Source organism: Alternaria hordeiaustralica (assembly GCF_023758085.1).
Source record: "Alternaria hordeiaustralica strain BMP 2776 chromosome Unknown scaffold_2, whole genome shotgun sequence".
Taxonomy (NCBI): Eukaryota; Fungi; Ascomycota; class Dothideomycetes; order Pleosporales; family Pleosporaceae; genus Alternaria; species Alternaria hordeiaustralica.
The window spans coordinates 163050-1052463 of NW_026056774.1; the positions used below are offsets into that span (position 1 = coordinate 163050).

Sequence of the window (889414 nt, forward strand, 5' to 3'; positions counted from 1 at the left end):
TCGGTAGTTCTACATGGCAAAATACAATCTAAGATACACACTGTGGTCTGCATGTCGAGTGTGCTAGAATAGGAAAGGCCTTTTACTTTTGGGTAAGCTGTTATAATCTGCATTCCCAGACAGTTCTCAAGACGATGTATACCTAGGTACTTCTGCCAAGATGCCTAGCAACGTCAAGAAGGTTCAAATGACAGGCCTCTGTAGTAGGCCTAGCCTGTTTCGTAGAGGGCCCAAAGGTATATACTATTACTTTCTCGAAATTGATCCAACCTAGATTACTATGTATGTATAGGAGACAATCCGACTTGCGATCAACCACTGGCAAGAACCAGCTCAGGAAGATCGTTCCGACACCAAATACCTTTCGGCCTGACACGGCACACATCCCTAAGATGAACCAAGAACTCCTCTCTAGTAAAGACTTCTCGCCTTATCGCCGTGCCTAAGCAACACAAGCAGTAGAACTCCTTCTCCGCTGCTAATGGCACTGGGTCAATCGCCGGAGCCCAGACAGAGCACATACCCATAACTGTCATCTTCGGTACGACATCCACATCTGTAAGATGACCTAGGTAGCTAAACCGTTGCTGTGCCTTCATTTCGCCAAGGAAGATGCGACGATTGATCCAATATGTGTCGTATCGATCACCGCGAAGTTCTGGCTGATGGGGACACACCTCATCGACGTATTCCCAATCGTACATTTTCTCCTCTGCCTTGATCCAGAATCTGTTTACCCCATTCGTCAACGTAACAGGTAAAACCCGGAAATGGGGCACCGCGTTCAGATTCTCATGCCCTACGTCGCCAACGTAGCGGACTACCGACTCTTTACTTGCGGGCCGCCTGTGGCCTATCTCTAGACAGGAAAGGCAGAGGCGCGTGCATGTAGGTAGGTAGATTGTTTCTGCTGACCTTCCACAACACTTCTTCCCACTCCTTTTGAACGAGCAGCGTCGATGTCGGAGCGTGCGAAACAACATCCTCGGTGTGATGTGCGCTGTATTTCGTATCGCTATCATTCCCTTCACGGTATTTGGCGCCCACTTCAACGCGTACCGTAGCGGCGATTCGGTGTCGACGAGGTGCATGGCGAAGCGGCAGCAGCGTCGGAAACGCATCGTGTCTCTGATGGTAAGATCTTCGATGATTTGGAGGAGGATTTCTGTGGGGAAAGTTCCAAGAGACCCGCAGACACGGTTTTTGGGTAATGGGTCTGTGAGAGCGCAGATTGGTGACATGCGGTCTATGAGGCCGTCGAGGATGAGGCGTGGCGCCTTGTGCTCAAGAGTGAGGGTTTCGATGGGTATGTCTTGGAGAGATGACATCGTGACTGCTGGCACTGCGCAGGCGCTAGTATGATGGGCCGTAATTTTCTTGGAAGAGGCTAAGAGGTTTGTGAAAAGAGCTTACGGCTCAGGTTGCTTGTATGTGTTTTCGTGTGCGACTGGGGTGAAGTGTACAGTGTGTGGGATGGTCGAAGATAATTTAATCGGTTCTAGAACCAACAGAATATATATTCGGCTCTGAATCACACTGTCACCGGGTGGTTGTGATGACAAAACTGTACCATGGTTACCATCCACTTCATTCCATGATGCGGCCATGACACCTTAACAACGAGTCACACATACCTCCTGCAACCAACATCATACGTAACCCGAGGTACTTGTTAACTATATAAGCCGTATGTATAGACAAGGAGGAATGGCTATATTTCGCATGCTCGTTTTTAGTGGTACTGAGCTCCACTGGCTGGCGACAAATCCAAGGCATGATGTGTGTAACAAACTGCGGCGCAGATCCTAGCTACCCCTTAGGTGAAGATGGTCTTAGAAACGGGTGAACTATCGATATTTGACAGTATGTGTGTGCGCAACAAAATGTGAGTGATAATCGTCGACTTTAGTTCGTGAAACTCCATTATGCGTTCCTCGCTGTGAACAACAACGGAAAGGACAAGCTTTACAAGAAACTACAGAAGTGGAAGCTCGTGGGGCGCTTTTTCATGGAAGGTGCGCTTATCGTTTGACAACCTGGCATTTGAGCCATATGCTTGAATCCTATCGTTTGCCGGCAGTTTGGACTGATTCATGACTGAGAAAAGCTAGAGTAACCATGAAGTTCAACACTGAGCAGTATCAGTAGTATCCTTAATCATCCATCTTCCACCGTCAAAACCCCAAGATGTCTTCAACCTGTAGTCTTCTTCAATCATTCTGAGCCAGTACTTGATGTCATCACCATCTTCATACTTGAGGGTAACCTCGTCACAACCATCGTCTTCCCAATCAACATATGCCCACCCGTCATCATGCAGTTCTGGATGATAGCGATAGTACTTTTCCACGATACTCGGACGAAGTTGGTGGAACCTGCTGAGGTGGAGGCCTAAATAGCCGATATCGAGTTGTCGTGTGGTGACCTCTTCCAGATTTAATTCTTTCCTAATAAAACGTACGATTCCGACAGGCCAGGTGGCCTTACGGGTCCATACCTCCTCCAAGCACAGAATCCTCAAAGTATCTTTGATGGAGCGTAAACAGTCTTCGAGCTGAGTCTGTGTCGTTTTCAAATTGGACAAGGATAGCCGACGCAGCGCGGGCAGATTCAAGGACTGATTGATGGATTCGAAGACTTTGTCGCAGTGACTTGTACCTCCAAATCCGATGTGTAGGTCATCCAATCTTGCGGCGGCTCGGATCAGGCTGCAAAGATTGCGAATATCTTCAGCATCATTATCTGTGACCAATCAGTGTTGAGCGGCTATATGAGCTCCAATCTTGGACATACCTTTGCCATTGCCGAGTACCATGTCTATTTGAAGCATTCGAAGCTTTCCAAGTTGATCCGTGAATGTGATGATGTCTCCCAGGTGAGAGGGATCAGCTGCCATGATAGTGCTGTTGGCGCATATGGATAACTCCTCGAGAGACCGGATAGTAGGAATTGCTGTTACCAGCAGCATTCTCAATGTTTTAGCCCAGTAAGTCCACAATAGCTCGAGTTGCTTCCGTTCACGGACCCTGAAATTGTAGCCAGTCTCCCTGATGTGAAACCCACTAAGATTTGGTAGATTGGACAAAGCAGACCTGAGAATATCTGCACAATCGCCATGCTTTAGCCAGTTGCTGATGTTCTCGTCCAATAGTGAATTTGGGTCCTTCTGTATGCATACGTCCCGGAATGGATGGACGGTACCACATTGGATAGTCAAAGACTCGACATGGTGAGCTAGTGGTCCCCTCGACATGCGCAGCAACCGGTTGAGTCCTGTCTCGCTGAACGATAGTTTGATTCGCTTGTAGTGGGTGTTACCAAAATACCGCACGATCTTGCGATCGAGCTCCTTGCATGTAAGACGAAGCGCTTCGCATAGCTTGCGACTGCTGGAGCGAGTCTCCGCATAGCATACGATATTGAGAAGGAGCTCTATCGGTAGGCTGGGAAGCTTGGCCGCCATGACTGCTGCTACCATTCAGTTAGTACGAGAAGTAGAGGAAGGTGCGACACCTACATGAGCTCAGAACTGTACGTACCAGCAAGAGAGGTCAGAGGTAGTGTAGCCTCAAAAGGTATCGAGCGTATGATGATGATGGCGAGTAGGCGTGGTCGTATTGGGGTTATCAAGCAGGATCTATGAGCGATGGGTTAGGTAGGCAAGTGTGGGCGCGGGTAGATAGTCCTGGGGAGTTGCCTCGTTACTAGCGCGGTGCAAGTGAGGAAGGAGCGTTTGGTGACCACAAGATTTCTCGCAACACGGCGCACTAGTGTCAAAAGAATAGGCTCCAGTCTTCTGTACTTGTGAAATGCAAATATGCCGTACAAAATTCTGTTTAGGTGGGACTTAGAATGTCTCCTCTTGGTCCTCTTAAAGTGTGTGTATACCATTGTCGTCAGTGAAGAACCTTTGACAACCGCAAAGCGTTGCCTAGAGCCCAGCCGCTGCACAACCCTTTACCCTCTCTTCTCCTTCCTGAACCGACTCAACTTCATCCTTACAGCCCTACTCTCCGAGTTGCACCACCAGCAGCGCGGCGTATATGAGGAAGGGGCGACCGAGGAGCACACCAGACAGCCTGGCACTGGCATTGACATCTAGGTAACCACATCTCAATAACGTTGCCCCCACCGATAAATCCAAACAGCAGGAGATGGTCTGGTTGTTTTGCGATGGCTTGGTTCGGTGGTGCATATAGAGTCACTCTAACATTAGGTTGACATGAATGGTATGATCACCTAGTTCTACAAATGTACGAGGATGCAGAACAAAAAGTAATCAAGGCCATGTTGGAATGCATCGAGAGATGACAGTGCTGCTCCGTTCCTTTGGATGGTCTTGCGGTATCGTAACAAAGTGATCCGTTTCTCACGCTTTTCGTGAAAAGTCTCTGTTATCAAGCTAGTGCTTTCAGACACCATCGTGAAAGATTGATGTAAACGCGCTGATGACGATCGAACCCCTTAGATCGCGATATATTCAGGCCATCAGTGGACCGTGTGTTTCAGTGGATCTTTGCACAAATGACGATTGTGCAGATACATTATGCATACGTAGGTAGCATGCCGTCCAGTCACGGGCGTGGTCGAGCCTCATCATTGCGATGGCGCGTTGAAGAGCGGAAAATGTAGCGATAGCCTCCTTGATGAGACCAGACGAATGCAATTGTGCTCGCGATGGGATTGTAGAATGCGAAAGATGGGATCTGGCATGAGATCGGGCGGGTTCGCTAATCGTAGCCGATCGGGTCTGAGCCGATCTCAGACAACACCAGCGTCATACTATCAAACCTCAATGTAATGACGTAGTCGCGAGCTCGACGCGTTAGCCACCCAACATGGCAATAGAAGCACGGTTCGCGAGTTTCAGCCTCCTTTCAATAAACTTGCTGTTCCTTTGCAGCGGCATCACCTGAGTCCGGACACATGCTACGTTCCCTTCACAGCATCTGCTCTCGTGTCGCATTCCATCCACCACTCCGAGCGACGGCAACTTTTCAGAGATCGCGCGTGATCTCCTATCTTCCAACCATGCCCCCTAAGCGGAAGAGATCTGCTGTAGCAGCTGCGGTGCCTACGACCGAAGAGGCGCCCCCAATGGACCGATCACAGATGCGCCGAACAGACGTGCCTTTGCCATCAAACGTCGCGAAGCCTCCTCGTCGCCAAACGACGCGTGGGGGAAAGGCTGAAAAGACCGACCCTAATCTCAACCCTGACATCCTCGATGGAGTCACTGCATTACGCGCATCGCCTGACGGACACGAAAGCGCCGCGCATGATGCTGTACTGGAATCTGCCGTCAGCAACGGTACTGCGAATGAGGCGAATACTGCATCAGGTGCGCCTGCGAAGAAGAAGGCGCCCTCAGCACCTGCCACAAACGGCGATGCGCCCGTAGCGAATGGCGCCGCCCCTGCAGCGAATGCTGCAAAGAACAAGCGAAAGAAGGCCGGCGCCCAGCAAATCAAAGTGGAAGAGGAAGACACCAACAACGGCGCCGTGAATGGTGTAGCTGGGAATGTCACTGCACCTGCAGCCAGCACTGGGGTAGCGGCAGATCCCGACGATGTCGATAACCTCGAGGCTGAGGACGAGGACGAGGCAGAGGTCCAGGAAGCCCTGTCGAGACCCCCACCGGTCAATTCTGAATACCTTCCTCTTCCGTGGAAAGGACGACTTGGCTATGTATGTGTCCTGCAGGTACCTTTTAATCTAAACTAACGAATGTGCATACAGGCCTGTCTCAATACGTACCTCCGCAGTGCTACCCCTCCCGTCTTCAGCTCCAGAACCTGCCGCATCGCGAGCATCATCGAACATCGCCATCCCCTGAAAGACCCCTCCCAGCCCGAACATGCCACTAAGAATCGCCCCGATAAGGAACAACCAGCGGATGTCGCGCGGGGCATGAAATACGTTGAAGAGATTGGTCTCGCTAATGCGCGGGATATCATCAAGATGGTGCGCTGGAACGACAGGTACGGCATCAAGTTCATGCGCTTGAGTAGCGAGATATTCCCGTTTGCAAGCCATGACGAGTATGGCTACAAGCTTGAGCCTTTCGCTGCCGAGACGTTGCGTGAAGCAGGCAAAGTGATCGGTGAGCTGGGTCATCGAGTGACTACTCATCCGGGCCAGTTCACACAATTGGGCTCCCCGCGAAAGCAGGTCATCGACAACGCTATGCGTGATCTGGAGTATCATGCTGAGATGCTTTCTCTTCTGAAGCTTCCAGAGCAGCAAGATCGGGATGCTGTCATGATCCTACATCTCGGTGGAGCATATGGCGACAAGCCAGCGGCTATTGAGAGGTTCAAGGAGAACTATGCAAGGCTTCCTCAAGGCGTCAAGAACCGTTTGGTGCTTGAGAACGACGACGTTGTATGGAACATGCATGAGTTGTTGCCTCTATGTGAAGAGCTTAACATCCCATTCGTGCTTGACTATCACCATCACAACATTCTCTTCGACGATACTCAGATCCGTGAAGGTACCAAGGATGTCATGGATTACTATCCCCGTATTCTTGCAACATGGGAGAAGAAAGGGATCACGCCCAAGATGCATTACTCTGAGCAAACACCTCCTGCGATTACTCGCACGAAGCGGAGAAAGCATTCACCCCGCGTCATGACATTCCCTCCCTGTCCTGACACTATGGACTTGATGATCGAGGCAAAGGACAAGGAGCAGGCTGTATTTGAGCTCATGCGAACTTTCAAGCTCCCAGGCTTCGAAACCTTCAACGACATTCTACCACATACGCGCCAGGATGAGAACAAGCCCTGGAAGCCCAAGCCCAAGAAGGCTGTCAAGAAGAGCAAGAAGAAGAAGGCCGACGAGCTTGATGAGCTGGATGCGAAGATTGAAGAGGAAGAGCCAGAGGACGTACCCCCACCCATTGTACCTGACGAGGAAGTAGGCATGGGAGGACCAGAGGGAAGAGTGTACTGGCCACCAGGAATGGAGGACTGGCTCAGACCCCCAAAACGGATCATCAAGAAGAAAGAAGACGGCGCCGCTACGCCAGCGAAGAAGAAGCGCAAGACCGCCGCTGACGCGGCCTCCATAGCAAGTGAAGCCGCTCCACTCGAGGATGTCAAGACGCCCATCAAGACACCAGCCAAGAAGGCCGCACCAGCTAAGCGAGCAGCAGCTTCATCGACTAAGAAGAAGGCAGCAGCAAAGTCCGTGCCAACACCTTCGGCGTCAGACGAAGAGGATGATCAACTTAGCTCACCCCCGCTTAGCGAAGGGACCGAGGACGAGGCTCCTGCTGTGCAGAAGCGAAATGCACGACCTGCCGCAACACGGAAGAAGTCTGGCAGGGCCACGGCCCAAGTAAGCTACAAGGAAGAAGCGGATGAAATGAGCATGTAGACAAGTGTACAACCAATCTCATCGGTAGCCCCAAGGCAGCTAGTAATGTCAATCCAATGTATGAATACGCGAAACTCGGTCCTTCAAACACGAAATAGCGACATCCAAAGCATAATTCACATCATCTCGGTTGTACGAGGTGTGTCAAATGTGCTTGTGCTAGAGGAAACAAACCTCCGAAGCCTGCTAGATCCTTCCCTTCCCGCTTCAGGCCGTTGTCCCGCGCCCCTTCCTTCCCGGCCTTGTCCCCCTCTTTCGTTCTCCGAAACCACTTGTCGTTGCTCTGTGCCTACTTTGCTCTAATTCAGTCTTCAATGCGGCCTTCCCCACATTATTGACGTAGGAGCCAATGGTACATGTCGTGTTTCTCGCGCTTACCTATCTATTCACCTTCCCAACCTAGCTGGAGTGGCCGGAACGCATGCACATACGAACATGCGTTCGTTGGGGGGAGACACGAACGCATAAACGTGCACTATGTGGACCTTGACATTCGCTAGAGGGGAAAAAGGAAAGAGAAGCAGATAGGTGCACAGCCCAGCCAGCCACCTCCACGTCGTGATACCCCTCTCACCACACCACACATACCCCAATCCAATGGGCAAGATAGTAAACATGTTGTGTAGCAGCGGCTCAAAAGTTCTCGAAGCGGCTATCGAAGCACGGCCCGTTGCTGTGCCGCACCAACCGACGGTTGCCGAGGCATTCCGCATATCTTCTTAGCACCTTCCATTGCATATCCCACGGCCGGATGGGGGTTAAACGACGCATCCGAAGCGAGCAAACATGTCAGCACTTGTTGTTTTGCGGGAGAGAGACAGACCAGGCAGAGAGAGAGAGGGTGTGGTAGGGGAAGCAGGCACAATCACAGCACAGTGCATGAGATGCGTCGATAGCTTAATCGATAGCTTCACATGCATGGTGTCATGCATGGATGTGTTGTGAAGAGGTGATCTCTGGTTCTAGGCTAGCTGTTGCTGCTGGCGTGGAGAGGGGAGCTGCAGATTGATGCAGGACCGCGTCGGAGGACATGGACTAGAAAAGGGTAGGAGTGAAAGCTGTTAGTGCGAACTCTAGGGGATAGTCTGGATAGTTACTTTGAGGGGTATGGTGGTGGGGGGGTTGATCGTGGTGTGTCTTGGTTTCAGGTACGAGTCGCGTATTGGAAACCTTGGAAGTGTGGGACGGGGACATTCATGCGTTGTAGTTGAGAGAAAGAAAGGGTCTATCAAGACCGTTATCTGTGGATATTTCGAGAAGCCGTTGAGATGTATGGGTTCTTTGATCCGACGAGTATCCATTTCCCTCCTTCGCTCCACTACGATAAAGTTCCAACGTACGATCTCTGGTCTGTTGAAATCCCACCAATGGTACTTCGCAACTGGGTCGGTCAATTTACAAACTGATTTCCCCTACTAGAGCGTCGCTTGGTTTGTCAACACCAGATGCACCTGGGATCTAGAAGACCCCCCCTTCTAGTGTCCGTCGATCAACGATGAACAGCCATGACTCGAATCTAGGCCGTGTCTATTGTCTCTCTCTTGCCCTGCTGCCAATCAACCCCCAGTCACCTGGTTGCTATCCGCAATCGGTTAACTTCCCGCGGCTACATATCTGCAGGTCTATCTGCACAGCCTTGCACAGATTGAGGTCCATGCCCGTACCATGTCCATGGACTCTTGAATCGAACATTCGGTGCGCTAGTGGTTTTATTTTTGCATTGACGATGTGATATATCATGGGTCGAGTGATAGTTACGAGGGGCCGGTAGCCTATCCCAAGTCGTGGCTGAGCGTGGGCAGGGGAGTTGGATATTTTGCTCGGCTGCCGTGCGGAATAGCATTGCGCCGGTGGCCCGTCTTGAGGCCGTACCGCCGTGGCTGGAATTTGGAGGACCATGTGGAGAATCTGTTTCTGGATGTTTGGTCAGCAGCAGGCGGTGTGGCGTGCTTGTTTGTTGAATTGCAGTGAGCGAATGAGGTTTTTGGCGGTTAAGGCGCCGCAAGCAAAGACGATTGTTTCCCGAGGAAGAACGTCTGAACGGTTCGTGTCAGTAGATCATAGCCGTTGTAGAATAACCGAGCCGTCTGAGCAAACTCGCGTCGAGACATGATCTTCGGCACTACACACTGTGTATCCGCGGCTTCTAAATTCGCATTGCCATCTTCAACTTATTGCCTTATCACCAACGAACTTGAAAACATGTCGTATATGACGCGGTGTCGTTGCGCTCAGACCTACAGGATCCACATGCGATAAGAACACGAAGACTGTGCTGTGCTGGACATGGAGAAAATGGAGAAAGGCCGAGCTTGTGAATATCTACGCGAGCGGCCTGAGCTCAAAGAGAAAAAATCATCAAGCGCCTCGGTGTCCGTGCAAGATACGCACAGAGGAGTTCAGAGGATCCTTTCGGCATCCTGATGCACGGTTGCAGTGGAGAGTGCATAGGCTATGCGGTCCGGCAGTCTTGAATCTCGATGACAGGTGCTATGATGTAGGAGGCTGACAGAATGTGGTTGTACAGGACGATGGTGAAGAATACCAAGACGATCATCATAAGAAATTCGAAGACAATTAAGAGCAGGAATCGTTGCGATGTACTGACAATCGAGGTTTTCGTGCTCTGGAAAAACGGCATTACACCTTGAGACAGGTCTGTGCTCGTTGGCGTATCTACCTAGGTACCATGACGTTATGGCCGTTGGACGACGGTAGAGGTTCATGATGGTCATTTTGCCCAGGAGCCGGTACGCAGCTATCGCCGTTAGGGTCTGTGAGGCTTCATTCTCCGAGTGACGTGCGTGTTCGTGGGGTTGAGCGGGCGTCAGACCCGATGAGCAATCATGGTGAAGGCGAGATGGGCGTGACAGTCGGAAGCTCCGGCTTTCACGACGCGCAACAGCACATATTTTGTTCTTGTAGCTTTTGGGACTCTTCTTTACACATGTGTTTCAAGATGAACATTATTACCAAGAAACTACTGTAGCACCGATGTAACCAGAATACAGAACGCGTACGTGTTGCTCAAGCCGGCAGCGAAACGGAAGTCGCGGCTTAAGGAACCACGTTAAGAGCCTCTATCGCGCCTTCACGATATCTGCTTTTTCCCTCAGCCACAACGTCACCATTCCAAACATCTCAGACCAATCACTCTCGTCCGGCTCTCCATGGCTACACTCAGCAATCGCACGCGACGCACACACATCCACTACACATCTCACCAGCCGTTTCGGCCCTTTGGTGATCGAGTGCAGTGGCCCGCCCCGCGATCACCACCATCGTGCGCCTCACGCCCGCTACCCTTTCGCACACAGCCCAACGCAAGGCCATCCGCACCCCATCACGGAGCCTCCAGCACCGTATCCAGTAGAGACAAGCAGCAGATAAAGCGCATTCTCTCCACAAACTACCGGCTATGCTACTCCGCAAAAACTAGTTGTGGTTGTTACGTACAAAGATTGTTTCCCCAGATTATCACATGCAAGACATAACCGTCGAGCGTCTGTCAGACAAACTCAAGCTCTAAGCCGCGCGCCCAGCGCAACCGTCTTTGTAGATAATAGCCGATGGCCGCATTAGGCATTACGCCCGGCTTGAGTAAGGGGGGGAACTTGCAATCTGTAGTGCAAGTGCAAGCGCCCGAGAGGCGTTCTTTTCGTGGAGGTGTGACGAGACGAGCGGTTCCTGCGTATCCGACATAGTCACCACACCAAACCAACGCAACGCGTCTGGCGTCGTGCTTGCGCGTCATCTCGTCTTGGTACTTTCTTAAACCCGTGCGCTGGTTGCTGCGATACTTGGGTGCTAACAATAGGCATGGCCTTTGCGACAATAGCGACAGGCTGTCGGTAATTCCGAACGAGATTTGTTAAGGTTACCTATATCCCAGGGAAGGGAACTGATAAACCACGTTAATAGAGACGGACTATCCCCGAAATGCGTCGGCGGAGTGAAGATCTCGAGTCACGTTCTGCTGCGCAATTGGGTCCCATAGCGTCGGGAAACTTGTTACTTCGAAATCCGCGAGTAGTTCCTAGCGCTGCTGATGATGGGGCTGGCTTTCATGCTACAGTGCCCTTTTCTTCGTCTTGGCTTGTTCGGCTCAGCTTACTTGCTGCCTCTTCAACATCGCACTATAATAGTCAAGTACCTGTCCGAGGAGCGAAAGATGGAGATGCACGCACGGAGATTGGAGGGGGTAGCGCAGGTAATGCGACACCAAAGAGTCGCTGGGGAATATCGAGGGGTAACGTTAGTACGGAGAGAGGGGCAGTTAGTGAGAAGCGTGGGGTAATGGGAAAGCGGTTGAATGCGTAGTATCGAAATGCCCCGTTACGGGCTGCGCATGAATTACATGTCCGAAAGTATACAGTTTCGAGGCGTCCAACAACGGCCTTCTCTCCGCCTTCGTGTCGTTGTACTTCCCCTTCTCGGATAGCAACTGCGGCTTTCTGAAATTGGACTATACTCTGGTCCCCGCAATGAGAGAAGCAATGCGCCGACGTCGTTTCTGTGTTGCGATGCACGGGGATGACGTGTGTGACTTGAAGGCGCATGGATAGACGTGTTTGCTGGTATGATGTGGTCTGAACAAAGGAAATAATATGGTGTATGTACGTACATGAGCTGAGCCATAATCCCACGCTGTACCTGGCAGAAAATCACTGCAGATCGCCGTTCGGGTGTCCAGCGCAGCACAGTAGACAGGGCAAGCTGAGCCGGAGCGAGCGAGCCTACCATCCACACGCGGGTACGTACCATCACCAACTCGCGCACCGGCATCGCCATTGCTACATGTCATTCCGCCTCTCTAAAAGCCATGATTCTTTCTTCTCCCATCCAAGAGGCCAGTCGTAATGTTTGCGTTGCCGTCAACCCGGCATCTCCGAAACCTCGATTCCTTTTGCCCCGTGCCGCCGCACTGCCACTGCTGCCAACGCTGTCTGCCGTTCCGGTTCGTCAGCACTCTAATCCGCCATAACCGCCTCTTGCGCGCCACGGCCGTTCGCCATCGCCGTGAAACCTTGAACCCGACTGTGAACCCTGACCCTGCGCAAATGTCCTGTTGCGCAAGGTAGCGCTGTCTTGTAATTATGGTGTCAGTGTGTCAGTTGTTACCACCGTTACAGCTTGCGGGTCAAGGCATCAGCTGGTGCAGGCATGTGAGCAGCACATATCCTTTTGAGTAATCATGTTATTGTTGTTGTTTGACTGGTCGGCGTAGTACACCCTACCAAACTTTCTGCAATGACGATGTTGATCGTTTTTTGGAGGGGGGTGACATGTGGTTTGATTTTGCTTTCCGTCGCCCGTCTCCTGTCAGATGCTTGTTGTGCATGTGGACGGCGCCCGGCAATCTACGCAGGGTTGAAAGGACCGACATGTCCAAAGTCAGCAAGTTGTACGATTTGCTGACCGGCGCCGAACCGGTGAGCCTCGTCCGAATGATGGCCTGAGGACATCAATTTTCCTTCGTTTTTTCTTCGTGCAACCGCACTTGTATTCCGTTGTAGTGGTAGAACTCCGGCTCGTGCAGCCTTGCATGGTATAAGCGTTGGGATGCATGTGCGAGACCGAGAGTACGATGTCTGTGCAGAGCCCGATCTGGCTGAGGTTGCGCAATCTTGTAAAGATAGGAAAATCGGATGAAAGCCTTGGGAAGGAGAATCATGTGCCTATTGTTAGCCATCACGTGTCGAAGTTAGCCATGGAGGCAGACGTGGGGGTTGAGCAGAAGAACGCTTTTCATTTCATTTACTGCGTGCTGTTGTTCACAAAACTTCATATCGTTGCAGGGTATGCCGCATAAACTGTCGCTACAAAAAATATACACAAAATGATGCCGCGACCGAAACCTTGTTTCCCAGGGTCGCTTTTCCCAACCGACCCAATCATGCCAGAATCCCATGAAATGTCGTAAAACCTGTTCATGCACGTTTTTCCTCGTTGGTATGAGCTCCGTATGTGTATATGTGGCTCAACCTCGTATGTATGTGTGTGTTTGTGTGTAGCTTGTGTCCAGCAAAAGCGTCGTAATCAAAGCACAATGTACTCCCCGTCCACGCGATCCATGGCTCTCCTCCATCGGAACGGATGCTGCATGTTGCTGAAAGGTCCGTTCTGCCTCGGTACATGCACATCGCCGTCTGACCATTCGTCATCTTCGCGCCAGACGCGTTCAAGCACTTCTAGACCGCTCAGGTTGTTGAAGAAACCGCTCTCGCGTTGGATCTCTACACACCGTTGTCGTACCACAGCGCGGTGTTCCGGATCAACGCACTCAGTGCCGATAATGAACAATGGCCAGAGTAAGAATTTGTTGACACAGCTGGTGATGCCGATCTGGGATATGTGGTAAAGACCCTGTGATACAAGGTTCTGGAAATTCAGAGTCGAGGCGGGGAGAGTCGGTTGTGCTAGGCGTTCGGTGTAGAGAAGCGCTGCATAGCGGAAACTCTCGCTGATGTGGAGAAGCGCAGCTTGTTCTGGCGACATGGCAAGCATGGAAGACGTTGCCTCACAAGATGTGGAGTGCATGTCGCCAGGTGACGGGAACTCCCATTCTTGGAGCCGAATGCGCAGATCGTTCCACTCGCTCCAGAACTCAGAGCGGGGATCATCGCGTGCAGATGTGAAGGGGTCGACGTGCTCGGCAATTGGCGTTCCCCAGCCATTGCCATCCATATTATCGAAGCTGAAAGAATAGAAGTCTTTGACTTTCTTGGGTCGGGGAGAGGATGTAGGCGTGTCATCGTTGTCGCGTACCGGTCGGTTCTGACTAAGCAGGTTCAGTCGTCCAAGTCGTGCAATGAGTTTAAACAGCCTGCCTTCGCAGCCAGAGTGGTGTTCCATTGCACCCAAATTGGCACTCAGGTTCATCATGTCGAGCGAATCGCCGCGCACTTCGATTTCTCGGTCATTGACTGCAGCAGTCATAACGTCGAACCAAGTGAAGAAAGTCTCGATCCACCCAACAAACTCGGACCGAATTGTCCTGTCGCGAAGACTAAGCAGTTTCTGCACGCCAGCAAGCTGGGTCTTGAACTTCGTAAACCCGGAATCGCAGACATGGAAGAGACAAAGAATCAGAAGTGTAGCGAGTACGGAGTCGTCCTGCGACCCATCGTAGTCGACAAGCTTCTTGTTGAGGAGGGCAATAGAGTTGGCCTTGTAGTGCTTCTCTTCGTCGGTTGCCTCGCCATGCATCTCGCGCAGCTCTCGTGTCGTCATTTGCGAGTAGGCATGATCTGGTATGAGGCGTGTGTCATGTAGTACACTCAACCGCCGTCCCTCAATACCTCCGCGCATGCGCATGTTGTTGGTAGCGAGAGCACCGATGGCGTTCTGTAACTCCTCGTTGCGCATGGCCAGATGTATGATGTGCATCCGGTAAGGGTTTGTATGGCTATCAAAAGCCACCAGCACCGGGCATATAAATTTGTCGTAGTAGTCCAGAAGGGATAGCATCCGCGGGGAAAGGGGCGAAGCGATGGTAAGGCTCTGAGGAATAGAAGTGGTGAGCGACAGTACGTCTTGAGACAGGGGGCCAGAGCCATAGGAAGACATACCCTCCGACGGGAGAAAGGAGAAACCGGGCTGGAATCCGTTGAAACTCGAGCTCATCTCCCCCTCAACAAAAACATCCTGAAACACAACAGGGCCCATAGGTTGCGAGGCTGCGCTCACTTCGGGATAGTCGTGTATACTCTGATCTGAGCTAACGCTGGAGCTCATGTCGTCACCAGTAGGTAATGAGCGAGGCGCCTCATGGATGAAGTAGTGGTCCAAAGAGCCCATTGGCGCCTGGTCAAATGGCTGATAGCGTGGTATCGACGGGTCTGCAAACGGAAACTCATCGACGGGTGTGTTTGGGAACTCGCTCGGTGAAGGGAAGTCGCTGTCGCTGTATGTGCCCAGAGATGCCGAAGATGCCGACATGCCGTTATCCTCGAAAGGCACATGGAGAGTGGTTTGCAGTCTTTGGAGAGGACCCCGGTGAGGCTGGTGATGTCTGAACTTGGTGGCTTGGGGGTGTAGGAATTCGAAGTGCTCCCCATGATGTTGCATGGGATAGCCCATAGGAGTAGACGGAGTGGGTATGGGTATTGGGCTGGTCGGACTGAAGTACTGGTATTCCTGGGGTGCAGAGAACATGGGACTTGTAGGACTCCTTGGTGAATGTGCACCAAAGTCGATGCTGGCACGGTTGTTGAAGTTGTGCTGATGTTGGTGGTCACTGGTGGTGGAGGTGGTGCTGGTGGAAGCTATCGAGTTCATCCGTTGGGCTTTTGGCTCCTGTGTGGCAGTTGAAGGAGGCGACTTTGCAATAGGCAAAGACATGCCTCGAAGCTTTCCACGGCTGGCTACTCCCACGCCCCAAGTTAGAGTGGTACGGTATCCGGAGCATTCTTTCCCAATGTCGACGCACGGCCCACAGTATGGGCGGCGTCGATCACACTTGACTTGACGTTTCTTGCAAGCAAAGCAGTCGTCCGTAGCTCCAGTGGCAGGAGCTCTTCTTCTTCGTTTCCTGGGGGCAGCAGCGGCGGTGTTGGTGTTGGTGGCGGTGTTGTCGGGTTTCTGGACCTCAGCAGGCTGAGTGGTGTTGGGAGAGACGGCCATGATGGGTGTAATAAAAGAGTTCGTGCTATTGCAGTACTCTACAACGTTGCATCTGCAGGATGTGGATCGTGTATAGTAGGTGTATGAACAGAATAGACAAGAAGACGAGGGGTAATACTCAATGGAGCATAGAAGGTCGGCGTCACGGTGGGTAAGTATTATTTTGGCTCGACGGGTCTGGGTAAAGGAAGCTTGGTCCCCGTCAGATAAGGTCAGGGCCCTAGCTTGCAGGGCTCTGGTTCTGCCAAGATGAAGGATGCAAAATGCCGCGGCATACTCGACGCTAGGATATTAAGAGAAGAGGTGGTCATCTTGAGAGATGTGCATGAAGGATGTGGCCCGCAGCGAGTAGGCCAGGTGCCCGCATGTTCTCGCAGCGGCAGCGAGGCTTTGGCTGTGGCAACCCCTACCACACCCCACACGGTGACGGCGAATTGCAGGGCAGGGCGAGGTAGCGTCGGGTTACATCGTGGAAAAATGGTGGCACCCCGGCAGCAGAGCAGGGTGGATGGCGACAGAGGCCTGCTGCAGGACGGAGAGGGCTGGACGCCACCAGAACTCCACGAATGAGAGGCTGCAGCGCACACGATCTGCTACCGGCCGCTAAGTTCGGAGCAGCTACGAGGCCACAGCCACTGAGAGAGCTTGTGTCGAGGGCTCCGGGGTGAAGGCGTCCAGGGCGTCTTCGGCTCGCGAGGTGCTGCACAGCTGCAGGCGGCCAGCGCTGGCTGCTGCTGATAGCGTCAGGGCCAGCATGGGCAACGTGAGCGCCCGGGCGAATGACCGCACGCAAATGGTCACGGAGCCGACCGAGGCGATCAAGGTGCCGTCGCGAAGACGCATCGAAGCTGTGTAGAAGGGCGCCAGGACAGCCTGGCATGGCCGCGCTGAGGTTTGCCAGTGGGAGCAGGCAGCGACAAGCCGCCCGCTGTGAAGCCTCTGCCAAGGCCAGCCCTGGACGAGTACGTAAGGTTAAAGAAACGGTCGCTCATTGACAGGACGACGACGACAGGCCAACCCCGCAGCCGACACTGATCTGCCGCAAGGCATAATACAGTAAGGATTGGGAGGGCGTGATGCAATTTGCGCACCTCTGCACGCGAAGGGCACGTCTGACGGCGCGGATATTGCGATGACATCGAGGACTGAGGACACGGCGGGCCCAGGCGTGGATGATGCAGAGCTGCACGCAATGGCCGGGGTGCCTGGCAGTACCGGACGACTGCCAGCAGCCAGCACTGCGCAGCTGTCGTTGCTGCTGTCGCCTGCTCCGCATGCCTCTTGGCAGAACCGTTCTTGTGGGACCCGCTGTGATAACAGCCATGCGGGCCTGATGAGCGCGCGATATGACCATGGCCATCCGACTGCCACCCCCACGGCGACTGCGACTGCACCCAGTCCGTCGCACTCCCCAAACACCTCATGAGCTCATGAGGTCGCCCTCCGCCCTCCGCCCTCCCTCATCGCATCTCCCAACAGCCTCACCCGTCCGGACTAGGCAGTCCATGATGCCGTGGCTGCGGCCGCCGCACAGGTGCCGAACTCCAGCTAGTCCAGCCGTCACCCACCTTATTCGTGTGCGTGCCATCCGTCGTCGAATGGCGTCTTCACCGATTCACACACGCTAGCCTCATCATACCACTGTGCACGTGAGCGCCAAGTCAGACATGCATCGGAGACATGCGCTACTTTGGTATGCTGGCTGCGCTCCACCACTCAACGATTTGTCTCAGGTAACAAGCAGCTTCAACCTCCCGTCAGCAGATGGCTTTTGTGTTGCTAGACAAGGTTTCATTCTCAGACAGGTCGCTAGCCGTCCGTACCTGGGGAAGCAGTTCACCGTCCATGCGCCTGCGCAAATGTGCACACGCGGGGTAGTATGGGGATACGAGCCAGACCTCGTTTGCCCACTTGGTACGTCTCTCACGAATTCGTCGTGTCAGTCTGCCCTCCTTTGTCCGCAGAAGACCCGCGTATGGTCTCCTGATTCCAGGCCTTGCTATCGCACCGAACAGGACGGAGAGCCTCACGGATGCCGGCAAGAGGCTTAGCTTCTGCCAGGCTAGACAAAATGATAGGACAGTTGCGGCTTCTCACATTCACTCTCAAGCTCCGGGCAATGTCCGACAATCATCCCACTATGATGCATCAAACGTTCAATGCCTGAGGGTCGGAGTTTGTCCGACACGTACGAGTAGAGCAGCTACGCCATGCTGTGGGACATGTCTCGAAGCGAGCGGGCCATGGCTACTCTTTAAAATCCTCATCTCCGCCCTAGCCAATTCTTCCGGCGCCAGGTAGAGTTGTACAAGATCTCCAGGGCTCGCTTCCGGGACCCTCAAATCTACGATGCCCGGCCCGACAGCAGACGTTTCAAAGACTCTGGCCAGGCCGAGGCAGTCTGTATGGAGAAATGCTTCCGTGTTTACATCTTGAAGATCGTCATTTCGCCGGCACTTGGTAGGGAACGACAGGAACGAAGGCGCCCGCAAGCGCTGGATCTTGAACAACCGGCGGCTGCGGTTGGAACAGCGACTAGGGCTCCTCGGACCTCTATTTATGGTCTCCACTTGGACCCTGCGCTAGCAACCAGCACCGTCGATAGGACCCGCTGGGTCTTGGGTATTAGCGTCGATATCGTCTGAACGCATCCGGCTCTTGCACACGCGGACACTGCGCTTTGAAGCGACGCAGAAGAGCGGTCTGGTGGTTGCGGTTCGACACAATACTGCGTGCAGATCCGCTAGATACATGTCTAGCACGTGAATTGACTATTGGCTGTGGTGGAGAGCGCTTGACAGAGTTTCGGCCCACTAGCTGGAAGCGCCTTAGCTTGCACAGGTAATTTCGACTTCCTACGACGCCATGGAGCTCTCGTGGAGACGAACCTGTGGCCGTCGATGGCGCAATTCAAGTGCACAATCGGAAGTGGGGAGCGAAGGGAGAACTTCCCGAGTATCCCGCCTGCTCGAGAGTCGCGGTCTTTGAGAAATGTAGCCCAGGTGATGTCAGAGACCGATATCTGGAAGCTTCGTGATGCAGCGGATGCAGTTAGGGCGCGCCAAGATTTCAGTGAAAGCAGATGTCGTACAGTAACTCCATGTTGCTAGAAGTTGGATGCAGTCTGAGATGCCAAGTACTACAACTCGCTTCACGATGCATGAGATGCACTGCTCCACGTTCACGATGCTCGCTTGGTGAATTGTCGAAGCTTCCAGCTGGGCAAGGCTGGAGCTCCAAGCTCGGCTCTGGTCCATGCATAACCTGATCCCCGCAAACATCAACCCCACAAACCGTCTGACAGCTATGCACGTCATGTCCTACCTCTGAAAGCAACGCCGAGTCGCCTACTACATCCAAGCAGACTATCACCATGACGTCCAAGTTCTTATGCCTCCGTTCAGCGCGTCTCGCTGCGCGTTACCCGTGCCCGCGACGAACATTTGCTTCAGCCGCCTCTAGCCGCGCAGACCACGTTCGCATTGTGGAAGTTGGGCCGCGCGATGGGCTGCAGAATGAGAAGCAGACGATACCGCTGGCGACCAAGATAGAGCTGATTGAGAGGCTGGCCAAGACTGGTCTGACCACCATTGAGGCAGGCTCCTTCGTCTCGCCCAAATGGGTACCACAGGTGAGCCACGGCTGTTGAAGCTGAGGACATGCGCTGACCACCAAGACAGATGGCCAATTCGGCTGAGATCCTCGAACACGTCCTCTCTCGAACGCCCCAATCTCCGCATCCGATCACGTACCAATGGCTCCTCCCGAACGTCAAGGGCTTCGACAACTTCCTCTCTATGTGGCAGTCCAAGTCGCAGCCAGGCCAGGACGCATACCCAACACCTCCACCATCTCCAGGCACGGACAACGGACCAGCTCTAAACACCTCTTCCTTAGACCCCAACGCCATGCCCTCCGCCTCCTCCGGCGCTGAAGCCATGAACGCGAGCCGCGACGCCCAAGCCCCCATCCACGAACTCTCCATCTTCACCGCCGCGACCGAATCCTTCACCCAGAAGAACACAAACTGCTCCATTGCCGAGTCGCTACAACGCTTCGAGCCCATCATGTCAAAAGCAAAGGAAATGGACCTCAAAGTGCGGGCCTACATTTCCGTCGCCCTCGGCTGTCCTTATGAAGGCCCGGATGTCGACCCACACAAGGTCGCAGAGCTAGCAGTGAGCTTACTGGAGATGGGCGCGGACGAGATATCAGTCGCAGACACCACGGGCATGGGCACCGCACCGAAGACCCTCGAGCTACTCAAGACGTTGAACGCCGCTGGTGTGAACAAGGACGACCTAGCACTCCACTTCCACGACACATATGGTCAGGCGCTCGTCAACTCCGTCGTTGCTCTCGAACACGGTATTCGTACGTTTGACGCGGCGGTGGGTGGGCTGGGTGGTTGTCCATTCAGTCCTGGTGCCACGGGGAATGTTGCGACGGAGGACTTGGTGCATTGCTTCCACAGTTTGGGTGCGAAGACTGGAGTTGATCTCGAGGGGCTGGCAGAGGTGGGCGAGTGGATATCGAAGGAGTTGGGCAGGGGCAATGATAGTAGGGCGGGCAAGGCGACGTTATCGAGGCTGAGAAAGGCGAGGGCATGAAGGGGTTGGAATGAGAGTTTTTTGTTCAAGTCGGACTCCTGATTGAGGATGCTTGATCATCTTGATGCAGATTCACGATAGTGGGCCTGCACAGTCATTACGAGGAGGCTTGTCTGAAGTCTCTGGCGCTTCGGGGAAGCCCCCTCGCAATGACTGTGTAGGCTCACTATCACGAGTCTGCATCTGCTTTCTGATTTCCGTTCGAAGCGGAGAAGACTCTTAAAGTGTCAAGATTAGGTTAATGAATCAACGCTTCACATTGATCGCCTGCATATTCAAGTACCGAGTGCAAATCGTGCTGGATTAGATTTAGTAGAAGTTATTATTGTCTTGACATGTCCGTGATAGCCACTTTATCGAGAAGTGATGACCCAGAATTCCAATGTCAATGCTAAACCGTCTGAAGTGTTCCTAAGACGCTCCTTCTCTACATACGCCGCGCTACTAATAGCCACCAGACGTTAAAGTCGAACTCTTCAGCCCATACGAAAAGCTTTGCATCCCAAGCAAGTACCAGGCAATCGAACTGTCACCGAGAGCCTTGTCCCTCTCTCCCCTCCATGATACAGAACTCACGCCTTTATTACATTAATATTCACACCTTTCTCGGTAGATCTCTTCAGCCTTCTGATTCTATACCACAAACCAAGACACTGCAACACCCAAAGTATCAGAGCATCCTTCGCATCAACATAACCATCACCTCCCTCTGCATGCTCACTACTACAGCCTCTCCTACTGTCTACGTACTGATACAGTCCTCTACATTGCAGCATCTCCACCCTCACCCCCTACCACTTCACCACAGCCCCTCATACCCTCTTCCACACCTTCCTCTTCCACTCCCTCCCCTTCCACTCCCTCCCCTTTATCCCTTTACCCCCTCAACCACCCCGGCATTCCCTTTCCATTAATCCACATCAGCAACACCATGTGCAGGAAGAACAGGACGCATACTGCTATCCACAGCCAGATGAAGTTTTTAAAAACCATGATCGTCTTCGCAGGCGTTGTAGATAGGGTACGATATATATATATATGTAGATATGTCGTTCGACTGCGGAGAAGGAAGGTAATGTAGGTTTTTGTGTCGGGACGCACTTCCAAGGTTTTCTTGTGCGGTGGTGTGGTGTTGATGTGGTGCTGATGTGGTTTACGGTGTGCCTTGGTTAGAGGTTGATGGCGTTCAGACTTGTAGGTGATTGTTTGTGCAGTTGCTGTTGAGAGACGTAGGTGGGTTGAAGCACAAGAGTGTTGCAGCACGGGGATTACAATCTTGTCGGGTTTCTAAAGAACGAATTCACATACTTTGGTTCAAAGTTTGGCATATTTTCACTCTGTACCAAGCGTTACAATTGACATATGATTGGGCCGTATGGCCTTGTTCACTCCGGCACGTAATTTGAAATTGATAGCGTATCCGACTTTGGTGGTGTTGTCTTTGTGCAAACTTTGGAACGGAGCAGCTACATGAGACGTACTTTACAGGAAAACATATATCGCGTAAGCAAAGAAAGCATATCCATTATGCATCTACACCCAACACGCATCACTCATCCACAAACTACGCCTCATCACCATGACCATAACCATCACGCGCCCACACACACAAATCATGCAGCTATCTTCATTCTCTAAGCAATGCATAGCGCTAAAGACATTCCTTCGAAACTATCTCTATTCCAACTAATCTCCATCTAACCCCCTTCCAACCCTTTACTTATACACCTTGTACACGTAGACCTTGTCCACGTAGACATACCCTTCATCAGCAACATCGACCGGCGCGGAAGAAGCCGTAGCCTTAACAGCAGAAGCATCAGCCCCCTAAGCAGTCGACTTGCTAAACTGAATCAACCGCTTAACACCAACCTAGTCACACACACAAATTAGCACAATCCCCATATCACAAAACTTCTCACTCCACTTACCATCCAATTACTCCCCTCATCCGTCTTATTCGTCATGAGATCCGAGAAAATCGCAACCGCAGCATCATACTGCTTAGCCTGAATCTGCTGCGCCAATTCATTCATCTGCTGGATAGTGTCAGGCTTGAGCAGGTCCTCGTTGTTGAGATGGTCAAATAGGATATTGAGGCGCTTCTCCGTGTCGGCAACGTGCTGTTTGTATTGAGCTGGTGCCTTGGCTTTCACGCGTTGGAGGTCTGCGTCGAGGATCTCGTAGATGGGGCGGGAGGCATCGGGGATGTGGGATCGGTCGCCGGGAGCTAGTCGCAGGGGTTAGATTGAGATGATTCTGTGTGTGGTTTGGGGAGTACTTACGATACTTGGGCGCTGCTTGCGCTGCCGCTTGCGATTGTCCGGTGCCAGGTCGGGAATCGGGCCTTGGTGGTCCGCCCTGAGGACCGCCTGGAGGACCGCCTGGAGGACCGCCTGGAGGAGGTCCAGCACGCGGAGGTCCTTGGGGTGGGCCCCTTGGTGGCGGCGCTGCGGCTGCGGGTTGCATCTGCTGCACAGGCGACGGTGCGTATGCTGATCCTACGGGTGTGAACTGGCCAGGAGGAGGCGCAATGTTCCGTGGCGGTGGCATTCCGCCCATTGGTCCAGGGGGAGCCGATGGTTGTGAACCTGGAGCAGGAGCATAGCGGTTCGATGGCGGAGCGGCAGCAGTTGGTGGTTGGTATGGCGATGCTCCACGCTGTACCGGTGCCTGCTGTGGAGGTGCGAAGCCAGCAGGCGGAGCAGCATAGTTGTTTGAAGCTGGCGCTGGTGCGTATGGGTTCGGAGCACCAGTTGGGGGTCCAGACGGAGGAGAAGTCATCCGGGGAGGGCCTTGAGGAGGACCCTTTGGAGGAGGTGGAGGTGTCGACCTTGCTCCTGGCGAGAATGGACCTTGAGGTGGGCCTGCGAGGGGCTGCTGCTGGTTCGGGAACGGAGAAGCTACAGTGTTCATAGGAGTGCCACGACGCGAAGCTGGCTTGGGTGGACCAAAGTCTGGTGTGTCGTTCCAGGCAGGAATACTGCCTCTGTTGGCTGCTGGCACGATTGATGGCGAGTTTGAGAAGTTGCGTGGCGGAGGTGCGATTCCTTGTTGGGGCGCTGCGTTGTAACCATAACCCTGAGGCTGAGATGGCTGGTAGCCAACCGGTGTGTACGAGTTGCCGGGTGCTGCTGCCGGTGTGAACGTTGATGGTCCAGTGGGCTGGGCTTGCGAGGATAGGGGGTTGACTGGAGCATAAGGTGACGCTCTTGGTTGCGTTTGCATAGGGTTGACCGGAGCGTAGGGCGTCTGCTGAGGCGGTGCCGGTGTTGCTTGTGCAGGCTGTCCGTAGGACGGGACCACAACTTGACGACGACCAGCAGTGGTTGACTGGGCCTGTTTTTGTGCCGCCGCTGGCTGAGCGGCAACCTTCCTGGTGGCTTGCTTGACCCGGTTCCTGGCAACATCTGCAGCTGGGTACTTTTGAGGCAGGAGATCCAGATACTTCTCCGCAATTGCAAGCTGACCGTGGGCAGATGCGATGTCAGCGTATTCAACGTACTTTGCGTACAAGGGCTCGAGTTTCCAGTCGTCCTCCTTCTGCTGTTCGGCATCCTTGAAGTTGGTAACTTTTCGGAATACCGTGACCTTCTCGATGAACTCCTGTAGCGACCGTGCGTGGATAGAGAAACTGTTGTCGCCGTCGGTCTGCTCAATACCCGCCTTCTCACTCTCCTGAAGCTCCTGTGCCCAGTTGACAACGACCTTCTCAAGCTTGGAACCAGCCAAGTAACAGAAAGACGCATCTTTTCGGTACGTTCCTTCCTCTTCAGATATGGCTTCTTCGAGACGGTCTCCAAGAGCCTCGCAAAGGTCGGGGAAGTCGGCCTGGTCGGCGAATGTACAGATGGTGGCCATGACTTCTTTCCAGTCCTTGAGGTCAGCGTTGTATACGAAGTCCCATAGATTCTTTCCGACCACTGACGCAAGCAAGCGCAGGTAGTTGGGTGCGTCAGACTGTCTCTTGAAGTATGCAGCCTGTGCCTTGGCGATGCACTTCTCCCCGCCGCAAATGGCAATCATGAAAGCATCTGACAGTCGGTTCTCCTTTAGGCACACGTCCAACGCCGCGTTGAAGTCACCAAGCATGAGGTTGCGAGTGATCTTGGTATCGGCTTCCGACTCGGAACCAGTGTAGATCTGGAAGGGGTTGTTGGTCTTCGCGCCCTTGGAAGCCGCGAGATCGGACAAGAAGTTGCCCTCGTCTGTCGCATTGTCGAAGAACGAGGACCCCTCGTCCGCATCGCCATTTGTCTTCTCCTCCTTCTTCTCTTCTTCTGGCTCTTCATCCTTGTCGGAGAAGCCCAGGTACTCGACAAGCTTGCTTCGCGGGTTCTCTGACGTGAGAGTCTCAATGACGGTCCAGTCGGCCTTCTCTTCCTCGTTGGCTGCCTTTGAAATCTTCGACTCGCAGATTGCCGTAATGTCGCCCTTGTCTAGAGCCTTGTCGAACTCCTCGCTCGCGGCGCTGACGTCCGAGTCTACAGCAAATGTGGAGATGGAAATCTTGGACTTGTTATCGACGATGCCGAATCGCACCAGCTTTCCACCAAAGCCAAAAGCCACACCTGCTCTCCTCTTCAGCCACTTCGGGGGTGTCTTCAGTGAGAAAGATGCGCCCTGGGGTTCTGCGTGGGTCTGAGCGAAGAAGTCCTCGCCTGCAGGCGCTTCCGTCGCAGCCTTGTTCTGGTCCGCGCCAGCCCCAGTGTTTTGTAGTGTTTGAACTGCGATCTTGCCGTCGAAGGATGCGGTCGCGAGGAGGTTCGGGTTCGAAGGGTTGAATCTGGTCTGGAAGGTCCAGTTTGTCACGACTGGGAACTCGCCCAGTTGCTCGCCGGTGTGCGGGTTCCAGGCAATCGTCCTGTTGTCCTTGCCGCAAGACAACAAAAGGTCGCTGTCTTGCACACACCACGAAAGCGACAGCACGCCCTGGTCGTGTGCTTGAAGTGTCTTCTCGGGCGCATTGGTGTTGCGGAGGTCCCATACCAGCACGAGCGGGTTCTGGTCGGTCGGGATAGCGGTAACGAGTCTCGTGGGCACATTGGGGTCCCAGGAAACCGCGCTGACTGTTTTCCGTCCATAGTGGTTTAATGTGAGGTTCTCCTTCTTGAGCTTGACGTCCCAGACGGTGACAAAGCCGCCGCTGCTGCCGGTTGCCAGGATATGCGCAACCTTCTTGTTCCAGTCCAGTGTAGTGTATTCGTCGGGGTTCGCTCCAGCCTTGCCGAGGCGGAAGGACTTGGAGTCGTCGGCGAGGTCGTGGACGTAGAGTTCGCCCTTGGCACCGGCCGAGGCGAGGATGTTGGATCGGAAGGGGTTGAACTGTATCGCCTGGATGGGGCCGGTGTGCTTGTCGATCTGGTCAATTTCCGCATCGTCGCTGCATAACGTCAGCACTCTGTGGTTGCATGCAACTGTCCATGCGCTCTGACCCTTCGCCTGCCTGCAGCTTCTCTGCGTCCCATAGCACGAGTGCCCCGCTGTCGAGTGCGCCCGCTATTATGCCCCGCGGGTACTGTTCGCTGGGTTGACTCCACGCAATGTCGTTGAACCTGGCATGCCGTTTAGTTCTCTGATCCCAATGGCTTAGAAATATCCTCTAGTACCTCGACTCTACGCTCACAGTAGCAACGGGCTTGAGTTCGACGCCCTGCTCGCTGTCGTCCAACTTGAGCTCCCAGAGCTCTAATTGTGTTTCATTTGAAAAGTCGGCATCCACAGCCCCAGCCTTGGTTCCAGTAGCAATCAGGGGCTGCGTCGGGCCTGGCGACCAGGCGAAACAGGCGGTCCGGGGGATTTCTCGTAGGCGGACCATGACGGTGTTGGGCGATGATGGCGCCGCGGTGTCAGATTAGCGAATTGGGGAATACGGCACGAACAAAATGATGGACAAGGGAGCGGGTTTTGTAGAGGGCGACGGGAGGGTTATGTGGTGTTAAAGAGAGTCCGCAATGTGTCTTGAGCGCGGACTGGAAGTTGAGGCAACGACGTGCTTCACCAGGACCATCCACCTGTCCTTCCCTGGTCCATGGCGGGCGCGCCAGCCAAGGTGGGTCCCGCTAACCACGTGATATCGAATTTCAGCGCGCAATCAAGAGAACACGACCATCCTACCACCCAAGTCGCAAATCGCAATCCACAGGCAACCATGTCGAATTTATCAGACACGTCACGACTAAAGGCCACCGTGTTCGTCGGCGGCCTCGACCAGGCAGTCACCCAGCAGACGCTTTTCCACGCCTTCCTGCCTTTTGGCGACATTGTCGAAGTCAACTTGCCCAAACCGGAGAACCAGAGCCAGGGCGATCAACATCGGGGGTTCGGCTATGTTGAGTTTGAGACTGCAACCGACGCGACCGACGCCATCGACAACATGGACCGGAGCGAGCTGTACGGTTCCGTCATCAAGGTAGCAGCAGCCAAGCCACAGAAAGACGCGAATGAAGGGTTAGGCAGCAAGACCGCCATCTGGGAGCAGGTACGTGTCTTATAATCTGAAAAACTACACGTCTGGTATGCTAACAAAATGCAGGAGGGCTGGTTGGCCAAGCATGCCGTGAGTGAGGAGGATCGCAAAGCAAGTGAGCAGATTCAAGAGGAGGCGAACGGGCCCATGGACCCTATGCAGGGCCTGGAGGGTCTTGACGAGGCTGGACCGAAGCCAGTGTAATCTCTTTGGTTCTTTGGTCTCATAGCATGGCGTTTGCAGGCGTTTGGGAAACATTTGATACCAAGTGCTGTCTCGTGCATATCATATCAACTACACAACACAAAGGGATCTCATGCTTGATTATCGAACGTGACTCGGACTCTATCCCGTATGCTGTACCTATACACAATGGCTGCTGGAGCCCTTCCAAGCCCGCCGATTCCATCTCTCCTGTATCCTATTCCTCACCAACTGGACATCTAGTCCTGCTTGCCCTGTCGCTTGAGACGGAGCGTCTTGTCGACCCAGAGTTTCCGGGTGATGGAGAAGAAAGCCATGCCGACGGCGATGCTGTAGATGTATTAGACTACGTGTTATGAGGGTGTATGTGAGGGTATATGCGGGCGCAATGGAGGGGCTTACGCGAGGACGACGACTAGAGATTGGGTTAGCAAGAGCCAGAGATGGGGATGAGGGAAAGGGAGGGCTAGACGTACTCAGAGGCCAGATCTCAGTGGGGATGTTCTTGAGCTGGCGGATGCGCTGGGATACGGTGTGGGCTACATGGTCAATCGTTAATTCATGTTCGATGGCATAAAGTGGATGCTGTGATTGGCTTACCGCCGTGCTCCTCCTTCTGCAGTATAGTCAGCATCAAGTTCCCAGAAGATGGAAGGCGGCGAGGCATACGGGGACGGGGTTGCGCAGGCCCATTGTCTGCCTCATCATGAGCTGGGGGCTCTGGCGCATGGCCATCATGCGCGTAGGTTGCATGGCTGCCATGCGTGTCGGCTGCATGGCCAACATACGAGTTGGCTGCATGGAGAGGGCGCGGGTGGCTTTGAACATGGTGGCGGTATTGCTGACTTCGCAATTGGGGTGGGGAGAAGTTCGTAGACGTTGTCGTGGGGGATCGAAGGACGTCTTCCGGGGCTTTCGTCACAGTGAGGCACGCAGATGCTGAGAGAGCTCGCGGGCCCTGTCGCCCGGAAAACGCCGAGCGAATTGTGTGTGGACAATGCGTTTCGGGTCGAACCATCGCAACCTCACAACTTCACTTCCGTCACCACTTCGACTGCACACGCCCGCCTGCCATTGCCGCCACGCCCACGCCCGAACCACGCCCAATCCCCCATCGCAATCATGTCTGACAACGAGAACGGCGAGAACGGCGACGAGCTCGTAACCAAGCCCTTCAAGTTTGTCACTGGTGAGCTTTTCCCGCACCTCCGCATGTCGAGCTTCAATCGCTAATCTGCCGCCGCACAGCTGGTACGCCTTCCCCGGACTTGCTCTGCGCCCTGCACCGCCTGCCAAAATGACGCCTGGAGCTTGAGATGGGCCGTATTGGGTGCTAACATGCTTCGGCGCATATAGGCTTCGATGCCCGCTTCCCCAACCAGAACCAGACCAAGCACTGCTGGCAAAACTACGTCGACTACCACAAGTGCATCATCGCCAAGGGCGAGGACTTTGCTCCCTGCCGCCAGGTGCGCATCCCGGAAACGTCGCATTGAAGATGGGCATGTATACTGATGGATATAGTTCATGTTGGCCTACAAGTCCCTGTGCCCCAGCGGCTGGACATCGCGATGGGACGACCAGCGTGGTGAGTAACCCACTTTGGACGCATTGCTCGAATGCGCAACGGACTTTGAAGATTCATAGCTAACACCTGGAATAGAGGCTGGCAACTTCCCCGTAAAGCTCGACCAGTAGAAAGCTCGCGACAACACCCAGCATGCGACAGTTTCTTAGAGCAGGACAGGATCGGATCAGAGTGGCATTTGCAACTTAGAGCCCTGTATCATAGCGATCGATATCAGCAATGCGACTCTGGTCTATCTACTTTGCCACCCCACTGCACCGCTACCTCGTGATGTCATGACCCCCTTCGCGTGACACCATTAGTCTTCCAGTCGTTTGCCTAATCCTGCATATCTCCTGCACACCGTAGACACCGTCGTACGACGTATGCGGACCTGATGTTTCAGACTCGCCATATAAACCTCATCACATGCATATGCACGCCGATCGAACCAAGTCTCCTAGTGTCATACATTATCATTCAAAGTGTGTGCTCGATATACGAGATATGTAGTGAGTGTAGCCAATTTGCAGTAAAGTTGGGACTTTCTATCCTGTACAGATAAAGGGGATGATGGTGAATCGCCGCTTGTGTGCAAAAAACAACGCTAAGGTGACAAAGGGACCAAAGGGACCAAGAAGGAACAAAGTGACCGCCCAGTTGCGCCCGCAAGGCCAGACCGCTAAATGCATGCAAGACCTGCTCTGCTATAAACAATCGTGAAGAACTCAGGCGTTATCGAGCCGAGTAGGTAAGGCTGTGTGGTTAGATTTGGGGTATCGAACGAGGAGAAAGAGGCTAGTTCGCGGACGGATATGCGTTCACTGCGAAATTGCCGAGATACTTCGGTCGTCCACATGCCCGCAGTGAGCATGTGGGCAGAGGGATCCAGGACTGATACGGCTCAGTGCCCAGCATAATCTCATGACCCTCACATTGAAACCGCTTGAGAGCCCAATTCGGGTCGTCAGTCCGTAGGTCTTGCTCCTCCTCCTCTTCCTCCTCGGCGATAGCGTCGTCGCCATGAGCACTATCCTTGCGCCAGTGCTTTCCCTGGTCCAAGACCTCACCGATACTAGATAGCGAATCCGGCGCTGCCGCAGCTGGCTGGTAGGAAGCGTCGTAAACTTGGCGAGTATTTGGGTCCATCAGGCAATCGAAGCCAGTCTGTAGCGCACGGTACTTCTTCGCGTCGTTGGCAAAGTACACACCTCGCAGACGGCGATACGCAGCTCTAATCTCGTCGGTGGTGGCCTTGGGAGTGAGTTCGAGGATAGCGTAGTGATCGACAACGTCGGAGGGGTCGTTCGTCGGCGAGGCCATGGATGGGTTCTTGAGAGTATAGCATCCCTCTGACACGTATATCGAGGACCTTTTCGTGTGCTGCACCATTGGAGAGTTGTCTGCTACACTAATGGGCCGGGGGCGTTGGATAGCTTCGGACTGGTTGCGCCCGTGGTTGTTGAAACGTTTGCGCGGAGAGGGCGATCGCAGTGGACTGAAATTTATCTTGCACATTTGCTCGGAAGGAGGTTGAAAGCTGGGAGTCGGAGACATTGTGGTGTATGTGTGGGTGGTCATTATGTACTAGCAATAGCTGGTGATAGTAATAGAGGATGCTATGTGTTGTGGTGGCGCTGTTCAAAGTAGAGATGCTGTGAGATGCTGTTGTTGTGTGAAGACGCAGTGTGGGAAAACATTGAATGATCAGGACATGTCCTAGACCACAAGGACAGGGCAGCATGGTGGCTGCGCACAATGCAGGGGATAGGTGCAATCACAGGGGGGCACAGCAAGTGGAGCTCTAGGCCGAATCGCGAAATGAAGATGTTGTGAATGGAGTAATTAATCAAACAACGGGCTAGGGGGGGTCGGCGCGATGAAACAGAATGCAGCAGACCAATGCCAAAGGGTCCAGCGCGGCACTGGTAGGCTGTCAGTGCTTCGGCGTAACACGTGCGGACGTGACGAATGACTCCGCGCTAGTAGGCCCGTTGGTGTGGAGATCTCGCTAAGATTTCAGTCGCCGCGACCGTTGGCCCAGTGAGCTTGAGATAGCATAGCATAAGCTGATAGACGTCCCACCATGGCCGATAGCTCGAGGAAGAGAAAGCAGCCTGCCAACACGGGCCCCGGTAATCCTGTTAAACGCACCAGATTCCAGCAACGACCCCAGTACGTCATCCCCGCCGTTTCGACTAGCAACGCGTACCCCAATGGCGAGATCAACGTCAAGAACTTTCTCAAGTCGCACGAGAATGAGATCAGGTCGCTCGAGGGCGCCATGAAGGCGGCCAAGAAAGGGCTCTCGCGACGGGCTTTTCAAGATGTGCCACGGGAGTTGAGGAGGAGGACCGCAAGTCACAATCCGCAGCGCGTGCCAAAGAGATTGCGGGTCAGGGCGCGACAGGAAGCTAAAGAAGACAACACGCCCATTGCCAGAGGTACCAGTGGAAGTGGTATTGGGAAGGGCAAGAAGAAGTTCCTGAGGAAGGAGGGGAGGGAGCAGAGTAGGCAGAAGGCGAAGAAGAGGAAGGATGGCAGTGGGAAAGACGACGACGGAGACGCGAAGATGGAGGATGCGCCGAAGCAAGTCACGAAGCCCTCACCACCGAAGCTGAAGCGCAAGTTCCCACCCCTGGCCACGCCCGCTACCCCTCCATCGCGATTCCGCAGACGCCAGCGAGACAAGACCTGGCTTCCTACGCACCTGTGGCATACGAAGCGCGCAAAGATGACGGATCCGAAAGAGCCGCTCTGGCGGTTTGCGATACCGTTGCAGCCAGCGGTCAAGGCATACCGTCTCACACACAGAGCTGCAACCCAGCGGGGAGCTGTCGCGTGGGATATGAGCTACATGTCAACCCTCAGCCTGGAGGGTCCTGAAGCCAGTATAGCGGGGCTACTCAAGGGTCTGCACTTCTCTGCAGAGGACGCAGAGGATCCTTGGCAGAACAGAGGCAGAGCTAAGAAGTGGCGGAACGGCACTAGGACCTGGGAAGGCTGGATATACGAAAGAGAAGCGAAGCCGTTGGTGAAGATCGCTCGGGTGACTGTCATCTGGTGTGCACCGCATGCGGACGGCAAAAAGACGAAAGCCTTCATTCGGGTGCATCCGGGCGCTTTCTTGCAGCTCTGGGAGGAAGTTGTTCGGACTGCTAAAGTACAGAAGCCAGCTGTTACCGTGCGAGATCTCCGCTTCGAAATTGGGTCTATCGAGATTGTAGGCCCGGCTGCTGCGGAGGCTCTCTGCTCTGTTCTTACCCCGGTGCCTTCTACTGAGGCTGGCTCTGATACTCCACAGTCTCTCTGGCCGGCTTTGGCCTCTGTGACGGACGCTGCATCGTTACCAGCCGGTGCGCTGTTGTCGTTTGATATTTCAGATCCTCGGCTTCGCGATCCTCCTCGCACTTCGCCGATAGCACACGATCAGCAGTCGCTGACCGCCTTGACTCAAACTCTCGCAACTTGGCCGCTGGACAATACCCCGACTCCAGCCTCGATCTTCGACACCAACACCCGACTAGCCGCACAGCGAACCATGCCCTCTCAAAAGTCAATCAATCGCCGGAAGAGCGCATGCACATTAGGCGAAGACCCTGAGGCCCGATCCACCGACCCACGTATTCCGACACTTGTATTCGTGTCACGAGAAAGCAAGTCCTGGACCATTCTCCTTCCCTGGAAATGCGTCATGCCTGTATGGCGACAGATAATGCGCTACCCGGTTTCCACAGGCGGCAACCCCAGATTCGGCGGCTTGAAAGAGAGACGTCAGGTTGACTTTGAGCGCTCGAAGCCGCACTTCCCGTACGACCATCCTGGCACAGAGGCTGGTTGGGTCTGGGAAGAGCGTGAGCGTGAAGTGAGGAAGCACGAGTGGACTAAGCGTCCGAAGGGGAAGAGGATTGAATGGTCGACTATTGATCTTGGTAAGGGTAGGAAGGGCGAGGTTGGAGATCCGTGGTCTTGCGACTGGAAGAGGTTGATTACAGATGTGTCTTCACGTCAAGAATCTCGAACTCCTGTCAGACAGCTCTCGTTCAGACAAGCAGCTGGTATGGTTGACGGCACGGCTTCGTCGAGCGGCTCGTTGTTGCCATCAGATGTATTCACTGTCAAGATCACAATGGTCCAACGAGGCACTCCTACAGACTGCGCTCGCATCTACCGACTGCCTAGCGACCCACAACTCCGTGGGCAATGGCTAGCCCAGATGCCACAACCCGGCACGAAGCGTACGTCGACGAAGCAACAGAGTCGAGGTGTCGTTAAGCAGCCAGACCATATCCAGCGCAGGGATCTTGCAAGGAGTCTCCTAGACAACGGCCCACCGAGCGCTGGCGAGGAGAATTACCCTCTAGTGCCTGACGAAGTGGATCTCATCGGCTTCGTCACAACGGGCAACTACAACCTCGCAGAAGGCATGCCGACAGCGGTTGCCAATCTGGTAATGCACAAGGTGGTCGCCCCTGGGTCTGACTCGGGCGTGCCAAAATCGGATCGCGTGTGCATTGTGCGACAGGCGGGAAGTACCATCGGCAGGCTGGCGAGGTGGGAGGTAGTCTAGGTAGCCAAGATAGCCGTGGATAGATGCTCTGAATGATACCCATTGCTTGCAGTCACACTTATGCATCAGTGGAGACGCGCAGCTCCACCGCAGATTCTTGGGCGAACACGCAGTTCTCGGTGTGTGGGTGGGTGTGTGGGGTAGGCCAACTCTGGCTGCATGCGCTAAATCGGAGCCGGAGCAGGGATGCGCGATATCTCCCGTCGTGGCCGCTAACGTCTCAGCAACCATTTCTCCACGCCCTGAACACCATAGTCCACCACGCCCAGCTGCGTCATGTCTGAGGACCGCCCGGCAGACGACCAGGCCGAGGGCGTCGACGCTGCCGTCGGCCTGCCCTCGGACGCGCTGGCAGAATTGGTACGCCTGTCCGCCGCAAACCGCCTCCTCGGCTACTAATAATCGTGTCGCAGACTACCAACATCCTCGACGACTTGCTGAGCAACATCGTCTTCACCACGGCCCTGTCGTGCCACCGCTCCGAGAAGCTGCTCCGCATGCAGTCGGCGGCTACCCAGGCCGAATCCATCGCCCTCGCCAACCTCGAGCCCCAGTCGCAGAAGCAAAACACGACGGGCGCCACGTCGATACCCATCGCTGAGACATCCGCCGCCAAGTACGAGAACGGACGCGTCTTCCTCAAGGGCAACCCGCTCAAGACGACGCCCGAGATCATATGTCCGCACTGCAAGCTGCCCCGGCTGATGCACCCCATCATGGGCAAGGGCATGCAGAACCCAGACCTGACCAAGGAGTACTGCATGCTGTATCCGTGGGTCCAGCGATCCGGCCACGACGTCTACGGCAACCCGTTCCCCACCGACATGGCTAAGAGCAAGAAGGAACGCGAGCTCATCAAGCAGCAGCAGAAGAACGCCGAAAAGGAGAGCGTGGGCACCCCCGGCTCCCAAGACACCGACATGGCCGGCGGCGACACCAAGGAAATCAAACTCAACACCGGCGGCAAACCAGCCTCGTACATCCCCTGGCACACCTGCCCCAACTGCAAGCGCAGCTTACTCATAACGCGATTCGCCCAACACCTCGAAAAGTGCCTCGGCATCAGCGGCCGCCAGTCCTCGCGCAACGCCATGGCTAAACTCACCGGTCAAAACGGCACAGGCTCAGGCGTCGGCAACACGCCGCTCGGAAGCCGCATGGGCACCCCCGCCCCTGGCTCCCAAGACCCCTCCGAGAAGACCAAAACAAGCAGTAAATCAAAGGGCATTTCCCCCGTCAAACGCCTCGCCGCCACCGACGACGCAGACGACTTCGACGCCGACGATACCCCCGAGCGCCGCAAGATGAAGAAGAAGAGCTCGTACATTAAGAAAGCGGACCGCGATAAACCGTCTAATGGAAGTGGTGGCAGCAACGGCACACTGAAAGTCAAGTTAAAAACAGGAAGACCGGATATAGGTGATCGGAAACATAGTGAGAGTAGTGAGAGGGGCGAGGGGAAAAGAGATAGGGATGTCGATGATGTCGGCGGCGACTCACCCAAAAAGAAGAAGATCAAGCTCAGTCTGGGTGGCGGTGCGAAGGAGAGGAGTAGGGCGAGTGCGAGTGTGGAGCCGGGGGGTAGTGTGGCGAGTCCTGGGGAGTAGTGTTCCGAGAGAGAGGAGGAGAAGGAAGAGCAGCGTGTGGCTAGTCCACCACGAGAGTAGAATTCCTCTAAAGACGCCGAGGGGGATACGGATGGAGATGTGGATGTGGATGCGGGGACGGATAGAGATGCAGACGGAGATACAGATGAAGATTTGGACGCGGAGTGGTCGCCGGAATGAGGTTGTAAAGAACGGCGTGTAACATGTACTTCGACCAACGTAGCATGGGGAACAGGCGTTTTGGGGGCATTTTTTAAGTTTTCATGGGATTCCGAATGGGAAAGGAAGGGATTTGGGTGTTTGGGCTTTCTTTCGTTATACCATGGCATAGGAACTGGGGGGTGTCGAGGTAATGTTTCTCGACCCAGTGGCGTTTCTGCATTTTGTTGTTTTGGTTTTCGGATTGTATGATTATTCATCTGAGAGAGAGGATGTGCAGGTGGTATGGAGAGAAGACTGCTTAGGCGGCATTTTGCTGTTACTACAAGATTTTGTTTACCGAACTTGTGATATCGTTTGTCTAACAATTCTTGCGCACTCCCTTCTATCTTGTCTACGACTTAGACCCCTTGAACGATCCCGAAAAGCACCAGATCTCACTAGAATTTCTGAACAACCACTATAGAAGAATCTTTTATAACATTTCCATGAGCAGTTCATCAATACGGCGAACATATTCATAATCTCCGATCATTGTGTATCCCGAAACAGCTATGCTCTCTAGTGCTGTCTGGTACTAGTCCTAGAAGCTAGTGTCGCGTATGTGAATACCGGAACTAGCTTTCCCGACAAACAGGCGTGAGCGATGTGCTAAGCTATACTTTGCGAGTAAAAGAGAACTTTGAAGATGAACCTGTTTTGGTCAAGTATGAAAAATGAGCTTAGTCGTTTTTGCAGATCTGTGCACGGCTTTTCGCGGAGCAATGTCAAGATAGTAGCTAGTATCTCGAAAGATAGGGATAGGCGATGAAAGTTAGATAGAGGAGATGTAGTTATTGATCTGCAGAGAGCTTCTTTCCGTAGGCGAAGCATTCTAGTAACGGAGGAGAGTGGCATGTGCAGGCATTGTATGACCGTGTAGGTACTTCCTATATTACTCCGGAGGCAGATGTCACTTGAGTTGTCTTATAGAGTGTCTTAATGAATACTTTAGAACTTTGTGCTGTCTCAGGGCAGAGAGGATGGAATAGCTCGGTGGAAATGCTCTAGCTTTGTAGACTTCCGGGGAAGGGCTTGGCATACGCCCTGCTACTTATACTTAGGCAGTGATACGACCAATGATATGATGAACATGCCATAATAGGAGCAAAGGCTGAGATACGAGTGAAAAGGCGTTGAAAAAGCTCTTGTATTACTAAGAGACCGGTTCAGAAGGGCGTGTTATCTATGTATGCTCGTGGCTGGAGAGAGACAGCCAGCGACGACAAGGTGCACATGCAGGCACTGCCAAAACCCGATGCATCGAACGAATACCATCTCTCCATTGGTCCATTTTTCTTGCATGCCTCTCTCGTCGTACATTAGCTGCTCATACTGACTCTACCTGCAAACATTCCTCCACCCCAATCCGGAAGTGTGCAAAAGTGCACTAGAGCTATACAAGTCTCGCAAACCCCTGTCTCTTCGAACTTATCCAGTCCCTCCAAGCTCATCTCGAGCATGGTAGTCGATTGCTACAGAAGAGCAAGCAAGCGAGGGGGGCGTGGTGGTGGAAGCCAGAGCCCCGGGGGTGTCAGGCGGGCTCAGGCTTGGCGCACAGATCCCGCACTGTATATACTCGCACCGCCCACCACGCACCTCCGCACCCCTTCGTCGCTCTTCCTTTCCACTACCCCTCTTCACATAACCATCCCACAACATCTCTTCTTGGCCTTGGACCCAATTTGGAGGACTTGAGAAGGCTTTCGAGATCGCTTCGAACTCGATTCTCGCTTTTCCCGTACACTGGCTGCATCGATGCCGTCGTCGTCGCCGCCAGCACAACAGTCCGCTCGCCAGGCACCAGACATGCCAGACCAAAAGCAAGAAGAGGACGAGTACCGTCAGACGACATACCACAATGGACGCAGTATCCAGATCGAGGAATCTCGTCGTCGCTCCTGGGCGGTCCGCAAGGCCGACTCTCCAGTCCAGACATATGCCGACTTCGTCTTGTATCCCATGGAGAACGAGCATACAAGCCAACGAGGCAGACTTCAGCAGGTCGAGCAATCTCACCCCGCATCGAGAGGGTTGGCCGCAGAACCCGGTGAGAGACACGTGACACACGTGACTTCTGCCAAGCACGTGTTGAAAGGAAGGGAGAAGCCAGTGGTCCTTCATGGCGAGGCAAAGTCGAGCCAGAAATTGCCGTTGGAGTCGAAAGGGGCTTTACACTCCTCTGCGGGACCTACGCCTCCTCCTACGCCTAGGCTAGGTCGATTGCCGACGCCTGATCTGGATGAAATGGACGAGGAGGCGCCTTTTTGCGATTGTGATAGAGATTCGCATGTTGCTAAGCGTTGTACGGAATGTGGCTTGGAGGTCGATCCCTGGTGGGCGTGATCTCCTACTTGACGAGGTTTTTCGGTGTCTCCTTTTCGTGAAAGTTGCCTTAGGCCTGGTATTGTGGTTCTTTGCTTTAACCTTTTCTCTCATCTCTGAAGTTAATTTGTGTGTGCCGATGAAGGCCCACATGCCGCAAGCGAGCACTGCGACTTCTTCATGCTCACGAAGCCGTCGTTACTTTCTTGACGTTCTTTCTTACGACTGCGGGTGGCGTATGGCGTTTGGTTACCTTTGGCAAGAAATAAAGTCTTGATTCGACTGTTAGCGTATCCTTTCCGTAGCTGGGACAATGCTATCCCAAACTGATTGCACCTGACCTACACGTCTGAAGTGGCCTGGGACGGAAAGGTCATTCCTGTGGTCGTTCGCTCTCTACCACAAAGTATCTGCCAGATTTTCGTTCTGCCGAGCCCAGAACATCCCAGTCCTCAACATCCTTCGCATCCACAGGCGTAGTATCCCGTTGTAGCCGCTGGTGATACTGTCCTATAACCTTCTCTTTATCCAAAGCATCCCTGAGCGTCTCCAACGTGATTGTCTGCTCTTCTTCTGCAGCCATCGTCTCATCCCGTATAGCCCGTAACGGCTTCACACCCGTTGTATCCACTTCCTGTATCTTGCCCACAAAGTGTAATTGCGCTGCTAGTGTGTCTAGCATCTTCTGTTCTTGTTCGGCCGTTTCGGGTGGCGGGAGGGCTGATAGGCGGAGGAAATGGTGTAGTTGCTGGGAGGTAATTTGGGGAGCGTCGGGAGCGCGCGTCTTCGGTGGTAGCAGGGACTCGACGGACCAGGTGGGCTTTGCTAGAAGCTCTTCGAGTTCGTCGGGATGGATGCCTCTCTTCTTCTGTGCCGGCTTTTCCTCAGTCCACGGATCCTCGTATTTCCGTACATGTGAGGGCGTGTATGAGCGTATTTGCAGGTACTGTGAAGGCTTGCAAAACTTCGTGAACGCAAACGCGCGACGTGCCGCCATGATGAATGTGATGCGCGAGGCGGGGTAGGACGTTTGTTGGGACGGAACGAGATTTTCGTTGTAGACCGTGTGGTACTTCAGCGCATCGATATAACGGCGATCTTCCTCTTCTATCGCGAGACCCGAGTGACGCTGCTGTGAATGTAAAGCCGTGAAGCTCGAGGCTGGCGGTTGCAAACACTAGTGCGGATACGGTAACGCCGCCGCCGAGGTCACAGCCCTCGCATGGACCAACGTGGGTCGTCATCGCATTGAGACAGCAAGTGCAGCCACCTGTCTCGACCAAAGTTTCAACATAACGTCTGCCTGCACAGTCACATACTCTATTCATTCCATTCCCTCCTCATCTACCACCAACTCTAGAAGATACAGCGAATATGGCCGGCGATCCACGAGCGCTGCTGCGACAGGTGGGGCCTACACTCACGACTCAGCCACACAGCAGATAACTGATATCGAGGTGGACAGGCAGAAACTTCATTGCAGAAGGCAGGCGGTGGCTTCAGTTTCTTCAGTAATAAGGCAGACAAGTGTACGATACAGACCGCGGCATATGTGCTCTTTTTGGCTGACGCACGTGATAGATGAGGCAGCCGCAGAGCAGTTCATCGCTGCAGCAAATGCGTTCCGCATGCAAAAGATGGGTACGGGCAGATGCATTCTGCAACACAACGCGATCTTCGAGGTTAACGAACTTTAGGCAAGGAGGCAGGCGAGGCTTTCGAAAAGGCAGCATCAGTACAACGTCAGCACCTAAACGAGCCTGATGACGAAGCAAACACGCTCACAGACGCCTTCAGTATGCTTCTACTTTCACGTTGGACTCAGTTTCAACTAACACGACTTCAGAGGCCTACCGCAAAGATGACCCAGAAGCCGCAGCGAGGTGTTTAGACAAAGCCATTGCGCATTACTGCGCCAAAGGCAACTTCCGCCGTGCAGCCACTCACAAGCAGAACCTTGCCGAGCTCTACGAAGTCGAGCTTGGTGACAACGCCCGAGCCGGAGCCGCCTACGAGGAAGCGGCCGGTTGGTACGAGAGCGTAAGTACTGCATCATAATATACCCTGGGCCACATGCTAACTTCTCTCTAGGACAACGCTGAAGTATTTCACCCAACACCCAACTTTTTGGCAAAAACTAACCAACCCCCACAGGCACTCGCCAACAAGCTTTGGCTCAAGACTGCTGATCTTGTCGCCCTAGAAGGCAAGGACTACTACAAAGCCATCGAGCTTTACGAGAAGGTCGCCAAGACCTCGATCTCCAACAACCTCATGCGCTGGTCCGTCAAGGAGTACCTTCTCAAAGCTGGTATCTGCCAGCTATGCACAGGCGACCAGGTCGGCGTCAACACTGCGCTTGACAGGTACAGAGAGCTAGATCCAAGCTTCCAGCAGCAGAGGGAGCACGCGCTGCTCGTTGACTTGGCAGGTGCGGTGCAGGAAGGTGACCAGGAGATGTTTGCCGATAAGGTATGTTTTCCCAGGATTTACGCCTTCCGAGAATGGGTTATATTGACGCGTGATAGTTGTTCCAATTCGACCAGCTGAGCAAGCTCGACAAGTGGAAGACCACACTTCTGTTGCGGGTCAAGAACACGATTGAAGAGGGTGGCGAGGATTTCTCGTAGGAGCCGATTATTGGGAAGGGTTCCTGCTCTGTACGGCACTCTAATTTGCTTTTGTACTTGGTATAGACACTGCGTCTTTGGGTCACACGATAGAATGAGATTCCACAACATCACCGTATGCAGCAGGTAATGATCGCGATGTCTGTATCAATTCGTTCATTTGCTATCCAAATCATACACGTGCTAGTGTGAAGTACCTGCTCCGCTGGAAGACAAGGCTATTATACAAGGAATATGTCGTAAAGATCGTCGCGCTGCAAGAACATACAAATTCAATGCTCATACAAGCCATTGCTTACAACTCCATGTTCTCAACAAGAGGCTGAAGGCGCTCCTTGAGGTCCTCGACGTCGAGCTCCTCACCCTTCCAGAAGACTTGCTCGCCACCAGCGGTCTTGGGTGGGATCAAGACATTAGAGACGACCTGGATGACACCATCGCTAGCAACACCGTCATGGACAGTGACGCGCGAGAAGCCATTGATCCTAATCTCAACAAAAGGTCCATAGCGGCCGACATCAACAGCAAGGTTCTTGCCGCAAAGCGCAGTAGGCATATCGTAGTGGTAGCCTCCCGGACGCTCCTGCACAGAGTCCTTGTCATCCTTCTTCCGCCCATCGTAGAACGCATCCGAGTAAAGCGTCTCATCAACAACGATGTGGTACTTGAGCAGCGCCTTGAGATACTTCTCGCCGTACTTTGAGAACAAGAAAGCATTGGCGCGCGCACCAAGTTTCTGGAACGCAAAGTTGTTGGGGGCGAAGAAAGTTCCGCCGTTATGCTCGTACTCCGTGCTGTTCATCTTGTCGAATAGACCCGTCTTTCCTAGACCCAGCTCGAGCGTGCTGAACTCGCCGGGGAGCAGGTCGATGATGGAGGCGACGTTGGGGGGAGGCACGAGAATGGAGTCGACGCCGTGGACGACGCCGTTGGTGCCGAAGATGTTGACGGCTACGAGGCGGCTGTAGAAGTTGATTGCGGGGCCCTTGAGTGTGACGCGGACGGTTAGGCGCTGGGAGTGGCCAAGAAGCTTCGAGGGCTGGTAGAGCGTTGGGATGGTGTAGGTCTTGAGTACGCGGCCAGCAGGGTACAAGTCGTCGGTGACATGGTACAGGAGGATGTCCTTCAGAACCTCCTTGGAAGGCTTGTGGTGGTGCTCGGGGATCTTCTCAAAGGCCTCGTCTGTGGGGGCGAAAACGGTGTAGTTTGCCTTGGTGCTGTTGAGCGCCTCGACGATGTCGTCGAACTCATTGATCCACTTTGCGAGCTTTGTAGTATATTTGCTCTCGTTGATGAGCTCGTAGACTGTGCGGTTCGGCTTCTGGTCGTGCGGAGGGTGGTGAGGTTTGCCGTGGTGTGGCGGTCCGTCATGACCGTGATGAGGGTCCTCAAAGTCAACGACACTGTCGTCGAATTGGTTTCCCTCTAACCACGACTCAACGTCGGCGCCAGCATGATGGATCTTGCTGTAAACATCCTTGGCACCGTCCTTGACCTTGCTGAACGCATCGTCAAGCACGCTCTGGGCGTTGTCAAGAACATTGTGAGCGCCATCGACGAGCTGCTTTCCAGACTTCTCAATGTTGATGTTGGAGAAGACTTCCGGTTCGGTAATGACAAATGCAGTCGCCAGAGGCAAGACTGGTACAACGCGTGAGAACCGCATGGTGACCTAGTGGTTGATGGGATTGGGGGATGGGGAAAAGTTGGTAGAGAAACACAGGTAAGATGTAGCTAGGCAGCGAAGCTAAAGAGTAAGCCGAGTCGATTACAACACCACTGCGTGGCGACGTTATTGGGGGGCGGAGCGTCGGTAGGTGACCCGCTTGTTTGGGTATCGGACTACAAGGCGGACGAATCCAACGAACCAGAATTGTGCCGGTTGGGATAGAGGAAGGTGCTGCAGCGATGGTTGGACAGTTTCGCTTTCGTATTCACTCGTATACCTAGGTACAAACACCCGGCTTCGAGGTATGCTTCCAGCACACCGTCGAGGCCTCGCGGCCGCGTGCTGTACGTACCAGGCTGTCAAGGACGCGTCAGTCGATCTTCCCCGCGTTTCCACGGCGGAGGCGGATGTGCTGGATGGCGACGACGTGACTACGTCATGATCACCGATCCATCTCACCACCCGAAACTTTGAGTGTTTCGTAGCCTTCAACCGGGTAAGTCTGCGATCTGAGATCTGATCTTTGGGATGCTCTAGCGGATGTGTATGCACTTCCGCTGGGAATCTCCAACATCCAATACGCATGGTGTCGCAACAGGTGTTCGAGCACCTGTTAGGTTAATTACGTACTTTCTCTCTTTTGTACTAGTGTTTTACGCGCTTGCCTGTATATATTACGTAGCTCTTATCTAATCTTATAAGAGTAGTAATTATAATCTTAATTACCTAAATCTATTATTTCTAGCTTAATTTTCTCTATAGTTATAAGCCTAGCGCTTTAAAGTATAAGTATTACTCTCTCTACGCAATAATAACGCTGCAAATAATATATTTAGACACTTCTTTAATCTTTATTTAACTCTTTACTTTATAATAAGTAAGGTAACTAGCTTTTTATAGCTCTTTCTATATTAACTACCTACGCTTATAGTAGCGCTTCTCTCTAATATCTCTAAGTATATTAGCAATACGCGCGCTACTTACTACCTTCTCTATAAGTAGCTATAAGTAACTATAGCTTTTTAGTAAGCTTAACACTTATTTTAATAAGTAGCGTAATTCTTAAGAAACGCTCTACTTAGCCTAAGTAGTTTACGTAGCTTAAATTTAACGCGCGCTCTCTAGAAGTATAGAAGAAGATTAACTTAGTAATACTCTTCTTTAGAAACAGCCTTTTTAAAGCTTCTAATTATTCTATCTATCTAGAGAGAGAAACTAGTAAGCGTAATAAGAAGGCGCTCTAAAATAAGAAACTAGCAGTATAAAAGCTTAAATCTACCTTTCTAGTAAGTACCTAAAGTAAGCTTAGAAAGCTTAAAAGGTAGGTTAACGCAACTATAGATCTGCTTCTACTACTTCTAGTATAGATTAAGCTAGCTAAGAGCTAAGACTAGTCTCTTTACGTAATTATAAAGTTTTTTAAAATATAACTACAGCCTTATAATAATATAACTAAGAAGTAGATTAGAAAGAACTACTATACTTACTTAGGTAAAACTAAGCTAGTAAAAACTAATCTAAAGTAGTAGTACTATAAGTAGAACGCGCTTTATATACGCGTAAAGGCGTATAAGCTTTTTAAAGTAGATAGTATACTTACTACTTATAACTTTCTTAACGCGCTAATACTTAGAATAGTAATAGACTAGGTAATTTAGATAAAGTATAATATAATTACTACTTAGGCGCTTAGTATAAAGATCTTTACACTTCTATAGCTTAGAATCTTCTTTTTAGCGCTTATATAGTATTAGGTAGCCTACTCTAAGTTATATAGAATCTTTACCTTTATTAAAGAAGCTCTATCTACTAATAAGGCTAGCTCTAAGTCTAAGTCGCTAAACTAGACTAAGCCTACTACCTACTCTTACGCTACTCTAGAGTCTTAGACCTACTACTAGCCTATTAAAAAGTACTATAATATACTTACTACTATTAGAGCTAAGTAGAAGCGCCTCTAATAGCTCTTATAAAAAAATAAAAATATAGTTATTAAACACTTAGGTATAAAGCACTTTAAGAAGGCGCGTATAAAGCTTATTAGTAAGAGATACTCTATTCTAAGCTCTTTAGAAAGCTTATATAATAATAACTAGTACTTTAGAAGCGTAGTTACTACGCTTCTTAACCTAGATATACTTTAGCTAACGCTAGGTATCTACTCTATTATAAACTACAACGCTTACTCTCTCTTAGCTAGCACTATTCTTAATAATAGAGTAGCTATCTACTTAGTTAACTACTTCTCTTTATTATTAGACTTTAAACTAGCTAGAACTTTTAAAATAGTTAAGGCAGGTATATAGGCTTTTTCTATTCTTAGTTATAGTACGCGCGTTCTAAAGAGCTTTATTAAGCTTATAAGTAGTAAACGCGTTAATCTTATACTTACTAGTGTTGTAGTTATAGAGCGCTTCTATATTAATATAGTTTTAGAAGCTTACCTTAACTAATCTAAGATCTAGTACCTAAGTCTTAATAATACTCTTTATACTAGGTTACTAGTAAGAAGTACTATAGTAGCTACTTTATAGCGTAGGCTAAACCTTACGTTTATAGAATATAAGCTAATTACTATTTATAACGCTTTTATTATAAATATAATATCTAGAATAAAACTTAGCTTTACTTCTTAGCTACGTAGTAATTTAGAAGACCTTTAGTATACTTACGCTAGTTACTTAGGCTCTAAGACGCTTAAGGTACTTATATATAACGCTTAGAGAGTAAGAATTAAAGAGTCTATATATATATAGTGTAAGTTCTGCGCTCTATCTTATATAAAGTAAGTTATCTTTTATTAGCTAAAGAAGTAAGCTCTCTAACTCTTTTAGAGAATTGCGTAGAACCTTTTTAATATACCTAAAGAGCACTTAAAAGAGAAGTAGATTTTACTTATTAAGAATAAGTATAGTAGTAAAGTCTATCTTTATCTACTTTTCTCTAAGAAGATAGAAAAGATAATAAAAGCTCTTAAGAAGTTTTAAGCGCTTATCTAGACTTATTATTATCTACTTATTATAAAGATTAGCTCTAATAATAACTCTTTAACTAATTTATAGCGTAGTAACTTACGCTATAAAGTATAGGTAAGAAAGCATAGTATTACGCTAGAGCCTACTTCTTCTTATATCTATAAGCCTAATAAAGTAGCTAAAAGAGCTAGATAAGAGATTATTACTAAATAGATTAAGATAAGAAAGAAGGCTAATCTACCTAAGCACCTCTAGATAGAGGTAGCGCTTACTGCTACTTAGCTCTATAATATAAGCTTCTTATATATCTATACTCTACGCTCTTCTAATAAGAAGTTAGAGTAGTAGTTTATAGAATACTTTAGATAGTATTAGCCTAAGCTTATAAAAAGAGCTTCTACTAATTTATAATCTAATTAGAGTAGCGTATACGCCTATAGATATTACGCCTATTTCTTAAATAAGAATAGAATAGCTAGGCGTAAGCTAAAGAGCTTTAAAACACTACCTAGAGAATATATTAGTTATTTAGTAGGCTATTAAGCTTCTAATATATACTATATATAGGTTCTATTACTAAGAGAAGTGTTTACTACGCGCAACATAACGTTTAATAAGTAGCTCTTCTATAGTAGTAGAAAGTAGAAGCCTTCTAAGAAGAACGCTTATATTATAGTTAATATTCTCTATAAAAATAAGTAGAAGAATATAGTAGAGGCTTATAATAAGCTTTTATTACTCTTTTAGTAAGGTAATATAAATAATAGTAAGCTACTACCTAACTAAATAGATAAGCTGCTTAACAGCCTATTAGAAGCTTATCTAGAAGAGTTAAGTCTTATATAAGTAGATTTCTAGGCTAGAGAGATATAGAGAGTATATATAAGGCTTACTAAACGCGCTATAGAACTACTATTACTAGAAGCTACACTAGAGCCTTCTAATATAATAAGTATTACTAAGTAGCTTAGTAATAGACGCGTTAATTCTAGTAAGTACTAGTCTATAGTAACTAGATTAGCAAGCTTATTAGGTGCGTAAGAAGATAACTTCTAAGGTAATAGACTTCTATTACCTATAGTAATAAATATCTTATAGAATAAAGAAGTATCTAATAGCTCTCTACCTAATCTATAAAATCTACCTACTAAGTATAAGTACGTAAAAAAGGTCTATAGACCTTCTACACGTAGAAGTAAGCGTTACCTAGGTAGTTATAATAATTATAATAATCTTAGAGATGTAAGCGTCTATACCTTACTATTTAACTCTAAGTAGCTTAATAACTTAGAGACCTACTATAGCGCTTCTAATTAGTTGTTAGGCTATATATACGTAATACTATATTATATTATTACTACTATAATTATAGATAAGTCTAATAAAGGCTAAGTCTATTAAAATAACTTTCTAGCGCTTCTAACGCTTTAGAAGTACCTCTATAACTATCTCTATAGAGATAAGTTTAAGATAGTAGCACGTTAGAAGATTAATACGCTACTTATAGCTAATATCTAGAAGAAAGTAGAGTATATAAGTAGTAAAGAACGCTCTCTACTACTTAAGTAGGTCTTTATATACAAAGTAAATAAGAATAGCTATCTTATAAAGTATAAGGTACGCCTTATAGTACGTAGAGACATATAGGCTAAGAATATACTCTACTTAATCTATACTACTACGCTTACTACGTAATTTTTCTACTTAGTAATAGCTATTACTACTAAATTTAATATAGAGATATAGTAGCTTAACGTTATAGTAGCCTTTTTAAACGCTAAGGTTAGTAGTAATAGACTAGTATACTATAAGCTTCTAGACAGCTTTTAGAGAAAAGGCTACTACGCTAAGCTTAAGAAAGCTCTTTATAGTATACGTAAGAGCTTTCTTCTCTAGTATAATAACTTCTTAAACACTCTTTTAAAGCTTAGCCTATAAGCTAGTAAGAAGAAGCTCTATTTATACTATAACGCTACTTAATACGTTTTTGTACTCTTTTACGTAGATAATATTCTACTTATATTTACTAAGTTATACTACCTAGAGGTAACTAAGCTACTTAGTAGAATTAAGAAGACTTATAAGATTAATAATAAAAAAGTAGTAAACTAGTTCTTAGAGGTGCGCATTATGCGCAATTACTTTATAAGCACTATTTTACTACTCTATAATACTTACCTTAATAAGGTTATAAAGAAATTTAGTTTTAAAGATAGTAGCTACTTTCTAGAGACACTTCTACTAGCTAGTAAGCTTTTAAAGTACTAAGAGAACGCTTTAAAGTAGAAGATTAAGGCCTATTAAAAGCGTATTAGCTTAGTATTATACTTTACTATTATAATACGCTCTAACGTTGCGTATATAGTTTTTTAGCTCTCTTAGTTTCTAACTAATTCTTCTTTAGCTTATCTTAAGGTAGTAAAGCATTTTATTATATACCTATACTACTTATAATATAAAGGTATTACGTATAGTAGAGAGGTAAAGTTAGGCAAGAAGCTCTAGATTTATAGAGATGTAAGCTTTGTAGATAATACTAAGACGTGCTACTTCTTTTATAGATTTATTATAACGCTATTTAGAGGCCTAATTATATAGTAGGCTACTTACTAGTTAATAGTTATAACCTTAACTACTAAAGCAAAGCTTCTTGCTCTTAAGGCTATTACTAAAGAGACTATAGCCTTAAAGCGCTTATTTACTAAGCTTTAGCTACTTATTACTAGCGCCTAGTAGATTTTCTATAATAATTAATAGACTATTAGGCTTATAGTAGAGAGTAATAAAAGAATCTCTACTAAGCTCTGCTATATTAATATCTAGAACATATAGCTTTGCTAGAAGTATAGTAAGAGCTCTTTTAAAGTACTTTATAAGCCTACTATTAATATATTAGTAGATAGACTTACTAAATACTTACTTAAGCAAAAGTTTAAGGCCTTTAAGAAGTAGCTAAATCTAAGATAAGTAGCTTATAAGAATACTAATTAAGGCTTATAGGCAAGTAATAAGTATAAGAAAAATTAGTAAGTCTAATTATATATTTATAGAGTAGTACTAGACTTTACTCTAGGCGCTCTATAACTAGACAAAGAGATCTTATCTTCTTTCTAGACGCTTACTACCTCTCTATATAGCTAGTGTAAAAAAGCTTCTATTAAGCTACTATATACTTTAACTACTTAGTTTTACTAGTTAAAACTAGAGGTATAGATAAAGAAAATGCTTACTTAGAGCTTTTAACTTTACTAGAGGCTATTAAAGCTATATTATCTACTTTAGCTTTAGCCTCTATATAACTATAAGCTACCTTACGCTACTTAGTCTACGTTAGTAGAGCGCTAATTCTATAAACCCTCTTTTTATTTAGAAGAAACTTAATAGCTACGTATAGCTTATTCTATTTCTACTTACTTCTAAACTAGAGAGAGTAGATAAACTTAAGAGCTATTAGCTTTATAATCTTAGATCTATAAATAGTTAGTATAAGTAAATAGTAGTTTAGAAGCTTAAAAACTTATATAGAGTTATATAAGTACTTATAACTACACTACTTATACTAGACATTCTTCTTACTTACTTAGTTAAAGTAAAGTTCTTTGCTATAACTAGCAAGCGCGCTTTAGATATACCTAACGTAGAGTATTACTCTTAGTAAACGTAATAAAGAGAGAGCACTAATAGAGAGCTTAGGCTACTTCTTCTCTTTCTTTTATTCTTTACGTACTACTACGCCTAAGGCTTACTTCTTCTTATTTTAAGAAGTAGAGGCCTCTCTAGTAGTAGTAGCAGTAGTAGTATTATAGTAGGCGTAAGTAGCTTAGCTAGCAGCTATAGCTACTAGACGCTATTAAACTTATTTTTACTACTTATTAGCTAAAGAATCTATATAAATAGCTATAGTAAGCGTCTACTAATAGGTTAGGTAGCTTATAAACTAATAAGCTATTAGCTTATAGTTAAACTACTTACTAGAAGTAGTAACTAGCACTATAAGTATCTAGAGTACTTTAGAGATAATCTTATAAGCTACTAAAGCTTTATATAGTAACTAGTAGGCGCTTTAAAGTAAGATAGAAGCTTCTAGAGAGTACTTATAGTTAGTATTTTAGTAATTATTAAAGCTAAAAATATTAGTAGGCGCTAGCTTTATTATTATTATACGCGTTTAGGCACGCATAGCTTTACTTAATTACGTAACACTTACGTAAGTAGCGCGTAGCTAAAAATAGATAACCTATATATAACGTAGCTTACTTAAAGAGTATATTATAATAGATATTTAAGTACCTGTTAGGTTAATTACGTACTTTCTCTCTTTTATACTAGTATTTTACGCGCTTACCTATATATATTATATAGCTCTTATCTAATCTTATAAGAGTAGTAATTATAATCTTAATTACTTAAATCTATTATTTCTAGCTTAATTTCCTCTATACATAGAATACTTAGAGGTGTCTAGCTTATTACGTAATAACGCGCTATTAGCAAAATAAAATACTAAAGAGGTTTTATTATTAACCTATTAATAGCACAAATACACTAGAGCTACTTGCTTTTAGCTAATACTACAACGCTAGTTTATTACTATACGTTATTTTTGTACTACGCTTTCTCTGCAAGGTATAAGGCTAGAGCCTCTAGTATCTAGTATTACGCTGTAGAGGTGTTAGGCATTAGAATTATACTAATTATTTATCTAGTTTTAGAGTATCTCTACTACTATTATAAACTAATTATTCTTTATTATAAAAAAGTATTCTTTACCTTTATAGCTTTAGTTATAATTTTAGTAAAATCTTTTTTATAATATTATTATACTTTTTTTAGCTAAAGTTACTTAGTATTTTTAGTTAAAAGTAAATTAAAAGAATTATTATACTAGTATTAAAAGTACTAATTATAAAGTTATAAAAGTAAGTAAAAGCTTTATATTTTTACTTTATAAAAATATAAACTTTTACTAGTATAGTTACTATAAAATATATAAAAAAAAACTTAGCTTTAGCTTACTTATAAATTAGAGCTTTTATTTTATATTAGTATTTTTTTTAGTTAGACTTACTAGTATTATAATAAGTAGTAATATATTTAAGTATTTTATTTTACTACTAAACTAAGTTCTAGAATAAAGTAGCTAATTTATATTTTTTATATATAAAGTTACTAGTGTTAGTAAGTATATAAATTAGCTATATATTTTTTATAATAAAAATAATATTTAGAGTATTATAAAGAAATTTAAGTACTACTTACGTAAAATTTTATACTTTAGAAATAGGTAACTATAGTATTATAAAATTTATACTTATAGTATAGCTGCCTTTGCTACTATACTAAAAATACTTATTAAATTATAAGTTAAATAACCTAAATTAGACACCTAGTACGAGGCTAGATTAGCTAGTACTAGAAGCCGACGCGTATGCTGTTACTTTGTTTGCCGGTTCTCCGGTTGAGCACATAGCCAACGCCCGCAGTGGGCCGCGGAAATGCATCCTTCATTGGCTACCATGCCTTCAACGGGGCCTTTTCACTGCCAGAAACAAGCTTTTTACCAAGCAAATGTCAAGCTTTTCAGACTGGGTTCTGCCTGGGCTGCATGTTCGAGTTTTTGCTGCAGTGCCGGTGTGTCTGCGAGCGACAACGGACGTAATGTGTCGTCATGCGCATGTACGCTGTCTACGTGTACCAGCAAACACTCGTATAAGACTGGAATTCTCTGCCTGATACATGCAAAACTTGCACCAATTCCAATCTGTACTAACATAATCACCTTCTTCGAACATTCATCACCATGGCCGGACTCGCTAGACACGTTGACACCGATGAGCTCCTCGAGACTCTGAAGGACCACCCCATGCACAAGGCTGGAGGCCACAAAGCTTCGAGTCGGGCGACATCGCACATCACACCATATTCGAGTCGCTATGCCGCTGGTACAGAGCTGTCGAAATTCAAGATTCCCCACGATGGTGCTCCAGCGGATGTTGTTCACCAGTTGCTCAAGGATGAGCTCGATCTGGATGGACGCCCAAGTTTGAACTTGGCGTCTTTCGTCGGAACCTACATGGAGAAGGAAGCCGAGCAGCTCATGATCGAAAACTTGTCGAAGAACATGTCAGACGCTGACGAGTACCCCGCAATGATGGATATGCACGCACGGTGTGTTTCCATCATTGCTAACATGTGGGGAGCACAGAAGGGCGAGAAGGCCATCGGATCAGCGACTACTGGTTCGAGTGAGGCTATTCATCTAGGTGGACTCGCAATGAAGCGTCGCTGGCAAGAGAAGAGAAGGGCAGAGGGCAAGGATACCTCGAACCCCAACATCATCATGGGCGCAAACGCACAAGTCGCGCTAGAGAAGTTTGCAAGGTACTTCGAGGTTGAGTCACGGATCCTGCCCGTAAGCGAGGAATCGTCTTACCGTTTGGATCCAAAGCTGGTGAAAGAGAACATTGACGAGAACACTATCGGTGTGTTCGTCATTCTTGGTTCCACATATACCGGACATTACGAGCCTGTCGAAGAGATCTCCGATATCCTGGACGCTTTCGAGAAGGAGACTGGTAACGACATTCCCATCCATGTGGATGCAGCATCTGGTGGCTTTATTGCCCCCTTCACCCACGCAAAGGCTGGCAAGAAGTGGAATTTCGAGCTGCCGCGAGTCAAATCCATCAACACCAGTGGACACAAGTTCGGTCTCGTCTATGCTGGCGTCGGCTGGATTATCTGGCGAGACGAGAGTTACCTTCCCAAGCACCTGATCTTTGAGCTCCACTACTTGGGCGGAACGGAAGAGTCATACACTCTGAACTTCTCCCGTCCAGGAGCCCAGATCATCGCGCAGTACTACAACTTGATCCATCTGGGATTCTCTGGCTACCGCGCCATTATGGAAAACATGTTGGCCAACGCACGGCTGCTGAGCCGGGCGCTCGAGCACACGGGCTGGTACCGTTGCGTCAGCGACATCCACCGCAAGAAGGGCGACTTCAAGTACGAGGCGGGCAAGAAGCAATTCGACGAAGGCGACACAAGTGCAGACTACAACGCCGGTCTCCCCGTCGTAGCCTTCACGCTCACCGACGAGTTCCACAAAGACTTCCCCCACGTAAAGCAGGAAGCAGTCAGCAACTTGCTCCGCGCCAAGCAATACATCATCCCCAACTACCCGCTCCCGCCCAGCGAAGACAAGACCGAGATCCTGCGAGTAGTCGTCAGAGAGAGTCTGTCACTTGACATGATCGACAGACTCGTTACGGATATCTGTGGCGTTACCGAGATGCTGATGAAGACGGATGCGGTCGATCTTGCAGCATTCCAGCCTGGCGCCAGCCCGAGTATCGAGAAGACGCATGCTAATAAGGGATTGAGGAAGGAGCATAAGCACAAGGCGCAGAGGCCGAGCTCGGACGGCGTGTATCGGACTGTTTGTTAGTTGGATCTCGCGATCGGAGATGTGGCGGACGCGGGCTGGGCGGGTGGCGTGGGGGAGAGATGGGGCGATGATCAGGCCATGGTGGGAGGGAGGCTTGTGAGGCGTTTGTGGCTGTTGGAGGGGATCAGTCGAGTGTGTGGTGGAGTAATGAATATGTATTGATGAGACTGTCAGACATAATTAGCCATATTTGATGTAATGAGCATTTTCTCGTCACTCTGATGTCGTTTGCTGGAATATTGTCTTCTCTAACTAGATCAACCGGAAACATGCTGTTGGTTTGAACGTTCTGCCTCTCAACAGCGTTGACGTAGGCTTATAGCCATATGCCGTAAACAGAGATATCTTGTTTGAACATATTTTACTGAACATTGTTTGCAAGATAGACTGTGGCTGACCCAAGTGATCAGCCTCTTCCTCAAGTTATTGAACAAGTGCTATCTGCGCATGTTCTGTGTAAGTCTATCGCTACTGCGAGTCATACGAGCAGTGTTTGTGTTGGTTCAACTTGGACTTGAACTTTCTGATGCCTATTGTTCCCGCAGTGGCGCAGTTCCTCTTGCGTACGTGGGGGAACGATGCTTCCCCGTCGTCAATCACTATGTGGCACTGCTACGGCTGTCGCAACTATTGGTGCCCGCAATGATGAACGCTTCACCTTGTGCCTTGTGTGAGGCATTTTTACTAGGCATGCGTCGATTGCCTTGGTGTAGGTTTGAATTCCAGTGTGGTGTAAGACCTTGTTTAGATTAATAGGCAGGATGGTGGAGATACAGCATGTGCGGGGCCCGGTTGCCTGCAGTTTACAGTTCTAGGATACGGTAAAGAAGGAGTGGGTCGCAGTCGCGCTAGGCCTAATCTGGAGCCATGGGGTGAAGGAGTGAAGTTGTGAACCGTTGAACTCTCCGTTCTCGTAGCTTTAACCATGTATCTTCATTAAGATGGTTTACCTGGGCGTTTCATGGCAAATCATGTTGGCTTTGGAAGACTGGTTCTCTAGAGACTTGGCGCGCTTGTGCATTCCAAGGTTCCTACGGCTCACCCAGCTATCGCCGTTCTCCTACGAGATGGCGCGGCCCATGCCCAACACATGGCTCAACCACGATCACCAGCAAGACTGTCCCTTTCCATCGACGCACACGTCTGTGATACCCTGCGCAGTCGACCACTCTATCCGAAACTCGCAGCTATTGGACCACGAATGCAACGGCGGCATACACATGCTGCAGGCTCATCACTACCAGCACTTGGTGACGGGGTGCATAATACAGTGTAGAGGGCAAGCGAGGTGGCACTGCATTAAACAGTCTTTGGCCATGGTCTGCGAGTCGGCGAGACATCGGACAGGCTGGGAGCGGAGCATGCCAGGTGTCATGTCATACCTCGAGCCGGGTCGCAGCCACGTGCCCCTTGCGGTACCTGGCACACGATTTCCGCTCCGAATCGACGAATATCGAGATCAAGCTGCACGATCAACGCTGCTAAGATGAACGATTAGCGGTCCCTGCGCGGCTGCTTTGGGCGCCGAACCGTCTAGAACTCAGGTGGTCGCTAGCCAGTCGCGGCATGGCGCATGCAATGCACGTCTCGCGATCGCTCCGTACTTCCATGACAGCACGACCATCGCCAGCTTTACGCTCCCTACGAACGCTCGGCCCGTCCCCAAGTCGCTCGTTTTGCGTCCCTGCAGCGGCCATAGCGAATTGTGGCGGCGCGCTAGGCCGTCCCTCACGTCATAATCCTGGTTGGCGATGCTGCAGCAAGCATCACCAATCTTGAACCGGATCTCCTCAGTTTCGACCATCTGTACCCCTTCCGGTGGAGAATACCTGATATGGCTGACAGATGACATTTAGGGCACCTTTTAGTGTCCAGCGGCCTCGTGCCCTAGAAATTTCGGTGAGAGCCCCATTGTCGCCTTCATAGGGTCATGACGTCCCACAGGCCCTGAAGCTTCTCTTTCGCCTGCGGCACCGCAATGCTCCCGACTCTCCACTACCAGGTCTTCTATGAATCGTGACCTTGATGTTACGACGTAGTTGCTCCTGGCCGCCGTGCAACACCTGCGATTTATTTGTTTGTTCCGATTGTTGCACTCGCAATTTTAGTGCTGCCGACGACGAGCCTCCGATTATGTCCAGCCGCATTCCTCGCATCTTGCTCTATGTACTCAGTCGCGACGTCCGCCTTTCAGACAATCCTGCCTTCCATGCCGCCTCCCTCCACGCCGCGCGCCCAACTTCCGCGAGAAACTCTCCAAATGGTGACAGACGGCACCGCGATGACTCGTTGACCTCGGAACACGGCGGCGCAAACTTTACGCACCTCTTACCCGTATACGTTTTTCCCGCCAACCAAATCGAAGTGTCCGGCTTCCTCTCCTCCCCAACCGACAAAAGCCCGTATCCTGAGGCGCGCAGTGAGGTGGCCAAAGTATGGCGGACAGGACCCCATCGCGTGCAATTCATAGCGGATGGCGTGTGGGATCTCAAGGAAAAGATCGCGGGGCTAAACTGCGGCTCTGGATTGGAGATGCGCGTGGGCAGAACGCCTGAGGTGGTTTCCGATATACTCGACTGGTATGCCAAAGGCGAGCACGAGGGCAAGATCAGTGGCATCTGGATGACCGCCGACGACAACACAGAAGAGAAGAAGGAGGTGGACAGCGTAAAGAAACTCGCAGAAGAGCATGGAGTAGATTTCAAGGCCTGGGCCGACGAGAAGTACTACATCGACGAGTAAGTTTTGCCTCAAACGTTTGCCTCTGCGTCTGGGAGAGGATGCTAACGCGCAACAGTCGCGATTTACCCTACGACAAGATCTCCGACCTACCAAATGTATATACCTCATTCCGGAAAGGACTCGAACCACTGCGCGACCGACCTCGCCAAACTCTACCCACGCCCTCTCAACTTCCACCGCTACCGCCGAGCATACCACCCCAAAAACAACCATTTACCATACCTTCGTCTTTGGAAAAGCTGAAGAGAGTGTTGATGTCTCCACTTGAGCACGACAAAACATATACCCTGACCTGGCCACCACAGTGGCCCACCGATGCTCAGTCAGCGCATCCTTTCTCGGGGGGAGAAACTGCTGGTCTGAATCGCATAAACCATCTCATCAGCTCTGGGGCTATGAGCTCGTACAAGGAGACAAGAAACGGCATGCTTGGTCTCGATTTCAGCACGAAGCTTTCAGCCTACCTTGCTCAAGGTCACATCACCGCCAGGCAGGTCCATTGGGCGATGCTAGATTTTGAGGAAGGGCGAGGCCCTGGCGAAAAGATAGCTGGCTACGGAAAGGGTGAGAATGCCGGAACAGCAGCTGTACGTTTCGAGCTGTTATGGAGAGACTACATGCGACTTTGCATGAGAAAGTTTGGATATAAGATGTTCAGTCTATACGGCATTCAAGATCGCGGTACCAAAGGCAACAAGGGAGAGTCGCAAACAAAGAAGTGGAAACGACTAGACAAGTCTGGTGGTGCTGGGGACGATCCAGCCAAGACGCTTGAATCTTTCCAACGGTTCCGTTCTGGACGCACTGGAGTCGGTCTCATCGACGCGTCAAACCGCGAACTCTTCGTCACCGGGTACACGTCGAACCGCGCGCGGCAAAACGTCGCCTCTTTCCTGTCGTCACACCTGAACATAGATTGGAGAGTCGGAGCCGAGTGGTACGAATGCTTCCTGGTCGACTACGACCCCGCTAGTAACTGGGGCAATTGGCAATACGTCGCCGGTGTCGGCAACGACCCACGGCAAGGCCGCGTCTTCAACCCCGTCAAACAAGCACTCGACTACGACAAGCACGGCGAATACATCAAAGCATGGGTACCGGAACTACGAGGTATCAAGTTGACTCGAACGGTCGGTCCCGGAAAGGAAGAAATAGACCAACAACGATTGATGGGTCTCTACCAAGCCTGGAAGCTCAGTGATTGGGAGAAGCAGAACTTGGGTCTGAAGGGCGTTGACTGGGTCGAACAGCCGCTCACTAGGATACAATTCCAGGTTGGCCGCGGACGTGGTGGCGGTGGACAAGACGGGAGGTCGAAACGAGGTGGTGGAGGCGGAGGCGGAGGCATGCCTTGGCGGGGGAGAGGAGGAGGCGGTCGTGGCCAGGGTCCTGATCGCAACTCTCGACGTAGAGACGATGATGGTCCTACCATTGTGAGCAGTGAGCGAGCTTGAGTGTATCGCGCTTTTGCTCAGGCCTGTGTCGATTCCCCCCGTTTCTGTATGATACTTCGCGTGTGCTTCTTGCTTAAAGCCTCGCGTGATTTCAAATGCATTTTCAGTACTTCTTCGCTTATCGTGCCGTTTGCTTGTGAAGCATCCATCTGTTTCAACTTCGTCACGGGACAGTGATGCGTCATCATTCGTTCTTACAGACATCATGTCCCGCAATATAGCTCGTGAGACTCTTGTCGTCACCGGAGTAATGGTAGGTCACTAAAAACGAATGTTCTAAGCAATCTCGCAAATTACATAGGTATTGCGACATTTTGTGTGTTAGTCTACTCTGTAAGGGCGAAACCATCATCTTTCCTTCACCATTCCGTCTTCCCAGACAAGACGCACTTTCTCGGTGTCAACGAAGTTACTAGCGAGGTAACTAACGACCGTTGTTGTGCCAATGAACCCAACGCCACGATAATCACAAACAGACTCCAGATCCACGCGAACCCGCCTCCCTTCACTGGCCGCCCAAAACGTTGTGCCCCTGTTTTACTTGAGGTTCCTGTTCACATCCCCCAACTCACCCATTCACCCAGCATGCAACGATAACTTCCCCAGACCCCCTAGACGCGACGGTGAGGCCCAACCCCACTCGAGCAATCACACTACCCGGACGGGAAGATGATGACGCGCATCGTGCCCAACGCCACAGCAGATCAATGAAAGCAGCAAATTCCGCTTAGTAGCGCCAATCCCGAGGGGCACTCATGCTTTGGCGTTGGCTTCAAACTCTGGTTAAAAGGGCCTCAAATGCATGGTTTGTGACTGGTTGGATGTGCAATGTGAATGTGAGTCTACGAGTAGTCGGATGTGTGAGTGGCTGGGAAATTAACTCATGCGTTAGACGACGGGGCGGTTCATAGAATAGGCTCGCGGGGTTTTGCCTCGATGACTGTTGGCTAAGGTTGCGATACTCGCCCGTAGTCCACCGTGTGCCGTCTATCTAGGAGATGGTGTGGTGGTAGGCAGTTCGCCGACTTGCCCAGGTGGGATATCTAAGTGCCTAGATGACGTGTGAAAAGAGGATTGGGTTATAGCGGTTGCTTACGCACGGCTCTAAGATTCAGACATCGTTTTGCTGATTTACTGTTTCTAGTCGTCTGGTAGGTTATGGTGTGTGATGGTCTGTAGATTGAGTTGCCGTGAAGACACTTTTTTAAAGGCTGCTCGTTTCCTGTTGCAGCTTTTGCACGGAAGGGCAACTTGGTTTCCGGGTTATGCCAAGTAGCCTGCTTACTGGAAATTATCCTGCTACTTACAAAAGTCGCGCGTACGCGATTTTCGATGGCTCACTCAAGTCCTTAGCTTGACATGCAAATTTTGGGTCGAAAATCGACTGTCGTAAGCAGCGAATGAGCTGTGTAGGGTCAGCGTTACGCCCGGAAAGCCGTGTCTTGTGAATATTCAACTCCGTTGCTAGTCGTGTTCGGTCATGTTCACTGTAGCCGCGTCTTTGCGAAGAGTCATGGTGAACAATATCCAATGACGACACTCCATGCTCGGATCGTGTGCCGTTGCATCGCCACATCATCAGTTCGTCACTGTTCAGGTCAGAAGCGCTCACGCGGTTTGCGGTCCAGCTAGCAGCCCAGCCTCGTCATGCTTTCAGCTCTTCTACCTGCCTTTTCAGCGTCCACCCACATCCATTACGCGCCTGACTGCACTGCACCGGTGTAAGTCTCACTCATGCACAACATCCAAAGTATCACGGGCGCCAGGAACATATGTGACGGAATTAATTTTGAGATTGAGCCACAGCATCTAAAAGCCATGATCCGAAATAAACTACTATACAAACGATGATCTCAAAGTGCAACGTTCATTAACGCGACTATTAAAACCCAAACTTCAGTTGCCAACCAAGGCAGGTGGAGGTCCAGATTTGTATGTGCGCGAAAATATATGCATGAAGAACAAAGTGACGCTTTTTTGGTGGTATTGAGTCCTCGCAGACAATGTCGATCGATGACAAGGTCTATGCCGATTGTAAGACCATGATAGACATGCAGACAAAGACGGGGCAAATCTGGCCTGATAGCTCGAACAGACCGAATTATGGCTTATCGATCAAGAGATAGCAAGCGTAAAGTGAACAATCATTTGTCGACTTTGTTGCGCGGACGTGAGGGGTTTGCAGGAAGATCATCCTTGAAAAGAGCATAGTCGAAGCGAGGATCAGCTCACACAATGCAGGCGAACAGCGATGACAAGAGTGAGTCGTGGCCATTGTCGTTGAACAGCCCAAGCTCCAGAAGCTTTCTCGACGGACGAGCACTCAGCGCATAGTAATGCAAGCAACAAGGCGAGGCCGGCTACGCGCAAGTCAAGAAGAAGATTTCGAAGATAGTCCAGGGTCATCGGGTGGATATCATGCCAGGCGCAGCAGCAAAGTTCCAAGCATTCGGGGTCATGCAAACAGGGCAGCATTCGGCGAAGGTTCAGCAAAATGTGCATCGGTCACGGCAACTAAGCGACGCTTATGCGCCGGGAGGGCCTTGGGCTCCTTGACCGCCCTGTTGTTGCTGGGCGATGGACGCATACCACATTGCAAGGTAGTTTTGGTAGCCGCCGTAGACAGCGTATGGGTCAGCAGAAGCAGCACCACCTGCATCGGGTGCAGCTGTTTGAGGAGGTTGCGCGGCCGCGGCGGGCTGTCCATATGAAGGTGTCTGCTGGTGTGAGTATCCATTGTCGTTGTTTCCGTTGTCACGTCGTCGTGAGTTGTTCTTCTCTCGCTACATGATATTAGCATCCGTGTGGTACGTCATACAGCAAACAAACTTACCACTTGGTCGACCTTTTCCCAGATAGCTCGCTTAGCATCGTCAATGGCTTGACGGGTTCCGACAAGACCAATCTCGCGCTCAATGTCTGCGCCAGAAGCTTGCGATACGTTGATCTTGCAACCAGTCTCTGATTGCATGGACTTGATAGTTTCACCACCTATAAATCGTTAATAAGACAACCACAACATGTGCAAAGCGATGTTACCTTTGCCAATAATCATGCCAACAGCATCAGAGGGAACATGAATGCTATCATTGATCTTGCCAGCTCCAGCGCCTCCAGCAGCAGCTCCACCGTAGGGATCAAAGTTATCACGCCTGGTGAATGCTTGCTGCGGCGGCGCGGCGGCACCGCCACCTTCCATTTGCTTAGTGTCACTGTCGACAATCTCCATGATGAGCTCCTTGGCATGTGCGGCAGCAGTGGGACTTCCGATGAGGTTCACAGGTCGCAGACCATTCACGCTCTTGTTTTCACCGACAATGTTGACGTGGCAGCCACTGCGCTCTTGCAGATCACGGATAGTCTCACCGCCACGGCCGATGATGAGACCAACAGTACGATCAGGCACCATAATTTGCGACGACTGTTCACCCTCACGAAGAGCGGGCTGTTGCTGGCCAACCATTTTAGCGGCGGGTCGGGCATTGCGGCCAGTCTCACGAGCAGGATTGCCGCCATTTTCTTCGATGATGCGGTTGATCTCGCGCTTAGCACTGATACGAGCACCCGGGCTACCGGTTATACGACACTCGCGCTGAGGTCCAGCCTCGGGGCCGTTGATGAATTGAATGCGGGTTTGAGATTCTTGTTCAATGCGGCGGAGACTCTCACCTTGACGTCCAATGACAAGGCCAACCAACGAAGAGTCAATGAGAATCACCTCAGAGTTGTCATTAGCAGGGGGCGAACGTGCCTGCCCGTACTGCTGCGAAGGAGAGAAGGTGTCACGCCTAGGAGGAGAGCGATCACGTTCACGTCCATAGCCACCTCGGCGCTCATCACGACGCTCATCGCGGTATGGGTTGTAGCTTTCACGCACGGGTTCTCGGCGCGCTGGGGACCGCGAGCGCGACCGAGAACGTCGGTAGGGCTGGCGTCCGCTTAGTCGCGGGTCTTCTTGATAAGCTGGAGCTGTGTAAGTTTGCGCTGGGACACCATAACCAGACCAAGACTCAGGTATACCTGGACGCGCTTCGTGTGCAAGGCCCTTCTGAGCCGCAAAGCCGCGCGCCTTAGCCAGCGCATCCTGGATGCTGACTGAGCCGGAGCTTACGGGCTTGATAGCGCTGAGATCAAGACTGCCAGAGTGTGTGGGAGGAGGGAAGTTGTATCCGGGCATGGCGGGCGGGGTGGCAGTGGGCATTGCGCCTGGGAAGCCTGGGGGAAGGCCTTGGGGAGGGGGATGTTGCGCCTGGGGAGGCTGCTGGGGCGTCTGCGATGGGGTCGTCGAGGGACGTCCAGCAGCTGCAAGATTAGTCAGTACAGGCGTCGCGAGCGTGGTGAGAATGTGAGCGACATACCGAGCGCCGCCAGGATGGCGTTGAGATCGGGGGGAGCGGCCATCGGAAATGCGCGCGACCAGGTGGTTAGTTTCAAGGATGAATTGGGACAGCAAGGTTGATGAGCGACAAGAAAGCGAGTAGGGCGCCGTTGAGTCGAGTGCGCGGGTGGTGTGTGTCGTGTGCAGAGATCTTTGTCGCGGCGAAGAAGGAAAGAGGAGTCGGGCGCAGCTTTCGTACGCACGGGCCACTAGCGTGGTATTAGCCGAGCCGTGGCTGGTTCCAAGGTTCTCTCACCAAGAAGAACGTGAAAGAAGAGCGTGAACCTTGGATTGCCTAAGGAAGTACAGACTATCAGAATGCTATTCGGGTTCAAGGGTCAAAGTACACGTGCTTTTCAGTTTTGATGTAAATTACGTCAATATTGGCTATAGTACGACACGCGCCCGCAACCTGATCGCGCCCAAAGGAAAATGACGATGAAGAACAACAGAAAGATCTAGTATAGTGCCAAGTGCGCTCTGATATACAAAATGAAGACGGGTATAACATCTATGACACCATCCACCAGGCGCCGACGACAATGGAAACCAACACGAGGATGGTCAGGATGCTAGCACCGGCCTTGTCGCCAGTGGTCACGACATCAAACTTGATAGGATCGTCACTCTTATCGTCGTTGCCAGCGTCGGGGTTGCTCTTGGAGATACCGCCCTTCTCAGCAGTCGCAGGACCGCTGGTAGACGGGTAGAGCAGTGCCTGTACGACTTCCATGGCTGCCATCTGCTCACCGACACCGAAGCTGCCGTCGTTGACTCCGTTTGTAGTCCACTTGAGTCCACAGGAAGTCTGTTGATCACCTCCGTTGCACTGTTTCGCCGCGGCCTGAGCGGATGCCTGGAGGTAAGGGTCAATCTGTTCGCGGGACCAGGGTGCGACACTGGCTGTGTATGCCATGGAACGTGCAAGATAGGCCTTGAAGGAACGCTGATCTACGTCACACTTGCCGTTGTTCTCGCAGGCGACTTCAGACATGACCTTGTCCTTGAAGAAAACGTCAATTCCGTCAATGACACCCTGGACACGCGTCTTCCACTTTTCGTCCTGTGACACGTTCCACATGGCAGCAGCACCGGCCATGTGAATGCCAGCATTGTACGTCCATTGAATATGGTTGATGGTTGAGCAGTTCTGCGTGTCGTCGGTTCCGTCGTAGTAGTGGTAGTCCGGGCTCATGAGTCCTACCGAAAGTTCCCACTCCCAAGCCTTCTCAGCCCAGTCAGCGTAGGTCTGGTTACCGAGGTATTTGTAAAGCCGCGAGGCGATGTTGAAGAAACAACCGTTCGAAATGGTATTCTTGTAGTTGTAACCTTGGTTGAAGCTGAAGATCTGCCACCTCAAACCACCACCGCAAGTCGACATGTCCCAGCGCTTGTATTGGGTGTTGAAGACGGCCTGTGCAAGAGACAGCCAGGAAGGCTTGCCATCGGGAAGATCAGGGAACTTGTTCTCTGCAGCCGTCATGGCGGCCATGCCCCAGAAAGCTTGGTCATCGTTTCCGAGTGTCTTGGTCTGGTTATCAGGCATGTAGTTGGCGTTCACTCCGATCTGGGCTTCTAGAGCCTGGGTGGTGATTTTGTTGTACTGATCATCACCCGTGTAGTACCAGTAGTCAACGAAGGCATTGAACATGGCACCACATTCCCACCAGTAGTATGGATCTGGGAGATTGCCTGGGGTGTCGCCTGGGTTGTCACCGGTGTAGTACTTGCGCAAGTTCGCGGAGAGTGACTTGGCGGTCTGCTTGATGGAGTCTGTACATGTCAATACGTGTGCTTGCTGGCGTCGGGCTTGAGGAAATCGCACCTGGGGAGCTAATATCTAGGTCGACCGCGCCCACACTTGCGAACAACAGGTTCGAGGCGCCAAGGGCGCCGAGGGCAGAGGTGAGCTTCATGTTGGGTCGGGTCTAGTCGGCAGTTGCAGCCAGGGTCCAGCGCCAGGCTTGGAGACACACTGCGCAGTGTCGCGAAGGGAGTAGTGTTGAAATGATCAAGCTTTCAGGCCAGCAGGCGGCTTGGCTCTGACGTGGGGTATCGTAGAGAGTGTCGGGTTGATTGACGGGTGGTATGAAAGGAGCGACGGGGATCAGGGGCGCGTACGGCACGGCGGTCGACACGGGATTAGAGGTGTCTATCGATTAGGAAGCGGTGCAGCGAGTGTGTTCGAAGAGAAGGGAACGGGAAACAGGAAGCTGGCGGTGGAGCAAGCGTTGCGCGAACTCCTGAGCGGCGAATGGGTAGCAGACACCGAGACTCAAGACATTGGACACGCGTCTTGGCGGCGATCAGACCCACTTGCCAGGTACAAACGGCGCCTGGCCTGCGTGAGGCCTGGGGATGCCTCTCGCCCTGATAGGCTAGCGACGCAGGCACACTCTATTGACGACAATGCACGATGCTTCTGCTGCATAATGTGTCTCGTTGACGAAGACGCCTGTCGCTTCTGTTTGCTGCGCAGAGACGCGGCGGTGCGGGCGTCTGGCTGGGCGGCGACGACAGTGATGACGAAGCGCCAACTACACACTACGTTTAGTGTAATTGTCTTGTCAAAATCCGGTCCGTCTTTGTTCTCGTCGCAGGTCGTATTGCCGTGTTGCCACGCCGCAGCTGCGGACGGAAGTCTGGCAAGCAGTAAGATTGGCCTCGTAACAGCGAGGCTGAGACGACGGACCCGTCTTTACTTCCAGAGGCCATGGACCACAGGTTGAGGACAGGCAGAATTGTCTGTGAAGTTTTCGAGCGTGTAGACGGACCGATGGCGGATCGTGCAGCACCTGTTGCCTCATAGCCAGAGTGTCGTAATGGCGAGGCTGGTGTTCATCACGTGCAGTGGCGCAGGCTGGGCAGCCCAGATCCAGATGGGGGCCGGAAGCAGGCACGGCAGCGATCGCATCAACTTGAATAGAATACCGTCATAACCGTTGGAACATCAAATTCGCTGTTGACTCGACTGTGCACACTGCGCAGACATATTGGCATTCACAGATTAAAATTCCGTGTTGTTGCGCCAGGTTTCACGCAAACATCAGCCTCACTGCTCAAACGGAGCTGACACATTGCGCTCGTTCGCCATCCGGGCTGAGCGGACTCTTGGTCTTCCTCTGGGCAACCACACCACCATCTCCATCCTCCAGACACCACCTCACCACCCACACCTATCCATCACCACCACCTCTTGAAGCCTACGCAAGTCGCACGCTACCCGGAATCTCCAGCACACTCCATCTCCAACCATGTCGAGCCGCGAAGAGCCCCCGTACGATCCCTACATCCCCAGCGGCGGCGCCGGTGGCCAGCAGGGCGGCCAGGGCCAGAATGGCAACCACCGCACAGCTGCGCTCCAAGCGGTATGTTGTTACTTTTCTTCTGCGTGCGGGTCGAGCGCTGCGTCATTTGTCGCATCTTCGCAAGGCAGCTATGGTCGAGCCGCAGTGGCCGGCAGAGAGCTTGCATCAGCGATGCGATAGTGACTAAACTACCTCGCACCCTCGCTGCACCCTCACACTGGCTTTGCGCGTACATGCGAACGAGTATGCATGCGCAAAGAGCGGCTCAAAGAAGCTTAAAACATGTGTGACCTCGTGCTGACTCGTATCCCAGGAAATCGACAGCACCGTTGGCATCATGCGGGACAACATCAACAAGGTCTCAGAGCGAGGAGCCCGTCTAGACTCGCTACAGGACAAGACCGATAACCTCGCCGTGTCCGCCCAGGGCTTCCGAAGGGGCGCCAACCGTGTGCGCAAGCAGATGTGGTGGAAGGACATGAAGATGCGCATGTGCCTCATTGTGGGCATCATCATCCTGCTCATCGTCATTATCGTTCCTTCTGGTAAGCCGTCCCTCGTAGATAACTACAAGCTTCCCATGGCTAACCCACACAGTCGTTGCCACGCAAAAGAACTAAACCACACCCACGAGATACCACGAACCAGTACATTAATAATAGCGCGGACGGGGGAGGTTGCACAGCCATTGGGTGACGGAGGAGAATGGCTACGAGTTGCACTACGATCAACGACAGCGGTCTCACTGTAGGATGTGTGTCACGGCGAACACGGAGCGATGGATCAGATCTGTTTCTTGTCTTTCTTTGCATTCAGACGGTCGTGCTGTGCTGCACTCACGGATAAGCTCCTTTGCATGGAACGAACTCCGCCAACCGCTACGAATATCCAACGAGAGCCCAGTTCCCCCAGCATGGTCGTCAGACGAGCAAATGGAGTTTTATGCATTGTGAGTTGCTGTCTTGCATGTCTATAGTCAATTTACATCTTATGCCTTGATTGTGTACTGCTGCGTGAAAGAATGTAGGAGTGAATAGGGAGGTGGATCGTGATTTGAGAACAATCTGAAAGAGCTGCCACTTAGGCACCGTCCTTTTGACAATGGGTACAAACAGAGACTAGACTGATCACGCAGTATACTCGGTAAAGAGCGTTCCAACAACACTGTACAACGAACACCGTCATCATATCCCATTCTCGAGCGGGGTGACTACGGCAACCGCCGTACCACCCGACTAGATACGCCATTAGCTCATGGGGGCTGAGGACGTTCTCGATGAACTCCAGCAATATATCCCAAATACATCAGATTTTTCCAGGGATGGTCGGATAGATTAAGGTCTGTGGCACTGGCCTGCTGACATTTAAAGTCGGCCTTCAGTAAACTATTAACAATTGTATCAGGCCAACCACACACACACGGCTATGTCTGTAGGCGATCCCCTTGCTATAGGCCGACTGAGCTCCGATCCGGCATTTCCATGCCGAGTTCACCGTCACGCTGCTCTGCGACGTCCTTGTTTCAGAGCAATATGCGTAAGGCGCTCTACACTATAATTCTCAAGGTTGAACTCATGTACGCCACTATGCGCCGCGTGAAAACAAACGCAGTCTCTTGGAACAATATTTAAAGCCTGTCAGATGGTATTCGAGCTGTTCACTCTCACATCCCTCTATCATCTCCCTATACCTTTGGCTACTCTTCCAACTCCTCGCCTCCCCACACGTAAAGCACATCTCCGTCCTTCTGCTTTGGAAGTAAGACTTCTTAGGACCAACCAGTCTCGTGCAAACAACAACAAGGTAACAGCAACCCGACTTACCTCCAATGGCGAACTGCCCAAGCAATCTCAGCCTCGCACAAGAAGGCCAATCGAATTGCGATAACGTCCAAGGAACCTGTGCATACGCTCTCTGCTCCGATCCCTTTAACTCGGCACAATGTTACGGTCTAGACGCTCGTCTCGGTCTGCAAACCAATTACCCGTCTTACTCCTACAACTGCTACACCAATTGTCCTTTGGCGTGGGATCCTGAGTATCCTCTTGCGCAGGGGAATACTGCTTTGTAAGCTCTGTTTTTCAAATTCATACCCGGGTCAGATCAAAAGACACCTGAGCAGCATCTATTCGCAGCATGCATTCGCAGCCTCCCTAGTTCGAAATCGCATTAACACGACGAACAGTTGTTGCGACGACCCTGGAATGGTGGTCGTGTGTCGACCCAACTGTACCTGCACTGCTGTCGACGTCGCCCCGTCATCGCCACCGCTTTCGTCACTAGCGCCTTCTACGTCACCAGCGAGCTCCGAGGTGGCCGACTCGACCACGATGCCTACAACTGATGTCCCGACGAGTGGAACAGACACGGCCTTGCCTTCTAGTACTGGGCCGTCTGCGGGCTCCAAGGCAGGCGTAGGTGTAGGTGTGGTTCTGGGAGTTGCGGCGCTTTTGGGGTTGGGTCTTGCGTAGAGGATGTAGATGCACTGTCGACATGTCCCAGGGTTTGCCGACAGGAGAAGTCAACAATATATCACCAATGGATACATTGAAAATCTCAGCGGATGGTTGGATAGATCAAAGTCTGTGGCGTTCGCATGCTGACACATAGCCTCAGCCTTGGGCAGTCTTTTCATGTCAGCACAAGGCTGCGTCGATATGCATTCCTATTGCCATAGGCTGGATAAGCTCTGAATCGGCAGTTCTGTGTTGGTTTCATTGCCGCTTTGCTTATGACCTTATTTGAGAGCGATATGCATGGGGCGGTTTACTCGATACTGCTCAAGGCTGATCTCATGTAAGCCTGAACCTGGCAGATAGGTTTCGCGCAGTACACTCCCACTTCCTTCTGTCCATCTTCCTGTAACCTTGGACACGACCAAACGTTTACTCTTCTAACCTGAGCCTTCCCACTCGCGAGTCACATTCACGTCTTTTTGAATTGGATACAGAAATCTTAGGAACGATCAGCCTGCGTACAAAGGATCTCGCGTATCAACTTGCTGCGATGGCAGATTGTATAACCGGCCTTAGGTTCATAGCAGAAGGCAAGGCAAACTGCGCGAACGTCAAAGAGCTGTGTGCATACGCTGGCTGCTCCGCTCCAAGCGGCGATCAATGTTATGGTATAGACGGTAGTCTCGGTGTAAGTGTTGGCACCCAGCCATTTGGGTGGGATTGCGACAACCATTGTCCTTTGGCGTTCGATAATTGGTATCCTTACGATCATGGAAATACGCCGATGTAAGCTCTACCATTCATTTACATGGCCTGGCCTAAAGGAATTAGGCAGTGTGTGATCGCATGCGTCTGAGCCGACGTCTTACTAAAAGGACAAACAGGTGTTGCGATGAGCCTGAAAAGATAGCAGCGTGTAGTCCCGAAGGCTGCGGCTGTCACGATCTAGAGGAATTTCGCCTTTCATTGTCAATTCCGTCGTCAGCGCCTACTACATCGACTACCCCATCAACTTCATCCCCTTCACCAACAAACTCATCAGTGACCGACACGATCACGACCACGACCCCCAAGACAAGAACTCCAGCAGCAGCAGCAACAAACACAGCCGGACCTTCTTCTGGTGGCCTATCTACAGGCGCCAAAGCAGGCATAGGCGTGGGTGCAGTCCTAGGAGCCGCAGCACTGTTTGGGCTCGCCTTATGGCTTGGGTGGATCTTGCGCAAGCGACGCAAGAGCGCAGTAGACCTGCCCACAGAAGAGACCAAGGCGAAGAATAATACCCATAACACCTTGGGGTCTAATCGAGGAGCATATGAAGGTCCAGGAGAGCATCCTGGGACGACGAGTAACTATGAGCTGGACGGTAGGCAGATACCTGTGGAGGCTAGTGACTGAAGTGGATGTGATTTAGTGATGTATCTGGATGCCATGTTTTGGTCACTGTTCCGGTAGTGTTCGCGAATTCTGAATCTTGAGTGAGCAGTGCATGCACTGATTGGAGTGCACGAGCTTGATTGGAGGTTGGGAATAGAGATACCTGAGCAGGCTTGCTGTATTTCGGGACCATAAAGTAACTTCGCGTGGTTGACAGCTGAGCACAATGCGACCTTACCCGTTTAGGACTAGGCATCTGGCTGTCCAGTGTCACTACCACAATCTGTGGTATTTCGCATGATACAATAGATTCAAGTAAGGGAACAATGCATCTAGTGGACCTTAGCCTAATCCTTCTCGTGAACCTAGTGCTAGGTCCTCACATGCTGCTAGTGTCCACAGTGCTGTGGGTTGGGCGGCGCAGGATGGGCAAGCTGGGAAAGGGCCTTTTGTCTTGTCGAGAAAATTTGCCTCAACAGCAGCTCGAAGCGCGCAGGCATGCAGGAATGATGCCTGAAAAGTCTGATCTGCGGCTGCCGTTCTCCATGCGTGCAAACTTAGGTAGCCATCTCCGGCGGCGCTAGGAAAGTTCCCTGCGGTCTGGGGAAGCAGCGATAACGGCGCAGCGAAATTTGTTGCTTCCGCGTCATATCTCAGGACCCATTTGGTCCCTCACGGCTCCACAGTCTAGTCACCGCAGCAATTCGCGTTGGATTAAGTCGCCCAGGGCCCGAGCAGCGACTGCGACTGCTTCTGCTTCTTGGGAGCGACACTCACCATGCAGAGCTTTGTACGAGCCGGCCGTGTGGCTGCCCGATCCTCCTCCCGCGTCCTCGCCCGTCAGACGCCGCGAGCCCTCCCGCGAGCCCTCGTCGCTAGCAGCACCCCGAGCCGCCTGTACACGACGTCCAAGGATGGCCGCAACTCGTCCATCTACGCCGCCTTCCTCAACCTGCTGGCCAGCTCCAGCTCCCGCCGCGAAGTCGACCAGTACCTCGGCCAGTTCCGCTCCGTCTCGCCGCACCAGTTCGCTGTCGTCAAGGTCGGAGGCGCCATTCTGACCGACCACCTCGAGGAGCTATGCTTTGCCCTCCAGCAGCTGCACGCCATCGGCCTGTACCCCATCATCGTCCATGGCGCCGGCCCGCAGATGAACCAGCTGCTGCTCGACTCGGGTGTCGAGCCCGACTTCATTGACGGCATACGCGTAACCGACAAGAAGACGCTGGGCATTGCGCGCAAGCTGTTCCTCGAGGCAAACATGGATCTGGTCATGACGCTGAAGAGGGACTGGGGCGTGCCCGCGCGGCCCATCACCGCGGGTGCCCTGCAAGCCGACTACCTGGACAAGGAGAAGTGGAAGTACGTCGGAAACATCACCACCGTCAACAAGAGGCAGATCATGGATGCCCTGGAGAACAAGGAGCTGCCCATCCTGTGCTCCATGGGCGAGACGCTCGACGGCCAGATTCTCAATATCAACGCCGACGTAGCTGCCGCCGCTCTGGCGCGCGAGTTCCAGCCCCTCAAGGTCATCTACCTCTCTGAGAAGGGAGGACTGTTCAACGCTGAGTCCAAGCTCATCCCCCACATCAACCTGGAGGGCGAGTACGACACCTACATGAAGCAATCATGGGTTAGATACGGCACGAAGCTTAAGATAGTGGAGGCCAAGAAGCTCCTGGACGGTCTCCCGCGCACGTCGAGTGTAGCCATCACCCACCCCTCGAACCTCGGAAAGGAGCTGTTCACCCACACCGGAAGCGGCACACTTATCCGCAACGGCGGCAGTGTGAAGGAGACCAGCAAGTTCGAGGATTTGGACGTCCCTGCTCTGCAAGAGGCTATCACCAAGAGCAAAGCCGCCGACGCTGCCGATGCGGTCAACAGATATATCCAGAACCTCAAGACGCGACCATTTGAGGTCTTCCATGATGATTCCATGGGCGTCGTTGCCGTCGTTTACCCACCGACTGCCGACGGTGAGTTCGCGCAGCTTTCGCACTTCAGCATGACCAAGGATGCCTTCCTGAACAACCTGAACGACTTGGTCTTCCAGCGCATGAAGCAAAAGTACCCCAAGATGTACTGGATTGTAGATGACCAATCGCAAAACTACGTCAAATGGCACTTGGAGAAGACGGATGGCTTCCTCCGCCGCGAGAAGGAAGTCTTCTGCTGGTGGGGCGCGGCTGAGTCTTCTGAGATCTTCTCGCTCCTCGAGAACTACCAGAAGCAGGGTCGCAGCATGCTCAAGGACAGCTTAGATGCTCAGTTCCGACGGGCGGCCGACTTTGTTGCCAGTTTGAAGCAGGGCCAGCAGACGCGTGGCTACGCGACCATTGCTGGCCAATCTGCAAGGCCTCAACTTAGACAAAACAGGACCCTTCCTGCGTTGTCCCGAGGCTTCGCTACCACTGCATCGCGCTCAATGGATACCACTAACCCTAACCCACCATACGGTATCAAGCACAAGCACAGGGACTACCCTGCCAAGGTTGCACTGATTGGTGCGCGAGGCTACACAGGGCAAGCTCTTATCGAGCTGCTTAACAAGCACCCCAACATGGACCTGCGTCATGTATCATCACGTGAACTCAACGGCAAGAAGCTTGAAGGTTACACCAAGCGACAGATCACCTACGAGAACCTGTCACCCGAAGATGTGAAGAAGATGGCCGAGAACGGTGAGGTCGACTGCTGGGTCATGGCCCTCCCCAACGGCGTGTGCAAGCCCTTCGTCGATGCCATCAACGAGAGCGGCAAGGAGACTCTCATTGTCGATCTGAGTGCCGACTACCGTTTCGACGAGAGCTGGACATACGGCCTACCAGAGACCGTTGACCGCGCCAAGATCTCCGACGCTACACGCATCGCCAACCCTGGATGCTACGCCACAGCTGCTCAACTCGGCATTGCGCCTCTGCTTGAGTTCATCGGCGGTCAGCCAACCGTCTTCGGTGTCTCAGGCTACTCCGGAGCCGGCACCAAGCCCAGCCCCAAGAACGATGTCAAGAACCTCGAAAACAACCTCATTCCCTACAGCTTGACAGACCACATCCACGAGAAGGAAATCTCACGGCAGCTAGGCACTGAGGTTGCCTTCATCCCCCACGTCGCAGTCTGGTTTCAGGGTATTCATGTAAGTTTCCTATTCCCTCGCACCTAACCTCCTCGCCATCGCGTTACTAACATCCAATTCCAGCACACCATCTCCATCCCCCTCAACCGCACAATGACATCCCGCGACATCCGCAACCTCTACCAGGACCGCTACGCCGGCGAGAAGCTCGTCAAGATTGTCGGCGAGTCCCCGCTCGTCAAGAACATCTCTGGCAAGCACGGCGTCGAAATCGGTGGTTTTGCCGTCCACAGCTCGGGCAAGCGCGTCGTCGTCAATGCTACGATTGACAACCTGCTCAAGGGCGCTGCGACGCAGTGCTTGCAAAACATGAATTTGGCGTTGGGCTACGGTGAGTATGATGGTATTCCGTACTAGGCGTATGGACGTCTTGAGGAATTGGAGTGGGCGGATGGGTGTTGGTGGGTTGGATTGGAGGATTGACGGATTGGTGGATTTGGGGCATTGGTAGGAAAGAGGAACAAGCATCATGGTTTCTTAACATGGAAAATAAGGAACTATCGGCGCATTTCGTACGTTTGTGTGTATACGCTAGACAGGAACTTCTTTTTAAGAGAGTTGAGAAGTTGTAGATATATCCAATTGCAAAGCGTGTGTTCAAAATTTGGCCCTCTTGCACATTGTCTGTTGACGACGACTCAACGCAGCCCAGGTATTACCGCGATAGAAAATGAACATCCCATATTCATCGGCACCCGCCTTCTTTTCTCACAACGGCGGACCTCGCCATGCTAGGCGACAAGCGACCTGACAGCTCACGTGCGTATAGCAGGTCGCCGCCCAGGCGTGGGGTGGGGCAATGGAGGGGCAAGAACGCGAACTACGGCCATCGGCGAGCTCCTGCACGCGGAGCCTCCACTGCCTATGCAACCTAGACCGCGTACGAAGATAAGGGACAAACACGTTGATGCTGATTCGCCAAAGCCACTTTGTCCACCAACTAGAGTACTTAACTAACTCATGTAATACACGCTCCCGATGCTCCACGCCGCTGCAATCCCTCATGCCGCCGCGCTTGCCATAACTAGTTTGCTTATTCCCCACAAGCGACGGACAGGACCCTGAACAGCTAGAGGGTCAAGCGTGTGATACCTACTGTGACATCTTGCCTTTTCTCTCTTTCCTCCAACCTTCTAGCTTTTGTTTGTCTTTTTGGTCTCTCTTTTCTTCCATCGTTGACAGCACCGCGGGTGGCAAACATGGCGCCTGGTCTCATATCCCCACAACCAGCCGTGTCGAGCGATGCGACCAAGTCGCTGAACGAAGTCACGGCCGATTACGATGATACACTCCGGTTTTATCTGAATGGCACAAAGGTCGTGTTGGATAGTGCGGATCCTGAAGTTACGCTGCTGGAGTACTTGAGGGGGATTGGGTTGACGGGGACGAAGTTGGGGTGTGCGGAGGGTGGGTGTGGTGCTTGTACTGTGGTATGTTTGCTACTTTGTTTTGACTCGTGGTTGTGGTGGAGGACTCTGGGTTCAAAATTAAACGACAGTGAATCTTGGTTCTGGGACTATCGGAGAGATTGGTTAAGATATCAAGGGCGAGAACTGACAACTTGCAGGTTGTATCGCAATTCAATCCCACAACGAACAAGATCTACCACGCCTCCGTAAACGCATGCCTCGCACCTCTCGTCAGCGTAGATGGCAAACACGTCATAACAGTGGAAGGGATTGGCAACGTGAAGCGGCCACATCCTGCACAGGAGAGGATAGCGAAGGGCAATGGCAGTCAATGCGGTTTCTGCACACCAGGCATCGTAATGTCATTATATGCTCTCCTCCGCAACAACGTTGGACCGAGCGAGCTCGAGGTTGAGGAAGCCTTCGATGGTAACCTCTGTCGGTGTACTGGATACAGGCCGATATTAGATGCGGCGCAGAGCTTCAGCGTAAAGTCAGGCTGCGCAAAAGCAAAGGCGAATGGTGGTGGAGGATGCTGTATGGACAAGGACGGTGCGAATGGCGGAGGTTGCGGCAAGAACATTGATGACGGCCAACCGATCAAGCGATTCACACCACCTGGGTTCATCGAGTACAAGCCAGACACAGAGTTGATCTTTCCCCCACAGCTACGGAAACACGAGTTTAAGCCGTTGGCATTCGGTAACAAGAAGAAGAGGTGGTTCAGGCCAACGACCTTGCAACAACTACTGGAGATTAAGGACGTTTATCCCTCCGCAAAGCTTATCGGTGGCTCGACTGAAACACAAATCGAGATCAAATTCAAGGGCATGAACTACAATGCTTCAGTCTTTGTCGGCGACATTGCGGAACTACGGCAGTTCAAACTCCACGACGACCATCTCGAAATTGGTGGAAACGTTGTGCTCACAGATTTGGAAGAGATCTGCAAAGACGCTCTCGAGCATTACGGGCCAGTACGGGGCCAGCCATTTGCTACCATTCTGAAGCAAATACGGTATTTCGCTGGACGACAAATTAGGAATGTGGGTACACCCGCTGGTAACCTGGCAACAGCGAGTCCTATTTCCGATTTGAATCCGGTGTTTGTTGCGACGAACGCGACTCTCATAGCAAAGAGCCTCAAGGAGACGACGGAGATTCCCATGTCCACTTTCTTCAAGGGATATAGGCAGACTGCACTACCTCCGGATGCCATCATTGCGGGGTTGAAGATCCCGGTTGCGAAAGAGAAGGGTGAGTACATCCGCGCGTACAAGCAGGCAAAGAGGAAAGATGACGACATTGCTATTGTGAATGCCGCTTTGAGGATATCACTGGACGATCAGCACACAGTCGAGAGCGTGGATTTTGTGTACGGTGGCATGGCACCTACGACGATCCACGCGCGCAAAGCAATGGACTTCCTCCAAGGGAAGAAGTTCTCTGATCTCCCAACACTGGAGGGCGTCATGGATAAGCTTGAAGAAGACTTCGATTTGCGCTTCGGTGTTCCGGGTGGTATGGCGACATACAGAAAGTCTCTCGCGCTCGGCTTCTTCTACAAGTTCTACCATGAGATCCTGGCTGAGCTGCACGCTGAGGAAGTTGAAGTTGATACACATGCAATCGGCGAGATTGAAAGAGATATCAGCTCGGGCAAGAAGGACGACAAGGCGGCTGAGGCCTACATCCAGAATGAAGTTGGGCAGTCGAAGAACCATGTCGCGGCTATGAAGCAGTGCACTGGAGAGGCACAGTACACGGATGACATTCCCCTGCAAAGAAACGAGTTGTATGGCTGCTTGGTACTTTCAACAAAGGCACACGCCAAGCTACTCTCCGTCGATGCCGAACCCGCACTAGAACTTCCCGGTGTTGTCACGTACGTCGACCACAAGGATCTTGCATCTCCAGAAGCCAACTGGTGGGGTGCGCCGTCCTGCGATGAGACATTCTTCGCTCTCGACGAAGTCTTCACTGCTGGTCAGCCAATTGGTATGATCTTGGCTGACACAGCGAAACATGCAGAGCAGGCCGCACGTGCTGTCAAGATCGAGTATGAAGAGCTTCCAGCTATCTTCACAATTGAAGAGGCTATTGAGAAGGATAGCTACTTCAACCACTTCCGTCACATCCAGAAGGGAGATACCGAGAAAGCGTTTGCCGAGGCTGATCACGTCTTTACCGGTGTAGCGCGCATGGGTGGTCAAGAGCACTTCTACCTTGAGACCCAAGCATGTGTCGCCGTCCCCAAGCCTGAGGATGGCGAGATGGAGATCTTCAGCAGTACGCAAAACCCAGCCGAGACACAAGCATATGTGTCCAAGGTCGTCGGTGTCGCCGCCAACAAGATTGTCACCCGTGTCAAGCGCATGGGTGGTGGTTTCGGTGGTAAAGAGACTCGTTCAGTCCAACTCGCTGGTATCGTGGCCTGCGCAGCGAACAAGGTTCGTCGACCTGTACGCTGCATGTTGAACCGGGACGAAGATATCATGACTTCTGGACAACGGCATCCCTTCCTCGCTCGCTGGAAGGTTGCCGTCAACAAGGACGGTAAGCTGCAAGCCCTTGATGCAGACGTCTTCTGCAATGGTGGCTGGAGTCAGGATCTCTCTGGTGCAGTCGTCGAGCGATCTCTCTCACACATCGACAACTGCTACTCGATACCCAACATCCATGTCCGCGGACGTGTCGCGAAAACAAACACCGTCTCCAACACCGCATTCCGAGGCTTCGGCGGGCCACAGGGCATGTTCATCGCAGAGACCTACATGGAAGAAGTCGCCGACCACCTCAACATCCCCGTGGAGAAGCTACGAGAAATCAACTTTTACTCGCCCTCCACAAACATGGTCACGCACTTCAACCAAGAGATCAAAGACTGGTACGTCCCACTCATGTACAAGCAAGTCCAAGAAGAATCCGCCTACGCCCAACGCCGCGCCGAAATCGAAGAGTTCAACAAAACCCACAAGTGGAACAAACGCGGTCTCTCCATCATCCCCACCAAATTCGGCATCTCCTTCACCGCCCTCTTCCTCAACCAAGCCGGCGCCCTCGTCCACATCTACCACGACGGCAGCATCCTCGTCGCGCACGGCGGCACAGAAATGGGCCAGGGCCTACACACCAAGATGACGCAAATCGCGGCGGAAACCCTCGGCGTCCCCCTCGACTCCGTCTTCATCAGCGAAACCGCCACAAACACCGTCGCAAACAGTTCCTCGACCGCCGCCTCCGCCTCCTCGGACCTAAACGGCTACGCCATCCACAACGCATGTGTGGAACTAAACGCCCGCCTCGCCCCCTTCCGCGAAAAACTAGGCAAAGACGCCTCCATGAAAGACCTCGCCCACGCCGCCTACTTCTCCCGCGTCAACCTCTCCGCTCAGGGCTTCTACAAAACCCCTGATATAGGCTACGTCTGGGGCGCAAACACGGGCCAGATGTTCTTCTACTTCACCCAGGGCGTTGCCGCCGCTGAAGTTGAAATCGACACCCTCACTGGTGACTGGACGACTCGTCGCGCTGATATCAAAATGGATGTTGGAAGGAGTATTAATCCGGCGATTGACTATGGCCAGATTGAAGGCGCGTTTGTGCAGGGTCAGGGGCTTTTTACGACGGAGGAGTCACTGTGGTTGAGGGGTACGGGTGGGGTCGCGACGAAGGGGCCCGGGAATTATAAGATTCCTGGGTTTAGGGATGTGCCTCAAGTTATGAACGTCACTTTGCTTAAGGATGTTAACTGGGAGAATCTGAGGACTATTCAGAGGAGTAGGGGTGTTGGTAAGTCTTTTCCCGGTTTTTTTTTCCTGTTTCTTTCCTTACCCACCCGTCTTCCTTTATACCGTCACTGTTTACTGACTTGATACCACCAGGCGAACCCCCCCTCTTCATGGGCAGCGCTGTCTTCTTCGCTATTCGCGACGCGTTGAAAGCTGCGCGCACACAATTTGGCGAAACATCGCTTTTGTCGCTTACGTCACCTGCGACGGTTGAGCGGATAAGGATTAGTTGTGCGGATCCGATTTTGAAGCGTGCGTGGGTTGAGCCGAGGGAGGGGGAGAAGAGTTTCTTTATTAGTATTTAGGTATACCGGTGTGTTTGGGTGGGATGCTTGGGTGAAAGGTAGGCGTTGTGAGAAAGGATCAATGGGATTTCGATCTTGACATGTTGTTAATGCTGGCTATGTTGTGACGTGTGAGGACTAGACTGCGTGACATCGATTCTTGATGAGGATACATTGGAAGAACTTGCAGAACTGCACTCCTACGTCTCAAGCCAGACACCCGTGTATCCCTTATTCAACAGCATTATCATGTCGTACCACACACGTCCACAAGCTTCACAGATGCAAGAGAAGAAGTGTTGTTTGTTGAACTTGATTGAATAAACTCTCAGTATACACATCAGGGGGTATGTTATCTCCTGTCTACTCTTCCTCCTCTCCCATCTCCCATACCATTCATATGCCACCCTTCTACCGACAACAGCAGCGGCTTCTTCCACCACCGCCACCTCAACCCCTTCTCCCACATCTATGTCCTCTCCCATCTGCTAAACATTAAAAACGCCCGGATATATCAATATAAAAAGACAAGATTTCCTCATTCATCATTCCATCCCCAGTAGTCCCTTTGCCATATTTGCTCCCAAAAATATCCAACAATATCGAAAAAAAAAGATGAAAGCAGCAGAAATAGAAGCCAAGCGATGCATTACAAGAAAACAATTCAGATGATCGAAAGAAGAAAGGAAGAAGAAGTTGGGGTGATTGGAAGCTGTAAGGCGCCGCCCAGCAACTCCACCTCTGCACCAAAGACCCTGGAAAGAAGATGAGGGAAGAAAACGGGAAACAGAAAGGCGGTCTTGAGAAGTCTTGATGTTGCAAGTATGCTTTGTACAGGCGATGCATGGAAGAACAGATGCCGTGATATACAGAGTTGCGCGCGCCGTTTATATGTGAGAAGGTTGGAAAAGATTCTTTGCCGACGAAGCCGCTGCTGAAAGGGGATCGTTCAATGGACAACTGGACGGGCGCAGTCGAAGCGAGCGACGGGCGGCTTGTCTATCGGCGCGACGGCGGTGCGTTGAAGTAGTGGCCCCTAGTTCCAGGAAACCGGACAGTCGCACGCAGGCCAGATAACATCTTGGGTCCCCGAGTAAGGCGAAGGCGAAGGCATGTGAGATTCGAAATGTCGTAAACGCCCCCGGCTCCATGCAAATGCTAATGTGGCCTTCGAAAAGGTCGAAAAGAGGAAACGATGATCTATAATTAACGTGCTTTTTTGCGAGGGAACTCCAATCTTGAGGGGTATTCGTCGTACTGCCATGGCCACGTAAGGTAGTCGACACAAGGGAAGTGATGACAACAGAGACCGAAAGCCAGCAGTCTCTGGGAAGTTGCAGGTCACTAAGTCTCTACTTCTGCCTTGCAACCATCCATGAAGGAGTTCTTGGGCCAGTCGTACTTGCTGGATTTCCTGGTTCATGTTAGTACTATCATAACAGATGTGATGTATGGACTTACCAGTCAGTGATGTTAGGGTTCGCATAAGGCTCAGGGTGGTTCCTGATGTAGTCGGTAGTAGGGTAGCCCTCGGGATCGCAAGTCATGATCTGGTTGTCCTTTGGCTGGTAGATGCGAATGTAGTCTATCCGCATCTTGGCCGGGAGGTCATGCGCCTCGATGTCCTCAATGTTGATGGCTGCGAAACTGTTCGACATTCCGAAGTTGGCAATGATGGACATTGGCTCTTCCGGGATGACTCGCGTTCCAATGTTACCGTTGGCACGCGTCGCTGGTGCGGACATGGTCCAGGTCTTGTCCTCTCCGACATACCAGGTGATGAAACCTTCGTCGCCGGTCTTGTACTCGAATGAGTATGTCTGATACTGCTTGCCGTTGTACCAGTCGTTGTTCAAGTTGGTCAACCCAGAGATAGCTTGCTGGAAGGGACCACCCTTGTAAGCGTTCATCGTGGTAATCGAGGTATCATAGAGTTCCATGTATTCTGCCAAACATTAGTTGAATCCGATCAAACGGAAGTGAGAGAATTTACCGTAGTCAGGCATGTACCATGTGTCGAACGGTGCTGCTTGGAAGGACTGAGACACGACACCAATGGCGTTGGACTCTCCAGGACCGAGGAAATGAACTGAACCTTCCAAAGCATCGATTTCCGGAGCACTGCGGGATTTGCCGGGACTGGGATGGTCTTGGCCATCGCAGGTGCAAGCGGGAAGCTTCATACCAGGCAAGTAGCTGAGACCGTCGTATGAACTCTGGTTCGGTGTGATACCAATGTCGCACTTGTCGTGGTAACTGTATGGCCAAAGACCCTCAGTCGAGGCGAGGTAACCGGGGCGAGCCAAGTTGCCCATAGTCCAGAAACCGGGCCAGAAACCACTCGTGTTACCACGACCAGGTAGCGAAATGCTGGCCTCCAAATGTCCACCCTTGTAGCAGAGCTTGTTCCACGACTGGATCATACCAGAGCGGTAATCGAGGCCGTGGCTCTTCTCTTTGGTGAATTTCAGGACAAGAACGCCGTCTTCGGTGTAGGCTTGATCTGGGTCGTACCACTGGAACATATCAGCGCTGCAATTTGAAGATGGCTATTTCGAAACTTACCTCCAAATCCATAGTAGCACCGTACCAAATGTCAACAGCTTGGAAGAATGGGTCATCTCCGTCGTAGAAGGTGCGACCGGGAGTGTTGAACTCGTCTGAGAAGACCAAGACCTGCTCCTCGCCGTTGTACGATGTTCGCGTCATGGCCTCCTTGGGCGTATCGGGGTCGATGAGGCCCTTTCGTAGGTTGTTCAGTAGCGGCTCGTTTTGCTTGCCTTCTATGCACAGGGGATTGTCTGTGCATGGACCTCGTTCTGGTGCCGTGAGATCCTCGACGAAGGTGCTGCGATGCGTTAGTAAAGTCGAATGTCGTCGGAATCGCATATACGTACAGAACGGGATAACCGATGAAAAGCATGAGAAGACCGAGCGCGAGAATAGCCAAACCACCCAAATTGACTATACCTCTCCGGGTGAAGACATCGCAGTCTCTCTTATCCTTCTCGTTCGGGTCGGGATTGTGCAGGTAGTCGTCCTTCTCCACGTCTTCTGGGAAGAGCAACAGTCCAGCCGATGGGTGGATGTTGAACTTCTCAGAGACAGTCTGGGTGTTGAGATCTTCTTCGCTGCCAGCCCGCGACGGCGCTCTCGAGTCGTCGAAAGGCGAAGCAAAAGGCCCTCCCGTCATGTCTGAGCTCCAACTTGTCCGCCGCGAGGAAAAGCCAGAGGGCGATTGCATGGGCGATTCGTCTCGGTAGGAGCGCTGCGTCCGGATCTTCTGCGGCGGGAGCAACATCTCGGCGGACTCTGCGATGGACGCATTGCTGTATACATCGGGCGCGCCGGGCGATCGGATGCCTTGACTTGGGGCGGTGCCAGGGCGGATTGGCTGGGTTAACGAGCGCGCCGAGTTGGTTCGTGCCGTGTTGGGGCGCACAGCAGGCATCGAGTTGTCGTCGGTCCTGGGCTCGTGGGAGCCCGAGTTGAGGCGGAGATGGGGCGGCCCGTCTCCCCTCGGCGATTGCGGCATCATGGTGCGAGGGAGCGTATGCGGTGAGGGTTGGCGATAATTCCTGGCTAGCTGCTATTCGGATAGCAGAGCGAAGTGAAGGTGATGAATCGGCGTAGGCGGTATGCAGGTGGAAAACGAGTGTTGCGGTAACCTATGGCACGCGGGTGGGCAAATTCCTAACAGGGGCTATGCTGCAGCTAGTGGTGTCAGGTAAAGCACGCGGGAAGCCGAATATCCTCCACTCGTGATGCGATGCTGCTCGGTATCGCTGCTGGGCGTCGAGGAGCAGGAAGGAGGGCGGCGTGAGGGAAATGGGGGAGGTCGAGGTTCAAGGGGAGGTGAATCGATGGCTCCTGGCCCAAACGGGGGCGCCCAGGATAAGGGACTTGGCAGGGCAGGCGCTGGTCAACGGCAGCAGGCGCGAATGACGGATGACGCAGGACGCACTGGGCTGGAAGGTGCAGATTAGAATGGCGATGGTAATGATGCGGGAAATAATGCAACAAAGAGAGGCACTGATATGTTGTGGGATAGTGACAGGAACACAACAAGCGACGGCGCCGTGGTCAGAGAGTGGCAAGCAGCGGTGGGTGGTGGGAGAGGTTAGGGCTTTGTTCCTGAGTCGGGCCCACACGGACTCCAGGGAGGGCGAAGATCTCGAAGCTCGACTAAGGAGCGGCCAATCGTCGCTGCCACGGCGCTTGCATGCGGCGAAGATTCAAAGGCCCGCTTACGCACACCAGCGGGAGAGCCTTGCTAAATTTACCAAGCCCGTTTCAACACTTTTCCACTGCCTCTCCTATGGTGGAGCCTGTCAAAAAGTACCCAAATTGCCATGTCATGCGTGAAGCCCGTCGTGCTGCTGTCTGTCTGTCTGCCTGTCACCCAAACTTTGACGCCTTCAACCAAGCCGTCATTCCCCTCAACACCCCTCACATGCAGCCTCTCCACGGTACACACGATTGTCTCTATAGAAACCGCCTGCATGCTGCATCGCAACCGCTAGCTCTGCATATCCCGCGCCTCAACACGGTATTCCAAGAATCCAAACGCGCATCCGCGTCTTTGCACGCGCAATCGATAGCCTAAGATCATCGTCTCTACCATTACGCGTCGGCCCATATATTATAACCGCAATCCCCCATCCTCGCAAGCGGCTTTTGCTACCGCACTTGTACCAAGGTACCATTTACAAGAACGTGCCTCGTGCTCACGACCGTTGAGAAACGTACATGTAACTTCACGATCTTATCTCGTGTTGACCAGGTCGCCCACCGTATCGCTGCCGAAGATAGCGTGGCGATCTGACACCATCCTTTTTGATCCTTCCCACGTCCCTCACCTTCTTTTCGGATCCCCGAGACATGCAATGGCCAATGCTCTGACCCATCCGTTTCGTCTCTACCGTTCCCTATCGTCGTCTGCATCTTAATCAACCCACTCCACGCCGGTCTGTCCAGCTTGCCGTCGTCCTAGGCTTCCCGACACGTATCGGTCGGCTTCCAATCTGGTTGAGACTGCTGGATCCCATTGCCCGGGGCCAAGCGCTCCCTAGGGTACACCCGAAATGAAGCTCGGAGGCGCAGCTGACCGCCCGGTTCTGGAACTTTGCAACGTCCGGCCGAGGCATAGCCGGATTAGGCGAACTAGTGTGTTTGAACAGCCAATCAAACTATATATCGATACCGTATTGCAAGGCTGCGGTCTTGACGTACACGAGGCTGAACTATCTATATGTCGTGCAAGCTGAAGTCGAGCAACGAGCCTGCTGGACGTCTCTTGCCATACTGGCGGTTCGAAGCCCGCCGCGCGACTCATGCGTGTCGTCTGGGCTTCACCATTGCCGCGTGCATACACGCACAGGCATCATGCGACCATGCATACATGTTTTCTTATCCAAACATGTACGATAATTGAAGGGGAGGTTGGAGAAAACAAGTCCACACTGAAGCCCAAAGCTATGACAACCGTACAGTATGTAGAGATGCACGTAGCGCAGATCTACCAGCAGATTACATCTACTAATCGAATTTCTGACGTCGCATCAGTAACCTGCACGCTCCACCATCTTGTCAGTGAGACCCGTTGACTGTCAACCATAACCCAGCGAGCGCGACGTGTTTCAAACGGCGTTATTCGCGCCATGGGCACCCGAGCCCCATCATCGCAGGATGGAACGTGTTCGATGTAGATCGGCATGTGTATAATCCGGCGCAGCGCATCGTGATCATGTTCATGTCTTCATTTCCCGGTGCATTGCTGCTTACGACTCTACGGCAAGAGCCTTGAGACCCACGATCCTGCCTTCCGCCTTGTCCACGCCTACCACGTAGTACTCTGCCCTGGTGCCCGACAGCTCCACCCGGTATACGTTGACGGTCCCGTTACCGGCTGCCTTCACCGCGTCGATGATCTTTTTGTATTGGCTCTCGAAGCCGGTGCCTTTGACCTCTTCTACCGAGTCGCTTCCGATGAGCTTCTTCAGGTCGTCTGTGTGTATGTTAGCGCATGTTATACTTCGTGAGGCTTGTCGTCGCTGTGCGCGTAAATGAGGGGAATCCCACCAGCAGACACGCTGTCGCCATCAAACTCTAACGCAACCGGTTCAAACGGCTCATCTGAGTCGCTGACATAGTACTCTTCCACTTGTTCCAGCGCTTTGGGTACGGCCGTGTTCACGCTCTTGGTGCCATAGCTCTTCTTCTGCGACGCGTCCTTGGTCTCCGCAGAGCCAGTGTCCTGATTTGCTTTGTCGAGAAAAGCGGCGTAGTCGGCGTCGGAAGACATGTTACGAAGGGCGGTCAGGCGAACGGTTTTGACGCAACAAGCACGTATGGGTAGGAAAGGACGTGAGACGGAGACGATGGAGTGGAAGGTGCGACGTGTGGGTTGGTGATTTTGGACAGCGACACAGGAGGATGGGTGGTCGTTATGGCGCGTCAGTCGTTTGGGGATGTATGAGATAGACGAGAGCTTCGCGTAGTTAGGATGTACAGTATAGCGAGGAAGATGTTGGAGAAGCCTTTCCATGATTTCGCGAAGCAGCGCGCTGCGATGACGCAACGGCAGCTAACTGCGGGCGTTTCCACGAGCAGGTGAGCAACCCCACCATTTGCGCCGACCTTGATCACTGCGAGTAATGGCACCACCTGCGCTGCGGATGAACAGTAGTCACTTAAATGATACGATCAAGTCGAAGTGCACACCAAGGAAACAGGGTATATAGTGATAATCGCATTTTCATTTTCGTGGGTGATTAGGAAATACATACAACACTCGAAAAGCGCGGGGACTATGTAAGGCGCGCAGGGTATCATCGCCATGCGGAAGTACGTTACCACGTCTCTTCCATGTTTTGCCCTCCAACTAGACATCCCCAACTCCCCAATTCTCATGTAACTAATTGCAAAAACAAGAAAGTAAAGCCCTGTCAGAAGTCTAGTGCTGCCCAAAGAGTTCCTCGAAATCATCATCCTAAGACTTTTGCTCAGCTGGCGTGGGAGCATGAGAAGGAACGCCGTTGGTGGGCGCGTTGCGAGGGCTGCTGCGCTCAGACTTGGGTGCGGTAGGTTTCGCATCATCGCCCTCGTCGTCGTAGTTCTCATCCACGTCCATCTGGCGCGCAGCCGGCTCGTGGTGCTCAGGTCGCTCGATACGCTCCTGCTTTGGTGTCTCCGACATGCGAGACAGTGGTCGCGCAGCTGCCATGGGTGGGAGCGACGGCGGGTGGTGAGCAGCCTCGGACGGGTGGTAGCCATCGTTGAAGCGCCGGGGATCGGGACCTTCCTGAGGGCTCTGGCGCGGCACCTGAGGAGACGACATGCGGTGTGGGGGAGTTGGACGACGGCTGTGAGGCTCTTCCATCTTCTGACGCTTCTCGTCGTTCATGGGAGGCTTTGCGTTCGCGTGGTCATTCTCCTCCCACTCGCGGTGTCGCTTCGGTGGAGCAGTCGGCGGTCGGTCGTCGCGCTCGCGAGCTGCTTGCTCAGCAGCCGTCTGGGCAGAAGCTGGCGGAGGAGCTCCGCTAGCAATGCCACCGGTAGCAGAAGGATCAGCATGGTGCTGGTACGGTCCCTGGTATCCGTTGCGCGGAGATCCCGCTCGGTTTTCAACGATCGGGCGCACTTCCGGAGGTGGGCTGGCAGGGCGAACACCATATGGGGGTACGCCACTCTGGCTAGAGGCCTGAGATGGTGGGCCACCGAGACCTGTAGGTGGGGGCGGGGGTGGAGGAGGAACACTACCAGCGTGAGGACCGTAGTTCGGGTTGGAGATACGGTTAGGCTGAGGTGGCTGCTGTTGCTGATGTAGGGGCAGAGGTGGTTGTGGCTGCGCATGAGCCGCCTGCGGTGTCAGCTGCGGTGGCTGAGGGTGGTAGGGGCTGGGAGCAGCATGGTGTGTCTTCGGCGATGGAGACATGCCACGGCGCATTGGCCCGGGTGGTCCGGGAGGTGGGGGACCAGCTGGCCCTTGAGGACCCGGTCCGTTTGTGGGAGGACGAGGGGGCTCTGCGTATGACCTGGGAGCTTCCTGTCGGGGGCTTACGGGCCTCTGGGGCGCATGCTGTGTAGGCGGTCGGATGCCCTCGCGCTGCTCATATGGGTTCAGCTGCTGTGGTGGAAGGCCAGGGTCGCGGATCTGTGCCAGAGGGCGATCCCATCCGGGCGCTAGGGCTGGAGGAGCAGGACCTTGCGGAGGCTGCTGAGGCTGAGGTGCGCCCCATTGCGGAGCGGTAGGTCCATGTACAGAGGCAGGCTGATAGGCTTGAGGGTGGACGTCTTGAGGTATAGGAGCATTGCCCTGGTTCGGGGCGCCGGCAGACGTCTGTCCATTCTGCAGAAGCTGCAGGCGAGCCTTGATGTGTACGTTGGACGGGTCGAGGTCGGCCGCGCGCTGGTATGCGTCTAGTGCATCCGCTGTCTGGTTGTTGCAGGACTCATACTGTGCCATTGTTAGTGAAGAGCTTCCAGTGCAGGGACGATCAACTACTTACCAGTGTGCCGAGGTCGTACCAGACTTCTGAGATGTTGGGGTTGAGGCGGATGGCACGGGAGTATGCATCTAGCGCGTCGCGGTACTGGTTGATCTGGTAGTACAGTACACCAATGCTGCACCAGAAGGTCGGGTTCCTGCCGTCACGGTACACAGCTTGCTGATAAGCCTCGTACGCCTTGGGGTACTTCTGCTGTGACATGTAGCAGCGTCCCAGCAGGTACCAACTCTGCGCGTCCGTTTGATCTAGAGCAATGGATTAGATACACGCGCATAATCACACGGGGATACAATGCTTACCGGAAGCAACAGACTTCTCCAGGTACTCAATGGCCTGCTCCTGGCTAGCGTAGTTGGTGCTCTGCTGGTGGTGTAGCCAGCCCAGCTGCTGTAGGACCTTGGCATGGTTGGCATCACGCTCGAGAACCCGGCGATAGGCGCCCTTGGCTGCTTCGAACTAATCGTCATGTCAGCGGTGAAAGCTTACGAAGCTTGGTGAGACAAACCTCTTTCTGCTGTTCATACACATGTCCAATCTGGAACCAGATATCCTCCTCGGTAAGTGGGCGAGGAGGATTGGTGACGATGTATTTGAAGCACTGTCAACTGTTAGAAGCTTTCGTGGGTTGAGATTGAAGTATGCTTACGTCTAAACTCTGGTTGAACTTCTGCTGCTGCTTGTAGATTATGCCAAGGCGGAAGTAGATCTCGTTTGCCTTTTCGAACGTAGGCTCCATGCGCATTACCTGCGAGAAGGCCTCTTCGGCGTGCTCAAGCGATCCGTAGCGGTCATATAGTATTCCGATGCCATACCAGAGCTTGGGCTCCTTTGGGTCAGACAGATGGTACAGTGCCTGCTGGTAGGCAGAGTACGCCTGCTGCAAGTCATCCATCATCAAGTAGCAGTGACCTGGTTTTGTTAGTGAGATGGTCGCGATTGATGCGCGCAGAATTCTTACCGAGGCTGCCCCAAACGTCGCCATTGGCTTGGTCGACTTTGAGAATCGTGCGCAAGTATTCGACAGCTGCTGGAAAGGCATCTTTGGTGCGCAGAATGCACGCGATACCTTGCATAGCTGGCACAGACCACTGGTTGAACTTCAGGGCCTGTTCGTAGCATTGCATGGCGCCTTCTAGGTCTTGCATTTGCTCAGAGAGGGAGCCTGTTGGGTGTTAGTCTGTGTCGGTCCTGCACACACTGGATACTGGCTTACCCATCTGAGTCCATACAGCCTCGGTCAATTGCCCCAAGTACTGCGACGGTGTCTTGGGCTGGGTCGCGTGCGGCGGGTGTCCATTCACCTGCGCGTGCGCGGGATGATGCTGCCCTACATGATGCGGAGGCATGCCCGTAGTGGGCGAGGGTTGCTGGTGTTGTGCCATGAAGGCTGCTTGCGACCGATCTGGCTACAATGCGACGTCTGCGCTACTGAAGCTGCGACAGTGACGGAATAGTCCGATGGAGGGGAAGACCAGACTGGAGCAACTGAAGGGTCGCCGGGCTGTCGATCTGGATGAGTCAGGAGATGCTGCGTGATGGTGGTGATGGAGGATGGCTACGTACAGGCGGGCGTGGGAGCGCGTCTCGCAAGCGTACTGACGGGTGCGAGTCGAGGCGTGTAGGTTGGCGCGGAGAACGACAGCAGCGCGCAGAGGAACACGGACGGTGTGGACCCCGACTTGGAGGGCAGAGCTGTCAGAGAGCAACAATCAATGTGGTGGTCTTCGCCACGACGTGTGTTGAGAAGGAAGGACTGGTGTAGGATGCAGCCTCGCGGAAGAGAAAACAGATGAGGAAGCCGCAGACCAACAGATGGAAGGGGCGCTCCAACGTCCCTTCCATCAGACGTGGGTAAGGGGACCAGATGTTGCAGGGATGCATGGTTTAGCGTGCACGGCTAGCCCAAGACCCACTTTGTGCCAGCCAGTGGGCCGTAAATTACGTGCCTAGCATCGACGCGCTGACTATCCGCCGCGACCCATGCAACCACCGCCGGCGCCTTACTGTACTACTACATCACATTGGTGCCAGGTGACAGACGAGCCAGACTGCTTAATCACGCTGAGCCAGGCGATTTAATTCTGGCAGATCGAATGGTTTGTTTCAGATCGTTCCGTCGGATCTGGTACGGTTCGTCCCAGGTTCACCCAACAGCGGAGCCGATGGATTGACACGCTACCGCCATTACGCTATATGCGCCGCATCTAGAGGACACATCAATCTGGGTTCGCCGATTTTCTACTGCCATGATGATACACTGCCAGCGCAGAACGCCACACCCTCTGCCAGAACGAGTTAATGAGACATGGTCGCAGGGGCCGTTGGACGTTGCGAACACATGTGGATCGTGGTTCGAGCATGTTCCAGCCTCAACTTTCTCCCTGCAAAATAAACTCTCATCAAGGCACCCAACACAGCGCGACACCCACGCTGATGGATGGTGCATTTCTTTTCCCGAGACTGCCTGTTCGCGCAGCGGGGCTTTGTGGGAGGCGTCGCCAGATTACCATGCCAGCCACCCAGACCCCCATCGTCGCCCTACGGCGTCTTCAGCTCGCGCGCCCACTAGGTAAAACGGCATGGTTGTCATTTCGGAACCGCCAGGAATGGGCTGATATAGGGCCTGCAAAAGGGGCACCAAGGCCTACGACGGTGCTGACACAGGTGGTGCGCACCCACACGCAGTACCGTCCAAAGGCCGGGGGCGGGCGATCAGCCAGCCTCCACATGAGAACAGAGAAGCCTCCGTCGTCTGCTTAGCGGCTCTCGGCATGCATCGCAATGTGACGCAGTTGTCCTCCGCTCCCGCGTCCTCGGCAAAAAGGCTCGTGTCACCCAATCCACCCCCTGCCGCAGCCTGAATCTGACAAGAGTCGATCACTTGTTGGCGCATGAGCATGCAACCGGGATTGCGTCGCCTCGGTGCAGGACCAAGCCGCTGGCATCTGCCGCCCTTCACTCGAGCCATGATTGCGTCCAACTTTCTTGGCGTGCTGCAGCCCACCGCACCCGTAGCACATCTGTCGATACCGTTTCCGTCGCTGGTGTCCACGGAGCAGCGTGACCGAGAAAAGGACATCGGGCCGCCGCTAGCAAAAGCCCCTCTCTTAGCATCTGGGCTCAAGAACCGCACCCACGTGAAACTCCAGCTTGTGGATCCAGGGCTGGCCTGCGCGCGTCATCAAAGCCGTGCCGGTAAGCGAGGCTGTTTTTAAAGGGACTGCGGTCTTACCAATGCGGAAGGTCCATCTAGCTCCCTCACCAAACAATTAACATTTCGCTGCCACTTTAAGCTACTGTCAGTTCTCGATTTTCCAAATCTTGTCTGCAGTACATTCTGTCTGAACGCGGCAGACTTGTGCGGTAACGGCGAGGCGCATGCGAAACGCACCAGCAAAACGTTCTTCGCGTCCGTGTCTGTCATGGCGAGGCTCAGATCTGCATCGTGCCCGTCCGCTCACATCGTGACCCGAGAAGCCGAGAGTTTGTCGATCTCTGATAGATACATATGTGCTCCCCATCCTGTCAACAGCGGCACGACCTGTAGAGAGTGCGATTGTCTTCTTGAAACGTTTCGTGGGACGGCGAAGGATTGAGCCTCGTCTTGGCACTCCAGCTGGCGGCTGCGGCCCGGGGATTTTGCTTCGTTCATCATCTAACTGCCTGACGAGCGGCACCCGGTATTTGTTTCTGTCGACTCCACCCCAGTCAAGGGAAAACCGGACGCCTCCAACTGCAGCAGGAGGCAAAAGAACACTGCTTGCTTTATCAGACAACCTGCACGCCTACATTGATTTTGGACTTTTAACCTGCGAACTTGTAGTTGTGCAAGCTCAGAAGGACCTGTTCGGTTTCGTCTTTGCCTGAGGAAACTCTATTATCCTACGTCGCTAGCCCCTGCTGAACTGCGTCGCAAGCAAACATGTCCTGCCATAAGCCGCCAACACGAGGACCATGACCATCTATCAATAAACCGCCTCCCCGCATTGGCGAGCAAGGCAGGCCATGTATTTAGCCAATACACCTCGTCCATACCAGTGGTAATCCACGCCCACCCCTACCTACTACTATCGCGCATCCGAACGTTTCACGGCGCCTTGATGCTTCCACCCACCTGCATGCTGCGCGCCGTTCAGCGCTGTGACATGACTGGCAAACCGTTCCTCGCTGGAGAGTACAACATCTGGAACATGGCTCTATCCGTGAAATGCTGCGATCTTCATCCCTACACTGCTTTCCGGGTGAGCCTGCATATAGCTAATGCAGGCGATCGGCGACACAGATGAGTGGTTGGTGAGAGCCGTTAGCTGACAGGTTGTGCAACCTCGCTGTTCTGTCCGACAACACCCTTAGTCGCCTGGCTAGCGGAGGGAAGGTCAAGCATTTTCCGATACCCACTTTATCCCCCCACTTGATCCCTCGATTGTCGAAGCAACAGGAAGCTGCACGCCGAGAGAAGGGCTCAAAGAAAACGGGAAAGCGCATGATGCGTTGTGTTACCTCTGCATCCCCTCAGGCCCGCAATATTCCCCGCTCGCATTCATGGGAAGCTCCACCACCGAAAGTTGCCACGCTTTACAACCCGTAGCTCGAATGTTTGGTTGCGAAAAAACTTTGGTTCGTGTACGCCATGAGCTTGTCATGTTCCATGAAGATGTTCGCCTCAGGGTTGTGTGGGACCGGGCGGCCTCTCGGTGCAACCCTGAAAGGTGGGACCACATCCATTCTCCTTCCGGGATGACATTCCCGAGGTCGAAACGGGCTGCATGAGCAATCATGCGGGCTGCAGGCCGTCTTTATCAAGAAAAGCAAAAACGCACGCAAGGGTATGGTGGCTGATGCGGCGCTGTTCGCTACGGCTATCGTCACTTTGGTGCCGAACCAATCCCGCAGGCAGAGTAGGTATAGACTGTCTGGATGCGAAGCTCCACGCCTCGCGTTACTCTCACTCTGCATTGTATCTTGCTATCACATGGATATGTCGCACGATTTACCGGATGAGACTCCGAACTTCAACAGTGCATCGGCATGACTGTCCATGGTTCCGTTCGTATTCTGACGAGTCAAGCTTCATGGGTGCCTCCTTGTCGGATCAGATTTCCTTTTCCCTTCCAATCTGATAGACTCAACTCCGCAACCACTAGCCAGGAACACACATTGTGTCGCATGGTAAGTTCATGGACATATCTCCGAGATGCTAAGCCACGTGGTAAATTGTGCGCGATCATGCTTCTGTCGCGCGTCTTCAACAAGTCGCAACATCATCGAGCGTAATACGCACGAAGAGGCGACTCTAGCTCTCCCCTATATCGAGCAGTATCTTCTCCTTCTACAAGCTGGGTAACCGAATACAGACGCCTTCCGTCTTTTGCCTGTATGGTTGGGCTGAAAGCCCGATATGTCACCGTGGCACAGATTACGCGTCCTGGCCTTCTTTACTTACACTCAACGCCATCATCACAACGGATTACTAGAACCTCGTCACTTGTAGCCTGTAAATCTTCCTTATTCAGAAAGTCTCGCTAAAGCCTATGGTATAAGTTTACATCATCTCATATGTGACTTGCCAGAATATCCTGCCGCATATGTAGCAACGCAACCGGAATCATGACATAATTTGGTGTCTCATGCTTTCTCATCTCATCAAGCGTTAGGGCGTGAGGATCACTACACACGTTCGGGACCGGCAATGACTTGGCACAGAACTGTCTCGCCCGTTTTTGATCTGTTCGCAGCTTTGGTCTGCCTCGCTGCCATTATGCTTGTTCTGCAACCACATCGGTCTTAGAGATATCGACAACGTCGCTTAGTCCAGTGCCCCACGATGAGCAGGTGTTGTGAGCGCCTGGGTAAAAGAAACTGATGGCAGAGGCCACAGGATAGTTCAACCGTTACACTATGTATTGAAGTTTCACATATATAATGCTATGATATTTTTTATGATCGGTTGGTCGATATCGCGCGTCTGGTACGGTTTCATCAGGACTATCTCAACAATGAGTGCGAGATCATGTGCTCGGCGGGAACGCTGCTGCCTTGGGGAAGGTTGAAAGTATTAACCGTAGCGTTCGGGGATACCGACGATTCCACGTCTCCGGTTGTCTACGATGGTTTCAAGTCACTATTTTGGTATGATGAGAAGACCCCGTTATCTGGATGAACGTTACCACTTCCAACACGGACGGTTTCTCTCCGAGCCATAAACGGAAAGATCCTGGGCGATCAGGAACCATATGCAATGGTATCAGACGGTAGGTAATGCGAGCGTAGAGAATATGATGCATGGCCTTCGATTCATACATGCAAGTGCAACAACCTCCCCGTTCCAAGCCCCTCGCAGCTTTGCAGCATAGACACCAGGTCGCATATCGCGGGTACCTACCATACCACAAGAAAACCGATCAGATCCCCATATCATGCTGGAGAAATTGTGCCGAACCGCAAGAAGCCGCCGGTTACTTCCGCATGCTTCCCGTTGTCTGACATGACCAGCCTTAGCGAACAGCCCCGATAACACGCGGCGACTCCAACGACGCCAAAGTCAATTGGAGTAGACTCCAATTTTAGCAACAAGAACGGCCAATGCTTGAAAGACTTTGCCTCGCTTGGCTGCCTTGGAAAGCACATGGCTATGACGGCAGGAGTTGACCCGTTACCCAAGGCTAAACTGAGTAGCATGCATGGATACGTACTTCAAGCATTGATTTGCGCGTAAGGCGGATTTGGAGATGGAGACACTGAACTCTTGCTATCGCAATGGTCTATCATATCATGGACTAGGAATACGTTACTATCGATAGTTACACCCTTCTACCCCAAACACCGACGTAAAAGACAAAGGACCTCCCGGGTATATTTGTATTCCGTCAACTCCGCAGCGCCTCAAGAACCCTCAAGCTCACCCAGCGAATCCCCCAGACAAACGGCAAATCTGACACCTTGGTCGGACCGAGACCCGGGCCGTATCGTGCATGCACCGCCAGAGCTAAGCCGCACGTGTCGCTGCTCTCTCAGCCTCGCAATGGCAGTTCCGGTTGGGAAGGTGGGCGTTCACACGCGGCCTTATTTTCGGCATGTGCCTGTCATCATGACCGCCCACGCCGACCCGCGACACAGAACCTTGGAAAGCCAGAGTGAAGCGGTCGACGGACGGTTGACGGTCGTCTCCGCCTATGAAGGGCTAAACGAGCAAAGAAGAGGCAGATTATCGGCCCTTCTCCACCCCGTAATCCTGTTCTTTTCCCTTTTCCTTTTCCCTTATCCCATCTCCACATTCCTGCTATTTGATTCTGCCGCGGCTCTTTCGTCAAAGAACCCCCACATATTGTCCCCGCTTTTTCTTTCCTTGACCACGTTGAGCGATCTGGAGGATGGCTTACTTGCTGACTTTCTTCCACATGCAGCCTGTACACATGCCTTGACTTCGGTTCATGACTTTGTGCTCTCGTTGTGTTTCTGGGCAGGGGTGGCCGAGGCGTAGCTTCTCGGCTTCTTCGCATATGCGTAGTATGGGGCCGTTGTTGGGTTGGGGTTGGGGTATCCAGTGGTTGCACACGTGTATGGTGTAGACGATGTAGCACATGGTCGGGAGGCGTTGGATGGGGTCGTATCGAGCGTAGACGAGTCGTGGAATGGGCGTATTGGAAACCGGAACGGGACGAGTCGATGTGATATATTCGTTTCTGAGGTTGATCGCGCTAGGGCTCTAGGCTGGGTGGATGCGAAGCTCGGGGTTTTATTGTGATACGCTTTGGATCTGCGATGAGCTCTTCTTGTATACTCTTCTGCTCTAATCGTGAACAATCTCGACACCACCTCTTAACAATCTTGTCGCAACATCCCAACTGACGGGGTTCAGTCGGATCCAGTATTGCCAGTTGCCTCCACCTACGGCCTTTGTAGCCTCAACAAGAGCAACTCTGAGCCTGGATAATGCTACCCGATTTCGATGATGCAATCCTCAAGGCTGAACTAGCGTAACGGCTTCGACGAAGGCACTTGGCAAGGAAGAGGAAGAAGAAGAAAATGCGCGGGTGGTAGGAGAGATGCAGCACTCGGGGACAAGTGCGGCGACGAGAAGGGAGGAGAGGAGAGAAGAAAAAGAAGAGCAGGAACAAGTGGCTAAAGCCACCCCTTGACTTGAATCCGACGTGGACACCATCTTTTTGACATGCCGTTTGAATCGAGACGAGGAAAAAAGCAAAGGCGCTGGAACGCAGCTCGACGTTGCACAGGCCGCTCCCTAACCCCCATCTTGCATTTCCCACCCTTACCGCGCGGCGTTACATATCCCTTCTCTTACACAGCGGTTTTACGAGAAAGGCTTTGCTTCGATGACGGCATACGTCGAAGAAGGGAGGGCCACAGTGCATGTCCGTGCGGCTGAAGGACGCGGACGTGACCGATGTCCCGGTGTACTGGTTCGCGCGTGTTTGTGGATGCCTAAAACTACACCAACTATGCGGTTCACTGTTGCTTTTTCTTGTTCACCATTACCGATATGCCATCTTCTGAATGCTATGTTGCTTGCTGGACTGGTGTGCGATGGGTAATTGCGAGTGGGATGGTGCGTGGGAGATAACGAGGCGACCGACGGGCTGTCACGATGTGGTTCGCGCTAGCCGCTTGAAGCGAAGACGGCAAATCAACATAGCTGTTGGTACTACCTTCCTTCCTCTCTTTTGCCGTCCCCACGAGTCGATGCTGCTCTCTTTACGCCCACAACGCTGGATTGCGGCCCGTAACGCACTACAGTTTGGCGCCTGTTGTGATGATCCAATGTCCAAACCGTGTTGCGGATTCAAGGAGCGCCCCATCACACGGCTGAACCCAGATGGCGGGTCGCAGATGCGCCTTCGAGAAGGTGCGGCACGGAGAAGGATGGTCGAAAGTTTGATTGAGCAGATTGTATTACTCCACCTGGACGCCTCAACCTTTACAAACTCGTTGTAGAGCTATACTGATGCTACGTTATAGCTGTCGTGCACAATGTGGCTTGAGGTGAGGTGAGGTGTCAGACCTGACCACGCTCACATCCCTTGGACAATGCGCATCCTTACCGGTACTCAAACTTCCTCGGTGACCGCCCCCCTCCGCGATTACCGCGATAGCAGTGCGGCGTAACCAAGGTCACTCTGTCCACGTGTGAAGAGAAGACTTGTTGACAGCTACTCACACCAGAGTGGCTCGCGTCTGAATGCCGGTGTGTCTGAAATTGACTGCATCGAACGATCCTAATCAGTGACGAGTCAGCGAATACACCGACGTTGGACCTAAATTTCGGGCGCGAAGGACCTACAAGCTCACACCCAATGCATGCCTTCCTCTTTCGCTCTCTTGTACGTCTATCACACCGTTATGTGCTACCACGTCCCCGGAAAACGAGCAATATGTTTTACCCTAAACTCTATCAGCGATACCAAAACACACGTTCAAATGGCCAAGGCGACCAATTCGTTTCCTAAGGAAAAAAGCGATGTCTGCACCGGGAATTGCTCTCCCCCAACGGCATCTCCCACAAAACCCACAGCCCTCCATTGGCTCGCTCAAAGCCGACTGGTAGTGCATGATACGCCCAAACGCATCATCACACGTTTCTCATCGGTAAGGAGACGAAAGCACGTCGCCAATCGAGGTGACGCGCCCGATACTGTACGCATGCTATCGTGCATATGGTGGGGTTGTCCTTGAAAAGGTGGACCCGACAGTCTGGGTGCGTTGCAAGCAAGGGCTCCTCGAAAAGGGCAATGCTTCCTGCGATAGACGCATAGCTCCGGTCATCCGAGGAGAGGAAAATGTAGGTCTATATGTAACGCGATGATCATGCGATGCTGCTAAATGATCCGTTGTCTGCTAAGAGCTTACTCGCAAAGCACCCATGTTTGCTTCATGAGAGATTTCAACTGCATCAGTGCCATATAGAGCAGACTGCGGTTAGTTTGAAGGACCGTAAGTACTAGAGAGGCAGATGCGAGTGCTACTTGGCTCTGCTTCTCTACGTATTGCTAACACATGTGATATCTACACGATTACCAATGTCCTTTTCTCATACTACCACTAGCAGTATGTTGGTGAGCTCATTACCGCCTCCACAACCCCAATAACTCGACTCAAAGCAGGGGCTGTTGGATGACTAGTTTTCCAAACCCTCTTCCAAATCCACCGACTTTGACAACCTGCTGCAACGCGTCCTCGGCAGTGCCTTGGAAAACTTCTACATTCGGGAGCTCGAAGCGGTCGCCGTAGTTCTCCACGGCCCATTGCAATGCCTTCCAGGCATTCCAATGGTCTTCCGGCCTGGCAGGAGTCTCGATTATATGCGGAACCCCAGGTGGCTGGATGCGCCAGCTGTCTTTTGTGTACGCGACTGGCATGCGGAACCCGCCATCGAATTTGGTCACAGAAACCAAAGTAGCTGAAGGATTGTTCACGCTTCGCACGACCAGATCTGCTGAAGACGATGTACCGACTGCGTCCAGGGCATGAGAGATCGGGCCCTCACCAAGAGCCTTCACCGCAGCGGCAATATCAGACACAACCGTCGACGAAGCGTAATCGAAAACAAGCGTTGCTCCAATCTTCTTCAGTAGCTCATGCCGGGCTGGCGAAGCAGTCACCAAGATATTCTTGCACCCACTGGCACGCAGGAACTGGACGGCGCTGAAGCCGACGCTAGAAGAAGCACCCCAAACCAGAACAGGCTGCGTATATGCCGCCGGAGCGCTGGGCAAAGGGAATCGGAAAAGATTGAATACCGCGTCTGCAGCCGTCATCGCCACTACAGTCAGCGCTGCGGCGTGGCTCTCCGGAAGATTGGACGGCACTTCGAATACCATGTCTTCTGGGCACACAATACGGCGTTGGTGCACGCCGTACTTCAGAGGTCGGCCAATGCCCGAGGGTGTATAGCCAGCCACGGTGGTTCCCTTCTTGAAGCGCGACCCGGTAGGTGTCGATACAACAGTGCCGCAAAAGTCGTAGCCACTGACTGTCGAACGAATGCCAAGCTGTGAGTGTTTGGCGTCCGCCGGGTTGACGCCTGAGTATTTCACTTCCACCACTATCTCGTTGGCCGCAGTTTCTTCGTGTTTGATGTCGTTTCGAATCTGGATTTGCCCATCCTCGTCGACGTACAGCGCCTTGTTGGATTTTGTAGTCATGGCTTGTGTTGGTGGATTGGTGAATTATATTTCGCGGGTCGTAGCAGCGAGGGTAAGGTTGGGATTGAGATGAACGGACTAATACAGTGAAGTAAACGTGGAAAGTTCCCGTCTTGTACTCACGGTTCTGGTCACCGCAGTCGGTACCCGCGCATGCCGCGCATCACTGCGCGCCACAGCACGTACGTAGGCAATGCAGGTACTAACCCAGGAGGTTGCCGGGAGCTAGCAATTGTATCTCTCCGACCCTGTTAGTGTCGACGCGTTGAACATCAAACATGGTTGGGGAGTATGTGCCAAGTCTTTCGGCCGAGCATGCCCAGTGGTGTTGTACGATCATCGAACAACGGAACCGGACAAACATGCATGCCGATAATACATAATCATCCTCCTCTTAGTCCTCCACCATCTATGTCCCTAAACTCAAGCCTACCACACCTTAACGTCGGGTGTTCCCAACGGTAGATGCGGTAATGCAAACCGGAATGTGGAGTTGATAACCATGCTTCGAAAAGCGGGCATAAATAGTGCCGTTGCGCATGATGTTCCACTGTTGGTATACGATCAAATCAATTCCTTCTCAAAAACTTCTATCACCTCTTAATCCCTTGACATCGTCTCTTCGCTACTATGACTTCAATCAAAATCGGCTCAGTCGACGTCAAATTTCTCGACGCTGGCAAGCAGAACATCCCTCCACTGAACCAAAGGACGACCGAACTTCCCCCGGGTCACAGAAAGCAACCAACATACCGGCCGTTTACAACAACGACTATCTTCGACCAAGACCAAGCCCTTACGCTTAGAGATGGAACGGTGATCTATGCCGACGTATTCCGTCCCAAAACCGACGAGAAGGTACCTGCAATCGTCATGTGGGGCCCATATGGCAAGACTGGAACGGGAATGCTGAACATTCATGGCATGCCACTCCGAGCCGGTATACCAGAGACCCAACTATCAGGCTACGAAGGCTTCGAAGGGTAAGCCTAGAATAAAGACAGCATGAAAGCAGAAGGCGAATCCCTCACTAACCACAACCCCAGTCTCGATCCTGCAGAATGGGTACCGCGTGGCTACGCCATTGTCATGGTAGACCCAAGAGGCGTGAACAACTCCGGGGGCAACATCCACTTCTGGGGCAGCACCGAAGGACGCGATGGCCACGACGCCATCGAAGAGCTCGCCAAGATCCCCTGGTGCTCTGGCAGATTAGCCCTATCAGGCAACTCCTGGCTCGCAATATCCCAGTGGTTTATCGCGGCTGAGCAGCCACCACATTTGACGTGCATTGCGCCTTTGGAGGGCTTATCGGATCCTCTGCGCGAGCAGTCGCTACGTGGAGGAATTCCAAATACGGGGTTCAATGAATGGGTTGCCACTATGTTGGCAGGGAAGAACATGGTGGAGGATTATGCTGCAATGGCCCATATGAATCCTGTGCCGAAGGGATATCTCGAGGATAAGCGTGTGGATATGGCGAGGATCAAGGTGCCTGCTTATATCGGGGCCAGCTATTCATCGACTCTCCATACCATTGGCGCCCTACGAGCTTTCGAGGAGATGCAGCATCCAGATAAATGGTGCGTATACCTCCATCTTGCTCTCGTCCACACGTTTTGCAGTTACTGACAACTCCGCATCTAGGCTCGTACTCCACGCAACTCAGGAATGGTACGACCTCTACAGTCCAAGCCGCACCGCAGACCTCGCTCGATTCTTCGACTTCCACCTCAAAGGCCTTTCCAACAACTGGCCGCAGACAGCACCCGTCCGCATGGCCTTTTTGAACTTCACCAAACCAGCCTTACTAGACCAAGAATACCCAGACCTACCATGGCACCTCCCCACCACCACAGTCCAGAAACTGCATCTCCATCCCACCGGCACCCTCACCCCAACCGCGCCCCTCTCAAAAACCACAATCGAGTATCAAGCCGACTCCTCCTCCGAACTAACCTTCACATACACCTTCCCGAGCAAAACCATCCTCACCGGCCCTTCCACCATCGTCCTCTCCATCGCAGCCCAGGACCACAACGACCTAGACATCCACGCCCACATCTTCAAAGCCTCCGCAACAGGAACCATGCTTTCTCACCTAAACATTCCCATTCCGGCCCACACACCCTCTGAAGTCGCGGAAAAAATGACGCAAAATAGGGTCTGGCGGTACCTCGGTCCCAGCGGCATGTTGCGCGCGTCTAAACGCCATGTGTCAGACGCGCTGCGGGGCAAGACGTGGGAAACGCTGTCGATGGAGCGCGAGGACAAGGTTGCGCCGGGGGAGGTGGTTAGGTTGCGTGTCCAGCTTTGGCCGACGGGTATGGTGTTTGAGGCTGGGGAGACGCTTGTGCTGAAGGTTAGTGGGAGGGAAATGGGGTTGAGGGATCTTCCTGGGGCGGCGGAGATGGCGAATGAGAATATAGGGAAGCATGTGATACATGTTGGTGGAGAGATGGAGGGGTATCTTGAGTTCTTCACGCTTTGATGGGAGGATGCTGTTGAATACGGAATGGAGGCCATGAAGAGGGTCGTCTATAGGGGTGACAGGCACCAGAAGAGTACACACAGTTAACAGGTATTGAAATCGAAGAAGCGTTATTGATCGTTGTTGATCGAAGAAGCACATATGACTGGCTGATGAAAGAAAGAATCAACGTGGTCGAGCGGATGGCCGATTCTTGTGGTAAGAAACTGCGTATGCTCGAGCGCCGAATTATGACACTTTGTGTCTTTGGAAGGAAGTTGCTGCCGCAGACAATTGAGGAGGCATGATTGCGCATAGAGGGAATAGAGAAGCAATGATCTTGAACAGCAGGAGTGGCATGTGAGAAGTACAGAAACAACAGTAACGTACGCAGGCAACAGTACCTTTCTTTTACAGGTGGATTACAAGGGATCTGCTAGATACCAAAGGATCTAATAAATTTTGATAATACACGAATTGTCTAGCTCGTGTATTTCTAAAATTTATTAGATCTTTTGGTATCTAGTAGATCTCTTGTAGTCCACCTGTAAAAGGGAAGTGTACCTTCCCCACACTCTCAAAATCCGCTTAGAACAGCCACTTCTCGCCCATCCTTCGCAAGACCAAGTAACGAGATTCCATCGCACAGCTCCACAAGATGCTTAACCTCCGATCCAATCCAAGTCATCTCCAAAACCAAAACCTGCCAGTAGAACCCCGCCAAGTCACCGTATGATGTTTGGGATTGTACAATACTTGAAGGTTTGTATGGTCCAATCCCAAATATCATACAGTGGATTGGCGGGTTAACTTCATCCCAGTGGGAAGGAGGCTTTGTACAAGCCAAACATCGTATCCTTCGGTAAATCGACATGAAAGCTTGTAGAGGAGCGCGACACATCAAGGGCATCGGGTGATAGGTTATTACGGGCGGAGGAGGACGCTATTGTCATGTTGAATTCGATTGTGGACAGATGTCCGTCAGCACAGACATCTGTCCACAATCGAATTCAACATGACAATAGCGTCCTCCTCCGCCCGTAGTAGCCCATCTCCGCAGAACATAACCCATGTCGTCGCCATACAGCTCACCTGCAAGGCCGTGTAAAGATCAACGCCGTGCCGTTGATGTTGCAAACCCTCTCCAATCTCGATGACAGACGATCCACTCAGCCTCACGCGACCACTCACTGGACCCTCAGCAATATATTCTAGCGGATACAAAATCTGCAGGGTCGTTCGAATCGAGAGCGGTGGGCAGGGCGAACCGAGGCGAGACGGGAACTCCTAACGCGACGGCAGAGGGTATGGTAGGATCGACAAAGATCGACGTGGCGATGTGGTCCGCGGAGGGGATGATGACAAAGCGTGTGGGTAATAGCTGACATGGATTGTAACTCATGTTCGCTGTTTGGTGGGAATTCTGAAGCTGCTGGTGCTTGTATGTGGGGTTGGCGAAGTGATCGAGATGGGTGTCGAGTGTGTCGGCTCTTCGTTTCGAGGATGTGTGAACGTTTGGATCGGCGTTGCGTGAGACGGTGGACCGAGGGAGTGGCATAGTTTTTCGAAGGACATATGCCAGCATCAGGTGGGGTGATGTCGGCCGCGTATCTCCCAATTCGCCAGTCGTGCGTTATTGCGACCGGAGAGCCGATACCCTCATCAGCGCACCTTCATACTCCCGTCTCTTCATCTCCCAGCCCTCGCCTCTCGTGTATGCCAGCTGAACCACTCTTTCTGCCGTATTGAATTACCCCATCCCGCCATCATAGTTGTTCGACCCCAGCTTTTCCAGCTCTCATTTCCCATTCTCCCGCGCCTCTTTCTCCCTCCTACGCTCAGCAAATCCCGCCATCTTCCTCTCCATCTCGTTCTTCTTGAGCATTAACTCGGCGCGCGTAGTTTCGAGCTGTGCGATGCGTTCTTCGGGGGTGGCTTCGATCATGTATCGTGTTTTCTATGAGGAGTGGGGTTAGTGGGTGATGACAGGTGGAGGGTTGAAGCGAAGGAATGCTCAGCGTGCGCATTAAGGGGAATGACTGTCGGGAGGAGAGCTGCAACATGTGAAGGATGATGGAACATACCTGTTTAACTTCCTGCTGCCCCTTCAATCCGGCACCGTAGATAGTACCCGTAATCGTAATCGAAGCGACGGCAGCAGTCATAATCCACCGACGAACCGTCTGAAGGGTGGCCATGTTTCCTGTAATACCAGAAATGGAGTAATTCGGTAGGACGACGTGTCAATGGCGGTACACAGTCATGTTGCGATGAACAAAAAAGGCTGCTCCTGGAGGGAAAAAGTGCGACGACCTTCGGTGGATAATCAATCAGCCGCCAAGGCCTTTTCGCCGCGGGAGTCCCACCAACAAAGCCGATGCCGTGCGACGCGCCTTCCCCCACACACAGTCCAAGACAACACAAACAAACACACTCCTTCTAAGCCTCTCGACCCTACCTAATCTCGAACCGCCGCTCTCGTAAAGGAAAACGATTCGACAATCGCAATGTCAAACGTCCCCCGCTCCCACACCCCCGCCGGCGGTTCACGCCTCAGCACCGTCCCCTCGCAGAAGCCGCGCCAACTCTCGCACCTACAAGCGCAACTCGCGCAGTTGACGGCGAATATGTCGGATCTGGAAAGTCTGATGCGTATGACAGCCGGTCAGGCGCAGGACATGCGTGGTCTGGGTGGGTACGCTGGCGCTATGTGAGTAGTCCCGCGGAACAGCAGGGTGGCTGGAAGGTGTTGGGCTGGGCTGGAATACTGCAACACTGGAACTGGATGGCGTACTAATGGAACATTCGTAGGTTTATGGCTGCGAGTAAAGTTCTGGGTGAAGAGACGGTCAAGGGGGGAGGGGGTGATAAGGAGGGCAAGGAGGGCGATAAGTGAGGCGGAGGGCTGAGAGGAGAGAGATTATGCAACATCCCACCAGGAGTACCACGATACGCATCGACGATAACGCGCCGCGGAGTTGTATCTACAACGATAGACGAGACGGATATTGTGAAGGAGATAGGGAAGCCAGGTACCCCCATCTCTCCTTTGGAGACACGCAGTATTCTTGCCAGCCAACAAGAGATGGACTGGGTCAGATCACAGCAGCGTGTCACAGCTGAAGTACCTATACTCGCTGGAAGATAGGGTTCACTGCAAGAGAAACGAATGTTGCTCATGTCCACGCGACGCGTCGTGTCATGATGCACGGTTGTGCACCCGTTGTAGATATCCAGCAATGTACTCAGTTACGCGCTCTGTCGATATCCATACCCACACCCGTCTCATCCTACCCTCTACATTCGTCATTGCAACATGTTATGCCCATCCGTCGTTCCAATCACTTTGCAGAATGGAACAAGACATTCGCCGACGGCGAGCCAGCCCCCTAGTCATTGTCCTACTATCAAAACCGCGCACAGATGTCTCACTCCCCCAGTTCCCCAACATCTTCAGATGATAACCTCCAAGCTACCGAACTTCCAGCCACGCAGCACCACATCTCCCGTTCGCCGCGTTCCGTTCCCAGTTCATCCAATGATACTAACGCTCGACCGCATACCCGCAACAGACATACATGCACGTCCGCGTACCTTGCATCAGATAAGGGTCCTTACCGAGAGATAGGTACTATCACTATCTCTACTATCTCCTCGCTGCGCCTTCAAACGGCAACCCACAAGCCAATGAAGTCCGGGGAACTGTGGCTGGCCTTCCTATCGTGGACATGGTTTCAGAGTTTGTGAGGCTCAATGGCCCCTGTGAGCCTCGGAGGGGGGGTTGGCAGGTCAATCATGGACCACTAAGCGTGGCGTTATCAATCGCGCAATGATAACGAGCGATGGTCTCACCGGCCTATCTATGCGTGCGTAAGGTTTTTCGCTGGGTCTGAGCGTGCGTGTGCGAGGGTTATAAGTACACGGGTGTCGTCTTTGTGTGTTGGATTCGATGGTGCTTACTCTTGCTGCTGGACTCGATTCCGCTCCGCCGTTCGACTGCCTCTTCCGGAATGCCAAGACAAGATACTTTGGATTGATGCGACTTTACCTACCTGGGACGGATAGATGATGGACGACAGTGGATGACGATGGAGATGGAAAGACGGTGAGGAGGACCATGGTAGTCCCCGGGGTATCACGATCGGTTCGACCTCGTTGCGAGACAGCCTCACGATTTCACCACAGCATGAAGCTATTCGCACATTTCACGCCGCCCGCCGAGCCACGCAACGCAATACCCCCGCTACCCATGCCCGCCGAGCAGCGCCCAAGACGGCGAGTAGCGCCGTCAGACGTCATTGTATTTTCGCAACATCGGCAAAGCGTTGATCGCTACAATACGCTCGAGTGACATCGAGTCGCAGCGCCCGACCAAGGCTGGTCTGGCCTGATCAACCGGAACAAGGACTAGAAACGGAACAAGAGCACGCGAGCCTCCACGTCAGCGCCCCGGCAGCAAGCACACGAGCAGGACCCTTTCCCGTCCGCCCTCGTCTTAACCCACGATCGGCCCCCAGTACGATGGCCAACCGTTGCGAGCCCAACTGTGGAGATCGCCCGTCCGTCCAAGCGACCGACCAACGTGTGGTCGATGAGGAGAAGACGGACAGGCGAGGGGGGCCCATCGTCATCGTCCAGAGGGAAATTTCCCCCGAATCATTTTGCCAATATACAACGTCTAAATGAATCACGTACACGGACCCCCACGGGCATCCCGCGTTTTCGTATCAGGAGCGCATGCGACCTTGCCCACTCAGCAGACAGCCAATGTTTCAACTCGACCAACAAAGACGTGCATCCGTCTTGTTAAGACGAGGGGGGGCTGTGTAATACCATTTCTTCATCGGGTCGGGCGGTTGGGTAGTTCCGCGTCAGTTGTGGATTTTGGTATACAACTTGCCAGCACGCCATACAGCCGTCCGGACATTGCGTGCTCGCAACGGATATTTCCGCGGTAGCCCTGGAGAAGCACAAAGGAAATGAAATAGAGCGGGATCGGATGGTCGCTTCGCTTGGTCGGGCCAGAAGAAAAATCAGGATTACAGCCAGTGCAAGACCGCAGAAAGCAGAATAGCATGGTAAAATTGCAAGTGTGTTGAACGACATCTGCGTCTGTAGCGTGCCCAAGTCGGCAATGCGGCGACAAGCGAGGTTAGAGCGGTATCTGTCGGGTTTAGCAAAGCGTCTGGGCTCCACATCCTGGCTGATTGCATGCATGCAAGTCAGATGCAAGTGGATTGGGAGGCTTGCATGAGACAGGGGATACAGCAGCGAGGCCGCTTACTCTCTGGGGCAATGAGCGTGGGGTCGCTGCGTGCGATCAATATCTGGCCTACCCTGTCTATGCATGGTTTTGTCATTGATGAGTAACTGCTAGCGGGCGGGTTGTTCCTGTAGGATTCGTGTAGGAGTGAGATGCAGGATTAGTTGTTTACGCTGTTGCGCGTCGCATGTGTATTCGTACCTTTTTGTGTTTCCGACCCTTTGACATGTGAAACTCCACTACGGCGGTCGGACAACAGGGGTCCGGCGATTGTATCCAGGTTAGCGGACGCGCAACATCAAACATTGGGTGTTCGCGGCTGGTGCTAGATGAAATCGACGGCCGAAGTAATGCCACTGCAGATGTCGGAGGGAGTCGAGTGGAAAGATCAACATCGCCCTGGACCCTTTACTTTGGTGGGTAACCCGGTGGGTACGCAGTTCGACCTGGAAAAGCAATATGCTGCATGAAACGAGTCCACCAATAGCCAGCTCCCTGTAAGCTGATATTAGGGACAGCTCGCGGCTAAAATTGTCGTCCGGTTGGGAAAGGAGGGGACCGAGTGCGAGAGAGCGACAGCAACGGCGTCCGATCCACAGGTACCGCTCAGCGTGCCTCGAGATCGTTGGGAATGTAACGTGGTCCGTTGTCAGTCGGATAGTGTATTGAAGGAGCCGTCGAGTCTTCCCTGCCCGATGCGGCCCTAACATAAAGTCGAGATCTTGAACTGCAGTAGGTGCATAGTTCTAGAAGGAGAGGTACGTCCGCCACTGCGACAGCGACTACAGGACAAGCTGCATGTTCTCGACTTTACAGTTCAGTTGTCTCCACCGACCGCGTCACCGTTGGATCTTGCATTGTCCTGGTAATGTATCTCCCACCCGTCCGGATCTTGACTGCGGAACCGCAGGTCAGTCAGGCCCCCCCAGGCAAGAGATTGAAAGTATATAGTTGTGAAGAAGCAGAGTTTGGTTGTGCCAATGCCCTGTGAGGGAGCAGCAGCCGCGGCCCAATGGCGTCAGCTGCAGTGTTACGGTTGTTGAGTGCGCCACAAACCTGCAATGGCGTGTGTGTTTTGGTACCGGCAGGCGTTGTCGGATGAGCGACTGAAAGCGCAGTTCACTTGCAACCACGTGCTCCGCGCTATGTGCGGTGGATCGTTGTGTGGGCCTGGTAAACAAAGACCCTGAGATTTGTGAGGCTATCGGGAAATCTAGGAAAGGAAGTGCCGAGATGCAGTCGCGTTCGGCACCATTCGGATGACATGCTCCACCGTCGGGTAAACGATGGGAGTGCTATGGATCTATACACGCGGTGAAAGCCCTCTTGTTTCGGCGCTGGTCACAAGACATAATACTGCTATTGTATGCAGTCGGCTGACAAGCTCGCCGTGACGGTGAGGCAGGCGCGAGGCAAGGCATACTTGCCCTGGGTCGAACAGTGCAGCCTCCATCGAGACTACAGCGTAGCGCAGCGTAGACGTCGACAGGAGCGGGTAGGCAATGCGCAGGAGCCAATCGAGGCGGGCTGCAGATGTCTCTTCGCGTAAGCTTTTGCCGACTGGTGTTGGTGGGCCGTAGTCGTGCAGTAGAACATGTCAAGAGGGAACATTGGCGAGGCCTGAAGGAAGTGACGTCCCGGGATCAGCGCAGTGCAGATGGCATCGTGAATCGTGGTTTCTCTAATTGTTCTCGAAACGAGACACCGAGGGCCTAGGGTTCTTCTGGTAGGGCTCTGGTGTTGACTGGCGTCGCTGGTCTGCACGACAGCACAGCACGCCGACAAATTGGCCGCTCGTAATTCTGAGCTCCGAGACTCTGTCCGGGGTTCCCAAGAATCCTCGCAGCACGGTTCAGGCGGTCTCGATAGGAGCAAGGGCGTGCATGCTAAGCGGCAGGCAAGCATTCTCCCGTTCAGCCCACACACACCTCGCGGGCCATGAGCTCAACCGCCGTGGGTCATCGCACATCTGAGGTTGCAGTGGCTGCGGGCCCGGAGGCTTCACGCCGCAAACGCGTCAGGTCTGGGTGTCGTGTGCGCGCAGCATTGCTTTTCTGAGTCGCGCACTTGACGACAGTGTGGAGAGGGCGTGCCGCGCTGCGAGGGTAGGGAACGCCCCAAACAGGACCCTAGCAGCTAGGGTGCAGGCTGCACGTGTGATTGGCGTCCGAGAGTGAAGAGAGTGAATGGTGGGGGCAGCGTAGTCTGAGCGTGGGTGCCGAACGCTCCACACAGGCATCTCATTCTGCTCACCAAGGCCCAGCGTCACGACTCACGACCCACCCAGTGCCACCGGCTGCCCGTCGCACGCTGGAGCCCGCATCGCTGCAATTCAATTATTGCGCCGCTCACTGGTCCCGGGAGCGCGAACATTTCGAGCCTTGTTCCCCGTGGAGGACAGCAGCCACAGTCCAATATCTACTCGTGACAGGCCGTTGTCGCTGTGCGAGGCCAGCACTCAGCACGCATCAAGCAACTGACAATCCCGCTCTTACGCTGGGCCTCTCGAACCTAGTATTATTTCTCGCTGCCTACCTTCCAGTGCCAGTGCAGGGCCTACTTCGGCTTGGTTGCAGCTGAGGTCCGCAGCTAACGTGGGGTGCGCCCATCCGATTCAGAGCACGCGCCGACGCAGCTACATCATCGCTTTCCCGTGAGAGGCACACTCGCAATATCCGCCGCCCACCAAAGAGGGCACCACCCCGTCTGAAAACCCATGGACTTTGCCAGACCAGAGGGCCAAATGGAGGTACAGTCGGCCCATGACACGAGCTCCAAGAGGGGCATGCTCCAGGATGCCATCTTCCCAGCTTTCGGCAACGATGCGGGCGCCCCCAGCGTGGAATCGCCAGAGCAACTGCAGAAGAACGATCCGCTGGGCACGCAAATCTGGAAGCTCTACTCGCGGGCAAAGACGCAGCTTCCCAATGCTGAGCGCATGGAGAACCTGACCTGGCGGATGATGGCCATGAACATGCGCCGCGCCGAGATGGATCGCAATAAAGGGTACGCATATGCCGCACTTGCTTTTGCGTCGCTACCACTTGACCACCCTCGTCCAGCTGGCTAACTGTGATTCCTCGCGCGCAGGCCCGCTCCCGATGCGCATCCCTCTGAAATGATGCCGCCGCCGCCCTCAACAGCAGGCGCAAGACCGCCGCCAAGATCCGCTCCCAGCGGCATCGCCCAGCAGCTGCGCAAGTCGCAGGACCAGCAAGCGCAGGTACAGCAGAACTCGCCCCACGACGCCATGAACCTGGACGATTTTATATTTCCGTCGTCCGTCGGCAGTCCTGCAGGCCTGTCGCCCGAATTGTCGAATGAGGATGCGGCTCCATTTAATGCAACAGCCCCAGCGATACCGATAAGAAAGCCGCATCTAGCCAACGACCACAACCTCTCCCTCGCCCGCGCCTCCGCGCCCTCGGTGCCTCCTACTATCCACAGAGAGGATGAATTTGGCTACGTTCCGCGACACGTCCGCAAGACCAGCATCGACGAGCGACGAGTGAGTTCCTTATCTCTCGCCCTGCCATTTCCTCACTAACCTCTTATCAGCCTCCCAAGCGGCGCGCTGAAGCCTCTCCTCTGGTCCCTCCCGTCAACAGTATCATGATACCCACCGACGCCCAGGCCGAGCACGACCTGCACCAGTACTCGCTCGACCACTCCATGCAGCCCCCCACCTTCCCAGCCTCACAGGCCCAGGCCCCCTTCAGCATCGACACCTTCTCCATGCACGACGACCCCGTCATACACTCCGCCGGCCCTTACCAGCAGAACTTCTCGGGCTTCTCCCCTGTCGGCTCGCCCCTCATGAGCCACAACGCCTTCAACTCCAACATGTTCAACCAGCAGTCCATGGCCTCCTCCCTCAACTCCACCGACTACTACTCCCCACCCAGCTCCGCCTTCCCCTCCACCGTCTCCACCCCACAGCCCATACCCGAGGACAACCAGATGTACTTTGACCGGAGTGGCATGGACATCCGCAACTCGCACGGCGGCGCCTCGTATGGACCCCACCGCCCCTCCAACCTGTCGACCTCCATGCAGCCGCAGTTCATCTTCAATCCTGGAGCTGGCGGTCCCGACTCTGTCTTCAGTCCAGTCACGAGTACTAGCGGCTCGCTACCATTCTCCTCAGCGTCGTCGTTTGGCCAGTCGAGTCACGTAGATCCGTCTCAAGTACTCCACAACCATCTGCCGCTACGACAGCAGCACGAGATGCAGATGGGACGCCAGGAGAACATGTTCACCTTTGGCGCGGATTCTGACGCCGAGGACGACGAGGGAAGCGCGTTTGCAGACCGTACTATGCCACAGGACTACTCGCAGATGGAGGACGGGTCACTTGACTTCAATGCTGGCTACCAGTGGGAGACAAATCTCTCGAATCAGTTCAACCCGATGCAAGCGCGGTACCCGGCAGGACCCCCACGCAAGACGGTCACAATTGGCGGCACCGAAATGGTGCACTCACCGCAAGATCACTGGAGTCCTGGGGGCAGTCTTGGGCGGACGCATGGCTCGGCTGCCTCTGTAAGCGACATACGCAATCGAGGGAGCGATCCACGACGCCAGAAAATACCCCGCACTAGCTCAACACCTAACGCTGCTGGAATGCTGCACCAGGGCATGCATGGTCTAGTCTCGTCACCCAATTCACCGCCAGAGTCTGGCTTTAATTCTGCAGCCCCGTCACGGCCTCAGAGTCCTGGTGGATCGAAGCAGGGTGACGGCGGTGCCCCCACAACCTGCACCAACTGCTTTACCCAGACGACGCCTTTGTGGAGACGCAACCCGGAGGGACATCCACTTTGCAATGCATGTGGCTTGTTCTTAAAGCTGCACGGAGTTGTTCGGCCCTTGTCGCTCAAGACCGATGTAATCAAGAAGCGCAACCGCGGGAGCGGCAACGCACCTGTAGGCACGACATCTACGCGATCGTCAAAGAAGTCGTCGCGAAAGAACTCAATCGCGCACACCCCGGTGACGACTCCAACGTCCCACAAGGCGGCCGAGTCTGAGTCTCCAAAATCTACTGGCTCGGGTGGAGGCGCCTCCGGTACCATGTCCTCATCTACCACACCGACATCCTCAAAACCGAGCGGTGTGGTTCCAATCGCGCCTGGTCCGCCTAAGTCCAACAGCTCCGTAAACTTGGCACAGACTCGCACTGTCGCTCCTGCGCCGAAGCGTGTTCGCGGCTCGAGCAAAGCGGAATCACAGGAGCTCGAAATGGGCGATGCGGACGATACGAGTGGTAGAGCGCCATTGCGCAGAAAAGACACTGCCATCGCTAGTCCCAGTCCTTTCCCAGGCCAGAATCTGGGCGCACTTCCGATGGGTGCTATGGGCCAAGGCTTGCAATCATCTGGTCCTGCTGAATGGGTAGGTAACATTTGCTCAAAGATCAAACGAAAAATACTAACGAATGAACTACAGGAATGGTTGACTATGAGCTTGTGATCTCCGCAAATTCTCGCGCATTCCACATTATCCACTACCAGTTCCAAACACCGATCTGGAGGAGCCCTTTGGGGCATATTACGAACCTATGTCTGCGTTTGCTTTCACACGATGTACCCGGTGTTTCGGAGTTCCGCGAGCATGGTCATGCTAGGGGCCTATTTGCTTGTTCACCCACACGTCTTTACCTCGCCTTTGATACCTCCAAACTTTCCGCGATGCGATTTACACCCTTGCAACGATAGACGCGGTCTGGCTGCTTTTTCTTCCCGGTTTTTTGTGACATACCCTGTTTGCTTTTGTTTTCCCAACTGGCTAGCCAGCAAGATGGAGGAGGCAGGCGCTCCATCAAGTTGCAACAACCGCTCTAATACCTTGACGAAGACGGAGGACCGCTCATGTCTTATAAGACGTCCTGTCTTATAGGAAGGAGGTGGTTCGTGTCACATTGCATGAGCTTATGAGAGAAAGAGAGAGAAGAGAGAGATATCCCGGGGGTTCCACGCGAATGCATAGAAGAAGGGTGGTGAAATGTACGCATCTTCTGCACATTTTGGTGTCTTCGAAGATGCTGCTGAGTTCGACTCGAGCCTTTGTTCTAGCTTTTCCATTATACACGGATGGAATGGGAATCTAGGTGGTGGACCCCTACTACGAGTTTTTCCATATACGAGCAAAGCACACAAGACGAGAGACGAAAGGTGTGTATATAGGAGACGGGGAGACTTACACGGTGTCCTCTATTTTTGTGATATCCTTGACGACCGATTGCTTTGGGCGTAACGTACCGTGGAGGAGAGGCAGCGAATGCTATATCTTTAACGATCTTTCGAACTTTTCATGGGGGTTGGCTGTGATGCCCAGGTCTGTAAGACGCACTAATCGACTTGCCGCCCATGTGTTGCCTGCCCTGACTTACTTTTCTTCTCATACGATTGCAAGATATGATTGTAGGAAACGTTCGGAACGTGTTTCCGAGCCCCTCCCTGCACCGCATACGTCACACTTGGCTTAGGTAAAGTGCGGAGCATATCCAACATTGTGCCTTTACCAACAATCATCTCTCGACGCGTATCTTGGGTACCACCACTACTTGCATGAGAACAGTGTAGATACGCTAATACCTTCGATTACAATCCACAATGCCGAAAGCCCTCATTTTGGTCGCCGATGGATCAGAGGAGATTGAATTCGTAACGCCCTACGACGGTATGTCTTGCAACATCCATCTCTCCTTTGAACACACGCTACCCCCGGCCACAAACAACATCAAAAGTGCAGTTGAGGCAAGCACTAACAACAAAATCCCTAGTTCTAACCCGCGCGGGCTTCGAGGTGGAATCTGTTGGTGTACAACTTAAGAACAAAACATACGCACAGTAAGAAGTCCCTCATCTATATCCATTTCCAACCAAGTTCCCCCAGAACAAAGCCAAAAGTGACTAACACCATTTGCCTTGTGAAAGTATGTCCCGTAACATACGCATTGTCCCGGACTACCACGATATAGGCTCCCCATGGACCGTATTATCGTATGAAGACTACGACGTTCTAATCCTCCCCGGCGGCGCACCAGGCGCAAAGACGTTTTGTTCTGACCCCTTCGTCCTCGCGTGCATCAATGACTTCTGTCACAAGAAGCGATGGGTAGCGGCTATCTGCGCGGCGACGACGGCGCTCGTTGCTGCGGAGAAGACTAAGGTAATGCCGTTTGAGGATTACGATAAGAGCGTGGTTACGAGTCATCCCAGTGTGAGAGAGGAGGTTGAGAAGGCGGGGTGGGAGTATAGCGAGGAGAGGGTCGTGGTTAATGGGAAGTTTATTACCAGTCGCGGGCCGGGGACTGCGATGCTTTTTGCGCTTACGATCGTGGAGGAGATATGTGGGAAATATAAGAGGGCGGAGGTGCAGGGGCCGATGGTTTGTGCTGAGACTCTGTAAGGAGCGTAGGGGCTAAGATGGGGATGATGTGGAATGACTTGAACTAGAATCGGGAAAAGGGAAGGGAAGGGGGCAACTCTAGTGGCTGCCGAGTATGGTATTGAGCCGCGAGACGATAGAATATAGTTGATTTGTACAAAGCGAGGATTGGTGACGCCTTATGCTGTAGCTATTGCTATACATGCCTTTACTCACTCATACTACGAGCCTCGAAGTACCATAATTACTCCCGAAAGTATACTTCGCACCGTAATATGCATTGAATCTGTGCACCCGATCATCTCTTCTCACACATACAAATAGAAGTCTGAACACCGCATAGGCTAAGAGAGGTCTGTAGTGCGCATCTCGCGAGGAATGCGCCGAACTGCAGCTATCTTTTCTTCGGATTGATGAAGCGTGTCCAACTGCGGCTTTAACCACGGTCCGCTTGCCAGGATCTGTTCACTTCTCGGATGCATATCTTTTGTATCGGCTACTCGGTTTGTTATCTTTACCTCTGCTTGGAAGCTTCCTTCTATTCTCTGCTCGCTGACTTCGGTCGTAGGGGGAGGAGGACCAGGGCTACCAACTCCACTGTCATAATATGATCATTTTGAACCTGCAAGGTACGGAAAATCCACAGCTTCATACGCCGTCTTACCATTAAGTGCAGTGAGATGAAGTGAGACTCTTGGCACGTGAACTTTGGTGCTGCGCAAGTGATTTGGGGGATACCAAGTCAACATCAAAGCCATCGCAAACATACCGTATACCAAAGTGCAATCTCAATAACCAGCCCGAGCCAAGACCAGGCCCTAGTTTGAGGTTAAGGCGCACTCTATCGTTGATGATGCCAAGAGCGCCACGAATTATTACTGCACCTGATGGTACGCCTATGAAGATGCTTGCTGTACGAGCAATTAATAGAAAGCTTACCAAGAGCGGTTTATTTTTGCGCAGATGTGAAGATCACGTGAGCACACCGGTGTGTTAGCACCGGGCGATCTACATCCCGAATTGATGACGGCGAAGAGGCGGGGAAATCGGTCCGCCTAGGGCAACGGCCAACCTCAGCAACGAGGGCGAACGCGAAAGCGAAAGTTTGGATACACATTTGCATGGGAGGGTGGTAGAGCTCTTCTACGCTCTGATTGGACACCGGAATACGCGCGATACGATGGGCTAAAGTTTGTCGAGACGAGAACTGTCCTACAATCGCCAAGTGCCACAATGCTGTTCAAGATATGCCAGTGGGCATTTCCTTGTGGTATGTACTACGTGGTAAGTGTGGCTGGCCATGTGCTTGGGCTTGCTGCGCGACATATCGGTCTGTTTTAACGGCGCTTACTTCTTCGTTGCCTGGTTGGACGCGTGGACATGTCCATGTACTAGGGTAAGCGATGAGGCGTCTTTCGCATCGGTTATGTGGTTTGTCCATGGGTCCTCCATGATAAAGTGCTTACGATGCGTTTGTTGGAGGACCAAGAGCGAGGAAGGTGGTGCAGCGACATGTCGGAACATCATGATCCGGTGTGGGCAGCCATCTCTCCTTGCTTGTGGAGTCCTTGCTGCAGGTTCTGACTATCGCAAAGTTGGGTAAGCTGCATAGGCAGTCGTATGTCGTATCCATCGACTTCATATTGGATGAATCAGCAAGGATCATAATGATGGAGAATGGCCAGCGAAGGATTCAAATTCGGGTACATTCCCGTGCTGGTGCAGCAGCCTCGCGTAGAGATCTGGCTCGGTTAGATGAACGGAAGACGGAAGAGGCGTCAGCCGCAGCAAGGGTCCAGCAGCTCTTTCTTGCACCTGCCTCTCTTTAACGACCTGGTTACACAAACATATCCATCGTGCACTGCGTGCACCGACACGAAGGACGATTGCTCTTAATCGTCGGAATGGCGCGTGCGGTCCGTTGCCAGGGTTCTGCTGATGCCCCTCACCGACCGTGCTCACCAACGCCCGCGCAGGGTAATGATCCTTCCGAGCCGCACATACGCGTCAGTCTAGGCTGCTTGGTGAAGCACTTCGGGCGTACTCCCCGTACTGTAAGGCCATCGATTGGATCGTCTCTCACCGTCAAAGATAAAGATCGATGGCGCTGAGGCATATTCGACAACCTCCACGAAGAACATATGAGGTACTCGCCAAGAATGTCCGATTTGTTCCTTTGGCCCAGTGGTCTGACGTCGAGTACGAATGGAGTGCTGAGGGCTGAACTCAATGTGTGACCCCGAGACACAAACGGTCAGGCTTGGCCTGGGGATCGTCGAGCGCTTTGCCCGTCAGACCCTAGCGGTCAGTAGACGGCTCCATCGCTAACAGCGCGACCGCCGGAACCAAGGATCCGCTCTGTGTATACACCGTATCAACCGTATAGAGCGAAGCGCACCAATGATCCTGGCTTTTCTAGACCAGGGGAAACATTCTCGGTATATGTAGAAGGACGACCACGTCGCGACTCCACCCGCCACTCACCGTCCACCTTTCCGACACCAACACGCAGCACCCGCAGGTGATATATCGAACCTAAGGGCAACCCTACTGCTTACCTCGAAGATGGCCGCCAAATTCGAAAACATCAACACCTCCGCGGTGCCTCCTACACAGGAATCTACGATGATGGACAGCCAGACTATGGCGCAGTTGACGCACACGCTGCAGACTGTGGCTATCGCAACCCTCTTCTTCGCAGTCTGCGCCTACGTTCCGAAACTTAAACGAAAGGCCCAGCTGGGAAGCCTGCCGGTTCTCGGCGGAGAGACCGGAGAGAAACACCGACAGGCATACCTCACTTCTGCTAAGAAGATGTATGAAGATGGTTACGCTAAAGTAAGCTAATCGTGGGTCTTTTGAAATGCTTTTACTCACAGTGCTACTAGTTCAAAGACTCTGTGTACAGAATTGTAGGAGAGCAGGGTATGTTTGCGTATTCCAAGAAAAAAGAAAATGCATCGCTCATACCTCTTTAGGCGAAGACAATATCGTCATACCCTCAAGTCTGCTCCCAGAGCTGCGAAAACTCCCGGATGATGTTCTCAGCTTCCCTGCCGCCGTCAAGCAGGTATGTAGACGTGAGCAATTAATTTCGAAACTAAGCTAACCGCCTTTAGCTCATGGAAGTCAAATACACCAAACTGCAGGTTGAGGGAGCGACCGGTCTTCATTCGGTCAAGCATGACCTCACACCAGCACTCCGTAGGTCGAAACGAACAACGCTCCTCACGAGCTGGTGAAGCTGATATAATGGCAGCTCGATTAAATCCAACAATCGCTACGGAAGTCGACATCGCTCTACGAGAGTCTATGCCCCCATGCGAAGAATGGACTGACGTTTACATCTTCAAAGAGCTCGTCGATGTCATTGCAAAAGTCTCCGGTCGCATATTCGTCGGACCAGAGCTATGTCGCAACCCAGAATACATCAAGCTTGGAACGAACTACACAATGGATCTCGTTGCAGGAGTCACAGCTTGCAAGAAGGTCCGCCCATGGCTGAAGCCGTTCCTGTGTCCCCGCCTCCCAGAGATCGTCAAGCTTCGCAAGATCGAGCAACAACTGAGCGACTTTCTGCACCCGATCGTAGAGGAGAGGATGACCGCCAAGGCGAAAGATCCGAATTGGCAAGAGCCAGACGACATGCTGCAGTGGATGATCACGAGGGGTAAAGGTAAAGACACGATCGACGAAATTACCAGGTTCCAACTCGGTCTCATCTTCGCCGCCATCCACACCACAAGCATGACCGTCACCAGCATTATGCACACACTCGCCGTCACGCCAGAGTACATCGATCCTCTCCGTGAGGAGATCCGCAATGTCATGTCCAACAACGATGGAGTCATTACTTCCCGCGCTCTGCAACAGATGGAGAAAGTTGATAGCTACATGAAGGAAGTCATCCGCTTCTACCCAACAGGCTACAGTAAGTTAAATCCTCTCGATATGGATCACTCTTGGAGAACATCACAACTAACCCTACCCCCTCCAGCGGCCTTCAACCGCCGCGTCCTCAAAGGCATCACCCTCAGCAACGGCCAATACATCCCACCCGGTGTCACCATCGAAGTCCCCTCGGCAGCCGTCTACCTCGACGAAAAGAACTACCCCTCCGCCGACGAATTCGACGGTTTCCGCGCCTACAAGGCACGCCAGAGCGGCAAGGCAGCGGACATTGCACGCAACCAGTTCGTCACCACCAACGAGACCAACCTCAACTTCGGCTACGGAGCCCACGCTTGCCCGGGCCGCTTCTTCGCTGCCAATGAGATCAAGATGATTTTGGTTAGGCTGATCCTCGAGTATGATGTTAAGATGCCGAACGATGAGACCGTCAGGTATCCGATGGTTGATGTGAGCACGCAGAGTATGCCTGATCCGACGAAGGCGTTGAAGTTTAGGAAGGTGCAGATTTGAGTGCGTGGGATGGTGTTGGTTTGGATCATATGCACATGACAGGGAAGAGCATGGAAGCAGGTCTAGAGACGGTTTTTCTACTCGACTTGTGTATCGACTGTTGCGACGGGTCGTTGTTTCTGCTGCATACCTTTCTCTCTTTTGCGACTTCCTCTTTTCTGATAGCTCGATATCATTCCTCTGGCCAAGAAGCGCCATGCTTTCGTTCCGCAACATGTGTGTCCGCTCCCTCACATCCACCCAATTACGCAGTATCTCCACGTACTTTGATGTCACCCGAAGCTACCACATCACGCCTTCCGTCCCCGATACAGTCATCGATGGCATTCTGAACCTCCCGGGTGACCTGGCCTAGGACAAATGATACATGTCAGCGTCTTCAATTCCAGATACCCAAACAATACCCAGACTAGTTTTTGGAAACAAGAAGAAATAAGAACATACCATCCCCACTGTTATCCTCACTCACGGTACCCCAGCCCATACATCCAATCACCCCGATGATAAGTCCGATGACATTTATCCCAACGACCGCTAGACTGGTGACGAGGATGAGTAGAAGCATGCCGGGGATGTTGGTAGTAGAAGAAGCGTTTTCGTTGACGTTGGTTGGGATGTCAACAGGTATTAGCGTGGTGGAGAGGTGGTCTGATGGCATGATCGGCCGTTTGGTAGATTAGTGGATGATGATGGCGATGGATTCGTAGGTCGGTAGGATTGCTCGACTTGTAGGTCGAGAAACGAAAGAGCGGAGAATTGCGATAAATGAAGTAAGATAATAGCGATGTAAATGATCGATCTTCTTTCGTTACCCTCAGTACGAGTGTGATAAGTGGAGTGCCGATTTGCTGATATCTTTGGCAAACGAGCGTAATCTCACAAGAGCGACGAATACCGCGTTTCGCACACGCGAAGAGATGTGTTTTGTAGAACAGGCTGGTCATCGGTGTAGAGTGAGCGTGTCTGGGTTTCGTCTCAAGCTATGATGGAGGCGCTGGGACTGTCTTAGTCTTTGTCTGAGTTAGGATGCAACTTCAACGCCCTGGATTGGTTTGATGGAGATGATAGAAGAGGTATTATGTGTTGGTCTTCAGGGCTATCTTACGCTGGGTATGGAATATAACAGCTGATGACATCCCAGTGCACTGCGGATGGGATTAGAATTTCACGAGGCCTAGCTTTCTGAGATTCTCTGCTAGAGACAGAGGCCGTGCGTAGAACAGTACGCGTAGTTCTTGCTAATGGGATATGGGCAACGCGTCTACCAAGACAAGACAACAAAAGATCTCAAGTCACGAAGCCATGCAAATGGGAAAAGGATGTCTGAATCAAAATGTACATTGTGGGTATATTGTAATTATCATATCTTCCGACCAAATATTCCGGCGTTCATCGTACGCTCATAAGACGAGCATTCACCGTAATGAAACTCTACAGTTTCAGATGCACGTGGCAACCTGAGACCCTCCTATCGAGACCTTTCATCTCCTACTCCTCGCGTCCGCGCCTCCTGTTGTTATCAATGAAGACCTTTTTGAACCTAAAGTGGCACAAGTCCTTAGTAACCTGCCACGAGCTCTTCGCATTCTCAGCAACAAGCTGACGTGTAGGCTTTTGGAACAACTGGTCAATCTCCTCAAGCGTCAGATCCTTGGTCTCAGGCATGAAGAAGATCTGGTAGAACCAGCCGAGCACGGCGATACCGCCGTAGAAACCAAGCGCAAGACCAGTCTTGGTGAAGGTGTTTTGCATGCCGGTGAAGTTGTAGGTGACGATGAAGGAGGAGAGGAAGAGCCATCCGGTGGAGGTGGTCATACCGTAGGAACGGAGGTAGGTGGGGTAGACCTCGGAGGGAATGACCCAGGTCAATGCGGCGTAGGAACCGAAGAACAGCTCGTAGAGAATGAGACCGGTGAAGTAGGTGCCGAGAGTGGCGCTCAGAGAATCCATGTGGTATGAGATACCGACAAGGACGAGACCGACCAGGAAGCCAGGCAACATGGCAATGGCCCAGAAGCGACGACCGCAGGTCTCCATGAGGAAAATGGCGGGGATGGTACCGAGGAGGAGGGAACCACCTCCGACAAGAGACATGTAGTTGGCGGTTACGGTGTCGAAGCCGACTTGGTGCATCAGGACGGACATGTAGTACATGATGGCGTTGATACCTGTGAATTGGCCGAGGAAGATCATGATGTTGGCGTAGATGATGGCGCGGCGAGCACGCGGCTTGGTGAAGAAGTCCATCCATGGGAAGCGGTTGGTGCGTCCAGCAGCGACCTCGGCTTCTTCCATTTCAGTGCTAACCTTCATGACGAAGAACTCCTCGCGAGCCTCATGGGTAGCAGTGCCGCGAATGCGCTTCCAGACCTTGAAGGCCTCCAGAGGCTTGCCCTTGTGCATAAGGTATCGAGGGGATTCGGGCATGAAGAGGATACCGACACCCATGATGGTGGAGAAGACGAGGGAGCTTCCGAGGATGTAACGCCAATTACCAGGCACAGTGATGAACATAGCGGCGACAGCATAACCAAGGACTTCTCCGAGGGCGATGTTGAACTGGTAGAGGGAGACGAGGTTACCACGGAGTCTGCTCTCGACAGTCTCAGCGACGTAGACGGGTACGGTACCACCTTCGAGACCGACACCAGCACCGAGGATGACACGGGCAGCGACGATCATGCCGTAGTTCATGGATCCGGCTTCGAGCGCACCACCGATTGTGTAGAGGATACACGAGATGATGATAGCCCAGCGGCGACCAAAGTATTCGTTGCAGGGCGAGATGAGGAAGGCACCAGCGACAGCTCCGAGCGGCATACCAGAGTTGACGAGCGAGTTTTGCTGGGCAGTAAGGTGGAGGTCGTCGGGAAGTGTGAGGTTAGCACCAGAGATGAGCGACTGATCCAGGCCAGATAGCAGACCACCCATGGATGCGAACGCGACAATCATCCATGTGAAATGCTTGGGGTTCTTGAACTCGATGTCGAAGAAACCCTTCTTGTAGTTGGCCTGCTCCAACTCCTTCTCAAGATCCTGGATCAGGTTCTCGGATTCCCATCCTCTCGCATCCTCGAGTTGTTCTGTCTTTGCCTTGGGGGCGGAGTAGTCCGGTGTAGGTGCGACCTGGATGTGGTCGGCTTTTTCAGTCTGCAGAGTGTGCTGCGGCGACGAGGTCTCCTCAACCATCTTGGTGTCCTTCTCGTCCATGATGGGAAGTGATCAACAAGAGATCAACAGTGAGGAAGGGAGGAAGAAAAAGGGAGAAAAGCTGCAGCAAAAGGCTGGTATCTCACAACCACCCCTCAAACGGACGCATCTCCGCCCTTTATAAACCCCAGTGGAGACGACCCATGCCCATGGAGAAGCCTCCCCATGGCGCTCTCCATCCCACCACCAACGTGACGTGACGTACGCGTGGAGTCTCCATGGCACGAACGCGGCAAAAAATTTGCCTTGCGCGGATCGCAATGCCGGGGTAGTAAGCACCAGCGCAAAGCCGGTTGTTGCAGACTTATCATGGGCTGCCCAGGAAGAGTATAGACGGGTGGAGATAAACAAGCAAAGGACCGACCGCCTTGGTGGAGCTTGGCTGCAAAGAAGCTTCTAGCGCCCCACATGCGGCTCTGCGGTTGGATCCAATATTCCTGCCGAGATACTCTCCGGACAGGTGTGGAAGGTCGCGCGTGTAGTCGTCTCGAGGAACTTTGGCATACCACAGCAAGACGTCTTTATTGCTGGTATTGAGGGCGCCAAGTTTGACATGAAGATAAGCATCGCGGAACATGCGGCAGTGGCGCCTGGCGTAACGTTCGCGACCAGTTCTCGCTGTTCCCAAACTACCTAGGTACCAGGCATCTCGAACGGCCCAACCAATACCAAACTCTGCGCGCTACGCCAACAAACAACGCGCGCAATGACGTCGAACGCCCTCGTGATGTGTCAGGAAACGGCGCGAATAGCCAATTCCCCCAAGATCAGAAAGTCCATGCGTGCATCGGAATCGGAGCATGGGGAGGGGGGCGGGTTGGTGTGAAGGCCATGCATATCCCCTCACCATCGGAGAAAACGCTTTACTTCGGCGCCCATGCCTGTTTGGGACGAGCCGGGAGGGCAGCGCAGAGGGCGCATACCTTACTAAAGTACGCCGTCCGACTTGTTCCGCTCCAGCCTCGTCTTCCCCCGGTTCTCCAGCCCGTGTTGTTGGGTAGGTGGGTGGAACCCGGGGTCCTCGCATGGCCTCGCATGGCTCTCGCATGGCGGGTTGGGGGCGCTTCGGGCAGAACCGGCGGCGCAGACATCACTGTTCAAGCATCCGGGAGAGAAGATGCTTCGCAGTTCTTATCGCTCCGACTGTCTTGTCGCTGATGTCGCATCTTGAGCGTTACTGTTGTCCCTCAGGTTTAGCACTGGAGGCGATATCAATAGCTGCGACAAGGCATCAAACCAGCACTGCGTTGATCTGAAAGTCGGAGGTGGACCACATCGCTAAATCCACCACCAAAGCGCCAATATCGGACCATTCGACTCCCTCCGAGATTCTAGAGCCCCGATCCAATACGCTACCACAAGAACCAATTGAAGCCATTAGCTAAACCAGTCTCCATCCGACGAATCCATATCAAGCATCGTGAACTGCATGTGCAGGCGGTGTACCTGGTCGAGAAGCTTCAGTGGAGTGTGCCTTGACTCGAGCTACCTGGAAATCCCATACCATGGCCTTGGCTACCTAAAACAGAGCTTGCATAATACAATACTCGTGGTGTACATAGATCCACTCTGGGCTGGATCCCAAGAGTGATGTTCTGCTTTGCTCTCTTCCTGTTCATGGTAATCTTGGTGGTTACAACTCAACCCATCACCACTATCGCGGGCTTTGACCTGGAACGCGATGGTTTCATTTGTGTCTTGCGGCGCAATTACGCTGAATTCTAGAGGGTATGGCTTTCTAACGTTACGACGCTGCGTATCGCAGCATGGGTACGCGGCTGTACCTGGGTATCGTCACACAAAGAAAGACTTCACCGCGCAGACATCGACTATCGCGCAACATCCAGAGGTTTGTTATTGACGTAGCATCATTCATCAAGTCTTCTTGTTGCATTAAGTAGATTTCGAACCCGTAAAAGTCGCTGAAGAAGCGTCTCTGTTGCAGCGACTTTGTGTCGCAACGCTCATTCGCCGCGTCATTGCACACCAACCAACCCCTTCCTCTTCCTTTCATAACACCACAGTTTGGCACCTTTCTCCCCTCCCTTTTGCTTCCCCCCCCCTCAAACCCACAATCCCATCTCCATCCTCCCCCTACAACTTCGACGTCTTCTCCTCCCTGCCCACCAACCCCGGATGCGCCACCCTAACCGGCCTTGTAACAGCATAAAACGCCATCCCGCTCGACTTGGTAGAAAATTGCACCTTACTCCCCACATGAAAAAACGCAAAATCGCCCGCAACAAGATGATGCGTGATGCCCGTTGCCTCATCCAGCACATCAATCTGACCACTCAGAACATACTTCGTCTCCTCAAAGTCATAAGAAGCCGGTTTCGAAGGCCCGGCTTCGATCTTGTAGAAGCCGGATGTTAGGTGTGCGGGTGAAGCGGGGGTTTGAGTACGAATGCTGGCATGAATTAGAATAGAGTTTAGATGATGGAGCGTGGCCTTGGAGGAAGTGAGAAGATGCAGAGTGACGAGACACTCTCGATTCCCGCGATACATGATTGTTCTATACGCAAAGATACTCCTTGAACGAGATAGATCGCAATCGTTACAGACTGGCTTGGATTGCTGGGGAGAGAGGGAAAAGGTGATGATGGGACAAGAGGGGGTAGCTTACGTGTGGAAATCGGCGACAGTCGCGTTGTCGCCTTTTGGCAAGGGGATAAATTCATGGCCTGCGCCTTTGATGACGGTGAGGGGGACGAGGGTTCCAGACACTGTTTGCACGGTGCGCGTTAGTGATGTTGTGAGACCGCCGTCTTGCTTCCATCGCATGAAATCTGAGCTTACTGTTTGATGTACTGTTAACAATTTCGAGTAGTAGTAATGGCAAGATGGTATTTGATGTGAGAATAGAACAGAAAGCACATTATAAAGAACCAAGGTGATGTTGTTCGGTGCCTCTTCCCCCACAATGTTGTGGGATGCGATAGTTGCCCTAATCGGGTAAGCCGTGCCTGACTGCCCAGGTCAGGTAAGCCCCCTCCATTGCACTTTCGACATGGTACGTAATGAGCGCAACACTTGAACTGAAAGGAACATGCGTGGAAAGTGCGTACACTAGCTAGCGATGCGCTTCAGTATACCAGGCGAATATGACGACACCATCACTGCAACTCTCACGCGAAAAAGCCATGGAACTTCACGCCGTCCACAGACTCAAGAACAAGCATATCGAGTAAAGAAACTCATAACCTCTATCTAACACCTCACTAATCCTCTCACCCAGTCCACCCAACCAGTCTCCCATCAAGGTCTAGAGAGACAACCCGGGCCTGCACTCCCAGATCATCCTCTTTCCCATCCGTTCGACCTAGCTAGCTAACCGGGCTTCCTGCATGATCCTCATCTCATAACCTCGTGAAAAAAACTCCCTCCACTCCAATTTTGAACTAATACTCTTACACAGAGAGAAAACTGAAAAAAAAAAAAAGATCGAGCATGATCATCAATCACTACGGACTCTTCCTCTCTTCTACCAAATGCTCATTTCGAGTCCTTCGCGCCCTAGCCTCATCTGAAAGGGTATAGTTCATATCCCGGTACACACATACACGCCCCTTCCTGCGCCTGCAATGCAAAGAAGATCGTAATATGTAATCATCGAAAGTGCGATAATCGTGAGGTAAAGAGGCCGTTCGTTCGTCGTTTGTGAATGATTGAAGGACTTGTTTGTGACAGCGAGCGGGGTGGGTTTAGGCGAAGCCAAAGTACTCGCCACCAGCTGTCATGGCGGTGTAAAGGGCCTTGCGAAGATCTTCGTACGTTTCGTACTCAGGGAGGTCGAGTTCTGTCAGATTTGTTAGCATTGGGTTGAGACAAAGGGTAGGGGGGGATAGCTTACGGTTGAAGCAAGTATGGCTAGATGGCAGACGATCCTTACTGCCGTAATCGCGGTGGATGTTGAACTTGGAGAAGCCGTTCATACCCTCGAGCTCCTTGAAACCATTGAGCGGCACCTTACTTGTACCAGTGACGAATTGAAGCAGCTTGGCTTGCTCTTCCTTCTCGAACGTTCGGACAGCGCGCCAGAACCACTGGATCTGTGGCGAGGCAGCCGTATAATTGTGGTACTCAGTGTTGTTCTTCCAGTCATCCACATTGATGTCAGGCAGACCAGAAATAAGAAGTTCGAGCTCCTGTTCGCTAAAGATGGAGACGAGCTCCGCCGGAACGATATCGTGGAAGCCCTTGAGGAAGTTCTCGAGCTGCTCTTGGACGGCGCCTACAAGACGGTGCTCAGTGATGAGGCGGACGTACTCGTGCTTGTTATCTTCGGTGACGGGAATGTTACGACCGTTTTCGATGAGGTCGACGGTTTGCATCTCTCCAAAGGCTTCGACTTCAACCGAGAAGGTTTCCGTTATAATATCCGTAATCTCGTTGTGAATCATCCATTCCAAGGACTTATAGTACTCAAGGTCAAGCGTCTCCATATCCTTGAGACTGACCTGCTTGCCCATGATCTGCTTGTAGACCGCTCGGCTGAAATGGCAGTCGAGGACGCGGCCTTCGTAAAGTGCTTTGCCGATGATGCGACCAATGAATTTGAAGAACATCAGATGCTCAGGGTTGATCGAACTAAGGCGATTGGGGTGGAATGTCGTGCGATCGGAAGCGACAGGTACAAAGAGAGCGTAGTCGGCGTTGAACATCTGTCGTGAGATTGACTGGAACCACTCGCGGGTGACACCACCAGCGTCAACACCTTCCTCACCGTGGAAGCGGATGCTGAGCTTGCCGAACTTCATCTCATCGGCCGACTTGAAGTACAGCGACTTGAAAGAGTCTAGGAAGACTTGGTCTCGACGAACAGAGAGCTGGAGCGGCTGGTGTTGTTGTCGGTCGCCACCTCGCGAATGGAGCTTTCGGTTGAAGTAGTTGCGCTTGTTGTCGAACTCCAGCACCTTGGAATTCTTCACCAAGAGAGAGAAAGTTCCGCTCATCAACTTGGGGTTTTGGCGGACAAGATCGTTGAGAATCTTACGGTGCTCTTCAGTGAAGTTGAAGAATAAGTTCTCCATCCTGCTCTCAGGTGGTGGGCTAGACAAAGCGAACTCTTTGGGAAGCATCTTGGACAAAGGCATGTCCTTGAGTGTGGTGTTCTTGCAAACGACCATCAGACTCTCAATAAGCGGAAGCAGCGTAGTAGCGATGTTGAGCATGTTGCCGCGCTGGCGGATGACAGTGAGACATTCGCTAAGCTTTTCCCAGAGGGGCGCAAAAGCAGAGTCCTCGTATAGGGTCAAGAGGATGTCTTCCTTCTGAGCGGGCTCAAGTGCCTCTGCAGCGGCCTCAGGCTTGTCCTTGCTATCGCGCGACGGGTCGAAGAGGTAGTCGAGCGCCGTCAAGGCCCTCAGCAGCTTGGTTTGGTCGGAGCTTGCTGGGGAGAACTTGGCAAGAGCGATGCCTTGGACGTCAGTAGGCGAACTTGCCTTTGAAACTTGAACCGTCAAGCTTGCAAGATCCTGAAGTGTTGAGCTAGCAAGATCCTTGGCAATACCAAGCAATTCTTGACCGAAGATCTCTTTGGCACCTGGGATGGGCGAGAGGTTGCTGATGACCGACAAAGTCTCCTGGAAGACCTTGCTGTTGCACTCCCGAGCAGCCAAAATCTTAGCGACGAGTCGAAGGTTGGCTTCAGGTACATCGGGTGGTGTGAGTGTACGGTGCTTCTTCTTGTCCTCTTCGGCCTTTGACTCGTCAGGCTTGGAGGTACTGCCCTCGCCCTCAGTAGCGGTATCTGGCTGAGCAGCGTTCTCGGGAGCAGTTGTCATCTCCGTATCTTGACCTTCTGGGCGAGTCTCCGTGGTTGTGGTATCAGCAGGCTCATTGTCAGTAGTCTGACCCTCCGCAGAGGCCTCTGCCTCCTTCTTTGCGTCTTCAGCAGCCTTCTCCTTCTCCTTCTTGAGGACTTGAAGTGGTGCCGTGATGACCTTGAGCAGTGATGTTAATTGCTCCATGATGGTAGAGCTCTCAACGATAAGCTTACGGTCCAGCAAGGTAAGGAGCGCATTGACTGGGTACTTGTTCGCCTTGCTTTCCTTGGCTTTGCCCTTGCGATTGGCACGATTCTTGAAACCGACGCCAGTCTCGTGCTCGGTCAGGAAGAACTGCCATACGGCAGGGTTTTTCTCAGTCAGCTGGGTAAGTGTGTTGAGACATTGCTGAACGACCATGAGTGGAGAGACATCGGCGTTGATCGATAGGGCGCCATTCTTGCGTGAGATCTTCGGAGTCTTGTCGGCTGGCTGCTGAGGCTGCTTTGCTCGGATAGACAACTGAGCAAAGCTCTTCTCAACTGCGTTCACATCGGCGCTACCGTCTTGAAGAATGGAGAGCAGGATGCTAATGACCTCGGCACGGTTCTGACGGTTCTCACAGACATAGCGGAGGATGGAGCTCAGGCTACCCTTGGCGCTGCCCTGTTGTGGGATGAACATGAGCCTGAGGAGCGTGGCAACGCCTGCCTTGTCAAGCATTTGAACGCAAGGACGCGTCTTCTTCTTCTGTGAAGGGTCGTCTGGCTGCGCGCGGCGATCACGTCTATAGCCGAAGTCGTTGAACTGGTGTAACCGGCGATCACCTCCCATTGCTCGAGCTTCCGCAGACATGTCAGGTGGAAGTTGGCGCAGAATGCTCTCATCGGTGTCCATAAGCACAGCCGCTCGCAGATTGGGGTCCAGCGACGCGAAGAAGCTTGCAGGATCCATGTCTTCTGCCTGTGGAGGGGCAGCGCCAGCACTACTTTGGTCTCGACGGCGGCGCTCTTCCCGCTCTCGGCGTCGACGCTCTTGCGCCTCCTGTGCAAGCAACTCATCTCGGATCTCTGGGGGTAGAGCAGCCAAGAAGTCTGGGTTGATGTCTGTAGGTGCTTCACCTGCTGGACCTGCCTCCTCGGGCGCGACCGGGGCTTGTGCTTGTGTCGGGGCTTGCGACTGCTGCTGCTCTTGTCGTCGCGCTTGAGCCCGTTGTTCGGCTCTACGTTCAGCTACCTGCTGCATCAAGACTTCTTCGCGCAGATCCTCGGGGAGAGCGTCTAGATACTCGGTGTCGATGCCCAAGTCCGTAATGTCATACTCATGACCTCTAATCGTTGTTGTGACTCGCGGTGCTGGAGGCGCAGCAGGTTCTGCAGGCGCGGGCTCAGCCGCAGCGGAGGCGTCGGCGGGCACTGACGAGGACTCTCCGACCTCAACGCCCTCCATGGCTTGCGCTTCAGGTGCAGTTTCGGCTTCAGTCTTTGGCTCGCTTTCTGCGGGTTCCTCTTGAGCTCGGCTCGCAGCCTCAGCAGCTTCACGTTGCTGTCGCTCACGATCCTCCTTCTCTTGCGCCTCACGCTTCTCGCGCTCTTCACGTTCCTTCTGCTCTTTCTGTTCCGCCTCTTCCTTGAGTTTGCGTGCGACCTCAGCCTGGCGTTCTTCTAGACGCTTCTTCGCCGCTTCCATAGCAGGAGGAACCATGACCTTCAGAATGGAGTTGACCACTCGCTGGCTCTTCTCTATCGCACCAGGACCGAACAGGATCCGGGCTTCTTCCTGCCAGCGCTGGCTGGTGTACGCCTTGACGAATGATACCGCAGAATGTGGGTCTTCGCGAGCAGTGCGTGATGTGTACGACTCTCGCATGCGAGCAATATCGCGTCGCATCCCGCTATCGAAGGGTGGCATACCCATGGGATTGGCGAAAGAAAGGTGCAATGCGCCTCCGTGCTGGTGTATTGTCGGGCCAGTAGTAGAGCTCATAGCGTTCAAAAGATTGCTGATGAACGAGACTGGGCTGTCGGATTGGCTGAAGACGCGGGGACCGCGACCTTCAATGGCATGAACCCAGTCGCTTTGACCTTCGTTCCGCGGTAGACCATCTCGTCCAGCAGAGCGACCGCCTCGCTGAAGCAAGGGGTTGATGCCGTCGTCAGTAACACGAGGACCAGCACCTGGGCGATGCGAACGGTAAGCTGGTACAAGAATGCGATCACCCGGCCCTGCGGGAAACATCCATGGGCTGAGGCGGTGGGTGTGTCGAACGGCAGGGGCTTGAGCGTCTTCCCAGCTACCTCCCCACCCCATCTCGGGCATAGCATCGTCTTCATCCTCCATTCCAGGATCGTAGTGAATTTCTTCATCGTACTCCTCTTCTTCCTCGTCCATATCTAGTTGGGTTAGCGACCGTGATAAGCGTTCTATCCTATGAAGCAACGGACCTTCTTCCGCCATCTCGTCATCTAAGAAGTCTTCGAGATCTCCACCTTGTTGACGCATTTGTTCAAGAAGCTGAGGAGGATCAAGAACAAAGCCGAGCGCGCCAGGGCCCATGTTGCCCTCGCCGTTGGGACCACCTGGGAAGTCGTCCTGGTCGTCGCTCCAGTCATCTTCTTGATCTTCAGCGAGACTGGCGTTCTCGTCATCACCAGTGACTTCCTCCATCGCATCCATGGCCTCATCCATGTCGTCCATATCGTCATCACCTCCATCGTCCATGTCATCCATGTCATCTTCGTCGTCATCCTCATCGTCTTCTGAATCGTCATCAGAGTTTTCATCAGAATCAGAGCCCATTCCCATTTGGTTGCCATCGTCGTCAACCTCGATCTCGACATCGATGTCGCCGGGGAGACCTTCGATAGGACCCATACCGTCAATGTCCATACCCATCTCCCCAAGGATCTCCTCATCGTCATCGGAAACAACATCGTCGTCACCGATATCAGCCTCGTCGTACTCCATATCATCCGCATAAGGATCGTCGTACATCATTTCCTCGCCCTCGTCGTCTTCAGAGTCTTCGTCCGATTCCGAGTCACCAGTTTCGAACATGCCGAGCGTCGAGTTGCGGAACAGATCAGGCGTCTCTTCGCGTGTGTTATCAACGAGATCGTCGTCGGATGCTGTGGAGATCTCGTACTCGTCGGCAGAGTCTGGGGCTGAACCAGTATCATAGTGCATGCTCAGATCCATGGCTACGTAGCAAAGCCACTTCAAAGGCTTGAGAATGTACTTAACCACTCGCTTAGCATTTGGGAAGTTGAGATCAATGTCCGAAATCGCTGTTGTCAGGATGGTGACAAAGTTCTTCTCGTACATGATCTTGGCCATCTGCTTCAGGTTGGGTGTCAGATCGGCGTTCTGAGTAAGCATCTCTCCATTGGGACGCTGCGACACCATCCTACTAAAGATGTCGGCGATGCTCAACAGACGAGAGTACTTCATGTCGAGTGGTTCATCCGAAGCGTTTGCATCCTTGAACGCCTTCAGAGCATGCTCAAGGACGAACTTGCGTACGAAAAGCAGGTCTGGCTCAGTTTCTGTGTATGGCGACACTGGTACGTCGGTTTTCGGTAGAACGAACTCTCCCGTTTTATTGCACAGTGAAACGATGACGTCGATGGCGCAGTTCGATGTCGCCAGCTTCTTCTTGAACGCGAGGTCGCCTTCATGGCTCAAGCTACCAATGGGCACCACGTTGTTGAGAAGGTAGTTCAGGACACCAGAGCGAGGCTTTGATGGTGTCACGGTGTAAGGGTCTGCCTTTCTGGAGAAGTTGATGAACTCAATCTTCGTGCGGTTATAGCTCTGCAGAAGCTCAGCGAGACACTTCAAGATGAAGCAGCGGTAGATGTAGATTGGGTGTGCTTCAGCCTTGAACACAGGCTTCTCGGGCTTAGCAGACTCTGTAGGTGCGGTAGCCGGGGTCGTGGTGGCGGCGTCCGAGCTCGACTCTTTGCTTGCCTCTCCTTCAGTTGCACCCTCTGCGGGCTTCTCTGCAGGCTTTTCCGTAGGCTTAGCAGGCTCAGGCTTATCTTCAGCCTCCTTGTAGGCTAGCAACTCGCAGAGAAGGTAATGGATAACACCATCGGGGTTCTCAACTACAGGCACCTTGAGATCTGAAGTCTTTGTTCGCTCAAGGAACGGCTGCTTAGGCGCTTCGCTAGACTCCTTGGGTTTATCGGCCTCAGCAGTAACCTCTGAAGACTCAACAACACTTGTTGGCTCGATTGGATCAGTCGCAGGTGGGTCGGTCTTCTTAAGAATAAGAGTTTGCGGTCGCTGATTAGGATCGAACCCCTTAAGTTGAAGCTTCTCGTTGGTGACTTCCACGAAGATCTCGGGCGCACGGATGGCTAGCGCGTACATCTGGCGAGTGTAGCCAGTAGTGTCTGTCTGCCTTCGGTCGCGCGACTCAAACATCTGCTGGATCTCGGTACGCATGATTTGTCGAATCATCTCGTCGTCTTCAATCATATGACGAAGCACAATCATGAAAGCGCTACGCAGGCCTTCATTGGTGATACCAGCGAGCTGCTTTACCATGAGGAACAGACGTTGAATGTTGCGCTTCTCCGCAAGACGCGTGGCAATCTTACGCGTACGAGTAAGCATGGCTAGCACTCGTGTCACAGACAGAGCCAGCGACTCATCTTTGCCGATGCGAGGCAACATCTCGATGATTGCGTTGAAAAGCAGATCCTTCTCCTCGATACTGACGATAGGTTGGGGTAAATCGTCGACTGTGGTCTCTTCCTGGGACTCTTCTGTCGGCGGAGTCCATTGGACTTGATGCGGAAGTTGATCCTCAGCCAGTAGTCGTTCGACGATAAGCAAGACCTGACCAATCCAAGGTGATGAATCCTCCGGAGACTGATCTGGGAAGATTTTGATGAAGCCCAACAAGGTAGTGAAGTGTTCCTTCAACTGTTCAACAATAACGTCATAAAAATCCTTTTCTTGAAGCACCAACGCTAGGAGATGGGCCGAGGCTGCTATCTTCTTGCTCTGGGTTCGGAAGTCGTCTTCACTCTGCAGCGACATGAGAGACTGTACAAGCATCATACCGATCTCGGCACGCATTTCGGGTGGGTCGGGCGCTTTCGAAACGGCGGCAATAATGAGATCTGCCAGTTCAAAGGTGACATCGTCGTGCGAGTTGAGCATGTCGAGACATCGATCAACGAGGTTCTGGCGGAGCTTGGCTCGCTGCTCATCCAGCTGGTCTGTGGCAACAAGCTGGGTCGAATTACCGTTAGCCATCCGCTTCTGATAAGCAAGAGCGTCCTGGGGCGCAGCGGGTGCTTGGCTTGACTGATCACCGGGTACGGGTGTAGTAGACGTAGGCGCCTCCGACTCTGCAGTCGAAGCGTCGGCGTCTTCCATGTGGACGGACTGTGTCTCCGGGTGCTCAGAACCATCTTCATCCCGCGTTACTTCGCTCCCTGTCATGCTAGCGTCGTCTGGGTGCTCGGGAACCACCACTTCAGCTCGACTCGGTGAAGCGGATGGCGGGCCTCGCGCTTGGATCTCATACTGCGGTATAGGATTTCTCGAGGCACTTGGACGGATTTGGTTCTTGCAATACTCCTCCGCCATGTTGAAGTTGTCGCAGCATCGATACAAGGCTTCTTCAGCAAGACTCTCCTCGTATCCCTTGTCTTTCAAGCGTGGTAAATGGTCTCCGTTTCGGGCAGTCCAAGGCTTGATTATGGGCTTGCTACGTTTTGGAATCTTGTCGATGCTCTTGTAAGCTCCATGCTCACCTTCGCACTCGAGAACAGATTTCAGTATGTTGACAGACGTCTTCACCAACGACGTAGTAGCCTTATCCATGAGGTCAGAATTCCAGATCTTTTCCACAGGCACGATAACGGCATAGCGTATCTCAACGAGGAACTGAGCAGTCAAGAAGTGATCAGCCCGCTCCCGATCACGATCCGGCCGGGTTTGCATCGATGACGTCTGTGGCGACTCTGAGATGACTTTGAAGTTGATGATCTGGGAGAAGAAGGCCAGAATGATCTTGATGCCTCCGAGAGAGAGGTTGAGCACTCGCTTTGACTCCTCACTAGTATCATCTGCCTGCTTCTGGGTGATCTCAAGCGCCGATTCGTAGAACTGGTTGAGGATGTTCGCCAGAACATCGAATCCACCGAGGTTGCGGAAGGACACAAGCAACAGCGTCAACGCTTGCGATCGATCGAGATTTACCTCCACGATAAGCTGTGACAGCGAAGTAAGAATGATGATCCAGTACGCATAGCGGTCCTCAATGATCTCTGACTCCTTGGGACCTTCGTACTCGAGCTGGTCAATGACTGCCTGGGCAAGCTGGTCTGACACGACCGTTGCACATTGCCTCTGGTAAGCCTCAAGGCTGCGGCGGAACAAGAGTAGTTTGCCAAGCGACTGAAAGAACGGTGCGACTTCCATGGGTATCCTACTAAGCAGATTGCGGAGAGTTTGCGTGTTCTTGAACTGTGCACTGTTCTGGCTTGGAGCCGTAGTCTCAGAAGCTGATCCAGAGGCAGCAGCGTCTCCGTTGGCAGGTGGTTCGGTCGCACTGTTTCCAAGGCGGAACACGTTGTCGGCTTCGTCATTGCCGAAACCAGAACTGGTGATCCGCGTCTCCTTCTCCCATTCTGTGGGCATGTTGCGCTGGAGTAAAAGCTCTTCCCAAACACAGCTTCGATGCAGCTTTCCGAGACTGTCCACAAGACGTGCGTACATGTCCGCAAGATTGACTTGACTAGAAACGTTGTGAGAGGAACGGGTGGTGTACATCTGGCTCTGGAAGGTCAAGGTCATGGCTCCGACGAGGGTATGGGCCGACACTAGTGCTTTGACGTATTGTGTACCTTGCTGCATGTGCTCTGGACTCTGGGAAGTACCAGTGCTTGTGAAAGGTGCGAAGAAGGCTTGCTTGCCGGTGTGATTGAGGAGTGGTTGCAGGCGCTCCAAGGCCACTTGTGTCCGCTTGATCAGAGAAGGCACCGCAATATGGGGCTTCTGCTCAACGAGTACCTGGACGACATGGCCAAATTGCTCGCACATGCTGCGATACTCGCTTGCTTTTGGGTCTAAGCAAGGGAGACTGGAAATGTCAAGGATAGAGTCTACACCATCAAGCTCGACGTATGCAGCGCACATGGCGTGGTTTGAGAAGAACCCAGAGAGAAAACGGCAGAGTACGCGGATGTACTGACCGGTGGTAGGGCCCTTGGTGCTGTCCTCAGTCTCGGTGATATGACTGTAATCGACTGGTTCATTAGCAGTCTCATCAGCATCTTTCATCTCCACATCAGTGCTTGTGGTCCCTGATGCTTGAGCTGTACTTTGCTGCGAGCCTGATGCAGAAAGCGCTTGGCGGCCGCCTGCCACGGTGAGCTTTCCAGCAGCATCCTCAGTCCAAAGCTTGGCTCCTACACCTTCCTTCTCGGCCTTGTCGGCGCAAAGTTGGACCACACGCGCGATCAGCTCGCTTAGACAGGCAAGAACGCGTGCCTTGAGAGGCGGGTGATGGCGCACTAGCTCATCGAAAGAGTTTCCGATCAGGGTAGGCATCTCCGTATCAGCGTCAAGAGCTTTGATGTGAGCAGGGCTCTCGAAGATCTCGAAGAATCGCTGGAGGGCGGTCGATGACTGGAACAGCTTCATACCAGCTTCAGCCAAGCAGATACCGTCGAAAGCCGGGGGCAGGGTCGAGATGGCTTCAGCTACAGGCAAGATACCCTCGGCAAGTGGCTTTCCGCCCTCCCTAGGAGCGTATGTCGTTGGTGTTGAAGCACTGGGGTCATTGTTGGCTGCAGCCGTCGATTCTGAAGCAGGCTCTCCCGCGACTGTCTCCAAGAACGCATCGCTCAGACCTGCCTCGGCGATGACTTGGTAGCTAGTGGGTTCATTGTTGATGAAGCTGGTAAGGATCGTGACAGCCATGCTCCAAACAGTTGAGCCGAACGTCTTGGCGTTTGATAGCACAGTGCGCAAGCTGCTGAGCAGCTGTTGTGAGTCAAGCAAGTTTCGCATCAAACGATCGAAGTTTCCGCCTGTATGCGACATCATGTGGTTGAGGAACTTGAAAAGCCAGCGTAGACTCTGCTGGTGATAGAACGGAATTTGATAATCAGTAAGCTGAGTCTTGTACTCCTTGGGCATGCCCTTGTCCTCCTCTGCGAGCTTCTTGGAGGTGTCGACCTCGTATTGCATCAGATCAGCAATGATTTCGAGCCCCTTCGCGGCCACGAGGGCTGAGAAGGCGTCTCGCAGGTTGTACACAAAGGTATCAAGGAAGTTGAGAATCTTGGGGTGGTTGCGCTCTGCCTTTGCTGTACGCAGCTTGAGGACATCGACAAGAATTTCCAGGAGCCCCGCAGCCACCATCTGCTCACCAGTGCGTGTTTGAGACGTCGGCAGAGTGTTCAGCAGAGAGAACAAAGCGTCGCGCCACTCGTCCTCCTCGATATCATCCGGGTTACCAGTTTCCTCGCCAAGGCCAGCGACCAGCTTGCGCACAACGTAGAACAACACACCGTGGTTGACGTTGACACTAAGAGCGGTGCAAACATCAGCCGCTTTAGACTTGTGCTTTGCAAGGGCCTCGAGCGCGCTCATGGTATATGTCTGCAGCTCCATCGAAATGCCAGTCTCGCCGTTTCCAGGCGGATGGACGAGCTCAGAAAGTTGGTAGGCAAGTTGCAACCGGCGTGGTTCGTCTGCATCTTGCTGACCCAGCTTGGCCATAAACTCCTTCTCGACGTGTACGTAACCGATGTTCGCAATGGACAGTAGGCGGATGGCAACTGCACTGTCGCGCCCTGTGCGTCCCTCGTTGAACATCTTTGCGATGCGGAGCTTGTGGAGGAATTCGTAATGCACCGTCTCCGGTAGACTTGCGAGTCCTTCCTTTATGAGGTCGTGTATGTCGGTCTTGTGTACCTTGTCCGCTGACAGCTGGAAAGTCTTGGGCCCGTTCGTTGTATTACTGGGTTGTCCGGGAGTGAAGGCAGGTGTACTCGGCGAATCGGTAGCGGGTGCAGGCTGGGGCTGTCTCGGTGTTCGGTTGGGTCCCATGCTGGACGTCCTCCGTACGGGAGTCGGCGTGGTGGGCGCGGGTGCCTCTGTAGATGCCTGCTTGCCGCTCTCTGCTTCGGACGAGGGGGTGGGCTCATAGTACGAGATGAGGACGCCTCCGAACTCCTGCTTCATCGATGACTCGGACAGAGAGTACAGAGCGACTAGGTCGGACGGACTGACCTTATCAGTGCTGCCAGCGCGGTCCTTGCCCTTACCTGCTGGAGTGCCAAAGACAGGGACGGCTGTCGCGGGGCCCTTCGCGAATGGGCTAGCCAGCTTCTGGACCTTGTCGAGGTTGATGTTGTAGTGGCTGGAGAGAAGCGACGGGTGCAGGGTGGCCGGGGCCAAGCGCATGCGTGCAGCAGCATAGCGCTGAGCGAGGCGATGGCCTAGACGAAGCGTGGCCTTGAGGAGGGATGTGGAGGTCGTGTTTAGCAGCTTGTCCAGGCGCTCACTGCTGGAATACAGACTACGGTTCCCGCAGTTCTCCAAGAGCATCCGCGTGAAGTTGAGGATCTGCTCGACCAGCTCGCGATCGCCATCCCGGGATACGTGCAGGGTATCCAGGACGGCATCGGTCGTGGTTTGCTCGGAGCTGGTGCTTCCTTCCTCGGCATCGCCCTTGAGCAGCAGCCGGCGCTGGAAGGCCTGTGTCTGGGGACCGTCTACCAGGCCATATTCCTTGTTGAAGAGCTCGAGGATGTGGTCGAAGCGGTTCAGGGCGGGGATCCAGTGATATGCGTCACCGCGGGGAAAGGGCCAGTGCCTGGGGAACGAGGCGAGATGTGCGGGCAGCTGGAACAGCGGTATTGACTCGGTCGCCTTCACAAAGTCTGCTATCATCGGCGACTACGCGCTGTGTTAGCAGTGGCGAGGGCGGGGAGCGCGGGGAGCTGCAGCTTACCAGAGTCGACTCATGTCGCGATGTAGCCTGTTTCTTGATCTTCATGTTTGCGCCGGGCGCTCGGAAGACGAAGCTTGCTCACATGCAAGCTCTATGAAGCCGGTGTCGAGCGAGCAGTGGTTGCGTGTAGGCGGTCGGATAGCACGGCGCCGTGTCCGTGGCGTGAGAGGATGTCTAGAGGCAGGCTGCGATTGCCTTTACCGGAAGCGCAGAAAGCCAAAGTGGCTGCGGCTTTAGTGGAGCGAAAAGCGGGGTCGTGATGATGTATGTCGTCGGTGGGTCTGCACACAAAGGCGGTCGCCGCGAAATGTTGCGATGGCTACAAGCGGGCGGGTTGGCGGCGGAGAGGCGTGGGTGGTGGGTTGCTGGTAGATTCCACGGTGCAGGCGTGGATCTTGGGCAGCTAGTTGGGAGATTTGTGGCAGGGTGCAGGTGCCAACCGTGAAATAGCGGGAGCCTCTGTGTCGGCAGGCGGGTGGTGGGTGAGGTGAAGGTGTTGTTGGAGCTCCAGCTACGAGCACCGCAAGTAGCAGTTTCCGCAATCATGGAGACGTGGTCCGTGCCCGATGATCCAAGCTTAGAGCGTCACGAAAGCGACGCGCTGTCGTCACTCTCTCTGCAGACGGTGACGAGACGGTATCACGATTGCGGTTGCTGGGCCTGTTAGAACGCTCGTACATTAATTCATGGGTCCATTACACTGACATCCGTCGTCCCATATAATTTCCGATAGCAGACATGTCACTATCTCACCACCGCAAGGCAGTATGCAATCCGGAGACGTGATAACAATGTTATATATTACTCAACACCGCTTCATCAATCACAACACGACCGTCGCCACAAGTTCCATACCATGTCTTGGTATCATCTACCAACCCCCCGTCCCACTCGCCGACTCCTCCCTCTCCCTCCCCTTCCCATCCACCAACCTAACCGTCTCCTCCAACACCAGCAAATCCCTCTCAATCATCTCCGCCCAGTTCTGAATATCCCCCACCTCATTCAACTTCTTCGTGCCGCCCTGAAGCAGTTTATCCCACTCGGCAGTCTGTTTCGCCAGCGCCGCCGTCTGCTTCGCTAGCTCCTTTTCCTGCTTTGCGATTGCCGCAGAGTTGGCGTGCAGGTCGGCGGTGCGCGTGCGCATCTCGTTGTCGACGGACGCGCCGACGCTGGCGAGGGATGCCGTGACGGCTGCGCGCGCTTCGGTTTGGCGGCGCTGGGCTTCTTCGGGCGTGGGTGGTGGGGAGGGCATGTTGGGTGTGTGGTGTTTGGTATTGTCTGAGAGACGGTGTTTAAAAGATCTCGCGCTGGTAAGTAGTGTAGTAGTTCGTCTTGATGTGATAGAGGTAGGAGAGTGTATGTGCTCAAATGGTCCTCGCAGCTACTCTCCCAGCGAATGATCGTCCGCGAGCTACTGCGTAACTCCACCATGGTGGCAGACTACCTAGTCTCGCTTCGGCTCCTCTTGGTATGCTGCGTAACATGGTGATTGGCGATTTGCTTCTTCTGCCGGCGCCGTTGGAGGCCGCTTCTGGCTCACTGCGTGATGGTGTAACGGGGCTTGATGTGAATGGCCAGAGGATATGCTCAATCTATGGTTACGACTAGCATCAGGGCACTCTCTAATCCCGTACCTTTGTCTGCATCTTGTACACGTGTACAAGGCTAGTATGCATGTCGTACGGCGTGACCATGGAATTCTACGACTGGGCGGCGGGGCGTCAGCTGTCGACAGCGATTTGGTTTGATAGCACACTGAACGTTGCCTTAACCCAGATAGTCTCTCTTCTTTGTGATGAAAGGGTTGGATATCCTTGTTCGTGCGCCTTTAGGCTCGTAGTATGATATGCGCTTGGGATTGATGTCATCCAGGTACCTTCAGCTTCTCATGCTGCAAGTTTGACGAACACATGTTTAAGAGAATTCTGAACAGAAAGAGGGCGCAATGAAACTTCCACGCATCGAAGTTGTCGCTTGTGTTGCCTTCTCACAAAAGTGGTGGCTGAAGCCTGAGTCGTTGCGGCGATTTATCCAAAGCGGGGCAGTCAGCGGGGAGCATTCGGGGCAGTCGGGGCAAGCGACGGTGCCATAATCAACACCTTATCGTAACTTGCCTATCTGGGCAGCGTAGTCATCATCATCAAGTATCATAAACGAACAGACATTAACATAAACATCAGAAAGGCAGAATTGATCTGGGCCCAATTCAATCAAATTCGTAAGAGAACACTACAATCCAAGAAGAAAAGATAAAAGAAAGTAAAGAAGGTCATAAAAATCCCCCAAGTGATCCAGCCACACATGTATCCACCCCCAAATCCCATCAAGCCAGTCCCCAGATTGACCCTTAAGCCTCAATCTCCTGAGCAGCCTGCTTAATCGCCTCCTGCATCTCAGCGTCCATCTTTGCAGCCTGCGCCTGCAACTCAGCGTCTCCAGCCATCTGCTCCGCCTCCCTCTTCGCATTCCTCGCCTTGATCTTCGCCTGCACACCCTTAATCTGCTGCACAAGGAAAGCCACGCCCTCATCCGCGCGGACACCATATGTCAAGTGCGCAGGCAGCACGCTCAGCGTACCGAGGCAAACAGCATCGCCAGGCTGGCAAATGATCTTGACCTTCTCCTTGGGGAAGTTGGGGATCTGGTCCCTGTCCTGCAGCTTCTGGGTGTCGCCGTACGTGACGACACCGGCGATTTGCTGCATGACGGCGGGGTCGAGGCCTTCGATGGCGCGGTGGCAGACGGCTGCGCCTTGGGAGTAGCCTGAAGCGACGATGACGGAGTCTGGGCATTTCTGCGCCATGCTGTTGAGGGTGTCGGCCATCATGTTCTTGGAGCGTGTGTCGGTGCCGCCGGGGAGGACGTTGGTGCCGATGGAGGCGGCGTAGGGGATTCCCTCGGTCGCGACGGCGTCGGCTCCGAATTCTTTCTTGAGGCCGTTCGAGGTGGGCGGTCCGACGACGGTTCCCATGTTGCCGATCTCGGTGGAGCCACGGGCGAAAGCGAAGAGGACGTCTTTGCAGCCGCCGCGGCTGAACTCGCTCGAGCTGGATCCTGTGCCGCCGATTCCACCACCAAAGAGCTGGCGGCTCTCGACTTCGATGGGGCTGGCGGAAGCGAAGCCGGCAAGGGCGGCGATGAGGACGGATTTGGCGTACATGGTGTTGACTGGTGGATGGATAGGGGGAAGTGGGATGAAAGTTGAATCTGCTATTGACAAGAAGATAGAGAAGAAGCGAAAAAGGTAGGAGCGAATGTAAGCACCGGGCCTGTGAACTGTAGTGTTGATGACAGTGTTGACTGATGATGATCTCCAACTGAAGCCGGCGTCCTACCTTCTTATAATCCTAAGATGTTCGGCCAGGCATATGGCCAAGCTCAATCTACCCATGACGACGATCAAGTCGAGAAGACAGGGCATAGTGCCAGGCACCGCCAAGGTATCAGTGGGCTCATCGATGAAGTGGAAACAACCGGTAACTAAGATCGCAGCCGAGGAAGGTGTTCGTCGACTCGACACTGGATTGGCCAACTCTGCATCGGTGTATTGCAAGGACAACAAGCCCCAGTCATGCGACTGCTACCAAGTACTGCCAAGTAGGTTGAGTTCTCATGAGAGTCATGGTGGAGATGGGGTACGGAGGAATACCAGTCCCACTTCGAGCCGACTCGACTCGAACAACCTGTACGGTCAACCACTCAGGACCTTCAGGTGATCCGACTACCGAAAAAGCACTATCATCATTCATGCGCTTGGACTTTACTTTTTAGTCACCCCGGCTGATCTTGCTACAGGGCAGTGCCCCACGCGAGGATGTTCCTAGTGCGTCCGCAACGTGCCTGCCGTGCCTCGGTACGCTGTGAACTCTGCTGTGAATCATTGGCCATAGTGACGTCCGTCTCCGAGCTGTCAGTGTAGGAGGTTGAGCTGACAAGAAAACGGCTGTCTCGAAAAGGCGGAATGACTTCATCGCAAGCAATGCGAGGAAAACTCTCGACATAGGATGCGATTGGGCAGTCTGCGGATGGAGGTATTTCTGCATGATACTGCGGTTTTGCATATAGCGACGTTCCTGTTCGTTGTCAAGAACGCTTCCAAACGCAAATAAGCTTTCGCATATTTGCTGCCGTTGCTGGTATAGGGCTGATCGACGTCACGGGAGCGTCCCGTTATGGACCGTGTGCTATTTTAAATTCGCCTGACGCTCTTAGCTGTTTCAACACCCAACGTGATACAAAAAGCAAGCGCACCAAAGATGGCCAAACGCTGGCAACGCCAGCATCGCAACTTGACCGTTGTGAACGGAATGCGCCGCACATGGAAGCCATGCCTTCTTGCCTTTGACTGCGACGTCTGGTGACGTTGAAAATCTTTTCACAAAGGTACTCCAATAGATGGATGTGTTTAGTGTGTGCGATAATGGCAGACTGGGCATGTAAGACGAGCTTCGCCTCCACCCACGACAATCTGCTGTCAGGATGCTGCAGGCGATGTTGATGCAATCTGTCCAAAGGGTGCTAGCCATCGCAACACCCTTGGTGCACGACTCTATACCCTGCTTCATCCTGCGGACGCCAAAAACGAACAGTTCTTGGGAGCAAAAGAAGCAGGTACAGCATCAGCCATGGCAGGGTGTTGCCGTTGTTGATGATCTTGGATCTTGCGATCGATGCTTCCATGATCTTTCTGCAACCCCATTCATCCGCATCACCTGCCCGCGCTGGATGACTCGCAAGGAAGGCGCGATCGTTTTAACCTTACGCCTGGTATTAACCGTTGAGTCGCTGAGTCGCTCCAATCCTGAAGTTCTGGCAATATGACTCGGAGCGAAAACGGCATTGATTGTGATGAACATGTCGATGCTCGCGTTCGCTTTTCCAGACTGTTCATCTCGCTAAGTGCGGCGCGCCGTTGTTCACTCTGGGCCTGGAGCCGGGTCGGGTCGACATTGACATTGCACAATCTTCGTTGTCAGGTCTATTGCGGTCAGTGCCGGGGGTTGGAGTCATTCGAGAGTCGTTGTAAGAAAGTTGTTGGGGGAAAACGACGGTGCCACGTGGGTGCCAGAGGCGGAAAGTTAGAATAACGACATCAACCGGCGCGCGGTGGTCAAAGCGCGCCGTCGGGCAAACCTTATGAGATGCGCGTTATGAACGAGGAACATACACCTCTACGACTCGTACGTGTAACCGTTGGAAAGAAAGACGCGCCATAGACTTCGGAATGATCGATACGAAGCAACCAACCTTGCGGAACAGGGATGGTTTCCGTCGGAAAGCATCCCACTCCCAAGCCTCGCGATAACGATAGCGTATGATTGGGCGGAACGCACCAACAACCAAGAAAGATACCTCTACGCAGCAAAACACTTATACAACTTTCAATCAAAACTTAAAAAGAAGAAGAGAACAATTCCGACCTCCAAAATGCACGACCCCGTCGCCTCAGCAAAAGCCCAAGAAGCAACCCACCAATACACCTTCCGCCCCGCAACCCCCGCCGACATACCCTCCCTGCAATCCATGATCGCATCCTCACTCCGCAGCCTGGGAAAAGGGTACTACACAGACGCCGAACTCGACGGCTCGATAGGCTATCTCTTCGGTCCAGATTCCGTTCTCATCAAAGACCAGTACGTATAATTCCAATCATAATCAATGGATGAGAATAAGGCGTCCGTCATCAACTATCATGTCATCAAGCATTATCCATTTGCGGAAGAGAGGGGAGGGGGATATGTACCCCTCTTCTCCACATTGCCGACGACCAGATCCGGAAAACTTGGTAGTTGGTAGTGGAAGGGGAAGAATGTAAGAGTAGTAAAGTTGATGATCTCGCAAACAGAACATACTACATCCTCCACCCCCTCAACCGCCCCCTCACAATCTGCGCCTGCGGCGGCTGGTCCTTCCGCAAAACACTGTACGGCGGAGACTCCGCGCCCTCTCCGCTGCGCATGCCAGAAAAACGCGATCCAGCCGTTGACCGCGCGAGCATACGAGCAATCTTCACGAGTCCGCAGTATGCGCGGAAAGGCCTGGGCACGATGATGATGCGGTATTGTGAGGCGAGGGCACGGGAAGGGAAGGCCGGTGAGACGGACGGGTTTAAGAGACTGGAAATGGGGGCGACGCTTAGTGGAGTGCAGTTGTATGAGAGGTGTGGGTATGTGAGGAGTGGGAGGGTGGATGTGGTAACGTGTCCGAATGGGGAGGGGATTCGGATTTTGCATATGACTAAGGATTTGGATGAGGAAGAGAAGATAGATGGGGTCTGAGGCAGGGCTGGGAAGGGGAGGGGGGAGTTGGTAAAGTGTAGACCTAGAGATACATTCTGCGAACCGACACCCCTGCCATGATTATGGTGCTACGTATTCGCCGTTAGCTGTGAACGAGATCTAAGCGAAGACGTGGTACAGTACACGGCGCAATAATGACCCGTGATAACGTCTTTCATGCACGCTGGTGAGATGCGGTGATGTGTTGTCAAGGAAGCGTGAACCCTGCCGCTTCGCGTTAGCGGATGATGGGGGCCTCGCATTAAGGCACCCGATCGGGCGTATCTACTGCTTGTGGCGCTATGGTGCGGTCTTGATTGGGGTATCACAGGGTAGAGCAGGAAAGGGAACATGAACAAGGCGTCTGGTGATATGTATATGAAGTAGGCGAGATCATCAGGCTGTTCGAGTATACGATCTTTGGTTCCTTCTGCGTGAACTACGCGCGACTCTGCGTCATTGCTACACCGACGAAATCTGGAAGAAGAGTTGTACCCCACGAACGATATCACACACCGCCAGCATGTCCGATCCCAAAGCCGCCGCGTTGTCCACGGCCGTTGTCATCATCACGGTACCATCGGGCACGTAGTCCCGCCGTCGACGTCCATTCGACAAAGCCAATACACGTGGCTCATAGCGACAGTGCCTGTTAATCAAACTTGCTCATTGTCGACGAGAACAGTCCTCCCGAGATCGCAAGTACGCGGGTGTCCGGGGAGTTTGAGTCTTCTCCGGTCAGGCGGTGACATGTGAAGTCCCTAAATCTGCCACGAGAACGCGAAGGCCAATAAGAAGAGAGGCAATTATCATCACCGGACCAACAAGATACCTACCGCTTCGATCCACGCGGTCTGCCAACGGTACGGACAGCGAGCGGGGCGAAGAGCATTTGGACTGAAGAAGAGGTCTAGATGGAAGCGCTGGCAGGATTGGGTAGCGGCAATAAGAGCCATTGCGGCAATAATTGACGACGCCGAAGTTGGGTGCGAGTATGTCAGTCACGGCTTCACTTGAAGCGGCAGGAAGCAGAAGTGTAAAGCACTTTTTTTTGGAGGAGAGTAACTAGGATATGTTATCGCAAGAACGCACCAACGCAATGAAACCGAACGCATCCGGCTCCGATGCCAATACCAATTCCGCCGCATCCTCCCAATGACTCTCCATTTTGTCGTAATTTGATGAGAAAAAGATTCAACGCAAGCAGTGCACATGAGTCCATGACGCGTGTTCCAGAGTTGCCTTCCAGTTAGACTAGAAGCCAACAACGCAAGTCATGACAGCCAGGGTATCGAAGAGTGAAGTGGGGGCTTTGTGCTGTGTCGTCATAATCATCGGCTGTGTGCATGAGTCGATTCGGATCGATTCGTCTATGTGTCGTAACTCCAAATCCCAAGGACGCGAATAACTCCAAAGGAAGCCAAGGCCCAGAACATAAAGGTAACAGCCGGTATCTCACCGGGAAGGAGATCGACTTGGCCACATATAGCTCGGTGACAGTTGTAGTAGCTAATAGTCACATTGGTTGGAAGCTGGACGTGCGCCAAATCGATGCGAAACCGGAAGTACTCCAAAGATGAAAGCTGACCTGCAGACCGTGATGAAGCGTGAGTGTCATAGCGGAAGGCTTTGTGCGTGGAAGGAGGTTGTTACGACTCCAGGAAGTCATCCATCTCCTTCTCCAGGCCCTTGTTCCAGAGGTACTCGTGGTCTGGCTCGATATGGTAGTCGACGGGGAGGTAGACGTCTTCCATAGTGGGGATCTTGCAGACTTGGTCCATGGGGTACTGCTCGATGGCGGGGAGCTGGTTCCACATGAGACCCGGAGGACCCTCCTCGCGGGGAAGGGGAAGGAAGCGACCAACACCTGTCTTGGCTCGGTCATCGCCTTCCCACTTCATCTCAGCCATTGAAGGCCACGGAGCGATCTCGTCCTTGCCGTTCTCCCAGTCGTTGCACCAGATGGTTTGCTCACCTAGAGCGCGGCCGTAGTTTCCGATCTCTTCGAAGTTGCCTTCTAGACCGCACCTAGTGAGTGTCTTCTGGACGTCAGAGGAGATGGGGGAGGATACGAAACGGGCGTCTTCCTTGCTCTTGACCTGGTTTGCGAGCTTGTTCGCCTGCGATGCTAGCATGGCCTCTTTGTGAGCAACATAGTCGCTCAACTTCCACTTTGAGACGTCAGAGTTCTTGAAGAGTCGGCGCATTGCATTACGGATCATGAGGAACTCTTGCTGGACCTGTGCGTCGGGGGACATCCATGTACGCGAGTTGCGATAAGTACCCGCACCACCACCTCCTCGACCGTTGTAGCCAGCTCCAAATCGATTGTTGCCACCGAACCCACGACCAGGAGGACCATAGACACTCGGCTCGTTGTGTTGCTTCTGTCCGCGCTGATAAGGGTTAGTGTAGCGATCTACGGTGTCCCTGCGGAGATCAACACCACCGCCGCTGATGGCCAAACCGTTGAAGTTGAGGTTCTCTGGGCTGATAGGGCTATTAGGAGTCTCAAGACCATCACCGCTGGAGCGGACGTCAGAGCTCTCGTCATGAAGGGTATCACCGCTAGAGTCGGATGTCGGAGATGTGACTTTGGTATCCTGGAGTTCTGGTGCAAAGGCCTTATTGGGTGTCGCGACTGAGTCCCCAGTTACGACTTTGATAGGATCGACCATAGAAGGTGACATTGAACGATGCCTGATGGGGTGGTGTGGGAAGAAAGATAGGCGCTGAGGCTGTGCAACGTTTCAAGCCCTAGAGGTAAAGGCCGACGGTATTCAACTTTGCGTGAGGCTGTAGCGTGTAGGTGGTGTGTGGATGCGGTAGAGAGCAGCGATGTGATGAGACTGTAATTTGTAGGTCTGATAGAGCCAAGAGTGGTTATGGTATGAGCCCAAGCGGGTACGAGAGACTAGATCAATCTAGGTACTCCGACTATACACGAAGTTCAATTAGCAAAGATTCACTACACGTGCGCTGGTTCGGGTCAAGAGACAGCGTCACCGCCTTCGCGATGGTGGTCGATACAAGTTTGCTGCCCGAACACTTGGTTCGCGGGATGAGATAGATAGCGCAGAATCTTCGGTCATCTGCGGGAGACCAGTAGACGAGGTTTGAGTCGACACCGCCCCGAAGTTTCGGAGAACGCGGCATCGATATGCAATGTGTTTGTCACGTACCTGAGAGTCTGGGCCTTGCAAGTGCGGGGTTTACAAGATACCTAGAGAGATAGTGAGGCGCCAAGTTGTTGAACCCGAGCGCTTGTTCTGAACCTCAAAGTGAGCGAATGAGGCAGACCTGATTGCTCACATGAACAAGCTTACGATGAGTGTAGTTGGTAAGTTGAGTTGGTTATTTGGTGAGTTCTTGGGTAGAAGAGGTTTGCCGACAGAAATGTGTGTTGTTGTAGCGCTGAAAGTTGCCTAATATATGTCTTAGCTGCCATAGGTCCAGCCTAGCGATGATAGAAGGTGAGAATGAGAGCGTACGTTCTGCGTGATCGAAGTTATTGTACTCTCAGTGGTAGCCTGCGATATCGGTCACCGGGCTCAGGTACGTGTTCACCTGCTCGACCAGCGGTGTATTGAGCGGAGCGGGGACTGGGATGCGGTACGCTGTCGCGAGAGCGGTAATATTGGAAAACGATTGCGGTCTCTTCAGCTGTGCGCTCTCCAAACTGATAACAAAGTAGAGGACGGGAGGGACGATTCGGGCGAGTAGTAACAAGTGCGGTCGGTTCGAAAGCGGGGGAATCTGATATGTACTGCGAGTGGTTAATAAAGTTACGTCACGTCGGGCAATGCAAAGTGCAAGCAATTGAGAGGTTCCGGAACGAGTATGGCGCGAGTGCAGTGAACGAGTGGGCAAAGCGGAGTGGGTAAACAAGTGGTAATTTGCGGTTGGTGGGGTAAGGTGAGGTCTCTCGTCACTGAGCACGTTCTGCACGGCCTGCACGGTCGAGTTGCAAAAACGACGCCCGGGCTCATCATGGACGCGGAACGTGCTGGAAGCTCGCGTTCACCTCACCACTCTCCGGACCCGACACAGGCAGTTCAAGAACAGAAAACGAGTGACAGGTAGCGGCCAGCGCTATCGAGAAGAGGCAAGCGGACGATAATCATAGACGGTGACGGTGAACAATAGACGAAAGGGGTTCGGACGAAGAGATGGTGATTTGGAGAGCAGTCGAAGGCTCAGAGATGAGTTGCTGTTATATGTCTTGGTCAGCAGGAGATATGGGGAAAGCGTGCTCGGAATACGACAAGTGCGTCCAACATGAGGAAGCGACTGCCCATGAGGGTTGTTGACGACGACGACCCTTGCAAAACTCATGCATCCTCGTCGCATCCAGAGGCGTGTTGCACTTCGGAGCAGTGACTTCGCACCATATGAATATGAAGAGAGACAGACATCAGCGGTTCAACAGTGAATAGACAGACATCCACCAAGGGAATGCATCTCGTGGAGCAAGTTCCAGTAGACATTGAGAAACTCAGTTATGTCACTCAATCTGATACGTCAGCAACGTGCCACGGAACGAGACAAATGACGGAGGATACGGCATTATGGAAAAACGGTTGGCTACATCGACGTTGTGTAAGCTCTATGGTGGTGGCGGTATGAAGTTCTAAAGACGAGCGATGCGGAAGGCAAATCCGGAAGCGAGAGGGCTCGTATCGATATGTACAGCATGGCCATGCAGAAAGATCTTGGACGTGAGCAGTCGCCGTTGGCGTTGATGCAGTACGGAAGATTGTTTGAAAACGGGTTCGAGGAGATGAAGTTGGGACGACAGGGCCGTGTTTGAGCCTTCTTAGCGAATGTGGCTTGATTGGACAGAGGCAATCGGGCAGGCGCGACCGGCGCCTGGCTCCACACCAGCGCTACGCCGCAGCCACGCATGCAACTTGGCGTATTGATCAGATTTCTGGCTACGGCATCTTCACGGTCAAGCATGACGGCGCGTGACTTGGACACTCGTTCTATTTTGCAACTCACGGAATGCGCAACATCTGGCGGCGCTGTTGATGGAATTTCTCGGTGTGAAGTTGGCTCTTGACAGCTGCAGGAGACCAGACTGGGTATGACGTCTTCGCTAGCTGCAGAAACGCGAAATCAAGGCATGACGGCGCCACAGGCCTTCGGACAGCCGTGCGGCGACGTGTTGCTACATAACGGCGGCGTCGCGCATCTCTCCGCGCCTTGAGCACCTCCTCTGCCAGCGACCGACGTTCAGAGGTCGTGTTCCCTTGCGCTCGACAACCCCATCCTGCGACGACCCCAGATGTCACGAGGTCGTGCACCTGCCTTCCTCCACCGTCTGCGGGAATATCGCATGCCAACGAGCGCAAGCCGTGGAACAAAGGACACCCGGCTCGACTTGCGACAACCACTCGAGGACAAACTGGCCCAAAATAACAGACGCTGGCAGTTCGATCTGTTCTAGCGTGTTGTTTTGAGCCCTCTCCCAAAAATCGGCCTGACTGGTCGGGAGTGGCTTGCTCCACTTCTGCGGGCGCGTATTCGGGCCACCACCTTTCCTAAATTTGCCTGTTCTAACTTGAGCCTCACGATTGTGTATGCCCTGCTGAAACTCTCTGGTCGTGCAGGCCTCTTCTCGAGGTATCATTGGTACCTGGTGGGGAGGCCTGCTACTGGTCCTCGCTCTCTCGCGGTACGTCGATTCCAGTCATTTTACCCTAGTCGCTGTGAAGTAGATATTCACAGCGGTCTTCCCCACTCCAGGCTCCTTCACCTGGCTGCTTCACTACCACCTTTTCCTATTGCATTGTACGGAGCGTTGGGTTTTCCTATTGTTGTCTATTGTCTTCACATTGCAATACTTCGCCTAATACTTTTTCCTACGTCGCTACCTTGTCTCTGGAAGACATTCATGACCTAGCTGGCCTACTCCCACGACCGCACTTGTTTACTGCTTATCATCGATCCTGAACCTCAGAGTCTAATACGGCAACCAGACCACGTTTCACAGCCATACATCTTCGCCATGGCTTCCTCCGCGAACCAACAGCAACTCTTTCCACCTGTGCCTCCATCTATGTCCGCTGGCGATAGTCATGAGATGCGAGACTACTACCCATCGCAAGATGCACCACGACCTACAATAAACCAGACACCAAACTTCAAACCATACCTTGGCCTTCGAGCTAGGCTCTCACAGATATGGATCAATCGCTGGACGATCCTACTGCTCCTAGTCCTTGTGCGACTACTCATCGCCATCGCAAGCACTGACGCAAGCCTCGTTTCCGCCCGCCGGGAAGCCCTCAGTGCTTGCACCCAAGTCGAGAACATCGGTAGCTCCATGGCCTCCATGCCCCACTACATGGCCAAGGGCGTCAACGAAATGACGGCTTCGGGGGTTGAGAAGGCAATCAGTGGCCTCATGCAAATGCTCGAAATGAGTGTCACTGGTGTCGAAGAGATCATCCTCTTTGTCATTCACATGATGACAAGTACCTACCTCTGCCTTATCACCCTCGCTGTCAGCGGCAGCCTTCACGCCGCTGTGGAAATCGGCGAAGCTATTAACAAACAGCTCGACGAAACCATCGAGTCTGTCACCGAAGACATGGGCGACGCCGTCAAGTCCGTTTCCGACGGCATCAACTCCATCATGGACAAGATCAACTTCAACCTCCCGGGATTTAACAAGCCAGAGATCAACCTGGACGACCAGATCAAGAAGCTCAAATCACTGGAGATGCCTCCTGATATGGCAGAGGGTCTCCAGAAGCTTAACAACTCCATCCCGAACTTCGAACAGGTGCAAAACTTTACGGATGGTATCATTCGCCTGCCTTTCGAAGAGGTCAAGAAGTTGATCCGCGGCATGGACACTTTCGAGTTCGACCGCACAGTTCTTCCCGTGCCACAGAAGGAAGCACTAAGCTTCTGCTCCGACGGCAACTCGATCAACGAGTTCTTCGATGATCTGATTGAGCTGGCCTACAACGCACGGAAGATCGCGCTCGGTGTGCTCATCGTCGCCGCCATCCTTGTTTGCGTCCCGATGGCGTGGATGGAGATGCGCCGCTACCGGAAGATGCAAGAACGTGCTGCTCTCTTCGCCGAGGGCCACGATGGTATGGACGTCGTCTATCTCGCGTCCCGGCCAACATCTTCTGGCATCGGCCTGTGGTTCGGCAGGCGCTTCGGCTCAGCTCGTCGACAAGCTGTCATGCGCTGGGCCTGGGCCTACGCCACCTCCATTCCCATGATGTTCCTGATCTCTCTGGGCCTCGCTGGTCTTTTTGCCTGCTTTTGCCAATACCTCTTGCTCAAGGCCATCGAAGACAAGACCCCAGAGCTCACGGATCAAGTCGCTGACTTTGCCGGAAAAGTAGTTGAATCGATGAACAACGCGTCCATGGCATGGTCTAACGGCGTCAACGGCGCCGTCGCTGATTTGGACAACACGATCAACGACGACATTTTCGGCTGGGTAAACACCAGTACGACGGCAGTCAATGACACCCTCAACTCGTTTGTGGATCAAATGAGCACCACGCTCAACGACACGTTCGGTGGCACTGTACTTTACGACCCGATCAAGGAAGTTCTCAACTGCCTGATCGGCCTGAAGATCGCCAGCTTCCAAAGTGGCCTCACATGGGTCCAAGAGCACGCCCACGTCAACTTCCCTGGCGTTGCAAACGACACACTATCTATTGGAGCCCTTGCTGAGCAAAGTGACTCAGACTCTGCCAACCAACTGCTCGCTGACCCCAACGGCAAAGCAAAGGACGAGATCACCGAAGCCGTCGAACGCGTTATTAACAAGCTGATGAGCGGCATTCAAACCGAAGCGCTCATCTCCACCGCCCTGATCCTCATTTGGCTCTTCATTGCCCTCGGCGGCCTTGTCTACGCTTCGACCCATCTCTTCCGCCGTGATGATCCAGAACTCGGACGTAATCCCTATGTCGTCGATCCCGCTTTCGACCGCGAGCCCAAGCCCAGCGCCGATTACCCTGCCACCGCGCCGCCGCAATACGTACCCAACGACTACAACGTGAACAAAGCAGCGCCATACACGCTCGCACCCCGGCCTTTCTCTACATTCGAATCTGGCGACAACATCGAGCCAGCAACAGAGAAGGTCGGCCGAGTTGGGTTACGCGCGGTGACCGACTCCGCACGCCCAGGGCATCTACGCACCAGCAGCCATGGTCAGCTCGCTGATCCCTCACCTGCCGACGACCGCTCCGGTCCGTTCTCCGACCCACATCAATACACTCAGTCGCCCTATCCGCAGGAAAAACAGCAGCAGAACCCGTTCATCTAAGATCCGTATTTTGTCGAAAACATCTGTAAGCCAGTCGCCAACCACCTGACCTTTCGGCTTGCCTTCTGCGTCAACCGGGCAACGACTGGTCTTACTACTAGACAATCCTACGAACCTGACCGACCTGCGATGAGCCGTAATTGCTCAGACCGAACCTTGCGTTTGAAGTTTTCTTTTCCCCTTCCTTTCACGATGATGCGATAACACGCTCTCTGGGGAAGGGGTTCGGGCACATGCATACCGCGTTGATGAAGCTTGCTTCTCCGCAGTGCATGTGCCGGTGTTTTGAATCTTACATTTTGGCCTTTTTCTCAATATACCCCAAACCACGATGTAATTCTCTTTGTGTTTATTTGTCTTGTGTTACTGCTCTCTCTTGCGAGTGCGTGTTGGATTGATATCCCCTCATCGCCAAAAGTTTGACAGCGAAGCTCTGCAGACAAACTACCTTTGTAACTTTCCATTACTCTCCTTGCTACCCGAGATGTTTTGTGTGTTTGTCCGCAGATGTCTTTCCATCAAATGATGAGGTTTTGTGTATATCTCCTTGAGTATGTCTGTTCCCGAGGTCCCTTACGCCCGATCCTCTGTCCAGCCCTCCTACATCCCCGTTTCCCTTGCCCTTCATTCCCACACCTCGACGCTGCATCGCCGCCGCACCCCGCCTCGCCGTGGCTTGCCCGCTTGGCGCGCTGCACAGGCGACCTCTTGGTGTGCATGATGATTGTGGTTCGAGGCTGCAACGGGGGTAGTGCTGTGTTTGCTGGACACGAACCGGCAATATGTGGATATGACTCGCTCATTCGCCACGCCCCTCCGACTCCTGTTTTGGCTCACCAGCCCACTTCTGGCTTTGTATGCTTTGCACCCGTTGCTTGTGGCTGCGTGTTTGGGGGTCAAATGGAGGGGTTGATGTGCTGATTGGTAACAAGCGTTGTGCTTTCCTCCTGTTTTCCTTTCTTCCAGTGCTTTCTGAGAGGGCCGCGTTGGGAGAGATGAGGAAGACATGTTGACGTTGAAAGCCGACATTTTTGTGTTTGTTTGTACGGGTGGAAGCATCCTCGTCCCTCTGGATGAAGGGTTGGTTTCTGCTGTGTTCTTTCTTTTAGAACCGCCGCTTGAGTTGATCCTGGAGGCGCTTGCGCCCGGGACCTGTTATTGCAGGCGTTTTTTCTGGGATGTTGGTGGTGGTTGCTGGATAGCCCGAAAGAACCCCACTCGAGTGGTGTGTCTGTGGGTGTGAAAAATGAGGGAGAGATGGTCCCGCCGCATGACGGGCCAACGGTAGAAATTTCAAATATCCTCCCTTATCCTGTTACTGCACAGTCATGTTTGAAGTTGTTTTCCCACTCGCTCAACCAGCAACACCCACTCTCATTCTGTTTCTCGCTCAAATGCCTATTAACCGGGCGAGCATCTTAGGTAGATTAGATAGATTATCAATGCAAAGCATCTGATCTCGACATTGGTCTTCGAAAAGTGATTGCTTGTATCTGTTGGTTGAGCAGTCATGTGTCCGAGAGTGATGTGGCTGCACGTGGCTGGCTGGACCCTGGCCAAAGCTCCGCGGCAATGACGATGACCGCCGAGCTCCAGGCGCATCCCAGGCACCCATGGAGCTTGCAGCAACCGTCGCATAGCGGCATAACCATGGCCAAATGAAGTCGCAGTCGATACAATAGCCACAATGCTCTCTGCATTCACCGCCCGACCCATCGTCGAGCTCAAGCAGCGCGACAAGTCGAAGATCGAGTCCATCCTCGCATATGGTACAGCGCCCGCCTGCAGCATGCCCCCAGCTTACTAACACAACCAGGCGACCGCGTGCTCGTAGGCTTGAACACGGGTGCTCTGCGCATCTACCGTGTCAACGACCAGATTGAGGATGTAGACGCCGACCGCAAGCAGAACGGCGACCCCAACGGCGAAAGCGAAGCACCTGCCACGCCGAAAGCCAGACCCGCCGACCTCCTACGCGAAGAGGAGAAGTTCTCGCGACGCCCGATACAACAGCTAGCGATTATCAAGGAAGCGAATATACTGGTCTCGCTATCGGACAACTATGTCTCGATCCACGACATTCAGACGTACCAGTTGCAGGAGAAGCTTGAGAAGACTCGGGGTGCGACTACCTTCGCTGCGGCAAGCAACATCGTCAAGGACCCCTCGACTGGCATTCCGTCTATCGTGAGCCACCTGGCTGTCGCCGTGAAGCGGAAGATCATACTGTGGACATGGCAGGACATGGAGCTGACGGGCGACGCGGTGGAGATCTCGCTCATTGCGTCCGTCAAGAGCCTGACATGGGCGACAGGCACCAAGATAGTCGCTGGCATGGACCCCGGCTTCGTGATGGTCAACATCGAGACGCAGGAGGTGCAGGACATCATCAAGCCAGGCGCGTTGGCTGAGAACGGGAGTCAGGGCGGAGCACGCTTCGGCGCTGTTTCGTCGTCCGGCATGGGTTACATGGGCATGGGTAGTTGGGTGCCGAAGCCGCTCGCGACGCGACTTGGAGAGGGCGAGATGCTGTTGGCGAAAGACGTCAACAGTCTGTTCATCGATACAGACGGGAATGCCCTCGAGAAGCGACAAGTACCCTGGCACTCCGCCCCTGAGACTATTGCGTATTCGTACCCATATATGCTCACGCTACTACCGCCTTCGAAGGGCAGTCTGGAAGTCAGGAATCCGGATACCCTGAGCCTGCTACAGACAATCGCACTACCCAACGTCAGCTTCCTCCACGTACCGCAGCCGAACATCAGCTTAGCCCACGCCGGAAAAGGCTTCCTAGTCGCGAGCGATCGATCGATATGGCGCATGGGAGCACAGAGCTACGAGACACAGATTGATGAGCTGGTCGCTCATGGGCGTTACGACGAGTCGCTCAGTCTCCTCAACATGCTGGAAGATACTCTGCTTCTTGACAAGGAGGAGAGGGTGCGCGAGATACAGATACTGAAGGCGCAGGCCTTGTTCGACCAGCGGAAGTATCGCGAGGCGATGGAGTTGTTTGTCGATGCAAAGGCCCCGCCTGAGCGCGTCATCGCAATGTACCCCAGGTCTATCGCTGGTAACTTGGCACCAGAAGAGAGCGTCAAGGGGGATGGAAGTGTAGCGGATGAGGAAGAGGCGAATGGAGAGAAACCAACGAAAGAACAAGAGGAAAGCACACCCGCTCCTGTAGCTACGATCGGACGATCGATGATGGGCCGGTTTGGAGTCGGAGGACATAAGAAGGTCGATTCAGACGCTGCATCTATCCGCACCAACTCTGCCAAAGACGATACCTTGGAACCAGCGAGCGTAAAGAAGAGGCCAACCGACCCCTCCCAGCCCGACAAAGTGGCCGCAGAGAAAGAGTTCAAAGACTCTGTTCGTGCTCTGCAGTCTTTCCTCACGCAATGTCGCGTCCAGATAAAACGCTACATCGATACCGACGGCAACCTAAAAGAACCCCTCCCCACACCAAGCGGCAGCCAACTCGAAGCCGAAAAGCCACCCTTCCACATCTTCATCGAAGAGTCCTCCCTCCAATCTCCCGTCGATTGGAAAGCAAAACTACTCGAAGTCGCTCAACTCGTCGACACAACCCTCTTCCGCGCGTACATGATCGCCAACCCCAGCGTAGCCGGCTCCCTCTTCCGGCTCCCCAACTTCTGCGAACCAGACGTCGTGCAAGAGAAGCTCTACGAAACAGGTCGCTACGCCGATCTAATCGACTTCCTCCACGGCAAGAAACTGCATCGTCAGGCACTGGAGCTGCTGGAAAAGTTTGGCAAGAACGAAGCCGACGAAGAAGTCTCACCTGCACTGCAAGGACCGCAAAGGACGGTGGGGTATTTACAGGCTTTACCTCCCGAACTCATCGACCTCATCCTCGAATACGCAGAATGGCCCCTCCGCACCGACCCCAACCTCGGCATGGAAATCTTCCTCGCCGACACCGAAAACGCCGAAACCCTGCCTCGCGACCGCGTGCTCGAGTTTCTGCAAAACATTGATTTGAAACTGGCGGTTCGGTATCTCGAACACATTATCGAGGAGCTGAATGACCTGAATGTGGATTTCCACCAGAGGCTTGTGGATTTGCTGTTGGAGAGGTTGAAAAAAGGAGAGAAGGGGGAAGAAGGGGAGGGGCAGGGCAAGTTTGAGAGTGAGGAGGAGAAGAGGGATTGGAAGGAGAGGTTGGAGGTGTTTTTGAAAAAGGGGAATGCGCAGTATAATCGGTATAGGGTGTTTCAGCAGCTTCCTGCGAATGGTATGTTTGATCTTGAGATGAGGGGGAGGGGGATTGAGGATGTTTTGCTAACGAAAAGTATAGATCCGGATTACTACGAAGCAAGAGCTATTGTGCTGAGTAAAATGGGGAGTCACAAGCAGGCATTAGCGATTTACGTGTTTCAGTTGAAGGATTATCAGAAAGCTGAGGAGTACGTCCTTCCTTCCTTCCAACCCACTCCACTACTATCCAGCAACATCAACATCCCACTAACACACCTACCACAGATACTGCAACCAAGTCTACACCGCACCCCCCACCTCATCCCCTTCTTCGCGCCCCCACTCCCCGGAAAAAATCCGCGGCACAATCGAAGACACCGACCTCTCAATCTACCACGTCCTCCTCTCCCTCTACCTCCAACCCCCACCCCCGCACCCCCCAAACTGGCCCCCGGCCCTATCCCTCCTCTCAAAACACGGCGCCCGCCTCCCCGCCGCCACGACCCTCGATCTCATCCCCCCTACCTTACCCGTCCGCGATCTAGAATCTTATTTCTTCGGCAGAATCCGGAATGCGAATTCCTTGCTCAATGAAGAGAGGATCGTGGCGCGGTTGAGGGGCGTAGAGAAAGTGAGTGTGGAGAAGGCGGTGTTGTTGGGCGGCGAGGAGAAGAGGGATGCGTATGGCAGGTTGGTGCCGGGCGGGTTGAACAGGAGGGTTGTGATTGATGAGGAGAGGCATTGTAGTGTTTGTCATAAGAGGTTTGGGGGAAGTGCGATTAGGGTGTTTCCGGATAATGGGGTTGTGCATAGTGGGTGTGCTAGGGGGGGTGTTGGTACGGGTATAGGTGGTGGTGGTGGGTTTGGAGGGAGTGCGGGGAGGAGGACGGGGGGTGCGGGGTGGCGGTAGATGGATTTGTCGTGTGGTATAGTATAGCCCAGAAGAGGTTGTCGTTAAAATGTATATCCGTCAAGAATGCGCCTTCTTCATGCAAGAGACTCTCAGTCTTCATCAACGACTTCCTCGCCGTATGTCTCCTCGTCTTTTGCGTCGTCGGCGGCTTTGTCGTCGGCCATTTTTTGCGTTAGGAAGGCGTTTACGTCTGCCTGGAGGGTCTTGAGGGACGAGGAGAGGGCATCGAGATATGCGACGCGATCGGTGGTTGTGGGTGGTGAGGCGAGTGCGGGGAGTTCGGAGGTGAAGGTTTGGGGGTCCGAGGTTGGGGATGTGTAGGTCGCTGTTAGAGAGGGCATGTTGGTGGTGTGGTTGTTGGGCGCGTGTGATGGCGATTTGGCTTTGTAGCTGGTATATGGGAGTGTTGGAGTGGAGGAGTTAGTTAATTGAAGATAGGCGGGGTCAAGCGGCTCGGGGTGGAGACAGCACGGCCACGCGACGTCGATCCATTAACGGTGCATGTAACAGTGGCAGTAACACCTCCACCTGAGCTTGGATAACGCTGTATCTGCTACTCTCTCCATGCAGGCCATGCGGGAATACGACTAGACACGAATTTCTCATTCCCTCCTCCCCACATTCACTTTCCATCCGTCCCGTGTGTTTGGCCAGGCCTACAGCCACCGCCTCTACACCCTGTCCCTGCAAACAGCCACACTGTCGCAAAAGCAACCCACGCGGTAATACGAGAGGGCCTGCAGTGCGACGGCCCACGATGGCGCCCTCTTCACCCCCTCCCCAGACGCCATCCATCCACACGCCCTCGATTCACCGCCCCTCGCTCGACGACTCCGACTCGGACGGCTCCCACGCCACGCTGCAGCAGCAACAACAACAACAGCAGCGCCGCTCTCCCCTGCCCGCCTCGATACTCTCGCCCTCGTCCGCAAAGTCGCCGACGTCAGCAGACTCGCGCGGCGCCCCAGCGCAAAACTACTCGCGTCCCGGCATTGTGCGCGATGCAACACAGAGCCAGAGTCACATTGGCGCGCATCTAGGACACCGCCCCCGCCAGCGCTCCCAGGGCTACTTCGAGCCCAGTCTGAGTTCCATGAAGGAGGGCTCTATACGGGACCGCGACAATACCATGGCCTCGCAGACCCATCTTACCGCCTCGCAGATCGCCGCCCAGGCCGCATATGCCTCGAACCCCCAGCACAATCGCAAGCGCTCCACCACGATACCCGCTCCGAACGAAGCTGCGCCTGCAGGACGGGGCCAGCCGATGAGTCCGCCGCCTGTGCCGGCGCAGGTCACGTTTAGGACGAATGGCATTACGTATTCGAATGGGGTCGGGGGAGGCAGGATGGCCGCCACGAGCGCTGCGAACGCGGCGTTTCCACGGAGTCCGCTCAACTCGCCTGGCATTGAAGGGACACAACAACCACACGCGTCGCCTAAGTTGGTGTCGACGCCCGAGCCACCGCAGCTGCAGAAGCCAAAGGAGGGGAAGAGCAGGATAGGCGGGAAGCTGTTCTCGTCCAAGCCGAAGAACATCAAGGTGGATAATAGGTTGGATGGCAAACACCAGGCTCTGCCGTCGCCGGGCAAGATTGGCATTGGCATTCACAGCTCGCAGGCGCTGAATCGCATGATGATGGCGGGGTCGACGACGAGCTTGGTTGATTCGGCGACGAATAGCAGTAATGCTTCCTTGTACTCTTCTGCCAACGCGTCGACATCCACGCTAGTGCCTCCACGGAATGATTCTCTACCCGAGAGGAAAGAGGAGAAGCATAAACACCACTTCTTGTCACGACAGAAGAACAAGTTGAAAGACCAGGATGGCTTCGCACTGCCATTGTCGTCTGCGAGCAGTAATTCCAAGCCTACAAACCCTAGCGCACCAGAGCCGCTGTATTCCTTCGCCGCGCCTTCATCGCCAGGGCATTCAAGTAGTTTTGCAAATTCAGTAACCGGTCTGGATCTCCGGCATGGAGGACGCCATCTCCGACGAGCGAAGAAGGAAGAGAAGGCCGCCGCATTTCTAGACGCGCAACTCGAACCCCCATATCGAGAGCGGAACCAGTCGTTTAGCACCGAGCGATCAGAATGGCCGTCTCTAGCCAGCAGCATAACCACAACCCCCAACATGAGCACGCCCAGCCAAACTATCTCTCACACAACAGAGATGCTTCACCTGGGCAGCTCCTTCGGCATCAACGGCCTCTCGCCCGACGACGCCTGGCCACTCTTAAAAGCACGAGTACTTTTAATATTCGAAGGAGAAGACCCGCGACCCCCCGTCGAAGATTTCAACGCCCTAGTAACCGTGCACATAAAACGATGCATCCACAAACGGTCCCCCATAATCCTCATCGAAGACCTAAACGAACTCCTCCAAACCGGCTTCGGCTCTCTCGACCAAACCCTCCGCCACGTCCCCGACGACCGCCTCATTCCACACCTGGTAGAAATGTGGCTCGTAGTCTTCACCACCATCCTCCCCTTCCTGCAAGCCGTCTTCCTCCCCCTCGACCTCGAGTTCAGAGGCAGCGGCATCATGACGAGTGCCCAGGCGGGAGAGTTCTGGGGCGTCATGTTGCCTGACGAGATGAATACCAAGAGTCCGGAACATAGGAATATACCTATCTTGGGCGAACTGGAGGTTAGGCGGATTACGCTGCTTATGTTTAGGGATATTGTTATTCTACCGCGGTATGAGGCGCTCATGGCGATTTTCTCGCGGCTTAGTCTGGAGAATCTTAATGCGGGACTGGAGAGTCCGAGTCCGATTCCGGATCATAGGCCGGGGACGGCGGGGAGTGGGTTTGGGGGCGCGGGGGAGAGACAGAGTGGAGGGGGGGAGATGGGGAGTCTGAATTCGACGAGTACGTCGAGTGCGGGCTATCTGGAGAGTACGACGAGTATGACGAGTTCGACATTCGCAAACAGCACACGCTCACGCGCAACATCGAATACTTCCGCTGGCTCCTTCTCCTCAAACCCATCCTCCCACCCGCCTCCCCACTACCACCCCCAATCACTCAACCACCCTACCTCCTCCCATCCCCAAACCAACGCCCTCCACCCAACGATATCCCACCTCCATCCACCCCCAACATCCCACAGCAACTTCGCTTCAAACTCCAACGCCCCCTCCTCCCTCCGCCAAACCCCCATGGACAGCACCAAAGTCACCGAAACAGTCGGCCGCATGCTGCAATGCGTGTCCGTACTCGTGTCTTTACAGTCTAGCGATGATGCGCAGGAGAAAATCGGGCGCCTGAATAAGGAGTTGAAGTATAATTGGTTGGGGAGGGGGAGGACGGGGAGGCAGAGACAGGGGTTTGTGGGGCCGAGGGGGGGCACGAGGACGGGGTTGGGGATGGGTGTTGGGATGGGGAGTGTGGGCGGAGGGGGTGTGAGTGTGGCTGGGGTGGGTGCGTAGGGGGAAAGATGGGGGAGGATGGAAAAGGTTGGATAGGCGGTGTTGTATGTGTACGTTTTGTGTCTTGCTTCTTTCTTGTGTTTGGGGGATACGTCTGGGGGTTGCGTGTGTAGACCGACGGTGGCGTTTATGCCTTTTCTTGTTGTTCCATTTTTCCGGATTGTACGATTGCGAGATGTATACGACATCACATGTTCGACGAAACCCAATGGATATGCAAACAAGCAAACCCACAACCCTTACTTCCCACACCAACCCCTATTACCAAGGCAACTCCTCTGGGTGGGTGGGGGAGGCGGAGGGGTGGAGGAGGGGTGGAGGTGGAAGTCATCAGCAGTAAACTCTGGAAGAAGTAGCTTCTTTGGCCAGCCTCAACAACAGCGATCCAAAAAAAGACGAAAAAAAAAGACCTAGCGATGATTAAATGTCCCCCCAAACCCCTCTTACCAAGGCAGCTCCTCCCCCGTCCTATGGAAAAACTTCCCCGTACACTCCATCCCCTTCTCCCTCAACACATCCCACAGCCCCCTCGCCGCCTCTTCCGGTTCCACCGCCCCCGGCACATCTACTCCCTCTTTATGCCTCGGATCCAGATCCATCTTCACAATCCCCGGATGCAGCACCAACACCACCACACCATCCTCTCTCAAATCCACACTCAAACTCTTAAACAAACTATTCACCCCCGCTTTACTCGCGCGATACGCGTACTGGCCTCCCGACGTGTTATCCGCCATGCTACCCACACGACTCGACACCACTGCGATCTTCGGGGAAGAGGATTTGAGTATATTGGGCAAGAGCGCTTGCGTTAACAAAAGCGGGCCAAAAGCATTCACCGCAAACGTCTTCTGCAGATTATCCAAATCAACCGTGCGGAGCGCATCGTCCTCAGGTCTTTCCATGACACCAGCGACATGGAGGAGGAGGTCAATCGGTGTGTCTGCGCCGATGCACTGGGCGAAAGACTGGATCGATAAAAGGGAGGAGACGTCGAGCTGGTGGGTTTCGCAGGGAAGCGAGGTTAGGGCGGGACCGAGGGTTTGGTCTGTTGCTAGTACGGTGTAGCCCTGGATGAGGTTTGTTAGGCTGTTGAAGGGAGAGGGGGAATGGAGATGGGGGTTTTGCTGACTTCGTTGATGAGGATTTTGGCGAGGGCGTGGCCGATGCCGGAGTTTGCGCCTGTTATTAGGGCTGTTGGCATGGTGGTTGTGATGGCAATTTTGGTGTTAGTCTGGTTGAAACTCTAGTTTAGGGAGGATGGAAGGATCTAGTGAAATCGGATATTGTTCGCTATCTAGATTTCTACGTCGAGATGATGGACGTTGTTATACATGTAGAATATGGCCTATGACGTTGATGACGTCTATCTTACAACGCAGCGATCTTGTCGTTACTCCTGTATCTAGTGACCATGAGATGAGTGTGCTAGGTGCTTCATCCGTGACATGCAAGACCACAATACTTTCAAGACCAAGGAAAGTCGACGGATCTGTATTAAGTGGCTCGTGGTAGTCTCTATGGCAGCGCGATACCGAATCTAGCTAGTCCACACGTCGATATCAAGCTGCGGGGATCTTGCAATCTACCCAACAGCACACCGCAAAGAAACCACAACTCAATGCGCAAACCGAAAGTCCAACCGCCTATTCCCCTCATCCTCCGTAGTCTCCAAATACATCTCCTTCTCCTCCCTCGTCATACCCTCCCAAATCCTATCCCTCTTCCTATTAACCTTAACATAATACACCTTCGCCCCAACAAACAGCACAAAATTATACGCACAAACCGCAAGTAGAACCTTATTCCCCCTCCGATAAAGCGGCTTATCGTCGTCTCGATATATGTTCTGACTGATGATACTACTCGCCTGGACACACATATTGTACAGCGCACTCGCCACCGTGCGCGTGCGCACTGCGCCAGCGTTGCGCGATGTTATGGCGACGAGGATCGCGTGGATATACGGGTGTCCGACGAGGAGGGTTGAGAGGACCCATCGGGACCAGGGCGACGCGGTTGCAGGCAGGAGTTCCAGCGCGATGAGTAGGGGTAGGGCCCAGATTTGCGATATCAGGCCGACGAGGAAGCGTTGGTTGAAGCGCTCGGATATGTAGGTCCAGAAGAGGAGTTGTAGGATGAAGAGGACGTATGCGGGGATCTGGGGGGTGTTATGTTAGTCGTAGTAGGGAGATGGGAAGGGGGGTGCTTACGGTGAGGAGATTGGTTTCGAAGGTGCCGAAGCCGAGGGAGCGGAGTTGGAGCGTGAGATATGCTGTTGAGGGTGTGGTTGGTATTGTCCATGATAAACCGAGTAGGTAGATTGGCCACATGTGATAGTCCCTGAGACAGTCCCACAGCATGCGGAAGCTTAGACCTTGTCTGTTGTGCATGTCGCCTTTGCTAGGGTCATCCCTCAGTATGCGGTTAACCATAATCTTCTCTTCCCTCTCATTGAACCATCCGTCTTTTCCACGGAACGGATTCCACGCCTTACTCGCAGTCTGCGTCGGACTGGGTGGCAAGTAAAACCAAGATGCAATACCGATGCAGCCTGTCAACATGCCCTCGAGAGCGAACAACCAGCGCCACCCTTCCATACCGTTGTGTCCGCGCAGACGCAAGATGCCAAAGGCGAAGAAGGCAGAGACAATCTGAGTAGACTGGTAGCTCACCCAGAACCAACTCAACCGCCCCGGTAACTCCCACCCCGTGTAGAAGTAACTGAGGTAAAGAATATTATCCGGAATGAACCCACCCTCAATCAACCCCAACAGAGCGCGGCAAGCGAAAAACGAACTCCGGCCGCTTAGGAAAGCTTGAAAACTAGCCACAAGACTCCAGCTGACCATCTGAACAGGAATCCAATTGTCGGGACCGAGCTTCTTGCTGATGAGTTGCGAGGGTAGTTCAGCGCATAGGAAGCAGAGGTAGAAAATGGTCTGCCCGTAGTTGTAGTCGTTGGTGTTCATGCCGAGGTCGTCGAGCATGTTGTCGCTCAGGGCTTGCGATATGTTGCCTCGGTCGAGTTGGAGGGCGAAGAACATTAGGCAGGCCCAGGTGCAGATTCGCTTGTCGATCTGGGGTAGGTCAGCGTGGGCTTCGTTGATCCTTGAAGCATGATATTGCTTACCTTGCGCACGAGACGCTTTTCTTCTGGCTTGTCCCAGACAAAGTCCGGATCGTATCGATGGATGCCTTCGTAGGAATCGACGGGCCTGTTTCGGTCTTTTCCGATGTCTGACGAGATGAAGGTCGTGCCATATCTTGTTTTGGTACCGGATGTGTTGGCTGCCGTGTCGCTGTCGTTGTCGCTTTCCGCAGTGTCGAGTACCACTTTGCTATCGACGGGGTAGTCGTCAGCAGTATCATTGGCGACCATCTTGAAACTCGAGCTGCTCGTTGAGGTCAAGGAAGTACTCTCATATTGAGAATGCTACGAGGATGCACTCTCATTATATCTGTGGGCGCTCTCTCGCTCGTTGACCCACGCCATAACCATCCCATGCGCAGAGCTTCCGGACTTGCATCGTTCAGAGAAACAGTTTCGCAATTTTGCTAGCGTTGTAACGCACAATGACCGTTTATCCACCGACTGTCAATGCATCTTCGCCATCTTTGCGCCTCTCGGTTACACTTGGATTCTGATACTGGCCGCGGAACTGACAGCGGCAATCGTGCCGCCAAATCTAACGAGCACGCAAACAGTGGATGTGATTTCGCAGCGGGGTCGAGCGGTTCTGTGCAGCATATCTGGAGTTAATTCGTCGTTGTCTCTTTCGATGATGGATTGCGTGATTGGCTGGGGTGTTGGCGACATAGATATGGAACACCATATCCGCCACTACTGCAACGGTGCGTTCGGATATAAAACTGACGCCAGAGTCTTGGTATATTCGACATCGCGTGGGATGGTTCGGTTGCATGAAGCCTTGCACAACTCGTTGGTCTTTGCTGCTCGCGGTTAGTCTGGTGTAGGAAGAAAGTATGAAGCAATACAGTGCATGCTTGATGCAATATGATCGCAAGCTGATTGATCAGGGCATATCGCGGCAGTCAACCTCGCTGGATCGCCAAGTTAGGTTACATGAATGCGACATCCGATGATTGTGGCAACTTGGCGTTGAGTTCGTAAGAGCGGGGTTGCGCGTAGCCAATGTCGAGTCGCAATGAAGCATTGCTACTCACAATCATGATTCGATTCGTACATATAAGGCCGCTTCATATGTGATGTGATAGACTTCCAAATTGACGCTCCTCACCATCACCCCAAGCGATATCGTTGGATAGCAACATGGCTCCCGCACTCATCGAAGAGGTCACCGAACAGACTACTGTCGGCTACAAGTCTGGAGTTGGTCAGTACAAAGAAGCTGCCTTTGGTGGCCCGAAGGTCTTCCAGAAGGAAGTCGAGCTGCGTGGGACTGAGAAGCATGCACCTGCCAAGTATCCGCACTACCTCCCGACTTGGGACAATGAGAAGGGCAGAAAGTGAGTATCTCCATACCGTCAATGGTGCCGAAGACTAATCAGCGGCTCAGATACCCACCATGGGAGCCATTCGAGCACACTGAACACGGAAAAGATGCCGACCCTTCGTTCCCTAACCTCTTGGCGAACGCGACTGTCGCCGACATCACAGCAAACATTGGCGCCGAAGTCCATGGTGTCCAGCTAAGCAAGCTGACTGATGCCGGAAAAGACGAACTCGCACTGTTCGTCGCCCAGAAAAAGGTCGTAGCGTTCCGCGATCAGGACTTCGCAGACATCCCAATCAAAGACGCACTCGCTTTCGGTGGATACTTCGGTCGACACCATATCCATCCTACATCAGGTGCTCCTGAGGGCTATCCTGAGGTTCATCTCGTCCATCGAGGTACTGACGACACCACGGCGCGAGACTTCTTTGAAGAGCGGACGAACTCGATTACCTGGCATTCAGATGTGACATATGAAAAGCAGCCACCTGGTACTACATTCCTGTATGTCCTTGATGGGCCAGCCGCGGGGGGTGATACTTTGTTCGCGAACCAAGCGGTAGCGTATAACAGACTCTCGCCAGAGTTCAGGAAGCGACTGCACGGCTTGAAAGTCGTTCACTCAGGTAAGCCTCGACGCCACACGACGCGCCGCGAAAGATACTAACACCAACTCAGCCGTCGAGCAAGCCGACAACAGCAAGAACCGCGGCGGCATCGTGCGTCGCGACCCAGTAACCTCAATCCACCCGCTCGTGCGGACACATCCTGCGACAGGCGAGAAAGCGCTCTTCGTGAACCCGCAATTTAGCCGACGCATCGTGGGCTTCAAGAAAGAGGAGTCGGATTTCTTACTCAACTTCCTGTACGATCATATCGCGAAAGGACAGGACTTCCAGGCACGCGTCAAGTGGGCGCCGGGTACGGTTGTGGTTTGGGATAATCGCGTTACGGCACACAGTGCGCTGCTTGACTGGGATGATGGCGCGCGCAGGCATTTGGCGAGGATTACGCCGCAGGCTGAGGCTCCGTTTGAGACGGATGTTGAGGAGAGGAAGGCGGCTGGCTTTGAGTATTAGTAGTGTTAGTATGCGATGATATATGAAATTGTTATTGCCCTCGAGAGTTGACATGTTGACAAAGGGCGAGGTTGGGAAAGGAAGGAGACACGCCAGATCGCGTACGTCATAGCTGGCGCGGAGGAAAGCCCGCGAACATGTACTTGCCCAGAACACCCCTATCAACGGAAACCCTCGACCCGTACCTCTACAGAGTACAACCAAAATTAACTTATGAAGCCTACATCATCTTTGTTTGTCATCAAGATATATTTGGAAACTAATGTAGGCTGCATTGCACATTGGAATAGATAATGAGATCGTGTAACAAAGCCATAAATGAGAAAGATGCTGGCTCCGCATGACGCCGAAGCTTTCGCGCATCCACAGCGCCGGTACGCCTTTTCCGATATCCACACACCAAAACCAGTACCCCAAATCAAAGTTCTGACTCTTCCGCTTCACGTCCCAGGCTTCTCATGAGTAAACCTTCCTGGCATAGGAAACCAACGTCTGCCCTAACCACCATGCTGTTCTCAGGATCCATGTCTTCATCCGCGCTAGCCTTCGGCTCAAGATCCAGTGTCTCGGCCATCAGGCTACTGTCGTTGTCGAACTTTTGTGTGAGCCTGACTTGGCAGCCGATACAGAGCTTCAATCCGCATCCCTCGATCTCTTGGTCGAATAGTGATGTCTGGTGTGTGCAGCAGGTAAATGTGGCAGGGGTGAAGCACATCGAACACCAGCGCTGGAGCTGTTGCTGACAGCCTGCTGGTGTCTCAGCAGACTCTAGGAGATCGGCGGCTGTCTGGTCGAAATCTGGGGTCATGCCGTTGGGGAAAATGTGCTGAATTTCGTGTCCTTCGCAAGCCACAATCTGCACTCTGCCTGGTGGAGCTGTTAGTGGGAAATTGATCGTGAAGTACAAAACACTTTTGGAGTGATCAAAAGATGCAGCTTACCCATCGTGCAGTCTTGGCACATAGTCGTACCGCCGCTGCTGTTCTCCGCATGTCCTCCACCAACCTCGGTGTATCCCATCCCGTTATGCCATTCGATGACATGGACTTCTTTCTCGAACAGCCCAGTGAACCCAAAGTTGGGTATGTCGCAGAAATTGCAGTCACTAGTATTTTTCTGCCCACCGAACTGAATGGGGTGCGCGAAGCAGGTGTTGATCTTCGTCAGCTTACCCTTGTGGCCAGCCTCGTCTTCCATCTCGAGCTCGGGGGTTGGAGAGCATGAGAACATCGGTACGTCCTCTCCGTACAAATCCTCAAGATCCTCCTTCGTAAAATAGTCGTGGTCAGGTACAGCGACTTCAGGTGCGTCTCCCTCAGTCGGTCCCAACACCCTTTTCTTCTTCTCTTTGACGACTTTCGGGATGTCTTGGAAGGTGCAGCCGATATGGTTCTTCTTGCAGCGTTTGCATGGGGGCTTATCGGTCTTCTTCTTCAGGCTGCAGCGCTTCTTCTCCAGGCGGCAATGCGTGCATTGTATGTGAGGCCGATTTGGGGTATAGATAATTTCATCGATGCGGATCCGCTCAGCACGGTACTCCACCGGCGGAAGCGCTTCGCATATGTACTCGTTATCGGCGCAATGGTCGCAGATAGCTTGGCGGGGCTCGTCTTCAAAAGAACAGCGCTCGTTGCGGTCCTCGACACATTGCTTGCAGCGGCCTTTCTCGGTAGGTGAGATGATTGGTTCACACTCCTGTGCCAAATTGAAGCATTGATCGCAAGGGTATGTACCGCCTGCTACTAAAGAGCAATACGTCTCGTTGTTGCGACAAGATGTGCAGCCTCGCGCTACTGGATGGCCTGTCAGGTCATCGACCTCGGCGCGGGGATCTTCGATCGGATGCTGTATGGTACGATCGGGAGTCTTTCTGCGGAAGAAGTCTCGATACTCTTGCAGTTCCCGCTCAGCTTCAGAATCAACGTCGGACCATTCAGCCGGCCAGTTGTCCTCCTCGTTGGTGACGTTCCTTACGTTGCCAAAGTTTTCGAAGCGCAGTCTGACAATGCACTTCATGACATTCTCCTGAGGTGCGCGCTGCTTCCCCTTCTTGAAACGATGGGCGGCTTTGGCGGCTTTGGCAGCCTTCGCCTGCTTCAGTTTCAGTGCCTTGTTCTGTGTCTCTTGCGCGGGATCAAAGTTGCCCGAAGCATCCTGATCGACATAAGTGTAGGTCTTCTTTCGGTCGATGCCTTGTCGCAATCCATAGGCCGGCTGGTAAAGTAAGTACTTGACTGTGACAGTGGTTATAGAATGAACAGTCTCACCTGTGTATCTGGGGGAATGACGATCTCGCCGTCAGATGGCGCTGGAGATCCTCTTGAAGACATGCCTTCTCTGACGGAGTCTCCGGGTTGCTCAAAGCCAAGGTTGAATTGTTGATCGATCGGACTGACTTCTCTCTCTTGTTGGTCGAGATTGAGACTAGACATGCGGTTGCCGATGCTTTGTCTGGGCATCTCCGTCTCGGGTAAGTCTAGTTCCTCATCTAGGAGGGGATCGTCAGGCTGTTCTTCGAAAAGATCGTCGAAATGGTCTTCTTCGACCTCCTCCGCCAAGCCCCCGAAAAGTGACTGGCGCGGTTTCTTGCTCCTAGGACTGGGTTCATCGTCGCCATCGTCGGTTCTCGGCGATTTCTTACTTTTGGGCGAAGATCTCCGAGCTTGATGAGCAGTCCACGAGCGGTCGAATGCTTTGGGAGCATCCTCGTCGTCGGAAAACCCCTCCTCGAGGGTATTGTAGTTCATGTCGTGTTGGGCTGAATTCTGGCCATGCCTTGCGTCTTTGCTGTGAAAATCGCCGCTATCTTCGTCATGTATATCAACATCAGGATCTTGCGGCATCCCATCATCTGCGTGGTGGTCGTTGATGCTCTGGTCATCACCCTTCGCGTTCTCTTCGACGTCCATTCCATGGGGAAGATTGAAATCAAACTCGACGTCAGGCTTGGGAGGCAGGTTGCCGTCTTTGGTAGTGCTCATGGCTGCGACTGAGTAGGTCGGCGGGTAATGCTCATCTGGTGTTGCTAATGGAAGATGTCATTGAAGAAGAGTAGCTCGCAAAAGGTTGAGAGATGATGTCCTGGTGAGTGGCTCCAAGTGCCGGCTTAGCGTTGCTTGATGCCGACGTGGCGGGTCCGAGAGCCCCAGGTGAGAGTAAGCCCTGAGCGCCACTCTCTCGCAACTGAGAAATTGTCAACGTTCAAGGCTCAGAACAGTATGCAAATAGCAATCGTTATTTCCAGAGGCAGTAAGTTGAGCGGCCGAGAAGCTGCAATTGTGCAAGATTAGAGGCCGAAGTAACTGAGAATCGCTATGCTTTGAAGATCAGTGGGAATGAGAGGCAGGAATCAGACAAAGGAAAGGGCCTAAGAGATTCCTGCGAAATGAGAAGCGCTACTGATAAGGTGTCCGTCGATCCTTTGGAGGTCGAGCAAGTCCAATTGATCAAAGGGAACGGCGCAGAGTAAGATTTACTATGATTTATGATACACAACGAACCGATATATGCATATGGCGCGAAGAAAGTGATGAATGCACATGCGAAAGGATGGCGGATGGGTTTTGGTAATCCATCGGCAGGCGATTCCGCTGTAATGCAAACGGGAAAGCAGGCGGTGTCGGGTCGAGTCGAAAAGATCGGTTCTGAAGAGACCCCCAGAGCTAAACCGATGCGATAAAAGATGACTGCTGACATTCGTGTCGTGGCAGACAAATCGTTCTGGGTGTCTAGACCAGTCGGAATCATGGAAGCCTAGAGCGCATCTCTGTTAATACTAAGATTCTGATCTTGGTTCTATGCCGCGTCGGCACCGACAGCTTTTATCAGGTATTGGTCTAATACATGAATCTGCATTTTACGTCCCGACACTGAACTGATCTTGCGGGTGGCCGAGGGATGCTGTTGCTAAGGATCGTTTGTACACGACGTGAGTAACGTCACGATGCTTGGTGCGTCGGAACAAAACACGGGTCGAAATCAGCAACACTCCGAGAGAGTAAGAAAGCGGTGTAGTCTCCGGGGTATGGAGTGTTTGACAATGAGAAGACACTTGGGGACTCAGGGACGGTTAGTCATCATAACGCTAACACGGACCATCCCTTCCAAAATGACGCGCGCAATTTCTTAGAGCTCTGCCATTCTCTACCCGCCTCACCCATCCATGAAGCTCGACGGCGCTTCATACCGCCCTATGTGGGCACCATGGCGCGATCGATGAGGCTGTTTCTGATCCGGCATGGGGAAACGGTCGACAATGTCGCCCAGCTCTAGTAAGCTTTCCATATGTCGTCATCGGCGTTCATTGCTAATCATTACAGTGCCGGTAGCAGAGATTCCGCGCTCACCAACCACGGCTACCAACAGGCCACCCGCCTTGGTCAGCACTTCAAGTCCCAGGGGTTGACGTTCACCCATCTATTCTCGTCGCACCTCCAGCGGGCTGTGAAAACAGCTGGCAAGATCCGAGAGGCTCAATTGACGCCCGCAAGCGACGACAACACTGTGAAAGTGGTTCCGGATGTCGTGCAGCTACGGGCGTTGATGGAGCAGGACTTCGGATCGAAGGAAGGAAAGAAGTTCCACGATCGACTTGACAACAAGGATACACCAGGCTTTGTGGAAGTGGAGTCGAAAGAGATCATGGCGCACAGAGCGGACTCATTCCTCGATGAGCATCTCTTGCCGCTCCTCGGCGAAGCGTCGAAAGACGCTGACACTGTGGTTGCGATAGTCTCGCATGGCATTTTCCTCTCCACTCTTTGGAAGCGACTGCTTTTGCGCCTTCCGCACAAGAGTGTTGCGCTCTCTCCAGAGCTCCAAGCAACGGCGCGACCGTCGCTCGAGCATCTTGGTGGCTGGTCTAACACTGGCTACCTCGAGCTGTGTATGACGAAGACAGACCCTGATGACAACGGCACCTCTGCCGGTGTGCATGTGGTGCCTACTCCAGAACCTTCTTCGTCACCCGCTGAGATGCCGGCCACGGATCAAGGTCTGGGCGAGGTCAAAGTACCACAAGCGGCGACTGAACATAGCCCTGCATGCCAGCAGGAGTCAGAAGCACCCACCCGGGTACCTGGTCACTCCTCACCGGCTATCGCACCGCGACTCGCTGAAGGGTGGTGCGCAACCATCCTTGCGATCAACGGCAAGGACCACCTCCGCAGCCTCAAGCGCACCGGAGGTGGTGTCGGAAGCTCTCGTCACGATGCATCGCAGAAAAGTATCGAGACTTTCTTCAAGCGTCGCAAAGTTGAATGATGTTGTCAATGGTAAGTTTACACTTTTTCTTCTCTCTCATGCAATGATGAAAAAACCTTTTAATCACAGACCTGATCGGAATTTAATGTCGACCAAAAATTGTACCAACTGCTGTCTGATTTGCATCGAACACTCCCATTCTCGAACCGCCTTTTCTTGAGAGCTCCGCTAACGAGAGAGGCTACAGATCTTACGTGGTGTGCATCCCAGCATTTGCGCGCTGCATACTAGACTTGAATCAATAAACATCATTCCACTGCACATGTTCCTTCGTTTGTGACTCTATTCCGCAACATCGTCGACGTCACACTTCATTTCACGTCCAAGGTCTCGCTGAACTTGAAGTTTAGGCAGGGCTGTCAACGATTTGTCGCTTTCCGCCCTTTGCGCTGGCGGTGAGATTGCGATAACCTGTGTTGTCGCGTAGTGGTCAGTGCCACGGCGATTTGCAGCTTCTGCTGTCAGTAGCCAGCGCGACAAGCCATCGTGACACCAAAGTAGCGCGTTGTACCAAGTTTTTGACGTGGTGAAGGTCCGTGCGTGACGCGCCTTCCTTGCCAACTCTCACTGTCGCCTCATTCACCGCAACATCGCATCATCTCGACTGCCATGGCATGCATCTAAATCGACAAGCCGGAAAGTTTCAGATAGCTGCCGCTGGCACGGTGCATAGGTTGTGCATGCGCTGCGCTACACCGAACGTTGGTGTGCGACAAACATGCTTCTTCGTAGGATCGCCCGGTGGCTGGCATGACCGGCCACCCTGGTTTTTGGCAACGGTCAATATCAGCCCCCCAATATTAATACATATGATCAGAGGGCTGGTTCTTCGGAGTAGTTCTTTCAACGCTCTGTGTCTCTGTCAATCCGCACTCTTTTTATCCCTTTCGTCGGATCTTCTTGAGATCTGTGTCTGGCCAATAGCAGCACGTCGTTCCTTGCGCAATCACAGTCCCACATTCGTTCATCATGGGAATAATTTCAACAGTAATGGTGCTGAGTGCGCTTTCGGTGGGTGTAATTGGTGATGTAGTGTCAAAGCCCTACGAGATGAATAGTAGTAAGTACAGGGAGCGGTTGTTCGGGTGTTTGCGATTTACTAACCTTGATAGCTACCACCGTTGGAGCACTACGACCGCACGTACATGCCACTGGACTACCAGTACCGCCATACAGTTTGTCAACATTAATACCAGAGCCCAGCTCAGTCGTCGTCGTCTCATACCCGATTCCATCACCATCAAATACAACCCTTGCCGCCGCTCCTCCCTCGTTATCAACTACGTACGCGGTGTCCAGTCCCTCATCAGAAGCAACACAAGTGGCACTCCCAATATCAAGTTCGTTCAATGTCACTACTCAGAACTCAACATACATATACACATCGTTATCGGGCTCAGCAACCGTCGTCTCCCCGGCTTCGGTTCCTACTCCAGGCTATGTGCCTATAGTAGTTGAAGTTGTCTGTGAGACAGTATACTACTCAGCATCGCCAAGCTCTTCAGTTGCTTCGACTGTGGTAACCCCCAGCGCTACTCCCGCGTCAGGTTTTGCCAGCATCCATCCTGGTCTGGCAATAGCTGTAGTTGGTCAAGCTGATGAGCCGGCTGCTTCTGCTTCCATCAACCTCCCGCTCTTGTCGTCGATCTTAATACCCGATGTCAACCACCAAACTATCTTCACTACGACTACCACCACGACTACCACCGTCATTCTGACACTACCCACTCCGCTACTTCCGACCTCTTCAAACGCCGAACCTACTGCGTCGGCGATAACGACAACGACTGTGGTTACACTCACGTCTGCTTCCGCATCGGCATCAGCAGATCTGCCCATTTCGACATCAACAAGCGACTCGGAAGAAACATCATCGCCAACCGACTCCGCATCGACCATCCTCTCCACCGTCACCGTCACATCCTCAACACCATCACTACCCTCCAACACCAACACCGCCTTCCCCACCGCCCCACCCTTCTCCTACAACCCCTCCGCCTCCCGTGGCTCCGCCTCCCCCATCTCGCGACCCACCCCCGAACCTTCCAGCGCCCTCGTCGCCGGCTCGACGCTCAGCACCGCGACCACGCCTAGCTCAACCTCAACACGCATCTCGCAATACACCGGTGAACCACCTGCACCCCCGGCTGCCACCGGAGGTGCGAGTGGTATGCTGAATGACAGGAGTAAGGAAAGGGTTTGGTGGGTGGCTTTCTTTGTGCCTTTGTTGCTTTTGGCGTAAAGTGTGACGAATGTGAGAGAAGTGTAAGGAAGAGAGGACGGTTACGATTCTTATGTGTTTATTATGATGAAATTATTTAATGTTTGTATGAGTAATTAAGGGAGATCTGAGATGGGATGGCATTGGAAAGAGGAGGATATACCAGGTTTTGTGGCGCATCTATGGCGTTTATACTAGAGTCAGGGTCTTGGGTTTGATGTCAGACGGGCAATTGTCTATGGGGTATGCTACAATGAGTTCTGATGGGCTTTAGATGTTGAAAGAGTATTATATAATGTCAAATGAAGATTTCATTCAAGCAAACTTGCCATGGAACGCGTTCAAGACCAGCGACGTCATCGAATTTACAATTAGCTGCAACAGCGCTGCAAAGCCTACGGATCTAGTCCCTAGTTTCCGGAGGAACAAGATCACTACATCAAACTATGTCCAAAAAGTTCAACGACTGAGATGATCCGGGGTTGAAGTGCGGAGAGCGTTGTTCGTTGGAGATCAGAGCGGGGGGGGAAGCGCCTTGGCTAGCGCAAGCTACCATTTCTTCCGTCAATCAAACCTCATGTCCGACACACTCGACATAGCTTTCTGCGCTTCGCTTCCACGCGTCAAGTCGAACATGCACGCGTCTATAACAAGAATGCGATTCTAGCAAGCCTTTTGATCTGCACCGAATGTGCGCTCGAAGAATTAGCACGCGTCGCATGCAGCCCAACAACCGGCGGCATCATTTCGGTTGGGAAGTATGACATAGATCGTCACCCATCGAGCCGGTACCTCAATATACAATGAGCGTCTCGGGTGGAGATTGTCCGCAGTACCTCCAGAAGTCTGCATGCACCCCATCCAACGGTCCGTAGACCCTAGAGAGCATCTATAAGACTTGCGGTACATTGTCTAGAACCCAGTATCCGGGCGAGACTACACTCACACGGTGTACACTCCATTCCAACATGCGGCAATTCTTCTCCGGCTCAGCCTCCCTGCTTGCTGTGTGTGCTCTGCTCCTTCCTAGCAGCGCGTACGACTTGGTTCGCAGACAGCAAGCAGCGAATGCGACCTATAAGGATGCTTCCGCACCGGTCGAGGCCAGAGTGGCGGATCTTCTCTCCCGGATGACTATCGAGGAAAAGACAGCTCAGCTCATCCAGGGAGATATCTCGAATTGGATCAACACCACCACCAATGCTGTCAACGAGACAGGTCTCGAATGGAATTTCCGCGTCCGCGCGGGTCAGTTTTACGTCGGCTATCCGATACCTGCGGAATGGATCAGCACTGGCGTCAAGATTGGCCAGGACTATCTTCTGCACAACACGACATTGGGCATTCCAGCAATGGTTCAGACGGAAGCTATACATGGCTTGCTCGTCGGTAATGCGACCATCTACAACAGCCCAATCGGGCAAGCATGCTCGTGGGATCCGCAGCTGATACACGACATGGCTGTGGCGATTGCAAAGGAATCGGCTCCTCTCGGTATCAATCAACTGTTCGCTCCGCTCGCGGATCTGGCGCGTGAGCTGCGTTTTGGAAGAGTAGAGGAGACATACGGCGAAGATGGTTTCCTGGCCGGCGAAATGGCATACGAATACGTCAAGGGAGTGCAAAGTCTTAATGTTAGCGCCACAGTCAAACACTTTGCAGGATTCAGTAATCCAGAGCAAGGTCTCAATACCGGGCCAGTTCATGGAGGCGAACGAGAGCTGCGAACCACCTGGCTGCCACCTTTCCATCGTGCCATCATGGACGCTGGTGCCTGGAACATCATGGGTGCTTATCATTCTTACGACGGAATACCTTCAATCGCCGATGGGCATATGCAAGAGACAATTCTCCGCGAGGAATGGGGTTACAAGTACTGGCTCACTTCGGATGCGGGCGCTACAGACAGGCTGTGCTGCAACTTCAAGCTGTGCCAATGCAAAACAGAAGGCACGCCAATCGATAGCGAAGCGGTAACACTCATGGCTCTACCAAACGGCAACGACGTGGAGATGGGTGGAGGCTCATACAACTACGCAAACATCCCGCGCCTGGTCGAAGAAGGCAAGCTAGACATCGAGATTGTCGACCGAGCCGTGAGCCGCCAGCTCCGAGCGAAGTTCGAAATGGGTCTCTTCGAGAACCCATACAAAGGCCTCTCCACGAACGCGACTGAGTCCATCATCCACCCCGAAGAGCATGTGCAGCTTGCAAGGACACTTGAGGCTGACTCCATCGTCTTGCTCGAGAACAAGAACAGCACCTTGCCTCTCTCCAAGTCTGCGAACATTGCTGTCATTGGCCCCATGGCAAACATTACTAACCTTGGTGACTACGTGGTCTACCGCTCTCAGTACAACCCCACCAACGTTACTCCGTTGCAAGGTATTCAGAGTGCATCCAGCGGTACTATTACGTACGCTCAGGGCTGCGAGCGCTGGTCAAACGATCAGTCCGGCTTCCCAGATGCCGTCGCTGCGGCCGAGGCTGCAGATGTCGCAGTAGTCGTCGTCGGTACATGGTCACGCGATCAGCAAGAGCTCTGGCAAGGACTGAATGCTACCACCGGTGAACACGTAGACGTCGCATCACTCAACCTCGTCGGCGCCATGGGCGAGCTCGTCCAAGCCATCATCGAGACCGGCAAACCCACCATTGTCGTATACTCCTCCGGCAAGCCCGTCACCGAACCCTGGATCTCCGACAACGCAGCCGCGCTCCTCCAACAATTCTACCCCGGTGAGCAAGGCGGCAACGGACTAGCCGACGTCCTCTTCGGCGACGTCACGCCCTCCGGAAAACTCTCGGTCTCCTTCCCTTACGACGTCGGTACCCTGCCAATCTACTACGACTACCTCAACTCCGGTCGCGCCACCGACGCCGGAGCCATCCTTCCAAACGGCACCCTCCAATTCGGCCACCAATACGTCCTCAACAGCCCCCAGGCACTATACGAATTCGGCTACGGCCTCTCCTACGCAAACTTCACTTACTCCAACGTCACACTCTCAAAGACCGAAGTAAGCCCAAGCGACACCATCACCGCGACCGTAACCGTGACGAACGAATCAGAGGTGGATGGCAAGGAAGTAGTGCAGGTCTATGTTCAAGATGTCTTTGCTAGTGTCGTAGTGCCCAACAAGGAGCTCAAGGGCTTCAAGAAGGTTATGGTCAAGGCGGGTGAGACGGTGGATGTCAGTATTGAGCTGGACGTGGCTAAGTGGGGGCTGTGGGATAGGAAGATGCAGTATGTGGTTGAGAAGGGGGATTTTGTTGTGCATGTTGGGGCTAGTTCGATGGATTTGAGGGGGAATGCGACGGTTACTGTTGTTTGAGATTGCATAAGTCATCATCTGTTTGGTCTTGCATCAGAAATAGTAGATGAATCGGCTGATACGAAGACGATTGATGGTGATGCTGTGGTGGTTCGGGTCGAGAAACGGCAGCTTGATTTGGTTGTATCATCACGTGACACCGCGTCACGCGCTAACCTTGGAAGGCACGATGAAGCCACGCTAAGCGTGGTCCGTGCTTTAGCAAACACACGCTTACTCCAGCTCTCCCCTCGTCTCACTCTCGCTCGCTAACATTGCTAGTTGGAGGCCTACATCCTCTACTTTTGTTGTGTTTCTTGGATGGTGGATCGTTCTTTGCATCCCGCGCCACGTTTCAATACCTTTACGCCGCCATAACACTTCTAAGCTTGCGTACGCACAGCTGCGGGTCTTCGTTCTAAGTCATGGTGTTATTCGGCTCCGATGACTTCAACTTTGATGCCAACCCAATCCCGGGTCCCGGTCCATCACGAAAGCAATTGGAACGGAATGAAAACACCAGCGACTTCGACGAGTCCTCTGATGGCGACAATAATCAACTCGATTTGAACACTGATCTCATTGGCGTTAATCGCACGACGAAGGATCTCAATATCGTGAATACTTACAGGCCACGTTGGACATGTAAAGAAGCCTTCCGTGAGTCTTACCAAAACTGGTGAGTGTATTTGCTGGTGATCTATAGCAGAAACGTCTGACTAGCTGTAGGAGAGACGGCATCCTGAAATCCTTCAACCTGAAGCTATCCCAACTTCGCCCTACGTATACCGAGAACAAGACAAAACGACTCATACTCATCGAGGCGCATCACCCAGAAACCAAAGAGCTTCTTGGTTTTATACAGTTTAAACACGATAAGGACGGATACTGCGTTGGAGGCCTTAGGATCGTCAACTTCAAAGCCACTCTCAAGTACCGCAATCTGGGTACTGGTGCGACGACTAAGGCCTATGATGATGGACAAACGGGACAGCATGGAGACGGCATGAAGATCTCCGCTCTTGTTTATCGGCGCAACAACTACAACGTCCGTTATGAGAGCAGTAGTTTCAAGTGGAGATTTCTCTATAAGAAGGGGAGCTTAGCCTGTTCGCTCACCCGCATTAACGAGACGATCTTGAAGCAGATGATGAAGAAGGCGCGGGGTCAGCCGAGGACTCATAACTCGCATCCGTGGGAAGATGTTTGTTTGATAGTTGGCGCTCCAGGACCTACGCGGGATATCTATGGACGTAGGAAACCAGGTGAACGACTCGCGATTACCGATTTCAAGAGGTGGATTACCGTCACGCTCGACATCGACCCACCCCAGAACATCATCCACACCAGTCATGGCGATCTCATCCGCGACCCCAAATATCGAGGACACATGTACCTGCGTGGTCTTCTCTTACCGCGCGGGGGTACTAGGGGGAACAACTACAAATACGGCTATAACTTCGTTGAAGGAAGTACTAGCTCTGACCGCGATGCGCTCACGGGCGGAGGAGAAGAGAGTGAAGGAATATCTGCCATCTGGACAGCTGCGATACGAACAGACCAGTCGACTGACTCAGAACTCGTATCAGACTACACCGAACTGCTTCTGAGTTCCATCAATAAGATGGGCGATGTAATGCTGCATATCGACGATGGAGAGGATGAGCTCATGCCAGGCGATATTGCCAGGCAGGTCTGGGCGAAGATGAAGACGCTCAATACGGATGGGGAAGGTCGGGCAGCCTTCTACTATTCGGCTGCTGAGGGGAAAGACGTGAGTTGAAGATATGTACTGGAATGCTCTCGACTAATTCTTGCATCTTAGCAGGTTCATATCATTGAAAAGAGTTTGCGCCAAAATCCCGTACCGATCGACCCTGAGTTATGGAGGATCTTGCGCAAGTATTTCCTTTGCAGAACGCCGAAAGATGAGCTGCTACACCGATTCAAGTCCGCAGAACTTGTTAAATATTCTAGATGGACCCACAATCACTTCGCGTTACACATGCGGCACATGTTGGAATGTCTGCTGCGGTCTTGTCCAGCAACGCAGGCTATGAATCTCAGCTTCGTGAAAGGCGAGCACTTGAATATCGATGCCGGATTCTTTGCGGGTACGTGGAAGGTTCACAACAAGTGGCTTACTTGGGAGGGAGCACATGATCAAGCCTTCTGCGAAGAAGACCAAAGTTCAGGCGGGGAGCTATTTTCATGCGACCATGCAGTCCTACAACTATGGGATATCATGATCTCTCAGCTCATGGCGAATGGGGAACATCCACAAGTCATTGCTGATGAGCGCTGGCTAAAGAGCATGGCCAGAAGCCGCTTATTGCAGATGCCTCGATCGGTTGAATGTGCCCCCACGGAGAAGAAAGGCGAACTCGTTGTCACGTGGGAATCTATAGACTCACATAGGCACAAGTACAACACGATCAGAGTTGTCTTGCATCGGATTGAACGCGCGCCTGGCCGTATACCGAGGACAGCCGGCGCCTTAATATACCATAGCGGCAAGTATCCTAAGGACAAAGGCTGCCATTGCCAAGCTAACCGCAAACAGATCGGCTTTGCTCGTGTCCCGACATTTCATCGCAAGCTGTTAGCGACGGAGTCACATTTACAGGCCTCAATCCCAGCTTTAGATACGTTCCTTCCGTGTCAAGAGACATTGAGGGGGCCTTCATTGCTCCACTACCGAGACCTGCAAAGCCTCTTGAGAAAGACAATGTTGCTGTACAGATTCTTGGAGCAGATGCTAACAATGTATTACGTAAGTCATTCGGTTCCATCTCCACGATATTCAGAGAGAGTTTAGCTAACACATTCAGCTTCGGTTGAGACTAGTTTAGGCTCTAATGCTGCAGAGCCAGTGCGACCGCAAAGCAACTATCAACCTCCCCATGTCAGCGATGACGACGAAATGGGAGATAACGGCTCTCTCTATCAACCACCAAGTATAAGCTCGCCTCTATCGGTTCCAATGGCTCCGCCATCTCCGCCGGCGCCCCCGAGCCCAAAGCCACCACCGATGCGCAGACAGCCAATACGAGTGGATTTGGTGAAGAAGCCCAGGGAAGATTCGTACGGTCAGTATATTCTGTCTCTGAGGTATTCCGTGTTGCGAACTGACATTCGCAAGTTCTTGGTACGAGAATTGAGCATAAATCGCTTGATTGGGGCGGAAGCTTTCCTGGAAGTCATGACTTCTACCGGACTCGCGATAAACCAGACCAGGAGATATATATTCTGAAGCCGAAGGTCAACACAATAAGACCGCGTCACAAAAGGATGCAGTCTGGACCTAAAGAGCGCGGTAGTGCGAAGAAATCGAGAACCGGCACTGTGACAGAACGAGCGGCCCCATCTGCATACATCGTCCTTTCGAGCCCAGAGCCAGAAGACAATATCGACACGCCCGCTCCCCGCGAAAGCCTTGCTGTGCGCAGTGGGCCAGCGGATATAACCCCACTACCAGAGAGAGGCATAGTGTATCGGTACTGAGCGGGCGATACGATGGCAGCAGCTGAACATTTAGCAAGACCGCTGCCAAACGACCGTACGAGACCTCTTATTGGGCACTCAATCAGCGGCTCTTGCACTAGATCGGCCAATGTACCGTGTCCACGCGAAGCAGACTGGCGACGCCATCCTGCAGGGCCATTGGGCTCCGCTGTCAACCCTAGTCTACCCGTTCTGCATCGACCTTGCATTCGCGTATGAGCTTAGAGTACTCAAAAGCTCCTATTGGACGTTCTGGTCGATGTATTGGTCGTCTCGAGCCTGGTTGTGGTTGACTTGTTCGCCCATGATGCGCTGGCGCCGCTTGTCACTGGCCAGGATGCCCACAGTTTTCTTCAGCTTTCTTAGCCTTGCATGCATGATACGAATCTCATGTAACATGGATGAATATGTACCTTTCAGGAATTTGAGATGTCGTGTAGTTCGCATGGAAGCGATAGGTTCAATGGTGCCGCTCTACAGTGACGCGTGATGCTAGCACATGACGACCCAAGCGCCTCATATTCATGAAACATGCAAAGCTCTACCTCAAGGAATTTACGAATAGTATGACTATAGTGATGGTGTTCCGAGATAGCACAAGCTCGCGGTGGCTGCCAAGCTTGATACAGCTCCACGTGGCGAGTACACGTACATCCTGAATTGACCAGAACATGGTAAATCAGGTATCTATCATCTTGTTTTTCTTCTAACATTACCAGATTGCAACAGCTCAACGTGGTGTCAGTCTGCACTCCAGATTCACTCATCGCGCCGCATAGCTGAATCGGGTTAGCACTTTACGGCCGCCATCTCGCTTAGATGCGGCGACCTTTCCAACGGCCACGATAATCGGAACCGTCGGTGACGACTGCGCAACGCTTCAGACGTCGATATCAGCAGATAGGCAGACGATTAATCACGAGCCATATCCAATTGGAGCCATGGCAGCCGGCGTAGAGGGCATCGGGAAAAGCGACGGAGCTTGCCCGTCGCAAAATCTTGCTCGATGAGGAAACAACCTCCACGAATGCCCCGCGCCTAGTCTACAGCGACCACAACGACATGGCCGCTTTCGGCCCACTTTACTCACTAGCCGCTTGCGATGCGAGTGATAGTAGTAGTGCGTGATGATATAAATACGCAATGCGATGGTCTTGGATGGTCATCGCTGCATCAAACCTCTCCCACTTCTATGCTCTGCGACGATAAACCGTGGTTACTGAACAACATGTCGTCGAGCAAGCCCTCATACCTCGTCGTTGGCGCCGGTGTTTTCGGCATTTCGACTGCTTACCACCTGATCAAGAAGTACCCAGACCGACAAGTTACTGTTGTCGACCAGGATGCTTGGGACGCCGATAACCGCGTAGCAGCTTCGTGGGACTGGAACAAGGTCGTGCGCGCCGACTACGACGATGTCATCTACTGCAGACTCGCGCTTGAGGCTCAGGACGTTTTCAAGGAAGATCCATTATGGCAGCCGTACTTCCACGAGACTGGCATCTTCTGGGTTTGCCGTTCAGATTACGCACAAGAAGTCATCGACAACTACAAGAAGCTTGGACGCGAAGCAGACCTGCAGTCAGTCACTATTGAGGAGGCGAAGAAGTTGTTCGGCGGACTTTTTGAGGATGCGAACTACGACGGCGCAAAGAGTGTACTCGTCAACAAGACGAGTGGATGGGCACAGGCTGGCGACGCGCTAAGAGCAGTCACGAAGTGGTCGATCGCGAAGGGTGTCAAGTACATCACCGAGAAGGTCAAAGACCTAGACTTCGACAACGCCGGCCGCTGCACGGGCGTCAACACCGAGCAAGGCAGCACCATCAAAGCCACCCACACCATCCTCTCAACCGGCGCCTACACCGCCAAGCTCCTCGAGCAAGCCGCCCAAAAAAGCGGCAACCCCAATCTCCGTTCTGGCTCAAGAATTGTCGCTGGTGGTATCACAACCGGCATGACGACTCTAGACGAGAAGTCGTACGAGAAGTTCAAGGACATGCCCGTTGGTGTCCAGGGCTACACCGCCGCATACGGACCCTTCATCGGCAGCTTACCGCCTACCAAGGACCGCGAGCTCAAGTGGTGGGGCGAGAAGATCTTCAAGCATACACATGAAGTACTACCCGGTCGCTTCGTTTCCGCGCCGCCGTCTGGCAAGGATTACAACCAGTGGGATGTGCCTGGCCCGTTGAAGCTGGATATCGATCACGCGAATGATGTGTTTTATGGCAAGAAGGGCGCGAACTGGAAGATGGAGAAGCATCGCATTTGCTGGTAAGTTCTACATTCACTTATCTCCTGCTCGATCAATACTAACATCACCCAGGGACGCATTCACAACATCATCCGACTTCATCATCTCGCCGCACGCCGGCGCCAAGGGTCTCTACGTCGCTACCTGCGGCTCCTTCCACGGCTACAAGTTCTTCCCCGTTCTCGGCAAATACGTCGTGCAGATGCTGGAAGACGAGCTGGAACCAGCACTCAAGGAGAAGTGGGCATGGGATCGTGAGAGGCCGGCGCCTAGCCTCAACCCCGATTGGCCTAGATTCGAGATGACGGATCTGATGGACCAGTGGCCAAAGGCCAAGTTGTAAGATGTATCAAGAGGGTTTTGATGAAGTTAATGAGTGGATGTTGCATACTTGCATGGCGCCTGGGCTGGCGTTTACATTTCTTTTACATAGCGGATGTTGTCAATAACAGTCCTACTTTTCCACCTTACAATCCCATCGCCGTATGCCAGCCTTCTCCTCAAGTTCCACCTCGATCTCATCGACCCACTCATTCATTTCTTCCAGATATGCCGTGATCTTGCTCATACAGCGTTTGAAGTGTCGCTTTTGGTCCTCGTCGAGCGTTCTGAACTTATCTTTACCCCACGTACCCAAGTAAACATACTTCATATCTTTTAGCGGGCTCATCACGTTTTCGGTAAGACAGTCCATTCTTTCGGCTTCGGTGGTAAGGGCAAAGAACGGATCGATGAAGCAGCCATGAAAGTAGAGCTTTTCCAGAGGACCGGGGCCGCACATCTTGGGTGTTTAGAGGAGATTGCGGTGAGGGAATGATGTCTGAGTTGGGGGAAGACAAAAGGGCGCGGATTGGTTTTAACTTGAACAAACACTCGTGCAGCCACCGTATGGCGCTTTCTCGCATTGTTAAAGCGCAAACATTCGGTCATGCAAGGGTACATGAGTTTGGGTATTAGAAGATGCGAGCAAGCACACGCCGTATATACCGCGAGCGAACGTACTAAATTTACCCATCACTGCCTACTTCACAATGTCGTCTTGCATAGGTGGAAATGACCCCAAAACTTTCACAGATAACTTCGCAATCGAGGAGCTATACAAAGCAGTCCTTAGGTTCCAGCGCGTATGCCTCGGTAGAGATGTTAATGGCAGCATGATCGAGACATCCGAACGAGAGAAACAGCCCATTTTAAGCGCGGGCAATAAGACACTTTTCCGAATGACTGCGGCGCATATGCAAAATGTCTTGAATTGGAGTAGAGAGATCGGTTTGGACATGAATATTGAAGAGGCTGGTGATATTGGGAAACAAGGACTACCTGATCTGCCCGGTTGGGTCTTGGGAGAAGAAATTAAGAAAAGCAAGCACGATGACGATTGGTTGCAGTGGAGTAAGTAGTTCCTCATCGTGTAGCATATACATGTTGATTTGATTCATATTTACATCGAAGTGTTGCACCTACAGTAGGTGCCGGCCAATTTTCCTTCCCTCCTCTTCGCGTCCAAGACACTTCTAAGCAGTGAGCTTGCTCTTGATGAAGGTAAGGGCCTGGTTTCCGTAGATGCTGACGTACTGCTGGTGGTGGTTGGCGTCGTTTCCGTTGCAGCAGTACGGGTCCTGGGAGTCGCAGTAGCTCTGGATGATGCTGGTGCTGGCGGGCGAGCAGGAGAATCCTGAAGGGCGTGCGGCGAACTGAGGTAGATGTTAGTAAGAGTAACTGTGGATGAGAGAAGGGTAGACTTACGCCTTGGGCCTTGCAGGTACCGACGTTGTAGGGAAGACCGTTGCGGTTGTGGGGGTCGCCCATGAAGATTGCGGCCTTGACGGCTGCCAGGGCGGTGCCGGTCAATGTGGAACCCGCGCCGCCGCAGACGGCATTGTCCATTATCTGACCTCCCTGTGGGCCGTTAGTACTTGGCTTTCTTGGATTTCATGGCATCATTCGTACCTGAGAGTATCCGATAAGAACGATCTGAGTGTCAGGGCACTTTTGGTTGTAGGCAGTAACAGCCTTGACAACAGCTGCAGTTCCCTGGGAAGCAGAGTTGTCGTAGGAGATGCCTCCGCAGGCAGATCCTCCACCGCATGCTGGGTATACGATGGCTTCAGATCCTGCACCGGGGTAGGCGCTCTTGACGGAGTTTACGAGCCCAGCGGCAGTACCGTAGCCATTGCTTTGAGGCAGTGTGGTCTCACGAGCTCCGAAGATGTAGACCTTAGGGCAACTCTGGCGCTCGACAAGCTCAACGGGGCCGGCGGCGGCGAGACCAGCAAAGAGAGCTGTTGCTGCGGCGAACTTCATGTTGACGTTTGAATGAGTGGGTACTTTGCTTCGGATGGAGATGAAATGTCAAGGAATCGTGATGATCAAGTCTGGGCAACGGGAGAAGTGTTTATAAAGACCAGTTTCACCTGGCCATAGTAGCATTCCTTTAGGCAGAATCAGTCTGCCTCGACTATACACCATGGCGTATCGGTGGGGTACAGAATACTGGTTCGCGTTCTCCTGGTGCACAGATGGTCCTTTCATCCGTCCTCGCAATTTATCTGAGCAAGTCACGCCGTCCTGTGACGAAGATCCGACAGGGATTATTGCCGTAGCTCCACGTCCATTTCATGCAGAACCAAGCCGAGCTCGTCTGGGGTACATATGAATCCCAGTGTCTTTCGGGGGAAAAGCGAGCAAGCGAGCGAGTAGAGAGCTGCGACGTATAGCATCTTCGGCACATCGCGCGGTGGATAGATGGATGGCGTTACGGCCGCGTGGTCAGATGGTGTACCGGCGTGGAGCCGAACCGTTCTGGCTAAAAGGCAGCTTGAGGAAAAGCTTGGGTTGGCACCTTAGGAATCCGGGGTAAAATGCTTGTTTCTCGGAGCCTCAGCGCTAATATGGCGTACCTGAGGTTGGAAGAAGCATAGCCTCCGGATGTGCGTAAAGAGTGCCAATGTTGTGTATAGGGTCAAGAACGTCGATAGTAGCGAGGTGGCACTCACCGCCCCTCCCCAATTCTGCCGGTGCTCTAAGATTACTGAACAGTATTGGGGCCAGACGATACCGTTCTAGTGTGACATGATGGCGAGTTCAATAGCGGTCTGGTTGGACGTAGCGACTCGTGGCTCTCCTTATCATGAAACAAATATAGAGCGGGTCTGTCCGACTGCCGCGTTTGCGTCACTGGCAGACCTATCACTAATCAGTGCACGTGTAGCTCGAAGAGACTCACTTTGCATGCGCATAAACTACTTGTGGAGGACGAGAACGTATGATATGGCTGCACATGAATTTGCGTGAAGATGAAGGTATGTGAGAGACCTCCAGGGCTACCTAGGTAGGTACAATCGTGTCTGCCCAGGTGTGACGTCATCACGACATCCTCACGATTTAGCTCCGTCATCACGCTACGCTAGATACGTCGTAAATCGTTGCGCCCCTGTGCTCAACTACCAACAACGACTCTAAGGTTATGTCCAATGTTCCGGCAACACAATACCGAATGTGCGCTGGTTTCTCTCGTGGCTCAGCGCACGAAAACGCGTTGTTGCTTCAAAAGAACGCACAGTGCTGCAACAGAACCTTGGAGCGCATGATCTACCAACCTCTGCAAGCGAAGAAAGCATATTCAGAAATCGTAACGACGTTCATAAAGTTTCGACGAATTTTTCATCCCTGTCTTCTTTTGGCAGGCCTGTGAGTTGTGTGCAATGGGAGGTTTTAGGAAGAGTGCGGGGCATGTATTCGTGCGGCGCAGTCAAAGTGCAAGGCCTGACCTCACGTTTGCAGCGCATATCATCTCTCGTCCACTTTGAGTCCGTACAGTCGGATAACACGACTTTCAACATGTCATCACAAGACGGCACTATCGAGGACGTCCCGGAACCGACTTACGAAAGCGATGACGCTATTGCTACTGCGTATAGTCCAGCCTGGGCCGACCTGTTCGAGCATTCGAGTGAGGACAACGATCAGAGGAAGTTTGCTGTCGACGCAGAGGCGCGACTTGATATCATGAAGAGCTGGATCAAAGCCTGCAACAAGCTGCACTGCGACCCTCCTTGCGTTCCATCCAAAGCAGACGCAACTACATGGCCTACGTGGCTGATCGATGTTGTGGATGCATGTATAGTTGAGGGCAGCATTGCCGACCGGTATCTTACACTGAGCTACGTATGGGGTGGAGTACAAACACTACAGCTTTCTACGGGCACCATCGAGCAGTTGGGACAGTATGGAAGCCTCAGTAAGCATGAAGCTGGCTTACCAAAGACAATACGTCAAGCTTTGGAAGTTACGCAGCTGCTCGATGAACGATATATATTCATTGATCAGCTTTGTATTATCCAGGATGACCAGCAACACAAGAACACCGAGATCGAGCATATGGCGGAGATATATGCAAATTCGTTTCTGACTCTTGTTGCTCGGGCCGGCGAGACGGCGGACTCTGGGCTGGCTGACGATCTCGATCAGTTGATGCGCAGCAATCCCAATGACCATCCACCTACATATAGAAGCGGTCGAACCACATGGGAGCGTCGAGGATGGTAAGTAAATTACAACACGGCTCATGGTCAAACGGTTCGTACTGATCATTTGCGTGTCTTGACTTAGGACCTTCCAAGAACAAATCTTTGCGGCACGCGTAGTTTATTTCTACAAATCTGTGAGAGAACACGGAGACTTTGCAGAAGAATTTCACGTTTCCTGGAATTGTCACCGAGCTTTTTGGCCAGACACAGATGGTTCACAAACAGGGAAATCTGAAGATGTCAAGGCGCGTAGGCAGAAAGAGTTGTCCACTTTGACTTGGCCAGACTTCAGGCGATACACGGCGCACGTCGGGAGTTATGCTCCACGAGAATTCACCTATGACTCCGATGTAGTTCCAGCATTTTCTGGTATTGTATCAATGTGGACAAAGGTTTTCCCCGGAGGGTTTTTATATGGTCTCCCCGTTTTATATTTTGACGTAGCTCTTCTGTGGACACGTCATGGTTATTCGAAACGGAAGATCAATGAGACGTCTCATGAGAGCATCCGGCCCCCGAGCTGGTCTTGGATGCACTGGCGTGGCGGAAATGGGTACTGCCAACATCCTTTTTGGAATGCTTTTCCCTCAACAGGGTTCAGTGATGATACGGCTTACCACGGAGTGGTTGTAGATCCGCTGGTCCGATGGTTCTATACAGGCGCAGGAGGAGCTCATATCCCTATTGAGAGCAATTATCACAAGTACCGGAATTTCGCTGAAGACAGTGAGAGTACGCCCCCTCCGGGATGGAGTCGGATTTCTCGCAGGTCTAGCGAGCGGACGATAATCAAGTACGTCACGCCATATGCCCCAAGGGAGTGGTTCTATTTCCCGATTCCACTGGTCGACACATCACTTGCGGTTACAATACCAATGCCGGTCTCGAGTAAAATCACCTGCCAGACTGAACACGCCTTTTTCCACCTAGTCAGGCTGGAATCTGATAGAGATTGCGATCTGACGCGTATCCATGATGCGGATGGGTTGAGCTCAGGTGTACTGATGGAAAGAGGAGACGTACCTGAACCAACCGGGAATAACAGGAGGGTTGAAGTGATTGCAATATCTACTAGTCGCGTAGGAGGTAGTGTTAGGGACGGTGAGATATCCTACTTACGGAAGTATTTCCCGCGACATTCAGACTTCTACAACGTTCTTTGGATCGAATGGATAGATGGTGTCGCTTACAGGAAAAATCTTGGTCACATCACCAAACCGGCATGGGAAGCTGCGGACAGGGAGCTCATCGATATTGTGCTTGGATGAAGAGGAACTCGGTTACGAACCCAGTAAAGGCAACACTCCACTGCATTTGTTTCTTGCATCGCTGAGTTTCGGTGTAAGCTCTCAATAGACCCTATTGTAGCGCTCCATTCACACCAGAGCACACCCTCGCTTTCAACAAGACATTACTCATCTCAGCATGCTCTCCCCACTCATCACCCCACTTGACCAGACCCGGGAATGCGCAGAACAGAAATCTCCGATCGACATCCATATCAGCGCCATCTTCCACAGCAGGATCAACGTCATTAACAGCTTCCATCGTGCGGTCATCAAACTGCATACTCGCATCTTGGCAGCGGAGGAAGAGCAATTGATAGCGTGCCTTTTGCAGTGCCAGTGTACGTTGCAGGCTGACGGCGTCTTTCAATATCCCGGTGAGCGTTGAATGAGCGGACGGTGGAAGGCTCACAGATGTCAGCGTGAAGAGTATGTGGCTGATCTCGCCGGTGAGCCGGTGTAATGAGGCTTCTTTTTCGATTTCCATGTCGCTGTTTGCCTTGCTACGCTCGAGTATTTGCACGGTAGCGCGCACCCATTCCCGATATGTGGTACCAAGATGCCGTGTGTACTCTGCGAGTGGTCGCAACGTAGCGAAAGGCCCTGTACTAGGTAGCCCAAACACAACAGGAGCATCGAAGATCTGCATGAGCGAATTCGACACGATAGCCTGATACAGCGCGAGCTTATCCGTGCTCCGAATATCAACACTATACAGCGGATTCAACGCACTGAGAACTTCGTCCGTCTCTTTCGGGAGGCTGTCGAGGTTCAACTTCGATCGCCGGAAGTTCGACACAGTCCATTCGCGCACGCGATTCGCAAGTTGTGAGAACGATTCTGCCAGCTCGCTATCCGTTATCTGCGCATCGATACGCGTGAGCGAAGATATGCTTGACTTCAGTGCTAGAAGCTGATGAAGTCTCTCTTGTGATTCCTTCTCGGTGGCGTGAAGGCGTAGGCGTAAGTCGTCTGCTTCGCCGTTCGACTGTGGTCGCTCAAGGCGGGCTTGATGTGTTTTGTCGTGCGACGCGAGCCGTTCTTCGAGCTGTGCCAGTGGGACTGTATCCGCATTCGAAGCCGACTGAGCGAGTTGCGCCCTCAGCTCCTCAATCGCGTCTTGATCTGCTTCCCTGTATTGTCTCAATCTTGACAGCTCCTCCCTAGCCAAGTCCTGTTCCTCCTTCGCAATCGCGAGAGCTCTCTCCAGATCCGCGATTCTGTGTGCCATGCGCGCGTCTACCGCATCATCGCCCGATGACGCCATTTCCGACTTGCTGTAAAGCTCATTGCTAGGCCCTGAAGGTGCAGTGTCTCTCTCGAGATCTACCGCACCTTCGCTTTTGCGCTTCAGCATATCATTGAAGGGGTATCGGCGTCGATGTACTTCGTCTTTCCTCGCATTGGGAGCGGCTACGGCAGCTTTCGGTGGAGTGACGACGTTGTTCGTGGAGGTCTTTGTTGATCTCGAGATGAGTCGGGTACCACGCTTCACGCTGAGGCGGTGGGTAGATTCTGAGGATATTAATACATGTTAAGACCGGGGGTCGGAGTGCTGAGGCTTGCCAGAACTCTTTCGTTCGGTCATAGCTGGGACCGGGCGCGTTCCGACCTAAGGGCGCATCGGAACCAACTTCAAAGCGGGCGTCAAAGACCCGAACCTCCACACCCCTCTCGAAGAATTTCACCATCGGATGGCTTCACGTGGGACGACACAAGTGTGCCTGGGCGAGCTGAATCCTGCAGCCTTGCGTGAGCTGACGATCACCAACCAGGGCCCGCAGCTGGGCGACTCCTACAGCAGTGGGTAGCGCGCGCCGTTCCTAGGCTTCGACATCACACCGCGCAAGGTTTCCGCCGGTGCCTGAATCATTCCATGTCCTTCAGGCAGACACACTCATGACCTCGACGTCTTCCCCGTATCCACGTCCACGCCCATGATACTCTTGTGCTTTTCGTAGGATTCAGCCCCGCGGTCCGACCCACGCGACAGCCACGCGATCTGCCGAAGCCGGCATTGTAAACAACAAAGATCAACACACCGAAGAATGGCCATGAACCACACGTTTCCCAATCGAGGAAGTAGCATTCCGTATACTTTCAATCCGGGGAGCAATGCGACAATCGACATAGGCAGCGTACCTGAAGTGGGTAGTACCACGAAGGATAGGTTGGTCGTCGGTGTCGACTTTGGAACCACCTACAGCGGTTTGTAGCAACTATTCCGTGATATGCGACCGATACGATTGGACGCTGAAGCTCGATAGGTGTGGCTGCCGTCTATAGTGCGACCCCTGACGACATTGACATCATCAAGACGTGGCCTGGCGGGAACGGTATGTTGTACTTGGGTTGACCAAATGCGCATCCATGAACTGACATGTACCCGCAGGTATCACGTCCGACAAAGTCCCCACCGAAATCGGTTACAGCGAACCACCCACTCGTAACGGCTCGGTATCGTCGCTCGATGCGCCTGCGAAACCTGCGCAGAACATAAAATGGGGGTTCCAATTCAAGCCAGAGGAGACGCGTCTCCGTTGTATAAAGCTGTTCCTCGACAGAAACCAGAAGCTGCCGCATTTCGTATCGCCGCTCGAAACCGCCGCGCAATTGCGCAAGTTCGAGAAGACGGTCATGGAGGCGGTCTCGGACTATCTGTCGCAGATATACAAACATACAATGGAGACTTTGACAAAGAGATACGGAGAGACGTTCATCAGCTTGACCAAGGTTGAGTTTGTCTTGACAGTACCTGCTGTGTGGTCAGACTCGGCGAAGGATGCGACGTTGAAGGCTGCGGAGAAAGCTGGCATGGGCAACAGACATGAGCTGAAGCTTATATCAGAACCGGAGGCGGCGGCGGTATATACTCTAAAGGCGATACAACCGAATCATCTGAAGATCGGCGACAACTTCGTCGTTTGCGATGCTGGTGGTGGCACCGTCGACTTGATAGCCTACAAGATCACCCAATTGCACCCTCTCCGTGTTGAGGAGTCAGCAGTTGGGACTGGCGGTCTCTGTGGTTCGACGTTTATCAACTATCGCTTCGAGGAACATGTGAAGCAGCGCATTGGTGCAGAACGCTATAACTGGATGCGCGAGAAGAAGATGAAGACTTGGAATATGGGGTTGAAGTACTTTGAGGAGTTCGTCAAGCGCAACTTCAATGAGGAGGAACACAATGAGGTCAACATACCCTTCCCGGGATTACCGGACGACGAGGAAGCGGGGCTTGACTCTGGGTTCCTTGTCATGAGTGCGGAGCAAGTCAAGGAACTATTCGATCCGGTAGTCCAAGAAGTTATAGATCTGGTGGAAGGCCAAGTCCACAGCATAAGAGCAAAGGGAGGTCTTGTATGCGGGATCGTCCTGGTGGGAGGCTTCGGGCAGAGCAATTACCTCTACGGTCGGATGAAGTCCCACTTCAATAGCGCACCTCCACCTCCCTATACCGAAAGACCAACGCACGCGGTCGCATTGAATGCCTCACAGGCAGTCGAGATATACCACCCCATACATGCATGGACAGCAGTGGTGCGTGGCGCAGTACTGCGCGGGCTAGAAGGCAACATGGTCATTAGCAGACGAAGTCGCTGGCACTATGGCACGAGCTATGCGACAGTCTTCGACGAGGCGAAGCATCCCATATCCGACCGATATTGGAGTCCGCTCTGGGAACGATGGATGGTGTCCGACCGGATGCAATGGCACATCGCAAAGGTACATACCCCCATCACCTTCTCTATGATATAACACAACATGCTAACCTCTCACACAGGGCGCACAGGTCTCCGAAAACAGACCTATATCATTCCACTACACGCGCAACTTCCGGCCGGGCCAATCCCTCATTGTAGAAGACGATCTCATAGCCTGCGACGCGGACACAGCGCCCGACTCCTTTAAGAAGGGTCTTATCAATGTTTGCACACTTACCACGGACTTGAACACGGTGCCGAAGAGCTTGTTTACGCGATTGACGACGACGAAGGGGGTGGAGTTTGATAATCTGGATTTTACGCTGGATATGCGGTGTGAGAGTGCGGGGTTGGTGTTCGAGCTGAAGGTTGATGGGGTGAGGTATGGGGGTGTTAGTGCGAAGTTTCATTGAAGAAGGAAGGCAGGCAGGGACGTTGATGGTGGGATGAGATCAAGAATGTGGTCCGGGAAGATTCGTGAAGGATCTAAACAGTCAAGAATATTAATCTCAGTCGAAAATTGGTTGACGAAGATTCTGTGGATGTGGTGCGCGTCAAGGTGTTTTTCGAGTGAGTGTCGATGTGTGACAGACGGTCGAGACGAATGTTATGCCAGGGCAGCCGACAGCGGACCATACACTTGATATCTACTGCCGATTTGCCGCATGCGGCACCACCTGTATCGGCTGCGGCGTTACTGCCCTGGCAAGATCGAAGGATGAAAGGATCGCATCCTGAGGTAAAGCGATAGGAGCGGTCGAAATCGCCGTGAATCTTGATCAGATCGCAAATCGCAACTGGGGGAAGAATCCTTCAACGGAGATATGGGTGCGAAGGAGTACACTGGAGAGCCCCATCGATGACCACTGCATTATTCGCACAGTTCTCGTCGGCAGTGCTTTGGGCTGCGCATGCCCAAAGATTAAAGGTTTCTCACGGATCACCATTAGGTTTTCGTGAGCACTCTATCTGAGAACGATAGCGACCCCGAGTAATGTCGAAAGTGTATATATCACCTAGGTTCCCAGCGTTTGGTAAACGGACATAGTACCCGTTGTAGACAACAGAACCGATGCTATTTTCTGAGAATAAGATGATTCAGCAAGGGCAGGGTGTCGAGCGTAGTTTGTGCTGCGGATTTTCGGATGCTGAACTATCCATGTGGTGCTCGTGGGGCAAGCGTGGATGGGATGATCCAGGGGGTGGGGAAGCCGGAAAACCTAGTTTTGCACTGTAATATTGTAGTCGTAAGAGATGGTTTGGTTTGTAGATTCCTAATCTACAAGTCATGGTCACATACCCCGGTTGTAAGACGCGTAGACGAGTTTAGGTTGTGATGGCTAACCCACGCGTAGACTATCGTGGCTGCATCATGTTTCCTTTTTCATACCAGCGCGATCCCGGGTATAGAGCCTCCCGGCAACGTGTACACTTGGCAGCAAGGCGAGCAGAGATCCTGATGCGGAACTAAAGTCCCGACGATTTGAGGTTTTGGTGATCCGACCTAGTTGTTCAAGGGGGTGCGCTGACTAGTGGAACCCCGCATTTGGGTTCCATGCGTGAAGATCGTTAGCAGCGATTTCACACCCTCGATCGCTCGGGGGACGTCCCGCCTGTAAGATCTCAACCTGTGGTGCGTGGAGATTGCCGTGGGCAGTGAGTGAGATTGGTGGCGTGATAGTCGATGCAGGTATTACCAGGTTTTGCATCGCATTTAGAAACCAGGACAAAGACATGCCCACGCGATGGATGTGGTCACTTGTGGGGCCTGTCGAGCGCAGCACACATCGATGGATTTCGCGACTAGATCTGTACGATACTGAATGCGGTAATTTGGGCGAATCATGGCTCTCGGATGCGAGTCCGATGAGAACTGCCGCGTATCGGATCGGAATCTCTACCGGTGGCACGGGCAAATCTCCCGAACAAAGCCGATGGGTGAATGGTTCTGGTGATACCCTCAGCATCCTTGATCAATATCGTCACTGCTCAGCATTTGGTCGCCGGAGTAAGACGATGTTCGAAGAAACAGACGACCAGCGATTCAGGGTCCATGAGGATACCTGCCGAGTCGTGCATGGTGCGTGGTTAGCGAACGGGACTTGCCATTTCACGCTTCTAGTACTACTGCACTCTAGTTAAGTAGAATTGTGAAACCAGCGCAACATGACGAAGGACCGATATCTCAAATCGGCTTTTCGATTCGAGATGCGTCCGTTGTACGAAGTGAACCATACTATCTCCAACCTTGATAGCATAGTATGGTTCAGGCGACGGGGCGGAATTTTATTCTCCCAAGGTGTCGCGGATAACTCCGTCGCAGCTGCGGTCGGGGACATATGACGTAGAAATCGAATGATTAGTTGGAGAAGAACCGTATTCCTAGGGTTCGAAGGCCCTGTCAGCAAGTGAGGCTGCGTGCCCGCTAGAATAAAGACTTTAGTATACCGGCTTTCTATATAAAATAGGAAAGGTGTCCCCGAGGCAATCGAACTTTAACCATAAGGCGAGCAATTCGACGGAGGCTCGGCCAAGACGTGATCGACCATGACAGCTGAGCGGAGATGACTCCGTAGCATTTTGGTCGATCATAATGCAGAGCTTTAGAGTCCGGCTGTTGATAGCGGACGCTGAGGAACTGTGCCAACGTCGAAGCGCGTCTAGAAGTATGTGGCCGGCGTTATTTTCGTGAATTATAGGCGAGGTGTTGCGCGGCTGTCAACGTGTCGCGTTCGCTCTCCTGAAGATCACCCACTGAGTTTACCAAAGCGGACACTAGCCAACGTGATGCTGATCTCCAGAGGTTCGGTATGGGGCTCCGCCATGTCGGGCAGACAGCGTGGCGACAAGACTGGACGTTCGAGATGCGCTAGGAAACGTGGTGACTGCCAAGCTAACATGGGCTTGGTGTTGAAGAGTGGTGTGAGGGCCTCAGCAAACTCAAAGTAGGGGAAAACGTTCATCTCAACGATGTGCTGGTGTGAATTCAAAGTGATGCGATTGGTCGTTGGAGCTCGAGCGCAACCACACCCAGGCTTCGGGCGGCGACGGTCAGTATCATGAACTTCCTAACCTCCAGTGGCCTACTCAAGGTTTGACCAAGGCGCCCTTACTCTTGGAGATGCTTTTCCCTCTAGACGATGAGCAGTCTCAGGTGTGGTTGTACGACTAGCTTATATCCGAGTATCTGCCCGTAGCTAGCTCTTGAGAAAGCGAGTGCGGAGACCACATAGCCGGGAACGGTCTCGCGTACGCTTTCAAAGCAATTCGCCGGTATACGGAGTACGGTGCGTTGTCGTTGCATAAGAACGAAGTTGTTGCATATGCGCAAGGATGAATGACCGTATCATGCGAAAGAACTGCCGTGGTGTCGATAGTTGCTCATATGGCTAAGGCGCAGGACGTGATAGTCGCTAGCGTCGAATCGAGCATTGAACGAAGAACCCACATAGAAGGTGGGAATGTATTCTGCGATGTGACATGTCCAGTCTGGCGGGCCTGGCGTATCGTTTGAGCTGGCGAAGGATCTGCTATACGCCCGGCATCTGTGTCTTTGTTACCTCGGTGAAGCCTGACCAGATGGAGGTTGCACCACTGTGTCGCCGTGGCGCAGACTGCAGGGCTGTGATGCAGCCATAGTCGTACACCCTTCTCCAAGAGTCCCGGAGATGCCGCAGTACAATGATTGTCGATGTAGTGAGACAAGTGGGGTTGCAATGCTGACATTCATGGCCCAACCCCAACGTGGGGGCACTGTGTAGTCGCTACTATAGGCAGGAAGTACCAGAGCTGCGCAACATTGATACGGCCCTGCGATATTGGTACTCGTGCTTTGATAACGAGGTGGTAATGTCGGTCATGTCCGCTGCTACCTACTATGAGAGGCTAGCAGTAGTGTCGAGGAGTGCTGGCCTGTATCGTGAGGACGGTGGAAGAGACGATGAGGTGGTGGAGCTTGATATCGCGCCGCCGGCGCATGTCACCAGGGCCAATCAGGGCGCGGTGGTGGTCGAGGTGAAGGACGCGCGGGGTTTTGGAGGTCTTGCTATCTGTGCGCAGCATGGCACTGCACTTGGCAGGTGCGCACTGCAAAGTCCCAGGGTGGAAGTTGCGATTAAGCGAGCCAAGACTAGCGAGGGGGAAGGCACGATGCAAGCCTCGCACGAGCGTTCACGAACGGATGAAGCGCCGTTCGCCTGTGCAGCGGCGCAAACACCAACTACTGATCACCATGTTATCCCCGACTTCTTGATAGCCGGCCCTCCGCCAAATCGATCGGTTGATGTCCGGTACGTTTCAGATACACTACACTACCACGTACAATTTAGCCAGAATACATGACTGAACTCTGCGCACGACCAAGGCGACTCGCATCCTCAGGCCTAAAGGCTGGAGAATCGGAGGGCATTATTACCGACGACCTGGTCTAAAAGCGTCAAATCGATATTACCCTCCAATGACGTGCAAAGCTAACACAGGCTGTCGGCACCGGCAGGATGCAGTGCTGACCGCGCGAACACGATGAGTAGCGGACACATGGAAGACAAGAAAAATGGAGAACGTGGGATAGCTTTCCCTGCTTCTTGGGCGGCGTTGGCGCACTGGGAAAAAGAAATATCCTACGCCTCACCATAGACGCGCCACTACGGACCGGTGGGGGGAGACGCTGTGCAGGTGCCGTCGGGAAATAGCAAGCCTGCTGGAAACCGTCTGACCACCGAAAATTCGAGACGAATTAATAGGCCCGAAGTGCTTTTGTATCAGATCGGTCTTCCACGTGCAATCGCCTGTCTTGGGCAACGCCCGTACTATTGGTGTGCAAGTCATGCAGCGACCGTAGCCAGAGCGCTGGGTCAGGCCTCATGCGCATTAACCGACGACCGGCGGCCATCACGTACTGCAATCCAGCTTGGCCAGTGACATGCTCGCTTGACCACGCTTGTGCAACGCAACTGTGGAATCGCTGATTATCCTCAATCGCGATGACGCGAGTGGAGATTAGTCGAGCCTTTGCCAGGGCCTTGCTAGCGAGATGAACACTGTGGAGAAGGACGCGCCTTCGCAGCCAATTTGTCGCAGGATAGCATACCATGACAGCGCCAGCAGTTCACGTCGGCGTCATCCCTGCACCACCCTTCGAGACCTCTCCAACGACCGCGAGCATCGGGGGATCATCGCAGCGGGCTTTCGCTACTGGGCGGTCACGTCACGACGTCTGCGTATTGGGCCCTCATCTGCGCAAACCAAACCCTACCAGTCTCCAGTCTGCGTCAGCTCTCTCGCTCAGGCACTTCGGCCCTGTCTCCATTGAGGCCTTTATCGCCGTCCTCATCATCTTAGATCCGGACACTGTTGAATCTCACCCTGGCTCAACCACGCTTCCCCGGCGACGTTCGTACGCACAGAGCCATGCTAAATTAACCTCACAGCTTGCATACTCCTTAGCATACTGCCTTGTATAGGCCCCTTACATACGTACCAGAAATCGGGGTCAGGCAAGACATTACATTCGTCTCTTCACCAATCCAAGGCCATCCACATGGTGGCTTGACTAGACTTTCACACAAGACGATGCAAGTGGATCGCGCCGCCGCTGACGCTAGGCGGCTACCGCTGGCTGTCATCGCATCCCACCGTCGAGACGTGACAGGCAAAGCATCCCAAACAGCGACTGTGCGAAGGGTCCGAGCCATCAAAGTCATGACGCTCGGACTTTGCTGGCCTGCACACCCATCCATCCCGCACATCACTTGGTCCAAGCGGGCCCACCAACAGCAACCTGGTCGCTTGGCCTCTAGAAGATGATCTTGTGCTTGTGAGGAAGGAGGATTGATGAACCCTGTGAAATCCTCTGGTGCGAAGAGGCGCTCCAACGCAGCAGTCCGGTTGCGTAGTAGCGTGGATATACTTCGCCACTTTTAATCATCCACTTGTTCAACCAAACAGCGTCGTCTAAATTTCTATATTCGGTCCCTACTTCTTTTCGTATGTATGCAGGCTTTTGCTTTTGGCGCCTGTTGTCCTGAAGATTGCAATGCGCCCCCGCTAACGAACGGCCGTGGTAACGACTAGCTGCCTTGAGCTGTCACTGTCGGTGCGCAACTGCTTCACCATCGCTTCTGCTACTTGGTTATTTACCTGGTTCTTGACTATTACTACCTCTTGGCCCCTGCTGTCAGTGCGCCTCCGAAGCATTGATTAGATCGAGAATCCCATGGCACGGTAGATCAGCAAGTGTCCCGTCGACCGCTCCGCAAGCAAGATCTTGTAGTGCCGGCTCCAGCGTTTGAGAAGTCGCCTCGTTTGACATCCCAGGTATGTACACTGTTTAGCTTCCTGTCCATCATGGATCTTTGTGGGGCCTTGTTGAACTTTAAACATTAAATGCTTATACCCTCAGGTCCTTCAATGCACTACGTATTGCCGCGTCTTGATATTCGGGTCTTGCGACAAGAGTGCGCCTCACATGGCTGTGGGTACAGAACGCCGCGCGAAGAAGACGGCAGCTAGATTAGAGCACTCGTTGCTTTTACAGCCCCTTCAGGACGCCATGTCATTCAACCCCCCGAACCATAACACTGGGTTTGGTCGTTCCCATGCCGCCGACACTGCTTCTACACCAAGCCCCACAGATCGACTCGAGTCCGCCCATGATTCTGCGACCGGTCAGGAACCCGCTACCCAACCTCACCAACATTCGAATAAGAAGAGACGCTCCTCAAAGAGCAAAGTACCGGGAGAGCTCCGCAAGTCCTCATCAACTCCACACATGCGCCACTTAGCTCTTGGAAACCCTGGTGACCTGTCGCCGACAAGTAACAAGCCGAGGAACAAGCTAGGATACCATAGAACCTCAGTTGCTTGTGGTAAGTGAACAAACAGCGCATTCTGGTGTCGTGCTCGATCACTGACTGTTGGGAACAGGGCATTGCAGGCGCAGAAAGATACGATGTCTTTTAGCTCCCGACGATCCCGCAGGCCGTTGCTCCAACTGCATTCGGCTGAAAAAGGAATGCAACTTCTACCCAGTTGAGCATAACCCTGATATGCCGCAGCCCCAATCTATCTCGTCGAAGTCGGGTAGTGCAGTTCAACCAGCTACACCTGTCTCTACTTCACCTCGGCACCCTTTGTCCTCCTCAGGCGATGCCATGGAGTTCCGTACACCATTCTCTGGACCTGCGTCGAACGGGCAACCTCCAAACTTCGGATATCATGGCGACCACGACAGTGATCCTCACCATGCATCTGTCACCAGTGGCCGTAGGTTTAATGCTGCCTCAGGCCCGCATTCGCTGACGAACAAAGTCCCAGTACAGCACCCTCCTTACCCTTATCCTCCTCCAATAGAAACCCAATGGCCACCAACGAACAGTTTCCTACCTTCATCCACCGTAGGCGAAAGCCCCACGTGGCGCAATTCACCTTCAACCGCAAACTCAGCGTACGGGAGCGAATCAAACGTTTCAGGTGGTCATACACCAGCCGCAATGAGTACGAGCTCGACCATGTCATACGGTCACCAGGACGGCCACTGGAGCCAGCAACCATCGTTTCAACCACCATCACGCTCGATGTCGTACGGAAACATTGAAGGACTCCCGCAACAATATTCAGGCCAAGGTCTCGGTATCCAACACGAAAACTACCGGAGAACTTCTCCGTATCCATATCCGACCTCGATAGACACAAATCCTTCCACAATCCACGCGACCACGATAGGCGCATCCACAGCGGCGCCATTATCTGCACCCGTTGTTCCGAACCACTCGTATTATCCAGCTCCCTGGTCATCATACGACGCCATGCCCAACCATGGACCACCAATGCCTACAGCTGGGCGTTCTATGAGTGCGCAGTGGTATGGGGAGCCAGGACATCTCGACCGGGTACAAGAGGAGGTGACCCCACCAATGGCATACCATCACCAAGGGCTACCACAATTCTACTCCGGAGCATAGTTAACTACCAAGCGCATAGCGGTTACAACAGTACAACTTTCGCGCGGTTCCACAACCTGCAAATTCCGATCTTACCCTCTGTATGGTGGCCAATGGCATGGGTCAGGGAACACTTTGGCGACAGCTCTGATGTGAGCGGTCTTATCAAAATCATCATTTCCGGAGTTAGAGGCGCGACACGACTGGAATTACGATACATGGTTCGGAGATCATGCTTTTCCAATGGGCCAATAAGTGATCTTGGGCGTTACTAGCATTGCAAGTTTTTGGTTTTCAGCTTCACAAGGACTCCATAACGGGGCGTCATTCTTCCAGGTTCATTCAGGTTTTGCTTGGGCAGCCTTCATGTCCCAATTTCGGCGGTTTCGTTTCACACTTCCAATCAGCATCTCACAGCCACTATCACATGTACAAACAACGCCGATTGGAGGATCATTTAGAGAGATGCTACCTGTAGCTTTCCGAATACTTCGAAAGCATATGCGCCGAATTCGATACCCAGATAGTAACATATCGCTACTTCACTACCTGAGCACCTCGGCACGTTTGTGACACCTGTTTTCTGTCGTTCACGGTATGGCGTCCCCGCAACTACAGCAAGCATACGTTACCCACATGGTTTCACGGGGACCGTGGGGTCACCAATGCGAAACCGACTTGTCAAATACCACCGGGTACTTTGCAAGTCATAATTATGTTCAGAACATGGTACTTCCTGGTACCAATGAAAGTATTGTTCTGGAAGGTGGCATGGCTGTCTTGGCTTTGGCCTGAGGCACACACGCAATGCTCGGCGAAGGCAAGGCGCTCCGAAGTAAAACTACGGTTGAACGGAATATTCCCAAACACCTATACTTACATCATGCTTACGAAACTCCCATGATCAGTAATCTTTAGACAACCCCATTTTATATACCTTCTCTACGCCAATACCAGCAATGCAATGGGTACAACTATCTGTGTGTCAATCAGACAATGCATGAAGGTCACGGACCGGCTGTTAGCAAATGGCATCGCACTGAAGCCTCATTACACGCGCGAAGATGAAGCCACGCAACTAGCCGTACTTTAGCATCTTCGTACCTGCGTCTACGAGGTACGATCTATAAAACCGGTTCTATGACTTCGGTCGTTCAACCTTGAATGAAAAGAGCCTTGGATAAAGTCAAAAGTCATCCGTCGTCAGCAAACCCTAATGACGTTTGACCTTTGTGCAAGCGAAGCATGTATCCCAGGACCCGGAATAAATTCGCTTCCCAGCCCAAACCTGCGGACATTGCGCAGACGCCCAGGCCTCCTGTCCAGACTTCTTGAGACTGTCGTATGCAACTTGGAATACGTACCCGAACCTCGGTCATTCAAAGGTGGCAGACGATCCACTTTTTCTCGTCGCTTCTCTACGGTACTGGGTAAAGCTCGGACCGTGATTAATCCTCCTTCAATTCCGGACCATGAGACAATGGCTGCGGAGGGAACGGAAATTGCTTTTGCCTTTGGCTCCCAGTTTTGCTGGACCAGGACTCGACTTTTTCCCCGCTACCACACAGCCGGGTAGGAGGCCCGTCGACGTTTGCTCCGGAATGACCCTTGATCTTTTCCGACCATGTTCTTGCTGATCCCACTTGGCTGAATCATGGGCCAAAGCCTCGGTTGTTAATCCTCTCGGCGCTCTTACCACAAATGTGGAGGTGTGCCTGTACGGACTAAATCGAACAAAGAGAATGTGGGTTCAGCGCGTGGACACGATGTGAAGAGGTGCGTTTTTCTGCTTATTCCCAGCAGCGGCTACTGCATGGGCTCAAGGGTCTCTGTGGAGAGGCGTGCGTAAAAATCGCTAGTTCGCAACGACCACGTTAGTCGAATTCAGCGTAGTTACGTACACGAGCTGGTGGTCACCACGTTTACAAGTTTCAGCGACACTCTCGAACCACTCGGCAGCCGCAAACTTCATGCGCGCAGACATTCAAAGTTACACACATGTACGCGCAAGCCACTGCAGCCCTATGCGCAAACGACATACTGGCAGCACGATGTTACATCATTTGGTGACACAAGTTCAGGGTTTCTCGAAGGATTCAGAGGCGTGTCTAGGCATCCAATCGCGCATTTCTCCCATGCAGGATACTGGGGCACAAGAGGTTTGTCCTGTCACAGTTAGGCGTGCTGGCGGGATGTCTTCCGGCAGTAGTACTGTATCCACACAGATCCTCAGCATCATCATCATCGGTCTGCACACCAGCTTGTTTTCATCACAGTCCACCACGATTACCAGCTTCCTAGCGTCGCAAAAGCCGGCCGTTGCCGTATGACAGTTATCGGCATCTAACCCCTGCAACGGAAGGTTGCAACGAGTGTCGCAATCGCGTTCGTGCGCGTCTGCAGGGCAAAGCTGAAGGAACATGCACGCAAGGTTGGGAACGCTACCTTCCCCATCGCTCGACTGACGCATACCCAACCGCAAGAGTCACTGGCCTGTTACTCATGGAAAATTCACGCGTGTAAAGCCGCGGAACTGAACCCTGTCAGATCCGCCTATCCGTGCTTCCTGTCAGTCATTGAGCGCGCACCGTACCTCCCGTTCCGCTGGGTTTTGACGCGGTTTCGACGATCCAGGCCTCCTTTGCGAACATCAAGCATAAACGCCTGCAACCACCCTGGCGGCCATGTACGCCTAACGGATTTTCGAGACATCCAACGAGTCGGAAAGCATGCAGCCACTACATTTTCACACACCACCCAATAGCCTTTCCCTCGCGTCTCTGACCCAACCACCACGACTGTCAAACAATCTAAACTGCATACCAACAAAGCAGCGTGACTTGCACGCAATGCGCTCATGCTGCACCGCGCCGCGAGGCCACAGCTGCAGCATTAGCCGTCCATCTTTTAAAGTCCACTTTAACATCCTTCCATCCGATCCGGGCAGGATTTCCGAGCTACGCCCCAATCGAACGTATAGATGAACAGCACACACGTCCGGCATTAGGCAAGCAACTCAAAGACTCTGTTCGCTGGGTCCGCTGCAAACGCAACATGCGCGGTCGGACCTCTCTCACGTTTTTGCTGCTCGTGTGTCATCACATATAGGCAGCGCGTGCTGCACTCCAGACTCTTGGCTTCACGCATGGCGCGATTGCGCAAACTTACATCCGCGCGCTATGGCATCGACGCTTTGGTTGCATGTGCGGACAGGCGGTTTGTGGAGTACCTGCATGTCTGTTCACATAGCTATAGGCGGGCAGGGCTATGTTGTGCATGCGCCTTCCCATTATAACATGGCTGAACCATAGAGTAGGTAAGATGGACAGTATGCGAGTCATTTCGGCGGATAGAGGCCTTCCCGGTGTCAGTGGATGCTGTGGGTCGGTCGAGATATGTACTCATGAAGAGTGAAGCTGTGTCTTGCATCGCATCGCATCATGCAAGACTACTACGAGATAGGAAGACCACGATGACCTTCCTCTAGCTTATCCCTCAAGACGGATATCCGCGCAACTTCCCCGTAGCCCCCTAACCACCTACGTGTCTCTCTACTCCGGAGTAACCAACCCCGATAAAGACCTTCCCTTACGCCTACAATTCCAAAAAGACTCCAGCAAAAGACGGTCCGAATAGCAAGCGGAACTAGTACATGTCAAATAGTGCTTGATGTGGGTTGCAGACTAGATGCTCTTCCACCGGCTGCTTTACTACAGTAACCGGTGCGGCGTGCCCTAGGTTTGAGCTAACTGCTGGCTGCCTACTGTACGCCTGCTGATCACTACAGATGCGTAAAGGCTTGTTTGGATGTTGAAACAGAGTCTGGGGCTAGGAGAATGCCGGTAGCTTACATGCGTGGTCGCTAAGGTGTCTTCGTGTGATTGAGAGTATTCATGCGCTTGAGCAGATGTGCCCTATCAAGACGATGAGGATGGTCACCGATGATGGTGCGAGGGATTGTAGGCGTAGTGTCTCGCATAGATTTGGAGAGGCTTGAAGTAAAGATACGTAGGTACTATGCTGAAGTGAGACTTTGAGGTGATTAGACCTTGGTGCACGAGCATGGCTAGTGTAGTCAAAAGTCGATCAGGCGCGAGAAGACATTGTGAGTTGGAGACCTACATTGACGTGGAGGGCTTACCGAGAAGCGTACATTGCGTATTGTATACCTCGGTCATATCTCATGGCTCAAAGGCAGTTGCAAGTCCGTATTCATTGCAGCGCACTGTTCCTACAAGACCCGCGCGTTAGATTATCTTCATGTGTAAAATGACAAGAATGACGTGTAAAAGGGATGCACTGAAGCCATGTTCTGTCCATCTAGAGACTGAGATATAGATTATGCCTTTGCTCACCCGCGGCTATCTCAACTATCAATGCACGTTACTGCCTTTGCGGCATCTGTCTTCTATCGCAACGAGCCGGAAGGATGTGTTCCTCATGTCTTCTCCCATGGCTACTGATACCAGCAGCTTCCCATCTTGTTGGCGCGAGGATGCTGCTCCGACACTATCCCATCAGAAGTTACAGCGCACGAACATGAAGTATCAGCAGTCGAAAACGGTTGCAAGCTTCAAGAAGTCTTTCTTTTATGCATGTAGACGCTACGAGCATACCAGGAAAGAGGTGCATCTATTGAAGTGAACATAAGCTCTTACCAAATTAGTACAAGATGAAAAAAAGAACTCCCTGTACAAAAGCAAATCAACACAAAGACTACATATAGCGACCATAGCGACCATAGCGCTGCATGTATTCGACGTGCTACTACAACTATCCCTGTGCCATCGTCGTTGTTGTTATCATCGCCGATATTCCAAAGAGTAAAAAAACATGCCTCACCACCACCACATCATCCCCTCCCTCCCAGGACATGTACCACACGTCAACAAAAAGGATAGCCCGACGTGGGGGTCGAACCCACAACCTTGAGATAACCAATCGAGTCTTTAGGACGTGAAAGCTAAGAGTCTCACGCTCTACCGATTGAGCTAGCCGGGCGATTTGATGAAATCTGGTGATATGATGGAGATTTGGAAAATTTCAACATTTGTGTAGACATGTCTCAACCATAAAGGCACGATGAACGTATCAAAAAGATGTTGATTTGGTTTTGATGTGTCGGTGGTACATCTTGGGCTGCGAAGTGGGGTAGGAGAAAAAAAACTGCAGTGGGCCGAACCACGCCGCATCGAAGCAAGGGAATGCATTGCAACACCGAACCAGCACCAACGATGCTACCCGAACGCACTCTTGGGATTACATACACGTTTTATGTTTGGACTCTAAGAAAGGAGAAATTGGGGTATACTCAGCTTTTGGCGTGTATGTATGCTGTTAGGTTTCCGCCTTGCAACGACCCAATAAGTGCTTTATGACAATATTAGAGGAAAGTATCTACATTGCATACTGCCGAGGTATCCAAACTCGGGAAGTTAACTATATTGGCTAATGTTATGGATATCTCTATCTATATTGTGTCTCACAGAATATATTGCTGATATACACCATAAGTTCTGTCGTCCTGCAGTAAACGAAACCCAGGACCATCGTTACGGTAGTTATGTATCACTCGATTCTTGCATCTCGCGAAACTGAGAGGATCAGTATTAAATCGGGCCACTCAAAGTGACAATCGTCCTCAACGCGACATGGAAGACATGAAGCTCTGTTCCATTTTGCCGTGGTAAATGCACACTTGTCATACAGGCTTAGTGCATGTATTGCTGCTAGGCTATCCATTATTACATTATTACTCGAGAGCTAAACGTTTATCAAGCTATCTTTCGCTAACACAACACCGTCATAACCAGAGTGGCTGAATCCCATCGTAATGTACAATCTATACGAACGATTAACATCGAAGGCCATACTTGCGAGAGTGCAGTCCCTGCGGTCATGCGATAGATCCAAACGCCCTCTCTAAAACTCCTCTCTTGCGCCGCCGCATTCCGTGACCTTTTCGAAAGGCCTGAATCCACCAGCGGATACCCGTGAAGAAAGTTCACAAGTTCATTCCATCCCAATCCCCCTGCGTCGGCCCTCCGAACCGCTCCCGCCGTAGCCTATCATTCTCCTCAATCAACGCATCCCTCTCCTTCTCAATACTCTGAATATACTCAATCGCGCTCGCCAAGATCATCGCTTTACTCGGCTTCGGCTGCCCAACGACTCCAGCCTCCTCGCTCTGCCTCAATATCGGCACCGACTGTCTCAGCCTCTCCAGTTCAGAATTGAGCCCCTCTCGATACTTGCGCTCAACCTGATTATGCGGTAACCGTTTCGAGCGCTGATACTTTAGAGTCGGAGAAGGCAGTTCTTGGCTGTCGGTGGTATTGCGGTCCATCTTCGGGCGACCCCGCTTCCTCGTGGGGCGTTTGGGGGTGGATGATTCGGAGGCAGAGGTTGGCGACGATGGGGATTCGTGCTTTAGCATGTGTGGGGAGAGAGATGGCGATATGAGCGGTTGCGGCGCGTCTCCACCGTGCGACGAGGGTTGCGACGTTGTGCTTATGGGGGAGATGCAGTCTGGTTCGTTCGGTTGTGGTGGCCTTGTGTTTGTGGTGAAGTCGAACGGGTATGGCTCAAATGGACTGGGGTGTATGGTGTTGAATGTTTGCGTCATAGTCTGGTTGTTGTTCCTGGTCGATATGCTGGCCCTGAAAAACGTCGCATTGCAATCTTCTTCTGTCTTCGACGTCGTGCCGGATACACTCTGAACGGATGTGAGATTTTGATCGAAGAATGTATCAGAGTCAAAAAAGGTGTTCAGCGAGTCGTCTGGGCCTGGCCCGCCAAGGTAAGGATTGTCGAAGTAGTTGGTGTACGGCATGGTGTTCTGTGGTGGAGAATGTTCGGTACGTTCGGTCTTGGTTCCATGCGCATTACTCGGGAAGTTCATTCAGACTGTGTCGAGTCGTGTATCGGTAGACGTGTTCGTTGCTGTTTGGCGGTCGATGTATCGGAGTCGCTGGGAATGACGAAAGGCCTGGTATTATAAGAATACGAGGACCTAATTGTATCGACGATTCGAGAACTGCACACCCAACAGAGTAGGTAATAGGTCCTCGTGACCTGCTGGGAATCCACCACTAAGGTTGATCAGGTTCCGGTGTAGTGGCTCAGTACAGTCAAGATGCTTCCAGTAGCTGTACGGTAAACCCAAAATCGCAAGTTAGTTGTGGATCCGTCCTACCCTCAACCATTATTGGCACGGCTAAGTAACCCTTCCGCTTCCGCGAGTTTCACTGCAACGTCTGCTACTCATTCAAAGGGTCGAGTTTTTACAATGACTGTGAACGTCGAACGATAAGCACCTCATCGGCACTGTCCGGTAGGAGCAGCATCTCGTGTAGTCCCGGGACGAGCTCCACTACGCCGAAAGTCGGTTTCCGCACATGCTCCGATCCCGAGTTTCCGATATGACTCTGAAGCCGCACTGCAAACACTGCGATGTTCGTTTACGTGCGTGTAACCTAATTTACCCTGTTGATCCTGGTAAGGCCGCGAATTGCGGTCTCAGAATGTACTCAACAAAGCCATGATGCAGGATCTGATTTGCTTTCGCTTGTACGCGGCTAACTCGGGACGGATCGTATAAACTATCTGCGATGCCGGATGGCTTCCTGACGGTATGATTACTGGATTGCTTTATTAGTAGATGTTTTGCGGTACCCCGATCGCAAGGTAAATGACAGTAAAAGATCCCTAAAGCCTCATTCTTGCCGACGGTAGATTCCCGGATGCATGCGGATGGAACGCGTTGCATCTAGATACAACAAGTGAGTTCGCTTACTCCTTGGTATCGCATCCTTCCAAGGTTGTGCTGCCCGATGATGGTAGAGGTTTTCTCCGAGCACCTGTCATGGTACCACATCTAGGCATCGGCGTGCGCCAACAGGCATCTCCGTTGTTGTAGTAATCGAGGGAAATAGCCCGGGCTTAACGAGAGAGGCTGAAAAAGTCGAGAAGTCTTTGCGGCGCATGTGGCTATGTTGAGGTTGGTGCAAGGCAGCTCGTGAGAGTGGCGTGATACTTGTCGGCAAGGCCCGAAGTAGTAAGTCTAGCCGGCACGGATATCCACAACTCGTGGCCATCGCGTTTTTCTGTGACCTTGGCGAGTGCAGCGTAAAGAATAGTAATCCTGCACGAGGCTCCTCCATAGAAGCCAAAGACATGTACAGACTGACGAGCAGCAACATTATCTCGCAGCCGAAGTTGTAGCTACCATGGCAACGAAGAGTATGGTAGCAGTGCTTTGGATATCACGTCCAATAATAGACATGGAAGATAGTGGATGTTTCTTCCATTCATGAAGGTAATGTTGCTGCCTACAAACATGGTACGTTTGTTGAATGTAGACACTCGCGATTTATTGAGGTCAGCGTTCCTCAACCCCGCTACCCCTCAACGCGCGAACTGAAGCTTGAAGCTCCCTGCCTCCGCCATGACAACACCAACATCGACAACGCCTGATCGCGTCAAGACACGCTTCCTCATCATCTCAGATACCCATACCAGAACTCCTTCCGATAATATTGCAGAAGATGAGGCTGCCTTCCGCCCGCCACTGCCCAAGGCAGACGTGCTTCTTCACTGCGGCGACCTGACCATGATCGGTCATCTGGACGAATATGAGAAGACTCTGGACATGCTGGAAAGTATCGACGCGGGATTGAAGCTCGTGATAGCTGGAAACCACGACATCACTCTGGATGAAGAGTATTACGCCAGGAAAGGCGAATACATGCACAGAGGAGACAGATACGACAAAGACCTACCTGCCAAAGCTCGAGAGATGTGGACTGGCGAGCGAGCTAAGAAAGCTGGCGTAACGTATCTGGAAGAAGGAACGCATACATTCCAGCTCCAAAACGGAGCCAATCTAAGGGTATGCGCAACATTAAACAGCCAACACCTCCATCCGAAGCTAACAACCCCAGGTCTACGCGTCCCCCTACCAACCAGAATTCTGCGACTACGCCTTCCCCTACTTCCGCAACGAAGATCGCTACAACCCTCCCCACCAATGTACGCCGAACGCCAAACCCATCGCCGAGAACCCCGTCCCGGACTACCCCAACATCGACATCATGATGACCCACGGACCGCCCATGGGCGTCATGGACGCGACAACATCAGGACAGCACGTCGGCTGCGACCACCTACTGCGCGCTGCTCGACGCTGCAAACCCAGATTGCATTGCTTTGGGCACATACATGAGGGCTGGGGCGCGCAGAAAGTGCGGTGGAATAACAAGGGGGAGCTGGATGTCAGGATTGAAGAGCATATCGAAGATGTGGAGAGTGTGGATGTTGATCAGGATGCGGCTAGGGAGAGGAGGGCGGCTACTGTTGATATCGGCGAGGGTAGCGATACGGCGGTTGAGTTTGGGCGGGAGACTTTGATGGTTAATGCGAGTATCATGAGCGTGACGTATAAGCCGTGGAATGCGCCTTGGCTTGTGGATCTGGACCTCGAAATGGCCAGTTGATCCAGCATGGCTGTACGGAGTAGACAGGAAAAAGATTCAGAAGTATGCATACATCACGAAGAATGAGTAGGCATCAATGGGACGAACCAACTACTGCCATGCGCGATACCGCCATGATGGTTCCCAGACAGCGATTGATGTATAGCAGCCAGCTGAAACGTCGTACTGCGATGACCTCTTCGCGTTCCCTCTAAACTTCGTCACTATATCTCACAAGTCTCACACAGGCCGAGAAGTCTTGAGTCGCGGCTAGCGAAGCCATATGCATGCATTTCTTATGCAGCATCGACATATCAACTATCGTACATCGTAAAGCTCATCTTCGAGCAAGGTAGAAGTATCGTGAAAAGAACAAGGTAACAAAAGAAGCGCGCTTAGTTACCGACCTGAATCGCGTAACCACCATCGACAGTGACAGTCTGACCATTGAGGTACTGACAGCCAACAGCAAACAAAATCGCCGCAGCCATGTCCTGATCCTTACCCGGTCTCTGCGCAGGAAGACCCTCCTTATGCTCCTTCGGCATCTCACTCTTCTGGTTATCATCCCTGCTCTCCTGGGTGGTCATCTCCGAAGGGAACACACCGGGTGCGATGGAGTTAACCCTAACCTTGATCCCGTTCTTCGCAATCTCAGACGCGAGCAACTTGTTGAGGTGTATCGCAGCGCCTTTGCTGGAGTTGTATGCAAAGTGGCCTTGCGAAATCTTGATGTGACCGGAGATGGAGGAGATGTTGATGATGGTACCGGAGTAGCCGGGGTGTGTCTCGGTGGACTTTTGGAGCAGAGGCAGGAAGGCTGTGGACATGAGGAAGGGGCCGACGACGTTGGTTTGGTAGACGTCTAGCCATTCTTGCTCGGTTGTGCCGTCGAAGAGCTTGGAGACGAGGTCTTCGGCGGAGCCTTTTACTTCGGTCTTACCGGGGGCGATGCCGGCGTTGTTGACTGGGGGTGTTAGTTGGCGTTGCACAAGATAGTAATGGGTGGTGGAGAGCTTACCGAGGACGCAGAGGCACTTCTCTTTTGACTCAATCTCCTTCTTGATCTTGCTGTGAGGTGATTAGTACTCCGTTCTCCATCAAACATCGTTGGCAACGTACGATACACCGTCCTTGGTGCTGCAGTCTCCGACGATGGGGATGATCTAGCGACTGTTAGATTATATCCCTCATAAATTCACCGTGTCGAAGACTTACTTGTCCTGCAATGTTCTGGCCATGCACCTCAACAACCTTCTCGAGCTTCTCCTCCGTCCGTCCAACAATGTAAACCTTAGCACCATTGACAGCAAGCGTCTGTGTGATCATGAGACCAATTCCAGAGCCACCACCGGTGACTAGAACGACCTTGTCCTTGACATCAAAGACTTGGCCCATCTGGAGTTCGGCGTTGTTGGTGGGAGCCATGTTTGCGTAATTGCGCTGTTGATTCTGCGGTTGGATTTGATTCGTAATTTGATTCGTGCGTACAATTGATTGCATGCGATTTGAAAATGCAGAGAATGAAGAGGGGAAATCTCGCGTCGCAGAAGTCGTGATATAGCGGGTAAACGGTCTGACGTCACGGTATGAGCACCGCGTTGCAAAGCGCGTCAATGTGACGTGTGGGATTTTGAGCGACATGGCGAAAACGAAATTTCAGAATTAAAAGATCAGAAATTAAGTGGAACGAATAAAAGGAGAATCAGAGTTCGGACTGAGGGGTACGCACGCAGAATCGCGATTCAAACGCGTTGAAGAGGGTTGAGAATGATGCCGGTCATGATTGCATCACTGTGGTGCGGGAGATCGACCCGCACGCGGTGTCACGTTTTTCCCTATCCTCTTGACATAGTGGGAGTCTCCATCGACACATCATGTTTAGAGGGCGTGATTCTATGAGTTATACAGCATCGAAAAACGATCGCGGGGTAATCTATCAATCTCAAGTCAATTTCATTCTGCAATACCACTGAAGATACTGGTACTTAGTAATCGTACACATTCTACATGAGCAACATAGCTCCCAGCATGCCCCCAAACTGCTCAGGAAATGAGGCACTATACCAGGAGAGTATGCAAGCTGGAATACTGAAAGGTTTTGGTAAGAAGGTTTGATGTTGAGGTGTCAATCGTCAAGAAGTCTTGGGATGGGCTAACAGTCGATTCTTTTTGCATGCATACTATACTTCCCATCTAGCATTCCACGTCTCAATCCAAGCGTCCTCCATACCCCATATTTACTCGGTTGCGGGTGCCTTAAGTACCTCATCAAGCCTAACAACCGTCGCCGAAAACGGCGTATGCAACCCCTCCGCCCTACCATCATACGTCTCGCCCCCATAAACCAACAGATGATTCGGCCTCTTCGCAAAAATCTGGATAGCGCGCGAATACACCGCACCAGCAGGCGTCAAGTGTTCCTCCCACTTGTCTAGCGCGCCGCCCGCGGAATTCGTGTATACTTGGCGTCTATCCGCATCACTCACTATAATCGTGCCGTTGGGGCCGCCGAGCGGAGACCAGACGACGTAGGGGGAGGCGTTCGGCACTGTGCTGTTGTTCACGACGATGGGTCTACCGACTGAATTGCGGAAGTTTGTGGGCTCATCGGCCATGACGTAGTAGACGGGGTAGTTTTGGCCGTAGGAAGAGGAGTTTCCGACGGGGAGTTCGTGCACCAGGATCCATTGGTCGAGCGGTGGGATGTAGGCTACGACTGTCATGCCAGGGCGCGCGAGGTATTCGTCGTAGACGACGTCGTTTACGACGGGTCCCCAGGTGCGGAGGTCGGTGCTGGTTTGGTGGGCGAGCTTTTGGCCGTGGAGGGGGTCACGTTGGTCCGAGTAGTAGGCTACTAGTTCGCCTTTGTATTGGCTGCGTGGAATGTTAGTATTGGTGCTCGTCTAGGGATGGGAAGATTTGCGGCGACTCACAGAAAGTAAGGCTCCCAAATAGGGTCTGCACCATTCGTAGTGTTCGGACGTCCGCCCTCAGCGACATGGCTTACGAACTCCCAAGTCCGCGCTCCATCCGTGCTGGCGTAGAGGTCGATGCGAGTTCCGTTGTTGCTCCAGCTGTTTCCTCCACCCAGAATCGTTCCAGCTTCGTAGCCACCCATTGGCTCTGTCAATTCGGTCAACGCGGGCTGGGCGCTGAAACCCCATCCATTGACCGTGTCGTGTAGGTCCGAGATATGTTCCCAAGACGCGCCGCCATCTTTCGACTCGAAGATAGGGAAGTAGTTTGGGTTGTGGCCGGAGAGGGAGGCGGTGGCTATGATGGTTCCATCTTGGAGTTCGGTGTAGCGGGGGTAGGTGATTGATTCATTGCCGGTGGTTTGGTAGATGGTGTTGTTCGTGAAGAAGCCCCAGGGTTGCGGGGCGGAGCTGTTGCAGGATGGTTGGTATGGGTGGGCTATAGCTGTGCTTGTTAGGGCCGCTGTGGCCGCTAGGATCTTGAACAACATCTTGAAACACCTTCCAATTGCGGTACCAGGAGAAAGACGTTTGATTGATGCTGGGGTTTAATCGATCGATCGTACCTTCAGCTTAAGTATCTACACTTCATCGTTGACGCCACAGGCTCATCTCTTCCTTCGGCTACAGATGCGCGTCATCACCTTCGACAAAGCTTACCCTCAAGAAGCTATGCGTAGTTCAACGTTGGTACGAGCAGTGGGGATATACCCGGCGGGCCGTCGATCATCTTGTCGGTTCCCCATGGGGCCTTTTTTGCCGGTGGATGAAGGTCGTACGTCCTCACCTTGCTCGCCAGCTGCTGCTCTGCATGAGTTTTTTTTCGTGGGGGGTATACAGTGTTTGTCAAGATTTGGCTGTGTCTCGACGGGTAAGTCGGGTGTGGAGTTGCTGTACATACTCCGGCTATGTTCATCGGTTGATGAGCGTGCCTAAACTTGTGAAGCGAGCTCAACAACAGTGTTCATAGCTGTCAGAGGGTTTGGGAGTTTTCAGTTGTCGTGGGTGACTGAAACATCATGGAAGCTTCTGTGGAGTTGCAATCAGTATAGCTGTGATCTCTGCTTCGGATGTTACAGCCACCAATCGGACAAAACTGAGTATGTGATGGCCTCGCCTAGGTTTCCTGACACGGCGTACTATACTCAAGGGGGAGGTTGTATCGAGCTCTGGGGCTAAAGTGAAAGTTTGGGTGCTGCAAGTGCAAACAGCCGCGGCTCTTAAGTCTTTCTTCCACGAACCTCATGAAGGATCGGAAAGTGGAGATATTGCTGCATGAATAGCAACACATGTGAGAGCCCGAATGCGGCAGCGATCTTCCTAAGTAGTCCAACAGTCGGTTAGCATGATCCGAGCGACATGATGGCGTAAGTCGGCGCTCTGCAGCGTCTTAGGTAAGTATGTACCCCATGGGGTCTGCTCGTCACCTTGCATGATGCAGCACTGCTCCACAAAAGGATGTCACCTGTTAAGTTTCCGAACAAGTGCCGTGAAGTCCTCGTCCTTGGCGAGTTTCTTCTTCTTGGCATCATTTACTTGAAGTGCCAGGAGACGGTGAAAATGCGACTTGGACTGTATCGATTGGGCGTAGAATCAGAAGCAAGGGGAATGACTCTCTCGAGGTTGTATAGAAGTCTTGGTGTTCTCGTACGGCAGTTGGAATGGGTAATAGCACCGTGATATACCAAGAGATCGACTGATGAAGTCGCAAGTATGGGACTTATGGTGAGGTTGAAGGCGAAATGCGAAAACGTACTTAAACGTCCGCTGCGAGACCGAAGGAAGGCCATCGCAGCCTTCAAGCCTAGGGATCCATGACAATGTTCCGTCCAACCTCTTTCTTCGCGCTTGGCGCTCTATTGTTCCTCGTACTCCTCGATCAGGCTACCGCTGTCACAGCGGGCTGTGGCAAGGCGCCAAGGCTGACCAACGGCGTCCAAAGGGTCACGGTGAACGGTAAGCAACGTCAGTGGACGCTGCGAATCCCGAACAACTATGACAACTCCCACCCATACAAGTTCATCTTCGGTCTCCATTGGCTCAATGGCGACATGACATCCGTTTCGGGCGGTAACGCGCCATACTACGGCCTTGCGGCTCTGGCAAACGAGACTGCCATCTTCGTCGCACCCGATGGTATCAACAAGGGGTGGGGAAACACGAACGGCGAAGACATCACCTTCCTCGACACGGTCCGAAAGGCAGTTGAGGATGAACTATGCGTGGACGAGACGCAACGTTTCTCTCTCGGTTTCTCCTACGGTGGCGCTATGAGCTTCAGTCTGGCCTGCAGTCGTGCAAACGAGTACCGCGCCATCGCCGTCCTTTCTGGTGCAACTCTTTCAGGCTGCAATGGCGGAAACACGCCCATTGCGTACTACGGCCAGCACGGTGTCAAGGACAGCGTCCTACCCATCGCTATGGGCAGAGAGATCAGGGACCGCTTCGTGAGGCTGAACGGATGCCAACAGAAGAATGCACCAGAGCCCGCCAAGAACAGCAGACAGCGCATTAAGACGGTGTACGATGGGTGCAAGTACCCGACGCAGTACACTGCTTTCGATGGTGACCATGTTGCGCTTCCTGGAGATGCGGGTAACGATGTTGGACCACAGAGCTTCACGCCCAAGGAGGTTTGGAGCTTCTTCTCTCAATTCTGAGTGGTGTGAGTCGTTGTAGTGGGTCGATGGTGCGTGCCTTGGGGGATCTGATGGTGATGGCCAGCGGATGTGGCCGACAGGGGAAATATAAACCAGTATAGCGACATTTGTACATATCTTAGTGTCAGTCTGAGAGGGATGCAATGAAATAAGATGTTGGCGATTCGGATGTGCAAATAGCAGCAGCTGTGACATTGAGACAGACTTCTGACTGGTCTGCACGCTATAATCTTACGTCCGAGATGTTAGGCCGAGAGTGTATCGTCGAAGACTTGGCAGGCGGTTGAGTTGACGGCGGAGTGATGAGGGAACCTTGGAAGTGTGAGGGGCCAAACGGACCGCACGTGAAGAGGCGCCGCGCTAACCGGCTCCTTCCCCACCAACGCGAATGTCAACACTAACCAGTCGCGTCCCATCTCCACCACAACGTCATGGTAAGCATCAACAATCCGCTGTTATACGCGCATACTAATCGTGTTCAGGCGCCTGCGCGCTCTAAGGATGCGAGAGCAACGAAAAAACGTGGCCGGCCTCCGGGCAGTCGCAATTCTGGCGCCGTCGTGAAGGCCAAGTCCAAGCCCGCGCCAAAGCCGGCAGCAGCAAAGAAGGGCAGACCGAAGAAGAGACCAGCCCAGGAAGAAGTCGAAGATGAGCTCTCAATCACTGAACCCGCGCCAACCCAGCCCTCGAGACCCCGCAAGCGCAAGTCGGACGAAGTCGCTGAACCTGAAGCCAAGTCGCGCAAACAGTACGCGCAGCTAGAGAACAAGAAGAAGAGAATACCGCAGGAGCAAATGGACACATGGCCACAAGTGCCGCCTCAGGTCTTGGAGCAGATCACGACGGTGATACGCAATGCGAAGAAGGACATCGCCGAGACGCAGCGAGACGAGCGCAGGATCATGGCCGCGCACAACACACTCAACCCTCTGGTACGCAAGCTAGCGCGCCAACTGGCAGAGTCGCGGATACCCCCACAGGCCAAAGACATCCATTTCAACATCGACAAACTCACAGAGCGCAATGCCCAAGTGTCGCGAGAGGTCACGACAGCCCGGCATTCCAAGCAGCTGCTCAGCGAGCAGGTCAAGATTGCCCAGCACCTGCTGAAGAAGGACGAAGATAACCTGGACGACCTGAAGAAGAACGTCAAGAATTGGAGAGCCGAGTGGAAACACCAGAAGAAGCTTGGACGGGTGCGTGCCGTCTATTCTAGTCGAGCTGAACGTGTTGCTAACCTGCTGTAGATCCACCCCTTACTCAAAGACGAAGGCAATGCGAGGGCCCACAGCGACGGCCCTGACGATATCCGTCTGAAGCGATCAGAACCAGTAGCTTCCTCCTTTCTCGATGCGCCCGATGACGACCTTGCGCCAGTGCTTGCCCAATTGCGACGCAGCCTGGAGAGCATGCAGGGCAACTATACACAGGTCGAGGGTCTCGATATGACAGTCAACGATGCGCAAGCAGTACTAGACGACGTCTTGTTCAGGCACGCTGGCGCAGCGCAGTATGCTGCCATACAAAATATCGATATGCAGGTCCCATGATGACTTTTGTTCTTTCTATAGCCACGCATGGCTCGGCGCATGGATCGGGCTCTGGGTAGGTGTGGTGAATACGGTACTGGGTTCGATATCAAGGCAGGTGTATGGCGTTGGAGGGCATCGGCGTAATTTCAATACTCTAAAGGAAGCTTTGTGCGAGGCATGGGCTAGGTTAGCAAGGCCCGTACCAGGCTGTCCAGCGTGGCGGCTGGCTGGAGTGGGCAGCGAGACCATTCAAGTCTATCAAAATACTCCCAGTTTTAGAACTGCGTTCCGACGGTATGGTCTTCGGAATGCGCGCGTTCGCGGCCGTCTCCATCATGTAGTGTAGCAATGCAAGGGCGTGATTGGCTCCACCAGGGCTTCGGCAGAGCGGAGCCACTTCTGCAGCTGCAGCCCTTCTATGCGAAACTTGTGCAAACTACAACATGTCAAGCGCCGCTATCTGAATGCCCCGTCGAGATCACCCGCATTGCAGCGGGAAGCTGTCAAAATCTCCACTAGGAGGGTGGGCGGTGCACTTCTCCGCGATTGGGCCTGCGTTTCTCCGGGTTCTTCCTTCCAAGGTTCGGTTCGGCAAAGCACGCGACCGCGAACATTCACCTGTCCCTTCGTGCTTCTGAAACCACCTCTCCGCCACTCGTCTGCCGCGACTACGGTCCCTGCTGTGCCACCAAAGAACGTGTTCCTGGCGCATCTCGACCTTCTGCGCGCTTTTCGATGCTCGAGTGCGTGACGAGACCCCTGTCGTAACACACATGAACCTGCGCGTCTCCAAGAAAAGCACCCGGCTCTGACACCGACCCACTACCCACACTTGATGTCGGAAGCTGCACGACGATCAAATGGAGCTTCGCCAGTCAAAATGACGGAACCACTAGAAGCCGACAAGGACAAAGTCTCCCCAGAAAACACTGCGCCCAAGACCCATTCACCCTCCAAGAGCAAGCCCGATGCGACCAATTCCGAGGCGTCCGCAAAACCGCCAAAAAAGCGTAGAAAAGTAAATCATGGTAAGCCATCGATGCTGTGTACCCACAAATGCATCCGCAACCCTGCTAACCTATATGCCTTCCTTCAGCATGCATCTACTGCAGACGTTCGGTGAGCCACAGCCAATTCCCCAACATTCGATACATGCAATGTATTTCCATGTAAGACAATTGTTACTGCTTGCTGACAGACTCCAATCAGCACATGACCTGTGACCTCGTAAGTGCACTGAGTACGGCCTCGTCTGTTCGCAAGCTGATTGAGCCCGCCCAATGTAGGAGCGACCATGCACACGCTGTGTCAAGCGCAATATTGGACACCTATGTCACGATGAGCCGCGTGAGGGTGTTAAAAAGTCCAAGTCCGAGCCAGAGAATGGCGATGGACAGAGTCAGCCCACCCAGGTCGAATCAACTCCCTCCGATGCCGCATCGACGGCCGCTCCTCCAGTTCCGGATCCAGCGCTAAACCTGGCGCCTCACCCAGTACCTCCTAATAGGGATGCCAGCACTACGTCAGGTACCCAGCCCGACCCCGTATCCGCGCCACAATTACCTGCCCTGACAGCTGGTAGTCAGCCTTGTAAGTTACACTTCTTCTCAGCTCCCAGTCGTAGTCGTCACTGACGCGCCGGAAGTCTTGGGCTACGATGGTTTGCTGTCCTCGTCTCAGAACAACCTTCAGGACATGCAGTTCCATCCCTCATATATGTTCAATACCTCCGAAGTCAGTAACGAGTATAACCTCCTCAACGACTTCCTCAACAACAGCCTCATGGACGACGGTGCATTTTACGGAGGCAATGACTTCCACAGCCTCTTTTCCGATGCCTCACTCATGAATCAGATGGGCTCTCTGAACAGCAACTCTGCCTTTACCTCGAACGCGTCAAGACCGTCGCAATTACTTCCACCTCCCGCGCAAAGTGTCGGTGGTCATGCTGCATCACGGCAAACAGGCGGCGTCCCTACGGACAAGGCAAGAGAGAGATACCTTGTCACAGCCGCCGACCCTGCTGGATCAGACAGTCCTGAAGAGCGCATGAACAAGCTGCTCAAGGCCAAGGTCGACGCAGGGCTGCTGAAGCCCTTCAACTATGTCAAGGGCTATGCAAGACTAAACCAGTACATGGAGCAGAACCTGCAACAGGCATCTCGCATCCGAGTACTGCGCCAACTGGATCGCTTCCGACCCAAGTTCCGAGAGCGCATGCAAAGTCTGACCGATGTGGATCTAGTGCGCATCGAAATGTGGTTTGACAAGAGCTTGATGGAGTACGACCGCGTCTTCGCAAGCATGGCTATACCTGCATGTTGCTGGAGAAGGACAGGCGAGATATATCGTGGCAACAAAGAGATGGCGCGACTCATCCACGTACCGATGTCGAAGTTGCGAGACGTAAGCGCCAGACCACGATCACTTGGAATATGAGTCTAGCTAACAGGATGTAGGGTAATATCGCTCTGCACGAGATCATCGCTGAGCCGTCACTGGTTTCCTACTGGGAGAAATTCGGCGCCATCGCATTCGACCATACTCAAAAAGCCATCTTGACGAGCTGCTCCTTGAAGAACCCCGACCCGCACTCTAAGGATCCTGAGATACGTTGCTGCTTTTCTTTTACCGTCAAGCGCGATGCTTGGAATATGTAAGTGGAGGTGGATATTGCCTCCGAGCTTAGACTGACTGTTGTAGACCGGCGTTGATCGTGGGCAACTTCCTTCCCATCACCGAGGCCACATCGGGGTCGCTACCGGCGTCTTGAGACCGTCAAAGCTGCACCACAAATCAAAACAACGACTTCATCAAGCTTCTACAAGTTCAAGAATTCAAGGGAAAGCGAGCGCATTATCTTCAACGGCACCGATTTGAGCGTTTTCGAGCTCAAAGAATAGATGCTCTTGCGGAGCTTTCGCTTGGAACGAGTGTTTCTGTAAAACTTTGCTGTACAATGGGTTGGGAACAGGGTAATGTCTGGCTTGGGTGTCTCAAAACATTGGTCAGAAAGAGTGCGCACATCTCTTGGGAGGGTAATTGCAAGTGCGGCGATATCCACAGGTTTACTTCAACATGTACATCCTTTTGCCTGCCTTCATATCTTCATTCATTCGTTCCTCCGTCTTGCATCCAGGTTTCCTCGCGTCCACGTGTATGCTCCTTCCTGATCTCATGCACGTGCGTGTGGAGCCACCTTCCAGGGTGGCGGTCGCAATCCGACATCTCACACCTCCAAGCTGCACATCAACCAACGTCGTTCGCATTGCCATCTGACAAGCATCATGCCGCCCGCGCAGTCAGCAGCCAAACTGGAGCGGGAGAAGAAGCTGAAGGCAGTCCTCAGTGAGTGCACTACCTCGCGCCTGCCCTACGCGTGACACTCACCTTCCCACCAGCATTCGCCTCGACGCTCAGCAAGCGCATAGAAGCCGGCAACCATGCGACGATCAATGGTGAGCTTCAGGCCCAGATTCTTGGGCTACCACTCAAAACCTCATCTACCGTCACCGCGAGGCAGGAAGAACTCGACAGGCTGGGAACAGAGCTTTGGAATGAAGCTACGCGCTTGCGACGCGACACTTCCGTGGTCAATAATCAGCCGAAGGATTTAGCAGCAGACAAGACCAACGTGGTACCTTGCCTCCGTGCGTACGCATTCCTACTCCTCGACTCAGCTGGCGGTCGCGGACCAAATAACGTACGCCAGCGCAAGAGCTGCATCCGTCTCATGAAGGTTGCAATGAAAGCTGCAAGAGTGTGCATCGAGGCGAATGAGTTGATCATCGCGACAGACCTACTCAAGCTCGCTGCTGAGTACGAAGACGTTCTGAGCAAGGGACCCGACGACAAGCCTGAGAAGGACACCGAGCTCGCAGATGGCCTACGTGCGCAGTACTTCGCTGTGCGGATGACTTTGTCGTGGCGTCAAGATCAGATGGGCATGGCAGAGCATATGTTCGAGAAGTGCAGGCAAGTCAGGAAAAGCTTTACCTCTACCATCACTGAGCAGCTTGCCGATCTGCTGTACGAGATCGGGAAGGCTATGTTGGCGAAGCGCGATTGTGAAGTTGCTACGAGATGGCTAGAGCGCGCATTCGATGTTCTTGGGGAGCAGGACCTGGACATGCTCAGTCCAGAAATTGGTGAGCTGAGGCTCAGTATCATGCAAAGTCTTGGTATGCACGTTCCCTTAACATGGCGATCAAGCTCTGGCTAATGAGGTCGTCAGTCAAGGCGTATATGAAGACTAAGACGCCTATTGCCCAAGAGAAGGCATGGCAGATGGTGAAGTTGATGGAGACTGTGCGTCTCGTGAACAGTCTGGCTCATATTTGTTTTTGACTAACGCTCTTCAGGACTTCGGGGATAAGATGATTGTCTCATTGCTGAAGATCGAACTGCTGTCCGAAGCCGAAACCATGGACACGTCCGAGTTCTATAATGGCAAGCTCCTTGAATCTGTTCGCCATCACGCGCTAACTCCCTTAGTCCTTCTGCGCATGATCCGTACCATCGTGCTGAACGATACAAACTTCAAAACGTAAGCACCTCACCCGTTAGCCTTTCTAATTCAGTCTGACTAACACATTCTAGCATCATGCACTATATTCATAAGCTCAAAGAACACAGGTACACATAATCATAAACGCCTACAGCGTCTCGCTGACCACTTCTAGCAACGCGACCGCCTGTAAGGTACTGGACGACCTGATCGATATCCGGCTCTTTCGAGAGGAAAACCAGTCTTGGATCGAGAAGGCAGTCATCACGCGTATCTGGATTGGGATCAACAACAGTCTTTCTGAAAATTCGCTCGAGCAACTCAATGATCTTTTCGATACCGTGGCGCAGAACTCCAAAGTTTCGCTCTCTGCGCCTGCCACACATGCTGCGCAAACCCTCTTGTGGAAGAAGGTGGAGGCCGCGTCCAGCCAGGAACAACATAACATCGCTGAGGCTTGGTGTCGAGCATGCCTTCATGACATCTTCGAGAAGGCCGGCGTTCAGAACAAAACCAAGGTTGCGAGGAAGATCATACAGTGCGCCTTGTCACGTCAAGATTTCGATGCTGCTCGAGAAGTGCACGCCAAGATGCCTGAGAGTGGTAAAGACGACCCAGTAACTCGCTACCTCATGTACAAGGCAGGTCTGCGAGGCGGCGACGAGATCTTCGCCGCTGAATGTCTCGACTGTGTCTGTCGGAGTTCCGCGAAAGACGCTACCCTACTTTACGCTTGCGTCATGGAGGCTCAGAGTGCGGGGAGCAAAAGACAGGCTATCAATGCTCTCGAGAAGGTTCTGGAGAAGTACGAGCATAGTGCGCCGGCAGGGATACATCTCCCTGCGCTCTTACGGTACGTCGCTCACCCGAAGTGTTACGCGCCTCTAATATGTGACCAGGTCTACCGCACGTATGTTGGAATCCGAGCTTACTAAAGATGGCAACATTGATACCGGTATCTTGGAACAGATCTGCAATGTCTTTGAGGGAGGTACGTCGTTATGCACTTCCGGAAGAGGCGCTTTTACTGATTGTCAAAGCATGCGTTCAAGCCAAGGCATCTCGTATCAGGCCGAGCACGCCGGCTAAGGAACTATTCACAGCCGTGGAGTTTGAATGGTTTTCTAAGAACGCTTACAACATGTCGCTGAAGTACTGCGCGGAGATGCCACCAGGACTTCTGGTCAGGTTGCTCGGATGCTGCACTGAGGTGAGCTGAACGCCAAAGACGGAAGCAATACCGCTGACCTTTGCAGTTCATCAAGCTTCTCAAGGAGAAGGTCCAACCAAATCCAGACGGTGATCTTTGCCTCCGGCTGGTGTTCTGCGAGTTCCTCGCTGCTTGTACCTACACCACCCTGGCCCGCGCAGAGGATAACACCAAGCAAAGTGTGAGTCGCGCATCTCACCAGAACGACCCGTGTCTGACTATTACAGATTGGTTACTACCTCGAAGCCCATAGGCATAGCCAGGAGTTCCGACGCACCGCAGCAGAGAGCATAAGCAAACTTTGTGGAACCTCTCAAGACGACATCATGTCAAAATACTTCCAGATTGTCAAACTGGAGCTCGAGGCTGTCCTAAAGCTTGAGAGATGGGATGAGCTTGACGATCTATTCGACCAGTGCTGGAAGTACAAGAACCCGGATCATTACGAGACTCTGGCAGATCTCGTTCTAGTCGTGCATGGCTGCATCGTGAAAGCAGGACTAGAAAACAAATATCAGAAGAGTAAGATCATCGAACTACTCGCTGGATAAAGACTGACGAAGTTGACAGAAGTATTATCTGTTCTTCAGAAAATCATCAACCTGACTTGCCGCCAACCAGCAGGCCGCGACATCACGAAACTGGCACGCTGGCTTAGATGCATGTTCAGCCTTTCACTCGAGTACGACGAGGATGTCAGCATCAAATGCATCCAGCAAGTAACGCATCTCGCTGCGAAGCAGAAAAACGTAAGTTCCCGCACCCTAGCAATCCCGATATATTCCTAAGCCCAGTCAGACCATCCATCCCACCATCACGACAGCCGGACTGGATACACCGCCGCCATCTTCTGATTTCGCCACAAACGACGACACTGCAGACCTGGCTGACGAGTACATCAAGGAGATCGACTGCTACCCCAAAACCGAGCTCGAATGGCTCGCAAGCACCGCTTTCAATCGCGCCGTGGACTTTTACCTGTCAGAAGACGATGTTAAGACGAGGAAATGGGCAGAGCAGGCGTTCATCGTCGCACAGTGGATCGACGATAAAGGTGCGATGCGAGATTTTCTGATGGACAGGTTCGCGAACCTGAAGTTTGGCGATGGCGAGGAGTCGGCGGCGGTGCAGCGAGCGGGCTGACAAGCGGTTGGCATCTTCCGAACCCGATCGTGTCCAACGGGCGGCAGGATAAGCACTTAACGCGCTAGAGGCATAGCGCGTCTGCTGCATTTGTGGCTTCGTGGCTTTCACAACCTGGGCATTCGCATCCTCCTCCACTGATAATCGTTAGCTAAAATTATATACGTAAGTCCTGAACTCTGCTCCGCAAGATTACGCCACGAGAAGTGGGGCGAGATGCCGAGCGGCCGTAGGTTCCGCGCGGTCAGAACCTCAACTTTTCGCACGACGGCGCTGTGTAATGTCGGCGTCGTCGGTGTTGCGGCGGTCGTGCAAAAAGAAAAGGAGGGAGCCTGGCCAGGGGAACTCTGACTGTGGAAAGTGAGTCGATTGCATGTGAGTCGATGAAGAGTCAGGCCAATCATGGGATTCTGAGTTTGGCATGCGACGCGCACGCGACATGTATCCACATTTGGACGTTTCTGACCCATGTATTCCCGGGGATGCAATCACAGCGAGGCTCGCACTGCACAGGCGTCGTCATGTTCCTTAACGCTTGTCAAGGATGACGCTGGCTACGGGGTGGGTGGGGGCGGTGGAGGGGAGGCGGAGGGGAGGCGGAGGGGCGGTGGTGGATGTTATCTTCCTTTTGCTAATTCTTAGTTGCAGGAAGAATGTTCTCCCTATTGTAGGCAGGGTACCTGATGTTGAGATAGGCACCTGGGCATGTTGGGAGTGTGTTCAGAAGATGCTGGCCTGACTGCCTAGGTACGACGCGCACGCGACATGTATCCGCTTTTGACGGATAGTTTGCCGGGATTGTGATGCACAACAAGGCTCGCACTCGCACAGGCGTCAACTGCGTCGTCAGATTCCTTGACGCGCAAGGATGACGCTTCCTACTCCCGCGGTTAACGACCTATACCCTCACAGGTCCACCCACTTTTTGCTTCCATTTGCTGGGTCGCATCGCTTTGCTACCACTACACCCTCACACCTGTCGCCTGTCACCTGTCACGCAGCGTAGCCTACCACACGATGCGGTTCTTCTCGCGGCTGCACTTATGTGCTGCCCTTGCCATTCTCATGATCTTGTACTTTACCTGGGTACATTCCGCCAATTTCGAAGACACCGTCAACACCGTATGGCGCGGTAACGCGCACCGCATAGTAGTCTTCGGCAACGATTGGTCCGACACAGGAAGCTACCGCGTCTCTTCACCCGTGCTATCTGCAGTCGTAGCCCGCGACGCAGATCGAGGCGACCTATGGGTGGAAACGCTTTGCAAAGAGGTTCGTCAGAGTCATGCCCTCATGCAAATACACAGTTTAACACACTCCAGCTCGCATGTGACACGATTGACAACTTCGCCCACTCCAAGCCAGCCGCGGCTGCACACATCGGATCGCTAGTCGACGCAAACGTCCACACGGAAACGAAAGGCGCGGGAAGCAACGAGACAACCGTCACGTCGTTTGACTTCAAGACACAAATGGAACAGTACGTCGCCTACGACAAGGGGCGACGAGTCATCCCCGAACGCCTGCGGAAAGGAGACGAATGGACTTTCTTCACGGTCTTCTTCGGCTTGTGGGATCTGCTCGAATACTCTACGTTGGAGAAGCCTGTGGCCATGTCCGCGGTGGACAAGAGCATCGAGTCGCTCTTCCACAGTCTCGACATCCTGGCCGAACACGCAGCCCACCCGCCCAACGTCGTCATACCCAAAATGATCGACGCGTCTTTCCTCCCGCAATTCCAAGTACAAAAGAAAGCCATGCGGGAAGCCGATTTCGCGGTGACTCAGCACCGAATGGTGTTTCTATGGTCATACTGGAACACAGTCTTAGTTCGGAAAGCTGCAGAATGGAAAAACGGCGCCATCTACATGCCTGAGCCGAATGCTATCATCATGAACGAAGTCCGTGCCAAACAACTGCACTCGCGACAGATCTCCGATGCGACCGGTGTTGGGGCTCAGGCACCGCTTTTCGAACACGTTGATACGCCCTGCTTGGATGCTGTAAGGGGGAGTGGGTTGGTTAAATGCTCGGCCCCGACTGAGCACTTGTTTTGGTAAGTCATGAGTCCGGCCCTCGATCATTTGATACATCCACTGCTTTCACGCTCCTTTCAAGCCACAAATCATAGGCACAACACAAACGCTTTGTCTCTGTTTCAAGCTAACGAGTTGATGTGATAGGGATAATATTCAGCTCAGTGGGCCGGCTCATGAACTCATTGGCAAACATGCCGCGAACTTGGTACGCGGGAATCGGAGCATTAATGCTGTGCGTGAAAAGAGTGAGGAAGAGAAGAAGCAGGAAGATGAGCGAGTGCAGTTTAAGCTCAAGTTTCCTCCAGGGTATTAGCACAAGACAATGTCTGGAACTCGGCCGAGGCTGAACGGAGCTTCCTGCTTCCCCGCGACACGGACACGGACGTAGGAAAGAGATACAGATCGGAGAAGCAGGAAGGAGCGAGCTTTGACCTCAAGTTTCTTCCGGGATACTATCACAGGTCATTAAGAAAGTGTCTGAGACCTCGCCAACAGAACGAAGTTTCCCTCGGGTTGTCAGCACAAGTTGTCAAAGACACTGTTTGGAACTTGGCCATGGCTGAGAAGAGCTTCGTGGAACTACATGGTCACCCGCGACACGGGGTAAAATGCGCCTCGCTACAACCAGGACGGCATATGGTGGCAAGGCGCAGTATGACTGCATCTTTTTCAAGAGTGAGCCACAGTCATTGTCATGAAAGAGAATGTTGTATTGTTGGCGAGGACTGGGGAAGTGGGGAGGGTGGAGGGGAGGCGGAAATCTCTGAGGTCTATTGCCTCCCTGGCTCGCGCCCGTCTTTCGATGCTTTGACTGCATACACCATCAGTCGTAATAGGGGAGACTATCGTCTACAGCTTCGCTTCTGAGCTGAGCCACAGCCGTTGCGATGCGGCACTGCAATGCGGGAAGGTGTTGCATTGTTGGCGCCCCTTGCATAAGCCGCGCATCAAAGTACCACTCCAATGACGAACGCGAGACAAGACCAGGCCCTGGTCTGAGACAAAGCCCCGGCTCTTATTTGCATAGCTGACGCAGGAATGTACATGTCTCGCGGTTGGTGGAAGCTCGTCTTGGCACGCTCCCGAAGTAGTAGAACAAAGAAACCGCCAGCGCAGATCGGCTGCATATGACTGGAACAATCATTTTACTGGATCACGGCTGCTACCATCGTCAAAGCGTCAAAGATCCAACTCTAGCTACCGGATAATGCATTCAAAGATACGGACATGTTGTTAATGGTTCGTTACCAACGCGGCTGTTCCCTCCCTTCGTGTCCGACCGAGGACAATGAACCGTGCCTTCTTCCATCGGAGTCATTAGGTCAGCTCCCGCGTCTCTAGAAATCGAAAATGCTAGCCAGTCGAGTGTTGCCACCGATTGTTTGGACTTTGACTCCTTCTTCTCCCCATTCTCCGCCTGTCGCTAGCTTCTTTCACGTGCCGAGGCGGTACGTCAAGACAAACATGCAGAATGGTGATGCCTCCCCAGTGTCTCCGATGGACGATTCGAAGCCTTCGAGAAACTTGCGCAAGAGCAGTCGGATCAACGAGACGCGTCCAGCTTCCACTTCTAGTCCTACTGCTGAGCGTACTAAGAGGGACGAGCCGCCAGCCTCTCCTGCTTTGTCGTCTCCGAGGACTACAAGGAAAAGACCTTCGCCGCTGATTGAGATTGACGGGGCCGACGACTTGATCAGTCCCTCTGACGATAAACCTCCCCCGAGTGCTTCATCCGCTACAGCTGGCGGCGAGCCAGACTTCTCAGGGCATGTTTGCTTGTGTCAGCCAGAGCCGAAAATACCGCGTCCGCGAAATGGTAAGTCGATATTATCTTCCTTGGTCTTGGATGTACGTCACTTTCCTAATCGGAGCATTTGACTCGGATTTGACTCAGAACAAAGACACCCATCATTGTTTGCGGTCATTCTTGCGCAGCCTGCTGACTATTGCCCTGTAGCTTTTATTCTTTATCGACAGCACCACCAGCAGGCCATTACCGCTCGTAATCCGGGTCTAAACAATCCTGACATCTCAAAGATTATCGGTGAACAGTGGAAGGCTGAGGGTGAAGAGCAGAAGAAGGTTTGGCAAGACCTTGCGCAGGTTAGTGGCCCTTGGCACCTTACCCTCCATTGTCTTTGTTAATGTGAAGTCAGGAAGAGAAGGCTAGGCACCAGGAACAATACCCCGACTATCGCTACCAACCGCGTCGTCTTGGCAAACCTGGGTCGTCACCGTTGAACCCTACTGGCCAGCATACGACAGTTGACAAGTACCGTTGTCACAAGTGTGGTGGCCGCAGTCTGAGAACACCTACCAGTCCTTTCCTCGACGCCTCTGGCACCCCAACTCTGCCGCCTCCTAACATCTCGGAAGGCCTCACGCCAACAACTCGTTACCTACCCGTGATGAGTAACCTTAGCCTTGAGTCGCCCGGTCATCGCCGAGGCCCCATTCCACCAAGCCTCAGTAACATTCAGCTCAATCCGACCATGCGTGGAGACACGATGATGTATAGCCCTTTGACGCCGAACAAGAAGCGCCGCTTCGACCAAGGGCCTCCGCCAACGAGTAACGGTCGTAGACCAGACGGATCGCACAACGGCCCGATCCAGCAATACGCTGTCTATCGACGCGAGTCTTTGCCGCCCATCCATGTGACGCCACACAGTGCGACGATGCCTCCTCCGAGAACCCCTCGCGAGATGCGCCATCAGTCAATGGTTGAGCTAGGATCTCTACAGTCCGATGGCAGTCCCAAGAGCGTAGAAGAAGTTCTCAGTGCTTTCCCATACCCCAATAAGATCAAACTCCTCGGACGTATAACGCCTCCCTATCAGTACAAAGAGCCTGGTTCCGCCAGCCCATCCTACCGCGCCAATCGCGGTGCCATCATTGCGATCGAAGGCGACGACCCAGCTGCCGTCAAAGAACTCACAGAATGGCTCAACGAATACCTCATCAAGCAAAAAGAATACAGTCCCCAAATCGCCGAGCCACCGCAAGCCCCCACCAACAACGCCGACAAAGAAGTTACCTTCGAAAACTACCTCGACCTAATCAAAGAATGGCACGCCAAGAGCAAAGAAATGATCAAATACATCACCACCACACCCACTTCCCCCACAGACACCCCGTCACCCAACAACAGCGACACAATCATCGTCTCCACAAAAGACACCCGCAAAGACTCCGCCACACCCCCCGACTCCCCCTCCCACTCCCTTTCTTCCACCTCCCCCACCATCAAACCCGTAATCCTGCTCCCAACCTTCCAACTCGCCGCCTCCATCGCCTACGCCTCCCGCATCCCCATCCAAGATGCCTACAGCCCAACCGACCACTGGCAGTGGATGGCGACGCTGTGGCGCGGCACCGTAGGACCCGATTTGACGTTGTATGTGAAGAGCTTTGATCCGAAGGAGGGGCAGGTGGGGCTGAAACCGGAGATGGACGAAGGGGTTAGGTGTTTGAGTGTTTGGAAGGCGTGTGGACCTGGTGGCAGGTTTGCGGATGCGGATTTGAGGAGGGTGGGGTTTGAGGTGGGTGAGTGGGTTAAGGGTTAGTGTGGTGTGGGAGAGTGGTAGGACTGGGTGTTTTCTATTTCTCTGGGGTTCTTCTTTATTTCTTAGTCTTCTATCTTTCGGAGGAGAGGCGTATTTGGTGTGACGGTCATGTGTTTGGTGTAGTTTGATGTGGTTTGGTGCTGGTACGGTCCTTACACAAAGTAGATCACGATGATAGAATCTTCAACTTATAGATAAAGAAATGATATATAACTTGATACACGAGGAGGACTGTTAGGATCAAACCAAACATCCCTCTCATCCTTCCATCAAGCCTTTGATAAACAGCGGGGCGACCCCAAGTCATTATATCTGATCCCTCGCGTGGAAAACGGCTCGACCGAAGCTTGCTTGGACAAGATTCTGTATATTCACTTCACTTCATCAGTACCTAAGTATCATATTACCTTGCCCATTTCGAGCAGCCATTTCCCAGCGAGAGGTGCGAAACTTGAATGTAGTCTAATCTATCAACAGTCAAACTCCCTCCCCCGGACTATCGGCGGCACCCATTCGCTCCACTCTTTACAATGGATGACATGGCTTTTCTTCTCGCTCAGGACAACTCCAGCTCTCCTCCCCTATCTTTACCATCAACACCAGCACCATCAAGCAAAACAACACTCCTGATAGAACAGAAGAGAGGACGTCCACCACGACCCACCCGTGACGGTGCTATGGGGGTGTAAATGGAAGTTGCTCTGTGCTTGCGTTGAGCGTGTCAAGAGGGTTGGTGAAGTACTTCTTCCGCGCCTAGCATGGCGTTGAGTGAGGATCCGCTCGTGGAAAGATGGCAATGCAATATCTACGCGTGTGCAAGTAAAGTGTAATTCTCATGTCTTTTCATTGTCCCAGGGACTCTTGTACTCGTTACTCTATTCTACCCCCAACCTCTCTACTCCAACCCATGTTGACATCCAACATCTTAGTTGCACCTTCCCCACTTGCTCTGGCACCAGTTGGCCTTTCCGCAGAAGTCCTCACCAGAGCCACAGAAGTTGGAACCAGAGCAGCAGAGGTTGTTACCACACTTCTTGTTAACAATAGGACCGCACGTCTCGCCCTCACCCGAAGTGCCCTTGGGCGCAGTAGGCTCAGCAGGCGCCTTCTGGTTGTCGCACTTTCCGAAGCCGGCCTGGCAGCCGTCGCCGCAGTACAGGTTCTGGTCCTGAATATCGTTCTTGGGGCCGCAGTGGCCGGCGGATGAGCAGCAGCGGTAGAAGAAGCCGTTGGCTCCGGCGCCGGGGCAGGTGACGCCGCCTTGGGCGTGGCCGCAGACGTCGATCTCGGGGACGGCGGTGGGGAAGGTGGTTGCGGGTGAGGTGGCTTGCTTGGTCGCCGAGGTCTTCATCGTGGTTGGGGTGGGCTTGCAGGATGAGGAGGCGCCGGAGAAGGGGTGCATGCAGTTCTTTGCGTCGCAGTGGGCGGGGGTGGTTCCGCACCAGCCGTACTGGGAGCCTGTGATGCATTGTGAGCAAGAATTCGAAGATAGGAGGGTGTTGTAGACTTACAGCACTCGTTGGCAGCGCACTTGGCGTTTCCATTCTGGGGTCCGCAGTTACCAGCAAAGGCAACCGAGACCAGCGAGAGGAGGGCGAAAGCTGAGAAGCGCATCTTGATTATGATTATTCTATGTCGAAATAATTGACGTGTAGAAAGCGAGTGGACTGTCGAAACGATAAAGAGTCGACGAAAAGATGCGTGAATTAGACAGACGACCTTGACGATAGATAGTGAAGAAACGAAACCCACAGATAGCAGCGAGCTCAGCTCTTTAACAACAGCCCCTCTCGTATTGACCCATGGCCCACGCACCCAATAAACACCGTCCGCCCTACCGCGCTCGTACATCTCCACATGGACTGACGCTGTCCGCAAGCCCTAGGCCCGCGCTACGAGACCGCCAGCGCTGAGGCGCATGTCAAATACGGCCGCTCGTGCCTGAACGCACGGATGCGACGTCTCCCCAAAGCGTGCAGGTTCGGAAATTTACCAATGGCAAGTTTCGGCCAGACTGATCGGGAAGGCCGGCATCCTTCACACGAGGTTTAAGGTGCTGATTACATCGTGATTGCGGGTTCGCTTGTTGATCGTTATGTCGCGGAAGATCTACTGGATCGTCGCCGAACGACAGCGTCATGGAAACCCAATTCTCGTTAACCGTTGAACGCGAAAAAGAGTTACTTTCCATGCTAACCAGACGGCGGGTTTGGAAGATTTGCGACGAGTGGGAACAGTCGAGGGGATCAGCCCTAAGGAATCAAGCATCTCGCTAAATGCTGACTAGCTGGGCCGGACTCGACGCAACCCCTGACTCTCTCTCCTATGCCGTGGTACAAAGCTTTGAGGCGTGAGCTTAGCAGGCAGGCGAGTCCCAGCTGGAATGTTGGATAGTCCGTACGAATAGCCCAGCCCGTGCAACCCGTTGGCATTTTGTGACGTTGTTGGACGCCTGAATGGGACGTTGGCCGAGTGTAGCTGGTAGCGAGCTCCAAATATAGCTATCGATAGGAGGCCGCATCGAGATGGGGTTGCAGAGAGCTCGGCATCAAGAAAAAGCAGAGTTGCTGGGCTCAGGTGAGCAATGCGATGCTTGGTAGTCTCCTAAGATGCATTGGAGAGTGCGCGCGTCATTGAATACGCGCGGTAGGAGCGCACATGATGCAGTGTCACGACAAAAGTGGGATGATGGATTGAAGTCGCGGTACTGTAATATTGTGGTAGGGGCATCGTAGCCGAGGCCCAGAGCCGCGTCTCTTAGATGCGGTAAGCACCACATCACGGATGTATACAAGCAGAGGTCTGCAAGTCTCTCCAGCAATAAAACCTACTTGCACACCGCGTTTGTGATACCATATTCTTCTGCTCAGTGCAATCCAAAACAAAATGAATCTCGTTCTCTTACACGCGGCCTTATGCTTTTAAAGTTCTTGAACAGCGGTACATTCCAGCGCACATGCCCATCCAAAAACTCAACCCAGCATCTCCATCTTGGCCCCTCATGCCATGCCTCAACACCCCCTCTTTCCTTACCCAAAAACCAGCAAAAAAGAATGTATTTTCCGACACCGGGAATCTGATTAATCGTTAGAACCATGCTTCGAAGTCATGTTGCTGCGATGCGAACTTACCGAACCCGGGCCTTGCCGGCACTGTACAGTGAACTGACTCTGCGAGATGAGAGCGGCAAATCCTAGCCACTAGACCATATCGGAAATTGATGGAAGGATGTGAAGTTAGAACAGATAGATTGTTAGTGGTTGGGGTTGTGGTGGTGAAGTTTGTAAAATTTGTTCGTCGCCCCACCCATCACCAACGAACATGAGGTTAGCGGGACAAACCAAGAGTATGACTGGTTTGAAAAGATGGAGGCGGGGTAAATGTATTTAGTATCTGGTTTATAATATGGGGTTACGTGGAGGTCATAACGAACTGGCAGATCCGAGTATACGGCTATGGCTGGGCCTATCAAGCAGTCTGAACAACGCGACTACAAAGCTAGAGCATAAAAAAATGCTGCAGTTCATATATACGTTATGCCAAGTCATTCTACGATATGTCTGCCATCATTGTATCAACCTAATAATCTCCATGCCACTCCGTCTCGTCATGCGGTTTGAGTACCGTATCGCGCTTGTACCACGCAAACCAAGCAATGGCCAGTGTGATTATGAGTACCAGGGCCGTCGTCGCTTCGGTCGACATGAGCGGGGTCGATTGAGAAAGTCAGAGCTCGGACTTGTCGCCGAGGGCAGGTATTTGCTGGTTGAGGTAGGACTCGAGGTGATCGATCTCATCTGGGTCGGCGGAGTGCACGAGGTTCCTGCGCCTTGTCAGTACTCTCCCTATCACCCTACGCGCCTAACGTACTTGTAAGTCCTAAAGTCGACCTTGAACCCGTGCTTCTCGAGCTCCTCTGCGCTCAGCTTGCCCCACTTGTGCGCAACCACTTGGTCAGCATCGCCGTGGCCCATGAAGATGGGCGTCTTCTGATTGGGGTTCTCGGTCGGCATCATGTCCTTGATCTTCTTCTGAAGAAGGAGATAGCAGCTAAGGCCGAAGATGCCTCCGAGTTGCTCCTTGTATGTCACACCGGACAGCAGTGACATGGCGCCTCCTTGCGAGAAGCCTCCAACGACTACGCGGTTGGCGGGTATGCCCTTTGCGACTTCTTGGTCGATAAGGGAGTGGAAGTATTTCTGGGACTCGATGATGCCCTTTTCGTCTTCGTCGCGGTCGTCGAGCGTGCTGAGCGACTTGATGTCGTACCATCCTGGCATGCTCATGCCCATGTTCTGTGTCGCGTATCAGCGATGTGCCGTGTGTTTGCGTCGGACTTGGTCAACGAACCAGAGTGATCGGGATGTTTGGCGCATTGGGGAAGATGAAGGAGACTTCCTCGAACTTGCTACGTCTGCGCCAGTTCTCCGCGAGGAATATCCTACGCTGGTCAGATATACACATGCATAACGTCGAGTCTCCTTACCAGCCAGCCCCGCTGTCACCCAGTCCATGCGCCACGATGACAGTGGCCGTGTGTCGCTTGAGCGCAGGAACAACCAGCGGCGCCTTGTGAGCCATGATGAGCTTAGTCTGAAGGCGTTCAAGAGGTATCGATAGTGTCGATAGACGTGGGGTAGCTCTGATCAGAGGTGACGGACTCCCGACAAAGTGGACCTCGGCGCGTCCTCGTCATGCGCGCTAAGGCAGGGACAAGGGCCAAAGCTCCAATCATCGTCATCGACGTCATGATACCTGCCTTCACCATTCACGCGTAGTTTCCCCTTTCCGGCCACTCACCCTTCACTTTTCGAGGTTTGCAGCTCACGAGATACCTCAAGTGATCCCGTTCTATCACCCGTCTTCAATTCGTTTGCTCAGCACATCTCCTCACCATTGCATTCAAACTTCCTTACAAGCAACTCCTGGCATTGCGCCCAAGCCCATTGACGATCTCATCGAATCGACTTGCCATCTCCACTATACCAAGCATGGCACGAGCAACCAGGAGCTCCGCCAGGGCCGATGCCGTGCAAGCGCCAGCCATTGGCCAAGAACCAGTACAACTCTCGAGTCCACCGACTACCCCAGAGGCGCGCAATGGACGAAAGAGGAAAGCAGTCAAGGTTGAAGAATCGCCAGACGCGACCTCCAAGAAAGCACCCATCACACCAAAGAGCAACAAGCGTGCAAAGAAGGCGGCCGTGAAGCAGGAGGACATCAACGAACTCCCGCACAACCTTGGTGCTATTCCTTCCCTCCCAGTCAAGAGTGAGGAGGAACAGAGCAAGCCCTCGGCCAAGAAGCCTAGGAAGTCTGCAAAGACAGCCAAGCCGAAGAAAGAGGAAGTCGATGACCTCGTTGCCAAAGCGACTGCCACCACCGACGCGTCGCCGAAGAAGAAGAGCAAGGCCAAGACAGGTGGCTATGGCCTTACTCCAGGCCAGACACCATACCCGAACTACCCTCATCCTACAGCCGAAGAATGCGAAGAGGTCACACGTCTCCTTTCGAAAGTTCACGGCAAGGTCGAAGCACCCAAGACAATCCCCGCGCCTTCTCTTGAAGTCTCCGGTTGTGGAGAAGTACCATCCGTCCTCGATGCCCTCATTCGAACGCGTCTTTCGGCAGCGACGTCCGGCACCAACTCATCTCGCGCATTCGCTGGTCTCGTCGCCAAGTTTGGCATTCTCCAAGAAGGCGTTGGCAAAGGCAGTGTAGACTGGAACAAAGTGCGACAAGCAGACCAGAAGGAGATCTTCGAGGCCATCAAGAGCGGCGGACTCGCAGACGTGAAGAGCAAAGACATCAAGAAGATCCTGCAAATGGTCTGGGAAGAGAACCAGGCGCGGCGCGACGAGCTGTTGTCTTCATCAGACAAAGCCCCTGGCTCCGCGAACGAGGCCGAAGGCGAGAAACACGCAGAGGTCGAGAAGGCAGATCAGAACATCGTCTCACTCGACCACCTGCACCTCCTCTCCAACGACGACGCCTTCAACGCACTAACAAAGTACCCCGGCATCGGCCCCAAAACCGCATCCTGCGTCCTCCTCTTCTGCCTCCAACGCCCCTCCTTCGCCGTCGACACCCACGTCTTTCGCCTGTGTAAATGGCTAGGCTGGGTGCCTCCCCCAGGCGACCCCGCAGGCCTCGCACCCGGCGCAAAAGGCACCTTCGCAGGCGCAAACCGCAACTCAACGTACGCGCACTGCGAAGTCAGAGTTCCGGACCACCTCAAGTACCCGCTTCACCAACTGCTTATCAAACATGGAAAGAGCTGTCCGAGGTGTCGCGCGATAACAGGTGAAAGCAGTGAGGGGTGGGATGAGGGCTGTCCAATTGATCATCTTGTTCAGAGGACTGGTGGAAGGAAGGAGGGTGGCGGTAGTCCTGTTAAGGAAGCTGGGGGTAGTGCGAAGAAGAGCAAGAGCAAGAAGAAGGTTGTGGAGGAGTATGAGAGTGATGCGGTGAGTAGTGGGTTGAGCGACGCGGAGAGCGATGTGTTGAGCGATGTGGTCAGTGATGCGGAGGTGGAGGAGTCAGAAGAGGAGGTTGAAGCGTCTGAGTGAAGGGGACGAGTCTATTTTGCGTCATATTAGGGCATTTATCTCGGTACCTAACGGTTAGGCCAGGGGCCGCCAGTCATTTCCTTCATATGTATACTATCTCCTCATATATTTACAAATCTAGCATACATACATTATATCCTAATCTTTCTCTCAGTGCCTCGATATTCGGAATTCTGGAGGAGACAGAGAAGGATAGGGATAGAGCTTGGTGGAATGTTAAGAGTGGTATTTGGTTTAATTCTTAAGGTGTATTTCCTGCGATTTGAGATTTGTGTCAGCGTCTAGACATGACTAATGAGATACGATGACATCAATGCGTTTACAATTTCTCATGAGAGATAAGAGGTAATCTGCAGACTTCGAGAGTAAGATTAGTGAAGCAGACGCGAAAGTAGCGGATATAGTAGTATCTTTTGCACTACTTCATTTGCCCAGCAAGCACATCAAGTACTCAGCACACCAAGTACTCGACACCAACATCATTTTATAGCACATGGCATCGTCGCAAGCAATCATGTGAAATTCTTACCGAGAGAATCTAGGAACGTGACAAGGCGGTAACGTTGGCGGTTGAACTGCGGCTGAGGCGGATGACGTTAGCGCGGTTAGGCTCCTCGGGGCGAGCATGCAACAAAGCCGAGAACGGGTCATAGCGCGGCTTTCACATGATGGCAGCGCACGCACGCTTCCTCCACAAACCTGTCACATGCTCGACGCTCACCCAACCACACAGCCTCAAACCAGCTAATGCGCCGCCGCTTGTCGACGGGCTGAACGGCTATTCCTGTAGTCATGGACAAACCACGCAGGACGGCTGACTTGGCCTTCCCCCATTTCCACGCCTTTCCCCGTTACCCCAGACGGATCCACACCGGGTTTGACATTGCGACGTGACATTCACATGCTTACGAATTACAACACACGCATTACCGACATCGTAAGCCCTGCGACACCACGTGGAGACCCGACTTGACGCCTTTCATGACGCACAGGAGACCTGCGACTGTATTCACTGGGTTCGATATAGCTGTTTGTGCTGGGAGAGAGGTACAGTCATGATAGACCATGTATTGGGACGGCCGTCGGTGCAGTTCAGAAAGATACAGGTACTGGCTGTAGTGTCCTTTTGGTCGTTCTATCTCTACAGGTAAGCAAACATCAACTCTCACAACCGCATCATACTAACACACACACAGAGGCGATCGCCATGGCCCACCAATCCTTCGCCGCGTATCCGCCCTCCTCTCCAAGAAACTCACCGTCTGGCAATCCGTCCTCATAACACTGCTCTACCTCTACGTCGCGCGCAACTTCGGCAAGCTCGTTGGCCTTGAGTGTCCCGAGCCACTCGCAAGCCTGTACTCGCGTTCATACTTCCGTGCGACATGGGTTACGACTGCGCTGGACGCAGGCTTCTGGTCTGCTATGCGAATAAAACGAAAAGGTGTAAGGGATCTGCTGTCGATTGTGTTCAGCATATACTACATGATATGTGCTGAGCAGGCAGATGAGAAAGTCAGGAAGATCAGAGCGACGCTCACAGTAGACCATCTGCGCGTGGCGTGGAATAAAGGGACGACACCGTATCTGGGCGCGCTGACGAGCATGATGCGACCAAGGCTGATGGTGTATCCGCCGCGCCAGATTCGCATACCACGACCAAGGGCTAGTTCGTACAAAGAGCCAGTAACAGGTTGGCTGTACTTCAATGGGCCACGGAGCGCACTGAAGAAGCAGGACAAGGTTGTCTTGGATATCCCCGGGGGTGGTTTTGTTGCTATGAACCCAAGGAATCACGATGATAAGCTCATGGGCTGGGCTGGCAAGACGGGACTGCCTGTCCTCAGTCTAGACTACAAGAAGGCGCCTGAACACCCATATCCATACGCGCTTAACGAGTGCTACGACGTCTATCACATGATCATCGCGTCGAGAGGAACTTGCATGGGCCTGTCAGGAGAAGCAGAGCCCAAGGTCGTCGTCTCAGGCGATTCAGCTGGTGGGAACTTGGCTGTGGCCATGATACTCATGATACTTCAGAGTGGTTCCACCGAGACACGAAGATGGCAGGGCGAATCCCCTATACCACCTCCCATTGGCGTGGTGTTGATCTATCCCGCGCTCGACATGAACATTGGGAATTGGATGACGGATGAGCAAATGGCACTCATCCGCGACCGGCGCGTGAGAAAGACGAACCGACCTATCCTACGGCACAAGAGCGACGACTACCGACAGCTTGCACCGAACACACCGTATGGGTCTGATGACTCGGATAGTGAGGACGAGCGCACCAAAATGAGCATGGCCAATGGATCTGTGCCCAAAGCCAACGGCGGCGACATTACGTCTCCCCAGACCATGATCAAACTCTCCGCCGCACACACAGGTCAGGATAGCAGTACCGCCACTCTCCAGCAACCTCCCAGCCAGAAATCAAGTCTCCCACCAACACCTCTCGCAACCCAACCTCCCACTCCTGGTGCCGCTGCCCTTCCCGCACCACCCGCCACAGCCATCAAAACCCGCCTCGCAATGTCCAGCATGATATCCTACTTCAACGACCGCATCCTCACCCCCGAAATGATGCGTGCCATGATCATCCTCTACATCGGACCCCACCACCGCCCCGATTTCAGCACAGACTACCTCCTCTCCCCACTTCTTGCCCCTGAGTCCCTCTTAGCCAAGTTCCCTCGAACGTGGATGTTGACAGGAGAGCGCGATCCCCTGGTCGACGATACTGTCATCTTCGCAGGCAGATTACGTCAGGCTAAACGCGCAGAATGGGTCGCAGCGAAGGAGTTGGGACTAGACTGGGCACGAGGCAGTTTCAACGAGGAGGACAGCGTCGTAGTCGATCTCGTCCCCGGTATAAGCCACGGTTTCCTCCAATTCGTCGGCGTGTTCCCCGAAGGTTGGAAGTATATTTTCAAATGCGGAAAATGGATTACCGAAGCCTTTGAAGAGACAGACTCAAGAAGATATGGATACGATGCCGAGACACCGGGGTACACGCCTGCCGCGGGCACAACTACAAGGAGAAGAGAAGGAGGCGATTACTTCGGTACAATAGGCCTCGCAGATGCGATTGATGGTCTTACGAGTCCGAAGTTTAGTCGCAGGAGACATCATCGTAGGAGTGGGACGGCGAGTTCGGCGGATGAGGATAGACCATTGGAGATGACGGTGTTGGGCAAGGGGAGGAGGAGTCCGCAGAAAGATGGGGGTGAAGGTGTGGCTGGTGGGAGAGGGGTTGGGAGGGAGAGGGGTAGGATGAAGAGTGATAGGGGGAGGAGGAAGAGTTTGGTTAGTTTGGCGAGTGAGGATGATTTGTTGGGGAGGAGGATGAAGAGTTTGACGGGAGCGCTGGGGGGTGATGGGGTGATTTGATGGTGTTTTTGGCTCCGCAAGCACATATATCGTTTGTTTTAGTGCGTATATATTCTGAATAGAAGATGATTTTATGAGGGTTGGGTATTGTGGATCTCGTCGTGTGCTAACTCATGGCAAGGGCATCGGAATATCATCGATATGGTGGGACGAGACTCAACATCAAAGATATGCGATATGCTGTTTACAGACAGCTACCCGATCATCCTGGAACGACATCCTGCGCTGAGCCAGATACCAGTCCGCCATGCGCAGTCTTGCTGTGCCGCAATCACGACATCACCGTTGATTCGTCAACAAGTCACACAAGCGCTATGAAAGGACCGATCCTTGCTCCATCACGCGCATGTCGCTGCGGGCTCATGTCTCTCTGGCCTATTGTAAGGCTAGAAAGTTTCACAGAGATACTTCAAGGTTTTCTACCCTGCTTGTGTTCGTTCGGAGTGGCTTGGCATACTGGGAGGGAAAGCCGCACTTGTTTCACTAAGGAGCCCGCCCCGACTCTTCTGGCCTGGTTATTGCAATACCAAGCCTGATTTTCTTTCATCTCTTTACCAGAAAGTGTAGAGCCTGTCTCTTCTGCTGAACTCGCCATAACCACTTATCGTCCATATCCTAGCTCGTGAGAGCGGGTCCGGATCGAAATGAGGGGAGCATACATTGATAGGCGCCAGGGCTCGGTCTTCCCAGAGATCACATCTGACACCGCGTCGATCCAATCTTCCACTCTCCAGCAAATTACATCAGCGATTGGGACTGCTCTCTATCCTTCTTCGACCGGTTTCGACACACCTCGCAGCTCAACCATAAACTCGCTGGTCTCGAGCACGGAAAGCAGCGACGGTACAACATCAACTCCGCAGCCATCGGATGGCAATGTGCCGACAGCGGCGCCACAGGACAATGGCAGTGGTAGTTCAGGGCTGGGAGGTGGCGCAATCGCTGGCATAGCAATTGCAGCAGTCCTCGTTTTCGCGCTCATCGGTGGATGGTTCTTCTGGCGGCGAAGAAAACGCATGAGAGGGAAGCCCACCAGTACCGAGATTAGTGCCCATATCGCAGGAGACGGGGGCGGAGATGGAGGCATACCAGAGCTCGATACAAAGGAGCGGCCACAAGAAATGCCAGGAAGTCGTCAGGTGGAAACGCAAGAGCTGCATCCTACACAGTACACCAAATACGCTATGAACGGATCTCATGAGCTGAAAACCGAGTCTGAGCCGGCTGAGCTGTTGAGTGGCCCTGATGAGTACACTGCGCCAGCCCCTTATCACGCTCCGCAACGGCCCGCTGCTGAGATGACGGAGATGACGGATACGACTGAGGCGACAAACAATTCACTCTCATCTAATGTCGAAGCGCAACGGCGGAGAGAGATGGAATGGCTAGAGATGGAGGAGGAAAGGATGCGGAAGCGGCGAGAATTGCTTGCGGCGCAAGGCGGTGCGAAGAATTGATAGTACAGGCAAAGCAAATTCCACACTTTCCCGATTTCGAAAGAAACTCAAACATAAAGTAAAAGCGTCCATATGTCTCTCTATGCCGCAAGGCTGGAGAACCTCAAATCTACTGTCTGCCGAAGCATCGCACCGAGGGCAAAAGCTCCCAACACATACCTGCGACCGAAACTGCGACCTCTAAATCCATCACTACAGCATGCATTGATATGACGACAAAGGTCTGATCATTCCGGTACATAGGATAGCCTCGTCGAATGAGAAGTTCGTCCACCATGCACAGCCTTGCTCGCTTGACTGTGCCGCAAACACAGTCCCGATGTTTGATTCGATACTGCGTCACACGACCTGTAGGAAAGGCCCGATGCATCACTTTCGACGTGTAGATAAGTGGGTACCTTTGTCTCTTTGACCTATTGGCCTATCGCGAGAAGGAAGGGATTGCTTAGGATTGGGGGCGATGGATTGAGGTACCCCGCCCGCTGTTGAGAAGTACTTGCGGTGATGTATGAATGCCAGGGAACTCTTTAGAGTCACATGGCCTGTTGTCTGATCTCATTATACGTGATATTTCGCGCATTAACTCCCGACAATTCGAAGGGTCTTCGATTTCCATCCGCCCAATTCCTCGGTCCCACGCACCCCATCCACAATGACATCCACATCCACAAAGACAGACACATCCATAGTGATAGTCACATCCTGGAAGACAGACGCATCTACGACGACAGAGGCATCCACAACCACAGACGCGCCCGCAATAACCGGCCCACCAAAAAATACATACGGCTGGTTCAGCGTCGAGGGCTGGGATTCCGCCGACACAACTATAACAACAAGGTTGTTCTTTACAGAGCCACCAGAACTAGGGCCCATATACATGACGCTGGTCATGTTTCCCCATCAATATGGTATCAGCCTTCCGCCTGATCTTCAGACCATGACGAAGGCAGACAAAACCTATCGCGTATCCGGATGTGAAATCTCTTTAGCGACAGATCGGAACGTGATAGCCTTCCGTCGTGACCCTTTTGGACAAGGTGTTTATGAGACGAGTACTGTTGAGACAACGACGCAATCAACGCCGGTGGAGATCTCAGCACCAAGTTCCACAAATGTTGGAGAGAGTCAAACAACTTCAGCAGCTGATGCGACAACGGACTCGGAAGCTTCGGGTTCTGAAGGCAGCGCGAGTGCGATACAATCCGACAGTGGGACTCAATATACAACAGCCGCAGCGGATACCAACACCAAAAGTCCGGGACTAAGTGGCGGCGCAATCGCCGGCATAGCTATAGGCGGAATTGTTATCCTCGCCCTTGTCATAGGTGGCTGGTACTTCTGGCGCCGAAGAAGACGCATACAGTCTACGACAAGCAAAAACACACATGAAGCCGACGAACGAGCAGAACAAGATGATGAGAAGAGTCTTCCTGATCCGCAGTACGACGCATCCACATTCGGCGCTCGTCAAGAGATGTCTGGCGATAGTCGCGCGCAGGAACTGTCCCGCTCGCAGTCGCACAGATATATAGCGCATGAGATCGGGTCTGATGATATACCGGGGGAATTACCACTTCCTGGAGTGACTGAGGCGACAGATGAAGGGGAAGTGGAGATACCAGTTCCGGCAAACGATAATACTGCTTCACATACCTCGCCACATATAGAAGCGCAGAGAAGGAGAGAACTAGAATGGCTAAAGATGGAAGAGGAAAGAATACGGAAGAGACAGGAGACGCTTCTAATGCAAGGGGGTGGGAAGGTTGATGGGAGCAGAGAGGCTGAATGAATGTTCTTGCGACGCCAGCGAAGGAGACGAACGATACGGAAGCAAATGGGGAGAGTTCCCAAGGTTCGACAGAACGATTATGAAATCGGGCGCGGAACAGTGGTTTGGTGTGGAGATGTGTGAACGTCGTGAGGCTTGGTGCCCAGGTGGCGGAGATCGTTGCGCGCAGTTGCTGAGCTGTAAAAGGAGAAGTAGCCTTGGAAGGCGATGTGGCTGACTTGGTCGGTGCCAGAAACATCGAGTGGATTGACCGATGTCCATGTAAGCTGCATGTTCGCCCTGCACGGCACAGCCCGTGACGGTCTCAACATGTCGAATCAACGGTTGCTGGGATAGATAGGGTTGGGGCGGAAAGGCCATCTAGCGAATAGACGGCATGCGCAGGCAGAACCACATTTAGCCAGCTCTCAGAAGGGTAGCCGCTAAACTACATACGGTACGCAATTTATGAATTTATAATTCCAACCGTTGTGCGACGGCAGCCCCAACCCTGCGCAGGTGGACCGTTGTATAGGATAATAAAGGAGATGATTCTAAGGTCCCCCTTGCTATCTGCTCTAGCTTTCTTTCCTCATCCTATCTACACTCGCATGTCTTTGGATGTATCTCATTCTGCTATAAAAGCAGCGACCACTTACAACAGTCCCAACCATGACAGATCAAGCCTCTAAAACAGCATGGAAAACTGTAACACTGATCAAGGTGTGGAATTCAGTGCTCGAAACAGAAGTCTATCAGTCAACTCTGTTCTGGAACGATGCACCGCTCACGATCCTTACGATAGAAGAGTCACCGACGCTTGCAGTTGAAATAACCTCCACTGGTAACCCTAAAACGCACGTTACGATACGCAATGGAGATCCAATTGAAACAGTACACAGCCTCATTCTGTCTCTTCAATCAAATGTACTCCTTTTCACTGTCAATTCGGGACTTGCAGTAACACCCCCGTCACTAAGTTCGGCATCCTCAACAACAGTTCGACCCACCACCACAACCAAGCCACCTCGTACTACCCGGACATCACGCCCCAATCCTACCCGCAACGGCAAGTCCAAACATGGCGTAGGGGGTGGTGCAATAGCCGGAATAGCGATAGCAGGCATCGTCATCCTCGCCCTCATCATAGGCGGCTGGTACTTCTGGCGACGCAAGAAGCGGAGGACACAGGCACCCACGACTACGCTCACCGACGACGAATTAGCGAGGCGAGAAGGCGACGGCGATAAGATGGTCCTCGATACGGATCACAACGCGACCAGAACGGGAGCGGACCAGACCGAATACCAAGAGATGTCGGGCAATGGCCTCACTCAGGAATTGGATCGGTCGCACTCGTACAAATATGCGGTGGGGGGAGCGCAGGAGCTCAGAGCTGAGGATCAGCCGGGAGAGTTGCCGTACAATGGGATGGAAGAACATGGGAGAGCGAATGAGACTGGGGTCGTCGGAATGGACGATGGAGGTGATGGCAGGAATGCGGTGACGATACCAATACCGGGGGCGAACAATCCAACGTCACAAGTCTCGCCACATGTGGAAGCGCAGCGAAAGAGAGAAGTGGAGTGGTTAGAGATGGAAGAGACAAGAATGAGACAGCGGCGAGAAGCACTTTTACAACAGGGTGGTGGTCAACACACGTAATACATTAGAAAGAGTTTGGAGCCAATTATGATGCAAAAGTGCATACTACCAACCTAAACCACGTCCTATCAAGCCCATCATCGCATCCAGTAACCCACATGAAATTACCCCCATGAAGTACCATCTTCCAACCCCGCCAAACCCTCCATCACACCCTACTCAACCACCTCAACCTTAACCTTCCCCCCCTTAACCATATCCGCCAACTTCGTCTTCATAACCTCCAACTCCCTCTTCGCATCCCTATTCTCCTTCCCCCTCGCTCTCTCATCCGCAAGCTCCTTCTCGAGCCCCAACACCTTAGCAGTCAACAAAGCGTTCTGCTGTCTCACCTCGATAACCCGCTTCTCCATATCCTGGTCCACAACACCCTTCTTCGCCTTCTCAGCCGCAAGTTCCCGCTTCAGTATCTTAATGTCGTTTTGCAGTTTGCCCTGCAACAGGACTTTGTCGTCGATTCGAGCTTTGGAGGTCCTATGCAAAGTGTTCAGGTTTTTGAAACTCTGCTGAAGGGTCGCGATCTTAGCGTCCTTGGTCTCGAGAGCGCTGCGGTGCTGGGTCTCGAGCTCGGACATGGAGTGGCGGATTGCGCATAGGGCGCTGATGGCTTCGTTGATGCGGTGGTGGGGGTTGAACATCTGGTTGTTGTTAGTGAACTGAGACGCCTACGGCTGCATCAAGGGATAGTAGACGCACGGGGCCGGAGTTGTGCGGCGGACGACGGGCTTCTTGGACGCCGTGGCGCGCTGAGGGTGGGAGATATGTGCCGAACATGGACGCGTCTCTGGGTGGGGGATTCGGTGGAGCCATGTTGTTGGAGAATTTGGGGGTTGTAATTGTTGATGGAAGGCGAGTGGATGGGCGGTGATCCTCGTGCGGAGAGGAATGTCGCGGGAAGTGGTAGCAATCTCGCGGTAAGGTGGTAAAGAAGAGAGAGAGTTTAATAGTGCAAGAGGTGTCGGAAAATTCGGTAATGAAGTAAAAGAGCGTATCGAATGGGGTAAGAGAGGGGGTTATGGAAGTAGCGACCGTGGCGTGACCGACATCTCGAAGTCAAGGTAAGTGGTCGACGAATCAGGACTGCTTGGAGCGTTTGCACCGCGATGCGCTGCTGTGTGGGTAACGTCGGTACATGTTCAAATCAGCTATCAATTGCGGGGTATACACTGCTCAAGATGTCTCGTTGGTTCTTCGGGATCGACTTGAACGAGTAGGACGAGCAATCGCCCGTCATCGAGCATGAGTAAAAGCACACATTTGATTTGGATCAAGACTGCGGAAAAGAATGGGACTGATACAATGCGAGATGAGACTTCAGATCGAGTTGAAACCGACTACGACTAAACTAAGGTAATAGTACGCGGCGGAACATGATCTGAGGCAGTCAATGAAAGCCTGATCTCAAAGTATCCGACTCGAATATACGTGTTTGCCGTTCCTTTGACTTTTACGATACAAATCCCTAGGTCTGGTGTAATCATCAACGCATTGCAGGACTTGTACCAGACGAAGTCAAGTTTGACCCAAGCCGTAACTCGTCCACCGTTGCCGAGCAAAATCCCACAGGCACGACCGAATTCGGACTCCTCTCCAGAAATATGTCTAATGGATGTGACCGCTCCTGTGATACGGGCAAAACCGGCCTTGAGTGCGCCAAACGGATCCAGACCGCTAGGAAAGGTGACACATTCTTCAAGACGGGCACAAAAATGCCCAGAGATCTGCCATGCATACGAGTAGTCTATGTTTCCTACTACAGATGCCCAAGACCAAGATGGGGCGATCCAACCTTTCCGTTTCCGCTCTGAACGAGAATCTGATCCTTGTGCTTTGCGTGAAATTAAACTTCCCGGCAAGTACCATAGAAGGCCTTCAAGGAAGTGACGCTTCCAAAGTCCCGCATAGTATGCGTCTCCAGTAATCTTTTGGATTCTTTGAACAATACCAGATATTGCCGGAAAGGTATCTGTCTCGTAGGTCAATTCTTGTGCGCTATACAATCGTGTGAAGTTTGCCCAGCCACTCGAATGAAACTCGTGAGACAAAGGCTGTCTTAGGCCCTGCAACATCTCTTGAAAGTCCGTCCGGGGTCGAAGGGTTAATGCCGGTCTATAAAATGATTCAGTCTCATCAATATGAGCGCATCTCCAGGTCATCTGGTCATTGTCAAAACTCAGAACACGGTGAGAGAGTAGGTTTTCCTGGGTAGCCCACCCACGATATTCCAGTGCTTGGAGTTGCTAGGCATGGTCAACTTTTGACTGAACTCATGTTTTCGAGTTCAACTTACCTCCACAGACCTTTCTATCTGCTTACAGAAGTATAGCTCGAAAGAGCCATCCTCATCTTCAATGCACGCCCGGAGCGAGGGATCGATGTTGCGAGTGCCGAGGAACCCCTCTCCGCAATTCTTTGCCCGTGAAGCAGCTAGAGTCAGGTACGCATTGGAGTATATATCTGCCATACGTGCCGCTTCGCGTTCCCAGTCTGCCTTTGAGTCCTGCAGAATGCACAAGCAATCGATCCAGACATATCTAATACCCAGGTATCGTACCACCATAACAGCGTCCTGCAAGGTTTGAGGTAGCTTTTCGAAGCCGATAGCAGACTCATGTGCTTGCAGGTTTGTTGTAGTCGTTTCTAAGGGTAAACTATCACCCCAACAGTAGCTTAGGGCAGCATAGCGTCCTCGCTGACCTCTGGAAGTCTGGAGAAGGTTAAGACTCTCTGCCTGAAACAGGTCTCGCCAATTGTCATGCTGTCCAAGCATCTGTTCGGGTCCAGGAAGCATGCCTATGTCCAAGATTCGCGTTGGTAGCGGGGCGACTCGCAGTGACAGATGGGAGCACTTGTAGTGGCTAGTTTTACAGCTTTCCATCCAAGACAGCATCCGGCCAAGTGTGTGAGGGTGAAGTGTCTCTTGTAACACGGCATAAGGGAGTTGACGCGTCAATGGGCTATCTGTATCGCCCAATTAGTTTCTGTCTCCTCATGTTGCGGCGCATTGCGAGATTACCGAGAGGTTTCCGAAGAGCAACGTGCAGCCAATCGGTTTTCACATGAGTGGAGGTGCCTAGTTTGATACTGAGGTACGGAAATTTATAGCTATTCTCGCATATTAACATCCAGATGGTAAGATGTCGCGGAATAAGAGTCTCGATCTCTTTCCATCCGACGCCCTGCACACAGCTATTCGGAGTCCATGTGTGGTTCTCGATCGTTGTCAAGATGAAGGCGCAAATCGAGCATGTTCTTGCAAGAAGCCTGATATTTGCAACAGGGCATCGTCGTTCGTTCCAAGAAAGGTCGTCCGGGAAGAATGAGGGTATTCGTCCAGCCTCGTTGAACCTGAAAGAATCGTTCCTAAGAGCATCTGCTCCACTATTGATAAGTTTGCGGAATGGTATTGATCTGCAAGCTTCGCATAGAGACATGTTCGATGATGTGATATGATGGGTGTGACGTGTCTAGGTGTGGTACCTCCAGGGCTCCCTCAGCGCAGCTCCCAATATCTCTAAACGCTGCTGCCTAAGCCTCCCTGCACTAGCGCGATTCCTACGCTAGCCTCATTCAGCGCCTAAACTTGGCTAATGAGAGCAGGTGTCTGGAGATGTATTTACTGATATAGGAGCAGATGAGAGAACCTGTCTCTGGCTCAAAATGGGACCTAGTCTTGGTTCGCGCTGGTTGTTGAGGCTGCACGATCGTAACGGAGAGGTCGAAGTTCTACAATATGAAAACACTTGCAATTGCAATTGACCAGAGAGACAGCAATCGGGAGGCTAGAACGACACCGAAGTCTTTATGTATACGGGTTCCTTAGAGTGCGTATAGTGTTCAACGTTGTGCAAGTCCAATGGCTCATGGTAGATGTAACCGGACAGCAGTCTTGATAAAAGCGTACTCTCTCTCTCTCTCTCTCCTTATGTCTCTCAGGTGGTTGTCGAGCTGAGTGTGGAAGAAACTCAGATGTGTCAGACGGATTCTGTGATGTCTTGTAAAAGATGACGCCGCTCATTACGCTCGAAGTCGCGGCGGACAGATACCAGTAGACCTTAGGATGCTGGCAACTACAGGTAACACGCAAGTATTGTCTATACTGATAGACAATCCAGACACCTACGACAGTGCTGGGTGTTACTGATTTGCTTACTTTCTTGTAATGTAGGCTGCAGAAGGCACCCATTTAGTACCTTAATCCATTGGCGATGGGAACCGAGACATTCACGTTCATGCTGGATCGCGTTAATCTACTTACTGTATCGTAGTGCAGGCTGCAGGAGAGGCCCGCTAACGCGTTTCCTGCCTGAGGTGAGCACATGTCTTCGATGCGCTGCATCGTCCATGAGCCATCTCGCAGCGGCGTTGCCGAAGTGGGCAGGGGGCTCGGTCGTTAATATCGCGTATCGCCTATCTCTGGCGTGTGAAGAGATCAACGGCTCGTTCGGTCCTATTGAAGCAAACTCTGTAAGAACAAAGAAGGTTCATCATCGGCTCATGTGAGGAAGACAGGCATGTGTGCGTCTGATGCACACACTGACGATACCACCTCTCCATCGACGGGACGGCAGTGCAAACAGTTCAATGGCGCATACCAACTAGTCGGCGGTTTGATTAGAAGACAACCTCTGCGATTGCATCATCCCTCTGGAAAGGCCGTGAATCGCAGCGCACCTAGCCCAAGCGCGTAAGAACGATTGCGCACACCCCGCGGAAAAGACTGGTGTGAACGTGTGGCGGTGCAACAAAAAACGCAGGGTCTGGCCGCTGCGCCACGTGTACCCGCATGTGTAAACAGGGGCAGCGAGCTGAAAAGACGAAAACTCAAATTCTGTCCAGTCGATATTGCGCGTCACCTGGTGTTGGTGGAGATGACAGTCAGGGCCAGAGGATTGGCTGCAGCCGCAGATGAGATCGTAGACGTGGTGAGACGGGATGTGGCTTCAATCTAGATCGTCGGTTCCCACAGGGGGTGTGGAGTTGTCAATCCTTCCCGCTGTGTGCGAGGAGCGGCTGCGCGTGTCAATCAGTTGTGACTATCACTGCGGGATCAAGATGCGGTGGGGAGAATAGGCTTTCTGTGTCTGTGTCGTGTCTGTGTGCAGTGCAGGGTGATAGGATGCGCACAGAGTACGGTGAGATGGCATCGTCATAGTTTCGGCTGCTTAACCGCAACAACGCATAGTCGGTTCTGTGCCGTGTTTGTTCGCTGTATCACTGTATCGTCGGTCGCTTTCAACCAAGGTGGCTTCCTGACACCTGACAGGGAGAAGGGGTAGCCCGGCAGCGGACAAGGCTCGATTGACGTAATTGTCGTACCGCATCCAGGACGATCGCTAGCGAGGCTGGGAGCTTGGCAATGTTCTCTCAACTGGATTTGCGCCGCATGTCGCGAATCACAAGGTTGCTTTTCCGCCAGCTCGGTAATTTCCTTGGGCCCTTGTCGCGCATCCTTCACATGAAAGACGCGTCTCGAGCCGGACATGGGTGGGTGAAAAGTCTCACCTCACTTCACGGCCACGCCGAGCTGCATCACCGCCACGCAGTGAAAAGCCTTCCGCAATTGAGGCTGGTGATGCAGCCCGCAGTGAAGTGTCAGGGTCCAGAAGCTGGATGCGCGCAGCTAAGCTGAAGGGGTTAGCGGGCTGGCTCGAGTCGCGCGATAGGACCGATTTGTGGAGTGTGCTTGGACCACGACGTCACACTAGAGGCTGTGGACTCCTTGTATAGCGCCCGCAGTCCTGTTTATTTGTATGCAGTCCTAGAGCCTCCTCATTTCCTAAGAAGCATCTTCCCTTCGCGACTCCTTCACTCCCACCCCACGGGCACGCGACTGCCTAGTTGCCCAGCATGTCGTCCACCGTGAGTCCCTCCGCTATCGCGACAGCACCAGCTTGAACGTGCGCTAACCATAACAAAGGGTGGTGAAGTTGGCAAAGCCCAGAAAGAATCCTCCAACTCCCTGTCCAGTTTGGTCTCCACCCTAGTGCCGACTGCCATTCTTGCGCTCGCCTTCGTCGTCGCTTTCCTTATCGCGCGCAAATACTTCCGCCGAGTCTATGCGCCGAGAACCTATCTCAACCACCTGGGGCAGCAGCGACAGACGCCTGCACCGAGCGGAGGCTTCTTAGGATGGATAAAAGATTTCAAGAACCTCAAGGACGAGTACATTCTCGACCACCAGTCCATTGACGGCTACCTGTTCGTGCGCTTCTTCAAGGTCCTCATCGTCACCTGCTTCCTCGGATGTCTTGTCACATGGCCTGTTCTCTTCCCCGTCAATGCGACTGGAGGGGCAGGCCAGGAGCAGCTCGATCTTCTCTCCATGAGTAACGTCAACCCCGAAGGCAAGAATGTCAACCGCTACTATGCCCATGCCGGAATCTCCTTCATCTTCCTCAGCATGGTCATGTGCATCATTGCCCGCGAGTCCTTCTACGTCGTCAACCTCCGCCAAGCGTACCGTCGTTCGCCATGGGGCGCCAGCCGCTTGTCTTCGCGTACCATTCTGTTCACCAACGTCCCAACGACCATGTCGCAGTCTGCCCTCTTCGAGATGTTTCCCGGCGTCAAGCATGCCTGGGTCGCCTCAAACACAAAGGAGTTGGACGACTTGGTTGAGGACCGTGACAAGACTGCCATGAAGTTGGAGGATGGCGAGAACCAGCTCCTACGTGAAGCCAACATGAACCGCATCAAGGCAGAGAAGGGCAAGAAGCACTTCGTCGCAAGCGACGTATCTGACGGCACCAAGTGGATCGACCCCAAGAAGCGCCCGACACACAAGCTCAAGTTCCTGATCGGCAAGAAGGTTGACACTATCGAGTACGGACGATCGCACCTTGCTGAGCTCATGCCCAAGATCACCCAAGAGCAGGACAAGCACTGGAACGGCCAGGGTGAATTGGTCGGAGCCGTCTTCCTCGAGTTCGACACCCAGAGGCATGCACAGGACGCCTGGCAGATGATGCAAAGCAGCAAGACCCGGCCTGACAAGAAGCTCAAGGCACGCCAACTTGGTATCGTGCCTCAGGAGGTCGTTTGGGGTAATCTGAAGATCAAGCCCATGGAGCACCTTGCCCGCTGGGCCGTCGCTACCGCCTTCATCACTGTTATGATCATCTTCTTCGCAATTCCCGGTAAGAACCATCATCCGCATTTACAGAATTCCGCTGACGTACACAGTTGCCTTTGTCGGTCTCATCTCCAACATCAACTACCTGGCTGACCGTTTCTCCTGGCTCGAGTGGATTCTGGACATCCCTCAGGTTATCCTGGGTGTTGTTACAGGTCTTCTACCAGCTGTCATGCTTGCCGTGCTCATGGCCCTGGTGCCGATCGTCTGTCGCTTGATGGCCAAGTTGGCTGGCTACGTTACATGGAGTCAGATTGAGCTCAAGACCCAGAACTGGTACTTTGCTTTCCAGGTCGTCCAGGTATTCCTTGTGGCAACCCTGTCCAGTGCCATCACATCCGCCATCAATCAGATTATCGACAACCCCGGCAGCGTGCTCACTCTGCTCTCTACAAGCCTGCCCAAAGCCTCTAACTTCTACATCAGCTACTTCATCCTGTTGGGTCTCTCATCGGCTGCCGGAACTCTGCTCAACATCGGAGGCTTCGTAGTTGTCGTGCTCCTGGGCCGCATTCTGCCTGGCAAGACACCTCGCAAGATCTTCGACAAGCTTACTAAGCTCTCGGCTCCATCGTGGGGATCTGAGTACCCCAAGTGGGTCAACCTGGCTGTCATTGGTATCACCTACTCTGGCATTGCACCTCTTATCCTCGGTTTCGCTACGATTGGCTTTTCCCTCATCTACGTTGCCTTCAGGTACAACTTCCTTTACGTGTACGAGACCAACCTGGACACCAAAGGCGAAGCCTACCAGAAGGCTCTTCGCCAGCTCATGACCGGTATCTACCTGTCTGAGATCTGCCTGATCGGTCTCTTTGCTATTGCCACGGCCAAAAACATTCAGGCCGTCGGTCCCTTGGCCATCATGTGCCTGCTCCTCTTCCTCACTCTCGTCTTCCAGTTCACTCTGAAATTCGCCCTGAAGCACGAGGAAGCTCGCCTCGCCTACACCGACCCATCCCCTGCCCACGGCAGCGTCACCAACGGCCACCACGAGGACGGCATGCACACACAGAACGGCGAGAAGGTCCACACCACCGACGCTACCCCCAGCTACGCCCCCAAGGCCACTCGCATGCCCGGCTTCCTGGCCAAGATGTTCAACCCCGAGAAGAACTCGATCCACAACCTCTCCGCATCCCTCGACCAGTTCTACCACCACCCGCAAGAGCCGCTGCCAATGGAGATCCAGAAGCGCGCCTTCTTCAACCCCTCCGTCACCAGCCCCACCCCCGTCATCTGGATCGTAAAGGACGACATGGGCATCAGCACGCGCGAGATCAGGGACACACAGAAGACCGTCCCTGGACTCGTCATCACGGATGAGCAGGCTACCTTCAACGAGAAGGGCAAGGTGTACTGGAAGGGTGTTGAGGACGGTCACTCGCGCGAGGCACCCGTCTTTGACGAACGTATTGTTTACTAGTGGATGGTCTTTCATTTCCAAGGTTCAGCTAATGACGATGGAGTTCGATACCCAAAAAGGGATGAAACGGTTTTCCTTGACTTGTTTTTGCGGATGAGCAGAGCAGCGATGGCGAATGAGGCGTGTGTTCTTTCAATTCTATAAACGAGTACCCCTGCTACTTTAGCTATATAGTTCCTAGTAATGATCACTGAATTGCGTATTCATCTGAAGATGTGCCTATGCGCCTTGTATGATGATGCTGCTCAGTGGCTCTGCGTAATGGTGTGTATTGGGTATCATGCAACTACCTAGCTATCCTCTTCACTCGATGGTGATGAAATTTTCAAACCGCGCCTGCCCTCCTCTTCTCCAGAATCTGCAGCTTCAACCCTTCAGCCGCGACTTCGGTCTCCAGCACTCTTCCCACACCCTTCTTCCACGTCTCCTCGAGCGTCTTGAGCTCAGCACCCGCGCTATCTTGCTGCGACCTCCTCGCCATCTCCACCTCTTCCTGCTGCTTGCCCAAACCCGCCAGCTCAGCCTCGACGCCCTTGAGTATATCCTCCAGCTGCGAGTTACCCACCAACCACGCATTCTTCCCGAATTTCTCCAACAGCCCCAACTGCGTCAGCCTGCCCTGCACATACTCCGAGCTCGTATACGCCTGCTTGAGCGCTTTATTCCACCGCTCCAGCAACTCCGGCCTCTCTTCGTCGCTAGTCGGCGTCGTGCTCTCCGGCGCATCAAGATCCTCATAGCGCTTCAAATCGACGCCGGATAGCTTCGACGTAGGATGGTCGTCGAGGCGCGCATGCTCGCGCGTGATGAAGTCGGAAAAGGTGGGTGTGTATTTCGTGGCTGCTGGTATAAGCGCTGGATGCATGTCTGTTGTGTCTACGCCCGCGGCTCTGATATCGGCGTTGATGGCATGTCTGGTTGCGACCAGGCTCGCAGCTGAGAGCTCCGTATCGACGTCTACAAGTGGTTAGCGAGGCAATACGGGGGTTATCAGTCCAGATGTCGCGCGTGACTGGGCGCATCGGACATGGTTGCTGTGTTGGGGCAGTGTGTAAATTGGACGTACAAGGGAGATGGTCGTAGGATTCCTGGATGAGGGGCATGGCGGGCAAGTGACGTGCAGCGGGCCGGGATAAGGGCGAGGTGGATGGCAGATGGTGTATTGGATGCGCAGGTGAGGTGGAAGGGTGTCGCGAAACTAGACGTGCTAGAGAAGCAGGCCTGCACGGGTAGATTTAGGCACTGATCGCGTCCGGGCTCCCCGCCAACCAGACGGCGAGGAACCCCGCAACGTCATGCAATGCAGGTGCCAGGCGCGACTGTCAAGCTTCGCGCTGCTGTGTGGCCAGCGGCGATACTTTGTCTCCCTGCCAATCTATCTTCCTTGCTAATCGACTGTACGCCCATGTGCAACCCTCTACACGTCTGGCACGCGTAGCTTCCGGTGCCAGCAGTAGCGTACAAGAACCTCGCCGCGCCCCGTCCAACGGCTTCCAACTTCTTTCCGCACACTTCCGCCCAGACATCTCCTCGCGTCCATGGCGCGCTCACACATCGCAGTCGCACTGGGTGCGGCCCTTGTTGCCTCGTTGATCATCGCCCAGCTCGTCATCAATCTCGGATTTCCCGTCGTCGACTTCTGGCATGCGCGCCTCGATCAGACGTACACTGGAGCCCAGCAGGATGTCTTCAACAGCGAGAAGCAGGATGGAGGCCAGGCGGGCGATGCGTCTTCGTACCTTGTCGGCGTTGGCAAGGCGGATATCACTGGGTGGGTGGCGAGAATATCACTATGCGACTGTATTAATGTTGCCACAGTCCCGTCGTCGAGCTCAACATGATGGGCTACGCCAACTCGTCGCAAATCGGATCTGGACTCCGCCAACGCCTCTACTCCCGCGCCTTCATCGTCGGCAACCCGGACGAAGCCAGCGAACGCTTCGTGTACCTCGTTCTCGACACCCAGTCCGGAGACACTGCCATCCGAAATGGCATCTTGGAAGGGCTTCAGGCCATGGGCTCCGAATACGCTGTATACGGGAAGAACAATGTCGCCGTGACTGGCACCCACAGTCATGCCGGACCAGGAGCCTGGTTGAACTACCTCCTTCCGCAGATCACGAGTCAGGGTTTCGACAAGCAGAGCTATCGCGCGATTGTGGACGGAACGCTTCTGTCTATCAAGAGGGCGCATGAAGGACTTACCCTGGGAACTGTCAACGCTGGCAGTGCGAAGATTGCTGATGCGAACATCAACCGCAGTCTGTTCGCCTACCTCGCCAACCCACAAGCGGAACGCGATCGCTACACGGACAATGTGGACAAGACCATGACACTTCTGAAGTTTACGAGAGCTAGTGATGGAAAGAGCATCGGCATTCTGAACTGGTTCCCTGTCCATGGCACCAGTATGCTTGGAAACCAGACGCTCATTGCTGGAGACAACAAGGGCGTGGCGGCGTACTTGCTGGAAAAGGATATGGAGGCCAATGCGGCCGACTCAAATGCTGCCGAGGGCTTTGTGGCAGGCTTTTCACAAGCCAACGTCGGTGACACGACCCCGAACGTACTCGGCGCCTATTGCGAAGACGGGTCAGGCCAGCAGTGCCGACTCAACGACAGCACCTGCGGAGGAAAGAGCCAGGACTGCCACGGTCGTGGACCATTCTTCGGTCTGGACGACGGAGGCCACAAGTCCTGCTACGAGATCGGTAGGCGTCAGGCCGAGGGTGCCAGGAGCATCTACGACTTCAATGCCTTCACGCCCATCTCCGGCAAAGTCCGCTCGTTCCACACCTACGTCGACTTCTCCAACTTCACCTTCACCCTCAGCAATGGATCCGTCGTCCACACATGTCCCGCAGCCATGGGCAACTCCTTCGCAGCCGGCACATCTGACGGCCCTGGCGCGTTCGACTTTGTCCAGAACGACCCCGGTGCGCCCTCGAATCCCTTCTGGAACCTCGTCGGCAGCGCCATCGCACCACCAAGCAAAGAGCAAAAGGAGTGCCAGTACCCCAAGCCCGTCTTACTTAACGTCGGACAAGCCAACGTACCATACCCCTGGTCCCCAAACATCGTCGACATCCAAGTCCTCCGTGTCGGCCAACTCGTCATCATCGTGTCCCCCGGCGAAGCAACAACCATGTCCGGCCGCCGCTGGCGCGAAGCCGTCCACAACGCCGTCGTCTCCTCTGCCATCGCCACCTCACCCATCGTCGTACTAGGCGGCCCAGCAAACAGCTACACGCACTACATCGCCACGGAAGAAGAATACAGCATCCAGCGCTACGAAGGCGCTTCCACCCTCTACGGCCCCCACACCCTAAACGCCTACATCAACTCTACTTTAACATACCTCCCCTACCTATCCGACTCCTCCCTCCAACCCCCTCCGCCCGGCCCCTCGCCCCCGGACAACCGCGACAAATCCATCTCCCTCATCACCGGCGTCGTCTACGACGGCCCCGGCTTCGGCCGCTCCTTCGGCCAAGTCACAAAAGACGTCCTACCCACTTACGCCCGCGGCGCCACCGTCTCCGCGACGTTCGTCGGCGCGAATCCGCGTAACAACCTCCGTCTTGAAGGCACGTTTGCGGCTATAGAGAAACAGAGCAGTGATGGTGATGGTAGTGGGGTGTGGACGCAGGTTAAGAACGACGAGGATTGGGAGGTCGTGTATCAGTGGAAACGCGTGAATGGGCTTACGGGCACGAGTGATGTGACGATTAGTTGGGATACGGGGATTATGGGGGTGGAGAAGGGGAGGTACAGGATTAGGTATTATGGGGATGCGAAGAAAGTTGGGGGAGCTATTGAGGAGTTTGAGGGGGTTAGTGGGGTTTTTGAGGTTCAGTGATGGGGGTTGGTGGGTTGGGATGATGGTATGAATGTTATGTGATATGTGGGGATGGGGAAGGATGGTGTAGTTTATACCCGGTGTTGGTCAGAGAATGAATGATTCACATGCTGCTTCTCAACTTTGGACGTGTGACAGTATGTGTCAGAGAGGAATGGGGTAACGTGACATACGATGTTCGGTCAGATGTGCCGTGATTATCATAATGCTACATCATCGCAATTGCTCGTGCTTCTGCTTACGATGGCTATTATTCACTCCTATATGCGCTTTGACTGTCCTCTCTCGCAACATCTCGCGCTATATATCTCATTCAGAGTCCATATCTTCATCCTCAACCTTGATGTGCTGTTCAGTCTGCCCACCACAATATTCCAGCAAGCCCTTCATGCCCACGTTCTTCTCATCGAAACTGCGGGAGCCACTTTGCTCGTCGTTGTCCTCATTGTGCTCACTTTTTAGAGCTTTCTGCAGCTTACCAACCAGGGCTCTGTTCTTGGCCCTCTCCACTGCAAGTTGTTTCTCCAGAGCTTCGGCGTCGACGTTGTTCTTTTTGAATGCACGAGCATCGCGTTTAGCGTTCTCGCCCTCCACGAGTGCTTCCTTCAGTCGTCTCTCCAGCTCGGATATCTCGAGTCGCAGAGCTCTTGTAGTACTCACTCCTTTGGTAAAGACGACTGATTCGGGTTCTTGGTGGGGAGGCGAGAGTTGCTCCTTCTGAGCAATAGCTTGCAAGCTTGCTCGAGTGTCCGCGATCGTCTTGTGAGCGTCGACGAGCTCTTGGCGGAGTCGAGAGTTTTGTATCTCAATGTTGCTTATGCTTTCGGTCGAGAGCCTTGCGTGTTGTTGCGAAAGCATTTCTGCTCGCTGTATGACGGCCTTGTCGCGCTCTTGGCGGAGTCGTTGGTTCCGGTCATTCAGTGTGTTCATCCGTGAGCGTTTATTCTCGTTAGACTTCGACAATAGGGCATTCGCAGCGAGAGCCTCATCAAGTTTGTGACGAGGAACAACATCGTTCTTCTCGAACTTCTCGGCTTGTAAGTTCTGGTCTGCTCCTTCATTCTTCGTGTAAATATGGGGCATCTCCCCTGATTTTCGCAATTTCTCTGCGTCGCGCACTCTCTTCGGCGGCTTCTTGGATCTTGAACCACGTTTGCGTTTGCCAGTAGAAGGCGGAAACTCTCGAGCCTTATTATGCGCGATTTCTGGTCGGTCGAAGGTAGCGACGGTCTGACAGCACTGCGATTAGCGTATGCATTCAGAGACAGCAGTGCTTTATTGTATGAGATAGTCCAAAGACGAGGTGCACTCACCTCGCCGGATGGCTCGACTTTGGCTACAACGGCAGGAACGCGCTCTGCAACTTCGTGTTCTTGCTTGGTTGGCACCCAGTGTTCGAGCTCAACATCTTCTGACTTGACTCGCGTTCCGTACTGCTGATGGTGATCCATAGTGACTGGGTGATCGTTGCGGGTTCGGATCGAAATTTCGTGTAGAAGTCCAGGCCGCAGAGGCGAGGTGTTGTGAGGTCGGCAAGTGCGCACGTGGTTAGCTTTGTTGATGTGGAAGGAGCAAGGTGCCCAGGTGGTCGTGAACCTGTTGCCAAGGGGACGCGATGACGATTGGATACATCGGAGGCAGGCGCAAACGGAAGTGACAAGACCCCGTAGTTTGCAAATGTCTACGATTAGGAGAGCATAGTTTAATGTAAAGTTCAAGCCATAATAGCTTCTGTATAAGAGTTCCGCGTCACTGTGCAGCTTTTCACATACGTCTTGTATTGCCCACTACCACTCACTCTCCATCAAATCTTCATCTTTGATAACATCTTCTTCCATAGACTCTTCTTCGTTAAGCAACTCTTCAGTCACCTCAGCCCCATCTCCCTCGAGACCCGTGAGGCGTGCCAGGCGCGCCTCAGCCAAACGCCAGCGATCCTCCACTCTCTTTCTGGCCTTGTGCTCTGATTTCAGTTTCCTCTTTAGATTACGGACTGCCAGATCGCTTTGGGCTTTTGCCTGCGCAAGTTTGTGGCCTCGTCCTTTGAGCACAACCTTTTCCTCTCTATCCTCAATGCTGTTGTTGTGAGCTCGAACGTCTCGCTCTGCGTTCTTGACCTCTCGCTGCAAGTTCTCGACCTTCTTCTGTAGTTGCAGATTTTCTAGCTTGAGATCTTTGATGATACTGGCTTTGTTCGATCCAATGGCTTCTTGCAGCAAGAGGACTTGACTCTCGAGGTCTTTCATCAGCTGCACTGTTGTTCCGTCGCGGGCCTCTCTGAGATCTTTGCGGAGTTGGGAATTCAGCGTCTCGAGACGTTGGACATGTCGTTCTCTCTTTGTCAGAGGTTCGGTTCGTTTGATTTTCTTGGCTTTCTTGGCTTTCTTTGGTTTGTTGTGGGTAGTGGTAGTCTGAGACTGCTTGTATCAGCATGCGGTAGTAAATGTAATAGCTTACGAGTTAATAAGCTTGTCATAGATAAACTTACTTGATCGGTCGGCTCGACTTTAAGGACAGCAGCGGACACGCCCTCGGCAGGTTCTGGTTCTTCATTCACCGGCACCCAGATGCCAAGCTCATCGTATTCTTCTTTGACTTGCGCGATGTACTGCTGCTGCGGATCCATCGTTGTAGTGGTGCTGCTGTGGCTTGGAATTGCTGTGTGGAGAAGTAAAGGTCGTAGTGGCGGCTGTTTGTTGGGTTGGATGTGGCACGGTGTTTTGATGAGGAAGGAGCGAAGCGAAGGTGAGCGCGTTGCCGAGGAGGCAGGACGCATTCGGACACCTCAGACGCGTGAGCCAATGAAGATGAAGGTGAAGAAACTCTAAAGTCTGCCCATGTACACATTTGGAAGAGCATAGTCCAATGTAACGCTCATGTCATGAGCGATGAATTCTTTCAAGTGCAAGGTAGACCGGTCCCCCAACCCACGCCATTGCGCCAACCCAAAAGAAACTCGTGATATCATCCCACTACCTCCCCATCATGACCACTAATCCACAGTCCCCCACTGCGGCGGCCCACCCTCAATCTGCCTAACCTCCTTCTGCCTCTTAACATTCCTCTCATAATGCTCCTCCTTCTCCTTCAACATCCGCCTCTCCACCCCAGCCCTATGCTCCAACTCCTGTTTCCGCTGCTCAATCATCTTGCTCTCAGCCGCCATGGCCTCTCTCAGTTTCCTCTCCTCTGCACTCGCCCGTGCAGCAGCGGCATCGCGCTCTTGCTCTTGGACCAAGTTATGCCACGCTACTCGTTCCGAGCGCTTCATGCGTTCCGCCTCCCTTACGCGGTGGACTTCGAAGTCGTGTTTTTGCTGCTCCAGGGCGGTGTAGTGTTGTGTTGCTTTGGTTTGCAGTTCCAGTTCGACGGTTTGGCTCTCGCGCTTTCTTCGTAGTATGTCTTTGTGGCTTGTTTCTTCGATCGTGCGAGTGTGCTCGAACTTCTCCTTCTCGTGGCAGATTGAGAGCTCGTGTTCCTTTTGCTTGTCTACGAGTTTGGCGATCGCGGGTGGGATGCCTGTTGCTCCGACGGGTTGGAGTGCCGACGAGGAATAGTAGACTGGGAGACAGGCTTTGTCGCGAAGGAGATCGAGTAGGGCCTTTTTTACGGGAGCGCGGGCGGGCGTAGCGGTCAGCTCGACGTAGGAGTAGGGTGAGTAATGGAGGCCTGAGGCTCCATCGCAGTAGATGTGTGCTTCATCGTTGAGGTCTTGCCATATCTCTGTCTCTAGCAGAGCCTCTGTGATGGGAAGGGCGCTGTAGGCATTGTCGAGCGCGAGGATGACACTAGACTTCTCGTTGCGAGCGCGGAATTTGGGGTTTACGCGTTTGGATAGGAGAAGACGCAGTAGCTGGCGAAGCTTCGATCGATGCGCGGATGTGGAGACTCTTGCGTTCAGACATATCTCCCCAAGGACATTTCTACCGCCATGGAGACGGGATGGGTAGTTTGGATCATGAGCATGCTCCAACAAGGCCTTCGTGACCTCGACGTTGAGTTCTCTAGCTGACTCATGCAAGCTGCCGTCATTCGCTAGCGAGCATGGCGCTAGTAACTTCACTGTGGCTTCCCCAGACACACTGCTGCTAGCGTAGAAGAGTGCGGATTTGTTCCAGACATCCCGAAGATCCGCATCCGAACCCCGCACGACTAGTGCATTCACTATCTCATGACGCCCCTCACGAGCGGCCAGCATAAGTGCCGTAGTCTCCGAAGCGGCAGAAAGTCGGTCAATGGATGCTCCAGCTTCCAAAAGGGCGGAGATAACGGCGTCCGAAATGCGCTTTTGTGGTTGAGCTAATGCCCAAAGCAGTGCGGGCACAGTTTCGGGTCCGCAGGACGAATGGAGGACCGTGGGGATGGTTGTTTCCGGATTCAAGCCGTGCTTCAAGAGTAACGTAATGAGCGCGCTATTGCGTGGGTACACAGTCATGGTGGTGATGAGTATCGGTGGCTTATTATAGCCGACACCGAGCTGTTCAAGTATGCAACCGTGATCGAGGCATGACTGTATTGCGGCAACGACTACTTCGTCTTGGAGCTTGGAACTCAATAACGCTGGAACGACGACGTTGAACTTGGGGTTGTGACGCATGAGCTTCTCAAAGATGGTGTGACTGTGCTTTTGTGCTGCGAAGACGAAGCATGCCCCATCCGCCGTGTTGACATCCGCGTGATATTGAAGCAACAGATCAATCCAGGGCTCCGTATACTTACTATGCTCGTTGCTGAGGACTAGTCGCAGAGCTGCGTCGATGGCAGATTGTTCTACTCCGCGTGCCAGTAGCTCTTGTGCCATTTCACCAATGCTCTCTTTCTTCCCTTCCAACATCAACTTCTCATCGGTGAACAATGTACGGAACGATCTCGTGACGTTAGATCGTGATGGTTGGTGACGTCCACTGAGTATTAATGCCATTAGCGAGCTGTTTCCTGAAGCTACCGCAACACTCAACGCTTCGCCATCGTTGTGACTCACAGATGCTCCTTGTCCCAACAGCAACCTGGTACTGGTTGTGTCATTTGTGGCAACGGCCTGTCGTGTCTCCGTGGCAAGGGCTTGATCCAGAGCGTCCTGTGGTACTCCCAGTCTCAGTAAAGCATCGAGTATTGGTGCCTTCTTGTGGGGATCTTCAATCGCTGTCGTGTACTTGAAGGCGGTGCTTAGCAGTCTAGGGCTGGCAGTGAGGAGCCGCTCGATGATATCAATGTTGTCGGGGCCGCCATTGATGGCAATCTGTAACGTCTGACTAGCTGGCTCTTCTTCAATTCCATGATTGAGAAGCAAGTCAATGATCTCGAGTGTTTTTGAATGTCTGCCAGCTCGTGAATCAAAGGCGAGAGGTAGGGCTGCCGATGTCGCCGAGGAGTTGGGTCTAGTGTTGCAGAGCAGACGCAAAAGAGATATGTCGACTTGTGACACTGCCAGCGACAAGGCTCTTTCGTCAACGTTTGCACCTTTTCGAACAAGGTCTGTTATCAGAGCCCCATCTCGCCCAGCCGACGTGTCTGCGATTGCGTTGACTAGTGCTTGATCAACACCTGGACCACCTGCGCCGTACTCTAGTAGTAGCCGTGCGATTTCGCGTCGCTCCGATACGGAGATTCCATCAGTACGGAAGATGAGCGGAAATACGTTCGCCAGTGTCTCTGGCGGGGGACGAGCGTTGAGAATAGACTTGAGTGTTCGGATGTCTCGATTGACCACAGCAAAATGAAGTGCGCCGTTGTCGCCTGAGTCGACAGGTGCCCCTGCACTAAGAAGGAGGTCGATCAACTGAGTGTCCTTTTCCTTGGTGGCTTGCGTGAGCAATCGACCAAGAGGCGGACCTGATGCGCCTTTCTTTAGCAAGGCATCAACTATGCGAAGTCTATCAGGCTGTGGGGTGTTGGTTGGCAAAACAGCAAGCGCTGCTGTCGCATGCTGAGGGGCGATGAACGTCTGAAGAATGACATCCACTAAGCTCCAGTTTGAGTTTTCGATGGCCTCTCTCAGACACTCTGCATCATCAGCCGTGGTCGGTACTCCATAGCTGACCATCATCTTCGCGCCAGCAGTGTCGTTGCTTCTTGCCAGACAGATGAGGAAGTCCGGTAAACCACGACTATCGGGAGGTAGCCCGCAGCAAAACAAAAGCTGTAGGAACTGCAACGTTGCTTGTCGCGTTGGTAGCCTCATGGTAGTGTCGAGCGCATGTTGCAGGTTCGGTTCATTGAGACGGATCGGGCCAGCGACCAAAGCGATGGCCAGCTTGTAGGCCTGTCTTCCAATCGCCATGTTGAGAGCGCTTGCGGAGTCGAAGTTCGGGTCAGCGCCGTATGCTATCAGCAGAGATATGACAGCATCCGAGCCTTGCTGAACCGCTGCAGGTAAGCAAGAATTGATGATTTGAGCACGCAGTGGCTTTGGTGCTCGCAACAAGAGCTTGACAAAGTTCAGGTCATTCGACCGGACCGCATTGGCCAAAGCATTGGGAAAGTTGTTCAGGTCCGCCCCATGTCGCAATAAGAGGCCTATACTTTCTTGATCGCCGGCAGCCAGAGCAGCTTTCAGACCTTCGTCCAAGGTCTGTTGGTCCGCACCAGAGGCGGCGAGGATGTTGACACCATCAGCTTTCCTCAGGCTTGCGGCCTGCTGCAAGACCGTGCTACGGCGGCGCAATGCTGTGTTGGCCTGATTACTCGATCTTCGCTTCTTGTCGATTGTCTCGATGATATTCACTTTCGCGCCCAGAGTGAGGAAGGCTTGGATTAGGCCAGGTCCAGTCGTGGGACTGCGGATGACAGCGGACAAGGCTTGGTCGAGCTCCTCCTGCGAGAATTGCGCCCCATCCTGTCCCTTGTCCTTCTCTTTCGAGCTTTTGAAGATGCTCTTCAACACATTCTTGCTTTCGGGATTTTTGGCTCTCCGTTCAAGCAGGATGTTTCGTGCTTGCGAGATGTCCTCGTCGCTGACTGAGATGGCCGGCTGTGTTGGGGCCGGGAGGACTGCTTGGCGCTGTTCGACGGGGATGACGCCGGCATTATGAATGAGGTCTTTGAGGCTCACTCTTCGTTCCATGGTGTATCGTGGGATGATTACTATCGCATACCCAAAGAACCGAGGCAGCGTATTTCTAAAGAGGTTCTACATGAGGGCGTTGCGTAGTGCACACACGTGTAGGCTGAGGCGGAGCTGCGGAAAGAGCAACGACGCTAGCTCGATCCGATTCGACGAACTCAGGGCCGACGATATGGCCGTCTCACTCGGATCATCACGACGCGAGTGTCCGAATCTCCATCAGCGCCGATGATCTTAGGTACAGCACTGTCGCCGGGGCGATGCTCTCGGTCCTCTACATCGACCGTATTCAACACGGACGAACACGCTTCCTGCCTACTCGCGTTTTGCCACAAGTGCTCACCTCGAAAACCTAGGGCAAGCCACCGCACGGTCTCGAACCTGGAGGTGCAGGCTGGCCTTCTGCTGGCCTTGCACTAATGCGGACCGACTCCTCACTTCTACGCTGGTAAGGTTTCTGTTACGTTCGACGTCTGGGGAAACGGGTGATGACATCCTGCCTGCAGGCGGCGAGCGGCCCACGTGAAGACCAACACGCGGCAAAAGCATCGCGAGACATCTCAACGACTGCGGCGCAGTCGGGTAGCGGTCGCGGTTGTTTCAGTGTGATAGCGGACGAACTGCACTCGGTATGTTTCCTGCCCCATTTCGGGCCGTCAGCTCATCCCCCACGTTTCAGGTTCTGTGGCAGGTTCTGCAGGTACCCAGGTACCAGTTTCAGCAACACTGTCTGCTAGTCACATGGAACTTCTGTCCTTGATCAGATTTCCCTGTAGCTACGCCGCAGACAGGGTGAGATTGCGGCTCTTCTCGAGTGGCTTCCTTCCTAAGAAAGCTAGGGCTCCTGTCGCCTTAGGTTCGACGACGGCGCATCGTGGCGCGCACGACGAATCTTACAACACAGACTTCGCAGCGCGCCATTGAACTTTGCAGGTTATATTGACGACCTGTTATGATCTTCGAAATCTCTTAGCAGCTTGGCCAGCATCGAAGGACCCACGGGTTGTTTGTCTTTGCAAACGTCGTCAACGCTCTTCTACCGCAAGGCTGGGAAGCCTCGTTTCAGAAGACCGTTGGCCACACTGACTCGCGACAGATTCTCCTACGCGAAACCGCGCTCTCGCCCGACACCACGGCACTTCAACCGTTAATCCATGTACCAACGTATCTTGATCCTGTCGAAACACCAACATCGACCTAAGGATCATGTCAAACGTTTTGACATGTTATCACCCGCATTTGCAATCTAAATCCATGTAGAAGCTACCTGAGAAGGTCCGACGAAGGGATGACAGAACTTTATATAAGTCGTCTGACGTCTTCATCTAGGTTGGACCAGAGCAAGCGCAATTATCCAGCTTTCAGCCTTTCAGCCTCCTTATCTCATTCTTCATTCGTTTCTTCGGGCTCTGGTAGCTCTACATTGGTTCGCATACTCGTTAATTCCAACAACACCTTCTTTCCTATCCATAAGTTCAGGATACACAAAAGCAATCTTTACCAACAATCTTCAACATGCACGCCTCACTCTTTCTCACGGCCTTTGCGCTCATTCCAATGGCCATGACCGCGCCTTCACGCCTCCCACAAATCCATCCTCGTCAGGATTGCGACGACACCGCCAACACTACCGCGCCCGCAGAGCCAGCGCAACCTGGAGCACCATCTTGCGACCTCAGCGGCATCCAGCAGCCCGCCTCTGCGCTCCCACCACCAACAGCCGACATGTCCCTCGTCCTTGTCGCGCTCGGCATGGGCACACAAAACTACACATGCAGCAACGCGACAGCCACACCAGCCGCAATCGGCGCTCTAGCCCAACTCTTCAACGCCTCCTGCGAGATCTCATCCAACCCTACCGCTGGCACTGCATCTCTAGGCCGCGTCCAAGAATCCGCATCTATCGGCACGCACTTCTTCCTCGACACCACTACTCCCGACTTTGACATCCTGGGTCTTGGCAACACGGTGGCTAAGAAAGTCGACGATACGCCTGCGCCCGATGCGACTAAGGATGTAAAGTGGCTCAGGCTTGAAGCGCAAACGGCCTCGACTAGTGGTGTCAAGATGGTGTACCGGCTCAACACTGTGGGTGGAATGGCACCGGCGACTTGCGATGGTATGACACCTGGTCAGGTGGTTACTGTGGATTATGAGGCGCAGTACTGGGTGGGTTTATGCTTAGAGACGGACGTCTTTGTCATGGTGCAATCTCAGAGCTGGTCTCGTCTGATCTTTTATGAGTGGTCGAATACGACTGCAAGACGTCATGTTTCTTTCTTCAACAGTTTGAGAGTGGGAGGGCTGTCTGTTTTCTTGTAAAATTTCTTTCTTGTTATTTCCTTTGATACACACTATTTTGGGGAGGCGGATTTGCTTTATGGGTATGTAGGATACGAGAACAGCTCAATGTAACAATATGGACATCGCGAGTGCAGTTCACATGTGCTTGCAGTCAGCATCTACCCGCTTCCTAAAGCAAACTACTCATGCTCACTCAGGCATTTAACTTTTCAGTTGTTGTTGATCGAAATTAATTGTAGGGGCATGAGACATTCCATTGATCCAACTAAAGGCCACGTACATCAAACATTCTTAAGCGCTCGAGTAGATGAATCCCAACTGGTCAACCTCGTCGCCCGAACGACCAAGGAAGCCAACAATACCACGACCAGTCCCCGCAGTCCTCGTAACACAGTCATCCGTCTTGACACCAGTAGAAACCGTCTTCCCAGCACTGGTCGTAAACAGCGCATAGAAGATCCTCGTCTTACCGTTCTTCTGACCCTGACACAGCTGCGCAGAAGTCAGCGTCTCATCCGCAGCCAAAGTCAACCTAGTCGCCTCGCCACCAGTCCCACCATGCGAAAGCGTCTGTCCAGAAGCCAAGCTAACGGAAACAGCATCAACGCGCTCCTTGCCACGGAGCATGATGGAAGACACCTTCGGGCTGGCGAGACTGGAGATGGCGCTCAGGTCATTGTACCACGTACCTTCTTCACCGCCAAACACATCAGACACGCTTCGGCGGGCATTCAGGCTCCAGGAAAAGTCTACGAGCACACCGTTGTGGTCGCTCAACAAGTCGCCGTTCTCCTGGAGGAACATGTGGCCTGCGTAATCGAATTTGGTGGCCTTGAGCGTCACAGCGTCAGAGCCGCGGTACCAGGTCTTGTCGACGATCTCGCACTCGTTGGTTGTGGACGGGTTCGAGCAGAGAAGCGCGTCGGCGCCCTTGGCAGGTGGGACACCGTTCTTGACGAGCTCGAGCCAGACATCTGTCATGCCGTTTTCGGTCTTGAACACGTCGGGGATGTCGTCGGTGCGTGTGTAACGCGAGTTTGAGTCGCCGAAGACGACGACGGCGTTGCCGACGGAGTTGGCCTTGATGTAGTCGGAGACTTGGCGCAGGTTGGCTGCGCGGGCCTTGTTGTCGGCGGCTGTGGTACTATGGAGGGTTAGTGAGTTGTCATAGGGTTGGAGGAAGTAGGGTGACTTACCCGGCATCGGCGTGTAGGTTGTACATGTCGACTACTGCGCCTTCGGCAATCTTGACACGCATGAAAGTGAAGCCCTTGGGTGTGAGGCAGTCCGCACTACTGTTGACAGAGTGTTATGTCAGTGCCGTACTATGCAATGTGTTTGTGTTATCGTTTGAGCTTGACTTACTCAAAAGTACTGCACGTGTTCCACTTGACTCGCTGAAATCCAGTGTAAGGATAGTTGCTCAAAGTGTTCAAGCCGCTGCCAAATGGCACTCCTCCACTGGTAGGTGTCCTATAGGGGTGATCGTCGTTGGCATATAGTGTGGCATGGTAGTTGAAGTCCTCTTGGACGTTGATGACACCGATATCGTATTGAGAGAACAACTTTCCAATACGGGCAGTGTTTGTTGTCTTATCACCGGGAACATCGTTACCGTTCAGGGCAGCAGGAAGACCAGCGACATTGAAAGTGAGGGTGTTGAACGTGCCGGAGGTTTGGGCAATGGCGAGGGGAAGCAGGGAAGAAAGAGCGTAGACGGAAGCCAGAATGGAATGCATCTTGAACTGTGTTGAGGACTTGACAACTTGATCGTGCAGTCTGATCAAATTTCTACCAATGTAGGCTTGCTCTTAAGTATACAACGACCTTGATGTTGACTCGCAGGTGTGGTGCGGGATAGGTTAGGCTACCCTAGATGTCATAACGAATGGTAGGCCAAAGGGATGGCATGTGTGTTTACATGCTGCGCAGTGCACATATTGTTGCAGGCATTGATTTCGGAGGTTTACCGTTGCAGGAAGGACCAATAGCTCACAGGTCTCGGGTAGGTTAGCGTGCCCGAGATCAATGCGAGATCATCCGGGATCCCTGCGCACGTGCGATGGAGATAGACGTTGGGTGGCAGGTTACTCGAGCCTGCGATAGGAAATATAGAGTGAGACGGAGAACTGAGAAGCGTGTGCGATTGTCGTGGTTTGCTTCGCACACTGGCGGTGGTTGTGGTCATAGTTTTGCAGCACCGCGAATCTTGATCCACAGCCCCTCGACTGTAAGTAGCGGCTTGCCCTGTCGATCCCTCATCGTGGCTTTCATCCGCATTTTGTTCCCTGTGTCCCCAAGTACAATCGTTTCAATGCCGACAACACCAGGGCATAACACCGGCGCCAGAAGCTTCACGTCCATGGTGGCTGTGGCTAATCGGCCCTTAAGCACCTCTTGTGCCGACTTTCCATCATGAAGCTGGAGTCTCCAATAGTTTTCCCCTACTTTCATAAAGCCAAGGCCATGTTCAAGCACAGTATTGGCAACCAGGATATGCAGCATGGCTTCGTCCATGAGCGTCAATAATGCGCCACCGTGGCAGATGCCGGGAAAGCCGTTCAAGCCGGTTCCATACTTGATCAGAGATATCGACTTGGTGACTTTGGCGCCCGGCGCCGGCTTCTCGTACAGCTCGAGCCAGTTTCTCACGCCGTTGTTCGCGCGCATAGTGTCGCGACAAAATCGGTCCGTATCTTCACCCGGTTCGGTGCCTCGCTGGCGGTCACATGCAATCCAGCTGGGAGATGTCAGGTACGGTGTAGCCCATGTCAAAGGTGCGAAAGCTTCGAGATGTTCGGATGTTGCCGTCATGGTAGAAAGCGGAGAAGTGGTGTACTGTGTCCAAATCGCGACCAGCGCATCAGAGTCTTCCTCTTTATCCTCATTTTCACACTATTCTCGTCAATCTATGTGGTTAGTAATGAGTCAAGCGCTGATGGGCGTCCTTCTCTGAAAGGTAGGTTGCTGATGGTATCTTTCCTATAACAGTTGCTCGTAACACTGTGGCGCAAGGCTTTGGTGTGCTGCGCAGAAGAACCACCGGATCAGAAGCAGGCGGCATCAGCCGAGGTAGAAATATCAGTCATGCGGCTGATTTTGGCTCATGCGCGACGTCATGAAGCCAACATGCTATGATTTGAAAGATGCAGCATCGGCAGTACTGTACTGGTGATGCAGGTGGTCGAGTGTGCAGGAGCAAGCTGCTAGGTGGAGGCGCGCAATCTTAGCGCGTGTCACGAAGAGTGCTGCAGCTACCACTTGGCCTCTTCACCTCCCACAACCGCCAACGCGTGTTCGCATCAGATGTCTTGTCTCCCTCTAGTTGGCGACTACGCTTACTCATACTGAACCGGCATGCATATGCAGTTTCTGACATTTTGAAGGCCTACAGATGGCGATTGCGCCACAACAATGCGACATCCCACTGGGCTATCTCGTTTCGATAACGGCACACACCACATCGCCTCAACCGGCATCAGACTGAGTAACTTAAGAGATCGTTGCAGCGAAGACTCAGTGGCTTACCCATCCTAACGATTACTATACGCTGGCAAATGCAACCGCCGAACTGCGAATTTTATGATGCCGCAGATGCCTCTCACCGTCACGTGCTGCTTATTAACTTCATGTAATCGCTCTACAGAACCTATCATCGCGCAGAGAGCGTGCCGAAACATGCCGGTAACTCATTGAACATCATTACCATGCGGCAGCCGATGCATCAGATGCCTTCGCGGCACTCAAAGTATCGCCAGTTGCGCAGGTCGATTATAGAGCATGGCACCATGGACGGTTTAGTATAAGAGAAGGCGCTCGTTGATGAGCAGCGCATCATCACTTCGGCAGCCAAACTCCATCTCATTCAGTACGAGAAACAAGTCGCGACGAAAGGTGTCATAATGTCCAGCCCCATCAAGAACGTCATCATCCTAGGAGCATCCGGTTCTGTTGGTACACCCATACTTGACGCGCTCCTCGCGGAACCCTCCTTCAACGTAACCATTGTCAGCCGCGCATCCTCATCAGCTTCGTTTCCATCTCACATCCCCATCATCAAAATCTCGGACGCCTTCACGACAGAAGAGCTCACAGAAGCCTTCAAGGGTCAAGATGCAGTCGTAGTCGCGTTATCCACCAGCCCAGTCACCGCTGGCGGAAGAGATGGTCTAGCATTCCGCCTCATCGACGCTGCACTTGCAGCAGGCGTAAAACGCTTCATTCCCAGCGAATTCGGCGCCAACAATCTCGATCCCCGGGCTCGCGCCCTCGTACCGACATACGACCTCAAGGGAGAAATGCTGGAGTACCTCATCAAGACTTGCGACGAAAGTCACGGCAAGATGACGTGGAGCAGCATTTGTTGCGGTAGTTGGCTGGACTGGGCACTCGATCCATCAAAGTCTGGTAACTTCCTCGGCATTGATGTGAAGGGGAGGCAGGCGACGGTATACGATTCTGGAAATAGGCGCTTCGCCGTTACGAGTAGCAAGAACACCGGCCTTGCAGTTGCGCGTGTCTTGGTCTATCCTGAGTTGACCGCAAATAAGCAGATCTTCTTATGTGACTTCACGGTCAGCACCAGGCAGATTGTCGAAGCACTGGAAGTGGAGACTAAGGCCAATTTTCACGTTGAGGAGAAGGAGAGCGGCCCGGAGATCAAGCAGTTTCGAGAGAAATTCCAAGCAGGGGATTTGCACGCAACGTTTCGGTTGTTGGCAATCAGTTTCGGGGCTGATGTGGATGTCGGGTACGACTTCGAAGCTGAAGAAAAGGTCTGGAACAGTAAGCTGGGGCTGCCAAAGGTGACACTCGAAGAGGTGGTTCGCGAGGCTGTGCAGTTGGCAGCACTATCTTAGAGGCAGTGGAGGTCCATGTGGGCTTGGAATGACACATGAAGGTTAACGTTTTCTAGCATATGCTTCCTTTCTCTACATTCCTATCGCTACCTGGACTAAAATGAAAGCACGCTGCGCAAATGGGAACTGGCTTTACATCAATATAGCACGACCATACTGCACATCTCTTCCCTCTTCCCTCCCATCCCTCTTGTTCAGCACCCTAGATCGTCTTCACTGGCCCACCCGGCGGCGTATACCCCCTCTGCCCCGCCTGCACCTGCCAAAGCTGCACAAGCACCCCCTCCTTATCATCCGGATCATACGCCCCCGGCAGTCCCACACCGCCCGGCAACCCCTTCTCCCCATTCCCACCCACGCTAATCTGCACACACGCCGGATAAAACTGCGCCCCCATCCTCGTCCCCGCAACATGCAGCCCCAGTATCTCGTGCCTGAGCAGATACTCACCGGGCTTCAGGCCAGCGGGTATGGTGACGGTCCAGCTGGCGCCTTGCTTGGCGAGGTAGTCGGAGCCCCAGGGAGGGGATTTGCTGGTGTCGTAGCCCATTTGGTCGAATTTGACCCAGGGGGTTCCGGTGTCACCTTTGAAAGTGCTGCAGTTTGTGCCGCAGGAGGCGAGGTAGTTCATTACGGGGCCCGAGTGAGAGGAACCCCATTGGTCCCATTGGAGTTTGCTGGGTGGATGTCAGCGTGAGTGTCGAAGTCGGAGATGGTGTGTTGATGCTGTTCATCCAGCAGAATACCAGGGAGGAGAGCAAGAGAAAGAAAGAACATACACCTTATCCCCCGGCATAACCGGTATAACACCTTTTGCTGGCAGATTGCCTCCCACATTGCACGTAATGTCTTTGGATGTGAAGTCAGGAACCGGTCCGTTGTCTTTGATGCGACGGGCGTAGCGGACGGGTTCGGGAGTCAGGTAGTCGTCTTGGCCGACTTGCCAGGCTAGGTAGTTGGCTCCGCCATTGACCGAGATGGACTTCAGGTAGCCGTGAGCGGATGCGGAGGTGATGAAACCGAGGAGGGAAATGGCAGAGATGAACATGATGATGGTATTGGTCGAGCTGTAGTGGATAGCAGCTGGGTGTGTTTGATCTTGTTGACCCTGTTTTTGTCGTTGAATGTTGTGGTTTATATACTGGAATGGTCAAGTCCTTTCTCAGTACCATATGCATACAGTCCTACAGTGTAACGATATTCGACCCGGAATCCGTAGATTAGTCCAATGCTTGTTTAGCGATCGCCTGCCGCTTTTTGGTGGATTATTCCATGTTGATTCTAGAAGGCGTGGACGTGACCCGATTTAGATTGGGCGTATATTACTACATGGCGGAGTGGATCCTCCGTGTCCAAATTGGGCGGCGAGGCGGAACGTCGGACGTCGTTTCAGTCTTCGTAACACATCGGAACAGGGTATGGCAAGAAGGTATGCCAATGACTGGAGCTATCGAAAGAAGTATCATGGATTCTTTCTATATTACTCATGAGCTCGTCCAGATACCAACGTAAAGATCACGTGCAGAGAAAGTACTTGTCTGCAGATAGATCAATCCATCGCCCCGGACACCACACATACCCACCATCAGTACCTCTTGTATCTTCCCCGACGATGCCTAGCACTCGAAGTAGCAGGTCGACAGCCTGTCCCAATAGTCCCGGTCCTGGTTGACCCACTCAGTGCGGTTGCACGAAGCATCCTTCCAGCCCTTGAAACTATCATCGAAGTCGATAGTACCGACCATACCGCCAGTGTACTGGAACTTGAACCACTCCCAGTGGGCACCCGGAGTCATGTTGATCCACCTGAGGCTGAAGGTGTCGGTGGGCTTGAAGAGACCGTGGATCTTGAGTGCTTGGCCCGGTGGCTTGCCGTCGATCGACTTTCCGTTGAGCATGCCTTTGAGAGGCTCACCGTCGTCCCAGCTACGCGATGTTAGTGTATGTTCTGCTGTCATGGCTAGCTAGCCGGTCATGGCGAGAGTAGTCTACGTACGTCATGCCTTCGATCGTCTTGTTCTGGCCGTCAGACAGGGCGACCCAGACGGTGGTGTCGATATCTTGCGGATTCTGGGGCTTCTTCTCGACGATGTTCAGGTAGAGGTAGCACATGCCGTGAGAAGGTGGATCTTGTCTCGCGACGGCGTCGGAGGTCAACATGGCGACATCGGAGGATACAGTGGGCACCGCAGCAGCGTTGGCGACGTTGCAGATGCTCAGAGCAAGTAGCAGAGCGGCGTTGAGGAACTTCATCGTGAAGGAGGTGATGTGCTTTTGGTAATGGTGTAGGTTCTGTAGGATGAAGTGGGCGGATTGGTTGTGGTTGCGTCAAGGGAAATTTGCAGAGGTGCAGAGACTTTTGGACGGCAAGAGATTGCAAGAGCAGTAAGCGGTGAAAACGCGGATTCGATGTGAAGCCGGCTAGAATATTGAGAGCCGACTGCGGAAGGCACGACTAGCGGTGACGTCGCGTAAACACAAACAATCAGCGCACCAAAATGCACCAGACGCGCTGCCCATACTTTTCGTAAAAGATACACAAACACTCCGAAATAGAAAGCTGATTCGCTGTCATCAAGAACCCACTTCCATATCATACAATCTTCGCTCCAAACGCCAATGTAATGCAAATCACAAACGGCTGGCCCAGACGGAGCTTTCCAGCACCGTAAGAGAGGGAGTCATTAAGCGACGATATCCACCAGGATGATTAAGTATTAAGCAAAGGTCGTGTCACGTTTCGTGCTTCCTCGTCAATCTCCTCTTGCGTTGGGGGTGTCAAACGAACACTTCGGAGCCAGCCGTACCACCGTCAAACTTGCTTGTAGATAACCGGGCTCTTCGGTGGGGTGTCCACATTGATCGAGTCTACTCTCTTTCTGGGTGTGCCGCTGGGTGAGCCCGAGCCCACGTTGTCGTACTCATACCAAACGCCTTTGACCCGCCTGTTTAGCTTCCGAGGAGGTGGGCTGATGCGGGTTGCGAGAGCGTTGAACGAGCTAGTGGATAGTGACTGGTTGCTTGCGGTATCAGAAATGACATTGGAAGTGAACTGTGTGACCGAGTCGCCAAGGTTCTCGATAGTACGCATCATACCCTGGCAGGTCTGTGACAGCTCGATCTGGTTCTTGGATAGAGTCTGGAGTTGAGCAACAGTCGTCTTGAGTATATCCTTGGTCTGCTCCTGAGACTTGCGCGTTTGCTCTTGAGATTTCCGTGTCTGCTCTTGTGACAACCTGCTCTGCTCGTGCGATTGAAAGGACGTGTTGGACAGGGCTATGTAGTGCGACGCGTTCTGGTCGACAAGTGCTTGTAGCTTGATTTGGGATTCGGAAATGGCCTTGATCTGGATACTGTTCGACTCGTTGATCTCTTGCATCGCTTGTAGGCCTGTCGATTGCGCGACCGAGAGCGCATGGACTTGCTCAGCATTGCTCTCGACTATGCTTGCTAGCTGGGTAAGACTCGCCGCCAGGCTGTCGATAGCCGATGTGCTCGCCTTCTCTTCGCATTGATGTGGAGGCGCGACGGCGGGAACACCGTTTGCGTGTTGCAGCGGAAGGACAATCGGCGGGCATGTTGGGCTATCCTGGCACGTGTAGAACCACTTGTTCTGAATATCGGAGAACCTGGGGTCTTCCATTATGAGCTCCATGTCTTCGCTCCTGACCACGAAATACTGCGGGCTCGGCCGCGACGACGACGTATATTCCTGCTGGACCAGATTCCACCATTGCGTGCAAATGGCGGCCGAGGCGAAGGTGAGGATGTAAGGAGGAGATGCAGGATAGTCGCTCTATAGCACAAGTCAGTACGCCGTTGTTGGCCGGTCGATGGCACACTCACCCTCTGCGCATAGGCATAGAACAGATTCCCACCCTCTTCCATCTCAACCCTCTTCTCCTGGGCTGGTCGGCTCTGGCTTCGTTTGCGCGGCGATAGTGATCCGGTCGCTGGTGGGGTGTCGGTGTTCATCATCAGTCCAGCAGCGAGCGAGATGCTCGGCTTCTTCCTCATATTCTGAGGCTTTCGCTCTGGTGATGTCTGTCGTCGACTATGACTGTGGATGCGCTTCTCGAAGTTGGAACTGGAAGACTCAAAGACAGCCTGCGACATGGAAGATTCCATGAGCGCGGCGAAATCAGGCATGCTCTGTGGACGCGACATGTCTGGATGGGACGGCGATTCAGGTTCGGAGGCACAGTGGCAGCAGAAAGTATCGTCAAAGTTGTTGGCCAAGTGACACCTAAACGACATAAAGAGACATATGGACGACACAATCTCTTGAAAGCCCAAGAACAAATAAAACACCAAGTGACCGGGGAGGGGCTGGTGAGCTATGGTAGTGTATGAGGTTGCGGCTGGCCGTCATCCCTGTCGATGACCTCACAGTACCACGGCTTTACTGGGATGCGCGTGCGCTTGGGGGTTCTGTACCAGCGGAAGACGGGAAGTCTAGATGTCAATGGATGTCAATTGTCTCATCGCATGCTAGCTCCCTGGCTCGCGGGAAAAGCATCGCAGCGAACGAGGGGCTCCAGCCTGCTCGACACGAGAGGACGCGCATGTTGTTGCCACCCATCAAACGGTACCTGTCTCATTAGCGAATGCAGGGGGCTGCGCATCAGGATCGCGACTTCAGGGGGGAAGAAGGAACGTCCTCCGCCTGGAAATAGGTGGATTTTAGGCCGCGGCTCGTTGAACAAGATAGCCGGTGCAATACAGTTGGTTCGCGATGCACTGGGGCGGAGCCGCGAGCGGAGTTTGGCGCGGCAGCTGGCAGTGGGGCATGACGTCGCGCACGTGCGGGCGCAGGCGCAGAGCTTCCAGCGTCCTTGGAAAAGACGTTATGCGCACGATTATAGACATGCTTCGGCGATAATTGTGTTTCTTGCAGTCCCATCGTGGTGTGGGCACTCGGAAAAACGCGTGTATCTCTGTGGAGAACATGTCGATCTGATTGGCCGAGGTAAGCAAATGGGCGTGGTTTTTCTTTTCTTAGAAACAAACTACATCAGCCTCTTCATTTTGACATCCTGTTTGAGCATGTGGTCCGGTATCAGTTGTCACAACAATGCAGAAGGGAACCAGGGTGTCCTGAATCGAACTATTGATTCCTGCTAGATAGATGATATCCAAGGTGCGACGTGCAAGCTGCGTTGCCAACGTGTCCTTTCGATCATCAAGTTGATATACCTTCATATGTAAAACCTCGTAAATGTTACCAATCTTGAGCATGTCAACGAACACCCCGGTAGAGATATCTGTCCAACGCCCAAGAAATATTCGCATGCGCTGCTGTCCATTCAAGATGGCAACTTTTGGGAACGTTAACGTCGCACCAGCGATGACAGCTCTGAACGGGCAGCTAGTTGGAGTCGTCTTGGTCAACACCGACCTTGACTTCGAAGTGCTCCATGCCGCCAAAGCCGTGCTTGGACAACCAACCAGTAGGAACGACCGACTCAAACTGGGTCATCCAAGGCTCACCAGACTCCTTCTTGAAGATGATGTGCAGGTAGGGCTTGGTGACGGCAGGGGTAGCCGGGATTACTACCCCAAGAGTTGCTGCTAGAGCTACCATAGCAGGAGCTGCAGGAATTGGAGCAGTGTCACGATGGGCGGGCTTGCGATGAATACGAACCGACGCCAGTGAACGGCTACGAAGGATAGAGCGCCACTTTCCGTTCATGCTAGAGCATTGACGGTTTTGAAGGACGCGACGGCCGAACAGGCGGTAGCTGTAAGATGGTCAGTGAATAGATCATTTGATGAAAGAGGCAGGGAAACTCACAGGTCCTTGGCTTCGCCGTCAGTCTCGGCAACGTAGTTGGCCTTGAGGTAGCGACCGAACCCAGCTTCAATCTTGAGGCTGTTGGCCCAGATATCAAGAAGAGTAAAGACCTCGATGCCATCACCAGCACGCTCCAGCTCGTTGGGCTTGTCTCCAACCGCGATGGTCAGGTTGCCTACAAAAGGCGCGTCCTCGCTGCGCTCTCCTGGAGGACCGAGGTTGGAGACGACATCCGTGGCGGTGGGATAGAAAGTCTTGAGGTAGTCCACGATCTCGGTGAGGTCCATACCAATCTCCTGCTTGGCCATGTAGATGGGACGGTACTCAGCCCTGAGTTGACGGCATACCTGGGTAAGGCCCCAGAAAGGGCGGTTAGTCTCTCGAGGTTCTGTCTTGGGCTTGGGCTTGGTTGAAAGACGAGACTTGTTGTTGCCGCCCGAGATCTTCTTTTCTTGGTCTTGGTCGACGATGTCAGACGCCAAAGTACGGCCGCGATCGAGACGAGTGCGGGGACGCAGAGAGGCGAGACGCGGGCGGTAAACGAGGAGAGCCTGCTTGGGACGTCCATGGGTGTGCATGTAGATCTGGTTCCTGAGTTCTATTAACAGTCAGCTTGTGTCAAATCGGGTCCGAAACGGGTGACTTACCTCCGGGGAGGTCCATGAAGCGGAACGGCTTCTGCAGAGCGGGGTCGCTGGTTCCGGTCCTCTCTTTGAGAGCAACATCGACCAACTTAGCCATGGTGCCATCTGGCTTTTTCTTGGTCTTCTTCTTGACCCCGGCATCAGTGCGCGCGTAACCTCCACGCTTGCGCTTGCTCTGGCGGATGGGCAGGGCTTGGGCAGGAACAGGACTCATGGTGAGTGCCGCGAAGCCAGGTACAGGCAGTCCAGGGGAGGGCGGCACAGTCGCATGCTCCGAGCCCATGATGACGTTAGAACCGCCAATGAAGCCATTTCGGCGTGAAGTTGGTGTAGAAGGGGCAGGAACGACTGGCGGATGACCAAACTTCCTGGGAGAAGAACGGGAAGGAGGTGGGGTGCTCGGGCGAGTAGGGCTGTCTGAGTTAGCAGAGTCCATGAAACCAATACTGAGAGCTTCGTGGGGAAATCATGAGCTCTACGTGTGAAGAAGAGAGACTTACGCCATGAGGTCTTGTACTTCCGCCTTGTTGCTGGGTTTGAGGGAGGCTGCTGATAGCGTGGGAAATAGTGATAATCAGATATTCAAGATAATTGCGGGATGTAGGAGTAATGGAGCGTAGATCATGGAGATTCTTTTATCTCTTGCAAAGTAAAGGTGAGCGGGGAAATGCCAACGATAATCGCCACCAGCGTCTCTGATGGTGACTGAGGAAATTGCCTGAATCGGAAGTCACCTCGAGACCAGGCCTCAGGTAAGAGAGCGGGGATGCTTGGCAGTTCATTTTCATAACCGTTTTTGATGTTGGTATGATGGAGTTTGGAAGCAGGGAATGTTGGATAGGATGTCATAGTACCAATAATCCAAGAACGTGGAAGGGGCGCGTGATTCAACCGCGTGGTTGTGGGTAGGTCTTTCCTATTGTACCTACGAGGGAAGGTAGCATTGCAGTGCCAGTTGCAGTCACGACGACAGGTCATCGATCGAGGGCACCCAGGTGTAGACCCTGAATATGAAGGTGAGGTGCCATTGTAGGTGGTAGCAATTGTGCAGAAAGCCATTCCCTCCAATTTCTACCTCCGGTATCGGGCTCGTGACCAAGAACAAGAACATGCCATTGTACGGTATTCAAAAGTGCTATTGTGTTGAAATAGGTCGTGACTTTGCTTCAGCGTGATCGCTTTTCCTTATCGTAGTGGTGGTATGATAGAGGCAGGTGAGGTGGGAGCCTGAAGTAGATAGAAAGTCCCCTCTGCAAACAAGTGGCTGCTGATATAGTTGCGATACAAGACACGGGGACAACGCAATAAGTGGTAATAGATAAGGGTACTGAGTACCGAACGACGCTGTGGTGGCTGTGGTGGGAGCAAACTCGAGTACAGGCAAGCGCCCTCTTATATGCAAGACGGTAGCGGGAGCGGTAGATCCTGGCAGAAATCGAAACTGCAGCCTGATCTATCTGAAGGGAGGTCAGATTTCACATCAGGAGACGCATTCAACGAGGAAAGACCCGAAGGTCGTGGTAGAAGGAGCAGACCCTGCAGAGAGCTGCCTGGACCATGACGTCATCATCCTCGCGAATGTAATCGCGGCATCCAGAATACCTAATCAACGAGTAAACTTCGTTCAAATTGTTGTGGACTTTTAACACAGCCATACCCTAACTCCCAAAGACATCAATGTACAGTACGACATGAATTCTGCCCCCCCATGATGTAATTTTCGATCATGATTACATTGCTTAAATTCGCTCCCCCCTCCGTCCGCTGTCAAACCGCGCTCATTGACAGTAGCCTCTTTACGGCATGCCTATCGAAGAGTCCCACCCTATAACTCGCATGCCGCAATTGGCCCTCAAGGCTCGTTCAATACTGTCCTCAATTTCCTGCATGGAGTAGTGTCGCGAATATATTCCGTGTCGTCCAACCTCTAGATATACAGCTGGGGGCGCATGCCGAGAATTATAATCGATGATAATGCTGTCAAATACGTTTTTCCGTAAAGCGTTGAGCCAGGTGGGATTGTCATAATGGAGAAGAAGACACAGTTTGTGGCAATCTCTCTCTGCCAGGCCGCTAAGGTTGGGATCGGACTCATCGGGTGTACGGTATGAGTCTTCCAGAGCAACTTCGAAGCGAACCGATGTCCAATGCGCGCGGATTCTTAGTAGTTCCTCCATATCGTCAATCATAGCCAAGCCTGTAGCGGGATCATGTCTTGAAACATTCTGTGAAGTATCCTGTGGCTTGCCCCATAAAAGCCGCACGACGCGAGGACCGCCGCTCGAATCAGGCCCGGCTGGGTAGAATTCATCGAACCATTCTTGCATGTATTCGATGTTGTCCCAATGGAACGCGACTACCGCTTCACGACGCTGAATGGGCAAGTATTCAGCTCTAATCTGCCGGCAAACTTTCGTGAGCCCGGCACCGATGCCCGAGAGAGAGGGGTCAGGCTGGTATCTCATGCTTGAGATGGTTTGTTCTTCAGACAAGGAAGCGAAATGGTACACCCGATTGCGCAGTTCTGTCTATCGTCAGTTTTGCGCCTTCCAAAGGAGGCGGAGAGCACCTTTTACCTGGTATAAGATCGAGGAAGCGGAAAGCCATCGTGAATGTGCGGTAGGTTGAGAAGCAGATTGCAAGTCTCTTTGATGGTAGCTGTGAAGTGATCGTGTTCGCGGATCGAGATCGGTATGCAGGGGTATCGCCATGTAGGCGGTGCGAATATGTAATATAGCTTTGCTCCTGACTCACATCTAAGTGCGATGCGAAATCTTGGTTCATCCACTTCGTCCTATGGTACTGCGTTGCGGAGCAGACTAGCGAATCACAACTTCCGAAATCTACATTACACCCATTCAATTCGGTTTTCTCGACCCAAGTATGTCGTTAGCACAAGAGCTTGCGCACCGCAATGTGGAATGTGAGCGGGGAGGAGCGCTCACGAAAGATGATTGACTACGCGAGCTCTACCAGGCTCCGAGCCGGCGTACAGTGAGCGCCGACCTGCTCATAGCCTCTGAGAGATGAAAGAAATCTTTTGGAGCATGAAATGGCCAGGCAACTAGGTGATTGGATCGACTTTTCATTCAATTCTTCTCACACTACATACTCGGTGACGCATGCTCATCAGGCGATACACTTGACAACTTGATTCGATAGATTCCTCAACCTCGCTCAAGTGAACATGGGAGAGAAGTACAGCGCAACATGATGACCGTGTGATAGCGCAACGTCAAGACCGCGAGCGCTACTCCACGCATCAGGCGCGCTGATCGCTCTATCGTAGTTCTTGGGGGCGTGGGCACCCGTGAAGTTGATACAAAGACATGTAGTCTCAACGAATGATGCGCTTGATCTGATCCGGACATCTCCAATAGTCCCGTTGCTAATATCCTCACGCCACTTCTCGTTCGCATGGCAAGCAAGTGCGTTGAGACCACGAATTTCGTTCAAAGTCCGGAGGCACATGCCGTGCTTTGCAGTATCATAGCCCCAGCCAGTGGTGGCGGGAACTATCTCGCAGTCCAGGCCAGGGTGGGTAGCCTTGAGCTTGAGGACCGAGAAGATGCTGAAGTGAGAGCCGAAAGCTGAGAAATTCGCGAATCTTCCTTCGACGCGTATTTTGTGGGGGAGGGACACGGAGTCTTCGGCTGTCGTCATGAATGCCTGAGCATAATAGCCAACATTTGCAAGGTTCAACCAAATCTCGGCCTTGCGACGTTGGATCGGGCGGTACTCTTGGCGGATCTGGACACAGACTCTGGTGAGACCCGCGTAGGTGCCAGACTGAAGAGAGGAATCGTGTCGGATTGGAACGTGTGCGTCGTTGATTGATGCGAAGTGATACACCATATTGCGCAACTCTAAACAATGTTAGTAGCTCCTCTCGCGCGATCCAGGATGAGGGAAGTAGCATACCCGAGCTGAGGTCGAGGAAGCGAAAGGCCATGGTGACTTTGGTACTTTTGAAGCAAATGGGTAACTTGGACGACGGTAGTATTTGACGGAGACTCAGATGTAAACGTGGTGGCTTAGCGAGAGTTTGATAGCGAAGGTAGTGACTCGTTGTAAGCGACCTCGGGAGGGCAGGAATTAGTTTAGCCGCACGTGAGCCCAGGCAGTAGCGCTATGACCTACAAAGAGCGGTGAGTCACTGACAGCTTACTCGTTGCGTAGTGAATGATAGATGATTGCATTCTGTATACCTCTGTGTACCATTTACGTGTGGGAAGTAACCTTGAATGGAAGCTCCAGTACTATTCTTCGTCGTGAGAAAACGTGAAGTCGATTTGATGACTCCACGATGCCGGAGCCTGCAGACCGTGAGAGGTACGCCACTCATCTTCGCTCTGTGCTTTTGGCCAGCTCCTGTAACCAAGCCTACCCGTGAAGACGATCTCAACCCATGTAAACCCGATTTGCATCTCTATGTAGACTTCTCCAATAGAACCGTTGCTGATGCAAGCACGCCAGTCCTTGTTTGAGTGAAGGAGCAACGAGTTCAGACCCCGTGCTTGCGTCGATGCCATATCCGCTCCAATAACTGCGTCACCACTATCCACGGATCTCCACCCGCTTGGGATAGTGACGGGCACCATCCTGATATCCAAGCGGGGGTTTTGGACTTTGACTTTGATAATTGGAAGTGAGTCGAAACTAAAAGTCCATCCTTGCTTGGTGAGAGATACCCGGACGTGAACCTCAAGAGGGAGGACCGTCATATCCGCGGCTGAAGTGAGAAAGGTTCCAGTAAACACATCAAGGTCTGGAAAGCTCAGGGAAAGTTTGGCCTTGCGACGCTGAATGGGTCGATATTCGGCTCGGATTTGAACACAAGCTCTCGTAAGGCCCGCAAAGTTGCCGTCTTCTCCAAGAGGCAGCCGGGATATAGATAGCGGCTCGTCACCGGATGTCGCGGCGATCTCGTAGATACGATTGCGCAGCTCTGCATGATGTCAGCGCTGTCTGATGTGCAAGTCAAGTGAATAGAGTGAAAGACTGGGATTGCGTACCTGATGGGAGATCTAGGAACCTGAAGACCATTTTTGCGAACCCTTGCGTTGACGGGTGTTGTTGGTGTTCAAGTCCGACGTAGAGTTGTTGTGAGGGTGCCTGCCCAGCACCTGGGCAGATGGGACCCATCTAGCGGCAGACCGTGCACGCTAAGCCCAGAGGGCTCATTGTGCTTCTAGAGAGTGAAGGAAAGGACCACTGAGCACGGTGTCCGGGATATCACGCAAAACGGTACAGGCTGTTTCAAACGTGCGGCCTGCGTCGACTACTTGAGTGGACCATAGTAAGCGGCCGAGGGGTTCGACATACGCGAGTGCCTTGACGACAGCTCCCTCTTCCGCTTCCTCTGTCGCCTTATACTGGAAACAGTTTGGCTGAAGAGAGTTACCAAATACTCTCTTCAGGTGCCGAGTGGAACAGACTGCTACCTCATCGTCGTGTGCGAGGCTACGTGAATATTGTTACCATGCTTACACTCCAAACGACCGTGTCTAGCACGATACCCAGAATTGACAGTTCACGCCGTAAAGGAGCAGACTACCGCCCGGGTGTGCGAAACATGGAATAAGGACGCGCCATGACTGCCGCGTGGAAACGCCAGCGAAAAGAGTTGGCGACAGTCGATGGCATCGTGTTGGCCTGATGGACATTTTGCACCTAAAGACACCTCCGAGATTCCAACCGAGCCAGAGCGCACTCAACACCCAGCAAAGTATCGTGAAAGCAAGTCACAAAAGAACAACGCAGTCGGTAGAAGACACGGTACGAGCCGCTTGCTCAGAAGGAAGGTAAGCCGAGCGCAACGGGCACCATCCCATTTCAGGAACCATCCCGCCCCATCCGGACGACAGTCCTCCAGATTTGCCCCGCAACACCACCCCGTGACGCAATGCCATCCCATGTTTTGCTCGGCGGGGTAAAAGCTGCACCGTCAGAGTCGCGGCCTTTGAGCCTCACTCGGCAGACCTTCCTCCGCCCAATCTCACGCGTCTAGATACATAAGTGTCGACCTCCGACTCCGACTTCTTACTATACAGACAGCAAGTAACTCGTCTTTTGCGTAATTCACAACTCTTTTCCAAGCTTCTACAGCATATCTTTCCCCCCAAGAAACCGCCAAAATGTCCATGTCCGTCGAAGAATGCCAGGCGCCGCGCGCCGGCTTCCCCAAACCCGTCCCGGACACACCCACAAACGTCATGCAACAATTCAGCATGAAAGGCAAAGTCATCGTCGTCAACGGCGCCGCCGAAGGAATCGGTGGAGCCGTAGCCGACGCCATGGCCGAAGCAGGCGGCAACGTAGCCCTGTGGTACAACTCCAACAGCGCGGCCATAACCCGCGCAGAGAACCTCGCAAAGACACACAACGTAAAGACAAAAGCCTACAGCGTGAACCAGATCAACGCGGAAGCAGTCCAAAAAGCCGTGCAACAAGTGGTCGAGGACTTCGGCCGCATCGACGTCTTCGTCGCAAACGCCGGCACAGGAGACAGCAAGCCGCTCCTCGACCAAACCCTCGATAGCTACCACAACCTCATGAAAGTCAACGTCGACGGCCCCGTTTTCTGCGCCAAGTACGCCGGCGAGGTATTCAAGAAACAAGGATTTGGCAACTTGATCCTCACCAGCTCCATCTCCGCGCACATTGTCAATGTACCCATTGACCAACCCATCTACAACGGTACCAAGGCGTTTATCTCGCATTTGGGCAAGTCGCTGGCGAGGGAGTGGAGGGAGTTTGCGAGGGTCAACATCGTTAGCCCTGGTTTCTTTGATACCAAGATGGGGGCTGGGCCGCAGGTCATTAATGAGGGGTTGAGGATGATTCCGCTGGGGAGACAGGGTAATGTCAAGGAGATTAAGGGGTTGTTTTTGTACTTGGGTAGTGATGCGTCGAGTTATATGACAGGAAGCGATTGTATTATTGACGGTGGGTATGTACTGCCATAGATGTGTAGTGGATAGAGGAAAGGAATTGATACCATGTCTGTTATTCATTGAATGCAGGAAAGCTATACCCGTTGCCTGCGTCGTGTATTCCTAATCATGTACATTGTTCTAGCTCTTCAAACATTTGATTAGGGTGAAAGGTTGAAATTAAAAGGTATATGTGCTCGCTAAGCCCAGATGAAAAGAAAATGGAAACACGATGAGAACTCTACTCATCTTTACTCCTCGCCCTGTCCAGGCTCTCCCGCTCGGTCGTCTCACCACTTCCCGCTTCAACACCTTCGCTTCCCTTGCTCTCTTCATCTCTCCTCTTGTCTTGAGCGATATCTGGCGCAGGTGCAAAGTTACTCTTGCCTCGGATTCTCTTACCAAATACATAGAAGACCACTGGCATCGGTACAAGTACGAGCGCCACGCAGCCAAGCAGTGTACTGGCCCATTGGATTCCCATACCATTGAACATGAAGGTTGCGAATAGTGGGAAGACTCCACCAAACATGGACCGCATAAAGGTGTTTGCTGCAATAGCGGAAGCAGCAAACATAAGGTACGCGTCGACAATGTAGTTGAGAAGCGAGAGGAAGATGGAAAAGATTCCGAAGCCGGTGAAGAGACCGCTCAGGACAGGGACGATCCAGTGAACATTGCCGGTGTAGCCTGTCCATCCGAACCAGAAGAGACCGGCTGCGAAGAGCACACCACCGACCATGCTGATGGGTAGGCGCCATTCTGGGACGGGAATGTTGTTGTTGGCTTCCAGCTTTTTGATGTATCGTGGGTTGTCGACGACAATGATGATGAAAGCGATCACTTCACCAGCGACCATGCCGAAGTAGGCAAGTCCGCCGATGCCGGGACTCCAGCCGTAGACGCCTTGGAAGACGAGGGCGTATGCGGTAAGGAAGAGGTAGAGTAAACCATCTAGAATTGTTAGCTCAGTTCTTGTAACAAGACGGGGTGATCCAACTTACATATAAAGCTCATGTAGATGGTGATGAGCAGTACAATAGGCTCGGTGAAGAGAATGCGCATCGGTCGGCTGACGTTCTTAACGATCAGCTCCTTGAAGTCGACTTCAATTTCCTCCTGCTTGGCGTGGATACCCCAGTTCTTGGTTCGTCTCCTCAGCTCGCTCGCCTTGTTGATCAGCACGACAGGCGGGTATGTCTCTTCCATGAAGAAGAAGAGCAGAGCGAATGACAAAAAGCCCATAAAACTGCTGATGTATTCGGTCCACCGCCATCCAAGATCGCTCTGGGTGATGAATCCTCCGATGAAGGGTGCGAGTAGAGGGCCCATGAAGACGGTTGCGGAGAAGACTGCGACGGCGAGACCGCGGAGTTTGTTGTCGAACATATCAGCGAAGACGGCGGCGACGATAGCGAGAGGAGAGGAGCCGAAGAGACCGGCGAAGAATCGACATATCATGATCGTCTGGATATCTTTGGCTGCGGCGACGGCGATGCTGAAGATGGCAAAACCAAAGGCGGCGATGATGAGGGGAGGTTTTCGGCCATACAGCTCCGAGAAAGGTGCCCACATCTAGAAGTTGTTAGCATATCTGACCGCAGTCTATGGTCAGCGTTCACTTACCAAAGGTCCAAAGGCATATCCAAAAACGAACAAACTCGTTCCTAGAGTGCCCACAACATTGGCAACACCGTATTGTTGCGATACTGCTCCTGTAGCGGCCGAGAAGATACTGCTACCCATGGTGGCTGTGAGGGCGTCGAATGCTAGGATAGCACCAATGCCAATCTTCTTCTTCATCGGCCAGTTCTGCGCATGCAGCGGATCGTCGACGCCGTCGAACTCGACTACATATTCTTCCCTGTCCGGTAGCAGCGGGGGGAAAGGCTTGCCAGCTCCTAGGTTCGGCAATGGCTTCTCTGTACGACGGCGTGTGAGGGTCCTCGATAACCGCGAATCGACGCGCGATGCACCGACTGTGCCTGCATGCTGACTTCTGTGTGTCTCGATTCGGCGGATAGCTTCGGGGTTGCGTTCAGTGGGATGTAGTGTCAGGTAGTTGCCGCTCGAGGCCTGCGAATTGACGGTCGGTCGGCGGTCGCGTGCGGGGGTTGAGCGGGCGGTGCGTATTTCTTCGAGACGTGCGCTATGTGTGGATGCAGAGCTTGCAGAGCTAACAGTCGAAGCCGAAGATGTGCTGTGCCGTGAGAGAGGCGAGGCAACCTCCTCTTCCTTTTCTCTGATGGGTGATGCTACTGCTTCTGTTGGGAAGGATATCTCGCTCTGGGTGCGCTCTCCTCGTTCGTGTGCTTCGATGTTGCGCAGGCGCTCATCAGGTGTCTGGTCATGCAAGTGCCGTCTGTGGTACTCTTCGCGAAACTGGCGGTGCGGGTCCCAATTTGCGAAGCGCTCAGGGCTTGCGTTCGCCTCATTGCGCAGGATATCCAGGTCTTCGTTCTGCATCTTGATCGCAATCTCCTCTTTCCTCGACCAAGGTTGTGAGAGTGGCTGTCGCGCTGGAAAGCGATAGAAATTGCCAGCGCTCGGCTGTCGGAACAATAATAGTAAATGTTCAGCCCGACGACGAGGCCGTTGTGGATCGTGTGGATCTAACGCGCGACGGTACGACTAGTCGTGACCGTGTTTTCGGGAGATGGACGCGGGTGCTGTCAATGGCGATGAACAAGCTTCAATCGTTCAATCGCTTGACAGCAGCCCGTCGCCCTAAGTATCTGGCGCGCGTGGCCGTCATGAGCGAAAGATTTGCTCACCTGCACATCTCCCGCATCTGTTCCATGCGACATGGCGAGAATATTGCCGACACCAGCGTCCGTATCCGGCGGACAGAAGGTGAGTAAGCCACCGCTAGCCGATTGTGCGAAGGCGGTCAGAGCTGTCCTTCATCGTGATTGGGCAGGTCAGTTGAGCGCAGAGAAGAGGTTTGCCGGCGGAAATAGAAGTTCGCCTACGTCATGGGCAGAATCTGCTGGGTAATCAGCGGCGCAGGCCATTTTCATCACCGTGCATACGTAGCGCCTCATGCAAGTGGGGCACCTCGTGGTCCTCAATAGAGAAATCGTCGCAATAGGGGAAGATGCCATTGCCATTGATGCCCATTCATATGCCTGACCCGTAGTAGCACTCATAGCAAATCTGCCATCTACATCGCAGCTACCGCTCTCTCAAACATCTTGCCCAGGTACGCGTGTCGGGTTTCGCCAGCGGGCAAAAGCTGCGTTGCGAAGATGCCGCAAGTACCGCCCTTGCGATCGATCCACCACTTCAGATTCGGTGCACCTCCCCATCGCAAGGTGCCAGCCTTCAAGCCTCCTTCGGCATCATCTTCGAGTGCTACTAGACCGCCCAAAGCATGAGACCATTTCCGCGCACCAGGAGTGCCAACCGGAGCATCGCCTGGAATCATGATGGCAGCGTAGGCTGGGACGGACAGCGTCTGATCGAGCGACTCCTGCGCCGCGGGTGGTATACATGGAGCAAACAAGAGCTCGATACTTTCCGACTTGAGAAGCTTGCCATCGTTCCGGAGAAGCGACTTTAGAAGTGCGAGGTAGTCTTCGGTATTGCCGAACAAACCTCCGCCACCGAACTCATCTTGAGGATCCAGCGGCTGTGCCAGTGGCATATCTGGTGGGTTGCCAGGTATGAGAGCTGCATCAGGTGCAAGACGGGTGGTCATCGGCATCAACTCCTGCTCGATATTGTTGTGCTTGACGTAGAAGGAAGTCTTATCCATCCCCAACACATCAAAGATGTATTGGCGCATGTATGCTTCCAGCGTGCAGTTGTTGGCCCTCGCGATCATCAAGCCCACAAGCTCCAGCCCGCCACCATATGCGAAGCCGGAGCCGGGCTCAAAGATGAGAGGTGTCGCAAAGCACTGCGTGATAGGCGTGCGCATGAAGAGACTTTCTTCGCTGCGATGCTGCCTCCACTTCACGAGGTCAGCCGCGAGAAAGTCGTAGCCGACTCCGCTCGTATGCGTCAGCAATCTTCGCAATGTCAACCTTTCTTTTGCAGGTTGTAAGATAGGTTCATCAGCGTTCCAGCCAGTCAGGACAACAGAATTCTTCCATTCAGGCAGTAAACGATCGGTGTCAGTGGGTTCGTCGAGCGAAAACAGCCCACGCTCGACGCACTGCAAGGCTGCGATAGCCGTCGCTAGCTTCGTGCAAGATGCCAGCCATACAGTCGTCTTCGTCGATACTGGTGGCGACGTGGAGTCGAGCTGCAGTGTACCAAATGCAGCAAGAAAGTCATCTGGTTCCGAAGCATCAGCTGTGAATCAAGTTAGCCGCGAACTGTAGGCCATGTAACAGAAACACAAATGACAAGCGAGGTCGCCGACCGTGCGAACGGCTGCGAGCATCCGACGGCTCCGTCGCATATTCCGAGTCCCATCTCAACGTGCCGCTCTCAAACGCACGCTAAACTCAACGGCCCTGGCAAGTGTTTTGGCAAAAGAAAACATGCAAAACCAGACCATACCCTTTCGAAGTGCTCTTGCAGCACCGAGAGCCACACCGGGCAGCAGGCGCTCAGGGCCGGATGCAACTGCCGACTGAAAAGCGTCATTGAACGAGGCAGAGGTTGTCATCTTGTAAACTTGGAAGGTACGCAGTGCTTTGGGTGTTTACCTACATCATCCTCGATACCAGACCTTTATATCTTGATGAAGCCAAACTATGCTTATCATGCATCCTTCTGGGTGACTCACAATTGCATCGCAAGTGCCCGCGGAGACAACAAAAGGGCGCTGTAGGATTTAGGACGATGCAACAACTATCGTGAAGCTTCAGTCGCTTAGATGCTCACAGAGCGCGTTGCTGTTTGGGTACTAGGGCGAGGCTGCCATCCTGATTCCGCGACTATTTTTGCGTCCTACGGGCGTAACCCCTCTCTTCAACGCCCTTCGGGCTGAACGCCTACGCTGTAGCCGCGGAAACAGGTATCTCTCGACTATCACTGCGACTTCATCGCAGCGCTCTATCCTACATAGGTAGGCATGCCGCTGTTGCGTTTCTCGCGTCCGCTTTCGCTCCAGAATCCACCCGCCCCCACCTTCCGGTCCCGCACCCCACCACACCACGCCAAGGTTTGATGCACACAAGCCGGGGGTACGAACGCACACTCTGACCGGTACCTGACAGCTCCAGACCTATGCGTCTTTACTTTTTTGCTTCAAATTCTCTTACCTTACCTTCAATCTTAGAACACACCATGCATGCATTGTGGACGTGGGCGAATCATCGCGCATGGGGGATGACGGCATACTGCGTCTCCTGTCATCTCCGCGACTAATTCTCGGACCTTTCCATTTCACATCGTTACAGATGCTGCGAAGCCGCTGATCCTTCTAGTGTTCCCAATTCGGAGGTGACTGCATACACTTGCCACCGTATGCAAACTTGTCACAAACGGGTCCTCGACACCACTTCATCGTACACCGGTCACGGCTGCGGGAGAATTGAGCTCGATAGCCGACACGATCACGTACGATGCAGATGGTATCGATCGAAAAGGCGCCACTCCGGACAGATTCTTGACAGGGACCACCGTGGCGGGAGCGCCCGACCGCTGCAGATTGGCTCGAGCCCTGTCGGTTACGCATGTTTGACAACCCGTACGCGAGGAAACTCAAGGTCGGACTCGCGTTTCGTCAAACTCCAATACGTTGTCGTGGTCAAGCAGGGTAGAATTCTCGGGTCCACTACCGGCCACTAGAATTCTGTCAACGTCCCTTGATCATTCCAGGATCATGAGTATACGCGCATGCAACGTAATTCGACGTAAAAGGCCATTCCAGGTTTCAAAACAGGAGTGTGGCAAAGCGTGAACAGCAACTGCTACTCACTGCAGCAAGTCCGCTCTATACTCCCAATTGAGATCACTGACGCATAATGGGCACATTAATGCCGGGACTCGAAGTCGTGTTGAACAGTACCACAAGAGGTATCATTATTTCTCACCGATCAGTATCCTAGACTAACAACGACCACGCGGTTCATCGTCTACGGAGTATATCCCATCTCCGCGTCGATGCTCGTATATGCGGGTGGGTACATAGCCGGGCAAGCTCTCGACTGCCGTTATGCGCACCTTAACGGTCATCGTTCCCAAACGCTGTATTGGTCGACCATTGGAATTGTTTTTTGTGGTCGGCCCACTTTTGTCAAGCCCTGGCGGATGTCTTACGCCCCCATGCTCCTCTCCCATTTAACAGGTTTGGTACTTCAAAAGCCACCATGCACAAATGGTAGGCATCCCTTCACTCGAAAAGCCGTTGTTCAACTGTCTCGAACTTTGACAACGATCCACGCACCACACAACCTAACGAATCATCTTCATCATGCCTGGTGGCATAAACCCCCCCATCGAGGTCAAACTGAGTTGGCCAACACCAAACTATGTCAACCCTACACTTCGACCAAACGCCGTCCTGTGGATTGCGTGTGTACTTGGACCTATTACCGTCGTTATGACTCTTGTACGGTTATGGGTCAGAATCTTTCATCAACGATGTCCCGGCTGGGACGACTGGTTGATGTTAGCTGCCCTTGTGAGTTATCAGTGATCACTCATCATGGCTACGCTAACAATCCTAGCCTCCAGTTATCGCCTTGACAGTCATATATCCCCTAGGTAGGATCTCAAACCGGTCCATTGCTATCTAGCTAATGCTTCTCAGCAACCAACCAAGCATTCGACCGACATATTTGGGACCTAAACTACCTCTTCGAACCGGAAATCATCGTTAACGCACGGAAATACGTACTCGCAACCGAATGTGTCTTCTGTGTTGCAACTGGCCTCGTCAAAGTCTCCATTCTTCTCTTCTACCGACGCCTCTCGGCCCGCGCCGTGTCGAAGACATTCGTATGGGTGACTTGGGCCACTATCGGCTTCATCATCGCCTACACCATTGCCTTGACCTTGGCACCTATCTTGGGCTGCCAACCCATCTCAGCATTCTGGGATCAAGTAAATATCATCAAAAAGTTACAAGGTTACGAGTTCCACTGCTTCGACGAAGGTGCCGACGTCTTCGCTGCCAGCATCATATCCTGCGCCCAAGACGCCCTGACTGCCGTTCTTCCTACGTTCCTTTACTGGAATCTTCAGATACCGATCCGACAAAAGCTGGCGTTGTTCGGTATCTTTGCCATGGGTTACGGTGTCGTCGCACTGGGAGCTGTGCGAGCCTACTACAGCTGGTACACCTTCTATGGCACTTACGACGTGACATGGCACACATGGAATCTGTTTCTTACTTGCATGCTCGAGCTGTACATCGGATGCTTATGCGCCAATGCGCCCGCCATGAAGGTCTTCTTCAAACATTTCTTCCAGGAAAAGCTCAGTCAGCGATCCAAGACAAGAACACCAGCTGGTACCGATGATCGCCAGGATAGTGCGCACACCAAGTCGAAGAACTCGTGGAGGAAGTTCGGTGCGAGCATTACAGGCGGAAGCTGGGCCAACAGCACCAAGGGATATTACGATTCTCACCTTGGTACCACTGTCGACCCGCATGGAGGTGTGCATGTGCACAAAGAGGTGCAAGTGACCATGTCGCCAACCAGCTCGGCGATGCCGACACCCACTGGCATTGACCGCCCTGTGTCAACTATGACAGCCGACATGATCTGCGACCGCGATTACGAGGACATCGAGCTTGGTCGTTACACCACAGGCCACAACTCGCGAGCATCCAGCATGCGATCGACTCATCTCTTCGAAGGGCACGACTTGGAGGCACTCCCTCCACTACCCATGTCACCTGCATCGCCAACGTCGCCAGCAAGCGTTGCTCCTCTGGCATCGCACCCTCTCTCGCCCACAGAGAAGAGGCTACCCATAACTCCCCTGCCCGGTACGGCGATAAGCCAAGAATCCAGGAGGGAAAGAAGTCCCACTCCCATGCCACCACCGCCAACCGCGCGGGAGTCGCCATACCCCCCACGCGGTTCAAGTCAGAAAAAGCCAAGTTGGCAGTCGTGGTCTTGAAGCGTGCCGCGCATGCTAATGCTCAGACCGTTATGTCGACCTATACCCACGCACGATATGAAGCATCGCGTAGATCGCGCAAAAATTTCCTCGTCTTTCCTTGTACTTGCAGCGTCGCTGTAATGTCGCTTTATGATACCATTTCCGCCCTCTGGCGCTACTATAGAAGCATTTTTCAAATGCATCAATATATTCATATCTTAAAAAAGCTTCGTGTACACTCCTGTCATCATTCTCGACTAACAATTAAGGTGTTGTGACGCTCGCTTCTACCCATGTTGGTGACCTTGCGGATGCGGCTTCGATCATGACGACTTACATCAGCGTGCTGCAACCTCGGCATGCGGCCGAATCATGCCATTCACATCGAATTTCATCGAACGTCAGAAAAACGAAGACGTCAAATGATGTACACCTCGAGACGAAATTGTCAAGTAGGTTCTAGACCCATCACATATTAGCCGAAAGAAGAAGGTGCATCCTCGCTACTTTTTGTTCGGAATTAATGACCCAGCCATTCCGATTCCGATGAGGCGGGCACCTGGAATTTCGCACACGGCCTGGGGAGCACTTTCAACCTCCAAGCCCTGTCGCACGTAATGACTCAATGGTGTTCTCCAAAATGAAAAAGATTTCTGAGCCAAAGCTCGAATCTCTAAACCGGTCAAAAGTAATCAAAAGGTTCATTCCACCCGCATGATGACGACAAAACTTTCCCCACCAACGCTTTTCACGCCATCGGAACTGAGATCCAATCCAAGCTTATCGAAGTCCATCACGCAACTCGTTAACGTCGCGTTCTATCGTTCGTATGAACGAGATACGGCGAAATGGGATAATTCGGAATCGCGCTTCAGCGATGAAGAGGGGCTTCATACGCTGCTGAGTGGGGCGGGCAGCGTTATCGCATTGATCTTCGATGACGCGGCGAGCGCGAACGAGAACGGTAGCATCAAAGAGGAAGAGAGTAGAAAGGTCGTCGCATGCGCCTCTCTCGTACCCTGGAAAGGCGGCTGGGAAAAAGAAGGCTCCGACACGGAAACAGGCTGGGAAATCAAGATCGTGTGTGTCGATGGAGATCCGAAGTACCACCACCGCGGTCTTGCTATCCAGTTGCTCGACTTCTTACAGCAATATCTCATCGTCAGAGAAACCATCCAGCTCGAACAAAAGGGACTGCAGGGCCAACGCGTGTTGAGCCTTTGGATTCTGGCCGCGGAGTGTCTCAACGGCGCGTATTGGCGTAAGAGAGGGTATGAGGTGGTAAGGAAGAAGACGTGGGGACCGGGTACTTGGAGCTGCAAGACGAGTTTTGAGATGGTGGTTTTGAGGAGGGATGTTACGTTTGGGTTTGGTGGTGGATCGGCGGTGGGGAAATGAGGGAACAGAATGGAGTGGGGTATAGCGGCATAATGGCTTCTATCGCTCCTAGCGTAATCGAGGACTCTCTTCCCAGTCTGGCTTTGGAGACGAAGACGCCATGCTCATGTTGAATGTCAGGCCGGTTGTCGCGTAGAACTCTCGCAGTCCCGCCCCACGCAGATCAGGCAAATAACAGCGTCGTGTCTTGCTGCTCAGGGTCTTGAAATCGTTTGGTTGCTCCTTGAACACGAGCTCAATCTGTAGATCTGTCCAGTCTGACCATGGGTGAAGTAGAACCTCATCGAGCTTCCTCTCCATGCACTGCGTCCAAGGCTCATTACCGAAGATCATCAACTGCGCGAGGTCCTGGACGGCTGTAGCGACGCGCTCGTCAGTCAGTGTGTCCTCGCTGTTATACTTCTCTTTCACAGCATTCCAGTCGACCTTCGGATCTAGTGCGAACAGACAGACAAAGTCTCTACGCAGGAGTCGCGTTTGCAGTAGCGGAAGGAGGTTGAGCGACGGATGTAGCACTCGGCGCGGTCGGCGCACCTGGACAATGCCTTGCCATACGGCCTCCATTTCAGCAGCAATCTCATCGGCGGTCGAGGACCCACATCCAAATTTCGGCTTTTGAATGGGAGGCTCAGTGGAAATGTGTTCGTCAATGTATACGGTGATCGACTTCGGCGGGCGGGTGGACAGCCACGTGTGACAGAAGTACTCAACATCCAACCAGTCTAGACCGACTTCCAACGTGGCAAAGAGGTGCGAGAGGAACTCTTTACGCACCTTTTGACACACGTGTGCGAGTGAAAATATTGAAGCGGGAGTAGAGCTAGCACCGAGCGAAGGTGATTTCGTTTTTAGAGCGAATCGCCCGACGCAGCCTTCGGATTCGGCAGTCAAGAACTCATAGACGGCGTTACGAAGTTCTGCGAAGACGTCAGTGTTGTTTCGACACGCTTTGCGATCTAATGGACTCACCTGCAGGCAGGTCGAGGAAGCGGAAGGGCTCGGGGGGTGAGCGTCGCGTTCTCATGTTGATTAGCGACAACGTTGTAGGAGTTGAAATGAGTTTTTCCACACGTCATAAGTAGTTATCTGTGAAACGGGATTGTAAGATTAGAGAGGAGGAGAAAGAGAGAGTCAGCAAGTTACAGACAGTCATCAGCGTGGTGGTCCGTGGTGTGAGTACCCACGCCAGGTAAACGACACCGCGGTCCGCGTGACGCGTGTATCTGGCGAAAGTAAAGACTTGAACAGCAACCAAAGAGAGGAATAAACCCGAATGATTCAAAGGAATGCGTAGCCTTAAGGTTCTACTAGATCTAATTGTTACATCAACGGAGGCTGTAGCTCACTTGTCATCTTGTTCAGTTCCCTCATCCTCTCAATTATGTGCGTGGTTTGACTCGACGAATATGATCGGTAAACCAATGCTGATACACCTTGAAAAAGTGTTTCAAGCCTCAAATTCCAGTGTAGGAAAAGCTGAGAAAACGCTCCATGTCCAAGCCTCGAGAAGTCCAACGCTCTTAAAGTATAGCTCTGTGCTTGAGTATTCCCCGCCCTCGTCCGACTCAGGGCCAGATAGCGAGTATTTCATGTAGAATTCAGCCTGAGGGGGGCCGTAGACGCCGATGTTGGAAACGATAATTCTCTTGATAACACCAGTCGCGATTTCGAGCAGCCACCTTTCGTTCCGATTGCGTACTACCTCCTCTAGGGAACCAGAGTCTTCACTGATGAATTCTGCGAACGCATCCGGATCGTATTGTCCGTCTTCAATAACATGGTTCATGCTAGTCTTGTCATGGACGAAGCGACAGGTGAAATCCTGTCGGCAGAGTCCAACCTTGATGATTGGTAGCAGGTCAAGTTCAGATCCGTCCCCTTCCTCTTCCCCGCGCCACGGAGTCACAACTGTCATGCCTTTCGGTACAAACTCAGCATTCTCGATCTTGCCGTCAACGTTCGGAAAGAAAGTGTGCAGATAGCCGGTGACCTCTCCCCAAAGTAGGATGATCTCTCGCTTCATACAGATAGGGCGAAACTCGGTTCGCAGCTGTTGACAAGTCTGCGCGAGCCCAAGCCAAAGCAGTACGCCGCGAGGTAGGTCCGCTTCAGTATCGGCCGTGAAGTCATAGATACGGTTGCGCAACTCTAATACACATATTAGTCATGGTCTTGACTTCAACCAGCTTACACTTACCTGCTGGCAAGTCCAAAAAGCGGAAATGGTCTTTGCAGTCGCTCCTGCTAATAGTGGTGTGGGCCATCGTTGAGATGAAGTCGGAGCTGCGTCGGGGGTGTATGTTGTGAGACTGTAGTGGAAAGATGACGCAGTGGGTTAAAGGTGAAGTTACAACGGTAGAGTGGCCCTTGTTAGTGTTGCGCTACCTGGGTAGTCGCCTAATGCGATCCACATTCACGTGTCTCCACGTGACTAAGAGTAGATTGCGTCCAAACATATAATCTGTGAAGCATGCCGCAAGTTACGTGATTTGAATGCTTGGGGTATTATCTATACAAGTACCTACAATCTGTAGAGGTCTTTGACGATGATGCTACAATGTGTGACCGCAAGCTAGCGCGGGATATCAACGCCCGATCTGATCACTCTCTGACTATACTTTCTCTCCATCTTCCGCCCGGCTCGAATTGTTGGAATTACGCACATCAATGCCTTCAAATGCAACGCCATGATAAACCCCAAACAAATCTGCAAAACTTGTCATGTTGTAGAGCCGTCTCATCTGATCCGTGAAAGCTTGCCCTTCCCGGTCAAATGTCATGTCCACACCATGGGGTACATGCCCCGGCTTGTACCACAAGTAGAATCTACTATTGTGATGACAGCAGAACTCAGAGATTATGGATGCTTGGACGTCGTGTCTCAATGCAGGCGACGTATTTTCCAGGATGTGCGTTATGAGCTCACAGTTAAACTGGGAGTAGGGTTGCTCTTCGATATCTGCAGGACCGGGGATGACGGTGACCTCGGTTTGCGGGTATGCCATCTTGAGTTCCACGAGAGGCAGTATATCCACATTCATGGAAGGCGGATAGAGATAAATGACGCGTGAGGGGCGTTGCCCGTCGAGTACCCGCTGGTTCGTATGGCCCGACGCAAAGAACGCGTTCGTGAACCTCTTGATGTCTTTGTCTCTGACTGTGAAGGAAACGTTTTGCATGTAGATCTTCCTGAACTCATCTCGAATTTGTCGGCAGACCTGTGTGAGACTGATGGTGGGTGGGTTGCCAGGCTTGAGCATGATGATGCGCGGCGGTGCCTCGGCAGCGTATTCATAGATGTGGTTCCGAAGTTCTGAGGTGTGAAGTTAGTGAGTCTAGCTCATTATATGAAGAAGAGCTCATAATATACCTGCAGCGAGGTCTAAGAAGCGGAAGTGGTGTCCATTGGTCGACCCGGAGGTGATGGAAGCATCGTGGAGTTGCATGGCTGCAAGCGCGTCGCCAACAGCGCTGGTATAGGACGCGATAACCTGATCTATGAATTGCGCAAGGTGACTCTATGAAGTGTTCGCGACATCCATCAACGTGGAGCGTGTAGGAGTCGGCGTGCGTACTGGCGTACCTAAAGCTTTCATGTTCAATCAGGCAACCAATCCCGCGCTAACCCAAAACGTCCATTGCCCGCGGCCCCACCTGCCACGCGTGCACCTCAGACGAGACCTTGGAAAGTAGAGTCGAACATGTGCACCGTAGGCTACATTAATCTACAGATCAGAATCAACAAAGTCGAAGCAATGTCGACTTCCTGGCTACGTTCTACTTCTTTCTTTCCGTGCAGAGAGGCCTCATTTCTCACCTCCACCTCATATAAGAAAAAGTCTGAACAGGTCTGCAGACTACATCAAACCAAAACCCTGCAAAGTAGGTGATCTAAAGTCAATGTAGACTCCAGGGCGTTCAGTTTATCCCTAGATTGGCGTGCCTCCATCACATTGGTGGAGGGCCTATCATACCATTATCTCGTCCCATAGGCCGTCAACACCGGTGGTACCCGTCGTTGAGGCGAACTGCTCGCTGAACTTAACATGAACATCCACGGCTTCTTCCGGAGATTGCATAGTGATGGCTACACTCTTCACCTCGTACTCCTGTACAGCAACGCGCCACTTCCGCTTCGCTTCCTTGACTAGCGCAGTGTCTTCAGTTCCGAGACGTGTACAACCACCATACTGTACCAGCTTGGTGATGGAGACTCCGGCGGGAGTACAATCCTCGAAATGGATGATGCGTACTTCCAGTCCCTTGAAAGCCAAGCCCAGTCGCACTAGATGGATGATCTCTGTTGGTCGATCGAGCGTGCAGTCGAAAGCCGTTTCGTACTGAATGATGAGCTTTTTGGGACCGCTTCCATACTCTTCTTCGTTCGGGTAGAAGCTCTCGAGGAATGCGTGGACAGAGTGCCAATCAATGACGAACTCGGCGCCTTCTAGCCACATTGGTCGGTACTCGGAACGTACCTAACACGTGGATATGCTAGATCAGTACATGTCTCGTATCCATATCACATAATAAGTTACTTGGCGGGAGACTTGTGTCAACGCGATGCCTGCGGCGCCGTGATCACGAGGTCCATGGACTGGTGTGAGTAGCTGAGAGGGTACTTCTGCGACAGCGTACTCATAGATTTGATTGCGGAGCTCTGGATGGAGGTCAGTCTTCCGCTTTGCGATATTTCGCTATATGTAGGTACTAACCTGCTGAGAGACGCATAAAGTCGAAAATACCTGTTGGAGTATACGCGACCTTCTTCGCTCGCGGAAGGCGACTGCTGGACAGGACGTCGTCGTCTCGGCGTCGCTTCAGGCGAAGCATCGAGAGCTCGGGCGTGTAGCGATCCATAGTGACGTTGTGGACGCTGCACGTGTGGTGTTGTTGTTGTTTTTGTACGGATGCGAAATACGTGCCGTAAACATACCTAGGGTCTCGCGTTTGCGGTGACGTCATCTACCTTGGTAGCCTACAAACGCGTTTGCATTCACCGTTTGCATTCACTTGAGATAGAAATAACTAAATGACCTCAACGCCGTGTATGAGAGGCCGGATCTTCGCTTAACCATGCACCTGCATCTTCTCGATTGGGGCCAGCGCTTACTTTGGCCCCACAACTGCCCAGGTGCGCCTCGTGCCGGTGTGACACCCATCATGGATACGAACTACGAAGAGTCACAGTCCTGCCTCAGCGCGCTGTGTAGAATTTGGTGTCTACACTGATGAAATATGACTTCAAAAGATAACTCCACGAATTCCTCGATGCCAGATACCGTCGACTCTCATCATCCGTCGCCAAGAAGTGCTCACGATCAACTATTACACATGTTCAGGAATATGAAGAAGCGCCGCAATGTGACCAAAATCATTCCGTCAGCAAGAGACCCAGAACCTACTACCTCACCACTTCTACTGCTACCCGCTGGTATGTCCCCCCAACAACACACACGTCCCCCACCTAACACACCCCAGAACTCCGCAACCAAATCTACAAATACGTCTTACTATCCCAACACCACCCCACCGAACTCTTCAAATCACCCGTCCTCTACAGCTCCTGGAGCCACAGCACATCCGCCTGGTTCCGCATGATAAAGCCCAGCCAAGTATGCCAGCAAATGCGCAAAGAATACCGGCCCTTAGCCCTCCGCCAACAAGAGCTCACTATTAGCATAAAACCCTGGCTCCGCTACGTCGACTTCGTATACGGTTCTTCTCGGCCTGTAGAACACGTGCCTACACGTGTTGATCTGGTTATCGAAGATCCGTTGGTAGAGCGACTTAGACTGGATGTACTGCCTTTGCTGCGGATTCGGCATTGTAGTCACCCCGCTGGAAAAGCGTCGATATCGTTCAGGCCGTGTCATAGCTATTTGAAGCAGCCGACGATGATGAAAATGCAGCTGGATTCTATACTGGGCTTTGACGATGCACGTTGGGTGACTTGCATTGGAAGTGGAGATGTTGCGGAAGTCGTGATTCATGCTGGAAGAGGAGGTCTTGACTATGGCGTTTCCATAGTGAGGGTTGTGGTCGTGTTTAAGAGTGGGAAGGCACCTGGGAGGCTTACGAGCGAGGTTATTGTTCCCGAGGTGATGGTTCGCGACGAGGGATTTGTTGATAAGTTTGCGGAAAGTATGGGTTGGACGAAGAGGAAAGGACTAGATGTTCATGCTTCGATAGAGGGGCATTGTAAAAATGTTTGGCCACTCCGGCCAACGAAGTATTTGTCGAGATGGACATGAGATCGGGAGGGTAGATGTACATTGTAAAGCGCTACCTATTTTGCAAGGTCGTGGCATCGAGTGCGTCTACTTCCGTGTTGACGCACCCAACCTGATGACCACCCGGGACGACATGAAATAGCCGTTTTCATAATGAAAGATGAACTATTGATTGATAATCCAGAGCACCTTGCCATAGATTCCAAAGACGTCACCAGGCTGCCTCGGCGCATGTCTCAGCCATCAGCCAAAGCGAGCGTGTGAGTATTATCCATCCCCTTTCCTCTCGGCATACTACTCACCAACCCCAGACACAACTTTTAGTCTTATCTTCATCGTCGCTGAACCAGAACTTGTGTCGATACCCATATGAGCGCTCCTGTGGGCTCGGGTCAGGCCATGCGAGCCTAAATTCGCGTATGCTCTGTATGGGCCGAGCTGCTTTATGCCACATCTCATGAACCGCAGTCTTCCACTTTTTAGCCATGTCTTGCTCCATGGTGATTCGGAGTGCAGAGTCGGAAAATTGAACCCTCAGTCTGATCTCTTTGATCGACTTGCCCATGTCGCGCCACTTTGAGTTTGACAAATCAGCGAATAACGAGAGCATACTGTTGACCTGTTTGATGCTTTTTGCCGCCGATGAATATCTTTTCAGATCCTTCTGAAGTTCGAAGGTAAAGCGAACTTTCGGTGAGCGCGCGACAAGCGAGACGACGCGGGCGATGTCTGCATCGTAGAACTCGTCCACACCCATGTCCTCATCGCGGCTATGCCCAACTACACTGATGATGTGTCCGCGGTAGCGCAGCATTGTGGCTTCGTCTGTAGGTGGATAGAAATCGCGGATGTAGCGGGCGTAGTGGTAAGTGGATTCTAGGCGAAACGCAGTTTCAGTCATGTATATGATATGGAACTCTTTTCGGATTTGCCGGCACGTCTGTGTAAAGCAGCGCCATCCTCCTACCGGTTTGATCGGATCATCGTGACGGAGACGTAGTGGGACGGGGTCTGTATCGATGCAGAAGCTGTATATCTTATTGCGTAGTTCTGTATGTACTGAATTAGCCAGGTTCTGTGCAGTTGGAAGGACGTACGCACCACCTGGAAGATTCAAGAAGCGACTGTTTGATGCGCTCATGGTAACACCCCGCATCTGCGCTTCTACGGAGGCCATAAGCGGATACTCCTCGTCGATTTCTGAGTTACTGCTGTCAAAGTCAGTCCCGGATGGCTGAGTGTGAGGGTAACGTACAGGTGTAGGTGATCCATCTACAAGCTTGTGTTGTCTGTGAGAAGAGTCTGTGGTGAAGTGAGAATAGAGGGAAGCGCCTGACCAGGTGAACCATGGTACGGCTGCCAAGCAATGATGTAGCGCGCGTTATCGGGTACCTGCATGTACTGTGGGGTCCACGGGTGCGGGGCTTCACCTTCACGTGAGATACGTAATCAACGAGCAAACGCGCTTGACTGTTTGGGAACTGGTACGTTCTTCTACGAAATTGGTTCCTTCGGAATCATGGAACCTCACAGAAAACACAACCCAGGATATCAACCTATTTGCGACCCAAACATCGTTGGATGTCAACACGAAAGGGCTCGTCGCAAGATAAGGTCTCACTCAAGCCTGAGGTTCTGAGCGCTCGTACAGCCTACCAGTGCCATCCCTGAAAACGACAGCAAACGCGTCCATAGGCGGTGCACCCATCTCATTCAATGCCCGCCGTGGGTCACCAAAATGTGCCATAAGATCATCTGCTACCGAGCATGGGAGAAAGAGGGTGATTTCAGGCCGAGTGCTGCACGTGATCGCAATCCTTTGGATACGCTTCATGTGCGGACGAAAAGCGCCGGACGAGATAGTAGCGAAGAAATCGTTGACGAAGCAGCCGAGACGGAGGCACGCGCTGGCGTCTGCGAAGCTGACTTTGAAAGCGGGATTCTTTGCGCAAAGATGTATGAGTGGTGTCGCGTCGTATTCGAGGCCGAAGTACGTGATGATTTGAATGTTGCCTTGCAGGCCAGAGACGCTAGTCGACGCATGATGCTTGTCAGTCCGGCAGCCTGACTGGAGTTGCTCGCTCGCAAGTTCATTTTGTTGCCTCAATTCGGGATATAACGAGTAGAGAAATGTATTCGCCGTGACTTGATGGACAGCATGGACAGTTTCGGCCATGTACATTGGTCCGAATTCTGCACGTGTTTGCTTGCACACGTTGCGAAGGCTGCCGTACAGTCCGTAGCGAGTATTTCTGTAATGCTTCCTTGGACGCTTAGGCATGCGAAGAAGTTGCCGAGGTTTTGGTTCGGCGCAGTATTCGTAGATGCGGTTGCGAATCTCGCCAGGCAGAGATAGAAACGTTAACGTGGACATTGTGATGACGTTCAAATGAGGGAACAAATTTGGTCTCGATGGCAAATACGAAAGACGATTACTGCGTTTATTTCACAGTTCATCTGGGTAGGAGGTGAGGTTGCAGAGAGATAAAGGAAACACAAATAGTCAACAAGAAGGAGTAAAAAGACGCTAGTGTCCATTCGGCTAGCACGGATCTAGCGCTGGATGCCTCATCTGGGCGCTCCAGGATGCAGCCATTTATACCAATCCTCCGGCTTGCAGCAATTCGTCCGGACGTCCAGTATACGGACATCGGCCAAGCCAGCATTCCTGAGGAAATCCATCGTTTCGAGGCCCGCCAAGTGAATGATAGGCTCGCGCTTGGAGCCCCACGGAGGATCTGTCGTAAGCCAGAGGTCGAGAAATGGCGTTGAGACTACTGGATAAGGGCCCCCATTGAATCTGGGGTGTCGCACACCCAGAGTTTTGAGATAAAGGATTGCGGCATCCACATCATTGTTTCCCGGTCGGACCGTTGCTAATGTCTTTGGACCAGCGAGAATCTTGTTCAGATCTTGTACAAGCAACTCACCGTATGCTTCCGATACAAGCTGGCTGCAGGGTTGACTAGGGTCGGTTGGAACGTGAGTGGTGTCAACCTCTGTGGAGAAATCGAACTCGCATATGAAGGATGGTTTCTTGGAGCGTATCTGCAGCAGTGGGAGGATATCCAGATAGTGTTCGTTTCGATCATTGACTCCGGGGCCAAGATCAAGAATGACATTGGCAAAGATCGGGCATACAGAGGTCTCGACGCCCCCCTCCACTAGACTGTATGTCTGGATGACCATTGCGAGGTATTCGTAGATGTGTCGTGCGTCCACCCGGAGTTGAAGTTGTTCGCGATACAAAGCTCCAAACTCGCTTCGAAGCGTCCTCGAGACCTGAGTAAGGCCTAAGAATTGATGACGGGTGCGATCGATCCGTAGGCTGGGGTGGCTGTCTTGGGGACGTTTCATGTTCACGATGCCTTCGTTCTTGCAGAACAAGTAGACATTGTTCCGTAGCTCTTGAGTCAAATTAGCGCGAATTGTTAGAGCAATCAGGTAAATGTTGCTCACCGCCAGGCAGGCTCTTGAAGCTGGTCCTTGGGCAAGAAGTAGCCATTGAAGCCATGTCCTTGTCAGTCGTCATGCTGGATGAACTCTGTAGTAGAGCTGCTTCGTGGTGTGGCTATCGAGTTGACAATCAGGTGGTAGGGCCGCTGGTCACTGTTCTGAACCCGGCCTGCAGTTATACTCGTGGAAGGAGTAGTTTGTTAATGCTTTGCAAATTGCCAGAGCGCTTCCTTCCCTCTGTAAAACACTTGTTAGGCTCGCCTAGGCCTTTTCTCAGCGACCTTATCCATGCTTGTGACTTGTGCACAAGCAGATAATTTCGAAAAGGTGAAAGAATGGAAAGGTCACAGGGAACGGAGTGATATCGGAAAGAGACCCAATTGTGGTATACTAGGTAGCTGCTACCAAGCCTCGCTACATCGCCTTACCTTCAGGCGTGCTGTTCCAAGCATGTTCGAATTGTTGCCATCCGCCATGGGGTTCCTCGCACATCTTGAGATCGCTAATGACGAAGTCGTAATACCCTTCAGCAGGCAGCTTTCCCTGGTTTACGGTCCCGCCCATGGCGATGTTGATGAGAATCCTGAAGTCTTCCATGCGGCGTGTGCCCTCTGGAATACAACCCTTCATAACTGGGTAGTTGTCGATGTACCAGATCATGCGCCCTCTCCATCCGGGTATGCCCTCTTCTTCGATCCAAGCGAAGCCGTAGGTGTGTGGTTGGCGTGCCAGGTCTGGAAGGGAGGTCTTAACGACGCGATGCTTCTGTGCATCCTCGCCGGTGTAGGAGCCCCAATGTAGGCACGAGTGGTTCTCTGTCTCGCCGTTCCAGCTCTCGGCAAGGTCGACCTCGCCGTCAGTCGGCCATTTGAAGGGGTCTGCGGGCAGCATCCAGTATGCAGGCCATATGCCTGGTGCAGACGGAGGCAGACAGGTCGCTGTCAAGTATCCGCGCGGTCGCGATAGCGTCTGGTGTGAGGTCAAACGCGCAGAGGTATAGCTGCCGTTCTGTACGAGCGCGCGCACGATCAGGCGGTTGTCGTGATGGAACGAGTTCTCGGGTTTATCCGTGTACATCTGCTTCTCGTTGTTGCCCCAGCCATGGTCGCCGATCTCGTGCCGGAAGTTCTGCGACACGGGAGTCTTGATGTCGAAGGACGGCTTCCAGTACACGCTCTGGCCCTGTGGTGGAGGGAGGTTCTGGGGCGGCGGAGGCTGCGCAGAGTTCGGTCGGTTCTGAGGAATAGGCGGGGGGCCGCCAGGCGCTGGAGATTGGGGCTTGCTACCCTGGGGTACGGGCGGTGCGAGGGCCTGCTGTTGCGGCGGCGGCGGGCCCCATTGCTGCTGAGGGGGTGCGCCCCATTGATTCTGCTGTAGATTCTGCTGCCCCCATTGCTGGTTTTGGGGTGGGAATTGCGGAGGATACTGGCTGCCAGAGTATTGCCCTGAATTTGGCGCGGGATAGCCTTGAGGTGGCTGCTGGTAGCCCTGAGGCGGCTGCTGATAGCCTGGAGCGGGTTGTTGGTAGCCCGGGGGAGGCTGCTGGCCAGGATAGCCCTGGTTCGGGTGGCCTTGCTGGTGATGGCCCCCGGACGGCTGCCCAGTGAACTCTGAGAGCTTCGCCTTGCCTTTTGCTAGCAGCTTGTCGAGTGTGCCTGACATTGTGTCGCGATGCCGTGATACGAAGGAAGTCACGGTGGGACGAAGGTTCCGCTTTGAGCCGAGCCGCCATGACGCAAGCAGGGCTGCACCTCCCCAAAAGCGCCGACGAACTCTCCAACAACAACACGGTTCCCAAATATAAACAGCCTTGTTGCAACAACTTTCTTCTGCAAGGCCAGGTAGCCTTACCTCGAGAGATTACCAGGCACGTGTTCAAGACCATCGCGACTAGCCAAGTCATGGATGTTCCTCGCAACGTGCCAACCTCTCCAAGCTGAACCGAGCCTTCATCATTTCTTCGATTCGTTGTTTCTCTCCTTCCTCCAATCAGCATCGCTCCTTCTCTGTCATTTTCTGATTCGTCATGCTTCCCTGTCGTCGCCTACAAACAGGCGTTCACCCACGTTACACCCGTGACGTCACATCTCACCACAACAACGGCTATTCACCCGAATAGCCAACCAGGCTGCCCATGGAAAGCGGGCAGGATGCAGGCCTACACATCCACGGCAGCAGCTATGTGAAACAGGAAGTGCTGCCTGTGTTAACGTAGGCCCCGCGTCATCCCCGTGTTTTGGCAGCAAGCAAACTGTCTTAACGGAAGTCGCGCCTTGTCGCATTGTCGCACAGGACCAAACACTGCATATCTGGCAGATACAGCCTTCTCTCTTACACTCCACCACCCCACTATTCCCATCAACTACTCCACCTCAGACCTGTAATACCACACCACTCGCCCGCCATTACTCACAAGCCCAACCGAACCAACATGTCTTCCATCGTCAACGCCCTCAGCGATCTCGTCTCGTCCATGGTCGAGCTCGTCTGGTCCTTCATCACCACTGCCGGCGCGCTAGTCCAGAAGACGGTCCAGTTCGCTCTCAACTTCGTGTTGGAGATGATCGACCTCGTGGTTAACTTCTTCCGTGGTCTCGTGGACCTTGCTGGCGGTATCGTTAGCTTCGTACTCGGTGAGTTGGCTGACGACATTTGACTCGCGCACTCGATCGATTCAGGAGCTAACAACACTATAGGCAACGTCCTTATGCTGGGCGTCGTCGCCGCCGCAGTCTTCGGCTTCCTCAAATACCAGCGCAGCCAGGGCAAACAAGTCACCGTCGGCAACAAGAAGCTGAATTAGCCTCTCTTCCGCGGATCTGATGTCTACAACCTACGACGATCCAACTGTTGGTGGTCTAGGCCTTGGACATGGCTGGTACGGTGGCGTTGAGTTTCAGACGTCCCTACGAATGGCGAGAAATTGTATGATACCCCTTGGTGACGGCAGCGTCATGGCGCCCAGCGCGGAGAATTAATGGTCTAGCGCTTAATCGTGTACCAAATCAAGTTGTCTTTACTGCTTTCTCCACCGGTCGCCCAATCTACGCTGATCCTTCCCATGTCCCAGGGCTTACCCGTTTAGGCTCTGAATACATTCCCCAACATCACGAATAGAATTAATCTATTCGTCTGATATGTAAATATCGCATCAATTCTCCGAAGTATTCGACTCTGCTCCACTCTGCATGTCAAGAGTATTGGCAAGTTGCCGTAATGCCGAACCTCAATCCCTTTACAAAGAAGATTTCGTCGTACCAACGTCTGTCGCATGGCGCCACCGATGGCGAAAGCGACGCATGCATCTCTCCAAGCTCTACACTTCGAGAGGAATGCGATGACGACAAAGGGCTCTTGCTCAGCAGAGGACCTCGTCGGTCGCTTCGTTCCTGTCTCATGCACGTATGTGGGTACATCTTTGTCGCATTTCTCGGCCTTTCGATCGGTCTCGGCTTCAGCAGACTGCTCAGTATGGAACGCGATATCGATGGATACCTTAGTAAGCTTCCCCCAGTTTCCTATCGATTCCTTGTCCGCCAGACCGGTCTGTTGGCTCGGAATGTGTCGCAATACTGACCAGTCACCAGCGCCGTATGGCAGTCCACACCGCAGGATCGAAAAGGTCGTCTGGTCACTCAATGAGAGTTTCGCCGGTGAACCGAGCGCTGAGACGGAGAAGATGTGGAAAAGCCTGATACCAAAAGGACGAGCGTTCGTCCAACATCCCAAGCTAGCGAAAGAGATCAAATCCATGTCCGTCTTCCATGAGCTGCATTGTCTAGTAAGCCCCCCTCTCTACCACCGCGGCAAAACACCTCACTAACCCCGTCCAGCACGGTCTCCGACAAATGTACTACAAAAAATCCTACCTCCTCTCCAAACACCAACACCACGAATCCCAACGCTCACCACTAAGCCCGCCTCACATAAAAATCGAAACCACATCCAGCAGCCACGAGCACCACTCCGCCCCCACATTCACACCAAACCCTTTCATAGAAGCCCTTCTCAGCTCCGGCGAAGAGCACGACGATCCCGATCATATCCAGCACTGTTTCGAGTACCTGCGCCAGGCTCTTATTTGCGCTGCAGATACCAATCTGGAAGACACAAAGGAAGAGGTTGATGAAGATGGACTGTTGGGCGTTGCGACGAAGGGGTGGGGGTCCGAGAGGGTTTGTAGGGATTTTGAGGCGGTCAAGGAGTGGGCGGTTAGGTGGAGGGTGGGGGATTATTGGGGGATTACTTGAGCTACTGAGTGCTGTTGTTCTCATGATTGAGATGCCATGTCTCCTTGTCGGTTTTCGGGCGTGTGGTGCGGCGGGTTTGTGTTATTGTAATGGGTGTACGTAAGATACATGGTATATGGCGAACATAGCTGCGCTAAAATTGTATCTACTGTTACTGGTTAGTGCTTTGTTTGTGTTTCATCGTCAGACATCTCATCGTAGAATTGATGTGTCTACGCTGGGACATCCTGTTATGCTTACATCGGTACAGATACTCTCAGACGTGCTCGACCTAACCGAGTAGAAATGTTTGCATCATTGGCTTATTGAAAACCCTTGCAAGCTCTTCATCACCATAGTCATGGCCAGAACTCTGTCTGCTCCTCATTTCAAGGCCCCCTGACTTGTTCCTGGAGAGAATTCCGTTGTCTCGAAACATGGATGGATATTTGAATGAACCAATCCGTTCGTAATGAGTTCCGTGACTTTGGAGTATAATCACAATCATCGTTCGTGCTTCGTCGAAGGTACGGCCCTTGAGATGACCTTGCGGAATTATTGCGCATGAAAATCGAATCAACCCAGAGGAACGATCTGGCTCCAAATCCCAGCGTGGTGGTTCCGTCGCGTACATCTCTACAGTATCACCATCATCACCATCATCATCCGGAAGTCTCACATAGAATCCTGAAGGCGTATAGACCTTTTGAGGTCTTTTTTTGCCTATGGGTGTCGACCAACTAATCGACAATAGTTCTCTTGTCGAGAAATAGCGGACTTCGATCCAACCGAGCTTTGCCGTGATCCCAAGATAGCGCGACTTATCCAAACTTTCGGCGCCGCTTTTCTGGAATAGATTTTGGTTCACTTTAGATAGTTGAATGAACTCATTGCTGTCCCATACGATGACTTGGAAATTCGGCGAGATCACGGGCGCCGAGTTGTAGTAGTAATTGGTGACTTGTTCCCACCCCAAAGGGGACCAGCTTGGAATAGCTTTTCGCCGACGACATGGATTGTAGTGAAACCAAGCTAACGCGATAACCAATGGTGGTCCGCCAAAGGTGACCCCCCACGTATGGAAAATAGGACTTTCAGCAGTGCTAAGCGTGTTCAAGACGCCCACTATGCCGTTTAGTGCGTCCGAGTCGAAGGTCAACTTGCGGCGCGTATACTCTTTGAGAAGGTTTTCGGCATGACTCAAGCCCAAGCTTTCGAAGGGAAGGGGATCTGAAAGGTGTCCCAGACTGTCGAGCCGTCTGTCTTTGAAACCTATCTCGGCGTCGCAGTACACCTCACGGTTATTATCACATATGTAAATGAGCCGGGCCTCCATGAAGAATAGCCTGCGTCTTGACATGTAGCCTTCCTGGAACGTCCAAGCTCGTGAGGACCAGACTGAATGATATATCTCATCCATGTCCCATGCGTATGTGGTGACGAATCGCAGACGCCCGACCCTGACATCGTGTCCAAGGTGCTTGCGGTCGCGGCCAACACCAGGGAGGCCATATGACGAGTTTGTGCCGGCTGCCGCGATGAGCGTAAGTTCCGCCGAAGAGTATATATCACCCATTTGGTTTATCTGATCATGTTTGTCTGCAGCGCTCGTTTGATCGATGCACTAGGTACCACGTCAGCCGCAGTCAGCCTATATCAGCACGTATTTAACTTACGTATCTGTCGACCCACAGATATCGATACCTCAGCATGAGAGTGGCATCGATACTGTTGTCAACAGTAAGTGGTAACTGATCTAGCAGCGCAGAAGAGCTTGGAGCGTCGCAGGTTTCTGACATGCCCCAGACGTATGAGAGAGCAACGTAGACGCAATTTTCCGGGGCAGAGATTACGCTCCTTGTAACACAATCGATCACACGAAGGCTCTTAAGTACTTTTGAAGAGCGGGCAGTGCAACCGGAATGCGACTCTTTGCACGCATTGATCCATGTTCTGGCCCGTTCAAAATCGACACGTTTGGGTGGGTGGATTATTGGGTTCCGTGGCATACCCTCACCATGATATATTCTCAAACCAGGCTTCAAAGACTTGTAGGTATCCCCGTTTGAGTATGTGAACTCGAGTGTTCCAAGGTGGGTATCATTCTGTAGCCCGCGTTTCCAACCCACCTGAGCGGATGCGTACTTTGAGCGGTGCATGTCTGTCGCCGTCTCTAATATCTGACAAATACGGCAGTGCCGGTCTTTCAAGGGTTGCGACAGATCATGAATGGTGAATAAAGTCTTCGAACGACCTTGTTTCGTCTTCCTGAGATTGCGAAAATTGATAGGCGAACAGCGCGCACACGTGGGAGTCTCATCGTCGATCGACAGGTTTGTAGTCTCGCTGCTCATGATGAGTATGTTACTGAAGTCGAGGTGGGAGTGTGGGGTTCGGCGTCGCGAAACGCAAAAACAACAAGTCGCTTAGAACGATGAAGGGCAGTGCATCAGCGGAAGATTGAAACTACATGCAGCGAAAAAAAAGTCATTATGGATAGCGAAGTTGAAATACAGCGTGAATTGTAGGGAGCGTGGGTTATATCGAGAGAAAAGTTAGTGGGGAAGGCTGGCAGGCAGCAGCTGCTCGAGCCGGGAAATGACGCCCCAGGCCATTTGCCGCTTTACCCAATGCGGACGAGGCTGAGCAACATTGATGATGCTGCATAGCCACCACGGTCACAAGCGCGTTAATGACCAAAGAAGCATCAAGTTCGCGAGAAGATTATATTACGGGAAGAAGTATATTCTGAAGCGCAAAACTGTGTGCGAAGCTGTCTAGCCAAGAAGAAAGGTACGTCTCTCTGCGACTTGATCCCAGGCACCTGGCTCGCCATGTGGGACAAATTCCCAGAGGTCAGGGTTAGGGTCGAATGTATACTCTCCTTCCCTGTTGATAGTATACACGAGAGGGTGGCAGGCACCAATTCGCTCGTAAGACTTTGCTTTCTGCTGGAAAACGAGCAACAGAGGATGTTTGTCCAGAAAAGACCTCCAAGAACCAGAGTCGATCTCAGGAGGCGTCATCGTAGCGCACACAACGGGTAACGCGAAATCGAAAGTTGTCTCATCGTCCAGATTCAGCCAAAAGAATGGACTTTGCACTTCTGTGTTTGGGCAGACCTCCTTCTGATCCCTGACTTCCTTTGGTCTAATGAATGTAGGTTGGAGGAAGTAACTAATTATGTCGTCGCGCCTCCCACTGCAGAGCTCGATTTGTACGACATCCGTCGTGATCTCTAGATATTGAGATCGATGGGTAACATCTCGGTAGTATTTATAGTCTAGGTCGCAGGTACCGTTGTCGAGTTCCTGATATATTTCGCCAGACCAATACTTGATCATGAAGTGGGGTGTGACTTCTGATTCACCCCAATCGTAGACTTGTCCTATCCATCCTAGGGTTGACCAGCTCGGGAACTCAGGAAGACGACGGGCGCTCCGGGGATGGTACCAATTCAGAGAAATGGACGCGATGCTATCGATGGTGTGAGCATCGTTCAATCTTTGGGTAATAGTAAAAGGAACTCCCCAGATGTGATAGACCGGTGAACTACCATTCTTCAAAACGTTCAAAACACCGACAATAGCGTTTAGCATGTCGGATTCGTGCCCTCGCGCCCGTCTCGAGTATGCTTTCATTATGCTATTTGCATCTAAGAGAGTTTCGCACTGGATGCTCAATGCAGTCCTGGTATTTTCCATGTTGGCGTGGGAGTCAGTAGTGAATCTGTGGGGGTATGTTACGGATTCCGTTATCATTTTACTCGACTTGCAAGCAAAAACTGCGTCACGCTCTGTAAAACACAGAATCCTTTTCGAGAGATACCCTTCTTGCAAGGTCCAAGCCCTCGAGAACCAAGGGGAGTGTGCGATGTAATCGTGGATAGGTCGGGGAAATAGACATAGAAGGCGGGAGCTTCCAACTGGCTCTTGAGCTGACAATGTCTTGCGATCTCTACTGATGCCCATAAGGCCATGGGAGGGGTCCGCGCCCGCTGCAGCAACAATGGTCACCTGCGCACTGGCATAAATGTGTCCCATCTGACCGATTTGTTCCTCTTTATCGCAAGGATTCTCTTGATCGATACACTGATCCGTCAGCTCAGTTTGGTTGAGTATTCGTGTGGTCTTACGTATCTGTCAACCCAGAGATACCGGTGGCCTAGTTCCTGAGTGGACTTCACTGCATCTTCTATCGTCCGCGGGAACGCGATTCGTGACCCTAGGACGTAGCTATCCGCAGAAAGCTCACCCCACACGTACGAAAGTGCGACAAATAAGCAGCCTCTCGGCGCCACCACGACAGACTTTTCCATGCAATCTATGACCCTTAGGTTGTGAAGCTGCGGCGATGTCTTAGGTTCGCATGATTTGTGTGAAGCTCTACAAACCTCGAGATTTTGTCTGGTCTTCGCAAAATCGAAGCGCCTTGAAGCTACTGTAGACCAGGCCTTAGCGTTTTCTCCGATAAACTTGGTAGTGAGAATCAGCTCTCCAGCAAAGCCTTCTTGACCTAACCCCAGGCCTAATGATCCCAGGCAGTCGTCGCCATGATCAGTCGTTGATCGCCAAAATATATTCACGGCGGATTCCAGGTGAGCGTCTCGTGCGGGGTTTCGCGTGATGGCAGTGGTGATGAGACGACATAGCCGGCAGGACGAGGCCTGAAGATCTCCTAAGGTTGGCTTCTCATCTATCCAGAACGATTCCGTGTCCATGTATTCCAAATCATCCCACGGAATGCTGGCACAGCGGGAGCACATATCTGCCGTTGAGCTATCCATCTCGCCTCAGGAAAGCCCCTCAAAATCTGCAGTGTGTCAATCTTTTGAGCTGACGAAGCGGTTCCTTCGGTCATCAAGTACAAGTCGAGCGTCGGTGGCAGTTGATTAGGCTAGCGGTTGATGTTGTAGTGAGGAGTGAGGAGAGAGAAGGCTGAAGGCTGAAGACCGAAGGCGATGTCTGACCACCTGCGGCTAGCCGAAACCATTCGAGGCGAAGTCCATCCAATCAGCAGTCGCACCAACACCACGAAGCGGGGTGTTTCTGTGATCGGTATGCCCAGTGGCGCTGCTTTGCACGTTAGGCCCCGTTCGTTGGCACCAGACAGAAACTTGGGAAGTTGGGAGCAGTTCAAGCCACGCAAGCTCTATATAGCAAACAAGTTCCTTTTTACCATGAATTACTTGTATTCGATGAGTCATTAAAGTATACCATAACCAAGAGCTCCCTAAAAGTAGAAAAGAAGAGAAATTGGGCTTAAAGTGTATCGCGCATGCATCAAGGCATATAAGGCGGTGGCGGATCGCGTTCGCCGAGCTCAGTAGACACAGTCGGCGCGTAGTGCGGCGCTGCAGCATGTGCATGGCCGCCGTACGTCTCCCAGTTATCGTCCACAGTCTGACCAACACCACCCTCGCGTCCCGTAGCCATCTCGTAAACCAAGCCTGGTGATGTAGGCGTAGCTCCAAATGCTGGTGTGGACACCGAGAACCCCGCGTTCCCATAGACGCCATGTTGTGGTATAGGTGAAAGACCAGTCGCAGGGCTAGCCTGCTCCTGTACGTCGTGTGGCCGCGAGCCGTTCGCAATAGGCATGCGCGATATCGTCGCGAAGGAGTCGGTGCGTTGGAGGGAGGGCTCGATAATGATTTGAGGTTTTCGCTGCGGTACAGGCCGCCGTGGGATGTTGAAGCTTTGTGTGTGAGGAGGCGCGTGCGGTCGCGATTGGGGTTGGGCTTGGTACTGAACTTGAGCCTGGGGCTGGAATTGAGGCTGGTAAATCTGCGGTCGGGGCTGTGCCGCTACTGGAGCATAGCACGCGTAATTTTGCTGTGGTATCGCGGATTGCTGCTGTTGCGAGGGTGGATGGTGTTGCGGGCGGTGGTGGGCCTGAGTGTTCCAGCCATTCTGCTTTGCAGGATTGGCACCAGGAAACGTGTGATGGCGTCGCTGTTGAGCCTCTTCCTCAAGCTGCTCCTTCCCGTTCTTCTTTCGGTAATGCCGGTGAATGAGGTATCCGCCTGCGACAATCTCAAGGCCGCCGAAGATCATGATGTTGTTTAGCTTGCCGTAGCGACAAAAAGTAGCAGGTCAGGGAGGGAAAAGCCTAAGGTTCAAATCGGGCCTTGTCAAGCAAGTGAGGGAGGAGGAGACGGCTGAGGCCATGATATTATCGGAATTGTGCTCAGCCTCTATTGTCAGACTGAAGGAAGGAGCTATTGGTGCCGTATCCTCCGACGTGGTGGCTGAGTCGAGAGATGCAGCACCCGCAGCTGCCAATGATAATGCCTCGCTTACTCATTCCACTTCGGCTGCTTGCACCCCTGTCATCAAGTAGGAACGCTTGAGAAAGTCGAGCTGGGTCTGAAAGGCAACAGCCAGAGTTGCGACGAATGTTACGGGAGAAATGAGATGTTCCGGTTGGAGACCTGTCGTCAATAAAGAGACCTGACCAAGGCAAAGGTGCCAACTCGGAGCTATCGCAGCGAGCATATGCTTAGCATTGAGAGCTAGATGGCCTGCTATCGCGAGCCTCACGGTCGCAAGGTATTTCGTGTGAGTTTGGAAGCCAGAGTCGCAGAGAGAGCTCAGCGAAGGCCGACCTGGGCCATGCGATTGACGTTTCGAGAAGAAGTGAGGTCCGGTAGAGGCGAAGAGCCTCTTGGATCCCAAATACGAGGATGATTACTTCACCCCAGGGCCTTCGGCATGGTCGAAAAACGCGTCGGGAACAACAAGACGCGTGAAGTTGGTATATGTCCTGGACTTATTCCCGATGGCTTTCGGTGAAGATGGCCCGAGCGGCACCTCCGCAAACTAGAGGAATCATGATGCAATTGCTGAATCAGCGCACGACTTCTAACTCCGCACACGGCACGCGCGGACGGTAGACGTCACGTCCGCATGCCCTTATGCACAGCGAATGCGTTCGAAGCTAACAAAAGCAACGATACGATGCCGATACGATCGACCAGACAAGCATCATACCCCGGATCTTCCGGATCGATGAATGCGCGAAATCGCTGCAAGGGGAACAGCGAGAGCGACACCGAGCGCATCGCATCTGACTTTCTAATTCAACGTACACTTTCGAATTGTTGACGCTCGTCGTCGACACTATCTTCACCACGCATAACGATCTAGGTACCAGACGCTAGAGGGCAACGGCCTTTGCATCCTAGTCTTCGGCACATTGGTTCAGCCGTTATGTGACAATTAGCTAGTGATCGTCCTTCACGGATGAACTAGAAAGACTAGTCGTCTTTTCGCACCCTAGTGTCTAGCATCACGCTGTAGAGGTGTTAGGCATTAGAATTGCACTAATTATTTATTTAGTTCTAGAGTATCTCTACTACTATTATAAACTAATTATCTTTTATTATAAAAAAGTATCTTTTACTTTTATAGCTTTAGTTATAATTCTAGTAAGATTTTCTTTATAGTATTATTATACTTCTTTTAGCTAGAGTTACTTAGTACTTTTAGTTAGAAGTAGATTAAGAGAATTATTATACTAGTATTAAAAGCGCTAATTATAAAGTATTATAAAATGTATTTTTATATACTTTTTAAGAGTATAGTATATAATTATACTAGTATAAATTAAGATAAGCTTTTAAAAGCTTTACTACTTAAAAAAGCTTTTTAAGTAAGCTTATAATATAATAATTTATCTTTTATTTATTTTTATACTCTTAGATATAATAGTTATAAGCTTAGTACTTTAAAAAAATAATATAGTTTTATATTTATATACTTAAGATATAAAGTATTTAATAAAGTATAGTAATACTAATTTTATTACTAATTTTTATACTTTTATAAAAGTACTTTTTTATTACTTATAATAAGTAACTTTATAATAATTTTTATAAAAGCTTTTATACTTATAAACTTAGTATATTAGCTTAAGTAGTTTACTTAGTTTAAATTCTATACTTTAAGTAAAGAGATTTAAGCTAATATTAACTTTAATATAGAAATAGCTACTTTTATTTAAATAAGTATTTTAATAGCTCTAGAGCTAGTAGCGCTTATATAAAATACTTTAGTTAATAAGCTTTATACTAATAAGTATAATTTATTTATTATAAAGTATAAAGTATAAGTAATAGAATACTAGTTAAAAAGTACTTATATTAGATATATTTAAAACTAAATTAATTAAACTATTAGTTTAAAGCTTTTAGCTTTTACTATACTTTTTATTTTTATAAAGAAAAAAGCTATATTATAAGTACTTATTAAATATCTTAAGTTTATACTTTCTTTAGAGAAAAACTATACTAAGAATTTTATATACTTATAGTATAAAGTATACTTCTAAAAAGTATAATAAGAATATATTAATACTAAGTACTAGTAATAAAAATACTTTTATATTTTAGCTTAAGCTAAAGTATATAAACTTACTAAAGTTAATAATATACTTACTATTTAAAACTATTTAGAAGTAATTAGCGTTAGACTTACTTTAAAATAAAGGCGCTTTATATAGTAAAACTTTATTAAAGCTTTTACTATTAGTAAAACTTAAGTTACTTTTAAATAAGTATTAAAGATTTTTACTATACTAATTTAAAAGTATACTACTTACTCTACTAGTAAAAGTAGTATATTTACTATTATAAAAGTACTATAATAAGCTTTTAATAATAATAACTTATTTTAGAAGTTTAAAAAAAATTATTTATATAAATAGTACTATAAGTAGTCTACTACTATAATAGTCTTAAGCTTTACCTAAGCCTAGGCTAAAATAGAGAAAGTATAGATAAAGTCTAGACTTACTATATAAACCTCTAGATTCTATATATAGCCTTTTAAGTTCTAAGCCTTATAATATTCTATTAATACTTAGTATATTCTAACTCTAAGGCTAGTTTATAATATTTATAAAGTTTCTTTTTTACGTACTATATATAAGTTTAAAGATAGACTAGCTAAGCTTAAGAAATAAAAATAGCTAAAAACGCAACTCTATAAGTAATTCTAAACTAACTATAATAACTAACTTAAGACTACGTAGAAGACTATATCTTATTCTAGATACTTTAGATCTAGAATAAATACTTTACTTAATACCTTAAGGCCTTAAGTATATAGTTTAATACTATACCTTTTTCTAGTAATACTTTATAAAAGAGAAACGCTACTTTTACTATAAAGGTGCTTATTAGTAGTTTTAGCGCTAGTATAGACTTTTTATTTTTTTTTTTTTTTTTATCTATATATGTAGATAAGCGTAGGCTTTTTTAGATAAAAAAGCGCTTTAGAAGTAATAAAGTGTACTTCTAAGCTTAGAAGATAATAATTAAGTATAAGCTAGTAATAGACTAAGAGTTTCTAAAGAATAGAAAGTTATAGTTTATATTTATTAACGCTAAACTATTACTTATAGTTTAGTAGTAGGTTACTCTATACTTTAAAATAAGTAAGTATAGTACTTAAAATTTACTAGAGTTTCTTAACTACTTATTATTCTACTATAGTAATATCTATAGTAAGAAGTAGGCTCTAGTACGTCTAGACTACTTATGCTAAAGAAAGCATTAGTTCTTTATAGAATTCTTTATTACTTTTAGCTAGACTCTAGTGTAAGTAGATAGACTTTACTAAACTAATAAGTATAAGCTAGACTAGCTTTATAATATCTTAAATAATTATATAAAAGAAGTTTTTATAAACTAAAGCGTATTATATACTAACTATAATACTATAGTTCTTATATATAAAGCTATTATAGTTAACCTTAAGATAGTAAAAATAAAGTTTATCTAAAAGTCTTAGCTCTATTATTTTATACTTATAGCGCCTTAAAGGTAGAACTATAATAGTAATATTTATATAGTAAATATAGAAGTAGTAAGTACTATATCTAGAGGCTCTTATAAAGGTCTAGCTTCTAACTAGAAAAACTAGATTTCTATAAATATATTTAGTAAGTATAAGATAGTAGATATTTATATATAGTGTAAGCGTATAGGCTACTATATAAGAGTATACCTAAACGTAGCTATAATACGCTCTATTATAATATAATTAGTTAGTTTAAATAAAGAAAAAGTATATTTAGAAAACTAACTACCTCTAGAGAGAGTCTAGCTTAGAGGTAGACTATAGTTATATTAGTAGAGAAGTTACTAACACGTAGCCTTAATACTTACTTAGTTAATATTAGCTAGTCTATAAATAAAAGCCTATTTTTAGTATTTTTATTTCTAGAGAGTACTAAGTAGATATAAATATTAGTTAACTTAAAGTATAAATATTTTTACGTAATTAATAAGGTAGTTACTAGAAGAGTAAGTACCTAATTTCTTAAATTAACTCTATAGTTACTATACTAAGTAGTAGATCTTTTATAGAACTCTATTATTTTATAGTTAGCTATAGTAGAGTATAATATTAATAGTTAGCTAACTTACTTTATTATCTATATAGTTTTAAACTTATATTATAATATTATTTTAGGTAAGCTATAAATACGCTAGAAGAGTATTATTTTTAATATTCTATAGAGCTTTCTTACTATAGATTACGCTAGAGAGATAGTATTATATAAGTATAATTAAGCTCTAGAGTAGCTAGAGATTATAATAATTAGTATTAAGAAAGTAGCTAAGGTAGTAGGTTATAAAGCGCGTATTTCTAAGTATAAAGGTGTAGTTCTTATTATAAGTATCTATATCTTTATCTATACTTTATATTAGTTCTACTTCTTATTAGAAGGTATTTAACTCTTTATAAAGTCTAAGCTAAGTAAATTACTACCTAAGTTAGCTATATTTTATAACTTCTTTAATAAGAATAAGACTAGTAAGCTACTCTTTTACTAGAGCTACTTTAATTATTATATTAACTTATTTATAAATATATATAGCTATAAGTAGAACACGCTATAAAGCTTTTTATATCTAATATTATATAATTAGCTACTAGAGCTATACGCGTAGCTTATAGACCTACTTAATAAGAAGTAGATCTAAGCTAGCTTCTTCTCTACTAGGTTACTAGTTCTTCTAGTAAAGAAGGCCTCTAGAGATTAGCGCTTCTATATTAACTACTATAGCCTTAATAAAATTATAGTTATAGATTACTATCTACTACTTTTAATTAAGAAGACGCTATATATACTTTTAAGAGCTTATTAGTTTACTAAGGTTAATATTTATACTATATTTTATAAGCTATATATAGCTAATAGTAATAAGGTAAAAATAGCGTTTTATACCTAATTTAGATTATTTAAGTAGCTTATTTATCTTTTTAGCCTAACTAGTATACTTATATTCTTTTAGTAGTATATTAATAGTGCGCTAAAGAAAGTACTAAGTAATTTTATAATAGCGTACCTTAATAATATCTTAATCTACTCTAGAGAAAGTAGAGCTAACTACTTTACTAAGATAAAATAGGTTTTAACTCTACTATGTAATACCTAACTTAATCTAGACTTTAAGAAAAGTATATTTATAGTAAAGAAAGTCTACTACCTTAGTTATATTATTAAGGTAGAGTGCGCTATATATCTAGACCTAGATAAGCTCTAGATAGTCTAGAACTAGTAAGCGCCTATAATAGTAATAGGTATATATAGTTTTCTTAAGTTTATAAACTTTTATTATAACTTTATCTCTAACTTCTCTAAAGTAGCTACTTTTCTCTACTAACTTATAGAAAAGGCTACTTAGTTTAAATAGAGACTAAAAAAGAATTAGGCTTTCTAAATATTAAAATCTATATTTATTATAGGCTTTATTTTTTATTAGTAGAACCTCTTTTACTAAATAATTATTAAGATAAACTACTTAAGTGTTACTCTAGAGAGATATCTTTTATAGTATATTAGAGGTATTCTATACCTAGTTACTTACTATTTAGTAGCTCTTATAAGTAAAAAGCGTAACTATACTATTTATAATAAGAAGTTACTTACTATAGTATACTACCTTAAAATATAGGTAGCTAAGCTTACTAGCGTATATAAGCCTTTTAAAGTTCTTACTAACTATAAGAACTTAGAGTACTTTACTAGTATATAAAACCTTAGTAAGTAATAGTATTACTAGGTAAAGCACTTCTCTAAATTCTAGTATATATTATATTATTAGCCTAAACGTCTTATAGCGCGCTCTAATATATTAAGCTACTATAAGTAAAACTATATAAAGAATTTCTGCTAGTTAATACGCGTTATAATACCTATCTAGATCTTAGTAAGTATAGTCTAGGTCTAGGTAGAAAATATATCTCTACTAGGCTTTTTAGTATTTCTTAACTTCTATATATAGAGTCTATAGAATACTATACTAGTAAAGAATTTTAGCTACGTTAAGAAGTAGAAAGTAGTTTATCTAGGTGTAAGAGCTTTTCTGCCTAAAACTAATATAACTTAGTAAATTAGAGACTACGCTATTAGTATATATAGTATACTACTTTAGAAAGGTATTTTATAGCTACTAAATTAGAAGCTACTTACTATAATAGTAATCTAAAGAGCCTATAAGTTAAGCCTAGTAAAGTATTTAGAAAAGAATGTTACTTTTTACTATATATACTAAAACTATTACTAGAATAGTATATTAAGTAACGTTGCGTGTTATATTAGAAATTACTACTACTATACTACTTACTTCTCTTAGAAGAAGCGCTAAAAGCTATTATAGTCTATTCTAGTAGTAGATAGGTACTAGTAGTAGATCTTAATAGACTTTATAATAGAACTACTAGCCTATAATAAGATCTTACTATAGTATCTTTTAGTTATTATAGATTACTTATTAAAATTTATCTAGTTAGAAGTAGTTTCTTCTATAGCCTTAAACTATATTACGTAGATATTCTATAACTACTAGTAGTATTTTTATAAATTTCTCTTAGCTTTTATTATAGACTATAGCTCTAACTAGTTAAAGGCTTTCTAGACTACTTTATATAAGCTTATAAAGGTAGACTAGCTACTTTTAATATTATACTACTTTTAGACTAATAAAGGTATAGAGCGTATAAGCTAGAAAATATAAGTAGTACTATATATAATAGTAAACTTTAAATAAACTAACTAGCCTAATTACCTTCTAGCGTATTAACTTATCTTAAATAACTATAACTTAAGCGTTATAGAAGTTAGTCTAAACCTACTACTTAATAGATATATAGTAGAAACACTATAGTAGATTCTACTTTAGAAGAAGTCTACGTATACCTTTAAGAGCTACGCTATCTAGTTTATAAAGTACTTAAAGTCTAGACTTAATTTAGCCTAAGCTATAATTATTTTTACTTAGTAGTAGTAATAGAAGGCTATAAACTAGTTACACTACTTTATAAAGTAATTCTAGGTTAGTAATAAAGTATAGTTCTCTATGCGTAATATTAAGACAAACTAGCTTAGTAAGAAATTAGACTAGCTCTAAGTAAAGTATACTATAATAGTAGTGCTATCTCTATTTATAGTTATCTTAGACCTACCTAGAAATCTATATAAGACTATCTATATAGATTTAGTAGAGTAGGTAGTAGTAGATTCTCTACTAAGCTAGCTACTAATAGATATATAACTAGAGCCTATAGTAGACTTATATAAGAATAATAAGAATTTATATAAATAAATAGTAGAGAAAGTTTTATAAGTAAAAAACGCTTCTAGTTAAAGCTAGTAAAAGGCTTTAGTAAAGTAGGCTAGCTACGTTACGCTAATATAGATTAATCTACTTAAACTCTTTAAGACTAAGGCGCTAGATTATTTTAAAGCTAAATATAAAAATATATATTTTTATAATAGACTAGTGTATTATAATAAGAAAAGAAAAGATATATAATAAATTTAGCCTTAGGTCTATAATAAAGAAGTTAATTTAATAGCCTTTAGTCTATACTATCTAGTATACACTATAAATCTTAAGAATAGTAACTTTATAAATACTATATAGATCTAGACTAGAAGTATATAAAGTCTACTTAGTTATTCTTTATCTTATAATAAATCTACTTATTAGAAAGACTACTACTTATATTAAACTACTTATTAGGCTTTAGAATCTTCTTTTTAATTTTAGAAAATTTCTACTCTAGCTACTATTATAGATTCTTCTTAAGTAGAATTAGATTTTTCTTAAGTAGAAAAGGCTTCTTTTTAAATAAAAGTAGCTTCTAAATATAGCTAAAGCTTTAAAGAAGTAGCTCTAGAATAAGTTAGCTTTTAATATAGTAGTGTATAAAATAGTTATTATATAGTAGTAGAGAGGTCTTTTACTTAATAAAGCCTTAGCGTAAAGTGTTACTACTAGAAGTTAATAATAGTAAAATCTAGAAAAGGTAAGCCTCTAATTTAGCCTTAGACTTAGAGTTAAATATAGGCTAGCTAGATAATATTAAAATATAGCGCTAAAGTTAGTTAGAAGTAAAAAAGTTAGTAGATAAAGTAGAGTCTAGAGCTAGTCTAGAGTTACTAGGCTACTTAGCAAAATTCTCTATTAGCTTATTCTAGTTTTACTTAACGTTTTTATAGACTTTAGTACTATAGTAAACTATATTTATATAAGACGCTAGAGAATTCTACGTAAAAATAAGTACTAGAGTACTATATCTAGAAGTGCTGCGCTACTTATATATAGTAGAGAGAGCTTATATACTTAAGTTTAGAAAAGAAATAGTGCTAGGCTAGATATTAATATAATAGTAACTATAGTAAGTAGTATCTTTAGTAGTTTAAAAGTAGTTATAAAAGAGATTAGTATAGTAGTTAGCGTAGCGCGTAAAGACTCTATACTTTTTATTATCTAAGTTATATTTATTCTTAAGCTAGTTATTAATCTAGTAGGCTTAGTAGTAGAAACTAAAGCTACTTAGAGGTAGATAGTCTACTTAGTAGTAGTGCTTTAAGAGCGTACTAAGTAGAAGTTAGTTTTAATAAAAGTTAATATATAAACAGTATAGAGAAAGTTAGAGTTTATACTATAATCTTACTAAATATATTCTTTTACTACTAAAACTAACTACTAATAATATTTAGAGCGCTACTAACAAAATATATAAGATTATTTAAATTATTTAAGCTATAACTAGATACTATAAAAATAACTATATTCTCTTAAGAAAGATTAAATAAAGATATCTAGTTATTAGATAGACGCAAAGTCTTATACTAGTATTAAGTAGAGAGTTTATAAAAGGTAGCTAAACTAAAGCTTTACTTAGCTATAGTAAGAGTTAATTTAAAGTAGTAGTAGAGAACGTAAAAGCGTAGCGTAAACTTTAGTATAGTTTTAGTTATAGGCTATATAGTACTATATATTTCTAGATCTATAATATAAGTATTCTTACGCTTAGTACTTTACTTAATATAGTAGTCTTAATTATAGAATACGCAGCGTAGCTTAGAGTTAATAGAGAACTTAAGTATATATAAAGTATACTTTACCTTATAATAGCTATAGAAAGAATATAAAAAGTCTAGAAGAAGTTAACTTATAGTCTAGACTCTTAAGAGAACCTAAATAGAATAAACTAGTACTAGACTTATACTTATACTTTCTAAACTAGAAGAGTAGTATAATATATAAAATATATAAGTAATTCTTAAAGTTAGTTTTAGCAAAGTTAGAGTTATTAGAGTTACTCTTAACTTTATACTAGTCTATATAGCGCTGCTTACTCTATTATATATTAGTTAAAGTATAGTCTAGACTTAATTAGAGCTCTTACTTTAGAGTTATAGAAGAAGCTATATCTAAAAAAACTAGTTAGCTTTCTTAGATCTTAGCTACTAAAGGCACTAGTAGTAGTAATACTAGTGCTACTATTTTACGCGTTAAGAGAACTAGCTAAAGTAAATAGTACTAGAGCTATAAGCTAAGTAAGAATAATATAGAACTTTATAATAAAAGGTATAGATATAGTCTAGAACTAATAAGTTTTTAAAAGAGGTAAGTGTAAAAGTTATAAAGTAAAAGATTTAAAGTAAGTTAAAATAAAAGTAAGTTACGTTAAAGTATAAGTAAAGCCTTAGATAAAAGCTATATTATAATTATAAAAAATTATAATATAACTCTAGTCTAGATATAGTTTAAAGTTATTATAACTTTATACGTAGGTATAGTAAAGGCTATATAAGTAAAATTTTTATATAGTTTAAAAACTCTATATATATAGACCTACCTCTACGCGTTACTTATTAGGTTTATAACTTTAGTATAAGAGCATTCTTTATAATACTACACTACTTTTCTAACTAATATAATAGAGGTAAGTTTAGAGGTATATAATAGTCTTAGGCTTTATCTAAGTCTAAGCTAGAATAAAGAAAGTATAAGTAAAGTCTAGACTTGCTACATAAACCTCTAGATTCTATATATAGCCTCTTAAGTTCTAAGCCTTATAATATTCTATTAACACTTAGTATATTCTAACTTTAAGGCTAGTCTATAATAACTACTATATATAAGTATTTAAAAATAGCGCTTATAAATAAACTTTTAAAGCTTTTTAATAAAGCTAAAGCTAAAATTACTACTAAGCTTAAAAACTTAAAGTATAATAGCTTATAGAAAGCTTTTAATAAGAAAAGATAAACTACTTTATAGTAAGTATAGATTAAAAGCCTAAGCTTTATCTATCTAGAGTTAATTTAAATAATACTTATTAACTCTACTTTTATTATAAGTTAGCTAAGTATTAGTAGTATATACTTTACTATAAACTTTAATATCTATTTACTCTTTATAAGTACTATCTTAAATAATAAAGTAGTAGTATATTTTATTAATAATATATTTCTACTTAAGCTAAAGACTTTTATAAAAGTATATAAATTCTATACTATAAAAGTAAAAAGCTTTTTCTTCTAGATACTTAGATATAGTATATAAAGAATTAGAAATACTTTAACTAGAAAAAGAGAACTATATATAAAGAAGCTTTAGTATATAAAAGTAGACTATCTAGGTTAAGAAGCACTCTAAGCTCTTATTAAAAATACGCGTAATATATATATTAAAAGAATAAGCTAAAGTAAGTCTAAGTATTACGCTATTACTTATATAAAGTAGTATATCTTTAGATAACTATAAGAGAAAGCTCTAAGACTTTATTAGAGAATCTTATAAAATTTTTTTAACTTTTCTATTAGTTATAATAGAAAGCTCTAAATTATACTACTTAAAGATAATTATAGTAGAAAGATTTATTAATATACTTTTTAAGCTAAAGTACTTATTAAGATTATAAAAGTCTTTTATAACTTTATAAGCTTTTTTATAACTTAGTATAAGCTTAATATTTATATTATTATTTAAAATAATAATATTATAATACTACTTTAGAGAGATAAGTTATACTTTAAGATATAAGCTAAAGAGTAAAGTATTATTATAGAGTATACTTTTATCTATACTTATAAGCTAAATAAAGAAGTAAAAAGAGTAAGTTAAAAGATAATTACTAAGTTTATTAAGATAAGAGTTAGTATAAATTTTTCTAAAAAGCTCTAGCTAGATATTATAGAAGTAGTAATCTAGCTATATAATATAAGCCTATTATATACTTATAATTTCTTAGTACTTAATACTATACTTAATATATAGTATATAAAGTATAGTAAGAAGATCTATACTATTATAGCTAACTTTTACTTAAATTAAAGTACTATTTATATTTATAGCTATAGAGCTTATCTACTTAATAAAGTGTAAGTAGCTAGATAAAATAAGTATAACTTTAAAGTTATACTAAGAGACTATATTAGATACTTAGTAAGATATAAAGTATTTAATATTTATAGAATATAGGTTCTAAAGCTTAATTAAATAATTATAATAAAGAATATAAGCTTTAATAAGAAGCTTTTCTATAAGAGTAGTACTAAAGGTAGCTAAAAGTACTTAGTAAAAAAGCTTATTGTTGCGTCTAGAAGCATAGAAATAAATAGAAGATAAATTATTATATTATAAGCTTACTTAGAAAGCTCTCTTAAGTAGCAAAGCTTCTAAGAGCTTATCTTAATCTATACTAGTATAATTATGTACTGTACTCTTAAGAAGCATCTAAAGGTGCGTTCTGTAATACACTCTCTAAGCAGCCTATAAGAGTAGGCTACGTAGTTATAATAAGCTCTCTTATTATAGCTAAGAACACTAATTACGTGCTTATTAGAGCGTGCGCAGCGCTAAGAGCTTGCTTAGCGTACATGCGCTAATTATAATATTACTAAAAATTATTTAATTAGCTAAACGCTTTCTACCTCTTATCTAAAACAAAAGTAAGTATCTCTAATTTTTATTAGTACGCTTACTAACTTTAGCAGTATACTCTATTATACTAATTAAACTAAGTATACCTCTCTATATCTATCTCTAAGCTCTATAGTATTATATTAAATAAGAATAAGTATAAGTATAAGAACAGCTACTCTTCTAAGAATAAGTAGTCTAGTTCTAGCTCTATAAGCGCTTCTAAGGTAACTTCTTTAAGCTCTAGTTATATAAGCGTGTTAAAGGCTAAGCTATTAAGCTCTAACACCTCTAACTTCTCTAAGTACCTAGCTACTCTCTCTAAGATAGAGAATCGCAAGCGCTTAAATAAGCTCTATAGTATTTTTAGAAGCTCTTCTAAGCGTAGTTCTTCTAGTAAGAAGTAGAGCTCTAGTTCTATAAGTACTTCTACTTCTACCTACAATCTATTTGCTACTCTAACTTGCGCTTCTAAGAAATCTAATTTATTTACTAAGTATAGTAATATAGTTACTTAAGAGTAGGCTAATAATATTTTACGTTATAATAAGCGCGCTGCCTAGAAGTACGCTAATAAGTAGTACGCTTACAACCTTAAAGCTAAGAATAAAGTAGAGTAAGAGTATTATAACTAGATTACTTATAAGCGTTATATTACTAGTTAAGCTATAGAAAATAAGCAGCGTCTGCGTTGTAAGTATAATAAGTAGATTAAGCGCAACTTAGAGCGTAGCGACAAGAATTCTAAAGCTAAAGTAATTACTAAAACTAAGCGCCTTAAGTTTAAGAATAAGCGCTTTATTAACAAGTAGTATGCTAAGTAAGAACGCTTTAAGATTCTACTTCTAAGAGCTATTAAGCTCTATTAAAAGATAGTTTTAGAGAAAGTAATCTACTAAGCGTAGTAGTCTACTAATTCTATTAGCGCAATAGAAAAGTATAATAATAAGTAGGCTAGTAAGACTACCTAGAAAGAGTATACTAACTACAATTCTAACGTTGCTACGCTCTCTTAGAAGCTTTCTAGTAATTTCTACAAGTAGCCTTCTAAGATTACTATTATAGTTTCTAGTTCTTTAGCTACTAGTAATACTTATTCTAATATTCTATTCTTAGGTTCTTTAGGTTCTAAGAGCTCTACTTCTAAGAATTCTACTACTATCTCTTCTAACGCTTCTAAGCTTTCTACTAAAGCCTTAGGTAAGCTCTCTATTTCTTAAGAGAGTAGCACTATTTATAACGCTTTACCTTTCTCTAGCTCTACTCTTAAGAAGAAGTAGTATTCTTTTATTATTATAAGTAGTATAAAGAGCTCTCTTTTTAATCTAGAGCTCTCTATCTAGTCTAATAGTTTAGATATTACTAATTCTTCTAACAAGTATAATAATAAAAAGTATAATAGTAAGAAGTATACGCTTAATAAAGATTCTAACAATAAGAATAATAGAGCTTTAGTAACTAAGTCTATACGCAAGCGTAGCTCTAAGAAGCCTATTTTTATTACTACTAGTAAGCTCTATAAGATAGTATACCTCTAATACTTCTAGTCTATAAGTACTAGAAAGGCTACTAACTCTTTCTATAAAAACTACGTAAGTATTAATAAGAGTAAGAAGTCTAAGCGCTGCCTTACTAGTGCTATTAGTAATTATAGATGTAATAATATATACGTATACTCTTTTTTAAGCTTAAGAAGCTTTACTAACTTTTTTTTAGACCTAAGTATATAGAGAAAGTTACTAAGCGTATAGTTAATTAGTTTTACACTACAAAGCAGAACCTAAAGACTAGTTATCTACTTAATATTAAGAACTCTTACTTTTATAAGCTTATCTATAACTATAACACTGCTTTTAAGTAGTACCTTAAGCACAGCTACATAATCTAAAGGCGTAGTAAAAAGTAGAGCTTTAATACCTTAAAGGTAGAGTATAATACTAATAAGTCTAAGAATACTTCTAGTATTAAGCAGTCTTAATCTAACTTTAATAATAAGACTAACAACGCTTCTACTTCTAAGCAGCGCTCTTCTAGTAAGTTTTATTCTAGTGCTCTAACTTTTTAGTGCTAATAAGCTTTATAGAACTTTATCTAGTAGTTAAGTAGGTTAACTATAATAAGACTGTAGATAATAGTGTAGTACTCTCTAATAATAATAATAGAAGAGCGTCTTCTAAGACTATTACTAATAATACTATTATAGTTACCTATAAGAGTATTACTACTAAGCTTAGTTACGTATTTACGTCTGTAGAGAAAGTTATACTCTCTTAGTTCTTTGCCTTAGAGTTTAAGTATCTCTAAGCTTATAAAAATACTACTAATAACTAGTAGTGCTTTTCTAACTTTACGCTTAGATAACTAAAGAAGTGTTACTTTAATTATAGTTCTAAGTATGCGCTTTCTTATCTTACTACGCTCTTTAGAGCGTATACTTTAATAAAAGCCTTTTCTAATAAGTAGTTTTCTATAAGCTTATAAGAGAGGCTACGCTTAAAATATACTTTCTACTACTCTCTAAGAAGAGTAGCTAAAAACTCTTTTGTGCTTTATAAGCTTTGTAATACTACTAATAATTTAATATTCTTTATATTTAACTACTTCTTAAAGCAGGTAAATTACTAAACTAATAGATTTTTAGTAAGCCTATTAGCTAGTATACTCTTAGTTTCTAGGTACTTAACTCTAAAAGACTCTTTAGCATGCTCTTGCCTTAGCTACATATTTTAGATATTAATATGTCTAAGGCGTATTATTATACGCTTATTAGCGCTAACTACTAAGCATATAGTCTACTAGTTATTATAGAAAATTATCTACGCTGCTTCTAAAGTAAGCGTAAGCTTCTAAAACAGCCTCTTAAGAGCTATTACTTCTTTACTAATATACTTAAGAGTAAAAAGCTCTACTTCTATAGTTAAAGTTATTATAGTTACCTATTATACTACTTTCTAAATAATAGTATCTCTAAAGAGTATAATAAGGTAGCTCTATAAAGAGCGCCTAGTCTCTAGGTTATCTATAAAAGAAGTATTACTGCAAATTATAAGCTCTGCTCTAGAGTGCGCTCTATAGTAGATAGCCTAATAGTAAGTCTTATATAAGTACATAATTACTTAGTTAACTACTTTAATATGCTTTTTACTTAGATTTATAAAGAAGTGTAAAAGCTTTAAGGCAGCGTATGCTATATTAGGCTGTAGTATAATAGCTGTGTAGAGTAGTAATCTAATACGCTCTTAGTAGTCTTTAACTACCTTCTTATCTACTTTACCTATTAACTTTACAAGCTCTTAGCTTAGAAGTAGTATAGTAGAGCTTAAAAAAGTGCTTTCTAAGTTAAACTTCTTAGTAAGCTTATCTAAATACTTATTATATATAAGCGTTATAGTACAAGCAGCGTAATTACGTAATACTCTTACTTCTAGAAACTATTTAACTAGACCTTTTTCTTTTAGGTTATATACTACTTTTATTATATTAGTAACTTGTAAAGCTTCTTAATAAGTAGTATAGTAATATATAAGTAGTATATTATTAACGTAGAAGAGTAGAAGAATATTTCTTTATTTATTAAAGAAGAGATAAGGCTCTTCTTTAGAAGTAATAAGACCTACTTTCTTTACTATGCGTAAGAGCTCTTTGTACTAGAGTAGTAGAGAGTTTTTTAGTCTATAGAGAGCACGCTTAAGCTTTATACACTTACTAGGCTTCTTAAAGCTATCTAGTATATTATATACTATAACTAGCTAGTGCTCTTAGTGCGTATAAAGAAATACTTCTATAACGTTAAACTAGAGAATCTCTAGATTAAACTTAGCTACTATTACTATTACTATTTTAAAAGAGTGCAAGATAAGCGTTACTATATACGTAGAGTATATAGAATTAATTACTTATAGATCTTCTCTTACTACTACGTAAGCTTTATACTTAATAAAGTAGCTGTTCTAATTAACTTTATATATAAATACCTACTTTAGTAGAAGTAGGCGCTCTTATACTAAGAAGCGCTTAATCTTCTTCTAGGTACCTACTCTATAAAGTGTGTTAATCTCTTTCTTATAGACTTTGTAGAAGAGCTTACTATATAGATAATTACTAAGATTCTTATACTTTTTTAGAAGCTATAGTAGTTAATTATAGTATATGTATTTAGATAGCTTATACTTCTATAAGAGTATATTACCTAAGATTATAGCTACTATAATTAAGTAAACTATTATAAGCTCTTTCTAGTTTTCTTCTACTCTATACAAGTATTAGAGAAGACTGTTTAGAAGGTTATTATCTTATATACTATTCTATAGATTATATAGCGCATAAACTTCTAGTTCTTCTACTTCTAGGCTTTTACGTTGCTCTCTAATTCTAGAGCTTAATTACGTTAGTCTCTTATAATTACGCTTCTAGCGTGTTAGTCTAGAAGTAGGTAGTAGTTCTATTTTACCTTATTCTAGAGAAGTTCTAAACGTAGAGCGTGCGTAGAAATATAGTGTACTTAGAGGTACTCTATTCTAATAAGCACTATATACCTTATTCTAATAAAAGCTCTCTATATTAGAAAGCTATTTATTACTTAGTACTAGTAGACGCTCTTCTCTAGTTTAGTACACTTTCTAGGCGCTGCTATTATACTTCTAACTAGACCTTACAGTCTAGTACGCTCTAGGCTCTAGTATTTATTCTAGAGTAAATAGGCCTATATACTCTTAAGAGTTTGTATAGATTCTTAGTAGTTAGCTAGCTAAGCTTTCTACTTATGTAGAAGATATATTATATACTACTTATTAATTAGGCTAGCTAGCCTATTTAATAGTAAGCTATAATATACTACTCTCTAGCTTCTAGATAAGGTCTTTAGAAGTATACTAGTCTTACGCTTTACTTACTATAGCGTAGAGTTAGTTAAAGATATCTTTATACGCTTCTTCTACGTTATATAGCTTATTCTTATATAGAAGATTAATAATATATATAAGCTCTTCTACTAAGTACTTCTAGCTGCCTTTAGCGCTACTCTTATAGAAAAGCTCCTTATTAAAGCTTACGTTTCTTATTATAATTATTTAATTAAGCTTTAGAATCTATATTCTATAAATATTAGACACTCTATATTCTACTAGGTATCTAATATAGCCTCTTAGTATAACTTTAAAGTTACGCTTATTTTATCTAGCTACTTACTCTCTATTAAGTAGGTAAGCTCTATAGCTATAGGCGTAGATAGTACTCTAATCTAGGTAAAGGTTAGCTGTAATAGTATAGACCTTCTTACTATGCTCTATATACTATGCGTTAAGTATAGTATTAGGTGCTAAGAAATTATAAGTATGTAATAGGCTTATATTGTATAGCTAGGTTACTACTTCTATAATATCTAGCTAGAGCTTTTTAGAAAGATTTGCACTAACTCTTATCTTAATAGACTTAGTAATTATCTTCTAACCTACTCTCTCTACTCTTCTATTTAGTTTATAAGTGTAGATAGAGGTACGCTCTATAATAATACTCTACTCTTTAGCCTATATCTTAAAGTGTAACTTACCTCTCTAAGGTAGCATTATAATATTATTATCTTAAATAATAATATAGATATTAAGCTTATACTAAGCTATAAGAAAGCTTATAAAGTTATAAAAGACTCTTATAATCTCTATAAGCGTTTTAGCTTAGAGAGTATATTAATAGATCTTACTACTATAATTATCTTTAAGTACTATAATCTAGAGCTCTCTATTATAACTAGTAGAAAAGTTAAAAAGATTCTACAAGATTCTCTAATAAGGTCTTAGAGCTTTCTTACGTAGTTATCTAGAGATACGCTACCTTACATAAGTAATAGCGCAATACTTACACTTACTTTAGCTTATTCTCTTAATATATATATTACGCGCATTCTTAATAAGAGCTTAGAGCGCTTCTAGACCTAGGTAGCCTGCTCTTACGTGCTAAAGCTCCTCTATATTAGACTAAGAAAGACTTCTCTAGAATTATTATAAGCGCTAGTTATTAGTTACGCTTATTATAGTTAGGTAAAACTTTAAAGAATTATATTTAATAAATATAAGCTTATGCTCTCTCTTAAGCTTTACTAGTATAAAGTTATTAGTAAGCGTTCTTATACAAAGCGTTAAGTCTAACTCTAGGTACTATAGTCTAGCTTTATTAAGAGCTACTTCTAAGATAATATTAATATAGAAACTCTTTATAAGCGCTACGCTTATTAGAATAAAGTTCTCTATATATAGTCCTCTTTTTCTAGTTAAAGTGTTTCTAATTCTTTGTATGCTATATCTAAGCACCTAGAAGAAGAAGCTTTCTACTTTTATAGTATAGAATTTGTATACTCTTATAAAGGTCTTTAGCTTAAGTAGAGATATATTATTAATAAGATATACTACTACTCTATTATCTAAGATAGTGCTTATAGAGAGCAGGTAGACGTTAAAATCTATAGTAGAGTATATACTACTAATACTTAGCTAACTTATAATAAGAGTAGAGTTAATAAGTATTACCTAAATTAACTCTAAGTAGATAGAGTTTAGGCTCTTAATCTATGCTTACTATAGAGTAGTTTATCTCTTCTTATTAAAAGCTCTCTACAGGCTGTTATACTTTAAGTTTCTAAGCTTAGTAGTAATCTTAGCCTTAGCTTTATTAGAAAGCTTTAGAGATTTACCTATAAGCGCTGTTTCTAAACGCTTATATATAGTAGTAGACTACTTGTAGTGCTATCTATATAGGTAATTCTTCTTAGACTTCTAGAATAAGTTATTGTTGTTAAGAGCTTATTATAGTACTTCTATAATAGTAAATATACTACCTCTACTATTAGAGTAAGTAGTATACTCTTAGATTAGCACAGTAAAAATCTTTAATACTTATTTAAGAGTAACCTAAGTTCTACTAATAGTAAGAGCTTTAATAAGGTTCTACTGTATAGAGCGCCTCTATTCTAGAGTAAGTCTAATACTAATTACTTCTAAATAGTTCTAGATAGTAAGTATATTATTAACTTTAGTAAGTTTGTACGCTTTAGCTTAGGCTAGAATATAAAGGTATTTCTATTGCTAGCGCTTAGCGTTAATATATTCTTATTACGCTTTCTAGAGGTGTGCTCTATACTATAAGCGTATAAGATTCTTAGTATAGTTCTTCTCTAGAGAAAGCGTAGACTTAAGGTATTTAATAAGTACTTATAACGTAGCCTCTTTCTCTATAGAGATAGAAAGTATAGTAGAAGCTAGAAGCTTTAGACTAATAGTCTAATTAATCTAGTTCTAAAGATACCTAATATAAGTGCTCTTTAACTACTATTCTATTACTTATACCTTATACTTTGTAATAGATAGGTTATACTTGTTAGCGTAGAGCTTATTAACTAAAGCGTTCTATATAATTACTACTAGCTCTAGAGTAGTTAGAACGCTTATCTAGATAGAAGTAGCTGTTTTAGCGTTAAGGTTAACATTAGCCTAAATTTCTCTGCTTAGAGCATAGAATTTAAACTAAGTAAACTACTTAGGCTAATGCGCTAAGTTAGTAAGCGTAAAAGCTTCTATAGAGATTGTTATAGAGTTGCTTATTATAAGTAATAGAGTAGTGCTTTTATAGAAGCGCAAAGATTAGTAATAGAATTAGTATTACTATGCTCTATTAAACGCCTTGCGTCTTAAGTATATAAATACAGAACTATATTATCTTCTTAAAGCGCTAGGCTTATAACTATTACGTCTAGAAGTATAGAAATAAATAGAAGATAAATTATTATATTATAAGCTTACTTAGAAAGCTCTCTTAAGTAGTAAAGCTTCTAAGAGCTTATCTTAATCTATACTAGTATAATTACGTGCTGTACTCTTAAAGAGTATCTAGAGGTGCGTTCTGCGACACTTATATATATTATTAATCTTTTATATAAAAATAAGCTATATAATATAGAAAAAGCGTATAAAGATATTTTTAACTAACTTTACACTATAGTAGATAAAATATAAAACTAGTATACTTTTAAAAACTTTATCTAGAAGCTAGAAAGTAGTATATTATAGCTTACTATTAAATAGGCTAGCTAGCTTAATTAATAAGTAGTATATAATATATCTTCTATATAAGTAGAAAGCTTAGCTAGCTAACTACTAAAAATTTATATAAACTTTTAAGAGTATATAAACTTATTTACTCTAAAGTAAATACTAAAGCTTAAAGTATACTAAATAGTAAGGTTTAGTTAAAAGTATAATAGTAGTATTTAGAAAGTATACTAAACTAGAGAAAAGTATCTACTAGTACTAAGTAATAAATAGCTTTCTAATATAAAAAGCTTTTATTAAAATAAAATATATAGTACTTATTAGAATAAAGTATCTCTAAGTATACTATATTTCTATATACGCTTTATATTTAGAACTTTTCTAAAAAGAAATAAAATAAAACTACTATCTACTTCTAGACTAATACGCTAGAAACGTAATTATAAAAAACTAATATAATTAAGTACTAAAATTAAAGAGTAATATAAAGGCCTAGAAGTAGAAGAACTAAAAGTTTATATATTATATAATTTATAAAATAGTATATAAGATAATAATCTTCTAAATAGTCTTCTCTAATACTTATATAAAGTAAAAAAAGACTAGAAAAAGCTTATAACTATATACTTAATTATAGTAGCTATAATCTTAAGTAATATACTTTTATAGAAGTATAAGCTATCTAAATATATATACTATAATTAACTACTACTACTTCTAAAGAAGTATAAAGATCTTAGTAATTATTTATATAAAAAGCTTTTTTATAAACCTTATAATAAAGAAATTAATATACTTTATTAAGTAGATATTTAGAAGAAAATTAAGCGCTTTTTAGTATAAGAGCGTTTACTTCTACTAAAGTAGGTATTTATATATAAAGTTAATTAGAATAGCTACTTTATTAAGTATAAAGCTTTATTCTTAATAAAGTTACGTTCTTCTACTATTAGAGCTACTAGTAGTACTCTAAATAGCTTACTCTCTACTTACTAGAGCTATATATACTATATATCTATATATCTCTATTTAGCGCGTAAGAGGTCTAGCCTTTACTTTATAAATAGTCTACCTAGTATAAAAAGAATAACTAATATATTAGAGCTACTATTAAGTATTTTTAGTATTACCTTTACTTCTAGGTTAAATCTAGTACCTAGATTCTCTTATATATTTTAAATAGTAAGCGTTATTATATTCTTAATAAAGAGAATAGTCTTACCTAGAATAGTACTTAAACTATTCTTATAGTTACTTACTACTATAATTAGTATAGTAAAAGCTATTATATACTTAATAATAAGACGCTTTTTAGAGAGATTATTAGAAGTACTAGTTATAATATTATTTATTATAAAGATAGATATCTTTAAGGTAATATTAGTACTAGTATTAGATTTAGTTAAAGTAGTATTTTATTATATAGAGTTCTTAGAGTTATAAGAAGTTATTTAAGATAGATAGAGAAAAAAAGAAGAAAAAGAGAAGTATTCTTTATATATAAAGTTTTTTATAATCTTCTTTAGACTACTATTCTCTATACTATAGTTTATCTACGTAAATATTTTTTTATATTTTATAGTAGTATAGTACTATAATTTAATATTATTCTAGATCTAAAGTTTACTTATACTATCTAAACTTCTACTTTTCTACTTCTATAGCTAAGAGAAAGGCGCTATACTCTAACTTCTACTTTCTCTACTAAAAGCTTTCTCTTAGAAAGCTTCTATATTAACTTTTAAGTATATTTTAACTTTTCTTTAGCTCTATAGCTTATAGCTTACTTATTACTACTTCTAAGTCTACTTTTAAGTCTACTAGAAACGCCTTTATTACTATTACTTTTTATAAGTATATTATTACTATCTATATCTATAGTAAATATTAAAAAGAGTTTTATTAATACTTATAGCTATATATAGTAAGTATAAAGTATTTAGAAAATATATCTATATTAAGATTACTATATAGAGTTACTAAATACGTTTTATTACTCTACTCTATATTAATACTCTACCTTAATTAAGTATAAAGCTTATATAGTAGTAAGACTAAATTTATAAGTAATTAACTTTATATACTTTATATATATAGTAATACTTACTTTATACTCTTTTAGAATAGTAATAGTAATAGTAATAGTAGCTAAGTTTAACTTAAAGATTCTTTAGTTTAATATAGTAGAAGTATTTCTTTATACGTACTATAAGTATTAGCTAGTTATAGTATATAATATACTAGATAGTTTTAAAAAGCTTAGTAAGTATATAAAGCTTAAGTATACTCTTTATAAACTAAAAAACTTTCTACTACTTTAGTATAAAGACCTTTTATATATAGTAAAGAAAGTAAATCTTATTACTTCTAAAAAAGAGCTTTATCTCTTTTTTAATAAATAAAGAAAAATTTTTCTACTTTTTTATATTAATAATATACTACTTATATATTACTATACTACTTATTAAAAAGCTTTATAAGTTACTAATATAATAAAAGTAGTATATAATCTAAAAAAGAAAGGCCTAGTTAAATAGTTTCTAGAAGTAAGAGTATTATATAATTATACTACTTATACTATAATACTTATATATAATAAGTATTTAGATAAGCTTACTAAGAAGTTTAACTTAGAAAGTACTTTTTTAAGCTTTACTATACTACTTCTAAGCTAAAAGCTTATAAAGTTAGTAGATAAAGTAGATAAGAAAATAGTTAAAAACTACTAAGAGTATATTAGATTACTACTCTATATAGCTATTATACTATAGTTTAATATAGTATATACTATCTTAAAGCTTTTATACCTTTTTATAAATTTAAGTAAAGAGTATATTAAAGTAGTTAACTAAGTAATTATATACTTATATAAAACTTACTATTAAACTATCTACTATAAAGTATACTTTAGAGTAGAGCTTATAATTTATAGTAATACTTCTTTTATAAATAATCTAAAGACTAAGTACTTTTTATAAAGCTACTTTATTATACTTTTTAAAAGTACTATTATTTAAAAAGTAGTATAATAAGTAACTATAATAACTTTAACTATAAAAGTAAAGCTTTTTACTTTTAAGTATATTAGTAAAGAAGTAATATGCTAGTGCATAAAGTATTCTTAGATAAATTAGATCTTTAATAACCTAAGAATTACCTAGAGAGAGAATGTCTTTTAATAAGAGCTCTTTAGAATTATCTTATTATCTACTATATTATCTTTTACTTATGCTTTTTAGTATTAGACTCTTATATAGTACTTTAGATAATAGAATCTTTCTATAATAGAACTCTTTTCTACTAAAACTATTATCTATATACTTTTTTACCTATGCTAATTACCTTATATTCTTATAGTAATATATCTTTATACTCTCTAATACTTATATAAATAGTAAAGCCTATAGAGATATATTCTACTATATAGTATAAGAAGTAGTTAGTATACGTTAATATAACGCATATAGTAATAATAACTATAATAGATATAATAAGTATAGACTTAGCTCTTTTTTTTAGGTTAGCTAGAACTATAATAGTAGTTGTGTTTAGGCTAACTACGTTCTTACTACTAAGTAATATTAGATAAGATAATTGCGTAGATAAGGCAACTACTTAGAAATACTAGAAAATATTAATTTAACTAATACCTAGAATAGTAATATTAGAAGTAGAATAAAATACTAAGCTAGCTAGGTTAATATAATACTATAATAGTATATTTAGAACGTATACTAGTATAGAACTATAGTTTAATAGAACTAATAACTTAATAGAGTATTATAGTAAGTAAAACGCTAAGCTATGCTAACTATAAAGGTATTTAGAAAGTATCTTCTGCTATTAGATAGAGAGTATTAAACACTATTAAGTATTTAGAACTTATCTTTTAATTATATAATCTCTATAGTATAATATCTATTTAGTATTTAATCTATTAAGTAAAGAAGTATTAGCTTCTTTATAAGTTATTTAGAACTATAATAGCTACTAAAAAAATAAAAGAAGCGTAAGATATTAAGAGATCTAGTAATTCTCTCTTCTAAGTATTTATCTACTACTTCTTTAACTACTTTAATACTAAAGATACTAACTTCTAGAACTATCTCTAAAGTAGAGAGTATATTATTATTTATAATAGTAACTAATAGTATAGTCTCTATAGTTTACTCTAGATACGCTACTTTAGTCTTTACTAGTAATAATATTACTAAGTTTCTTAAAGACTATAACTAATAAGCTAATAATAGAGGCCTTTCTAATAAGATAAGAGTCTTTATTCTTCTAAATTATATTAGTAATAAGAATTACTCTATTACTTATATTATTAAGCTCTTTACTAGTTATAAGAAGAAGAACTAAGCTAAACTTAAAGTAAATATAAAGAAATACTAGATAGATAAGAACACTACTATTAAGATAAGTAAGCGCTTATATTTATAAGCTTTTATCTATAAGTATATAAATAATCTACCTAGTCTTACTAAGTATTATACTTACTTTTACGTAATAGTAGAAGCCTACGTTACTAATAAGTAAGTTCTATAGAAAGAACTTAGCTTTCTCTTCTACTATAAACTTCTAAAGTATAATAAGTAAATAGTTACTTTTATAATACTTAACACTTTTAAAGGTAATAATTAGGCTAAGTACTATATAGATAAGATCTATACCTTTTTTAAGAAATACTATAGAAAAAATAATACTATTAATAATATATATACCTAGAAACGCAGTAGTATAGATACTAAGATAAGATATATTATACTTACTAATAAGTATACTACTTTTAACCTAGAGAAGGTAAAGAGCGTTATTACTAATCTTAAGAAGTAGTAGAAGAAGTAAGAATCTTTACTTTCTTCTAATATAGATTCTAAGATAGAATAACTTATAACTTTACTAAATAGACTAAGGCTTAATATAGATATAGTTTATTCTTTTATAGCTTACTTATTAGTTACTCTAATCTTTAAAAACCTTTATAATACTCTATACTTTATAGACTATATAACTAAGAAAAAGCTCTCTATTAAAAGAAATAATAGTTCTTTTATTACTAAAGTATCTAGAAACACTACTTCTAAAAGAGAAACTATTTAGTATAGAAAGACTAAGTATACTAACACTTACTATATATATAATAAGAAAGATTATAAAATTACTAATTATAAACTCTATAATAATCTCTATAACTTAGGTTAGATTAGTTACTATTAGAATAGTAAGTGTAAGTAAGAAACGTACTATTTTAGCCTACTCTATAATTACTTTAACTAAATCTCTAGTACTTCTCTATTAACTTATAAGCTTAAATAGCTTAAGTTTAAGATTAAGAAGTATTTTAATATTACTAATAATATAATAGAATAGCCTGCGTCTAGTATTCTTTCTAAGAAGTTTAAGAAAAACTCTTACTCTAAGTATATTCTTAAGTAATTAAACTTAGCTAATATAATTACTTACTTAGACTATTACGTTAGTTATAAAGATACTTAATAGTAGTTTATCTAGTTTTAGAAAGGTGTTAAGTACTCTAAGAAGGTCTAGCTACTTAATAATATTAATTCTAATAGTATTATTATTAGTAGTAAGAATACTACGTTTCTCTATAGCGCTAAAGGTAATACTATTAAGCGCCTAAATAAAAGTATTCTTAGTAACTCTAATTAAGTTTATAATAGCTATATTAAGAAGAAAGGTAGACTTTCTAAGTAATTATAGAGCTCTTAGCTATTACCTAAGAATAATATAATTAGATAAGTTTCTAACTTATAAGTATTAGATACTACTATAATACTAGAGAATAGTTAGTTAGAATAGCTATTTCTTCTATAAGCTTCTAACACACTATTTGTAGTTATACGTCTACTTACTAATATTTATATTAATAATAGTATATTAGCTAATTCTAGGTATTTATTATAAGGCTGTAAAAAGAAGATAGTTAAGTTCTTAGACACTTTTTCTAATCTAGAACTTAAGAAGCTTATTAAAGAATAGTTTAATTATATTATAATAGCGCTTCTAAGTTAGAAAGTATAAAGAGTAATAGTTTTTAATTTAATTAGTTAGAATAATATTACTAATTAATTATGTAATCTTCTAAAGAAAAATAGTATTAGTATAGATAGTGTTAGAATAGTAAATAGCTTTAAGGCTAGCTGCGCTATAGATTTTAGGTAGGCTTTATTTTTACTTAAAATCTATATACTCTCTTACGTGTTTATACTCTACTATTATACTTTCTATAAATACTTATTATAATCTCTACTAACTATATAGTTATATTAATACAATACTAATACCTCTTATAATACTATTAATATATACTACTTAAATACGTAAACTTAATATAAAGTTACTAGTTATAGTAACTTATAGAGTAATACTTTTAACTATATACTTACTAAAGTAGTATATAGAGTATAAAGACGCGCTAAACGCGCGTTTGTCTAGATAAACCTACTAGAGGCCTAAGTTTATATTTATAGTAATTCTATTAAATACTTTATTAATATAGGCGTGTAGATAAATATTCTTTACTTTAGTATAGCGCGCGCGCTAAAGATACTATATAAGCACTAGATATAGAAGCTTAGTAACTTACTATAAAGTATTACTTCTACTAATAGTAGCTATAAACTATTTATTAGTACTATATTTAACGTCTCTATACGTATTAGCACTATAGTTATTTATACTACTTTTTATATTATTATAAACCTTATATACTTAGCTATACTTAGAGAACTATAGTATATAGCGTTATATATTAGAATATAATATAATATATTTAGTAGAGTATAATATTATATTTAGTCTAAAGATAAAACTAAGTTAGTTTTCTTTATTATCTTAGATTCTAAGTCTATATACCTATTCTCTACTATAGATTATAAGTAAGGTAATAAGAATAATAATACTATAGAATATATATAAGTTAGTACTATAACTAACTCTATATTAAGGCTACCTTAAGATTCTTCTATAGTTTAGTATCTATACTAAAGAGCGTAGTGCAATCTAACGTATAGTTTTAGATAATATAATATACTATTTCTAGTAAGTATCTAATAAATATAAAGAAGATAGATATACTCTCTCTTTAATAATAGCGTAGAGGCACTTTAGGTTAATAAGAACACTAAGCTAATTATTTAGTATAAATAGAAGCTTACTAAGTATACTATTATATATAAGATTAACTATAAGAAAATACTTAATTACGTATATAGAACTTATTAGTAACTAGAGGTTACTATCTTATATAAGACTATAGATAAGAAGATTTAACTTATTAACGTTTCTTAAGTAGATAAGCTAATAGAGTTTAGATAGAAAGACTAGAAGAAATAAGCTATTTAGTGTTAATAACTTTATCTATCTATTTATAAACTAGACCTAGAACTATATAATAATATATTTAAACTATAATACGCTATATTTCTATAAGAAACTTACCTTATACCTAAGAGACTAGCTAACCTTTATATTAGATTATAAGTTACGTAAGAAAAGAAAGATTTCTTTATCTAGATACTTTATAATAGAGAAGTAGCTTTATTATAGAAATTTACTAAATCTAGTAGAATATACTCTAACGTATACCTACTATATAAGATCTATATAGTTAAATATAAAGCTTAGTAAGTATAAGACTTTACTATTTCTAAGAAGCTTAAGTAGATTATAGTTAATATAGCTAATACTTACCTTAATAGAGGTACTTAAAAACGCTATAATAGTTAGTATTATAATCTATAGTACTTAGTTTCTAAAAAGAATAAAAAAGCTTAATAGATCTCTAATATATAAAAGATTAATACTATTAGTATATATAATATAAACCTACTACTAATAGTAGATAAGTTCTCTAAACGCTTTACTAGATATTTTATTAACTCTTTTATAGATCTCTATTCTAGTTATAATTAGATTACTCTTTATACTATAAGCTAGAATATAATAGCTTTTTAAATACTAGTTAGTCTTCTTTATTTATATACTATAGTTATAGAGGTAACTAACTTAGTTACTATATTCTAGCGCGTTATAATAAAGATTCTTAAGAACTATTAGCTAAACACTATAGTATTTATTAATAATATTACTTATAGAGGTTTTAAGATAGACTATAGTAGTAAAATAGCTATACTTAGTATTTATTACTACGTTTATAAATATATTCTCTAACTTAACTATATTCTTATAGACGTTAAGCGCGTAGAAGAAATAGTCTCTAGTAAAAAGTACTACTTTTTTATAAAGCGCCTAAAGGTTATTAGCTATAAAATTAGCTCTAAAAAACGCTACTCTAATAGTAAGAAGGTTTAGAAGCTTTTAGATTAGCTACTTTACTATAATATACGTAATATTTACTTATTTCTTAGACTATATATCTACTACTATATCTAGATAAAAGAATTTACTACTATTACTAAGCCTCTCTTCTATTTTCTTTATAGAGATATAAAGTATAAGTAGAGTCTAGATTAGAATTAAGTAATATATACACTTAAATATACTATATACTTAGCACTAGCGCTAGTAAGCCTTAACTACTCTAATATATTAAAGTATAAAGTCTTTCTTATAACTAACGCTAGTTAGAATAGAAAAGAAGCTTATCTTAAATAGCTATAGGCTAATAGTAGACGCTATTTTATTTAATTTAAAAGTACACTCTAGTTAGTAAAAGAACGTTTTTAGTATTCTACTAAGTTAGAATATAAAGTAGTGCTATAGGCTTTAAAGAAGTTTTGTATATACTTATATAATATATATTTTACTATTAAAACTAATATAGTAATACTTATTACTTAGCTTAATTACTCTTTTATAAATAACCTAGAATTAGTTATAAATTAGTAGATCTCTACTATTCTTCTTTAGAACTTTAATATTATCTATGTTTCTAGAAAGAAGAACGTTGTTATAGACGCTCTCTCTTACTACTCTAAACCTAATAATTAGATTCTACTAGAAGAATTTAAAAATAATCTTAAGAAGTTTATTAACTATATAATTAGAAGTATAGAAGAAGAGCTACTTTCTATTAGAGCGTTCTATATACTTAAGTATAAGTATACTAAATAATCTAAACAAATTATCTAGTTTCTTATTAACTTTAAGGTTTCTAAAAGTATAACACTAAAAGAGCTTTACGTATAGAAGAAGAGAGCTTTAAACTTTTTTATATATAATTACGTGCTCTTTTATAAAACCTTAAGAAACGTAGCTATATACTATATTATTAATAATACTAATATCTACTTATAAACTATATAGTTAATATATAAAACTATTAGCTATTATAGAACTAATATAGTATACTTTATACTTTTCTAGCGCTACTAGTAGCCTAATATATATAAAAACATTTAAGAAAGAATTTAGCGTTATTCTAAATACTAGCTTTACTTCTTAAAAAGAAGAGTTAATATATTAACTAATACGTATAGCTTTATAATCTAGAAGTTAGTTATAATTAATATAGTTTACATGCTTTATTACTAAGGTAAGAAGTATCTTATTATTACTAAAGAATATTTAAGTAGATAGCTAGAGGCTAGAGTGCTTTCTAATAATAAGTCTAGCACTATTACTAAGTTTATTTATAAGAATATTATCTATTAATAGAGTATAACGCGTAAGCTCTTAGTTAATAGTAAACTAGACTTTACTAAGATAGTAAAGTATCTTATAGCTAACTATAAGATTAAACGTATTTAGTTATTTTTATATAACTTATAGGCTATAGGTAAGATTAAAGGTAGATATAAGCTAATTATTAATATACTTACTAAGCTATTAAGCCTATAGATAAATAACTTATCTACTATTTTTCTTACTAACTATATTTCTACTTAGTTTTAGATAGGCTATTTACTATACTAGTTAATTACTAGTTAAAACCTAGTTCTTCTATTAGAATTAGAGCTTCTAATATAGCAAACTCTTCTATTCTAGAAAGTAAAGAATTATATATAACTTCTAGTAATACACGTAATATAGCTAGACCTCTAGAACTAGTTTACTAAAAATACTATTACTTATACTAATTAACTATATTAAGCTAAGAAGAATTATTAGAATAATACTAAGAAGATATACTATAAGAAGCTTTAACTTAGTAACTTAGTTCTCTTATAAAACTCTATATAGAAGATTAATATATCTAGAGATAAGAAGCTTAATACTAAGTAGATAGGTTTCTATTATATTTAACGTCTATAGCTAGAGTAAGACACCTACTAGATTAAGAATCTTAATAGAACTTTACTTCTATATACTATTTCTAGTAAGAAGCTAAAACTCTTTTACTAATAAATACTAGAAGATATTACTAAGTAATATTATAGCTAGATAAAGCTCTATAACCTAGATAACTAAAAGAATACTAACGTCTCTATTAACGTACTAGCTAGCTCTATTAATAATAATAAGAAAGATAGCTAGAATACCTCTTTCTAACTATAACTTAAGAAAGAAAAAGTAAGTAATACTCTAAGACTTATTAGCTAGCTAAGTGTTCTTTTAAAACTTATTAGTTAGCTAAGTATAGTTATTACTAAGCGCCTTATAAAAGAAGAATAGAGAGTATTTAGACTAGACTTTATTTCTTTCTTTAATTCTAATATATTCTTAGCGTTAGATAGAGAAAGAGCTTAGGCTATAGAATAGCCTTTACTTAAGAAAGAGAAGAGAAAGTCTACTATAGGCTTTTTTATCTAAAAGCCTCTTTAATAATATATAGTCTACTATTACTAAGTATTTAAAGTATACTTCTTTAGTCTCTTTTTATTTCTTTCTCTTCTATTACGTTAACTATACTATAAAGAATCTTAATATTATAAATATATATAAACTATATTAGTCTTATAGAGAAGTATTTTATAAGTTCTACTAAAACTAGAAAGATAGCGCTTTTCTTACTTTTAACCTTAATTTATTCTAGCTTCTTTTCTACTACACTTATACCTTAATAGTAATAATAAGTCTCTACTTATTATACTCTCTTTCTAGCTTCTATTAACTTTTACTACTACTAGTAAGAGAAGTCTCTAACTTTTCTACTATAATATTAATACTAGATAATATAGATAAAGAGTTTACTATATATAGTAATACCTTTTCTTATAAGCGCTAGGTAGTATATATTTAAATACTCTTAGTAGAGTATAAGTACTATAAATCTTAAGATAAAGTAGAGAAAACAGCTACTACTATTCTTACTATCTTACTATATCTTATCTTATATTAGATTCTCTACTACTAGTCTACTAGACTATAGAGTTATATAACTACTAAGATGTTGCCTCTACCTAGTAATAACTACCTAGACTTAGTTAATTTACTATTTTAAGCTTTTTAAGCTACTTAAATTAGAGCTTAGAATAGTAATTTCTAGTTATATTAGTCTACCTATAGTTAGATCTCTAGAAAGTAACTACTACTAAGTAGATAAGAACATATCTATTCTACTACTATCTTAATACACTTAAAACGCCTAGAGAATATAGTAGCTATAATTCTATATATAATAACTAGCTACAACTCTACGCGTAACTACTTAGAAACTACTATAATAACTATAACTACCTTATCTTTAGTAACCTATTCTCTATTACCTCTATACGCTCTTAGAGGTAATAAAAAAGAAAGCTATAAGTATTATAGCTCTCTTATAACTTTAATATTAGAAATACTAGTACTAATTATAATAAGTATTACTCTTTTAACTATTCTATCTAGCTTTAAACTTTCTTTAAACTATATTTATATAGCTATTATAGTCTTTTAGCTATAATTCTAATAATTATAGACTATAATAGTTCTAATATATAGATTTTAGGTAGGTTAGAATTTTACCTAAAATCTAGTTATTACTACTATAATAACACTACGCTATCTATTTACTAATACTATTATACGCGTAAGAATACTACTAAGTATAATAGCTAATTACGTAATTAATTACCTTATCTTTACTATAATTTTACCTTCTAACTTTACTTATTAATATTATAATATTATAATACTATAATAGATAGAGGTCTCTTATTTATATATATATATATACCTCTCTTTAGCTATTACTTCTTTCTTTCTTCTCTAACTTTCTTAATTTTTTTTTCTTACCTCTATATACTATAGTTGCCTTTTAGAAGTAGGCTATATTCTCTTTCTCTTTTTATTAACTTAACTTTTCTTATTTTCTACTTTAGTAACTATAACTATAACTATAACTACTATACCTAGCGTAAAGAAGTATAATAAGCTTATAGGCTACCTAAACCTTCTCTATAACTTCTAGTTACTATTAACTTTATATATAAGAGCGCGCGCTTAGTCTACTATACCTATAACTAATTCTATAAATAAGCGTATAAGCGCAACTATATATATATATATATAAGCTTAGTACTATTAGTTCTATACTATAAGCTAGTTTAGTAAAAGTTTCTTTATAAAAGCTAGTCTTAGATTACTAAAGAAAGACACTTACGCTGCTAGAGGCTTAGTAGAAAATAGCTAGTAATAAGAATAAGAGTAAGAGTAAAGCTATAGATACTAGAAAGTTAACTTTTTTTTATAGCTAAGGCTTTTTTTTATAAAAGACTTCTTCTTAAGAAAGTTTACTTTTTAAACTCTATATACCTAGTCTAACTAAGAATTTTACTATTCTAGGTATTTATAGTTAAGCTTCTAGAAGTAACACTAGCTTATTTTCTACTACTTCTTCTAGTTTATAACTAAAGAAAGATACTCTTATAATTATCTAGACTCTATATACTAAAGCTAAAACCTAAGTTCTTACTTTAGCCTAGAACTAGAATTTCTAGAATCTAAATATTAATAGTAAAGTAATAGAGTTTATTACTAGTCTTAAATAGTAGTTTTCTAAGTAATAGAAGGTTATTCTTAACACTTTTATAACTAATATAATCTTTTTATTTAACTAGATTACTAACTTTATTCTTAAAGTATCTAATATAGTTAAGGCGCTGCTAGAGCTTATAGATAAGTATAGTAGTGTTAAAGTATTTAATAGCTAGTATTAAGTCTTAAGCTAAGCTAAGAATACTAAAGATAAGCGTATTATAAAGCTAACTACTACTACTAAGAGTATTAATGTATTAGAGCCTAGTCTTATAAGCTATATCTCTTGCTTTTTAAGTAAGGTTTTATATAACTACTAGGCTATATCTAATATATAGTTCTACTTTAGGCGTCTAGATATTAGTAACGTAGCTCTTTTCTTAGTCTAAGTAGTAGCTATTTATATTTACACTCTACGTAAAAGTACTAAAACTAATATTATTATATAAGACTAGGCTATCTTAAGAGATTCTATTAAGATAACTATTTAGTTTACTAAGAAGAACTTACTTTCTAAGACACTATCTCTTTTAAAGCATTTTATTAAAGTATTAAAAAAGAACTATAAGAAGTATAGTATAACGCTAAGTATACTTAGTCTTACTACTAGAAATATTATAGTTCTTTTTACTTATAAGTATAAGAAAGACAGCACTTATAATAGTTAATATAAGTTTTAGTAATATATCTTTCTATATATAGCTAATAAGTATTCTAATAAGAACTACTAGATTACGTATACTTTTTATAGTAGTAATAATATAATAATTACTAACACTATAGCTAGATACTAGATAAAGCTTTACTCTACCTATTAATTAGCTATCTCTATTATAATAGAACTTAGATTATTCTTATATAAGTTAAGAGTAATTAATAAAAGTAGTAATTATATTAAAGTAAAGCTAAAGAAGATTAGAGTAAAGTAACTTAGTAGAGCTAGATTAGCTACTTTTTTAGTAAACCTAGAGAAGTAGGTACACTAAGAGCGCTAGGCTAGTCTTAAGGTAGTTAAGAAGAGAGTAGTAGTAGCTAAGTTATAAAAATTAAGGCTTTATAGTATATAAACTAGCCTTCTACTACTACTACTACTACCTAGCGCTAGCGCTCTAAAATCTACTTTAGCTTACTAATCTTTATCTAAGAAGATAGATACTATACTTAATAAAGATAATTTAGAAGATAAAGACTAGAATTCTAATAAGCTTAAGGCTTTAACTATAGCTAAGAACTATAAATATCTAGATAGAACTTCTAATTTTCTTTAACTAATTCTTAATAGCTACTCTAAGTATACTAAACTTAATAACTATAAATATATTAAAGTTATCTAAGTGTAGTATTAAGAAGTCTATATTAGTTACTACTCTAATAGCTTATTAATTAATAGTACTTATATCTATTAGACTTATATATAAGTAATAGCTACTTATATAAGTTTTTTTAAGTAAGCTATAAATATAAAAGCTATAAATAATATTTTTTTTCTTTTGTATCTTTTCTAAGATAAGTAGTATAAACTCTAAATCTACTTAGTTATATCTATTCTTTTTATTAAGCAATATAAGCTTAGTAAATAAGACTCTAACCTTCTTAGCTATTACTTTTATTCTTAGATAGCCTATAATCTATACTTAATTTCTTTATAGAAAGTAGTTAGTAAAAAGATAAGTTAGAGTAAACTAGTAGAAGACTTTAAGTAAAAGAGTAATATTACTATAGAGAACTTTAAGTAGCTATTCTTTAATAATAAAGAACTTAAGAAGATTATTAAAGAATTCTTTAAGATATATTATTACTATCTCTAATATATTAATAGTAATAAGAACTTTAGCTAGCTTTATATTATATACTATTCTTTTATTTAATAAGCTATCTATACTAACCTTTATTACTAGATACTCTACTTAGTACTTTATAAAGAATATACTATAGTTTTCTACTCTTACTACGCTAAGTACACTATACTAGGTAATAAGACATTCTTCTACTATATTAATCTTAATCTATTATTTACTTACGCTTAAGATTAAGATATAGATATAATCTAAGAATTAGTTTTAATTAATAATAAGAACTCTTAGAACTATATAGAGGTTTTAGAGGGCTTTTATTAATATATAAAGCTATACTTATAATAGCGCAAGACTACTAAGAAAAATTCTACTAGCTTTATTAAAGAATAGTATAATAATATTAATTAGACGTAAGAAGTATAAGTAATAGCGCTAGGCGTAAAGTAGAAGAAGTCTATTTATAGAGAAGAAAACATTTATATTATTTATCTTATAACGCTCTATAGCTCTATAGAACTAGTAACTAAGATCTATTAAATAATTCTCTTATAGTATATTATAGTATACTAGAGTATTATAAAGATTCTAGCTATAGAAATATATAATAAGATCTTAAAGGCCTATTATAATCTTATAGTACTTTCTGCAACACTATCTAGATATTATAATAAGTATAGTAGTATTAAGTAAGTATTTCTAGTAGATATATATATTAACTTTTTCTTTTAAATCTAGAAAGCTATTCTTGCGTAAGTCTTCTAGAATAACTCTCTTATATATAAAAAGATCTATAAACTTCTTAGTAAGAATAAGAATAGTATTTTAAAGTATATCTAGAAAGAGCGTAAGTACGTTATTAAAGAGATTAAAATACTATAGCTAGTAGTTAAGAAGCTTAAGAAAGCTACTTTTACTAAGAGCGCTAATAGTAAATATCTAAACGTTTTCTTCTTTACTAATAAGAGTATACCTCTTTCTTATAAAAGATAGTAGTATATTTAGAATTATAATTATAGTATAAAAGATACTATTAAATATCTTATTAATAAAATTAATATAGAACTAGATATTTATTACTACTTCTATAACACTACTAACCTTAATACTATATCTACTTCTTTCTCTCTATTTAAGACTTCTTAGACTTATACTAGTAGTCTAGCGTCTAGTCTATTATTACTTTCTAGCTTCTTACACTCTCTAATAATATTACTACTACTAGTTCTACTACTTTCTTCTTAGTTTAAGATACTAACACTAGCTCTATTAGCTTCTTCTACTAGCTTATTTAAGCTATATTATAGTAAATAAAATATAAAGTAAACTAGACGTACTAGTAATATTACTAGTACTTAGATTTTAGGTAAGCTTCTTATTTTACCTAAAATTTAACTACTACTTACACTATAGTAGTGTATTACTAATATCTTTACTTAATTATTTATTTTGCTTTTTACTTTCTTTTCTATATTTTTTCTTTATCTTTCTTTTATACTATAAGTAAGTAACCTATTTTAGATAGTATAATAAGACTATACTACTAGAAAAAGAAAGTTTATACTAGTGTATAAGGTGTTCTTAAATAAATTAGATTTTTAATAACCTAAGAATTACTTAGAAAAAGAACATCTTTTAATAAAAGCTTTTTAGAATTATCTTATTATCTATAATATTATCTTTTACTTATACTTTTTAGTATTAGACTCTTATATAGTACTTTAGATAATAGAATCTCTCTATAATAGAACTCTTTTCTACTAAAACTATTATCTATATACTTTCTTATCTATACTAATTACTTTATATTCTTATAGTAATATATCTTTATACTTTTTAATACCTATATAGTACTAATAGAGCTATTAAACTTCTTAGGTTTAGGCTACTTAGAGTAATAAGTATTATAAATAGGCGCTAGTAATAGTAATTAAGTTAGTAAGCTAGAGTAGCTAGTAGTAGAGGCGTAATAATCTAGTTATAAAGTACTTATAGAACTATTAGAGTTATCTAAGTTAGAGCTATTAGAATTATCTATAGAGGTAGTAGAAGCGTTTTAGATAAAAGCTTTAAGATAGGTAATCTCTATATACGCCTTAATATAAGTAGTATATTCTACTTTATAAGCTTACTTATAGGTATTCTTATACTTATATACTTAAGTAGCCTAGCGTTTAGTAGTAATATAATAATCTTTAAGCTTTACTATTAAGACGTAGGTATTACTCTTTATATTATGCAACTATTTTTATAAACTTATAACCTTTCTATTAGAGTTAGTAAGATATTACTAAGTAATACTAAAAAACTTCTAGTTCTTATTATCTTAAAAATAGAGGTAGTAGGTAAGATTACGCTTATTAGTAAGTTTTTCTTATACTTTTATAAGTTAACTCTAGTATATAGCTATATTATTATTAAGGTAAAAGATAGTATTAAAGAGAAGCTTATAAAGTTTAACGCTATTCTAGAATATAAAAACTAAGCTACTCTTAAAGAAAGTCTTATCTAGTTTACTAATATATTTAGCTTATTCTTAGATATTAACTTTATAAGCTACTAAAATAAGCTAGCTATCTTCTAAAAGATTAGGCTTAGAGATAATATAGCTAGTAATATTATAATTATATAGAACGTATAATAACACTTTATAGTAAAAGGTTTCTACTTCTAGTAATAGTAGAGGTAACTTAATATTCTACTTAACTCTAGACTAAGCTAACTAATTAGCTTTAGAGTTAAAATTAGCGTTAAGATTAGTATTATAATTAGCGTTACGCTAAGCGTTATAATAGATATTAGTCTTAATAATATAAGCTAACTTAGACTACTTATTAGAGTGTAGAGAATTTAGGTAGTAGGCGCTACTATAGGTAATATAACTAAGTAGATTAGTAAGAAACGCGTAACGTAGCTACTTCTTACTACTATCTTAAGTCTTAGTAATATTAAGTAAGCTATTAGAGAAAGAAATACGCTTATTATCTATAAGCAGCTTAATAGAGTTATTATAATTACTAGTATTAACGTTATAGTAGATCTAAGTAAAATTAACATTATTCTTACCTTTAGAGTTAGTAAGGTAACTACTACTTATATTATTAATGTACTAGAAGCTATCTTTAAAAGCGCCTAAAAAGAAAAGAAAGCTATTCTTTTATAAGTTAGAGAATCTATAGAAGTAGAGTAGATTCTAATAAAAGTTTTATAAACTAAAGGTAGTAGTTATAAGAGAGTTCTAGGTAACTATAGTAGGCGTAGTATAGTATAAGAACGTAGACTACTATAGCTAGCTACTACACTAACTATAAGTAGTAGAGGCTATAGTAGACTTAGTAAATAAGAGAATGCTACTACTAAAGGTAGTTACTACTAGGTTAGTTATAGCGCTTATAGCAGAACTAGAACTAGTAGCGTAGAAGAGAATATAGAAGATATCTCTAATTAGAAAGTTACTAACTAGAAACTAGAGAATTAATAATATAGTTATCTATATAGATCTTATAAAAGTAACTAGCCGCGTTACTAGGTTACTATTAGAGAATTAGAGACTATAATAACGTATAAGAGTTATATAGAGATTAGATAATAATATTATATTAAATTATAATATTATTATAGTAAGGCTTAGAAGAAGTACTTAGAAGTAGAATATATATATGTAGGCTATTAGCCTAAGGTAGGCCTAATACCTAAGAAACTAAACTATTATATATAGTATATAATTATACTAGTATAGATTAAGATAAGCTTTTAAAAGCTTTACTACTTAAGAAAGCTTTCTAAGTAAGCTTATAATATAATAATTTATTTTTTATTTATTTCTATACTTTTAGATATAATATAAAGTTATAAAAGTAAGTAAAAGCTTTATATTTCTACTTTATAAAGATATAAACTTTTACTAGTATAGTTACTATAAGATATATAAAGAAAAACTTAGCTTTAGCTTACTTAAAAATTAAAGCTTTTATCTTATATTAGTATTCTTTTTAGTTAGACTTACTAGTATTATAATAAGTAGTAATATACTTAAGTATTTTATTTTACTACTAAACTAAGTCTTAAAATAAAATAGCTAATTTATATCTTTTATATATAAAGTTACTAGTATTAGTAAGTATATAAATTAGCTATATATTTTTTATAATAAAGATAATATTTAGAGTATTATAAAAAAATTTAAGTACTACTTACGTAGAATTTTATACTTTAGAAATAAGTAACTATAGTATTATAAGATTTATACTTATAGTATAGCTACCTTTACTACTATACTAAAAACACCTATTAAATTACAAGTTAAATAACCTAAATTAGACACCTAGTCGTCTTTTCGCAGTAATGCTTAGCCGTTTAGTGCCATCGATCGACGGACGGCTTCATCACCAACCTCTAGTCCACTACGGCACGGTGCACGGTTTAATGCCCGAGGATAAATGGCTTGGTCGAAGGGAGTGCGGGCAATCAGGGCTACACATCCGGGCTCCGCATTACGGAATGAGCCTGTGATATAAAGGCTATTCGTGCGCCGCGATTGACCACATACTCAACCGAGCAGCTTCCCCTCTGAACCAGCGTCATGTTACTACCGACTCTCGTCGCAAGTGCTCTTACACTTTCGGGCACGGTTGCGGCGCTGCCTCAATCTCAGCCGTTTCGAGAAGTCTTGCGAAGCAGACAGAGTACCACGAGTAATGCTTTAGAGGTGGACCTGGGCTACAAGATTTACCAGGGTTCCAGTAATGCAAGCACAGGTATCAATAGTTGGAGAGGGTATGGCTTTTCCGCGATCTTGAATGGCTACAGCTAACATATGACTTCAAGCATTCGCTTCGCTGCATCCCCAACAGGTAGTTTACGCTGGCAACGACCTCAAGCACCAGCCGTAAACCGAACTTCGCCCATAGGCGCGGACAACTACGGATCGCAATGTCCACAGATCGGCCAAAGCAATGGAATGCCGAGTGCGCCTCCGGGCCCAGACTCACCCCCACTCTCAGAAGACTGTCTCTTCCTCAATGTCCAGAGCCCGGCAAACGCGACGAACCTTCCTGTGCTCGTGTGGATTCATGGCGGCGGCTATGGGGCTGGTAACGGACGACAAGACTTTACCGATCTTCTCACAACAACTGGCAACAAATTCGTTGTCGTATCAATCCAGTACCGACTGGGGCCCTTTGGATTCCTCGCCTCGGACGAAGTGTACCGAAAGGGCGTCGTGAATGCAGGACTGTTGGACCAATTCTTCGCTCTCCAATGGGTCCAGACGTATGTCAGTCAGTTCGGAGGCGACCCATCAGCTGTCACTATATCTGGCGAGAGTGCTGGTGGTGGTTCGGTCATGCTACACGACATGGCCTACGGTGGCTCTCTAGGCGACTCGATGTTCCGCAGTACTATTGCGGCATCACCATACTTGCCCAAGCAGTACGGCTACAAAGACTGGATTCCGACACAGAACTACTATGCGTTCGCCGACCGAGCCGGCTGCATGATCGACGCATATGGTAATGCGACTTCCACCATCTTCGACTGTTTGCTATCGCAAGACACGGAGACGTTGCAGAACGCTTCCAGCGAAGTGGAAAGCACTGCAACATTCGGCACCTGGGCTTTCCTGCCGGTTACAGACGGAGTGTACGTTCAAGATGAGCCAAGCAGCCAGCTTCTCGAGAAGCGTGTGAACGGACGGAATGCTCTGATCGGAAATAATGCGAACGAGGGCCCTTCGTTCGTACCACAAACAATAACCTCTGAAGACGACTTCACGGCGTGGCTCCGCAACAACCTGCCCGAATTCACCGACTCCGACATCGCAAAGGTTCTTCGCTACTACCCCATCAGCGACGCCGCGACCACTTCCAACGCAGATAAGTTCGCGACGAACGGCGTGACCGGACCCAGCGCGCTCGACCAAAGCTCAATAGCAACCGGACAGCAACAGCGTGCCAACAACCTCTACGCCGAACTGACTTTCGTATGCCCGTCATACTGGATGGCGGAAGCGTACACCGATGGTGATCGCACATCATACAAGTACCAGTTCAGTGCCCTCCCAGCCACCCACGGCGCTGATGTGGGCGTATACTTCGGACCATTAGGCGGCAGGCCAGACGTAAGCACCGACCTCCAACGCGCCTTCATGAACATCTGGGGCAACTTCATCACTGAGGGCACCCCGTCGATTTCTGCTTCCGTTGCAGCTGGCTCTTCTGGCTCGTCAAACGGATCGGTAGCCACCAACGATGCTACTCAATGGCCAGCTTTCACGATCGCTGAACCATATCAACTTGATCTTAACCAGACGGGTGGTGAGTTAGCTTTGATGGTTAGCTCACCGGTCAACCTGACTTATCTGACTGAACCGGGGCTGATGAATAGCTTTACGCTGGTGAATGCGTATACATGGGAGGCTGGGCGTGGTATGAGGTGTGATTTCTGGAGGAGTGTTGCTGATATTATTCCTGCATAATGTTGTCAGACTAAGTACGCAGACAACTCTTGTGTAAAATGTATGAAGGTACAAGTGAAATCCATAATCATCTTCGATTTCTCCTTCCGTTCTCTACACATCCCCTCGATCTCTGATCATCAACTTGTCAACACATCTCCATATACGCCCTAATCCTTCTCCGCTCAACCACTTGGCGCTTCCGTAACGGTTACAACTACATTACGCCAATTCATTCCCGGAAAACCGACGAGATTAGCCCAATGCTGTCCCGAAATCTCTGTCTCGCCTTTCGACGCAATGGCTGTAAAGGCTTCGTGTGTCAGATAGACGTGGAAATGATGGTTTGCATGATCGGGTGCGACAACGTAGCGTATGTACGTCAATCGAGACACAAACTTGATCGCATAGCCGAGCCAGGCGCTGTTTCGATCTTCGGGTATGACTCGGCGAGGTGGACATGGGAAGGGCGTATGGAGAAAAACCCGTAGTAAAGGAGACCTCGCATAGAGCCGAAGCAATCCAGCTAGTTCAAGCGACACACCGTATTGTCGGGCCATGATGCGCAAATTGCCGCGCGCCTCAGTAACACCCGGGAAGAAGTCTGCGATGTACGGATCTACCAGATGCATTCCGATTACTACCGTCGACTGTTGCTCGAGTAGTGGTAGGAATTCGCGCCGGAGCTTCCGACATGTTTGGGAAAGGCCGAGTGTGTTGCGTCCGCTTGAGGTCCAGCAGAGCGGTGATCCAGGTAGACAGTGCTGCATATGTGGATTGAGGCTGAGTGTGCCAAAGTCAATGCTGCGGGGCTGTGCGAGGTGCTGGTAGATTTCGTTGCGCACTTCTGGATCAAAGAATTAGTGTGCGCGACGCACTAGGGGAGGAGGGGAGACATACCGCCAGGCAGTTGTAGGAGTCGGCATGTCGCTATGGGGATGACTGAAGTGCCCTCCATCGTTCAGCGGATTAGCAGTCCCGGAGTTGATATCGCTTAAGGGGCGGGGAAGTGACAACCGAAGCCAAAACGGGGCGAGATTGTGAACTGGAGCAAGAGAAGGTACAGTGGGGGTCATCCACTACCTGCCTAGGTACCTAGGTAGGCATCAACACATCACGTGCAATGAATCCAGCCCGAGTGCAGACCACTTCCTGTAGGGGTCACTGGTGTCTTTCCAACGTCTCTACGCCAGAGGATAGTCAATGTCTCAATCTTGCCTGTCGACTTTCTGAACACATCACCTTGAGACGCTTTACATATCAACTCTTTTAGGCTTTGTTCACATGGGAATGACTGGAACTTCTAGCCTAACTAATGTGATAGGTCAGGCTATGGGACCGGTCGACAGTTGCATGAATGTACGTTAGTCCAAGTTAAGAAATGCTTTCAATGCTACTTATACCCCATTATCTTGGGTCTCATCCCATTGATATCAACCCTCATCTCAAGTTCCAAGCATGCATCTCCGCCCTGCAAAGCCGTCCGATGAACCAGCCATCGTCGACATCTGTGCCCGCGCCTTCATGGAAGAAGACCTCTTCGGCCGAGTAATCCACCCCCACCGAGCCCAGTATCCCAACGACGTAAAGATGTTCTGGCACGAATGGGTACGCAACGACTGGTCTAACCCACGAAACAAAGTCATCGTCGCCGTCTCAACGGCAGATCATCAGCAAGAGAGTGTCATCGGCGCAGCAATCTGGCAACGCCAAGGCGACGACGCAGGCGCGCAAAGAATCATCGCAGGATGGACTGATCCTGGTACATTTCCCGTCCTGCCTTCAACGCACAACCGTGCCGCAGACTCCTCAAAGAAGGAGATTCTAGTCCACGCCGCGCCATTTACTAAGCACTACTGGTCTGGGCCGTGTGCGACCAATTGGTACCTGTCGCTCTGCTGCGTGGATCCTGATGTTAAGGGCCGTGGGGCCGGACGGCTGCTAGTGCGGTGGGGGCTGGACCGTGCCGAGGAAGAGGGTATCAGGGCAAGCGTGATGGCTAGTGAGGGCTCGGATGGGTTTTATTTGAAATGTGGGTTTGATGAGGTCGTTGGGAATGCAAGCGAAGGAGAGGGTAATCCATTGCGGAAGGAGGGTGTGAAGGGTGGTAAGATATTGTTCATGTGGGTCAAGAATGGTAAGGCTATCGAGGGGGCAGCTGTGTAGTCGTATTCTCACAAAAACGCGGACATTTTCTTTACGTTTTCGGGTGGTGAGTGCAACCTTCAGAAACAGCTACTTAGGCAAGCGAAGTAGCCCAGGCCGATGTGTATCAAGCCCCTTCTTGACAGGTTCATGCTTCACTTCAAACTGTACATCCTTCCGAATGAAAAGCTCTTGGGTACTGTGCTGACTCTTCCGGTCGGACTCTTGTGTACTCCTGCGGTCCAGCTCCTCAATACCATCATCTGCGCCAAGACTGCTTTCCACAATATATGGTTTCCTGTTGACTCTAACCGCGCCTTCGTTGACTCCTCCTCGCAGTCGTGATGGAACACCTTCACCACGGTCAAACCGAGACAATTGGATGCTTTCGTCATGATCGAAGCGCACAGTACTGTGATGCACACTCGAAACGTGTCCATAACCGCTGGAATGGGTCGAGTATCCGACACCCGCTTTCTGACCGCTGCCGGTATCGAAGCTTTGGATGAACGACTTCAGACACGGTATGGTTGCCGCTATCAGCGAGAAGCAAAGCTGCGATTGCTGATAGATCAATGCTGTCGTTCGCTCGACACCGGGGTTTTCACCGTGTAACGAGCTACTCCAGGTCTTGTAGAACAATCCGGCAAGAACGATAAGTGGTAAACGTAGCGCGAAGACTCCCAATATCTGCAGCTTGAACACGATGTTCATTTGAAGTCGCCGACACAAGTATGTCGGGATGAAGGCCAGCATGAAGTCGGTTATTCCGTCACTGATTACGACAACCATGTAGCGGATTTCGAGACTATGGCAGATATCGGATGATTCCCTTGGTAACAGGCTCTCACTTGCACAGCCAGCTGAGACTAGCACGGTAGATACAAGTGTCCACGTTATGATGACCGCGGTGGCCACGTTGCACACTGCCCAAGCGTGCTTCATGTCGCGCATGAAGAATCGTCGTACCAGTAGTATGAGAGCCGTCTTTGAGAAGCCGAGAGATATGTAGATGAACACTTGACCACGCGAGTAGGTCTGTCAACGCGTTAGAAACAGTTGCCGCGCTGGGTGGGGTCGTATTACAGAGGCCATCCATGAGTACTGGTCTTTGGTAAGGGATGCAGATGATCGTGCCATCCCAGTTGATAGGGATGCAAGAAGTAGTGAGAACTGAACAACGCTGGCAACCTGTTATTGTCAACTCATTACATTAGACAGTCTCATGCCAGTGGCATTCATACCTGCGCAATCAACATCGCTGCATCGTCCAGCCCAAGCATACGCCATCTGATGAACAGTCGCGTGAGAAATGTAAGGCTCGTATAAGTGAAGGCGAGGAATGTCACAATGTACAGGATCCCACTGCGATCATCAGGCGTGATGCGCGCCCAGCGATAACCATCTCCCAACGTCGCGGACATTCTAGAGTTGCAAGATGCGTGGGTCGGTAAGCCTTGACTGACATACCATGGCGGCTATGACCCTGAAGTTGAGTGCTGCAGCCAGGCCGTCATTTTACTGGAATCCCGTCTGTGCCCCCACGCCCAGGTGGTCAGTAAACTGCGCGTCTCGCATCTGGCCATCTTCATCAGCCCGAGTATTGGACGAAATCATTTAGCCAAAGCCTGTGCTGCAAGCGAGCCGTCTTGACAAGGCGTCGAGCCGTGGTGGTACGTTGCAGAGGATGCGAAGGAGTTGAGTTGCATTGCGAAGGAATGGAGCCGCATCGGCTGGGAGGCCGCTTCCCCCGCGGGGCGGCGCGCTAGCCTCCCCTGGGCTATGGCCGGCCCGTCCCCTGCACGATCAACGTGCATCCAGCCATCACACCACCTGAGTGGTCTCATCTTGCAGCTGGCCTTCGGCTTAAGCCGCTGGATTATCAGAATTCTCCCGTGCCATTGAGCAAGATGCATTTGCGCTATCCCTCAGAGTTCTTACCTAGGTAGTGTCACCGGAGCAATCTCCGGGTCTTCTCGGTTGTCTTGTTGCTTGCATTTCAACACTCGCACTCATTCTTTCCAGTGTTCACTTTGTGTATTCGTTTTCCTATCATGTCAGTCCTAAAGAGTGAGGCTGCTGTGGTGGCCCAGCCTTTCGACGGCGAGTCTCAGCAGGATGTCGTTGTTTCAGAGAAGAAAGGAACCGCTGGCGACCAAAAGGACATGTATCGTATGGGAAAGCAACAGGAGCTGCGACGAAACTTCCGTTTTGTGTCAATATTCGGATACAGTATGGTGTTGATGGCGACATGGGAGACCATCCTGACGTGGGTATGCATGAACATTTGATCTGCACTTTCTGACACCCAACAGAACTCTCATCATCCCATTGACCAATGGCGGCACCGGTGGCGCCATCGTCATGTTCCTCGTCACAGCGGTGGGCATGGGCTTTGTCATTGTCTCAATGGCTGAGATGGCTTCAATGTGCGTAGCAACCCGTTGCTGAGATCCCTTCGACGTGACCAATCGCTGACGAAAATGAAGGGCTCCTACTTCCGGTGGGCAGTATCACTGGGTGTCTGAGTTTGCGCCAAAGAAACACCAGAAGTTCTTGAGTTACCTCGTGTAAGCTTCCCTGAGTATGTCCACAACACTTATGACTAACCGGGTACCAGTGGCTGGCTTTGCGTGCTGGGTTGGCAGACCGGAATCGCGTCCATCGCCTTCCTTGCTGGTGGTCAGGTCCAAGGACTCATCATCCTCAACAACCCCAACTACGTCCCCGAACGATGGCACGGCACCCTCTTGGTCATCGCGGTAGCAACCTTCTCGATCCTGTTCAACACACTCCTAGCTCGTAAGCTACCTCTAGTCGAAGGCATCGTCCTGGTCCTACACATCTTTGGGTTCTTCGCTATCTTCATCACCATGTGGGTGCTTGGGCCGCGCAGCCCATCCAGAGAAGTTTTCGGTGGATTCCAAGACAACGCTGGATGGGGTAGTGTGGGCCTGTCTGTGTTGGTGGGGCAGCTCTCCCCAATCTTCTCTCTCTTGGGTGCAGATGCTGCTACTCATATGTCGGAAGAATTGAAGGACGCATCGCACACACTTCCCCGCGCCATGATCTGGACAGCAGTCGTCAATAGCAGTTTGGGTTTCCTCATGCTAGTAACCTTCTGCTTCTGCCTCGGCGACGTCGAAAGCGCCATCATGTCGCCGACCGGGCAGCCCCACATCCAGATCATGTACAACGCTACACAGTCCATTCCAGGGGCTACAGCTCTGGCATCAATCACGACTATTATGGCCGTGTTTGGATGCGTCAACAATGTGGCAACATGCTCGCGCCAGCTCTTCGCTTTTGCTCGCGACCACGGCGTTCCCTTCAGTGCCTTCCTATCCCGAGTCCGACCAGGCTGGGATATCCCTCTCAACAGCGTTCTTGTGTCTTTCGGGATTGCCATTGGTCTCTCTCTCATCAACATCGGCAGCACCGTGGCATTCAACTCCGTCGCGTCGCTGGGCACGTGTGCTCTCCTCTCGTCCTACATCGTCAGTATCTCATGCATGTTCATCAAGAGATGGAACAGAGAGTCCCTCCTCCCCTGCAAGTTCTCGCTCGGTCGCGCCGGTATCTGGGTCAATGGCGTGTCCGTTGTGTATCTGTGTGTAGTATTGGTGTTCGCCTTCTTCCCCACATTCCCGCACCCAACACCTGATCTGATGAACTGGAATATCCTCATCTACGGCGTTGTCGTGGTATTTTCTCTTGCTTACTTCTTTCTCAAGGGGCGCAAGGTGTATGTTGGGCCTGTCGAGTATCTCAACAAAGATCTTTGAGTGGTAGCCTCATCCTGGGAGAGTATGGACGAAACGGACTAGATGACATGGGGGTATAAAACCGTTATTACTGTTTGTCGTTGTACAATAAAGAACCGTAAATTGCTCGTATACCAACCTTCCCAAGACCAATCACCCATCTTCGCCCAGGCTGTTCGGCTCGCTAGGGGAGATCGCGGGTTGCACCAGCGTCTTGTAGATGTATGTGCCCAACACTGATACTGATTCGGTATGTTCGTACAGCAATATCCCCAAGGCCGATTCTCTGCACCCAGTCCTCAACATAGCTGTTGACTGCAGAACTTTGGCCTCGAATCGGAGCGTCGACATTTTCGTTTGGCTTCCAAGCCATCCACGGTTCTACCGCTGAACGTGTGATCTCTAAACGCAATTGAGGATTGCTGAAAGTCCGAGGAACAACATAGACAACAGATGTGACAGCTCGCTCGAAGAAAGTCCTCCAAGTGTCATTGGATCGTACGTCAATGAGGCTTCTGAGACAGACGATGTCCTTCTCAAAGAACTTCTCAAGTTTGATCGTCAGCTCGGGCGCAGTCAACAACAGTCGGATTAAAGGAGCGAGGTTGGTATGGACGGGTCTTTTCTTCGGTGGACTCAATATCACTGTGCCATGTGCTTTCTCAAGTATGGGGAAAGATACGGCCACAAATTTTGCCAAGGTGGCGACGTCAGGAACATATGCGGGAATGCATTGGTGGTGCATGGGAAGGAACTCGTTCCGGAGCAGGCGACAAACTTGAGTAAGACCGAGAGCTTGCCGTCGAAGTCGTGACCAGCCTAAAATCCGATTTGGCGTCCTGCTGAACATGCACAACGGGTAAGGCGGAGGTATCAGTCGGACCTCTTTTGGGCTTCCATCGATAACGTGGGTGTAGATGTGGTTGCGGAGTTCTTCGATTGTCCAAAATGTTAGCATGTTTTTCGATCAAGACTTGCAGTGGATGATACATACCTCCGGGCAGCTCCAAGAGGTAGCACCGCATCTCGCCCAGCGTGCTTGACTGGGGCGGTATGTTCTTCTACTCCCTGTGGGGTCGGCTGGTACAAGGGAGGAACTCTGCTCGTTTGTGAGCCTGAAGATGTGGAAAATTGGTAACAATTATATCCGCGGAGAAGGCTAGCACGGACAGCGTGTCATCCGTTGCGCCCGACTCACGGTCACTGCCTAAATGCGATTGTGAATGGGCTCACAGACAATATGTAGAAGTACCCAACGAAGTTTCACTGTTAGCTCCGAAGATCGGGTATCTTTTGCCATATACGAGGAGTGAAATAGAAACGAAGGCGTCTGCGCAGATGAGCGATGGTTTGCGCTATTTGCTGACTTATCATCCGACTCTCCGCCGTTGCCTAATCGGGATAGCGCGCTCGCCTTTACCGCGCGTTACATCCGCCTCGTATTTCCACTCGGGGATACGCAACTCCTCTCCTTACGATCGCGGACGGAGGATACTGCGACTGTCGCGAAAATGGTAGACTCAGCACCCGAAAGTAACGGCGCGACATCTGCGCCGAGAAGCCGCCTTCTTGAGCTACCTGGAGGTAAACACTGTCTTCTAGGGTGGGAGATGTATCGCTAACGATAGCAAAAGAGTTGCGGAACCGGATTTATGGCTATCTCATTGATGTCTCGAGAGAGAAACTGGTACGTGGCGCATCCCGGGTTCAAGGCTCCTTCCAATGCGTACTAACGAGCTTTGCAGTTGACAGTACAGGTGGCTCGTTTCTCAAATCCGTCTAGTTTCGCACCAATTGCAGATATACGTTATGACCCATATCGGCCGGTAAATTCATGGAAGCCTGGAGCCAATAAGGAGTCTCGCAAAGTCTACTGGCAAAGCTCTCGATCCCTTGCGCTCGGCTTTACGCAGACGTGTCAGCTTCTCCGCCGCGAGTTTCTCCCGATGTATCGGAGGACTATGCCTCTCTGCGCCAGTATCAGAGCTATAGACTTCATTGATTGCATCCGTGGTCTTAACACTGCACTCTACGGCTACGGTCACAGAGTTATATCACAGATCAATTGCGGATCCCGCGATTACCTTGGGGCCCTCAACCCGCTTGATTTTGTTCGCAAGTTCCCCGGCCGACTATTAGACTTCCGCATTGAGGCTCAAGCTATGAAAGGACTCAACCGATTGGCAAAAGAGCGACCGCAATGGATCTGGGAGTACTCCGTAATTTCGTCAGCCACCCGACTTGTCTTCCGTATGGAGCTCCCTGACAGCAACATCATACTTGATTTCAAGGTTACGGCCTTCGAATCTACGCTAGACCCTGACATTACTGGTTCCATTGCCAGGAGCGATGCGCTGTTGAAGTGGACGAAGGGGGTGACCCTTTTCGGCGGTGATGGTCATCCCTACTACGTGAACGGTCAGACTGACGTGTCTGCTTAGCCGAAGCATGGGAAGTCTTGGATGGATGTTGAAGTGCTCAAAGTCAAAGAGGATAGCCTTGGAAGGGAAAGTATTGAAAAGCTTGGCGGTGAAGGAGACGACGTCCGATGTGTACAGTCAACCATGACACTGCGATGACGCAGAGCGAAACGACCCACTCACGACTTCCACCTCATCGAAGACCTAGGTACCCTCACAAATGAGAGAAGTCGCAAGTATGATATACTGGATGTAGTCAATATCCTGCACCTGAACTTGAATTCAGGGACATATAAAAGATGCCTAGAGTCTACTTTCACGTTAATTCACCTACGGTTTACGTTTTCATCTTGGTATAGGTTCCAGACGCCTTCACGGTCCCTACTATCAGACACTCGCGGACCCGGGCTGCGGGTATTCCAAGACCCAAATGGAAGTATGAGAAAGGTACTGTGAAAGTAAAAAGCTACATTCACCACCTGCATCGTAAATTAGCCGCCATTCAACGATGTTTCTATAATCAATCTCCAGGTATTTAAGGCTTGACTCCTCTTCCTTGTCGCTCAACCTCATACGAACCACGCCAATCCTCAACCAGAAGCCAAAGTTACAAGATGACTTCACACATTCCGCAACCTCAGTCACGCCTACTCCAGCTTCCCGGAGGTAATTAGCCTCCAGCAGAACCAGTTTCAGAATCGCTAATGACATTCTTCACAGAAATCCGTAATGAGATCTACGACTACCTAGTCGTCCGACAGCGATACATACACTTCAAACGACCTACAGCAGATGCAAATACTGTGACGCTCCATGCGTCGAATGACAAAAACACCCTCAGGATGGCTTTGGGTCTAGTCCACACCTGCCGGCAGCTCCGCAAAGAATTCCAACCCCTTCACCTAAAAGACGTCCATGCAACGGTCAACATCCCCGATATCAACGAATTCATTGCAGACTTCATACCGATACCAGCGACCTGCACGAACACGCTGTATATAAGAATACCACGGTCCTACTACACGGTTAACCTCATGCCACTTCTCCGCTTCCAAAACGCAGCTCCATCTGTAAAGATTAACCTTCTGGACCCTTATCGGGCCCCTGCTGTTTTCGACATTATGCACAATGACCGCGACGTAGACCCACACCATAGCTTCTTTTGCTTTCTCACAGCCGTTCTTATTGCCCTTGAGAGGACGGCGGCTTGGCGCACGTACTTTCGAGACGCGATTGTTGACATGACGGTGGATCATGCCGAGCATTTCTCTTGGACCATCAAGGTCAAGAAGGAGGCAAAAGAAGACTGGATGCCTTGGAACGCGGCAACTTCACGAGAGGGCTCGTCCAGGCAACACCTGGCTGCTGCTTCGATGTGGAAGATGAGGATTGGAATGGGCCATATAATCATGCCAAACGTTGTCGTAGCCTCGGATTAGGTCGGGCGCGGGTTCACAAAGCAATCTGTAGTGGGCTGAGGATGGGAGAGGTTCCTGGGCCAAAGGCAAGGAAGTTCGAGATGCAGGCGGTTTGTTGAGGCTTGTAGTAGCTACAAGACGAACGTCATACCCACGATGAATTGAGTGCCAATAACCTTCCACGCTTTCATACTCCGTGATGTCAAGATTGAACCACGCCTATGCAAGCTTTTTATAAGCCTATCGCCAGGCGACAGCTTCGCTTACGAGACCTCCCCTATCTAGAGTACTATAGTATACACTATGCTACCTATAGAATAGCGACTATGTTAAGCCTATAACCTTTTTTAAAAACCTTAAAAACCCTTTTAAAGACTTCTTTCTAACTAATTTATAAGTCTTTCGTTTATACGGAAACATATGAATAATTAAATGATTATTTTTGAACCACGCTCCACCCCAACCCCCCTACATCGCCCCATGAATAATCGCACTTATCGCACTATAATCAGTCCCGTACCCATCATCTTCATCATCGATATCAAACCCCCTATTCCCTTTCACCGCCCACATCACTTCCTCAAGCATCTCCTGTTCCTTCATCGCTTGGGTAATTCTCGGCTGCTTCACCGTGCCATTCTTGTACACCTTCTCCCAATGCACAGTCGGATGCTGAAACTGCACTTCCAGCTTATTCTTGCGACCTGGCGGCCTAGTGATCGCTCTTAGCACATCGGAGAAGTTCTCTAGTGCAGCGTTGATCGCGCGGCGCAGATCCAGGTTTTTGAGCTTGGGCGCGCTGACGGAGATGACGGGGTCGTCGGCCATGGGCTTGAGATTGTCTAGGTTTAAGTTTCCTGTACGGCCGTTGTGGCCGGTAATGCAGAGCGAAGTGATCTTTGGGCATGCCGTGAGAATGGGCGGGATGCACGTGCCTGTGATGAGGAGAGCGGAGTCCAGTCGGAGGTTTTTCAGGTTTGGGCAGGCGCGTGCCAGACGAATCACTGCATCGTCGCTGATGGGCATGTTCGTTTTACCAAGACGCGCACCCAAACCTATTTTCTCCAATTTCGTACGAAAAGCCTCGTCGGCTGTAGCGATCGCGTCAAGATGCGCGCTGTCACGTGAGTTAGCCCCACCCGCAAGGTCCAGGAACGCCTCCACCTACTCCTGCACCACAAAGTCTGGTCCAAACTCGATCTCTTTAATGCCAGCTGTGAATCCCAGCTCCTCTGGTTTCCATTCGTCAAGTTTGTTGAACACGCGTTGTACTTTCGTTGGCTTCTTGCCAGTTGATGTACGTGATCCTCGCGCGTTGAGCCCGGACTTTTGTTGCTGGCGCTTTCGGGCTCGCTCGGCTTTCTGCTCGTCGGTGCGGCCCTTCCATTGTCGCTTTGCTGGCGCTGCAGATTCCATGGCGATTTTCAATAATTCGAAGGGTATATGAAGCCCACTATTGAACTATCGTCTAGGTAGGAGAAAGGCGTTGGCGCTCAGATTGGGCACCGAGGGACGCTACCTTATGTGAGACGGAAGCTCAGGCCATCGCACTGCGCAATCGAATGAGCAAGGGGTCTACACCCTTGAACGCTGATCGACACCCATGACAACGTCTTTGTATGGAACAAAATCCCCTCATCTTCGGTTCCGGGCTCTCCGATCGAGATGATGAGGGGAACCATTGCGACTGCCGAAACAGGTTCCAGGCGATAAGCGTCAACTAGACACGCGCTTTCCTACCTAGCTTTACCAAAAACCACTCCCCAATAACACGACGTAGCCCACGCATCAGCATCGCAAGTTCTCATCTCGTACAAAATGAATCATCATTCGTATCGTGTCACCGCCGAAGCAGCTGCTATATGCTACCTGACTCTCGCGAGCCCTCATCACCAATCTAAAGAAACAAAAACATAGAGCCATACAATTACAGATGCCCACCCATCCATCTTATGCTGAAACCAAACGCCAAACACCTCAGTGATTCAAATGTAGTAGGAGATCCGTCAGTGGTATAGAACAATTCGACCCAAGCCAAAACGCCAGTGTTGTCCGTGTGAACCCCCTTCCAAATGTAAATGTGTGTTTCTGTTATACTCCAAACTCAAGTAATTCTCCTCTTGAGTCCTCCAAATAGTCCCTTCAGACCACTGGACTCTTCCTTCTTCTTCCTCCTGTCGCGTCGGTCGGTCTCGCCGCGCCTTGGCCTGGGACGGTCTTCACCATGGTCTCGTGCGCGGGGCCGATCCGACTGCACTCGACGATCAGACGGCCTCTCTTTCTCGACAACAGAGATGCGGCGTGTCTTGGGGCGTTCTTCTGGTTTGGACATACGCCTGCTTCGGCGACGCTCGCGTCTTTCCTCGTCTGAGATGGAGATCTCACCAACAACCGCGGCGGCGTCCTCAATCACTGGCGATTCAATAGTCTCGATCGGTTCTGGCTCTGGCTCGTACTCGAAGGGCTCTGGTGGTGGCGGAGGTAGATCCTCAGGTGGTGGAGGCGGTGGTGGAAGAGAAACTCCTCCGTCCCGTCCACCAGACATCTCGTGTTCAGGGCGACGCATAAAGCGTCGCTCCTCTTTCCACCTGTAGTAATCGGCCTCCTCCTCGGCAGAGGCAAAGCGGCGTTGGCTGTGTGAAAGACGACGACTACGGTGCATACGTTCTGGACGCTCTCGGCTCTGGTCCGATGACATATCTCGGCTCGAAGGTCGTTCCATCTCTGGTTCTCTTCGGGATGACTTGACAGGTGTAGCCTCTAGCGTGTTGGCGCGGGCACGAGACGATCGAGACGGTTTCGCAGCCGGTGGCGTCGCTTCGGGCTTTGAGCGGCCAAAGATACCACCAAAGAGACTACCACGCTTCACGTTCGGCGGAGTCTCTCGGGTACTCAAACGCCTGCGCGGCGCACTACGAGGAGGGGTGTCGTCGACTACTGGTGGGAGCGGGGGTGGAGGTGAGGCGCCATCTTCGTCTTCCTCTGCTGCTCGCCGAGCAGCATCGCGAGAAACATCAATAAGCTCTTCCTTTGGTTTCAGCAAGCCAGCTGCTTTGGCTGCTTCACGCTCCGCCCTCCTCTGACGTCGTAATTTCCGGGCCTCTTCTTCTTCGCGCGCCGCCTGCTCAATCTTCTCCTGTTCCAGGCGCTTCGCCTCCTTTTCAGCCTCATGTCGTTGTCTCCTCTTCTCATGTCGAATACGTCGGTCCTCTTCTTCCTGGGCGAGCTTTTGCTCTTCTTTGAGCTTCTTGCGTTCCTCCATGGCCCTCATGAGCTCTTCTTCGGCACGCCTGACTGCTCGGCGTCGTTCCCGATGCTCCAGCTTTCTCGCCTCCTCTTCTGCCTTCAGGCGGGCAGCGTCTGCGGCGGCAAGTCGCTCCTTCTCAGCTCTCTCGGCCCGCCGGGCTTCGCGCCGCTTCTGTTTGTCGGCTTCTTCGTCAACGTCCTCGGCGGGGCGACGCTTGCTGTATCTCTCCTCACCCCTGGGTTCTCGGTAGTGCGAGCGGTACGGGTCCGGGTACGCCTTCTGTATGTCGCTACCACTACTGGCTATCTCAACCTCGCGCAATTTGGCCCTTCTGCGCTCGGCCGCTTCGCGCTCTGTCAAGCTGTCGCGACGCCTTGTTCTTGGCGCATCAGGAACGGCAGAGGCTGGCATTATTGGTCGCTCCATAATACTAGCGCCACTTTCGCGTCTGCGGCTTGGCCGGTGCTGGCTTTCACGACGGGTGTGCGAATGTCGGCGACGGGTCTTCTCACGACTGGGTGTATCGGCAGACGGTTCGTCCTCAATTGCAAAGTCGCGCTCCCTGTCGGCACGGTCATCAACGGTATGACCGACTAATGCAGCAGCGGCGGCACCAGTAATCCCAGCAGCAGCAACAGCAGCTACAGAGGGTAGAGGTGAAGGTGCGCTTGGGACTTCCTCAACGTCGAGGGACCGGTCTGCCGGTGCATCGTCATCGGCCAGCTCGGGTTCGGGACTCTCTTCATTGGCCACCTCGGCTACGACCTCTTCTACCTCCAATTCGGGGGCTGGTGCCAACTCCTCCACATCCTGGTCTTCCGGGATTTCATCAGCGGGTGCATCCGCCGCTACTGGAGCGGGTTCTTCGGGTTCCTGCGTTGGTTCTGGGGCAACCTCAGCTGGTACTTCCGGTTCCTCAGGAACGGGTTCAGTCGGCGGCTCGGGCTCTTCAGCATCAGCTGGTGATTCGGGTTCTGGCTGTTCTTCTTCGGGAACTTCGGTTGGTGCCTCTACATGTTCTTCCTCAGGCTCGACATCAGGTGATGACGCCGGCTCTTCTTCGTTCGTTGCTTCCTCCGGGGCTTCGTCTACCGCAGGTTCCTCGACATCATCGCCCTCTACCACTGGCTCAGCGGCTTCAGCGGCTTCTGCTGGAGCTTCTTCAACCTCAGCAGCAGCCTCTTCAGGCGGTGCGTCCTCTTCGGGGGCTGGCTCTGACGCAGGTGGAGCATCTTCGGCACCGTCGTCGTTCGCTTCGCTGGCTTCAACCACTGACGGCTCCTCTGCCTCCCCTGTAGCTCCAGACCCATCGTTTGATTGACCATCCTCACTAGGTGGCTCTGGTGACTCTTCAGCAGGTGGTGCTGGCTCCGCCTCTTCCACCTCTTCAACGAGTGAAGGGTCGGCATCAGCTGCAGCAGATCCATCTTCCTGAGCCGCATCGAGACCCTCATCGGCGGCTTCATCTGGCGTCGCCACCGGTTCTTCTGGGTCCGCAACTCCTTCTGCCGGCGGCTCCTCTGGTTCATCCGCAGCTGCATCCGCATCTTGCTCAACAGCTTCCGCTTCTGCTTCCGGCTCCGGTTCCGCTGCGACTGACTCAGGCGTCTCTGGTTCAGCAGGCTCTTCCGCCTCTTGCTCAGCCGTAGATGCATCTCCCACTTCAGATGCCGGGTTCTCGACCCCGTCGGTTGATGGGTCTTCGGTAGGCGGTGCGGCGGTATCTAGGTCCTCCCCATCCACTGTGGTCGGCGCAGCGTCGTCATCGGCCTCAGCAGGGTCCTCCGGCGGTGCAACGGACTCTCCAGCCTCACTCTCGCTGCCAGATTCGCTGACCTGAGAAGCATCGTCACCCTCGTCTTCCTGGGGGACTTCCTCTTCTGGTTGGGGTGCATCCGCCGGCTCAGACACCTCGGTAGCTGCCGTGGGCTCCTCTTCAGGCTCAGCGGAATCTTGTGACGAAACCAGTGAATCGTCGTTCGCAGAATCTTCTTGAGTGATAGCACTGACATCGTTCTCGTCATCTCCTTGCTCCTCCTCGACTGCTTCGAGCGCAGGATCAGACGGATCTTCGACCTCTGATGCTGGAGACTCTGCAGCTGGGACGATCTCAGAGGTTGCGACATTGACTTCAAGTGATAGACCTGGATGCGGCTCTGTGACCGCGGCCGATTCGGCAGGCGACTCCGGACTCTCGGAAGCTTCTGGATCGTCGGGCTCGGCAGCATCGTCCACTGCCATGGAGCTCTCTGGCTCTTCTTGAGAATTCGAGGAGAGCCCGGAAGCGGCATCGTCATCTGAAGCGGCATCGTCGTCAAGGATTGACTGATCGTCCTCCGGCTCTTCAGGCTCAGCAGCAGTGACATCAGCGACATCACTCGGCGGTGCCTCTTCGGCATTCGTTGTTTCATCTTCAGCGGTTGCTGAGTCAGGCGCGTCGTCGGCCTGGGGAACTTCAGAGGCAGCAGGTGCGGCAGACACCTCAGATCCAGACCAGTCATCGTCCTCGGACTCCGACCCAGATTCGCTCCCCGCATCGGATCCCTGCTCTTCTACTGGTCCATCATCTGGCTCCGGTCCTGTGTTGGCTCCGCTGGAAACCTCCGAATGCTGTGGCTCCTCATCGGGCCCAACGTCCTCATGGACCTGCAATAGATCAGTATACTTTTCTGAATGGCCAACGGCATGAGGCAGATGTCGGTTCGGAGTCGATCACAGCTTATACATACCACTTGCGGCACCTTTTTGGCCGGCATGTCTGGTGCAGAGTCGGGCTCGGCTTCAGCTGGCGCAACGTTGGCAGCTACAACATCATGGTCGGTTTTTTCGGAAATATCTTGAAGAACAACTGGATCGCCCGCGGCGTGTTCGGTCTGCTTTTCTTCGGCCGTGGGGTTTTCAATTGGCGTCTCAACGTCAGCCTCTCTCGAGACAGGGTCTGGGCTGACTTCGCTTGTCGCGTCAGCTGGGATGCTTGCGCATGTTTCGTCGGTATTGTCGTCGAGTTTGGGTAAAGGTGCTTCAGTCTCAGCTGCACTGGTCAGCGGGTGCGGTGCATGGCCCCTTTTGGGTGGAGGAAATTATCGCTGCTGTACAAGTAGAAGTGCAATCACGAAAAAAAAGAAGGTGAGATTCAGAGGTGACGGGGATGTCGGGAGCCAAAAGACAAGCGGCAGAGCTAGCGCGGAGCAAAACCACGCATCTTGGAACGTCGACAAATTGCGATGCATCTATCGCAGCCCGAGACTCATGGCGACACACATGCTTCCACGTGACGATAAGCTAGTCACAGCGGTGGCAGAATGTCCGCAGAATGTGCTGGCAGGTGGGCCAAAGGAAAATATGGGGCGTCCAATGGGGCAAGCCAACCGCTGCTCGCTAGCCCGATTCGCCGCTGGCATGGCGCGCTACCATCGAATCGTGCGTAATTGAGCCAGCGAAAAGAAGTGCAGACGGACATAAAGATGTGAAACACAAAAAACATAGGAGATACGTACCTGTGCATGAATCTGGATTCTCCACGTCATCGGGTGTAGCCGAGACTATGGCTTGCTCGCTGTCCTTGGCAGCCTCGCTACTCACCGCTGGCTCCGACTCGTCGACTGGCGATTCGTGTGCACTCGCATCGTCTTGTGCGTCTGTGCTCGCATCGGTGATGGCATTCTCCTCTAGAGCTGCTGGCTGGCTCACCTCCGGGGCGGGTTCTTGAGCTGCAGGTGCATCGCCAGCTGCAAGCTGTGCCTCTTCAGTGCTTTCATCAATACGTGTCTCAGGCGTCTGATCCTCCGCGGAAGCATCAGCTGAGTCGCCAGTCTCTTGTGGCTCGGATGGTTCTGGCGATGTTTCAGAGGTAGAGGCTTCGTTCTGTTCGACGACCTCTGGTACGGCCGCGGACGTATCGTCCGTGGTAGGCGCATCCTCGTTGACATCGACGACGGCAACTTCATCGACGTCATCGGCAACCGGAGCAGAGGTTGCAGTGTCAGACGGCTGAACGATCTGTTCAGTCTCGGGCTTGTCCTGGTCTGGTGACTTCTCATCCTCATGCACAGGCTCCGATGAGTCGTGTGCGACGCTCTCTTGATCAAAGTCTTGATGCTCGGAAGGATTGGTCTCGCTCTCACCGGGTTGTGATGAGGCATCGTCGTCCTTCTCCCAGTCCGAGATGCCCATGTCGGAAACATCATCGTCGTCTTGCTCCCAATCGGAGATATCCTGCATGGTGTCGGCAGTTGGCAGTTCTTCATCGCTCGCCTCAGCCTCCATTGTAGCAACTTCTATGGGTGCCATATCAGCAGTGTCTTGTGCCGATGTAGTAGGCTCCTCTGGTGTTACATCAGGCGTGGCTTCCGTCGGTTGGGTGTCTGTCTCTTCGGGTGTTGACGCAGCTTCTGGCTCCTCGGTGGAGGGACTGATCTCGTCTTGTGCAGCTGTCGGCTCACTGTCGCCTTCGCCGGAGGCTGGTTCGATAGCTTCGTCTGCGGGAGCAGGTTCGGGTGCGTCCGTTGCTTCTGAGGCTTCCACTGTAGAGTCAGGTTGGGGCTTACCTGTGATCTTGTCAGCATTGATTACAAATAAATTTGCTTGAACGCGGCTCGCTGTGCGACAGTAAGACATGTGTGAACTTACCGGTGGTATCAACGCTAGCCTCGTTTGGCTCAGCTACATCCATAACCGGCTCAGTACTTGCAGGCGCTTCGGCATCTGCAACTTCAGGCTTGTCTTCGCTCTCAGTTGACGGTGAGTCGCTAGATGGGACTGGCGCAGGCTCTGGAACTTCTGCAGCATCAGAAGGTTCCGGAGCAGAATCTTGAACAGGTGAGGACTCAGGTGCATCAGCCTCTTCTGCAGCTGCGTCAGCCTCTTCTGCAGCTGCGTCAGCCTCTTCTGCAGCTGCATTGGCCTTTGCTTCAGCTGCAAGTATTGAAGCCACAACAGCGACGTCTGCCGGTGCTGCTAAAGTCCACGCTCGAGCTTCCTCGACTTCGGGACTGCACGTTTCGATGTCTTGCTCCTCATCCAGTGATGGCTCTTCTTGAGCAACGCTTGCTTCTGACTCTGGTTCAGCGGCATCCTCAGCAACTTCAGTAGGGACAGGCTCGACAGCTGGGGCTTCTTCGACAGCGGGTGTTTGTTCATCAGCTGGCGGTTCCACCGGCGGAGCTGACTCCTCGGCAGTGGAGATGTCTTCGACGATAGGCGGTTCCTCGGTAGAGGGCGTTTCGTCAACAACGGGTGCAGCCTCAACCTGGGCGGGCTCCTCGGTAACAGGTGTATCCTCTGTCTCTGGTGCTTCTTCGACAGGAGAAGAGTCTTCGACAGCCGATGTATCTTCACCAACAGGCATATCTTCGGCGGCTGGGACGTCTTCAGATGGCGCTGTCTCCTCGGTGGCGGGTGCCTCGGGCGTGGCGTCAACTTCGGGAGCTTCTTGGGTGGCGCTAGCTGTCTCTTCGGTGGAAGGTGCTTCCTCGGGCGCAGCTGTCTCTTCAGCAGGGGCTGCGGGCTCGGCATCAACTGCGTCTTTCACGGCTGGAGCATCATCAGTAGCGGGTGTCTCTTCAGCAGCGGGTGTCTCCTCGGCAGCGGGTGTCTCCTCGGCAGCAGGGGTTTCTTCAGCAGCGGGTGTCTCCGCATCCACAGCGGCCGGTTGTTCCTCAACAGGAGATGCCTCTTCGACAGCAGGCGCTTCTTCGACAGCAGGCGTTTCTTCGACAGGAGGCGCTTCTTCAACAGCACTTGCCTCTTCAGCAGGAGCTGCCTCTTCAGCAGGAGCTGTCTCTTCGGCCGGAGTCTCTTCGACGGCAGGTGTCTCTTCGACGGCAGGTGCCTCTTCGACGGCAGGTGCCTCTTCGACGATCGGTGCCTCTTCGACAACAGGTGCCTCCTCGACGACAGGTGCTCCTTCGACAGCAGGTGTCTCTTCAACAGCGGGAACTGGCTCTTCAACAGCAGGAGAGTCCTCCACAGCTGCCGGCGGCTCTTCTGAGCTACCAGTTTCCTCAACTGCGGGTTCCTCTTCAGCTGCTGGCGGGGTTGCTTCCTCTTCCGCAGCAGCAGGCTCTTCAACGGGAGCTGCCGTTTCCTCGACGGAGGCGTCTGCCTCACCTGGCTTTGTCTCCTCTGAAGGTGCTACGTCGGGCTCAACCGCATCCGCACTCTCTGTCGTAGCTTGTTCCTGCTCTGGTGCCGCTTCGTTGGATGGCTGTGGTTCTTCGGCTGGAGCTTCCGCAGGCGGTTCTGGCGCAGGCTCTTCTGAAGCTGTTTCGGCGGTCGGCTCGACTGGAGGGGGAGGAGTGTCTTCGGAGACTGGATCGGCTGGGGCAGTCTCCTCTGCTGTGGCATCAGTAGCTGGAGCTTCTTCGACAGGAGCAGGAGTATCGGGCTGTGGTGGCTCGGCAGATTCCGCAGACGCATCTGCCGGTGACGGCTCAGCCTCAGCTGCTGGCTCGGGAGCGGCAGCTGCTGGTTCCTCAGTCGGAGGAATATCTGCAACTGCCTCGTCTTGTCCCTCCACTACGTCCTCGCTGACAGCGGCCTCATTTACCGCAGGTGGATTATCGGTCGGTGGTGGTGGAGGCGGTACTGTCTCGCTTACGATCGACCCCGAAGCGTCTTCGGTAGGTTCCTCGATGATGACGCTTTCAGAGATGACCGAAGAGGAAGCATCTCCATCGGTGATTACCGTGGACCTGTCGTCACCTGGTGGAGGGCTGCCATCGTTGCTAGATTTCTTCCCTCTTGACTTGCTGGTCATTACCTTCTCACTGGCCAATGCCGAGAGCAATGAACCCCTTCGCTCCTTCTTGATAATGCCGATCGGAACAAAAACCTTCTTCTTCTCCTCTTTCGGTGGCGAAGGAGGCGGAACGGATGTCGATGGCTTTCTGGGGCGGATGAACGCGGTGGGCTTGCCTTTACCATACCCCAGCTGTTTCTTCTTTTTGCCTATGCTTCCGGCGTCTGGGTCTTTGGTGTCAGAGGCAAAATGAACAAACTTCTCGGTTGGGGATTTCGGAGGCTCTTGAGCGGCCTGCTCGGACTCACCACTTTTCTCACTATCCACGACTACTGGCTCCGGTGTTGCATCCGCCGGTGGTGCTGGTGGGGCAGGGGGTGTAGGGGGCGCAGGCTCACTGGGAGGTGCTGGCAGAACTTCTGGTGCTGGCGGTGCTGGAGGTGCTGCTGCTTCGGGTTCGGCGGGTGGTGCATCTACCGGTGCTGGGGGTGGTGGTGGAGGCGGCAGTGCCTCAACATTCGCGGCATCGCTTGATCCTGGAGGCTCGTCTTTGACATCTTCCGTTACAGCCTCAGCCGCTACGACGTCGTCCCCGCTACTTGATGGTGCCTCTGCTGGTTGTGTTGATGGATCTTCTGGTGTCGGTTCTGCTGGGGTGGTTGCCGCAGGTGCTTCTACTTCTGCTGATGGCTCTTCGGCTGGAGGTGCTTCTGATGCAGCCGGCGGTGCGGCCTCTTCAGGTGTGACCTCTGCTGCTGACGTTTCCTCCGGAGCAGCTGAAGCAGCCGGAACATTCTCTGGATCTACAATGGTCAATTGGACATGTCACGCATGATACATTCCAAGCATACCTGCTTGTTCGGCGTTGCTGCTCTTCTCATCAACTACTTGCGTATATGAGAATACTGGAGTAGGTGGGACTACTCGACGATAGACGGGTTGTTGGGGCTTCGGTGTAGTCGCCGTAGCATAGAAGTTCTTCCCGGTGTTGGTGCCGCCGCTCGCATACGGGTTCGCCCATTGCGATATCGAAACATTCTCGAATTGGCGCATCGTGTATCAAACAAAGTCAGGCGCGGTGATTCGAGATCCAGAAATTCGATAAGTTGTGCTACGTGCTATAGATGTTTTCTTTGTTCCATTGCTGGTGATAACAAACGGTAGGTATGCAGAGGCGACATTAGACGTGGGGTGCGAGCATTGATTGCGGAGAGACGAATGAGAAACGGGTCAGTCTAGACGCAAAGCACAGAGGGTGGAGGTGTGCAACGTGCGTGGCTTCAATCGGCCAAAGCTGGGACGAGCGCTCAGATCAGACGAAAGAGAGGTGCAGGACAACTGTCACAAGACATGATGCGCGAAATCGTATGGAGATGCCTCGCATTGTGGGCGCAATGGTTCGGTAAGCCTCAGACTGGCATACCCGCATGCTGCCGCAGGCTCACGCTGCGAAGACGATTCTCGGCTGTAAGCATCATTGGTCCACGTAGGGAAACCCAGTTCGCTCAGGTTGATAGAGTTGGGAGCCCAGAAGGTGGGGTTTTCCACTGCGAGGGCTTTTCGATTATTGGTCCGATGATGACTTAGCTTGCAGTTGTGTCGCCAGCGCGGATCGTGGTGCAGCGTTGGTCAACGGCGAAATTTTGCGGCACCGGAAGGCTTGAGAGCGTATAGTGCGGCAAAGCGTCAATTAGCAAGGAGGGCCCTTCTCGCAACCCTCTCGATACCCAAAGAGGGCCGCGATGCAGGGGCACGCATAGGGTCGTCATGGCTAAGAGGAAAAAGTGAGGTGTTGATGGGTTGAGTGACGTGGCGTGGCACCGCGGGTCCGGAAAGCAGCCACTAAGCGACTGATTCATGAGGGCCGACCCGGGTTTGGTCGTACCTGCCACTACCTGCGGCGACGTGGGACATTCACAAAGAAGCATCCTGCTGACCCCACCACCAAAACCCTTGGTACAACGAAGCCGTCGCATAGCGGTATGGAGGGGCCTCCGGTGTCATCGACTTTAGTCGCAGCTCCAGATCGCGATGCTGCGACTAACCTTCCTCGTTGTCCAATCTACGACGGAGGCCATTGGTGACGTGCATCCAGTCGACGATAGGTGGAATTGATTATGCAGCGGTTATCGAGGCTTTCTGAAAAGATGAGAGGCGATGGAAGGGTAAGGAAGATTACCCAGAATGGCGGGCGAATCTATTGTCAGTACGTGTTCGCAGCTCAATGCTCAATGCCCCAATCAACGTAGATGAGTTGATTACCGCGCTGCAAGCGAGCATGTCGTCAGATGCGCTCATGTAAGCAGCTCTGGATCCATCTAGCCTGAGGATGAGTCTGGTCACGTGAGTAGGATCATCTATGAATGGACGAATCTGAAGCTCTCTCTCGGATTTACTTGGCAGGCAGTCTCATTCGACGGATGCTCGAAGCGTCCTATCAACTCATCTAAGTAAAGCGCTGAACAGGTCTAAAGACTACTTTGTACACTGGGATAGAAGAACGAGATCAGAGGACTTGGAGCCGATGTAGGGTTTTCATTTCACTTGATTGAGCTGTTACCAACAAGTCGCCTATGATGAATTCTATAATATTATTTCGAGGCCGAAATAAGTCTAGCTGCGAGCGCTATGTTCTCTGATCTACTACACTTATCATGTGCCCACCTCAATTGAGCACAGCTACCGCACCACTATACCCCCCCTAAACGATCAAGAAATCTCTCACCATTTTCCCAATCGACATACACCCACCGCGCCCACGTACCCCCTCCTCATCTATCCCCATAGCCGCCATCCATTCCCGATTCACCTCTTGATCCCTCTTGCATTTTTCGCACTCACGCCTCTTCCCCTTGTGCTTCTTATGAGATTTATGCGCTATCGTCGTAACATGCACATACGTCTTCGACCAAACCCTCTGCTCCAGCGTGTGCCAAGTAGTAAGATTCATTGTGGGCGGCGAAGTGGGTGATGCGGATGTGAGGGTGATGGTAGGTGTACTTTCGAAATAGTCGCTGTTGCTCAGCACTATCGTGGGAGGGTTTTCCCTTTCATTTTCACAAGACGGCTTTGCTTCCTCTAGTGGTGTGTAGAGTCTCTTTGGGTTGAGCACGGTCATCCAGTCGAGGGTTTCGCGCCATTCTTGTGTGAGTTCGGAGCCGCAGCTCTTCCATGTCCTTTTTAGGGTTGAGGCGCTGATGGTGGGCATGGACCATCGTTGTTTTGCCGTGATTGGGCTGGGCAAGTGGGTTGTAGTCGGCGATGGTGAAGACGATGGACTGCAGACAAGACAGTCGGCTTGGTCTTGCGCATCGGCATAGCCGCAGGCCCAACATTGGGTACTGTTGGCAGACATGGCTTTGGCTTTGATGCAGTGTCTTTCGAAAGGGGGATTTTTTGAAGGAGGACTGATGGATATTGTCGATTGCAGGCGAGTGAAATATGACTAGAAAGACTGAATATCCAAGAAAAAGTGAGAAAGACTACCATGACTGAAATGTTCTATTCTGTAAAAGAAATGGCTTTCCAGGTGTTGTGAGTCGCTGAAGTTGGTTAGCAAACCATGGTTCTGACACGATGTGTGACCAAGCACAACGTGGGCTCAAGGCAACCATTTGGCCGCAGCTAGCAAACTACGTCTAAGTCTTTAAACACGGAGAACATTCACCCAACAGTGTTTTGAGAGAAAAAGACGCGTGAAATCATGACGTTCCTTCCCTCACTGCCTTGGCTCTTTCCTCATCGCGCTCAAGGCGCGCTTTCAGGACTCACGCTACTCGAGATGGGAAGGCGCACCACTGGCCAGCCTAGGAAGTAGTACTATCAGTGTTCTTTTGACAGTGTAAGAGATATTAGATTTACTTATATATGGACCTTGAATCCACTATGTCGCCGCGGAAGTGGGTATCGTTCATCAATCATAATCGTAAAAGAAGCATGCGTCCTGGGTTCAAAGTAGCACCCAGTCCACAGCCACAGTCCACTTCTCCCCGCCAACGTCCACGTCCCACATAGGTGCGCGAATACCAATCACACCCCCAGTCTTCACCAGCACACCTCCCGAGCTTCTAGCACCACCTTGGCCGGCTAGCAAGACTCTCATGGGGGTATGCCCTCCACCCACACTTTCCGTTCTCGAAGCGTTATACATGCCAGGCTCAGTATCGCCGCATGCAAAGACGACGCCACCTGCATAGCACTCTACTTCTTCTGCGCTACGGCTTCGACCCCCGCCTCTCGAGAGACTCGAGACCCGTATCCGCAGCTTCACGCCGTCTTCCCTGTCACGACCAGTGGCTGCACCACTCCTATCCTGTGCCGCGAACCCTGTATTTGCCGTCTCGATCATCCAGGTTGTGACGGTCGAGGCAAGGCCGTTGGGTATGTATTTGCCGTTCTTTCGCGAAGGAGAGAAGATCTCAGGCAGCGGTCGAGAAGGCTTCGGGGGCGAGGTCGGGAGCGCGGGGAGTATGAAATGGGGACGTTGCGGTGCACTCGCTGGCGTGGAAGTCACCGCTGCGATGCTGGGGAATGGCGCAGGCGTCCGTGGCGGCGGGACTCTGAAGCGGTGCGTAGTCGCATTGGATACAGGGGCTGGTGTGGAGGGCTCAGATGGTAGTTGGAGCGATGGGGAGCTTGCAGGGGACATGCGACGACGCTTGTTCGTTTGAATCGACTCGAAGAGCATCTCGTCTTCTTGGTCTTCTCCTTGTCTGTCCCAGCGGCCAAGCTGCGTGTCCCCGCCTTCGATGGATTGCATAACATGTTCGCCATGTAGTTCATCCTGCGCCTCTGACTGGCTTGATTGCGATGGTTCCTCTATGCTTTCTACTCTCTCAAATTTCCTCCGTAGCTTCGGGAGTGGTGTAGCATGCGCGAATGCATCTTCTTGCGGCTCATCGCGCCTCTCCTTGGCGACCTCTTGCGTCTGCCGAGGCGGCGCAAAGACAAAACGCTTCGCAGGCGTCAATTTCTTGAACTGCAGCTCAGGTTTTGAGTGTGCGCTCTTCGTGGAAGCCGGCGTCTGTGTAGCGAGGGCATTGCGCAGGCCAGATTGGGGTTTCTTGGTCTTCTGTGTGGAAGGCGGATTTGGCGCTAGGAAGCGGTGCGGGGAGGGCGTATGGGTCGGCATCGTATGAGCAACATCGGCGCGTGCGGTGTGTTCGATATGGCGGGTAGATGATGTTCGGCGGTATTCGTTGTGGGTGGAGGCATGGTCATGGTGGCGTCGTAGAGGCCATTGCAAGCGCGATGCAGTCGCGAAAACGCGGGGGCGCGTGGTCAGCAGGCTGCGCGTTTGGCAGGCGCGTCACGTGTCTACAACTTCACCTTTCCCATTACAGTAGACTCCTTCCTCGTAGCAAGCCCCTATCTTTGTTTGACGGGCGGTTTATCGTGGCTCCCAGAAGTTAGACGCATTCGGTCCAGCTACCGAAACCAACACTATTCTCCCGAGGTCTCAACATCCACTCTAGAGTGGTTCCCTAAGCTAGACTAGCATAGACATATCTCTTACAAAACCTTGGAACTCATCAAGCATTCATCACTTTACTAGCTACTCGAAATGTTTTACAGGGTACATCGTCTGAAAGCTGGATTTTACAACAACTCAACAGGTCCGCACCGGCTCACATGTCATGATCTCAACGACGTGATAGATCCAGCCTCGGGAATCTCTAGATAAGCTTTACCGAGCTTGGATGCCTTCCGCATGTCATTCTTGCGCGAAGGATCTGTTACAACCAAGCTCTATGTATATCATCCCACGCGTAATCTCCACAATAGTGACAACTGCCGCATGTTTCCTGATACCGGACGAATCGGGGTGCTGACATTGGGCGTCAATTGGATTCGGCGATACCAGCCATCTTTCGCAGACCTGCGCTGGGTCTGTGGGATCGCAATGGGGTGATCTCGCGATTGGCGCCGGCCCGGGGGTGATCAACGGTATCCCAGCTTACCCTCGTCTCCATAGGAACATCCGCCAAACTCAACGCAGATGTATCGAATGGAAGCATGGACTGCGCGTAGCACAATGGCAGCGCATGGAACAACCACGTCCAGAGATGAGCGACATACCAGCAGACGTGCATTGTCTGGAGATGCATGGTTGAGCGTGGAGAGCATCTGGTCTGACAGGTCGGATCGCGACAGGCCGACGCAGGGTAGGGTGATAACAACCGGACGAAATGCAATAGAATGGCTGCAATACGAGGGTATACGCATCACAGATCCGTCCTACGCGTGTCTGTATGCAGGAGGGCCCGTCACAGCCGAGACGCGTCGTGGTTAGTGAGGCGAAGAGGAGCACTCGGCGACCCAGCCACAGGATATGACATAGGCCCAAAGGAGCGCAAACAATAGCGCGACAGGCGTTCGCATCAGGATGGAGCTAAACAGGAAACTTGAGACTTCGGGTCTGCAAGGGACGACCCTCTCAGCCTTAATGATCTGACCGGGGAAAGGCGTGGTAGGTCCACATGGTGGCTCAGGGCATGTGATTGGTGCTTGCGGGGGCCAGAGAGGCTGGAACCAGCCACATGAGGATGCGTAACATAGGAATAGAACAACACCCGCGAACCCGATCCACCCAAACACGCTTGCTAGCACGCCAAACCTCTCCTTCTGCACCGTCGCTCTTTTGTTTTGGCTTCTCTCATTCTTTCGCTGTGACTCCACCCACTCTGTCCTGCAATTGCAGCGAATGCGCCTTATCTCCGCCAACGACGCTGCACTCGCGGCCACCCACCACCGCACACTCTCGCCCGACGCGCCTGCCCTCCACGAGTCCCGCACCCGGGCGACTCCCTCAGCATGGCGACCAAGGCCATGAACGTCCCCAGCTTCGGCGGCGCTCACGCTGCGGGCATTTTCTCCGACATGACGGTCGACGGGCCGGTAATAGGCACCCTGGTTGTCATCATGGACCGCGCCCGCAACCTGCCTAACAAGAGGACCATGGGCAAGCAGGACCCGTACTGCGCTGCCCGGTTAGGCAAGGAAGCAAAAAAGACAAAGACCGACAAACGCGGCGGCCAGACACCGCGATGGTATGTATGCCTTCGACGAGTTTCGAACACCCACGACTGACATATGCAGGGACCAGGAATTGCGCTTCACCGTCCACGACTCGCCCGACTACAACCGCCTCAAGGTCTCCGTCTTCAATGATGACAAGAAGACGGAGCTGATTGGCGAGGCCTTTGCGAACCTCAACTCCGTCATCACCCCCGGTGGAGGCCAGAGCGACGAGTGGCTGGGCCTCAATTGCAAAGGCAAGTACGCCGGCGAGATCCGCATGGAGATCACGTACTACGACACCCGCGAGAAGAGCGAGAAGCCGGTTCTGCAGAAGAGGAGGGAGTCTACCAAGCCCGAAGGACAGGCTGCTGTGGGTGGAGCACGAGAGATGGCACCCGTCAAGCGGCGCCCGCTGCCCAGCGACCCCACAGGCACGACGCCATCACCAGTACACACACCAGAGCACCGAGGACTGCGGGGCGTTAGGGCTGGCCCGCGAGAACTGGGCTCCCCGCGACACCAAAGAACAGCAACCGAGCCGTCACCAACGCAGCGCAGCCCGGCCGATACGCCCTCCCGCCGGCCTATACCAGACGCGTCCCCCCTGAACCCCGCATCGTCATCGAGCCAGAACACTCCCCAGCGCCCTGTACCGCAGACCTCCTACAGCACGCCGCCGAACCCGCGCTCATCAGCCCAGAGGATGCCCCTACCAAGGGAAGAGAGCTTCGACATGTCCTACGCCGCGCCCAAGCCATACGAAGTGAAGCCGATTGATCCGCTGCCACAGCATGTCCGGCACTCAGACCAGAGGAGAATGTCGCAGGAAGACGGTCGATCTCCTAGGAGCCAGGCACTGCAGCACCCCGAGCCAGTACATTCTCACTCAGCACCAATTGTGCCAACGCAGCACGCGTATGAGTCTCCGGCGCAATCGCAAAAACTGCAGGAGCAGCAGAAGCAGATCGAGTACCTGCAGCAACAGCTACTCCAGCATCAGCAGTTTGAGCCTCAACGCATCGAACCGGCCCCGCAGCCATCTCAACCATACGCGCAAGAACAGTACCAGGATCCAACTTATCAAGTTGCACCCTTGCGTAGCAGCCGTAGCCGCGAGCAGGCCCAGGAGCAGGCCCCTCCACTCGACCAATACTACGGCCAACGGTTCATCGAGGCCCCTCCTCTACACGACGAGAGCCCCACGCATCGGAGACGCAGCGCTATGCAGCCCATGGTCGAAGATGAGGACGACATGCCCCCACCACCACCAATGCATAAGCGCAATGCCAGCACATTACCTCACCCGAACCAAGAGATCCCTGAGCGCGAGCGCTACCGCGATGAAGCCCCCGCGCCCCTCAGCTTCTCGGCAAGATCTCGTGAGGAGCCCCGTCAGTTCAGCTACGATATGCCGCCCCAGCAACATGAGCCCGATAACTACGCGCCTCGACAACCTGCAGAGCGACGCTACACTCATCCTCGCATGCCAGCGCAGCCATCAAGTCGTCCAGTTTCTCGCGACAATATGGTGCCATCCCCACTACGACAGGAACCCCTGCGACAGGAAGCACCAGCATTACCGAGTGCACTCATCGCTGGACTGAACCCACAAAGACAGGAGATTGAAGCGCCACCTTACGAAGCGCCCCCATCGTATGAGACACCACCGAGACTGCGCCACTACTCTGAGCCTGCAGAGTATCGGGCCATCACTCAGTACGAAGACCCTGTTCAGTCGCAGGAACTAGTTCATCATTCTGCGTACCAAACGAACGACTATTATCCTCATGACCCGCCTGAGCAGCCTCGACAGATGTCTCCCCCAGTTTACGATGCCGGCCCTATCATCAAGCCGCGTGCTACGAGTCCTAACGTGAGCTCACGCTACTCTCCCAACCCAGCAATGGACCGCTACTCACCCAATCCGATCATGGATCGTTACTCTCCCAACCCTGAGATGGAACGTCACTCTCCTAACCCAGCTACCGATCGCTCGTCTAGGTTGCCTGCGAGGAGTATGCCGACGCGTAAATCAGTCTCACCTCGCCCACCGCCTTCCAGAGAAGACATGGGTGAGCGACGACTGTCTGGAGTAGCCTTCAACCCCGACAGTTTCGATGTCTACAACCCTCGGATCAGCAAGTCTCCCATACCTTCGGACGACGAACTCGAGCGACCAGGAAGCCGAATGGAGTACAACGACAAGGGCCAGATTGTCACATTCAGTGGACGGGTTGTCGATGCGTCCGACCATTTACCCGTCGACAACTGGGCGCCTGAGCCAGTACCAAAGGGCACCGTGAAGGAGAAGGCTCCTCGAACAAGGGCTCAGCTCAACGGCAGCAGAGATCTCGAGGCCGCGATGCAACGCGAGGAACGATACCAACGAGAGCGTGCTGACAGAGAGCGCATTCGCCATGCAGCTAGCATGAACTTCGACAACAGCAACGCCCTAGTCACGACGAGACATGACTTCAATAACGACTACAACCAGCCTGTAAATGCGGGTGCGCTGGTACTCGCAAGCCAGAGCCAGTACAACGCACCTCCCAATCCAACAGCACGCAGCAGGCCCACAAGGCGAGACCAACGCCCCGTCTCCGCCTATGACACACCACCGCAGTACCAACTCCCAGACCGACAGGTCCTCCGCGAACGCGACACCCCCAACAGCTACGGCAGCAGCCCCAGCTACGACCGACGTGGTACCCAAAGGCATAGTGTTGCGGCACCGCCTATCCCTGCCAAGGTGCCCATGGACATGAACGGCGGCGGCTACGGCACACAGAATGAGGACATGGCACTCAGCTTGGAGCTGCAGAGCATTGACATCGGTCCCGGTTCTGGTGGACGTAGGCCACGCGCCGCTACGGCTAGACGACAGTACGGATACTAATGGCACAATACGGAAACGCTATACACACCATACCCTTCTTCACGCTTCTTGATGGCGCTTGTACGATAATGTTTTTTTGATTGTGGTGGAAGCAGAGTTTTGAGTTTTCCTTTTCTCTTTCCCACACACTTCTTAGCTCGATGTCTGGACGCTGGAGCCTGGCATGTCGGAGTACTTTTTCTTTCTTCTTCTCTCTTCTCTCTTCTCTCTTCTTTGATCGATGCCTTGGGTTATCTATCATGCATAGCATTTGGCTTGCGTAGATTGTGGTTTCTTCGTACGCCCTCGTGCGTCCTCTTTTGCACTTTTTGTAGTGTTCTGCTCTGCTGGCTTGATATTGAGCGCGAAGATAGATACCAATACCTGAATATGTCTATTTCACCCAATCTCTCCTATCGAAATGGTACTGCGATGACGCAGAGCGAGACGAGCCACTTATGACTCCCCAAATACATAACCACCACATACGCAAAAGGTACTCCTCATCAAACGAGAGAGATCGCAATCCTCAGACTCTCTTATCGAACGTAACCCACTTCACAGCTCCAGTGTCAGTGACTGAAACTCGAAGTAAGAGCACACCTACAGCTGCATACAATGATCGCAAGGTGTGTCGAAGATACCATACATTACGATTACATACCGTTTCACTCGACTGTTTGCGCATCGGCATGTTCGACAAAAAAATCCCATCACTCTTGAGTTCTCCGTCGCCAAATGATCACACTACCGGTCCTCTTCTTTGTCTCCGTCATAGCCAACAGTTGGTTCCGCTGTGGATCTTGCCAACACGAATGTGCGCGTCATCGAGTCTTTGTTCGCCGTGCCGTGACTACGGAATTGACTTACGCTAGAGCCTTCTGCTGCCTCTATCGTAGCGATGTAGCCACACGATCTTCGAGCATGGTGTTACAAACAGCATTTGTCACCGTTCCACGAGTGTATATACGCCGTAGTCTGCCCTAAGTTGCAGTGTGACGATGGGGACACTCGGGCAGACCCTACTTCTATGGCCACATACTGCGACCTGCAAGATCGAAGACTCCTTATATATGGACCTCCTCCACTCTTTGATGACTGCGGCAGCTGGATTCTACTCGATTATCCTATCATACACGCTCTGGCCGCTACCGATCTCCCCTCCCTCACCCGCTATGTGAACACGATGGCCCTAAACACCTACACCTTGATACCCTGAGCAACCTGATCACAGTCATTTTTGTTCAGCTAGACGCAGAGAAGTCATTCAGATATGACTTGAATTCACGGTCGGGTACCTCCAATAGGAGTCATCAGCAGTATAAAGCTCTCGGTTTCTCGTAGGCAAGTGGTAGACCAGAATCATACTCACTTCCTCATTGAACATACTGAACATATTCAACACCTCAAACTACCATCTATCACCTCCAGTCCAAAACCATGTCTAACAGCGCGGGAGCCAACGGCGTCCAAACGAACGGTGTCAATGGCACGCACACGAATGGCGTGCAGACCAACGGCACATCTACCGATCCCCCGATGAGCGCTATAAATAAGATTGGAAGACGTACTCTCGATCGTCCCTGCCGACAAGTCGTTTACCAAATCGAAAGTAGGTTGTCAAACAACGACTGCAAGAAGTGTCCATCTGACCATGATGCAGGCGTAGCGGCTGTGATCGATCCAACCTATCAACGCGTCCTCGGATCTGGTTCCTCTGGTCCCTTTACAATCGAGAGCCCTTCCGCCCGTGGCGGAGGAACTCGGCATGTTATTACGTGTACTCTGCCCAATGGATACTCGGACAATGGTTGGGCGGACAACGATGTCTTCAAGGCTTTGGAAATGCTTCGGGATAGTTTGAATGACGCGGATCGCGTGGACCAAAGGCGCGCGCGCGCTTAAGGGATGTTGTATCAGGGGTGTTGGGTCAGGGATTTTGTAAATCTGGGTAACGTGCGGTTGGCGGAGACGGACCAATGATCATACTGTCATTTCAGGAATGATTTCATTTGTTAGATACAGAATGGGTGCTAAATAAATCGATCAAGTCCTAAGCGATTGAGAGAACGAAAGAACAAGGTGTGATTATCTTGATGCTATCAGAGTTCTACATCGCTCAGTCACGCCATCATCTCGCAAAGTGATGGGCTCTTCTAGGGCCTAAGAATATGCCTTTCCTCCCATTAGTCACTAAGTCTAGCTGTTTGAAGAGTCTTACCCCTTTCGTAGTATCGTTCACAACCTTACTTTCTATCTCGCTCCGCGGATCACCAATGCGAGCACAGCTTACATCTCATGTCAAGTGCCCAAAACACGTTCGAGTTTGACGAATCAGTACAAAATATTTCTCAACACAGTAGAGTACACTTCCATTTAGTCCTTCTAAGATGGTTCGAAGGCCAACGCTAGTCAATTGAACAGAAGGTAGTAGTTGTAACCGTGTGAGTGTTTGCAAGTAGTACTTCCAACTCCTTGTCCTGTATATCTGAACTAGCTATCCAAGTCGCATAGGTGCCCATGTACCCAGACCTAATCGGCAAGGCAGTCACCTCGTCCTCCGCCTGGCGGGCTTGTTTCGCGGGTACTCCTCCACAGCTTGCAGCATTTCTGCCACTGCTTTTCTCAGCAGCGTCCTTTCCGTTATGAGCGAGCGAAACTTTCCGTCCGACTTCATTTCCACCTTAGCTTCAATCTCATACTTCGTTCCTCCTGCCTTGATCTCCTCGCCAGTGTCGGGGTACTCTATGCAAGTGATCTTGATTCTTTCATCAATTTTTTGCGTGTCGTCGTACTCGGGATCAATCTTCTTCATTGATTCTGTACCATATGTATACGTTAGCGTTGCCACCTTGGTATGCACTTTCGAGTTTGAGTGAAAATAGACTTGACATACCGTTCATGCGGATAAGTTTTTTTCCAACATGTTTGTAATCAGACAGATTGGGGTCCATGAGTTCTTGGAGGTTTACTGGGAATTTGTTGAGTCCCTTGCAAGACTTCTGATCGTTGGAGAGAGGTATGCCACCGTCGCTGTCGTTGTCGTTGTCGTTGCCACTCATACTTGTCACTAGAGTGATGAATTTATGAAATTATGGCCTTGATGTTTGAATGAAGAGTATTCCAGTTTTGTGTAAGAGATTGTGATGAACCGCAACTTTGGTGCTACGATGGGTAACTGTTCCTTTATACAGTACAAGAGTCACTGTCTAGGACAGTCTGGTCATCACTCTGACGCCGGGACGTAGATGAGTAACTTTCGATGATAACATTTCTGCAGAGTCATCTACATTCATTGCTCATGCGCTATCTAAGACACTGCTTTATGTGTCACTTTCTTTTCCTTGTACAGTCTTTGCGTCCGTCAATACGTTAAAAGATGTACCTGTTGGCCTTAGGCATGATTTTGCACTTCAATCTCGTTAATTCAGGCTGGCGCAATGGTTGAAAAACAGTCACCAGGAAGATACATCTCGTGATCGAGAAGGAAGTTTTGGTATAGTTCTATAATCTCACTTCTTACTTTATGTGCTCTCGAGATGACACCTTGTTCTCAGTTTACTCTCGGCGCCGCTCTCGATTACAGCTCATTATCAAATTACAGTCAATGACGGTGAAGACGAGAAACCATATGTACGCAGGTATTTTACACAACCAGTCTGTCCCATCATTTGCACAGACACAGTGCCCTCCGCCAGAACCCTAGTTCCTTCTTTCTTCCCGTGCTATACTCGACTCCTAGCTGGTCGGCAAGATTTTTCAATGCCTCCCCTGCGGTCTTTGCAGGTGCACTCCTCACAGTTGTTGGATTGCTCTCAACCGTGACAACTGCTTCGGCTTTCATATCGTTCGGCGCAGTCCATTTGATCTCGACTTTCTCCACGGAGTCGACCCGCGGATGCGAGAGCACGTATGCCTCTACCCAATGTTAGATTCTGAGCGTTTGGGGTAGAAAAGCTGACGTACTTTTAATACGTTCAATGAGATCCATATCTTCTCCCGACAAGTTGCCCAAAGGACACCGGCTTTGCAAAATCTCGCGATTGTTATATTGCACGGTCGTCATTGTGGCCGGGGTAAATCTTGTGGCTACCTCGGCCGCATGAGGATCAAGGTAAGGTGACACATCGGAAACATGCGATGCTGTATATTCGACAATCGGCGATGCGGGCTTCGGGCGTGCGGCTCCCTCTATCTCGAAGGGATCAAGATAAGCTAGATCATCGTCGACATTCTGTACTGGATATCCAGTGGCTCTCATATCAGGTCGTGATGGTAGCGGAGGTTGCTGCGCCTGCTGCGAACGAAAAGGTTTCAGTCTGTCGCGTCTTGGCTCTACATCTGGCTTGCAGTGTATGTCATTCTGTGAGTGACGCTGTGTCGTCGTGCTCTTGGCCCGGAGTGCCGGCCGACGTTGGTAAGGCGAGAGAAATGCCCCATGGTTGTCGGCAGGCTGTTTGTCCTCGAACTCTTCAGTGAATTTACTCGTGTTGGCTGAACTTTGTACGCGTGTGTGTTCGACACCTGGCCGCTTTATTTGCAGCGAAGGTGGTATGTTGGAATTCCCCGTCCGGCTTGTTGGTATCTCTGCAACCATAGTGTGTGTAATACCCTCGTCCGTCTTCTGCATACGGAGCTCACTTTGGGAGGGATGTGAGTATCCACCACTGGTACGTGTTTGATCCGAAGGGTAAAATTGGTGTTTAACGCTGGTTCCATTGTGTTTGGAGACTAACTCTGCCTCGGGAGCGTCGGAAACTCTCGATACATCACTATGTGACCTGTGGACGTCAATCTGCGAATCCACAGGGCTGACATTGTAACGATCGACGGTGTTTTGCGCAGGCTGTGTGCGAATCCAGGGCGCCATGGTAGAAATTCAGGGAGGATAGTTCTATGCCTAGAGTGTGTAACGAACTTATACACGCGATGTATCATGCTTCTAGTTGACTGTGCATGACCAAGCTCGATATAGTGACTACGACCCACTCACCGTTACTGAGAAGAGCACATGACGAGAAGTAGAAAGATGAGGTGATGATGATCATACTGCAGCGTATATTATCGTCATTTTGTGACTGACTAAAGGAAGAAACTCCGAGCTGGGGTATCTGTACGCGAAACGCTCAAGGAGAACTATGCTAAACTGCGACTACTTTTCTTCCATGACCGATGTGGTCTACTGTCTTGAGTCATCAATGTTTATTACATCGAGTTGACTAATAAGCCTACTCATACAAGCTCCGGTCGTTGGGGTCGTTTTTCGGCGGGGGAGGAGCAGTAGCCGGTGCGGCGGGCTCTTGTTTTGCTGCATCGTCTGTCGTTGTTGCATCGCCAACATTCACAGGTGGTATCTGCGGAGCTCCCTCAGGCACAGGACGTGGTGGAAGTGGGGGTGACGGGCCCTCGGGTGAGGGGCTTCGAGGCGGTGCTTGTTCTGGCATCGTACCGACGTTCGGCGGGGCGCCATACGGCGTAGGCATATGGGAGCCGTTCTGAGGAGCAGTATGCGCGGCCTGAGGGGCCTGAGGTGCCATAGGAGAGACATTGCCCATCTGCTGCTGCGGTTGTGGGTAGCCCACTGCCGAAACAGGAGATTGAGACACGATGGGTCCAGCCTTGGCTGCATCGCCGTAGTAGCCAGCTTGCTGAGGAGGTGGGTACGTGTAGCCTTGAGGTGGGACGAAGCCTCCATTCTGTGACATGACCCAGCCCGGAGGCGGAGGGCCGTAGTAGTAAACTTGACCAGGAACCATGGGCTGGGAAGCACCGGGTGTTTGAGCCATAGCCGGGTACAGTGGCTGACCCGGCGGTACGAAGCCGACGGTAGTCTTGCTGAACTGACCCAACAGCTCTTCGGGGTATCGATGACGGAATCCCCACTTCCACCAAGCCTTGAAAGCCGCTCCACTACCCATGTTCTTCCACCTCTCAGCCAACATCTTCTGGTCTTCAGCACTTCGGCGATCTTGCATGCGAGTAAAGCAGAGTACCCAGAGCGACATGAGAATCCAGCAGACGGTACCAAAACGCATGGCACTCTTACCGAGCATGAGGCGACGGAACCAGAACCAAGACTCGAGGAATCCAAGTAGGAAGAGCCCGGGGATTATGCATGCAATAATGATGATCCATGTAATCACACGAGATCTACAATAATAGTAGTAGCAACTGTCGTATGAGCTGTCGCTGTCACTGTCGTCATTGTCTGAGCTGCCTCGATTTGAGCCGCCAGACGACGAGCTGTGAGTGTTGTACGATCCCGGAGGTGTACTACACTCCGCCATATAGACAGAGTAGTAGTAGTCCGACGTTGACGTGAAAGGCGCCGCGCTCTCGGAAAGGTACCATGTCTCCCAAAGGTAAAGGGTGCCGGAGTAGGCAGTGGCAGAGGATGTTTCAATCGAAGCTGGTGAGAGTTGCGCAGTAACCTGAGTTGGGACGTATACAGAGGCGGATGTTGTTATGGTAACTACAGGCAGTCAAAGTCAGTGTCGAAGAAATTCGAAGAGAGAACGTAGTACTTACATGGTGTGGGGCATGAGGCAGGTGCCGTCATCGTTACTGGCATGCTGAATTCGATATCCCTGACTGTCTCGGTGGTCGTCGCCGTCGCCGAAGGGGAAGTCGCGTAGTAATCATACTCAGGCACAAGATCAGATTCGGCCACCGCACTAGTTGTGTAATACGCGTATACGACCTCAAGATCGTCGTAGTAGCCGAGGGCTGTGGACGTCGAGTACGGTGCGATCGTAGGAGTGACTCCATCCTTGATAGTGCGGTATTCAGTGTAAGTCTCGGTAGCGACGGTGTCGTCATAATATGTGTACAGGCTTTGTGTGGCAACCTCCGCTTGAGCGTAGGTGTAGGTCCAGTATGCTGAAGTATAACGAGTGGTAGTGTAGTCATCATCCAAGAACTGCGCGCTCGCAATGGCGGCATTAGCGATCGCTACGAGGGCGAATCGGGCAGCCATATTGCTATCCGCTGAGAAAGTAACGATCGTGGGTCGCGAAACGCGAAAATTAGATATTAGTAAAGTTGTAGGGCTGTCTCCAGCCGTCAGGGCCACGCCCTCATCTTAAGCACCATCAAGCACCGCGCCGCCGACCCAGACAACTACATGGCTAGCTCACCGGTCGTGCAAAGCATGCAGGCACATCTCGTTTCCCCTTAAGCGATTGATGCAGCCTTGCGCCTCTTCCAAGCTCTGTCTCTTTCAACCAATCATGCTGTTCTTGCCAAGCGAGTCAGCCAATCCCGCGGAAGATCTAGACGTTTAGCGACATTGAGCCGTCTATCTTTGGGTCCATGCGGCTCGTTGCAGACTCATTTTCTGCAGGGGTAAACAGGGCGCCTGAAGGATTAAAGACCTTGCACTGCCCTTGCCTTTATTGAAAAGGTGACTCCGACTCTTACTGAGCATGATGAAGCGCCAAACACGAACGATTTTGCTGTATAAACGCTGTAGCGGTTCTGAACGGGAATCAGGTCGAGAAAGCCAGCAATACGGCTCGTTGGTGATGGTTGCGCGATGCAGAGGGGTGGTTGCACAAGTCAGAATTCGTTTTGGTGGCGTTCTCGTACGACAAGTGCGACGTCTTGGCGACACCTGAACAGTCATCCTCGGCAATTTCTCGTTGGGAGTCCGTTCCTATCACGTTCTTCTCAAAACCAGACGTCCTAAAAGTGTACGCTGCTTACGGTATCAACATTGAATAAAACTGCCGCGACAGCCTCCAGGAGTATGAAGAATGTCACCTTTATGCTCACAGATCTTCATGCCTCGATGCCCAGTCTCTCTTATTGCCATCTCGAAAGTAACTCTGCTTTCACTAACGAGTTGTCCAAGTTACAACGCATATCTAGTGTGTTTCCGCCTTCTACAGCTACTCTGCCGCTATAAGTCTCGCAACATCCATTCCCCAGAGTACACCTTCGGTGCTGGGCCGTGTTTGCATGCACGGCGCAACTTCCGCTTCGTCGAGGTGCACGTAACGATCGTTCCCCAGACTTTGGCCATGCCCGTTGGTGTAACAAGTGCCATAGCTGTGTGAGGTCGCCGGGGATGTAGAGACCACCTAATCACTAGTAACTCCGTGACCAGTTTCTTGACTGTGCTTTTGCGACTGTTCATGAAAGCATCGGAATGACCCTGGTGATGGCATACTTCGTCTTCGACTGTGACTCACACTGGGTATAAAGTGTATGGCTGCGAATATACCTATCTCCGCTCGTTCTTTAGAAGGCCTTGCTGGGAATTTGCATCTCTTACCACTTACACCAACTCGTACTGTTTTCCAATGTGGCAGTGCATCTGCACTATCTTTGCTGGGAGTGGAAGAACCGAGACAAGTTTCCACAAATGGAAATCCATCGATGCTTTGGGTCCTGAGCATGAGCGCACGAAGCAAGACATCATCGGTAATTACGCCCGTTACTGCCGTTACCTGAACTCTACCGACTAAAGCCTGTGTCGCAACGTAGATGCCTGGGACCCAAATTCGCCGGGGAACTCCCTCAATGCCTTCAAGGTGCTCGTCGAACGGGAATACGTGCACCGCCTTAGAGGAACCCAGAGATATCAAGCGCGTCTTGTATCTTCAGCTGGTGGGCAGCCGCTTAGTGAAGCAGCAGTAGGCGATACAATCCCAGAAGCATTAAACAAGCTGTTGTTGGAGGTTCGGCAACTTCGAGGTCCACCACCGGGGTATCATTGCCCAGGTGATCTTCAAGTAGGATCGGGTATTCAGTCTTGAAAGTCTGTACCACCAGAAGGGATGATCGAGTGGGGCTACTGCGTATCTAGCGAGGTTTGAAGACGGCATCAGATGGCACTGCAGTGCCAGTTGGCGGTGTTCTCCAGGTCATATAGGATACGCGGATGGTCTCCAACCGTTCATCGCGTTTGCGAAGCATTTGACATGTCTAGATCAACGATGACAACGGTAATCGCCTCATACTCTTGCGTGATTGTCGTGCTTTTTACGGAAGTTGTACTCTGCTGGTGTGCGAAGTACCACTGCACGACGAGAGGGGCCTGTCCGGGTTCGATGCGCCTCTTACAGTGTCTAATTCTGGAATGAACAATTTTGGCAGTCCGAGGCTGAGCTCCGGTCTCGCTCGTAGTTCTGATTGAGGCGAGGAGTTGATGTTGGCCTTGTGCGACGTCGTGTTGGTGGCAGGACGGGATAGTGCAAAAGGCACACCGTTGTTGCGCGCCCCGCCCAGGCCCCGCCGCGTCACTCAGGTAGCTCCGCGCCGCTTCATTGACCACCAACTCCAACACCAACAGTAGCTCGGAAGCTCGATGACAATCGCTTCGAAGCAGTCATGGGGTCAAAGTCTCCAGAAGATCATCGCCAAGGCCCAGACGGTGAGCGCCATCGAAGCGATTCCGAGAAAACATTTGCTGACAGCTGACAGGGTCGTCGGCGGACGCTGCAATCGCTATCATCAACCCTCCCAAGCCAGCAGCCGCTAGCGGGCTGCTTCCAGGCGTACTCGAAGGGCAGGATGAAGACGGAGACGACGACGATGACATCGCGAAGCTTGGAGCTGACTTGAAGAACAACGATGGTGAGCTGGGATCACGTGACTTCGATCTGGAGCTGACAATGGGAAGGCGCGAAGAAGAAAAGAAAGCGCAACAAGAAGAAGAGCAAGAAAGTGTCACCGACACAGCAGACAGCGCCTCCAAGGGTGCCGGTAGCGGATCTGTACCAGAGCCGAAAATACCCGCAAGGTCAGACTGTGGAGTATGCCATCAAGGATGAGAACCTTCAGCGTACCACGGCTGGAGAGCTTCGTCATCTGGCGGCTGTGGATAACATGGATGAAGACTTCCTGGAGGACTATCGCAAGGCTGCTGAAGTCCATCGTCAAGTGCGCCAGTACATACAGACTATCGCGAAGCCCGGCGCGTCTCTCACCCGCATCGCCGAAGAAATTGACGACAGTGTTCGTACGCTCGTGGGCCACCAGGGTCTTGAGACTGGAGATGGTCTCAAGGCTGGCCTCGCCTTTCCAACAGGCTTATGCTTGAACAACATCGGCGCACATTGGACTCCTAATGCGGGAGCGAAGGAAGTCTTCCTTCAAAACGACGACGTCCTCAAGGTCGATTTCGGCGTGCATGTCAACGGCAGGATCGTGGATAGCGCTTTCACTGTGGCTGCCAATCCGATCTATGACAACCTACTGGCTTCTGTCAAGGCGGCTACCAACACAGGCTTGAAAGAAGCAGGTATTGACGCAAGGATTGATCACATCAGCGAGATGATCCAAGAGGTGATGGAAAGTTACGAAGTGGAACTCAAAGGGAAGACAATCCCCGTGAAGGCGGTGCGCAACATCACCGGCCACAACATCTTACGTTACCGTATCCATGGCGACAAGCAAGTTCCCTTTGTCAAGACCAAGACTTCTCAACGCATGGAAGAAGGCGACATCTTCGCGATCGAAACCTTCGGTAGCACCGGCAAAGCATATCTTCATGACGACGTTGGCGTCTACGGCTATGGGCGCAATGAAGGCGTCAGCGCCGCCGGCCTGCATCATTCATCTGCGAGATCGCTCTTGAAGACCATCGATGAGAACTTCGGCACGCTGGTCTTTGCCCGCCGTCAGCTTGAACGCTTGCCGGGTGTGGAGAAATACCACCTCGGTATGCGCACGCTGGTAAATAATGGAATCGTCCAGGCATATGCGCCGCTGGTGGATGTGCCCGGTTCGTTCATCGCGCAGTTCGAGCATGTAAGTAAGACGTTGTTGGGCATGTGGGCTATGGCTGACTCTTTACTTTGCAGACAGTATTGCTCAGGCCCAACCGCAAAGAGGTCGTCTCTCGGGGTGACGACTATTGAAGAATGACGCTTCATTGAGGTATACGCGATTTCAACAGTCGGTATAAGAACACCTAGCGAAGGTGCTTCAACACACCTTGGTTCCAATTTTTCCTATTCGCAAGTTGTATGTACCACGCTCGTTGACACCACTTGTTTACTGAAATTGTACTCGCGCGTACGATGTCTACTTCAGTGCAATATGAATAACAACATTTCATCACTGCAGCTCATCCGGAAGTAATTACAATGTCAATACATATAGATATCGACCCTTCCATAGGTTTCTCGTCCGACGTATCTTAATGGAAATACCCCGTTCGCTAATTGACATCGTAAAGTAGTGAGCAGGGATGAATCGGCATGAAGCAGGGCTGATGACGCCTGGAGCTGCACTATGGCAGAATATCGATGACTGATGCGCGGCACGGACTCAGATTGAAGAGCAGTAACAGTATGACTAGAAGACGGGTTGCGATAATCGTTAAATATATGTACTCATTAGCCTGTGCGTATATGAGTCGAACAAAGGTTACAGTTGGAGTCACTCCTCATATAAATTGACAGCTTTGCTAACATGTACACACTTCACATCAATCCTCAAGTTCAAACGCAGAATCCACACCGCAAGATGACTTCCATATGGCCAACTGTCGTCCTCCAAGAAATAGAGAAGAAGCGAGAATCAAGAACGGCAACGTCCGCGGCTTCTCAGGCCGATGAGAGATTATCTGGTTCGGCAAGCGTCTCACAACAGCACTCAAGCACATCGCCTTTCAATCACCATACCGCCGCTCGAACTTCGACGCAAACTCTGGCTGTGGGGAAACACGGCAGTCTCGCATCGAACCACGGATTGCTCTTCTCGAAGATTGCATTCCCTGATCTCGCTGAGCTAGGCTTACTCAGGGCTTACTGGCCACCGATGAGTATGAGACAACTTCTAAGTTTGATAGCAGGCGGCATCACTGACATAAACTCCAGCCCACCGCGCTCGAGTGGAAAACTTGGCTGAGAAGAACATGTCCATAGAACTCATCGAAGAGGTTCAAAACGGTGAGGACTCGTTCAAGGTTGTTGTCAAATACACCGAAACAGGCAAGAATGATAGAATCGTAATAGAAGGGCCATCTTGTTCTGATCCATTGGAAGCGCTCAAAAAGGGTGGCGAGAAAGCAGGGGCTGAAATGGACGTAGAAATGCGGAACTACTTAGACAATATGGATATGAGCGGGTGGGATTAAAGACTGCTGTCATCGAGCCGGGAAACAGATTGTACGCAATATTGGTAGCCTCCCAAGCACCCATTCGGAAGGAAAATATCTGCTCAATGGGCTGATCAGTGGATAGCAGGGAGGATGAAAGACGTCTTGCTTTCTATTATGGGGGATGGGGGACTGGCAAACGTTTTCCATATGTATCAAACTGAAATTGCTTTGGTGGTGAGCACACCACGCAGCTTGTACAAATCTAAGCGTCTTTTACGATCAGTACTCGATTGTTCCTGGCGGTGGTAATGAGTGGTAGCTGGAGACGAACAGAAAGACACTCAGATAAAGACCGTGGCCCTGAACGCGATACTGCCTCCACCTACCGTGCAGTCAAACTCGAAATGTTCGCTGGGTTCAGGGATGTGTAATACCGTATTTCAGGTGTGGCTTGACTCCCCAAGCCAGTGACTAGCATCTAAAACTCACAGATGAATGTCTAGCGCGGTAACTAGCTCAAAAAAACAGTCTGATTAAGTATCCCTTCTCGGGCGAACCTTACATGGGCTTGCATATCTCCTCAATTCGCGAAGGCTGATGCCCGCTCATCAATATAAACGGCCTTAGCCATAAGAGACAAGCGTAGATACCGAAGCCGCCAGCTATTGATGCGTATGAGCCCGACCGCAGGTGACAATGACTCAAGTCAGACTCATCGCCCGTTCAAAACTCCTTTTGATTTGGAGGAGATCTTCTTACTCTCCACCTCACAAGCCATACTTCACAAGCTACCTTCGAACGAAGCACCATGAACACTAAGTTTTTACTCTCAATCATACGCTTCTGGAAGAAACGCAAGTCTTCCGTCCAAGTAAATGACGTTCGATTCGAGTTTACTCTCTTGGATCTCCGCGGTTTCGTAGACTTGGAGGACGCCAAAGTGAACAACCCGAGCAAGAGTCTGGAGGATATGAAGAAATTAAACAATAACATGGATGAACTAAGAAAGAACGTGGAGATTGGTAGGCACCCAAGCCCCAGCACAGACTTCAGGACCACAAATACTGACGCGAGCGTACTAGCGGAGGAAAGGTGCACCAAAAAGGAACGTGCCGGCAAGAAGAAAGTCCACGTATGGTTCCGGGTGTGGTACGACAAGAAAGAAGACCGCAAGAAGACTGCAGTCGGTATACGCCGGTGGAGTGTTTGGCGGAGAAGGATGTGTCCGCAGGAAGGATCCTGGGCTTGCAAGTTGGGCGAGGGGTTTCTCAAACAGATCCCGGGAGAGCTTACAAAAACAGAGAAAGCCAGTGGTTCAAAGTTGTAAGCATGCAGCGCCTGAGTAGCATGTGCGGCAAGTGGAATGCAAGGCGACATGGGGTATTTCCTTTGTACGGATACAGGCCGGGGTTGCGGTGTCTTGAAGGTGTATGGATATTAATTATTGACTAGAAACACTCGGCCAACTATGAGTGCATATAGAAGCGATAGCAGGATCAAGAACTACTAATGGTGATTGTTTAACCAAAAACCAGCGCCCTGACCTCAATACTCTCCCTACCAACCGCGCCCTCTGGTGTCCTCGGATCCACGAAAGCCGTGTGGGGTACTCGTCCCCACTGACCCACATTCTCATCGCTATCGAAGCACTTCAACAGCAAACGATCCTCATTTGTCATACCAGACCAATAGTACCACTTCTGCCCCGGGTTATACGCCACAGCCGCAGTCTGTCCGTTCCGATCGGGGTAGCGATGCTCGATAGGTATCAAGTCGCCGTCGCGCACTGTTTGGCTGTCCGCTACCGCAAGCGGACTACCCATCACAGGCCCATTGAGCGGCCGCCAGACATTTATGATGCGGTACCGCCCTTGCAGCAATTGTTCGGCTTCGTCGGGCAGGTGGAACTTGACCCGTTCGGCGGCCGAGAATGGTGTCTGATCGATGTGTACGCGTTGAACGGGGTTGCGGTTGCCGGTCGGTCGGCGGATCGTGTGGTCGAAGAGGAGGACTCTTCGCGCGCCTTGTACGTTCTTCATGAGCAGTTGCTCGACTTCTGGGTAGTATACGCGTTTTACCGCGTCATCGTCGGAGAAACCATCTCTATCCAGCCCACTCTTGATGTTCTGGTATGTATCGAAGGCGTTGTTGTCAAGTGTGAATCTTTGCTCCTGACCTCGTAGGTCGTTGAGTTCTACTTTGGTCCAGTCGTCGCCCCAATTCCGTTGTGGCACGCCTGGGAGCGGCTCGACGTAGTTGTGTGGTGGTGAACCGTCCTCAGGGGCTTTGTAGAAGGACAGCGATGCTGTGACGGGGCCGCGAGGGATGGGTAGGCCTTGGTAGTTGACGTCGGAAGAGGTTTTATCGCTGGTGGTGGGCGTAGGGTTGGAGAGTTGGTGTGCGGGTGTCGGAAGAGAGGCGGTGGTCGTCATTTTGGTGACTGGTATGCTAGATTTGTTCGCAATCGAAATGGGAATTGTGTGATCGAAGGTTTGCGAAGACTAGATCGAGGGCTGTGATGGTAGTTGCTGGATCAGTGGCTGTATGATAAGTTGTTTGAATATGGGATATGATCAAGGACAGCTTCGATGCTGTTATATACGTCTACGCGATTAGAAATGCTCCCTACCATTGCGACGTCAAGTCGCCCTTCATCCGCCGGGGCTTCCCCTCATTCGGCATCTCTGTGGCGATGATGCCATAGCTCTATTCCCGAGGCCAAGCTGTGTTACTAATGTTCAGCATCCGATGATCGCACACGTGCTGACAAAGTGTGCGGATTACGTGCTAGGCGTAGCTGTTCGACAATGCGCGCTCGCTATGCCAGTCGTTGGCGTGGTGGTTTGTAACAAATGCGCGGTTTCTAAGCCAGCGTTCATTAAGGGATGAGCAACTGCCCGGAGATGGTTCGGAGATACTTCGGAGAGTCGATTGCGTCATACCTTGTGCCTACCTGTAGCGGAACGCAGCTCAACACCACCACCTTTCGCGACTTCAGCTCTTCATGGTACTCACAATGCCAATATCGCCTTACCGTATGTCTCTCACTCGCTATTCAAACATGGTCAGATGCAAAGAACTCTCATGACTGCGTCCGCGGACCCATCACAAGCAACGAATCAAAACGTTCGTGACCACTGGCGATGCGACTGGGACAGCTTCGAAGCACTGTGGTTATGTAGACAGGACGACACTACAATAGAGGCATCTACGATACATCTTTGCGCATCCAGGCCCGTGTCTAACTGTTGCATGTCTAGCGGCATCGGTCTTCAACTCGCTTCTAGCCGTGATTGCCGTCTTCACCAGCATAAACCGATGCTAAAGCATGCTACTTGTTGGTGGCGTGCGCTTCTACTATGGGGAATCCAGAATTCGATGATTGCATGCGCTCATCGCACGCATCGACGCGTCGCGCCAGTGCCTAATGCATTGGACCCCCTCTACAAGCACTCATGCGTCGTCTCAACGTCATCATGTTCGCATTCGACTGTGACATCGTTCCTCCACCTTTAAACCACATAAAGGTCGCAACCACTACCAGCATACCCCAACATGCTTCGACTTTTCTCAAGAAACCTTCCCACAGCTACCAAATCTATCACGTCAACGTTACGAACAAACCAATTTCTCCCAAGAACTACATACCAGATCGTCAGAAACATGAGTGGCGGCAAGGCTAGCACTGATGAGCTCAAGGGCTCGAAGCTCTTTGATGTTTCTCATGTCACCGCTCTCGTTACTGGTGGAGGAACTGGTATCGGTTTGATGATTACACAAGCACTAGTCGCAAACGGCGCGAAAGTATACATCACATCAAGACGTGATGAAGTATTGAAGAAGACGGAGGAGCTGTACAGCGGCGGTGGTCCAGGCCAAATCATCCCCATCCAGGCAGATGTCAGGTAAGCAACTAGTCTCAAAGTACTCACACAGCTTGGGACTAACACCACCCAGCGAGAAGGACGACGTAAAGCGCCTCTACGAGGAGATGTGCCAAAAAGAGCCAAAGGGAATCCAAATCCTCGTCAACAACGCCGGTATCGCTCGTGACGACAACACCAAGTTCTCCGCAAACGGTCAGCCAAACATGGAAGACGCACAAGCCATCTCCGACCATTTCCTCAAGTCGCAGCCCCAGAACTGGGCCGACACTATGAAGACCAACGTCGGAAGCATCTTTTGGATGTCAATGTACTTCCTGCCCCTTTTGGCTAAGGGCGGCAAGGTCACTCCCGGATACAGCTCGCAAGTCATCAATGTTAGCAGTATCTCCGGATACATGAAGGGAAGCAGCAGTGGCCAGTTCTCTTACGCGTCGAGCAAGGCGGCTGCTACACATCTGAGCCGTATGTTGGCTACAACTTTCGCAGGAACCAAGGTCCGCGTCAACACCATTGCGCCTGGTGTATTCCCAAGTGAGGTATGTAACTCTGATATCCGAGAAGCACATTGGTAAAGGTCGAGCTAACACAATGTAGATGACTACTGGCACTTCCGACGAGGACAACAAGAGCCGTATCGAGTCCGGCATGAGCAACCCCGCTGGTCGTCCTGGTGCTGACACTGATATGGCTGCGACTGTACTCCTACTGGCTGGTCCAGGTGGCGTCTTCTTCAACGAGCAGGTCTTGTACCCTGACGGCGGAAGCACACTCACGCAGCCCGCAGCGAGGGCTTAGACGTTAATCTGTGAGCAGCCTCATGGGTAAAAATCCATATACTAGATGCGATATATCGAATGTAAATACAACGATCATGCATATCCTTGTTCTGTGTCGCGTCACCTTCGTGTTCCTGTTCAAACTGAACGCGTCTTTTCGCGAGTTGGGAAGTTTGCCGTGCCCCACCCCGCCGAAGCCTTCCGAAACCCCACCACAAGCGCAAACTCTTTCACGCTACACTGCGACCACCCACCCCAGCAAGCAGATGAATTGCTGCAATTATTGACCGACAGCTATATGGTCGCAGCCAACTACTAGTACAATACATTTTCTCCAACCTCCATCAATCAGTTCAACTGGCCTAATGGCCCAATGGCAAGGCGCTTGACTACGATTCAGTTCGATATCAAGAGATTCCAGGTTGTAAGTATTCACTCCATCCGACTCGCAAGAGTCATACGTTCGAAATAGCACCGCTGACGCCCAAAAAAGCGACCCCTGGTTAGGTCACAACACATGTTTTTTGCTCTTTTTTTGGTCGTTGTTGCGGCAGAAATTGAGGTTTGAGCATTTGGGGGGGTTTTGAGTTTTTTTTTTTTGGCTTTTGCTGTTGACGACGAACTTGACTTTGCGATGTGTGGTAAGAGACGATTAGTTAGATGAAAGGTAGGTAGAGTAGGTTATACTTGTGCAATTAGACTAATCTCTTCCCTTTGGTGAAGTGGCTGATGTTGCGCGAACCACCCGTTCTACTCATCCCACTAACAGACATACGACACAAACCACCTTTACTTCTTTGTTCCAACACGAACGTTTTGATCGTTATTCTCATCTACTGCGGCATCAGTTAAAGTCATATTCTTCTGGTGGGGATCTAACCTATGCCATCACGGCAAGCAAAATGATGCAGTGGGATAGTTATATGACTAGCGGTTAGCTCGACTTCTGACATCGTTCATATCCAGTGATACTGGGGTTGCGAGAAGGCGTGCGAGAAGTCTGGTAGTGCGATTGAGAGTAAATTGAGTGAATTACTTGTTACGTAGCAATGGTTGCAACGATTTTAATGCATCTTGCCAATTCATTCTTGCTCACCAACGAAAGGTGCAGTTCCCCTACTGAAAGCTGAAATGACCGTCTGTTCACTACACAACCATTGAAGGCTCATGTCGTACTTCACACAGTGCTCTTGCTTAACTGTACCACTACATTCCATTTCTCCCAGAGGCCTTGGTACTAAACTCACTCTTACCACACACTCTACCCGAATTCCACTGAATCATCACTCGACGGTCCCACGATCGATAATGACGACATATGCTCCACCCCCAATTACACGCGACGGCATGCATCCCGCCCCTCTACCCTGGCTGACAGCCCTGCTCAGACCGCGTGTCAAAGACTTCGCAGGTGTCTATAAGCACATCCTGCAGCCTATGGGTATGGCCGCACATAGCGCCTCGTATACTCGACTCACCGACACCGGCGAATTCTACCTTCAAGCCCGCGCCGACACAAAACAAAGCTTTGTCAACAATGTGTACTACAGCACTGCTTCTACCGAAACCAAGCGCCAGCTACTTGAGATACCGTTTGAAGAATTCTTCGATCTGTGCGTACGTGAATTGCCCAATGCGGGAGACGATCGTGAGGATAAAAGTAACGACGCGAGCGCCCGCCTCTGGTTTCTTTTGAGCTGCGCGACGCATTCCGAAGCCGATGTTGATGGTTCACTAGGCCCAGAGCTGTGGAAGTACTACGAATGGACAACTTGGTGGCCCAACGAATTATCACCAACCTGGTATAGCACCGCGTTCGAAGAGCAGTCCCAGGCATTCCAAGGAAGACACTCCAAGATGTGGCCCGGTCTAACGCGGTTTCTCGAGGACGGTATACATATCCAGGATGGGTACGCAGCGGAAGATATCGAGCACATCATCAAGCACTTCCTCTGGCTCTTACTGAACACCATCGACGTTCACCACTTCGATGATCGACACAGCCTTCGTGCTCGATATCCCCCCCAAGCGGTCGGGAGGGTGATACATGAAGGCTATGAGGTGCTATTTCTGTCCTCGAAGATGGCACTGCAGAATCCCTTCTCAGACATTCCCAAGCCTGTGCGTGAGGCCCTGGCGACCGTCAATACCAGGGGTAACATCGAGTTCCTTGCGCAATGCCCTCTGCGTGAACTCTACGATATTGTCGCACCGGAGCTCTTCCACGCAACCGTGTACATCAACTTCCTCTATTATGCCTTGGCCGAGGTCGATCGATTGAAAGCAGATCCGAACGGCACCATACGTGCAAACCTGCTGAAGCTGCACATGGTGGGGGCACCGAAGGGGATGCGACCCGATCATACACGTTCTTGGACACGCCCTGCAGGTATGGGCGACGTGGTTACCGTAGAGCTCGAAGCCTACATCCTTCGCCATCTCGACAATGGCCCTGCCGTGGACGTTCCATTAGAGCCGACCGGACCGCGCATTGATCCCGACGGGCTGTGTGATGTGGTGAGCACGCCAGAAGCAACCGAGCGCTGCCCAATATGCCTTGAAGATTACGCGGACGTTGACAACGTGTGCGTGCAGCTAAAGGCTTGTGCGCATCTACTACATCGTGGATGCTTGGATGAATTGGTGAACGGGGTGTATCCCGGAGTTCCTGAGATCAGATGTCCGGCATGTCGGAGAGGTATATGTAAGGCCCGCGACTATACCGCAGTGCTGGACAACGAGGTTCGAGATGCAGCTTCATAGCCAACAGAGGGAGGAGATTGTGAAATCGCTTGAGTGGGACGTCGGGATGTAGACGCTGGTGTTGACAAGTATTTTGTGCATCATATGCTATCGCAGCTAGAGTATCAATGTAAGAATGATGAGGCGACTCCGTCAAGTGAAGGTCCATGCAGGCGAAGTGTTGAGTAAACGGATGGCACGGCGGGGTCGGCTTGGCGTCATGTGACTGAGTGCAATAGTATTTTTGCGGGTTAGCGCAATGACACGGCAGCAAGGGCATGATCGCCGCAGGGCAGCAACGCCGAAATCTGGAGCGAGGTGAACTGATAGTAACACGACCGTCAAACTCTCGGCGAGCACACACCCAACGAGTGCTCAAGATGAAGAAGCTCGTCAACAACTCTAAATCACAATGACGCCATGTTGAAGATCTCGGCGAGGGCGTGCAGCCGCCAGCTAGCGGACCGAGACGCTTCAGTCATCATACCTAGGTAGCTAGAGACGCAGCGGCCAGACCAATAGCTGCACTAGCTCACCAGATAGCAACGGAAGGCAAAAGTAATCACCTTTTGCGCAAAGCACTGCTCCAGCGTCTGTTCAATGCGGCGGTCGTGTGTTTTGTCGACTTCCGCTACTCGTCTTTGCGCCGGATGAAATGGCCTCGAACGGGCAACTACTCGCGCATCGCAACTACTACGGGACGACCGGCTATGGCTCACCACCGCCATTCGATACATCACGGCCCAAGCTGAAGCCAGCAGAGCGAGAGCTGGCAGACTTCACGCTTCTCGAAGCCCTCGACCGCGACGACCGCCCTACCTTCGCCGTCGAAACACGCTCGTCCCTAGGCCACGATGAAGCCCACACCATAGAACTCGTGTATGCGAACACGGCGCTTCACACCGTTGGCGGGCTTATGACCAAGATCACAGGCGACGAGTCGACTAGCTTGTTCGCGCAGAGCTCGGGACCACAACTTGCCTTCCGGAATTGGATTCGTGGGCAAGGGATTGAGGAGGACCTGCAACAACACGGCAATACATACACATTCGAAGGGCACGTGTGGAATGCGACAAGTGTGGGGCGCTACAAGATTGTCAGCGGCGTGCCGACGCGACTGCTGTGGGTCGACGCCGCCCCAGGAGGAAAGAGCCACCGCACCCTCCGACGCGAGCGGAAAACACCTTGGCCTGGGAGCAAGCATCGCGCGGATGCACTACCCATCAAGCCCCAGCTGTCGCTTGCCCAGATACCACAGACGCCCGATGCCGACACCAGCTCTTCTGGAAATCGAGGCGCAGTACCGCACACGTCCTTCGATTGTACATCTGATGTACTCACTTCCACGAGCCCACATATCGAGTACTTCCGCAGTGTAGATTGGGCAAATACACCCCTGGGTCCAATGAGTTCATGGCCTAGTGATCTGCGTTGCGTAGCGAACACAGTACTCAGTAACAACGTGCCAGCCGTCATGTTCTGGGGCGACGATGTCATCATGTTGTACAACGAGCCCTATGTCCAACTCCTTGGCAGCCTCCATCCCTGCATGGGCGAAAGTGTCCGCGTCAAGGCGCCTGATCACTGGGTCTCGTTTCAACCTCTGGTAGACTACATCAAATCAACAGGGGAATCGATAGCCGAACCTGACATGCTCCTCTTCATTGAGAGAGACAAGATCCTTGAAGAGACACACTGGTCTTTCCAATTCGTCCCGATACTGAACACCGACGGCCAAGTGGCAGCCTACTACCAGTTCTTCTACGAAGTTTCCAACCACCGCATCCTCGAGCGCCGCGTCTCTAGTCTGGTCGCAATGGGAACCCAGAGCGCGAATGCCAGAGATTTCCCGTCATTTTGGGAGACGACACTGCGCTCATTGAGCTTGAACGATAAAGATGTGCCATTTGCTTTGTTATATGCTGCCGAGCGGCATGTTAGCGCTCAAATACCTTCAGTATCATCACCCGGTAGCATTCCTCCGTTAGAAGGCTGCGTTCTCAAGGGTACAATTGGCGTTTCAGCTGACCATTCGATCGCCCCCGCGACTATCAATATCAACGAAGACTCTTATATCCTCCAGCCGTTCCTAAGTCGTGCCGCCAAGTCCGGGAAAGCGACCGTTGTTCACGTCGAGGACCTTCCCGATCCAACAAGGGCCTTGCAAGGCATCGAATGGAAAGGATATGGTGACCCTTGTCGCACCCTAGTCATCTGTCCAATAATACCCACCACTGGAAACCAGGTAGAAGGTTTCCTCATAATCGGCATAAATCCGCGGCGCCCCTTCGACGAAGAGTACCAGCAATACCTGCATGTCATGGTGCGGTTATTGGCTACGTCTCTTGCTTCCATCGTTCTTTTCGAAGACGAAGTCCAACAAAGAGAAAACGCCATCATCCAGGCTGCTCAGATCCAAGAACATCTGATGGCTGAAATACAACTCAAGGAAAGCAAGTTTCAGCGCTTCGCGGAACGATCCGACGTAGGCATCTTTATCATTGATCCGGCAGGAACTTACACTTACCGTAATCAACGATGGCATGATATATTTGAGATCGCATCCTCTGATGACAACGCCACTGTGGCGTGGCATAAAATCGCGTTCGAAGAGGACATCTCTTACTGCCAATCCATGTTCGCAAAACTAATCATGAATCACGAATCTGTTATCTTTGAGCTGCGTACACGGATGCCCTGGACGCCGCCGTCACAGTCAGATGAGCCGCAGACCGAGGATACCCAGCACTACAAGTGGATTTTGTGTTCAGCCTTCCCCGAGTTGGGTCCGAACGGCGATCTTGTTGAGGTCGTCGGGAATGTTACGGATATATCCAGTAAGCAACCTTAAGTACGATGACCTATGATACATGCACTGACCTCGCGCGCCCATTCCAGAGCAAAAGTGGGCTGAAGGTATTCAAAAGATACGCATGGACAGCGCACTGCAAGGCAAGCAACACCTAGAACACTTTCTGGACACGACGAGTCATGAGATGCGAAACCCCCTCAGCGCCATCATGCAATGCGCAGATTCTATCACGTCTTCCTATCCCCAAGAAGATTACCAAGAGCGCCAAAACACCACACCGAACGAGTGGACGGCTTTCATCGAGTCTACCCTTGACGCTGCCCAAACGATAGGAGTTTGCGCATCGCACATGAAGCACATAGTCGACGATATTCTCACCATCTCTAAACTCGATTCGGGTCTCTTGGACATGACACCGGTCATTGCGCAACCCGAGAGTGTAAGACCTCTAATCTGATGACACGTATGTTACACAGACTAACTTCATAACCTAATAGGTGGTTATGCATGCAGTGAAGATGTTCGACGCAGAAGCAAGAGCAGCGGGAATCAACCTCGTGTTGAACGTGGATCAGTCCTATCGCAACATGGAGATCGACTGGGCATCTCTGGATCCAACAAGGGTGTTGCAGATTCTCATCAACCTTCTCACCAATGCCATCAAGTTCACCCGCTTGGAATCCACCAAGCGTGTAACAGTGACTCTGGCCGCCAGTAGCGCTGAACCCGTCTCAACGCTACATGGAATACAGTATAACGAGGAGAGGCTTGTAGGACAAGACCCCCACTTGGAAGAGGATTGGAAGAAAGCTCAAGAGTTATTCTACATCCAATTTGCCGTCACTGATACGGGCCGTGGACTTTCCGACGAAGAAAAATGTAATCTCTTCACCCGCTTTTCACAAGCCTCACCTCGGACGCACATACACTACGGTGGCTCTGGCCTTGGGTTATTCATATCAAGACGTCTCACCGAGTTACAAGGCGGATCAATCGGCGTCGCAAGTGAGTCTGGAAGAGGCAGCACATTTGCCTTCTACATCAAATCACGGCGGGCGAGACCTATTGTAGCCCGGAAAGGCAGTCTTCCGCATGTTTTCCCAGAAGAGATCAAGCACAGACGCCCGATACCGCTCGTGAGCTTAACGCGTCCGTCTCCTCCCGTGCGTATATCCACAGGCGAGCAAGGTCAAAGATCAGACTCTGCCAGTCCAAAAGCACGCCGTCCGTCAGTGCAATCAAAATCTTCGCAGACCGAACACTCTCACGTCCGGCCGGAAGCGCTAGGACTACCAGAGGGCCCAGACCTGCAAGAATTGAAGCGCACAAAAAGTATACCAGATACGCTCCATGTTCTCGTGGTGGAAGACAATCTCATCAACCAGCGCGTTCTCGCCAAACAACTGCGCAATCTAGGATGTGTCGTGAGCGTCGCCAATCACGGCCAAGAAGCCCTTGACTTCCTACCAAAGACCAGTCTGTGGAAACACGATCAAGCTACTGGCGACGCGATCGCGCGAGAGGCCCTCCATAATGGCGAACTGCCCATCGAACTCAGCCTCATCCTCATGGACTGGGAGATGCCCATCATGAACGGACTCACAGCCGTTGCCGAAATACGCAAGCTTGAGCAACAAGGCTTGTTGAAGGAGCGAGTGCCAATTATCGGGGTCACAGCCAATGTGCGTCAACAGCAGATCGAACAAGCTATGGCTGCAGGAATGGATGATGTTGTTGGCAAGCCTTTCAGGGTTGCGGAGTTGCTCGTACGGATGAGGGGCATAGTCGCTGGTATGGATCCGGAGGGACCGAATAGTGCAACCTTGACTGAGGGGTATGCGAGCTTTGGATGATAGAAAAGTCATTGGATCACGATTTACAAGAATTAATACGATTGCACGAGTGCAAACTCGGCATATGACCAACTGAGAGACCTCGCAACATCTTGCCTTGTTCAGTGTCGATCGCTGGCCAAGCGTTTGAGGCTAATCTGAGCAACATCTCCAAAGCTCTGACCACTTGTTCTTCATCGACCCTACACGTTCAAGGTTGACTGCATTAGCGCACTGGTCGCTTATCACAGGTTGCACATCAACTTGCAGGCCTGAGAACGATTACGCGAACGGCCAGCCGTGTAACTACCCCTCATGATGCTGACATTAAACCCACGAGTTTTTGAGCTGATTGCATTCTGCATTCTTCCCACCAAGACCATCGTGCTCAACCATGGCGCTGTTTCAGAATCTTGACCTTTGGAACTCCCTCGTCGTCGTCTTCGTTTATATCCCTATCTTTTACTGCATAGGTTGGCTCACATATGCGCGAACCCTTCACCCGCTTGCGAAAGTACCAGGTCCTATCTGGCCTGCGATATCGCGCACATGGCTTATGTATCGCATGTATCAGGGGGATTTGGAGATGCATATGCACGCAATGCATAAAAGGTTCGAATTTCATGTTCTCGGTCGATGGGTAAGAGCTGACATGTTCCAGTCAGTGTTCCCATCGTTACGAGTTAAAGGTTGTCTTGCAAAAAGATACCTGCATCGGAACATCATCGAATTCTGGGCACTTGAGAAACCATGCTAATACCGTCTGACATGCTAGAATACGGCCCAATCGTGCGCACAGCACCGGACGAAGTGGCCGTCAGCGATCCAAGTGCTATTCCTACCATATATCCTACGCGACAGCCACTTGAAAAGACCGATTGGTACCTCACATACAGAGCGGTGAACCTAGGGCCCAGCCCCGACTTATTCACAGATGACAATGAGAAGCATCATGCAGCTCACCGACGGACCGTCGGCTCTGTGTACACACTAAGCAGCATATTGAAGAACGAGCGGGCCTTGGACGGCTTGATAACATTGTTCGGGAAAAGGCTCGATGGATTCGCAGACCGTGGGGAAGATGTTGATTTTGGGTTATGGCTGGAGATGTGAGTGCGCCAGGTCACACATCCTCCTCCTCGCAACGACATACTGTACTGACCTAGACGTCCAGGTTCTCCTTCGACAGTGTAGGTGCCCTGTTCTTCGGCCAGCCCTTCGGCTTCCTAGAAACGAGTTCAGACTATGGGAACTACATCGACGCCGTACATACCGCCATGCCGATGAGCTCCGTCATCGCGATGGCGCCTCTGTGGTGCCGCGGGTACCTCCTCCAGATGGGCGTCATGATCCCCAAAGTCTTCAAAGCCATCATGGCTGTGGATGGGATCGGGCAGACTGCTGTTCACGAAACGGGTGTTGCACAGCAGAAAAGTGCGGAAGCGGATACGCATCGCACGGATGTTCTGTCGCAGTTATTAGGGATTATGAGGGAGAAGGCAGACAGTCTGTCAATCGAAAAGATTCATGTCGAGATGTGGGCGGCTGTGTAAGCAACAGCTGTGTCTGCCAAGAACCCTTTTTTGCTAATATATTATAATAGTATCGCCGGCTCAGACAGCACCTCCGGTGCTCTCCGCGCAATCTTCTACTTCCTCATGAAACATCCCTCAAAGATGGAACGACTAACCCAGGAGATCGATGATGCCTTTCAGAACAGCACGCTCACCAGTCCCGTACAGTATAACCAAGCCACCAAGCTACCCTACCTCATGGCCGTCATCCAAGAGTCGCTAAGACTTTTCCCGCCGTTTGGCGTGCCTATGCCGCGGTACGTGCCGAACGGTGGTTTGCAGCTCTTGGGTCATCACATCCCTGCTGGCTTCAAGATCGGTATGAATGCCATGGTTACGCAGTTCGACAAATCGGTCTTTGGCGAAGACGCGCGCGAGTTCCGGCCTGAGCGATGGCTCGTCGACGACGGGCAGTACAGAGCCATGCAGAAAGCTATGCTGGTGTTTGGCGCGGGTACTAGAACTTGCATTGGGAAACATGTAAGTGTCCGACAATTGGGGTTTGATTTGTTGTAGCGTTTTACTGATGATGGTGATGTACTTAGCTTTCGAATGCGGAGATGTATAAGGTGGTGCCGGAGATACTGAGGAGGTTCACGGTGGATATGGCAAATGATGCGCCTTGGAAGACGCATAATGCGACGTTTGTGCTTCAGAGTGATGTGATTTGTAGGATTACGCGTAGGCCGTTTTGAAGAGCTGACACGTCACTCCGGGCGGCGAGTGTAGATAGATGGAAGGTTTCCACAACGCGTCACGCGTGCGCACGTGCGCAGTCTTGAGACTAGTCTTGATTCGGCGATGCCGCGTCTACCCGGGGAATCACTTATCCAGCGTTCAGCTATCTACAATTTCATTGCCTTCCATATGAACTGATGTTGATCTAGATCTGCACTCTACGCGTCCTCAATAGAGAATTGCACCCTGTAATGCATGCTGCTGATGACTTTGTAGAACAACGCGCGACCGCTGTGTAATGAAGTCTGGGGCGGGGCTAGCGCTATCGCATGGGTTCCTGCCACCCATTCTAACCAGCTTCTCCTTCGCCCACCTCATGTTTTCATATTGATGTAAGCTTTATGCCCTACTCAATCCGACGCCGCTCTCTCGCATCACAGATCTCCGCTCGACACAGCGGACAGCGATTGCTGTTGTTCTCGATACCGTTGACCAGATCTTCTAGGCACTGCGCATGGAACGCATGGCCGCATCCGACCTTCCAAGCCACCGTATCTGCGTTGCGCACGTCAAAGGGCTCCAAATCGACTGGACAGATGGCTTCAGGACCAAGCTGGACAGGACTAGCCACGCTGCTGGCTAAAATACGAGGACCGGTCGCTTCCCACTTTACGTCTTCAAACTCAGCAGGCGCGAATTCAGCAGTCTCCTCCTCTTGCCATGCCTGTATAATGCGATCAGGAACACGTAAATTTGCGGTCTGAAACGGGATGTAGTTTCTCTGTTCGACGCTTCCCACGCCAAGACTGAGGTCATCGAAAAGGATTGTGGTTCGAGGCACATCCTTGAAGACGCTTTCCACACATTGCACAAGCCACTTGTAGATGTGCCAGTTGAGAAGCTCTTTCTCTGTACTTTGGAGGATTTCCTTCGCCCGCAAAACAACAAAGTCGTGGATAGTACGATGATTTATATTAGCGCAGTGGATGCGCGCATCCAACGGCATGTAATTCCCTGGATCGCCAAACATACGCGACAGCTGATCGACGCGATACTCTGCAAAAGCCTCCACCAACGCTGGACTGGGTGCGTAATCTGTTTTCTGGAAAAGGTCGCAAATGTATGCGATGTGGTGGACTAGGAGATTGAGGACAGACTCTGCCGTCTTGTTGTGTCCAGTGGCCGGTGCAGGGACCAACAGTAAGTCGCCCAAATATGGAAAGTCCTCTGGATGCGATCGCTGTTGCACAAAGTTGTCAATATCGCTCGGCCGGTCGAAATAACGGGGTTGTTCCTCTATCAACTGGGTCAGGAAAGCAGCGTATTGCCCGTCGTAGCCTAATTGCAGCATCCTCAACCACAGCTGAGTGTAGTCATCGACGCGTACATCCATAAACACTGCGTTTTGCTCTCTGCCCATCTGCTCTCTGTCCATGTAGTCGATCAGCTCCTCACGCCGCTCCATTAGCTCCTGCCACGCTAGTCCGAAATCTCCAGAGGGCGTGGAAGCGAGCGCCCCTAGGTTCGCCGTCCATAGGTTCAGAGCCAGGGCCCGTTTCCTTGGGTAAGCGAGTGCGTATAATAACATGGTGTCGTATGCGGCGACGACTTTACTGCGAGCTTCATGTGTGTCCTCCGCTGCAGTGAGGAGAGTGTGAAGGTAGGTTAAGGGGGTGGGTAGCTCTGCTTCTCGTTCTGAATGGTTTTCCATGATGACAGTAGAGTGAGTTGAAGACACGTGTATTTGTAGACCGGTGCTGCAACTTCCTGTATGTCTAGTGGTGGTGGAAAGATCGGCCAGCCCACAGCGCCTTTATTAAAACTTACGATTTCACAGACCCGAAATCCAGCGATGAATGGAATGTACAAAGCGTTGACAATAGTCGCGATCTGAAGTAACGAGAATCATCGCACCACTTCACTGAAGTGCTTTGCGGTGAAGAGCCCAGGTGCTAATTGCTAGAAAGAAAGTGACATGTTTGACGAATTGCTACGGTTATGGTATAGTCGAATTGAAGGCCATTCACAGGCAACGGGTCAACAATGAATTGTATGAAGATCGTTTTATTAGTGTCTAGGTTACACTGTGAGAAACAGGCGTGAAAAGAAACATATCGCTAAGTATTACAAGATTTTCTGATTCCAACCAACATCTATCTAGCTAGAGTGGCTGCAAGTAGGGTTGGTGGGAGCATTCTTTCCACCAAAGTACACCTTGTTGTAGACGTTATCGCCAGTCCAAGCATCGGACGGGACCTTCGGGGGGTTGACAGGGCCACCTTCCTGCTGAGAGTGGGGGAAGAGGAAGTTGGGCGAGATGACGTTGTCGGGGCATCCGAGCGCGGTCTTGCTGAGAATGGGGTCGAGGACGGAAAGAGCCCACGAGACGCCCTTGGCGACGTTCTCCTCGGTACCGCCGAGCGCAAGCGGAGTGATGGAGTTAAGGCCCTGGTAGACGTCGCAGAGCACGGTCTGGACTGTCAACTTGCCAGTACCGACCTGAGCGACGCCAGGGACGATGATGTTGCGGGGGTAGATCTGGAGGAAGCCGTCGGAGAGTGCCTGCACCGCACCGTACTGGGTGTCACGGCGGTACCAGTTCTCGGGCCAGCGCTCGGGAACGTACTTGAACTCCTGGGTTTTCTCATCATACTCGGCTCCGATGATGCTCATGATGCTCTTGTAGTTGGGCACACCACCTGCACCGTAGGTACCGTTGGAGAAGAACTGGGGGTAGAAGGAGAAGGCGGCGACTGAGACGATCTGAGGGAAGGGGAAGTAGTAGAGGAAGGGGTTGTTGTCCTTGGAGAAGCCGGCAGATTTTGCGTAGTGTTTGGCCATGACGTCCATGGAGAACTCCTTCTTGGGGTCTTGGGCAGCATACCCGACCATCTGCTTCACCAGACGAGAAGAGAGATGGTGGTTGTCACCGCATCCCATGTAGTAATCTGTCTCAATGTTAGTGTTCAGGTTCTACTTTGGAGTGTGAGAGGACATACCTTCGCGGTTGGGTGAAACATCAGCTTCGACAACAGAGTGTCTGTTGAGGCCACCGATTCCGTTCTTTCCCGAGCCGAGATAGAAGGACAAGCCATCCAAATCTCCACTGCCCAAGACAGCGAACGTGGCTAGAACTGTGGCAAGTTCTACACCCATGTTGAATCCACGCCCAGTGGCCTCCAAAACCTGTCCGTAGGTGACGTAGCCGTCGCGGGGGAGATAACCATGATTGGCGAGCAAGTTCAGACCTGGGCAGGGGCCACGAGAGTCGTTGGGACCAGGCGCCTTGAACTCGTAGCCAGGCTCAGGACGCAGGTTGCTCTTCTTGACGATGGCCTGTCCGACTGAGGACAGGAGGCCATCAACAACGCCGCCAAGCGAGCCCAACAGGTTTCCGACTGGGTTGAGCAGCTGGGGTTCAGCGGCGCGGTTCGCGAGTTGTTCACGCTTGATCTCCCCACGGAGGAACTCCTCCATCTCTGGGCGGGAGTTCGCGCCCATCATGCCGGGGTAGGCGGCAGCGAGGGCTGGCAACGCCAGAGTGACTGATTGAGTGAACCTCATGATGTTGGTAACACAAGATTGTCGGTATGAGGAGCGAAGGAGCGAAGGAGCAAGTGATGGCTCTGGCTGAAGAACGATACGGACCACGCGGTGAAGAGGATTTATACACTTCTACTCCGCGCAACTCCTTCTAAGCCTCTCCGCCGCTCCGGTAAAGCTTGCATGGATGATGTCTGTTGGCACCGTCCACGTTGAGTATGATCTTCATCAACAGTCGCCGAAGAAGTGTGTCGCGCTTCCATTTTCGTACGGTTGTCATCATGATCGCCAGCTAGAACTGGGGGAGACTTAGTCAAAACGCCATGCCGCTACAGATCCACACATGGATAAGGCAGAGCGCAGCAACCCAATCAGATGTTTCCAGATTACCGATTACTTACCTGAGTCGTGGTGCTCCGCGGCCAAGCGCTTGAAAGCGAGTCAAAATCATGGGGTTTTGGTATTCAGCACAACTCGAGTGACCCACTTGTATCCACACAGTGCGCCAGTCATTCACTTGGATCGAAGGTCGATTCCCCAGATTCAAGGTAGTGATCGCGATGATAAAGGAGGCGTTATCATTTGCTCTCAGCAGCTAGCATTCACTCGGTTCGACCAAGCCACAATAGTGGGCGCGGTCTCCTGTCATCGAAGAAGTGTAGATGGGTGGAGCTGTCGACACATGTCAGTCGCAATTTCTGAACCATTGCAATGAATCTGAGAACGAATGTGATTGAGTTCTCGAAGCAGACTCCTGTGGCCTACACATCTCCCGTACATGGAGCAGGGGTTAGGTGACGGTAATAGATACATCATATCTTGGTGCACTATGCAGTAGCTTGCAGAATCGGCAGGTAGGATAGCGCCGGCTCTCTAATTCGACGGAGAATTTATACTCACCCTCGCCGAACGCTGATAGTGCACAGGGGCTCCTGGGATGCCTATGCGGCCCCATCGGGACCAGAACAGGCTGCCAATTAGCCTAATGCTATCTGTACAGGGCGTTCGCTGTGAACTTGCAGAGTCCACAGTGTGCTGGCGATATGACCGACGTCAGGATGCTGCAGCAATTATTGGCACACTCGCCAATGTGCCATGATGTGCCGTGATGGCAACCAGGATCGGATCGGAAATCCGCAGTTTGCTAGTGCTCGATGCATGGAGATACGGTTCGGTTAGATTCACAGCGTCGATCCGGCTGATTGAGATCGGCGGCTCTGCGTTTCGCATTGCGATCGAATTTTGGGCAGGAAATGATGCGAAAGTTGAACTCTCGCGTTCTCACTCGATGGCGTTAGGTGGTCTGCCGCTTCGCTTGCCTGGTTGCGAAACGGGAAAGGTCTTCACCCGCGACGTCACTGCGCTATCGCGGAGCCCCGTACCGACGACGATCATCGACGCTAGCGCCAACCTTAACCCCAAAACGCGACAACGTGGCGCTTTCGCTCGTGATGGCGCAGTGATGTGGGACGAAGCCACCGCGCAAAAGAAATGTTGAGCGCGATACATGCCTGCCAGCACCAATCGCAATCTTTTTACCTCCCGGGGTACCAATCACAACACTGATGTTGGTCATGACAAGGACAAGAGCCTACCTAGGTAGGCGGCAGCTTGAGCTAAGGGAGCTGACTCTGATGCACGCATTACAGACCGCTTGCGCAAAGACATTTTGGCAATCATTGAGCGCGTCACGTTTTCGCACTGTACACCTAGGGATCTACCGAGCTTACGTGCCCCTGGCAATCTAACAACAAGAGCTTTTTACGGGGAGTTTCAGAGTCCCTTGAACTCCCCAAGTTCAGCGACGGCCGCAGCTTGCGGAAGTTTTTGCTTTTTGACGGGAGCCGGCACAAAATACTTCCACTGTTCCGTTCGAAATGGACCTGTGCTTTCGTCTGTCGCTGTGTGGGCGATGTTACCTATGTTCCCGACCTCGCAAACCCTTCGGATTTCAACACCTTCAAACATCACCGTCGATGAGTTCGGGCAAAAGTACAGTACCAACGCAGAGGGCTTGGAAAGGTAATGAAGACAACATACTAGTCTCAAGGTCACCAAGAGTTGTCCGGTTCATAGTGGTACCCCCTCAGTCCAGGCGCGGTTGTCGGTTTGGACTCGATTCTGGGATTTGCGATCCTTATCATCTCACACAGCCTGCTGGTCTCCACAAGGTAAAATTGTTGACAAAGTTGTGAGCGGCTTTCGTCAATAGCTTGTCAAGTAACAATAGATGCAGTGGACGACTAACCCAAGCATGACTTGCGGCGACATTACGCAAAACACCAGAAGCTGGGCCAAGTCAGGTCTGGGTCATTGATTTCTCACCTGTTTATTCTCTTCTAGCATCCTTCAAGGCGTCGACGTCCACTCAACTATCCTTGCGATTCTATCTCTTGGTTGCCATCCACTTCATCTTATAGTACTGCGATAACGCAAAGCAAAACAAGCTACTTACAACTTCTACGACATTAACTAACTAGATAAAAAGATGCTCTTACAAATAAGAGAAATTGCAAGTACAATATACTGTTGCGCCGCCGGTTCATAACGCGCGGTTCTGTAGACAGTCAGCAGTCCTCGAGGAACCTACGCTCATTCGTTAAAGCATCAAGCTATCCAGGTCATTGGGGTTGCAGAAGACATGAAAGGCTCCTTGTGCTATGCGACAACCGCTGCGCCAATGTTGGCTGCGAAGCAGATTAGTTTTTTGTCGATTCAGATGTACTTGATCTCATCAACTTCGTGGCTCAGTACAACAAACACAACAACGGTAGTTGGAAAACCATAGCATTGTGAGCGTATCTACCTCTGAGACAATGTGCTTGACAATTCGATCCACAATGTCATCTCAATGACTACATATGCTCCATACCTCATGAGACCATGTCATTCACTCCGACGCAAGCGACACCATCAGACAAATCCACGACCATGGCGACGAGCACGCCTCAATCCCCTTTACCTATCCTCGTCAACATCCTACAATCTCACACAAGGACCTCAGAGGAAGGTTACAGAGTCCTACAGGCCTACCAAATATTCGTTGACTACGCCTTACAATGCCGCACTGACGATGCCTTTGTAGCTCTCCTCGACGCCACTATCATACCTGAAGAATGGCACGACCTCCGTAGCTGGCTCCATACGCAGCACCCAGACACCAACACCCTTGAAGCATTCCCCTCCCACCACGACGTCGCTACCGAACTCATCCGCAACCTACCGGAACTTGACCGTCTAACGCTAGTGACAACCTCTAAGAGCTATTGTTATCACGTTGGCGAGCAGACAGGTTTCACGCTGAGAACTCTCATTCGACACGGAGGCTTCAAAGAGCTATTGAAATACATCATAAAACTGCAGCCACGATGTGCAGTGCAGACCAAGGAAAAAGAAAAAGAAATAGAGATAGCCATACAACGAGATGGGGAGACACATTTCATCGAAGCTATACGCAAACAGATTGATACTGTAAACCCGGACAAGATTAAGAATACGCTAGCTGCGCTCTCGGAAATCGCAGTGCGTGCCGCTGCTTTCCTCCAAAAGTGTGACTTCACGGTTACGCAGGAAACTGCCCACGAATTTTCCATGGATGCAATCATGTACACCCGTTCCATTGTATCAGAACCTTTCAGCATGGTTCCACTGGCTGAGAGGCGCGATTTGGCGCGCCTTGATGTAATGGTGTTGGCACGCGCACTGTTGCACCAAGCATTTGCCATTGCGAAGACAACTCCTGTACGACAGGAATTAGCCTGGCGTCTCCATCACTGGATGGCGCATCGCGTGAGAGATGCTTTCAGGCTTGAAGTTCATGGCCACTTCCGCTACTTCGAGATTGGAAATGCAGTGACCGAAGTGATGCGCAGTCCGTTCCGATGGCAAGGTTTCTTCGCTGATAATCCGACGCCGCTTGCTAATTTCCTTCCTCACGGTTGGGAAGACCAGGATGGGGACCGTTTCTCCTATGGCGAACTGACTATCCCGCCACTCGAGGAGGAGGAGTATGCGTCTTGGTTCATGGAGGACGTGGACAGGGAGCCGGATAGTCCGCGACGAAGTGCGCGTATCTGCTCTTCACCAGTACGCACAGCAGATGAGATTGGGCCAGACGCTACTTGCACGATATGTGGCGACGCGCTTGCTGTAGTCGAAGGGCTGTGTCTGCAAATGCCTATGCGTGCGCATTGCAGCGGGGGACACATTTATCACTATGAATGCTTGACGATGTTGATCAACGGCATTGATGCGTACGCAAATAAGTGCCCTGTTTGCCGTCAAGAGATTTGTTCATTGCGACGCAGCAAGCCTATCATTGACGACGACGAGGAGATGGACGAAGAGTTGGACGAGGAGATGAATGAGGAGGTAGACGAAGAGGTGGACGAAGAGGTGTACGAGGTGGACGAAGAAGTGAACGAATGGGTGAACGAACGGGTGAACCAGTGGGTGAACGAGCGGGTGGACGAGGAAATGAACGAGGAGGTGGATGAGCAGGTGAACCAGGAGATGGACTAGTCGTAGGAATAAAAGTACAAGCCCACTTGTCGCTATGTAACAACACATGCAATCCTATCCCTCGCCATCTCACTAAGCAGCAACACCTTCGCAAAACATCCTCAAATATCATCTGGATCCTTCGTACAAAATAACCCATCCTTGAAGTTTGCCCAAAACGTCCTGTCGTTCGTTCTCCGCAAGACCGCAACCGTGGTGCCCACGAGTAACCACAGACACAGTATCGTCATGCTGAGAAAGATGACCGTATACAAGCCCGACTTTTCTGAGCCCGTGAAATCGTTGTCATCCTTGTCGTTACCGCGCGGGAGAAGGACCGAGAATGGGGATTTGTATCGCGTGGAAGGCGGAGAGGGTACGGGACTGGCCTGTATCGCGAGACATAACGTGAAGAAGAGCTAAAGGCTATTAGCAGGTGTGATTTTACTAAGGATTTCTCTGGCTACTTACCATAGCGAAGAGTGAGTTCGTAAAAGTCATCATTTTTGCCAACAATACGATGCGGGGTGTTCAGTTCAGTAAGATTGAGTAATGCCAATCCTCAGTAAAGTAGAACAAGAGTTTTTTATGATGCAAAAGATATGCTATGCGAGGTTGCAAAAACGAACCCATCGAACCGACTTTATGTAGCGCAACACTGTTTGTGTGTGAAGGTTCAACACCACGACAGATGCCAGCGTTACTTTACCTAGAGATGTGAATGGGTTCAATCAACAAAGTGATTCGAAAACCTACCGTGAAGCCTTCTTATGATAAACATGTGATAGAGTAAACATGAGCTGCGACACTTACTCCAAGAGCGAGGATTCCAGGTATCCAGCTTCAACACTGGATGCTCCGGGTCGAGCCCATTTCCGAGAGCCGGCAGGACAGTCGCACACACCTGGATCCTCTCAATGAGATCGCCCTGATTCCAAGAATTGGTTATGCATCCACTACGTCAGTTTTGTCGATCCGTGGAAAATAAGAGTTGAGCGCGTGAAGCAAAGAATCTTCCAACTCGCCTACCACACTCCAACAGCCCACAACTCTTACGTCAAGTCCAAAGCAACGTGGCAAGAAGAAAAACTCATCTACTCGATACCGGAGTAGGGCCGTCCGTTCTCACTTCGCCCGGTGAAATGTGTCATGAAAGAGGACGCTGATGAGTCCGGGTGACCGCGATCGATGTCTTCCAGTCACGCATCTCTGCGGCCTTGCGGCACAGTAGAGCTCGCCCTCCCGCCCAGCGTTGTGTGGAAGGAACCGTCGGTCCCACTGCGGCACACACTCAATGAGACACACAGAGCGGCAGCGGCGGCCAGTTCGCATGAGGCACGGCGTGAGAAGGTTCGGAACGCAGCGTCTGACTGTCGCGGACGTTCCCGTAGAGGCACAGTTACGCCCGTGTGCCTGTGCCTGACACGCGATGACGGGATGGGACCTGAGGGCTGAGGCCAGATAGCTACGCCGCAGCTACAATCTGTCAGATCAGAAGTCTTGACGCACTTTGCCGCACCTATCTGACTGCGCCGCAGAGTCTTGAGCCGTAGTATGCGCGGGGTCGGTGACGGGTCTCGCAGGTCTTCTTCTAACCGACGGTCATACTAGATGGTAGTACGGTGTTGGTTCTGAAACGTCTTTGCATCGCCTCGCTGCTGCATAAGTGTATTGCTTGCGATGCATTAGCGGGCTTGTCGTTCAATACTCACACCATGTGATGGCCGTTACTGCGACCTTTGATAGCAATTACGCAGTGAGGTATGTTGTCTCACTCTGTAACACGGGTTCGCAACGCCTTCCAGAGACATAAGCGACTTCATTTCGGGGGATGTAATGTCTGGAAGGCCTGGTTCTCTGTATAGCCGTATATGCAGCCGATGAGCCGAATGATCAGTCTGAACTATCATGTTTTGCCCCGCGATATCCGCTCTTACAAGGTCGTATTGGGATTACGTTGACCTGCGCATTTCAACGACCACATCTGCGACCGCTGTTAGTGCATTTGAGAGTTTCAGTATGTCTTGTTGGCCGGCAGTTCGGCCGGAGGTACTTCTAAGCGCCGGTTCCCAACCATGGGATTGGTTATCGAGGATGTAGTCGTGTTGGTTCCAGTACTAACAAGTAGCCAGAGTGGCTGTCACAGCAGGCGATTTATCGAAAGTCGCTTGCAAGTAGCTGTTCATTTATCGACAAAAGGTAAGCTGCAGTAGTAAGGCGGCAATGTAGCAAGTGACAGCAGTAGAGAGTGCTTCGAGTAGCTCGCAATCCAAGAAGGGTTAGTGAGCTGAGGCTGCGAGGAACGAAATGTGTAAATTGACAGGCACACAAAGCATCGCCTCAGCCAATCCTTCTGTTTCGAACCTTCTCATAGGGCTGAGTCATGTGGTTTGCCTAAGGCTCTTTCTCCCGGGCAAGAAACACGATGGGAAGATGGGAGACAGTGGTTGAGTGGTGGCTTGCTGGGCGGCGCTTACAGGTTGGGTGGGGGTGGGGGACTTGCTGAAGGCTTATTCATTCATCCAATAGGGAGAACGTGAGGATGTGCGATGTACAATCCCGTAGGTGCCGGTGTCGCAACATGAGAGGCACGTCGAAGAGAAGGCAGCAAACTCGGAGGGCATGTGGATGCTCAGTATTCTGGGCATGGCGGAGCCAGGCACGTGTGGGAGCAGACCAGGCTGCGATGGCACACGGCTGCCTGCAAACCTTCTTCCGGCCGATGCATAACGCGATCGGGATTCAAAAGTTGATTGCTAGCGAAGACGATGCCGTCATTGCGACGAATGATGAAGAAGTCGCGATGATGTGCTGCTGGTGATGACAGTTTTGGCGAGGCAGACTTTGTCGGTTCAGCCTCATGGAGGATTAGCCGGGAGGCAGACATGTGGGTGGAGCTACTTTTAGGCACGGGAGGCAGCGACGCTAGTCTCGTTTGGGCCTGCATCTGGTCGCAACTGCCCCGCGCAAGATGGAAGATAGAGGTACAGCCCTGCCACGGCGGTGAGGCTGTGATGGTTTGGCGCACGATGAGGTAGTGAAGGTAGAGGTGAAAGAGGTAGAGGATGCTGCCCAGATGCGTCTGTTGCATATCGCAATATTGACCGATGCATGCCATGTAAGCGACAGAGGGTGGGTGTAGTCGACGAAGGATCAGCTCCCCAACCGAATCAGATAGCTTTCGCGACAGGAGTGGGTCCCGCACGTGCCTGACTGTGATTGCATCCTTCGATCAAGCCATGCCCGTTGTGACGGACATAATCTGCAGCGTGAGGTGATCCTACTCGAATTATCCTGCCGTGTGATTCCTGCCTCTTCCTCCCGGCGACCTGTTTGCGGGGACGCCGACAGTCGAGTCTCCCTAAAGAGGCTGTTGTCTCGGTACGTCATTTCGGCGAGCGCGACACCAGCACCACCTCTATCATGCCGATGATCTTGATCTGAGTGTGGCATCTCCATGTGTTCCGAAAGGGTAATCCATTCGCCGTAGATCTATCCAGATGGTAAGTACCGGCGGGCTGACTTCGGTGTTTCCACAACCTCAGGAAGGGGAGAACCAGTCCAGCCCGAGCAATCGCCTGAATCGCGCCATCAGCGGGTCGCGGCAAAGTGCTCTCGACCTCCATCCATGAATGTCTCATTGTGACCCACCCGCGATGCTCCACGCGATGCAGCCTCCCTGGACCTTGCTGCTTGGACAACAAACGCATGGTTGCGTCGAAGCTAAGTCGGCTGGCCAGCACGTGCCTCTCATTTCTCAACATCCCGCACTAATCCCATCGCGCTTTGAACCTTTCCGGGCGGGCCAACGGTGATCACTGGCGCGCTCGTACGTTACAGAGCGCTGGATTGGTCATGTCTCAACGCACAGGTCTTTGTCGGACGAAATCGAGTGTCTAGCCCTACGACTATTGAACTATCAAGCTTGTAGGCCGTCGTCGCCTGTCAACAAACACCAGCGCCGCGGAGAGGGGCCACATCTGCAAGCTGCAAGTCAAGTCAAGTCATCTCGCTTGATCTTCTCTACACCCTAGACGCGCTCATCAGCCGACGCGACCCAAGCTGCAAGAGCTCGACGGCATCCAACCCAGACACGTGCCGAAGCGAGCAACGGCCCTGGAGGCCGCTGGATTGAGCTCCCTATTCATCAAGATTACCGGCTATACTGCGTCTTACGCCCCCATTGAGCAAATAATGTCATTGTCCTCACACATTCGGCAAAGCTCTCACCGCTTGAGTTTCACATCGCTCTACATGCTCAAGGGACGAAGGTATAGCATGCGGGACGTTGCGGTTCATTTCCCACCATGCTAAGCTGAAGTGGTGCTATTAGGCGATCTCTGCCGGCTGGCAGCCTCGCAAAAAGATCGTGGTGCCAGACCCGACCCGCGCACCCAACGCTTGAACCAAAACAGCAAATGCCATGGGCCAGCTCTAACTAACGGACAAGGTTGTAGTTCATGGAGTCGCGAGAGCCGCCGATGGAGCATTGCATAGTCTATGGGCCGCGAGAGCACGTCGATTGCACCTGAAATACGCGCCGGCTACGAACTAACAGCTCTGGTCACCTCACCCTACTCCACGGGTCACGATTCGTCTGCCCTGGTCCAGCTTACTAGGATCCCTGCCTCTAACCATCGTCTCGGTTGCGGAGGAGCTGAGTCCTCATGAAACAGACAGCGGTCCTGGCCCGACAATCAGGCTCGCCAGCGCCCAAACGCGCAAGAAGCTGCTTGTCCCATGTGCAAGGCGACCGCCATCGTCAATCTGAAGGCGGCTCCGCCGGCTGGGGCTGTCTGCATGGGGTTCTACGCTGCAATCCTCAGATGTGCAAATGCAGGAGCTTGAGCCCTGAAAACCGGTGAAGGCTGTGACGTGCGTGATGCAGTCGTCCTGTGTGCCGAGCAAAGCGCGTCGATGCTCATCAAATCCCCAGCGGTCCCCATGCCTGTGCGAGCCAGTGCAAATCAATGCAAAAGTGGATGCCGTCGTCCGGCGCCTTTTCATTTGCCTTGTGCCTTGAAGGCTGAGGAAGCTTGGTCGACGTGTTCCCAAGCTTTGCGCGAGCGGACGCACTAAACCATCAGGCCCCCCGCCTCACGAGTAGCCCTACGCCCATAGCGGGCTGCCGTGTGGAGATTGGGTGAGGGTCAGGGACTGCGGGACCATCTGAAGCCGCTTCATGTCCTCGCGGAGGGACTGCTTACCGTGCTTACGCCTTGGACATTTGCACCTGGACGAATGAACACAGCAAGCCGGTGGGTGCGAGGCGGTCGGCCACGAAGAGTGTGTTACAGCTCTCGCCGTCTTCGCCATCGCCGACTTGTTATTCGGCGACGAGATACATTGCAGTTGTCCTGCGTGCTGTAAGGTGTCTGGCGCATGGATCCCTGGTAGGGCTGGTGGGCTTTGACAGGCGAGACTACACATCTGCCGCTCAGTGCACCTAACAATGCCATGTCCACCAATGAGGGCGCAGGGCACCGCGAAACTGTCGGACATATCTTGCTCTGCAGGGGCGAGCATCGCAAACCCGACGCCTGTAACGCCGCGATTGTTCAGCATCCTTCGACAAGCTTCTCTGCAAGGCACATCGTATGTCGTTGTGATGACAGCATGGTGCGGTGCTGCACCGTGGTGTAAGCAGCAGCATGGGCGCCGTTGCAGGAGGGCTGAGCACGGTCATGCTCCACGCGAGTCTCTATTTCGGGTCCCTCATGGCTCTCCCAAGCCACGCTCCTCTTAGCAGCCAGCGTGAAGTTTGAGGCGGGAACGGTCCGCAGCCTGGCCTAGCGGTGCCCTCTGGCTGTCCACTCGCATCCCGGCCATGTCCCAATTTTGGTGCGCGGACGCCTTGTTGCTCAGTGTGACTGACGGAACCGTTCGCCTGCACGCCCGCAGCCATGCCCGTGGGCTCAAGCCATCGACTTGCTGTAAGATCGGCCAATGCACTGCCTATGGTGGACACCCTGGAAAGCTCCATGTCTACACCCTGGACATGTCGGCTTGCAGCGTCTACGACCCTCGTCATTTTCCAACCCCCATACTCGAGTACCCTCCTCGTTCGGGGTTGGCTCAGGCACAGCCCACAGATATTTACAGTCTCTCCATCCACAAACCTATCCGGGCGCAGCAAATTCACTCTACAATCATCGCAAATGCCTTGTTTTGGTCCGGCTTTCTTTCCCAATTAGGTCTACTACACACCACGTTAACTCTTCTCCCCTGGCGGCTGTTCCTTAATTCAAACTTCCGTCCCCCGGCTGCCTATCATCATCCCGTGGGAAAGCACCGACTCGTCCAAGACATGACCACTAGCTCATAGCCGTCTATCGTACCACCAAATCTGGAACGTTTAGCACACATTATCCACATTCCCACTTGAGCCTCTGATCCCCGTTGTTCTCCAACCTAGATATATACCATCCATCGCCTCGTCCCTCAGTCATGTCCGAACCAAGTGAGACCGGAGGCCTCCCATTGGACTTGAACACACACCAGCAACAGCAACCTACAGGCAGCACCATTCATCAACCATCACCACCTCGTGTCGACTACCGCAAGACATCACAGTCATCTAACGATCTACCCAAAGCATCCAAGGCTGCCAGCCCTCGCCGTCGTCCTGGAACTACCAAACAAGCGCCGTCCGGCCCCCACACCGGATCCTCCCGCTCTGAAAAACAGCCAGGCTTGAGCCCTACCAACATGTCATCTCACAACAACATCCACTACACCCGGACTGGGCGTATCAGCAAAGCAAAGAAGGGACTTAAAGTTCATAACTGCGAGAACTGTGGAAGAGTAAGTCGTTTCGATTCTATACCTCTTTCAGCCCTACGATGTATGGGGCTAGCTGTGCATGGTCCGCCATTGTGTTATTGCGTCTCATCACACGTAGACTCATCTACGCAACGCTATGCATCTCAATCACTTCTGCAGGAAACCTTGCTGACGTGCCATCAGTCTTACACCCGCGCGGAGCATCTAAGGTCAGACGGCTTCCACGAAAAGCGGGAATACCACTAACAGTATACAGGCGACACCAGAAAAACCACGCCCAGGAAGATGCGCTTATCTGCCAAGTCCCTGGATGCGGCAAGACCTTCGTCCGTGTTGATCTTCTCCAAAGACATCAGGAGCGACAGTACGCGGAACCTAGAGTGATCTCAACAGCCGTACTGACTTCCAACAGCAACGAGCCTACGAGAGACTCTCCCGAGCAAAGTCCAGAAGGCTCACCAGAGCCCACATCCATGTCTCTGCCCGCTCTCGAGCAGCCTATGATGGAAATGACAACCAACTCCGCAAGCACATCCTACTACGAGACCGTATCTCCCGTGCAGGAGACGGCGCCATTTACAAGGTACAATCACGCCTCGTTTCGTACTCCCAGAACGCCTCAGCGTCTTTCTCTAAATCCCAGTCTCATTCCTCGTTCTTCTCCTCAAATCACCTCCAGCCCCAAGTGAGTTTCATTATACATCATCGAGCACTTATTTCGTTCTCTCATTTCGTCTCTTATCTTCTTATCGGATGGCTGCTAATATTTCTTCAGCCAACCAAAACATCATCGCTCGCACATCAACCGCCAGTCTGGATCGATGTCGGTAGCAATGGAAGCTATGACACCGGGTCTATGGCACGAGCCATACAGTCCCACCCCAGGGTACTCCTCTTCTAGTGGGTACGCATCGCCGATCGCATCGACCGACTTCTCCGTGTTTGGCAACCCGTCTTATCGAGCGCGCACGCCATCGAACGCATCTATGATGGACCCATCCTGGGGATACCCATCACGATCGCCGGCCTCGACCACCTCAACGATGGCATACCCATGGGGTTCGAGCGACAAGGGATCAACAGCTCCTAACCTCGCCTACATGAACGCATGCTCCTTCCCCATGACGAACATGTCGATACCGACAAGCATGGATGCGATGACTGGGTACGGACACTTCGGTCCTAGAACACTGGTCCAGAGGGACGAAGAAGAGGGGGTGATGCTCTTTGGAGAAGAACAATATGGTATGGCTTCGATCGCACACACCCAACCGTTTGAGCAATATCTTGACTATTTCTGGAGGCTCTTTCATCCCACTTTCCCCATTGTCCATCGACCTACCTCTCTGAACCCGTCACCGATGCTGCGCGCGGCCATGATCGCTATCGGCAGCCAGTACTCGGCCGATTCGACCGACAAGAAGAAGGGCCGAGACCTCCACGACCGATGCTTGAAATTGCTTGAATGGGTAGGTTAGATGCTTGGGCTTACGATCATCAACTGACTTGTAGCAGAGGGATCTCAAGGGTTCGACGGAACCGGACCGGCTATGCGATTTCCAGGCGATGTTTCTCATTGAGGTGCTGTCTCAGTACCGCGCTCGTCGGGCAGCCAAGGTCTTGTCGTCACGCTTCGACAAGGTATACCATAAGGTAGGTCGAGCGTCATTGCAGGCAGTTGCGGTCGGCTAACAACACCAGGCGGTTGAAGATTGCAGGAGCACGACTTCGAAAGCCGCAGAGCTATTAGCAAGCCTTGATCAACTCGAGCAGGTCACGCCGGAGCACTGGACCAGCTGGGTCGAGCTGGCTACCTGGCAACACTTGTTCTTGTCTTGTTACATCCTTGAGTCGCAGCAGCCTGTTCTACTCGCCCGCGAAGCTCTGACTTCTCTCATCCACGACAGCCGCTTCGACATTCCCTTCCCAGCGCATGGTTCTCTCTGGGATGCGACCAGTCCCATCGAATGGGCTGCAGCTGCTCAGCAGTACCCTTACACGCCATCATACGTCGATGAGGTTACTTCCACGTCCCTACCAAGGCCTCTCGATACATTCCAGTCATCTGTCATCCTCGCCGTGCACTACAGTCGCCACAAGATCTCAACACAATACATGTCCTCATCGACGACCTCAAGCCTTGAACATCTGCTTGACGACGCACCTGCCACTAAGCGCATGCTATCCGTAGCAAAGCTAGTACAAGTAACGCCTATCCGCGCCTTGCTGGCTGTCGCATGCGAGTCATGGATCTTCTCCGAGAAAGTCGCTACCGCCCAAGGTTTCGCAGCGTTAAAGACCACGCTCCGTACATGGATCGCACAGCTATGGTGCACGTCCTCGACGGAAGGCGCGCCCGTCAAAGAAGCACTCAAACTCTCCATCGACATCCTCCAACAAGCCGTCTCGGAACAAAGAGATCGCATCCCTCTCGAAATGGGAACAGACATGTCCGTCTTCTTCGCCGCCCTCGTGCTTTGGGCCATCACCGTCGCGGCTACCACCCGCACGAAAACCGCCCATCAAAAGGCCGGACAGCAAAACCGGCGCCCAAGCAACTCCGAGTCTCCACCCATATTCTCCCCTACGACATGGGCCTCAGCACCACCAACTTCCTCTTCCACATCCACCTCAACCAGCCAACCCCACTCCCCCATCATCTCCGCCACACCCGAAAACCCACTCCTCTCCCATGCGCAAATCATAATCAACACGATTTCTTTCCTCACAGACACTCTCGCCATGTCCGATACCACGGCTTCCTCACATCAACATCTTGCCGACCATGCGCGCCGCCAGACAGGTTGTATCAGCCTGCTACTGTGGGTTAAGCTCCGTCTGCGTGGTGTTTCGCTTGAAGACCAGAGCGGTGCTGCGGCTGATGCGTCGGGCGAGGGGCTGGGTGAGCTGTTGGAGGGGGTTGTGGGGTCTATTGAGACGATTTTGAAGAAGGGGTGGGGGGACTGGGGATTTTGAAGCAAGAGCTCTTATTCTTCCCCTTTTTTCTATTTTTCTTGGGCTTGCACCTTTGCATCTTGGTGTTTTCTTGCCTTTGCATACGCTTCCGTTACGATGTTCTCCTTTTCTTACTTCTCTTCCTTCACTTTCCTCTTAGCGCGGCATTTCGGCTTGTATGGGCAAGAAGGATAGGATTTGATCTTTTGTTTACGGCGGATACCCCTGTTTACCTAGTTCTTCTCACGCGTTTACGCTGCATGGCTTGCTTTCTGCGGTATAGACTACATCGTACGCGATGTATCTTCTATGATTACACTTATGTCTCGGTTGTCATGTCTTGTCATTTACGCTTCATGTACGAATACTCCTGCAATTGCATTGTTGTGCCTTATACTATACCCTCTTCTTTTACTACTACTACTACTACACAATTCTTCCTCTACTACTACACAACTCAGCGCCTATAAAACACATGTACAGTACATCATCACCACAATAGAGTCTTGCATACCTACATGAATTCATCCACGCAAGTCAAGATAAGATCAGCCTTACCCAGCCTACTCACCCCCTGCGCCCTTTATCCGTGAAAGATCATCGCAGGAAGCGCAGGGCGATATCCTTTCCTCCATTTACGCCACCTCGGCGGTATATTGTGTGCTGAATCCTGCAGGAATGCATGAGCTTACGTGCATTCATTGAGGCAACCAACCTCTACCACCAACACGCATTCCACGTGAAAAAGATCCTTAAAGACATCTTAATGCGGAATACTAATGAGGCAAATATACTCTGATAAACCCTCAGATCATTTACTTAGCACGCATATCAGATACACAAGGGACTACAACCACTCCTTCAATCTCAAGCCCACCGCCCCCTAACCCACTCAACCTCCCTCTCCGTCCTCCTCCACCCCCCACTCTCGCCCACCCTCCCTTTATCTCGGACATATAGTAATTCATCTCCTCTACGTTGGACACGCACCTTCTCTTCCCTCTCCTTCTCCTTCTCCCTCCTCTTCTCCCTCACTAAAGCCGCATACTCCGCCTCCCCCATCCTAACCCCCCGGACATACATCTCCTCGTACGAAGCCGGCTGATACCCACTATACCCATACCCATACGTCTTCGTACGCTCAATTTCATAAGCAAGACTTCTATGCGCTACTTCTGCGGCGTGACTGGATGTGTATGCATGGCGCGTGGGACGGGCTGTGAACCAAGGAGGGAGGCGTTCGCGGTGGCTTTCAGACTTGTAGGACGTGTAACGTGAGGGTTCGGTGAGGCGCGTGAGATATGGTTTTGTTGCGTAGGAAGAAGTGGTGGTGGAGATGTTTTCGTGGGTGGAGAGGGAGTGGCGCGTGGAGTGGGCGGATTTGCTGGTGAGGAAGAAGGGTGTCATAGTGAGGGTCGCGCGTTGCGTGTGTGGAGGATCTGGTGTCAGTGTTGTTCTGGCTGTTCTGAATAGTAATGTGTGTAGATCTGCGTGATATATGATGTACGGCTTGATAAGTTTGTTGGTGGATGTGAGACTCATGGTTTGCTGGTTGGACTGGTGGTGTCTGGTGATTTGGAGACAATGGGGGAGGGATGTCTTAGATGGTGTTTAGTGGTTTCTAGACATTCAGAGACGGTTCTGGTAATGACGCAGCATCTTGTTGGTTTGACGAGATCGCGGAAACAGTTTAGCATGTAGATGGTTGCATGTGTCGAAATGTAATGTCTTCCAAAGGTGATGAAGAATGCATGGATATCGCAAAGGTATACTGCTCGACGTCACACACCAACTTCCATCCTCCTGCCATTACTCATCGTCTACAACTTCGACCTCCGCTGCAGATACAGCTTGATAGCAACCGCCGCTGTACTTGTTAGCTTGACGAACACGCTTGCCACCACACTCATAGATCACTTACCAACAATAGCCGCCAAACTCTTGACGCCCAGCAATCCCATGAACCACGAACCCCATCCAAAAGCCCTGCCCTCGCGGTCGAAGTTGGGCTTGATGTCATTCATGCCGATGAACTTCTTCTGCTTGGCAGCTGTGTATGGTGGGTATCTGACGTCCATGAGACCCTCAATCCACGCTGGTGTTGTGGTAACACTTCTGCGGTGTGTGAAAGTGTCGAAACTAGCTTTGCCTCTGTATGCGCCCTGGCCGCTTGTTCCGACGCCACCGAAGGGCATGGTGGGAATGGAGCCGTGAAAGAAGCCGTCGTTGAGGGAGGCACCACCACTGCGTGTTTGCTTCATGATCTGTTCGAGCTCGGCCTTGTTGCCAAAGGCGTAGGTGCCGAGTGGTGTGTCGTGTAGCTCGTTTGCGATCTTGATGGCTTCGTCGAGGTTGGCGACAGGGAGGATGGGGAGGAGGGGGCCGAAGGATTCGCTGGTGACCATGCTGTCGTTCATGTCGCTGATTTGGACGACGGTGGGTTCGATGAAGAGGTCGGATTCGTCCATTGTGCCACCGAGGACAATCTTGCCGTTGCTGTCGTCAATCATCTTCTTCATGCGCTGGAACTGGCGCTCGTTGACTATGCGACCGTAGTCGGGTGACTTTTGGGCACCCTCTGGGTAGAACTCCTTGAGCTGCTTCTTCATCTCCTCGATGAATGCAGGTACCATCTCACGATCGATGAAAGTGCAGTTGTGGCTGAGACAGACCTGACCGGCGTTGAGTGTCTTTGCCCATAATAGTCTCCTTGCAGCAAGCTTCATGTCTGCATGCTTTGTGACAATAGCAGGGTTCCTGCCTCCCAGCTCCAGTGTCAAGGGTGTGAGGGTCTCGGCTGCCTTCTTTGCGATGATCTTGGCGACCATCTCTCCGCCAGTGTAGAAGATTTTGTCCCACTTCTGGTCAAGTAGGGCAGTTGTCTCGGGGATGGCACCCTGGATGCACGTGTAGCATTCGGGGTCGAGGGAGTCACGCATGATCTTCTCGATGGCGACGGCGGCATTGGGGGCGGATTCGGAGGGCTTGACGACGGCAGTGCATCCTGCGGCGATGGCACCGATGAGGGGACCGAGGGTGAGTTGGATGGGGAAGTTGTAGGCGCTGGTCTCGTCAGCTAGTATCTCTCAACATGCACACGCGACATACCCAATGATCAGCGCAGTGCCCAATGGGTCCTTCTTGATGCGCGGGCGAAGCGGCATGTTGGTCCAGGGAATATCCGTCGCCTTCTCATCCTTTGCAAAGCGCGGGACGTTGTTGGCCATCCAGATGCAGTCGTTCATGCACCACGAGATCTCCGTCAGGTATGTCTCGAACGACGGCTTGCCCAGGTCGCGCTTGCACGCCTCCTTGATGAGCTCCTCATTGTCCTTGAAGCCCCAGTAGAGCTTGCGTAGCTGCTGGATGCGGTACTCGAGCGGCTTGGTCTTGTGCGAGAGGAAGCTGGCGCGGACTTTGGCGCATGTCGGCGCGATGTCGTCCATGGGCGTGTGCTCGAAAGGTGCTATTTCCGCCATTTTGAGCTGCGATGGGCGTCCTGGAGGTTCAATGGAGAAAGTCTTGGATAGGCCTGGGGTGTCGAGGTCGGTTCAAGAGCTAGGGAGACGCCAATGGCGGGCTATAAGGTCCAGGGCTGAGGAGGGCGTCTTGACGGCGTGGTTTCACAGGCGCGCAACTGTGCCTCGGTCCCATGCGGTTGGTTCAGGAGCGGGGCTTGCTCTAGTACAGATTAGTACTAGCGCAGACCTCCCGCGGCTCCATATTCATGTGTTCGTCCGTCGGCCCTTGTACCTCGCCGTGCATCATCCCAAGGTCGACCAAATCAACTTTCTTGACAAGCTACTCTCGGATCGGAATCCTTGGCAATCATTACGCATCACTATGCATCCAGACTAATATTAGAATGCCTTGACAAGAACACGCACTGGTATCTAACACTGTGTTTTTTCGAAGTCTGCTGAACTATCCATACCTAGATACTTGGTACACAGATAACATACGCCACTGCTGCTTGATGTCCAGCTCATGTCTCCTCAGCAGACTATGCATACCCCCCGGGTTTGCTTCGATGCGGAGAGCTTCACAAGAAGAACTTTCGCTTTACGACGGCTCCTCCATGCAACACGCAGTATTCCCTGTCACCCAGTCCTCGACCCATCCTCAGACTAGGAGCTAATGGAGCAACTGAGAAGACGCCCTTGATTGCAATGATGCAAGGGCGGTGACGTCTCATACAGTAGTCGCACGCGTACTGTCCCGCTTCGCCTTCAGGTGGCCACTTGCACATCTCGTTCAGTGCTTTCTTGAACAAGCACGTCCATCTGCCTTTTATACCATTTGCCTTGCTGTGTTCCACCTTGTCCATGTCACGATCAAGCAAATCCAAGACACTGAGGGCCTTGAAGATGGTCATATAGGCGTCGGCACGCACAGATGCGTGGATGGTGGTGTCGCCGTTATCCGTCTGGACCTTGATCGAGAAATTGTTCGGCACCTTCTCGTCAGTCATGGTACCGTTCCTGATGCCCATCAGGAATCCTTCGATACGAAAGTTCAAGGGAGACGAAGATGAGGTGCTGTGCTTTGCGAGTGTCTGAGCAACGACGGCTGGTTGGGACTGCAGTAGTCGGTAATCCGCACTCGTACCATTTCCAGCCGCAAGAGTGCCCAATTTGCGCCGCTTGACGATATCCAAATATTCGACGACCGTTGGAACGATGATCTGAGTCTTGATGTCCTGCATAGCATCTTTCTGGGGGTCAGGTATAGCCTGCCACATGGCCACAAGGGACGGATCTGCATCTTCAGCAACAACATCGTCAAGCTCAGGTCGTACAAAAGATGGTAACCCTCCGGCATAGCTTGGATCGTTTGGTTGTAAAGGCGATGATGCCGAGCGTTTACCGAGAACAACGCCACGCGGAGCAGATCCCAGAGCGTCGTGAGCAGGCTCGCTCTCCAGTGTGTCTTCTGCGTCGGACTGATGTGCTTGAGTATGCATCACACTAACATCCTCCTGCACCCCGCCTTCGAGCCAGTCATCCAAATGTGAAGCTGCTTGTCGCCTCTCCCTAGCTCGCAGAATCTTCGAGACCTTCTTCTGCGCCTTGTTGGTTTGCTTGATCTCTTGACCCAACGCTTGCACACTCGCCATCGTTATGAGATCTGGGCGAAGGAGCATCGAGCGAGCATGCTCTGAGGGAGTCGCCGTGGCCACTAGTCCCTCATTCTGCAGTCCTTGAGCTACTACATCTTCCAGGAGAAACAGGCCAAGTCGCTTTTTATGACGGAAGTCCCTTGCCCACTTCTTCGACAAGCCGGTCGGCTCGTTGATGCGGTACAAGGCTGTGATGATCATTCGAATGTCCTCAACCTTCGGAAGGTCTCCGAAAACATACCAGTTTTCGATGAAAGTAGAGCGTTGGAAATCCTCTAGATCATTTGTGGCCTTGATGTTGTCTTCGTCTTGCTTTTCGGTCAGGCGTCCTTTAAGCACGTTATGCGTATATTCGTATGGGTTTGCGGGCTCAACATCTTCTTGCTTAATGACTGCGTCCGTTGCCAGTTTATGACGGGTGTATTTGGAGGGACCTGAGGTTTCTTCAATCGCTTCCCTTATCGGTGGTTGGGCGTCACGAAGTCGATGTGTAAGCTCGAAAGGACTCGGAGGTGGCTGAGCCACCAGCTGTCGCTTCTTTTCTCGGATTGCGCGCAGTGATGCAACAGTAATCGGTGGTGAGGTGTTTCGTTCCGCCATCCTGCGTGGGTAATCACCGAGGGTGGTTTTGAGGCGGTGGTATGCCTGTATGGTTGTGTGTGTGGGAGTTGGGCGAGGTGGTGAAGCTCATTTGTTTGCCAAGACAACGTGGGATAGCAGCGGTGGAAAGAGCACCCGTGGGCAAATGGGCGGTCCTGCACCTCACGAAAGAGATGCAGTTGCTACAGCAAGGATTTTCATTGGGGTACAGGCAACCACACCTCGTCTGGAAGACTGCCTGCCACTGGTTCTCTGTATACGCCAAATAAAGCATCATGCTGCTGCGTGTGAAGGAATCTGGGTATGGGCTCTAGCTTCCGAGATCAACTCACTCACAACATCACTCGTACTATGAAATAGCAGGCCGGCAGGATCTGTTCGCTGCTAATCGGATTCCGTCTCTCGATAGTGACATGCGTACGCCTGGCTCCTTGCCACGACCCCAGTGTGGCACATTAGACCCCGCCAAAGCGATGACGTCCAGGCAAGGACGAGCTACACCGTTACCGGATGGATCTCAAATGAATCTTTGTCATACCGAGTGCTGGGTAGATTACAGACATGAGCATATACTTGGGGCAGGATGGGTTGTTGCCCAGGTGCTGACGCTCGGCGCCTCAACGGGAAAGCTCGACGCTAGCTTGCAGACTAGTCCTCCCGAGGTCTTTAAGCGATAGCCCCCTTTCGAAGACGCGTCCGGTCCTAGAACGCGTCTAGCTATGAGTTCATCGCGTTCGATTCTCTCCTGCCATCTCCTTCACACGTCGCGTTTGCTTGCGAACCATTTCGTCTACAATCACCGTCTTCGTCCCAAGTCTGTAACGATGCGCGTCCGATGACGGATAACCAGAGATGCGACATTGGAGGCTTCATACAGGTGCAGTGTCTGCGTCTGCTTGCTAAACGAAAGTTATGCATGTCAACAAAAGCTTCCAAGCCAGGAGCCTACATTTACTAAACGGTTTGCTAATTTGTTTCTTAAGATTAATGTAGACTGCAGAGTGTCTATTCTTCGCTTCTATATCGTGCTATGAGCCTCCACTCACATCGTTGACGTGATTGCTTCCTTGTATCAGTCTCGCTCCTGACGCCACCCCAGTCGTAGTGTCAGATGCCTTCATCTTCTCCGATCCACATTCACATCCTAACCAGGTGCCCCGGCCTACTGTCCAAATGACCCCATTACCCATTCATTATCGTATGTTTCTCCATAAACCCCATCTTTGTCCTCGTCGTTTGATCCGTTGGCGATCACGCGTTCATCGAGAGTCAAACTGTAATCGATGCTGGTGATACTGTTCCGCCGGCTAGTATCCGCGAGAACTGATTCATTTTCTGGTGAATCAGCGGGCCCTGCATCTAAAGATGAGGAAGAGGAGGTGATGGTGTCATCGTCGTCGTCGTCGTCTTCCGTATCCAAGGGGCCCCATTCCAGGCTACCTTCGTGCACGCTCAGGGCATCGCCATCAGCTCGATGCTGCTGAAATTCCGGCTCAAGGTTTTGCTCTTCTTCATCTTCGAACTCAATAAGAGGCTCGTCTTCATCGTCGAACTCAATAAGAGGCTCGTCTTCATCTTCGAATTCAATAAGAGGCCGGGTGAGCCCAATCCATGTACGACTGGCTAGTGCTGATCCTGGAACCGGTCGTACTGGTCTACGCTACTCGCTGAATTGGACACGGCATTCAGGGCAAAGGTTGCTATTAGAGGATGTGCCGTTGAGCCATTCGAAGATGCACTTGTAGTGGAACAAATGTCCGCACGAATTGAGCTTCATGGTTCCCGCGTGACTGTCACTACTACTATGGGAGTGATCTTCCATGCAGATTGTACAGCATTGGTCCTCGGGAACTGTTGTTGTGGCAGCCGCAAGATCAGTGAGATCGAGAAGAGGGCCGTAAGGTTCAACGTCGGCGGTATCTGCGATGGTGAGATCCGGAATTTCGCGTTCTTCATTGTCTGCATCGGTTATTTCGGGATTGTCGTCCTCATCATAGAAGCGTTGACCCCGTCCTGTGGACGAAAATCGCGGTCCTCGGCTGCGCAGTATAACTTCCACGTTTACCCGGCATTTGAAGATATTTGATACGTCAAAGTCTTCTGGAGGTATGCAGAAGTCGCTTGGCGCGCTGTTCAGAGCGCCTTCTGTGTTCATCTCATACTCCTTACACCGCATTTCAGTGATAAGAGCCACGTTGGCAAGCGGTATCCAGGGTCTGGGATCGGAGGAGGGAAGCTTCATTTGTTGCACAGCCCAAATAAAGAGGTTGCACTCCAGGTATTGTGGTTCAAAGCCGAAAGTACGGCTCAGAAGGTTTGCCTTGTTCCATATAGCGTCCCAAAGCCCAATGAGGTCGATGTCCTTTAGGACATCTCGAATATGATATGGAAGTAATGCTTGGGGATCCTGGCATTGGACGTCGGTCCTAAATCTGGACCGGGCTTCCTCTAGGCCCATCGCATACCACTTGTATGCAGGTTGCTGGTCGCACATACGAGCATGGTGTTCCCAGGAGTATTTGAAGATAAGGGCAATGTTCAAAGCCAGCGCGATAACCAAGTCCAGTATACATGCGATACCACGTTTGGCACCCGGCTCGCGGGTGAAGACCTCCATTACCGACCACAGTACGCCTCCAGGGCCGAAGAGTTCTTGAGAATGAGCGGGAGCAGGATTCAACTCCCCTGAACCATAAATCGGCCCGCAGGTTGCGACAGCTGTCAAATTTGCTATCGCAGTATCGTCCTCCTTCGAACGCTCTTCGGACAAGCTGAGAGTGGCGCACTCTACCAGCCACTTCACTCCCCTTTGAACTTTGGTGTACCATTGCCCGATATCCATCACAGATTCGATGGGATCGCCATTTAAAATATCTTGTCGAACATGCGAGTAGAGCTCGAACCAGATGCGGACTGGGTCTTGCTTGGCCATCAGCTGCGCCACTTGCAGTGATTCCGGGTCGGCATACCAGGACGAATGAGGATATCGAAGAGTCCGTGACAGACGAGACCATAGTTCATGGATGTGCTCCTGTTCGCCTGTTGGTGGCAGCTCATCCGGAAACTCCTTGTGACACTCATAAACGTCTTGGAGAACTACGTCAAAGACCGCAAGATTTAGAACCGTGTGGGGATACGAATGGCGAAATGGCTGAAGCGCTTGGTCGAGCGAGGTCAACTTGACTGGCAGGTCTTTGGCTTTCGTTTGCGCATTCGAAGGCATCATTCCTGGATCTTGGGGTGGTTGAATCTCGGTGTAGTCCATCGCGCGTGTGGGATAAAAAGGCAAGAGTGGCCGGGTTATGAGATTGTTGTGCGACTACCTGATGAGCTCGGATCCACTAGGCGCGCTCACGACCCATGGAAGTGAAAAGCCGGACACCTTCTTCCACCTGTGTACCCAGTGAAACCTTTAGAGAAAAAAGGCTATTGAGGCGAAATTACCTTTTCAGTGACACAACAACGTGTTGGGAAACTAATGTAGGCTGCAGGTACTTAGCTATGTCTTGCCTTGGGCAAGGCATTCACTTCATATCGCCTCTTCGGACTGACCTGCGAGCAGCGAAAACGCCAGAGCAGCTATACGTCAGCTTGACATTGCTAACCGCGTTTTTGTGTGAACCGAAAGCGGAGGCTTCCGATAAATCCAAATTGAGGAAGCTACCTATTAAACGTCGGCTGAAGAAACGAGTGGCTGCCATTTCGGGCAGTCCTGAGTGTCGCATTTACTCATGATTCTTCAGTCGTAAGATGCATTTAATGGTTCGATAGCATGCATTCTACCACGTCTACACGCCTACTTGATAACTAATGGCTTAGCACCAACTTTCTCCGCCTCCGCGTTCAGCGCATCAACCTCCGCTTGCACCAACGGAATACCCGTCTTCTCTCTTTCCTGTTGTTGCAATTGCTCAAGTTCGCCCGGAAAGTAGATCCTCTCCACACCCGCTGCCTTCTCAGCACCCGTGACCCTGTCATACAGAATTTGCATCCTCTCCCTGAAGTCGTCCAAGCTCATGAAAAGATCAGGTTTCACTGCGACAAGGAAGTGGCCAACGTCTGAGGGTCTGGAAGGGTCGTAGGGATTCGTAACGTCGCCTGCGAATGCGGAACCGGAGAGTACGCCGGAGAAAACATCCATCATGACAGCTAGACCTGAACCTTTAGGCCCACCCATAGGTAACATGACACCGCCGTCGAGTGCCGCTTCTGGGTCGTCCGTTGGCTTTCCATCTTTGTCCAGCGCCCAGTCCAGAGGTATCTTCTCGCCCCTCCTCTTCGCTTTGTAGATCTTTCCTCTTGCTGCAATTGACGGCGCCATGTCAAGTACGAAAGGTTGGTCTTTCCCCGGCGCACCACATGCTATCGGCGACACACCTAGCAGCTTACTCTTCCCTCCCCAGGCCGGTAGCGCAGGACTCGAATTGGTAAACACCAGACTCATCATATCGGCATCCAGCGCCTTCTGTACGACCCAAGCACTCATACCGAAATGATTCGAATGCTTGATGCTCGCCATCCCGATACCATACGTCTTTGCGGATTCGATGCAAGCAGCCATGCCGGCGTCTGCGGCAAGAAAGCCGAAGCCATTGTTGGCGTCGACTTGGGTGACGACTGGCGTTATTTGGGTGAGAGTAGGTGTTGCTGCACTGTTCAAGACGCCTTGACGGACGCGCTCCATGTATGACGGGATTCTGTTCATGCCGTGGGTGTCGACACCGCGGAGGTCGGCTGCTATGAGGCATTTGGCAATGATGTTGGCGTTCTCGGGCGCGACGCCATTACCGACTAGGACTGAGGTTACGAAAGATTGTGCATCTTCGGCGTTGACGTAAAGTTTCTTGTCTGATGATGGTTCTGTCATGTTCGTATTGGATGTTGAAGGTTGAGCTGCCAAGGTGGGGAAGGAACGAAGAACTGCTTGGTATGCTTATCCCGTATCTTATATGATTCTACAACCGGAATAGTGAGTCACATTTCTCGGAAAAGCATCTAATCGCTGATGCGTTCTGTTGGGATGTGGAGATAGCTAGGGGGTGTGTCTGAGTCAGCGGAGGTGGACTAGTGAAGACGGACTTCCCCGCTGTTCCCCGCAATCGTCAATCGAACTTCATAAACCTCAGGATGGAAGACATCAAGCTTGAAACAAGTTCAGACTCCTGCGCGTACGAACCTAATGTGCCGAGAGCTATCTCCAAAGCATTGAGAAAAAGTCGCGACTGACTTCCTGCTGACCGCTGATTGGACGCAGGGGAGCGCAATGGTCAAAATTGGACCATGATGGCCGCACCCAGTGAGCGATACTCCGAGCAGATTGTGGTGTCTTCCAAGGTTAGCTGTCGACGATGACTGAGTGGTAAGTTCCGCAGTGACGTCGTTCTTTCCTGTTTCGTCTCCTGGGTAGTCTCGGCCTCAAACAAGACCACAACTGTTTCGGCGCCACTCCTCGCTCATCAGTCCTTCTATAGCTTTCCTCTATATCCAAAACGAGATGAGGAGAACAGATATCTACCGGTTGAGAACGAGGTCGTCGAAATCACTGGACGCAGCCACTGCGACTTCCTCTTTCTCCGCCAAGACGCACGTGCTTGCTCACAACCTTGGAAGCGCGGGTAGCTGCACTCACATCTCACCTCTTGTCGCCTCAATTCACTGAAACCCCTGTCGAAATCCCACAGAACTCTCGAAATTCGCAAACATGGACGACGAAGGCCCTAAATGGCGTCTTGGTATGTTCTGCCGCATCCCTTTCTCAGTTTCTTAGCTAACAACTTCAAGAACAGGCAAGTACTGGCCGCGCAACCTGTAGTCAGGCCGCCTGCAAGCGCAGCCAGATCAAGATCGCGAAAGGAGAGCTGCGTATCGGTACTCACACGCTATTTGAGCCAGAGGCTAGATGGTACATGGCCTGGCGTCACTGGTAAGTCTACCTTCTTCTGGAGCCTCCTGCGCCTACTATGTATGTACTGACATAAGAAGGGGCTGTGCGACCAAGCATCAGATCGCGGGCTTGAAGGAGACCACCGGCAACGATCCGACAAAGGCACCCGGCTACGAGCGACTCAGCCCTGAGAGCCAAGAGCAAGTACGCCTAGCCTTCGAGGGTCAGCCAGTCGACAAGAACTTCAAAGGCATCCGAGAAGACCTGGCCAAAGACGCTCAGCGATACGCCAAAGAGTACACTGATGTCAGCTTCTACAAGGTCGACGTTGCCGGTCGTGCATGCGCTTGCCGTGGCAGCGACTGCCTGTCTAAGAACGTGAAGATCACCAAAGGTGAGCTGAGGCTTGGTCTGTCCGTCCCGTTCGATGGCGAGCACGAGAGCATGGTCTACAAGCACTGGCAGTGCATGTCAGCGTTCGACTTAGAAGAAGTTGTTCGCCGAGCCAATGAAGACATGTTCGATGGCCTTGAGTCCCTTTCCACGGAGTTTGAGGAAGTCGTGACCGAGACACTCGAGACAGGCAAGATCGTTAAGCCACCAGCGCCCAAGATCGAGTCGCGTGCGAAATCAAAGAAGACCCAGGCCCAGAAGAAGAAGGCCAAAGATGAGGCAGAAGAAGACCCCGCAGATGCCGTAGAGACCAAAGTCAAGGCAGAGGATCCGGAACACGAGGTGGAACCACAGCCGAACGTCGCCTATCCGCCCTCGCCCCCGCTCGATATGGAGAAAGCACCAAGCACAAGCAAGGTCGGAGGAGCAGTCGATGCCCAGCCGACTGAGAATGGACCGACCGTCGGTGTCAAGTTGGAAGAAGCAGGAGTAGATGACGCGGCCAAAGCTACAGATGCAGCAGCAGTTCCCAAGCCCAAAGCCAAGAAAACGCGAGCGAAGAAGCGTCCTATCCGAGAGGTGGATGGAAGCGAGGATGAGCCCGAATACATCCCCAAGAAATCGAGAAGCCGATCCACTCCGTTCGCCGGTACTGCTGGTCTTACATAGCGCGATGGCATTCCGAGGGAACCCACGATCAAGTAGGAGAGCGTGTTGAGGACTGAGAAGGTGAAGGAGATGACAGCGAGGTGGCAGCTGACTGAACATGTACAAAGAGCACATACATAGCTAAAGGAATCCATAGCAAGCTTCTTCTGAATCAAAATACCCGCGCGATTAATCTTGACCAAATCGTCGACACTGTCGTAGGTCGCGTTAACTACGCGTCACAGCTAGTTCCCTGACGCACGACCCACCTGAGCTCGAGGTGGCGCATCCTTGCCGCAAGCTGTCCTCCCCGCAACACACCCACTACCAACGCAACTCCACTTCACGAACCGCCTTATCTATTCTCCTTCGCCAATCACCCAGGAACTACCTCATTTCAAGAGCCTATTCACTCTAAAATAGTCACGATGCCCGGCAAAATCATACCCGTAACCTCCGCTTCGCACTTCTCCCAACTTCTGTCGCAATCCAAATACACTATCGTCGACTTCTACGCGGACTGGTGCGGGCCATGCAAGGCAATCGCGCCAGTCTTCCAGGGCTTGGCAGAGAAAGAGACCAAGCCAGGCAAGATGCAATTCGTGAAGGTGGACGTGGATAGCCAGCAGGAAGTTGCAAAGAAGTATGGCGTCAGCGCGTACGTACACCCCGAGAGACACACCTGCATGCTGGGATGGAGGAAACTGTAGATTCATGAGCTGACATAAACACTGTCCAGTATGCCGACCTTCCTTGTCATCAAATCCACCTCCGTCGTCGAAACCATTCGCGGCGCCAACCCCGCAGCCCTCACAGCCGCCGTCCGTAAAGCCGCAAACGATACTTCCGGCCCTGGTGCTGCCTCCGCTGTCTTCTCGACCAAAGGCCGCACACTTGGCTCCGCTTCAGAACCCAGTCGGCCTGTAGGCGAAAGCCCATTTGCCGGCCTACAAAGGATGCTGACTGGCAATGGTGGACTGAGCGATACGCTGGTCAGGTTTGCAGCGCTGTACTTTGTCAGCCTGTTCGCGTTTGACTCTTTCAAGGCCGCGGAGGAGAGTCCGTTCAATGTTCGCGCGAGACGGTAGAAGAGGGCGGAGAACACGGAGTGATAGCACGTATGCGGAGGTTCGGCGTTTAGGATAAGAGCGTGGCGTTTTTGGTATACCATTCTGAGGCTTAGTGTTTTCACAATATTGACGTTATCGGCAGCACCAGTATCGAAAAGCTCGTTCGAGTTTCTAGATGCCGCTGACTGCGATATTTTATTCACATCTCGATCTTGAATCCACTCTGGTTCTAGTAAGATCGCTCGTGACGCATTTGTCTTTCACATTCTCCTCTGACTCTCAGCTTGACTTGGAATCGCCAGGGAAAGTCCACGTGTGACCAGCCTTGACTATGTTGTCAAAGCAAGCTTTGCGCAAACAACCACTATATACTCGCCTTATATATTCACCTCTACGATACTCTCACTACACCAAACCCGAAGTCTACAAATGATGGACCCTTCTTCCGGCTTCACGCCCAAGACAGCTAGTGCTAGCTGGACGCACGCCGAACTTCTACAGAACTACCGCGAGCTCCACGCAGAGTACGACAAGTACGCGACGCTCGCCGCGCAGTTCGACGGGACCAGATTACCCTTTGGACGAGAGCGCGGGCTTCACAACCTAGTCAATGCACGAGCGAAGGTGGAGCATGATATCAAGAGACTTAAGAAGACGTACCAAGAAGAGTGGATGAAACTAGCGTCTCAGAATCTCGATGCGAAGCTCCGTGAGGCGCTCGAACAAAGTCGAGACACGCTGGCAGCTGTCTTGGACGAAGATCGCCGCCCTCCGCCTGACAAACTGATGAAGGAGAAGGCAGAATTGCAGAACGAGAAGAGTAATCTGTTGTTGCAGTTGCGAGAGTTGTTGTACAGATATAAAGAGCTGCTGGAGAAGCAGAAGAAAGGGGAGAATGATTGCAATGTCAGCAATGTGCAAGAGGTGGAAGGCGAGAGAGACCTGCTGCGAGAAGACCTCGATATTGCACGGGTGGAGTGTGAGAAGTTGAGACAGGAAGTAAAATACCTTCAGGAGGTATTCGGGGTAAAGGATTAGTATCGATATTGCAATTGTAATTGCAAAGAACGTGTTTAATGAGCGCATGCATCAATGATCGCTGAGTAGAACTACTTAACTATGTAACAGTCCAAATCAGTATCTATACGTAAATACGGGTTTACTGGAGGATGAGCTCGAGCCACTCGATGAGGGTCTTTCCCCATTGATCTCAGCCTTATCCTTCTTACCCAAAACGACCCTTTCGCACCAAGAGCACCAGCTCCTCAGCTCGCCCTTGACCTCTCGCTCCAGATACTGAATCGACTTCTTCTTCTCGTCCTCAAACAGCTTGACGCATTCGCCGACGCGCACCTGCTTCTTGTGTTTGACCTTGAGCACACCGCCGATGCCTTCGATCTCCTGGGTGAGATAGGAAGAGCCCCTCCAGCGTTCGGGTGACTCCGGGGTTTGCGATCTCTCTTTCTCGATGGTGTCGAGGAGGTTTTGCTCGCATGTCTCGTGCTCGACGATGTGTGCGCCTAGGCATGCGGAGCCTCGTCCGCATTCTACGCCCTCGTTGCCTTCGCCGAGACCGATGCCTACGCCGCCGTGCATGTGGCTGTACATGGTGCGCCAGCTCCAACCGCGGACGTAGGTGGTGTCGGCGTTTCGCAGGTCTTTGCCACATGGCGCGCAGAGCCAAACTACGTTGTCGCAGTTGCAGGGTGTACGCTCGAAAGCTGGCGCGGTAAAGGCTCGCGGGTTGTCGCCATCGAAGAGCACTGGATGTGTCTCCGGTGACCCGGGTGGCGAAGGGGACATCGATGAGGCGCGCTGCTTCTGCACAGCCATGAGCAGTACGAGAGGCGCTTTGGTGCACGTTCGGCATAGCCGGCGATGGCGGGCTCTGAGCGTGGGCGTTGGTGGTGGCTTCATGGTACAATTCTGCGAGACCCATTAGCCCTCAATTCATCCTCTCACATTTGGGCGGCATACCCGGCATACGACTGTCCCACACCGCTGGCAGTCGCCCACCATATCGCGGGCGCATTTGCCGACGCGACCAGTCGTCAGGCGGCTCTCCAAGACATGTCGCCCCTCGTGCAGTCGCGAACCAAGCGTCTCACTGAGGTCATCGTCTTCATTCTCGCAATGAAGCGTATGTCTGACGAGCTGGCTGCGATATTCGAGCAGATTCGCGCGAAACTGCCTGCAAGTACGTGAGAGATCGTGGAGCGTGTTGAGGTCGAGTTGAGCAGCGAGCTGACTGACTATCCTGCATAGTTAATGTGATTAGCATACATCAAAGCGCGGAATCAAGTCCATGCTATGGCTGGAGCGTACGGATAACAGCTAAGTGCCGCGCTGAATCCATTGATATTCGGGTTCGGCCGCTCGGCTGCTGTCGTCACGTCGTCTGCATCAAGGGAGCGACGCGGCGGCAAGACGTTGAACCGGCCGGAAGATGGATGGGGCGTCTCTAAATTGGGCAGTTCATCGTCTCCCAGATCAACTAGGACCACCATGGTTGGTAGCTACAAAACGAGTGTGCAGCATCGAAGCCAGACAGGGCTTGAACGGAGAGAAATGAGAGTCGTAATGGAGACTGCGATGCCGGAGTCATGACGAACTGGAGACACGCTCCGTCGCGTTGGTGGGGGGCTTGGCGGACAGCGGCTTTGCTTCCGTTCGTTACGCGTCGCAGTCGTTCGCTCTTCACTCGGCCCGTGACGTGGGTCCATCATCGTGACGCGAGCTGCCATGGTTCTGGCGACCAACGAATACATCATCAATCACACTGCGTTCTCGGGTTATCGGCACGCAACGAAGGAATACAGTACCAGTTTGATCCGAATGCACGCCTTCCCCAGGGATCCAGACCGACATGACAGGTATTCTCAGAGCCTCCTTGGAAGCCGATCGCAACATTGGCTGCGGTTTCCCCTGGAGGAGCCGATCGTTATACGGAACCACTTACTGATCCAGGCACAACTAGTCATTCTGAACATGCTGACGATACGTTACAGATTCAATTTCCAGCTAACTTTATAGCCAACCACTTCAACGATATCCACGTCGACCAAAACCCTGACGACCGTACCCACGCTGCCCCCAATCTGCCTCACGCTCGGTCATTGTTAGTCCGTTCACCGCGCGCCCAGTTACCGGATTCCAACTTCCAGTTGCCCCGATGAAATTTTCTTCGCATTGCTCAGGTGGCGGGTGAATATGGCATCCTTTGGGGTTCACCGGCCCGTACCAAACGACATCGTGCGGTACCCCTTTCCTGAGAACTCCAATCTCTGCTGCTCGTCTCGCAGTCTCCCTCTGGCCATCCTGCACTCGCATACTTTCAGGGTGCAGGACCTGCGCACGCACAGTTCTTAGTTCGTGGTTCGAGTTGACGAAGTCTTTGCCTAAGATATCCATGCATCGCTGGATATACTCTTCTCTCTGTATCTCCTGGCCCTGAAGATCTAGGATGTGTACACCGTCGTATTGTGCGTGGTTGTTAACTTCAGGATGTGAGTACGCATCGCCGTGGGTTTCTGGTTGTGCGCAACGACAGAATTGGGAGTCAGTGAGATTTCTATCGTAGCCGGTGTAGTGGACCCGTGTCTGTCGTCGGTTGACTACTTGTTGTTGTGGAACAACTGCCAATTGTGGAACGAGGGCCAGCTGCGGGTTCTCGGCCTGTACAATATAAGGCCCTGAGAAAGGTACTTGTTGTGAGAACGTAATATTATAGGTATACCCCGACTGCCTATAGGGAAACATGGCTTTAGTTTCTTTAGAGTAGCAGGCGGTCGTAATGTTGTTATGTGGTGAGAGTGTGAGGATTCTGAATTGAGCAGCCTAGGATATGCTTTTATACCTTGAATATGTCACTCGCAATGGCCACGTCGTCTCCTCGAGATCGTGTTGTACTTATGTTCACATCTCCAGCTACTGTGACATCTACATTTCAAGAAGAAGTTGAAGACCTTGTAGTCCATTCTTCATGCACTTTGTACCATCACCCGTGGTGGCGGAGGTGACAATGACTAACAGCTAACTGATTAGATGTGCCAAACCGTTGGATGTTTGACATTATGTGAATAAGGATCTTTGTTTATAAAGGCCGAACTGTCGTGAAGTTCACAAAGTCTTGATACGAAGACGGAGAGTCGAATGGTGGAAGCGAAGATGAGGATGAACGCGACTGGTCACTAGCGTCGTGGCATTTGTGGATCGATCTGAAGGAGCGATGCGGGTTCTCATGCATGTCACAATCGCTGAATGAGGGGCATTACTGCATCAACACTACGTCCATAGAAGACCCTGCCGAACTTCACACTTGTCCCTGTTACCTTCCATCCACCATGGCGCATGGTACGGGAGCGGTGAACCGGCTTCGGCTCTCCACGACGCTGACCGAATCGGGAGACCGCGATACTTACTAATGACGACAAAGCCATCACATCCGTCCAGTGCCAGACATGCGGGTAGAGATTCACTCCTGCGACACGGCATACTCGCAATACGATACTGGCCTCACGGGCTTGACGCCCTTTCCATCCGTAGTTTGCGGGTCGTAGCCGGACGCTAATGCAACGAGCCCGTACCGCTGGCCCCCCATCTGCAGCAAAGTGAGCTAGATGTAATCTTCTACAAAAGCAATGTGTGTGATTTTAAGGAACACGTAGTCTAGTCTCTGCATTCTCTGTCGATATAACAATTGCACAAAGCAACTGTGGTCTACAACGCCTACGAGAACCAGCTAGCAGCAAAGCATTGCGACAAGATACAGTCCAACCATCGAAGCATACAGCACCATGACGACTTTCCTTCTTCGTGACATTCGAATTTTCACTGGCGAAGAGACAATCGACGAAGGATATGTTCACGTACATGATGGCAAGATTAAGAGCGTCGGACCCATCAGCGATGCGCCGCTCGAACCAGTAAAGACATATTCGAAACCTGGCCACACGCTCCTCCCAGGCTTCATCGACTGCCACATCCACGCAGACCGAGCCGATCCCGAAGCCCTACCTCAAGCGTTGCGCTTCGGCGTGACTACCGTTTGCGAAATGCACAACGAGCTTGAGAACGTGCAGAAGCTGAAGAAGCAGACTTTGGAGCCAGATACTGCTTCGTACAAGACAGCAGGCCAGGCTGCCACCATTGAGAACGGATGGCCGATACCCGTAATCACGGCTCACGACAAGAGTCCGGAAACAGCGGCGGCAATTGCAAAATGGCCCAAGTTGACGGATCAAAGCAGCGTGGTGGAATACTTGGAGTGGACGAAGAAAGAGATGCAACCAGACTACGTCAAACTCATGCACGAGAGCGGGACCAGCATGGGTCGCGAGTTCACATACCCTTCAGTCGAACTACAAAAAACGATCATCGCGGAAGCCAAGAAGCGAGGTTACCTGACCGTTGCACACGCTCTCTCCTTGCGCGATACTCTCGATGTCCTGAACGCGGGTGTTGATGGCCTCACACATACGTTTTGCGACCAGCCACCGACCCAGGAGCTGATAGATGCGTATAAGAAGAACAATGCCTGGGTCAATCCTACACTTGCTGCAATCGGCAGTCTGACAACTGAGGGGAAAGAGCTGCAGCATCAGTTTGCACATGACCCCCGAATTAGAGGGCTGATCAATGATGACCGTGTGGGCAACATGTGTAAGTGCATGGGGTTTTGTGCTGAGAACGGTAAAGCGGAATACGCATACGAGGGCGTGAAGAAGTTGAGAGAAGCGGGTATCGATATTCTCTGGTAAGTGAAATGTGTATATCCTATTGACCAAATGACTAACGAACTGTAGCGGCAGTGACTCAGCAGGTCCAGCAGTGGGAACAGCGTTTGGGCTATCGATGCACCAAGAATTGAATGTCTTCGTGCACAAGATCGGCATGTCACCTGCGGAGGCTTTGCGCTCGGCCACCAGCCTGGTCGCCAAACGTTTTCAATTCACTGATCGCGGTCGTCTGGCGGAGGGACTCAACGCTGATTTGCTCCTGGTTGAAGGAAATCCGCTTGAAGACATTGATACGACATTGAACATCCGCGGTGTTTGGCGAGATGGCAATCTCTGTAGTACGTATCTGGAGAAGTTGGAAGCCGGTGTGAAGCCCTTGCTGGGCTGATTACGCATCCCAACAATAATGGTTGGGAAATTCGAGGTTGAATCTGAACGCTCTTTACGCAAACTATCATCAGCGCGGTAGCTACAGTATATTTGGCGCCCAGAGAAATCCTCCCAACATCATCATGTAGTACTCTGGGTGTCTGCTCAATACAGAGAGCCTATCCTGACCTGTGTATGTCGTCGATAGCAATCCATCATCCGAACTCCACCAACGGTACAGGTCCATATGAAGCCCTATATCCACGGAGTCCAATCATACGTCTTGAACCAGGTGGCAAACGTCGTTCCCAAGGTGTCCGCAACTCGGTTCCAATCCGCTATAGTAAAACATGTCTGAGCTGACCCTGCCGCCTGTTTCTCGCTCACTAACCTTTGTAACTCAGCACTAACGTCTTGGTCTAGCGCGGAGCTCAACGCGGCCATTAATGCAGCCTCTTGGTTGCAGTCGAGAAGCCTTATATGTGCCCTCGCCCTCATGCTGACATGCGGTGCGCTTTCCAACAGCTGAATGTCGATATAAGCAGAGAAAACGCCCATTTCGCCTATTTTGAAGAATGGCTCTGTCCGGGGCACCTCCTGGGACGGTAACCAGTGCCTAAGTCGCAGGCTAACGTGACGGATGTTGCCATCAAGATGAGGATCGGTCCCCTCCAGCCATGATCGATTATTCGCAATATACCAGTCCCCGTTGTCGATATCGTTGAATAACAAGTCGGCTACCCATGTGTATTGTCGCATGACGAGTGGTATCAATTCGTCTCGAACCCGCCTAGAAGCATCCGCAAAGTCTTTGAGCCAGCTGGGGAACTTCACGAAGATAGCACTCATGCGCGAAGCGACGGGCCTGATGTCGTCTTTGGGGTAGGCTTTTGTGATTAGGATGTCGTAAATGATGTTCCGGACCTCTCCTGGTAAGGCGAAAAAGGTCCACGCCGGGGTGTTCACGTTAGCAGACGCTTGGGCGGTAGTGTGATTCGACATGCTTTCTCTCAGATGGGTGGGGTTATAATCATGGAAAGCCTCGTCTCTCTTCGCAGATTATATATTGCTATCGTGAGCATTGTGATTGCGCAACCCAAACATCACGTCGCATGGATGTAGCACATGAGCTTATTGAGATCGTATGGTCCAGTTCTCTTCGTTGGTATCAAGCGCCCACAAGCGAGTGTGAGGAGGTAGCTGGACGGTTAATTATCATCTATGTCTCTGAATCAGCTTTGCATGGGTGATGTTCCATGGATACATGCGATCGACTATGGCGTCTTATCAGAGGTATAAGATTGGCCAGAATGATACTTCAACAGACTACATAGAATGAGATTTGTCTGAGGTCCACTGTGTCCATTAGTGTTGATCAAAGATATTCACATTTGGCTACGGAGAACTGAACAGATCTACCAGGCATACCTGCTTTCACACTAGAGTTTCTCCACCCTTGCCACGACCGCCACCATCCCCAGCGCGGGATATGTGACAACGGCCATTGGTGGCTGTGGGCAGTCGCTCAGTACTGATTTAGCGCTACCGTATGTCACTTCCCCGGCGTGATTGTATCAATGATTCAATCCTCAACAATCATTCAATTGCGCGAACGACCGCTATCCGGGTATATAAAGACGCTGCGAAAGGTCTTGTCGAACTCCAACACTCGCAGCAACTTTTCTCCGCCTCTACCTCATTTCTCTCATCACAATGGCTGAGACATCAGAATCCAAGCTACTCCAAGGCTATGTCAAAGGCTACCCCAAGCTCGCCCGGTCAATGGGCATACGACCCGAGAGCGCCATCTTCCGTAGCTTTGGTGCACTGAACGCGAAGAACTTGCTATACATGCAGGCAGAACTAACATACCTGGAAGAAGCTTTACGAGAAATGGAAGTCGCAGACCACGACAGCGATGAAGGGGAGAAAGCCCGGTATGCTCACGACTGGTTCTTCCTTGAAGTTTCAGCAGAGGAAAGGGATGGTGTCGACGCATCGCAACTGAGTCTCATCCTCAAGATTCGAGAGAAGCTTAGGGAGTACAGTGAGTACTAATGACCATAAAGACACCAAGATAGGTTGATACTCATCAGGATAGACGAGGCATTGTACTACCAGACAGCCATCTGCCAGTTCGAGCCTCCAGACTACTTCGACCTCAAGGACGTCCAAGGCTTCATGGCCAGCTCAGAGATGAAGTTACCCTTGTACGGTCCAGACAGAAACGTCTGGGGCATATACGATGATCCCACCGCTCACGCAGACGATGGCCTGGTCGCGCTACGTCCACGAGTGCGCACCGACACGTTCACGACCATGCTATCCGATCGACTGGTACACGTCTTCATATTCTTGAAGAAGCTATACCCGGGAAAAGAAAGTGAAAACCCCATGTGTTTCTATCGTGACGACACGATCTCAACAATCACGTTCTGGTTGACCTGCTTCATCGCTTCCACCCTCCCGGTCATAGCAATCATCGCGCTGGTCAACATATCCTCGCTGGTACATCGTCTCGCCGCCATGGCTGTCTTCAACGGCATTGTGTCGCTCTGTCTGGGATGGTTCACGGAGGCGAGAAGGACTGACGTCTTCGCGATAATAGCAGTGTAAGTTCCAGTAGCTGTTCAATGTGTATGTGATCTGACTCTGGGCATAGATTCGCGGCTATACAGGTCATTTTCGTAGGCCAAACACTCGTTCATGGGTCGTAGGAAGTTGTATTCGCACCCAACAGTATATTATCGGAAGTTGCTTGCGCAAAGATGATGGGCTCACCGGGTTTCCTGACTTAGACACTATACTTTTGCTTGTTTTGTTCCTTGTTAAAGTAAAGCTTGGAGGTAGACAATAGGTTTTCGAAGATTCTCCATTCTCAGATAGTGAAGCCTAAAGTTAGGCAATAGATCAGCCGCTTTCCGGAAGCTTATCCATTATTATGCTTGAATGTGACAAGACCTTCCTCTGTGCTTATGCTACAGCAAAATGAATCTTGTAGTCTCCAACTTTCTTGTATGGCAACACCCTCGCCAAACTTCATTCCGATGTCTGCTCCTCCGCAATCCACACCATGTACGCATCTTTAAGCCGCAATACAAGCCCCTGCCATTCCTCAACAGTGAAGCAACTGCTACTTTGTCTCGATTCCAGTTTCGTCTTGACCACCTCCTGAAGTGCGCTATTCATGCTCTGCTCCAGTACCTGCTGCAGAGCTTTACCCTTGTCTGCTTTAAAATTATAACGATTTTCTCCACCTACGCCCGTTACGAACCCCGAGACCCGGGTCGTGAAAGCTTCAGCACTGGTGCGCTCGCTCAGACGTATTTCGACCGTGTATTGTAAAAGGAGCTTCGGTGAAGAACCTGGATGTGGAATGGTGTCTTTGATTCGGAAATTAACGCGGCGGATGTTGTTCGATGTAGGATGAAAGAGTGTGCTCGGCTCTCGGAGCCAACTCCCATTCGAACGTGTGAGAATCTTCCCAGGTGGAGAGGTTCGTAATAGGAGATCAGCAGTCCAAGTATATGATCCGAATAGTAGCGAGAGAAGCTCTAGCCATATCGTTTTGCAGGTATTGAGGAGACCACGAATCGTTTTCGGTAGCTGGGCAAAAACGCCTTTGACGGTTGTCACGCATCGTTCTTTCCCGCAATGATCTATTATTCTTCGCTCGAATTTACCGACGATGTAGCCGTAGATGTGGTTTCGAATTTCTGCCGGGAGGTCGAGGAATGTGCACCGTTCTAGATTTTCATCATGTCCGCTTGGGGTGCTTTTTATTGAGATCTGGTAGTTGTCTGGCTGAGAACTGGATCGGGAGTCGGACGCCGGAGCGGCTTCTGGTACGGCGGAATCCTGCGGTGAGCCCATCTTGCGATGATTTGACAACAGCCAAGCGTTGTCGATGCAAGAACTCCTGAATATAGACAAAGGGTGTCAAAATGTTTGCAGACCTACGGTATTTATTCTAGAGCGCGCTGCACGACACTCGGACTGGCTTGCAAGTAGTGGCGACGCTACCAAGGTAAGTAGCCTGCTGCCTAGTGACCCCTTACCATTCTAGCGACTGCGCGTGTCAGGGGTAGATGCAGAGAGCTGCTGCGGCTACAATAGGCATCGCACTTAGGAATGTTGTCACTCAAGACTATGCGACGTGTGTGTTGTGTGGGAATGATGACTAGGGAGCAAGGTAAAAGGATGTGAAGAAGTCGCGGACCATCCGCCAGGCTAAAGTCCGCCTGTCATTCCCGTGCCGTCAGCTCACGTCATCGTTGATGGCAACCATGTGTCTTCTATAACCAAACCGTAAGACGCCTCAAGCATTTCTACAGTCAAACTACAAAAAATGTCAGAATCGGTAAGCTGGAATGCCTATCCAAATGCGATGTCATCAGCATGGCAATGCCGATGCTTGCACTACCCGGGTTAGCCACATTTGCTAACATCTCCAAGAACGCCACCGACGGCTTCGCTGAGAAAGACGGTCAATTCCGTCGCAAACCCTCGGCATTCCGCAATTTCATCTCGTCTGATCCTAATTCAGAGTTCCCAGCGGAAAAGTATCGATATGCGCTTTACATTCACATGGGCTGCCCTTGGGCACATCGTACGAACCTAGTGCGTAGCTTGAAAGGGCTGGAGGATATCATCCAATTGATTGTATGGGATCTGTCGCTCGTTCACGATAAGAAAGGGTGGGGCATGTCTGGGAAGCCTGGATTCGAGAAAGAACCGTTGTATGGCTATACGAACTTGAGGCAGCTGTACGAAAGGGCGAACCCGGAATACGAAGGGCGCTACCTCGTTCCGACGCTCTGGGACAAGAAGAAAGGTGGTTCTTTGGACGGCAGTTACGAGAAGAGCATGCGCTGACTTGCTCACAGAGACAATCGTGAATAACGAGTCCAGCGAAATCATACGCATGTTCTATACCGAGTTTGATGCGTTCATCCCCGAGCAGCTCCGCGAGTCCAGCAAAGGCGCCAAAGCCATCCTGCCAGAGCATTTGCGTAAGGACATTGATGTCATGAACGAGTGGGTCTACGATACCATTAACAACGGCGTATACAAGACTGGGTTTGCTCAGTCCCAGGAGGCATACGAAGAGCACGTATACCCCTTGTTCCAATCTCTCGATCGCTTGGAAGAACATCTTGGCCAGCCAGGCCATGGTCCATACTTGTTCGGCGACCACATCACTGAAGCAGATATCCGGCTGTATACTACCATCATCAGATTCGACGTTGCGTACTTCACAATCTTCAAATGCAACCTCAAGATGATTCGCTATGAGTACCCGCGGCTGCACAACTGGGTACGCAGGCTGTACTGGGATGAGAGCGAAACGACTAATTTCGGTGCGTTCAAGAAGACGGTGGACTTCCAGGCAGTAAGTATAAGGCTGTGCGAAAAGACGAGGTATTCAATGGCTAATGCACTCCAAGTACAAGGATGGCTACTCGAACGCTACGAAGGCGAAGATTGTGCCTGTGGGACCGAAGCCAGATATCATGCCCTTGTAGATCGTTTACTGCAATGGAAAGTCTTTTGATTTTTTTAGATTTCCAAGGTGTTTGTGTAGTCAAAATGTTGTTCCAAAATAGTAAATAAGCAGCCGCCCTCTACTTATTGGTCGCAAAAGTCGAAAAAAGAGAAGTTGTCAACGATGCAAAGTCTTTTACTTAGTCTGTAAACGTTGAACAGAACTCCCATATCATCTAAATCTTGTCTTCCAACCCTAACCTCTCCTCCTCGTACTTGGCCGACCCTGCATCATCGGTATCTCTGAGATCACCTGCGCCATCAGTAGTTCCCAATCACGATACCCCAGAGGTACAAGCGACCCTTCTGCCCAGTACTTGCACTTCTCGTCCTCAGACATGGAGGCCAAGACAGAGACGCTCTTCTCTTCAGTCGAGAGAATGGTATCGTCTTGTTCCAGTTCCGGCTCGACTGGTCCGGGTGTATCCGCCATGTCGAGGTGCGATACAGTAGAGTAACAGGATACCATGTGCCGTACGCCAATAGCACAGTGTTGAAGAACGCCACCGGTAGCGCAGACCGTCATGAGGCAGATACCTAGGGCGCGCCATCTCGGGCCCTGTGTATTGATGTAGCCACACACACCGAGGTACATCGTCAATATAGTAGCCATGACAAGGGGCAGGTTCAGGATTGGTGATGATCTCAAAGGCTTCTGGCGTGCTTCTCGGACACGAATCTATATTATCATTAGATATCGACAGTATGGATGGGAAGGAAGTTATCTTACATAATGTTCTGTGCAAGGTAAGATATACTGCAGCGCATCCCAAGAGAAGATATACGACATGGCTAATCGCATCCATGGACCGGCAAAGTAATATTCGGCAACATAGCTCGCTACGAATGTTCCGTACACCGCTATCATGGCGCATTTAGAGAGGTAAAAGTCGATAGCGAAGCGCGTTTGATACGCCAATATCGTGAGCAGAGCCGTCAGGAGAAAGACTGCCCACACTTCATCCTGGGTCGTCGAACGAGCCCAGAGGGGCAGGAGAAGCGCAAGTGCCAGGCGTAAGGGTAGTTTAGTAGTCGAGAGCGTCATGTCTTTGTGAAGTTGGTGATGGGAGGGTCGGGAGAAGTCCATGTGGTTTCATTAGTTACAGGTTGTGTGATGCAATCACGCGCTGATTGCCTTTCGCTTCCCGTCATCACTATTCCCCTCTGTTCGACCACATGGTCGTGACATACTTTCACTCTTGGTGGAGTGGTCTACGGTTTCTACGTGCGTTCATTGCTACTCCAAGTTCTGTAGCCTGCGCGCAAAAGTTATCCGTAGATAACCTTCTCCGGTAGCGGCCCGGCGGGCAGGTGCGGCCGCTCCTCCTCCATCGCATCCGCGTCTGCGTATCGTGGTACATCTTGATGTGTCTGCCCAAATATTACGGGTTGTGGCTTCGCATAGTGTTCCCTCGTTTCCTGCGCAAACCCTGTGTTCACATCATCCATACCCTCTATCCTGCTGTCATGCCGGCTCGCGACCCCATGTAGACCAAATGGCACAGGATCGTGGCCCTCCCACCCCTCGCTCATCATCTTCTCTACCTTTTCGATAACCATCCTACAGAGGTTTCGATGTCCTTCTTCCATCTTGCCCTTTACGAACGGCATAAGCCACCATGCGCAGCTGACTTCCACATCTTCTACTAGCACGAACTGCGCATCTCCGACGCCCATGCCCTCGCCCTCAACCTCGCTGCCCAGTTCGCCGTTCGCAACGACCCTGTATTCAGCCCTGAGTATCACGCCCGCCGCAGCATCAGCGCGTGTCTTTATGCCCTGCCTCGTGTTCTGGTAACAGACTGGGAAGGTTATGTATTTCTTCCCGTACTGCCCGATGCCCGGGAACCAGGTTATGCACTCGCTGACGTGGTATGTTGCGACGGGGTACTGGTCGGGCGGATACCAGTATGTGTCTTTGAGGGTCGCTTCGGCGGTGCTGGGGGCTGTCTCGTAGCCACAGCTAAGGGCTTGGAGTGTGAGGGTCGTGTCGTGGTCATGCAGCGCGGCTACAACTGAGGCGGGGGAGATGTGGCTTGGGAGATGATGCGCGACGTGGAGGTTGTGTTTTGCGCTCATTGTGAAAGCGCGATATCGTGGACGCGTATTATGTCAGGCTGCTGGTGATAGGATGCTCGATTATCCGTCTGGTAGGGCTAATGATAGGAAATTCGTGGTGTTTTCGAGACCGGCTGCGAAGAATGGTGAACGTAACGATTAGCGACTACAATTACTAGGAGCTATACACAGTTGGGTATCGAAGTCTTGGAAGTCAAAAAAGTAAAGAGAAACTGTGCGAATGACGAGGCTGCAGGGCGGCTAGTAGTAGCTGATGCATGTTGCGTCGCTGACTGAGGCGTTGCTATCTTGGTCTGAAACAGATGAATGGGCATCACCTGCGACGCGAAAGGGTCCGGCGGTAAACGTCATCACCGTGTCGCGCTATTCCCCATACGGCAAGGATCTATTTCGATCCCACCGTCTTTTCAAGGTTGTAACGCTTGCTCGCAAGGACAGGGACTTGAATGTTGCATCCTCATGAAGGCTTCATCAAAGCTATGATTGCGTTGGCATCACTTGGACGAACCGTAGAAGACTTCGACTATAAGACGTGATGTGCAAAGAACATTCCTCCACACCTCCATCCTCCCTGCTGCTTATATGGTATACCTGAACCCAGCTTGGCCTTCATTCTCGTCCATCGGCTCGCCATTAGCCCTCTGCTTATCTACCACTTTATTCTTCTTCAAGAAGTACGTAGTAGTGCAGCACAGCACTAGTAGGATGTAGATCTGAAGACCAGCCGTGACCCAGAGACCCGTAATGTATGTTGGAGCTTCTTCCTGGACGAAAGTCGTTGATGCAAGAATACCACCGATCGCACCGAAGCCGATCTGGAGAGCGCTTCCGACGGACCGCTTACTTTGGCCACGGATGTTGTTGCTTTGGTACGCGAGTATGGCCGGGACGTTGCCCTGGCAGCCACATACTCCGAGGAATGAGCCAAAGTACCTTGCTCCGTTGTTCTTAGCATATGCTACGATCATGAGACCAATGATGGCAAGAATCGATTGCGCAGCAATCACGGGAGCGCGAAGGCGGTATTTGTCTCCTAGCCATGCGAACCCAAAGGCTGTGAACATCGCAAACAGGCTGGGAGGTGCGGATAGGGCGTTAGCCTGACCAGGCGAATATCCCATGCCGAGAAGAATCACCGGGAGGAAATAACTGAAGGCGTAGGCTGGCATAGTTGTCGACATGAATAACGTGGCGTAGGCCCACAATTTGAGGTCTTTCAAGTGGTAAACGAATTTGGCCCAGGTCAATGGATCCGCTACCGAGTCTCCTCGATCGTCTTCGATACGCTGCATGATGACAGCGGCCTCAGCGGAAGTGAGAAACCCTTTCTTTTCGGCTTTATCGGGAAAGTCTAGGATGATGAACCATGCTGCGATCGCAACAATGCAGGTCAAGATGCCCTCTACACTGAGTGTCAGTATTGCTTGGGTAGAACCAACAAAGCTTGAGAAGCCTCAGATCGATGCGAAGTGCAATGTGAAGAGAAAACCTAGATGAGAATTGGTGGTGGTTTCTGCTTACCTATGATGAAGATCCATCTCCAGCCTCGGAGACCACCGACACCTTCCATTTGCATGAGACCATACGCAAGGATGTTCGCGAGACCACCGATACCGACAGAGAAGAGATAGAAGCCACCCAGTCTGCATTCTTGGTAAGCTATTGCTACCATGCATTTGGTTTGATAAAGGTCGCATACCTTTTTTGTGTCTCATAGCGGCGATACCAACAAGTGATGAGATATACACATCCAGGGAAGAACCCAGCCTCGAAAGCTCCGAGTAATACACGGCATATGGCAAGTGAAATCCAGCTTTCGACGAAGCCCTGTCCGATCATGACAGCACCCCATGATACGGCGATGAAAGCTAGCCAGTTCGCGCTGCCCACCTTACGAAGCACGATATTAGATGGAAGCTCAAGCAGGAAGTATGTCGGAAAGAAGAGAACCAGGACGATGGTGTAGCGATCTCCGATTTGGAGGTTGAGGTCCGGTCCCATTCCAGCAACTCGGGCGTTAGAAATCTGTCGCTGGTAAGCGTTCCGTCTAGATGCGGACAGAAGGTGTCTGAACTGACGTTTGTGCGGTCTATGAGCGCGATGGAGTACAGGGCACCCAATATAGGTAGCAGCCTCCAGTCGACCCTACGCACCAACCTCTTCTCTTCGATCTGATCATAAGCATACTCCGAGACGTTGTTGTCCGTCGCCGTCGGACTGACTGCTTCCTTGTGAGTAGTGTCTTGCTTGTAATCGTCGTCGCTGTTCATGATGGGCGGAATATCCGGAGTTCTCTGCACCGTGGAAAAGGCTCAAGAATACAGGGGAGGATCGTCGCAGGGACAAGAGCAGCTGCGGATCATTTCTCTTATCACGCATCCACTTATACTGGAGCGATGACGATGGAGACCGAGGCAAATTCCGGATTACAGCCAGGGCGAAGCTTCCCAAGAGCTCGGGGTGTCGTGGCTGGGCATGCCGTGCGTTCCATCTCCATCACAAACCCGGCAGACAGAAAGCCTATTGATCTTTTGGCGCCTCGCATATTGATCCAAATGGAGCAAGTGGACAAGGAACAGGGTCTAATGAGATCCAACCAAGTCATCAGAAGACCCGAGCACGAAGTGAAGAAGCCTTGAACAAGGAGAAACCTCCACGACGGGATACTGCTCCTGACGCCATATTACCACCGAAGTGCCAACGTCGCCAGCTTTGCGACACCGCTGTCATGCCGAGAAGTCAAACGTGGGATTGTCCAATGATGCTCGTGGTCGAAGCATGAGCGCAGATCTGTCATCCAGTAATGACACCGAGAACGTCAGTGCTCAGCTTGTCTGGGCGTGCAACGGCGGGGTGGCCAGATTGCGGGGTTGGTCTTGGGTCAGTCTTGAGGCTCTTAGCATGTGGATGGGTTGCGAAACGCTCATCCGGGGGTGCATGTCATCGGCGCGACTATAAAATGAGCTCTAGTGCTTCGCGTCGCGTTGAGTATGTCATGTAGGCGAGATTGTTAGCATTGAGTCAAAAGCGTATGAGGTGTGACAGGTTCTCGCTTCGGACTTGTGTAACAACATTCGGTTTTGTTTCAGCTATAAGATGCTTGCGTATGTGCCGTGCAACGATCCTAGATGGAGGGCAAGGGCGCGGTTGGTGTTCGCGCGAGATGAGATGGAAGACGCGGGGGCTTAGCGTCACTGGCGCCTTGGCGTGGAAGGCTCGGATGCGGAGTTGTTCTTACCCGCAATTGACTGCAGTACTTTCCATCAGCCGTTACCTCACTGCCTGCATACACGGGGACTACACATTAGCGCACGTTGATATGTCTAGACACGATCGTGATGTATTCTACTTGTTAGCCACCATGAGTTTCCCAGCAGGCTTCCACTATGTCCGTCCAAGGGCAGCTTTCGCATCAACATCACCGGTGGTTCATCGTGTACACCAAAATCAAGTTGGAGCTGGCGCGTACGTCGAGATAACAAGCAACGCGAATCATGTTGTATTAAGATCTGGAGCCTACAAGCTACTAACTGTAGGTTTGCTATTGAGCAATTTGCCCATGTAGTAGTATATGAGCCTTTATAGCGATTTTCCTTTTCGGTCCACGGGCATTGTCTCCAGCTGTCTACCTGCTCCTGAAACCCCAGATCGATGTTGACACCATGTTTGCCTCAACCACGACTAGCTGGCAGATGTGTTGCGATCGGTTCCGACAAAAACAACTTGTACAGCAGCGAACCTGAGTCAGTCAGCGCGTGTCATCGATGAGAGCTCATTGCTTACGCGGCAGTCACAGCGAACAATTCAGCGCGTTTGGCTTCAGTCAACGTTCTCAAGCAGACACTCAGCAGTACGTTGAATACGCCGATCACCCAAAGCTTCATCTTCAACGAATCCAGATGTAGGAGTATCAGGATTGACGCAATCGGTAGCAGCGATGCTAGTATGGATGTTATCCACGACGTAACTCTCAAAACTGTGGTGTCGTAGTAAACCCGGCGGCCGTGATGCTTGTCGGGCTTCTTCAGACGCCCGAGACCGCATCTGAAGAGATATATGGCATTTTCTGAGACCCAGCGAGAGAATGGGTCTGCTGGCTCGCGTGGGCAGACACCAATTAGATCGGGGGCGTACATCTCCGAATCATCAGGCAAGCCCCAGATTTCCCGGTCATCGCCTCCCAGTCCTCCGCCATCCATGGCGTCGCTGTGTATTAGACAGTAGACGTCGTTGAGATCGAAGCGATCAGGCTCGGGTATTTGGTGTAGCTTGTGCTGCTGTATTAGCGCCGCATCTTCTCTTCTTGTTAGTCAAACATCATACATAACAGTCGTCATCACGAAATCGTTGACGTACTGTAGCTTTTGAGTCTTGATGATATTTTCTCGACCAGTTCGAGCTGATAAGTGTCCCCATCTCGGTCGCTTTGTGATAGTTTAGTATAGTTCGACGCGTACTCACGTCTGTTCGCTTCTTCCTTGTCTTCGCGGTCGCTTCTTTCCACCTGTTGTAGCGTTTTCTCGAGGCTGGCAAGCTCCGCTTGCATGTACAGCAAGATGCGCGCGTTGAGTGCAACAAACTTCCGGAAAATGAGGATTTCAGGCTTTAGTCCCATGCGTTCTGACAAGCGCGGATAGCCCACGGGGTGGTTTCGCCATGACTCTGAGTTTAAAGATCGCTTCTTCCTTGATTTCCCCAGCTTTTCGCTTGTCATCGTGGCAGTTCTAAGCAAGTAGAAAGTATTTCTGATTGAGACAGAATCAGATACAAAATGGGCAGATCAAACTCAATAAATAGGCAATGAGTGCGACTACTCAGCCCTTACCCGCTGTACTTCGAGGCTATGTGCTCGCGCAACGTTCCACGACTGCTATCAGGCTAGCGGATCACTGGCTACGCTCGTGTTGCCCATCGCACGACTTGTATCATCTGCCACAATATGCTGTTTACGGAAATATCAGCTGATAAGAAGCGCTAAACCATGTGGAAGATGTGTAGGTATAGTTAAAAGGTTTTTTCGGATTGTTCAGACTTCAATGCAACCGAGCAATTGAGATCTGGACGGTATCGCGGTAGAGCTCGCTAAAATTCTTGGATCTTCTAGGGGACATACTAGCCGTACTTGGTCCAAGGAGATATCGGATCACGAAGTGCCTGCACACATCGTGTTGATATCAGATGACTAAACAGTATACCAGACTTTGCCGCAGAACCAAAGGGATGTGTTTCATTTCATTTTTTACACACTCATCGAACATCTTAGCATGTGTTTTCATCGACCGTCATAGCTAACTTACACATGAATCATGGAATCCGAGTTACAAGATGCACGATACGTCGTGAGAATGCCGGATTCGTTTGATTCAGCGATGACAGTCGTTTGAAGAATGCCCACTGTCTATGCGATTACGCGAGAAGAAGATGATGGTAGACAGCACGTGAACACGTCGAGCAATCGTGGTTACCATATCAGCATTTCCAGCGCATGACAGGAGAACCGATCAGTGACTTGTTGTAGCAAGCGATGATGCTTTAGTTGTATATATCCCATTGATGGGGCTGTGAATTTGGGTGGAGCATCGGACAGCAACAGGATGGCCCTCAAAGATAAGTTCAAATCGCTCATCGGGATGAGTCCTGATTCCAAAACCGGTTCAAAGTCCTCACGCGACGTGCCACAACCCCTGAGTCTGGCCTCCATTCTACTTACACTAGCTAACTGGATACTGACTATTTTGACAGACCCCAATCTCGTTCTAGCGAAAACCCGTGCTGAGATAGATGAACTAAAGCGGATGACGGACTCTTGGCGAAAAGGTTGGGTATGTCAAGGTATCAACAAAGCTGTTGGTCATTGTCATCGCTTTAATCCGCGTCGAAGATCCCGATTGGTCTCCAAGGAGTGTAGCTCGCCTGGGTGCAGTCATCGGGCGGTACAATTTGCCCCTAACGACCCTCACTTCGAGCGTTCTATCCTCTGCCAAGACTGTACGGACGTTGTACTTGTTCCTCCCGCGAAGAAAGACTTAACCAAGTACGTTGTAGAACCCAGCTTTGGATTCATGGGCTGGTACTGCCTGTCCTGCGACCACGTCAATATGGATGACAGGTGCGATAAAACACCTTGGCCTAAATACTGTTCGACCTGCAGGCAGGTACCGGTAAATTATCGAATGAAGAAGGGGGAGAAGCTTCCATGGAGTAGGGAGGAGAACGAGATCCGATACGTCTTATGGGTGGCTCGGCCATCCGTCTCATGATCTCAAAAGGAAGGCAGAGTGTAGTGCAAAGGAACAGAATGCGTCTATCAGCCCATGGCGAGGGGGTTTCCTCGCAGCGTAGAGTACTACGGTTCGGAAACTGTTCTTTTTACAGCGTGTGCTTTTCCTAATAAACTATTGCCTGTTGTGCGTAGCAGAAACATCATGCGTAATCCTTTTTGTAGTCGACAACTTCTTTTGGATATCTCATGTAGTCATTGAAACATTCATCTTGCGCAAATACATGTCAGTAATGCGCCCCAGGCGCGAATGTCACTTCTCAATGCACATCTCCAAGTGCTTGACGCAACCTATTGCCTACCTAGGTACCTCCATGCTTAACTACTTAAGAATCTAAAAGCGAGAAAAGCTTATCACCTACCTTGAAGCTCTACTTTAGCAAGATAGAAGAGAAGCAAAAGCATAGGTTCGACCTCCTAGCAGCATTGTCGCGGAGCCCGAAAAAGCATAAGTACTGGCCCTTTCTACTACTTCGCGCCAATGGCCAAGACCTGAACCGCCGCGAACCTACACCATTATTAGTCAACCGTTTCCGTAGCTATGCGACGATAAAGCTACTCACGCAGCAGTAATAGCGAAAACATCAATCCTCCGCGCCCGAGTGAAGTACCCCAAGCAAACCACAGTGAGCACGTTAGAAGCCACAATGACCACCAACTGTTCGTTGAGAGACTCCTTGCCCACAATCATGATGATGGGAATGACCAGCAAAGCCGAAGCAACAAGACAAGTGACCCCAAAGGTGAACAAGAGGATAGTCTCGTCATGAATGGCGATAGTTCCCCATCTCGCGTCGACTTTCTTCCAGCGCTTACCACCAAGCCCCACAATCCAATCAATAGCTCTTGCGCCCATGTTTCGCGAGAAGGGATCCGTGTCCTTTCGACCCCGGAGGACGACAAGCTCTCTGCTGTAGCTGTTTGGCTGTTCAAAAGAACCCCAGATAGTCCCGTCTAGACCTGCGAGTACTTTCATGTGGTCACTTGCTAAGAAGTGCTGGATATCGTCGAGATCGAATGCACTGGGCTCTTTCATGCGCTGGAGTATAGTGGACTGTTGGATGAGTGCGTCGTCTGCGATGAATGATCAGACTGCTTCTTTTTTGCTTTGTTTTGAACGTACTATATTCCTTTAGAAGACATCTGATACGCATCATGAGGTCTCTTTGCCTCATGTCGCCGTCTCGGAGCTCGTCGTCTGTCGTGCGATTTGCGGTGTTGAGCCAATAAGCATCATGGCTGTACATCGCTTTCTTACCCTCCGGACTCTTTGCGTCTTCAGCCTCTTCCTCCTTCAGCTCATCCTCTAGGTACACCAGTTCGTTTTGGTAGTAGAGTAGGTTGCGCGCATTGAGTGCGCCGAATCTTCTGAACATCCCTATCTCGGGCATGATACCCATCCTTCCAGCGAGCTTTGGGTAGCCGGGGATCAGGTCGTGGAACGGATCATGTGAGACATCTTCCGCTGCAGGAGTTGTAGATTGTGGAAGATCTGGTGTCTCTTTCTGGTCTGTCGTCTCAGCCGTGCGGGCTTGTGGGGAAACAGTCTGAGTAAAAGGCTTCATCGTAGTCGAGTGGCACGTAATAGATTCCAGTGGAGCTGTATCGGAAACTGACAATGAGTGCTTTAAGAATGTCTTTATCGTTCGTTTCGTTCTGTGAAGTCGACATGACTGTTTGTGTCGCAACCAGGTGAGCAAGCGCGAGGAATTCACGACGCGGACTGGCGAATGTTCACTGTTCACACCTGCGCTGCCTTGCGCGTACGTGCGCGCATCATTGCTTCTGCATACAGCAGCGCAGCGACTCTCGGGTTGCCAAAGACATAGCTTCATCAACCTCTAATGCCAGACAGATAGGACAGTCCAGGCATCTACAACACCCCTCTAGCTAACAGCCCATCTACCTAGATCGAAATGACTACCTCCAGGCCTACGGATGTCATGCCGGCTCACTATTTCTCCACCCAGGTTGGTGAATACAGTCAGCCTGATGGATGTCTTATCACGCTGACGCATACAGCCTACTGGTATGAGTCAATGCATAGCAATTGGCCTAATGGCTCGGTTCAGAGTCTATCAACTGAAGCAGATTCCGTATTTGGATCAATGAAGATGTGACTGATCCTGCCTGTGTTGAGGAATACATCGGTGGAGCCTATATTAAAGTGGTCGAGTATATGTAAGCGTGATGTACCCTAGTGGCTGGTGGGAATTTATGGGAGTTTGTGGGAAACAGTAAGGACCTCCAGGGTAAGCTGTGATACATTGCCTGGAGGCTGAAAATGTCGCAGGTACCTCCCGGAAGATCGGCAAATCCACTACTTTCGCGTTCTCATGTGGGATATATCGTCTCTTCCACTTCCTGCCCTGCGTGGGTCGGACGTGTTTAGGGACCAGTCGCGTGATCCAATGGGTTCATGGTCAGGCTTTCGAGATGTTGGTGGTTGTCACAGCGATATTCGGATACCGGTGGCTTGTACGAGAAAGTGTATATTATATATGAAGTTATAGCGACCACATCTAGTGGTGGACTAAGGTGATTCGGCATATGCTGGCGTAGGGCCCGTTCAAAAGATCTCTTGGTCGTCATACGCCCTCACACTCTCCAACCGTTCCCTAACCATATTGGGATCTTTGCACACGTGCTTGCTATCCCAGCCATCACTGCCACCGTTGTGATCAGGGAACGTCGTCTCCAGCCCTTCAAGAGCCATATCTGCGCTACACATGATGGCTTGGCGCATGTAGTCGAAGCAATGGATCATGTGCCAGTGGTGGTCTTCCTCAAGCTCGTGGCCGGATGTCATGCCGGAGTAGACGGCAACGACGGCGTAGAGGCAGTGAAGTTGGTGGGTCATTGATGTCGTGAAGACGGTGGCGTTGGGCCAGACGATGGGGGTGGGAAGGTCGTGGTAGTTCTCTGGATCGGGTATGCTCTGGAAGCCCATGCCGACTGTGATGGTTGTTAGTGAGGTGTTCACGATAGAGTGAAGCGTGAGAAAGTCATACCAGGCAACAGCTCGTTCCATGCTCTAAGTACTTCTGGTTTGAAGAACTCTGATGTGTTGTATGGCGCGAATGTCTGGTTAATCTCGAACTTGGTGATCTGCGTAGGAACTGCAATTCGGTTAACAGATGTACCGGCCTGGACTGCAAGGCAAGTCTTACTATGTGGTGACCACCCGGTGATGTCGCCGCCAACATCGTTTGCGCTTGTTGATCGAGCCTTCCATCTTGTCGAGTCGAGCATGCCTTGGTCTCTAGCCAAGAGCCCAATGATTACGAGTTGTAGTCCTATCACCAGCACCCATCGCATCGCCGCCACTAGCGGTGGGCATAATATATTCCTTCGTGATGATGGTGCTCTTCTGTGATAGTCGCCAGCTGCCCATTGCTTCTCTCCTCCAACTAAGGATTCGACCTCTGTCGATGAGTCGTCATCATGGTGATGATCCTGTGAGTGTACATCTGCGTAATGGTGTTGTGGCTCCATCATGTCGATCGAATAGAATAAGTGACACCAGGTCAGTCGTGGAATTTGATATTAGAAACGGAAGTGAGCGCAGTTGAAGAGCCAAAGGCAGCAGCGGCCTCCGTACAGATGTACTCGCATGTCAAACGTGCCGGCCCACACCGAAACGTCGAGGCTGTCGTTCCTGGCGGCGCCTACCCTCCCCACTCATTGTAGACGCCGGCGATAGCTCAATTGGAAGTCTTAGGCGTGAGTCGAGGGCGATGAAACGGGATGTTGGAAGGGCGTATCCGTAAGCTAATCCCTGTTGCGTTAAAGCGCCGAGATGAAACCGACGATGAATCGCCAAGAGTATGAGGCCATCTCGTCTTCCGCCTCAAGCGAGGATAGGCTGAAACCCAATCCAAACATCGAGCATGAACATTCGTATTTTGTTAACTGCAGCCGACGTTGGCTTTCGTGCTTTAGAACGCGCCGTCGCCACACTGTTCTCTCTGAGCCCCAGTGGAAGCTTGCTGAGCGCATCAGTAGCGATAGAGATGTCACTTTGGATTGGAAGGAGCCGGCTCGTTCTTTTGTGTCGAATTACACAAATAGAGGATGTATAGGCGTTGCTAAGGGACCGTCTTATGAGCAGCGAAAGCTTGAAGAGCCAGGAAACAAAAGAGATTGTATCGAGGAGGTTGGTGAAGCGTCTGAAGACAAAAAAGGGGTGTTCTGCAATATTGGAATGTGCGGTAGGCTACTGTGGGGGTGTGAAATATGCCAGGTTGCGAATACCACACATGGAAAGCGAACCAGACGATAACTGGAACCACGGTTGTACTTCGTTCAAACTCCTGCCGCATGGTGTGACAGCTGTAGCCATGTCATGTCTTGTACGACTTCACGGTAAGTATTTACCACCGCTTTCGTCGACTGCACGGCGCTGGTGTACGACAGGATTACGGATAGCGATACCATTCACGCTGTGCTACACCTACGTGCGTGCACCCGTCGTGCTCTCTAAGAGACATTTTAACCTGATATTCCGATCTCTTACGTTTTAGAGATATGGAATGCAGGACTGCAGCGTAGTCTGTAAAAGAAGGATACTCTTATCGCATCTGCAAGTGAGTACGCAAGATACACAGCCACACGCTGCAGCAGGACACGACGCGACAGACTTCGGCAGAATATACGCAGCCTCGTAAGTATGGCTTATTCACGCATAGGTGGTCGTCGATTTCCAAAAGTGAATGTTGGTGTTCACAAATGGAGAAAGAAGAAGCGACCACGAATCGTGGTACCGGAGAGCCATGTGGACTCAACGCTTGACACATAGATCGCTTCTGATGACCCATTTCTCTCCGTTCGTTACCTCGCGGCCTTCGTGCAGCATGCAGTCGGGGCCGTGTCGATGCAGCAGCGCGAGGCCGACTTCAAGGTCGACAACGAAAGGCTCAGGTGGAGGGTCTCGGCTCTTCTTCTTAGGCGGGTCCGGGTAGAAGACAGTCTCTCCACCGATGCATCCCGTGGCCGGCGAGGTGAGGTAAATCAACAAGGTCCAGGTAGTGCGCGTCGACACAGGCGGTGATCCAGGAGTTTGAATGGTCACATTGTTGGAATCGTCATCTGGCTCCATTAGCATGGGTTTCGTCACGACCGTCCGATGACTTGGGCAGAGTGACCAAGTAGTCATGACGTACAGTGCTGGTCGAAAAATTGGCCTTTGGAGTACCGATAGACACGGATGTTGGGATTGAGGCCCACCACCTCGCCGCCCCACAGCTCTTTCCGCTGCGCTTCAGTGAGGCCGAGCGCCCCTTCCTCCGCATCGGCGGTGACTAGCGTCCTTAGTCCTGTGTCGTTCCATAGTCGCTCAGCGAACGCAGGGTCATCTATTTGATAGCGGTCGTTGACTCTCACCGCGTCGCCTTTCTTCGGTTTCCCGGGTGTTGTCGTCAATGGCAACGAGGAGAGGAAGGACACGTAGGTCTTGCATAGCGAAGCCGTGAAGAAGTTGGGGATGGTTACAATCTGTTTTGGAAGCACCTCGTGCAGGGCAAGGTCCTCTTCTGGTACGAGAGGAGCGAGAGCAGGCCAGTTCGGGGGTTGTCTCGCTGGTTCAGATGACGCCGCCGGCCTGGCAGGCGCGCCTTGTTGGGCTTTCTTCTTGGGGGGCATATTACTGTCAAGTCCTCCAGGGCTCCAGGGGTGGGACTGGCAGGTAATTCACACGTATGGGTTACTTTAATGGTCCTGCGATTGGCCTGGGTCGCGGTTCTGGGTGGAAACTTTCAGTGCTTGGCTCTTTCCCTACCAAAAAGTGACGGCCAAATGTGCCGGAACGGGCTCACCTTTGATGACCTGATCTGAGACTCCCGTCGTTCTTGTAGAGGTGCCCTCGCCCTTCTTGTGCACTCTATCCTCGCCTTGCTACTGCCTGCACCGCTACCGCTACCGCCCGCTCTTGCTGTACCCAGAGCAAATGTACTGACAATGGATTCACCAGGTGAGACAGCAGACGATCTGCCGATATCGCGACACTCGTCTTTCAGTTTTGAAGAATATTTCGAGGAGCTATCAATGGAACGCGCTCGAGAGTTGAGTTCATCTTTCATATCGGCGCCGTCGGACCTTGATGCGGAGATGGGCGGCCAAGACCCACGTGCAGCAGGATTAGGCCCGGCGCAAGCCTCTCATGGGCAGCCTCGACCGACATCCTCCGAAGACACCAACCCGCTGCGACAGCACGACGCAGACCCTTTCCTATCGGCAGACGCATTCAGCTACAGCTTTGTCGCGCCCTCCAACGATTGCTTCCCTCGTATGTATTGCGCGACACCGCGACGCGGTTTGCTGGGCGAAAAAGAAGCGCGCCGCTAACCATGTGCAGAGGACGGCATCTTTGACCTCCATTCCGTGAACTTCTTCCAGTACCCTTCCACCTACAACTACGCATTTCCCAACGAAGATGGCGGCGGCAGTATGGCCGTAGCCCCTTCCAACGAGCTTCTACACCATGTCAGCCCCCAATATGACACCCCCGACGCCCTTGCCTCGCCTGCTCCCGACAAGCGCATTCCCGACATGGCAGCCGCGACCAGCGATGCGTCGGCCATGCCTGCCCTCGGCGGCGAGATTCCACCGGCCAACCACGACCTGATGGACAACTCCCTCACCAACGGACTGCGCCTTCTCGACACCCCCATCGACTTCGCGCAGTCCAACAACCTAAATGGCGCCGACATGAGCGGCATGCCCATGGACATGAATTCCGCCTTCCCACCCATGAATCCCTTCATGCCGCCCACCACCAATGAGCGCCTTACAGCCTTTGCGCGTCTGCGCTTCGATGACGGCTCCTACTACATGCACACCTACCAGATCACTCTGGGCCGCAACCTCGATCTCGCGCATAGAGACATGAAGCGCCTCATCAAGGCCGAGGCACTACACAAGAAGGGTCACGTCAAGGCCGCCAACGAACACCTGCATGGCTTGGATGAGGTCAACGGGAAGAAGGACAAAAAGAAGAAGAGGAAAGGCGATCGGCGTGGTGCCCGCAGTGTCATCTCCGAGAAGGGTGGCATTCTCAGCGCACCCATCGAGTCGATGCCCATGGAATACCAGCAGCGTCGCCAGAGCAATGCATCGCACTCTCTCAGCTCAAATTCACACCCCACGGGCGAGTCAGGCGAGGAGAAACCTGCCGAACGCGCGCCGCAGGACATGATCATGCAAGCCTTCCCCGAAGTGCCTGCCCAGTTCGATGGCCATGTCCCCGAAGACCCGAACGACTGTCCGTTCGTACCTATACATCCACAGCAGATCATGGCCAAGACAGGCTCCCTGGGGCCCAAGGGCATATCACGAGAGCATGCCAAGATCTTCTTTGACTTCGACGCAGGCCATTTCTGCATCAAAGTGCTAGGCAACAACGGCCTGCACCACGAAGGCGAGTTCTATCCTCGGGGAGAGACTATACCTTTGGACCATGGCGATCATCTGCAGCTCGGCGCTGTGAACATACACTTTTTCCTCCCCGACGTTGCCCTCACGGAGCAGCAACGCCACCGCCAGGAGTCGGGCTCACGTCCCATGAGTTTCTCTTTTGAGAATGGAAACGGTCAACTGGAAAGCGATGAGCACATCAGCTCCGAGAGCGAAGACCAGCAGAGCGTCAACCCACGACATGTCTACTACCACCATCCTGTCAGTGACAGCGACGACGACGATGGCCTCGCTGACGAGGAAATGGACGACTACGAGGAGCCCGCTCCGAAACCGCGCCAGAAGACAAGTCTCAAGCTTAAGATCAAGAACTTGCCTCCCGCTCCTTCGAAGGAGAGCAAAAAGGCGCACAAGAGGAAGCATCAGCACCGCGAACTCACGCCTGAAGAGCCGCCAACAAAGAAAGTCAAGCTCAAAGTCAAGGACACAGCGAAGCTCAAAGAGGCGATTCGGGAGTCCGCGAAGGAGCCCAAGGTCCAGAAAGAGCGCAGAGAACCGAAGGAACCGAAGGAACCCAAAGAGAAGGAAGTGGCTGTACCTGAGGAGCCCAAGAAGCCTAAGGAACCTAAGGAGCCTAAAGAAAAAGGCAAAGCTCCAGCCAAGACCCCCGCGAAGGCACCTGTCAAATCTGAGACGCCAGTCGAGGAGCCCGTCAAGGACATTCCCGCGGCTCCAAAGCCCGAACAACCAAGCAAGCCTCCGCCGAACGATACTGCACCGGTACTACGCAAGCCACACGAAGGCGAACTTGAAGCCGGAGGAGATATAGATGGCCTTATTACAGAAGAGATGGCCATCCAGCACAACTTGCCACGAAACCTGATTGGACATGTTGTCGAGAAGCGCAAAGGACCTGGCAGACCACCCAAGGACGGCATCATGTCCAAGCGCCAGCGCTCGCAACTTATCAAACAAGCAAAGGATATTGAGAGGGCCAGAGCCGCTGGCATTGACCCTGCTGATATCCCAATACCGATCAGCAAGCCAAAGGCACCCAAGCGCAAGGAGTCGAACGCTGGCGATGGCGAGGACGACGCCGTTATCGAGACGACAGAACAGGGCGATGGTGGCTTGTCCGGCCTTCACAAGCAGACGAAACCAATCAGACCACCTCGAACTCCTTCGCCTGAAATGCGCATCGAAGACTACTCCGAAGAACAGCTTCAGCGCCCCACAGCCAACTATGTCGTCTTGATTCATGAGGCAATCTCGTCGTCCCCGACGGGCCAGATGAACCTTCAATCCATCTATACTTATATAGAGCGCAAGTATCCCTGGTACAAGTTCAAGACTACGACAAGCGGCTGGCAATCGAGTGTACGTCACAACCTCGGTCAGCATGATGCGTTCATGAAAGGCGACAAAGAGGGCAAGGGCTACCTCTGGAGAATCAACCCGGAAGTTTCGATCGAAAAGGAGCGCAGAAAGAGGCAGGCCAGTCCTCCGCTCAACCATGCACCGCGACCACCCTACTACCAGCCACCCAACGGTTACCAGCCGTACCCTCAGCCTGGGTACGGATACCATCCGGGCATGCCTCATGCGATGCCACAGCCGCCTCCCAGACTGCCGCCTAGCCTTTCGCAGCCTCGCTTACCACCCAGCATGACTCGCAACGAAGGTAACTCAGCTGCATCGGCCACGCCCCAGAACGCGCCCCATCCCTCGCCTTATGCGTCTCCGTGGGGCGGCGGTGGTAATACAGCTGGAAGTCCACCCGCCCCGAACCCTCCACGACCGTATCCGCAGCCTAACCCGCAGGCTCCACCAGCATCTTCAGCAGCTGGTTCAAGTGGTCAATATGGCGTCCTTTATCCCACGGCCGCCCCACAACAGTCGCCGTACAGCGGACCCTCGGCACCGAGCCCTTACGGTGGGCCATATGCCAATGCCGGCGCCAGCCCGTATGGTCCTGCACCGCCTCGTCCCTACGCAGCATATCCCCCACAGGGCCAGCAGTCGAATGCTCCTTCTGCGTCGCAGCCGCAGTCTTCAGCATCACCTTACGGCCCGCCCCCGCCCCAGGCACCCTCGCGTCAAGGTTCGACAAATGATACTGCGGCGCCTCATCCGTCTGGACGTTACCCAATCGGAGTTCATCCGGAACTCATTCGTCAGCTCGAAGCCTATAGGAAGACTTATCTTGAGCAGTGCCTAGGCCCCGAGGAGCAAAAGAAGGTGGACAACGCGATTAGAGCTTGCGTAGACAGGACTGTACCTGAATCGACCCTGACGGAACCGGAGCGCAAGTTGCTCATATCCATTTGCGGAGTCGAGAGCATCAACAAGTACGTCAAAAGGGCACCTGATGTCAAGGATGAAGACGAAGCAAGTACTGCGGCGGCCTTTGCTGCTGCGGGTGCTGCCGCGAACACCGTGTCTCAGCAATACCATCCTCCGCCCCAAGCTGCACATCCGACAGGCAGTGCGTCTCCAGCTCCGCCACGCGAGAATAGCGAACCGCACAAGTTTACGCCAAACATGACCGGTGCATCACCATCTACGCCTACGGCCGCTACGCCATCAACTGCGGCACCAGCGCCTCCAGTAGCCGCTATGCCTTCGCATCGCCCGAGCGTCGAGCCGATCACACCAGTTCCCGGGTCGCCAGCAGTTCAAACGGGCACCCCGATGCGGCGCCCAATGACCGAGTTGACTGCAGACAGCACACCAGACGCGGACGAAGCGAAGAAGCCAGAGGAGAACCAAGGCGCACCCAAGAAGACTGATTAGTGTTCCATATTCTGGCCCTTTGCTCTTTGACAAACATTCCGTCCACTATTACTGCGTTCGTCGCATGACCTTAGCATTTGACATTCGGCGTTTCTAAGCGGCAAGCATTTTGGCTTGCCCCTCCCAACTCATTGATTATGATACCCTTGAACAGCGTAGCTTGGTTGGGGGTTCATGGTTTTATCAAAAGTGTTTTTTCGTCGCGTAAGTCATTTATTACGTCGATATGGGATATATGCGTTATGGTATACATGACTGTTTCGAGTAGATAGATGATAGTGTAGTAACGACGACGGTATCGGGTCGTCTCAAAAAATGAAATATGTATATACGCGTACATGTGTTTCCTGTTCTGATTGTACGGCATGTGGAGTCCTGATTTTGGATGGCCTGACTTGAGTTAGTCTTTAGTGTTTCGACTGTAGCCTGAAGATGCCCCATCTCGACTTTGACGCGCGTTCAGGAGTCCATTCTGTCTACATGTGTCGATGCCTGATTTGGAATGAGTAGCTGCCTGATGATATTCTTCCAGCGGCCGCGGCATGCCAAGAACTCAGACGGATAGCCTCCAGAAAACACAGCAAGTTTGCAAGTCAGAATTTCCAAATGTAGAGTATGATATTGCAAGGTATATCCCGCCTTATCCCATACGTAGAACAAGTGCCTCTTCACAAAATCCAAAGCCCAAATGCTGCGATTATATATAGGAAAGAAGAAGCTAAAGCCCAAGATGCCGCTTCTGCTGATATCGCCGTACGCCTTGAAAACCTTCCCAGCTACGCGCAGTCGCTATGCTCGCACGCTAGCGATAGTGTGAGCCATCGCCGCGCGCGCTTACATAGCCATCTCGGCTTGCAGCTTCCGCAGCTCCTCCTCTTCGTCGTCCTCCTCGACCCGCTGCGGTGCCTTGATGTTGGTATTCGGCGCTTGCGGTAGCTTCTGTGACGAGGGGGCGTCGTGGATGGGCACGTTGCCTGTGTTGAGCATTTGCTCGTCGAGCTTCTCTTGTTGCAGCTCGGCGAGCTCTTCGTCCAGCTCGTCTTCGTCGATGCCGTTTGCGCCGACGCCTGAGGTGATGGCTTCGCTGATTTCTTCGCCGATTGCGTGTTGTTCGCGGAGGTCCTCCCTGCGCATGTTGTTAGCAAGTTACTCGTTGGGTATCTAATTATGGAGGAGACGTACATGACGTTGTCGACTTTGTCGATGGTCAGGCCGGCGTGTATCTCCTTCATGGCCTTTCCTGCGCTCTTCATAGCTTCCATCGTCTCCTTGTTGATGTTGGCCGTCTCGATGGAGTAGATTTCTTTTTCTAGGGTCATAATCTGTGCGCTCGTCTGCTCGAGTGAGTGCTCGAACTGCTTCTTTCGCCGTAACGCTGATTTCGCGGCTGCAAGAGGCGTTAGCGACTGTGCCAGGAAGCCTTATCCAGATGGATATACCTTGCTTGTTGGAAGAAACGAATTTCCGTGCGAGCGCATCTTGCTCATCCATCTGGTTTTGCAGGTGCTTCTCTCTCTTGTTCAGCATCTCAAGTTGGCCTCGAAGCTGGAGGATGGCCTTCTTGGGCGCCTCCTTCTTCGCCTGGCCACCGCCAAACCAGCCCAGGCCCCAGCCGCTCATATTGAAGTTGTCTTGAAGGTTTTAGTTAGCAGCTGTTGTTCGTATGGTCCTATCGGGCGCTCATGCAGGAGACTCGGAGCCTATCAGAGAGTGGGATGGCGGGGCTGCGGGGATGGTGGGTGGCTCGAACGTACTTTGTGGGAATGCGAGATATCTCAGAGGTACGGTAGGTGCGGGCGTTGCGCAGAGGGTTGAGTTGTTGCAGCGGCGGCGTGGTGGTGATTGAAGGGTGCCTGGCTGGTCATGAATCGGGCCTGGATGCACGAGGGTATGATGTCGTCTGCGCTAACCATGGCACGTGCATCCGTGCACTTCGGCCGCGGCTCTAGTTTCCACCGCATTCTGCGCGCGCTCCTCGACGCACAATGTCTGGTCCCGTTGCTTCGAACCTGGTGCTGCTGAGTGACTTGCCCGCATGTTCGCAGGGCACCAAAGTCCGCTTTCTGGGCTGGTACATGGAGTGAAAGCCATAGCTGCCACAGAGACTGACTGCGCCGCAGCATCGATGAGTACGTCACCAAGACCGCGACACTGCGGCTCAAGCACAACTATCCGATATCTGATCCGCCCGTTATCGCGAATCTCGATATCGAACATGTGCTCGAGCGGATCAAGGAACTCAACGTAGACGTGGGAACATGGCTGAATGTTATCGGCTATGTCGAGCGCAGGAAGGAGAAGGGCGTCTTCGTACAAGCAGTCACCGTCTGGAACGCTGGCAACGTCGACCTCAAGGCATATGAGAAGGCAGTCGAGGCGCGAAAAGCTGCTGTTTGAAGAACAGTCCTGCTGCAAATGCGTCTGCAGTGCCATTACAAGGACATCGTCCCCTGATCGGAAGCATTACAAGCCTCCAGGGAGATAGCCGTCCCACAGTGCTTACCGTTAGCTAGTGAAAGAACGCGAATCTCACCAAGACACGCCACAATCAACAGTCTACCTACTGGGATTCAAATCGAATGTTTTCAAGGACTACCGCCAATGATATTGCTGTATAGAGGGTTGCATTATTGCGAGAGTGCCACCCGGGCGCCTACACCTACGACGAAATCGTCAATAGCGCGAAAGAAAGCTTCCCTGACGTCTACAACGCGCTCCTCGATGTCGACGACATGCCCTAGGAGCGACCTGGCCACGACCGGGTTGGGTTCTCCTTGCACTCCCTCTTCCTCGGTCACATTGTGGTCGACGGCCAGCGGATTCTTAGTATCCAACTGCACAGAACCAACACCAAACTCCATCTTCATCTCGTACCAAGGTCGCAACAACACAATGAACATACCACTCATACCTCCAACTTCTCCATCTCCAAACCTTCGCCCTACACATTTCCCTCCCGATCTACCACAACCCACCCAAGACCCCCACCGCCACCCCACCAACAAGCAAAACACTCGCCATACCCAAGTCCAGATCTACCCTTCCAGCAGCCGAGGTGTGGTAGTGGTACATCGATGCATAAGAAGCAAGGGCTCCGGCCGCCCCAGATGAGAAGAATCTGGGCTCAAGCGCGGGGTGGGGTACTGGAAGAGCGTGTACCATTGATACCAAGAAGGAGCAAAGTAGCCCGATGAGCATGAGGATTGTGAGTTTTGTGGTGGTGAACATCGTGGTGGTATGAGAGTTGGTAGCGTTGGTTTAGGGCTCTTTTCTGGTTCGTGGAGGGAGGTTGAGGTCTTTTGGTGAAGACGCGAGGTCTTTTTAGATCGTCTGACAAGGTATTTGATGGTTTTGTAGTAGTGTTGCGATGGATTTAGGCTCGTTCGATGTTTGTAGATTGCTGGTGATGAAGTTGGTTGGAGAAGGATACAAGAAAGTGCTGTAGCGTCTCGACTTTATACTGCTGCGATGATAACACTTTGTAGAACACTTTGTATGATTTAATCACAGGGGTCAGAGCAGATTATGGATATCTAATGTTTCGTTCCATGGTAAGGAGGCAATACTGGGTAGCTACCACCTACGTAATGTGGTAGCGAGCGTGTAATGGGAGCAAACCCGCACAAAACCGGTCACGCACAGCACCAGTCTTATAAGTAGCACTGATGAGTTGATTAGAGCGCAATGAGGTCTGGCGACATGATGAGAGCAGAGCAAGAGCAATGAACTGGATACTTGAAGATGTGTCCACCAAAGCCATTTTCAAAGTACTCTGCCATTCTACCTTACAAATTCGGCTACCGTGAGTAAGATCCATTGCCTACTTATTGACATGGTCCAGAATGACCTCTAAGGGCCTCTTATCCTGAATGACCGTTAGCACTAAATCCACTCATGCCCTTCCCAATAGACGACTTACCCAAAGGATATAAGTACACTGCTCCCCCCAATCCCACCTATCACGCTCATCCCTAAGCTTGATATCAAAGCTCCACACTAGCCTCGCAAGTATAAGACGCATCTCCGACCAAGCAAAGCTGACGCCCACGCACTTGTGTCTGCCCACCAGGAAAGGGTGAAAGACGTCCATGTCATCTTCGCGATACGACTTTGGGTCCAGAAACCTTTCTGGCATGAAGGAGTTTGGGTTGCGGAAGTTGTAGGATTGGCGGTAGGCGGAGAATTGGTTGAAGGCTACGTAGGTCTGTCAAGGGGATGTTAGTCAAGAAAGCAGTAGTTGGAGAGTGTGTGAGGAGCTTACTCCTTCAGGAACCCATTTGTCGCACACCATGTCGCCGCCTGCAGGTGCGATGCGTGGGACTCCGATGACGACGGGAGGGTTGAGGCGCATGCCTTCTGAAATGACTGCGTTGAGGTATGTCAGATTGCCTGTTGTTGCCACTGTGATATCGCTCTCTTTCTGGAACGTCTCCCTGATCTCCGCGGTGAGTCGATGAAGTACACCCTTGTGCTGTACCAAGGATCTGATGATAGCAGTCAGGGCACTAGCTGAAGTCTCACTCCCGGCGAAAGCGAGTACGAGCAGGTTTATGCCCCACTCGGGGCCTGTAAATGGGTCTTTGAGGTCGCTGTACTTCTTGGTCGGCGTTACCCAATCCGGACGCTCCGTATCCATCGCTATCCTCTTGCGAGCCTGTTCAAAGCTCATCTTCCGATGCTCCATGCTCCTTTGTAAAATGCGCTTGGGGATAATGTAACGGAGCAGCTTGTCGATCGGAGGATACATATTGGTCGATTGGATCAACGCAAGCCCTTTGCCGAAGTCCTGGGAAATGTCGACCCAGGCATGCGCTTTGCCATTGGCAACACAGTTCCAGGACTCGCCGTATGTAAAGTCGCCGGATATATCAAAGGTCAGATAGTTCAGCCACTTTTCTAGATCGATCGTCTTTCTTTTCTTGAGCTGTGTCATGAAGAGGTCGACGTAGCTCTCAATGATTGGTGCCTGTTCCTTCAGGATCTTCTCTGAGAAACCATTCGCGAAGGCCCGTTTGTATCTTGCGTGGTCGCCTTCATGCCAGTTCACGATGGAGTTTGGATCCGTTGGGGCCTGCTTCTTAAAAGAAGTGCGGTTACGCTGGAATGGTAGATGGCCAGGCCGGGTGACGTAGATTTCTTTCAACGCACGGCTGCTGGCATACGAGAGCTCGTTGGGAGCGACACGCACGACAGATCCATATTTGGTGTGGAATTCAGTGAGTCGTTTGTGGATCTCGCCGCGGTGTGTTGAGACGACATGCGGGATGCGGAAGGCTCGCCAGAGTAGTGGACCGGGGTAGTGGCGCAGCGGATGGAGGAACGCGTTGTAGAAGCCATACACAAACGCGGACTTTGTATGGTCAGTGCTGGAAAGGAACAACCCTGAAGCTGGGGGACTCACAATCAAGACAAGCAATACGCTTGCTACTATCGGATGCGCCCCGCTCGGCAACAACGACGACAACGGGAAGCCAAGCGTGGCGCGATCGCTTGTGTCTGGCATCGCAAGGTCTGCACAAAGCCGGACAGCTTAAGTTTAGTCTTGGATTGAAGTCTGCTCGGCGCTTTCATTGCGACAGAGAGTATCGCAGTTGGTGATGGTATATACTACTCGTGGTCATGGGGAACGCGTAGTGCCCGTCTTAGTTCCCGGCTTACCACCTCGGAGCCCCGATTTGACCTTCCCTCTTTCGAACATTAACTTTCGTGATGAACGATACGCACTCGGGTGATAGATCTAATCACCCGCGTGACTACCTTGATAAGTTGGAGATCGATCGATCATGGATAAGAGATCTTGCATTGTGTGTACAACTGAGGTGTTCATCAAGAGTCCTAGAAAGATCTAATCGTAGAACAGATAACTATCTACGATTCTACCCTTTTGAACTTCGGATGTATTGCGACATGGCTGCAAAGGACGTGTGCGAGATGAGTGTTCAACTTATCCGGGTGATACAACGTCACCCTGTCCAAGGAAAACAATCAAATGTGTACCTGCAAGCGAAAATGCGTATAAGAAAGCGAATAGCCCTGAGGCCTACAATGCCATCGCATCTATCCAGAATTTAAAAGCCTATTATTGAAGGCTACGAGATGGAATTAAGCTTCTCAGCCCCATTCGACTCCTTCTTGCATGTGGTGTTCTGCTTTCCCTAGCCCAGAGTTTCGATGTACTTCAAGTCTTGCGATACGGCCGCAAGCAAGCCTTCACTTCAAGTACTTCGACAAGGACAAGAAATACCTCAGGCGGGGAAGATAAGGATGTACGAATGAACGGCTGAGAGGTGGCATGCTCTACGCTGATCCAGCACGAGAACGGTGCAGGTTTGGCGATGCCGAATTACTGCCTATACCACCGGCAAAACAGTGTTTATCATTGTCACCATCAGCATTGTACGAAGTACGAAATACGAAAGATGAGTAATTGGTATTTGATGCTAGTCGAAAGTCAACAACAACAAGCCTTCAAGGCGAAAACCTCCGACGTTACATTTGATGAAGATGGTCCCGACATCCAGCAGGGACCTTACAGAATCCCCCATAACCTCTATATACTTGCCTAGATCCGCCATCTAATAGAAAACGCGTCTTGTCCCACTATTGTACTTCGCTGTTCCACCTCCTCGGCTGAGGTGGTAAGCCGTTGGCTGATGGACCCCGACTACCCGGTCTGCTACCCGGACCGTCTACAGATGGCGCTGGTCGCATAGGTAGGTTCATGACATTGGAACTGCTCGATGTCCGTGTAGGGTATGAAGGTCGTCGTGGTGCTGGTTCGGGGTCACCGTTGGCTACTCTTTGCCTGGGGTCGCTGGATTCACGCTTGTGGGGAGGAGATCGCTCGCGGAGCTTCTCTTTGATGTCCGCTGCAGGGGCGGTGGGGGCGAGATGGGATTTGCGCTTGTTGTGCTCGATCATGGATATGGCCCATGCTTCAAGGTTGACAGGAGTGCGCTTGGCGGCTTGAAGGAAGGCATCGTGGTCCTGCTATGGTTAGCACGCTTAGACATCGCTTCCAGCTGGGACAACTTACGTATAGCTCCTTGGGAGTTGGTCGCTCTGCTGGATCCTTCATCAAACACTTTGCAATCATGTCCTCCAGAATGGAAGGGAAGGCATCGCTCTTTGGTAGCTTTGGTGAAGGCTCCAACACGATTTGCTGCAAAAGATCCAGAATACCTTGAGGGCCTCCGGCTTCGTCATCATCAGCGCTTCCAGAGAATGGAAACTTGCCAATGGCCAACTCCATAAGTGTCAAGCCAACACTCCATACATCCGACTTGACGGTGTATGGAGAACCTTGTATCCGCTCCGGGGCCATGTATGTGCCTGTTCCTACGAAAGTCTCGGCAATAGACCCCTCGAGTTCACTTGAGACACCAAAGTCACACAGCTTGATGTTTCCTTTTGAGTTGACGAGGATGTTTGAGGGTTTGAGGTCGCGATGCATGATACGGTGGGCGCTGTAAAGGTAGGCGAGGCCGCCGAGCACGGCTTCTGATATCTTTCCGAGAACGTCGACGCGGACGGGTCCGAATGATCGTGAGACCCAGTCAAGCGACCTGGCATGCAAGTTAGCAACTCACATCGTGCAGCATGAAGCAGCTTGCACCTACCCCACGTCCATGTACTCCATGCACATGATGACATCGCCGGAAGGATTTTGGAATGCACCATAGAAGTCGACAATGTAGGGTGAGTTGCAGTCGTGCATGATTCGGAGTTCTCGCACGATTCGTTTCCGGACTTCGTTCTTGGCCTCGACGTGGATAACCTGCCCTTGTCAGTCTCGTCGTGCCGTACACCTCCTGGTCTGCCACTCACCTTCCGCGCCATGATGACCTTGGTAGCAGCATGCTGCACCTTGCTGACTGTTCCTCCATTTCCGTGACCCAATTCGCGCAGCACTATCAGGTCCTCGGCCTTTAGGTCCAGCTGGAACTCAACACCAATTTCCAGGGTATCCTGCTTCTCGTCGTTGGCTCGGGCGCCGGGTATTTGGGCGTCCCCGGCGGAAGGAGCGGGTTTGGGGGCAGGAGCGCTGAGGGCGAGACCCTTAACGTTCTTCCTCTTCATCGTCTTCTGCTTGAAGGACGACTCGGCCATCTTGAAGGTTTGCGCCGGGCGCTGCTGTCGTGTGGGTGAGGGTGGACGGGTGCAGCAACTGCGAGGCAATGGCTACTCTGCGAAGAATACAGAGCCCAAGTGTGTAGGAGGCCAGGTGCTGGCTGTGGTTTCGAGTTTGCCGCCCGACGCTGGGTCGACGATGGTACGCCAATGACGGAAATAGCCCAAAGGAGGACAGCGTCTATTGGTTTGTCCGTTTCCGGGCGCCTGACTTTAGAATGTGCAGGTGGGCGAATGCAGGGACCGATTGGAATGGCGATGGGAGTGAATGGAGGGCAGTGTCTCGGGCGTTGTTGACAGCAAACCGGCTCAGGAGAGGTCGTGGTCGTGTCAGTATCCAGCGCGAGTGGGGCGCGCTGGTGGGGTTGCGGTAGCGTCCAACGTCTGTAACTGAGTCTGCGAGGCTGCAGAGGATGCAAATGAGCAGCAAGGTAGCGCTGTCTTCGAGAGAAAGAGAGCTGTCAAATACTCACGCTCTTCAAGGGATGAGTCTTTGATAAGTCTGTATACACTATACGATGCCTTGTTCAGGAGGTTTCAGAGTCGCATGGTTCCTCGTCGCCATGCTTCACCTGCTTCTAGCGCAGAACTTCAAAGCGCGTATCTCGAATGCGGCCATGTGCCTGGCGTACAGACCAATCCAACGTCGACCGTTTTGCATGCCAATCACTTCCACGAAATACATTTCAAAGAACCGCATGGCGTGACCGTTGCCTGGGAGAGGTTTTCTTGCAAGTCTGGTGGTGATGATTAATCTGTGCATTGGAGCTTGAGTCGTCGCTGCATCCTTAGTAAATCTAAGCTCACATCCTCCTCAAACACGTCCTCAGTACATGACTAGATATATGTAGAGAACGAGGCTAGGGCAGCCCACGTGTTTGATGCCCGTAGCTGTAGCATACTGTTCCGAGTCGGGTATGGTCACATTTTGTTGATGGTATCCGCCTAGCGCGTATCAGGCTGTCACGTGACGAGCGTCAGTGCGGCCGAAAGTTAACGCGGCCGATGGGTGCGCGAACCTTTGAGAGAGGCTACTTCTGCCCTCCTTCTCTCCTTTACCTCCATTGCGCCCGAATCTCCTTCCCGCTGAATCGCCGCAGTACGATAATCTCTCTGCCGCAAAGAGCTCGCCGAAATCGCTCATTGCGCTCCTTCGCCAGAACCATCAGTCCACGCGTTGTCCTTGTTTGAAACACCATGGCGGAGTTCTTCGACACAATCGCCGACGTGGGCAGCGACGAGGAGGAGGACGAGGACTTTGATGGCGAGGCTGGCGACGCCGTTGAACCCAGGCCGAAGAAGACAAATGGCACAAATGGCATCGACGATTCGAGCGAGGAGGAAGACGACGACGACGAAGATAGGCTGCGACAGGTAAGTTTGGCCGTACTGGCTGGAGCATCTGCAGAAGCTAATGGACATATAGGAAGGTGAAGGCTTCATCGCAGACGAGGACGAAGAAGACGAGATCGCGGAGCGCAAACGCCGGCGCAGGAAGAGGAAGAAGGACCGTCACGAGGAAGAGGCCCTAGATGACGAGGATCTGGACCTGATCGGTGTCGAGGTTGAGCGCCCGGCAGAAGAACAGGTAAGGCATAACTTGCTGAAGCGTGGACACCGCTAACATAGGGGAAGTCGAGGTTCAAGCGCCTGAAGCGTGGCCACAAGGAGCGCGTCAAGTCCCGCGGCGTGGACGACATCTTCTCCGACGACGAAGTAAACGAAGACTACGACGAGCCGCGCGGGCGCCTTGGCGACGAATTCGACGACTTTATTGAGGACGACAAGTTCGAAGACGAGATCGAAGACGACCGCGACGTCACACAACCAGGCATAAACCTGATCACAAAGGGACTGCAAGCTGCAGGTCTGGACGAGGGAGCAGAAGAAGACTACAGGGCTGCCTTTGGTGATGGCACAGATTACGACTGGGCGCTGGAGATGCAAGAGGCGGAAGAGGACGAGCAAGCCGGTGAAGGCCGTGAGCTTCAGCTCAAGGACGTCTTCGAGCCATCGCAACTACAGGAGCGCATGCTTACGGATGAGGACAATGTCATCCGCGAGACCGACATTCCCGAGCGACTGCAGCTAGCCCGGAGGTCTTTCAAGGAGATCGAGCTCACACCAGAAGACATGCAGGCACGCTTGACAGAAGAAGCCACCTGGATCAGCAATATGCTGTGGCCGAAGAAGGGTCTCCCCCGCTACTTCCTGCAACCTTTCGAGAAGGCTGTGCGCAAGGTCCTGGAGTTTATCAATCTCGAGGACTATGAAGTGCCCTTCATCTTCAACCACCGCAAAGACTACCTTATCCACGCCCCAAGCGATAACGACGATTACGACGACATCGACAACCCGCCGCCCATGGATGCACGACCAGAGCGCTTGCTGAACCAGGCCGATCTGTGGGAAGTATTCGAATTCGACCTCAAGTTTAGGGCTTTTGCAGAGAAGCGCGACGCCCTCAAGCAAAACTACGAGAACCTGAAGAGTGTATACTCTGACATCACTGATTCCGAAATTGAGGACTTGGCAGCCAAGGCCATTACTATTGAAGAAATCCAGGAACTTCAAGATTACTTACACTACAAGTATTCGCAAGAGATTAACGAGGTCCGACAAGAAGTGAACGGAACACAGAAGCGTGCCAACAACGCGCGCAGCTTCTTCGATAAGTTGAGGGGCGGTAAAGCCAATCAACTCGTCAAAGCGATCGGCATCACACCTGAGGACTTTGCAAAGAAGATTGACGGGTCAAACCGAGGCGCGCATACAATTGAGGACCCGCCATACAAGGTTGAAGAGCTTGCCGACCAGATGGCTGAAGCTCCAGAGACTGGCGCCACTCTTCTTAGGTCTACAAAGCTCTTGTTCGTTCAAGACTTGCAGATGTGCTCGCGGCTCCGTCGATACTTGCGTGGTAGCTTCTACCAGAACGCCCAGATCGACTGCATTCGCACTGACAAGGGCATGCGAAAGATTACAGAGGACCACCCCTACTACGAATTCAAGTACCTACGTGGGGTTACATTTTCAGATCTTCAAGGTCGGCCGGATCTCTTTTTGAAGATGTTGAAGGCCGAGGCGGAAGGTCTTGTACAGGTCCGAATCTCCATGGGCAACTACAGGAACTTCAAGGCAAAGCTTGAAGAAAAGATCATCTCCGAAGGTGTCAGTGAAGTCTCTGACACTTGGAACGCCCTCCGTAAGGAACTGCTCGGCGCGGCGCTAGACAAGCTACAGGTTGTCATCGCCAACGGTGTCAAAGAAACTCTGCGTGCTCGATGTGAGGATGAACTCGCCGCATCGGCAAGAGAGAACTACTACAACAAGCTTGATCAAGCGCCCTATAAGCTGAAGAGTGCACCTCTCGGATCTGTACCCAACGTTCTCTGCCTGACCAACGGTAAAGGTCAACGTGGAGACGCGATCATGTGGGCTTACGTCGAGAACGATGGGCGGGTACTTGAGCACGGCCGTTTGGTGGAGATGCGCCTTGGAAATGCGGAGCGCGGTATTCCTGAAGGCCAGGACATCGACAAGTTTGTCGACGTGATTCAGCGCCGCCGACCAGACGTGATTGGTGTTTCTGGCTTCTCGGTCGAGACACGCAAACTGTACAAGGACCTTCAGGAAATCATCGGCCAGCGAGGCCTGACCGGCCCAGCCTACGAGGACGAGGACACCGGTGAAGAGAGGAATGAGCCACTGGAGGTGATCTTGGTCAACGATGAGGTCGCTCGTCTCTATCATACGAGTGGTCGGGCTATCGCCGAGTTCCCCAAGTATCCCGCGCTAACGAGGTACTGTGTTGCTCTCGGACGGTACCTGCAAAATCCATTGGCGGAATACGCATCACTCGGCAAAGATATCGTTTCGATACCCTTCATCCCCAACCAAACCTTGATACCACAAGAGAAGCTCCTGGACCGCCTAGAGACCGCGATGGTGGATATGGTCAATCTCGTGGGTATCGACCTACCGGAGACCTACGACGACAAGTACCTCTCAAAGTTGATTCCTTACGTGTGTGGTCTGGGTCCTCGTAAGGCCGATCGCTTGATCAAGGCCATTCAGGCCAACAGCGATGAGATTCTGTCACGGTTCGATCTCCTTGGTGTGTCTGAGTCTAGGGACCTCAAGGCAGCCATGGGTCCCAAAGTCTTCCAGAATTGCGCCAGTTTCCTTTACATCCCCTACGATTCAACAGAAGAGTCCTCCGACTACTTGGACTACACCCGTGTACATCCAGAAGACTACGATCTTGCCAGGAAGATGGTCGCTGACGCCCTTAACATGGACGAAGAGGATGTCAAGGCCGAGACTGACGAAGGTGGACCCAGTGCCGTTGTTAGGAAGATGGTGCGGGAAGAGACCACCGATCTGGTCAACGACCTAGCTCTGGAAGACTACGCGGCGGAGATTGAACGCAACTTTGGACAGCGCAAGCGTGCAACACTCGAGACTATTCGCGCTGAGCTCGACAACCCTTACGAGGAGATCCGACAGATCTTTGCGCTGCTATCTGGTGCTGAGCTGTTCACAATGTTGACTGGTGAGACGGAGGAGACACTCTATGAGGGTATGGTCGTACCCGTTACCATCAGGCGAACATTCCCGGATCACATCGAAGTCAAGTTGGAATGCGGCATCGAAGGTGGTGTGTCGGAATCAGAGTTCCCAGAGGGTGTTGGCAGTGGCGGTCAAGAACCTCGCCACGTCTACCAGAGCCATCAGATCGTGCGCGCACGTATCGTCTACCTCAACCGCAAGGCTCTCACCGCACAACTGTCGCTCCGAGACGATCTCATTCGAGCTCCAGAGAAGAAGCCCTACAATCGCGCAGCTGGTGAGTGGGACGACGCACAAGAAGCCCAGGACAAGAAGGCTGCCGAGAAGGAGAAGGAAGTTGCCTCTGGTCGGCCCAACCGTGTCGTCAACCACCCTCTCTTCTTCGCCTTCAACACCATGCAAGCCGAAGAGTACCTTGGTGGTAAGGAGACCGGCGACTTAGTCATTCGTCCATCCTCCAAGGGTTTCGACCATCTAGTCGTCACATGGAAAGTATCCAACAACGCCTACCAACATCTCGACGTTCTCGAGATGAACAAGGCAAACCAATTTTCGCTCGGAAAGCAGCTCAAGATTGGAAAGCACACATACTCTGATCTCGACGAGTTGATCGTCAACCACGTCGAGGCAATGGCACGCAAGGTCACAGAGATTACACGAGACGAGCGATTCCAACCCGGCACACGAGAAGATACTGGTAAGTTTATCGCATCACCCACCTCTCAATCTTGAAACACAAACTAACCCTCTCACAGAGAAATGGCTAGAGAACTACTGCGAAGCCAACCCTTCACGTTCCATGTACGCCTTCTGCAGCATGCCCAAGTACCCCGGCCACTTCTGGATCTGCTTCCAGATGAGCGCCCGCGGACCCAAGGGAGCCTGGGGCATCAAGGTCGTTCCCAATGCCTTCGAACTCCACAAGAACGTCTATCCCGATATGCTGGCGCTCAAGAACGGCTTCAAGCTGTTGATCAGCACGGCTAGCAAAGCGCAGCCCAGGCGCTGAAGGAACAAAAGGATTCGTTGGCAGTTCATCCCAGGTTCGCGTTGGAACTCGGGGTCTTGGAGGCGCTTCGAGAACGTGTATTGGTAGTTTTTGGCTCGCGGCTCTCTTTTTTTTCCTGGTATTCGTTCTCTTCACATCAGTCATCTTGGGATCATTGCATAGCCTTATCTTGAAAAGGGCCAACTAAAAGAATTACCACTCATAATACGGCGCTCTTTGGGAGGTTTCCCAGTGTATAGAGATATCATAAATTGGCATTTTGTTCTTCCTGATGTCCGTGCAAGACATGTGAATGTACGCGTGTCGTATATCGTAGGATCGGTCGTTCGATGATATCAATATTTTGACACTGTTTACACACAATTTCTTCATCTACGCAAAGGCAGGATGATAACCCCCGAATGTGTTCTTACCACCTAACGAGCCTACGCAGCTTGGTCAAGAGTGAGAATTAAAACACTCTAGAGCCTACCTTGCTCTCAGGTCTCTTAATTCGCGACCTTTTTGATACTAGTAAAGGGCTACACCGGACTTGGAGACCATTTCGATGATACTGGCTGATCTACATATTCATCTTAACGCTCTCATATTACCTACTCTGCATATTTCCATCTCACTGTAGGCTGCAGACCCGTCTATTCCATTCTTGTTGTCTGAGGCACACGCAGAAATCCCACTCAACGTCAACACTCCCGCCCACCCACAAAACCACCACCACCACCAAGGATACCTACTCCTACTAGATCGCCCCTCTAACCGGTGACACTCCACTCCACTACACTACACTACACTACACCATCCCGCCCATCCCGCCTAACCTCACGATCTCCACATGCCCCAAATGCTCCACCCCGTCTTTCTCAAAAGGTTCCGGTGAACAAGACCCATGCGTCTACTCGCAGACTCTGATCTACGCTCGCGTATGCACGTACGCATGCAAGCTAGCTCTGCTGGTCCGCGCCGATCTAGATCTACACGCCACAAAAAGGAAACTTGGCGGAGTTGACTCCGCGAAACGAGTTATATTTCGTGTGGGTGGCTTGGCGCGTTTACGATGGGCGGTGGTGCTGGTGCTGGTGGCTGGGCTGGGTTAAGTCGAGACGCGGCGGTGCTGTGCTGAGTCGTGGGTTGCAGGGCGGGAAGGCTGGAAATTTTACTGTGAGGTGATGGGGAGCTTGTTTGGTAAAAAAAATCTTTGCAGTTGGGAAGTACGTGCTAAGGAAGTTAGGGATCGAGTACGTTGCCGGGTACACGTTGTCAGCCATCTCACAGCATGGCGTCACTTCAAAGTATACGACAACATTTGCGTCCTGAACTTTATGTAGACTGGTAACATGCAAGAATCACAGAGTGGCAAGCTGGCACAAAAGTATGAAGATGGAGATCATTCAATTAAAACTATTTCACAGAGGCAAAGACGAACCCGTCCTTGTCCTCACCAGCTTCTCACTGGCCTGGGGGTATAAATTTCCTCCTCCCCTTTCCGCAAATGATGCCAAAAAAATGTTCAGAGAATAGTGGGCCCTCTCTCGTAAGAGCAGGACGTAGTTTCCGGGTATCAAGATGTTACTTTTATGTGTGTTGATGACCGGAGGTAGGCGCCTGGCTCCTCGATGGTTGTGTGGATATGTCGTTATGAAGGGAGAAAACTGATGTCGTAAAAAAAAGGGACTTTTGTTGTTGGTGATTGTACAATGGGAGATGGTAGACCTCCGTGGAAACGCCGTGCTGATGGAAATGCTGAGATGATGAGAGATTCAGAACCAGCTCTCATGTTGAAGATGGGGTATGCAAGAAGTGAAGGTTGGGCGCAAGAAGAGGCGGCGGTTACTCTCTTATTGGTGAGAGAATTGCCTGCTCAGGCGCTGCCATGCGGACTCCATGCTGCGGCGGACGCCGTCCTTCTCGCTCTCTACGCTCGAGGAGCTGGAAGTGGAGGAGGCGGAGTTCTGGCGTTGGGATCGGGGCTTCATCTCGTCGACGAGGTTGCCGGCACCGCCGCGACCGATGTGGTAGACGGGTGCTTGTTGAGTGCGGAGGCGTTCTTGCTGTTGGAGTTCCTCGTCGAAGCTGAAGATGGCGCGCTCAGACTTCTTCATGTTGCCAGCACCGCCACGGCCGGTGGCGTAGAAGGCGTTGCTGGGTGGGGGAGGCAGCTTGGTGCGCGAAGCTGGACCTGAGGCTGTGGGGCCGGGGGTGACCTCAGTGGGCTTGATGCGCATGGCATTGCCGGCGCCGCCGCGGCCAGAGTACATGTAGGCACCGGCGGATGGGTGAGGCTCGTTGATGTGGAAGCTGACCATTTTGATTGTTGGTAGTGAGGTTGGTTGATTGTTTGGTTGTTGGGAGCAAGTCAAGTGGCGACTGTCGTCGATATAAATCTGGGGTAGCGTTGATAGTATGAGGTAGTTCCGGGAAGATCTGTAGTGGTTGATGATCGTTGGTACTCAAGAAGACCTACTGGGGTAGAGGGTTTATATAACAAACAGCGTCGCACTGATCACGATCCCCTCTTACTACTGGAATGCAAGGCAAGAAAACCTCTCACGCGCAAGCTTTTTTTCGGCGCCACGAAACGAACCAGACGCGCACGAGGCCAGCTCAGAAGCCTTGGAAGTCTGAGCGACACTTTGCAGTTAACGGCAGTCAATGGATCATGCGTCCCCTAACAAGGCCAGTGTAGGAAATTTCTCAGCACCATGAATAGTTTACCATTACCCCCTCAAAACGCGGTGATTGGCTGAAGCGAGTTTCTCGGGGGTAAGAGATTGCCAGGGGAAATGGTCAGGTGCAGCGGAGAACAAGGAGCGAAGCGATCGAGCCCATGACGCTATCGAAAGCCCGGAGCTTGGCTCCGCAGCAACCGCAGCGCACATGGCCGAAGCGCCGCCTGTGAGGTGTCTGACTGAAAATTTGACGCAGAAGACGCCATGCGCAAACTGGGGCCTTGTGCCAGCTTCCGCGACGGCCAGCGCACGCTTCCCGCCGGAGAGTGTGGAGGCGGGAAGAGATTTTTTTGCGGTGCTGCGTCTCATGTCTGGCTCGCGTCATGCATACGCCGCATACGCTCTGCGCTTGTCATCGGGTGCCTGGATCAGAGGAGAACCGAGATGGAGACGCTGCAGATTCTGACGCTGCCTATTTGATGCTGGTGTTGCTGTTTTGATACCCATTGCATGCATCGGCATTCATCCTTCTGCAAGGCACAGTGAGCTTCGTCGTTGGTGGCGTCTTCTAAAAAAGCAATTACACCTTCGGCTGCTCAGTTTTTCGCTCTGCCAGCTGACCGCGCACGTTCCGGTGGCCGTCCGAGCCTCCGGACGCACCGTCGTGCATGACGTCGAACATCGTGAAGTCTAGGCGTGGGCGGCTCTGTGCTTGCGGTCTGCGGTGACAAACAGGGTACGTGGCCCCTTGTTGTGGCTGGCCCTGTGATCAGGTACCTGCAGTGCTCGCGATCGCTGCAGCTGGGGTGATGCTATTTGCGCATGTCATGTCGCCATTGTGTGTAATATGCGTTGCACATTACGTGGAGTGAAGCATCGGTGATTTGACCGCAGTCACACCATAGCTGACGCGACTAGAGAAGACCTCACGATGCTTGGCACACCCATTCGCCCAAACCCTCTGACTGTAACTTTCCGTTTCGCCCTCCGTGTGCACATTCGCGGGTGGATTAATTGTGGTATTCTGTACGCTTCATAATCATAGGGGTATTCCAAAGCGCTCACAAACGCCTGCCATGCACGGGCTCTCCCCTCGTACACCTTACCTAACCGACACTCTCGAACCATGCTCGCGCTTAAGTAACAGAAACGCACTCGAATGCGGGGAAAGCAGCATGCTACAGTAGCTCTCCCGTCTAGAAGCTACGGCTACCGGCTGACACGTAGATCTGCCATCACCCAACCAAGCGCGCAGCCCCCAGCTTTCTTCCTCGGTGGTTGGCGCGACCCCAGGTCTTGGGACCTCATTCCATGACTAACTGCAACTGCGCTACCCATGCAAGCACGCAGCTCCTTCTCGAAAGATGATGCGGAGGCGGGAGAAACGGGTGCGGAGTAAGTGCTGCTGCCAAAGACGACGTGTCGGTGCTTAGGCGAATTTGGTGTGGATGATGTCTGGGTTTTCCTGCCATTCGTCTTTCTCTACCCACATCTGCACGCACGTGTCAGTTCACCGGCTACAGCCTCGTTGGGAATAAGAAACTTACCTTCTTGAAGGTGCTGAGGCCCGCAAGAATGCTCCCACCGGTCCACGTGGTGTAGATGCGCTCTGGTGGTGCTAAGATCTTGATCCTCATGTCCTTCACCGCCAGTCTTTGCACCTCATGAAGCAGCCTGTTTCCGAATCCCTTTGTCAATGTGGAACCTCCAGAGAGTACAATGTTGCCATAAAGCGCCTTCCGGAGGTCCATGTCGGTTCTGTGTATCGCCTCGACGACAATCTGGTGCACGCCAGGGTACTCCAGACCAATGATCTCAGGGTTGAAGAGTATCTCTGGTGCTCGGAAGCGTTCCGCTCCGATCTAGACTGTCAGCTCGTGTACGATGCGTTTCGTCATTTGTACTCACCTTGATCTTCTGGCCGTCAGGTAATGCGTAGTCGACGCTCTTGCCCTCTGATCTGGACGAGCCTGACCAGTCCTTCTCCTCTTTGGCCGGGTCGAGTGCCACGTATCCTGTTGCCTCTTTGATGTTCTTGACCGTCTCCTTCTCAGCGCTGGTGTGGAAGACGCGGCCGCTTTTCCTCAGTAGCTGCTGGAAGTGCTCTGTAACGTCTCGGCCTGCCACGTCTATCCTCCTGATGCTGTTGGGAATCGCAAAACCCTGGAAGACTGGCACTGCATGCGAAACACCGTCTCCCGAATCTAGAACTAGACCAGTCGTCTTGCCGGATGCGTATAACGAAAGGACGGCTTGGACCGATGTGTATAAGGCGGGCACATTAAACGTCTCGAATAGAATCTGGGCAGCCGTATCGCGGTTTTCTCGGGGGTTTAGCGGAGGTTCTGTGAGGAGAACGGGATGCTACAGAGACAGATAGTCAGCTTGATGCCCCTCAATCGCTCAAATGGCAGTCTGCCATGGCTCAACTCACATCTTCGCTGACGGTCCTCAGGCCCTCTGTATAGACATACTGCCATATCCGCTCCATATCATCCCAGTCTGTGACAATGCCGTGCTCCAATGGGTAGTTGATCTTGAAGAGCCCCCTATATTGTTGTGCTTGTGGTCCTATGAATACGTCGCCCTCCAATGCGCCTGCCATTGTCCGCACATGCTTCGGCCGTCCTACGTATGACGGGAAGAAGCATTTTGGTACATCCTCGCCTGCGAATCCAGCTCTGATAGTTCCACTGCCGTTGTCTATCACGATCGGAGCATTGTGTAGCCGGGAGCCCATGGCGGGGTTGGGGGATAACGATGGATTCGGACGTTGGTAATCTAGGAGAGCGGTCGGCGGCGATGACGGTAGAGAGACGGTTTTTCTGGCGAGGCGAAGAGCTGGTGTCGTGGCAGCTTCTCCAGGTTGGAGCTCCTTCTGAATCGCGAAAGTTCACGACGCGCTTCGGCATTGACGACAGGGGTACCCTCACCGCATCACGTGCCGGCGCTCGCACCTCCAAGAATACGCATCTGCTCCTGCGCGTCATCTACATCGACCACATTTACCATTGGTGCTTCGTCTTTGTTCCATTGTACTATTGTATATAGTTAAGCGATACAATCACAGCATCCAGCATTGTTTCGCCCTCAGCGGCGCGCTTCACTCACCCCGCATCAGCACTATCTAGGCAGCCACCCGTGGACAACTACAATGAACATCATGCTCCGCAATGTACTGTCTGCTGTGTCCACATGTCCACGGCCTACACTCTCCAAACTTTCTGCAGCTCGGCATACATTTTGACTACCTACTAGACCTCCCAGAAGCATGTCCTCAGTAAAGCCTAACCCTGCCATGCAGGCTGCCGCGGCCAGTTTCTCCTCTGCCATACAGAAACGCGAAGATGCCTTTTACGAGCCAAGAAACCAGACCTATTATCGCGTCTCACCTGACGGCAGTTGGACACCAGCAACATCCGATCAAGCGCTCCCAAAAGACGAATCAGAGACACTTCTGCATCCCACGAAGCTTCGTTTGATCTCCTGGAATATCGATGTCCTCGTTCCATTCGCAGAAGAGCGGATGAGCGCTGCACTAGATCATTTGCACGACTTAGTCTCATCGACCCCACCAGACATCGCAATCGTCATATTCTTGCAAGAGATGGGAGTATCGGACATGGAGCAGATTCGAGACTCGGCCTGGGTCAAGCAACGCTTCAACCTCACAGACATCAACTCGCAAAATTGGCTGAGCTCTCACTATGGTACGACCACACTCGTCGATCGGCGAGTGCACATAGACTCTGTATTCCGCGTTCCGTGGTACAGCAAGTTCGGACGAGACGGCCTCTTTGTGGACATCAAGCTCTACAACTGCATTCGTCCAGATCTTCCTGTGAAACTACTACGGCTATGTAACACACATCTGGAGTCTCTGGTCGCCGATCCGCCTGTCCGCCCCATCCAGATGGCAGCCGCAAAGCAGTATCTCAGCCACCCGGATGTCGAAAGCGCAATACTAGCTGGCGACCTCAATGCTATCGAGCCCTTTGATCGCTCTCTGCACACAGACAATGAGCTCGAGGATATGTATCTCTCTATCGGCGGTCACGCCAATGCACCAAGTGACGCTACCGTCTTCGGCAACTTCAATAACAATGTACCCACCAATCGCAATGGTCCCGGAGAAGAAGACAGCGACGCTGGGTACACCTGGGGTTACCAGTCTCCACAAGCCATGAGAGATAGGTTTGGCTGTAGCAGGATGGACAAGATTTTGTTCCGGGGATGGCTGGGTCCTTGCAAGTTCCAGAGGATTGGTCTGGGCGTCAAGGTAGCAGAGGAACATAGACAGATCATGAAGGAGGCGGGAGAGTTAGATTGGGTCTCGGATCATTATGGCGTCATGGGCGATTTTCTGCTCACTTATCGTGGACAGTTGAGGAAGTATGAACTATGACAGCAAGTGTAATGTTGGCGATGTCGCGGACGCTCCTTATCAACACCTTCTCGATTTGACCAAATGCTCATCCATCTCGAGTGGCACTTTCCAGGTTCATCAAGTTCAAGCCTAGGCCTACTACATTGACGCTTCTGGGTATTCCTTGTTCTACTCTTCTGGTTTACAATGGCTCAGAGGAGTACCGGGTGGTGCACCCATAGCTTCTGTAATCTCATACATACGTTCAATGCCTACAAGCATCTTTCAGATGACGCAAAGAAACAACACTGAAGCGATGGCACCTTCAGTTATCATTGGTATGCTAAGTAACATGAGGTACATTTCGACTAGGCAACTACATGTACGGATCTAGTCCAACCGAGTAACTCTCGAATTCGTCTTCCTCTTCAAATCGTACTGTCACGGCCAATATGGATCGCTCAAAAAGGCCTTGTAAACAGCAGCAGTCTCTCACCCATCCGACAAGCAATCTTTCCACTCCTCATCGACGTTGAATACTACATGGACGTAATCATTCAAGTGATAATTCAAATCATCGAGCCGCATCTCTATCCAACACTCTACATGCTCGACGGAGTGTTGGATGAAATCGTGCAGCTCAGGCGTAGCTTCCGGCTGTTCGAGGTCGCGCAGAATATCCTGCATACGGCGGCTTGCAAAACGGCTCTGCGATAGCGGGACATCGCGTAGCGCGAAGGCTATGTTAACCTGTGGAGCGCTTCTGCAGAGATTTATGGCATGTATGATGTCCCTTTGAGGGGGTGATGCGCCCCGAGATTCATACCATTGGTCTGGCAATTGGACGATGACGTTTCCGCGAGCTTGCTTGGGGTCTGCACCGGTAGGAAGAATGAAGGTCTTGATATAAGAAACCGAGTCCTGACACTGGATGTAAGCCTTGGTCTGCGCCCTGTGAATAGGCATGTACTCTGCTCGGAGCTGGCGGCAGGCTTGTGTGAGACCGAAAAACTGTCGTTCAGTCGTATTTGTCTGCTCGTGTTGCTGGGCGGGCTTGTGGATCAGACGAACATCGCGTGGGTCTTGCGCATAGTTGTAGATACAATTGCGGAGCTCTGTTAACATACGTTAGCTCATTATCGTACGGCTATCTTTACTCCTCGAGTGCTAGCTCTTACTCACCTCCGGGGAGCTTTAGAAGGGGGCTCGTAGGTACGCTGTTGACAGACATGTCTGTTGGCTGCACGTTTATGACTTTAGTGTTGACAGAATGTCAGGACGTGGTTCTGTTGAATCAGGTAGTAGAGATTCGAGAAAGAAATAAGGATTGGGCTTGTGATACTCATGTGGCGCTAAGAAGCGCTTTTGATGGGAAAGTTGCTTTTTGTCCTGGTGGCAAGGCTGCCTAGATGTACCTCGCATGTGTTTCGATGTGAATATATCGACTACCATAATGTAACGAGACAGATGTAGCGGCCTCGAAATACCTCAATGAATACATCGGGTAGAGTGAAACAATGTAGTCAAATAATAGGAAGTCAAAAGGTACACAAGGCGTGCCTGGTTCTCCATTATCGAGGTAAATTGCAACTGGAGAAGCTACATGAGCCCCAATAGTTCTCATTCATTAGACAGACAACTTCTGAATACATACAAGCTTCGACAATCGCTATGCTATGTCAGTTTCCTGACTTCATTCAGGCTTCTCGTAGTGATCATGAGAGAAACTGCAACGGCCTTGGATTGCCCCAGTGATCGCTTGGATTGAACCTCCAAGCACCCTTATGCTTTCGCGTAAACCAATATGCGTTCAGGTACGGGATGAAGAAAGGTACAGGTGGGAAGTTTCCACTTCCAGGATAGCTTCTGTCGACACAGCCAAGTACCAACGGGATTACGAGATTCTGAAGAAGCAGCTTGTCAGTGTTTTACTTGATGGTAAGCGGCTAGTGAAAATATTGGAATACGTACCGGATCAGCAGTCTTTGCTCCTTCGTCGGCTACTTCTTTCATCGCCTGCTTGATCTTTTCTCCATCACACTTTTCGAGTCGTATCAAGGTATCGATCTCGTCATGTAGATGCTGAGTGAGGATGGGTGCGAATTCATCGATCAGGCTCTTCAGTTCCGCCGCGTCATACGTTCTCTGTCCAGCCCCAACTTCACCGGCCCACTTCACCAGCCCTGCAATTTTCGGCTCAAACTCATGATGCTGGTCCACGTTTCCTCCCATCATGCCTTCCCAGCCATCTATTCCTGACTCCCTTGCGATCTGCTCTATCTTTGGAAAGAACATAGCCTCTTCAAGGGAGTGATGGTGGTGCACGGTATCCGCCCATGCGGTGACGTACAACATAAGATCCGCAACATCGCCAGGGAGTTGAATGAAGGGCGCTTGGTGATATATGGAATTCAGAGCGCGGAGCAAGACGTTGTGAACATTGGCCATTTCTATGGCGACACTGAGAACACCGGCATTCGTGCATACTGGTGCGTTTGGTTGACCGGGAATGTTGAGGAGGGCGAATGGTGTATCCGCCCATGTGTTTGCTTCTGCCTTGGTGTTCATGCTGAAAGTTGATGGCAAACAAACAAAGGGTCATGAGGGTGAACGTCGAAGAAAGCTACGGATGAATGGCACATCGCTGAAGCCTAGCTATAGCCTGGCCTTCGAGGCTGATGTGCGATAGGCGCTGCTTACTGCGCATACGCGAATCTGTAGGGCTGAACGGTGTACGCTTGAGGTTTTCTTATTCCGGTTAGCAGGCAATCCTCTTGCCAGCTGGCGTAAGCAGTACGCTCCTTACGGACAATGCGCGAAAGGGCATCGGAATCTTACACCCCTAATGCTAATGTCTGCGCATTCATGTTCTCAACGCCTTCGGGGATTAAAAGGGATTGCGCTCGGTGGGACCAAGTGATTGTTAGTCAGGACTCTGCGCAGACATTTGCTGATGCCGTGATGCTCTGCCATGCTGTTATTGCTACTGCGCAGGCACATCGCGACTGCTGGACACTTCCAAGGTTGGTGCAGGTGCTGTTTGTTGAGTGTCTAGGTATTCGTAACCGTACACCTCTGGCAGATGTCGAGCGCACATCTCTGGTCTGAGACTGCGCAACTTCTGAGAGGCTTTGAGAAGATTCGGCTTCGACTGCGCTGGATGCTTTGGTGTTGGGAAGCCCTGGCATTCGCGCAACAGGGAAATGAAGGGCGAACTAGAGCCTTGGCAGATGACATAGCTTCTCGGTCCCTATGTTGAGCAACTTCACGGCGGCGTGGCACCTCGTTGTTTCATCAATACCACCGAACAAGCATCCTCCCGACTGCTCGCCGTAATCCGCGCATAATGACGTTGTGAGAACAGCGCCCCTAGGAGTCACCATGCGTAAAGACAGAGAGAGCGGAAGCGCAATCGCGGGAGCACGCGTAGGACGTTTGCAAACCAACGAACAATTGCGCAGCGAGCTCATAAGAACGATGTGTTCTTTGGAGAAGGTTCCACGCGCCTCATGGCACGGACGGTAGATCTGCCGATCGTTTGATCGAGAGAGATGACCCCACGCGTACGCCATTTCAACTCACCAGCTTCACCAAAACTGATGAGAAGGGACCACAGCCATGCAGACGACCCTGTTTTGTTTCAATAAAGTCTAGACCTGTTTTTGTAACCTTGTTTCTTGTCCACAGGCAGACATCATGCAGGGCCAATCCCCTGTACCGCTCGCAAAAGAAGGAAACAAAGAGATGTCTGTAACGGTCCGTCACCCACAGGGGGTCCCTCATTTCCTAACTCCACACCTTGCATCACCGTGCTCCCGACCCCACGGTGATCACTTACAACTCTAATGCTTAGCGTATGACATAGAGAGAGGTAATATAGAAGATGGGCCGCTCGCTCATATTCTTCCCTCGATAACCGACCATTCACAACCCCAAAGAACTCACTGCTTTGGCGCATTGACTTGTAAAGACTCCCCTTCACCTGTCTTCCCCTCGAGTACCGACAAGCACCAAGTTCTCCCATTACCGACACTCAACCTGCTGTACCACATCTTCTCGACATCCCTGGCTTCGAAGTCGGATCTATCAGCCAGAATGTACACCCAAATGCTCTTCAGCGCGTTTCTAGCGACGGCGCTCGCGGCACCGCTCGTTCAACGGCAGTCACCGAAGACGGGAGCCAGTGACAGTTGGCAACCCGCATCCGACACAATAACGACATGCGACCCCGCCTCCGACTCCGATAAATTACTCAGCTTCACAGCTGATCCCAAACTCGAGACTATCCTTAACAACGCCTGCGCCGCCATGATGCCCGGTTGCGCCTATCCAGACCGCATCCCCACCGGTACGCTGTGTACCGCGACTGTTGACTACCCACTCAACGGCGACAAGAACAGCACACAGGATGCCAATGTAGTGGGTAGCGATGGTAACAGAATTACCGACATGGCTGTCAGATGTAAGAAACTCTTATCCAATTCGCAGCATCCACATGTACTAACGAAGGTCATAGTCGATGTCACACCAGCTTCCCAACCCGAGGACTCTGCTGGTGTCTTCTGGAAGGTCGAGGATTGCTATGGCTACTTTGCTCGCATGCTTCAGAAGGAGGGAAAAGAGGGATGTCACAACAGCGTCGGATCGGGTTCCGGTAATGTGACGGTCGGCGGTGATTCATCACTGGCTGGTACCATCTTCAAGGTCTCCATTGTTCCTACGGAGAGCTTGCAATAGCTGTCCATATTTACTTTCTTGTTCATTTTTAGGGTATTGCTGAGCTTTGGCGTCACGATAGGCGCGTACGGACCATGGATCAAGCGCTGTGCGCATTGGCGTTCTATTGTAGCAGTCCCGTTGCTATTCATTTTATGATTGTCACGCTTCACGTCAGAAATCGGTGAGGTGTGAATCTTCTACATTGTTCCTGCCACACCAGTGTGAAAATGTAGCAGCCGCATTCACTATAAGTTTCGGCAAGTTCGACTGCTTTGGACGTGCCGGTACGCCGTCCTTTCCACCCAACGCCTCCAGATCACTCTCACTTGATCAGCAGCTTGTCTCGTTAGCTTACTCAGGATTCATACACAGTATCGCCTTAGTTACAAAACGCAAATCCTCTCAGCACAATGGCGCACGATTACCGCTCACCACTCGACAACGCGGACGAAGAGCTGGTAAAGTACAAGAACCCGTACCTCAAAGGCATGGGAGATCAGAGCATATGTACCATCTGGCCGACCGATGCACCTACAGACTACATAAGCAGCGCCACCGTCTTCCTCGAAGCCGAATACGCAAATCCCGATTCGCCAATCCACCAAGACCCTCCGCTACCCATCCCACCAGATCCCGACGACAACTCACTCAGACCCCTCAAAACCGACGACGATGTCTTCGACGCTGCTCGTATATGGCTCAAATGTCCTCTCGATCACGCCATCGTGATGAAATATCCTACTCAACTCGTGCAACTCAATGGGTGGGTGGGCTACAGTCGGGTAACACTCTATTATGAGAAGTTCATGGGGACACACCAACCGAGATTGCTCATGACTATCAAGTGGCTATGTCCGAACACACTGGATGGCATAGCTGAAGGTGACACGATCGATCGGCAGTGGGTGGACGAGCCAAAGGCCTACAAATGCTCATACGTTGCTCTTTGCGATTACGACAACCTCGTTCTTTTAAGGTTCGGAAACGTCTTGGGGATTGAAGGAATTCGGGTCACCGCCGTTCCAAGAGATAGTATGCGTCTGGCGTTCTTGGGATTCCTACTTGAAGCGTGCGATGCGGTATTAGGTGAGCCAGGTAGTGGCCTGTCTTGATTCAATTCTCTTGTCGTAACCTCACACTCTACTAAAGGACTCCAGTAATGGATAGATGACTAAGCAGATCAATGGTAGCTGTTTGGAGGTCAATAACAAACTTTTTCTGTACAAGCTCTGGGTCTGTCACGAAGCTCGCAACGCGTATGCATAATCTGATGACAGAACCTAGCTTCGGAGGCTTCCATAGCATCCTCCATAGGCGAAACCAAGCAAACATGGTAGTGTAGAGGCCACGCGACGAAGGCGGTGATGCGGCTCCATGCCAAGTCGGCGCATACGTCATCACCAGCTCACGGTCGCTCACCCCTGTTCTCAAAACACCAACCTCGTTACTAAACAACAGCTGCGGTTGCCGACAGCCGCAACATCTCGTAATGAGAAGAAGAGCCGGGCACCTCCGCTACCACATTTCGACCGAGGAAAAGAGTCCGCATGCTTGGCAACACGTGCATACCGATGCGCGTTCACGATGGTTCCTGTCGGTCCGGGAAAGGTACCGGCGACATGCACATGTATCCGAGTCTGGACTGTTTATGAAAACGTGGTACTGTGTAGTGGCTTGGGAGTGACGTGCCACCAGCCACAGTTTTTTTATGTCAAGTAGAGCAGGCACGTCCTCATTGCAAAATTATTACCATCCCTGCCTTGTCTACACCATACACCATAATCTCTAATTCAGACACAAGGTGCAAGCTTCATCGAAATGCGCGTCGCCAGTACCGTCCTCGCACTCTCCTCCGCCGCCTCAGGCTTCATCCACCCTCGTCAAGCCTCCTACAATGAGACGAGCTCTACACCCAATGTCGCGGCCGCACAATATGACGGAACCTGTTTTTACCCAGTCCCTGATTCCAAGTTCAACCTGAACGCGTATCTCGGTACCTGGTATCAGGTAGCTGGTACGCCATTCGGTCCTACAGCCGGCGCGCGTTGCGTGAGCGCAAATTACGAACTCAACGTACGTTTTTTCGTGTATGCGAATCTTTAGACGGTGATTGACAGCTGATGCAGGACAATGGTACGGTGCGCGTCACAAACACCGCTACTGTCGGCCCACGAACTGTCGACATTGTCGGCACAGCTACGCCCGTAGACTCTGCCTATGGCGCCGGCGGTGCTTTCGTTGTCAGCTTCCCTGGCACGCCATCAACGGCAGAATGCCCAGGACCCAACTACATTGTGCAAGGTGAGTCGTGTTATGAGCATTAATCGAACTGCACGATCACTAACGTTGATGCGCAGATTACGCCGTCGATTGGGCGATTGTGCAGACGCAGAAGTGGAACACGCTGTACATCTTGAGCAGGGTGCGACAACCAGCCGCTGAAAGCATCGATGCATGGATTGATCGCGCTGTGGCTTTTGGATCGAACGCATCCTCGATTATGAAGTTCAACCAGACGGGTTGCGAATAGGCGTAAGTCGGCAGTGAGGAGCTGAGGATTTCAATGCGGCGACGTTGATGTGAGCCATCGGTTTATGCAGAGCCGCGAAAACTTCATCACATAACCATCCAAGAGAAGGGCACATCGACCATCTGAGCACTCAATACTCCAGAGATACATGTACAATAGAGAGAGTATACATTTTTCAGGCCTGATGCCGATCAATGGGTATCCAATGACTTCCAAAAGGAACAACAACTCCGGTTACGCGTTGTAAAGCTTATGACGACTGTGCAGCAGACGCACTCTGCTCATCAACCTCAACGACGCTCTTCCCGTCGTCTTCCTCGCCTTTCTCAATTGCCATGACCAAACCCAGACCTGGATCCACGCTCGTCTCAGAACCGTTCTCAAGCTCAACGTGCTTTGCTGGAGCATAAGGATTGAGCGGATCCCAAACGGCGGGAATATAACGCTCATCGTCGTGGTACTGGTCTGACAACCACTGTTCCGGGGGGGAAGCAGGACACCAGCCCGGCCCAGACAGACCGATCATTAGACCATCCCAACGCACCATTGGATTCAGAGGTTTGCGATACTGTTTCGTAAGACGCTCGTGGGTTTGACGCATGCGGCACTGATCTTCACAAAGAGGATGGGTGCGGACAGCAGAACAGTTGAAGTCGAACACTTTGACCGTCGGACAACTCGCCTCATCTGCTTCGTGGAGACCATTGATCATGATGTTTCGCGGGTAAAAGTCGCAGTGAACCACGCCCGTGTGATATATCACAGACTCAGCGTCTAGAACCTTCTTGAGCACCTCGGAACGCTTGTCTTGCGGCAAAGATTCGGCGTTGATTTGACACATCGACCGCCCTGGTAAATGTTGCATTAGAATGAGTGGAACATGACGCGTGTGCTTCTGGACCTTTCCTCCTTGACGGACAACCACGTTGATATCTATGGTCCAGGTTCCGTAGAATGCGGGTGTTACGTTGCGAGCCGCTGCCGACTTTTGCAGCTCGACATATGCGTGGGCCTCGCGACTGTAATCGCCATACGCTTCATACTTGACATGTTGTTTGCGGCCGAAATCGTTGATATACTCGTAGTACAGCGGATCGTAGATCTTAGCAACCATGTCTCCGTTGATCACTACTAGCTGCGCGCCTTGATCGTTGCTGGTTCGGATAATGGAAGTGATGGCGAGTGATTTTGTTTCGTGACCGATGGTTTTGCCGCCCAAATCTGGTCTTGACAAGCAAAACTCCAGTAGGGGTATGGACATCCAATCTTCCCGCTCATTCTGGCATTCAGTGTCGTAAAAGTCATAGCCAAAAGGCTCTGGAGGCTCGTGTTTTGTTGCGATAGCTGAGAAGCCCACGACGTATGGCAGCCTCGGTCGTTCCGTGAGGTCGGTGTCACTATCGTCAGCGTCGCTCGCTCGCTGTTGCGCGCCATGCTTGGATGGTCGCACGGAATTATCTGAAGTGACTGACGAGCTCGGGGAGCCACTATTGGTGCAAGGGAGGTCAGAGCCATCGGGAGCTGCGTGCGGTGAATGCGGAATCTCCATCCTGATATGTGTGCTGGAGTTGGGAATTTTCATGTAGTGGGATGGATGCAGAGGCGGGGTACAGTAGGGAGATGGTCCCAGGCAACCATGGAACGGTCCAACGCCAGCCGCTTAGCGTCAGCGCGCAATCACGTGATTTGCATTCACTCTCTCGACCTTTGTGGTCTTAGCTCTATTGCTGCGTATCTCTAAGTGAGAGTCTACCCAACGGCGCAGTTGCTTATATAGAGAATGTCCGACTCCTCGCACTTGCCAACCCCTGACATACCATTATTACGCAGCTCAGTTCGTGGAGCCAACTTTATCAGCGACTTGTACGCCCAATTGTAAGCCGTCCAAGTAACATGAGGTCCAGTAGTCAATCCTCGGACTATTCTTCTCCAGCGCCATCAGTCATCGGTTCTTTCAACAAACCCCTTCCTCAATTGGACACTTCTTCTCAAGCCTCATACATAGGGGTCTCATCTTCGATCTGGTACAATCACCAACACCACAGAACCACCGCGGACATTGTATTATGTACCGATAAGTCGTTTGGAAAGAACTGCAGAAAGCTTCTTGTCTAAAGAGCGTCTCATAAGAAAGGGGCTTGAAAAGAAGCACATCCTCTCTACGTACTTGTCCGCGGTTCGTCTAATACACTGAGGCTGATATAGTCGGTTCTTATTAGGCATACAATATCCAGTCTATCATAGGAGTCTTCAACGTTATGTTTGGCGGTAACTTCCTCTTTCTGCCAAGAGCCTTCGCAGCAAACGGAAGTAGTTCACAGAAAAGACGGCGCGAAAACGAGCGTGCGATTCGATTTCCTCTTCAGGAAGCGTTCAAAGAGCAGCCCGAACGGTCAAGGAGAAGTCATCGCTGTTATCAAATACAAGCGACGCCGGTTAATTTGATACAACGACTTCCAGCCTGCACTCGTGGCAGAGGGCGCTCCGCCGGAGAAAAAGGATATTCTTGAAGGAAATGCGGGTCCATTCTGCAAGCAGGTTAGTGTCTATGCTACTCGCACTGGATGCGGACATGTTGCGTTGCTTGATTGCGATAATCTGACCCTTTTCGAGTTCCATCGGCTGGGCAGGGGAAGGGGTGGAGATGAAGCGAAGGTGTCATGGGTACATGAGAGTGATGAAGGACTTGGCTTCATAAAGGAGAGCTACATCCGCAAGGTCCTCTTAGGCTGGCTCGTCAAAGCATTCGAAGATGCGGGGATGGAAGTCAAGAGCTAAGCGGTCTAGATGTGTTGCACTTATTATGCGCATTCAAACTGCTAAGTTTGGTGCACGAAATGTCATCTAGAGGACGCGAGAGACGTCGGGAGAACTTGTCCGGTTAGCGATTTGGAAGCGAAGAGACCCAAAATACACATACGTTTGCAGTTACACATGTTGCCATACTAGGTGTATACGTGACTAGGTTCGCGCTCTGCCTACAAGTACCCCATGCAATGTATACACCAGCCTGCGATTCGCAACTTCGTATATTTCGAGGTGTCTGCGCACACTTTCAGACTATTCAGACTGCACAGCTTCATCCTGGAATGTCTTCTTCGTCATCAAACCGCGCCATGTGCAGCATCGGAACCGTACCCTTGACAGCTCCAATCACGGCCTCATGGCTCCACTTCTTCAAACCTCTAGACCAATCAATCCTAGGACAAGCGTTCCTATCCAACGCATCCCTAACAAGAGGCACATACTCCTCCCTCTCCCCAAAACACTCCCACAGCCACTCATTCGTCGTCTCCGCCTTACTACTAACCCAGCCCTTAAACGCAAAATCGCCCATCGCATTCCAAAACCTCGTTACTGGCCCCATTATCCTGCCCGGCCATTGCTGTTGTATGTATGCGGAGTCGGAGTCGCCAGGACGGGGTTCGCTGAGCCGAATAACGTTGGAGACGTTGAAGTCGATGATGACGATGCGGAGATCTGGGTCGTCGAGGGAAGAGGTTGGTGATGGGGAAACGAGCATGACGTTGCGAGGCGCGATGTCGCGGTGCAGGACACCGGCGGCGAAAATGAGGGATTCGGCTTCTAGGACTTTCTTCATAATTGCCGAGCGGGTTTCTGCAGAGAGCAGTAGAGGCTTTATGGCGGTCATAACAGTACCGGGTATATATTCCATGAGTATGAGCCGAACGTGTCGTGTGTACATCTGGCCGTCCACCAACGTGTCTACGTCAATAGTCCAGCTACCATAGTACTCCGGGACGACGCGCTGCGCCTTAGGATCTCGTCTTAACTCATCGTACGCGGCGGCTTCGCGAGAGTAATCTCCGTCAGATAGTACGACAACATCGCGCTTGTCGTCGAAGATGTCGAATTCGTCATCGTAAAGCGGGTCGTATATCTTTGCTACTACATCTCCGTTGACCAAGACGACTTGTGCACCGTATATAGAGCCGGTACGTATTGTGTCGGTGACGGTAAGCGTGTAGGACTCTTCGAGCGTACACCCTTCAATTGGCGGTCGGATAAGACAGTAGTTGAGCTGCGGTAGTCTGAAGTGGCCTGTTTTGAAAGGCGGCCATGGAGTGTTGTAACCGTTACCGAAAGGCGCAGGTGGGACGTGACGGTGGGCAGTGAACGTGGCGCCTACCGTGTAGGGCATAGCAGGTCTACTGTCGGTCTTGTTGTACGGGTAGTTCAAATTTTCGAGATCGTTGCTCTTCTGGCTCCCCACACGACGTTCTGATTTATCAGGAGCGGTGTCAAGCGACCTAGAACTGCGCGCTGAGGGCGTCATACGGCGGGAAGAGCTCGTCGTCATGGCGGCTGGCGACTGGTATCTGGGGCGTTTGACCTGAGAGTGTAAAAGTGTCCGTAAACCAGACTAGAGCAATCGCCCATACGCCATTTTCGCAAACGGGGGTGAGCGGTGAAAGCGTTTTTCGTGGTCCCTGGTGAAAGTGAATCGACTCTAAATCCATAGGTGAAGCCATGTTTGGCGAACGAAACCCTCATCTGATCTTGATCCCGAGATACCAAGCACAGTATCTCCCTGGATAAATAGTACCAAGTGTTCGGGGAAACGAGAACGAAGAGAAAGTCATTCCAGAATACTGCAGGTTTGGAAATGGCGCGTTGTAGATTCATCGTGACCTCATCCAAAAACCGGACGTTGCCCAACAGGAGTATCTGACTTAGGTTCCTGAGAGACAGGCTGTTGAGGAATAAGCTGAGAACCCCATTGCTGAACCGGCTGCGAACCCCACTGTTGGTGAGGATGCGGCGCCCATTGTTGTTGCGGAGGCTGACCCACCCACTGCTGTCCTGGTTGACCCATCCATTGCTGTCCCGGCTGCTGAACCCACTGCTGTCCCTGCGGTCCAGTATAAGGCGACGGCGGACCAGGTGGCTGCATCTCATACACACTCGCAAACGCCGCATATCTCCCTTTACCGCCAAACGCCCACTTAACCCCTCCTCTCGCCCGTACAAGAATCCACAAGCTGACAAAGACTGATAAAGCAGCGACAGCCATGGCTATGACCATAAACCTCATTGCCTTCGCAGTGCCACATGCTGTTCTTGCCCAATCTTCCTCAGGGAAGAATTTGTCGATCTGACATGCCCACGTCTCTCTCGTGTGCTCCTGATCGTCCTGGCCAACGTCTTCGTAACTCTGCCAGCTACTATCGCTACTCTGAACAGACGTGACATAGCCAAAGACACCCAGACTCGCACCAACCATCACGACATTACTAACGAAGATGATCCACGTCCACATCCTCTCATGTCCCGCTGTGCCCTCTGTTCTTCTCAATTGCCATATCCCCGCTGCGCTGAGCAGACTGACTAGATATCCTAGCAGACATAACGCGAGTATGGTGATTGTGGGCGCGTTGTTGACATCGATCGTCACGGTGGTATCGTTCGAGCCGGGGCGGGACAACGTTATCTGGGAAGCGCCGCTGCGTATGTCGCGACCGAGACCGTCGTTGAAGTAGTTTTTGGATATGCGCTCGAGGATGTTGGTCAAGGCGGCGAGGCCGAAGAGGAAGAGAAGGGGTGGTAGGAGGAGGAGTAGGACACGGATGCCGTTGGGGTTGCGCATTCTCGTAGCTCGGCGGTGGATGGCGGCGTCTAGGGAGTCGCGATGAGCTGATACGGGTTATACTTGGGCGCAAGATGTCCCTTTCTCCCAGCTAAAGGTGCGCAAGGCGACAGTCGAGCCATCGTGACTCGCTGGTGGCGGTCTGGGTCGAGGCGTGGACGCCTGAAAGCAGCGTTGGGGGCCAGCCTTGCTTGGCAAACCTACACGTCTGAGAATAGCCTTGCATGCTGTATTTAGCGAAGTGACGCTGGATCAAATCGAGTCGCAAAGACTATGACACTATGTCGCCAGAAGTCGCGTGCTGCACCGTGGCATCGCGACACGCGTTCACGTGGTTGTGGGGCATCATCCTGTCGGGCCGTCCACCGGGTGATTCAACAAAACCATGTACAAAAGCCATAACAGAGAGATATTATCTATTGAATCTACTCCGCCCAAGGCAGAGAAACAGGCATTCTATATGCCAAAGATCTACACAAGTACCAGCCTAACGATCTAAGAAAAAATTACAAGTATATGTTCTAGCGTCCCATGAATTCCAAACGCCGTGTATGCAAAATAGCTCCCGCTCATTGGAACTATTGCGGTGCGCCGATAGCCTGCAGCTTCGCCAGCTCAAAGTAAACGCCCTTCTTGGCCACCAAGTCCTCGTGTCTACCCTTTTCTACGATCTTGCCTTGGTCAAAGACATAGATCACGTCGGCGTGTTGGATTGTGCTTAAGCGATGCGCGATAGCGATTGTAGTGCGGCCTTGTGCGGCGGAGTCGAGGGCGGCTTGTACAACGCGTTCGGATGTGGAGTCGAGGGCGGATGTGGCTTCGTCGAGAAGGAGGACTTTGGGGTCGCGGAGGAGGGCGCGGGCGATGGCTATGCGTTGGCGCTGGAAGACATGTTAGTGGGTTGAGAGACATGGATGAGTAGGAGAACATACCTGACCACCAGACAGTAGGGCACCCTTTGCGCCGACCAGCGTGTTGAAGCCGTCAGGTAACGATGTGATGAAGTCGTAGATGTTGGCGTCTTTACACGCTTGTATCACCGCGTCATCGCCCAGTTCCTCCTTGTCGGCAAGGATGTTTTCTCGGATTGTGCCAGTGTAAAGCGTTGTTTCTTGACTGACAATGGCTAGTTGCGATCGGTAGTCTTGAAGGTTGTAATCCTTGACCTCCACGTCATCGACGAGCACGGCACCGCTTGTCGGGTCGTAAAACCTCTCGAGCAGCTGCATCACCGTCGACTTGCCAGAACCGGATGCGCCGACAAGGGCGATGAATTGACCAGGTTCAGCAGAAAGACTGATGCCGCGCAGAACACGGTGGTCCGGTCTTCCAGGGTAGGTGAAACGTATATCCTGCAGCTCGATCTTGCCGCTCAGCCTGTCAATCTTCTTGCCTTCAGTCGACCAATTGTCAATCTTAGGAACGCGGTTTAGGAATGACTTGAGAAGCTTCGCTGCATCCCTAGCCTCGCCCATATCGGGAGCGAAGGAGAAGATGGCACCGGCCGACTGAGCACCGTTGATGATGGAGGAGTAGACGACGAAGAACTGCAAAACAGTGTACTCCTGGTTGAACAACAGACGTCCTCCGTACCAGAACACAAGGGCGAAGATGAACATGCTAAGACCTTGGGATGTCGCAAAGAGCACTGCGGACACGTTCGTGAACTTGAAGTAACCCTTGCCCTGGTCTGCAAGCTTTGTGTGGTAGGTGGACAAGAGATGCTTCTCCAGCGAGAGAGAGGCCACGGTACGAATAGAAGAGGCGGCCTCACAAGCGAAGCTAGCGGCATCGGATGTCTCCTTGGTTCGTTTCTCCATGCGAGTGAGAGCATAGAATCTGAAGTAACCACAAGCGATGACAAGGGGAATGGTTGCAGAGCACACGAGTGCCAGCTTCCATCCGAAAGAGCAACCCACGATGAAGGCGACAAGGATGGAAGCGGCGGCGCTGACAATCGTTCCGAGAGTAGAGCCACTGAGACCGGCGAGACGATTCGCCTCTGAAGAAAGGAAGTTGCTCAGCGCACCGGAAGTGACCGTGTCACCATCGAAGAACTCCATATCTTGACGAAGCATGGCGCCGAAAGCGCGCGTTCGCACGCTGCCAACAAGCCTGGCAGATCCTTTCGACAGTGTCATACCCTGAACGTAGTAGAAGAAGCCGATGACGATTCCGAGCATGAGGAACATGCCACACCAGAAGTTGACGTTGAGTCCACCGAGAGATGTTCCGGGAGATAGAAGCGAGTTGATGGAGTTACCCAGGAAGATGGCTTGGATGGCTGGGTTGCAGCCAGCAAGGAAACTGAATACTAATCCAATGGTCATGGTAGAGTGCTCGCCCTTGTTCATCTCCCAAGCGAACTTGACCAACTCCCAGGTGCCGTATTCCTTGTCTTTATCATCCTTCTTGGCATGGAATTCTGAAGGAGCGGATGTAACAGTGCGCATCAAAGCAAGCTTCTCTTCATCGACAACACCTTCCGTTTTACTCTCAGGGTCGTCGAGAAGCGTCATCCTGTTGGCGGGGCTGATCTTTGCGGTAAGCTCCTGAGCCTGTACTAGACTTGCGTACACAGCTCCGCGGTTGATGAGCTCTTGATGAGTGCCTTGCTCGACGATTCTGCCCAAAGCCATGACCACAATGTTATCGGCCTTCTTGATCGTGGAGAGTCGGTGGGCGATCACGATGGTCGTACGTCCTTGCGACGCGCGGTCGAGAGCTTCCTGGACTGCGCTCTCGGAGCGGGTATCGAGGGCTGCGGTAGCTTCATCTAGGAGGAGGATCTTCGGGTCTGACACAATAGCACGAGCAATCGCGACACGTTGCTTCTGGCCACCAGACAACAAGCCACCTCGCTCTCCAACCTTGGTTTGGTATTTCTCTGGGAGATCCATAATGAAGTCGTGAGCGTTGGCAATCTTGGCGGCCTTCTCGATAAGCTCCATCTTCTTCTCGTCCGATACGTCTGCGTATTCCGTGTTGACCAAGCCGTGGAGAATGCTCTCGTAGATGGTTGTGCTGAACAGAACGGGTTCTTGACTCACGATAGCCATGTGTTGCCTCAACCAGCGTAGATTGAGTGTAGTGATGTCTCTCCCGTCCAAGAATATTTGGCCCTCCATTGGAAGGTAGAAGCGTTCCAGTAGTCCAACAATGGTGGATTTTCCAGATCCAGATGCACCAACGAGCGCAATCATCTTGCCTGATGGTACGTCCAGGTTGAAGTCCGATAACACGACAGTGTCCGGTCGGGATGGGTATACGTGCTTGAGGTTCCTGAACTCGAGGTTGCCAACAAAGTCATCGGGTACAATGCCTGCATCCGTTTCCGGGTCGATGGGGGAGTTTCGTTCGATCGTGTTGAAAACCTTCGTAGCTGCCGCAGTAGCTCCACCGAAAGCCTGAATATGCGGCAAGTTCTGTCCAATGGAAAAGCCAGCAATCATGAGTGCCATGACTACAGTCAGAATGTTGGAAACGCCAAGGTCCCCATCATCGAGGAATCGTTTACCTTGCCAGAATGCAAGGCCGTACTGGAGGTTCAGCACACCCATCATGCCAGCAATCATCATAGAAAGCCAGAACTTGGCCTTGAAGTCCAACTTCGTAGCGCGGTCTACGAAAGCCTTGTACTTCTCCTCGAGTCGCTTCTGGGTGCCGTATGCAGCGACGTTGCGAGCTGAAGACAGCACTTCCTCGGCCAGGGAAGCAGCAGTGGCGTATTCGTCGATGGAGAGTGTCTGAGCTTTCTTCATCATGGTACCGTTGACACCCATCATCATGATAAGGGCTAATGTTGCGGCCAGCATGATCAGAGAGAGCTTCCAGGATCGTATAAAACCGATGATGATGGCAGAAACAAACATGGATACTCCGGTAACGAAGAGACCGATTTTCTGGCCTATGCCATCTTGCACCAAGTTCATATCGGAGCTGATGCGAGTGGTGATCTCACCAGATCCGAGGAAATCGAAGAAGGCGATGTTCTGTCTGAAGATGGCACGTAGGTAAAGTTCCCGAATGGTTCGTGTGATGCGCTCTCCGGTGTACGAGAATCCAATGATGCTGATGTAAGAAGTGACGAAAGATCCAATTCCAAGGTAAACGAAGTAGAGGGTAAACTGGTTGATCTGGTCCTGGAACTTGGCAGCAGCGACTGCATCAACTGAGAAGCTGGTAAAACTTCCAGCGAAGTTACCGTAAACGAGCTGAATAAAGTTAGCTCGAAGTTCCCACAACTCGGATGAACATGTGTTTCCTTTTGGTGATCAAACTCAAAATCCACATGACCAAATCGTCCATGTTCGAGTGGTGCAAAAAAAGTACGAAATGCTACTTACCGTCATGAGTGGCATGACAGCACCAGCTGCGATACTGGCGATTAACGCAATGACCATGACGACTTTGTCCTTTCCGTTGGCATAGCGAAATAGCGAGAAGTAACCGACTGTGAGGTTCGGCGCAGTCAATTGCCTGTCGATGATATCCTTCTCTTGATCACTGAGGCCAGCTGTGGGAGGCTTGGCCTCCTTTTCCTTATGCATCTCATGTTTCTCGTCGATGGCCGCGGAGATGGCCGTCCCCGTCGACGTTGCTGAGTCCTCGTTGTCCATGCTCAGGCGATGAGCGTGTCTTGTCGTGTCGTTGCTGATACTTGGCGTGCAGCAGTCGAAATACCTCTAAGAAGTCTTAAGGGGATGTCGCGAGGAGAGGAACAATAACTTCTCCTGCAATTCCTTTGAGATCCTTCAGCGCGCCACCCACGGGCCTAGAAGATTAGAGATCCTTGTAGAGCAAGGGCGAGCCGTTGTCCGAGCCGGACGGCACTAGGCTTGATAGGGCAAAACACACGATCTAAGCTTCTCGGTTGGGTGGCGATGGACCCGAATGTGGATGACGCAAAAGCGCGGACTCGTTTCGTCCGGGGGGCTGGAATACGGCCGATACGATGGATGGATTGCGCAACACCAAGGCGCGAGTGCGAGTGCGAAGGCAACTACAGATGACACGGCGCTGACAAGACCAATAACGCATGCGCCAAACGATGGCAGAACCCGACAAAACCAGAATCGATGGAAAGTCGATAGTCGTGCTTGCTTCTGTTTGTATTGAAAATTTCAAGGAGAGCGAGATGCAGAGGCCCCCATATAAGAGATGTTGCAAACATGTCTGCCTGAAGTTGATGACAGTCATCGTCGGATTTGGCGCATAACTTTCCACTCCGGTGTGCTGGATACGCACAATGCTGTACTCACCGATACGAGTAGCCCGCAAAAGGTTGGTGGAAGCGAGCGTCTCGGGTCCGGCTAAAGGCCGGTCGTCGGGAGACATGAGCCGCCGATGGCAGAGTCCTGGCTCCTGGGCTGCCTGTGCCCCCGCGCACTGTTATAAAAGAGCGAGGTGCTCGGATTTCGTTCACGTCGGACAGAACAACCTCCGATAAGAGGCCTCTTTATCCAATCATAAAAGCGCAATCACGTATCGCATCCGGAATCACAACACCCGTGCCATGTTCACGTTATCGACAGCTTCTCTACACTGTACCCAGATAGTGCCAAGGCATATGCCATCGAAGACGCGTCAACGCTTAACGTCACTGTAAGTCATGTGTGCGGAAGACGTGGTGGCAGAGCGAAGCGGGAATAGTGCGATACTTACCTAGGTACCTAGGTATACGGGATACGAGATCAAACCGCCCGAGGCATGCACTACGACTAGGTTCACACTGAATGGCATACGAAAAACGCGATACTCACACCTAGGTACCACCTCGCACAACAGAACACTAAAGAGACCTGCGGCCTACATCAAGGTAAAAATATGCAAAGTAGGCAACCTAACGTCAACGTAGGCTCCAGGGTGTTCAGTTTCTCATGAATGCTTCGATTGCTTTTCAAGTTACCCAACCATTTGCTCGTCTCACTGTTCTTCAACTATGTCCATTCGTCTTCACCCCGTCCACCCCCCTCCACGACTGAGCATGTCCCGCCAAACTCCTCCTCACAAAGACAACCTCCTTCTCCTTGACGTCACCACACGCCGCACATACCAGACGCGCAGCGCCGCAGTCGCCAAGGGCACCCCATGCAGTATACACCTTGCAGTAGAAACACACCCAACCATAATGTCTCGCATCTTCCCTCGTTGTGACCTGAACCTCGAAACAAACGGTTGGTATATTATCTGTATTGGAATTAGGTTTGACCACGTAGTGCCCATTGGAGAGGGAGGTAGTAGTTACCCAGGCTCATTGAACCAAGCTGCAGATGGAGTGGCACAGGCCGGCAGGCTACATGGCCGCACCGGCGTAGAGAACCTAAGACATGGCAAGACCCAGGCGTGTTGTAGTGTGAGCTGCGATGACAGATCCATCCGCGTTGTGCTGGGCTCTCTGCGCGAGCATCTCGGACCGCAAGTTGCACGAGCGCTAGGTGGGCGGCTTTAGTGAGATCGCAAGGGATGTTGAGGATTTCGCGCTCTGGGTAGGGGTCAGCAACTTCTGTGGTGAGGGCGAAAAGAAGGGGAAAGGGACTTACTAGTGGGTGTCGTCATATTGCTGTTGCTCAATTAAGCGGGTGGTTAAGTTGTAGCGATGGTCTATTGGGAATAGTGTTGGATGTATACGTGCATCGTGCAGCAGAAGCCGGAGACTTCGTTGAAAGTGAGAGCAAACGCAGTTGCGATTCTATCCTAGCGTGATCTGGACCTCTCCACGTGCTGGTAGCCACTTCACAGCAGGAACAATCTCGTTGCACCTGACGTATACAAGCACATCGTCCTTTCGCTTCCGACATCAAATTGATCTCGTACCTGCATACACAAAGCGCTCAGTCGACATCATGGACGTCGTCAGCAGTATGTATACCTCAACTGTACCAACTACTCTCGTGCTAACCATACGCAAGAGAAAGATATACTAGAGCAGGAAAGCTTCACAGCGCAAAGAATTATGCTATTCGCATGCAAACAGTCTGCGGAGATGGCCCGAAACGTAAGAGCCTCTCTCTTCCTTCACACATTCCTTTACTCCCCTCACCAGATTAAGACGTTGATACTACGCAGTCAAACCCCCCTCTCCGCGGATGGGTCTGTCACGACTGCTCGCACTTCAACGTACCGGGCACCATAGCTTCACCCGGTGGCCCATGTCAAACATGTGAATTGCCGGTCTGCGAGGCCGAGTGCGCCGATGCAACTGTTACAACGCGCGACGACCGCCGCTGTTCGGGATACGCTTGCTGGTACTGCAAGTACTTCTATACGTGGCCCAAGGACAAAGATGGGAACCATATGCCAGGTAGCGCACTTTCTTGTGGTATTTGTGGGGACTTGGAAGAGGAGGAAGTGGTGTTTATCAAGAGTTGGATTGAAGAATTAGACGCAACCAAGGAAGAGAAGACTGAGCAACAAGAACAGAAGAACAAGAACTTCAAGGGTGAGAGAGAAGACAAAGAGGCTAAGTTGGGGGATTTCGATGATGGTCAAGGTGACTTCGTTGTAGTTAATAGGCATAGGGCCAGATCAACTCGAGGGACTGGAGGCGGAGGTGCTGCGCGATAGATCGCTCATTCCAGGCAATACGAAACTTGCAGTTCAAGTTTGAAGTATCTCGGACTGTGGTTTGGTGTAGTTGGACAATCCTCACATTGATGTTCAAGCGGCTGCCCAGGTGGTGACGTCAGTCCGCTGGCTCATAATCGACACGTGACTGCTCATTACGGTACTCTCGACCATGGGTGCAATAGCCTAACAAGAGCTTGGAAATACAAAGGCCATAAGTGTGACTACGAACAACATAATATTCGAAACTTTGCATAGCTTTCAGGCGAACAACATTTACGCAATTCGCCGGCCCTTGCCCACCTGCGGTCACAAGCAGCTAATTCGTTGATCTCGGGCTTGGTGGTGGGCAATGAGTGTGCGGAAGTATCTTACTACTCGATCTACGCTTCAATCGCCATGTCAACCACCAGCTTCCCACCCCGGCCCTTGTGGTATTCGTCTACAAGCTCGTTTAACTTCGTCAAAGGAAACGAAGTCGACAAAGCGCGAATACCATGTTCGGCGGAAAACTCGAGCATTTCACGAAGCACTTTGTTACTTCCTACCAGGCTTCCGATGATTCTTATATCTCGAAACACGACGTCGCGCGAGTTGATGTGGAAGCCATTCTCCGGGAACGACACGACAACGCACGTGCCGTGTGACTTGAGCAGTGTCATGCCGTAGTCAAAAGCATTTTGGCTTTCCGGCAGGACGATCACTGCATCCAGTCCCATCTCGCCAACATCTTTCTTGTTGTCTTGTCTACCGATCTCCTGAACGACATCCGCTGCTTCCTTCTTCCGGGCGTCTACGATATAAGGCTGGGGCTCCAATCTCAAGGCGACATCTTGCGAAAGCTTGAGAGGCTCATCTGCTGCCTCAATACCCAGGACCTTGTACCCCATCTTGACGCCGTATTGTAAGCCCAGATGGCCAAGACCACCACCTGCTCCTAGTATGCCGACTCGGTCGCCTTGCTTCAGTCTGCATCTTTTGAGGGCTCCGTATATGGTCACGCCGGCGCACATCAGAGGGGCAGTCTCTACTGCGGTCAGACCGTCTGGTATTGGTGATAGCTGTCTCGCATCCACAACGGCATACTGCGCAAACCCTCCATCTTTGCTCAGCCCTTTGTTCTCAGCATTGATACAGTTCACCGAGTAGCCTCCTTCATCCATGGCGACCGGATCGTCCACGCGCTCGTTCTTGCACTCGAAACATGAGCCACAAGCATGGAAAGAACGTCCCGGTACACCGACCCTCACGCCAATCTCGAACGCGCTAGCTTCTTTGCTGGGCGTCTGGAAAAGAGCGACCACCGTCCCTGCGAACTCGTGGCACCCGATGTGAGGGAAAGATTTCGGCAATCCTGGCATCTGTCCTTCCGCTAGGACATAGTCGGTATGGCAATACGAAGCAGCATCTACCCTGATGAGGATGTCATGCGGCTCCTCCAGCTTCGGAATTGGAACTGATCGTAGCCTGTATGGTTCCTTGTAAGCCTCCAGGTACTGCGCTTGCATCGATTCGGGCACAGTAAACGACATTGTGTTTTGAGAACTTCTCGAATTGATAAGGAGCGGGGAGTTGCCCTTCGACTACATCTGGGAACAATCTCAATCTATATACCTTCTATTACCACTGATGGATTCAGATCTCGATATCTCAAAGGGATTGACCCCGCGTGCGGGGTAGTCGACAAGGTGGGGCCGCAGGACGGAATACATGCCAGCGACTTCCCCAACCACGCTTTCTCCAACAACGATGTCATATTTGGCGTCAAACATGGCTCCTTCGAGAACGCTTCAGCTACCAGCTCTTGCCTCCTGCCATTCGCCATGGCTTCAAGCAACGATACCGTTGTTCTTCCAGCACCAGCCCAGGATCAAACATACGTTACCATCTCAGCCCTCGAAGCCGGTCAACTTACCCTTCCCGAGAGACTCTTCGTTACAGATGCCGATCCAGAAAGACGTGCGACAGTCCCATCTCTCTCTTTCTTGATTCGACACGGTTCATCAAATCTCGTCTTCGATCTCGGTCTCAAACGCGACTTCTCTGGCTACCGGGAAGCACAACAGCATCATATAGCGCAACGCCAGCCTACCAGTGTCAGTCCGGATGCAGCTGAGAGCCTGCGAAAAGGTGGAATTGACCCAAAAGACGTGGACGTGGTGATGCTGAGTCATGTTCACTGGGACCATGTGGGTACACCGAGCGATTTCACAAAAGCGCGATTTGTGGTCGGAAGTGGAACTATGCATCTTCTTGCGAACGGCGGTGGACCACTTTATCCGTCCGAGATATTCAACCCTGATGAATTGCCTGCCGACCGAACGAGCGAGCTACCACCTGTTCGCAAGGCAGAAGCTCTACGCGCATTCAAAAACCAGACAAAAGAACTTGCGTGGAAGCCGCTGGCGGGGTTTCCCGCCTCCATAGACTTCTATGGAGATGGATCGTTATTCATCATCGATGCGCCAGGGCACTTGTTCGGACATATCAACCTTCTCGCCCGAACAGGGCCAAAGAAATGGGTATACCTTGGTGGCGATTGTTGTCATGACCCACGCATCTTGAGAGGCGAGAAGGGTATCGCGCTCTACGACGATGGGAAAGGCGGTTTGAGAAGTGTGCATGCTGACACTGATGCTGCAGCGGCTACCGTAGAGACAATAGCGAGGCTCTTGAAGCAAGGGACTGTTCGTGAAGAATGTGGAAGCCCTGTAGAAGTAGAGGTGATTGTAGCGCACGATGGAAGTTGGGCGCGGGCGAATAGGGCGGCGTTCTTGCCTGGGCATCTTTGAACCGTGGCTGCGCAAATGACATCTCGCGCATATAGTGCACCTCAGCCCGGCTCTGTTCATAAAGAAGTTTTGCCGATCAAACATCGGTAGTCGCAATATTTGCGCTCTATTTGACCTATTGTATTAGTAATTTGCATAATTTGTAAGTTATGATTGGTTTGTGGGTGTGCTGTACCTACCTAGGTAGGTCGACGCGCTGTGTCACGTGATTACCTCACGGGTACATAGGCTCTCCTTCCTTAGTAGTTAGCACCTTAGCTCTTACAATAACAACTCAATACACCGTATACTTCGCACGCTGACTCGGGTGATCACATCAACCATCGTTCAAAGAAGAAGAAAACCAGCGCTACACGTCCTCCTCGTTCTGATTCCACGACATTCCCACGATACACCAACATTATTCTTATCGTGCACAACGACCCAACACATAACAAAACTCGAAAAACATTCACAAAACTCCGGCAAGACATCTCCGTGCATCATGTGCAGGACTCCATCCAATCCGTCATGGATGTACGATGGGTCGGCAGACAACACTACAGGTACGGAGCCTACACCAATGAGAAATCGAAACAAGACCAACACTAAAATTACGTGCAGGGGAAGGCTTTTAGATGCAACGGCATCATACCGAGGCGATGGAAGGCGTCACAAGGACTTGTGCGACCATAGTCGAGGAACGCAGGGCCGAACTCGAACGGCGAGAAAACAAAATCAAGGAGCGCCAAGTTGAGCTCCAGAAATGCAGGGCGCGACTCCAGGAAGCCGAGACTCAGGTGGATGTTGCTCGAAGCTGTCTTGCCACTATGGGGCAGAACAACTACGTAACACATCAGTACACCGCGGAGACGAACGACGTCTATGCAGACACGGATCATGATAGACTCTCGAGTCACCCGGCGCCCCCTCCTTATTCGCCTCCCAACGATCTCGATCACGAAAGGATACCAGCAGCAAGTGACGCGCCGATAGACGGAGACACAGATCAACTACACCAGAGAGAGCGCGATCATGGAAGCAGCGACTCTGATAACAGCAGCGATGAACGCGACTACCATGAGCGGAGGAGAAAACTCATCGCAGAACTTCTCCCTCTTTACAGGGAGATTGGCAAGTCAAAGAGTGAGCTGACGAAACGCAAAAGAGAAGCACGGGCGCCCCAGGAGATGATCGGACTGCTTCGAAGACACATCAGCCTCATGGAACAAGCGATGGGTCCGCTGAAGCAGTTGGCGTTCGATGTTGGGGAGTTCGATCCTCTAGTTGATACCGCGATAGAGGCCGTTACTGGAGGACCGATGTCCCTAGGATGGTGATCGTCGCGAGATGGGCAGAGGGTGTGAGGATCGAGATGGTCAAGATGAAGTGAGCATGGGGGACGCTATTCTTTTGTTGTTTGTGAGCACAGTTCAGTACGGGAAAGGCTGTTAGTCCCAGGTCTTCTAGCAAAGAGCACGAGGACAGTCATCTATCATGCAATGGAACAGCCTTGACCACAAAATTTCTAGGGAGCAAGCTCTCTCTACAGCTAAACAGTTGTGTTAGGCATGCTAGGGATTAAAAAAAAAGGTAAAAAGATGTAGATCTAAGACAAGACATCGTGAGGCCTAAGAGTGGGAACGTAACACCAGGTTCGGCCCCATACTGTTTTTATCAACATTCAAAAATCATACTAGGTACGCTCGGCTGGTTCGGCGCACTAATCGAGTTCATCAAAGCAAAATGAGAAGTGGAAGAGAGAGCGCAAACATGACCTATTTGGAATAGTCTGTAAAACGGAGATCGCTAGCAAACGGACAACGTCTTTTGGGTAACACGGTGTGACCACCGACAATCGCGCCGTCACCCTATATCCGTCTTCTCCCCCAATCTGGATACCGAGCTTGGCCCCAAATCTCGACGACGATCGCATCCGTTTGTCTGCCATTTTTCCGTCAGGGCTGATTCTAACGCCTTCGTATATACCGCCCCAATCTTGAACTTTGGATATGCGCTCATTCGCTTCGACTGCACATCGGCGTCCCTCCAAGTAACACTGCGCTTCCCCGAGCCTCAGAAAGTGTTCCGAATTCGAAATCGCGACCATCGATCATTGACCGCGACTCCTCCACCACAATGCTAGGCCTCAGTTACTACCACGGTCAAATAGCCGTCGCACACTTCATCTGCTGCCTCATCGCCGGCCTCACAGTCTGCACACGCATCTACGCCAAAAAATCGACCAAGCAAGGTCTTAGAAGAGACGACTATCTCATCATATGGACCCTGATCGTCTACTGGGCCGCCATCATCGTCGCGCTACACGGTAGAACATGACCACTACAGTAGCTCTAACCATGCACTGACTCTTTCACGACAGAGAGCTTCACAAACTTTGGACCCTATACCAAGACCGAAGTTCTAGACATGCACTTGACCGCTGCCTCCCCGCAGCTGATCCAATACCGTAAGGCCATGCTCACCGCCTTCCTCCTGGGCATATGGTCTCAATTCACCTGCAAACTCTCCATCCTCCTCTTCTACCGGCGCATCTTCCGCACCTGCACCTTCCACCAGCGCGCCTCACTCTACCTAATAATCTTCACCTCGCTCTGGTGGGCCACCGCCGTCGCCGCCATGATATTCGTCTGCCGGTCCTTCGTCGTCAGCTCCCATAGTCCAACTGAAGCTATCAAAGTGGCTGCTGAGCAGGGGAAATGGAAGGGAAAATGGCCGCAAGTATTCCAGGCTTTTCTCGCGCTCGACGCGGCTAACGATTTGGCTATCTTGCTTGTGCCGATAAGAACGGCGTTTACGCTGCAGATGGCAAGGAGGGCGAAGGCGCAGCTTGTGGGTGTTTTTGTGTTGGGTGGGTTCGTTGTTGTTACGAATGTGGTAAGGATTGTTGAGTTTTATACGAGGCGGAAAGAGGATCCGAATGAGAGTAGGTTTTCTATTGCTTTGATACTGAGAGTCGTTTATGCTGACGTTGATCAGTTTTCTATCATGCCACCGAGCTTTGGACTAGCATTCATGTTTGTACTGCGGTCTTGTGTGCTTGTTTGCCCATATTGAAGCCGCTTTGGACGTCGGTCTCGACGAAGGTTAGGACGAGGGTCACAGGGATGAGGTCGGGTGAAGACCGGGGTAGTACCCAGGGGAGCGAGGCGGCTGTTTTGGATAGGGAGACGCAGGATTGGAATGCTATCAAGAAGACAGTGACAGTCCACCAGACGTCTTCAGAAGCGTGAGGATCCAGCGGAGCGTCGCGGTTGGTAGCTAGGAAAGAGGTTTTGCGAAAGACGTTGTTTACACCAAATACACAACAACAAGAACAATAACATGAGATCTGGTACACGTACCCGTACTCTACCATGAAACGGTCTGACAGAAATGAAGACGTGACGTCTGGGTCCTCCACGTGGGTGTGGAGCTCCCGAGGTCCTCGACACGAGTCGCTTGAGGTTTAGCGTCCCGAAGAATTTCAAGCTTCGCGTAAACCCAATCTTTCATTCCGCATCACTTAGACAACACACGCAGTAGCATCTAATAGGGAGATTCTTGCACATAACTCGTTATCAAACCAAAGGTAATATGGTCATGCACCATGGCGTGACATGAGGAAAAAAACACACAACGCCAGTGGATCCCGAAGCACACACCACCCATAATCCAGGACCCGACTCTTCTGACGTCTCTCGAAACGCCGTTAGCACTAATTGCCGTTATCCGTAGATGCTCCCACCGATATCATGATCCCGAATCGCCCCGCCATGTACACCTTGCCTTACCCTGAACACCGGAAAAGAAGAATGATGGACTGCTGCCATCAGGTCCATCATAGCCTACACAAAGAAGGCATCCGGGAGGGTGGAAAGAAGAGCAAATGAGACTACAGCACCGGTAGCACCAAGCAAGGGATACGCAGCCTTGTTGAGAACCTTGCTGAGGACTGAGCGGGGAGTCTTCTTGGGACGCTGGGCAATAATGGCAGCCGTCTGGATTGCAGCAGCATCATCCACTGAAACAGCAGCTACTGAGTTTGAGGTTGCATGCTCATCGCCAATGGCGGCCTTCAATACTTCGTCAAGAACGGCTTCTGGCTCGTCTGCCTCAAGTACATCTGCCTTGCGCTTCAAATCCTTTACAGATTCTGGCGTAGGCGGCTGCTCCTCAACGATCTCCTCGATGGATACCTTGGTACGGCGACCTGGCTGCACCGGCGGGGAGGTCTCGAAGTCGGGTACGAAATATGGTGGAGGTGTCTGCAGACGACTCGCTTGCATGGGTTGGCTAGGATAAGGAGTGAATTGGGGCATGGGAGCACGAGCCTCATTCGCCTCTGCCATCGGGGCAAGAGGAGCCGGACTGAACAGGGACGGTCGGTCGCCAAAGTTGGTGCCCAAGTAGTTTGGCGGAACGCCCTCGGAGTACCATTCCTGAAGATCGGCCACTTCCCTGAAGGAGCGATAGTTTGAATCGCACCATGGTGCTGCCCTAGACGCCGAGGGACGTGGCGGCAGAGGTGGAGGCGCGTTATCTCCGTAGACGTTACTGTTCGACATGGAGTTGCCGTCAGAGCCCTGCATGCCGAACATGTACAAGCGTGGTAGTGACGGCTGTGTGTTGGCTACGTCTTGCGGCATGTATACGTCCGAGAGCGAAAGCGTCGTTGTATCGCGCGGGAAGGAGTGAACAGTTTGGGGTACTTGGCTGTGGATTGACGCCTCGTTCTCTTTGTTGGATGAGGATGTGGTGGGCTTCTTGTGTTCAACCTCTTCCATTTCCTCGTCCTCTGAATCCTGAATCTCGGGCTCGGAGTCAGACAGCATCTCGGAACTATCGATGCTGCCAGCCTCGCTGTCCGAATCAGAACCAAGGGCGGCCACGTCTTCTCCATCGCTAGAAGGGTTTGGACTGGCAGGCTCGAGGGAGTCGTCACGGCGGGACGCAAAGCTCTCTGGGTTGTAGTCCTCGTTGGGAAGAGTGGTGCGCATTGCGGACGTTGGGTAGTCGTCCTGACTAACACTGAGAGTGTGGCCATGCTCGTTCGGGTGCAGGACCTGATCCATGATCATGGTAACCTCTTCTTGGTCGTCGGCCTCCGATTGGTCATCAGCTGCGTCGGAGTCGTCGTCGATGACGAAAGGATCGATCTGGCTGCCTCGGCGCTCTGCAACTTCCTCTTCGTCACTTTCGGCATCAGGGACGGTGAAGCCGAGAGAGAAGGGGCGTGATAGCTGCGACTCGAAAGTGTAGGTGCGGGCTACGAAGAACTCTGTGTGGGTTGGTGTCAGCTCAGAAGGTAGGGTAAGAGGAGGTTTGGAGGGCCTACGCGAGGACGTACCCTCATTACGGTTAACGTCAGTGCCGAATTGCAGGACATCGCCATCGTTCAGCTTGGTGGGTGTGTTGGCAGAGAGCCTCTGACCGTTCAGCATGGTGCCGTGCATGGAGCCTTTGTCGGTAATGTAGACTTCCGGAACGCCGCTGTTTGCGTTGGCCGAGAGAACGGCGTGCTGGCGGGATATGACGGGGCTGTCGATGAAGGCGTTATGAGGTGCGGCCATGAGCTCTCGCTTGGCTGCGTTGCTGGACGCTCGACCGATAGGGAACTCGCTGTTGAGCGGCAGGTCGAACTCACGGGTCTCGTACGTGTCGTACCGCTTTGCGTCCCGGAGGACGATACGGAAGACTGGGGTGTCAGTGAGACGGGGAAAGAACATGGAAGATGGTGCGATGAGAAGCCTACTTGAACTCATGAGGAGAGAGAAGTGCGTCTCGCCAGACAGTGACGCGAATACAGCCTTGGTTGGGAGGCGGAGCAGTTGAGCGGGGTGAGGTTGAGCGGGGACGCTGTGTAGGTAGTACCGTGGGCCAGGAGGCAGGAGCAACCAGTAACGTGTAGATAAAGGTGCTGCTCGAGTATAAGGAGTGGGAAGAAGGGTAAAGCGAGTAATTCACGCGAAGTTATTGCAAACCTCGCCGTCACTATGGGCGGGGCAGAGAGACGGTCAATGGTGAGGCAGCCACCAGGCGGTGATGCTCCTGGTCACGACTGCCTTCCGGGGTACTATCAGCTTATCAGCCCGCAGTAGGGCGCATTAGTGGGTTTAGCGCAACGGGAAGGTTCCCCACCCTGAAATCTGCAGCGGCGCGACGAGAAAGTTGCTGCTGCGCTCTATTGTAACCCAGATTATGACTCACGACGCGACGACTATGCGAGACGACGACCACTGCGACGACTCCCGGTAGCATCAACTCACCTCAGCGACCCCGCATAACCACCCCCCGCCACCATGGAGGCGCCGCGCAGCTCGGCCAAGCAGCAGGTCGTGGACCGCATCCCCGCGCGCATCAAGCACATCCAGTTCGGCATATACTCCAACCAGGACATCGTGAACCAGGCCGTCCTCGAAGTCTCGGACCGCAATGTCTACGACCTCCAGCCCGCCGCCGATGGCACGCGCTCGCTCACGGCCAACGGGCCCATGGACACGCACATGGGTATCTCGAGCAAGCAGGGAAAGTGCGGAACGTGTGGCGAAGGCCTCGACAGGTGCAACGGCCACTTCGGTCACATCAAGCTTGCGCTGCCGGCATTCCACGTGGGCTACCTGAAGCACATCATCGAGGTGCTCAACTGCATCTGCAAAGACTGTTCGCGCGTGCTGCTGGATGAGGTGGAGCGACGGAGATACTTGCGCAGTATGCGCCGGCCCGACATGGACACTTTGCGCAAGGGCGCAGTCACCAAGAAGATTCTCGACGACTGCAGGAAGAAGAAGACGTGCCCATACTGCAACGCCCTGCAGGGCACCGTCCGCAAGGTCCCCGGCCACCCGCTCAAGATCATCCACAACCGATACGATGCCTTCAACCGATCCACCGCGAAGACGAAGAAGCCACCCGCCGGCAAAGTCGAGTTCGATCAGTCCTTCGATACCGCCAAATCCGCGAACCCCGATCTGGACAAGCACCTGAAGAAGGCTGTGGACGACATGCATCCGCTGAGGGCGCTCAACCTGTTCAAGAAGATATCACCGGAGGACTGCGAGCTGCTGGCTATGATACCCGAGGATGCGCGACCAGAGATGTTGATCTGGGAGTACATGCCTGTACCACCAGTCGCGCTCCGCCCGTCCGTGATGCAGGAAGGCGGCGCGACCGAGGACGATGTGACCAACAAGATCGGAGACATATGCCAGATCAGCAGCATAATACGCGCTGGGCTGGCGCGAGGCTTTCCTCTCCAAATTTTGATGGAGCAGTGGGATTTCCTGCAGCTGCAGATCGCCATGTACATCAACAGCGACGCGCCTGGTCTGAAACAACAGGGTCTTCAGAAGACCATGCGCGGTTTCTCCCAGCGCTTGAAGGGAAAGGGTGGCCGATTCCGTCAGAACCTTTCTGGAAAGCGTGTCGACTTCTCTGGTCGTACTGTCATTGGTCCCGACCCGAATCTGAGCATCGACGAAGTCGCTGTCCCGCAGCGCATCGCGAAGAACCTCACATACCCCGAAAAGGCCACACGATACAACATTGACAAGCTGAGGAGATTGGTGAAGAATGGATCGAACAAGTATCCCGGCGCCAACTACATCATCAGCGATCAGGGACCAAACAAGGAGCCTAACAAGACGTCACTTATCGGTCTTTCACGATTCGATACCACAGGCGAGAAACTAGAGGCCACTTCGAAGCGACTCAGAATTGGCGACATCGTTGAGCGACACATTGAAGACGGTGACATTGTTCTCTTCAATCGGCAGCCCTCCCTACACAAGCTCAGTATCTTGAGTCATCGTGCGAAAATCCGCCCCTGGAGAACCTTCCGCCTGAACGAGTGTGTCTGCAATCCTTACAACGCCGACTTCGACGGTGACGAGATGAACTTGCACGTTCCACAAACCGAAGAAGCGCGAACCGAGGCTACCGAGCTCATGGGTGTCAAATACAACCTTGCGACCCCCAAGAACGGAACACCCATCATTGCGGCCATTCAGGACTTCATTACTGCAGCGTATCTCCTCAGCAACAAGAACAACTTTTACGATCGACGGACGTTCTGTCAGATTGTGAACTACATGTTTAACGGAGAAGGAGCCTTCGACCCTGATACAGGAAAGAAGCACCCTATCGACATCCCACCACCTGTTGTATGGAAGCCACAGGCACTCTGGACTGGAAAGCAGGTCTTCAACCTGCTGATGAAGCCATACAAGGGGTGCAGGGTGTTGATCAACCTCGAAGCCGCATGCAAGCAGTTCAAGAATACCCCCGACCAAGCTCCCGATCTGAATGAGAACGATGCTTATCTTGTCATTCGCAACTCTGAGGTCATGTGCGGTGTGATGGACAAGGCGACAGTTGGTGACGGTAAGAAAGACTCGGTGTTCTACGTCATGATGCGAGATTTCGGCCCCGATCACGCCGTGCAGGGCATGAACAGATTATCCAAGCTGTCTGCACGTTGGCTCTCCAACAACGGCTTCTCTCTCGGCATCAGCGACGTTACCCCCGGAGAGAAGTTGAACAAGAAGAAGCAGGATCTCGTCGAAGAGGCTTACGCCAAGTGCGACAAGTTGATCAAGGACTTCAAGGAGGGTAAGCTGCAGCGCGATCCCGGTTGCGACGAAGAGCAGACGATGGAGAACAGGATTGGTGGTATCTTGTCCGGTGTACGTCAAGCGGCTGGTGACATCTGTTTCGAAGAGCTCAGCAGATGGAACTCACCCTTGCTCATGGCCAAGTGCGGTTCCAAGGGTTCCAACATTAACGTCTCTCAAATGGTTGCTTCCGTCGGACAACAAATGATTGGTGGTGCTCGTGTCGCAGATGGATTCCACCACCGAACACTACCTCACTTCCCCAAAGCCGCTCGTCAGCCCGCATCGAAAGGTTTCGTCAGTAACAGTTTCTTCTCGGGTTTGACACCTTCCGAGTTCATCTTCCACGCTATGAGTGGTCGTGAAGGTCTGGTCGACACAGCTGTCAAGACCGCCGAGACTGGTTACATGAGTAGACGACTGATGAAATCACTCGAAGATCTCTCTGCACAATACGACGATACTGTTCGGAACTCTTCTGGAACCGTAGTCCAATTCCAGTACGGAGACGACAACCTCGATCCTGTAGACATGGAGGGCAAGGCAAAACCTGTGCACTTCAACAGGACATTCTCTCACGCCGTAACGTCGACGTGGGACAACTCCGAGTCGGGCCTGACGCCACAGGAGGTCAAGGAGTACACAGAAGCAAAGCTGAATACCGAACGAAACAAATATCCTAGGTTCAAGCTCGACGGCGTAACGCCGCTGGAGTATCGCGACAGGACTGATGGTGGCATCGACCAAAAAGAGTCTTTGCGTGACTTCCTCGACACCGTGCAAGACTACATCTTCAAGAAAGCACAGAAGCTCGAAACAACTCTTGCCTACCTGGGAGTGGTGCAACCCGATCGCAGGAAGGACAGGAAGCAGTCCGCAGCCGATGCTGAAAAGTACGGTCTCGCTGATGGAATTGCGAAGATTTCACACAGCGCGCTCGAGGCCTTCATAACGCTTTGCCTAACCAAGTATCATCGATCACGAGTACAGCCCGGTCACGCCGTTGGAGCTATTGGTGCTCAGTCTATTGGTGAGCCCGGAACGCAAATGACACTGAAGACTTTCCATTTTGCTGGTGTCGCTGGTATGTCCATCACCCAGGGTGTACCCCGTATCAAGGAAATCATCAACGCCTCGTCCGCCATCTCCACCCCCGTCATCGCTTGCGAGCTGTCCAACAAGGTCTCCGAATCCGCTGCGCGAATCGTCAAGGCGCGTGTGGAAAAGACGTACCTGCGCGACGTCATCTCCTACGTCGAAGATGTGTGGCACCCCAACGGCGCGTACATCGCCATGCGCATCGACTGGGACACCATCAACCAACTCTTCGTGGACGTCTCACCTCAAGAAATCGCCGCAGCAATCAACGCCCACAAGCCGCTCAAATGGGGCAAAGCCGGCGCCAACGTCCGCATCTCCTCCTCCATAATCCGCGTCGAAGTCCCCGACCCTTACGCCGCGAAAAAGCGCCCCACAAAAACCTCGCGCAACCACAAAGAATTCTTCGAGCGCGTCCAACAAGTCAAAGCCCTCATCCCCGACGTCGTCATCAAAGGCTACCCCGACTGCACACGCGCCATCATCAAGAAAGAAAGCAGCCCCAACGCCCAAGGCCAGTACGAATGCCAACTCCTCGTCGAAGGCTACGGCCTCCGCGACTGCATGACAACCCCTGGAATAGAACCCTACAACACAAAGTCCAACCACGTCATGGAAGTCAAAACCGTCCTCGGCATCGAAGCCGCCCGCGCAACCATCGTCCGCGAAATCGGAGATGTCATGGGTAACATGGACATTGATCCGCGTCACATGCAGCTGCTCGCTGATGTCATGACGTTCAAGGGCGAGGTCTTTGGTATCACGCGTTTTGGACTGCAAAAGACAAGGGATAGTGTGTTGCAGCTTGCGTCGTTTGAGAAGACGCCGGATCATTTGTTTGAGGCGGCGGCGCGGGGCAAGACGGATACGATTGATGGTGTTAGTGAGTGTATTATCATGGGGCAGAGCGTTAAGCTGGGGACGGGTAGTATGCAGGTTGTTAGGCCGCTGTATCTTGGTGCGGAGGAACTCAAGGTTAAGAAGACGCTGTTTGAGGAGGGGTGGGATGCGCTGTGAGAGGGCGGATAGGGGAAAGGAAGTCAATGGCGCAGGTGTATATATGCATGGGATGGGCGTACACGGGGCGCGGTTTCTGGGCGAAAGTAAGGTTATATGCATAGCGAGCAGGTGCAATTCACAAATCCATTTACAAGTACATCTAAACAAGTGGCGCAGAGATCACTAATCCAAGACATGCCCAGGCGATAACACACACAACTCTACCGTCCATATTCTCGCATACAACTTCCAATCGTACGTACCCTGTATGCAGCCCTCCACGGCACTCAAAACTAGTCCCGACACCCTCTAAGCCCACCTAAGAAAATGAATAGAGAACCTCGGTCCACACACTGTCCTACACCGTCGGCGCCGTCCGACACAAAACGCGTCCCCTCTCCATCCACCGTTATCTCCATCGTAACAGTAAGCACGCACCCCAACAAAACGCAGCCACGCACCATACACGCAACGTGTGGCCAGCATACTGAGCGGCGTAAACCCCCGCCACAACCCCTCACACCTACCCTGCGCGCAGCCCTGCCCCACAAGGCTGCATATCTTCACCCGCAGCCCGCAGGACGCAGCAAGCGCAGGTCGCCACAAAGTTCCAAACTTTGGTTCGCTAGGCAGAAGGATCGGGTTCCCTGCTCAGCCCTATATTGCATGGCAGGAGGGAGCGTGGCAAGGATGGTAATCATCGGTATCCCCATGGCGTATTTTTTTTGCGCGAGCTTTTGGTCCGTTGGCCCAACATACGGTGTAAGATGGGAGGTGGGGTGAGACCGTGCCGCGCGTTACTGCATTCGCGATTACTTGTGGCTGTGGTGTGGCTAGTGACCAGTTCACTCGGTCGGTCGGCCGTTGTGGAGATGTTCGCTGCGGTGTAGCACTTGCTGACGGTGGGGGTGCGGAAGGCTGCGTGACTGGTTCATGGGACGGAGGAAGGATTGTTTAAGGTGTCCAGGGCCTAGAATCTGACCGTAAGTGGACTGTGCTGTGGCCTTGGTCGTCACGAGTTGCCTCATACATTCGTCCCTTTGCCGCGCTGCTCCTCGGTTGGTTCCTTCGGATATAATGTACGAACGGTGAGATACTGGCGATTCAGCCTTATGGGCTGCAGGGCGCTGCTCGGCTGTTGCCCGGCCGTTCCAACTTGCTTCGGCCGGGGAGAGACTTGCGCGTATCCCGATTAGTTCCCAATGGTATTGGAATGAATTGCATGGGGACAGATGACAGTAGCCAAAGGGTGAATGTTCTTGCATGACCAGCATGAAATTTGATTAGAGCATCGTGCTCTGCAGACAGACTAACATGAAACCGCTAATACAGAACCGAAAAGTTGACAACGAAAATTGCATGTATGACCCTAGTCGTACGTACCGGCGTAGGCGTAGAGATGACAAAAGATGAAACTGACTGCAAAGTCCTTCCGTAGCTGTAGCAGCCATCCGACTTTGACCAATGAAATAAGTGACGTGAATGGAACGACTGTTATACAGATGACGAGAAATAGGAAAGTGAGAATACAAGCAGCCACAACAAGTATGGACATGCGCGATGACCTCATTGAGGGAGGGTTGGGCCCATCTTGACAGTTATAAACCGCCGGACCTGCAGCATTGTGCGCAAGGCTTGTATCGTGGCGTCAGCACAGTCAAAAGGAACCGAGACTGCCGCTCTGACTGCATATAGCGCAAAGCACTTCCTCATCCAAGCTGAAGCCTGCAATGCCTCATCTGAAGAGGAGTGCGGTGCGGACCATGACGCCGCTGCGCCTACGAGAGCTACCCAGAGGAAAGCGCCAGATAGGTCGAACCCCCAGCAAGCTTGGACTTCTGATTTGGCGAGAGCAGAATGCAGGGCTGCAAGGAGAGTAACGCTCTCGGAGCTAGAGCCAGATATGCTTGCGTGCATGATATTCGCCGAATCCGCAAGTGTTGCACCATGAACTACCGATCTACAGTAGATCAAAGCAGCAATACGACAGCTCTCGTAGATCCAGTCAGGCTGTGTGTCGTATTCCGCAGAGGGCAGCAGAAGCAGATCGGAATATATGTCTTGTAGTTCTGCGTCGCATGTCGCTATCTGGCCGCTTGAGATCATATGAGGGTCACCTTTGTGCGTCCATCTTGCCAGGAAGATGTAGGTACACCTCTGCATCTTTCGAATGATGTCGTTGGTAGTTGTTGAGCCGTTGCGGTATAGAGGGGGTATGTGCTCCTGGGAAGCTAACAGCGGCGAGATCGGACTGTTGTGACCGACCCAGGCTTCAGAAGACAATCGTGGTGTGAGCTCTACCGACTCGTTCTGCCCGCGACAGATGGCACAAGTGAGCATGACCCTTAGCCAAATTAGTGGATAGCAAAGACTGAGCAAGTACAACTTACAAGGTCATGAACGTCGCAATGTTTGGGCCTAGCCCGTCGCGTCGACTCCTTACACAGGTCACCAAGCCATCCTGATGTACTCCAAATGCATCCTTTTCAGGGCTACCGATCTCGCTGATAAGCATATGGAGTATGCTGAGGATGGTGGTATCATCAGTGTCCAGTCGGCCATGAAACAGCCCCAGCATTCTGGTCCTCGCATATACAGTAAGATCACTGTCGTATAGTAGGCCGTCGTCGAGATCTTGATAGACCAGTGTCGCGTGTACGTGGCTAAGGAACGAAAGATGATTGCCGCAAACGTATTGCATCCACGCTTGATCTGCTGCCATCAGTGAGTGTTTGATGTAGAGAAAGAAAGAGACAAACCGTAACAGTAGAAAGTGGTAGTGCTAATCCATTCACGCTTCAAATCTTCCAACAGCTCATGCCGCGGAGCGTTACCCCCGGGGAAAGGGTACCCAGGAGCCTCATCGAAGGCTCGGGTCTGGCCATGAGGGGATGCTTCGGTGATTGCGGAATGTATCCGAGCGGCAAGCACTCGCACGGGGTGGGTAGATGGTGATGGTATTTGAATGCCATGCGCATCTTGTTCCCACCCACTGCCATGATGTCTTGAGGAAGTGGCTGCCTGTAAAGCACTTGTTTGTGATATGCTGCTCGTACTGGCTGTCGCTGGGCTAGGTGTGCGTGTCGTGACATTTGGTGTGCTACTGCCTTCTCGACTGCCAGCTGTGTCCGTAGGTGACAAGGTTTCGCGGTGTGTGTACATGACGTGCGACCGCACTTTTCTCATGATCTCCACCTCCTTGAAATCATCCGGGTGGCTGGCGACGACAAACTGGAATGGAGGTCCAGGTGCAAGGGGTGGTTGGCGTTGGCGTCCGACGCGTCTCTTGGATGCCTTTTGATCGCTGGATGAGGCCATGTCGAAAGTGCGATGCGAAGTTGTAGGCGGTTCGAGAGCTGTGGAAAGAATCGAGTTGATGCTGCTTGAGACATTATGTATCGCGAACGATCTTAGGTCATAAGTAGAGGGATGTGTACGCAGTCGACAGATAACGTAAGATCCAGGTACCGTATGCGATGCTTCAGATCAGTGCTAACCTACCTTGAAGCCACATGCCATAGCCACACTGGGACACACCAAAGGGACTCCAGTGCCGAACTGATCTCGGCTGTTCCCATACAACTGTGGATGGAGGTCCATGTTTCATGAACCATACCCAACCCAAAATAGGCCAGTATCGAGGATCAAAAGTGGATCTCGCAGCGTACAACGTGGACATTCTCTTTGCAGTGTGATCTTGATCAACTGTACGTCGCGCACGCCGGTATGACTACCCTGCCACAGTACATACCGAATCGATGTCAGGCAGTGGAGCATAGTCGCTTTTCCTAGCGAATGCGGTCACCGCCCATCGTCCCGTACGAAAGCCGATGTGCGCCACAAGCTCCCTGGCCCGCAGAACGTTGCGGGAGGGAAGGAGTAGCCTCAACGTAGTGTGTGGCTGATGCGTGCAGCACCATCATCAACGACCGAGCGCCGGGAACGTGGACATGCCTGCTACGGCATACAGACCGCTACAACATCTCTTGATGATGCCAAGAGTTTCTACCGAGGCGTACTGCAACGAAGTGAGACCCGCGAGGGAGAGTTAGATAGGTCTCCAGATACTCACATGGGTATTTCATGCTAGTTTGGAGCAGCCAGACCCATTTCCTTACGCCCGCACACTCCGACACGCGCGATTTGAACCACGAAGATACGGCCAAGTTGTGCGTGAACGGCGTTGGCATGCTTGTAGATAATAAACCCATTTTCCCAGTTTAGTCTTAGTGTCCATCCACCCCGGTCGCTGCATATAAGCTGCAGGTGCACGCGATGAGAAATGCACAGCTTCCGGTCATTGGATCGCTTTGAGATTTTGAGACCGCCTGTCCAGTTGCATCAGCCCGTTGTAATTGTAAGCTCAGACTGAGATTCGCAGAGACATTGGTCCGTCGAATGCGTCATAGTGTATGCAGGGGTAGGTATCCGCTGCTACACTATCAACTAGGCGCGTCTGCCGTGCCCGTATCGTTCAAAAGCAACGCTCTGAACATTGCGATCTTGCATGCAAGATGCTGCATGCTGCACACTGCATCGGAAATCGCGAAGTCTTGAGGAACGGGGCTGTGAGGCAGCGCACATGACGATTTGCTGCCCAGAAAAGTAGATATAGTCGATCACTTCTTCTTCAGTTGATGTGAAGCGCGAGTTCCCATTCACGAGAATTGCATTCGCCCGCATTTACTCGGGGTTGCCGTCGCTCTTTTGCTTTGTTGATACATGAGAGCTGTAAGCAGCGATGCCTCGGTAGGTAGTTAGGGCGAGTCGTTAACGGCACGAAGCGTCTTGTGGAGATGTGCTACGTTCTTGCTAGTATTACCAACGGCGTAGTAATCGCGATGAAGTATATGGAGAGCCGAATGACGCTTCGTTAGTGTTCATTGCGTGCACAGCTGCAAGCCATGAGTAGCCCGCCCTCGATGGCCTGAAGCTCCGTTAGGAATCGTGAGCAGCAGTTCGACAGTTTTTCTCAGGTACCATCATGAACGTACCTGTGAGTCTTCATCCACATACGCTATCACGCATTGAACACCCATGTCTCCAGAGGCGAACGCCACGATGACTGCATGACGATCACCAGGCGGTGTGGAGCAGAAGCACTTGGCAGAGGAAAATGGCTATTCTTGCTGAATAGGATTTTCGTGTGGTTTCGATCAGAGCTCGTGTTGCTGTGATGTTAGAGTTGTGAGGGCGCTCTCAGACCATTGGGTGTGGTGTTGGAGGGGAAGAGCGCACCTGCATCCCGGACTGCATGGTAGCGCCGTTGGCAACGCACGGGTCACCTTGATTATGTCATATCATCAGAGCGAGCGAGGGCAGGAGCACACGAGGGCATTTACGCAGCGCAGACTTGGAGGGCTGCGGAAACCATCGTGGACATTTCCCGGCAACTTATATACTACGTCACATGTTGATTGTCGCCCAAGGGAAGCATGAAGGTGTAAGTCTGAAGCATGAGTATCGTACGCAGTGGAGTATAGGTAACAGAGCAGCTCATACCAGAGCTCGTTCCTGATCTGAGGGGAAGGTGTATCATCTTCCATGGCATTAAGCGAAGTTTAGTGACAGTAGGAAGTGTAGGAATACATGCGAGAACGCCGAAGAGTGACAGGACCACACCCGGCCGCAATTGTCCACGCCCTGGTCTTCCGTCTGTGTATAACAGTGCCGCTCACCTCCCGTGTGAGTGGAGCATTCTGTATTTCTAATCCTGCAAGAACACGCTTATGAAGTCTTGGACAGCGGATCCACATGATCGCCTTCGAAAGCAGCCTTGCTGGGATCGTTCCGTCTCATGATACCCTCAACGGGCCCAAGTAGTCGCTGGAAGCCGTTCTTTCCGAGTGTTGCGACCTTGACCTCGGTCTTGCTGACGACTGAGGCAGCGCGAGGAGCATCGTTGAGCAAGGCTAGCTCACCGAAGTAGTCGCCCTTCTGATATTGGTTGACGGCGCTGTCTACGCCGCGCTTGAAGACCTGGGCCTCGCCAGACTCAAGCAGGAAGAAGGATTCGCCCACATCGCCTTCCTGGATGATGGTTGTGCCAGGGGGGTATTTCTTGGTTTCGAGAGCGTCGGCGATCTTGGAGCGCTCGTAGGGAGTCAGGGTAGACAGCAGAGGAACCTCTTCCAGGAATCCTTCGTACATGCGGCGACGCTGGAAAGCACTGTCCATGAGGATACGGCGGAAGGTGATGCGGTCCAGTGCCCAGAGTGTAGATGACTCCGTCGAGGTGACTGTTGCAGCACGCGGAGCGTTGTACATGAGAGCTAGCTCACCAAATGAACCACCTGGTCCGACGGAGCCTACCTTGTCGCCAACGCCATCCATGCCAGCCTCGACCTTGCCTGACTTGTTGACGTAGATATCGAAGGCGCCCTTCTCGACGACGTAGAAGTAGTCTCCGACGTCGCCTTGTGAGATGACCTTTATGCCTTTTGTGGGTATCGGCTTCTCGTGCAGCGCGCCGAGGACCATTGCCGACTGGTCGTCGTCGAGATGTGAAAAGAGGAAGTTGCCGGAGACGGCCGACTTGAGGCGCGATAGCTGGTCCTGCGTCTTCTGGTGGAAGGGCGGGGTGAAGTTGTCGGCGGCGCTGGAGGCGGGGTTGAGCGACTCGGCGGAGACGGAGGTGCGCCTGTTGGTGTTGTAGTTGCTGGGGAAGTTCTGGCCCTCGCCCGACAGAGGCGGCATCTGGGTGATGTTGTTCTTGGAGGAGCCGCCAAAGCCGCCAAAGTCGCCGAATGCGCTCGCACCCGCGTCGTTGTTGTTGGTGGAGCGGGACCGGTTGAAGTCGATAGCTCCAAAGGTCGAGGCCGTGGGCGACGTCATGGTGTCGTTCTCCTCCTCCTCTTCGAGACGCTGCATGGTGGATTTGGTGAAGCCGCTGCCGGCGCTGGGCGAGGTGCTGAAGGGGTTGTTGCCGGGGAACGAGTTCTCGGCACGGCCCTGGGGACTGGAGTGCTGTTGCGACAGCAGGTATTCGGTGCGCTGCGACTCGAGGCGGCGGTTAAAGAAGTTGGCGCAGAACTGGAGGATGTCGTGGGGCTTGTGCGAGAGGATTTCGCGGTCGAGCGTGGCGATCTCGTTGGAGTAGTCGGGAGGGAGGGACATGAGGGCGGTGGTGGTGAGGGGTCAAGCGCAGCTCTTTGACGTCGGTCGCGAGACGTGCAGGGATGGAGGCAGTTGTGCTGCGAGGGCCCGCGAGAACGTAGCGGCAGCGCGAGAGACGACGAGAGGGATGCGTGAATGGGGGACGCAATGGCAGGCTGCACCGTAGGAGACTGGCAGCAGCAGGAGCGCGGTGAGGATGCGCAGGAGAGGGGGCGTGTGCGGGAGGAGCGATCACGGGTGTGGGATGGCGGGCAGGGCAGTCACTGGTAAGGATCGAGGCAAGCTTTCCTGGGGCTTATTATCTTCCAGAAGGCCTCTAGAATCCCTCGCACGCTGTAGGCTCCCAGCTCCCACGGTGACATTTACGCGACGGCTGCCCGCTCTCGCCGCCGCAATTGGTGTGACTCCCACACCCATAGAGCTCCTGTAGCACCTGGGCAAGACAGCTGCGATAGCTGTCATAGCTGCTCAAGCCGTGCTTTAGCTCCCGCTGCCTGGCCTGCGCAGACTGGAGCTTGCACTAACATATCCCACACTTGAGTCGTGAACTATCAAGCTGAGACATTGTGTCGACAGGTGCGGCTCCGAGCTTTGATTGTCTTAAAATCACATCCTCGAGTTCTTGTCGCCTAGCGAGATTCAGGATGGTGTTGTGGTGTCGCATTGACTCTCACGTCATCAAGTCGCGCATCCATGGTGCCCATCAGACACCGCACTACAAACTGCAAGACCGCGTGAGTAGACAGCATCGGACAGGTCTCTTGCAACAGCAACTCCGTATCAAACGCCGTCTACTTCACAGCTTGTGCAATAGGATTCAGTCGCTCAGACGAGCACGGTATGGGAGGCGCAACCTTGCAATTGGCGGTGAGCCACACATTCAACATGGGCACCGATGCGGTGAATCCATGAACATGTTGAGACGCGGTGCAGGAAAGACACGAAAACTCTGATCAAGAGGCGTTCCAGACGGTATTTGAGATAAGGCGACGACAAAACCATCGAGTGGTACCCAGCATAGGTTACTGTAGGTAGGTAGCAGCTCACGTGCGACCCCGGAATCCGCCCAGATATCCCGACAGGTCCAGGACATGGCGATGACGCACAAAGCCGGCCATGGGAGGCGCACAGGCACGCGGCGCAAAACTGGAGGGGCCGTCGTGTCGCTCGGCCTGCGAGATGAAGCGGCTGGATACGAATTGCATGCGCAGCACAATTTGACTGTGCACGGCGGCCTGAGAATTGTGAAGAGTCGCAGCAATTGAGCACGACGCCATGGAGGTTTCGTCATTGCACATGCTCGCCGTCGGTCCCGCGTGTTCCAGGGCTCGCGCGATGAACGGCATCCCGCCAAGCTTTCCTGCAGCTGGCGGCGCCGTCTCTAATCTTGCAGACTCAGCGCCTTGTCGCGACCAGACCGCCAGCCTCGCCAATTCCGCATCTACAAGGCATATCTGTCGCGCTCCTGACTCTGTGTTTGTGTCTGCATTGAAATCGCTGCTGTTTGTCGCGCGAAAACAGTCGCAAGCTCCATCTTCCCCAAACCGTCCGAGCGCGCACTCAAGCCGCAAACTAGCTCGCTCCACCCGACGCAGCTCCTGATCCTGACTTACCAACCACCTCCACACCTCTCCTCCCTGCGCCCAAGACAGGTCTTACTCCCTCTCCCCAACTCTGCAATCCCTGATCCACGTCCATCGCTGCGCTGATATGGGCAAATATACTTTCACCTGGTACGTTCGCGCCTGCCTCACGCCCGCCTAGGCACCTTCCGTGCCCAACTGCTTACACGCGCACAGGGAACACTCGGCCAATGAGGTCTACGTGACTGGCACCTTCGATGACTGGAGGAAGACGGTCAAGCTCGAGAACGAGGATGGCATCTTCAAGAAGACGGTCGAGCTGCCCAAAACCCACACCCAGTACAAGGTGCGCACCTCTCCCGTCGCATACCGTCGGCTTCCCCGTTTGCGCAGACTCTGCTAACACTCTACCACAGTTCGTCGTAAACGGCAACTGGTGTACCAACGACAGCGCGCGCAAGGAAGACGACGGCCACGGCATCATCAACAACGTTCTCCTGCCCGAAGACATCGTCGACGAGGAGCCCGTCAACACCATGTCCTCTGCCGCGCCCGAGTCCACAACCGCTGCGCTAGCCGGCGCTGTGCCCAAAGAGAGTGAGAAGGACGCCAAGTCCAACTCTCCTGTGCCTGGCGCCTTCCCCGAGACACCGTACGCAGAGACACCTGGCAGCGAACCGCAGACCTTCAACGTCGCGCCCATTCCCGCTACCTCTGGCCTCGGCAACCCCATCAAGCTTGCGCCTGGCGAGCCCGTTCCCGAAGCGAGCACTCTCACAGACAACACCGTAGACTCGACTGTCAAGCATGACAAGGAACCCGAGCAAGAGGCTTCTGCATTCGGTATTGCGCCCATCCCCGCTACTGCTGGTGCTGGCAACCCCATCCACCTTGCGCCTGGCGAGAAGGTGCCCGATGCCAGTACCTTGACCTCCAACACCGTCGACAGCACAGTCAAGACAGACCCCTCTTCCTACGAGAAGTCCGACGCTCTCCCTCCCCTCGCCTTCACTCCCCAGGCTGAGCGCGATGCCAAGGGTGGCATGTTCGGTATCCCTCCTGTCATGGGCAACATGATCCCAGAATCGAGCCTCCCCATGGGCGCTGATGCCAAGGTCGAGGAGGACACCGGCGTCACGATCCAATCCTCTGCTCCTCACAGCACAACCGCCGATCTCGCCGCCCAAGTTCCCCTAGAGCCTCGCGGTGTCCCCGAGACTGTCACCGAAAGCCAACAAGAGGCTCACGTCGACCCCGAGGCGTCTGCCAACCCAGAGGCTGTCCAGGACAAGAAGGAGATGGAGCAAGAGCTGAAGGAGACCGTCTCTGAGGCGCCCGCAGCTAGCGGAGACGCTGGTTTGAGCGACACAGCTAAAGCTGCCGCCGCCACTGCTGCCGCTGGCGCGACTGCTGGTGCGGGTCTCTTCACTGCGGCTGTCTACTCTGCCAAGGAGAAGGCTGCTGAGGCTACTGGCATGAATGAGCCCAGCACTTCCACTGCTGACGAGGTTCCGTCTATCGTTGCCGAGAGCCAGAACACAGCACATGCGGAGCCCGAGGCCGCAGCCAGCCCTGAGGCTGTTGCTGAGAAGTCCGCCATGGAGCAAGAACTTCTTAGCGAGGTACCCAAGACCAACGAGACTGGTCTCCCGGCTCCCGCCATTGCCATTCCCGCCGTCGTCTCTGAGAGCCAAAAGGAGGCACACGCAAGCCCTGAAGCAGCATCCAGCCCCGAGGTCGTCGCAGAGAAGACTGCCATGGAGTCTGAGCTGTTGCGCGAGGTCCCCAAGACCAACGAGGCCGGCGAGCCAGCCCCCGCCGTTTCCGCTGCCACAGCCACTACTGCTCCTGCTGCTACTTCTGAGACCGTCTCCAGCGACGTACCCGAGGTTGTCGCTGACAGCCAACATGAGGCACACGTTAGCCCCGAAGCCGCTGCCAACAGTGAGGCCGTAGCAGAGAAGTCGGCTGTCGAGTCTGAGCTACTCGACAAGCTCCCAAGATCTGAGGAATCTGGTGAGCCTGCTCCTGTACTGACTGCGGCAACCACCGAGACCGCACCTGCTGAGACCACATCTGCTGCTGCGACTGCTGCAGGAGCTGCGGTTGCTGCGACCGCTGTTGCCGGTGCAACTGCTGCTGTCGTAGCCGGCACTACCAGGGAATCAGTCAACGAGTCCGTTGCTCGTGATGTTCCGGATGTCGTCGCCGAGAGCCAGAAGGAGGCACACGTCAGTCCCGAGGCCGCTACCAATGCTGAGGCTGTCAGCGAGAAGCGGGCTATGGAGACTGAACTTCTTCAAGAAGTGAAGTCAACTGAGGCTACCGGCGAGCCAGCTCCCAGTGCTGCTGTTGTAGGAAGCCAAAATGCTGCTGGTCTCTCCGATGAGGCCCTCGTCGATACTAAGCCACTCAAGTCCTCCAGCGAGCCCAACGCACTCAACGCGCCCGCATCGGAGCCCGCTCAACCGCCAACCTCCAAGCCCATCGACTCTACTACCGAAGTCGCATTCAACAAGCAGGAGCCAACTACCACCGAGCAGACCCAGCCGACTGTCACCACCGGCGTAGAGACAACCAAGACCGAGGCCACCAGCTCTGCCCCAGCCGCACAGCTGGCCCCAGAGAGCCCCGCCAAGAACCTCAGGAAAGACTCGGACGTCTCTCCCAAGGGCACTCCAGGCAGCCAGAGCATCGCTTCTGGTGCTGACGATAAGAAGAAGAAGCGCCGCTCTTTCTTCGGCAAGATCAAGGACAAGCTATCCAGCAAGGACAAGAACTAGATGTTTCATCTGTCTTTTCTCGGTACTCTGAGGCCATCTTCATCCATCACGAGGGTCTTTGGAGCTTGGTAATACCCGGGGTTCATGCGCTGTGCTTTCTCACTCTTCCTCTTCATCGTTCGCCACGGAGTTTGTGCTTTTGGTCTATACCATTTTCCTTCCTGTGTCTGACATGTTCCATAGCAATCTGTTGCGTCGTTTCTGTTCATATGCATCTCGAGACGTAAGAGAACGTGGGTAGACGGAAGAGATTGCACTCATAGTATACCTGGGTTGCTCGAAATAAGTTGGCCACCGATGTCGAAACGTGGGGTATTGGCATGCCAGCGGGATTGTATTTAATTTGCTAATGACGATGCGTTAGATTCGCTTCACACTAATCTCATCTCAAAATCTCTACCGCCTGCCACATTCATCATCAACTATTGACTTTCACAACGCACGAACGATCATCGATGTCGTAGCATCACTCGTCCACAGCCCGTCACTATCGAGCACCTGAATTCACTATACGCGATGTTCGTATCGCACTGTGCACATACCATGGCGCCTCCCTCCGTCTATACAACTTGCCTCCCATAAACATCCATACGATTCTAACGTACCACACACAGGAACAACAACCCACAGTAACTACACTGCTCTACTACTCCAACAACGTCAAAGACTCAGTTTCGAACACATCGAAACAAAGACTAAAGTAGACACCTTCCACCAACCCAACCCAACAATCACGGCCGCTCAACGCTATGTCGTTCTACGGTTTTGCTCATGGCGCCGACCGCCATGACACAGGCTGCACTCTTCAGCAGTCACCTCAACCACGCAACATCTCCCGTCACATTCGCAATCACAGCGAAGGCTCCCAATACCGACCCACGCACCATGCCAGAGTTCGCTCTCGTTATGGAGCTGCAACGGAATTAACGCAAATGATCGATGACCATGCGGCAACATGGCAATCCCTTATCGCACCTGCTCAGGACAATCGGCCAGCTAGTCAGGGCACTATGATCGTCGATTGGGATGGTAATATGAAACCGATCGTTCACTACCGAAGGAAGTCACAGGAGGAGCAGGACCTTGCGGCACTGAATAGGTCATCAGCACAGCCTCTGCCTTTGTCAATCCGACGCGGTGTCCAGAACATGGATCCAATCATGATGGCGCACGAGCAGAAGCCACTGCCATCGCTACCCACCGAGAGACAAACACGTCTTCACTCTCACATTCGGACATCCGAGGAAAGTGATCGCACGTCGTCGGAATCACTGTCTTCTCATAATTCTTCGCGCCACGACTCTGTCATTTCCGATGACCAGCCTTCACCCCGCCGCCGCCTCGACCTGCATGTCCGGACATCTCAGAAAGTCCCTACGACCCCAGCCCCCTCATCGTCAAAAACACCCATCTACGAACAACACAAGTGTATCAATATGGTAAATGGGATACTAACCTACTATCCCTCTCGCGTCTCACAAATCAGCGGTGTGCCTCGCCCGGGCTACGTCAAAGGCTATGACAATGACACCAAGATCCGATACGAGACCGATGGCCAGTCATTCTACGCGCACCGCAGTGCTGAACAATTATTCTCACCCATATCCGACCACTTTGACATTAATGAGGATCAGTGTAGTCAAGAAGGCGAGCCGCACGTTGAAGATCAAGGAATCACTGCTCTACCGGCTAAACAAGTAAAGAGGAGGAGTAGTGTTACTAAGCTGGTGGAGAAGGTACTCTCCAAACTTGACGGGCTGGGCCTGACGAAGAAGCTCAAGGATGAACGGAAGAGTAATAAGAAGAAGCAAAGTTGGCGGGAGCATGGATATCATGATTGACAATTAAAAAATGGATTTGAAAACGTACTTTTAGGATCTACTCTGCTCAAAGTGATGTTTGATTAGCTAACAGGAAGACAGGATACTGTTGAGTGAGTATGCGTGGGAGTGACTGGAAATGACTCATTGTGGCTTGAGGTGGCTGCGCCGAGGATAGCTTGGCACGTAACTTGGTGGTCGCCAGTACTCCCCGGAGCAGTCAGTGTGAACTGATTTACTTATTTAAGACTTGAATGCCTGGGTACATCGATTGGCTAGAGCAAAGCCGATCACATTCCCGCCTTCATACGAGAGGTACTTTCCTACCTTCTCAGCCAAGAGCCACCTACCTCTTCTCCACGCAACCCTAACAACAAACAACTACACAGACAATCTCAGAGATGACATCGGAATCGCGGACAGCGTTTCTTTGCAACACATGTTCTCTTTCTTTCACAAGCAGTGCGCTACAGCGTGCACACATGCATCAACCCTGGCAGTAACATCATCCCGAGCATGTAGACGCGGAAGTGGTTGGACTGACGTTTTGTGACAGTATCCACAATCTCAAAAGGCGCATCTCTGAACTGCCTGCTTTATCCGAGCAAGACTTTAGAATGCTGGAAGGCAAGAGCGAGGAGGTCACGCATCGACAGAGAAAGAACGACGATGCTCTGATACGGAAACCTCGAACAACTGTTGTGCACAATATCAGCGGACGCGGTACCGACTCCGAACCACCGACATCAGATACACAAGACGACTATTCGGAGACTTCGTCCTCAACAAGATGTCTCTTCTGCCCCTCTGCCTCTCCCACCCCAACTACAAATCTAGACCACATGTCAACACAGCACAGCCTCTTCGTACCCGCGCCTTCGCAACTCTACTCTTTGGAGTCTTTTCTCTCGTATCTGGCCGTTGTGGTTTACAAATACCACGAGTGCCTCTACTGTGGACAAGAGAAGGGAAGCGTAGATGCTGTGCAGACGCATATGCGGGACAAAGGGCACTGTATGATTGAGATGGCTGAGCTGATGGATTTCTGGGATGCGGAAGTGAAGGAGGGAGGTAGCGAGGATGGAAAATACAAGATGACCGCCGAGACGCATCTACCATCTGGATTAGCCACTACCCCCCGGCGTAGCAATAGCGCAGATGAGACGTCATCAGAAGCTGCCAACCCCAGTTTCGCACGTGCGCATCGCCGCGGTGCAAGACACCGAAATACGAAACCCGCCATTACTGCCGCCGAATCTTCAACCTCCCAACAACCTTCTGTCACACATTCACAGCCCGGTCATCTATCTTCATGTCACACCAGCAACGATCCCCACCGCAACCTCACTACCATCCCGCGTGAGGCAAGAGGTTTGACCGGCGTGTCCGACCAACAACTCCGCACTCTTCAGATGGTGGATAGGAAAATGAAGAGCAGAGAGGAGAGCGCAAAGGCCAAAGGAAGGTATGCGTCTCAACAGCAGCCGGTCAAGACTGTTTATTATAAGACCGAGAATCCTGTGTATCAGGCTGGGTGATCGGATGGGGGTGGATGTATGGAATATGATGATTTTTCACGCAGTGGGTTGAGGACTACGAACTTGCTGGCAACTGCGTAGTGAGGCGTTGAGTTGGTCTAGGAGGTATTCGCTGAGGATACGGAGGGTGGATGTTAAGGTCGAAAATGTATGTAGACTGCAAGAGCTATAATGAAGAGCAATCTTAGAAGATGAAAATGTGTTGAAGGATGCCAGGCTTACTTGTGTACTGAGCCATTTCGTCTACTGTATGCCTGACCCGGAAACTATTCACCAAGTGTACAGAGCAAGATATATGTCCTCACAAGCCTATGTAGGCGGCAAACACCCTCATAATGAGCCACCGAAGCACCCAAAGTACCCTGAAGGGAGCAACGCATACCCGGATATCTACATACCAGACTCAGCCCTCTTCACCCACAAGTCCAGATCAGCGCTATCAAGAATGCAAATGCCTTCATCGATGTCCATCTCATCTTCATCGCCATCCACGTACAATTCCTCGATGTCGTCCTCATACGACTTGTCAGGCTCGTCCAAGCTCATGACGTTGAAGTCGCTCAGATCGCCAGTTTCGATTAGCGTCGCTTGCGAGCCGATGTTGCGGGCTACGTGCATGTCGACGACTCAACTCTAAAGCGGAGCACTTATCTTACTGTGCTCTTAGATGCGCGAGGGCTTTGAGTAGAATGCCCCCAGCGCCAATTCAAGAGGTAACGACGATGACAACATATAAGTGATGCGTTGATGACATCTACCTTTCGATAAACCCGAGAAGTACTCGTGGAAGGTATTGAGGGTAGGCAATGGTCTCATAAACCTATGTAGATGGAAAAGCTTCTACCCAACAGTTCCGCCAAACACTTAAAGTGGCTTGAGGAGTGCCAGGCATACCTATCTCTACACGTTTTTCCAGTCATACCACGATGTCAAGTCCACACTCGCCATAGCCTTAGCACCACCTCCCTCCTTTACCATTTCATCCAAGCCCTTCTCAAACCCCTCACCTGGCTCCTCCACTCCAGATACCTTGAGTTCTTCGCCGCCCTCAACAGCTTCTTTGTATTCTTCACCCTTAGCACCATCACCCTCACCCAACACCCTCACACCAGGCATCCCCTCAATCAGTCCCTCTAGCAACGCATTCCCAGCACAGACCTTCTTAATCCTACTGTCGTCATACTCGAACAACGGCGGCAGTACACGTTTATACACAAACGGCACATCGCCCTGCGGTACCGACGGCGTAGTCTTCTTCTTTCCCCTCTTTCTCTTCTTAGTCAACACCTTCTGCGCCATCTCATTCATCTGATCTTGACCGCCCTTGAAGCAGAAGTCGAACAAGGCGCGTGTCGGGGGAGGTACTTGGGCCCAATCTGGACATGCATTGCGTGCTTCGGCGAGGTACGTAGTCAGCTTCGCCCGGACATATTCATTGCGTGCGTCGCCACTGAGGACGATGAAATCATCGGGGTTGTCTTTAAGCATTTGGACGAAGGCGAGCTGGTGCTTTGTGGGATTTGCGGGGTCGAAATGGGCGCCGAGACTGGGATGCTGGACATATTCCATGCAGGCTAGTGTGTAAGCCTGTAGAACGGCGTTAGTGAAGTGATAGCCTAAGGTCTCGAGAAGACATACCGCCATCATGGGTGTGTCAGTCTTGTTGAGCAGTGACACCAGATTGACCAATAGCCGAACACGCGTTTGCTTGAGGTAGCGGGAGAAGCACATATGACGATTGACGTTGGAAGTGAAGTAGGCGAGTATGGTTTGAACTGGCCATTCTGACATGGGGGTGAACGATTGCATCGCCCGCGCGATGGCGCCGCGGTGCTTGAGCTGACCGGCGAATGTCGCGCCTTCTGCGACATCAGCACTATGTAGTCGTTAGTATGAGCAAGTTATTGACTGGAATTGGGAATAAGAGACAAGACTTACACTTCATAGGGAAAGTACTGTTGCTGCGGAGAAGGAGATAGAATGGCTTTAAGCGGCAACGTCTGCTGGGCGCGGAGGCCGTTAGGTACTCTGTCGGTCTTGCGGCGGAGAAGCTCTTCAAGCGCCGTCATATCTTCAGGTGTCAAGTTTTGCGACATCTTCTCGGTATCTTCGGTGTTGTCGTCCATGTTGGTGGCGGAGTGTAAGCGGACAGTGTCGATCGCAGTGAAGAGAACGCGGAGAGCGCACTTTACGCGACTGACTAAGACCTTAGGGGAGTAAATGACGCGATGAAGCAAACATTGGGCGGAGTCACGGGATGAAACTGGACAGAGTCCATCGGGAAAGCGGAGAACCCGGGCTACGCGGTCGTAAAATGCGACAACACGCCTCAATATTGGATGGGCAGCACTATGGAATGAATGTGAGATCAAGTTGAGAATCATCGAAGTAGAAATGCTGTACACGCAACTCTCCCAGCATATGTGCTTCGTTCGTGACTATGGCGGTTGAAATTGACTCTTAGCAAGCTATATAGCGGACGAAATTCCCACCCATTACCGTGAAGATCTACCAACAACCTAAGCATCTAGACCTACTGTCGCCGAGTATGTATCGACGCCAATTCTATCTCCAATAGTCTGTTCCTTGTCCGAACAGTGTTGTAGAGAACCAAAATGCTGCTCAATCGAAGTTCAGTGTGACGACGTCGCCGAGGCGGGAAAGATCGACCTCCGGCATAGTCAAGACATGCAAGACAGGTCGAGCTGGGCCCTCTACCGGTGTGACATCCATTCCGATGTCATTGGAAACCTTCAAGCCATCGAGCCCGTCAGCGATGTCGTCTACAACCAAGATATCGACAGTCTCGTAGGTACGGATACCCTGCATAGCCTTCAAGAGGCCCGTCAAGATGCGATAGTCGGCGGTGAAGGGTTGGTACTTGGTAACATCGAGCTCGATGACACTGGTAGGGCTGACGCCAGGAATGTTATCCGGCTTGTCATTCTTAACGATGTGTTCAGCTTCGAAGAACTCGATGAGAGCCGGTCCAATCTCAGCCAGCTTCTGGTGTCGGACGTTGTGGGGATCGAAATTGGCTTCAATGGACTTCCACGACTCGACTAGCTGGCGCATATCCTTCAAGATAGCCTTGTTACGGTTCTGCGTACAGATATCGAAGTCTTTGGGGCTCTGCAGCAGCTCGTGGATGAAACGCTCGCGATAGTGTGTTGGCTTGAAGCCGCGATCTTGAATGCGCTTGTTTCCGTTCTCTTCCGCGCAGGCGAGCATGTAGACCTTCTGGACGTTGGTGGCCCTGTTCTCGTATTTGGCGTACGCGGCGAGGTAAAGGCGAGCGCGGGTCTGTCGAAAGTAGCTTGAGAAGCTGATGTTGTCGTTGCTGTTGCTGCAGAAGTAGGCCAAGGCGGTCTCGAAGCCCCATTGGCCCATCGGGACGCGGTTCTTGATGTTGTACTTCACTTCTCCGCGACGGAAAAGCACGCCTGCTAAGGTGGCGCCCATGTTGACTTGCATGGCAAGCGGATGACTAGCAGGAATTGTCAGCGCTCTCCACGACCACATCTCGGGGAATGCGATAATGCTTACTCTTGATAGGGATACATGTTGTTGACGCCATTCGCAGCGAGGATCTGGTCGAGCGTGATATTAGGATAGAGAGCCGGTGAGACCTTGATGAGTTTGCGGCGAAGTACCTCACGCAGGAGCTGGTACTCAGAAGGCTCGCCGACACGTCTGACAAGGGCTGCAGGGTTAGACATCTCCAGGAATAGATGTTGTAGGAAGCTAGCAGGGTGTGTTGGGGGGAAAGGTGTCGCGGAGGATATTTGTTTCCAGAAGATACAGGCTAGCGGGAACACTAAGGTAGAGAGATAGTAGGAAGGTGAGTGAGCGGGTAGTCGGCAGGTGAGAGGGTGGGTAACATAGTGAAGGGAACACGGTAGCTGCCTATTTGCGATGCCTTCACTTCGCTTAGCTGGGCAAAAAAGAAAGGGCAAAAAAGAAGATACACCGGTGTCTTGTTCCCAGATCCATATCTAGGGTGTATGTATTGGTTTTAAGAACTCCGAAGAGTATTAAGGTAAGGTGGGGTTTAATGCCCAGGTCCTGACTTGAGAGAGAAACACGTATTTCTGCTCCCAGGTCACCACTCAGCCCAAAGAATGCAACTCGGTGTTGCAAACTAAGGGCTGAGTGGTTGGACCTGGGCTCGAACGTGGATAGTCAGCGAGGTTTTTCATTTTGGGGGGGACACTTAACTAATGGTGTGTACCAACCTACGACACGAGGCAGGCTTTACGGAATAATTGTATTACTCTCAAACTATAGCAATTATATACCCAAGGTAAGTACAGATTCCTATATCCAGATCCAAATTCGATATCGCTGTGTTGAGAAATGTGCGTGGCAAACAGGCGCGACTCCGCTCTCACTCACTGCAAACGACCCCACAATAGCGGTATCAGCGCGGCTGCCTGGTGTGAAGCGGGAAGCGCACGACCTGACTTGAACAACTCTGTCCTGCAAGGTGTGCGATGTTTCTCTATCGTTCGTCGCCACGTGACGCGCGACCGAGGCGTCGCTCCCGTGCTCTTAAAAGCAGTCGTGGGGCTCTCCTCACACCTCGTCAAATGAAGATTGCCTCAGTGGCAGCCGAGCGGACACCGTAGGCGACAAGTGCCATGTATGGGTCAGGTGAGGTTTGACGGAAAGGAATTGGACGTTGAAATTTGCATACGACGAGGCTAATGGATGTGCGAATCCTGATGGGAGATTGAGAAAGCAGACCACTCATTTCGCAATGATTTGATGAAGATATAAAAGGCTGAGATGATGTATGATGTAAAGAAATGATGATAGTAGATGCGGAGACCTCTCAAAGTGACTTGGTTGGTGAGGCAGCGCGTATCATCACGCGCATTTACACAATAGCAAGACACTAGGGAGACGTGACAACAGTGATAGAGACAAACTCTAGCATATCTAGGAGGCATGAAATAGATTCGCAAGATATTTGTGGGTGAGAGACACGAACAAGATAGAGATGTGCGATAGATGGAGTGGACGAGGAGGATGCGGTGAGGTTTGAAGCTCTGACGTTGTGAAGAGACGCGTCAAACTTCGCGCACCACACCATTTCGGGAACGGCAGCCGACATCCTCCACGTGCACCTTCCACGAACACTTCAATCAACTTTACCCTTACTATTGTCATCACTATGGGAGCTACGTCTCGATATAATTTGATTCAGTGGGCTCTTCTGACTTCTCGACTTACTTCAGCTCCTTTGCAACCTTCCAATACAACCAGTCATCTGCTCCCTCTTCTAAAGCACACGCGTTAAGATAGTCCTGCCGAATCCCATATTCCCGCCGACTAGTCTGGCAGGAGTAGCTAATGTATAGATCTGGGTCAATGATTCTGTTCTTATTGCCTGCAATGTACTGATGGCCGAAAACTGCGGAATGATCGGCTTGAACGGCCAACCCGGCAGAGGCCACCTGAAGTTGCCACGCATGTGCTATTGAAGCTTACTCCGAGAGATTGCAGGATCTTAATCACAGCGTCAGCCAACATATCGTGGCGGTTGGCATGAATCCAACATTGTCTGAAGCTCGTAAGTGCTGAGCTGGGCCATGAGACTTCGAGAAGGCCTGTGGGGGTCATGATGACGCATGTAGTCTAGCGTCTTGGCGCCCCTGTCGGCGCATCTGGACGAGTGCTCCCAGCCTCCGTCTCCTCGACATCTCCCGACCGTCATCATAATAGCTAGCGCGCTCGCGCTATGGCGTCTGACTTCTAGTGTTGTCGCAGCCACGACTATCTCATGACGCTCCCGTCTCGGACAATCGCTCTCTACCAGGCAATCGCATTTGTGTCAGGGACAGCGCATACGCCGTCTCGCCCAAGCGGGAAGAGGAAGAGTCGAATTTGAACCATAACCTCACCCATAGACCAACTATGCCGTCTCTTTCGACCCCATGGCGCGACTCAACCCACCGCAGAGATTTACCATCAGATCTTTGCGTGTGGCCAGGTCCCTTGAATAGCGATACGTACATACTTATGCATACTAGGCCATGTTCTACCCCGATGTGCGCTTTCTGCGAAGCTCGAGAACTATTCGCGATTTACATAATATTGCTGAACTACCAGACAGGCTTCTACGATTTGTAGCGACAGTGCACGGCAGACATCATGGCCAAATGGAAAATGTGGAAAGACTTGCGACGGCCAATAAGACTCAGTATTAATGGGTACAGACCAGCCACCAAAATCTCACCCCCAGTATTCATCGCCACCAACACCGCCAACGCGTTCCACGATACCTCGTGTCATCTTTCGGTCGTAGGGAAATCCGCGTAGATCACAGTTGGCATCAGCAATGTCAATCGTTAGTCATACTCGTTTGTTCCAAGGATGTCTTTCCCACGATAGTCACGTATACGCCGCGCCTAAGCCAAGATCAATACTACCTGCCCTCTCAAAGCATGGACTATCGTCAGTTGGTGTCAACAGTTCTGACATGCAGGGTCTTTGTTGCTATCGTCGCATTCGGGCAATGGACGGCGCGGGATTATTCTGGGCATCGAACCGCTGTAGCACACTCGTGGCTGCTTGGCCAACTTGTGACGGGATGCCTTGTATCCTACTACGAAGTATAAGAGCAGCAATCCGCTGGAGATAGGCTTGTACAACACCATTCACTCTACAGCCCAGATAAAGAAAGTACCCCAACAACCCCTTCAAACATGCATTTCTCCACCTCGGCTCTTCTCTCAGGCATCGCTCTGGCTGCCACAGCTGCCGCGTACGACAGCGTCACCTTCACAACATGGAACTGCACTGAGTGCACCCCGGTGCCGGGCACGTTCTGTTCTGTCAACACCCGCTCCAACCTTCCACCGGACCTTTGCATCACCATGTGGAATGGAAGTACCACCATCAAGACTTACGACGCAACAATCCCGTCTTGCCAAGGTACTGAAGCCATATACTTCCCCGTCCACCCATCTTCGAGCTAACGTATTGTGCAGTCAATCTCTACCCCGAGTTCAACTGCGGAGGAACGCCGGAGGTGCACAAGGACAACGGCGGGATTTGCGAAAGCAAGATTCCATCGAACAGCTTCAAGATCACATGTTAAGCCGCCTGGTGCATCTAGAGTATTGATATCTGTAAAGTATCTACAGTACATACTTTTGTGTCAGCATCTTGCGATGTTTCTTCCCTCCTCTTCTCTTACCGCCGCTCGCTGTTCGTTCAACACATGACAGGAGGGGTGTTTATATATCTACAATACAGGGCGTCTCCAAATTCTTTGCGCGCATGGAGTTCGACGAGAACATCTCTACTCATATTTTCGGACCATTTCTCACGCAATTAACTTCTGAATCTTTTGCGACGTGATCATGGAAGGCTGCCACGAGGGTAAACAGATTGATGCTCTGATCGTAGCGAGAAATGACAGCCATGATCTAGCCACCTCACGTGCACAAAAGACTTCTACTTGCTAACAAAAGAGTGGTGAGACCAACACACGGGCAGGCCTAGTCGCCTCGAGCCGACACTTGCTAAGAGAGAGATGTAAGACTGAAGTGGCAAGCCGGAACTCGTGTATGCTTACTGTAAATACGCCCGCTTACCAACAGCTAGCCGTGTGTACCTCGTGGTCAGTCCTTAATCGTACTAAAGCCCAACAAAGCCTCTCTTCGTGCTGTCACCGCCGTAACACGGCCTAACAGAGCGTGCCTGCGTACGCGTTCTTGGTCATGAGACGTGTCCATAGCGAGCATCAGCATTCTCACAGGGCAATAATATCAGTAAGATGTTATCGGTTGGCAAAATAACCCGATCATGTAATCTACAACCTCATGCTTTGTATAAGAATGCCTCACTGTGAGCTCGAGAATCATCTTCTCTCCAACCAATTCTTCTCCTAAATCCACAAATTATCCCTCTCCTCGACGCCAAAACTTCCCACTATCTTCAACATGCAGCTCTCAACTACCTTCCTTGCCCTCGCTTCTGTATTCGTCGCATCCAGCGCCGCACAGGGTACCCTCTCATTCACGATCTCGACGTGCGCCGCCTGCAGCACCGCATCCGGATGTCTGATTGAGGGCTCAACCAACCTCCCCGCCAACAGGTGCATCAGCATCTACGACGGCAACAAGAGTCTCATCATTACCGAAGCTGCTAACCCCAACTGCAAGAGTAAGTTCCTATACCAGGAATACGACTTCGCTAATCTTTGCCGATAGTCAATCTGCACACATCTTTCGACTGCACAGATGAAGCCCCAGAGGTGTTCGGCGAAGTCGGTGTTTGTGAGGCGTATGGCCCTAAGAACTCGTACAAGATCACCTGCTAGACGATCATGAGGAGTCGATAGGGTTGAACATGGCGGGTGACATCGGTAGATGGTAGCCGGCAACGGCAGTGGTGGATATCAAATCACAGTCTTTACCGCTAGAACCTTTGCTTATTAAATAGAACAACGCTGCTTCTTGTTGGTTCAACACGTAACGAGAGTGTGCCGGACTCATTCAAATCATACTTTACGCACTATTTCGGCCTTGTTCGAATGCCCAGTGACGATGAAGAGTTGAGAAAATGTGATTATAATGCTACTTTGGGCATATAAGCCCCGCCACCCGCTCACCGGCGAGGAAGTTATCAAACAGTTAAAACCCAGTAGTGATAAGTCCCTATGAAATGATCAGAGATTCTGCATCTCAACAAGAGACTGCAGAGTTCTCCTCATGGACACTCGATCGCGCAGGAAGTTCCCTGTCAGCTTGCAAGCCATTCATCTATGCGCCTCCGCCAACCTCCACCAGAATTTTGACCTGGTTGTCCTTGTCGTTGATGAGGCTCTTGAAGCCCTTCTCTTCAACTTCGGTAAGAGCAATTCTCTGGGTGATCATCTCTTTCGGGTCCATGTCTCCCCTGCTCAGTGCATCAATCACTTCCTGGAAGTCGCCAATCTCATAAGTCGCAATGCCCATGTACGTCCTCTCTTTGAAGTTGAAGTCGTTGGTGAAAATGGTGCAAGGCTTCTCCCATATGGCAATGTTGACGATGCAGCCTCGAGCGCGGGTGGCATGTACGGCCTGATTGAGAGCAGCCTGGACGCCGGCACAGTCGTAGACTACATGTACACCCTTACCTCCGGTGAGTTCGCGACAGCGCTTGGCAAGGTCTTCCTTGGTGGGGTCGATGATGTAGTGCGCTCCGAACTTTCTCGCAAACTCCTGTCTCTTTCTGCTCACTTCTGAGACGATGATCCGATCGCAGCCTTTCGCCTTCAGAGCTAGGATTGTTGATATACCGATGGGCCCACCCCCCAGCACCAATGCGACGTTGTCTTTCTTAAAAGGACTGATCTTGACTGCGTGCCAGCCGACAGCGAGGGGCTCAACGAGCGCACCAATCTCGAGTGGAACATTGTCAGGGAGATGATACAGAGTAGAGGTCGGAACGACGATGTGATCTGCAAGACCACCGCCCCAACCAGACAGGCCGATGAAGCCGTTGGACCAGCAGCAATTTTGCAGACCTTCCTCGCAGGCGCCGCAGGTGTCGTCGTAGATGATGGGCTGAATGACAACTCTGTCGCCGGCTTTGTAGTCAGTAACACCCTCGCCAACTTCCTCTACTGTGCCACTGAATTCATGGCCGAAGGTTAGTGGAACCGTTTCGCCGGTGATTGGGTGGGGCGTGGTAGGGCAGAGATTCGCGCCACCTAGGTGCTCAGCTATGGAGCGCATGTTCGTCATTCGAGTACATACCCAAATATTCGTGGAGGTATAAAGCAACGTCAGTTTCGCTGTCTCACTTTCTGTAATTGGGTCCTTACCTGATCCGCAAATTCCCACCCATGCCGGTTTCACTTTGACTTGCCCTGCTTTGACTTGGGGTATCGGAATCCTCTCGTATCGCAGGTCATGTTGCCCATGGAACCGCAGCGCGTTCATCGAGTTGTCATCTGCCGCGGCGGCCATTATGATCGAATTGGGTTCACACTATTAGAAGCGTATATGAGAGTGACTTGAAAGATGGCGGAGGACAAGAGAAGGACAGAAGTACTTGGTCAAGGTGGCGCAGGTAGTTTGGCTCCTTCCATGGCCGACAAACAGACGTCGCGCTCATTCCCCGGACTCGGTCAGTCCGTTGGCTTCGGTCTGTTCCTACTGGCAAGCGCATGTGTGCACCTGCTGCCCAAGATCACGGAATGCCCAAAAGGGTAAGCCTCCGGTTCATCACCCCGCATTCACGATGCGGGGTACCAGGTGGCATGGCAAATGGCCGGAAGCTTGACAACGCGAACCGATTTGCACTGGAGGGACCAAGTTCTGGACGAGTTCATCCATATCAGCTCGGCTCATGCGCATGCCATTGTAGCAGTATAAGAGCCGCGTGCCACTGAGGACTAGCTTGGTGCACCCGCGTACACAATCCTGGATTCTCAGCATATCCTACTGCATGCGCACTCATTGGTCGACGCTGCACGGAAAGGCAACAAAAAACAAACTCTGGATACACCTACCGATGACCTACCGATGAGAGATGAAGTGCGAGGCCCGGGTTATGACGTCGGCAACTAAAGCATGACGCTCGGCACTCGGAACAGCTACGTCGTCGTACTTTCCCCGTTTGGATCGAGCTCGGAAAATCTGTCATCGCCTTCGCTGAATTCGCCGGCGCTCGAATGCGACATTCTTACAACACGATATCTGGACAACGAAGATGACAGGAGCTATACAAGCGCATTGACGAAATCCACTGTAATTCGGTACGGTCGGAACGACCAGACGCGTATAGTGTGGATTAGCCAGCGCGACATGGCATGGTTTGCGATCTAGCCCTCGAAACCGTTGGCAGAACTCCGATGTGACGGTTAAAGTCGCGATCATTGACGCGTCAGTGACGGTCAAGAAAAAGGTACAATGCGCGCCATAGCGACAACGCGCTCGTGGCTGTAGGCCTACCCAATCAGGGAGCCGCAGGAGCCTCAACGGCGGGTACCCTCTCGTTCCCGTCCACTGTTATGACCTCACTGGACGAGACGCAATGGTGACCATGGGCCGACTCTAACAGCTGGCGGGGGATTGACCGATGCTTGAAATACGTGTGCATGCCCCTCAACACCTGCCCCTCCATCATCTCTCTCACCTCCCCAACAACATTTCCCATACTCCAATTCAAACCCAAACGCAACGATGCCCTACCCAGAGACCACCGACGCCTTCGCGGTGACCGACATCAAGAACTGGAGCACATTCAAGCGCCAGGAGGTTAGTCAATAAGCCAATCTTCCAATTGATAGCTGTACTGACATTTTCCCAGCTTCCCCTCAAGAAGTTTGAGGAGTACGACGTCGACATTGCCATTGACGCTTGCGGTGTCTGCGCTTCAGATGTCCACACCATCACTGGAGGATGGGGCGAGGAACTCCCTCTACCCCTCTGCGTAGGACACGAGGTTATCGGCAAGGTCGTCAAGGTCGGTGACAAGGTCACCCGAGTCAAGGTTGGAGACCGCGCCGGTATTGGTGCTCAGATTGGCGCCGACCTCACTTGCGACCAATGCAAGAACGACCAGGAGAACTACTGCCCCAACCAAGTCGACACATACGGTGCTAAGCACAACGACGGCACTGTCGCACAGGGTGGATACTCCAGCCATATTCGTGGCCACGAGTACTTTGTCTTCAAGATCCCAGACAACCTCGACACTGCCCTCGCAGCGCCCATGCTGTGCGCTGGTCTCACCACATACTCGCCCTTGAAGAGGTTAGGAGCCGGCCCCGGCAAGAAGGTCGGTATCATCGGACTCGGAGGACTTGGCCACTTCGGTGTCCTTTGGTCGGTAGCTATGGGCGCCGACACCTATGTCATCTCGCACTCTCCCAACAAGAAGGAGGACGCGATGAAGATGGGTGCTAAGGACTTCATTGTCACCAAGGACAAGGGCTGGGCTGAGCCATGGAAGTTCCAGTTCGACTTCGTCATCAACACGGCTGATGCGACTGACAAGTTCGATCTCTCGGAATACTTCTCCATCCTCAAGGTCAACGGTACCTTCCACATGGTCGGCTTCCCTGACAACCCGCTCCCTGCCATGCCCGCCCAGATCTTCGCACCCAACGGCTGCTACATGGGCGCGTCCCACATCGGAAACAGGCCCGAGATGGAGGAGATGTTCCAGCTTGCATCCAAGCAGAACATCAAGAGTTGGGTACAGGAGATCCAGCTCAGCGAAGAGGGCATCAAGGAGGCAGTCGAACGCGTGTACAAGAACGACAACGTCAAGTACAGGCTCACCCTTACTGGCTTCGACAAGGTCTTCGGCAAGAGGGCTTAGATGGCTGCAAGAGCAGTGTGGTTGCCTTCTAGTACATAATAGATATCTATGAATAATGATGAATTTTGACGAAACTATTGCGCACTTGGTGTCGTCATTCCTGCCCATCGCGCGCGCTCGCCCCACCAGATCTCAGCGCGTCGCGTAGCTTTCGCCGGCGGGGATTATCCTGCCCCAACACCACAAACACACCACCCTCACCTACTCCACGGTGCTCTTTCAACTCCCCCTCAAACCCCGATTAACTCTCCGCGATGCCGTCGGTACCGATCCATCTCCCTTGCTCCTCCGCAACATCCTCTCGCGCCGAGAACCCCCTTCCGCAGCTCCTCCACACGCCCTCGGGCCTGGCCCTCATCGAAATCCAGGGCACAATCCACTTCCCCCCGCCTGCAGCCTCCGTGGCCTCCACACAAGTCGGCAAACTCGTCTTCCCACACTACAATCCCGCCATCAACGACCCGAGCGACACGAAATGGATGAAGCGCGTCTACATGTACGTCGGCAAAGGCCAGCGCATGACGGGCGAGTGCAAGAAGCTGCCCAAACCGCTTGGTGTCATGCGCAAGCGGGAGAAGACGGATGTCGAGGATGTGGAGATGAGTGGGCTTGGGGACGAGGATGGTGCGAAAGATGAGGAGCTGGAGATTGTCGAGGTGGTGAAGTACAAGATTGTGTTTTCGGCGCGTCCGGAACCTATTAGTGGCGTCGCTGAGGTGGATTGAGGAGAGGGAGGATATGAAGATGCTGTTGCTCGAGTGCGAAAGCCGGGACGACCACTCGCGGTACGCGCATAGCCTTCGAACGATCGCCCAACGAGCAAGAGCAAGCCTACACACACGCGACGAGCCTCATATCATACACGCGAGCCGGTGACCGGATGGAGTGCCGGTGTCGCAAAGTCGCGAAACAATGGAATACCATACTGCCACACTTCGCGCTTAGACTTTAGGATAGCGACCAGACCGACTATTCAGACTTCGAGAAAGACTTCCGAGCAAGCCTCTGTTGTACGCGATATGAGCTGTACCCGGATTTACAGGCTCGGTCGGCAATCCCTGCATCGGCTGCAGTCACAAGGATCGGGCGTTAGCCACTTGGACACCAGCATATTGATTAAGCAATTTGGCGTCGCACAAGCATATTGCAGTTCAGCATCGCTCCCGGGTTTTGGTGCTCGCTTGTCGCCCTAGGGTACTTTAACCACTTTACGCGGCGACCACGGTCCGAATCATATCCAGCATGAGCACTATATCTGGCATCATGTGGTAGCGTTCTGGAATGAGGATGGAAGATATATGGTAGCAGAATCGTACTTCAAAATGGTCTATCTTCGAGAAGACAAGCAATCGGCTATCCACCTGAAGCACTTGCCCTACCATACCTCATCATGCGTTGCTCGATCACGTCTCTGCTAGCCCTGCTAGCTAGCACTACTCATGCGGCTGTAGGAGATTGGCAGCAGTGTATGCTCATCACAAAGTAGTTAGGATTCATTTGCTAATTGAAGACCAGGTGGTGGTACGAACTGGTCTGGAGAAACAGCATGCAACTCGAGTGCTGGCTGCGTCAAGATCAAGTGAGAGACGGAATCGCATCATTGCCTCGCGCATCAATGCTAACCTTCCAGTGACTACTATTCTCAATGCCAGCCGGGCGCGGCACCCGCACCTGTGCCCACGTCTACGCCTGGGCCCTCCACTATGTCCACTATGCCAATACCAACATCTACAACAATCTCACCAAGTGCACCAACCACCACCAGCACCCCCGCAGGCACCGGCCCAGGCAAGACACTCCAAAGCGGCTACTACTGGATCCGCGGAGTCGCAGCCCCCAACTTCCACAAATACTTCCAAACGAACCCCCTCTACTCGACGGGCCCCGCCCTCCTCGGCGACTACACAACCGCAGGCCAGTTCCAGGTCGTCAGCGGCCAGCTAGTTCAACTCGTCTCCGCACCTGGCGAACCTGTCAAACTTCTTTACGCCGTAGTGTCTGAGGAGCGCTCGATCAACGGAATGTCGCTTGCTGTCAGCTTCTCGGAGAGCAAGAATACGTATGGTACGTTTGCGTGGGGTGGCGATGATCTTCAGTGGAGTGTTGCGGGTGTTAATCGGCCGAATAAGAGTGCGTGGTATGTGTGCACTGGGCAGAAGTTGTACATCAATTTGGGGAATTACTTGTATCAGACGCCGAGTGGGTGTGCGGATCAGACTGTGCATTATTATAACGATAAGACGGCGAACAACTAAAGCATGTGGTTCAAGGACTTGGACGGCAGAGTAAAGAAGAATTGGGAATGAAATAGATCAAATGAGTTGAGTAAACTACTGATCACAACATGAAGATCATCACTCCTAAGAGCACATGATCAATTCAGTCGAACCTCCATATACCATTCCAGTACCATCTTGACGATGTCAGACATCTACACATACCAATGTAGTATCTTTCCCGTCTATCAGAACCCTTTCTTCCCCCGAGTCTTCCCCGATGCAGATCCCGCCTAGCAGAGATAGCCAACAAGATCACCAACGGTAGCGCAGTTGCCAATGAGAGGGTAGTCGCACTGGCTACCATCATTACCAGGCTGGCAGCGGAAGTACTGGCAGGTAGAGCCGTAGGGACCGCCAAGCTGGCGGGCGACGTCGGTGAATGGGTTTCCGTTGAGAGAGGAGAGGTTGTACCTGCCTGGTGTTAGTACTGGAGCTGAGATGGCTTGAAGCGAGTACGTGAAGAAGTGGTAAAGGCGAGCAAAAGGAAAAGCATAGGTGAAGGAAAGATGATTGACATACCAGATCTTGCGATTCTCCTTGGCCCAGTTGAACTCGTACTGATAGCACGTCTGCCAATCCGCTGGCTTGCGAGCGACCTTGACTATTTGCATACATCAGTAACGCCCCTCACCTCAGCACGTTGGACTTACCAGAGTGTCCACAGCTATCCATGAGAACAGGAACAGTGGTGATATACTTCTGTCCCGCAGCGAGTTTGACTTCTTGTGTATCCTTGCCGCTCATGGGACCGCAGGTCTCGCCTTGGCCCTTGCGCGATCCAGGCTCTGCGGCGACACCTTGGCGGACCCAGACGTCGAAGTTGCAGTTGTTGTTGAGGATCATGCCGATGGAGGAAGGGTTGGCGTCGGCGGCTGGGTTGGGGATGGCGGTGGCATGGGTGAGGGAGAGGATCGAGAGGAGGGCCAGGAGGAGGACGGTGATGGTCCACATGTTGATCAGGCTTCTTGAGTTGGTGAGAAGCTTGGGGCGTGTGTATGGCCTGGTTATTGCAGATATTGGGAGGATGAAGATGTTTGAGAAGAGGGGGATTGCTCGTCGAGGAATGCGATCAAAATGGGAAGAAGTAGAGGATAGGAAAGATCGATGGAGCAGCAGGGCGAGCACTTTATAAGCCTCATGCTTCCTCTTTAGCGGCGTCTTCTGAGCAGCACCGGTCGATGTGCGGAAATGATGCCAGGCCTAGAATCCAGGACGGTGAGGGTTGAGTTTGTTTGCAGTCGAATCAAGACATGTTGTGCTATATGGGTGGTCGAGACACATTAGCGGTCAAACAGATAGCCAAGGAGCTGATCTCGTCGAGGCCAGGCGATGCAAACAGGCTGGCATCAACGGGGTACTTTACGGCTGTGTGGCGGGGAAACTGCGGAAGGTGATACATGATTTGTGTGTCATATCTAGGTCAGTGTAGGACCGAGGAGAGAGTGTATAAGATCACTACGCCAGAGTGCGGCGGGGAGAAACGTCTAGTGGGTTGAGAAACCCAGAGAACTATGCGTGCTTGTTGTACTCAATTTGCTTCGAAGATAAGATGGGTCATGCTCGGAGTGCTTCTCACCTCAGAGTAGACTTTAAGTATTTAGTACAGTTCATGGAAGCAGAGATTGAGCACTGCCGGGGGTGATGTTCGACATTGACAACTAAAGTAGATGTGCATGAATGTGTATGATTGACTAAGATCAGAAGCACACCGAAGTGTTTCGCAACATGTCTATCTATCGCATATCTTGCATTCGCCAAATGCCATACAATAGCCCTCTGATATCCAATCTATATAGTCTGTGTACGCTCGATCAGAAACTCCGACTCCAAGTCAACAACGACCCTCATAACCACCAAATACCTACTCCAGCCTGCCACAGAGCACCCCGACAACACTACCGATAGTATCACAGACTGGCTGGATCGGCCAGTCACATCCATGGACCGGGTCTTTACCGTATTGTCCAGGTGCGCAGTGAACGAAAGGGCATGTAGGGCCGAAGCCAGCGAGGTAGCGCTCAACGTCCTGGAAAGGCGCACCGTCTTCGGCAGAAAGGTTGTACCACATACGGCCGTCATGGGGGTCCAAGGAGTACTCGATCTGGTAGACGTTGCGATCCTCGGGATGGTAGGCGACCTTGACTGGGTATGTATTAGCAGGAGCGATTGAAAGTAATGAGGAAGATTAGGAGATGAACAGGAAATACGTACTGTTGTGACCACACTGGTTCAGCTGGCACGGGAAGGGCGCCTTGTACCGATGGCCTGGTAGTACTTCCACCATCTGGGTCTCCCCAGCATTGGCGCAGGGCTCTCCAAAGGAGTTGTTGGCGGCGATAGACAGACGAGCCCAGACTGAAAAGGGACAGTGGTTTCGAATTTCACCTCGAATTTGAGGAATGTCTGGGTCGCCCAGGCCGATCCAACTAGGTATAGATATAGACGCCATCGATGAGCCGGGTTCGATCAGTGAGGGCATGAAGTGTTCTTTGGGGAAGACATGGCTCCAGTCCTTGGACATGTCTTGAGTCTTGAGATCGGTTGGGGCGGCGTTGGTGAGCACAGTAAGGACGCCGAGCGCAACTGTCCACGATTAGCTAAGACTTGAAGACTTCATAAGGCATCTTACCAGCGAGGTAACTGGAGGAATACATCATGTCGATGACGGGTAGATCTGAGAGGATCTAGGAGATCTGATATGGGGGAAAGGGGAGATAAGATCGAGTACTGTATATAGTGATGGCTTTCGGAAGAAAATGCCGATCAGGGAAGTCAGGGCTGGTGTACGGGAGAAGGAACGAAGAAGTTCGCAGTTTATATGCGCCCATGGGTGTACGCTACTGGCGCTGTTACAGCGCGCTCTTACCGGCGTGGCGATCAAAGACCCAGGTGACTCTTGCGATAATCACACGTGTGATGCAGCAGGCGGTGTTAGCTGGCGAAATGACGATGAAGAGCCAAGGAACTGAGAGCGTTCGTCGTATAACTGAGTGAGCAGGAAACGGAAGGCGATAAAGGCCATTTTGAGTGAGGTAAAGAGCACGTTCGTTGATCACGGGTGACGAGTTGGTCTCGAATATTGGGTGTTTGTTTGATAGTCCCCGCAAGCGGAGTGTTCCGTGAGCAAGTTACCAGCCTCTTGGCAATACCACACCTTGATGTGGCCATGAGGCCTCGAAGGTCAGCCCGCCGATGACGCGCTTGAGTGGATCGTTTACCTGCACATAACATCGCGCCACGAGGAATTCATCGATGGAGTTGGTGACAGGACTGCGCCCAGGCCCAGGCAAGCTCTATCACAACATAGTCTTCGCGGCATTCCATCCCGCAGCCCAATGCCAAAGCCTCGCATCTACTGTCTTGCCCTGTTGATCGTACTTGACCAAGCGGTCGTACAGCTCGTCAATTGGCACCACGACCCTCTCGATGAACTCGCCGTCATCCAGCGCCTGCTCGGGCTCCGCGTCGCCTTCTTTCAAGTTGACTTCCACCATGGCCAATTGCATATTTGCAGTGCTTAGACCAGGGTCGGAAACGATGGTCGGGCTGATGAATGCTAGCTTGCCCTTGTATCCAGTCTCTTCGTGTAGCTCTCGTACGCTGGCCTCGCTAGGTGACTCCTTCTCGTCAACTAGACCGGCGGGAAGCTCGACGCAGACGGCATTGACGGGCGGGCGGTACTGCAGGATGATGATGGTGGAAGGTGGGCGCGAGGGGTGGCGAATGATCGTGGTGATGGCAACGGCGTCGACGCCTGCCTTACCTCGAGTCTTGCGTGCCGCGGCTTCCCATACGCGGTCTTTGCCAGTTTGATCCTGCCATGAGATCTTCTGGAACTCGATCCACTTTGCCTCGCTGGCAGGAAGTGGCTGTGAAGGCAGACATACAACGTCAGTCCATATTTCACGTGTATATCGTGCAGTCAGAACTTACCTCGACCTTGACGATCTTTGGATCTTGTGGCATGTTGTAGGCTGCGTAGAGTGGTGCGCGGGTGTGGAAGGTGCGTGGTAGAGGGCTGTGTTGTACCGTTGAATTGCGCAGTCGCAATATTCCCCGGGAGCTGAGTTTGGCGGAGATTGGTGTTTGTTTCGTGAATAGAGAAAGTGGGTGTCTGTGCATCGGTGGTGACTGTTGATGTCAAGCTGCCGCGATTGTGGACGCTGACGTAGGAGATTCGGAGCTAAGGCAACCCCCGCGTCACGCTATCGCGAGGTCACGTGGGCGCGCTGATTCGACACTTCCAAGGTTGTGGTTCTCGTATCAGCCATTCTTCTTATCCAAGAGAATGTTTCGTGGACCGTCAGAATTAGGGTGGAGTAGTATGAAGTCTAGGTACCTTCCTATGGAATATAGAGACCCGTATACTATCACAGGGCATTATTGCGCTGCCGCGTGCCAACCCCTCTAAGCAGGCGTCTTCCTTACATCCGTCAACTTAACCATCAGCGGACTCTTCTCCCAAGTATTATACGCCTTCAATCCTTTGAACTCATCCTTCGGGTCCCAAAGCGGCGCCCCATCCGCAAACTCAACATCAAAGTTCCACAAAAACGCACCCAGAATCAGCCTCAACTCGACATACGTCAGATTCCTGCCAATGCACCCTCTCGGTCCGGTCGAGAAAGGTTGCGCCGCTTTCTTAGCGTCGCCAGCAAATTGTGCTTTGGACTCTGGGGTGTCGAGGAAGCGTTCGGGGATGAAAGTGTCCGGTTGCGCAAAGTTGGCAGCTGAGTGTGATGCGCCCCAGGAACTGACGCAGACTGAGGTGTTCTCGGGTACGGCGTGGCCGTCGATTAGTGAACCGCCTTTGGGCACTGTGCGCAAGAGACCAACGGGTACTGGAGGGAAGATGCGAAGGCCCTCCTCGATGCAAGCGTTCATGTATGGTAGGCTGCCCAAGACGTCCATGTTGATGTCCTCTTCAGTCTTGACCGCGCTTCTCAACTCGTCTTTCAACTTCTTGAAGATGACCGGGTTTCTCAGAAGATAGTTCGTCAGTCCACAGAGCTCCGTTGCGGTAGTCTCACTGCCCGCCACGATGAAGAGAGCTGCGTTCATAATCACCTCGTCGTCGCTGACCTCGTTCTTCTTCTCTCGTTGTTTAAGAATGTACCAGATGAAGTCGCGGTGATCATTGTCTTTTTGGTTCAGTCTCTTCACAGTCTTCTCAGTCGAGTTGCGCAGATGGCGGAAACGGCGTTCGCGGACGACAGTGGGTATGCACCACATGAGGAATTTCTGTGCGAGTGACCCGGGTTTGGCAAAGCGGCGAGTTGCTTGTTCAATCGCGCCGGATTTGATGGCTTCGTAGATTAGGACTACCCAGTTTGCGGACTCAGAACCTTCGCCTGAAAAGATCTGTCAGTACAGGCTAAGAGTGTATACTACAACAACCCTTGTGTGGGCGGTATGTACCTTCGCGTAGACATCCAAACGGCTCGCCAAAACTGAGATCGCCAATGATGTCAAAGGTGCAGAAGTTGAACCATGAAACCATGTTCGCGGCTTCACCCTTATGCGCCTTTTCCCTCAGTCTATCCACAAACAGGTTCACATATCCCTTCAAGATGTACTGTTGTTCAAGCAAAGCCTGCTTGCTGAACGCATGAGCTAGCGCTCTCCTCTGCCTCGCATGGTGGATATCCGGTGCCATGGTCAGGTTTGTCGCGCCTGGTATCGCTTCTACGGCACCCACGTGAATGGGATCTTTGTCCATGTTCGCAAGCCCGACTCGATGTCCGTAAATGTCGTCCCAAGCTTTTGCTGTGTTGAAGGAAAGCTCATTGGGCATGACGCGCACTACGGGCCCGTATTTGTCGTGGTGAACCTTGTAGTCAAAGGCGATACGGCCACGTAACAGGGAGATTATCGAGGGAATGGGCGAAATGCGCCATAACAGCGGGCCAGGATATCTGGCAAGAGGGTGAAGTGTGAGGTTGTAGATTGCCGTCAAGACTACGTACGCGACGAACTGGACTTATCAGATCAATGTCAAGGGGAGAGCTGAAAGACGTACTGCAGCGGGTGCCCAGATCGCGATCAGGCGAACGCGATCCTCGTCTACGAAACCCATGGTGAGGTTCGGTCTCTATTCAGTCGTTCTTCTAACGAAGAGTCGGAAAGAACAGAAAGCAACAACCAAGCTGGCACGAATGAAGTAAGGCTGACCAAAAAACGAACCGCACGACGATTGAGATATACCAAAGCCGACCGATCCCTGTGACCATGACGCTACATGCACTACAACGCGTAGTCATCCATCGCTGCCATAGCGGCAGCAGCTCGCCAAAGCATATCCGACGCCATGTATGCAGAGCTGTCAAGAAGACTTGCCAAAAGCGTCTGACAATTCTAGCCGACTAACCGCGAGGCTATGGAAACCAGATTGTCGTGTTCCACAGCATCTGTCATTCCACTGAGGCGTCTTTGCAGACATTGCCGCCATGCAAAAAGTGATCACGCCTTCTGTGAGAAGGGCAAACTTCCATGGTTGGGGTTGGATATGCTTTAGCGTGATGCAGCGTGGGCGCCCCGCCTGCCCGCATGTTGACCCCGCGCAGGTTTCCACAGTCGGGGCTAGCGAATGAGCGTATGGCCGATGTATGCGACTCGCGCATGGCAATGGCATGATCAGGCTTGAATCGTGAGCGTAGCACAGTAAGCAAGACGAATTGCATTCTATTGGTAAGGACTGGTCCGGACGGAGTCGCCTGTAGCGTGGTCGAAGTGCCATGCGCGCTCGTTCTTGCGTCGTGCTCGGTCTGACAATCTTGATTGCCTAGCGGAAATCAAGCTCGCATGTGAGATATCTGTGCAACTTGAGAGGCAGTGTGCGTCGTGTCACCACTGCCAGAGAGTATCATGTCTCGTGAAGTTCGATATGGTAGGCAGTCTTGACAAGCTGTCAGCTATGAACGCGTGTGATCTTCGCGGGTCATGTCTCGTGTAATGTGACGGGCGGTGTTATGACCCCTAGGCCACTGGCAGCTTTTACAGCATCGAACCAGATGTTACCCATGTGAAAGTAACCGGAATAGGACCTGATACGATTAGCAAGCGTGCTTCTACGCCACAAGTAATCGTGGAACACCCACGGATGCACCCCGTCAACCAATTCCTCGGGTAGGACGATGCTGTGATCGACAACCGCAACTTTGAAGCCCTGATCGAGCTTCTTCTTCACAACCGCAGGCACGGCGTCATTGAACTTCCTGATGTTTTCCTGCGCCTGTGTATCTGCTCCTTGTATGATCTTCGCAACCAGCACCGCAGCGTCCGGGCACACGTCCAGCACGTCGTCTAACAGCGCTGCTAGACGCTTCGGCGCATCTGCCCACTTCTCTTCTGTGGTTTCGGGTCGAGCGAGATCGTTCGTGCCAATATGCAACAAGACGACATTCGGTCGCATCTGAAGTCCAGCTTTCATCAGGCCCTGAAGCTCGCTGATTGTGGCCCCTGGATGCCCCTCGTTGTCATTGTTGGGCATGAGTCCAGAGCGCTGCGTGCCGACAAAGTTCACCGACGCGTAGCGCGCACGTATAAGCGCGTGGACTAATTGTGCGCGGTATCCATCTGTCCCGTTGTCTTGACCCGGCTGGCCACCCCAAGTTATCGAGTCGCCGAGCGGAAGTATGCGTAGTGGGAGGTTGAGGTTCGCGCCTGGTCGTTTGTGGGGGAAGCTTGACATCAGCAGCAGGATCACTATGGAGATGTTAGCACCATACAATGAAGACCCAGGTGTCCAACATGGGCAGCATCTTGGAGTGCCAATGCGACAACTGTAGCTGAGTCTAACGCGCCCGGACCTTGGAACGCTGATGCGACGCACCTATGCAGAAAAAGGCCACTACGCCCAGGCCCTTCAGAACCAGCTTGTTTCGCGGACCTCCCGCAGATGGGAGCATCGGAGGATATCGAGACTGTTCATCAGTCGTCTAGATGGTGCTGCTTCAATGGCATTGTGGGGGCGCAGCAAACAGGAGTCCAACTGAGACCGACGGCTAGCGTCATAGCTCTAGCAATTGACCGACCTTGCGCTAATTATAAGCAGTGAGATTTTGGCTGAGAGTCGCGCAGATCAAACAGGAATATATTGAAACTCCAAGTCGTGTTCGCCAATGGAGATGGCGCGGGGGCCCGGGCAGCCACGAGCTTGGAAGGCCCACTTGCCGGACCCTTAAGGTCCCTAAACACTGATAGCACACACGCTCCTCCAAGGTTTCCTTCACGCCATCAGGGTATCACTTTCGCTTTCCTCATGCGATCGAACGCAGTCGTCCACGTTTCCTTCGTTCCAATCTCCTCCGTGTATCCAACCTCGTGCGAAGCTTCCATGCTCATCTGGCGGTCGAAGTCGAACATCGTCATGATGAAGTACTAATACTGGTCAGCTACTGCACGCGTACACGACGCAACCACATTTCCGACGTACCTGGAATCCCGGATGCGTGATATCGCTATCGACGCTTCCTTTCTTAAGATTGTGCTTCTTCTCCAGCTCCTCCCACTGCTTCTTGTGCGCGTCAATGTACGCGCCCGGCTGTGGTGAGCCCTCTCCAGGACCAGTGCCCTTCAGACCGAAGTAATCGCAAATTACCGGCCACTTGCCGCTCCAGCTATCTTCCTGACCGCCCACGTTAAAGCTTTGCGACGCGGTCTTCTCTGGGTTCAAAGACGCGTGAATGGAAAAGTGCGCGACCATGTCTTGTGGGGATTCATTGTATTTGTTCACCCACGACTTCTCGGTACCAGGGAATGGGCACTTTGCGCCTTCGCCCTCAACAGATCGATATAGCGAGAGGTATAATGCCAGTGTTTGCGCAAGGCAGTATGCGTTGTTGTTTGGCACGAAACCAATGATGTTGTCTGGCCGCACTTCGCACCAGCTCCAGTTCTTCCCTTTGGAGATGCGTTTCAAGCAATCAATTTGGTTGTAGTAAAAAAGCTGGGAAAGATACGGTTCGGGTATCGGTGGCAGCGTCTCCTTGAGTGGTAGGTCGTTTGCGAATGGGAACTTGTCCAACATCTGGCAACCGTAGATCTTGGTTCCCGTCGGAAGCAGTACGTATGATAGCTTGGAGGACAGATGATCGATCGCAGTCACGGCACGCTCCAACATCGCTTCGTTGGTCTTGCACTCGGCTTCTGGTTCATCGATCTGCTTGTATGCTTGGTCATGTCAGACCCTGGAATTCCTTCTAACAGTTGTTACTTACAATAGAAGTACACTTGAGTCACGGTCTCAACATCTTTGACCTTTTCTTTGATCTGCTTCTCGAGCTCTTCTTGTGTTCCCTTGACCAGATCGACACCGGACACAATTTGCAGTCTTGGGTCGTCAGGCCAGAGAGCCATCTCACGTGTCAGCGGCCGATTGACCATAGCTGTAACTCTGGAGAAAGCATCCTTGGAAGGGTATCCGTTCAAGATGGCATTGACGATGGCCCATCCCGAGATGCCAGAAGCACCATAAATCAACGCGTGATTTCCCATGATCTATATATGAGTTGTACGTCAATAGAGAGTATCCAAGGGTATGCGCAGTGTAAGGCTGGACGCAATAATGCGACGCGTGAGGGCCGCATCCTCGTATTTGTATCTTAGACCTATACTACCACATCGGAACCAGCCCGCATTATCTTAGTGTACTATCATTGGACAAGCCAGCTATGCTACTGCATGCCAGTACCTGCTGCGTGGGCTGAGGAAGCTCATGCGGAGAACAATATCCAACAGGTGCCTGACGAGCTCCTTCCCCGCAGCGTCATCCGCCATGACTCGCCCCCTGACAGTCCTTCGGCTACAGTCCCGGCGACTTGCAATAATGACCATGACTGATGCAACGCATGCTCGTATGCGATGCGAAGGCACTCCAGATGTTCAAGGGTTGATACGGGCTCGAAGCATCGTGAGCTCTGTGGCTGGGGGAAAGCGCTAATGAGGCTAGCGCGCCGGAACCCTCGATCGGCCTTCTTGTCTTCCAAGGCTGGTAGTTCCTCTGTCACCACCATGATCTGGTCGCAGTGCCCTTGACCCCAATCACATCGCAGCGATGCGAGTAATTTAACGATTAGAGTTTGAAGTACGCGCAAACATGAACAAGTGTTGCTGTACATCAGACTCGCAAATGCTTTCCGCGCTGCAAGCCGTCCGCCTCCGCATTTGGCACCTTTGAAGCATCGCGTTTTCGAAGAACCCAATGGTCATTTCCAACTAACTCTTCATCGGTAGTCCCAGGTTCGTGCATAATTCCTGCAATTGAATTGAAGGACGTTATTGGCGAGTATATGCCACCTTGGTTACTTCTTCAACGTACGCCATACATCTGTAAGGCGTGATGTCTCATCGTTACCTTGATACCACTGCATCATGGTTGAGCTTTACCTTTGCTTTACCGCCCCTTCTTCGCAGCTGTCAGTATGTTATCGCCCATTGACCGACGGTGTCCTTTCGCTACATTTCTTTACCGCTTCTTGGCCAACATCTAGCTTTACCCGAGTAGCACTCCGAACTATAAAGCGACACCCTCCACGGGTCTTCTGATTAGCTTATTACAATTACATTGCAATATTCAATCATCCCTGGGACCGTAATCCGAATCTAGGAGCTCAATATGGCATTAAAGAAGCAAGTCTCAACAGACTCGGAGGGCAAGACCAAGAGCAGAATTGCGACTACACCGGTGGATCGTCTGCGAGTAGCGGTACGTAACCTCATCGAACATTCATTGCCAGATGACGTGGCTGAAGTGACTACACAGAAGCAACAACTCCAGTGCTCCAACAACGCGCAAACAAAGTTGCATACCATGTTCGAGGAAATGATGCAAGAGCTTGAAGATACAAAGAACAAACTTGAGACAACTGAAGAAGAGCTGGAATCTACTAAGGATAAACTGGACTCGACTCAGGATGAGCTGAACGATACCAAGGAAGAGCTGGAGTCAAGTCAGGACGAACTGGAAACGACAAAGGATGAGCTGGACGAGACTAAAGTAAAGCTGAATGCGGCAAATCTTCTAGCTCAAAACAACCATAAGTCCTGGAAAACCGCACACGACGACTATCGACGGACCAAGAGCATATTGAAATCGCAGAGGCAGACAAACGAGGACCTCGAAACCAAACTGGCGTTCGAAAGAAAGAAGGCGAAGAAGAACGAGACCGCCCAGATAAAGCTCGAGCAGCTCAAAAGCCAGTGGTCGTCACTCTCACATATGCTCGGTAATGAAGATACCAAACTCTAGGTGGGCGGCATGTTGGGTGTTAGTGGGTTGAGTCATTGGCTCCAGGAACATGGATTGATATGGAGTGAAGGATTGCAAACGAGTTTGTGTTTTGCGACTGTGTTTTTGGGACTGTTTTCTTTTTGCGTCATACTGAATCCTGACGCTATCTGCTGTATCCTACTTCAATGGTCACAATGCTACAGGAGATAGGTAGTGCGTAACCAACCCTATGGGTTGAGTCTCTTTTGCAAAAAGGGTTTGAATATACTGAGACAGTACAATTGAGAAATGTGCTCCTCTCCTCGTGCCACATCTTAGTGCAGATTGCACCAATACCCCTTCGCCTCCGTGATAGGCACTCCGGTGATACTTCTGTCTTTCAACTTCCCCGCATCACATGTATCCCACCTACGTTCCCGTTAGCCCAGTCTACCTTGCCACATCTTCTACGCAACAGGACCTACTGCGAGAAGTCACACCCACACGCCTCAGACACCGTTGCTGATAGCGCTTTGCCCGTGATCCCATAACAAGCATCACCGTAGATGACTTGGGTCTTGCCGCCTTGTAGGTAGATGGTGCCGCAAATGGGAGGCCCGGGTGCAGTAGGCGCCGCAGTTGCGGAGATGGCGAGAGTTGAAAGGAACGTAATACTAGTAAGGTGCATGTTGAAAAAGCTACAGGCGGAGGAGCCTTGCTTAGATCGGCTTTTCTAGTTCCCAGGCGATGATGGGCAAGATGAACCTTCTTGGAATGGAGAATTTGTTTGCATAGACGTAGTATTTATGTGAAACCGATCTCGGCGTTTACATGCGCTGTGATATGTGACGTGTGGGGGCAGATGTAAGATCTCGCCTTTCGATCATATGCGGGTGCTCTATTACAAGGTACGTACGTGAACGAGCGTCTTCGGTGGCGCATAACGCGTGTTGAGAGAGAGGGTTCTTACCTGCATGGTCTGCATGTAAGCGCGTAACTCGTTAGTCACAGATACGAGTGAGCACACCACTGAGACCAATCCTAGAGTATACACTTTGTTTTTTTTCTATGTACTTCTAACCAACCCAGTCGATCTCCTTCTCGTACTGCCAGAAAGCACCTGTCTTGTTCTGAATGTCGTGGATCGCGAGCATTACGGGGGTTTGAGCGCCTTCTTCTACAGTCCTCGTTCCGTTGCCTAGATTTGGTGTATAGAGTCAGTACATGTCTCACATGGTGCACACGAGAAAAAGTTTGCTTACCCTTTGTCATGTCCGTGTTGACATAACCTGGGCAGCAGGTATTGATCAATACCTTGCTTCCCTTCTCCTTCTCTTGTCTGGCCAGCGCCCGTGTGCCTCCAATTAATCCTGCCTTGCTCACAGCATACCCGGCACTAGGGAAGCCAGCGTCCTTCTCCTTGCCAGCTTCGACAGCAGCAACAAAGTCCTTCATGATGCTTGTGACATCTTCTTCGGTCTTGGAGGCGAGGAAGCGGTTGCGAACTTCTTCGGAGTATTTGTTGAGCTTGCCAGCCATGCTGCCGAGGTTCACGATGCGACCGGTGGGTTTGAGGAGGGGGAGGAAGGTGTGGCACGCCTCGAGCGTCTTGTAGTAGTTGCAGTCGAGGGTTGTCTTGACGAGGTCGGCATCTAATCATGTTAGGGACGACGGATAGCACATTGGAAGGAGATACTTACTGAAGCCGTCCAACGCGATACCAGCGTTGTTGATGACAAAGTCAATGCCGTCCCCATGAGCCTGCTTCAAGTGGTCCGCAAGAGTCTTGATGCTGCTGCTGCTTGTGATGTCAAGCAGATGGAACTTGATCTCAGAGAGACCGCCGTCGGCCTTCAATGCCTTGGCCTGCTTCAATGCCGCATCTTGCTCCAAATCCTTAACGGCAGCTTCTCCTCTGCCCTGATCGCGAGCCGTCAGATAGATCAGAAAGGGTCCGTTGTTGAGCGGCGACTTGGGGTACTGCAGAGCGAGCTGCTGCACGATGGCGCGTCCGATGCCCTGTCAATGTTAGTTTGGTACTCCCGAAGATGCTGTGGACGTGTGTAGGTACCTTGTTCGCGCCGGTGACGACTCCTACTCTGCTGTATGACATGATTGTTTGTGTGCTTCAATTGATCGGTGTTTCGTGGAAGAAAGAGGGGAGTGATATGCTGAAGTATCTTCCCCACATTGTACCATTAATCATCATCGAAAGAGCTTCGCTGTTCGGACTTAGCAAGGTCGATACGTCACTAATCATCGGTGGATCCAGATGTCCCGGCCACCTGCGGGCATCGTGCGGCACCAAAGACGCTATTCCGGATAGGGCTAACACTGCCGCGGCCACGCTCTCTCGATTTCGCTGTCTGCCTGCGGATGTTCACTACACCACACCTGCATGAACCAGCTCAGCACTCTTGATTACTGATTGAACCGAGCCTTGACAAACTTTCCATTAACTCCATGGTTTTCTACGGCGCGGTTGTCATCCCTAGCAACTTGCATACACAGCCCTCGGCCATCCGTAACCTCTAACACAGACACGGTAGATGGATCGTCTGGTAATTGCTGCATGTCCTTCCACTCGGCGTATCGCTCCCCGTCTGCAAGTACAAATCGTAGTAACTCGCTTCAGCCGATTTGCATACGAGGAAGTTCAGCTCTAGGCCGCATGTTAGCACCGCCGACAATGAGCCGAACATGGCTCCTTCCTGAGTACTTACGTCGTCCATAGCTACTGCTCTGCACAGTGATGATAGTATCACCCTCCAATCCCCACGCCGTAGTCTCCCCAGTGGCTCCCCAGACCAACGGCTTGTAGCTTGTCGATGCGGTCGCAATGTTCAGATACTGGGTTGTCTTTTTCGATTGGATGCTGCCACCGATGGTAAATTCGTCAGCTGCGGTTTCGGGTCCCAGCACAGGGATTGATGCTATACGTGTTATTAACAAGATTCTGGAAAAGTAATAAAGCTGAATGTCAAGAGAAGGAAATCAGCATACCATTCTTAGCGCTTGCTTGCAGGTATAGATGGTAAATTGGGTCCCGAACGCCACGTATCTTGCCTACGGTTGCTGCAGCGCTCTGAGCATTCTCAACCGGCGCAGCGAGTGCGCCCGATGTTACCAACAAGATATGGGCGAAGAACGACAACATCGCGAAGAAGAATCTGAAGCTTCAATATGCAAGACTGGGACTCGATTCAGTCCCTAGGTCTCTTTATAAGTGATCGCATCTTTACATCACATGATCCCAGTCTGCAATATAGCAGATTAATTACGGTCGCGTCACGCGTAGAGATGTTTACCACCGGATATAACGCATCTGCATCCCTGTCGTTCTACAGCTATCGAAAGGAACCACCGAGATAGGCACAACATTGTGCATTTGGTACAATCTGAACATTGCCCGGACTGAAGAAGTCAGGACGCGATACTGGAGGGACGCGCTAACACTTTGGGTTAGCGCGGAACGCGAAGGTCATTTACTTGGCATCTAGGCAGTCGCCCCCCGTCTCACCTGCAACCACCTACCATTATCGACTCAAACTTTTGTCCTACAGTGCTCGGGCTGTACAATCGCACCCACTGGATTTGATGACAACGAACGCTTATCATGGTCGGGCTTACAACAATCACGTCGCCCACGTCATGTGGTGCGACTAGCAGCAGCTATGACCATCGAGCCGCACGCAGGAACATGGACAATTCAACTGATCAGCAAATGAACGACCGTGACGATGCTATATCTATATCTTCATCTTCAGCGCGAGCCTCTGCTGCTACCGGATCATCTACGCTCGCCACGACAGGATCCTTATCAGCTCCCGAAAACGTGGAGTGTGTTGAGACTGGTGCACAGAATATGGATCGCTACATCGCACTTGGCTGCCTTCACTTCAAGCACGCGTTCGACTGTAGTTCAATCTCACCATCGAGTGGTGGTTGGGTCGAATTACTGCAACAAGAGCTTCCCGACGAGATCAAGGCCAGCATCGGTATTGAAGCATCACGACTGCTTGAAGCTCAATGGATTCGGATATTTGCGCGTAGAGGAACGCCTGGTAATGCGTCTCACCACGGCCTTCTTCGCGTCTATCTTTTGCCAGAAGACTGGGCTCGTCGTACGATTGACCGTAACAGCAAGAGCTTGAAGAACGTTCTGCGGACACTGCTCCAACAAATTGACATCTCACCGAGTGCTTGGAATGGAGACTCAAATCCTGATGAGACCCGTTACTTCGATCCCTGGGCTCATGTAGAACCTTTCTCGCTATACTACCTTTTCAACAAGCTACCATCGCCTGCGCCCGACGTGGGGAAGATCAAGTGTCGCTATACACGTGCCGCCGTACAAGACGTATTAGATTCTGCGGCAGTCTCAGAATGGTCGGAGCATGGTGAACAGGCTCTACCGGGGCTCAAGACCAGATTATACGCGTATCAGACACGGTCGGCGAGCTTGATGCTGCAACGGGAAGCTTCGCCACAGCTGCAGCTTGATCCAAGATTGGAGGCTCGTACCTCGCCTGATGGCAAGGAATTTTACTACGGGCCTAGAGATGGATCATTTCTACAAGAACCGCGCTACTACGAAATGAACCGGGGTGGTATTCTGGCAGAGACCATGGGCCTGGGGAAAACGGTAATTTGCTTGGCCGTTATTTTGGCAAGTAAGGGCCATCTTCCAAAGATTCCAGTCGCATACCGACCATTACCTCCTCTTCGCAAGCGACCTGGATCGTTGGCAGACATGGCGATCTCTTCCGCTGGCCGACATTCAACCCCGATGAAATCCTTCCTCGAGCAGTCTGAGGCGAATGGGGCTGGAGATATCACAAGCATCAAAGATGCGCTGGATCGAGATGTTCCATTCTACGAGATACCACCAGATATTCCACGCATGAACAGGAACACCCGAATACCACCAACACGTCAATTGGTGCTCTCATCCGCCACCATCATTGTCGTACCGCGAAACTTACTCCACCAATGGCAGTCCGAAACACAAAAGCACATCCTTCCGGGTGGCCTCAAGATTCTCGTCGTTGACTCTGTGCCCAAGCGCGCTAGTAAGACGAAGATCACCCATCCCACCGACGAGACCATGGATTTTCAAAGCGAACTACCTGCTCCTACTGAACTCATGAAGTTTGATGTGGTTCTGTTCACTCGCAACCGCTTCGAACAAGAGATCCAAGACGGTCAGGATGAACAAGGACGACGTATGGGTTCTGGGGCCTCTCGCGTTTGTAACTGTCCTTACATCGGAGCAACCCGCATTCCAGATTGCAGTTGCGTTGACACCGATAGAGTGTACGAATCGCCGCTGAAGAAGATACACTGGCTACGGATCATTATCGATGAAGGACACTCTTTCTCGAGCTCTGTCTCGAATGCTGTACTTGTCGCTAAGCAGATACAAGCGGAGAGACGCTGGGTCGTATCAGGAAGTAAGTCGTGCAAATTGTGACATGTGTACATATGCTGACGTTGGTTCAAAGCACCTGCGAAAAGTTTGGTCGGTGTGGAGGTAGACATGTCCACCGTCGATCCGGAGACCGACCCGGTACTGCAACGCGAACTTGCTATTGAAAAGAGAAAGACGTTCAGTAATGATAAAGAGAATTCCAAAGCTGCCAAAGCTTTGGGTATGCTTGCTTCACATTTCCTCATGGTTCGACCATGGTGCGAAAACTCCGAAGGTAAACTCGATTGGGACGAATACGTTTACCGCCACGAGCACCAGTACCAAAAGACCTATTCCGGGTTCTCCTCATGCTTTGTTCGAGCACTGGAAGGCTTGGTCGTGAAGACACGCCCAGAGGATGTGGAGAAGAACATTATCTTACCCCCAATGCGACACAGAACCGTGTACCTCAAGCCATGTTGGTTTGATAAGATGACGGCCAATCTCTTCATCCAAGTTCTGCGAGCAAACGCTATCACGAGCGAGCGGACCGATGTTGACTATCTATTTCACAAGAACAGCGTGAAAGCCCGTCACAGTCTCATCCGAAATTTACGGCAGTCCAACTTTACCTGGACAGGTTTCAGCCTCTCAGATGTAGTCGCTACGCTTGAAACTAGCAGTAAGTACCTTTCCAAAGAGGACAGGAACTGCTCGCTCGAGGACGCGCAATCCCTCCTGGAGAGCAGCCAAATCGTGTCGAAGCTTACGGCTTCCGCTGAATGGATTGCATTGAGTACATCTCATGAAGTGGGCATGGCTGTCAACAGTTGGCCAGAAGCCGCGCGAGAGGCATTTGCACTTGTTTACCCAGCGGAGCCCATCGTGGTTGGTGTTACGCAGCTCATCGAGGGCCAACTCCACGTTGATAGCAGCATCCGGTCTTCAGATCCAACGGTCGGGCTGGATGCTGTTGGATATGCAGCAAAAGCAAAGGCCATTGCGATGGCAGAGGAGGAGGGTAAGCTCAAGGAATCAGGCGAAGGCACAGTCAATGGCTTGCCGCTGCAGAGGACAGGAGTGCCTACTTCGTTGGTGAAGGGTCAACAGCCACCGACTAGTCGTCGGATATCAGCCATCGCGAGCAAATCATCCCCTAAGAAGTCAACAGGATCCAACGATGTGAATGGCGTTGAAGACACCCCGGACATCGCATCACCCGTTCGCACGAAGAAGCGAAAGCTTACCTTCGCAGACGAGACAGCGGACCTTCCCGCAGACTCCGATCTCCAAAACACACGCTGCATTGGCACCACATCGGCCAAACTTACATATCTATTGGACAAGGTGATGCAGCACCAAGAGAAAGAGAAGATCATCATCTTCTACGATGGTGACAACGCGGCGTTCTACATCGCCCAATGTCTTGAGTTGATGTATGTGAACCATCGCATTTACGCGAGAACCCTAAACAACCAACTGCGATCCGAATACGTACGACTCTTCAACGAAGATCCAGATGTGCGAGTCTTGCTCATCGATGTCGCATGCGGTGCACTCGGACTAAACCTCAATGCGGCGAGCGTCGTACTGATTGTAAACCCGATCAACAGACCGAATATCGAAGCGCAAGCCATCAAACGTGCCCATCGCATAGGACAGACAAAAGAAGTTGTCGTCGAAACTCTAGTTCTCGAGAACACAATCGAGCATGCGATCTTCAATCGCGCGAAGAAAATGTCTCGTGCTGACCATCAAGAAGCGAAGGAGCTTGAAGACGACGCCGGCATCATCGAGATCATCCAGAATGCTCAGATCCTGCCTGTGGGTGATGACGAGGGCGAGGGCTTATCCAGCTTTGCGCTATTGCAGACACCGCAACAGGTCTTTGGGCGACCGAATCGGCACAAGTACCATCGGTATGGAGGCGCAGATAAGAAGACTAAGGATGGACCGCAGAAGAAGGTGAAGACTACAAAGAGTACGAAGAAGAACGAGAACGAGGATGCGAGTGGTACCAACAGCACGACTGCACCTTCTACGCCTGGTACTGGCTTGCCGGTGCGAGGACCGGCTCAAAATGGCGGCTTACGTGTTGCCGGTGCAGCATCGTCTCAACCAGTCGCCAGCATCTTTGGCAGTGGTTGAGGGACGAAAGATTCGACTCATACAGCTCTGGGGTTATACCACGGCACACATTCCACTTCTATTTCTATATTGAACAGCGGGCTCGCCCAACCGACTTCCTTCACACTAGGCTTGGAAGTTACTTTGCATGTACTATACCCGTCTGAGCTGGCTTCGGCCTTGCTCAGTCTTGCTTCAGTACTCTAAAAGTAGTCAGCGTATGACAATATACATTTCTTCATACAACCCTCATCGTCCTTCTAATGTCTTGACTTTTGGTGAAATATGTACAATGCTACCCGTCCACAACGCCGATGAACGCCATGCTAACGAGGATATGCATTACCGCATCTCCTGTTGACCATCTGTGCCCTCAACATCTTCATGCTTGACCCACACGCTCTCCATCGCCTGTCCTAGAATCTGCATGCCCTCTTCGATCTCTGCTTCGGTGATCACGAGTGGGGGAACGAATCTCAGGGTGTTTGTACCGCAAGTGATGATAAGCAATCCCCTCTCACGAGCAGCAGTAACGATGGGCGTAGGATCAACATCGAGCTGAAGACCCAAGATCAGGCCCTTGCCTCTGACCTCCTTGATCTGGCTGGAGAAGCGCTGTCGGAGAGCGTCAAAGTGCTTGCGGAATGCTTGCTCCTTGGCGGGTATCGAGTCGAGAATCTCTGGTGATGAGAGACGAGACAGGATGTATGAAGCGACGCGGGATCCGAGGGGGTTGCCGCCAAAGGTGGTGCCGTGGTCACCAGTCTTGATGTTGTCACAGACAAAGTCGTTCACGATAGTCGCGCCAATGGGGAATCCGTTGCCGAGCGCCTTGGCTGTGGTTACAATGTCGGGATGGCATTCCTTAGGGTAGCCGCCGTGGGCCCAGAAGGTACCTGTCCGGCCTAGACCGCACTGTATCTCGTCGAAGATCAAGACGGCACCGACTTCCGTGCACCTCTTTCGAAGCGCGAGAAGGAACTCGGGTGTCGCAACGTTCACACCACCCTCTCCCTGAATTGGCTCCACGATGACACCGCACGTCGCGTCGGTGACCAGGTCGTTGACCGCTTCCACATCGTTGAATGTGCCGTACTTGAAACCGGGCACCATCGGTGAGAAAGGTGTCTGGTACTTGGGGTTCGGTGTCGCGCTCAAACTGCCCATGGTCCGGCCGTGGAATGAGTTGTGGAACGAAACGAATTCATGCTTCTCCTTGTCCGGTGACATTGACTTTCCGACCTTGCGCGCGAACTTAATGGCGGCCTCGTTGGCCTCGGATCCACTGTTGCATATGAATGTGCGAGTGGCGCTGGCGAAGCCTCCGGTCGCGTGCGTGAGCTGGATCAGCTGCTTCGATAGCAGGCCTGTGTGCGGGTTATGGTAGAGGTTCGAGGTGTGCATGAGCTGCCTGGCCTAGGAGGGAGTCAGTAAGCCACAATCGATGCAGTGGTGACGGACGTACCTGTTCTCCAATGACCTGCGCTACGCCAGGGTCGCAGTGCCCCAGCGCATTGACGGCGATACCAGCTGTGAAGTCGAGGTACTTTCTGTTCTCAATATCCCACATCCAGCACCCCTCTCCCTTCTCGAACATTGGTGGTGGGCGGACATAGGTCGGGACCATGTACGGTAACTGCTGGTTGACGAGGCCGGCTGTCTTGGAGGATGAGGACGGGTCGGGTGTAGGTAGTGTGGAGTCGCGCTATAGGGTGTCATTATGGAGAGCGCTGCAGAGTATGTATCGGTTGGTACTCACGGCTATGGCGTCCTTCACGTCCTGTGGTAGACTGGACCCCCTAACCGCAGAGGCTGCGGAAGCAAACCGCGCGGGGACGTAGTTGATGCGAGATGCGCGCAATGTAGCGCATACGCGCTGCGAAGCCATTCGTGAAGCCATAGTCAATTGCAAAAGTCAGGAAAACAAACTCCAGAGCCTCACTGCATCAATCGTGACTGTTGGGCGTGACGCAACTGCCCAAAATTTTAGCGTGCATGATAAGATAGGCCGAGGTCGGAGAGTCGGAGTGCCTCGTACAAGGTGCACCTAAACAGGTGCTCTGCAGACTACATCAAGATGAGAATAATCATTTCGCTAGATTTTAAGGCAATGTAGACGTCTAGGTCATGTACTCAAACGTGTGTCTAGTCTTTTTGGTAGAATAGGATGGGAAAGGTGGGGTGGTAGGGATGTTTGGGTCAACGGAGGAAGGAGCGAGCGCAGCGACGGCAGGAGCGACCGGTGAGCGGTGAGCGGTGAATGGTGAAATATAAACGGCCTAATCGGGCCAAAGAAGAAGAACAAAGCCTCCCTGGTGTAGTTGGTTATCACGTGGGTCTCATATATTCTATGACTGTTCGACAGAGCAGATATCCCGAGGTCAGCAGTTCGATCCTGCTGGGGGGCATTCTTTTTGCCAGCCGCCTGGCTGTTCGCTGTTGCCAATGCCGTAGACTCGCTACGCATACTCATACTTTTGGAGATCGAAATCAGCCGACGTATTTTTTGGTTGGCAGTCCAATGCGTTTTGGCTTCACGTGCAGGCGGGTATGTGGCAGAACAATCAAGCTGGGAGTAGCATACATAGTTCTAATCTACTAGTTGGTTATAGCAGGGCCTACACAAGTACAAGGCATTGTCGCGAACAAAAGACACCGTCAGTGTCGTGAAAGAACCCAGGCCGCTGGGCACTGAGCGGTAGGCATGCAAAAGTCGTAGTCTCCCATCCGAGCGGGTGCCTTCTCTTCCACGTCGTTCATCCGTGAAAAGTCTCTCGCAGCTTGAACATCGTGCGTACCTACTACAACAGCACGCCATGAGAACGTTTAGTGTAACAAAAGAAAACCTAGCCCTACGTCTACATCAAGGTTACAAGTTCTCAATTTCTTGTTTCTGCGCTGTTGTAGGCTGCAGAGTAAAGGCAGAATACGCCACGATGAAGTCCCGGTCACTACTTCCATACACAACCTGCGCCATTCCACCGTGCATGTGCACTCTCCTTTCACAGACATACCTCGAATCAGCGACGTTTGGCACGCTCAGCAAGAGTTGTCCCGACCCGCAAGTATATAGAAGCCGCGATAGCTTCTAGTCTTACAGGCTGTTGTATAACGCTATAAGCAAGCGACTGATTAGAGTCTACATTTACTTCTTAATCGCAACAAGACCTGTGTTGTAGTTATATACGTCTATTAGTAACTGCGTCTATTACTCCCTTTGCTCTTCTGTCTCTTAGCATTTACTTCCTACATACTAATTATAACAAAGTTGTACCTAAGCAGACATGCTGTATAGAAGAACTACAGAGTAGAGAAGAAAGAGAAGAAGGCGCAAGATGAGCGCAAGCGCAAGAGAGAGGAGGACGCGCACGATGTGCCGCCTGCGTAAGCTATTCTAGGCATATGCTATATTATGTTAGGTTTAAGGGGCTAAGAAAACGCAGGAAGAAGTTATGCAATGCTTGCTGTCGCCTTAAGCAGAAGACAGTTGCTAATAAAAAGGCTGAGGTTACTCTATTTAAGGGATAAACTAAACACCCTAGAGCCTATATTAAGATAAAAGCTTGCGAAGTTAGTAGCCTAACGGCGACGTAGGCTCCTAGGTGTTCAGTTTTTCCCTTGTATGAGGTGAGGCCAAGAAGAAGGCCGCCGAATAGCTTGCCACCAGAACGGAGCCTGAATTTGGTGCTGACGACGAGAAGCCCAAGGTCAGGCCGACGTTGCGTCCGGCTGAGAACCGTGGAAGCAGCCTTAGTTAACGCTAGGGCCCGTGCCTTCCTCGACGCGTCCGTCCCTGACACCACTGCGCGCCAACCTCAACCATCACGTCGACCTTCTCTTCCCAAATGGACCCCACAGTATCAAAACAGGCGGCAAATCTTTTTGACTGCCACACAATCTATAACACTCGTCTAACATGGGCTCACCAGACGCGTCGCGGGATCACAGAAATGCCACTCACGTGCGATCGTGAGAGGTTCGCGTTCTTCAGGGGTCTCGGAGCGATGACGAAGCCCCTTGATGTCATGATCCCACGAACACCCGGATGAACCTCATCAACCCACACCTCCAATCCATCAAGATCATTGATTAACTATCTATTCTCATCAAATACATATTATTGAGCACCTGTCCCGTCTCATATCCCACGTGAAAATGCCTCCAGCGAAGAAACAGAAGACCGCGCGCGATTCCGGCGTCTTCCTAGAAGATTCGGGCAGCGAGAGCTCGGATTCTGCCTTCGAGTCGGTGCGCACCAACAAGAACGACAAGCAGAAGAAAAACAAGCAGAACAGCAGCACGGGCAAGCCCGCCGATCCGGCACCTTACGACTACGTTTGTATACCGCATCCTTTCTTCGACATTGAAGGCAGGAATTATCTCAATTGGACGTTGGACCCGGACGCCTTCATTTCATCTAAATCCGAGATCTTCAAAAGGCTCTACAAGCCCATCGACGATCAATTCAGAAAAGATGGCCTCTTTAAAACACCGGCGAGCAAGCATCCGGAGCACAAATGGGTCATGTTGTGGGACGCGTGGCTCAAGGCGGATCTACTGGGAAGGAAGGCGAAGTACTGCGACCCAGATGCCTTTGAGATGAATCTGTATACAGACTGGCAAGGATGGGGAATGCAAGAAATTATGGAGAACATGGTAAGTGCAATGGTTAGCTGCGCATGATAGCTGGGAGCTAACAGCGCAAAGATGGTCGAGTTCAATCAAGGCTTCCACGCCAAAAAGGACCGGATCGAGAAAATGTGGTCGGTCATTAGCGCGGTAGGACTGTGGCTGAATGAGAACGAGCACATCACCGCGCTCATCAATAACGAAGACGGCGACACAACCTGCGAAATGATCGGCTTAATGGGCTGCGCACTACTCACCGTGCTTGCGGCCATCGAAGCAGAAGGCGAGCTCAAGCCCGATTCCCGGTTCCTTGACTTGGCAATCGTTATTGCGTATTATCTAGAGCTATCGCATGATCTCCCTGCTTTCGGCATCGAAGGGCAGTGCGTTTCATGGCGCAAAGAAGCCGTCAATTACTTCAAGAAGGGCAACCTCGACCCCGAGAAGGGAATCTTTGCGACGAAACTCCGCCTCGACAAACTGGCAAAGGTGGGCGACGTCGATGATGACTTCGCGCACACCAATGGAGAGGTCGAGAAGATCATGACTGGGACGACGTTTTCTGAGAAGCTCGAGGCTGAAAGGGCGGCTAAAGACTCCGCTGGTAGCTCGGCGGAGAACCCAGTCACAATTCTAGAAGACGACGACGCCGATAAAGAGAATACGAACCCGGAGGCTACAGGTGAGAAGCATGTCTCTCCGCCGCCAACAGGCAACGGCAAGCGGAAGAGGGGTCTGGACAATGTCGAGAACACAGGCAATGCGAAAGAAGCGGATAGAGACTCATGGCACTGGAACGGCAAGTTTAACGCGTACAAAGACAAGCGTCATCCCAAGATGGGCGGTGAACACTACGATATTACAAAAATGAGCAGGTCAGACCGAGCGGCTGCGTCGTTTACCGGCAAAGATCCCCTTGCCGATGTTCCAGTGAAGGATCTACAAGCGAATCTACTGGATCTCATTTGAGATGGGGATATGTATAGTAGGGGCTGTAAAAGTAGGGGCTTGTGTCAAGAAGGAGTACATAATCTGTTAGACGCGATTACCAATTTGATATTTGTAGCATCCCAAACGCTATTGCACACACCCTCTACTGTCTACAGGCCAAATCTCCTCGATCACGCCCTTCCGATACGCATAGTACACGTTGTGCAAGTTCACCGTCGGATCAATATGACTAGGCACCATCTCGACCCTATCGCCTATCTTCAATTCTTTACCCTTGCCTTCCTCCCAAGCGAGACTACCATGCTCATCTCCCAGAACGCCATACGTATACCCCGGCGTCTTGCACTCGGCCAACCCAGAATCCGTCGTCAACGACTTGAGACCTGCGTCAATGGTAATGGTATTGGGGCCCTGCTTGCTGAGAACCGTCGACAAGATAGTCAGACTCTGCGCATAATTCGTCGAACCAACAGCATTGCGATAATCCGTATCCATGAAGAGGAAAGAACCAGGCTGTACTTCTGTGATTCCAGGGACCGTGACACAGAACTCCGCTGTGCCCGTTCCACCAGTCGTCACCACATCAATCGCGTAACCTTCTTTCCTCAGCGCATCCGCGGTCGAGGTAAGGATCCTCATGCTCTCCAGACATTGACTCTTGCGCTCTTCGAGACCGTGGATGTGTTGCAAATGTCCCTCGTACCCTTGTACGCCGATGAGTTTGAGGTGCTTTGAGCTGGCGACGAAACGTGCTAGGTCCGAGGCTGGCTGACCCGGTTGCACACCCGTGCGGTGTAATCCCACATCGAGATCGATGAGCGTCATGACGGTGCCTTCGAAGCCGTTTTTTGATAGGGCTTGCTCGATTGTGCTTGCGCCTTCTATGCTGTCGACGACTATCCGCACGTCTTTGTACTTCTTGACTAGTTCCACTAACCGCGCCACCTTTGCTGGGCCGATTATCTCGCAGGTTATTAGGAGGTCTGTGAAGCCTTTCTCGCACATGACTTCTGCTTCGGAGAGTTTCGCTACACATCCTCCTTTTGCGCCCGCTTTGACCATCTTCTTCGCGAGGACAGCGGATTTCGTGGTCTTCAGATGTGGGCGGATGTTGACGCCAGTGGGAAGGAGTTGTTTCATGAGTTTATCCAGGTTGGCTTCCATCAAGTCCATGTCCACAATCATAGACGGCGTATCTAGCGAGTCTAGCGAATCGCCTACTTTGGGAGAGTACGGCATGGTTGCGATGTGTACGAGATGCTGGTTGGACCGATGGAATAAGAGCGCTTTTGGTGATGAATCGTTCAAGCAGCGCGACTGAGAGAAGTAACGCGTATAGTTCGGATGATACCGGGCTTAGTCACAAGTATGCGCGCTGCGAACATCGGACGTTGCACTCAAGATAGGCGTGTAGATGTTAGAAGTGGAAAAGTGGGTGCCTGGTCGTGATAGCCCGAAATGGTAAGCCGGGGGCCATCCCACCTTCCCAACTGAACACTAGCTTCCATCTTTACGGGCGTACATGACTTGCGTGCCTATTGTTCCGTCAAAGAGTACGTGAGACCTCACGACGATTTTCGCATATATCTATATTAATAGAGTTCGTCGACTGCCTGTTAAGGATAGCAGTTGAGCCACCGTTGAACATGGCTTGCGATGAAGCCGTATTCGTCAAAGTGCGTACAAGGAACGAAATCACGATAGCATGGATCCCTTGAGACAAAGTCGTTGCATTAGATAGTACGATTACAATCAGCGAGGTCCTCCATACGGACTTGTACCTGCGCAGTACTTCCGACAACGAGTCAAGTCCACTAATCCAGTCATCCCCTTCCCCCAAAAGCGTTAAATTCCATTAAGCCTTGCACCCGTTGTGTCCGCCTTGCTGCCACATGGTAACACTCTTAACCTTCATCTGTCCGTCGTCCTTCCACGTAGGCAACCACTGGTTCTTGGCCTCCCAGAAGTCGAGCTTGGCGCGGTGACTCTTGTCAATCCATGGCTTACCGCTCTTGCCATCCTCGAACCATCCGTTGGTGGAACCGACAGCCAGGTTCATGACGAGGTAGAACTCCTGGTCAAAGGGAGCGGCGTTGCTCTTGGCGTGCTTCCAGGGGTTGTCGAGACGGGTGCCGTTGGCATCGGCCTGGGGGAAGTTTCCGTACTTGAAGAAGGGCTGGTCGAAGTGCGTGTACATGACCTGGAGTAGACGCGTGTTGATGTAGGTGAAGATGTACTTCTCGCTCCACTGTATATTTGATTAGTACTGGCGAGCAGACCACGGAGACATGTGAGACTTACCTCAATACCGAAAGTGTTGTAACCGGCGGCGTATGTAGTGTGTAGCGCCTCGCGCTTGACGTTGTTGCGCCACCAGCCGTTATGGTTGGAGTCGGGGCCAAAGTGCAACGTGCTCGAGACAACGTTCCTGCCACCCTGAGCGTAACTGGGATCGTTGCCGCGAGATTCGGCGATATCGATCTCACCAGAGCGAGGCCAAGGCCCATATGCGTTGTCCTTGGGCAACATCCAGATAGCGGGCCACAGCCAATCACCAGATGGCAGCTTGGCGACGACCTCGATACGGCCGTACTTGATTGAGGCGCCGCGCCTGGTGTTGATGCGACCGGACTTGATGGGGTTGATGATGGTGCCGTTGGTCGTGTTGGTGGTGGCAACACAGTCACTCCAGCTGGAACCAGTGCATCCATGGCCACGTAGGTCAAGGGTGTAGTTGCTTCCAAGGAACTGCTCCTCTTGGAAAGTCGGCTTGATGATAAGTTCGCCGTTCTTGACGAAGACATTCTCATCCGTGCCAGTAGTCATCTCAAACTGGCCGTTGCTGCATATTCGAGTTAGTCAATGCATACCAATGGTCGGAGGAGACTTACCCGTAGCCACCCAGCTCGACTTCCTTGGTCCAGACGGTCTCGTTCAGTGACTTGAAATCGTCATGGAAGATCTGGCAGTACTTGTGCTTGCCGATGACTCGGAAGCCGTCCCAGATCATGATAGCGGTCACCATCAGGCCAAGACCAAAGCCGACGAGGGGAAGAATCGTTCCCCATTTTTGCCTCGGGTGCGGCTTGTCGAGCCACGGCATCCCGACATCCTCGGGCTTCACGCGTCGTGAACGGAAGTACTGACCTGGCACGGGTCCGTACTTGAAGCCACTGGCGACGGACTCCTTGCCATTGGAGCTTTGCTTACCCTTGGACTTCGGTGTTTGCGTTGAAGGCCCCCCCTCGGGGGCGTCAGTAATTTTCTCAGAGAGCTCTGAGGGATGCTCCATGATGTGCGGATGGTGAGGTGTTTGAGAGGAGATGGTTATACAGCAGGAGATCTTTTCTTGTATATTGATTTGATCTCGGTTAGTATGAAAATTTCCAAATGCGCACACATCGAAATGCTGTGACCAGTAATTGCTGTTGAAGTGGTTGTGTGGAGCACATGTTCACATGGCGTACGCCTTACTAGACGTTGGCGGACAGTCAATTCTGATTGTGCAATGGAAAGACCAAGTCCCTTGGTACTGGAGTATCATTTTTGTAAAGCTCCACTGCGAAGGCGAAAAAGCCTCTTCGGTTCCGTAAGGTAAGTATGGTGGTTGTCAGCTTAGTGCGAGTACTGTGGAGAGAGTCGATAGTTCAGGGTGTACCGATTGGAAGAACCACTCAAAGAAGATGAAGCTCGGTCGCGCGTAGTTGTACCCACCACCGAAAGGATACTTTAGAGATGCCCACTGTTTCACGTGAACGATAAGAAAAGGTAGCATGGGATGCCTTTAAGGCATAGGATAGGTGTTCGCGTTGAGTGGTACGGACCAGCAGAACCGAACCTTTTCGCGATTCCAGCTTATTCGCGCACTCAGCGCCCCAGAAACGCATTCGCGCTGGATCGGTCTACAACGCTCAAGACATCCGTCTCCACAGCGCCGGCTCACATCGCACTCGTATCTATGCGCCCACGGCCAGACTCAAGTATATGCCCCACACGACGCCCACAGAGCAGCCAAAGACGATCCTCTTGTCTACTGGCACCCACAGGAAGCTGATAAGGCTTATCGCGGGCCAGAATTTGTATCCATCCTTCATCATCGGCCACAGCTTATTCGCGCAGTCGCTCGTGACCACGTCCATGGCGTTGACGCCCGGCTTGCCCTGCGCATTGACATAGGCCATGTAGCTCAAGAACATGAGCGTGTTGACGACGGCGCCGATGGTCTGGTCAAGCAGGAACTTGATAAGGACGTTTGTCTTGCTGAGCGACGTCTTGGTGGGGTCGGGCTTCGAGCCTGGCTTCTCGGACGGCGGGGCGGCGGAGGGCACGTTGGTAGGGAATTGGTCTTCGAGGTAGCCTTGCCAGACTATGTTGGGTGGGGTGCTGAGGACGCTGAAGAGCGCGAACTTGAAGACGGTGGCATAGTTGAGGGCGAAGGGCGTCTGGATACGTGTTAGCTACGTGTGCCAGGACATGGACAATTGCGCAACAGCACGTACGCTGTCTTTGTAGGATGATATTGCTTGCGCAAGCACGTTTGAAGTTATGCTCAGCACTGCACCCTGCAGGGTCTGCGATACTATCGACATGGTCGCGTTGCGATTGGTTACGAATGTCCACACCAGCGATTGAGCAATGGCAAGAGGGTGGGAAGATGTATCGCAGATATGATGAAGGCAGAAGAGGAGGCGAGAGGTATGGAGGGCTATGTGTATCAATGTGGCCAGCACACCAGTGTTTGTCGGCAGTATCAGCAATGTTTCGGCCTGGGCGAGCGCGTCCCGCGCCGACATGTTTAGTGCTGTGACGTAATCAAGAGTGCAGCTCAACACCGCGATCAGGACCGCCCATCCATAGTACCTTTGAGCTTGTATCTTTCACTTTGCCGCTGACCCGTGTGCGTATATCTCAATTTGCTAGATTGTACATGAAGACCATGCGAGGCCAGAATGAGAAGTAGCGAACCATCTCATGCCTTCCCGTTATTGCGCGACAGTGTTTATCCATTCGTGCTGCCAACTACATGTGCAGGTGCTCCTGCCTGTTAGCACCTCTAGTCTGAACATGTTTTTGTACGTGCGCGCTTCGATAGACTGATAGCGCGAGGAACTTAACCGAAAGCCGCTCGACAAACACAGAAACCCCTGCCCGGTCCGTTCATCAGACTGACCGCGCAGCACTCTTATGCTGGACCCGCTCATCCGAGCGTGACTTCTATCTCATCCTTCGCCTCGCTCTCCCACACATCCTTCCGAATCCTCCCAAGCGCTTTGCGATATGCGACTCCCTCCACCCGCGTTACCCAGAGTACATTGACGAACTCGTACAGTCCTTTAACCCAGACGCAATCTTGATACCATTCATCGAAGCTTCGCGCATCGATTTCCCAATTCTCAACCGATCCAGCAGATATCTCGATAAGCTCACACAACTCGTTTCCGATTCGATCAGGGTCGAAGAGCGCATCCGCGACTTCAGACGGCGAAGGGGTGGTGAAAGCAAAGCTGGGAAGAGCTTTAGACGTATCCCGAGAGCGATGTTTCAGAGTCGGGGTAGACGGTGTCGATGTTTCGTCGCGCGCATGAGAAGGTATGAAGTTGAGTCGGAGACACCCAGCCCACCGACCAGATGTTGTAAGAAGCTGCACGGAAGGACAGCCCGATGTCGTGTTGAGGAATTCTTTGCCCAGCGCGAGGAAGGCGTGTCTCGTGGTACAGTGCAGGTAGCGAGCATTGATCACAGGTTGCCGGCGGTCTGTCTCGTCGAGGATTGGGATTGGATAGCGAAAGGATGCAGATGGGTCGCATGAATGTCGGACCGCTTGACCATCTTCTCCCAGATTTGCGGATATGGACCATTCTGGGGGTAGACCCTCCCCAGACATGGTGAAGGCTGGCCGCCTAAATTGCGAGGGAATGTTGACTGGATACTTCTCCGATGTCAAAGTCCTCGAGTATGTCCAATGCACACTACTGATGGTCCTCCAGGAAGTATATTGGGGTATCTCTGTTTTAGGTAAGTGCTCAATCTGGTAGTTGGCAGCACTTCTCCAGCTCTCAGAATTGATGATACCTTCCCATCCTGCCCAAGACCATGAAGGTAGAATAGCGTCACCAGCAGGTAGTCGGCGGGGCTTCCGTCTCTTCAGATATGCCCATGGCTGCCACAACAGCGCGGCATCGAAGCACATCGTCGGCAAACCGGATATGAATCCGCCTGGGAATATGCTGCTCAAATGTGCGAGACAACTCACAAAAGCGTCAAGAACATCTTCCGGGAAAGTCAGATCTCGTTCATTGAACAAGGTCATGAGACGCGTGTAACGAATCATGTCTGGCCAAGGTGAACTGTTGAGCCCAGCAACAGGCGCGTCCATTCTTGTTGCTGGAATGTCGGAGGTTGGTTTTCCGGTATCAGTAGATAGTGGCGTTGATGAAGTAGAATCCTGGCATTCATGCCAGGAAGCACAGAGACATTCCCAATTGACTGTATTGTTTTGGAAGATGACCCTTCGTGTAGAGAATATGTATTCCTGGAAAGTCCAACCTCGCGAGTACCATTTTGTCTCCATGAGTGACATCGCTTGCTTTGTCATATACTGCGCACCACTCAGTGGCTTTCCGTCCGGTCTCCTGAGTCTTTGTGGTATGGGAGTCTCACTTGGAGTAAGCGTCATTCTCCGATGTCCATAGAGACTCGAAGCTGCTTCCTCGTTTTGAGCTGCAACCAAGGTAAAAAGCGATCCTGCGTATATCTCTCCCATGGCACTCAGCTGGTGGTGTTTGGTGGCTTCGTCGTCTTGAACGATGGCAATTCGATCCACCCATAAATAAGTAAGACCCAAATCCTTCACCAAATTGATGGCGTCTCGAAGAAGATTGGGCAATGATATAACCCCGCTGTACAGTCCGTTGTGCTTTTGAAGTGCTGCCAGGTTCGCCATCGTAGCGCAAGCTGAGGTCTCTGCACCACCCCAAACATAACTCAAAGCGACGTAACGTGGGTGTTTAGGTGCAACTACCAGACATCCGTTCTCGACATCGATCAAATAGGACGGGAAAGGCGAGTGCATCTGTGAGGTCCTGCTACCATGACATTGTTCCCCGTGTAGTTGACGGCATCGATCTATCCACGTTCGGATAATGTTGACATCCATAGTCCCTTCATCAGGAGCTGGTATACCGATGGCCGTCTTCTCCTTCTTCTTATCTATATAAGGAACAAATGGGACAAGATGAGAAGGCATATCCTCCCACGATACATCGGCCCTGCGAGGTGAAGCCGTACCACGATGCCGTTGCCGGGTTTCTGGGAAATGCACCGCCGAAGAAGCTGTTTGGCGGGCAAGCTCCTCGGCTGTATCGGGAATCCATAACTCCGTTTGGTGATGCAAAGGAGGTATTCCAATCCAGTCTGTGGGAGGGACTAGACCCGCGTCGACATCGGCTTTCTCATCAGTCAGCGCGGGCTCGTCTTCCTGCAATCCAGGCGATGCTGCCGTTGTGTTCATTGTGTGTGACAAGCCTGAAGCTAGGCGATATTCTTGATAGTATTCTGAGTTGACTGGATGTTTACGTTTCGCGATTATAACCTGGCTCGCTACAAACTCCGACTCTAAACGCTGCTGTCGTTCTATACTGCCGTACCCGAATTCGCTCGATTACACCCTATGATGGGCGTGTATGATTCTCTCGATCATTCCCAGCCGTGAATATGACAACGTTGGATGTGAAGGATTCTTCAAGTGGTGACGCAAAGTGAGGGGTACAACGCTGGGCGAAAAGGGCGGCCAGAAGTGCCTAAACGACTTGTCGTGTCTGTTTCGGTGGCGAGGAAGATGTTGATGCGCAAGGCTGACAGTACGTGTATTGACCGGTCGCGCCTCGAGTCATGGCGCTAGCTTCGGTCTCCGTCAGACTACTCGTGAGCCTGAGGCTCATGTTTGTGTTGCGCGGATTGTCATGGGACGGTGGTGACGTCGCCACTTTCGCGACTGGTCCCGTGTGCTGAGACCGGGGTGTAGGTGGCGTTGTTGTAAGATAGCACCAGACATTATCCGGTGTCACTTCTGGAGGTACTCCCGTTGATCTCCTTCGGCTATCCGGTAGTACGAAGTACTTGAGACCGTCCTCCCACGTGTCTCTAGAAGCGTTCCGTAGGAGGCCACACCTTGCAGTGGGTAAATTGGAAGATTGCACTCTCAGGCCATTGGATCCTCTCGGTAGAAGTCCGCCATACCCTCTTTCACGGCTTTGCGAAGTTGCGCACCCGCTCTGCCCAACTCTCCACCGCCTTTGGTTGCTTGCTCCAATCCTGCGACGATTGCAGCCTCGGCTCGGTCTCGGAATAATCGTTGTCGATCTTCGCGGTCTTCATACATCTCTGCTTCCTCGTCTCTTGCAGCGCCAAACAAGTTGAGATGTGCATAAACGTTTGATCGCTCGGAAAGAATATGGTGTTGAGTATGCCAAAGTGGGAAGTTGCTGTCGCTGATGTCAACGGATATTATTGTCTGCCTGTGGGAGAGTCCCGCGCGGAGGAAGGAAGTCAAGGCGTTCATTTGCTTGACTTGCATCTTCGTATCAGCTTTCCCGTACGATTTGGCAGTTGACCATTTGCTTGACGCTTCGCTCTGCCAACCGAGTAAACTGAGGAAGCATTTGAGCATCTTCACCCAACCTCCAGCACAGCTGACGACCTCATCGCCTGCAACGGCAAGCAACCATTCCAATACGTCAAGGCCGAACAAACGAATTTCTGTTGCTAAATGCGTCATGGCAGCTCTTGTGTGGAGTAAAAGCTGGTCGGCGTGGCTAGCAATGTCGAGTGGCGGCAAGCTTTGCAGTAGCTTCAGTAGCTGTTGACGAACGCTGTTGGATCCATCCAGAATGAGCTTTTGTGCCACAGGAATGATGACAGACGAAGGCTGCGGCAATGGCACTGTAGGCGGATTGTTTGCGATGGCCGATGTCAAGAATGCTAAAGATTCTCTTCGCTGTGTGTCTGCCTTGTGATTAAGCAAGCCCAGATAATGTGCGCATTGTGCTTCTAGAGATGGGGCACTTGTGGAAAGTGCTTGTTGCTTGAGAGATATCGCTGTGATACGTTAGTTAAGAGAGAGAGATGTGATAAGGTAGACCTTACATTTGGCTCGGAAGCTCGTATCGGTGCTGTTTGCGGCCTTGGGTCTCGCCTTTCCAACCTTTAGTTTTGCTTTCTGGTTCCGTCAGTAATGCGGTTCGGCATATGCGATTTTGGTCGTTTTTACTTGAAAGTCCTTCTTCTTATTCTCCTTCTTCTTCTTTGAGCTGTTGGTCATGGTGACGGACTAGATTAGTTTTGGGGGTTCGCTTAGCAAAGTCGTGATTTCGTAAGAGTTTACTGTTGCGCGCAAGGTCGCGAGAGTGAACGATGTTACGCGCGTCAATGAGCGAACGACGCGTTCTTTACTGAGGAATGGAAAATTGAGGATCCACAGATGCCGCTAACACCGAAAAGGCCTGAGTTGGTGGACTCTTGGCAGGGTCCAGCCGCGGTGGTGTACGCCGATGTCATCAGCGCGCTGTAACCCGCGACTGCATCTCTTATTCTTCTGGCACACATCACGAAACATGGCCCAGAACGCAGTATGTACATTAGTGTGCTCTCCAACATTGCTTACTAATATGCGCCTAGCCAGATGAGACACTTTCGCTACTCACGCGACTGAGCCAAAAGCCCGGCGTTCAGAGCACCCTCATACTGTCTCGCGAGAACGGCACAATAATACGCACTTCTGGTCTCATATCAAACAGCTCTTCAGCGAACCCAAATAGTACTTTGCCAGCCTCTGGGGAAGCTGCGTCGGACAACTACTCGAACGGCAGGAAAGAAAGCGGGATACACAGCGCTGAGGATGTCGCCAGCATGGTCTGGTCGTTCCTGACGGCAGCGGGGACCCTTGTGGACGAGCTAGACAAGGAAGACGAGGTCAAACTTCTCAGGCTGCGAACAAGGAAGAACGAATTGGTCATTGTACCAGGTATGTCCCTCACGCACTCGATGGCGGGGCTTCTGCTAACGATTCAAGATCCAAAATTCATTCTCGTCGCCATCCACGATACTCCTCCAGCATAAGCCATATAACGAAGTCATCGCATGCATATGTCCTTTCTCGCAAGCGTCACGATACCCACCCGTTTTATTTGAATACACCAAGAACATCCATCATCAATGAGACTCGCTAATTTCGACTGCGTTCACGTCGACGCCGTCCTTGAACCATCGCTCTACATAGACCTTAGCAACGCTACCGATTCTAAATAAAGATACACGGAGGCGGGAAACACTCACGGGCTTCATCGATCTCGATGTCATTGCCGCTCATCTGCCGCTTGCGCATCTTCCCGTCCTCTGCGAACGTCCAGTCTTCAAGGCCATAGCATCGCTTCCACTTCATGCCGTCGTGGGCATCTTGGAACTCATACCAGAACTGAACCGCGATCTTGTCATCTGAAAAGGCAAAGAGCTCTTTGCGCAGCCGGTAGTTCTTTTCCTTCTCCCACTTCTTCGTCAAGAAGTCTTCAATGTCTGCCGTGCCGGCGAGGAAAGACGATCGGTTGCGCCAAACACTGTCGGGTGTATAGGCCTGTGCTATCACCTTGGGGTTTCTGGCACAGTTTAGTAACGATGAGAGCTAGTCATGATACCACGCACTGGCCGTTCCAGAGGTCTTGAGCCTTCTTGACCTTGGCGTGAGCGGTTTCTTGAGTAAAGGGTGGTGCGGGAGACATAGTGAAATTGCCAAAGCGGAAATCACGAAATTAATTGTGTAGAAGGTCAATGTGATCGCTCAAATACAGAACGTTATCATCATGAATCATGATACAAGAAATGCCGTTGGATGCTTTGTATCGGCACTTCGGCATGTGCTTACATGCAGACTCATCAGATGAAGCTCAGCTTATCTGCGATAGATGTTGTGAAACCTGACTGAGTTTGAGACTACTGTTGATGACCCTCAAGAGAGAGATCAGATCTACGGCTTAGTGCGTGGGATGACAGCTGTTGAGAAGGTTCGAGAAAGTCGAAAAGCAAAGATGACGATCACTTGAATGTTCCACAACAACGAAACGCCGACATACAATCAATACGCGTCAATAATTCAGCTGCTGGGATCCAAATAGCTCGTAGCAGATGGCCCTTTTGAATAAGCTCCTCTACCTCATCGCCTCGACTCTGTGTGATTCTGCTATGATTCCTCCGGCACCTCTCCTCTAGCTGCTCATTCAGGTACACGCTCATTCACCGCTCTAATAGGCCAAAAAGATTTGTCAAAGAAACCCTGCAGCGTTGGAAATGCGCTGGCTGGGTACCTGGCGTCATAAGCCTCGGCCGGCATATGCCCCACTATGATCTCGAAGCTTCAAGCTTGGGAAGCCGGGCGGGTACCCCTCCAGCTAGCATAACTAATCGGCGTCCGACATAACAAGTCACTTTCTCTCACTCTGCTCAATTCCGTTACACGCATCTACAGATTACACAACATTTTCTACCAATACACCAACTAATCATCATGGCTCCTCTACAAGTTGGCGACAAGCTCCCCGAGGGCGTCAAGTTCGAGTAAGTACCTTCGCATCGAGCTCCGCTCAACACCGAAGCTCTTAAAGTGCACGCTGACATTGTATCTTCTCTCATATAGATGGGCGCCCATCACCGACGCTGACCCCACCGCCTGCGGCCGTCCCCAAGAATACGATGCCAGCAAGGAGTGGGCAGACAAGAAGGTCGTCCTCTTCTCCGTTCCCGGTGCCTTCACCCCAGGATGCCAGGCCTACCATCTCCCTCCCTACATCGCAAAGGCCAAGGAGTTCAAGGACAAGGGTGTTGATGTCATTGCTACCATTGCGAGCAACGACGCCTGGGTTATGAACGCTTGGGGCAAGGTCAACGGTGTCAAGGGCGACGAGGTCCTTTTCCTCAGCGACACTAAGACCTTCTTCTCCAAGGAACACGGTTGGCCTGCTGGTATGGGCGACCGCAACGGTCGCTGGGCTATGGTCTTCGACCACGGCAAGGTCATCTACGCCGAGAACGAGAAGAGCCCTGGTGAGGTCTCGGTAAGTTTCGCATCGCTCTGAAAGGTCGAGGTGCTCGTTGCTAATTCTACAGGTCTCCGGTGCCGACGCTGTCCTGGCGAAGTTGTAAGCGCTGATCAACTGTGAGCTTGATCTCTAGAAATTCTGGCGAACATCACTGCGGCTGGCTGGCAATATGTAGATGAAATATCCAAATGAGAATAATGACAGTATGAGAATTGGCATGAACGTGACGTTTTCCTTCCACGTCAGTCGTCCGCGGTGTATCTGCATTTATGTTCGGGCGATCGGCGGTGTACGTCAAGTATGGAATGGATTCGAAGTTTGTATTTGTATTGAATGCTGGTCGAATGCTCAGCTTGCATAGCAACTTTTCCACATAGCGCTCGTTCGTGGGCAAAGATTCCGGGCCTGATATTTGTTCGTTCTAGCTTCGTCTGCCCAGGTATTCGTAATGAGCCAATATATACAAACGCCGGCATCGTAACACGCTCAATCAAACTAAGTTCTGTCAGTATCTGTACACGGGTGTATGTGTGGGGTATACATACCGGAGTAAGGAAAGACTCGGCCACGAAACGTGCTCTTGCGTTCAACTGGTAATGTGTCAGCTCTAGTGCTCGAACAGGCGAACCTCGGCTGTCTTACGAAGAGCTTCATTTCTGAAATCTCCTTGTCCACCTCCTCCATGAACTGGATAATGAAGTCGACCAGCTTGTGCTTCAGCATCTCCTCGGTGTGGAAGTTGGTGATCAGGAACGAGATGTCGTAGCCCTTGACCGGCTTCCTCCGCATGATGTAGAAGGACTCGGCTCTTTGCGTCAGGAACCGTGTGAACTTGTGGACCAGGATGTGTTCAATCTCATCTGCCTGTTTGATCTTGATGCTTATGCGCACACTGTTGATGCTGGGCTCGATGTATACGCGTTCATGCTCGTTTCTCGATACGGTAAGCGGGTTTAGGATGACTTCGGGAGAGCTGGCGGCTTCGATCTCGGGAACATTGTGTCGCTCGGAGGCCTGGGACGCAAAGTTGGAGAGGGAGAGGGCGGCTGTGAGCGACGAGCGCACGCACTGGAGGTACGGGCGGAGTGATTGCGACTGAGGGTGTCAGTATGAGCACGTGATTAAACCACAGGAGTAAGAGGTGACTGTACCATTGCGAATAGAGCTCAGCAGCAGCTCTATGTTGGAATGGTAGGCTGCCGTCGGGGGAGAGCGGGCTATGACATGCCAGTACGGCGAGTTGGCGGTGCCTGCAGCTGGTCGCGCTAGTGGGGTAGCAGCTCCGGGCGGCGGTCAGCTTGGCGCGGCCCTCCTTCCTCATGCTTCCATTAACTTTTGCCCCACGAAGCCACTATAACCACTCTCTCGCCGCCGCCTCCCATAGTCTTCTATACTCTATCCACCGTATAGTTGAACATTCATCATGGCGTCTATACCAGGTACGTGCAGCGCCACACGGTCATTCGAAGGGTCCAAAGACTAATTCACATGTTTGCAGTAATCGTAAAGCATCAGGGCAAGAAGCACGAGGTCGAAGTGGATACCACCTCCACCGGCGAGACGTTCAAGTACCAGCTCTTCTCCATCACCGGCGTCGAGCCAGAGCGCCAAAAGGTCATCGTCAAGGGCGGACAGCTCAAGGATGACGCCGACATGTCCAAGCTGGGCCTCAAGCCGAACCAGACACTCATGATGATGGGCACGCCCTCGGGGTCGGCAAACGTCATCGAGAAGCCCAAGGTCCCGGTCAAGTTCCTCGAGGACATGGACGAGGCCGAAGCCGCGCAGTTGGAGGGCGCCACACCCGCAGGTCTGCAGAACCTGGGCAACACCTGCTACATGAACTCCACCCTGCAGACGCTACGCTCCATCCCGGAACTGCAAGAAGAGCTCTTGCGGTACGCAGACAGGTAAGTTTTATTACATCATATCCACGTGCTCCTACTGACCCTCTCCAGCAACGGTGCCAGCTCATCCAGTGCCTCGCAGCTCAGCCAGTTCGGTCTCGGTGGCCTCGGTGGCTCAGCCGACCTGACGGGCTCCCTCCGCGACCTCTTCAAGCAAATGTCCGAGACACAAAACGGCTTCCCTCCACTCATGTTCCTCAACGCTCTCCGAACCGCATTTCCCCAGTTCGCCCAAAAGTCAAAGGACGGCCACGGCTACGCACAGCAGGATGCCGAGGAGGCTTGGTCTCAAATCGTCTCGCTGCTCCGACAAAAGCTCAAGATCACCGACAACGAGACAGGGTCAGATGCGAACAAGAAGAGGGAGCTATCCTGGATCGACAAGTACATGGCGGGCAAGTTCGAGTCAGTCATGGAGTGCGATGAGCCCGCAGCGAAGGAGGGTGGCGAGGAGCCCGTTCACAGCGAAGACCTCTTCTTCAAGCTCAACTGCCACATCAACGTAGAGACGAACCACCTCAGGGACGGTCTGGCTGCTGGCTTGAAGGAGCAGATCGAGAAGCGATCAGAGGTTCTGGGCAGAAACGCCATCTACACCAAGACGTCCAAGATCGCGCGCCTACCGAAACACCTCCCCATACACTTCGTGCGTTTCGATTGGCGAAAAGATACCAACAAGAAGGCAAAGATCATGCGCAAGGTCACCTTCCCCGAAGAGCTGGACGCATTGGAGTTCTGCACAGACGACCTGAGGAAGATGCTCGTCCCAATCCGGGACAAGATCCGTGAAGTCCGCAAAGAAGAGGAGGATGTCGAGCGCGCCCGCAAGCGGCAGAAGCGCATGCGAGCTGGCGAGGAGAACGATAGCGACCCTCTTGCTCGCAAGGAGCCTCTACAGAAGAAGAAAGAAGCTGCACAAAAGAAGGAGGACGCCAGCAAGCCGGCTGAGGATACCAAGATGGAGGAGGTTGAGTACAAGACCGACGCCCAGGTCGAGGCGGAACGCGCCGCATCAATCCTTGCTGCCAAGAAGGAGCTCCTCGCTCTTGTGGACCCCAAGATGACTGCAGACGAGGGCGCAAACCAGACCGGTCTCTACGAGCTGAGGGGCGTCATCACGCATCAGGGTGCCAGCGCCGACAGTGGCCACTACACGTCTTTCGTCAAGAAGCAAGGACCCAAGGACCCCAACACTGGCAAGCGGAAGGAGGAAGACGGTAAATGGTGGTGGTTCAACGACGAGAAGGTATCCGAGGTCGATACTGAGAGGATACAAACCCTGTCTGGCGGAGGTAAGCATCCCAGACTGTGACTGTGTAAGTTGACGATGACTGACATGTTCCAGGCCAAAGCCACTCGGCTCTTATCCTCCTCTACCGCGCCGTTCCTCTTCCCGTCATCGACGAGGACGTGCAGATGGGCGACTCATAGACTGAATCGACACGCTTCACTACAGCCATCTCCTTGGGTCTCGCGCGCATGATCATGCTGAAGCGCAAACGGGAACGGAGCAGCATGTAATGCATGGCATTCGGCATTGTACTAGCTGGAAAGGCTATGGGACGATACCTCTGAGAGCTTAAGTAACGATTGCATGACTTCAAGACCTTGCATTAATAGACACGGCATTAGACTGGTGAAGTGTACTTTCCGTCCCTTTCCGTCTTCACCTCACCACGCGTAGAAACGCGTCGAAGCGTGCTGCCAAGCCCTTCCATGATCGTGACGCTCACCTCCAAGAATGCTTTCCTCCCCATACGTTCGACTGCTGCGCTTCTGTTATAATATCGCGCGTCATTCGCGAGACGCCGCAATCTTTTTCCTGTATCATTACACTTGTACGATCATCTGTTTCATGTATTAAGTACCGACAGCATGTTCTACAGTCACGAAGGTGAGCTCCAAACCGAGACTGCAGCTTGGAACGATTTGACCAACACTCGTAGTGCTCACGTCGCGCAAATACGGTGTGGCAACCGTGTGGTATGTTAGAAGGCGTCCAGTCGCCCCTGCCCTGTACTGACCGAAGTGGCAGGCTCGTCGCGACCACCCACAAACGAATCGGCCGCAAACAGATCTTCGATGTCGATGTACAGAAAGCATGTCAGACCATTGTCGATCCTGTAGCGCCCATGGCTCTACGGCTACAGGGCAATTTGATGTACGCTGCGCTTCCATACCTTGTCCGAGCTATAGACTACTGACGCATGCAGGTATGGCGTATCGCGTGTATACCTACAACAATGTGGATACATCCTTTCAGATGCGGAGAGTGCGCGAAACGCCCTGCTAGTGATGCTGCGGACCGTGAAGCATACCGCACTCGATCCAGACGCTGGCAAAGCTAGGTAGGCTGGCATCAACCTTATAACAAGGTCGCTCTGCTCACAGAATCTATCTAGGCCCGAGCAGCTCATACTCGAAGATGACCCTTCCTTCCTACCCGAGCTCGCGCTCCCTCCCCCAGACTTCCTCGCGGAACTAAACCAAAACTTCAACCTCGACATTGCGCGGTCCGGCGACTCCCAGACGCTCACACCCTTCAGCTCTCAGCAAGCACGGTCCTCTTCCCATGCCGATGGCATCGGTGGGCTCATCTTGCCTTCTTCATCTCCCGTGATGGCGGCCGAGTTCAGACTCGAAGGCGACGATGGAGTAGGCAGTGTTGGCGGACCAAGTGCCATGGGCACTGGCGATACGATCCAGCTTGAAGACCCAGACTTCATGATCGCAGACAGTGGCGAGATCATCCAGTTGCCACCACGGCGAAAAATGCCTAGCACGCCAGCTAGGACCGCAGGTGCGAAAATGTCCAGCGATGCTGGGGCCAGTGCGCGGGTTCGCAAGGAACATGAGGATGGACAGCAGGTCGGCGATCAGGTGAGTTTTGCTGCGTTCTCTCACGTCTTTTTGCACTGCAATATCAGCCATCCGTCTTGCGGGGAGGCTTGCTTCCCTCACTCGACGCTCAGGACACGGCATTGCACTATCTCACCTTTATCACTCAAGCCCAATTAGTCGGTCGTTTAGGGCTTCCTCAACTGGTGTTTGCTGGCTGTATCTTTCCGTAATCTTGTTTGCATCTTCAGTGCTTCTACCTTTCATTCTTAACACATCTCCCATCTACTACCGGTGTCTTTCAGAATGACAATTGACATTTATCAGTTCCCCGGTGATCAAGCAGACATCGGCTTCCCGACCTACGACGACGATCCTATCGAAGGCGGAGCACTTTCATCAGACGGTCCGCAACAGTCCAGTCAACATTCAGAAGTCATCGAGTCATCCGATTCGCTCGCCGCACCCATGCGCCGGCGTCGGGTTCCACGTACTCTTCCTATCGATGCAGCTATAGAGCTTCCCAACAAAGAGCTTGCTAGTTGGCAGAGGAACTACCGTCAGAACATGAAAGCAGCAGCTCGGCAGAAAATCCAGAAACGTGCTGCTGCTCAGGCCAAGAAGAATGCCGAGCACTATGTTTGGGGCGCTGGCATCGGCGGTATTGGTGAACGTGTCTTGGGCGGCTACGTTCCTCATCCGTTCGACATGTTCATTGGTGACAACTTCTTCGAGACGATCATGGGCTTCACTCGCAACAAGGCTAGCGGAGCGAAACATGACCGCGACAGTGGTATCGATGATGCGACTCAGGAAGAATCTCGCCGTGTGCGTCAGAGGACCGGCGAGCCTGAGGTCGGTCGCTCGGCTGACAACGAAGACATTCCTATGTTTGGTGAAGACGACATCGCCGTCGAGCTACCGCGCGAGGGTGTCTCCGCACTTGACGATCAACAGATCTTCTCAGCGATGCCATGGAACATCAGCGCTTCTATCAGAGGCTCTTCAGTCGTTCCTCGAAGCGGACGCGCTGGTATGATAGGCTCCGCTGACCAGAGCAGACCGGGAAGCCGCTTCGTCTCTGCTTCTCCCTCAAAAGGTCGCGGACAGCCCCTTGCTCTTGAGGGATTCAAGAATCTCACGAGCGATGTCGAGTACGGTGGCGACGAATTTGGCCTACCAGGTCTCAGCTCCGACTTTCCTGAGCCAGCAGTTCAAGAACCATCAGCACGCGTCCGCGAGGCCTTGTCGACAGAAGGTGGAAACTTCATTACTTTCATCCAGGAACGTATCGTTGAGAAGCGCAGGCGGGCTCAAGCAGACCTAGAGCACGAGTCCGACGTGCTTCAAGCGGAAGCCGCCGCTGATATTGAGGACATCGCCTTTGAGGAACTTCTTCCACCCGCGGACAACACCAAGATGATCGCTTGCCAAGGCTTCATGATGGTGCTCGGGCTTGGCTCCAAGGGAATGCTCGACATTCAGCAGCTGCAGCACTTGGGCGAAATCAACCTCAAACTCTCCAGAAAGGCCAAGGAAATGCAGGTCGTTGAGCTCAGCGACGCTGAAGAATCTGACAGGGACGGTGCTCAAGAGGATGACGATCTGACCGAAGACGAGGAGGTGGCGGATGCTCAAGATGTTGCACGGCAGCCGGAAGCGGAAGACCAGGATATGCAAGAGCACGACGCGATGGAGGAACAAGAGGGTCACTTCCAGGAGCAGTTCGCCGCTGGCCATGCTGCTCAAGAGGATGACCATGACTCACTCTATGATGACTGAGTGACCTGGCACTACATCGAGTCAGATGGATGGACATATACAGGCTGCTGTTTAGCCTATGTTTCTCATGTATCTTCCCGCCTGGTGGCGTTCGCCGTCCATATTACAGGTTCTCACAGGGCGATGAGCATCGGCGATTGATGGGGAACAGAGAACTAGCAGACAATAGTGTCGCATCTATGATAATACATCAAGATTATGTTGAAACGTTGAGTCATAGTCGTGAATGCAGGAGGATGATGCGCATATTGTGAAGTGCTCGTGAAGTGCTCGTTGAATGACCAGTGCGTTGCGCGACGTGTGATGATTGGTTGTTCGCAACAGCAATTTCTCGCTGATGCATGTAGCCTGCTAACTTGTCTGCTTGCAGTTATGCAGAAGATTCTAGACTAGGATTGTCCATGACCGAGTGCTGCAGCCAAGCCGCTAGAATGTTTGCATATAAATTCAACTTTTTATTGCACTTTGCACTTCTCTTCTAAGAAAACCCTAGGTCTTTTGAGTAGTTAAGGTGAAAGTGAAATTGCAGCTAGTCTAGGTCTAGCTAAGGTTCAAAGAGCTTAGTGCAAGCTGACATAAGCTTGATCCAAAACTACCTAGTCAATGCAACATAGTATACCTACTTCCTGATTCGACACCGCTCACCCCAGCATGCCTGGGGTCCGCAAGGGCATGGAAGTCAGCAACACCCATCGCGGCGCTGCCAAACAACCAAACAGCGACAGCATTGCAGTGCAGTCTGCTGTCAAAGACGAGGACGGCAATGACGACATCTTCGCAGAAAGCGACAGCGACGATGGGTACGAGTACAAACCACGACCAAAGCTGCCGCAGCCCAATGTCCACATGCGAAGTTTGGGAAGTCTGATAAGTGAGTGAAAGACTGGCCGACTATGACAAGAGGATCTTCTACTGACAGCGGCCAGAGGAACTGGAGAGCGGTGCGATCGATGTCGACCCGGAATATCAACGTGAGGTTGTCTGGACAGGTAAAAACGCCCAACTTGATTGTCGCCGACGTGCTAATAGCAATAGCCGATCGCATGACGGGTCTGATTAATTCTCTGATGGGTATGATGTCCTTGAGGCTCTCCTAACATAATCGACCTCTCAGGCTGCTAATGTTCGCGTAGAAAACTACTACATCCCACCCATTATTCTGAATAAGAAACGGATTAATGTAACAGATGGTATACCACGTGACGTTCTTGTCTGCGTGGACGGAAAGCAACGGCTTTCCTCTGTCAGGGCATTCGTCAAAGGTATGATTCCTTGCCATGATCACAAAGGCGAAAAGTGGTAAGCATTCCAGTTTTGTTAACGACCCTCGATGGTGCACTGACAGTGCAAGGTGGTTCTGTGAGACGCCTAGCAATAAACGCAAAAAGGTGCTTCCTTCGGACATTCAAAAGTCGTTCTTGGAAAAAGACTTTGTGGCCTTTCAGTTCGCAGAGCTTACGCCAGTACAAGAAGAAGACCTTTTCGCTAGGGTCCAAATGGGTGTGCAGCTCACTTTAGCTGAGAGGATGCGCGCGAAACAAGGCCCATGGCAAGAACTAGCGAAGCTTTTCGTGGAAGACTTCCCTATGATCTACGACTTGATGAAGGATCGAGCTCGAGCGAAGGACTTCCAACTCACTCTGTCTTGCTTCAGCCAAATTCTGGAAGTACAGCATCCGACTCCTGCAACTGGCATTCCAGTGCTGAGGACAAGCCAGAGTTTAATCCCAAAGTTGCTGAACAACACCGGCGCTGTAGACGATGCGCTCAAGTCACATCTCGCAAGCGTCTGGACCACCTTCAAAGACCTTATTGCCTTAGATCCCGACACTTTCACGAATGCCAACAGGCATTTGAGTGGTGTACAAACCTTTGCGCCCATCGAAATGGTGGCCGTCACCGTCCTTATCTCTATGTATTCGGAAACGCGCAACAATGAACTATTGCTAGGCGATATCAGAGCGCTCCGAGAAGCCTTTCGCGAGCACTTTAAGGACCTTCGATTGTCTGCGCCAATGTGGAAGTTTGCCTGGGACTTTATAGAAAACCTGGAGGGAATTCGAGGTGCGGTGGATGGCACTACGATAGACCGTAACCAACCGGCAGAGGCTCCAAAGCCGACGCCGTCTACTTCAAGAACGAAAACACTATCATCTCCCACTTCCGCCGTTTCGAGGAAAAGGGTAGCACCCCTGGACAAGCCGCTGTCCATATTGCCACCACGCGATTCGATGATCATCGCAAGGGAGGAGACACAACCTATCCCCACAGCACCGAAGCGACAGCGGACTGATCCCGGGCCATCAAACGCTCAAGCAGAAGTCAATAGTCCCGTATATGACATAAACGGACCATCACAAGTCGCCACTGCAAGGAATGCTCCTTCGGAGCGAGTGCGCACAGCTGCGGCACCGACAGGATCTCCCATACTGGGTAGCATTTTTACAGATTTTGGTTCTCAACAACCATCACCTGTCAGCGCAACTTCTGCTTCGCCACGTCTATGGCGTGCAGGCGAAGCGCTACAGCTGAATCCAGCCTTGAACAACTCGCCACAAACTGGGCCAATACGCACGACGTCAGGACCACCGCACCAAACTTTTCAGAGACCAGGAAATGGACATGGAAATCAAGCTGTACCGAGCTCTGCGCCGGCAGCTAGAGGTGATGTAGAACAAAGCATACCACCGCGACAGTCTCGAAACGATCCTACACATACTTCGCCCTCCGACCCTAGGCCTGAACCTCCTCAAGCCGACTATCCCGACTATTATATTCCAAATTTGTCGAACGCACCTGCGCAAGCATATCACCAGTCTCGCTTACCCATGACACAACTATACGCTACTCATACACCTTTCACACCGGAGCACACACCTCCCCAGATCCAGCAAGCCCGTGTGCCTGACTCTAGGAACCACCCTGCGCCGGTAGCGCAAATGCAGCCGCCTAGGACCTCTTATACAACTACACGACAAGCTCCTCACGCAAATCAAAGTTTGCAGAACGGCACGCAAACGTCATCCCGACCCTCAAGCGTGACCCAAGCTCATCCGACGAGTAGAGGAGCATTCGCACCCACTCATACGGATGCGCAATGGGAAGGCGTTATCGCCTCTGCATCTCCACGGATGCAGTCTCGGCAGCTTGGTCAAACTCAACAAGGGGCTTCTTCCGCAGCTCCATCACCAACTATCCCAACCTCGGCTTCAACTATCCCAGCGTCACAACCAAGTGGCACGAAGCGGAAAAGCGTTACGCGCCCAACACCTGCTCAGTACGATGGAGTCATTGATCTAACCAGCGATGATGAGCTTGAAGAGGAACGACAGAACCTTTTGTCTTCTTTCAAGGCAAAAACGGCTCCAGCAAAGCAACATCCAGCTACAGCTGCGACAGCACCCAAACCAACGCAACGAAAGCCGATAGTGATACATGATCTCGATCTTGATGAGGATTATGCGCGTGCGAACAATCCTTATGAGAGGTTCAGAAACAATCCTAGAGCAGGGCTCTCCGGTCCGAAACGTTGAATTTAGTGTTACCCTTCCTAAAGCGTGGGGCTCGCATCAGCGAAGCGCAAAAGCATTTTCAGCTATATATTGTAATTAAGCATAATGATACCCCATTTGAGAACAGTGTGCCGTCCAGCTTTGGTTCCCTCACGCCGTAGGATTCATGCAAGTAAGCCGTAAGCGCGAATTGGCAGCGCCACTTCGACGACTTTCTCACAACCACAAATTCTGCATCGTACGTAGCATCCATCCACCTCTAGCATCACAGAATGCACATCGCGTCCGGACTTCAATACCGTTTCCGAAGCGTTACAGGAGACGCGTTCACATGCAATGGAAGACGTCATAGCGCGTTTCCAACCTCGGCATCCGACCACGAACCCCCGTGGACGGACCGCACCGCAAGCTAAAGATGGCTTGACGGCCAACAGGATGTGCGCGGGATTGCGACAGTATTCTGCTTGCGTCAACAACCACGACGAGAGAAGCACTTCGCGCCGACGTTGACGAGTACCTGCTATATCTTGCGCCATATCGCAAACAGTCTCCCCCCCCCCTCTCATTGCGCGCACGCAGCTTTACGACATCCATAATCCGCGACCACAAAAGACCAGCAACATGGGAAAGTCATTCGACCCTGCTAAGGACATTGGCAGTCTGGATGGGAAGGTCATTCTCGTCACCGGTGGTGAGTATCCCCTATTCCCGAGCATGAGCGACTGTAGCATACGACTGACACACAGGCAGGCAACGCCGGCTTAGGCAAACAGACCATCGCATACCTCGCTGCCCACAACCCCACGCGCATCTATCTCGCCGCTCGTACCGAATCCAAAGCCCGCGATGCCATCTCCGACATCAAGAATAGCGTGCCAAATGCCTGCGAGATCGTATTTCTCCCGCTCGACCTGACGTCTTTCTCGTCCATTGCCGACGCAGCATCGACGTTCAAGAGCCAGGAATCGCGCCTCGATATCTTGATCAACAATGCCGGTATCATGGCGCCACCGTACAGCACCACTAAGGAAGGATACGAGATACAATTCGGCACGAACCACATGGGCCACGCGCTGCTCACGAAGCTCCTTATCCCGACGATGCTGGACACGGCGAAACAACCCGGTTCAGATGTCAGAATTGTGAATCTGAGCAGTATGGGCCACCAGATGCCAGTATCAAAGGGCATTGAGTTCGACCAGCAAGCGCTCGAGAAGGAGAGTACCTGGCGTCGCTACGGCTCCTCGAAGTTGGCGAACATACTCTTCGCTCGCTCCCTCGCGCTAGAGTACCCTACCATAACATCCGTCTCCCTGCACCCCGGTGTCATTTTGACGGATCTCTTCGACAACCTCCGCACAAACATATTCATGAAGGTTGGCCTGTACATCTACGGCATCATCGGCATGATACTGCCGGGTCACTACCAAGGTCCGGAAGGAGGCGCGCTGAACACAACTTGGTGTGCTACAACCGCAAAGGACGAGCTGGAGAGTGGAGCATATTACATGCCGGTGGGCAAGAAGAGCTCTGGCAGTTCATTCGCGAGAGACGAGGGGCTGAGGAAGAAGTTGTGGGAATATACTGAGGCGGAGTTGCAAAAGCATGGATATTGAGATTGGAACAACTTTTTACTAATAAAAGCGGAAGAGGAACATATGTGAAGCCCTGCTCATTGCGATCATGATCTACATGACGTATACAGCATCTACAACTCCAGTATCACGCTGACAATCGCCGATTCAAACAGTCTCCAACGGCACCCTAGGCAACGCCGTCAACTGCTTCCTGTCACTAATCTCCACTCTGAAGTCCTTTTGTACACTGACCTGCAAGCCATCACCGCTCGGCCGCTGTCCACCACGCTTCTGGTCGCCATCAACATGTTCCAGGCTCGTGTTGCTGTACTCATCCAAATCGCCATAGATCTTCGTTTCCACGCCCACACTCTTGGGCTTGCTACCCGAATGCGAGTGGTTCTCCGGTCGCTCGTTAAGCTCCATCCACTGCTTTGAACCTGGACCGGCGCGGATGGATCCCCGAGGGTTTTGCTTCTTCGAGTAGCCGCCGGAAGGGTTTGAGTGGCTTCCTGACCAGGATGAGAAGTGCGAGATGAAGTTTGTGAGTAGAGGGCGGCAGGCGGGTAGGTTGGCGACGAACATGCCGACGTTCATTTCTGCGCAGGCCCAAGCGAGGATTTCGCCGAGGTTCTGGAGGAGTCGGGTTGGGTCGTTCAGGCCGATGAGGAACTTGAGACGCACGATGGGGGCGATGGATGCGCTGTTGTATGTGTTAGTGGTCAGGGCTTCGTCTTTGGTACAGGGCTATGGGTTGGCTTACAAGATTCCCAGGCCGAGCATGGACATTACAGAGATCTTAACGCGCCAGTCGAGTTGGACGTCCCAGAGGAGGAAGATGGGGAGAGTCGCAAAGATCCAGTCTGTTGAGATGGACACCACAGCTACGGCGTATGACAGTACTGTCTGGATGTTGCGGCCATTGCATTCACCGTCCATCGTGGGATACCAGTTCTTCCTGTTTCCGGAGTTAATTATGGGTACTCTGAAAGGGGAAGGGCCTGAAGACGTACTGTACTGGCCTACATTGGAAGAAGAGATACATTCCCGTACCGCCCATGACGACGAAACATGATATCATACAGGTGTAGATGACCATCTCGATCCATTTCTTGCGGTTCGCGATGCGGATCAAGGCGAAGCCGATGCTACATTTGATCGCGACGAGAGTGAAGCACCATGGCTCCTGGAAGACGTAGAACCACTGCTCCTCGTCAGTATTTCCTCTCAAACGACTCAGAGGCGCAGGAGATCGATGGTTACATACCTTCAAGGACATGGAGTATTGAGACGCGGTCAACGAGCCATCATACTGTCCAACGCCACTCCAAGCCATACCGAGTGTGGAAACTGTGGCCACCGTCCAGACCGGCTGGGTCCATGTCAGTAAGATTCCGATTGTGGATGTGTACAAAACTTACCAAGTTGATGAGCATAGCCCAGTCATCTGGTCCCCATGCCTTCCTCTTGGTACGAATCCAAAATCGCAAGATGGTCGAAATAATGACAAACGGCAAAGGAACCAAGACCGATAGGGCCATATGGTAAGAAGTCGGTGGCGCCATGGCGGCAATCAGACTTTCGACGAGTCTACTCTGTATACACTCAAGCGCAACAGTCAAATCGCACGAAGAAGAAAGTAACAATAGAGTTCACCAATCCACACAGTGCAAGCACCGGGCATGCAAGAAAATAAGAATACGCAACGAAAGGCTGGTAAAAAGGAGCGCCACGATCCCAACAGTATGGCTCTCGTCCACGAGCTTTCTTTCCCATCCCAGCTCGATCCGTAGGCCACAAAAGCTCTCGGCGCCAACCATGTAGGGTTCGCCCGGATGAAGCCGTACGAGTTTAGGATTGACAACGGTAACGGGGAGGCGAAGCGGCACAGGCTTGCTAGTGCCGGCACTGTTACCCGTCTGCAGTAGTTCCCGGTTCGTTATATGTCCGATGCTCTTGGGAGCTGTTGATGCGCGGGACGACGACCCTTGGGAAGGATCGCATGTTCCGGTAAAGCTAATGTCCGCTTCAGAAGGCCTGTTCGCTCAAACGCTGTTGACATTAGCGTACCTAGGTGGCTATCGTGATTACTGTTGTGTCCTTCGGTATAGTTGCAAAGATGGCAGACAGTCTTACGTATGACCTTCACATGCGCCGATATATCTCCAAGCTCGAGTCCAGACTCTCGGTCTTGTGCAAAGCGGTGGAGTAGTACAACCTGCTACGTCTGCGCGCGAATCCTGTTTCAAGACCCTCTTCTGCACAAGGATTGGTACATCGCCGCGTACTGTGCGTGCGGGGGCGTGGAGCATGCAGGAGTGTCGTATTGAATCCATACACTCGGATCTCGACCAGAGATGAGGTAGTCCAAAAGCACCTAGATATCAACCAAGAACTTGGACATCTGGTATAAGGAGAGAAAGGGGGATATCAACTATATGTGTGTCAGTTATGACTATCCTCATAACATGGCGTGAGGAATACGGTCTGTCAATGCTCGGTGTATGCGTCGGCACAAGATGGAGCTACTTCGGAGGATTTATATCGAGACCCACAGCACGAAATAACGGTCTCCACCGCTAGACATTCCTCGACGGATCCTGGATGTTTTACATAGTCAAGGGTTCCCCGCGACGCCTCTGCCGTGCAAGCGGTGGGCGTTGTCACGACTACTTCCATAGATACATGTACAGGTCTCCTACCCAGGTTTCAACATACCTCAGCACGTAGCAATTTCCAAAATGTCAGCACCCAGAGTCTTTGAAGGCAAACTTGCCATTATTACCGGTTCTTCGCGAAGTATGTTTTGCCACCAGCTCATAGTCCTCGACCATGGCGATGTAACGACGTTCCACTTGATTAGTAACTGACGTGCAACTAGGCTTCGGCGCCACACTTGCCACCTACTTCGCCTCGCGCGGAGCTAATGTTGTGATCAACTACGCAACATCGGCGTCCGATAAGATCGCGACTGACTTAGCAAACCATCTCTCCACGACCTACAAGATCAACGCGCTCCCCGTACGCGCCGATCTCCTTGACCCTTCCGCCCCGCAAACCATTGTCAATGCGGCAAAGGCTCACTTCACCAACCCAGCGGCCACCCCTTCGTTCCAGATCGACATCCTGATCAACAATGCCGCTGTCGTGAATGCGCAGCCCATCCAGGAGCTCGATCCAGAACTCTGGGACCAGACGTTCAACATCAATTGCAAAGCTCCTGCGCTGCTTATCAAAGCTGCGTTTCCCTACCTTCCTCACGATAGGTCTGGTAGGATCGTCAACATCTCATCCGCGACTACGACGTGGGGTCTGATCCAACAGACATCCTATGCTGGCACCAAGGGAGCCATCGAGGCCATGACGCGTGTGTGGGCGCGCGAGCTTGCTGAACGCGCGACTGTTAACAGTGTGAGCCCTGGTCCCATGGACACCGGTCTCTTGAACGGATTGCCCGAGGCGCCAAGGGAGGCGCTGAAGATGTACAACGCTTTGATTCCGTTGGCGAAGGAGAGACCTGGTGTAGACAGCGAGGACATGTTGAGATTGGCTGGCGAGATCGGTGGTAGGCCCGGTACGCTCGAGGAGGTGGCAGGTATCGTTGGTATCGCGTGCTTGCCAGAGAGTGGCTGGATGACGGGTAATCAGCTGGGCGCGAGTGGAGGCGGCGCTTTTGTTAGGTAGAGCTTCGCTGTCATATCTGCATGGCTGCTGGTAGCAATCGAGTTGCATATGAGCCTTTCTAATGTTCGACCTCGAGTGGTGATGTGCCCATGTCGAATGAGAGAAACCGGAATCCGATGACGACCTCGGGAGTTCGGGCAGGTGTGTCACATGATGCCAAGACCCCATCAGCCCTTCGAGATCACCGCGAGCTCCAGGGCTCCTCTTCACGACGCGTCGACTTAGCCGATGATCTGCCACACATGAATATATGGTTCGTACTCCACACTGGACTAAGTATGATGTCGTCGAGATACGCGTTACAAGAGCGTGATGCCTACCACAAGCGTGCTCGTCGCTTCCTACCCGGAATTGAAATTTGCCGCATCCCCTGCAGATTGGCGCCAGGTCCTGCAATCCCAGATCTTGGCTTGCATTCTGCGTGCATGCGGCGCAGCAAACTGGACATGAAGAAATTCGTTGCTAATGCTTGTGCAGTCACGAAACGCACAGTACGGGATTGGTCTCACTGTTGGCATGAGAAGCGCCTGAAGTGATCAGACCGCGAAGCATTACGACGTTGGAACCTCGTGTTTGTATATTGCTCTCCCGCAACGCCAACCGACGGGACATTCCCTGCACCCGACTACCCGCACGCGCTATCATCCTCGAATAGTTCGTGAGAAAACGCCACCGAAGCACTAGGCTCGCCGTTGAGAGTGGTCGTTTATTGCTTCTTGGCTCATCCTTCGTAGTAGCTAACGGCTAAAGTAAGAAATACGTGCATGGAAGTAGCCTCCATGGCGAGAGCTGCATTCGAAATGTTGAACTACAGACAGTGGGAACGGCACGGCACGCATGTATAAGTATATGTAATCAGAACATATCCACTACTACCCATTTCTGTTCCCCTCCCGTCAACATGAAGGTCTCGACCTTGGCAACGGCAATATTGTATGGCGGCGTCGGTGCCAGCCTTGTAGAGAACGATGCATTAGCTGTTGAAGCACTCGCGAAGCTTACGTCTAACGTGGCTCAAAATGGCTACCCAGCCGCAGAAAAATGCACGTTGGACAATGTTGCCGTCCGACGAGAATGGCAAGTAGAAGGCACACGTGTCCCGCGGTGACTCGACTCACTCAAATTTAGGTCTACTTTATCGGAGGATCAGAAGCTCAACTATATCGATGCGGTCAAATGCCTAGGCAAAAAGCCAGCGAAAACCCCAGCGGCGATAGCCTCGGGCGCAAAGAGTCGATTTGACGACTTCATCGTCTCGCACATTCTGCAAACAATGAGCATTCATGGCACGGTACATTGAGAATGCACAACCAGCTGAGTTCGACTAATATAGAACAGGGGAACTTCCTTAGTTGGCATCGCTACTATATCTGGGTTTACGAACAAGCTCTTCGCGACGAGTGTGGCTACGAAGGTTATCTTCCATACAACAACTGGTCCAAGTGGGCAGAAGACCCGCTCTCATCACCTCTTTTCGACGGAAGCAAGACCAGTATCTCTGGTGACGGCGAATATGTTGCTGGACGAGGATCCTGGTGCATCCCAAACGAAGCGCGCTGCATGGTTACTTTCCATTCAGCGAACGGCGGAGGCTGCATCAAATCTGGGCCATTCAAAGAGTACGTTGGTCAAATTTGAACTGGTCTGACAATTGGCTAATTGAAACAGCTGGAAGATCAACCTAGGTCCGATCCAAACGACAGTCAAAGACGCCCCACCGAACCCGCAAGCCGATGGCCTTGGCTACAATCCTCGCTGCCTAAGTCGCGATATCAGCACACAAGCGTCGAACGAGACACGAGATGAGATGGTCGTAGACCTGATCAAGAACTACCCTGATATTCTCAGCTTCCAGAACAAGATGCAGAACTTCACTCAAGGGGTTATGGGCGTTCACAACGGAGGACATTACACGATCGGAGGTGACTCTGGAATGGATATGTATGCTACACGCCGCCTCACCATCGCTAGCATGAGACATGTACTGACTGAAGCGCAGGTTCAACTCCCCAGCAGACCCGGCATTCTACTTCCACCACGGCATGATCGATCGCGTTTGGTGGACATGGCAGAACCTCGATTTGAAAAGCCGGCAGAACAGCATCGCGGGTACTATGACTTTCTTGAACAACCCACCGAGCCGCAATGCCACTCTTGACGACGTGCTCAGCGTGGGGTATGTCGGTTCACCGAAAATCACCATCAAAGACGCTATGAGCACGATTGCAGGGCCGTTCTGCTACGTGTATGCTTAGTCCAGATGATTAATAGTATTGAAGAGCAAGTTCATAGCCTCCAAATGCTTGTATAGCTCCAAGGATGCTACATCGCGCTACACCCTGTCTGTCATTGATGCAAGAAAGTGATGTATTCCGCAGCATCATCGTTCAGCCCACACAACTCGTTGAAGTTCCCAGCTTCCTCTCCCTTCTTCCTTGTTCTCTCGGCAAAATCTGCCAATGGACAACTCTTCCCAGGGCCACTATCGCAACCCGGTATAGCGGTAATGCCGTCGTTGATATTGAGTCTGACGAACTTCTCAGGTGATGATCCGCGCTTGGTCTTGCAGGATAGCAGCTCGAAGATGATGCGGCCGCCCATCGGCGACACCTGAGACTTCCGCCATTTCCGATCATGGGCGATGTGAGTGATGGGAAGGTGTTCACGGTCATTGATGACATCGAGCGCAGTCATGAGCGGCGCTATGTCACCGTCATGGACACTTAACATGAGTCAGTGTTACTCGCTCCAATGGTTTGTAGTCTCCATGGTTCGAAGAAAGACTCACAAGCTGAAGAAGAATGGGCCAGCGCTTGGGCCCTCAAGTAGCAGGTTTGTTGTAGCATTTAGCCACAGCCACCCCATACTGGTGGCGTACTTCTGACCTGGGCCCGCGCGATAATAATGCAGTATGTCTCGCGCATATTCAAAGCTGAGAAACTCGTCTCGAGTGAAGACGTCACACCAGTCGCTGCGACCGCGTACTGTCGTCTCGAAACCACACATTTCCTGCATAGCGTAGATCTCGTGGTCGTCAAGGCTCATACCTGTCTGGCTGAGTAGTCGCTCGCGAATGGGCGGCATATATGTGGCCCTGTACTCGTGCATCAGACGATAGCCCTTCTGTTGGCCTTCTGCTTTGTCTTTCTTGTTGGCCAGGCATGTTCGTCCAGGTGTTAGAGTATCTGCACCAATCGAAGAATGTTCGGATATGACCTGAAGAGTAGCTGTATTGCTAGTGCTATAGTCGATGCCGAAGAAGCCTGCGGCGAAGTGCTTAGCTGTCTCGATGACGCGGTTTGAGTCGCTGGCCCAGAATGTAGTAGGCTTATTGGAAGGAGTCAAATCAGCTTGTTCCAGAAGATGCTGGTAACGTGTACGCAGACGAATGCCGGTGGTGAAAGAGGAAAGTATACCCGCGAAAGGCCCAGTAGTTGTCAATTGCTCCAGCTGGGTATCGTCTGAAGACCAGAAGAGCTCCCAATCATTGAAGAACGCCAAGTTGCCCTCAAAAGTCTTGTTACTGTCTTTCATGCGCTGAACGACTGCTTTCTGCTTTCTACCCGCTTTCTTCGTGGGATAGCGCTCAGCATGCCTAGACATCATGTGAACCTGCACCACCTCGCATCCCTCTGGCGGAGCAACACCTCCGTCAACGACATCGATGATCTTTTCCACCCATGGCCCATTTCCACCGAGATGGTACAAGATATTCCAATCTTTTGTTACAGCTCCTGCACCGAGGCCGTGGTCGAGCTCCGCGCCATCGCTTCGCTGAGGATGAAACCAACTATCCCAGCTCGAACTGTAAGGCTTATCGGCGCAGCCATCGCCAAGATATTTGGATCGAGATACTTCGATGTTTGATCGGCATGATGAAGGGCATGTGGTTAGGCCGAGCGCAGAGAGAACCAAATTCGGATACATGCTCTGCGCGATCGATACTACGGCCACGATGGTTGCTGTCAAGGCAACCCATTGCGACCGCGAAGGCATCGTGGCCCGGGAGAAGAATGTTGACGTGTGTTATGCGAAAGAGCGAGGATGATCAGAGAAAGTCATCTTCGTTGACGCTCGATGACAACACGGCTCGGGCGGTGAGACTCTCAAACGCTCGTTCCTGCCCAAGAGTGGGTCGCAGTTCTTGCCCCAACACTCCGTATCTCTTGAGTATATGCGTCGGCATACTTGCAGTTGCTTTTGGTAGGGTGTTGGCCCGGCTGTGGTGCGCAACGCTTGGTTCCTTCCAGTTGAGAAGAACGCGGGCGCGTCACCCACGATCGATGACGCAGGGCGCGTGGTGGGCCTCGGCACGCCGATCGCTCTCCAAGTTCGCGCCTTCCGCGTCGCTCCCACCGCGTACACAAACAACTGCACAGGTGCCCTGCAGTCTACGATAGTCGTCAAAACGAAGCTCGACGAAAGATCCAGGCAACGTAGACTTCTGGGCTAAATACAAGGCAAAACTGTGATAACACCTATATACTGATCTTCATACTAAGCTTCTTCGCGACTTCCCGCACCTTCTCCACATCCACACTCCTCGTCTGATCCGGAACCACCTTCCCCTCGAACGCGCCCCCAGCCTCTGCAATCAACGTCTCCAGCCCATCTCCACTAGCATACGACCAGAACCTGACATAGCGATCCACAAACTCCACCGCCACCTCCGTCCCAGCTGGTATAAATGCCGTCTCACCCGCCCGAACCAAATGCCCTGCCTCGCCGTCCACCGTGAGCGAAAGCGCCCCATCGAGTACATAGTACACCTGATGTACCTTCTCGAATACAAACCCCTTGCTCAACACCGAATTCTTCAACTCGCTCCCAGACTCAATACTCGTGATGGCAAAGTTGCCCGACGGCCCTTTGCTCTGTTGCATGGTGATGAAAGGCCTGGATAGCACACGCTCGAGTAGGAAACACGGCCCTGTGTTCGCTTTCAGGAAATACGCTTCCTGGCCTTCTGGAAGCATGCATTCACTCTCTTCAAAATCCGACACCTCTGCGCCCTGAAACTGCGGTTGGAAAACCACATCAAACCTTTCTTTGATCTCACGTATCTTATGTCCAAAAACAGCACCCGTATTCCTATCGTCAAACTCATCACACAGCATACCGTCATAATCCTCTCCCACGAACCGGAAGAAATCAACCCAATCCCCCGGTGTCACAAGGCCCATCGATTCATTAGGTCCTTGATCCAGTAACTGCGGCTGGTGCACCACGCCCGGCGGTACGTAAGCAAAGTCTCCCGGGTAGAGTATGCGGCATTTATCTCCAGCCCAGATCTTCAACCGTCCTTTTGTGCACATGAAGACGTCGTGGGCGTGGTTGTGGTAGTGGAAGCCTGGGGGGTCGGATAGGACGCCGTCTTGGCCGAAGACGCTCATGGTGTTGTTTGTTTCGGCGGCGGAGCAGAGGATGCGGAAGACGGCTTTTGTGCCGGGGATGGTGAGGTGTTCGCCTGTGTGAGATGGGAGGAGGTAGGGTGTTGGTGCTCCGGCAGGGAGCGAGAAGCGGGGGAGTTTAGTTTGTTGGGTTGCTAGTTTGGGAGGAGGAGAGGGGGGTGGCATGATAGAGTCGTTGCGGGAGAGGGTTGGGGCGGTTGTCGTCACCATGTTGGATATTGACGTTGAGAGGTTTGTGGTTTGACGAGAGCTGCGTATGAAGCACAACAGTAGGCCGGTCAGCAGTATGTTGAGGAATTTCCAGTAGAAGCCGGTAGGTCAGCTTTTATACAGCCACCAGGTAAACATTTACCCACACGTAGATCTCTCATTCATACATACCCATCTCTACCTAGGTATACCCCATCACAGCATAGCCAACACCATCGTGTGATCCACCATACATACCTTCTCCACAACAACATCTGCCGATAGATACCCAGATATCGCTATACCTCCCAATGAGACCCGGACAGCGGTGTGTACACGGTAAACATACTACGCACATCCCAGTATTTGATGACTGATCACACCGAAAGGGAACGCAACGCAAGACACACACCAACCACAGCAAAGTCACAACACGCTTCTCCACAGTGTTTTACCCACACTCAGCAGTGAAGCAAAGCGCTTGTGTTCAAAAGAGATGGAATGAGACAAGTGTGATTAGCTTTCACCACGTTGTCAGGGCTGACCCCGCGGTAGCGCCTCACAGCTCGGAATGTGGGGTAGACAACTTGATGATATACCCTGTCCTGCCCCAACTTTACTGCGAGTCGGCAACACAACAAGATCCGCCGACTCCATGCACAACGATGTACGATGTTCTACGTGAGTCACATTCAGTGTCGCTGGGCCATCGTTTAATCTGCTCCATGAATGTCGGTAAGACGATTATTTCGCACTCCGATATCACCGATGACCGAATTTACGTACGCAACCGCAAGAACCTTACGCCCATGTCGTTTCCTAGAGTTCGTGAAGCAGCGAAATGGATATCTACATTCATTCGGATATCAAGACTACATAAAACAACGTGACGACACCTCAACGCCTCTCCCTTTTTACCATACTACTACCGTAAATGCATCTTCTTATCCCACCTACTTCGGCCCACTCCACTTCCCACTGGGCCCATTCCCCCTCCCTCTAAACCCACCACCACCACGAGCACCGCCTCTACCACGTGGACTCCTCATCTTCTCGACTCTGCCTTTGCCTCCCCTGCCTTCTCCACCACTGACATTACCGCCCCTTGTGCGTTCCTGTCCCAGACCACGCCGCTGGCTCTTTTGGCCGGCGCCGCCGCTCTTCACACCACCCCTACCCATTCCAGAGCCGGATTTCGCTTTTCGCACTTCTTGCCAGTCTGCTTCGCCGCCGTCGTCATCCATGTCCATTTCGTCGTCTTCGTGTGTGCGCTTGTTGCTGAACTTGAGACGGCCTTTCTGACCTTGCTGGGCGGTGTCGCGACCGCGGATGGCGTCTACGTAGGCGTTGATGCCGGCTTCGAGAGATGTGTTTTGGTCGTCGATGTCCATGAGGACGTCTTCGTCAGGTACTTCGTGCTTCTTGGACTTCTTGCCCTTTGTCGGGGCTTCCTCGTCCTCGTCGCCAATGATGAGCTTGCCATCCTCGTTTGTGCGGGCGTTCATCTTCTGTGGCTGTTTGCGTTGGCGCAGGGGTTTCGTTGAGGAGATGTTACCAAGAGCGTTCTTAGAGAGGAGATCAAGCGGCTCATCCTCGTCTTCGATGATGTATGTGTTACCGCCCTTTGCGCCTCCCCGCTGTTGCTTGCTCTGGCTCTTGACGAATTCGTCCTCAGAGTCGCCGTCGCTCTCTTCGCTTTCACTACCGTAAACAGCCTGGTCGTACTCGCTCTCAAACTTGCCCTTTCGCTTTTCGGTGACCTCCTCACCATCCTCTGTAGCTTGTTGCTTCTTCTTTTTGCGCTGTTCGCGTGTCTTACGGATGTTGGTGATGAGCTTGCGGTCTTCGGCAGGTGTAGCGCGCTCGACTTCTTCTACGCCAAACTTTCGGACCATTCTTTCGACGATATGCTTGACCTTGGCTTTGAAGTGCGCCTTGTGTTCGTGACTCCAGACCATAAGGCTCTTTAGCAAGGTGTTGAGACGTGGCCGTACAAGCGATTCTGGTAGCGTAATAACCTCGACCTTGACGAAGCCGAGAACACTGCGTACGATCTCGCGGTTGGGGTTCTGAAGGAAGATATCCATGAGGTCGCAGAGCTGGGTAATGCTCTCCTTAGAGATCTGAGCGTGGAACTGGTAGAGGATGCGGGTGACGGCGGTGATAGATGCAGAGATCATATGCGGTGTAGTGGCAGCTAGACCGGCCGACACCATGGTGAAGTACTCTTCAAGCGAGGCCTCAACAGTTGGCGCATCGGCGGGCATGTTGGGTACCTTGGCTTGCACAACCTGACCTCCTTCGGCCATCTTCTCACCCATAGCGACAAGCAGGTTGTAAGCTGCCTCTCGCGCCTTCTCGTTTGTTTCCTTGGCTGAGATTACTACCTCGGAGAGAATGGCGGGGATGAAATGCAGATCGCTCTGAGGGAGGGATTCGATGACTTGGAACAGCGCGTTGAGTCTGTCGCGTCGCGCAGGAGCAGAAGCCTTCTCTGCGCTTCCTAGCAACAACTGTTGCAATTCACCGTTGCGCTCCTTCAAGGCTTCCTTGCCCATCTCGGACTCCGCAAGACGAGGAATGAGCTTGTACGCCTTCTTCTGCAGCTGGGGCTCGTTCTCTCTGTTGATCATGATTTCGGCCATGCGGAAGAGTGAGCGGTAACTATCGCGTGGGAGGTACAGGGCGATTGTGATGATGAGATCCATCAAGGTGTGGCTCATTGGCGGCATCTTGTTTGGGCCCGTTTCTTGCTTCTGCTTAGCAGCTTGAGTTTGCGAGCCAGGCTCAGGCAAAGAGGCCTCAAGGTTGGACGCAACTCGTTCGAAGGTCTCCATGAGCTCGCGCTCGGGTATGATGCTCAGGTAAGCGTTGATAGTCCGGAGGATAGTGCCGCGATACTGCGGCAGAGTCTGGCTGTAGACGTTGAACAAGACTGCGAGCATGTTGCTGGCGAAACCGGCTAGATGCTCAAGGTTCTTCTTTGCGTCGGCCTTGGATATCCGGGCTTGCGCGAGCAGATCATGGTCAGACTCCAACTCCACGATCGCCTTGTTGCTATCGACCAAGTTCTGGAGAGCCCGACAGACGTCCGTTCGTAAATCAGCCTGGCCGTAGAGCAAGTTTGCTAGCATTTCACAGAAGCTCTGGTCAAAAGCCTCAACCAGGTCCAAAGGCAGGTCGCAGTATCCGGGAAGAATCGACCAAATCTGCTGTACAACTGTCTCGAACACTTTGATCTCCATTGTCTTCTCTTTCTCGCCGTGATCAATAACCTTCTGATATAGTTCCTCACTCAACGGCACCATCTCGGTCCTGAAATGCGCCAGCTTGGTGTTATGGACTGAATCGCGGAGAAGCGGCAGCATCCAAACTCTTCCGGTTTGTCCTGGGGGTGGGCGCGGTAGGTTCAAAGGAAGAATGTCCAATACAACATCAGGGCCCATTGCGCTAATGGCTCTTGAGATGACCGAATCCGCCTCCTTCTTGCCTGCAAAGCTGTCATTACCCCTCAGATCTCCAACCACCTTCAACACAGGCTTCAGAATGGGGTCTGAGCGCCACCTGAGAGTCTCAAACATGGCAGATAGCACGCTGAAGACCTCCATCCATGCCGCCTGGTATTTGACGCTCAACAGGTCTTGCGCAATCTTGGCCACCTTCTCAAGTGTCTTCTCGTCGTATACGGAGGGCTCGAGGACGACGCTGTCGGGTACGAGGTTTACGAGGAAGGAGATGAGGCACTCGGAGGCGGAAATGCGAATGTTGTGCGACGAAGATGTGAGGAACTCGGCGATCATGACGAATAGGTCGGGTAGCTTCATGAATGTTTCCTCAGGCTCAATTTGCGCCGAGACTTCGTATCCGCGCGAGATGACTGCTATCCACGGGGGAAGCAGCTGTGAGTCGTTCTTGGAGGGCTGTAGTTCGGAGATGACCTCGAGTAGTCTGGGAAGCTTAGCAGAAGCCAGTTCGTCGGCCATGCCGGCGAAGATGACCTCGAAAATCTCGAAAGCGGCCATGGTCAAGAACTCGTTGGTCGACTTGGAGATGTTCAGCAACAGCTCGCACAGCACGTCGATCTTGCTGCTCGGCCAGCCACCAGACGACGTCGCAATCGTCTTGATGAGCTGCAGCGCGTGGATCAGGTCGGGGTCCTTGTTGTCCACGTCCTTCTTTCCCTTGTGTTTCCGCGCCTTGGCGGCCGCCTCTGCTGCGATGTCCTTGAGCATCTTCTGGGCTGTCTCAGCGCACATGTCGGCTGCCGGGTGGTCCAGCGCAGGGCTCGGCGGCGGGTTCGCCAGCACCTTCTTCAATGCTTCTTGCGCCCTCTTCCGCACTTTCGGCCTGTGGTCGACGGAGATTTGCAGCAGACCCGCGACCGCTCTGCGCGGGCTGATGGTCGTCTGCGGCAGCTCCCAGGCGCGCGCATCCTGCACGACCAGCAACGACTCTAGACATCCTATCGAGGACCGGATGAGCGGCGCATCGGCGTCCTGGGCTGTGAGGGCGGGGGCGAGGTTGGTGAGGATGTCGGTGAACTTGCTTCGCAGCAGCGGGGCGGGGACGTTGGGGGTGACGAGGTCGAGGAGGTAGATAGTGGCAGTCGCGGTTTCCTTGTTGGCGATGCCCTGCTCGGTGATCTGGCGGCCCAGCAGCGACAGCAGGGCGGCAAAGTAGGCCGTCGGGGTGAACTCTGACTTCTGCTGGCGGAGCGTGTCTTCAATGGCCGAGAGCAGCACATGCGTCTGGAATGGTTAGGCTACAACGGCGCAGGGAAGGGAAAGCGCGACATACGTGCTGCTGGCCCTGCAGCTTCGGGCTGTCCCGGATCTTGGTCAGTCTCTCCTCGAGCGACATGACGGGCGTTGTTGTTTCTAGTTGACTGCGCTGCGCTGCGACATTTCACATTTTCGGCCTCGAAACTTTTTGACATGGCAGGGATCTTGCCGCACGCTATCGATAGCCCGCACGGCCCCCAGACCCCACCGGCTCCACCGCCTTCACTCACTGCGCCCAGCACCCACGTCAGAGACATCGTGTCGATTCAAGTGTATATTGCAATCGCTGGCTTTTCGCAAGGTATCATGCGCTAATGCGCCCACGAAGACAACTAGGGTATAACAAAAACATCGCCCCTCCTTGTACAAAATATGCGTGCCTCGCAGGTATCCCCGTACGAATGTGCCCATCGAACCCTTCAAATCGCCGGTCGGCCCCCTATAGTCCCAACTCTATTGACCCAAAGCATTAGACAACGCGCAGGCTGCCGCGAATACAAGACAAGCGTCATGTGCAAAAGTAATTAAACAAAGAAAATAGACCTCTACTCCTCCACCAGGGTATCATCCACGCGTCCCCGCACACTGCTCTTGCTGCTCTTCTTCGAGATGTTCATGAAGCTGAGCCTCTTCTTTACGCTGTCGGTCCGTGACGACAGCGACTTGTCGCTCTTCTGACTCTTGATCGTCTCTGGCCGCTTCAGGCTAGGCTGTCGCTGGAGACTGCCTTCGCTTCGATTGGGCGTAGACTGGCTGGGGAAGCTCGGTAACGCCTCTGGTTGTGGCGAGCTTGGCGTATGGTTGAGGAAACTTAAGCTCAGACGATTCCTGGTATGCGTCTCCTTGCTGCGACTTCGTGATGACACTGTCGTCGAAGTGTCATCATCCACCGATGGCTTTTCAGCCTTTGCTTCCTTCTCTTTTTCCTTCTCCTTCTCGGGTTCACCCATGAGGAACTCCTTTGTCAAGAAGGCTAGACTCAGTCGCTTCTTGTCTTGTCGTGAAGCCCGACCGTTGAGTGCGGGCGAGGCACCCCTGTCACCGTTGACTTGACTTTGGTCTGGCGTTGGGCTGGCGACCTGGGAGCGAGAGGTGGCCGCTGCAAGCCATGACCCAGTGGGCGAACGTAACGTCGGGGCCATGTTCGGTGGCAAAAGCGTGGATAGTTCGCGGAAGAAGGCCGATTCGAAGCCTAACATGGTTAGTTACCAATCAAAGTGTAGTGAAGACAGTACATACGCTGCGTGAGATCTGACTTCGTGGCTTGCTGAGCAGGCCTCACGTACAACGACAGGCAGCGACGAATGACCAGAGCGTAGTCAATCAGTGCAACCCGCAGTCCGTTCTCAAGCGGGTTCGGCTGTTGCTTCTCATCGTCGTCTTCCTCATCATCTTGTGCATCCGAGGGTGGAAGCAAGTCATGGTAGTTTGCAACGCAATCTTTCGAGTTCGTGTCCACGGCGTACATGAGTTCTTGCGTCAGTGTGTTGAATGTTGTGTCGTCACCATCGGTAATTCGTTTCTCAATAGCAAGCAGCTCCCCGGTCTTGCGTGATGTTCGCTCAATGGCCATTTGTAGGGGTGTGAGCATTACTGTACCAACCGCTACAATCTCGCTCCTCCGCAGGATTGTAGGGAAGTTCTCCGCTGTCGTGTAAAGAGTCTTCTCCGCGCCGGCGTCCCTGGCATTGACAGTGGATGGTGACCGGCGAGAGGCTGATGTGAAGTGCGATGGGCGAGACAGCAGGTAGTAGTCCTTGACCGACTGGGAGACCTTGGCTCGTTGATAGATCGGATGAGTCAGGTCCTTCTGTGGGCTTACGGGGTAGATCTGCAGGTACTGCCCCTCCAGGTCTTGCCCGTCACCGGGGTTCACGATTTGTGCCGAAGGGTGTTGTTGTTGCATTCGGTCCGTGAAAGATGCCAACCGGTCGTTAGCGGAACCTTCGAAGATGAACTGCTTGTCCCGAAGGCCTGGTGGGAAGCCCAAACCCTTGTATACCACGCGGAAGTAACGCGGGTTGGAGCGCTCGCCCTTTGCAATGTTCTCGTGGATCTTCGCCATAGCATGCTGTGTCCTGGCCAACTTGGCAAAGTCGAATACATTGTGCTCGTATTGCGCTGCAAGCTCCGTGTAGGCGGCCAACGCATTGTTCCATGACTGTCCAGTCTCGTAGTGATCGATCATCTGGAAGTAGAGCTGTTCTTTCCGCTCGAACGCAGGCTGTGGCGGCATGCTGGGGTCGGTGAGCGGATCCGTGGTCGAGTTCGGATCCCATTCGTAGAGCTCGGCGTGCAGTCTGAGCGCAAGACCTGCCTCGGTGTAGTTTCCTGCATCCACTTGCAGTTGCACTAATTGGTGCACATAGCGGATGTAGATGTCTTCCTTTTGCATGTCTTTCAGGAACTCCATAAGATGAAGAGTGTCCATGATATGGAAGACTTCGCCAGCCGCGTCCGTGCTATGCACAGCAACCAGGAGGTCCAGGAGTTCATCGATGGTCGAGATAAGGTCCTTCAAAGCGGCGAGTAACGGTTCTTCCGGATCCTGGGCAAGAGGCTCGAACAATTCTACCAGCTCCTGGATAAAGTGCTTTTGCAGAACCGCCTCTGTCAGATGTTTAGTCTTGAAGAGGTTGTCCAGACAGTCGATCATCTCCGCTTGTATGAGAGCGAGATCTTCGCTCAGCGTCCACTCGCTGATGATCATCGTTTGTAGAACCTCGATGGCTACACTGCGGAGACCCTCATGCACGCTGAGGCAGAGTTCAACAATGGGTGCGACGAGGCCTGGCACATATTGCACTTGGAAGCCGCCCATCTTCTCCAACCCGTACTGGCCCTTGTCCTCTGCGCTAGCCTCCCAGCCAATCGCTTCCCAACTGCGTTGTAGCAGATCTGCGCCATGTTCGCGTACATCGCCAGCGATTTTCCACACGGCGCGTCGCTTCTGTTCCGGGAAGGTCTCCAATGCAAGGGCGTCGCTACCGACAAGTTTCAATAACGCGTCAAAGAAGGCTCGCCACAGCTCTGTGTTGAAGCTGTCTGCCTCGTCGGGAAGAGGGAGGAAAGAGTCGTGTAGGATATTGAACAATTTCTCCAATGCGCGCATGGTAGCCTTGTGGTGATAGATGTGCACACTGAACCACGAGCTAGGGTAGGCTTCGCAATCCAGAATAGAGATGTAGACTTGCAGTACCGAGAAGAGAAATTCTGCTGTTTCCTCCTTGGGTAATTCCGGGTGCAAAAGCGTGGGAAGGCTAGACATCGCCGCAAGTACTGCTGATATCTCCGCCAGTGCTTCATCGAATGGAGTTTCAGCAGTCGCAGCCCGCGATTGGAATGGATAGCTTGTTGGGAAGAGAAGCGAGAGTGTCTTCTTGGCTGGTCGAGGGGTTGCCTGAATGGCGCGGTATGAGTCCACAAGCTTTGGCATGTATTCACATGCTTCTTTTCCTAGCTCTTCGACTTGCGACGCAACGACGGAACAGCAGAGACGGACTTGGTCCTTCCATTGATCGGTGACGGTCTCCACTCGACCCCAGTACGGGGCTAACCACTGGACAGTGCTTGTCAGAAGCATGCGACGTACTTCTGGAGATTTGAATATCTGTAGACTGGAGAGATGGTGGATCAGGAGAAGCTTGTACAGAATGAGCTTTCCCTGCACATTTGAGCAAGAATCCAGGAAGCCCGCCGTCAGTTTGAAGACCTCAGTAGCTGGCATGCATCCCTCGAGCTCCGGAAGCCATGAATGCAAGTTCTGTACAAGGAGAGTCTTGGTACCGATAAGGACGGGCGATGGGTTTCCCATGAGAGCCTCTAACGAGGTGAAGAGTACCCTCATCTCCTTGCTGAACTGAGTCCGGTCTTTGATGCCAATACTCTCTTCCTTAACCTTCTGCTTTTCTCGCGCATTGACCAAGAACTTCATGATAAGGTTGCCGACCTTGAAAGTTGCGCGCAGCCGTCGAGAGCTCTCGGAATCTGTAGGCTTGGCGAGCAGTCGGCCCAAACTTTGCATGAGACATGAGGTAACAAGAGAGTGGAATGATTTGGTCCGCGCATACTGATCCACCAATGGCTCAAGGTTGAAGCGTCTGTCGTGCACTATGCCCAGTACAATCACAACAGCATTGAACACTAGATCCTCGTACTCATCGCTTCCGGCGTAATGGCTTTGTATAGCGAACAGGGCGTCGAACACCTCGCTCAACAGCTTGACGATCTCAATCTCCGGAACGAAGTTGAAACGGCGCAACAATCCTACAAGCTCTCCTGGCGGTTGTTCCTGCCATTTGATGAGACCGAGTATGGTCGGATCTTGGGAGTATCGGGTACTGCAAAGGAACGTCTTGACGTGGACAGATGCCATTGGACCCATGACATGGTCATCCTTCTTCTTTGCACTCCAAGGCAGGCCAAGATATGCTCCCTTTCCAGCGATCATGCCCGAGGTGTATTCGTCGTATCTGTACAGCGTCAAAGCATGGTCGCCATCGCGGGCGAAGGCATCCTGGTTCCAGAGGGGCATCCAGCAAAGCGCAAATGGAAATCCGGGGGCATCGGCAATGCTCATAACCAAGTGTGACCCGGGAACATCCTGGGGGTCGATAGCAAGCCGGACTGTCGCGTTCCATCCCTCGCCTCGCTGGGCTGCTGTAGTGCGCCATGCGGTATGGCCTGCACTGTTAGTTGACGGGTAGATGCACCCCTCAATGCGCTCCCCAGAGCTCTTGCGGACCTCAATGGTAAGCTGGAGGTTGGTCATCTGAGAGGTTTGGATTAGCGGGACAGTGCCGGTCTTTGGGTGGGCCAGGAATGCGTTCTTCGGGAGGAAAGGCTCGACGAGCGTGAGGTAGATGTCGCTGCGTGGCTTTGTCGGAGCCCCAGAGAAACCAATCTTGCGACACTGCCTAATGTTGTGCAGCATCGTGGGGATCTTGGCGATGAGACCCTCGGCGTCTGCATGGACGAAGGCTTTCATGTGTATGGTAAGTCGACTGATAGGCGCGTTCAGCTTGTATTTGCCGGTGGCGCTTGGGTATATTTCTGGCAATACACTGTCCCAGCCGCCATCACTATCCAAGATGTCTTCTCCAGGTGTTGCTGTGCTGTACATCCTGACGGTCTGATCGGCCTCTGACCGGGCTTGCAGTATCTGGTTCACAGACACCACACCAACTGCGACGGATCTCTTCAGCGTCTTCTGGTCTCTTGAGAGAGCGCGGGCTCGCGTGCTTGCAGTTGCGGAAGAGCCTGGTCTCGCATCAGACGTCTGTGTCTGTGATCGGGACTGTTCGAGGCTCGGGCGATGGCGTTCATCAGAAGAATCTGTGTTTCGTGATTCGGTGTGTCGCGAGTTTGTTGACTCCTTCCTCTTGGAGCCGAACATGACGCTGCGCCTTCCACCCTTGATGCTGCCCTGCTGGGAAGGCTGCACCGACCCCTTGCCCGGCGGTGTTTCCTTGCCCGTGCCTGCCTTCTCGGCTGCAGCCGGCGAGCGAAGTGGCTCGTTTGTCATCAGCCTGAAGACAAGATACAGAGTAGTGCCGGATCCTGCGCCCTCACCAATATCGGTCAGGCTGAGATCCACAAGCAGTGCGCGAAGTTTGTCGTTGCTCAGGGACACGGCTGATCCATCTCGTCCAGTCAAGTCGAATGAATACGCCTCGGAGAGTGGCTGTGGCGCTGCTCCCGGCGTCTTCAGACACAGGTACATGCTGATTTGAGCCGCGCCATTGACGACGTCTCCCGTCACATGTTTCAGACTGACGAACAAATGGTTCAGGTTGTGCTCGTCGACATGAGCTGTTGGTCGGCTGTCCAGTAGGCTCATCATCGACTGCAGTTTTGTGACTTCGATGGCCGAGTCGTCGCCCGTCAGGATGCGGCCGCGCTGCGAGGGGCTCCGTACGATGACGTCTCCGCAGAGCATCTTATTGCCTGCCACAAGATCCCAGACGGTCGCCTCGCGTACCTTTTCCAGCTCCTTGGCCGTGAGAACCTTGTGCAACAGCTGGCGGCGCGCCGTGTCCAGGCGGTTCACTAGCCGTGACATCTTGTCCAACGAGCCATACTTGCGTGCCAGTAGCAGCTCGTGCACCTTTGTGGAGTGCCATTCGCGAAGGCAGGAGGCGATCTCGTCAACCAATGGCTCCTGGGCGGAGGTGGGTGTCTCGTCGCCAATCTTCAGCATCGGTACTGGCGCGGGCGGTCGTGGGGCGGTCGGGTCGGATATGGGCGAGAGCGGGAGCATCAATTGCTGCAGATGCTCTTCGCGCGAGGTCCACTGCGAGTGGGTGCTGCCTGCGCGCTTTCGGGCAGACCTGTGGCGTGAGAGTGGGCGGGCCAGGGACGAGGGCAGCGCAGAGACGGCATCCGTCTTGGAGGCTCGTCGCGCATTCGGGCCAGAGCCTTTGGCAGAGGGAGAGGTCGCACGTGTGCTTTCGGTGGGCGTGACGATGCCGTTGGTCGGATGCGCGTAGTGGCTGCCACGACCCGAGTCGTGACCAGCGTCCTGGTTCGCCGTGTCTTTGCTCTCGCCCAGGACTTCACGCACCTCGACGCACGATCGCGGGAATATGCCAGAGAAGACGCGTGCCTCGAGTGTCTGGCCCTTCACGCTCGTCAGGCCAGCCAGCAGCGAGGGCGGCGCAACCAGATATCCTCGATACCATGATGCATCCTGGCCGCCCTGCTCAATGATGTACAGCTCGTCACCGATCTCGAGGGGCAGGTCGGCGGGCGACGAGGGCTGGAAGGGGTATATGCATATTGCGAACGCGATGCGCGGGAGCGGTCTCCAGCTCGGCATGGCACCAGACGTGTCGGGCTATATTGGGGGGAGTCGGCGACAGAGCATCACGAGCAGTCGACGGTAGGATGTGTTTCGGGGGAGCTCTTCCAGAGAGTTTCAGATACGGGTGTTGGAGGGCGCGCTGCTCAAGGTGCCCCTGATGAGATTACCGAAGGAAATCTGGGGATATGTCCAAAACCTTATTATGGTAAGCGGGGCACGTCCGACGTTGAAGCAGGGCGAGGGTGATTACAATGTGGCTGTAGTAGTCTAGGGCAGACGGTCGCGTGCAAGAAGAAATTATGTACAGCAAACAAAAGTTTCGACTGCGCAATGTTGATAACCTTCGCTGCACCGTTCGGTAGCAGCCGTGCATGCAGGGCGCTCGGGGCACAGGCTTCGTATCATCACCAGCATGGCCCTGGCCTCGAGTGTTGGTATCATCATCACTCGACGCGTTCCATGTCATAGCGCCCAATATACGCGCATCTCACATGCATCGGCCCAAGATTCCGTCGCCGTGTCCATCTGCAACAGGACATCTCAATCTTGGAATCTCGCCGTTTTCGAACCACGTTGCCAGAAGGGAAAGGCAGGGGACGCTACAGCCGGTGTTTAATTGGTGAATAACCTTTGATGCACATCTCCCGCCTGTCTTGGCTTCATTTTGGGCCAACAACCTTCCAAAGCACGTGCGTCTTGCTTTTAACTCCACACCCGGCCAACGTTCATTTCAGACCAGGCAACGGTCCGAGCTCGCTGGATACTTCTCCTACATGACACGAACTGCGAATCTGTGTTCTGCAGTCGTCAGTCTTCCAGCCTTCCAGAATAGTCAGCACGCGATCTCCGCGCACAGAGCCACGAGGTGAAACCGCGACGGTGGAGCCACCTCCGATGGGGCTGCACACGCCGCAAACACGCGCGCGATGTGGCGTGCCATCATTTGGCTGTATGGCGGTGCACTAAGCCAGGCACTTGCCGTTAGGGTACATTGCGGCCACAGCGTCCATCACACGACCGTGAACGCATCCCACCGACCTTAACACCGTTGAACGACCATCGAAACACCGAGTTAATGGTCCACTCAGAGGAAGTGGATCACAGTATGGTGCCCGAGGACGGCGAGTGCCCTCCCACTTCACACGTGTGTCGTAAAGGAGTATCAGTGGGGCTACAGGCTTCGGAACCTGGGCCCTGGGCCCTGGGAAAACTTCTTACTAAAGTCGGGCTCTAGACGCTCTGATCTACATTAGAGCTTGTCAACGTACTGAGGAAATACAGATCTGCTCTGTACACGTCTGTACTGCAGTAGTCTGGTCGGAACAGTCCCGAGTTCTCCTCTGCAGTCTACGTACCCACTTTGGGATCTTGGGCCGCGAAAGAGACAGACGTATAGTGTAGGACATGGTCGTAAGTATGAAGATCAAGAAATACGCGATTTGCTTTTCCGTCAGGAAAATGTTTGACAGCACTTACTGACAGAATGTACTGACCCCATGTCGTGAACACGCCAGAGGTTCAACTGTTCATCGGCTTCGAGACTGGACACTGGAAGGACAAGAAGGTCCAACAAATCAGCGCAATCGAGCTCCCTAAGTACAGTCGCGACAACGTCGGATCTAGCTCTACGTGCATGCCATCCGCTCCGCGTTGCGGGCCGGCGCGCGCCTATGGACTCAAACTTGCTCATCTGGCGGCACCACATCTGCGCATCACGGTGCCTGGCGATCTTGGCCGACGTGCTTCTCAACTCTCTTAATGATGGTTCAGACCCAGAAAACACGATCTTGTATGGTCTGACAGCTGACGGCTGACATCTTCATTTCCGCTACAAGAGTAGTCTCCCACGTTTTCCACCCTTCTTTCCTTCTGAAACGTTCATACAAGCTGTTCTGCCACGAGTTATATCGATCGACACGGACACAGACATGAACATGGATATGCCTTCGGCCACCTCCGCTGATGCTCACGCACACCTCATGGCATCCATGCGTCCCGGGGCATCAATGTCAGCAATGGACATGTCGGGGATGGCATCGACCTTTTCGAGTAGCACCCGCGTCACGCTTTGGTTCACTGAATGGACGACGACGACAACGGCGACCTATGTGCTAACGATCTTCTTCCTCTTTTCATTGGGCATCTTCAATCGATTCCTGAGTGCTTTCAAGAGCCAACTGGAGAGAAAATGGAGGATGCAACAGCAGGCCGAGAGCACATCACAGTTCATGCCCAACACGGAGAAGCTGGTCAACCACAGTGTTCGTGGCCATGCACGGCAATGGAGCCGTGCGCTGCGACAACAGCCTCTCGAACTGGATGATAAGGACAGGCAAGAGATTGAGCCTTTGAGCCCAGTCGTACCACAACCAACTGCAGCGGAGGAGACTGGTATTACACGGGGCTCTACGGCATCACGTAAGACTTTCTGGGTGGCACAAGCACCCTGGAGCGCGAAGAAAGATGGCATAAGCGCTGCTTTGGAGTTTAGTCGCGCATTGATCGGCTACGTATTGTACGTTCGTGAACGAAACCTTTGAGAGCTGAGATACTAACGACGCAGTAGAATGCTTGCTGTTATGACTTACAACATCGGTTTCCTATTCGCTGTCACGGGAAGCGTACTTCTCGGCGAGCTGGTATTTGGGCGGTACACACGGGGTTCTGCAGGTCTAGCCGAGGATGGCTGCCATTCTTGAGTGGCACTTTATAGATACATACGAAGTGTAATGCGCGAAATACAGTTCAATGGCCTTTCGAAACTACGAAAACGGGTTCAGATGTAAACGCAGACTCACGTATCCAGCTTTCATATCTGGAGAAGACGACCCGATTTCATAATAACAGCAGCGTCGTCGATTTAACACGTTGAATACGAGATCTGCAACCTTAAATTTGTCGTCCGACATTCGCGAAACCGGTTTGCACTTTCGTGTTTGGTTTGTTGATCGAGTTGCTCATCCCAGCCCTTTACCATCCTCTTTTCGGTCCTGCTGTTCGGTCCTCCTTCCGACGGCAGTCACACCGCATCTGAAGTGGGGCACTTTAGGCAACCATGCTGTCGTGTTTGACGCCGAACAAGAGATACTCACCACAACTTCTGACGCGACAAACCTGCCCGACTAGAGGACGATGGAGGTAAGTACGAAATTCCTACATTCCATTGCGTGTGCACGTGCCTTGGATTCGTCGCGAAGGCAGCCGCGAGGCCGCCGATGAGCAAAACCAACTATGTCAAGAGCGACCGACTTCTGCACCGAGGCCGACTGCCAAAGAATTGTCAACCACATCGCACTCGCTGACTGATTCGCAGGCCCTGCGCTGTCCGTCTGCGCGTATAGCGTCGAAAGATACCATCGTCAACCCACTAGCTCCTCTTCCAGACGAGCTCATCCTGGAAATATGCGAGGTAAGTTGTGCTGGGCAAATGAGCTCGTTGCCTTCAATGTAGTGCTTTTACCATATCCTCGAGGCATTCAAAGTGTTTGGCTTTACCGGGTGTGTTATAAGTACGGTCAAACGATGAGCTTTCTCATACAAGCAGATGTGTTGCATATACTAACTTCTTTTCTCATTCATGTAGCGCGTTTTCCCGTGGGATGGATCTGAGCGATCGGCTTGTGATAGAGCTTTAGCAAGGTCTACTTTCGCCGCTCTTGCTAGGACCTGCAAGTACCTGTATCCCTTCGGCATGCGATTGCTCTATGAGAGCTGCGAGATCTCCAATCCCAGAAACTTAAGCGGCTTCCTCCGCACATTACACGACCATCCTGAAAAAGCGTCATACGTTCGCGAGCTGTTGATCGGCGGATCCTGCGATAGGAGTTTTGCAAGTGGCAATCACCTGAGCATGAGCAAGGCAGAGATGACTGCACATATCCGAACATTATCCCTTCCTTACGAAAGCACTTTGGTCGAGGCCGTTGCTCTTCATCCGGAAGAAGTAGAGCTGGCGCTTCTTGTCTTGGAGGCTCGCACCGCTCTCCAAGTCCTTTCCAGATTGCATCACCGTTATAGTAGTCGTGGTTACTGCTCTACTACTCCATTGTGGGATCTGCGTAGGCATGGATTCCATTCAGTACCTGAAGACGATGCACATACGCCTCATCGGTATCTCTGGCTTACTCCCTTGCTTCACGCAGCCCAGCAGTATGTAACTGCACCAGCCGATACATCAATTGGGTTCGCGAAACTCTGTTTTCTGTCACTCGACATGACAGGAATACCAATGGCTAAGATAGCTCCCGTATTACATCTGCCATCGCTCAGGACCTTGGAGCTTCACGACATATCATACGGTGTCCCAACAATTGGCATCGATCATGGGTCTTGGGATATACTTCCAAGGTCGTCTAAGGTGCAAAACATCTCCATAGTCTCGCCGTCCGAACCGCCATTAGATCACATAACACAGTTGTTACAATCATGTGCGACTGTGTCAAGCTTCCGATGTGATCGACCCGATAAACCCGATGACAACGTAGTGGATTGGCATTCCACACTTCTCGAAGCTGCAAGATCACATAGCGAAACCCTCGAAAAGCTCGAACTTCGGACCGACGAAAATGGTGCACTTACCTGGACGGACGAATGGCCGCGAAACTATGTTTTATCTGAAATGGAAGAATTAGAAGAACTGGAACTGCACTACACTGCCGTTGTGGGCAAACAACGAGGAATCCATTACGATGAACTACCGGAGACGCCAGAACCTGCCCGATCGCTCCGTGATCTACTGCCGCCAAATTTAGTTGAGTTAAGACTAAAGTATGATAGATCCGCTATGAACGCCAATGTCGACTACACCGCGGAGCTACGGGAACTTGTTCAAGACGATATAAACTTCCCCCGCAAGCTCAAAAAGGTGAGCGTTCATTACGTTCATGACGGTGTGCAGTTCACATTCCCCTTTTCGCTCCACAGCCTTCAGGAATACTTCAACGCACACGGTGTCGACTTTCACTATATTGTCAAGTGCGAGATAGACAATAAACGTAAGTGCTTCATGTACCCGTAAGCTCGGCACACTCTGATAGCTTTGTTGTAGATGAGCTGGACTACTTAGTGGCGACTCTGGCTGCCATGGGCCACGGGGGCGCTTATATGTGTAAATGGTTCATAACCGATGACAACTTTTGGATGACATCCGAAGCACTGCACGACAGGGTAATGGAAGAGATCAGAGCAGCTGAGAAACGCCAAGAGGCGCATTAGTCTGAGGCGACGATAATGACACGGCCACGATGGACTCAGAAAGCTTGGGTTTGATCAGCAAGCTGCGCCTACAAGCTGTATTCGATTGAACTGTCTCTAGGTCCTACACGCTTCATTTCCAGCTGTCTCCATCCCAAATCACCAAGTGACTTCCCCCGATCGTTGGAGGGGCGATCATACTCATGTCGGAAAACTGTAATCGATTCCAGAATTCTGCCACGCTGGCAGCCTTCATTGGCATCCAGCCAAAGTAACGTTGCGAACCAACTCGCGGGTTTCGCGAGACATGGTCTTCTGGACGGTAGTCGGCGTCCACAGCCTTGATGATGGAAGCGGTGGGGTCTGATAGAGCTTCGTCATCGGCAAAAAGGAATATTCGGTGTAGGTCGTAGTCCGTATTCATTGGTTGTTCGCCCTCGCCTTTATTGTACAGCTCGCGAAGTTGATCCACATCGAGACCAGCCAGCGCAGGGTCTGACCGCGCATCGAGGCGGAAGAGCGCCCACACTTGTTGGAAGCCAGATTCGTCTTCTTCGGTTCCAGTCGCTTCTAGAGCCCCTTCGCGCGCATCGGTTTGGATCTTTTGGAGAAGTCGCTGCCATTGCTGATCAGATGAAGGTCCGTATCCCGTACGGTAGATAGTAAAGCCCCAGTTCCTGTGGCGGACAAATTCATCGTCTTCATAGACGCAGAGATTCTTTATCCATTCTTTGACGGTGGTAGTCATTGGGGAAGGAAAGGAAGATGTTTTAAATTCGGAGAAATACGGATGGAGAGATTGTAATGAGATGCGAATGCAATCGTTTCGAGATATAACCGCTTGATTGAAGATTTATGTAACCACACGGGGTTTGACGTGTTTATAGCGTTCACATTACAAGAGTTGAGGCCTGAATACCTAGGCAGCCATCTGCGGGTGGGTCTGCGCACAGACAGTGCTGCCTTGCGACTCTCCTGCATAGGCAGGTATATATTTGAAGTGCGCGGGCGAGGTTTGAAGGTAATTTAGGTTTTTAGATATATTCATAGCAAAGGTACTCAGATATTCTATGAATCAATTCCTTGGCCAAGTATTGGTTGACAAGGTTGCGCCAGTCCATGGGTACCAAACTTCGCGAACTTCCCAGCCACCACATGGACCCTATCAACGACGCTTCAATGCAACTCATACCCAATGAAAATTTGGACTCGTGCGCGTGGGCGATTTCATGTTGCGAATGCAAGGTCCTTGTCTCTTTTTTCTTTCGCACACTACGACCTTTGCCAGATCATAGCACCACCTGGGCACTTCAAGACGGATGAAGAAGATTCGCAAACAAATACGACAATAAATGCACCGCATTTTCTTCTCTCAAGATGCCTTCGCAACTACCTCGCTCAAGGACCCGGATTGATTTCGTCCCGAAAGTGCGCCGACCACGCGAAAAAAGGTCACATGCGTCGCTGCGAAAAAGCACCCTTACTGCTGTTTGCAAGAGCACAATGCTGGAAGTACCGCCCAGACAAGAGCCCAATCATGGTCTGCAGTACTTCCCTCTATGGCTAGCTGCTAAGGCAATCTGGCTCGGGATGGACTGGTGCCTCAATCAGGCCTTCGACGGATTGGAAGCTATAGCGAGATTGCGAAGGAATGGGATACAGAATCAAGAGATGGACTACCTAGTGAATACCAACTAGCAGAGAGAAACATTCCAACAGTAAGGAAAAGAGATTTGGGGATTATACAGTAGTTTCGCTAAGCCTACCCAGCGACCGATATACGCCCAACTCCTCTGATCACATCAATATTACCATCGCCATCAACACACTTTACTTTCCACCACCGATCACGCCCACTGCCCTCCGCTGAGCCGTACCCCTACAGACAGGCGTCTCATCTCGTATCGCCTGCGGCGGAATGCGATACATGACCAGGTACTCACCATAATGCAACCACTCCGCTGCTACCTCTTTGCCACCGGCGGCATCCTTCAGCAGGTCCGCAGCGCGAAACACTGGACCTCTAGCAAAGTGCGCGGGATCTACGGTAACAACCCAGGTGTCCTCGCCATAGCGCTCTCCGAAGTGCTTGGCGACGGCTTCCGCATGAGCTAGGTTGTCGTACACGCTGATGAAGGGGGAAGAGATGTTGGTTTGTTGGTTCAGGTGGGCGAGGCCGAAACGGGATAGTGCGGATGTGTAGTTGACGATGGTGGTTTGGTTCTTGGAACTGAAGCCGGTGGAGAAGGCGTAGCGGGTCTGCGAGCTGGTGCGGTGAACGCGGTAGACCAGTGTCGGTATGGCGGTTGGGGCGGGGGGTGGTGTCGGTGATGCATGGATCGGATGGGGTTGTGTAAGAGTGTAAAGTGCTATTTATCTATCAGTATGTTTATTCGGGGTGTCTGCGAGGGTTCGGAGGTTTACCTGTCATGATGGAGTTGCAATTGATGTGTCTTCAAAACAACGGGTTGTAGGGAATATGAGATTTTGCTGACTGGATATACTGTCCACGTCAAACCCACTTGTAGTGTCTTTGAGGTTTACTGAAAGTAATTGACAGACGACTCTGAATTGGGGGACTGTATGATGGAAGCTGCTACGTTCAAATAGAAGTCTTTTATGCCTCCATATGTTAGTTGAACGTACAGTCCCAAGAGACCGGTCAATGAGGCCGTTCAAACGGTACGAATGCATTTGAATCAGGAGTTCGTTGGTCATGTTGACTTTCCTTCCGCCGACGGGCATGTACATCGTTTCGTCTGTTCGAGTGTTGACTACCCGAGAGTCAACAAAGAGACAACGAGATCCCACGCTCGGTGCCGTCGGCAGGCCCAACCGGGTAGTGGGGACACGGTCACAATACATTTAGTCCTGAGGTACCGTACCGTTGCTACCTTTTTCGTTTGGTGACGGGGGTAAGGCCAGGTGCATGTGGAACGAATCGTCGGTGTCATTGCTTCGAATGCCCTTTCTCCATCGCTATCCGTTTGGTATGCAGATCGCGGTATCTTGCATGACCGCATAATGCGGATTGTGCATCAGGCGTATCGACGCGAAGGGCCTCTTAGCGAGGCACGTTTGGACTTCTAGCATACTCCGATGCGGAGAACACCGCCATGGATGATGGTTTGAGACCCTCGTGACAGCAAGGGACAGGCTATTGACGGAAGGTGCATCAGAAAACACATAACTGCAGACATAACGGGTTTGGTGTTTGACAAGAATACTGGATTCGACATGGAGACGTCATCTTTCCAAAAATCTGCCAGGAAAAGACTGGACGAAAGATAGAATTTTTGAGACATGGCTTTCTGTGCCGCTAGAAGCGTCAAGGCATCGGACCGATGTGTCGTTTCCTTGGAATCCAATATTGGGGTCGTACAGGCAAACGGGCATGCGCATACGTTGGAACGTCAGGCATCGCATCCCATTTGCCGTATGCGCCGTATTGTGAGAGAGGGACGTGCAGTCCCTCCCGAGTACCGAATGCGCATCGGGGATGGAAATTCACAGTACCGCCCACAGGGGCGCGGGAGGAAGGCGACCTGCGTGAAGTAGTGACGACACCTGTCGATAGGTTCTCACCGCTCCTTCTCCAGACGGCGCCGGTGGAATCGAGCTGACCATAACGCGATTGACATTCATGATGGAAGATGGGTGCGAAGACAGGAGTGAAGGTCCCACACGTGGTTCGGCATCCGCCCCGCGCGACTCTAGGCCATTTCGGGACAAGCGTCGCATTCCGAGGTCTCCAGAAGTCCGAAAAGTTGGTGGTGACAATCGCAGGCGCGCAGGCGGGCATCAACGTTACATCGCCACACAAACGGTATGTGAAGCTGCTCAAGACATAAACACTTCAATCTGACGTATCGGTAGTTAATTTGACTCCGTGTCGCCGCGGAGCCCACGCCAAACGCCACACCAAACCCATTCAAAGCCACTCGCAAACGCACCGAGACCTCGCATCGAAGCCACCAACCCTCTACATCACATATCCAACATGTCTTATTTCCGGATAACACTCATGCGCTCCGGCATCGGTATGCCCGAGAAGACGCAAGGAGTCCTCAAGGCGCTCGGTCTCCGCAAACGCATGACGACTGTCTACCACCCCGTCACACAATCTGTCGCCGGTCAGATCATGAGGATAAAGGAGTTGGTCGATGTTAAGGAGGTCAAGAACCCAATGACGAAGGACCAAATGCGCGCTGCGAGGAGACCCGATCCGGGGTACTATATCGAGCAGAGGGCGGGCGAGGCTATGGGGGCGTACGAATAAACGTGAAGAGATGGGAATGAGACGTGGTCTTCACATGTAAATTAAGGTGCGAAGAGGTATGCATATATGGCGTTTAGGGGCATGGTACTGCACGGTCAATCGAGGAAGAGCCTGATGTGCCATGAGCATCGTATACTCGGGAATGGAATAAATTATCCAGGGACCTCATCCTTCTCACAGATTGACACCCAGTTCCCATGTGTCATCGCTTCGAAATGATCCTTAGATGTCGGGTGGAAGTCGGAGTAGTCGGTCCTCGCGTGACCCATCGCATGAACCTGCCTACTAACTCGAGACCGTCAACAGCATGATGCAGTTCCATTCGCTACCAGAAATACGTATGTTTACCTCGCATCTACTGTACAAAATGCTATATCTCAAGCAAGGTATTCTCTTGATGGCCTCATTCATTCGCTTAGACAATCCTGTAGCCTGGCTGACACATCACAGCTGGAAACCCCGCATCAGGCTGCGTTGCGAATAGTCGCTTCTTTCGGTTTCACTGACCACCAGATAACTTAGCGGTGAACCGAACAATGAAGTTGATCACGATACGGGGGAACTATGAAGAACCCAAAATATTCTTTCCACCGCGAAGGGAGAAATCCCACAAAGCCGGAGAGGCGAGGCGATCATCTCTCTCAAACCCCGATACAACAAGATAATGGTCTCTTGCCTACTACGGCCCAGCAAGCCAGTGATCTTTTTCATGCTCTTCTAGGACCAATCAACCGTTCCTCCCATACTGCATATCAAAAGGTAGCTTCAACGAGAAGGCGGTTCGTGGTCGAGCATTGCTAACCTGCGCAGATCGACGCGACAAAAAAGAAGACCTTCGAGGAAACCACGCAGTCTATTCAGGAAACCCATCGAGAACAGCATTATGGAGGCCAGTCAGCGGATCATTTTACCATCACTGCCGAGGGCATCAAGCTTGCAGGAAGCATTGCGCATGCCGGTGTCGCTGGAGAAACTACATGGCCTGATTCGGATTTTGATGCTGCAGGGAGCAGCTCTACGAAGATTCCTAGGGCTGATTCAGATTTCGCTACTGCAGTGAGCAGCTCCATGAAGGTTCCTAGTGCAAGAGAGGTCGTGTATAAAGAGCTACAAGGAGCCAACGATTTTCGGCTTATCGAAGTATCTCCGGAGAATGGACGAGGTCCAGAGTGCAAGATGGTCTACAGTTCGCTTCGCCATCCACCCGATTATATTGCAATTTCGTATGCATGGGGGGATGGCTTTGATAAGAAACACATAACATTGGAAGGCATTGAACATGTTTCAGTCAACGCGAATCTTCACGATGCCCTAATGGCTGTCCGCGAACCAGACCACACTATTCTGGTTTGGATAGACGGGCTCTCAATTGACCAAGAGAACAAGACGGAACGCGCCAAGCAGGTCCAATTGATGGACAAAATTTACCGACAGGCAACATGTGTTGCCATTTGGCTTGGACCTGAAGCAGATGATAGTGGGCGGGCAATACGACTATTGACTGATTCGGCGGCCCAAGCGAAACGTAAATGGACCGGCCTATTGGAGCATCACGACGTCAAAGCTTTGCACTCTCTATTCAGGAGGAACTATTGGAGTCGGCTTTGGGTTGTACAGGAAGTATTCCATGCAAAGAAAAAGATAGTCTACTGCGGCTCTTCCAAACTCCCCTGGCACCTATGCAAGAAAGCATCAGATGCTCTTTGGCAACACGAAAGCGACCCTTACCTCTGGACTGGACCAAGTAGCTTTCCAGACGTTCAACGTCTCATGGTGTTGGGCCCAAACTCTCTGCTAGAAGTTTTACGAGCTTGCCGAAGGAAGCTAAGCGAGAACCCAAGGGATAAGATATTCGGTGTGCTAGGCATACTCCCAAACGATATACGCGAACGCCTACACGTGAGCTACGACAAATCCGTCAAGTCACTATACCTGGAAGTCGCCCAACTCATCGTCTGTTCCACGCATCGCCTTGATGTGATGCGCGAAGCGATTCACTTTCCTGTTCAGGTCAGCTTTACTGACTTGCCTACATGGTGTCCAAATTGGGCACAGGTTCCAGAAAACTCGGCTCTGTCTTCGAATACCTTCTCGGCGGCAAGTGACCGCGACGCTGAGTACAAGTTCAAGGACGAATTCCGGAAGCTTGAGATTTCTGCCGTCGAATTGGATATTATCGATACGACCGGTGTGGCGGTAGGCACTCTGTGCTCGCTACAAGATTATCTCATGGCCTTCCTGAACTGGCGGATGCTGCTTCTCTCTCATTTCGACATTACGGAAGACGAAGAGGCGGATCATCCGCGCGTAAATGAGTTCTGCAAAACGCTCTCATTAGGTCAGCCACTTGAAGAATTGGAGCATTGCTGGACAAGAGCCTGCTATTATATCTTCTCTTCATGGATTCAGGAGCGATTCCCGCGTCTTCAGCTAGACCCCAAGTTCAAGCAACAAGGGGAGTCGGACAACTTGCAACCCCATGAGCTACGATCATTCATACAACAATATTTTGGGGACAGAATGGTGCGTGCAATCTTCCACATCACTTTCTCTGCTGACGTATTGTAACATCTACAGATGGGTAGAACCTTTTGCATCACGAGAGACGGGTTGATAGGCATGGGAACGGGTTTCATGGGCCGCGAAGACATCGTCATTGTACCGTTTGGTTGTTCGACACCCATCATACTGCGTGCGGAAGGCGAAAGCAATGAGTATCGCTACGTTGGCGATGTATACATCCATGGTTATATGCATGGCGAAGCGCTCGCAAGCGACAAGCCACTGAAGCCAGTCAAGAAGTATACATTGCACTGAAACATCCATAGCTCATCAGATCTTTCTTTTGAGACTCCATCCAAACCCTCTACGCAACCACCACAGGCCCAATACCAAACAGATCCAACTCCCTATTCTGCACCCAAACACCCCTCGCAATGTTCCTACCAATCCACGGCTCCAGACTCCACCCCAACGCACCCACCATCCACAAAAAGCCCACCACCCGCCAAAACATACCATCCTTGAACCCCATCGCCTTCCCCAAGTCAATAACATGATCCTCCACCACAATAATCGCAGCCTGCAACAAAAAGCACTTCAACGCGCCGTCGTCATCAAACTCGCAATTCACCAGCATACTCGCCACCCCATGGACCAAGCCCGAAATACCAAACGCGACGAAAAGCTGAACATACTTGGACGCAAAAGACCCCTTTCGCAAACCCAGCACATCTCTCGCTAACCAAACACTAAGCGGAGAGCAAATACGACGGCATTGCTGATGCCACACTACCGACCACGCGCTGCGCACACTATACAGATCGCGGAACCTACCAAACATGGAGGGGCAGTCTCGTGGGTTGGCGAGACCGGTGGCTACAGATACAATACCGTAAGCGATGTTGTAGAACTCCATGGTGGTAAATGTGAGCATGATATGAAGCCAAGTGTAGTAGAAGCGAGTGAGGAAGGGAGAGTCAACCGGGAAGGGCTGGTGTGGTTTCTGCGTGCGGATATCGATCCAGGAGCCGTGGGGGGATGCGGCGGAGTGGCAGACTATAATGTCTTTTATGACGAAGAAGATGAGGCCGCGTACGAGCTTTCGGGCGATGAATTTACTTGGTTGGGTTAGTTGAGTCGGGGATGATAGGTTGGGGGTAGACTTACAGACGAGGGTAGTCGCCCGGTACTTCCATGCACACATTCTTGACCTGACTACTCCATCCCGTGTAACGGCTCCACGTCGAGAGACGAAGAGCCCACCATGCTCTGCTCCAGAAACTTCTCCCTGCACCACCGGGTCTGTCTCTGTAATCCAGCTGTTTCACGTCGTCATTCTTCTTGTCATTTTCATCCTTCTCATATTGTATCTTGTACCACCCGTCTTTGTCGGGGCTCCCCAGTAAGATCCAGTCAACATAGGTGAACACACGAGCGCCCACTCCACAGTTGATTGCTAGGTTGTAGCCCCAACCTGCATCCCCCCATTCTCGGTAAAGAGATTGAGCGGCGAGGAGAAGGAGAAGAGGGAGAGTGATAGCGATACGAGAGAGGCGGTGATCGGGTCCGGTGGCAAGGGTAAGGATGTTGAGTAGGTAGAGAAGGGGTACTTGTAATGTTATGATGATATCGGGAAGTTTAAAAAGAGACATTGCTATGATGCCGGCTCCGCAGTCCAGGAGATGGGAAGACTGGACTTACTGCGCATCGGTACATTGCGGCATACGACGGAATTTATATAGAGTGGGATATGATGCTTTGACCGGCCGTAAGATCTTAGTGTTCGTGGGTCGATTAGGGATCCTCCCTACATGCTGGCTTGGCCCAATGAGATGGGTTCGAGTACGTTAGCGCTAAGGTCCGTGATTTCGGGACAATGTCCCTGACTAGTGCAGTCAGATCGCGAATAGAAGGCCGTGAACTGTCATCTTAACCGCAATGTGGTCTTGAAAATTGGTATCATTACAATGCTATAGTCGTGGTTGTAGTCAATGCTGCAGATGGGTAGCCAGGTCGACACGCTGTGGCATTCCAGATTTGACATGTCCTCTCAGCACCTCTACTAAATTTCCACATCTTGAAAACTGGCTCCATCGCCATCGTCTTCAGCTGATGCTTGGCCTGGCTTCGGTCTCTGTGGTAAACTTGCTTCCAGAGACTTCTCGTCGTTGGGCTCAGGCTCAGATTCGTCCTCCTCGCTATCCTCTTGCTGTGGTTCCTTCCCATTTTGCGGCTTGAGATCCTCGGTTCGAGCCTTTTGCTCTTCTGTCTGCGTCTTCGGTTCCACTGAGTTTCGCTCGCTCTTCTCGCTAACGTCGTCTTTGGGTGGCGGAGGGGGTGGCGCTGCACCGTCGGTATCGCGGTCACGCCTCGGTTGCTCGGGTGTAGGTGGTGTCACCTCGGTGCGCGGGCTCATGATTGGACTTCTGGGTTGCTGCTGCTGCTGTTGTTGCTGAGGCTGCTGTTGTGATTGCTGGGCGGGTTGCTGTGAGCCTCCTGGGCCGACGCTTCGTAACCTAGGGTCCGCGTTTAGGTAGTAACCCCTCACACCGACAATCCTGCCCTCCCTCTCGCAGCCTATGACCCAATCTGGGACAACTACAGGTATGTTGTTCTCGACCGCCTTCTCCCACGCAGGCCCTCTGCCTTCGGTGCATACGAAGTGCGTGGTGTCGATGCGCACATTGTCCGCGATCTTGGCGCCGATTCTTTCCACGGACCGCTGCAGAGACTCTCGGAGAGCCGCAGGCATGTGGCCAGGCGTGATGGTGATACCAGACAAGTCCGTCATCTTGTGTGTTTGTACCAAAAGCTTCTCGCTGCTGAAAGTGCCCGCGCTCGTTTTGAGGACCAAATGGAACTGATATTCCGTGTCGACAGCCAGACCACTCAGCTTGGTGCTGTGCACGTCACTGGGCTTGGGTATTGTGCCTGCCTTGTTGCCATTGCGGTATAGTGTGAGGCTGCGCAGTTCGGCGGTCGCGATATCGATAGGGTCCCATTCGAGAACGACTGAGGTTTGCGTGGCATTGCGGCATTTGAGGACGGGGGCTGAGGGGGTGCGCTGGCCAAAGGTGCGGAAGATGTCCGACTGGAGCTCATGGAAGGCTTTCTGGGCGTCGGCTTCGGCTTTGTAGTTTCTTCCAACATCGATATCCACCATGGAGCCCGACGAGATGTCGGGGGGTAGCAATATAGAAGGGAACTCAATCTACCTTTACGTCAGCCAGATGAAGAGCAAGGATGCGCCTGCGCTGCGTTGAGCGCTGGGCGGCATTGAGGGGCTCACAAGACGCTTGTCTTCTGTCAGTAGCACTGCTACTCCAGCATCGACCTTTCCGACTGTGAGGGAGACGAGCATCTTGGGCGTGACTGTGTGAGGATGTCGGACTTGGGAGACGTGTAATGTTTGGTAGAGCTGAGCGGCCGCGTACCTGACCATCAATGGCGCGGCCCGAAGAATCGCCGTGGCAGGCGCTAGCGGCCAGCTCTGGTCCACGCCCCTCTATGTTTTTCTATCAACACCATAGCATACCTAAGTAGAGCAAGCGCCATGGGAAGGCTACGCAGCGCTCATGGCGACTAAAGTGACATGATACAAGACTATGTAGTTACCTGCACGGTTGTAAGTCGTGCCTCGACTTGGTGGATACGCAAACGAAGCACCCGCGATTGGCCTTGAGCACCAAATCCCTCGTTTTAACTTGGGTAGTGATACCTACGTCTATTCTTGCGATGCACAGTTCCAGCGATTCGGGTTTTGCTTGGAAACATCACAATCTTCCAGCAAGCTTGCCAGTCTCTGCATGGCCCTCGTACAGCGTTGGAATAGAAATACGTATACTTGCCGGATTTTCAGCTACGCGTTTGGAGGCATGTGAAAGAGGTCATTCGTGCATCAGCAATTCATGACTAGCGATGATGCCTTGGTCGGCTGCTATGCAAAGTTCGGTCAACATGTATGTGTACCAACATGATCGCTCGATAGCGCTGTTGGGTTCAGAGGTGAAAGTAAACTATAATGTCGTGGCTAGGAGTAGGACTGAGCCGCATCATATGAGCGCTGCTCAAAGGGAACATCTAATCGATTCCGGTCAAAGTTCATGTGGGCGGCCAGACCTGCCACACCGACTTCCCAGCCCCCCTTGCGAGAGTCGTAAGACGCTGTATCGTATTCTTGAACTTCTCGGCTCGTGTGCATTCGTTTCATAATATTAAACTCGACCTTTTCGCACCGAAGACATGCAGCTGATGACGTCATTCATTACCATTGACCTCCCGCACATGAGTAGCCAAGTTGAATTTGCTTGGGGCTACCCGTTGGATGTCGGTGATACATCACGTGAATTGGCGTCTGGCGCGCAGGCTCGGAAACGCGACTATATGCATCCCAACTCTTGTACATAACTGTGCTGCATGCCGCGGAAGCAGGGACGACACCACGCTCCAAAGTCGATACGTGTGGCATGCGAATCCCCATGCCGGGATCCGCTGTCACCACTCCACACCCCAGAAGGGCCTTCCGAAGCTGGCCAGGTCCGATCGGCGATGGCACGGTGGGGAGGGCCGGAGACTAACGTCTTTATCGTGGTTGCTTGTTCAAGGCTGGCGTCGCCCCCAGTAAGCGCGTTCAACACTTTGGCGCAGAGATTTTGAAAGCGGCTCAACAGATGGGCGACACGTGTAGCCGACGCTGCTGCAGCGGCGGGCATGGGCATTTCCAAGCTTCTGGCCAGCCTTTTTGCGGCTCGCTGGACATGGGATTGAAACCTGGCGGAGGAGGGCGTTAGGCTAGAGTGGGCTTAGGTCAGCCGTTCGCGATAAGTCCCGCGCTGCACGGTTGCCGTCCTATGATGCATCGCGAGTTCCTGCGTCCAAAGTCGGTGGTAGCCACCACCAAGACACGCGCCTTGACAAAATCCCGTCCGTCTTCTGTCTCTTCCTCTATGCACACCACCTCCAAACATTGGACTCCCTCGCCATCAGCGTCTCTCATATACATTACCCCACCTACTTCTTCTCCACTATCTTGATCGTCTGAGTTACCCCATTGTTTGCTCCATACTACCTGCAGGAAATAATTCCTTCGACGCCGCTGCACGCGCCAACGCCCAAACCTCACTTGCTGTCTGCCGTCAACACTCCTCCTACACCCCTCCGGCACACATTGTCACCATGGTTCTCATTGAGAATCAAGAGTACCTCTGCGAAGAGGAGAAGCGTCTGAAGCAGGACCGAGAACGCACCGCCTACTGGAAGCGATGGGGCCCCTACGTTGCCGAGAGGCAGTGGGCAACTGGTCAGTCTCTATTCCCATGAATATGTTGCAATCAATCTAATAAGTGTCCAGTCCGCGAAGATTACTCGTGAGTACCCTTGCTGTCAACGCCATGGTATGCTACTAACAAACTTCTGCAGCGCTGATGGAGATGCCTGGAGCCGTGAGTACTCGCCTTCGGTGCCATCCGATTTCTCTAATGCCTCATAGATTTCACGCACGACATGGCGCGGTCGCGCGCCTTTCGCTGGGGCGAGGACGGCATTGCTGGTGTGTCTGATACACACGGCTTCCAGAACATTGCCTTCGCTTTCTGGAACGAGAAGGAGTATGTGTGCGCCAGTGGCACTCTTGCGATACACGCTGACTTTCTTGCAGCGACTTTCTAAAGGAGCGCCTTTTCGGTTTATCCAACCCACAGGGTAACCACGGCGAGTCGCTCAAGGAGTGCCATTTCCACCTGGACAACACGCCAACTGTATGTTGGCTTCGCTCGCTACAGAAATACCGCTGATTCAGTTGCAGCACTCGTACATGAAATTCCTGTACAAACTTCCTCAGCGGAAATTCCCATACGAAGAACTCATCGAGACGAACGCGAAGCGAACGCGGTTGGACAAGGAGTACAACCTCGTTGACACAGGCATCTTCGACGATGACCGGTATTGGGACATTTTCATCGAGACTGCGAAGGAAGCGGACGATCCAGAGGAGATGTGCTTCCGAGTGACAGCTTACAACCGTGGCCCAGAACCGGCGCCGCTGCACATTGTACCTCACTGTTGGTTCAGGAATACCTGGGCATGGGGCCACGAGGACCCGAGTCTGAAACCCTCAATCACCAAGATTGGCCCAACAACGGCGCAGTCGAAACACCACAAGCTGGGTGACCGCTACTTCCAGCTCTCCCCGTCCCCTGGCACCGGCCCGAGCGGCGAAGACGTACAGCCCGAGCTTCTCTTCACCGATAACGACACCAACTACAAGGGGCTGTGGAACGTGGAGAACAAGGTTCCATATGTCAAGGACGCTATCCATCGCCGCATCGTGGACGAGCAGAAGGATGCTGTCAATCCTGAGAACACTGGTACCAAGTGCGGTGCTTGGTACGCGTTCGACGAAGGCGACGGTGTCCCACCTGGCGAGTGCGCTGTAGTCCGCTTCAGGCTCTCAAAGAGAAACGACGGATTCCTTGACGAGGAGATGTTTGACGACATTATAGAACAGCGTCGCGCCGAAGCCGACGAATTTTACTACAGAATCAGCCCTCTCCCAATCGCTGACGATTTGCGCAACATCCAGCGTCAGGCATTCTCCGGCATGATGTGGTGCAAGCAATACTACCACTTCATCTGGGACCAGTGGGCTAACGGCGACCCTGGCATGCCTCCTCCACCACCCGGTCGCAAGGCTATACGCAACAAGGAGTGGAAGCACATGTACCTGGACGATATTTTGTCCATGCCCGACTCATGGGAATACCCCTTCTTCGCCGCATGGGACAGTGCTTTCCACTGTATCACACTCGCCATGATCGACCCCGACTTCGCCAAGAAGCAGCTCGACCTTTTCACACGTGAGTGGTACATGCACCCGAACGGGCAGCTACCGGCATACGAATGGAACTTTGGCGACGTGAACCCTCCGGTACATGCCTGGTCGCTATTCCGGGTCTTCAAGATTGAGCGCAAGATGTACGGACGTGAGGACTTTGATTGCCTCGAGCGCGTATTCCAGAAACTGTTGCTGAACTTTACGTGGTGGGTCAACCGAAAAGACGCTGACGGAAAGAACATCTTCGAAGGTGGTTTCCTCGGTCTCGACAACATTGGTCTCTTCAACCGTTCAGACCCATTGCCGACCGGCGGTACCCTGGAGCAGGCCGACAGTACTGGCTGGATGGGCTTCTACTGCCTGAACATGCTGAACATCTGCCTTGAGCTCGCCAAGCGACGACGCATCTACGAAGACATGGCCTCCAAGTTCTTCGAGCACTTTTTGATGATCAGCGACGCTATGCAATTCCGCAGCGACGGCGAGTCGAAGCCGCTGTGGAACGAGGAGGACGGGTTCTACTATGATGCCATCTCTTGGGGTGGTCCATGGAGCCATCAGATGCCCGTCCGTTCTCTGGTCGGTCTCATTCCTCTGTACTCGACTATGACGCTAGAGCCGGAGGTTATCAACCGCCTGCCCAGCTTCAAGAAGCGAGTGGAATGGTTCATTGCTCACCGTCCCGAAACTTCGAAGCGCAACATCCATACGCTCTCCAAACGTGGTAAGGGCGACCGCTTGCTTCTGTCACTTGTCAACGAAGACCGACTGAAGCGGATAATGAAGAGAATGTTGGACGAGGATGAGTTCTTCGCCGACCACGGCATCCGATCGCTTTCGAAATACCACAAGGATCATCCCTATAGCATGGACGTCAATGGTCAGAAGTATGAGGTAGCTTACCTTCCCGGTGACTCAGACAGCGGTCTCTTTGGTGGCAACAGCAACTGGCGAGGTCCCATCTGGTTAGCCGTCAACTTCCTACTCATCGAGTCTTGCCAGAGGTTCCATCTCTACTATGGCAACGATCTCAAGGTTGAGTGCCCTACGGGGTCGGGTGACTACATGCATCTCGGCCACGTTGCAGAGGAGATTCAACATCGTCTTCAGCATTTGTTTGCTCGCGGAGATGACGGTAGAAGGGCCATCAACGACGGCAACCAAATGCTCGACTTTGACCCGAACTGGAAAGATTACATGTGGTACCACGAGTTCTTCGATGGTGATACCGGCCGTGGCTTGGGAGCGACGCATCAGTGCGGCTGGACCGGTCTGATTGCGAAGATGATTCACGACACTGGGTAAGCTCAACGACATTACGTATAGTACCTTCACTAACGACGTGCAGCATGACGTGCCGTCTGCCACAAACGCCGCGCACACCTACAGGCGCTGCCGACCATTACTTCGACGATGTGTTCACCACGACAGGCAAACCAGCGAAGCGCCAGACACTCCGCCGATCTTCTACTAGCCGTAGCATAGGCTTCCGAAGTGACTGGGGAGAGACCTCAACCAACGGCGAAGAGGAGGACGCTACAAGCCCGATCAAACGCAAGAACTCGGTCGGTGTACTGGACCAAGCCGCCCTTGACCAGAAGTCGGCAATGGAGGATCGTCTCCACCATTACGTAGCTGGTCAACTTCAGCGCATCAAGACGGGCATGCAGGACTACGAACCGGATGAGTTTGAGACCATGACGGACGGTGGCTCCGACTCGAGGCCGCAGACGCAGAACGGTCGTCGCAACGGACGTGGTCGTGACAAAGGCGACTATTTTGAGCAAGACCCGTACTTCAGCAAGTGAGGTCTGACAGGATGTGTGGGTATGGAGCGGTAATCATCAGCGGTGGAAGTTGTCAGCGTATATCCTAGACCTAGAATAGACCTAGAGTAGACCTCCCAAAAACATTACGATATCTTCTTTTCTTCTCCGAATTACCTCCGTTGGTATATCTCGGTGATGCGCTCACGAAAGTCATTGCGACAACATGCAGCCCGCGCATAGGAGAGACAGATTTTACAATGCGCTGCCAGCGGAAATTCGTCTCGCATCTCTTCCAACATGTCTCGAGGCGGTCAGACGGAAAAAGCAGACATGAAAGTTGAGGGTGGGCCAATTGGGTGGGCGCGACATCTGGACCAAGTTGTTAGTGCGGCGATCGAGGCCGGTGGTTGCGGCGGTCGCGATTGTTGATTGTGGGGTCCTGTCCAAACACCCCTCCCCCAAGCCAGCCCATCCAACGTCATTGACTCTCTGCCCTTCTCTGTTACCCTCTTCTTGTCGCTCGCTCACGTTATTTACCTTCACCTTCTACTTCTTGTTGCTACCAGGTTTGTCGCAGTCCCATTACCTTGTATTGTTTGCCTTGGCTAACCATCGGAATGCGCGACAGCAGATAGCACACACGCACGCACGCAGTACCGGTCCATACGATAGCACGAATCGAGAGTAGATATGTCGGGATTTATAAGTACAATGTTCGTCTCCCTTTCCGCTCTTCTACTGCAGGATATACGACCCACGAGACGAAATCGCGTCCTTGATCGCTAGCCTGTCGCGCCTGAGCCTGGCGCCGGAGTTGCGCAAATACACGGATCAATAGCGACAAGACCACAATGTGCAGGCCATGCGACATTATTGGGATATGCCAGGTCGAAAGAGACATCTGAGTTCATGGCAGAAGGCTGGAGAGAAGTCTCGCTTGAGATGGGAGATTCATACTACGAACACAGGCTGACTTCTGCGCTAGCAACCCGCGAACTCGCGCACCGTTCAAGCCGTCGAAGAATCGAGGCACCAGCAGCTGGCAGCTGAAGCAGTATGCCGAGGCCACACTCGGTAGCGGCAGTCTAAGGAAGGCTGTCAAGCTACCCGAAGGCGAGGACAAGGACGAGTGGCTTGCCGTCAATGGTAGGAGCATATCTCTGCCGATTTGGGGACTCGTGCTGATACGCGACCGCAGTCGTCGACTTCTACAACCAGATCAACCTGCTCTATGGCTCCATCACAGAGTTCTGCTCGCCACAAAGCTGTCCTGAGATGAAAGCGACCGACGAGTGAGTATGAACCAAGTCCACATATGCGCAATGCTGACTATCGACAGGTTTGAGTACCTCTGGCAAGATTCCGAGAATTACAAGAAGCCTACCAAGATGCCCGCACCCGAATACATCGAACACCTCATGGCATGGATACAGTCCAATGTCGACAACGAGTCCATGTTTCCCTCGCGCATCGGCGTTCCCTTCCCCAAGACATTTCCAGCGCTCATCAGGAATATGTTCAAGCGTCTATACCGCGTCTACGCACATATCTACTGCCACCACTACCCCGTCATCATCGAGTTGGGCCTGGAGCCTCATCTCAACACCAGCTTCAAGCACTATGTGCTGTTCATAGACGAGCATGGGCTGGCAAGTGGGAGCAAGGACTTCTGGGGACCGTTGGGTGATTTGGTGGAGAGCATGCTGAGAAGTGATTGAGCGCATCCCGGCGCTCGACTAGAGTATGAGAGACGGAGAACAGACACGAGACTCTACGCGTGACGAGCATATTTTGACGGCGTTGAGGAGCATATGCACAATTTGCATAACTACGGAGGTATTACGAGCATGTACGCTTGTTAACGATGTATTAGTAGCGGTGAATTAACATAATGATTTCAAAATCCACCGCGCACATCTCGACGGCAATCGCCGGGAATCCAGCCCAGGGGTGTAAGAGCTGCCCAGGCGGCAACTCGTATCCAAGTTCCAGAGCGTTTGCTGTCTCAGCAGAGTGGACTTTGGAGACTTGAGCGAACGCCGGGTGGGGCAGAGTTCGTGTATCGGTGGCTTGGCAGATAGTAGACATGGAAGACGTTCATGCCTTGCCCTCTCAACCAAACATCCGGTCCATACTTATGCCACGTACTTCGGTCCTTTCCTAATCGCGAAACTGCGAACACCGTCTAGCGATGTTGGCGATGGCGACTGCTATATGACAAACGCGCTATTACGCATGACCAGTGACTATGCTGACGACGTCGATTCAGCCGGAGCGATGCTAGCAACCTGTTTACACAAAGTTCAAAGCATCCTAGCAAAACGGTTACTGCGTGCTTCAGTATGGCCTCTAGTCTGGTAGCGATATTGAAGTTGCGGCCAATCGGGTGCATCTGCTTCCCTATTCAGCTACGGTGCTCAACCTCTTTGAGGCCACGTGAACCGAGCGCCCGGAGTATTATCAGCCTTCAAGGTTGCGTCACACGGCAGTGCGGTGTGAACGGTTGCAGCTCAAGAAGCGGAGAAGTTCGTTTTGAACGGTCGCGAGAATAGCCGAGATGAGCCCTGAAGGGGGGCAGGGCGGAGCGTGAGACATTGGGCAAACCTTCTCGTCTAACACGAGAGCGAGCATAAAGCACAACAACGGGCAACCCAGCTGTACAAGTTCCTCGGTTTTGTCGCGTCCTTCCCGGCATTCATTTACGCGACCTTGCGAGCAGATGTCGCGATTGCCGAATTGCGGGGAGCGATACAACGTTGCGTGCAGAGTGTGGGGAAAATGCACCACGAGGCAATGACAGGGGCAATCTATAAGGCCAGACAATGCAAGTCAAGGCATCGGGTAGGTTGACAGCGTGTGGGAACTGTGACAGCGGCTCTCTGACCTCTCAGATGCCACTACCCCGGGTACCGTTTCAGTACCCAAGCTCCGCCCACCCCTGCACGGTGCACAGCATGATGGTTCTCGGCCTCGAGTATCGAAAACAGTTTAATCTCTCCTTGCAGCCGGACTAAAGAAGGGACCCCTCTTTTTCAGTATCCTTCAAATACAATTTCCTGGCACTGCGCGCGGATCACTCTGGCTAACAAACCATGCCATTCGGTTTCTACTTCGACTTCAGATCACTCATTCCGCAATGATGCCGCAACATCTCCGCAATATCGCCCTTGCCGTCGAGCTCTTCGCGGTCTTTGCACGATGCGCACATCTCAACTATACTGGAGAGGCCGTCACATCTCGTTTCTGGGACTGCTGTAAGCCATCATGTGGTTGGAACGGCAAAGCGGATTTCTCGAGTCCGGTAGAATCGTGTACGGCCGACGACAAGCCCACGGACGATGCTGCCGGCACTGGTTGTAACGGCGGTTCCGCGTTTCAGTGCTCCAGCCAGCAGCCATGGGCCATCAACGACACTGTTTCATATGGCTATGCCGGTGCCTTTATTCTACCCGAACTTACTCACGGAGGTATAGAGGGCGCCTGGTGCTGCGCATGCTACCAGCTCGACTTTACGAGTGAGCCTCTGATCGGCAAGAGCATGATTGTTCAAGCCTCGAATACCGCCTACGATGTAACCGACCGAAACCGGTTTTCACTTGCAGTAAGCCTTCAATGAACATCCATTATCATGGTCGCAAAGCTGAACTATCTAGATTCCTGGCGGTAACACAACATCGACAAATGCATGCGCCCAGCAGTATGGCGTGGACCAAAGCGTCTTCGGTGAGCTCATGATGGGTGTCAGCTCCACCGAAGACTGCCAAAAGCTACCCGAGAACCTGAGAGCCGGTTGCGAATGGCGCTTTGATTGGTTCAAGGATGCATCGTACCCTAGGTAAACATGCCCTCATCTCGATCCGCAGGCTACACAAATTATATAGACTAACGTCACACAGTGCGAACTTCAAACGCGTAGTCTGTCCCGCGGAAATTACAGCCAAGACAAACTGCATCCGTAATGACGACAAAGTGCTGGCTGGCGAGGCTTCCGCCGCCCAGAGCCTCATGTCTGGCTCCCCTACTATGGCTTTCTTCGCCGCTGGCATACTAGCTTTAATATCGATATAGCATCGGTGACGCCGATGCCGTGCGTCACCCTTCGCTTTTGGCAGCCCTCTTTCACGATCGTCACGTTCTTTTCTCATTTCTCTTGTGTCCGCTCATCTTTGGATGCTGGTTGGCAAGCCTTGTCAGATGGTGGTTGTTTGTCATGCATGGATACCCTATCAATAAAATATTCGCATCAAAATGGATTGCATGTTGCGCCACGAGCGGCGCGACAATCTCTTCATAACGTCTTCAGTGCCGGAATTGCCGGTGATGCTACTACGACTGTACCGTCTTTCTTCTCCTTACCTCTTCTTGGGTCCAGAAGGAGTCAACCTGTATGCTAGCAAGACGAAGGCTTTGCATAGAAAGGTTCAGGGGCGTTCATTGCAACGCTGTACGGCAAAACATTTACGCCTTCAATGACAAGCCACTCTACACTCGCTCAAGAACCCCACATTGTGGCGTGAACTCAACAGGAAGAAATCATGAGACATGGCTGGTGGTGCAATGAAGCAGCTAGAATGGTTGGTGGAAACCGAAAAGTCCAAGGCATTAAACGTCCTTAAAGAAGTCAAGAGACCACTCACAGCATCCGATCTAGCCAATATTCAAAAGCCATCCTATCACGAGCGCACGCCATACCGCCACACCCAGATCCCCTTCGTCCCCAAACGCTCATCATAAACCCCACAGTGCACCTCCCAGATACGCCCTTACCTCAAGAAACACAGATGAGTAAGAACCCGCCTTCCCACCCTCACCTACCGATCACCACATCCTCCAAACCCTGCATATCCATTTAGGCAAATGACATCCGAACAAGATCTTTCCCGCCCATTCTTGAAAATCACATCACACGTACTTACCCCCGCCAGCCGGCGATGCGCGAGCGACCGCTTCGCTCCGCACCGAAGAGGGGAGATTATCCATATTGAGCCGGGCGGGCGCTAACGAAAATCTGATATATTACATGGATATGGCTGGACTGGACTAATAGGGTGTACTAATGCTGGGCGGGTGGGCAAATGTCACGAGTTACGGAGGATGCTGGATGGAGGGATGGGGGAAAAGGAAATAGGGCGATGAAGGGGTGGGGCTTTGGCACTCATAGGGCAAGGGGATGGCTGGTCTGGATGGTAGGTGTAGACGAGGAGGTTTGTGTGTGGTGCGAGGGTGAAGTATAGGGTGCGCGTGAGGGAGGTGCGAGGAGGACGTTGACTGGAGGATACAAACACCTACCTTTCGTGCCTTCCTACCCCTCGCTTACGCGCAGCAAGATCCTTTCCGTCGCGTGCATCATCGCACAACACAACGCGTGAAATGAGAGTACGCGCTTGCTGAGAGATTTCGCCCAGGCACTCAACTCTTGTTTTTCTTCTTTCTCCGCCCAAGGCCTCGGCGATGCCCCAGTTGTGGATTCCGTGCCTCGATGGGGGTGGAGGTGCGTAATAGCTTTGCCAGTCGGACGACAGTTGCTGCTTCAAGTAAGGTTTCCGCGCGATCTGGGTAATGAGGAATAAGCAACGAGAAACCGAATGCGCTTCCCGCCGTTGCGAAGGCGAGGGGATTGTGGGACTAAAACTCTAGATTGGACCCGCGAATCCTGTGTAACGGAGATTGGGATGCGGGAATTGGGTTTGGGGTCGTTGGAGTCTGGATTGCCTTGGCTGTAGGGTATCTGGGTATGTGAAGGAGACGACCTTGTTGTATAGGCCTGGGATCAAGAATCTCACGGTGCAGCACATTCCACGAATACATTCATCACGTAGACAAGAAGCGCGAAAACCGATTGCAATCCATCGCAACGCACTCAAGCCATCCATCCATCCCAGTCAACCCCGCCACCCGCGATCACCTTCCACCCCTCGCCCACGTCGCAACACACGACACGACACGAGACACGCTGACGCACAGACAGCATGATCAGCAACTCGACCACCCCTGCGGCAAAGGAACGGCTCGGATTGCGTCTTGACAAGGCAAGTACCACACCATGACGGGTTGGACGGTTATACCCAGATCCATCGCTCGCCATGCGCACCCCTGCGGACAAACGGGCCTGAGCGCCGCCGTGGTGTGGTTGGATGCTGGGGGCTGGCTAACGTAACTTTACTGAAATTGGAGACAACGGAAACCCGCCACTCGGATAGGGCGTACGGGACTTGGGTGTGCGTAAAGGTAGGTACGTACCAGATTTGTGACTGCCGACATGAAGGGGTCTGGGGTTGGGTCGAGGAGGGTGAGAGTTTTTCGGGTCGTTGTTTGGGCGGGTTGGGTTTGTGGTGTCTTGCAGTTTTGCAAGATTGTTGATGAGAATGTGTAGCTGAGTTTTGAACCTGAGCACGGCGAAACGTTACAGATATCAAGATTCATCGTATATTGTTCATTCGCTATGGTATCATAATGCTCTCGGGTATGGGTATATCTCATCATCAACCTCATCATCTTCAATCCCCCGCAACCTCGCCGGCGTCAACGGCGCAATGGGGCACAATGTCTGCGTAGAGAACCTCGCTGTGGGGCTCAGCGTTGGGCTGTCCATGCTTTTCCACTCTGTGTACGCATCTTTGCTCTCCACGAGCGTTGGCGCAGAACCCAAACTACCCACACTCCTAACCGTCTCTAATATGTCACCTTTCTCGCAGGAGTCGGCCGTGCTATACCGATCCAAGCTATTCCTTCGCGATCGGGGAAAGTAGCTTCGTTTCTGGTAGCGCTGTTCGCCTGTGGTGCAGATTCGAGGTGGGAAATCTGGCCGGCAGTCCACCTTACTGCTGAGGTCGCCTTTGGAGCGCGATGCCAGGCTGCTGGAAAAATCATCCTGGATGCAGGGGAGGATCTTCTGTACCACGCGGTTCTTTCTTGTGTAGCGGCTGAAGTCTGAAGCGTCCGACTTTCTCGGTTGTTGTTGTTGTTGTTGCTGTTGCTGTTGCCAATCACCACGAAACTCGCGATCAATGGGCGTCGCTTTGGTGCGGAAGTTGAAGATCCATCGTGTGACGAGGCCGCGTAGGATCGGTATGTTGGCTACGATGATTGCTACGTTGTTCTCAATGTGGTTGATGCAGTAGTCGATCGGGTAGGTCCAATCGGGGTTGAACAGAGTGTAGAGGCGGTCGCGATACGATAAGTAGATCTTTGCCGCGCCGATGGCAGTAACACTGTGGAGAGGTCAGCTATTATCCTCGCATACTAGGTCAGTGTGACTTACGCGAGACTGCATGTAAACACCACCAATACCACCAAACGGGACCTCAACCGAGCACTCATCATCCTTCGCACGATGATGAAAGGTATCGGGAGGATCAGAACATCGGTGAGTAGATTGGCGCATGTGACCCAGATCAACATTTCTCCCATTTTGTGTCTGCCCATGCAATGCAGGTTGCCGAAAGTCCTCGGCTTCCAAGTGTTTCCAGTTAGAGGTGGACAGATGAAGATGTACAAGAACCATGGTATCAATGCGCTTCCAACAGTGAAGACCAAGATGGCATAGAGCACTCGCTTGAGCCATTCAATAACGGAACCGGCCCGAAGGAGGAGAAGGATGATGGACGCTTTGACGAGCGGTAGTATGGGGATGTTCAAGAGGTTGAACGCCATGACAACCTGCTGCTGTTAGTTATCTCTTCGTAGCACGGTAAGACTAGACATACGGCATAGTACTCGTCATAGTTTGGTTCTATCTCATTCGGCGGCACCTCCCAGATATGTACGCCAACATGCCACATCTTGACATCTGTTCAGGGTCAGTAAGAGCCAGTGTCGGCGCTTACATCAGTACGTACGTCGATGTGAAGGCCCTATGAGGGCTATGGAAAGCAGTAACGGAAGTATGATAAGCCAGTCATCTGTACAAGCACGTCAGTACGGTTTGCGCAAGGAATGTTGAACGCCATACCCCAGCTTAACCGTAAGTTCAGCTTCCGCCGTGTGTATATCCTCAGAATAACGAATATCGAAGCCAGAAGGGGAGTGCCGTAGATCACCCCCAGGCAGGTGAGTTGAAGAGGATAGGTAGGCATCTCGACGACCTACTCTCAGAAACCTGAAGAAATCGCGAAAACCACATCTCGCCCTGCTGGTGGGTGGGCTTCCTCATATAAACCCGGAACAAGGTCAAGGGCTGCGAAACCCTTGTCCCCTTACGCGCGCCCAAGGCAGGCACAGCCGGGTGTCTCCCAAGACTGTCCCCCGCAATTTGCTACTTACTGCATATTAACACTTACAGAAACAAGTTAAGCAGAGGCCCTTCTATTTGCCAAACGGTCTAGTCTCCCGTCGGTCGCCCTCACGTGGATGTGCTTGCTGGCTGCACTTTACACATGCCACTCAAAAGGCTTGTCATCGCTATAGAAGCCGGTCGTACTCCATGGTGCGACGGTCTGGATATCGCACTTGCCGCCTCTCAATTAATTCTCTTACACGAACAGCGCACTACATGAGAGATGGCTGGCTTCCAACATCTCGGAGACTGTGCAGCCGAACACGTCCAACGGGGCCTGTTGCGCGGTCCGGTTCGTGGCTGTCAGAGACATGAGAAGCGGGTGTTGTGTGCAGGCGCCAATTGTTCTTTCGCAAGTGGGCATCCGCCAGCGCTAGTACGGAGGACTTGGTGTAACGTATTCATCCTGGAACCTGGACCGATCACAGCGTGTCTAGTAACCGATCCCTGTCGCAGCGAATCTGGGGCCGCCGCTTAAAGGGCAAGACCCAATGGAGAGCGTTAGATATAGTGAATGCGAAGCAGCGGACAGCACGACTGTGGGGATGTCTGCAAGCGAAAGAATCGAATACGGCGACGGCGCAATTCTGACAATATCATCTCGGAGGTAAAGGCTGCGTGGTGGAGCAGTCTGCGTGAATGCGTGGAGATTGTAGGAGCTCAAGCGTGTTCAACAGGTATCACGTTCCGGGGATGTTTCGAGAACAACGGCTTTGGGTAACGCGCCCTCGATGCGACGGCGGAGGTCACTCGGCCCAAGACCGTTTCAGAGGGTCACACTGACGTTCCGCCCAGTGCCCACTTGGGATCGTCATACTGTATCCTTCATTTAATAGCATTGCGACAGCGGAAGTCGGACGAACAAGATCAGACGGGAAACTGCCGGCGATCTGTGCGCTCGTATATTGGGCTACCTACAAGAAGCCTGCTCGGATGAGGTCATCGGCGGGCGGAATAGCTTGATGGGCGCACTGTATCGCATCCAGAAGTGCAACGGCCTGAGGTTTGCATCTGGTAGTAGGTCAGACCGAGGTCGTTCGCCTGCGCGTAAAGAGAAGGTGCCAATGACGCGTGAAACCACATCACCGTCATGTGTGAACAGTCAATCTCGCAGATACGCAAACAAGCAAAAATATAAAAAGATAAGACCGTGGAGCGGAGCTCGTAGATTGCGTAGCACGGTAGAAGGTTGGAGCCTCAAAATTATTTGAGGTTAGCGCAACGTTGGCCGCCGAAACGCACGATGTCGCATACACGATTTCCTTTTGACGCAGTTCATCAGTGGTTCTCTTTTCCCCGAGATGCATAAAACCGATCTGTCCAGCAACTTAGAGATTTCACTAGACGCTGCGCAGCGAAAGACAGCAAGCGTGACTTCTCAACAATGTTGCACTGCTAGAAAGATGTACAATTGAACTTGCGATGACTCGACCGTCCAGAATCGTTGCTTTGATAAGCAGATATATTACAGTTGTGGCCATGTGTCGGGGCGGCGCGAAGGTCTAGGGTCCGCGTGGCAGCTTCAAATGGCCCGAATACCAGTACCAGGAAATGTTGAGCGCGACCCAGACTGGACGGTAGCATGCAAGCATATAGCCTTCGGCGTTACCAAGAGCTCGTCGTGGGTCAACTCTATACCAGAGGCATGGTCCAGTTTCGCATCTCCCGTCGTCAAGCAGGCTTCCTCCCCGATGCGAATGACGCGATCATGTACAGCACTCCAGTGCCCATACCAACACCAGCTCCTCCCAGCATGGCACTCCCAACAGTTATCGGCACCCGGCCGCTCCGTGCAGCGATCAGAGCCCCAGCAGCACCGGTCCCAGCCGCGCCAAGTGTGACCCAATCTGTTTTCACTTCGCCATGATTCTCCAGTATCCGCCATGACCTATCTTTCCACTCTATTTCCTCTCGGCCTCTCATGCGGCCCCATGTCATGATCGCGCCAGCTGCTGTTCCTAGAACGAGGCCGCGACCGGCAGTCTTGAGCGTACGAGATAGGATTGTAGCGTAATCGATCGGGGAATTACGGTATCGTGCTGCGATGATAGAGGCTGGAAACTGGAGGATTGAAAAGAAGGAAAATGACATGGCTGAAGCGCGCATGACATGCAGGTATAGGATACTGCGCGCATACGGCTGGTCTTCGGCGTAAGGAGGATGTGGGAACAAGGACGTCATCTCGAACGTTTGGCGCGCGATTCGTAGGTGGTTCGATCGTGTATTGGCGTTGTTTCTGGGTGTATCGAAGTGTAGGCGAGCTTTGACGAGCTACAGGTAAGTATCGAACCTCTTGGGGGGAAATCAGTTCATCATATGTTCGCAGCGAGAGGGGTTGCCTGAGAGCATGCGCGCATGCTTCTCGTCCGTATGCCCCGATGAGGCCCTACAGTCGGAGAGAACATGATGCCGGTTGCGAGTGTCGGCCGCAAGTAATGCGACAGCCTTGTGTATCTCTACGATATGGCTGCCTTAGGTTCAGGCCACAACGGTGTGCTGCCAATGATATTCGAACAAGCCTCTGCGCTCGCGTTCCGTGGCTTGCGGCCTGCCGAGGCGTCCTGCGCATCTGGATCTAGGAGCACTCGGCCACCGAGCTCGTCGCAGCTTCTCTGAAAACCTTCTCGAGGTGCTGTGCATCGGTCCTGCTCGCGCGGAATGCCATCGCAAGAAGCTGAACTTTGGAAAATTTTCCTGGTGTCATGCGTCAAGATGGGATTGCCAGCTGCTGTCAGGACAACAAGGAGATCCATGGTCGCGCCAGTCGATGGCGATCGTGTATGCAACGCCAGTCATCTCTGATGCAGATGCCGAGGAGGGAACTATGCCAATGAGGAGTTCGTGAAACTTCCCCGGACAACGCCTGTGGCTGCCGCGTCCGCAGCTGGTACTTGCGCGAGATAATGCGGAGAGGGCGACAACTGGACGACGCAAACGCCATCTGACACGGGCCGAGTCGCGATCATGCCTGGGATCACGAGGACGAGGTTTGCGGTTGCACGATGCAGGATTTCCAACGTGCACCGCGCGTCTGCTGTTGCGAAGCCCCATGACGTCACTAAATCCGTGGATCATAAATGCACCATCGCAGCACAGACGCTACAGGATATCACCAAAGCTCACTACCACTTAGCCGGCATCTAACAAACTTTACTATCTTCGGGAACTAGCATCGCGACCACCCTGAAACAAACAAACAACCCACCAACCTCCAAGACCAATCGTCAACATGCCTATCGGCCAGCAAGAAAGCGGTGTAACTTCTGGCGTCAAGTTTGTCACGTCCACTGTAGGCAATACGGTTGGCGGCGTTACAAACACTCTAGGAGGGGTTGTTGGCGCGGTTGGACGAGGCTTGGGCGAAACGGTAGATTGATCTGTACTAACTACAAATGAAAATATACTGACTCTGAGCGCCTTTGCTTAGGTCGAGGGCGCCACAGGCAGTGCCGGTCGGCCGGTTGCACGAGGCCTTGCCGATGTATCCACGAGCATTGAAAAAGGTGCAAACGATGTAGCAGGAGGCGTCAAACGTGCTGGGGAGGGCAAGTAGGTCTCGATAAGGTTCGACAAGAGTTGGACTTGTCAGTGAAGACTGGGGCTTGTACCACATTCTCCACGGCCTACATCCTGGCGTATAGCGGGGGACGGACAAGACTACACACAGCCACCAAATGCTATCAGCATGGGATGTCGCCAAGTCCATAGGTACATATCTCGTATGTAATGTACCTCTGACGCCAGTGTCCCATACTAACTTGAGTTGGCTTCTTAGGCACTGTGATCAGATATGTGTCCAAGACGCGATGCCGGAACAGTGCGCCGAAGAGATCTCCGCTCATATCATGCAACGCCTATGTGAAGCTTGCACTTTTGTGATCCTCGAAAGATACCGCGGCCGAGTAGCCCGAGTCTTCTCCACCGGATGCCGATGGTTCCGGATATCTCATGCCGAAGCAACCTTTACCTTTACCTAGGTCCAGGTACATGAGCATCCCACGCCTGGCATACCCATGGCGCAGCTAGCTACTATTCGGCGGACTTTGTTGGTTCTGTCTCGGAGTACCAGTCCAAAGGACACCGAAGGGAAGTAGAGAAGGACCCTGCGGGGACTAAATTGTCGGTTGGCGCGCCACTGTCCCATGGATCAGCGTGGAGGGTCCATCCATCGTGAGATCGTGATCGCCGAGGCCGAACAACCTCACCAACACAGACCCCTTCGGCTCGGCTCCCTGTCATACGCTGGCCGCGGTGTTGGATGTACATATGCGTGTCTGAGAAAGGCAGGCGCTGTGCGGGGTCAGATGATCAAACCTACTTTCGTCACTCGCGGAAAGCCTCACCGTGTCACTGACCGCACGAGAAGCTGCAATGGGAATGACTACTGATGGTTAGCTGTCGAGTGCGTGCAGCTACTTAGCGCCACGATTGCGGGATAAATCAGCACAGAGGGTGGAGGACGACTCAAGTGTGTGACGTCAATGGTACGTCTGACACATGCGCATCTCATGTCAGATATGTCTACCATTGCAATATTTGCAACTTCACATCGTAGCCAAGAGTAGTGGTATAGTTTCCAAATGCCATGTTTCCACCGCACAAAATCCCACGAATGCAACCAGTCTTACCCAACAATCTAAGCGTTCTCTAGGGTTGACCAGCCGACGGAGGCAAATGCGCCAGCCTGCAGCCAGCCAGCCAGCGAGCAATAAGCGGCATACTATCGATATGCGCCCGCAAGGCCAGCATGCCAGCCTCCCCCAGCCCGTCCTAAGCGTTCCCAAGCAACGGTTCCACTGGAGAAGGTGGGCTGGGGCGGCTGAAGACACTTGCGAAGGCGAAAGCCACATGTACCCCACAAGCGTTGCGCTAGCGCACGTAAGCGTCGTTCCGAATTGGGAACCGATCTTTGACATCAATTGGGGCATTCGTCTCTTTGACACCAATCCCATCCGTCGTCATCCTTGCATTTTGCCTTCCAATAGTCCGATTGAGCGAGCTACATTTTCACCAAACACCACCCTGCAGATCCGCCTGCATGTCGGCCAATGGGACGCACCCAACTGATGAATAACGACGCCCCGCCACACTCCACATCGAGGCCTACAGAACGCACGTATATTGCTCTAAGGAAGACGCTAGGATGCTGCACGGAGCGATCGTCCTAAACCCGCAGTTACGAGACTTCGGTTGAGCAGCTGTCTTAGAGGTTGCATACCACGGATACCGAGCTCAACACATCGAGATTTGCATTAGGCAGCATGTCACCGGTCAATTGACGGGCAGAATACATGGACCAGAAGGCTGAAACCATTGCGTCAGAGTAGCCAATGCAATGGCAGCAATCGCGTTCAAAGTTACTCACGGGCTGGGATTGAGATAAGTTTAGACGAGAGGCGGGACGGGCTTTGTTCACGCGCATTCTCAGCGAAATGGTGGGGAACTAACTGAGGGGTCGGATGAATGGACATCCAATGATGTAGCAGAATTCTCCGCGGTGTTTATCGTTACGGCACGCGCGACCTCTATCCAGCCTCTTTCTCCAGCCGTCAGAAGCGTCGACGCTAGGCGGTTGTAGCTTTGCATTGACGCGTGGAGTTGATCCATGGCCTTGGCTCAAGCGCTGAGGCTTCAGTGCATGCCCGATCTGCGATGATATGCTCGATGAGGTAGATTGAACAGACTAACTACTCGCCTGGGTGTTGAGTATATAGCTGTCTTACCTTCCCGCGTTTCTTACCTACCCAGAACATCTCACACTCTCGTTGTCGTGGTTACCAGCATCGTCGACAGTTTTTCAATCGTATATCAAGTGACTGATACCTCGCTCCTCAGTCTACTTCGTCGCTACTTACGCTCGCTGTCAAGTACGCCCTATACATTAATATCAACCACCAACCGACTATCCGAAAATGAAGTCCTTCGTCGCTGCCGGCCTCGCGGCTGCCGTTGCTGCCTACCCCCAGGCTTCCTCCGACGCTGAGTGTGCGTCCTCTGCCCCGGGCACTTTCGCCATCACCACCGTCAATGCCACCACCACTCCCTCCAGGATGGTCAGGCGCCAGCTTGATGGTACTCTTCAGCTGTCTCTCGAGGATGGCAAGTTGACCGACCAGGCTGGTCGCACCGGTTACATCGCCGCCAACTACCAGTATGTCTCCTACAACACTCTGACATACTCAGTCAGTACTAACATACTATCAGATTCCAGTTCGACCAACCCGTACAGGAGGGTGCTCGCGAGACTGAAGGTTTCGGTCTCTGCAGCAACGGCTCCATGTCCCTGATGGGCTCCGCTGTCTTCTACCAGTGCTTGTCTGGAGACTTCTACAACCTGTACAGCCAGTCGACTGGTGCCCAGTGCATTCCCATCCACATCCAGGCTACCATGTCTGAGGAGACCGGCCCCGTCTCCCAGATCTCCGATGGCCAGCCCCAGGCTACCTCTGCCGGAGCTGTCACTCAGATCTCCGACGGTCAACCCCAGGCTTCCACTCCCGGCGCCGTTGTCACCCAGATCTCTGACGGTCAGCCCCAGGCTTCTTCGCCTGCTGTAGTTACCCAGATCTCCGACGGCCAGCCTCAGGCATCCGCCCCTGTTGTCACCCAGATCTCTGATGGCCAGCCCCAGGCCTCCGCCCCCGTCGTTACTCAGATCTCCGACGGCCAGCCCCAGGCTTCCGCTCCTCTCGTCACCCAGATCTCCGACGGTCAGCCCCAGGCTTCTGCCCCGATCGCCAACTCCACTATGCCTCCCTTCTCAGAGTTCACTGGTGCTGCCTCCACTGGCACTGCCAGCATCGGCGCTCTCGCTGCCGGTTTCCTCGCCCTCTTCTTCTTCTTGTAAGCGAGATGAGCTCCATTCAGCGCGCGCGATGAACATGGGATATGGTCGCTTTGACGACCACATAATGAAGGCTGTAGTGGAGGATGACACGATTTCCTTGCAACGTTCCTTGATGACTGCATGCATCTACGACATCATGTACATAGCTAAAGCATAGGCGGCATGGTGTTTGGATATTTGTTTCTAAGAAAGAAGCCACGGACTTAGCTAGTTCAATAGGTAGTCCCGCATCTCCATGCGATGAAAATATTAATACAAACGGATAAAAAAACACAACATGTTCCTCAATTCTTCTACCGTGATAACCAGCCCTTCTGCGCCCTCTGACCCCGCAACCCAATCCCTTCACAAATCCTCCGCTTTCCAAGAAATGTACCCCATTACTCAATCCCTTCAAAGCTACTGCGGTAATCCCGGTAAGACAGTCAGACGACATACATCCTTCGCAGTGCCGCAGAGGCGCATTTCCCTGCTGGTGCATGCTGATCTCTATCCTAGCTGTGTCACGTCACATCACACCGGCGATTGTACGCTTTTCGCTTGCTACTGCATGTAGTCTCCAATATGCAGTGTCACGCATATGTCTTGACAGGCATCTTGAGCACGTACATAATAGCCGGTGATGAGGTATATACCCCACGTGCACGTTGCTTCAGCAAGGGCTATGTACCGGTACATTCTCTGATTACACGGTACGAAATCAGGATGTCAATTGCACATCACACACTTCCAATGCAGCTCCTACGATTCCACACAGCCCTATATACATGAACAGAACAGATACAGCTCAAAGGCACAATATACACATTTCCAAAGAAAGACGACAACAAGGGAAAGGGAAAAAAGAAAAACCACAGACAAACGTCGTCAACCCACCCTGCATACCCACACCGTCCCTGCCTCGCTATTCCCCCATAACCCCAACCCACCAAGCTACAGTCCCTCAGCCAACGTGTCAAACCACCAAAGATTAAGTTGCAGCCCGCGTTATCGATTGACACGCGTGCATGCACTAGAGTTGTGGGAAGGCTTGCGCCGTCTCTGACACTACTAGCAAGCGCATCTAGCAAGCGTATTATCGAATCCTCTTTAGTTCTCGAGGAGATATTAATAGTAGCTGAACAGGGCTAGATGAGTTAGCTGTGGCGGTGCGTTATCCTTTGTGGGTTTTCGGCTTTCCGCGGAGACAAAGTTTGGTCGAGACGCGTTGTTGGACGAACCAGCGGGTTGGGGTTTGACTGTGCCGTGTCAAGGTGGCGAGAACGCCTGGGGAAGGGGCGGTGACCTGCTTTCGACACTGAGAACTCGGTTTCTTGTTATGGACATCGTGAACTGGATTCTTGAAGTGTCTTGCCGTGAGAATGTCTGCGAAATATCGCCTTTAGACATTGAACCAACGCCCAGGATTCCGTATGTAGTCTCGGGAATCGTTTTAACAAAATACGTGCCCAAGCATCGTAAAGTAGGGGTTTGAAGCTTCATCTAGTTAAGGCAGACGGCTTATTGGAACTGTAATTGTGATTTCGAGATCATGATATCCGCTAACGGATATCGTCATTTCGTTCATCTGAAGCTTCTTTCGCAAAAGGCTCGGATGACGGTGCATCGAAGCGTCAGAGCATCCAGTCAACACTGTTGATTCCTTAGTTTTGCATTCCCAGTTCCGAAATGTGTTTTTGACTCTAGCAAGTAGTCATTTGGCGCCTCTAGATGACTCCTTGCAAAAGCTCCAAACGAGATCGATTTGTTTAATTAGCGCTCTTGGTTTTCCAAAACCGTGTTTCCATTTCTGAGACTCGTTTTAATGTAATGAACGGAGTGATCTAACTTTCTATCTTTTATCCTTTCCACAAAAAGCCAACACGAGATAGCTTCGCTTAATCGACGTTTCTGGATGTCCAAAACCGCATTCACGATTTCCATATCTGGTGTTCGGAATTCTGGTACAACGCATCTAGCACATTTGATATTGCACTCATGCTTGAGCTGGTTACGTGAATTACCGTACCAAAATCGAGGTATCAGACCCTATCAAACGGTGGACATTTGATATCTGTAACGCTTGATTACGATTATACAGTTGTGGCATCTCTGTGTCGGTACATATTCGTTCTTTAGTCTCATCGCTAATTTGCATTTCCAAAATCCATGGGAGTTGCATGCAAAGATGAGTTACGTTTCTTTCATCATGCTAAACCGTTGTCAGCGACTATGATCTCGGAACAGAATACCTTAGGTGTCCGTATTCGATGCGTGATATCTGTCATTCATCACGCATACTAGTGGAATAGAGTCATTGTCGCGCGTGATCTGGAGTTACGCACCGACATAGAGGTCTCGCTCGCTTCGGGCCGACCCAGCCTTCGCTGCACCGTACTACGAGTGTTGGTGTGCAATATGATATTATTCCAAGAGCTAACGCCAACGCCCGTAAGAGTACATCTACTACGCATGTGATAGCCATGGCATGTACTTGCATCTAACTCATACCATCGAGAGCCAACGTGCAGCCACATGCGCTCCCCGCTGCTTTGTGTCCGCCTAGCGTGCTTATAATTGCTGGAGTAATCCGCCTAGACGTACTGGCTCAACCATCTGATACCCTCTCCGTATCCCTGCCTCATGACCACACTGCACATGAAGACCTCAACCGGGCGGATACCCTCGAGCGGTACCTTGCCCTTACCGGTTGTCTGGTATAGACCAAGCGCGGAACGGAGCTGGTCCTCGGAGATGGCGTCGGGGTGGTCGATCTTGTTTCCAAGAACGACGAAAGGAGTGTTCTTCAGCTCCTCCATGGCGAGAAGAGCATCGAGCTCGGCTTTTGACTCGGAGAGACGCTCGTGGTCTTTGGCGTCAACAAGGAAGACGATGCCGGAAACTTCGGGGACTGGGACATTGTTAGTTTATGCAAACCGATCAGGCAGGCTTGACATACAGTAATCGCGCCATAGTCGGCGGGCTTGTGCGTGACCTCCGAGATCGAAGGTTGTGAACTTGACGTTTCCTATTGAGAGCTCTTCGGAAGTGGGGTGCAGAGTCGGCTGACTGGACCATATGTTAGCCGGTAGTTGTACAATAAGGCCAGATCTCACTTACAGGACAGCGACCCTGTCGTTCTTGAGCATGTGCAGAAGCCTAATCGTGTCAGCGAAAGCTCGCGTGTCCAGTTTGGTAGCCATACGTGGTCTTTCCTGCATTGTCACTGGAGCCTAGTCAGCTATACGTATTTGAATTGGCTGGTATGTGGAAGTGCGTACAGTCCGAGAAAGAGGAGTTTGGCATGCTGTGACGATGTGTTAGCCCGAGTAGTGAAGTTGAGACTATGCTCCTGCTTACCTTGTTCATGAGTCCAAGCGAGGACAGAACATCCCAGACTGTTACAAAACGTCAGCCCATGTTCAACTATGTTCCAAGCAAGCCATTGGTTGATCCGGCAGGTGTTCGGGACATATGCGATGGTATAGTGTCGATGCGCATGTGATAAGCCTGGCCTTGATATTTCCTTGCGCGATGTTGTAGGCGTTGACCTCGGAAGGCGACAGCAGTGCTATGAGAGAGTGCTGGAGGAATCTTGCTCTGCCGTGCTACGGCAACGAACACATACGTCCATCCAGTTCGGGACATAACGAGGGAGGGTAGTTAACTTACACCTGGAGCGAGGTCAGTAAGAAAGCAATATAGGCACATAGCAAGGGGCTTACCAGTCGAGAATCCACATGTTGATGAGAGTTGTTCGGGTCTAGACTGTTGGTTGAGAATGTAGCAACGAAGTGTAGAGTGTGAATGGGAAAGGTAATGTTGGGGGAACATGGCCGCGATCGAGGCGGAAGTCGAATGGCCCGTGCACCAGATCCTTGGCGGCGCTGTTCCGAGCTCTCGCGAAGAACTTGGACATCAACCCTCCCGAACCGAAACCACCGCATCCCCGTCTAAATCCATCACAATGGCCGTCGGAGTACGTCACACCCCTTCCAGAAGACCCGTCGGAGCTCTCGAATGCCCAATTGCTGCGCCGGCAGTAGCCCCCCACCCGCAATGGCTCCTCCGAAATGCAGAACAAGAAAACTAACATATCCCCTCTTGTAGCGTAGCGCAGCCCTCAAGCTCGACTGGACCAAGCTGGGCACCCAGCTCGGCCTCAAGGGCCAAACCGCCGCCGCCCTCCAGTCCTTCAAGAAGCGCAACGACGATGCGCGTCGCAAAGTCACCGTTCTCTCCGAGCAGTCCCAGACCGTCGACTTCAACCACTACCGCGGCATCCTCAAGAACCAGGCCGTTATCGACGACATCGAGAAGCAGTTCAACGCTTTCAAGCCCCAGACATACGATGTAGGAAGGCAGATCAAGGCGATTGAGGCTTTCGAGGCCCAGGCCGTCCAGAGCGCAGAGCAGACCAAGAGTGTTGTCGACAAGGAGTTGAGCGACCTCCAGAAGACACTGAAGAACATCGAGGATGCCAGGCCATTCGCTGATCTCACTGTTGTACGTATATACGGTTACGGGCAAGTGAGGGACAAGAGGCTGACAGATATCACAGGACGAGGTCGCAGCTGCTCAGCCCGAGATCGACAAGCGCACCGAGCAGCTCGTCTCCAAGGGTCGCTGGGCCGTTCCCGGCTACAAGGCAAGTTTCTGGAACACTCAAGACAGTTCATATGCAAGTGCTAACAACCCCGCAGGAGAAGTTTGGCGATCTTTCCGTCCTCTAAGCATCTTCTTTGCATGTAGTCGAGATGTACCCGATCTGGGCTGTATTACCTACGTATTTGTGAATAGTTCCAGACAGTGGAAATGCACCCTAGATTTTGACCATTTACATCATTCAGCCTGCGTTGCTCATATTGATTTCAACGCAGCCACCTCGAGACTTGTACAGCATGAATTCTTACATGAATGGACAACCCCGCAAATCATACATCACGAAAGAAACGCTTTCTGCTGAGGATGCCACTCGTATTTCATTACATATGCATTTGATACCGAACCCTCCAAGCACTAGAAGTCACATCGCTATATTGTCATTTCGAAAACGCCGCCCAATGCTTATCAAATACCCCTTGGTCTTACAAAAAATGCCCCCACCTGAAATTAACCCTACTCATCATACTCCGCATCCCTGACCCCACAAAAGTCACTACCGAAGCAACTGTCCACCATATACCACACCCGCCAGTAGAGACTCGCATTGTTTGCGTCGAAAGTTCCGTCCTCTTTTCTCGGTACATGGTCGCCAATGATACCATGTCCTGAGCCAATCACCCATCCAATGACAGGCACCGAGCCGACTGTTTGCTGCCAGCGGGGTTTTGCGGGGAGGAAGGCCTTTTCTTGTGGGAGGAACACAGCGGGCTTCACGTTTGCGCCCTTGAGTCGCAGGGTTGCGCGTTGAGAACGGGGGTTCAATGCTGTGGTAGTTGCATGCGCGGGAACGGTGTTTGGGTCGAGAGCTTGGTGCATTTCGCGTGGTTGAGACATGGGTTCCACGGGCATGTCGTCGAGATGGCTTGGGAAAGCGCCGCTTGTACTCCTCAGCCAGGCTGGTTCCGAGTTTGATTGTGATACAAGTCCTTGTGACGCTGCAGGCTGGGAGGCCGTTGCTGTGGCAGATGAGGCTGTTGCTGAAGACTGAGATGCACCGCGTGGTCCTAAGGTGCCTGAAGATACGGTGTTGGGTGAAGCGATTTGTGACATTCCCCCTCCTTCTGCGCGCAACGGCCGGTCACCACCTTGCGGTCCTGTCCCTCTGTACATCTCTGCGTAAACTGTGTAGCCCTGGATGTTCTTCGGACTGTAGTGACATGCGCGCTCGGCGGCTTCCGCACTATCGAAAGTCACCTTGACCCAGTGGTCTCCCCCAAGATATGTCTTGATCCTGGTCAAGTATTTCGGTTCCAAGTTTGGGTAGTATGTCGAGCGTTGCGCTGCTAGACTATAGCCGAGCCTGGGGTTGGGTGGCTCGCGATCGTATTCTTCGTAGATCATTCCGTTGGAAACCTTCTCGTAGTGTGCTATCGCAGCCCATTGCTGCTCGGATCCGAAGCCGTATAGTATGACTTCCTTGGGTTCTTGTGCGAAAGTGGCGTTCGTTGATGCGCCTGCTGCGAACGAAACGTTCAGTCCGTTGCTTGCGTCTATGAGATTTGGTGCCGAAGCTGATGGTGGTAGTGCACCGGCTGGCCGCGCGGATACCGAGCGCCTCTTGTCTTCGTCTGCCTTGAAACGACTGAAGATGTCATCTTCTGTGCGCTGGTTGTAGAGTCTCGCTTCGTCAGCTGCGTTGCTGGCGCCCAAGGGTGTCTTCGCTCGTGAGGTGCCGCGTTTCCGTGCTTTGCCAAAGGGGCCTTTCTCTTCTGGCACGCGCCGTTGATTTTGATCGGGACTGTCGGGGATCGATGTTAGCTGTGTGTCCGAATCTATGGGTGAATCCCAGTTGAGGTCGTCCATGGCGTCAAGATAGCATGAAGAAGAGGAATGTCGTATAAAGAACACTTTGTAGTCTTGTTTGTCGCATGACTAGGCTCATGCGTGCAGAAGGCTCCATTTGGTAATGGCAGTGAAACATGACTTACTCTGCGAACTCAAGCCCCCAGGGCAGCCTCCTCCCAGTCGAATCAAACGCGCGCTCGGAATCGGGTACTGCGTGGACCTGCATCTCTTCGGTGTGGTCGCGTCGTTCGTTCGGTGATTCGCTTTTCCGTTCGTGGTGCACGCGCGCGTGGTGCGTCAATCTCGTCGGGTCTTTTGTTTATGCGACAGGAAGACGAGCGGAAAGCTAACGCTAGCTCCAGGAACGCCGCGGCAAAGCCACACCGGGCCCGTGCACCAAAACGTGGCGCACAGTGCGATCTCCAAAAGGTGACGCGGAGCCTTTCCCGATCCATCTACCTTGAGCATGCTGCATGCAATCGGAAGCGGCTTACTTTTGAGTGCTGCCTGGTCGCAACAGCCGCTCATAAGTACCCGATGGAACTGACACCTATCATCGTGCGTGGCAAGAAGAGGAAGTACTTACATCCAGCATATGCTGCTGCCTCCAAAAGTAAACCTTTTACCATACCTGCACAAAACTCTTCAGCATCCACATCTCAACTCAAACGTCAACGGAAAACGAGGTCAGCCCGCAAGAAAAAAGAATATACACCCGCCATGCCGACGCTCCAAGGACTTCCCACAGAACTGCTGGAAATGATCTTTCTTTACAGCATGAACCCAGCGCTTCCACGCTGCTCACGAGATCTTGGCGCGAAACTCTCCTCACACGCTATAGAGATGAGCTTCACTATGCAGGCCTTCTTCCATACCGTCGATCACCGTACGAACTATCGGGACCGACTCGTCACCAGCGATGCCTCACTCCAGTCCAACATCCTGACCTGCCATTTCTTTACCTACGACTTCTTTTTGAAATACGTGCAACGCGCACAAGATGCCATGGTCAAGTTGCGCGGGAAGGCCTGGGCAGCTACTGGAGTTACGATCCCCGGAGTGTCCTACTTCGACGGACTATGGCCATACAAGTTCACCAAGATCCCTCATCTCGCTTTTGCGCAAGGCTTTCACATACCAGAAAAGTTGCTGCATGGGCCATGGACAGAAGATAAAGCGTCACTGCTTTACATTTTGGTTAGCCTGACCGGAGAGATCGATTGGGAGGGTAGTATGGCAGGTGAAGTGGCGAAATCGGGCATGAATGAAGCGATCAAGGAGGGTAACGAGCACGCGGTGGCAGCGCTTGCCGTGCTGTTGGGTGTGCAAAAAGGCATCACTACCGAGCTACTGCAGTATGCTGTCATACACTGCGGTTGCGACATCAACATCATCCGCCACCTCCTCTTCAACGCACAGATCCTCGCCGAAGAGGCGTCGAGCACGTTGAATTTCCACGACCCTGCACTGTGGGCGTGGGCAGACGTCAACGGTCACAAGGGGGTGACACTCAAGACCATGCTCAAGGATGCGGTTTCATTCGACCTCGAGTTTTACTTTGAAGATAACGCCGACTGGTCCAAGATCGTCCCCTTCCCGTACGGTGGAAGCAAATTTGACGCAAGGACAGCATTCAACGACGTGGTAAGGGAGCTGCTGACGAACCTGTACCGAAACTACGGAAGGAAAATCACACGAAGGAGAGCAACGACACCAGAGCAGAGAGTCGCGGAGGATGATGCAGATGTTGATTGAGATTTTTATTGAGACTAGCTAGATATGATAGATCACAGAGCGAATACCCTGCCTACACGGCCTACATATCACTTACCTTTGCGACCTGTCTGGCATATCGCGTGAATGGCCTTGATCGTGCTAAACTATTTCTTCACAAATTTTAGTCGCCTTCATCACATGCGCGCGTGACCCAACGCGGACAAGCCAACTTGATTGAAGAAGGCTAAAAACATGGCTTGACACGAAGACAGAACGTGCAGTTGGCACATGCAGCGATGTTGAGCGTACTTGCGTACACATGAGATTTTACCTGCAGGCTTGTTAGTGACTTGTATCGAAACAAAGCGTTATCAAGCAGAGCGTGTTTGTGGATCCCTTCAGTGATCTTGGTGATAAAATAGTAATCATAGAAATCATATACTATCTATTGCATGTTGTAATCATTGGGAGTGGGGGCGGTGATGTAAAAAAGTAAGAACTGACCTGTGCATGATAGCCGTGTGGAGTGACGGCACTGCAGTCGCATGTCGACATGGGTTTGCAATGAGCAGGCTAACAGCGACGTCGGATGTCGGGTATCTGTTGGCTGGGTATCTAAGCGTCTGTTTTGGTCAGCCGTTGTCGCGAAGTCGGTGCGGTGATGAAGCTGAATGGGTAAAGCAAGCTCAGAATATGTAAGAAATTGAATGTCATGACTTCGACGCCGTTAAGAGACCCCGGCGAGGGTCTCCGACGCCGAGCTCAATCGCAAATTATGTCATCCTAGGATGGGAGAGGAGTGTGGAGGCGAGAGACATACCAGTGGAGCTATGGGTGTTGGATCGTAGCTATGGGTCTTTGGAGTAGTTTAGCTCGGCGCATGTCGCGTCCGTCGCGTCTGCACCTGCAGAGCGCATGGTGCGAGATCAAGTGGTCGTAATAGCCACGTCGACGACTGCATAAAGTCGCGACGGCTGTCGAGTCGAGCGTGGTGCTTCTGCGGTGCCCGCGGTGCTGGAGGAGATGATGGAAGTCGCGCGGTCGCAGAAAACTTTAAGGACGGCGCTAGCGCCAAGGCGCCTTTCGCTTGTGCACGGCCCCGGGCTCACACTGAATTTCGAACCTCCACCGACCGACATTACTTACTCCCGACAAGAACATCAACACCGACTCCTATTTCCGACCGGTACGCTTTCGACGCAGCAATACTCCACGTGTCTCTCCGTCTAACATTCTCCTGCAGCACATATCGACGAAATGGGTGACGCCGAAATTACAACGAGTGCCTGGAGGCTGGTAGAGGTCGGCCGCGTGGTCCTCTTCAACGAGGGTGCATTCGAGGGCCGCCTCGCTGTCATCGTCGAGATCATTGACCACAAGCGTGTATGGAAAATCCGCGATCCGGGTGCTGTTCAGCGGCTCACACAGACATAGGTCCTCCTCCAAGGTCCCTCCGAGAAGGCCCCTGTCCCTCGCCAGGAAGTCGCGCTTGCGAAACTCTCCCTTACACCCATCGTCATCCCCAAGCTTCCCCGTGCCTCGGGTAACGGCCACGTCGCGAAGAAGTGGGAGGAGCACAAGGTCCAGCAAAAGTTCGACGAGAGCTCATGGGCCCAGAAGCGTGCGGCTATCCAGAAGAGGCGGGGACTCAATGACTTTGAGCGCTTCAAGGTCATGAAGATGAGGAAGCAGGTACGTTCTGGCTTGTACCTGTGTCGTCGAATGCGACCATTCGGACGAGACGCGGTACCCCGGATGCGAATTGGGAACACAGACTAACAACAACACAGGCTCGTTTCGAGGTTCAGAAGACCTTCGCCAAGATCCGCGCCAGCGCAAAGGCATAGGTAGTCTCGATGCTGTCGGGAGACAGGCGTTGTGGTGATCGCTGCATGCAGGTGGCATAGAGGCATGACGTGCATTTCATGAGCATTCCGAAGGCGACCTCAAAGGCATTCAAAAATTCAAGGCCTGGTTAAGGGCGAATAAGTCCAATGTTTGGCACGGTGCAATTCGGTTTGGGAACGGTTTACTCGGCTCTCGCATGCATTCCACATGTAGCAAGAGAGTTCAATCCACAAATTCATGAACACACACGAACAGTGCAACTAGAATTGCAATTTGATACCCCCTTTGAAATGCCCTTCCTTGTGAATTGCGCGACATAGGCTGTGAGAGTAATTGTTGCTTGTGATGGGCGTCATTGCCAATTGCGAGAGCTGCCCGCGCTAAACCGCCCACAAATCATTTTTGGAAGCTCCGACCCCAACTCCGCGACGCTCGATATTGCAGCACCACCACCACCTGCCGTCACCCACAAACCGACAAAATGGCCAACCCCCGCATTGAAGAGCTCCCCGACGAGCCCGAGAAGAAGAACGTCCAGATCGAGGAGGATGAGTCCAGCGACGAGTCTGAGAACGAGGAGGGCGAGGTCAACGTGCCCGCGGGCTCTTCCGTCGCCGTCCACTCCCGCAACGAGAAGAAGGCTCGCAAGGCCATTGCCAAGCTCGGCCTGAAGCACATCGACGGCATCACACGCGTCACCCTCCGCCGACCGAAGAACGTGAGTGCTTTCCGCGCAATTGGTGGGGGAGCTGCAGTCAACAAACACGAGATGCGGGCAGACCGTAGACACAGTGCAGGGTATTAGGCTAACACACCTACCAGGTTCTGTTTGTTATCAACCAGCCGGACGTCTACAAGTCGCCCTCAAGCAACACCTGGATGTGAGTCGCTGCCCCTCAATGGCACAAGCCGCCTGCTGACCCCGCACCAGCATCTTCGGTGAGGCCAAGATCGAGGACTTGAACGCCCAGGCCCAGGCCTCCGCCGCCCAGCAGCTCGCTCAGGGCGAGTCCGCGCCCCACGACCACGCCGGTCATGACCACGGCGACGACTCCGGCAAGGGCAAGGCCAAGGCTGTCGAGGACAAGAAGGACGAGGAGGAAGAGGAGGACGACGATGAGGAGATCGACGACTCTGGTCTTGAGGCCAAGGACATCGAGCTCGTCATGCAGCAGGCCAGCGTCTCGCGGAAGAAGGCCGTCAAGGCCCTCAAGGAGAACGACAACGACATCGTAAACTCCATCATGGCGCTGAGCATATAGACCACTCGGGTCTAGGTGTCTGGGTGTAAAAGGTGGATGACGACTTCAAACGCACTGCGGAGTCGAAAGACTTCTGCCTGCTCATGTAAAAGAATCTATCAACATGAATCTTTACGAATCATCGGTGGCCGTCCGGTCCATTCGAAAGCATTGGTTCCCAATGATTGCTATCTTGTCGATATGCGTGAGTGATCAGGAACTAACCAGTCTAGAAACCTTCCAGTCGCAAGATAGAATGGAAACGCTAAGCAGTGGCAGAACGGGGGCTGGCACAACGCAGCTGAAATATTCATGGGGCCAGACGAGCGACTGCATCTACCACTTGGCAGTTTTACCTTCTTCTATTGGAGCATATGGTCTCCCAACTCTGAGTCTTGTGGTAGCTGCAAAGCAGCCCTGCGGAATGAGGTGAGATGCAACAAGCATACCTTCTAGCGGTCGATCATCAGAAGTTTAACATGGCGGCTTCCAGTCATGCGCACTCAGACCCCAGTTCATGTGTCTTGAGGCTCTTTCTGACGTAGAGTTGCTGACAAGCCGATACAGCCTCAAGGGCCATTATGCGTGTGCTAAGTGATGGCTACCAATGGCTTCCATCAATCGCGATATGTTCGTCCAGATTGATATGCCTTTTCCAGGATCGCGGATCGCGGGTCCCGAGACTGAGGGTCAACGTCGTGCTTATGTCGTGGCTGGTGAGATGGGGATCGTGACGCCCGAGGACATTTCCAAACGTGGAACGCGGAATCCTAAACGCGCGGTTGCTCAGCAGCGGCTTTGTCAGGTACCCTTCGGAAAGAAAGCTATCCGGGAGCAGTGTTGTTAGCAATCGTGAATTGCGTGAGGATTGCGAGGTAATAGCGGTGAAGTTGGCGAGGGTGCGATACTCAGCCACAAGCTAACCAGCCACAGCGGCCAAATTCGGATCCCATGAACTCTTCCATCGTCAGCACAGATATGGGGATATCAGCCTCAGCCTTCCGACATGTTCTGGTTAGCTTCTTTCTCATTGTGTCGAAATACCCAGATATACAACGGAAAGTTGACTTTCCGAACGTGTTTCGCACACTCCGTCAGGATTGCGCCTAAATGCCGACTCCACACATCGACAACATCGAGCTCAGCTACCATGCTGCGCGTTGGTCCTCAGCATGGCACTTACCTGATACGCAGTATTCTCCGTAAGGTGCAACGGCGATGATGGTGTTGAAGACGCTGTTAGGGTTCAAGCGACCCACTGTTGCTTACACAGTTGAAACATGTTGAATACACGACCAATGAGCGATCAATCCAAACTCTCGGCATCAAGAATGTGGCTGGTATTATCACAGTATCTCTACAAAAGCTCTTGGGATCAGATCGACCGGGCCGCGAGAGCCATGACCAAGTCGCATAGCCCTTGTTCATGACCCATAATCTGACCACAGCACTTGTGTTTGATGTGTCGCAGACCCATTGCTGCAAGCAGACTGGCCTATCAAGGAGACGATGCTAACACTATCGGACCTATATCGAACGCACGGAGGCCTAAAGGGACGAAGGTTATCTCATAGTTCCTCAAAGGATTCATAATCTTACTTGATGCTTCCGCATTCGACAATTCACAGCTGCCTTCTTCACCCTTGGCACTGTTGTTTGGGAAGCCTGCAACTTCTTATGACGATATGGCGCCGAGAGCTGAACTCATCCCCATGGAACTTTCTTGCATGTGGCTCTCCGTGGATGCCTCACGACACACACATTGGCTATGAGATGACTATAGCTGAGAGGGCCACTCCTACGACAACATCAGCAATAGAAAAGACCTATATAATACTTTGACTATCTTCAACAAACGATGGACTCATCACAGCAAGTTGTCCTTCCCATACATCCTCCTCCATCAACTTCGGTACCCCATGTTCAGTTGAGCTCGGGTTCGAATTGCTATTACATGTCCATCGATCCTACATCTTCTACCAGTCCCAACCACAGCGAATACTTTAACCCACCAGCACGTAGATACCGGGTTCCACAGTTCGCCAGAATGTCTTCCAGCCGAAAGATCACCTCCGTACGTCTCAATCCGCTATATGACCGTCAACACCTATTTCCCGGATGCTAAACTCCAACAGGCCGAAAAGGCACAATACATCCAAGCGCTTCGATCTCACCAGTTCAATACCATCGTTGAACTCGTCCGTGTCGAGCAGGCTTTTGCAAAGCTCGGTACACCGGACTGCAGTGAGCCGATGACGGCGGCTTGTAAGTATCGACAATACTGGTATATGTAGATTGAAAACTGATTGTGGGTATCAGGGAAGTACTACGTCGAGTCGCATGGCCTGTTGACCGAACTTCGTGGATTGACTAGGAACTATCCTTTCAGGTAAACTGCCCATCATGACCCCCCGAAGGGTACACGGTGCCTCCCAAAGCATGTGCTAACCCATCTGTAGTTCTGACTGCCTAGACGAAGCAAAGCGACGTGTCTACGCCGACCCTGCAAGCAACCGCTCATGGAACTTGTGTTGGTTGGTTCTGAACAAGATACAAACTGAGTACGTCTACCAAAACATACACTACATTGCGATTTCGTTTGCTGATCTCAAGACAGTCAGCTACTGCCGTACTATGCGCGTTACCAGGCGTCTCAGCCAGCTATGTGGGCGGGTCAGACGCCGTCTGCGGAGCAGATCACGCAGCTCACGAATGCTTTTGTTAATGAATGGAATTGGGCACTTGGTCAGATGTTGGGGCGTTGGACGCAGCCGCCGGCGCGATGAGAACGTGCGGATTTCAACGGTTTGGTGTGTTGGTGATGGCGTTGATCGCTATCGAGGTCGCGTTCGGGTTCTTGTATTGCTTGTTTCTCTTTCCTATCGGGTTGCAATCTGTTTACACTCGTTTACCCCCTGGCGGTATAGATTCCTTTATACAATTTCTTATCTTACATATTCTGCTTGGACCTCTGTCGAACCTGAAGGCTTCTAGCCTACATCCCAGAGACTTAGGCCGTCCTCATTGACCTAGCCTCACTCAGCTCTGTCTCAATAACGCTATCATCTGTCGCATCCACGATAATGGTCTCTTGTCTTTATTTCCTAAATATTTTTCGCACTCACAGTATGGGCGCCGTGGTGTAGCGCAGTGTTCAAGTATGTCCCAAAGTCTGCCATTATTCCAGAATGCCTGACATCATCTGTTCCCGTGATATCTAGGGAAGGTGTGTTCGGCATCCATCGGAACGTTTCGCCGTTCGTCACTCCGATAGCAAAGAACGTGGCTTTGGCAGGGAGCCACACCGCTCCTTCCTCTAGCATTATAGGCTACAATCCAAGCCTTCAAGCCTTCACGTACTATGCAGGCCGCAAAATCCGCCTACGAGAGCGGGGTATGTGTATCTCGTGCCACGGTGATAGGGCAAAGGGCCAGCCTTGTCGACTGGTGGATGTCTCATCGGTGAAGTCTGACGAATAGCTATCAGTGAACCTCTCGGCTGGTGGCTAGTGTATAGAGATAGCATATCAGCTGTTCAAGACTTAGGTTGCTTCCCGCTCATGAGTTCCAAATAAGAGTATCGTGCTATCTCTCGTTTTGCCAAAGCATCCTTCGTTCTTGACATCTTTCAATAACACTTATCCCCAAAGCTCTTTCAGGCATCTTCACCTCTGCACTTTAGTGCGCTAGCAGCTCTAGCATGGCTTCCTATGAGAAAAGGGTACGCATGATTCACTTTGTCACCCGTATGGGTCAAACAATGTCTTGGGACTTGATGATCGGCTACTACAACACCAGATGTTCACTGGAAGATGCAATTCTGACCAGCTATAGCCGAAAATACCAGGAAATAACCCACCTCTTGATGGAGGGTATAGGGTTCGCACACACTCAATTGTGCTTTCACGACACGAAACTGAAGATCGATAGCTAAAGGCAATACAAACTGATCCAGCGCCTGGGGACGGAGGCTACAAGGTTTGCAAAGACTAGTCGAAGCCTCAATGCATAGTACTAAATGGTAACAGCCAAGAGTAGACGGTGGCGGTCAACCGGGAGATGGAGGAGCGCCCAGCGTACGCCCACCTTACTCGAACGATGTTACAACTTCGCTGAACTACACAGGGCTAAGGTTTTAGATGACCGATTAGATGGAACGGAGCGACATCGATACCCAGAAGAGAAGGCGGAGATCACATCATCAGATAGTAGACATGAACATCGTCTAAACATTCATTACATATAACATTACATACACATCAAGCCATTGCCACCCAAGCGCAAAGCTCAAAGCTCAAAGCATACTCCTTCTCTTCGCCAACTTCTGATACTGCCTCGACGTCCTCGTCTGCCCATCCTCCATCTCATAATCCGACGCTATACTACCCGGCCTCACAGTCACAGGAGGTCTGAGACTCTCCACCGCACTAGCAGGCCGTAGTTTTGTCGGCGCAGAACGATCTCTCATACTGAATCTGCGTTTGACAGTTTCGGCTATCTGGGCGAAGAAGCCATTCACACCTTTGCCTTCTCTTGGTGGAGCTTCATGGAGTGGGCTGTGGGTATGACTATGCATGTGGACGTGCGGCTGGCCGTGGCCGTGGCCACCGAGGAGATGGGACTTCTCGCCGGGCTCCATGTATAAGTGGTTGCCCTCGTGGTTTACGAACCAGTTCACCATGTATTGTTTTCCTTCTGGGCCGCCGCCACAAGATCCGGCGAGGACGTGCGATGGGGGCGAGTTGACGGCGAGGGCAAAGAGGTTGGGCGGTTCGCAAAAGTCTGTCACCAGGCCGCGGTGGAAGATGAAGTAGATGAGGACAAAGACGTTCATGGCGAAGACGAGAGCAAGTATGAGTACCCATGCTTTGGAAGCGCCGGGCATGCCCCCGGATGCATATTGTTGGGCTTTGAGCGAGGCGTTGAAGTATTGCGTTTGGTACTCGTCGAGCATAGGGTGGGAATAGTTCTGTGGGTTGTGTCAGCGAATTCGCTAGTGAGGGCTACGAAGTGGCAAGACGCCAACAACAGAAAAAGAAAGAGTTACACACCCAGAACGTCACAAAAGGCGTATCCACCATACTCAACAGCAAGGTGCATCCAGCCAAAACAGCCAGGGCCTCCCCTAAACTGGGTATGGCATTGCTTAGGTCGACCTGAAGGTTTTCTGGATCCGGATTGGTAGGCTTCAATACCAATTGTGTCAATAGTCTGGATGTACTCGCATTTGCATCCATGAGGCCTGTGCCGAGTGACAGACTGTTGGACCAGTCAGTACCTATGTCGCGCCAATTAGCCACGCCCTTTGTATTGACGCTGACTTCTTCGCCCGTCTCGACGAAGGCCTTTTTGTCGTTGGGGTCTTCGCAAAGCGCTTCCATAGTCGCGCCCGAGCCGGTGACATTATGACGTGTACTGCATCCTGGTCTCACCGTGAGGTGTAATTTGCACAATGAGAAGATGCCTGTCCCATCCATGCCAACATCATCTGGTCCTCCTTGTCCTAGCAGGTAGATTGCGGATCGTCCCCAGGCAAAGCTAGTGTGGTTCATGATTGTGTTGAAAGGCAAGGGGTATTTGCCGAAGACGGGCGGCCAGTTCATCGTGGTTGTTGTGTCGTTAACGTCCCAGCCGAAGATGTCATCCACCACAGTTTGGTTGGTTGTGGTCGCGTTGTCCCTGATACCGGGAACGTTTCCCCAAGAAAGAAGATCGACCACCTCATCGTTCCAGGCGTCGTATACAATAGGCTCCAGCTCGGTCCTGTTCATGTTTACGCATAATACGTTCAATACTGGTGACGGCACCGAAGCGCGCAACGAGTAGGTTCCTTCGGAGTTTAGCTCTTCAGGCTGCAGGATTCCGTTTCTTTGGTCGCGGGCAGCAGCGAACACGCCTGAATGAGGCATTGCCATTGTCACATTGTTGATAACCCTACCGTACTTCTGGGAAACCTCAGTAGTGTTGACAATATCGATCCATTGCCCAGTGACCGTAGTGTTCTCGTACAGAAGCCCAAAGCCCTGCGGTCGTAGCTTCTGGATTGAAGTGCCGTTGCCGTTCCTGGCTGATAGATCCCAATCCGAGAGGTAGCGCTGGAAGTTGTGGTATCCTTGGCCAGCGTGTTCCATCTGTAGGCAAGTTTCTCCTTGGGCTTTCTGGTCGGTTCGAATGGGCGTTTGACACATTTCCTTGAGGTAGTTGATGTTTGCGAAATCGCTTTTGACACGGCCAGCCAGGACCAGGCCGTTATCCCAATTACCATCTCTTAGCATAGGCTGAACAGTAGCAGCAGCTGCAGATGAGTAAAGCGTCGCCAGAACAGCGCTCAGCAAACTCAGTATGCCCAGAAAAGACAGTCCAGCATACTTTGCAGTCTCCCAGTGGGTGATCAAAGTGCCTACCACAAAAAGTCAGAACACGCTTCACAAACGATCCACACAGGACATTTGCTTACCTGGTTGAACGACCCACCTCCACATACTAAGTTCCGACAGCGTAACCCCCCTCCCATGATCCTTCATAAACGCCCTCCGACTAAGCACCTGCCCAAGGAAAGCCACAAAAGCCGTCACAAAAGACAACTCAATAAGCTTAGCCATGACCGTCGTGAGTAGGATAGCATCGGCGGGCGTAATAGGTCCATGACTAGTAATGCGCCGCCCATAATGAGGAGCACGGATAGCCAGGGCCAAGAAGATGCCAGAGAACAAGCACGAGAACAAGGATATGACGATCAAAGACAGATTGAGCCAAGTTATACGTGGGTGATAAAAGTCCCGTGTAGTCGCGCATTCGTGGATTGGGCGAAAGTCATTTTCGTATGCCGACTTGATCGAGGGAGCAGCGCCGCCTCCTCGGAGTCCATCGGTATCAGCGGAATGGATGTATGTTTCGTACTCATTTATGCTGCTGTTGCTTTGCTTTGCGTTCTTCAGGATGCCGTGCCGAAACTCTTCGTATGTGCCGACGTCAGGACTCGCTCTACCAACATCGGGGCTGAACCTGTCTCGTCGCAGATCGGGTGTGGACTCATTTGAGCTCTTTGGGAAGCCTCCAAAGTATGGGTCGGCTGAGCCTAGAGGCGAGAATGCGCCGGGGCTTTTCGTGGGCGGGCTCTTGGGGCCAGGGCCGACGGCTCGTCGCGGGATGGGTTGTATGCTAACGCGCCTGGCGGTCTGCGTTGTCGCGACAGGGGATGTTGCTATACCCAGTCCACTGTCCTTGCCGCGCTGGAAGCCGTCTGCGATATCTTCCTCCTCGTCCTCCTCCTGTACGATGCTTGGTGTGTTGCGGCCGACGGCGGTGGTATCGCTCTGGAGCCGTGCGTAGTGCGGTCGCGCAGGCGGCGGGGTAGTAAGCCCGAGAGTGTGGGAGTTGCTGGAGAAGCCGAGCGAGGGCAGGGCGGGCGTGTTGTCTGAGCTCTCAGAGAGGTCCGAGGACTCCTGCATGAGTGGCCGGCGGTCGACCATGATGCCTAGCGTATGGGGCCCCTCTTGCTGTTGCCTACGTTTCAGCCTTCTCTTCTTATAGTGTTCTTGCGGTCGGTATTGGCGGGAGGCTGCGCGAGGCCGCGTTTGTATGACCTGGGGCTGCAGGTGAGCGGCTCAGCTTGGATGCGACGGAAAGACTTCACGACAGGGGAGAGAGGAAATAGACTGTCGCAAAGAGAAGAGACGACATCGCAAGGTTAGTCGGCGAAAAGCCTGAGGAATAAGGCCTCAAGGGATGACCCGACTGTCCGCTGCGGTTGCACGCACGTTCAGCTGTCTCTGGGCGGCTGCACGCTGTTCGCTTGTGGCGCTTGATTATGGCCCCCAAACTACATCCAGACCACTCTGCTGTGCCTCGTAGTGGTCCATAGTCTCCATAGTGCCTCTTCTAACCGGTAGCGAATGCGCAGCTGTCAATCACGGCTGCTTGCGCTTTGTGAGCATGTCTCGCCGTTCGGCAAGCTTGACGAAGCTTGTGTCTCCTTCTGCAGTTTGCAATATGCCCTGCGCAGCACTGCAAACAATCATTGCCAAGCTGTAGGCAGACGACATCAGGGTGTCTCAATGGGCCTGGTGATGCGTGACAACCCTTGGGCGGAATCAATCGGGTTTGGTGATGTGGTACATGGTGGAGTGTTGGGGTTCAGCCCCTCCACGCGTCGCGTTGTGAGCTAGCAAAGCACCAACACGGGACGGGGTTCACGCCTGCGTTCTACCCGATAGCCTTGACATGCTCGTCTACCAAACACTTCCAGTCCGCACTCCCATGATAAACCGTATGCCCATCATCATGCGTCAACTGCCCCGTACTCTGCACCGTATCTCCCAGCTGCCAAAACAAATCCGCCGCCATCCCACTATCTCTCAACGACAGACTGGTCTTCTGCCAGCCCCCCTCCACAGGACAGTGGTCCTCCTTCTTGGGTACGCCATATTCCTCAAACAGACACGGTTTGTTGAGCTTTTGACAGATCCGAGCATGCGCTTCAATCCAGCCGTCGCCAAACGAGTTGCTTACGCCCCAGCTATCCGGGTACAGGTGGAAGGTGCCGAAACTTATGTTGCCTAATTTCAAATTTGCTTCCCAGTCTATGCCTTCGGTGTACTGGTAGGGGTAGGAGCCGTCGCCTGAAAGACCGAAGCCTTCATCGCCGACCGTGATCATATGATCTGAGTCGAGAGAGTAGATGTAGTCACTCGTTTCGCGGATCCAGTTCGTGAGGACAGATGTCTGGCAGAGGCTGCAGCGCGGTTCATTGGCCAGTTCCCATGCGAACACAGCGTTGGAGTTGCGATAACGCGAAATGACAGCTTTGATGTACGCCTGGTACATGGCCTGGCATTTGGTCGCTGTATACCATTGCGCATTGCTGATTACACCACACGCGGAGAAGTAGGCAGCCATGCCCCCATAATCGGTCCAGTTGTTTACAAAGTTGATGATGAGCTTTACTCCATGTTTTTCTGCAGCATTGACTACGGCGTCGAGGCGCTGGAGACCATTTGTGCCTGTGTTGATCGTGGCGGTAGATCCAGAGAAGGACTGGAAGTATACTGTGCCGGACCCTGGAATGGTTTTGACGTCGTTAAAACCCCATATCCGGAGTATTTTTTGGCCTGAGGTGGCTAGGTGGCCCATGATTACGTCGACATCGTTATCGTTTGTCAAAAAAGGGATCCAGTAGGAGTTGGTTCCAGCGTAATCTAATGACAACATGAGTGGTGGAAAGATGACTAGGGGTCTATCGACTTACACTTAGTTACACCATCAATGTTGAACTTGAGACCATCGGCTTTTGAGATGGAGGCTCGCGGGGACAGATCGATTGCTGAGGGCAACGCTGTCGCAGCTGCGCCTAAGGCAAGTATCGGGAGCATCTTCATGATGCTGAAATGGGACTACGATTTCGGCGAGTGTGCAGCCATTACTATGTAGGGCTCGCTGCCACAGAACTTATAGGAATCCGTCTCGACTACGCTCAATACTTACTCGAAGCGGAGCGGCACAGGGCTCTCCGCTCTGAATTGGATCACACGGCAATCGTACCTTGAAGTGACTCTAGTTGTGGGGTAATATAGTAGCCAAGGTCCTAGCATGGTCGTAATTGGTGCACTAGAGACGAAGGGGCTTCCTTTCAATTACCATGTTTGGCAAGAATGCATCGGACCGCCAGCTCCCGCACTACATCGAGTAGATTTGTATATCTCTGGAAATATGTGAGAGGAAAATAATCAGTAATCGCGACAGTTGCGTAAAGCATATAGCAACCACGGAGGCGAAGTTGCAGAATTTCCCCGCGGCTAACAAACCATGCAATGTATTCGGCACAGACTTTCCGACAAACCAGCATCAACGAAACAAGGATTGTACCCGGCAGCGAAAGAGGCGATGAAACGAAACAACTGATAACGGACCAAGAAAGACCCGATAGTAGGAGAAGTTGTTATGACTTTTATTAGGTAATCGAAGAAATATTGGCGAGTCGCCTGGAGTAGATTGCAGCATCGTTTTGCACGAAGCTCTTTCGTAGGCTCCGTAGGCGTCTTGATAGTGTTATCTATCTTGACATTCGTAACCGCATAGTCTTGGCTTTGAGTGGAGTTTTGGTGGAGATGCACAAACGTCCGTTGCGCGCTGAGAGGTGACAAGAACAAGCAATACACGGAAATGCAAATCCGGGATGAGCAAAGGTCTCTAGATGAGAAGGTGGCAGTATGATGAGGCGAATGCGAATGCGAAAGATGACTAGCAATCAACAGAGCCGATCAAACGATAATGCTAACAAGGAGCACCAGGTCCAATGCGGTCTCCAGACGATAATGAACTTGATTAATCGGCAGTCGCCCGCTGATAAAAGCAAGCAATCCCAGCGTTCGGATAATATGAGGGAGAACGGGAGAAGTCGTTGAGAAGAAGAAAGCCTTTATCCCGACTTTGCCCTGCCGCTCGCTTTACCTGGGTCATGTCGAGCATAGGGCTGCAGCGACGCACGTGCGCGTACAAAGTCTGCCTGCATGTCCTGGAGCTGAGATGTGTCAGTGCTGGTACTTCCATTTCACATGCCATGAAGTCATATGGGCCAAACCATGTCAATGTAATACCAATGATTGGCGCCGAACCCATGTACTACTGAACTACTACGGCACTTCGTGTCGAAGGACCAAGGCAAGGATAGCGATGGCGAAGTTTGGTCCTTCTATCTCCACGCTAACGGTCGCGAGAACGGTGCTCGGATCAGATCCACCCTGTTATTTCATACTTTTTCTTGCTTTCTGAAAACCAACATGCATGGCGTAACCTGAGGAGATTTGCTGACGGCGTGTCGTTCGTAACGAAGGCGCCCAACTCTGCACCAAGTGGTCTGGATTGCAGGCCTTAGTCGAGTAGTTTGATCCGGGCGGTGATGGCATGGCAGACGCAACCGTGTGGTACGGACGCCTAGTGTGGGGGTAGTTGGAGCTATACAACATGGTGGACGTCAACGACGCCGCCAACTGTCAGCAAGTCAGATCGCGATAGTGAGCAACCACCGGTGAGTAACCTGACGTGGGCGGTGAAAGATGGCGAGTCATCCAATAGTGGGACAACCATTCGGAGTCGGGGTTCTTTTCGGTAGGCGCCTTTCCAACTCGGAATATGCATACAGACAGTCGCATGCTCGATGATGCAGTCGACCTTGATCTGGCAGCGGTCGCGCATTGTTTCCCATGCCGTGCAACCCGCATCTTGCTTATGGGCTGCAGAGCTGACCTTGTGTAGCGGTACACAGAACTAAGATCTGAGCTAGTGCCGTCGCGTGGCGTAACCGAAGTACAGGCAGCGTTGGGAACGATGACCACGAGTCTGGTGTTGCATGTCTCAGTCCCACGCGAGGCGCGTAAGACGTGGGAACTCGAAGTCGAAAGCGCACGGCGTAACTTGCCGTTGCAGTTAGTGCCCCGCAGTGTCGCCGTTGGAACCAGAAGAGGATATGAGCAGGGACGTCGTACTAGATGAAGCAAGGAGAGGTCTGCCCTGGGGTACGTTTCAGGCCCAAATTTGAGGATCTGGCTTTTGATAAATGAGACAAGAGGGCAAAGCAAAGCGTTGTGGTATAGCATCCCACACATCAGCTCTCTAGGATAGCCCTGGAACGTGCTGCACATTGAGGCTCGGGCCGGTTAGGGCCGGAAATGTGACCTGGACTATCGAGTCTGACCCCGGGTCCGCGTACACGGTTGATCGACCATAGCGGCCGAACGCGTACAGTATCGAATTTTCCGCGCTCGGCTGCGGCAGAGGCCTCTTAATTGCAAGGATCCCGCACCTCCTGAATAATCTTCGTGTTGGTCAGGCGAAACCATGCGTGACCGGTCGCCTGGTGCTGAAATACTGAATGACCTATATTGTATTTGTACGACACATATTCGTTAAGAACGGCTGCGATTGGAAAAGCAATCGCATCGTTCCTAGAATTACTGAACGTGGTGTTGCCGAAGACTACCGAATGTCCGTGCTGGAACGTTCAAATGGGCGTACGGCATGAAATTTGACAGCAAGAGCTGATCGTCCTTCGTCGGTGGCCCACCACCAGGGCGATATGACACGAGAACCAACGTCTGCCAGGAGGTTCGTGGAAAAACAATAGACATGAGAAATTGCCGTTCTTACTCGAGGTGCTTTCTGCCAATGACATCCTTTGGAGAATGACGCACAAGCATTTCAGCCACCGCCGATTCCGACTTTCTAAGGCCCGAGCCCTGCGAGCACCGTCACAGTTCCTCACCTCAGCCTCCCTCAAAACAAAATCCTGCCAAGACTAGGCGGAAGCGGGGGGTAGACCGCGGTGCCCTAAAATCTCCCGCTCCTCTTGCTTCCTGTGATTCCAGAAACTAGCAGGCTTTCTTTGAGCGTCGTTCGTTGTCCCCAGGTCGTCCAGTCGCCATGAGTATTCGGATAAATGCGACGGTCCAAGAGGCCCGAACAGCTGCAAACCACAGCCAGGAACAATGGGACCGATTCTACGTAGGTATACTCTTGTCGCAAGGGTATGCTTGGCTAACGGGACTAGTTCATAACCAAAGACGAGGCCAGGCAGCTTGCAGAGGCGCACCCTGACTGGAAAAGATGGATCCTCATCCCCGCGAACGAGAAAGAACAAATGCTGGAGAGGATCAACGCCCGCCTGAGTGCTGAAGGTATCCCACCTGTCGAGATGATCATCCTGAAGTGGCGAGTGTCGCAGTTGCTCCGAGACATCCAGCGGAAATATGGTATGTGCATTTGTGCCCAACTCTGGTGACTCGAGGTAGCGGTCGGCTACGGTGACGCCCTATACAAGTACATTAGCTGATTCAAATGACTTTGCAGAAGCCGGCAGCATGCTACAAGGGATGCCAGGCACGAGCTCAGGGTCAGGATCGGGGTCACCAATGCAAGTCCAGACAGCCCAATCGCCTCCAGACAGCAGCGTTCAGTCATCGAGCCCACAACGAACGGAGTATTCACCAAGCGAAACTCGCCCATACGATCCAATACGGGATGTGTAAATCCCAAGCCCCCGGGAGGAAATTTGTCTTTCACAGCGCGCGTTCAAAGTCGAGAACAGGAACACCCGACGAATATTTGGTATTCGAGCCTGATACCCCAGACCACAAAGCGCGGCGTGCATAGCGAGGAAAGAGCAAACTAGCGAAACCACCTCACGAGGAGACGGAGCGCCATAGGATCCAGCAAGCTATCGTTGTGCGATCGTTGTGGAGGCTTCGAGGAGACGCATCGGCAAGAGATATCGCGTCGAGCGAAGCGGACTATACAACCGCAGCGTTCCATGCGGCTACACCGAGCGGGCTCGACTCGGGGTTGTGTATAGTGCTCTGGTACGTAGCCTGGGCAGTGCCGAGGGTGTTGTGCGCTGCCCAATCCGGTATTTGCCTACTTCCAATGTCTCTTGCTTGCTTTTCCATGTACCTGCAGCTTTCCACACGTCTCAATTCCCCGACGCTGGCTACTCATTGTTGATTGGCACGCAGCGTGCATCTGGCCTTGGCGTCGTGGCTTTTCCGTCCCCGTGCATTGTGCATACAGCCCAATCTCGAAAGAGTCGGAAACAACGACGGTTCTAGACCGCGCATGGCATTTTCTCCGGTTTCTTTTGGCGTTTCCTTCTCGACGCTGCCCTTTCGCATGTCTCAATCTAGGAACAATGCATTCTAGTATTGGACGCTATCAAATTTCGTCTCCTGTTGTTCCAACGAGATATACTCATTCGCTGCTAACAATGGAAGAAAGAAACTCTTGTGTATGTCGTGTGGGCCAGCGTCGCAGGGTAAGGGTCGCTAAGCGTCGAGTCGTGGAGCGAGTGGGCGAAGCGGTCTTATATGACGCAGCTGAGGGCAGCTCATCGGTGTGTCCTTCCGAGGTCGGCTAGGCTGATCGATCTTTAGATGCTCCTACTGTCTCATGAGCTGCTCACCCCGCTCGTCAGAGGGATGTGGTTCATCTGCGTAACAACTCTGGTCATCGCTGGAAGCGTAAGTAATGGATAATCGTGGCCTGCAGAGTCGGTCGGGCATCTCTGGACCTCCGGGCTTGTAAGCCCGAGGAGGCTACCGGCGTGAAGGTTCAATGCTTGCTTGCTGGCCGAGGAGCGTATGCGGGAGCGTTGTGACATCAGAGGGGAGTCGCACGTCTGTGTGACAACCACACCATCGTGTTGGAGGTTCCTAAAGGATGTGGCATCGTAGACGATGATACCGAGCCGGATGACAGCTTGATGAAGAGGGTGAAAGGTCGTGAGGACTGGAGACAGAACACGTCCGACGTGACTGCCTCCAAAGTATGGTACCCTAGCAACTAGTACTTGCCTCATCCATGTCAAAGGGCAGCCACACCCACTTCTCATCTTCAAACTCTTGTACACAACGGCCTCCTGTACTCTCTACATCTCCCCGTGCCCGAGATTCGACTGCGACACGCGGAATGCATCCCACTATCACGCGTCTCACACGGAGTGAACTAGGGGCACAGTCGCCACTACCCGCATCGCTCTACCGCGTCTCTCAGCCTCCTGCATCTCAACACCGGTAATGAGAGCTGCAGCGCCTCGCAGATCTGTCGGGGACTGGGTTCAGCAAGGTCAAGAGGCTTTCCCAGATCTTTCTCAACCGAGCCGAGCCTTCTGCGGACGACGCTATACGTCGCGCACCCAAGACAGTACTAACGGCGGATAAAGGCTTCACTGCAGCTTTAGTACGGAATATCCATTGTACTAATTAGTTTTGTTCTTATGCAGGAAGCTCCATTGTTTGCCCAAGAGTCGTTCACTCTGGTGAGCAGCCAAGACCCACAATGGAAGGAGCACTAGCCGCCGTTTGACAGCTGCTTCTTCCCGTAGCCTGGTTCAACACCGGCCCTACTCTCCCGTCAGAGTTCAAGCTGCATCGTGCAGGCTGATGGGCCTGTCGCGAGCTGCCTGCTGGGACCTTCCATGGAAATCTCGTCAGTGCACCGTGGTCGTCGAGACGAGATTGCTGGGTACCGGTGACTATGTGCCTCCCGCCTGAGCATCTCTCCAGCATCAGCGGTAAGTGGAACTCACAAACGCATCGTATGTTGACTTCAGTGTCCATGTTGTGACACAACAGTAGTGCAGCGGAGTGACACCAGGTATCTTGTCCCTCCGACCTGCTCCTTCGTCGTAGCAACGATGCGGACAGCTCGGTGACCCCTCAACGCAGCGGACCAACGTCCGTCACCGAATGCAGCTCACTGCATACATGTACCCACCATACCCACCTCGAACGCGCCGTGCCCATATTGACGGCTCCACCCGTACCTCATTACGATCACGCGAATACGTTCGGTAGCGCGGCCTCGACGGCCATATACACTCTCGGTTGGAATGAGGCAGTGCTGTCGAGCCGCCTGGGCTTAGCATATACCGTTAGGCTGGACTGGACAGCTGCCAGGCGCAGCTTGATGTACCACAGTGGAGCCTCATGCATGCTGTATGCTGTGTCTTGCAGGACATGTATTGCTAGAGCCACGTCGTAGTACAAGGTGCATGGCCTGTCCAAGCATAGATGTCTTGAGTTGCCTGCTGCAATACTGGCGATACATGAATCGTCATGGCAGTCCTTCTCAGTCCTCATTCAGACGATCGGCGCCGTTAGATCCGACTATCGCTTGAGCTCCTCCGCTCTGCCATGTCCAAATGAAGCTATGGAGCGGCAAGAATGCATCACGCCACACATATGGTACTGAGAGCCTTGGCTACCAGCTGCGCTAGGGCTTGCGGTCATCGCTGCATACATCGAAGACACACACTGTGTTGTTATTGAAGTGACGCACCGCAAGACTCCCAAGTACCCATAATAAGGGGGTCGCGACTGGAACCTGTTTCCTATGCACCATGGCGCCGGACAATGCAGTCGCAAAGATACTCTAGTGATCATAGACTCAGATGGGCAGGGTGTGTATAGTGTTCTCAGAACACAATCTAGTACTAGGTAGTATTTGACACCTGGAACGCTCTACTCCCTGAACGTGTACTGGCCACCACATTGTCGCTTACATTGATGAACGTAATCGTGTCACACAGCAACATCACGTTATTTGAGGTCAAGTCATGAAGTCCGAGAAGAGTTTAGACAATCCCTCTTTGTTCGATTTTCGGACTCCAGTCGGCCTATAGCGTTTCAAACGCAGCAAGACATCACTCTAGCCAGATCAGTCGACGCTCCAAAACCCCCAAATCGAGACGTTGCCCAATCGCAGGTGGACATAGTGTCCTGGTATCATTGATATCATAACCACGGCCAAGCGTAGCTAGCCAGAGACCCTAACGAGTCTCTTTCCGATGCCACCAAAGCTTCCATGTCATAATTCATATTCCCTATTCCCCGTGTTTTTGCCTTTTTGTATTTGTGGTGGACTTAATCTGACCAACTACCCCTGCATTCCAAAGCCAGGCTCAATACCAGCCTGCTTCAACGCCTTTGCTTTCCGCGAATCCACCTCTTTCTTCTCTGCTTTTTGGGACGCTGCCAGCGCGCGGACTTGATCTTCTTCGGCGAACATTGCGCCTTTGGGGTGTTCTTCTCGGTCGAGGTCGACGGTCGCGCATATGGTGACGTTCTCGCCTCGTACGGTCATGACACCGGGGAGCTTGACGTCGTGTATTAGCCAGCGGGGCACGGAGAGGTCGGAGGAGGGCGATGCGTCGGGGTTGCGGGCTGCTATTCGCTCGTAGCATTCTGTAAGGACGAGGTTGGCTGGGGAGTGTTAGCTGTGGTATCGATGACGCGGGGAGGGTCGGTGGTGGACGCACCGAATTGGTCGTAGGAGCGTAATATGCCAATGTACTCTTTCTCGTCACGCAGTAGTACGTCAACCTTTTCTGAATTGTGTCAACGTCATGTCCTCTGAGACTCCTGGCTAGGTGTGTCCATACTGTCCACCATGTCTAATAGCATTGCCGATGTCAGGAAGGCTTGCGGTGGGAGGTCGACGGGGAGTACAGGGGGCGGCGCCTGCCCTCGTGCACCACCGAGCATGTTCGCATGTTGTGGTGGTGGAGTGGCACTGTATACGCCTTCGTAACCTGGGGCGGTATTAGCACTGCGCCATTGTGCGTGTCGGCGGGGGTCGTGGCTCACCAGAAGACGGCGAGGGCCCGCGCGGAATCTCGGAGCCCGGGAGTTGCAGCTGTCCAGGTGCCTGCATGGAGCGCTGGAGCATGGCGTTGAAGTCCGGGCCCATGTTTGGGGCACCTCCAGCGGCCGCGGGGCCTCGTGGTGGGCGTTGGTTGTAGGCCATTGTGGGGGGTTACGCAGTGAGTCGGGCGAGAGTAGTGGTGTTGGTTTAGCGGTTGCGAGGGGGCGATGGATATGGAGCTATCATGGCGAGGCGGCGCATACAATTCTACCTTCACTCGCGTGTTTACGTCGTTGACGCTGCCCGAAATCGCCAACCACTCACGTATGCCAAGCCCCGCTAGTCATGAACTCTGGATGGGAAAGACGTCTTGCATCCATCCGTCTTTTATCCACATATCACTTATACCCCATCACTCAGGTACACCGTTCAAGATACGTGGTTTCTCTGCTGAATTTCGGGGTGCTTGCAGAGGGCCCTCATCCGAAGACACCCATCCGTCCACTCAAGTGGAGAAGCTTCCGCGAAGCCCTCAACATCCAGATCAACTCATCCTTGAACAACGATCTATTTCTTATAATCGTGTACTGGAGACCTTGGTTCGATCTATTTGAGTTCACACAGTCTCGCTTTGATACCTAGTACGCGTCGTGCAGTCAGGGTAACTAGACAATACCGGTGGACGAATCGGAGCTGAGCTACGCCGCACCAGAGCTCCATCCAGGGCAACCCTCAATCTCGCATTTGCGCTCTCTTTCTCGAGTTCTATCTTGTAATTGCTCTTTTTGAACATACGTAGTCAACTTCTAATATCCGTCTCTGCCACAGTACCCTACATTCCCACCCATCGGTAGACTGTTCACCTTCTTTTCATCCACGATGGCTGGCATATTCAGAGTCTTCAAAAGTAAATGGATCACACCACCAAAAGAGGTCCATGAAGATTACACTGGCAGAAACATCATTGTGACTGGCGCGACTTCAGGCATCGGCGTAGAGGCAGTCTTCAAGTTTGCGAAATTGGGTGCCGCCAAAGTCATCATTGCTGCGCGCGATGTGAACAAAGGCGAATCCACGAAATCGGCTCTGGAGGCTCGGCTCGGACGCAATGATCAGCTGGAGGTTTGGGAACTCGATATGATGTCGTATGACAGCGTAGAAGCTTTCGCCAACCGCGCAAATGCGCTTGACCATCTCGACATAGCTGTGTTGAACGCTGGTGCTTGGCGAGTCAAGTTCATACAATCAAGATATGGATGGGAAGAGGACATACAGGTCAACACACTGTCTACAACACTTTTGGCCCTTTTGCTTCTACCAAAACTGAAGGAATCCCAACAGCACACTGGCAGAATTCCAGTCCTGGAGTTTGTCAACTCTGGTCTGCACCAACGCGCTGTTGTCCCACCAGAAGTCCGGCAAAAGCCCAGCGTACTCGAGCACTACAATAAAGAAGAAAACCACAAGGAGGGTAGCCAGTACAAGTTCTCCAAGGTCTTCCTTATGTACGCTACGAACAAGCTTGCCGAAGAGATATCTTCAGGCGATGTGATCATTACCAGCATCTGCCCTGGTTGGGTCAATACCGACTTGGGACGCGACCGCTTCTTTCCTGGCGTGCACATATTGGCGTTCTTCTTCATCTTCTTGTTCATGAGATCTGCGGCTTCTGCTGCGAACATGGTGTTGAGTGGGACCACGCAGGGGGAGAGTGTACATGGCAGGTTTTGGAAAGAGGACAGCATTCAGCCAACTCCACCGAGCCTGGCAGGGCCTGAGATGAAGGAGCTGAGTGCAAGGATGTGGGATGAGATTATCGATGCACTGGAGAAGGATGTCCCACATATCAGCAAGGCGGTTGATGCGGCATTGTCGAAGCGCTGAAGGTTGGCGGATTTAGAACCTAGAATTAGAGAAGACAAGACTACCAAGAAACTTGATGCGTAGCTGTATGGTGAATTGCAAAAGACGGTGCCGTGTTGCCAGACCCAGGGGCCAGCTGACATGTGGCTGAGACTAGAGGCGCAGGCACCTCCACACATGACGTACCGGCAGCCGAATTGGAGCATCATAGTGCCTAGAACATGCATCGGGTGCCTCGAAGCCTGCGCAATCCCTCGTCCAGCAAAGTCAGACAGCTGCAGCCCGCTGAGTCGGCTGAATGCCCAAATCGCCCTTCCGCCGCAAGCCCGCCGCCCACGGTCCCTCGTCCCTCCTGCGCTTCCTCTTCCCCCGGACTCGAGCACGCGCGCGCCTTCACCTCTCCAAGTTCCGCCACGACACGCTCCACTCGCTCAAGAACAGCGCCAAGGCCCGCATCTACAAATACATCGTCTACCGCCAGGCTGCCAAGGCGCAGGGGAAGCAGGGTATTGTTCAGCGCCTACGAGGCTACACGCGGAGGTTGAGCGGCCGCAGCTATCTCGAAGATGCTGCGAGGCTGCGACGACAGCAGATAGCCACGCGTCCGGGAACTACACCTTCCGGCAACAAAGCAATGACGTACCAAGAGAGCTACGAGGCGCGAGAGCCTGGCACGCGGAGACGGAAGCTGGCGGGCTATCTCAAGGCCGCGAACGAACTCCGGCAGACGTACACGCAGCAATATGCCTCCAACTGGAGTAGCAAGGAGGCACAATATGACTACGAGGACGATACACCAGGCGGATTCCCAGATGCCGCCGTCGTTAGAAGCGGGCGGGAGGAGATGATACTCTTTCCCAGCTATGCCCGGCGACACATTAAGCGGAAGCCAGAAGCACAGCCAGGCACCATCCAAGAGACGGAAGGCCAAGGGCGCGACGTTCGAGACTCGACCGGCGCCGGCGATGCCGAGTTCTGGAAGCAGCAATGGAACAACTACGAGGATGACAACGCGGTCGTCGACGTCGATGTGCGCGGCTGGATATACTCGCCACACAGGGGGCAGATGTCACGGAAGCAGAGGCTATTCATCGGTCTCGCACGGCAGTTAGTCGGCGTACAGGCACCTGCTACGCCCAACTCATCCGCGGAGAGTAGTCGCGATACGAGTCCGCAACGGCATGGCTTCCGCGAACGAGCCCACCTGCGCGACGCCCAACAAGACGAAGCCATGGCAGCTAGAGAGGCCGAGGAAATTCTACGGAGGGGCGAGAGAGAGGCAAGAGCTGCAGCACGCGGTGCTTACAGCGAGAGGCCAGCCAAGGACATGGACGACACGCAGCTATACCGGACAGAGAGTGGGAACAGCACGCGGCCGAACAACGGCAGGACCCACCAGCTCGCTCACAGCACATCCAAGGATTCCATGAGAAGCGAAGCCAGTATTCAACCGTTGCAGAAGAGAGGGTCATGGAACCAGCCGTCGGAGATGAGCCCATCAGAACTCGCTGAAGCCAACGCTCGGTTGATGGCTCGGCTGCGACATTTCCTAGCGATACCCATGGCCAATACTCCCATCAGTGTCTTCTTCTACAATGAGAACATATCGAAACAGAGGACCGTATACACCGACGCTGCAGGCCATTTCAGTATGAGCGCGGCTTTGGACTTCGTACCCACCCACGTTCGCATCTTAGCATCAGACAAGCTATCGGCAACCGAGGAAGTGATTGTCACTGCCTCGCAGGGTATCAGCATAATCAGCGACATTGATGACACAATAAAGCACTCCGCTATTGGCAGCGGCGCTCGCGAAATCTTTCGCAACGTCTTCATCCGCGACCTAGTCGATCTCACCATCGATGGTGTCAGAGAGTGGTACAACAGAATGGCGGAGCTGGGAGTCAAGTTCCACTATGTCTCCAACTCGCCCTGGCAGCTATATCCTGTCATCTCCAAATACTTTGAGTTAGCTGGACTACCACCAGGCTCATTCCACCTGAAGCAATACAGCGGTATGCTCCAAGGCATATTCGAGCCCGTGGCAGAGAGAAAGAAGGTCACTCTGGATAAGATCGCAAGAGACTTCCCAGAACGAAACTTCATCCTAATCGGAGATAGTGGCGAGGCGGATCTGGAGGTTTATACCGATTTCGTGCTTGAAAATCCTGGGCGAGTTGTCGCCGTTTTCATCCGCGACGTCACCACGACAGATAGCCCGGGCTTCTTTGATCCTTCCACCGGGTCCTCACCAGGCGACCACTCTTCATCAACACCATCGACACAACGTAACAGTGGTGGTAGCTCGGCAGCTTCGACTAAGGCTCGACCGCCATCTGAAGAGCACGACCCTGAACTGAAAGCTGCCATTGCAGCCTCATTACGTGACATGGATGCGGAGAACAACAAGCGTCCAAGTTTGCCTAATAGGAAGTCCTCTCCGCACACCACATCACAACAAGCTTCCTCGAACAATCTGATAGACCTATCCTCCGACGATGAGGTAAATGATTCACCCGCGCTGAGGAAGTTCAATAGTGAAACTCAAGCCGACAACGAAAGACATCGCTCATCAGTCGCCTCGAACGCGAGTATGAAGTCTGCGCCGCCGCCTCCTAAGAAGCCAGTCGCTTTAAGGAGCCCGTCGACGGAATCATTCAATGCGCAATCCACTTCCAACCCGCGACCGCAACCACCTAAGCCCCGAAAAACCTCAGCGGCTGTCACTCAATCCAGTCCGCTTGCACAGCAAGTCAGTGCTTCAAGAAGCGCAAACACATCAGCACTCTCCAAGCCTCCAGTGGGACCTAAGCCATCTATGAGCTACCAGAGCCAGGCGTCAGAGGACCAGCAGTCATACGCTGGTATGGCTCGCGACAAGTTGTGGTCTGTCTACAGTAATCTACCCGCACTGCGTTCAACAGAGGAGCCCGGCTCCAATGCTTCCAGTCTGGATGTAACTGGTGTTCGCAAAGGCCCGCCTCCACCTCCACCTCGACGCGGAAACCGCGATTCAGCTGCAAGCGCAGCATCGTACGTAAGCTCCAAAGCATCTTCAGCGTGGCAGAACGCCCCCTCCATACCCTACCACAGTCGCCCTCAGGCCATATCTGCGCAAACGTCTCAGCCATTCTCTACTGCAGCGCCACGGCAGGGCATCAACCGCACCAGCACCGGTAGTACCCTGGGTGGTGCTGCAGGCGAGCAGTACGGTACAAAGAAGGAGCAGTTATGGCGGCAGAGATGGGCACATGCAGAGCAGGTTCTCTCTGAGCAGGGCGTAATACTGCGAGGATGGAGGGTAGGCAGCGACATCATGGGCGAGGCGGAAAGAATAGTCAAAGAGGCTGATAAGAAATTCAAGCGCGATGAGCAGTGAGGCGAGGCGGGAAACGGGAGTACCGGCAAAGCGAGCGAACAGAAATGAACGCAGCGTCGCCTGTGGATAATTGGTCGTCGCGTTATTAGCGGGTTGCCTGTTGTCACTACACACATGAACATAACGAGCCGTATTTCTATCCTGTTATCTATCCCAATGCATCTCTCCATGCGCTGCGGACCTGCCCCACCGAAAGAGGCATCTCGAGATACCTCGAGTTGGAACCAAGATGTGTTTTGACTGGTAGCGAGAGCAGCTGTGCCATGAGTGTAACTCCCGTGATGCCACAACCGCCCATTTCTGGGTAATCGAAATCTCGCGCGGACGCTCCACCTGCACACATTCCACAAACGCATCTCCCCCGTATCAAGCGTTACGCCACACGAGATTTAAACTTCCCCAAGTCCATTTCCCTTGCCAAGCAAATCGATAGTGTGCATAAATCGCCCCTGGAAATCGGAAGCGTCGAACCCTCGCGCCTGGAGCCACGACTAAAGAGGGGGTGTGGTACCACGGCATCTGCGCACGTGCATGATTGTTGTTGTTGTGAGATGGCTGGACTGCCCATGTTCAGGAGTCGTGATGTCATGCCCTTGCTAACTGCGTATCAAAACAAAAAGACGCTAGATCCTGCCGCTTGTGCCAGCCTGCCAGGTACATAGTTGGCGACACGCGACTGCGACGCGCTTTTGGATTGTTACCCTGTCTGCCTCTTTTTTACATCAGCTGCTTTACTACTACTACGCACGTTCGCCTGGCATCTTAATTCTCGGTGATAGATATTGAAAATGTATGTAGATTTGGTGTTGTTCTCATATTGCGATTGCGACCGCGGTTGCGATCGCGATGGTGATGATGCGCCGCGTTGTTGTTCGCGCCCAGTACGCGCATTGTCACACGCTGTCGCTGTCGCTGTCGGCTTGAAGTTAGGATATCTTTGAATGAAATGCTGACTATGATGTTCTTCTGCGCAGGCCATCTAGCAAAGGAAAGCCAACGGATCCCAAGTTGAGGGAGAAGGTCAAGGAGGACGTGAAGAACGAGACCAACAAGGACGGTGGTGGCAAGGGACAATGGAGTGCTTGGAAGGTGAGTTTGCGTGGCTTCCTTTCTTAATGTCCTCAACGAATGCGATAGTGCGCATTGCTTCGTGCATAGACTGACGCGATATGTAGGCTAGCAAGCTCTCGAAAGAGTACGAAAAGAAGGGCGGCGGCTACGAGAACGAGGCTGGCAGCAAGAACGAACCGAAGAAGGGAGCCCCACAACAAAAGTCCAAAGGCAAGAAGAAGGCCGAAGAGAAAGAAGAGAAGGAGGAAGAACCAGAGAAAGCGGAAGACGAAGAGCCTGCGGAAGAAGACGACAAGGAGAACGAGAAGAAGCAGGATACCGAAGAAGAGAAGGAAAACAACGAGGCTGAGGAAGAGGATAAAGAAGAGGAGGCCCCTCCAAGCGCACAGAAGCCCAAGGCCAACACTGGTGCGAAGAAGACTGGCGCCAAAGCTGGTGCTAAGGGTGCGGCAAAGTCTGCTGAGCCAAAGAAGGCAGCCGCTCCTAAGGCGAAAGCCAAGGAGAGGACAGAGGGAACCAGGAAGTCATCGAGGGTTGCCGGCGCTGGCAAGCGGAAGACGTATGACGAGGATGAGAATGACGGTGAGGAGGAAGAGAAGCCAACCAAGGGTAAGGCGAAGAAGAGCAAGTCCTGATGATGCGACGCTCTACGTGCATGCTTCTTTGGGTTACTGGTGCGTATCGTGACCGATTGTGTAGTCACAGGATCAATCGAGTGTATCCGCAACCAATATGGAAGGGTCGATGGGTATAATGACAGTTTAATTATTTCCGAGATGTTTACTCAACGCCTTCTCCATGCGATCTCGCGTCTACTCCTTCTAAGCTTACTCGCGCCTGCCTGACCGGAAACTGCAGGCCCGACGAGATAATCCGCACCGATGAGTCTAGTGTCGACCTCACCACACATTACGCCCCGGCCCCAGTGCCCAACGTGGCTGCAGATTGCCAAGATCTCACACCGATCATGTTGCTGACTGCGAGGTAGTCGGACTCTCCGAGCATGTCGCGATGTTGACGGAGTCAACTTTACCGCCGGGCAAGCGCACCCCGATCCTGCAGTACAAACTTGGAGTCAGCGCTTCTTCTGCACGCACTTTCGGTCTGTTGGTCTTACCAAAGCTCGAAGCCAGCAGTATGCATAGTGCCTGGTTGCGCCGTCGTCATGGGCGTGTAACGAACATAGTCTCGTTCCTGGAACCCGGCTTTTGAAACCACCGTGGCACCACAAGGCGTAGCGGATACTCCCTGGACAACATTAGCCGAGATGCTTTCTCTGAGCCAGTCAGACCTACCAACAGCGCGTCGTCGAGATCTGCTAGCTGAGTGCAGTAGCTCACGAGTCTTCCTGCATGGCCTCTTCGCCAATAACAGGGTGCCACTGCTAAAGTACAGAGGCGCATTTTGCCCTCTAGATGTCTATTCTCCGCTGTCAGCAATCTGCGTCTAGATACGTCAGTTATGCATACTGCAATTTTGCTGGACGCGTGACTGCGTTATAGATCTCCACGGCTTCAGTACTTTGATCTCTTTCGAGGTCAGGGACATCCAGTCGCTCAGCAACGCCAGCAAGCACGTCTTTGGGTTGGAAATGATGGATATATGCTGATTCTGATTTGAGCTGAATACTGCATACTCCTACGATACTTCTCCGTGTCGGAAGGACCGACTTGAAGGACTCTCGCAACGCTTCGTACACGTGTTCAGACTCGTCTTCTTGAATATTATCTTCTGCAACGAGCACCACGCATGCAGGATCTCTTAAGGCTTTCTCGTACTGAACAAAGTAGGAAGATATAGTGTCAGATGGAAATGTCTGGTAATTGACGCGTTGAAACTGAAAAGAAGGCGAAGAAAAGAACGCAGCAGCCGCAACAAGCGAGATTCGGTCCAGGTCATCTAAAGTAGCTAGGCGTACGCCTTCTACAGATGGAAAAAGCATGACTTTGCTCGGCTACTAGCACTGCAAATACGAACTTCGTTCTGGGGAAACATATCGAAGTTCAATATGCAGGTCATTTAAAGCAATGCAATCTCGCAACAGAGTACGCATGCATTCAGGAGAGACATGCTACCAACATCTCTTTGTCTACGATAAGCACGCACTGCCATTACGCATAGTTGTGCATAAAGCGAGTTGAGACATCATACCCGCATTTGTATGTTGCTTGGAATACAGCGCTGGCATTGGACGGGATAAGATCCCGTTGTCGAAAGGTAGGCCGCCTGCCTTGTAAGCGAATTTCCTTCATGGAGGACATCGATACGACTTACAGGTGGCAAACTTAGTCGGTACTACAGCGAAGAAGACGAAATCAATTGCAGCGACCGATAGCGGTAAACAAAGAGACGGCGCAGATGCAGAAGTAAGATGAAGGTTGTGTGTCCGTCTGGTACGCGAGGCAGGTTCGCGGGGAGATGCAGCCCTAACGGAAGCTAAGACATGCATGGCACCGACACAATGAACCAGTGTGGTTCTCGACCTGCCTTTGGTGCCTCCTCGAGCCTTCCTACCATCGAACTCGAAAAGCAACGATCTACCGTACCGGCTTTGCTTTACGGCCCAGGCCGCCATCGTTCCCTGCTACACGGATCTTGCCCATTACTTCTAAGCGAATGAGCGACACGCACCCTCGCGACACGTCCTCTGAAGTTGTACGCAGTCAGCCGCAGCCCTCCATGTCTACCACCAGTTCGCAGTACAGGAATGCCGCCCAAACTCCCTCGCACTACCAGGACTTCCCCACAAGCAACCACGACCCTTTGTATGGCTTGGGCGCATGGCAGCAGCATCATGCTCCCAGCCACGACTCGTACGCTGCCGGCCCGTCAACGGCGCAATTCTTACAGTACCCGGCAGTCGGAGTAGACTCCGCTGGTACGCATCCGCAGTCTGCTCCAACGGCTTGGTCTGGTTACGTCAGACAGGCACCTCTGGAGTGGCAGCACGCTGGACCTGAGCAGAACTACACGACGCGCTCGACCGTCCCCTATTGTGATGCTGAGGGGAGCGCGTCCGTGCCGCACCAAATTCCCACAATCCCGCGCCACTATCAGCACCAACACCAGTACCAGCACCAGCCGGCGCTGGATCTGGGGCACGCATTACCCTTGGCTTCGCAGGATCACGTCTTTCGCAGTACAGAGCGCTTTAACGAGCTGCGCGTTTCGTCAGTAAGTGCACACAAGCAATGTTGTGCCCTGCACTAGGTTCGCGACTAAATCATCCAGGAGTCCCCCGCCAATACGGTAGACCCACCGTACTCGAATCATGCTCAGAAGCTACCTCCAGTCCCACGACTCTCGCATTCACAGCCGCAGACTGTTCTGCTGCACACGAACCACGCGCCACAGGTACCATTGCAGCATGATGTCGGGTGGGAAGCGCATCAGCAGTACTCTGGTCATGTTGGCGACGCTGTTACCACCCGAGCTCCAGATACGAGGCACCATAGCACATCTACTATCCCTTGGCCCATGAACCCCGTCGAAACTTCCAATGCGCCTACTGTTTACGAGCCTCCTCAGACCATGTCGCGGGAATGGGCCGTCGCTGAAGCACCACCTGATCATGAACTTTACGCACGGCAGCCGGTCCCAGTCGATCAGACAACCACCCATTTGTTGGCTCAGCATAGACCACCGCCAAAGAAGAAAGCAGCCAAGGTTCCTTCGTCTTTCGTTGAGCGCCAGGAGAAGCTGAAGGTGTCCAAGCGGAAGGGCCCTCTCCAGGAAAGACAGAGGGAGAAGACCCACACCATGCGCAAGACCAAGCGTATATGCGTTCGTTGTAGATTCTACAAATCAGGGGTATGCATGTCCAACATGACGCAGTGCAAGACTAACGAATGTAGTGTGACGAAGGAGATCCGTGTGAAAAGTGTGAGAAGATCACAGGCCACGCCCGATCCTTTCGCGAGCCCTGTTACAGGGAGCATCTCGAAGACACTAGTCTTATACGTCGTTGTAAGTCATTGCAACATCTGCTGCTTGTTTGCTTCTCACAACTAGACAGGCAATGGCCGCGAGCACCAAGAGGAAGCCGAGTTCCTTGGTTACGACTGGATACACAACAGTCAACTCTACGAGATGGAAATCATCTGGAATCTCCCTGGCTACGGTCCTATACCGAACGCACAGCCTATGCGTATCGCCTTCCGGCCTTATAGCCCAACGCGCGGCCCGCTTGATGTCGCGACGTCCGTCTGGTCCAACCGGGATGGACAGGTTCCGTCTGTCGAACAACCGGCCTACGCCATATACGATACTGCGAATCTCGTTCAGGCCTACGAACGTTACTTCTCCAGCCTTCAGCCAGCGATCGAGGAGTGGATATTTGCTCGCATTCGGCAGGACGAAGTCGCCTATCATACTTACCAGGAGGTGGTACGCATGCGAAGGGTAAACGGAAGCAAAGTCCTCGATCTCGCAATGCGACTCCAATGTCTTTCCGTCGTATCCCAAGGATATGGCTCCGTCTTCTCGGAGAACATACCTGGCATTCGCGAGTACGATTATCGCCGACTCGGCCGTAGCGACTACGAAGCCTACGACCGCAACTCATGCGACCGCCCACTCCCTGGCGCCATAACCCACCAAATGGATGTCGCGGCTGTGAAATACCTTCGCAAACTGGAAAAGCTTTTCGTCAAGGAACTAGTGGCGCTGATTTTCAGGCCCAGGATCAAGCCTTGGTATGAGCTCTTTCTGGCATTCTATGTCATCTTCTGGAATCTCGAGTACATCCATCACGGTGCGCAAGACTACATCAAGTCCAAGAACGGCACAGTAAGTGGACGTCACTATCTCATTTTTCCTTTACAGATTCTGACCGCTCTAACTCTGCTAGTTGCTCGAGAACCAGGTCAGCAACGTGGTGACCACTCAGATCAAGAAGTGGGAATTCGCTTTTCCAGTGCTGTTGTACCACTGGCGCTGCATTCTTCGGGGCTACTCCCCATTCAAATTAGCACGCGACAATCCGGACGAGCTCCGGGAGCGAGGTCATATTGATGCAGAAGGATTCGCATATGTCACAGCCATCGCCAATCTATTTGACCGAAATAAGCCCGGTAAGTTGGTACCGTAGATCCGCTACTGCAAGTCATTTGTTAACCAGCGTAGATCGCTTCCAGCCGCCGCTTACCGGGTTTGCCGCAACGCACTGGTCCACCTCTAGTCAATGGATCGTAAAGCTTTTCAAGGAAGCTGGAGCGTAACGTTCGCGTTCGCTTCGTGTCATGTTGTTCCCCTCTGTTTTTTGATACCCAGTCATTGAATGGCATTCGCGAGTCATTTTCTAGCCTGTTTCGCGGATCGCGGTTTTGTGGAGAGAAATGGGAGGCAAATGTGATGAATATTTGAGTACGTCTACCGTCAGTCTAGTCAACAGGGGAATACTAAATCAGGCCAAAAACAAAAAAGTATGAACACAGGAAAGCGCTGTCATTCTCTGTCATCATTGCGGAACGCATGCCAAATTTGCTCAAGTCATTTCTGCCACCATTTGCGCCCTTGGGAGAACTTTACTCCGTAAAGTCTAGTAGATACGGAAGTAGCTAGCCGTGGCTCTCGCGTCCGCTGATGTTGCGCCATGGGTCGGTGTCAAAAACAGGGAGGCTCTGAGGTCTGCCGGGAGTGAACGGGTCGTCAAAGTTGTTGCGGCAGCTAGCCGGCTTCTCCCAAGCATTTGTGGAGTCGCGGAGGAACAGGCGCAATAGGTGCCGGGTACTAGCTTTGCCATCAACACCGCGGTATTCTGCACGGGCGTGCATGACGGACAGGTTATGGAGAAACTGGATGTCGCCTTGTTCCCGGTCAACCTTCGTGCAGAAGCGCTTGGCTAGCTCTTCAACGGCGTGCATTGCGTGCAGCTGCTTCCGAGTGACCCTGGGCATGCTAGGGTCACGCGGGATGCTATCAGTACCAAGTAGTGGGGCCTTGACTAGCTGGCACATGGGTTTTCCCTTGGAGAAGAAGAGGGTAGGTCCTAATTCTAGGTAAGGCGCCCCATCCCTGAAGTTAATTAGCAAAACTTCTAGACATCAGATACGACGAAAGCCGTGCTTACTTTTGCTTTAGCTCGAAGGGCCAGTTTGGCTCGGCCATCGTCTCGAGCACTTCTGGGTCCTTTTCAAGAAGCTCGTTATAGATTCTTGGAAAGCTCGCAACGAACTGCTCGCCACCAGCTTCTGGCCCGCCGTCGTTGCGCACGTACAAAGCAATGACATCGCCGGAGAAGCGATCACTGTGGAAATCCATCGCTGCAGTGATTTTGGACCCAGCGAGACCGAGGTTTTTGCAGTCGTCTGGAACTCTCTTCCTGGTGGCGTCGAGAACGTGACTCAGCGTTTGATTCGCATAGGCGTCTGTTGCTCGTTCTGGGCAGACGTAGGAACATATGCCCGCAAAAGCAATTACGGCCTCTTCGTCATTGAGGTAAGCACTATCAAGACCCCGGAGTACGACCACGTTGGTGCCTTGGTGAAGCTCTTTGCTGATTGATGAGAGCTTACTAGCCAATTTGGGGCTGCCGAGATCAAAGGTTTTCTGATCTATCTTTGTCCGCGGAAGACCAGTGACTAAAGGTGTGAATCAGCATCGGCTCGTAGAAGAAGAACTGAGTAATTTGGTTTTGCACTCACGCTTGAACTTGATAATGGCCGCCCTCACATTCCGAATATCGCAGTCGGTAAGTTTGACTACGTACTCAGCTGGTTGGAGTCCATCACCTTGCCATACCATGGGCCCCGTTACTGCCGGTGGAAGTTGATCAGGAGAACTGAAATTGGACGAGGAGCTGCTGTGGAGACTGTCAAACGAGGACCTCGCGCTGAGTACCGGAGAAGTCATGTTCGATACGTCGATTGCAGTGTATTCCGCTCAGTGGTCAGGCTCAAAATGAACTAGTTATATTTCGTATTGATTCGATGTATGTGGCGTTGTAAATGTAAATGTAATGGCAGTTGTAGTGATGCGATTCAGGAGTGAGCCTGAGGTGGGCGTTCTTATACCTCATTCTCGATCAATGGGAATCTCTTGAAGACGTTTATCGCGTAATCGCACGCCGCCGTTGTCACGGTGTGTGAATTTAGAGCTGACGGAGCCGCACTTGCTAACGAGAGACTGACATTCGACTTTAGCTCGCCGGAACATTGGAACAGGGCCGAAAACCATTCCCGCTAGCATGGACGGTTCGAGTGGGTGGGTGACCATGTACCTATGTGTCTCCTCCCCGTCTTATCGTGATTCGTCACCTGATGCCCTCTACGCTAATGCCTGTCAGTCAGCCGCCATGACAGTGGGCAAATCCTCACTGAACCACCCTGCGACTCGGGTCTAACGCTCACGGGGGGAGGCAGCGGAACGCATCGAAGCTTCGCCACACGGGCGAAATTGGGTCTCCTGCCCTCCACCAACTTATCCACTGTGCTGAGGAGAGTTGCTTACTGGTAGGACGTTCTTCGGGAGTATCATGTGGGCCCATGGTTGCCACACAATCCACCGTAATGATCGTACTCAAAGTTCGCGTAGGCGGCATGCCGGTGGCAGAAAGCGAGGCGATGCGATGCGCAGATCCTCGGAACGTGGCTCTGATATTGACAGATGTTCGTGCCGCACATCGAACCTTCGACATGTGGATGCAATCCTTTCAAGCAGTCCGCCCGATGGAGAGCAAGGACTTTCCCTATTCCCATCAGCCCTATGCGGTCGAACCTATAATTGTCAGGGATTCCAAGTAGTCACTATCCGCCCAGCTCCTGCATATGCAGGTGAGTTGAAACGGACAGGCCTCATATCTTCATCAGATCTTATCTTCATCTTCCACTCGTGCGGTGCAAGCATGTGATCAAGCATACTAATTTCTGATCTGAGACCTAATCCGCGATTTGCGATGGTGATGACAAGGATCCATGTACCTTATTATTGAGCCTTCGTCCTTCACCGTGCTTAAGGCACAGCCTACAATCCAACACAACCACTACCACTCACGACAGCGCCTGTGGCTCACCGGAATCCTCTGCAACAGGATGTCATGCCAGCGTAATGCTTGCAATATGGGCAGCAGCGGTCGAGGCCTCGGTGCAGCTCCAATGCGAGACGCCTCGGAACCGCCCATCTGCGACCACGTTGAGCTGCGCAGCTTTCAAGCATGTCAGGGTCTGCCGACATATGCGCTCTATTGGCTCAATAGGTAAAGATGCGCTGCCGAGCTTTCAGCTTACGAGGGTGGCTTCTTGCTATTGGCGTAGCCAGCATATACAGTGTTTCCACCCCTCCCATGCCAACACATCCTAGTGTCGCATCCGTTGGGCCCGGGGTTGCAGTAGTCGAATCCCGAGGGATGTTACCTACACCGTGTACGTATAGCAAACACTGCCGGTAATCGCGCTATGATCTGTCCACCTTTGATTGAGCGTATGGTGCGGCTATCCGCTGATAGCCAAGGCATCCATCGCTCTCACTCACTCACCATGTCTTCGATTCCCGGGAATTCTTAGGTTCATTAGATGGCTCCCGCATCGAGATCTAGCTCACCGCTAAGGACGACTTGACTTTGCCTGTTACGAATATGACACATCCGCTGCCGGGCCGTTCGCTTGTCACACGCAGGTAGTGAAGAGCTAGAGCGCTTGGAGAACAGCGTACTGCACTGTGCATGACTAGGTCGGCGTCTCTACTGTAGCCTCATGGCGTGCCTTGGTGAAGATATTGTGACTGCACATCGGTTTAGTGCCGAATGTTGTATGAGTGATCAGCTGGATCCACAGAGGCCTTCATAACGGGCGTACATATTGCATGAATATGCAGCTAGTCGGCCCATCATATGTTAGGGGGACTACGCAATCTGTAGCGCCTAGCTCGCTTCTGAATACAATACGATCGTTTGTACTCAGCCTTGCGGCGCGTCCCAGACTTGATCGCTTGCATCATGTCAAAAATCGAGCGGCTCGGCTATGACAGCTCATGGGAAGTCGGCAAGAGGCATGATACCGTTTTACAGACACGGGGCCCTGTAATCACACACGTGGGTCGTGTGGGGTCGGATCAATCTCTGTATCGGGCCTGCGTGTATTCCTCAAGGAATTTTCACCCTGCCAGTGCTGCGTTCGCAGGTGGCTTTCGTGCGACGGACGGACAGGGGAGCGTAAACGTCGTCGGGGCATTGATAGCGATCCAGACGTGGCGATACTTTCCGTGAGCACCTAAACCTCCAAATGCTATATTTGCGGTGTAAAGAAGGATCGCTGGGTTGATGCGTGCCTGTTCGCAGTGTCAGCTAAGCTGAGTATACTTGACGCCAGAACTGACCTTCTATGGTAGACTGTGTAATGGACGGCTTTCGAAATTGTTGCAATACACGTGAGCTTAGATGGTGTACTACTAAATTGCGGCACAGGCTGAAGAGGGAGTTCCGCCCATCCTCACTAGCGTGTAGTCGGTGAAGTAGAGGCATGTTCCGTGCTTGGAATGTGGCGCATGGGCCGGACAAGGTCGCCCAGCCCTGAGCATATATCTCTCGGTAATTCGTATGGGCCGGCTGTGAGCACTGGTGGTCAGCGCGTGACAGCAAACCATGGCCACTTTCAAAGCGCCTCGATATTGCGCATGAAAACCGAGTTTCTCTTTCGAAGGGATACTTTCCGTGCAGGATTTGGTACGATCGCCAGTATTTGTGGCGTTCAATGTAGCGGGCTCGAATGCTGAGCTCTTCGAATGCGTGATAGCTCCCATCTCCCCCGAGCTTATCCATGCTCCAGAATCTAGAGCATTCACCAACATCTATTGATGAGAAGCCGCGACTGCGACTATATAATTGAATCGTTGGTACTCATCGCTCCGGGAGATCTTGCCGCGCCCAGCGGATGAGATCCCGAAGGCACGTCGATGAGCTTGCGGGTCAGTACGGCAGGGCTTGCTCGCTTGAGGCTGTATGGGCATGGAGAAGAGCGCAGATGGCGACAGTGACGACATGGTGTTCCAATGGGGAGGTCTCGTCCATGGGGCCTGATCGGTGAGCGAAAGCTGGAGTGAAACACGAGGTGGGGACAGGGATGCCGGATCGAGACTTTTGCAATTTTCGTGATGCTTCATGGCTGCGCCCCTATGTGAAAGGGCTATCGACGATCCATGAGGAGTAGTTAGGTAGGATGTTAGGTTTCCTTACAGGTGTAGCGACCGCGCCCTTGCTCACTTTCGCTGCTAGCTCGTCGTTAGTGGCCAATGAGCTTCAAAGGGGGTCGAAATCATTTGCGTCTGCAGGGATGAGAGCACATGGCCTTTTCATGCACGTCACAAGCGCTACAAGCACTAGCTCCGGCGCACGCCCATAAATATTATCAGGATGGCCCCAACGCGCGAGCATTTCCAGTCTCAGAAATGGGAACGCCTGGTTCGGCTGTCTCTTCTCTACGACACGACACACGACACTCACCAGATGTCTTTCTCCGCACCTGCGCACCAATTTCTATGAGTGCAGTACCCAAAAAAGACTATCCGCATGAATTCTTGTCAGTGTTCGGTCTTTCCAATGAAGAGTTAGTGTCTGGCAGGACAGGACAGGGTACGTTATCGCTTGTATCTCATCAGCTGAAACAGTAGACCATGTTTATACTTTCTGAACGATCTATCACGCAAGCTGCTAGGGAGTGCGAGCCTGAGCCACTCCCAACATGGATTCGGATATTATACTTCTCTTTGGATATCACATTCGTTGCCTCGGGAGATCTGAGCCCATCTCGGCTTCATGTCGGCTTTGCAGCATGCAGAAGTACACACCCGGCACTGTGAATGTGGACCTGGGTCCAATATCTGAAGACCTGATGTGGGTATGCGTCGGTCTGGACCGCGATGGATCTTTCAAAAGGAATGAGGGGGTGTGAGGAACGACGAAGACTCCGGACGTACGGCAGATTTGGGTTAAGCTGGTGTAGGATCCAACTGCCCTGGACCCTACCAATCCCTCTGTACGCGTACGACTACTGTACCTAGGTGTGCATTCGATAGTCAGAACCAGTATGTTGGCATCGCGAAGTGCGTCTTGCTGTCGACAACCACACGGACCGAGATAAATCTCCCAAATACGACTTGGACAGGGAACAGGGACTCACAACTAGATAGCAAGGACAGATTAGTATCCAGACATGTAAGATGTAGCCTCACTGTCATTTATTCATTTCAGTACGATTACTCATAGATCTCCCTAAGGCGATTGAAAGCAATCACCACCTATCGTAGCTATTCCTATAGACTTGATAGGTGTTTGTTCTATGTCAGATGACGTCATATTCTGCCCAGGCTGGCTTCGAGCATCAAATATCTGTGCCGACCATCCAGCCGCAGTCGGCCCTGTAAATATTTGGATTCACCATACCTAGGTACTGCTGAAGTTGATCAACGCTCTACCTACCAACATTCGAGGATATAACGGAAATAACTATTGATTTTCAGCGTAGACGTCACTACCGCGTATGATGCAATGATGGAACTTCAAATATCTACCCACAAAACAAAAGCAACACAGATAGGCACAATACGCTGAACAAGAGTTAGACCGTAAAAACACCTTCAGCAAACTCCACAATGCCGCCATCAGGTCTCGCAATTCTCATCGGAGCCGGACCCGCTACTGTAAGTCGTCTTGCAGGCCCCGCACCGAACACACGCGTCTAATGAAACACGTCTAGGGAACAGGAATAGCACGCATCCTCTCATCACCCGCCCATGGCAACCTCGCCGTCGCACTCTTAGCCCGACGCCCCGAAAATCTCCAAAGCGTCATCTCTACAGTCCGCTCCGCCAACGAAAATGCGGTTCTCGAGGCCTTCCCAAGCGACACTTCGAAAGCATCTCTAGAGAAGGCATTTGCAGACATCAAAGCACACGAGAGCTTCAGGGGGCTGAACCTGAAGCTGGCGATATACAGTATCAAGCATTCAAGCAAGAAACCGTTCTTGGAAGAGACGAGGGAAGACTTTGAGGATAGCCTGGAGACCTATGTCGGAGGGGCGTTCACATTTGCGCAGGAGAGTTTGAAGAGATTCTTTGCGGATCATGGTGAGACGGGCTTGATGGATGGAGGGGAGAAGAAGGGCGTAAGCAGAATCGTTATAACTAGCTCGTTGCATGCAATACTAATTCTTGACAACAGACGCTTATCTTCACTGGCACGCTCGGCGCGCTTCGATGCAGTGCCCAGTTCGCTGCATATGGTGCTGGACGTGCCTCTGTCCGTCAATTAGCGCAGACACTGGCCCGTGAGATGAGCGAGAAGGGCGTGCACGTCGTACATACGATCGGTAATGGTGCGATTGCAGATGAAGACGGAGAAGATCAAAAGGTGGGCAAGAAGATGAGCGCCGATGCTGTTGGTGAGACGTATCTTTGGCTGCATCAACAGAAGCCTTGTTTGTGGACACATGAGCTGGACATGAGGCCCGCTTGTGAGAAGTTTTAGAGGTGTTACCAGAGCCCTTGCTTCTGCGATCCGCGGATTCTATGATAGAGGCAAGACCGACTGCATTTCATGATTGATAGAAAGGCTATAGAAATGTAGGAATATGCATGTCTGATCACCTGAGAAGGAATTGGGAACCAGAATCGGGTCACTCTCTGTCTTATATGTCTTACGTCCGTGACCAGTGCAGTCCCCAACCTGTGCGCTTAGAGATGCGATCATCCCAGACTCCTTGCATAATGTACTCGGGTTGTAGTTGGCCTCGGAGTGGTCCGCTGTTTGTTTCGTCGCCATCGTCTCGGACATAGTAGAGAGTGTGGTGTAGGGGTTGAAGCACAGCTTGCACGGATGAGTAACATCACTTGGGCATGTGTAGGTGAGCTCACTTGGCACGATGCCAATGTACCGTCAACGCAGCTATGCCAGACTATGGTGTATGGGCTGATGTATTGGGATAGTTATAATGTATATGTTCTATCAGTGAAACTGTCCGCCAGCAGTACCACTTCGGGGTGTGATATATCGTCAGCTTTGGCCCTTGCGACCCCTGAGCGCTTTGAGATCTGCAATTTGCTTCCGCGTCTTGATCCCCCTTAAACTTCTTCCTGTGGATGATGATGCATGTGTGATAACAGGTTTCGAAAGCCCAACCAGCCTCGCACATACATGACTGATGAACACCTTCCACCTGGTCTTCGCATACCGTGGTCTCCTCATAATGGTGAAGTCCGTCTCCCCTGCAACACGGTTATCTGCATATCGTAGTGAAATTGTAGTCTGGCTGAGCTGATGTGATGAGGGTATTGAATATCCAAGTCGCAGTCCTCTTGTCTGCACCAAACGTTCTCTGCACCAAATGTTCATCTCCACTTCGTAGCTTGTGAACCAGCCTGCAATAGCACAGACAGGACATACTTGGAGACCGGTCTTGTGTCGTGCGCGAACAGGAAGCCCAAGGTCTCACGGACCGAAACTGGTGAGCAAGAAGTCGACTTCTGGAAGTTCTTCCTCTTCGCGCGAGATTGAGCATTCTCATTTCTTGTACCTCATGCAAGGAAGAAACTGGATAGATGCGCTGCAATCTATTCTAGTAAAAAAATGAAATTCAGCCAGCTCCTAAAGATACCTAGGTAGGGAAGACTTCTATATTATGTACTTCTGACTATTGTTTAGTGTTTCCCTGAAATAGAGTGCTTGCATGAGCCAAAGAAACCAAGACTGTGAGTACTCTGAAGGGAGAAGAGATGGAAGAGTGAGGTGTGGGTCCACAACGGGGTTCTTCGGCACGGCCATGATGACGTTCCGCGCGGGCGCTGACGTTAATTCCATTGATCCAAGCTTGCCTAGCCAAAATCTGCGACAACACACCACAACATTGAGCAGCACAGCAGAGCGTGCTCGACAACCACCCATCCCACTAAATCACCCCCACAGATTTGGAAAAGATGGCGCCAGTAAACACACCCGTACCACAGGGAATTCCCTCGCCGCCACCTGTCCGAATTGCCGTCGACACGAACAACTCGCTGTGGGATCGGTTGAGCAATTGGGCTTCAGAGAACAAGGGTGTCGTGTACACGATTGCGGGTATAACACTGGTTGTCGGTGCTGGTGGGGCTGTCTACTACTTCTCCAATGATTCAAGAGACAGCGCGGCAGACACAGCGGCGACCAAGCGCAAGAGGCAACGCGAGCGCAAGCGCGCAAAGGAGAGGGCCGAGAAGGACTCAGCGCCAGAGAAGTCTGCAGAGTCTGGTAGGTCGATGCAGCTCTCTGACAAGGACGTCCACTGATGAGAAAATAGAGAAGAAGGCATCTGTAGCAGAAACAACCGAAGACAAGCTCCCAGAGGTTGACGAGAACAGCGTGGGCTCGCTCTCGGACGAGGTGCGACACATGTCCTGTAAAATCACCCTCAAGGGCGATGACTGACGATCCGTAGGACCGCAAAGACTATGCCGCAAAACTCAAGGCTGCAGGCAACAAGGCCTACGGGTCCAAGGACTACAACCGCGCCATCGACCTCTACGGCAAGGCCATCCTCTGCAAGCAAGACCCCGTCTTCTACTCGAACCGCGCCGCCTGCTACAATGCCATGTCTGAGTGGGACAAGGTCATTGAGGACACGACCGCCGCCATCAACCTCGACAACGAATACGTAAAGGCGCTGAACCGACGAGCGAACGCATACGAGCAGGTCGAGCGCAACAGCGAGGCCCTCCTCGACTACACTGCGAGCTGCATTATCGACGGCTTCCGCAACGAGAGCAGCGCACAGAGCGTCGAGCGTCTGCTTAAGAAGGTCGCCGATGCCAAGGGCAAGGCCATTCTCGCCTCCAAGGAGAAGAAGCTGCCCAGCCCAACTTTCGTCACAAACTACCTCCAGAGCTTCCGACCGAAGCCAACACCAGAGGGCCTCGAGGACGACGCCGAGCTTGATGAGGAGAGCGGAAAGGGCCAGTTGCGCAAGGGTCTGAAGGCCATGGCCACCAAGACCGGCGATGGATACACGGAAGCTGCGGCAGCTTTCGACCGCGCAGTCGAGCTCGGAGACCTTGGTGAGCACGAGGCTTTCGCGTATAACATGCGCGGAACCTTTAGCTACCTCAAAGGCGACAACGAAGACGCGCTCAAGGACATGGACAAGAGCATCGAGCTCCAGCCCACACTAACACAGAGCTTCATCAAGCGTGCGAGCATGCACCTCGAGCTCGCCAACCCGGAAGCTGCCGAAGCCGACTTCGCCGCCGCCCTCGAACAGAACTCCAGCGACCCCGACATTTTCTACCACCGCGCACAACTACACTTCATCAAGTCCGAGTTCGGCGAGGCCGCAAAGGACTACCAGAAGTCCATCGACCTCGACAAGGACTTCATCTTCTCGCACATCCAACTCGGTGTCACACAATACAAGATGGGCAGCATCGCCTCGTCAATGGCCACATTCCGCCGCTGCATGAAGAACTTCTCCCAGGTCCCCGACGTATACAACTACTACGGAGAACTACTGCTCGACCAGCAAAAGTACCAGGAAGCCATCGAGAAGTTCGATACCGCTGTCGAGATGGAGAAGACCAGCAAGCCCCTCGGCATGAACGTCCTGCCCCTCATCAACAAGGCGCTCGCGCTCTTCCAATGGAAGAACGACTTCGACGACGCCGAGAAGCTGTGCGAGAAGGCGCTCATCATCGACCCCGAATGCGACATCGCTGTCGCAACCATGGCACAGCTGCTGCTGCAACAAGGGAAGGTCACAGAGGCGCTCAAGTACTTTGAGCGTGCGGCCGAGCTGTCGAGGACAGAAGGCGAAATCGTCAACGCTCTCAGCTACGCCGAGGCAACCAGGACACAACTTGAGGTAAGCCACAGGATCCACACTTCACACCGAAGCAAATGCTAACTCTCGCTATTAGGTGCAAGAAAAGTACCCCAAGCTCGCTTCGAGACTAGGTGCCATGGGCGCGGCTGGCGGTGGCTTCGGCGGCATGCGATAAACACCCTACTTCCTTCCTTCCTTCGATCAAACCATGATACACACCTTTTCTCCATCCCCCTCTTCTACGCTCTTCTCACCCCTTTGTTCCAAAATGATGTATTTAGTATTGGGCACTCCGAGTGTGCGGAACTGCAGAAGGTTGGAAAGCTCCTTCATGAAACCGAGTTGGCCGAGGGAGAAATGGAATATGCGTAAAAGAGAGTAACAACAACGGGCGTTTATTTTGATGTGATAGCTCTCCTGCTCCTGGTGGTTGTGTAGTTGTAAATGTATGAGTGGTTGTTGATGTACGATGATTATTACTACTGTTCTTCGAGACAAACGTGCCGTTCACTATAGAAACGACATAGTTGATCTAACCAGATATATTGAGTGTACTTATACTACACTGGTATCAAAGCCTCATCCGTACATTTGCCCTCTATCAGCGGTCTATACGTTCACGGAACGTGTGCTATGCATATCCCGTCGTTCCAACAACGCCATCTCTATCCGTGTCATGACATGCTTGATGACTTACTCCCCGCTCAACTGCAGAATAAGGGTACTAGCGACGTCCAAGAAAGGAAAGGGACTAGTAACAATCTTCTCTCCCTCCTGCCGTCCAGCACCAACAAGCTCCGTTCGCTCTCGTAGGATGTCCGTTCCTCCCTCGCGAAGCTTATTCGCCAGGTCCTCGGGTAGCGGCTCACCCTCACCCAGTCTGCGCCAGATACCTTGCTCGTCATCCCATCCGTCTTGATGCGGGTTCTGGTGGCTTGAGGAGAGTGCGAATGTGTCAAGGGAGGGGGTCGCTTTGATTTCGCGGACGAGGTTAGACACGAGACGTTCGTAGCCGGCGCATTTGAAGTCTACGACGAAGAAATCGCGGTCGATGCTGTACAGTTGAATGGACATGTAGATCCAGACTGCTTCGTCCGGGTACGGGTGTTCTTCGCTGATGGAGTTTGCACGCTCAGATGGAGTCAGGCCTTCTATGCCGTGACTGATACTCGATGCACTTGCGTTGGTGGAACTGCGCCTGCGAAGCCCCGAGGGGTCGTTGGCGAGATCGACACGCGACGAGTGCGTGGAAGACGGATGTGCGACACCGGGTGGGAACATGCCTTCTTTGCGGAAGCGGGCGTTGATGACCCATGGATCTTCTGGCACGTGGTATCCCCAGTCGTTGGTGTGGTTGTAGTGCCTCTTCTGTCGACCTCTCGACTCCTGCTCGTTCGTGTCCTTGTTACGTACGGTAAGCGGCTCGCGATGTGGTGAATTTACCCTAGCTCCCTGATCTTCGTGCGATGAATGTGAGGATATCGAATCTTGCGAATGGCTTCGCGATTTCGGCGGTGAGCGGTCATCAGGGTTCTGAGAAGTACTGCGGCTGCGGGATCCGCTCCTGCCACCTGCTCGCCGAATCTTAGGTATTTCCCAATCGGCGCCCATGGCTTTCAGAGCCTTGAATATGGCAAGCATAGCCTCTGCAGGCTGGTTCCTCGACCTTATACCGAACTGCCACTTGGTCGCTCGAGGCTTCTTGGCTGGCAGACTCGTCATAGGCTCGGGCTTATTTCTGCCTGCTTCTGGCATCGTACGGAAGTTTGGCTTCAGCCTTCTCGCTGAGATCTGCCTCTGTTCTTCGGTCTGTTCTGGAGTTGGTGGGAGACCATCGTTGTCTTGGACCCTGCTGAGTGGTCTCGGGTGACCTTTCATGTAGGCTTTGTGATATTCCGTGAGACTGCTTGGCAAGATAGCGACTGTGCTCACGGGACTTCTTATGTTTGCGAGTTGGCTGCTAGCGTTCGATCCTTGACGTGCCCGTTCGTGTTCCGAGTTCGATGGCGGTATGAATTGGGGTCGAGAAGCAGCATTCAAGGACTGAGGCCGGAATCGATCCATATGACTGTCGTGCGTAGGAGGCGACATTTGATCCCATTCAGGACCCGTCAACAAGGCTAGGACCGATTGTTAGCCGCGTACAAGTTAACAGAGAGGGTAGCTTACGATTCTTCCGCATCATCTCGTTCTCGCGAACGATCAAGTAGGCATCCTTTATCGCACTAGGCTCATCGCGTGCCAATGCGTCTTGCACGTCATGCTTTGCGTAACCCATAGTCTTGCCGAGCTTTGACACGACATTCTCATGCAGCGCCTGTACACGAGGAGCATCGGCCGACGGCGCGAGTGCCTTTGGATCGATCGCCTTATTCGGATCCGCTCCACTGTCGAAGAAGTCTTGCGCAGGTGGTTCGAGATACGGAGGCAGGTCTTTGGTGAACCAGGGATCTTGCCGCAGTTCGGGGATCGTGATGCGGTGTACGGGGTTGACCATCAACATTTTCCTGATCAAAGACGTAGCGCCTGGGGACAGATAGCTTGGGGTGCTGTACTGCCCAGCGGCGATCTTTTTGAAGAGCGTCGGAATATACTCGTCGTCGAAGGGTAGTCGGCCCACTAGGAGAACGTAGAGGATGACACCACAACTCCAGACGTCGACTTCTGGACCCGCATACAACTTTCCGGATATAACCTCGGGCGCGGCGTAGTTTGGACTTCCGCAGCTCGTCTTGAGAAAGTTGCCGTCTGTCATGATGTTGCTCAGTCCGAAGTCGGCGATCTTGACGTTGCTGTCGTCATCGAGCAGGAGGTTCTCTGGCTTCAGATCTCGGTGGACGATCTTGTGTCTGTGGCAGTATTCGACGGCGCATACGATTTGCTGGAAGAACTTGCGGGCCTGGGCTTCCTGCAGCTTCCCGTGGTTGACGATGTAGTCGAAGAGTTCACCACCAGCGTACTCGAGGACCATGATAATCTCGGTCGGTGTAGTTATGACGGTGTAGCTGCGAGTGGTCAGTACGTCACTTGACAAACATACGAATAACCCACAGCTTGATAATATGAGGATGCCGTAACAGCTGCAAGTACTGGATCTCGCGCTCTATTCTGCCTGCCATGTCTCGAGTAACGAGTCGCTTGCGGTTTATGATCTTGAGCGCCACCTTCTGGCCGCTGACCTGGTGGGTGGCCAGTTTGACCTTACCGAACGAGCCCTCACCGAGTGTCCTGACTATGGTATACTGCCCGAGGCGCTGGTTCGCCTTGGAGTCCTTGCTCTTGCTCTCCTGCACGGCTGTACCGAGCGCAGTGGGCGGCGCGACGGCATGGTCATTGGCCCTGGTGGTGCTTGCCGCGCCCGCTCCTCGCCGCTGGGCGGGCATGGAGATGGAGAGCTCCTCGAGGTCCTCGTTATCGATTGCGGCCGACATGGTGGGCGTGGTATAAATGCGACGGCGGTGGGCGAGTGGGGCGTGTCGTGCGTCGGAGCGCTGGCTGAAGCCTTAGCCGGGGTGTTCGGTGGTGGTCGTCGGCGGGGACTATACATGTAGTGTGAGCAGGTGTGCCGATGCAGGGCTGAGCCAAACGGGCGGGAGGCATCAGAAGCATGTGAAGACGGGCGCGCCTGTTGGGAGAGCTCATTTCCGCCCGTGCAACGGGTGACGGGGTCGACAAGGGAGGAGCTACTTACGTCACTGCTGTCTACTGCTTTACAGCGGGGCGCGCAAGCCGTGGTTCTGGGGCTCGGTGCTGGCAGTCGACGGCGCTTGGCTCACTGCCCCGCTACGACGCGGCGAGGGCCACCATCAAACGGGCGTAAGGCGAGGGGGGAGTTTGGTACACGATGGGCGTGCGGGCGGCGGCGGCGGCGTGCGACGGAGCGGTGGGAGGGTGCAGGCCGGTGACACGGGTTATCGATTGCGAGATGGCCGGCTGCAGTGGAGCGCTGCTGTATGTAGCGGGGTGCGGCCTGGTGAGACACGGAGTGCGTCTGCGGTCGAGGGCGGAGGGTGGGAGGATTTCTATGCGGGCCAGGGCTCCGCTAGGTGAAGAAAAAGATGGAGTTATGGGGAAGCGGACTAGGCGCAAAAAGTGACGGAGCTTGGGGTATCGTGAAGCCCCTCTTGGCTCTGCCTGCGGTTGACCAGCCCGCCGCGCCTATCGCACCCCGTCACTGCTGCAAGGGCAATCGCAATGACACGAGCAAACGGATCACCGGAATCGGACCAAGGTGTTATCTACTGTAGTGCTTCTATCGCGTGTGTTACAGCAGTCAGCCCGCACATGTTGACTTGCATGAAGCACAGCTCGCTCCCGCCTCCACGCGAGCCCTCCACGTCCTCGTGACCGCTGCCCCATGGGCAATTCCCAAAAGTCCATCCCCAGCTAACCTTCTCCATGCATACCACTTTGCCAATCACCGGCTGCAGGACTCTACTCCACCCGTTCATGATCTCACCGGAAGCAGAACATTCGTCCGAGTCCCCTCTGCTGGACCTCGCGCCGGGCAGCACCGTCGACGTATGCAGCCTCGCCCTCGCTAGTCGAGCTTGCACTACTGATCTGTTTGCCCTTGCCGTTTCCAAACACCCTCAACAAGACGACCATGCTTCCTGCGCTGAGTATACTGGCGCACAGGATGGCAATCATGACAAAGTTGCTGTTGCGATACTTGTGCGGGCCGTCTTTGGCATCTTCGGGCCACCCTGAGTATAGTGCATAGGTTGTGAGGATACTCCCCAGATTACCAAGTCCAGAGACGAGTGCGGCGGCTGCCGCTACGCCCACTTCTCCATGGCGGGGCTGGAAGATCTCGTTGGACCAGGCCATGCAAATCGGCACTGTCGGCCCAAGTCCGAAGCCAATCAGTAGGACGCCACCGTAACGCGACCAGTCTTTGGCGAATGTAGCAATCAAAAGACCAGCGATCTGTATCACAACAGCAGCACTGAAGAAGGCAGGTCGATGGTGGTGGAAACGGTCCGAGAAGGGCGTCACGATCAGAATAGCGATCAGGTCCATCTGTTATAGTCAGCCTCAGTTACCCCAGGTGACTTCAGGCACTTACAATCCAGATGGGTGCTGAGAGCAAACTGAGCTGGATACCTGTGAGGCTCGGGTTGATGCCGCGGATGATGACAGTCGCGTATGCCTGTGTTCCGTTCCCAACACCCACTACACCAAAGTACATGACAACGAGAGGGTATATCCTCCAGTCGATGACAACGTGCCAGAGATCTTTCATCGTCCACAGCTTGCGACTGTATACGCGGGTGAGATCTTCGTAGTGGATGCGGGCGTCTTCACCTTCCAGGGCTGGTCTGCCTTCTGGCAGCCACTTCATCCATCCAGTTCGCTGGCGGACTTCGCCTGGGGGTAGTGGCCTGTCAGGAAGCCACCACAGTAGCGATATGCCGACAATGAAGCCGACGATACCGTACAGTAGGAACATCCACTGGAAGCCAACTAGTCCACCTACTCCATCCATCTTCTGGAAGCCAGCAGAGACCAGACCCACAACCGCCGCGGACATTTGAGATGCTGTGAAGTAGCGCCCAATACGCTTGCCGGTGCGAGATGGAGGATAGAAAAGAGTCAGGTAGTATGACATACCCGGCCACATGCCTGCAATAACGATACCAAGGAGTAGTCGAAGGAGACTGGGCTGCTGTCAGTCTCGTTCAAAACTATGGCTTCCTCACGACTTACTAAAGGTTCCAGGCAGCGTTCATAGCCGTCAGGCACATGCCAATGATACCAACGCAGGTCACGATACGACTCATCCATGCATGCGGGCTGACCCTCGACATGATGAGATTGGAGGGAAGATCGAAGATGACATAGCAGACGTAGAACAGCGCCAGACCAGTAGAGACCTGTTTGGGTGTGATGTTGAGTACCGATCCCAGATCATGACCCTCGGCCAGGTTCATAGTCTGAGCAAGTCCGATATTGGATCGAATCGCCGAGCATATGAAGTAAAGGATCCAGAATGCTGGAAGTATCCGGCGATCGAGCTTGCTGGGCGACTGTCAGCATAATTCGTGATGGGAAATGTGTGACTTACGAATAGACTCTTTCGATTCTATCGATGTCGACCATCTCAGGACCGACTTCGGCATCCCGATGCAGCCCTGTCTGCTTCGCATCGCTAGTCTCTCCGACCCTCTTCTCGATAGGAGCTATCTCCCCAGCATCTGAAGCCATGTTGTACGACTGACGCAGCACGAGAAGAAATGATGAGCCGAAGGCGAAGAGATAGTCCACGGTAAAACACCTTCCTACTTACTTAAGCCGATACACCGTTCGGCTCCCGCTCGAACTGCGTTCGCCCTCCCATTCGCCCATTCAAACATTTTGCATGGCTAGTGGGGTAACGCTAGTAATGGTTTGGGGAATGATCATGGCCGGCGGTCGAGACTTGGGTACATGACAACCAGCAATACTCACTCAGGGTCCACACGGGCTTACTGTGCTGCACGATCTAGGACTCATAGCAAATTTGTTGGAGCTATCCCGGATATGCCCAGGTGCGGTACTGAACGTGCCTGTGGCTGAAGTAACTTTTCTGCGAAACGAACTAAGACGGAAGGGTCGATGGGCGGCTCGATCTGCCGCTAAAGCGGGACTTCCGAAACCTCGTCATTGTTAGTAATCTACCATCTGAATATATCAGACCCATTCCCAGCAACCAGAGTAAACATACCCTCAAACTTTACAATTGCATATCCTCATGTGTCCCGTACTATACCAGATGCTCGCAAACACATTCGTGCGCTCATCGCGCCGGATACGGCCTTCAGCGCAAACGCTTCGTCTCCGAGGCGCGCGACAGGCGTCGACATTAGCAGAGAACCCACACATTGTATGTACTTCGCGCTGTCAGAAAGGCAACTACTGACCCAATTCAGTACGTACATAAAGATCCGTTCGATCCGAGCAAAAGATTGCTATCACTGCTGCCCACCGAACCTCCCACACCACAACTCGCGATAGGCTCCTGCACCGCGCTCCCTCCAACGCCGCAGAACTTCACCGAGAACCCGCAATTCCTCCCTATCCTCTCCTCCGTGTTCGCGACACATGCCGTTGAAGATCCCTACGTACAATCCCAAGCCGCTGTCTACGCGTCGCCGGGCGGCTTCCACCTCTCACAACCGAACGACGGCGCAGGCGGCGCGAACCACCAAGGCGGAGCGGGAGGTGCAGGCCACGGAGGTTGGATACATATCAGTGACTTGAGGAACCCACCAGACTATGGCCGCATCGCGTGGCCGGAGGACATTTTCGGCAGTGTAGAGGTCGACTCCAATGGACAAGTCAGTGGAGGTGATGGAGGCTGGCAGAACAGCGGGACGTACCGGGTTGTGACGAGGGAGGGAATGTAAGTTTACTCCCAGAGGCGGAACATGCGGGTACTCGCTAACACACAGACAGTCTCGGATTGACCGACTTCATGCGCGGAAAGATGGTAGAGAAGCTGCTAGATTTAGAAAGGCAGATCAAGCGGAACTCGTAACGGCACGGCACGACACGACGAAGGAATGATACCCAGGAGGAAGCAACGCGATTTATCAGAGTCGCTCGTAATCGAATTGTACATGCATAATTAGCCTATGGCCAGTCTATGGGGTATCTAAACACACACAACCACTTCACACCTACACCATTCTCCCGCTATCGCGTGAACTTATCTCATCCTACATCTCAGTCCCTCAGCTTAGTTCACCCCTCTCCAGCCTCTCCAAAAACTCCTTCCCAAACTTAACACACTGCTCATACGCAACCCTAAACCCATCATCACCCCCGTAATACGGATCATCAATCTCCTCGCCCTTCTCTCCTCCCCTCCCTTTCCTCATCTTCCCCCCAAACTCGCCAAACAACATAACCCTCCCCACACTCTCCTCATCCACATCTGCCTTCTTCAACTCCCTCTGCCTCAACGCCTCTAAATCCGCTAGATTCTCATCGTCCATGGCGAGTATGTAGTCGAACTTTTCAAAGTCGCTGCTAGGGGAGAATTTGCGCGCCGAGTGACGGTAGGAGGTTATGCCGTTTTTGCGGAGGGTGGCCATGGTGCGGGAGTCGGGGCTGGAGCCGAGGTGGTAGGCGCCGGTGCCGCAGGAGTCGATTGTGTTGATTAGGGGATGGGGTGGGTTGGTGGTGATGGATTGGAAGACGCCTTCTGCCATTGTTGAACGGCCTGTGGGTGTTAGAGAAGGTAGGGAAGGGAAGAGGGTGGACGGCTTACAGATGTTTCCTAGGCAGACAAATAGAACGGAGACGGGTTTGGGGGATTTAGAATCGCTCATCGTGGTGTTTTGGGATATGTCTCGGCCGGTTGCGTGTTTAGTAGGTGGGAGGCTTTTGTCTATGCTTGAGCCTGGTGGAGCTACGAGCGATCTGAGAGGATCTGGGGACGGCGGAGTATCATCGGGATTAGCCTCGTCAGGTAAAGCGATTCCTCACAGCAAGCCTGGCCATTTCCACTCGCAATAGACTAGATGACATTGCAAGCTGATACACTTCCAGTGTACCTACTGACGATGTCGCAGAAGTAAATCGACTGCATCACTGTGCAGTATTCCTCTACATGGTTGTCGTGCTTCGCCGCAACATGACGTGGGATCGACAGGAACACTGCTCGAGCACGTCGTACGCGATATCGCTACAGACGATCATCCGTGCATTACAACTCAGGTATGTTTACGGATTGAGGGGTCAGATTGCTTTTGCGACATACGCGTAGGCTCGAGCGGTGTGATGTAACCCTCGACAAGGACACCCACTCTTGCACTACGGCAACAAACATTTGCGATGAGCAGATGACTTGTCACTTCGGCTGTGTGGGGTCGCCGAAGTCGTTGAAGCTGCTAGAGCCGCATCTGCATGTGCCTCATGACTTGCTGGGATACCAGGTGCAAACTGACAGAACTGAGAAGATGACGGCGACAGGAAGCAACCGCCATGTCATCTTGTCAACATGTACTCGCAGCTAACTATCGATAGCGATAATCTCCGGCACTTTCACACCCGTTGATAACCTAAAGCTTTGACGGAAATAGATTCGGGCTTCGTAATAGCAGGGCTGTGAAGTGTGGCGCTCCCCGCGATTGCGCAGCGAGTGCTTGCTTGGCAGCTGCTCAGGTGGACGTGAATGTGCGAACCCTCGAGGAGCGAGCCTTTCATTGCTGAACTCAATCCCAGCATCTTCATCTCTATTGACTTTGAGGCCCCAGTCGCGCATTGTGAAGAAGCCGGTTACTTGCGCTTTCTTACATCATTCCCTACCCGCCGTTGCTCCACGCAACCGACTCGGCGCGTTTCCGACCCACCAAACTGCACCAGACGTATCTGAAACACGGGCATATACCAGTCGCTATTCCCTCGACGCCTATACGATAGCACACCACAACCGTCGCATCTTTTAGCCTTTTCGCTGGGCAACCCCTTGTATTTGTGTTTTGGCTTGTTCAGCCGTCCGTCGCATTGCCGCAGAAAGATTGAAGGCGCAGCACCAACCAGAAACACACCACCATGTCATACAACCGATTAGGTGAGTAGCCTCCTAGCGGATTCGCGGTCGCATGGTTGCGGCCAGTCGATCTTGACACTTTCCACGAACCGCCAAACAGGCCTTCTGCCATCCACGAGGTGCCTCAGCTGTCAGCCAGACTAACGGTATTGCAAGGCGCACCAGGTGGTAGCGACGACCCGTACGAGATGGACCCACGAAGAAACAACGGGCGGACTCCTTCGCCAGGCCAGCCTCTCCGTGGCTATCAACTAGAAGACCGCTATGCTTCACCACAGCCTTCGGGCATCCTCGAGATCCCTATGGGACCCAACCCAGCAGCAGCTTCCGGCGACCGCTTGCCATTACAACCAAGTGTATGTATCGCACCACGAGAACCAATATGGGTCAAGCAGCGAGATCAGCAGGCTAACACCCGAACAGTACTCAGTAGAAAACATTCCCTACGCAGCAGGCAACTATCACGACGATTACGACCCACGACCGCAACGACACGACTCGGACTACTCCCTCGATCCCCAAGCGCATCACGATGCCTACTACAACCAGCCTTACGACCCAACTCCACACCACGACGAGAGCCCAGGCGCGGGCTACGGAACACAGCCAACACACTACTGGCAAGATGAGGATATGAACAGACCCATGATACACGGCGCCAATTCATATGGCCCAGATCCTCATGATCCAGAGGACATGGACCCAGAGAACCCGTTTCATGATGAACCTGCGCCTACACCAAGCCCCGCCCCAATAAAGCGATGGAAGACCGTCAAGGAGGTCCAATTGTTCAAGGGCAACTTGGTGCTCGATTGCCCGATTCCACCGCGGTTACTGAACCAGGTTCCGCATGCACAGCCCCCAGAGCGTGACGAATTCACCCATATGCGCTACTCGGCCGCCACATGCGACCCTGCAGACTTCGACGCGGAGCGCTTCACTTTGCGCCAGAAGCTTTTCGCAAAGCCAAGGCATACCGAGCTGTTCATCGTTATTACCATGTACAACGAGGAAGACGAACTGTTTGCGCGGACAATGATTGGTGTCATCAAGAACATTGAGTACATGAACTCGCGAACCAACAGCAAGACGTGGGGCAAGGACGCGTGGAAGAAGATCGTAGTCTGCGTCGTCAGCGATGGTCGTGCCAAGATCAACCCGCGGACCCGCGCCGTGCTAGCAGCGCTCGGTGTCTACCAGGACGGCATCGCCAAGCAGCAAGTCAACGGCAAGGATGTGACTGCCCATATTTACGAGTACACTACACAGATGACGCTCGACATCAAGAAGGGTGTCGTCGGTGTCAAGAAGGGCAACACTCCAGTACAGATGCTCTTCTGTCTCAAGGAGAAGAACCAGAAGAAGATCAACTCGCATCGATGGTTCTTCCAGGCCTTTGGAGCTGTGCTGGATCCTAATGTCTGTGTGCTTATCGATGCTGGTACAAAGCCTGGCAAAGACTCTGTCTACCAGCTATGGAAGGCATTCGATCTTGAACCCATGTGCGCAGGTGCTTGTGGTGAGATCAAAGCTATGCTTGTCCACGGAAAGAAGCTTTTGAACCCATTGGTAGCGACGCAGAACTTTGAGTACAAGATGAGCAACATTCTGGACAAGCCTCTTGAATCAGCGTTTGGTTTCATTTCTGTGCTTCCCGGTGCTTTCTCGGCCTACCGTTACGTTGCGCTTCAGAACGACAAGACTGGACAAGGACCACTGGAGAAGTACTTTGCCGGTGAGAAGATGCACGGCGCCAACGCTGGTATCTTCACAGCCAACATGTACCTGGCTGAGGACCGTATCCTGTGTTTCGAGTTGGTCTCCAAGAGGAACTGCCATTGGATCCTGCAGTACGTCAAGTCTGCTACCGGAGAGACGGATGTACCGACCACCATGGCCGAGTTCATCAGTCAACGTCGTCGTTGGTTGAACGGATCCTTCTTCGCTGCTGTCTACGCCCTGGCCCACTCTTTCGACATCTTCCGCAGCGATCACTCTTTCTTGCGCAAAACCATGTTCCTCGTTGAGTTTGTCTACCAAACTATCAGCATGATCTTCGCCTGGTTCGCTCTCGGTAACTTCTTCCTGGTCTTCCGCATTCTCACTGCCTCTTTACAAAACGAACTCGGTACCGCGGGTAAAGTTCTCTTTATCGTCTTCGAGTGGCTCTACATTGCTGTTCTGATAACATGTTTCATATTATCACTCGGTAATCGGCCTCAAGGTTCCAATAAGTGGTACATGTCCATGGTCTACTTTTGGTGCATCATCATGGCATACCTCATGTTCGCGTCCATCTTCATCACCGTTCGCTCCGTACAAGGACAGATCGAAACCAACGGTGGCTTCAACGCGGCAGATCTTTTCAAGGATAAGATCTTTGCTACATTGATCATATCACTGCTGTCGACGTACGTCATGTGGCTAGTGGTCTCCATCATCTTCTTGGACCCATGGCACATGTTCACCTCTTTCTTCCAGTACCTGCTTATGACACCCACCTACATCAACATTCTCAACGTCTACGCCTTCTGCAATACTCACGACATCACCTGGGGTACCAAAGGAGACGACAAGCCGGAGAAGCTTCCTTCAGTCACCACCAAGGCTGATGGTAAAGCGGATATTCAGGCACCAACTGACGATGCCGATCTCAACACCCAATACGAGACTGAGCTCCGCGTCTTCAGCGCAAAGTGGAAGGAAGAGAAGAAGGTGCCGTCAGCCAGCGAGAAGCAAGAAGACTACTACAAGGGTTTCCGATCCGGTGTCGTGCTCTTCTGGATGTTCTGCAACTTGGGTCTATCGGCCTTGGTTCTGCAGTCGGGTGGCCTGGAGCTCACCGTCAGTAGTCCCGACGAGGCTCAGAAGAAGCAGAACGACGCTGCCACCATCTATTTGGCGGTAGTACTATACAGTGTTGCCGGTTTGGCTGCTTTCAGATTCATTGGAGCTATGTGGTTCTTGGTCGTGCGAATGGTAAGTGACACCTTTGAGACATTCAGTTGCCGTTATCCAACATATACTAACAACATCTTAGTTCCGCGGTGTATGATCGCTCATTGTTCTAAGTTTGACGTCATTGTTTGGAGTTCAGGTACTGGGTTGGGTTGAGCATGTTGCCGTGAAGGCATTCGGCCTCTTCGTTGTGAGATTCATGACATGATACCAGCTTCTGGGAAAGCACGCGACCTTGGCGTGTAGGATGAGTGTTTACGTATTTCATGAGCCAAATGCCTGTTCAATGTCTTTGCCTTATCATGCATACTCGTAGCGTTCACGATCTCGTCGTTGCTCCTACTCTTTTCGGTAGGTGATTCTCTCACTGTCGTCCCAAAGCGGCCTTCGTCACGTTACCTTCTCTTCATACCCAAGTACCCACTTCACCTTCTCTTACTGCATTGGTATGTAGTGAGACTTCCTGTGTGCGGTACACCTATCTTTCCTCTTGCTGACACTCATTTTCCCTTTCTGCTTCACCTTCACCTGTGTCGTCATCGCTGAGTTTCAGCACGGGCCTGCCGCCTATATCAACAGAGCAGTTGCGCCCACAACAACAATTTTTCAACCCCGACACTCCATCTCCCCTCTTTCAAGTTCCCTCTATCTCCGCTCACAATCGCATTCATCTACTCAATTCGACGTCAACCTTTGCTTCGCCGACAACCGCAGCTATGAGCTGGGACGATACTGGTGCGACTGCAGGTTTGTGACACCGCGACTTCCCCCAGCCTGTACTAACATGACAACAGGCGGTGACTCTTCATGGGATCCTGCCCCAGGCGGTGATTCTGGCGCCGACGCTGGTGCTGGAGATTCTTGGGGTGGTGGTGACGCCGGCGGTGGTGGAGGTGATGCTGGCGATGACGGCTGCCGAATGTAAGCAAAACACGATCCGACCATACAGCCTGGCTACTGTGACGATACTGACATGTTCTGTAGCTGCAAGCAGACCGGTCACTTCGCTCGCGACTGCCCCGATAAGCCTGAGGGCGGCGGAGGCGGCCTCACTGGCGAGTGCTTCAACTGCGGCCAAGTCGGTCACAACAAAGCGGATTGTACCAACGAGCGCGTTGAGCGCCCTTTCGAGGGCACCTGCAAGCTTTGCGATCAACAAGGTCATCGTGCTGTCGACTGCAAGTCCCGTCGCATTGTCAACTGGTCTGGCGTCCCCGAGATGGATGATGAGGCTGCCTGGATCGCCCTCATCGACGCGGCCAAAGCCAAGGACCTCGATGTCTTCCGTGTCTGCTTGAAGGCATACGCTCGCGCTACCATGGATGCCTTCAGTCTTCCGGGCGTCGAGGAAGCTCTCCGCGAAGATGGACTTGCAGTCTTCCTCATCGCCAAGGAGCAGGAAATCGCCCCCAACATGACCATCATCGACCTCATCGGTAACCCTGATTGCAAGTTCGTCCTCTCTATCCAGTTCTCTGCCAAGCCCCGTCGCGCCAAGATGGCTACAGGCTGGCCCAAAGATCCCGCCGAGAACATGGAGCGTCTTGCATCATGTGGCTACGTCCAGGATTGTGGTGTCCCGATGTGCGGCAACTGTGGTGAGCTTGGTCACGTACGCAAGCACTGCAAGCAAGAGCAAGCTGAGCGCGAGAACACTGCTCCCGAGATCCAGTGTGTCTACTGCAAGGAGAACGGCCATCGCGCACGCGACTGTCCCAAGGAGCGCATCAACCCCTACGCCTGCAAGAACTGCAAGCAGGAGGGTCACAACTCCAAGGAGTGTCCTGAACCTCGTTCTGCTGAAGGTGTCGAGTGCCGCAAGTGCAACGAGACCGGTCACTTCTCCAAGGATGTAAGTACACTTGTCTAACAACCCGTCTCTAGTCCTTGCTAACGACCACAGTGTCCCAACGTTGCCGCCCGGGCCTGCCGAAACTGTGACTCCACCGAGCATATGGCCAAGGACTGTGATCAGCCCAAGAACCCTGACAAAGCCCTCTGCCGCAACTGCGAGAAGACCGGTCACTTCTCTCGCGACTGCCCCGAGCCCAAGGACTGGTCCAAGGTCAAGTGTAACAACTGCCAAGAGATGGGTCACACCATCAAGCGCTGCCCGCAGCCGGTTGCCGAGGACGGTGGTGATGGCGGTGGTGGCTGGGGCAACGATGCCTCTGGCGGCGACACTGCTGCTGCCGCTGGTGGAGATGCTTCTTGGGGTGATGCTGGCGGCGCGACTGGTGGTGGTGGCTGGTAAACGGTCTCATCTATCTCGACACAGGCGGCTATGGTATGAATGAACGGTGAAAAAATGCGTGTCAGCATGCTTCTGGTAGCGAATTGAGTACGTGGTGGCTTTGGCTGCCCACATTTCTCTAGCTACAAAATATGATCAACTTAAAGGTTCACACCTGGCCGTAGTGACCCATGCATTTTCGCGAGGTTTGCTTGACTCTCTTCAGCCCCTTGCACCCACTTCGGATAGCGGTCGTTGTACCAATTCGATATACCATCATCTTCACCGCTCGCAATGGCATCCGCAAGACTCAAGCCGTCGATGGTTGAAGCGTTTGCTCCATTACCTCCCAAAATAGGCTCTGCATGTGCTGCATCACCCAACAGACACACGCCATTCTTCGCGAGCAAGTCATGCAATTCAGGCAATGGCGTAGACGTTGTCCGCATCAGCCAATGCAATATCCTATCGCTGCGCATACTCTGCACATCCAACATGGCCGAGAAAGGATAGCCAAAGATCTTCTGAGCGCGGACTTCCTTGAAAAACTCCAAAGGTATCTTCTCAGCCGCATTCGTTGACCTAGCAGGATTGAACAGCGGATCCGTCTCCCCACGCGCCTTCCGCGAGTAGATCCAACTAACCCACACCTTCTTATCCTCCTTCTTATCCACATTAACAGTAAGCACCACGTCCTCCTTGGTCGTCTGCCAAACATTCCTTCCCTGGTTTCCCTCCGCCCTACCCCCAAATATACTGTTGAAGTCCTTCCGCATGATACACCTCTTCCCGTAGTACACAGCATAAGGCAAAACATCCACTCTTGACTTTTCCGGCAGCAGCAGTTTGCGTAGACTGGAATGCACACCATCAGCGCCTACGACGAGCTCCCCGCCCTCCCACACCTCGCCATTGGCGAAGCGCAATCTCGGTCCCGTGGGCGTGCTTTTGACTTCTTGCAGGGAACAACCCAACCGGATATCCAGGTCTTGACTTAGCAAACTTTCGAACTTCGCGCGGTTGGCGCGGAAGGAGCTGCCTGTGTCGTATAAGCCGCCGTGGCTGGGTATGTCTATGTTTTCGCCATGTTTGCCTTCGCCGCCGTCTTCGGCGTCAATGGCGACGTGGGCTTTGAACGCTGTGTCCGAGAGATTTAGGATTTCCAATAAGGGCTTGTAGGCGGTGGAGTGCAGGGTGATGGCGTAGTTGAAGCCTCGCCGGTTTGGAGGCGCTTTGTCGAAGACTATGCTGGGGATGCCGCGGTGGAGAAGGCTGCGGCTTAGGGTTAGGCCCGCTATGCCCGCGCCGATTATGGTGATGGGCTGTTTGGGCATGGTTCTGGGGGCATTTGGGGAGGGAATGGTAGGTTGTTTTATTCTATTGGGGGTGTTAGTAGGATGGCGATAGCGGATGGGGATGACTTGTGGTGATCGGACCAATCAGCGGGCTGCAGAATGTGGGTACAGGTACGAGTCAGTCCACGGCTCTATCAATTTCTGAGCATCCATACACTCAGTATGGTCAAGTCATGATCATCGAGCATCACCAATACCAGGAAATTTCGCGTATTTTGGAATTGGTAGAATTATTCATTAGACATACACCACAATGGTGACGCTCTACAAGTAAATGTAGCACAGCGGCTCTCCATCTAGTGTGCTCATCATATCCTCGATAGTTGTAGGGTCCAGATTGAGGTAGTTCATCTCAATAGGGTCGTCAAGCCTAGCGTCACGGCTGGGTGGCTGGTTGAAGATGGTGATGGTGCCAGCAACGGACTTGGCTTGGTCGAGATGGAGCGCCTGCCAGAGCCACCATACGCGGTCCACCATTGCGTGGTGTAGGAAGAAAGCAGGGTCGTTGGGGCTGCTGAAAACATCACCGCCGTCACCTCCAATTGCGAAGTGGCCTGCGCCGTGCATACCGAGGAAGCCGTCAGGGAAACGTCCCTGGAGCTCGTCCTGGAAGCGTCCAACGTTCTTGGAGGCCGTTCCAAGGGTGACGTTGTAGAGGTTCTCAAAAGTCATCCATGTGGAGGATGCGTATGAGGTGAGATCTCTCTTTGCGCAACGTGGGTTCCATTCGAGTGGCGATTTGACGGGTACCTCGCCAGCCATTGCTGGAGAGACGGGACCAAGGTTGATTTGCAAGCTGAATTTGTTAGAAATGTCGCATACTATAGGGCTGAGATCCCGGACTTACTTCTTGAACGGACCATCCTTTATGCAGCCACCTCCTGCGCCAGAAGGCAGCGCAATCGTGCCTTTGCCGCCTGCACTTCCATTGTGCTTCACATACTCTCCATCGCCGCCCATGCTTGTCGCTGAACCATCAAAGACAGGGTGCTTGGTCAGGTCATCTGTGTGGGCGAACCAGTTCCAGTAGGGCTGGTAACCTTTGTATCCGCATTCTTCTCGGAGCGCCTTCTCGTAGCCATGTACAAAGTACCTGTGCCAACTCAAGAAGTTACCGGTTCCGTGGATCGTTAACGTTTGGTTGATATGTTGTGCGACAAAGTCGTCGTAGCGAGTCTTTGCACCAGGTACCAGGGTGGGATCGGATTGAGATGGAGCATCGAACATGCACTGTACGGCACTGATGTATGCTTTTCGCTCTTTCGCACTCATGATAGCCCTTGCGCGTGTGTTAGTCTTACTGCTCAAAGAGATGCTTGAGGTTCTTACCAATCCTTGCGAACAGAAGCATTGAAGATAGAGCAGCTACCTCTTTTCTCGAGAGTACCATTCTTCTCCGCAGCCTTGAGGTTTTCAAGAGCCTGGTTCTGAAGATCCGAAAGCAAGTCCCTCTTTTCAACTGCTAGAGATTGGGCAGCACCAGCGAATGCCAGAAGGGCAGTTGGAAGGCCGGATAGACGCATCTTGTTTGACGTTGAGTGAACGAGAAGGGTAATTGAGAACGACTTCCGTTGCTTGGCTGAGCGATGAGAAAGTCCATGTGTGGTGGGGGGTATGCCTTTTAATATGCTTGACTGCCGATACCGCGCCACCGAGGAGCACCTCAAAGCTCTACAGACGCATGCAGAGACTGGGGTCGGACACTTACAGCCGAAGAGGCGACCACAGGCTATCTCGACTGGAGCCTGCGGATGAGGTGAGGACTGCTAGTCATGGTCGCTGACGGGCGACATTCTAGATGTAGCTGAGGATTTTGGTTGCCTTAGTTAGCATAAACCCGGTGTGCTGTGCGGCGCAAAGGCCAATTGTGGTATTCCCGAGTGGCATGAGCCGGTGGGTGTGATCTGCGAGGTACGAAGGGTTTGCAGATGCAATCTGCAAGACACCATCCCTTGGTCTTCGAAGTGGCATGTACCTGTGAGCTCGCTGGATTGGTCTTGATCATGTAAGCCTGTTCGAGGTGTAGAAGCCACCTAGTGATCCTCTCGGATTCTCTCTACTTGCCGTGCGGGAAAGTGATTCTCAATGCGAAGGACATTGCTGAATGAGAGAGGCCCACCGTCGCTAAGCGAGTATTCGCAGGATCGACGCACGGGTAACATGCTCGTGGGCTTCATGAGCTGCGAGCACGACATCGATTGCTCACACGTGGTACACGTGGTCGGAAGATCTTATGTACCGACGCAGGTTTGTGATTACTGTATACATAGGGAATGAAGGGTTTGGGGGATGATCTTTCCATGTGTTGACGCTGAGATTCCGAAATTCCCGAATCCTATGCGAGCGGGCCACTCTATCGAAAAGGATCGCGGCGACATGTTGGGTCGTCCCACAGAGGCTAGATGCTGCAGGTGCCCTGGTGGTGAGATAGCTACGCCGCAGCCGTGAGCGCCAGCTGGATCGTGCGTCGCGGCTCGACCGCCTCGAACGCCGCGTCCCGTGTGGGACGGCACACTAGCAACATTGCCATTCTCCCGAGGTTCCGAAGCCTCACTCTGCGATATCATCTGTTTCGCTCTGCCGCCTCCGGTGCCTTCAGATATCAATGTCAGGATGATCGATAAGGAGCGCAAAAGTCGACTTGCGGAGGAACCGTGGCATTCGTCTTCTTCGGCAGAACTCCCGACGAGAGCGACTCGAGTCTTCCATGAATCCTTCCACGGGAACACGCGAACCCCTTACATGTCAACAGCTCCAGGCTCTACTATCGTACTAGGACCTCTGATAATGTCTTCTCGGATATGGTACCACATATGGGCTGTGAAGGATCGCGGCGTCGCTAGGGTGTAGGAGATTTAACCTACCTGTTGCCGGTTCCGAGGACACTCCAACTGGGATCAGGCTACTGCGAGTGTGCCTCCGCCAATCACATCACCAATGTGACATGGCTGTTCCGTCGTAAAACGTACATACAACGCACGCGAGGTGGCGAACGGAAGTTGGCCATCGCCGAAGGAGTACTCGTTTTCTGACCCATACTGCTGGGCTCTCGATTAGAAACCAACTGCGTGAAGAGGGTATGCTCCGAAATTCTGAAGGCGAATTGGTGCAAATACACGGCATCTGCTCCCCGAACTCATGGTTCAGGAAGCTGGAACCAGTCACCTGGGTATCATATGGTGATTTCATGCGAAGCCGCGGCGTAGTCACCCCTAGATGTTCCATAGAAAGCCGTTTTATCCTATAGACGCCAACCTTGGATCTACCTCGCTACGAGCGGCGACGCGGGAAGACCTGGAGTTTAATTGTGCTTGTGGTTGGTGGTCAAGTTGCATACCTACTCGAACCGCTTTAAACACAGCCTTGCCCTCACGGCTGCATCTCGTCGTTCTCCAGTCGGATGTTTTGACGGCCTCTCATATTCTTTCTATGCAGTCATGACTGCACCATCATCGCAGGCGGATTTAGATCCTGAATGGGCGGCACAAAGCAACCTTACTCGTTTCCTCGCCCTTACTGGTGTATTCCATATCCTCGCCCTGATCAGCGTCGGTCTTCGTCTTTATGCACGCATAGGCCTGCTTAAATCGCCCGGGCGAGATGACTATGTGATCGTCCTGGCTGCTGTGAGTACCTATCCTCTGCTCAAAATCACTGATCTGCAATGCTCACTCCAATAGCTTGGAGCTTTGGTTGGCTGGATCTGCTTCTTCCTGCAAGGGCCCTACGGTCTTGGTCGACACACCGCAACCCTTTCGCCGGATGATAGACGAATCTGGGACCACATCGCCTTTTGGCAGAGCATCATTTCTGCTATGGGCGCGCTCGGATTGTTGAAAATCTCCATTGCTTTCTTCTTACTCCGGTTGAGCAATCACAGATGGTACTCACGCACACTCTGGGCATTGATTGGTGAGTTTCTTGGCCGCTGTATGGCGCTTCCATGGTGTATAGGTCTGACAAGATGCTGTTAGGCTTTGTCATCTTTTATACCGTTCTCGCCTGGCTTACCTTCTTCGTACGCTGCAAGCATTTCTCTGGCTTCTGGGATCCCAAGTACGCAGACACTTGCTATCCGTTGAAGTATGTCATGCACTTTGGAATAGCAAACTCAGGTAAGGCTGCAATTGCGACTGTGCGGGATCCATTGGCTGATACATTGGTAGCCTTCAACATCTTCACTGATGTTTGCTTCGCCACATTGCCCATACCTATCGTATGGAACCTCCAGATGTCTTCACGGACGAGAATCAGCTTGATAGCTATACTCAGCTTAGGCTATGTGTGAGATTATCACATACCCATTGCCCGCATTCCATTGCTCACTGTCTTCTAGTGCGGTGGTCATGGGTATTGTCAAAACGGTGTATCAACTCACCATCGTCAAAGACAACGACTCGCATTTGTGCGTGATACCCCGATTCTTCAAGTTTGACTGGCTGTTTGACTAACACAACACACAGCAACAACAATGTACGATTCTGGGGCTTGTAAGTATACTTTTCCCGATGAACTACGCTTGCATGTAGCTAGTGCTAACGACTTCTTCTTTCAGTGTTCAGCTCAATGTTGGAATCATCGCCGCCTCAATACCCACGCTAAAGCCACTTTTGCGAAAGATCAGCAAGTCCACGAACAGCAACCAGTACAATCAATTCCATGACGGCGACAAAGCCAGGACCATTGGCAGCGCACCACCTTCCAGACCTCGCAAATCGATCTTGACCACGCTGAGCGGTACACGAACGGACAAAAACGCTGATACCGAGGCATATGAGATGTGGAGGGCGAATGCAGGATCGGCACAAGGCGGGAAGAATGAGATCTATGCTGTCAGCGAGGAGCGCGCAGGAAGTGAGGACTACATTCTTGGAGGACATCCACACGATTCGAAGCAGATCAAGTGCACAACAGAAGTGACTATCAACAACGAGGGGACCGAATCCAGGGTCTGAGCCCTTGAATCAGGTGCGCGCAGACTGAGGGGCTCCCGAGGTCACTGACCGGAGAGTTGTGCCTTCCCTGACAACCACGACAAAAACGATTGTACTATATACTGAGGATTAGTGTTTATACCTACTGTCTCATATGTCTTCTACAATACACGAAAGCAATAACGCAATCCAAATTGGCAGCGCAATCACTGACGGTCGATGACTAACGTCCGAATGGATGGCTATGGATTTGGTGGAAGTTTTCGCCAAGTTTACACCCACGGTTCTGCTCATCACACACGACAGATCAGTGTCGTCAGACTCTCCAAGATTTTAAACAAATCATGACACACTGAATCTTGCACAACCTAGTCCCATGTTGCACTCCATGCATGGACTTTTGGGAGATCATAAGCGAATGCATCGAGCAACAGTACTAAAGTTTGTAATAAGACAGCCAATTTCCGTTCTTCTAGCGATCACATGCTTATAAATATCATCGCAGCGTCCAAACAACTCGAAAGCCAAGGTTCAAGAATAGCGCGAGCCCTTCAAGCATCATATGTGACCAGAAGATTGGCAGTTCAGCAAAGCCCTCTATACCTAGGTAGTGTCGACTGATCTTTCTGACAACGACTGGCACCTTGGATGACATGGAGAACTTGGAAGGGCATCATGCGCACAAGAGAAGTGACTGTCCAACACACAGAGAAGGCAGACCAGAGGTGAACATTGGTGCAATGAATTCGAGCTACATAATGAAGATCCAAACAAAAAATACATTGGCATCGTCCCGGATGCAGGTACGCCACATCATTGGCACGGAAGCCAAATTCCCGTGCCCACTTTCTTCGATTCCTTTTTCCCAGTACCAAGTGACTAATATTGTCTACGCTAAACCTGCATACGTGCGTCCTGCTTCCAAGTAGTAAAACTCCGGACGACCCTAGGTAGCCGCCGTCAAACCAGATTTGTGCCACACCATCCACACCCGCTTTGCCAAGCCAAATACCCGCTGCCACAGCCACCAAAGTAGTACGAACCATTGTGTCGTGTAGTCTGCATCCAATCACATACTTGAACGTAGTTCTCGTAATAATGGCTGACGGAAGGGGCTGTAGGGCTGGGCGAGTGGTTCACGTCATGTATTGGGGTAAGGCTTTCTTGGTTTTGGTACGAAGGGGGCGCGTGAGAGACATTGAGTGCTTGGGAGGAAGTTGGTTGTGGGTATCGGTAGTGTTGTAGGTAAACGAGAGGTTGGCAGCATCGCACGTCAGATGGGGTGCAGATCGTAGCGCAAGCAGCCTTGCGCGCCTTACTGTGCCGCATGCTGCGAGTTGTGCCGCAACGTGGTCAGTGGGTATGGTATGTAGCGCAGCACTTGGTCGATGTCAGCAGACCGTGTTGGTAGAGTGCGGCTATGAATGTGCCGTGTTGGCTGTGTGACGGTGGGATGGCGATGTCTCTTGACTGTTCTTCACTTTGCTACTACCAGCTTTCGCTGGGCGCAGTCATGGCACTTTCCAAGGAGAGGTGGTGAGATGCGAGCGATACAGGCCCTTCGCGATACTGTCATTGATGTCGCATAAGTGATGTATTGCGCAGTGAAGCACATCATAAAGAGAAGAACCACTGTTCTAGTATTTGCGACCGCAATGTAAGCAAGAAGCTTTTTAGAATTATCGAAAGGACCCATCCAATCCTTGTGCACTATAGCCACCAGATGCCAAAAACCGTAAACGCCCATAGCCATGCCGATGCCCCGCAGTAACAGCGAAGTCCCACACAGTCGTGTGAACCATGAAAACCAAAGGGTATCGTAGATGTAAGAGATGAAATGAAAGGTTACAAGAAAAGAAAATCCATGCCCTGCCGTAGATCTTGCGGGACAAAAATAGCCGCGCGCGACTAACCTAATTATGGAAAGATCGTAGAAGGCATGAGAAAATGGTAGTGTTCGTAACTGACTCGAAACGAGCGTCGCAAGCTCGGCGCTTATTACTTGGGACCATAGACCCAGTCTGTGAGATGTTAGTGGCCTATTCTAGCTGCGTGGGTGTTTCGGGTATACTTACATTGCGCAGCGTACTTGACTTCCCATGTGGCTGGCATGCCTTTGCAAGTGGCAGGCTTGTTACCACCAGCAGTCTCGACACGGTAGACGGTGTTGATTCCTCCCTGAGTGATGCCAGTCTTGTGCTGTAGGTATAGCCAGTCGACGGCAGGTAGACCGTTCTTGCCTGGGCATGCGTACGATGGTGCACTGACGTTGCTGATCTTGGCCACTTGGGTCATGGGGAATGGCGTGCTCAGTTTGTCGAAGGCGAATGTTGGTGTGTTCGCTCCTTCTACGTCGGCGAAGAAGTGGTGACCGGTGATATGTTCGTAGCCCTGGAGTCGGAGGCTCATGTCGACTAGCCCAGGAGCCACTTCGTACAGTGAGAGTGCGAGAGGGGTGATAGAGGGAATCTTCCACTTGGCATATGCTTCGTCGTTGAGCTTTGTACCGATATCGTATAGGGTGGCTTGGTGGTTGTTAGCTCCTTTCCTGTCAAGTTGAGTGGGTTCTTACCAAATGCGCCAGTAGTACCAGGAGCCGCGCTCTCATCAGAGCCGCAAGTGTAGTTCTGTGTGCCGATGCCGAGCACAACGTACTTGAGATCCAAGTCGCCTGGGCCTTGAAGAGCGCTCTTGGGAAAGAGTTTGGCGAGCTTGTTGAGGTTACGGGCGGGAGCGTATTGCGGTTTGGCAGGTCTTGGTAGGGCAGCTGCAGTGGCAGATGCGGCAAAGAGCAGTGCCGTAGTGATGGTAGAGAAGAGCATGATCACTGGTTATGATGATACTCAAGGATGAGGAAGTGTCGTTGGTAATGCGATACTCAAGGTTGAGGAAGTGTTGTTGGTAATGCGATATGCGAGGCTGGTATATATACTGCGACCGAGGAGCGATGAAGATGTACTGCGACCGAATGCAAGAGGAGCGATGAAGTGATCGATGATATCAAAATAGAAGTGACGTCCCTTAGTCTTTGCTAGCGTTGAGAACTCGAGGCTGGTATCGTTGTTACACTACCTCTTAGACCAGGCGGTTCGACAGACTTATACTTTCGTCTGTAACCTTCGCGCTTGGCCGTTAGACAGGCCCGCCGGCAAGGGCACGCATGCGCCGCCATGTGTAGGTACATGGGCACGGACCATGATCCTGACCAGATTTCCTACTATTATCCTTGAAGCGATATGCACGCCAAATTGGTGATACCTGGAGGTGGCTTTAGCGTCTCAGGGTAATCCGCTTTCCGCATGTCACCTTGCCGCTCTCGGCATCTGGCTAAAAGGCTTGTGTCTGCTGTAAGCGCTGATACGTGCAATCTTGCGATGAGAAGACAGGGATGGGCGAGCGATACGATGGGCATTACCTGCCTTCTAGTGAGCCGCATTCCGGTGGCGCTCTTCTATCTTCGTGTTGAGCCTCCATTCGCGCTCCCAAGTCTTGTGAACGTTGGTTTTTGCAGACATCGCCTCCATGCTCATCGCGATGTCTGACAGCGAGACGTCGATTCTGCCTTAGGGAGGCGGCGCAGTTGGCTCAGGCTCAGGCTCGTCACAGTCAACCAACGTCCAACGAAGGATTCTTTAGTTTCAGCATCAGGCCCTCCAGACGAACACCAAACGTCGGCAGAAGTGCCCACAGTTTTGGGGATTGGGTTTGCACTTGCTCGAACGGGAGGTTGGATGCCACAACGCCCAGGCCTCCCTGGCCTTCACCCGCCGCCTGTGCGCTGCAGACGCCACGCATCGCACGGCTGATAAATGACCTGATCTGGCTGAACAAAGTCAGTAAATGACCCGATAGCGGCATGCACGCACTATCGAACGCCCCGCTTCAAGCCCAAATGTTGGCTAATTAACTGGGTACTCAACAGAGATTAACGGAAGATACGGCAACCGTGGGTTCTGGAAAGGCGTCCTCAGGTAGCCTTCGGAAGGAGATGCGGCGTGGGTCTCGTGCTCGTCTCATTGCATGTGCTTCCGCAAAGTCACCGATGCTACGCACAGCTTCGGTTAGGCGCATCTGCCGAATCTGAAGCTCGTTGTGTGCGAGCTTGACCATCCGTCCTATTCAAAATAGACAGGATCTGTTTCCTTACGCCTAGATCGCGATGTTGGTGTAAGTGAGGGGCTGCGTCCCCAAGCCTGGAAGCTTGCCCTTCGTCTTCGATACCGGCACGCGCACACTGCAAAACTTCCACGGGTGTGGGAGGTGTGCAGCAAAGCCGTTAACCCTGGAGCCCAGAACCAGGTTACCCTCGAGCCGCAAAATGCGCTCTAATCGTCTGACGGAGGAATGCCATGGCCTCATTGGCAATAAAAGAGGGGTAATGTTGGCTTATTAGCCTGCTGCAAGGCTATGGAAGTAGCGACATTAGTCTTCTTTCTTTTTCGCATCCACCGTAAGCTGGTGACACACCCGTCTAGCTAGCGAGCATACTCGTGGTGCATTGCGGGACGACGTTGCAGCCGCCACCAGGAAGTCGGTCGGCATGTTTCGTTTAGACAGGTGAGTGACAGGCCGTGCGGACTCACTGCGGAGGATCTTTCGCAGTGACAACCGTTTCGAAACCCATGAAGTTCGCAGAGTGAGCTGTGTCAGAGCTCAAGCGAACGGTTTCAGCGGTGATCCCGCAGAAGGTGCGACACTTCCCCAGCTCGATGAACGTCGCTCGAACGCTTGCAGGAGGCACCCTTTCATTCCTGAGGCCAAGATGCGAGTGCGCGCGGGACGTTGGGCTCCTGTCAGCATCCTGAAGTGCTTTTCAAACTCTTTGACAGCTCCTGCATTGGCTGCATGGTGGCAGTCGAGACTGTGACACCTACCGTGACGGCAATCGTCTCCCGTTCTGCATTCGTTTGCCTAGCCCTGCTTCTGGATAAACCGGCATGATTTGATACTCCAGATATCGAAGGAGGCAGGTCATGTGCGACTAGGGTGATCGTTGTGCTTGGAGCGGCTATCTGTCTGTCCAGATTACATACAGATTTGGAGAAGGCGCCCTTTCATAACCCCCTTCACAAGCACTGCAACCCTATCAGGGAGCCTACATTGGTCCCGCACTTCTCACTGAACTCTCCAGCCGCCTGATTGTCGGTACCGGCCCACACTCATGGACTTCCCCCGTTGCTTCCATCGCTCTCGTATCCGTCACGGAAGCTATTCATCAACCGAATGTTCCTGAACAATCTCATGAGTGCGGTAGCCTTGACCTCCGTCTTCCTGATTTCCGCTTCGTCCATACCATCCATCATATTGTTTAGATCGAAATCTAGTCCAGCTTCGCTGTGTGCGGATCGTATGCGGCGGAAGTACGCTTCTGTATGGCAGTCGTCGTCCTCTTCACCATAGACATGTTCCCACGATTTGCGCTCCAACCGAAGCGTATCCAGTCGCGTTTTGGTGTAAGGGGATTTTTGGAGACGAAAGGCTTCGAACGCCTGTTTCGCCAGGTCGCTCACGGTTCCTTGAGTCGGCCTTCGTGCTCGAACGTAGGTGGTGAGCTGGAAGAAGTCGTTCAAAAAGGTCTTCCAATCGAAAGCGATGGTTTTGTTGTCAAGGTCGATCGATACATCCGTAAGCTGGGCGTTGCCGACATAACCGCCAATCAAAGCCATTTGTCTTGTCCAGTATTGCCTGTCGACTCGCTTCTTGAAGTCTAGGTAGCGAAAGGGGATCAGCTCGGCGAAGGTCTTTTCCAACAAGGGTTTGTACTGCGTCCGATCGTATAGTCTTCGCACATATGCCGCCTCCAGATTTTTCAGTGCCTCCAGATTGCGCAGTTCATATTCAAATGCGGCTGTGAATTGAGCTCGTAGACCATCCTCAGTGAGACCTTGGAATTCTAGATCTTCGACGTTGCAATCGAATTCATGCAGCCTGTTTTCGTGCATGATTTCTCCCATAGATGCCCAATTGATGCGCAGCTGTGGAAGACGTGTCTTAGCAAATTCGCGTTCGGCTTCAGCCCGGAAGGTTCGCGAGACCTGTCGGCAGATGACCCAAAGCGTGTACTCGTCTTCCACGTGATGGAGGATCTGCGCCCATAGCTCCGCCGGCAGATGAGGACACGGTCGCTGGGTCGTTGTGTGAATTGACCTGATCTTCAGAACGAGAACTTTTGCCAACAAAAGGAAGGACCTGCTCTTCGTTAGATATCCATGCCTACTGTATTGAGAGTCATCTCAATTACAGTGCACCGGCTGCAACCGTGACCTCTTGCGAGGGCGTCATCACAACCAGTTGTTAGTATTGTCAGTAATGGTTTGCTGCTAATGAGATTGGAAAGAAAGAGTAATGAAAGTGGCAAGAAAAGGATTAAAGGTAGTGTTTGTGGGGAAGCGTTTGTTGACTTGGTCAAAGCTCTACTTCACTGACGAAAAGCGCGACGAGCAAACACGGGGATATCAGGTCTCTAGATAAGAAAAGTGATAAGGTACCGTCCTTTGGTGAGCCTGCTTCTGAAATCTTTACGGGACAGAGCAGCCTCTCCTCTCTTCCTCATCACTGGATGAGACCAATGCAATCCTAACACTTTCCTGTCGCCTGATCTGTGTTTGTTGGTCCCTGACCAATCTCATAGGGCCCCGATAGAACGCTGACAGTAGATCTGAGAGATTGAACGCATCGACGATGGCATTGAGTGGTCCAGCGGCAGGACTGCCCTGCTGCTTATACGGTAATGGCGAGAATGCAAAGAGCAAAAGTACGGCGAAAAGGGGCATTTCGCAGGCGAGAATGAGTGACGCAAGACCAGTATTGACATCATGGTACGTCATGTACTTTGTAGGGTTCAGCTTTCCGTGGCCTGCAAGCAGCGAAATGATGAACTGTGAGGATGGTGTCAGTACGTCGTATACATATTGGCTACTTCAGGGATTGTTGAGCGTACCGATTGGAGAAAGTTCAGACCGAGGATACCCTTGAATGTAAACAGTTTGAGTATGATCCGATGCTTCTGGAGCAACTTCTTGCTTTTCTTGTAGAACCTCAGTGAGCCAACGATAGCGACCGTTGTAGTGTAGCCAATGAGTATGGTGAGCCAGAGATGGGCGAAGTGCACGTCATTAGACTGCTGGCAGTAGGTACCAGTAGCGAGGGTAGCTGCCGTGGCGATCCATATGACGATGCTAGTCGGTATAAACTGGAGTACGCCGTACCAGGTACGCTGTAGAGTGTCAGATATGGTCTTGAATCCTTTGACAGAAATGTGAGAGCTTACCCTGAGCCACGTTGGACTGTTCATTTTGCGCGCACCCTTGGCTTTGGCACCCTCTCCAAACAACCCATCGAATCCTTCCTGGTGCGATAGGACAAGATCGCACATGAACAGTAAGAAGGACGAAAGTGCGATCGAGCAACCAAAGTCGCGTGAAGGGGCTAGGTATTCTCCAATGTCGCTTTGCCAGACGATCAGGAAAGAGAAAAGAGCGACCCATGGTATCAAAAGCATGATCCTGATGATCTGCCGTTGTTGTACGGGGTTCGAGTAGTTGAAGGCGTGAAGCGCGATCAATGCCCCAACGATCAACGTGCTGAGAATGGCACAGGCACCGGACAAGATCGTTGCGAATTGGTGGAATGTGAGGTTGCCGATGAAGGGAATGATCTGTGGACCATGAGCATCTTCCAGTGGACATGTCTTAGAGTCATCGCGCCGCTCGAGATTGTTTCTTGTCCTGAGCATTATAGTATTCATACTCGGCTGTTGATAGCTTGCTTGATAGAGCGTGGGAAGTTTCGGCAATGATTGGGAGGAAGACAAGACTGGAATGCAACGATTGAGAAGACCCAAAGATGCTTTGATGGGGGAATGAACGAGTTCATACTGAGCAGCACGACTTCTATACATATACTTACCGGCCCATCATCGGTTCAACTCAGTTCGCATACTCGTTTAACGTAGCCACGCTTCGGGCCACCCGCACATTCGTGGCAGAGCCATACAAACCGTCAAACTCACAACCACCGCTGAGGATGCCAGATAAGGTAAGGAGCAACCATCGCAGCGCATGTAAGCACTTGAGGTAGGCCTTGGCGAGGCTGATGCCCGTCTCCATGGTGCTGAGCAGATGTTGACACAAATGCAGTATAGCGATGCGGCGCAGCAGCACGACCAGGCAGCGTTACTAGTCGCAATGTGAAGCCTAATTCGCAGGCTGAAAATGTGCTTGCGTGGCAAAGCGTAGGGTCTGGCTGAATAGCTGGAGTTCGCGGTGCGAGCTTTATGCGCAAAGTGTACTTAAAGAGGAGGGCGATGCGATTGGGTGATTGAGAGGCTGAGCGGGATGAGGCACGTGGATCGTGTTGAGCGCGGCACGGCGAGCGATCTCACATCCACCAAAAAGCCGAACGTGAGGATCACGTCCAAAGGATATCTCACAATGTAAGCCTTGAACTATTAGCAGCCAGCGATGTGTCTGCGGAGGTCGCCGCGCATGTCTTGATCACATCAAAAGCAACAAATGCTAACGTTAGTACATGTTTGTTTTGAGTTTCACCAAAGTTGGTGTACAGCCTGGTCTAATGTATGGTTGGCAGATGTGATTTCTTCATTCCTAGCGACTGTTCCTGGCTTGTATAGCAAGGATCTCGCAGAACACGCCTTGCGTATCTACATCTAATCATCACCACCGCCTATCGGACCGCTCACTTGCTTGGCCGATTTCGCAGCAACGATGTCATCCACCCTGAGCAATAGGCAAGCACTCTCGACGGCAGTCTTGACACTCTGCTCCTTGACAGCAAGAGGCTCCCAGACGTTATATGTCCGCATATCGACGACCTTGCCTGCATCGCCATCAATACCCCAGACACTGCCAGTTTGCTTGCCGTCTTCGTAGCCCTCCGCATGCTTCGCGCGCAGTTGGGTGAGCACCTTGATAGGGCTGTTTCCGGAATTCTGAATAAGTGTGCGTGGAATGACCTCCATCGCTTCAGCGACGGCCTTGTATGGCCATTGTGCGACACCCTCGATCAGCTTTCCTCTTCGGTCTAGACCGACCGCGACGGCCATCTCGGTGGCGCCACCACCAGGGCAGAGCTTAGGGTTCCAGATGACGTTCCTGGCGACACCCATAGCATCGTGTAGATTCCGCTCGATCTCGTTCAGGATGTCTTTTGAGGGTCCTCGGAGCAGGACAGTGCAGGCCTTCGGATTCTTGCACTTTGTGAGGAAGGTGAAGTACTCGTCACCGATCTTGGAGATCTCGAACAGACCGCACTCGGTACCAATGTCTGAAGCGGTAGCTGCGAATACGGAGTTTACGATCGTCGCGCCGGTCGCACGCGCGATACGGTTGTTGTCTGTCTTGCGGACACGGCGGATGGCAGTAATGTCGGCCTTGACGAGGTAGTGCTGTGCGAGATCTACGCCATATTAGCAAGCCCACGAGAGGAGTTATTCAATGTCACATACCACTGACACCCTTCTCAGTAATGACGAGATCGGGCTTCAGAGCAACGATGGCATCGCACATCTGCTTGACTTGCTCCTCCTCGATCTGGAGAATCCTGTTCCAGTCCTCCTCTTTGCTGACCTCAATGTTTGTCTGACTCTCGCCCTTCTTGTACTCCAGTGTGCAGTCCAACAACAGAACACGAGGGTTCTCGATTCTCCGCCTCATCTTTGGGTGTGTGATGTCCTTGTTGACCATGACTCCGTCCAGAACCTCGCTGTCTTCGATCTCGCCTCCGGGAATCTTCTCGATACGTGCGTAGCGCTTGATGTCAACCTCCTGCTTTCCAGAGCCGATGTCGAGCGAAACGGTTCGTACTGCCTTCAGAGCCAGTCCACACATCAGGTCTGACCACCGCGAAACGAACTTTGTGCCAATGGAGGAGTTGATGATCTTGTACATCTGCTCGTCGTCGTTGACGTCGACTTCGACCGCGATCTCGTTGATAATTTCGAGGGCATCGGCAAGGGCCTTCTTGAATGCTTGGATGATGACGACGGGGTGGATGTTGCGCTCAAGCTGGGGCAGAGCTTGTGCGAGGATTTCTCCCGCTGTTCGTTGTCAATACACGCTCATCAATCTCCCCGCACTATCTACGCACCTAATATGATGACGGTGGTTGTGCCGTCGCCGACCTCTTCATCTTGTGTCCTACTCAGCTCAATCATGCTCTTGGCTGCTGGGTGTGCGACTTCGATTTCTCGGAGGATAGCGTGGCCGTCGTTGGTCAGGACGATACCGCCCATTGGGTCGAGCAGCATCTTCAGCATAGCCTTGGGACCGAGACATGATCTGATGATGTCGGCGACCGTCTTGGCTGCTGTGATGTTGGATAGTTGAGCTTTGCGGCCAAACTGGCGCTCCCCGCCCGGGGTCTGCGTGTCTGTTGATGTGTTAGTGGGCTGTCGCAGCTTCAGCTGAGCGACTGCACATACTCATGACAACCACTGGCGCCTGCATCTTGACGGTACAGGTCTATAAGCACGGTATACAAGAAAGAGGGGGTCGAAAACAGAGTTGCGTGGGGTATCTTGCGTCTGGTGCCTTGCAGCTCCTCCACTAACTTTTGCTACCAAAAACCGCGTCGCAGCGCCGCCACTATCCCGGCGCGGATTATCTGCGACCGGGCACCAGCCACAGACAACAGCCACACCACCTGCTTTGCTGACTCATGCGCTCAGCCCGCGATCAACGGCAACTTCCATCAACGACCCCGGTCGGCCCTGCCTTACACAGAGCCTTGGCGCATACCAAATCCGGCAGGCAGCCCTCGCGTGACGGCCAATACGCGCTAGACTTGCCCTGGAGATCACTCGCCGGGCTATTTTACCCTACATTCTGCCGCCTCTCACCGCGTCGCAGCCAGCCTCTCACGGGACTCGTGCGCAGCTTACAAGACCGCTCTGGTGCCCTCCAAACCTTCCTTCCTTCCTCTCACTTCTTTTGCGCCAAACTTCCGCACGCCGCCCTTCTTCTGTCTATAACTTGGACGCTCCCACACCTCGCTCGGTTTTTCTTCATCTTACCACTCCCATCCATCACCATTACCCATCCCCATCATCCACTATCTCCATCGCGCCTCACCTTCTCGCCATCATCCACCTTCATCTTTGTCGCTCATAGTGACTTTACTATATCGTCGCATGCTCACTGTCCTGTCTTGATCAAGACAGGTTTTTGTATCCTTCACGAACTCTAACATTGCTAAACTACTAAACATACAGTATGGGTCTTAACTACTACGCCTCGTCGCCAACTGTGGTCCTGCCGCCCCAGCAACCGCAGGACTACTTTCCGCATCACCAGAGCGCCGCTGCACCAATGGGTAATTTCCGCCCCAAATACCCTACTCCGCCTTCGCTCAACTATCTAGCCGCCGTTTCCAATGCCACCGCTGGGCGCAAACGATCCATCGCCGACGTCGACGACCCGGAGGAGAATCTACCCGTCGGATCAATCGTCACTCAATCGCCTTCAAAGCCGAAGCCCGAGCCTGTGTACGGCCCGGGGATGACGCTCATCTACCCTGGAGAGCCTGGCTACACCATGGCAGCCGAGTCGCAATCGGGCACCTGGTACGAAGAGAAGGTCGAGAAAGAAGAGAAGGCAGAAGCTGAAGCTCGCCCTATCGCCGTATCGCGCAAGTCAGTCCGCATGAGCCCAACTGCCAATGTCGAAATCACTCCCCTCAACGAGATGGATGCTCAGAAGACCGAAGAGCTCATCGACGACAAAGGCAACACCGTCAACACGCTCATCGCATCTCTCGGAGTAGGCTGGAAGAACGTCATGACCAACCCCAATCTACGCGACGCGGCACGCGCATACTCCCGCGTCATTGAGCGTCATTTCGACTTCACCGACGTCCTGGTGATGTTGGAGAAGGAATCACTCAACGCGTATCTCGTACGCGCTAAGCAACACGGTGTCCAGGGCTACTGGTTATTCTCGGATAACCTTCAGTGGTGCCAGCTCGTTGGCTGGTCATTAGAGCGAACTGTCAGCAACCTCATGTTCGGCTCAACTCCCCGTGTGGAGGGTGAGCGCATCAATGCTCGCCAGTTGACGCCGTCGCCTGCCTCGACACCTGTTTCCCAGCCAGTCGCCGACGCCCCTATGGCGACTGCAGACACCGACGCGATGGAGATGTGACGCGTCTAAACCCATCTCTTCTCTTCCTTCTTGTTTCCTTACCCCACGAACGGCAACAAAACACGTCTCAGTTATCATTTCGGCTGCATTGACTTACGGTTTTCGATGTGGGTTTCTTCTTCGGCGAATCGGCGTTGATGGTGGAATCGGATGGCTCACCGGAAGTGACTCTATCTGACATGTACTATATTATTATGATGCTTACGCTGCGATGCTTGATCAAAGACACTGGATCGCATCTGCCAGTACGTGCCGCTAAACTTAACAGGCAAGAACTCAATGAAACTACGATATCATTTACATCACCTCCACTTCCTGAAAACTGCTGTTGTTGAATTCGCATCCGATGCCTCCCAAGTGGCCACGGACCGGTCCACGGGTCTTCCTTCATGCGCAAGCTGACGTGCTTTACCGATGCCCCGAGGCACGCAATTTCCTTGACTCTATTTTCAGTAGATCTTCGCTCGTTAAACACGATCAAACATGCTGCCGCGGTGACGAACGAGCATTGAGAAGGCACTGCCCCGAGCTCTGCCGCACTACCGCTCCTCAGCAACGCGAACATGTCGCGCGCACGACGCGGCGTCGCGTTTCCCGGCCAGCACCTTTTCCCAGTCTGTTTATGACTCGTGCAGACGGTGCGCCTGAATCGAGACCGCTCTTCTCGCACCGGCACCGCTGATGGTTATTTTCGCTGTCACACACCCTGATGGTGCTGTTTCACAGGTTGCTGGGCGCTTCTCGGGAAGGCTGCTTCCGTTAGTTCCGAGGTGCGCGACACCCGACGAAAACGAACCTTTCCTCGCACCCGCGTCGCGTTGCGTCTACGTCTTGGATACGATGACTATGTTCATTGATCTCACGCTCCTACATGCGTGCGATAGTCGACCATTCACCGCAACCCATACACACGGATTGGCGATATAGGACCGAATTAGCATCCAGACTTTGGCCCCCAATGCGGCGCGGGGCGCCTTGCAGGAGGCTCAGAGTAAGCCTCAACCCATCAGAATGTGCGGCCGGTATACTTGGCAAAAATCAGGCGGCACTGCTGATAGGTGGGCTCGTACCAGCGAGGGTGCAATCTCTCGCATGGTACTACGCGCTTCTTTGGTCTCTTTAACGTTGTTCTACTTCTAAAGATTATTAAAAGTCTTCTTAGCGATTTGGACCGGATCCAACATTTTTGCTCATGGGTTTCGCAATGCCTGATTCAATTTGGCGGTTATTGCCTTCTAGGATACGCTCAACGATACACCCCGAATGGAGATCCAATAGCAATCTCGAGATGCAGGTACCGCTTACAGCCCAAACTGACCGTAATGGAAAACCTCTCGGGAGCTTGCAGCTACCACAAAGCATTCGCGCGAAGGCAGCATCGATACTTGGGTTGCGCAAGCGTGCGGTGGAGAAACATCTAGGGTCTCGCTTCACTGGATGGCGGTTTGGCGTGCTCAACTTCGCGATTTTGGCTTCAGTGGTCTTTCTCATTAACTTCGTGGCCATGGTATCAGGTCTGGCTGCCACCTCTGGCGCCAAGGGTGTCTTCTTCGATGGCGATTGCGATCACGTCAAAAGGCTGAACACCGGGCTCCATCTTGGCATCAACATCTTGAGTACGATCCTGTTGGCTGGGAGCAACTACACAATGCAGTGTTTATCTGCACCAACGCGAAGCGAAGTCGATTCTGCCCACAGTCGCAAGCCTAGTGTATACCTCGATGTGGGTGTACCTGGCATACGCAATCTCGGACATATCAGCCGGCGTAGAGCTGTGCTGTGGGCAGCATTGGGACTCTCATCCTTGCCGTTGCATCTTTTGTAAGGCATTGACTGATCCTAGCGTTTTAGTAACTTACATCTATCAGTTACAATTCTGCGGTGTTTGGTTCGATATCATCCAACAGTTACTGGGTGTTCTCCGTCGGGCGAGCATTTCTGGACGGAGAGAATTGCACGAATTGCACAGAACAATCCCCGCAGCTCCGTACCAGTTTCATAGGTGGACCAAATAGGCAGACCAGGCTCATTGCCAGTCCTGGCGAAATCCCATCCGTACTTGAATCCCTCTGGGAGAAAGCACGCGCGGGCAACCTTGAAAAGCTTGAGCCCAACAGATGCATTGACGAATATGCCACTAGCATACAATCCAACCATCGGAATCTGCTTTTAGTGTCCGACGATAGCTTCTTTCCTCCATCAACGGAGAACAAGTTTATTAATGGCTCACACATTTATTGGGCTGCGGGTTTTGATGCATACACTGCGTCGGATTCCGGGTTTGCTAGCAATGCATACCACTGGATGTGTTCCGCGTCGCACGACCTACTCAATCCATGTTCAGTCAGGGTACAGGATGTCAAGAAGCAAGAATCTTGGCAGGTTGGATGGCTTTGCGACGATGAAGGGCTTTGCGACCTGTCACGTACGCCAGTGGAGTACTGTCTAAGTGAGCCGGCTCAAACCCACTGCAAGCTCCACTTCGAGCCTACTATTACGACTGTCATTACGATTCTCAATCTCTGTGAGTTCAGATCTCGTTCTCTACGCCTATACAGACGCAGCAGCGTAAGGGACACGCTCGTCGATCAACCGTTCGAGATCGAATCAACTCTAACTCTTCTACAGTCAAAGCATGTCTAATGTTCTATGTTGTATTCTTTGTGCACGACGAGCCGCTTATGACAATGGGTGACGCCGTCGTCTCGTTTCTGGAAAACGAAGACGTTACAACGAAGGACATGTGTTTGTCTACACTAGCAGACTTTCGACACCACAGAGGATATCAGGCGGGACCAAGACAATGGCGGGACGGGCGTTATCACTGGAAAGATGTGACCAGCATCACCCGCAGAATTGTTGTTGTAGCTGTGTAGGTTACGCCGCTAAACCAAATATATCGTTGGTAGTTTGCTTACATTACCGATCAGGTTTTTACTTGCCCTAGCTATAGTCGGTTTCCTACTTAAGATGGGAATCGAACATCTACCCACGGGGGCTACCTTTGATCAATTTTCATTTGGTATGTATGATTTGTTTGTCATGTGAAATTAAGCACGGTGCTGATTGCCTTTAGGCGCTGTGGATCCTCGTACAGCCATCAGTTATATGCCACCGGATTTGATTACCAACGTTGTCATCGCCAACACGCCCCAACTAGCTCTGTCATTTCTGTACTTCAGCTATAATGCTCTCTTTACCGCCATGCTAATGGGCTACGAATGGGTGTCTTATTCTGGCAAGCGCAAAGGCCTCCGTGTAACTCATCAACCTGCTGGTGCTCAACGGTCGACATACTTCCTCCAGCTACCCTATCGCTTCGGTATACCTCTCATGGTGCTGAGTGGCACATTACACTGGCTGGTTTCGCAAAGCATCTTCCTGATCGCCATCGACTTTTACGACCCATTTGGGAAACCGGGCACTGGGTCTGATGCATCGAACATGCCATTCGATTACAAGACTCTGGGCTACTCGCCGCCGGCCATCATATCAGTGATAGTGTTGGGTGGACTAATGGTCATCAGCATAGTTGCTTTCGGGTACACACCATATAAGCGAGGAATGCCAATTGTGGGCAGCTGCAGTATGGCCATCAGCGCAGCTTGTCATCCGACAGAACAGGTTGGCAGTGGTGAGAACATTGCCGAGAAGAAACTGCAGTGGGGCGTTGTCAGTACTGGTACTGATGGACTGGGCCATTGCGCTTTCTCGGCAGAAGATGTGGGAGCAGTCGTTGAAGGCAAGATGTACGGTGGGCATTCGCTATAAATGACAAGGGCAATGTTTTAACAATTGTGAGGCATGTTCATGGCCACGGGAATATGCGCTGAATTGCATGCATACCGAACCAATGCAGTCATACGTAAGAAGTAGCATCTTATCACCAGAGCAAGGCGCTGGCAAAAATGGAAGGAACAAGCCTGAAAGGAATTATTTACGTAGGGCGAGCCATGCCCATTGGCTGATCCTTCCCCCGCACAGCACAGTACATTCGTGCCGGCATAGCCACGCCTCGAACTGCACCTATCAAGTTATCTCACCAAAGCAAACCAGGTAACTCGCCTCCAATCGCATTGCTGTGCAAGGTGCTTTACAAGGTGCTGTGCAAGGGTACTCCAACACGTGCAGTGGTCTGGCAATATACGTTCGCCACCACGGCTGCCTGGCGATGATGTCGACAGAGAACAACAATGCTAAATCTATAGAAGGGCCCGATATGCAGCACGTCTTCTCATCACGGCTACACATGAAAGCTTCGCAGTGAATCAAAAAGAAGTCAACATGCCATTATGCGATCTTTGCCAGTCGGTCGACGTCCTCGACATCCCTAAGCTACCACCCGATTACAAGATCCATACTATCACTCGACGCGACTACCCGTGCCTAGTCCAAATCAGTAGCCAACCTCTCAGGGACCTCTGGAAGAACAAGCAAGACTGTCCGAAAGATCAAGAACCCATCGGCATACCCTTCCACCAATCTATCGAAGACCTCGAAGCCGCCGCTGCCGATGACTGCGCAATCTGCAAGACCGTACAGCACGATGTCGCGCAGTTTCAATCCGACTTCAGTGGGGCGAAGAAGGAACCTGGAATTCGTGCCGAGCGTGGCGGAGGACCGGATTGGAAGATGTGTCTCGCTAGGGGTGTGAATGATACCGGAGGTTTCATGGTGGTGTCGGTCGATACAAAGTATTGGTGTCAGGTTTGGGTGGTTGCTGCTGTGGGGTTGTGTGCTGATTGTAAGTATCTAAGAGATTTGGTGAAGCTGTTGGTTGCTCCGACTAATGGTGTTGTAGACGGCGATCCGTTGGCCGCTGTCGTTCGAGGTCGCAAAACACTCTCCTCATCGCCGCATACACTTGCACATGCCCTGAACTGGGTACGCGATTGCGAAAAACAACGGACGGATCGGCGCTGTCATGTCGATACGGCACCTCTTCCAGCTCGTGTCTTGGATATACGAGACTCGACGCCGCACAGAGTAGCTCTTTATGCGCCCGCCGAAGGAGAACTGGGACGGTACGCAGCACTGAGTTATGTCTGGGGCGATTCAAGCCCATTCGCAACCACACGTGCCAATATCGAAGCCAACAAGAGGGGTATCGATACCGACCAGCTCCCAAAGACGTTTCAGGACGCCATTCTCATAGCCAGAGAAATGGGAATCGGATATCTATGGATCGACTCCCTCTGGTAAGCCAACCCTCTCCATCCTACTCAGAACACCAAACACTAACAGCCCCAGTATCTGCCAAGACGACTCAGAAGACTGGTCGCGCGAAACATCTCGCATGGCCTCGGTCTACTCAAACGCCTACATCATGCTCTCCGCAACCGGTTCTCCATCTTCTGCATCCGGTCTCACCATTTTCTCTCACAACCGCCCCGCACCCATCTACTCCCCTTTCGAATACACAACCACAGACGGTATCAAAGGAATCCTCCACGCCTTCTCCTCCTCCCGCGAAACAGCCGCAAAGCCCTCCTGGGCCGGAAACAACGCACTGCTAAAGACCGAACCACTCAGCCAACGCGGCTGGGCGTTGCAAGAACGCTGGCTCGCACCGCGTGTGCTACATTTCGGCACGGAGCAGATGTTCTTCGAGTGCTACTGTTCTTTCCTGAGCGAGCATGGTTTCTACCTGCCAGGACGAGGGGATACTCTTTTCCCAACTACATGCCGTACCTTCCCATCCCACACCCACCCTTCCTCTCCGGATAAACCTATCCCAGACAACCCCACGCTACATTGGCATGCAGTCCTCGACGCCTACTCCCGCCGTTCTCTAACCAAACCTTCGGATAAACTGCCCGCCCTCTCTGGCCTCGCACGCACCTACGCTTCCTTGCTCCCTTCTCCAACCACTTACCTCGCGGGACACTGGTCCCCAACCTTACTTCACGATCTCATCTGGCAAGCCGTCGGCACGACAACCGCACCAGCAGTATACCGCGCACCGAGCTGGTCCTGGGCCGCCATCGACGGGCCGTTCGGCCTCTTCAGCCCGAATTCGGGTGTGGGGTGGGACAAAGGGGAATGGACCGCTTTAGCCAAGATCCACGCTACGAGTATCACATTGAAGAGCGCTCAGAATCCTTTCGGCGAGGTAAAAGACGGGTACATAGACATTAGCGCGCCGCTGGAACGCTTGTACCCTGCGCCCGAACAGAGAGAAGGTGAGGGCGATGTTTTTCCGAATCGGCAGAAGGGTGCTGTGGCGCAGACGAAGGAGAAACTAGAGGGGGACATGGAGGCTACGTATACTTGTTTCGACACGCAGACGCATACGGAGAGGGCGAGGGGGAGGGAGTTGTGGGCTGCGATACTGTGGAAACATGTAAGGCCTGCGGAGATGGGGAGAGAGGCGAGTTATCATGCGATTATTGTGGCGAGGGTGGAGGGGAGGGAGGGGAATGTGTATGAGAGGTTGGGTAAAGTTCCTTTTTCAGCGAAGGACTTGGGGGTGTGTGAGTGGATGGATGATGGGGGGTTGGTGGAGAGGTTTACTTTGGTGTGAGTGGACTATCTGGTGCGATCAGTTTTAACTAGGATTTTTCCTTGCCCGCCGCGCGAATACGATCAGATTCGGCCATGACTCTCTTATCTCCTCGTTCCAGCATTGCTTTGGACAGACACGTTCCAGCATCTCCAAATCGCCTTCTTCGTAGGGTGTGATGTACTCTTCCCAATCTTCCTCTTCAATCTCCTCGCAAGTCCTGGCTAGGTTGTAAAGTGTGAACATGGCAATTAATCTGCCAATGCGCTCAAGAATGTGTTCTTCTGCGGTTTTAGGCTGGTTGCTTGACGTTTCTTGCTCGTAAATATCTCCGTCTTCTTCGAGGGGTCTGATGATTATTTCCCGGGCTAAAGATATTTCAGTCAACGTGGGCGAGCTGTTCACGGCGTAAGGGAGGCTGGCGGGAGAGGGGGCTGTGTCATCGATGTATGCCGCTTGCTCTTCGGGAGTGGAGAAGGCGTGGTAGCGTGGGATTCTGTGTTCTGGGGCTATGCGGTTTCGCAGATTGCGCATGGTGCGTCGAGAGGAGGCAGACATGGAAGCAAGATGTTTGGTACTTCTGGCAGCAGCAAGAAACAGAAGTAGAGGGTGAACGAGTGACAAGCAAAGCGAAAGAAAGATGCGATACTATGATGGTGCTGTTTGAGTATTCAATTATGTGCGATGGCTGTTTGTATGCGCTTCACTATATTTTACTTGACATAGGCCCATCGTCCGTGGCCAAAATGTCACATAGCCAGTCCGCTGCTTTGTCTGCCATAGGTTTAGGAAAAGCGTGCTCTACGCCCTCAAATAACACGTCCTCGAAGGTGATGTCAAGACTTGGGTCTTCTGCTAGTACCTGTTTAAAGATGTTGTAGAACGGCTCACCAGCCGAGTAGGGAACAAGCTTATCTGCCTGTCCACTGAGGTTCAGGATGCGCTTGCCTTGAAGTCTCTCCTTCATCAGGGCCTTCATTCTAGATAGTTGCTCTTGATCGGGTTGGGTGTCGTTTCCTAGAGGATTGAACATGCCCGGTAGCAATAAACCGGCAGGATCATACTGGGCGATGGCGTCCTGCAGCGCTTGTGGGAAGTCGGGGGATCCGAGGAATGCGCTTCCAGGTGGTGTTGTTTCCGTGTATGTCTTTCTCTTGGATAGGCGTGCGCGGTCAGTCAGCAAGCGCGTGTAGTCTGGACAGCCGATGCCGACTACGCCAGCGGTGATGCGGGGGTCACCTAGCAAGCAATGCCATGTCGCGTGTCCACCCAACGAGATTCCAAGGGCAAAGTGTTGTTCGATCTTGGGGCTATCTTTGGCGGTAAAGATGTAGGATTCGAGATGGTTGATGAGCTGGGAGGTGTCGGTCGCGGTGCCGTGGAAGCATCCAAACATGTCTTGGGCATGCGTCTCGTTTCCTTCCCTCCACGCTTGATTATGCAAATCGTCCACCTTGCGGGATCCGTGATTACGTTGGTCGAATGCAGCAGCGATCAAGCCCTTGGGGTTCTTGCCGGCCCGGCCGTCTTGTACGCGCTTGTTCCAGGTCGAGATGACGCGTCTGGCTATGGGAGCCATGGTCTCTTTTGTCTGCAATCGCGGATTGAGGAGCCATAGGCAGGCGACTGACGACGGGGAAGGAGGGAGTTGGTCGAGGCCATGGACGTCAACGAGGATGCCGGCGATTGTGATGGTGCGGGAGGAGACGGGCAGGTCGGACGAGTTCTGCGTCCCGTGGAGGGGATTCGTGGTCGCTGCCATGTTGGCTGGTGAGGCTTAAGAATAGTGAGGATAGCGATATAGGGTTGAGCGATTAGCAAGACCGAAGGAAGAATATGGAGCTATTCGTCTGGTGTATCTCGGAACATGGGCATGCGGAGGGGCAGGGGATCGCCGACCGAGGCTGCCGTCGACGGCAGAACTACATCATCGTGTGACAAGCTTCACAGGCGGCACTGGGCGATGTGCTGGCCATGGCATATGGATGCATGGCGCGATTATACAGCGGTACAAGGCGTCTTTCCATTGTGCACACGTGTGGTGAGTTCGGTATGCTTGTACTGATTGGGAGTACAGTGCGGGGTGCAGCCACGCCGCAGAGAGACGGCGGCGACATCATCGAGTCTCTGTCGCAGAGAAGCGGGCATTGCATGTGAATGCGACGTCACGAACGCGACGAAAGCGATATTTGACGCGTTCTGCAGGGCGCTGCATTGTACATATCTGTGGTGTGGAGCCTCGACGCGGTGCAGGCGGTCAGCAAGGCGGAGAGGGCCCCTGACGCCAAAACCTTGGAAGTATTAGCGCAACCAGACAGTTCACGCCCGGGGAAAGCACCTGGGAGATTACTCGAACCGCGCAGGGACCCAGCACGACGTACACTGATCACCTGCGCCGCGTGTCTCTTTCTCTCGCCTATCCATGACCTAGACCTGTCACTGCGAGCATATTGCAACTCCACCTGGGGCAGCATTCCATCAATCCATCGTGACGAGTGACGGCAGCAGCACGTTTCCTGGCTACCATGGCTGTATAACGCCCTAGAAGCCGAGCAACCACACCCCCACGCGACCTCGCCGTGAGAAGACACCCGCCGACACTTTCTGCCTCTTCCGTGTCGTCATCATGGTTGGCTCCAGCAAGACCGGGGGCTCGCCCACGACGCGCAGCCCTCGCTCACGATCGCCCGCAGTATCAGGAAGGACAGACGAGTCCGGCCGACTGCTATCGCCGCTTAGCCTGGGACAGCCCAGGAATGAGACGCAAGACATACACAACCCCTCGCCCGCGGACGGCGCCCCCAAGATCATGCGCTCTGCCCCAACCGGCTCGCCCATCTCCAGCAAGGAAGCCGGCGAATTCCCTTTCCATGCCCCAGCGAACGCCAACGGGGGTAGCATCCCCGTGCCCGTCGAAGCCGCTGAAGCCCCCCTCCGCGCCCCGAAGCCCTCCTCGCACATGTCCAATGGGTCCACCAGCTCCTACTACCCGCCCTTTGCGCCCATGTCCCGACACCCTACCGAGGGCGAACTCTCCGACGCACCCCGAGAACGCAAGAGCGTCCAGTTCGCTCGCTCCGCTACATTCACATCCGATCCGCCCGCCGCCAACTCGCGCCAGCAGTCATGGGAGGTCGAGGACGGCGAAGGAAAGGGCAAGGAGCGCAGTGGGCAGAGCTCGTCGCTCATGGGCAAGCTGAGGGCACTGGCGGCGCCCATGCAGGGACACGGCAGGAGCCTGAGTGCATTGGGAGGAAGCTCAGGCCATGAAGGCTCGCCCCATGGCCAGCTTTCGCCCACATCCGAGCACGACGAGCCGCGATTCGAGGGACACGACAGCGAGGCCGATGCTGATGGCGAGTCTAGCGCTGGCGAGGGTGCTTCAAGAAGACCGAGACAAAAGAGGCGGAAGAGCAGCCGCCGTTGGTTCGACGGCGAGGGCGAAGGCACCCAAACGGCCCCTACCACGCCCAAGCAGACAACAGGCGGCTTCTTCTCGCGTGACTCACCCACCATGACGCCTACCTCGACCCGCCCGGGCTTCCTACGCCGCTCCACCATGGATGACATACCCGAGAACGAGCGTCAGGGTTACTCAGAAGACGAGGGTCGCTCGCGCATCGCAAAAGAGAGCGCATGGACACGCGGACTACACAGTGCGAGGGGACTTTCGTATGGAGGTTTGCGAAGACACGACCCCAACGGCGAGGAAGAGGGCCACCAGAATCGTCCTACCGGCAACTTGCGAAGCTTGACTACTTTCAGAGGTGCTGCGGGAGACACACAGCCCTCACCATGGCGGATGCGTAGCGAGCGGACGTCAAGTTTGAGCGCGCAGAAGTGGAAGTCCATCAAGAACAGCCTCAAGCTTCTCGGCAACCGACAAAAGGCCGAACGCCAAATCGACCACGCAAAGTCGGCTGAGCTGATGGCTGAGTTGCTTGCTGGTGCACCCGCAGCCTTGTTCTTTGCCAGTATGTTCCAACGCGATGAGCACGGCCACAGGCGTATTCCCGTCCTTCTCGAGCAGCTCAAGGTTACCATCACCGACACAGACCGCCCCGCAAAGAAGGAGGGCGATCGGCATACTGCTTTGCGCATAGAGCTGGAATACGGCAGTGGCCTGACCAGGATGAAGTGGGTTGTTTACAGGAGTGTTGCCGATTTTGCCAACCTGCATCTCAAGTTCAAAGTTCAGGAGAAGCAGGACGCTTTCCGTAGTCGCCCGGCTAACCGTATGCGAGAACTAAAAGACAAGACATCCAAAGACGGCGAGGCTGAGAAGGAAGAAGAGAAAGAAGATCCACGCACAAAACTCCCACGCTTCCCCAGAAGTGTGTTACCCTATCTCCGAGGTCTTCGAGGCTACGGCATCCTTGATGACGAAGGTGAGGAAGAGGAGGAAGAGGCTGCAGCAGGAGCCAGCGGACCAGACGGCGATGCAAGCGCTACCGAACGCCCCAACAGACCCAAGCGAGGCAAGTCCTCATTCTTAGGTCGCAGACAGTCAAGCGTAAGTGGTTCTCAAGCTCAGGGTGCTGTCGGTGCCCTTGTAGCGAGACAGGGCAGTTTTGCCGGTGCCGCCGGTCAGCCCCTACAGGCGAAACAGAATCATCATGAACGCCAACGGAAGAAGTTGGAACAATATCTGCGAGGTCTCATGACCTACCTCATCTTCCGTCCCGACAGCAACCGCCTGTGCAAGTTCCTCGAGCTGTCTGCTCTGGGTGTCCGCCTAGCGGCTGAGGGCGGCTACCATGGCAAGGAAGGCTACATGATGATCAAATCCTCCAAAGGTGTTGACAACAGGAAAGGCTGGACCAAGCTCGCCATGATGAATCGACACTGGCCCAAGTGGTTCCTAGTGAGACACAGCTATGTTGTTTGTGTAGACTCGCCTGAGGAGATGAACGTCTACGATGTCTTCTTGGTCGATGCCGACTTCCATCTAGATACCAAATCTGCCAGGATACGAGATAAGAAAGCCAGAGATCTTGCAAGCGAAGCAAAAGCGTCTGCGACAGGTCATCACCAGCTCAAGCTCGTTAACGCGGAACGCAAGATGAAGCTACTTGCTCGTAATGAGCGGATGCTGCATCAGTTCGAGGAATCCATCAACTTCATGTCACAGAACACATTGTGGTCTCAACGCCAGCGGTTCGACAGCTTCGCTCCAGTGCGCAAGAAGATCTACGCCCAATGGCTTGTAGACGGTCGCGACTACATGTGGAATGTATCCCGAGCTATCAGTATGGCGCGCGACGTCATCTACATTCACGACTGGTGGCTCAGCCCAGAGCTTTACTTGCGTCGCCCAGCTGCCATCAGTCAGAAGTGGAGACTTGACAGACTTCTCCAACGCAAAGCACAGGAAGGTGTTAAGATCTTTGTGATTATGTATCGCAACATCGGCGCTGCTATTCCCATCGACTCTGAGTATTCCAAGTTTTCTCTGCTAGATCTCCACCCAAACATCTTCGTCCAACGATCGCCAAATCAAATTCGCCAGAACACATTTTTCTGGTCCCATCACGAAAAGATTTGCGTTATCGATCACACTGTGGCCTTCTGTGGAGGCGTTGACCTGTGTTTCGGTCGTTGGGACACACCACAGCACGTTGTTGTGGACGACAAGCCCACAGGCTTCGAGCTCGATGATACGCCTAAGGACGCCGACCACTGTCAGTTGTGGCCGGGTAAGGACTACTCCAATCCCCGTGTGCAAGACTTCTTCGCTCTCGACAAACCCTACGAGGAGATGTACGACCGATCGAGAGTCCCGAGGATGCCGTGGCACGACGTCGGAATGCAGATCGTGGGTCAACCCGCTCGTGACTTGACCCGCCATTTCGTACAGCGATGGAACTATCTCCTTCGCCAGCGCAAGCCTTCGCGACCGACACCCTTCCTCCTTCCTCCGCCTGACTTCAACCCCGCCGATATAGAAGCTCTTGGGCTTGATGGAACTTGCGAAGTACAGATCCTACGTTCCGCCTGTGCCTGGTCTCTGGGTACACCAAACAAGGTCGAGCACAGTATCATGAACGCGTACGTGCAGATGATTGCCACATCCGAGCATTTCGTGTACATCGAGAACCAGTTCTACATCAGCAGCGGCGAAGTGCTTGGAACGAAGATTGAGAACAAGATCAACGATGCGATTGTCGACCGTATCAAGCGTGCCCATGCCAACGACGAAGACTGGAGAGCATGCATCATGCTTCCGTTGATGCCTGGATACCAGAACACTGTCGATGAACAAGAAGGCAGCAGTGTCCGTCTGATCATGACATGTCAATACCACAGCATCTGCCGGGGCGAAGGCTCCATTTTCGGACGCTTGCGAGCTGCCGGCATCGAGCCCGAAGATTACATCAACTTCTACGCACTCCGATCGTGGGGCGAGGTCGGCCCGAACAAGATGCTGGTTACAGAGCAGCTGTACATCCATGCGAAGATCATGGTAGTCGATGACCGAGTTGCCATCATCGGGTCCGCAAACATCAACGAGCGTTCTATGTTGGGATCACGAGACTCCGAAATCGCTGCCGTCATCCGCGATACTGAGCTACTTGATTCCTATATGGGTGGCCAGCCATACAAGGTGGGCAAGTTCCCGCACACGTTGCGTATGCGTCTCATGCGGGAGCATTTGGGTGTCGATGTTGACTGCATCTCTGAGGAGGAGATGCTCAGCCAGATGTCTGATGATGCCGATAGCGTCGGTTTCCAGACAGAGTCCTCTGGTCCAGGATCCCCAACGGCTCAGCGCGCGACTGAACAAAAGCTGGAAGAGAACAACTACAAGATGCAGGATGAGCTCATCCAGAAGGCAGAAAAGCTACACAGCTTCAACCATGACTTCGACTGGGCGCAGGACCAAAACCCACATCTGCAAAGTACCAAGAAGCCATCGGCGGATTCTCGTGTGCAGCACAACACGGCGCATACCAAAGACGTTCGTGGCGAGGGCGCTGATCATATGCTGGAAGCCGAGCAGTTGCGACCGATCATAACGCAAGCCAGAGATTCCTACATCGATGAGCATGGTCATGAGAAACTCGTTACGGATATCGCTGCTGAAGGTGCTGCAGCTGTACCCAGGAAGAGTGCGACACTCAAGACGCGCAAGCGCAGTGGTACCACCGGCACCAGGGCCAGCAACGTCAGCGCACAGACCGATGGAACTGGCTATGCTGGCCTCCCACCTCCTAAGCTACCTCGCATGGACACGTTCAAGCTAGGTTTGACACAGCTCAGCCAGTTGCCTGCGTTGCCAATCTCGGATGACACAGACATTGGCGGCCCGCCTGCTCTACAACGTACCTTTAGCCAGGGTTCCTCTTCTGTCATCAACCCTCTTCTCTCGGAAATGCGTCGACCTGTCGTGACCGAGGACTGCATGCGCGATCCTATCAACGACACCTTCTTCCTCGACACTTGGCATCAAATTGCAGAGAACAACACTAAGCTCTTCCGCCAGGTCTTCCGCTGCATGCCAGACAACGAAGTCCGAACATGGAAGGAGTACCAGGAGTACGCTGCATTCTCGGAACGTTTCACTAAATCTCAGGGTGGAGACAAGAGCCAAATGCACAAGCAGCAGGATGCCCCGGGCACGACTGGACCGCCCGGCACTGGTCTCACGAGCAAGTTCACCTCGACTGCTGGTACTGTCGGCAAGCAGGTTGGCGCTCTAGGCGAGAAGCTCACCGAGAAGATGACGAACAACTCGGACAGAGTCAACGGCGAGAACGTCCATGGAACAACCCACCACTCGAGCATGGGCGGTGTAGAGCAATGGGCCGATGACCAAGAGAAGCGCGTACAATCCCAAAGCCCGCCTCCCCCCGCCACACGTGGTCTACACCTCGACACCGCATCCGGCACAACGCTGAATGAGAAGCTAGCTCCCGAGCCCGCCGACGACGCCGTAGTCTCTCCCATGAATCCCGCTCCTCCAGAGAAGACCTTCACCTTCCCTGCTCCACCGCCCGTCCCCAACGAGAGCGCACACACCGACTTCGCATCCCACTCGCAAAACCCACCTCCGACATCGCACTCTAACCGCGAACGCTCCCAACGCGTTACCATTTCCGAACCGCCCATCCATCCCAATGCGCTGCCTCAGAACCAGAACTCGAACAATACACCCAACCGCTCGAATACCAAGCGTTCTCGTCGCCGCGCTACGACGAAATCGTCGAACAGGCAGTTCAACGCTACAGATGCGGATATCATGCTAGACAAAGAGGATGCGAAGCGGCTGTTGGAATTGGTCCAGGGCCATATCGTGCTTTGGCCATATGATTGGTTGGAGAGTGAGGAGAGAGGTGGCGGATGGTTGTACAATGTCGATCAGATTGCGCCGTTGGAGATTTAGTAAGTTTGCACCTATCCCCTCTACTTTTGTGGCATCTCGTACTAACAGTACCTGCAGTAATTAATCTCCAGACGCAGTCGCTGTAGGGCTTGCGCAGGAGCGGCTTGAATGCCGTGATATACCAAGGCGAGTCGTAGAGCTTGCATATTGGAGTTTTGGATCAGGTTTCCCACTTTTGTCGCTTCTCTCTCGTTGTCGTTCCATTTGTCGAGTCTTCTGTCATCGTTGGTGCATTGTTGGAGGGGATAGGGGTGGGAAAGAAAGCATTACACTGGCGTTTTTCCGCGTCGCGCATCTGCACTTCGCTATTGCATATACAAGTCTTTCTCTCGTCATTAATCAATTTCTCCTATTTTGTTGCGTTTCCTTCTCCTTTACCATTACAATCCGTGTAGAAGTGGCCTATCTCTTTACATTGTTTCGTTTGACTTGGTTAGTAATATAGTAATACATATAGACACGGTTTCACCTCAGTTATGGAAAATTTAACATTTCTGCGGCCTACATCAAGAAAGCAATATGCAAAGGGGGTGACCAAGGTCAACGGAGGCTCTAAAGTATTTATCCTTTCCCTTGAATGAGGTGGTTCCAAGACTGTATCCTGATAAACTTTGCCACATTCCTGGTGTTTCTTGTCTTCTAGCTGAGAGCCAGGGTAGCCTTTTTGTTTTTCTGTGTACATGCGAAAGAGCGCTGCACACTATCCAATCCACCCCGCATTCATCTCAAGCCAATGACAAAGTGAGCATCTCATCATTCGAATACACAAAGCCAGCCAATCCTTTCCAAGTTCTCCACTACACATACTTGACGCTCAAGCCCGTCAACCGCCACTCCTGAGCTTCCTCTTAGACTTAGCTTTATCCTCCTCCTCCATCGCAGACGCTTGGCGCGTCTTGCGTACAGAAGGCTGCTTAGCTGGCTCGGGAACCGCTTTGGACTTCGTCAGCGTTTTAGCCTTCGGGACAGGTTTGGCTGATGCAGATGCAGACGCATCAGGAGCGTTGGCAGTCTTCTTTGCTTGCCGAGTCAGGGGAGGCGTGAATCCAAATTTGTTCTTGGCGTGTGCTGCGGCTTTGGGAGCGATGCTGCGAGCTGGGGTGGTGGTGGTGGCGCGAGATCTGGTTTGGCGGATGGTGTGGCCAGCGAGCATTAGAGGCTTGTTCTTGAGCTTGAGTTTCTTGGGTGGTGGGGAAATGCCGTCCTGTGAGTCATTGTCGTCGCTGGATGCTTCGATGGTTTCTTGTGCATCTTCGAAATCATCATCGTCGTCTTCGTTTGCGTTTTCAGGGTCGCCGTTGTCCTCGTGAGCATCGTAGTCGCCTTCAGGCTCGTCTAAGATGCTCTGCTTAGTGGTTCTTCTGAGGGGCCTCGGGGGAGTGGGCACGTCAATCTCTGGGCTAGGTCCTTTAGTATCAATCTTCGGTTCTGGGAATAGTACCGATAGTTCATACTCTTCCTGTTCCTTGGATTTGGTCTTTTCCTCCTTCTTGGGCGAAGCATTGCGTTTCCTTGTAGTACGAGCAGCAGGAGCTTTCTTCGCCCTCGCGGCTTTCGCCTGAGCAGCCCTAGGCTTTGATGCAGGACGTTTGGGTGCCTTGGTAGTGGTATCAGGAACGCCCAAGTCTCCAAAGAGATCAACAGAGTCAGCGTCACTGACTGCAACAGTTGGCGAGTCTGCAGTAGCTGGCATGCTCGACATGAGTTCGCCTAAAGTCTCGGGCTTATGCGGTGGAAACAGCTTACGCGATATAGGCTTTGCCTTTGATGGGTGCTGTCTATAAGAGGTCGAAGTAAGGTCCTGAAGTTCACGTTTCGAGACTGCCGGTCTCGACAGTGGTGTACCTAGAACGATCTCTGCGGCGGGCGTTTGCTTGCTAGGTGTGACCGGCTTCTCGACATCGCTGTAGTGCTCGTCCATGTCGGCACTGTCGCCTCCCTGGTCAGATTGAGCACTGATGATGGCATCATCAGATTCAACTACTATGGGTGCTTTTGCAGATGATCCGGTATGTTTTAATGCACCTCCATGCTTGGTTGATAGAGTCGGTTCTTCGTTGCTAACATCCACATGAGCAGCCTCTTTCTTCGACTTGACCGCAGCACGTCTGCCCTTAGCTGGCGGTGGCGTAGATTCGTCTTCCTGGTCTTTGGGAGCTTTGTTAGGCTTCTTGTTTGCAGCTTTGATAGCACGTGCCTTAGCAAGGGAAGCGACATTAGCCTTCCGCTTTTTCTTGGCGGGACCGTCTGAATCACTTTCGGAAACGCTCGCTGTGTTCTTGGACGCTTTCGATCGCTTATGCGGGTGGACAGGCTGAGTTTCTGGTTCAGGTACTGCCGTTGTAGAACCAAGGTCTTTGGTAGTATCCAGATGGTGGGCGAACGATACATCTTCCATCCGATTTTCTTCGGGAATGGCTACCACGCTGGTACTGTCATCGACGTCGGGTACAGTGGTGTTGTCTTCAAACGTAGTATTCGGCTCTACGTCGGATGGGGCTGGGGGCTTGGACAGCCTATGAGCTAGTTTCGCCGCACTTATGTTCTCTTCATCCGCGGGCACTTCAGCAGGCGAGATCTGAGATTTCTCATGACGTACTTCGTCTTCAGATGGGAACGGAAGGGGCGGTAAGGCCACATTGCTTTCCGACTGCAGCTCAGACGTCGGACCCGCAAATGATGGACTTGCTTCTCCAGCAGCGACCTCCGGAGGTTCGCTAGTCGATGGATCGCTATGATCACGATTCTTTGAGGGCAAAGGTTCGGAGAGAACGCTAGGCAGTGAGTCGGCCGCCGCATCCCGCAACTGCGCTTGCCATGGCCCTTCGACATCTTCTTGGACACGCGAGAGTGCCTCAGGCGATTTTGGGCTTAACGGGTCACCCTCAATTACCATGGAAGAATCTGGTAGAACGGAAGTTGTAGGTTCAGACCTGAATTCCGGCTCCTCATCGGCTTTCAAGTGTGCCGGAGAGTCTCGCACTTCAGGAAGCGCTTCTGGCGGCAATCGCAGAGGTTCGGTAGCAGGCTCGATTTGCATCGCGGAGCCGTCATCAAGCTGCTCTTCATTATCCAAACGATCTTCCTGCGTCTGGATTCGGCTTAGTGCCTCCAAAGCACTTTGAATAGCTTCTTCGTCGTATTCACTACCAGGATTATGCGGCGTATGTTGTACTTCATCTGAAGTTACGTGCGATTTTGGCTGCATCGATACGCCCGTCGGTGGCTTTTGGGAAGCTGTGTCGACCTGTGACGAGTTTTCCAGGTTTGAATTGTGCACTGCGAGGCTGTCATGTCTTGAAGAAGCCGATGCAAGGGGGATCGTTGATGCCTCCGCAGCCTTGTCATCTTCTGAGCCAGAACAGGATTGCAACTCGGAAAGCATGTTACCTTCAGCATCATGGAGGACTGGATTAGGGTAAGTTTCAACAGGCCCCTCTTCGGCAGCCACGTTATCTTGCATCTGAGGGCCGATGTTCAAGCGCTCGGTTTCAACAACTATGGCGAGGTCGTCGATATCCATGAGATCTGGGGCTTCGACATGCTTCTCATCGATCACTGGCAGACCAGATTCTACAGTCTCTGTAACATGTGGAAGTGTGTTCGTATGCAAAGCCGTCTTTTCGCGTTCCGGGCTAAGCTTGGAGGCTGGCGACGTAGGATGTGTGTGTTCCGCGCTCGTCTTAGATTCTGTGGGGAAAATTGCGGTTCCATCAGACAGTGGGGCTTTGCTCGGCTTTTTGATAGGAGTTTTGGGTTGAGTGGTCGGCGAATCTACCTTTTCAGAGAGATTTGGGGCTTCGCGTTCGATGGGACCAGCATTCTGACCTTGGTCATCCAAGCACTGAGTATCGGCGACACTGGTAGCTTCAACCTCTTCCTCGCCCTGGTTCTTGTTTGACAGCTCACTAGCGGTAACCTCATTATCTTTATGGCTCGCCCAATCGAAACTCTCAATATCCTGCAGACCGTCTTCCCAAGTATCCGTATGCGGACTGCACGCGTAGTAATCCGGTAGGTGTTGCTGACTTTCAATGCGACCATCCGTGTGCACGTGTTGCGCGTCGTTCGTGTAACCTAGCTCTCCTAAGGACCAAGGAGCTACCACCTCAGCCTCCAACATCTCGTAACCAATCAACTCTCCAAATAAGTCGGGACCATAGGCGGTACAAGAGGGCAGGTTCGGGTCGTCAAAGCGCGCGGAAGGTCCGTCCGGATCATATTCGAAATCCATTTCGTGGGTGGGGGAGTAGATACGCATGTCTGTTGTCTAAACAAACTGATCCAAAAAAGGCAATTGTGCAAACGGTCTGTTGTTGACGTGTTGCTCTTTGCTCTTTGGCGCGTCCAAAGGCGGCGATTGTTGGTAGTAGAGACCGGCGCAAGTATCCGCTATTTTTTCATGAGCAATTGATACCCGCGTGCACGCGTATCTCTCAAATGGTGAGGGGATGGGGTTGAGAGGGCGCCGCTGCAGGTGGGTGAAGTAATTGAGTGTTGGAGCCGTGCGTAGTCGCTGGTTCTAGCTCGCTTCCCAATTAGGTTTTTGTAAGTGAAAGAGTCTTAGCGAACAGTCCTATTGAGATGTTGTCAAGTAAGTGTTACCGGGATCTGTTGTAGTAATCTGGGTACTGTAATCTGTGAACCATAATCTGTTGACTGTAATCTGTGTTCTGCGACCTGTAAACCGTAATATGGTAACCGTAATCTGTAAACGGTAACCTGTAACCTGTAAACCGAAACCCGTAAACGCGTTCTCACGTGATGTGAACGCGCCTTGTCAGCCCACATACCTAGACTATGTGACCTGACATGCTAGTTCACGAATATATTTTTCTCACCGTGAACTTCACCGTAAAAAGCATGGACTCGTGTACGAATATATTATAACGCGTAAAAATCCAGTCGCTGGTGGGTATCATGTTCAAGCCGCCAGCTCTTCACCAGTTCTCCAATCATTGCTCAGCCAAATCTGATGGTGTGTGCGAAATGAAGCGTCAAGAAGGGTCGATCGTATAGGAAGTCGCGGAGGTCTCGTCGAATAAGTCAAGGTTCGTCATATCGGTATCGCATTGCTGATAGCATTGCCCGTGTCCACAGGTAAAGCCAGTACACTGCTGCAGTCAGTATCAAGTTCGAGAATAGGCCCAGGAGACTTACCTCTTTCCGGCATCAGTTGCGCAACAGCAGCAGAGGAGCGATGCTGGCCAGCAGAAGATCTGAGAAACATGAGCGGATTGTCGCGCGTATGTGGGGTATCTAGGGAAGCCGTACAGCCATGCCAACTGTGACTACGAAGCCAATCGTAGGTCCAATAACCTTACAATGACATGGGTTCTGATCGCTATTTGTGGCTTGTGGTTAGTAAAGGCATGAACGTTCAGCTCGCGAATTACTTACGTTCCGCACTGAATGCACAGCGGAAGGGGAACGAAGTCGCACATGTTGACGAGAGGAGGACGACAGAGACGCTGCGAGTGGGTTCGCTTGTTTGGAAATAGGAGATGCAGTGTTGCAAGTCGCTGAGGGGATGCGGTGGACAATAAAGATGTTGGGAGTAGGAAGGCTGACAGGAAGTCGCGATGCTTGTTGTCGCGCTAGTGTCGTCATCGGGCTTCGATTCGCGATCGCCGGGAGACACGCGTCAGCCGCAATGCGCTTCTTCAATTCGATCCTCTGCATTCACCAACAAGGCTTGCCCGGAACCTGACCTAGCTAATGTAGCTATCTACAAAATGCGTTTTCGCGAACCTGATTTCGGAGTATGTTCCAGACCAGTAGGTGGCAGCTGTCTGGTACCTGCCAGTCTGCTTGGAGGTCGGAGATGACGACGCAGATTCCAAGTAAACACCGCCTCCTACTACGCGACCTAGTCCATCATACTGCTTGAATCTTCGGTTGAGTTCCAGGAGGTCGTCACGAACGCGCCAAATGAAGGAATACACTCTGAGACGTTGTTTGTCGCGGATTGGGATATTAGGCGGGCAGTCGTTAACACCGCAATCAGCCATCAGTCCTCCATCTCTTCCCGTATCAGCTCTACCTCGACAGTCCTTTGGCCCTCTTGGATCTTGCCCTTCAGTCCATCGTTGTATTTGTCGAAGCAGAGTCTCCATAGGCCCGGCTCGCCTTCACTCTCAACGGCGATAAAGCCCTCCCAGTTCTCGAAGGTGTAGCGCTTCTCTCCGTTCGAGCCGACGCGGGCGTCGAAAGGCCCAGCCTGCCCCTCCTCCGCGTCAACGCGTAGTCCATGGCTGAACTGGAAGATGTCGGATTCGGTATCCAGATAGACCCAATTGAGCTGCGGCGGGTTATCTGAGATAGTAGATACGATGCCTTCGTAATCTTTCTTTGGGAAAGGAAGATAGTAGCCGGTGAAAGGGTGATGCGCTGGCCCTTCGTATGTCGATAGTTGGACGTACAACCTGCCGCCGCATAGTACGATCCGACTATTCTTGAACAACTCCTTGCGATCCTCCGGCGTTCTCATGGTCGCTCGGCATCGCATGTGACATTTCTCGCCTTTCCAGTCGTCGTCCTCTTCCTCAGCCTCTTTCTTTGCGTTTTCCGTTTGACTTTGCAGGGTCAGAACGGATGTTGCGGTCATAGGGACCGTTCCCACGAGAGCCAGGAGGCCGAACACCATTTTTCAGTCTTTTGATACAGAAACGGTACGTTGGGATACTTTCAAGGTTGTGTTTAGGTACAAAGTGTAACATGTGCTAACTGGTGAGGTAGCACATGCGGTGTGTCGGAAACCCTACATCACGACGCGACAAAAAGCAATAGATCACAATCGCACTTCATGCATCTCGCGTAAAAGCCCATGACGAAAGTCAAGGCGATCATCATGTGGCTGCATGAGCAAAGTTACAAGCCAATCAAGCAGTAGTGCGCGGCTAACTTCCGGTACCCGCTCCACTTAGCTCCAGATGATCGACAGATCAATAGTGAATGCCGGTGCCAATGACGAACAACAAGCCTCATATGGCTGATCCTTGGAATTCATGAGTTATGAGTCCACTTTGGGAGAGAAGCTATAACCCCATTGAGGAATTCTAATCGAAGCTACAGCATTAGCCGGTTGCTTTACTCATCTCCTGCATTAGATCTGAGAGCAAGCTCGAACCACAGGCAATACCATAGCCAATTCAGCACTCATGCTCGCGAAGATCACCTCGCCGACCCGTCGATCGATGATGTACCTGCGGCTGATAGATGCGGGAGCTTCGGACATGTCCGTCCAGCACCTCCGATCGAGAAGTTTATCAACCAAGGCTTGCTCACATAACCCAGCGGAATCTACTCCTTCAAACCCTCCCTACCAACACTTTGAGTTCTGGCGTGGTCAGCACAACTCCCGCATCGCAGGAAAGCGAAGATACCGCATTTGACTATACCTCCACCACATCCCCAACTCACTCCACCGCAAACACCGGACTCCGAAGTCGCACCAGAATCTGAATTCAAGATGGCGGACGCGACCAAGAAGTACGCCGGTCATATTCGCAATACCTCTTGTCATGTCATATCTAACATATTCATAGCCTCACCGATACGGCCAACAATGCCACCGGCGGCCGCGATGGCGGACCTGGTGACACCCTTGGCAAACTAGGCAGCGCCACCAGCGCTGTAGCACCGAAGAACAAGAACAAGAAGAAGAAGGGTGGCAATGGCGACAACGAAGGGGAAGACGAAGAGACCACCGAGGGTTTCGGTCTCGACAATGGATCTGATGTGAAGGGTAGCTTGAAGGTGCACATCAAGTTAGACCTAGAAGCAGATATCAAGGTCTACGCGAGGATCAGGGGAGATATCGCGATTGGTATCTTGTAAGATAGAATGGCCCCAAAATCCGAATAGCATATTGTGTGTAAAGTTCTGGGTCGTGACAGCTAGGCATTGATCTTTTTCTCGAATCGTTTTCGCAAGTAATTTGAAACGTTCGTTGCTTCGTGTCATGTGTTCAAGCTATTGGAAAGGTGACGAAAATGAATTCGTGATGCAGAGTTGCTAAAGGGCGTAGTCTCTGGATGTGAGATAGATGCCCCGATGTACTCGACCTTTCCTGCCTCGGCTAGAAGCGCTGGACCCTGAACGTCAGGCTGCATACCAAAAATATGCTGAGAGTCATCCACAATGTCGCCAAACGATGCGCCGGCCGCTACCCCACGCCTTTCCAGAGTTCCAACAGTCGCTACATCGATTATTCTGCTCACGACGCGACTTCCACAAGCTCTCGAGGGTTCCGCGACGCGTACAAGTGCGGAAAGCGTATGGGAAGAAAGGCAACATGGCGGGGTATGAAGACTGGTCGCAACAGCAATTGATTGCGAGAATACAAGAATTAGAGAAGCAAGTCGGAGGGAATACCCAAGGCGCGACCGAAGAAAAGTCCCCGGTGCCTACGAACGAACAGACATCACCTCCTCCAGACTCGCCAAAGTCATTAGCCTTTCGCAGAGCCAACAAGCCGCCACCGAAGGCGTTCGATGCCTCGAGATATAGCACGCGGTTGATCGCACTGAAATTTGCATATTTGGGGCAAAAGTACAATGGATTTGAGCATCACAATAACAACACCACGCCATTACCTACAATCGAGGAAGAAGTCTGGAAGGCGCTGATCAAGACGCGGTTGATAAGCCCTATACCTACGGAAGGTGACGAGAGAAGATATGAAAGAATCGATAGAAAGACCTTTGCAAAATGGGATAGGGAAGGTGCGGACGTAAACTGGGATGGCTGCGAATACTCAAAGTGTGGACGGACAGATCGGGGTGTCAGTGCCTTTGGGCAGGTCATAGGTGTGAGAGTCAGGAGTAACAAACCCAAACCTGCAGAAGAAGTGGAAGGAGAGAAGGAAGTTGACAACGAAGAATCATTGCCTTCTTCAAACGATACCCAGACCATCCCATCAAAGCCGTTCAACGATCTCACCGACGAACTACCATACATCCAGCTTCTAAACCGTGTCCTTCCTCCCGACATTCGCGTTTACGCGTGGTGCCCCAACCCACCAAAAGACTTTAGCGCACGCTTCTCCTGTAAAGAACGGCGATACAAGTACTTCTTCACAAACCCTTGTTTCGCGCCCGTACCCGGCTCCTCCGGTCTATACAAACCCAGCGCATACGGTGCCACCACGGCAGATGACCAAGAAACGATGCGCGAAGGCTGGCTCGACATCGACGCTATGCGAAAAGGATGCAAAGAGCTAATCGGCCTCCATGACTTCCGCAACTTCTGCAAAATCGACGCGAGCAAACAGCTAACAAACTTCCAACGGCGAATCTACCACGCTGACATCGAGGAGGTCTCTCCACTATCTCTCCCAGGCTTCCTATCACACCCCGCTCTTTCCGCTCCATCTCTGTCAAAGAACGGAGAGCAACCAAAACTATACTCCTTCACCCTCCATGGCTCCGCATTCCTCTGGCACCAAGTCCGATCCCTAGTCTCGATCCTCTTCCTCATCGGCCAAGGTCTCGAATCTCCATCATTAGTCCCCCAACTCCTCGACATCACCGCCAACCCCACACGGCCCAAATATGAAATGGCATCTGACGCCCCACTCGTCCTCTGGGACTGCATCTTCCCGCACGCCTCGGAAGTGCAAACCTCTGAAGAACGCGAACGAGGCTACGAAGACCGCCTAGAATGGGTATACATCGGCGACGAAGGCGGCAGCGAGCCTAAGGCCAGGGGAACAGGCAAAGGCGGCGGTCCCAGTACGATCGGCCGCGGGAAATGGGGTCGCGGCGGCGTCATCGACGATGTCTGGGAGATGTGGCGGGGGAACAAGGTCGATGAGACGCTTTCGGCGCTGTTGCTGGATAAGATTGCGGGTTTGGGACAGTCGACGTTGGATGCTGAGGTGCCGGTTGAGCAGCAGAGTATTGGGATAGCGAGGGGCGGGCCGCGGCTGTTTGATGGAGGGGATATCGGGAAGGCGAAGGGGAATTATACGCCGCTGCTGCAGAGGGAGAGGCAGGAGTCTGTCGAGGTGGTTAATGAGCGGTATAGAGTGAGGAGGGGTATTGATGCTCGCGTTAAAACGACGGACGATGACGGGGATGAATAGATTACTGAAGGCGTAAGATAGAATCGGATCATCTCGTTCGACATGACATTACAATCGACATATGCCTGGTCGAGCAAAAGAGAAACTTCATTGGGTATCATGATTTGTTGCTGCATCTTCCAATCTTTGGCCACGGTAATCCATCCTTCAATCCCCATTCGCGTTTTTTCACATTAACCCTAATATCCCAAAGTCCACCATCCCCCATTTAATCCCCAGTATTCAACTCCAAATCGATCTGCACGCCATTGCTTATAGCATAATCCTCACACGTCAAATTATCATGAAACGGCCTCTCCCCCTGTCTCTTGAGCATAATCTCGTGTACCGGTCTGCCAATCTTGGCTGCCACCATGGCCTTCAAGAGCTTGATGGGGTCGCTAGGCAGACACGGGACTTGTGTTTTCGTTCCCAGACGGTCATTAATAGTGACGAGGATCATGTGCTCAGAAGGTGCCGCAGGAGCGGCTGCGGGTTTCTTCTCTTTGAGTTTGCTGTCGCGGTCGCTGTCTCGTGGTTTGCGGTCGCGAGAGCGGGAGCGCCGGCGCCGGTCGCGGCTTCCGTCTCGTCTGCGCTCGCGGGAGTTGTCTCGAGGACGGCGGTCGCGTTCTCTGGAGCCATCGCGTCGGCGTTCACGATCGCGGTCTGAGTCTCGTGGTCGTCGCTCTCGGTCGCGGTCGTCGCGTCGTCTGTCTGGGTCGCGGCGGTCGCGGTCGCCTTTGTATTTCAGGCCGCTGAAGGTTTTGGGCTTGCGCGGGCCGGGGGATCTTCGTGGGGAGCGGGAGCGGGAGCGCTCTGTTTTTGAGGACTCCATTGCGAGTGATGTGTGTATGAGGTGTGTGTTGTGTGGGTGGAGAGGGAAGAGCAAGTGCAGGTCAGGCAGCTTCATCGAAAACGTGAGCTCGGCATTGCGCTTATCGATAAGGAAGCTAGCAGAGCGCGTCATCCCGTCCCGCGACGCTTCCTTTCACCCCCACATTCCGCCGTCTGTACTTGTCCCCGTCTAGCGATGCCTCCTTCAATTCGAAGATGATGTTGAAGCTTATCGATCGCTTCAACTCTCCGCCGGCGCAGACGCTGCAAGTACTGCAGCCCACATCGTCGACCATCACATACACGGTCTCGACGCGTTCTGCACCCAAGACACTTCCAGCGCTGATAGCATACTATGCAGGGATAATGACGAGAGTGCTGCTGGGTATAGCCAGTGTACTGTTGTTATGGATGAAATGGCGCGTCACACAAGCTCAGTCTCTGGATCTGTCGCTGCGTGTATTGGGCCATGAGACAGAAAGGCAACTAGTAAAGCTGGCGGAAGCTTGCCAATGGCGATATCTGGTACCCAGTACATTGCTCATACTTTTCCTGGTCTTCCGCCGAAACTATACAGGTACATCCTTCGCCGTCTTCTCAGCCTCCCCTAAGCCCAAGCTAATACATATCATAGAAGAATCACTCACCGTACTCCGGGGCCTCGGTGTCCAGACCTCGACCACTTCCTCTACGTATCTCCAGACGCCTACTACGCGCTTCATACCGACTACAAGTATACAGGACGTCTTCATACACGAGGCGTTCAAGGGGTTCGAAGTGAGGTTCTTCCTCATGATCGTAGTGGAAGGAGAGGGAGAGGTGGTCGTGGTCTTCCCGAGGCTCTTGCCGAGAAGGGCGACACTGGAGACTGTTTGGCGGGGCGTCAGGGGTGGGTTGTGGGAAGATAGCGTCAGAGCGCCGACAGAGAAGGCAGGGCCGTGAAGAGAGCGGAGACTGTAGAAATGCAATGTCATTTTGCGTTTGCGGTGCGCATAACAATGGCCGAATGACCAGGACCTTATCTACGTCCCACATAGCATCTGACGAGAAGTCTAAGTAAGCCTTCTCAGAGATATCGTGATAATGAAGTCGTACCTTCAAATTCGCTGCGTTACGACTTCCTACACACGGCTCCTCCATGTCTCCTGAACTCGGAGCAGGAACCGCGCCCAATCTCTTCCATACTGGTATCAATCTCCTACTGGTGTCCAAATCCCAAATACGCCATGAATCCAACCTGGTGCCCCCATCGTGAGCTTCCCCTCAATATCTGTACCTCGTAGAATAATCCTTCGGACTAACCACCAAACCCCGCCCCTTCTTCGCGCCCCGATAAACCGTCTCAATAATATCAATAAACTCCTGCTTATCCTCCAACACCCAATTCAGCTTGTTATTATTTCCTGTCCCGAAATCGCACATCATGTGTTTATTGCGGAAGAAGAACATGACGGTACATGGGTCGTAGAGCTCGTACATGGCTTTGAAATCGGGGACTTCGTCGAGGTCGCAGAGGTAGATGGCGCAGAAGTTCTTGACTCGGTCGGCGATCTTGTAGAGGACTTCGTCTTGTTGCATGCAGTCTGGGTCCGAGTCGCGCCCGAAGCGGATGAGGACGAGGCGGTCTTCTTCGCTGAGGATCGCTTGGTCGACGTGCCAGCCTGTACGGAGGTGGGGGAGGACTACGGAGCCCATGGTGGGTGGATGTGCGTGTGGAGCTGAACTTGGAGTTGGACGTGTGCGACCGTAGAAGATGGGTGGCCGAGCTGGTCGACGGCGAAGGCGGGCACGTTAGACTGGCTACGGTGAGTCGATATGTGCTTTGCGCGATCGTGCGACAAGAACGTGTAGCGCGTTGGGACGTTCGTATAATTATGTTTGCGCGATTCTTCAAGGTATGGGAGGGTTGAAAGAAAGTTAGTCGCGCCAGGCAGCTGCCGCCCGTGATCTAGAAAGTTCCCGAGGTCGCCCCACTGGACTTCGACCTTAACACATTGATACCTCTTACAATCCTTTCACTTTTTCCTGCGTGTAACACTTGACACATAAGGCGCGGTAGACTCCCTTCGTTCCGATAAACGTACACAGCACCTGGCAGCGGAATTCGGCCTGTGTGGTGCTCGATTGACTCCATAGACTCACCTCCCGGGCATGCAAACACTCTGCCTTGCCACTTGGGCAGACGTCGACGACAGCTGTACTGGCCTATAGCGCCATCAGGTTTCCGGCATACTTTACTTGACCAGTACCACGGAGCACGTCCATAAAGCGTCTGGGTTCTTGTCAAAGGCCCTACATCTGTCCTCCTGTCCTTGGCTGTATTTGCTTTTGTTGCAGCCTTCTCAAGTCTGTGTAACGTTCGTTTGCACTTTGCAGCTGACCGCCTCTCCTATAAAATTGATTTAATCCACATCTGCTGCTACCATGCGGGCACGTCGGCTGATGTACCAGCCGCCTGGGTGATGGCAAGAGGTGTAGTATTAACAAGCTGCAGACTGCCCGCTCGAGTCCCCCGGGAATCAATCGCATGTCCGTTGTGTGTGGGTACACTTTCGTAAGAACAGACTAGTAGAGGGGCCTAGTCCAGTCACAGGTAACTTACTCGAGTGCCCTGGGATGGGTGTGGGCAAAAGGTGTGCGGGACGGGGCGCGGGGGATCGGGAGTACCCATGGACTTGGCCGGTAGGATTCCGCTTTGATGCAGCACCAGGCATCCTCTCTACGCGTTTGTTGCAGCTTTATTAAAGTATGGAAACTTGCGAATCGTTGAGTACAACATTCACAGACTCTATGCTACGGAAACATTCAAGCTGTTCTCGGGAAAGTCTACCACTGTCACACGCCGCCATCTCACATCGATCGGGAAGGTCTGAGTCGGACCCAAATGCTATTTTTGGGATGGATTCGGGTGTTGCCGTAGGTCTATTTGTGCATGTGGGTGCTAATATACGTGTAGGCATCGTCAGGGTGATGCTGCAGTGCACCTATTGCATTAGCGAACAGCCAGAGTGAAGCATCATCGGTCTACTTCATCAGCGCACATCATGAGGACGTCGCCTTAACAGACACGGAGAAAGAAACTGGTTCGAGCAAAGCCGATTAGGGGGGTTCTTCCTGCGAAAATCTGTTTACAGAGTACAACCTTCGTCATGCCTGAGTAAACCTGCTGCGTCGTCGCATCGAACGACACACACCACGTTGATTGTTACGGTACTGCGAGTCGGACCGATATCATATTCAGCACCTGCCCATGCATACTACAGAAGAGAACTCTGTCATCCAACCGGCCAGTGGGTGTGCCACCTGTCCGATGTGCCAAGAGTAAATCCGTGACAACAGTCTGAAGGTAGGAGCACTTCTTCATGCTTGTTATATGGACGGAAACTCTGGCTCAGCAGATTTTATCCGCCTATTCCGTTGTTCATGTACTTGATGTATCTTTCAGATGATGGTGATGGGCGTCTGCTTGATTGTCTCGCCACGGCAAAACTTGACTGCTCTAATCCGCACTGGGTTGATGTCCTGCACCGCTTCCCCTTACCCCGTTTACGAGTATCGTACGATACAACTAGGCCTTACTAGAAATAGATCAGGACAATTGAGATGGTGTCGAGCAACACTAGTTGGTGGCAAAGAGAAGCATCTGCATGTGCAGACCAGACACCAACCAAAGACGTTGTTAGCAGTCCATCACATAGGGCTCAGAATACTATAGATGACTCAGCTGAGTAGGTCCGGTAAGTTCTATCATAGGCCCAAATCTTTCTTTGTTTTTCAGGCATCCGGCTCCAAGGGATACATCTGGTAGCCGAGAAATCTCAAGCTGTGCTGCAGCCAAGATTATTGATCCCTTTCTGCAGAAAGTATGAGACGAAGGGATTTGCTTTTGCTGCTCTGGAAGTCTACATAAGACCTCCAGTGCTCACTGAAAGCTTCAATACCATCAGCATCGCACCTTCCTCATCACAATCAGACTAACACTCTTCTCGACCATTCATCATTTCTCAAACATATCACAATGTCCGACTACACCGGCCCCGGATTGTACGAAATCCTGCCCAGATATGCTCCGGAGATGAGCTTGAACGTCTGGGGCGCAGCAACGACAGCCGGCACGCAAGTGAAGCTATAGTAAGTTACTCGAGCAGTCAGAGAGAGCATGTTGACTAACTTCATCCAGCCAGAGAACCAAAAGCGCCGACAACACTCATTTTGAGATCGTAGCAGCAGGAGGCACGGATGCCAAGCCCGAAAAAGGCGATCGTGAATACCACATCATCGCCGCCTGCTCTGGCCTCTATCTGACTTCGGCCGGTAATTCGAAACCAGACTGACATGTATGTTCTCCTCACATGGCTAACCTATCTAGGGCCAAAAGCTGGTTACATCAAGACGGAGCTTCGCAAGCCGCTCGACAGCACTATCCGCTGGAAGATCGTACACTGCGGAAACGGTTCTTACCGGTAAGTGGCCCCGTACAGCCCCACTTGGCCTTGAGTTCGCTTTCTGACGCGCGTGTGCATGTGTTAGTATCAACAATGTCGATGGGAAGACGCAGCTCAATGTCGCTGGTGGTGGCAAGACCAGCGGCACCGACATGATTGGCTGGCAATTTTCTGACGGCTCTGAGAACACGGAGTTCCGTCTCATGGCTGTTTAAGCGATACGGGGGAGACTCGAGTTTATTGTCTTGTGTTGAAAAGGATAGTAAAATATGTCGCTCGCTTACAAATTCGATTCAATCAACAGGCTGAGATGCTTCCCAATGATTGTGATGGGTGATGAGGCTTGTGCTTTCAGTGAGACGACGCTAACAGCTCACTCATCAGTCCCTTCTTACCTCTGCCTATGTTAGTATCGATGCACGTTAGAAGTATGTCTTGGCCACTGCGCACTTGTTGATAGCTGACTTCATGTAAGGTTCAGCAACTTTCACGGTCTCTTCCTCATATCAGACAAACGTTGCTTTCCTTGGTTGTTACATGTAAAATATATCGATACACTAGACTATTTTCTCATGGAAGGGACTACAAAGTGTACCTGTAGAAAGGACTCTTATCACCCATAAGCAACAACTCCTGCTCCGAGTATCTCGCGCGAATAGCCTCTTCTCCGTGCTCAGCAATCAGCTCATCCCTCTTGCGGTTCTCCTTCGCGTACGCCCACCTCAGCACCAATGTCATGAGAATCGCGGTGCAGCACATGGCCAAACTAGCAGAGAAACCTGTCGTGTACTTTGGTGCCTCGCGCGACAAGTAAACATTGCTGCCCATGATTCCTCCCATGTTTCCGACGGAGATAAGCAGAGCCATGCCAACAGCGCGTTTTGACGATGGGGCGAGAGAGTTGCCGATCCAGGAGACGAGGCATGTGAAGGGGCAGTAGAGACCTCCGGCGACGGGGAAGAGGAAACCGTACGTGATGCCAGGGTATTTTGGCTTTGGAATCGCAAGCTGAGCGATGAAGCCGCATACAGCGATCGAGTAGCCTGCAATGATGTATGGGGAGCGCTTGCGCGTCAGGTCGGAGGCCCATGCAAAGATGAGGGTAAGGATAGCGGCAAATACGTAGATCGGGATCGTGAGGAGCTGGGCATTCGCACTGGTATATCCGAGTCCTTGAATGACAGAGGGCACGGTCGCGGTGAATCTGTATGAAACTGTTAGAGATGAACCAGCAGCAAAGTTGGATATCTTCAGCTTACCCATAAACACCAACAGTGTTTCCCCAGAAAATCACGGTAGCAGCCCAAATCTTCCAGTCAGAAAGCCCAGCAAGAATCTGTTCTTTTCCGATCTTGTCGCTGTTGGTGGCTTGTCCCTGGCCAGATCCGGAGTCGTTGGACAACCGGGTAACAAGCAAGTCGCGCTCAGGTTGTGTCAGAAACTTCGCAGTCTCTGGGCTATCGGGGAGAATCTTCCAGATGATGAGCGCGAGTGCTACTGGAATTAATCCCTCTATCAGGAAGATCCATTGCCATCCTGCGAGTCCAGAGCGTCCATCAAGTTGTTCAATACCATAGGCGAGGAGACCGCTGAAAGCACCGGCGAGGGAAGCGGCTACGTAGAAGACAGCCATACGGCGCTGAAGTTCGAAACGGCGGTACCAGAGAGTAAGCAAGAATGTTGCTGCTGGAAAGAAGCCAGACTGCGAATGTAAGCAAGTGTTCTCCAGCTTGAACCAAGATGCTGGGGACCTACCTCTGTTACACCCAAGAAGAATCTTCCAGCGAGTAGACCACCATAACTGGACGTGAGTCCCATCAATGTCATGACGAGACCCCAGCAGAACATCAGAATCGCCATCCAATGACTTGGGCGCATCATCTTGAGGACGATGTTGCTGGGTACTTCGAGGATCGTGTACGGAACGAAGAATAGAGTAACGGCAGTGTTGTACTGACTACCGTTCATCTTAAGGTCTTCCGTCATACCAGCAATCTTCGCGTTACCGACTACAACACGTTAGCAATTCGTTCCAATGTATCTCTTGGAAATGAGAATGTCCAAACGTACTGTTACTCCGATCGATAAACGCAACAAGATAGAGGAGCGAAAGCATAGGTACAAGTCTCATGTCAACCTTCCTTAGAACGCGCGCTGCCTCCTTCTCCTCCAGTTCGACATTCTGCGCTTCAAGCTCGCCAGTTCCGGAGGAGTTCGAGATCTTCTCCGCGACATTCTCAGCCCGCTGGTGCTCAGTAGAGAGCTTGCCGTGATCGAATACTGTCGCCATCGTGTGAATATTGCACCGCGTCTGCTTCAATGCAAAGGCGGGTGAGGAGGCTGGCAGGGCAATGCACGATTGCATCCCCATGGGCAACCCCTACCCTTTAAAGCATCTCGGTAGAATGCAAAGCCCGACATCATCCATCTCAACGGCATACCTTCTTCGGCAGCGTTACCCACTTACATGCATGCCTTGCCTCCCGTCAGCGCAATCGAGCCTCTTGTGTGGAGGCGGGTAGAAAGCATCTTGGCTTCTGGGGTAGCAAGCGGCGCTTTTGCGGGGTAGTCTGGAGGGATCATCATGCGCGGCGTCGGCACGTGCTGCACGATCTGCATGTCGCTGTGACGTATGGTTCGACCATCTGTTAACCGGCACAGCGTTTACTGGAGATGTGCAGGGGCGCATTTGCCGATCTCAGAAGCCGCGGTGTCGGTGTGGCCTTGTTGAAGGGCCGGTGGTGGTTTTCGATGCGAGGTGCGTGCTGGGCGGTTGTCGGATGGGTGCCGTCGGCGATAGACCGAGGAAAAAGAAAGTCCGGTCGGTGGCAGCACCGCTTGCATTGAGCTTCTTGAGCTTCCACTTGATGACAGCATCGCCTTGCTACGAAAACGTACGTCTTTTCATGTCTCTTTTGAGACCATATGAGTTAGGTTCCACGATAGCTGTCCGATGTTTGGTGCCAGCCTTGATGGTGCTGTTCTTATCAGAAGAGCCGTGGATGAATATAGGAAGGCTCGCCGAGGACGTGTTACCCGTAAACCTTCACAGCACAGACACCAATCCCCAGCCTAGCTCCACAGTTCCCTTCACTCTTGCTCTTCGACTAGGGAATACAACTCTATTGTGGTCTCCGACAATGAATTGTCATACGAAGTTTCGCGCCCAGTGTTGAACATCAAAATGTTGTATCCATTACAACGGACATGGTATATAATCTTGCAGACAAACTCCTATCATGGCCATTGGCCATTCCCGAAATCGCCTAAACGCCATTTAATGCTCCCGATCTCCTTCTCCCATGTCCAACAGCTCTCAAATCGAGCTGGGATACATCATAACCCGAAGACTCGCACCGAACGACTTTGGTGGGAGGTTGTTCTGGAAAGATGCGCGAACAACACCAGAGTTGCCTGTTCTTGAATCAATATCGTTTCTTTTGCAAGTCTGACAGGCTGTACGAACCATGTGTCCTGCGGATCTTGCCCCAGATCACACGAGGACCTTCGTCTTTGCTGCTGGCAACGCGGTAGACATATGCGACGCGCTTGCCGAGATACCACTGCGCGTCTTGCGTGCTGTCGACGCCTTCGAGCGCAAGAAGGCTCACGTTGGGGTTTGTGTTGCGTTTGCCGCGCTGGTAGCTGACATGGCGGGCTTTGACGTATACTGCACAAACTATTACTACGTGCACAGCGGCGTGAAACTGCTGCTACTTACGACGGTGGCTCTTTTCTGAAGACATCGCGATTTTTACAATTGTTTGTTTATTGTCAGAATGGGAGTTTTGGTCGATTGGTGTGCGCTCGGTAGACTGCTTACCTAACATATATGGGTCTTCGACGTTCAGACGGCGTGTGGTAATAATGTAGGCACCTACTGCGGCGATCGACGGCTGGCGGTTAGTTGCCTAATCCGGACTATCATCACAGACAGAGCGCAGCAACATCTAACCTCCCCGCTGAGTTCAGACTACGGCAACCACGAATGTATCGACTTTGACAGCTTTGACAGCTTTGACGTCGATCTGAGATCATGAATACCTTAAGTTCTTTCAACTCCTTCTTGCCGCCTGTTGTCAGCTAGAGTCATCACATCACGGGGTACAATATTCAGGCATGTACGTTTCTCAGTCGATATTAAAGCTATTCAAACAAGCAACTATTGGAACAAGAAATCAACGCAACTACTAGGCTAAAACGTGCGCCTAGTTTTCGACCATACAACGGCCGAGGGGTATACAGCTTTCGTCAATCATCCGTGTTTATGCCCCTGGAGAACGCCAACAAGAAATGCATCTTCCAACCCACGAGAGGTCGTATACTTGCGAAAACCAACGCACAGCTATGCAAACACGGGAAAAAACCAATACAATGAAGAAGAATGCCCACAGGCAAGGAATTTGATTCCGGCCGATCAATTTCGATTCGTGTGAAGGTGAGGAACGCCGAAACAATGCAGTATAAACAATTTTTTTACGAGGAGGTAGGGCTTGGCTCCTCCTCATCTGACTCGTAGGTGAGGGTGGGCGCTTGCCATTCGACATTGAACTTCTGCTGATACTCGTGGCTGTTAATGATCTCTTCGAATTCAGCTTGACATTCGTCATCAAGTTCGATAATCTCAGCTCCTGGCATGTCGTCGAACATGGACGATGCGGAAGTTGCCATTTGTGCAGGAGTAGCGGCAAGAAGTGACACGTTGCCAGCTTCCGATAGAATGCTTGGTGATGGGTAGGTTGCCTCGCGGAGACGGGAAGGCTTAGCAGGTGTGTGCTTCATGAGTCTCTGGCGCTGGCGCTCAATCTCATCTCCAGGCTGCTGGCGGGTAGGGGTTGGGGGCGCTTCGGGTACATCAGACGCTTCATCCGTAGATCCGCCTGGCAGGGGAGCATGCGCAGGAACAGGGGCTGGTGGGGGTGGTTGGGTCCAGATAGGAGTAGCTTCAGCGTCAGCGCTCTCGCTGCCCATTGTAGAGTCTTCTTCGTCAGAATCATCATCGGGGACGCTGAAAGAGCCCATGCCTGGGTTATGGGAGTGGGTGTTCTCCTTGGTTGCGCTTTTAAGGACTTCACGATCGTTCTCACGGATCTGTGCCGCGGTGTCGTGGCCTTGTAGTTCGCTAAAGATGTTACCGCCGGTGTTGTGTGAGATGGAGTTGCTGAACATGGGTGATGGGTCGATTGAGCGACGAGGGTGGAAGTCACGGAGTGAAGCGGACTGGCCATTGCTGTTGTAGAGCTTTGGTGAAGTGCGCGCGCCGTTGCTGGCGGCGAACTGCTCGTCGATGGTAGGAACTTCGTCGTCGCCCGTGGTGAAATCGTGGGTCCTCTTGTGCTTCTTAGCGGTGTGCTCTTCTTCTTCAGCCACGATGTCGAGATAGACAGCCCAGACTGGTACAACATCGTCATCGTCCAGATCACCAAGCGGGTCGCCGAAGCCAGTCTCCCAAGGCTTAGCTGAGGGGAAATTCGACAACTCCTTGCACAGAACGTCCTTCTGGAGACGCGCACGCTTCTCGCTGAAAGCAGGATCGTTCTTCAATTCAGGAATGACCTGCTTGGCCCACTCCTCTGCCTTGTGCCTGTCCTTGCGGTCGACGCCCCTGAGCAGTAGTTTCAGCAGTGTGTTCATGGGTGCACGCCTCTTGTTCGGGGTCTTGACGCGCTCGCCAACGGGTGTAGGAGGGAGGGAGAGGGTCTCGGTGATGGTGTTCTGGGGTGGTAGAGGCTTGGTAACGGTGGGCGACGCGACTTCGGGGGCTGGCGGGGGCTTGGGGGTCGAGGAGAAAAGTCGGGATTTGATAGCAGAGAATGACCTGCTGAAGATGTTGGATGGTGTTGCGACGGGGCGGTTGGGCGTTGCTGTGACATCCTCGAAGGTTCTCTTAGCAGACGGTTGTTGTGGTGAAGGTTCCATGGCGACGTCATTGTCTGAGAATGTTTCGCTGTCATTGCTTGAGGGTTCAACGCGCCTGGTTTCTTTGGCAGAGCTCTCGATCTTGTGGAGGAGCGCAAGGGCTTCCTCGTTGCCATTCACAAACACACCATGTGCCGGAGATGACTCGCTGATTGCTACTAGTTCACTGTCGAATTCTGCGTAACTGACGTTAGCCGGAGTACCGTAGCTAATGTGTGGAATATTCTCTAGTCGCGTGATTTCCATGCGCAGACGCAGGTTCTCGTTCTCGTAGAGGAACATCTGCTGATCTTTCTGCCACATCATCTCTACGAGATTCTGGATGCGAGCCTCTTGGTTGGTGACACGCTCGCGGAGATGATCAATCTCCCTCTCTTGGTGTTCGTACTTCTCCTTGCGGAGCTCGTTGTCGATTTCTTCCTCTGAAGGGGTGTAGCTATGGGGAAGATGGTGCTTACTTTTTGTGAAGAAGGCGCCCATGCCATCTTCATTCTCGGCTTCTGCCTCGTCTTCGGCGCTCTCGATGGCCTTGGCCGCCGCCAGCTTTGCGGCCACTGCCTTTCGTTTCTCACTGGTGACTTTCTGGCGGGCTGTGCCGCGTCCTTGCTTGGCGGGCTTCGTCTGTTCCAGGCTGCGCTGCGGCGACGCCTCTACGCCTGCCTCTTTCAGCGCCTGGCGACCGGCTCTGGTGAGCTTCTTGGCGACAACAGGCGCTTGCGTCGCGGTTTTGGTGGTTGATGATGTGGTGGTTGTTGTGGTGACGGCGGAAGCGGCGTTTGCGCGTGACGTAGCGCGACCCTTGGTGACTGTCTGCTGCGACTCTGTCACGGTCTGCGACTCGACTTTGGCGGCGGCAGCCTTGGGCTTGCGACCGGGCTTCTTCTTGGGAGCAGCCTCTGGCGCAGGCGACGCCGACTGTGAGCTTTGCCTGGAGGCGGGCTGCGAGGACTCGGTGGCCGCTGTGGCTGCAGTGCGACGCGTTGAGCGCCGTGTAGTAGCGGACATGGTACTGCGAGCGAGGTCAGTAGGAGCGGTGCGCAACAGCAGCGTGGACGTACGAGGCAGTTGCGATGCAATTGCCAGTAAGCAGTGAATGATCTGATGACAGATGCAGCTGCGAAGGTGTGTTGGGATGGTTGCGTTGTCGGGGTGCGTTGGCAAGGGAAGTTGCGATGGAGTTAAGAAAGTTGTACATGCACCTCCGGCCATTGGGGCTAGCGCGTAAACACCCCAGCACCATCGAGGCAGGCGCGACACGGGCCACGCCTTGGCATGACGACCAAGCTGGAGCTCTTTGCCTGCGACGGTCGACAGCAGCCAGCATCAGCATCATGGAGGGCCTTTACTACAACGTCAAATACGGGTATGATACACGCGTTTGTCGTCGCTTCATTCATATCTGACATCACTCTACAGTTACATCGAGGGCATCGTGCGCGGTTACCGCAATGCACTGCTCACCAGCCAGAACTACAGCAACTTGACCCAGTGCGAAACCATCGACGGTACATCGCATCCCGTCGCTACTGCCTCTGGAACCGCTCTAACAATGCTACAGATGTCAAGCTGCAGCTCTCGCCCGCGTACGGTGACTTCCTCAACAACTTGCCCCCGAACCCGTCCACGTCTGCGCTCGCCGCGAAGACCACCGACAAGCTCGTGGCCGAGTTCCGCTATCTCCAGGCCAACGCCACCGGCTCGCTCTCCAAGTTCATGGAATACCTGACGTACGGATACATGATCGACAATGTCGCGCTGCTGATTACGGGTACCCTGCACGAGAGAGATACGCGCGAGTTGCTGGAAAGGTGTCACCCGCTCGGCTGGTTCGAGACCATGCCGGTCCTGTGCGTGGCGACCAACATCGAGGAACTATACAACTCTGTCCTGATTGAGACGCCGCTCGCGCCCTACTTCAAGGGCTCGCTCAGCCATCAGGATCTCGACGAACTCAACATTGAGATTATCCGCAATACCCTGTACAAGAACTACCTCGAGGACTTCCACCAGTGGATCAACTCTTGCCCAGACATTGCCGGAACACCGACTGCCGATGTCATGTCGGAAGTCTTGGAGTTCGAGGCAGACCGCAGGAGCATCAACATTTCCCTCAACTCGTTCGGTACCGAGCTGTCCAAGGCAGACAGGAAGAAGCTTTACCCAGGCTTCGGCAAGCTATACCCAGAGGGAACCACAATGCTCTCGAGAGCGGACGACGTAGAAGGTGTGCGAATCGCTGTTGAGAGTGTTGCCGACTACAAAATGTTCTTTGACCAGACCGGCCTCAGTGGAGGTGGCGGTGGTGTGGGCAACATGGCCGGTGGTGTCGGTGGTGAGACGCGGAGTCTCGAGGATCTCTTTTACCAGAAAGAAATGGAGATCTCGAAGCTTGCATTCACTCACCAGTTCACTCACGCCATTGTGTACGCATGGGTGAAGCTACGCGAGCAGGTACGTTGTGGATTCCATCCTGGAGAAAACGTGATGACTGACATGACACGCAGGAAATCCGGAACATTACATGGATAGCCGAGTGCATCGCGCAGAACCAAAAGGAGCGCATTGGTAACTACATCAGCGTCTTCTGAGTGCGCGCATCATTGTAGTAATAGCATGTTTGGGTCCAACTATGGAATGGCTTGGGTGGCGTTAGGGTGCGATTCGTATATCCAACTTTGTTAGATTGTACATCTCTGCATGTGTGTTCTCCGTTTCCGTCTTCATCTCCTGTCTGGTGTCAATACGTCTGGCCATGCTTTCGACGTCTCTATCCCGCCCTACGATTGTCCATGTGCAGTGACTCGTCACCGTATGCAAATATTCATGAGCAAGGGAAAGAAGAAGCTGCTGTGTTGACAGTGACCTCGGAGCACGAAATGAATGGGAAGAGTGTTAGGAGATCGGGATCAGGATCAGAGTGAGGTCGGAGGCTGGTCTCTATACCTGGGTCTTAACACGTCACCGTGGGAAGGAGCACCGCACCTTCTCAGCGCGGCAGAATCTGCCGGGCGTGAATCGGACGAACATCACATCTGGCCTTGCCGGTGCTGAATCCGCATCTGCCATTTCAGCGCCCTTCAACGCCCTCGCACGCATGACCTTCGATTTCTAACTACTGCTTCCTTGTTGCACCCCGAACTATCTGATTCTCACCGCTCACACACTAGCTTTACATCATCACACTGTCGCCCTTGGCACCTCCTCACTCTCTACCGCACCTGCCCAGCAACGATGGCAGCCGAATCACGCCCGGCACTCGAGCTCGCCGAACGACTGCATAACGAGACCAAGGAATTCACTTACCCAACAACGGCCACAGTTGTTCACGAGAGTAAGGTCATCGAGGGAGCATGCGCAGCCGTCTCGCATATCCTGGACACTCCCATCACTCTGACCCAAATTAACGTCAACGCCATAAAAGCCAGCCTTGGTATGTCAAATGCATGCTTGAAGTGTGTGCACTAACGGCTCGAGCAGACTCAGATAGGACTACCTTGATCAATACGACCAGTTGTCTGGACAGAACGCGAGCTTCACTGGAAAGCATGGCCGCTGAACTCAAATCCAAGTGGGCGGTGGCCGATACTGCTAGTACAGGCTTGCCCACGGTGCAATCGCATCAAGTTGAACAGCCTGGTGACGAGCAAACTGATCCGGATGGACAACAGGTATGTCGCCAAGCATTGCTCCGCTTGCAAAAGTAACATCTTATAGAACACAGTCAAGAATCCTGCCGCTGCGTCGACGCTGTCCAGAGCCGATGTTTTTCGCCCGTGGAGTACGTTCGCGATAATTCTTATTTTCTTCGTTCCATATCACATGTTCACTCGCATACGAGAATGGTGAGGGATGCGTAGCGGAGACTTATGACTGATGATGGTCAGTCTCTAGTGTCGTTGTGAAACCTGAGTTGAGTCTTGCAGCATACAGTATATATTGGAGCGATAAAATCTTTAAACCAGATCTACGCAGAAGGCATGATGATGCGTTAAGTTTAAGATGACTATAGAAGAAATGCTACCTGTTTCTCTAGCTTCTGCTGTGTCACTACGGCAGTTCTGACATCGGATTTTCGTAACCTTGTGCCGGCTCGGGCTGTCTATCTCCAAACCATAAAAGGCTTAAGCAGTCCACACAAACGCCTTAACAAGTAAGCAGCCTGTGTAACGCACATACTCGTCATAAATCTGTCTTTGATGTTCTATAGGGAACGAGACTGTCAAATTATCATACATCATGTTGGGCATGTTGCGCTCAGCACTCAAACGTCATTGTTAAGTCAGTCATGCTATCAATTAATTGCTGTCGTGATAGTTTGTTTGTTGCTTGAAACTCGCTAATCACGTAGTACACGGTTTGTTTATAGGTCGCAAACGAACCTTCACATATAACTGTGTCGCACTACAAGCCAGCACCCTCACCATTATTTGATCATCAATATCAAGATGTCCACACTAGATCGCAACCCAATCTGGACCACCACGGAACTAGAAACATATTATGATTCTTTGCTCGACATCCACAAAGCCCTGAAGGATCACCATGGTTGTCAAGAGGTTCTTTGCGAGCATTACAGGAAGGATCGCGATAGACTGTTCAGTGAATTCATGGCATTCCTGGTCCGTATGGTAGAACATTCGCGAAAGTTTCTTGAGGAGATCGAGGGAATGATAACGAAAATCTGTGGAGACGATCCACCTACCCAAGGGGATGCTCCAGCAGGAGATGTTAGTCACGAGGACGGTCAAGGCACTACTTAGATAGAAGCGAGACAAGCGGAACGACAATGCATGTGACAGCGACAAGCAGTATGCAAGCAGCCGCGACGTATCTACAGTAAAAGGTTCGGGGCATAGTCTTACGATAGCAGATACTAGTCCATCTCAGCCATCCTCTTCCCAATTCGAAACTCCAGTTACCGAATGAGGCCCGCAATCACCTTTGCCGAAGTGCAGCCATAGTCGAGGTTTAGATACGATAGTCGCAAATGAGGTGTAGCGACAGTTTACTGCAGGGAGAAATTACGGTGTGTGGTGGTGACCCCAAAAAGTAAACTGGCGTGAAGCCTCGCAGAGTGTAAGAAGCAAATACAGAGTCTCTCGCGCAAGGTTATCTGATCGACGTGTTCGCTTACAGAGCTAGCTCGTTCGAGAGACACCGGCTCGCTTTGGGGTAAATGGTGTTGGAGGGTCTACTAGAGTTGGTGTGGACCCTAAGTGACCGAAAAGGAAAGAAAGGGCGAGTGTGCATGTGCGTCATGGCGCTAAGAGGGTGATCATATCTGGGCAGTCACGACAGTGCATGCACTTTGCTCATCCTCATTCAGACTGCTGCAACGCGTGTTCACCGCTTGCGCAGTACAGACGTGACTGGATCCGCGTTAGGTCTTTGTAGATCTCGTGGACTACGTGCGTAACCGCAGAGTCTGAAATGACACTATCGTTTACCCTTCTCGCATACAGAAACATCCTTTTTCATTCCTCGAAGCGAAGTCGGCATGACGATTACCCTCCATCACTTGGCGGATACGTTTTCTCCGATGAAAAAATAATCAGGGTGGGTGAGGAAAGACGCTGTGGCACTGGTACTGCCGAACCAAAATGCTGAGCCACCATCAGTTACCGCTTTACAAAACGAATGTCAAACGGCCAGCCAAGATCCGGACCTAGGCGATGGCACCAGCCATCGTGTCGCCAGTATGCAACACTCCGCTGTTGTTGAGAGAGGTAGGCGTGTTGAGAACTTCAAGACCACCTTCGCTTCTAGCAGACTGCACGGCTCGCCCACGTAGCCTGCATCGCGCTCATATATACGCTCACATACATGCCGAATAGATTTAACACATCACTATCGCCCTCGCGTGTGTACCATTGTTCTTCGGATCAGAAACCACACGATGTTCAGCTTTCGTGTACCAGTCTTCGCATTGCGAGCCATGTATCTAGATTCAGGTTCTTTCTCGTTGCTTGTCTGAACAGCAACGTGGAAACAACTCAACATAAACCACGAGCTGAAGAAAACTTAGTGGTAGCGACTCACTCCCACATGTGCTCCAAGCGAGTCACAGTCCAGCTAGGTGTCAAAACACCAAAATCCTAAATATGGGCAACTTCATTCGCTCGCCAAAGCGCACAGTACCATGTGTTCTGGACACCTGCAAAAATAAAGATAGCCAGTGCAAGAGCCTCCTTCAAGCCTGGACCATCGCCTTACCCCGAATTAAACGTTTTACCCTGAATTTACGGATGAGAAAAGAACAAGTACATGGCTTCTAACGGGGAAGCAGGAGGACAGTGCGAGGTAAGTCGTTCGCAGCGAATGTTTCGGAAGGCGAAACAGCTGGAAGTTCAGCTTCAGGGTCTTTAACTTTTTTGTTCCGATCTGTAATCCTAAATGTGCTAAGGCCGAGATCGAGCGAATGTGAAAGCAAAGCCGCGTCAACCTTTCTCGTCAGCGATGAGAGCAAGTATACTTATGAAACAGACGACCACGCAGACAACACTCAGACCTTGATCACTGGTATCATCGTGGCCTTAGCATAAAGTTTACCCTCAATAACCCTTATCAACAGACCTACCATTCCTCAACCGACGATCACCAACCCTCGGTACCATGCGTCCTCGACTGGGTCCCCATTCCTCTCCCCAATCCTTGCGCCGATACCACTCCGCGACCTCAAACATGCAGTCCAACATGCCGAATCTCGCCATGCATCCCTGGTCCCTCTTCCCTCGCTTACATTCCAAACTCTCCTCGCAACACGCACCACTCTTCACCGTCTTCCATGTACACTAGCCCTTCGGGTACGTGGCCAGGACCTGAGCATGCGCCACGGCCTAGGAAGATGACCAGGGCACCTGTCGAGTATCCCAGAATAGACCGATTTGGTAGGGTAGACAAGGGGAAAGGGAGGATGGTATGGGATGAGGGCCGGGTCCGTGGCAGGCCTTTCAGTGTTGAGTTAGTGCCGGCGAGGAAGATGGAGGGGCCACATATGATGAATCATACTAGTCAAGGTAAGAGTTGGAGTCATGACGCTGCGTGAGTGATACCTCTTGGCTGCACTGTGGTATCAGACACTGATATGTGCATAGTGAGAAGAGGCGACGAGGTCGTCCCAATGCTAGCGCACCTACAACCCGAGCGTCTAGTATGAATCCAGATGGACGCGAGCGTGGTGTTCTCAGTACTGCTACTGCTTCTGTCAAGAGCGAACCAGAGACACAACCACAACCAAGTCTCTCTTCTGCAGGAGAGCAGATGCAGCGAAAGCACATGATGGAGCTCGAGGAAGAGGAACACCAAGAAAGGAAGAAAGCGAGGATAAAGAAGATCAAGTCAGCGTGTACTCGCGTCATTAGAGGAATTCTGCGTAGGTGAGCGAAATCATATCGCTGTGTCACAGTGTTGGTAGATGGGGCGTGAGGATTGTCTTCCGGCTAAAGGTCAACCTTGCTTGCTCCATAAGCGGGCGTGATCGTGAGAGTCACTCCACATAATACCACCATAACGCCACCTCGCGGACCTCTCGAGAATCAGCAGGACCACATAACGACAAAGCTGTTCCTCTCCGAAAGGAGTGTATAGATTTCCCTTCCATAGGACACACCTTTTGTCATCAATACAACGACAGTTTACCGAACACCCATTACATCACCAAAGACACCTCTACCGCTCTCACAAGCAAGACCTAGATGAGATGCAACACCACTTCCACATCCCGCATCCGCATTTACACATGCACGTCCCGCATCTGCACGTGAAACAGCATCTAGATAGGTGGCTGGCAGATGTCGCTGAAGTCTACGGCCGTGCTGCTTGACAAAGAAGCTGAAATGACGGCAATGACCGAGGCAGGCAAGTAACAAGCAAATCGCAAAGGTACCTGCGCTCCATCCTAACAACTCGCGATAGCAACGAAATGAGAGCTGAAAGGTCCTGGTTTGAGGTTGAGCGAGAACCCGCGTGTTGAGTTGATGTTCTCAGGATATCCCGGGCAGCCAGGCACGACAGGCAATCTAGATCTATACCCATGTCAGCTCTAGATCCCATATTTGCAATTGTAACGACCAGCTTCACTTTGACCTTGTTTTGCCTTCTCGCCATGCCTTCTCTCGCGATTTCAAACGCGCGCACAAGACACCGATCTCAGCGAGAGAAGATGAGGAAGTCACGATCGAAAGCATCACATCTAGACCTAACCACCATCTAGGCCCTCCCTCAAAAGGGCAATTACTGAAAGGAGAAACCTTGGAAGAGAGAGAGAAGGAAAAAAGGTCCGAAGAAGGTTCCGCATCCAGACTGCCGAAGAAAGGTGGGCGACAAAAGAACAAGTTTCACCGAGACGACTTGCGATAGGGCGGTGGCTGTCCAGGTGGTTACAGTAGCCATGCGCCACGTCTCTGCTGTGTACTTTTTCGTTCCTTTGTGACCAGGCATCTTCCGGTCGATCCACCCTGCACTGTGACGCCCCGTCATCGGGCAGAAAACAACATGCAGCAGACAGCGGTCGGTAGAAGAGCCGAAACATATATGAAGTCGCACAAATCTCCACCTGCGCCCCTCTAAAGGGGCGACGAACGACTGCCCTTTGTAGACTAAAGGTACGACGTCACACATAGATTTGCGCTACGCCGGTGGATCTGGCCGGCGACCAAGCGGGCGGGTAAATGCACAGGGCTGCTATTCTCATCTCTCACAAATCAGGATAGCGATTCGCGATATTGTAGTATTGAGCCGGGGGTGGAATCCTGCCATATCCACTTTCCACTCGTCGGCGATCTACTGTGGAAGAGTCACCACAGTTGGGCTGCGGAGTTGGGTCGATCCGGACGGGGGTGTCGAGTCAGTTGACATGGGCAAATCGCGATCTTGAACATGGGAGTTTGTGAAGATTCTCGATAATCCGTTCATACGAGGAGGTTAGGTCGCCGGCCTGCTGGATTGCGACAGGGGTGTGAAAGGGCGGGAACGTCATTGGACTGGGGTTTGCTGATTTGGAAATGATGCCTGACGGTTCGGCGAGGCTTCGTATAGTGGAGGCCGTGGTGTTCGCACCATATTCCCCAGAAGGCAACTCCAAGATGTGAGGCAGCAGGGTACAGAGCACAGAGGCATCGTGAGGTCATGCTGCGAATGCGAATCGGGCAGAATACATTATGACGATGATATTGGGCCGCTGTTGCAGTGCGCAGGCGCGATGGATGATGCAGAGCGGGTCTATTCAGGAAAGGGAAGGTGTCGTGTGTTTGCACAGCTGTTCTACCAAGGACCCGAGAGAAGTGAGACGAGCGTTGGTGTTGATGTCTCATAAACGTTGCTGTCATACCTGTCTCTCGCATTACGTGTCTAAGTAAGCCTTAGCTTTAGTATTTTTTAACTATAGAAATTTAAAAAAATCTTAACTTAATAACTAAAGTATACTATAGTTATATACTACTAGTACCTAAAAAAATAAAATAAAACTTTATAAATACTATATTATTCTTTCTTTACTTACTTATATATAAAACTCTAAAATAGTAGTATAATTAAAGCTTTATATTTACTTAACGCTATTAAAACTTAGCTCTAATAAATATAAACTATTTATTATCTTTAACTTTTTTAAAAAAAAGTTTTTTAACTATATTACTAAGTATAAGTTTACTATTAGCTAAAAGCGTACTACTAAGCTATAAGTAATTACTATATATAAAGTTATAGTTATTTATATTTTTAATAATACTAATAATATTATTAAGCGCTTTATACTTATAAAGCTAAAAGCTCTTAAATAACTTTATAATAAATTTCTTACTAATAATACTACTACTAATAATAAAAAAGCTATTAAAATGCTTATAAATAATTTTTAAAAAAAAGTATAAAAATAAGTAAAATTTATTTTAGTTTTAGTTTAAAGTAAGTAAAAAAAATAAAATTAAGTAGACTAGTAATTAATAAGCTTATAGGTATACACTGTAACGTCTTCTGCAGCGTAACATTAGGCATGTCTCTCGCACAAGGCTGCATTAGTCCCGAACGCGAGGTACACAGCCAAATGGGTGCCTGGTTCGCGGGAGGGGAGATCAGATCAGATTGCGTAACTGGACCCAGCGCCCAGGACAAAGGGCTTATTCGTTCGGTCGCGTTCCGGAGCGACGAGCGGCCGTGTATCTACAGCAACTGTCGGCCTCTCAGGTGGGACATGGTGGGCGCCAGCCACAGCGAAGACGTCCTGCGCGCTAGTCAATCTGGGCAGGGGGCATCTCTGGCTAGCTGAGGATGTCGCGGACACCGAAGTCGTGGCGCCTGATTAGAAGATGGTAGACTCAACGTTGGATAGCGATGAAAGTCCACATGGTCTATTGCCCGTCTATTGCCTTGGATAGAGGGCTGCGATACTTTGACGGACACGTCGCGTCGTGTGTTGGCGATGATGATGGGATAATGTGACCATGAATAAGGTGAGGCTTGGCAATGATCGCCAGGCAGCGTGCGAGTGCAGATTGGTGGAGGGCCCCGCCGCAGGGCGGCCCAGAAGTTTGTTCCTGCGTCGCATCCCGATCAGGCATCGCACCACGACTTCCATGCATCTTCTCAGGAACAGGCTTTCCGCATCACAGGTCACGATCTCGACATGGTTGCGAATCCATCGTTCGGCGCATGGGGCGCGCCGCGCTAGGCAGTTTGGTGCTTTTTGCAACAGCTGTCAAATACTCATCTCACCGCCCTTGGCGTCTCGAAACATGCAGTTAGCTCTGCGTCCGTGAGGTGAGGGGCATACGTCCTCCCAGGCCCGTTGTCCTACGATGACAGGCAGGCGGTGAGATTGGGCCAGAGGCTGTTGTTGTTTCGAAATGCTGAACGTGCCCAGCGGCCAGATGCCCACTGTGCTTTTGGTTACAGAGTCTCTCGCTTACCTACTCCAGATTGAGACGTTGCGCTATCTACGTCAGGTGAGCTGTCAACTCTAGCCTCTATGCCGGCGTGAGGGCTGCATGCTTGCGAGTATAGAAGATTGACAGCAGACTGCGACGAAGGAGCGGCTGAGGCGTCTGGTGTGCATCCCAAAGCGTGGCTGATCGGCGCACGCGATAGAATGCAGCAAGAGGGGTTGAGGCTTGAATTATGCCACGTCTGCCGCCTGCGATAGGTCCACTATACGAGAGCGCCATGCCTCTAGAGATTGTGGAGTTTGTGCATGGCTGAACAGCCAGCCCCTTGGCTCAGTACACTAGGATCTGCCATGGGGCCCCTGCGCAGACGGCAACTAAAAGCAACGAACGCTGATCTGGTCTGAGCGTGAGAGGTGACGGAAACGGTAGAGCCGCAGCCATGTACCACGTTTTTGGGCGCGATCCCTGGGGTCAATCGGCGAGCGCGGCGCTATGGCGCATGCTGGGGTGGATGCCGTCCTGATTGCTGGCTAGGATACCAAGTGACGCTCGGTATATAACACTTGAGCGCCCTAGCCTTTTGGTTCAGTCAAACTCAAAGTCCAACAGAGCAGCAACTACCAGCCTTACATCAAGACCCTCGACCCCCAATACAATCAAAAGCACCCATCGGAACATTCTACCTACCACCAACCAACATGTATCAAAACCTTGGACGCACACCCAACTGGGATACTTGCTTCAACCAACTCCAACTCACTGAGGAGAACCTGCAATTACACACCGCTACACACAAGAAGGTATGTCTTGACTTGAGAACAGTTCATTGGTTCACTGCTAACAATGTTAAAGGTTGACAGCGCTTGTCAAATGGATGACCAACTCTACTACCGATACGACGGTGACTTTGCCGAGTCAGACGACGGCAATGTCGAAAGCCAAAGAGAGACCATCGCCTTGAGGAGAGCCGCGTCACTGGAGGTGTTGAAGGCATACGGTGGATGCTTCGCTTCCGGCTTCCTCGCTCTTCAAGAACCCCTCCCATCACGACCAAAATCGAAGCTCAGGTCATACGAGAGCGCGTACAGCGTCGACATGTCAAGAACCGCCTCAAACGCCACATCACTCGAGACAGCCTCAACTAGCTGGAGCAGCAACATCGATACGCCACGACCAGACTCATCAACTCTGGGCGTACCCGTGCAAGAAATGGAGAAGGGATCAAAGTGGAGCTGGAGAGGCATGAGGAGGAGCCGAAAGCAGGCAGCAAAGAAGCTCGAAGTTTAAAAAAGTCATCTATTAACGTCGACCAGCTGGTCTTGCATTTTGTTTGTCTGCTTGCGTGTTAGCGAAGGCGTTGGGGTTTACGGATACCATTCAAGACTGCGCAACCATCTCTTTTGTCACGATGCCAATGGCCGAACTACTCAAAATTCTACGAAAAAGCACGACTTTGTAGTGTATAATGTATATATCAACAAAAGACAGACTCGACGAGTCGTTTGACAACCCCCACACTCTCCTACCTTGATGTTTGCAACTTGTGTGCTTGTGCAGTGCTTCTGGTAGGCATCCGAAGACCGGCCGGCGTGCAGACGGCCGAGCTTGGAGAGCCGGAAGTGAACATCAGACGGAAAAAGTCGCATGTTCGATGAGATCCGGAGACGGCCATCAGCAGATGCACCGCAGGTCGACGGACATCTAGATCTGCTGACCTGGTGGGGTAATATTAGGCGACAGCCTCAGCTGGCTCTCGAGCTATGTGTAAGAGGGAGAGTAAGTTCTGTTCGGAGGTCACGATGGAGTTGCGGGTGAAGTGCGGACTGCTGGCTCCCGTGGGGGAAGGCCTGCAGGCTGACGGACACGCAGCGCCTGACCCCGGCAACCGAGCCAGTCACAGCAGGCGCGTCGCTCGAGGAAGGTGCGTCCGGAGTTAGGCAGGAGAAAAACAAAGACGCCGCACACAAGCATTGAAGCTCAACAGATGAGATTCGAAACACGCGGATTGTCGAGCGAGGACATCGTGCCATGACGTACTGGTGGGGCACTATGATGAGGCGGCAAAGGTCGGCGCGCGCGTGCAAGTCGCGACGGTGATGAGGAGGAAGAAGTACCCCAGGGGTTCAGGGCAGCACCGGGCCCTCTGGCAGTCTTCGCTCAGCATCATCATGCCGCCTGGCTGTCGCATTGATAGCAGTCACGCCGCCTGCGTCTGGCACGATGCAGCTGCTTCACCGCCTGGTCTGTCATTGCCTATCGTGATAGCAGACCCACCACTGACGCCTGCTGCTATGCCTTCTGCTGCCATCGGCGGACCTGCCGGCCTTGCAGCGCTCAAAACTGCTACCTTCGCCCGTTGCATATCCATCTTTTCTCTCCAGTCCTACGCTGCACCCGCCACCTAGACTAGCACTACCAGCATATCGTCGTGTGACCGCCGCCCGCCGTTCCCTAGGTTCTGAAGCATCTTGATACAAAGGTGCCGCCCCACCCCCACCCTCGCCGTCAACCACCCTCAAAGCTAACGCTGACCAGTACCTACGCCATACATAGCACATCTTCACCACCACAACACCTACTACCACCACACTCCTTGACTGGTGTCGTCGCCCCACCGCCCCCGTAGCATGAGCTCGCAATCTTCCAAGCCCCGCCGAACCTCGACTGTTCTCGACCCATACGCTGCACCGCACGTCTACTATGGCGAGAGTCACTCGAAGAAGCATGCCAGAGCCCGGACCTACTCAGCCGTGAGTACCGCGCTCCTTCCTCCTTCTAATGCCATGACGGGGCTGATTGAGTGCAGAACGTAGACAATTCCACGCGTAATGCTCCATTGGCCGAGGGCGCCATTGCTGGTCGTCGCATCAGTCACGGTACGTACCTTCCACCGCACCCACGCCGCGCCATTGGCTGACAAGACCAGATGAAATCTCCCTGCAGCCTCGCCGCTTCAAGATAAACGTCGAGGAGACGCTCCGCCAGCTTCTCGACCGCGAAGATTCCGACGGCAACTACCAGATCACAATCGACGACAAGGGTCCCAAGGTACGATGCTCTGCAGTAACACGGAGAGCATGGCTGACGATACACAGACCATTTCTCTTGGTACGCTCGGCTCCAATGCCTTCAAAAAGCACGATGTCCGCGGCACCTACATGCTCTCGAACCTGCTCCAGGAGCTCACACTCGCCAAAGACTACGGCCGCAAGACCATTGTGCTCGACGAATCGCGATTGAACGAGAACCCCGTAAACCGCCTGAGCCGCCTCATCCAGTTCTCCTTCTGGGACGGCCTCACCCGCCGCATCGATGGCTCCAACATTGCAAAGGTCGGGGTCGACCCCAAGGACTGGACAGACGACCCACGTCCGCGTATATACATTCCACAGGGCGCGCCTGAGCAGTACGAGTACTACACCCGCATTGCTCGTGAACACCCCGAAATGCGTCTCGACGTCATCTGGCTCGACAAGGACTGCGACAACGACGATTATGTGCGCGACTTGAACAAGGCACCCGGCCTGCTCGCCATTGCTATGGAGGAATGGATAGATCCAGAGACGAAGAAGAAGGACCTGAGAGGCCTGCCTTTCGTCGTCCCTGGTGGCCGTTTCAACGAGCTTTACGGATGGGACAGCTACATGGAGTCGCTTGGTCTCCTCGTCAACGATCGCGTCGACCTGGTCAAGTCCATGGTCATTCACTTCTGCTTCTGCATCAAGCACTACAACAAGATTCTCAACGCGAACCGTACATACTACCTCTGCCGATCCCAGCCACCCTTCCTCACCGACATGACTCTGCGATGCTACGAACGCATCAAGCACGAGCCTGACTCCAAAGAATTCTTGCGCAACGGTATCCTTGCTGCCATCAAGGAATACCACTCGGTTTGGATGAGCGCGCCGCGCTTAGACCCTGTCACTGGACTCACCAGGTACCGACCTGGCGGAAGAGGTGTGCCACCCGAGACCGAGGCCAGCCATTTCCACCACGTCTTGATGCCGTATGCCGACAAGCATGGTATGACATTTAAGGAATTCGTCGATGCATACAACAACGGAAAGGTCAACGAGCCTGAGCTTGATGATTATTTCCTACATGACCGCGCTGTGCGTGAATCCGGCCACGACACCTCCTACCGTCTGGAGAGGGTCGCAGCAGACCTCGCCGTCGTTGACGTCAATGCGCTGCTCTACAAGTACGAAGTCGACATTGGTCGATGCATTCGCAACCATTTCAACGACAAGCTCGAAATTCCAGAGGGATTCCGCACTGGCGACATGAAGCCTGGTCATATTGAGACTTCTTCCACATGGGAGCGCCGCGCTAGAAAACGCCGCGTTAATGTGGACAAGTATCTCTGGGACGAGGAGGCAGGCATGTACTTCGACTATAACACTGTCAAGCAAGAACGCACCGGTTACGAGAGTGCCACTACTTTCTGGCCCATGTGGTCCGGTCTCGCCACTCCGCGTCAAGCTAGCATTCTTGTCGAGAAGGCTTTGCCTAAGCTGGAAGCCTTCGGAGGACTTGTTTCGGGCACAGAGAAGTCGCGCGGCAAAACTGGCCTTGACCGCCCCAACCGTCAGTGGGATTATCCATTCGGTTGGGCGCCGCAGCAGATGCTTGCCTGGGTCGGTATGCAGCGATACGGCTACGATGCGGAAGCCCAGCGTCTGGCCTACCGCTGGCTCTTCATGGTCACCAAGGCATTTGTTGACTTCAACGGCGTTGTCGTTGAGAAGTACGATGTCACAAGGAAGATTGATCCTCACAAGGTTGAGGCCGAATACGGTAACCAAGGCAGCGACTTCAAGGGTGTTCCTCGCGAAGGGTATGTTTCTTCTCACATCATTTGACTAGTTCATGGCTAATATGTCACAGCTTCGGATGGGTCAACGCAAGTTACATCTACGGTCTCACGCTCCTCAGTGCACACCAGCGTCGTGCTCTCGGTGCTTTGACCGATTGGGACAGCTACGCCAAAGCCATGGAGGACCTTGGCATGATGTAAAACGACTCCCGCTTACTTTGTTACGACTTCACGAGATGCATCTGCATGAGATGTTGGGTCTGCTTCGTTGTTCGTATTAGAGGCGCAGTGGAAAATGAACCTTGGTTGCGTTCATGAGGTTTGTGAGCGTGTCTGTATAGGGATGAGGTGGACATATTAGCACAGCACGTGTATTGTTTGCAGAAGGTGAAACTGATGGGACTTTCGGTACGGTACCAGGAGTCGATCTCGGCATGATCGCTTAAGCTATACCTATGATCAAATGAAACACATCTTTAACTGTCCGTTGTCTCGCTTAGCTTTACTAGTAAGGTTTCATTTTATCTCATTTCACGTCTGCTTGAGAATTACAGTACTTAACAGGAAATGATTCGAGGTCCCCGAGCATTTCGTTCAGCCTTTCCATCTAGAGATTGTGTGGGTCTCCTTCGTATGGCTTCTGCGACTCAATCGATGCCTTGTTCCGCGCCTCGCTCTTCTTCTGCTCCTCAAGCCTGGCCTCGTCCTTCTTCTGAAGCTCCTGTAGCGAAGTCTCAAGCTCGGCAATCCTCTTCTTATCCTCTTCACTCTTATCATCATCCAGGGGCATGTCATGATCAGAGTACGCGTTCCAGAGGATGTCGTACTTTATCTTGAGTTGGTCGAACGTCCAGGAGGGGTCTCGTTTGATAGGTGGAGTGGTGGACATTTTCTGCTGCTGAGGAATCGGTAGATGATAGTCGATGAGACGAGGATATGAGAGCCGACTGTGTTCTTTATGTGCTTTCGCTAATATTTGTGCTATAATGGCAAGCGACGTACGTCGTTAAGTACACGCGTGACATAGCAAACTGTGAACAATCGATTCGGTTGTGAGGAGTTACTAGATTAGACTACCCTGCACGTCACCCGTCACAGTATAGGATTGTCGATCATCTGATTCCCCAGTCTGATTCAGAGCCCCTTTCTGATCTTACTGAGGCGGTCCATCACACAACGGCGGCGAAGCACTAGGTTCCTTAGGCGGAACCTCCCTCTTCCCCTGCACCCTCTCCGCCTTGACAAAAACCGGTATAACACCCCCAGTCTCAAGCGCAAACGTCCTGTGTCCAAGCACCTCCAGCATACTGCCAATTGCTCCCGAATGACTAGTAAAACTCAACCACACATTCTCATCGGAAGCGAAAACATCGTCCAGGAACGTGGCTAGGCGGTACCGTCTTGCGGACCTCGGTTCCCGGTATCCAGCCTCCCAGAGAAGATCTTCGTTTGAGAATCCGGGTTCAAAAGTGAGAGGTGGGTCCGTGAAGGTAGCTTTGATGTGCGAGGCTGTGCTGCGGCGATCGCATGTGTGTACGCCGAGGGCTTCGCGGACGAGCTCTTTGATGAAAGGTTTGTAGGGGTGGGATGACGGAAGTGGAAGGGACTTGAAGCTCAGGTTTGCTGTTTCGATTGTACGGGTTAAGGGTGAGACGTAGTAAGTTTGTGGAGGTGGGATGCCGAGGGGCAGTTGTTCGGCCCACAGCTTGTTCACGGCGAGAGCTTGGTCTTGGCCTACAGTTGTGAGGTTTGCGTCCGCCCAGGTTATGCCGTCGTAGCCGTCGAGGGCGGCATAGTAGCACTTGATGTTTATGTTAACATCATGTCTCCTTGATGACATATGTCCGGAGAGGAATGATCCAAGAGAAGAGAAAGGGTAGTAAGGCGGATTAAACTTACGTCCCAAGCTTTCGTCCCATACTTTGTCTCTGCAACGTTATGCCAACCCTGACCATGACGACCCAGAAAGAGCACTTTGTAGCTCTCGCCATCTTTCTTAGTGGCTTCCAGACTAGCCACGTATTTCTCAAGACGCTTCCATTGCTTTTCTTCGCTGCCATCTTCTCCCGGGTAGGAACGATCGATCAGACCAAACTTTTGTGTCTTCTGCCACGGATGTCAGCCAGCTACCTTGGATGCCAAATCCGAATGATGAGAATGAAGCGACGGGATATAGCGGTATCGCGAAATGCATGGTTGCGTGCAGAATATCGAAGATAAGAGTGGAACATACGAAATCAAAACTCTTGTCATCAGTCTCATCTTCGCTCTGCATGAAAACGCCCTTCTGCACCGTGTACTTGAAGTGGTAGTCCAACGCCGGCTCTGCCGGGACAGGAACCGTGGAAGTTTGATCTGTAGTACTCATGCTGAAGTAAAACAAGAAGATGAGGAGGATAGAGAGAAAGACGATGGGTCTGGGAGAGGTTAGCGCAGGCACTCTCGCGGGAAAGTGCGCAGGTGAAGTTGGAAGGCGCAGTAGGGCTGAAATGGGCAGGTTGTTTACATGGGGATGCCGACACCACAGATTCTTATTTTGTGCGAGTATGAGGGTATGAGCATAGTATGGGAGGGTCTCAGACTATCATGTTATTGCTGTGTTGTGAAGGTAGGCGACAGGCTTGATTGTAACGGTGAGTCGCTAGCTAGCACGAGCCAATCATGTACTTGGCCGCATCACGATACATATGTCGGTGCACTCGAATCTGTCTAGCATCGGGCTCTAAGGGGTGGAGATTCGCTCGCCGCATGCGACGATACAACTGAGGGATTTAGTGCGATGCTGCGCATCATGTAGCTTCGATGATGTCAATTGCATGTTCAGAGGCAATGTATTGCTTGCGCGTAGATCGTAGTTTTATCTAGTTTCTACAGCTGCTCAATGAGACTGAGCTACAAAGCCCGCGCAGTACAGGCTAGGCCGTAGCTATCGTACGCTGTCCACCATTGTGGTATTCTACCGTGATGTCCATCAAACGCCCATCCCAAGCCCGCTAATTCAGAAGAGACTTATCGCAGCCGAAGCCGACTTTTAGAATCGGAATGCATCGCAAAATCGCAACCTGAGCGTGTCCTTGCGCCCGGTCTGCGACCTTAGCAATGACCCGCTCATTTCTTCTTCGGGAACTTGGGCTGCCCCATCTTGTCACCCCGTAGGATGACGTTGAGCACGCGCTCCATGTTTCCTAGCAGCTTCTGGTCTGGTGTTGCTGTGCCGCGCTCAAAGTCTGCGATGATGGTGGGTGTGCTGTTGCACTTTGTGGCCAGATCCTTTTGCGTCATAGTTGTGCCCTTGTCGTTCTTTGCCTCGGAGCGCGCCTTAGCGATGGCTTGGCCGACGGCGATACCAACGGTCTTGGGCTTGACGATGTCATCGGAACGGTCAACTTTGGTGAGGCGCTGGCCTTCTGACGAAGCTCCCTGTGGCTGGTCGGTTAGTATTGTTTTGAGTGAACTTTGGGAATCACGAAGAACGAAGTTGTTAAACTAAGTCGGACGTGCAAGGAGTACTCACGGCGTTGGCAGAAGCGAACTTCTTCTCTGTGGCGACGATACCGCCGCTACGTTGGGCAGCGTTCAGAGCTGACTTGCCCTTGACTACGGTTTCGCGGGGTCCGGCGGCGCCACCACGAGTGCGGCTGCCGATCTTGGTAACGGAGTTCCAGTCGTCAGACATCTTGAATGTGGTGTTGAGGAGTAGAGGGGTTGAGGTTGTGGTTGTCGGGTGCGGAAGGCTGAGTTGGGCGCAGATGTGGGGTGTCCTCTTGAAATGGGTGATTGTTCGTCGATGGATTTATCTGTCGGCGAACGTGGAAGAGAGGAAATGTAATGTGGATGTGAAGGGCAATGTAGTAGAGATGATTGAGCTTTTGCTTATGTAGAGGCCCAAAGAGCAATGTGTGAGCGCGATGAGTCGGAGCGGCAGGTGAGGTCACCGCCACGCGCTAAACTCGCTTAGGACAGGGTCTCTCGAAGCTTCCACGATCGCTTCAGCCCTTCAATGTTCTTCCGCCCTTCTTTCACCGAACAATCACTACATTCAACGTTCGTTTGCGATGTCTAACACGAGCGCACTCATTGTGTGTCACAGCTCATCGTTGCTAGCTACCAGTCCTTTAAGCCAGCCGCTGTGTTTGGATTATAGGTCGTTGACAAATATTTCTCTTTCGCGTCTCACATTGCGCTCGACAGAGTGAGCAGCATCGACGCGTCTTTATCCTTTGGTACTCTGTGTACCTACAACCTCTTCAGTATACGTCGTCCTTCCTTCTCGATGATGGACTCGTTTGTCAAAAGCAGGAAGATCAGCTACCAACTCGTTCCAAGCCCTTTGCTTGTACTTTTGACCGAATGCTTGGGTGTCTGCTCCTTATGGGCAGGCGCTGGTGCTTGGGGCGGGACATATATAAACACAATGGAAATGTGCATCAGTACATTGCTTCAAGTTTTCATTGATGAGGTACATGTGCTCGGACGCTTAGATAAAGTGTCTATATGTGCCCTGATCGCTCATGAACTTTTGACAAAGGCTCGTCTAATCTTGACAAGCACCCAACCCGACCGCCGGAACGCCATTGCATGCATGCAGCCATATCGAACCATATCAACCATTCTTCGTGAGGTCATACTATTACAAGTTCGACTGCGACTGCGCGACCTCCCGCTCAACCTCGTACATGAAGTCAAAGTATGGCTTGTCGAAGTGGTGCACACGCACGTAACCGTCCTCTCCTCCACTGCAGTAGCTGGTTCCTTGTGGGTGTACCGCGACGTAGTTGAGAGGACCGAAGTGACCACGCACACGACCAATCTCCTCCATGAAAATCTTGTGGTAGAAACGTGCCTCGAATTTTCCTTGACGTGCCGAGGTTGTGGTGACGTCCATAGCTGCTTGTCCTCCACCAAGGATAACGTAGTCCTTTACGGGTGTGATCGCGGCGGAGTTGAGGGGTGTGTCGGCAACGTATGATTTGAGGACGTTGAGCTCTTCGACGTCGACGAGCTTCGCGGTCTTGTCCTTGCTGGCGGTTATGAAGTAAGTTCGGTCGGGAGCCCATTGGATGTCGGCTGCACACTGTTAGCTTCCATTCCAGCCAAAGAGGTGTGGATGACACTCACTGATTTGCATGTCTGGCTCATGAACGTCGTAGTTGGAGCTGAGCAACTCTCCAGTCTTGCCATCCCACTGAGTTATTGAGCCGTCCTCGTGTCCACTGATGATGTATTTTGCGAGGTATGAGAAGCCAGCGACTGTCGCCTTGGACTCGTCGCATACGATCCTGAGCAGCTGCTCGTCCGACTGTTGCGCTTCCGGGTCGGGGTTGATGGGGTAGACGCAGATGGTGGAGAGATGACCTGATCGCTTCTCGGTGACACCAAGTAGCTGTCTGCCGTCTGGAGAGAACTCGCAGCGCTTGATACTGGTGTTGAATTCCCAGGTGTGGAGAAGCTTGCCCGTCTGCACATGCCATAACCTCATGGTGTTGTCTGCTCCACCGGTAGCCAGAAGCTCAGAGGATGGGTTTACGTCGACCGTCCATAGCGCTCCCTGATGTCCGTGGTATGTTCCGATTCGCTCGCCGTTGTGTGAGTCTGCGTCGCATCAGCTTCTCTTCGCATTCCTCTTGTACAGGTTGTTTACTAACACCAGGCGCAAACGACGTGGTCCTACAAAAATCAGATTCCGCGCATCAGAAGACCGGGAGGAAAACGTACCTTGGATACGGAGAAAATGATATCTCCATCTGCGTTGTACTGTATGCTATTAGTTTCCTCGTCCCTCATCCTACGCACAGCGCATGCGAACCTTGACTTGCGTGAGCGCACGCTCGTGACCGGAGAGAAGAATGGGCCTCATGTTTGTGATGGGTGTGTGGAGGCGGGGTGGTGTGTCGGCTTATATGTGGCGGGCGGCGTCTCGAAATTTGGGTGACTCTTGTGCATATCGACGTTCAGCGGGCGAAGTGGGCTGCTTGGCGCTAGCCGACTAGCGGCTTTGTCCCGCAACCATAGATGAACGCGTGCTGAACATCATCATCCCATCTCCGCATTGACTCAGATGTTTATTACAAAAGCCTAGTGACTATACACACTGGAGTGGACACTATTCGGGACTGTACCTGGCTCAACGATGCTTCCTGAGGTGAGTCACAGCGGATTTGCTTTCTTTTCGGGCAGTCATACATCAGCAAGGGGTAGGCTGTGTTGCGTACCAGGAAGCAGCTTGTGAGTCACAGATCAATCGTTCCGTAAGATGTCACCATGCTTTCGTTACTCAGTGATTGAGCTGGCAAGCTGGTAAATCTGAGTCAGGTACCTTTTATCACCTCTTACACCATGTGCAAGATGAGGACGGGCGCGTTCTCCCGCGGCTGCAATCTTGTCAAGCTGTCAACTGCTCCAACCCATCATTTATACTGCTGGTTCAAGTGCTGGAATTGGCACCGGGTATCTAGGCTTGATGCCAGTCAAAAGCCTCGAAGGTGTTCACAAATTACAGATCACTATCTCGCCGGATGATTGCAGTCACTGATAAACAGTCTCACCCGATTTAGGGGAAAAGCTGAACATCATGCTACGTTAACACTGCATCTTCTTGCTCACCTGCTATTAGCTTATTGTAGGCTGCACGCTACAGGCCTGTTCGTTATTGTCTTTGTATGAGGTGGCCGGTTCAGGCGCATGTGTGGTGTGCAGTGCAGTTTCTCTTCTTCATCTGTTGTGTAATCCTTATACTTTGCACTGTCACATTCACATTCACCAACGATGCTAGCGTCGCGCTTTCCGTTTGTTGCGAGCGCAGTCTTGGCGCAAACGCGCTGCTCCTTCCACCTCGCGGTTGACAAGCCCACAATACTCCAGCGCGACTTCCCAAATACGCCAAATTCGAATCGCGGATCTCGAGACCTTCTCATACAGGAAGGGACACTGAACAGGTTTGCAGACTACATCGACATGAAAACAAGCGAAGCAGCTGCCTAACCTCGATGTAGGCTCCACATTGTTTAGTTCCCCACCTTCAATATGGCTTCTGCAGCGCTTCCTCCCTCTATCATTACAGCTACGCTAGGAAGACTCAGGCCTTTACCACCGGACAAGTACATCATAACCTTGGGCCAAGGCAGCGATCAGTTCCTCGGTACTCCCAACGGTTACAGCGCTACGTATCTACCACCCAGGCTGTTCCAAGCTGTCGGCGCAGGTCGAGGTCTTGTCAAGAAGATCACATGGGCCTCGTATGGCAGCAGACCCGAGTCTTGGTTCTTCGTCTGGGAGCCTGAAGACGGCACAACGCACTTCATGGTCGGACCTGATGTCCCATCGGCGCTGAAGTCTTTCATCCAGACCATCCAGGATTCCGAATACCTTCGGTCTGGTCTCCGCGTACAGCTTGGCGCCGCAGACTCGTTCGTAGCATGGTCGGGTACGGTGTGGGCATGTGCGAATATCCCAATTCAGCTACAAGCCAAGCTACAAGAGGGAAGTTCTGGATTCCGCGAGGGCAACGGAATTATCAACGGCGAACTGAGGGTAGCCCGTACGCTAGATAACGTCCAATGGAATGCCAACGGGTCATACTATATCAAGAGCGGGGACCGTCATCTCTGGAACTTCGAGGCCAAGCTCATGAGAATTGAATGGAACAAGCTTTGGGGAGGTCTGGAACGGGATGAGAAGATGCGCAAGATCAACGAAGAGCTCGCTGTGAGTATGCACATGTGCTATCCTATATAGCGACTAACATGTCCCAGTACGTCTTCATTAGCCCGCATGCGGAAAACGGCGAGACCTTCGTGTTCATCAAGAAATACTCGGTAGGGCTGGACGCGCCGTTCGTTGTTGGCTTCGAGAGAGAAGCTATCCACACCAATCTGGAGCATACCAACAACACTTCTACACCGAGCAGTTCCCGTTCCGGCTCGGTCAATGGCAACGAGTCCGGCGAAAGCAAGCTTCCTGCGCCCGCGCCCGAACAGCGTATGCAGCACATACCGGGAAAGCCAGAGGAGCCTGTACCCTTCCAGTGGGCAACCGTCAAGAAGTCTGGGCGACCGCACAAAGCAGACAATTGGGAGGTAGAGCTCAGGAAAGGCGAAAAAGTCAAGGTCATCCGCGACGAGGGTCGTGACTGGTTCATAGTCATCAACCGGAAGGGTTTCAAGGGTTATGTGCACGGCTCCTGGATCGAATTTGGCGATCTCACAGTCCACAAACACCCCAAGGCAGTATACATCCAGTTTCAGCAAGACCTACAGACGCTCCTCACACCCGGCCAGCTACAGCAATTCCCAGCGATGTCAAGCTATGTCGACGAGTGCACTAGGCTGGAATGTCAACCACTTAAGGAATCGGTCTCGGTATCTTCATTGGGCATCTGCTCTCACGATCTGTCGGCACTGCTGCAAGGTTCCGGTAAATATTCGTACGAGTGGCTCAAAGAGACACGGAATCTCTGGCACCCGGACAGGTTTGCCCGCTTCTGCCATGCAGATCAGGCGGAGGATCTCAAGCTCAAAGCAGAGAAAATGTTTGTCATGTATGGGATTCTGATGGATGCGACCAAGGCCTAGAGACTACATGGAGACACGCAAAGTGGGTAACCTAACGTCGATGTAGGCTCGAGAGTGGTCAGTTTTTCCCTGGGTTGATGTAGCTTTGTGAAATATTGCGGACCCGCAGAGTACAGTACATGAATACACAGGACAACCCAGGCGGAGAAGATGATAGCTACAGGCAGGATTGGTTTGGTAGCAGTACAATGAACCATGTTGGAGAAAGTCGCGTTGCTTGTTTTGCCCGTTCGGACCTTAGCACCCTGAGTGGTACGTAATATGTAACGCACACGCGAGTCGCGGAGCAAAAGTTTGGCGTCGGCGGGTTCTGATCTTTTTCCGGGGTCCAGAGTGCTATCGGACGCGCCAGACTGAGTCATTGGAAACATACATAGAAATGCGTATCAACACGTCGCGCCGTGCATCCTAGACTTGGTAAAGATACGCAGACAGGATTGGTAGGACGATGAAAGTATATCCGATCTGCGGCGGACGCGTTGGAGTTCTCGCCCGTGGCTTTCCGCAAGCTACAGCTACCCCGCTGAGAAAATATTGGTGCTCGACTGCTCCCCGCCAACTATATACCGTCGTCAAGACTGCGCAGACCTCCAGGCACTTCTCCAGCACACGCTTCACCATGGCTGGACAGAAGATTGACGGCACCGCCATTGCCAAGAGCATCCGCGAGAGGCTCGGCCAGAAGATCAAGGAGAAGCAGGAGAAGAACCCGCGATACCGCCCGAGCCTGAAGATTGTCCAGGGTGAGTCGCATCCCATTGCGGCGGGCTGATGGATGCAGAGTGCTGACGCGCGACAGTGGGCGACAGGTCCGACTCCAGCACCTATGTGCGCATGAAGCTCAAGGCCGCCGAGGAGGCCAACATCGACTGCGAGCTCGTCCATCTCCCCGAAGACCTCACCGAAGGCGAGCTGCTGTACAAGATCTACGAGTACAACAACGACCCCGCCGTCCACGGCATCCTCGTCCAGCTGCCCCTCCCCAAGCACATCTCCGAGCACACCATCACATCCGCCGTCGCCGACGAGAAGGACGTCGATGGCTTCGGCATCCAGAGCATCGGTGAGCTGGCCAAGCGCGGCGGCAAGCCCCTCTTCACCCCATGCACGCCCAAGGGTGTCATGGTTCTGCTCGAGGAGGCCGGTATCGACATCTCAGGCAAGAACGCCGTCGTACTGGGACGCAGCGATATCGTGGGAAGCCCCGTCAGCTACCTGCTGAAGAACGCCGACGCGACCGTCACCGTCTGCCATTCACGTACAGCCGACCTGCCAGAAGTTGTTCGCCGCGCAGACATCGTCATCGCTGCGATCGGAAAGGCGCAGTTCGTCAAGGGAGACTGGCTCAAGCCCGGTGCCGTCGTCATCGACGTTGGCACCAACTTCATCCCGGACGACACCAAGAAGAGCGGACAGAGGCTGGTAGGAGACGTCGACTACGACTCCGCCGTCGAGGTAGCGTCGCACATCACCCCGGTACCTGGCGGTGTAGGCCCCATGACCATTGCCATGCTGCTACAGAACCTCGTTGACTCGGCCGACGCGACTTTCGACAGGCAGAAGAAGCGCAAGATCTCGGCTCTTCCCATCCGCATCGAAGACCCCATACCCGCCGATCACGAAATCTCGCGGAAGCAGCACCCCAAGCAGATCACAACCGTAGCGAAGGAGGTTGGCATCCTGCCACACGAGCTCGAGCCATACGGCGCAACAAAAGCCAAGGTCGATCTGTCCCTGCTGAAGCGACTCGAACACCGCCGCAACGGAAGGTACGTCCTTATCGCCGGTATCACTCCCACGCCGCTCGGCGAAGGTAAGTCGACCACCACAATCGGTGTCGCGCAAGCATTGGGCGCGCACCTTGGCAGGATATGCTTCGCCAACGTGCGTCAGCCCAGCATGGGGCCGACGTTCGGTATCAAGGGCGGAGCTGCTGGTGGAGGTTACAGCCAAGTCATCCCCATGGACCAGTTCAACCTCCATCTTACTGGTGACATCCACGCCATCACCGCCGCGAACAACCTGCTTGCCGCTGCTATCGAGACGCGCATGTTCCACGAGAACACTCAGAAGGATGCTGCTCTATACAAGCGCTTAGTACCAGCCAAGAAGGGCAAGCGCGAGTTTGTGCCCGTCATGTTCCGTCGTCTCAAGAAGCTCGGTATCGACAAGACGAACCCAGATGATCTGACCGAGGAGGAGATCTCCAAGTTCGCCAGGCTTGACATCGATCCAGAGACTATCACCTGGCGACGTGTGCTAGATGTCAACGACAGGCATCTGCGCAAGATCACAGTTGGCCAGGCGCCAACAGAGAAGGGCCAGACTCGCGAGACCGGCTTTGACATCTCGGTCGCCAGTGAATGTATGGCTATCCTTGCGCTCAGCAAGGATCTGTCGGACCTCCGCGAGCGTCTTGGTAGCATGGTGGTTGCCAGCTCACGCGCTGGTGATCCTGTTACCTGCGACGACATCGGTGCTGGCGGTGCCCTGACTGCCCTGCTTACTGATGCCATCAAGCCCAACATGATGCAAACCCTTGAGGGCACTCCTGTCTTCGTTCACGCTGGTCCCTTCGCAAACATCAGTATCGGTGCCTCTTCCGTCATCGCGGACAGGCTTGCCCTCAAGCTGGCCGGTACCGAGCCTGATGAGGACCACGACGCCCAGACCGGATTCGTTGTGACCGAGGCTGGCTTCGACTTCACCATGGGTGGCGAGCGCTTCTTCAACATCAAGTGCCGCTCCTCCGGTCTCGTACCCGACACTGTTGTCATTGTCGCAACCGTCCGTGCTCTCAAGAACCACGGTGGTGGCCCCGACATCAGCCCTGGTGCCCAACTGCCCGAAGTCTACCGCACTGAGAACGTAGACATTCTCCGTGCTGGTTGCGTCAACCTCAAGAAGCACATTGAGAATGCCAAGCAGTACGGTGTCCCCGTCGTTGTGGCCATCAACCGCTTCGCCACCGATACCCAAGCCGAAATCGACGTGATCCGTGAGGAGGCCATCGCCGCCGGTGCTGAGGACGCCATCCCAGCCAACCACTTTGCGGAGGGTGGAAAGGGTGCTGTAGACCTTGCAGAGGGCATCATCAAGGCCTCTGCTAAGCCTAAGCCCGACTACAAGCTTCTCTACGACGTCAACAGCGGTACAGTACAAGAGCGCATGGAGACCATCGCCAAGAAGATGTACGGTGCTTCCGCTGTCGAGTTCTCAGAGCTCGCCCAGAAGAAGGTCGACACCTACGTCAAGCAGGGCTTCGGCAACCTGCCCATCTGCGTAGCTAAGACACAGTACTCTCTGTCTCACGACCCCAGTCTCAAGGGCGCCCCAACTGGCTTCACCGTTCCCATCAGGGACGTCCGCATGGCAGCTGGTGCTGGATACCTGTATGCGCTCGCAGCGGATATTCAGACTATTCCTGGTCTGCCCACTGCTCCCGGATACCTCAACATCGACGTCGATGTTGAAACTGGTGAGATTAACGGCATGTTCTAGACTTTGATCTTAGAAAAGGTGGACAACCCCGAGTGAAGCGTTCAACAAGTTTCACTCGGAACAATCATGTATGATGAGACGACGATTGGCGTTCTTTGGCGCACTAGGCATGTTCAACAGCATCTGGGTGGGCTTCTTATTCAACACATATTGGGACGGTATGCATAGCGTTTGGTATGGCGTCGAATCAACTTTGACGGTTTCCTGTTCGGAAGGATGAATTATTCACATTGAATAGAGAAGCATACTTTTACTTTCACAACTATCAAGAGGTGTGCTGTCGAGATGGTTGATGTAAACTGCACATGACATACCCCACTGACCCAGCTGATTTTCGTAGATGCGCGCAAGCTATGCTGTGCAAGCGTGCTTGACTGCCACAGCATGTTCTGTTCTCGTGCGCAGGCAGCAAGCAACTCGCATTCCCACACTTATATTAGAGCTATCCGCGTACACATGAACCTCCCTTTCTTCCTCAAAATATCAGACATTCAACAAGATGACCGAAACTCAAATCTCATCAGGATCGACTGAACCTGTCAAACCCACCATGATTGGACTCTACGGAATCTCTGGAAGCGGCAAGTCATATCTGCTAAAGCAACTAAAGAACGACAACGACTTCACACACCAACACTTCACTTTCTATGATGGCTCTTCGCTTCTGGAGAATGTTGTGGAAGGTGGATTGGATGCTTTTAAGAAGATGAAGGATAAACAACAGTACGAGTCCCGCGAAAAAGCCCTCTCCCTCGCTGCCAGTGAGTGCCAGGCGAACGCCAAGACAGGGGTTATTGCGGGTCATTACATGTTCTGGCAGGCAGGCGATAAGGACGAACCGAAGAGAGTGGGTACAGAGAAGGATTGGGCAACTTACACACACATCATCTATCTCTTGGTCGACCCAGAGATCGTTGCCACACGTACCAAAGAGGACAACATCAGAGAGCGCAAACAACTTCCGGTTGAGCACCTACGGAAGTGGCAAGAAGCCGAGATAACGGAACTACGTGCCGTCTGTCGCGATCACGGTATACTGTTTACTACGATCACCGAGACGTCTACCACGGCTTCGGGACAAACTGAAAAGCGACTCGCAGCACTATTGAACAACTTTGAGGGCCACGATGAGGCTAGAAATACGACTGCAGTTGAGCAGGCCGTCAATTCTGCGCTTAGCGACCAAGACAGTCTCGATACAGTGCTTCTGCTCGATGCGGACAAGACTCTAGCTTCACACGATACTGGACTGATGTTCTGGCAGGACGCAACTCTCTCAGGTGGCTCTGCCGAGTGTCCTTTGACTGAGGTCTTCAAGAAGGGTTACTCGTATGCAGCCTTCCGACAGGCCATGCTGCTCTACGAAGAGAAGGCAGACAACTTCGATGCCATATGTGCTAGTGTCGCGGCCAAAGTCGAGATGTACCCCGATATGATCGATATGCTCACACGTGCTGGATGGTTTACCACAAGGCATGTGGACGCACTCATCGTGACATGTGGTATCCGCCGAGTATGGGAGCTAGTCTTGGAACGCAACAATTTGGCGCACATAAAGGTCATCGGAGGCGGATCGATCTCAGACGGCTACGTCGTGACTGGAGAACTCAAAGGCGCCGTCGTCGACCATCTCCACAAGAAGAAACTACGAGTATTAGCCTTCGGCGACAGTCCCCTCGACATGACTATGTTCCATAAAGCAGATGGCGCATACATCATAGTAGGAAATGAAGCCACCCGAAGCTCATCCATGGAGAAAATCCTCGCCAAAGCCATCACCGATAACAGCCTATCCGCCCTCCAGGTCCTCCTCCCACCCAACGTCCCTCCACGTCTTGATCTCGATACCCTACCCAAAGCCGCCCTAGACGAAACAGAACTAGACCACATCTTCCGCGTTCACAGCGATCCATCAACCCGCTTCGTGCATGCAACAAGCCAGCCCCCCGCAAAGCTTCTCATGACACCAACCCGCGACGCGACAAAGCAGTCACACAGCCTACGCAAAGCGCACGAGCAGGTAGGCTACCACCTCGCAACTTCATACCTCAGCACCATCACCGGTCTAGAAGAAATCGCCATCCCTCACGTCCAAGGCGGCCTCACAGACGGCTACCGTTTCCGCCACGAAAAAGCCACCTTGATAATCCCTCTAATGCGCGGCGGCGAACCCATGGCCTTCGGCGTCAGCAAAGCGCTTCCCGGCGCGGCATTCGCCCACGCAAAGGTCTTTTCGGACATCGACCCCAAGAACTTCGAGGGCAAGCGTACGATTATCCTTGTCGACTCCGTCATCAATACCGGCAAGTCGATTGTGGAGTTCATGGTGCCGCTGAGAGAGATGTGTCCACGAGTTCGGGTTGTGGTTGTTGCAGGGGTGGTGCAGGAGGGCGCTGTTGTAGTCAAAGAAGGAGAAGAAGGAGGAAATGGGGATGGAAATGGGTTTGCGGAGATGTTGAGGGATGACAAGGAGTTGTGGGTTGTGGCGTTGAGGAAGAGTGGGAATAAGTACAAGGGGAAAGGGGGGACGGATACGGGGCATAGATTGTTTGGTACAACGAAGTTGGATTAAGGGTGGAATGAGAGATGTAGCATGGGGTTAGAGAAGGGCATGTGAGACTGAGAGAGAAGAGCAGGTAAATCAGAATGGAGTTTGTTCTACGCACTGTGTATGTAGGGATATGAAGATGAAAGTGAGAAGACTTCTTCGTCCTTGAATAGAATTGTGGTAGATCTCTAAAACATTGATCAAGACCAGCGTCGGCATGTAATTACAATAACGGTATAAATAACGGGGGTATCTAACGAATGTCCTCAGCGACACAGAACAGAAAGCAGCTCTCTATCCAATAAGCGCCATTGAAAACATACCCTTCCAAGAAAGAAAGAAGAACGCGTCTAAACCTTCTACCCTACCCAGCCAAAATGCCTCTTCAAAGCTTCCTCTCCAACTCCCCCATCCAATCCTTCAACTCAACCCTCTTTCCCCCATCTTTAACAAGCACCCTCCCAAACCACCCCAAAAGATCAAACCCAAGATCCCTACTTAACCCCTGTACCCTCTTCAAATTTCTCACGCCCAAATCATCATGACCCATAACCTGCAGCGGACACCCCGCCTTGATCATCTCCCTCTGCTGATACTTATTCCCCTTGAACGCATCATACGGAGAGCCACCCAGAATGAGAAACAGCAATGTGATAGCCAAGGACCAGAGATCTGAGGTCGCGGAAGGAGGGGAAGTAGACGAGGAGCTGAGGAGCGACGGGTCAAGGTAATCCCATGTCCCAGCGCCGAGGGGAGACGCGGAAGATTCGATGGTGGCGGAGGGGTGGGAGAGGATGGTTGAGGAGAAGTCTGTGTAGATGGGTTTGGGCGCGGCGGTTGATAGGGGCGAAGAAGAGGAGATGAGGATGTTGGAGGGTTTGATGTCGGCGTGGGTACATCCCTTGTTTTGCATCCATGCCAAGCTGTTGAGCAGTGCGAGAGCGATGCTAGGGAAGACTTCGGCCAGTCTCGCTGCTCGAGCCTCTTCGTCAAGCGTGTTGAGCGTCTTTTGGATCCAGCCTTCCAGCGTGTCGTCCATGGCTTGGAGGAGGATGGCACCGTTGCGTGTGTCCAGGCCGTAGAAGGGCACGATGTGGCTTTCTGCGTCGGGGAAGCGGGAGAGATAAGATAGGATTCTTGCTTCTGCGCTGAGCACCTTCTTGGCGCTGGTCATGGCTGGTACTTTTACGGCGTACATGGGTGGGGTGGCGGGGAGTCGACTGAGGTCTACGCCAGAGTCTATGCTTCGGACTGGGGTGAGTGGAGGAGTCATTTCGGGGCCACAGGGAGGCTGTGATGGGGACTGTTCGGTTGGTTTGGGTGGGCAGGGTTTCGCTAGGAAGACATCGCTCCAGGCTCCTTCGCCGATGGTCTTCTTCCGCCCGCGATCATCCGTCTTGAACTCGTAGTCCGTTAGGTGATGTGGGAAGGTGGTGAGTTCGGTGCTGCCAGGTTGTGGTGACTCGTCCAGTGATAGTCGAGGCCGGTTGAGGGACGATATCGAATCGCCACGTCGTAGACTCGATAACGAACTTAGAAAGTCGGACGATGTTGAGTTGGACTTGGAATGCGAGGCACCGCCAGGTGTGATGGGAGGTGTGTCGGCACCACTGTTGTGCATGCTTCGGGGATCATGTGCACCCATCGTTACAGATCTTTTCCTTGTTGGAGAGGTCGGTGGTGTAGAAAGCGTTCGTACGGCAAACGGTCTTGAGAATGTCTTGTCAGACGCACCGATCGTATGATCTTGGCTTGATGCGCTGTACGTCAGCAGGTGAAGTTGGGGTTGTTGCCTCTTCTGCGTGAGTGGTGTCGCTGATGATTCGACTATCGGCGGATCTTCCCTTGAAGCAGGGAAAGTGAACCGTGAAAGTTGCGCCATGTTCGTTTTACAGTAAGAGTTGCTTGACGATGTTCAAGTTTGACAAGTCACGCGGTAGAGTTACAGCGTGCGAGTAGCCCGTGGAGAACTGTTGCCTGAAGCTTGAAGCAACAGCGCGTGAGGGAAAGGTCCAGGGAACTTGAAGAAACGATGCGAAACAGGAACGAATTCTCAAACAAGACAAGAAACGTTGCAAAGCAAAAAGGGCGAGTGGCCGTCTCTTTTTGATCGGGGCGTGTCAAACCTGGGTCTGGAACCGAGAGATGGGAACCAACAAAGAAAGGGAGATAGTATAGTGCTACAGGTAAAGGTACACGAGATAAGAGGGCGGATCCACAAGCAGGCTACCGCGCAACCTACTAGAGAGTAAGAAGCATTGTCGATGATAGTCGCAATAAAACGATGGGCGGCGCGTGCGGAAGGCCCGCAGCCAAAGCGTTGTTGGCTGTGTGTCGATGAGTCGAAAAGCGATCGGGACCTGCAAACGGGTCTATAAGCAAAGAACCGCGCTGTGCCCCGGAGTATCCGGGGACGACGGGTGGCACTCGTGGAATCCCTACCCGTACCAACGCGATAGCAATCTTAGCCAGCGCTGTTGGACGCCGATGATTCGGTGGGGGGGAAGAGACAAAGCGCATCCCCTGGGAACACCTCCGTGATTCCAGAAGCCCACCCATTCACACGTCTTTCCTAGCCGGGTGGTCGCGCAGCTGGCTAAGAGCGGTAGCGCACTGATGGCGCGCTGTCCTTGGCTACGGGTCCCCAATTACTGGCCTGCGCTGGGTGAACGTGCGTGGTTTGATTGGGCTGCGCGACCTCACCATTCCCCATCCAGGGTGTGCCTTTGTGTGCGACACGTCTGGCTGCGTGCCATGCCTCGCGCTCTCTGCTTGGATGGACATGCGAAACTTGACGTTTTTGCTCGGAGCTTTTCTGGAGACTTTCGGTGCTTCTTTTCTGTGACGTCGTTATTGACACCGTGGCTGGTGGAGATGGGCTGCGGCACTTGTCGCACTTGTCACAGCTAAGTCATGAGATCGTGAAGGCTGTGGAGCTATCGTGAGTTATCGCTAGCTTGTCGTTGGCTCACATCGCTGGTGTATCTTTTGACTGCCGTCCCGTCCGAGCCACCATGACAGCGAAACGTGGAGATGAGCTGAGCGGCTGAAGATCATCTACTACATGCTGTCATCACCGAAAAGATTCATCCTGCATCGTGACCTTCGTTATACCTTCTTTCGTCAGCGCTTACTGTGAAAACTGGGGCAACTCCGCCGACGCCCCCTGCTCTGCGCTTGCGGCATCAAGCATCGTGAACAAACTACCCCGGATGAAATGCCGGTAGCTCAATAAAGTGTTTTTTGTTGACGTAGCTGAGCTTCAAGCTTTCGAACCAAGACTAGGACAACGGGCGTGGGCTTATCGACCGCACGTATAGTTCGCAGATTGCGCTAGATGCACACGGCTGCATGTGGGGGCTATCGAGCTTGTACTGCTTAACTGCCCATCGGGTGATTCCTCAAGCCACCCGTTCACCGAAACGTGGGAGTCATCTTCAGATCCATCCTGTTGATATCGCGCACGCCAGATTAGGCATGTACCACGCTGATAAGCGAAATTTGACAGCCCAATCTACCAACCTCGAATAGCCGCCATGCACGAGAGTGGAGCCCGACCAAACCTCATGCTGCGAACCATCTGATCTGTATACTTAGGGGTTAGCCATCCTTCCAGCCAAAACTTTCATGGCTCAAATTTGCTTCTTATCAAGTCCACGGTAGGTCAAAGGGAGAAGATAGATCAACTTGAATAATCGACGATTCATTGCTCTGCTACTCTATCTCCTTCTCACCGAGCCACCGCCGATCGACTGTCCGTCCTACGCTGGACCACGGTACTACGCTGCGAACAGAAACGCTGAAGGGAATTGGTAATAGTCTTCCACTGCGCCCATTGCTTGAACAAAGGAGATAAGGACACCCAGACACAAAGAGAAAAGAGCAACCGATGAAGTGCCAGAGGTAGAAAGACCACATATATACGAGATGGATATAGGTATTATCATCCTCCATGCTGATCAGTCAACGGAAAACCCAAAAGTACCACTCTCTGCCCAACCGGATACAGAGATATCGAAGAAAACGCCGGCTTCATGATGGGTAATCGTGTGATTGCGCCCTCTGCACTGATGCCATGTGAACCCATTTCGATTGATGATTACAGTATATTGGTGTGGATACCCAAGATATGCACAAAACGCATAGATAGCTCAGAACCTGTTTTGTTGATTTTGATGTTGCTGCTGCTGAGCGACTGAGGAGCGATGATACGAATCGATGATTTGGCCCACCTGCTCCTCGTGCTCGCTCTGGCGTCAATTATCGTATCCTGCGCCTCGTTGCCATGGGCTTGAGGTATTGGCCTGTCGGTACTGTTGTTGACCTTGGCCATTGCTACCAGGACGGTATGATGGTGCTGGGCTGCGGCGCTCGTAGAAGGATGGCGGTGCTGGTGAGACAGTTCCGTCATTGCCCTGGCTCCGTGGTGGCACGGCAGCGTAGTGCTCGTTGAAGCCGCCCTCCTTAGCAGCCATTTGGCGCTGCTCTTCGGAAGAGTAGTCGTCATCGTCATCAATGCGGCTTCGTGATCCGGTGTATGGGTGGGTGCCCTTACCCTCACCACGAGCAGTCGCACCGAGGGCGTCGAGCTCAGTAGTCAACTGGGTTTGCGACTTGATGAAGGAGCCACGGTCATCGCGCATTGGCTGGTAGCGGGTATCGGGGTTCTTGGTGAACAGAGCGAATCCAGACGAGACAAGAAGCATGAGAAGGAGGATCAGGGCGAAGGCGGCATTAATGATGAAGAAGATGACACCCATGACACCAGTGACGATAGCCTACGAACGTTAGTTGGGAATTGTGGTGGAAGTGAGGGCTACTTACAGGCTGGTTGAAAATCTCGGTGAACATCAACAGGAAGAAGGCGCTGAGGAAGTTGACAGCAGCAATGGCAATGTTGAAACCATTGGTCTTCTTGTCCATCCAGGGACGAAGGACGCATACACCGACAAGCAGAGCAGCCTCGATGAGAACGATGGCGATGGCCTGAACCTTGAATGCACCTTGCGCAAGACCGACAAACATGGCCTTGATGAGGAGGTATCCGAGCCATGGGATGATGAACCAGTAGGCGGCCGCCTTGAATTGAACGTAGAGGAAGCCCCACTTGTTGAGCGCGACAGGGTCCGAATAGAGGATGTATGCAGGGTTCTTGTGCATGGCGATGGAGCGTTGGGCGATTCGGACCACCTTGGAAGAAGCCCATGCGAGGATACCAATCATGGTGAGCATAGAAAGGATAGCCAGAACGACCAGACCAGCAGAGTCACGCTTAGTTAACTCCCAGAAGCTCAGCATCATCATCTGCGGGAAGCCAATGAGTACGACACGGAAGAGAATACCCTTGAGCACAGTCTGCCAGCCATTGCGGAAGTCGACGAACTTGTCGCCCTTCATCTTGCCGGCCTTGACTAGACCCTCGCAGATGTACTTGAAGGCCACGACACCGATGACGGTAAAGAGGACAAAGATGACGAAGAAGGTGTATCCGGTGAAGAAGATGTTGGTCGTTTCGATCTTGGCCTTGAAACCAACACGCTCGATGCCGTGGAGAACCAAGCGGTCTCCTCCAGCCTGTGCCTCGGTGGCGGCAGCGTTACTACGGGCCATAAGGCGACCGACAGCTCCGGTGGTGAAGTCGAGCGCACGCCTCATCTTCCTCGACTTCTGGACCTCAATGGAGATGTACGACAGCTGGGACAGGTAGGTGGTCGGGCTTCCGCCAGTAGCACGCTGGTACCATGTTGCCATATCCTGGAGGAATTGAACACGGATGAGACCCATGGTCCATTGGAAGTTCTGGGTCCAGGCGGACACGATGGGCGGGAGAGGGACGGCGCAGAGACCGATGAAGGCCTGCGCTTGGAAGTAACCGAATAGCGACATGGCGTTGGCGGCAACGTGCGCGGCGGTGTTGGAATGACCCAGTCCAGACGTTATAGCGGATGCCATGAGACCGAGACCCGCTATGACAGCCGTCACCCATGCCACAGCCTTCTGGTCGACCGAATGTCCGTTTGACAGCTCTGCTTCTACACATGCGAGTTGTTGATGGGTCTCTGCAGACCTGATCTTGACTCGCACGACTGCGTCGAGATCGGGGATTGTGTATGCGATGCCTGTGTAGTGTTAGGGGGGTTGGGCAGCAACTTTGGACGTTTCTTACCTGGGATGACGCTCATGATGTCCTGGCTAATGTCGATGTTGGATTTGATAGTCAACGGTCCGGCGTTCATTGGGCACATGCCCTCGAGCTCCTTCTGACCGCAGGGGTCGAGCTTCTCGTTCATGGCGGAGTATCCGTAGACGAGCAGTTCGATGTCGGCCTCAATCTTGCCGGCAATGTTGGAGATACCCTCGATCTTGAAGCCCAGACTGCGGTTGCTGGGGGTGAATGCGACGTTGAAGAGGGTGGCGGAGAAGCTGGAGTTGGACATGCACGGGTTGAGCGACTTGGATTCGATGATGCGCTCGCCCGAGACGACGGGCGCCGCGATGGCTGCGAGCCATAACAGCGACTTGGAGAGGGAGAACTTCATGGTGGGCGGTGTTGTTGTGGTGTATTAGGTGCGCGGAGCGAGGCACTCAGGCGCGGGCGTACTCCTTACGAGTACTGCGGAGGGAGGTCGGCCAAACCAGCGGCGCGAGGGAGTCCGTCAGTCACAGTGAATGGGGTTCGTTTGCGTCCTGGAGGGGTGAAGAGAAGCGGTGGGTGCGGGTGAAGGTGCGGGTGAGCGAGTGGCAGTCGGGAGCGACGAATGGGCGGTGATGTCGAAAGAGGTGGTTGCGCAGGACAACTGGGGAAGGGAAACCGGGAAGCAGCGAGGCGAAGAGGCCTGTCTGTCGGCGGCTGGGCGACGCTAGGGCTAGTACAAGGAAGGGGATATGTGTAAACGACCGGACGGGCGCGATCAGCACTTGCACGCAACCCAATAAAAACGATTCAGCGCGCTCTCGTCGTCACCTAACGCTGGTGTTTGGAAAGTGCCTGAGGAGAGCAGGAGATGGGGCGGATGGTAAGAGGATGCCAGCTCGCAGGAGCTGAGGTCTATGCACCGCGTGCCGGCTGCTTCAGGGGAGCGAGACTGCGACGGTCGCGGCGAGTGGGCCAGATGAATACGCGCGGCACCTGCTCAGCGCCCAGCCTCAGAGGATCCAACGGCTGTCAAGTTTGCGATCGCAGGGAATAGTCGGAGCATTTACTGACTGCGCGGTGCTCTACTGCTCTGAGTTCGTCGACACTTGCTTCTCTGCCAGACGCCTTTGTCTTCGCAGGCTCCAGAACGCGCGCCTTCTTCTTTGACCAAGCTGGAACACTCGGATGAGGCAGGGGCGAGGGGGCAGGGGCACTTGCTTCGCCACACTCGCACGCAGGAACAATCTCGTCGGGCCAATCAAGACGACGCTCTAGGCCTCTTCTCGCGCTGACTGAAAGTCTGCCAGCCAGGTCCGCCCAGCTCTTCGTATTTCCTCTAATTTTATTGCCGTATACGCGCGAAACCGACATTTCACTCTTCCAGCCCATCCCCGCCCGCTGCACATTACCGCTCCCTGAAGGATGTCAATATTATGCCATCCGGAATCCTGCGGCACACCAAGTCTGGACTGTCTGGCCAGCGACCCCATCCGTGCTCTCGGCACCAGCGGATGGCTGCACGCAAATAGACCTCACCCAGCCTCTCCAGCCAATCATGCCAATCATGCCGCATCTGACTGTGGCGCACTTGGCCAGCGAGGTCAATGAGCCGTCGACTCGCTGCAAGCGGCGCCATCTTCACCACATCGAGATGGACAAGACTACACTGCAGCGTAGTCTGCCTGCTGTTTCTGGGCGTTGGTCACTACGGCATCTCCATCCGCAGCTTGCGTAATGGCCTCACGTGGCATCAGTGTAAACATCATTGTTTCCACCTCACCACATCGGCCCTCCATCGACTGAAAGTGTTTACCCAGCCACCACTCACCACTGTACCACCGGACGATCATCATTCAAGCCATGCGACAGACGTCATGAGCCCACCTGCGCAACGCGTGTCTGCGAACGATCAACGAACGTCTCACCCACATCTGAAACACGCGATCTGCCCATCTACCTCAGAGATTTCCGGCCCGCTCACATCTATCGATACACTTTGCGCAGCCTCATCTTCTAACCTTTCGCACTGGACTGACCCTGAAGATCGTCATCTTCCCTATGCGCGCCTAGCGGTGGAGCTGCCCCACCAACAAGTGGGCGCGAACGCGTAACCGCACGTTTGACCAACATCAACAAACGTGCATCAACGATCTTCTTGACGTTCTTTGTGATGTCTTGTTTGACGGAAACTCTCATCAACATTGCGGATGCTCGTAGAAGATACCTCATTTCTCCAGCTTATTTCGCCAGGTGACATGAAGCTGCCTGACATGACTAGCAGCGGGCTGCACCAAAGGTTTGTCAATTCCTTTCTCATCTCTTTTTCGATTCGTGTGTTGAAGTCTGTAATTCGTCTCAAGACTTGACTGCGACCGATGAACGCCTTCGAAAACTCGTCTCTCGAATCTGGGGTTTCCACTAGCTAAACAGCACCTGACTAAAAGCTTGCATCACGCCCCGCATGCGGCACGGCTTTTGCAAAGCTCGTGCCTAGCACATCCGCCTTTTCTATACAAATATTGGGGATGACAACTTTCGACGTTGTGCAGGTGCTTGTATATCCCGTCACTACACTGCCCATTCAGGAGTCTATAGCTCAACATGTCTGCAAATCCTCCATTCCCTATCTTTTATCCAGGTACTCCATTCGAAAGTCGGGCGGATCAACTTGGAAGTCAATGCGTGCTGCATATCTTTCGATATGTGGTTCAACCGCTTGTTCCCAATCGCCACTCATATTCCGGCATTTGAGCATCTCACCAGAGACCCACGGCCCATATCGCAGGACCTAAAGTACCACTACATAGGCGTTTACACATTCAACAATCCCAAACATGCATACCATCGATTTATGACTCTACTTTCGCGGTTCTTTATTGTGCCGTCGGAAATTACAACACAAGTGCAACTTATGTTAGCGAACGATATCTTCAACGACGATATTCACGATCGAGACGATGCGCAAGCTGCGTTAAAGAAAGACTACGAACGCTGGTTTGCCGATCCTTTGGGATGGCTCAAGCGAGCTGAAAAGGCGAAGTTCGAAGCGCGGGACTATGTCATGGATGTACTGCCCGCTTTTGGGTTTTGGTTGTCCCCGTTGGAGGCAATGAAGCTGATGGTGAATGAGAGTGATAAATCTGATAGACGTGTTTTCGATATGAGTATGGTGATACCGGAGCTTGGGGTATCTGTTATGCACGGCCGTTAGGGTCACTGCTATGAGTTGCTCATGGGTAAGTTGTAACGTTGCGAATCGTCGTCTGATCAAGACTGGAAAAGAATCGCACTGAAAAGAGTACCAAGGAGAGACTTGGCAGTTCGAAGAGCATATCAAGGATGTTCTAGTCGACAATCTTCTTCTACTTGCGGGGTTGGGAAGACGGAAACCCAGTGTTTGTTTGCTCCTCCGTCCGCGGCGGTGTGTAGGCGTTTGAAGGTATGCAAGCTCCCGCCCTTCACTTCCTATTTTCCCCACCGGCGAGCAAACGGATCTATGCACGTGCGCTGAATACCGACTATTCTTGATGATTCTTTTGGATACATTGCTCTCTCATACTATCAGCCCTGGAGGTACCCAAGTCCAAGATGCCGCACGCCATCACTGCCTTGGAGCACAACACCGATGGCCCAGACAATCACGATCAAGCCGAACTTCAAATACTGCTAAAGAACAAGCTTCACGGCATACCGCCTAACCACATCCCCGCAATCACCCTCGCCGACATCCTCGATCAAACTCCACAGGCGCTAAATCTTCCCAACATACCACCAGATATCCAGCTCCCCTTCTTCCTCTACAACCGCGCCACCATCGACCGCTACGCGAGCAAGCCCATCAAAGATGAAGAAAAACAAAGTATGGAAATCACTCGAGCGATCTGGTTCTACCGACTCGATCAAACGCACCATTTCCAACGCTTCCACGACATCATGAGGTGGAACACCGCGATCTTCGTTGCGCTGTTAGCTCAACACTCGCAGTCAAGCGATCAGCGTCAATCTTCACACGGAGAAACAGGAGCAGTCGATCGTCGTCGTGAAACCATAGACTCCTACCGCCCCGAACGGGTTACCACTCCTAAACACGCACCTATCCCTCCTGCCGCCATCCGTTTCATTAAGCAATACCTCGCCGCCGTCATCGAGCACCACAACACACCCACCTCCAGCTTCGCAGCACGAGAGTCATTCATCTTGACCTGGAAGACAGGACCATGGAAGTTATTCACCGTGTTTGGCGGTGCGCAGAAGAAGCTGCTCAAGAATGCTATGAAGAAGCTGAGCAAAGAGTGGGAGGCCGAGTTGCGTGTTGCAGAGTCACAGTTGGGTAGGGAGCGGTACGAGAGGAAGGTTGGCAAGTTTGTTGGTGGGGTTGTGTCTGGGAAGAGGGAGATGGGTGTGCGTGTTGAGGAGGTGAAGAACGAGGATAGGAATGTCGATATGGCAAACCTGGTGTTGCCTGGGCGGGGAGAAGGCGAAGGAAATAGTGGTAATGAACTGTTGCAGGCGCTTCTGGCTCCGTACGTACCGCAGACCAATGAGGCTAGGGGACAGGATGGAAAGGGGGTCAAGAGTGGTGCAACTGAGGTCGAAGGAACACTGGTCACGGATGTGAGATCTGCTATTGCGGCTTTGCAGACGATGGAGCCGAGGGATATTCTACCGGTGCTTATCCGCTTGTTTCCAGCATAAATGGATGTTTTGCGCTGGGGGGTTCGATACACACAGCCAGAACTGCACGGGGCTGGATAGAAGGCCGAGAGGGTCTTTCTATACATTTCGGATTCTTGGAGGCGGAGATACATGTACTCCGTTAGGGGAAATCACCGCGCTCATGTGCAGACAATGGATATTCAGTGTCCACAAAGAAGTCATCACCTAAGACAGAATGTGGTATATGTTCAAACAAATGAGATTCGTAAGTCTATCATCGGTATCTACTAGTCATACACCGCTCATTAACCTTTCCATTACCATCTTTCCATACAAAGCCATCCATCTACTGGGGCTTGAGTACACCACGGTACCTCATCTTTCCATCCCGGAGAGTGGCCATCGCCTCCTCAATACCACTCTCGGTGAGCGGGAACTCCATGGTGATAGGCTTGATACCATGTAGCGCGGAGAAAGCCAACATGCTACGGTGAACAGCGCGGGCAGCAACAACAGAGCCCTGAACAGTGATGCCCTTGGCGATAAGAGCCATGTGGTTGATAGCAAAGTCGTCATCGGAAACGGTCATGGGGAAGATGATGGCGTTGTTGTTGAGAACAGGGAGCATAAGCTTCCAGTCGGGCATGACAGAAGTGGTGACGAGGAGAGCGTCAACAGGGCGGCTGACGCTGATCTCGGACTTGCCCTTCATGGCAATGAACTCCTTTGCGCCGAGCTTCATGGCCTCGTCCTTCTTGCTCTCGGATCCGGAGAAGACGACGACATCGCAGCCCATCTTGGCGGCGTACTGGATGGCCAAGTGGCCGAGACCGCCAACACCCATGACACCGACGCGGTCGGTGGGCTTGACGTTATAGGTGTGCAGGGCGTTGAAGACGGTGGCTCCACCGCACATCAGGGGTGCGGCTTCGGCGTCGGTGAGCTCATCGGGAACCTTGAAAACGAAGGCCTCGCGCTGGACGGAGTGGGAAGCAAAGCTACCCTGGTCGAGGTTGGCCATGCCGTACATTTGGCGCTCGCTGCAGTAGGTTTCCTGGCCTGTGAGGCACTTGTCGCAGCGGCCGCAGGAGTTGTGCTCGTATCCCCACCCGACGCGATCGCCCTTCTTCAGGTCCTGCACGTTAGGTCCAAGCTCTTCTACGACACCGACACCCTCGTGGCCGAGGGCCATGTCGGCGCCCTTGTAGTGCTCATCAGTTCCGCAGAGACCGGAGGCGGTCACTTTGATGAGAACCTGGTCGTTCTCGAGGTCGGGCTTGGTGGTTTGCGACTTGACAATCTTGCTCTCCTTGGAGCCCTTGTAGACGGTGAAAGAAGGCATCTTGGTGGTGGTGTGTTGTGATGTAGTAGACGTTGAAAGGTGATGTAATAGAAAAACTTTTGGGTATCTTGTTGCAAAAGAGATGAAGGTTGATGTGAAGTTGATTGATGCGTTCACAAAGACTACCGCGACTTACTGTTATATATGATTAGAGCCAACCTACAGCTCATTCTTACATGTGCCATGAATGTCGCTGGAGCTACGTTCGAAAACTTCTCCCCCATGACGTCGCGTATTGATAATGCACAGGGTCTTTGGGTCCAGGGTCTGGATATCGCCGTGCCTTACACATTGGGTGCGTCGACCGCCACTAGAAAACGTGGTTTTGTGGGTCGCATCTCCAGCATGACAATTTCGAGATCTGCCGATTCCGGTATAGTGCGCTTCCTCATGCTGCATCTTCGAGGTGTTGTCAGCTGTGATGCAGCTGATTAATGTAGGCTATATCGTCGCGATTACGCGTTGTCGGCACAGCATGCAGCCTATACCTGCACATTGTAAAAGAAATATTGAGCTGCGAAATCCAGAGGACGCCTCGGACAGCATCGGCCAACCATCCCACCGCTGTTGCAGGACTGCCGAAATGTCCGCAATAGTGAGACGTGCGTCTGGAACGTGTCGGAATGATATGGATTTCCATGTGCCAGGCGCCGCTTGTGTGGAGCAAAAGACGTTGTTCCTGACCCCAATGCGGATGCGGCTCTGCTCAAGGAGTCCATGACGTAGGTGGTGCCGGGGCGCCCGTCCGATGATTGCGCTACATCACCGAACTGTTCGGTCCTTTCAATTCCTGATCCTCAGAGGCGGGCGCGAGTCTTGTCCGATTGTAACGCGCATTACTGATCTTTCGTTTGGCGGCTACTTGTTGCCGAGTCCATGGGGATGGAAGTGTGGCGTTTGTTGAGGCCCAGGTGCAGCGGCCTGGAGTTACGCCTTTGGGGCAATGGGGACGATGCCACGAGATGCTTACCCAACCCCGAAACTTTCGGATCGCAAGTCGGAGTGGTGATAAGAGATGAACTGCGATACAGATTCTTGGCATTGATGCTGCGTTCCATGCAGTCTGAGCGTAAGAAGTCACCTCGCGGCAAATCCCCAGCTGCAGACTCGAATAAGAGGGTGTGGAAAGCGTCAGCTCTCGCAGCTGCAAAATCAAACTCGATCTCCAGCATACTCACCTACGGTCATTCAGAACTAGCCTGCGTTCTCGGAGCCGCTTGAATGGTAGCAAACAAGTTGTTGGTAGGGTTTAAGCTATGTGAGCGGTCAGAATTTAATAAAGGCACGAGAAAGTACCGTGATGGATGCGAAGGGAGAAGGTAGTTCCGTGCGTCATCACCGACATGGACGCAAACCTTTGCAACTCATTCAGCAACGCTGAAACGGAAGGTCTGGTGTTTTGGCAACCTCTGAACGTTGCGTAACTGAATCAGATCAGTATGCTTTGGTAGACGGACCAACGTAGTCGCCCAACAGACATCCTACTGAACCGGAGATCGTTCCGTTGTCAGGGCATCCGCAAGATTGTCTTGATGTTATGATAATATCCATCAACGAAGTTCTCACCACTCTGTGAGTCCTTTATTATCACGCGTAAGACCCGAAAGATCTGAAGGTCCCGAGGTCGTCCACGAAAAGCCCAGGAGTTTGAGTGTCTGGTATCATTACGTGTTGAACTAACGACAACCCAGGCTCGTTCTATCCGACTAACATACCAACAAACAATAGCTATCAACGACGCCAAAAGCCTTCAAAACGTTCTTCCAACCTCTAAACTCTCCCCAAGAACCACACCTCGTCTCTCTAACAAACAATCTTATACCCCCTCTTAAACACCGGCACAGGATCACACGTCGGCGGCTCACTAAGCACATACGGCGCACCGGCCCCTTCCGAACAATCCACCGAGTCGAAGAGTTGCACTACACACCTCATCAGCCACCGCAGTCACCATGCTGGGACAAAAGTTTACTTACATTCGCAGCCCCGAAGAGCGATGCGTAGTACCTGCAGACTTGCCTGGTTTGGCTCGAGCGGATAACACTCATCAGACACGATGTTGTCGTGCGGAAATGAGAGACAGGGGTTGTTGGCAGCGCAGTCAATGCACGACCACGATGTGAAGGACCCGGCGTTGGGGATGGGGTTAGGAACGGGGCTGCGGCGGGTAGGTGTGAGGGGGGAGGCGAGGGTTGTCGCTGTGAGTGCGAAGGTGATGGTGAGGAAATGCATGATTTAAGATGTGGATAAGGTCAGGATGATCGCGAGATTGTGTTAAAAGTGACGGAACTGTAGAGGGGTTATCTGGAGTGGCTTTATATGTGCTTTCTCGCAATAAAAACATGGGAACAGCGAGACAATAGACAATCAGCTTCAATCATCGACGTCTTGGTATCTCCTGGTCATATCCATGTGACTTGAGTATACGACCAATGTCTTCTCCATACTCCTTGACGACTTCCTCTCACCTAATCCTTGGGTGCTAGTAGATGTAGCTTGGCAAAGACATTCTTCTCACATATCGCTCGGTCAAATCTCCTTACAGTAAGCGCTTGCTTCATATGGAAGTAGCACATCATACAAACAAAATTCTCTGATCATTTGTTCTACCTGCTCACATCACATAACGCCTTAGCGATGGTCACGTTTCGCACAAGAATGACTATAGTAGCGATCTGATATATTTCAATATAGCTTAGTTCGCACCGTGTGTTGAACACGGTAAACGAACTAGACTGGATCTAATAAGTCGGATCGAAAAGGTGTTGTAATGACTGTCTTCTGAACACGCCCTCTCAGTTATGCGCGTTGTTGCCAGCTCCTCTCCATCTAATCGCCAAGTCGTCACTCGGTCTCCATCATAAGCGTAACCGGAATGACACGCTTAAGAGCAGATAGCCTGGTAAGAAAACTTCTGCGACACATTGATGCAGTCGCTGGGAGCAGTGGTGAAGGTGTCGGTTGGTGTACCAGAGCAATCGTTGGAGGTGTAGAACTCGACTATTCCCATTAGATACCGATCATTCACAAGAAACGTTGTCGCGACTCACGGCGGCAGTTGGCACGAGTCTTCTCCAAGAAGAAGACGCGGGCGCTCTGCAAGGGCAGGAATACACATTCGTTGCTGTGGATGTTCTGCTGCTGCAGGGCCTGGGGTGCGCAGTCGGAGTTGGCGTAGGCCTCGACTGAGGGGTGAACGTTAGTGGGAACAGTAGTCTGCGTAGATGGGGAAGGGACGTACAAGAGGCAACGTTCTCAAGCGAGATCTGAGCGACGGCAACTGAGGCCATGATGGCGGCGACGATGGTGGAGGTGAACTGCATCTTGACGATTTGGCCTTTGGTGGTTTAAAAAGATATTGAATGTAGTGATGCTGTAGAAGATGCTGTCGTGGTTGTCCTTCCAAACACATCCTTCCTTGGAGGTTTTATACCTCAATTCCTCAGTGCTTTCGGTTTCGCCCGTCATCTCCTCTCGCTCGAGGCGTTTGTTGGAGCTCATCGTGGCTTGTTGCGGTGAACAGAATACGAATGTGATTCATCATCATGTCTGATGGGCTTGCCATGCAAGTGATCGGACACGGGCAGACATATGCCTCCTCGCCGGACAGCTTGCAAAAGAGGGGACATTGTTGGCAGTATGAGGAAGTTTGCTCGTACACCTGACGCCGTGGCTTCAGTTTGGTAAGCACAACGCTGACCAGTGTGATCGCTGAGTATGGCGACGTGAAGTCTGCTGGCCGAGAACGTTTCCATAGCCTAAATCAATAGGAGCAACTCGTGTCGATGTGACTGATGCTCAGTGGCTTGCGGGCCGCTGCTGCAAGAGGTCGGTCCGCGGGGCAATCATTCTCTTGAGAGGATGCGTCAGTTGTAGGTGGCTGAGCGGCGTCATGCGTGAGACATGAGCTCAGCATTGAGTGAACTCCCTATATACCTCATCTCGGTATCGAGCGAACAGGTGCGCGCAAAATCCCTTCGCCATCTTCTCCCTTCTTTGGAACAACTGTGAGATGGCGGCCTCGTGTACAGTCTACAATAGCTCGTGCGCGTGACGAGAACTCTCAAGGTGGGTAGTTAACCACGTGATGTGTGATGTCTTCGGGAACGTTAAGCGCGTGTGTGAATTGATGCAATGCAGCCAGTAAGAAAAGGTGCACGGATATCATGTGTTGGTGCAGAGAGGCCACCAGATGTGCACCAATGGGACGGAAGGACCCGGCTGACAGGCCTGGCCAAAAGGCTTATGCAAACGACGGTTGGATTGGTATCCTGAAGCGAGAGAGCATAAGCAAAGGTGCGTGCTCGATCTCAGCGTGACCCTAGTCTTGAGGCCTCCAAGAACTCAGGTCTACATTCGGAAAGTCTCTGAAGAGCACAAATCCCCTCCTACGCCTTGGCAGTCCCGCGCTGTATCCCAATCATCTCTTTCGTAACTTTTCCTGGTACGTGTGTATCACCATCGTCTAAATAAAAAAATGTCATCCGTGCTGCAGTAGCAAAACGACGATTGACAACTATTGAGTAGCTGCTCAGTTGTAATCGTGCATGTTGTGTAAGCTGATGTCCTGGCTGCTGGTAACGCGTCGCTCTTCCCCGTTGCCGTTAGCGAGCGCATCACTCGTGGACGTCTGGCTGACACCGTTGGCTGGGTGCCAATCGGGTTGCCCATTGCCATCCGATGGGATGACGTTGCCATGTTGGTCAACCTCCTGTTGCAATACACATTAGTCACAGGGAGTCTTGCCAAACAATGTTCTCAATGCTCAACTTACAACGCCTTTGGCAGCCATGCGCACCTGTTGAGGATTAGCCGTACCATGTACGACAGCCTCTCGTGCCTTCTCCATGACCTTTTGTTTGCGGCTCTCTCCGCGGATTCTCTCGAGATGCTCAAAATAGCCAGCGTCGACCGGGGTGACATATTTGCCGCAGAAGACACCGACTTCGAACTTTTGCGTTGCGGGATCCCGCGGTGAGAGACGTGCGCAAGCGCTCTGTAGATCCTCAAGATTCTGGTATACGACATCGTCCGCGCCAATGTGCTTAGCAATGGCTGCTGAGTCGCGGTGGTGAGCGATCAGCTCCGAGGAAGAGGCCAGATCAATACCGTAGATGTGGGCATTGGTGATTGGCGGTGCACACGAGGTAAAGTAGACCTTCTTGGCACCCGCTTCCCGCGCCATCAGGACAATCTCACGCGACGTAGTACCCCGAACGATGGAGTCATCAACCAGCAGCACGTTCTTGCCTTCAAACTTCTTCTTCATAGGATTCAGCTTGGCCCGGACGCCCTTCTGTCGTAGTTGTTGCGAGGGCATGATGAATGTGCGGAAGATGTAGCGGTTCTTGACGAAACCTTGTACGTATGGCTTTTCGAGAGCCTCAGCAACGCATAACGCAGAAGTAATCGAAGTCTCAGGAATCGGCATAACCACGTCGATCTCAGCCATGGTCTCGGGACCAAGCTGCTTCTTGATGGTCTCGGCGAGAGTGAAGCCCATGTTGCGTCGGCTCTCATCCACGTCGATGCCGTCAATGACAGAGTCAGGTCGCGCGAAGTAGACGTATTCGAAGATATCCGGGGTATACGCTTCTTGCTTGGCGACTTGCCTGAAGACGGGCTCCTTGCCCTTCTCGATTATGACAGCTTGGCCGGGGAGGATATCGAAGAAGTCCTTGTAGCCGCACTGGACCAGCGCAACGCTCTCTGAGGCCATCATGTAATCCATGCTCTTGCCGTCCTGCGACTTGCGAGAGCCGAGCACCATGGGCCGAATACCGTACGGGTCGCGGAAACCGATGAGGCCGAATCCTGAGATAATGTTAGTATCTATACGATGACAGCATAGCAGAAACCATTGGATATCGACATACCCGCAAGCATGGCCGTGCAGGCCCATCCACCAGTGCAGAGCTTGTACATCCTCTCCAGCGCCGCAAAGCAGTCGTCGGCGTTGATACGCGCCTTGCCCGTCTCGTTGAGCTCGTCGGCGAAGATGTTGAGCATGAGCTCACTATCGCTCTCGGTGTTGATGTGCCTGTGGGCCTCGTGATCGAGTCGCTGGCGCAGTGCCGGCGCGTTGATGAGGTTGCCATTGTGGGTCATGCAGATACCGTAGGGGCTGTTGACGTAGAAGGGCTGAGCCTCAGCGTTCGCGCTGCTGCCGGCGGTAGGGTATCGCAGGTGGCCGAGGCCCATGAAGCCGGGGAGGTCGGACACGCGTGCGCCGTCCTGGAAGACGCGCGACGCCATACCGTTGCCCTTGCACTGGTGGAAGCGACCACCGGCACTGCAACTGACTATTCCGGCAGCATCTTGGCCGCGGTGTTGGAGGAGGTAGAGGGCATCGTGCACCTCGACCGAAGCCGATTGCGACTTGGGATCGCCGTGGATCACAGCAATGATACCGCACATTTTGACGTGATGGCGGGGTGTGGGGAGGCTTGGAGTAAAAACTCGGGTTTATATGCTACTAAGACGCGTCAGTTGCGGTAACAGTTCGGAAGACGCGGGATATGTAAGTGGGGTAGTCTCTCAGGAAGTCGTTGTGCGCTCAAGGGGTATCGCAAGTCTAACATCTTTATAATATGACAAAATCATCATCGGGACATTGAATAGGCGGCAGGTAAGAGAACAAGTGACGACATACGTAGCCTGGTGGTGCTCCTGAAGATTTCGGCAGGTCTCTCCAAAAATGGGGTATCCTGGTGGAAGAATAATGCTATGGCCGTTGGGCGCTAGATGCAGCAGCAGTCCATCTACTCTCAGGTCGAGTTCTCAGTGTGGGCGGCGGCGGCGTCTTCGTAGCGGCGTGGCGGGATTGTTGTCCCAGCTGGTGATGGCGTTTGGGCTCATGGTTATTGGAAAGTAAGAGCGCTCTAGTGGGGAAGGGGCAGCATGATAAACAATTTTTTTCCTCGCCGCACCTGCGCTTCCGCTCTTTGGGGCTTGGCGGCCCTTCGAAGCCGAGGGAGCTGCCCCACATGTTGCAACTCTTAGAACCGATATCGCAACGCGACATCGCGACGACTCCGACAAAGGAACGCGAGACAAGCGCGTTATCATCGCTGACAACTATTCGGGTACTCGCTTTCGTTCGGTTCGCGCCCTGGACCATCATCCGACGCGTTCTCACCCCTTTCGTACGAAAGATCGAATGTCTCCACCTCCTCACGTCGTCGATGGCGGTGCTATAGCTGTACGGAGGATGGGGTTACTTCTCTATCCATTCCTCTCCCATGAATATCTCAGTTAGACGCGCGCGAGTCTGCCCAACGCAGGCAAACCTACGGCAGGCGCCCATCCAGCGCGATCACATCTCTACCAGCTCGCCACGCTTCCAAGGTTGATGAACGCCATTCCCTCGCAGTTTCTTAAGTACATTTGAGGACTGACGTAAGTGAATTTTTTCCTTGCCGATGCAGGATTCCGGAAGAGCCCAAAATGGACGGAATAGGCGACGCTCACATGGGAGCGCACAGTCAGGGTGTGCTTGTGCTGACTCTCGAAGGAATGTCGTCCAAAGCATCTTCAAAGGTTCTTTGTGTTACCAGTACCATATCCCCGGTCTCCGCCACGCTGCACGAGCGGCTACACCCCGTGTCCGATTCCGAACGGTGCCCACCCTGCACGACATCCATCGCCGAAGCGCGTCGACACTGTTATCATACTCGCAAACGAAGCAGCCAGAGGACGAACAACTCATATGTCTCGGAATTTGATCTTCTGCAGATCGGCAGCTACTATCTCTTACGCGACAGACCGACTCCAAACGACGCTAGAATACGTCTCTGCTCCGTCCACGCCTACCCCGGTCTTTCACAACAACACTCTCCCACAGCCACGATGCGGGCAGTCATAAATGGATCATGCTGTTGGCCTGCTAGCCTGGCACTGTGTCTTCACTAGCGCAACCCCGGTTACAGCTGGCCACCGAGACTACGGTTGGCGGTGTCCATTTGCCCAATCGATACTGATCTATTGTAGACGACAGCATCAGAAGTCGACGTGAACGATTTATCGAACCTGCTCAGTCTGAGCATCAATGTACCTGCACCATCTTTCCCGGAGAGTATCGTTCCGCTGTTTCAACGTCAAGCACAACAGAGGGTCAAGTTTATATGCTTAAGTTGCAACACGTTCTACAGCAGTCTTTGCGCGTACGGTTCGTTCCGGAGACACAAACACGTGAATATGAAGACATACGTGTCACGTATTGTACGTGAGCCGGTGGATCTCGCACTAAGACTATTGCCAAATGCCGGGAGAAGTGCAGCCCGTGAGTCCCGATTGACACGGCTGCGTCGACGCCAGCTTCATGAGGAAAGGACTGATTTACACGGCATATCCGAGGAACACAAGCATTGGCAAACTAGTGCAATTGTCAACTCAGTGCAGCCCAAAACGTTCGACTTGTTGTTGACAGATCATTTGCTAAGTTTCAGCCCAAAGCGCAACGGCTCACGTTACGCTCGTCTTATTTGACTTATCTCCACTATCCACTTAGGCGGTCTTCAGAGTGGCAGCTGTCCTACAAGAGAGTGTGTTACCAGTCTCGGCATATCAGCACTTCTGAATTTGACGAGAGTGGTATCAAGGGTACCAGCAGGACGATACTCAACTTCCACGATGGTTGTTTGGTTTCTAGATGTGGAAACTCCACCACGCGAAAGCTGCTGATCAGTACCGCATCAGTAGCATGCAGGATCGGCTGCTCGCCGCTGCCTCCAATTGCCTCAGCCCGATTAGCTCTCGCCTATGCATAGCTAGTTGACTTCCCTGAAATAATACGCGGGGTCCCCACATGTAGTCGCAGATCCAGCCCGACCAGGACCGTGCAGACTTAATACTACACGTTCCGCATGAACCAGGTGGCGATGCTGTTCACTAACCGATGTTCCGGGATCTTTGTTAGGTGCTGGACAAGTATACCGACAGCAAGCCACCTCTTCTACTAAGATCCAGCTCAGCCAGGGATCTCCAATCGCAGCCTGCATGTACTACAAAAGTATACACTACGGGCTAATGCCCCCGACGCATGCAAACGCATGGATGTAACCCGTATACCCATCGGCTAAGAGGGGCCCAGAGAGTGACGATAGACTTGTCAAATATGGCTTCTTTATCATATGCGTCAGCGTCGCGGTATAAAGGGTCAAAAGCCACGCCAAAGCTCACATATCACCTCGACATTATTTCCATTCGACAAGTGTGCGGTTGCAGCTTTCTATCGTCTGTCGTCATAGACTCTTCATAGTTCTTGCCTGCACATATCTTTATGACGGTGGGGTCCGGCGAATCTGGCAGGATGACGACCCTCAACGAGGAGTGCTTTCCAAACATGTCGGCTGGCACTGACGACGCTGCGTCATCAGAATCGATTAAGGTGAGCAACTACAACCGCGACAACAAATCTTTCGAACTAACTATCCAAGTCCTTCACACGAGCTAAGATGGCCTCGCATGGAAAGACCAGTGCCCCAACCCACGTACTGGCGGCTTTCATCGCCCTCAGTTTATCGATCTTTCTAGTAGCACTCGACACTGTGCTCATCCCAACCGCTTTGCCCACGATCTCCCAATCCTTCCACATCCCAGATTCTCTTTACGCCTGGATAGGGTCATCCTACCTTCTCGCCAACGCTTCATCAGTTCCGTTCTGGGGTAAGCTGTCGGACATATTCGGAAGAAAACCAATCATCTTGACGGCCAACGCCATCTTCCTTGGCGGCAGCATCTTGTGCGCCGTCAGTGTGAATGCCATTATGCTCGTTTTCGGTCGAGTCGTTCAGGGTCTCGGCGGCGGTGGAGTGGTGGTACTGGTTCACGTATGCGTCAGCGACCTCTTCACCATCCGGGATCGGTCCTTCTACATGGGCACTGTTGGTGCTGTGTGGGCCGTCGCATCTGCTTTGGGCCCGGTCCTCGGCGGCGTCTTCGCACAACGTCTCCATTGGACGTGGTGCTTTTACATCAACATACCCATCGTCTCCCTAGCAATTTTAGTGTTGTATCTTACGCTTCACCTACACAATCCACGAACGCCCCTTACGACAGGACTCGCGGCTATGGACTGGCTGGGGACGGTCACGATAATCACGGCTACTATACTCCTGCTAGTGGGCCTCCAAGTAGGTGGCATTAGCTCCTACTCGAACGCAGGAGTCATTACGTGCTTGCTGTTCGGATCACTCGCTTACGTAGCCTTCCCTTTCTCGCAACACTGGGTGGTACAACATGGCGGCAGCCCTATCATGCCACTGCGCATCTTCAAGGACATCAGCAACCTCAGCGCACTGGCCGTATGCGCATGCGACACTGTGGTCTTTACCTCGGTCGCTTACTTCCTACCCCTGTACTTCCAGATCGTGCTCGGACTCCAACCAGAGATCACAGGCGTATGTATGCTCGCCGTCGCGATACCTTTGGCACTTGTTTCGTTCGCTTCCGGCCACATTATAGAGAAGACTGGGCGTTTCCTTGAAGTACTGCAAGCGGGTCTATTCGTTATGACGCTTGGTGTCGGCCTTCTCATCTCGCTCGGTACCGCGCCAAGTCTCGGAACCATCATCGCATATTTGGTCGTCATCGGCCTGGGTTTTGGGCCCAACTTTGGCGCGCCACTCATTGCCCTGCAAACGCGCATCCAAGAGGCGGATATCGCGGCCGGCACTGCGGCTTTTGGGTTTGTACGTTCGATATTTGGTGCCATCGGTCTAGTTATCGGCCAAGTGGTATTCCAACTCCTCATGGCGCCACACTACGGGAAGATTATCGACAATGGCATCGCGGACGATGTTGCTCTCAACCTCACTGGAGGTGAAGCGATATCCCAAAGCGCCGCTATCAATGACCTCACTGAATCCCAGAAGAGTGTAGTCCGCCATAGCTTCATGAGCGCGCTGAGAGGGACCTGGATTCTCATGACGGTTGTGGGTGCCCTTGGTCTTTTGGCCTCGTTCGGTATCAAGAGAACAAAGTTGCGTCGAGAGAGGACGACTGAGCTTACGGAGCTGGAAGTCACATCGAGCGATTGAGCATGGGGTAACAGCTCCAACGCGTGCAACTAATGGCTCGCTCATTGATGCTCAATCATCCGACGCACGTAGTGCAAGCGATTCAGTCATTTGATTCATGACTAGCTCACCTAGTTACATGTTTCGGGTGCAAATCATTTCATATTCAGTCCATTCGAGCGTCTTACATATATAGATCTGCGCCGTGCGGCCGCTAACTGCCAAAGCAGCCTCACGCTCTACATAAACACTCTCGTTAGATATACCACCTCATATATTGCAACACCCAGCCCGTGGTGTATCACGTCTGATCTCGTCTGCGCCGTGTACTTACTTCTTTCTTCGTGCCTCCCTATGCGCCCTCTGCAGCTCCGCCAACGCCTCATCACTCCATCCCGCGCCGCGATACGCGAAGTAGTCACTTGGCAGAGTCGCAGGGTTATTCGGGTCTTGCGTAGGGTTGGGCAATGGTGCCAGTAGAAGTGGCTGTGGCTGGGAAGGCTGTTCTGGCTGCTGTTCAGGGTGTGCGCCGTGGTCGTTCTGAACAGTCATAGGCGGCATCCACCACGGCTGGGCTTGTGTCGCTGCCGGTGCAGGTCCTGGTACTGGTCCCTGCGGTATACATACTTGATGTGGGAGAGGGTAAGGTACTAACACACGCTGCCCTGTTGGTGTTACTATGACTTGGAAGACGGGTTGTTCGGGCTGTTGAGCTTGGTCTTGGCCGTTTCTTGGGGGCTGGGGTGGCTGGTTGGGGAACATGCTTGGTTGAGTTTGATACGTTAACGATGGTTAGATGAAGAAGACTATGGGCGGATGTAATGCATAAATTTATATGTATATATGATATGATGGAAAATAACCCGAGCGAAGCAGCGTCTATACGTTGTTCGATGTATAAGCTGTCGCGTGTGGGACGCGTCAAGGATGCGCTGTTGCACCGACAGCTATGCGGACAGCACGCGCATGATGTATGAGCAAGCTTGATGCGTTGAGGAACTCAACAGTAGCGCCTCACGTATCCCATGAGCTGTGATAGTTCTTTTGTGATATCGCTGTAGTCAATAAACGACGCACAAATGATTCGTTGGACGTTGCAGAATTGTTTGCATTCTTCAAAAGCCGAGAAAATTTTGCTGTGAACTTCCTCAAGCTCCTCTCGTAGGTGTCCGAAAAAGTGATGGCAGGCGTTATCTCAAGCTCAGTCCAAGCTTTCTCCTTTGTAGCCAGGAGAATAACAGTACTTCATCAAACGACGGGAAATCTTGCTGCCACCAGCTCGTGCTGTCCAGCACGTGTCGACAACCCCAATGCGCCGAACCTTCCACTTCGCGACGCCAGTGTCGAAACAAGCCTTCAGCTTCACACCGGTCTTTTTCGAGAGCTCAGAGGCGAAGATAATCTTGTTAAGACAATGTAGGCGGTATTTATCAGGAGCTTTTTCCGTTTGGCCTGGTCTCATGATGAACTTGATCAGAATCTCATGCTGCGCATCATCTTCGTCTTCAGTGGTACTGGTGATAGTGTTCAATCCTTTGGGTACCGAGGTGATATTGATGCCATCTAGGCCTATCAAGCTGATAACATTATCCTGTGACCAAGTGCGAAACGTTCTTGCCATGTCCCGCATGATCTTCAGCTCGTCGAAGTCATCCGGATCGGTGGGCATGATCAAGGCGTCTAGAGCTTCGCTTATAGTTGTTGGAGTCAGCTGAAGATGAAATCTTGAACTGGGTTCCCGAAGCTTCAACAAGGAGAGAATATCAACACCATGTTGAGGGAGTGGTGCGCCGCAGCAGATGGGCTCCACCCATCCTACCACCTCGCCGTCTTTATCTGGTCGATGGAAGATGTTGACGTAGTCGTTGATGGTCTCAAGCGCGGTGCGGACTCGACGCTTCTCTAGAAGCCAAGGGGTAAACTCATTCCGAATCTGGCGGCAGATTTGAGTGAAGCCCCAATATGAATGCGCGAAGTTGGTCGGACAAGCTATGCCACGAACAGAGCGTCGAGGTACGCCTTCGGGGTAGTGGCGAACGTTCAAAATCTTCTTCTCTTCGTCGGTCATGGCGTATTGATATATCAAATTGCGGACTTCACCCGGTAGATCACTCCAGGGCGCATTCTGAGTACCTGGCTTCTTTGGTGGATATCGACGAGAATGTGAGCGCGGCACATATTCATCTTCATCATCGCTCTCGTCATCCTTCTCTTCTTCTGATACCCAACCAAGCCAACGACCCAATCTATCAGCCTCTGCTCTGACTTTCTCTTCGAGACTTGTTTTCCTTCGGTGTGCACCTGTGGTTGTTGATTTGGTGATGCGCGCACCCTGCACACGAAGCTTTTCGCCCAAATGGGCAGACTGAGCGGTCGACCCTGAAGTTCGTAAGTCGCGAACACGATTGCGGCTGGACCTGGCCCTGGGCATTTCATCGTCGGTAAGTTGAGCTACGGTATCCTTACGCGATCGCTTTACGGGAGGTGCGTTGTAGTCGGCAAGGTTTGCAAGCTCTGCGACGATATTCGTGGGCTTCTTATGCCCGCGCTTTGGGTGCGGAAGTCGCATGTCCTCACCGCGACAGTGCCTGACACCCCTATCGTGATTGCCTTCATTCTGGGAAACTGCACGTGTCTCCTGAACGCCGCGACGACTGCGCTTTCTGGGCTTCTGCGAAGGCGCGCAGTCCTTCTCGGCTTGGTGTTTGCGCTTTGAACCCATTATGTTCGCTGTATGTAGGAGTGACTGGGGGATTCTGAGAATTGGAGGAATTCACTGGCTGATGTGAAAGAATGTGGACGTATGGTGTTGACACTAGAGTTGACACAGTTATGAGATATGGTGGAGCGTTCTGGTTAGAATGGGTGCCTAGTATTGAAGAACACTCAACCATGGATTCAAGGGGAAATGCACGTGCGTCCACAACCCTTTCATCCACTTGTAAGGATTAGCTCAGATTTATTGTAGTCGTCTGCACCAGGTCGATATACTCGTTGTCGCGATGGGGGCCTGTATGATCCATGGCGATGTGTGTGCGGAGACCTGGCTTTCAGTGGTACCGAAACGCGACACGACCGCAGGCGAGTTTGCAGCCGATGACCCCTACGATACTATTTCGTGTCAGCATCGTGAAGCTGATTGGACTACGCAGTTTCTGTCCTATCATCCTGGATCAAGTTGCAATATCACAGCGTGACAGTCGATATCCGAACGATAAGAAGGCCGCGGCAGCTGGAGGCGTCCTCATAGCTGGATCGCGACCTTTGTGAAGAAGTAAACGTGTCGCAAGCTGTTCGAGTTTCTTGCAACCCGCTAGGGTGCATTCTCTCCTTGTTTTGTCGAGCCTCAGCCGATGCGAAGAAGAGCTGATATAAAGGTCGCGGTCAGGTTGTCGCGAACGCGGCGTCTCCAGCCCCTTCCCACAACAACGGATGTCGTTCTGTGTGCGTTCGCGCTTGCCAGACTACTGCACTAAGCAGCAATAGAAAATCGTAAACGAGATCAAGAATATCTAGACGCGACGAAGATATCCAAGATATGCTCAGCTTGGGATGAATGAGTGTTGAAGCTGAAGCTGAAGCTGATCGGCATTTTGCCAAGCTGGCTGACGTCATCACGGTATTCTTCTCCTTCCCTCCTCTAGACGCAGACATCCCACTTCGCTTTCGCAAACATTGGCCCGGTCCCGAAGCTACCAGGCTCAGATATGTACTACGCGATGCTATGCCTTCCCGAGACCTCGCGCGCCTCGTCACGTGAGCAACCTCGGAAGCCACCGTTTAATGTAGGATCTGTGATCAGTAAACCCAATACCGAGCCTCGGGTCGCCTCACAATCAGCCAATCAGAACTGCGCACTCCTTTACAGCTCAGCTCTTCTTCACTTCATGGCAGTTTCGTAGGGGATGCGAGTAACTCAATATGGCAGACTTGGTAGTGCGCCGCGCTTGCTCTCGGCCGTAACTCTGAACGTGTGCGGGGACAAGCGCCGGGTATATACAGCACATATCCTCTCGTTGTGAAGTATAGCGGAGGATATCCCTGGTGCCTTCCACAGCACCCTGACTTAACTCACCATACTCCTAGCATGAACCACGATTGCCAGAATGGACATGCGACATTGATCCATGAGACCGAGGCTGTCATTGCTGGAAACAACGGAGAAAAGCCCGACCCTGAACATCAATCTCCATGCCAACCCGCCAAATTCGAGGATGAACGACGCTGTAGTGAACGGCCGGCTAGCGAAGATGGATCGTTCACCAGCCCCGTCGACCCGATGAACTGGGATGGTCCGGACGACCCTGAGAACCCGCACAACTGGTCTACATGGAAGTTGGCTTATCATACGATGATACCAGCCCTCTTTGGATTCACTGTGTAAGTCGCAAGACAGCGCGTAACACCAGGAAGTACTGACGGTTCAGCACCTTTGGAACTTCAGTGTATACACCCGCGCTCGCAGACGTCATGCGTGACTTCGACGTATCGCGCACGGCTGCGCTCATCGGCATAACGCTTTACACGCTCGGCCTCGCGTTCGGTCCAATCGTCACTGCACCACTCAGCGAAAGGAAAGGCCGAAAAGCTGTCTACCTGGTGTTCTTCCCCATATTCATGCTGTTTACTCTCGGCGCCGGCTTCTCGAAAACATACGCGGGCCTGGTCGTGTGCCGATTCTTCGCAGGATTGTTTGGAAGTCCAGCACTTGCTGTTGGTGCTGGAACGAATGCCGATTTGTTTCCACCGCATAAGCGCGCCTTGGCTACGAGTTTCTACTTGATGGCTCCTTTCGCTGGGCCGTCCATTGGGTGCGTATCGTCCAGCGTCTGTTGCTCTATTAGATGTTGACGTAATGACAGACCCGTGGTTGGAGGATTCGTGGCGCAGTACAAGACTTGGCAGTGGACACAATGGTCCATTCTTTTCCTTGCGGTGGCTGTGTATGCCACATCTATACCAATGGATGAGACTTACAAGCCAATCATCTTGAAGAAGCGAGCGAAGAAGAACGGACTGCAAAAGAAACAAGAAAATGGAGATATCAAGCGTGAGATCGTTCTGAGGTTCATTCGGCCCCTTCACATGCTCTCAACAGAGGTATGGTTGCAAACCCCCGTGCATCTTTGTCCATGCTTGAGCTAAATATGCACAGCCTGTAGTGTTCTTCGTCTCGCTCTACACAGGTTTCGCATTTGCGGTGCTGTTTCTCTTCTTTGCAGCTTTCCCTTACGTTTTCTCACGTCCGCCATACTCCTTTACGCCGTCTCAGTCTGGGCTCACATTTATTCCCATCAGTATTGGCGTGTTTGTTGGAGGTATGACTACCATTGTCGTAGACCGCATGATCTACATGAAAAAACATCAGCAGGCCACCTTGAAAGGCAACCCGAACGCTGACCCGGAACATCGATTATATAGCGCAATGCTTGGTAGTTGGGGTATGGTCATTGGTCTCTTCTGGTTTGGCTGGTGTGCTGATAAGGGCGTTCATTGGGCTCCCACTGTGGTGGGAGTTATACCTTTTGCATGGGGCAATATCTGTGTTTTCGTAAGTTGCGAAGGTCGAGTTCATGTTCAATTAGCACTGACAGCCTGATCTCTAGACCTCTTCTGCGCTCTATCTTGCGGATGTATACGGTGCGATGAACGGCGCGTCAGCTATAGCGGCGAATGGAATCGTCAGGTACACGCTTGGGGCTGTCTTTCCCCTCTTTACCGTGCAGAGTACGTCATCAAACATGGAACCAGCCGATGGCAATATCTGGAGCGCTGCACAAGCTAACATCTAACTCAGTGTATGATGCTCTCGGGATCGGCTGGGCAACATCTCTCCTTGGCTTCCTGTGTCTGGTTATGGTACCTATACCATTTGTGTTCTTCAAATTCGGGCCAGTTATCCGCGCGAAAAGCAGATTTCCAGTCGCCATGTAGAATGCATGCTTTGCGATGGTACTCGTTCCAACATGTAAATGAAGGCGGAACGGTGACCGTGAAGGAATGTGGACGGGATTGGACGCGCATCTAGGGCAATGCTGTAAAGCTTCGCAAAGCGATTTGAAAGGTACTGGAGAGCGAATGAAGTCTGATGATGCGTCAGTATACTAAAGACATGCTCGTGCAATGAGGAACATACTGGCGCCTTCGCAGACTTAGAAAGCAAATGATCACGCGTCAAGTAGGGGGGATTCTAGCGCGGGACCCGAGTCATGCTTTGAAATACAATTCGGGGTCGGCCTTCGCTTCGCATCTGCTGCTTGTAAATCGGTCCCTGGCTCGCATCACAGCTGAGATAATACAGTTTGCACGTTGCTCGATAGTGCCTGGTAGTGCGTTGCACAAGGCTGATGCCGCAAGTACTTGAGGCTGTAGATGGTCGCTGCTGCACACATAATCGCAACAACAACAACAACAACAGTCCAAATCCCTACGCTTTGCACTTTTCAATCACTCGAATATCTTTTCCTCTTACCACTTTCTCTGCCGCTATTTCTCGAACGCAACCTCTTCATTCTCACCATGGACCCCAACGCCTTCACGACCCCGTTCCAGCTCACCAAGTCGCTCAAGCGCGATGTGTACCCGGCCATCGACCCCAAGAACCCCACTCTCAGCGCCAAGGGCAAGACCATCCTGGTCACGGGCGCTACAGGCGGTTTAGGAGGCGTAAGACGGTCTGTCGTCGATCGCGCGAGATGGATGCTGACGCCAACGAATAGGAAGTGGCACGTGCCTGGGCTATAGCCGGCGCCAAGGGCATCGTGCTTGTCGGTCGCAACAAAGGTCTGTTGGCAGAGCCCGCCAGCGCCATCGCCTCCCTCAGCCCCGAGACCAAGGTCCTCAGTGCCACCGCCGACCTGACCAACGAGGCCGAAGTCCAGGACCTGTTCAAGAAGACGACCGATGCCTTTGGCATCGTTGACGTCGTGGTCCATGCCGCCGGTAGTATGGTGGGCGGACCTGTCGGCGACCTCGAACCCAGCGCTTGGTTCAGCGACTACGAGGTGAACGTCAAGGGCTCGTATATTCTCGCATACTACTACCTCAAGGCCGTTGAGTCCGGTACGCTCATCTTGCTGAACACGCTCGGCTCGTCCTTCACAGTTCCCGGCATGAGCGCCTACTCGGGCAGCAAGATGGCGCTGCTCAAGTTGGCCGAGTACCTGGACGCTGAGAAGCCTAATCTTCGCGTCTTCACCGTGCACCCTGGTATCGTCGCAGCGACTGAGTCAAAGCGCGGTATGGTCGTCGACCAGCTCACGCCGTTTGCGCACGACAAGGGCATCCAGACGGGTGGCTTATCGCTGTACCTTGCGCAGCCCAAGGCCGACTACCTCAAGGGCTCATTCCTCAGCGTCAACTGTACGTATCTCATTCTATACCAACTCTTTATCTACGACTGCTGATATTTTCCAGGGGATGTCGACGAGATGGAGGCGCATAAGCAGGAGATCACCGAGCAGAAGCTGCTCAAGCTTGGATTTCTGAACGCAAAGCTCGGTCCGGAGGGTCATCCGTGGTCCGCGTGACTTGAGGACTACAAGCCCGACGCGACTGATCGAAAGGTGGAGAGAGGTAGGAACAAGGAAGTGTTCGTGTAGTCAGGAACAGAGTGGTGCGTTTGCGAGCCGATCGATCGCGGGTCGGGTATGCTAGAGCGGTTCGCGCTTTGTAAGGGATGCTGGGTCATCGTGGGATGGCGACACATGATTTTCGGGGCAGTTCTCCAACATCGCTTAGATCACAGGTACCAGGCATATTGATACGGTTGCCATGTAGAAGTTCTGTCTGCGGTGATGGCCATGACGCTGTACGAGCTAAGATCCACTATGCTTACCTAATAAGTGGGCCCCGCTTCCGCCCCAACCTCCTTCCCTCCTGCCTTTGGGCGTCGCCTCAATCACCACAACAGCTCTACGTCCCCTCAAGCATCCCATGCCGTGAGGCTTTCTTCCCAGCCCCATGCCTGACGCATGATGTCGTATCGATCAGCAGTCCGAAAACGGAACCACCAAGCTGCCTTCTACGAGATACAAAAAACGCATGGACCGCGTACGACCTCGCGACACCCATGAGAGGCACTTCGAATCGAGGTCCTTCGTGCAGAAGTACAGGTCCCTGTGCTACTCGCTTTGACGCGAAGGTGTGACCTTATGACGTCGATCATCGAAGGTTCAGCACGCATCCGCTATTGAACAACATCAACGGCAGTCTCGATTTATCAAACCTCTTTCCGTTTGAGACATGCTTTTGTTGTTGCTGCACTGTCGAAATGCCGGGAAAAAATCTCGCAGCTCGCTATTATACGGCCCGTCGACGCGTGTTCGATTTATGTGCGCTGTGGTAACGCTGTATCCTCCCCTGTGTTGTACACTGTCATCAAGTCGTGCCATCAGGGTTCGTTTGAGGCTTACAAGTCGGCATTGATGCTTTAGCAAGCGCTATCTTTAGTTCGGTAAATTTTCCCGAGCTCCAACAGCCACGTTCACGGCCATGTTGCCGCCACGCTGCAGGTCACAGCAGCATCAGGTTTTGACTTCGCCTCAGAGCTTCTCGCGGCGCGAACGTTACATTTCCTCTTCTTTTTCATCAAGTCGCTCCATCGATCTCTTCGCTAGCGGATAGCAGCATCGTAACGTGGACCGGTGACGCCGGACCAGAGATAAACGGGGGGTCAGGGATCAGTAACTCGAGTCTACATTTCGTGTGATCATCATCACTTACGATACCCCCTCTATATTGCAAGGCTTAGTCACCGCGGTGACTTGTACGCGCTTGTTTTACAAAAGTACTGTCAACGCGTTGTGGCATCATTACGTCGGTGTCGATCCAAAAGCAGATTCTTCATGTCATGTGCACGTTTTCAATGCGCTCACCCAGATTCGGTTGCAAGCATACCAGATTTCAACTGCGTAAGCGTGCATTTTGTGCCCTGCGTTCACCCGGCGTCGCGCAAAGAACCAGGACAAAGGTTCCAAGGACCTCGTACCCGAGACATGCTTTGTCGGGTGGCATGTGCGAAATATGGCCTGACATTGGAACGATTCCTATGTTGTACAGAGCTCTTGACGGTGATGATATGAGCTATCATGGCTAGCCGAGCAGAGGGTGGTTCTCTCTCCTCCGACTAGTCTCATGACTGTGACGACTCGGTCATCTTCCGATGAGGGAAGACGTGGTTGTCTAGTTTCCACGAATTTAGTGCGGACTCCCTGATGCGTATTCCACAACCCAACGAGTCGGCCACAGCATTAGCTGTGGAACAGTGTTGACACTTGCGACCTTCTGACGCAACGGCGCTGTCTTCAAAGATATATCGGAGCACCCAGGTGCTGATTGGATCGCAAAAGAAAAGAAGCGGTGAAACTTAGCGTAGTTCTGATTGCCGTCTGCGGCATTTCCTGGTAGACGGAACGACTACCGCACTAAGGATGTGTCGCTTCATCTGCTTATCGGGAATGCGATCAGTACCTGGGCGTTCGTGGAACGTGAAGATATGAGACGTACACTACGTGTCCAGGGACCGGTCCGTCAACGTCCTGCTGGGTCAGGGGGGAGACTGTTCCGCGTACTCACCGCTGGATCGGGAAGGTTGGTATGCAGGCATTGCTCAAGTCGTTTGCGATATCTAGGAACCACACGCCGCCATAGAAGAGACAACATGCCGACACATGATCGGTGCGGCAGATTATTGAACTTGCATTCACCGGTTTGAGTCCAACCTTAGCTTGAGTTGAGGCTATTGTTACAACGCAGCGATGGTCACCTCAGATGCGTCAAAGGCACGAGTATGATTGGCGGAACAAGAGCCTGCTATCCGACGCGTGTCTACTGGCTGACCCCTGGCATTTCTTCATCACGATCACGATAGACCGGGCTCCCTCCAAGGCCGGTGAGTGCAACCCCAGAAATGACGACTACAGCATCATACGCTCCCAACAGCCATTCGCTTTGACGATAGTCACGCAGCTTCTCTTATCTAGTTCCCTGAAACGTCGCGCGAGTGCCAGCGCGACAGGCTGTTGCAATGTTCGCCAAAGACTGTGACGAATAGTAAGCATGCACATTGTCGACACGGCATCGAAGCAGATACGATATCATTGCAACCGTATATAACAGACATTAAGTCACGATGCCTCGTTCCAATGGTCCTCTCGCCGCATCGATCTGCTTCATCAAACTCTCCTGGCTCAACTTTGCATCTCATTGCTACCTCAAATCACTTCTCGCAAAATATTTGAACATTCGTTGCACTCCACGATGTCAACTACAATGCCATACAGCCCAAATCAGATCTCAACGGCTAGTCTGAGCCCGCCGTCGTGCTTTTCAGACCATCCTCAAGCCGTGATTACGTCCACCTGTCCCCTATGTAAAGGGCGTCCCCAAGGGTACAGTCTATGCATGCACTCTCAATCGAGAGGCATAATGACAGTCGAGATTGCTGACTTCAGGATAGTCATCGCGGACCCGACTGCACGACATGCGGTGCTCAAGGCTTCGTACAGAAGAACTGCGACCAGTGCCTACGCTATCGAAATGCGCTTCGGATGAAAGTTCAGACTGTATAAGCATGACTGGTCTTCGATCACACGAGCACCACCCGCCCGTAGAAACCGCTCAGTCACAAAACCCGCACGCTCATCTTCTTGGCACCGATGACGAAGAATTCTTGCAAACATCAGGTATCCTGGCATACTTACTCTTTCCCCCCAACTGACTTTTCACCACACTCGTTCAAACCTCTTCAAATCATCCTTATCTTGAACCAAGGTCAAAGACCTCCTGTTGATGAAGAGATTACGAGTACACAAACTTAACGAAGTAAATGAAATCCACACCTTCCCACCAAGATGATACACTCTTCAAGTGATTGTGACAATTACCAGTTGCCATCAATGATTACACGATAAGGTTGTTATGTATTTATTACAAGGCGAGTTTCAATAGCTAGTAGCCGAAGGTTACAAAAGAAATTATTCATGGTCCAATACCACAAGACAAACCGAGATAGTTGTAGCAGGTCACCAGATCGCCTCTTATCGTGCATACCCAGCGTCCCTGGCCGAGTACCTCCTCGAACTCCCCACGCTCTCTGGTCTTACGGGCCCAGCACTAAGTTGCCTCACTCTCCCCTCAACAACCTCATACACACCATCGGGGAGGTACGTCTCCCGCTCGCTCTCCGTCCTCACAACACCGCTTCTTCCTCTACCGCGTTCTTCGCCGCCGAGCATACCGGGGTAGTCAACGCTGTCTCTACCAACCACGGGCTCGAAGCCATGGTCAGCAAATTGTTGCTGAAGCGACGAATGAGATGCCGCTCTCCGAGGTTGCTGTCGTTGCTGCTGTTGTTGGTCGAGTAGATCAGGGTTCACGAAGCGGTTAAGCGCATTGTTCGATATGCTTCTGTTGGAGACGCGGGATTCCGGGCGGCCGCGGGTCTCCCTTGCCTCTACTGCGCTACCGGGTCTGCTTGAAGATCTGCTGCGTGTGGAGACGGGCGCGGGTGTAAGATTTTCTGTCCACCATTCTGGGCGTACGGAGTGGAGGGAGTCTGTTGAGGTGCTGCGTGTGTGGCGGTGGTGTGGCATGGTTGGTTGATGCGTTTCCGCAGATCGGTTGTAGAGACCAAAGACGGGTGGTGGTGGTTGGGACCGGCTTGCGCGACTAGCTATGCTGCTGGCGCTGCTGTTGCGCTTCTGTAGCTTGCGTCGTGGGCGATTTGTGCTGGTGATGGTCGTCGTCATGGTCGTTGTTGGGCTTGATGGTGGGGAAAGGTGCAGGCGAGGGTCCACGGGTGACTCTTCTGATCTCTTTCGTCCACGAGGGATGGTAGGTGCGGCTGTCTCGCCAGAGTCTGGGCTTTCGCCGTTACTCCAGGGTCGCTTCTCGGTGTGGCCGCTGTTCGTGTTGCTTCCACTGCCACTGTCACGACTGAGGACGCTTTCGACGAGTCTCTTGTGCCACGAGCTGTTTCCGTAGTTGAAATTGAGTCGCTTCTCCGGGTCCTTCTTTCCGAACCAGAGAGGCTCGCTTTGAGAAAAGCCAACGGCGGTGAGCCAAGGGTTGCCGGGCGCATCGTGCGCAAGCTGGAAGATGACATCGACCTCCTCGAGCGAGCGGAAGGCGGTTTCAGGGTAGAAGAAGTAAACCAAGGGGATGATGGCGAAGTTTGTGACGGCGAAGATGATCCATGTACGATAGGAAATGCGCTGGAATGCGATCGGGGTGATGAAGACGATACTGTTTCAATGTTAGTCGCGCAGCTAATGCGATGGACCCGGATTGTGACTTACACAAAGTTGAGCAACCAGTTGGCACTCGTCGAAAGACCGTTAGCAGGCCCTCGAATCCGAAGTGGCACGATTTCGACTTGGTACAACCAAGCCATACCCTGCCATCCAATAGCGAAGAAGACGGAGAAGATGAACAAGAACACAGTGCTGGCGATCCTTCCAGCCTGCATATTGCGCTCGGACCACAGGTACTGTAGAATAGTGATGAGTATCATGCATACTGACATGCCCGAAGCACCAAACATCATCAGTGAGCGACGACCCCAGAAGCGATCAATACCGACAACGACGATGAATGAGGCAAGGAAGTAGACGGTCGCTGAGCAGGATGCCAGGAGACGAGCCAACCATCCCTCGAAGGACATGCGTGTCAGGAAGATCCACGAAAGATACTGCAAGACCAGGTTGATACCAGTGCCCTGTTGGAAGACTTGCACGAAGTACGCCAACACAACACGATGGAATCCTCGGCGCTCCTTGTTTGAGAACAGGCCAGCGCTCGACCCTTGTGCCATGATCAAGATGGCGTCCTTGATTTGTAGGAACTCGTCTTTCGTCTCGAAGCTGTCGGGCTCATCATCGTTCAACGCCGCGAGCACAGTGAGCGCCTCTTGTTCGCGTCCAGTAAGGATGAGCCATCGCGGCGATTCGGGAAGCACGAAGAGCATTGCGATGGCGGGGAGCGCGAACATGATCTGTAGAGCGATAGGGACGCGCCATGATGCCGACGAACTAGTGAGGTATGCGAAGCCGAAGACGAACCAGTACGAGAGCGCGATACCGGCGGAGACAAACGCTCCTGCGCTGATCATGAGAATGGTTCCTTTGCGGTGCGACTTGACGCATTCTGCCTGGTATGCGGGGGCCGTGGAAGTGGTGAAGCCATTGCCTATGTTGCAGCGTCAGTTTTCGTGTCCGGAGTTCTGTCCTACAAGATGTCAAAGAGCTTACCGAAACCAGCGATCGCGCGACCGACGATGAACTGCGGAAAGCTGTAGGAAGACGTCTGAATGATTTCGCCAATCACCCAAAAGGTAAGACCGAGGATGAGTGTGCGCCGACGACCTAGCAGGTCACCAACGAAGATTGTCGCGATGGCTGAGACGATACAGCCCAGGTGCCATGTTCCGACCGTAAGACCTATTGATGTCAGTCAGGACCCTGCATGCTCCAGTACCAATCTGAGGCCTTGATGCGCCCATAAGACTTGGTTCGACGTACCTGTGACCCACGCATTGTGGAACGAACTCTGGTTGACAATGTCAACCTGAGGGAATCTGTCCAAGAACTGCTGGACAGTCAAGAGACCGCCCATAACACCCTGGGCATAACCGAAACATCTTTGACCGATTAGTCCTTGAATAATCTACGCGACACACACGGATGGGGTAACTCACAAAAAGCAAAGCCCACACGTGATGCTAATGGCGCTCGCTAGACTGCGACCTCTGAGGCCCAAGAATCTCGCCATCTTGATGAAGCCTCGACAAGTCACGCAGGGGAGCAGAAGATTGAAAAGACCGTCCTGCGGGCTGTCAAGTGCGAGGAACAACCCAAACTCATACCAACGCAGGCATTGCAGCCCGCAGCGGCACGTCTCTTAGATTTGAGATTTGCCCATGTTGCCCGCCCGTCCAGGCGTCCTGGTCTGGCCATCAGCCTAACGTCATGCCCGCAGGATCGTCGCAAGCGTGCCGTTCGGAGGTTCATGGCATCCTTGATGTCAACATGGTCGGCTAGACTCTGCAGAGATTAGCGAGCGTTGTCAAGATGCGCTACATGCCGCTACACATCAAGATACAGCCCACGACCTGTCAGTCGAAGTGTAAATATCCCAGTATCAGCTGAGTCTGGAGAAGGTTCGCTTCGTAGGTTTAATTGTGCTTGAATAAAGGCTGTCGACGCCCTGCCAATGTCTCTTTCAGTTTCGACACGTAGAAAAGTTGGCCCTCGGGCAAACGTCATGTCGGCGCACTTCCCCAAGCGTACCGTCCGAAGCATTATGCAACCCAGGGTCGAGTATCGCGACACCAAGCTGGAGACGGCTTAGCCATAGATCCAAGCCGCACTAGAGATCGTTGCTGTCAGGTACGCGAGCTGTAACGCAAGCCGAGTGGTTCTTGGAAAAGGCCGACACGCGCGATCTCGATGGCTGGCTGATGTCATCGACCTGTTAGCGCCGATCAGCTGAAAGATCGAGCACGTTGAGACACTGCACGGACTTCGCAGACCACCAGTTGTTCGGCATCGAGATGACTCGTTACTAGCCGAAACGGCTGAGCGCGGTGAACCGTTGTATTGTTGCTATTGTTGGGTGATATCGGATGGGATGACCAGCGAATCAACGCTTCCAAGGCTGATAGGGGGACGGGAGGAAGAATCGAGGCATGTTGCAGGTCAAATGTCAGAGCGCTCAATGGTGATGCATGTCCAGCACTGTACTGTGCTATCGCGACTTATGCACATGGTTAAGAATCACCGGACATGCCGTCCTAACGAACGAGCGGACGGGCTTGGCCAACGGCGAGTTCTGCCGTGTGTTCGCACCCGGGGGTTTAGCGCTGGGGTACGCGACGAAGAGCGGATAAGATGATTGATTTTTTTACTTGGCCAAGAACTTCTGGAACGCTTCCTGCTCGATAACGACACTTCCTACCGACCTCAGCTTCTTTCTGCCCTCCTTCTGTTTCTCGAGGAGCTTGCGCCGTCTGCTGAGATCACTAGCATGGAGCTTGGCGAGGACATCCTTGCGGTACGGCTTGATGGTAGCTCGCGCCACGATTCTCCTGCCGGCTGCAGCCTGTATGATGACCTCAAACATTTGTCGCTCGACATGCTCCTTGAACTTTTCGACCCATATGCGGCCCACCCTATCAACTTGCGATGTGTGCAGCACGCGCGACACGGCATCGACTGGGGAGCCGTTGACAAGTAGGTTGAGCTTGATGATGGACGACCTGCGGAAGCCTGCGTCTTCGTAGTCAAGAGAGGCGTAACCTTTGGTAGAGCCTTTGAGTTTGCCGAAGAAATCATCAACAAGATGCGACAGCGGGATGTCGTACTTCAGGATGACTTGGGTGGCGGTGAAGAAGGTAAGCTCTTTCTGCTCGCCGCGATTGGCCTCGCAAAGCTTGATGACCTCACCAAGATATTCGTCAGGCATTGTGATGGTCGCAGATACGTATGGCTCATGGACTTCCTGCACTCTGAAATGCGCTTGGTCTTGATCCGGAAACTCATTGGGGTTGGTGATGATGGACTCGGTGCCGTCTTTCCAAATGACTTTGAAGGGTACGGAGGGCGGTGTAATGATGATGTTGGCACCGTGTTCCTGACGCAAGCGGTCCTCGAAGACGGAGCAATGCAGTGTACCCAAGAAGCCCAAGCGCCAGCCAGCCCCCAAAGCATCGGACGACTCCTTCTGCAATGTAACGCTGCGGTCGTTGAGGATGATCTGCTGGATGCTGTCTTCGAGATGCTCGTGGAGGTCCTGGTCTGTGGGGAAGGCGGAGACGAAGACCATGCTCTTGGGCTCTTCAAAGCCTGGATATGGCTCTACCAGCTTCTCAGATCCGATGGTGGTGTAGGTGTCGCCGACCTTGGCCTCTTGGGAGCGCTTCATGCCAGGGTTGAAGTAGATGTAGCCCACCTGCCCAGCCTTGAGCACCGTCTGCGGCGTCTGATCGGGGTACATGATGCCGACCTCGCCCACGATGTACTTAAGCTTAGTTGCGAAGGAGCGTATGGTGTCCCCAGGCCGCACCTGCCCGTCGAATATGCGCACCAGCAGGATGACGCCCTTGTACACATCGTACCACGAATCGACGAGGAGCATGCGGAGAGGCTTCTTCAGATCGCCGACTGGGGCGGGTATCTTGTCGACGACGGTAGGAAGGAGGGCAGCGACGTTGAGGCCGGTCTTGGCTGAGACGAGTACGGCGTCTTTGGGGTCGAGCTCGAAGGTTTCGTGCATCTGCTCAAGCACCCGCGGCGAGTCGGCGTGGGGGAGGTCGACCTTATTCAGCACGGGGACCAGCGTGAGGCCTTGGGCGAAGGCGAGGTAGAAGTTGGCGACTGTCTGCGCCTGCACGCCCTGGCTGGCATCCACGAGCAGCAGGGCCCCTCCACAGCTGGCATAACTCCGCGACACCTCGGCCCTGAAGTCGACGTGGCCGGGCGTATCTACCAGATGCAGCAGGTAGTCCTGCCCCTCGTGATTGTATATCATACTGCATGTCTGTGCCTTGACGGTGATGCCGCGCTCCCTCTCCACGTCGAGCTTGTCGAGGAACTGCTTCTGGCCGCCGGGCTGGATGGTGCCCGTGATCTCCAGCAGGCGGTCCGAGAGGGTCGACTTGCCATGGTCGACGTGGGCGACGATGCAGAAATTGCGGTAGCGGTCGATGGGGATGTCGGCGATGCGCTTCTCGAGCTCTGACTGGGGGCGGAAGGCCTGCGCATAGCTTCTGGCGAGGGGCGGCAGGCGCTCAAGCAGGCGTGAGGTGCGCGGGAAGCCATTGCAGCGGGCCGAGGGCGTCCGCCAGCCGTGCAGAAGGCTGCTCGCAGTTCGCACGCATGATCGCATGAGTGGGCATGAGGTCGGATCCGTGCCTGCCTCTCGTCGCTCGGGCGGTGGTGTCGACGACTTTTTTGATCCATCTTATCTTATCGGCGGCAGGCGGTTCCTGCATCTGCACCCCGACCCACTACCAGACCTCCCATCCGCCAATTCAGTACCCCGCAAGCATACTAGGCCTGACTCTGATATCCGGTGACACTCGGTCGTCGATTGCGCTCTCTTTGAACAGCCTTGCTGCGCTGTCTCGTTGCTTCCTGTTCCGCCGGGTCACGCTGGTCGCAGTTACCCTATAAACAAACCCCGTAAACAACACACCGCCAACCCTCACCGCGCGCCACTGCTGCAATGTCTCAACCCAAGACCTCTTCCAAATCCAAATCCTCAAAAGGCGAATCCAAGTCTTCAAAGAGCGATTCCTCCAAGGTGCACAAGCTTGCGCTCAAGGGCTCTTCGAAACTCGTCAATGAGTTTGTAAGTCGGTCAGACCAAGCAACGCATCCTACGCTTACCCCAATTAGTTCGAGTATTCCGTAAACACCATCCTGTAAGCATGATGAGCGCATTGTAGCCTATGACCTAGGTGACTTACTCTGCTCAGGTTCCAAAGAGGCGTGTACCCCGCCGAGGACTTCACCGCGTAAGCCTGTACTACACCTCGACCCCAACCAGCCATTAACAAGATGCAGCGTGAAGAAATATGGTTTGACTATGATGGGTACGTGACCTGCCAGTCCTGCCATCAGCCACACTCTAACCTTTCCAGTGACTGCCGATGACCAAGTCAAGGCCTACATCAAGAAGATCATGGGCCAGCTGAAGGAGTGGATGTACGGGGGCAAGATCTCAAAGCTTGTCATCGTCATCACGAGCAAAGAAACTGGAGAGCATGTTGAACGCTGGCAATTCGACGTAAGTCACATGAACTATACCAAACCCCAGTGTCTGACATCATCAAGGTCCAAATCTACGGAAAGAGCGCCAAGGCGAAATCTTCCAAGAAGACGGCAGACCAAGAGAACTCCGTTCCAGAGTGAGCGAGAACGGCCAGCCATCTTGAACACATGCTGATAACTCTCAGTGCCAGCGAGGCATCAGAAGACAAGACCGAGGCTGAAATCCAGGCCGAGATCCAGTCTGTCTTCAGGCAGATCACCGCCTCCGTGACTTTCTTACCCATGCTGGACGGAAACTGTACCTTCAACGTTCTTGTCTATGCCGACGCGGACTCTGAAGTGCCTCTCGAGTGGGGTGACAGTGACGCCAAGGAGATCAAGAATGGGGAGAAGGTGCAGCTGCGCAGCTTCAGCACAAGCAACCATCGTGTGGACACACTAGTGAGCTACAGGTGAGTGACTTCATGCACTGCTTGTGGAAGCGATATACTAATTCTCTAGACTTGCCGATTAAAATCCGCCGTGTTTGAGATCCCAAACTCCCCATTTCCTTTCCAATTTTACATCTTGTCGACTTTTCGCCCAGGCGCATGGAGTACGTGGGTCGCACCATATTCCAGGATTCGATGACTAAACTTGCGGCATTTTCCAAAGTCTTCTACGCGACGGAGTTCACACACCAATGAAAATCATGCAACTGTCTTCCATTTTGTCCAGCAGTAAACGTATCCGTTAAGGGTCACGTGTCTGGGCCAAAGACCAGAGCTCTTCTGGCGCTGCTGGGCCCGTCGCAATCTTTGTGGCGAGGCGGTGATCTTGTGGTCGCTATGGCTTTACAGGCTCGTACACAATCTCTTTTCGTTCTCTTTCGGTCCATGCTTGTATCGGTGGTGCGACATCGTTGGCAATGCGAACGCAGCGACGCGGATTCGTCACGCGTGGGTCCTCGCTAAAGAACCGTTGATCTTTCCAACCTCACTTTGTCTAATCGTCTAGGTCTGCGGTAATCTTGGTAATAAGACACGATTGTTGCGTAGCAATGACGGGCTTTACGGTTTTCTCGATGCGCGTGGTCTAAAGCGCGCAAAGCTGGCCCGCTGTTAAGCTATAGGCGCCCCACCTCAGTGGCAACACAAAGGACGCCTGGCCTCCCAAGACCATATTTCATGTAAGAAGATGGGATTTTCTTTTGGATGCGCGGACCTCCCGTTCGCGTATCGTTACCCACAAGCTATGTTCAGCATCGCGTCATCTCACACACACACAGAAACGCTGTCGCGTCTTTCCTAAACGATCTGCCAGGCAGTTCCGACATATTCACAGGGCTTAGGGGTATCTGGCACTTGTACACACTGCCGAGCCATTGGCTAAAACAGCCCCAAAGCTACAAACACTCTCAAGTTGGTACGGTTCCAATGTCACTGATGATAGCGCATCTTATCTCCATGAGCAACCTCGTTACATGTCCGAGTGTTGTATCTACTGGCTGTGGAGGCAAGAAAGAGCATGCGGTAGCGCTCATGTAACAGAGCACAGACGCGATTTCCACCACGACCCAACAAGACTACTTTTATCTGGGGTTCCGTGGCACCATGAAGCTCCAAGTCCACCTTATCCTGCATGGCTCACCCAAGACAACTTCAATACAGGTTAGGCGTACCAGTACCAATTGCCTATCGCCACACTACACTGTTTTCATACTGAACTCGTGCAGTTGTGGCTGCTGGTAATCGCTTATAGTAGTGTGGGTACTTCTCCCACCGCACGTACACCTAGAAAAAGTGTGCACTTTTTAAATATCAGGCTGAGTATCTCTTCACCTCGCTGCCCGCTTGGTGTTACCGTCTTCTCAGTCGTTACCTAACATCCGTGTGCACCTTTGTTCTTCGTCGTTCAGACGCACATCGCACAAACCTTCTCCACCCTGGCTTCATATGAGAAGACGCAGAAATGAGGTTACCCGGCATTTTCAGAAAAGGAGACAATGTCTCTCGACCGCATAACGACACTCCTGGGAGCGAGGAACTTCCCCCCCAAAATCCTCTGGCGCCAACACCCCGAGCTGGCGACGAGTCACCGGCTAGCTTCACACCTATGCAGCTTGGCCCAGCTAGCGCTCATTCCGGCGGGGCTCCCAGCATCCACGGCAGCGACAGTACCGTGCGCACAGATGCTCTTGTCGACGTCAAGGCTGAGCTCCTGGCCAACTGGCTCCACACCAAGCAGGAGGAGCGGGTATGGACCTTTGGATCAGCTGGCGAAGGTGTCTTCATGAAGAAGTCAAGGGGACGCTATTCCTGCGCTCCCGATGCGCTTCGTACCGACGGTACAGGTCTCATTGAAGCTGTTACCGAGTTGAACGTCCGAGTGAGTCTAACAACGCCAAACACCCGCACGGCATTGTCACTAATACTTTGCAGTGCGCTATGACCGTCAACACCAGGGCCATCCAGTACATTCTTGAGCGATGCAATACCCAGTATGTGCAAATTCAGAGCGGCCTTCGCTTGCAAATCGTTCCCGATTTTGAAGCTTTGCCACACTGTCAGAGGGGTCAGTCCGCTGCTTTCATCGCCTCACGAGGCATGCTGGTAGTGTGGCAGGATGACCCAAAGTTGACGCTCGAACGCGCTGAGTTCATCATCAATTGTATGATGAGGATGATGTGTGGAGCTGAATACGGCTATGATGCGCACGACTTGGAGTTGGAGAAGTCAGGGAAGAACCCCGCAAATGACATGGAAGATTACGACGACTCGCGCGATTCTAGAGAAGCCAATGGTGAGGAGGCCCGAGACATGAAGATGTGGCAAGCTGCCTACTGCGGAATGTCCATTCTTCTCCTGACGGTAGCGATCGGATCCGGGTACAGGCAGATCGCGATCGAAGAGTTCCAAGCCCCAAAGCACTGGCTTCGTCTGCTCTTCCTCATTTGCTTGCCCGCGCAAGTCTGGCTATCATTGGTAAGCCATATGTCTCACTCTATGATTTCGCTTCTGACTTTACTAGTTCTTCTTCCAAGCGCTGGTTGGTAACTTTGCCCAAATCATTGGCCCCACCGATCAGATGAAAGAGAACAGCCGCTACTACTCCGGCAAAGCCCCCAGGCGCCTCAACTGTGATACCTTTAACGGCCCGCTTCCACATGTAACCATCCAGATGCCCGTTTACAAGGAGGGTTTACGCAGTGTCATTGAGCCCACCATTCGGTCGCTCAAGCAAGCCATCTCTACCTACGAGCTTCAGGGAGGAAGTGCCAATATCTTCGTCAACGACGACGGAAGTAAGTGCTGCGCCAGTGCGTAATGTAAGCCCCACTGACGTTTCCCAGTGCAGGTTCTCGGAGCCGAGGAATCCAGGGAGCGCCAAGAATTTTACGACGAGCATGGCATTGGCTGGGTGGCGCGCCCAAGGCATGATCCCACGGGCGAGCACGGACCGGATCCGTTCGTCTTTGTCCGCCCCGGAAAATTCAAGAAGGCATCCAACATGAACTACGCCCTAAGAATCAGCTGCAGGGTTGAAGAGGTTATGGCACAACATGAACGTGGAGAGAACTGGAGCCAGCTGGACGAGACTGACCTCTACAGGGAAGTCTTGGAATCTGTCAGGGCTGAACACGAGGGCAGGGCTTGGGTTGATGGTAACATCCGCATTGGCGACCACATTCTCCTCGTCGATTCCGACACCCGTGTGCCTAAGGACTGCCTGCTCGAGGCCGTCAGCGAAATGGAGCAGGGTCAGGAAGTGGCCATCCTACAGTACTCTTCCGGAGTCATGAACGTCACCAACAGCTTCTTCGAAAACGGCATCACTTTCTTCACCAACATGATCTACACCATGATCCGATTTGCTGTCGCTGGTGGGGACGTCGCGCCTTTTGTCGGCCACAACGCTATCCTGAGATGGGAGGCACTTCAGAAGGTGGCTTACGAGGTCACAGAAGATGGCCACACGTTCGACAAATTCTGGTCCGAGGAGACGGTGTCTGAGGACTTTGATATGAGTCTGCGGCTGCAGAGTGCTGGTTACATCATTCGATTGGCCTCATACCAGGGTGATGGCTTCAAGGAGGGTGTATCGCTTACCGTATACGATGAGCTTGCCCGTTGGGAGAAGTATGCTTGCCCTTTCCAACGTCTCTCTCTTACGGCTGCTAACTCACAATCTCTAGGTATGCATATGGCTGCAACGAACTCATCTTCAACCCTTTGATCTACTGGTTCACCCGAGGTCCTTTCACCAAGCTCTTCCGCACCTTCATCTTGTAAGTAGATCTTCAGAGATCGTGTCGTCTTATCTGTCCGTCAACTAATTCGATGATATCAGTTCCAACATGCCTCTCGCATCTAAAGTCACCATCATGGCTTACATCGGTACCTACTACGCTCTCGGCTGCTCATGGGCTCTCACCATGCTCAATTACTTCTTAATCGGTTTCTTCAACGGATGGCTAGACCATTACTACATCAACTCCTTCCGCGGTAAGCATCACGTTATTGTTCGTCTCGCGCATCACTAACACCCATCAGTCTATTTCGCCATCATCATCGTCTTCAGTGTCCTCGGTAACATCGCTCTCGCCGTCCTCCGCTACCGCATCGGCGAGGGTTCCTTTTTCGGCGGCCTCTGGACAAACATCAAATGGATCCCTCTCCTCAGCATCTTCCTCGGCGGCATCTCTCTACACGTCTCGCAGGCTCTCCTCGCGCATTTCGTCAGCTGGCCTCTTGAGTGGGGTTCCACTTCCAAGGAAACCGAACAAGTCAGTTTCTTCGTCGCCATCAGCAGGGTGCTGAGGAAGTTCAAGTGGAGCTTCATGTTCTGCATTGGTATGACTGCGATCATGATTACCATGGCTTTTGCTCTGCAAGAGGACTGGAGGATCAAGGAGCTCATCGCCGTTTGGCCTATGGGCACTGTGGTTGTCTTCCACTTTTTGTTGCCAATTGTGCTCAACCCCCAGTTGATGACTTTTACTTGGTAAGGGCCGTTGGTGTTCGTCCACGTTCTGGGTTGAGGGGGAAGGATGGAAGGAAATAATAATCTGCCTATTGGTACTAATACTTGGGGTGTGTTGGACTTTTCCGTATATGAGAGTACGACGTGGTCATCACCTGAAACAATAAAACACTAAAATCAACCTTGCCTTGTCCCTGAATGCGTGGTCTTTCTTGAGCAATGTTAAGGCCTTCCACTTCACCCACACCAAGTGACAAACTTCTCGACAACAAACTCGTCTAGTCCCCACTTTCCGTTCTGTCGCCCAAATCCACTGCCTTTGACGCCGCCTTGGCTTCCAGTCGGCGATGTGTACACTGAGATGCTGTTGGCATGAACTTGGCCATATTCCAGCTCCCGCGACATCTTCATGAACCGAGCCATATCGCGCGTCCAGACCGTAGCGTTGAGACCATATGCTGAGCGATTTGCCAATGCGATAGCTTCTTCATCTGAAGAAACGACGTAAAGCGAAGCGGAAGGGCCGAACGTCTCTTCATCGATAATCCGAGATGAAGGCGAGGGGTTGACGACAATTGTAGGCTTGAGCGCAAGCCCACTCCCAGAAGAAGCAGCTTCAACACCACCAACAAGAACCTCATCGCCCTTCTCCTGCGCATCCCTTGTAACATCCTCAGCATGCCGCGCAATAACCTCCGACACCGCGGTTCCAGCCGGCCCCTCCATCCCTTTCATAGCTTCCACCAGCAACGCCTTAAACCTCTCCGCCACCGCCTCCATCACAATAATCCTCTCAGTACTGAAGCAAATCTGCCCATGGTTCAACACAGCACCCATCCCGCACTGCTTCGCCGCCTCCTGCAAATTCGCATCTTCAAGCACAATCGCCGGGCACTTCCCGCCTAGTTCCATCAACACGGGCTTGAGATACTTCGCCGCGATGCCCATGATCTTCTTCCCCACCTCCGCGCTGCCGATAAATTCAATCTTGCGAATCGCATCATGCGCTATCAACGTCTCTGTCACCTCAGCCGCATCTTCCCGCCCACATTGAATTTGGTTCAACACGCCATCTGGACAGCTACTCTCAGCGAAAGCTTGCGTAATGAGTCCGTGGGTTTGGGGACACAGTTCACTCGCTTTGAAGACTACGGTGCAGCCAACTGCTATGGCACTTGCTATTCCTCTCGTAGCAAGAACGAGTGCGGCGTTCCAGGGTGCGATACACAAGACCGGGCCGATGGGTTCTTTGAACACAAAACCCTGGGTGTTGGGCTTTTCAGTTGGGGGAATAACGCCTGTCACACTGCTTATCTGCGCGGCGATTTCGTTGAGGTACGAGATGGAGAGGTTGACGTTTGTACGCGCCCAGGCTTCTGTGCAGGATGTTTCTGCGATTTGCGCGGTGATGAGCGTAGAGGCATTGTCGGCGTAGTAGGTGGCTACGCTTTGGAGGAGGTTGCGACGGGTTGTGTGGGAGGTGGAGCGCCAGGATTTGAAAGCGGAGAAGGAGGATGTGGCGGCTTGGGTTGCTTCGGTAGTGGAGGCGGAGGAAGCGTGGTGGATGGTTTTGGAGGTGCTGGCCTGGGTCACGGGAATGGTGGTTCGCGTGTGGATGGGCTTGTTGTCGATCCAGAGGGGGACTGTGGATTCCGTGGTTGAGGCCATGGTGGATGAATCGCGATATTTCAAGCTTCACTGCTCTTGGGTTCCCTAGCAATTGAATATATGAAGATATGTTGGGGTATGCCCGCGGGAATGCGTCTCACAGGAGTATTGGCATCATCAATCAGTGCAAGGCGAACATTACGTCATCGCGAAGCCGAGTCGATCATTCTTCGGCAGATGTCGCAGCACTGCGCAAGACACACATTGCTTCGATTCGAACGTCGCGTGAGCCGCTCGAGCCAGGTGCGACACTCGTAATCTATCGCGACGGCTGTTTCCTCGCGGTCATCTTCTGCTGTTGCCGTGGAAAGGCTGCACAGGTGGTGAAAGGAGCGGCTGCGGCTGCGGGTGGCTGGTAGGCTGGCAGCCCTGGGCGCTTCGGAGATATGCACCCAGCTAAGCTCAAGCACCGTCTTCATTTCCTGCACCAACGCCCCTGGAATCGTCCATGGACTTGGGGGCGATGTGTACCTACTCAAATCTACCTACGGCATCCCGAAGTCCCTTATTTGAGAGACAGCATTTGCGAAGCCATACAATCATGCGGGCCGGCCCCCAATAGCCTCCTTGATAGCATCGTGAACCGAAGCCAACCTGAAATAGTCAACAATACAGTTTCGCTCAAGCCACGTTTCCTTGGCTGCCCCTGCATGTGTTGTGGTCTACACCGTTAATAGACATGTTGCAGCGCGTCTCTCCGCCGTATCTATCCTTTTCGCAGAACCCGAGGTTTATTATGCTTTGTTGATAGGCATCAATTGTCATGGCCCATGGCTCCGCCGCAGCGCCATACCATTCGTTACCTATACCTCCAAGCTCGAAGTGCATACGCGTTCTCGATGTCGATGGAGCGTCGACTGAAGCAGCCGCTGTAGTCGGTCATCTCCGCATCGTGGATCTAGAGACCTCTCCCGACTTTACCGCCATCTCTTACGTCTGGGGCTCACCGAAAGACAATCGAACTATTACATGCAACGGCGTGGACATCGTCGTCTCTGTCAATGGCTATTCAGCGCTACAGCACCTACGCACGCGATTTGGCGCTTTTACGATATGGATTGATGCGATCTGCATCGACCAGAAGAACACGAAGGAAAAGGAACACCAGATTCCGCTGATGGGAGATGTATACTCGCGAGCAGCAACTGTGTACGTGTGGCTCGGCGAAGGTAACGAGAAAACCGATCGCGCAATTGAATATATGGAAACCGCTGGCTTCTTGGACTACTTCCAGGCGTTGGGTGGTGATACCAAAACCCCCGGAGCTGATTATGGGCGCCCATTTCTCGCAGCCTTTTCTGCTACTATAGCACGTTGGAGCTTGACAAGGCACCCTTTCGTGTTTCATGGTAAGCGTCATAACCTCGAACTCGTATCTACGCTGACTTGAGAAGATTCTGTCGGAACATGGCGAGGCCCGCTGAGTCCTTACATACTGCGATTGTTCAACAGAGAAACAAAATACGCAACCGAAGCGGACCTTTTGGATCTGCTACAGCGGACTTGGATCAGTAGACTCTGGACCTACCAAGAGATCCTTCTCGCCTCCAACCCGATTATAGTTTGCGGCAGCACTCATATCTGCTGGGACAGATTCGCAATCAGTCTGGTCTTTTTGGCTACTGCGAGCCCTCGTCTCGGGTCTTACATGTGCCCTTGGAAGAGAGTTGCTATGAGTAGGCAAGACATGAATCCGGAGTGCACAACTTCAGATCCTGCGCGCGACTCCTCTTTGGAAGTCTATGCAGAATTTTCGAGACGCATGTGTCGACTTCACCGCCTAACCGATCGAGCAACTTTCTACTTCCTCGGGTTATTACTCGTTTTCCTGCTCTGGTCCGCCTTGCTTGGTTCCGGTCCTCATGAGCGCAAAGTAATTCTGGCCGTTTCGTTGACAGCCGTCTTCATCATTCTCGTGATGATGGTACGCCTGGTCTTATTATCATCCCCGCGCGTTTTGTACCGCAATGGAGAACGCCAAACCAACGTGAACGATCTCATTGACGGTGTTTACACCCGAGATGCTGCAGTGTCCAAAGACATGGCCTTTGGCCTTTGGGCTATCTTGCAACGTCGCACCCGGCATCCTCTTCCCCAGGTAGATTATGGAGAATCCAAGGAAGCGATCTACTTTTCGTTCTCTCGGCTTCTGGTCCAGATAACAGGGTCACCCCATCTAGTCCTGATCGCTGCAATGAACAACATGAAGGGGCAGCCGTCTTGGGTACCGGATTGGACGCCCAATGAATACCGAGAGAACAAATGGGGTGATATCGAAAGACTCATTCGCTCTAATCACGTCACCAGCGGTGAGAAGAGCTCGTGTCCGTTCGGCACCAGCAAACATTGCGATTTTGGTGATGTTGACCGGACACGAGTTCTTGCTACCCCTGGTGAAGTTGCAGACGACAAGGATCGCCAAAATCTAGGCAATATACGTATCTCTATGGTGGGCGATCATGCGATATCAATCCATGGCCGTCGACAAGGCGTAGTCGTTGCAACCTTCGACTTCTGCAAGACTCAGTCGACATACCAGCAGGCCGAATATCGTAAACACATTCACAATCTGGGACGACTGCTTCAGATTCTCGAGACAACGAACATGAACTTACCATTCTATGGACACATCGGCACTTTCGCTCAATTCGACTGTTGGGAACGCTTCATATGCAGACACAGACGCAAGGAGGTCCCAGCGCTTTTATCCCTTTTGCGAGATGGCTCGAGTTGGGGAACTTCAAAGGCCACAGAACTTGATTTACTCAGAACCCATATCGCCGTGTGCAATGCTCTAGCAGACGACTCAACAATACTGTTCCAGGGGTCCAACCCGGGACCGCTCGGACGTGCCAGCATAGGCGAGTGTCGACGAAATGTCAAGCCAGGTGATCTCATTATCCGATGTCCAGGTGTCGAGATACCGATAATTGTCCGCCCCTGTTCTGATGGTAGGAACGGCGTTCAAATTAAGAGCATCGCGTTTTCTCCTCAATGGTCGAATCAAACGAAGTTTCGCGAGCGACTGCGTCATATGTGCTCAAGGAAGTTGCAGGCTAGCGAACCTGAGCTTGAAGAGTTTCACGTGTATTAGAGCTTTGTTGGCTGTTTACGGAAAAAGCTTGCATTATGCGAGTTGTACTCAGCGTCAAAGAAGATACACCCTCAATTTGAGACATATATCTGACAAGTGCTCTGAAGACTTCACCGATCAACCAGGATTAGCAATATCGACAAGGTGTTGTTCAGGTATTAACAGCATTGTGTGCGAATGTTAACAGCGCATTCATCAAATCAGTGGATCTGAGATTGAGATGAGGCATTGGAGGTTGTGGCCGTGTGCTGTTTCGCGATTGGTCCGAATTAGGCAACTCCACAAAAGCCGTCGATTGCGGGTGTCTAGTAAGTTACCACGCGCCTTCTGAACGCAGCTGCGCCCAACACCAACTTTGTCACCACACCGTCCCTCTCCACACCCATCTGAACAATCACTATAATCTGGTACAAGAGAAGTGCTTTGCAAGCCTGCGCCTAATACGGAAGATTACAAACACACATTGATTATAGATCAACGTCGTCGCTGGATCCTGCGGCAACATTCCCGTCGACTTCCGCCCTTCTGCGCAGCCATGCGCCCTCGCCCATCGCGCGAGGGCTGAGCCGCGAAGATTGTAGAACGCCTCATGATGACATAGCCAGGGGGCTTCATGGTCACTTGGGACTGCTATAATGATGGCTAACCTCTGAATAACTTACACAGCTAGGCCTTCCGTCTGCAGGTCGCTCCAGGAGCCCTCCGCCTCGAAACTGTCAGGATGAAGCAGAAGACGCTCGAATGGGCTGGCCATCCCGCCAACTGGTGTACAACCTGCATGGGCGAGTTGCCAGAAACACACGAGGACCTGCCTTTCGGCTTCCTCACCCTCCCTTCCGAACCTGCGATGAATGCCGCTGGCCGGACTTCAGACCACCCCTTCAAAGACCTCCGCTCAGCCCGTCGCGTACGCCAACGATCGAAGAAGTACCCCGAGCGCATCTACAGCGGTAACAAGCGTCGTCGCAATGACCGATACCGTCTCGCACGAGAGAACCAGCTTCGGCACGAGTACAAGCAGGCAGACATTCGAGAATGGGAGAACGACTGCTACGACAGATGGGCGCATGAAGTAGACATGGAGCATATGGATGACATAGAGGCATACGAACTCTTCGGCAAGAACGCCCATCTCTTCGAAGGGACAGCCTCCGGAGACATCACAGCGGGCGAGGACTTTGGCACCTGGGCCCGGCGTCGCATCGCAGAGATGCAGCGCGTCAAAGAACACCGTATACACACCTACGGCGAACCCACGAGCCCCGCGCCGCTGGCCATCCTCCCACACACCATGCGCGACACCAGGCGACCCGGTCGTGTCAGCGCCACCATACCCACCGCGGCGTTTGCCAAACCCCACGAAACAACCCTCCCCACCACCCTCTCCGAGATCCGCGCCCACGCCACACTAGCCTGTATCCTCACACTTCCACAAATCCTCAAACAACGCTGCTGTAGCCGCAACGAACCCGCTCTACCCGTGATACCAGGCTTCTGGTGGTGGGGCGAGTATACCTGGCAGTGGCATAGGAACTTGTCTGGGTGTTGGTTCCTTGGCTGCGGATATGAATGCTCGGAGGTGGGTGGGGGGACTTGTACGTGTTCGTGTTGGTGCACTTTGGATCGGGAGTGTGCTTGTGCGGAGTTTGGGGTGGGGACGGAGTGGGAGGTTGCGGCGCCGGAGGAGGTGCAGAGGTGTAGTCTTGTTGAGTGGGCTAGCGGGGAGTTGAGGGGGAGGATGGAGGCGGATGAGGATTTGAGGCGGATGCAGCGAGAGGGAGTTGAAGAAGAGAAGCTGGACGAGTATGATCAGGGCTGGGACAGCGATCTCAGTGACTGGGGTGATGACTCGCAAGATGGATATGTGATACTGGGAGAAGAGCAGGATGGAAGTGAGACGTGGAGTCTTGTTAGTGGAGTAGATGAGGATTGCTCTGATGATCACGACATTGAACGCGTTGGTCAAACAGCATAGGGTACCATACCAGCCGTGCAAATGCATCTTGGTGAACAATAGTCTAATTCGGTGCATCAATGATCCTTATACATGCAAGTCTATCAAACGTCCAACTTCTTCTCATCAAGCACACCACCCCTCATCTTTTCCATCCTCTCAGCCGCTTTCCTCTTCTTTGCATCAACTCTCTCCCTGTCCTCTCTCATTTGCCTGATCAACGCGCTCTTTTCCCGGATCTTGTGTCCATAGAGGTAGAAAACCACAGGTATGGGTATGAGCGCAAACTCAATTAGCGACAGCATTGTCGCACTCCAATGTGGGCCAAGACTTTGATACATCTTTGGGCCTGCGAGGGGAAGAGCACCACCCATGGCGGATCGCAAGACGGCGTTTCCAGCGAGAGCGGACGCGGCGTAGATGCCGTAGGAGTGAACGAGGTAGTTTGACGCGTAGATGAAGACGCCGCAGTTTCCGGCGCCGAAGGGGATGCCGGCGATGAGGGGGAAGATCCAGTGGACGTTGGGAGTGCATGTCCTACACATGTGTTAGCATAAACAAGATCCAGGTGAGGAAGGACACATACCAGGCAAAAATCATCTCGCCAACAGGAACCAACACCGCAGCGATGACGACCACACTGACCATGGCCTCTGGGTATGGCTTGCCAGTCTCTGGATCCTTCTTGTGGCTGTTGATCATACGACGAAGCAAAGGTTCCGAAGCTATCGTGATGACACCGCCAATGCCAATACCCATATAACCCAGTCCAACGAGTCCAGGCGACCAACCCCGTAGCTCACCAAAGACGATGGGGTACGAGACGAAGCACAAATACAAGACTCCGTAGACCAATGCTATGTATACGTCCCAGAAGATGCAGATGGGTTCGTTGACCGCCATGCTAAGCGGCCGGTAGAGGTTCTCCCGTAGTAAAGGCCAGAAAGCCTTCTTCTCATCGTAGCGAGAGTAGTATCGGGGGTCGGACGTTTCTTTACGCTTCTTGGCTGACTTTGCGCGGAGGATTGCTGGTTTGTATGTTTCTGGGATCAGAAAGACCATGAACCAGGATGCGCCAGAGCCGATCATGACAACCCAGTTCGTCCACCGCCAGCCGAGGGCTTGGAAGACAAAGCCACCAACGAGAGGGCCGAAGACAGGCCCGTTCATTGGCCCTAAAGACCATATCGAAAAAGCTAATGCGCGGTAGTCTTCCTTGGATATGTCGGAGACGGTGCCTGGAGCATTGGAAATCATAGCCGCGCCCGCGATGGCACCGAAGAAGCGCATAACGAGGATCTGAGCTAGATTGTTCGACAGAGCGCATGGTATGACGAGGATGGTGAAGGATGCGACAGCGATAAGGTAGACGGGTCTCCTGCCATACATCTCACTAAGCGGTGCCAGGAGCAGTGATCCAATCGCCAGACCGCACAAGTAGGTTGTTATCCCCAAGATCACCAACGTCTTCGACTGAATGCCAAATGTTGCCATCATGCCCGGTATGCCGCTTGTATAACTTGTCGAGTACATAACTACGACCAGTGTCGAGAAGCTCATGAAGAAGATGACAACAGCCTTCCTCAACATGGACCAGTCTTCCGGGTCTTCTCCATCCTCGAAGTCAATTTCGAAGCGCGGGTCTTGCGTCGCGTTCGTTGTGACAGTTGCGATCGCATCCTCCTTATCGCCAGGCCACGAGTGCCCTGTATTTCTACTCCATGTATGATGTATCGACGGACGTTGATCCACTGCCGAGTTGATCGAATCGGAATGCGTCGACGCTGAGGATATGGAGGCGCGGTCCTCTTCGATTTCGACGTCCTCGATGACGCGGGACTTGTCTGAAGTGTACGACTTGGGTGACGGCGGGGTGTTCCTTGCGTGTGTCCCTGGTGTCGTTCCCGCGGCCGCGTCTTGGGTAAAGTTGCTGTGCGACATAGTGCTGATGACGGCGCCGATGAGATCCCAGACTCGACCAATAGCGAATGCGTACCGACGAACGAGCTCCCGCTGCTTATTCTAGCAGCATAAAAACTGTATATAAATAATTGAAACGAAAGCGCATCGAGCCAGCTAGTGGTGATGCGTGTAGAGACTCACCCACAACCTCCAATGTCGCGCCTTGGAGCTCGAGATGGGCTAGTCGCGGGCGCCCTTTCGCACTTTCCCGCCTTCATGGTGGCGATGATTAATCTAGCGGGAATAAACCCACAAGGCATAGCGGTGATAGCTGGGGAGAGAGTAACCGAGGCAGGCAGGTGCTGCAGCCGATATGCCGTTTACGGATGAAGTTTGCCCTCCATGAGGCAGCGAGATCGGCTGGAGCTAGCCGCTGTCGTTCGACGGCTTCATTGGGGGTTCGCAGAAAATGTAGGAGATGCTATTGGAGCAGAGAGATAAATGCACTGGAAATGCGAAAGGCAGACAAGGGAGGGGAAGGCGCTATGTTGCTAGCTGTGGAGCTAGGCAAGGGGCCGGGTAAATGCGATTGTACCTCACGCGTCGTCAAACCTCTCACCACCAGGCTTCTCTCAGCTATAGAGACTACAACTCCATCATGCATCATCACGAAGCTCCCACAGACTTGCGCTCAACTACCATTGATGCGCTGAGAAGTAGAACATGCCTCCAATCTGCCGCTTTCTACTTTTGTCGCGTTACAACACGCGCTTCACCAGCACGCGCGTCGGAACGTCTGGATGAGCTCTATCGACAATTCTGTTGTTGTCTGGACGTCTGAAAACAATCTGGCAACTCCTACCTTCACATCAAGGTGATGGACAGCTTCCAAGGTTGAAAAGCAGTAGTGATACTACACTAACACACGTAGGTCGTTCTTTCCATTTGATGCAGGCCACGTCTCCGTCATCCTTGTCATTTCAGCAGCGTTTCTCTCAGCCAATCTGGACTCGTTCCTTCTCTTTTTGCGTTGTCGCTTTTCGGAAGCAACACAGTTTCGTTCTTCCTGTTACTCCCACCTTTACCATACATCCTCCACTTGTTTGATTCGTGGACAGGAGGCAACTGCGGACGTCAAGACCGGCCTGATGGAAGCGTCTAGCATCATTAATCCTGGAAATCAATCGCTATGTCCATCATGGTCTCTTCTTTTGGGACTGGCGAGGCTGAGGGTTTCTCGTAGCGCCGTACAGTGCCTCAGTCACCCATTCGCTAGCCGACATGTCTCCTCATGCAGACTCGTTCACCGGTGGCAAGAGGATTGGCCCGAGACTGCGCTTTGGTGTTCCACGACTTCTGGCAAGGCTCAATGTTCATCGTTCATTGCTCATCGTTGGGGAGGGCGTCTACGCGTTGCTGCCGCCTAGCAAAACAATGCTTGGCACCTAAGTCAACCCTGGTACTGCGCCCTCATCAAGCAGTCGCGTTTTCGACAACACCACCTGCCAACTCTTGCAACATCGCAATATCGCACTTCCGTCGTATTGCGAATTTTCACACTCGTTCTTGCCCCCGCCCGCTGCCTCGTTGCAGCAGGCACTCGAAACAGCCATGGCGTCCGCCGCGCGAGTGCCATTTCTTGAGCAGCAGTACTACCATATAGCGCTGCCCCGCAATGTACCTGGCCGCGAAGATGGCAACCTGCATCGCGTCGAGGAAGCTCTCTTGGAGCGTATGCTTGACGCCGTTGCGAGGCTTACCCCCCATGTCGCTGCAGATGTTGCTCCGCACGTCCAAGGATTGCGGAAAACATTGCTCGCGTGTCAAATACTCAATGTCGACGGAACCATCGGCAAGGCGGCGCTGATGAAGGAGCTTCGCGACTTCAGCCATGGGAAAATGCTTGTTCTGCATATCGCACCTCAGAACTGCGCTTTGCTCGTGTATCCCCAGGACACCTCCGGCGAGCGCAACATCATTTTCGAAGCATTTGAGACATCCGCCACAGCCGACAAGGTGCTTGCTGCCAAAGGCGCGCTACAATGGGACTGTAAGTGACTGACATATACATCGGTGTCGCACATTTACTGATCTTGAACTTACATGTAGTCCCCGGCTGCGCGGTATCTGTCCCAGCATCGACTATCAACGAAGAAGCTTTTCAGGAAGCTGTCGCCAGTTTCATCGAACAAGCTAGCAGCGAGTCGGTCACAAAGTTTGCCGCTATCACCTGGAAGGCAGCCGCCACGATTCCCGAGATCCGAGACACCAGTGATCCCGCTCTCATATCTGGCCTGTTGATGACTATACTGGAGGCCAATGGCGCTGCAGTTGCGGTTCCTGGTCTACGGAAGCGCGTGCGTGACACGGTCAACTTCGATAATGCTCGCACACCATGGAGGAGATCCGCTTTCTACCTGGTCCTCCGAGTAGCAGTCCAGCGTTACTTATATCACCACCTGGGTGCGGAGGTTGGAAGTCTGCACTACAAGACATTGATGTGTCTTCTACATGCACAGCTACTGGAAGATGTCCTGAAGAAAATCCCCCTAGATGCGGCCTTTTCATTACGTCAAAAGCTAGGCCGTCGTCTCGCTAAGCTCACGTCAGACACCCAGGTTGCCAACAGGCCAGCCCTAGGCAGGCGTTACAATCCTCTGCTATCTCTGGAAGGCATTTTCGAGCGCACCCTGGCAACGACTGGCGGTTATCTAAGGCAAGTCTGGCGTACCCATAGGCAGTCACGGGAACGCTACATCCCAAAGCTACGCCACTACGCCCATCCTCGCGAGTTCCAACTTCGCCTGACCAGCAGCGGTCGATTCCTTAGAGACGTCTTAGCTGCGCACGCGTCTCTCCCGCGACCAGAACAACGAACAGCTCCCGAGCTTCTGCAGCTATACGAACGATCTGTGGCTTCTATCAAACCCTACATGAGAGTCATGTCCAGCCATATCGCTTCGTCAAAGCTGCTGGAAGATGTTGTTCTCCCTGTCAAGCAATCAACGCAGCCAGAGGGCCTTCGAGCCATCCAACTGAGCGGCGTGATCTGTGATTACGTAGCCAGGATCAGTGCCGTGGATCAGGCGTACCCCAACGAGAAGAGCCAGCAGCTCCTTCATCTAATGGAACTTTGGGTTCTCATGGATAGAGATGCGGTAGCTTGTTACCCATTGCTCCAGGAATACCATCCGGGGTTCGATCCGGATTTGTTGGATCCCATCGAGCTTCTTACACACGGAGAAATGATTCGGAGTCAGGAAGTACGCAAGTATCTCAAAGCTCGATACCGTGCACGATCAAATGCAGAATGCAGGACTATCTTCGACGATCCTGCCGACGACTGCTTTGCTGTACAGTATTACGACCAGGAAGACCTTCAGGGCGACCTACGCGCCATACGAGATGAGATTGAAGAAGATGCCGATATCGCCTATGAAGCTAAGCGTGTCGAATGGGAAGAAAAGAGCCAGCGCCATTCTCAAACCATCGACAAGCGGAATGAGAAGGAGTGTATCTGGGATGCTTTCGTTGCCTGGGATGGCATGCCTGAGTCACGTCATCGCCTTCCTTGCGAGTGGCATAACCTCAATCAAGAAGCTAAAGGCATCAGGATCCAGATCTACGAGCATCCATTACCAAGCTATGAACCGGCTGCCAAAGCAACACTATTCGAGTTACAATGCCCAGAGGTATTCGCTGCCTACCGAGACGCAACATGGCTTATACTGTCGACCCTGTGTCGCGAACCGACCGATAAGCTTGACCGGATGTCACTGATCCGGGAATACTCGCAGATCGACTCATATGCCAACGAGACCAGCTGCCAAGTGACTCTGGGGTCGTACAAGAAAGCTCATCTAGAATGTCACTACGCAAACTGGGGTTTCCCAATCGGAGTAGACGAAGTCATCCGGACCTGCGGCCTCAAGCCCAGGTACTTTGATTGTCTTGGTGAGACTTGGACAGATAGGTCTGGAAAGGCCTCTTTCTGGCATCACTTTCCTGTAAGACTTCCTCCGACCTCACCGCTCGTGTCTCTTGGACTCGAGTATCCTACATGGCCAACATCGAACGAAGTACAAGCGAACCAAGCTAGATGTACTCAAGGTGTCGGTATCCATGAGTTCACAGCACTTCAAGGTCTCTTGGTAGGCACACATTCGAGGTGGCTTGACCTTCTAAGGGAACTGGGGTCCACCAATCTCAACTTCTCCTCAGATTCTACGTGGTCACTCGTCTTACGTCTGGTATTACAGCTGGGGCCAGACACTGCAGGGGGATCTCGGTTCACAGACGTCCACCGTCCGTTGTCAGATGACAGTTTGTGTAGCAAGCTTCTGCAGCAAGTTCGCTTTCGGCTAGAAGCGATCCGACGGAATTGGCGTGAACCGGTGCAGATGGAGATTCTTGTCACCATTTTGCTCAAGGTGACGTCTCTCACACCGAGCGACCGCATTCGAACCGAAGGCATGCGTCTTCTCCACGAGGCTCGCAAGATTACGGACGGCTGGCGCAGAGAACTACAACCCATGGTCACAGAGGATCCTAACGTCTTGCAATCAGCTATCTGGGCTTCCCTCTTGTGCAGGCGGACCATACACATTGACGATGAGCAGCTCAAAAAATCGGAAGTTCTTCGCATGTATCTCGATGCGTCGATCTCGCTGCATTACAATTTGACCGGAAGATTTGACCAAATGCCATACAACATGCGCAACGCCATCGTGCAAGATACTTTGTTTACTTATGAGCATCGCGAACTCATAGTGGAGACTATACTAGCGGATCCGCAGACCTTCAGGGCATCTTTGAACACGATGTGGCACGTTCCTGGAGATTACGATACTATCGAGCCCGTGCTGGAAGTCGTCCCTGATACGTGGTATCTGTCATATACACTAGAGTCGACCGCGGATCAGCATTCGTACTTTGTGCATTACAACTACGTCTACGGTACATTGCTTATTGATGGACAAGAAATGGGAACGTTGCCTCTGGCATACCGCTCGCACACAGACTACATCCATTTGTTCGGCACTAGGAACCCCATTGTCTTGCCTTCTCCCCTTCGAGGCATGGACTTCGCAATCGCTGAGATGGGGCTGTTCAGCAACCATCGAATTCATCTTGGCTGGCGTAACGGCCGGCTGATCATCCGTGCCGATCAGAAGGGCGAACTGATCGAATTCATTCCTAGTGGTGTCTTTGGTTCAGATCTCCCGAGACCATTAGTAGAAAACTGCTACCACTGGCTTCATGTCTATAAGGGTCATGTCGAGATCCGTCAGCAGAGCCCGTGGAGATTCAAGCCAATGAACTGGTGGGTACGCTGGCACCCTGCTGGCTTCTACCACGCCGTTCGGCGATTCGAAGAGCCAACGCAAACTACACTGCTGGAACCTGGAAGCGAACTTTTCAAGACTATTGCACAGATCTTTACACATTTTGAGCATCCGTCTCAAATCCTGGTGTTCGCATCGCACAGTGCTAGGGGCACGGAATCATCAGACTCTGACTGTAGGGTCACAGTGGAATTGAAGCGAATGGAACTTAGCTTTCACATCAACAGCGAGGGCCTACTGCAGTCTTCGCGGCTCGGTGCCATCATCTCACCTATTCAAGACGCGGGAACTTGGTATGGATTGCAGAGCAAGATCGTGATCCAATCCGTTGCCAACCACCGTCAAAAGAGTATACTGGTACTCCTGGGCGATTTCCGAGTCTCGAAGGATGGGCCTCATGTAACCGTTGGCATCGAGATGGGCAGGGGTGAATACCTCAAATTCGCAATCAATGACGTCTTAGGACGTATCGACTGCGCGCCCGAGCCGCGTCTACTCTATATCAAGGCTTTGCTGCATGCTTACACCTCGCACATCGTTGCCGACCCGCTCACACGGCGAACGGGAACTGAGGAAGCACTGTACCTGCTCCAGACAGGAGCCTATCAACCTTGGAGTCCACTACCAAGCGACTTGATCGCTAAACTGAAAGATGTCGCAGATTTATCGCCAAAGCGAGGCTATTATCCAAAAGACACAAAGGTCATGGAGACAACTGTCTGGCGTCCCGAATGCACAGTTTCCATGCAGGACGATCGATATACCACTGTTGTCGCGAGCATATTGCGAAAGTCTGCGAACTTGTCTCAATTCTTCTCTGATTGCGAGTTTCAAGAAGCAATCAAACTGGAACCTGACGTCATCCATTTGGCGGCCCGCGCGATAGTCAGATCAAACGTGAATGATCGGAAAAAGAGTGGCCACTGGGACGTTGTTTATACTGCGCGCGATGACCGAAAATCCTCAAAGGATCGTCTAAATTCGTTTGAAGTATCGAAGCTTCTTCTGGATTGGGAGCCAACTTGCTCGTTGGAGGCTACACTGATTACTCTTCTTCACGATGCTCCGGTCGTGGGCGGTTACGATAAATGCTATCGCAAATGTTTGCTCACTGATCACCTCGCTGTCGACATCAAAGCGGAGTGGGGTGCGCTTGCTCAAAAGTCACTTCAGTGCAATGTCGACGACAGGTTCAGCCTGATGTTCCTACTGGCAACTATCGCTTTCTCGTCGGATGTGGATCTGAACCTGTTGCGCGTCCTCATAGCTTTCGCGATGATTCCAGCGATACGTGCTATACCGGCTCCCAGTCATGCCGCCTACTTCCACTTTCGAGCTGATGGAGCGCCTCCCATGTCGTATCTGATATCCTTGATGGAAAAGTCACGGATGCCTTTTTCTGAAACCGGCTTCAAGAAACGCGCACAGCTCGTCAAAGCCGAGAGCTTGCATGGCCCCAATGTCGATGAGTCTTGTGAAGCGCTAGCTAGGTCCATCCTAAAGCAGTGGCCCTCTTCTGAGATCGAAATGCAGAAGTTAATCGCAATTGATCCAACATATCTGAACGTGGATTGGGCTCTGGCTGATGTGGTTCCAGAGTGGACCCGTCTTACGCGCAACCATGAACTGTCGCTTTATCTGGAGCAGGTACAAGAGGTACTCTACCGCGTAACTATCGGCCGTGTGGAGGTCGACATAGACAACAAGGTCACGCCAAAGGCGAAGCTGTTACCTCTCTCCCTATATTCTACAAGATCTAGGAAGAACGATGATCTATCGCTTTCGGAACTATTGAAGGCTCCAATCGTCAGCATTCAAGTGCCCAGGGAGATGTGTCCTCGCGCGGTCGGTTCTTACGCCGGAGCTTTAACCATGAGATCGGGCAACATTGCGCATCATCCTGGCAAGATCAACAACTTCATGGGTAACTACCAGGATAAGAGGGCACCAATCCATCCTCGGGCATCCAAACAGCAGCCACAAGAAATTGGTATGCTGAGGAATATCGTCGCCAACTTCAAAGACCCGAGTTCTTTCGTGCAGTGTAGGTATGCGAAAGAAATGGATGCGAGTATTGCCGCTCTCGAAAAGCACATCGCCTACGCGCAAAAGACCTCTGATAGCTTGCATTCCAGAATCACCGGAGGCGAGATCACGTCCGCGAAACAAATTGCAGCAAATGCAGTTGAGCACGTCCGCTATTCACTTCAATCCCATCATCCACAAGCCAAGTGGCTCCAGTTAGTAGATACATGGCCCAGGATGACGAATGTCGAGCTTCTCACTGAACTCCGAGCAACTTCAGGCACTACTTTCGGCGCAGGCACGAAAGAAGCGATCGTGGCTTTCGGGGTGGCCACAAGTAGACTCCAACAGATACACCGCATCCAGGATGCGCAGAAGAGACAAAAAGAACAACAGGAGCGAGATGAATGGGCGAACTCTGGCCATAGCAACTGGAATCCCGTGAACTTTCCGGACTGGCTTCTGCTCGAAATCGACGGCGACATCCTGATCCGAGAAGAGCAAGTACAGGTCGCCTTAGCGACTGTCTCACCCCAGTCAGACCAGAACTCAGTCTTGCAACTCTTGATGGGTAAAGGCAAGACGTCTTGCATCCTCCGTAAGTGCATCACCGGACCTTGAGCTCAACAGAAACTAACTTTCATAGCTATGGTGGCGGCTCTCCTTGCTAATCAAGCCGATCTTGCTCGCGTCGTGGTCCCAAGAGCTCTCTTGCTCCAGTCGGCGCAGGTGATGCAAGCCAAACTAGGCGGACTAGTCGACCGCGAGCTGATGCATATCCCCTTCTCTCGAAAGACGCCTCCTACCGAAGCATTGATGGATCTTTACGCAAAGATGCACTCAAGATTGCGCGATCGCCGTGGTGTACTCATCGCATTGCCAGAACATGTGCTCTCTTTCAAGCTGAGTGGACTACAACAACTCTGCGACGAGAACCTCGAATCAGCATCCATGATGATCGAGACACAGCGCTGGCTGGATCGACACACCCGCGACGTTCTGGACGAATGCGACGTTTCGTTGGCAATCAGGACGCAACTCATCTATCCATCCGGTACGCAGACCACAGTGGACGGCCATCCGATGCGCTGGCAGGTTATCCAGGCATGTCTTCACTTAGTGAAGGACTTTGCTTCAAATGTCCAGTCACAATGTCCTCGCAGCATCGAAGTGGTCAACCGCGGCAGCAGTGGGTTTCCTCTCATCTATTTCCTGCGCAAAGACGCCGAGGATTACTTGACCAAGCTATTGGTCATGATTATCTGCAAGGGTCAGACACCGTCGATACTGCCCTGTGCCGAATACCCCGTCTCCCTCATGAATGATGTACAGGCCTACATCTCGAAGCCCACAGTGCGTAGTCAGACGATATCCACGATCGTCAGCTTCTTCCGAGACAAGCCAACTCTGATGCGCGTGGTCAACTTACTCCGTGGCATGTTCGTTCATCGTATCTTGATTACAGCTCTCAAGAAGCGCTGGAACGTGCAGTATGGATTGAATCCGATACGCGCGCCGATAGCGGTACCATACCTCGCTAAGGGTGTGCCCTCGCCTACAGCAGAATGGGGTCACCCCGATGTTGCCATCACCTTGACGTGCTTGTCATTCTACTATCAAGGTCTGACCGGCTCTCAGTTCAAGGAAGCCTTCGCGCACTTGGTCAAGACGGACGAACCGAGCATTCAGTACGAGAAATGGTTTCCGAAAGGAATTGACATCCCGAAGGAGTTCGACGACTATGCGACAATCAATGCCGAAGATACAAGACAACTGAGTGAGCTCTACCAGATCATACGCTACAGTGCAGCCCTAATGGATTTCTATCTGAACAACTTTGTGTTTCCAAAGTACGCAAAGACCTTCAGCCTCAAGCTTCAGGCATCTGGTTGGAACCTCTTTCCATCAAGTCAGGACAATCTTGGACCCCGTGTGACCGGTTTCTCGGGTACGAACGACTCTAGGCACCAACTTCCGCTTTTGGTTCAACAGCAAGATCTCCCCCAGCTAGCACACACGAATGCCGAAGTCCCATACTACCTTCTAGCACCTCGTAACCAATCTTATATGCGCATGACCTCATCGCATGGAGCGCGTTGGACTGAAGCAGCTTTGATCGAAGACCTTGCAAATCGCTCCTGGCAAAAGCAATACGCTGGTCATTACCAGTCTTTCCGTCTCCCATACGGAGCCAACAACATCCATCTGAAGAGTCGAATTAGAATTCTCATCGACGCTGGTGCGCAGGTTCTTGAGCATTCGAACAAAGACTTTGCCAATGCTTGGCTTCATGCGGATGAGGGAGCAGCAGCAGCTGTATACTTCGACGCCGATCATCGTGCATGGGTATTATATCGTACAGGAAGACGCATACCACTAGTAGCATCTCCATTCGCCGAGGATTTAGATCGATGTGTTGTATACCTGGATGAGAGTCACTGCAGAGGCACTGATATCAAATTCCCACCACATGCGCGAGCTGCCCTGACTCTCGGTCAGCATTTGACGAAAGATGCACTGGTACAGGCGGCCATGCGACTTCGACTTCTTGGTCAAACCCAGTCAGTCACGTTCTTCTCACCGATTGAAGTCCACCAGGGTATATTGGATCGGCTACCAAATAAATCCAATGAGTTTTATCAGCCCACTTCGGGTGACGTCCTTCGCTGGGTGTTTGGTCAAACTTGCGATACTATGGAGCAGCTCGAGCCGTCCTATTTTGCACAGACCTTGCAGTATTTGCAGCAAGAGCAGGCACAGTTGGAGTATCCCGAATATCTGCATGATGCTTTTTCACGCGATGCTTATCTCGCAACGGTCCGCATCAAGGAGGCTCTTTCACTGAAACAGCTATACGAGCCAAGGGGTGAGCGTCACCGCCGTGCTGGTCCCAACGCTTCCACCATCGTATGGAAATCTTCGCTGCAGGGTATCTATACCAAGCTTGTAAAACGCAAGAAACACTTCCAAGACCGAGGTTCAGCGGTCCATGCATCAGCACTAGAGGAGGTAGAAATTGAGCAAGAACGTGAGGCTGAGCGCGAGGTAGAAGTCGAGGTTGAAAACGTCCGGGAAGTACAACAAGCCATCCTCTTCAACCCATATAAGACGAAAAAGCTGCATGAAGACATCCGACATTTCGTAGAGTTCGGGCGTCTCGTCCCTGGAAGCGATGCCTATCAACCTCTGTTTTCGGTATTGGGACGGATGACTTCACTAGGCCTCAAGCATACGGTCCATTCCTCGATGAAGTCCGGTTCGTGGATCTCAGCGGAATTCTCTCGTACAATCGAAGTCTATGCGCCCAACGACAATTACCTCCGTTCTTCTCACTGGATTCTCTGGAGTACTATCAGCCAACAAGCGCTGCTTGTTAGCCCTGAAGAAGCCAACCAGCTCATCCCAATCATGCAAGAGCGACAAGCGCTTCAAGATAGTGGCAAAGTTCACCTGATCATCTACGCTGCACCTGTTACACGAAGGATGCTTCATTTCAACCAGCTTGACTACTATGCGATACCGGCTTTACCTGCGGATTTCCAAGCTCCAGTCTGGCTTCGAGTCGAAATGGGGCTTTTCGCCGGGCGCCTGTACCTTGAATGGGACGAGTACTACCTACTGCTGGAGTACCTTGGTCTTGATGAGAACCTATCCCAGCACCCTCAGAAGGATGCATTCGCAAAGAAGCCTCTTACTTTTGGTACGTATTCTCCGAACATGTAACAGAAAACAGTTTTACTAACTATGGTGCACAGTACATGAATGGCTTGCTCTGCGCCGCAAGGGTCAAGACTTCGAGCACACTCCCATGGGTTTCATCACTACTGGCAAGCCGCTTACGGAGAGTCACCCGTTCTTCCGCAAGCTCGCACTTGGAGACGATCCGGCTTTGCGTCAGCATGTCGCCCGAGCTGTACCCGGCCAGCTCGATGCTCAAGACGAGGAAGACCAAGATGACCACGACGACGATGAGGAGTTTGTTCCGGCCGTTGAGCATGTTGATGACTCGGAAGGCGAGGACGAAGGGTTTGAGTCGAGTGGCGATGAGGCCTTCTTGGATGCGGAGGAAGGGGAGTAGACTTAGGTGCCTTGTGCATCAGTTGGCCCATGTATAATAGCACGATAGTAACAGGAAAAGGCTCACACGCTATTCGCGGTGAGCTCAAAATTACACTTTCCCCGTGCATGACGTGAAGTGTGATGATTGATACACTGCTGGCGAAAAGGCATAGGTAGGAGATTAGCAGGATAATCGTCAGCGTTCATTACAGCTGCGCCAGGAGTGGTCATCTTCGTGTCGCATACGGATTTTAGACCCCCCTCATCGATACGGGGTTATCAAGCCACACCTGATAACGCAAATCTATTCCTGATGAAACATTGCAACACGATCTGTTCTGACGCTAGAAGGACGGGATACGGAGATTGCGGGAAAGGGCCAGATGCGAAGTTAATATATCTTGATTAGCCGATCCGGTCGACTGGTACTAAATGTAGCTATATCCATATAGTATGGTACAATTGAAGGGTATTTCGGCATGCACGACAAAGGTACATATTGGGCGCGTCCCGCATTCAAACATCCTTCATTCTTCTTCAAAGATCTTTCTCCCATCCTTGGCGGGTGTGGCGGTGCCTCGTCCGGATATGCGGCTCTGCGAAGCCACACCTTTGGCGCCAAGCATCTCCAAGACCTGCAACGTGTGTTTGTCCAACTCGGGTCCGGCGGTGGAACGGAGCTGATCGTGCTCATACGGATTCGGTCGAGCTGACGCGGGTGTACATGGGGAAGCGTGTGGTCTTCCATACGGCGAACTTCCTCACTGCAAAACTGCAAGGTATAAGTCTTCATTCTGTATGATTCCAAAGTCCGCCTTCGTAACGCCGTTCCGTCTATCGCGCTTCTATGGTACTACTGCGAGTGTATGGAATGAACTTACTATATGGCGAATAGCACGAAGATCAGGACGAAGACGTTGGCAATGGGGTGCGAGACGGTCTGGTGGAGCATGCTCTTCGCGCCTGAGGTTCGGTCTCCGCTCTCGGCTTTCTTTGCGAGGTCAATGACCCATTGCGCTGCCTCGTCGCCGAACAGGTCGAAGTAGTTCAGGTGCTTGGACATGTCCTTGTCCTTGGTATGGGGTGCGCAGATAGGGTCGCCAGGCTGGCAGTACTCGCGGAGCTTGCCAGCGTCAGCGTAGGGTTGGAGACCGGCGTTCTGCTCTGCGGTTCGTGGCGCGCCGCCATCCGAGATCTCGCCGCCGCCGTGGGTGAAGGACTGGTTTGCGGATCGTCGCGTGGGGCCGAAAGCAAGTGCTGCTACGACTGCGGAAATGTTAGTATAGGTCTCGACGTTGACATAAGATCGGAGTCGCACCCTTGGATCCGGGCGCACTTGAGATGTTCATGGGTGGGTTGTCTTCCTGAGTGCAGCCCCAGAGTGGACCGCCACCACCACCGAGCACGTCGAGCGCGACACTTCCACCCTGGCTGAAACCCATGACAATGAGGTGGCTGTCCGGACACCTCGCAGTGTAGTTCCTCATCTGCTCGGCGCCATTCATAGCCCCCTCGTGCGACGATATGCACCATCGCTCTCCGCCGTTCATGGCCCAGTACTGCACATCCTCATATCCGCAGGCCTTGGGGTTTTCCTTGGTGTTGAGCGCATTGCACACTTTGCCGACTGTCTCGATGACGTGGCCCGGGTATGGCGAGGTAGAGCCGCGGGCGAGGAAATGATGGTAGGTTTGGCATTCGTCGGTCTTGAGGGCCTCAAACTGGGGGCAGTCTTCGAGCTTGGTGCACACGGCGAATGCGGTGGAGGCGTACAAAAGCGCCGAAAGCGCTATCCGGGGTATCATGGTGAATGTGGAGAATGAGAGGAGGGAGCAACGCAAAAATGAGTGACTCGTCAACGACGGCAATAGCGGCACGTATGTCGGGGGCGGATTATCGAACAAGCAGGGAACACGGCAGACTCTCGCTCAAACACACGGCAAAGGGAAAGTCGGCGGAAGGTGACAAGATGGAGAAGCCGTGGAAGCAACGTCGAAGATGAGGTGGGGACTAGCCATCGATCTCGTTTCACCTCCTGTCATTCCTGGGGAAAGGCATGCGCGTACCACAACGTGCCAAGCAGGGAGTCGACATGCTTGACGCTCCTGCGTGGCCCCGAAAGGTTTGAGAATGGTGATGATAGTCGTAGGCCAAGCTTTTTGGCGCCGTCCCGCCCGGAAAGAACGGCTATTAGGGCCCCCGTGCGCCTCACAGCCGCCTCACAGCCACTCCTGCGCCGCACCTTGGGAACCTGCAGAGGGTACAGTGCGTGCGGAAACGCGAGACATCCTTTGCGATAAGAGAGAAGAAGAAGAAGAAGCGGCACAGTGTAAGATCGCGATTGTGGCCGAGGTCTGAGGATCGGTGGATCGAAGATCGCGTATGAGGAAGCGACAGATGGGAAAATGAAGGCGCATGACTCAGCTGACGCGTAACCCGAAATGCGTGCCCACTCGATAGGGGCCTCTCGTCAACTCCTACTCCATGCGACCAACAACCGACAATACCCACGACTTCATCCCACACTGACTTCAATATCTTACTCTCGTCTGACCTACCTGCTCCAGATATTCCGGAGAGATACTCGGTCTTCCCCACGTCTTACTGACTGAATTAACAGCCTTTCTGGCCAACAAGGTCTATTCCAAGAGCGACACGATTCATCTTTCCAAAGCGACATGCCAGCAGCAGAACACTGCGTCTTCCTATGCGACTTCCCTTGCGACATGCGACTCCACAGATACATCCAAATCGGTACCTTGCAGCGGAACCGGAGTAATGATTGATGTGCTGCGACCCATGGAAACCGTACTGTTGGCTATTTCGATTCAACACCTTATGCGACCATCTACCGAAATACACGGCACTGTGTCTTCGCACAGCGACCATTGAAGGAGAACTCAATTCTCGACCGGGTTCTTCATCTCGTCCACGGCCTCTAGTATGGGATGAAAGTGCCTCTGGACATGTCTGCGAACCTATCAACACTCGAAGCGGACATTTGCCGTCGAAGTTTATCGCATAAGACTGGCCTTGGCTCTCCCAACTCCTCCGCCATGCCAACCGTCCGTGCACTCCGGTTTCCAAGTGCCTCACTTTCACTGGATGTAACATGATGAGATTATGGACTGCAGCCGATGTTTTACCGCGCGAAATTTTCGCATTCACTGCCAATGCGACGCGGCATGTCCTTGTCGCGGATGGATCCTTCGGGTTCCTTCCCATTTCGTCCCGGAAATGGCCTATACACTGGATCAACGTCTGTCCATCGTCTGAATACTCGGAGGGTTCCTGTAATCTGGGACACGCTCACACCTACACATGGCTATGTGAGGACTTGGGCTTGATGGACTTCATCGCAACATGCCCAGACCGATGACGACAGCGGCCAAGCTGTCGGGTGTGACACCGGCCTGCTTCGGCGCGGTTCTCGCGTTGTCAGATGCGGCTCTCGCTAGCGCGGTCGCTCCCGACGTGGATGACCATCAGACGTCACCAAGACCCTTCTCCGCATCATGTTGCATCGTTTGATAGGAACGGCAGCGTGGGAAGGCTGCGCATCGTCCGGAAGGACCCAGCATGCCGCACTTGCGCGTTTCGCGAAACACCAGCTCGGTTCCTTTACTAAGAGCTTCATCTATACGGCATCTAGGGAGGCCCACATACCTGAAGTGGATAAAAGTACCATTCCGTCTCCACGCCTCCGCGAGACCCTGCCTCCAAGACCAGCCATCATTGGGTGCACAGTCCCCGTTAAAGTGCGGACACATTCTACGATACGCTACTACCAGCTACTGTCTTGGTCCGCGTGCGATGTGCGTTAATACGTAATTCTCCATGTCCTTGGTTTCCTCCACGCTGCGCTGTGACCAGTCTATCGTTCTTTCCCGCATCTATTTATCCTCTCAACTTGGCCCTCCTCAAACGTCTCCATTGACAAGTTCGTTTCTTGGTCGCATCTTCCTCGTCACTTCGATTCCCCCGTCTCGACCACACTCACTCGGTACATGCAGGCGTAAGTGCTTGGTCTCCCTCTAACCATGGATCACAAAGACGTCCCTTCTGCCCACGGCAACCTTCCCATGCAACATACACACGACCTCGACAACAAGCCCAAAGCTCTCAATGATCTGCCCGTATCTGCCCAGCGACCTACAGTAGCCCTTGCAGCAGACCCTACTCACGATCCGGAAGACCCTTTGCGACAAAAGAAGCACGGAGACCCCGAAAAGCTCGAAACCTCCTCCGAGCACGACACGAACCTAGGCGACGTATCCGATATCCAAAATGCAAGCAAACGCCCCACAAGCAGTGCAGGAACGAAGAAACTCAACACAACACAAACTGTCATCATCTTCATGACCAATGAGATCGGCATCGGTATCTTGTCATTGCCAGCCGCTCTGAACACCCTTGGGTTCTTCCCGGGTATCATTGCCATTGTCGGTATGGGGATGCTTAGCTTGTACACTGCCTACAATCTCGTTCAGTACTGGCGCAAGTATCCTTACATGCTCAACATTGTCGACTACGGACGCGTCCTCGGCGGTCCCTGGCTCGAAGCTGTCTTTGCCATTGGCTTCCTCATCAACATGGCTCTCATCAGCGCATCGGCAGTGGTCACTATTTCGATCGGTCTCAACACCGTCAGCGAACACGCGACCTGCACGGTCGCCTTCTCGGTCGTTGCGGCCATTGCCATGTGGGCCATGTGCGTACCGCGTAGTATGCGTTTCGTGTCATGGGCATCGTGGCCCTGCACCATCTCCATCTTCTCGGCCGTCATGTTCGTCATGATTGTGCTTGGTGTTCAGGGTCCCCGCAATGCGGGAGCACCTCTCAACCTGAAAGCTATCGGAAGTCCCACCTTCACTGAAGCTGTCGCGGCGTTCCTGAACATCGCCTTTGCTTTCAGCGGCAATCAAGCGTTCCCGACTGTCCTTGCTGAGATGGAGGACCCCTCTCGCGACTACCCACGCGCTGTCACCATTGAGAAGTGCGCCACTACCACTATCTACTGCATCGTCGCTGCGGTCGTCTACGCCCTTTCCGGTGAATCCGTCGCTTCGCCAGCGCTCGGATCTCTCCAACCCTTGATGGCAAAGGTCGCTTACGGAATCATCTTTGTTGGACTCCTTGGCACTGGTTTGGTGTTCGGCATGACCGCCGCGCGCTACCTGCACGTCTTCTTCCTGCGCGAGATCGGCACTCGCCAGGCCAAGAAAGATGGAAGCTTCAACGCTGAAGTCTCATCTAGCGCGTCCGGGTCGTCGCGTGGCCGCCGCGCTTCCATCGCAATGGGTGACGTCGGTAACAAGACTGAATGGGCTGTCTGGATCTTCTCGGTTACCCTGTTCTGGGTCGTCGTGTGGATCCTCGCCAACGCCATTCCGGTGTTCAGCTCCCTTCTCAACATTTCCGCCGCGCTTCTGCTATCATGGTTCACCTGGGGTGTTACTGTGCTTTTCTGGTTCCATCTCAACTGGAACGGCAAGTGGCGATCAAGTACAAAGAAGCTTGCGACGGCCGCTCTCAACGTGTTCATCATGTCGGTCACGCTCTTCATGATGGTACCTGGCATGTACGCCAGTATCCGCGCTTTGATGAACACGTTTGCCACAACAGATGTTAACGGCGCATTTACATGTGCGGACAACAGCATCTTGTAAAGACTTCACGTTCTTCTGGATATATGAATTAAGCTTTTACCTTCACAGGCTACGAAGTAGTCCACCTCAAAATCTCGCTTTGTTCCTTTTACAGCCTCGTCACAGTGTCCAGTTCGCCTAGAGATGCTAACTCGACGCGTCGCAAAACGAAAAACATCGAGAGTCATGCGCGTTGTTGTCTTTCAGGAACTGTCGTGACAGGTGAACGCGACTGCCTTTTCGGGAAATAGGTCACGGCCACCACCGAGGAACGACCGCGACTACCAACGACAACCGCTGACCCTACATTTAGGTCCTAGTATATGCCTCCAGAAAATATCAAGACGTTCCTTGCACTTCTGACACTGGTTTGGCAGGTCTCTGTCGTGAGTACCCACATAACAGAACGTGGTCGAGGCATGACATCACCTGCGCATCATCCCGGCATCCACTTCAAACACCACGCCGTTTTGCCGCCTATACATTAGGGTCTTATGGATCTATTCCCGAACTTGTGGTACCCATGCAGGAACAACCGCTGCGTATAGGCCGGAAATGAATGTAAGAATCATCGCCGCATCATACAAGGTGCTCGCCATGATGCCGACGACTTGCCGTGTCGTCGATCTACATGCTGCGCGAGTATAACAATAGATATCAGGACGTGCTGTCTCGATTTCAGGTCCAAGTAGGATTCTTTTGTCGTACGAGAATCCCAGTACTATCGAATCGCAAAGATGCAGCACGTCCTTCAAGCTGGTCTATCCTCTGGGATGTCAGCCGTCACTGGTATGCACAGCGGCAAGCACACCAAGCCTAACCCAGTCGACCCTTCCTTTGATGGTCTCGCAGCTGTCATGCCAGTAGATTGGATCCCAACCGCCGACAAAAAGGTCACATACAAGGGCAAGAACGGAGATGTCCACGCTCCGCAACTGTGCATCGGTGCCTGGCCTTGGGGCGACACTTCTACCTGGCACTGGAAGCCCGAGGAAGAGCCCCATGTCGCCGCAGCATGGAAGCACTGCGTTAGCAAAGGGGTCAACTTCATCGACACCGCCCAAGTCTACGGCACAGGCATGAGCGAGACAATCTGCGGAAGACTAGTCAAGGACATGCCAAGAGACAGTTTCGTCATGCAAGACAAGTACTTTGTCGTACCCCAAGCAAAGGACGTTCTCCATCCCACCATGGCTCCCCTCAAAAAGCTCGAAACCTCACTCAAGAACTTCGGCCTCGATTACATCGATGTTTACCTCGTCCATGGCCCCATTCACCTTCAAACCATCCCCATGATCGCCAAAGGCATGGCCGAGTGCGTGGAAAAGGGCATGACCAAGATCGTCGGCGTGGCAAATTACAGTCTCGCGGACATGATCAAGATGCAAGACGAACTAGCCAAATACGGCGTTCCCCTCGCCATCAACCAAGTCGAATACTCCGTCCTCCGCCGCGAACCCGAGCTCTCCGGTCTCCTCCAGGCCTGCAAAGAACGCGGTATCGTCTTGCAGTCCTACTCTTCGCTCGCTCAAGGTCGTTTGACTGGGAAGTACACGGCTGATAACCCGCCGCCAAAGTCATACCGCTTCTCCAGCTACGATATGAAGGATATCGAGCCGGTTAACGCGGTGCTGAAGAAGATTGCAGATAAGCGCGGTGTACCACAGAGTGCTGTTGCGCTGAACTACAACATGTGCAAGGGTATTACGCCGGTATGTGGTGTGAGGAAGGAGGAGCAGGCTGTTAGCAATTGTGCGGCGCTGGGGTGGAGGTTGAGTAATGAGGAGATTAGGGAGATTGATGGGGTTAGCTTTCAGGGACATACTACGAGTTTGTGGCAGCAGGGTTAGATGGAAATGGGCGACGCTGGTCCGGAACTGAATGAGCAATGATGTAGCTCCGTATGAGTGTGCTGAAGTATTAACATTATACGCCTATCTCAGTAAGAAACGAAGGCCTTCTTCATGTGCATATCGTTGCTGAGCAATTATACTCGGGTGCTGTCCGACACTACCACAGAGAATACATTCTGTATCAAGATCCCTGGAAACCGATTTTTGTATACCCATGCCTTGTATTCCTTCTTGTAGCGATGACGGTGAGCAGGGATGCCGGCCCGATGGTTGTTCTGAGTAATATCGTCCATCCACGGCTCAGATGCCTCGGACTTGACTATTATATCCACATCAAGCTGCTTGTTGTAAGAGTGAATCCATAATTCCTCGACAGATTTCCCGAGAAACTTGCTCCATCGGCGTTGAGAGATAGTGGAACTGTTCAAGTCGGCAGGTCGAACTCGAGAGTTGTTGATTAATTCTTGGAACTGCGTTTCGAGATCCATTGCTCGCCTGCTAAGCGTCCATGGAAAGCGATGCGAGTGGACAGAGGGGACAGAGCTGATGCCGCTAAGCTTGACGGCAAATTCCGGGTGCCTTTTGCATACTCGAATAAGCGGAGCTATGTTAACGCGAGGGAAGGTTTCATCGCAGCGGAAGGTGAAGGAGGTACTACCGACCAAGGAGTGTCCTTTATGCGGTAACAGAAATGTCTCCATGTAGGCGGCGAGGTATCTGAGAGGGACTCGATGTGTGAAGTGCTGGTATTGCAATGGAAGCGCTTCTTGCCGAATCTGGTAGTTGACCTGGCAGAGATGGAAGTAGGTCCGATATCCGATCTCATGCACCGAATGTGATCCGCGAGTAAAGCTCTCGTGTCCAATTTTTTTGCAGTATGAGTATATCGTGTTGCGCAATTCTGCAGTGAATGTTAGCGCACTGGTATTTGTCGACCTAAAGAGTTGCTGCTTTACCTCCGGGTAGATCCATAAAGCCGAGCTTTGTCGCATCTTGTTTGGTACCAAGTCGGCGCAGTGAGTGCGTGTTTTCTGTCTGCATGGCGACTGCGAGATGGTGCGGGTCGAGGCTGAAGTTTGGTTGTAGTTGTGTGCTGTGGTAACCGGTGGGAGTTGATACGTATGACTGAAGAACCTGGTGAGAGAGTGACCTCGGGGGCGTCCGCCATAATGCGCTAGTCCATATTGGTAAGTTTATTCACACATTCGCGCATTGGTCGAAGGGAACGCTTCGTCACTATGATTACGCAGACTCATAATATGATTGGTCTACTGTCTTGGTCGTGATACCGCCGAACCATGGACGGACGCAATGATGGTTCGTGGTAGCGGACCTGCCGAAGACATAGCCGTAGCGCGCCCCACTAGGGGGTTAATGTAATATTAAAAGAATATTACTATTATAATATTATATTATAGCCCTTTTGTCTAAAAATACGCTTTTACAGTTAAATTATAAATAATATTATAATATTAAGAAATAGAATTTGTAGAATTAAAGCCTTTACTAAATATTAGAACGTTAACACTATATTTATAGCAACACTACTTAAAATGTTAATAAATACTATAATAATAATAGATACTATTAATAAAAGTATAATAGTATACTTATAAAAATAATAACATATTACTAATAATAGTATTATTTAATAATAGATGTTAATAGAAGAATACCTTTAGTATAGGTATTCTACGTAATTTTAAGTATACAATAATAATTTTATAGGTAAAAGCTACTAATTATATATTAGTTAAAATAGCTAATAATATAGATACTAAATACGCTAGATAGCATTATTATTATAATTAGTTTAGTAACGTAATATTAATTAAGAATAATATAGCCTTATTAAGATATTAACCTACTAGCATATCTTTAATTAAAACTTATTATTAATAATATATAGTTATAAGAAATTATTACGCATAGCTTTTGTAATAAATATCTAGCTTATATATACTATATATTATACTATAATAGAGTAAAGGTAGCTAGACTTTAGATAATAGAATATTAATAGACTAATATAAGCATGCCTTTACTTTATACCTCTAGCGTAGACTAAAACTACTCTAGGTTTTCTATATATATTAGATAATATATATAGTTTATTAAATTTATTATATAATAATAAATTACGCTATAGATTAAGCGTTACTTAGATATAGCTTCTAAAGATAATTTATTATAAGGCCTTACTACTTTCTCTACCTATACTAAGGCTATTAGACTAATACTATAGTAATACTAGCTCTTAGTAGATAATATATATTTACCTTAGTATTCTATATTTATAAGTAGATATAGGTAAGAAACTTCTTAGTATTCTTATAGTTAGTAGTAAACTAAAAGGTAGTTTACGCATAAATATAGTAAATAAGTAAAGACTTTAAGTAGAAGCTATACTTAATTACTACAAAATATATAGAAGAAGAAGAAATTATATATATATAAAGTAAATATTATTACTATATAGATATAATATATACTAGTAGCCTAGTAGACTAAAATAATTAAAAAAAGCGTAGTAAATATATGTATTTTAGGCTTAAAGCTAGATAGAAGAAAGTTATACTCTATTATACTTCTATTATAACGCGTAAACCTATAAAGATAAAAAGATATTAAAGTATAGAAAAGAAAAGCTATTACACTAGCTAACGCTAAAGTTATAAGAAATATTAGAATAGATATAATAAATACAAATATAGCACTTTCTCTCTATAGCTAAGTAAGAATAATATATTAATAAAGGCCTCTTTGCGTTACTAGTCTTATCTCTTACTATTATTATTATAGCTAGCTAGGTTAACGTTATTATATATATTATTATTACTAAGCTTCTAACCTAGTAGAAGGTAGTAGCTAACTAAACTAGCTTTAGCAAAGTTAGAACGCTCTTTAGTAGTAGAGGCGTTCTTTCTATTATAAGCTAGGTATTTAGAAGTCTAAACTATTAATTTAATACTTAGGTAATTCTTAACTATCTCTAGAATTTCTCTATATATATTAAAAGTATTAATAAGAGCCTTATGCGTATAGAGAGAGTATAGCTTCTTCTTACAACTACTCTTAGTATTAAAAATAAACTTAGTATATATAGCTACTATAATAAAGACGCCTAATAAAATATTAGTATATATATCTATTAGAAGTATATTAACTCTTACTTACTTATTACTTACTAAGAGACTATTAGATTAGACTACTACTATTTATATACATTCTTTATAAAGGTAAACACTTTATTAAAATTAGACACTATAACCTTTTAGTTAAGTAATAGGTAAAGGTTAATAGCGTTGTAGTAGTGCTAAATTATCTAACTTAACTTTTACTCTAGTAGAGCTTTAACCTAGATCTAAAATATTAGTAGACTTTAACTTAAATACTAATAGAAACTTACTCTTATATTTACTAGCGCTCTTAATTTCTATTAGTAATAATTTATATAGATCTTATGCATGCCTAGTTTAATAACCTAAGCTAGGTCTAGTTAAGTATAGTAGTTACTTAAGACTTTATAAGTAATTAAGATAACTTAATCTAGATTAAAAGTTAAGAAGTAGTAAGGCTAAGCGTATATAAGTAGAAGCTTAAGGTAAATAGATATATTAGATAATATAGTACGTAGGTTCTTCTTCTTATATATACGTTTTATAGGCTAGCTAGTATTATATATCTATAAAACCTATTAGTAAGAAGATTAATTAAATAGATCTAACTCTAACTTATAGGCAAAGATATAATAAAGTCTATTACACTAATATAATTAAATAGCTCTTTAGATAGCTAACTCTTAATTACTCTACTAGTAGTAGAAGAGCTTTTCTTCTAGAGATACTTGCGCATTATCTTATAAGCCTAATCTAGACTTAGCTTCTTACTACTATCTTCTAATAAGTTATTATTACTATTATTACTTATAACTTAGGTACTATAAACTTTCTTAATAATATTACGCTTTTTTACTTTACTTTTAGCCTTCTTCTTCTTCTTAACGTATATAGTAGAAGGTAGAGTTAGATAGAGCTATTATTAGATATGTTATTTAGCTTTACTCTTAAATAGTAGTTAAGAAAAAAGCTCTTTATAAAGTATTATAAAAGATAGCGTTTATAAAGTAGAAATTATTATATTCTAAGATTTCTACTCTTAAAACACTACTTTACTCTTTTTAGGCTTTCTTAGAACTAATACTCTTTTAACTTTCTTAGCTCTACTTATCTTACTTTTTATTAAGTTACTACTTTTTAAAAGCGTAAGTTATATATTAGTATATAGCGTTAAGAACTTAGTAGATTTAGATCTTAATTATAGAGTACCTTAGAAGGTAGCTTAGGTAGAGATAGATTATAAAAGTAGATATTAAATTAGGCTCTTATAAGAGCTACTACTATATTCTAAGTTCTCTCTTACTTTAGTAGATTCTTTACAACTACGCTTTTCTCTACCTTTAGGCTTAACTATTTTAATAGCTTTATTAGTAGACTTATTAAATAGCTATAGATAGCTAGGCGCTCTTCTTTTACGTAGCGTACTAGATTATAAAGTAGTTAGAGCTATAATATAGAAAGAATAAATAGAGAAAGAATAGAATAATAAAGTAGTTACGTAAAGCAGCGCGCGTAAAAGAGTAATAGAATAGATAAAATAGTAGTAGTAGTAGTAATACTAAAGTATAGAACTAGTAAAGTTATAACGCGTTAGATATATTATAGAGTAGTCTATACTTAAGCTTAAGCTACGCTTTCTCTACTTTAGTTAATAGTATCTACTGCTAGTTCTGCTCTACTCTCTGTATTCTCTCTACATCTCTAGATACTATAATAGATTTTAACTCTATTGCGCGCTTACTAAACTATTCTCTTTATCTTTATAATACCTACATTCTAAGCTTATTAGTCTTATCTATTTTACTACTTTAGACTATCTAATTCTACTAACTATAGCGCTATTAGATTAGAAACTTCTATATATACTATAAGTAAATATCTAAAATCTTTATAGTAACTTTTATTAGATCTATACTTAAGAGCGTAGTAATCTTTATTATACTTACTCTAGAAGTATTACTATCTACGTTACCTTTACTAGAAGTAATATTCTAGAGCTTTATAATAGTTCTAAACCTCTACTAATATCTACGCCTTAATACCTAGGTATATTATCTATCTATACATTTAGACTTAGTTGTTTTAGTTCTTTTTACTTACTACGCCTACTAAACGCCTATTAATTTTAACTTCTTAGACTTAGTTATTTTAATTCTTTTTACTTACTACGCCTACTAAACGCCTATTAATTTTAACTTCTTAGACTTAGTTATTTTAATTCTTTTTACTTACTGCGCCTACTAAACGCCTATTAATTTTAACTTCTTAGACTTAGTTATTTTAATTTCTTTCTATTACTATACGCTTAAGAATATTAACTTCTTAGACTTAGTTATTTTAATCTCTTTCTATTACTACTACAGCCTACTATAGTACTTCTTTACTACTATAGATCTTATTCTAGATTTCTCTAAGTTAAATAATATTAGAATATATGCTAATATATATATATATCTAGGTTAACCTCTATTATAGCTAACCTTCTCTATCTCTAAAGAATATCTAATACTTCTATAATATTATTCTATACCTCTTTCTACCTCTTAGCCTACTAGATCTATACTTTTATTAATCTAGTCTACATTATCTATTATCTAAAATACTATCTATATTTTAAAAAAGTTAGTTTTTTCTCTTTTCTAGAAAGATGCTTATTAGATATTATCTAGGTTTACTAGAGCTAGACATTATCTTCTTTAGCACTACCTAGATCTTTCTAGCTAGTTATAAAAGTATAGAATACTTTTCTTTTAGACTTATATATATTTCTAGCGTTTATCTATATTACGTAATATTATTACTTAGATATAAACTTCTAAGGCTTCTATAATCTAGTTATTTAGGCTTAGATATTAACTTCTAAGGCTTTTATAATTTAAATATTTAGACTAATCTTTTTAGTATAGTTTCTCTTATAATATTCTAGGTTAATACGCTTCTCTACGCTTAAAATTACGCTCTTAACTCTTCTAAATTCTACCTACTATATAACTACGCTATAAGGCCTCTATAACTACTTTATTACTTTTAATAATAAGTCTAATAAAGAGAATAAAAAGAGCAAATCTCTATCTTAACCTTTACTATTATTATCTACGTATAGTAAGTCTAAAAATAATATTCTGCTTATAGCCTTTAGAGATAGTAATAATACTAGATCTCTAGTAGATATAGCTACTCTATCTAATAGTGTTATAATAATAAATAATATATTAAAAAGCTCTATAATACTATATAGAGATAAGAATATAATAGACACACTTTTTATCTACTCTAGTAATAAGGTTAAAGAGATAGATAAGGTAGAAGATTCTATTATTAGTAATACGCTAAATAATAAATAACAAGAATCTAGAGATACTACTTTTAATAATAATAAACGTAATAGTAAGGCGCCTAACTTACCTAATATCTTACTAGTTATGTTACTTACACTACGCTCTCTCTCTAGAGCTAGAGAGAATCTAACTACTAAGATACTATATTATCTATAGCTCTTTACTATAATAGTTTTCTTTCTTATACTTACTATCTTTATTAATAAATAAAAAGTATTACGCAAAATATACTAAGACTTACGTAATATTCTTAGCCTCTTTAATTCTATTTTATTAGAAGTATCTACTTTACCTAAGCGTATAAATACTATAAAACATACTTTTAATAACTAGCTACCTCTTTTTAAGTAGCGTAAGTAAGAGTTAAAGCTTAACTAAACTATAGTCTCTACGTAATTAAGTTATATAGACAACATTTACCTCTTTAATATATAGAATATATTCTAGTAAATAGCGTATTCTACTATAGTTAAAGAGTATAGGCACTTTAGTCTAGTAGACCTTATTAACAACCTAGTTAAACTCTAGAAGTCTAAGTTATAGAAAGTATTAAACTAAACTACTAGTAAAGAGTTTATAATAATCTATAGAGGCTATAGATCTCTATATCTAGTTCTAGTGTAGTAGTAAAACTAGTAACATAATAATAGGCTAAACAGCTATTAGGCTTAAGAGTTAGTGCGCTAGAGAAAGCTAGGTCTAAACAGCGTTTAGACAAAAACAACAACTAGATATATACATATAATACAACTAACTGCATTAAGTACTTATTCTAATAGAGATACTTCTAATCTCTCTAC

General features: G+C 51.5%; 276 protein-coding genes and 2 non-coding genes across 278 annotated transcripts; 136 read left to right on the forward strand and 142 right to left on the reverse strand.

Annotated features, from left to right (window-relative positions):
- Positions 1–5031: 5031 nt before the first annotated feature.
- On the forward strand, positions 5032–7383 carry MUS18 (UV-damage endonuclease; the record flags this gene model as incomplete). The annotated part of the gene is made up of 2 exons (XM_049384167.1): positions 5032–5688; positions 5740–7383. 2 exons carry the CDS (start codon positions 5032–5034, stop codon positions 7381–7383), a joined length of 2301 nt encoding a protein of 766 aa, XP_049247523.1.
- Positions 7384–13422: 6039 nt separating this feature from the next.
- J4E84_001536 (uncharacterized protein) lies at positions 13423–16008 on the reverse strand (the record flags this gene model as incomplete). The annotated part of the gene is made up of 1 exon (XM_049384168.1): positions 13423–16008. One exon carries the CDS (start codon positions 16006–16008, stop codon positions 13423–13425), a length of 2586 nt encoding a protein of 861 aa, XP_049247524.1.
- A 3373-nt stretch (positions 16009–19381) lies between these two features.
- J4E84_001537 (uncharacterized protein) lies at positions 19382–20618 on the forward strand (the record flags this gene model as incomplete). The annotated part of the gene is made up of 2 exons (XM_049384169.1): positions 19382–19639; positions 19689–20618. 2 exons carry the CDS (start codon positions 19382–19384, stop codon positions 20616–20618), a joined length of 1188 nt encoding a protein of 395 aa, XP_049247525.1.
- A 1827-nt stretch (positions 20619–22445) lies between these two features.
- Positions 22446–26436, reverse strand: SEC31 (protein transport protein S31; the record flags this gene model as incomplete). Its single annotated transcript, XM_049384170.1, has 5 exons — positions 22446–22490; positions 22550–22848; positions 22904–26001; positions 26054–26173; positions 26228–26436. 5 exons carry the CDS (start codon positions 26434–26436, stop codon positions 22446–22448), a joined length of 3771 nt encoding a protein of 1256 aa, XP_049247526.1.
- Positions 26437–26769: 333 nt separating this feature from the next.
- J4E84_001539 (uncharacterized protein) lies at positions 26770–27291 on the forward strand (the record flags this gene model as incomplete). The annotated part of the gene is made up of 2 exons (XM_049384171.1): positions 26770–27099; positions 27154–27291. 2 exons carry the CDS (start codon positions 26770–26772, stop codon positions 27289–27291), a joined length of 468 nt encoding a protein of 155 aa, XP_049247527.1.
- A 239-nt stretch (positions 27292–27530) lies between these two features.
- J4E84_001540 (uncharacterized protein) lies at positions 27531–28119 on the reverse strand (the record flags this gene model as incomplete). Its single annotated transcript, XM_049384172.1, has 5 exons — positions 27531–27621; positions 27694–27706; positions 27768–27830; positions 27892–27907; positions 27961–28119. 5 exons carry the CDS (start codon positions 28117–28119, stop codon positions 27531–27533), a joined length of 342 nt encoding a protein of 113 aa, XP_049247528.1.
- A 294-nt stretch (positions 28120–28413) lies between these two features.
- COX13 (Cytochrome c oxidase subunit 6A, mitochondrial) lies at positions 28414–28989 on the forward strand (the record flags this gene model as incomplete). Its single annotated transcript, XM_049384173.1, has 4 exons — positions 28414–28480; positions 28648–28760; positions 28816–28879; positions 28955–28989. The coding sequence occupies 4 exons, from the start codon at positions 28414–28416 to the stop codon at positions 28987–28989; spliced, it is 279 nt and encodes a 92-aa protein (XP_049247529.1).
- Positions 28990–29656: 667 nt separating this feature from the next.
- Positions 29657–30415, reverse strand: J4E84_001542 (uncharacterized protein; the record flags this gene model as incomplete). Its single annotated transcript, XM_049384174.1, has 1 exon — positions 29657–30415. One exon carries the CDS (start codon positions 30413–30415, stop codon positions 29657–29659), a length of 759 nt encoding a protein of 252 aa, XP_049247530.1.
- A 529-nt stretch (positions 30416–30944) lies between these two features.
- Positions 30945–33428, forward strand: J4E84_001543 (uncharacterized protein; the record flags this gene model as incomplete). The annotated part of the gene is made up of 1 exon (XM_049384175.1): positions 30945–33428. The coding sequence occupies one exon, from the start codon at positions 30945–30947 to the stop codon at positions 33426–33428; it is 2484 nt and encodes an 827-aa protein (XP_049247531.1).
- Positions 33429–33704: 276 nt separating this feature from the next.
- On the forward strand, positions 33705–35035 carry J4E84_001544 (uncharacterized protein; the record flags this gene model as incomplete). Its single annotated transcript, XM_049384176.1, has 2 exons — positions 33705–33788; positions 33842–35035. The coding sequence occupies 2 exons, from the start codon at positions 33705–33707 to the stop codon at positions 35033–35035; spliced, it is 1278 nt and encodes a 425-aa protein (XP_049247532.1).
- Positions 35036–37931: 2896 nt separating this feature from the next.
- Positions 37932–38555, reverse strand: J4E84_001545 (uncharacterized protein; the record flags this gene model as incomplete). The annotated part of the gene is made up of 1 exon (XM_049384177.1): positions 37932–38555. The coding sequence occupies one exon, from the start codon at positions 38553–38555 to the stop codon at positions 37932–37934; it is 624 nt and encodes a 207-aa protein (XP_049247533.1).
- A 377-nt stretch (positions 38556–38932) lies between these two features.
- On the forward strand, positions 38933–40188 carry J4E84_001546 (uncharacterized protein; the record flags this gene model as incomplete). The annotated part of the gene is made up of 8 exons (XM_049384178.1): positions 38933–38965; positions 39024–39087; positions 39140–39199; positions 39256–39354; positions 39405–39598; positions 39650–39661; positions 39713–40030; positions 40087–40188. The coding sequence occupies 8 exons, from the start codon at positions 38933–38935 to the stop codon at positions 40186–40188; spliced, it is 882 nt and encodes a 293-aa protein (XP_049247534.1).
- Positions 40189–40483: 295 nt separating this feature from the next.
- On the reverse strand, positions 40484–41854 carry J4E84_001547 (uncharacterized protein; the record flags this gene model as incomplete). Its single annotated transcript, XM_049384179.1, has 1 exon — positions 40484–41854. The coding sequence occupies one exon, from the start codon at positions 41852–41854 to the stop codon at positions 40484–40486; it is 1371 nt and encodes a 456-aa protein (XP_049247535.1).
- Positions 41855–50632: 8778 nt separating this feature from the next.
- On the forward strand, positions 50633–52282 carry J4E84_001548 (uncharacterized protein; the record flags this gene model as incomplete). The annotated part of the gene is made up of 1 exon (XM_049384180.1): positions 50633–52282. The coding sequence occupies one exon, from the start codon at positions 50633–50635 to the stop codon at positions 52280–52282; it is 1650 nt and encodes a 549-aa protein (XP_049247536.1).
- Positions 52283–54415: 2133 nt separating this feature from the next.
- On the forward strand, positions 54416–56478 carry J4E84_001549 (uncharacterized protein; the record flags this gene model as incomplete). Its single annotated transcript, XM_049384181.1, has 2 exons — positions 54416–55020; positions 55080–56478. 2 exons carry the CDS (start codon positions 54416–54418, stop codon positions 56476–56478), a joined length of 2004 nt encoding a protein of 667 aa, XP_049247537.1.
- Positions 56479–59003: 2525 nt separating this feature from the next.
- On the reverse strand, positions 59004–60879 carry J4E84_001550 (uncharacterized protein; the record flags this gene model as incomplete). Its single annotated transcript, XM_049384182.1, has 4 exons — positions 59004–59261; positions 59312–59469; positions 59518–60780; positions 60837–60879. The coding sequence occupies 4 exons, from the start codon at positions 60877–60879 to the stop codon at positions 59004–59006; spliced, it is 1722 nt and encodes a 573-aa protein (XP_049247538.1).
- Positions 60880–64110: 3231 nt separating this feature from the next.
- Positions 64111–64784, forward strand: SYB1 (SNAP receptor, synaptobrevin; the record flags this gene model as incomplete). The annotated part of the gene is made up of 3 exons (XM_049384183.1): positions 64111–64224; positions 64478–64709; positions 64762–64784. The coding sequence occupies 3 exons, from the start codon at positions 64111–64113 to the stop codon at positions 64782–64784; spliced, it is 369 nt and encodes a 122-aa protein (XP_049247539.1).
- Positions 64785–68775: 3991 nt separating this feature from the next.
- On the forward strand, positions 68776–71496 carry J4E84_001552 (uncharacterized protein; the record flags this gene model as incomplete). The annotated part of the gene is made up of 2 exons (XM_049384184.1): positions 68776–71139; positions 71203–71496. The coding sequence occupies 2 exons, from the start codon at positions 68776–68778 to the stop codon at positions 71494–71496; spliced, it is 2658 nt and encodes an 885-aa protein (XP_049247540.1).
- An 842-nt stretch (positions 71497–72338) lies between these two features.
- J4E84_001553 (uncharacterized protein) lies at positions 72339–76644 on the forward strand (the record flags this gene model as incomplete). The annotated part of the gene is made up of 3 exons (XM_049384185.1): positions 72339–72569; positions 72707–76340; positions 76433–76644. The coding sequence occupies 3 exons, from the start codon at positions 72339–72341 to the stop codon at positions 76642–76644; spliced, it is 4077 nt and encodes a 1358-aa protein (XP_049247541.1).
- A 1323-nt stretch (positions 76645–77967) lies between these two features.
- Positions 77968–80161, reverse strand: J4E84_001554 (uncharacterized protein; the record flags this gene model as incomplete). The annotated part of the gene is made up of 5 exons (XM_049384186.1): positions 77968–78037; positions 78085–78568; positions 78617–79139; positions 79189–79471; positions 79521–80161. 5 exons carry the CDS (start codon positions 80159–80161, stop codon positions 77968–77970), a joined length of 2001 nt encoding a protein of 666 aa, XP_049247542.1.
- A 2242-nt stretch (positions 80162–82403) lies between these two features.
- On the reverse strand, positions 82404–82927 carry J4E84_001555 (uncharacterized protein; the record flags this gene model as incomplete). The annotated part of the gene is made up of 2 exons (XM_049384187.1): positions 82404–82630; positions 82705–82927. 2 exons carry the CDS (start codon positions 82925–82927, stop codon positions 82404–82406), a joined length of 450 nt encoding a protein of 149 aa, XP_049247543.1.
- A 687-nt stretch (positions 82928–83614) lies between these two features.
- J4E84_001556 (uncharacterized protein) lies at positions 83615–86515 on the reverse strand (the record flags this gene model as incomplete). Its single annotated transcript, XM_049384188.1, has 7 exons — positions 83615–85081; positions 85134–85378; positions 85433–85589; positions 85639–85731; positions 85780–86042; positions 86092–86295; positions 86347–86515. The coding sequence occupies 7 exons, from the start codon at positions 86513–86515 to the stop codon at positions 83615–83617; spliced, it is 2598 nt and encodes an 865-aa protein (XP_049247544.1).
- A 5993-nt stretch (positions 86516–92508) lies between these two features.
- On the reverse strand, positions 92509–92715 carry J4E84_001557 (uncharacterized protein; the record flags this gene model as incomplete). The annotated part of the gene is made up of 1 exon (XM_049384189.1): positions 92509–92715. One exon carries the CDS (start codon positions 92713–92715, stop codon positions 92509–92511), a length of 207 nt encoding a protein of 68 aa, XP_049247545.1.
- Positions 92716–95242: 2527 nt separating this feature from the next.
- Positions 95243–96292, reverse strand: J4E84_001558 (uncharacterized protein; the record flags this gene model as incomplete). Its single annotated transcript, XM_049384190.1, has 1 exon — positions 95243–96292. The coding sequence occupies one exon, from the start codon at positions 96290–96292 to the stop codon at positions 95243–95245; it is 1050 nt and encodes a 349-aa protein (XP_049247546.1).
- Positions 96293–96922: 630 nt separating this feature from the next.
- On the forward strand, positions 96923–98783 carry J4E84_001559 (uncharacterized protein; the record flags this gene model as incomplete). Its single annotated transcript, XM_049384191.1, has 3 exons — positions 96923–97275; positions 97339–97875; positions 97940–98783. The coding sequence occupies 3 exons, from the start codon at positions 96923–96925 to the stop codon at positions 98781–98783; spliced, it is 1734 nt and encodes a 577-aa protein (XP_049247547.1).
- A 1777-nt stretch (positions 98784–100560) lies between these two features.
- On the reverse strand, positions 100561–100960 carry J4E84_001560 (uncharacterized protein; the record flags this gene model as incomplete). Its single annotated transcript, XM_049384192.1, has 2 exons — positions 100561–100719; positions 100847–100960. The coding sequence occupies 2 exons, from the start codon at positions 100958–100960 to the stop codon at positions 100561–100563; spliced, it is 273 nt and encodes a 90-aa protein (XP_049247548.1).
- Positions 100961–101269: 309 nt separating this feature from the next.
- Positions 101270–101658, forward strand: J4E84_001561 (uncharacterized protein; the record flags this gene model as incomplete). The annotated part of the gene is made up of 2 exons (XM_049384193.1): positions 101270–101472; positions 101574–101658. 2 exons carry the CDS (start codon positions 101270–101272, stop codon positions 101656–101658), a joined length of 288 nt encoding a protein of 95 aa, XP_049247549.1.
- A 5110-nt stretch (positions 101659–106768) lies between these two features.
- On the forward strand, positions 106769–109497 carry J4E84_001562 (uncharacterized protein; the record flags this gene model as incomplete). Its single annotated transcript, XM_049384194.1, has 4 exons — positions 106769–107031; positions 107116–107533; positions 107584–109419; positions 109474–109497. The coding sequence occupies 4 exons, from the start codon at positions 106769–106771 to the stop codon at positions 109495–109497; spliced, it is 2541 nt and encodes an 846-aa protein (XP_049247550.1).
- Positions 109498–113982: 4485 nt separating this feature from the next.
- Positions 113983–115839, forward strand: J4E84_001563 (uncharacterized protein; the record flags this gene model as incomplete). Its single annotated transcript, XM_049384195.1, has 5 exons — positions 113983–114255; positions 114306–114342; positions 114396–114487; positions 114537–114621; positions 114677–115839. 5 exons carry the CDS (start codon positions 113983–113985, stop codon positions 115837–115839), a joined length of 1650 nt encoding a protein of 549 aa, XP_049247551.1.
- Positions 115840–117327: 1488 nt separating this feature from the next.
- J4E84_001564 (uncharacterized protein) lies at positions 117328–119049 on the reverse strand (the record flags this gene model as incomplete). The annotated part of the gene is made up of 1 exon (XM_049384196.1): positions 117328–119049. One exon carries the CDS (start codon positions 119047–119049, stop codon positions 117328–117330), a length of 1722 nt encoding a protein of 573 aa, XP_049247552.1.
- A 2094-nt stretch (positions 119050–121143) lies between these two features.
- On the reverse strand, positions 121144–121833 carry J4E84_001565 (uncharacterized protein; the record flags this gene model as incomplete). The annotated part of the gene is made up of 2 exons (XM_049384197.1): positions 121144–121459; positions 121676–121833. 2 exons carry the CDS (start codon positions 121831–121833, stop codon positions 121144–121146), a joined length of 474 nt encoding a protein of 157 aa, XP_049247553.1.
- A 920-nt stretch (positions 121834–122753) lies between these two features.
- On the reverse strand, positions 122754–134847 carry J4E84_001566 (uncharacterized protein; the record flags this gene model as incomplete). Its single annotated transcript, XM_049384198.1, has 3 exons — positions 122754–122848; positions 122903–134747; positions 134803–134847. 3 exons carry the CDS (start codon positions 134845–134847, stop codon positions 122754–122756), a joined length of 11985 nt encoding a protein of 3994 aa, XP_049247554.1.
- Positions 134848–135673: 826 nt separating this feature from the next.
- J4E84_001567 (uncharacterized protein) lies at positions 135674–136057 on the reverse strand (the record flags this gene model as incomplete). The annotated part of the gene is made up of 1 exon (XM_049384199.1): positions 135674–136057. The coding sequence occupies one exon, from the start codon at positions 136055–136057 to the stop codon at positions 135674–135676; it is 384 nt and encodes a 127-aa protein (XP_049247555.1).
- A 1095-nt stretch (positions 136058–137152) lies between these two features.
- J4E84_001568 (uncharacterized protein) lies at positions 137153–137965 on the reverse strand (the record flags this gene model as incomplete). Its single annotated transcript, XM_049384200.1, has 1 exon — positions 137153–137965. One exon carries the CDS (start codon positions 137963–137965, stop codon positions 137153–137155), a length of 813 nt encoding a protein of 270 aa, XP_049247556.1.
- Positions 137966–142732: 4767 nt separating this feature from the next.
- On the reverse strand, positions 142733–143761 carry J4E84_001569 (uncharacterized protein; the record flags this gene model as incomplete). The annotated part of the gene is made up of 1 exon (XM_049384201.1): positions 142733–143761. The coding sequence occupies one exon, from the start codon at positions 143759–143761 to the stop codon at positions 142733–142735; it is 1029 nt and encodes a 342-aa protein (XP_049247557.1).
- Positions 143762–147093: 3332 nt separating this feature from the next.
- On the forward strand, positions 147094–149394 carry J4E84_001570 (uncharacterized protein; the record flags this gene model as incomplete). Its single annotated transcript, XM_049384202.1, has 1 exon — positions 147094–149394. The coding sequence occupies one exon, from the start codon at positions 147094–147096 to the stop codon at positions 149392–149394; it is 2301 nt and encodes a 766-aa protein (XP_049247558.1).
- A 1687-nt stretch (positions 149395–151081) lies between these two features.
- J4E84_001571 (uncharacterized protein) lies at positions 151082–154531 on the forward strand (the record flags this gene model as incomplete). Its single annotated transcript, XM_049384203.1, has 4 exons — positions 151082–151163; positions 151211–153658; positions 153722–153830; positions 153907–154531. 4 exons carry the CDS (start codon positions 151082–151084, stop codon positions 154529–154531), a joined length of 3264 nt encoding a protein of 1087 aa, XP_049247559.1.
- A 92-nt stretch (positions 154532–154623) lies between these two features.
- J4E84_001572 (uncharacterized protein) lies at positions 154624–154875 on the reverse strand (the record flags this gene model as incomplete). Its single annotated transcript, XM_049384204.1, has 1 exon — positions 154624–154875. The coding sequence occupies one exon, from the start codon at positions 154873–154875 to the stop codon at positions 154624–154626; it is 252 nt and encodes an 83-aa protein (XP_049247560.1).
- A 416-nt stretch (positions 154876–155291) lies between these two features.
- J4E84_001573 (uncharacterized protein) lies at positions 155292–157967 on the forward strand (the record flags this gene model as incomplete). Its single annotated transcript, XM_049384205.1, has 1 exon — positions 155292–157967. One exon carries the CDS (start codon positions 155292–155294, stop codon positions 157965–157967), a length of 2676 nt encoding a protein of 891 aa, XP_049247561.1.
- A 1618-nt stretch (positions 157968–159585) lies between these two features.
- J4E84_001574 (uncharacterized protein) lies at positions 159586–161349 on the reverse strand (the record flags this gene model as incomplete). The annotated part of the gene is made up of 3 exons (XM_049384206.1): positions 159586–160128; positions 160181–161047; positions 161101–161349. 3 exons carry the CDS (start codon positions 161347–161349, stop codon positions 159586–159588), a joined length of 1659 nt encoding a protein of 552 aa, XP_049247562.1.
- Positions 161350–162261: 912 nt separating this feature from the next.
- J4E84_001575 (uncharacterized protein) lies at positions 162262–163524 on the forward strand (the record flags this gene model as incomplete). Its single annotated transcript, XM_049384207.1, has 3 exons — positions 162262–162458; positions 162509–163071; positions 163124–163524. The coding sequence occupies 3 exons, from the start codon at positions 162262–162264 to the stop codon at positions 163522–163524; spliced, it is 1161 nt and encodes a 386-aa protein (XP_049247563.1).
- A 418-nt stretch (positions 163525–163942) lies between these two features.
- J4E84_001576 (uncharacterized protein) lies at positions 163943–166505 on the reverse strand (the record flags this gene model as incomplete). The annotated part of the gene is made up of 3 exons (XM_049384208.1): positions 163943–164391; positions 164466–165738; positions 165792–166505. The coding sequence occupies 3 exons, from the start codon at positions 166503–166505 to the stop codon at positions 163943–163945; spliced, it is 2436 nt and encodes an 811-aa protein (XP_049247564.1).
- A 1303-nt stretch (positions 166506–167808) lies between these two features.
- J4E84_001577 (uncharacterized protein) lies at positions 167809–168786 on the forward strand (the record flags this gene model as incomplete). Its single annotated transcript, XM_049384209.1, has 2 exons — positions 167809–167813; positions 167844–168786. The coding sequence occupies 2 exons, from the start codon at positions 167809–167811 to the stop codon at positions 168784–168786; spliced, it is 948 nt and encodes a 315-aa protein (XP_049247565.1).
- A 3189-nt stretch (positions 168787–171975) lies between these two features.
- Positions 171976–174342, forward strand: J4E84_001578 (uncharacterized protein; the record flags this gene model as incomplete). The annotated part of the gene is made up of 1 exon (XM_049384210.1): positions 171976–174342. One exon carries the CDS (start codon positions 171976–171978, stop codon positions 174340–174342), a length of 2367 nt encoding a protein of 788 aa, XP_049247566.1.
- Positions 174343–179017: 4675 nt separating this feature from the next.
- J4E84_001579 (uncharacterized protein) lies at positions 179018–180425 on the forward strand (the record flags this gene model as incomplete). The annotated part of the gene is made up of 2 exons (XM_049384211.1): positions 179018–180102; positions 180155–180425. 2 exons carry the CDS (start codon positions 179018–179020, stop codon positions 180423–180425), a joined length of 1356 nt encoding a protein of 451 aa, XP_049247567.1.
- A 111-nt stretch (positions 180426–180536) lies between these two features.
- Positions 180537–180863, reverse strand: J4E84_001580 (uncharacterized protein; the record flags this gene model as incomplete). The annotated part of the gene is given in 2 exon segments (XM_049384212.1): positions 180537–180700; positions 180716–180863. 2 exon segments carry the CDS (start codon positions 180861–180863, stop codon positions 180537–180539), a joined length of 312 nt encoding a protein of 103 aa, XP_049247568.1.
- Positions 180864–181596: 733 nt separating this feature from the next.
- Positions 181597–182386, reverse strand: J4E84_001581 (uncharacterized protein; the record flags this gene model as incomplete). The annotated part of the gene is made up of 3 exons (XM_049384213.1): positions 181597–181776; positions 181829–181981; positions 182033–182386. The coding sequence occupies 3 exons, from the start codon at positions 182384–182386 to the stop codon at positions 181597–181599; spliced, it is 687 nt and encodes a 228-aa protein (XP_049247569.1).
- A 1536-nt stretch (positions 182387–183922) lies between these two features.
- On the forward strand, positions 183923–184630 carry J4E84_001582 (uncharacterized protein; the record flags this gene model as incomplete). The annotated part of the gene is made up of 1 exon (XM_049384214.1): positions 183923–184630. One exon carries the CDS (start codon positions 183923–183925, stop codon positions 184628–184630), a length of 708 nt encoding a protein of 235 aa, XP_049247570.1.
- A 1340-nt stretch (positions 184631–185970) lies between these two features.
- Positions 185971–187254, reverse strand: J4E84_001583 (uncharacterized protein; the record flags this gene model as incomplete). Its single annotated transcript, XM_049384215.1, has 1 exon — positions 185971–187254. One exon carries the CDS (start codon positions 187252–187254, stop codon positions 185971–185973), a length of 1284 nt encoding a protein of 427 aa, XP_049247571.1.
- A 697-nt stretch (positions 187255–187951) lies between these two features.
- On the forward strand, positions 187952–190014 carry J4E84_001584 (uncharacterized protein; the record flags this gene model as incomplete). Its single annotated transcript, XM_049384216.1, has 4 exons — positions 187952–188105; positions 188165–188233; positions 188290–189623; positions 189682–190014. The coding sequence occupies 4 exons, from the start codon at positions 187952–187954 to the stop codon at positions 190012–190014; spliced, it is 1890 nt and encodes a 629-aa protein (XP_049247572.1).
- Positions 190015–202440: 12426 nt separating this feature from the next.
- J4E84_001585 lies at positions 202441–202542 on the reverse strand. The gene has a single exon. It is a non-coding gene; the product is annotated as a tRNA-Lys (tRNA).
- Positions 202543–203545: 1003 nt separating this feature from the next.
- On the reverse strand, positions 203546–204442 carry J4E84_001586 (uncharacterized protein; the record flags this gene model as incomplete). The annotated part of the gene is made up of 1 exon (XM_049384217.1): positions 203546–204442. The coding sequence occupies one exon, from the start codon at positions 204440–204442 to the stop codon at positions 203546–203548; it is 897 nt and encodes a 298-aa protein (XP_049247573.1).
- Positions 204443–205987: 1545 nt separating this feature from the next.
- Positions 205988–207035, forward strand: J4E84_001587 (uncharacterized protein; the record flags this gene model as incomplete). Its single annotated transcript, XM_049384218.1, has 2 exons — positions 205988–206431; positions 206484–207035. 2 exons carry the CDS (start codon positions 205988–205990, stop codon positions 207033–207035), a joined length of 996 nt encoding a protein of 331 aa, XP_049247574.1.
- Positions 207036–207409: 374 nt separating this feature from the next.
- J4E84_001588 (uncharacterized protein) lies at positions 207410–208442 on the reverse strand (the record flags this gene model as incomplete). Its single annotated transcript, XM_049384219.1, has 4 exons — positions 207410–207981; positions 208036–208085; positions 208137–208180; positions 208233–208442. The coding sequence occupies 4 exons, from the start codon at positions 208440–208442 to the stop codon at positions 207410–207412; spliced, it is 876 nt and encodes a 291-aa protein (XP_049247575.1).
- Positions 208443–209254: 812 nt separating this feature from the next.
- J4E84_001589 (uncharacterized protein) lies at positions 209255–210483 on the reverse strand (the record flags this gene model as incomplete). The annotated part of the gene is made up of 2 exons (XM_049384220.1): positions 209255–209891; positions 209951–210483. 2 exons carry the CDS (start codon positions 210481–210483, stop codon positions 209255–209257), a joined length of 1170 nt encoding a protein of 389 aa, XP_049247576.1.
- Positions 210484–211812: 1329 nt separating this feature from the next.
- On the forward strand, positions 211813–212652 carry J4E84_001590 (uncharacterized protein; the record flags this gene model as incomplete). Its single annotated transcript, XM_049384221.1, has 1 exon — positions 211813–212652. One exon carries the CDS (start codon positions 211813–211815, stop codon positions 212650–212652), a length of 840 nt encoding a protein of 279 aa, XP_049247577.1.
- A 431-nt stretch (positions 212653–213083) lies between these two features.
- J4E84_001591 (uncharacterized protein) lies at positions 213084–214202 on the forward strand (the record flags this gene model as incomplete). The annotated part of the gene is made up of 3 exons (XM_049384222.1): positions 213084–213086; positions 213135–213848; positions 213900–214202. 3 exons carry the CDS (start codon positions 213084–213086, stop codon positions 214200–214202), a joined length of 1020 nt encoding a protein of 339 aa, XP_049247578.1.
- Positions 214203–215019: 817 nt separating this feature from the next.
- Positions 215020–216957, forward strand: J4E84_001592 (uncharacterized protein; the record flags this gene model as incomplete). The annotated part of the gene is made up of 7 exons (XM_049384223.1): positions 215020–215212; positions 215281–215303; positions 215394–215411; positions 215471–215774; positions 215830–216590; positions 216644–216840; positions 216888–216957. 7 exons carry the CDS (start codon positions 215020–215022, stop codon positions 216955–216957), a joined length of 1566 nt encoding a protein of 521 aa, XP_049247579.1.
- Positions 216958–217471: 514 nt separating this feature from the next.
- J4E84_001593 (uncharacterized protein) lies at positions 217472–221044 on the forward strand (the record flags this gene model as incomplete). The annotated part of the gene is made up of 12 exons (XM_049384224.1): positions 217472–217532; positions 217586–218365; positions 218419–218492; positions 218546–218730; positions 218784–218819; positions 218867–219544; positions 219591–219682; positions 219732–219901; positions 219948–220082; positions 220129–220423; positions 220472–220650; positions 220700–221044. The coding sequence occupies 12 exons, from the start codon at positions 217472–217474 to the stop codon at positions 221042–221044; spliced, it is 3030 nt and encodes a 1009-aa protein (XP_049247580.1).
- A 1247-nt stretch (positions 221045–222291) lies between these two features.
- Positions 222292–223396, forward strand: J4E84_001594 (uncharacterized protein; the record flags this gene model as incomplete). The annotated part of the gene is made up of 2 exons (XM_049384225.1): positions 222292–223061; positions 223246–223396. 2 exons carry the CDS (start codon positions 222292–222294, stop codon positions 223394–223396), a joined length of 921 nt encoding a protein of 306 aa, XP_049247581.1.
- Positions 223397–224896: 1500 nt separating this feature from the next.
- On the forward strand, positions 224897–226649 carry J4E84_001595 (uncharacterized protein; the record flags this gene model as incomplete). The annotated part of the gene is made up of 3 exons (XM_049384226.1): positions 224897–224899; positions 225121–225186; positions 225240–226649. The coding sequence occupies 3 exons, from the start codon at positions 224897–224899 to the stop codon at positions 226647–226649; spliced, it is 1479 nt and encodes a 492-aa protein (XP_049247582.1).
- A 925-nt stretch (positions 226650–227574) lies between these two features.
- On the reverse strand, positions 227575–228263 carry J4E84_001596 (uncharacterized protein; the record flags this gene model as incomplete). Its single annotated transcript, XM_049384227.1, has 2 exons — positions 227575–228107; positions 228161–228263. 2 exons carry the CDS (start codon positions 228261–228263, stop codon positions 227575–227577), a joined length of 636 nt encoding a protein of 211 aa, XP_049247583.1.
- Positions 228264–230375: 2112 nt separating this feature from the next.
- On the reverse strand, positions 230376–231230 carry J4E84_001597 (uncharacterized protein; the record flags this gene model as incomplete). The annotated part of the gene is made up of 4 exons (XM_049384228.1): positions 230376–230472; positions 230520–230944; positions 231000–231090; positions 231136–231230. 4 exons carry the CDS (start codon positions 231228–231230, stop codon positions 230376–230378), a joined length of 708 nt encoding a protein of 235 aa, XP_049247584.1.
- A 410-nt stretch (positions 231231–231640) lies between these two features.
- J4E84_001598 (uncharacterized protein) lies at positions 231641–236611 on the forward strand (the record flags this gene model as incomplete). Its single annotated transcript, XM_049384229.1, has 2 exons — positions 231641–233214; positions 234415–236611. 2 exons carry the CDS (start codon positions 231641–231643, stop codon positions 236609–236611), a joined length of 3771 nt encoding a protein of 1256 aa, XP_049247585.1.
- Positions 236612–237255: 644 nt separating this feature from the next.
- On the forward strand, positions 237256–238068 carry J4E84_001599 (uncharacterized protein; the record flags this gene model as incomplete). The annotated part of the gene is made up of 1 exon (XM_049384230.1): positions 237256–238068. The coding sequence occupies one exon, from the start codon at positions 237256–237258 to the stop codon at positions 238066–238068; it is 813 nt and encodes a 270-aa protein (XP_049247586.1).
- A 2443-nt stretch (positions 238069–240511) lies between these two features.
- J4E84_001600 (uncharacterized protein) lies at positions 240512–241504 on the forward strand (the record flags this gene model as incomplete). The annotated part of the gene is made up of 1 exon (XM_049384231.1): positions 240512–241504. The coding sequence occupies one exon, from the start codon at positions 240512–240514 to the stop codon at positions 241502–241504; it is 993 nt and encodes a 330-aa protein (XP_049247587.1).
- A 155-nt stretch (positions 241505–241659) lies between these two features.
- J4E84_001601 (uncharacterized protein) lies at positions 241660–242314 on the reverse strand (the record flags this gene model as incomplete). Its single annotated transcript, XM_049384232.1, has 2 exons — positions 241660–242142; positions 242201–242314. The coding sequence occupies 2 exons, from the start codon at positions 242312–242314 to the stop codon at positions 241660–241662; spliced, it is 597 nt and encodes a 198-aa protein (XP_049247588.1).
- A 5040-nt stretch (positions 242315–247354) lies between these two features.
- On the forward strand, positions 247355–250065 carry J4E84_001602 (uncharacterized protein; the record flags this gene model as incomplete). Its single annotated transcript, XM_049384233.1, has 3 exons — positions 247355–247366; positions 247425–248643; positions 248690–250065. The coding sequence occupies 3 exons, from the start codon at positions 247355–247357 to the stop codon at positions 250063–250065; spliced, it is 2607 nt and encodes an 868-aa protein (XP_049247589.1).
- A 325-nt stretch (positions 250066–250390) lies between these two features.
- Positions 250391–251168, reverse strand: J4E84_001603 (uncharacterized protein; the record flags this gene model as incomplete). Its single annotated transcript, XM_049384234.1, has 2 exons — positions 250391–251022; positions 251132–251168. 2 exons carry the CDS (start codon positions 251166–251168, stop codon positions 250391–250393), a joined length of 669 nt encoding a protein of 222 aa, XP_049247590.1.
- A 435-nt stretch (positions 251169–251603) lies between these two features.
- Positions 251604–253924, forward strand: J4E84_001604 (uncharacterized protein; the record flags this gene model as incomplete). The annotated part of the gene is made up of 2 exons (XM_049384235.1): positions 251604–251836; positions 251884–253924. The coding sequence occupies 2 exons, from the start codon at positions 251604–251606 to the stop codon at positions 253922–253924; spliced, it is 2274 nt and encodes a 757-aa protein (XP_049247591.1).
- Positions 253925–254233: 309 nt separating this feature from the next.
- On the reverse strand, positions 254234–255375 carry J4E84_001605 (uncharacterized protein; the record flags this gene model as incomplete). Its single annotated transcript, XM_049384236.1, has 2 exons — positions 254234–255163; positions 255238–255375. The coding sequence occupies 2 exons, from the start codon at positions 255373–255375 to the stop codon at positions 254234–254236; spliced, it is 1068 nt and encodes a 355-aa protein (XP_049247592.1).
- A 336-nt stretch (positions 255376–255711) lies between these two features.
- Positions 255712–256550, reverse strand: J4E84_001606 (uncharacterized protein; the record flags this gene model as incomplete). The annotated part of the gene is made up of 2 exons (XM_049384237.1): positions 255712–256341; positions 256413–256550. 2 exons carry the CDS (start codon positions 256548–256550, stop codon positions 255712–255714), a joined length of 768 nt encoding a protein of 255 aa, XP_049247593.1.
- A 366-nt stretch (positions 256551–256916) lies between these two features.
- Positions 256917–260987, reverse strand: J4E84_001607 (uncharacterized protein; the record flags this gene model as incomplete). Its single annotated transcript, XM_049384238.1, has 1 exon — positions 256917–260987. One exon carries the CDS (start codon positions 260985–260987, stop codon positions 256917–256919), a length of 4071 nt encoding a protein of 1356 aa, XP_049247594.1.
- A 1725-nt stretch (positions 260988–262712) lies between these two features.
- On the forward strand, positions 262713–263220 carry J4E84_001608 (uncharacterized protein; the record flags this gene model as incomplete). Its single annotated transcript, XM_049384239.1, is given in 2 exon segments — positions 262713–263156; positions 263173–263220. The coding sequence occupies 2 exon segments, from the start codon at positions 262713–262715 to the stop codon at positions 263218–263220; spliced, it is 492 nt and encodes a 163-aa protein (XP_049247595.1).
- A 362-nt stretch (positions 263221–263582) lies between these two features.
- J4E84_001609 (uncharacterized protein) lies at positions 263583–265030 on the reverse strand (the record flags this gene model as incomplete). The annotated part of the gene is made up of 3 exons (XM_049384240.1): positions 263583–264435; positions 264488–264586; positions 264657–265030. 3 exons carry the CDS (start codon positions 265028–265030, stop codon positions 263583–263585), a joined length of 1326 nt encoding a protein of 441 aa, XP_049247596.1.
- A 445-nt stretch (positions 265031–265475) lies between these two features.
- On the reverse strand, positions 265476–266105 carry J4E84_001610 (uncharacterized protein; the record flags this gene model as incomplete). Its single annotated transcript, XM_049384241.1, has 1 exon — positions 265476–266105. One exon carries the CDS (start codon positions 266103–266105, stop codon positions 265476–265478), a length of 630 nt encoding a protein of 209 aa, XP_049247597.1.
- Positions 266106–267193: 1088 nt separating this feature from the next.
- Positions 267194–268150, forward strand: J4E84_001611 (uncharacterized protein; the record flags this gene model as incomplete). The annotated part of the gene is made up of 1 exon (XM_049384242.1): positions 267194–268150. The coding sequence occupies one exon, from the start codon at positions 267194–267196 to the stop codon at positions 268148–268150; it is 957 nt and encodes a 318-aa protein (XP_049247598.1).
- A 202-nt stretch (positions 268151–268352) lies between these two features.
- On the reverse strand, positions 268353–269198 carry J4E84_001612 (uncharacterized protein; the record flags this gene model as incomplete). The annotated part of the gene is made up of 2 exons (XM_049384243.1): positions 268353–268827; positions 268930–269198. The coding sequence occupies 2 exons, from the start codon at positions 269196–269198 to the stop codon at positions 268353–268355; spliced, it is 744 nt and encodes a 247-aa protein (XP_049247599.1).
- A 568-nt stretch (positions 269199–269766) lies between these two features.
- J4E84_001613 (uncharacterized protein) lies at positions 269767–270403 on the reverse strand (the record flags this gene model as incomplete). The annotated part of the gene is made up of 2 exons (XM_049384244.1): positions 269767–270076; positions 270147–270403. The coding sequence occupies 2 exons, from the start codon at positions 270401–270403 to the stop codon at positions 269767–269769; spliced, it is 567 nt and encodes a 188-aa protein (XP_049247600.1).
- Positions 270404–270962: 559 nt separating this feature from the next.
- On the reverse strand, positions 270963–272317 carry J4E84_001614 (uncharacterized protein; the record flags this gene model as incomplete). Its single annotated transcript, XM_049384245.1, has 2 exons — positions 270963–271946; positions 271997–272317. The coding sequence occupies 2 exons, from the start codon at positions 272315–272317 to the stop codon at positions 270963–270965; spliced, it is 1305 nt and encodes a 434-aa protein (XP_049247601.1).
- A 1201-nt stretch (positions 272318–273518) lies between these two features.
- Positions 273519–274871, reverse strand: J4E84_001615 (uncharacterized protein; the record flags this gene model as incomplete). Its single annotated transcript, XM_049384246.1, has 3 exons — positions 273519–273891; positions 273945–274542; positions 274592–274871. The coding sequence occupies 3 exons, from the start codon at positions 274869–274871 to the stop codon at positions 273519–273521; spliced, it is 1251 nt and encodes a 416-aa protein (XP_049247602.1).
- Positions 274872–280725: 5854 nt separating this feature from the next.
- On the forward strand, positions 280726–281556 carry J4E84_001616 (uncharacterized protein; the record flags this gene model as incomplete). The annotated part of the gene is made up of 1 exon (XM_049384247.1): positions 280726–281556. The coding sequence occupies one exon, from the start codon at positions 280726–280728 to the stop codon at positions 281554–281556; it is 831 nt and encodes a 276-aa protein (XP_049247603.1).
- Positions 281557–284686: 3130 nt separating this feature from the next.
- Positions 284687–286141, reverse strand: J4E84_001617 (uncharacterized protein; the record flags this gene model as incomplete). Its single annotated transcript, XM_049384248.1, has 2 exons — positions 284687–285822; positions 286033–286141. 2 exons carry the CDS (start codon positions 286139–286141, stop codon positions 284687–284689), a joined length of 1245 nt encoding a protein of 414 aa, XP_049247604.1.
- Positions 286142–287893: 1752 nt separating this feature from the next.
- On the forward strand, positions 287894–289551 carry J4E84_001618 (uncharacterized protein; the record flags this gene model as incomplete). The annotated part of the gene is made up of 3 exons (XM_049384249.1): positions 287894–288103; positions 288150–288186; positions 288233–289551. The coding sequence occupies 3 exons, from the start codon at positions 287894–287896 to the stop codon at positions 289549–289551; spliced, it is 1566 nt and encodes a 521-aa protein (XP_049247605.1).
- A 1428-nt stretch (positions 289552–290979) lies between these two features.
- On the reverse strand, positions 290980–291955 carry J4E84_001619 (uncharacterized protein; the record flags this gene model as incomplete). The annotated part of the gene is made up of 2 exons (XM_049384250.1): positions 290980–291848; positions 291901–291955. 2 exons carry the CDS (start codon positions 291953–291955, stop codon positions 290980–290982), a joined length of 924 nt encoding a protein of 307 aa, XP_049247606.1.
- Positions 291956–292378: 423 nt separating this feature from the next.
- On the reverse strand, positions 292379–294191 carry J4E84_001620 (uncharacterized protein; the record flags this gene model as incomplete). The annotated part of the gene is made up of 2 exons (XM_049384251.1): positions 292379–293079; positions 293591–294191. The coding sequence occupies 2 exons, from the start codon at positions 294189–294191 to the stop codon at positions 292379–292381; spliced, it is 1302 nt and encodes a 433-aa protein (XP_049247607.1).
- Positions 294192–294899: 708 nt separating this feature from the next.
- Positions 294900–295791, reverse strand: J4E84_001621 (uncharacterized protein; the record flags this gene model as incomplete). The annotated part of the gene is made up of 2 exons (XM_049384252.1): positions 294900–295378; positions 295647–295791. 2 exons carry the CDS (start codon positions 295789–295791, stop codon positions 294900–294902), a joined length of 624 nt encoding a protein of 207 aa, XP_049247608.1.
- Positions 295792–297462: 1671 nt separating this feature from the next.
- On the reverse strand, positions 297463–298341 carry J4E84_001622 (uncharacterized protein; the record flags this gene model as incomplete). Its single annotated transcript, XM_049384253.1, has 1 exon — positions 297463–298341. One exon carries the CDS (start codon positions 298339–298341, stop codon positions 297463–297465), a length of 879 nt encoding a protein of 292 aa, XP_049247609.1.
- A 2693-nt stretch (positions 298342–301034) lies between these two features.
- Positions 301035–302282, reverse strand: J4E84_001623 (uncharacterized protein; the record flags this gene model as incomplete). Its single annotated transcript, XM_049384254.1, has 1 exon — positions 301035–302282. The coding sequence occupies one exon, from the start codon at positions 302280–302282 to the stop codon at positions 301035–301037; it is 1248 nt and encodes a 415-aa protein (XP_049247610.1).
- Positions 302283–303051: 769 nt separating this feature from the next.
- Positions 303052–303423, forward strand: J4E84_001624 (uncharacterized protein; the record flags this gene model as incomplete). Its single annotated transcript, XM_049384255.1, has 2 exons — positions 303052–303253; positions 303317–303423. The coding sequence occupies 2 exons, from the start codon at positions 303052–303054 to the stop codon at positions 303421–303423; spliced, it is 309 nt and encodes a 102-aa protein (XP_049247611.1).
- A 480-nt stretch (positions 303424–303903) lies between these two features.
- J4E84_001625 (uncharacterized protein) lies at positions 303904–305153 on the forward strand (the record flags this gene model as incomplete). Its single annotated transcript, XM_049384256.1, has 4 exons — positions 303904–304022; positions 304233–304401; positions 304454–304831; positions 305121–305153. 4 exons carry the CDS (start codon positions 303904–303906, stop codon positions 305151–305153), a joined length of 699 nt encoding a protein of 232 aa, XP_049247612.1.
- A 4978-nt stretch (positions 305154–310131) lies between these two features.
- On the reverse strand, positions 310132–310905 carry J4E84_001626 (uncharacterized protein; the record flags this gene model as incomplete). Its single annotated transcript, XM_049384257.1, has 1 exon — positions 310132–310905. The coding sequence occupies one exon, from the start codon at positions 310903–310905 to the stop codon at positions 310132–310134; it is 774 nt and encodes a 257-aa protein (XP_049247613.1).
- A 39856-nt stretch (positions 310906–350761) lies between these two features.
- On the forward strand, positions 350762–352276 carry J4E84_001627 (uncharacterized protein; the record flags this gene model as incomplete). Its single annotated transcript, XM_049384258.1, has 1 exon — positions 350762–352276. The coding sequence occupies one exon, from the start codon at positions 350762–350764 to the stop codon at positions 352274–352276; it is 1515 nt and encodes a 504-aa protein (XP_049247614.1).
- Positions 352277–353713: 1437 nt separating this feature from the next.
- On the forward strand, positions 353714–354421 carry J4E84_001628 (uncharacterized protein; the record flags this gene model as incomplete). The annotated part of the gene is made up of 1 exon (XM_049384259.1): positions 353714–354421. The coding sequence occupies one exon, from the start codon at positions 353714–353716 to the stop codon at positions 354419–354421; it is 708 nt and encodes a 235-aa protein (XP_049247615.1).
- Positions 354422–356454: 2033 nt separating this feature from the next.
- J4E84_001629 (uncharacterized protein) lies at positions 356455–358185 on the forward strand (the record flags this gene model as incomplete). Its single annotated transcript, XM_049384260.1, has 4 exons — positions 356455–356669; positions 356716–356829; positions 356890–356970; positions 357021–358185. 4 exons carry the CDS (start codon positions 356455–356457, stop codon positions 358183–358185), a joined length of 1575 nt encoding a protein of 524 aa, XP_049247616.1.
- Positions 358186–359675: 1490 nt separating this feature from the next.
- On the forward strand, positions 359676–360605 carry J4E84_001630 (uncharacterized protein; the record flags this gene model as incomplete). Its single annotated transcript, XM_049384261.1, has 2 exons — positions 359676–359748; positions 359917–360605. 2 exons carry the CDS (start codon positions 359676–359678, stop codon positions 360603–360605), a joined length of 762 nt encoding a protein of 253 aa, XP_049247617.1.
- Positions 360606–362470: 1865 nt separating this feature from the next.
- Positions 362471–363418, reverse strand: J4E84_001631 (uncharacterized protein; the record flags this gene model as incomplete). Its single annotated transcript, XM_049384262.1, has 2 exons — positions 362471–363017; positions 363171–363418. 2 exons carry the CDS (start codon positions 363416–363418, stop codon positions 362471–362473), a joined length of 795 nt encoding a protein of 264 aa, XP_049247618.1.
- Positions 363419–364106: 688 nt separating this feature from the next.
- J4E84_001632 (uncharacterized protein) lies at positions 364107–373041 on the reverse strand (the record flags this gene model as incomplete). The annotated part of the gene is made up of 5 exons (XM_049384263.1): positions 364107–367895; positions 367979–368280; positions 368747–369796; positions 369879–372791; positions 372840–373041. 5 exons carry the CDS (start codon positions 373039–373041, stop codon positions 364107–364109), a joined length of 8256 nt encoding a protein of 2751 aa, XP_049247619.1.
- A 2896-nt stretch (positions 373042–375937) lies between these two features.
- Positions 375938–377119, reverse strand: J4E84_001633 (uncharacterized protein; the record flags this gene model as incomplete). The annotated part of the gene is made up of 1 exon (XM_049384264.1): positions 375938–377119. The coding sequence occupies one exon, from the start codon at positions 377117–377119 to the stop codon at positions 375938–375940; it is 1182 nt and encodes a 393-aa protein (XP_049247620.1).
- Positions 377120–378801: 1682 nt separating this feature from the next.
- On the forward strand, positions 378802–381904 carry J4E84_001634 (uncharacterized protein; the record flags this gene model as incomplete). Its single annotated transcript, XM_049384265.1, has 2 exons — positions 378802–379037; positions 379087–381904. 2 exons carry the CDS (start codon positions 378802–378804, stop codon positions 381902–381904), a joined length of 3054 nt encoding a protein of 1017 aa, XP_049247621.1.
- A 2527-nt stretch (positions 381905–384431) lies between these two features.
- On the reverse strand, positions 384432–384945 carry J4E84_001635 (uncharacterized protein; the record flags this gene model as incomplete). Its single annotated transcript, XM_049384266.1, has 2 exons — positions 384432–384703; positions 384780–384945. 2 exons carry the CDS (start codon positions 384943–384945, stop codon positions 384432–384434), a joined length of 438 nt encoding a protein of 145 aa, XP_049247622.1.
- A 2166-nt stretch (positions 384946–387111) lies between these two features.
- J4E84_001636 (uncharacterized protein) lies at positions 387112–388859 on the reverse strand (the record flags this gene model as incomplete). Its single annotated transcript, XM_049384267.1, has 2 exons — positions 387112–388033; positions 388528–388859. 2 exons carry the CDS (start codon positions 388857–388859, stop codon positions 387112–387114), a joined length of 1254 nt encoding a protein of 417 aa, XP_049247623.1.
- Positions 388860–391216: 2357 nt separating this feature from the next.
- Positions 391217–392748, forward strand: J4E84_001637 (uncharacterized protein; the record flags this gene model as incomplete). The annotated part of the gene is made up of 4 exons (XM_049384268.1): positions 391217–391259; positions 391310–391462; positions 391509–392638; positions 392692–392748. The coding sequence occupies 4 exons, from the start codon at positions 391217–391219 to the stop codon at positions 392746–392748; spliced, it is 1383 nt and encodes a 460-aa protein (XP_049247624.1).
- Positions 392749–393652: 904 nt separating this feature from the next.
- J4E84_001638 (uncharacterized protein) lies at positions 393653–393971 on the forward strand (the record flags this gene model as incomplete). Its single annotated transcript, XM_049384269.1, has 2 exons — positions 393653–393656; positions 393712–393971. The coding sequence occupies 2 exons, from the start codon at positions 393653–393655 to the stop codon at positions 393969–393971; spliced, it is 264 nt and encodes an 87-aa protein (XP_049247625.1).
- Positions 393972–395455: 1484 nt separating this feature from the next.
- On the reverse strand, positions 395456–396367 carry J4E84_001639 (uncharacterized protein; the record flags this gene model as incomplete). Its single annotated transcript, XM_049384270.1, has 1 exon — positions 395456–396367. The coding sequence occupies one exon, from the start codon at positions 396365–396367 to the stop codon at positions 395456–395458; it is 912 nt and encodes a 303-aa protein (XP_049247626.1).
- Positions 396368–397598: 1231 nt separating this feature from the next.
- On the forward strand, positions 397599–398617 carry J4E84_001640 (uncharacterized protein; the record flags this gene model as incomplete). Its single annotated transcript, XM_049384271.1, has 3 exons — positions 397599–397840; positions 397893–398358; positions 398417–398617. 3 exons carry the CDS (start codon positions 397599–397601, stop codon positions 398615–398617), a joined length of 909 nt encoding a protein of 302 aa, XP_049247627.1.
- A 1328-nt stretch (positions 398618–399945) lies between these two features.
- On the forward strand, positions 399946–401413 carry J4E84_001641 (uncharacterized protein; the record flags this gene model as incomplete). The annotated part of the gene is made up of 2 exons (XM_049384272.1): positions 399946–401183; positions 401362–401413. 2 exons carry the CDS (start codon positions 399946–399948, stop codon positions 401411–401413), a joined length of 1290 nt encoding a protein of 429 aa, XP_049247628.1.
- A 582-nt stretch (positions 401414–401995) lies between these two features.
- Positions 401996–406005, forward strand: J4E84_001642 (uncharacterized protein; the record flags this gene model as incomplete). Its single annotated transcript, XM_049384273.1, has 3 exons — positions 401996–404177; positions 404239–404591; positions 404650–406005. The coding sequence occupies 3 exons, from the start codon at positions 401996–401998 to the stop codon at positions 406003–406005; spliced, it is 3891 nt and encodes a 1296-aa protein (XP_049247629.1).
- A 747-nt stretch (positions 406006–406752) lies between these two features.
- ACRTS1 (Cytochrome P450 monooxygenase acrts1) lies at positions 406753–408074 on the forward strand (the record flags this gene model as incomplete). The annotated part of the gene is made up of 3 exons (XM_049384274.1): positions 406753–407093; positions 407159–407533; positions 407588–408074. The coding sequence occupies 3 exons, from the start codon at positions 406753–406755 to the stop codon at positions 408072–408074; spliced, it is 1203 nt and encodes a 400-aa protein (XP_049247630.1).
- A 568-nt stretch (positions 408075–408642) lies between these two features.
- Positions 408643–409947, reverse strand: J4E84_001644 (uncharacterized protein; the record flags this gene model as incomplete). Its single annotated transcript, XM_049384275.1, has 1 exon — positions 408643–409947. One exon carries the CDS (start codon positions 409945–409947, stop codon positions 408643–408645), a length of 1305 nt encoding a protein of 434 aa, XP_049247631.1.
- A 446-nt stretch (positions 409948–410393) lies between these two features.
- J4E84_001645 (uncharacterized protein) lies at positions 410394–411800 on the reverse strand (the record flags this gene model as incomplete). The annotated part of the gene is made up of 2 exons (XM_049384276.1): positions 410394–411184; positions 411236–411800. The coding sequence occupies 2 exons, from the start codon at positions 411798–411800 to the stop codon at positions 410394–410396; spliced, it is 1356 nt and encodes a 451-aa protein (XP_049247632.1).
- Positions 411801–414852: 3052 nt separating this feature from the next.
- J4E84_001646 (uncharacterized protein) lies at positions 414853–416300 on the forward strand (the record flags this gene model as incomplete). Its single annotated transcript, XM_049384277.1, is given in 4 exon segments — positions 414853–414860; positions 415041–415047; positions 415065–415071; positions 415156–416300. 4 exon segments carry the CDS (start codon positions 414853–414855, stop codon positions 416298–416300), a joined length of 1167 nt encoding a protein of 388 aa, XP_049247633.1.
- A 6426-nt stretch (positions 416301–422726) lies between these two features.
- Positions 422727–426038, forward strand: J4E84_001647 (uncharacterized protein; the record flags this gene model as incomplete). The annotated part of the gene is made up of 7 exons (XM_049384278.1): positions 422727–423083; positions 423246–423271; positions 423319–423426; positions 423475–423645; positions 423964–424531; positions 424578–424715; positions 424764–426038. 7 exons carry the CDS (start codon positions 422727–422729, stop codon positions 426036–426038), a joined length of 2643 nt encoding a protein of 880 aa, XP_049247634.1.
- A 4021-nt stretch (positions 426039–430059) lies between these two features.
- On the reverse strand, positions 430060–431736 carry J4E84_001648 (uncharacterized protein; the record flags this gene model as incomplete). The annotated part of the gene is made up of 1 exon (XM_049384279.1): positions 430060–431736. One exon carries the CDS (start codon positions 431734–431736, stop codon positions 430060–430062), a length of 1677 nt encoding a protein of 558 aa, XP_049247635.1.
- A 1660-nt stretch (positions 431737–433396) lies between these two features.
- J4E84_001649 (uncharacterized protein) lies at positions 433397–435001 on the reverse strand (the record flags this gene model as incomplete). Its single annotated transcript, XM_049384280.1, has 1 exon — positions 433397–435001. One exon carries the CDS (start codon positions 434999–435001, stop codon positions 433397–433399), a length of 1605 nt encoding a protein of 534 aa, XP_049247636.1.
- Positions 435002–435532: 531 nt separating this feature from the next.
- J4E84_001650 (uncharacterized protein) lies at positions 435533–436603 on the reverse strand (the record flags this gene model as incomplete). Its single annotated transcript, XM_049384281.1, has 1 exon — positions 435533–436603. One exon carries the CDS (start codon positions 436601–436603, stop codon positions 435533–435535), a length of 1071 nt encoding a protein of 356 aa, XP_049247637.1.
- Positions 436604–437437: 834 nt separating this feature from the next.
- Positions 437438–438682, forward strand: J4E84_001651 (uncharacterized protein; the record flags this gene model as incomplete). The annotated part of the gene is made up of 3 exons (XM_049384282.1): positions 437438–437468; positions 437518–437659; positions 437719–438682. The coding sequence occupies 3 exons, from the start codon at positions 437438–437440 to the stop codon at positions 438680–438682; spliced, it is 1137 nt and encodes a 378-aa protein (XP_049247638.1).
- A 407-nt stretch (positions 438683–439089) lies between these two features.
- J4E84_001652 (uncharacterized protein) lies at positions 439090–439749 on the forward strand (the record flags this gene model as incomplete). Its single annotated transcript, XM_049384283.1, has 2 exons — positions 439090–439319; positions 439401–439749. The coding sequence occupies 2 exons, from the start codon at positions 439090–439092 to the stop codon at positions 439747–439749; spliced, it is 579 nt and encodes a 192-aa protein (XP_049247639.1).
- A 411-nt stretch (positions 439750–440160) lies between these two features.
- On the forward strand, positions 440161–440769 carry J4E84_001653 (uncharacterized protein; the record flags this gene model as incomplete). The annotated part of the gene is made up of 1 exon (XM_049384284.1): positions 440161–440769. The coding sequence occupies one exon, from the start codon at positions 440161–440163 to the stop codon at positions 440767–440769; it is 609 nt and encodes a 202-aa protein (XP_049247640.1).
- Positions 440770–440865: 96 nt separating this feature from the next.
- On the reverse strand, positions 440866–441564 carry J4E84_001654 (uncharacterized protein; the record flags this gene model as incomplete). Its single annotated transcript, XM_049384285.1, has 1 exon — positions 440866–441564. The coding sequence occupies one exon, from the start codon at positions 441562–441564 to the stop codon at positions 440866–440868; it is 699 nt and encodes a 232-aa protein (XP_049247641.1).
- Positions 441565–444527: 2963 nt separating this feature from the next.
- On the forward strand, positions 444528–445857 carry J4E84_001655 (uncharacterized protein; the record flags this gene model as incomplete). The annotated part of the gene is made up of 2 exons (XM_049384286.1): positions 444528–445486; positions 445536–445857. The coding sequence occupies 2 exons, from the start codon at positions 444528–444530 to the stop codon at positions 445855–445857; spliced, it is 1281 nt and encodes a 426-aa protein (XP_049247642.1).
- Positions 445858–447551: 1694 nt separating this feature from the next.
- Positions 447552–448555, forward strand: J4E84_001656 (uncharacterized protein; the record flags this gene model as incomplete). Its single annotated transcript, XM_049384287.1, has 3 exons — positions 447552–447885; positions 447940–448450; positions 448501–448555. The coding sequence occupies 3 exons, from the start codon at positions 447552–447554 to the stop codon at positions 448553–448555; spliced, it is 900 nt and encodes a 299-aa protein (XP_049247643.1).
- A 1693-nt stretch (positions 448556–450248) lies between these two features.
- On the forward strand, positions 450249–451363 carry J4E84_001657 (uncharacterized protein; the record flags this gene model as incomplete). Its single annotated transcript, XM_049384288.1, has 3 exons — positions 450249–450672; positions 450725–451230; positions 451286–451363. 3 exons carry the CDS (start codon positions 450249–450251, stop codon positions 451361–451363), a joined length of 1008 nt encoding a protein of 335 aa, XP_049247644.1.
- A 195-nt stretch (positions 451364–451558) lies between these two features.
- Positions 451559–451815, reverse strand: J4E84_001658 (uncharacterized protein; the record flags this gene model as incomplete). The annotated part of the gene is made up of 2 exons (XM_049384289.1): positions 451559–451635; positions 451662–451815. 2 exons carry the CDS (start codon positions 451813–451815, stop codon positions 451559–451561), a joined length of 231 nt encoding a protein of 76 aa, XP_049247645.1.
- An 836-nt stretch (positions 451816–452651) lies between these two features.
- J4E84_001659 (uncharacterized protein) lies at positions 452652–453461 on the reverse strand (the record flags this gene model as incomplete). The annotated part of the gene is made up of 1 exon (XM_049384290.1): positions 452652–453461. One exon carries the CDS (start codon positions 453459–453461, stop codon positions 452652–452654), a length of 810 nt encoding a protein of 269 aa, XP_049247646.1.
- A 578-nt stretch (positions 453462–454039) lies between these two features.
- Positions 454040–455731, reverse strand: J4E84_001660 (uncharacterized protein; the record flags this gene model as incomplete). The annotated part of the gene is made up of 4 exons (XM_049384291.1): positions 454040–454863; positions 454983–455104; positions 455161–455486; positions 455540–455731. 4 exons carry the CDS (start codon positions 455729–455731, stop codon positions 454040–454042), a joined length of 1464 nt encoding a protein of 487 aa, XP_049247647.1.
- A 1509-nt stretch (positions 455732–457240) lies between these two features.
- J4E84_001661 (uncharacterized protein) lies at positions 457241–458076 on the reverse strand (the record flags this gene model as incomplete). Its single annotated transcript, XM_049384292.1, has 2 exons — positions 457241–457758; positions 457923–458076. 2 exons carry the CDS (start codon positions 458074–458076, stop codon positions 457241–457243), a joined length of 672 nt encoding a protein of 223 aa, XP_049247648.1.
- A 2224-nt stretch (positions 458077–460300) lies between these two features.
- On the reverse strand, positions 460301–461306 carry J4E84_001662 (uncharacterized protein; the record flags this gene model as incomplete). The annotated part of the gene is made up of 2 exons (XM_049384293.1): positions 460301–460815; positions 460892–461306. 2 exons carry the CDS (start codon positions 461304–461306, stop codon positions 460301–460303), a joined length of 930 nt encoding a protein of 309 aa, XP_049247649.1.
- A 1004-nt stretch (positions 461307–462310) lies between these two features.
- On the reverse strand, positions 462311–463239 carry J4E84_001663 (uncharacterized protein; the record flags this gene model as incomplete). Its single annotated transcript, XM_049384294.1, has 3 exons — positions 462311–462696; positions 462753–462860; positions 462912–463239. The coding sequence occupies 3 exons, from the start codon at positions 463237–463239 to the stop codon at positions 462311–462313; spliced, it is 822 nt and encodes a 273-aa protein (XP_049247650.1).
- A 1282-nt stretch (positions 463240–464521) lies between these two features.
- J4E84_001664 (uncharacterized protein) lies at positions 464522–465381 on the reverse strand (the record flags this gene model as incomplete). The annotated part of the gene is made up of 2 exons (XM_049384295.1): positions 464522–464829; positions 464904–465381. The coding sequence occupies 2 exons, from the start codon at positions 465379–465381 to the stop codon at positions 464522–464524; spliced, it is 786 nt and encodes a 261-aa protein (XP_049247651.1).
- A 315-nt stretch (positions 465382–465696) lies between these two features.
- Positions 465697–469944, forward strand: J4E84_001665 (uncharacterized protein; the record flags this gene model as incomplete). The annotated part of the gene is made up of 2 exons (XM_049384296.1): positions 465697–466024; positions 466094–469944. 2 exons carry the CDS (start codon positions 465697–465699, stop codon positions 469942–469944), a joined length of 4179 nt encoding a protein of 1392 aa, XP_049247652.1.
- Positions 469945–470778: 834 nt separating this feature from the next.
- SNF7 (ESCRT-III subunit protein snf7) lies at positions 470779–471564 on the reverse strand (the record flags this gene model as incomplete). The annotated part of the gene is made up of 3 exons (XM_049384297.1): positions 470779–471070; positions 471127–471331; positions 471384–471564. The coding sequence occupies 3 exons, from the start codon at positions 471562–471564 to the stop codon at positions 470779–470781; spliced, it is 678 nt and encodes a 225-aa protein (XP_049247653.1).
- Positions 471565–471929: 365 nt separating this feature from the next.
- Positions 471930–472341, forward strand: J4E84_001667 (uncharacterized protein; the record flags this gene model as incomplete). Its single annotated transcript, XM_049384298.1, has 2 exons — positions 471930–472015; positions 472065–472341. 2 exons carry the CDS (start codon positions 471930–471932, stop codon positions 472339–472341), a joined length of 363 nt encoding a protein of 120 aa, XP_049247654.1.
- A 1423-nt stretch (positions 472342–473764) lies between these two features.
- J4E84_001668 (uncharacterized protein) lies at positions 473765–475565 on the reverse strand (the record flags this gene model as incomplete). Its single annotated transcript, XM_049384299.1, has 4 exons — positions 473765–473809; positions 473864–474148; positions 474206–475218; positions 475553–475565. The coding sequence occupies 4 exons, from the start codon at positions 475563–475565 to the stop codon at positions 473765–473767; spliced, it is 1356 nt and encodes a 451-aa protein (XP_049247655.1).
- A 979-nt stretch (positions 475566–476544) lies between these two features.
- J4E84_001669 (uncharacterized protein) lies at positions 476545–478053 on the reverse strand (the record flags this gene model as incomplete). The annotated part of the gene is made up of 4 exons (XM_049384300.1): positions 476545–476931; positions 476981–477509; positions 477564–477721; positions 477772–478053. 4 exons carry the CDS (start codon positions 478051–478053, stop codon positions 476545–476547), a joined length of 1356 nt encoding a protein of 451 aa, XP_049247656.1.
- A 1218-nt stretch (positions 478054–479271) lies between these two features.
- Positions 479272–483655, forward strand: J4E84_001670 (uncharacterized protein; the record flags this gene model as incomplete). The annotated part of the gene is made up of 4 exons (XM_049384301.1): positions 479272–479448; positions 479501–479662; positions 479710–483343; positions 483402–483655. The coding sequence occupies 4 exons, from the start codon at positions 479272–479274 to the stop codon at positions 483653–483655; spliced, it is 4227 nt and encodes a 1408-aa protein (XP_049247657.1).
- Positions 483656–485490: 1835 nt separating this feature from the next.
- Positions 485491–485958, reverse strand: J4E84_001671 (uncharacterized protein; the record flags this gene model as incomplete). Its single annotated transcript, XM_049384302.1, has 1 exon — positions 485491–485958. One exon carries the CDS (start codon positions 485956–485958, stop codon positions 485491–485493), a length of 468 nt encoding a protein of 155 aa, XP_049247658.1.
- A 1792-nt stretch (positions 485959–487750) lies between these two features.
- On the reverse strand, positions 487751–489061 carry RO4 (Actin-like protein; the record flags this gene model as incomplete). The annotated part of the gene is made up of 4 exons (XM_049384303.1): positions 487751–487813; positions 487869–488183; positions 488230–488685; positions 488756–489061. The coding sequence occupies 4 exons, from the start codon at positions 489059–489061 to the stop codon at positions 487751–487753; spliced, it is 1140 nt and encodes a 379-aa protein (XP_049247659.1).
- A 531-nt stretch (positions 489062–489592) lies between these two features.
- Positions 489593–490726, forward strand: J4E84_001673 (uncharacterized protein; the record flags this gene model as incomplete). Its single annotated transcript, XM_049384304.1, has 1 exon — positions 489593–490726. One exon carries the CDS (start codon positions 489593–489595, stop codon positions 490724–490726), a length of 1134 nt encoding a protein of 377 aa, XP_049247660.1.
- A 453-nt stretch (positions 490727–491179) lies between these two features.
- On the reverse strand, positions 491180–492109 carry J4E84_001674 (uncharacterized protein; the record flags this gene model as incomplete). Its single annotated transcript, XM_049384305.1, has 2 exons — positions 491180–491802; positions 492103–492109. 2 exons carry the CDS (start codon positions 492107–492109, stop codon positions 491180–491182), a joined length of 630 nt encoding a protein of 209 aa, XP_049247661.1.
- Positions 492110–492402: 293 nt separating this feature from the next.
- J4E84_001675 (uncharacterized protein) lies at positions 492403–493255 on the reverse strand (the record flags this gene model as incomplete). Its single annotated transcript, XM_049384306.1, has 2 exons — positions 492403–492591; positions 492659–493255. The coding sequence occupies 2 exons, from the start codon at positions 493253–493255 to the stop codon at positions 492403–492405; spliced, it is 786 nt and encodes a 261-aa protein (XP_049247662.1).
- Positions 493256–494794: 1539 nt separating this feature from the next.
- J4E84_001676 (uncharacterized protein) lies at positions 494795–495424 on the forward strand (the record flags this gene model as incomplete). The annotated part of the gene is made up of 2 exons (XM_049384307.1): positions 494795–495149; positions 495204–495424. The coding sequence occupies 2 exons, from the start codon at positions 494795–494797 to the stop codon at positions 495422–495424; spliced, it is 576 nt and encodes a 191-aa protein (XP_049247663.1).
- A 392-nt stretch (positions 495425–495816) lies between these two features.
- On the forward strand, positions 495817–496518 carry J4E84_001677 (uncharacterized protein; the record flags this gene model as incomplete). The annotated part of the gene is made up of 1 exon (XM_049384308.1): positions 495817–496518. The coding sequence occupies one exon, from the start codon at positions 495817–495819 to the stop codon at positions 496516–496518; it is 702 nt and encodes a 233-aa protein (XP_049247664.1).
- A 1008-nt stretch (positions 496519–497526) lies between these two features.
- On the forward strand, positions 497527–497936 carry J4E84_001678 (uncharacterized protein; the record flags this gene model as incomplete). Its single annotated transcript, XM_049384309.1, has 2 exons — positions 497527–497707; positions 497764–497936. 2 exons carry the CDS (start codon positions 497527–497529, stop codon positions 497934–497936), a joined length of 354 nt encoding a protein of 117 aa, XP_049247665.1.
- Positions 497937–498186: 250 nt separating this feature from the next.
- On the reverse strand, positions 498187–499485 carry J4E84_001679 (uncharacterized protein; the record flags this gene model as incomplete). The annotated part of the gene is made up of 1 exon (XM_049384310.1): positions 498187–499485. One exon carries the CDS (start codon positions 499483–499485, stop codon positions 498187–498189), a length of 1299 nt encoding a protein of 432 aa, XP_049247666.1.
- A 1530-nt stretch (positions 499486–501015) lies between these two features.
- J4E84_001680 (uncharacterized protein) lies at positions 501016–502257 on the reverse strand (the record flags this gene model as incomplete). Its single annotated transcript, XM_049384311.1, has 1 exon — positions 501016–502257. One exon carries the CDS (start codon positions 502255–502257, stop codon positions 501016–501018), a length of 1242 nt encoding a protein of 413 aa, XP_049247667.1.
- A 1865-nt stretch (positions 502258–504122) lies between these two features.
- Positions 504123–508163, reverse strand: J4E84_001681 (uncharacterized protein; the record flags this gene model as incomplete). Its single annotated transcript, XM_049384312.1, has 3 exons — positions 504123–504425; positions 504477–507758; positions 507891–508163. 3 exons carry the CDS (start codon positions 508161–508163, stop codon positions 504123–504125), a joined length of 3858 nt encoding a protein of 1285 aa, XP_049247668.1.
- A 4770-nt stretch (positions 508164–512933) lies between these two features.
- J4E84_001682 (uncharacterized protein) lies at positions 512934–515221 on the forward strand (the record flags this gene model as incomplete). The annotated part of the gene is made up of 2 exons (XM_049384313.1): positions 512934–513717; positions 514578–515221. The coding sequence occupies 2 exons, from the start codon at positions 512934–512936 to the stop codon at positions 515219–515221; spliced, it is 1428 nt and encodes a 475-aa protein (XP_049247669.1).
- A 799-nt stretch (positions 515222–516020) lies between these two features.
- Positions 516021–516912, forward strand: J4E84_001683 (uncharacterized protein; the record flags this gene model as incomplete). The annotated part of the gene is made up of 3 exons (XM_049384314.1): positions 516021–516210; positions 516265–516832; positions 516882–516912. 3 exons carry the CDS (start codon positions 516021–516023, stop codon positions 516910–516912), a joined length of 789 nt encoding a protein of 262 aa, XP_049247670.1.
- Positions 516913–517729: 817 nt separating this feature from the next.
- Positions 517730–519610, reverse strand: J4E84_001684 (uncharacterized protein; the record flags this gene model as incomplete). Its single annotated transcript, XM_049384315.1, has 1 exon — positions 517730–519610. The coding sequence occupies one exon, from the start codon at positions 519608–519610 to the stop codon at positions 517730–517732; it is 1881 nt and encodes a 626-aa protein (XP_049247671.1).
- A 573-nt stretch (positions 519611–520183) lies between these two features.
- Positions 520184–524608, forward strand: J4E84_001685 (uncharacterized protein; the record flags this gene model as incomplete). The annotated part of the gene is made up of 1 exon (XM_049384316.1): positions 520184–524608. The coding sequence occupies one exon, from the start codon at positions 520184–520186 to the stop codon at positions 524606–524608; it is 4425 nt and encodes a 1474-aa protein (XP_049247672.1).
- Positions 524609–530317: 5709 nt separating this feature from the next.
- J4E84_001686 (uncharacterized protein) lies at positions 530318–531706 on the reverse strand (the record flags this gene model as incomplete). Its single annotated transcript, XM_049384317.1, has 1 exon — positions 530318–531706. One exon carries the CDS (start codon positions 531704–531706, stop codon positions 530318–530320), a length of 1389 nt encoding a protein of 462 aa, XP_049247673.1.
- Positions 531707–533416: 1710 nt separating this feature from the next.
- On the forward strand, positions 533417–536072 carry J4E84_001687 (uncharacterized protein; the record flags this gene model as incomplete). The annotated part of the gene is made up of 3 exons (XM_049384318.1): positions 533417–533439; positions 533506–533635; positions 533706–536072. The coding sequence occupies 3 exons, from the start codon at positions 533417–533419 to the stop codon at positions 536070–536072; spliced, it is 2520 nt and encodes an 839-aa protein (XP_049247674.1).
- A 932-nt stretch (positions 536073–537004) lies between these two features.
- J4E84_001688 (uncharacterized protein) lies at positions 537005–537913 on the forward strand (the record flags this gene model as incomplete). The annotated part of the gene is made up of 1 exon (XM_049384319.1): positions 537005–537913. The coding sequence occupies one exon, from the start codon at positions 537005–537007 to the stop codon at positions 537911–537913; it is 909 nt and encodes a 302-aa protein (XP_049247675.1).
- Positions 537914–539673: 1760 nt separating this feature from the next.
- On the reverse strand, positions 539674–540048 carry J4E84_001689 (uncharacterized protein; the record flags this gene model as incomplete). The annotated part of the gene is made up of 2 exons (XM_049384320.1): positions 539674–539696; positions 539829–540048. 2 exons carry the CDS (start codon positions 540046–540048, stop codon positions 539674–539676), a joined length of 243 nt encoding a protein of 80 aa, XP_049247676.1.
- Positions 540049–540330: 282 nt separating this feature from the next.
- On the reverse strand, positions 540331–541556 carry J4E84_001690 (uncharacterized protein; the record flags this gene model as incomplete). The annotated part of the gene is made up of 3 exons (XM_049384321.1): positions 540331–541017; positions 541069–541306; positions 541369–541556. 3 exons carry the CDS (start codon positions 541554–541556, stop codon positions 540331–540333), a joined length of 1113 nt encoding a protein of 370 aa, XP_049247677.1.
- Positions 541557–542052: 496 nt separating this feature from the next.
- J4E84_001691 (uncharacterized protein) lies at positions 542053–543149 on the reverse strand (the record flags this gene model as incomplete). The annotated part of the gene is made up of 2 exons (XM_049384322.1): positions 542053–542917; positions 542977–543149. The coding sequence occupies 2 exons, from the start codon at positions 543147–543149 to the stop codon at positions 542053–542055; spliced, it is 1038 nt and encodes a 345-aa protein (XP_049247678.1).
- Positions 543150–548204: 5055 nt separating this feature from the next.
- On the reverse strand, positions 548205–549395 carry J4E84_001692 (uncharacterized protein; the record flags this gene model as incomplete). The annotated part of the gene is made up of 1 exon (XM_049384323.1): positions 548205–549395. One exon carries the CDS (start codon positions 549393–549395, stop codon positions 548205–548207), a length of 1191 nt encoding a protein of 396 aa, XP_049247679.1.
- Positions 549396–550613: 1218 nt separating this feature from the next.
- On the forward strand, positions 550614–551757 carry J4E84_001693 (uncharacterized protein; the record flags this gene model as incomplete). Its single annotated transcript, XM_049384324.1, has 2 exons — positions 550614–550688; positions 550741–551757. 2 exons carry the CDS (start codon positions 550614–550616, stop codon positions 551755–551757), a joined length of 1092 nt encoding a protein of 363 aa, XP_049247680.1.
- Positions 551758–552011: 254 nt separating this feature from the next.
- Positions 552012–552482, forward strand: J4E84_001694 (uncharacterized protein; the record flags this gene model as incomplete). Its single annotated transcript, XM_049384325.1, has 1 exon — positions 552012–552482. One exon carries the CDS (start codon positions 552012–552014, stop codon positions 552480–552482), a length of 471 nt encoding a protein of 156 aa, XP_049247681.1.
- Positions 552483–553460: 978 nt separating this feature from the next.
- On the forward strand, positions 553461–554012 carry J4E84_001695 (uncharacterized protein; the record flags this gene model as incomplete). The annotated part of the gene is made up of 1 exon (XM_049384326.1): positions 553461–554012. The coding sequence occupies one exon, from the start codon at positions 553461–553463 to the stop codon at positions 554010–554012; it is 552 nt and encodes a 183-aa protein (XP_049247682.1).
- Positions 554013–554266: 254 nt separating this feature from the next.
- J4E84_001696 (uncharacterized protein) lies at positions 554267–554987 on the reverse strand (the record flags this gene model as incomplete). The annotated part of the gene is made up of 3 exons (XM_049384327.1): positions 554267–554447; positions 554556–554637; positions 554687–554987. The coding sequence occupies 3 exons, from the start codon at positions 554985–554987 to the stop codon at positions 554267–554269; spliced, it is 564 nt and encodes a 187-aa protein (XP_049247683.1).
- A 910-nt stretch (positions 554988–555897) lies between these two features.
- J4E84_001697 (uncharacterized protein) lies at positions 555898–556693 on the reverse strand (the record flags this gene model as incomplete). Its single annotated transcript, XM_049384328.1, has 3 exons — positions 555898–556178; positions 556248–556619; positions 556666–556693. The coding sequence occupies 3 exons, from the start codon at positions 556691–556693 to the stop codon at positions 555898–555900; spliced, it is 681 nt and encodes a 226-aa protein (XP_049247684.1).
- Positions 556694–557332: 639 nt separating this feature from the next.
- J4E84_001698 (uncharacterized protein) lies at positions 557333–558002 on the reverse strand (the record flags this gene model as incomplete). The annotated part of the gene is made up of 2 exons (XM_049384329.1): positions 557333–557905; positions 557970–558002. The coding sequence occupies 2 exons, from the start codon at positions 558000–558002 to the stop codon at positions 557333–557335; spliced, it is 606 nt and encodes a 201-aa protein (XP_049247685.1).
- Positions 558003–558443: 441 nt separating this feature from the next.
- Positions 558444–560112, reverse strand: J4E84_001699 (uncharacterized protein; the record flags this gene model as incomplete). The annotated part of the gene is made up of 3 exons (XM_049384330.1): positions 558444–559387; positions 559455–560010; positions 560056–560112. 3 exons carry the CDS (start codon positions 560110–560112, stop codon positions 558444–558446), a joined length of 1557 nt encoding a protein of 518 aa, XP_049247686.1.
- An 861-nt stretch (positions 560113–560973) lies between these two features.
- On the reverse strand, positions 560974–561943 carry J4E84_001700 (uncharacterized protein; the record flags this gene model as incomplete). The annotated part of the gene is made up of 3 exons (XM_049384331.1): positions 560974–561079; positions 561134–561740; positions 561925–561943. The coding sequence occupies 3 exons, from the start codon at positions 561941–561943 to the stop codon at positions 560974–560976; spliced, it is 732 nt and encodes a 243-aa protein (XP_049247687.1).
- A 328-nt stretch (positions 561944–562271) lies between these two features.
- J4E84_001701 (uncharacterized protein) lies at positions 562272–563531 on the reverse strand (the record flags this gene model as incomplete). Its single annotated transcript, XM_049384332.1, has 3 exons — positions 562272–562415; positions 562471–563207; positions 563255–563531. The coding sequence occupies 3 exons, from the start codon at positions 563529–563531 to the stop codon at positions 562272–562274; spliced, it is 1158 nt and encodes a 385-aa protein (XP_049247688.1).
- Positions 563532–564651: 1120 nt separating this feature from the next.
- Positions 564652–565284, forward strand: J4E84_001702 (uncharacterized protein; the record flags this gene model as incomplete). Its single annotated transcript, XM_049384333.1, has 1 exon — positions 564652–565284. The coding sequence occupies one exon, from the start codon at positions 564652–564654 to the stop codon at positions 565282–565284; it is 633 nt and encodes a 210-aa protein (XP_049247689.1).
- A 1037-nt stretch (positions 565285–566321) lies between these two features.
- Positions 566322–568402, reverse strand: J4E84_001703 (uncharacterized protein; the record flags this gene model as incomplete). Its single annotated transcript, XM_049384334.1, has 6 exons — positions 566322–566443; positions 566508–566897; positions 566946–567264; positions 567317–567339; positions 567969–568178; positions 568249–568402. The coding sequence occupies 6 exons, from the start codon at positions 568400–568402 to the stop codon at positions 566322–566324; spliced, it is 1218 nt and encodes a 405-aa protein (XP_049247690.1).
- A 567-nt stretch (positions 568403–568969) lies between these two features.
- Positions 568970–572803, forward strand: J4E84_001704 (uncharacterized protein; the record flags this gene model as incomplete). The annotated part of the gene is made up of 2 exons (XM_049384335.1): positions 568970–570698; positions 570750–572803. The coding sequence occupies 2 exons, from the start codon at positions 568970–568972 to the stop codon at positions 572801–572803; spliced, it is 3783 nt and encodes a 1260-aa protein (XP_049247691.1).
- A 321-nt stretch (positions 572804–573124) lies between these two features.
- On the reverse strand, positions 573125–574670 carry ARG8 (acetylornithine aminotransferase; the record flags this gene model as incomplete). The annotated part of the gene is made up of 3 exons (XM_049384336.1): positions 573125–574198; positions 574248–574487; positions 574542–574670. The coding sequence occupies 3 exons, from the start codon at positions 574668–574670 to the stop codon at positions 573125–573127; spliced, it is 1443 nt and encodes a 480-aa protein (XP_049247692.1).
- Positions 574671–575088: 418 nt separating this feature from the next.
- On the forward strand, positions 575089–575190 carry J4E84_001706. The gene has a single exon. It is a non-coding gene; the product is annotated as a tRNA-Met (tRNA).
- A 1747-nt stretch (positions 575191–576937) lies between these two features.
- On the forward strand, positions 576938–578380 carry J4E84_001707 (uncharacterized protein; the record flags this gene model as incomplete). Its single annotated transcript, XM_049384337.1, has 2 exons — positions 576938–577438; positions 577490–578380. 2 exons carry the CDS (start codon positions 576938–576940, stop codon positions 578378–578380), a joined length of 1392 nt encoding a protein of 463 aa, XP_049247693.1.
- Positions 578381–580217: 1837 nt separating this feature from the next.
- J4E84_001708 (uncharacterized protein) lies at positions 580218–581654 on the reverse strand (the record flags this gene model as incomplete). The annotated part of the gene is made up of 3 exons (XM_049384338.1): positions 580218–580610; positions 580664–581204; positions 581254–581654. 3 exons carry the CDS (start codon positions 581652–581654, stop codon positions 580218–580220), a joined length of 1335 nt encoding a protein of 444 aa, XP_049247694.1.
- A 664-nt stretch (positions 581655–582318) lies between these two features.
- Positions 582319–582951, reverse strand: J4E84_001709 (uncharacterized protein; the record flags this gene model as incomplete). The annotated part of the gene is made up of 2 exons (XM_049384339.1): positions 582319–582804; positions 582862–582951. The coding sequence occupies 2 exons, from the start codon at positions 582949–582951 to the stop codon at positions 582319–582321; spliced, it is 576 nt and encodes a 191-aa protein (XP_049247695.1).
- A 3611-nt stretch (positions 582952–586562) lies between these two features.
- On the reverse strand, positions 586563–587681 carry J4E84_001710 (uncharacterized protein; the record flags this gene model as incomplete). Its single annotated transcript, XM_049384340.1, has 3 exons — positions 586563–587458; positions 587507–587579; positions 587631–587681. 3 exons carry the CDS (start codon positions 587679–587681, stop codon positions 586563–586565), a joined length of 1020 nt encoding a protein of 339 aa, XP_049247696.1.
- A 292-nt stretch (positions 587682–587973) lies between these two features.
- On the forward strand, positions 587974–588478 carry J4E84_001711 (uncharacterized protein; the record flags this gene model as incomplete). Its single annotated transcript, XM_049384341.1, has 3 exons — positions 587974–587988; positions 588038–588383; positions 588432–588478. The coding sequence occupies 3 exons, from the start codon at positions 587974–587976 to the stop codon at positions 588476–588478; spliced, it is 408 nt and encodes a 135-aa protein (XP_049247697.1).
- A 93-nt stretch (positions 588479–588571) lies between these two features.
- Positions 588572–589134, reverse strand: J4E84_001712 (uncharacterized protein; the record flags this gene model as incomplete). Its single annotated transcript, XM_049384342.1, has 3 exons — positions 588572–588630; positions 588695–589011; positions 589058–589134. The coding sequence occupies 3 exons, from the start codon at positions 589132–589134 to the stop codon at positions 588572–588574; spliced, it is 453 nt and encodes a 150-aa protein (XP_049247698.1).
- A 782-nt stretch (positions 589135–589916) lies between these two features.
- On the forward strand, positions 589917–590551 carry J4E84_001713 (uncharacterized protein; the record flags this gene model as incomplete). Its single annotated transcript, XM_049384343.1, has 3 exons — positions 589917–589966; positions 590046–590463; positions 590516–590551. 3 exons carry the CDS (start codon positions 589917–589919, stop codon positions 590549–590551), a joined length of 504 nt encoding a protein of 167 aa, XP_049247699.1.
- A 383-nt stretch (positions 590552–590934) lies between these two features.
- On the reverse strand, positions 590935–591602 carry ARPC4 (Actin- protein 2/3 complex subunit 4; the record flags this gene model as incomplete). The annotated part of the gene is made up of 4 exons (XM_049384344.1): positions 590935–590943; positions 590994–591038; positions 591091–591543; positions 591600–591602. The coding sequence occupies 4 exons, from the start codon at positions 591600–591602 to the stop codon at positions 590935–590937; spliced, it is 510 nt and encodes a 169-aa protein (XP_049247700.1).
- Positions 591603–591871: 269 nt separating this feature from the next.
- J4E84_001715 (uncharacterized protein) lies at positions 591872–593786 on the forward strand (the record flags this gene model as incomplete). The annotated part of the gene is made up of 4 exons (XM_049384345.1): positions 591872–591887; positions 591947–592358; positions 592407–593647; positions 593701–593786. The coding sequence occupies 4 exons, from the start codon at positions 591872–591874 to the stop codon at positions 593784–593786; spliced, it is 1755 nt and encodes a 584-aa protein (XP_049247701.1).
- A 701-nt stretch (positions 593787–594487) lies between these two features.
- Positions 594488–596975, forward strand: J4E84_001716 (uncharacterized protein; the record flags this gene model as incomplete). Its single annotated transcript, XM_049384346.1, has 4 exons — positions 594488–594516; positions 594569–594703; positions 594758–595235; positions 595521–596975. 4 exons carry the CDS (start codon positions 594488–594490, stop codon positions 596973–596975), a joined length of 2097 nt encoding a protein of 698 aa, XP_049247702.1.
- Positions 596976–597626: 651 nt separating this feature from the next.
- Positions 597627–599268, forward strand: J4E84_001717 (uncharacterized protein; the record flags this gene model as incomplete). The annotated part of the gene is made up of 7 exons (XM_049384347.1): positions 597627–597846; positions 597902–597964; positions 598011–598046; positions 598109–598274; positions 598327–598642; positions 598694–599039; positions 599084–599268. The coding sequence occupies 7 exons, from the start codon at positions 597627–597629 to the stop codon at positions 599266–599268; spliced, it is 1332 nt and encodes a 443-aa protein (XP_049247703.1).
- Positions 599269–601108: 1840 nt separating this feature from the next.
- On the forward strand, positions 601109–602103 carry J4E84_001718 (uncharacterized protein; the record flags this gene model as incomplete). Its single annotated transcript, XM_049384348.1, has 2 exons — positions 601109–601178; positions 601238–602103. 2 exons carry the CDS (start codon positions 601109–601111, stop codon positions 602101–602103), a joined length of 936 nt encoding a protein of 311 aa, XP_049247704.1.
- A 126-nt stretch (positions 602104–602229) lies between these two features.
- J4E84_001719 (uncharacterized protein) lies at positions 602230–603003 on the reverse strand (the record flags this gene model as incomplete). Its single annotated transcript, XM_049384349.1, has 2 exons — positions 602230–602767; positions 602828–603003. The coding sequence occupies 2 exons, from the start codon at positions 603001–603003 to the stop codon at positions 602230–602232; spliced, it is 714 nt and encodes a 237-aa protein (XP_049247705.1).
- Positions 603004–604805: 1802 nt separating this feature from the next.
- On the forward strand, positions 604806–605748 carry J4E84_001720 (uncharacterized protein; the record flags this gene model as incomplete). Its single annotated transcript, XM_049384350.1, has 2 exons — positions 604806–604863; positions 604946–605748. 2 exons carry the CDS (start codon positions 604806–604808, stop codon positions 605746–605748), a joined length of 861 nt encoding a protein of 286 aa, XP_049247706.1.
- Positions 605749–606649: 901 nt separating this feature from the next.
- Positions 606650–608003, forward strand: J4E84_001721 (uncharacterized protein; the record flags this gene model as incomplete). Its single annotated transcript, XM_049384351.1, has 5 exons — positions 606650–606825; positions 606877–607039; positions 607087–607367; positions 607417–607689; positions 607748–608003. The coding sequence occupies 5 exons, from the start codon at positions 606650–606652 to the stop codon at positions 608001–608003; spliced, it is 1149 nt and encodes a 382-aa protein (XP_049247707.1).
- Positions 608004–608094: 91 nt separating this feature from the next.
- J4E84_001722 (uncharacterized protein) lies at positions 608095–609351 on the reverse strand (the record flags this gene model as incomplete). The annotated part of the gene is made up of 2 exons (XM_049384352.1): positions 608095–608470; positions 608537–609351. 2 exons carry the CDS (start codon positions 609349–609351, stop codon positions 608095–608097), a joined length of 1191 nt encoding a protein of 396 aa, XP_049247708.1.
- An 875-nt stretch (positions 609352–610226) lies between these two features.
- Positions 610227–611369, reverse strand: J4E84_001723 (uncharacterized protein; the record flags this gene model as incomplete). The annotated part of the gene is made up of 1 exon (XM_049384353.1): positions 610227–611369. One exon carries the CDS (start codon positions 611367–611369, stop codon positions 610227–610229), a length of 1143 nt encoding a protein of 380 aa, XP_049247709.1.
- A 932-nt stretch (positions 611370–612301) lies between these two features.
- Positions 612302–616208, reverse strand: J4E84_001724 (uncharacterized protein; the record flags this gene model as incomplete). Its single annotated transcript, XM_049384354.1, has 2 exons — positions 612302–616096; positions 616146–616208. 2 exons carry the CDS (start codon positions 616206–616208, stop codon positions 612302–612304), a joined length of 3858 nt encoding a protein of 1285 aa, XP_049247710.1.
- Positions 616209–616674: 466 nt separating this feature from the next.
- J4E84_001725 (uncharacterized protein) lies at positions 616675–622946 on the reverse strand (the record flags this gene model as incomplete). Its single annotated transcript, XM_049384355.1, has 2 exons — positions 616675–617321; positions 617369–622946. The coding sequence occupies 2 exons, from the start codon at positions 622944–622946 to the stop codon at positions 616675–616677; spliced, it is 6225 nt and encodes a 2074-aa protein (XP_049247711.1).
- Positions 622947–625159: 2213 nt separating this feature from the next.
- J4E84_001726 (uncharacterized protein) lies at positions 625160–625630 on the forward strand (the record flags this gene model as incomplete). Its single annotated transcript, XM_049384356.1, has 2 exons — positions 625160–625446; positions 625498–625630. The coding sequence occupies 2 exons, from the start codon at positions 625160–625162 to the stop codon at positions 625628–625630; spliced, it is 420 nt and encodes a 139-aa protein (XP_049247712.1).
- A 2627-nt stretch (positions 625631–628257) lies between these two features.
- On the reverse strand, positions 628258–628872 carry J4E84_001727 (uncharacterized protein; the record flags this gene model as incomplete). Its single annotated transcript, XM_049384357.1, has 1 exon — positions 628258–628872. The coding sequence occupies one exon, from the start codon at positions 628870–628872 to the stop codon at positions 628258–628260; it is 615 nt and encodes a 204-aa protein (XP_049247713.1).
- Positions 628873–629954: 1082 nt separating this feature from the next.
- Positions 629955–630555, reverse strand: J4E84_001728 (uncharacterized protein; the record flags this gene model as incomplete). The annotated part of the gene is made up of 2 exons (XM_049384358.1): positions 629955–630493; positions 630549–630555. 2 exons carry the CDS (start codon positions 630553–630555, stop codon positions 629955–629957), a joined length of 546 nt encoding a protein of 181 aa, XP_049247714.1.
- A 1569-nt stretch (positions 630556–632124) lies between these two features.
- Positions 632125–632403, forward strand: J4E84_001729 (uncharacterized protein; the record flags this gene model as incomplete). The annotated part of the gene is made up of 1 exon (XM_049384359.1): positions 632125–632403. The coding sequence occupies one exon, from the start codon at positions 632125–632127 to the stop codon at positions 632401–632403; it is 279 nt and encodes a 92-aa protein (XP_049247715.1).
- A 1770-nt stretch (positions 632404–634173) lies between these two features.
- Positions 634174–635220, forward strand: J4E84_001730 (uncharacterized protein; the record flags this gene model as incomplete). Its single annotated transcript, XM_049384360.1, has 2 exons — positions 634174–634926; positions 634981–635220. The coding sequence occupies 2 exons, from the start codon at positions 634174–634176 to the stop codon at positions 635218–635220; spliced, it is 993 nt and encodes a 330-aa protein (XP_049247716.1).
- A 1747-nt stretch (positions 635221–636967) lies between these two features.
- Positions 636968–638266, reverse strand: J4E84_001731 (uncharacterized protein; the record flags this gene model as incomplete). Its single annotated transcript, XM_049384361.1, has 2 exons — positions 636968–638116; positions 638195–638266. 2 exons carry the CDS (start codon positions 638264–638266, stop codon positions 636968–636970), a joined length of 1221 nt encoding a protein of 406 aa, XP_049247717.1.
- A 1814-nt stretch (positions 638267–640080) lies between these two features.
- Positions 640081–643545, forward strand: J4E84_001732 (uncharacterized protein; the record flags this gene model as incomplete). The annotated part of the gene is made up of 7 exons (XM_049384362.1): positions 640081–640204; positions 640256–640271; positions 640324–640346; positions 640394–640511; positions 640562–640661; positions 640709–643038; positions 643086–643545. The coding sequence occupies 7 exons, from the start codon at positions 640081–640083 to the stop codon at positions 643543–643545; spliced, it is 3171 nt and encodes a 1056-aa protein (XP_049247718.1).
- An 812-nt stretch (positions 643546–644357) lies between these two features.
- Positions 644358–645224, forward strand: MOB11 (Maintenance of ploidy protein mob1; the record flags this gene model as incomplete). Its single annotated transcript, XM_049384363.1, has 4 exons — positions 644358–644393; positions 644475–644652; positions 644705–644798; positions 644846–645224. The coding sequence occupies 4 exons, from the start codon at positions 644358–644360 to the stop codon at positions 645222–645224; spliced, it is 687 nt and encodes a 228-aa protein (XP_049247719.1).
- Positions 645225–646645: 1421 nt separating this feature from the next.
- On the forward strand, positions 646646–647574 carry J4E84_001734 (uncharacterized protein; the record flags this gene model as incomplete). Its single annotated transcript, XM_049384364.1, has 3 exons — positions 646646–647107; positions 647160–647341; positions 647403–647574. The coding sequence occupies 3 exons, from the start codon at positions 646646–646648 to the stop codon at positions 647572–647574; spliced, it is 816 nt and encodes a 271-aa protein (XP_049247720.1).
- Positions 647575–649954: 2380 nt separating this feature from the next.
- Positions 649955–651287, reverse strand: J4E84_001735 (uncharacterized protein; the record flags this gene model as incomplete). Its single annotated transcript, XM_049384365.1, has 3 exons — positions 649955–650717; positions 651002–651165; positions 651213–651287. The coding sequence occupies 3 exons, from the start codon at positions 651285–651287 to the stop codon at positions 649955–649957; spliced, it is 1002 nt and encodes a 333-aa protein (XP_049247721.1).
- A 6406-nt stretch (positions 651288–657693) lies between these two features.
- J4E84_001736 (uncharacterized protein) lies at positions 657694–658628 on the forward strand (the record flags this gene model as incomplete). The annotated part of the gene is made up of 2 exons (XM_049384366.1): positions 657694–657932; positions 657986–658628. 2 exons carry the CDS (start codon positions 657694–657696, stop codon positions 658626–658628), a joined length of 882 nt encoding a protein of 293 aa, XP_049247722.1.
- A 2573-nt stretch (positions 658629–661201) lies between these two features.
- SAR1 (COPII coat GTPase) lies at positions 661202–661976 on the reverse strand (the record flags this gene model as incomplete). The annotated part of the gene is made up of 6 exons (XM_049384367.1): positions 661202–661518; positions 661567–661676; positions 661728–661766; positions 661813–661833; positions 661889–661914; positions 661968–661976. 6 exons carry the CDS (start codon positions 661974–661976, stop codon positions 661202–661204), a joined length of 522 nt encoding a protein of 173 aa, XP_049247723.1.
- Positions 661977–662574: 598 nt separating this feature from the next.
- On the forward strand, positions 662575–663340 carry ATP7 (ATP synthase d subunit; the record flags this gene model as incomplete). The annotated part of the gene is made up of 4 exons (XM_049384368.1): positions 662575–662586; positions 662718–663113; positions 663169–663255; positions 663311–663340. The coding sequence occupies 4 exons, from the start codon at positions 662575–662577 to the stop codon at positions 663338–663340; spliced, it is 525 nt and encodes a 174-aa protein (XP_049247724.1).
- A 385-nt stretch (positions 663341–663725) lies between these two features.
- On the reverse strand, positions 663726–665283 carry J4E84_001739 (uncharacterized protein; the record flags this gene model as incomplete). Its single annotated transcript, XM_049384369.1, has 2 exons — positions 663726–665144; positions 665278–665283. 2 exons carry the CDS (start codon positions 665281–665283, stop codon positions 663726–663728), a joined length of 1425 nt encoding a protein of 474 aa, XP_049247725.1.
- A 533-nt stretch (positions 665284–665816) lies between these two features.
- Positions 665817–666812, forward strand: J4E84_001740 (uncharacterized protein; the record flags this gene model as incomplete). The annotated part of the gene is made up of 1 exon (XM_049384370.1): positions 665817–666812. The coding sequence occupies one exon, from the start codon at positions 665817–665819 to the stop codon at positions 666810–666812; it is 996 nt and encodes a 331-aa protein (XP_049247726.1).
- Positions 666813–668030: 1218 nt separating this feature from the next.
- Positions 668031–668620, forward strand: J4E84_001741 (uncharacterized protein; the record flags this gene model as incomplete). The annotated part of the gene is made up of 3 exons (XM_049384371.1): positions 668031–668156; positions 668208–668465; positions 668564–668620. The coding sequence occupies 3 exons, from the start codon at positions 668031–668033 to the stop codon at positions 668618–668620; spliced, it is 441 nt and encodes a 146-aa protein (XP_049247727.1).
- Positions 668621–669102: 482 nt separating this feature from the next.
- On the forward strand, positions 669103–669883 carry EGD2 (GAL4 enhancer protein; the record flags this gene model as incomplete). The annotated part of the gene is made up of 3 exons (XM_049384372.1): positions 669103–669339; positions 669444–669502; positions 669553–669883. 3 exons carry the CDS (start codon positions 669103–669105, stop codon positions 669881–669883), a joined length of 627 nt encoding a protein of 208 aa, XP_049247728.1.
- A 2072-nt stretch (positions 669884–671955) lies between these two features.
- Positions 671956–672648, forward strand: J4E84_001743 (uncharacterized protein; the record flags this gene model as incomplete). Its single annotated transcript, XM_049384373.1, has 4 exons — positions 671956–672127; positions 672182–672251; positions 672322–672423; positions 672480–672648. 4 exons carry the CDS (start codon positions 671956–671958, stop codon positions 672646–672648), a joined length of 513 nt encoding a protein of 170 aa, XP_049247729.1.
- A 1508-nt stretch (positions 672649–674156) lies between these two features.
- On the reverse strand, positions 674157–677334 carry J4E84_001744 (uncharacterized protein; the record flags this gene model as incomplete). Its single annotated transcript, XM_049384374.1, has 3 exons — positions 674157–674831; positions 674914–676262; positions 676320–677334. 3 exons carry the CDS (start codon positions 677332–677334, stop codon positions 674157–674159), a joined length of 3039 nt encoding a protein of 1012 aa, XP_049247730.1.
- A 733-nt stretch (positions 677335–678067) lies between these two features.
- J4E84_001745 (uncharacterized protein) lies at positions 678068–679239 on the reverse strand (the record flags this gene model as incomplete). Its single annotated transcript, XM_049384375.1, has 2 exons — positions 678068–679059; positions 679110–679239. 2 exons carry the CDS (start codon positions 679237–679239, stop codon positions 678068–678070), a joined length of 1122 nt encoding a protein of 373 aa, XP_049247731.1.
- A 3040-nt stretch (positions 679240–682279) lies between these two features.
- Positions 682280–682884, forward strand: J4E84_001746 (uncharacterized protein; the record flags this gene model as incomplete). The annotated part of the gene is made up of 3 exons (XM_049384376.1): positions 682280–682360; positions 682407–682608; positions 682706–682884. The coding sequence occupies 3 exons, from the start codon at positions 682280–682282 to the stop codon at positions 682882–682884; spliced, it is 462 nt and encodes a 153-aa protein (XP_049247732.1).
- A 3400-nt stretch (positions 682885–686284) lies between these two features.
- J4E84_001747 (uncharacterized protein) lies at positions 686285–687154 on the reverse strand (the record flags this gene model as incomplete). The annotated part of the gene is made up of 4 exons (XM_049384377.1): positions 686285–686610; positions 686667–686735; positions 686790–686939; positions 686995–687154. The coding sequence occupies 4 exons, from the start codon at positions 687152–687154 to the stop codon at positions 686285–686287; spliced, it is 705 nt and encodes a 234-aa protein (XP_049247733.1).
- A 717-nt stretch (positions 687155–687871) lies between these two features.
- Positions 687872–688876, forward strand: J4E84_001748 (uncharacterized protein; the record flags this gene model as incomplete). Its single annotated transcript, XM_049384378.1, has 1 exon — positions 687872–688876. The coding sequence occupies one exon, from the start codon at positions 687872–687874 to the stop codon at positions 688874–688876; it is 1005 nt and encodes a 334-aa protein (XP_049247734.1).
- A 277-nt stretch (positions 688877–689153) lies between these two features.
- On the forward strand, positions 689154–692234 carry J4E84_001749 (uncharacterized protein; the record flags this gene model as incomplete). Its single annotated transcript, XM_049384379.1, has 1 exon — positions 689154–692234. One exon carries the CDS (start codon positions 689154–689156, stop codon positions 692232–692234), a length of 3081 nt encoding a protein of 1026 aa, XP_049247735.1.
- Positions 692235–692515: 281 nt separating this feature from the next.
- On the forward strand, positions 692516–693940 carry J4E84_001750 (uncharacterized protein; the record flags this gene model as incomplete). The annotated part of the gene is made up of 3 exons (XM_049384380.1): positions 692516–692538; positions 693218–693323; positions 693410–693940. The coding sequence occupies 3 exons, from the start codon at positions 692516–692518 to the stop codon at positions 693938–693940; spliced, it is 660 nt and encodes a 219-aa protein (XP_049247736.1).
- Positions 693941–696836: 2896 nt separating this feature from the next.
- Positions 696837–698524, forward strand: J4E84_001751 (uncharacterized protein; the record flags this gene model as incomplete). Its single annotated transcript, XM_049384381.1, has 4 exons — positions 696837–697080; positions 697321–698093; positions 698155–698377; positions 698430–698524. 4 exons carry the CDS (start codon positions 696837–696839, stop codon positions 698522–698524), a joined length of 1335 nt encoding a protein of 444 aa, XP_049247737.1.
- Positions 698525–704888: 6364 nt separating this feature from the next.
- On the forward strand, positions 704889–705762 carry J4E84_001752 (uncharacterized protein; the record flags this gene model as incomplete). The annotated part of the gene is made up of 3 exons (XM_049384382.1): positions 704889–704936; positions 704993–705400; positions 705457–705762. The coding sequence occupies 3 exons, from the start codon at positions 704889–704891 to the stop codon at positions 705760–705762; spliced, it is 762 nt and encodes a 253-aa protein (XP_049247738.1).
- Positions 705763–707207: 1445 nt separating this feature from the next.
- Positions 707208–709256, forward strand: TOM70 (TOM (translocase of outer membrane) complex component; the record flags this gene model as incomplete). Its single annotated transcript, XM_049384383.1, has 4 exons — positions 707208–707517; positions 707567–707649; positions 707705–709120; positions 709176–709256. The coding sequence occupies 4 exons, from the start codon at positions 707208–707210 to the stop codon at positions 709254–709256; spliced, it is 1890 nt and encodes a 629-aa protein (XP_049247739.1).
- Positions 709257–709774: 518 nt separating this feature from the next.
- Positions 709775–712512, reverse strand: J4E84_001754 (uncharacterized protein; the record flags this gene model as incomplete). The annotated part of the gene is made up of 3 exons (XM_049384384.1): positions 709775–711201; positions 711251–712086; positions 712133–712512. The coding sequence occupies 3 exons, from the start codon at positions 712510–712512 to the stop codon at positions 709775–709777; spliced, it is 2643 nt and encodes an 880-aa protein (XP_049247740.1).
- Positions 712513–713536: 1024 nt separating this feature from the next.
- Positions 713537–715288, reverse strand: J4E84_001755 (uncharacterized protein; the record flags this gene model as incomplete). The annotated part of the gene is made up of 4 exons (XM_049384385.1): positions 713537–714103; positions 714150–714741; positions 714791–715102; positions 715149–715288. 4 exons carry the CDS (start codon positions 715286–715288, stop codon positions 713537–713539), a joined length of 1611 nt encoding a protein of 536 aa, XP_049247741.1.
- Positions 715289–715814: 526 nt separating this feature from the next.
- On the forward strand, positions 715815–716600 carry J4E84_001756 (uncharacterized protein; the record flags this gene model as incomplete). The annotated part of the gene is made up of 3 exons (XM_049384386.1): positions 715815–715946; positions 715993–716465; positions 716519–716600. The coding sequence occupies 3 exons, from the start codon at positions 715815–715817 to the stop codon at positions 716598–716600; spliced, it is 687 nt and encodes a 228-aa protein (XP_049247742.1).
- A 196-nt stretch (positions 716601–716796) lies between these two features.
- Positions 716797–717396, reverse strand: J4E84_001757 (uncharacterized protein; the record flags this gene model as incomplete). The annotated part of the gene is made up of 2 exons (XM_049384387.1): positions 716797–717287; positions 717336–717396. The coding sequence occupies 2 exons, from the start codon at positions 717394–717396 to the stop codon at positions 716797–716799; spliced, it is 552 nt and encodes a 183-aa protein (XP_049247743.1).
- Positions 717397–718621: 1225 nt separating this feature from the next.
- On the forward strand, positions 718622–721674 carry J4E84_001758 (chitin synthase I; the record flags this gene model as incomplete). The annotated part of the gene is made up of 4 exons (XM_049384388.1): positions 718622–718640; positions 718776–718975; positions 719043–721598; positions 721660–721674. 4 exons carry the CDS (start codon positions 718622–718624, stop codon positions 721672–721674), a joined length of 2790 nt encoding a protein of 929 aa, XP_049247744.1.
- A 619-nt stretch (positions 721675–722293) lies between these two features.
- J4E84_001759 (uncharacterized protein) lies at positions 722294–723831 on the forward strand (the record flags this gene model as incomplete). Its single annotated transcript, XM_049384389.1, has 4 exons — positions 722294–722324; positions 722372–722498; positions 722562–723429; positions 723481–723831. 4 exons carry the CDS (start codon positions 722294–722296, stop codon positions 723829–723831), a joined length of 1377 nt encoding a protein of 458 aa, XP_049247745.1.
- A 140-nt stretch (positions 723832–723971) lies between these two features.
- J4E84_001760 (uncharacterized protein) lies at positions 723972–725144 on the reverse strand (the record flags this gene model as incomplete). The annotated part of the gene is made up of 1 exon (XM_049384390.1): positions 723972–725144. One exon carries the CDS (start codon positions 725142–725144, stop codon positions 723972–723974), a length of 1173 nt encoding a protein of 390 aa, XP_049247746.1.
- Positions 725145–725429: 285 nt separating this feature from the next.
- On the reverse strand, positions 725430–726688 carry J4E84_001761 (uncharacterized protein; the record flags this gene model as incomplete). Its single annotated transcript, XM_049384391.1, has 3 exons — positions 725430–725961; positions 726013–726444; positions 726495–726688. The coding sequence occupies 3 exons, from the start codon at positions 726686–726688 to the stop codon at positions 725430–725432; spliced, it is 1158 nt and encodes a 385-aa protein (XP_049247747.1).
- A 2357-nt stretch (positions 726689–729045) lies between these two features.
- J4E84_001762 (uncharacterized protein) lies at positions 729046–730120 on the forward strand (the record flags this gene model as incomplete). Its single annotated transcript, XM_049384392.1, has 5 exons — positions 729046–729077; positions 729120–729248; positions 729502–729570; positions 729629–729655; positions 729721–730120. The coding sequence occupies 5 exons, from the start codon at positions 729046–729048 to the stop codon at positions 730118–730120; spliced, it is 657 nt and encodes a 218-aa protein (XP_049247748.1).
- Positions 730121–732097: 1977 nt separating this feature from the next.
- On the reverse strand, positions 732098–732921 carry J4E84_001763 (uncharacterized protein; the record flags this gene model as incomplete). The annotated part of the gene is made up of 3 exons (XM_049384393.1): positions 732098–732120; positions 732175–732624; positions 732672–732921. 3 exons carry the CDS (start codon positions 732919–732921, stop codon positions 732098–732100), a joined length of 723 nt encoding a protein of 240 aa, XP_049247749.1.
- Positions 732922–735258: 2337 nt separating this feature from the next.
- Positions 735259–737834, reverse strand: J4E84_001764 (uncharacterized protein; the record flags this gene model as incomplete). The annotated part of the gene is made up of 4 exons (XM_049384394.1): positions 735259–736288; positions 736622–736977; positions 737040–737315; positions 737370–737834. The coding sequence occupies 4 exons, from the start codon at positions 737832–737834 to the stop codon at positions 735259–735261; spliced, it is 2127 nt and encodes a 708-aa protein (XP_049247750.1).
- Positions 737835–738767: 933 nt separating this feature from the next.
- On the reverse strand, positions 738768–740565 carry CCT3 (T-complex protein 1 subunit gamma; the record flags this gene model as incomplete). Its single annotated transcript, XM_049384395.1, has 4 exons — positions 738768–739516; positions 739566–740156; positions 740207–740488; positions 740541–740565. The coding sequence occupies 4 exons, from the start codon at positions 740563–740565 to the stop codon at positions 738768–738770; spliced, it is 1647 nt and encodes a 548-aa protein (XP_049247751.1).
- Positions 740566–741426: 861 nt separating this feature from the next.
- J4E84_001766 (uncharacterized protein) lies at positions 741427–742257 on the forward strand (the record flags this gene model as incomplete). Its single annotated transcript, XM_049384396.1, has 1 exon — positions 741427–742257. One exon carries the CDS (start codon positions 741427–741429, stop codon positions 742255–742257), a length of 831 nt encoding a protein of 276 aa, XP_049247752.1.
- A 3108-nt stretch (positions 742258–745365) lies between these two features.
- On the forward strand, positions 745366–746028 carry J4E84_001767 (uncharacterized protein; the record flags this gene model as incomplete). Its single annotated transcript, XM_049384397.1, has 1 exon — positions 745366–746028. One exon carries the CDS (start codon positions 745366–745368, stop codon positions 746026–746028), a length of 663 nt encoding a protein of 220 aa, XP_049247753.1.
- Positions 746029–746541: 513 nt separating this feature from the next.
- Positions 746542–748780, forward strand: J4E84_001768 (uncharacterized protein; the record flags this gene model as incomplete). The annotated part of the gene is made up of 3 exons (XM_049384398.1): positions 746542–746959; positions 747059–747455; positions 747508–748780. 3 exons carry the CDS (start codon positions 746542–746544, stop codon positions 748778–748780), a joined length of 2088 nt encoding a protein of 695 aa, XP_049247754.1.
- A 685-nt stretch (positions 748781–749465) lies between these two features.
- J4E84_001769 (uncharacterized protein) lies at positions 749466–750521 on the reverse strand (the record flags this gene model as incomplete). Its single annotated transcript, XM_049384399.1, has 1 exon — positions 749466–750521. The coding sequence occupies one exon, from the start codon at positions 750519–750521 to the stop codon at positions 749466–749468; it is 1056 nt and encodes a 351-aa protein (XP_049247755.1).
- Positions 750522–751385: 864 nt separating this feature from the next.
- On the forward strand, positions 751386–757142 carry J4E84_001770 (uncharacterized protein; the record flags this gene model as incomplete). The annotated part of the gene is made up of 1 exon (XM_049384400.1): positions 751386–757142. The coding sequence occupies one exon, from the start codon at positions 751386–751388 to the stop codon at positions 757140–757142; it is 5757 nt and encodes a 1918-aa protein (XP_049247756.1).
- Positions 757143–757965: 823 nt separating this feature from the next.
- On the reverse strand, positions 757966–761376 carry J4E84_001771 (uncharacterized protein; the record flags this gene model as incomplete). Its single annotated transcript, XM_049384401.1, has 1 exon — positions 757966–761376. One exon carries the CDS (start codon positions 761374–761376, stop codon positions 757966–757968), a length of 3411 nt encoding a protein of 1136 aa, XP_049247757.1.
- A 1776-nt stretch (positions 761377–763152) lies between these two features.
- Positions 763153–763788, reverse strand: J4E84_001772 (uncharacterized protein; the record flags this gene model as incomplete). Its single annotated transcript, XM_049384402.1, has 1 exon — positions 763153–763788. The coding sequence occupies one exon, from the start codon at positions 763786–763788 to the stop codon at positions 763153–763155; it is 636 nt and encodes a 211-aa protein (XP_049247758.1).
- Positions 763789–764613: 825 nt separating this feature from the next.
- On the forward strand, positions 764614–764981 carry J4E84_001773 (uncharacterized protein; the record flags this gene model as incomplete). Its single annotated transcript, XM_049384403.1, has 2 exons — positions 764614–764633; positions 764690–764981. The coding sequence occupies 2 exons, from the start codon at positions 764614–764616 to the stop codon at positions 764979–764981; spliced, it is 312 nt and encodes a 103-aa protein (XP_049247759.1).
- A 316-nt stretch (positions 764982–765297) lies between these two features.
- J4E84_001774 (uncharacterized protein) lies at positions 765298–767229 on the forward strand (the record flags this gene model as incomplete). Its single annotated transcript, XM_049384404.1, has 1 exon — positions 765298–767229. One exon carries the CDS (start codon positions 765298–765300, stop codon positions 767227–767229), a length of 1932 nt encoding a protein of 643 aa, XP_049247760.1.
- A 208-nt stretch (positions 767230–767437) lies between these two features.
- J4E84_001775 (uncharacterized protein) lies at positions 767438–768043 on the reverse strand (the record flags this gene model as incomplete). The annotated part of the gene is made up of 2 exons (XM_049384405.1): positions 767438–767996; positions 768039–768043. The coding sequence occupies 2 exons, from the start codon at positions 768041–768043 to the stop codon at positions 767438–767440; spliced, it is 564 nt and encodes a 187-aa protein (XP_049247761.1).
- A 1262-nt stretch (positions 768044–769305) lies between these two features.
- On the reverse strand, positions 769306–769737 carry TXNL4A_1 (Thioredoxin-like 4A; the record flags this gene model as incomplete). Its single annotated transcript, XM_049384406.1, has 1 exon — positions 769306–769737. One exon carries the CDS (start codon positions 769735–769737, stop codon positions 769306–769308), a length of 432 nt encoding a protein of 143 aa, XP_049247762.1.
- Positions 769738–772060: 2323 nt separating this feature from the next.
- On the forward strand, positions 772061–772702 carry J4E84_001777 (uncharacterized protein; the record flags this gene model as incomplete). The annotated part of the gene is made up of 4 exons (XM_049384407.1): positions 772061–772173; positions 772223–772356; positions 772412–772505; positions 772573–772702. 4 exons carry the CDS (start codon positions 772061–772063, stop codon positions 772700–772702), a joined length of 471 nt encoding a protein of 156 aa, XP_049247763.1.
- Positions 772703–773069: 367 nt separating this feature from the next.
- Positions 773070–774777, reverse strand: J4E84_001778 (uncharacterized protein; the record flags this gene model as incomplete). The annotated part of the gene is made up of 4 exons (XM_049384408.1): positions 773070–773691; positions 773747–774189; positions 774243–774496; positions 774558–774777. The coding sequence occupies 4 exons, from the start codon at positions 774775–774777 to the stop codon at positions 773070–773072; spliced, it is 1539 nt and encodes a 512-aa protein (XP_049247764.1).
- Positions 774778–775803: 1026 nt separating this feature from the next.
- On the reverse strand, positions 775804–776233 carry RPL33A (60S ribosomal protein L33A; the record flags this gene model as incomplete). Its single annotated transcript, XM_049384409.1, has 3 exons — positions 775804–775901; positions 775954–776157; positions 776209–776233. The coding sequence occupies 3 exons, from the start codon at positions 776231–776233 to the stop codon at positions 775804–775806; spliced, it is 327 nt and encodes a 108-aa protein (XP_049247765.1).
- Positions 776234–776963: 730 nt separating this feature from the next.
- On the reverse strand, positions 776964–779411 carry J4E84_001780 (uncharacterized protein; the record flags this gene model as incomplete). Its single annotated transcript, XM_049384410.1, has 1 exon — positions 776964–779411. The coding sequence occupies one exon, from the start codon at positions 779409–779411 to the stop codon at positions 776964–776966; it is 2448 nt and encodes an 815-aa protein (XP_049247766.1).
- A 326-nt stretch (positions 779412–779737) lies between these two features.
- Positions 779738–780994, forward strand: VMA6 (H(+)-transporting V0 sector ATPase subunit d; the record flags this gene model as incomplete). The annotated part of the gene is made up of 4 exons (XM_049384411.1): positions 779738–779769; positions 779823–779911; positions 779965–780857; positions 780911–780994. 4 exons carry the CDS (start codon positions 779738–779740, stop codon positions 780992–780994), a joined length of 1098 nt encoding a protein of 365 aa, XP_049247767.1.
- Positions 780995–789984: 8990 nt separating this feature from the next.
- J4E84_001782 (uncharacterized protein) lies at positions 789985–790573 on the forward strand (the record flags this gene model as incomplete). Its single annotated transcript, XM_049384412.1, has 2 exons — positions 789985–790086; positions 790139–790573. 2 exons carry the CDS (start codon positions 789985–789987, stop codon positions 790571–790573), a joined length of 537 nt encoding a protein of 178 aa, XP_049247768.1.
- Positions 790574–791913: 1340 nt separating this feature from the next.
- Positions 791914–794306, forward strand: J4E84_001783 (uncharacterized protein; the record flags this gene model as incomplete). The annotated part of the gene is made up of 5 exons (XM_049384413.1): positions 791914–792036; positions 792093–792162; positions 792213–792334; positions 792382–794126; positions 794177–794306. 5 exons carry the CDS (start codon positions 791914–791916, stop codon positions 794304–794306), a joined length of 2190 nt encoding a protein of 729 aa, XP_049247769.1.
- Positions 794307–794712: 406 nt separating this feature from the next.
- J4E84_001784 (uncharacterized protein) lies at positions 794713–795130 on the reverse strand (the record flags this gene model as incomplete). The annotated part of the gene is made up of 2 exons (XM_049384414.1): positions 794713–794997; positions 795122–795130. 2 exons carry the CDS (start codon positions 795128–795130, stop codon positions 794713–794715), a joined length of 294 nt encoding a protein of 97 aa, XP_049247770.1.
- Positions 795131–795258: 128 nt separating this feature from the next.
- Positions 795259–796473, reverse strand: J4E84_001785 (uncharacterized protein; the record flags this gene model as incomplete). Its single annotated transcript, XM_049384415.1, has 3 exons — positions 795259–795906; positions 796005–796211; positions 796339–796473. The coding sequence occupies 3 exons, from the start codon at positions 796471–796473 to the stop codon at positions 795259–795261; spliced, it is 990 nt and encodes a 329-aa protein (XP_049247771.1).
- A 740-nt stretch (positions 796474–797213) lies between these two features.
- Positions 797214–797781, reverse strand: MBF1 (multiprotein-bridging factor 1; the record flags this gene model as incomplete). Its single annotated transcript, XM_049384416.1, has 2 exons — positions 797214–797525; positions 797620–797781. The coding sequence occupies 2 exons, from the start codon at positions 797779–797781 to the stop codon at positions 797214–797216; spliced, it is 474 nt and encodes a 157-aa protein (XP_049247772.1).
- Positions 797782–798735: 954 nt separating this feature from the next.
- TIF34 (translation initiation factor eIF3 subunit) lies at positions 798736–799962 on the reverse strand (the record flags this gene model as incomplete). The annotated part of the gene is made up of 5 exons (XM_049384417.1): positions 798736–799172; positions 799224–799697; positions 799751–799772; positions 799821–799859; positions 799912–799962. 5 exons carry the CDS (start codon positions 799960–799962, stop codon positions 798736–798738), a joined length of 1023 nt encoding a protein of 340 aa, XP_049247773.1.
- A 1166-nt stretch (positions 799963–801128) lies between these two features.
- J4E84_001788 (uncharacterized protein) lies at positions 801129–802675 on the forward strand (the record flags this gene model as incomplete). The annotated part of the gene is made up of 2 exons (XM_049384418.1): positions 801129–801809; positions 801857–802675. The coding sequence occupies 2 exons, from the start codon at positions 801129–801131 to the stop codon at positions 802673–802675; spliced, it is 1500 nt and encodes a 499-aa protein (XP_049247774.1).
- Positions 802676–803294: 619 nt separating this feature from the next.
- Positions 803295–806176, forward strand: J4E84_001789 (uncharacterized protein; the record flags this gene model as incomplete). The annotated part of the gene is made up of 2 exons (XM_049384419.1): positions 803295–803418; positions 803475–806176. The coding sequence occupies 2 exons, from the start codon at positions 803295–803297 to the stop codon at positions 806174–806176; spliced, it is 2826 nt and encodes a 941-aa protein (XP_049247775.1).
- Positions 806177–806675: 499 nt separating this feature from the next.
- Positions 806676–808748, forward strand: J4E84_001790 (uncharacterized protein; the record flags this gene model as incomplete). Its single annotated transcript, XM_049384420.1, has 1 exon — positions 806676–808748. The coding sequence occupies one exon, from the start codon at positions 806676–806678 to the stop codon at positions 808746–808748; it is 2073 nt and encodes a 690-aa protein (XP_049247776.1).
- A 361-nt stretch (positions 808749–809109) lies between these two features.
- J4E84_001791 (uncharacterized protein) lies at positions 809110–810369 on the reverse strand (the record flags this gene model as incomplete). Its single annotated transcript, XM_049384421.1, has 1 exon — positions 809110–810369. The coding sequence occupies one exon, from the start codon at positions 810367–810369 to the stop codon at positions 809110–809112; it is 1260 nt and encodes a 419-aa protein (XP_049247777.1).
- Positions 810370–812980: 2611 nt separating this feature from the next.
- J4E84_001792 (uncharacterized protein) lies at positions 812981–815263 on the reverse strand (the record flags this gene model as incomplete). Its single annotated transcript, XM_049384422.1, has 3 exons — positions 812981–813502; positions 813549–814843; positions 814891–815263. The coding sequence occupies 3 exons, from the start codon at positions 815261–815263 to the stop codon at positions 812981–812983; spliced, it is 2190 nt and encodes a 729-aa protein (XP_049247778.1).
- A 3093-nt stretch (positions 815264–818356) lies between these two features.
- Positions 818357–819555, forward strand: J4E84_001793 (uncharacterized protein; the record flags this gene model as incomplete). Its single annotated transcript, XM_049384423.1, has 2 exons — positions 818357–818362; positions 818434–819555. 2 exons carry the CDS (start codon positions 818357–818359, stop codon positions 819553–819555), a joined length of 1128 nt encoding a protein of 375 aa, XP_049247779.1.
- Positions 819556–819862: 307 nt separating this feature from the next.
- J4E84_001794 (uncharacterized protein) lies at positions 819863–820858 on the reverse strand (the record flags this gene model as incomplete). Its single annotated transcript, XM_049384424.1, has 1 exon — positions 819863–820858. The coding sequence occupies one exon, from the start codon at positions 820856–820858 to the stop codon at positions 819863–819865; it is 996 nt and encodes a 331-aa protein (XP_049247780.1).
- A 3024-nt stretch (positions 820859–823882) lies between these two features.
- Positions 823883–824148, reverse strand: J4E84_001795 (uncharacterized protein; the record flags this gene model as incomplete). Its single annotated transcript, XM_049384425.1, has 2 exons — positions 823883–824043; positions 824100–824148. The coding sequence occupies 2 exons, from the start codon at positions 824146–824148 to the stop codon at positions 823883–823885; spliced, it is 210 nt and encodes a 69-aa protein (XP_049247781.1).
- Positions 824149–825389: 1241 nt separating this feature from the next.
- On the reverse strand, positions 825390–827275 carry J4E84_001796 (uncharacterized protein; the record flags this gene model as incomplete). The annotated part of the gene is made up of 3 exons (XM_049384426.1): positions 825390–825569; positions 825633–826672; positions 826735–827275. The coding sequence occupies 3 exons, from the start codon at positions 827273–827275 to the stop codon at positions 825390–825392; spliced, it is 1761 nt and encodes a 586-aa protein (XP_049247782.1).
- A 2926-nt stretch (positions 827276–830201) lies between these two features.
- Positions 830202–831897, forward strand: J4E84_001797 (uncharacterized protein; the record flags this gene model as incomplete). The annotated part of the gene is made up of 2 exons (XM_049384427.1): positions 830202–830246; positions 830296–831897. 2 exons carry the CDS (start codon positions 830202–830204, stop codon positions 831895–831897), a joined length of 1647 nt encoding a protein of 548 aa, XP_049247783.1.
- Positions 831898–833077: 1180 nt separating this feature from the next.
- On the reverse strand, positions 833078–834598 carry J4E84_001798 (uncharacterized protein; the record flags this gene model as incomplete). The annotated part of the gene is made up of 1 exon (XM_049384428.1): positions 833078–834598. The coding sequence occupies one exon, from the start codon at positions 834596–834598 to the stop codon at positions 833078–833080; it is 1521 nt and encodes a 506-aa protein (XP_049247784.1).
- Positions 834599–835963: 1365 nt separating this feature from the next.
- On the forward strand, positions 835964–837038 carry J4E84_001799 (uncharacterized protein; the record flags this gene model as incomplete). Its single annotated transcript, XM_049384429.1, has 4 exons — positions 835964–836256; positions 836304–836687; positions 836739–836942; positions 837032–837038. The coding sequence occupies 4 exons, from the start codon at positions 835964–835966 to the stop codon at positions 837036–837038; spliced, it is 888 nt and encodes a 295-aa protein (XP_049247785.1).
- Positions 837039–838395: 1357 nt separating this feature from the next.
- J4E84_001800 (uncharacterized protein) lies at positions 838396–839405 on the forward strand (the record flags this gene model as incomplete). The annotated part of the gene is made up of 3 exons (XM_049384430.1): positions 838396–838542; positions 838596–839238; positions 839293–839405. The coding sequence occupies 3 exons, from the start codon at positions 838396–838398 to the stop codon at positions 839403–839405; spliced, it is 903 nt and encodes a 300-aa protein (XP_049247786.1).
- Positions 839406–842915: 3510 nt separating this feature from the next.
- J4E84_001801 (uncharacterized protein) lies at positions 842916–845646 on the reverse strand (the record flags this gene model as incomplete). Its single annotated transcript, XM_049384431.1, has 5 exons — positions 842916–844122; positions 844176–845064; positions 845127–845315; positions 845397–845515; positions 845573–845646. 5 exons carry the CDS (start codon positions 845644–845646, stop codon positions 842916–842918), a joined length of 2478 nt encoding a protein of 825 aa, XP_049247787.1.
- A 1131-nt stretch (positions 845647–846777) lies between these two features.
- GUF1 (Translation factor guf1 mitochondrial) lies at positions 846778–848760 on the reverse strand (the record flags this gene model as incomplete). The annotated part of the gene is made up of 1 exon (XM_049384432.1): positions 846778–848760. The coding sequence occupies one exon, from the start codon at positions 848758–848760 to the stop codon at positions 846778–846780; it is 1983 nt and encodes a 660-aa protein (XP_049247788.1).
- A 339-nt stretch (positions 848761–849099) lies between these two features.
- J4E84_001803 (uncharacterized protein) lies at positions 849100–850161 on the forward strand (the record flags this gene model as incomplete). The annotated part of the gene is made up of 8 exons (XM_049384433.1): positions 849100–849225; positions 849273–849298; positions 849353–849391; positions 849441–849469; positions 849518–849663; positions 849711–849784; positions 849833–850099; positions 850149–850161. The coding sequence occupies 8 exons, from the start codon at positions 849100–849102 to the stop codon at positions 850159–850161; spliced, it is 720 nt and encodes a 239-aa protein (XP_049247789.1).
- Positions 850162–851741: 1580 nt separating this feature from the next.
- J4E84_001804 (uncharacterized protein) lies at positions 851742–853918 on the forward strand (the record flags this gene model as incomplete). Its single annotated transcript, XM_049384434.1, has 5 exons — positions 851742–852014; positions 852068–852610; positions 852657–852930; positions 852979–853765; positions 853822–853918. The coding sequence occupies 5 exons, from the start codon at positions 851742–851744 to the stop codon at positions 853916–853918; spliced, it is 1974 nt and encodes a 657-aa protein (XP_049247790.1).
- A 92-nt stretch (positions 853919–854010) lies between these two features.
- J4E84_001805 (uncharacterized protein) lies at positions 854011–854634 on the forward strand (the record flags this gene model as incomplete). Its single annotated transcript, XM_049384435.1, has 2 exons — positions 854011–854131; positions 854180–854634. The coding sequence occupies 2 exons, from the start codon at positions 854011–854013 to the stop codon at positions 854632–854634; spliced, it is 576 nt and encodes a 191-aa protein (XP_049247791.1).
- Positions 854635–854846: 212 nt separating this feature from the next.
- On the reverse strand, positions 854847–856277 carry J4E84_001806 (uncharacterized protein; the record flags this gene model as incomplete). The annotated part of the gene is made up of 1 exon (XM_049384436.1): positions 854847–856277. One exon carries the CDS (start codon positions 856275–856277, stop codon positions 854847–854849), a length of 1431 nt encoding a protein of 476 aa, XP_049247792.1.
- A 3815-nt stretch (positions 856278–860092) lies between these two features.
- On the forward strand, positions 860093–860855 carry J4E84_001807 (uncharacterized protein; the record flags this gene model as incomplete). The annotated part of the gene is made up of 2 exons (XM_049384437.1): positions 860093–860786; positions 860830–860855. 2 exons carry the CDS (start codon positions 860093–860095, stop codon positions 860853–860855), a joined length of 720 nt encoding a protein of 239 aa, XP_049247793.1.
- A 574-nt stretch (positions 860856–861429) lies between these two features.
- On the reverse strand, positions 861430–863266 carry J4E84_001808 (uncharacterized protein; the record flags this gene model as incomplete). Its single annotated transcript, XM_049384438.1, has 2 exons — positions 861430–861862; positions 861912–863266. 2 exons carry the CDS (start codon positions 863264–863266, stop codon positions 861430–861432), a joined length of 1788 nt encoding a protein of 595 aa, XP_049247794.1.
- Positions 863267–864838: 1572 nt separating this feature from the next.
- On the forward strand, positions 864839–874675 carry J4E84_001809 (uncharacterized protein; the record flags this gene model as incomplete). Its single annotated transcript, XM_049384439.1, has 4 exons — positions 864839–865277; positions 865337–871195; positions 871244–874297; positions 874353–874675. 4 exons carry the CDS (start codon positions 864839–864841, stop codon positions 874673–874675), a joined length of 9675 nt encoding a protein of 3224 aa, XP_049247795.1.
- An 861-nt stretch (positions 874676–875536) lies between these two features.
- J4E84_001810 (uncharacterized protein) lies at positions 875537–876461 on the reverse strand (the record flags this gene model as incomplete). The annotated part of the gene is made up of 2 exons (XM_049384440.1): positions 875537–875922; positions 875975–876461. The coding sequence occupies 2 exons, from the start codon at positions 876459–876461 to the stop codon at positions 875537–875539; spliced, it is 873 nt and encodes a 290-aa protein (XP_049247796.1).
- A 2235-nt stretch (positions 876462–878696) lies between these two features.
- Positions 878697–880325, forward strand: J4E84_001811 (uncharacterized protein; the record flags this gene model as incomplete). The annotated part of the gene is made up of 1 exon (XM_049384441.1): positions 878697–880325. The coding sequence occupies one exon, from the start codon at positions 878697–878699 to the stop codon at positions 880323–880325; it is 1629 nt and encodes a 542-aa protein (XP_049247797.1).
- Positions 880326–881041: 716 nt separating this feature from the next.
- On the forward strand, positions 881042–882154 carry J4E84_001812 (uncharacterized protein; the record flags this gene model as incomplete). The annotated part of the gene is made up of 1 exon (XM_049384442.1): positions 881042–882154. One exon carries the CDS (start codon positions 881042–881044, stop codon positions 882152–882154), a length of 1113 nt encoding a protein of 370 aa, XP_049247798.1.
- Between the last annotated feature and the right edge of the window lie 7260 nt (positions 882155–889414).